Below are 1,070,618 nucleotides of genomic sequence, written 5' to 3' on the forward strand. Positions count from 1 at the left end.
TGTTAATTTGTTCAGCCAAAAGTAGTACAGTCTAAACTCTAAACTCTAAAGCATACAGAGTTTGTGTTTTGCTCGGTCTGTCAAGCTAGCTTCTTAGCACAAATGTTAACGACTTTGACACGGAATAACTACAAATGTTTACAGTTTAGGGCCCGAGCAACTGTCAAAGTGGTACGAAATTGTGGGCATTCGCTTCGAATGTGCAATATGAATGCAATTTCTTTCCCCTGGCTTTCACCCTGGAAGGGCCCTTAAAAATAGTTTGAGTTGGTTTGTTGGCCGCAGGCAGATGTGTTTTTATAGCACGCGCAGCTGCGGGCTGTAACTCGCTCTGTACGAGCGGCAGAAACATGGCAGACCATAGCAAAACGCCAGATGCAAGGCCTCGCCATGTCAATTTCTTGGACTTTCTTAAAATACTGCAAGAAAAATAGGACTTCCTGATGTTTTTCTCGCTACGGTTATACAATGTTCAAGTCCTTGTAAGCTAGCAATTATTATAATATCAATGTAAAGCCTTCCGCATTGGATTGTAGAGGGAGAACATGGGATATATGTCCTTTATATGTTTTTGAGCACTGAATAGGACATTTCCTCAAGTAGTTCTTATTTTTGGGGAGAAAACACTACTACTTTCTTTGTGTCTTTTAATCTTTTTTAATCAAAAAGGAGAAACAATACCGGCTATCTCGACACTTAAAGCCAACAATAACTCTGCTGGGAAATATCTAAACCTGAAAACGCCTGCCCTCTACTGGCTCATTTTGGAAGTCTTTCCAGAACTTTCTTTTCCCACTGGGCCATTCATTTCCTGTTAATTACAGGGCCAACCTGTAACACTTTACTTTCTGAAAGACCGTTCAGTGTGAAAAATAAATTGTTTGTTGTATATTTTCATTTATGACAATATAGACTCAGCTCCCTTTATTAAAATGAAGTTTATAGAAACACACAAACTATACAAGAAGGTTATTTGAGAAGCCAACATAAACAACACTTCAGGGAGAGGCTTCCGGCTAACAGCCAATGGGCTGTCGTCTCTCTGTTACGTACACGGAAATACGAACTTAGGCGGGAGACCGGTCGACAAGTTTTCGAGCTGGCTGCTCTAATGGCGGCCGGGGGGGACGTTGTGGTTGCTTTGGGACAGTCCTCCTCTTGGCGCTGTCCGGACTCCTTGAGCTTCGCTTCGCACTTTTGTAACCGGGCAAATGGGTGGTGGACGTGGACAATGTGAGTTGACAGTCTCGACGCTCGGCCAACAAGCAACCTCTTGTCTTACTATCATTTCCTTTGAACTTTAAAAACTTTGAAGAAGCACAACATTTTTGTCTTCCCTAAAACCTCCACAATGGATTTTCCCAGAAGCTAACCCAGCGCCATCTAACCAACCGTCTTCCTTGTGTGTGTGCAGGATGAAGCTTTGAAATGGGTGGAGGAGAACATCCCGTCGTCAATTGCTGCTGACCTGTAAGTGGCGATGACGTCACATGTAAAATTCTCAACTCGTGTGCTTTCGACGGCGTCTTTTTATTTAGCTTTATCCTAAGGGTGCCGCCAGGGGGAGCACGCGTAGCAACCCTGTTTCCTCGATGGTGACCGTTGTTGTTTCTGCCTCAGGAAACCATGACGACCAAGTTTGAGATGTCCAAGATGGAATGATGGAGCAGCCGGCGGATCCCTTTGAGTCTTTGGAGCATCAGTCGAAGAAACAGTCAGGTGTGGATGTTTTTTTGTTTTTGTTTCTCTCTTTCCCCACTCGGAAATATGATTTTTGATGTCTATTTGGAGTGGGAAGAGTTGCTCTAACGGACGTAAATCGCCTCCCATACGTTAACCGCCGCTGAAAATGTCGGCGGATTAATTCGATGGCGGATTTATTGGCGACGAGTCGTTTGGCGGCACGTCCAAATGTGAAATCTGCCTTTATGGCCGCGCTTACGTAAAAGGATGAGATTATCGATACGTGGATTAAGGCGGGGGAGGGGCGGGAGGAGGGGGAGGAGCTTTCCCCGAAAATAAGCGCCACGCCACAGCACACTTGACTTGTTAGATTTTCATCTTTATTGTACTATTTGTTTTCCTTCTTTTTTGCTAGCAGACGTGAAAACTGGACCGAGAAAAAAACATTGTTGCCGTGAGAGTGTAAATGAGCGCGCAGGGACAAACATTGACAAAATGTGCTTTTACAAAAAAAGAAAAGAAAGAATCAAAAGAGCCTTTTTTTAGAACGCACAGAAGCATATTGCATTTACATTTTTTTATGTTACCCCCCAAAATGTACTATTATCAGGAGAAAAAAGCTGCAATATGACATAAGTTTACTTGGATGCGCCACTTTTAAATCGTTATCTTACGATTTTACGTACTATACGTCCTAAAAAATACTGCAATATTTTTTATTGTAATCAACACTGCATCTTGTAAAACTTCATAAAGTACAGCAAGTAACGTAGTCATATTACGATTAAAGCTGTGCGGCATCCATATATATCAAGTAATACTTGAGTAGTAACTTTTATCCTCGTAATAAGAATTATCATATTTGGAAGTGACTTTATTCTCATTATGGACTCATTTCTACATAACTCAGACTGCTGATTGTTTTATTTTTTCGGGTGAATTTATGACTTAATTTTCCAAAGCATTTAAAAATAAATTCAGACAAATGAAAAGAAATATTGAATTTTTTTTCTGAGTAATTTTCTCTGGGTGTGTTTTTGTGAATTTTATTTCCCCTTATTTTTTAGAAATTAAAAAAAAACAATTCACAGTTTTGGGGTCTGAAATCAGGACACAAATATTAAAAAAAAATTAAAATATGCAAGCATGCGCATAAAACAGCAAAAAATACAAATAAAAAATACTGTGTATACAAAAAATAGGTAAAACACTGTTTAAAATTAATTACTCAGAAAAAAAAGTTTTGTTTTTCCCCCAGTAAATGCAATAAGCTTCTGTATCGTCATATTTTTTTTATTCTTTCAGTGCCATTGACAAGTTTCGACGTCCAATCCTTCCATAAATGCATATGATGCTTAGATGTCCAAACGTTTTTGATTGGCTGGCAGCCAATGAGCTATTGATCTGATTTTGGCACTCCTTGTCCTGCATAATTCACCCATTGGTTGCCATTCATGGCCATCCATCAACCAAAGTTGCGATGACTAAATGACTAAATGCCATTTTTAGAAAAGTGGCTCACTTCCTCTTCATTTGTGTGTTACTTCTTATGGATTTGTGCACTAAGTGGTGTAAACTTGAAATCTCTTTACACTTGTATCATGACAATAAAAGCATTCTATTCAATATGGGGCCATTTGCGTGTCACTCCCTGTTGGTTTTGGCGCAATTTGAGGAGTTTTGGAGTGAGGGAATGGACCAATGAAAATGTGTGAAATGGGAAGATTGTCAAATGGGTTCTACTGATAACTTTTGTCTGTTGTTTGCATGTTAGCAAGCTCTAGCTTGAAATGGGAATTGGCCATTGAAAAAATGGAAAGGACGTGTATCACCGTCAATGGCAGCTGAGCTGTTTTTTTGTTTGTTTTTTAAAGTCTTTTACAACATCATGTCCACGACAGAACAGTCTAAACACTCAACACGCAGCTGGAGACATCGCATTGTTGTCGGGGGGAACGGGGAGGGTGGGGGTCTGTCTATTTACTGGAGTAGTCTATGTACTGGAGTCCAAACTAATCTTGGGTGGATGAGGGAGGGGGCGGGGCTACAAAGCATAACTGCTGTCAATAGAAAACTAACACTCTTTTTTTTTTTGTTTGTTTGTTTGTTTTTCCTCCACCAATCGGGGCTCAGTATCGACAGGAGGGGGTGGAGTGTGTTTTTTTCCTCCATTTTTTTCTTCTCTAAATGGACATTTCTGCAAAATAAAATGTCTCACACACAAGCAGAGGAAATGACGGGGTGAATTATTGCTTTCCGAGTAGTCTCTTTCTTTGCCGCTCGCTCTTCTTAACACCTGATGTGGGCGGGGCTAGGCGCTGTGGGGCGGGGCGGGGGTGCAAGGAGGGATTAGGGCGTGTTGTGCGGGTGGTTTGGAAAGGACGCTGGTCAGAGCTGGTGGCTCAGCGAAGAAGTTCTAATCCTCTTTGTGTGTTTCCTCACGCGCTTCCCGCCTTTTTCTCTGCTGAGTGATAACAAAACAAAGTTAAAAAGTGGGGAAAAAAAGAGAGAAGCAAAAAGGCCAAAGAAGTTCAAAAACAACAACAGGGCACACTAATTATAGTTTTTTTTCAGCGCCTATCGACAACCTTTCTGTTACTTTTTGTCTGGCATTTTCAGGGGAAAATATTCTTTATTTTTGGTTTTCTTGGAGTTCCAGTTTGTGTGACCTTTTGACCCCAAGGGGAGAAAAGAATAGAAATGACATTTGGAGAGAAAGTTTTCAGTTACTCGGAATGTTCCGATAATGGTTTATTGAGTCATGTAGCTTTCTCATTGGCTCCCGTTAACGGTGATAGACGTCCAATCCATGTCTTTGCTTTTGACAATTTTAGTAAATGTGCCCCGGACAATAGAACTCTTCCTATTGGCTGGTGTGTGTGTGTTTCTCTAACATTGACGGTGTGAGACGTCCTATCCATTTGGCATTCTTTTTTCTAAGCTAATCTAGCTAAGCTAATCGGCGCTCACGCTAGCCGGCCACCACCCGACTAGCATTCCGCGTCGCACCTCGCGCTCTAATTGGTCGGCGGCGGCGGACACCACGCTTCGGACGATGGCCGCCGCCGCCTCCCTCAGCTCTTTCTTCCTCACCACTTCTTCCTCCTCCTCCTCTTCCTCCCCCCAAAGGTCACCATTGGCGTCTCCTCGCCGGTCCTTTGTCGGCGTCAACTCACCGCTGTTGACGGCTGTCGGCGCGGCGTTGATGACCTTGGCGTTGGTCTCTTCCTTGGCTCCGCCCACTTCCTTGCTCATCTTCAAGGGGCTCTTGTCGCCGTCTGGGTCGGGCCGCTCGTCGTCCTCGCCCGTCCCGTTCTGGCAGCCGTTCTCGCCGTTGGTCACCGGCGTCTCCGGTTTGGCCTCGCCGTGGCCGGGCGTCTCGGCCTCGCCTTGGCTAGCTTTGCTAGCTTCGTCGGCCGTCTCCGCCACTTGGCTAGCTTGGCTAGCTTCCCCGTCTCCCGCGGACTTTTCCGGAACGGCGGCCGGGTCGGCGGCGCCGTCTTCTTGGGCTCCGGCCGGCTCGGCGCCGTCCTCGACCGGCTCGGCGCCGGCGGCTTCTTCCTCCTTGGCGCCGTCGCCCGTGTCCAAGCTGGCGGACTTGCCTTTGCGCAGGATGAAGTTTTTGAGCGAGACGGCCCGGCCAAAGTGGGAGCGTTTGGCCTTGGCCGACTTGCCGTCCTTTCCGTCTTCGGCGGCGGCGCCGTCTTCGCCTGAAACGAGATAAAAAGACGTTAGAAAAAGGCCCGTGACGGATGAAAGCGTCTGGCGGTCTGACCTGAAGTGGCGGCGGCGGCGGGTGTGGCGGCGGGTGTGGCGGCGGCGGCGGGTGTGGCGGCGGCGTCGTCTTCGGCGGTGGCGGGTTGGCACTCGGTGTTTGCCCGCTTGGACTTGGGGATGACGCGCTTTTTAAAGGAGGTCCAGATCTCGTTGGCGTGTTGCGTGACGGTTCCCCCGGCCGGCGGCGCCGTCGCCGCCTTGTCCTCGTCCTCCTCGCCATCCTCGGCCGCCTTCTCTCCTTCGTCCTCGCCGTCGGTGGCCTCTTTGTCGGCGGTCTTGGTCTTGCCGCTGATGCCCACCATGGAGTGGTCCCTCTTGAGGCCCTGGAAGGTCCAAGAGCGCTTGAGCTTCCAACGCTTTTGTCCCGATTCTTTGGAGTCCAGCGTGGACGAGTCTCCGCCCCCCTCCCCGTCGGTGGCGCCGTCGGTGGCGCCGGCGGCGGCGTCTTCGCTCTTTTTGTGCGTTTTGGGAGCCATCAGCTTCTTGAAGGAGTGCCAGCGCTTGACGTGCTTGACGGCCGAGGAGGAGGCCGCCCGGTTCTCCGCCTCGGCGCCGTCGGCCTCGTGCTCGCCGTCCGCCTCGCCCTCGGCCGCCGCCTGGGCGTCTTCCAGGCGGTCCAGCGACTTGGAGCGGACCTTGACCCTCCCGGGACTGTCGGCGTCCTTCTTGTCGGCGCTCTTGTGGGAGAAGATCTTGGCCACGGGTTTGCGGATCAGATCTCGCACCGACGTGGACGACGACTTGGCCTCTCTGCTCTTCTTTTCCTCGTCCTTGTCGCCGTTTTCCAGCGTGGCCGCTTCGGCTTCCGGCTGCTCGCCGCCCTTCTCCGTTTCCTTGTCTTCGACGTCGCCGTCTTCCGCCGCCGCCTCTTTCTTTTTCCTCCCCGCCATCACCTTCCCCAGCCCGCTCTTGTTTAGGAAGGAGTCCAGGAAGGAGGTCTTGTGCTCGTGGTTTTCGGCGCCCCGCGAGGACGCCGGGTCGTCGGCGCCCCCGTCGGCGACGGCTCCCGCCTCGCCGTCCTCCCCGGCGACGACGGCGTCGTCATTGGCCGGCTCCTTGGCGGGAAGGGCCTCGCCGTCGGCCGGCGCCGCTTCGGCGGCGTCTTTCTCCGCCCCCCGGTCCTCCGGGGCCTTGCCGTCTTCTCGGACGGCGGGCGCCGCGTCGGCTTCCGTCGCCGCCATTTCCCCTGGCGGGCTGGAACCTGACAAAAAAAGGTACGTGTCTTGTAGTGAGCGCTGGCTCGGCTTCCCGCCGCTCTCACGCGATGACTTTTTCCCGTCAGGTGGCGCTCAGCTCATGGAAATCGGGGCCAAGAGAAGCGCGGGGGGAAGGCACTCCGCATCCTACTCGGCCACCCCGGTCGACTCCTGCGTGCAGAAGGAAGGAAAGACAGCTTAGCGTGGATTGACAAGGATGGACTGACCAACAAATCATTGGTATCGTATGAATATAATCTTAATCCCCCCAAACGAACTCATGGTTTGCTATATCCAATCTATTTTAAGTGAGAAGGTGTCAGTCCATTCTTTAGTTCACAAACAGCCCCCCCGACCCTATCGCTCTTCCTATGGCCCAAGAAATGCACCAAAATGCCCCAAAACAGCAGAAAAAGGCCAAAATGTACAGAAAAATATTCTAAAATTATTTTACAGGAAAGTGACATAAGATATATGATTGTAAAGTGGGAGTTCTGGCAATCTGTGCTGTTCCTCTTTTGACTGCGAGGATGCCTTCAAGACACCCACCAGTACATTTACATCTAACGTCTTTTTTTCTGGTCCAGCTGAGACGTGGGAGGGGGGGCTTGAGGAGGACAAAATGGAGGGAAGCAGCGAGCGTGCGAGAGGATGAGCTCCAGCCTTGCTCTTTTTTTTTTCTCTTCCCCCTCTTCGTCTTCCTGGCGGGCGGGCATTGGTCCTTCCCGCTTCGACTGTCTTATTTTCTCCTCCGTCTTTGTCTCCGTCTCATGGTCTCACTGCCTGATGCTTCACGCCAAAGACGGAGACCAAATTTCACGCCGCCAAGTGGGGTGGGGGCTCTATTTTTGTGATATTGCTGCTCCTCTTTGAGCCTTCTGGGTCAGACGGCGCTAGGCTACGCTAACAGCAAGCGGCAAAACGACCAGCGGTGGGGATTTTGGCGCCGACGGTTGTTGTCTCGGACGTTCGGGCGCGAGAGTCACGCCCCCTCGTGTCGTCGGCGAGGGGTTTATCTTAGGGCGGGCCGCGGGGCCTTTTTAGCGCGCCGGCTTTAGCGCGTCGCTAATCCCGCTTCAGGAGAGCAGCCAATTTAAAGGGGATTGACGTTCACGACTGTTTTTGGATGGCGCTCGCTACCCCGGGCCGCAATAACTCCGCCGTGACCCACTTGATGGCTTCGTTTGGCCAGGCTAATAAGAAGTGAGCGCGTGGCGGGCTAGATGGGCGTTTGCCGTTGGAGAATGGCCGCGTTTGACGGGCGTTTGGCGTTGGAGAATGGCCGCGTTTGACGGGCGTAGTTAGCCCGTAGTGAACCTGAAGGGCCACGCGGGAGGGCCGCCACCTTGAACTGCGAACTTTGTCCGTGAGTGTGTTGGCGGCTAAAGCGGCTTAGCGGCCAAGATGTGGTGGATGAGCTGAGTAGCTCCAAACTCTGGCGCTGTGGCTCTCACTGTGGCTCTCGTTGAACTTGTCTTAAGTCCATCAACGGGATCAGCGCAAACGGCACGCCAGGACAACCTCCGCCACGCAGTACGTCCACACGAGGGAACGTGCTTACTTTGCGTGGCATGGGACCAAAAAATAAGGGCTATTTCCGTCACCCGGGAACGCTTTCTCATTCACTAACAACAATCGTGGACTTTCGAGAAACTATACAATTTATACTAATGTACTATTTGCAGACCAAAGAGAGCACACAAGTTAAGAAAATGACTATCCAGAAATCTCCATTGGTCACCATATCACTTCAAAAAATCCATTATTATATTTAACTCAAATAAGCCGATAGAATCCATTTATAAAATCATCAGTGAAAAGAAAGTAGAGAGCATAAAGGTCAATAAATAAATGAGAATTCCATTGATCACAATTTCCAGCCTAATTTTGTGCTGATGGCCTATTTTTTGTACCGCTAATAACCCTCTTTTATAGTCCTTGTGAAGCCCTTCATAGACAGTGAATGGGGGGGGGGGCGCACTGGGGGCGTGACACTTTAACAGAGAGTCCCCTTCATGGTCCGGCCATGACAGGACAGGGCAGGACGGGCCAGGACAGGGCGTCCTTTCTCCCGTCTTTCTCTTTCCCTCCTCCGGCGTGCGTGACCCCGTTTCTCTCTCTCCCTCTCTCTCCCTATCTCTCTCTCTCTCTCTCTCTCTCTCTCTTTTTGTCTTTCTCTCTTTCTCTTGACGAGCGGCCCAAAAGAGAACAAAGAAACACTCAAGTATTGTCGGGCGGACACGTGGAACAGCGGGTGGGCCGGCGAGAGGGCGAGCGAGAGGGCAAGCGAGCTGGCGAACGAGCGCTCTCGTTGTCCGTGGTGGCGTGGCACGCGTTTCCCAAGCCCGTCCACATTTTTGCCCGCTTCGAAATGCCATTGGGACTCTTTCCGCTCCTTTCTAAAATGTCTCTCTTTCAGCGTCTGTCCCTTTTTGGACAATTACGACCCGCACGTTTAGACGTTTTATAATGTTGGGCCTTTATCAAGATTGATGTATTGGTTGCATCATTGAAATGATGTCGGGGGGTAAAAAAAAAAGGGGGTGCACGAGAGGGAAGGCAGGTGCTCCGTGCCGCTGAAGGGGGGAGGGAAGGGGAAAAAGGAAAAAAAGGAAAAAAAGCAATTTGCATTTCTAATAAGCCCCCCTTTTCCAAAGTCGACCCCCCCCCCTCCCCCGCCCCCCTTGCTTCCCCATCCCCACACACACAAACTGTGTCATCTCCTCCATTTTGGGGGCGCAGCAAACTTCACGTAACATGGCGACCGAAGATGACAATCGTGACACAGAAAATGTTTGGGGTGCCTTGACGTATATTTTGAGATAAGAGCGCCTTGATGTACAATATTTTTGAGATACGAGCGTGAGTTAAGCGTCTTCTTGCCTCCGCTTGAGGATTTGGGGGGGGTTTCAAGGGACCGATTTGAGAAGAAAATCTTTTGGAGCCTCATTTTAGAACAACATTTGAGTTGAACTTCAGTGTTTGTAGGAGTTTAACAATAAGTTATGATTTGATGATTTTAATGTCAGTCGCCCCTACCAACATGGCTGCCCTAAGGCTGTCAAATGTATTTTTTGTGCCTCTATGTTAATTGGAATGAAGTAACCTAGAAATGGAAATGGTGTCACTCCTACATCATGACCTGAGGGTGGCCATCTTGGTAGGGGCAACATTCCCATCAAACTCAATGCATTCAGTCGTAAGTGATTCTTTCATCGACATCAAAGCAACCCATATTTACTCGCTTGACGACCAGAGACATTCATTTTTTGTGCAGCAAATATCAATGAGTCCAATCTGTTTGAAGCGGGAGAATGGCCACCCTCCTACTTGAAAGCCACGGGACGTCTGGTGCCGTCAAGCGCGGCCACCGCCGTCTTTCTCCGGCCGGCCGGCGTCCCTTGACGACGGGCCAAATTTCAGATACCAGCGGCGCCAGATGGAATCTTGCGTCGTCGTCATTTTGGACAGAAAATGGGCTCGCTGTTGTAGTAGTTTTAAGGGGGTTGGGGGGGGGGGTGTCGGTGGGCGGGGTCGACGGGTGCGAAATGGGCGGGAAGTACTGGGGGTGCTGGGGGTACTGGGGGTGCTGGTGTTGGCGCTCCCATGCAGCCCATGGCTCATTCAACAAAACAAGTCAAGCGCCAAATTCCCCACAAGCAGCCTCCTTGTCTGTTGCGCGCGTGCACGCGTGTACGCGCGCAGCATCCAAGTCCACCGTCGGGGACGTCCATCCTTTTTGCGCGTCCAAAATGGACGCTCGCCCCCTTCTGTCTCTGTCTGTCTGCACTGTCTGCGGGCGTGCGGACGCGCGCTCCCGTCATCTCGTCTGCTTTTTTTTTTACGAGTGAACGCACCGGCGACGTTCGTTGAAAAAAAGCAACAACAAAAAAAACAATAGAAAAAAAAATCGAGAAGGGCCCAAAAAATCTAGACGCGCGCTCAGAGGTGGAGGAGAAGGAGGAGAAAGAGGAAGACCTGTAGCCTCACCTGCCCCTTAGGCGCCTTTCGGAAAGATGAGGGGATGAAATGGGGGGAAAAAAGCAAGTGACTCACCTGCTTCCGTGCGCGTAAATCCGTTCGTTCGTTCGTTCGTTCGTTCGTTCGTTCGCTCGTTGACGACTCGTTCGCTAATAATCAGCTTGTTGTTGTGTGTGTTGCGCTCGCTCCAAAGACGCCAACGGCGCCAAATCCTCACAGACGTCCTCCTCCTCCCCTCTCTCTCTTTCTCTCTCTCTCTCTTTTTTTGCTCCCACCCCCTCCCCCCTTTCACCCCTCCCCTCCCGTGTCTCTCAAATGGTCTCCCAGCAGGACACGGGCAAGTCTCACGCGCGCGCGCAAGCCAGATCACTCCCCTGCGGTTGCCCCTAGCAACGACGAACACCCCCCCCCCCTCTCGGCCCCACCCCTTTATAATTTAAACGTTATCTCCATATGGAGGATAACGAGAAAAAAAGGGGGGCATAATCTCCTTGGATGCGCGCGCTAAAAATATACAAGAAGAAGCCAAATTTGTCTGGAGAAAACAAAGTCTCGCCACCGTGCCCCCCCCCCCCCCCCCGCCCCTGTTGACGCCATTGTTTGTGCGCGAGCGCGCAAAAGAGAGAGAGAGAACAATGCTGGCTGACTAAGAAAAGGGGGTGGGTCGTTTGGGGGGGGGGGTCCCCATCCTTTCAAATGGCAACCAAAGAATCTCCCACAATGCCCAGCCGGTGTCTTGGCGGGCATTCAGACGACAGGAAGTGCTCAGAGTGGATAGGCGTCCGATCCCTTGGAAGCGAGAGGGTTGGCCGCCAAGGCGCAAACGTTGGGGACCCCGAAAGAGTCGCTGCCGTCCTCCCATTCCCAATGGATGAAACATCTCCCATGAACTAGTCATTTCAATTCCAGGCCCCTCCCAAGATGGCCGCCCTGAGGTGACATTCCCATCAAAGTCAATACAAAGCATTCTTCAAAAGTTGCCGTTAATCAACGTCACCACACACATGCGCACACACATGCACGCACACACACAGAGTAGAGTTAATCTCCACTTAATGTATTAACGATAGTACGTCTTTTGCAGTCACGTGAGCGGTGCAGCAAGTACACGCTAACGCTAATCTCACCTGGTGACACTTTTTATGTAAGTCACCAGTGTGAAAATCTTCACTGCATTCCATTGGTCTGAAAAGCTAAAAGCCGATGATCGGCAACAATGCGCTAGCTAGGATTTGAAGTTACGAAATGATGGTGTTCATTTCCTCTTGCTTTTGTCAGCTCACTTCTTGTTGATTCTCATCATTTTCTGTTGATTCTTGCGCATTTATGGATCACTTTCTACTCATTGGTTACTTACTGTGGATGTCGTAAGGTGCTATTGAAAATGAAAAGTGGTCAAATGTTGGCACAATTGTATACATTTTGATTATAATGATTATAATAATCCTTTATTGACTTGTATTTTTCTACTGAAGCAAAAGTATAGTAACTTAGTGGTCAGGTGGGCGGGGGTCCGTTGACGTAGCTCAGGTGCAAGTTGACGGCGCCGGTGTGATGGCAGGGCGGCTCCGGGAAGCTCCACAGGAGACAAACCAGCACGGAGAGCGCCGCCACCAACAGGAGGCACTTGGCGCTGCCGGCGCCGGCGCCGCTGGCCACCGCCGCTTTGCCCACGACGGCCGAGTAGCGTCTGCAAAGCCGCAAATTCCATTATTTTGGGCTTCTCAGTTCACTCATCGGCTGCCATTAAAAGCGCCACACGTCTAATCCCTTTCACGCTCCCACTCTTGTGGTGGCCATCTTGGTAGGGTCAACATTACTCTTAAAGTCAATCACATGCCATTAAGATGAATGATTTCTCCACTGAACCTGTTTTTGTCTGTTGAAATGGATTGGACGTCAATTGCCAAGCATTCGTTACCTTTGACGGGCTTTGTTGTAGGATTCTTTCTTGTCCTCTCGCTTTAGGTCTTCTTGAGTCTAAAACATGAAATGGGTGAGTTTTGAGGGGGGTGTTTTTGAGGAGGGGGCGATGACATCATCTCTCTTTTTTAACAAACCCGACGTGGCTTCTTGGACGAGTCGGCGCGCTCGTCGCCGCGGCAACTCGGGACGTGCGCCGCCAGCCGCGGTGGATCGCCGGCGCCCGAACACTGATGACAAAAAAAAGGGTGAGGGGTCATCCACCTTGACGGCTATGGACGTCAAAACTCACCTGAGCGTCCGTCTGCGTGGCTTGATTACGGGATGCGAAGGCGGGACCACGACCCCGGATGTCCGATTCGGCGCGGCGGTCCACTCGACTCTCGGCGATGTCTTCGGAGTCCAGGGATGCCAGGTAGCTCCGCCTCTCGTCGCTTTCTGCCACACCTGAGCGGGAAAATCATTTATCTTAGTGCAAATATTAACATTAAGTGACTCAGAATTGGCCCCCATAACAATCATCAAGTGGCGCAAAAAGAACAGGAATGATCAGGAAATGTTCCTAAACCAAAAGGAGTAGGAACGATCATTCCGCTCACTTCCTGTTTTATTTTTGAAACCGTGACATTCCTTATTACAGTACACTTGCTTAATTAGGTGTTGTTTCCACCTGTGCGCCCCTGTGTTGTACAAACAATCTGCATTTCCTTTGACGCGTCAGGACGTTGGACTGGTTAGAGTTACTTAGTTAATTTGTTAGTTAGAGACTAGTTAGGTCAATCTAATGACTGAAATGCTCTCCTGTACGAAAAGAAATGAATGGGAAGTTTCGAAAGGAAGTGCAAAGAAGCAGCCGGAAAACACTTCAACCTCAAAAACTGGACAAAGTCACCAAAACCGAAGGACGATTTAAAAAACAAGCTGGAAGAAAGGCCGTAGGATAACGAGAAAGGCGACCCGGAACTGAATGTTAAGGTAGGAACTATTGACATTCGACAAGTCGCCAAAACATTAGCCGATTCGCGGCTATATATTAGCCTCATAGTTTTACGCATGAGTCAACTTTTATTGAGGAAGAATGCTCCACTCGCTCGGCTTTGTGGGTGTGCTTGCTGTGTTATTTTTTTCAATGAAAACGACACAAAGTCTTAATGAACTAAAGCGTTTACGTTCGGTGTTTTGTTAGCAACAAGTTAACATTAGCTATACACTACTCTTCATCGTCCCGCTAGATTCACGCTCAATATACTAAACACAATGCTAATGTGCCCTCTGCTGGTGACATTGACACCTACAGGACACGCGCGCGTGTTTACACAGCAAAAGAGATCAATATGACTGCACTAAACTTTAATTGTTTTAGTTTTTGACTGCACTAAACTTTAATTGTTTTAGTTTTCTATAAAGTCAGGTTTTACCCAATTTGTGAATGTATGGTTATATGTTTTGTTGTTGTACATTTCCCCACAGTGGGACTGATAATGGTTTACTCTGGTTTGTACCAAAAATCAATAGAAAGTACTCAGGTTTCCTCCCACATCTCCGAAACAGGCATGCTAGGCTAATTGCAGGCTGTATTGACCTTAGTGTGATTGTCTCATTGTGGCCTGAGATTGGCTGGCGGCCATACTTGGCTGGGATCAGCTCCAGCACCCCCGCTGGTTGGCGCTCCGCACCTGTGTTGACTGCACAGAAGGATAAGTGGCGTCCGATATCCACCGAGGGGTCCCATTCCAGACCCAGGGGTTCGTTAGACGGCGAAGGAGGACGAGAAGGCTGACTGTGGCGGCGGCGCTCTGAGAGGAAAAGGGGGGGGCACTTTGGTTTTTGGTCATTTTTTTGTTTGCGTGCGCTCAGTCAAAGGTGGCCATTTTGGGTTCACCTGTTGGATCCAGCCAGAGCTCTCTGTCCTCGTCCAACCACGTCTCGGAAGGGCAGCCAGAATCCGGAGGAGGCGGACTTAGCAGGAAATCGTCCTCGAATACCTGTCCAAAAACACGTTTTTTTTTTTTGTAAAACAGAAAATGTCGTATAAGTATTCAATGTTTTCTCTAAGAAACGTTTTTCAAATCTATAAAAACTGTTTTTTTCTCCCAAAAATGTATGAATTTTCAATTTACCAGTCTCATGCTAAGGAGCCTGGTGCGCGCTCGTCCGATGTCGCCGTAGATGTGAGCGCATTGGCGAAGGAGCTCCAGCAGGCGGCGCTCCACTCGCTCGGCGTCGCGGGCGTCGTCGGCGTGCTGGATGAGGACCTCGCCGCGCTGCAGCACCCCGTTCACGCGAGCCGAGTTGACGCTCACGCTCTGCTTGAACCGCTGAAGAGGTGTTTCAAGTGGAAGGTTGGCAGCGGACAAATAAACTACCAATCAAGCCGCCCAATGGCGGCCATGTTGGTACAGACAAGAAAAAAGAAAGTTCAAAGGCACCTGCAGCTGTCGCAGTTTTTGACACGTGTTCCCCGTGGCGTGGAGGACTTGGGTGAGACCGGCTTCCATTTCAGCCAACCAGACGGCCAGCTCCTCCGTCTCCTCCTTAAACTCCTCCCACTCGTATTGGAAACCCTGCAAGAGGGCGTCACTGGAAATGTGGTCACTGGACACCCTGTTTGGAACCTTGCCTCGTGAACGCCCGCTAGCAGTAGCTAACAGTAGCTAGCGGAAGATAGCGACAGCTAGCATTAGCTGGCAAGTAGACTCCGTCAATGCTTATTGGCTAGCTAGCTATCTCGTGATAGCAAGCTTCTCGGCCAATGATTTTCGTACATTTTCCTGGACATTGGCCATCATCTGACCTGGACTTTCTCGCCGAGGGACTCCAGTTTGACGTTGAGGCTCTTCCATCGCAGTCGGCAGTCCCGGACGGCGGCCAGGAGGCGGGCCCGCATGGCGCCCTGAAACAACGGCGCCAGGGAACGCTTCTTCTGGCTCAGCGCGTCCAGCTGAGACAGACGCGAGGCCACCTCGCAACGCAGTCTCTGGTGGGAAAAGACAAAATAGCCACCTTCCATTTTCTGTCTGGCCGACGTGGGTTGCTGCGTCCATTCATTCCTGACCTGAAACCTTCTGACGTCGTCCACGGCGCCCCCGCGGGTGACCCGCGCCGTGTCACCGGAGGCCAGGGCCCGCTCGGCCGATCGCAGCCAGGCGTCCAGGTGGGCGTGTTCCTCCATGAAGCCGTGCCAGAGCCGCCATCTTCTCTCCAAGCTGCGGGTGGGATGGCCGAGTGAGCGCGACGCTCGCCTCGTCCGCCCTCGGCGGGACTCACGCCTCGCACTCTGCCGCTTCGCCATCCCGGGCGTCCGTCGACTCTAGTTCTCGGTCCATCCGGCGTGGCGGCCCGTCTAATCCGGACATGATGACGTCAGATCGCCGCCTGGAAGAGAGCAGGTCATGGCGGGAAGGCGCGCCACCGACTTGCGCTTTTTGGAGCTCGGCGGACGTGATTTGTCGTCCCGGAGTGACCAACCGCCAACCAGCACGACACGGCGGAGGAGGCTTTCCTCCCGGCTTTGTTGCTCGCTCGCATTTGGTGATGTTTGGGCGTTAGCGTCAGCGATGTCGCCTTTTGAACCGGCGGCGACATCGCCGTGACACGCCGGCTGACGTTTCCGTGACGAGCCGACGGGCCACTTTCAACCTGGCGTGTGTTTCTCTGTCAACTTGAAACTTTGATCTTTGTGGACATGGCCACGTCACTTTCGATTGATTTTGCGGCCTTTCTTCCTGATTTGGGGACATTTCTAGGTCACTCGCCATCGGTTTTAAGGCATTCGAGAGCTGTTCTGGCACTTCCTTATCAATGCCGTGGCATTTCTGTGGATTTGGGACAGGTTTCCTAAATTCCCTTGGCTTTTGTTTGGAAAAAGCACAGAGAGCGTCCAAGCAAATGAATCAGGTCGCCTTGGTCCGGAGACGGCGAGGACGGACAAAGAGCGACTGTGTGCTCGTATGCGGGAAGACGAGCCCAAGGCCAGAAGAAAAGATGCAGCGGTTCACACGGTTTCAAGTGACTTCTCTCAAAGATCCACCAAAAAAAGCGAGGGAGGGGCTGTAGCTCAATAGCGCCACCGACGATCGGACAGCCTTTTTGTTTCCCTCAGAGAGAAAACGTATGGACCCAAAGTATGACTTCATTTAAAGGACCAAAATGGCTCTTGCTTGGAACAAAAAACATGGAAGGATTTTAATGAAGTTCCCTCCTTTCTTAACGATTATCTTGGGAATGTATTTCCAAGTATAGGACATTTTCTTATGAGTCACAGTTGAGTCACTTTATTTTGGTCCAATTCTTATTGATTACTGGGCATGTATGGGTCGCTTCCTACTCATTTTGGGGCCATTTCTTGTTACCCGTCAAATTGCTTGTATTTATTATTTTTGTGGCAACTCAGAACCACACATTGCTTAAATCCAGCTTTATTCCGTTCATTTATGGAGTAGTTGGAGTGTCTGGCATCGGTTACCATGGCGACGGACGGTCGCGCCTTTCCTACGCAAATATCCCCCGTTCGCACATACTGACTTTCTCACGTTCCGTCACGCGACGACGACACCTACACGTTCCGAAACGACACGCGGACGACTTCCGCTACGCCACCCGAGCCGGTGAGACAAACGAGCGTCGGACGAAAGTGTGTAAGAAGAGGTCAAAGGTCACGGCAACGTTACCTGCTGCCAAATGACGCCGCCAGTTGCCCTCGCCCGGCCGAGCGAGCGAAGATGTGAGTGCGAGTGCGATCCGGCCTGACGTCACTTCACCTGCCGCAGGTAGTCTCCTGGCCACGCCCCCCTGCGTGAACCTGAAACACTTGACCCACTTTCCTCTGTGCTAACAGCAATGTGTACTGTGCACACAAGGCACTCACTTTCTGTCGGGTTCGAGTGACGCCAATGGATGCCTGACCCTTTTCAATGAGTTTGGAATTCATTGGATGTCTATGGCCATCCTAGCTAATTTTGGTTGAAAGAGTACACTTTGAGATGGTTGCCATTCAGAACAAATAGAAAGGAAAAAGTGGCCTTTTTTGTGCGTGTCATCCAACTGTAACATGAAATGTCGTGATTATAGTAAACAACCAAGGCTAAACTCTTACTTTCCAATCCATATCTATTGGTATAGTTTTTTTTTAATGGCCAAAGATCTATTCCTACATTTAGTCGAGCATTGTGACTGGTGTCTAAATGTGAAGACTTTCCGAGTGAAGAGGAGTGACCCATTGACCCGTCGGAGGCCCAAACAGTCTTTTTGTTGGCTTTGCTCCAGCAATGCCAGCACTATTGTGCTGCTGTCAGCCAATAATAGTCCTATTGTTTACTCGGGCAGCCAATCGGAGCTCTTCTTCCAAACAGACCCGTCGCAAGGCTGCTGCCACCCCCTCCGTTTAAACACTGATGAAAAATGTGGAGTTTTCATTTGATTTGATAGGCTCCATTCAACATAAGCCGATTTCCACATTTTTTTATTCTTTGATTTCATTATTTTGAAAGCTCTGATCCTACGTAGCATTCATCGTACACTCCAACCAAACTTGATTGGCCTTCCAAATCAAAACAAATGACAGCGCCTTAAAAAAAACATCAAATCCTTTATTTTGTATATCGAGTATGAATGACAGCAGTGGTTAATATTACAGGCCGCATTTTCATGCTAATGAGAAGATGAGAAAAGTACACAGAGATAAAAGTACAAAGTACACACACACACACACAGCATGCAGTGATGTTTCGGAACACGCCATGTCAAGAACAAAAGACACTTCCGGAACCCCAAATCACAAGTCAAAACAAAAAAGACAACTCCATTTTCCGAGTACAAGTTAAACCATTCCTATAATTCCTATATATTGTTTGTGTGTGTATTTATAGATACTGTATGGCTTACAATAGAGAACTAACAAAACACTAGTGACTCACTGGTGACGCCTAGCGGCCGACGTTAAGTAATGTGGGTTGTTTTCTGAACAGATCCGGGACGAGATATCTCATTGGCTACCATTGACGGCGACGGACGTCCGATCCCGGCATCCAAGGATGGAGTTTCGGGGTCATCGACGGCCAATGACAGCAGCTTATTCCACAAGTGAGTATTTGAAATAATAATGACTAATCACCGCTCACTTCCGCAGAAGAAAAGTTGGCACTTTTCCAAACAAAAGATGAAAGAAAGGCAGCGAACGACGTAAAGGCTTTAAAGAAAATTTAAAAAGAATCTAAACACTATCATATGGATACGTTTTGGCTTCCTTAGTGCTTTTGGCCCACAAGATTTCCGCTCATTAGCCCAGCGTCAATATTTTAGCATAAGGTAAAAAAAATGGGGCAATTATCAAGTAAAGATATTCATTTTTTTGGTGCTGCTTATCTTCACCAAGGGGGTGCTGGAGCCTATCCCAGCCAACTATGGGCAGCCCTGAATGGGTTGCCAGCCAATCACAAGGCGCAATGAGACAAGCAACCAATTACGCTAGGATCACATACATGTACAATTAGCCTAGCATGCATGTTTTTTAGGGGGGGGATATGAGAAGAAACCGGAGTACCCGGAGAAAACCCACGCAGGAGAACATGCAAACTCTGCACGGGAAGGATCGGAACTGCCCGTGAATTGGACCTTCGTTCTCAGAAGAGTGAGGCGGACGCGCTGAAGTTCCCTTTTTGACATTTTCAAGGGGCAACAAAAATGGAGAAAGGGCAAGCGAGGAGGGCAAAACGTGTGGCGTTCTTCAGCAAAGGTACATTTCATCGACAAGGCACTAAATATCGGGAAGGGCTAAGCCAGAAGATTGTTGGGGGGAAACGCCGGCGCGCTCAGGTGCGCATCTCGGCTCGCAGCATCCACGGAAACCAGCAGCAGAAGAGCAACCTTGAAGGAAAAGGGGGCGCTTGAGCGCTGCTCCTCGGCCGTTCCAAGAACCACCGGCTCGACCCTTACCTGGACATGGAGTTCTCGGAGGTCAGATCTTTGGGAGAGCCCACCGCGTTGAAGTTCCGCTTGGGTTGAGACACTGCGGCGAGACGCCCCCGAGGTCAACGGCGCTGTATTTCGCCGGGGGCGGCGGCGGAGGAGATGTCGATACTCACTGGTGATCTGGTGGACTTTCTTCATGTTCTTCTGCTCGTTGTGGGAGCCCGGCAGAGGTCCTCCAATCCTGAGAGAAAGAGCTTCAAGTTGAAAGCGGACCTCCCCGGATGGTCAGGCGAGGGAAGGGGAGGTCCTTACCTCTGGACTCGAGAGGGCGGGGCAAACACGCCATATTTGGGCAGGCAGCTGAAGTAGCGGACGCCGAAGACGGAGCCGTCGTGCTTGCCGGTGGGCTGGTCCAACTCTACGCCGAACCACAAACCTGTCCGTGCAAGTGGAATTTTTTTCATCACATCTCTGATATATGAATTGTCATCTTTTTGGAATCTCACCCGGAGCAAAGTCTGTCTTTCCGATGAAGCGCACAATGCCGTTTTTCTGCCCGGCGACCAAAACCTGATCTCCGACCTCCACGTTCAGTCCTTCCGGATCCAGACTGACCACGGACGACTTCTTCTTCGGGGCTGAGGAGACATTGCGAGCCATTGCTACTTGTTTCTATAGGCACATTTGTGACCGGCGGCCATCTTGCAACAGAGGCCACTTTCTCCAGAGATGCATTTATGTCAATATAGACTGTGCTCCATCATTTTTAAAGTGTGTTTGTCTCACCTTTCTCCTTCTTCTCTTTGTCTTTCTTGTTCTTCCCAGTAAGGCGCGAGGCCAGATTGGCGCGGGGGGTCCTGGGCGTGGAGGTGACAGAGGACGCCGTCTGCTCCGCCGACTTGGCGATCTTGGACACCGGAGCGAAGATGCCCAGTTTGGGAGGGCAGATGAAGTAACGCACGCCGCCCACGCTGCCGTCGTTCTTGCCCTCGGGCTCGTCCAGCTCCACGCCCACCCACTGGCCGCTGGCGAACTCGGTGGTCCCGCAAAACCGGAGCGTCCCCTTCTGAAAGGTCAGTGCACATTTGGGTGACTTCCTATCAAACTTTAGGGCATTTACAGGTCAATTCCTGTTGATTTCCAACATTTACATGATCTGAGCGGATCCAGGCTTTCTGACCTTCATGTCGTCCAGCTGCACGCGCTCGCCCAGCTTCATGCCCAGCGATGACAGCATGAGGTTCCCGGGAATGTTGTCGTAGTTGGGCAAGGTGGCCCGGGGAAGGTTACAGCTGAGCGGCACGGCGTCCAAGAGCAGCTGCTTCAGCTCCTTGGCCACCATGGCCGCCTCCGCCTTGTCCAGAGTCATGTCCATGGGGTCGGGGACCACCTCGGCCGGGACGTGGCCGTTTTCGTTCTGCCCACAACAACCCAGAACGTGTGCTATCTCTTTTTGTTTTGCTTTAAAGTGGTAGTATTAGCTACAATGCTAACAACAACAACAAGTTAAGAAGTGGAGGTTTCTGACCCGCACGCTGGGGTTGGCGCCGTGCTCCAGCAGACAGTTGACGGCACCCAGGCACAGGTTGGAGGCGGCGATGTGCAGGGCCGTCCCGTACTGGAAGTCGCTGCACGTGGAGTTCAAAACTGCCGCGCCAGAAAAAGTGTTGGCGGTTGATGCCGACCAGCCGGCTCCCCCCATCCGCCCGCCTCCTACCTCTGGGTTTGGCGGCCTTCAGCAGCACCCGCACCAATTCGGGCACGTCAAAGTAGGCGGCGTAGTGCAGGGCGTTCATGTTGGTCCAGCGGCTCCTCAGACTGACGTCCGCGCCCAGAGACATCAGCTGGCTGGTCAGACGCAGCGCCGCCGCCGGGTCGCCTGCGACAAAAAAAATGGCCCCTTGAACCATGGGCCGAAAAGCACAAGAACGCGGAAGAGTGTCACCCACCCACGCCGTGCGCGCCCGCCTTGCAGCTGTAGTGGAGCAGCGTCATGTCCGTCAGGCCGTCGCGGTCGTTGACGTGGCAACCGCGTTTTAGAATCTGACACAGACGTCCGCCGTCATCTTACTGCTTTACGATTTCTTTTTAAAATCTTCTAGTCGGGCCCGTCTCACCTCGTTGCCGATGACGTCGATCTTGTGCTGCACCTGGGGGACCCACTGACGCACGATGGCAAAGAGCTCCGGGATGCTGGTCCGGGGGTCCGACAGGATCTCCTGACAGGCCGGGTCGTTGGGGTCGAAGAAGGTGAAGGCTGAAACCAAAAGCCGAAGAAAGAGAGAGCTACGGTAGCTTCGTAGCCACAGCCAAGTCTATCGAATATTGACCACAGATGTAGTCATGACGTACGATAGTTTTGTGGCAGGGGCGCCTGCGCCGAGGGGTGCACCATGGGGCGCCGCCGGCTCTCCCGGAGCGGACTCTGGAGCGCCGACACGGACAGCGGCTCGTCGTCCACGGCGGCGGCGGTCAGCTCCTCGGGGGCTTCGGCCTCCCGCCGATCTCCTTCGTCGTCCTCGTCTTCCTCGGTGAGTTCCCCGTCCTCCCCTCTCCTGATCCTGGTGTCCTCCTCATCCTCGTCCTCCTCCTCTTCTTCTTGTTCCTCCTCCTGCTCGTGCCTCTCCTTCTCCGTCATCTCCAGGTTCTCCTCTTTGGTCATTACTGAGCGCCTGAAGGCAAAGACCACATCTTGCTGGAGGGAAGGTCCGTATGTGTAGCTCGAAAACTGTGACGTCTCAATTGCAATTAGCTTCAGTTTGGAAAAATGTGATGTTGTTGCACACCAAAAAAAGCCATTTTAAAAAAAATGATAAAAAGTAATATGATTAGACATGCGTCACAAAGAAGCCAATGGCGTTCTTACATTCGAAAATGCAATTATGGTCTGTAAACTCACGCTAGGATACGAATTGTTGATTTGGGATGTTTACAACTCATTTTCTATTGATTTTCTGGGCAACATGACCACAAACGTAAATATTTGCTTATATATAATATTTTTTTTGTATAATAAAGAGGGAATAGTATCATTATCTTTTGCATTTTCTTTACTTGAAAATATTGGCTACCATTGACGGCGCAAGACGTCCATTTCATTTTTCCTGGGAAGGAAGCATATAAATGAACGTTTATTCTGAATTGGACGTATATTTCAGTCAATGGCACCGAAAGATGAGCCTACTCCTCCCAATAAAACCCAAGGATAAAAGCAAAGATTCGAATCTCTAATTGGTATTTGACAACGTCAAAAAAAGAAGGAGCAGTTGTCAGTAGCAAGTAAAATGGTGTACATTTTGCTGCGTATGTAAGTAGGCATGGCGTCCCCCTCCTCCCACCAAGCCTCCATTTTGCATCCGCACCACCACTTACGCGCAAAATGCCGCAAAAAATGAATAGGAAAACAGCACAAAACAACAACGTCGTCAAAATTGCGTTGTTTTATTTCTTAATCGGTGTTTAAGATGGCGATTTAATAGACAAAAAAACAAACGCTTCGATTGAAAGGCCGACGTGCGCATCATTAACAAAAAACTCGATCTCGAAGTCGCAAAATATCATTTAGTCTAAACGAACATAAACGACAAGGAATGTTTGTTTTGCAATTTGATAGAACAGGCTTTTGTGTTCGTTTTCATTGTGGCGACCGCGCGCATTTCGACGCACGAGCGCGTCTAAACGTCACGAATAAACTGATACATGGAGGCAAAATGATTGTTTACCTGGAAAAAAGCGCAGGCGTTGTTTAAAGGCGGCGATATGCTCCAAAAACAACACTGAAGAAGACTATGATGACGATGATGATGAAGAGCTAGAGGAGGAGGATGGTGCCGGTGATGGGGAGCAGGGCCGGTCCTATGCAATACCAGCGTTGGAGGCACACGCCCCCATGCCAAATGATTCATCTTTTTGCCAATCACATTTTATTTTATGGGTGCCCTTTTGACAGGGGGCATTGTTTACAAGAAGTCACGTCAACGCCACTTTTTTTACCATTTACAACAGCCCATCAAAATAATTGATTATAACCAAAAGTATGGCCACAACTGCACACTTCCAGTTTATATCTGGGCGTTTCCAGCTCACTCAGTTGATTTTAAGGACCATTTTGAGGCAAATCTGTGTTACTTGTAGTTTATTTGGAGTCACTTCCATCCTGTAGATTTTGGCCCCTTCAATTGTCCATTAGGTTTCGCAATCGAAGGTCAGACTCTCTCTCACCTGCGATTGGCCGGCCACCAAGTCAACCTTCACCATCACTGATAGGTTGCCACGCCTGTCAATCACTAGCTGCAACCAATCGGTCGCGTTTGTCCTTTCAGCTCGGAAGGGAAGTCTCCAAGGCGTTCGCCGGCAACTGCCATCCAAGATGTCTGCTCCGTGTGTGCTCCCCATGTGTGTGCGAGCGAGCCGCGGCCTCTTCAGGCTCCGCGGCGGGGTTGACATCGTCCGCACGCTATCTACGGAGAAACCGCAGGCCGGCCACGACGGTGCCACGAGCGGGCTGGCCCAAGCTATTCTCCAGGAGCGACTCCAGCAACAGAGTCAGGTCAGTAGCTTTTGGGGTGCGTTTCATTACTTGACATTGACAACACGGACCGAGCGAAGAAGCATCAACTTCGCTGTATTTGGGCTCGCGGGGACGTGAGGACGAATAAAACAAACCTCTCCACTGCATGTCGAACCTGTCCTTAGCTAACATTCGATGTGAAAAGTAAACACAAAATAAAGGCATTTTGCGATATTTACAAGCTAGCAGAACATATTGTGGACGCCAGCCGACATATTTAGTGAAACCACAATCGTCCTGAGCCTTCTACCGTGTTGTGTAACGTTTGAATGGAACGTGACGCGGGGCTTTGGCTAATGTTAGCATCCTAGCATTGCTGCTAACTCTACTCTGACACTTTCTTCAGGGTCTAGCGCGATAATGTCGCACGGGTGCTCGTGCCGACGTCTTGTCACTAAAACTGAAGGGAAATTGGCGTGTGAGCGCCATTTCGCTTGGAAGTGCCAGCATGTGTTGAGTTAGCCTCGACATTTGTTGGGTGTGAAGGTCAGGAGCAGAGATGATTCAATGTAATGTACAATCAAATGTTTCATTGCTACTTAATCAAATTCTCTGATGCCAAACGTTGCAAGGGCAACATATGAGAGGGGATTTGTTAAACTCTTGCCTGCCAATGCCGGCGCTAGAAATCGAATGCCATTTCAAATTGTACTAACTACCACAGCACATACTATGACTTCTACATATACCATTGCTGGCACTGAATGAGCTACGTTTTCACCTCGATGAGTCAGTTTGATTAAAATCCAGAGAAGACACGTCAACTTTTCACTAATGCTAATGACCCTGTTTTTGTGATAGTTTTGCCATTGACGGTGAAAGACGTCCAGTCCGTTGGACGGCAGATTGCATATTGTGGTTGCTCTGACACTGTATTAAATGTGCTGATGCAGGAGCAGCCCCCTCCCTCGCCCGAGGAGGGCGCCGGCGAGCAGGCGGGCGGCGACAAGAAGCAGAAGGAGAATGCCGCCTACGCCAAGAAGATGGTGTTGAGGTTAGCGGGACTCATGGGCCTCGGCGGCGCCGTCAGCGTCGTCTACATATTCGGTGAGCGCACTTTCTTCTACCGTCATCGGGTCCAATTTCCGATCACACGATCCAATTTGGGACATTAACACAAAAAAGTGGGAAAATATGTAAATATTCTTATTTTAAAAAAATATTTTCAAGAAAAGTCCTTGCTAATAACTTGTTCAGTGTTATTGCCAATGATGGCCATCTAACCAACCACTTTAGCATCCAATCATCTTTCTCAAGTCAAAGTCGAGAGTGGAGAGCCAATGATAAAGCGGTGACACTTGTTTCAGGGTCGTGAGCGTTAAAAGGCTGAAATTGTGGGCCGCTAAATGTATAAACAGAGTCCAATTTAAAAGTGGGTCACAGTCCGTCCAGACGACTGGCTTATAAAATTGTCAGAGGCGGACTTGACGCTTTGGACAAAGGCGTCTGCGCCGTTGACTCTCCTTTCTTTCTTTCTCTTTTTTTTTTTTTTTGCAGGGTCCAATTCGGCGGACGAGCACGGCAGGGCGGTAAGCGTCACTCGCACGTGGGCGGGCCGGCACGGGTCTCCTTCTTTCATGTGACTTTGGCCGGCCTTCCTTTCTCTCTCTCGCTCGCTCTCCTTTTGCCACTTTTACGGGAGCTTTTCTTGCATGAAATTGTCCCCGCCCGACCGAGGTGGAGGCTTCAAAGGGCACACTTTTCGCACCCGGTCGGGTTGCCGCTGGCTTCCTGCCTGGCTTTGAAGCCACCTTTAAAAGTTCATTACCCCGACGTGCACTAACTCGACTTGCGACTCTTGTCGCCTTGAGGCAAATCGTGACCGCCCGTGCGCAGTTGCTAAATACCACCAATCTGCCTTCTTTACCAGACTGCCAATTATGCTTTTTCTATCCCCAAAAAATGATTACAGCCATTTACATGGAAAAAAGAAAATGTTTAGAGTTTTAATATTTGTCTCGCTGGTAAAAAAGAAAGTAGCAATGAATACATGTTAATGAGAGTATTTCATGGTGTGTTTTACAATGCTGCGGCATGTTCAAGTGTAGCCACTAGGCGTCACTGTTGTGCTTTCACATTCCAACTTTGAAGTTTTGTTCACAGAATGCCTAACAAAAAGTTTCTTTTGCACACCCAAAGTCTCAAATGATTAAAAAACGTTTTAATTCATAAATTGTAATGAATTTATTTATGGATTAAGTAGATAAAACATTGGAAGAATACATAAAAAAATAGTATAAACTCGACTTGACTTCCAATGACTGTGACAGACATTGATTTGACTGGGTGGAAATAGATTGGACGCCTGTCAGCGTCAATGGTTGTCAGTGTGTTCATTTCAAATAATAATAATAATTGTTTGTTTCCATCTCTTTCAGATTCCCGATGAGTTCGACAAAGGTGAGTGACAAAAACACGTGCTGCCATAAATAGATAAATTTCATTTTGGTTCTCCATGAACTTAATCCCGAGTCCCAATCAAAAAGCCCGGCGTTGGCTAACGGCAAGAGGTCGCTCGCCGCTTTCCCAGGAATGTGCTTACGTAAGCCTTTCCTGGTGAAACATCTGGCCTCTTTGGACGGCGTTTGGGTCCGGCCCAAACGCCAGACATTTGCGCGCTTGACATTTTTCTTTGCGCCGCCATCGGAAGAGAAGGACGGGCGAGGCCCAGCGCTCGCTTTCCGCCCGCTGACCCTTCTTTTGATAGTCGCTCATTATTTGGACTACGACTTGACTCAAATGTCCATAATCAAATGCGGTAAATACATGGCCAAAGTAGCTGTACTCGGATAGTTGTTTTTTCTTTTTGCGGTCATCACAAATAATACAGGTCAATTTAAGTTTTGTATTATTTTTAATTTGTGGTAATGAACGTGTTTGTTATAGATTTTTTTTGTATTTCTTAATTTTAATCACCCAAAAGCCCAAAAGTGTAAGGTAAGACAGATGTGTCCAAAAGTTAAAAAAAAAAAAAAAGCCTCTCCCTTTCCCCCCCCCCCCCTTTCTATTTTCCTTCCCATTTTCTTTTTATTTGATGCCTTGGAAAGTTTCCCTTCCCGCTTGTTTATAGCGGGGCTCTTTAATGAGCTTTTGATTCCTCCCCCACCCTATTTTTGGGAAAAACAAGAGGCCGAGGAAAGGAAAAGGGAAGCGCTTGCTGCCAACTCTCTGCCGCCCACCCTGCATTTTTCTTTCCCTTTTTTCTTTTTTATATTCACACACACCACAGCGGTCAAGTCCAACCTTCCGTACGTCGGTCATTAATAAATGGCTTTTATGAGGGATGTCCCCGGTCTATCGTCATCCTCATCATAACACAAGTGAAAATCAACAGAAAGTAGCAGTGACCTGCAAATTCCATTGAATCAATAGAAAATCATTCAAAATGCTCCGAAAGGGACCCCAAATCCCCCCCAAATGTACAGGAAGTGACCTCAATGTGACCCAAAACCAACAGCTGCGAATGTTCCATTTGCCTCTTACTGTATTTTTTTTTTGGGTGGTGTCTCATTCAGATCCGCCAGTGGTCCAACAGCTGAAGAGAACCGTCAAGTACTTCCAGGACTACAGACAGGTGAGCCTTGGTGGTTTAGCCCCTCCCCCTGGAAACGGATGGATCGATCGTCAATGCCTATTTTCAATTTCCTTCTTTTAGCAACGAGCACTGAAATGGACATTAAAAAGGAATGAAATTGATGATGTGCGTTTCTCCGGCTTTTAGATGATCATCGAGCCCACCAGCCCCAAACTCCTACCGGACCCCCTGAAGGAGCCCTATTACCAACCTCCCTACACGTTGGTCCTGGAGCTCACCGACGTTCTGCTTCACCCGGAGTGGTCGGTACGTCTACCGCGTTGATTTCATGACTTTGACTTGGATTCATTTCATTTTTTGTGCACTCGCAGCTTACTTTATTTATTTTGGATCTATTTTTTTTTTGTTTCCAGCTGGCGACCGGCTGGCGCTTCAAGAAAAGGCCCGGCATCGACTACCTGTTCCAGCAGCTGGCGCCGCTCTACGAGATCATCATCTTCACCGCCGAGACGGGCATGGTGAGTGAGAGGCCCTCCCGTCCAAAGGGCGTGGGCCATTCCTGACCATCTGGTTTGACGCGGATACAGACGGCGTACCCGTTGATCGACGGCATCGACCCGCAAGGCTTTGTCCTCTATCGCCTCTTCAGGGACGCCACGCGCTACATGGAGGGACATCACGTCAAGGTGAGTCCAGAAAGTAAAAAAAAACAAAGGTGGTAAAAAATCATTTTTAGGTCAACTTTCACTTCTATTAGAGTTTTAAATAGTTTTTAAAGATGAAAAAGAGAAATATCCCCACTAAAGAAAACGAGCACAGACTGAATTGGATGAGTTTGATGGCCCGCGCTTGTCATTTTCCAGAGGTTAGACGTCCATAGGCGTCCGTCAAAAGGGCAGTGAAAGCGAAAGGCCATTTGTCAACTTCCCGCCATTGTGGACCCGGCGCCGCGGCATTTTGCCGCTTCCGCTTTAAAGCGCCACGCTCAGCGATTGTGCGGAGGCCCGGCGAGCCGGGCGGCGTAAATCATTTTCATAAGCGCTTTATCTCGGCGGGACACGCTGGAAAAATAACATGCGCCGCAAGCACAAACGCTGATTAAAAGTCACGCAACATGTTTCTTTTCTGTCCAATGACATCGTGTTGCCTAAAGCAGCAGCCAATCGAAACCTTTTCAGTTTCCTTCCATTTAAAAAAGACACATTTATATCGTGCTGAAACATAAACACCATAAAATTGTGTTTTTGTTGTTGTCCAGGACGTGTCGTGCCTGAACCGCGACGGGAGCAAAGTCATCGTGGTGGACTGCAAGCGCGAAGCCTTCAGCCTGCAGCCTTTCAACGGGATGGCGCTCAAGAAGTGGGACGGCAACTCGGACGACCGCACGCTCTACGACCTGGCACACTTCCTGAAGAGTAACATCCATATTTCAACATTTATCATGTGTTTTTTTTTTTTTCTTTTCTTTATTCATTTGTTTTTGTTGCTGTGCAGCCATCGCGCTGAGCGGCGTGGACGACGTGCGCTCGGTGCTGGAGAACTACGCCACCGAGGACGACCCCATCGACGCCTTCAAGCGCAGGCAGGCTCTCCTGGCGCAGGTGGGTCATCTCCGTCCTTCTTATGAGGCCACCCCTCCCTCCCCTCACGTTCACCAAAATAAGCCTTCTTCTCTCGCCGTTTGCAAACTTTCAGGAAGAGGAGCAACGCGCGGGCGAAGGGTCGCAGCCCAAGAAATCGGGATTGTCCCTGGGCTCCATCGCGTCCCGCTTTTGGCGCCCCAAACAGCAGTGAGCGCTGGCCCACGGCGTCGGTCGGATCGGTCGGAGAGAGCGCTCCCGAGAGCGTCGGCCGGCTCCTCCCCTTCCTCCAGAAGGCGGCTCCCGATTGGACGGGCGGGAGGCGGGGGAGCGGCACCAGATCCGCTCGTCCGGAAGGACGACACGGTGGAGGCGGCGGCGGACGAGATCACGTGAACTTTTTTTTTTTTTTTTCCATCTTTCCTTTATTTATGAACTTTTTTGTGGCGGCTCGCCCGATGACGTCATCAATAAAAGGAACCAATCCCGACGTCGGCGCCCTCCCTCTTTTGTCGTTCCCGAGCGGAAAGGCGAAAAAAGCCACAATCTCCGTATCGGAGAAGTCGTGCTGCGTTTATGATTTTTTTTCTATTTTTTCTTTTTCCCTGCTTGCGCTTTAACGAGCTCATAAAGTCGTGAGAGAACGCTCGTTAACGTGAACAAATCAAACGCCGGATGTCAAGAGGCTTTGATCGCTGGGTTTTTATGTTATTTTTATTTTTTATTTTTAGATCAACTCTTTTGCTGACATTGACGGTGAAAGACGTCCAATAATGTCAAAACTTGTACGTGACGGGAGGAAGATGGAACTTATATTTAACCATTTATAGAGCAAGTGACCATTTTTGGTACTCTGAAAAACATTATCATTCATTATGCTATTGTTTGTTATCATTGTGCTTTTTTGTGTATATTTTTTTAACATTAAAATTAAAAGGTAATAAACTTTCCCTGAAAATGGAATTTTTTCCTTTATGTTTCAGGTCACTTCCTATTGGTTAAAGTTCAATTCCAGGTAACTTCATGTTTATTTCAGCTTGATTTCTCTTGGTTTTGGTTGAATTCCAGGGTTCTCTTCCTGAATTTGTGGGTCACTTTTTGTCCATTTTGGGTCACTTTCTTTTGATCTTTCCTTTCCAGACACTTTCTTGCTCTCTTCCCGATGCGTTTGGGTCACTTTGTGTTGATTTTGAGTCACTTTCTGTCGCTTTTGGGACACTTTCACATCCATTCCATGTGTAATGATGGCTACCAGTCAAATTAAGAAAATAAAGTTAATGGTCTACACAAGTCTTGTACAAAATCGTTAAATTACCAAAAAAAAAAATAGTCACTTGCCCCCACCATACAAAAACTGAGGCATTAACATTTTGATCATTAAAAAGAAAATTAGGTTAGCTATTTTCCCCCAGCAAAATTGTGTATTATGGGATAAATACATTTACTGTTAATTTTGTTTAAAACTAAAGTAGAGTAAAATAAGTATACTATTTGTCATGAATTTAAACACATTTATCACTAGTCGACATCCAATCCATTAGAAGCGGGAGGGCCCTTCAATTGAATTGAATGTTTTTATTGTCATTATACATGTATAATGCCATTTAAAGCTTTCACCACACGGACACAGTTCATTTTCATAAGTGTTTGTTGCACCTAAACTTTATGTCATGTGCATTTGGGAAAAAATAAGTGCATGTGGATGCTTTGAGGTGCGAACGCGGGAACGGACGGCGCTTTACGACAGAAGGCCCATTTGTCGCTGGCCGGCCGGTCGGCGTGCCAAAAGTAACACTTGTGGCTTTTCACACTTCATATTTTGATCAAGGCCTTTTAAAATGCTTTTCTTATTCGGGCCTTCCAGTTTTACTAAGAATACAAGGTTTTTTTCACAGGTCAAAGGTGAACAAGTGGGGGGTACCCATGAATAAAGTGCCATTGACCAACCACAGCTGCTTTGAAATTAAGCTGCTTTTTTTCCTTTTAATTGGTGACGTTGTTCTGCCTTTTAAATAAACCCCTAAAAGATTTTCTTCACTTTAAAAAATCCAAATGGTTTGGACGTCCATTGCTCTCAATGACACAGAATGGATTAATTTTAATTTGTTAACATGTTGTAATTTTATCATGTCATTTTTTTAAACAGACCTTCGTTTATGGAATAAACTAACTTTATTTTTTAATTCGACATTTATTTCCACATTCTCGTGTCGGTTTTGTCCAACTTGACGGCCGGTGTTGCTTCCGGTTCTGCTAGCTTTTTCGGGTAGAAATTAGCTATCTTTTTGTTACCACTTCCTGTATCCGCGTCCATTGTCGTTGTTAACCGTCGAATCTCGAAAACAAAGTTACGATACAGTAATAGTACAGTAAAATGGTCAATATTTTTGTGTTAACCTATTATAACTTCAAAAGAGTAATCACAACACTGAAGGCAGAGCGTAAAGTTTTGTTGACATGAAGTGAAAATTTGAACTTTACACCGTGTTGTGGATGGACGCCAGTTTGGACGAGTTTTTGGACGCTCTGACGCACACGAAAAGATTTTCTTGCCGGTAAGATTGTTTAACAATTCTTTTCCTAATAAGCACCCTTTTTAAATTTCACGTATATTGACCGAGTACATGTTACCATGTTCACCTCGTTTTAATGTCACAATTAGAAATGTGCTAAGACTTGCTAACGTAGCTAACGGATTCTTGACACGGAATTAAGATACACTAATTTATCTATATACTTGTTTCTTCTGAATGGGCTTGAGATAATGTGTCCGCTCATGTTATCATGCAGCTTCAATGATAAATTATTTCTTACGCGCATGTTACTATGTTATTAGCTTCCATGCTAGGCGAATGAACTTGGGGAAGAAATGGCTATTCTTGCTAGTTGCTGACGTGCTATATGTCGTCATACTGGGTCGGTAAAAATGTTTCCATAAGCAGAGAAGAGTGAAATGGTGAAGATTTTATTACACGTTAGTGACATTTTTAAACAATGGTTCAGTGTAAATGTACATGTGTATGTATACATCAATAGCATCATCTTCTGCGGACGTAAGCACGCATGCACAGTAGCCATTTCGGATAGGGGGCAATATAGGAGGGAAGAGCGAGCGGATTGATGATTGACAGCAGAGATTGGGCTCGCCTTTTGTCCCAGTGTCCGTCTTCGCACCCCCGCGTCACCGCGCGTGCTCGCACCTCAGCAGACGTTCCCACGACACGCGGCCTTGTGTCTTCGCACCTTCTTTATACTCACGCGACCTGCCGTTTGGGCACGCGCGAGCAAAAGGTGCGAAGGTGCGGGGGGAGTGCTGCTAGAGCTTGTATGATAACGGATGGCGCTCGCGCTTCCTGGCGGGACGCTTGTGTATTGACGCGCGCCGGCCTTGCGGTGCGGGAGGCACGCGCTAAGGAGTTAAAAAGGGGCGTGGGCAGACACGAGCCGGCGTTCGCGTGACGTCACTCACCTGCAAATCGGCGAATGGGTGAGATGACGTCAGGGTTGAGTTATTTGACTGGCAAGGGACTGGTTTTAATTCAATTCAAACTATTTCTAAATGGATTTATCAACAGTAGTGTCCAAATTCGTTAGAAGTGGGAGAGTGGCAGCGAATGAGCGATCGCCCATATTTTGAAATGCTACAGACCACCATAACCCTGTATGCAGATGACGGCTATATCCGTCAAAGCTAACGATGCAACCATGCCATTGACGACTAAATCTGTCATAGTCAAAGAAGGCTACCTCTGTCAACTCTAATTAGAAAATCACCAGCTCCCCAATATTTACTATTAGTTAAATGTATCACGATTAGACAACCAATCTGTTGAAGGTGAGAGGATGGCCACCCTCCCACTTGAAAGGGATTGGACGTCGAATGGAAGCAGTTTGACTTTTGACTCCACCGTTTGTTATTTTCGGCGCTGCAAGACGACATTTTTTACAGCGGAGGCCCCGCCCCTTCCCACTCGGGCCAGTCGCTTCCTCCTCCTCCTCCTCTTGCTCTTCCTCTTGCCCCTCCGCCCTCCCCCTGCTCCCCCTCGAGCGCCGGTATAAAAAAAGTATCCGTTCCCGATTGGCACTCCATTCGGCAGCGGAACTTTGCTCGCTCGCCCTCCGCACTTTGTTCCTTCGTCGGCGGGAGCGCGCACTGCCTTCGTCCGGTGGATTTTTTGGAGCTTTTGGAGCGGACGCGTTCATTCGGTCGGTCGGTCGTCCGTTCGATCGATCTATTGATTGATTGAAATCGTGCGCCATGGAGCGCTGCCTTCTTCCGCTGCTACTCCTGCTCCTCGGAACGCGCACCGTCAGTACTTTTACGCATCCATTTCTTTCACTTTCTTTTCCATTTCTCTTCAATAATTCACTTTTAAAAAATGCTAACCGATTCGTGTTAGAAAATCATGCGTTTACTCTTTCCGTTTCTTCTTTTCTATACTTTTTTAAGGCAAATGTGTGTGCGCACATCTATTTTCGAGGTGCAAAAATATAGGTTGAATGTATTGTTGGAATTCTTTTGCACACTCCTGTCGATGTGCGCACATATTTTATACGGAGGGAGCAAAAGTCGGCTGTGGTGATAGGCATTATCATCACAAATCTTTTTTTATGCATGTGTAAATTTACATGTGTATTTTGCGTACTTGTATGGATAATTATACTCTATAAACGTGTATTAATTAACACAGGGTTACAAAAGGCTATGCAATTGCGGGAAAATGGATTCTAAAGATTTATATTTGCGCACTACTTTCGTAGACCCACTTTGGCACACCCTGCTTGTATACTTATATATTTGAGCACGTGATTTACTGTTATAGGGGGTAACGAAAGTAGGTATAAAGTTACGAAAATACAAACCATCAAAATGTATTGCACTGCTATTGTACAGTAGAGCTATTTTTGTACACCCCTCTGTACTATATATTTATATAGGAGGGAAAGGTTGGTATGCAGTAGATATAAGGTTGATATGAAGCTAAGAAATAATCTTTTTTTCCACCAACTATCTGATTTATAACAATAAGAGCATAAAACGGAAAATTTAAAATGACTTTGAGTCTTTTCCTTTTTATTTTGCAACATATAAGTCACATCTTATTGATTTAGGAGCACGTTTTCTTGATATTGATGAAAACGTTTTGTAGTTATGTTTTTTTAAATGTGACAATGGGGCTTTAAATGGATTTGATTTGGCAGGTGGAGACGTCGGGTGTGTTCGAGCTGAAGATCGATTCACTGACGGGCGGCGGCGGGCAGGACGTCATCTTTCGGGTCTGCCTGAAGCACGCGCAGGAAGTCATCGACCCCGAACCTCCGTGCACGTACGGGACCATGATCAGCGACATCCTGCCCGCTGACCCCGCCTCCCTCGAGGGGAGTCAACCTCTAAGGGTACCCTTTCACTTCAAGTGGCCGGTAAGCGAAAAAGCCCCACCCCCACCGCCGTTCAGTCTGGTAAGGCGCACTTTCCCCCCCACCCTCTTATTCGAGCATCTTTCTCCGCCCCCTTTTTAGGGAACTTTCTCGTTGATCCTGGAGGCCAGGAATGCCCAGTCTGCCGGAGTGGAATCTGCAGGTACAAGGATGTCCGCTTCGCTAGCTTGGTTTCTCCACCAGGAGGCGCTCTATTATCATAATAATAATTATTATAATTATCATTATTATAATTTATTATGTACAAATTTGATCCTTTAAAAAAATGTTGCTTTTCCACCGTTTTTACTTAAAAGCCCCCAACTCAAAACTTTATGGGAGCCCCCTAGTGGGCCGGAGGTCTCAAACACCCAGTTAGCCAATAAAATAATTTACAAGAAATGCCAGCCGCATTTCGTAAAAGAAATGAAGCTCCCCCTCTTCGCTCGCACACGCGTCGCCACTCGAGCATTTTTGACCACGGAATAAGCGTCTTTTCCCCGTTCCCTCCTCCCGCAGAAAAACAGAACAACCTGATCAGCCGCGTGGCCACGCGGCGACAGCTGCGCGTGGGCGAGGATTGGTCGCAGGACGTCCACTTTGGCCAGCGCGGCCACCTGCGCTACTCGTACCGCGCCGTGTGCGACCAGCACTACCACGGCGAGGCCTGCGCCGCCTACTGCCGGCCCCGCAACGACACCTTCGGACACTTCGCCTGCCAGCGGGACGGGCGACGGCAATGTCTCGACGGCTGGGATGGCGAGTACTGCGCGCAGCGTGAGTACGCCCATCCCCGACGTTCCGCTTCAAAGAGAATGGCCCTCGTGGCACGGATGAATGATTAGCGCTCGCCTTCGGGCCCCCGAGTTCAAATAGTTTGGATGTCTATCAATAATTTCCCCCTAACGTAAAGACACACATATTAATAGATGCAAAATAAAATGAATATAACGATTCAATTTTATAATATAATAATATAAACGTCAATGTGTGGTACAAGTACCGCAAACATTGGTGGACTCCCTATAGTGGAGAAGCACTTTTTAAAACATGAATTCCTTTTTACAGATTTTACGGATTTTCAAAAAAAGATTCTAAATTGAATAAAATAAATTCAAGCAGTTAAAAAAAATAAGGAATTGGTGCCGTCAATGGCAGCCACCCAACCGAGTAAATAGCAAAAGCCTTGACCTTGATGTCACAGTAAATGCATTGACTTTGATGGGAACTTTGCCCTTAGCAACATGGCCGCCCCGGGGCCACCAGAGGTCTCCTCGCGCCCGTGCCGTCAATTCCCAAGAGTTTATCGCTGGGAGATGTCCAGTACCTTTGAAGTGGGAGGGTTGGCGACCAAAGACGGAATGGAGTTTGCCGCCAAAGGTCCCCTTTTAAAAAGATTGGACATCAGGCGCCCTCCCCCCCTCCCTCCGTCCAGGCGAGCAGCTGACCCGCCCGACCAAAACAAAAGCCGTTTGTCTCTTTTCCGTTGACGGCCGGGGGCGCCGGAGCCGCGGAAACTATGATGCGCCCACTTGACAATTTCACAGCTGGTGGACAAAAATAGACGTTACGGGGAAATGGAGGGAAAGATGGCAAAAAAAAAAAAACATGGTCATTTGGAGGGCCACATTTTTTATGCTGGCAAACAAATTGACTTCCCTAATGAAGTGACTGCCATCGACGGCGATACGTGTCCAGAAGAGAGAGGCAGTGTCAAATCACAAGAAAGGGCTCCATTTAGGATGGTTTTAATCAAAGTCAAACGCATTTACACGTGCGGATGCATTGGAAGTGCGAACGTGAGTCCGCTTCGAATGGATCGGACGCCGTCGGAGCCTTTTTAGGAGCACGGGACTGGAGCTCACTTTTGACTCCCCCTCCTCCTCCACCTCCTCCTCCTCCTCCCCGCCGCCGCTCCCTTCCTTGCCATCAGCCATCTGCGCTTCGGGCTGCAGCGGCGAGCACGGCTTCTGCCAGGCCCCCGGCGAGTGCGCCTGCCACCAAGGCTGGCGGGGGGAGCGCTGCGACCAGTGCGAGCGCCACCCGGGCTGCCTGCACGGGACCTGCCAGCAGCCCTGGCAGTGCCACTGCCAGGAGGGATGGGGCGGACTCTACTGCGACCAGGGTGAGTCGGCCGGCCGGCCCGCTGACTCGGATGACCGCCCGGCCTGGCCCTACCCCCCGTTGACCCCCTTTTTTTCTTTGCCCCCGCCCTCAGATCTCAACTACTGCACCAACCACAAGCCGTGCCAGAACGGAGCGTCGTGCACCAACACGGGCCAGGGCAGCTACACCTGCGCCTGCCGCCCGGGCTTCAGCGGCAAGGACTGCCAGGCGGAGGACAAGGCCTGCGACAGCGCCCCCTGCAGGAACGGAGGTCGCTGCCAGGTCAGTCCACTCACTTAAGCAGCTTTGTATTTTTCTTTCATTCCTGAAATAGTGATCAAAAAACGACATTGACTGGAAAATTACGGGTCGTCACTTTCTGTTAGTTTTTCTCCGCCCCCCCTATTTCAGTTTGGCCGCAGTTATTATTGATAGGGGGCTTTCTGTTCGTTTTGGGTGAATGTCAGGGAACTCCCTGTTGATTTTGGGTGGCTTCCTGTTAATGTTTGGCCATTGGTATCGCTTACTTGAGTTGAATTTTAGGCTTGGAAGCTTCTTTCCCCAGGCTCTCGAACTCGGTATGTAAACAAAGTGGGGGAGTCTGAGATGAGTCACCCAGGATGAGACAAATTATTTCTTTTTTAATAACAACAAACACGATTAATTTTCTGTTGATGTTGATTGCGTTCAGTTGGACAAACAAACAACATTTTGCCGGGTTTGAGACATCCGGGGCGAGCTAGCGTCTGACGATAAGTTTGCTTGAAGTGCGGCCTTCCGCTTTCAGGATTCGCCGTCGGGCTACGTGTGCACGTGTCCGCCGGGCTTCTCCGGGCCCGACTGCGCCGCCGGCGCCGCCGGCGCCGCCCTGACCTGCGCCGACCGGCCCTGCTTCAACCGAGGCGTGTGCGTGACGGGCACGGCCGCCGGCTACACCTGCCGCTGCCCCACGGGCTACGCCGGTTCCAACTGCGAGATGAAGGACAGCCCGTGCACCAGCGCCCCCTGCGCCAACGGTGAGTACAGCTTGGCTCGCGGTTAGCGCCCGGTCTTGACGGGGAAAGCGCGTGTGCGTGGTGTCTTTAGAGACTTCCCCCTTCCCTCTGGTCAGCTGCCAAAGTCAGCTCGCATGTCAAATGAGGAAGAGGCGGCGTAACGGCGTTATCGGGGCCCTGATCTGGGCCCTGCAGCGCTGCCATTTTCTTATCTCTCCAAATTCCCGTCAGACAAACAAGAAAGTCCGTCCTCTTCTTTGTGCCCAGGCAGAACGGTGATAAAAATTCTAATTCATAATTTCACCCAAAAATTAAAAGCCTTTTCCATTGGCAAAAAAAGAAGAAAAACATCAGTAAAAGTTGTTTTTAGCGGTGTGTGTAAGTGTAATTTCACATTGTTTGACAAAAAAAAGTGTTTCTTTGCTCAGAAATGTTGTTTTGAATGTATTAAGGTGGCCAGTGCCTGGATTTGGGTGGCGGCGAGGTGACGTGCCGCTGTCGCCCGGGCTTCGCGGGGCCCCTCTGTGAGATCAACGTGGACGAGTGCGCCGGCAACCCGTGCCTCAACGGCGGCACGTGCGCCGACGGCGTGGCCGACTTCACGTGCACGTGCGCGCTGGGTTTCTCCGGCAAAGATTGCTCCCTGCGCTCCAACCCCTGCGAGCGCTTCCCGTGCCGCAACGGCGGCCGCTGCTTCGCCCACTTCTCGGGGCCCGTGTGCCAGTGCCCGCCCGACTTCATGGGGGCGCGCTGCGAGTACGGCGCCGAGCCCCGGGCGCCCGCCCCCGCCCCTCCCCGGGGCGCCTTCTCCGCCGCCCTGGCCTCGGCCTGCGTCCTGGCGGCGCTGACGCTGGGCCTCCTGGCGGCCGCCGCCGTCTTTGTGCTGCGCCAAGTGCGGCGCGGGAAGGAGTTGGCCGCCCTGTCGCTCAAGAACGACCTGGAGGCCGTCAACAACCGTGGGCCTAAAGTGGGCAACAAGGAGGCGACGCCGGACGGGGCCACGTCGGCCGAGCGCGGGGCCCTCCTGAAGAACAAAATGGCCGCCGACTGCAACCTGGCCAAGGAGCGACAAGACAAGGTGTCCAGGTAAGCCACCTTTATTTCTTTTTCAAAAGTTGAATCACTAATACACTTTTAATCCATTCCAAGTGGGAGGGAGGGAAGGAGGGAGAGAGGGCGGGGCCATGAGGCATTTCCTGTCGATAAAGGTCACCCAGCGCCTGTTCATTTTGGGCCGTTTTTGGGTTTCAAGGTATCTTCTAGGTCCCTTCCTTTTGACATTGGCTTGCATCCCGTTAAGCATGGTACTTTTCCGTTTCCCTTTCTGTTTATGGTCCATTTCCTGATCATTTTGGGACACTTTTTGTCCATTTAGAGAGAATTTGGGGTTATTTTGGCCCATGTAAGCTACACATTCTGCTCATTTAGGAATGTTTCCAGATCACTTCCCACTGGGATTTATCTATTCCCTAATAACACTCATAGTTTAGGTTAGTTAAACAAAGTATTGTGTAACATGGCCAAAAGAAAAAAAAACAATGTATATAACTTTGCTTTGCACTGCTTTTGAGGGGTAAGTCAACGCTTCATCTTCTTGTCTTGAAAACAATTGCGGACTCTAACGTGTTCTCTCTGTTGTTTTTTTTTTGCTGTTTTTTTTTTGTGGGTGGGGGTGGGCGACGGGCTGTGTAGAGAGAAGTGCCACGCGTCCGCCGCGCTCCGTGCGCTCAGTTCGCTGCAGGAGGTCCACTCTCGGCCCCGTTCGCCGCTCCCCGAGAACCTGGAACGCTGCGTCTTTGCCACTGAGGTAAAACAAGAAGAAAAAAAAAAACAAACGTTTATCATTGAACGCTATGAGAATGGCCCAGAAATGCTGTTGCTATTCACAGCCGTTATTATTCGTTCTAATATTCGTATTTATTATCTTGATGCCGTAGGTTTGACGTCAAAGCATGGGATGTTTTGGATTTTGAACAAGACTACGTTTGGAAATTGTCAGATTTCTTTCTTTTTTATTTTTATTTTTTCCAATTGAACTTCCTAAAAACAAACGAGAAAAAGGACAAAGAAACTAAAGACTGAATGTTGTGCCACTTTTGCACTTTTTTTTCTCCCAATTGTTGTGAGGATTGGTCGCCACGCTGTGCGCGGCGACCAATCGGCCGCACCAACACCAAGAAAGGGGCCAGTGCCGCCGCCTCGTCGTCCTCTTTTCGACCAAACCTTGTGTGTGTGTTAATTTAAGACGGTGCAATGTGTGTACAGTTTTATTTAAATTTGTACATAAGCCTGTACAGAATTTATATTTAATAAACGCAATCACTAACTATATTTTCATAAATAAATATCAAAAATCAACCTTGACTGGCGCTCTTTTTGGGAAACAGAGTTGACCATTTTCCACACCATGCCTTTAACTCGTGTGGAATCAATGCTTTTATCACTAATTGCTAATGGACACCAAGTCCCTCTTTTCAGGTCAAACCTAAAACTGGACTGCTCCTGGTGACTTGTTCACTTAGCTCAATGAGTAGAGTGCCTGCTCACCAAGCCAAGGGTAAGTGGGTTTGAAACCTGCATCCCAGTTGAGAAACCTTTTTACCCTTAAATAGAAACAACCATGTGTATTCAAGACCTTCCAATAATCACCAAGTCAAGTGTGTCCCCTTCATGGAATAGCGGTTTGTTCACCTGACTGCCATCTAGGCAGACCTGGGTTCAAATCCCGGTGCTGTTTGACTGATCACTGCACTATTCAGTTTAATTTTTTTTTCATTCAAATATAGACTTAGCTCATTACACACAGCTGTGACAATTGATTTGATATCAAGGCGTAGCATGCATAAGATTAGGCTTTCAGTTCAAACTATTACATTAAAAAAAGGGGGGGGCAGAAAGTCGAGGGCAAATGACGTCACTTTGGTGAGCCGGAAGTGAAACGGACCGGAAAAGACCACGGAAGAAAACCGCATTTCGTTGACCTGTTTGTTTTGTTTGTAAACGTTTTTTCAGCGTTTTAATCGCATGATCTGAACGTCCTCATTTGGGTTAGCTTCAACCAAAACACGTTTGTTAAAGGACGTGAACACAAGTTCACCAAGAAGTTGTTGTTTTTGACGTTGGCCGATTTTTGTGTACTCGACGCTACTCGACGCATGCCGCCGGAAAGGTAAGAAATGCTCCCGTTTTACACATTGCAAGCTTCTCTTCTAAAGATATAGTTTGACTTGCAGTCATAATATCTCCGAATCCAATTGCCTTTAGTGTTTTTTTTAGTCGCTTCAAAGATCGCGCACAAGGACAGAAAAGCAGACGGCTCAATGATGACTTTTCCAATTCGAAATTCCTTTAGAGATCATTTGTCTTAAAACCAAAATCCAAATTGTGGAAAGACACTCCCTCCAGTAATATTGGGGATATCTGGCCACTTGATTTATTTATTTTTGGTAATGACCATGTAGTTTCTTAAAAAAGACATAGTATTGTAAGGCTTATATTTTTTAATAGAAAATTGTTCATTCATCTCCCATTTAGGCAGCAACATTTTCCCTTAGTTGTTTCTGTGGATTTGTAGTCAAGATCTTCCAATGATGATCAAGGAAAGTGTAGCCAAATTGTAGCGCAGAGGTTAACACACTCGACTCCCGTGTGGGGGACCTGGGTTCGGTTCCCGGTCGGGACACATTTTCACTTGGTTGTTTCTGTGTATTTGCAGGCAAGACACTCAAATGACGACCAAGGAAAAGTGTAGCCACTTGGTGGCGCAGAGGTTTGTTCACCGGACTCCCGTCTGGGAGACCCGGGTTCGCTTCCCGCTGTCGTCGTTTGGTTGATCGCCACAACACCATGTAGGTGAGTAAATGGAAGATGGAAAGAAAAGAAAAACTTTTTAATTTTTATGAAACACTTAGTCATACATTTCAGCAAAAGGTTAAGTTCCGAACTGCCTTCGGCAGTTCGGAAGACACTTGATGGACCTGTATGTGCGAAAGGCGTTCTCGGGTCGGCCTTCGGCCGACCCTCGACCGCTTGCTTGGTCAGTGAACCGCCGACACCGGGAAGCGAACTCACGTTCTCTCGGTGCAAAGGCGAGTGTGCAACCCACAACACCAACTCGTGCCCCACTTATACATGGGTGTTGAAACGTTTTATCCCAGGAAATGGGGTGAAACACTTAGTCATTTTTTCGACAAAATGCTTCATTCACCACTAAATACTTATATACTTATACATTTACCACTGAAGACTTATACACTTAAACACTTAGGCATTAGAACTTGTTCTTTTAACTGAATAATATTTGGAAAATCTTTGCAGGTACTTGGATTTGAACCCAGGACCTCAGAGGCGGGAGACTGATGACTTAGCCACCAGGCCACCACCCTGTGAGAGAAGGTAGTAGTACTTTCAGTACTTTTATCCCATTCATTTACGAAACATTTTATCTAAGGAAATGGGGTGAAACACTTAGTCATTTTTTTAGACTAAATGCTTCATTCACCACTCAATACTTATTCAGTTAAACACTTAGGCAGTAGTACTTATTCTTTTAACTGAATAATATTGGGAAAATCTTTGCCTGCACTGGGATTTGAACCCAGGACCACAGAGGTGGGAGGCTGATGACTTAACCACTGGACCACCACCCTGTGAGAGAAGTCTGTAGTAGAAACATAGTCATAGTATACATTTGTTGTTTTATTGCTGGGTCATCGTTGGTCACATACACTTTGCAATTTTAAAATGTACTGTAGTACATTAAAACATGTATTAACATACATCTGTACATCACATTCTTTTCAGTCTTCATGGTGACGTTGTTCTGCCAGTCACCCTCATCCTGACATGAGCGTGTCAGCCTTCGCTCACAGGGGTGCTGGAGACTCCTGGATGAAGGTGCAATCCAGGGGGCGCCGGTCAGTAGCAGTCTGTCAACAAACAAGAAGAAAAGGCGTGAACATTTCCTCCATGCTGCAACTTACATTCAACAAATATCTTGGACGTACATGAGCCTTGTGAGGATGAGCCAGAAGCCAACATTCATTCATTATGTATATAATAAAGTCAAATATATTATTGCTCAAATGCCTCAGTGTTTTTTGTATTTTTAAAGAAAACAGCCTTACTATACATTGTCATTTTTTAACAAATAAAAGCCTTACTATACTTACTACACTATGTCGTTTTTTGAAGTAAAAAGCCTTACTATACTATGTCGTTTTTGAAGAGAAAAAGCCTTACTATACTATGTCGTTTTTTTTCGAAAAAAAAGCCTTACTATACTATGTCGTTTTTGGAAGTAAAAAACCTTACTATACTATGTCCTTTTTCGAAGTAAAAAGCCTTACTATACTATGTTGTTTTTTGCGATAAAAAAGCCTTACTATACTATGTCGTTTTTTTTGCGATAAAAAGCCTTACTATACTATGTCGTTTTTTTTGCGATAAAAAGCCTTACTATACTATGTCGTTTTTTGCGATGAAAAGCCTTACTATACGATGTCGTTTTTTTCGAAAAAAAAAGCCTTACTATACTATGTCGTTTTTTGAAGTAAAAAGCCTTACTATACTATGTCGTTTTTTCGAGAAAAAAAAGCCTTACTATACTATGTCGTTTTTTCGAAGAAAAAAGTCTTACTATACTATGTCGTTTTTTGAAGTAAAAAAGCCTTACTATACTATGTCGTTTTTTCGAGAAAAAAAAAGCCTTACTATACTATGTCGTTTTTTTAAGTAAAAAGCCTTACTATACTATGTCGTTTTTTTGAAGAAAAAAGCCTTACTATACTATGTCGTTTTTTTTTGAAGAAAAAAGCCTTACTATACTATGTCGTTTTTTTTTGAAGAAAAAAGCCTTACTATACTATGTCGTTTTTTAAGAAAAACAGCCTTACTATACTATGTCGTTTTTTTTGCGATAAAAAGCCTTATTATACTATGTCGTTTTTTTAACCTAAAAGCCTTACTATACTATGTCGTTTTTTGAATAAAAAAGCCTTACTATACTATGTCGTTTTTCGTAAAAAAACGTATAGTATAGTAAAGAAGAAGGCTTCCGATAATACATGGGCATTTTCAAAGAAAGCTTGACTGTATAAGCCTGGTTTGAGTAGCACGAAGACTCCTGGACTAGATGTGACATTTGTTTTAATGGCGAATAAGTTGTTTAGCTGACTTACATGACCATGTTTGGTTAAGCCGTCCGTATTTTGTGTACAAAAAGTAAAGCTGTTATTTCCTGTGTTACAGGGAAAAACACTGGCAATTTGGACGTCAACATTCTTGGCGCGTGTCAAGTGTGTGCTTGCAGACGTCGCATTCCGTTGGCTTCACGGCTCAATTTGTTTTGCTAGCGATGCCGGCGATATGGCCTCCTGAACATTTGCGACGTGTGTCCACATGTAGCGGACGCTCACTTAATGTGCGTGATATGGACACGTAAACTGGAAATGAAAGCGCTCGGTACATATTTACTTCTCAAGTCATTTACAATATTCAAAGTCCAATACAAGCCTCCGACAAATACACACAGTCCAAACATTATTGAACTCATAAAAAGCTTTTCTTTAACAAAGAATTGCCTTACTATACATGGTCTTATTAGCTAAATTAACTACATGGTCTTTTTTAGGGAGACAAAAAAGCCTTCTGATACACGGTCATTTTTTAAGAGAAAAAAGTTAAGACTAAATAAGGCTTTTTTTAAGAATAAAAGGAGTGGTTGATGTTATAAAGCAAGTCTGGTGGCTCTATCAACGTCGACGGCAGGAACACATAACAATCAAAGTCAGACGCACGGCCGTATAAAAAAAAAAAAGTCTCGTAAAACACATTCGCTGAGCGGCGCCTGTCAGCGGATGAGCTGGGAAAACGTTTTCCCCCGTCGGGGTCAAAGGTGACGCGGGGTGACCAAGTGTTGACAGGTGTGAGTGCCAGTGTGTGTGTTCTCTTTTCATGTTCACTTCCTTCTTTTCTCACGTGTGTCTTTACTCTCCGGCACCACATTCCCACCACCACCGCGCGCGTGCGTGCGTGCGTGCGCAGAAAAAAAAAAAAAAGAAAGTAAAAGTGGCGACGGGAACCAAAGTGGCTTTTGCAAACACGCAAAGCTCACAATGAAACAAAGCGCTTGCGGCTAAAAATGGCCACGTGCTCGCTGAAATGACAAAAGAAAAGCGCAAGTCAAAATCAAATGCCACACGTGCCAGTCTTTCTTGTTCAAACAAGTCGGACATCTATTGTTGTCATTGACAGCTTTGTGCTTTAAATAGAAAAGATTTGGCTATCAAATTGGACTTTCCCTCTTCACTTATTGCCTTTAACCGGCAGAATAGACATTTCCGCTAAGGAATGCAATTCGCAAAGGCCATAAAATGGATTTACCTCCGAGAAAATACTCAATTTGAACTGTACTGAAATGTGATGTGGCCGCAGGAGGAGGGCAAAAATAAATAAATAAAAAAAGTGGTAGTAAAAGCGCCGGCTCGGGGGGGGGGGGGGGGCTCACCTCCGCTTTGGGGTTCCGCCGCTTAAGCGGCGGCCGACGGCCTTCCTGGCCTTCCCGCTGGCATCCGCCTCCCGCCGACCTTCGACCCGGGCCTGGGCGGGAACGCAGACTGGCCGTGACGGTCACCGGGGCCAAGCGCCAATCATCCAGTGACTACAACAACGTGGGCCAGCACCTGTCCACACAAAAACAATCATTATTGGCCACCACATTTTTCTTTTCTTCAATAAAAAGGAGGAGCAAAAAAAGGAGCACATTTCAAATCAATACATGCTATTTCTAGTTTTGTATCCAGAATGTTTCGATACTTATTTTGTGTATTTTAAAATGTCTATTAAAAAAAATGGACTTTTGCCTATGCGGGACATTTTTTCATACTATTCCAACAAATAAAATAAACTTAAATTGAAAAAACGCATTATTGAACTATGTTTTTTGTCATTACCCCTTCAATGCACCAATTCTGACTTAAGGGGTAAAAAAAAGAGGGAACTTTAAAAATAGATGTAAGGGCGACTTGTTTGTGTAGCAATGGTGCCCTCTTGTGAGTGAAAGCACAAACAACGGGAGACCTATTGGGACGTTTGGTCCTTCTTATATTGGACGACTTTGGATGGCAAAGACATGAATCAACTCCTGGTAAAGCACGTCAAAGTAGTATTATAGATATCGACCACCTTGCCACCGTCGTCGTCGTCGGGTTTCCGCTGGGATAGCCAGGTTAAATTTAGATTGTAATGTTTAAAAAGTTCGCAAATTCAAGTCCAAGCCGCGTGTTGTTAAAACAATCAAAAATTAGCCAAAAAAAGAATGCACGAAATGCAAAGAGAAGGTAACCATGTGGTCATGACTGACTTTGACCAGCAGAGGCCGCGTTCGTTACTCGGCATGCAAGGCCAAAGGTGAACTTGAACATTTTACAGCGAAGAAATGTCATGACGTGCAGTTAGATTGTTTTAATAAAACTAAGATTTGCTAAGTCACACGTGTGCGCATTTACTTACAATTCTGTATATTCATGAATGCATTTGTGACTATTTTGATTGTGAGCTCTTACCTTTCTTAAAGTTGGAGGGTGAATTCATTGTTGTACTTGGCTCGTTCAAACTTGCTCCAAAGTCACATTCTTTGCAGCAAATGCAAACTTAACTTGTAGCGGCACGTTTATTTGACATTAACAAATATATATACAAAGTATATAGCCATTTGTTTGCATGTTTTCGACGGCAATTGTTGTGCTCGATGTTTACCATGTGATCCTTCTCCATTTCCGGCTTTGCTCACGACACCCAGGTCAGAGGTCAGGGTAAGAAAAATAGCTGTCTTTTGCTATGCCGGTAATCATTTACATGGAAAGTGCATTTTGATTTGTAATTGTTGACAGAAAAATATGTATTAAAATACGAATTTAAAATATTCTTAATATGTTATCAACACTCCTAAACAAAAATATACAAGTATATTTGATTTCTTGTTAATAAAACATATTGATTTATTGTGCTAATGTATTTTCAACACTAATGATTTTATTAAATATTCTTTTACAATGAATAAATTCACCAAGGATCTTTCTGCAAAATACACATAAAATGTATGTACTATTCATAATACTTTTAAAAATGTTTACCCATCTTCATGAAAATACATTTTAATTTTCATGAGACAAAATGATTTAAACCATTACAACGTTTTTTTGTGTAGTCTGTAGGCAGCTGTTTTGTTTATATTTAAAAAGAGGAACAAGTTCCAACAAGGTTTCCTCTTTTATGCTTCTTGTTTCATTTTCCCAGCGTGTTAAAAAAGGCTCTCACAGCCAGCCACTCGGACACTTGCCTACAGTAAGTGGCCACCATTTTGTCCGTCTGCTATGGATGCTACATATACTTTTTAAATTTCATCATTTGAAATCCACTTACTTGGCGGAGATGCTGCTTCGCTTATTGGCCTTGGCGGGCACCGCAATGATGCTGTCTGGGGCAGAGAGCGAGAGCAAGTCCTTTTGCTCGTGGACGTGCGCCATCTTCACGTTGCAGTGGCCCGGAGCCTTCTGCCAGGTCACCTAACAGTCGCTGGGAATGGACGTCAACTGCCGTCAATACTCCAAAAATCGGATTTTTTTGGGTGTTTTCTAGTCCCTGGACGACGCTTCTCTTTGCAAACTTCTTCCCGAAGTCAACAGCTGGCTGATCCACGGCTTGTGGTAAGCGGCGAGAGCGTCGACCCGGACGCTCAGACGGACGCTTGACGCCGTCCCTCTTTGCAGGCCGCAGAAGATCCAGCAATGCTGCCGGTGTTGGCCCATGTTCGCCTCCGACGTGCAGGTGAGCTCGCCGTCCCTCCGTCCTTTTGTCCGGGACCCGACGCGTGGTCCATCCTTCAGGACATTCGGGGGCCGCTACAAGAACAATGGCCGTCTCTGTTGAAGAGTCGATCCAGCTTATGTTTCTGGTGAGTTCGGGCGAAGAAATACGGAAGACTGTTGACTTCTGGGCACGGACGTCCGTTCGGATTTCCCAGTCTGAATGGATTGGACACACAACATTTGTCCTTTTTGTGGGCCAGGAGGGACGAATGGGAGAAACACGGGGCTTGCGCGGGTTGCGTGGAAGGTCTCAACTCTCCGCTGGCCTACTTCAGCACGTGCCTGAAACTGCGACAACGCTTTGACCTGCAAAAGTGAGCCGACGGGCGAGTGCGTCTCTCGCTCGGGCCGGCGTGACCGTGTGTGTCTTTTGCAGAGCGCTGGAGGACGCCGGCGTCACGCCGTCCTGTCTGCGGCCTTACAAGGTCACCACTTTGACACCCTTCAAACTAACTAGTCATTTAAAAGGATATCAATGTCTTTTTCTGGCAGCTGGCCGAAGTGCAGAAGGCGCTGCTTCCGCTGGCGGGGGACAAGATGGAGATCCAGTGCATCAAAGACCACCAGGTGGACATTCATTCCATGGCATGAACATGAATGAAATGAACGAAGCGGACTTGTTCACAGGAGCGGGAGGTTTGGTTTCAAACCAAGATCCAATTGTCACGCAACATGAGCCTGGGCTGTCACCATGACAACAACGACGATGGCTCCTCTGGGGGCCGCCACCATGGCGGAGGCGGCTCGTCCTCCGGGGGCCACCCCTGCCCCGAAGGGGAGGCCTTCTACTACGTCCCCATCGACCACCAGGACCCGCTGCGCCCCTGCGGGTGACCCTCCTAGAGAAAAGCCACACTAACCTCCATGGTTCTAGAATATTCAACATATATTTCTCTATTTGGATGCTTCATTTTATTCAACTCATAAATATTTTCTTCATCGTATGACACGCCATTTTTTACAGCATGAAAACATTCCTATGTAAAATATGTATCTCCTCTACATGTGCAAACACACAATTTGATCTAAATACCACACGTGGCGGGCCTCTGGCCGCCACTTTGATACGCACCTGCGCTTTATAATGCATTTCTTTTTACAACGTGGATCCGGAAACCTTGGCGTCGGGCAGGAAGGCGCCGAGCCGGGGCCGTCGCCGAGCGTGCCGTCGAAGCTCCCCGTCCAGTCGCGTCAGCCGGGCGGCCGCCTTATCCAGGTCGGGTTCCGGGCCCACCAGAGCCCAGGCGCCGGGTCGGTCCGCCGTCCGGTGGCGGAAATACACGTCGAGCGACGTCTGGATCTCGTACTCCGCCTCCTCCTCCGACAAAGGCTCGTCTGAGATGTCGTCGGTTGGCGTCGTTCTGGAAGTCGGAAAAAAGAAACCTTTGGGTTAATGATGGAGCCAGCTTTCCCACTTGGAATGGAATCCATCAACAAGTGGACAGAAAGGATTGGAGCCATACTTAAATACACTCTCCCTGTTATTTTCTGACCTGCGCTGCTCCCGCAGGAGACGGAAAGCCGAGGCCAAGGCGCTCAGGCCCTCCGGGTCCTCCGGGACGGCCCGCCGGGCCCATTGGGAGCAGGCCGGGGAAAATGGCGGCGCCTGGTCTCCTCCTTCCCGCATGGCCGCTCCAAGCCGACAATTCAAGTCGTTGAGCTCCGCGGACATGTTGCCCAGCTATGGAGATTAAAATTAAAAAGTAAAGAAAAAAGTCGCAATTTCTCTACCAGATAGGGTAGAGAAATGTTACCTTTGTGAGAGAGCTGATGGTGTGGATCTTTTCCAGCATCTTCCAGTAGGACTGAAAGAGCAGCAAGAAATGAAAGTGGACCTTGTAGAGTCTTTGGCAAAGCTCCACCAGCTGGAAAACACCAAAACAAGCCCTTTGACCACCAACCAAAGAGTCCACGTGGAAAAGAATCGAAGGATCTCCGCTCACCTTTTGGTCTGGCGGACCGGTGCCGCCGGGACTTGTGGGAAAGCTCCTTTGGTGGTCACTCAGCCACTGACAATCAGTAAGCAAATGAAATAAGGAGCTAGCCACTGAATACTTGCCACGCTTACCGTGAGCAGCGCCTCCTGTTGGTCGTTGTAAGTATCCAGGTATTCTTGCAGTTCCAACACGCCAAATTTGATTTTGTCCAGGACTCCGGCGGACGCCACCTGCCGACGTGGCGTTAGCGGAGGTCTTTCTCGGCCCAGGTCTGACCACGGGGAACTCACGGCGTCGGCGTCCATCAACAACAGGGGGCAGCGCGCGCACGCGCTCAGCGTTTCTGACGAGTCCAGGAATTTGGCCGCCCAGCCCGCCGGGTAGCGGTCCAGGTGACGGGCGGCGTGGCGCGTCAGCGACCTCATTTGCCTCCGGACGCCCTGCCGGGTCAAAAAGTTCCCTTGCTGATGTACACTTGTAAAGTCATTTGGACAGACGTGAAAGGACCTTGCGGCGGCGTACCTGGAAGAGGCCAGCAAAGACGCCAAAGGTGTAGACGGCGCAGGAGCCGTCCCAGTCGGACGCCAGTCGCTCCAGGTGCGACCGCCAGTCCCCCTCTCCGTGGCCACGGGCGCGTGTCGCCGGCCGGTACGCCGTCAGGATGGCCGAGAAGAAGGGCGAGGGCGGAGACGTGAGCTCATATGGCTCCTCCTTCGTGTCCACGTCCTTGCAGAACGAGTTCTCCGTCTCCAGCGCCTGGCCGTCAAACCCGCGACAGACGGAGAGCGACTCGTCCGCCTCGTCGCCGTCTTCGTCCGTTTGCCAAAACTGCCAGAGAGCGAAAAAGCCACAGGAAAACAATGACGGGAGGAACGCCATCGGCTGAGTGGTTGTTAGCGGCCTCAAAGTAACCCCAATATTACAGTTGGAGAAATGGTACCGTCTGCGAGCGGGGAACGGAACCCTCCTCCGAGGACCGATCCCAATCGTCCGAAAGGGGCAGAGTGAGGTCCTCCGTGTCGCCTTTTTGGCTCCGCCCCTGGCCGTCGGGCGAGCGCCGTCGCACGCCCCAGTAGAAGTTGTCCGTCGTCTGGCCCTGCCGCCAAAGCCGGAGAAAAATAAAACAGTCTCGGTTATCCGGGCCTTTTTGGGCTAGAAAAAGTGAGAGCTGACCTCTCCGTCGTCCAGGAAGTCAAACTTTGGGAAGACCGGGACTTCTGGGCTCCCGTCTTGGCGGGGCGCCGGAGCAGGGGCCGGGAAAGGCCGCCGCTCCGGCCGGTCTGGCTGGCCGCAGTTGGAGGAGCGGTCCGGCGTTACGGAAGGGTTTTCGGCGAGAGCCGCTTCCCGCCCGAACAGGGACAAAACCTGCAGCAGTTTTTCGCCGGTGCTTTTCTGCAAAGAAAAAGCTATGAAGCCTCCAGTCCAAAAAGCCAACTTGGTTCGAATGTCATTACCTCGGACGCCGCCCCCGAAGCAACGGGGGGCCATGGATGGCGGGTCACCGCCGCCACGCTTCCCCTCTCGCCCCCACGCCGACCAATAACGGGTGTCTAAAAAGAAACAAAGCAAAAGTCAAGCGGCCCATCTGGAAAGTCAAAGGAAAACAATGGCTGACCTGCGACACGTCAAAATGGAAGTCCAGCGTTTTCCCAGACGGCGCCGGACCGGCCGAGCGCCTCACCACCAGCTTCAGGACGTTCAGCGCTTCCCTCCAGTGGACCGTCTGCACACCGTCAAGTACCCAAAAAATGAATGAAGGGGTTCTACGCAAGTGCTAAAAAGTCAGAGAGCAATTTGACTGGTTGCCTACCTGCGTAAATCTCTCCAGCGTCTTGAGCACCCCCACGTTGAAGGCCCCGACTGGGACGGCGTTCAAGTCCACGTGACTCAGCAGACTGTAGATCATTTGCAAAATGCTCCCCTGTTGGGTGGGAAGTGCCGTCTCCAACATCTGTGCGGGTGAAAAATGTCAAAAGCGGAATTGTGGGGGTTCCGCTAAGTTGTTCCCGCCCACCTGGGCCGCGTGCACCGGCAGGTGAGGCGCGGCGTCCGGGAAGGCCTCCAGGAGATAGCGGCACACGGCATCCAGCCACGAGAGGCCGTCACGTGCGTATGAGCGCGTCTGGTAGAGCGTCATGACGTGAGCCAGGTTGGACATCTGGCGCTCCTGGGCGCACACCTGCCAAAAAGACACATAAATTAATCTATCTCCAATGGTTGCCTATTTCTACCATTTGATTTTTGCATTATTTTAGCCAAACCCGAGCGATCCTCTCGGCGACATTCCGGCAGAGGGGCGTGGGGGCGTCGAAAGCCGCCAGCAGGTGCGGCAGCGTGCACAGGACGTTTAAGGGGAACCCTGGCGGAGATCCAAAATGGTGGCCCACTTTCGGGAATGTACGTCCCTGGGGTTTAACGTACTTGGATCTTGAGGGGCGTCTGTCAGCCTCAGGAAGAGCTGGAGCGCCAGGTGGGCGTCCAAGGCCGAGGCCTTGAGCAGCACGCGGCGGAGCCCCGCCCAGCCGGCAGATCCCAGCCGGGCCGCCGTCTTCTCCGGCGAGACGCGGGTCAGCGCTTTGGTGAGCAGCCTCAGCGCCGGCCGGTACTCCCACTCCGAGACCGACTCGGCCAGGGCCGCCGCCGCCCAGAAGACGGCGGCCAGCGGCTCGGAGGCGCGGCCCGGGCCCGACGGAGGCTCCGTGGCGGCGAGTGGGTCCGGAGACGACCGTCTGCGGGCCAGGGGTGAAAAGTTAGCCATGGCATTTCATTCCAATCAGAAGTTTGATACGCCAGGGGGGAAGGTGGGGAAATGTCGCCCACCTGCTGAAGATGTCCGCGGGCTCGTGGTCATTGGGCCACGGGGTCAGGTGGTCCGTCACGCATTCCAAAGTCAGCAAAAGCTCCATCACGTAGCCCTGCAAAATCATCCATTTAGACCTCACTAAAGGATTCTGTGCATGTCGAGCCATGGACTGACCTGCGCCTCCTCTCCTTCCTCCCCGACCACCTCCGCCAGCTTGGACAGCAAATGGAAGACGGCGCCCGTGCAGACGGGCCGGCGCAGGGCTCGGAACACCTGCAAGGAGCGTCCGGCGCGGTGGCGCGAGGAGCCGTCCAGGCCGTCGCGCAGGGCCACCTCGCTCAGCTGCCGCTCCAGTCGGGCATCTTAAAACGGGCAAACCGACGTCAGTTGGCGGACGCCGCCGTTTTGGCGCTTTGCATTACTTACCGCATTCTCCAAAGACGGAGAGCACGTGGCGCGTGAAGTTGGTCAGCTGCCCCGCGCTTTTGGGAAGCGGATTCTTGGGCGAAATGTCTTGGTGGCACCACAACGCTCCGCAGCTTGCACAAAACATCCAACATTTTAGTTGCGTATTTCATTATTGTTATCTTTAGCGTATTTTTCCGGAAGATAGCCAGTGCTACGTTAGCCCTTAGCTAACCCCGTGACTTGAGATTACCTGCTGCTTAAAAACTCCATCAGCTTTGTGATATAGTCTTCTCTTCTCCCGTCCGGACTTGAACCGGACGTCGGGGACGAACGACGCCGAGCCGAGTCCGGCGTGGGAGATGTCCGCCACTCCCCGACCACGTCCGGTGTCCCTACGGTGCCAAAACAGAGGAAACAGAGCAGCGTCAATTAGCGTTAGCATTACGGCGAGGCCTTTTCTCCTCTCACCGCACGTCAAAGAGTGGGACCGGGGCGATAACCGGACCGCGGGCCGCCACTGGCACAACGCCGTGGCAAGGTGGAGGAGGAGGCGCTTGCTGTGCTCCAGCACCTCTGCACGCCGGTGGTCCATGCCTAGAAAGCAAAGCACAGCCATGACATTCCATTTCTAGCTTTATTTCTTTCCAAGGGTTCACTGACCCAAAATGGCGGCGTGCAGCAACAGCGGGAGGTGGGCGGCCCAGTCTTCCCTCACGCCGTGGTCCACCACCAGCTCCGTCAGGAATACGACGGCGACGTCGCACCTGCGGCGGGGGCGATAGAGGGGCTGGCCGTGATGGCAAACTCCAAGACGGAGCACGGTGACGTGCACACCTGCCAAGCGGCACCCCGGTCGCCGGGTTCTCGGGCAACGGGTCCGAGAGGGGAGCCCGGCGGCCTCGGTCGAGAAGAGGCGAGCGCTCGCTGGCCGACGCCCACGGCGAAGGTTCACCTGGGATGGAAAATGGAAAATGCTCCGCCCTGAGGACGGACGCAAACAAATGACATACTAGGCGGGAGGGCGCCCACTCCAAAGTCTAATCCAGAGTACCTCTCCTGGTTGTCCTGGTGGTGGTCTGGATCTGGGTCACATTCTTGGCCCGCCACCAAAGACGGGGTCTCTGCAGAAACAATACAAATGTGTTTTTATTATATTCATTTAATTGGATTTAAGCGTCGACTTTTCCCACCCGGGACGTTGGCGGCCACCTGGCTCCAGCCATAAAAGGGCGGAGCCTGGCCACGGCACGCCGCCGGGTGGACGACCTCCGTCCGCGACAACTCCGAGAGCAAGCGGTCCACGGTTTCCGTCGGGTTTTTCCGACACAGGTAGACCACCACCTTCTTGATCTAAATACACCAAGGGGCCAAGGTGAATAAACCACTTAGGCCACGTGACGTCTTTTGGACTGGCACGGGAAATCCCTCACGGAGGTCAGCAGCGGCGTGTCGCTGGCCACGCCGCAGAGGCCCATGAGGAAATGCAGCGTGGCGTCTAAGTTGCGGCTCCGCTTTTCGTTGCACGCCAACGCGCTCCAGGCCTTTTCCATCTCGGTTCCGGGTACGTCGTCACCATACTGAAAAGAAAAAGCATAGATTATGTGGTGACCAATCATCTTTTTGTTATTTTTTTGTTATTGTCGGTCAATTGGACTCCAAGGAAGACCTTACCTTGGAAGTCATGTACATCAGGTTGTCGAGCACCACGGACGCACCGTCTTGGCCGTCGTCGCCTCCACTGCCGAGCTCGACGTTGCCCAGCCAAGGCAGCAGATAGGTCAGCATGACCTGCCTCCCTTGGCCACGAGCGGCGGGGAACCTCCGGCTGACCTCTGGAACAAATATGTCAATGACAGCCAAGGTATGGATAGCTCAGAAGAAAGAGTGGACAAAGACTTTGTAACGAACCAGAAAAAAGAGGGTGGGTCAGTTGGGGATAGGTCGCGGCCAGCCGACGGGAAAGCTTCTCGGGTGAGACCGCACCGCCGCCATCGAGGACGCTTCCGGCCTTCTGGGAGTCGGCCAGCGGCCCCGCCTCTAGAATCTGCATACAAGAATGGCGGCCGTCAAACCAGAGCTCCGCCTCAAGTCCCGCCCAGGTCTTGGCCTCACCCGCATCAGTTGCAGCGAAAGGTCATAAATCTCTCTGTTGCTGTCCCACGCCTTGAAGAGCACCAGATTGAGCAGCGTCACGGCATCGCCCGGGAACTCCCTGCGGGGAAATTCAAAAAGAGCGCTCAGGAAGCAAAGTCTGCAACCATACAAGCCCAACCCTACGTACCCGCTGGCGCACGCGGCGGCGATGGCGCCGAAGCAACCCGAGGCCAGCCGGTGGGAACCCGAGTAGCAGCGGTCGGCAGCCCACTCCCAGAGGTGGACCTGCTCGCCGTTCAGTTCCAGGAGGAGGATCAGCAGCTCGCGGCCCAGCCGATGGACCTGGAAAATCCAGATCCAATATTACTTGGGTTGTCAAATTTACCCCCCGTTCCCATTTTCCCTTCCCAAAGAAAAGAGCGGTCGCCGACCTGCAGCTCCGGGCAGGCCAGGAAGTCGTCCAGCCACTCGTAAAGGTATCCGCCCAAAGACAGGCCCACGTTGTCGAAGGCCGGCCCGCAGCACAAGACGGCGGACGCCGCCTGCCGGAGAAAGGGACACTTTCCTCTCGCGGCCCTTTTTTTAACGTCCACCGCCGGCGTCGTACCTTCAGAGCGCTGTGGCGGTATCGCGTGATCTGCATGGCCGGCGAGGGGGTCGGGGTGACGCGGAAGGGCCCCGCCCACTGGCCGAAGAGGACGAAGAGGTGATGTCGCAGGCTCTGTTGCGGGAACAGGAAGCGCCTGTGGTGCACTTGCAATTGGAGGCGGGGAAACGGAAGGACATAGTCACAATACAGATAAGAAATATTGCTTCCCTTCATTTCCCTCATTTGATATTGTTGAAGAAGCCGGCCCACCTGGCACACGCTGGATGAGGAGGGCCACCGTGGCGGCAAAGTGAGCGCGGCTGTCCTCCAGGATCTCCGAGTCCCGCTCGTCCTCGGCTTCCAGGAGCGTCCGGCTGCAGTCCACGTAGTCCAGGAAGAGGGCGCCGAGGGCCAGGGTGTCGCGCTCCAGGGCTCCGTTGGCGCTGCGTAAGGACGGGACGGCGGGCATCGAGTGGGTGAGCCTCAGATTTTTTTTGTCTTTTTTGACGTTACCTGTCGCTGAGCACGCCGCCGTCCGCCAGCAGCTCCAAGACGCGCAGCAGGTGAAGTCGGAGAAGGTCGCGGCGCTCCCGTCGTTTCTTGTTCTGGAAAGAGTAGGCGGGCCTTTTTATCTTCCTTTTATTTTGTATTTCACCCCATCTCAACGACGCACCTCGGGTCTTCGTTCCAGCGCTTCTTTCATGAGCGGATGCAATTGCTCCACCAGTTCTCTGAAGCCAGAAAGAACAGCACCCATCAGATTCCACCACCTGACCTTCGGCCTTTGGGGTAAATACCTAAAGATGAGGGAGTTGGCACGGCCCAAGGCCAGGACCAGGGCCTCGGTCAGCTCCGCCTTCTCCGCCCGCAGGAGGGGAAGCCAGCGCTTGAGGAGCCAAGACGCCGACGGGCAGTCCGACGCCACCTGACGTGGCAGAAGAACAAATGTCTGATATATTTCCTTTCACAATCGGACATTCATCAATGAGCTTTTGCTTAAGACGGCATTCAAACATCATTTTCACATTCAAAATCTATCTATATAATAGCTCAAAATAGTTCAAAGAAAACATTTATAGGATGCCAGTCTTCATTTGACCTTCCTCTTACCCTGTTGTCATGGGCGGACGCGTAGTCGGGCGAGGCGTTCTGGGGCGTGGACGTTCTGGGCGGGGTGGCGCCGGCCGTGGCGGGTTTGGCCGTCCCCATGCAGAGGATCAAATAGTTCCGCCAAAGGGCCACGTGACTGTCCGGAACGCCCCCCGTGCTGCTCTTCTTCGCGTTGGCCGGGTTACTGGCCAATTGCAATCATTTCAAATACAATAATACTCATCATTTCATAAAGTAAACGTAGACGGACGCTCACTTTGGCTCGACGGCGGGCACCAGCGTCCGCAAGCGAGCGAAAGCGTAGGTCCAGGCGTAACCCAGGGCGACGGGGCAGCGCCGGGGCAGGCGGTCCCGTCGCAACAGGCCGTACAGGCAAAGCCCCCAGGGGTCTTTGGACGTCCGCGCCCCGATCCAAGCGTGCGACGGGCTCCGGGTATCGTGGCGGTCGCCCACCAGCCGGGGGCTCCACTCGATCAGTCGCTGGAGGTCCAAGCGCGCCTCGGGCTGCGAAAGGAAGAGAGATTCAGACCTCCGGTTTGTTGGGAGTTTCTTTCCGAACCCGACTCGACTCACCACGTCGGAGACGGCCACGTCGGCTAGACTGTCCACGATGGCGGGGCTCAGACGGTCCATGACCTCGATCAACGGTTCATCATTGTCATCCTGCAAAAGACGAGGAGGGAGTGCGGATTAGTGCTAGAAGGGACGCGGCTCTCGCTTGTACCCACGCCACTTCGCCGCCCCGGGCCTCACCTGGGACTGGCCGACGACGGCGAAGAGGCCGGCGACCTCCTTGAGGATGTCGACGGCGAGTCTCCGGATGTTGAGGTCGCACGAGCAAAGCAGCACCAGGGCCAGACCCTCCACGGCGTGCAATGTGGCGGCGTGAGGACCGTGTACCTCAGCCCCGCGGGAGCTCCTCCCTGCCGCCGCCGCCGTCGTCGTCTCCGTCAGTTTCCATTGGTTGAGCAACTGGAGAAGCAGCTTGAGCGAGTCCTCCAACACCCCTTGGTGAGCGTCGTGAACGTGGTGCAGCACAAAGGCAGCGAAGCCCAAAACGATTTCTTCCCGCCAGTCCGAGAAGTCCACCAGCAGACTTTGCAAAGAGTTCCGGGCGATGAGTCTCAGCTCGTCGTCCATGTGGATCGTTAGCCTAGGCACAAGGTCATTATTCAAGCGTCACCTGCCCATTTTTGGAGTATGGACATTCTAACGCCATTGACCCGGTCCGTCGTCTCACCTGGACAGCAAGTCGATGAGCTCCGTCTTGGACATCCCGTCCGGCATCAGGCGAGGAATGGCGGCCACGCAGGTCCTGAACAAGTCCATCTTGGGTTTGCGTTCAGCTCTGCGAACCAGTTCCAGCGCATTTATCACCCATCCCTCGTAGCGCCGCTCTGATGTACGTACGTGATCATTTCTTGGGGCTCTCTGTTCAATGTCTGGGCGTGGCTCATCATCATGGCGCGCCCCACCTCCTTGTCCAAGCGCCTCAGGATGCCGTCCGCGGCCTTCCGAACGCGGGGGTAGTAGTGGGACAATCCTGAAGAGGGAGCCGACGGCACGGTTAGGCCAAAAAGGCGTCGTCGGCGACGGCGACGACCCCACCGATGGCTTTGGCCTCTTTGTCCGTCAGCCTCTTGCCGAGGTACGTCGTCTGGGCCGGCGGGGCGTTCCCCGAGGGAAAAGCGCAGCCGGTGTCGGGCATGGGAGGCTCGCCGTCCTTCCGCTGAAGATTGTCGGCCACCACCAGGAAGGCTTGCAGTCCGATGTTCATTCTCTGAAAAGGATAGGCGACAGTTCCAAGATGGGCGCTCCCACCGTCGTCCGATTTATTCCGTGCGTTTACCTCCGGATTGAGAGTGAAGGACTTTGCCGGTTTCTCCACACTCAGGAGATCCAAAATGATTTCTTTCATGGCAAAGTCCAGTCTTTCCTGACGTGTGGAGGGAGAGAAAAGAGGCGTTTAATAGCATCCAATGAGAAAATGTTGGCGTTCTCAACTCACCTGCGCTATAAATTGGACAATCTTGACAAAGATGTTGAGCGGCATGTCTCGCGGGACCACGCCGCGAGACCCTTTGGGGAAAAGCGTGGCCACCATGCCGTTGAGGCGACTGCAGAAGAAGAGACAGTCTTAGAAATGAGCTAGAGCTGAGTTTAGGTCAAAATTCTAACCTGATAAAGATTTGCTTTACGTCAAGGATAGCTAACTGGCTAACTGGCTAGCAGGCAGGCTGACCTTTGCGTGGCGGTGTTGCTCTCGCACTTGATCCGGATCACGTAGACCCACAGCAGGCGATACAGAGACTCCAGCGCCACGCCGGCCATGTCGGGGTCTCGGCTCTGCCGCCCGACCGCAACGGAGGGTCACGACCCGACTTGGCGGTCTCCCCCAAAGGGCGAAAGCGGCCTTACCTTGAGATGGGACAGGCAGTTGTTGAGGAAGACGTGCCATCGGCCGAGGAAGAATTGCTTCTGGCTGACACAAAGCAAGCATGTCACTAGCGGGTAAAAAGCCTGTGGACACAGCCAGAAAAAAGAAAGGACGTCATATTTTTTGGGGGAGCTTTCCAGGTCCAGCCATTTTGAGCGCATTCCCAGGACGGACCAACGCGTGCTTCTTCCTGGCCGAGAGGTCCAAGGTGCTGTCGTACAAGCTTTCCACAAAGTTCCTCAGGCAGGGCACGTTCACCTCGTTCTTCACCGCCTGCCACGGAGACAGACTTTGGCCCAAAATATCCCGCCGCCGTGGGGTCGAAAACAAACTTACCGCCGCAACAGGAACCAAAATTTCCACGAAAAGCCCGGCCAAAGCGTGCTTAATGTCCTTTTCCTTGACTTCCAGGAAGTAGTGGGCCCATTCCTTCAACAAAAACAAATAGTATAGAGTTATTCCAGCAAATAAATATCTCTCTCTATAATATCTAATCTAGCAACTTTGAAATAAAGTACCTGCGTGAAGTGAAAGAACGCTTCAAAGTCCTCCAGCGGATACATTTTAATCCGGAAGAACTTGAGTCCCACGATGAGACAGACGGTATTTTGGACCACCCGCGGACTCTGCTCCTTCCGCCTCAGCTCCTTCAGCTCCGCCATGAACCTCTTCTTCACGGCGGGAAACCTAAAGACGCAGGACACCCACGGTCACTTCCCGGAAAATGACGGAAGTGCTTCAGATGTCGCCACTTTTTCCAGATGTGTGGACCCCTGGCAGAGACCCCTATTTGACTTCTAATCTATTGCATCATTCCTAACTGTGAGAAAAAAAATGCTTATCTTGACGCAAACATGGCGTGAGAAAAGGAGGCTTAAATAGATGTGGAATGGCGCTCTGGTTGTGATTAAAAACAGAGCGCTGGCACACATCATTTTCCAGTCCTAATTTGGTGAAATGTCCAAAAATGGTGCCGGTCGGAGAATCTGGGAAATCTACTCCCGCACTCACTTGGACTGAGCCAGGACTCCGATGACCTCGGCGTAGAGGTCGGCGACGGTGCGCACGTCGTCGGCGTTGAGACCGTGGCATCTGAAAAAGCGGACGAGGGTGAGAGTACAAATGGTGAGTGGATAAAAGTCAAAGGCTTTATTTACCCTTCTTTGTGTCTGAAGTGCTTGAAGGCCAAGTGGATGACCTCGTCCACCGAGGCGTCCAGGACAGGTTGAAGGGCCATCTGGCAGACCAATGGATAGCATTTTTATGGCCTTTAACTACAGAAATCTAACCTACTATATTGTACATTTATACCTACAATGTCTGTCTACCTAGCAATCGCCATTATTTACTTATGCACACATCTCCACTTGCTGAAGTTTCACCTGTTTGAGCAGTTGTATAAGGGTCAGGCAAAAGATGAATTCCACGGCCAGATCTCTCCTTTCCGGCAAATCGTCCCTGCGCGGCACGTGGCCGGAAAAGACCAAAGGGGGACGATGAGAGGAGGCCGATTGGACTTTTTATTTGGGCTTTGGCAACGGTACCCCCGCGCCGGCTCCTCGGGGCCCACTTGACGTCGACGCCAGTCCAGCACGGTGCGCAGGACGGACGGCAGGCAGAACTCGGACAGGGAGCTCATGGCGCTCAGCAGCTGTCGGGGAAAGGACGGTAAGTATTCGGGGCGCTCGTAATTATAAAGACTTAACCACGCGTCGGAGTGGAAAGCGGACGGCCCGCCGGGGTGGGATGGGCCGGCTTGACGGCTCCTCGGGGAAAGAGAGGAAGGAACGGGCGGGTCGGGAAGGCACGGGAAGGGAAGGCACAGGAAGGGAGGGGTCGCCGGCCGGCACAAGCAGTCCCTTGATTGAGAAGAAGGAGCGCTCTGTGCAAAATGGGGCGGGGCCGGCCAGTCCCAGCGCCGCGGAGGGGCCTGCGGGTCCCAAAATAAGCGGTCGAGCACGCGCTAACTAAAAGTCTCCAAGTGAGAAAGCGCCAACATTTTCGACGTCACTGACGGTGACCGAGGGAGCGGAAGGAATGCCATTTGTGTTCTATATATCCTATGAAAATAAGAAGTGAGCAGTGGTTACTTGGTCAAAGTGAGGATCTTGTCCCCTCTGAAGAAACTTGCTCAAAGGCTTCACCGGCGGCTCGGCCACCGTGACCCGGATTTTGCGCTCCGACGCGACGGCGAAGTCGGCCAAGATGCTCTTGAGGACGTACTGGCCCGGTTTGCTCTCCGGGTCCACCGCCATGGGGGCGTCGCCCACCTGGGGGAGGCGGGGCTCGTGGTCGCCATCACCTATGGACCCAAAAAAAAAAAAAACATTTTTTTTTAGGTTTAAACAAAGCGGCCACATTTATGGAGACTTCTATCCATCTAATCTCTTGAAAAGCATCTTTGAACTTTTTGACCCCAATTAAAAATTCCCATTCTGACAAAATAATTCCGATTTCCAAACTCCCGCTGTTACCTGACAGAAAAGCACAAAGTCAACTTAAATCGCCAGAAAAAAATGACCCTGAAATGGCTGGAGAATTCAGCCTAAAATCATCTGAGAGCCAGCCAAATTACGCTTGATTTATCGCTAGTGGACGTCCAATCCGTTGGAGGTGGGAGGCCGGCAGCCAGGATGACCCGGATGGCTTTTGGGTGTCAGGGACCTACTTTCCAGGATGGTGGGCCTTTTCCTCTGTCGCGTCTTTTTAAGAAGCTTCCCCCGAAAATCCGGCGAGGGGAAAGCATCCGCGCGTCCGTTCGAGGAGGGCCCCCGCCGCTCCACCACCCCGCCATATTCCGTCATCTTTCCCTTTCCTTCTGCTCTGCTTCTGATGTGCCTGCACGCCGGCGTTAAGCGCTTCAACTCGTTAGAAAAAGGAAGGAAGGAAAAAAAGGAAAAGTCATGAATTGGACAGGTATTAAGTTACACGGATGGCCCCTCCTCTCTTTGGGACCAAAAAAAAGGAAGAGCGTATCCCGTATGGGTCTGGCGCTCCCGTCCCTGTGGGTGGCGCTCTTGAGCAAACGTGACGCAAAAATAAGAGCCCCATTCCCTTCCAGTAATACCCTGGCGACCCCAAGGGAAAAGAACTTTTTGGCCCTGGCCGACGATAATTATTTTTCACAAGACTACATTTGTTTGTTCTCGTGTTAGACACGACGTCCCAATAAATTGATCGGTCGTCAATGAAGGGCCCCGATGGAAACTACAAAGTGGCAAAGCGGTTCCAAAATGTCAACTTGACACCCCTGACCAAAATCCAACCGACGGGGAAATAAGCCGAGATAAAAAAAAGACCTAAATGGCAAGAAAATACAAGGAATAAAAGAAGGCTACCTGGAGCTGCAGTCATTTGACTCCCTTGTGGCTCTCCGTCCATCTGTCCACTTTGTGTCTCGTTTCTTTCGTCCTCCGTCCCTGAATAATGCAGAAGAAGGCGGTCACAAAGGGAAGAAACATATCAGACTAAAACAGGTTACTACTTCAAGCCTTCATTGCTATCCCAGCTGAGCACACCCCGGATTGGTCACCAATCAGTGGAGAGGCAGACAGACAAACACTAGCATCCAGCGGGAATCGATCCCACGATCGGTGGGGCGAACCCAGCGCTGTATCAGCGGGCAGTCCTTTTTGGGTATTCATTGACTTCATTATTTAATGATGCATTTCAAAAGGGCGGCCAGAGAACCAATCAACATCCTCATTTACGTTCAAGTTCACATTTCTACTTACCTACTAGTATAGTAAAGAGTCATTCCATAGCAGCCTCTGGCTCATTTGCAAGTCACTCATTTCATTTCCACTCAGAAAAGTCAGATTTTTTTTCAACCTATCTCATGAATTTGTATCAATGACTTTGGTATTTTAATTGGATATTTTTACTTGATTTTATTTGGCCATTCCTGCTAGCAGAATCATTACCAGGAATCCAGCAGATGGTGCTAAAGGACCAAAAACTCAGGACAAGACTGAAAAAAAGAGAAAAGCACTTCCCAAAAAAAAATCAAAACAAGAAAACAAAATGTTAAAAATTGGCCATTTATTTGAAAATAGATATTGGTATGGATTATAAATTAAGGGTGGTGACCTTCCTTTCCTTTGCTTTCACAATTCGCTTTTGGGCAAGGCGGGGGGCCGCTCTTCTCGCAGCCATTTGTCAAAAAGGGCCACGGGGTCCACGTTCCAGTGCTTGTGGAAAGAAATGGGCAGCTGGTGGGCCAGGAGCTCCGCCGCGTAATCCTCCGGCCGGGCCTGGGAAGCAAAAACCGCCCCGCCTCATTGACAAAATGCCTCACCGTTCAATTTTTGGCATTTATTATTTTTTTACCACCCAATTTTACAGCGTCACGGACGGAACGATGGGCGACGAGCGAGTCGTGGAATTGAAACGACGGCCGTTGATCGAGTGAGTCACCTGATGGAAGAGCGGGCTGTGTGTGGCGGGGATGCGCAGCGCGTTCAGGCACATTCCCAGCACCATGTCGTCCGGGGCGTCGTCGCTGTAGCACTTGCATCCGCTGGCCAGGAGGCGCGTCACCGTCTCCCTGCTGAAGGCCATCCTGCGGGTGCCGACCGGCACGTCAGCGCTCAGAACGGGAGCCTCTGGGCGACTTTTGAACGGCGCTCACCCGCCGCCGCCCGTGATGTAGCTGTAGCCTCCCTGTCCCAGGCCGTAGCCGTAGCGCTCGCCCAGATACACGGCTTCGCTGGCCTCGTAGCAGCTCAGCAAGCGGCGTAGTCTGGGCAGGCTGCGGGGAAAAAAAGACATTCTAAAAAAATGTCAACAATTGGCCAATTACTGAACGGTGGCAATGGCGACATCCTATGGACACTATGGCTAATTCCTATTTTTGGGAATGGTTTCTGAATTATGGGGTGGCACCTGATGAGCGTGTCGTCGTCGACGATGAGCAGCCACTGGGTGTCCGGGACGTCGCCGCTGAGGAATCGTTGGAGGATGGCGAAGGTTTTCCCGCAGTGGCCTGTCATCACACACACAAATCTCAGTATCTGACATTATGAAAGCCTATTCCAACAAAATATATAGACGTAAAGTCAATGTAACAAATAAAATGACCAAGAAAGTAACCCACCTTAAACTCATCGAGCGCCATCAGTGGTAAAAAAAACAAATTAAAAAAGCAAACTCAATACCAGTGGGGAAAAAAAAGCTGACGGTGAAACGGCATTTTGTAAATCCCTAAATCCTCCCTTGGTGTTAATCTTCCCTGCGGGCTGACGTTTGCCTTTGAAGGCGGCAAATTATGCACGGAAAACCAAACGTTGGGCTTGACATCTCTCCGCACGCGCCGACTGGAGCTGCTAACGATATACGCGTACGCTTGACTCACATTTCGAGAAACGGACGAGAAGCGACAGGCGGGCGGACGGCCGCTCGCCGCCATTAGCATAACGCCGCAGGTTGTCGGCTAAGCGCTATTAGCATAACGCCGCAGGTTGTCGGGGAAAAAGCCACAGATGGGACCAAAGCGGCCTCGTCCGTCTTCCTTAAACGCAATGGGAATTTGGGATTCCTCAGTCGGGCCGAAAATAATGGGACGGATTCATTGGTCGCCAATTCAAACGGACGGAAGGTTTCCGGCAAATGGCCCGGGGCCCAATTCAGCCTCACCTCTCTCCGTGTTGGGGACCCCCAAATCCAGGGTGGGAACGGAAGCGTCGGCGTAGTCGCTGTAGTATTCCAAGTGGGCGGCGTCCGGCTCCCAAGTCTTCTTGATGACGGGAACTGCGTCAAAAAGTACATTTCATCCAATGTGAATTGCCATCCTACCAGTCAAGTGACATTTTGAGCTTTAGCGGAAGGTGCACCGCCCAAAAAGTCGTCCTAAAACCATGGATGTTCAATCAAAATGAAGTGACTAAAGTGGTTAGCAACACGCAATAAAGGTAGCTAGCCATGAATTAGAGAAGAAAAGTCTGTTAGGGTCACTCACCTCTTTCCGCATGAAATTTCCTGCAAGTTTTGACGGCCACAAAGAGGTCCTCCTTTTTCACCGGCTCTCCCTGTCGGCAAAAAGAGAAAAGCTCAGAGAGGTGGAAATCCCGAGCCGCTGGTTGGGAGACTCACGCAGGGGAACGGCGGGGGTCTCAGGGCGGTGGCGCAGGACCGCCGCGCCCGCGGCGATTCTTGGGGCTCCGTGCACAGCTGGGGGACGCCCGTCAGCCGGGGGCCCGCGCCTTTGTCCCAGATGTACAAGGCCACCTGCCGCCAAAACAAAAACAGAGCATCGTCAGGCGCAGTTGCTAGCTTAGCCTTTTCTCCGCTTAGCCTAGCTTGTTTTAGCTTGTATTAGCTCATCTTATTTTAGCAAAGCATAGTATAGTTTAGCATCTGTCACGTCAAATGACGAATAAATTCAAGTCACACTTGAACTGAGAAGAAAAATATGGCCACCCAAAAAAATGAAGACTAGGTTAAGCGAAAAGCTTTCTTTGTCCTAGAAAAAAAAATGAAAAAATGCCGCAAATGGCCAATCACGATGGCAGAATAAAAAGCGCCACTGACCTCGTGTTTCAGGTCGATGGTAAAGTCGGACTCGGGCGGCCGCCGCTGGACTTTGTTGGCGAGCCTTGAAAAATGAAGACGGCGGTCAGCATCCCCTTTTTCTCTCTCCTCGGCGCCAACGGACGGAGACTGACCGGACCAGCAGGGCGACGCTCAAGGCCCAGGCGGCCGAGAAGTCGGGGTAGGCGAAGACGGACGGCTTCTCCGCAAAGGCGTAGTGATGGATGATGGTGGACTCCAGGTCGTGGAGCGGCTTGCCCAGGAACCATTCCTGCATGGGGAGGACGTCAAAAGGGATGGATTTGGATCACAGAGCGACTGTGTCGTCGGATTGATTTGACAGGAGCGAAACGCCTCCTCAGTCTTTGACCGAAATAGCCAGAAAAAGTAGGACGGCTGACGGGGATTTTTGTCAAACTTGAGGAAATGGAAGCCGTCTTGAAAAGTGCCTCCACAGCCACTCGGAGATCAATACGCCGCTCACGTCGCCGGCAAAAATAAGAAGGTGGGAAAATCTTGCCGCCAGCCGGGAGACTTTTTTTTAATTAGCGCCAGGCGACGACGGCGGCGGCAACGCGGTTGCGACTCGCCGAGCTCCTAATTGGGCACATGCTTTGTACCCGGCTTTCTTTTTTTTGGGTAAGAAGCGAGTGAGCGAGCTCCACTTACCTTTTGGTGGTCAAAGTGAGCCAGCGCAGCCAGCAGGCGGCCCACCTCCACGTGGGTGTCTTCTTCCAAGAAAAGCATCCAGGAGGAATTCTTTCCAAAAGTGCTCGACAAACTGAGGACACGTTGCGTTTCAAAAAGAATCAGCCCTCTCGCTTAAAATGGCAACACAAAAAAATCTCAACTTTGAATACGTCAATGGCTGAAAAAAAATTGTCTTGTGAATGGCAGCTCTGGGAAATGGCTGACGTACAAACCTAGCGAGCGAGCTAAGGATGCTATTTGTTTCAGTATGTGTAAGGGGAGAGGGCTTTAAAAATGACAATGATGCACATTGCAAGGAAAAAAAACAAGAAAAACTCAATAAGACGGAAATAAATTAACCAAAATTTCAATGAATACAGTGCCAGGAAAAGCATGGAATTGTACCGGCGACTCGACTCACTAAGGCAGCAGAGGAAGGATGCTCCAATCGCCCTCGTTGTCCGACAAAGTGTGAAGCAGCAAAACCACGGGCGCTTTCTGACAAAACAAACAAGAAAGCCAGGCCCCGTTTAGAGTCAGCGCCTCCATTTAGCATTCCGTCAGGCAAACGAGTCCATTGAGATTCCTCCCAATTTGAAAGGTCGCCCACCTGAGAGGCGGCCAGCGCTTGGCGGAGTAAATCTTCTCGCCGTTTGTGAGCCTGGCCGGCGTGGAAGGAGTTGCTCTGACTCTGGATCACAAACACCACCTCCTCCACCCCTGCAAAAAGACCCAACAGTGGGAATCCCATCCATTCCTAGAAAGCCAGAGTCCACTCCGCAAATTCAAAATCTCCAACTATTCAACACACGAAGCGGCGTGAGATTTGCAGGAGGGGATTTTGTGCAATTGCCCGGAATTGTGGCGGCAAAACGCTGACACGGGATCGCCGTGGGGCCGCCGTTTTGCCGCCGTTTTGCCACCCGGCTCACATTTTAGGGAGATCAATGGGGCGCATTGATCTCTCGCGGAGCAATTACAAGAGCTCCTTCCTACAAATGTTGGAACGGAGAAAGGGCAAAATACAAACTGGATCTTTTTCCATCTGATTAAATGTTTGCTATGGCTGCCCAACGGAAAAGAAAAATCATTTTTTTTAAAATCCTTTCTTCCTATTCATACTAGCTCCAAAAAATGAGGACATTTGGTCAATTTATCTTGATCATTTGAAGTCATTGGCTAAGATTGACAGCGGGGAAAGTAGGCAGCCAACAGTAGGCTCCGCCCTCCCGCGCCAAATTTTTGGAAAAAATGCCTGGTGATTAAAATGTAATGCGTTCCCATTTGCAGACGCTTAAGCAAGTGTTAGCGTTACATCGGCCGTGGTGTCGAACAAAGCTTTTCCTTTGGGCTTTGCTTTTTTGCTTTTCTTTTCTTTTTCTGATGAAACTTACTTACTTACCCAGTTGCCTGGCGGGAATCCCACGTGTCTTTTCTTTGTCGCTCTGAAACACACACACGGAGAGAAAAAGGCGCTTTAATTATGGAGCTGCAGAAGAGACAACAAAACAAAAAAAAGTCCTCGCTTTCCCCAAAACAAAAACATGTTAATGAATATGGATGGCTGCGAAAAGGAAGATGATCTCATAGTTAGCCACATTGCTGCTAACAGATCATCATCGTTTTCTTTTTCTGATTGAAAAAAAAAGGGAATTCATTTCTTCAAATGTCATCGGATTAATATTACATCAATATTTGTGGGGGCCGGGGTTGTTTTGATTGGACTCAAATGAGATTAGGGGGGGGGGATTGTTCAACACATTCAGCTATTAAATATTGATATTTGAAAAACTTTTTCTTTGGCTTCAAATGAAAAAGTCATCCCATGAATCTATCAAATCATCTTTTAACCTCTTTTTTTGGGGAGAAAAGGGTTACATCAGCAGGAAATATGCCAAAGTGAAAAGATTGGACATTTTTAGACCCATTTTTTTGCCTGAAAAACGTTGACACACCTGAAAATTTGTGACCATTTTGAAGTGCAAATGGGGTGACTTTTTGCTTGTTGTCAGAAATAAAAGCAGGAGGAAGATAAAATAAGCAAAAAGGCCTGAAATGTGATTTTAAAGAGGAAAGAAGCGGCCAGAAAAAAATCCAGCGAAGCGGAGAAAATTGTTGACGTGGTCAGAGTCGGGTTGCCCGGGGCAACCGCCAGGCTGGGGAAAAAAGGCCTAACCTTCCAAATGGGCTCACGCAGAAACAATTGTTACGACGTTTTGCCCCCAAAAAATAATAAAATAAAAAGGTGGCCACATGGATAATAGGATGGGGGGGGGGACAACAACTTTGCATCCTTCCAATTTGTCGGCAGTTTTGACTCCGTGGCTAGGCGTCCAATCGGTTTGACGAATGGACGCGGGGCTCTGTCAAATGAGATGCAAATGGCATAATTTTCAGCAAGTGAGACCACAAAAGGATTGCGCTCCAGGAAAGTTGGGAGGGCGGGCTGCTTGTTGCCACGGTTACGGACTGCCTCCCTCCACCTACCAATTTACGGCCCTCATTTACCTTGACGGGATGCACCTAATTACACGTGGCGCCATAAAGCTGCTCTGGTGATCAACTGTGACAAACGATATGACTTGGAAGGAGGAGGAAGAGGAGGAGGAAGAAGCCACTCGAAAAAAAAGAACATCGTTTCAACAGTAACATTTTGATCATTAAAGTGAGACTTTTTGAGACAATACATTGTTTTCAAATCCTCCTAAAAGTAAATATTTTTGTCCATTTGGCCTCGGCGACCAATCGACTATGTCAGTCAACTGAAATAGGCTCCAGCACCCCCAACGATGTAGAAAATGAATGATGAAAACAAAAAAAAAACCTGCTAATTTAAATTTTCCATCCTATTTAATTAAAACAATTGATAAGATGAAGAAGCAAAGAAGAAAAATGAAAGTGAAGATTGGAGTTCTCGCGGGAAATGAGAGGCGAGCGAGCAGATGTTGGGCTGGCGTCCGCGTCTGATTGCCATTCCGATTCGGGTGATTAAAAGGAAACGTGCGTTGCCACACGGAGATTAAAAGCTAAACTCATTTTACCCAGTTTGACGAGGCTAATAAGCTCAGCGTTCACCAAGACCACCAAGGCCCGCTTTTTGGACCACGTGCTCCAATTGCAACGTTGATTTTTTTTCGTGTTGAGGAAATCATCGCTACCGTGTGTGTGTGTATGGTTGGCTGAGCAAAATAGCAAGAGGTTTAATGAATATGTCCAAGGCATCTATCCGGAAGTAAAAGAGAATTAAGCTCCTGTGCGCCCAAGAAATAAATGCTTGAAATGCCATTCCGCGGTCACTAAGCAACAAGCCAAAGGACAACCCAAACTGGACTCTGTGTTTGTTTGATTTTCTTCCCCACCTGGAAAAGGTCGCAATCAATGGCAGCTTCAACTTTCGACGGAGGAATGTGAGCAGGAAATGTGCATTTCAAGCGGGCCAAACCAAAGTAAAATTGCACGGAAAATGCCACGCGCTTCCATTCAGCCTACGTTGCAATTCTGAGCTTTAACACCAGGTGGAGCAGCAAATCGCGTAAAAAAAGCCCATCCGTTTCAAATGGGTTGGCATTTGATGAGATAAACACCTTTAACTTACGATTGGACGTCTAATGCCGTCAAGTTACTATTCTTGGGCTTAAAAAAAAAGACCGAGGCCGTTTGGAGCGTGACAACGAGCTTGGAAATCAGGTTTACCGTCAACACGCTAACAGCTAGCCCTAGAAGCAAAGCGTTCATTATTTAGCGAGGAAGGCTAAAAAATAAATAAAATACAAGCAGAGAACCTCGAGGGAGGACCACAAGGCCAAAGCGCCCAAAAATCACATCGTTTTTTTGTTTACATTCAATGAACTTTTGTTTCAGTTTTAACACAATTGTCCATGAACAAAAACCCAAAGACACTTACCTGGGAGGCTTCGTTTGAGCTGCCGGCAGCTAACACCATGTGACCTGCGGGGACAGAGAAAAATTGGACATTTTAGATCAGTGGAAACCATGTTTTTTTGTAAAATTCAGCCCCTTAAGCTTGTTTGGAATGGGAACTTGACATTGTGTGGGTGTGTCCATTAAGGGGAGATCCACCAAAAAGTCTCTAGAACAAACACTGGAATAGAGAAGGGCAGGTCGGCCATTTTGAGACAGTGGAATTGTGTTTGGTTAGTTTGTTTATCAAGAAGAGACCCACAAAAAATCCCCCAAGAGGCCATCCCCGAAAATACAATGCAAGTCCGCCATTTTAGCTCAAAATAGCTACAGAAAAATCTGTTGCTAACATGACATTTGGTGGAAATGTATCCTATGATGACAAAGTCTGCAATAGGCAAACCAAAACAAACCATTTTGTTTGGAGCCAGCTCAATTTGATTGGCCACGCACAGGCAATTTGCCTTTAATTTTAAATAAGGCAGCCATTTTGCAGGAGTCCTTAAATAAGGGTGCGGGTTTAAGACGCCAAATAGAATCTCTCAATCAGAGCGCCTTCCGAGGTGACTTTGCGTCATCTATCACGCCGCTACGACGCCACGCTCCGTCGCTTTCCAATCACGCCGTCATCGATCCCGGGACAAACTGGCCTCCCCCGAGAGCTTTTGCGGAAATCCACGCGTCTAAAGGAAAAAAAATAAAGAAGCCCACTGCCGCCGCCACCGCCGGTTAATAAATCAGACTTTACGCCAAGGCCGGTCATCCGTAGCGCTGGCGAGCCACGACGACGGCGGCGGTGACCTCTATTAGCCAGCCGCCTACCTCCAGAAAGCAGAAAAGCGGCGTGCTCACCGGCAGAGAGAGAGAGAGAGCAACCTGGGAGGGAGGGACGGGAGTGTTGATCAAGACATAAAAGCGCCGCTTCTCCGACAGACGTTTACTCGGAGGTCGTTGGCTTTCTATTAAAAAGGAAAAAAGCTCCCAGAAGCCCGTACGCATTTCCCCGCCGGGGGGGCATTTGGCATTCTGGCGGTCAGATGGGGTTGCTAACGCCCAGAAGGAATCTCATCTATTTTTCAGAGACCACAGTTGACTTCAAAAAAACACTTTTGCCGCACGCTTAAGCTGGAGGTGAAAGGCGCCCAAATTTAACGGAGAGAAACAGCTAATTGGATTAGGACTTCATAAGAGGGGGGTAAAAAACAACAAATACAAAAAAAATACATTCCCTCTACCAGGGAGTCAACGGTCTTGCAGTAATTACCAAATGTCTATTCAACTTTCAATCGATGGGCGTCTACTAGAGATAATGGAAATTACATTACCCCTAACCCTACCTCTGCCCCTACTTAAATGGCCTCAGAGCGGCCATGTTGGTAGGGGCAACATTCTCATTAAGGTCAATGCATTCACATTGAAAAAAAAAGTCATAAAATGGTTTCTCAACCAGTTCAAATCCATTTGATGCGGGAGGGTTGGCAGCCAATGAGAAAACATTTCAAAAACAAACTTTGCAGAACAAAGAGAACACATAAATCAGGATCATCATTTGTCACGTGGGACTCATTAGAAGCAAATGTTCAAGCATCATTTGTTTTGTGCCGCGCCACCAATTTGCATCAAAAAATGTTTTTGCTAATAAGCCTCTTCTACGGCCTTCATTTTGGATCAGTTTGTTCAAATTGGGGGGAAAAATACATATTTGGATGTGATATTTTCCCCCTGAGGTATCTGAGGGTAACTCGTTATGAGCAGGGACAGAAAATGGGGTGATTCGGGCTTGGAGTGGCGTGCAAAAATCCGCCACGGGCCGGGACATCCCTAATCGTCATATTATCTGCTCCAGTGGCGTTTGCGGCCATTCGTGAGCGCGGCGGCTCCAGTGGCGCCGTGCTTGGGCGCGCTCTTGCGTGGCCGCAGCTGTGCTCACTGCAACGGCGACCCACTTTATCCACGGTACCCCCCAGTACCCAAATTAAGCTCGCACTACCGTCAATTCCTCTCACAGAATTGAAGAAAATATATACATTTCACAAAAAAGATAATAAGCTAAAGTTTTTTTTTTTGAAGTGTCAACGTTGTATTTACATTTCAGTAGAGTTAATTAGTTAAAACAAGTCTTGAAGTTAAGAATTTCAATGGTTGAACGAACCAGATTGGATACCATTCACTGTCAATGGCTAATTAGTCGACTCCATTGCCAACATTATCGCAAACGATAAAAAAAATATCGAATTCGACAGCCCTAGTATGGAGGAAAAGAAAAGTAAAGCGACGGTAAACTATATGCGTAGTCATTTGCATTTAAGCTAGTCAGTCAGCCCACTCTTTGGTTGCTTGACAACACCGGTTGCGGCGTCTTTTATCTTTTTGGCGGTGTCTTTTATCTTTTTCGAAGAACATTCGAGACCTTTCAAAACTTTCCAAAGCTTTTTGGTGGAAGCGCCACACCTTATTTGAACGTTTCGAAGATAAACAACAACAATGCGGACCCACAGAAAAAAGTACTGAAGTGAGGCCGAAGTGTAGCCGGAGGAAAGGAGGTAGACTCACCGAGGGAAAGCAACAGCAAGCCCGCGACGTGTCGCCGGTTCCCGGCCATGGTGGCCGCGCTCTCGGTCTGCCTCGGCGCTGGCTCCGCGGAGGCTGCTCGCCGTGTCGGGGACTACCTTCGTCGCACCGCCGGGTACATGCGAGGAGGAGGTGGAGGACGAGGAGGAGAAGGAGTGCTGGGTGAGGTGGAGGAGGAGGACGGGACGCGGACGCCAGCGCTGAAGGGTAGAAACGCAGGAGTGGAGCTTCTGCTTCGTTTTTTCTCGTGGCGGTGGGCGGCATCGTCACCGGGAGGCCACGGCACACCAGTGCCCTCTGGCAGGCCGCAACTGGCACTGCACTACAAATAAGAGAAAAGATAAAAGGCATGATGGATCGATTGCGGTGAAAGGTTCATGTTGTTCTTATAGGCTGTTTCTTTGGGTTTGTTTTTTTTTAATCAATTTTTGCAACCTCATGCACGAATTAGGAGGAGTTATTACATTCCCAGAGGCCAGTGGTCTCAAAGGTGCGGTGGAGGGGCCAATTGTGTCCCATGGAGCAAATTTGGAGGCCCTATTTGACATTCATATTATTTATTTTAAGTTCTGTCTGGAACCTAACCCATGTTATAATACAATAGATTACATTATTCCTTTATCTAACTGTATATCCTCATGAGGGTTGCAGGGGTGCTTGAGCAAAAATAATAGAGAAAATCATTTTAAATGAAATGAGAGCAGTACTAGAATACATCATTTAAATTGTGAATTGAAGTACATTAAAACACAAATCAAGAGGAGTGATACAAAAAAATGAAAAGCAAACAAAGAATTAAAACAAATTGCAATAAATTGACAGAATGTGTATTTGGCTCTGGAAATGGCATTTGTCACTTTTGTATTCTGGGACTATTTAACTCTCTGCCAATGACGGCGACATCTGCCTCTTTTATCAAATACCACTACACACACACTTTGGTGTAAGTTGGCAGTAAATTGCTAAGATAGTGCCAATTTCTGAATAGACGTCATCATTGTCCCCAAAAGGGTTCAATTGAAAAAAATAATAATAATAAAAGTGGCAAAATCCTCAACCCAACCAAGCATCACGGCCAGAGGCAGTGAAAGTATCAGTCAATGCCAGGATTTGGCGTCTGTGGCAATCAAAGTCAGTCGATGAGTTAAAAGCAAGTGTGCGCTTTATTGCGACCGAGGCAGCGTCGTAGCCTTGATTTATTTTGCAGGCGGGTAACTCGTAGCAACCCTTCTGAGAGTTATTCCTTCCATTGCGCGGAGGCAGGCTTCAATTTCGAAGATGCTAATGAACGCGGGCTGTCGGCTCAAGATGACGTGATTTATGAGCGGCGCTTCAAAGGAAAAACAAATATTTGGATATCAGCAGCAGCTGCAGCACTCGCCAGCGTGCCATTGTCTACAAATAACACAAAGCAGTGTATGCGCTGGAAGCCAAGATCAATTTAGGAGGCCAATTCATCTCGGGAGCAGGCTCCAATCAACCAAAAATGAAAGGATTTTTTTCATATCATGTTTTTATGAGCCTGAATGGACATTTAACATATATATACATAAGAAAATTAATATAATATCTGATCATCTTAAATGCAATATATTGGAATTGATCGTTTAAAATATAGCAAAGTCATTTAAAAATACAAACTATCTCATCTTGAGTAGAAATACCTAAGCTATCCAAATAAATAATACAATCACTATTCTAAAGCAGCTGTGTGCCATCTTGAATAAATTAAGAAAAAAAATACAATAAAATTTTTGCTATTTGTGAATTTTCCCTTAATTAAAAAAATGAAATATGAAAGTAGATCTCGAGTAGAGATAGTATCTGTATTCTCAACCTCTTGTTACTGTATAATTTCCCAAATATGGGATGAATAAAGTGATCTAATCTAATCTAAAAATAATGCAAATATTGATTTTTTGCTCTTGGTGTATTTTTATTGATTGAATTGAAAAACAAGGACCTTCTCATGGGTCCAAATTTCTGCTCCTTTACTCACCTGGGCACTGAAGTCCATGCACGTACTGCTGATGCTGCTGCTGATGATGATGCTGTAGTGGATGCTGATGCTGATGTGGTGCTGGTGGTGGCTTCTCCTCCAAGTGTGCCATTTTGCTGCTGTTCAAGTTTAGCGCCAGCACGTCCCGTCGGAGTCAACCAACCAACCAAGCGTCCCGCCGGTGCAAGTGGCCGCTTGCCCAATTAGACACTCGCGGGGGGCTCGACGGCAGCCAATGTCCGCCGGCTACAGGGCTTCCCGACAATCAGGATAAACACGCGAGCATCATCATCATCATCATTGCGCACTCACATCGTGCTTTTTGTCCCATTGTCTGAGACGACTCACGCGTACGCGCCGCTCCAGTTCCGGTAGGTCCATCTTTCTCTTGTCGCCAACTTGTTGGATGTCTTCGCCGAGAGTGGAGCGCCGTCGGTCGTCGGTGTGAGCGTGCGTCCAAGCGATGCGATGAGATGCTATGCGATGCGTGGGGAGAGAAAAAAAGGATGAACTTACTTGAATGACAGCGACGGGCAGCGATGCTAGCCTATTTGTCCGTGCGAATCTTACCGGGAGCTTCGGCGCTTCTTTGTTTCCCCCGATTGAGTGACGAGAGTCGAGGCCATTTCATTCACGCAACGTGGGGTGACGAATGACTCCTCCCAATGTCGACACACGCGCCGTGGGTCAGCGTCGGTCCGCAATCGTGACAAGTGAGGGCTAACCTCCGAGCTCGAGCCCCCTACGTTAGCCCAGTCGGGACAAGCACGGACGGCTAAAAGCCGGAGAATGTACAACGTGTCACGTTCTACAAGCGCTTTCTATCGTCGCCGCTTTATCTCTGGTTTTACGCCTTTTCTCAGTTCGGAACCGGTGGGCGTGCGACAAGTGAGGAGGGCCCGCGGCCTAACGTTAGCTCGAACCAACGCTTAGCCATTTTAATGGTTAGCTAGGCACGCTAACGAGCCCGCAGGACGCCTTGTCAAGAAAGCCACGGGATTTCTAGGCAGCCCACGCCCCGCTGTAATATCATTGGTTGCAACGCACGCACCACTGTAATACGGTTGGCTGCCACATATCGGGGAAAGCCCGCCCTTCCGCGGAGCCAATCGTTGCAGCGGAGTGTGTCCCGCCTAGAACCTCCGTAGGATTCAACGCAATGGCGGACACAAAGCGAACGCTAATGCTAAAGGGCGGAGCTAATACTAATATACCGTGCCGTCAAAGCCGAGCGGCCAGCCCCTTTGCCATTCAGTTGTCACAGCTCACTATAGTATATATTTTACCGTCCGACATCTACAAAAAAGACTCTCCCGTTTTAATTTGTATATTATTCGGATTGCCAGAACAAACCCCCCAATTTCCCCGGAGACCACTTAGCCATTGCCCTGCTCGGCCATTTTAAAAGAGCACGGTTAGCACGGCTAACAAGCCCCGTCTTAATGTATGGGTTGACAACTTTACCCTGACAGTAATAACGGCGTGTTTCCTCGACAGCGACCGGTTGCTCTCTATTATAGCTTAAATAATGCAGCTTGAACTGTTTGAATGTACAAAAGCTCATTAGTCATTCACCCAGACACGTCTTTTCCTTTCTCCTCCCTCCGGCTTCATTAAAACAATAGACAAAGACAGCCTCCGGTCAGACGTGGAGCTCATTTGCATATTTCCGGTGTCTAGTCCCACCAAATTTGGTCCGTATTCGCAGAATTGTATGTATTTATTGACTGTCTCATTATATATCTCTGTTTTAAAACATTTTTTTCACATTTTTTTATTCGTTCCTAAAATGACGTGTTCTTCAAAACGAGACATGGATCTTAAATAAAACCACGATAAATCATTATTTTGATAGTCATTTTGCAATGTGTCAACTCATGTGCTTGACATTTTAACATTGGAACAAAAATGATCCGCTGAGAAAAGTTGAACTAGAAATAGAACTCTGTCTCATTTTCGCTGAATTATATCAATAATCATCATCAAGAGAATATTTGATGGCGCTCCCAGGGAGGGCGCAATAAGTCACCCGCTTTGTTCTTTTTTTAGTGACACTCCATTTATCATGAAGTGAAAAAAGATCTTAAAATGTATACGCATCAATCCCCATATGTTCCGCTCTCATTCCGTTATTTCCCGTCCTCTTTTGCTTCTTGTGCGCTCAGCACAGAAGAAAATGGGGAAGGATCCGAAAAAGCCCCGAGGCAAGATGTCCTCCTACGCTTACTTTGTGCAAACGTGCCGAGAGGAGCACAAGAAAAAGCATCCCGACGCCAGCGTCAACTTTGCCGAGTTTTCCAAGAAATGCTCCGAGCGATGGAAGGTAAGTGCTGGCTCGACCGATTTGTCCCACCGGATCGCGGTTTGAGACCCGTATTGTCCGGATACAGACCATGTCCCCCAAGGAGAAGGGCAAATTCGAAGACATGGCCAAGCAGGACAAGGTGCGCTACGAGGCCGAGATGAAGAACTACATCCCGCCCAAGGGCCAGAAAATGAAGCGCTTCAAGGACCCTAACGCTCCCAAGAGACCCCCGTGAGAACACCTTTATAATACTTTGTCTATTAGCGAAATCAAAGACGATGACAGACGTCCAATGGCGTAGCAATTGAAAACTCCCACGCGCTAATCACCCATCCGCTGGCTTTTTTTGGGCGCCCGCAGGTCGGCGTTCTTCCTGTTCTGCGCCGATTTCCGGCCCAAGGTGAAGGGCGAGCACCCCGGTCTGTCCATCGGCGACACGGCCAAGAAGCTGGGCGAGATGTGGAACGGCTTGTCCTCGGAGGACAAGCAGCCCTACGAGAAGAAGGCCTCCAAGCTCAAGGAGAAGTACGACAAGGTAAGTGGCAAAAAAAAAAGGATGGCGTGCGCGTCCTCCTCCGATGGTGTGCGGACTTTTGACACACCGTCCCTCCACGCCAGGACATCGTGGCCTATCGCACCAAGGGCAAAGTGGATTCCGGCTCGGCCGCGGTGGCGGCGGCGGCGGCGGTGGCGGTGGTGGCCGACGACGACGACGAAGAGGAAGACGAGGAGGAGGACGAGGACGACGAAGACGAGGAAGAGGACGACGAGTAGGAGGGAAGGCAGAGAGTCCAGTCCGTGCCATATAACCAAGCGCAATGTAGGCAAGCCGGCGTGTCGACATGCATCCGGACGGAAGGTGTATTATATTTCATGTTTTTAAGATGTACTGTACAGTGTTCAAACAAACCAACAAACAACAAACAAACAAAACAACACATATCTTTCCTCTCGGGGACTTTTCTCGTGATCGTTGAGTTTGACTTATTTATTTCCTTTTTGAGTGTTGGGAAATGCCTTTCCCCACTTTTTTGGGATCGTGTGGTGTGGCTTTTATTTTGAAAAGTCTTCTTTTCCACGTGCCATCCTTGGTGTCGTTTGTATGACTTTCTTGGAATATCAGATCAACTAAAGTGCAGCTGTCGACATTCACGAATGTCCCGATGTGAAATAAATGTTTTTTTCTGTTCTTCTTGTGATTTTTCATTCTTTTGTGAAAGGCCAATGAATTCCTCTCATAAATTTTTGGGGGTGTCCTTTTTTTTCTTGAAAACATGACAGCATCTTTTTCATTTAAAATGGGGGTAAAAGTTTTTGAAAAAAAAACAACATTTTCCTCAAAATATATTTTATTTTTTTGAATACATAGTGAAAATACAATGAAATGTTGTCCAAGAATTGACGGTCACAATCCGGCGCCCAATCCGGGACGTCCTCTCCTCCCAAAATCAAAGGAATCACACATTAGTACAAACGAGCAACTGGCCCCGCCTCCCCGGGCGTCCCGGCGGTCTCTCGACGGGCAACGCCAGCCTCATCTCCTTCCAGAATCGCGACGTGAGGTCCCGCGAGCGCTCCCCCCGCCAGCGGAGGACGGCTAGCGCCGCGCCGGCCCTCCTCAGCTCGCTGGCCCACTCTTGGCGCCGCGCCCGCTCGCCATGGACCAGGACGAGGCGCAGGTGCCCGCTGGCCAAGCCGTCCACGCCCGCCTTGAGCTCCAGCAGGGCCCGGGTGCCCCGGCGGCCGTAGCCGGGGCCCGGCACCACTAGGAGGCGCCGACTGCGAGCCACGAAGCGCAGCGTCTCGTCCGTCACGGCTGGCGGAGAAATGCGTTAAAAGCGTTGACCTCAATCGTATTTGGGGAGAAAGAACTCACTCCCGCCCGGCAGGCTGTCTCGGTCAAAAATGCAGACGGTGTAGCCCAGCTGGTTCTCCAGGACCGGACGCAGAGTCTCCAGGACAAACTTCTCCTCCTCGCTGTTCCTGGCGTACGAGACGTACACGTCGAATTCCTTGTCGCCTACAAACGGGGACATACGCGGGACCGTGAGTGGCGACTAGAGAGCTACGCGTCCACAGCTTTTCTCACCGGCGTGGCGCTCGTCGCTAGCAAAGCGCGACCTGTAGAGCAGCAGCAGCTCCAGCCGGAAGAGGCGCAGGATGAGCAGCAGGAGTAGCGAAAGCGCCAAGGCGGCGCTCAGGCCGCACGCCAGCGCCAACGTGGGTGCCCGCTCTGAAACGGAGCGCTTCAGCTTCCCAGAACGGAAAAGGCTAACTAGCCTAGCTCGGCGCTCACCTTCCAACGCCAGGCCGACCCTCCGCGTCTGGGATCCACGGGCGTTCCTCACCGAGCAATTGAAGGCCCTGCGGAGGTCCTCGGCCGCAAATTCTCGGATCAGCAGGACGCTCTCCTCCACGCGGTCGCCGTGCTTGGAGCTCACCTGACTGGACACGGAATATTTGCTCGTCAATATGGACCACTTTAGCTTGAGCTTACATCATCTTTTTCACTTGAAATGGAAGCGCCTCTGGTTCAAATCCCGCCCAATTTGGGGGAACTCGAGGAGCGGCTCACCCGTTTCTGACGGAGAATCGGGAGGGGTCCGACTGCTCCGGCGTCTCCCCGTCCACGCTCCACCAGATGTCCCAGTCCGAGTCCAAATAGGGGAAGATCCCTCTGCACGTCAGATTCACGTCGGAGCCTGGCGCAAAGCGCAAGCGCTCCGTTTGGCGGAATTCCGGCAGGGCGGTCGTAGGCGGGACTTACCTGGCGGGACGACGACGACCTGGTCGGCCGCCGGGAGGAGGATCACGGGATGTTTGGGCATGGGAGGTGGCGCTGAAACGCAAAAACCACACACGTCTCAATGACGGGCTCCACCCTTTATGTGGGCGCGCAGGGCACTCACAGACGGCGTTGACGTGGACGGCGCCGATGAAGTAAAGCTCTCTCCCTCGCTTTCGGAAGCGCACCCGACACAGGTAAAGGCCCTGGTAGTGTTCGGCCATGAAGTGAATCCGCAGGCGGGCGCCGTCCGGCTCGCGATCACTCGTCCATCGCTCGGCCGGCCGGCACTCCTGTCAAAAAGGGACGGGCGTCACGCCGGGAACGTGGTGGCAAACCTGCCCCCCCTCTCCGCGTCTCCTCACGTGGTACCAGGCCACGTCGGGGGCCTCGTCGGAAATCCGGGCCACGTCACGGTGGGACGGGCAGTCCAGAACGGCGTCGCCCTGCAGAGGGACCGTGGCCGTGACGGGCTCCGGCGTCACCGGCGAGTCGCATTCCAAAGATGGTGGCGTGGCCCGGACCACCACCAGGTGCACGGCCATCTTGGAGCAGGGTGATTCATGGCTGCCAGAAGGAAGAGCATGTTGGGAGAATTACCGTGTTGGCCCAAATAAGACTTTTGAAATAAGACTGAAAAAGTGCCATGTTTTGTTCGGTCTGCATCTTTGTCTTTGCCCGTTAACTTTGTTTCTTCGCTAATTTGACCCCATTTTATGTTGAGGATATTTAAGGAATATTTATTTAAGGTTATTTTCTCATTATATTCAAACCTTAATGACCACCACTTCCCTGTGGTTGAAAAGAATGATTTGTAGGCGTTTGTGGTTCTGACCTTGGGTGGCAGACGTAGCGGCCCGTATCCTGCTCCTCCACCGACTGAAACAACAAGCCGTGGCGCTCTTTCCTCAAGCGTTGGCTGCAAAACAACAAAATCACTGCCACTCTCCCAAGCTCATTAAATGATAGGATTTTTCTTCAATTGCAAAAAATAGTCCCTCTCCCTATAAAAGTTTATCTTCATGTCCCTTAATGTGACAACTGACAGACATCAGTACCTTCAATTAGAATGTCAACCCGACCAACGTGCCTGATGACGTTCTCGCCAATTTACCTGTACGCCATGGGCTGCTCCTCCCCTCGCAGGAGGCGGGACCACGCCGGGTCGCCCGACGACGAGTCGTTGCCGAGGAGGGGACACGGCACCCACGCCGTCTCCCCCTTCAGGACAACAACCGGCGACGTGGACTCGCCAAGGTGGTGACACTGCGTTCCTAAATGAGCAAATTATAAGATAGTGTTGAAAATAAAATAGGATACATGGAAAATACGAAAATAAGTAATGTAAGCATGATAATAAACATACATCTTTAATAATAAAAAAGCTGTCGATTGCAGCCAAGTTAAGTAGTTGGACGTTCACTACTGGCAAAATCTGTATACGTAATACCTACCTGTTGAATCTGTGGTGAGGAGGCCATCCGCCATCACCATGCCAACTAGCAAAGACACATGAAGCCTAAAGACAACCTGCAAACAGATACAGGCGTTGTAAAAAAACAACATTTAAACGAATAAACCCCTTCAATATTAATATATCACAGTCATTCAAATGTTATGACTGAAATAAATAGCTTAAAAATATAAAAAATCACGGTGAATTGACCGAGAGGAAGCTACAATCCTTGAAATGCGAAAGGCTCCCGAACGAAATAGATTGGACGTCTAAAACGGTCCATGACACATAAGCCTGCTGAAAATTCATACATTGTACATTGGTAGACGGCAAATACAGATGTGAAAAACGCCACAGGGTGGAGAAGGAGGAAAAACGACAAAATAAGACAAAACCGAGAGTTAGCTTACATGAAGATGAGTTGGTAGCATGTGTCAGTTCGCGCCGAACTTTTTGGACGAGACCAAGAGTTCGGGGTGCCGCGATAAACAATGGTTAATGGTTAGCGTGTGTTTGTAGGAAGTAGCGTAAGAAGTTCCTATGTGCTTGCAAGTTGGGATTTCCCACTGACGTCACTTCACCATGTCGCCAACTAGTGGCAATAAAGAGTACCGTCCAATACATATTTATGTTCCGTGTTCCACCCTATTTATTGATTATCTATGTATTTATCACAATTTATCTCATCTCATCTCATTTTCTAAACTGTACCGAAACATATACTGTATATTTATATCTTCACGAAAGTAAATAAACTATGCAAAACAAAGAGAAAATGAGCAGCCACAATATGAAAGTAAAGAAACTCACCATGAAGAGAGCTCAATGACCTTTTGGCTTCCTATTGGTCGAGCGTTTCGCGTTCTCATTGGCCAATTACCCAAAGCGGGGTGTACCATTATCACTTTGTTGCCGGGCACCCGTCACACGCCCGCTCGTCCGCCCCTTTAAAATTGACCATGTTGAGTTGACCATTGTAAACTTTCCAATCTCCCCCAATTCCACTTTTTTTCGTTTATCCCCCCGCCAATTTTTCCCGCCATGCGCGTTCTTCTGCTCTGCGTGTGCACGACGACGTGGATGCTCAGTGTCCACGCCACTGACGGGCACCGGAACCGGCTTCGACAGCGGGAGGCCGTCCGGCCCGGACCCGGCGAGGAGACGCCGACGCCCGGGGAGGAGAAGGAGATAGAGAAGGAGAATGAGAAAGAGAAAGAGAAGGAGACGGAGGAGGTGGAGAGAAGTCGAAAGGCGGACGTTGGCAGCCACCGGCTGGACTCAACCGGGACACGGGTCAGGTACGTGACACCCCTACTCCCCAAAAAAGGCCTTTCTGGCCACACTTTGTCAACTAATAGTACGTATACCAAACCCTCGTTTTAAAAACGTCGAATTTATTTCAAGTGGGAGTTTGAGTTTTCTTTGAAACTTAGCCTGAACATCATTCATTGACATGCATTGTGGCAGGTGAGTGTGTGTTATGACTACGTACTTATGTACGTAGTCAGACATTTTGGCTCAAAGTGGCAGTCGTAGCCCAGTTTTCCCAGTCACTCGGCCCGTTTAATTCTGTTTAATTTTGCTGCATGACATTTGGTAGTTTTGTCTCTTCATTATGAGTAGACTACCCACCCAAAACTGTATCAAGAAGGCAGACTTGGAAAGTCAGCCATTTTGGCTCCAAGTAGTCAAATCATCATCAACTATGCTCCACTGTTGATTGGTGAGCATACAATTCGACGGGTGTGTCAATCATGAATAGACCCACAACAAAGTCTCCAGAGAGAAACCAGAAAGTGGTTATTTTGGTTGAAAGCGACAACATTTGAACAAACCAAAGATGGTCAAAGCAAGTCTTTTTATCAGTTTGAAGTTGTCATTGATAATCAGCGTCTTATCGCGCCTGCAGACGGCTCTGGAATGCCACACGTCAAGCGTCGTCTTCACTCACGCTACGTCCATGGATCTTTGGTCAACACAAACACTTTGCATGGAGCGAATCAAAACACAACACAAACATGCCTTATTTAAATAGGGAGCCAATGTTTGCGCGCCTTTGTCACATAGGCGTCCGAGTGAAAGCCAGCCACGTTGAAGGAATTTCACCTTGGTGAGGGAATGTCCTCTGAGATGACTTTGACCATAAGTTGCCCTTCTAGTCGATATTGTGTCCAATGAAGTCTCAAGTCAGACCTGGAAAGAGGCCGCCGGGCAGCCATTTTGGCTCCAGTTTCCCATTCAAGTCTCAATTGTGCCCAATCGTCATTTTTAGTGTTCATTGGGATCCAATCCAAGGAATAAGGGATGACGTGAGAGTTAATTCCGCTTCCAGATCTGATCTGGTCACAAAAGGAGCAGCGCACTGTGATTAACGTTGAAATAATCCCTTCCCGGTGGGCGCCGTCCACGCGGCAAAGCGCAAAGCAAACGCTTCCTGCCGCTTTGTCGCTTTTTCTCCTTTGCCGTTGACGTGTCAAAGCCATTTTGTTTGCCTAGTCAACTACTATGTTTAGCTAGCTTAGCATGGTCAACTCCTTTTACTTGTCACTTTTAAGGGTACTATATTGTCATAGAAAGTGTGTTACTGTAACCTAAACGTGTGTGTGCGCAGATCCGGCCGTCTCTGTTCCGACCTTGCCTGGCGGACGGCGAACGCCACGTGCGTCAAACGTGAGTACCAAATCCCAAAATGGCCACCGCCTCTCTTGCACCATTTTCCCTGTTTATCATCCATTGACGACTTGGACAGGAGGACGTTGTCTCCCCACTTGCCGCTGGTGTCCTAAAGGCATCTGTGCCCTCACCAAGATGGGAACGCCCCCTGCCAATCACCTTGCCCCGCCCACCACGGCGGTGGGAATCAAGTCAACGTTTCTCAGGTGAGGATACCATTTACGCCAAAAATCTGACAAATATTTAAAAAGATGCGGCTGAATATTATCATTTTATTTGCAGTCTACGCGAGGCTCGAGCCGTCCTGACCAAGAAGTTGGCGGAGGGAAGGACAGACAAAATGGCTGCCGTGCTGCAGAAGCATATCCAGAAGCGCCTCAACACCCGTGGCTCCTTTTCTCACCCGGGCGAAGGCCGCGGCGACCTCTCTGGTAAGCCGCCACTCATCACCCCACCCCTCTATTATTCAGGAACCAATCTGGCTAGAATGGGCCATTAACTGTCAATCATGGCTTGATACTTGATACAAAATGGATTGGACGTCTCGCACTGCCAAGTGAACTCAATGAGCCAAACATTAAGCTAAGCTAACCTGGCTAATGTCTGCCCAACCAACATTCACCTTTTGACCTCTACTTGTATTTTTTTCCCTCTTTTCTCTCATTTTGAGACATCCTTTCTAACCAAAACCTCCCTCCCTCCCTCTCTCCCTCCTTCCTTCCCTCTCTCTCTCACTCTCCCTCTCCCTCGCTACCGATGATTGACACATCGCAAACACGTTCTCTCCCGCCGAGCGAAAAAGGAGCCGGCGTTGATGTCAGCGTTGAGGAATGGCGCTTCGGGGGCTTTGCCCGCTTCAGATAAGGCGTGCAAACACGCCGGCTCAATCCCGACGCCATCTTTCCCACGAGCCACGCTTCCTGTCATTGTGCTGCTCGCGAGCCGCGGCCACTCTGGTCAAGCCCTCTTTTTAGGGGGGAAGGCGCTCATGGTCCTCACCAACTTTACCCGAGAAGCACTAATGTCAGTGAGAACGTCCACCCCACCAATATGGCCGCCACGTAGTCAATTAACTCCATCACTCTGGTGGAGTTCTATTTTAAAATCAGCTATCATTGCGTATCCGCTAATGTTAGTCTGTTAGCTTAACACAGAAAGGACACATTGTTATGTATTAGCTAATGCTAGTGTATTAGCGGTATATATCCATTCATGGCTCAAGATTTAATTCTGTTCATTTTGGGTCCTCTTGTAAACAATACTCAAGTATTCTTTGAGTTGAGAGAAGCGGCGAGTGAGCTCATGTAGCACTTGGAACTTCCTGTTTTGCAAATGACACACTTCCTGAACTGTGTCGCACCTTATGTGGAGACATTTTCCGACATTTGGAAGTCTGTCGGGACCCCGTTAGGAAAAAAAAGAAAACACTGAGCCACTTTTCTAAGCGGGATAAAGAAGTCTTGTTCTAATTTCTGTTTAGCCATGAGCTCACGTCCTGACGCGCGTCAAGCTCACAAAAAACGTGACGATAACCCGAAAAACATCACCAGCCTGGGTTGTCGGTTCACTCGCTCTTTGCCCAATTCTGGCTCTCTGATAGGTGTCAAACTACACTGATTTCTGATTTAAAATGGTGTCCTAAATTAGCCAAAATGGACCTTGAAATGGCCTAAAATGGATGAGGGAATAGAAAATAGTCCTAAATGTACAGGAATTGACCTACTTATGCAAGGAGCCTAAAATGAATGACACTGACGCGGGTTTTGAATGGATTGGACGTCCACGGAAGTCAATAGTGAGTTAAGAGTTCCCCGGTAAGACAGAGCAGGTCTTTGCGTGCCAGGTTTTCCTCGGTTGGGCCTGTGTTTTTTTTTTTTTTTTGTTGCGCTTGCATCATCAACGAGACGCGCGGGGAGGCTGGAGACTTTTTTTTATTTATGGCGGCGCGAGTGGGCGGGGTCCCGGCGCTTATGTTGAACGGCGACCCTTGGCTGCTTTCAATTACATCTTCTCTTTTCCTCTCCACTTTCACTCCTCTCTTCTCTTCTCTGGCCCCACTCGGAGAACTCTTCTTCTTCTTCCAGCACATTTCCTTCTTTGGAAGTACACTTTTTTTTTTCCTTTTTTTTTAAAGCCAGAACCTTTCATTTGGAGCACAAAATTGTGTTTTTGTTCTTCTTTGGAAGCAGACTCTCTCTGGGTGGTTTGGAGCACCTTGTTTTTCTTGGGAAGCACGACAAGAAGACTTCTTTTGAGCGAGCAGGTCTTCTTTAAAACTTGACCTTTTGTTTTGTCAACACATTTGCTAAGCAGAGCTTTTGCTCTTTTCTGGAAGTTCTCCTTTTTACCCGGACCATCTCTTTTGGAAGAACTTTTTTTTCCTTTTGAACTTGTGGAAACGGAGCTTTTATAAAATCCGTCCCGTCCTGGTCGGTCTTCCTCTCATGCCTGTCCCGACGGCGTCATGCCGCGTCTGAGGCTCCTCTCTTTTCTGCCGTGGTTGGCGGCGCTCTCCTTGTGGCCGTCGCCGGGGGGCGGGGCCACCGCTGCCGCCAGAGCCGGTGTGCGGGTGACCTTCACGCCCACCGTCTGCAAGGTGCGCTGCGACGGCCAGCGCTGCCTGAATCACTGCGAGCGGGGCGACGTCACCACCCTGTTCAGCGGCCCGCCGGCGGGACCCCCGAATGGCGACGGCTTCAGAGTCTGTGAGTGATTGGATGCTGAAACCTTTAAATGTGACGGGGAGCCCGCTTTCTTTCCTTTTTGTTACAGTAGAAAAAGTTTCCTGAATTCTTTTGACCACATGGTTATGCTGAGTACCCCTGCAAAAAGGTAAAAAAAAGGAGACAATTTACTAACTGATTGATTTTGTGTTTTGGCAGTCGTGTGTCGTCTGCTGTGTAAGAACGGAGGAGTGTGCCTGCTGAGGGACCGCTGCCTATGCCCCTCCAACTTCACCGGAAAGTTCTGCCAGATCCCGGCGCCCTCTGCAGCCCCGCCCTCGCCGGCTCCGCCCTCCCAGTCCAACGAGATCGTCCTGCCGCCCCGCCCCTCCGCCGATCTGACCCGATCCGAGTTCCTGCTGCCGCTGGGGGGGCCGGACCGCCGTCTTCCGGGCGGTGAGTGTCTCTGCCACGAGTGACAATTTCACTGAAGTACCACCTCTTAAATCTTGTGTTGATGTTGAAATGAAATGAAGATTCAATGTGTACAAATAGTAGATTGCCATAGAAAGTGTTGGATAGGCTAGCTTGTGGACAAAGTTGACTAAAGTGTCATCCACCCGATAGCCCCAGGAGCATCCCTGGTGAAGGTGAGAGTGCAGCACCCCCCCGAGGCCAGCGTCAAGGTCCACCAGGTGACCCAGGTCCGAGTTCTGAGCGCCTAGCGGCACATTCTGTCCGTGTTCCCTTCCCCCAAAGCCCACCGTTTGTCTCTTTTCCCTCAGGTGTCGGGAATCCCGCCCGCCTCGCGAGCGCTCTCGTCGTCTGCCACGCTGTCCGGGTCGGCGGGGGCTCCGGCGGCGGCCGATTTGGACGACATCCGCCCCCCTCGCGTGGGCTTCAAGTACTGCTTCAGGGAGGTCAGAGATGGACAGGTGAGAGCCCCCAAAATGAAGATTGTCACAGCAATGCGCGAAGTTACATTTTGGCTTTCGGCCGCCATTTTAGAGTTTGTAGCCAAAAGTTTACGAGCTGCGAAAAATGTGGACGGGCGGCGAGACAAAGTGCGAACAGGCCCTGTTTTTTGTCTGGCGACGCAGAGCGCCGACATAATGGGAAGCAGAAGGACTTTGCCGTGTCCTGAACTGCAAAGTTGAAGAGAAAGCGTGCCAAAAACACGCGCAACATTAGCGTTTCGTTTCCGGCACGCGACCACGCTGGGGATTTACCCCCTCTGCCGAGGATCCTGCTGGCCAGCTGCGTGCTATTGACCAATATTTTCGGTGCAGTGTACTTCTCCTCTGCCGGGCCTGAGGAGCAAAGAGACGTGCTGCCGGGGTCCGGGCAAAGCCTGGGGCGCCGCCGCCGCCAACTGCGCCCTCTGCCCTCCGCTGGCAGGTGGGTGAACTTCGGGCCGCTCCTTCCCCGGAACGGTAAAAGCAGTCGGTCCAGATGTTTGTTCTCCTCGCAGGTGCCAACAGCGGCAACTGCCCGGTCGGCTTCCGAGCCGGCAACGCGAGCAAATGCGTGGGTGAGTCCATTCTTCTCCCGGCGTTCTATCGGCGCCTGCCCGATTTTTTTCGCTCTTCATCCGCAGACGTGAACGAGTGCCAGCGGTCCGGCCTTTGCCAGAACGGACTGTGCGTCAACACGGCGGGAAGCTACAGCTGCGTTTGCCAGCAGGGCTTCATCCTGGACGCCTCGCATGGACTCTGCATCTGTAAGGGCAGAAAAAAACCCAAGAGTTTTAGGCTTTGTGCCACTCTGAACGTCTATCTTTGGCCCCGCCCAGCCCAGAACGTGATATCAGAGGAGAAGGGTCAGTGCTACCGGGTCCTGGCTCCGGGTGTGGGGCCGTCCTCCTGCTCGCTGCCCATCCTGCGGAATATCACCAAGCAGATCTGCTGCTGCAGCCGAGTGGGCAAGGCCTGGGGGCCCCGCTGCCAGCGCTGTCCGCACTTTGGCTCGGGTGAGTCTCTGCCGAGGTCCACTTTGTGAACTTTCAAATGTTGTTTTTTGCTCTCCCAGCGGCTTTCAAGGAGATCTGTCCGGCCGGTCCGGGCTACCACTACTCGGCTTCCACCCTGCAGATCAGCCAGAGAAGCGGAGATCAACCGGGCGACCGGCAAGGTAGGAACTCCTCAAGGAGAGATTTGGCGACTCCGTCTGCCTCTATTTGACTCCTCCCCTTCCTTTCCCAGGCACTTCCTCCGCCACCAATTCCAAGCAGAAAAGCTCCCCCAGCCGACCGAGCGGGCCTCCGCCCCGCTTGGCCGTCACCCCTTCGCCGGCGAGACCGTCGAACCCCGCCAGTGGCACCGGGCACAAATCCCAATTCCGGCCCACACCCACCGCGTCTCCCGCCAGACTCCCGCCAGCGTCCGGTGGGAGTCCCGACTCCAGCCGCGTCCGGGTAACGGTCAGGGGCCAGGGTTCTAGTCCGAAACAAGTGACAAGCGGGAGCCAAGACGCCATCTCTAACCAAAACATCAACCAGAACCGAGGGACTGCCGAGAACCGCGGCGCTATCAGGAACCAAGGAACAAGTCACAGCCAAGGAACTGCTCAGAAACCAGACACTAGCAGGAGCCAAGGTTCAAGTCAAAAACCAGACAGTAGCAGGAGCCAAGGCTCCATCGGGAACCAAAGATCTAGTCAGGACCAAGGACCAAAGCAGAAGCAAGGCTCAAGTCAGAACCAAAGAACAACCCAGAACCAAGGCTCGAGTCAGAAACAAGACACCAAGCAGAATCAAGGCCCTATCAGGACCCAAGGAATCGGTCAGAACCAAGGAACAAAGCAGAAGCAAGGCTCGAGTCTGAAACAAGAAGCCAGCAGGAGCCACGGACCAAGTCCCAAGCAGGGAATTCGCCCCACCCAGAGTACTGCAAGCATCCGGGGCTCAACTACCGGGATTCGAATCACCAGCCCGAGCCGAGACTCCATTCAAAACCAAGGAGTTAGTCAGAACCAAAGAACCGGTCAAAACCAAGGTATTACAAGGACTCAGAATCCAGGTACCAACGGGAACCAAGGCTCAATTCAGAAAGCAGACACTAGCAGGAGTCAAAGCCAAGGAACTACCAAGACGCCACCCACCCATCAAAACCAAGTAACTAGTCAGAGCCAAGGAACCGGACGGAACCAAGGATCTGTCCAGAGCCCGGAAACCGGCCACAACCAAAGAACCAGCCAGAACCAAGGTACAAACGGGCAGCAAGGCGCCAGTCGGAAACAAGACCCCGGCGGGAGTCAGAAGCAAGAGACGACCACCAACAAAGTCTTAAACCAAAACCAAGGAACTACTCGTAGCCAAGGAACTGGTCCAAACCAAAGAATCAGTCAGAACCAAGGGACAAAGAGCAATCAAACTTTGAGTCAGAAACAAGACACTCGTCAAAGCGCCAAACAAAATCTCGGCACAACCGGGAACAAAGTTTTACATCAAAACCAAGGAAGCGTCCAGAGCCAAGGAACTCGTTCAAACCAAGGAACCGTGCAGAGCCAAGGAAATCCCAGAAGACAGAACCAAGGATCCAATGCGAAACAAGACACGACTACCAAGAACAAAGTGTCCAATCAAAACCAAGGAACCATTGAGACCCAGAGGCCTACCAGAAACCAAAGCTCAAGTCCCAACCCAGGCCCCAGCAGAGACCAAAGCCCCGCTCAAAACAGAACCAGGAACCCAAGCACCGTTCCCAACCCAGAGACCGATACAAGTCAAATCACCACCGGGGGAAACCTAGGCTCGTCGCCCAACCGAGGACAGAGCGAGAGTCCAGGTACCAGAACTCAAACCTTTCTTCTATTTACACTCTTTCCACGCCCTGCAATTCATGGTGGATTTCTGTGTTTATGCGTAGATGGCTGTCTCAGATCTCCAGCTTTGTGTACTCCGGGTCAGTGTGTGAACATTCCGGGTGGCCACCGATGTCTTTGTCCGGCCGGATTCCAGACTGACGCCCGCAAAATCAGCTGTCAAGGTGACTGAGTGCCTGTCCTCGCTTGAATCGTTTTGCTAGCTTGCTAGCCAGATGTTTTGATTTGACGGGATGGAATTGTAAAGGAATTGTAGAGGAATGCCATGGCCGTGCTTTTCTCTCCCTTCATTTTTTGATTGACGTCCAATCCCCGCCAATGAAAGTCTGTCTTTTTCAGATGTGAACGAGTGCGCCAACGCGTCCTCCTGCGAGACCGAGCGCCTGTGCGTCAACACCATGGGCTCCTTCCGATGCGACTGCCCGCCCAGGTATCGTTCCTTCGGCCGGGGGCGACCGTGCAGAGGTGAGCCGCTCCTCCACCGTGCTCTCGCTCTGATTGGTTGGCGTTAGACTTGGTGCTGGAGTTAAATGTGCTGTGAAATAGTCAAACATGTCAAAACTTGCTCACAAATGTGGCTGTTTTTTAAATGTTATTCCGATCAAAACAACGGAAGGGAACGCCCACTTTGCTTGTGATGTCATAACCAGAATGGGAAATCATTTCTAGCGCCGCGCTAGCTCGTACATGTTGACCAGATGACGTCGCGGCAACAAGAGAATAGCACGCCGCGAGACATCTGCAGCTCATTCTGGGTGTGACATCATCTTTTGGGAGATTTTTGATTGGGCGGGGCCAGGAAGACTTTCAAGATAACATATTTGGCCTGAATTGATTACCCAAATATGCTCTGCTACCATTTTAAAGTCAATTGCTGTAGAATTTCATAGCACTTTTTAGAATGTTTTTGCTTTTCAGGTTTTAAATGTATTTTAAATGTTTTTTAGATTGTGGAAGATGAAAAAGTGGGAAAAATAATCATGATTATTGTTTTTTTTTTATTTGTGTGTGTGTAGATATTGACGAGTGTTTGGAGGAGAACTGGTGCCCCCCAGCGGGCGAGTGCGTCAACACGCCGGGCTCCTTCCAGTGCCTTTGCCCTCGGGGATATCGGCTGAGCGAGAACGCCACCCACAACAAAACATGTGTCGGTAGGTGCCTTTCCTTCTCCTTTGCCCCCGGCCGTCCGACCTCCTTACGTCCAGAAAAGAAAAAAATGTATGCGGTTTCCCTGCAGACGTGGACGAGTGCGCCGACGGCCCGGCCGACGGCCCGGCCTGCGGACGCAACGCCGTCTGCCGTAACCTCGTCGGGACGTTCGAGTGCGTGTGCGACCGGGGCTACGCCTCCGCGCCGGACGGGAACTCATGCCTGGGTGAGTGCTGACATCCACTAGGGGGTGCTGTGACCCCCTGCGTCGGCCACTCTCCGAACAGTGACATAGTACTTAAATAAATAAATTTGTTGCATTTTCTTGAATGTTTTTCCATGAACTCGTGCACTAGTTGTCCAAATTGGACATAAATCACTGTCAATGGTAGCCAGTGGGTTAAAATTAGTTTTTGTTTTTCCCTACGTTCCAGACCAGGACGAATGCCAATCCATGCCAGGCGTCTGCGGCTCGGCCCGCTGCCAAAACCTGGAAGGAAGTTTCATGTGCGAATGCCACGCGGCGGGGGAATACTTTGACGCCCACGCCGGACGATGCGTCACGCCAGGTACGTCACGTCACGGTGGCCCTGACGGCGCCAAATAGAAGCCGCCCTCCCTCACGTGTCGGCCCCGGCGGCTAATTTCAGGCGGGAATTTCCCCGTGCGTTCTTCCTCCTCGGAGGTTCCGCCCCCCTCGCGGACGCCCCGCCCCGGCGAGCAGGCCGAGTGCTATTACAACCTGGAGTGGTCGTGCGGCGTCCTGGCGCTGAACATCAGCCGGCAGGAGTGCTGCTGCACCCTGGGGGAGGGCTGGGGCCTGGGCTGCAGGTACCGGACCTGCCCCCCGGTTGGCACGGGTGAGAGCCACGTCCACCCCATGGGGGTTCGGGGGGGTCCTTTCCTTCCCTTTCCTTCCCTAGCCGCCGCTAACCTGGGTCTTTGCGGGCAGAGGACTTCCTGGAGCTCTGTCCCAGCGGGAGAGGATACGTCACCGTCGGGGAGGACGCCGCTTTCACTTATACAGGTGCTGAACAATTCATATTTCCCCTGGGCTGGTGGGAGGGGCCTCACTGTGGTGTCTCTCCCCGGGCATGCCTATGTGGGTGTTCTCTGGATACTCTGGTTATATAAACATTGGAGCACCCCCAAATGGGTTGCGCCCTGGGCAGTCGCCCATATTGCTCATAGTAAAAAGCAGCCCTGCACAGTGGAATGTCTTGTTTCTCTTTTGTTAAGATTTCTTCCTGGGAAATCTTCCGCCTTCTCTTTTGTTTTGAATTCCTGCAATAATGTCTTCATATTTCTCTGTCTCGTTATTTATTTTTTTGGCTTTTTTGATGCCGTGTTTGGAGGCAGACGTGGACGAGTGCAAACGCTTCCATCCGGAGGTTTGCAAGAACGGCGTTTGCGTCAACATCATTCCCGGATACAACTGTTACTGCCCCAGCGGATTCGTTTACGACACGGCGCTGCTCGAGTGTGTCGGTAGGTTCCGCAGCCCAGTGAACCATTGGAACCATATCAATGTTTTGTTTTGTGGCCTTTAGATATGGACGAGTGCGAGCTGGAGACTTGCGAGGGAGGCGCGTGCGTCAACACCTTGGGTTCTTACTACTGCAGTTGTCCGCCGCCTCTCCTCCTGGACGACACGCAACAAAACTGCGTCAACGCCTCGCACCTCAACCTGGGTCAGACTGGGCCTTTTTTCATCCAAAATCATTCAATTTCCATGATTATTATTTTTGTTTCAAATTGTATCTGTCCCAGACGACAACCTGTCGGTGTGCTGGCAGTCGGTGAGCGGCGATTTGATGTGTCAGAGCCCCCTGCTGGGCGCCAGGGTCACATTCAGCGACTGCTGCTGCCTCTACGGCCAAGGCTGGGGGATGGAGTGCGCCCTCTGCCCGGAGACCCACACGGGTAACCTCGGTGCCCTCTTGGGGGGACGCAAAGCAAAGACGCCATAATGCGGCCTTCTTTTCCCGCAGAGGACTTTGCCGGGCTGTGCAGCTCCTTCCCGCCCTCGCCGGACATCTTCCCAGACTCGCCGGGACCCGGAAGAGGTTCGGGTACAAACGCCCTCTACGCTAACTCCAGAAATGACGTCTGGGTTTCCCCTCAGGTCCGCATCCGTACCCTCCCTTCGACAGTGAGGACTTCCTGCCGGACTACCCCGACTATTCTCCTGAGGCGGGTGGCGGCGGGTCGCCCTACCCCGGCGGGGTTCCCGACACGGACCCCCGAGGACGCCCGCCGTTCGGGTGAGAGCGGAAGCGTGGATTCACGTGGCAAACAAGTGAATTTTTTGGTTGGGTGTTTGCAGGCCAGCTTACTACGGGAGCAGAGACTACGAGGGGGCGTCGCCGTTCGACGGGAGGCGGGGCTTTGGAGCCAGAGCCCCGCCTCCGGCCCCTGGGCCCGCTCTGAGCTTGGCGCCTCTTCCATACGGGGGCCACGACGAAGAGGAGGAGGAGGAAGAAGAGGAAGATCCTTGGGGAGCCAGGCCGCCCTTCCCACCTTTCGGCGGAGGACATCCCACTAGACTTTATGAACGTGAGTCTACGTCGACTGCTTGAATTTGCCAGAAAATAAGCATCAAGTGAAATAAAATAGAAGGGTCTTTTATTCACGGAGGGGAATTCAGTTAACAAATGGGGGAATACAAATATATACTGTATTAAAAAAAACGATGATGCACACAAGGCTCGCAGGGGTGCAGGAGATGATAGTAAGCAGGTATCGGGCAGGTCGATTGTGACCACATGACTTCCCGTTTAGGGCGCTACGACGCGTACGCCGGCCTGAGCGGTGCCGAGGATTGCGGGATCCTGGACGGCTGCCAGAACGGGACCTGCATCCGTGTGGACGAAGGATACACCTGCCGCTGTTACCACGGTTACCGACTGGACGCCTCCACCATGACGTGCATCGGTGAGATGGCCGCCGTTAAAAAAAAAACATTGGAAAAAATGTTTTGCTCATTTTGAGGCGCTTTTGGGGCCATTCCTGTTGCCATTTATCCTTGGTTTCTGTTCAATGCCCCTACTTGAGCAATCTGGCGGCCATGTTGGTGGGGGCAACGTTCCCATCAAAGTCAATAGATGAACATGCTCATCTAAAATAGTCCAATAATTCTTCACTTCCTTTGCGTTTCCCCGTCAGACGTCAACGAATGCGAGGACGGCGTTGACGGCGACTTCCCGTGCGTCAACGCGCGCTGCGTCAACACGGACGGCTCGTTCCGATGCGTGTGCCAACGCGGCTACGTCATGTCGCGCAGGCTGAACCGCTGCGTCCCCGCCTAGACCGGACGGAAGCAGCCGCGGAAGCAATGAGCCGGTTTTGGACTTTAAAGCACACTTAGCATTTGTGTTAGCTCGGCCAGACGCTAATTGTAGCAAGATGGCCTTTCTTTTACGTCAGTCACTTTGGCATTTCACAAAAAGTAGACGCTTGATTGAAGGAAACGATCATTTCTTTGTAATATTGCAAACATCTGTCAATGTTTGCATTTGAAGAAAGTTTGGCCTTAACATTTGCGTAAGATCCTGTTGGGCGCTACTCCAAACGTGATTAGCTTTCATTAGCATCCGTCACCTTTGCTTAAAGTCAACTAGTATAAGTATCACCAGAGTTGCTTTAAATATATCTTTTTTTTTTGTAATATATTTTATGATGTGTTTCAAAATATGCCAATCTGCTGCATTATTTTCAAACCTTTTACTGGACCTTTATTGTTGTAATATTATTATTATATAAAAATATATTTTTGAGTCCAGTTAAGAGAATTGGTGTTGTTTTTGTTTGGTGTTTCTTTCACAGTTTTCGCACTCTTTCTCTGGTTTTATGGATATTTTATTTTTTTGAATTTTCACAGATTTTTTGTTGTTGCTGTTTTCCCATTTATTTTCTCCCCCGTTTTATTACATTTTTGTTTAGCATTTTCTCATTATAGGCCATGGCGTTTTTTTTTTTGTATTCTTCTAATTCTAATGTATTCTATTTATTCTATTATTCTACTTAGTTTTGGTTTCCATGCCACCCACTGGCTCAGCTAGCCCGCATGCTAACCATCTCATTTCATATTTAACTGTAGTTTAGCTATTAAAAAAACAACAACAACAACTCATTAGTCATTTGTCACTTGGTAAAAAACAGTCTTCAATAAAAAAAAAATAGGCTAATTGCTCCCTTGTGTGTTTGCCCAATGACTGAATTCATTACTCCAACGGACGGGGGAAAATAACAGGCTATTTTTATCGGCAGTGTTCCGGTTGTACCCGTTTTGTTCCCTACATCTTGACCTTTTTAAAAAAAAAAATCAAACATGGATGCGGCAGCCAGGAAAGAGGACGTCCCTCGGTAACCCGTGTCGTTTTCTGGCCCGGAGCGAAACGGCATTAAAAGATTGGGTGGCTTGATTATCGTCGTTGACTGGAAGAAAGAAAGCGACATGCCGTGACGAATCTGTGGCTGTGGCTGTGGCTGTGGCTGCCTCGCTCGGCCAAGTCCAATTGAGTCAAGGGCCTCCAGATGGGAGCGCCCCACTTTAATCTTCACATTTTCTTCAGCTTATCGGAATAAGAAGAATGTCGTGCTGTGAGATGAGATGAAGCAGGCCTCCTTTTGCAAAAATCAGACAAGTTCCAGATGAGACATGAAGAGGGCGGATTTCAAAAACAAAACAAAAATGAGCACTCCATTTCAGTTGTGGGCCTGCTGCAGCGTCCGGAGAAGTTGCCCGAGGAATTGCGGGATGGCCTTCTGCGGGTGGAGCTCGCACGGAGAACACGTCCGGCTGCCCTGCGCAAACACACACGGGAAATCCGTCCCCGTCACCTCCCTCCATTTGCACTCGCCGTGGTGGTGGTGGCGCTCACCCGGCGGGTCTGGTCCTCCGCCAATAAGAGCAGGCCCTCCTGCAAGTCCCAGGGCTTGTGCTGGATCTCCCACTCGGAGAGGAGGACTTCAAGTTCCTCGGAGAAGCATTTCAGGGTATCGGCGGGACACGCCTGTCAAAAGAATAACAAGAACTCACCCAGCGCATTCCGGAACGCCCCCATTTGACGAACAGCCAAAAGTGCCGTCGATGGGGGCCAATGGGTTAACACTTTCAAATACAAACAGGTTTTAAAAAGCGCATCCTATTTCACTAGCCATGCCGTGAACATTTTCCATTCCCATCACGCCGTGGGATGCGGGACGAATAAAAGGGCTGCTTCTGGGGGTCCAAATTGGCCGATTTAAAGAGAATGGCAGCCTACTCTCGGGTATGCCTTCTTGAGCTATTTATTATGAGTATTGTTTTTGGATGGTTAGGGTTAGGTGAAAGTGACATTTTTGCCAACCCGGGCGCGCCTGAAGATTTCCCAGAGATTGTCTTACCTTGAAGTGGGTGGAGTTTGGCGTGTAATATTTGCAGCCTTCGCACTGACAAGAAAGCAACACCACAATGTCACAACACTACGCCCATTGATCACGTTTGAGTGGCACGGACGGAGATAGGCGTCCAAACCATTTTGACTGAAAAGTGGAGAATGAAGGAAAAAGTAAATAAAAAAAGTAAAAAAAAGAATCCTAAAAAATAACTTTAAATCCATCAAGTGGGAGAGTCCAAGCAAAAAAAGAAAGGAAAACGCTGCAAGAACAAGTAGAAGAAGCCAAGGAAGGCGTCCAAGTGAGTCGTACCAAATGGGCGTCCTGCCTCATGAGAGATTCCACCTGGTAGTTGAGGTCGACAGCGGCGTGCACGCGAGCCATGCAAGCCGCCGCCACGGCAACCACGCAAAGCACGCAAGCCACGCCGAAAAGGCCCAGGAATTGTGGGCTTCCTTTGAGCATACCAGCATGATCCAGGTAATCCTCCTTTCTTCCCCAACAGGAGGCTTTTTCAGGCCCCAAATGCATCTTCTCGTCACTCCTTCCCAGACTGCGACACCTCCTATCCCTTCCTATTCCTTCTTGCCATTGGCTGCAGCCAGCAGCGCATTCGTCCAATCACAAACTATTTAAAAAACAAAATCCAGCCCTGTATTGAAGCATATCCTATTTTGCAATCATATCCAAAAGTACTTATCTGAACATTTTAGCTTGACGGCTGCTTTAACCCTTTCACGGAGAGTACAAATCTACACAATAGTTATGATTAAGCTCAACTTCTACTGTGCTTTTATTCTATTATTAATGTATGGGCATTGATTTCTACATTATATCAGTTTGAAAAACAATGAATGGATTAAATCAGGTATATCTATTGGGAAAGAGCTTCAAAGTGTTTATTTCTGATGGTTCAAATATTCCTTTCATTAAAGTAGCTTTGTAATTGTTTGTTTTAAAAGTCCTATATTTAGTTGGACTGTTTGAATGATGTGGGGAGCACAGGGTGTGCCCTCTGGTGGCAAAGGTGAATATGACATCACTCTCGTCAACTCTGACCGCAGATGGCGTCTCCTCAGAAGTGCATCGTGAATGAAGCGAGCACACTTCCGGTACCAAAGAACAAGCGCAGCTCAAGGTAAGCATGTCATTTCAAAGCCCCAATTGGGGTCTAATGTGCTATTTGTACGTCTTGTTTGATAATTCATTTTTATATCGAATCGGTTTTATAGAAATGTTAGATATTGTTTACGGGTTTATTCCATCGCCGTTGTGTAAATATCGTTGTAATTACCAATTAACGCCGCGAGGCTAGCGCCAATCGCGAGTAGTAGCTAATGGATACGCTAGCTAATACTTAGTAATACATTGTGAATGCTAAATGTGTGGCTATTACACGTTACGTTCGGCATGTTATATGATTCATTTTCTTTCCATAAAACACTCATAGTTTAAATACTCGTAGTCGGCGAGAATGGGTTGAAATCGGTATTGAAAGGTAAATCGGTCATTTCAGTCCAGTCATTATTAAGACACAATGTAAAATGTGAATTTTTAATAAATAACATGTTGGGTTGTTCTGATACACTGTATATGGATACGTGTTTCTTAACCTTTTTAGATACGCATTCACTGAACCTTATGTTATTGTAAAAATAACAAGGGATTTTATATACTATAAATTCCTCTTAGCACTCATTGGCCAAGCAATGTCACGTGACCATCTGCAGCCAAGCTAAGGACCCAAGTTAAGAACCACTGATACAGATGTATATATTGATACTGATTTACACAATGTACGGCCTCTACTAGTGTTCGTAGTAGGCTTATTTAACAGAATGTGGGTTGAATTTTTGACCTGCTTAAAAACAACCAAAATAGTGTTATGTAGATTTAACACTCAATCGTTGCCATCTTTTTTTTGGCACTTGTCATCAAACACATGTCATGTATTTGAAAATGTTGAACACGAATTGACAGTCTCTCTCTTAGGTTGCATTCAAACAAGGTAAGTCCGTCTTTTTCTTTTGTCCCGTTCCGAATACAGTTCTGGTTTGATGCGGTAAAGTCCCAGGACATCTTTTTGCCCCGTGCCAGAGTTCCTCATGGGTCAGTTTGTATTCACAGAAAATAGCCAATAGGGGCGCAACGCCGCCCAACGAGCGGACATTTCCTCATAGCCGGCCGCAGTTGTGACTCACGGCAGAAGAAGAGTACGACGGTCCGTTGACGCTCGGTCGTCTCGCCGCTTGAAGTTCTCCCGGCGGCGTCTGGCTGACGCTCACGCGGGCGCTGCCGAAGGAAGTGATCCGCCCGCTTCCGGCGATCTGCAAGTTGACGGTGGTGGCGTAGCTGGTCCTCCCATTGGCCGCTTTGCCGGGCGAGCGCCGAGCCGGCGGCGACGCGGGACTTTCCACGTGGGGGGCCTCTCCGGGCGATGCCAACCGGACCTGGTAAACTTGGGGGTGCCCGGCGGGAGGCAAGGATAGGACCACGCAGGAGGGGGCGGAGTCCGCTCGCCGTGGAGGTCCGCCCACGTAGGCGCAAATCAGATGGCTCCTTTGTTCCGCCGGTGGTCGGGCCCAATCCTCGGCCCCCGGGGAGCAGAAGACCGGCGACGAAGAGGAGTCGACGGCGGAAAAGTTGTAGTCGCCGGCTCCCTCCGGTCCGGCTTGACCGATGCCGTGTCCTCTGTGAGAGGGACTTAATGTGGGAGGGGCTTGAGGGCCAAGTGCACCCGGAGGCCTGAAGAATGCTGGCGAAGCGTCACAAGAGGACCCTCCGCGTCTAGAGCTTTGCCGTTCCAGAGTGTGGCCGAAGCCCGGGGCTCTTTGACTACTCTCCACCCGGGACCGGGGTCCGCCGGCTCGACTCGGGGCCGCTTCCCACGGATTGGAGAAAGACCCTCCCGGTGCCCGAAGGCATCCCAGGTGGGAACAATCCGCTGAGACGGAAGGCCCGGAGGAAAATGTTGTGTCTCCCGAAGAAAAGGAGCCAGGAGGGGATTGCGGATTTCTGGCTTTGGGCACGGCGATGTCGCCAAACCAGAGCGGCACGCCGATGGCTGGCGGAGACGCCATTTGGGGGCTGCCCCGCGACAAGGAAGAAAGAGTTGCCGACGAGGCCTCGGGGATCTCCAACCTTAGGCCCAATGGGTTGGAGGAACTTGGACCCGTGGCCCGGGAAGAGAAGCGGGGAGGAGAGCGCAGACGGGCCAGGGACGCCGGGCTGACGGCCCCGCACGGGGACGGGACTCTGGAGTTGGGTTCGGACGCGGAAAATGGCCGCGCCATGCGGTTGTGCGAGCCAAAGGAAGGACGCTCGCCGCTTTTGGCCGCACACGTGCCCACGTTAGCCGACGGAGACCTCCGCGGACCGCCGGGCGAGCCCACGTCCTCGCCCTTCTTGGGATTCTGCCGTGAATCGGACCCCGGGGGTCGACGAGACGGAGCTGAGCCGATGGACGGGAGCGGGTGGCGACTCCCCCGTGGAGAAGGAGAAGACTTTTGCCAATCCAGGTAAAAAGTGGGCTGAACCGATGGAGAAAGAGGGGGCGACGAATCGGTGGCTTCCCGCCTGTGGCGGGGGGCGCACCTTTGCAGAGGGGAAGACGCCACATTTCCGCCATTGTTCTTTTTGCACAGGGTCTGACTGATGCAGGAAGCGGCCAGGGATCTGGTGAACACGGAGGAAGACGCCACGGGAGGAGAGAGAGGCGGAGAACGCAGCGTAGAGGAGGGCGCGCAGGCGGGAGGTCTCACGGACAACGCCGTCGGAGGATGGGCGGCTGGAGCCCGACCGCCGGTGCTCCTACACGCGTTGTCCGGAGAAACCCAAGCCCCGGAAGACCACGGAAGGGCCCAGAAAGGGGAGGCACCCGCCGACGAAGCTCCGACGACTGAAGTGCTGTTGATGACATTCCGGTCCTGGAATTCCTCCGACTTGTGCCCGGTGAATTTCTGCAGACAATCACCAGAGTCCCCGGGCGGATAGGGACCCCCGGGCTCTGGCATGGATGACACCCAGCTTGGTGGTCTTCTCTGGGGCTCGGAAATGTTCACGTCTGCCAAAGACCTCCATTTTTGCGCCCAACAACTTTTCAATTCACCCCCATCCAACGGCGGACAATCCTCTTTGCCTGAACTCCCCAAGACACTTTGAGTAGCTTGTCCCCAAGTCTGCCGTTGCGGATCTTCACGGTGTCCGCGGGTGGAGGGAACACTTGGCCTATCTTGGCCGTGTTTGTCTCCCGCAGCTGGTAAATCCTGTTTATCTTGATAATGAGCGTCCTTACTTCCGGAAGCATTCCAATGCCCTTTGCCAGAAGATGCAGCAGAGTGTTGCGCCACGCTGTTTACACAGCCCGCATGCTCCACGTAAACACGGCCTTCTTTGGCTTCTGACCTACACAGATGCACGCAAAGATCAGCGGGACGGCGGATAGACTCGGGCTTAACCGTACCAGGCACGTACCTCGGCGTGGGAGCGTCGCTCCTTTCCAGACCGGCGGACAGAGTTCTCCATCGGGCCTCCGCCGCCGTGGACGTGGGAAGCTCATCGTCCGGCCTGCCGCCCTCCGGTTCCTTGTTCGGTGCTACGATGAAGTCTCTGGGTCTGCACAGGGCGAATCCGCGCTTTTCAACGGGATTGGCAGTGGATGCGGCCTTCTTCTGGACATCTGGTAGAAGACAAACATCTTTAATAGACTACTCATCTAAAGATTAGGAATTGAAAAGGAAACCACCTTTTCAGGGGGGGTTAAAAACAAATGCCAAACCATACCGTTGCTTTCTTTCAGAATCCTTTCAACAAGGCTTTTCTGGTCCTCCCGGCTGGTGGTCCCGGTGTGGTTCTGGCTCCAACTCGGGTCCCGCCGTCCACGCGTCTGCGCTTCGGCGCCACCGTGCGCTTTGGCCTCGGTCTGAGAAGATCTCTGGCACTCCTCATTGGCGTCCGCCGGCGAGTTGGACTTTGTTCCGGCCTCGTCAACGTGACGTCCGGCTGATTTCTCCGTTTCCCTTCTACCGTAGGCGCCAGCCGGCCGGGGAGCCGGTCCACCCGGCCCACCCGGATCTCCGGCTTTACGTCCGAGCGGAATGGCCCGTTTTCCGTGCGAGGGCGCCTTGGCTTTGGCGCCGTACATGCCGGCAAGAGTCTGGACTTTGTTGAGGATCCGCTCAGAGTTGCGCATCAGCAAGGGGTCGACCACGGGAGCCCCGCTAGCCCCGCTGGCTTCAAATAGCCCCATTCCCGTCACGTCCGAAAGCGCGCCCTCGAAGAAGGCCCGGTGGGTGGACACGATCCTGGACTGTCGGAAGCCCGGTCTCAGTTTGATCTGACCGGGCGCTTGGAGGTTTCTAGCGCTCTTCACCTTTTTCTGCTTGCTTCCAGTCCCAGGAGGTCCCGTTGACACCGTTCCTGGAAGACTCCTCCCCTTTTGCGCCTCAGGTTCTGTTGGGGCGCCCTCGGAATGGATGGTCCTCGTCAAGGGGAGAGGAAGGTTCTCCGGAGAAGCTCCTTGGCCGTCCCGCGTTTGGGCCACTCCTTTACCAGAGTCCACGCCCTCGGTCCCTTGTTCCTCTGAGCTGCCTCCACAGACGCTTGCGTTTGCGTCCTCCATTTTCCTTCCAACTTCACTGAGATGGACGACGTTTGACGGCGGACTCAGAAGAAGCTCCTCTGAATTTTCATCGGGGAGACCTTTGTCCCCGGCTTCCAAATCCGGGAGGCCGTCAGCGTGTCCGTGGTCGCAGTCTTCTGCCAAGACGGGAGGAGCTGGATCAGCCAAGAACGTGGCCTCAGGACGTGTCTCCAGTTCCTTCTCAACCTCCCCCAGATGATGGCTTGCGAAAGGTGATGGTGAATCTCTCGCCGTGCCCTCCTCGTCTTCTTCTTCTTCTTCTTGACTGGCACTTGGCAGCTCCGTGTCATCTTCCAGTTCCGCCGCCGCCTCGTAGTAACTCCTGATCTTCTCTATGATCTTTTTATCCCCCCTGGTCAGAGCGGAGCCTCTTTGGACCTCCATCCCGGTGTTCTCTGGATGGGAAATGGAATTGCTGGACTCCGTGAGGAGGTCCATCGGAGGAGTAATGTTGTCCTCTCCCGATCTTTTCCCGATTTGTTGCTGCTCCTCCTCCTGGACCCGCTCTCCATCTTCTAGAACTTTAGAGATCACGGCAGGACTTTGAAATCCCTTCTGACAGCCAGAGGTCTGCTTTTCATCATCGGCGGCGGCGGCCCCATCTTGGCCTGATTCCCCTTCCTCCCGCGGGAGGTCCGGGAAGAGCGTGTGTTCCGAGCCGGTGGCCAGCGGAGGCAGTGGGCAAGTGAAATTACTCAATTGGCAAAATGGCAACTCTGAAGGTGGCTCCATGACTTGCTCCTGAGAAGAACAGAACTATAACGTGATACCAGACCAATGAACTCTTCTCTAGCCCATTTTTATTTTTGTGCTGACCTTGGAAAGCAGCCCCTCTTTTGCTCGACTCTGGTTAATCAACTCCAGTATCTCTTCTGTGATGGACACGGTCGGGGGAACGCAGAGGGCCGCCAAATCCTCTTCCTCATTGTCCTCCTAGAAAAAAAAAAACAACAAAAAATGGATATGTACCAGGTGGGATTCAGGCCTGGAGTTTCATGCTTCATTCCGTATGGGAGCTCACCTCCGGTTCCCATTGGAGATCCCGTTCCATTTCCCGCTCTGCTTCCACCCGGACGAGTGCGGAGGCCGCCGTAGACCCGCTTTCCAGAACGTCGGCGCGGTCCAGCGGATCCTCGGCCAGATTGGACTGGGCGTCCGCTCGCAGCAACGTGGCTTCGATCTCTTTGGCAGGAGCTGAAATGTAAAAATGGCTGCCATCAGTATTGCCAAAGCTACTTTGCCATTGGACGGACGTTAACGTCGGATGTACCCGACTGTCTCCTGGCCCGCCTGTATGGTAGATTGCCCTCCAGTAGCATGGGTAAACTCTTCCTGCTTTTTTCCGGCGTGTACATCAGCACTTCGGGAGGTTCTGGAAGTCAAAGACATTTTACAGTTTGGCATCAAAATCTTAAAAGAAAAATAAAACAATATAAAAGCCGTACCCGATTGTCTCCGTCCTCTGTGATAAGCGTGGGCGTCGTCCATTCGCGGCAAAGTACAAGAAAACTTCTTGGCTTGGTCCGACTCGAACGGGGGCGCTAAAAAGGAAGAAAAAGAAAAACGTCTTAGCCTAACTTAGGTCACGAGATGGTCGGACACGAGGTTATGACCAGTAAATGAATTAGCCGGGGGGAATTTTTCAAATGTTGTCTACTCACATTGGCAGGAGTTGTCTCCGAGGACCTGTCTGGCCTGTAAACAACATTTGCATTAACAAAAAAAGATGACATATGAAGTACAAATGATTCCACAGGGGGTGCTGGAGCCCATCCCAGCCAACTGCAGAAAATATGTCTGGATTTGTATTGACAGATTTATTTGGACTTTGCATTCCTCCTCAAGTCAGCTCTAAGCTCGACTTGTCTGAATGTCTGATTAAAACCAGAAGGGGGCAGAAGTGAGCAGCATTTCTCCATTATTTCCACCACCACGTGTTGTGCATTAGTGGCAAATAAGCAAGTAAGCAAGCCGGCAAGTAACCTTATGCGGAAGAGAATTGGGATGGTTTTCCACAATGAGTTTCTTGAGGTAGTGAACCCACAGCCTCTTCTCTTCCATGTTCTTGGCCTGTATTTGACACAAAAGGCAGCCATGAGCAGACGGGTCGCGGGGGGCCGTTTTGCCAACGTTTAAAGGCCTTGAACCAGACCATAAACCACCGACCCCCCCACTTGGTACATGCCGTTCCCGCCACACGTAGCCACCCCAAAAAGTAGAAAGAAATGGCGGTTGCAGCCTAACATTTACAAAATGTAGCCCCAAAGGGCCATTTTGTTTCCATTAAAGGGGTTGAAGAAGATATATTTACATTTGGTCACGAGACTGTAAACGTTTATAAAATTGGGCCCCCAAAGACGGACTTTAAAATGAGTCTGAAATGTGGTGTCTGTGATGAGTAGACCGAGGAAAAATGCCTCAACAAGTCATGCCTGAAAAGAATATTTAGCTTTAAAGTGCTTATCGAAGGGGGATTTTGTGTTGATTCACCTTTCCAAATTCCGCCCTCGCGGTCAGTGACATAAAAAAAAGTGTTGATAATACTTCCAGCACATATAATAATTCCCAAGCAGTCATGTTTGAAAGTGGGAGGGGAGGACTATTATTTTGGCTTTCAAGTGGCTATTTTAAACGTAACTTTGTTGATCCCCCTTTTAAATAAATATTCAGCCCATTCAAGCAAAAGTCTGAGAAAGTCGAGGCTGAAAAAGTAAGCAAGTTGGATCATTGGAATGGCATGCTGACCCATGTTGATGAAGAAACTTTGGAAAAATTCCATCCCCGATTCCAGTCCAACTTTGCCAGAAACGGAGGAGACCAAAAATGCCTGAAAAAGACGCGGCAACTCTGACCTTTTTGCTCTGAAGGGGACCATTTAAAGGCTCGTTTATCCAACTTTGAAGACTCTAGAGCCCCCGGGGGCCACTTTGAAAAAAGCCACAATAAAAACTTGGAAGGCATCCATTAAAAAAGCTCTGAAGACTTGAAACCACCACGCAAGAAGCCCGATACGTTTGCTTCAAAAGTGAGTTTGGGAAGAGGAAGAAATCTCTAAGGAATCTTCCAAAAAATGTACCTGGACGACGTGTTGCTGCTTGGGAATGGTCAAGTCGGACACTCGGAAACACAGGGGGTCCTTCAAGGTGTCCACCAGCAGGAGGTTGCAGCACTGAAGAGTCCCCAAGAGCCGTGGTCAGAAAGATTTTTTGGGGGAGCCGCCACGTTGGACTTACGAAAATGTGCGTGCTGTACACAAAGCGCTCGTCGCGTTTCTTGGCGATCAGGAGCATCTTGTCGAACAGGAAGAAGGCGCGTTCCTTCTTGACCCGCTGGACTTTGAAGGAAGCCTCCAGGACCAGTTCTCCGAAGCCGCTCAGGTCGGGACCGCTCCAGTTGACCAGCAGGGACTCGATTTCCTGACGAGGAGGAGGAGGAGGACGTGAAATGGCGTACCATTTCCCCGACAAGGCCCGCCCACCGACGTCTACCTGCAGTCGGACGGCGTGCTCCTGCTTCCTCTTCATGTCGTTGATGTACCAGGCCACCGCCGTCATGGTGATGATGGCGTCCTCCACCACCTCGTAGCCCGGGTCGTTCTTGTCCAAATGTTTGGACAGTTCCTGAGGGAAAAAAAGTCAGTCCATCCATCCGTCCATCCGTCAAAGCCCCCGCCACCAGCGGCCTACCTGAAGCAGGAGGTGATACTTGAGAATGCGCTGCACGGGTTTCAGGAGGTACGTCTCCAGGGGCAAGGAGTGGTTGAGGGTGGCCTGCCTCTCGTGGAAAAAGCGCACCAGGATCTGGTCCTTCATGCACTCCCTCAGGACCGACACGGAACTGCAAATACAGTAAATTGAGAAGACTGGTGAATGGATGGGGGGGGGGGGGGGATCTTTTCCAAGAGACAAATGAGGAAGCCTGACTGGGAGATGCTTATTAGAAAACGATTGTCAGCTGGCATTTTTCATCGAAAAGGATTTCCTCGCCGTTTGCTGTTTGTTTGTCATTCCTGATGTCAGTGGTCTGACATTCCTTTTTCTTGTTCCAGACCGGCCGGCGCGAGGGAAGGGCAAACCTTCCGTCCCGGTCCCAATGCCTTCCCTCCCACCAAAGTCCAAAAGCCAAAAGCCAGACATCCAAGGAACAGCTCAGAGAGTCTTTCCAGTCCTCGGAATTGACAGGTTAGTCGTACCATTTGTTTTTTTGAGGACTGCTTGTGAGGTGGCCAATCTGTTTGTATAGACAGCCAATGAATCTTTGAAATATGGATTCATTTCTCATTTGTTTTTTACGTTTTGGTTTTGCAAGAGTTTCAAAAGCCATCAAGACGTAAGTGAAAAGTCAGCAGATGTTTCAAGAGCACCTCCTCCTCCTCCTCCTCCTTTTTTCTTTTTCTACTTTGCTTTGGATCACTGAAAACATTTGACCTACTTTCCTACAAGCAGAACACCAACAAAAATGAAAAAACAGCCCCCCTAGTCCCCCCCTTTTTGGCCCAGCAAAGGTCTTTTGGCGTGCGTCTTTTCCTCAAATGTTTCAATGTCCAGAAAGGCGACGGGAGGGAGGGAGGGAGGACATTTTTGGAGCTCCACGGCGTTTAGCGTCCCGCTCTTGACGCGGGACAAATTGAGAGGAAACAGATGCAGCGGCCAGAACCAGAACCTAAGGCCCCTCCCTCAAAATAACGCAGCCATGATGTCACACTCGCCGTGACGACGTCAACCTTGGTGTCCTCTGGATTCTTTCTTTCATTTGAGCGTGGCACTTTGGATTGATTTCCATTTACTACGTACGTCATGTCTACTCACTTGGGGTAGTTCATGCAGTACAGCGTGTAGATGTCAAAGGCTTCACTCTGAAAACACACAAGTCAGACGTCATTTGACAAGCAAATCCTTCCACAAGGTGGGCCTGCTTTCTTTTAACGGGGTGTCGCTGCGCCCATGTTTTGCAGCGCCACTTCATCAACAAAGTGGTGCGTGCCGGCGTGCGTGCGTGCGTGACCCCGTGTGCTTCCTATCACGCACACTGGAGGCGTTTGACGGGCGCACAATTGTTGTTGGTCGTCGTCCTCGTTCTCACCCTTTCCACAAAGCAGTCGGCGATGGCGGCAGCGGCGTGCTGGTTTCTCTCTAAATCTTCCAGAAGTTCACTGTGAGGGGAGGAAAAAAGCCACACAAACGATGCTGATTAGACAAGAATAAAATTTAAATACCCAGATTTTTCCTCCTGGACATAAAATGATTTTATTGCCATTTTTGTGGACATTTTCAGCATTTGAAATCATCTTGAATTGCTTTTTTTTCAAAGTCCATTTTGGCACGCCGGCCATTTCCAAATGTTTTTTATATTTGATCTGATGAGCCAATTGCCAGCAAGTGGCCTCCTGGTCCATCACTTTTTACGGCTTTTATGCTCCATTTATTTATTTGGACATGAAATGCGCGTTGACTTGTTTGCGCTGCTGGGATGCCGCAATGAGAGGAGGAGGACAAGGAGGACATGCAAACATCTGGCTGCAATTTACGACCATTCTTAAACACAAAACAACAAAAAAAAGATTAGGAAAAAGCTTGGGAGTCTGCCCAAAAAAGAGATTTCTGCCACTAGAGGGCGTCCGAAAACTTGCATATCGTCTTGCTTGAAGGCATCAAATGAAGTCATAATGAGATTTTTCCAGCCCAGCTTCCAGAGATTTCTTTCTTTTTTGCTCCCGATGAGCCTATCTGCTCAATTTCACTCATCTTAAATCTATAAATCTCTCGGTCGGTGTTAAAATGACGTCCCAAAAAAGGGCCCCTTGGAAGCAAAATGGCAAAGTTTGTGTCTTTCAAGGCATAACTTGCTGAGATTTTTGTGGCGGAAAAGATGATAAACATGCCTACCTCATTTCATGATGCCAATTTCGGGGGCACCATTTTTTTGGGAGGGGGCGGGGGGAGAAACTAAACAGCTGCTTCCCATTTCCTGTCTCTCTTTTCAGCTCTGCTTTCTGGAGACTTTATGATGGCTCTACTCGAGATTGAGTAAAAGGACATGTTGCCCACAGGGGGGGGGGGGGACTTTTTTAAAAACCGTCTTTCTTAAGTTTGACAGCATCTTTCGACCGCTGCAACAGCTGCTTCAGACTTGATGTTTCTTTTCAAAGATGGCTTCTTCCCTTGATACAAAATTGCCATCTCATTTGGACATTTGGATCCATCAAAATGGCTTTTTCTTTTTCCCCCCTTCCATCCAAGTCAGCTTTTCTTTGTTGTTGTGTTGATGCCAGTGGAGCAGGCTTCCTGTCCTTTTTCAGACGTTTTTTGTGTGTGCGTGTATGTGCACATCCTTGAGCAATTTGTCCCATTTCCCGTGGCTTGAGCCGTGAAGTGCTTTCATTTGTTTTGTTCACGCTTGATTTGGGAGAAAGTCTCCACTCCAGTCCACTGGGGCGGCGTCTCCGATAACACTTCACACAGTGTCACAAACTTTGGGGGCTGCTTTCTTTCTTTCTTTTGCTTTTAGTGGCTAAGATTCCTTTTGGAAGCAACTCATTGACTGGAGCCTAAAATGGCTTCCTGTGTCATTTCTTTTGCTACTATTCCTTCTCGATGGGTCTATCTTGTGACAGGGGGGCTAACGGCGTGATGTCACCACTCTCCCTCTCGGGCTATGACATCATCGGGCTCCAATTCTCGCCAAAGACGACATGTTTGAGTTGGACGCGCTGCCACGTTTATGAAATTCAAGGAGACGCAAAAAAAAGCCCCCATCCGTCCATCTGTCTCCTTGTCTCTGGCGCCAGGCCCGCTTTGCGGCCAGAACATTTGTCCTTAACGTCACGCTTGAGAAACGACCAGAAGAAAGACGAACCAGGAAGAAAGAAAAAGGAAAAAAAAACACACAGACACACAAAGTAACAAGAACAAAAGAAAGAAAAATAGTGGCATGGTGTGTGTGTGTGTGTGTGTGCGCACTAAGGTGGAGACAAACGCACGCGTGCGTGTTTGCGCTTTTAGGCGGTGGTGGCCAGCGGGAAAATGAGCCAGGACCACTTTATCATTTGTGCGACTAAAAGAGGAGCAAATTGCAACCTTGGAGAAGAAGCATGAAAATGCCTGCCATCCCCGACTTAAGTATATACGGCTCCCGGTGGAGCACCTCCCCGTCCTCAGCCACACACACACACACACACACACACCACAACACGCTGTATCAAAAAACATGGCAGAGAGCAACACAAAACCAGAGGAAACAATGCAATAGACAACAAGACAAGACAAAAGACAAAAAGCAACTTGTCTTGATAGCAAAACATGGCAACGCAAAACGTTGCAAAAACACACACCAGACAAATGAAGCCAATGCCTCAAAAAATGAAGCTAAATATCACCACTGGAGGGGGCGCCACAGAGCAAACAACAAAAGACAACAGCACAAAGTCTACATCCAACAACAACAACGACAAGAACTACTAGGAGACAATGTCTTCTTTCTGGACCAAACAATGAGAACATAAAAGAGAGCCGGGCAGGAACGTGACATGTGTAAACGCTGCGCATTCCTTCAGCTCACACTCGCATAACTTTGTGCTCACGCACATCAAACTATTGTTTTGCATCTTTGTCTTTCTCTCTCTCTCTCTTTTACTTTTTCCGTATGTTTGTGCAAGTCAAGAACGAAATGAGGTCAAATGTTGTTTTCTCTGCAGGAAGTCAACTTTGACTTTTGGGGGGGTGGGGGGGCTGTTTGGAACCCCCGTGCTCATCCGCCGTTTTAGCCACGCTCGCCGTTAGCGTCACGCTCTCATTTTGCCCGTCTGCTCTGGTCGGCAGAAGAAAAAAAAAGGTTGTCAAAATGTGGAAAAGCGTTTCTTAGCGGCCACTTTCCTCTTTTCTGCTTGGACGGCTTCCCGGAAAGAAAGAAAAATGTGGATTTTGCCGCAAGTCTTTGGCTGGGACCAGAGATAAGACGGAAAGTTTGCAGAAAGGACGGCGCCGACTTTTTTACGTCTGGAAGCGGCCGTAAACCACCACGGCGCACCGACGTTGAGACGTCCATCCCCGTCCGGGGCAGCCAAGCCAACGCTATTGCTCCAACAAACCCCCCCCCCCTATTCAGAGGTGCCTTATAGTCCGGAAACTACGGTAGTTGAATGACACACACGCGCACAATGTGTGAACCCAAACACTCTCTCTCACACACATGCGCACACACATTATTAAACAGGACCATAAATCACACGCTGCACACAAAAGCTCCAGTGTGTGAGCGGAAAACACAAACACACGCACACACACACACACGTTATCAAACCCTCCCGTAAATCACACACACAAAAAGGCCAAGATTTGGGCACACACACACACACACACGGATAGTTTTCATTCCTTCCAGACTTCCTGCCTCACGTTCTCATGGGAAACGTTGTGAGCAGCGGCGATCGAGCCGGAGAAACGGCGCCCCCACCCTCGTGTACGTCCCTTGGTTCACTAGCCAATCAACGGCCAATCTGGCAACCCGTCCTTTGGATTTTCAGGGGGGCAGAATGGCTACGATGCGCTAGTTTGGAAGCCCTTACCTGTTGAACTCGTAAATGTCCTCGATGTTGCAGAAGAGGCCGCTGACCTGCTCGGGCTTGAGCGGGAGGGCGCCGCGGTCGATGATACATCCCAGGTAGTCCTGCAGGTAATGCCCAAAAAAAAGCACATTTTCACAAAGACTAATTCAATTGGAAGAAGGACGGACTCCAAACCGACCTCGGCGATGCTCTTGAGGTCCCGGACGTAGGCCTGTTCCGTCTCCACGATCTCCATCAGGACCCGCTGGGTCCGCGAGGGGCGCCCCGGGTGGACTCCTGTCCCGGCCCCCGCCAGGGGCGTGAGCTCCAGGCTGATGTGGGAACCCCGGCAGGCGCCGGCCCCCCCTGGCAGCGAAGACGAGGAGGACGAGGAGGAAGAAGAGCGCGAGGCGTCGCGCAGGGACGCCGACGAGGCCGAAGACCACAGCGACGGGGAGGCGGGACGACGGCAGGCGTCGTCCACCGAGGCGCACGAGGCCCCCCGCCGCCCCGCCGACAGCCCCCGATCCACCATCCCGCTCAGCGACGACGCCGACGACGGACGCTTGCCACCTGCCGTCAAATGCCGACGCGTGAAGGAGACGACGTCATGACGCGAGCTTCTCGCGGCCTCATCAAAAGAGCTCAAAAATGCACGAAGGGGGCCATTAACATAGGCGCAGGAATCCGCTAGCTTGTATTTAAGCTGAAATTCCCAGCGGCGACAAGTCCCAACACATTGGCGCAAAGCCGTTAGGAGACGGACAACGTCTGTGCACGTCTGCTTTTACGCTATTCCGTTTGGCGGCAAATGTTGTGAAAAGTAAAAAAAGAAAAAAAATCAATGTACCCCCTGGTATCGGAATACTTTTGAGTGACCTACTGGCTAGAAACATGGCTCTTTTGTCTATCCACCTTTCCTAGAAGAAACGTGGGCTGTTGTATGGAGGAGGGCAACACGCGCCAATTCTAAAACAATTGTCCACTTTGCAGAAAGCGGCGAGATAAGGCACTTGTCTCACCTGCCGCGTTGCCGGACGATCTGCGGCGCCAGCCCTCGGGCATGATGCGGTGTCGAGGGACGTCGCCAGCGGAAGTCGCGCTGAGGGTGCCGAAAAAAGGACGGCTGAGTTCGTATTTACATTCCCAAATAGGTCACCGTGGCTCTCCATTCCTTAGTGAGCAGACGTTAAAGCCCAGCAAGTTGAAAGCAAATGGAACGGTCCATCCACTGTGGCCCTCAGTGCTGCCCCCCGAAGGCCACGCGGCCGAAGCGCAGCCTGACGACACCGCGTCCCTTTCCCGGAATCCTAACGGGACCCCCCCCACACCGCATTCCAACATTCCAAAAGAAGCTTCCCAACTCTCACACGGGTCGGTGGCCGCCACCAAAAGCCAAACCAAAACTTACCTTTCCCTCAGGTGGTGCTTCCCGGCTGGCCTATTCCCGCGCGGGACGGCGCCCGACTTTTCCGAGCTGGCAAAAATGGCCCGACGACGGCGCCGTGCCCGTCGCCGCGAACGTCATCTCGTCGGCGGCCAGGTCGTCGTCGTCCGTCCGCACGCTCGCGATTGGGACGCCAGAAAGTCCGCTGCTGTGAGGGGGGAAAAAAAAGAAACTGGAAAGAAGGAGGGAGGGAGCCAGGAAAGGAAGGAGGGATGAGAAAAAGAAAGAGAGAGAGAAAGAGTTGAGGGGGGAGGACACACAGGGGGGAGACAGAAAGAGAAAGGGAGAGAGAGAGAGAGAGAAATGTGCGGCGGCAGCTGCTCTGTACAGAAGAAAAAAGTTGGAATGTTGGGAGATTTGCTGACATGTTGGCCCTAAATGGCGGGCGCCTCCTCGCTCCACATTTACTGGCCGCCACTGCCGCCGCCACGCAAAGCAGCCCATGCGCACCCAACAAACAAAAAAAGACAAACCATTGGCGTTTGCCTTTCACCTGTTTAATGGCGACAAACAGACGGACGGACGAACGGACGGATAGGCGGCGTGTGAACGCAAACACGTCCGAAAGACGCACTCTTGTTCCGAGTCCCTCCGACATTCCCACCTCGGGCCAAAGGTCAAGGGTCGACCGTGAAACAACGGCGAGCTCAAAAAATGGTGACATTTGGTGGACAAATGTCCCAAAAAGACGGCGGGCGTCGCGTCATCGCCAGCGTGACAAAAGTTGCGGTCTGGCGCAGGAAGTGATGACTTCTGTTCACGCGGGTGCCCGTCTGGACGCCATTGTGACGCACGCTAAAAATCAAAGAGCGCTCCCTGGGGCCGTAGACGTGACATCACGCTCGTGCCGAGCTCATTGGGGGATCACGTGACTCACGACAACGACCGCTCGCCGCTGGCATTCTTTCCAGACGTGTCGGCGCAAGCGCGCCCGCCGTCTGACTGGGGCGTAGAATAGCGTTCTCGTCTCCTCTTTTCCTAACAAAGTTGAAGTTTGACCACAACGAGTGAGCGCTTTTGCTTCTGAGGTTCTGGGTTTGATGCCATGTCAGGCCTCCGGTCTGGACATTGGCCGGGACTCGCCTGCATGCTAGGCTAATTGTATGCTAAATTGTTCCTAGCTATGAGTGATTGGGATAGGCTCCAGCACCCCCCAAAGGAACGGCGGCATGTCCGTGGAAGAGCGAAGAAGGAAAGAAAGTTTTGCTAGAGAAAGAAAGCCGGGCTAAAAGTGACGTCAGCTGAAATTGAAAGCACTTGTGTTTATTTTTGCGGCCTCGTTCCCACGACACCGGCTGACCCCGTCCGGCCCGCTTGGCTCTTTTTTGCTCTCCGCCGCGCTATTGAAAAAGCTGGCCTAAAAAGGACAAAACGTCATCCCGCCACGGACCATTTCGACCTTTTTTTTTGTTCTTCACGCCTGAAGAAGAAGGACTTACGGTAAACTCCGCTGCTCCTTTCAAAGCCAACATGGACAATCCTGCCATTCCACGTCTACTATTTTTAATTTTCACTGATAACAGCTTCATGAAGAAAGCAAAGCAACTATTTTGCATCTATTTACAGATTACAGGTTGCTACAAGTATGCTCTAAAGGATAAATATGCATTTTTCCCAGAATTTGACTGTAACCAATGCATAATATTTGCCCCCACTTGGTGTACATGGCAGCCATGTTGGCAGGGGCAAGGTAAGCCATAGAAAAGAATTGCTGGTTTGCTCATGTTTCACTTGTTCATTGCAATAGATGAAGGACCTTCCTCAAGAACTTATATTTCCTACATTCCTTTAAAACAACTAAGGATCGAAGCAAATGGCGTTATTTCAGCGGCCAGGGGTCAAGTAAAGTCACTGGTGGAAGAACAGGCGGACGTCTTCCGGAACGTCGGCTCGGCGACGGCCGGCCGGGCCGAAGCCGGCCGGTGGTCCCGCCTCCGCCGCTCCCGGAAGGCTTTGCAGAAGGTGAAGTAGAGGAGGGGATCCAAGCAGACGTTGAGGACGGAGACGGCCACGCCGGCCTCCTTCAGGTAGAACCAGGCCGAGCAGTGGGCGGGCCGCAGCACGGCGTAGGGCAGGCGCGCCAGGTGGTAGGGCACGAAGCACACGCAGAAGACGGCGGCCAGCACCTGGGCGTTGCGCCGCGACTCGGACAGCCGGCGCCACCCGGACGAGGAGGGCCGGCGACGACGCGCCGTCGCCAGCCGGCGGGAGGTGCCGCCGTAGAAGAAGAGCACGCCCGTCAGGACCGTCAAGAAGACGGCGGCCCAGAAGACGTGGAACGCCTGCTCGCCGACAAACAAACGCACGTCACTTCCGGGCATTTGCGGTGTTTTATGGGGGATTTTGGGCGACTACATGTTGAATTTGGGCCACTTACAGATCACTTCCCCTTGAGATTTTTTTTGGCACACGTCTAGGGTTTCCCTAAACATTGATTTGAGCTTTCATGGCTCTTACTTCCCGTTTATTTGAGGTCACTTCTGTTTAACGTTGCTGCATTGAGGCTTGGACAAAAGATGATTTATTGTTCACTTTGCGTGACTTCCTGTTGCCTTTGGGTGCCCCCCAAAAGAAATAACTCGGGTTTCATTGTATTTCACCGTATTTAAAGCCGATAAAGAAAGAATGGGGTATCATACAGAGCATTTTTGCCGCCTCACCTTGTAAAGCGCCTTGGACTGCTCACTTTGCAGGTCGTCGCAGCCGCGGGACTCGGCGGTCGCCGCCTGGTCGGTCAGCAGCGACAGGACCACGTAGGTCCCCGCCAGCGTCAGAAGGAGGAGCCACGTCACGGCGCAGACGGCGCGGGCCACCCGCGGCGACTGCAGCGGGTGCGTGCGCAGAGGATGGACGATTTTCAGGTACCTGCGTCAAGGTGGGAAGGGCTTCTTAACCCCACAACCGGGAAATTGAAAGCAAAGTGGCGCTTACTTACCGGTTTCCCGCAATGTGTCCCATGAACAGGATGCTGGCGTACATGTTGAGGTAGAAGGCCGGCGCCCCCAAGCCGCAGTAGGCCCGGAGAAGAAGGGGCGACAGCCCGGCGGCGTGCTTGACCACGCGGAAGGGGAGGCACAGAGTCAGCAGGAAGTCGGCGGCCGCCAAGTTCTTCAGGTAGATTCCCACGCAGCGCGACGAGCCGGCGTTTCCGCCACCGCCTCCACCGCGCCGGCGCAGGAAAACCCTCAGCGTCAAGCCGTTGAGCAGCAAACCTGTCTAAATAGCCGGCCGAGTCACACTTTTGCGTACTCCATTGTCTTTTAGCGACAATAAAAAGCCCCTCAAGCGTAGGCCGCCATCAAAAAGTTTGTCTCTCACCAAGAAGAGCAGGCCGTAGACAACGGAAAAGACGTAGCCGGTCCACGGGGGGCACGCGCTCTGCTCGGAAGAGCGGTTGTAGGACTGGCTCATGACGTCTCACGCCGTTTCCTCCCAAAGAGATGCGCCGGGGGAAACGGGAAGTCGCTCTGATTTTCTTTTTGTTAGCTGGAAAAAAAAGGCAGACGTTTGTTGACTTACTGGAAGATGGCGAGCCAGAAGACAGTTGAGCAGATATCAAAAATAAGCAGTCTACCCACGACAGTGGCGCCGGCCGGGCCCATCTGCCTGGCGGCGGTCTCGCCACTTCCTCTTTGACGAGAGCGCGACCTGTCACCATGTTGCGTTGACATTTGCATTGCGGTTTTATAAAGAAGGCGCATGGAAATCATGTTTGAATCAAAACAAAATTGGATTTTTTTCAGTCAAAATCATCATCAAAAATATGTTCAAATTAAAAATAGATAGACTTTGTTGGATATAGTCGTCTAGATTTATTTATATTTTTAAGGTGAAGATTTGTTTTCCAGTCAGCCTATTTTATCTCATTTTTCGATGAGAGGTTTGATATGGAAATCTGCTGAACAGAGCCTCTTTTTTCCCCTTAAATCCCTAAAAATTCCTTTCATTGACATCATTTGGTGGGCTAGTATTGTGGCTTCCAATTTTATTTGTCCCAAAAAGTACTTGGCTCGTTCATTTCCATTAGTGGGAAAACGCTGCCTCCTAGCGTTCATATTGAGCATTAACTGGCTGGTCTGCTTACAACTACAGTACCTCTGGTGTCCGTTAGAGGGCAGTCAAATCTACTCCGTCAATGGACAATAAGCAGGCTCCCAATTTGGGGTGTCGCAGCACCCCCGTGACTGAAATGACCTAAATGTTCCTAGATGTCGCTGACGCTGGGCGTGGTGGCGGTGGCGGCGATGACGACGGCGGTGGCGGCGCTCCCGGGGTCCCGTCTGGACAGGCGCGCCAACAGGGACTCCCTGAACTTGCGGCACATGAGAAAGTAGATGACGGGGTCCAGGCACACGTTGGCGGCGGACAGGAAGAGCGTGGCCTCCTTGGCCTGGAAGAGCAGGAAGCGCCACTCCGGCCCGAATCCCGACGCCGGCATCTGGCTGAGGGTGTACGGCACGCGGCACACGTGGTAGGGCACGAAGCACACGAAGAAGACGGCCAGCAGGCAGAAGATGCCGCGGTTGGACTTGCGGCCCACGCCGGCGCCGTCCCGACGCACGCGGCGGTACGAGCGGCAGATCCGCCTGGCGATGGACCAGTAGGAGAAGGCCAGGACCAGCAGGGTCAGCCAGAAGAGGCCCACGCTGAACAAGGCCGACGCCCGGTGCCACTGCACCCCCAGCGGGCTCTTGAGACGCACGCAGTGGCGGGAGGACTCCTCGTCGGCGGCCCGGCGGGTCAGCGCCGCGTTGGGCAGGGCGCAGGCCGCCAGGAGGCCCCAGGCCAGCGCCGCCAGGACCCGGGCGGCGCCGGGATCTCGCAGGAAGCGGCCCCGGCATCGGCAGCGGCCCCGACACCGAGTGGGGCCCACGATCTTCACGTAGCGCTCCAGGCTGATGAGCCCCATGAGCAGGATCCCCACGTACATGGAGGCGTAGAAGAGCACGGAGGTGTAGCGGCACGTGAGCGCCCGCAGGCGCCAGCCGCCCACGCCCAGCTCCACGGCCACCCGGAAGGGGAAGGTGGCCAGCATGAGGAGGTCGGCCACCGCCATGTTCTTCAGGTACACCACCAGGGCCGAGTCGCTGGGAACGCGGAAGAAGATCCAGGCGGCGGCGCCGTTGAGCGGCAGGCCCGCCGCGCACGCCGCCAGGTAGAGCCAGGGCAGCGCCCGCCGGGTGAACACGCTGCTCACCATGTCCGATTGGTTGCCGGGGAAGTGGAGGCTGGAGTTGGCCGCCGGATCCATCCCTGAGAAGATATTTTAGAGGATGACCTGCCACAGTTGGGATACTGGACTACACTACAGTTTATATGGAAAGGTTAGACAAAGTGGAGGAAAAGTCCACTCACCTTAAAAGAAACTTTATGGATGCTTGGCCCTTTTGCCTCGTCTTCACAATGGGTCTTCTGCTTTTGTCTTCCGAGACATCCCATGTCCCTCCCACTCTTCTCTCTCTCTCTTTCTCTCTCGCGCGGCCTAATATGTCCTAAAATGAGGTCAACTTTGTGATAAAAAAGATTGCACCATCATTTCTTATGTGAAGAATGTCATGAGAAAGCCAGAAGCTCCAGCGAGCCTGCTGAAATTGCTCCACAAGATAAATAATATCATGAAATATCTTTAAAAGCCTGTTTGATGGCAACATTAAAAAAAAAGCTGAGGAAAATAGCATGAAGTCACTTTGAATAGCAAATGTAATAAAGCCGGCCACTTTATTTCACCGAAGCATCCAGAAAATTGCAAATAAGTGACAAATGAAAGGGACTCATATAGGAACAAGTTTGAAAATGATAACCTTGTGGTTAAGGAGAAGATAAGTAAGGGGAAGTCCCCCAGACCCACGCTAACTCGCTAACTTGCTGCGCGGGAGAATGGCAGGAAAATGGCGTTGGCCGCAAGACACGAGCAGGAAGCTCACAATTCCTGCTGAAACAACATGGGCGCACACCACGCCGCTGGAAATCAAAGTAGACGTGCAAAATGTTTGTTTGAATTGTACTTTTGTTTTGTTCATTCTTTGCATCAAACTGTTAGCAAGCCCCCGCTAACAATTGATGTCTCATTCAATGAGGGGCCACAAATGCTGCGCTTTCAGAAACAAAATGTGCGAATATAAAAAAAAAAGTGCTCTCAAAACATTCACCAGACTATCTTGAGTATATTTCGGTTTATTTCTGTATTACTTTTTGTGAAAGCACAAATGTTTTTGTTCAGGAGATTTATTTGGCTAGCAAAAATTGCCTCCCAATCCAACCTAGCCAAAATGCTCCTTTTCGGGTTTTCTTTCCCGCCAAAGTCCCCATTGCCATCCCGGAAGTAGCTTCAACCACTCCAGCGGAAGCTCACTCCGTCCCAAAAATATGGATTAAAAGTGTCCTTTTTTGACTTTGAGCTGTCGGTGGACCCGCGGCACGATGTCCAACACGGCCAAGAGTGGAGACCTTATCCATTTAAACGTGGGAGGCAAGCGGTAAGGAGGAAATGTTTATGTCGGATAACAGCGGCTAGCTTTAGCATCGTCGGTGGGACGCGTCACGTCACAGTCAGTGTCAAGTAACTTTGCCGTACTCAAGTTAGGCACATTAAAATGTTTTGTAGGTCAACAGACATATAAAAGCAAGTCAAAGGAACATTCTGTGTAAATTGTGCCGATTTGTGAGCGACGAGAGACTGACAATGGAACGTTGTTGCGATGCTATTGATGCTATTGTTGAACTCGTTTGGCTTCTCTCGGTAGTTCTTAACAAATTGGATTGGGTGTCACTAAGAACTGTATTTACATGAGAAAATGGCACGTCTAAAACGGCAACTAAGAAAAAAGACTAACAACTATCCACTTTTTTAACGGCCCTAATCTTATTTGAGGGTTAAATGGTTTTATCCCAGCACCACAAGGGTATCCAAACTTTTCCACCCGAGGGATGCGAGGGCTGACTTGAAATCATTAGAATGAGGTGTCTGCCTGCTATTGACGGCTAGAGACGTCGAAAATGCTAAAGATGTGTTTGTTTTTGTAGGTTCAGCACCTCCCGCCAGACGCTGACCTGGGTTCCAGACTCCTTTTTCTCCAGGTGGGCATTCAAAACAACAACTTAACCATCAGCTTGTGAAAATACATTTTGAACTGATAATGACATTGGTATCATTAGAATTGGTACCATTCCAATTTGTGTACTTTAAGTCATTTCTCTATTCATAAAAAAAATCAAAATATGGTAAATAATAATGGGGATGTTCAAGTGTTTGTTGACTGTGACTATGTTATAATATCCACTCCAAAAAATGACCATTGTCTGTGTGTTTTCAGTCTTCTGAGCGGACGCATCTCCACCTTGAAGGATGAAACGGGCGCTGTAAGTCCATAACTAACCCTTAACGACTCGGACATAGCTTGAAGCCACTTGAACAAATGCTGACAGCTAGCTAGCTTGACTTTTGGCCCCTTTAACGCCGCCTCCCGTTTGTCCTTAGATCTTTATCGACCGAGATCCGTCTCTGTTCGCCTCCATCCTCAACTTCCTGCGGAGCAAAGAACTTTACCCGCGCTCCGTCAGCGTGCACATGCTCATGCACGAGGCCGAGTTCTACGGGATCACGCCTCTCGGTAACGCCCGGCCGGGCCTTTTGCTGTTTTCAGAACTATGAGGGGGGGAAAGTAATGTTTTTTTTTTAGCAATTTACAGGGGAAAAACGAAAATGTTCTGTTTTGTTGAACTAACTAACCACGTCGCCGCCGCCGTGTGTCCAGTGCGTAAACTGCAGCTGTGCGACGAGCTGGACCGATCCTCCTGCGGAAACGTCCTCTTTAACGGCTACCTGCCTCCGCCGGGTAAATCTATCTCTTCCTTTAATATCATATGGCGCTATTTGTTTACTCCCTAGCGTAAGTGAGCGCCCGCCGTTTGTCACGTCTGTGTCTCAGTCCACCCAGCCAAGCGGCGCAACCGTCACAGCGTGGCCGGCTCCCAGTTCCCGGCGGGTCGAACGGCGCCCGGCGAGAGAGCGCCGGTCCGACGCAGCAACACCATGCCCCCCAACCTGGGCAACTCCGGGATGCTGACCAGGGGCGACGAGAGGGGGTCGTCGACGGGTGGGAAAGCGCTCGCCCGACGAGCGTCCGCTCCGAATGCTAATGGCCGCCGCCGATTGGCACACGCCACGCAGGTTCGTCGTCGTCAGATCCGGGCCTGGTTCGGATCATCTGCGGTCATCACAATTGGATCGCCGTGGGTTACTCGCACTTTGTGGCCTGTTACAGGTAGGCAAAACGGACAAGGTGGCTTTGGACAAGCGCTTCGTGGCCATTGGTTTGTTTCATGTATTCATTGACGTATTCAGAGTGAAGGAGTCGAGCGGGTGGCAGCAGGTGTTCACGTCTCCTCGCCTGGACTGCCTGATCGACCGGGTGGCGCTCAACGCCAGGGTGATGGGCGGCTGCCTGGGGGACAACGACAAGATGGTGGCCGTGGCCTCGGGGACCGAGATCATCCTCTGGTCCATCTGCCCCGACGGCAACGGCAACGAGATCGGTGAGAGCTCCCCGCCCCCCACCCGGTCTTGCTCTACTTGATCCTAACGCGCCGTCGCCATCTTTCAGGCGTCTTTGGCCTGAACGTGCCGGTGGAGTCCCTCTTCTTCGTGGGCAACCAGCTGATCGCCACCAGTCACACGGGGAAGGTCGGCGTGTGGAACGCCGTCACCAAGCACTGGCAGGTAGGAAGAAATATGGGATTGACGGATGAAGACAAAATAAAACGGGGATTGAAAAGCAAGAGTTGCTGACACTTTGAAGATTTTTTTGTTTGGCCCTTGGTGACGCCATTTTGTGAAATTGTGGCGCAGAACCAAGACGTGGTTCCCATCAGCAGCTACGACACGGCCGCCTCCTTCCTCATCCTGGGCTGCAACAACGGATCCATCTACTACATCGGTACGGAAACCGCAGACCGGAAAGTGGGCGCCGCTGACGGCGGTTTTCCTCTTCAGACGTTCAGAAGTTTCCCCTGAGAATGAAAGACAACGACCTGTTGGTGACGGAACTTTATCGCGACCCCGCCGAGGACGCCATCACCGCCCTCAGCGTCTACCTGACGCCCAAAACCAGTACGTACTCCGGCCCCGGAAAGAATGAATTGGACGTCCCGCCTGGTCGGCGACAATGTTTTCAATGTGTGGTCGATGGCCAAGAATGACTTTGTCCTCTTGGTTTCAGGCGACAGCGGCAACTGGATCGAGATCGCCTACGGCACCAGTTCGGGCGCGGTGCGCGTCATCGTGCAGCACCCGGAGACGGTGGGCTCGGGCCCGCAACTCTTCCAGACCTTCTCGGTCCACCGCAGCCCCGTCACCAAGATCATGCTGTCCGAGAAGCACCTCATCTCAGGTAATGGACGGCCGGCGTCCCACCGGCCCACCGGCCGGCTCCCCACCTCAGCTGACGCCGTCCGAACGTCCACTCGCCAGTGTGCGCCGACAACAACCACGTCCGCACGTGGACGGTGACCCGCTTCCGGGGCATGATCTCCACCCAGCCGGGCTCCACGCCGCTCACCTCCTTCAAGATCCTCAGCCTGGATGAAGTGGACGGCCAGGGGGGCTGCAGCGCGGGAACCGAAATAGGTACGGGGCTTTTCCTGACTTTTCCTGACTTTTCCTGACTTTTCCTGACTTTTCCTGACTTTTCCTGACTTTTCCTGACTTTTCCTGACTTTTCCTGACTTTTCCTGACTTTTCTGGCCCCCTCGTACTTTGGCCGTTCGCGGGTTGAATTCTCGTGACTCGACAGGGCCGTACGGGGAGCGAGACGACCAGCAGGTCTTCATCCAGAGAGTGGTCCCGGACACCGACAAACTCTACGTCAGGCTGTCGTCCAACGGCAAGAGGTGACTTAGACTTTCGAGCCGGTTACGTTTGTTCTTTGGCTGGACGCTAACGGTGGGCCCGCCCGCCCGTCCGTGCGTTGTCAGGGTGTGCGAGGTGCGCTCGGTGGACGCCACGTCCATCACGGCGTTTGTGGTGCACGAGTGCGAAGGCTCCAGTCGCATCGGCTCGCGGCCCCGACGCTACCTGTTCAGCGGCCACGCCAACGGGAGCATCCAAATGTGGGACCTGACCACGGCCATGGAGATCGCGGGGAAGGTGGACATCCGAGGTAAATGTCCGTCCGTCCGTCTCTCCGTCTGTCCGTCCGAGCGGCTCTGACGGGCGGTGTGGTCGGTTTCAGCGCTGGGCGGACCCACCGAGGAGGAGCTGCTGGCGCTTTTGGACCAGTGTGACCTGGCCCTCACCAGAACTCCCGACAGCACGCCCCGAACCTCCACCTGCAGGTACGTGGTTGTTGTTGATTGGCCGCCTCCAAACAGAATTGAAATCTGATTGGATGACTTGCCGTGCTTCCAGTCTGTCCTCGGGTTCGTGCGACGGCGGCCGAGCGGATCGCCCGGGCTCTTTCGGAGGAAGGGGCTCTTCCCTCTACGGTAGTCTCCCTCGCCAGGCGGCGCCCCCCAAGTCGACGTCCCCGGGGCCGCCGCCCTCCTTCGCCTTCGCCGCCTTCGGCCCCCAGTGCCTGTCCGGGTGCAGCCCCCGGCCCCGCCGTTTGGCCGATCGAGAATGCGGCTGGACGCGGCGGGGCGGCTTCGCCGAGCGCTGCCAGGAGCTGGCCAAGGGCTCCGAGATGGCGGCGGCGCCGCCGGCGGGGTCGGAGGGCGTCCGCCGGAGTCTGGCCGTGTGCAGCGAGTTGGAGGCGCGCTTTGGCTTGAGGGCGCCCCCCGTGGCTTTCTCCACGGCGCCCGCCACTCGTCAGCCTTCCTTCAGAAGCGCCGCTCCCGCACCGCCGTCCCCCTCCGCCAGCCCCACACGCTCGCAAATAGCGGCGTCGACTCGCCGCAACGCCAGCCCCGCTTCCTCGCCGTCGCCCGAGGGGTCGCCGGAGAGCCCGGCCGCTCCCCCGACGGGTAGCCCCAAGCCGCACATGAACGAGACTAGCTTCTGACATTAGTGGCGTGCAACCTGCCGCCAGGTGTCCACATTCTAAGTCATCCATCGTCAAGACGGGGAGGAAAAAGGTTGCCTCTCAGTCCAATCCCCTTTTCTAGAATGGCTCCACCCCCTTCTGAACATTTTAATGCCCGGATTGATAACGGCTAGACATGAGACACCTTACACTTTGTATAAATAAATTAATAATTGCTACTACAAAGCGTTATTTTCATACATATAATATCGCATGCTAAAATATTATTTTGATTTTACACAGGAATCCTCTGCATTAGTTACTGTTTTAAAACCAAAAGTACAAAAAAAAAGCAAGCACTTCACAATAGTAGTTTCATTTATTCCCAAAAAGTTCCGTAAGCAAAAAAAGTTTTTGCAGCATCGCAAATATCGACCGATTTAATGAAACAATAATACACCGGCCTCAACACGAAATGTCATGTAGTAATCCTGTAGTATTGCCCTTTTCTTGGACCGCAGGCGTGTCATCATCATCAGGTGCAAGCTCCAGTGCGCATGCTCAGTTGGCCCTTGGGTGCACTCGGCGGTTGTCGGCGGCTTTTCCAGTCATTTGTCGTCTTTTTCAGCTCTCGGGCTTGTCCTTGTTGGGGCCCATGAAGTCCAGGCCGTCCACCGGGATGTCCTTGTCCTTGATGGCCTTCTGCACGCACCGCTGGTACAGCCGGAAGCTGTCCTCGCACGGCTCGGCGTCGCGCTCCCCTTTGAGGAACTTGTCGGCGAACCACCGGTTGAAACATTGGTCGTACTCCCGTTTGAGTTCAGTGCAAGCTTCTCCCACGCTGTTCATCTCCGGAGAGGAAGAAGAACACAATCCACGAAGCGATTCTGGCGACTTTTTGCGGCGATCAGGCCACGAGAGAGCGCGATAAACAACGAGATGTCTGACGTCGAAGCCTAACAAAGATCCTACTATGAGGAACGAGGAACTTTTACTCCTTAAACTGCGAAGCGAAAAGCTGGCGGTTAGGTGGATAGATTTACTTTCCACGCCACTACTCAGATGTGGATAAGTAGCCAGAAAATGTACTCGAGTAAAAGTAGCTTCAAAACAGTACTCAAGTAAATGTGGTCATGCCGAATAATATTAGGGAAGAAGTTTTTTCTTTGAAATCTGTCAAAGTGAGAGCTCTCTCTTTTTATCCAATCATTTCACTTTTTATTTTAACCAGTAGGGGCAGTGTAAAAAATAGCCAACCCTCGCGAGAATGGCCAGATCCCCGGAAATCCTGCTGTACGAAAGACGATTCCAAAACAAGCGGCCCATTTACGGCCATTTTCTTAACAATAAGACACATTTTTTCTCTTCAGCCAGAGAGAGAGCGAACAATATTTCTTGCGCTCGAAAGGGCTTCCCCATTTCGGAGCTTTCGATAAAGTCAATTTGCCGCCAAAAATTCAACAAGTTAGCCTTGTTCGGCCTAGCTTGCTGGCTATTAGCTTAGCGTTAGCTCAGTAGCGCTAAACTCAAACTGCATAGCTAAGTTGCTTCTTTTGTTGGCTGAATTTGCACTCTTGCAGTCACTCGGGGGAATAGAACATGTCTGACAGCGACAACAGCGACTTCTCTGACAACCAGAGCGAGCGCAGCAGTGACGGAGAAGCCGAAGAGGTGGACGAGAACGAGGTTAGCCTTTAGCAATGCTATCATGAACACAATCACCATTGCAGTGTTAAAAAAGTATCATTTTTTTCTGCTTGAACTGTGTGAAACATTTGAAAGATGGCCGCTACTACTTATTGAATTGTCTGTAGACATAACTGCCTCGAACTCCTGAAAATGTGGCAACCTTTCTCCAAATTGTTTCGATTTGGTGTCCGTAGGAGCGCACTATAACAATTAAAGCTTAATATTCCATATTCCATTAAATCTCTAATAGTTGGGATATGGAGGTGATGTTTTTAAAGGTGGCATCCGTTAATTTATTTGCTAGTCGATTGTCGAAAATTAGCCTCATAGTGGGGGACTTGGGTTCGAATTCAGGTCGGTCCACCTGTGTGGAGTTGGCATGTTCCTCCGGGCTGAGTTTTCTCCGGATACTCCCGTTTCCTCCCACATTCCATGCCGATTAAAGATCAAATCAAAACAAGAGAACATTTGCACATTCACTGTTTATGACACCGGTCGCTAACTGTGATTGTCTTCCAGGAGGAAACGGCCAGCCCGGTCGGCAGCGACAAAGTAGCCGAGGAGGAGGGCGAAGACCTGGACGACGAGTACGATGAAGAGGAGGAGGAAGACGACGAAGACCGTCCTCGAAAAAAGCCGCGGCACGGGGGCTTCATCCTGGACGAAGCCGGTACCGCATCGCTCTGGCTTCTGGATTCCAATGTAGCATCTTCTCTCTTTTCATTTCTTTTTCTTCCTCAGATGTGGATGACGAATATGAAGACGAGGAGGACCAATGGGAGGAAGGCGCTGAAGACATCCTGGAGAAAGGTCAGGATGCACACACCACTAATAAAAGAAATATAATATGCATTTAAAAAATATATCATGAAACAACAGCCCTGATTTTGTTTGTTTAAATATTATTTTTGCAGAATAAATAAAATGAAAAGTAAAAAAAATAATAAACAATTCGGAAGATAGACAAAGCATTTGTTTAAAATAAGAATATATATATATATTTCAATGAGTATTATGTTTAAAAAATACATCTCTTCATAAAAACTGCCTTTCAAAATAAAATAAATGGACATTTTTTGAAAGGGGAATGATAGAACCTAAAACAAGACATCAACATGAACCTGAATTTTTTTTCTCTTTGTTCCCTCTCCCACGACGCTTTGACTTTTTCTTCATCCGGCTACCCGTCGGCGTAGAGGAAGCTGAAGGTAAGTCTCCGACCAACCAAAAACCTCCACGCCCTGCTCTCAACATTAACAACAACGACAACAACGGTCTGCTTTCAGTGTCTAACATCGACCACGTGGTTCTGGACGAAGATCATTCCGGCTCCAGGCGGCTCCAGAACCTGTGGAGGTCGGAAGCTAACCCGATACTCACCGTCGGCGTCAACGGTAGCCGATAAGTTGGTTTCCTGTTCACGTTTTCTTTTCTGCCGCCCGCAGAGACTCCCGTGAGGAGGCGCTTGGCGAATACTACATGCGGAAGTACGCCCAGCCTTCGGGAGGGGAGCAGTGAGTATTTCCGTTTTCTCAATGGCGCCATCTTGTCACCAAAACACGGCCCGGATCGGCGACTAAAATGGAATCCGGTTGTTCCGAGCAATCGAAAGCGTGCCGAGCTTTTCTTCTTCTGTGCTTGGTAGCTACTCTGGCGGCTCCGAGGAGCTCTCCGATGACATCACCCAGCAGCAGCTGCTTCCCGGCGTCAAGTATGTCCACGCTCGCTAGGAGCTGAGAAAACAAAAATCACACTTTTGTGAGCCGTGTTTGATGGCAATATCCGTCATTTAACTGCGTCCGTCCACACCAGGGATCCCAATTTGTGGACGGTCAAGTGCAAGATCGGGGAAGAGAGGGCAACGGCCTTTGCGCTGATGAGGAAGTTCATCGCCTATCAGTTCACCGACACGGTAAGAGCGAGCGCCGGCCAAATGCGGCGGGGGGAGAGGTGTCCACGGCGCCGGGCGGGGTGTCCACGGCCCCATTGTGTGTCCGCCCACGCAGCCCCTCCAAATCAAGTCGGTGGTGGCCCCGGATCACGTCAAGGGCTACATCTACGTGGAGTCCTTCAAGCAGTCCCACGTCAAGACGGCCGTGGAGGGCATCGGCAACCTGCGCATGGGCCTGTGGAAACAGCAGATGGTGCCCATCAAGGAGATGACCGACGTCCTCAAGGTGGTCAAGGAGGTCACCAATCTCAAGCCCAAGTCCTGGGTCAGGCTCAAGCGAGGCCTCTACAAAGACGACATTGCCCAGGTGCCGATTCGGGGCCAATAGGATAAACCTGGGAGGCCGGGATTTCGGGCCAGATTGTGACGTGTGGCGCCTTCCCCAGGTGGACTACGTGGAGCCCAGTCAGAACACCATCTCGCTCAAGATGATCCCTCGCATTGAATTGGACCGCATCAAAGCCAAGTTGAGCCTGGTAGGTCGCAAGCACGCACGCAAGCACCCCTCCAAACCAACGCTCATTGACCTTTGCACTGCCTGTCTTTTAGAAAGACTGGTACGCCAAGAGGAAGAAGTTCAAGAGGCCCGCTCAGAGGCTTTTCGACGCCGAAAAAATCAGGTCCGTGTCAAAGACGGGCGGGCCACTTGCCGGACGTCGATCGGAGTGACCCTCAATTTTTTATTTTTGGGGGGTGGCGGACAGGTCGCTGGGCGGCGAGGTCAGTCACGACGGCGACTTCATGATCTTCGAGGCCAATCGCTACAGTCGCAAGGGATTCCTGTTCAAGAGCTTCGCCATGTCGGCCGTGGTGAGCGCCAAACTCCTCCCTACGCGGTGACATCGCGAGGGCGCCGTTCTCAGACGACGCCTCCCTCCTTCTCGCTACAGATCACAGACGGCGTCAAGCCCACGCTGTCCGAGCTGGAGAAGTTTGAAGACCAGCCGGAAGGAATCGACTTGGAGGTGGTGACCGAATCGGGTGCGTGCCGTCCGTCTGAGCGTGGCGCGCCATCGCCGCCCGGTGGCTTGATCGTGTGCGTCCGTGCGCGCGTGTACAGGCAAGGAGCGCGAGCACAACCTTCAGGCCGGCGACAACGTGGAGGTGTGCGAGGGCGAGTTGATCAACCTGCAGGGAAGGATCCTCAGCGTGGACGGCAACAAGATCACCATCATGCCCAAGCACGAAGACCTCAAGGTACGCCCCGACAAGAGAAACTTGGGCGCAGAAATACAAGGAACCAAATGGACTGTCTTTCTTCCCCTCCACCCACGTAGGACCCCCTGGAGTTTCCGGCTCAAGAGTTAAAGAAATACTTCCGCATGGGCGACCACGTCAAAGTGATCGCCGGCCGCTACGAAGGCGACACGGGGCTGATCGTTCGCGTGGAGGAAAACTTTGTCATCCTCTTCTCCGACCTCACCATGCACGAGGTAAGTCCGGATGAGAGCCGGCCGGCCGGACTCTGGCCCACCGATCGACTGTCTGTCTCCTCCTCAGCTGAAAGTGCTGCCCAGAGATCTGCAGCTCTGCTCGGAGACGGCGTCCGGGGTGGACGCGGGGGGCCAGCACGAGTGGGGGGAGTTGGTCCAGCTGGACCCGCAGACGGTGGGCGTGATTGTGCGTCTGGAGAGGGAAACCTTCCAGGTAGGCGGCGAGAAAAAAAAACTTTGTCGTTGCCCCTTTTTTTCTTCTTCTGACGTCCTCCTCTCCTGGCAGGTGTTGAACATGCACGGCAAGGTGCTGACCACGCGCCACCAGGCGGTCAACCGCAAGAAGGACAACCGCTTTGCCGTGGCCTTGGACTCGGAGGAGAACAGCATCCACGTCAAAGACATTGTCAAAGTCATCGACGGGCCGCACTCGGTGAGGACCGTCTGTCTGCCCATTGGAAATATGGAGGGATTTGTTTCAATGATAGTTTCTCAACTTGAGTCGGCGTCTCTCTGAAAGCTAAAATGGATGTCCCCGTAGGGCCGCGAAGGCGAGATCCGCCATCTCTTCCGAGGCTTCGCCTTCCTCCACTGCAAGAAGCTGGTGGAGAACGGAGGAATGTTTGTGTGCAAGACCCGCCACCTGGTCCTGGCCGGGGGCTCCAAGGTACGGCCACCAAGGTTTGGCCCGTCTGTCCGCCTCCTTTGGCTGAATGTCTCAACCCCGTTTGGCCCCGTTTAGCCCAGGGACGTGACCAACTTTACGGTGGGCGGCTTCGCTCCCATGAGCCCTCGCATCAGCAGCCCCATGCATCACGGCGGCGGTGGCGGTAAGTGGCGCCGCCCCTCGCTCTGCGTCCTTTCTCGCTCTGACGCCGCTCTGACGCCGCTCCCGTCCCGCAGGCGCTCAGCAGCGAGGGGGTGGCGGAGGCGGGATGGGGCGGGGCCGAGGACGACGAGACAACGAGCTGATCGGACAGACGGTCCGCATCTCGCAGGGTCCGTACAAAGGTAAGGTCGGCGAGAAGACGACAAGCTTGAGCTGGCGTGGACTTGTGGCGTTGTGGACAAAACCCCAATGCTTGAACTCCCTCCCCCCAGGTTACATCGGCGTGGTGAAGGACGCCACAGAGTCCACGGCCCGAGTGGAGCTTCACGCCACCTGTCAGACCATCTCCGTGGACCGACAGCGCTTGACCACCATGTACGTCGCCGTGGCTCGTGCCGTGGCTCGTGCCGTGGCTCGTGCCGTACCGCCGACTGGCCGGCTGACCCTTTTCTTTCCTCCAGGGGCGCCCAGAAACACACGGGCATGACCTCCACCCACGGGCGCACGCCCATGTACGGCTCGGGCTCCCGGACGCCCATGTGCGGCTCTCAGACGCCGCTGCATGACGGTGAGGGGAAAGGGCGCGGCCAATGGCCACTTTTTCCAACTTCATCCGTCTTAAACGCTCCGTGGTGGCGACTTGACGAGCTCACGGAGCCCAAAGCGTTACTGAGCGCGGCTGTTTGCGTCCTTTTCCCAGGAAGCCGAACGCCTCACAGCGGCTCGCAGACGCCGCTCCACGACGGCAGCAGGACGCCCGGTCAGAGCGGCGCCTGGGACCCCAGCAACCCCAACACGCCGTCCAGGTGAGTGGCCCCAGCCGCCGTGCGTGGTATCGGCCTCGCCTTTGACCCTCCCACTCCCCAGGAACGACGAGGAGTACGACTTTGCCTACGACGACGAGCCGTCGCCCTCGCCTCAGGGCTACGGGGGCGCGTCCAATCCGCAGACGCCGGGCTACCCGGAAGCCCCGTCCCCGCCGGTCAACAATACGTTCAACCCTCAGACGCCCGGCACACCCGCCATGTGAGTATGGCTCGGGTCAATTTGAATTGGGGTGGCGTCCGAGCACGTACGTTAAATGCCGCTGCCACGGTACAACACGGAGCAGGTACAACACGGAGCAATATTCTCCGTACGCCGTGCCCTCGCCCCCGGGCTCCTACCAGCCCAGCCCGAGTCCGCAGAGCTACCACCAGGTGGCTCCCTCGCCCGTGGGCTTCCAGAACACGCACTCGCCCGCCAGCTACCACCCGACGCCGTCGCCCATGGCCTATCAGGTAGCGTTCTTCCTTCCAGAGGACACATTTCCTCGTTGAAGTCCAATGGACGAAATGATAATTTTGAATGGGAATCAGGCCAGTCCGAGCCCCAGCCCCGTGGGCTACAGCCCCATGACGCCCGGAGCGCCCTCCCCGGGCGGCTACAACCCTCACACGCCGGGCTCCAACATCGAGCAGGGCGGCAGCGACTGGGTGACCACCGACATCCTGGTGCGTGTCAAGGACTCCTTCATGGACCTGATGGGCCAGACGGGCGTCATCCGGAGCGTTACGGTGAGAACGCGTCGACGTCCTATCTGCTCCGCTCCGGGAAAATGTCAATAACGTATATGGCGCGTGGCGGCAGGGCGGCATGTGCTCCGTCTTCATGCAGAAGTCGGAGAAGGTGGTGAGCGTCAGCGGCGACCACCTGGAGCCCGTCACGCCCACCAAGAACGACAAGGTGAGCTCGGACGGCGGTGGCGGCTGGCAAAAGAAGCAAATATAACCCTGGTGCGCTTGCAGGTCAAGGTGATTTTGGGGGAGCACCGCGAGGCCACGGGCACGCTCCTGAGTATCGACGGAGACGACGGCATCGTCCGCAAAGTCCTGGACAACCAGCTGATGATCCTGAACTTGAGGTTTTTGGGCTGTCTGGGCCACTGAGGCCAGGGCCCTCAGACTCCATCCCAGTCCGGCGCCAGAGCCATATTTGTCATTTTTCTCTCCACGTTTCATTTGTCTTGACAAAAGTCTGGCACTTTAGCGTAATGACTGTTAGCGTGCTAGTAAGTAATGGTGGTATGCTAACAGTTTTATGCTAAAGTAATACAGGAAAAAAAGATTGATTGGTTGCCAACGACGACAATACATGTCAACTGAATCATGATTATTTGCTGCAGACAACCATGTCAATAAAATATGAAAGAAGCCACATCATTTTACATCCATTGTTTTATTTTTCCTACAATTAATCGAGAATGGATTTGTTTTACAATTAATTACAATAAGGGGCTTTATTTAAAAGCAGGATCGATTCATTCGACATTATAGGTGTCTCGTAAAAATGAAACAATACCCCAAAAAAAGACAACTTTAAAGTATAAGAAATACTATTTCCAAGTACGTGAACGTCAGTACGACCTTGAAGCGCATGAGACATCTAGCTGTAGATATGATATTCGTGAATCATTCAAGAGAAACGAACATCTAACCTTATTATTGACGCTATTGAATATCGTTTTCCAAAATGGCCGACTTTTGAGCATGCGCACATTACACTTTACTGCTATAGCCATTGATTTCGGAGGTCAGGACAGCCGAGGAGGACTTTGGGGAACTTAGGACGCCATGGTCTGGATTCCGGACGAAGCAAAGGGTCTTCCACCACCTGGAATCGTCAACCGTAGCTCGCTGTGGCTCGGCTTCGTGGGCTGGTGCACGGCCATGCTCCAAAACGCCATCAACCACCGGCCGCCGATAAAGTCAGGTTAGCTGTACCATTAGCATGCTAGCGCCGAAACATGTTGACTAGTCGTGCTTGTTTGCTCAATTAGCATTGTACACCTGTGTATGATTGGGGGTCAGATGTCGTCAGTCCCCCAAAATACGAACGTCTATGACCGTCAAAACAATATCAGCTAGCTGGTGAGTGAATGATTGTACTTTTTTGGTAATGATGCGTTTTATTTTTCCCGACGTCTATGTCAGGAGTTCATCGGCAGGTGCTGATGACCACCGTGGGCTGGTTCATCGGCTACCACGTGACCAAAAAGGAAAATTACGTCAACGCAAAATTGGACCGAGACATGATGGAGTACATGAAAATGCACCCTGAAGACTTTGCACCGAAGGGTGAGTTTTTTTTTTCCCTTCTCTTCCTGGTGGCTTATGGCTGAAACCAAAATTCAATTCGTGGAGCCATACTGAGCCTATTTTTGTTTTTGTTTTGCTTCAGAAAAGAAGACCTTTGCCGAAATCTTAGAGCCTTTTATTCCTGTGCGCTAAGCTGTCGTTTTAGATCTTTAGTGTCAGATTTGCCTCTGTATATAATTAATTAAAAACAACGAAAACAAAATCCATTAGTCTAGTGTTTCATTTGCTCAGCGTAAAAAACTAAACAAAAAACAATGAGGCCTTCGTAACCGTTTGTCCCAAATTTAGTGTTGCGTTTTCCAGTAAGTGTTGTGAAAACAGTTTAATATCCACTAATCTTGTTTCAATCCATTCATTTTTTTATTAAGGCAAGACAGAAAGTAGTGCAACAGATGACGTTGAATACACAAGCTAATGAAATGGAGAGCACGGAACCTCAACTGCTTCACAACCACCCAAAACTAATTCCAAATATTTCTTGGGGTTGCAATCAGCCAACAAAGAAAAATATATTGAGCCCGGCGGCCATTTTATGGCGGTCTTCTGGACACGCCCTGGCGAGAGGCCGCGTCCCCCGGTACACGGGGGGCGCCGTACGCTTTTTGCGGCCCACGTCCGGGCGGGCCTTCAGTGCGCCGTGTTACGTTGTCCCATGATGATAATCTCTAGCACGTGGGTGAGGTCCATCATCTTGCTCAGCATCTCCATGATGTCGGCGTGCTCCCGAGCGCCGCTGATGAACTCCTCCAAGGTCAGCTCGCCTAAAGTCATGGCACAAAACCAAAAATCCAATTCTCGCTCGAGGTTTCTATAGATAGATGATGTACGTAAGGCTTTAGAAGTGCTTGTGGCTATTTGTAGCCGGCGTAAGAGCAGAGCTTAAAGGCCCCCCGTCGCACGCACCTTCGCCGTTGACGTCGATCTTCTCGTAGATGAGCGTGACGATCTCTTCGGGGGGGATTTCGTAGCTCCTGGTGATGTCTTGAATGGCCTAGAGAATAACGCGCACGCAAATTATTTCATTCTTTTTCCCCTCATCGTTTTCAATTGACATTAAAGCTTAAATAAAGTAGTACCGCAAGCTAAAACTTTCAAGTAGGAATGTAAAATGAATGTTTTGCGCGTTCAGTTGCTGTTAAAAAGGAAAAGTGGAATTAGCACGAGAGGAAGCCGCTCTCCTTCCCGACTTGGCAAAAGCCAAGCGCTACCTTAAAGATGGTTTCCATCTCGTCCTTGTCGATTTTTCCGTTGCCGTCCTGGTCAAAGAGTTTAAAGTACCACTTGAGCTTCTGGTTGACTTCCCCCTTGAGAAGCAGGCTGATGGCGGCGATGTACTCCACAAAGTCGATGTAGCCGTCCTGCAAGAAAAGACGACCGGTGAGCGGCGGGCGTCGGGGGCCGCCGCGGCTGGGGGGGGGGCGCCGCTTTTTTTCCCACTCACGCCGTCCATGTCGAAGGTGAAGAAGACCTGGTCCACGTAGCCGCTGGCCTCCTCGGTCATGCCGGTCATCTCCAGCATGGACTTGAGCTCGAAGAGCGTGATGAGGCCCGACGGCGACTCGCGCATGAACTTGGTGTACCAGTGGTGCATGTCCTCCTCCAGGATGTCGTCCAAATTGGAGCCGTGGGCCCCCATGACAACCGACGGCGAGGTGAGTGAGTGCGGCCAGCCGTTGCTCCGTCTCTTTGCCACCACCGCCACCAACTTTAATCTTCCTCCTCCTCCTCGTCCTCAGCGCTTTAATTGGATAACTAAGCTATTTGTAGCTCCAACGCTAATGTTATTCAACAGAGTTATTTTCTTTTAGCTTAGCAGGCTTTCTTTTATCTTAAAAAAATCTTATATATGTGTGTGTGTGTGTATATATATGTATGTGTGTATATATGTGTGTGTATATATATATATATATATATATGTATATATATATATATATATATATATATATATATATATATATATATATATATATATATATATATATATATATATATATATATATATATATATATATATATATATATATATATATATATATATATATATATATATATATATATATATATATATATATATATATATATATATATATATATATATATATATATATATATATATATATATATATATATATATATATATATATATATATATATATATATATATATATATATATATATATATATATATATTTAAACAACCATGTATAGTAAAGCTTTTTTCTCGAAAAAACGACATAGTATAGTAAGGCTTTTTTATCGCAGAAAAAACGACATAGTATAGTAAGGCTTTTTTATCGCAGAAAAAACGACATAGTATAGTAAGGCTTTTTTATCGCAGAAAAAACGACATAGTATAGTAAGGCTTTTTTATCGCAGAAAAAACGACATAGTATAGTAAGGCTTTTTTATCGCAGAAAAAACGACATAGTATAGTAAGGCTTTTTTATCGCAGAAAAAACGACATAGTATAGTAAGGCTTTTTTATCGCAGAAAAAACGACATAGTATAGTAAGGCTTTTTTATCGCAGAAAAAACGACATAGTATAGTAAGGCTTTTTTATCGCAGAAAAAACGACATAGTATAGTAAGGCTTTTTTATCGCAGAAAAAACGACATAGTATAGTAAGGCTTTTTTATCGCAAAAAAAACGACATAGTATAGTAAGGCTTTTTTATCGCAAAAAAACGACATAGTATAGTAAGGCTTTTTTATCGCAAAAAAAACGACATAGTATAGTAAGGCTTTTTTATCGCAAAAAAAACGACATAGTATAGTAAGGCTTTTTTATCGCAAAAAAAACGACATAGTATAGTAAGGCTTTTTTATCGCAAAAAAAACGACATAGTATAGTAAGGCTTTTTTATCGCAAAAAAAACGACATAGTATAGTAAGGCTTTTTTATCGCAAAAAAAACGACATAGTATAGTAAGGCTTTTTTATCGCAAAAAAAACGACATAGTATAGTAAGGCTTTTTTATCGCAAAAAAAACGACATAGTATAGTAAGGCTTTTTTATCGCAAAAAAAACGACATAGTATAGTAAGGCTTTTTTATCGCAAAAAAAACGACATAGTATAGTAAGGCTTTTTTATCGCAAAAAAAACGACATAGTATAGTAAGGCTTTTTTATCGCAAAAAAAACGACATAGTATAGTAAGGCTTTTTTATCGCAAAAAAAACGACATAGTATAGTAAGGCTTTTTTATCGCAAAAAAACGACATAGTATAGTAAGGCTTTTTTATCGCAAAAAAACGACATAGTATAGTAAGGCTTTTTTCTTCGAAAAAACGACATAGTATAGTAAGGCTTTTTAGCGCAAAAAAACGACATAGTATAGTAAGGCTTTTTTCTTCGAAAAAACGACATAGTATAGTAAGGCTTTTTTCTTCGAAAAAACGACATAGTATAGTAAGGCTTTTTTCTTCGAAAAAACGACATAGTATAGTAAGGCTTTTTTCTTCGAAAAAACGACATAGTATAGTAAGGCTTTTTTCTTCGAAAAAACGACATAGTATAGTAAGGCTTTTTTCTTCGAAAAAACGACATAGTATAGTAAGGCTTTTTTTTCGCAAAAAATGACAATGTATAGTAAGGCTGTTTTCTTTAAAAATACAAAAACCACTGTGAGGCATTTGAGCAATAATATATTTGACTTTATTATATACATAATGAATGAATGTTGGCTTCTGGCTCATCCTCACAAGGCTCATGTACGTCCAAGATATTTGTTGAATGTAAGTTGCAGCATGGAGGAAATGTTCACGCCTTTTCTTCTTGTTTGTTGACAGACTGCTACTGACCGGCGCCCCCTGGATTGCACCTTCATCCAGGAGTCTCCAGCACCCCTGTGAGCGAAGGCTGACACGCTCATGTCAGGATGAGGGTGACTGGCAGAACAACGTCACCATGAAGACTGAAAAGAATGTGATGTAGAGATGTATGTTAATACATGTTTTAATGTACCATACATTGTAAAAAAATAAGAAAGTGTATGTGACCAACGATGACCCAGCAATAAAACAATAAATGTATACTATGACTATGTTTCTACTACAGACTTCTCTCACAGGGTGGTGGTCCAGTGGTTAAGTCATCAGCCTCCCGCCTCTGTGGTCCTGGGTTCAAATCCCAGTGCAGGCAAAGATTTTCCCAATCTTATTCAGTTAAAAGAATAAGTAATACTGCCTAAGTGTTTAACTGAATAAGTATTGAGTGGTGGATGAAGCATTTAGTCTAAAAAAATGACTAAGTGTTTCACCCCATTTCCTTAGATAAAATGTTTCGTAAATGAATGGGATAAAAGTACAAGTACTACTGCTTTCTCTCACAGGGTGGTGGCCTGGTGGCTAAGTCATCAGTCTCCCGCCTCTGAGGTCCTGGGTTCAAATCCAAGTACCTGCAAAGATTTTCCAAATATTATTCAGTTAAAAGAATAAGTTCTAATGCCTAAGTGTTTAAAAGTATATAAGTATTTAGTGGTGGATGAAGCATTTTGTCAAAAAAATGACTAAGTGTTTCACCCCATTTCCTTGGATAAAACGTTTCAACACCCTTGTATAAGTGGGGCACGAGTTGGTGTTGTGGGTTGCACACTCGCCTTTGCACCGAGAGAACGTGAGTTCGCTTCCCGGTGTCGGCGGTTCACTGACCAAGCAAGCGGTCGAGGGTCGGCCGAAGGCCGACCCGAGAACGCCTTTCGCACATACAGGTCCATCAAGTGTCTTCCGAACTGCCGAAGGCAGTTCGGAACTTAACCTTTTGCTGAAATGTATGACAAAGTGTTTAATAAAAATTAAAAAGTTTTTCTTTTCTTTCCATCTTCCATTTACTCACCTACATGGTGTTGTGGCGATCAACCAAACGACGACAGCGGGAAGCGAACCCGGGTCTCCCAGACGGGAGTCCGGTGAACAAACCTCTGCGCCACCAAGTGGCTACACTTTTCCTTGGTCGTCATTTGAGTGTCTTGCCTGCAAATACACAGAAACAACCAAGTGAAAATGTGTCCCGACCGGGAACCGAACCCAGGTCCCCCACACGAGAGTCGAGTGTGTTAACCTCTGCGCTACAATTTGGCTACACTTTCCTTGATCATCATTGGAAGATCTTGACTACAAATACACAGAAACAACTAAGGGAAAATGTTGCTGCCTAAATGGGAGATGAATGAACAATTTTCTATTAAAAGATATAAGCCTTACAATACTATGTCTTTTTTAAGAAACTACATGGTCATTACCAAAAATAAATAAATCAAGTGGCCAGATATCCCCAATATTACTGGAGGGAGTGTCTTTCCACAATTTGGATTTTGGTTTTAAGACAAATGATCTCTAAAGGAATTTCGAATTGGAAAAGTCATCATTGAGCCGTCTTCTTTTCTGTCCTTGTGCGCGATCTTTGAAGCGACTAAAAAAAACACTAAACGCAATTGGATTCGGAGATATTATGACTGCAAGTCAAACTATATCTTTAGAAGAGAAGCTTGCAATGTGTAAAACGGGAGCATTTCTTACCTTTCCGGCGGCATGCGTCGAGTACACAAAAATCGGCCAACGTCAAAAACAACAACTTCTTGGTGAACTTCTGTTCGCGCCCTCTAACAAACGTGTTTTGGTTAAAGCTGATCCAAATGAGGACTTCCAGATCATGCGATTAAAACGCTGAAAAGACGTTTACAAACAAAACAAACAGGTCAACGAAATGCGGTTTTCTTCCATGGTCTTTTCCGGTTTACTTCCGGCTCACCAGTGTGACGTCAATTCCGGAAACGCCCTCGACTTTTTTTCCCTCTCGACTTTAATATAATAGTTTGAAATGAAAGCCTTTATTGTCATCATACATAGCTGTATATAATGACCTAAGTATTTATTTGAATGAAAAAAATATACTGAACTAAATAATGTAGTGATCAGTCAAACGACAACGGGATTTGAACCCTGTCTGTCCACATTAGAGTCCGGTGAACAAACCTCTGCGCCATGTGTCATGAAGACTTTCCAATAATGATAACATAAAGGATGGCTACTTCATGGTCTGGTGGTTTGGTCACCTGACTGCCATGCATGCAGTTGTGGTTCAAATCCCAGTTGGAAATCCTTTTTCCCTTAAATAGAGACAGCTATGCGTAGTCAAGATTTTACAATAATGACAAAGTTAAGTTATGTTAAAAAAGCGACATAGTATAGTAAGGCTTTTTTTCATAACCAAACGACATAGTATAGTAAGGCTTTTTGTGTTTATTTACATAACATTCAGACCACAGATTTACAGCCACAACAGAAATAACTTAAATTGCTCACTTTGGATGTACCCAATGAGTTAAAATATACACCCGTTAAATACCCTGAAAAACAGTGAAAACTAAGACAGCCAAATAAAATGTCATCTTCCAGCCTAGAAGATTTTAAAAATATTTAAAACAGGAGCACATTCAAATGGGATTTCAACACAACTAAATTGACAAAATGGCCACCGACCGGCAGAGAGGAAGATGAAGGAGGTGAAGAAAAAGTTGAACGCGGCAAAGTTCACAGCAAGTCGGGCAGGATGAGTCCCGGCGGTTTGGGCTCCACGCAGTTGATCCAGAAGTTAGCGCAACTGGCGTGGTACTGGTGGCCGCCGTACGCTAGCTTCAAGTTGTCCGTCTCCGAGTTGAACGCCTGAAAAAAAGGAGACGTGTTGACATAACTGGTTGGTTCCAAGTCAAATCTTCAAAATGGTGGGCCTACGAAAAGAAAGGAGGTTTTGGAATGAGTGAACAAATGAAGCATGGAGCATATTTACCGCAGACCTGCGAAAACTTTCTGGAGTCAAAGCCTGAAATCACAAGACCATCGACATGTGCTCAACAAAAGAAAAAAAAAACGCTGCGCCGGCGCCACCACCAAGAGAGAGAGAGAGACCGGAGGAGGAAAGACGTCGACCGGCGTAAAGCCCAAGTTAAAATGATGTTTTTTTTTGCCTTTCAGAAGAAGGCTGCTTTCTCAAAGACAAACGTAGCAACAGTTGCTAAGGCACTCGACCGGCGTAGTAAAGACCGAACCGGACCAGACCGGACCTGGACTAGACTGCAACAAAAGCACTTTGGACAGAGTCCAATGTTCCTCCAATAGGAGAGCAAGTCAATTAAAGTCCTCACCTTTAAATGCATAAACAGAATGAAACGTTAAACGTTAGAATGACAATAAAAGCATTCCAATAAATGAGCTGTTATTTTTTTTTCTATGTCGACTTAGGATTATTGACTGAAGTGAACTTTGAAACCAATTTAGAAAAAGGTGAGCAACTTTATGTCAGGCCCTTCTAGAAAAGTAAAGAAGCCCAATAAGCCCTCTTAGCACAAAAGGAACGGAAAGGTTTGTCATACTTTAAAAAGGCGTCTGAGGGCCCTGGCGTCTTTGGTCTGCAAACATTTAAGGGTGTCAAAAAAAAAAGTGGCAAAAGCAATTTTTTTTTCTTTTGCAGTAGCTCACCTTGCTGCGAGAGTCCACGTTGAGCAGGCACACGCCGCACGCCAACTCCTTGGCGTTCTTGATCCCGTGCCTCAGGACGCAGGAGGTAAAATCCAAGGAGCTTTCGTCGGGCTGCCAAAAAAACAAAAACAAATCAATGACGGCCATTCTCTTGAAATAGCCTATTTATGACTTTTCAAGAAGGAGTTGATTTCATGCGAAGGAGGGAATTGAACTGACCACCAACTTGGCCAGCGACATGAAGCTGGTGAGGTTATTCCACACGCGGCTGATGTCCTTGACGAGGCGTTGCAGCTTCTCCGAGCACACGGCCGTGGCCTTGACGCCCAGTTCCACCCGTCGGGTCACGCGGTACACCTCCACCACACCTTGTGGCGTGGGCAACCGTTAGAGAGCCACGGCCAGCGGGTCCGATAAGTCACTCACTCACTCACTCACTCACCCAAGAGATACTCCATGCCCTGAGCCGACTGGATGACCTCGGTGCACACGGCGGAGCTGCTGATGCCGTTCAGGGTGTTGTTGGCTTTGGTGATGACCTGGACACGGGAAGAAGCCCTCAAAAAAATGACTCGGTGGGGGGCCGAGCAGTTGGAAAATTGACGGCGAGCAAACCTCAAGAGCACTTTCCAGACACCTCTGCCACTCGTAAGCGTAGCGCTCGCTTTCCTGCCAAGTCAACAAAAAAAAAAAAAAACAGAGTAAGGTGGATTGAAATGATTGGACTGGTCTGGACTGGCCTCACCTCTACTTCTCCCGTCAAGTCCTTGTACTTGTCGCGGATGACGGGCAGGGTGGGCTTCTCGTTGAGGGTGCTGGAGCGGTCTCGGAAGGGCTGCTCGGGAGGCGCTGGCGGGGCCGCCGGGCGACCCATCTCCTTGTCTCCCAGGCTGTGACTGCGCTTGTGAGAACCTCCAGGGAAGAAAGAAAAAGATGGATGTCAGCTGTCAGTGTGAGTGAGCACCATAAGATGACTTGGCAAAGGTAGCCAAAGTGGCTCAACTACTTTAATGAGTCCATCTAAAAAATAGCAATTTGAGACCAAAGAATCTGACCTTGAACGGACAAGTCAAAGGTGGCCAGCTCGTTCTTGATCATCTCCTCGCTAGATTTGACGTTGGGCTGAGCGCTGGCCTTCAGGAAGTCCGATTTGCCAAATTTGGGCTTGTCTCCTTGAAAGGCGCCAAAATCGTCCGGCTCCGCCTCCGAGGCCGTCTCCGGGGGGTCCGCCGGCTCCTCCGAAAGGGTCCCGGCAAATTCTCCAAAGTCGTCCTGGTTTTTGCCGCCGCCGCCGCCGCCGCCGCCGTCCTCCTCCTCGCCGGGCCAGACCATTTCCGAGGAGGCGCCTTCCTTTGCGTCCGTTTGGCCGGGGCTTTCCGACCACTCGTCGTTGGCCGGGCCGCCCGGGGACGCCCAATTGCCCAAGGAATCAAATTTCAAGTCGTCGGACTCTGCAAAGACAACACGAGCCAGTATTAAAAAAAATGTGCCAGAAACCAACAAAATAACCACAAAGGTAAAAATGTCTTCTATTAGCAAATAGTTGTTTTTCTTACCTGATGGAGGATGCTAATCTAAACTAGCCTCCGTCGCGAGAGCTCAGAGATGGTGTTTTTAAAAAGAATTGAACATCTCAAAGACTGCTGAATAGACCAGAAAAGAGTCCAAATGGATCGAAAATTCAAAATAGATGAGCATTTTGGAATGGGAATACTTTTGAAGTCTTTTTAAAGCGTGCAAACATTTTGGAGTCACTCTACAAAATCTTCGCGGAAAATAAAATGCTAAAAATATTTTTTGAAATGCAAAATAAGTCTTAAATTGTATTTTGTTTTAAATAGGCCTAACATTTCAAATATGAATTCTATTTCATGAAACTTACCTTTTATAAGCAGAATAACAATTAGCGGAATTGGGTCTTCATTTCTATTTAAATATATACGGATGGCTACCATATGTTTGTACTAATAGAAACTTGAAACGGCAGTAAAAACAACATTTTTGAGTGGGGGAAAAAAGGGCGGGGGCAGAATTGATCAATCACAAACAAAATATGAGGGTCTAAAAACTCAAACTTCAAATCTCCAAACAGACCATTTTTTCCAGCAATAAGAGCAATTTGTGAAATTGACAAGAATTTTAGTAGCGATGCCAGAGAAGAATCCCGCAGTAGTGGAAAGAAAGAAAGAAGTCAAAATAAGACGGCAGCCATTATTGAGCCAGAGCAAGAGGAATATTTATTACCACAACATGAGAGAGAGAAAAAGAGCCAAAGAGAGGTCACAAAGGTCGGCAAACTAACACGTTTGGAAAACTAAGACTTTGCATTTGCCGACTTTTACAAGGGCATGCAAGTGTCGGAAAAAGGGACAGAAAATTGAAAAATAACAGAGGAGGAGGAGGAGGAAAATAAAAAAGGGAAAACCCCCCAGGAAAGAAACCAGTCAGAAAGAAAAGCACAAAGAATCAGAAGGCACAATCACACACTCAAATGGGCCAAATCGGAGGACGTGATAAACAAAATGCATTGGGTGGGCTACACTTTGTTGAAGGCCAAAAAAAGGGATCAAACACCGCTTGGACCACTCCAAAAGCTTGAAAATGGCAAGAAAAAGAATTCAAGTTATTCTATACAACGACGGGAGCCAATCAAACAAGCGCCCCAAAGGGTTAGAAAGCAATGCAAAAATTCAAAAAGCTTATTTAAAGAGACAGTATCCTTTTTTTTCTTTCCACTTTTCTTTCAATCAACCGCTTGAACACAATCTCCGCAATCGCCATCTTTCTTGTTGCGTACTTGTCAATTTCACAAATTGAAAAAGGAAGCGAGAAGCAAGGCATGATGGGTAAAAGCAAGCCAGGAATAAAAACACAGCGTAACAGTTTCCTTCTGTGTGCTTTACGAGAAAGCCAATGGTCACTAAAGGAATACTGTCTCTTTAAGAGTAGCTCAAATGAAACATTTGGTTGGTTCAAATGGGACAATGAACAATAATAATATAGATAATAATAGATAGGCTCTCCAAAAACAATGGTAGATAAAAATAGATAGAAATCCTTCCGCGCTGTTCTAATGACTATTTGTGGTTCCAAACGTCCTCATTTATAAGGCGTTGATCATGTTCAACTGATGAAAATGGTGTGGCAGTGAAATGTCCATCAAAGAAAAGGGGATGAATGAAAGAATGAGTATGAATACTGATATGTTGACATTACTGGGGTGTAAATTGTTTTTTTTTAACTAGGTCTACAATGTCAAAGCAAAACAACAAGCGGAGATTTACAGGCTTGATACGTTTCTTCAAATGGAACTCTTGAAATATCTGTTTATGTCTGACTTTGACTTTTTTGCTAGCCTTTTTCCATTTTCTCTCTCCAAACATCCAAGCTATTAGCTAAAGTGCAACTACGGCACCCTCCACCGCTCGCTGTCTACGACAGGAAGCGCAATTGCACACGCATACAATCTGTTGACTCCTAAGACACAGTATATCAACCAGACTATCTAGGAACTGCATTGTAGTAGTACAAAAATGTTTTAGAAAGCTAGCCAAAAAGGTGGTGTATTTCACGGCCTATAACTTATCACTATTTATGAAAAGTGTTTTTATTCCGATTCTAAAATAGCAGCAAGTCATTCATTACTAAAGGGGACCTAAGCAATAGTCAAAAATGTCCCCCTTTTTTAATTAAGTTATATAAATATATTTTTTAATTTAAAAAAATCATTGACAAATTAATCTATTTTGCAACCACATTCTATTATGCATGTCAAATTTAGGGTTGAAGGGGCGGAGCCTTATTGAGCTAGTCCAAAAGGCAAACCAGTATTTCTGCACTTGGTTTCATCAAACTAATCCATTAATTCCGTAACGACAAAGTGAGCTAGCCAAAGAACGACCAATCGTGAGGATATAAATAATACACAAAGAACGACAAATAAATAACTAAATAAGACGCTACTTCTGCCCCCGAGAGCGACCAACATCCGAGCGGACGTTTGTCGCCGTCGACGGTTGATGATGCTAAATAGAAATGAATGGTAAAAATGTGAAATGGAGGATGAGGAGAGACGGCCAATGTGATATGTGGCCATATTGTGAGCGTAGTAGTAGGGAAAAAAAAGGCGCTGGGTCACCTCACCAAAGCAAGCGCACCAGTTCCTCACCTGTGGCGGGCGGCTGATGGGACGACAGCCCCGTCAGATCCAGCGAGCTGTCTGACATCACGTGCTTCAAGTCCCCGCCCACGTCGCTCACTTTCATGTCCAGCTGCACCGACAGCGCGTCCTCCGAGTCGTCCTTCCCGGCGCTGCTGCCCCCGATGGACGGGAGGTCCAAGGACTTGACCGAGGCGCAGTCTTCCGTGCCCAGCTTGAAGGCGGACACCCTGTCCGCCGCCGCCGCCGCCGTGGGCGGCGTCTTTTCCGAAGCGCCCAACGCCGTGCAGAACTTGGACGACTGGAAGTCGGCAAAGTCTTCGCCGTCCTGGTGGGCCGGCCCGCCCTCCAGAGACAGCTGCTTGAAGGCGTCGTACTTGTCCGAGGTCTTCTGGCCCCTGGGCTCGCCGCCCCCGCCGCAACCGGCGAAAGCCATGAAGTCGGCAAAGTCGTCCTGGGGCGCCGCGGCCGGAGCCACGTCCGACGCCGGATGTCCGAATAGGCTGAAGTCCCCGAAGCCGTCGGGCTTGGCGCCGCCCGTCTCGGCGGAGGGCGCCATAGAAGAGAAAAGGTCCAGGTCTGTCATGTTGAGAGGGTTTTTGGGTGGCAGAATGGGACCGGGAACGGGAACGGGCGGCTGCAGAGATGGGGCGTTGGCAAAAGAAGACGAAGAAGGGAAGGCGGGCTGGAAGATCTTGGCCTGCTCCGAACTTTCTAGCGGAGAGACGCTGTCGGCCGTTTTAAAGTCCGTGAATCCGTCGTCGCTTCGGACCGACTTAAAATTGCCAAATCCTTCGCCTGAAAGAAAATGACAAGACAGAGTATACTCTTAGAGACTATTAGAAGATAGGAGGGATTCCTTTATCGTAGCCTACTAGCCATCGCAATAAGACCTACTACGGATTGGGCGACATAGCAGTCTATAGCAGACAAAAGAAAATTCAAAAACACAGATGAGAAATAAAAGCCCTCCAAAAAATGGTCGGTCCAAATTAGAGGACATTCGTTTTTTTAAAATGTCCTCCAATTGTGGAGCAGATTGACTAAGAAATCAAAGTGTAAAATTCAAGCCTTGACTAAAAGAAAGAGTTTGAGCACACTGCAGACTTTGGGCATGACTTACTGGACTGGTAAGAGCGGAGGACCACATTGAAAACTCTTGGAATGAAAGAGAGCAGGCAAAACATGTGCCAAAACAAACAACTCCATCTACATTATTACACTCATTCATTCCATTTGTGTTCTTTTTATTATTTTAGGGTCCCAAAAATAAGTCACCTTACCTAGTGGTTTGCTGTCAGCGGGATTTTCAAGTTGTCGAAACACACTGTATTTGTCTCCCCCGCCTGAAAGAGGTAAAAAAACATTTCATAAAGGGAAACACATGGTAAAAAAAATAAAGAAATCACACAGATATGATGAAGATACCTGAGGTAGGCGGCGTGACTTCTGGGGGCTGATCCACAGAAAGCTGCTTGAAGACGGCGTACTTGTCGGTGGAAGCGCCGGTCTGAGGCGTTAACATGGACGTTGCACTGGAAGACACATTTTGGAGCAATTTTTAAATACACTAAAGAAATGATTGTCATTTGTCATTCAGTAATGCCAATTTAATGTAGTAGAATTGATGAATAAAGATTCATCAAATCGAATCTAACGTCAGTCTAAGTCAGACATGGGCAAACTACGGCCCGCGGGCCACATACCTGTTTTGATGCTGCGCCGTTACGCCGGCAGGGAAAGCGGCCCTGGACTCCCCGTGGAATTCGGCAAAAGCCTGGTCGCCGCTTCCGGCCTTGGGGGCCTCCTGGAAATCCTGGAAGTCGTCATCTTCGACTTTGGTTCCCTAAAAAGAGCACAATAGAGAAGTGTTGGTACTGACGCATTTGCGTTAATGCTCCATGTAGCCTCTATTGCTAAAAAGCTAAAAACACTTTCTCATCATCATCTTCTTCTCCTGAGCATTGGTCTGGAACTAGCGTTTATGTCTCAACAGCGCCCCCATTACCCTTGATGGTCAGGTGGTGTAATTACAGTATTTTTTTTTAAAAATTTAATCAAAAGTTATTAATATTATTGTTGACAAAAAAAATCACAATCGTTATCATTAGCATTTTATCGCCCGGCTCTAACCGTGACAAAATCCGATTGTGTCACAGTGATGATGGAAAACTTACCTGAACGTTAGGGAAACTAGACATAAAGTTGGCAGGCGTGGTGGGGGGCAGGACGGCGGAGGGCGGTACGGACATGGGCATGGACACCGGCGGGTGGGTCATCACAGGCTGCTGGGGCACGACGGGGGCCAAGGCCATGGCCAGGGCCGGCAGGTTGGGAATAGGCGGCGACGGAAACTGAGCCAGGATTTCCACGTTCATGGCGGGCAGGCCGCTCTGAAACATTTACACAAATCTCAACATTAAACCTGCAAGTAAAAAAGACTAAAATGGTCCCAAATTGAATTTGGATGCCATTTTTTTATACCTGGGCAACGGCAATGAGCGCCAGCACGGTGTAGAGCTCCTCTTTGGTCAACATGCCAGGCGTGGTCCGATTGGCCGAAGCCCAGATTTGGCCCAAAGCCTCCCGAGGAAGACCGGACGACATGAGCAGCGGGTACAGTTTGGCCGTGTCGATGGCGCCCGCCGTCATGCTGAACTCCACAACCTTCTTGAACATGTCTGCGGACCCCCCCCAAAAAACAACAACACTTTTTTAAAACAACAACTGACTATTTGAGTTAGCAGACATGGCAACATAAAATGAATGCTAAAATGACCTGGGATGAGGCTGTCATTGTACAACCAAGCTGGGGGGAGGGACTGCATTTGCTCTTGTTGTGGATACACAGCAACACCTCCTCCTGTTCAAACACAAAAAAAGAGAGTTCTTTGTTTTAGAATCAGCCGAGGAGGAGAGAACCAGTTGCCAAGTCTCTTGGCAGCCGAGCCCCTGCTGGTATCCAACATTTCTACAAAAAGAAATCATGTCAGGAAATGTCAGCGCAGATGTACGAAAAACAATGAAAAACAGCCGTCAAGCAATGACTAAGGAAGGCGTGTGATTCAACATCTTTAGACCAGAAAATAGACGTGTTAGTCCAAAGCAGGCGGCCATTTGCACAAGATCCCAAAGAATAAATGCCAAAAACCTGAGGAAGAAAGCTAGCCAAGAGGTTGGAAATTAAGGTGAATTACGCTTAGAAAAAGGTCACAGTAATTAATAAGAAAGGATGTCGTCATCCTGATTGTTGAAAAATGGAAAAAATAGAGATCATAGCAGTGATGGCAGAGTGCAAAAAAAGCAAGAGTTTTCAAGTTGGCAGAATCAGCTGCAGAGCTTTTGAAAAGAAATGAGCGCTCGTCTCACCGCTCGGAACACCGCATCGAGAGGAGGGATTGGCGGCAGGTGGCGCCGCGCTCTCGGGTGGCTTTTGCCACACGAAGACAGACTGGAGATTCAAGTCGTCCGAGGCCGAGGCCCAGTTCCTGGCCTTACTGCTGCTCTCAAACTGGGCGGAAACTCCAGCTCTGGGACTCATTTGGCTCAACGTCTGCCTGCCTCCTTTAAAGTTCAACTGGGCCGTCTTGCCGGCGCCGAGGTCGCAAGACGAGGATAGCTTCTCTTCCAGAGAAGGGCCTACGGGGGACGACCAATGGGGTCTTTCCTTTAATCTTTGTCTCAGCGCAATTTCCGACACGTCTCTCGACCGTAAAAAAAGGCTGGTCGTGAATTCACGAAAGAACGGAAATACGAGCGACAGAAAAATAATCATTTACCTTGAAATGCAGTTTGAGAGCCGCCATTGACGGCAGAGTGTGGAGGAGGGGCGGCAGGGTGAGGGGACACACGGGATGGAGGGGAAATGTGCACTTGACAGGAAAGATGTGAAGGTTGGGAACCGGCGGGACCCTGAACAAAGTCGCTAAATTCCTGGTCGCCCTCGGGGAAAAGGCCCGCGGTGGCGGCCGACCCTTGAAAGTCGCTAAATTGGTCATTGTCCTCAGACGAGGGTGGGGGGACAGAGGAGTGGGGTGATGGTGATGATGATGAAGAACAAGAAGAAGAAGATAGGTCTGGAAGAATGAAAACGTTGTGATGATGGAGTACCGAACGGGCCAAAAAAAAACACGACAAGTGAAGAATGAATGATCTTTTTTTGCGCAAAATAACTTTAAATAATTCATTTCATTCTATTCATAAAAAAGAATACTATTTAGATTTGAGTAATGTTACAGAAATGGTAAAAAAAAGGTAATATATCTCCCAACAAATGTTATGGCCATTCATTGTTGGTTAAGCAAGTTAGAGGAAAGTTGAACTATAGTTTTGTTTTAAAAAACTGCATTGGTCGCATTTGCAAAGAGCAAATGAGCCAATTTTATCAGAACTTCTTTCTACCTGCTTTCTTACTCTGCGACGACGGCGTGGGGTGCATCTTGGCGTCCCGGCTAAAGCCGTCCAGGTTGCCTTTGATGGCCTCCAGGGCGTCGTCTCGGCTTTTCTCTCCCGTCTGCGTCAAGAAAAACCCGTTAAAAATTGACAAAATAAGAGCGATTGTATTGAAAGTGTATTTTTTGGGGTCTCACCTTGGGTTTGACGCTACTGAGCAGCCTGAGCTTCTGCTTCTGCTCCTCAAATTGTCGTCGTTTTCTGTCCTCTTCCAGCATTTTCTGCTGCTGCTCCACACGTCTTCTACAACAAGCAAGAGAGACGCAGGCGCCTTTGAGAAACACAATCTAATAATAGACCAAAGGTGCTCTTGTTGAAAAGAAAGACTTTTGGAGTTTCAATTGCTCTGCTACCCAAAAAAATGAATACATAAAAAAGTGAGGGTGTTGGCTTCTTTCTTACTGGTGCTCTTCAGCCATTTGCTTCTGCATATCAGCGGTGTACGGTGGTCCCGCAGGTCTCATGCCCAGAAACTGGGGCTGGGCCAAAAAGGGCATCCCGCTCGTCTGCATCCCCATCGCCATCCCGGCCTGTAACAAATGAAGTGAAACTCTGTACTATGATCCATTTTTTTACCCCAAAAATCCACTTCCATTGGACGTGTACACAACACACACCTGCATGGGTATGGCTCCTGGAGGCATTTGCCCCCCAAAATTCATTCCCATCATGCCTTGCATATTTGGCTGCATAACTTGAACCATGGGGAATCCCGGCTGTGGTTGTTGTTGTTGCTGTTGTTGTTGCCCCTGCTGCATGGGCATCATGCCTGTACACAGAAAATGTTGCCATCATGAATTTGAGTTTGATTAACTTGATAAAGAGACAATACATATGAATGAACATGTGAATATGTAAGATTATAGACAAGGTCTAATTCCCAGAGAAGGTGGTTTGGCTAAATGTGCTCTAATATACCTGAAACTCAATACTCAAGTACCAAGGTAGTATTGCAATGGACAGATAGATGAAATAAAGTCATTAAAGTGCTAGTAACTTCTGACAACTGATACGCACGGATGGAAACGTTGGTGACTGACCTTGTGGGGGTCCCAAGCTCCCTCCGACAGGATACATGAAACTGAAAAAGTAGCGGAAACAAGTTATGAATGAGACGCATGTTATCAGTTCTTCAGTCAAATGTGGCATTGCATGCTGGTAAAAAGTACCATTTTTGTATGCCTTAAGAATGTCTTAGGAACGGTTTACGGTGTAAATGTTTTAATGTAACAAGCTATTGTATTTTAGCTTCAAAACTCCCTCACATTTGAATGTCTGTGACTGCTTATATATTAGACTAGCACCACATTAGGACTGTATTGGCATCCAGGTTTTTCCATCTACAATGGTTGTACTTCAGTTACAACTGAGCTAGTATGTATATCAATGTCATCCCCACATTCATTATTTATGCTGCTCAGGTGCATGACATAAAAAAATGTATTAAATATTTAGCATGTCTCACTTGATGTTCACTAGTATGTAATGCAAAATTAAATATGGTGATGATGATGACAGAGGTCAATTTGCATCATTAGCAATTTTCTACTCATTCCACACTGAGCGTCAAAGATAAAGAAAGAATTATGTAGCACCATCTGAAGCTTGATGCTATATCAAGACATTGTTCATATTATTTGGGTGATTCCATGACATTTGCCTGACCAAACATATTTACAACTGATGACTAATTTGGCAAATTGAATTCCAATAACATACTCACATTGTGCCTCGACGACGTGTCACCAAAATAATCAAAACATTACCTTAGCCAAACTATAACCCAAAAATCAACATTCTGTCTTTTTTAGCGGGCAAATAAAAGATCACAGGATTACCGATTCGCCGCCTCCTTTCACTCTACGCGAATATCAGGGATAAACAATTACACATTATAAATCCACTAAGGGCCCGTACATTCGTATCTTTCTTACGCGCAAACAATAGCATATACAACCTTATTCACAAATTACAGCAAACTAATCACCTGTTATCCCAACCTGAGATACCTTAATGGTGTCAATGGATATGATATTTTAGGGTCGAATTAACCGATGAGCAAGCGGCTAACCTTGGCTAACGTTAGCTAGGATAACCGTCCAACTTGTCAACCGGCTTCGACGACAAAACCGGTCGCAACATCACCTTAAAACCTCTACAGTCCCCACGAAATGCAAATGTTTAAAAACATGAACATATTGAGATATAGGAGACAAACGCACCTGCCGCCTCCCGATGATCCCGGCCGCAGCGCCATCTTGAGTAGGGCAGTTCCTTCATTGATGCTGACGTCTACGTGACGTCAGTAACACGAGATTTCGTCAACATCGCGTTAGTTTCCAATCTTGCAGTGCACGTATAGCCCGAGAGGTGTCTATGTCGATCAACTTTAGGTACCGTCTGACAATGTTGCCATTTTTTACTCACATTACGAAAATTAAATTACAATTAATATCCATTTTACATGCCTGACAGGCAAACCTAATTTGGATAAAAATAACAACATTCATAACAAGACAGTTAAAAAGAACATTTAACAGTTGCATGTAAAAATAAAATAAAAATAATCCAGAAATATATTTAAGGAATTTAGACAGACAAAAAAAGTCTACAGCTAACGTGGTTAGCAGCTAACTTTCTTGCTTGGGAAAATGAAAACAGATTTAGTGGTATGTGAACTAATCAAGGTATCTCAGGCTAGGCCTCCTCACATGTGCGAGACGGCCTGGATCCTTTTCTGGGTCTCCTTCAGTGTATTTTCCACTTTGAATCTCAATGGGCGAATACCCATGATTGCTCCCGCGAGGGTGATGAATGGTGTGGCCCATTGGCGATTAGAGCGCAGCTCATTATAGATGTTTGCATGTCTTCCCGCCTCCAATTGAGCTTCATTAGAAGCCCGATGAGGCTCCATCACCCCGCCGCATCCGTCTCCACCCAGATCAGAGCGGACCCCCTCCGGGCCTTGCCCCCATTCTGGTGAAAGGCGGCGGGCCGGCGCAAAGGTGAACATTAACCATCGAGTGCCGTAAATCACGACAAAGCTGCGACAGCGTCAGCATGAGCACATCAATCTGTCAGATGTTCTCCAAATGCGTGAGTGCTCCCAAAAAAGCTTGCATGACAAGAGAAGAAAAAGCGCCATTGTGGCCACAGAAAAAGGCCAATTTGGCTTGAAAGTCCAACTTTGACAACAAATACAAATCCAATCAAAGATGTGAAAACTATAAGATAAAATTGCTAAAGCTACAATGGCATTTCAAACGGAATCTGGTTTGGAACCTCAATCCAGGAATGAAACATCAATTAGCAACCTTAATGCTAATTCAAAAACATACTTTGAATATCTTACCATTTGTTTCGATCCCTAAAACAGGCCTGAAACCCTGATAAAAATCCCAATTAAAACCCCAGACTTAAAAACCCAATCGTTAGCTTAACACACTAATTCTGCATTAGCTCTCACTGACGTCTACAGTTTTAAATGCTTTTCCTGCAAACTTTTTTTGTGGTTTGACCTTCCGGCGACACCTGGGCGGAAAGTGCAAGGCACGTGCTGAACGCGGCGTCACAAGCGAGGACGCTACATCAACTCCAGCTGGGCCCCAAAGGGACTCACGGAGGTGGCGGCCCAGCGGGGGTCAAGGGTCGAGAGGCTAATTGCTCACCGAAAGCCATCTTTAACACGTGTGCGACGCCGCGCTCTTCCATCATCCCGCCCCCTCGTCACTTCTCGTCACCGGTCGCCACGGTAACGTGGCCTTGCGGCGCCCCTTATGGTGACTTCTGGTGGCATTCATCTTGTTAACTCAAATAATGATGACTTTAGGGGGTAAAATAAAGTCTTAAAAACTCTTTGTTTTAAATACTTGTGGCCTTTTTCCTGTTTTCATTAATTTTGAATCCTGCACATAAGAAATAATCTTTTTTTTTATGACAACCAGGTTGCCAAGTGGTTAGTGCGTCGGCCTCACAGTGTGGGACCTGGGTTCAAATCCAGGTCGGTTCACCTGTGTGGAATTTGTATGCTCATCCCCAGGCCTGCATGGGTTTTCTCCGGGTACTTCGCTTTCCTCCCACATGCATGCTAGGCTGATTGGACACTTTAAAATTGCCCCTAACTATGAATGATTGGTTGTATGAACTAAACTCCAATGAATAACCTTTAATTTCCCCTATTTAACCCAAGTATGTCCACCTAGCCATACATTTCTGTGTGTAATTGTTCCCATAAGTGTCACCATCATCCATCAGGCCTAAGCACCCCCCCCCCCAAAAAAAAAGAGCAAAGCGGGCAATTTGCATTGAGGCCGCATTAGCGGCCAAGTGGAAAGCTTTTGCCAAGTCACCCCAAACAGATGCGCGCACGCGCCCGTTGCCTTTTGTCGCCGGCAGGAGAGCTTCCCCAAAAAAGGGTCCGGCTCAGATCTATGGTGGGCTTCCCGGGCGGCACAATCAAAGGCCTCATTCAAAAGCAAATTGCGCAACATCAGTGGATTACAAGACCCAAGGCAGGTCAACGGGAGGAGACCGCCGCTCACGGCGGGGGGAGGCGCTCGGGGTAACCCCCCCACCACCCCCGAATGTAGGCCGTGGTTTGGCTCCAGCACCCCCCCGCCACCACACCAAAACAATGACAATCAACCATGACGTCCACTTTAAAAAAACCTTTACTTAAAATATCAACATTTTCTCAGCACGTATAAATAATGATTTAAGATTGATTTCAATTTTTTTTTTTACAAAAATAATACATTAAGGAAGAAGCAAATCTCTCTCACACACACGCACACACTCACGCAGAATCTGGCTATGAATGTCCAAAATAGTCCAAAAAAAACCAAAAAAGAAGCATCAACCGCTAGCAACATCATGACCTAACGTATCCATGGAAATGTCTAATACTGTTGGGTGTCAAGCACCCCCTCCTCAAATTTATCTGTCAGTGGGCTCCAACTTTATCCACAAAATTCATATCAAAACACAGATGAGGAAATTAGTTTCTACTTTTGGCCTTTTTGTTTCTCCTTCCAGCAGGCAGCGTTGAGCAAAATATCAACAAAAAAGTGAACAAAAAACAAAACAAACTATTAAAAAAACGCTTGTGCGAGATATTGTCGGTGCCGTCACTCACGTAGTGCATACAGTAGGTGGTGTGACATAAAAAAAATAATAAAAATTAAAATGTTTTTTTATGCCACGGCTCATGCATAGTACATATATGTAAGGGGAAACGTGGTTGATTGTCACCTTGGGTATAACTTGACAACCAGGGTAGTTAAATTTTAAAAAATTGCATTATTGTCAGTATAACGAGACAATTGCTTTTTAAAAGGTCAATTAAAATGCATGATTTTTGGGGGAAGGGGCTTTACATCATATATTCTTTAGGTTATGAAAGTGTTACTGTTAAAAAGCTACAGTTTGATTAGCATCTTCAGCTAACGATGAGTAAAAAATGGTACCAACCAATCCTGTTCCCCACTACACGCATTTACACAACATGTCTTCTAAATTCATTTTCTCCTCTTAATATTTGCATAGTCCTCTGAAGATTGTCAACAAACCCAAAATAAAAAATAAAATAAAAAATCACAGTATATACACACGCACGCACGCACGCACGCAAGTGAGCGCCAAAGGCAAACAGGAAGACATTTTTGGGGCTGCTCATTGGCCAGATTTGTTTTCCTCCGGGAGTTTTTCAAGAAAACAATCCGCCATAGTTGCATGCTCAATAAAGTTGCTTCAATCCCAGCAAAAAAAAGGGACGCGACCCTTCTCCTTTGCTTCCCCGGGCCGACCCGTTGTCCGTCGCCACGGCGATGGGCGAGCGGGCGGGGCGGGGGGGAAAATAGAGGGCTAAATGCACGGAGGTTGCCGGGCAGCCAGGAGGTCAGGTGGGCACGCTCTCACCACGCTTGGAGAGGACACTGTCAAAAAAAAACAACAGCTAGCGTGAGACAGAAACTAGGGGAAAAGGCACAAGATGGCTGACGCCGTTTAAAGCAATCGGCTTAGAAACTTTCTACAGGTCAGGGTACAGCTCTTCGTTTTTTACTACAGTTTTACTACAAGAGGGGCGGAGTACTTTTTGCTCCACACCTGACCAAATAGATTTAAGTCCATTTGGAATTGTTTGTGGAATTTATTTGGGTGCAAACAGCTGATAAAAAGGTGACCCGTGGGGCGGCGCCATCAGCGCTAGTCAGGTGCAATAATGGAGGCTTTGTGGCTAAATAGGGAGGGTTGTAAAAAAAAAAAGAAAAAAAAAAGGGGAAAAAAAAGGTTGTGAGAAGAAGGCGGGCTCGGCCAAATAAAGTTCAGATAAGGAAATACCTGCCGGGAGGGCCCACTCAATAATTCTTACACTTTAAATCAGACATGGGCACGTTACAAATGAGAGTTGTCGCCGGCCACAGGGCTCGCGGGGGTGCTGGAGCCTATTCCAATAATATAAGAGACTATTTGTGTCCTATTGAAATGATATTTGATATATTATTTTAGCTGGATTTTCGCTCTAATTTTTTTTGTGGTATCTCCACAATCTTTTTGGCAATTGGCGCTGGTCTGGCTTAAAGCCCTCCCTTTTTGAGGCCCCTCCCCCTCATCCGTCACACAACGTGAAGCCATCAGCGCTCGGCGTGGGAAATTTAGCGTGCCAAGGTGGCGTCGTGCTTTAGCACCATACCATACTAACACAGCCTACTTCATTTGACTTATACATAAATGCTGTCAAAATGGATATTACAGAATATTGACAGCATTTTTCCTTTCAAAAAATACATCATACACTATTTCTTTTTTTAATTAATAATTCATTAATTTCACATTATTTTTATATACACAATTAAAATAGACTTAATTTTATTCAAAAATGAAATACCAAGTATATTTATCATTATTTCTTTTTAAAATGGGTTCAAACCCCCGACCCCCTGCCGTCGTCCCTCCTAGCCCACCCTCCTATCCACTGTAGCGTGACACCAAGCTTGAGAATTTGGATGAAGAGGCTCATTTCCTCACGCTATCAATCAACATGAGTTCAGCTCCAAGGAACAAGAAGTTGATTGGACAGGAAATGAACGGACGGAGGAGTACGTGCGCCTGCGTGTCTATGTGTGTGTTTACTGGACTAAAAAAAAAAAAAAAAAGTATTTACCCATGAGAGACCCCCAAGTGGCACCATCTTGTTTACTGGAGCCTCCTGTGTGAGACAACAAATCAACAAGAAATGACATTCCGAATACAGGAAATGACATCAACAACAACAAAAAACATTCATGAAGGCAAACGTAAGATAAACATGTGTTTGTGACTGACCGTCTTGCCCGCCGTCATGGAACCCAGCGTCCCGATACCGTTGGCGTCCGTCACCACCATGGCCGACGGGAAACGCGTGGGGTGCGAGTACTGCGGGGGCTCCTGTTTGTGTGGGTAAACTGCGGGAGAGCGTAAAAGTAGCTTCAGAAAAAAAGGAGCAGAAGCCAACGTCGTTTCGGGCTACTGACTGTGCGAGTGCGTGACGGCGGCCATGAAGGGTTGCTGGCTCATGTGGCCGCCGGGCGAGGCCTGCGCCAGGCTCTGTTGATGAGGACTGTGAAGTTGCTGCGAGAAGGGCACCGGCTGCAAGGCCGCCAGGCTGCCCGCCACGCTGTTGATCACCGGCACAGACTGAGATTGCGACGTGTTAAGACCTGGAGGGAATAAAAATGGAGCTGAGGTGAAAAATGGACAAAAGTGGCCGCGGGGGGGCGGGGCCTTTGTCGGGGCTTACTTTGCGCGATGGCCATGACCCCCGACAGCGGCATGATCAGGTTTTGCGTCTGCTGGTGGCCGTGATGCGAGCTGTGGATGTTGGTCAGCGTGCTGACCGGAGGGAGGCCGCCTCCCGAACCCGAAATCTGACATGCAAAAAAAGTGACATTATTAGCTGAAAAGCTCATTTAAAAGTGGTGATTGTAATCCAAAGTTGATCAAAGAAAGCTCAGTGTTGTGTCCATGTTGACTTTGTACAAATTCTTGCATAAAAGGGTGTGTGTGTGTGTGTATGGAAAGCGCACACTGGTGGAATCAAACACTGATAAGGAACAAAAGGTGCCTTTAAAAAAAACATTTTGGCTCAAAATATCAGACTTTTGGGGGGGGCGGGACAAGAAGTATTTTTGGCCCCGCCCTCATGCTCCGATAAGAGATGAACAAGCCCTGCTAAAAAACAACAATTAATATTCAATAAATATAATGGTAAGTTAGAAAAAAAAATAAAACCATTTTTGTTTATTTTTTTGTTATATATTTAGTCTCTATTGGGTTTAAATGAGGGTTTTGGCCAAAATGATGTGAAATGAGACAAAAAAAATATGTTTTTCTGGTCGAGAGGCCTGTCTACCAAGCACAAAAATTTGCCAGGACCGCCCCTGTTGACAGGTGACCCCCTCCCTCCGCCCCAGTGCTGCACCTTCCAACACTATTTCCTTGTTACAAAGCAAATATTGGAGCAGCAGAGGAAAAATGTAAAAAAAAAACATAAAGGAAGAAGACGTCACCCATCCTCCCAAACGGCGTCCAAATCAATGAGGACAGAACCTTTCTTTGTCCCACCTTAAAACGCGGGTGTCGGGACGGCCCTTATCTAATCTGTGGCGCTCGCTCACTCACCATTTTGGCGTCGGGTGACAGCAGGCCGTGGCCGGGGTCCAGGCCCCCCGGGGACACCTGCTGGAGGACCGACTGGGCGGCGTGGTGGCTCATGCCGGTGGACGACGTCACCTCGCCCGGCCCTTGACTGTAGCGCACTGAAAGACGGGAGAGGTCAAGAGGTCAGAGTTGAGCGGAAAAGCCTCGGCCGGTCGGGGACGGCAAAAAGGGCCGCGTGGAAAACCAAACACGGGGACGGCCGGCGCACTGTTTGCCGATTTCCCGAGCGTCCCGCCGCGATACGCACGGTCAACATTACCCGATGTCAAACACATTCTTATCCACACATAGACAATGTTTGCAGTCCAGATGTCCTTCTTCAATTTCGTCCTTGACCCCCCCGCCACACGTGACGGGGGGGAAAAGATTGTGCGTTTAGACGTCCAATCTATTCGGAGAGGGAAATCCCAGTAGATTGGACGCTTAATTCGGACCCTATTTAGCCGTTTAATCCAAATTCAGAAAGGGAAAATCCAAATAAAATATTCCTGTTGCTTTTTTGAACTATTTGATGCATTTTTTACAGTAATGAAAACAAAAAAGAAAACAATCTTCTGTTATTCTCAATTAAAAAGGATTTTTTCACATTTTTTCCTTCATAATTAATTCAACTATCTTTAGACTTCCTATTTTAAATGTATTGTAATATTTCCTTTTTGAAATTTGGACATACACGAGCATCAATGGCGAGTGGCAGGTGCGCCTGGCCTGTCCTGTCCCGGCTTTGCGTGTCCCGACGCAATATTTACCCGAGTGTGGGCTAATTGTGTTGACGGAGCTTAATGAAGTCATCCGTCTTGTTTTGGGGAGTCGGCGGGGAGGGCGAGGAGGGAGGGCGAGGTGGCAATCTCAATCACAAACACCTTCACTTCATTTGCTCACAACGTAGCAACCAAACACTGTCAACAAAACGCTGCTTGCTAGCTTGCTTGCTTGCTTGCCTTTCTTTTGCTCTCAAAACACTTGAAAGACTTCTTCTATTTACATTCAAATGAACAAAGTCAAATCAAAGCAACAGGAAAAAAAGGTGTGTTATCACCATTTTTGTCCAAATCCAAAGCGGTTGTCGCCCGCTGGTTGCAAGTTGTGGACGGAATTAGGGGCTCGCATCCGGTCGGGGGGGCGGGACCACCTCGGGGGCGCATTGAGAAAAGAGGAGCCGATCCAATGTGTCCCCGGAATTGGAGTTATGACTGAGCCGTAACAAAGTGGTCCAGATAAGTGTCCTTTTATGAGCGCCCTTCCATTGTCTCCCGAGCGGGGGTCAACGCTCCGATGGACTGCTTTATTGTCCCGCCGTCGTGTTTACAAGGCCGGCCCAGGGTTGCGGGACTTGGAAAGGTGGGGGGGGGGGCCTACAGACAATATGGACTTGGACAAAATGGACCACGGATGCTCTGCTGTAACAAATCACATTGAAACAAGGGCGTCATCTCTCCAGTGGACATTTTGAAGCTGCGTGTCGTCTTTGTTTGGCTGCCTGTCAAGTACTCCAACACGCTCCTCTTGTGGCCCACATATCATACCAAAAACTAAATCCCAAAGGAGGTCGTCTTAGAAGACTTGAGCCAAAATGGAGTCCATCCTGTGAGTTTTTGAGCCAGTCTTCTGGAGACTTTTTGGTGCTTCATCACTTGGCTACCAAAACTTCATGTTGCCAAGTTGAACCAACATTGACACCCCACAACAGGTGTAAGGGCCAGTCAAAGGATTCCTGATCTCGTCCATCTTTTCAGCATAGCCTTTTTTTAAATCAAGGCAAAATTTCCAAAGGAAAAGAATCCTGGGACGAGACCCACAGGTGAACTCTGGCGAGGGCGCAGCCGAGGAAAGCGTGCGGGTGTTGGGTGGGTGTTGGGTGGGTGTTGGGTGGGTGTTTGTCCGATTAGCATCTCCCGCCCGCCCTCTTCTCCAGCTCATCAGTCCTGTCTGAGGCAAAAAGAGCCCAAAAGCCCAGTGGACAGCTCCTGCTGCTCCAAGTCTGAAACCAGCCTCTCCAACCCATAAAGGTAAAAAAAACACCCCCACAAAAAAGGTGGGTGTAAAATGTGCCCCCCAACTCCCAACAGAGGAGATAAATGAACCTAGTTTGCAGTCTTCTAATACAGCAAACAATGGGGCCCCCCGCCGTGGGGGGGTGGAGTCCAAGGAGTCCCTAATCAAAGGCCCGGGAGATGTAGTAGCAAAAGGATTTTAATTGTCCATTAGGCATGCATAATACAGGCCGTGCCCCAGCAACGCAATGAGGAACCCCGCCGGGACATTATGCTCCGACACTGAAAAACAGCTGACGTCGTCGTCGTCGTCGTTGTCGGCGGGGGCGACGGGGGCGGCGGCGGGACAGCGGCGGGACAGCGGCGGGACGCCTTGTAAGCGGCCAGCTGAGAGCCGGGGGCCCGACGCTGAGGTCAACGCGTGGTCAGGTGAGTAAAGTTTAGGGAGGGAAGGAGGGAGGGAGAAGTTCTCTTGCAAATTCCTGCCTGCTTTGGAGAAAGTTTTAGGAATGAGGTGGTCCTGGTCGGGATTCAAAATGGTCTCCCCAGGCTTGCCTTTGTTGCTTTTCCTTGGCTTCTCCGGCATGCTAAGCTAGGGTGGCTAGTTGAAGCCTCTAAGGCACGTGGGTCAAAGGCCATCCCCTCTTTTGGCTCAGCCAAGATTGAAGAAGGTAAATAACGTTGTCGACGAGCGCTTAATCCAGAGGTAAAAGAGCAAAGCCCGGCAAGGCAAACAGTTTTGTTTTCTCTCATGTTGAGACACGAGTGGACACAATGGGCCGCCGACGTTTTATGACGGCTGAGCGATGGCGAGGAGGATAACGTTATCGGCTTTGTTGCCGCGTCGTATACGCGGCGAGGAGACCCGGTCAACGGCGATGGGCCGCTAGGTAAACGGCCACGTCGGAGGTGAAGCGGTGGCCTTTCCGCCGGCGCTGTCTGGTGGGCCAAGTTGACCCCGGCGCGACCCCGGCGCGACCCCGAGCGACGCGGGACGCCCGGCGCTGACTTTGTGGTGGAGATTGCGGGCCACAATGGCGATTGTTCTCGGGGTGTTGTCCGAGATTGGAATGACAATGGAATTTGCTCAGCTCCGCTCACGTCCAGCGCTCGTCCGTCTTCCTCTCGCTCCGCCAAGGCCTCGTCAAACAAGCCGGAGAGCTTCCCGCTCCACCATTCCCCGCGTTGACTTGTTGAACGGGCCGCTTGGGCACGAGGAAAGCTCATTCCCTTCCATTTACGGGCCTACCGACAACGTGACCTACTGACATTTGACATCTCATCATATCGGAAGACTGGCTAGCATGTCCAAAGGTTGCCTAGCTTGTCTGAAAAGTGGCTAGCACGGCTGAAGAGTAGCTAGCATGTCCGACTGAAGGTTGGCTAGCATGTCCAAAGATGGGTTAGCATTTCCAGCTAACAGGGCTAAGGTTCAATCTGTGGTGGGCTATGATACTGTGTGTACCCCCCATGATTATTTCTGCCGGAGGTCAACTAAAAATAATAATAATAATAATGAGAAGAGGTGATCTTACTCGGTGGCGAAGCGCTGCCCTGCGGGTGATGCGGCGAGCCGTGGGAGAGCAGCGGGTTGATGCCGTGCGTGGTGGGGGTGCTGTAGGCGTCCATGGCCAGTTTCTGTCGGAAGGCCTCCTCCTTGCGCCGGTTAGCGAACCAGTTGTAGACGCGCACCTCCGTCACCAGGTTGGAACCCAGACCCTGAGCTTTGGACGGCGACACGCCCCTCTGAAGGCACTCGGCTCTAGGGGACCACAAACAACGACCACATTTCAAGCCTCCATTTTGGATCTTTTCCTATGGATTGGACCGACCTGTTGCACTCCTCCACCAGCGACTCTCTCTCCTCCTTGCTGGGGTTCTTCTGCCTCTCGTAGGCCTGGTAGAGGATCTGCTGCGAGGCGGGTCCCCACTTGAAGCGGTTGCGTCTCATTTTCTTGGAGGACGGCTCGCCGCCGACGTCGTCCCCGCCGCCGCCCGCCGGACCCACGCCTTGCCCGGACGTGTTGAACTCCGGGAAGAAAAAGGCCGGGTCCTGGTTGCTTTTGTCCGCCATGTTGCCGGCGGGACCTTGCGGCGCCTGGTTGAACTCTGAGGAAATAACCACACACACACATGTTATGATGGGTTTGCGCAATGTTTGTCCAGGAAGAGAGGGAGACATTCCCAGAGGAAAACAACGCAACCTGTGATGGGATAGGACGCCATTTTGGAGAAACAAAATGGAAACTTTGTTTTTTTTTTGGTTGGACTTACGTCTGAGGATCTCCCGTTGCTTGCGCACGTACCACGTGTAGAGGGCGGCTCGCTTCTGGGTCTTCATGGGGGTGCCCTTGTTGAGGTGCTGGGACAGGTGCGACTGGTTGAGGCCCGTGATGTCCACCACTTCCCGTTGCGGGATGTTGTGCTGCTGCATGTAACCTTTGATCATACGGGCCGCTCGCCACGGATCCTCTCTGCGCAAAACCCCCCAAATACAAACAACAACATTAAAAAAATGCACACGCGTCACTAAACTTTTCTTTTTTTTTACCAGCATTCAAACTCTTTGTCGACGTTTTTGTTAGCGTGTTTGTATCCAGTGACCCCGTTTTGGAGGAGCGGTATCCCTTTAAGAAACTAAATGAGGCCGCGCTATCAGCTTGTAAATGTTTTCAAAAGGTGCGTTCAAGTGCCGCTTGGGAAACTTTGGACTCGGAAAGCTACAGGGGAAAATGTCGCCCCCGACTGAGGAAATGTCCAAAGGAAAATGCAGTCGTGGTTTTAAGCACGAAAATAATCGCGATAATAATCACAATAAAGTGTTGGAAAGGAATTTGCCAGGGCGTTCGCCAGCCATTTTGTCAAATCAGAGGTTTCGTGCGTGAACTAGCTAAAACAAGAGGTTAAGTGCAAGTGCATTTATTTTTGTTACAATTATCATGAACTAAACTTACTTAAAAAAAACATACTGTTGTGTATATGTATATATATGTTTTTTTTAAACTAAGTTTAGCTCATGATTTTAATATATATATATATATATATATATATATATATATATATATATATATATATATATATATATATATATATATATATATATATATATATATATATATATATATATATATATATATATATATATATATATATATATATATATATATATATATATATATATATATATATATATATATATATATATATATATATATATATATATATATATATATATATATATATATATATATATATATATATATATATATATATATATATATACACACTTAAACTTTTAGCTCGCTCACACAAATTTGTGAAGAGCTTTATAACGTTGATAGGTGGACATTACTCATCATTTGGTAGGCCAATGTGATTTCTTTTAATTCCAATTACAATTGTTTCTTGTCATTAATATTTATGTTGAAAATATTTTTCTGAAGAAACACACAATTGAAAAAAACGTCATTTAAAAACTAAAATCACTACACTTAAAACAGAAACACACTTTGATAAAGGCCTGTCTTAACACTCGAATTTAATTCACCCAATTAATTCAAACCGTTACGAATGGCTATGAAAGCTAATCTTTTAATGCCATTGGCAGCCCTTGACGTCCAATGCAATGTTCGTTCAAACGATTTCCCTCTACAAAATGAACGACTTGGACTAATTGATTTATTAATGAGGTGAGCACTTGATTTTGTTAGTTAATAACGAAAAAATAACCAGAGGCGCGTGTGTGTGTTTGTTTTGAGAACGTGTGCCTGCCTGCCTGCCTGCCTGCAGTGCAAGTGTGAGACTTGTTAGTTTATAACTTTTTTTTTTGACAATGAATAACCAGATGTCCATTGAAGCCTAATCGCCACACTGTGTGTCTTCCAGTTGATGATTTATAGAATAAAATTAATAATAACTCTACGCGCTTGCTCCACGTGGCTTTTAGTTGGTCTTTGGTGGCCTGATGCTCGTACAACTGCTGCCGGCTGGGATTACATTTTTACTCGACGTCAAATTTCATTTAAGTGTCTTTTTTTATACATATTTTAACATTTTTTACTTTAAATAAATATTTGGTTGTCGCGTGAGAAGGTAAGCCAATTATTATTTCATTAACGCTCGAACGGCAGAGTACGTAATAATAGTTGTAAATATAGTTCACATTTTTAACACTAGGAGGGCTTTTCGTCATAAATATCGAGCTGGAAAAGCATTTTGCGTTTATTATAGTGTAAATAATTCGATTATAATATTAATTTATTAGGTACTGTTTCTTCATTTTTATTTTTAATGTTTAGTGATAACAAATGTGTTATAAGGTCGTTTAGTGGTGCTTAATCTAAATGTGACAGTGTTTGACAATTTAATATATTGCAAGGCATTTTTTAAACACAAAATGTGCAAAACAGGCACGTTGACTCAAATAAAGTGTGTTGTTAATGTATAATGACTGCTGTTAAAGTAGTTGATATGTGAAAATTAGTATAATATGTTGTCAACTATGACAAGTTAATATCGGCTTTAATTTAGAAAGGAAAAATGTTCAAATGACAATGAAAACCAATTTGTGCAACTCCAAAATAAGTTTTTCCTTGACTTTTTTTTATCTGAAACGAATGTATATTTTCTATTTTATTGCAGTATTTGGAGTAGCAGTTTTTTTTAAAATTAAAAGTTGAAGCTTTGAATTCCTATTTAATTTTGAGCAGAGACTTGGCCTCCATTTTGTCTCCATTTCATTTCGACATTTGTTTCTGCATTAAAACCATAGTGGAGCTGACCTACATGTTCCAAATATTAAAAATTGAAGTTCAACTAAAGTCCTGCCATTGACGTCACTAGCCGTCCAAGCTATTTCAAGGATCGATCAGCATTTAGTGAAACTCACGGCCTGCCCTTGACGTCTACGAGTGCCCTATCAAAATCGTTTAAACCGACAGTTTCTGACAGCAATTCTCAAAGTTAATAATAAAAATAATTTTGTTTTTTTACTCACGCCAGCATGCGTTCGACTTCGGCTCGTTGCTCGGCGGCCTCCTCGGTGTTGAGCGACTGGAGCTCCTTGAGGATGGGCGGCGTGTCGAAATCGTCGCCGTCCTCCGAGCCTTCGTCCCCGGACAACTTGGCCGCCGCAGCCGCCGTCACCGACGGCTTCCCGTGACCGTTGCTCAGCGTGTGAAAGACCGGCTTGGCGTCGCACTCCTCGTGGTGCTGTTGCCGGTGGTGAGTGCTTTTATGCCGGGGGGACGGCGGCGGCTGGAGCCGCTCCAGTTTCACTCCGAAACCCAGAGCCGAGTTGGGGTCCATGTCGTCCAGAGCCTGGATCAGAACCTCCCTAGTCAGCCCGGAGTCCAGCAGGGCGCTCAGGAGCTCCTGCTGCAGGGACGTCAGCTTGGAGACCATGTTGGAGAACATTAAAAAATGTAATAATAATAACGAAGAGGGGATGGGAAAGGATTAAAAAAAAAAAAAAAGGAAAAAAAAAGTTCCGCTGGAGCTCCGTCCGACTGACACCTGTTTGAGGGCGAGGCGGATGGATCTACTTTGCCATGATGCCCCTGCCTGGCTCGGGGATATAAAAGATGCTAATGAGTGGGCCGGCTGATGGAGGCCTTCTATGTAAATGCGAGACGAGAAGAAGTGCAAAGGAGGGGGGGACACGAAAAATAAAGAAGGAAAAGAAAAGGAGGAGGAGAAGGAGAAGGAGGAGGCAGAGGAGGCGGAGGAGGCCTAAACTCGGGGCTGAGGTGTTTACACGCGGAGGCTGCGGCTGCTTTTATTGGTTCCGCTTATCAGAAAGACTCGGATTGGACTTTGGACGGCTTATATGAGCCGTAAAAAACGAGAAGAGAGACCGAACGAGCGAGCCAGCGAATACGGACGAGAGCCGTAAATAAAGAAGGGAAAAGGAAAGAGAGAGAGAGAAAGAGTGGCCGCCGCCGAGAAACAACTCAAAAACTTCCAATAAGGGAAAAAGAAAGTGTTTGGGAAAAAACAACAACATATAGAATAGAGATGAACGATTAAATGGCCTGAATTGAGATATTCAAGGCAAGTCATTCTAGTTGAATTCTGATTTTTAACCCTATAAAGAGCAAGTGACTAAGATGTTAAGGCATGGGTGGCCATTGACGTCTCTCCACGTCCAATCCATTTTTTTACTGGGAGCTTAAAAAAATCCTACTTCCTCAGTTTTTATCGAGAAAATATATATAATTCATGTATAAATTTGAGCATGTAGGGTTCATCAGTTGCCATTGACGGCCTCGGACGTCCAATCCATTCTGACCATGAACATTCTTACATTCTGGTTGTAGTATCAAAATGGATGATCGTTAGTAGTACTGCTTTCTTGTGAATAAATGAGCCACCTTTCATGTAAACATCAGATCATAAATGGGGCACGACATTGAAGGGGAGGAGTCAAAAAATGGGTTTATCATCCTACGCCATCAAAAACCTGACAAGATCTTCTCTTATCTGCTTCTATTGTTGTTATTGTTCAATAAAGTTGCAGATGCACACTTGAGCTGCCCTTCGCTCGGTGATAAACAATAATGCAGTAAAGCTACGTCCGAACACATTTTTTATTTCCGATCCCTCGTTTATTTTTAATGGGTTTAAACTGGGCATTTTGAGTTCAGCACATCAAGTGTAGTACTGCGCCACACCGTAGGGGGCAGTGTCAAGTTCCATAGCAGCGTGATTCACGTTATTTCCAATTGTGTAAACAATCAATCAAGCATCAAAATAGCTCAGTTGTCGATTAATTGCGGCAAAATACATCTTATATTAATTTAAGCGTCTGTGAGATTAGCATGAAGGGTAACTGTTGAAAATGAAGAAAATCATGTCCAAAAAAGATAAAACTAATCAAAGTCAAATGGCAAAAATATAGAGCAATAAGTTTCTTTTTAGATAAAAAAAAACCCTCAACTCAAACAAAGCTGACTTTGTTTTTGTTTGTTTTTTTACTAGGAACTCATCCAAAACGGACAGAGTGGGCGTCTATCGGCGTCCAATGAGCCGACATGGGGATGACCCGCACGTTGACACGTTCTCCGGTCTCGGCCGTGTCAAAATGCGTCAACCATTAACGGCAAAAAAAATAACAAAGGTTGATCCAGTACCCACGAGAGCGTCCCGTCCTGCTTGCCAAAGGACCCCCTGGCGCACTGGAGCGCGTCTCAGAACATCCACCAGTGGAACCAGTTTGCCATTTCAACGTTTGCTCACACTCCAAAAAAAACAACAACAAAAAACACATTTAATTTCCACTTACCTGTGTGAAATTTGGCGGCCATTTTACTGAGGATGTCCCAACTGAAAAGACAGAGAAAATCCACCATTTTGGTCAGAAGACAACTATTTAGGGTAAATAAGAATGTATCATCCTAAACTAATCTCATTGACCCACATCTGGCATCATAAGCAGAGGTGGTCCGGGCTAATTTGGCATGCAGTGACAGTTTATTGACGCTAGGGGGAAAGGCAACCCCACCTCAGACAGTGTGGAGAGTGGAAATTTTTGATAGATTGCACCTTGGGCAATCGCCCAGCTTTCCCAGAGCAAAAAAACTGGCCCTGAGCATATGCCAAACCTAGTGGGGGATCGGGGATTTTATGCTGGAGTTCGATTCCCGCTGTGGGTCACGTCAGAGTGGGCATTTGGTGAAAACTTGTGCTAAAATGGATTTTATGGCCGCTCTGACTCTCGAGGGGACCAAAAGTGGCAGGGATGACCTGACTGGGACGGAACCCTCGACCCCCAAATGGCGGCGGCGGCGGCGGTCGCTCGGCTACACTTGGCTACAGATGGCTACAGATTGAGGAACTAGCGCTGAAGTGGCGTTCCGCACTGTGAGCCGGACCTTAGCCTCGACCTGAACTCTTGGGCAGGAACTGAAAAAAGGTAACCCCCCCCCCCCCCCCCCCCCCCCCAACTCCACCCATCATTTGCATTGATGCCATCAGCTGACAGTGGAGGCCCATTAATCAAGTCATTATTTACTAGTGGAGACTTGGCAATGGTTTGTAATATTTGATTTTTTAAAATTTGTTTTAGGTATATTTGACTTTTTTGACATGTATTTTATGCATTTGAATTTTATCGTGATTTTTAAACCTACTATGTATAATAAATGTGGTTTTACCTATTATTTGCTTGCTTATTTAATCTTTGCTCTTGTCAACGTCAACAAAAAAAACATTTTTGACATTTCCCATCAAAACATTTTTTTTGCCTTTGAAACCGTTTTTTTGCATCAAAATTCCCCACATTGCTTTTTGTGTGTATTTAAACGACTTTGGTTGCTCAGTCAGTCAGTCAAGCCGTCACGCTAGCGAGGGAGTGGCAGATTCCCGACGACAGCAAACGCCTCGTAAAAGTCCCTGATAAGAGCGGGTCGTCGTCGAGATGGCACAAAAAGCCAATTAATCATGCAAATAGCGCGGCGGCCATCTTGTCAGGGAACCATTGGAGAGTGGTGATTGCGTCGCGGCCTTCCAGAGCGACTTTGATCCCAGATTTAATCAAGTGGTCAATGGCCATGATACAACACAGAACAGATAGACCTAAATATATGTGTTTACATTTTTTTTTCTTGGTACCCCTCCCGATTCCTAAACATGACCCAGCGCCGATCCCCGGTTCCGCCCGAGGCCAAACGTGCACGCGCTGATCGGAATCGGGCCCGAGAATTGAAAGTCACTGGGCACTGTTTACTCTGGACAAAGTTTGTACGCGTGAGCGAGGCCGAGAAATCAACGACTTCCTGCTCTTTTCTTTCCCTAAATGCAGTCCCGTCTTTGAAGTATATGAATCACAACCATGAAAAGAGAATGAGTCAATGGACTAGTGGTTCATAGTTTGGGATAATGAAATAAAGCAAGGTTAAAAAAAAAAGAACCACTAGAATAAAGCTATATATTGTAATAGTTGAAAAAAGTGACTATTCGTTATCTATTGAGATTGGCATAGAGCAGCTGAAGCTGTCGTAAATTTACACTTTGCATATCGTGGTGTATTTGCGAAATAGGGCACAGTAGAGAACAGTACAACATGTACTACAATGATCTTTTGTTTTTGTTGAGGGGGAGGCTCGACTCTTTTGCACCCTCCAGTGGACTTTACCGGAACTACTCAAACAGTTTATGAGTCAGAAGACAAAATTTTTTTAAATACTTTTTTTTTTGCAAAGACGATTAGATAAGTCATTCATTTAGGTTATTTTTTTATCAGTTTGAAAATATATTTCTAAAATAGTATTTTAGATTGTGCTATAATTGTGGTCATTAATATAATGTTTAGGGATGTTACCATTTTTATAAGATTTGCTATTTTTAACCATGACTGCATATTTTAAATACTTTTATCATATTTTTTTTAAATAGATGATCAGTATTAATTTGTGGACTACATACGTTTTAAAATATAGGACATTCTATGACGTTACTATTGTAATAATAGGTTATGACAATGTGTTTATATGATTAAAGCGAGTCATAACTGTTTTTTCATTACTTATTTATTAAACATTTATTTATTGTTGTGATTAACATTCTAAAGAAATGACGGAGCATTATTGTCTGATGTCGCCATATTTCTTTTTAGCTCGCAATGTTTGTCCAGAACATTCCATCCGTGGCGGGCGGCTAGCTAGCTTGATGCTAATGTGGCGCGTGCGTGCCGCTGCATTAATGAGGAGGCGACGACCTTTCTCCAAAAGAAAAAAAAAGAGTTTAGGTCTAAGTCTTGCCTATTATCGCTGACTTTTTATTTGCAAAACTTTTTAAAATATATTCTTGTCCCCCCCCCCAAAAAATACTCTTAAATTCTACTTTTCGCCTAGCAACAAAAGAACGAGATATTTCTGGGCCTTTTACGAGTAGAGCTTGGAGTTTTATTTTGCACCGTAAAGTGTCCGATAGGCAGAAAAAAAGAAAAGACGGCGGACGGTAGCCGTGTGTCGACCTTTAGCGCGGAGATTATTGTTTGTGTCAGCCGTTGGTTTGACAAGAAAGACGCGGTAGCAGGTTATCTCAAGTAGTAGCCTAACCCACTCTTTCATTTTTTTTTAAATTTCATTTCCTTCTTTTCTTGTTCTGCGCCAACAGTTAATATGTAACTTGGCGGAGGAGGAATCGCCACATTTCCATTTGCAGATCGATGCTCGCTCACACGAAATTTAATGTTCATCTATACTTACTCTTCATTTGAATTTGATCCTAAAATGGAAGACGTGAACTTTAGTCCTCGTCCATCGATTTTTGGGGTATTTTTTTAGCGTGTTTATTGGAGGTGGCGACGGGACGATGAAGATCCTGGCACGGCGCCACCTAATGTACAAGCGCCGGTTATCTATTATTTCACCAGCGAAGACAAACGGCTTCACACTCGGTGGACCGAGACATGGGTCTGGTCCCGGCGAGATGCTTTCAAGCTCCGCCCACCCACCCATCCATCCGTCCGTCTGTCCGTCCTCCTCACGTTCTGCGCTCTCATCGCTCTAATCTAGTCAAGTGGTTGTTAATCTTTAATCTTACATACATTTATGTAAAAAATATATTTAGAGATAAAAGATATATTTTGTAATTAAAAAAAATCGAGACATTGCTGTGTGGTTTACGTATTCTAGATACACCAATGTCTATATCTTAAAAAAGGCAATTGGTGGTGTGTGTTAAAATCAGGTGGACAACGTCACCCCCTAACCCCCCCCCCCCCCCCCCCCCACCACCACCACCACTAGCAATAGGATCATCCATCAAGCTGACTACCTTTCCTCCAGTGGACTCTGTCCACGAGTCTCCACGCTTCTCTGCTCATCCCGAAAATGAATTCACATGCACATCTCTCAATGGCCCACCAGAACATTAAGCAACCCCCCCCCCCCCCACACACACACACACGATGCAACCAGATGGAAAAAAAAAGTCCCTCCAAAGTTGAACGGCAAAACATCAGTTTGACCTTTGACCCTACGTTCCCACAATCATCGGCCACTACTTTCCAACATTTTTCATGAAATTACTTTGTATAAATGGACTTTACGGTAAGAAACGTATAAGGCTTTTCGATAATGTCACGTTTTATCTGCCAATTTATTTGAATTTTTTAAAAATGTGTTAGCAATGAGAAGGTCATATTTGAAGGACACAAGGAAATAGCAAATGGCTTACTTTCTGGGCAATTGTTGCTATGGCTTTTAGAGACTTTTTTGTGGGTCTACTCGAGATGTTTACCAAATTTTACGTCATTAAATCAAACAGGCCTGCCCCAGGGGCTGAATTTTTCAAACTTATTAGCAAAGACAAGGTTATTCTTGAAGGACACAACAAATTGAGCAATTGTGGGCGTGGCTTCTTTTGTGTGGGGACATTTTATGTCACTAAATCAAACAGGCCTCAGGGTCAGATTTTTATTATTATTATTATTGTTTTATTTACACAATACTGTGGTGTCTTTTTCTTAACCTGTCATTTGTTGCTATGGGTTGATAGGAAGGACTTATTGGACGTGGGGACGGACGGGGGTTACGCAAGACTGGCTGCTTTGTGGAGGACAGAGAAACTATAATTGGGGGCCATTAGGCAGCTTAGCCGCGGCCAATCATGCACATCTAGTTTGTAGATTTGGAATGGCTGAGCGCTCGCTACCTGTGCTAGCTAGCCAGCCAGTCAGTGAGTGTGGGACTTACCCCTCGGTGACCCTCGGGCTCGCCGCGTAGAAACAGTCTGGTGTCCTTTGGAAGAAACCTTGACTCCAGTCAGGGACACACTGAAAAGCAATCAAATAAAAGAAGAAAATAGTGACTTTTACGGCACTCTCGGGGCAATGGCTCACCTGTCTGATAACACCTGTGAGCACATTGCATTCTTTTGCTGGACTCACAAAGAAATACAAGGCTACAATTCAATTACAAATAGAGGGATTTGATACTTTAGCTTTTCATTTCAATTTCCTTTCATGAGACCGCCATCATTTTATGGCTAGCCTTGATAGGACGGCATGCTACATACATATCTGAACATTCCATTCCATTCCATTGGATCACATATATTATTTTTTTTCCCTCCCTCTAGCCGTCATTTGTATAAGTCAAGGAAAGGAGAGCAAGCGGGTGTCCCCAAGTCAAACAATAAGACTGCTTTGTTATCTACGCCCAAACCTTTATGGAGCGTGGCCTCGTCACCCCGTCGCATCAAAAACGGTGGCGGCCTTATCGTAATCACATGATTTTGTACTAACGCAAATGCTAAAAACCCATCGATTTGAGCTCATTTTTCCCAAACGAGATGGCAAATTTGCAGCTTCCGATTTGAATTAACGACCCAAATGTGTCATTTTGGACGACGGCGCTTATCTTAGCTGTCCTATCGCGCGGCGGCTAGCTTGCGTGTGATCTTGTGCAATAAGGCCATAAAGCTTTACGACACCATCGGGCTTCGACCTGGCGACCTATCGCCCATTGGTGGAAATCCACTTGGGAACGACGGGGACTTTTCATTTCTCTTTTTGTCACTTGATCTCGAGTGTGGTGAAGGAACGCCGTCCGTCCCATTAATGGCCTAATGGCATGTGAGTGATAACGCACCTGAACCAAACTGCAGGGGGTGACTGAGCACCGCGCACATTTGCTCCACGGTGCGGCCAGGCAAACCCGCTGGGGAGGGAGGGGGGCCGTCGTTTATGGAGCTTGGCTCGCCCCCGCCGACTGGGCGTCCTACACACAAGGACAAAAAAGGGTTAGCCGGACACACAATCGTGCTAATGCGCCTATTTTTATTTCTATGTGAAAAACTCAAACACGATATGGCTATATGGCTATGATAGAAAACTTGACTGGCTAACTTGGACCCTACAGACAACAATAAGTTTGCAAATTAATGATACATAGATTGAGATGTCCACCACCAAGTCAATTGGTTTTGGTTTAGGCCTATTTTTCATTTCATTGCTGAGCAATACCTTGATCTTGGCCATTTCAAATGTGTGCTACAATTTTATGCTTACATGCCAACTCAAAAGTTATGGGGTTAAATTCTAATGACGTTTGAATTAGCAAAATGTCACTTGCCTTATGAATTGTTGACTGAGAGTGTCTGCCATACATTTGATAGGCTTTGGCAGCAGTTCCAATGGGTCTTAAAAAACACTTGGTTGCAAATACACTGGATGGATCGGAAAAATAAAGGGCATTATTTAGGATATTTTGAAAAAAGGAGAAATAATTCTTCAGTTTAAAAATGGAACTAATGAACGTTTTACTCACATGTGGCAGCATTGTTGTCCAATCAGAACTGGCCTTGAATGTTTACAGTTTGTGTATTGCATCAATCATTCCATTAGTTAAGCATTTAGATATGATTAAGCCTCTAAAGTTTTTTTCTTAACTAACCTTTCAAATAGCAGGGAGCATGATTGCCCTCTTGTGGTGATTTAGCACTAGAACAATAACAAAAATGATTCATCAATTTGTGAGAAGCAATATCTTGTTGTATACTAATAGTATCATAAAATAATTTGTGAGAATTGAAGTCTTATTTCTTGACTAAATAAACATTTTAAAAATTAGAGCATACATATTTATAAATGACATTAAAGGTATTTAGAATTTCTATTGTATTTTTTCCCAACAAAGCCAGTTCATTAGTTTTTTCCCATTAAATATCACATGATCATCACCAAATTTAAAATACAGACTTGTTACCTGCAGCAAAGAAACAAATTGAGGCCAACGATGCAATTTGTGACATTTACAAACCACACGGGTGGGCAAAGTGTCCCACCTTGACCCTCCCCACGACTCATTAGTCATGCTTTGGATGGAATATTATAATGGAAATGATAATTTTGACATTTCAACTTACCGTGTTTGTGATCAACAGCTTTCAAAGCAAACAAAATATCAAAAGGTCGCTTGAATAGTCAACAATGATTCTTTATTCTTCATTTTTCCCACATTTTGGTTTTTTTAGCAACAGTTGTAAATAATGTGCCATTATTCTCAAGCCAGAGGCCTTCTAAACAACATTTTCAACAACATGCCATCCATTTAGAAAGGGAAGAAATCCCTTCAAACTCATTGCCATTGCCTGCAGTAGACCTCCAATCCATTTTTGACTGTCAAAATAGTTTGGACGTCTACTCTCCCGTCAACGGCAGCAAGGAGTTCAAAAAGAATACTAATCAGTTGAAACTTAGACTTGGTTGGCAGCGGACGGGAAATGGGAGTAAAAAAACGACAAAAAAAAGCAGAATGGCGTTAGAACACACCGACGTTAGCTAGCCTGACGTTACTAGCAGCCAAATTTTACAATGGAAACTTGTCTTTCGTTAGCATATCGAGTTAGCGTAGCGATGAAGGATAACAGAAGCGTGCTTGTGGAAAAAGTCTTATGAGTTTTTTCATAAAATAAATTTACGCTATTGATGTGCTGACATTTTTGCACAGGCCGGAAAAGTTAGAGGGAAAAATTGCAACTTTTTATCGCGTGGCATTGGGAAAAAAAGTTTTGATTGTCGGATACAATTATTTTTTTAATTAAATGAATATTACTGATTCCAGTCGTCAAATTTTAAAGAAGGAAAAGGGAAAATTCCGACAGATTACCGTCATCGAGACGCGCATAAATCTTACGACAAATACGAAAAGCAGCATCGACATAACGCAACAACGCGGAAAGAAAATAATAGCAAAAGTTGGAGCAAATTTAAGCACCTCCCCTTACGATGACTTTCCACTTTTTGAATAACAATTTGGAGCCTCCACTCAATTGACCAACTCCCATTTGAACAACATTTACCGAACTAAAAGTAAGAGTGGCATCGAAACGGCGAGCGCAGAGAAGTCGTCTTACGCGAACGGGCGTAGGAAAGAAGAGCGGTCACCCATGCAGTGCTGCATCGTTACGTTAAGTGGTCGTTATTTTTAAGAGTACGTGATGCACGAGAGCTTGGAGGAGCCAAAGCACAAAGAGAGAAAGAACAATTGGCCTCAGCCAGACTTGAAAAGCAAGATGGCCACTTGGCCCAAGTAGAAGTAGATGAAATGTTTGGTCTCGTGAGTCACGTAGCTGCCGAAGTTCCGACCCACGATGCAGTGCCAGGTGGGGTTGTATTTTTTGTCAAATTCCTGGGGGGAAAAAAATAGGTTCATGTCAACATTGAAATAAAAAGCTGCCAAATACAATACATCTTCTGTATTTTTCCACGCCAGTCTTTGCCAAACTACTACATAAACATTTTGGATCAAAAGTACGAAACAAAAAAACATTTTTCCTATCTAATTTAGATTTAAAGTTGAAATGTTATGTTTTCGTTTTAGGCCCGCCGTTTTAACTTGCCATGACGTCATTTGGAAACGCGACGTCGCGTTCTACATACGTTTCACACACTGTCAAAACATTCCATTATTTTGAAATTCAGGTGCAGTGTTCGCTTCCTTTTTGCCGAAGCAAGTGTTTTAACTAGTGTAGACAAAATGAAAACTATTTGATGGAAACTATTTGAAAGCAGAAAAATGATTAAGGGTTATTTGTGCACGTCTCGGTGGTTAATACCACAAGGAAAGGGGGGTCACAAAACCTGATGAGATGTGTAAATGTGATATTTAAATGAGGCAAAATCGGTGAGAATGGGATAGTTGCTTTGTGTGACCTTTTTGATGTAGGCAGCGATGTCCTTTTCGATGTTATACTTCTCCATGGCCTGCGTGGCGCAGTCCACGGCGTCTTGCTGCATGTCCTCGGACATGTCCGCGTTCTTGATGACGGCTTTCCTGTCAGTCATGACGGCGAGCGAGGAGGAAGAAGAAGAAGAGCTGGAGGCAGAGGGATGAAGCCTGGGTGGCGAGGAAGAATGACAGGGAGAGCAAAAGAGCCGTCAAAGGAGAGGACAGGCGTGGAAGCACAAGCTGGGCTAATTACGAAGCCTACATTCAGTCCTTCTTGTTTATCAACTTATTTTCCAACGCGTCACAAACACCACTTTGTGAAACTTGATATCGGCGGAGTGAAATGACTTGGCTAAATCAAGTCGAAAGAGAAATACATTTCATGTCGCCGTTTTGACACATTTTGGAGCCACGCGTGCCATTTTAGGTATAACGCCGAATTTAATATTCGACGGAATGCTGCCACTAAATAAAACACGAGCTTACCTTACGTTCGAGGTGAGATAAATGAAGCGTCCCAACTGCGTATTCGGGCGGAGGGCACAAGTTTGTCAAACAGCGTAGTCTTTCAAACACAATTATCTTTTTTATTTAAATTATTCTTTAACCACAACGAGCTTGTTGTAGAAAGGTACGTTTACACTACCTTCTCGCTTACGCAGATGCTCAGCTCCGCCCTCTTTGCAGGGCTTCGTCTTCCTATTGGTCAATCATCGTCTATTGGACTGCGCAGGCGGTTTTCAGCAGCCCCTCTGTGCCGGCATCTTATTTCCTCCCACAATGCAACACTCTCCAGTGACGTCAAGACTGTGGTGTACTACAAAAGCAGTCACTAACGAAAAATGACTTCATTTTGATATAATTAATGTAGATAAATGATTTCATTGTAATTTCTTGGAATATTTCTGTCACATTATTAGATATTCTACACATAGCCCCATACCTTGTTTAGCTATTTAACAGCAAGCTAGTTTTTTGGGGGGTGAATTGACAACATTGGCACAGCAAATGTTTTCATGGTGTATTTATTGAAAATGCTAGAAGGGGATAAAAAAAGGTTAGAGCAAGCAAATCAACATTCAAACTAGTCGCCCCAACCACCCCTATGAAAGCCTCCCCAAATTTTGATTCCCTCATACCAGGCATCTACGATTCCATCCTTTGATCCAACTTCCTGGTCCTCTGTTTTTCTCGCCATTATCACTGAAAATCTTAACATTGGCAGGTGGCGGGCTACTTAAAAAAAAGAGGGGTGGAAAAAATAAAAAAGTTGCTCCGGGACGTCCGCCCAATTATTAGTTGTGAAAATTTTGTTGGGAAATCCTGGAAAACTGATCCGGTTCCCGAGCATCCATCCTTGCCTATAATCCCTTTCCTAATAATGGATCCAGCTCCAAAGGATTGCGATCCACTGAGCCACTTCTCTCCAATCAAAACCTTGAAATACCAGGAAGAAAATCAGAGGCAGACCGTTAGAACAGAAGGTACAAAAATTGGGGGGAAATTAAAAAAAAAAAAAAAGAAGCCAGTAAGAGGCGGCAAAAACAATCCCTAACATGACTTTTTTTTTTTTACACATACGTCATCAAGTACATTTCTATGACAACATTTTGGTGTGTGTTTGTGTGTGTGGCAGGCCAAATAAATGACATGCACGACAAAGAAAGCAATGACTTGACGGAACGTGAATCATACCATGGCCTCCATTTGACGTCCTATTCCTGACCATACAAATGAAATGTGCTCCACCACAGTGGCTTTTTATTCCAAATCACTTTAATCCTTGGCTTCTGAAGTCTAAAGGAAGACACAAGGTAAAATACAGTTAAAGCGTTGCTGCTTTGGCTTGGTGTTTGTCCAATATTTCTTCCTTATTCAATTTGCAAAACAATGCCTTGTTTTGGAGGGGGAAGTGAGGAGGAAAAGTGTACAACTACATATCAACTTTTAACACAAGGACAAATAAAAACAGGGTTAGGAGTTCACTCCTAGGGTTGCGAAATTGTAGCAACCCTAGTTACATCAGAGGGCGGGGTAAGCGAAAGGGGCGGGGGGTGAGGAGTTTGAGCAACGCCACGGGGGCTTCCCTAAGAGCGCGAGCGCGATCGGGAGCCGCCGCTGTGTCGCGGTGAGTAGCGCGGGGAGGGCCGCCCGCGTTCCCGAGAGTGGCTCCGGCTCCTGCTGGGGGTGCGGCTGCGACTTCGGCTCCGACTGCCGCGGCTGCGCGAGCGGGACCGTCCGTAACTGGGGCTGCGGGGGCCGCCGTCTAATTTCACGCGAACGTACGACGTCTCTCCCTGGCGGCACACAACACAACTGCACATTGTAGGAGGAAGGGCAGCGGCGCCCAAGTGGTTTGGGGACGAAGCGGGCGGGGTACTCACCTAGCACATAAAATCCACAGAGGAGAAGGAGAAGGTTTAACAACATACCTCGTGCGAGCGGAACTTGGTGTTGTCCAGCTTTCGGACAGCATAGGTCATGTCTTCCTTGCGCACAAACTCTACAACGCCCGTGCCGTCCCGGTACACGTCGGCGTAGCACACGTCGCCCGCCTCGCGCATGTGGTCCTTCAGGTCCTGCCAACTTCCGCTCTGAGGGAGCCCTGAACGCCACAAAAAACAAAATGGCAGTGAGTTGAAGCAGTGTGGCCATCTTACAATAAATCCAAAAAAAGTGAATCCGGAATGATGGAGGGAAGACTGCAATGTCTTTTCTCTATCTGCCCGAGCAACAAAACACGCCGTGCTTTTTATAGCTTCAAAGCGGTTTGGCCTGAAAATAGAGTGCGTGTGTGCGTTGCTCAAGTGGGCCAACACTTCAAAGGCCATACTTTGCATCTCAAACCCAAACACTCATCAAAGCGACACTTTGAAAACAAGTTTCAGATTGTGGAGACATTGAAAATAGGAAAGTGCACCAAGCAAGTTAATGTCAGCTGAGGTCTTACCGGATACAACCACTCTGTACTCGGATCGTCTGGACGGGGGACCGTAGCGACCCCTGTTGGATCCGCCGGTAGGGCCGGCGCTGCTGCCTCTGGTACCCCTGCCGCTCCTGGGGAACTCCACGCGCAGCCGGTAACCGTCGTAGTCGTAACCGTCGCGCCCGTAGACCGCATCGCCGGCGTCCCTGGCAAGGAAATCCAGAGATGAGCCACTTTGAGCTTTTTCGGGGTTAAGTTTAAATGACTCCGGGGGGAAATTGTTGTGCTGTCTATGAGACTACATACATTTTAGTCAGAAACTCGGGTGTATATTATTGCTGTAAATTTTATAACAATGACGGGATTCAAGATGGCAGCTTTATTGCCTTTTAAAAGATAACTGTCAATTTTGCAAGTATTGGCCTGAGCAAATGTTAAACGATGCAAATAAAAATGTACACCGGTGCAGTCCGTTAGCAGTTAGCCACAAAATGGCTGCCCACAGCCTGCAATTAGCTTAACCAATGTGGCAGTGGTGGCTTACCTTGGGTCTTCGAATTCAATAAAAGCGAAAGGGGGCCCTCCTCTGCGGTTTTTTAGGTCGATGTCCCGAATTGCACCGTACTTGTAGAAGACTTCTTCCACGTCTTTGGTGCGGATATCAGGCGGTAGGTTGCCCACGTAGATTCGGCAGGCGTTGTTTCCCGCAGGGCCTCTTACAACCCCAGACATTGCCGCTCGTACTGTACCGGTCGATTAAAAATAATTCAAATAATTCCAATAAGACCTTAGTCGGAGCGGAGAATTCCCCGAAAAGTGTGGAAACAGCAAGAGTTTGTCGTGCACTTCGTTGTTTGGTTTGCGGTTGGGGACGCGTTCCCTTCTTACCGCCGAGCCTTCCCGTTTCCCTCCGCCAATGACGAAACTTCCGGCGTGGTCCCAGGCGTGAGAAAATGTAACCACATCCGCGTAAGTAATTAGTCCGTGACCAACCCACCCCCCAAATACTAACGTTGGTCACTTTGAAGGACAACAAACTAGAGAACAATAGCACAAGAGTGGTTTAATGTGAACACTTTTATTAAGAACGAAGTCTTGTAAACAATACGAGCACAGACATGTAGTAAGCGAGTTATGCAATATGATGAATAATGTTTTCAAATAAGATGACTAATTCTTTATAAGATGCATATGCAACCAGCTAGTTAACGTGTTAACAACATCCTTTTTTTGTATGTTGATGGAGTTTCACTGCATTTAAAAGGAGTAACAGGATCCGTAGACGCCGTGCGCAGAATCGGCGTAATTGTCGGCCGCCTTGTACTTTCCCCGAGACGCCATACTGTTAATCTGTAACAAAAAAACACAAAATCATAAGCATTAAGTTCACTTAAATGTTATTTTTTTTGTCAATTGATTTTTCTGGGTGTACGTGAACTGTCAACCCGCAGAGGGCAGCAAAAACACCGACTGAATTTGGTTGAGACGTTGCTTCTCATTTATTATATTTTCTCTTGTGAAAAGAAGAATGTTAATCGTTTGATGCGACTACTTTATCTTTTCTAACCTCAGCCCTCTTGACGAACTGCTCTGTAGCGGCCTTCTCGTTCTCCTTGTGTCCCCGCCAGGCCCGCAGCGCCGAGGCCTGCAGGGCGCGGCCGAAGGAAAAGGTGAGGGTCCAGGGTTTGGCCAGGGGGCAGTTGTTGATGGCGTTCAGGTGAACGGACGCCTCTTCTTCGCTCTGGCCGCCGGAGAGGAAAGCTATGCCTATCCGGGAAGGTCACATCTTTATCAGACAGACGCCTCGTCAAAAGTACCAGTGTCATGTGTCTGAGAGCCAAAATATGGTTTAGCAGCAAGCGTCCTCCTTCACTTACCTGCTACCGCTGGAGGAACGGTTCGACGCAAGGCGGTGAGTGTCGCCATGGCGACATCCTCTGGGCTGTACTTTTTGCTGCAGGCGTGGCCCGGGGTGACCATGTTGGGTTTGAGCAGGGTCCCTTCCAGGTACACGTGGTGCTCCGACATGGCTTGGTAAACGGCCGTCAGCACCTGGACGGTGACGTCATGTGACTTTGTGGGACGGACGGGCGAGATTGGTCACTCACCTTTTCTGTGACATATTGGCACCGTTTCAGGTCGTGATCTCCATCCGGCAAGAGCTCGGGTTCGATGATGGGCACCAGGCCTTGCTGGAGAAAACGCCCCGGCGGGGTCACGTCAACACTATTAGCTGCCCCCGCGTATAAGCCACACCCCTAAAATGGCCTTCAAATGGTCGGTAACCCTTTCTCCGAGTCCGCTCACCTGCTGGCAGATGCTGGAATAACGCGCCAGGACGTTGGCGTTCTCCCGGATGGCGAGCTTGGACGGGTTGGCCTCGCTAATCTTCATCACGCAGCGCCACTTGGCGAAGGAGGCGCCGTCTTTTTTGTACTGGGCGCAGCGGTCCGACAAGCCGTCCAATCCTGCGGCAAGCGGAGACGTCGGAACGCGGACAACCGGTCGGTCGGGCGTCCGGAACTCACCTTGGGTGGTGGTTTCTCCGCAGGTTCCGGCTAAAGGAACCACGCCTTTGTCCACCTGAGCGACCAAAGAACGAGGGTGGGCTTGATTTTTTTTTTTTGCGACGGCGCCCCCCAAAAGGAGCGTACCTTGACGCCGACCAGGACGCCCCGGTCCCGGATCATCTTGACGAAGCTGACCCCGGCGTCCGAGTGCTGGTAGAGCGTCTCGTGGAAGAAAATAACGCCGCCGATGCAGGCGTTGATGCGCTCGTCGGCGCCGAAGAGGATTTGGCGGAACTGACGGCGGTTCTCCTCCGTGTTCTCCACGCCCACCTGGGCCAGGCGCTTGGCCATGCTGCCTGCCAGACACACAAACCGGCGTGGTAACTTGCCATGAAGTAAGCAAAGTTGACGATCCGACAATGACTCACGCGGTTTAAATAGACAGACGGGGATTGATTACAAGTAGGAAGACCTCCCTACCCACGGACTCGTCGGCGGCCAGGACTCCCTTCCCCGGCGAGGTGATGCGCATGGCCGTCTCGTGGAGTTCCTTCTTCTGGGCCTCGGACAGGGCGGAGAATTGGTGCGTCATGGCGGGGAAGTGCGAAGCCACCTTCAAAAGAGGGCGTCTCTCAGATTGAATGGTCGTTTCAAAATGACAAAATGTCTAAAACGGACTAATGATTAATTTCATTTATAATCAAACCCTAGGAATAAATGAGGAAAAGGACAAATGCAAACAATAACAACATTCATCTATCATTTTTTTTTTACCTGATAGAAAGCGAAGGCTGTCTCGATTGGTTCTGGCACGACGAACGACGGCGCCGTCCTTTTCACAGCGTCCCGGGCTGTGGGCGGGGCTGACACACCCCGCCTCCTACACCATACAAGGGCATAACAGCATCTTTTTCAATCATAACAATAACGTAGAAAATCCAGCCTTATCCGCCAGCTCTCGGCGAATAAAATCCAATGAAAAAATGAAATAAATGACCAACTATCGTGTCAAATGTAGCATTTGGGAATCGGTCCGGGTTTAGCGACGCCAAAGCTAACCCATTTTTAGCCAACGTGCTATACTGGTTTTGCTATTTTGAGTGCAATTAGCGGAAATATTCCCTCGGGTGGCGTGGTCAACCCTCCTGCTAATTGGGTCCTGGACTTTTTGGATCCTTCGGGGCTTTTAAAGAGTCTCGGGGCGCTTAAACTTTGTACAAAACATTCATTTGAAATCAGAATAAGGGGAGAAACAAGGGGGGGGGGGTTGGGCCGCTCACAACTAAAGTGGGCTAACTCCATAATGAAAGAAATTGTTGGGGAGGAAAAGGGGTTTTTAGTTTTAGGGGGCTTATAAGGTTTTCATTGAGAACTCAGGATAAAAAAAAGTTTTAAATCAATTTGTATTTGAGTGATTTCAAATTTGTGTGAAGGCAAAACAAATAACAAATAAATGTGTTTGGTGTAATAGTGGTCTAAAGGCACAGAAAATGTATCCAATCATTTGTTACATCTGACAATATTTCGAGACAATTATTGTCATCGCAGACCAGAACGCATCTGAAATCGAGAGAGCTTTAGAAACTAAGGTGGGCTAAGTCCAGTATATGCCATTTGATTTGAAATTGTATGGATACTAATGGGAATGCCTCGTTTAAGTTGGCACCTACAAATTTGGAAACAACGTCACCCGCAAAGTAGCATTTACTTCTATTTAATTGCGAAATCCCCAGAGTGATCCGATGAGTGTCAAATAGAGCAATTACATGCGCATTTGTCCCAGCGGGAGGCCAATTAAAAGCCCGTAATAACCCGACTTTATCTAGCGCTTCTATTGAGGCCGCCCTCATTGGCCCGCTGGATACAAATGGGTCATCTGCAAGTTGGCCCTAAATTTAAAGAAAAATAAATGAAAACAAGACAAAGCCAAAACTATCTCGAATGGACTTTATTGTATAAAAGAACAAAGTAGAAAAATCCAGCAGAAAGTCTTTTTACAACAGTAAAAAACAAAAGCGGTCACGGTAAACATCATGAACGACGTGAAAAAAAAAACACAAAACAGAAAAGTGCACTTTGAACAAAAGTACGTCAAGATCTTTTGAACTGACGGCCGCCATTGACGGCAATGACCGTCCGTCTTATTGCCGTCATTGGCGACCAATCCTTGAAGTGGTTGGGGTCATCCGGAATTTTCTTCTTCTTCTTCTTCTGTATAAATCCTCCATTTCCGTCCGTCTTCTTGTAACTTTTGAAATCTTCTTCTTCTTTGTTTTTTATTTCCGCAAGGCTAACACGGGCGTATCCCTAGTTTCTCTCAGCAGGAATGTACGGAAGACAAAATAAATTAAACAACATAATAAAGGCAAACGACAACAACAAAAAAAACAAAACAAAAAAGCTACAGATACGCTACGGCAAAATAAATTACATCCCAAACAAATCATTTTAAAGCATGTTGAAATACTTGTGTTGGGACTCAAATTAAACAAAGGTTTCCTTTTGTTCTTCCAAATACATCTCAAATCCACTGGATTTATTCTCTATAAATCATTGTAACACAATTCATTTTTGGATGGCTCGTATTTACACTCAGTGTGTTTATGGGGGCACATGTGTGTATGTGTGTGATGTACGAACATTGTGTGTGTGTGCGTGATTTGTCTGTACAAAGGCACCGGGTGTGTCTAATGAAGTAACGGGGAGGGGGGGTCATTGAACATAACTGCTTAGCCATCAGCTTTAGCATAACTTGTGTCCACAAATGGTTCCGCTTTCACAGTTAAAACAAAAAAACAAACAAAAGGCGCCTAGTGGGAATCCTACGCCAGCCTGTAGAGGGCGCTCAAGGTACGAGCCGCCAAATTGAGGACGCCTCGGCCGGCCTCTATCCAATCTTGCAAGTGGGGGGCTTCGTGCTGAAGGGAGGGGAGGAGGAGGGCACACACGTCAATAAAGCGCGGGGAGAACCCGACCCGAGCCTCCAAGACAAACAAAGATGACATCATCGGCGTGTGAGGATCGAGCGGCCCAAGAGGGGGCGGGGCGCTTGTTGACGAGAGGGAGGCCGGGTGGAGATAAGGAAGACGACGGCACATTAGGTCAACGTTTGGTCCGAGTAAACTGAGCTCATTGATTATACGGTCAAGGCCGAGGCGAGTGGGCGTGGCCAATCAAGTTAGGCTAACACGTCGGTTTAGGCTGTGGCCACATCACACGGTGATGTCATCGTGCCCCCGCCCCCGTTCTGTCCTATTTCCTCTTAGCTCGCACATGTCTTTTCATTCTGATGCAATGTTTGTGCATATTGCCTTTGGGACCCCAACAGGGGCATAGCCCAGATGTCAAATCATTTCCTCCTTATCCAAACACTCATTTTCCTTTTTCCTTCTAAAGCTGCTGCACATATGGCACACTCTTTTTTTTTTTTTTTAATATTTGTTTTGTTTTCTACTTTGTAGCTCATTGCTACAGCGCCTACGGAATCCAATATTTAGATTTTTGAATGGAGTTTGAGCACTCCATTTTGTATCCGCACTCAAATTTGCTCTCTTAACTCTTAGGAAATTTGACTGGAAATGACCTATAAATGCGCTAAAATGACAAGGAAGTAACGCAAAATGACCTCATTGCCTGTCATGCACCATAATAGATTCACTTCAACTGGGGATGGGATGCTCATCTTTAAGCGCACCGCCCAGGCTCCGCCCAGGCTCCGCCCAAGCTCCGCCCCCGATGAATTTTCAGATGACTTACCGCTCTCAGCACGCCGGCGTTAAAATCATCCCCGATGGCACGCAGCTGGTGGGCTACAATGGTGGTGTCGATGGGCCTGGATTCCAGCGTGGCTCCGCCTCCTGGAAGCGAGCGGTCCCCGGGCGGTAAGGGGCCGCGCCTGTCGGCCGCCTCGGGGCCTTGCCGTTGGTCTGTGTGGGAAAGAATAACAAAAGTTAGCTTTTTTTTGTTGTATATTGAGTCGCAGAATCGGGCATAAATTCATAAAATATGGGAAGCAGAGATGAATTAATGCATAAATTCAAGTAGATTGGACATCTATCCCTATTATATGCAGTAACACACAGGTGAAGTGACCTGGATTTGAACCCAGGACCTCAGAGCCGTTCGGCCGACATGCTAACCACCCGCTACACCACAACTATTAATAAAAAAAATCTGTGATAGAACAATAACTACCAGATTTAAAGATAACAAATACTCTTATCAAATACATGTGGATAGTTTCATAAACAAATGAGATAAAAAGACAAATGAGCTAAAAAAACATTTTCCGTTAGCATCAAATCAAAACACAAATTCACTTAATTGACCAGATACAGATTTTGGCTCTTCCATTTGAAACACCTATAACAATATAATGAGTCTAATTATTATTATTTTTTGGGGCAACTTGAGTGTTTTTAAACATTATTCTGGCCATTATTGATCTTAATAAAAACCCAAGCAAAGCACAAAATGAGCATATGGAGAAATGTAACACGTGACTCACCCTGCATTATACAGTACTGTATTGATGATAGCAATTGTCCTTGAATGGGCTAATTTGACACTTTTTGTGTGACAGATAGTCAGGGTAATGACAATGATTTTGTGTATTTAATCATCTGTTTGGTGGAGTGTGTCAAGCAACAGGAAACACAGGCTGCAAGCGGGACAAGTCTCAACATGCCCGCCCGGCAGACCAGACAGCGACAGGGAGGGGAGGGGCCATTAGGGAAAGGAGGCGGGATGGGGGAAGTCAAGGGGCGGATCCCAAAAAAGCAACTGACCCACCTACGAGTCCCGCCCGGCCTTCTTTAAAAGGTGCAAAACTTTCCCCGAGTTTCCATTTGAGCCACATGGCAACAACAAAAATCAGTCACTCATTTGAACTTGAGTGACTGCATACCAAATATGGCTAAATATACAAATCGCGTGGCAACTTTAATGCCCTCATCGGCACGTGGTCATGCTGTCATTTATGCCCAAAACCGGTCGGGGCGCTTTTGACTGCTGCTTGCGTCAAAAAGTACGTCAATTTATACCTTGATAAGTATTAGCCTTGGTTTATGACGTGCGAAAGATGAAAAAAATTGTGGTTTAACAATTAGCAACTGGGTTATACGAGTTTTTTCCCATTATTTAAAGGTTAGGACAACAACAGTCCCATTAAGTATTATTCCACTATGGCATTTCATGTTTTTATGAATAAAAGTTTCATTTGTATCATTACAAGCAACTTACCGACAAGGATGCGACATAAATAATTAACTCTGAGGAATAGTTTGGCAGTTGTGAATAAAAACAGAAAGTAATTTCATCTAATGTAATCCGAGTCCAATATCATTACATTTGGAAAAATGCCAATTCGGAGGCAAACCACAAATTGACAAGTCATATTTATAAGTAGTTATCCGAATATAACATTATAGCTTTGATGGATTTTTGCACCTGAACCACTATGAACTAAACATTACATGTCTACATTATAATTTCCTAAACACACGCCAGTTACGAACTTAGATATTTACATTTTCAAACTATGACTATTTCCACATTCCAATGCATCACTTATGGCTGTTTTTGCACATGTTGACCACAATTATTAAGCACTAATAAAGTCTTAATATTTCACATTTTCACTGCGATCATTTTAATATGTGACATGACCAAATTTGTGTTGTGGCGAAGGAAGCAAAAATCCAAATAAAAAGTGATACTTCACCTGATTGTTCTCCCAGGATGCCACTCTGCACGCCAGGTAGTGAAGGCGGTGGCGTTGGCAGATTGGGTTCGTCCTGGTGGTTCTGGTCCTGGTTCTGCTGGTGATTGGTGGGCACGGTGTGCAAAAAGGAGTAACAAGCACTTGGGTGTTGGTGGGGCAGAGGGCCGCTTGCCCCTCCAGCAGCCTCACTCACGCTCTCAATTGCTTCTGCACGTGCCATTTTAGGAGAAAGCTAGAAAAAGGGATAAAACGATATATTTCATTACACTAGTGATACACTACTGTCCGTTATGTAAAATGCCATACCCTCCTCCACCGCCAGATGGCAGTACAACCAACCCTTCATAATCCGCAGTGTTTGTAAACAAAACGCACGCCCGACTATTTAAATACATCAAATTTTAAGAATGTCGTGTACTCCAACTACTCCGTAAACAAACTTCGGCTTCAAATAACAACAATAGTCTCAAGTGGTGACAACTCGAAGCGAGTTGAAACGCATTTGCTAATTGAAAATGGCTAATGAAAAGCCTAGCTTTGTTTTGTCATTGATTGGAGAGCAATAAAGTTACGTGTCCACCATTTTGTCTTACCGGTATGCAATGTGCCTGCGTGGAGAGTTGCTCTTCGAGTAGACAGGCGCAAAGCCGGGCACAACGGAGGTGGGCCGCTACGAGGAAAAAAAGTGTCACGTAGAGCGTCCAAAATATATTACTTCATGTTAAACGAGCTCGCCCGATGATATCTGGCTCCAAATGGCGAAATAGTTGTACGTCCGCTCGTTGGCTCGCTACCGAAAAGTTGTCGACATGTTTTGCTGATCCTCGTTTGTTTCAACTGTTTGCCGCCGACCGGGGGGCTCACGTTTTTATATGAGCTTGCAACATCCGTTAGAGCGTTTCAAAATAAAGTGTGTCATGTATGGAAACCTCTGTGGGGAAACGAGCTGCCACATTAATAACATCTAATTTCATCCTTTTTTTCTACTTTTTTGATGGCCAATTGAGAAAAAGAGAGTAAAAAGTCCAAACATTATATATTAACATATCATTAACAACAGTAAAAAGAAATACACAATAAAACCATATAACTTATCAGAAATTAAACTAAATACGACCCTGTGGTCATGCACTAAATAGATTATAAATAATGTAATTATGCAAACCTGCTATATTTTTAATAAAGTGGTTCAATTTTGTAGTGAATATTAAAGATGCAAAAAAATGGACTGAAGTCAATTCGATTTAATTCTAATATCCACAAATTCCTTCATATATTTGCATAAAAAGCATACAAATATGAGCACGTGTTTTTTCGTTGTAAACAAACATTAAAAGGCACCCACGTGTGCTGCTTTGACTTTGACGGTGTTCTTTTTAACTTCCGGTGCAGTCTCCTTCTGGCCCACAACAAGTGCTGACATGCTCTGACGCCAGTTGTTGTCTCCGCCCCTTTTTCTTTGCAGGCCTCATCCTCATGCCTTTTTTTTTTTAACACTTTTGCCTTGTATTTACTAACACTTGCATGCCGCTAAGACAAGTCCATGCATACAAACTGTCACTGTCACCAAACGGGCCTGCAGGAATAGGCGTTTTTAACAGTTGGTTTCCTCTTTGGCGTGTAAACAAACCTGCACACATGCTGAACTTTGGCCCCCAACCCCCAGACCGGCTTTCCCCTCCACTTCCAAACAATGAGTCAGCCTCAAGTGTCAGGTTTCTCAGTGTTGTGCTGCACTTGCCTGCTTGCACATGTAGTCATTAAAGTCTCTCTAACGGGGGTGCTTAACCCTTTATTAGTCATTAAACACCTTATTATATAAAACCTTTAAGTCGTTAAATTAAAAAGTATATATACTTGAATGTATTAAAATTGGTGGCGCTATCGTTGCGCGTGATCATGCCACGTCATTTATTGCATCGGGAATCCCCGTACTTTTACACCTGCCAAATGTGACCAAATGTTGACACGTACCCAACTCACCTGCATAAATTAGAAATAAAAGTGAAATTGTATCGGTGTAAATTTGCACTCTGAGTTAAATGTGAAAGTAAATCAATAGGACTTCATTTATTTGGGGATTTTCACTTTTTATGTCAGTGCAATGAAGAGTAGTGCTTTAATGTAAAATTACTGGGGTGATACAGTAGGATCTCATGTTATCTTTACAACAATAAACGTTTTATGTAACATAACTTGAGGTTTTCTTTTTTTTTTGCATTCCGTATGACCAAGACCAAACACATGGATTCATTTCTACGCTTCCATCATGTGCTCTCGGTGGCCCGCAGCAGTCATGTTGGACTTCATGTGACCCAGTGTGACTTCAACCCAATCAAGCCTCTGCTTTATGACCTCTATATTACATTTTACATTATTTTTCAAATGAATCATTCTATTGTGAATGAAATAAATGGACTAAAATATTTTAAAGTATATAAATCACTACGCAACTTTTCTCTAGCCTGGACTTTCGACAACTAAAGAAGTATAACGTGATTTACTTAGCTGCGGATTGGTCGACGTATCGAAAAAAAAATCAGCAAATCATCGACTATCAAAACAATGGTTTGTAACAGCCGTAAGTGAGCAGGTTGTGTCACACACGTGGGCCACATGGCTGAAAAATAAACACTCGGAGTAGTAGTAGTAGTAGTAGTAGTTGTTGTAGTGTTTACAATGACATCACCACATAGCATTAGCATCACAAATGACTTGTGACACCCCTGCCTAGGCGACCTTTGACCTCAGGCTCATTGTCTACCCCAGCTGTGGGGCAGAGAGGGAGGATGGGGGTGGGTTAATGCAGGGTTAAAGGCTGTCTAATCAGCTAGAAAAGACAACCCCCCTGAATTGAGGGTTCGAGGGGGGCGGAGCTCCAATCAGGTACACGCCTGGGCAAGTGTCCTCTGGCAGTTTGAAAACAAAAATCAAATGAAATCACATGAAAATGACTTTTTTTTTTTTTAGAAATATGGATACAAGAAATAATATGTGGTAGTATCTGTGAGTTTTGACATATAAGGCATTAAAAGGTGGGATCTCCTTAACGACTTATCAGATCAGATTAGCTTGAATCTCGTCTACGTGATAAGTGACACAAAGGCTGGGGTCGCTAGCAATAGTTCGGAGTTAACATTGTGTTAGCATGTTGCAATGTTTTGGTAAGTTTTGCAGGAGCCTCATGGAAATACCCCCAAATAAAGAGCAGGTGATCCAGAAATACCCCAAAAGCCCTTTGTAGGAAGTCATCCAGGAATTTCCCAAAAGATGAAATAAACTTGAATTGAATCTGAATCGACTGGAAGGAAAGGGAAGGGAAACCAACTGCAATGTTGCCCTAAATCAAGACAAAGTGACTAAATTAAGTAAGTTTGCCCCAAAATGAAGGGAAAAGTGTACCTAAATCAACCAAAAATGTGCCAAAAGGACCAGAAAATGACCCCAAATCAATTTGGAAGTGTACCGACCCCCATCATTGATATTCCAGTTAAATGACCAAAAATAGTCACCTACTCATAAAAGGCCAATTAAAGCGCTTAAAGCTGCCAGAAACTTAAGTGCCGTTGGCTAGCGCATGTGAGAACTGCCCGGAGACAAAAAGAGAGTGAAAAGTTTTTCACCCCCCCCCCTCCACAACCCCCGGCCTGGAGACGGCCTTGTGTGTAAACAAAAGTGTCCACGGTCGGTGTCATCTCTCCGTGATGGCAACCTCAAGGGCTCTGGTGTTGTCTCCCGAGAACTTGTTTGGCTCCCTCAACAATGAGATCATCGCTCAGCACCCTCGCGCGCGTCCGCCTCCTTGGGCGATTGGCGCGGACGGACGACAACCGACCGATGCCTATCGAGAAAGATGTCATCAGGTTGAACTTCCTCATTTTATGTAATCATATTGGTCACCTTATGTCATGCCACTAAAGTCATGTGTCACCTTTGTGTGACCCACTAATTGAAAACAATTCAGCAGAGAGTTAGTTTAACACAGATACATCTTAATTGTCAGTTAATTGTCCAACAAAAAATATAACCTTTTATAAATCACTTAATGAAATTGTCGGCTGCCATTCAAACTCTGACAGGACTAAATAGGACTGTCTTATTTTCCCTATAAATAACAGTTAATAGTTAATTATATAATTTATAATTATTGAATACTGTGATATATGTCTACAATGCACGGATACTGTCTTTTATTGTGTGCAAGGATAAAAATACTTCTGAATATAAATCTAAACAGTTGTCTTTTTGCATTCTGTACTTTCTTACAGAAGCCAACTAGCGCTATCTGTTGGAAATGATCCGTACTACCGTTAAAATGTTTAGAAAGTCACATTTGTTATCATTTAAATAGAAAAAAACGGAAACAGCCAACACATACGCAATATGACATCACATCCATTGTAGATCACGTGATTACATAAATCCGATCTCGAATCAAGCTCATGCAAAACTAGTGTTACTTCCCCTTTAAATCCGCCTCATGTGGCCCACTTTTTGACAGGAAGTGAGCTAGAGAAGGGACACTCAAGGTGCTGGATGTGGCAGGGAGCGACGGCCACAAACTCCTCACCAACACACGAAGACGAGGTAATTATTTCATTCAAAAATAAAAAATAACTTCTATAAGGGATGTAGTTGTAGTTCAATGCGCTTGTTTTAATGCACTCCACCCGTTCGGTGCTCTTTCGGTTCGTCTTGTGCGCTTTGTGTCATGGCTCGTTGTGCTTACGTTACGTCCAAGTCAGACATTCGTCGTATAAAGATAGTAGGAAACATTCTTCAGTTAATTGGGGTGTTTCTTAACTATTTCTTTGCTCAAAATGTGTGTGTGTTTCTCAAATATCTCCTCCTGGCTCAAAAGGTGTTAGCATAGCTTGAATTGTGTATATAGCGACACAAATTCGCGCTATTTTAGCTCGTTGGCGGTGTATCTGAAGGATTTGCTTCCTCGCACGCATGCGCAAAAGCCTCCAATCTATTTGTTTACTTCACCTGGGCTCAGATTAATTTACTAATTCAAACGAAAATAGCTCCACGAAGTTCCACGTTGAATAAAATGCAAATATGACGGCTGCGTTTTCGTTTAACGCCATTTGTGGCAATAGGAGTTAATAAAACTAATGTTGTGATCACTGGACGTAAAGGAAAGTCATGTTTGTGGTCCCATTTTATCATTTGCCAAATTGTTTATTTTCAAATTTTGCCATGGTGTAAGTGTGTCTTGAATGGTTGTTCATGTCAGTGTGCCCCACCATTTTAACTCTTCTGCATTGAGTGCATAAAGTATTTCTACAAACCATGAAAAAAATACCACCCTTGTAATTATTTTTAAAAGGTTAGAGACCATAAAGTCCATTTGTTCGGGGGAATGAGACAAGAGAGGGCCGTGATAGTTAAAGCCAAGTGGCTAGTCAATTTTACATTGGAAAAAGATTAGTCATTGAAGGAACTAAGTATTAACCTATTTTCTTTTCCAATGCAGCAACTGCATTAAGACCACAGCTCGTGTACGTGTATGACAAGACAGAGGCAGAAATGGTGAGTTACTCCATTTTTTCTCCCCTTATAATTCTTCTTGTAGTTCCCTCTTTGCAGGAGTTTGTCTTTTTCTCTTATTTTATCTCTTCTAACTTTGTCTTTATTTTTGTGCCCTAGTTGTCACCTACGGAACTCAAGACCAAGGAAGAGAAAGACGCCGAATTGGACCGACGGATCGAAGCACTGAAGAAGAAGAATGAAGCTCTGGTCAAGCGATATCAAGTACGTTACTAACCCTCGCGTAGACAAAATGGATGCCTTGATGTTTGATGGGCCTGTCATTTGGTTTGCCAACAGGAAATTGAAGAGGACAAGAAGCGGGCCGAACAGGAAGGAATTGCCATCACCACTCCACGAAAACCCCGCGCCCACGATCCGGCAGAGCCCGGAGACCGCAGGAGGGCGGAAAAGGAAAACTTCAGCGTTACGGTTGACGTCTCCAAGTCTCCTGCAGGGGGAGTAAGTACCAATTTAGTTTGTAAAATGATAAACATTACAATGAATGGCCGCTTCTTGCGTCCTGCAGGACAAGCGCGTAGTTGACGACTGGAAGCCCAGCGCCCCTCGCGGGCGAAGGACGTCGGATGAGGGCGACGTTGCCCCCCGAGGACCCGCTGACAATCGCAGCCCTCCCAGGAGGATGGGGTCGGGGCGGATGGCGTGGGGGGCTACCCCTAGAGGAGGAGGCGGGGTCCGTCAGGAAAGGAGAACGCGGGAACCGCGTACGCCCAGGGATGGCGAGCCAGGTGAAGCGGGGGGACGACGAGGAGGCTGGAGGGGAAGAGGAGAGGGAGGAGGAGGTGGTGGTGGTAGTGGACCTGGAAGAGGAAGAGGAGGAGGAGGAGGAGGAGGAGGAGGAGGAGGAGGAGGAGGAGATGCTCATGCAGAAGGGACGCCAGGCGGTGGAGACAGAAAGTCCAAAGTAAATATGCTTGTATTTTTGATCAATTGGGGTGCTATGACATTTGATTTGTAAATAATGGTAAAATCACCCTGTCACAAAACTTTACAGCCAACTTCACAGTGCATACTTTTTGTCACCAAATAGTCCAAATATAAATCTTATCTTTTCTTATTCCCTCACAGGAATGGGAGGAGAAGAGGCGGCAAAACATTGAAAAAATGAACGAGGAAATGGAGAAAATAGCCGAGTACGAGAGAGGACAGCGGGTATATGTAACACTTGGAATTTGTGGTCTGCAACGTGCATGTAATTACAACATGTGCCACAAGAGGGCACTGTTTCTGTTTCCCGAACTGAAAACACGTCTCTTCACAGGCTGATGGCGATAAACCCCTCCGCAACTTTTTGGACGACCCGCGTCGCTCCGGCCCCGTTGTGGACGCGGACCGCAAGGAGGGCAGCAGAAGACATGTCCGAAACTGGGGCGGTCTAGACTTTGAAAACGTCAAGACCGGCGGCGAGCTAGAAAAAGAGTGGACTGTGAGTTAAAAAAACAACTAATGAAAATGGAATCACTTCCATGGTACAGTTTGTATCATTTTCTTCCTTTCTTTAGAGCCGACGACCCGGCCCCAAAGGCTCGACGGACATGACCATGTCCATGACGGGTCGTGAGCGAGCCGAGTACCTGCGCTGGAAGAAGGGGCGCCAGGAAATCGACGAGGAGCGACTGGCGCGCCACCGCAATGCCACGGGGCAGTGGAGGAGGGAGTGGGACATGCAGAAAACTGACAACATGTAAGAAAATGTGACACTGGGAAATGTGGCTTCCACATATCTGGCCATTTTGGCTCAGGTATGCCAAAATATCTTTTTTTTTTTTGCTCGCCTACAGGTTCAAGGAGGAAGCAAACGCGGCTGTCGATGGCGGCGCGGTGGAGCAGAGTGGCGGCAGGAGAGGTATGACGTCCGCTGTCGGTGTGACAGTTCTTGACGAGAAACGTTTTCCTCGCGGCTTGGCAATTTCTTTCCGTCGAAGTCCCAATACTTTTGTCAATGTCACGTACACGTGTCGCCTCACGTGCGTCGCCGTCGTTAAGCTCATTAGCTAAGTGCCCAGCTGCGGTCCCCACCCCCCGGGGACCTTATGTGTTTCTCGTTGGTAGTGAGAAATGAGCGATGACCCACAATGGGTCCACAAAGTTGTTTCCTCGCACCAATGACGTGCTCGTGTCTTTTTGTGTTTTCTTCTGCAGCCCGAGGGCGTAGCTTTACCAGCCAGCCTCGGGGCAGAGCTTCAGGTTAGACTGTAATGTGCTCCACTGACGTTTACACTGTGTGTGTGTGTGTGTGTTTGTGTGTGCCCATTTTCATGCATGCACCACCCGGAAAAAAATATTTTTCTCACACTCGAATATGCACGCTCTTGTTATCAATATGTAGGTGAATGGTATTTGACTGGAACGGTCAATCATGTGGAGGTCCAAAGCCAAAAAAATATTTTTAGTGCCGCCCGACGGCTTCTTTTTGTGCCAGACTCTTTAAGTCGGGGACGTGGCGTCTTTATGACATCACTGGCCGCGAGCGACTTAGTAACGACTGCAGGCTGGTTGCGACTTTTCCTCCCCTGGCTGATCCCGCTTCCCCGCGCGGCCGCCTTCTCCAGGCAACCTTTTCATCACCCTCCGCCTGGCTCTTCAACAACCTCTTATCTGTTGGCTGGCGCCTTCTTCATCCAGGATAAGCTTTCAGGCTGTGTCACCTTCATCTTTCCTATGCGTCATCACCTCCTTTTTATACTTTTTTGCCCCCCAGTTCGTTCTTTTGTATATCTACCAGGTCAAGGGTGTCAGACTTGGGTTGGTTCGCGGGGGCGCTTTAACGTCAACTCGGTTTCATGTGGGCCGGACCATTTTAGATATAATATTTAGAATATTCATTTTTTATTGATCTAAAACCATGTTAATTTGAGCTTTTTATATGTATTTTTGGATTTTACAAAATGTCTTTCCAATTCAGACGATGGCAAGCGGCCCCCCAAAGGGTCCACATTCGGTGACTTCCTCTCCCAGGGCAGGTCCCAGGGACCCCGAGGGGAGCGCAACCGAGGCAAGGGCCGAGGAGGGAAGCCTAGCTACAGGTCAGAATTTCTCTTATTATTATTATTATATGCGAGAAAATGCGGTCATGGATAATCAATGAATTTTTTCAGTATGCACGACAACCGCTGGGAAGGCGAGAAAGAAGACGAGGAGGAGGAGAAGGAGAAGAAAGACCAATCCAAACCAGAAAAGGATGCGCCCGTCCCTGAACCAGAGCAGAAGGTGACCAATAGGAAGCGAGGAAAGTCAGTCACATTTGAACTTCTTGCCCCTCTCGCTGTGTCTCGCAGGCGGTGGAAATGGAAAACGAAGAAGAGCCCGCGGAAGACGAAGAGCAAGACGACGACCAATGGGAAGACGCCAGCGAGGGTGACGAGGAAGTATCCGGCGACGATTCCAAGAAGGACGACGGGAGAGAAAAAGTCCCCGAAGACGGACGCTCCCCCACCCAAAGCCCCCGAGAAAAGCGGACCCAGAGACCCAGGCTCCGCCTCCCCTCGCCCCGGGTCGTCGAGCAGAACGCCCCGCCGGCGGGGAAGCCCATCAGTCCCTTCCAGCTTCCGGATGGACACCGGCCCGTGTCGGACTGGGGGGAGGAGATGGAGATGATTTCACCCAGGAGCAGCGTGGGAGGGGATAGCCCCCCGAAACCCCCCGGTGCCGTGAGCAGCCCCCCTCAGAGGAAAGAGCAGGAAGAGAGCGCACAACCCGACCAGCCAGACCAGCCAGACGTAGCAGGTAGGTGATTCTTTCTTGCTTGGTTTTACAATGAGCGTATTTCTCGGACTATATGTCGCACATGAGTATGACGCAAACCGGGGTCGGGAACCATCATCAATTCATATTCTCAAACATTATTCCTTGAGAGCCATAGGTTCCCTACCCCTGCATTAACACAAAAGGGTGTCTTAATCCTCTCACGCTAATGCGGATATTGTGACACGTTTGAATTTCAAAGGAGATGAATTTTTCATTTTTAGTCCACTCGGCCACGCCGCCGGTTTCGCCACCGCCAGGAGAGACTGAAGTCGTGTCGTCAGAAACGCACACGTCAATGGCCACGAAAGCCGACTCGCTCCCTACCAACACGTCAATGGAGCTAACGGAGTCTGAGCGAGCTCCGTCCGACTCGCCGGACGTCAGTGAACGACAGCAGGAGGCGGCCGGCGTGCCAGGTTGTCCACGATATTAAAGCCATGGGGCGCGTGTATCCAACCACTAATTGTAATGTCTTGCAGGTCAAGTTGATAGTCCTTCGCCGGCCACGCCCACTGTCCTGGTGAGCGAACCCGCCGACGAAGGAAGCCCAACCCAGGAAGAAAAGGAGACGGCCGACAATGACGAGAAAAACCATGACGCCGCAGACGCTAAAAGTGATGACGCTAAAAGTGATGACGCTAAAAGTGATGACGCTAAAAGTGATGACGCTAAAAGTGATGACGCTAAAAGTGATGACGCTAAAAGCGATGACCCCAAAAGCGATGACCCCAAAAGCGATGACCCCAAAAGCGATGACCCCAAAAGCGATGACGCAAAAATTGATGACCCCAAAAGCGATGACTCAAAAAATGATGACGTAAAAAATGATGACGCCAGAGACGCCAACACCAAAAACGATGACGCCACTACACCGGAGGTGTCGTCCCATCAGCCCGCCATCTCAGGTCTTTTATTACTAATTCAATATATCATGCAAATCACACATTTCTTAGTCATTTTATCATGAGGCAAATCATTTTTAAAGGTCAACTTTCCTTTCAACTAAACTATTATATATAACTAAATATTACCAAAAAAATATGACATGGTTGTTCAATCTGGGAGGGTTGATGGCCATTATAGAAATAAGGATTTAGCCACAAGTTTAGCCACTCACTGCCAGGAATCAAGAGTAAAGTCCCCCGACTGGGATTGTGTGACTTTCAGAACAAACCATTAGCAAAGTCACCAAACCTCATTGCGGCGTGGACTCGTCACTTTTGTTGTTCTAGGCCCACTCGGGGGAGGCAACAGGAAATGGCAGAAATGGCGAGATGAGAGGCACAATTAGGTTTTTGACAGGAAAGCGGCAAAGTGCCGAAGCCCGATTGAATTAAGTCGCCAGATGGATGGCAAAACAATGCCTAAGTGGGGAATCCATTTTGGCAAATGACTCCAGAGCAGACATTCATATATGTATAAACATTGCCTACAGTGTGATACAATACAACACTATGTCAAAAGCTCCACTGCTACAATTTAACCAATTGTTTTCTCCCTACTATGACAGATACATTTTGACTTTAAAAAAAAAAAAACTGTACTAGATTATAAACTTTTTCTCAATGATAAAAATGAATCTAATTCTATTTTTTTTTTTTTTTTTTTTTTGCCTTTGTGTTGACAGAGTGAAAATAACAACGCTGGAGAGCTCCCCCTAGCCCCAAAATGGGTGGCGAGAAGCCTTGCCTTGCTGCAATGATTTTCACCACAGAGAAAGAAGGTTGTCTGCTTAATGTTGTTGTTTTTTTTCTTCCATTATCGACCCCTCCATCTCTACCACCACACGTCGGGGTTGCAAAAGCAATCCTTAAAAGCAGCTGCTGGAATCAGCCGAAGCCACGCCCACTCTTCACCAACCCATCTCAAGGCTACAGTGAGTTTTTAACACTTTAGTCGGCCTAAGTTCATTTAAGACACCCTTTTTTATACTCCTTTTGATGACCGTGGAGGACATTTTTTGTTGACTTATGACTGTTGTATAGTCATGCGTCCATTTTCAACGTAAGAGAAAGGCTGAATTTTTACCGTCCTGTAATTTGTTGTTTTGACGGTTTATTACAATTTATGTCATTGATTAAGTTGCTACTCAGAGTAGATCATTTAAATGGGCGGAAACATGATTTACAATAAAGTTCATTCAACTTTGCAAGATGCAAGATTTATCATTTACCGATCCATTTGATGGCGATTAATCCCGATAAAATACATTCAGATGATACCTCATACAGGAATTGTGCAATGTAATATCACCATATATGGTCGGTCCAATGGTTTAATTTATTTTTTGTCATCATTCCATCATGACGAAGAGGTGCTTTGTTTCCTTGTCATCAATTAAAAAGCAAGACCCGATAGACATATTAAATCCATATTTGAAAGCGCCACCACGTCACTAAGCGTTAATCCATGGCGTTGACAATTTGAAAGCCGCTGCCGATGTCCCTTTTCGACCTTGCAGGAAAATGACTCATCAGTGGCAAGGCTGTTGATTTATTTATTCATTTTTTTCCCCAAAGGCACCTAGAGTTGTTTTTGTCACTTTTGCAGGTTAATAAATAAAAAAGCACTAATCGAAGAAAACCCAAAGCACTGACTGCACCAAAAAGGAAAGTACTGAAATATAGACTGATTTGACATATGAAAGTGACAATGATGTGTCAAATTACTCATTCAAGGTATTAAAACTACTTGGGACTACAGAGAAACCAAAAATACACGATCAGGAGGAGGACTCATGAAACAAAATCCCAATTGTGAATGACTGTACTACCATTTCCCGAATTTCATTTTACTTTAAAACGCAGCTATTAATGTTAAAACCCAAACCGGAAACGATCGCTCCGCCCCATAGCTAACTTGACAGCGTCCCGTCCCGCGCTAGTAGGACCTATACTTGAGTGCACTAGTTCGCCCGCTAACACGCAGAGGACGAGCGACAAAAAGCGCGCACACACGCCCCGAGCCAATCAACGCCTGGCTTTGGAGGACCCGAGGAATTGTGCTCCGGAGGACCCGTCCTGCCTCAGATGAGCTCCTTGCCGGTGGAAGAAGCGGCTCCGCTCGCGAGATGAAATCAACCGACGGCGGTGGTGGGGCCAGCATCACCGTGGACAAGCTGAACGCTTCGGGCGCCGACGGCGACCCCAAGCGGAGGCCCAGCTACCCGGGGGAACCTCGTGCCAAGCAAGCCAGCATGTCAGCCAAGGTGTGGGTCAAAGTGGCCATGGCCATCGCTTATTTCCTCTGCGTGTCCGTGGCCGCTTTCATCCTGGTTATTTACTACGTCTTTTTCTGGACGCCCGGCCCGCACAACAACAACAGCACCGCCGCCAGCCTGGCCGGGTCGCACAACCGCACTGACTGCGGGTCCAAATTGGGATGACCGCATGCCAGAAGATGGAGGAAGACGGGGAGGATGGACTGTCCCGCGTCCCGTGTTTGTGAGGAGATGGGAAGCTGACGGAAGGAATTGATGGATGGATGCATGCGCCGAAAAGACCCCCAAGTGCCCTCTACACCTTTTTTCCTCTTTTCTTCTCGTTGTCCTTGAAGGACGTCCGAGATGTCGTATCGACAACGTCGTAACTACTTTATGTTCCTGTAAGGACCTCCCGGAACGGTTTCCATTGGAGTTGTGTTCAAATTTCAGCCATCCTGACTCGTCCACTATGTGATCTCGCTTGAATGCTTGAAAAAGACTTTATTTACCTTGAAGGACTAAACTCATTGGCTGCCATTGACGGCGCTACCAGGCGACTGTTATTAGCTCACCTAGTCAAAATGTATTGGATGTTTACCATCTTCAATACCTGACAAATTGACAACTAATCTATCAAATGAATCGATAACAGTCCAAAAAGATGCAACGTTTGAGTGTCATTTTGCCCTCAATGCTAAATATGCTTGATTCAAGTCAAAATGACATGACATATTGCCATATTTTGGGAGGTACATTTGTGATCAGAAATGATCAATACTGTTTGAGGATGTGCAAAAGACCCTAAAAGTGCCCTGAACTTTTTACAGTCCTCCTCAAATGCAACTATATGACCTTATATTACGACATGTACTTCACAGATTTTGCTGTAATATATTCTTATTCAGCACCTGCAATATTTAGACTCTGCCCTTAAAGCATGTTAAACATTTTATAGAACTTGAAAGCCCTTCTTATGACTCTTTACCACTACCTCTGCACTAGTGTAGCATATAAGAATTAAAGAAATAGATGTTCCCTAATGTTCTAAGCTTCCTGGGTCCAAAAGAGGTCTAATTTTGGCATCAATTTCCTGGCTGGGAAAATCTAATTTTTGTGATTAAATCACATCGCATGAATCAGATGCCTGTTCAAAAGAAAAAAATGGACCCGGGACCCCCAGTTTGGACAACCCCCCCCCCCTTTCTCAAGGAATATCTTTAGCTTTTTCTCTGGTGAGCCGACGTCTCACTTTGTGCACTGACTTTGAGACTTGTTGGTGGTACTATTCAGGTAATATCGCTAATGTAGCAGAATATGTAGCCTCAGTATAACATGTAGTACTACATTAGTATGTACCTTTTTAGCGCTAGGGACCCCCGGCTGGAGCTTCTTCACTGTATGCTGTGATGTCGCTTCCTGGAATGGAGTGACTGGTTGTGATGATAAACTATGCATTTATTCTGATGTGGCTGTGATTATTTTTATGTTGTAGTTTTTCTTGCTTGACTGTTAAACTAGATGATGAACACTGCTCGAATAACTACCAAAAATACTAAGAAAGATTAATAATACATAAAATATATATAAACAAAATCAACACAATTTGACCTATCCGTAAATTAGTAATGTCTAATTTCAATATGTAATTTTCTAGTACTACTTCACAAGAATTTGACAATATGTACAGTACTTGTTTTGGCCACAGCATGGCGTTGTTTCACAATGACCTTAACTAAAAAAATAACCATTTTTTATTCAGTAAGCCTCAAATTAGCACACATTTGTTCCAGTACCAATTCTTAATATTTAATTTATGACGGTTTTAATCATGTTTTTTTAATCTGATTTATAGAAAAGAATAGAATGGAATTCCAGAAAAAGCAGTCGCCTATTTCAAGAGCACATGAAAGTGTAATCAAACTGTAAATCAAACAAAAGGTCACGTTGGGCCTCTTTTTCCGGCCCTTCTTATGCAATGATGTTTAGTTTCCTGCGTGCGCGCTTGATGTTTTTCATGTATCCTATCTGGAGCTCTGCAGGCTTATGTAAGAGCAAAAAGCATGCTGGAACAAGACGGAACCCAAAGTAGCCTGAATACACGTCCAAATCTCGCTTGAGTTTGGTGAACAGTGCATGGCAAAAACACTGCGAAGAGAATTGTGCAGCAAAAGTAAGCAAGATTTAATTCCAGATTTTTCCTTTTCACTTTGATACATTTTCGAATATTTGCATTTCTTTCCTACGCGTGTCGTGGTCCCAATAAAATAGTGTTTCCCTTATTATTAATTATTAATTATTCAAATATATTACAAATATTTTTTTGTCCAAGGTTTTCACAGAATATTTCGGCATTCCATTGTGTTTTATGTTTTAAAAATATATTGTAGTTTCTGATATCGATTATTTACTTTTGCCAAAATACATCTTTCTGGTATATTCGTGTATTTTATCCACTGTTTGCAATGTAGTAGTAATCTTCAGTATTTTTCTTTCATGTAATATATAAAATATAACGTATTATTTTCCACAAATTAGCATTGTTCCTGCAATCTAGTCTTGTTGCCGTTTTTAATGACGAGGTGTCGTAAACTCGAAACGTCGTTTATCGATCCCGACATCCCTAATCACTGGTCGGTTGCCATGACAGCAGCTCTACGGTTTCCCGGATGTAGTCTCTCCTGCCCCCTCCTGACGTTTCCAACATGGCGTCGGCAAAGTGAGACTTTGGGCTAATAGTTTGTTCTCGGCTCTTTAAAAAAGTCTCTGCGGGGCTCTTTCGCACTTTTTGCGGGGCCACGGACGGTTCAACTGGAATATTTCGTGGTGAGTAAGCTATTTTTTTCTTGTGAAAAGCGCAACTTTATCTTCTTGTTGCGTCCTCGTTTGATTTGAGAGGGAGGGGGCGCTTTTCTCGATCTACCTGCTAGCTTTTGCTAACGCTAGCTTTCCACTTCGAGAACAGGACACTTCCTCCCTTACTTTTCCGTAGTTATTGCCCAGGCTTAATATCACAAAAGTGCCATAGAAACGACTTCAAAATGTTCCCAGGTGGCTTTAAGCTATTTCATAAAATAGACGAAACACTTCCTGGTATGAAGAGTTGTTGGACCAATAGAATTACGACCTTTCATTTCGACGATGGTTAAGAGCAAGGCTAAATGCTAAAATCTCTTCCTGTTTATGCGCGTGCGTGCGTGTGTGTGTGACGCATTATTGGGATAACAAGATTCACGAATTCGCCCTCAATTATTTTGACGTTCATGTACGATGCCGTTCTTACCAAAATGGCACAACGGGGGGTTTCAAAAGTCAAGAAAGTTGGCAAAAATCCACCCAAATTGCCTTGTTTCCATGTTGACCTAATACTTTTCCGCCTTATAAGATAGTTTTGGTTCTATACTGGAAATTGGCAGGAATCAGAAGCTTCCTAATTTTGTCTAGCAAATCTCTTTTGCCTCTTTTTTTTTCTACAGCACTTGTTCCTAAAATGGTGCTACTACTTTTCAATGACTAGTCTATTACCCGATAAAAAAATGGTTTAAGAGTAGACACAAAGTTTAATTCAAGTTATGGCCTGTTACTTTGTTAATTGTACAAAACTGGCAACCCGATTTTACATGATTAAATCTGCAGGATGTGTTAAGAAGAGGTGATTACGTATTGGGGTGATAGGGCCAAAGGTCATATAGGTAGCTATCGCTGTCGCTGACAGCGTGAAAAGTTGCTTGTTGCTGCCAAACCTCAAGTTTTTGGGGTGCCCTGCAGCACCGTAGAGGCGTGACGCGGCAAGTTAAGCTCATGAAATAAACACAACCTGTACGAAAGCCACGCAAAGCCAGGGAGGGACGGGCCTTTTGGTGATTGGGTGGGGGGTTTCTTCACTGTAATAAACGCACGCTAGCCAACATCAACATATCCAAGAGTGGGGGGTTGTTCGGGAACAGAGGCAAAAATACACAAAAGCCCGAGAAAAACATTTGAGGGTTAGAGCCCAGAGCCGGGAGCTCTTATCAAGGACGCTCCCGCCGCATTCCTGCGTGTTGCCGTCAGCAGGCCTTTTTCCCTCCTCTATTTTCACGTGCGTCAAAACGGCTCACCATTGTAAAAGTACTGCTTTCAGCTTTAACGGCAGTTGGGAAAATGACAAGGGAAGATGTCAACTTTTTTGTAATTCAACTTCATTGTAATTGTTTATTATTGTGCTTGTCAAAATACAGTGCATAAAAAAGAAGACTTAGAGCAAGTTGTCCTTGGTTGTGTTTAACAAAGGGGACTTGTTTGGATTTCCTGCCCTCAGGTGTGTTGACTTTTGCCGACACGCTAGCTGCTCCAACGTATGTGTGTATTGACGGCTGGCTGTATGGGAAAAGTGGCTAATGCTGTGCTATGCTTGGCTGCCTTATCTAGCGGTCCACCGTCCCCCGTCCCCCGTCCATGTATAGAATTTGGAATGAGGTCAGTGGACGCGTCGTGGACAGCCTTTTCTAACTGTTCAGCCAGGCGGATGTGCCATGATTGTGGCTCGTCGGGAGGGAGGGACGCATTTTTCATCATTTTTTGGGAAATGGCCCAATGCTCACTCCATTTTTTTTCGACGTCATCAAATGAATTCAAGCTAAAGAAGAGGGATGAAGGCAAGTGAGGGTAGTAGCCCGTCTGCATTTTTCTTCTCCTGAAGACTTTTTGGCATTTTTTTCAATTGTTAGCTTGTGGATGACAAAGTTTTATCGCCTGCTTGTTAGCTGTCGACAGCCATTCGCCGAGAAGGCAGGCATTTAACACAATAGTTAGCATAGCCTTTTCACAGTCAACTGCTAAGTGACTTGAATGTTGAAATGCTTACTGAAACATCATCCTGTCAAAATGCCCACATAATAGCTAAGCTAACCTAAATGACAACATCATCCCACCTTCTCCGTCCCGCAGCTCTGATGCTGGAGCGTTCGCCACCCCGGCCGCCGCCATGTTCACCAAGAAGAAGAAGCAGCATCCTCGCGTCCAGATCTCGGGGCCGTCCAACTTCGAGCACCGCGTGCACACCGACTTTGACCAGCAGGAGCAGAAGTTTGTGGGCCTGCCGCGCCAATGGCAGTCGCTCATCGAGGACACGGCCAAAAGGCCCAAGCCCTTCATCGACATCACCGTCATCACCTCCGTGGAGCCGGGCAAGGTGGGACCCGGTCACGAGACCCCCCGGGACCCCCCTATCCACTCCTAATGGTTCAATTCTCGTATCCTCAGAGCATCGTCCGCGGCAACAAGCTGGCGTCGGACGGCTCGCTGACCTGGCTCCTGGACGAGTTCGACACCATGTCGGTGACCCGCTCCAATTCGTTGCGACGGGAAAGCCCCCCCGTGCAACCTCGCCAGGAGAATGGGGACCCCCACCAGCGACATCCCTCGCAGTCGGAGAGGTGAGTCCAGAGGAAGAAGGAAAAAAAAAACAGATGGGAAAAACCTAAACATTTTATTTTGTTTTGTAGAGAGCGAGCCAGGCCGGAGCAGCAGAGCGCTCGGCAAGCTTTGCGGGGCTCCCAGCGGGACTCCCAGCGGGACTCCCAGCGGGACTCCCAGCGGGACTCCCAGCGGGACTCCCAGCGGGACGACGGGATCCACGTCCGGGCTCAGCAGCAGCCGAGGGGCCAAGAGCCCGGACGGGGAAGCAGGGACAGGCCGGGTCCCGGACCCCCTCCGCCTCCCCACAGAGACCGAGAGCATCGAAACCAGAACCAGGTACCAAGCCATTATTGTACAACGGGTGTCAAAGTGGTGGCCCGGGGGCCCAATCTGGCCCGCCGCATCATTGTGTGCGGCCCGGGAAAGTCAACCATGACTCTCTGTTTTAGGATCAAATTCAAATGAAGAGTATAGATGCATGTTACATTTCCTGACTTTTTCCACCGTCAATCCAATTCAACTGACACACACAGACTTACTAACGTTGTATGTTTTGTACCTTGGGACCGTCCCCAGAATCCGGCGTCCCGGCGCGATCCCCACGCCGAGCACCGTCCCAAGTCCAGCTACCAGGCTCGGGACGGCAGCCCGCAGTCTCCCAGGGAAAAGCGTCCCCTTTCCGGTCCCAACATCCGCACGCCCCACCCACCGCCCACCGACGGGGCCACCAAGACGGCGCAACCGGCGGCGCGCCCGTTCAACACGTACCCCCGGTCGGAGAGCGACGGGGGCGGCGGCGGCAGCGGCGGTGGACGCGGCCCCACCGGCCCGGTATGCCAAGCCACCGCCGACCAGCGTATGAGTGCGACCCTACTGACGTGCACTCCTCCTCCTCCTTCCCTAGGTGGCGCGCCAGCACGAGGCGTCCCCTCAAAACGGCCCCCCCGTGGCCCGCCGAGGTTCTTCGGGGTCCAAGCCCCCCGCGGGGCCCCCTCACCACGCCTCGTCGCATCCCAGCTTGACGGCGGAGGCCGGGCGGCACCCGGACGCGGCGGGCCCGGCGCCCCCGCGGGCCCCCGACGCCCGCTCCCCGCAGAGGGAGCCCCAGCGCGTCTCCCACGAGCAGTTCCGGACGGCCCTTCAGATGGTGGTGGACCCCGGCGACCCCCGCAGCTACCTGGACCACTACATTAAGATCGGGGAGGGCTCCACGGGCATCGTGTGCATCGCCACCGTCAAGAGCACGGGGAAACTGGTGGCCGTCAAGAAGATGGACCTGAGGAAGCAGCAACGCCGAGAGCTGCTTTTCAACGAGGTATGCCGCCCGTCGGGAACGTCAGACCGCACATTCCTTGAAACGGTGGCCCCGTGTCCCCTCCAGGTGGTCATCATGCGCGACTACCACCACGACAACGTGGTGGAGATGTACAACAGCTACCTGGTGGGCGACGAGCTGTGGGTGGTGATGGAGTTCCTGGAGGGAGGCGCCCTTACAGACATCGTGACGCACACCAGGTGAGAGCGGCGGCGCCGCCAGCTGGGAAATTGTAGACTTTGGCCAATCCCGCCCGCCTCCTTTTTCCAGGATGAACGAGGAGCAGATTGCCGCCGTGTGCCTCTCCGTCCTCAAGGCCCTGTCGGTGCTGCACACGCAGGGCGTCATCCACCGCGACATTAAAAGCGACTCCATCTTGCTCACGCACGACGGCCGGGTAGGGTACCACTTTTCCAGTATATATTACAACAAAAGTACGATTTCAATGCGCAAACTATGAACTTGACGGTTTGATGGCTTCCAGGTGAAGCTGTCCGACTTTGGTTTCTGCGCTCAAGTGTCAAAGGAGGTCCAGCGCAGAAAGTCTTTGGTGGGAACCCCCTACTGGATGGCACCCGAGCTCATATCGCGGCTTCCCTACGGACCCGAGGTACTGTTGTTGGCTTGAAATATCATTTTTCACGTTTGCGTCACACTCAGTCATTTGCGGTTGTCCTCCCGCAGGTGGACATTTGGTCCTTGGGCATCATGGTGATCGAGATGGTGGACGGGGAGCCGCCGTACTTCAACGAGCCGCCGCTCAAGGCCATGAAGATGATCCGGGATAACCTGCCGCCCAAACTCAAGAACCTGCACAAGGTACCTTACTCGGCCTTAAAATGGCCTTAAAACGGTAGAAATTGTAAAAATGTCCCTTTTTTTTCCCTTCCTTTTTCCCCGTGAAGGTGTCGCCATTGCTGAAGGGCTTCCTGGACCGCATGTTGGTGCGCGAGCCATCCCAGCGCGCCTCGGCCGGGGAGCTGCTGAAACACAGCTTCCTGAGCAAGGCGGGACCCCCGTCCTGCATCGTGCCCCTCATGAGGCACAACCGCGTCCGATGAGGACCAGGCGGACCTACTTTTTGGGGGCTTTTCTACTGTGTGCGTGGCTGCGTGGCTGCTTCCTCCCTTCTTACCAAGCAATCATTTTGGGCCTGCTTGCGTGCCAGCCACTGTTAACGGAAAAAAAGAAAGGAACACTTACTGTAACCTGCCTAACCTGGAACTTTTATTCTTATTCTTCCAACCCGGTTTGGATTTTAAGAGCAAGGAGGGGGGGGGGGTGACTTTTCCCCCTACTGGACTTTTTAACTACTGACGGACGGACGGACGCACGTCGGCGGGAAAACCAGCAAAACATGAAGTCAAAGGTAAACACTGGAGTTGATTTTCTTGCTGTTTTTTTTAAGTGCGAAAGAAAGAATGATTGGATTGCCACAGTTAGGATTTGACTTCTTTTTTTAATGATGATTTTTTTCTAGCACTGTCAACCTTAGGAGCATATCTACACACAACAACACAAACAAAACACTGGTTGTCATGTTGTGGCTGCTTGATGTACAAACATACTTTTTTAAATGAACTTTTTAGCATTTTGTACAAGAAAGAAAATAGATTTGTGACTTTTTTTCTTCAAAGGGTGCTTTCTTCAAGCGTGGCTTTGGCGTGTAGCACAAAACATGTTTTATTTTTGTAGAATAATGAGCTTCCCGTGTAGCACGACTAGCTGGTACGTTGCAGTTTGGCTCCCACACAGCAGGGGCAGCGCCGCGCACGGATGTCTTTTTATTGTTTTTTTTCCCTCCTGGCTGGAATATTTGATGGAGGATCTGGGTCATGCAAAGAGAAAAAAATAGGCCAATGAGAATAAAGTTGCATTAAATAAATGTCGCTTGAATGAAGTCGCAATAATTCAAGACTTAAATATTATGAGAGCTAAACTGATATTGGATCTTTCCTGTAATATTACCACCCATGATTTAAATTTGAGTAAAGTGATGACTTTATTCTCGTGGGCCTTTTTAATGATTATTTTATTATTTGTGTGGCCCCAACATTCCGTCATTTTAAGATGAATATTATGGCTTTTCTCTTTTTTTCCCTTTCTTTGTGTGGCCTTTATAGTACGTACTTCATTTTAGTATTGCAATAGAAGGTCACGTTTAGATTTTTTAGCCCAAAACACTAACAATCAGCAAGTCGGCAAGTTAGAATGATTATTTCTATTTTCCTTTCTCGGCTCGCAAGTGAAGCGACAATCAAGGTGCACTTGAAATTGGTCACACTAAAAAGAAAGAAAAACACTATTCCAATGCCAAACGTTTTAAATGTTTATTTAAATCTTATGTCAAAAACATTCATATCATTCCCTCTTAGAAAATGGAAGGTGCTGAATGGATAGAAATGTTGTTTTTTAGAGGTTGGCGTGCCTTTGACGTCATGACGGTTCAGCCTGTGTGAAAATAGAAAGCGTCGCTCGCTGATGATGTCACTGGGATGATTGGCGAGAAAATAAAAACACTGCTTGAAAGGCTGTTTTCTTTTGAACACTTTTAAACAATGCTGATCAAGTAGCTAGTTATGTTTTCTCAAAATTATGTGAAATACATCCACTGGGGGTTTGATGACGTCTGTGGCAAATGTGCTTTTTTATCATTAAAAAAGTCAAGTTTTCTTTGTGTATTGTTTTTTGTTTATCTACATAAAAAATTGAACAACTAGTCTTTTTCTCTTATCATTGTAATTCATTTCAAAAATGACCAATCCTGTTTATTTTGAGTTCTTAAAATATGTTTCCCTGGTGCCCTCGTGTGGTCATGTAAAGAAGGGCAGAGAGTACTGACAGCATTTCAATAATACGGTATACTTTCAATACACATATTCCCTTTTGAACGTAATAATTGAGGCGGTAACAATATGTTGTCTTTTTGTTGTAACTCGAAGGTTTGTTGTTAATTAACCCCACTTGTCAAATAGCAGCTCGTGTAAATAATTAACCTGTGACGTCACCATTAGACTTGCAGTTCTCGGTGTTGGAAATCGAACTTCTGTCACGTGACACGTTTCCCCTCAACCATTGAACTTGAGAAGGCTGTTGTTGCCATGGAAACAGAGCGACCATCCTACACGAGGCAGATGGACACGACAGGGATTCCTCAAGCATCAGCGAGGTCGCACCAGAACCTAATCGCGCTTGATTTTCACATTTAAAGTGGACACTTATAATCGGAAAAACGTGCTGAGCATAACTGTACGATTTCACATCTTTTTTACGTCTTAAAACACGTTTCTAAACCACTTTTACCGAACATTTGTTTATATTATTTATATTTCCCGACTTTATATCATTAACTTCTCTTATTCTGACAGTTTCTTAGCGGAAACGTGACTAAGTGAGTTCGCTTAACTTGGAATCAGAACGAGAGGCTGCTTGCTTGAGACGGCGGCCGCAGGTAAAGGGTAAAGGTGGGAGAAAAGAAAGAAACGAAAGGAAAAATGGACGGAAGAAGAGTCTCGGACAAGAGGACGTTGATGTCTTCGTGTGGGAGCCTGTACGACAGCAACAACCTGCTCGCTCAGTACTGCAACAACGGTCAGCACGCACCTATACACACACACACACACACACACTTACACACGATATGCCACAATGAGCACATCTGTGGCTTCGTATTTTGAATTTCCCTCTCACGCGTCGGAACAAAAACCCCCCAAAATACAATAAACGTTCTCTTAATAAGTACAAACTAGGTTAAATGGACACCCCGGGACATAATGGTGTTACTCGTTATCAACAAGTGTTGATTGTATGCCCTTAAAATCAACGTTTGTATCACGTAATTAATTTGTTAAGCTAACCGTGTTAGCTAAAATGTTTGTATTTTTAATTTGGTTGCTTCTACTTCAACACGGCAAATGGTATGAAGATATGTCATTCAACACGGAAACAAATAGAAAAATATAAAAGCATTCATTAAAACTGATAAACAAGCCACCTGTTCATTTTATTATTTTTTACTCCGCATCAAACTAACAATTTTTGTGTTCTTAGCCCCCCCCCCCCCCCCCCAGTTAATTAACCATAATTCATTCCGTTGTTATAAAGTCTCAATGATTTTGGGGGAAAAGCAGACATTTATTCTTGGGATTTTGCGAAAATGATTTCCTAAGGAGTCATTCATTGTAATATTCATAGAAAAAAACTAAAAGTATTGTATTTTGAGGATGGGTCGTTAAGGGTCAGACCGGATTCAACTGTCTTTCACTGCCATTGAAAGTGAAACCCTTAAATTGAAATGAATTTGGTGTCTATAACTGCCCAATGCTAGCAACAAAATTATCCTGAAGTATATTTGCAAAAATAATTGTACAATACTACACTATATATTTACACAAGTGAACCATTTTTTGTTGTTGGGGTCATTGATTTCACGTTGGCGACAGGGTGACGAGACAGGAAGTAGGCGTGGTTAAAAGCCAGAGTGAGTTAGCAGAGTAGGCGGGGGTGGGGCTTGTGCGACGCCTCCTTGACTGTTGCTCTGCGGACCCTTTGATGAAGGACAGCAAGCGGGCAAAATGGCAGGTAGGCCGGAGTGGCCCATCCTCATCCTCATCTTCATCATCATTATCGTCATCTATGTTGACTATCTTTTATGGAAATTTTAGATGGTCCACGTGAGCGTCTCAAAAGCTCACTTTGTTGCAATTCGTCCGGGGTGCCGGAGGAATAGCCAGAAAATGTGTGTGTGTGTGTGTGTGTGTGTGTGTGTGTGTGATATTGATCAGCAGTCTAGGTCACTGTAGTTTTTATTTTTTTTTCCAAATCTGCATTGTTAACTCATTTTCTGCTGTGTATGTTCAAGCTGTGCATTATAAAAATACAGCAAAATAAAATGGAAACATTGTGAAAGCAAAAATGTTACTGTATTGGATACATTGAATGACAGTTTGGGGAAAAAAAGACAAAGCTTTCCAATGGGAAATAGGGTTATGTTAAAAAAAGGGGAAAACTTAAATACACATCATTGGATTTTTTATTTGAAAAAACATTTGAAGAGTTGGCTATACACTTGTTTTTGATACGAAGCCGTTTCATGAGGTTTATGCAAAAGAGAATGGTGCATTATCGCTGGCTTGCGATTGTCCCTTGTTTTGGAGCCTAATCTGATTGAAATCCTCACTTTTTGCTTTTGTTAATCCTCTCTGTCATCGTTAAAGAGTCCCTTTGTCCTCTCACGTCTCAATTATTCGTTTAACACAATCACCTTTCTTCTAAAGCTCTGTGAGAAAATGGTTACGGGTTTAGACCTGACTTGACATACAAAAAGGCACCATTTTGGATCTGAAGCGGCCATTTTAGGCTCACAACAATCTGCTTTTTTGTCTTCCTCAAACACTTTAAGATGACACCTTGTCGGCGGGCAGCAACTTGGACGTGGACGACCGCGTCTCCCACTTGGAGCAGAGGCTTCAGCTTCAGGAGGACGACATCCAGCTATTGAAGGCGGCGCTGGCCGACGCCCTGCGCCGCCTTGGCCTCTGCGAGGAGCGCGCCCCGGCCTCGCGCCAGCCCGCCGGGAGGTGCCTGCCCGCCGCGACCCCGCCCACCAAGGGTGAGTCCCACGCTTACCATTTGGGGGAATGACGGGCAATCTTGTGGCGTATTCGTGACCGTACCACGCCTTCCCTCCCTCCCGTCAGTACGCCAGCTGCTTCAAGCGCTCCCGTCCAAGCCCACGAGCGAGGGATACGTTCAACAAAAACGTCTCCTCTCGTCGCCGTCATCGCCCAAGAAGGATGTGTTGAACTCCATCAAGAGGTAAAAGGGTGCCGACGTGGATGGGAGGACGCGCGTTCATTTTCTCCCGTGCGCTTACTCAGGAAGAGCATGTCGACGGAGCGCCTCACCCTGGTGAGGAGGGAAGCCGCGGCCGCCGAGAGTCGCAGTCGGACCACTTCATCTGGCAGCTCCACTGGTGGAAAAAGGTCAACTTTTCACATTTCTAAAAAAAAAAAAAAAAATGTTTTTTTTAACGGATTGTTTTTTTACGCTTGGTCGTTTGTTTGTTAATTAGTTGGCTAGTTAGTCGTGAGCTTACTGCTACTTTTCTATTGAGAAATGTTGCTGGTAAATGGCAGCAGAGCACATTTGTCTGGCTGGTCAAGCAACACATAACAATTCCCACATAAAAGATGGTGCAGTGGCATTACGCTTGTTATTTGACCCGAGGCGCTTGTGGTGGGGCTGGATTCAGGAAATGTCTCCTGATTGGTCGAGGGGAAGCATATGAGTTGGCAGGACCAAGAAGGAAGTGCCGCAAAACACTCGCACGCACTCACACTCGCAGTCGCAGTCTCGCTCAGTCAACTGTCAGAGTTTCTTGTAACGGACGCGAGCAGCCATGAAGAAAGCTAGCAGGTAAATTTGACCCACTTTTGAAAAGTTGACTTCAAAGTCAAGTTCTCGCTCCTTCTTATGTTTTGGACTTTTCTTCTAGGTAATTTGAACTTTTAATGAGCACTTTGCGTGGCCGAGTCGACTCACCATACGACTCGCGCTCTTCGTACAAGTCTATTCTTCTTGTGTTTGCATTATTTACTGGCCAAAATGGATCTGGATCATTTTAAGGGCATCTGTTGTGTTTCGTTCATGTACTCTTGGCTTAGCTTGGCTTCGGGCATGTGGTAATCATTCTTCTTTTATTTGACATCTTTAAACCAGTGGATTGTGGTGAGTTCAAGTGACATTTGCATTTGGGATTGTCAGAATAAATGCAGCGTTTAGTCAAATGCTTCTCGTCTCATGCTGAAATGGGGTTAAGATAAGTTAAGGTTGGAAAACTGATGACGGTATCACTCCATCGGACGCCACGAAAAAAGTCGCTAATGGGATGTCGAGTGCGGTTTGGGAGTCCATTAGGTGCAAAGTGACCATGCAAGTATTATATCAATCAAAAGCATGTTTTTGCAAACATATTTCAACATTTAACAGATGGTCTGAAGTCAAGATAAAAAAAAAAGAAACAATTAGTGTTTCTCCTGTGAGGTTACGTGATGATGATGATGATGATAATGATGATGTACGGCATACATGAGTGATTATTGAGAGCACTCGTCACCGATTGGCTGAGAGAGGTGCCGGTTAAAGTGGGCTCTGTGGTTGGTCCCGCCCACCTGCGCCACAATCCCATGGTAACAAAACCAGTCTTTGTGAGACTTTGGAGGTCCCGTTTTTCCCCGTTCGCTGGCGTCCCGTCAACGTTGCCACGGAAACCCTCAGAAGAAAGTCAAACTTTTGCAGAAAAACAAGGTCATTTATTTTAGGCTAATGTGTTAAAAAAAAGTTTTTTTCTTTTGTTTCAGCAAATCCAAAGAATGCAGCTTCAATGCAGGTAAGAAGTTTTACTACTATTCATTTATTATATTTATGCTAAATTTCCAAAAATGATATGTGATTACTCAAGCACACACAATTGCCAGGCTAATTTTTACAACCGTGCCAATGTCATCTTCCATTCTATTTTAGCATTTAGCTAATCGGTGCATTCAGGAAGGCCAACCCTTTTTGGATTTTCGTGCGCAAAATGTCTGAAACTATCACAAAATCCAACTAACAAGACAATTGACCTCTTATACATGTTATGACGATAACTCCAAAACTTTTCCGCCAGAGGACGGCTACGTGCGGATGTTCCTCCGCGGCCGTCCCGTCACCATGCACGTCCCCGAGGGACAGAGGGACGGCTACAGCCTGGACCGCAAGGGGGCGCTACCCAGCCGCAAGCTCAAACTGGAGTGGGTGTATCCTTTCCTCTCCGACGAGTGGCCGGCGCCAGGCTGGCGTATACGTGCGTTTGTTATCCCTGACGGCGCCCTCGCCACAGCTACGGCTACCGAGGACGCGACTGCCGCTCCAATTTGTACCTGTTGCCCACCGGGGAGATCGTTTACTTCAACGCCTCCGTGGTGGTCTTGTACAACACGGACGAGCAGCAGCAGCGACACTACTTGGGCCACGACGACGACGTCAAGTGGTAGGCTGCCGTCGGCCAATGGACAAATCCATGATACTGTTTTGATAGAATCAGTGGAAAAACATTGTTCAGGCGTTAGCGATTCAGTTCAAACTATATAAAACTATTAAACTATACTTTTTTCCCTCCATAGTTTGAGCGTGCATCCTGACATGGTTACCATAGCAACCGGACAAGTGGCGGGAAATACTCGAGATGGAAAGGTAACCAATCGCACGTCAGCGGAAAAGCAAAGGGCGCTGACGGCGTTTTTCTGCGCGTTTAGCTGCTGCCGCCTCACGTCCGAGTGTGGGACTCGGTCAGCCTCAACACGCTTCACGTGCTCGGCGCCGGTTCCTTCGAGCGAGCCGTCACCTGCGTGTCCTTCTCCAAATCGGTGAGTTCCGCCGCCGTTAGCACTGCCGTTAGCACTGCCGTTAGCACTGCCGTTAGCACCGTTGCAAAAGTAGCGTGTCCCCTTAGAACGGCGGCAGCTTCCTGTGCGCCGTGGACGACGCCAACGACCACATCCTGTCGGTGTGGAACTGGCAGAAGGAGAAGCGGCTGGCCGACGTCAAGGCAGGCGCCTCGTGGCGGTCCGTCTGGTCGGCGAGCCTTTCCCAACTCATGTTTCACCCCGGCAGTGCTCCAACGACTCGGTGTTGGGCGCCGCCTTCCACCCGATGGACGCCGAGCTGATCGTCACTTGCGGAAAGTCGCACATCAACTTTTGGAGTCTGGAAGGAAACACGCTGAGCAAGAAGCAAGGACTTTTTGAGGTGACCACCACCATTAAATTCGGCTCATTTTTTTTAGCCTTGTGCTATTCCAAATCCAAATCTTTTCTTTCAGAAACACGAGAAGCCCAAGTACGTGTTGTGCGTGGCCTTTGCCGAAAACGGAGACGCCATCACCGGAGACTCCAGCGGAAATATTTACGTGTGGGCCAAAGGTAGCGCCACGCCCCATCCGGACGCGTCCACCAATAGATGAAGCCCGGCTGTGATTGGCTGTCCATGTCCGTACCCAAAAAACAGGTGGCAATCGCATCAGCCAGGTGTTGGCGGGCGCCCACGAGGGCGGCATCTTCTCCATCTGCGTCTTGAAAGACGGCACCCTGGTGTCGGGGGGCGGGAAAGACCGCAAGGTGGCGCTGTGGGACCGGGAATACCGCAAGCAGGCGGAAATGGAGGTGGGTTTGACCTTGAATCGGCGAATAGGATCCACTGTAACCTTTTTTTTCCCCTATGGCCGTCAGGTGGGGGACGCTTTTGGTCCGGTCCGGGCCATCGCGGAAGGCAAAGCGGGGCAACTCTTCATCGGGACCACCAAGAACGCCATCCTCAAAGCGGCCTTCCCCGACACGGCGGCGACGGCCATCGTACAGGGTCACACGGGCGAGCTTTGGGGTCTGGCGGCGCACTCTGCTTTGGATCGCTTCGTCACCTGCTGTCAGGACAAGCTGGTTCACCTGTGGGACGCCAAATCCCATCAGCCCATCTGGACCAAGACTGTGGAGGTGATGTGGAAACTGAGTTGAAAGGATCCAAAATGGCTTCCTTTTTTTTTACAATTGTTGCTTTTTTAGGATCCTGCCAGGTGTGCGGGATTTCATCCCAACGGAGAAGTTCTGGCCATCGGCACCATGACTGGAAGGTACTAATTTCATTATGTTTAATTTTCTAATATGTTTTTTTTTACTTTTTTTGTATTCCTATGATTTATATGCTTACATCTTTCTATAAGTGCACATTCACTGTTGATTTCCAGATGGTTGGTGTTGGACACGGACACTCGCGACCTGGTTTCCATGCACACGGACGGCAACGAGATCATCTCCAACGTGGCGTATTCTCCAGGTTGCACCCTCGCTGTCCGTGCCTGTCGCCTTTTAGCATTCAGCGCTAACTGCCACGCCTTCCGCCAGACGGCAACTTCCTGGCGGTGTCTTCACACGACAACTTTGTTTACGTCTACGCCGTGACGGAGAACGGACGCAAGTACGGCCGCGTGGGAAAATGCACGGTGAGTAGCAACAATCGGCCTCTGGGCCTCGCCACCCATTTGAGCGACAATCCTTCTCAGGGTCACTCCAGCTTCGTGACGCACGTGGACTGGTCCTCCGATAGCGCCTTCTTGGTCACCAATTCGGGAGACTACGAGATCCTTTTCTGTCGGTGCGCTCGTCCGGTTGTCCGCTTCCTCCTCGGACGCCAATCCGTGCCAATGACGTTCCGTTGACCTTTTTTAGGGGAGGCGCCCAGTGGCAAACACGTGACCAACATGGACGCCGTGCGAAACCTCACCTGGGCCACGTCCACCTGCGCGCTGAGCTTTAACACGTTCGGTGAGTTTTTGGCCGGCTGGTAGTCGACGCCGCGGCGGCGTTCCAGAAGCTAGCTTTTTAGCGACGGATGATTTTCAGGCATCTGGCCCGACGGCGCCGACGGCACGGACATCAACGGCGTGTGCCGGTCCCACGACGACTCCCTGCTGGCGTCGGCCGACGATTTCGGCAAAGTGCACCTGCTCTCGTACCCGAGCTCCCAACCTCGGGTGAGTACTGATTCCACGCATTTGGACGTCCGTTGCCGTCAATGGCAGCCGAGGCTTTGAAAAGGCGTCTCGTCTTGCAGGCGGCAAGCCACGAGTACGGCGGTCACAGCAGTCACGTGACCAACGTGGCCTTCCTCCACGACGACAGCTGCCTCATCTCCACCGGAGGAAAAGACGCCAGCGTCCTGCAGTGGCTACTTGTGTAGGTAATGGCCGCCAAGCGGCCTCCTGTCCACCGGGTGGCGACACCATAATCCCCCGCCCCCTCTTTACCTACCGACCTGCACGCACTCGCGCCTACGCTGGATGAAATGAATGTTTACCACGATGCAGTTTATTGTGTTTAGTGTTTTAAAAAGCTGCAGGACGTAAAAAATGTAACGAAAATGAATAGCATTAGCGTGCTAACCGTGCCGGTTTGAAAACCTAAAATGTAGACTCGGGTCTGTTGCTATTGTAAGCGAGTGCCAGCTTGTGTGGATTCCTTGTAGAAGATCTTTTATGCTAATGCTAACGGTGTTTAGCGAACTGAATGTCACAAATGACACACACATGTACACTTATGTGAATGTAAACAAACACCGTCCCTTTAAGAGCAGCCAGTTAGTTGCCTTTCGCCATGGAAATGTTTCCTGGCCATCCTCCTTTCCGCCAGGTGGTGCTACAGCGCAACGAGTGCATGAGCGAGTGGCTTCGACAGAGTTCGATAGATTAAATTAGTATGTATACACGTCAACTCTATATAACCATGCTTAATTCAGTATATCTGAGTGGCTGTGCTATTTTACTATAAAAGCATTTAATATATGTAGTGAATCTTGGGCGTGTTATGTCGTGATTGAGAAGCAGCTTAACTGTGTCTATTGGCGTTTTGATTTGTTAATAAAGTTTTTATTTAACCAGGATTGCCATTTTGTCTCTCATAAATCTTCAGCATTCTATTATTTCAGCACGAATAAATTTCATGAGTCACAATGGACAAACAAACAAAAAATCCCACTCTCCGTTAGTTAGTCTTCTCATGAAGTTATTTCTAACCATTTAATGGCATACATGTGTCAATACATTTGCCACTCAGTTTTCGTGAGAGGAGGATGATGATGATGACGATGACGACGACGATGATGAAGATGATCGTGAGAACTCCGTACATTACGGAACATTTCATTTAATTAGAATATTGACATTGCCCGAGGCCTTGACCATTGCTTTAGAACTCAACACACGCACAGAGAGGCTTCATGGGTACAGTATTTGTTTTAATCTTCATTATTTGAAGTTAGTTCCATGTGTTAGTGCTTTACTTTCAAGAGAATTTGGGTGGACTAAAAACATAACAACGTGGAAACATAGAGGCGATATTTGCACTTCAGCGGGTCGAAAAGGGGAAAAAACGTCTCTTATTTCCGCATAAACTGTGTCCGAAACATGATAAAAATTCGGAAATAGCATACGACTTGTGGCTAGGCTAGCTTGCTAGCAAGCTAGCAAAATGCGAATGAATGCTAATAATAATCAGGTGTATCTTGCATCGTGACATTCCATGTCAGTAGCATGTTGTCGGAAAAGACTTGTCGGACTGCATTTTTGCGTTAAAATGTCTCATTGCATGTGTTGAAAGCAAAACTCGTTCAACTTGATGTTTTTTCGCAATTTTGTTTGCTTCGGAAGCGTTTCACACACCTGCTCCATTCTAGTCAATTCTAGTGTGTTTACAAAAAGTATTTTTGAACTAGTGTGAATAATCTAAGCAGTAAATTACGGTTGGACCAGTTAAAAGTGACTTTACTGGTCCTCCATTGACGACGCAAGATGTCCAATCCGTTTTGACTGGGAAGGACGAGGGAATATGTTCAGTCTAGCGCCGTCAATGAGTTCAAGATGACTTTCTTTATTTTCCCCCTCAAGAATAGAGGAATGACTCAATACATGTGAATTTTTTTCCCCCACATAAAAAACTAGAACGATGACTAAAACTAATAACTAAAACATTTCTCCAAATGGGGGGAAAAAACTAATAGCAAATCCACTCTACTCAAAATGAATGAATATTAGTCTACTCTCTCAATATATATTCATGTTCATATTTGTTTATCTAGTCTGTTATCATGATTTGCAAAATAATGCAATAGCCAAAACTGATGTCAAGTAATGTGTTTTCCAATTGAAACGTGGCACGTGTGTGTGTGTGTGTGTGTAGCAAAAAAAAAAATGCTTTCAAACGGAGGTGGAACAGGAAGTGGCCGTCGAGTAGCAGCTGCGTTCCGCCGTCGCCACCGCCTCCGCCGCCTCCTTCATTCACTCGCTCACTCCCCTTCTCTTTCTCTCTTTTCACTCCGAGTGCGCAGGGCGCTCAGCATCGACTGGACGGGCTCACCTCATTTCAACTATTGTGGCTTCCTCTTTTTCTTCACCCCCCCCCCCCCCCCCAAAAAAAAAGATTGGACTCCTTCTTGGATACGGCTGATGAAAACGTGAACGTGAGTGCATACACACTTTTATAACTAACCGCTCATGTGATCCTGGAGACCCCCCGAAAAAAATTAGATTGGATAATCTTCTGTATTTGCTTTTAATAATGTTCTCTGACGCTCTGACTCCGAACAACAACAACATGTTTGTGTTTTATTTTCATTGTTTGGTGCCAGCAAACAATTGTGCAAGGGGCTATTTATTGTAAGCGTTTGAGGGAGCGGTTCTGTGTTGAAAGTGTCTTTAAGTCTGGGGGCTTGAGGACACAAATCCTCCTGACGGAGAAACCTGTCCGCACAACAAACACTGTCATTTTTTTTGTTAGCGCCCCCCCAGCCAACGCTACTCTAAACACCTGCCGTGGATCTCAGCAACTTCCTTTCTTTCATCCTTAAATTTGTCTGGCCTTCCTTCCCTTAACCATTTATAGGGCAAAGTGACTATTTTTGGCCATTGACATACATTTAAACCTTGTTCAGATCATATGTTGACATCAGATTTGCTGTCCACAGATCAGTAATGTTCTTATTTTGAAATAGGACATGTCATTATATTTGTTTTAAATAAATAATAATGATTGTTTCAGTTATAATATTGTTTTTATTAATTTACAAATTAACAAGGGGACCTATTTTGGCCGAAGCAGTCAAATTCAAAGCATTAGGCAGAATAGACTCCATATGTAACAAGTAATCAATATCCTTTCATATTCTGCCAATTTAATAGTAATCCCTCCTTAATTCTTAAATTTTTGTGAAACCCCAAATCACTTCTCCCATTTCATAATGCAAACAACAAAACCTTTTGATTCATTCTTGAGTTATTGTGAAATTCTTTTTTGTGACCTTTGACCTCCCCCACTGTACCGTAGCAACATATTCTCCAGTTGTGATCATCCTTCACCACCTTCTAATTTAACAGTATTTTACGTTCATTTCTTTCCAACCGAACGGGTGAACGCTCATTTTTGTAGCGGCGTTGACGGAACTGGTCGTCGCAGCGCGTACGCGCGTGTAATTTGTAATCCGGCGACACCACAAACACAATACCGTGTGTGTGTGTCTAGTAATCTGAAAAGTTTCCTGACGCACCCAACAATCAACAATGCGTCGTCCTAAATTCCTCCTCCAGAATTCCTGCATTTTTTCTAACGTCCTCTACGCGTCCTCGTCTTGGTCCTCAGCTCCACGCATGTAATATGTCTTTCGAGTGGAGGAGAGATAGTGAGAGGGTGGGTGGTCCTTAAAAGTGGCCCGTGGCTGATTTTCCAGCCCTATCTATCGATGCTATGCTATGGCTTCTGCACCCCCCCACTTGCGTAAGCGTCCAGTGGCGGGACTGTCCAAATTTCAAATGGAGAGAGACACGCAATGATGCAGCATGGGAGAAAATTCCTGACGGACAACGTTATGCTTCTGCTCTTTGAAAAGGCCTTGCTGATGATTCAATGAAACTTTAATGAGCCTCTTCAAGAAACAAAACAAGCCATTTTAATGGTCTTTATTTATAGCCGGGACAAATGTATCCGGCGGGCGGGAATGCTCGGAAACTCCGCTTGTCAGTCACGGGAGAGAACTTGCTTGCAAATTCACAAACTTGGACTTTGGAAGAAGTCTTTGTTTTGTTATCGGGGCGTGGCGTCCCCACAGGGAAGGGTTCTCGGGCCCCAAAATGGCGGGCCCCGAAGACAGTTTCACTTGGAAACGGGGATTTTAGTTTGGGATGCCGGACTCCAATTACCAGAGAGATTTGGTCAGATATTTTGTCGCATATGGTAGACGTTTGTTGATTTATTCCTACTTTGGAGACAAATTGCAATCATGTGTGAATCAATTGTTGGAAATGATACATCATACTTTAATGGTTTTAGTTTTTCGTGTAGAAAAAAAGGGAATTATTGACAGGACCAGTGAGGGAAGAAATATGAACAGGACCTGAAGAAGGAAGGGCTCAGAATTTGGACTATTTTTCTCCAAATTTGGGAATTTTGGGTTGCCAGATGAAAGTGGGAATTCCAGCACTTGGGTTAATGAAGAACTCGATAAAATCTGGCCAAGTTTCTGACTTTGAAGAATTTTTTTAGTTCATTTTCAGTACAATGAGAAAAAAATGGTGACTTCATTCTCTGAATATGGACTTTTTCCTCCAAAAAGTCAAAATCCTGACTTTAATCTCCAACAGAATTGCGATTCCAATCAGTATCAGGCAACCCAACTTTTATGTTAATACTAACTCACTGTTTTATTCTACCAATTGTACATTTAAAATCCCATCCTAATAATTAGCCTACCCGCTTGTCACTCAAAATGGGGGGGTGACTATCCAGTCCATAAAAGGCTTGCGTTCGACTTTGTACGAGCGTGTTATTGTTTCGCCGCCAAAGGAAAAAAAAAGGGCAGCTCTGTCATCACTCATAACCACAACACCAGCGACCAATCAGGCCAAAAGACAGAAGACAGGATGTCGGACGGGAAGCGCGCCGACAAACAAGAGCGGAACGCTATTGTAGCGCATACTTTTGTAGGGTTTCGCCGCAAGTAGAAAAGAGGATGGGAACATCTTGTGTAAAAAGGCTCACATTTCTCCCGCTGTTGTCAATCCAAACATTGCGTAACCTTCCATCAGGTTGGCCTTCTTTGTTTTCGGGCCCCGCCTCCCCTTCCCGTAGATGGGTGGCTTGGCTTTGCCGGCAAAAAAAAGGGGGCGCTAAAACGGAACGAGCCTGTGGATGTGGTGCATCATCTGGCACTTCTCCCGTGGCAGTCAAATGAGATCAATAAAGCAGAAGGTGCACGTTGATTCCAGTTGGCCCTTTTGGCGTGGTCACACAATGAGTCATCCAGCTGAGCGTTAAATCATATTTACCAGCTGCGCGCCAACGTGCTCTTTGGAATGCGCCAGGGAGATTTTCTACAAAAATATCAATGTTTTGATGCATCCTCTCATGATAATAAATGTCCCCATTGGAGTTCAGCAGTGATGGAAATGGCAATAATCCTTCTTTTTCTTCTCTTTTTCAAGCCCGTCACGTCGGATTGGTCGATTTGTCACCGAGCGGGGTCTTGCCAAGCTCACTTTTGGAACCAGTAGGAAGCCAGTAGTGGCCTGTAAGAAGACGCAGATGTCACCCATGTTACTGGGAAGTGGATTGGATGCAATTGGAGACTTGTAGGTAGGTGACTTTTTGAAGTTTTTCTCACAAAATATGCTAAGAAATGTCACAAATAGTTACATTTTCCTCTCTGGTGGCACAATTGAGGTTTTACAAAAGAATGAAATGATAACATCTTGTCAAAAGATATCCAAAAATAGATGGTGTTGAAATTGCACAAAATGATTCATGTCACGGTTTGCCTCTGCATGGTTGAAATCCACGACATGGTGGAAGATAGGGGTTTTCCAGCGAAGGGTGTATGACTCCATGTTGAGACTTGTCTGATGCCGTCACATGGAGACAAAAAAAGAACACTTGAAAATGTTACTACCAATTTCAGAAGTTATTAAAAGATAAAAGAATAGGAAGCTTGTTGGGAAAATGACAGGAGAAGTAAGTTTGTTGGCCTTTGGGTCATTCTTTTTATTATTTTAGCTTTCAGCTGGGGGAAACGCGTGACGCCACATTGGCTAAGTGTTTGTTTTGACTTCCACCAGCATGGGATCAGATGATCATCATTTGTTTTACATGAAAAACAAAACAAAAACAATACAGTCCAATTGTCGTGATTTCAAAACAGGACGAGTGTACACTATTATAGATAATTTATTTTTAAAAAATCCCATATAATCAACTTTTGTTGGACAAAAAAGAGAGGACTTTTTTCCATTGCTAGATCGAAATTTGGATGCCTATTAAGTGGATTATACTTGTTTGTTTTGCAGGCGGCTGGTGAGGCTGGCTGGGGTCATCACTCTGTTTATCAACTAACAAGAGCATCACTTTAGACACACACACACACACACATTGAGATCAGCCATCTCTAAAAGATTGATGAGGCCCGAGCGGGCCCCGCCAGGCCTGCTCCGCCGTCGATAAGGCGTCTTCCATTTCACCTCCATTCAAGCGTCCAATCGGACGCCCGGCCCGGATGATGACCGAGATAAATTCGGGTCCCGCCAAAGAGGAGCGGACGTCATGACGGGCCGCGGCCGGGACCACGCCTCGGCCGGGTCCGCTCGGAAGGAGGAGGAAGAGGAGGCCGCGTTGTCAAAATGGCGGACCAGCGGGAGAAGGCAGAGCTGAGAGCAACCTGAGGCAAAAAGAAAAGGAAAAACATCGGAGCGCAACATGTGCAACATCTCCTTCTGTAACGTGGACAGCAAGGTGGATCAGTTCTTTCAGCCCACGCTCTATATCATCGTCATGGTGCTGGGACTGCCCACCAATTGCTTGGCATTGTGGGCCGCCTACTTGCAGGTCAGCCGGACAGACTAAAGGTGGGTGGGCGGGGCATTCAATGTCATCAACTTGTCCCGTTTCCAGGTGCGGCAACACAACGAACTGGGCGTGTACTTGATGAACCTGTCGGTGGCCGACCTCCTGTACATCGGCACGCTGCCCCCGTGGATCGATTACTTCCTGCAGCGCGACGACTGGATCCACGGGCAGGGCAGCTGCAAGTTCTTCGGCTTCGTCTTCTACACCAACATCTACGTCAGCATCGCCTTCCTCTGCTGCATCTCGCTGGACCGCTACCTGGCCGTGGCCCACCCGCTACGATTCGTCAAAGTGCGGCGAGTCAAGACCGGTACGTGGCCCCGTCCGTCTGCGGGCGGACCCCCGCCCCGGCCTGAAAGTTGCTCTCTTTGTCCCGCTCAGCCGTTTTGGTGAGCGCCGCCGTGTGGCTGACGGAGATCGTGGCCAATTCGGCGCCGCTCTTCCACGACGAGCTCTTCCAGGGGCGCTTCAACCACACCTTCTGCTTCGAGAAGTTCCCCATGCAGGACTGGGTGGCCGGCATGAACCTGTACCGGGTCTTCCTGGGTTTCCTGGCGCCCTGGAGCGCCATGCTGGCCGCCTACCGCGGCATCCTGCTGGCCGTGCGCCGCAACGTCTCCACCGAGCGGCGGGAGAAGGCCAAGATCCAGCGGCTGGCCTTGAGCCTGATCCTCATCGTCTTGTTCTGCTTCGGGCCCTACCACGTCCTCCTCCTGGTGCGCAGCGTCATGTTCCTGCGGAAACCCTGCGACTGCGCCTCCGAGGAGCGCCTGTTCGCCGCCTACCACGTGGCGCTGGCGCTCACCAGCCTCAACTGCGTGGCCGACCCCATCTTGTACTGCTTCGTCAACGAGGGCGCCAGGCACGACGTGGGCCGGGCCCTGGCCGGCCTGATGACGGCCTCCCGCCGCGGGGGCTCGGCGCCTTCGCCGTCGCAGGCCGACGTGCTGGACGGCGCCTCGCTCACTTGGGAAACGCCGCCGGCGAGCAAGAAGCAGACGTGCGCCGACGGACGCGGACAGATCGCCGGCTACGAGACGACGCAAGCGGGGGTGCCGAAGGAGGAATGTCTGCAGATGAGCGCACTCGAGGGTAGGAAGTGAAGCGACGCGTTTTTTTTTTTTTTGCGAGGGGATTTGATTGGCAAAACAAAGAATGGGGATTTGAAAGTCGCTGTGATGAATTGAAGGTAAAACCTAGTTGCCCGAGTTTGATGACCATTCACCGTAAAATACACTTTTTTTGTGGAACTGGGATTCAAAACACACACTGTCATCTTGGCAGTCGAACGTACTGACTACCGAGCTACTGAAGGTTAGCTCTAGTATTAGCCCTGTAGATTGGAGGAGAATGTTTTAACATTTTGAGACGGTAAAACAAAGTCAAAGCTAGATTTGACTATTGACACAGTCGTCGGCACGATGGACTACCGCAGTGAGGAGATTGTTTGTTTTAGAACAGGTTAAATGTACTTAGTTGGAGAGTCATTTGTTGTCCATCTGACTGTAAAAATAGCCTTTTCCTATTTAGAATGGCTACAATTCTAACATAGTCCATAGCTGCCAGTATTTTAGTCTAAATTGACCCTTTTTGGGGTTTTATTTTTATAGTATTGTGCGAGAAATTCACGTTAGGATTGGGATCTCAGACAAGGGTGAATGTTTCAAATTATTGTTTCCTACCGATTTCAGGGTTAAGGTTTTTGTTATATTGATTAACATTTTAAATTGGGGATCAACATTGAAAAGCAAGGATGGAATTTTAAACAAGTTTTTTATTCTAGGGTTAGCTTTTCAAATTTTGTCGTCGGTTCAAATCAAGGTTTCGGGTTCTGTTTTTTTTTCCATAAATTGTGAAGGGTACCGCGAGATAAAGCCAGATTTAGCACCAATGGTAGGTAGCGAGCCATTTACAAACTTGGGCCAGACTTTTTGCTAAAAACATGACCATGGAGCCCCCACTTTCCTGTTGTAGAGGAAGTCAAATTGTGATGAATCAACACTTTGACAACAAGGAATCAGGAAGCATCATCAGCGTCTTGGCAATTATTTGGTCGTCAACTCTCGTTTTTCCTCCCGTTTAATGTTCTGTCTGCTTTCTTTTAGATGTCCAACATTTGTAAGTTATTCATTATTTTGTTTTTAAACAGAATAAAGCGTATTATCACCTGGACGACTCCTTCTCAAACCTTTCAGGATTCTTCTGGTAAGAAATTTAGGAAATGATCTTGTACTATACTCATTTGTTTTAGAGTAAATGTTGTTCCAATTACAGAATAGGCCCCATTTCTTCCGCCTCCAAGCATGACCAATGTGACCCAGAATCCATTTAAAGATAAAAAGCAGAAAAACAAGACTGCAAAGTGCCAGTGCTCACAGCACTCATTCCAAAGCAAAAGCGGCAAAAAAATATCAGCCAATCTCTACTTTTCATCCAATAAACATCCTCACTTCAATGACACAACGGAAGAATGAATGTGACTACAAATAGGAAATTGAGCAAAGTGCAATAGTGCACTCGCTCAATCACACAAGTCACCAAATTCTGGTTCCCAAAAACAAAACAAAAAACTAAGTGGGATGGCTGGTCATTCGATAGCCGTGATAGACAATAAAACAAATCAGATCATCCTCGTCACTTCCTGTTTGTCAGTGAATATGTTTCTGTTTAGGGCCAACGCAGGAACAAAACTTTCTCACGGACCTCGGGTGGCTTACGAGCCGGACAAACAAACGTCTGCCATAAAGAATATTGGTTACGTGACTATTAGTGTTTACCTTACCCCCGGCAGTATAGCAAGGAGCTCGACAAGATGGCTGAAATTAAAATAGTTTTTAAATAACAAACTTTGAACTCAGTTACCAATATAAGCTTTACAAAACAAAAACAATCATTAGGAATATCTACAGATCATGTCTAATCTTTCATGTATTATATCTGAAAGTCATGAATTATATTGTCATTTAATTTTCTGAACTGCTTTATCCTCACTAGGGTCGTGGAAGGGTGCTGGAGCATAGTATCCCACTTGACTTCGGAGACAAATACCATTCAGTCTCAGCCTTTACTAAATGTCAAATGCTGCTATCTTGTGGCTAAATAACGCAATGGCACCAAAAGGACTTGACGAAGCAGCCATTATTTTTTTGCAGGGTTTCAATCACGCTGTACATAATTTATATTTATAATTATAATTATAATACAACGTTAATTACGGCCCCAATAATGAGTATAGATGTAATATTAAAAATAACAACAAGTGCTAATATTTTCCCCCGAGAAACAGCTGCCATGCTAATTGTTCCTCCTTCACTTGAGTGTCTGTTGTGGATGACGTCACTACCTCTAATTTGTTCGAAAACAAACTTTATTGACATTGTAACAGTGACAACACAATCAGCGCACTTGTTCACTAACTACGTACTTCCTTAGCTACTCTAGCTCCAAAAAAGTACACTAGCCGGCGTATCCTAATAGTTTTCATTTGATATAGGAATACATGAGTCGAGTGAATTATTACCATAACTCAGCAACAAAGTTGTCAACGTGGTGGCTTTGTGGCCTCTACCGAAAAGTTTGTATGTTAAAGGTAAGCAATGAAAACGAAATGGTGCCCTCCACACATGAAATAGTTCGTACACGGGACTCGAGTGACGACGAATACCTGCACATTTTATAGCTAACGTTATATAATAACATGAGCAGACAATAAATTGTGTCGTTGGCGTGATATAATTTGTTGTCGATCTTTGCAGTAGCACGTTTTTCTGGTGTGAATTAGCAAAGAAAGGTGCTAGCTTAAACTTCCACATGGAGAAAGCCGTGCTAGCATCAAAAAAAGGCAAACACCAACAAAATAACTAAAGCCAAAGTATAATGTATAGTGGAGGGATTCAAAAAAGAAGGCAAACACCAACAAAATAACTAAGGCCAAAGTATAATGTATAGTTTTAAAAAGTACAAACATATTAATTGAATCCCACATATCAATTTTAACTGGCTTTGATTATAACATTGCGATTATAGAACATCAATTATTATATTTTCAGTAGTCATTTTACACTAATATTAAAGTACAAATTAGAAAAAGGGGAAAAATGTAATGAGTCAATATAAAACTACCAATTGCGTACATAAAAACTTCTTTACCGCCAGAGGGCGACAAAGGATGATATATGATAGGAAGAGCGTTTCCATATAAATATTACCTGCACAGATGTTATTGGTCTGCAAATTAAAACGCTTCCTATCACATTCAGCGATGTCTAAATAGTTATTTCCTCTTCTTCTTCTTCTTCTCCTTAGATATGCTGCAGTGTTATTTGGACGGTCCTTGGCGTGGCGCAGTTGGCGGACCAGGTAACAAACGGCAGCTCCAAACATCACATCTGCTCGTAAAGAGCCCAAATTGCACTGGTCGGGCGGTCGGGGTGTGTTTTTACTGCCCATCTGGATGGGGGGGCTTGGGAAATCAAATAGTGCCCGCTACCCCCCCAACAAGCTGCCACATAGACATTTTTCAATGGCTAATTAATTGTTTTTTTTCGGTTTTCCCAAAACAACCTATCTTAAACATATCTTTTCATTATCACAATTATTAGCAGGTTATCATTTTGATAGCAATACCCCAAAATTGAATGAACCCTTCCGTGTTTTATTCTCAACGTATGCTGTAAATCTGGTGATGATCCCTTTATTCCTTCCTCAATCATTACAAAATTAAATTTCTGACATTGCTAACCTTTGAGCTCACTTCCCCAAAATTGGATCAAATTTGCATTTCCATATCACAAATATATCCTTAATATTTATTTGATTCTAATCCTTTTATTCCTTATCAAGTTATCGCAAAACTATCTTTAGGCCTCTGACCTTTTGACCCCACTACATCAAAATTTCGTCAATTTCATACAAACAAAATTCTCCAAATTTGATCAGGTTTTTTTATGTATTAGTCATTGCCTGTCATTGACGACAAAAGAAAAAAACCTCATTCCTTTAAACTGGAATTGCGAATGCTTAAATTCAATAAGTACAAAGGAACATTTTTAGTTTTGTGTGTGTGTGTGTGTGTGTGTGACATTTTGTTGGTGTGCACGTAGGCAGTGTCACCTTGACTACATGCAATGAGTGTGCATCCGAGCACTGGACAGATGAGAGAGCGCGAGAGAGCGAGAGAGAAAGAGAGAGAGAGACTGATTACCCTGTCGGTCTAATACAGTGTGTGTGTATGTGTGTGTGTGTGTGTGTGTGTGGAAAACAGCCGTCGAGGAAGAGCGAGGAGGCGAGGGTGCCACCACCAAGATTGAGCAGCGACCGGAGAGTCACCTCTCTTTACGGCGGCGCCGACATGTCAACGCACTCAGGTAGGTCACGTGACCGCTCACATGGCATCCATTTTCCGTCACCGCATCCCATCTGAGGGGAGTAGAGTGCTTAAGCCACTTTAGGGAACTTTCTTGGAGGTTCTGAAGGTCATGCTTGGCTTGTTTTGGTTGGGAAAAGCACGCAAGTCCAACAAAAAAGCCTTCTAGACGAACAAGGTTGATGTAAATTCTGATTTTAGGAAATGTTTGAACATCCCCAAAAGATAAATCGAATGCTCCAAATTTGGGTTTTTGGGCCCATGTGATTTGGCAACAAATTGAAGGTGTGTCTTCTCCCTCCAGTCAGCTTCAGCACCCCCACAACCTTTGAGAATAAGAATTAGGGAAATTAAATGACCATATAAAAACGACACACATTATACTATGTCCCGGGATTGTATTCTGAGTAGTTGTAAAGATGTGTTAACATTATTTAAATTAGGTTATTTTTTTTGGTAAATTAACTTCTAAAAAATCTTAAATAAGTTTGAAATCGTTAATTTTTTTGCGTATGTATCAGTGAAATGCTGCCAGCTCTGACTTCTTCATTGATTACTAGCCATAATAGTCGTAATAGACTTGCCATCTATCGCTGTTAAGAGGAGTGAATGATTTGTATTGTTTTTGAACGGCTGCATGGACGCAAAAAGGATTCTTCACAGTATCTACGAGTTCTCCCTCGCGCGAAGTCGATATTTCCGGGAATCCCGTGAAGGCACCGCGAGGGCTTGTGACGTCAGCGCGCTTTCTCCCAACCCCGCCCCCTCCGCAAGCAGTGAGCGAGCGAGAGTGAGTGAGCGAGCGAGCGAGTAGGGATGCTCTCCGAACGCGAGAGCGACTGCAGCATCTTCAGCGAGACGACGCACAGCAGCACGTCCCCCCAGCGCGCACGAACCAACCTTTTGTCCCCCCTCGACTGCGCATGCCCGCTCTTTTGCATCCCTTTTCGCCCGGATTTCGTCGCACTGACACGCGCGTGATGGAAGACTGACGCGAACGCGCTTGCAGGAGCCAACCAAGCAGTCAGTTAGTCAGTCCAGCCAGCCAGTGGGCCATCCAGTCCGTCTCTCCTGGAATCTTCTTCTCTTCTCCCGACCCCCCTCCCTGGTCCACCTTGTCCTCCACCCAACCACCCGCCCTCCCTCCCTCCCGGCGCGCACAGCATCTCCCAGGCGCGTGCGCGAGAGCCCCACACAGCTCTCTCCTTTTTTTTTTTTCGTGAGTGTCTATACTGCGGACACGCGCGCGCGCGCCACCCTCCCTCGGACTCGCCCGCGCAGCCACGCTGCGTCAAGAAGAGAAAAAGAGGAGGGAAAAAAGAAGAAGAAGAGGAAGAAGAGGAAGGAGGGGGATTCGAAGCGGCGGAGCCAGGCAACATCCGAGAGAGCGCAAACATGATGGCCGGCGGAGCAGTGCAGCAGAACGGCCTCTTCGCCACCCCGCACCACCACGGCCAGCCACCGCACATGGAGGCCGACCCACCGGACTCTCGCAAGAGACCCCTGGAGACCCCCACCGAGGCTAGCAGCACCAAGCGCACCAACACGGGAGGTAAGAGATGCGCCAGGCCGGTGGGGGGAAAAGAGCCACGACGGACGGATGCATAGGCTGGCTTGGCTGCCTGCCTGCTTGCTTGGTTGGCTACCTCGCTGCGGTGCCTTCTCGGCCTTCGGAGACGCTTTAACGATCTCGCCGATAGTCATGATTAGCACTCGGGAGCCTTCGCTTTTGCTTAATGGAGCGTTTTATCGGCCTCGCGACGGGGACGAGACGCGCAGGCGCGTAGGCACGATCGCGTCGCGTTCGATGCGGAGGCGATGCAAAGGCAATGCAAAGGCAATGCAAAGGCGAGGCGAAGTGCTCGCGTTAGCCTCGCCTCCGGCCGGGCTCGTCTCTTCTTTTTGTTGGACGTAAACAAGTGAAATCCGGATGCGGCTGGTGCGTGAAGGCATCATGACCTTGTGTGTGTGTGTGTGCGTGTGACTGAGATAATCTCACACATCAGACGCCATCAGCCGAGTACCGAGCAAGTGCGTCAGTCAATGTGCACTACTCAGTCAGTCAGTCACACGCCAGCGAGGTCTCTTCTTGTTGTGATTCTGCCGTCGCCGCTGCTGCTGCTGCTAATGAATATTCCGATGCTCCGTGAACACATTTCGTCATGGCAATCTCCATACTTGTTTTCTTTTTTGTGTTTACATGCTGTCATGCATCCCATCGCAGCATTTCAACTACCATCATGCAAAAAACACTTGCCAAAATGATTGTACACTTTGGACTATATTTGACAGTAAAAACACAGAAAAGAATGTCAGTCATGAAGATTTCAAATGACTTGCCTTAGCTTAGTAGTCGTTGTTTTGTGAGTTTTTTAAAAAGCGTCTCTAAAAGATGTTACTATTTACAAGATGAACACAAAATTCTTATTGTTTCAACCGTGCCCGTCCAAATTTGTTTGCGTTCTGCAGATGGTGGAAAAGACAAGACTTTAAACTAGCAAAGCTACTATTTGGAATCATTTTCTAACGCACGTTTTAAATCCGCAGCAGTACATCTGCGTGACCTACTTCACTTCAAACTAGCAGAAGAACACAAAGGCCACGACGACTTTGATCGGCGGGTTAACGGCGTTGGTGTTTAGGTCCGCTTCGTTTAGGGTCGCTCGTGTTTACGTTTGGTGGGACGCTTCTCATTGGTCAATGACTTAGCCTTAAATGCGTCATTTTTTTTTATTAGTAGTGACTTAATGATAACGTTGAATTTGTGACTTGAATAATTTACCTAGTTGAATTCATGTTTCATTTGGTGATGCTTTGAAGCTCACTATTTTGATTAGTCACTTAAATCAATGCATTGGATGGTATATTTAATCATTGATTACTGTGAGGAGAAAGTTAAATGTTTCCATTTTGGCGAGCAATATTTTAAAATCCATTTTGCAGTCCAAGCTGATGATCTGCTTTGTAAATTGAATCTCTAGACTTAAGTTTAATGATTTATTCCTTGACTTAAATGAATGATATTCTGACTTGTGAGTTTACAAAGCAGATACTTCAGTTTGTACTTTGCAATGTTTTGATGATGGTAGTTGGTTAAATTCCATGGATGAGCGAAAGCAGCGCGCCACTTTTTTTGTTGACGTTTTGACGTCTGACTTAAAGCAGTGACGCGTTAGCGCAGCTTATAGCCGCGGCGTAAAAGCTCCTCTCCCTCGGGGACGCTCGTCCATTTACGCAAATGAAAAGCTCACGATGACGATGATGATGATGAAGGGGAGGACCAGAAGCGACTTTAGCACCCGCCTGAGCTAAAAAACAAAGCTCATAACATAGCATTGAGGGAAAAAAAATGTCCGTAGACCCCATAAGGGCAAAATGTAGCAAATGAAGTGCGCTTATAAAGTGATCATGTTTTTTTTAAATTTTATTCAAGAGTTTGGACTGACTGCGTGTTTTTTTTCTGTGAACAAATGAGTTGACGCCACACAAGCCCCGACCGACCCTCCCTTTGTGCTTCCTCTCTCTGTAGTGGCCTTCCTGCAGCCTCTTTTTGAAAGCGAAGGCATTGTTTTCCCACACCAAGACACTGAGAGCCATGGTAAGACTGCTTCTTTATACACATTGATCACTTTTACACACACACACAAGCATGCTAATCAATGTGCTTTCCAATGACTCCATGACATCCATATTTCTTCAATTCCACGTGTTTCCTTTTTTCAAAATGGTGAGTCCTCATGACCTTTGACCTCATGCCAGCCATGCCATCCTTTTAGGCTTGATTTTGATTTCTCATGTGCAATTTTAATGCTGTTTTTCATTGCGGGGTTGCAAATTTAAGCTTTAAAAATTAAAAGCAAAAGCCGGGACAAAAGTAAGAGTTAGAGTGCGTTTTGACCTTTAAAAATGAACAAAAACGAATGATTTGGAGTTTTTATTTATAGTAGAGAGCACTACAATAATTTGCACTTAAATTCCAACCTGCCAACTTAAAGTTTGTCACTCGATAAGCTTTGGGAACTCTCAAAAATAGGATACAAACTATAAAATGGGAGCGGGCCTGCCCAGTTGGCATTAAAATAAAAAATCCAGTGCCATTTTTAGTCACCTTACAGCCGTTGGTTGGCGTGCGTGCGTGCGCGTTAATATACGGACGCTACACTGGTTCGCTATCCGGTGGACTCGACGCCATCCAAAAAGGCCGCCTGCCGCTCATAAATTCTGGCTAATGTCTCGTAAAAAAACAGCCAAAAAAGGTCTGGGAAAGATCAATGAGTGCAGAGAAAATGAATTGGACGTCTACGGACGTCCACGGCAGACATTTTTGGGGATTCCGTTTGGCGCCGGATTGTTGTCGTGGGCCATTAGCATTTGCACGGGATGCTAACAAGTTGGAGGGAAGAGCTTTGGCTTGGTTTGGTGGTGTTGGATTGTGTTGGAGGAGCGTTTTAGGGCCTCCTGAGGAAGGTCTGAACTTTGTGTTGCCATGGCAACACAACTGGATCAGCGCTGCTTTCATCTGCCTTCGCCTGCCTGGGCTTTTTTCCGTCTTTGCTTTCTTTCTTTTTGCTCCTCTCCTAATGTCTGTCTGTCTTTTTCCTCTGTTTATATATATCTATGCACATCTTTTTTAATGTTCCAATTGTGCTTTTCCTTTTTTTTCATTTGACATCATTTTCCTCAGGTTCTCCTCGGAAGATGTCATCTTTCCTTCTTGGTTTTCTTTTCATTTCTTATCTTCTCTTTTTTGGGGGGGCATTTCTACTTTTTCTATTCTTTCAGTGTACTCCAACTTTCCATTCCTGGCTTATCTTCCATATTTACTATCTATAGTATATATATATTTTTTGACTCTACCTTGTATTTTCTTTTTAAATTTTCCAGTCCTGTCACTCTCTATTTTTCATTCCCCCTAATCATTTATTGTTGTATTCCCTCCTGTTCATTTTTTGTTTTGTATTCATTTTCCTACTTTCCCTTTATATCTATATATTTTTTAGGCAGGGGGCGGAGTTTGTTTTTTAGTAATCCCATTGTCTTGCGCCCTTTTCACTTTCCTTGACTTTCCACAGTGGACTGCGCAAGGCTTTCCAATTCAATCTGTAAATTGTCCGACTGACGCAGCGCTTTTTTTTTTTCCTTTTCCCCGGAAGGTCGGAACAGGGAACACACACACAAACACACACACACACACACACACACACACACACACACACACCTCTGCACGATAGTGTTGTCTTCCTCCTTTTTTTTTTTTTAAACTCTTCAGAATGCGTTTAAAAGTGACAAACAGGAAGCAGGAAGTCAGATGAAGCGGTGCGGGCTACGTCGCAGAACGCGCCGTTCCGGACTGCCTTCCTTTCCTTTCCTTTCCTTCGTCTTCCTGCTGCATTCTAATCAGGCTCATTCTCCTCCTCCTCTTCTTTCCTCCCTGCCTCTCTCCATCCCATCCATCCATCCATCCATCCATCGCTCGGCAACCGCCGCCCGCCGCCGATCGATCGGGCAGGGCGGCGAAGCCAATCGCTTCGACCTCTTCCACTCCTACGCCTTCTATTTTTTTCCCGAAATACTGCATCAATGTAAAAAAAAAGAAAATGAAGGAGCCAAGAGGCGGCGACATTGCAGCTAAACGAGGCGGGCCATTGGCTGTTGAGCGTGCCCATGAATATGGATGAGAGGGGGTGATGAAAAAAGGCTGAGCCTAGCAAGGAAGACAACGACGCACCTCCCCCTCATGCCACCACCACAACACACACACAAACACACACACACACTCGACAGGGAAAATGGCTGTTAACGTTTGTACCCTAGCCATTTCATTTCACCTGAAGTTAGTTTTAAAATGTGTAACAATATGGATAATAAATAAATAGGCATCGTCAAATTACTGTTAGCATTGTTAGCTTAGCCGCTTCCATGTTGAATTGAATTGAATGCTTTTATTGTCCTTATACATGGACAAAAATGGGATTTTAATGGTAATTTCAAGCAGAAAAGGGTCATTAGGTGCGAGCCCCTCCAATAAATGGATCCCATTTTCAGTTTGCCAACATTCTTTGATAACGTAAACATTTTCAGACGTCGTAGGCCGCCTTCAACCGTCGACCAATCACAAACGGCGTCCCAAAAAAAAAATCCCCCGACGAGCCCTTGATGTTCTCCCAGTGTATTTTGGCCTATATTTCTTGGCATAGACAGCTGCTGGAGCCTCACTCTTGTTTGCCGTATGCGTCTACGAGCAACCCCCCCCCCCCAACAAAAGACCCCCATCACCAGGAGAGGGGGTGTTAGACAAAGCGCGTACCCCCATCACTCCCTTAAAGGAGATGAATATTTGAATCCCCCAGAGGTCCCCCACCCGCCCCCAAGGTCCCCTACATCACGTCCGTCCTTGTGACAAACAACGCCCGACCCCCCCACCCCCCACCATCACAATAGTCAAAAATCCTATGTAGAAACGAAACGGCTAGCATTAACGAGCTGGTAAAGCGTTCCGAGGGCCCGTCTGCCGGCGCACGTTTAATCCGCTTGTAATCCGAGAGGCGGGTGGACGGCGCAAGAATTTATCCCAAAATGATTCCCGCCGTTGGCGATTGATTGAAAGTAATGAGACCTCCCGCTTCAAGCGAGCCAAGCCGCTAGTTTACGTTGCTTTTAAAAATAGAAGCCCCGTTTTACAACGCTACTCCATTTGCTTTAGTCAAAGGTTGCCAGGTTAACCCCTTCAATAGAGTTCATCCGTAGTTAGGTTTCATTTTGGAGGGGCGTTTTTCCTCTGGCAACTATAGCGACCGTATTTTCCGGACTATAAATCGCACTTTTTTTGGCTGGGAGGAATACAATTTTTGTCTTTTTTAAAAATCTGTAAAATTATGAACAGATATTGTTTTTAGATTGTTTTGGACTATAGGTCGTACTTTTTTTGTAGTTTGGTTGGGACAAATACAATTGTCTTTTTTATCTGAAAAACTGTCCTTTAAAAAAATCCCTTCATTTGATTATAAAGTATATGTATATATACTTATTTCCATTTTCCAAAAGTCCTCGAGTGTTGTAAAGCGGAGTCCCTTTTCCTTTGCCCCGGGGACACTAGATCCCCAGGATTTAAGCCCTCAATCCCGCAGCATGTGGCGCCTATTCTGGGCCCGGCGGGTCGGTGCGGGCGGGCGGGCGAGCCTTAGCAACAGATTGCGCTATTTACTAGCCCCGCGATGGTCTATTATTTATGATGGCGCGCCCGCAAACACGTCCAGCAGCGCTTATGAAAGCTCCAAATAGCACATAGCACTGGGGACAGGGGGACGGACGGACGGACGCTTAAGTTGACCCGTGCTCGCCGTCATCGGGGAAATCCTAACCTTTGGAACAATGAACGTAGCCCCAAAATAATCGCACTCTAACTTTAAATATAGACGTTTTTTTAGCCCCCTTTTTCATCTGAATTCACATGCTACCTTATACAATTTCAATGTTGAAGTCATGCTCTTAAGGTAAACAAACCTATCCCCAAAAAATGGTCGTCATCCCTATTTAGCATTTCCTATTGTTAGCTAGCGCGCGCCGCTTATAATTAGCTATCCTCCATGTAGAGCGGGTCAGCGCCGAGGCTTTGTTCGTCGCGCAAGTGGGTCACCGCGGCCAGGAGACCGGGGACGAGTGCATGATGGGAAGTGCCGTGGGGAGAGTTGCACAAAAAAAAGAAAAAAAAAGCGCTTCTTACATCAGTGAGCCTCCATAACACGTAAGCTCAGCGTAGAGTTTAACGGGACCTTTTGCCGTCCTGGTCGATGAAAAGACCTTCGTCACGTGCCGCCGTACCATGACGACGTTTTTTTTTTCACCAAAGCTTTTGTTAGCGGAGGGTGGACGGACGGGAAGTGGCCACCTCTTGGCGCCGCTGGCCTTCCTCATGGGATGGTTGTGGGAAACACCTGTGGCCGATCGGCAGGCCACACTATTTTTAGAAGATGATACGGGACAATAAAAAGCCAACCGTTTGTGTATATATATGTGTGTGTACATACATACTCATACATACATAAGTACGTATGTATATATAGATATATGTGTATAAATATAAATGTAAAAAAAATGCAGGCGATTTGCTGGATGGAAGCCCGTTTGTTAACGCAAATAATGTCATATTAAAATGATGTAATTTTTTTTGGGATGGCATTCCCTTTGCCAGGAAGTTTGGTCCTGAATGAATAATCCTATTTTAATCTGCCTGCCCCCCTCCTCTCCCTCCTCTCCCTCCCTCCCTCCCCTGAGGTTACGTGGCCCGGATTATCAAACATGAGGACGACGGCACATGGACTCAAATCTGACGCCATACGCTCACTCGCTTAAAAAGCATCTCTATTATCATTATTATTATTAGTTTTGTTTTCTATTTAAAGGTTAGATGTTAAAATGACATCATAGCCGAGAGTGTTTTCCACTCGGAGCGTTGCTTTCACACTTTGTGTGGGAAAGAAAGTGTTACGTACTGCTATTTACGGATGGACAAACGGACGGCTGGCCTCATCAAAAAGTAAACAACAGTTCTTTGGTGTAAACAACAATTGAAACTAAATCAAGAAAGTACTTTACTTTACTAAAGATTGCCCTCCCAAAACACATTTTTTTCCCCCTCTTCACTCCATTTCATGTGACCCGGACCATTTTAGACATTAGACAATTATTAATTAAAAAAGGGGGAAATCATATCTATCATCTTCTTTTAAATTTGATCCTAAAACAGAAAGTCTTTTTTACCACGTTCAGTATTAAAGTGGAAAAGTGAAAAAAAAACGTTTTGACAGAAGGCCCTTGACGAGGACCAGATTCCGGGCCCGACGGCGAAATTAGATCAGGGCCGGCGCGCCACGTTCAAAGGCTTGACGGCAAAAGCGATGGCGGCAGGGAATCCTCACATTATGGAAATAATGAGGCGTGGCGGCTATCGCTCATCGTTTGTTTGTCGCTGGGCTCCCGATGGGAAATCCCATTCAATTTCTCTGCTAAGTCATTGAAGGCCACAAACAACTTTCTACCTTGAAAATTTGGAACTAATTTAAATCCAGAGACATTTTTTTTCCCAATTTATTTTCAGATTATCCCACTAATTTGCAGTCAATACTTTTTGATACTTGTACTTGTTTACCAGTGGTTTGTCAGTTAGATTAGGGTTAGCTTTACACTAAAAACAAGGGAATTGAACTCCATTTTAAGTCAATATGTTTTGGTGGCGTATCCACAAAGATGTCCAATTCATTTCAACTAGGAGGCAGTGATGTCAATCAAATAAATTCAATCAAAATAGACGGAATGTCAATGAAATTTAAAGAAAAAAAGGTTCTGGCATGAGGAAAAAAAAAGGTATCATGGGAACCCCAGTCTGTTTTTTTGTTTGTTTGTGTTTTAAGGGAAAGTTTGCCTCCTCCTCACTTCCTTTTTCCTGTTTTTTTTGTTCCCGGCACAGAGGAAGGAGAGTATTTCCTGAAGGTTTTGATCCCCAGCTACGCGGCCGGCTCCATCATCGGCAAGGGCGGACAGACCATAGTTCAGTTGCAGAAAGAGACCGGAGCCACCATCAAACTGTCCAAATCCAAAGACTTCTATCCCGGTAGGACACGTTTTTTTTCATGATCTGCGTTGATGCTTGCGGTTCAAATGCTGATGATGTCAATTATAGACAAAAAAATACATTTAGTACACAATGTTGTATTCCGAGTGGCTTGATAGGACGTCGTATTTCATCAAAATAGTGCCATGATTAGTTTCAGGATCGAAAATGGTCGAAAAATAGTTTTTTTCCATCATTGATGGTCATTTTCTCATATAGTAATCCCTCGATTATTGCCCTATTAAGAAAATAGGATAATAATCATTTTTTTTGACTTTGTATTCCGTATTTAGCATGAAGCTAGCAGGCATATGGTGTTTATTTTGGCCTATTTACGCAATGGGATCAATTATAACTTTTCTTTCCTATACACATTGGATTTATAGCTGGATTAAGGCTTGGATTTTTAGAGATTGATTAACAGATGCACCGTATTAAAATGGTTTGTTGTTTCCCATGTTTGATTTGTAGCTTTTTGCTGGGTTAGTGGAATTGGAATAGATTGGTGATTGACAGAGGTTGTTTTGTTGGAAATTCGATTTGTGGAACATTAGTAGATTTCTTTGGGATTAATGGTGGCATTGAAAATGGATATTAGTGTTTTGGCCGGATTAAGAAAGATTAAATCAATATGTACCTTTATAAAAAAAAAAATGTATATATTCTTGAAAAAAACGTACATCCTAACCCCTGCCTCGTGCTACATTTTGCTGCCCTGTTGTCACGGCAACGGGCCGTGTGTATCCGTCTCTGTTTGCTGGGCCAATCACAGCGGCGGAATGTGTGCCCATTTTTTTTTCTCCTTTCTTTTTTTTTTCCCCCGCTACCACACATTTCTATTTGTTTACCGTTCACACGGGTGGCCATTTTGTTTGTTTGATAGGCCGAACAAGGCGCCGCTGTGGTCGTCGCCGCCACCGCCATCGCCATGGCGGCGGCGTACACACAAATTGCGGCAGGTGGGCCTTTTGATTTGTCACCCAGGAAGAACCTTGTCTCATTTGCATACAGATGCCCCCTGAAGGGGACACACAGCTCCTTCAGTGGAGACCTGAGTAGGGGGACAAGCGTCTCTTTCTTTCTTTTCACTCGTCATCCGTCTTTCCACCGCGTGGGCTCGTTCGCCATGGACGGCGACGGACGTTAAGCGGCGAGCTGATGTTGCATTTGAGTCTTTTTACCGCAGTATTTTGTCCAGGGCGTCTCATTCCTGTCGTCCTCGCTCGCTCCGAGGAAGACATTAGTCACTTTCCTTCCTCAAGCCCCGCCCCCCTATCCCTTTGCTTCCCCCCCTAAATTGGATCGTACCAATTTTTTTTCTGTCTTTTGTGTGAGAAGAGACAGTGAGGCTGGAGCATAACCTTGGTTGTCAATGAAGAGATGTACATGTGCTGTTGCCATGGTAACAGTGGAACATTTGGTACACCTTCTATTGCTGCATTCTTGAATTCTTTTTTGTATCCCAGCGGCCCTTTCAGAGAAATTAAAGGATGATAAATAGAAAAAAAAGAGTTTTTTAATGCTAAATCGCGGGTGTCAAAGTTGTGGCCCGCGGGCCAAATTTGGCCCACCACGTCATTTTTTGTGGCCCGGGAAAGTCAATCATAAGTTTCTATTTTAGGATCCAATTTAAAATGATAGATCTAGAGGTATATTATATTTCTTGATTTTCATCCTTTTAAATCAATAATTGTCATTTTTAATCCATTTTTCTGTGTTTTTAGGTCAAAAATCATTTCGTAAAATATTGAAAAAAAGCTCGAATAAACATTGTTTTAGATCTAGAAAAAAACGGAATATTCAGGGATTTTAATCCAGTTCTTTTAGTGCATTTATTACAAAAAAAATCTAAATATTCTCTCTAAAATGGTCCGTCCCACATCAAAAAATGGAGTTGACGTTAATACGAGTCCCTTGCCTTAGACCCTTCAGACTTGTTTTCCCTTTCCGCTCCATCCCCCCATCCAGCGAAGCCCAAAAGTGCAGCACGGACACTGGGGACGTGTCGGCCAATTAGAAGTTGGCACAATGCGAGCACGCGGCGTGCCGCCATTCATCTTCACACACTGACACACACACACGGACACCGTCCGTGAGTGCAGAATGACAGCTTTATTACAGCGTGAGTTGACGCTTTTCCAAAAATAACCGCTTCGGCGTCTCAAAGGACAAAACCACGGCAAAGGAACCACGGGTCCCGTAACGAGGGGAAATTTCATTTCACCTCCCCATCGTTTGTCTTTCCAACTTTGCCGCGTCACGGCTTGGTTAGGAACGAAGCCGCGAGAAGGCCGGGGCCTCTCCGCATTAAATATTCATCCCTTACACCTGTTTTCTCATAATGACAATCGACCCGTCGGTTGGCTCGCCGCGTGGAGCTTACGCGTACGCTTGGAGAGGAAAAGTCACCGACTCCCTCTAAAAGCAGTAAATGAATTAATATCGACGAGCGCGCACAAAATGCCGCCCACGTACTTGATTTAAAAGGCTGACTTTGCGTCGTTACGTCACCCAAAACACTCTGATGATCATATGTCACTTTGGGAAAAATAGCTCTTCACTTAGTGGGCTACTTAATCAAGTTGTTTTTTGGTTCCATGATAAAGCGACACTGGTTTCTCAACTGCAATTTTTGATGTGGGCTGGACCATTTTGGCTATAATATTTAGATTTGTGTTGTTGTAATAAATGGATTAAAAAACTGGATTAAAAACCTTGAAAATTCAGTTTTTTATAGAGCTAAAACAATGTTTATTTTAGCTTTTTTTTAAATATATTTTTTAGATTTTACAAAAATAATTTGAACTAAAAACCCAGAAAAAAATGGATTAAAATTGTACAATTATAGATTTAAAAGGGGGAAAATCAGGAAATGTAATATGCATCTATATCTATCATTTGAATTTGATCTTATAACAGAAAGTCGGCCCTCACCATTGACTTTGTTGGGCCGCACAAAATATGATTATGATGCCCGATGTAGCTTTCATCCCCCGGTGTTAGCGGCAGGTTATCTATCGGCGCAGTCGCAGCACGCCACCATTTTAGAACGTTGCCTCTAATCCCACGCCATGATTGCAGCAGCACACGAGCACATCTGTCAAAGGCAAACACGGACGCACGCACGCACGCCGCCGTAAGCCTCTTATATGGCTTCTAAGCTGCCGTGATGCAAAAACATCACAGAGCAAAGCAAACATGGCCGCCGTTCGATGCACCCTGCGAGCCAGCGGTTATTTCCATTCACCTCCGTCATTTTCACGCCACGTGGCGTCCAGATGTCGGACGGGACAGGTGCACGGCGCCCCGCTCCCGGCCGGCGGGGCACCTCGGTCGTCGCCCCGCCGACGGGCGCGACTAATCGATCCGTGCACGGCATCTGCCTCCTCCTCCACGGGGTCGGGACCGCCGCCGCCTCTTTCTCTTCGTGTTGGTGGCGAGGGCGGAAGAGTGACGGATGGGCCTCGCTGCTCGTTATTATTGGCCTTTTAATGAGGAAGTGTTGAGGGTCCCAGAGAGGCCCGAGCGTAAATAGAACGGCGGGGCAGCCTGCCAATCGATCCTACTGCGTAAGTGCCTCTGCCTGTGCCTGCCCGTGTGTGTGTGTGGTGGGATAATGTATTGTTTGAATGAAATAGGATTGTCGTAAAACGTCAAAGATTTGCACGTCCTCCGACAGACACACCAAGCAAGCAAACAATAGAAAGGCTGATCCAAATAGTGTTGAAATGCTAGCGCCACGGCTTCACTACATAATGAAACATTCACACAGCTGCAAGTCGCTCAGAGGACAAAAATGTTGTCATACAGCACTGACACTTAGAAAAATGCTCTCACACACACTAAAACAAAACACAGTGGCTATGTTTTTTGACCTCTTTTAACAGTGGAAAACTGTCAGAGAAAATACGGATAAGCTAATGTAGTACATCAGTCAAAATGTCAAATTCTCCCATGAAAATATTGGAACTGGTCTACTACAGATCTACACATAGAATGCCAAACACATTTTCACTCATTAACGACACTTTAGTCCTGGAAATATTTTCTCCTGAACTTTAAAACAGGACAAAACCCCCAAAGACAAATGTGTGTCCCTCTCAACACGCATCACTTTAACGAACATGTTCACATACCAAAACGCACCACAGAAAATGCTCTTTCACTCTGAAGCCCTTCTAAAAACTACAATAACACCCAAAATCTTTAAACAGCTTTTTTTTCAACCACTCTGCACTCTGATTAGTTGTTTTTAGAGTGACAGAAAGCTTTTTTATGAAGACATCATGCCACTGTGAAATGGCGATAAAAAGGCGTCGTGTCTCTATAAATGCCGTAAAATAATTATGGCATCGTTTGATGTTTTTGATAGTTTAGTGCTTGGCTTATTGGTGAAAACACACACAGAACACACACACACACACACACACAGCTCGTCAAAATGTTGGCATGCGCACCACAGACATGAAAAAGTGTAGCACATGTTGCAAATAAAAGCCAAAATGTAAGTGTGCTCACACACACATACACACACACACACTTAAACACACACTTATTCACGCACACACACACACACGATGAAAGTGACATTATGATTCATGAGTGTGCGGTAAGAAAAGTCATGGGATGCTGCTATTAAAGACTTCCAGTTTGAGTAGAGCGCCCACCAAAAAGTACAAGGTGAAGAAAGCGCTTCTACGTCTTCTTGTATTGTCTTGTATCGTAAAGTCACTAGCCGTAAATCCAAGCCCAGGTGGGAATGATCATCTTTTAGTCGTCCAATCCTTGCAATAGTTGACATCATTTCAATTGCCATTTCCGTTTGACTACTTCATTGGTGGGCACATTTCCTGGAATTTACTATAAACCTAGTTGGGAGTCCTATTTTTCCTTTAAAATACTTCTAAGTAATCAAAAATGAAAATTAAAGTATGGTCATATCTGCAAAAGTATTTAAAAATGGAAAGAATTTGAAAAAAATTGGCCTTCTTTGTCTTTTTTAGTTTTATGGCTAGCCTGACATGGCTCAAGCTAACGCTAACTTTTGCTGATATTTTTGCTAACAGATTAGCCAAAAGAAGAATCGCTTTTTGGCAATCTTTGATCTAATCTTAACAGTCTTCTTTCCAGCCGGTCACCCTCTGATATACTCCAACTCTATCTATCCATATCAAGTAATCAAATACATATTTTTCTTCTTTTGTATTTGGCCTTAGCAGCAAGCCGAAGCACATTGTTGTCAACGGTGCAAACCCATAAAATGTTTGAAGCAAGGACAAGTTTTTCGTTTTTTTTTCCCCCTTCATTCCAGCTGTGCACGTGACGATGACGGCGAGTAGAAAGGCCCAGTGAAAGGAGGGTCGGCATATATACCAAAAAAAAAAGAGAAAGGCGAAAAGGAGAGGAAAGTTGAATGTGCAGAGGTTTTTCTCAGAGTTTCAATGACCACCAACTGCCAGGGACAATAGAGGGGGCGCGCCACCCCGTATGACAATGGCGCCTTTGACCCCGGTTATAAGGACGATGGGGGGGCTGGAGGGGGGCGGTGGTCCCCATCTGCCGTAGTGCAAAGGAGAAAGTGTCTTGCTAGAATAGGATGTAAAATAGTCCATTAAAACCCCCCTTTTTAGCTTGAAAAGATGATGTGCACCTTTTGAAAATGGACTCTCCACGGGTGGGTTTTATTTGGCAACAAGAAATTGGTGTACGCCTCGAAAAAAGCCAAGTTGTCAGGCCCTAAAAGGTACATGGCAGCCATTTTGGTCTATTTCTGCTAATGATTTGCAGATTAACTTGTAAAATTCAGCCCCTGAAGTAACTTTAGCATAGCCACTTGAAATTTGGTAGACTGAAAAAAAAAGTCTAAGGAAACTAGGCCTTAAAACACACGGGATGTCGGCCATTTTGGTTCAAAGAAGGAATTTACAGGCTAGCTCAATTCTAAAGCCACGTTCAATTTGGTGGACAGCAAAACTAGCTCTAAAGGGCACACAGAATCCATTTGGATTGGACAAAGTCATTTCCCAGGGTTCTTTGCAAACTAAATGATGATGATCCTCAAAGTGAAGCAATTTGATATCCAGCAGCAGCAATGTCAAATTTGGCAGACTTTATGAGCTAAGCATCCAAAAAGGTTTCAAGAAGCCAGGCTTGAAAAACACAGGTGTCTGACGTTCAGCAGCCGACCAGTCATTTCCAGGAAAAGTGTAGCTCCGCCCCCCCGGCCGACCCCGTGGAAAGTGTAGCCACGAGCCACGCGGAGTCCGTCCGCCGCCGCTTCTAAAGTGACAAGCGCCGTGGTGATGTCACCTCTGGTGGCGACGCTGCATTTTACGACTTGCTAAGCTATGTGAACGTCGCTAGCCGTTAGCGTCAAACGCACAGCGGCCAGCGAGCGAGTAGCGCTCGGCACGCGTGCCGACATTTGTTGCCCTGTTGCCACGGAGACGCCACGCCAGCCTTCTCTTGTCACTAACGTCCAAACCATTGAACTTTTAGAAATATCGTATTTGTAGGCAACATATCAGTATGTTTCTTGCTGTTGTTTTTGTGGCATTCTGGCTCATTTCCTGGTTATCTCCAGTCACTCCATGTTGCTTTTGAGGAAATTCTTCACCATTTTAGGCCTCTTTTTGTAGATATTGGGACATTTACGGGTTACAATTCCTGCAATTTTTTTTGTTTGGCATTTGCATTTGTCATATTGATTGTGCGGCATTTGTAGTTCACTTCCTATTTCATTTGAGGCCTTTCTGAGTCACTTAAGTTGATTTTTGTGGTATTTGCGGGTTCTTTTCTGCGGTTGATTTTGGCTGACTTTGTATTTTGTAGTACAATTCTATTGCTTATGCATTTGGGACATTGCCATCTCACTTCATAATGATTTTTGGTGTTTATTTGTCACTTACGGTTGATGTTGTGGCATTTATGGTGTGTTTTGGTCACTTCCTATTGCTTTTTAGGCCATTCTGGGTCATATCCCTGTCACTTTTGCTCTTTATTTTGACTCATTTCCCGTTCAGGAACAATTTTATTGTCTGTGTATCTTATTTAAAACAATGGCTGTGGCCCTTCCCATTTGAAACTGATTGGACATCTACAAATAGACGCCCCAATCCACTCTAACTCTCTCCAGTTTGCTGCTAATAACACACATACTTTGATTTGTTCTTGCGTTTCTGCGGCGACGCACGCACACACACACACACTCGTTCACCTCAATTGGACAAAGCAGAGGATTGTGGGACGGCCATCGCCGTGGTGATGGAAATTAAAGTGACAAGCACCGTGCCGCCATCCCCGCCCCCTCCCTCGCTCCCTCCCTCGCTCCCTCCCTCCGTGCACTCCACTTCACTCCTTCCTCCTCCTCAGAGAGTGTCCCCCTTCCCCCAATCGTCCCCCCCTAGCAGGTGTAAGAGCGACAGAGAGAAAGAGACGTCTTTCTTCACATCTTGAGCTGTGTCCAGCCAGATCCCCCCCCCCCCGCTAGAACCCCCTATAACCCCCCACGCATTGCTTGTATGTGTTCCCACTTTCAAAGATTCTTTCATTTGAATTCTTGAAATGGCACACTTTTTGAGCAGCACTTGAACGCAACACAAACCTATTTATTAGCACATTGACAGCAATAATCACTAAATGTCTTCCATTACAAGCCCTATAGCAGAATAATAACTCTAAGTTGCATTTTTTTTAAACAATAAGATTATACTTTATGTAACCAAAACGCCATCTCAGTTAGATGTCAGAGCGTATTCCCCCGACGTCCCGAGGACAATAATGACGGTCGTCGTGGCGACCTCCCCGCGGCTGCCGCAAAAGGGTCACGATTAAAATGTCCTAATGGGCCGCTAACGTCTCCCTTTGTGAATACGTATACTACTTTAACTCTGGCTGTCTGGCTGGACACAGATGTGTGCTCTTAAAGGGCCAGCGGCATCTCTAAAACGCGCTCCCGGCGACAAAGCCGCACATTGAGTGAGGGAGGCTTTTTTTCCCGTTCCCTGGTGAACGAAGGCAGCACACAAGCACACGACAATAGAGCTACTTCCACAGCTGCCCCTCCCTCCCTTCCCCCCCCCCCCCTTTCTCCCTTTCTCCTTCCCTTCTTTTATTAATTCTCCCCCAGTGAACGCCCCCAATGCCCTACTCCAGCACCCCACCCCCTTCCTTCCCTTCTTGATGATTAATCCCCCCCTCCGCCCCCCTCCTGAAATACCGCCCCCTAGCCTTTATGATTAAGCCCCCCCCCGGCCCACCTCCGCCCCCTTCTCGGTCTGGGACCCCACAAAGCCGTCAGCTGTCGTGACTGCTGGACTTTCCCTTTAATTGCCAGTGCGTCTGTCTGTGGTGTGTTTAAGGACAGTCGGGAATGCACGGACACGCCGCGCAAAGCCTCTTTTTTCCTCTTTTCTTTTCTTTTTCTTCTTCCCGTTCTCTCTCACTTCATTTCCCCTTTTCCCTTTTTCCATTTCCATATTTCCTTTTCCACCTTTTTAATTTTCTTTCCGTCAGGCCGGTCCTTATTTGATCCTTTGGACAACTGGACGGCTCACCTTTCCCCATCCTTCCTTTTTTCCTTTGGCCTTCTTACTTGACTCTTTTTTTTTTTTTTTTCGTTCTCCTTCCCACTTCCATCCTGTTCTCTTGTCCTCATTTTCTCATCCTACTTTCCTTTCCGTCTTGACTTGAGAGTGATTCAAGTTGTCTTTTTCCTTGGTCTTATCTCTTTTCCCACTCCACTGATGCCATTATTTCCATTGTTTCTTTCCCTCCTCCCGAGTTGCTTTTCTTCACTTTCACCTCTTCAAGTCTTTTTCGCTGACAACTAAAAGGGGGGTGGGGGGTAATGCCGTCTTTTTTTCCGTCTGTTTTTTTGCACGTGTTGTTGTTTGTCTTGACACAAATCAAACGTAATGACCTTGCTCGCTTGCATGTGCTTTTCATTGAGGCCGATGAGCTCAGCGCACAAACGGCGGCCGACTGAGCTCATGTAGCTGACTTGGCTCAAATTGATCAACAAAATGTCATTCTTCATTACTTGTGTTAAAAAAAACAACTTCCGCAAACATGTCATGATTAAAGTGTTGTAAATATGGCGAAACAAAGAGCTAAGATCATGGAAAATAAGCGCAGATTGGACATTTGTGTCAACACAAACTACCAACTGTTTTGGTGCATTTTTGGGTCAAGATCGACGTCGTTTTTTTCTCTATCACCCCAAAAGGTTTTTGTTAACCGCACGATCCCTCGTATCTTCACATTGTGAACCCGACTGCAGTTAGAAGTCCTTGTTTTTGATGAATATGAATGTATTGACTGCCATTGACGGCGATAGATGTCCAATCCCATTGGTTTGACCACTAATCCAAATGAATTGGCTGTCACTCCCTTTCAAATGGATTTTATGTCTAACAAAGGAAAGGCGTACGCCTGTTTCTTTAAGGCTTCTCTATTATTTACGATCTTTTTCATCACTTAATGACTTTTCAGATAACTTTCCAATTGTGTTGGGTCAGCACCCAAATGCAATTCCAAAGGAATTTGCTTTCAACTCGTTCCCCCCATCTTGATCTTTTGAACAAAAAAAAAAATCTTCGCTTTCATTCTTAAGGCAAGAAAAATCCAAAAGACCCCAAAACTCCACCGTCCGTCGAGTAGCGGCATCCGCGGCGTTTGGCCGCGTGGTCACCGCCGTTGATGACATCAGCCTTGAAAAAGTTGTTGGCGACGTGGAGGCCCGATGATTCACACAAAGTGAAACAAGATGGTTTCTTTCTCTCTCTCTCTCATAGATTGGCCCACACCAAAGCAAGCGCCGCCAAAGTTTTTGTTTTTCTTGGAGCGGCGTTTGAGAATGTCATGTCGGACTGTTTTCATTTTTTTTTTGTTGAAAGAAGGGGCAATGTTGCGACATTGTGCGTGGGTGTCCGTGTTATAATGACACGGAGACACACCGAGTGAAACAAATGCAGAGCAGATTGAGGCTGCAGATGATGTAAAGGAGCAAGCACGCCGACCGGCCGGCCTTCGCAGCCAACAAGCAAATGTCGCTGCTGTCAGGAGGTCAGCCAATCAGAACGCGCGCCAAAGACGCAACTCGTGCTCTTGGACTTGCGTGCCATTTTTTGGACATGTTGCGTTAAACAAACCTTTCTTATGCAACTGAAAGGTGACGTCTTTGTTGGAGGGTCTGTGGTTGTGTGTGTGTGTGTTGCATTGTCGTCATGGCAACACATTTTCTTCGTTAGATTCTTTTGAATTGATACCATGCACACCACTGTGTTTTTTATGGTGCCTAATATACAATTTGGATGTCTTGCATCGTCTAGGGTAGCCATTCTGTGATGTTCACTTATAGAAAAATGCCTTACTATACATGGTCATTTTTTATAGAAAAAAGCTTTACTATAGTACTTGCCTTCTTATCTGAAATAGGCCTGGTGACTCCACTGGTGGTGGCAATTTGTCTGCATTTCGAGTCGGACACGAGGTTCCGTGCGGCCCCGTTTGCTTACCGTGTTGACATGTTAGCATTCCAAAGGCGAACACACCGTTCGCCACGTCGTAAACAGCGCGCCAAGCCTCGTAAATCGGCTCGTCCCGGCGGTGGAGTTCTTGATGTCACGGTGCGTTCAGGGGATCCGGGCACCGTCGGAAAACCCGCTTCTCCATGACCATGGTGTTTTTCAAACCGTATTTGATCCTTGTTATATTTAGTTGAGGGTCATTAAGTCTTTCATTGAGTTCATTAGGCTGCCTTGTTTGTCACGTCTGTTTGTGTAAGTGTGTATTTCCAGACTCCAAATGTCAAACTTATAAGTCGCTTGCACATGAAAGCTTTTTTACAAGCGCACCAAAACCAACAATTGCATTTGCCAATTCCAAATGCACGATCACATGATGCCAAAAAACAAGCATTGAAATAAGAAGTACACGTTTAAAAATGGACTTTTCCTTTGTTTGGATTGAACTACTGCTCTTCCATGACAAGAAGTCCTGTGCTTTGCTTTGTGTCGCGTTGCCTGGTGGTGGTGGTGGTGGTGGTGGACAGTGTCAGCTGTTTTAAGCCCCCCTATCTGCTCCTTCCAGGCTGCAATCCCCCCCAAATCCATCCCCCATGTGACCACAACTGGCGCTGGTCTCTCTATCCTGTCAGCTGCGCGCACACAAAGCCAAAGATAGACGCAAATGCATTACGAGGCAGGTTAAAAGGAGAATGTTTAGATAACTTTCAGGCCTTGGGACCACCACCACCACCACCACAATAAGTGCCCACTGTGGAAAGACAGGTGGGCTCCATCCGTCTCAGTTAAGCTTGGCGGGGCCACATTCAAACCTCACGTGGGCCGGACACATTTATTTTTGGCCCTAAAAAGTCAACTTGGGCGTTCAATCCATGTTGAGTGGGAGGAGCTAATGAATGATAGCAAAATTCCAACCCAAGTTAGGAGAAATCCATAGCTTAGTGTCCCAGGTGTACCCCCAAAAGTTCCCTTTTTTGGATGACCTTTTTTTCCTAATTTGCGCCCATCCGTAGCCCCGCCCATGTTCGGAACTGGGGGCCCGCTTTCTTCTGCGAGAACACGTCCAATTTTCCTTCCCGGCGGCGGCGATGACATCATCGCACAATTGCGCGCGTGCTGATGACATCAGCGCCAGCTGCAAAAAAATGTTGCGCGGGTGTTTCTTTGGAGGAGGAGACTTTGTCGTCAAGGTAACGAGGAGAAGGTTAATCGCTTCCTTCCGTGGCGTGATGTCACCGCCGGTCGTTTCGGCCCAGAACCTTAAGTCAAAGTGGATTGGACGTCTATTGGCGTCAATGGCAAGGCACGTGTTCATCGTTAATAATTGATCTTTTTCACCCAAAGAAAGTGGATTTGCATTCCGGCACTTTAGGGAAGTAGGAGGCCGTTATTAACCGGCGGCTAATCCACGGGATGCGATCAAAGGTAGCCGACTAACGCCGGCTAATCCTTCACCTTGAGGAGATCGCTTTAATGAGCTTAAAGTCAGGAAATCCTTCCCTTTAGCGCCATCGCCTGTTCACCGACCGACTGGCCTGTTTCCCCGCCTGAGGAGATTGTCTCTATTCCTAACGAGCTAGCATAAGCATATTAGCGTTAGGCCAATCTGGAGTCAGCCGCGAGGCCCCGGCCAAGGAACAAGTGAGTCATAACGAGCGGGCGTTAAATAAAACGCAGCCATATGATGATGATGATGATGATGAGCATTCCGCATGCTCGCAGGAAGTCATGCCACCGATACGTACAGTAGTGTCTCTGTGCTAATGCTAACAGTGCCACATGTTTGCTGTTGTTGTTGCTGGAACAAAAAACATTGTTGAATTTCTGATAAAGCGTGGTTGTTTTTTGTGTACACAGGAACTACGGAGCGGGTGTGTCTTGTTCAAGGCACGGTGGAGGCGCTCAACGGCGTCCACGACTTTATCGCCGAGAAAGTACGAGAGATGCCGCAAAGCAGCCAGAAGTCCGAACCGGTCAGCATTTTACAGCCGCAGACCACCGTCAATCCTGACCGCATCAAACAGGTCGGTGCCACACTTCTTTTTTTTTTCTATAGCCTGAAAATGCTACCAAAACATTTGCCATGTGACGATATTAATACCCCAGTATAGTAAGGCTTTTTATCGCAAAAAAACGACATAGTATAGTAAGGCTTTTTACTTCAAAAAACGACATAGTATAGTAAGGCTTTTTTCTTCGAAAAAACGACATAGTATAGTAAGGCTTTTTAGTTCGAAAAAACGACATAGTATAGTAAGGCTTTTTTCTTCGAAAAAACGACATAGTATAGTAAGGCTTTTAATCGCAAAAAAACGACGTAGTATAGTAAGGCTTTTTATCGCAAAAAAAAGACATAATATAGTAAGGCTTTTTATCGCAAAAAAAAGACATAGTATAGTAAGGCTTTTTTTCTCAAAAAAACGACATAGTATAGTAAGGCTTTTTTCTTCGAAAAAACGACATAGTATAGTAAGGCTTTTTAGTTCGAAAAAACGACATAGTATAGTAAGGCTTTTTTCTTCGAAAAAACGACATAGTATAGTTAGGCTTTTTTCTTCAAAAAAACGACATAGTATAGTAAGGCTTTTTACTTCAAAAAACGACATAGTATAGTAAGGCTTTTTTCTTCGAAAAAACGACATAGTATAGTAAGGCTTTTTATTTCAAAAAACGACATAGTATAGTAAGGCTTTTTTTTCTTTAAAAACGACATAGTATAGTAAGGCTTTTTTCTTCGAAAAAACGACATAGTATAGTAAGGTTTTTTTCTTCAAAAAAACGACATAGTATAGTAAGGCTTTTTACTTCAAAAAACGACATAGTATAGTAAGGCTTTTTATTTCAAAAAACGACATAGTATAGTAAGGCTTTTTTTTCTTTAAAAACGACATAATATAGTAAGGCTTTTTTCTTCGAAAAAACGACATAGTATAGTAAGACTTTTTTCTTTGAAAAAACGACATAATATAGTTAGGCTTTTTTCTTCAAAAAAACGACATAGTATAGTAAGGCTTTTTAGTTCAAAAAACGACATAGTATAGTAAGGCTTTTTTCTTCGAAAAAACGACATAGTATAGTAAGGCTTTTTATTTCAAAAAACGACATAGTATAGTAAGGCTTTTTTTTCTTTAAAAACGACATAGTATAGTAAGGCTTTTTTCTTCGAAAAAACGACATAGTATAGTAAGGCTTTTTTCTTCAAAAAAACGACATAGTATAGTAAGGCTTTTTACTTCAAAAAACGACATAGTATAGTAAGGCTTTTTATTTCAAAAAACGACATAGTATAGTAAGGCTTTTTTTTCTTTAAAAACGACATAATATAGTAAGGCTTTTTTCTTCGAAAAAACGACATAGTATAGTGAGACTTTTTTCTTTGAAAAAACGACATAATATAGTTAGGCTTTTTTCTTCAAAAAAACGACATAGTATAGTAAGGCTTTTTACTTCAAAAAACGACATAGTATAGTAAGGCTTTTTTCTTCGAAAAAACGACATAGTATAGTAAGGCTTTTTATTTCAAAAAACGACATAGTATAGTAAGGCTTTTTTTTCTTTAAAAACGACATAGTATAGTAAGGCTTTTTTCTTCGAAAAAACGACATAGTATAGTAAGGCTTTTTACTTCAAAAAACGACATAGTATAGTAAGGCTTTTTATTTCAAAAAACGACATAGTATAGTAAGGCTTTTTTTTCTTTAAAAACGACATAGTATAGTAAGGCTTTTTTCTTCGAAAAAAACGACATAGTATAGTAAGACTTTTTTCTTCGAAAAAACGACATAATATAATTAGGCTTTTTTCTTCAAAAAAACGACATAGTATAGTAAGGCTTTTTACTTCAAAAAACGACATAGTATAGTAAGGCTTTTTTCTTCGAAAAAACGACATAGTATAGTAAGGCTTTTTATTTCAAAAAACGACATAGTATAGTAAGGCTTTTTTTTCTTCAAAAACGACATAGTATAGTAAGGCTTTTTTCTTCAAAAAAACGACATAGTATAGTAAGGCTTTTTACTTCAAAAAACGACATAGTATAGTAAGGCTTTTTATTTCAAAAAACGACATAGTATAGTAAGGCTTTTTTTTCTTTGAAAACGACATGGTATAGTAAGGCTTTTTTCTTCATAAAAACGACATAGTATAGTAAGGCTTTTTACTTCAAAAAACGACATAGTATAGTAAGGCTTTTTATTTCAAAAAACGACATAGTATAGTAAGGCTTTTTTTTCTTTAAAAACGACATAGTATAGTAAGGCTTTTTTCTTCGAAAAAACGAACGACATAGTATAGTAAGGCTTTTTATTTCAAAAAACGACATAGTATAGTAAGGCTTTTTTTTCTTTAAAAACGACATAGTATAGTAAGGCTTTTTTTTTCTTTAAAAACGACATAGTATAGTAAGGCTTTTTTCTTCAAAAAAACGACATAGTATAGTAAGGCTTTTTACTTCAAAAAACGACATAGTATAGTAAGGCTTTTTATTTCAAAAAACGACATAGTATAGTAAGGCTTTTTTTTCTTTAAAAACGACATAGTATAGTAAGGCTTTTTTCTTCAAAAAAACGACATAGTATAGTAAGGCTTTTTACTTCAAAAAACGACATAGTATAGTAAGGCTTTTTATTTCAAAAAACGACATAGTATAGTAAGGCTTTTTTTTCTTTAAAAACGACATAGTATAATAAGGCTTTTTATCGCAAAAAAACGACATAGTATAGTAAGGCTTTTTTATCGCAAAAAAACGACATAGTATAGTAAGGCTTTTTATCGCAAAAAAACGACATAGTATAGTAAGGCTTTTTTATCGCAAAAAAACAACATAGTATAGTAAGGCTTTTTATCGCAAAAAAACGACATAGTATAGTAAGGCTTTTTATCGCAAAAAACGACATAGTATAGTAAGGCTTTTTTTTCTTTAAAAACGACATAGTATAGTAAGGCTTTTTTCTTCAAAAAAACGACATAGTATAGTAAGGCTTTTTACTTCAAAAAACGACATAGTATAGTAAGGCTTTTTATTTCAAAAAACGACATAGTATAGTAAGGCTTTTTTTTCTTTAAAAACGACATAGTATAGTAAGGCTTTTTTATCGCAAAAAAACGACATAGTATAGTAAGGCTTTTTATCGCAAAAAAACGACATAGTATAGTAAGGCTTTTTTTATCGCAAAAAAACAACAGTATAGTAAGGCTTTTTATCGCAAAAAAACGACATAGTATAGTAAGGCTTTTTATCGCAAAAAACGACATAGTATAGTAAGGCTTTTTTTTCTTTAAAAACGACATAGTATAGTAAGGCTTTTTTATCGCAAGAAAACGACATAGTATAGTAAGGCTTTTTATCGCAAAAAAACGACATAGTATAGTAAGGCTTTTTATCGCAAAAAAACGACATAGTATAGTAAGGCTTTTTTATCGCAAAAAAACGACATAGTATAGTAAGGCTTTTTATCGCAAAAAAACGACATAGTATAGTAAGGCTTTTTATCGCAAAAAACGATATAGTATAGTAAGGCTTTTTATCGCAAAAAAACGACATAGTATAGTAAGGCTTTTTTCTTCGAAAAAACGACATAGTATAGTAAGGCTTTTTTCTTCAAAAAAACGACATAGTATAGTAAGGCTTTTTTCTTCGAAAAAACGACATAGTATAGTAAGGCTTTTTTATTCAGACAAAACGACATAGTATAGTAAGGCTTTTTTATTCAGACAAAACGACATAGTATAGTAAGGCTTTTTTTATTCAGACAAAACGACATAGTATAGTAAGGCTTTTTTATTCAGACAAAACGACATAGTATAGTAAGGCTTTTTTATTCAGACAAAACGACATAGTATAGTAAGGCTTTTTTCTTCAAAAAAACGACATAGTATAGTAAGGCTTTTTCTTCAAAAAAACGACATAGTATAGTAAGGCTTTTTTCTTCAAAAAAACGACATAGTATAGTAAGGCTTTTTTCTTCAAAAAAAACGACATAGTATAGTAAGGCTTTTTTCTTCAAAAAAAACGACATAGTATAGTAAGGCTTTTTTCTTCAAAAAAACGACATAGTATAGTAAGGCTTTTTTCTTCAAAAAAACGACATAGTATAGTAAGACTTTTTTCTTCAAAAAAACGACATAGTATAGTAAGGCTTTTTTATTCAGACAAAACGACATAGTATAGTAAGGCTTTTTTATTCAGACAAAACGACATAGTATAGTAAGGCTTTTTTTATTCAGACAAAACGACATAGTATAGTAAGGCTTTTTTATTCAGACAAAACGACATAGTATAGTAAGGCTTTTTTCTTCAAAAAAACGACATAGTATAGTAAGGCTTTTTATTCAGACAAATCGACATAGTATAGTAAGGCTTTTTTCTTCAAAAAAACGACATAGTATAGTAAGGCTTTTTTCTTCAAAAAAAACGACATAGTATAGTAAGGCTTTTTTCTTCAAAAAAAACGACATAGTATAGTAAGGCTTTTTTCTTCAAAAAAACGACATAGTATAGTAAGGCTTTTTTCTTCAAAAAAACGACATAGTATAGTAAGACTTTTTTCTTCAAAAAAACGACATAGTATAGTAAGGCTTTTTTATTCAGACAAAACGACATAGTATAGTAAGGCTTTTTTATTCAGACAAAACGACATAGTATAGTAAGGCTTTTTTTATTCAGACAAAACGACATAGTATAGTAAGGCTTTTTTATTCAGACAAAACGACATAGTATAGTAAGGCTTTTTTCTTCAAAAAAACGACATAGTATAGTAAGGCTTTTTATTCAGACAAATCGACATAGTATAGTAAGGCTTTTTTCTTCAAAAAAACGACATAGTATAGTAAGGCTTTTTTCTTCAAAAAAAAACGACATAGTATAGTAAGGCTTTTTTCTTCAAAAAAACGACATAGTATAGTAAGGCTTTTTTCTTCAAAAAAACGACATAGTATAGTAAGGCTTTTTTCTTCAAAAAAACGACATAGTATAGTAAGACTTTTTTCTTCAAAAAAACGACATAGTATAGTAAGGCTTTTTTATTCAGACAAAACGACATAGTATAGTAAGGCTTTTTTATTCAGACAAAACGACATAGTATAGTAAGGCTTTTTTTATTCAGACAAAACGACATAGTATAGTAAGGCTTTTTTATTCAGACAAAACGACATAGTATAGTAAGGCTTTTTTCTTCAAAAAAACGACATAGTATAGTAAGGCTTTTTATTCAGACAAATCGACATAGTATAGTAAGGCTTTTTTCTTCAAAAAAACGACATAGTATAGTAAGGCTTTTTTCTTCAAAAAAAACGACATAGTATAGTAAGGCTTTTTTCTTCAAAAAAACGACATAGTATAGTAAGGCTTTTTACTTCAAAAAACGACATAGTATAGTAAGGCTTCTTATCGCAAAAAAACGACAGTATAGAATGGGTTAATTTTTTAAAAAGTATCAAACGGTGTTAAATCCGGCGTGAAAAAAATGCACGCACGCAGATAATGGCGCTCAAGTTAACAACAATTAGCGACATTGATTGCTAAGCTGGCCATTATTACCGCCTCCCTTCATGAAGGACGCTTATCGACCGCTTGGGTTTGGCAGCGTTTGCACGTATTGACGGATCCCGTCCGCCAAAACACACCCGCGTATAATTAAAAAAAGGGGACAAAAAAACAAGCGTCAATTCAAAAAAACAAACGTAACAATTGGAAATGGAGACGCAAGTGAGCGATAATTTGCCACCTCGTCGTGGAGGTTAAGTCGTCCATTTTGCACGCCTCGTAAATCACCCGGGTTAACGCCAGCTGCCGGTCGGTCACGCCGCCAGCTGTGGGATAACCGGAGCGGTCGCTCGCCGGCCATGGAAAAAACAAGTAGCCCTTTGTGGCTTTTGTCTGGCCGCCTTGGATAACGACCTAAAGAAACTTTAGCCGCGGCTCGAAATGGACTCGACACGCTTTTATTTATGCGTCTGAGTATTTATAAATAGTCGCTAAAGTGACAAGTGTGAAAATAGCTAACTGGCGGAGGAGGTGTTAGCTCGTTAGCTCGCTAGCTCATTTAGTGACGAGGTTTTTTTGTTGCCGTGAACTATTTTTGCCTGGCAATTCTCAAGTCTTGTCTAGGCACTTTGTTTTTGTATTTCCTGTTACCTTTGACCTCAGCCTTGGACAGCTGTTTCCTACTTCCTGTTTTTTTAGCCTCAGCTAGCGGGAAATCCCCACAATATATGCCTAGAGTTTAATATGCTAACCCATTTTGTATATTTAACATTTAATTTGGCCAAAGAAATGTATTTTTTATTGTGGCGTAATTTTGTAGTTGTTGATTGGTTTAATTTATTATATATAATTTAGAACATGCCAAATAAATAAGAAAAAATGTTACTTAAACAAGTAAAATGCTCACTTAGCAATGGTGACGCAGTGGGGTAAGTGGTTAGTATGTCTGGCTCGCAACCCTGGCGTCCCGGGTTCGAATCCCGTTGTTGATTGTTTTAACTTATTATATATATAATTTAAAGTTAGGTTTAAAACATGCCGAATAAATAAGAAAAATGTTACTTAAACAAGTAAAATGCTCACTTAGCATTGGTGACGCGGTGGCCTAAGTGGTTAGTATGTCTGGCTTGCAACCCTGGCGTTCCGGGTTCGAATCCCGTTGTTGATTGTTTTAACCTAATATATCAAGTTTTTTTTAATAGGCACATAATTTTACCCTCATCATCGTCATTGGCTTTAATGAGGAAAAAGATGAGTGGTGTCAAAATATAGAATAGTGGAGGAAAAAAGATGGAGATTTTTTCAGTATTTTAATGGTTAGAATTTCTTTGAGGAAACAGAAAGACTTTGTTATAAGGACTCTGTGTATGCTCGTTTGCTTTCCTTTCTCGTCTCAATGCGGTGCAGTTTCCATGACAACGGTGGCCCCGAGTCTTTTTTTTTGCTGTAAAACAGCTTTTAACAAGCCCCCTCCCTTCCTCCTCCCCCCAAGTCGGCAGTGTCCTCGGCTCTGTCATCAACGGTTTGTTTTTCATCTCGTTGCCTTGCCGACAGGGCACCGTCCTCTGGCTTCGCCATGGCTTTTTTTTCTCGCAAGAGGTGGGCGCCATCTTCAAGGCTGTCAGACACTACATTAGTAGACGTGCCATCTGTTTGAGATATAAAAACAAATGGAGAATTAAGATTAGGAGATTAAGAAATCACCCCTACCACCACCAAAACATTTTTGTTTTTACTCACGCATTTGTATCGTGGTGATCTGTCCCAACTCTGCCGCCATGTGTCTTTTCGGCAGGCCAAGCTGATCGTCCCCAACAGCACGGCGGGCCTGATCATCGGCAAGGGCGGCGCCACGGTCAAGGCAGTGATGGAGCAGTCGGGCGCCTGGGTGCAGCTGTCGCAGAAGCCCGAGGGCATCAACCTGCAGGAGCGCGTGGTCACCATCAGCGGCGAGCCCGAGCAGAACCGCAAGGCGGTGGAGATCATCGTGCAGAAGATCCAGGAAGACCCGCAGAGCTCGTCCTGCCTCAACATCTCCTACTCCAACATCACGGGGCCCGTGGCCAACTCCAACCCCACCGGCTCGCCGTACGCCAACTCGGCCGAGGTCATGCCGGCGGCGGCGGCCGCGGCGGCCGCCACCGCCTCCTCGCTGCTGGGCCAGGCGGGCCTGGCCGGGGTGGGCGCCTTCCCGGCCACCATGTCCAGCCTGTCGGGCAACGACCTGCTGACCATCACGTCGGCCCTCAACACGCTGGCCAGCTACGGCTACAACACCAACTCTCTGGGGCTGGGCCTCAACCCGGCCACCACCTCGGGGGTGCTGGCGGCCGTGGCGGCCAACGCCAACCCGGCGGCGGCCGCCGCCGCCAACCTGCTGGCGTCCTACGCCAGCGACGCCTCCACCAGCGCCGCCCACCAGGCGGCTGCGGCGGCGGGGCTGGGCGGCTTCTCGCTGGGCTCGCTGGCCGCCGCCACGGGGGCCACCAACGGCTACCTGAGCGCCGCCTCGCCGCTGGTGGCGTCCTCCCTGCTGGCCACCGAGAAGTTGGCGGAGGGCGCCAAAGAGGTGGTGGAGATCGCCGTGCCCGAGAACCTGGTGGGGGCCATCTTGGGCAAGGGAGGCAAGACGCTAGTGGAGTACCAGGAGCTGACGGGCGCCCGCATCCAGATCTCCAAGAAGGGCGAGTTCATCCCGGGAACCCGGAACCGCAAGGTGACCATCACGGGGTCGCAGGCCGCCACCCAGGCGGCGCAGTACCTCATCAGCCAGAGGATCACCTACGAGCAGGGGGTGCGTGCCACCAACCCCCAGAAGGTGGGCTAAAACCGCTCTGGAAAAAAGAAAAAAAAAAATCAATCCACAGAGGGAAGAGGAGAGGAGAAAGCCCCGCCCACGCCCCCCCACCCCGCCCACCCCTTGTCATCTCAGTACCCCTCCTCCCCACACCCCGTGAAAAAAAAGTGCTGAGTTGACAACAAAAAAAAACACACAAAAAAAGTGTAAATTGTAAATACCTTTTATTACTTAACGTCTTTATGGACTTTTTATTCCTTTTTGTTGCGTAAATTAAGATGTTTGTTTGTGTACTGTGGACACGCTGAATGACAGGAAGTAGGGGTGGGGAGGGGAAGAGAGGGGACCCACCCCGCCCCACCTAGCCCCAGCGCAGGTTTTTCTTTGCCCCCCCACCCCCTCTCCCGCCAAGGTGCGACAGAACAAGCGCACCCAGTCCTAACCCCCCCCCCCCACGCCGATGACCTCACGTAGCGAGCAGTACTGTGGGCGCGCGGCGTGATGGCATCACGGCTATTTATTGATCCAGAGGAGTTGAATGTACATGTTTTAATTTAATTTTTTTTCAATTGCAAATGAATGCTAACGCCACATAGTGTAATATATGTCTTATTTAAGCTGGTCGGGAGGTGTGGGGGGGTGTGGATGGCGCCACCAATTGGCCCTCCTCCCCACCCTGACCCCGTCCCGTCTCCTCCCCGGCACCCGCTAAAAACATAAAATGGAGTCCCGGGACTAACTACTGAAAAAATAGGCGACGAGGGTGACAGAGTTCAAAGGTTACTGCCGCGCTCTTTGACTTTTACGTTAAGTTTTGATTTTTAATTTTTGTTTTTTACAGTCAGAGTACACTGAATTGTTGTCTTAATGCACTGTGAAGCGAGGGGACGCAACTGGAGGACTTTTAGCTATGGCAGGGAACACTAACCAATATGAAATATCAATGATTTTATATAAATATATGAATATTGCGTGCGGCATGGCGAACGAGGCATACGGAGCTTTCGGGAAAGGACTCAATGTCCGTTGGGAGTCTCGGCTATCGATTAAGGACGCTATGACGAACTGGCGGGTGGCAGAAGCTTTAGATATCATACAACAAAGGCTAGATGACTTACGGCGGCGGACTTTAAACTTGTCTACAATGCAGTTATTGGGAACTAAAATTTACTTGAAGTGAAAAAAATGCATCAAAATGGATTGTAATAACCACAGTAGTATTATCATTATGTTTTTTAAAGATTGCCAAGTGGAATTAAAGATTTTGTTAGTCTCTGGATACATCTAGCCTCATACACGTGTATGATATCTATGGCTAAAGTCGGATTAAAATGGACCGTAACGTTTTTCTGCCCCCCCACCCAACCAACCACCACTTATTTGAAAAGTCAGCAGCGGGGGTGCGTCGGATTTACTCACCATGCAGTGGCGAGTGGGATGGAACTCTTCTTCCTCCTTTGTCTCCTTCCTTCCTGTCCTCTTCTTCCTCCCTTCTTCTCCGATAGTTTGTCGCCGGCCCGGCGAGGCGCCCTGGTAAGGAGGCTTCTTTACTCCATTTTGAACTTCATCCTCACGCACCCCCACCCCCCAAAACACCCAACTCACACACCCCGACGCCCGCCCCCCCCCTTACCACATCGCTCCACGGGCGGCGGCCATGATGCATGCCTCCTCTATTTTCTTCTTCTTCGTCGTTGTCGTCGTCGTCTCGTGCTGCTGCTGCTGCGGAATTTTGAAGAGTCGGGCAGGAGGTCCCCATTCTTCTTGTATTTGTGGTTTTGCTAAACTGGAGAGCGACAATTGCAAATATAGTGAACACCCCTTTATGGCTTATTCACAGTTTTGCTCCTTTTGTCACTCACGTGTTTCTTTGGGAGCCTTCTTGTGGCGTCGGGATGTCAAATGAGTCGAGGAGTTTCGTTCAGACCCGTTGCTGAGCTGCCATCTTGGGGCATCCCGTCGAGTAGTTGCATGGGAGCTGTGGAATCCCTCGGCTTTCCGTGTTGGCGACATATCTGTGGATTAGCATTTTTGGCTTGGTTAGCGCACAGCTTTACAGGCAAGTTGTGGGGGAAAGCCTCATTTTAGATATCTTTTCAAGATAGAGCAATACCTTTGTCGTCTGCTCCTGAGCGTTCTCCCCATCTCGGCACTGGTTTGTCTTCTTTTTTCTTCGTATCCGTGCTGCTAAGAAATCCGAACTGAAAAACAAACAGACATATCGAGCGTCACGTCACGTTTGGCTCCGCCTCCGCAGGAGGAAGACATCGGCGAATCGAACATCTTTCGTCGCCGTCGTCAACAGAGTCTCTAGAGTTACAAAAATAAAACGCTGTGCCAAATGTAGTTTTTCTTGGATTTGATATCGCAGGCAAACCGTACTTTTTATACCAGGAAAAATGTGAAAAAGTGCCAAATGAACGAAGCTCCCACAATGCAACAGCGGAGGGGATCAATACCACGTGGCCGGCCGGCCGTGGCTTAGCCTAAAAAAAAAAAAAGAATAATGATAATAATGTGACTCCCGAGCATTCTTAAACCTTTTTCTAGTCCAGATGTATTTTGTGGGAATAGATGTTAACCTTTTTGCACGTATATATTGCATGACGTCAAGTGTGAACAAAAACAAAAGAGTCTTTGTGTCGTTCGTATCAAAACCAAATCATCGAACAAAAGTTCCAAAACACCGCTTTTTTTGTGTGTTTATCATTGCTTAGCTCACTTTGACATTATTTTGAAAAGTTAAATCAGTATTTCAGCCGCCAAAACAAAGCGACGCGTTACCTCGGAAACCCAAAACCAAGCTAGGTGAGATGACTTTTAGCCGTCAAGCTAGTCCCTGCTAATTTTCCCAGATAAACAACTTAAAAGAACAAAAAAAAATAATAATGTGATTGTACTACCACTCGAGTGTTATGGGGACGAGTTTGGGGCTAGGCATTATCATCAACATGCTAATACGCTAACTGGACATCTCAACAACAACAAAAAGTTCTTTAAACTAACTACTTTTGTTTGTTTGTGTTCTTACCATATCCATATTCCGTCCGGGAGCCTTGTCACCACCACCAACCACCAAATCAGTCAATCAATCAGTCAGTCAGTCGTCACTCCTCTCCTGAAACTGAAAAACCAGCAAGTGTCAACTGCATTTGTCATATCACTGTTATTTCTTCTTCTGTGGTTTATTTTGCCGACTAATGACGACGAGACACCATTTGTAAGTGGATGTGTGTGTGTAGACTTGTCCCCCCCCCCCACACACACACCCCACGCCAAGCCATACAAGCGAGCGAGCCCCTTCCGCATGGACCTTGGAATTATTTAACGTCAAATTTTGTTGGGAATAGCCACGCCCCATTTTGATTTAGTTTTAACAGGCTATGGGGGGTTACAAAAATGCAAAAGTTTTAGTCTTAGCTAAACAATTAGCATAGAGTCAGTGTCCCATTCACCCACCACCAAAACATGCTAAACTTTTACACATGAAGAAAATTACAACCATATAAATAGCATGTACATGGTATTTTACATGGTCTTAAAAAAAACTTACCTTTTTTGCCTCCTTACACATTGAACACCTAAATTTGCTAACTCCAACAAACCACTAGCTAACAAGCATCCATGGTCGTATTCTAAGTCTATGCGAATGGGGCTAGCTTCCTTCCTTCCTCACCCCCTCTTCTAGCACCCCCGCACACTTTCTCCCCCCTCCCTCCGTCAGCAGTGCCAAAGTCGCGCGGCCCGAAAAGGGGCGGCGCCGCCGCCGATCATTCCGAGCCCCCCCTTCCATCCCATGACAACAAGCACCCCCCCCTCCCAGGAATTAACCCCCCCAGTTCTCCTCGTCCATCTTCGTCCCGCTTCCTAACTCTTCTTCAGCTGCGGAGCCCTTCATTGATGGTGTGCCATAGTGTCCCAGGGGAGGGGGGGAGGACAGGGAGACGACAGGGGGCACCTGTCACCCCCTACCTCACCCTCCTTCCCTCCCTCTCTCTCTCTCTCACTGTCTCCTCTTTTGCTCCATTTGTCCAGAAAGGGGGAAAAAACCCGTTTTTTCCCTGTTGAAGATTATTTTTTGGGGGAGCCAATTTTCTCACCCTTCCTCCTCCTCTTCCTCCTCCACCATCACGCCACCACCCCTTGCTCGCTCGCTCATGAACTTTATTATTCTCCTCTTCCTCTGTTCATCTCCAGCTGTCAGGACAATAACAACTCTCCATTCCATCAGTCCAAAAAAACAACAAAAAACAAAAACAGAAAAACAACAAAAAAACAACTGTGAGACTGTGCAATGCTCGCTGATATGATTCTTTTGTTTTGATTTTCTTGCATTCTTTTTCTTTCTTACGGAGACCCAGATGCCATGTGGGGGGACAACAAAGGGTCCACTTGCCAATTTGTGCTATAATAAAAGTCCCTTTTGGATATGAAATATCATATTTTTGACGGCAATAGACGTCCAAGTCATTCCTGGTGGAGCGTTAAATCAAAAATATGTTATAAAAAAATGTGACATAAGACTTTGAACCCTTTTAAGCACAAATAATGACCTTTTTAACCCTTATACGACCCTGATTGGCTACCATTAATGGCACAAAACGTCTAAATTAGCTATAAAGGCTTAACGCTCTTAAAAGTCAGACTTTTCACTACTTTGGACATCCATTGCCGTCAACAAAAAACATGAGTCGCCACAAATTGAATGAATTTGGCCCCCCCAGGTAACGTCTGGCGCTCCGTATTTTACAGCTCATCAAAAAAAGGGACTTTAAAGAGGGATTTTTTCCAACAAAACAAATGGTTTCTTCACCTTTTTGTTGTCATTGTAAATAATCTTATTTGTGCAGGGCGGGGCAGCATAAAGACTTTTTGTTTATTTTTTTAAAATAGCTGTGCTCTTTGTTAGTTGTGTTTGTTGTCGTCGATGGAATTGGACGCACATATCTTTTAGTACGATTTAATCGTTTTCTTTTAATTGGGCGTCGCTCGCTCGCTCGCTCCTGTTTGTTTGTTTGTTATTGTTTGGCTGGCTCGCGGCGCTGCTAACTTTGTGCAATACACTCCAGTTTCCAGCCAGCCGTCGACACATATCCTCCTCTTCCTCCTCCCCCTCTTCCTCCTCCACGCCATCACATGATCAAAAACGATTAATAACGCTAGCAAGTGATGATTTTTTGTCATTTCACCGCATGGCTCTCTCTGTTGACTTCCACCCCCTGATTTTATGCTGCCCGTCGCCCCATTTCCTCACACACACATACACACGCACACACAAAAGCTACTAGTATTTATTTTCCTTCAAAAAAAAATAACAAACGAGTCAAAAAGGGAACGTGTGGAAAAAGAGAAACAATTTCCTTTCTTTAGTATCTTAGTAGTGGTTGCTTTTTAACACCGTTGATGAGCTGACGTTTAAAAAAAAACAACAAAAGTATTGAATATTTAATGTAACTGTAGCATTGTGTTTGTAAAGAGACAAAAAGAAAAACGAGAAAAAAACAGAAAAACAATCTAGTGAGTTTGTGTTTGTTAACTTGTGGATTACCAGTGAAGTGAAGGCCATCCATCTAGTGCTAAAAGTAATACTACTACTACTAATAATAATAACAACTTCTCTGATTATTATTATTACTCTGATTCTTCTGATACTATATGAGGTCATATTTTCTAAGGATTCTTATTTTGCCACAGCAACAGCAGTCATTATAAATGTTCATTTTAGCATCACCTGTCTTCTGTTGTCTTATTCTTCACCTTCCACCACACTCTGCATCATCACACCTTAACACATTGGATGGAGCCCGTTTGGAGGTGGGTGGGTGGGTGGGCGGGGCTTGGGCTCTCCATGGGTGGGCGGGGCTTGGGCTCTCCATGGGTGGGTGGGGCTCTGTCCTGTCCACTGTCCAGCGACAAGCTAAACCCAGTCAGGCTTCCATCTCTCTATCTCTCACTCTCTCTCTTTCTCTCTCCTCATGGAAGCTCCTGATGTCGTTCTAGCTGCCAATCATGTGACCATCATGTGATCTGACTCAGCTGACTGTCCATAACCCCACCCACCCTATTTTTCCCTACCTACCAACCACCACCACCACTCAACCAACCAATCAATCAATCAACCAAACAACCAACAATCGACCGTCGCCACCGCCGCACCACCACCTTTCAAGTCACCTGACCAAATCAACCAATCACTGTCCTCCTCCTCCTCTGCTGCTGCTGCCGCTACACACCATGTGATGTTGTTCTCCATCGATAACATGCGCTATACTAGTTGGCCGGGGGTCCGCGGGTTGGGGGAAGAGGACCACATGCACTTTACGTGAAATAACGGACGCCAATGGGCTGCGTTCACATCTTTTCAGCCAAAACAATCGCTAACTAAAAATAACAATGTCCATCTACCTACCCTTCATACAATGCTCAAAAAAGTTCATTTAACACTAGGCAAAAACATCAATGCGATTAATTATTTCCCTTAACACTGTATGACTCCGTTAACAAAAACAAAGCCAAATGTTCTCAGGCTACAAACATCTAGTATGAAGAAGATACATTAAAAAATATAGAGCCACTTTTCCACCAAGCAGTGAAGTAGTCGATACGATTCGCATGGGATTAGTATCCGATATTTTAACAATGGTGAACTTTAGGGAGCAAACATTGGTCAAGTCATTCAGGTCGGCATTCCGATAAGAAAGGCTACGGGACCAAAAAGTGTCTTGTTTTGCGGAAGACTTGAGCTTCACATCACAAGTCAATAAATACTTGAATTTGGGAGGAGACCAAAGACTATGTGGACTGCAGTCAGGAACTATGAGGATGAGGCAAGTGCTCCACAAAGAGCTGCTGCCATTTTTTGTTCCAATCCCATAAGGGCAGATGGATAAAGAAACAAAGTTTTCTGGCCAAACAAGTAGCAGCGTATTGCAATCCACTCAACAACACTTGTCCAGGTGGACTCAAACCTCAGCGCTTTGGGCCGAGCCACGAGGGTCACTCACGTATTTCAAAACATTCGCTAAGACTGCTTGGTGGAAAAGCGTAAGAGTTAGCCCGCCGCAGACTGGCGTTCCTGACATTCCTATTCCTGGGTACACTACGTAGCACTACCATCCACCGTTTCCACGCCAACCCCAAGCGTCCGGAGGGAACGAAGACCGAGTCGGCGATTCTCAGGGTTTCGCGGTTCCACTTGGTTAGAAGGCGGCTTTAGCGCGCGTCCTCCTCCGCTAGCGTGGACTTCCCGCGGAGAAGCTAACTACTAACTTAACTGTTTACAAGCCAAAAGCAGACCAAGCAGGCTGTGGAAAAGAATGTCCACCTTCTCGGCCAGTGACTTTTGTCCGTGTACTTCTTATGTTAAGCTCACTCATTGCATGCGAGCGCCAACGAGAGACGACGGCAGCCCAATTTTTTTTCAGTTTTGTTGGTTGTGCCGTCCGTTTGGAGCGCTGACGGAGCGGCGAATGCTAACGTGTGCTAAGCTTGTCAACTTTTGTTCATTTGTACGTGGTCCAATAAACCATTGAAGCAAAGTGGCATCATTAGTCACGCGCGCGCGAGCTCGAGCTCAGGTAAGGGGTGCCGAAGCCAGGCCACGATCCTTCTCTTGACATCTATCCATCTATCTACCCACAATCCTCCTGTGCACACCAGCACCATCCGATCAGCCACATCCAACCGCCATGATTCCACAACACGGCGAGTTCCAGCGCCTCCCTCCCTCCCCCTGGCGAAAATCTCCTGGAAAAAGCCGGCGGTCTTCATTCACAGCATGGCTCGCCCGACCGCCCGCCCGCCGACCAATCTCCCGTCACTCTCCTCCTTATCCTCCCGCACACTCTTTCTCCTTCCTCCTCATCCGCCAGATAAAGAAGCTCCTCCTTCTCCGACCGAGGTCATTTTTTTGCTCTTCTACGCTTAGATTTGAAACTAAACTTAATCACTGTCCATCCAGATGAAGAGACACCATCTTTCTTACACTAGGCCAACGTTTCACGGTCTTCCGTGTACAAATCTTTCGAAAAAATACAAACATTACGTCTATAGGGTCTTTGGTGTCCAAACTGCGGAGCCACCAAAAACTGAAAGTCTAGTTAAAACAACCAGGTCACCACAAGGTCAAACGTACCAAGCTCAAATAGTCCAAATTCTTCCACAATTATGATCCTATCGCCTATAAATTTGACGCAATTGTAAAAAAATTGTCCGTCGCTCTGTGTATTAGTAAAAAAAAAAAAGTTTAAAATTCACTGGAAACTAGTTCAAAATGGCTTAGCCAAGATAAATTAAAGTTGTTTTTTTAGATGACCTACTAAGTTATCTATTATATGAACGCAATTAAGAGATTTTAGCGGTATTAAATACACACACACACGCATACATACAATTTAAAATTAAGATGGGCCATATCAGTTAACTGTGGTTTGTTACGAGTCTTAAATTAAATGCACATTTTGTTTTTGCTAAAAAAGATGACGGCAATTTTGATGTTTTACAGTGGAAAAAAAGCGCAGTCCAAAGAAGTAGCTAACGAATTCTACGCACGACACTGACCTTCATTTCAATTTCCCCTCAAATTGTAGAAATGAAATATGTACTCACGTTGCAGTGCATCATGGGAGGCGGTTTGGTTGGTTGGCTTGCTCAATTGCTGTCCAGTCCAGACCATTCTCGTCTCGTCCAGTCTGCGTATAAAACAAAGCCGGGTTAAGAAACAGAAAGACTGCTAAAATGATGATATTTTTCCATGTATGGATGCGGTGAGCAAGGCATTAGACTTTAGATTAAAAGGCGCTCTTCCCCACGGCGGATAATCGAGGCCAGGAATGGAAATTGATGGGAGCGCCTTGTCGCCGCTAACGAGCTAGCGTGGGGACCACCGGGGCTTCTCCGGAATTCCCTCAACGCACAAAAGTTCGCTATGTCAGAAAATACAGAATTTGGCCCTAGGAATTCAGCCCAGGTCAGATTTAAACCATAAACCTCAAAAGTGTGAACTTTGACCAAAACGGCCAAAATCTCCAGCAAAAATGCAAGCACAAACAAAGAAAAAAAATGAATGTGAACCAGTGTGTCTGTGAAGAAGTTTCAAGCAGACATGATGCTAATTTGTGGATATTATTTCCCCAAAATGCAATACGGTAGTTTATATTAAACTCCAACAAGTGCCCTTTGTAAATAAAATTTGATGGCAGCTAAAACCGACGCTCACAGCGTGGATTTAAAGATGTATATTTAAAAAAAGACGAAATAAAGGTGATGAGATGCTTGTTTGTGACGAATATTTTTGCTAATTATTTTTGTTTTTTAAACAAATCTAGCCGAAACTTGATGTGGGCGTCAAGGGGGAAAAAAACAAGGAATGCAAGGTAAGATTTACTTGGACAAAGGCGACCTCTCTGGTGGCTTACTGTAATTGCACGATGAGCCAATCAATACATTGCGGACGACGACACGAGCTTTGGCTCGCTTTCAACTTTCTGACGGCTATAGACGTCCAATCTGTTTCAATTGGAGGATTTGCGATTGCCGCTTATGTGTTGTCGTCATTTTAGCGTCACGGCAACGGCCCTCTTTGAGGCTTGCTGCTGTTGCCATGGTGACCACCTCTCCTGTGTGTATACTACAATTAAGTTGGAGAAAAAAATCTGGCCAAAAGCATTGGAAATATAAGAAAAATCATTTCGAAAACATGAAAATCAACTAAAGTAAATATGTACATTTCATTAAAAACATATTTTAACTGAGAATAATGACTTCATTTAAAAAATATTTTTTTCTCATTTCAATTCCAATATTTCTTTAAATTTAATTCTGAATATTTTCACATTTTTTAGTCATTTTCCAATTGTATTTAGCCAATCTTTGGTTTGAAATATTATTATCAAAAGCTTGTCAATAAATTTCGTGTCTGGAAGGGCAATGGCAAATTGTAAAATATCCCAAAATCTAGCACAAAAGTCGACGGATTGGGCGTCTAAAAGCTGTCAATGAGTTCATTCCTGTCATCATTTGAGTGGGTTAGCTTTTGCTAGTCAAAGGGGTGCTCGTGGAGGGGGGCGTGGCCAATGTCAACGTCGGATCGCGATTGATGTCTGCCGCAGTCTCCCGCAATGCCGAATGTTGGGAAAGCGACGCCACAAAGTGTGTGCCTTCGCAACCGTGTTGATTGACGATGTGTGTGTGTGTGTGTGAGTGTATCACACAGATGAGGCCCCCCACCTCCCCAAAATTGGCAGGTCCCGTTGCTACGGCAACAGCCCCGTTGCCGCGGGCTCGCCCGGCGAAATGTTGCCATGTCGTTTGGACAGAAAAGAAAGCGGAAAGGGAGGAAGGTGTGGGGGCGGGGGCTCGGGAGGAATCACTCTGGCAATTCATTATCCGTATGGAAGGACCCCCCCCCCCCCCCCTCCGTTTGGCGTCCCGTCAGCTGAGGCCGGCCTTGGCAGTCGGAACACGTCGCGGCCAAACTTCAAGCTGCATTTATTATTCATCCGCTTCGACTACACCACGCGTGCTTGAAAAAAAACAACGAGAATTGGGGGGCGCCGTACTCTGTCTCGGCCAATGTTGACGGAATACGGAATTTAGGATTAAGGAGATAGGTTGAATGTGGAATTGTGAAGGACAACCCAAATTGGCCACAAAGAGCCAAAATGGCTGATGACTTGTGTCGTTCTTTGTGGTGGCTCTATTGGGAGAAGAAACGACGGCTATATTTCCAATTTAAACGAGGAATTATTCTTGTTATTAAGAGAGCTAGCCGTCCCAAACATAAATTGGACGCCAGCCAATCAGTTCAAGTGATTTGTCTGCAACGTGTTGTTGTCATGTGATGTCTGACCTTGCGAGTGATGTGTCGTCTCCACACGAGCAGATGTTGGAGCTCATTACGAGTCACGACCACACTCGGGGAAGGATTAGCACCCACGTGACCAACGGCCATGCGAATCCTGAAAACACACACACAAAAAGCACGGTTATGCAGTGGTTGGGAAAACGCAAACTGAAAAAGACTTGATTGGGTGAAATTCAAATGAGGAAAATGGTAAGGTAGCGACACCTGGTGGACACGCTCGGATATGACGAAAGAAGGCCTTTTAGAGAAAACTGAGCAAAGGTCAAAGGGTGGTTGATGGGAGTACTTCTTTTGGATTTTATAACATGAAAAAGTAGGTGGTGTTCATCAAATTCAAGTTTTGGAGTTAAATTCAAGTTATGATTTTAGCTTTCTCGAGACGTCACATGATGTCAATGGCGGCCACAATTAAAGTTATTGAGAAAAACAGAAATGCTCAGAGCAAAATACAAAACAGGCCTTTCTTAATTAAAATTTAAGTTGTTGTTCCTTTTTTAATGGGTTACATTTTAGTTGATATTTCCAAATTCTAATCATTTTTCAAATGAATCATGGATCTATATACGTATATGCCCTGCGAGACTTGAAATAAGTGGCCCGGAAAATGAATGGAATTTTGCGCAAGTGCATAACACAGTGAAACTGTTGAACAGCATTTTCTTTATTCATGATAAGAGAACTGCTTTGAGTTACAAGGAGGGTTAGAAAAGTACTCCAACATGAATTTGTGAAAGGTCTCCGACCAAGCAGTCCAAGATGAAATTTAATCCTGCTCCGATTTGCTCTTCTTTTTCTTTTTCTTCTTTTTGGCCGGTTCGTCCTCTTGGAGCAAAGCGGCGTCTTCTTCTTCTTCTTCTTCCGGGTCAATTTTCACTTGCACCATGACCTCCTTTTCCCTTTGTTCGTCGTCATCATCATCATCATTGTTCCGGTCTTTCTTTTTCTTTTTCTTCTTTTTGACCGGCTCGTCCTCTTGGAGCAAAACGTCTTGTTCCGGCTCAATTTTCACTTGCAACATGAGCGCCTTTTCGTTTTGGTCATCGTCATCATTGTCCCGGTCTTTCTTTTTCCTTTTTTTCGGCCTATGTTCCTGTCCTTTCTCCTCATTTTCCTCTTCCACCGGCACGTCCTCTATTTTGACAGGCAAGTCTTTCTTATCTTTCTTTTTTTTCTTCTTCTTCTTCTTGTCTTCGTACGCCGAAACTGGCGTCTTGCTTCCGAATGGCTGGAATCTCTGCTTGAGTCCGGGAATAATGTCCGGCGCGGGGTCGGCGTGGATGACGTGGGGCGAAGGGCGGTCGCCGCCGTAAGACTCACATATGCTCAGCAGGCCGGAGAAAGCAGGTCCGATTTCGGCCGGGGAAGAACCGGTGGTGAGCAAGCGGAGGTCGGCGGGCCCGCGATCGGACGACACGACGTTGTAGAGCTGCACGCCGTGGGACCCGTGCGCCGCCGCCGAAGGGAGCTTTAGCGTTTGAAAACCGGAAAGATTCACGTCCACGCCCCGCAAACTGCAAAAGCAAAGTGCAGTTGTTACACTACTTTTTTTCACAACAGGGCTGCCCAATGTCAAAAATTGGAGGATTTACGGATTTTGTCAGCACTTTTACTCGTAGTTTTTATACAGAATGCGTATTTGGTAGTTTGGTGAAGACTGGCGTGAGAAATTACGGAAGATTTGTAGGATTTTGGAAGCTCCGCCATCATTATGAGGGAAATAAACGTAGTGATGGATTCTACATTACTTGACTGGAACAGTTTTAGCATAAAACATCATAAGGGGAGTTATTTTAGGCCAAGTGTGATTTTTTTCCTTCTTTAAGAATGTTTTTTTTAGATACAAATACTGTAGTTGGCAGAGAATCAAATAGGTGACTTACCATCGTGGATCAAAGCTGGCAGGCGCCTTGACGAGCCATAGTTCATTTTCGGTGTTCTTAAGGTTCTTCGCCAACGTACTACTGCAAGGTTTGTGGCTGAAGCTCACAAAGTCATCCGGACACTTGTAGTAGTTGCTCTTCACTACGAAAGGGAAGAAGATTTTCCGTTCAATAACGGACACGCCATTTTTCGACTTTTGCTTCAGAGAAAAAAGTTTATTTTTGTCAATTTACCGATTTCCTTTGGCTTTGGCGACGTCTGCGTTGTCGCTTCGTCTACTTCGTCTTCGCTCGACGAAGACATATCTCGGGGCATATTTTAAATTAACAAACTACGACTTAAAAACCGTTTGGTATGAATGTTTTTGCGGAAGTGCACGTGCGCCCGTGGACAGGAAGCTGAACTTTGAACTCCTTACGTTGCTTCCTGTGAACTCGCTCTACGTCACTTCCTTCGCGTCCACGCTTGTAGTCCAATGACCAGTCGTGGCGCGTTGGCCGTGTTTAAACAGTCCGGTGAAATAACTGCGTCACCCACAATGCAACTCGTCTGCACGCCCGCGTGGGCGACAGCGGTCGGCTCCCTCGGTCGAGGTGCCATTTGTTTGTAGTCCAATAAGCACACGTGGTGCTTCACTTCACGTTGATAAGTTGGACATAAAAACTACATCCCCACAATACACTTACCAGAGTTACGTAAGAGCCAAACGTCTGCAGAGAGAGCGGGTTGACAGCAATGAGCAGGCCCCAGTGGGTAAACAAATCAGAAATGTGAGGGGGGACGTCGTTTATATTGACAAAGTTTTGTTTTAGTTTTCGTCGCTAAAATGTTTGTACTTTTGACGAAAGGCGCCAGGGAGATCTGAAAGCTAAGCTATTTTGCAAACAGCGCCGGCTTTAAAGGGAATACCTTGAACGTGAGCTGCTAACGTGTGCTCGCTCGCTCGTTCGGGTTAGCCGGCTAGCCAGTCAGTCCTCCAGCCGTCTCGCCTTACGGCAGTCATGTCGTCCCCTTCGTCGTCGTCGCGGCGGCAGTGGTGCTACCTATGCGACCTGCCCAAGATGCCGTGGACCGTGGTGTGGGACTTTAGCGAGGTGGTGTGCCGCGGCTGCGTCAACTACGAGGGTGCCAACCAGATCGAGTTTTTGATCGCCAGCGCGCGGCAACTCAAGCGCAGCCACGGCATGCAGGACGGTAACGTCCGCTCGCCGGGCCCGGGACCATCGCCTCACAAGCACGCCGTGCCCGGCCGCGGGGAGCCTTCGACGGACGGTGCTCGCTCACATGGCGAGCGCTATGAGCGCGGAGGCCGAGGAGACGGCGCTCGGGTGCCGCCCAACGGGCTGCACCGCGAGGGCCAACCGCCACCACCGCCGCTTCCGCAAGAAGTCAACCGGCAGAGTCCCAGCGCCAGCCGGAGACCCATGATTGGGGCGGCCATACCCCCAAATCTAGTGACTCAGAGCATCGCCGGGATCCCCCACGGGCTGCTGGCGGGCATGCCGGCCGGCCTGACCGCCCGGACGGCCCCCATGAGCGGCCCCATGATCTTCCCGGCGCCCGTGCTGGCCGAGATGAACCGGCGGCAGCTGGGCATCAGCATGGGCATCGCCCCCTTCATCACACCGGAGCTGGAGCGGGAGCTCAGCTCTTCCCAGCCCAAATTACAGTCCCAGGGCCACGGGGGCTCCGCCAAGAGCGCCGGCTTGCCCTCCTCGTCGGCCTCGGTCAGTCAGACCAGCCCCAAGCCCGCGTCGTCGCCGGCCAGACAGCCGCGTGCCCCCACCGCCCGCTCCGGGGGAGAACCGCTGGCCTCCGGCGGCTCGTCCGAAGCCGCCACTGCCGCGGCGGCGGCGCTGCCCCACAGCGGAGCTTCCGAGTTAGGCTCCACGTCGGGTGGCGGCCTGACCGGAAGCACCCTGTCCTGCACGCTGTGCCACGAGAGGCTGGAGGACACCCACTTTGTGCAGTGCCCGTCCGTGCCGGGTCACAGGTGTGTAAACTATCCGTACTTAAAAGTCAATTGCTTGTTTTTGTGGGGCCACAGGTCAGCACGAATAGATATTTCAAAGGGGACCTTGTTTTTTATGGTTAGCCAAGGCTATAGATGAGCAAATTGATGACATAAAATGCACTTCTTGGACAACGACAACATTAGGTCTATTTACGTCTATCATGATTCGTTTAGATTCAAGGGCCTTTAGGATTTCATGCAAAAGTTGCATTTTAGATAGAATTGGGGACATTTGAAAAGTTTTGGAAAAGATACATTTTAATTTAGTGGTCGAGTGTCAAGGGAAGTGTGATACTAACAATGTAATTTCTAATTTCAAGTATATATCAAATAATAATATGCTGGTACTTACAGGTTCTGCTTCCCCTGCACCCGAGTGTACATCCAGAGCCGGCGAGGGGACGGCGAGGTCTACTGTCCCAGCGGCGATCGCTGTCCATTGGACACGTCTGCCAACAGCCCCCCTTGGGCGTTCATGCAGGGTGAGGTATCCACCATCCTGGGCACCGGGGCGGCCACCGCGCCCTCCGCCGCCCCTCCCGGCGGCGGGCCCAACGGCTCGGGGGCGCAGGGCGGCGACGTCACCGTCAAGAAGGAGCGCGAGACGTGATGGCGCCGTCTGTCCGCGCAGACCTGAAACGTAGGCGGGGGGCGAAGGTGGCGGTGAAGGACTTGGATACAAAGCTGACAACAAAAACACAATGAACAAACATCCAGTTTGACGTGCGGTGTGATCTGCCTGCCATTTTGTGAATGTACAAGAGAACGCTGTTCCTTCTAGAAAATTCCCCGTTGTTTCCATTGAAAACGGTTTGTGGCATTTCAGTGCTAAACTCTTGTGTTCTTTTGTTTTGACCTTAAGTTTGACGCCCTTTTGGGAAAAAATAGCCGAATGTTCCTCGCCCATACGAACCAAACCAACCAAAGCCAATCTATGTGTATACAATCTATCTATGGCTACATGCTAACAATGCTAACGGTGCAAGTGCCTTCCAGCCGCGGTGACAACGAATCTGCTAGCTCGTCTTTTGACTTATAAACTTCTTGTATAAAATGTTGAAATAAACCAGACGTGGGAAAAACGACTTTGTGTTGGGACTTTTCTGCCTTTAACCGCTAGGTGACGCCGCGGTGCTAGCTAGAGCTGTCGTGATGCTAGCTAGAAGTGTTCCGCATGTAAAATGTATAGTATAATAGGGAATAAGTGTAAGTGGATGTGTGATTTCCTCCATTAGTGTCAACTCATTACTGCTATTGTGGAAGTAATTATGCACGTGCTAATGGACGACGTGGGGAGCATTCACATTAAAAGGAGGCGAGGGGGGAGGCCACACACACACACAATAAATGCGTATTACAAGGACGACTTTGCGTATGTAGCGAATACTACAAGGCGATGTGAAGACCATTTTTGTTTTATTGTTTTAGAACTGACTTCTACGCAAGCGTTTTAAGAACAAATATATTTTCCTTTATATTCACAGGTAAACCAACCATTTATCTAATAAAAACATCAAAAAGGCCATTGTCAATCAACTAAATTGTTTCCCCAAAGTTAAAGTATGTCAAAATACTTTGTTTTTTAAGTACTTTTTTGCCTCAAGTATTCGTGAGAAAACTATTTTTTCTGGGATTTTATTACTTCAAAAAAAGATTCCAATCAATTCCCATCCCATCATTTTGAATGATCATGGTCACCGTCTGATGACGTCACTAACCGGATTATCAGACTTAATTGCATCATTACTTGGTGTCCCCTTGATCCAGCCACAAGTTTCTTGATGCCAGGTGCGCGTGCGTGCCCCCTCCCCTCGCCTTCCTGTTGTACCCTAATCCCCCCCACCGTCACCCCCCGACCGACGACCTCCCGCATGCGCGCATTACACCACCATTGAGACAGCTGCCATTCACATGCACACGCAGTGTCTTGTGTATTCCACATGCACACGCCTACGTGACGTCACCCATCTTTAGTGATGACTTTACGTACCAGTTAAAAAAAACAAAAAACTAAACTCAAGTCAAAGCAATGAAGTTTTGCTATGTCGTTTTTTCGGCTGAAAAGTTTCCTCTCGCGAGGTGTTAAAGGGAGGTGACAGCCGCGGGAATTAACGACTTTCACGCCGCCCCCTTGCAAATCCCCTCGGGCCACAAACTGACGGACCTCCGCCCAAAAAAAAAAACCTCTAGCGACTTGCTTGCTTATGGGTAAAACTGAGAAGTATTAACTCATTAGGTGTTAACCATCGACAACTTTTCCACTGTTCTAGAACAAGAAAAAGAACGGCAGCTAATGAACAAACATCACTGTCAATGGCATAATAAGCAAAACTATTTTCTCATTTCGATTAACTAACTGCTCATCTGGATTTGGCCGTCTATGAACGTCAATGGCACTGAACCATGGCAGGCCGCCCGCCAGTCCAACCGGGCCAATAAACAGCACGCCAGGGGGCCACATTGGCCCCTTTTTCCTTTTTTTTTGCAGAATGGGAGCCTCCTTCCTGACATATTGAAATTTAGCAACGGGGTGGAGGAGCCTGGGTGGCGAATTTCGACCAGGGGGCGTGGCTTGAGCGCTTACCTTATAAAGCAAGTCCGATTGGCGTTTTTTCCTCAGCCCGTCCTGAGACCTCCATCCCTCCCGTCTGAGGGTCTCCACGTCTGCAAAAGAGAAGAAAAAAAAGAAGTGGAAAATGAAGGCCACGTGAACTTGTTGTGACTTTGTTCAAGTTGTTTTTTGTGTGTTTACGTGGAGGATCATTTTTTTAACGTTCTTAAAGGATTATAACGTTGGGAGGAAAGGGAGGAGGAGGAGGAGGGGGGAGTGTCAAGGTGCGACAGCTCATCCTGTTCCTCTCAAGGTTTTCTTTGTGGGGATGTTGAGCTCAGTGAAGATGGAAGCCCACGACATACCAGAGTGGAATACTTTTTACAGCGAGGCTAGCGAGGTAAGCCGAGGCTACCATTAAAAAGAGAAAGACAAAAAAAGTACTTCAATAAATCCATTCGCACTATATTTTCGTTTAAAAAATGTACCTATAAAATTCCAGTTAAAGAAAGGTCAAAAAGTAAATTAAATATGGTTAAATATATTTTATAAGTACAAAAACGTTGATATTTGACAAGGCTATTTAGTTTGCAGATGAAATAAGTCTAGATTTGAAGAGCTATGACTACAAAATGAATTATTAACATGCTTAAACACATTTTAAAAGCTGAAAGAACATAAGATAATATGTTGATATTTTTAAATACATTCTAAAAACATTTTTAAGCTTATAATAAGCACGAGTGTGTATTTACAGCCTAAAATTGTATTAAAACGATAAAATATGTATTTTTATATATTTAACGAACAGCAAAAACATCTAGCTATAATACATTTATATTACCAAAACGAATAATGAACCCACATTTTCCACATAACTTCGATTTTCTCCAATAATACAAAAGTTCCTATTTTAACTTGATACTTTTCAGAACGAAAACAAAGTAAAGCAATTAATCTCGCTTGCTAATTGTCAAACGAGTCCTAATATCCATTTAAACAATGCATTCGTTGTTAATAGAATTTAAAATTAATGTCATCAAGCGCTGATGAAATTAACACAAAAGTGCGAGCATTCCCTTTCAAACTTTCAACTTTCTCCGTTCTTTGGACTTTTTTTTCTTTATTTTCCAAGCCAATGAAATAGGGAAAGAAAAAGAAAAAGAAGATTGGTCGTTTTTCCGCGGGAGCCGAAATGAAAAAAAGGGCCTTGCTGACGCGCTTTTGCGCACTTTGACGTTCACGCGTGAGTGCGAAATCCGTGCGCACTGAGAGCTTCATTGTGCATTCAGCAAAAAAAAAAAAAAAAAAAAAACTCAAGAAAAAAAATGGAAGACGACGCTGGCTTAAAAGCTACTTTTCAATTAAAAGCGAAAAAATAAACTTCATGCCTTTGAAATTCTATGTTTCATTGCCACAGACGCTGATAGACGTCTAATTTAGCCTCGGTCTAAGTCGTAAAAAGTTGGACGTCCGCCAACGTCAACAGCAGCCGACAAGTAACAAAAAAACTGTACATTTAAAACAGAGTAGGGTTTAGATTTAAGGCAAACGGATTGGACGTCCATAGATGTCAATGGCGCTTAGTAAAAAATGACAGAAAATGAAACACAAAAAACTATAAAATAAACATAAGAAACACAATTGGGCAAATACTGTAAATTTGGAAGATAGTAACATCATGGCAGGAAAAATGATATATTTGTTAATACTAACATCAACTCTATGTGGACCATTTTAGATATAATATATAAAATATTCAGTTTTTATAGATCTAAAACAATGTATATTTTACCTTTTTTTTTAGATTTGACAGAATGATTTTTGAACGAAAAACAGAAAAATGGAGACAAAAAATTAAGGCAGGTTAGGACAAGTTGACTACCCAGTGGCAAACATGCTAGGCTAGGCTATTGGTCAGGAGTCAGCACGCTGGACCACCTGCAAAACACGCTATCAATTAGCCCCCCCGGCCAACGAGCTAATGCTAAGACAACGTTGTTTTTTCTTTTGTGTTGTTGTGGCAGATGTACTCGTCGCCCGGCGGCATGAACGGCGCCCTGGCCTCGGTGGGCTCCATGGGCCCCATCAACAGCTACATCAACCTCAACCCGGCGGGCGGCGGGGGCGGCCTGAACATGGCCTACCCCGGCTCGGGCCTCAGCCCTTCGCCGCTGGCCTCCATGAGCTCGGGCGCGGTGGCCCACATGCCGCTGTCCCCCGTGGCGCCCGCACTGGGCTCGGGTTCGCTGAGCCAGCTGGGGCCCTCGGCGGCGGCGGCGGCGGGTTCGCTGTCCCACTACGGCAACATGGGCCAGTCGGTGAGCCAGCTGGCTTACCCGTCGGCGGCGGGCGGCCCCCTGAGCCGCGGAGGTCCCAAGGAGATCCCGCCCAAGCCGTACCGTCGCTCGCTGACCCACGCCAAGCCGCCCTACTCGTACATCTCGCTGATCACCATGGCCATCCAGCAGAGCGGCAGCAAGATGCTGACCCTCAACGAGATCTACCAGTGGATCATGGACTTGTTCCCCTACTACCGGGAGAACCAGCAGCGCTGGCAGAACTCCATCCGCCACTCGCTGTCCTTCAACGACTGCTTCGTCAAGGTGGCCCGCTCGCCCGACAAGCCGGGCAAGGGCTCCTATTGGACGCTGCACCCGCAGTCGGGCAACATGTTCGAGAACGGCTGCTACCTGCGGCGCCAGAAACGATTCAAGATCGACGACAAGTTGGCCAAGAAGGCGGGGAAGGACGGCGGCGGTGGCAAGAGGGGCGACCTGGCGGCGGGCGATCGCAGCCCGGCGGGCGGCGCCGGCTCTGACGAAGCCGACTCGGCCCACTCGGACAACTCCCACCCGGGTTCCTCCGACGACCAGTCCCTCCCCCGCGGTCCCTCCGGCGGCAACTCCCTGCTGGCGGCGCTGGACTGCCCGGCGGCGGCGGCGGCGGCGGCGGCGACGGCGCCGGCCACGTCTTCGTCGGCCTCCGTGTTCCACTCCCAGTCGGCCCACCAGCACCACCACCACCTCCTCCCCCCGGGCGCCATGGTCCAGCAGCACATGGAGCTTCCCAACGAGGCCCTAAAGTCCCTGGACCCCCACTACAACTTCAACCACCCCTTCTCCATCACCAACCTGATGTCCAACGAGCAGAAGATGGACCTGAAGTCCTACCAGGACCAGGTGATGGCCTACAACAGCTACGCCGCCGCGGGCTCCCCCGTGGCCGCCAAGCAGATCTACGACAGCCCCGGACCGGTGGCCATGGACTCGGGGGCTTACTACCAGACTCTTTACAGCCGCTCCGTGCTCAACGCCTCCTAATGTCAAAGGGGGGGGGGGGAGAGGGTCAGACTCAAAAAAAAAAAAACGGGGGGCCACCGCCTCTGGACCAGCGTTGGTAGCGGTCAATAAACCAAGTTCCACTTGAAGGTTCAGCGTACTAGCGCAAACTTTGCTCCGACCAGCATTGTCCTAGCACAACAATTTTCAGAGCGCCATCGACAAATATCTTTTGCATATTTTGTCAATTTTGTCCAGTTACTTACTCGTGGTTTAAAGACTAAGGCCTAGAAAACCAAGGGTTTCAGACAGAGACAGTACTAGTATGTGGATCTTAATCCTAATATGAAAAGATCTGGAATAAATGCGTTAAAGGCTTTGCTGACCACATTTAAAAGGGTTTTTTTTTTGGAAGGAGCACATTTTTATTTGTATTTTTGTTGTCCCCCCTTATGGAGACTCTCTGGTTACACACGATGAAGTTGACAATGATGAAGATGGACTTTGTACAAAATGTAAATAGCAGCAAAGTGCATGGCGCTGTCAAAAGGGGGATTTGCATTTATTTATGAAGGGGGAAATTGTTTTTTAATATATCTTACATTCTGCTTTGTCCAAACAGTTACAAAAGGGTGTGCGCTTCTGGTGTTACTTTCACCATTTTTACGATTCATGTTACAAAAAAACATTTCTGTGGGCATGGCTTGACTCTTGTGGGGTTATTCTGGAATAGTGCTTGTCCTACAATACAGGTGGTGTGGTGAAAAAAGGGAATGTTTCATTTGGGGGGTCAAAATGGGAGACCATTCTGGAATATAAACCTATTTAAGACGCAGAAATGTTCTGGGAGGGGAGATAGCTACAAGAGAAAGTGTTACGTAAATACTATTGCCAGATTAAAAACTAAAATGTTCCGGAATAGATGACTTCTCTGGAAAAAAGGAAGGGTAGGCCATAGGATTTTGGGCTAGGCTGTGTGTGCTATGCTAAGGGAATATTAAGGTTCAGGAATGGTGAATATGGGATTTGAAAGATCTGGAATAGGGCTTTGGGAAATACGCTCAAATGATGTTCCGGAATAAATGTTGGGACAAGAGAAAGAGCTAGAATAGGTAGCTAGTAATATTCCATATGGGATCAATGGAAGGTCACATGGTGGTGGAACAGGAATAGTCTCCAATTGGAATAAATAAAAATACATTGGGGCTTTGGGATTGGCTTATTCTGGAATTTGAATGTGGAATTGTGGTAGAAAAGCAACATTCTATCTTTCCTTTTCCATTTTTTTGTTACGTACCTGTTTGAGTTGCCGGATTCGGTCGGACCGTCCATCCATGAGTGTGTGTGTGTGTGGCGTGAGCGTGGCTTTGTTTCAAGTCGGTTACTAAAAAAAACACAGAAGAAGAAGAAAAGAATTGAGTAAGAGAGAGAGAGAGAGAGAGAGAGAGAGAGAGAGAGAGAGAGAGATGCACTATGGGAGATTTACATACAGTACTTTGCACTATGGAGCTCCCACTAGCCAGGTGGGCTGATAGTGTGTGTGTGTGTGTGTGTGTGTTACTATTGCCAGTGGGGGTGGTCACCGAGTTTGAAGCCAAACGGTCACATTACGGTCCAAAAGTGCCTTTCCACATGATCACTTATCAATAAATTGGAGGATGATAAAAGTCCAGGTCACATGGTGGACCAGAGGAAAATGTCGCATGTCGCTTTTTGTTCGCTTTTCTTTGTTTTTTTGCAACTGTGTGTCCTTATAATATATTCTTCCCTCTTTCTTCTTCATGTGATGGCCAGCATTTATGTTTCTTAATAAAATAAAAAGGTTCAAATGGGAGAAAATAGGTATTTGTGTCTTTTTTTAGAAAGTGGTTTCATTTTGAGAGAAAAAAATGGATGACTTTGAGCCAAAAGTGCGTACATTTTGCAAGTATGGGTCGGAGTGGCAGGTGAGCGATGGGCGCCGCCGCGGTGGTCAAAAGGCGTCTGGCTTTTTTTGTTGAGACAGCTCGGGGCCAAATGGACGTGGCGTGCGGCAGACTAAACATGGCCGCCTCACGCTGAGAGCCTCAAAGGGCCGCCGTGGCCAGGAGCGTGGCTCGTGACCCCGCGGCGACCCCGCTGCCGAGCCAACTAAGACGGCGGGCCGCACGCTGGGGGGGGGGGGGGGGGGGGGGGGGCTTTCAACGATGTACATTAGTCAACGGCGGCAGCGACCAATCGCCGATTATTAAGTGGACATAGACGTCCAATTTTGTTTAACTGAACAGTGAATCATTATGTTTTGGTGCCATTAACCATGCTATATATAATATAGTATATAATATATATATATATAATTAAATTATTTTAAGTATTGATCGACTATAAATTAATGTGAAATTAAAAGAAGATATATTATAATGGGTAATGTCATAAAAGTAAAAATTCTAAAGTAAGAAGGCTAAAATAAAGAAAAAAACTTAGATAAATGCAAAACTAAATATATAAATTGAGTTAAATATTCAAAAGATAAATAACTTTTTCTTATTAGTGTGCGAAGATGACAATATTATTAGAAACGACATTAATTAACGGATTAGACGTCTAATGTTGTCAATGGCGGCCGAGGCGTTCAAGGACCGGTTTTCCCAAATTAAAGAGAAAAAAAAATGTCCATGTCCTGAGGCCAAAGTAAAAGTTTTGCATATTCCCCGTTAAGAGGAATAAGACGACAAGCAAGACAGGTCATGATGGGGCGGAGCCAAGTGCCAAAGGGACACTTTTGCCATCCTGTTGAAGCCCCGGGACACAACCGACGACTCAACCCAAAGCACACCAAAGCCAAAACCAGACCTTAACACCATCCCCTAAACAATACTCCCATCTCCTAAAAAATATAATAATCACAAAACAAAGAAAATGGAACATTTGTCCACTTAAAAGTCCAACATATTGAAAAATAAACAGCTAAACAAGCGTGTGCTTGCGGGTGTGTATGTGCGTGTGTAACTGTGTGTGTGTGTTTTGAGGCGCTAGGATGCAAATGAAGCGGTGCATCCTGGATCCTGTTAGGTGGATGCTGTGTTTACTCTACTTATTGCCTGCGGGGAAGGAGGAAAGAAAGGAGGAAAGAAAGGAGGAAAGAAAGGAGGGAAGGAGGGAGCACTTACTGTACAGTTCTGCCTCTGGACATGTGCTCGCTCTTTCATAATTTGCAGGTGACATCGTGTGACACACACACACACACACCGTGTACTATCTGCTATATTTGAACATGGATATACTCTATGTTCAAGCCCACTCAAAGTAGTAGGACCAAAAAAGAAATAAAAACTTAAAACCTACTGATTTTTCTGAGCAAAATTTGGCATGTTTCGACCACAGGTAACAAAAGCAAAGCCCAAAGGACCAAATTATGTCGCGCAAAAGTACAAGAATTAGGATTACTTTTAAATATACAACATGCTTAAAAAAAATTCACTTGATGGCGGTCCGGTGTGAAAGTGGTTAGCACGTGCGCATCGCATTTCTGGGAGGGTTCAATCCCGGGTGGGTGGGTTTTCTCTGGGTATTCCGGTTTGGCTCCCACATACCCGAAAAATGCATGCTAAGCTAGTTGAAGACTGTAACTGATACGAGTGTGACATTGGCTGCCACCCTCCCACTCCAAACCGATTGGACATCAATGGAATCCCACGACTTTAAATTAAACTTAATCTACATCCAAACGTAACGACTTCAGTCTTTTTGAGCGCCATCCCAACTGATGAAAACAGTAGATTGCGGCGAGTTAATCATTAGCCAGCGACTAAATCAGCCCCCAATGGTGACTAATAGCCAATAAACGTTAATATGTGGCAACGCAGCCTTCGTTTTGCCGCTTGACGTACGACGGCGGTGTCACCAAAACGGTGACTTAGCAACAGGAAGTTGATTTACGACATAAAGTTTAATAAATGAGAAAAAGAGGCGGCAGACGACGAATACGCGCACACACGGCGGGCGGCAGGGCGGCAGGGCAGTTAGTGTGTCAGTCAGTCAGACGTCCAGATAAAAGTTTAGACTTTGTCCCGTCGGGTAAAGAGAGAACTGATAAAAAATAAAAAAAAGAACATTCTGGAGACACACACACACACAATAGAGTGATTACATTATACATCCAAGATGTGTGTGAGTATACGGTATAGATGGATTATAAAGGGGGAAAGGTGACAAAATGGTGCCTATAGGATCCTATTTATTTCTGGTCTCAATGAATGAAGCGTCTTCTTCTGTGGTTTTCATGCTATACGTGGCGTCGTTTTTTTTTTTTTTTTTTTTCTCCACTTCCCGTTGTTGTCGCTGACCCACTTTCCCTCCCAGAATCATTAAACTTTTTTTTCTCTTATCGGCCTTCCTGGACTGTTATGACGGCACACCTGCACACCCAATTGCTCAAATATATATTGCATATTTTGGCCTAGCGTGCACGACTTTTGCTGCCCGTTTGAAATCTGCGCCTTTAACTCATTAACTGCCGCTAATATCAATTCAAAAGTACCAATTTCTCTAAAAATTTGCTTTTTTTACATTAACTGTATGCTAATTTGGTCACCTTAGCATTTTTGACACTGAAAGTGGGGGAAAAACAATAAAATTTGACATTATTTTACACGCTAATGAAGAAATGGCTAATTTTTAATGTTAGCAGGCTCAGTAGTCAAAATTCAAACGGTTTATTTATTTCGGGGCGCTCGGAAACAACTTGTTAGTAGCAGCGTTCCATTACTTAACAACATTACTGTGTTTAGCGCACTTTTATTGTACATTGTCAAATAGATAGCTAGCTATACTAGCTAGCAATAGCTGGGAAATGGAGTTATTTACAGGTACACTACAAAAGAACCATTTAAGGCTAAAAACGGGGTTGGTTGTTGATAGGCTAGCGCTAACAGGCATTAGCCCAGGTCAAAAGTACTATCAGGCTAAGCTAGCATGACAAGGTCTTTTTCATTTTTCTTCTTTCCTACTTTTAACTAATTAAGTTAGTAAGTTAAAAGCTTTTTAGGTGACAGTTAATGTTCAAAGATATGTAGGGTTTGTTCTCTTACATTTTAAGAAATGAGGGTGACAGAATTTGACAATGAAATTCATTATACTACTGTTTAGCTAACCTGTCGTGCGAGGACGTGTGGGGCCCGTGTTCTGCTGATGTCTCCGAGATGTTTGTTCAAGCGTCACACAGGAGATATCAGCAAATATCCTCGGGACCTGAAAGCATTTGAAAAAAAAAAGTATTTCACCAGGCTGAAAACCACCAACATACTTTGGTACATGACGGCAAGTAAGCTGCTGAAAATGACCGAAAATGCATTAACATGAAATAACAGTCTGTGCCACTAAGTTTGGGATATTTACATCCTCGTTCTGCCAGTTTGGCATATTTTTGGGGGGAGAAATATGATGCCATTACTTTATTTTGATCCAAATTCTATGCGCAGAATGATAGTGCATTTAAAATTTGTTATTAGTGTGTGTGTAAAGAAGCTTGACGAGTGTGACTTTGCAAATATGACGACAACACAGATTAGTTAGCTGCAAATATTTGACGCAAATCAGAAAATGTGTGTTGTTTGAGCGCCAAACAGACAAACTCTGATTGTTTAATACGACCGACCGCGACGACGCGTACCGCCGTAGCGCCACTTGGCCATTTCGGTTACCGCGTCAAAATGGCGGCCGACGTGGTTGTGTGACAGTCTGGGATATTTCTTTTGCGGTTAAGCGGCTTCGGGGGGGAAAAACGCACCCAGGCACGGCGCCGTGACGTTATCTTATCACTCGGCACAGGTGTGTGGGCCACGCCCATTATTGTATAAAGGCAGGTAGGCGTATCATAAAATGGTTAAGAATTCTAACCGCAATTAATCACATTTTAGACCGACAGTTGTTTAAATCAATATAAATAAATTGTTTTCATATATTTTTGCTCCTTTTTAGCACACAAAAGCAAAAGATGGTGGAACAAATTGTGCTATTTCAATGTAAAGTACGCTTCTACTTGCAAAAAAGCGACAATTTGGATGAAGACGACCAGGCAACGTGACTTTTGCGAGGAGAGGAAGTGACGGAGAGGACTTAAAAAAGTGATGATAGCTCTGCATGTGAACTTGAAAATAATTTATGAGCCGCAGTAAGCAGCTAGCATGCTAGCGTAACACCGGGAGGAGGTGGTAAGCAGAGACGGTCACACTGCTGTGACAACACACTTCATTAACAGGGTGTGTGTGTGTGTGTGTGTGTGTACAGCTGGATACACGAAAACACACACACACACACACACAATGGAGCAGTTCACCATCAGCTGTCAGAGTGATCGCATCCGATGCACAATAAAAAAAACTCTCCCACCTGCTTGCATTAAAAGTCATTAATTGATCATATTGTTCCCGGAAAATGGACATCATTTTAAGTAAATATTTTGGAACTATTGAGGCGATATCAAATGACAGTAATATACTCGTGGGGGGAAAATAGCCCTGAAAACATCACACAATTCCTTTCTTCGTTGTTGATGTATTTGAAGGAAAAACATTACTAAATTTAGGATTGGACGTCTATTGCTGTCAATGGCAACGGTTTGTCTGATGACTGACAGCTGCATTCTTCCAAGCAGGACCCCCCCCCCCCCCCCCCAATCCCGACAGGAATTCCATTCTCACTTTCACCCCTCTGCGACTTGATGTCGTTTGCCCGCCGCCTGCAATAGCGGGACCCCCAACCTACCCCAATTAACACACACACACACACGCACACACTAGCAGTGAGAGCGACCACCAGCTGTGCCAGATTAGCAGGCCTCCGCCCAGGCCATTAAGAGGGCCGCTTTGAAATTAGCACTCACACACCACGAGGATGTGACACCATTGGCGCACCCCCTAAAAGTTCAAAATGTCCTTTGCGCCGAGTGGCGGGCAGTCCGGCGAGATGAGTGACGGCCGATGGGAGGGTGGGACCATGAAGCCAGTGAGCCAGAGGGAGGGCATGAACGAATGAATGCTGCTGTGTCTTGACTACGTGTGTGTGCGTGTGCGGGTTACACTCGAGTACACTAGCGCTTCTTATTTCCAGGAGGAAACATACACACACATGCACCATTTGCCCCTTCAAGTGATAAGATTTCCACCACCACCCCAAAAAAATGATACTCATATCGGTAGCTACACGGTATTAAAGTAAAGTCATCGATATCAAGAAATAACAAGCCAATAATGAGCGAAAAATCCTTTCTTAGATCTACTTTTCCCAACAGTGATCTGACCCAAGATGGCCGCCAAGAAGGCCCACCGCATACAAACCAGAGCACATTTTGGAAAGCTCTCATTGGCAGCCTACAAGTACAAAAATAAATAAAATAAATGTTGTTCTTCCGGCCAAGATTTCACCCCCGCCAGCGGCCATCTTGATTGTTCTCCACCCCGATGTTTTTGTCCCTACCTGAGCTAAATATTCCAACTCTGACCCCAACTAGAAAGACCCCCTCCCTTCGCTCTCACTAGCGCCTGTCAAAATAAACACGTTGCCAGCTCGTTTAGCCTGTGTGTGAGTATTTATAACACGCGGCAAGGTATCTGACATAAGCGGCGTGGCGGGCCTTCCCGGCAGATAGCGCCGCCGCCGCCACTGCCGCCGCCACTGCCGCGCCGCCGGGGGGGAACTTTCCTGGCTCGGGGAAGCCTCGGGACAATCCGGCCTTTCATGGGGGATGCCGACGCGGGCCCGGGGAATGTCTCTCCCTCGCTGCTCCCTCTCTAGCTCGCCACCGCCGCACCCCCGCCTCAAATTAAGCCGTCCTACTTCCCCGCCGTTCTCATCGCCAACGCTGAAGTTACTCAAGAGATGTTTGGAAGCAGAAAATATTGCATTTCCACAAGGGGAAGAAAGAAAAAAAATCAACTTAGAGCCCATTCATACATGTTTTGGTGGCTTTTAAAGCAAATTGACTGTTTTAAATGGTTTTAGATTGTATTTCTGTGCTATTAAATTTCAATAACATAGTACTAGTAGCTATACACACAAAAAGCTTACTTTTTGAAAACTGCACTGAAACCCTTTGAATGAGTTGAATGAGCAGCCAACCACATGCTACCAACCCTCCCACATGAAATGAATGAAAAGCCGTTGAACTCTGGTCACGCACGACTATATAAACGGCCTCCAACGAATCCGAGTTCGATGCCGAGCATCCTGGACGAGTCCTGTTAGAAAGCGTTCACATGAATATTCCTCTTGTGCGTCGTCACGTTGGGGCAGGCTTGCCGCCATCCGCCGCTTCAAAACATTCCTTCATCCGCCAGTTCAGCCCCCCCAACCCCCTTAATCTCACCGAGCTGCCCGCTAGCCAACGGGCCCCCGACTCCGAGTCCACAAAGCCACCTTTTAAGCGCGTTTAAAATTAGAAGGTACCGCCGTAGTAGCGAGGAAGGGAAAGAGACGCTCTATTTGGGACGGACGGCTCTTGGAAGATGCCTCTGCTCTTCCCGTAAGGACGCCGGGAAATTAAAATGGCGTCCGTGCGGGCAGGGAATCGGGTCGGGATCCGAGCCACCTGGGACGAGGAAAATGTCCACTGTCCCAAAATGTTTGAAATGGACACCCAGGTGATAAAAGTCCAATCAACTTGATCATCAAATGAACTACAAACAAGTAGAATGGGCCATAAATGAAGAATATAGGGAAGCATATTGCAATGTGAATGGACGCCGTCCCAAAAACAAACAAAAAGTCGCTTCCCGTTGAAGACTTGGACGGAAAACAAGACAAAGTGAAGAAGGGAACAGAGCCGCTGGATGTGAGCAAACACGACTGGTCGGACGGGTCGCTCGCCGCCGCCGCCGCACGGAACATTTCATGGAAGCCGCAGGAAAGTTACCGGGAAACATGGGATGGGACGCAACGCACTTTTGCCAACAATCGTGGATATCTACGAAGCCATACATCATTCCAAATAGACAAAAAAATGGAAACCTTGTTTTCATAACATGTCAAGAGGTCAAAGGTCAATGGTCTGTGTGACTCAGCAATATTTTGTTCGGATGCCAATCGTTTACCAGGACAAAACGATTGGACGCACGCGACAACAAACTATTTCCTCAATAAAAACTAAAGGGACCGCATACACACAAATATAGGTAAAACTGCAAGTTTTTTTTGTACACACACCTATACACACACTTGCACTTGTTCCCCACTTTTAGCCAGGAATAGAAAAATAAACAGAAAGACGAAAAAGGTGAGCCAGCGTAGTAAAGCAAAGCAAACCTGACTTGACCCCCCCAAAGAAAGCAAAACAACAACATTTGAGACTTTCGATAGGCTTCTAGTTTCGAGGCACATTGGATCCAGTTGGCATGAATGCGGCCCACCAACCCAACGGAATTGGACTCCCCTCATTTAAACCAATATAGGAGCATTAGCATGCCTAAAATGACTGTCATGTGGCCGTTTTTTGGCATTTTTTTTCATCGATTACGACGAAGCAGGAACAAAAACACCAGGTGGGCCGTCGTTTTGGGAGAAGGGGGAAAAAGTGTCGAACAGAGCGGGTCCAGTTAGCGTGGCTCCGTCCGTCCTCTGTCGGTTTCCTTCAAAACATCCGCCGCCGCATGAATTAAAACGTTTTATTTCGCCAGCGGCCCCTCCCTTTCTGCTTCTTGTCGCCGGGCAAAAAAAAAAGGATCTTTGGAGGCTTTTTTGCTGAGCCCTGTGGCTTTTTTTGCTCCCTCAAACGGGCTCGAAAAGTTGTCCAAGAATGAATAAGTGCGGTTGAAGCAACTTTAAAAAAAATATCTCACAGCAAAAAAAATATGGCTGCTACTGGATGTCCAATTTGTCTTGACTGGAATGACATTTAAATAAAGAATTTACAGGCAGCTAGCTAATTATTTCACAAATATTTTGATCAATTAATTAATTGGTCTTTTTAACTAAAAATGACTGGGATAATTTAATTTTTAAGGGAAAAAACAATATATTATTCCACCCAAATTAGTCTATCAAGGATTTTTGTGACATCACAACCAGAATTGATGATCATTTGTGGCTTTCTAATACTCTGCTAGCTAATAAATATACATTAATATATACAAAGTCATTTTTTCAAAAATGGATGTTGTTCTAACCCGACGAGGCTTCGGCGGGCGGCGAATTTGCGGGCTAAAAATACGTTTTCCTTTGGAGTTGAGCCGCTTCATCCTCGCAAAGACACACACACACACACACACACACACACACACAGCACCCTCACAAGACTGCAATTAAAGCACCTTTAATTTTAGTCTCATCCGGCACAAAGGTAGCAGTGTTGGCCCCCAAAAGGGACGCAACACAGACAGGTATTGATGCCCACGCCCGCTCTCTCTTCTGGACGGAACTCGGCAGCGACAAGAAGAAGACCAAGAGGAAGCGGGCAAAAAGCATGAAAAACGTCAACTTGATTTAAAGTCGGCTGGACCATTTTAGATCTAATATTTCGATTTTTTTAAATAAATGGATTGACAATGATTGATTTAAAAGGGGGGTAATCAAGAAATGTAATATATATCTCTAATGATTTGAATTTGATCCTAAAACAGAAATTTGGCACTCGGGACTGACTTTCTCGGGCCGCATTTGGCCCCCGGGCCGCCACTTTGACACCCGTGCTCTAAGAGGACACTCGCGGGGCTAAATTTTGACAGTATGATGTCATCAATTATCCAAACTTACAAAAATCTCTCCAATACTGTACGTAGAGAAGGTGAGGATGTTTTTGAGTGGTTTTTTTTCCGGCTCCGCCCCCAGTTTCTGTTCATTGTTGCCGCTTCAGGTGGCGCGTTAATGGTTAACGGCGTTTGGGCGGCGTCCGCCAAAGAGAACGCTGACATTTGGCCGCCATTATTCACGGCGGCTTTTGTTCCCCGCCGCGGCCGCCAGTGTTTGCGCTGGGATGAATGGTCGGCCCTGGGTGTGGAGGGCGGACATGTTTTTGGCCAGGTGAACAAGTCACGGGGTTAAAGTATAAGACCACTTTTGAGGAGAGGATAAGGCGCACAAAGGCCTCAGTGGGGTTTTTTTTATCTCCCACTTTTAATCTCAGACGCTTTTACCCGCTTTCCAGCAGTTTGAGTTGGACGTACACGGGCGGGCAGCCATGTTTGCACCGTGTGTTTGCACAATATGGTGACGGGGAGGAGCCCACTCGCTGAAGGGATGCTCAGCCCCCGCCAACTTCTCGCGCAAGGAGGCTCCGTAAAACTATTGTTTGATCAGACGTGCTCGCCCAAGGCTTGACTTCCATGGACGGCACGGGACGTCCAATCTGTGAGGGACTGGGAGGAGCTAAAATACTACTCGGGGGGGACTAAGTGGTCGTACGCCAAGTGTTGCGTGTTGGCGCGTGTAGGGGGGGGGGGGTGTTCTATAGACTCTCTATCCCTGCATCCACACAAAGTGTAGTTTGAGAACAATGGGCGGCTTTGAGGAGGAGATGGGCCGCCTCCATTGTCTGCTGTGTTTACTCACAGACTCACCTGGCACTGAGCTAATAGCGCCGGCCGGCTGGCCGCCTCCATCTAAGCAGTTCGTGGGGAACGCCACCATTCTCACCAGAACATAAATCTAATGAGAATTGATCTTGATAAAACGGATTGCAAATTCTGTCCCAAAAAGCTACATCCCTCCCTCTTCAATCAGATTGGATCTCTATTACCGATGAACTAAACTCTAAATCCACCGACCTACGCGATTGGATTTCTGTCACGGCGCTGAAAAAGTTTTAATAACTTATTTTTGGGGGAAATTGGTTCAATCTTAAGTCATTAATGGATCATATCTAACGCATTCAAGCCCTGCCCACTAGATTAAAAAAAAACCCTGCACGTGTGTTTGCGTGTGTGCGGGTGTAGTCGCACCTGGGTGTCCCGGGAGATTGCGGCGTCGGTAGAGGGGGTGAATTTGGGGGGGGGGGGGGGGGGGGGTGTAGGGGGTGAGGGGGGAGGTCTTTCAGGTTTTTACTACTGTGCAAACACACACACACACACACACACACACACAGTTGATAGGTTTGATGGGATCAGTTGGGAGCCTTGCGCTGACCCTGCCTCGACCACGCCCTTGTTTAATCCAGATGGGTGTGTGTGTGTCCGTGTGTGTCCGTGTGTGTGTGTGTGTGTGTGTGTGTCGTCAGGATCGTTACAAGAGAACACACACACTTTGCAAAATGTGAACATTTGTCTTACAGATGTGAACATTGGAGCATTTTTTTCTATCTTTTTTCTTTTTAAAATGTAAACTAGGCCACATGGCATCCGATAAGGCCTGCGCATACCTGCCGCATTAATGATTAGTGGGGCGCTTTTATTTTCATATTTTTGTTCAGGCGCTAAGCAGAGTGCCTCTCCAAGCTCGACTCCAGTGACTTTTAAACACACTTGAGTGGGTGCTAATGGAGTCAAAGGGCGGGGGCGGGGGCCGCGGGGGCCGCGGGGTCTTTATCCAGGGCGGCATCAAGTCTGGGGGGAGACGCACGCCCGACTGGGCGCTGGTGGACGCCCGACTGGGCGGAGGAGAATTGTTGGGCCGCTATTGGTCAATGGAGTGGGCTCAAAACCAGGTGGAGGGAGTTGGTTTTAGCTTCGGATCGTTTTTGCGGCCTCATCGCTCAAAGCTAGTTGGGTTTTAGCGCAGGAAATTCAAGAATCTCATCTGGCCTCCAAAAAACGACACCAGCCATTTGATTTGACCCTCATTGGTCCCATTTCTAACCATCTTACCCACAAAGTCGGCGGTCTACGCACGTCCCCGAAAGACGAGACAAGATGGAAGGCGCTAGCGAGCACTGCGGTTCGATGACTGACCTCCTGGTTGTCTGGGCTTGATAAAGGAAGTCCTGGTTAATGAGTAATGAGGCTGACGCTAAAGGGGGGGGGTGCGGGGACGGATAGAAGAGGGTGGGGGGGTTTCGGCCGGGACGCCGCGCTGATAAGAAGGGACGATAGAGTGACTTTTAAAAGGGGGCGGTGGTTGTGGTGGGAAAGGCAGTAAAACGTGGCCTGACGTTAGCGCATCCACGCGTACGTCAGCCGCTAGCAAAGAAAGCCACGGGAAAAGATGAACATGGCGTGAGGGTGACAGGAAAAAGGGCCGCTTGATTGATGGCCACGCACAGAATAATAAACATTTGGGGCCGTCGTGTAAAGATTATACGCCAAAACTGTAGGATTTTTTTTCAAATGTGAACGCGGAACAAGTTTTTGCAGTTCCTTTTTTTTAAATTCAAGGTGTGGCGGGTAATATTCTGCCACGGGCAATTTACCCCAAAAAATGATATAGATCAGGGGTGTCAGACGGTTGGTTCGCGGGTTGTATTAACGTCAACTGGATTTCATGCGGTCCCGGTCGGGAAAAGCTTTTTAGGCGGCTCGGGAGATTTCCTTTCCATTGTGGCGCTAAGACGCAAGAATCACAAAGACGGCGGGAGTCCGGCTCTTAAAGGAGGAGCCCGCCCGTTGGCCGCTTTGGACAAACAGGATTTGGACACTCGGGAGGGTTTCGGGTGACCTTCGGGTGCTTTTTTTTTTTTTACAACTCGTGGCCAAAGCCAGTTCGGAGCCCGACGTGGGAATAGTGCGTCCGGGAATGAGGAAGTGGAAGCTTGGGCTGGGTTAAAAACCTGGCGGGTTGTCATGGCAACCCCCTTTTAGGTCACTATTGGCATCCTTATCAGTTACAAAGTCTTTAAATCAGTGTAACATTACTTTTTTTTTTTTAAACTGCGTGAAGCGGATATTAGGGCTGCCATTGGCTGACACCTGCTTGTTCTGGACCCGCCCCCAAATGATATTTTGGAGGATTATGGGTCATAGGTCATGGCGATTTAAAGAATTAACATTGTTACAGCCCTATACTGAAATATCCAGGAAAAAAAACAATATGCCAACTCTCCAATGGAACTTCATGACGGCCGTGTTTAAAAATACAAACGAGGACACCTTATAAAGCAGATTAGACTTTTACAAGGCAAAAAGATGGTGGGTTTCAACTAAAGTGGGTTCTTGGGAAGATTATCTGTACTCTTGCCGTTGTGTTTATTCTTCTATTTGGTAATCATCCGGGCCGGTGCCGGCTTTCCCGTAACTGGTCCAAAAGTCCAAAAGACCGCTTACCGCCAGACCCAAATATGGTGGATCTCTTATCTGGACAAGCATCTAACAAAACTAGCTAGCTCGCAATTAGCAATCGCCCCGAAATCCCGTCGCCGTTACGGCTATTGGCCAAGTCGGTCCGCGAGGGTCCGCTCAGTTTTTCGGGGGACGCTCCGGCCCGAAATTCCTTGAGAGATTTCCGGAGTGTCCGGGCCTGTGACCGGAAATCGATTTTGACGTTTGTCCAGTTCTTTTGGACCCTGGCCGCCCACCTGTGCGCCAGCTGGACTCTGACACGGAGGGGGCGCGCTAAGAGGGGGTGTCACCATGGGGGCAAATGGACCTGGGGTTCAGCCACAGGTGAAGGTTGCCAGATAACCCATTGGCCAGGTTGAGCCAGTAACAGCTTTCCTCGGGATTTAATGGCATTTATTGCTTTTGGAACTAAATAGCAATGTTTTTTTTAACATGCCTGCTCACATTTAGGGATGTCATTTCGCCACTTACTATTACAATGACATGTCCATATCTAATTATTTGAACTGAAATGCTCCTATTTGAAATAAACTGGACGCAGAACTGCATATACGATGGGTACACAAATCCAACGTGAGAGGAAATATTACACCCAGCCCAAGCTTATTGTTCCAGGATGCAAACACACCTGCGACGTTACAGCTATTCATATACATATAAAAAAAAATCCCTCTTACACAACTGAACGGCACACGCACACCACAACACAAAAAGATTGCCGCTCGCCGCTCCTGACATTAAAGCCATGACGTCACCCACCGGATGACTCATTTCTATCCCACTGGCCAACCTCGTATGGAATTTACCAACGGGACTTATAATAGTGAAAATGTTTTGAAGCAAGTTATTTCCCACAGCAAACAAAGCAAACAGTCCAGTGTATGCGAGACATGACAATCTGGCAGAAATGCACGATAAAGACGATTGCCAGCGGCCGGACGGTGGAAGTCGGCGTTTATGACTGCGCTATAACTGTTGCCTGCTCGCGGCCATAAACGTTAAATGGGTCTGGGAAGCACACATGACACACACACATGGGCTCTAACAATAGATACGAGCCCGGGCGGCCTCGTCAAGTCAACTACCTTGCTGTACTTATTTTAACTCGAGAGGGTTGGATTGTAAAAACGGTGATAATCCTGGAATTTCTTATCAAATGGTACATTTTAGTCCGGTACAAAAGAACTCACCTATCGTTGAGTGGCATTCCACATTTTAAAAACATGACTGATGTTGAGAAAATGTATAGATACAGCTGGTTTAAGATGGATTTAAAGTCCTACCGTTGAGGAATGCCATTTTTAATTGGGAAAAAATGAGCATAATTGCTAAGCTTAGGCTCTAGTGCACGTTTTTTCAATTATTTTTTTAAATTTTACTTATGTTTTGTAATGTTGTCATTACTGAGCAATACAACATTCACAACGGGTGATATTATAAGACCCAGATAGCAGCAATAATAACAAAACAATAATTTCAATATATCATTTTTAAACTGCTTTGTTAACAGGAGAAATAAAATAGTTCTCAGAGCTAAAATGATAACATGCTAAAAACATGAACGTTTTTGCTAATTCGCCAAGCAGCTCAGCAAGTTTAATTTTACATTAAAACATTTTCACCAGATAATAAAGTGCTTCATATATTCTTTGTAGTCTATTTTGGGAGTTGGGGGAAATGGTGGGTGTAAAAATATAACTATATACGTGAGTGCTACCAGTAAATAACGTTAATAACGTTATACATGTACTTTCAAGATGGCGTCCTTGCACTACCAACAGTTCTTTATGCATGGCCTCCATATTAGCTATTAGCACACTTGCACGCAACCATGTAAACAATTCATCTATACATTTCTAAAGTAGTAATTAAAATATGTACTCACCAAGGTCTTTGGGAGTAGTAAAAGTAGGTTGATCGAAGTTTTTTTTGCAGTCGTTCAACGGTGTCGTCACACACGATTTCCTGGAAAAGAGTACATTCAATATAAACACGCCAAATCTAATTCAACGTCTTCACGTCATACATGCATTGTACGATCCCTTAACAACGTCGTAGTTTGTGCAAAGTATTAAAATGGCCTACATTCAATGAAATTAAAACAACAATAATGCTAGTAGTAGTTGCATTTGTTTGTTCATACAGTGTATGTACCAATTTGTACACATGCTAATTTTTGTCATGACCTTCCACTTAATATTTGTCCATGCGTGATAATGTACTCATACTCTTCTTTACCTTCTCGGGTGATTGTTGCATTTCCTTTGTAATTCTAAAGTAATTCGTCGTATGTTTGTCGATATTTTGGTGAAAATTAGGATAAAATCAAAATCGCCTCCGGCGAGATACAAACAAATTCACCTGGAATTCACTTTTCCTCGTTTTAATTTTACAGTTAGTATGACTACAGCGACACCTGGCGGTGACTACTGGTCGATTCAATCTGTTTGTCACATGACACGCCAACCCTTCGTTCATTGGCTTGATCAGATCACATGATAGTCGCAGTCTGTACAGTTCGTCGCTGTTTTGTTTGTTTGTTTTTCTTGAAATAAATCGTCGGGGGACGTCGATTAAGTGGCAAGTCGGGACAGGAAGAGACAACGTGTGTAGTAGGACTTTTCTGAAAAGTAAACTTATGCAGCAGGTGGGTCAAACTCTTTATAATGTATTTTTAAAGTGACTTGCTTGTGCTGGCTCAGCATAACAAGCCAGTCCCATACAAAACAATTGAATGACTAATACCTATTGTAATTTTAAAGAGAAATTGTATGGTATATACTACCACTGAGGATATAAAAGCTCAGAAAACTGCATGAAAGTAAAAAAAAAAACCTGAAAGATGAGTATATTTTTAATGTATAATTAATAATTATGTTAGTATCGAATTAACATCCCTCACAATAAAAGCTACTTAAGTCTCTTGTGACTCACATGAGCTAAAAACTAAAAAACGCACTAATCATCAATTTTTTTCACCCCAAGTCATTTGAATTTGTCAGCAAGATGAAAAAGCGCTTATGCTTGATTTCTCAACATGTCAACCACCAACACTTCCTATTTTCCCTCCTCAGTATAAATTGTCCTTATATATTTTTGAGCCATCTGAAGTGAATAGAGACCTAGAATTCTCTTTTTGTGAGCTTGCCATCACGTGATTCATGGTTTGGGCATCCTATCCGACGTCCAAACACACTTTTGTCATGTTTCAGAGGTCGGACGCCATCTAAGGTACCGGAGGAGACGTTCCTAGCAAACATGAAGACTGACGTCCCTTATGAAAAGGTACCCAAGCCCACTACTACATGTACGTTGAACTGTTACGTACTATTGTTTATGTGTCGCTCCCTAGTTGGCGGAAAATGGACAAAAGACGCCTGAATGGGACCGGAAAGCTCACAAGGTAGTTTAATACGTCACCCATAATGTGATGGCGAGTCATGATGATGATGACCTTTTTTTTTTGCCCTGTCAAGTTCTCCTGTTGTCTGCTGGTGGCGTCTTCAATTGCGTCTTTTCTGCTGGCCGCGACGGCGCTCTACAACCTGCTGGGCTCCGGATCTCCCAACGACAGCGGTGGCTTACGATTGGCCTTGAAAGAATCCTGTACAGACCCTTGTGGGTAAGAAAGTCACATTAAAATAATCCACTTTTGGGCTATTGTTTGTGTAAAATGTGCCCTTTTTGCTTTTATTTGTAACACATTGTCATAGTGCCTTTCACAATACTTCATTAATGGCTGGTTTCAAGAAATGTTGATGTTTATGTTCACTATTAAACAGGCAAAAAAAATATGAATTCCACTATGATGCATACATATACATCCTAGAATAACCAAATTGAATACTAATCTGTCCATGAATTTTAAGAACACTCGGAAATGTGAATTTGTTCAAAAATATTGAGCAAGTACACAGTAGAAATTGCCTGGCAAATCCAATATAATAATACAGTAATCCCTCGAATATCGCGGCATCACGACATCACTGTTTTTTTTTTTCTGGGGATTTTTTAAATTGTATAAACGTCTGCTTTTCCTCACGACTTCAGAATCTCTTTAGTGGAGAGCATCCCCGAGGGTCTGCGGTACAACGCCAGCGAGCCGTCTCACGGTTCCACCTACCGGGCGTGGCTTCAACTGCTGTCCCAGGCCCAGAGTAGCATTGACATCTCGTCCTTCTACTGGACCCTCACCAACCAAGACACGGGCACTCACGAGCCCACCGCCGATCAGGTGTGGAAAAACTCCAAAGGCTCGGCTCCGCCTTTTCCGTGGCTCCGTTGACCCTTTTCCCCACGTCAGCGCAGGGCGAGAACATTCTGAAGAATCTGGCCCAGGTCTCGGGTCGGTTATCGGTGCGCATTGCCGTGAGTGCGCCGCTGCGTGGGAGTCGGGCCAATGAAGACCTCCAACTGTTAAATGCGTCAGGTGACTTTGTGCCGTCAAATCCGTGTTCAAAGCTTTTCTGGACGCAAAAATCGGCATGGACATTGAAAAAAATAACATGACATAAGCTACTATTAGGTATTTTGATTAAAAAGTGTGACATATAGTTCAGAAAATAACGTCGTACATAAAAATCAACATTTAAATGAGCAAAAAATAAAAATAATAATAACAATAATTTTCCTACCTTGTCTGTCTGGTCTAAAAATTGGACCCAAACATTAGGAGCCGCCATCCGGATGGTGAACATGAAGAAGCTGACCTCGGGGGTGTTGCACACCAAATTCTGGATTGTGGACAAGAAAGACATTTACTTGGGAAGCGCCAACATGGACTGGAGATCCCTCACTCAGGCACTCTTCACATCCCGCTTTTAATCACAACACAAGTCTGCTTATGATTTGACATTGATTATCAGGTGAAGGAGTTGGGGGTGCTGGTGTCCAACTGCAGCTGTCTGGCAGAAGACCTAGGCAAGATCTTTGAGGCTTATTGGCTTTTGGGGGAGAGCCAATCCATCCCGGCGCCGTGGCCTTCCCAATTCTCCACCGACTTCAACAAAGAGAAGCCGCTCCAGCTGACGCTCAACAACACGCCGTCCAGCGTCTACTTAACGGTGGTCAAACAAAACCAAACTCGGCTTGAACTCAGTTTTTTGACGTACGTTTTTGCCTTCCCCAGAGTTCTCCGCCTTCTCTGTGCGCCGCCGGCAGGACCTCGGACCTGGATTCCATCCTGAACGTGATGCAGGACGCTCAGAGTTTCATCTACGTGGCCGTCATGAACTACTTGCCCACCATGGAGTTTGCGCCATCCAAAAGGTCATTTTGTTACATCTAGGGGGGAAACAGGGGTTGCTTGTTACAAGTTGTACTCGTTCATAAACGTAGCCGTATCGACTGGTTCTTAGAATAGCGATTCTAAAAATTGGCATTAAACTTGAAAAGTAAGGATTAAACGTCTTTGAATCGAGGAAATGGAGTTGACGTTAAAGCGGCCCGCCAACCAACCCTTGACGTTACCTTCAGGTGTTCTTTTCAGTGCGTTTTCTTCACTGGGAAATTTCTTTCAAGCACACGTGGCGCCCCCCGCAGGTACTGGGAAGACATCGACAGCCAGCTCCGTCGAGCGGCCTATGAGAAACGAGTGCGGGTGCGTCTGCTGATCAGCTGCTGGTCCAGCTCGTCGCCCGCCATGTTCCCCTTCCTCAAGTCGCTGGCGGCCCTCGGCGATCCCAAAAAACAGCTGGACGTCCAAGTGGTGAGTAACCAAGCGACCGCCACATTGACCACAGTTGCCATTTTCTGTAAAAACATCCATTTGTTGGCAGCGACTCTTCGTGGTTCCCACCAGCGCCGGGCAGAAGAAGATCCCCTACGCCAGGGTCAACCACAACAAGTACATGGTGACGGATCAGGTGGCCTATATTGGTAAGAACATGTTTTTGGAGTCAAAATTATGATTTTTCAAAGATAAATATGTATTTTGATTAATTTTTTTCTTACTTTCAGGTACATCCAACTGGTCCGGAGACTACTTTGTGAACACGGCCGGCTCCGCCCTGGTGGTCAACCAGACGGCAAGTTATTCCCAACAAGCCAGCGTCCAATCACAGTTGAGGGCTATATTTGAGAGAGACTGGAACTCCACTTACAGCTTCCCTTTCACGCAGCATAGCAATCTAAAAGACATGTGTTAGTTAGTTAGTTAAGCCACACTTTTCAAAACAAAAATGGTTGCCAAGATGGAGGATGGATGCTGCACAATTATTCAACATTTCACTAATGTACCATATTGCCAACATGTCACAATCGTGACATCGTCGGTCATAACTCATCTCGAGAGGAAAAAAAATGTTTTCTTGGTTTTAAGGAGTTTGCTGTGCCTGTCAATGAATAAAAGCAGATTTTTAGAGAAAGCTGACTTAAGTGCAGGCTCAATTCCCATGGTGGTCTTTTTGAATTGAATTATCCTGATTTGAACTCATGAAGAAAAAGGTCAAGAGGTCACGTTGCAATGCCAATACTTGCCACAATGAGGCAAAATAGAAGTATTAACAGACATTTTTCAATGTGACGACCACTTATGATTGGTGAATAATAATAATTATTAATATTATTATTATTTTTCGAAATGGAATTACAATCCATTCTGGAAACAAACGATTGGAACTTTTTGCTTAATTTGATTGACTCCAACAAAAGGAAATAATGCGCGGATGAAAAAGATGTCCCCATGTCCCGGCGGCGTGCGCGGCGTGCGCGGCCCCCCTGCTAAGCCCCCCAACAACAGTTATGGTTAAAGCCTCCCGCCGCAAACAACAATGAGAGCTTTACGGGGACACTGAGCAAAACGCTGACTCTCCCGGACGGCTAATGCACGCCTATTCTGCGCCGCGGACACGCGAACGCGCGCCGCGGTCCGGGGGCGCCGCGTGGCCTATCGGAACCTAGCGCCCTCCCGTCTTTTCGCATCCCTCGGCCCCGGGCGCGCGGAGCGGAACGGAGAAGGAGAAAGGTGGACCCCCCCGACCCCCCGGAGCGTCAGAACCAGCCACCCAGCCAGCGAAGAGCCCGGGATCGAACGCAGGCCGCGGCACTGGCGTCTCCCTTCGGACCATGTGTGAGTGTCTCCGTGGAATATTCCGAGTCAGCTGGACACCGTCCCCCCGTGCAGGTCAGGATGCGTCGTCACGCGCAAAAAACTAGACAACTTGCCGTTCACTCTACCAGTAACGGACGTTAAGACTTTTCTTACCGCTTTGCCGTGGAGACTTGATTGAAAGGAGTGTAGTTGTTCGGGTTCGAGTCCCTGTGTAGATGCACTTGACTTCAGAGCTGCTGACCAAATATTCCGTCCAAAAGAGCATCCTGGAAGCAGACCAAAATACACAATTCAGTTGTGAAATATGATACTAACCCCAAAAACCCTGGATAGGTTGCATATGAAAATCAGGGTGGAGGCGGGGCCAATAGAGCCAGAAAGTTAGGCATCAACATTTCAATGAAGTTTAGTTGTAAGCTTAGATTCAATTTTGAGTGTTTTTATTTTTCAACGCGTTGCAGTGCAAAAAAAGCTGGAGATTCCACTACAGTTTCATCTCTTGGGAATCTAGGAAGGAAGACATTGTGTTTTGTCATCAGTCCAGCTCGTGGCAAAGCAAGAATTGAAATGCCAGTCCTGTTTGTGTCCACTCCAATGTTTACCGCATTGACGCACCCTAATAATAGCCACGCATCCACAGCTGCCGGAGGAAGCACGGCCCTTTCCACAAATCCTGCTCTTTCTAATTTTAGAGCTTGGCTTTCAAAATCAACTGAAAACATCTCCCAAAGGGGACCCTCATTCCGGCAAGTCGCTAACCTTCCCACAGGCGACTAAAAAAAGTTTCACGACAAAAGAGTGTTGGACACTCAAATAATCTCACGTAGTTGTTTCTGTAGCTTCTTATCACTTTCTGCCGCCCTCACTGGAGCCCCGCCCCCCTCTGCCCAAATACGGGGCATCTCCCCACGTGCGAAAGGCCGACCCCGCCCCCTTTCCCGGCGACGCGGCGGTCCCGTGTCGTCGGGCCCGAGGCTCTCAGTCGGGGAAGCGGCGGGCTGACCGGTGACGAGGGAAAAAACGGGGGGCGGGGGAGTCAAGAGATAGAGAGACCCCAAGTTTGAGTGCCAGAAGAAGGGGGTGCCGTGAGTGGAGCCGGCCGGAGGCCTGACAAGGTAGGATTGAACCACCGTCGGTCCAGGTTCGTGTTTCCGGAGAAAAATGTTTGGCTTTTGGAGAGAAGGTGGATTGAAAGGCACGGAATGGCGGCACGTGGACTAAACAATGGCACGCTGTTTCCATAAACACTAGTGTAGTGTGTGCGGGCGGGTGGACCTTTGTCGCCGTGATTTGGGTCGTTTGGGAAATTTGACTAAATTTTTAGTTGCATTTTTTTTTGTTAAAATGGGGTTCATTTAGTTTTTGTGCTGGTCCCCTATGGACTTTGACTTTGTTTAGCCAATTACAGAGCTGTGACAGCTGCGGCACGATGGTCATCGGATCCGTTTTCCCCCTCCCGCGCCCCTCCCGGACCCCCCGTGACCCGCCCCGGCCCAGTATGTCGGTATGGCGAGGGCACGGCGACACCCGAGATAGCGGCGTCTGTCGTGATCGTGATTTGTTGCCGTGCTAGTTAGCCTTGTCGAATGTTTGGTGACTAGCGTGCTAGCTTCAAAGCTTTGTTTCTCGTCATTTTCAATGCTGGTTTTGTCAAATGTCCACGGCTTCTTGTGATTGGTCGGGAAGGACCTGGCTCATCTTGGGAATCCCATTCATGGCAGGATTGGTACGACGGCCAGAATGGGAGGAGCTAGATTGTGGCTCAAGATGCTCAAGTGCGTCGGAGGGAGTCCTGTACTATTTTGCAATTTAAAGACTCTCCAAAAAGTATTTAGAAAAACTACAGTCGCCATCTTTTGAACTCGTTAAACCGGGAAATGGATTTGACATGATGGATGGCGTTGTGGTGGTTTCCTGATGTCGGCTTTTGGGCGGAGGTACTGCTTATTTTCCAGCGGGAAGTCGGGTCAAGGGGGCTTCGAGAGGCTGTGGGAGGAGCTAAGGAGGAAAGCGTCTTTGACATTTTGCTAGACGGAGGACTTCCCGACGTACGTCAGCCGAGGAAGAGTCAAGTAAACACTGGGAGGGAGAGCTGCCCTCAATTCACAGACACAACTTAGTATTTATGGGAAGGCCCAAAATGGAAATGGATAACAATGACATTTGCTACTTGTATTAAAGGGATGTACTGACCAATAATAATGGAGTCTGGATCATGGGACCACCAGTTGCTGGAGCAGATTTGGACCTTCTTGGTCTTCATTCCTAAGCGTCTTAGATGGTCTTACATGGTCTCAGATGGTCTCCTATTTAGAAAAAGATAGGTGGAAATATGACTTTCCTGTTTACACAAAGGAATTTCCTTTCTAGAGATAGCATTTGCGCACAAGCACTTGTTATCGTTTCATCCCCAAGTAGACAGGAAGATGGCGGACGTGCCTAGTGGGAGTGGCAGTTATTCAAAAGTCCATTTTTAGGGTGGGGTTTCTATTTAAACGGCGATTTTTCTGGTGGCATCTCACTTTACTGGATCGCAATTTTCTATGTTTGTGCGTCCACCTGCGTATGGCAGGAATGGCTAGCACGCTAAGGGCGCGTTAGCGGGCGGGTGTCTGGTGTCGGGTGTCCTGTCCGGGGGTCACATGATGGATGACCCAATTGGCATTCTCGCCGCTCACTTTCAAAGTGGACCTTCTCAATAAATCTTACTTACGGGGGTATTTCTGTCTGGCCTTTCTGATATTCTTATATTAGAAGTATTGGATAGACATTCTTCATATATTTCTACCTAAAAACTGCTTAACTTTTCAGTTATATCCTTTTTTTCTGAATGGTTATCAACATATAAAGATGGTGTTGCGGCTATTATTTTTGGTACTTCATGTTACTTCGGGGCTATTTTGAAGGACAAGCTACGTAGCCACTTTGTAAAATGTTGTTTTGGCCTTTTTAGACTCCGACAGAGAAGACCACCACGACGACGGCCATGTTTACGGCGGCAGAGATCAAACCGTAAGCCGGACGCTTTGCAAAAATCTGTCCAAAGAAATCCAGTGGCCAATCAGAATTGAGCAGAATGCCAATGTCGCCCCCCCCCCCATGTAGGTGAGAGCAAAGAGGCGGTCTCCCCCGTCCAGCCGCCGCCCCCCTAGTGGCCCACAACAACGCAAGCCTCGCCACGGCACCTCCACGGACGAACGCGACAGCCCCGAGAGAGTGGTGAGATGCAAAAGACACGCCCACCATGGACATAACTGTCAACCTTGAAAATTAAAAAATGTCTATATGTTTACTCACATAAGGTGCACTTAAAAGTCTAAAAACAATTCTCCAAAATGGACAGGCGGTGCGGAATAAGTATGCACAACAAAACGACAGCAGAGCAAATGGCTCAGTCGAGCGACTATTGTGGACCACAATGATCGGGCCGCATAAACACTTTCAATTGTGGACAGTCAGCAGGGATTTGCTGTTTTTTTTTTTCTCCACCGGGGCGTCCACCACAAACAATACAACTCACCCAAAAAAAAAAAGAGAAATTCACCATTAAACTGCGCTCCTTCCAATGAAAATATTATTGGCCCCAATTTGATCACTTTTTACACATTTTCGGTTGTTATTTTATTGGTGTTTTTTTTCCACAGGAGCAGAAGGAGAAGCTCCATGCGGAATTGAAGCAAGTATTAAGTCGGAAAAGAAGTCAATTGAAAGCGTCGTCCGCCTGCCCATCGCCCCAAACGGAGATGGACCCGCAACCTTCTAACCAGGAGACTGTAAGTAAATGGCCGTCAAAAGACTTTGAGCTAGAATTGTCCTAGCTACAGTTAGCTGACGAAGCTAGCTCACTCACGGGGCCTAATATCCTTTTTGCGTCGGCAGAAACCGGCGGAAACGTCCGAGCCTCCGGTGGAGATCGTGGTGGAGACGGAAGCCGAGGCCGGGGCCAGCGGCTACAGCGTGACCGGCGGCGGCCAGAGGGGCATCTTCATCAAAGACGTCCTCAAAGACTCACCGGCGGCCAAACATCTCAGCCTGCAGCAAGGTGCCACCAAATAACCTTCTTGCTATTCACCACGTTGGCAATCCAGACGGAGACGTAAAGTCATGTTTCTTTTGTGTTTGGGCGTCAGGCGATCAGCTGCTGAGCGCCAAGGTCTACTTTGACAACGTACGCTACGAAGACGCCCTCAAAATCCTCCAATGCGCCGAGCCGTACAAGGTCAGCTTCCTGGTCAAGCGGACGGTCCACGGGCAGGAGGTCCGCCTGAGGCCCCGCCTCCCCAGTGTGGATGTCAAGGGCGCCAAAGCCAAAATGGTGAGCAAAATAGCACTATACTTTCATCTAGCTAGTTCTTCCCATTCCACCGATTTCCACGTGAAAAAAAACAAAAGATGATGGAAGTTGACTGACCTGTCGGATGCGTTTCAGAGCGTGAAGGGCGTCAAGGCGTTCAAGGCCAAGAAGAAACGTGGCGGCGCTCGTTTGGGTCTGAAGAAGCTGAAGGAGAAGCGGTCAGAAGAGATGGCGCTGGAAGGAACGTCGCCGTCGCCTCGCTTGGAGATGAGCGACGTGGATGTGGAATTCTGCCTTCCCAAATTTAAAAGCAGGCGTAGTGCGTCTTTAGAGGCGGAAGGGGGCGCTGTGGGGCAGACAAAAAGGAAAATAAGGTTAGTCCTATCGCAGAAAAACAAGTCTTATAGTTGTGAAAATATGGTAATAATCATTTTTACTTCTAGTTATGAAAATGTAATTTAAAAAAAAAATCAGTGATGTTGTGAAGCCGCGATATTTGAGGGATTACTGTCAAATTTTGTTCACAAAAACACATTTTCAAGCATCTGTTTTCTGTTCCCGTCACTTTTCACGCAAGCCAAAATGTGCTCTCAGGTTTCCCCGAATGAAGACAAAAGGTAAAGACAACGAAAGCGCAAGAGCCAAAAGCAAAGTGAAGGTTTCCCCGGCTGAAATCCCCCCAGCCAAAGTCAAAGTCCAAGTGAAAGCCCCCGAGATTGGAACTAATTTGCCCGTGAGCAAGGACGCCAAAGCCGGAGCGCCCCATGTCCACGTCCCGTCGCCATCTTTGGAATTCAGTCTCCCTGCCGCCGCCACCAGGGGTCCGGACGTGGAGTTGGAGTTGGGGGGCCCGTCGTCCGGTTCCCCCGATGTGGAGTTTACACTCCCGTCCGCTAAAGTCGACGCCCCCAAGATGGAAATGAAGGAAGCGGGCAAAACGGCGGGCAAACTACGAATGCCCAAGTTGAAATTACCCAAAATGCGCCTCTCGCGTCATTTGGACGAAAACCAGGATGACAAATTGAAGGCGGAAGGAGATCTGGCAATTCCAAAGGTGGAAACCAAGGGATCCGTTGACTTGGCTTCAGCCAAAGGTCAAGGGAAAGGTCAAAGTCAGGTCAATGTGAAAATGACGGTGAAGAAACCTGAGGTGGACATCTCTCTGCCGCTCGCTAGACTTCCCGACGAGGTGGAGGGAAGTCTCAAAGGTCCGCAAATCTCTTCATCCAAGATGGAACCCCCTCATCTGGATCTTGAAGGCTCGGAAAGTCAACGTCTGCCTTCTGCTGAAGTCGGGCTGGACATGAGTCGTTTCATTGGTGGAGATGGAAAGTTCTCCTTGCCTACTTTTGAGGGATCGCAAGATGTTGGAGGACGATTCCACTTGCCAAGCGTGGAAGTGTCGCTAGCCGACGGCAAAGAAATGGCGGCTGAAATGCCAGATGTTGATGTTTCTTTACCAAAAGTCATTCTTCTGGAAGGGGACGTCCCACTGAAAGATCCAAAGTTGGAGATGCCAGACGTCTACGTGGGAAAACTGGATGGAGGCGTCACTCTGGAAGGACCTGGGTGGTCAACAGCAGAGGTTTCCTTGCCTAAAGTCAATCTTCCAAAGGGTGACGTCCACCTCAAAGGCCAAGAACTTAAGGGAGGGACGGTGGAAATTCCAAATGTCCACATCTCGGGTTCTGACTTTCAAGGAGAAAAGTTCAAAATGCCGACACTTGATGTTTCTTTACCAAAAGTCAATCTTCCAGAAGGTGGAGTTCAATTAAAGGGTCCCCAACTCAAAGGAGGAAAGATGGAAATGGCAGACGTCAATGTCTCAGGTCCAAAAGTTGAGGGCGATGTCCATCTTCAGGGTCCTGAAATCAAAGGAGGAACGTTTCAAATGGCAAAAGTTGATGTTTCTCTACCAAAAGTCAATCTTCCAGAAGGTGGAGTGAAATTAAAAGGTCCACAAATCAAAGGGACAATGGAAAGACAAGAAGTTGACATCTCCGTACCAAAGGTGGATGGAGATTTTCACATTAAAGGTCCTGATATCAAAGGAGGGAAGTTCAAAGTGCCACATGTTGATGTGTCTTTACCAAAAGTCGATCTTCCAGAAGTTAAAATCAAACAGAAAGGCCCAAAAATCAAAGGGAAAATGCAAATTCCACAGGTTGACATGTCAAAAACCCAAGGAAATTTCAACATTGAAGGTCCTGATGTCAAAGGAGGGAAGTTCAAAGCCCCAAAAGTTGATGTTTCTCTACCAAAGGTCAGTCTTCCAGAAGGTGGAGTTAAATTGAAAGGTCCAGAACTCAAGGGAGGAACGATGGAGATGCCAGATGTCCATGTCTCAGTCCCTAAAGTTGAGGGTGATGTTGACCTTCAAGGCCCTGAAATCAAAGGAGGAAAGTTCAAAATGCCGCAGTTTGATATTAAATTGCCAAAGGTCAGTCTTTCAGAGGGAGGCGCTAAACTAAAAGGACCACAAATCCAAGGACAGATCGAAATTCCAGAGGTTGACGTCTCTGGTCCGAAAGTTGAGGGAAACTTTGACATTGAAGGTCCTGATGTCAAAGGACGCAAGTTCAAAATGCCGACATTGGATGTCTCCTTACCAAAGGTCAATCTTCCAGAGGGTGGAGTCAAAGTCAAAGGTCCTGAAATCAAAGGGAAGGTAAATATTCCAGAGGTTGACGTCTCTGGTCCAAAAGTGGACGTGGAAGGGCCTGATGTCAAAGGAGGAAAGTTCAAAATGCCCAAGTTGGATGTGTCCTTACCCAAAGTCAATCTTCCAGAGGGTGGAGTCACAGTCAAAGGTCCAGAAGTTGAGGGAAGAAAGATTGAGATGCCAGACTTGGACATTTCAGTCCCTAAAGGAAAAGCCCAAGGCAAAATAACAATTGAAGGACAAGTTGTTTCCAAAGGAGGAAAGTTCCAGATGCCCTCTGTTGATCTTTCTCTTCCTAAAATGAAAGGGAAAATGCCAGGAATCAAAATAGAAGGTCCAGAATTTAAAGGTGGAAACGTCTCCACCCCAAATATTGAAGGTCCTGATCTTAAACTTCAGGGTCCTGATGCCAAAGAAGGAACGTTCAAAATGCCAAAAGTGGATGTTTCTCTACCAGAAGTCAGTCTTCCAGAGACCAGTGTCCAACTCACAGGTCCTGAATTTAAGGGAGGAAAGATGGAAATGGCAGACATTGATGTCCGAGTTCCAAAAGTTGAGGGTGATGTTCATCTTAGAGGTCCTGACATTAAAGGAGGAAAGTTCAAAATGCCAAAAGTTGACGTTTCTCTACCAAAGGTCAGTCTTCCAGAAGGTGGAGTTAAACTAAAGGGTCCACAAATCAAGGGAGGAACTGTGGAAATGCAAGAAGTCGATATGTCAGTTCCAAAAGTTGAGGGTGATGTTGATTTTCAAGGCCCTGAAATCAAAGGAGGAAAGTTCAAAATGCCATCATTGGATGTTTCCTTACCAAAAGTCAGTCTTCCAGAAGGTGGAGTTAAATTAAAGGCTCCACAACTCAAGGGAGGGAAGATGGAAATGCCAGATGTCAATTTCTCAGGTCCAAAAGTTGAGGGTGATGTTGATCTTCAAGGCCCTGAAATCAAAGGAGGAAAGTTCAAGATGCCAAAAGTTGATGTTTCTCTGCCAAAAGTTAGTCTTCCAGAAGCAAGTGTTAAATTAAAGGGTCCAGAACTCAAGGGAGGAACGCTGGAGATGCCAAAGGTCGATGCTTCACTTCCCAAAGTTGAGGGTGATGTTGACCTTCAAGGCCCTAATGTCAAAGGAGGAAAGTTCAAGATGCCAAAAGTTGATGTGTCTCTACCAAAGGTTAGCCTTCCAGAAGCAGGGCTCAAACTAAAAGGTCCCGATATCAAAATCCCAGAATTTGATGCCCCAGCTCCAAAGATTGAAGCAGATTTGGACATTGAAGGCCCCGATGACAAGGGACAAAAATTCCAAATTCCAACATTGGATGTTTCTCTACCGAGGGTCAACCTTCCCGAGGGAGGCGTCATCAACGTGAAAGCTCCAGAATTTGAGGGACGCAAAATCCAGATGCCCGATTTAGATATCGCCTTGCCCACAGGCAAAGTAGCAATTGAAGATCCAGTTGTCAAAGGTGGAAAGTTTCAAATGCCTTCAGTTGATCTTTCTCTTCCTAAAATGAAAAGCAAAGGTCCAGACATTCATATCGAAAGCCCCAAATGTAAAGGGGTGAAAGTCCTCCCACCGAATGTAGACCTTTCCCTTCCCACGCTTGAAGGAGACCGGAGTCTAGAAGGTCCAGATCTGAAAATAAGAGGTCCACAAGTACCAGGTGGAAAGATGGAAATTCCAGAAACGGATGTCTCCCTCCCCAAAGGAAAAATTGAAGGAATGGAAGGACACGTTGGCAAGGGTGGAAAATTCCATCTGCCGTCTGTTGACCTGTCTCTTCCTAAAATGAAAGCCAAAGGTCCAGAATTGAAAGTCGGAAAGGTCACCAACCCGGAGTTTGATGTTTCCCTTGCAAAGGTTGAAGGCCAACTGGATCTTGAAGGTCCTGATGTCAAAGCAGGAAGGATCAAAATGCCAACTTTTGACATTTCCTTGCCAAAAGTCAATCTTCCAGAGGGTGGTGTAGGACTCAAAGGTCCAGAACTGAAAGGAGGAGACCTGGAAACGCCGGATGTCAATGTCTCACTTCCCAAAGTTGAGGCTGATGTTGATCTTAAAGGCCTAGACGTCAAGGGAGGAAAGTTTCGGATGCCCTCGTTGGATGTTTCTTTACCAAAAGTCCCTTTCCCAAAAGCCGATCCACTTTTAGAAGCACCAAAATTCAAAGGAAAGATACAAAAGCCAACTGTGGACATTTCAATTCCTGAAACAAAGGTTGAGGGAGACATTAAAGGCCCTGACGTCAAAACGGGAACGTTCAAAATGCCCACAGTTGATGTTTCTTTGCCTAAAGTCAAGCTTCCTGAGGGTGCTGTCAAAATAAAAGGTCCAGAGGTCAAGGGAGTCAAGATAGAGATTCCAGAAAGTGACGTCTCACTTCCCCATGTGGACTCGGGTCTTGATGTTCAAGGGGGAAAGTTTCACATGCCTTCTGTTGACATTTCACTTCCCAAAATCAAATCAAAAGCTCCAAACTTTAATCTTGAAAGTCCGGATATTAAAGTAGAAAAGGATTTGGATCTTGAAGTCAAAGGAGGACACTTCCCAATGCCAACGTTGGATGTTTCTTTACCAAAAGTCAATCTTCCAGAAGCAGGAGTCCAAGTTCCAGAAGTCAAAGGAAAGATTGAAATGCCAGATATTGATATCTCACTTCCAAAGACTGAAATTGATTTGAACTTAGAAGGCTCAGATGTTAAAAGACGCAAGTTTAAAATGCCTCAAGTTGACGTTTCATTGCCAAAAGTCAACTTCCCAGAAGCGGGTGTCAAAGTCAAAGGCCCACAACTTGAAGGAAAGAAAATGGAGGTCTTAGTACCCAAAGTTGAAGGAAATTTGGATGTTGAAGGTCCTGATGTCAAAGGAGGAAAATTCCAAAAGCCAACATTTGATGTTTCCTTACCCAAAGTGAGCCTCCCTGAAGGAGGATTGAAACTTAAAGGGCCACAACTCAAGGGAGGAAAGGTTGAAATACCTGACATTGATGTCTCAACTCCCAAAGGAACATTGGAAGGAAATGTTGACATTGAAGGTCCTGATGTCAAAGGAGGGAAGTTCAAAATGCCAAAAGTGGATGTTTCCTTACCAAAAGTCAGTCTTCCAGAAGGTGGAGTCAAACTCAAAGGTCCCCAAATGCAAATTCCAGAGGTGGACATGTCCGTTCCAAAAGTTGAGGGAGATGTTGACCTTAAAGGTCTAGATGTCAAAGGAGGAAAGTTCAAAATGCCAAAAGTGGATGTTTCTCTACCAAAGGTTAGTCTTCCAGAAGCAGGGGTCAAACTAAAGGGTCCTGAAGTCAAGGGAGGAACGATGGAGATGCCAAATATCGATGCTTCACTTCCCAAAGTTGAGGGAGATGTTCATCTTCAAGGTCCTGAAGTCAAGGGAGGGAAGTTCAAGATGCCAAAAGTTGATGTTTCTCTACCAAAAGTTAGTCTTCCAGAAGCAAGTGTTAAATTAAAGGGTCCACAACTCAAGGGAGGAACGCTGGAGATGCCAGATGTCAATGTCTCAGGTCCAAAAGTTGAGGGTGATGTTGACCTTCAAGGCCCTGAAATCAAAGGAGCAAAGTTCAAGATGCCAAATGTTGATGTTTCACTACCAAAGGTCAGTCTTCCAGAAGGTGGAGTTCAATTGAAGGGTCAAGAAGTCAAGGGAGGAAAGACTGAGATGTCGGACATTGACATTTCGTTACCCACTGGAAAAGCCGGTGGAGAAATCGGACTTGAAGGTCCTGTTAGCAAAGGACAAAAGTTTCACGTGCCCCTGGTTGACATTTCTCTTCCTAAAATGAAAAGCAAAGATCCAGAAATACATCTGGGAAGTCCAGGTGGAGATATCACCATTGACATTTCTGCTCCAAAACTGGAAGGAGACCTAAGGATGGAAAGCCCTCAAGTCAAAATGCCCACGGTGGATGTGGATGTTCCAGATAGTAGCATCAAGATAAGAGGTCCAAACCTTGAGAGGACCAAGATGGACATGCCAGACATCGATGTCTCGTTTCCTAAAGGAACCGCAGGAGGAATTGAAGGCCACGTTGCTAAGGAAGGAAAGTTTCATCTGCCCTCTGTTGACATTTCGCTCCCTAAGATCAGAAGAAAGAGTTCAGAAAGAGAGATTGAAGGTTCCTTGCCCAAAATCAAATCTCCAGACGTAGATGTCCGTCTGGACGGTCCCGCCGTGAAAAGTGGAATGGTTGGCGCCGTCCCATCGATGGCGGGAGAAGCTATGACGGCTTCCCTTAAAAGTGGGATGGTCAAACTTCCAACGGTGGACATCTCTGCTCCAAAAGTGGATCTGGACTTTGGTCTGAGTAGACCAAAAAGTGATGATGTGGAAGTGGCGCTCCTCAAGGCTGAGGGAAGCCGGCCTTCTTCTGGGGGAAGTTTTGAATTGCCGAATGTCTCCCTCAAAGTCCCCAGTTTTACCCTGCCGGCCCGGTTTAGTGGCAAGTCCAAGGGTGCTCATTCGGAGGTCTCGGGACAAAGTTCCGAAGGGGACATTTCTCTCGGGGAGTCCTCGGCGGAGGTGGACTTGCGCGGCAAAGCCAAAGTCAAGAAAAGCAAACTGAAAAGGCCTCACTTTGGAGTCTTGAAAACAGACGCAGATGTATCTGTATCTTGTCCTGAATTAGATTTGAAAAAGGGGGACGTTCCCAAACCAAGTATCAATGCGGACCTGGAAGGGAAAGGTCGATTCCGTGCGCCGGATGTCATGATCAAACTGCCCAAATTCTCCAAATTTGCTTCAAAAGACGGAGGAGACATGGCAAAGTCAAATGATGAACTCCAAGCTAAGACCAAAGGCAAGTTGCCTTCAGTGGAGCTATCCCTCGCCGCCGCAAAATCCCCGGAAAGGGAAGTTCTTCTCCCCAAAGCGGAGGTGGACATTTCAGGAGGGGAACTGAAAACTCCCAAAAAGTCTGCGATGAACCTGTCTTTGCCCAAAGTAGACCTGGCTGTCCCACTTCCCAATACAGAAGTCAAACTGAAGACGCCCGGCCTGGATGTCAAAGGTCCAAGCCAAGACCTGGAGCTGGACTTGCGACTTCAGAAAGGAGAGACCAGGGTGGAAGTCTCGGAGCCAGAAACCAAAATGAAAGAGCCCAAAGTCAAGGGTACAAAGTTCCATATCGGGATGCCGAAAAAGAAAAATGGCGGTGGTGGCGGCGGCGTACGAGTGGAGCACCAGATGACTCAACCTCAAATCTCTGCTCACAATGAAGACAAAGACGGAAATATTCATGTCCAAAGTCCCGGGATGACGTTCCCGAGTGTAAAGATACAGGGCTCGGCGGACTGTGTTGTGGTCCCTCCACCGTCTAGCGTTGTCCCCAGAATTCCAGACATCGATTTTGATATCGGCACAACGCAGGACGAAGAAGAAGACGAGGACAAATCGGGCAAGAAGATCAAAATCCCAAAGTTTGGTGTCCCGCTACCTTCCCTGTCGTCCCCGGAAGGTCGGCTGGAGATCCGCGGACCGGAGAGCCGTGGACCGGAGAGCCGATCTGAGGGCCCCAAGATGCCCAAAGTCAAGAAGGCCGTCTTTGTTTTGGTCAACCCCCCTCAAACTGAGGACACTGCATTAAACACGGTTGACGCCAAGGTGAAGATTCCTCAATTCGAGGGACAAAGTTCAAGGTTACGCTTAGAGAAAGATTCCAGTCCTTACATGGACGCTCGATTGGAATCAACAACCCGATTTGACCAGCCTTGGCATTCGTCGGAAGCTCCTCCTCCTCCTCCGAGTATCCGCATAAAACCGGGCAAGGTCTCCTTTGGAGATTTTGCAGAGGAGTCCTCGACGGAAGGGGACGGTTCCAGATTGCCGACGGACTTCAGCGTCCGATTCAGCTCGACAAAGGTCCAGACTTGGAGCGAGGAAGGCGCCAGAGGAGACGCCAGAGGAGACGCCAGAGGAGACGCCCCGGGGAACCATTCTTCTACCCAGTGGTTCAAGGCCCCCAAGTGTACCCTCAAGCCACACTCCACAGGTAGCCATTGCTTTCTTACCTTCAACGAGGTTGTTGTCACCACCAGCTAGAACTGCTAGTACGTGAAAGCTAACACAAGGCGCTAGCTATGACTGTAGAAATCGATTGAATGAGTTGCACGTAAACAAATTGAAAAACGAGGTCACTCCCTCACCTCCTATTCTTTCGGACCACCGCCATCCCACCAGGTTTTTTCCAGATCACGCCGGAGGGCTCTCCGCGGGGTCAACGGCGAGGCGATCTCGACGAGCGGGCCGTCTCGGGGTCCTTCAGCATGCGAACCTCCGACTTCACCAGCAGGGAAGCGTCCTCCCAGGGGGGAGGAGCCTCGGCCAGCGCCGTGACCAAGGCCACCGTGACCACGTGGCAGTCCACCACCAAGACGGCCGCGGGGTCCGCCAGGCCGCCGTCTGACCTCTGAGATGCCGGACTCGCCTAGAAAAAAATAGCAAGAGTTTTCAAATGAGGCGACTTAGGAACAAATCAGGCTGTTTGTAAAGTATTTTTCAACGGTTAGCCATTTTTTCTATTGTCGCTATGTACCAGTTAGCACGTGTTTTTGTTCTGGTGATCTTATAAGACAATTTCTTTTTCATTCTAAAACATAAATAATAGCTTAAAGTAAAGTATACAGTAAAAAAAATCCAAGAAACAATTGCTAACAATTGCGAAAAATGAACAGTTTAATATCAAGGGTGATATTATAATAGTAATATATGACTTTTTTTTCATCTCTAATTGTGCCATTTTTTTCTGATAGCGTGTTAGTGTCGTTTTGAGTTATTTTCCAGATTTTACATGTTTTTTTTGTGGAGCAATTTTATTATAGTTGTAGTTCCATTTGCCCAAACACGCCCAAAATAATGTAAATATAAATATCATGTCATTTATTCACAAGTATTCGCATTTTCTCTAAAAAAAAAAGCAGAAAAGTTTTATCTACTTTGCCATTGCGACACATTTTCTATTTTTAGACCGTCAGTCGTGCCTTAAAAAAAAAGAAAAAAATGATCGAACCAGTAAAAAAAAAGTATAAGCTTAATTTAGCCCAAACTGCAGTTGTAGTTCTTTTTTTAGTTCTTTTTGCTGCATTAGGTCATATTTTTTGGTAAAATATCCAGGCTAAATTTGCATGGAGCTTCATTTGGATTGATCCCTATTTATTAATTATGATATATTGGCTGATATTAGAGAATTGAAATAAATGTTTGTCCATATAGTGTACTGTAAATACAGCTCACCCTTCGAGTACTATCATTAGATTCTGGAAAATAGAATTAGTACAGAAACGTTTGATATTGTACATGCATTTGTATTTTTGACTTTGGTTGCTGTGCCTGTTTGTTTTGCAGCTGGAATTTTCATTTGACTCCACTTTGTTTTTTTTTTTTCCAAATGCTGGATGGAGAATAGTTGAATAAGATTTGTGTAATGGAATTGATGGTTTTGACCTGGTCTCTCTCGGTGCTAAATGTGGCCAATGGGCGGGCGGCTGGCCAGTGTGTCGGCAGAAGAGATGATGTCGTCAATAAAAATGTTTTCACGCACCATCTATATTTCAAACGGGACTAAATATTTGAGTAGCTAACAGATGGGATGGACCCACAAAAAAAATTCCAATGACATATGTACATGAGAGTAGCATTAGCCCAGATAGCATTTTTTTCAAGTTACATTGCATTTTTTTCTGGGGGAATTTTCTTGGGGTTAATTCAATTTTCTTGTGTAAATTGATAAAAATGTCAAAAACCACGCGGAAACTGGCAAACAGAAGCCACTCCCCCTTCCTCCACTTGCTACCTGAAAACAAACAAAAAACAAAAAAAAAACAAATGTTTAAATGTGTATGTTTTTTTAACTAGGGCTGAACCTATTACACATAATGAGATTTAAATTTGTAGATGATATCGTTAAAAATTGAACAATTTGCCTTGAAATGTTTCCAATGGGGAAAAAAAATGCCGCATGTGAAAGATGCTTGTGAAATCGTGATCTAATTGCCATCCTGCTACGCACCGCCTGACGTTGAGTCGTGCGTTTTTCTCCCCCCTCCTCTTAGGAGTGACGGATCGGCGGGCTCCGCCAGTGGCGGCCGAGGGGGCGGTCCTAGAGACGCACGGGGGGGAGGCGGGTTTGTGTGGAGGGAGGCAGAGGCAGGCTCCACTCGGGCTGGCCAGGACGAGGCTGCTAGCACGCGGGGCGTTTTGCCGATGGCCGCAGTGCCGTTTGGATGCTAACGACCGAGCGGGAGGGAGGGAGGGAGGCGGGGAAAAAGGCCGATCATGGCCAGGACGCCTTTGTGTGCGGCGCTGGTGTCTATTCTAAGGAAGCGTGGCGCCTCGGGGCCCGCGGCCAACGAGCACCTAGGATGAGGATGCACGCCCAATGACGGCCGGATCGGGACGCAGCGCTCCTCAAACAAGGTGAGAAGGCTTTGTATGCAAGGTCGTCTTTGGGCGCCCAATGACGTGAGACACGCACGCACGTACGAGCCGGCGTGATGGCCATTGCGTCACTCTCGGTGCTCGAAAAGGGCCGTCCGTTCGTGACGTGACGCTGAGACATCGGCCAGAATTGCGTCAACAATTATGAGGTTGACGCTGAAATTCAGAAAGGCGGCCCAACGGATGAGTGGTTAGCGCACTGGGAGTCCTGGGTTCAAATCCAGCTGTGTGGAGTTTGCGTGTTTGCCCCGGGCCGGTGTGGGTTTTCTCCGGGTACTCCGGTTTTCTCCCACATTCCAAAGACATGCTAGGTGGATTGGACCCTAGCTACGATGGGTTGTCCGTCTCCTCGTGCCCTGTGATTGGCTGGCCACCGATTCAGGGTGCCCTCTGCCTCTGACCCAGAATCAGCTTAGGTTCCAGCACCGCTCCAGAACCCTAGTGAGGGTAAAGTGGTTCAGAAAATGAGAAAATGCAACAATAGAAGTCCTGACTAGAAGAGACTCGATATGGAAATGAATGCGTATCGTTGACAATGGCGGACATTGAGTTAAATACCATTCCATTTTTCTAACTATAACTGAAATGTGTCTTTTGTAGGCCACAAAATGTTCACATACTGTCTATTTGTGACTTTCCAGGTTTTTCCAGAGACACAAACTTGCCATTCTCATTTGGAGGCCTTTTTTTCCTCCCTGACAACATTTTGAAGCCGATTTTCTGAATATATCGTAGAGGAGCTCCACCCACTCTCCATGAGGCTGACGTGGAGCACCATGTTGCAGCACAACAACAACAACAACCACCACCACCCGTGCCTGAAGGCGTCCCCCCACGAGGCCCCCCTCAAGCGCCCTCCCCGGCCCCTCCCCGGCAAGTTGGAGCTGGGCCTGGGGGACCTGCCCCTCATCCGGGGCCTGAGGGCCTGGGTGCTGTGCTCCAAGAATCGCCAGAAGGCCGACGGACGGGCGCCCGCCACGCCGCCCGCCGCCCGGAGGACGTCCTGTGCCAGACCGGCCGATGTGCGCTTTGGAGGGGGGGACTGGGCTTCGGGCTACGGTCTCCCCAACGCCGGGGTGGGCGCCGGGGTGGGCGCCCTGGTGACGGTGGCCACGCTCCAGACGTCGGAAGGCGCCGGCAAGACTCAGACCCGCTGTCTCTTCCTGCGCAACGACAAAGGAACGTGTTTGTACTCCACGTCCGGTGGGACGGGTGGGCCGGGGGGGTGGCCCAGGGGGAAGCCGGCCCCGGGACGACGGGAACCGTCCGCCCTGCAACCGCAAACGGCGGCCGGTCGAGTTCGTCTGCGCTCGGGTCGGAGGTGGAGGAAGTCTGGCCACCCCGGGGCCTGGGACAAAAGACCATCGGATGAGGATATTGCACGGGAACAGGACAAAGTGCGCCCTGTTCCCAAAGGGGGGTCCTCGAGGAAGCAGCCAGGACCCAAGGGTCTACAGAATCCATCCGACGTGGACAGTCCCGGCAAGGAAACCGTTCTCGATGAGGATGTCACCGTCAAACGGGAGGAACCAGAGCAGAAACGACAACCACTAGAGAGTCAAAAGGGATCCAATCAAGACAAAAGGCCTCAGGAAGTCCCAGACACTGAATGTCAAGACTTCCAGAGCCCAAAAGAGAGAACGGCCAACGTCCGGACGCCTTTTGATGACATCACCCCCACCGGTTGGCGCGACGAGGCCCGTCGTCCTGCGGGGGGCACCACCGAGCAAGCGGGAGGCCATCTCGGGACTCCAGACGCCGACCCGCAGTCGGAGAAAAAGCCCAGCCTGGAATTTTCTGGTGGGAAAAGCTTGGAAGGGAACCCAGAAGCGGATGGGATGCCAGAAGAGCTCCTACGTCAAAGTATGGGAAGGGGAGCGGGCGCCCGCCTGCGCATTCCCGCCCCCGGCTCGCCCCCGTCGGGCACCATGGCGACCGGTCAGCAACGCGTCGGGGTACAAGAAGAAGAAGAGAAAGTGCGTCGGGACGATAAAGAGCAAGAAGAGGATGATTTTGGAGGATTTGTGCAAGCGGACGACGGAGAAGACGGAGTTCCAGAGGACCTTCTACTTTCGGAAACAGCAGGTCGGTTCATGCCAAAAAGATTTTTTAGGAGATTAAGTCCTAGAGCCAATCAGAATTGCAGAAAAAGTGCTACAAAGACTTTCTGACGTATGGCATTCCCAACATGTACTTCAATATTGTTTTGAACCCTAGAAATATCAATATGCAGCATTAAAGTCAGTAGTAGCTTATTATTAGTTCTAAAATAGGATTGATTCTAAATAGCATTGAATTTAAAAGAATAGACATTTTTCATAACTTCACAACTTCCATAAATTCCTAAATTTAAAAGTGGCAGTTGTTGTTGTTTACTCGCTCGCCCTCCGGTGAGCCGCCTAATAACATTTTTGGGATGATTGCCGGGGATTAAAAGGTCTTTTGCGTTAAAGGGCCAGCTACCATTTTGAGAACTGTAAACAATGGACCAATCCCATTTGTTTAACTCGGCCATATTTTTTCAACAGCGTCGGAGGCCTGGCCCGACTGGGAGCCCGGTTGGACGGAAAGCCCGGACGCCTGGGCGACCTTTCCCCGGGACGAGGCCCGCGATTGGGCGGGACGCTGGTGGCCACAGGAGGAGGAGAGCGACGAAGGCAACGTGGTCGATGGGGAACTTGTAAGGAACACCAACGGACACCATTCCCATGACACTTGACCACAATTCCATGTGACAGGCGTGTGTTACTTTCTTTTTTTTTGCAGGCACGTATGTTCACCTCGGCCTTCCCTTCGCCGCCCACGTCGGCGACCAATCCCTCGGACGACGTGGTTCCCACATTGACGCAGCTTCTTGCGGAAAGTGGCGGACGGGAGCAAAGGTCAGTAAACAAATGGACATTTTTGGGCGTTCGTATTTGGGAAAACAGCGTCATTCTGTGGTCACGTTGTGAACTGCAGAATGTTTTTTTCAAACAGAAAAGTGGGTACTTTCAAATGAAATATTTTTCATATTCAACAATAGTACTTTGTATTTTTAGAGAAGCCAATTTATTTTAATCGAATTTATCTTACATTTAACATTTTTTCCATTAAAAACATAACTGATGAATAAAAGAGAAAATTGGTAACGCTAATTAAATCCCATATTTATTTATTTTTACGATCACAATTTGTTATACACACTTCGTTTTTGACATTGACATATTTCAAAACCTTTGAATAACTACAATGAATAACATTTTCCACACACATTGACTAAAATAAATGTTAAAAGAAAGGAAAATAATGCTGTGCACCCAATTTGTTTTCAGACTCTTGGACGTCTTCCGTGACGTCAGCAAAATGTCCGTCCGTCGATACAAGCGAGGACGTGGCGTGTCCCCGAGTCTCCTGCTGAGTTCCTTGGGCGTGTGCGAGTGACGCTGCGCTGCCATTGGCGGCCATGGACGTCCAATTTAAATGACACTAGCCACCGTGCTAAATCAAATCCCTTCCAGGCTTGTTGCACTTGGCAACTTTTCAATGACTTGACTATCTTGCAACCACAAAAAAAGCGTCTCCGAGGGACGTTTTTTTCAAGGACTTGGACTTTGTTTTCCATTTAATGGAGTCCACAATTACTGGGACAGAAAGTCCATTTTTAAGTGAGCAAATTTGATGTTGTAACGATTGAGCGTTTAAAAAAAATGGAGGATAAATTTCCCAGAAAATGTTTAGACTTTATGGTTTAATTTCATCTTTTAACTTAACATAAATGAATGAGTTGAATTGGCAATTGATTTGTAATGTACATTTGCTCTCATTCATTTCATTTATTCATTGACATAATTTTCAATTTAGAATGAAATCATTTTTTTCTCCAATTGATTTTTGCGCATTAAATGGCAGAGCATAATAATTCATTGCCCACACGGGAAATGAATTATTGGAAAATTGCTGTCATGTGTCGGACACAACCACGCTTGTTTTGGGGCTGTTTTTAGTCTGATTTTTTTTTACTTAATTTCATTTTTTTTTATTAAATCACAAGATCAGCCGGTAATGAATCTGGTCAATTGTTATCATGTTTTGCATCACTTCACGTTTTTACGTAATAGTCCCTCCATTTTTCAACATTTTTCTGCAATTGAATTTTTCTGCTTGTCAAACGGAACAAAGCTATTGACTGTGATCATGAGTTATTTCAATGTCCGACTTTTTTTCCCAAATCGATTACAAAACAGATTAAATAGTGAAGATTGTCTTTGTAGGTGTCTTCCAAAATTGAAACACACTGCTTCTCTTTTGTCTTGTTGTTTTTTTGTTTTTGTAAACACTGGCATGAGTTTTATTGAAGAATATATGATTGTCAAACACGGATAGGAATGACTTTCCCAGAACTCTCTTCTTGTATTTCACACTAATTTGCAAATATGGCAGTTTTTTTTCACTACTCCGATGAGGGCCCCTTCTTCCTTTTTCTTTCTTTTTTTTTTTTTTGGAGAGAGCAACTTTAAAATTTGTCTTCACGCTGTCCAATAGAAAGACGCTATTTGGTGTTGTGTTTGTAACGTGGCCATTTTCATGGAGAAGGCCCGACTGGAGCAGAAATCATCAATAAAATGTTCCTTCCATCTCGTGAGCTTTCCAAGCAAATGTCTTCTCTTGAACGTGACATTCCGCAGTTGGGTTTTTTCTTTTTGTCGCGCGTGGACGCGAAGGCCGGCGAACGTTTTTCTCCCCTGACTGCTAATCACAGGACAGAGTCGAGCGCCATTTCTGCCGAGTCATCGCGGCCGGACGGTCGCCGGATGTCGACGACGAGCCACGGAGGAAACCAAAGCAGGTGGCGTAGAGATAACGCCTTAAAGGGAGGACAAAAGAGATGAGACACGAGGACAAGAAAGCCTCGTGATCTCCGGGACAATTTGAGGGGAAAATAAGATTGTCAAAGTTTGTCATGTGTGGCCCCGTCACAAGAAGGCACTTCCAATAGATTTACAAGGTTTACAGGCTTGTCCTCCCTTCCTCCCTCCCTCGGAGAAGGAGGACAGGAACCACGTGGGAGGAAACAAAGACTCAACTTTCATTTCCGGAACCATCAAATGTTGACTATTTTCAAACGACGGGAACTTTGGCACGTTTTGGCCAGATGACCTGAATTTGGGTGGACTTGGGTCGACCAACAAACAACATTTTCAATACACGTGACTCCCATTTGACTTAAAGGCCACAACGTATTTTCCAATAAACGTCCAATTCATTCAAATTGGGAGGACTGGCTGGCATTTAGTGCCATTGACAACACTAGACTTCCAACCCATTTGAAGGTGGGCAAATAAAACCCCATAAATACAATAGAAAGTTAACTAAAGGTCAAATAACCCTAACTTGATTAAATCTCAGCTAAATTGATACATCATGTGTAGCTAATGAAGCATCCAATTGGCACTTGAGTTCAAACTAAAAGTGAACAATAGGGGTTTGTTTTCCTGCTAGTGTTAATAGTGTCAAGTTATAAAACACGTTAGCGTAAAGGTGCAAGCCAGCTAGCATATGTGTGCGTGTGTGAGTGTGTTACCTCGCGTCCAGGATTCAGGATCCAGGATGGGGGACCTCCGGGACGAACCCCTCCCCTCCCGCGGCTCGTGGGAGGGAAAGAGCAGAAAGGGCGGCCGTCGTGGCTCGGGTCCGGCCCCCTCAAAGTTCCGTCGTGGATTGTGGAGCCGTAGACCAGCGGTAGAGCAGTCATGCATCCCCTGGGGAGGTCGTGGCTGCTCCTCTGCGGCTTCATTCTCTTCTACGTCGTCTACCTCCTCTTCGGTGGTCTGGTCTTCTCCAGTTTGGAGCGGCCCGTCGAGGATCGGCTCCGCCGGGACGTGGACGCCCTAAAGCAGCGTTTTCTCAACCAGAGCTGCGTGTCCGCCGCCGCCCTGGAGCATTTCGTCGCTCAGTTGTTGGCTGCCAACAGGTACGGCGTGGCGGCCACCGGGAACGCTTCCGATGAGCCGTCTAATTGGGACTTGACCTCGGCCATGTTCTTCGCCAACACGCTGGTCACCACCGTGGGTGAGTGACGCAAACAAACTTACTTGGGGGTTCTTCTGCTTCGACGATTTGTTGGAAGACTTCAACATTAAGCCGAGAAAACTTAGATTTTTTCTCCGTGAATGTTTTCTCGTTCCACGATGAAGAAAATAACACGATTAAAGCCAATAAAAATTGCTCTGGTAACGCTGGACGCCCAAAGCAATGAGACGTTCAGGCTCATTACGCTTGGGAGAGATTTAATTAGCGTATCAATTGAGTGTGCGTGCTCGTTTTGGAGATTACTTGGGAACTTAAACTTCACATTTGATGAAGTCGTTGACGCCAGGCTTGTCCCTAAATCGATAAAATAGTGACTGCAAAGACTTGAAAGCAACACAACGTTTTCGATCCAAATGATCTTTTGTGTCACTAAAGTTGGATGATACAGCTGCAAATATGGACGCCAATGTACATGTAATTTTCATGTTGTCAATTGTCCCACGTTTACGCATTTAAATGGCTTTAACAGGCGAATTCAGTCCAAAAAAAATGTACCTGGACAGCAAAAATACACTAATTGGTAGCCTGGTAGTGTTTTTTTTCTGGCCACACAAGCCTCTCAACTTTCACACGATAGCCACCCGATTCATTTATCTCGAAACCTGGCCGTTATATCTTCCAAAGATTTGACACTTGAAGGCAACACGACGTTCTTGAACTTAACGGTCTCGTTCGTCGAGTCTGTGATTTCAGATGTTCCCTGAAGGTGACACCACTCTTAAAAAAATACGATAAAAACAAGTGAAGCTAGCATTTAACAGTTCAACACAGTATCTGCCATTGACAGCTATAGAGGTCCAATTCCTTTTGACTGTACCACGTTTCCAACATTTGATTCTGGATCTTTTTTTCCGTACCGTTTAGGTTATGGCCACACCACGCCGCTTTCCGTGTCGGGCAAGATCTTCTCCATCGCGTACGCTTTGGTGGGTGTCCCCTTCACCATGCTGGTCCTGACGGCCTGCGTGCAGAGGCTGATGCACCCCCTGGTGGCGGCGCCTTTGGGGCAACTCGGGCGTTGCGGCCTGAACCCCCGCCCGGCGGCCGGCGTGCACTTCTTGGCCCTGCTGGCGCTGGTGCTGCTGTTTCTGTTCGCCGCGCCGGCGGCCGTCTTCAGTGCCGTGGAGCACGGCTGGTCTTTCCTGGATGGCTTTTACTTCTGCTTCATCTCGCTGTGCACCATCGGACTCGGGGACCTGGTGCCCGCCACCGGGCCCAAGCAGGAGTTCAAGCAAGTCTACCAAGTGGCCGTCATGGGTGAGATCAATTTTTCTTTCATCAAAAATGGTCTCCAGTGTCCGTGAAAGGGTTAACCGATATTCGATGTCTGTTGCAGCCTACTTGTTCCTGGGCCTGATGATGATGTACTTGCTGCTGCGTACTTTTCACAAAATGGCCGACCTGCACGGCCTCACCGCGTACCTGCAGCTGCCACGCTGCGAGGTGCCGGAGCTGGCCGATGACCGCCGACCAATCGCGGCGAACAGCGATGGGCGGAAGCGCTTATCGTACAACTCGGTGGGTGGCGACCGGTGACACATGAGAACTGAAAAGGAAACTGGTTTTGGATGAACTTTAAAGCAAAAAAAAAAAGGAAGTGTTGCCATTTCAAGTATGTTTTTGGTCATTAGATCTGTGGCCATTAATGTGTTACTGTTTAAGGGCCAAATCATTCCAAAGTGAACATATTTTAACTGAGATGATGTACATTAACTGGTTCTTTTCATTGTTTGTTTGGTAATAAAGATGTTGAATTCATTGAATTGTGTCAAAGTTACTGGGGAAGAACAAAAAAAAAAGCCCAGTCAATGATTGGATGATAACGATTTAACAAAAATCAGTGAAAATACAGTTACAAATCTCTTTGAAAAGGTTAGAAAATGGGCATTTTGCCCTCCATTTTAAAGACGCGCACAAAATACAGAATTATTGGAGGCTTGATGGAACAGTGGCAGAAGAAAAATGTAACTTTGCCCATTCAAACGTATTTGAAATATTTAAGAAAAACAAAAAAGTGCGTTGATCCAGACTGAGGAACCAGTCTTGAACTTTCAGGAATACGAAACTACAACAAAGACCAAAAGTATCTTCATACAAACTGCTTTGATAAATACGAGGCGCAACTTTTCTTCACAGAAGATTCCAGCAAACATTCTAGTGTTGTGACAGTTCTGCGCATTTTCTTTTTTACCATTGACATCCAATCTTGGGTGAGTGAACATCCCAGTAAAAACGGACGGCAGTCAATGTTAACTCGGAAAGAAACCCACTCTCGAGACACCATTCCAAACAGCAGGAACATTTGTGTTTGTTCTCTTCTGCTCCAAGTGGAAATAGGCCAAAATTGCAGTGAGATTCTTGTAAAAAATAGCTCTTATTCAGACAACTCTGGATGCTCTATTCACATCCATGGTAGAATTGGAGCAAAAGGACTATAATCGCCATTTGTAGCACTCGGTCCTTTCTGGTAAAACCATTCAAAAGGATGACGATGACGTGCTTGATTGCTGTTTCAGCATTTGATGCTATTGTCTTCCTAGCTAGCAAAAAAATAAAAAATAAAGAAAACAAGGAAATAGTAGGAAAACCAAAAGATCAAGATTCGGCTAGCATGGTCACCAGGTGCTCCAGGTCCAAACCGTCCTTGAGGGAGCTGGTCGGCGAGCTGAATGATGAGAAGGACGGCAGGCCCTTGGCTCCACGGCAGGGCGACTCCTCGCCCCGCAGGCCCAGGACGGCCACCTCCGCCTCCAACTGGGACGTGTCTATGTCCTGGAACATGTCCTCTGCCGTCACGTCCCTGAGGTAGCTGGAGCGTGCCGCCTCCACGCCCGCCTCCCACTCCATCAGGTCCTGGCCGGCCACACCCCGGACGTGCTGCTTCGGCCGCGGTGCGTTTGGCTCCGGATGGGATCGGATGTTCTCCAAGGAACGCAACGCCGCCCTTGGCTCGGGCTCCAACCCGCCGAGGATGGACGAGACAGCGGGCGCGACGCCGAAATCGGGTTCAGTCGACAGCGACGCCCAGTCCTCGGCTTCCGCCACGCGTTGCTGCTTGGCGGGAGCGGGCGATTGGTTCTCCTCCGGCGGCGGCGCCGATGGTGACGCCAGGCATGCTTCTACCTGCCGTAGGGTGTTGCTAATGAGGACCGACCTCCGTAAGCTGGGCTCCGGCATCTCCTGGTCCCGGCGGTATTTGCGCAGGGAGACGCTGAAGACAAATTCCCGCTGTTTCTCCCACGCCACGACGGCGCCGCCACCACCAGCGCCGCACGGAGGCTCCTCGCTCGGAGGTTCCGGCTGGAGCTTGCGTTTTTGCGTCTTCATGATCATTTTTAACACTGCCAGGAGTAAACAAAAACAAAGTATATTATTATTATTATCATGTTAGTCACTATTATTAAAGATTTCCTAAAATATATACTTGATTAATGGTTGTGAAAAAAAACTTGTTCAAAATGCCGTTTTGGCCTGTTTTGGGGGTTTAGAAACGTATCACTTTAAATGACGCAAACTTCGGAATACCGAGGAAAGCCGTAGAAAGCCGAAGTCGTTTTCAAAATGGCGATTCATAACATCCAACGGTTTTGAGTCAAAGTTAGCTCGCTTTTAATATAAGAAAGCAAGAAGCATTCCAAAGCAGTTGAAACTTTGCGACGTGTTTTCCGTTTCCTCAAATGAATAAATAATTATATTTAACGCAGGTTTCCGCCTGATGTAAATGCTAGCAACGAATACGGTGGCTAGCAATAGCACCTACCCCGCCAAAAACATCCTATTATACTTTTGGAGTATAGTTGTGGATTTATTCGCATGTCAGAGTTAAGCGTCTATTAACACTCGCAAACGGTAAACAGTTATAGATTTACTGAAAAAAGCTCAATGAATCTTCAAAGTTACGGGTTTGGTAAATGTAAATAAAAAATAGATAAAAGAAAAAACCTAATGGGAAAATTACCTTCGCATATAATTCCACAACAAATCCCCCATTGGGTGAGTTTAAACCGAGACTTTTAAAGATAAACAAACTTAAAAGAGAAACAAACCGACCTGTTGCTTCTCCTCTTCGGGGTTTCCAACTTTTAAGCTAACGTCCAAATGCGTTCATTAAAAAGAATTTCCTTCTCTCCCTTGATGCAAATAGAATTACAAATAAAAACAGCGATTACGGTAACAAAACACGAGCGTTTAAAGTTTAAATCCTTCCACCATTTACTGGCATCTTTCTTCTCTCCCGCCTGTGATTTAAGTTCGGCTACCAAAAAAGGGCATGAGGGTTGAACTTTGGCGAGGTGCATTATGGGTGACGAAGTTTTCACCCTCGTGGCCCAATTCAAACCGTTTAAAGTGGACGAAATTAAAATGGTCGCCTACAATGGAACATTATTGCAACTATTCACGTCTTATTATCACTGCGTCTTGTTTGTTAACATGTTTCAATGTCCTTCGACCCACCGTAATTCCAATACGATGACATCATCGATGAGATGGACGCGCATCCGCTAACGGAAAATAGCAATTTAACGTACTTTAAATTCTCTATCTTTAGTGTTTCAAGTAACAATAGTAAACTGCTCATAAAGTGAATACGTACTCACCGTAAAAAAATAAACCCGCTGAGAAAAATGAACATCCACTACCGTAGAAAACATCAGGAAACCTTTTTTTGTTGTAAAATAACGAAGTTTTACCTTAAATAGTGGTTGCAGTTGGTCCGAAATTTTGAAGTTGCGTTGAAAGTGCGTCAAAGTGGATTGTTTTGGCGTTATAAAATCGACTCGTTTGACTTCTTTGCCACATGAAACTTAGTCAGCCAATCAGTGAGTCGATGCTTACCGGATGTTGACCATCAAAGCCTTCAAAGGAAACCGTAGAAACACTAAACTTACAAAAACACGTCGTGTTTTTGTTAAAAACAATTTAGATGCTACTCATATATTTAAATACTTCCCAATATGGATAATCCTTAACTTCATAAAAATCTTTAGCTGTTTATACAACTCTTGTATAGTTTTATTTTCATGGTAAAACTGTCGTGTTTCTGGTACTTCCCCTGAGTTTTTCCTGGGCGTGTTTTTGTAAATCGGCGGGAGTTACGCAACACGTCCGCCATTTAAATAAAGCTACAATCGCACTACTTTGCATACGGTACAGGCGTGCCTTAAAAGTGACGTTTTAACTAAACAAAACGTCATTTATAGTAACGTTCAGCTTTAGCCACTCCTGAGCGATCGTACAAAAGACACACAGTTGCTGGGTATTTTTGAGGAGACGCTCGCAGTGCTGGTTTTTAATAACTTGGACAACATTGAAGTGACATTATTGTGACACTACAGCAACAGAACAACATAGTCTCGCCTTCGAATCCCATCAGGCTCCATTTCCATCCCTATTAAGTTGCACTTTGGAAATACAAAGGCTTATTTTCTGGAAGTGCGCGTGCGTGAGATTCAGAATCCGCCCCTGTATCCACGATTAAGACAAAAAAAAGCTGTTTTGTTTGCTTCTAATTGGCTGGAAAAGACAAAATCAGATCAAAAGGGAGCAAAAATGGATACTTTAGAGTAGTAGAACTCTACTTGTATGCCAGGTTGCCTCAGTGGGGGGTGCTGGAGCCTTTCCCAGCTAACGACGGGCACCAGGTGGGGGGCGTCCTAAATTGGTCGCCGGCCAATTGCACGGTACAATGGGACATACGACCAATCTCAATCATAATTGACAATTACAAATGTTAGAAAACCAGAGTACCCAGAGAAAACCCACGCACAAACTACACACAGTGAGAACCGACCTGGGTTCGAACCCTCGACCCTGGATGGATTCCCACGGAAAGTTTGCAAGTAATCTCTTGGGTACCCCGGGCACGACATGGGCCAACCATAAGTCCACTCACCACCGCATTGCTCCTCTCCTTCATAGAGAAAATAGAACACTATATTTTACAGGAGGACTAAAACGCAACATCTATTATTTTACAAAAAGAATAGAGAGATGTACAGCAGTGTCCAAATGTCACTCGGTCACGCCCAACGGTTCTTTTACGCTCACGACAAGCCGGGGAATTGGTTTCGATAGAATCCAGTGCGCCATTGGGACTTTGCTCGGATGGTTGGCCCCTCAAAGTCAAATCGGATTGGACGTCCAGCGCCGTCAATGGCGGCCCCTAACTTTAGTGAATGCCCTTTAGAAGGTGAAAATATTTGACTTCAACCCTGGATGCCTAGTGGCGCAAAATAGTCCCATTCCGGTGCACGGGTGGGTGCCGGTTGTTGCTAGTGGGGATTGGGCGTGTTTAGCGGGCGCTGGAATTTGGCCAAAAGTTGGACAAGCGCCGTTCTGGGAGGAGATCACGAGCGCGGACTGGCGCCGACAGAGTTTGCAGAGTCCCACTTGGCCTCTCCCTCCTGGGGTCGAGAGGGGCCGTTGGGCTTGTCCGGCTTGTTATCGTCCTGGTCGCCGCCAACGCCGCCGCTCTGGTCTTTCGTCCCTTCGGGCCGGTCCTCGGGCCGTTCCCGGCTCTGTCCCCGGTCCCGACCCACATCTTTCGCGCCCTCCGGCTCATCCTCGCCGTCGGCCGGGCTGTCGTCTTTCGTCCCGTCCGACTCATCGTCCGAGTCGATGCGGTTGAGTCTTTTCCGGAGCGGGCGGTCCTCGGAGGAGGAGGATTCCGACGGCGATTCTCCGGACTCGTCGGTGGAAGGTCTTCGCTTCTTCAGCATCTGAGCCAGTCGCTTCCGCCGCCGTTGGGACAGCATCTCCCGCCGCTTCCCCCTGCCCATTTTGGCCGGGTCGCCACCGTCGCCGTCGTCCTCCTCCTCCTCCTCTTCTTCCTCTTCCTCCTCCTCTCTCGGCGACCTCCGGACTCGCCTCCTTCGGTCCCGTTCTTTCCCCAGAGAAGGCCGCCCCGCCGCTCGCTGGTCCTCGGCGCCCTGGCGGCGCGGCCTGGGCTTCTCTCGCTTTCCGCGACCGCCCCGGTCGTCCTCTTCGGAGTCCCGCGAAGAATTTGACACTAGGAGGGAAAAGGTCAGATTCCATCATTGCGGTCACCAATAGACAATTTGGAAATGATTTGGCCGGACGGCAGCCACACTCACAGTCGCTGTAGTCGCTGGAGAGGCGTTCCTTCCGCGGACGTGCGCACGCCTTGCCTTCTTTCTGAGGGCGGGCCGACGTGGGTGAATTGTCCGACGAGACGGAGGTCTCGCGGTAGTTGACCTGCTGCCGGTGGCCGCGCCTCAGCCCGCCGCGCTTTTGGTCCGACGTGTCGCTGTACTGATCCCAGTCTGACCACCAACAAGTTTGTAAGACCACAGGTCGGGGGGGGGGGGAATCGCGCCGCCGACTCACCTTCATCGCTGCCCTCCTCCTCTTCCTCCTCTTCGTCAGACGAGCGCCTGCGCCGGCGAGGCCGTCCCGGCGGTCGCCCGGGGGGTCGGCCCGCTTTGTGTTTGGGCGGCGCCCTGGCCGTCCGTTTGGCGCCCTCCCAGGTGCCCCCTTCGTCCTCTTCCTCCTCCTCTTCGTCGTTTGAGGCGGAGCCGGCGAATTCCTCCTCCTCGGAGCTGATGGAGGAATTACCGTTACGATTTGGACGTCTTTGGTGGTGGACGGCACGCAAAGAATTGACGGCGTTGGACCTGTTGCTGAGCATGAAGTCGTCTTCACTCTCCGCCGCCGTGCTGTCGCTCTCCAAGTCATTCAGACGGCGCCGCTTCTTGTTTCGGGCGGCCAGCGTCACCGGTCGCCGGCGGCCCGCCGCCGTGGCGCCGCGCTCGGACAAGGCGGCGCCGACCAGGTCTGTCACTCCCTCTGTTGGGACCTCAATATATTCACTGCCAGGCGAAATATTATTTTTGATCAGGCGCGAGGCGCCCACTCACCCGCGTCGCCTTCCTCTTCGATGGCCTCGTCGATGGCGTCATCAAAGTCGTCGAATCTGAGAAGAAAAGAAGAGGCATTTGTTTATCCAGTCAATTCATTTTTGCCCTGAAAATGATCAAAATGTGTCTCTTCATCGTAAATATCCTCTTATCTATTTTTAGATTGCATGAATAAATAGACATATAAAGCCACTCTTTTACACCCTCTAGTGGCAAAGATGAGAAATGCAACATGATGAAGGCTGAATTAGTTTGTTTTGGGTGCCACATTCAATATTTCACACATTTTTTCGTTCTACTCTCGCAAATGAACGTCACCTGTAGCTGATGTTCTTCCTGGTTCTGGTGGACCTCCTCCCCAGGTTTTTACTCTTCTTGGCGTCTTTCTTCTTGGGCGCCTTTACGTCTTCCTCCTCTCCCTCGTCCCCCTGCTGGTACACAAAAGATGTTTCTTTTTCTTCTTTCTGGGCCGTCGGCCATTTTGTCCTTCCACTTACAGGGATGATGTTCTCCACGCTGATTCCCACGTACACCAGCCTCTCCCGCCTATCGCGCAGGGAAACAAATTCATGTGTGACTTGTTTTGCGGCATTTTGCAGCAGATAGCGACAGTTTTCGGCAATCTACCTCCTCTCGGCCCGCTCTCGCTTCTTCAGAGCGCTGTCCAGGCTGAGCAGCTGCTCCTCCAGCCTCTCGCACAGCAGCTTCTGCAAACACAAATCATTGGAGGATGAGTTGACTATTTGAGGAAGAGGCCGAGGTATGACTCACGTGCTGGCACGGCGGGCAGAACCACTCGCCGTCCGGGATGAGCATGAGCGGCGGCCTGAGGCAGGCCGTGTGATAGCCGCTGTCGCACGAGTCGCACAAGAGAATCTAAAAGATGGCACAATTCAAACAAGTTGAATCTCGTGAAAGACACCCTGACCCAAAATGGAGGTCCTTACCAGTTCCGGGTGGTTAGGAAGACCACAGTGGGAGCAGGCGTCCTCCTTGGGGAGATCCTCCGACGGACACGAGTCGTCCGAGCGGCTATCGCCGGCGCTGCCTTCCTCCCGCGCTTTTTCCCCGCCGCCGTCGACGTCGTCCTCGTTGGGTTTGCGACGTTTGGCGCGGACGTTGGACCAGCCGTGTCTCCGCTTCCCCTGGAGGGAGAGAAAATGTCAACATCGACGTGGCGAGCCATGACCCGCCTTTACGACATTGGGCCGTACCCTGCGCTTCCTGGTTTGGACGACGGTCGTTTTTCCGTCTTTCTTAGCGGTGACGCTGTCCTTTTGGCCATCCTTGTCTCCCTCTTCCTCATCGTCCTCCTCTTCTTCCTCATCCTCGTCATCTTCTCTGGACTGTTTCCCTTGGCCTTTTTGTTTGGGGCGTTCGGTGGCTTTTGTACTGGGTCTACTCGGAGGTGGAAAGAAGAAGAAGATTAGCGAATGGATGGCACAATCGGCGAGCAAAGAATGAATGAAAAATCCAACCTGCAGATTCTGGCGGACCTCCGAAGTGATCTCCCTCCCTCTGGCGCCTCCTTTTGCTGCTCCTTGGCTTTCATCTTGTTCCTGCGGTGAGGCGGGATCTTGATCTTCAGGCGGATTCCTTCCTTCTGGAGTTCCGAGGACGCTTCCTCCCGTGGCGGCTTGCCCTCCACCTCTCTCTCCTCTTTCTCCTCCTTTTCCTCTTTCTCCTCTTTTTCCTCTCTTTCCTCTTTTTCCTCCTCTTTCTCCTCCCGCTCCTCAGGCTCCGGTAGTCCGCCATTCTCTCTCTTCTTCTCCTGTCCTTCTTTTGTGTGCTCCGCCGGCTCTTTTTCCAAAACACTGCAGTCGTTTTGTCGCCGGTCTTCACTTTTTTCCTCATCCACAGAAAGTTCTCGGGGTTCCGAGTCGGCGTCCTCCACCCGGGGGAGGCTTTCGTCCGGGTCCTTGTCCGTTTTTGGACTCCGGTGCGCCGTCTCCGCGGCGACGGGCTCGTTCCTCACCAGCACCGACTGGCGTCCCAGCTCTGGCGTTTCTGCAATGGACAATTAAATGTTTGGACAAAGATCTGATCTTTTAAATAAACAATGAAACGGATCATATTGACCTATCGCTCATTTTTTACGATAACTGCCTTGTCACTCTTTGTCACGTGCGCCTTTGCACCACCTAGTGGTCATTTTTCAAAACGCAGCAGTCACGAAAAAAAGGGACTTCTGACACTATCATTTATGGAACGACTGTTTCAACGACGAAGATATACGTCTAAATCCATTCTGTTTTGCTTACTTGCGTGGCAGCTCTGCACATTCTTGTCTTCCTCCGCCGCTTTACAGCCGTTCTCGTCGCCGGACGTGGGTCCGCGGATGACGCCCACGTGATGCGACACCACGGACGCCCTCCCGTTGGTCAGCTCCGGGAGCCGCTGCGACGCCGTTTGTCCGCCGGAAGCGTCCGCCGTGCCTTGTGGGACGGCGGGGGCCGCCGGGGACGTGTCCTTACTCTGGACGACGGCGGGGTTGCACACGATGATGCTGCTGCTGCTGCAGTTATTGTTACCCAGGTGGTTTCCGTGGAAGCTTTCGGCCAGCTTGAGCTCTCTCTTTTTCAGGGGGATTTTGGCTTGCTGGCTGCTCCTGACCACGGCGCGTTCCACCACCTCCTCCTGCTTGGCCGCGGCGCCGGTCAGCACCGAGGCCTCCCTGCGCTCGGATTTGACCACGGAGGTGATGGTGCTCACGTGGTTATCGAAGCCGGGCGCTCGTTCGCCGCTTTTCTCTTCTTTGGCTTCCTGCTTGACGTTTTCGGAGGACGCCTGAGTTTCTAAAAGCAGAAAAACTTCACTTATTTGGGTGTCCTATAAAATCTTAAAAATTTGGAAATGAGTTCTAAATGAACAAAATAGTTTCTTACCTTGTTTTAAAGGCTTTTCCTCCTTTTCAATTTTCAAACCATCAGAGACGGCCTCCGAAATGTCACCAAGTTTGACGTCTTGGTCACCTTTTTTGGCACATAAGAAACAAACGAAAAATTAGTGGTTATTGTGCTTTCCATTGAAATTATTGCAAAAAAAGTCAGTCTATCATCCCATTAAATTTCACCTGCGTTTCTGTCGGCGGGACTGCTGCTCCCCGATTGGCCCGGCTTTTGCTCGTGGTTCAGGTTCGGGAAAACTTGGGCCTTGAGGAGCTCCAGAGCTTCGGCCAGGTCATTGCGGGTCCTGAAAAGACGGCAGGGAGGCTTCAAGGAAAGCGCCAGATGGACTCCGAACCTGTCATTCCCTTGGGGTCAAGTTACCTGACGATGCACCTCCACGTGGATCCGTCCGAGTCGTCTTGCTCCTCCGTGTAGAGCCGGATATTCTGCTCCTGGTCCAGCTGCAGCCAGTACATCAGGCCCTGCTTGTCCCGCCCCACGGGTTGCAGACGCATCTTGTCGGGCTCCTCCTCGTTGATGGCCGCTTTGAACTTGAGGTTGTCATCAAACTGACACTCACATAAATACTGTGGGCACACATTCAAAAAGAATAAATGGTAAGGTTGTTCAGATCCGAGGAAGTTAAAATCAAAGTTGCCATACTTTAAGGATGCTGGATTTGCACTCCATGGACATGCCCTGGTACCCGTTCTGTTCCAGTTCCCATGCCCAGGCGCTGTTCAGCTCCTGGCACATCTAGAAAAGAAAAAAAGAAAACAAGCACCCAGCGGAATTAGCGCTCACCCGCGGCACATGTCAAAATTGGATGTGGTGCGCGTTACGCTTGCCTTAGCCAGATATTTTTCCCAGCGCTCCGTGGTCACGGACTTGCCGAGCTTTCGCAGCAGCTTGACGTGGAGTTCAATGAGAGGTTTGGGAACTGGAAAAAAAGGGGGACATGACAGAAAATTTAACATTAGAAAATCAACACTCCAGTTTTACTACTATATCAGAGAGAGAGATATAGACTGACCTGATAACAACACTTTTGTGACAGTAGTTTTATTACTTTTGCTTATTTCCGTCATAAAGTAGACAATTTAGATTTTTTTTAATGAATTCCAAGAAATATGCAATTTGCACACTGAAACATTATACTTCACGTTGACCTGCATTTTAAATCACTTTTTTCCAACTGTCCTTGAAGTTAACACTACGATATATGACGTCAAGAAAAATGTTTAATGACTTTTAATCAACCTAACACCCGCACTTCGATTATAACGCAAACATACGGAATTAAACCACAACCACTGCAATTGGTACTTTATCAGATAATTATTTACAGTAAATTCAAGTATACATCCTCCACTTGAGTAGGACGTGTTGTAGTAAATTGCGTTAACGACACATTTAAGACTGAAAACAAAGTATTGTATTCAGCATATATGCTCAAGCATTCTATACTCGAGGAGAAACAATAAAAGTGGAATTTCTGGTTCTAAAATGACGGCAATTGAGTTGTAAATTACGCTTACATTAACTCTCAGCATCTTTGCTATTTTTCAAGCTAGCGAGCGCTACAGGCCGCGACTGCGCAGGCGCAAATTTGACAGCCACCAAATGGCATCTAGTTTTTAACTACATTTCTCCCCCTTGGCTTTAAACGAAACGAATATATAACGACAACGAACGGCAACATGGACAAAAAAGCCTGATATAAAACGTCCATTCAAATGTACTCCCTATTGCTGGCGAATTCCAGAAACTGCATCATGGCTACCTTCTTTACAATCACACATTTAGTCTTGTTTTTGTTCTTCTTCCCTCCTAAACCCTTTACACAAAGTGTCGGACCTCTAAATTAACGCCGACGCTGGCTAGCATTTTAATTTAACCCGTAGGCTTTGTATCCACGTTCACAAAAAAAGAAGTGTTTTTGTTTAAGGGGTAGGTAGATGCTAGCATAGGGTTAGCTACAGTGGCGGTTTTTTCAGCTTCTAAACTTGGGAACTTGTACTCATTTTTGGGGGCTCGTTTGGCAAATGGCGGAAGACTGAGAAGCAAAGCTAAAAACGATGCTACGGGCTGGGACGTCGTAGGAGGCGGTGTTGTTCTCCAGGGTCACCAAACATCTTCCTCACCATCCTCGCGTGATGGTGCCCGTGTAACCCCCCCTCCTTCTCCTCCGCCGGGCTCCGAGTGTCGCAGCTTTTCCACCACTACTTCCCTCCGCCACATTAGAACAAAATGGGCTTCTTACCTGACGTCTTTTCGCGCAGGTAACCCTCCATCTGTGGGAACGTCATCTCGGGTAGGTCGAGGACGGCTCCGTAGCGCTCCAGGAACGAGCAGACCTCCGCGAAGCTCGGGCACAGCGCCGGCTCGGAGCTCCTGAGCAGCGCCGGAGCAGCCATCTTTCCAGGCGGACTGAGGCGGGAGGGGAGGGCCGCTATTGCGGGAATGAATGGGGGACACTGGTCCGGGTAAAACCTGCGCTGGTAGAAAGACAAAGACTTCCGGGTAAGCTTTTCAGCATTAAAGATATAACGACAGTTTCTCATGTGTTTTATTATATTCACAGAAAATATATGGTCTTATTTGTGGAGAGTGGTTCTAACTTGACTACGTTTGTCGCGATAGAAAAACAACAACAGCGTTCCAGCATGTTTGATTGATTTATTTTTGCATTAACGAAACAAACGTGAAAATGAGTTGATCACATTGTCCACGCAATATACTTCACATATAAGTACTTACAACACTAAAAATAATAAAGTATTTTTACAGCGGTGGAAGTTCAATCTATTTTGAACGGGGGCCACTTTTTATTATCTGGTGTAAATCCTGTATTTTATGTTTATAATATTTAACGACTTTTAATTTGTATTTTAAGTAGTTATTAATAAAAATTGGAGAAAACGAAGCGTGACTTGTGTAAGTTTTTGAAGGGTTTGTTGAGGGGAAACGTTTCCTGACAAACATGGTTAGTCTGAAAAATCCGAGCTCGCGCCTGGTCCGTGAAGCGCACCGGAAGGGGAGTGAAAGTTATCTTTTGTTCCAACTGTTGAATCTTTCGCCCGGCTCACCATTTAACATCGTATAGCTCGTCCTCGTTACTAAACGCGTTTTTAAACAGAAATGTCCAAGTAGTACACGGCGTTTCAAGTACTCAGAGGTAAGATTTCATTTTGAAACTTTAATATCAAAATGTTGTGATTTCAACTAGCTGTTCTTGCTAACCCTAATCAATGGTCATTACAATCTCGATCGACGAATATGCATTCAGGTACATTCTGTTAATTTGGCAATTCAAGTCATATTGTTACAATTGCTCGCTTTCAATGAAATGTAATAATAAGTGTAATTATAAAGTGAAATCTATTTCACTGCACTTTTTAAAAATGAGAATAGAAGAAAAAAATTCAGACGCTAAGTAAATTTATTTTTTGGTACATTCATAGACTATTGATAAAATTATTATTATTATTGTTTATTTCCTCGTTGCAGCTCCTTTTTTGTGTTTGGTTTTATTTTTAAACTGCAAGCAAACAGCTGCACATGTAATGTAAGTGATGCAGAGATGCCGAGACAAGCCTGTTCACGTCTGCTATATATTTGTAACATTTCTAATTTGTTTGTGCGAAGCAAAATGGTGTATTGATACCCAGACCCTACATTGACTATTAAAATAAATAAAAACGCATATTAACGGTTGCGATCATAATTATATACAGAATATTGGTTTGATTTATAGCAGCCAAAAAGCCAAATGGTACTAAAAAACACGCTGAGAGTAGTAGTAGATTGACAACGAATGAGTTAAAACCACACAAGATGCTGCATGTGATGGCCGTCAGGTGTCAATCAAATGGCGGCGAATGAGTCACATTGTGTGTTTGGTAACTTGGAGCGCGTGCCGTGCGTAGTCTAGACGTTGGTGTCGCGTCGTAATAACAGGCTTGCAATGTTACACCCCCAAAAATGCTAAACAAGATGGATGCCGTGTTAAATGTGCATCCCAGAGCGTCAGCATGGCCATCGCCCACGTGGCCACCGAGTACGTGTTCAGCGATTTCCTGCTGAAGGACCCCAACCAGACCCGATACCGCAACATACGCACCGAGCTGGCGGTGGACAAGATGGTGACCTGCGTGGCGGTGGGCCTCCCCCTCCTCCTCATCTCGCTGGCCTTCGCGCAGGAAGTCTCCGTCGGTCGGCGCCCTTCCTCCGCCTCGGCCCGGCAGCGCCGAGGAGTGGCGGTGGTGACCCTGGTTTGTCGTTTGTGGCTCGGCTCCAGGGACGCAGATCAGCTGCTTCGCCCCCAGCAACTTCTCCTGGCGACAGGCGGCGTACGTGGACTCGTACTGTTGGGCGTCGGTGCACACGCACGCCTTGCCTCTGTGGCTGCACAAGGTACGACACGGGACACTCACCAGTTTGCCCCGACGTGCCGGCCCGGCCGTTGACGACATCCCCTCCGCGCCCCGCAGTTCTTCCCGTACATCCTGCTGCTGGTGGCCATGTTGACGTACAGCCCGGCTCTCTTCTGGAGGTTCTGGTCGGCGCCGCTGCTGCAGTCGGACTTGGCCTTCATCATGGAGGAGCTGGACCGCTGCTACAACCGAGCCGTCACGCTGGCCAAGCGCATGACCGCCGCCGCCGCCGGGTTACAGGGAGCTGAAAGGTACACGCACACACTTAAAAAACACGCCGCCACCACTTTGTTTTGTACTTCAAAAATACCACTTTTGGTCGAGCCTACCTTTGGAAGTCGAACCGATGATAACAGACTTGCCGGCGACTCGATATTGACATGAAGCTACCCTCCAATCACATTTCGGGCTACTCTACTAGAAGATTATTTTCTAAATTGTTACGTTCGACGTAAGTTGCGGCGACCCGACGGAGGGCTGCTTCAACTACCCGCTGGTGGAGAAGTTCCTGACCACCAAGCGCAGCCAGCGGACCCTGCTGGCCCGCTACCTGCTGTGTCGAGGTTTGACGCTGAGCACGCTGCTGTGCGCCTGCCTGTACCTGGCCTACTACCTGCGTCTGGCCTCGCTCACCGACGACTTTGGCTGCACGCTGAGGGTGGGGCTGCTGGCCAACGACTCCGGCGTCCCCGACAAGGTGCAGTGCAAGCTCATCGCCGTGGGAGTCTTCACGCTACTCAGGTAGGAAGGAAGGAAGGCTGGACCAAAAGCAGTGGCTCTTGTCCTATACATCAAAATGTGTCTTACCTTGAAAGGTGGAAGCCGCCAGACCATAGTCAACAGAACGTAGCCTTGTTTTCCACAGCCTGGTCAACTTGATCATCTTCTCGGCGCTGATCCCCGTGGTGATCTACGCCAGCCTGCGCCCGCTCCTGTGTCGGCGCCACGCCAGCTTCCTGGAAACCTACCAATCGCTGCCCACCGTCAGCGTCCTGCCCACGCCCGGCGGCCAATGGGACGACCTCTCCCTCTACCTGCTCTTCCTGGAGGAGAATATCAGCGAGCTCAAGTCCTACAAATACATCAAGGTGGGAAAATTGGAGGAGAAAAAAAAACATGGCTTTACCTTTTTTACGTGTTTTTGACAGGTTTTGGAGCTGCTCAAGAAAGGCGGCGAATCCTCGGGGGAGGAGTTTGACGCCATGGGGCTCCTCCAGACGCTGTGTCTGGTCAAGATGGACACGGTGGACGCCAGGAAAGCGGCCCAAGTGGCCGCCAAACCCGATCGGCTGGTCGTTCAGGAGGAAGAGGCGGTCCAGCGGCGACGAGACGACGGCAGCGGGATGGAGATGAAGGGTATGTAGAGGGTGCTAAAACGAAGGAGCTGAAATTTGGAAACTTTTTTCCACGATTAAGAGTTTTATTTTGAAAGGCGTGCCTGAAAAGTGCATTCATTTTGAAGAAATTCCAACCTGAAAAGTGAATTCATTAATAAGATTTTCCTCCATTCAATCCCAGAATGTTTTTTAAAAAGCCCCACATTTCCTTGACAGAGTTGAGTCCCCTGTTGCCGGGCAACGGCGACGTCACGGGCGGCGAGGGAGGAGCTCTGCGCCAGCGAGCCATGTGATTGGACGCCAGCCTTTCAGCGCATTTGCGTATCCATCCAACTCATTTGCATGTCTTGTGTACTTTTTGCTGCCTTGAGATGCTTTATTATGGGATGTACCGCGACCGTTTCTACCATCGCAAACTGACGTGGTCAGAATTTTTGATGGATTTATTTGCACTGTTTCTTACATTTCTATGTGTCGGTCGGGTGCATTTTTTTGGTGCGGATATTTTACTCGCGTACGATTTATTGGTTGTAACCAATGAATGAGAAGGTCATTTTTTTGTGCATTTTTCTACTGGTTGCCTGAATGTATTGAACTATTTTTTGTTGTTGTTTTGGTCAAAGCTCTCAATCGGTACTCGTGTTTTTGTGGTGTCTGTCGTTTTGGTAAATAAAGTAGTTGCTGGAGTGCTTTGTATTTTGGTATTATGTTTTATTTTAAAGCAAACGTTAGCCTCAAAATGTGTCAATGTTTACACACTATTTTGGAAGCAATAAAAACAACAAGCGTGAAATGTCATTGTTTGGTTTTTTTAATTAGAATTCTCAATCTTTCATCCTGCGGCCGACCGAGTATTTGCAATGATATTTTTCTACTACGTGATGAGTGTGTTGCGGACACAATGCAAAAAAATAAAAAGATATATGACGGGATGGATGACGTTTCAACAGCTGCCATGGCTTGTGACATCATCACTCCGTGCCTCACGTTTTTTTTTTAAAATGATGGATGTGACATAGGTCAGATTTTGTCATTTTTTCACCCAAAAGATTAGAGAAGACATAGTATTAACTTAACTTACAGTCAAGTGTCCAACATCCAATGAGGTACTTTGAAGCGGCGTGGATTGCGATTGGTCGGCGTCACGCGATATGACAGACGAGGCATGCATCACAATTGGGTTGTCACTTTTCTTGGAGTCACATGCAAGTATTTTGTCAGTTTTTTTCCCGTGGTTTTGCTGTAAAGAAAGAAAAAATGGGGGTCACATGCAGGTATATTTTTAGTTATTGCTATAAAAAGAAAAGAAAAAACAGTCAGGGAGAGACAAGCTGATCTTGTGACAAAATTAATTTGGTGTTTCTTGGGAGTTTTTTTTTTTACGCTTGCCTACGAATGGAAAAAAAGAAAAAAATTTAAAATAGAAAATAAGCCTTTTGTGTTAGCGCGTCATCGATAATTTTCCTGCGTGAAAGGTGGAAGACATGATTGTAAAAATGATTTTCACTCACCACTCCTAAATCTTTACTGTAGCAGCAGAAGTTTCAAAATACACGAGGAGTGACTTCCATCTTGGTACGCACATTGCAGCGCCCCCTTAAGACTTTACAGTGTCATGACAGGTGGAAAAGATGATAATGGTGATATGCAGTTTGATTTCATACTCTGGATATTCTTCAAATGTAGCATTTTCCGACAAAAGTCATCCAATCTATTCCGGGGGCTGAATGGATTGGATGTCTATTGTCGTCAGCTGAAACATGATTGGAAGAGCTTAATGACATCATCAATGTTCTACCGCACAATTGGCTCCTACGCATTGTCGAATACGAACTATTTGGATTTGAACCCAATCAAAAGTCGGCACACAATCACGATAAACGCCTTAACATGCGCACTTGCTCATCTGCGTGATTAACGGCGCCCACTAGTGGCCCGGCATGCAATGGCAGCATCCAGTCACAATTAAAAAATAAATAATGATAATAACAATAATCCTTCTCAGACGAGCGTGATTTTTGGCGGGTAAAATAGCAGTCTTAGGCCATGCCTACAGGATTGGTCGCTATTGACGGCGATAGACGTCAAGAGGTTAAAAATTATGTGAAATTTAAGACGTTGTAAAAGTTCTTTAAGACAAAAATTATTGAATGGCAGTTTCTGAGCAAATGTGATAATAGTAGCAGGCCTAAAGATCGCAAAATGTAAATAAATAAATGAGTTGTTTCCTCTTTTTTAAAATGAAAATCAGTAAATATGAAAAAAATGTGTCATATTTAATATAGCGATTGACTGCCATTGACTGGTTTTGAGAATAAAATATTAGCAGCTTGTATTTTTTTTAATGTTGCTACTTTGGATGAAAATGACTTGAAATGACTATTTTTGAACTCAAATGCAAGAAAGTTATTTTAAAAATAAAGAATATTTACTATTAACTCATTCACTGCTTAACTTTTCCTGTTGGGCTTTTCAAATTAAAAGCATGGCTAAAGGCTGCGGCGTGGCATCACAAAAACGCTCAAGTGTGATCGACCACTAAAAAGTGCAAAAGTGTTTGTGAGCGAAAAGAAAAGAAAAAGAAGCAGCTATGACGCTTTGATGGATGTTTCTACATGGCTTAAAGCTTGGAAGTTCTCAGCGGAAGAAACGCTCTGTCGTCACGGCGACGGCGGAGAGGACATGTGCTAGCCTCCCGGCTTTTTGCATAAAATGGAAATCGTCATCGCCGAAAAAGGAAACAAAAAATTAAAGTGGGAAGAAGATTCTTGCCCTTTTTTGGGGGGGTTGGCGTTTCCGTCGTCATGGCGTTGGTCGTCGGGTGCTGAACGGTGGGTGAGGAGGGGGGCGGGGCGTTGCGCGGGCCTTCCTCCAGAGGGGGGCGCCGCAGGCTACGAGCCTTCCCGCTCTGTGCAGTCCCCGTCGTCATCGTCGTCGTCCTCTCGTTGGCCGTTCTCGTGGCGACCCTCGGCGGCGGCCCTCTGGGGGCTCCCGGCCGGCTCCTCGCCGTTCATGGTGGGACTCCGCGAAGTCTGGAGGAGTTTCTCCTCCAGCTCGTGGAGCGACGGTTCTTTGTACATGCACACTGGGGAAAAAAAGGAAAAACAAGTCAATAAATAAAGCAAAACAGAAAAAAGAGCCATTAAATGAGGACGTTTTGGTGCGCTAATGTATCTCCTCCGTATGTTCAGGTCAAGGTCGAAGGAAGAATAAGATAAGGAAGTCGACAGGTATTTTTAAATGAGAGTCATGGGAGTCAAAAGAAAGGGAGGGAGGGCCCTAAAGTCATTTTGCATGTTGGATAACTTATTATTATTATATATATTCTTTTTAAATGGAGTTCTTGAAGTGTTGACTATTATTGGAGCGCTTATGCTATTGTTGTTGCCAAAATACCATGCCAATTAGCACGAGGCTAGCACTAGTCACGAGTGGCTAATCGCAAAGCTAACAGATAAAGTACGAGTATTACTTAGGTATATTTTGTTTTATAACATGCCTTTTGATAAAAATGTGTGGGAGTGAAAATGGCTTAAAAGTGCATATAAAAATGTCAATAGTTCATTCAAATTTTGTAGCATTTTGTAGTTTCTGTTGCCTTATTATGTAGCACATCATCCAGTATAATGATGGCTTGGAAATGGAAAATTGGTCAGTCAGACAAGCGTCTGAGGCCTTTTGTCTAGAGTGTCTCCATCCCACGAGAAAGTGTAGCATCCCATTTGGGTTAGCGCGGCTAAAATAGTTCAAGTTGTGGCGTGTAGAAAAATGAGGTCAGTGAAGATACCTTCGATGGGTCTGGGAACAAAGTGAGAGCAGGGCTTGGTTTTTTTCACCCGGTTGCCCTTCATGATCACGCCGTCCTTGTTGAGGCCCAAGAACCAGGCCCGACCCGACTCGTGTTGACGGTACAGCGTGGACGAGTAGATCACGTAGTAGTTCTCAAACACGGACTCTTTGAATTTGCACTCGGCCGTGAAGATGTCCTGAAAAACACAACAACATACATATATTAGATATATTATAAAAAAAACAAGATCCCCTTTGTATCACAAAATAAAAAGGGGTGGAGCCTATTGAATATTTCAGATAATTGCAGCATATGCAAAAGGCAACACGAAATGTCGGGCGCCACTCAGTCAGCAAAGAATGATATTTTAAAATTTGATGCGAGCAGAAGCAGATGAATTATGCACAAGGCGGCAACGGCATCATGAGCTCCGCGGAGCGAGAAAAAACGCTTACAACAAGGACAGAAAGTCTGATCCGCTTCAAATGCTAACCGTGGTTTGGCACTGGAGCTGCTACAAATGAGCTTTTTCAACATCTCTGGCTAATTAATGGAATCCTTCTTATTTACTGTTACATAATGCAGCCTTTGACGTTTCATCTGGAGGCCATAACGGGGCGCTAACAAAAGACGGATGCTGATTATTACCAAAATAATCCAAATGATATGAAATAAAACATGGTCGCTATTGCAATCTATGGTGAACCCAAATAAGCCTGATAAACGAGGTATTACTTAACATTTTTCCTTTAAACAAGACGAAATGAAAGGGGGCGGTCCTTACCGACGTGTAGAGAAAGCCCTCGGCGTTCATGGCCACGTAGAGTCCGGCCTTGACGCCCTGCATGGCCACCACCCGCAATCCCACCGGGATCAGGTTGAAGAGAGCTGCCGACCCACACAAAAACCACAACGATATCGACTTAAGAAAGACACAACAAAAGACACCACTTCAAAACAACATCAATCGCTCCAACGTCAGGCATCAAATCCATTCCATTTCCATTGGTGAGCATTTTCCAAGCTTGGCTGAGGTCTACGTGAGCCCCGATGGTTGCGTAACGCCGCTTGGAGACACGGGGGAAGCGACGGGGGGGGAGCCAATCGGTAAGCGGGTCGGACAAAAGAACGCCGACAGTTTTTGGACGGACGTTGACGATTCTAATCGGCGTGGACGAGATAAAAAAAACCAAAAGGAGCGCGGCGTTGTGGGTGAGGAGGAGGAGGAAAGAACCCGTGGTGTTAATCCTCTCAGGGAGAACTGGGAAACAAAAAAACCCATAGAATCTCCCGCTCGCCTCTTCTTTCTGTATTTGTACTGCACAGCTTATGTAATTCTTCTTTAGGTGTCTATTTTGGAGCTATTTTATCAATTAGAAACGTCAATGGCGCTCCAGGTCTAAATGAGTGGAGTTTTTTACTTAGCATAAATAGGGAGAGAAAGAAAGAAAAACGTATTTTAAGATGGTGCTTTGGCGCTTTGATTTCAGTTCAAACAGAATTGTTGGAAACGCTTTGAAATCGCAGATGTGATTTGAAACCAAAACCAATTCAGCTTTGTCAGGATAAAGGAAAATGACGGAAGGGATTTGATCTTGACGCCACTCAAGGTGCTACGGGCTAATATGCTACGTTTTGGTGAGTTTTGCACTTTTGAGTAGGCTCACTGTTGTCGCTGTTCTCGTCCTTGTTCCCGCTGATGGTTCCGTCGGGTTGCATCTGCAGGAAGAAGCCTTGCTCGCTGAACAGACGCGTCACGATGCCTTTCAGTTGTGGCTCTGTAACCCAAAAAAGAAAAAAAAAAAGAACAAGTACAGTTAGAGCGAGTGCTGCTGTACCAACGGCATCCGTCTGTCCACTCTAAACACTCTTAGCGCATTCATAATTCAAAGGCAGGCTTATATTTGACGTTAACGCCACCAATGACACGCGCGGCCACGGCCATGTTGTTGAATGTCCCCCCGAGCGCCTAATATGGCCACTATATAATATCAATTTGAATCAAATATAAATACTCATCAACTCTACCGTGTTGACACTTAAATAAATAAATAATAATGGAGACATTGGACCAATAAGCCATCACAAAAAAATAATAATAATAACACTCATTGAATTCCAGATGTTTGAAATGGCGTCCCGCCCCTTTAAGAAGCATTTTAGAGCATCACTGTGGAAACACGCAGCTCATAAATGTATAAGGTGAAATTTGTCACATTACTTCAGAGGCAAACGTGACCTAAAAAAAATCATCAAGTTTTCTGACTGACTTGGATTTGTTGGAGAATGTCAAATCCCAGTTTGAACTGGGAAGGGCGGCAGCACATCATCTGGACAGGTGGATTCAAGCGTACCTGGTTTCCGGCGGACCGCTTTCTTCTTGCCGCTACTGCAAAATCGGACTTTGCTAAAGACGCTGAAAATGTGTCGGAGAGACTTGGAGTCCTTGGTGGGACTGGAGCGTCTTTTGTTGGTGGCCACTTTCTCGTTGTTGGTCTCGCGGGCCTGACGCTTTTGACGGATGAGGGAACTGGCGATGGCCGCCGCCATGACCTCTGACGGCCACCGGGGCAGATTTTAGTCCAGGACCATGCTCAAGAGTACAAGAGTGTCAACTGCTGTCGCTTCATGGCGTTGAGCAGAAGAAATTTCATGATGACGTTTCAGCTCTTTGGTGGAAAAGTTGGAATGGAGACAGCTTGTGATGTCCAAGTTGACTTTGTAGACCGCTTCTTCCAGCCGTGAGACCATTCAGCGTGTAGTCAAAAAGTCTGTGAACATATGGTCTAAAAACTCAAATGAAGCAACCAAACCTGGAGAAGATTCCTCCCCCTCTGAAGGATCCTCGATAATATCTGCTTCTTTGCCATCAAGTCCATTTCCAGGTTAGCTTTCAGACACAAATTGCCTTGATAAAAAAATCCTCTTTTCCAGACTGGAGTGTAAATCCAGGTCTATAGTTTTTCCTTGAATGACACATCAGAATAACGTCGACAACTCTTTCCATCAAGCCTTTAAAAGTTGTGTCCAACCATAAAAGCACCAAAAAAAAATCTAGTTCACCTCCATGACATGATCATGTCATCACAAACTTGCATGGAAAAAAATTCAAAAATGTTCCCTTTATCCATGTTCAGCGCCACGGCGGTCACCATGCATCCTGGGTATTGTCTCTCCGTGGCAAAAAAGCTCCACCGGCGAAAAACATACCTCCGCTTTGGCTCTCTTGATCAATATTCATAAGGACGGCAGCAAAGGGGGTCTGCGTGCCCGGCAGGAGATTGTTCTGCGGCTTCAACTTCACACAATGCGGCAACCGAGGAGGGGGGGAAGTTGACCGGGGAAAAATATAGTCCGTGTGGACCACCGACTGGTCGCTCGATGGGGCTTTGTCTTGGTTGGTCGCTCACAAGTGCGCTGGGATTCTGAGGGGCGAAAAAGAAGGGCGAGAGAGAGAGAAAAAGAGAGATAGAGAGAGGGAGAGAGAGAGGAGGAGGGAGGTGTTGGTTTGGAAGAAGCTCCTAAAAATAGTCAGCCTGATGTTTCATGTGGCTCCCACATCGCAACGTTCTGCTCCGTCGACAAACGCCGACTCGGAGTGGACAAACTAGGAAAAAAATCCAGTTGGAAAGGAATCCATTCCACTCTGATGCCGTTGAGTGTTTGTCGCAAACTAAGAAAAAGGAAGCGTATTTGTGTTCTCCTCAAAGCTTGCTGATGCATCTCCCCCAAACTCCGCAGAGCACTTTGAAAATATTTCAAGTCAAGAGGCTTTGAGCTGGATTTCTTACAAGCTTGGATTCTGCATACAAACTTTGTACTGACGTCATAGCCATTTTAGACTCCAATCTTCTTATTTTAAAGGCAAAACTGGGGATGGCAGTCGTTTTCTTGAGGTTGGCGGGCTTCGGGAGGCTTGAAAAGTAGATCTGGTTCCTGGTTTTCGCCAAAATTAGGACCTTCTTTCCAATCTTGCCTTCCTTGAAATGAGAAAAGTCGCATTTGTCGTCAATAACAATGAAAAATGAATGCAGTTGTGCTTGGGACTTTCTGTGGTCACGTTGCCTTCCCCGTCCACTTCTAAAATGTTTTTTTCTTCTCCTCCAAATGTAGTCAATACTCGAGTTCCTATAATAAATCTTTTCAGCCCGAGACCCCCTTGGGATTGGACGTAGAGAACAACGAACGTTACACAAGCAGACGCGGCTTTTAAGATCCAAATGTTTGCTAGCCCAACACTGACTGGGCTGTTCACTGAATATTTCAGCGAGCGCCACCAACACTTTGATGCTATTAAAAACTAATCCACCACGTCCAATCAGCTTGCCCGGGGCGCACACACCAAGGGCCACGGGGACAACCACATACACAACGTATAAAGCGGAATCTCATCTTTAAGAAGAAGAGAGGAAAAAAACAAAAAGAAAACAGGTCACCTCTTTCAATTACGTATTGTTGTAACGTGGAGCAGCTATGCTGCATCATCACACACTCCTGCAGGTATGTTTCCTAATCAATACACAAAGTGCCAACATCAGGGGGCAGAATAAAGTCGAAGGCTAAAGACGAAACCTCACACACGCCAATAATCGTTAAGGCAAGATCAAGTCAGCTTAATCATGACGGATGGAGCAAAATGTTTGTTATTGGCACTGAAACACAAGTATTAAGTATTTCTATCATTGTCAGTGGCAGACAAAGGGTTAAATACAAAATTCAGAGTATTATTGGGGGTTATAGTGACTCACTTGCACCAGATAGGAGTTACACCAGAATTGGGAAAATGTCGCCGTCTGGTGGAGGCAAGAGAGATTGCAGTAAAAAAAGGTTCACTGCTTTTAAGGTTGGGTGAGAGAGCGAGAGAGATAGACTGTCAGTTGAGAGGGAAAGGATTGGACGCCGTGAAAGGCAACCTTAAATTGAGCAAGTTAGTTATTACACACGCAAAGTGAAGAGCAGCGTATGAAAGTAGATCCCAACTTTGAGTGGCTCTTTTAAATATTTCATGCCAAATCCTTAATTGAGGAGGACGCTGTGCTACTGCAACATTTATGAATGTGAAAACAACAAGAAGCAGCAGTGAGTGGTCTCAGTTTGCTCACGTTTCGCCGCATCGCTTTGTCATAGTCATTAAAATTCACATCAACTTATATAAGAAAGAGAAAAGGTAACGGTGTGGATTTCTCACATCACAATGTTTACTCTGCTGGAGGGAGTCAGAGAAGGAACATCTAAATAGGAAAAAATACATAAATAAATAAGTACAGATACTGATTTATTTGCTATCCTCAAATAGGAATGACTCATATTACTGAGGCATAGTATGGAGTTTAAACTGAATTACATTCTATTTTTTCTAGATGGCTACGCTAGCAAAAATGTGTCAAAAACGCATTTTCTCCCTTATTATCTGAAATGAAATTGACATTTTTTTTCTATTTTTGTTGTTGTGAGGACAGAAAATTAGCGCGAATTCACAGGAGGAATTTTTGTGACGAGCGAGAGACAAACGGCGACGCGATTGACGGTGATTGACGCCACCCAGGTGACAACTCACCCGGCTGGCGGCGCTCTTTGACAACGTCGCCGTCATCCGGGCGCATTTCCTGGCTGGATTTCTCGCAAAGACCGCAATACGGACCCATGAGATCCCTTCGAACGATCGGTCGCGGGGCCAAATGCGGGAATGGGTGATTGGCGTGGAGCGTGACGAGTGGCGCTCCACGCCCGTATGTTGAAGTAACACCACTCAGCTGTTTTCACAACATGGCTTTTAGTCGCCAACGCGCTGAGATGTCGCGGGTGATAAATGAGAAAGCCGACATTTGTGACCCCCTCGGCCGCCACTTGAGGGGGTGACTTTGAGGTGGTCTTAGCGCGTGGCTATTTTGGACTTGAACTGAAATGAAGATGTCCCGATTCGTCTCCGCGAGAGAGTGTGATCTGCGTCGAGGTTGGAGAACGTAAGAGGAGACAAGTTATTTTGGGACGGGAAGGGGACTATTTATATCGGGACTATACCGCAAACACTGATAGAGGGCGCTGTTGTTCATGCAGTAGTCAAACTCTGACATCATCAGTAGAATTGCTGCAAATTAATTCATGAGATTTATTAATTTGGACTTTCTGACAAGCTAGATTTTCCTTTTTATTTACTGAATATATGAATATAGAGTAAACAAAAATATTTTTCAGAATATGCAGAATTATGCAGAAAAAAATTAATTGAACTGTTTTCCTTAAAAAATGGAAACAATTGCTGCGACCTATCCCAATCAAGCAATTAAAAATAGTGAAAAATAAAACTATTTATACATTAGCAGTTTCACAAAAATGATTTGTCAATATACTACATTTGTGTGGGGAAAGGGAAGCCAAATTTGGTCAAATTAGCAACATTCTAAAGCAGATTGAACAAAAAATAAAGACTTAAATGCCATTTGCTACCTTTTGATTTGGGTAAATTAGCCGTATTTATAGAAACTTTACCTCCAAATTTCAGTCTAAAATCTTCAAAAACGCATGGTCGCTCATTTCCGTTAGCCCTCCACCGGTCTCCGCGGCGCTAGCATTTAGCGTTAAAAGGGCCGTACGGTCAGGGCGGCGTGGGTTAAGTTCCCGACATGCCTGTAAAAGCATTTGCGCGAGCGAGGAGGCCTCGCGGTCACGTCGTCCTTGCACTTGAGCGCTGATGATCCATGGCGGCGCAGTCATATATTTTAAACTTAATGGGACTTTTTAATCGATGGAGAACACTCAACGGCTGTTAGATTCTCCTCTGGCTTCTAGCACATAACCTGACCTCTCCCTACAACGGAAGCCACTGCAGCAGAGATTAGCCAACTCCAAAATCTTCCTATTAAAATGTATTTATTTAGCTAGGAATAATTGGTATTTGGCATTACCTGCACTATTTATGAGGGATTTATCCTATTAGTAGGAATGATTGGAAAGTGACTGACATTAATTCAAAGTAGTATTCCAGTAAGTGGAGGAATACTTCATTAAAGTGAACGAAACTCAATTTTTGAGTAGAAAAATACTGTAAAAGGGATTTACTATGACTAACGAGCACGGATGCCACGAAAAGTGAGCCCTTTTCATGGTGACGGACAGATACAAAGTCATTTGAAGCTCATTAAGGGCATTATTTCGATAATCTGGCAGTAAAGTTGGCAAAGTGCATTTGGCACTGACAAACTACAATCTGTTAAGAAGTTTAGCAAGTGACAATCAAATACATTTTGAGGGGAAATCCCAGATCACAGATTTGTACATGATTTTTTTTATGTCCCTGTCGGATTACAAATCTTTCAAAACAAAAAAACATGCTACGTATAAGGCGGTTCCGGTTCTGTTACATCGTGTTTAGATGTCTCGACAGAAAGCTAACAAGAAAAACACACTCGTCCTCTGGCATGAAGTCTCTCGGATTACTGGCAACGGGTCACAACAATACATAACGGTGTCAAGCTCATACCGCAATCAATACACACACACACACACACACACACACACACATACATACTGATGTCTGCTCTAAAGATGAAACACTAGCAAGAGAATGCCGTTTCATTTTCCACATTCTGAAGCTAAACTACTTTGCATTTATGCTCTTTTACGCATTGACAGTCGGACGGAGACGTCGGCTCGGCCCCCCTCGAGGAAAAAGGAAGTGAAGGAAAGCTGTGCTCATGTCAGCGAAACACTCGAAATGTAAAAAGTGTGAATGACTCAGCAGTGTGTTCTTTGTGATAGCATTCCGGCAACTAAGTGCTTTCTTATTGCACATCATGTCGACTCAAGTGGAATCCCGGTAAAAGGAAAACTTGATACGCCGTGAAATTTCCTACCAAGAAAAGATATTGGGTCGTCGGTACGCTTATTACAGATTTGTTTAACAGCTCACATGGCGTCCATGTTTACTAGCAATGTGTATTAGTAGTGGATAGTTTCAAATAGCTTGCCCAAGAGATTTTACAGCATTTTTTGGCAGCGCAATGGTTTTTATATCTATTTCTGTGCTCTAGTAGGCTATTGAAAATACCTCATCTTTAAGGGCTTGGTTCGTGTGGTTCCAATGATACTTTTTGTTTAAGGGTTATTTTTTAAGTAGGCCTGTTTAAAGCATTGAGCTGGAGTGGTTAGCTAACACTTTTAAAAAAAATGTCCCTTCTATATCATTTCAAGCACTGTACTCGTAGTACAAACAATTCTGCTCAATAATTTAGACATTTTTTACATCATAAACAACTTTCAAGGCACATAATCATAGAATTAAAAGTGTTCTTACCTTTTTCTTGAGCAGGACGAACATGATAGCATACACAGTTCTTCAAAGGATACTTCTACGGCTTCCATTTTAGGCCTTGTCTGAATTCAACTTTGACCAATTCAAGAATGTACAATAACGAACCAGACTGTACACATTTTATATCTGTTTACAAGCAATTTTCACCCCTTTCTGTCTGCCTCAGCGCCCATTTAAATACTCATTAGTATCCCGTAACCTCCTGTTGTCTCCTTCTGTGACAAACTTCGACGAAGTTCCCATTTTTGCTAGCTTTTCCCGCCTTGCTCCCTTATTTACACCCCCGTCTAAACTAAAATGGTTGCGTCCCATACGGTATTACTTGCTTTACTTCTACTTGACAATTGTTCTATTTAATAGCCCATTTTGTCCCCTCAGCCCACCTGTCTGTCGCCTGTTCGACGCATTAACGTTTTGTTTTCTTTTTTGGTTACTGCTGAAAAGGCAGTACACGCAGACTGAGTGCACTCCATCCCATAATAACCACACCTAGGGTACCGGGGAGCTGCATTGAGGATACCGCAGTACAGTCCACTTCTACCCAACATGCATCACTCCCTCCTCCCTGCCGTCGCGGTGGTCCCCACCCTCCGTTCCCCTAACTTCCCCGGCCGACATCCCGCACATTAAAACTTGCGGCCATTTCCCTATTTAACCCCATTCCTACCTGCAGGTGCCTTCTCTTTGCCCTCCATGTCGACTCGGCTCGGTTCGGCAGCGCAGTCCGACGTTTATCCACTCGTCGTCGCCTTTTCCTCTCACTCGGAAGGGCGAGTCGACACGCGCGTTTGCCGGCGGGTGGGGAAAGGCTGCGTCGATGTAGCCGGCCGACAATGTCCACTAGTCCGGAGGGGAAGCTAGCTAGCCGAAATGGGGGTGAAAAAGCGGGAAAATCAGCGGAGAGGCGGCGGATGTAAGATCTTGTTTTCCCGCCGAGGCTATTGCGTTCACCTGCGCCTCTCTCTCTCTCCCCCCACCCCTCCCCTCCCCTCCCTCACTTTCTCTCCTCCCCCCAACAGCCCCCCCTTTTTTGATTTTTTTTTTCGTCATCCAGTTTCTCCTTTTTCAGTCTGCGGCTATTTTTAAAATAACGATTTAGAATAGAAATAATGTCATATAACCACTTTGCACTCCATTAAACAAAAATGAACTCATGAACTGCGATTGGCAGTACTTTAGAAATCCAATCCATTACAACAGGGAGGGTTGGCAGAGTGATCACATTTGGCAGCCATTGACGGTCGTAAACGTCTAATCTGTTTTGACAGGGAGGGCAGGCAGCCACGAAGGTCTTATTTTACAATATACTATGTTCAATGCTGCCAACCCTCAGTAAAAATGAATGGGACGTCTATAGCCATCAATGGCAGCCAATGAGTTTAAAACGAACACAATTTCCGATAGTCTATAAAATGTAAACCAATTCCTTCAAGTGGCTGTCAATACCAATATTTCATTTCCGAAATGAGAATTTCTAACTACAATGGGTAATTGGAGAAATAAATGAATGACTATTCAAATCCATGTTAAGGAGAACATCCTCCCTTTTGACACGCAGCCACGTTCTCCGATTTATATATGGCATCAAACTAAAGTTTAATGAACAGATGGGAAGGAGCTAGTAAAAAAAAGAGGCTTGACAAATGAAGCAATCCTTGTTAAAAGACTTTATAGTGGCTCTACTGTACAGTGAAGAAGAGGATGAGGAGTGACAACGTCGCCCCGGAGTGGAAAATTTGCATAAAGAAATCCACGGCAGAGCAAAAATACAACAAATCACTTTCAATCCATCAGGTGAATGACATTGATACAATTGTGTGTGTCTGGGTGTGTAAGGGTGTGGCACTTGTGTAGTTGTGTAGCCATGGTGATGGAGGAGGAGGCGGAGCTTACATACGTACATTGCGTGTTTGTGGTTTTCACTAATTGCACTTGAGGATGCAGGAATGGGACGTTTTGTGGAGCTTCTATTTTTACAAAGAAAATCCCATACATATGTGGTTTATAAACCTGGTGGGTCGCCACTCCCCCCCCCAAAAAACATGTTGGCTTTGAATGCTTACGAGTTGAAACCTTGATTGATGATTAGGCATCTCTAAGACGATTATTAGATAATAAACAAAAACCATTAACATATTAAAAACAAAAAATGAGGAGGAGGTTTGATAGAGATGAATTCACAGTGCACAACATACAGCAGATATGTTATTTTGGAGCTAAAACATTGAAAAAGATTCACATAGCTAAAAGAGTGCGACGGAAAAAAACCCACAAAGTATTAGTGCATGTTATTTAAAAGAAACATTCTGTCTGGATGCAGCAGATTTTCAAACCTGAGTGCCGACGGGTATGAAAGGTGACGCTAAAACTGGGGATTGGACGTACAATCAAAGCTCCGGTGTTTGCATAAAAGTCAATCCCGCCCGCCGCTTTTAGCATGCGAGCGTAAAAGGGGAGGCAGCTAAGTTTCTCACATAAAAAAATGCAGGTGTAATAGGCATGCCAGGCCACTAGTTGGCAGTGTGTTGTAACGAGGGATTACCGTATCGGCCGGAATATAAGACAGTGTTTTTTTGCATTGAAATAAGTCCGTTTGTACGTACATTTTCAGTATTTTAACAAACGTGAAATTAAAAAAAAGGTGATTTTTTAAAAAATAACGATAAAATTATTTTTACATTCAGTGCGAGATTTCAATCGCATGCTAACAAGCGAATTGCTGGCTTTTTTTGGGGGGCTTCATTATTCCATTTTGTGTATCGTGCCGACAATTGTCGTTTCGACATTCGTACAGTGTAAAAATAAAACGTTTAGCTTAGCCTTAGCTGCTTTTCCAACATGGAACATGCGAGTTGAACATTTTGAGATCACATTCACGCTTTGATATTTGAAAAGAAACATTCAGCATCGAAACGAGACCAAGCTTTAAAAAACAGCAGAATGACTTTAACAAATTGTTTTCTCCATCGAAAAAGTAAGACAAATTCCTACTTCTACATTTTTAGGTGCACGTTGTGAAGCAAACAACAAAAATACCATTGATTGTGAGAGAAAAATGTGTCAAAAGTCTTGACATCTTTTCCATAGGTACCTTTTTTTTCGTGTTGTCAGTGTTGCGTGTGTTTTGTGAAAAATTGTTTGGTTAAACGTAGTCGCTCGTTATCGGTGAACACACAAAGTTTGTTAAGATTGGTGCGTTCAATGTTGTCGTTATTCCCAGCTCAGTTTCTAGAAGTGGGCGGTTCCTGGTGGGTTTCTGTAGAACAGTGCTTCTCAAAGATTTAACGGCAAAAAGTATGTCAACTGCGGTCAATTTGGAATTGAAAAAGTTATCAAGTAACCATAAAATGCCCAAAAGTCAACAGAACGCAAGCAGTGAATTTTTTTTGGGCCCGCTCGAGATCCAGTTGGCACGAATCTGGCCCGCTGACCCACCGTTTAACACCAGTGCCCTAAATATTTAAAAAAATGAAACTGTCGAATGTTAAACTATTTGGTGGAAAACTCTGAAACAGTACCTAAATCTATGCGCTCTATCGTTTGGAAAATGTGCATTGAGCTTTTCTTACCACTAGAGGGAGCCCCTTTACCCCTGCTGGTAGTCGCTAGCAGAATTTGAGAAGCACTGCGCTGGAGAGATTCCTCCACAACAACATTCGTCCACATGGGTCGACGGGAGGGGATTTTGTGGGGTGACTTTTGTGGAAATGAGACATCCGGGTGGATTTCTCCGGCTGTGGGGAATTCCTCCGAATGGCTTTTTTTCCGGATGTCAGTCAGTCTGAAGGCCGCCAGTAGGTAAGAACACAGTGAGAAAGGAGAATGCGAGAGAACAAAAGGCGCCATGGACGGCCTGGACGAGAAGGAGGAGGAGGAAGATTAAAAAATAACAAATCGGGACCTTCAGAAGAACTTGTCGTCGATGCGGAAGTGCGGCCGGGTGACGTCGTCCGGGTTGATGAAGACCGAGATGGACTTCCCGGGGTTCTCCGTCACCAGCTGCTGGAGCTTCTTGGCCAAACGGTCGTCGGGCTGGTTCTCCCCACCGGCGTCCGACTGCGGCGAGGGCGAGTTGGCGCCGCCGCCCACCCCGGCGCCTCCGCCGCGCCACTGCAGCTCCACCGTCAGCCTATTGGCGGCCTTGGCGTGCTCGATGGCGGTGCGCAGGTGCTCGGCCGGGTCGGAACGCACGGACGACAACTTGCGGGCGTGCAGCACGGCGCCGTCGTCCGACAGGTTCTCCAGCATGTTGCACTGCGGGATGAAGTAGTTGGGGCAGGTCTTGTTGACCAGGCAGTGCTGCAGGTCGTCCACCAGGCCCAGCAAAAAGTGGGCGGAGAGGTCGTCTCGCGCCAGGTAGCCGGCCGGCAGCCGGTCGCAGGCCCACAGCATGACGCTGCGCAGGTGGTAGGGGCTGAGCGCCTTGGGCCGCGACAGCAGCTTGACGATGATGGCCTTGCACGCCTGGTAGGCCTGCGTCAAGCCGGGCGAGATGCACTTCTTCAGCTGCACCTCGCTGCGGGCGAACGACAGGCGCCACTCGTTCTCCCGCCGGCCCTTGTGCGAGCAGGCGGGGAGCAGGTAGAAACCGCTGATCACCTCCTCCTCGGTGATCTTGCCGTCCCAGAAGTGGTTCTCCATCAGCCAGCTCTGGGCCACGGCAGGCCAGCCCTTGAAGGAGACCACGGGAACCACGTCGTAGAGCATGCGGCTGCTGCCCACGCCCAGGATCACCGACACCACCGTGCCGTTGCGCTCCACCTTCTCCACGCGGGGGACGCCCCGTTGCGGCTTCTTCTGCACCTGGTTAAAAACACTTTGTTTGTGACTTTTTGGAGGACTTGTCAGACGGCTTTTGTGTCAAAGACAGACCTCCAGGAGCACCAGCGAGACGGCCTGATAGAACCAGTCGGCCACCAGCGTGGGCGAGAAGAAGAAGTTGGCGGCCCCGCTGATGTGCTCCACCACCGTGCAGCAATCTTTCCACTTGCTGATGGTGCCCTCGTCGAAGAGACGCAAGCTGAGCCACGAGTGGCCCAACGCCGAGTGCCTCATGTCCAAGGTGACCGGCTGGTTGCGGTCGTGCAGTTTGAGCGCCGGCACCAGCAGCGTGAAGTCCATGTCGTAGTCGGCCCCGCGGGCGTACGTGCTCAGCTCGTCCGGGTCCATGTCCACCACGCCCTCCCGTACGCCGCCCGACAGGAGGAGGTACTCGTTGGCCACCGGCAGCTTCTGATCCAGCTTCTGGACCATACCTGGAAGCCACACAGGTGTCAAAGTGGCGGCCCGGGGGCCAGAACACATCATTTTGTGTGCAAAGAGAGGAAGAAAATGTAGGGTATTTTGTGTGTGTTACAGTGTCTTTTGTCCAAGCCGACGATGAAGTATTGTTACAAATATATGGCATTTTACCAGCAGTTTTTCAAGTTTTTTGGGGAGGTAACCCCTTTTTAGTGGCGTATTTTTGTCTGTTCGCGTACTGTGTGATGCGTTTGTGTGTACCCCACCCAGCATGGAGAAGATGAAATCCTTGGCCGTGTGGATCTCCAGAGCTCGCTGATCGTCGTACTCGCGTTGATCGTGCTTGCTGAACTCCTGGATGAGGCGGTTCAGGTCCTCCATGCGGGCCGCTGACCTGAAGTCCAATTCGGGCCCGCCGCCACCGCCGTGGGGCAACCTGCCGGCGCCGGTGGCGGCCATGGTGGGGCTATTCCCGAGGCTTCCCGCAGAGCTAGCCCGACTGGAGAGAGCGGGGGCGGCCATCGTTTCTCCTCCACGGGGGGTTTCGCTCGGGCTTCACACGGTGCTGCTGATGATGATGCCCGGGACGATGAGCAGAAACGGGCGTAGACGAACTGAACCGACACCAGGGGACAGCATCCACAATCTCAGCCACAATAGCTAAAATGATAACCGTCAAAAAGGTGTTGCACTTCCGCTTGTTAAGTTACAATAAAGGCAATAGCGTGTCCAAATGTGAAATAAACGAAAGAAAACATACTTTTTAAAGTAGATATTAAGACAAGATATTTTCTTTTACGTTTATATCACGCATAAGACCAATTAATTGGATATCAAGAACGCCAAAAATGCTTTATTGTGAAGGATTTGGAAGAAGTGGCCACGAAATTTGTCTTTCTAGCGCTGCCTTGACACGTTCATATTTTGTTTTTGTAGTTGTTCGTTCTTAATCCACGAGACGTCGCTATAGTTTTTCTGCAAGCCACCTCCTTCCATCTTCCTCCCTGGCCCGGAAATGAACAGTCTCTCCAACATGGCGGCGTGGGGAAACTACGCCGTCCTGTTCAGTCGGACAGGAACGGACGTTCTCCGGGTCGCGAGGGGTGGCAGGTAAGAGACGGAGCCGAAGAAAAGGACCCCAGGTCGGCTATCCGACAGTCTGACTTTCGCTTTCTGTTGTTAACTTCGTCGAAGAGTGGAGTCAAATTGTGCTAGCTGGTCAGCTAAGGATACCTTCATTGAGAGCTAGCCGTGTTTTAAAAGTTACTTTGACATTTCTCCATGGTTTATTGATTTTGTCAATGCTAAAGAAAGCATTATAAATACATAAATGTCCACACATTCGCCATGTTGACTGCTTACTGTATGCTAGAAGGTGTTTATTCGTCTCAGAAGCTATTTTCTCATTTCAAATGGTAATGTTTACCTTTCTATACGATATAGTATTTTATAAAGTTGACATTATTTTTCAAATAATTCATTTGTCAGGTTTTTTCCCCGTTTTTATTGTGAACCAGATGTGAGCTTTGAATAAATATCAGTTTATTCTAACTTAATTCACACGCAAAAAAAGTAATGACGTCATTAGCATTGATGTTTTCTCCATTTTCTTAGCAGGTGGACACAAAACTTGCAGCAGCGTTCCGGCTTCCGGAAGGTTGCCAGGAAGTCAGAAAGCAAAAAAGTTGAGCATGAAGTCGGACACTTGGACACATCAGAGGTGGCGTCCCATCGGCGGACGTCACCGCCGGCTCCCCCTCCATCGTCCGGCTCGCCACGAGCCTTTGGACGCCTGGTGCGTCCGCTGCTTTTCACTGTTGGGGTAGGAGGCGCCATTTCATTAAAAAATGCAAAGTATACCAGTCGTTTGTAGTTGTAGTTTGCTGACTTCCCGTCAGTTTACAGGCTGCTCCTTTGGCTCAGCGGCTATCTGGCAGTACGAGTCGCTCAAGTCTCGCGTGCAGAGCTACTTTGACGAGCTGCGAGCCGATTGGCTGGAAAGAGTGCGCCCACAGAAGCGAGGGGACGTCCGTAAGGAGGTGAGTTCAAAATCAGGGCGTCAATGTAATTTTGATGATCAATAATCAATAGCAATTTAATTTCTGCTTGATCCAGGTCAACCACTGGTGGAACACATTAAGCGAAGGACAGAGAACGGTCACCGGTGAGAAGAGCGGTCGCTCGGTCATCCTCTCGTTCCACTTTTTGATTTCCGCTGCGTTTGTCCGCAGGCATCATGGCCGTCAATGTGTTGGTGTTCTGCTGCTGGCGAGTCCCGCGGCTGCAGCGCGCTATGTTCAAGTATTTCACCGCAGACCCCGCCTCCAGTCAGACCAACATCATTATTGGCACTTTGGAAGACCAAGAGCGCCATTTTTTTGTTTTGACATGACGCGTGTTTGTCCGCAGAGACGTTATGCGCGCCCATGATCCTGTCCACCTTCAGCCACGTGTCCTTCTTCCACATGGCCGCCAACATGTACGTCCTGTGGAGCTTCTCCACTAGCGCCGTCTCCATGCTGGGACGGGAGCAGTTTATGGCAGTCTACTTGTCGGCTGGTAAACAAATCTAAAAACAATAACAAAACATAAACTGCACTTACACCACCCGACCACCACAGGGAAAGGGGGCGCTATAGAGCGATATTTACGCTATTTATTTTCAAAAAAGTCATTTATTAGATCATTTTGAAACTAAAAAAACATGCCCATGGTCCTCTACCCAAGCAAATGATATTCATATTCATATCTATAGTCATTTTTTTAATCTGATGGTTTAATGTGTGTTCTCAGGAGTGATTTCCACCTTCTTCAGCTACGTGAGCAAAATGGCCACCGGGAGGTTTGGCCCTTCTCTGGGAGCGGTGAGACCGCCACTTCCCGCGTCTCAGACCTTCAAATCCTGGCACCGATGCTCTGACCTGTCGTCTTTTTTTCCCCCATAGTCAGGCGCCATCATGACCATCTTGGCTGCCGTTTGCACCAAAATTCCCGAGGCCAAACTGGCCATCATCTTCCTCCCAATGTTCACTTTCAGCGCCGCCCACGTAAGAACGCCCGCCCGTCCGTCCATCGTTTGACTTTTTCGCTAAATCTGTGTCTCTCTACAGGCCCTCAAAGCCATTATCGCCATGGATACGGCAGGTTTGGTGCTGGGATGGAGGTATTTCGACCACGCCGCCCATTTAGGAGGCGCCCTGTTTGGCGTGTAAGTTCAAATAATGCTGGGCTTTCGAAATTAGCATATTTTCTCGCATATAAGCCATATTTGTAACTAAAAAAAATGATGATATGCATATAAATTTGGCTTAGAATTTTCATTTTGTTTTCCCTTTCCCATTTCCTCCCCCAGTTGGTACATTCTCTTCGGCCACGAGCTCATTTGGAAGAACCGGGAGCCTTTTGTCAAATTGTGGCACGAGCTACGGACCGGTCGCGGTGGTGGAAACGGAGGTGAGCCGGGAGCTTCCGCCTAGGACCTTCCAATGGACTCGGATGCAATTACGGTCCCCATTTTTGCTCAAAACTTGACCAACGGTCATCGTAAAGACTGCATTTTTTTGCGGGGGGTTTCCACAGCTGATTTCAAAAGTTTCAAGTCTTGAGAAAATTGTTTTATTATAGGATGGCAGTGGTAAATGTTTCTGTCTCCAGTAAAAGTCAAATGCAAATATTTTCAATTTCATGTGATTATTTTTTGAAGCATTTACTATCATCCTGTTGGCTGTCATTGAGCGATTATCATGGGACATGTTCATAGATTCACTTTGTTTTTCCTGCCACTCCATCTTGTTTATGTATTTATGGAACACCAATAAAGACTATGAAAACATTTTGAAGAAAAACTGGTTGCTATAGCAACGTGATGGAGATGTGGAGTTATAGCTCTTTTTGATTTTGGTCCATTTACAAGTCACATTTGATTTTGGGTCACTTCTTGTCAATTTTAGGGCCTTTTTGGGTCACTATCCATTGATTTTGGGGACTTTATGGCTCACATTTTTTTATCATTTTGTAACATCTCTACTTTCTGGTCACTGTTGATTTTCCATAGAATTTCTATTTGATGAGTTCACTTGCTTTCAATTTTGTAGCATTTTATTTTTTTGCCCTTTTTGGGATTTCCACAAGAAAATAAAACACTGGTCACCAACTGAAACAAGTTGTCCAAACAAACAAAATCTGTTTAACAGTCTAAAGTCCGCCAAGCTCTGTCACACACAAACTTCATTTCTAAAAAGAAACATAAACGTTCTACCTTATGGACATCAATGAAGCTTCAATCCGTACAATTGCTCTATTCATTAATTAATGTCATTTTATTTAAGCCCTGTGGGCATTTGAAGTGAAACTGCGTAGTGGTGGCGTGTAAACAGACGTATGTTTTGGAGAGCCATTCTTCTGCACAGTTCGTTGACCCGAAACCCAAAAGTCTCGTTTCGGCGGTCCGTTTTCGCGCCAACGACACTCCGCCACTCGTAATCGAAAGCGCCAGAGGAGAGGACATCACAGAAAAACATCACCCAGCCTGCCACCTCCAGGCTTGAGTAGACGGTAAGATTTTGACGCAAGGTCATCATCGGCATTGATTTTTTATTTGGAACTGGAATGAGCCAGGAACTTTTTATATGGAATGTTGGACAGATGTCTTTGGTTCCTTTCTGGTTAGGCTAATTGACGTCTTCTATCTAGACGATATCTAAAAGTCTTTTAAATGATACAGATTTTATAATGATTGAGGTTAGTGTGTTAGTTTTGGGATGGAGGGTTCAAACCCAGATCCGTACCCTCCTTTGTGGAGGATATATGCTCTCCCCAGGCTTTTTCTGGGTACTCTGCTTTCCTCCCACATCCCAAAAACATGCAGGCTAGGCTCATTTTACTGAGCAGTTTCTGATTGCGTTTGCATTTTGGCCTGGGCAGGCAATCATGTCTGCCAGTCTGCACATTTGCGGGCTGGTCGCGGGGGTGCTGTCGTGGTGCCTGCAGTCCAGCTGCACGTCGTCGCAGCTGTGGAAGGTGCGGAGTCAGGCCGAGTCTCTGAGTAGCAGCCAATGGCAGTTCGAAGGCCTCTGGATGAGCTGTGCCGCCAACTCGCTGGGAAGCTTGCAGTGCTCCAAGTTCAAAACGTTACTCGGGTTGCCAGGTTTCAAACCGTCCACCGCCACTCCAAGGCAACCCATGAGTGATCAGACACAACCAAATGTTGCTAGCATCTTTTAACACATAATTTTTCTTCAGAAATGGTCAAATTCAATGGTTTTACGGGCAATTTGAAGGGTGTGGCTTATACCCGGCGCCGGCTCATATGCCAGTAAATACGGTATTTGTTTTGGCAGGGCCCGTGCAGGCGTGTCGCGCACTCATGGTGTCATCTCTACTGGTGGGCCTGGCCTCCATCATCGTGGCCATTTTGGGCCTCAAGTGCAGCCGGGTGGGCGGGGACAAAGGCCAATTCACATTGAGCGGAGGCATCATGCTCATCCTATCAGGTGAGCGGACGCCGGGGGTGATTACGACACGACCTGTTTGGGTATTTTATTTTGTGCAGGTGCGACCACCTTGATCGCCGTGTCTTGGTACGCCGGCAGAGTAATACACGATTTTTATGATCCGCTTTATAATGGCATCAGGTGAGTGATGATGATGGTGATGATGGTGGTGGTGGTGAAAAGGATCATGATGTACGTGGGTTGCAGGTTCGAGTTGGGCACGGGCCTCTATCTGGGTTGGGCGGCGTCCGCATTGGCCTTTTTGGCTGGCGCAATGCTTTGTTGCTCCTACAGGAGGAGCTCCTCGCCTCCAGAACGGTATGTATGTGAGCAAATGTTCCTTCAGTGTTCCTTATGCGCGCTAGACGGCGCTGCCGGTAAGCCCATTTGACACTAAAAATCCTTGGTATAAAATGATAGCGTTTTGTACTTTCTCATCTTTCAGTTATAACTTGCATTTTAAAGAATTAGCTCATTTCCCTTTCGGATGACGCCATTTCCCTCCATCATGGCGCACACTAGTGACGTCACACAACACCCTAAACCGTGTTGTGTGCAAAAAATGTTTTCATTAGCAGTGTTCTGCTTCCATAGATACATTGTAGTTCTTTTGATGCCATTGTCAACGATAGACGTCAAATAGTGTACTTTTTAAATTGTTTGCTGTGAATTTAAATGAGTTTATCACTTTGTATGTAGACGTTCGATCCATTTGAGCTAGTAGCGAAAGAAAGGCACGTTCATTCATTCGCTGCCTGACCTTTGACCCTCAGTGGCAGCAAAAGAGTTCATGTTGATGTGATTTGACCTCACGTGATGATGTCACCTGTCCCCGCAGACATCTTTCCTACAATTACACAAGCAAAGGCATTCCAAGTCCCAACATGAACATCTACAAAGCGGCGCACGTCTCGTACGACGGCGATAGCGCCAAAGCCTACGTGTGAAGTGGAACCTGAACGCATCATCCCAACGGGAAGCAGCAGATTTTTGTTAGCCTTTTATTATGGGACTTTTTGTTTTCTTTGTAATAATTATGATCAACTTATTGTGAATCTTGCTATATGTTCATGTTATAATAAAAAATGTTTTGTTATCACAGTTAATTTTTTTATCGTTTTTCAGCTAATGGCGCTGAAAGAGTTAAATAGATTGAGTTCAGGTATGGAGGGGTTAAATCAACAGATGACAGAAACCCCCGGGGATTCCCCATTTAACATGACGTCATTGTTTTGTCTATTTGCAGCTCACTTCTTACTGTATATGCACAGTACACTTATTTTTAGACAAGCATGTGTGTGTGTGTGTATGTGTGTGTGTGTGTGTGTGTGTGTGTCAAAGGCGAGGAAGAGGAAAGCGTGACCGTTTCCTGTTGCAGCTAGAAAATAAAGCAAACAGGAAATGAGTAGCACAACTCTCCCAGAGCCGGAGGAGATTGTGGACGAGATGTAAGGAACCATCTTGGAATGTTCGTCTAATCGTCACAGCAGAAAAAGACCAAAAGTGCCAAAAGGTAAGACGTCCAATCTCTCGGCCCATTGGCCCGCCAATCATTGATTCCAGATGGCCATTTGGCCAAAAAAAGGGACATTTGACTTGAAATTTGGAAAGAGAGGGTCACCTCCGTGATTTCCCGGTCCGAAAGGAGCGGACGTTCGTCATTGTCAATGGCGCCCAGATGTCATTTTTTTGAGCGAAAATGGCCTTTTATGTCTCCGTTGGTTGGCTTTGGATTCGATGGGTTAATTAGGGTGGTCAAAATGTGAAAAAAATGGAGGTTTTGAGTCCTAAACTGGGTTTGAAGCAATTGTTAGGGCCTCCAATTTGGATTTACAAGACCTTGTTGGCATTTAAGAAAAGGATATCAAAAAAGTTGAACTGGTTCGGGCTTGAATTTAAGATTTGAAGTTGGTTTTATTAGCGTTTCAATACTTGACATGGAAGCTAATTGTTTGTGCAGACCGGCTTTTGTTGTCACTTTTTGTACATCAATCTGTTAAAAGTGCCATGAAATCCTACAAGTGACTTTATAATGATAGCAGATCAGATGTCTGACACAATAGCAACAAAAAGTTGTAATATTTCAAGTACGGATCTTAATTAGTCTTTGTTTTCAGCCGCCTTGGCCTCGCCCAGTAAAAAATGTTTTTTTTTTTGCAGTCTGCTAGCATGCTATCCATTGGCTTTCTATTCAATTTGATGTTGTGATGTCACAACCAGAATTGACGGAATAAAGAGGGCGTTCAAGGGTTTTAGGTGTAATCACAAAAAATGGTTAAAAAATACATTTATATTTAGTTATATTTATAATATGACATGACCACCATTTACTAGGATATTTTAACCAAACAGAGCAATAATAGAATATAAGAATGAAAGTAGAGAAAATTAAATATAAAAATAACAATGACATTTGAAAACGTCCAAAAAATACATAATACGTGTTATGTGTATATTATATAACAGTCATGTCATGAGGGCAAAATAGTGAAAGTATGAAGATGAACGATTATGAATGTCATTGTTACCTTTGGAGTTTTTTAATGCAAGTTCATATTTGTGTTCTTTTCCAAGATTTTACAACTCACCTGTGCTGAAAGTCAATGAGGATTGTGTCAGCGCTTTTAGTAGTGTGTATACCAATGCGTGTGTGTGTGTGTGTGTGTGTGTGACTGATGACTGATGGGTCCTATAGTTGTAGGAATGCACACGCACGCGCGCGCAGTACTTTTCCTGCGGGATATATGTGGGCGTGGTCCATTTAGAGGACGCGCATGTGACCTCCATACACAGGAAGTCGAGTTGTCACTCAACGTCAGCCACTTTATATCATATGACGACATTTCCGAGCGTCCGTGAAGGCAACACGGCTCTCCCTTGCAAAGTACCACTTTGGTTTCGTCCGCAGCGGGAACCGAACCCAAACTGGACGCAAGCTAGCCAAAACGCTTTTTTAAAGACTTTTTGGACAGCGGACTCACTCATTCATCCTCCAAAGTTCTTTTCTTCGTCCCACCGAGTCGCCATCATGGCTTGCAGTGGTGAGTGCTCGAGCTCGAGCCCCTCGTATTTCAATTAAGAGCATGCTAATTAAAGTGCACGAGTCAGGCGAAACTTGTCGAACACGACGAAATGTGACGAAATGTTTAACGTTAAATATCACGTCATTCTATCAACAAAAGTTTATTTTGGCACTTGTTAACATGGATTGTTTGGAATGGATGCCGGTGGATTCCTATGTGGTTGGTTTTCTATCTTTCTTTCTCTTTTTCTGACCGAAAAATGATTTAAAAGGCACACAATGGCTGCCAGTGACGGTGATAGACGAAACACAGTTGCTTCAAAATGAGCTCTTTGTTTACATTTTGCAGCAATTAGCTCAAATTTCGACCCAAAACACTGAAACACAAAGGCCAATAACTTCAATGTTACATGTAATAACATGTGTTAAAGTTGATAACAACTCCAATTAATGTTCACTGCTCAAGAACATTAAATAAAGTAGATTTGACGTCTTTCCCTGTCAATGGCAGTGCCTCAATCAAGAAAATGCAGTTTTTTTGTAATGTTGATGGAAAGATATGTACAGCTTAATCAAGAAAAATAGATTCATTTAATACTTTCATTTATTCTTTCAAAATGACATTTTTTTGCCAAAGGTCCGTCCGTCTTTCGACTTAATTTTCTTTTATGATTCGGTTCAACTGCGTTCATAATGGTTACAAAGTTGCGTAATACTGTTTGTTAATCGTTGACGCGACTAATCTTTTTGTAATCATCTTTTTTTTCTTCAAATGTGTTCCTTTACAGGTAAAAAAATCCTACTGGGACTGTAAATACAGTTTATGGTTTTCACTTATAATTTTAGTAATTCTATTTATCTGTTTTTGAAAGATAAAACAAAAAATGAATACAGAAAAAATGAATAATGCAAACAATATGAAAGTTATACTGTTGACCAATATTTAGAAAAAAAAAACACTTATCGTCTATTGAGTTTGGCGATGTGTTCGGGTGCCTTAAGGAAAAAGTGGCGTTCAATGGAGTTAAGAGATGGAATAAATGATTGACTGTTCTAGACAATAGCGGCCATTTGCACGTGGAATGACTCAGACAAAACATTCCCTGGAATTTTCACACTTGTTAAAGAAAGACAAAAAAAATAGAACGTTGACGTTTTTTTAATTAAAATTCTGCCCCAGTGTTTTCTGGCACGTCAAACAAAAAGCAGCTGAAAGTCGACATCCGTCTTTTTCATCTCTCCATTTCCGGCCTTTTGATCCACGTCAATGAATTCATTGGTGAATGAATGAATGAAGTGGCCACAAAGAAGTCCAGTAGGCTTATTATGAATATTTTTCTTTTATTAAGCAGTGGAGGAAAAAAAAGCCAGCTGGGATTTTTTTTGGCTTTTTGCTGATGTTGGCAAGTTTCATTTCCTGGTAAAAAATAATAATAATCAAAGCATCTTCCGTTGAACTCTTGTGACCTCGGGCAGTGGCCTTTGACCTCATTTTTTTTTTAAATAGAAAAAGACATTTAAGAAAAGTTTCATTAGTATTTATTATTCATTATAAACTAAATATTAGATGTTTTGAATGCTATTTTTCCAAAAGTACATTTAAAAATATTTAAAAAAACAGTAAATACACAAATGAAATGCTGTTTTGACATAAATCATCATAAGTGCCATTTTGTTTCCCCAGCGCATTGACTGGAGTGACCTTTCATACCATACCCAGCGCGACCGATCAATTTGATGTCAATCGCCATTGAAAACGGGGCATTGGCTAGCTTGGCTCATATTTCAAATCATATCAACGTGCGGACTTTGAGCTCCGATAAACGCCAACACGCCCAAACCACAGTGAGAAGTTTGAAAAAGTCTACACACCCCCGTCACTCAGTCATTCTGTCGGACTCATTGTGGGTGGGGCCGACGTTCCGGTCACATGACTTTTAGGATCGGTCGCAGATGTATTGCCCCCCCCCTCCTCAAAATCCAAAAGGAAGACTCGCTGATCCTTTTGGAATGTCGGCCTTTACTTGTGCCGTACTGATCCTGCCATTATTATGGGATGTGCCCTTTTGAGTGGGTGTGCACTCACTGATTATTTTTGACTGACGATCGATAGCACTTGCAGACTTTTTTTCAATGATTTCCCAAAACCTGGCTAAGAATTTGGTAGACTATACAGTCGTAGCTCCCCCCAAAAAGTAGCATATTGCCTCATATCTGGCAACCCGATTCACTTGCGTCATTTTTTTCAAGCAAATCTAAATTGAGACATTCTCAGGCTCTTTGGCATTTGTCTGTATTTTCTTAACTCTAGGCCATGGAATTCCTTGTTTTGGCGATGAGATAACGCCATTGTCACTTTCTGGCTTTCTGTGAGTTTGGTGATGGATGACCAAATAACAGACGAGTTGAAGAGGAAGCCCCGATAAAGTGGACTGGAAGTGCCTTTGAATTATTTATGCCTGTTGTGTGTTCCCGTCTGCTTCCTTTGACATGGCCGGCTTATCTGCGGCGCCATTAGTCACAGACAAACACCAGCGCGCCGCCGCGTCCTGAGCGCGGGTCAAGGCAGGGCTTTCCACGCCCTCCCATTGGCTATCGTCGTCTCTTCCCGCTTTCCTGTTGACGTCGTCGTCGTGGATGGCGTCGACGCCATCCGCGACCAGTTGAAGTTAATTGGACATCTGTCACAGTCAATAAGTTCATTTTGTACCACCTCTTTCTTTTCTTAGGGTACTTCCAGGTCACTTTTGATCAATTTTGGATCATTTTCCTACTGGTCAGAGTTGTGCCTATTTTGCCAATCTGACTCAATTTAACAATCATCAGGTTCTTTTTGGGAGTGCCCAAAACGTAGCAGCACCGGGCACCGCTAGCTAGCTAGCATCTGTCTCAGTGGCGCCCCCTTCCTCGGTGGACGTCCTTCACGCTATCGCTGTCCTTTCCGCTTCATTGTTTGTGTGGCGGCGCTTCCGCGATGCCCTGCGACCCTCTTGAAGAAAACAGCGCGCTGCCCGGCCGTGCGTTTCCTGGCCTGCCGCCGAGGCCGCTGGGTATTTATGGAAGTCGCCGCGCCGCACAATCGCTTCCCGCTCGCATTCATACGTCAGTGTGTGTGTGCGCATGTGTGTGTACATGTGTGTGTGTGTGTGTGTGTCTATTTCTGGCAACAGCCGTTGCGCGGCTGGAAACTGACTACACCGCAACAACATCCGCACACACACGCTCCTTCACAAGTATTTTATGTAACACACACATCATATCGTGTAATATACAGTGGTACCTCTACTTATGAATTTTGTACATTTTGTAAGTTGGATTTTTTTCCCAGAGTAGAAAGGCATTTTCACATCTAAATTCTCTAATTGGGTCCCCGACATATGGCCAATTGACGTTGGATCCAAGATGGCGGCGTCCAGCGGCTCTATGCGCTCCAGTTTGGTCTCATTGGTTATTTACATAGCAATTTTGTCTTTTCTGGGTATGATGACAATTAGGCTATTGTTGAGTCAATGATGATGACAAAGCCTATATCCCATTATTATTATTATTAATGAGCAACGTGTATTTGTGTTTTCAGGATCCCACCCGCGCGCCACTCCATCATGCCCATCCTCAAGAACCTTCCGGTGCGCCTGAAGGGCGGCGCCACTTTGGACAACGCCCTATTCATTCGCAGGATGAGCCTCCAAATTAGCCCGCGCCACCACAACCCCTTCGATGACGAGGAGGAGGAGGAGGACGGCGGGCGCGGCGACCGCTCTTGGTCGCCTGCCGGTTCCTTCCTGGACGGCGACGACGCCGGCGAGCACGGGGGCGAAGAGGGCAAGAAGAGCCGAGGGGGCCGAGGCGGCTCGGGGAAGACCTCCTTCATCAAGTCGCCCCTCAAGAGTTTGGGCAAGCTGGGGAAGAACATGAGGTTGTCGGGCCGGGGCAAGGACGGCGACTCGCCCTCGCCGCAGGGGACTCCGTCCCCGGGGGACAAGAAAAAAAGAGGGCGCAGGAGCTCCGAAGGAAGTCTGCTCAGGTATTGCAAATAATCCCGCCCACAAGTAACAATACTTTTTTCTTGGAGTTTGTTGTTAATGCTAACTAGCTAAAACGCTAGCCTTCACTCCTGAGAAATGCTAACAGGTTTGGAACAGCTACAATATAAATGTCTTTGCTTTATAAAATAGTTAGCTTTAATATAACATCTCATTATACAATTATTATTATATGATTTTTTTTCTTGACAATGAGTAAGGATGGCATAAATGTATGTTTTGATCAGAAGGAGCTAGCTAAAGAGCTGAGAAATGCTAACAGTGACAAGGCAATTTATCAAATAGTTAACTTTGGGCAAATGCATGTCTTTGCTTTACTTTTCATAAAAAATAAGTTAGCCTAGACTGAATATCTGATTCTAATTCATGTCACTTTATGTGTATAATCAGAAGACCCTTGTTAAGTAAGACAGTTTTTGTTAAGTAAGACAGTTTTTCAGCAAAAGCAGCTAGCTAATGCGTTAGCTACCATTTGTATGGACCTATTCACCTGCAAAGGGAGCCAATTAAGATACTTTTCTAGTTCTTTAGCTGTGATTGTTGGATGATATAATAAATATGATATATCCATTTTTCTTTTGTTTGTTTGCTTTCAGGTTCGCGGGCAAATACCGCGACACGCTGAGCTTCCGCAAAGAGTCCATGGCCAACGGCGACTCCAACCTTTGCGACAGCGAGTGCGACTCTTCCAGCCGCCGCCTGTCCTTCATGAAGATGGTGGGGCTGGGCAAGAACAAGCGAGAACCCGGCGCCGACGCCACCTCGCAGGCTCCCGAGGAGCAGCCGGCCGGCAAGGAGACGGAGGCCCAGGTCAAGCCCAGGGAGCCGCTTTCAGGTAAAAACAAAACTATTACACGCCATTGTGTCTTTATGACAAATGGGACCTTCTAGAAGCCTTTCTTCTGGAACTTCTCCAATACTTTCCCTTCTAGATAGTGTGCCAGTCTTTTTTGTGGTAATTGGCCGTCCAGTGTTTGTTCTTACAAGTACGTTGGCCACTTTGCCCGTTCAAGTGTGGGCTTGCCGCCATCGGATTCGCTGACGTGCGTGATTGTGTGATTTCCAAACAAGATCTTTGTTTGCACCTTCAACAGGCTTGTGTCCCCTTCAAACACGGTCGTTCAGTCGCTAGCGCCGTCACGCCCGCTTCCAAACCCCCTTTCGTGCCGTCTCCGTGAACCGACAAGGTTCTGTTGTGCGTCACGCTCGATGGCGGAGGCGTTTGAGATGGTGGTTTTTGACAAAACAATAAATTTGAGCCTAAATGGTTTTCATTCAACTCATTGCCATCAAATCCCATTTTTTTTAATCTTTTATCGTGTTTACATTTCTTAGAAAAGTGAGAGGGGTTCAAAACAGAAACCGTTTGTTCAAAAGTAGGAGTGGCCATTTTTGTAATACAGTCATCCTCGATTATCGCAAATTCACTACTTTTAAGTTCATAAAAATGTGAAAATCCATGCTGAAACTCGTAAGCGGAAGTATTTTTCCTACTAGGACTCGGCACTGGAAATAAAAAGTCCTGTTTTGTCTCCAAAGTTTCGGAATAGCAAATGGTGGAAAAATCCAAAGTCATGGTGGTGTTCCCTTGAAGGATTTCAGTGGTGGGGACAGTCAATGATTAGCACGTCCTTTGCTAACTCCACGCAGGTCATAAAACGTTAATCGCTCCTAACGCGCCTCCCGGGACGGACAAAAAGAAGGACGTGTCCAAAGTCCCATTTGTCCTACAATGACGCCACAAAAGCTCAAGTAGATCACATGTATGTTTTCTTTTAATTAAACTCGATTTAAAAATGACTGGCCATTTCGAGCGCCACTAGTGGCCGCTTGAGGAATCGCTGACTCAGCTGTCAGTAAATTTCAATTGACTGGACGGCGACGCTGGTATGAGGAAGCGGGTGGACGTGGGCGGGGCGCCACCCACCCAGATAGGAGACATTTCCTGCATTGGAACAATAAGAGTCCTGTTCCTGCGTCGCCGTCCTATACGTCTAAATTTGTCAAAATGACATTCTTGATTGTTTTCAAAGTGGATCTCACCAATATGACACTTTAGCTTCCTTAACACAAACAATTCCACTTTGTATCGAGCACAACATCAACAGAAAAAAGGTCATTGAGGTCAACAGGTAGAAATATTTTACACCCAAGGAACATGGAAAAGTCCAGTCACAATTGCAGTATATTTCACCGGCCTGTAGGGGGCAGTGTCTACATTTTGGGCATTAAATCGGGTTGATGTTTATCTTTTATCTCCCCCAGTGCTGGAGATCCTCCAGCTGGTCAAGAAGCGCGACCTCCTGCTGGCCGACGCCCACATCCAGGAGCTTGAGCAGGAGTGCAACGGGGGCGCCGAGGCCGGCTCGGCCGCCGAGGACACGCCCCTCAAGGACGGCGGGCGGCGGAAGGCCAAAGACGTGGAGCTGCTCTACGAGGAGCTGCAGAAGGAGCTGTGGGCGGTGGTGCGCGAGTCTTTGCGCTCGCCCACCGCCGGGCCCAACTTGGGTCTCGTAGTTCAGGTGAGGTGAGGGGAGGGACTCGGGTTATGGGGTCTTTTCATAGGTTAGCCTTGTCAGATAATGTGCTTTGGTGCCGCCTTGTGGTGGGTGTACGCTATTGCAAAGCTCTTGTATCAAATTAATGTTCAGTAATCTCACAAATATTGTGGTTAATGTTGACCAGACATGCCCAAAATAATCAAAAAATTGCAAAATAGGGTCACCACAATTTTTCCGTGACAGGTCCTGCAGCAGGAGGAGTTGGTGGACGCCGGCTGCTCGTGGACGGGCGGCCCGAGACCGCGGCAGCTCAAGCGGCTCTGGAGGGAGGCGGTGGAGGACGCGGCCGACGGATCGCTGCCTCAGAAGGCCGAGTTCACCGCCGGCGAACTGGTCGGCTATCTGGACCGCGTCCAGACCCGCGTGCTGGAAGACCTGGACGCCGTCAAGAGGAACGTGCTCAACATCTACCCCGACGAGTACAAGGCCCTGCAGGTAAAAAGATGGTCGCTCTCGTTATATTATTACAAGAAGACGTAACCCTATTTCCCCCCTCAGGTGTACATGCAGAGTTATCACCAGGCGGTTGCTAAGCGACTCCAGGTCATTACAGAGCAACAGTTGCAGATTACCGACATTTATTCACTTTTGGACTGGTTACACAACATATACAACAGGTACAAACAAACTAAGAATCCACAAACATACACAAAGTGGCAAAATACTTTGGGAGTCTGGCTGATGCGTTCATGAAAATTGGAAAAAGCAGCATTCGACTAAATAGACATGTTTTTTTTCTTAGGAAAGTTTTGGCTAAAGTATGCGCATCGGATCCTTTGAGAGGGTCTCATCTGGGACCCCTGCTGCCCTCAGACGTCATCGACAGGCTGGAACAAGATTGCCTGAACTCCGTCAGGGTGAGAAAAAACAAACGTCAACTTTATAGCAGTCAATGGTGGAACATTTCCCAGACAAAAACAAATGTGGAAAAATACATGAAAACTCTGTTTTCCTGTAGGCCAAAGTCACCACGGAGTTTACTCAAGTCTTGGACGAGGAGGAGAAAAGATGGATGGAGATGCTGCAGGTGGAAGAGTACAACATCCCTCTTGCTAAAACTATTATACAGGTAAGCCCCTCCCCCTTTGTTGTTGTCTGGGTAACGCAGACACTCCCACAGAATTTTTTCCCTTAAAATGACATGTGTTTACAACTTTTTTTTAACAGAGGCTGCAAGTGGATCTGGAACGTTCCGCTTCCATCAATAAAAGTTTAGGCTCCAGAGTGGCTCAGTGCAGCCTCAATGGCCTGGCAGATTTCCTCTTCAGGTAAAACGGGCTCGGTTGTCACAATTCTCGCTCATCCACCAAATACCCATCTATTTACACGCTGTCGTCCTTTTCCCACAGTTTCCAGCGTAAAGTGGACTTGTTCCACGAGGGGATGCAGAGCGGATTTTTTGGCGAGCACGAGGACGGCTACGTGTCCAGAACCGTGGCGCTGGTCAACTGCTGCCCGCCGTTCAGGTTTGACCTACCGCCGTTTCTCACGGCACCAACACGCCTCTCCAATTGACCCGTCCCGTCAAAACGTGTACACAGAGCCTTCCTCCAGCGTTGCCTGCCGAGCCACACGGCGGCGACGACGGCGAGCGACGACTCGCTGCAGCGTGCCAATAAAGCGCTTGACCACATCGTCCACCAGGGGGTGCGCGTGCTCACCGACCGACTCTTCCTCCACATCAGGGTAAGTTGGAAGTTTTGGTAAGAAAAAATCATCCCGATACGCGTCGCTGATGTTTTTTTTTGTGTATGCGACAGCCGTCTTTCGAGCGCTTGGTGAAGAGGAAGTGGCTGAGCAACACGGAAGCCTTCGAGCAGATCGAAGCCGCCGTCAAGGAGCACTTTAAGAAATATCGGAGGATGGAGAACCCACCCTACAAGGTATACACACCCATACAGTACAGCGGTACCTCTAGCTACATTAACCTGAATGTTTTGTATGTAGAGGCATTTGTAGGTAAAGGCACCACTTTATATGTGATTTTTGTGCTCAGATGCTGGTTGCCGAGATTCACCGTCGTGTGACGATGGAGTACCTTCGCTCGGTCATGCGAGGCCGAATCATCTGCACGTCGCTTAAGATGAGGAAGAGGATGGCCGGGCGACTCAGGGATGAAGGACGGCTCATCAAAGTGCTTTTCAAGGACCTGGTATGTTCTGTGCCTTTTGGATTTAGGAGTTCATGAATCATGTGAAAGCCTAATTCTTTTTATAAACAAAATGTCAGGAATCGCCGTCGAGCTGGTTGGACGGAGCTCTGTCTCACATCTCGGAGCTCATCCAGCTGGAGGACATTCCCTCCATCCAGATGGAGGTGGGGGTTCTGGTTCGAGAGTTTCCAGATGTTCGGTCAGTCCCAAACAGACGAGCCATCCAACGTCCTGTTTATCTGGTCTCACCATTCCTGAATTTTGGGACTCTTCATTCCTTTTTGCTTTTGCCCTATTTACAGGAAGAAGCACGTGTCGGCCATTTTGAACATCCGCGGCATGACGCGGCAACGCGAGCGGCAGGAAATCCTCAACGTGGTCAAGGACATCGAGAACGGCGCGGGCGACGCCGGCACCGCCGGTCCGGCCCGCGTCAGCCGGGAGCGGGGGCTCTTCTCCGAGATCCCCGTGACTTCCGAGGTCCACTGCCTTAACGTGGGCTTGAGCCGTATGGCCCTGGCCGCCTCCTCCTGCTACGCCGCTCTGCGCCCCCGCGGACGAAAGGCCCGTTCGTCTATCCGGGACAACCCGGACGACGTCCTCTGAGATGTCAAAGACTGAAGATGTTCCCTCAAATGTTTCAACTCGCGTGGCTTCGGCCATTTTGATTTTTGAACTAAGCTAAACAATTGCTAAGTTTTTCCCAAAAGAAAAAAAAATCGTATTTTATTGTTGTTTTTTTAATACCGTGGGAACATTGGACACTTTTTTTCTTTGCTTCTATTGTTGCACATTTTAAAAGGGCATACAAATATGAATCATGGTACTAGATGACAATGTGCTGATTGTATTTTAAACTAGCACAGTGTGTGGGACATAAAGATGAACAAAAATGTTTGGCTGATTAATTATCGCTGAGATGTAGGTTTTGGAAAAAGCAATTTACTGACGTTTTTAATGAACTTTTAATGTACACGATGCAGGATTCTTGGAGGATTTCAATAATCAGCAATAAATGAGACTTGTACTCGCATGTAAGTTATTAGTAAAGAACACTGATTATTGTTAACGAGATGATTTGCTGTTGATGAACATTCCAGTAAAATGAGTCCATATTTGGCACTTTTCCAGGTTAAAACGCAGATAGAAGTTTACTGATTGAATTGTCGTCTTCTCGCGACTTTGTATATGTGGATGTATGTAAATTGATTAATGACAATAAAAGCAGATTCTATCTGTAACATTGTCTTCTAATAAAAACAAGAAAAGAATCTTGCAACAATTAGATTTAAAACTTCTTTATTTTATTTAAAATACAATAGCAGTCTTCCAAACTTAACATATATAGTATAGTACATTGTTTTTTTCAACGTATACGAGACGGTCGCTTATTATATACGTCAGAAATGTCACTTTCACCAGTGACCCGGATGTAAACATGGCAGCCATATTGGTCGTCCCGAATGCTGATGCCAATCCCAAAGATTCGCTCTTTAATTTAAACAAAGCTAGCTGATGTACTTTTCAGCTGACATTCTGTTGTTTGATAAAGAGCAAGTTAGTAAATTTAGACATCTCTCGGATAGCTGAGGAAAGACTGGATGGAGCCGCAGAGCGACTACGAGGCGAGAACGGCCGAAACTTTTCGCTCACAGGCTGCGCTTATCATGGAGGTGGCGGTGGAGGCGGCCGCGGGGGTCCTACATAGGACCCTCGCCGGCGGGCAGGGGGAAGCTCCGGGGGTCGGCGAAGCTAAGGTGAGTGGTAGTTATTGTGTGTTTTTTTGTTTATTTGTTTGTTTGTTATTCGTTTTAGCGGAAGACTGAAGCTTGTCTGAGAGTAGTAAAGACCCAGATAGAAATCCCCTCGTCATTTCCTTTTTCGCCTAGGCGAAAAACATCACCGCCGCCAAGTGGCGATTATTTGTACCTACAAAATTATTCATTTGTATCATAACAGCTAACTTGTTTTTATGTCTTCCTATCTTACTATGCATGTATGTGTTGATGCGTCAAGCCATGTTGACGACAGTGTAGATGCAGAGTAGTTATTTTTATTAAAACAATAACTATGCCTTTTTTAATTGAACTATTTACATTGAAAAAAATGGTAATTTCCGCTCTCCTTCCACTCTCAGCTGACAGCCATTTTGAGTGTGGCGACAAAGGAGGCAGTCCGACAAATCTGCAGCGTGTTCACCCATCTCTTAAGCAGCCTTGCCAAAGAGAAGGACACTTTGAAGGACAAAGTGGGACAACTGGAGGCCGAACTGAGGGCCCAGCGCACGTCTGCGCCTGATAAAAACAAAAGTACGTTTGTTTTCTTTAGAATTATTTCTATCTGGTGGGAACGACCCATGACATTGTCTTCTGTCTCTCATCAGTAGATACCAAGCGACCTGTGGCTCCTCCCCCTCTGAGCCTCGCCATGTCCATCATTAACACCGCCAAAGTGTCTGCTAGCATAACGAGCGGCGACAGTACGACTCCCGTGATCACCGTGAGCCGGACAATTGACGACGCGGTCAAGGTCCTGAGCGACCTTTCGGCCGGGACAGACTTCCGGGAACATACGTCGGACGAAGAAACAGTGATGTTACTTCCTGTTTCAAACGAGCCTGAAGAAATGACGGTCGCCACAGATGAGACGACGCTTCATCTAACGGTAAGATGGGCTGTTTTTGCTCAAGAGGATAGTACATTGAAAAAAAAGTGTATGATTATGGGCAAAACAAGTTACCGTATTTTCCGGACTATAAGGCGCACAATGAGTGGCCTCAAAGAGAATAAGAGTATTGGATTGTTTTTCATCGTTTTCTGATTTATTTCACATTGAGATGTCGATCTATTAACAAATATATTTTTTGTTCTCATTTTGATCGTTTAGGTGTTCGAGAAGACTGAAACGGAGAAAACAGAAGAGGGTGCGGACGAGGAAGACCTGAAGGAGCAGGAGAACAAACGAAGACGCGAACTCTACAAGCAGAAGCGCTTTTTTTGCGAGGTCTGCAAAAAAGGCTTCCACCAGCAACACCAGCTAAAGAAACACGCCACGCGCCACGCCAAGCCTTTCCCGTGCACGCTGTGCGATAAAGGCTTCTATCAGGTGGGAATTTTCAAATGGTTGCATATCCTTGAATTCAAATTTTAATGAATTATGCTGATTTGCGCAGGCCAAAACGCTCCACAAACACCAACAATCCCACCGTCTCCGCGAGGCCCAAGAACGCGACCCCGACAAGATGCTGTCGTGCGAACAGTGCGAGCGCAAGTTCCGCGTGGCCCGCCAATTGCGAGCCCACCAAGCCTTCCATCGGCTGGAGAAGGCGCCGTTGCGCTGCTCCACCTGCGGGCGCGCCTTCACCTCGGCCGCCGTGCTGCGCTACCACCAGATGTCGCACTCGGACGTCAAGCCCTTCGTCTGCGACGTGTGCGGCAAGGCCTTCCTGAGGAAGAAGAGCCTGCGCGAGCACCAGACGGTCCACACGGGGGCGCGTCCCTACCCGTGCCCCACCTGCGGCAAGCGCTTCTCCACCACGGGCAACCTGCGCGTCCACAAGCGCTCGCACTCGGACGAGCGGCCCTTCAAGTGCGCCCAGTGCGACAAGAGCTTCAAGTGCCGCATGGGTCTGCTCCAGCACCACGTGGTCCACTCGGGGGAGAAGCCCTTCGTCTGTCAGACCTGCGGACTGGGCTTCGGACTCAAGTACAACTTCCAGAGACACGTGCGCCTCCACAGCGGAGAAAAACCCTTCAAGTGAGTGCTTTGTGGTAGTGGCAGTGTATCATTGGGATTTTAACAATAGTAAAAGAGAGTTTGGAATTGCAACAGGTCTTGGAACTTAGTAACCACTGTCTAGGATAGTCACCAAATATTTACTTCTCAAATAACAAGACAGTTCTAACCGATTTTCACGTCGACAGGTGCGAAAAGTGCGGCGAAGGATTCTCGGGCACGTGGGCCCTGAAATCGCACATGCTGGTCCACGGCGTGGAGAAACCCTTCATGTGCGACCTGTGCGGCAAGACCTTCTTCTACAACTGCCAGCTGCAGAAGCACCAACTCCTGGTCCACCAGAACAAGGAATGCAACAAAGCGGCCAGGAGGCGGCGCCGCCGACCCCCGTCCGGCGCCGACTCCGCCGCCGCCACCGACGACGCCTTCGTCTGCAAGAGCTGCGGCAAAAGTCTGGGCAGCCTGGGCACGCTGCGGGCCCACGAGAAGAGCCACGCCGAGCACAAGGAATTTGTGTGCGAGACCTGCGGCAAGACCTTCCACCTGCGACACCTCTACGTCTACCACATGCGCCAGCACAGCGGCGACCGGCCACACGTGTGCGCCGTGTGCCAGAAGGCCTTCCTGCTCCAGTCGCAGCTGCGCCAGCACGAGCTGCTGCACACGGGCGTCAAGCCGCACCAGTGCCAGCAGTGCGGCAAGGCCTTCCGGACCTCGCAGAATTACCATCGCCACCTGCTGGTGCACACGGGCGAGAAGCCCTACGAGTGCCCCATGTGCGCACGCAAGTTCCGACAGTCCAATCAGCTCAAGTCGCACATGCAGATCCACACGGGGGTCAAGTTGTACTCGTGCCAGAGTTGCGCCCGCGGATTTTCCGACTCCAGGCAGCTGAAGAAGCACCGTTGCGGCGACGGGCCCGACCGTTCGCTCAAATCCGAGAGCGGACGCCAGGAAGAGAAAGGTCAGGGCTTCCCTTGGGGCGACGGCTTGGTCGACGAGTGAGGCAGCCGCCGGGAACAAAAAAATAGTGTTTCATCAATTCAAAATACAACAAATTTTATTTTTCTCTTGTAGTAGTGGAGACAAATGGAAATAAAACCATTTTTATTCCAGAGTTGCATCTGACCAAATCAAATTTCAGCATAATTTTAGTATTAAAGTGGCCACTGGTGATACAGTTTACACAAAGAAGATAAATCGACCTATTTGACTTATTACAGCGATACTTTATTAAAATAGTTCATGTGTAAAGACATTAAAATGATTTCACGCTGTCAACTCAAAACAGTTGTCATCAGCTTTTTTCGACACCTCGTCATACTTTACGACGTTTTACATGTGAAAATAGCGCGCATGCGCACGACCTCTCCGGCGGTTGGGCGGGTAATGGCGGAGAGTTGTCACCTCAAATTAATAATAATAACAAGTAATTTATCGAAATTAGGGGCAACATACCTTTATTGAAACGTTTAGGTTATAGCTTCGGTGCTTGTACGCCCAAGTGGATGTTATGAAGTGGCTTAGTTAGTCGTTGTAGCTTCGGAGCTAACGGCTAATTTAGCATGTTTGTGTCCAGCAACTATAGTTGATTCGCCATTAAAGGTTGTCAAAGAGCATAACTCAACAGGTAATACTACACGTTTGTTCAAAAACATTTTAATGTGAAATTCTGTTTTTCTGAAGTCGACGTTTGTGACCAATTCCTCATTGAAACTAATGTGAAAGTGTAAATCTAACAACAACATTTTCAACCCAATGAACTCTTATTTCCACTTTGGTTCACGTCTTATTCGTACCTTTTTCTAAATAATCTTGTGTCATATGTTCAGTGTGTTCGGGAATATTGACTGTATAATAGAATGTGAATAGGAACTTAAAAGAAACAAATATATATACTATAAAACTACTTTTCAAGTATCCATATTGATCTTATCACTTGCTACTTTGACTTTGTTTGTTTATGATTGAACGCAGGTGTTTGCCGTGGAGCCCCCCCTGGGGGGCAGGGGCAAAATGATGCTTCCAGATTCGGACGCCGAGACGGTGGGCCCCAACGCATCGGGCGATGGAGGGCAAGGAAAAGAGAAGGAGGAAGAAAAGAAAGAAGAAGAGGAAGAACTGTCCCTGGAAGACTGTCTATGCCCGGTTTGCTTGGAGATGTTTCTGGAGCCCGTCACGCTGCCGTGCACGCACACCTTCTGCAAGGTGAACATAAACACGGCCATTATGGAAGATAAAATGGCATGTTTGGGTCTAGCAAGGCCAGTGTTTCCCAACCTTTTTTTGAGTGGTTTGCATTGAAAAAATGTGTGTGTGTTTCTTTAAGGGCTGTTTCCTGGAGTCGGTGGACAAGAGCACGCTTTGCTGCCCCATGTGCCGCAAGCGCGTCTCCACGTGGGCACGGCAGAACAACAGGAACAAGACGCTGGTCAACCAGGAGCTGTGGGCGCAGATCCAGAAGCGATTCCCACAGCACTGCCAGAGGCGCCTCAGCGGGCAGGACGCCGCCGTTGATGAACACCTGGCCGGTACGCCTCCCGTGATTGGTTGTGGTGGGCTCATTTCACTGTGTCTTTTTTGTGCTTTAGCTTTCTTTCCGAGGGTGAGCGAGCCTGGAGAGCTGAGACAAGAATATCAGGAGCAAATTAGTAAAGTAAGTTGTTATTTTTATTGTTGATTGGTTTGGGAAATTGATTTTTGAGGGTAACAACTGTCAAAATGGTTGCCAAAATGAGTTGAATTCAATCAAATGCTACATTTTGGCTATTTCCCCTTGTGGTGGTCAGCTGTCGGAGGAGAAGCGAAAGCTGGACGAGGAGGAGCGACGCGCCAGCGAGGAGTACATCCAAAGACTCCTGGCTGAGGAGGAAGAAAAAGAAAAGAGGATGAGGATGCAGGATGAGATCTTGGCCAGGGTGCTTAGCAGTGAGCTGGTTGGTCATCTCTTTTAAAATACTTCTTGCTTACATTGACATTTACTTACATTTTATATTATTGTTTTTTATTTTGATTTTTTAGAACCCCGTCTCTCACGTCCCCCCAGCCAAGAAAAAGGTGAACGTTGGACAGATAGAAAAGTAAGAGCCTTGTTTTCCAATGCAACGATACCCCATAATCCATAATTTAATTGTTTATTTATTTCTTATTTTTTAGGTTCTTGTATCGACTTCCGCCCAAGTCCAACTCGTCCCACGGCAACCCAGCGTTGACCATCTTTTCAAACAAGGTGGCTCCAAAATTTGTGCATTCAAAGACCCAAAACTTTCTTTATCAGCCCAAAAAAATGGAGTCATTACAAAACAGTAAAAATCCACATTCTAAATCTTCTGTTTGTGCTTTCTTAGGAGAACTTTCTCCTCTCCCGTGGGCCACGCCCCCCTCACGAGGAGATCCCGGGGGTCCATCACCGGCCGGGCCCCGCCCCCGTGGCGGGGGAGCCGCGTCGCCGCCACACCGAGGAAGGAACGTCTAAGAGAAAATATGGCGACGATGGAGAAGAGGACGAAGGCTCTCTGGCCGAGCGGGAGCGCCGCCGTCCCTCCTCTTCGTCGGCTTCCGGGTCTCGGCCCGAGGCGACCCATTCCGAATGGGAGGCCCGGCTGGCCAGCCGCCGTCGGCAGGAGGAGGCCGACCAGAAAATGGCGCTCCTCCTGCAGAAGGAGATCAACCAGGAGGAGAAGCAGCGAAACACTGACCGCAGGAAAGGAACCACCGACGCATACTTGCTCAGGCGGGGATCCCAAAAGAGAAGCTCCAGGAAAAGCTCCAGGATTACTAGCTCCTCCCAAGAATATATACCTTCTCCCTCCTCCTCCCCTTCCTCCTCAACGCCCCCCCAACAACATGGAGGCAACTGAAAGCCCAACCTCATCTGCAAGTTTCCTGGTTCGAGCATCTTAAACCCCGTCTTCAATGCTGTTGCCCCAAAAAGAAGAAAAAAAGGCTGTTTTTTGCACTTAATCAGCCTAAACCACAAGGCTTATTTATTGTAGGCGCCCTCTGGTGGCATTCCATAGAATGGTCTCTGACTTGAGCAGTGTTACCTCCCATGTTAAACAACAAATTTCCCCTTTCAGATTGATCAAATCTGCAATTTGTAGCTTTTGCCAATTTCGCTCATTTCTATCCACCTTACCGTTACCTACTCCAGGAACTAGACTGGTCCAATTCCTGTTCCGCTCTGAATGAAGTTCTGATCCAGGACTTAGAATGTTTAAGCCCATGCGATGTCTCTTCCATTGAGGATACTTGTGACATCACTCTCTGTTTGGGCAGCTGCTACTTTTCACTTTTTGTATTAATTAAAAGAAATACACAGGCTCTGTTCTTTTTACTGAGTTGAAAAATATGGTACTTTTCACTACAAATGACTTTTTGGGCTTTCGGTAAAAAGTTATAACAGTTAAGCCTTAACTGTTAAGGTTAACAATAACCTTAGCTCAGTGTTTAATTGACAGCAATCATTGACAACATGCTAAATTCCAAAACACATTGAAACGAAACATTACTAAAATAGTCAGTAAATACTAGTCATTTTATTTGAACATTGTACATGGCCCGAAATGACGGCGAAACTAGTAAACTTAATAACGTACGTACAAAACAATAACAAATAAAGTGCGGGAACTTTCGTGTGTCGCGTTGCTGTTCTCGCGAGATCTGGCCAAGCCGCAAAGCGTCACAATTGGACCAGAATCTTTCACGTCGCCAATTTTCCGCTCCTGAGTGTTTACGACAAGTTCATTTCTTTCCAGTCGGGAACTGCTAGCTTATATCTTCTAGCAGTAGCAGCTGTTGCCCGTCCTCCGCCGGGTAAATAAATAAATGCTAGTCATTTGTTCTGCCGGACACGCGCACGCTAAGCCCACGTTGGTTTAGCCACACGGCAGCTTATCGGATTCTTATTGTGGAAAGACGCCATGGTTTTGTTGAAGAACCTCCGGCCTCCTACCGAGGGAGTTCGCCTCCAGCAAGCCGACACGACGGCAGTGCTGGACGGAAACAAGCTGGGCAACGGGACGCTCTACGTCGCCGAAACGTGAGTCGGTGTAACACTGGGAATACTCTTTGCAATTGCAAAATGATACGATTAACTTCATACTTGGTGCACGTGTGCGGTTTGTACGGTAATATGTAAGTGCTTCAAGCAGTTGGTGTTCTATTCTTTTTAAATTGAGGACGCTAATATTAAGTGATGCTAGTGGCAGCCGGAACTTCCGCTGGAAACTTTTTAAAAGTAAAAGCTCAAAAGATATTTAAGAAACTCACGTCATTTCATTTTAAAGTACGGGTTTCCTTCACCATATTCGTTATTTTTAAAGTTTTTTTGTCTAACTCAGCTTAGTCGCGGGCCACATTTATGTGAGGTTTCACTCGTATGGCCGTATGCTAATTAGGAACAAATTGGCAAGCCTATTAAAGTTTTTCAACTAATCCACTTTTTGCAGTCGGCTGTCCTGGTTTGATGGAGCCGGTTTGGGTTTCTGTCTGGAGTACCCCACCATTGGCCTGCACGCCATCTCCAGGGACGTCAGCGCTTACCCCCACGAGCATCTCTATGTCATGGTTAATGGAAAACTCAGCGGTCAGGACGACTTTTAACGCCATTGTTCATGCATGCATTTGATTTGATGACTCTACTTATGCTACCGTCCAGAAGAAAATGAGGCTGAGATGGCAGAGAAGGCGGAAGAAGAGGCGGATGACGGAGTGGGCAGTGAGGAAGACGATGATGACGAGGATGGGGGTGATGGAGAGGAAGGTGGCATCACGGAGATCCGCTTTGTGCCTGGTGATAAAGCTGCGCGTGAGTCTTTTTGTTTGTTTGTTTTATTTCTCCCGATTCGTGTGGCTCATGGGGAAAAAATGTTTGGATGAGGAATTGTGAGTTTAAAGGTCTGCTTTTTGTATGTGTGTCCAGTGGAGTCCATGTTTGCGGCCATGTGCGAGTGTCAGGCGCTTCATCCCGATCCCGAAGACGACGACTCGGACAACGACTTTGAAGGCGAAGAGTACGACGTCGAGGAGGCCGGTGAGACAAATGCAAAAAAGTCATCATTCAAAAAACAGTGATGGCGAAGACCTCACTCCATTTTGACTCTGTCTTTTTCTTTTTGCAATTCCAGAAGCCGGTAAGACCAATCACGAGCAGTCGTCAAAGCCGTCTGATCTATTTAGACCGGGAGGCCTGGCACCAACCGACAGCCGCTGGTCTTTCCCGGTCCAAATGGGTCGGTCGTCCATCGCCGTCCACACCACTGAAACATTGGATATTGACTTCAGAGCACGGGCACGCCGACATCCCCACCTTCTACACGTGTGACGAGGGGCTATCCTCGCTGACCCAGGAAGGCCAGGCTACGTTGGAAAGGCTGGAGGGCATGTTGGCGCAGAGCGTGGCGCAACGCTACCACATGGGCGGCGTGCGAACCCAACAGGGAGACGGCCAGTGTGACGGTGGGACCAAATTTTAACCACTTTTTCATTTTTTAACCTCATCCGTGACCATATTTGTGTGCACAGATGGCATGGAGGTGGATGCTGAGGCGGAGGCGGGACAATTTGAGGACGCAGACGTCGAACACTGGTCAGTTACACACACACACACGCGTTAAAGATTCTATGAAATACGACAATTTTTTTATTTCTTTTGTGCAGATGGATCACAAGTGCATCATGGGAACTGCATTCCAGGGATCCCGTGCATTTCCTTTTTGTTTCGTGTGTAAATCCATCAAACTAGTTCATTCCCATCAAGTTACTTTTTGTAAGGAAAAGTTCATATAACACAATGGCAACATTTGTAGTTACTTATTAATAAAAGATTGCATTTTTCTACTCTTTTGAATTTAATCTTTTTATTAATGTTTAAATTATTGTGAAGTTAGATGACACTTTTGTAAATAATCGAGCCTAACCGATTGGTGTTATATTTATAAGGCTAGATGTCGTATTTGTGCTGTGCTGGAGATGGGTGTCGGCCATTTTGCGTCAGGACTAATCATTGTGTATGTTCTTCTTTTGCTCTGTGGGTGTCACTAATGTATTGTCTTCACAAAATATCGAATTGAGCTCACGTAATATCGTGTCGCCTCAGATTTGAATGGTTTTATGTTGCATTTCCAATTATTATGGTGTATTTGCACGCTTTGTAAATGAGTGACTGAAGCTGGGGTTTAACAGGGGCAAAATCAAGCTGCTTCCCATGTGATCCCGTTGGATATAATTACCACTGCAGGCTCTAAATATGATTAATTATGGGCTCAGCAATCTGAGGATTATTTGTGCATTATGTAGCAAAATACCAAATGGTTTTCAAAGGGATTGTGAGTGGTTTTAACACCGCAGAAAAAAAGATGCTAACCAAAATCGGACACAGAAAATAAAGGATTTATAGTTGTAAGCTACGATGCATTATTCATATTATTTGGGTTGTATGAGACCGTCACGTGACCACGTGGGATGAAATATTTAAAAAAGAGGTGGGGGAGCAGATGGACGTCAGCCAGGAAGGCGTTGCCCCTTGATGCGCATGCTGCCTCTCCTTATTCCCAGCCCACCATGAACGCACCACCTGTGCTCCCTCCTTGTGATTTTGTGGAAACCTCGTGGTGTTGAAGTAACACCCCCGGAAGCCAATCAGCAGCGAGAGAGAGGAGGTGCCGACCAATGGCGTGGCCGTCTTAACACCACTGGGGTGGGGCTTCCTTCGCTAGGGAGGCTCCCCGGGTGGTTAGCTAACAATAGGCCGGGAGAGGCGGCTCGGCTTGGGGGAGTACGACTAAAGCAGCCCTCTTAGCAGCCCGGCGGACCAGACACTTCAGCGGCCACTTTGAGCGGCGTGGCCCCGGTGTTGTATCCACCTCGTCTCCCGTTGAATTTGGACAAGCTAGTGGGCGAAAGGTGAGTTTCATTTCTACACTTTTTCATTCAACTTGTGCTCAGTGTTCGAACGAAGCGAAGGTGTGGCGAACCTCAGTAATGGTGAGGAACACCAATTTGAACCTATTTCATTCATATGTCTTCCCCTAATTCTTATATTCACACGGGGGAAGCGATGTCAGTGGTTTGCATGTTCCATTTCAAAACGGGAACACCAAGTGTTGCGGTCACGTTGGCTTTTAATTGTGGTTCTGCGGTCGAGTTGGCTTCAATCAATGAATGAATTCAAAGATGACCAAGTGTCCCGAGAAAACGCCGAACTTTTAGTAGCTGCCACAGACGCCCCGGAAAAGCTGTAAGATGGAATTGCTGCTGTAAACCAGTGGGAAAACAAACAGGATCCGATCTGGATTCAAGTTGGTTTCACGCTACAGTGCATTCCCACTATTGATGTTAATGTCAAAGTGCCAGTCAGCAAGTGTAGTACATCATTGACTGATGAATTAAGAACAATATTTTGGGACTTCCTGATTTTTTAACATTCATTTCCATTGACGGCGATAGACGTCAAATCTGTTTTTGACTCCCAGGGGAACTGAATCGGATGGATATTGCTGTCAATGATTGGAAAGGGTCCCAAAACAAGATGTTTTTGTGGTATTGCTATGTGGTGATCAGTCCTACGTTGACGTTTGGTTTCGGCGTGTTGCTCCTCAGGCTTTTGTAGCATTTGTAAGTGTGTTCAGTGAAGCAGCACCAATGTTGTCATCTATTAATACTGCTGTCATGGATGAGGTTTGTCCTGGTTTCCTCCCTGAAAAGAATTCAAAATGACGTTCAGGACCTGCGGTCAAAACAAGCAACCATTGTGGCTTTCTGCGCAAATACGGGATTTAAAAAATAAACGGAAAAACAGTTGCGTCTTTTAATGTTCATCACTGCCCCCAACAGGAGCGGAGTAGAAAACTGTAATTTACTGTGATTAAGTGCACTGGTGTCCAAGTGGCGGGTCGGGGGCCAAATGTGGCCCGCTGCATCATTTTGTGCGGCCGGGGAAAGTCAATCATGAGTGGCGACTTTCTGTTTTAGGATCAAATTCAAATGAAGATTATAGATGTATGTTAAATTTCCTGATTTTCCCCCTTTTAAATCAATAATAAAAATTATTCCATTAGAAAGAGTATTAATGGATATTTTGCTGTGATACCTTTTCCTTTTCTAGAGTGACAGTTTTCCCGATTGGATCTTGTTGATGCCCAAGTGACTTTAGCTTTGCTATCTTGACCTACTTCTTGTTTTTTTTTTCTTCTCTTTCTGGCGAGCCGTGCAAACCAAAGTCCGGAGGCATTTCACTGGTTCACACCTCAACGCCACGTCCAGTCATCACAACGCGTCCTCTACATGAACTCTGCCACACACTAACTTAAACCCTATCGAGTATGTCCATTTTTTTCCATTAAAAATTAACTCATTAGGCTGATAAAGCTAACACTACGATTAGCATAGGCTTCCGATTAGCATCGGCTTCTGATTAGCCGACTGTCTTCTAGTGTTTGTACTTACGCGAATTGAAGCTAAGCGATGGAGACACGCGCACACACACGCTTACAACGAAAGCAGTTTCACAGGTGGCGAAATGTAGCATTAGCCCGCCGTGATGGGAGCTTAGCGGCGGCTAATTCTCCAGTGCCGGCTCACACGCGCGTTTGTTTTGTCGCCCAGGTGTCAACACGTGCACAGCTGTTGGCCTTCTGTTCACGTTTGTTTTCCATCCAGCGGTGGAAATTACCTAGTTTGTAAATAGAGGCGCATTTAAATGTCAATTTTATCATTAAAAACAAGCAACTAAATCCTTTTAAAATGCTATGTCTCCCAATTTAGCATAAAAACATAATAAAAGGATTGATTAATGAATTAAAATGAAGAAAAAAACATACAAAATGGTGTTTCTGTTCGTGGAGGAAGCTAACGTCAGCATATAGGCATTTTTTTTGCTAGCGCTTTATAATAACATAGAGTGTTTTTGTTAGACAGCCAATGGGAGGCCAGCAACATGTAGAGAGATTCTAATCACAAGTATATTCCGTCCTTTTGACGGACTTGAAGAACCAGGAAGTAGCCCGCCCCGATCGCTAACTAGCCCCAATTGGCCCCCCTCCTCCATTTTGCATTTTGGAACAGCGTGGTAATGTGGACTTGGGGCTGATCTGGGCGCGGCTGTCAAATTTCCAAGCTGATATGAAACAGACGCACTGGAATGCTGACGTTATCGGATTATTATTCGAGTGACCGTCTCATACTTTTTTGGTCAATTAGCCATCTGCCATGTGGCCCTGCCCGCCTGCATTTCTACTTTTTCTTTTTTGTTCTTCTTGGGTTTTGACTCCTTTGCACTTTTGTCTTATTGTATGTCATAGCCTTGACGACCGTACTCTGTGGCAGCGGTTGTGGTTGCCCCCGGCGACACGTCATTGTTGTCGGGCGGGGCGTCACGCATCCTTGCCGATGATGAGCTGGCCTGCCAGGAACTACACACACACACACACACACACAAACACACTTTGTACGTGACCACACTATATCTTACTTTTCTTTCACGGCTCATTTGACGGGATGACTTCCTTTTTCCTGTTTTGCTTCTTAAAAATCATGCCTTTAAAGCCGCTTTTTTCTTCTTTAAACATGGTTACATTTAGCAAATAAAAAAAACTAAACTCAACTAAAAATCCACAGATGATCAATGATGACAAATTCTAACTTTATTGAAACTCGGGCGCAAGTCCAAATTTTTCAGGCACTTGAGCAGGGGTGGCCAACACGTGGCTCTTGAGCCACATGCGCGGCTCTTTGTTTCTTATCATATTTTGTAAATATGTTTTGGCTCTTTGGCTCGTTTCATGTCGGACTTTTGGAAAACAACCGTAGCTTTGTATCGAAGAACAAGAAGGTGCAGTCTTCACCCGTATCAGACAACAATACACACACACACACATACACACATGCAGCACACCCGCATTAAAACTAGCAGGGAGGTGTCGGAGAGGTGTCCGATTTCCTCAGGTACGCTGGCGGTATCGTGTGGCGTTTCCTCCGAAAAGACAATATGACAACTGTGGACTGTTAGGTGAAACACTACAACAGTGTATGTGGTTTTTTATTTTTTTAACTTTTGAACTTTGAGCATGCCCAATCGTGGTGAGATTTCATTACAAAGTGCACTAAGTGTCATAAAAATCACAGCGTCATTTGCACTGCATTGTGTGTCTTTATACAGTAGTGTGTGTGTTTGTGTGTGTGTGTTTGTGTGTGTGTGTGTGTGTGTTTAGGACAAAGAGTGTGTGACTTCCTTTCAAACAGTAAATGTTTGGATGTCGGCTAGCGCTCAAACAAAATCCACCTGCTTTTTGGGGAAATTGCCATTTTTGCCCCATTTACTGTATTAGCTTAATTAAAAAATAATTATTTTTTCCACAGTCTCTCCTGAAAGCAGGTTATCTTTCATAATTGATAAAAATGACGTCTTGCTTTTGCTTCAGTAAATATTGACTTCATGAGTTTGTTGTCTGGGACAAACACACAACTGTCATGTTGTCCTTTCACACACAGCACATGCCACTTTTGTGTGCGTGTATTTGGAGGTCATGTGACTTCCAGCCAGTGACATCACAGGCAACTTGAGTAAAAAGAGGCGTTGGGTTTGGGTAGGCCATTGTGGCTCCGCTTCGTCTTCCTTGTGCTTGCGCTTGCTCTCAGGTGAGATCTTCTTCTCTTTTATTTTGAAAAGCCCCTTCAGAAGCTTTTTGCTGGTGGTTATTTTTGGCTTTTGTGTTGCTTTGCTCCACTTAAGAAGAAAATAATACGTCAAAAAAACGTGATTTGCTTTCTTTAGTCTTCATTGGACTTTTATTTCCGTTTTATATATGACCGGATTTTACTTTTTAGAATGAATTGTATATACTGTTGTCTGCCTGGGGGACCTTTCCATCCATTTGAAATTGGAAAAATTGATTTTTTTTATTAACATTTTAACCACGTATCATATTTTTATTTATATCAATCTATAAAAAAAACGTTCATACCAACCTTTCTTGCAAATTGACGTCAAATCTCTTAAGTAATTATAAAGTCACTAAATTGACCTCTGACCCCGAAATTGAATCATCCCTTTTTTTTTTTAATGACTTAAGCCCATTGATTGTCCAGGTTTTTTTTTTCCACATCTGATTGGTCGCCGTGTTGTTGTTTTTTCAGAAGATGTGCGACAACGGGGAGGTGGAGGACAAGCCGCCGGCCCCGCCCATGAGGAACACCAGCACCTTGATTGGCTCGTGCAGCAAAGAGCCCGCCCCTGTCAATCATGGCTCCAAACCTTTACCCCCCAACCCGGAGGACAAAAAGAAAAAAGACCGATCCATTCGCTTCATTTTGACGGGCGGCGGTGACAAAAGTCAGTTAAAAAAAATAATAATATTTTTAATGTGTTTAACTCCTTAACTGCCATTGACCTTCCTGTTAAAAATCCATCCATTTTTGGGCCACTTCCCTTTTTATAATTGTCAAAAGTAATGACAAACAAGTAGAAAAAGTTGCCAGTTTCTAGAGCGTGACGCCATTTTCTTTTCTTTCAGCATACAAGAAGAAAGAGCGTCCCGAGATTTCCCTGCCGTCGGATTTTGAACACACCATCCACGTCGGATTTGACGCCGTCACTGGGGAATTTACCGTAAGTGTGTGCTAATGCCCGTAAAGTTTTTGTCTTTCTTTTCTTTTTTTTCTTTGGATAATCCCATCAGACAAAGAGGCCTTGTTTAGTTTGAATGTGGATTCGCCTCACTGAGCTCTTTTTAGCTGCCACTGCGTGAGTGTGTGTGTTTTGGCGTCAAGTCACTCCAACTCAATTGTTGGAGCAGAAAGGAAGACAAGTGCCAACCAACTCGGATGTAATGACCCGCTGCCGCGACCAATCGCTGCCACAGTCCATCTTTGTATGTTCCTATGTCTAGGGAATGCCCGAGCAGTGGGCCCGCCTCCTGCAGACCTCCAACATCACTAAACTGGAGCAGAAGAAGAATCCTCAGGTACTCACGCTAAAGTCACATGACTAGCCAAATTAGCTATCTACCATTATGGCCCACTGCGCTAGCACAGGCTAACGCTTAGCTAAACTAAAGAAAAGCATCATTGCTAATGGCTAGAAATGACCCAAACGTTGATTCCAAACATTTTACAAAACAAAAATAATGCAAATTGTCACAAGGTGAACCCCATAACAAAAACCCATTGTTGTTGTTTTTCCAGGCCGTGCTGGACGTTCTTAAGTTCTACGACTCCAAGGAGACCAGCAACAGTCAGAAGTACATGAGCTTTACAGGTACACGTGCACGCACGGGTCACGTTTGGTGACCTCACGTGACCTTTTTGTGTTTTTCCTCGCAGACAAAAGTGCGGACGCTTTCGCCTCGTCCACCGCAGCGGTAAGAAAACACGGATTTGCGAACAGAGGGGGGGAAGTGAGTGGATGGTCTAATGAGCGTCTTTCTCAGGTCTCCAAGAGCGTCTCGGAGACGCCCGCCATCGCCACCGTGTCGGAAGACGAGGACGAGGACGAAGCCGAGCCGCCGCCCATCATCGCTCCACGACCGGAACACACCAAGTCGGTAAGAAATTGGAGACACGCTCTTAAACACACAATAATGATTTTTCTTTATAAATTGCGAATATCTCTCTTTTTTTTTAAATAACCCAAAAAAGTCAGTTCACAACAACAACAACAACATCACAGTCTGCTAAAGTCAACAAAGCTCCATCCACATAATCTGTTCAAAACACACACACCAGCATACAAAAAAAAACAAACACACCCAGCAAAAATAAATGCATTAAAGTGAAGACGCCTGCGCAAAAATTCCAAACACATCAACACAAATGACGCCCCCCATTAGACAACGTCTCCAAATGGGCGTTCGGTTGACAGGCTGCTGCTGCTGCTGCTGCTTTGGCACCCTCCAGCTTCTCCATGGCGATGACTTTATTGGACTTGATGCAAACACACACACACACACACACACACACATTGGAGCTTTTAGGCAAAGTTTCAGCCATGATTTACATTGTGGGAACTTGACCTGATTGTTATGTCACTCTTGTTTGGGACTGGTCGCCCTGAAACACGCCAGCAAACACGCAAATTGGGCGCACAGATGCTACTTTATTTCCTTTTATTTTGGAATTTTTAATAAAATGTCCTAAATTAAAAATCTGGCAAAGGACAATAGTAAATATTCCTCCTTTTTATCTTATTATTGACACGTTAAATGTACTTTAAAATTCAACAACAAAATTCTTAATTATTTTTTCAGATCTACACCCGCTCAGTCATCGAACCCCTCCCCCCTCCCCCCACCAAAGACGCGGCCACCTCCCCCATCACGGCGCCCATCTCCTCCTCGGCGGCGGCGACCGCCACTTCTTCGCCGCCCCCCTCGGCCGTCACCCCGCCCGGCGTCGCCCCCGCGGACGGCGCGGGCGCCGCCGGAGCCTCCTTGCCCCGCCCTCAGGACAAAGGACGCAAGAAGAAGATGTCAGACGAGGAGATCCTGGAGAAGCTCAGTAAGTTTAAAACATCCACCAAATATTCAAAGTATTTTTTTTAATTTTTTAAATCGCGTCAAAAAGAATGGTTGGCGTGCGTGCATTTGACAATGTTTTCCTGAACTGCACGCACGCGCCCGTCCAGATGTGCTCAAGCCACCCTCTTCTGGTAAGATGAGGATATTGCCTGTCAGTTTTACATGACAGAAGCGCTATCCAGTCAGCGCAGTGTCCCCGCCCTCTTTGTCCAATCCTCTCCTTCGATTGGATGTTCTTCCAGGTTTTGTGTCCTCACTCTGCTCAACTTATTCTCTTTCAATCTACTTTTATTATTATTATTATTTATAAAATATTTTTATTCTAATTTTATCCTTTTCTATTTCTAGGTCGCATTTGAATTGTATTTTTTTTCTTTTGCAACTCTAATGGTACAATCCAATTCAATGTATATATTTTTAAATATAATTCCTTCATTTTAGTTTCATATTTTCTATTCTACTCATTTTTTTTAAATTGCTATTCTGCATTCTTTTTCATTTTTTCTTATTATCATTATTATTATTTTTTGTTCCTTCTGTCGATTTATCCTCTCTCTCTCTCTCACTGGTGTTGACGTGCCGATCCGCATGCTGCCGAATGCCCCGGCTCCACACTTTTGGACGCCGGCTGTCATGGCTGTTCTCTCTTATCGGCTCTGTCACATGGTAAATTATCATATTAATTACACCGACATGTGTGTGTCACGCAGGGACCATCGTAAGTGTCGGCGACCCCAAGAAGAAATACACTCGCTTTGAGAAGATTGGACAAGGGTGAGTGAAGGCAGGAAAGCTGATGGAACAAAAAGTCATTCTTAATGGATCAAAAGATAATTTTATGTTTCCCATTAGCGCCTCCGGGACAGTTTACACGGCCATCGATGTCGCCACCGGACAAGAGGTCCGTTCCGATCACGCCCCCCTCCGAAAGGACAATATTCACAACGACAATATATTTGTGTCCGCCAGGTGGCCATCAAGCAAATGAACCTGCAGCAGCAACCCAAGAAAGAACTCATCATCAACGAGATTCTGGTCATGAGGGAAAACAAGAACCCCAACATCGTCAACTACTTGGACAGGTAGCGCACTCTCTTTTTCCGGGCTCCGCCCACATCATGCCTTTTACGCCGTGCCCTCGCCGCAGTTACCTGGTGGGCGACGAGCTGTGGGTGGTGATGGAGTACCTGGCCGGCGGCTCGCTGACCGACGTGGTGACGGAAACCTGCATGGACGAAGCACAGATCGCGGCCGTTTGTCGAGAGGTGAGCAAAGCCGGGTCACTCACCCGCCCTTTGTGCTGGGCTGACTCTCGCTGTCGCCCCATAGTGTCTACAAGCGCTAGAGTTCCTCCACTGCAACCAAGTGATCCACAGAGACATCAAGAGTGACAACATCCTACTCGGCATGGACGGATCCGTCAAGCTCAGTCAGTTTTATAATTCATTTATTTATCAATACTCATTTTGACCAGCAGAGGGCATCACAATTATTTCCAGTTCTGGAGTTGCATTGTACAAAAAAAATCTTTTTCTTTTTTTGTACAGCTGACTTTGGCTTCTGCGCTCAAATCACGCCGGAGCAGAGCAAACGCAGCACCATGGTGGGCACGCCCTACTGGATGGCGCCCGAGGTGGTGACCCGCAAAGCGTACGGCCCCAAAGTGGACATCTGGTCCCTGGGCATCATGGCCATCGAGATGGTGGAGGGCGAGCCGCCTTACCTCAACGAAAACCCACTGAGGGTAAGCGCCGCTCGTCAGGCAACCTTCCAATGCCACGGAATTCCGATGGGAATGACAAAAAATGCCTGGTCTCGTTTCAGGCACTCTATTTGATCGCCACCAACGGGACGCCAGAGCTGCAGAACCCCGAGAAACTGTCGTCCACCTTCAGGGACTTCCTCAACCGATGTCTTGAGATGGACGTGGAAAAGAGAGGCTCGGCTAAAGAACTCTTGCAGGTAAGCACCAACAGATTTTTAGGCCACATTCTGGGTAACTTTCTGTTTATTTGGGTATGTCTCGGTCGCTTCCTCTTCATTTTAGGCACATTAATGTCGCATTTCTGGGTAACTTCCATATTTTTTCTTGAGGGAAACATTTATTTTGTTGTCTCATTTTTTTTAGCACCAATTCCTAAAGATGGCCAAACCCCTCTCCAGCCTCACGCCGCTCATCATAGCTGCAAAGGAGGCTGCCAAAAACAACCGCTAGAGGGCTCATCCCCTTCCACACACACACACACACACTGAACTGTATGAAGGAGGCGTGCGCAAAAAAGACTGGATTCGCTGTTTTCTACGTGCGTTTGTCTGTATTTTTTTTGTCTGCTTTCAGAATGTGCACCTGTTTTTATTTGATTCTTTTTACAAATCTTAATGTGTAAGAAACAGAAATGATTATGCTGGGATATCAAGCGATTGTAGCATTGACGCAGGTTAGCTTAGCGCCGCCGCATTCTCAGTCATTTGGCACTGAGTTGAAGATGTGTATATGAATAATAATGAGCACGAGCCATATAACATCCAGCAACTCTAGCCACCATTGACGTTGATAGATGTTTAATCCATTTGAAATGGGAGGGGCTAGCGGCGCTTGGGTGATCAAACCGATTGGTCAATTTTGAGTGCAATGAACAAAACTATCAAAAGAAAAAGAAAACTGCCTTTTCAACGCAACGGGTAATAAAATCCCACTGTACAATTTCATCAGAAATGCTGTATAAAAAGGTGTGGCCAGCACGCATGAGGAAAGACGGCCCTTTTAATATGGCCAGGCTTCCAAAACAAGGGGCACAATAAGGCTTAAAAAAGCATTGTACATCTTACTTAACCGGTTGAAAAAGCTGGTCATTACCTATCATGCAACCTGCCAACTCGCAATGATGCGGACAATGCATGTTTTTCTTGAGATTTTTTTATTATTATTTCTTGGTACGACTGATTTGATGACTGTTCCCGGTGTACGAAAGAATAAATTGCGATGAGTCAACTTTGTGTTGTTTCTTCCGCCGTGATTCAGCATCCAATTGAATTAACAACTTTTTACACACTTCTTCAAAATAAAAACACAATCAGAGAGAATAGATATGAGATATGTATGTGCCAATATTCTCTTTTATTAAGCATTTTATTTTGCAATATACAAAAGCTTAAATACATTTTTAGTCAAACCGGATTAGAATTCCATCGGCCAGTCAAGCATGACCTATTGTCAGCTCATTTCATTAGAAACGGGTTTGGACGTCTTTTGTCGTCATTGAGATCAAACTATGTCATCAAACTAAGTCATCAAGCTGGCCCTGGCGGTTACCATGACAACAGTGCTCATACTTTGGCTTTATGTAAGCATGAATGCATGGCAACTGAACTTGACCACGTGACACGTCCTGGCCAGCCAGCTCGTCCTCAAGGTGGCTAAAAAAAACAACAATTAGGTGACGTCATCAAGAGTGGACCAGTCTCTGTCTCTCTGCGGCGCACGCGAGGGCTCTCTTCATTCGAAGCAGCATCCACGCCAAAAAGCACGACACCACTGCGGCGTCACGCTGGAGCTCGTCAAAGCACACTTGCAGGTAAAGCAAGTCTTTTATTAGTGTTAATTTTTAAAATTCTGGCTCGTGTCGTGTCTTTGAATGTTTTTTTTTTGTTTGTTTGTTTTTTTACGCGTCCTTGTTTAACTCCTAATGCTAAATAGCTAACACTTCTGCTTGAGTTAGCATCTTTTTCATGCCTCGCCAAGAATGCCCCCGTCAATGTCATGTATTTTGATAAATACGGGTATAATTGTTTTAGAATGCTTGACTTGAATAACTGGTCCTGGCTTATCTTGACGACATGTACTATGTTTATTTATCTTTAATTCTGTAAATAAGCGGCCCTGACGAATTTTGCCCCCTAACACTAAGACCTGCCCCACTATACAAATGCACATTATATTATTTGTTATTATTTCTGTTGACCAAATACACACCTGAATTAAAACTAGGCCCTTTTCTCCCAATGCCATTTTAATACACAACTAATGTTGACCCAGTTGAAAAACCTAAAACTTGATTTTCCTGGCCTTCTCTGATTTGAAATCATCATACACAGTGTTATTTGTTTGTAAACAAAAATCACCCCATTTCAATTTACATGCAGGGACATCTCATTGGCGTTAGAGGGCGGTAATGGCTCTGTGAAAACTCCTTCACGGAGCAGACAAATGGGAATATAATTCATTTTCTTTTTGGCGAGGGCTCTCGTATGCCCTCAAGAGAACTCGGCCTTGGTAGTGGTCGACGTTGGCGCTAGCAAATACCTGTCCTGTCTCCAAATACGCCAAAGCCTCCATTTTCTAACACCCTTTTTGGGGGAACTCCAAGGAGCATAATTCCTATTAAAAATGACGATGGACTGGACCGGCTAGTGTCTTTGCGTGCCACAAACTAGCACATGTTGACATAATGACAGAACGATCACAGGGTGGCAAGAGGATAGAATGTCTATAAGATCAAATTCTGGTGTGACTTGTTTTTTCATGACTTCTTTTTATAGTGGGTGAGGCCATGCAGCTGAGAAAGGACTAATTAACAACTTGTTTTATTGGTAAGTTTTTGTTTTCTCTCTCAGTGGAGGTGTCCAAAACATTGTCATCATTGTATTCATTTGAAAGTTAATTGCTGGTTTATTTGCATTTCACATTAAAATGCCTCCATGGTGTAAAAGCATTCTTCTCCAGGCATGTACTGGCACAGAGGAGCATTGTTGTATGCGTGCTGTCTCCTGCTTGTGTCTACACACGCTAACCCCTTTTTTTTATACTTGTTTGGTATTGTAGGATAGTATTATTTGGATGCCATTTTTTTTGCTGGCAAATTTGTGCACCAGATTTTTTGCGACTGAATTTTGGTTAGTGAAATTATTTGACTGATTTTTTAAAAAGATTTTTTTTTGCAGCATTGACTCTCATCCATTTTGGTCAAATTCCAACGTGTTATGTCATTTTTTTTTTCTTCAGGCGAATATCGCGGTGACCGCGAGGTCGTTCCGGCCGGCTCCCGTCCGAAGCTGGGGAAGTTCAAGGTGGTGCGGCGGCAGTTGCTGCAGCGGTACGAACACCAGCCCTTCGTCTCCTGCCTGGCCGGCCTCTACGGTTGCCAATGGCGACGATATCAACGAGCCCGAGCGCAGCACGGCGAGTTCTGCTGCAGCAAAGTGAGCCTGGTCGTCCTCCCGACGCTGTGGTTGGTCACTTTCCCTCCTAAACGATATCTCGACGTGGTCTCGGGCAGGTGGAGTCGGCCTCGATGGTCCTCCTGATCCTCACCTTCTTCTTCACTTTGGTCTTCCTCTATTTCTGGGTGGAGGCTCAAAACGACTATGACGACTTTGACAGGTGAGTGGTCTCCCAGAGCTGCTGTAAACTATAATTGAATAATTAAATATTAAAAATGACACTTTTTGGAATGATATTCACCATCGAATGCTTAAAAATAAGTTGTTGGGAGTAAAAATGAATACAAATGTTCAAAGTTTATTCAAACACAGCACGGTTAGCCGTTAGCATCTCCATATTTGGCAGATTGACAAAAAAATAGTCGCCGACCATAATTGCTAATTGCCGTTTTTCTGTTCTTAGGTTCAACTTTGGCAGATTGGGCTTCTGGTTCCCCTGGTCGCTGCTTATCCTGGTGCTGGCCATCGCCATCTTCACCTACATTGCGCTCTTGCTGGTAAATACCGAACACAATATTTTATCCCTCCCGTACCTTCCAACGTGGCACACCCGTGAAGGCTAACGCTAGTTAGCCGATGCTCCTCAGTTGCTGGCCGTGTGTCTCCTGTCCGAGGGCCAACGTTTGTACCTTCATTGGGGCCACAAGGTATTTGAAAAGATTGACATTTCTGAGCCAGCAGTCCGTTAACTGGCGCTTGATTTTCCACAGATGGGCGTGGCACTGACGCTGGTCTTCTGCGTGTCGTCCACGGCCGTTCTGGCCCATTTGTGGAGGAAAGAGTGGGCCACGGTGCTGCTTTCGCTCCAGGTGGGGTCACAAGCACTTTTGGCCAGGGATATTGGGTAGACGGGCGTCTGATTAGCCGTCTTCCCGCACGCCGACAGGTCACGGCGCCGGTGCTCCACGTGGCCGCCATCTTTGTGATGTTGGTCATTTCCTGGCCCGTGGCTTTGCACTTTTGCCGCACCGGCAAGAGAGGTAAGAAGTGTCAATGGTGTGTTTTAAGTCGAGTTTGGAAATGGAACACTTTTTTTATCGATCAAAAATTCAATACCCTCAGAAGATATATCCAAAAGTCACCCTTAACAATATTGCGTCCTTTTTTGTTGTCATCAGCACGTCAGATGTCCATTCTGGCCGTCTACTTGTCCGGATTGTTCTTCCTCTACTTGGTTCCTCTGGGCATGTACTCGCCGTGTATTAAAGACGCCGGAACGCTGGGGGCGGCGCCCAAGCTCTTCGGACACCGTGGAGCGCCCACGGTGAGACGCCCTCAATGCTAAAAGAGTCACATGAGCTGACGCCATTTCTCGCTCTTTGGCTGTCAGCTGGCTCCGGAGAACACCATCATGTCCTTTGAGAAGGCGGTGGAGGCCGGGGTAGAAGGCCTGGAGACCGACGTGACCATCAGGTGAGGACCATTGGTTTCTAATGGCTGCCGTTGAAAAATATTTAAGAAAATGATCGAATGAAAAGGAGCATTTTAAAAAAAAAAGATGAAAACAAAGGCAACATATTATTATTCTTTTTTCCTTGGCAGTTACGACGGCGTTCCCTTCCTGATGCACGACGCCACCCTGCGAAGAACCACCAACGTGGGCCAGGTTTTCCCCGAGCGAGCGCACCGATTGGCCTCCGAGTTCACTTGGGATCAACTGCGGCGACTCAACGCCGGCCAGTGGTTCCTATCCGTAAGTCCATAAGATCCTCCCGAGACGCCACTCGACCTTAGGGGTCTTTGCGCGCCTTCCAGAGAGGCCTCTTTTCCGGAGCGTCCTCACTGAGCGAGGCGGACCGGCGGCGGGCCAGGAACCAGTCCATCCCCTCGCTGGCCGACTTCCTGCGGCTGGCGTCGCCCAGCGGGCGACTGGTCATCTTCGACTTGCGCCAGCCGCCTCCCGAGCATCCTTACCACCTCTCGTACGTCAACGTCACCCTGGAGGTGGTTCTGGACCACATCAACGCTTCCCAGGTAGGGTTCTTTCCCGTCCCGTCGGCGCCAGTCGGATTCAAATCTCTTTTTTGTCAGGTTCTGTGGCTACCGTCCGAAGACAGACGAGCGGTCCGCGCCGCCGACGGCGAGCTGCGGCAGACGTCGGCAGAACGTCTGTCCGTGGCGGCGCTGAAGGACGAGGGCATCGCCACCCTCAATCTCCACTACAGCGGCGTGTCGGAAGCGCAGATCGGGTAACGCCGTTATTTATAGGTTTTTCTGGCCTTCTGAGCGAGTGACGTCCAAGCGTCCGCAGGAAGTACGCCTTGGCTAATATCAGCACCAACCTGTTCGTGATCAATCGGCCCTGGCTGTACGCGCTGGCGTGGTGCGCCGGCGCCCACAGCGTCACCACCAACGCCGTGCACGTCCTGGCCAACGTCCGCGAGCCCTTCTTCCTTATGGTGAGTCCAGTTGTCCTTTCACATTAAGATCATTTCTTTTCAGATTTTCCAATAGGTTGGTATTTTGTTCTAGCGTGAGCATGGGCCAATAGTAAGGGCTTTCACGCGCCCTCTGGTGGTCAAAGAGGGGAATTACGGCTCCCGAGGGGACTTTTTCCCTGGTGGAGGGCAGTATCTCACCCTACAAAATTGAGTGTGTTATACTCAAATAAATACGGTCTACTTTTTTGGGGTCATCGAGTTGTCCTGTTGTCTCATTTTACCCCCCGAATTAAATCAAATTGTCCTTTTTTCCAGACACCCGAGGAATACAACCTGATGTGGATTCTGACCAACGTCGTCTCCGCCGTCCTCACCGTCTGCATTTTCATTTTCCATTGGTGCGTACCCACCGCTGTATTTTGACGTCATTAGCCCCTCCCACTCAAAATGGATGGACCCCCAATGTCGGCCCATGATCTTAAATCCCTCCAACCCACAGGTGGCGAGAGAGAGGACTCCCGTTCCTGTCCGGCGGCCGACAGACTCGCCAGAACAGACCGTACAGCAAGTTTCGAACGGGTACGGCAAAAGGACTTCCGCTCACAAAATGGCTGCCGTTTTAAGGAAGTCATAGTCATCGTCCGTGTGTGTTGTGGGAGTTAGATTCCTCCGGAGGGAGCCGCCTTGGCCGGAGTCCTTCGGATTCATCTCTCGTCTCCCTCCCTTTGGTTTCCCACCTTTCAAACCACTCATGTACAAAGCATTTTTCAGGACAAAACAATGTCGCGTCTTGTTTTCTAACCTTCGTCCTTTTCTTTTTTTGGGGGGGTCTAGAAATGAGTGATGTTTGGTCCAGTGGAGCGCCGATGGAACCTCGTATGCCCCCCATCTTTGAGGAGTGATCAAGACGTCATCTGGTTTGGACACTTTTAGTGCTTGACTTAGAGCCGGGTGATATGTATCGCAAAAAACATCCAAATAGTCGGCATGTTGATTGGAATTTTCTTTCTAAAGATCTGTAGAATATTGTTAGAGTTGAAATTTCAACTGGAAGTAGTGTTGCACTTGAATTTTCAGGTTTTAATGGGTTGCTACTCCAATTTTAGCACCATTTTTTTACACATCATAGTACTTAAAAGTGCTGATCTTTTTTTCCAGACACCCTTGTTTTAGTGTGCGGTTAAACGGCTGTACAAGGTACGCCAAATGAATGTATTTCTCACGTCCAGGATGAAATTCGCCGTCTTTTGTGCCAAATGAGTTCAGCCAAAGTCTTGCTCAGAATGTATTTTGCCATCCTTTTTGGAATTGTTTTGTCTCCACGGTTAACGTTGCCAAATAGGGACACGATGACTGTATATATATAGTCATCAACTATTTTTGGGGTAGTTTTGTCGTCTAAAAGTCGGATCGTTAAGTTAAATAGTTCCTACAATGTGCATTGTTATTGAAAAGTAGAAATACTACAAGCAAGGTGAGCTTTGTTTTATTTGACTGACATTGTTCTCTTGTGGAGAAAACACTGCAATGTAATTATTGACAGTATAAAACACCCCAAAATGGCCTACTCTACACGATAAATAGTCTAATGGACAAAGTTAGCGCGTAAAAACTCCAAATTCCATTTGGCACGGTTTTACCGACTCAGAGGTAATCGTCCTCGCTGGACGGCGAGTCGTCCTGGTCGTCACGGCAACGCACGGCGCCGTAACCACTGGGACCTTCGCCGGGGTCGTCGTCGTTGTCGCTTGGGTTCCCGAACGTACTCTCGGAGCTGACGGACGGTCGACGGCTCATCCACCACATGTGGTGGCCGAAGGTCCGCCCCCAAGTGCAGCGCTGGCCAATGGGGCGCAGCAGGCGGGCGAGCTCGGCGGCCTCCCGCCAGTAAGACGTTCACTTGGCGTGAGCGCGCTCCGACCGCTGCCTGTTCATGGCGGTCAGCATCTGGCTGATGTACGAAGTCAGAAGGTCGTCCATTTTGTAGCCCTGAAATAGGAGCATTCGTTAGATTTTAAAAGCTAGATGCTAAAAAAAAAAAAAAAAAAACATGTTTGGAGTAAAAATTTGAGAACGGTCGTAATTTACTCTACTTTTTAATCAGTGAAAAGTATTTTCTCTTTGCCCCCTTGTTGCTAGGCAGAAATTGTAAATGATTTTTTTTTAAGTTGTATTTATTTCATTGCCCCCCCTTGTTGCACATTAGTATCCATAGAGTTAAAAAAATGTGAATTGCACCTTTAAATTTAGTAAAACCAAATACTGGAATTGCTCAAATACTGTTTTCATTCTGTTAGTAGGCAGAAATGATGTCAATAAGCCTAGTAAAACAACATTAAAAGACATTTCAAAAGCAAATTTCAGTGTTTGCTCCTTGTTGCCAATGAAAATGTACACTTCACGTTGCTACTCTGTTGCTAGGCAGAGTTTGTAACACCACTGACTGCACAACATAGACAAAAATATGTCATTTTTTCAGAGTTTTCTTTCAGGAAAATGTGCTGACCCACCAGAGACGTCTCACAGAGGAGTTTACTTCCCCTGACCAGGTTTCCGATGGTGATGTGGAAATATGTGTTCCCGCTGCTCCAATTGGAGATCTTGGTGAAAGGATGAGTGATCAGAACATCCTGCTCAGGACACAAAACCAAAAGATGACTCAGCCCTGCTCTTTATCTTGTATTTACTGTAACCCCACCCATACAAACCTTTGTTTTTGGGTCAATAAGACTGACTCCATGTTTGTTAATGGCAATCAAGAGGATCTCCGGGTAGTTGGGCTCTGTAGTTTGCTGAAGACAAAAAGAAAAAAAATGAGAAGAACGGCGTATCCGCAAGTGCTTCTGTTTCTACCTTGACTTCAAAGAAGGCGGAGCCAAATGTCGGCCATTTGTAGATGATTTTTAGAAACATCAGCTTGGCTTCTTCTCTGGATTTCCCAGCTTGCTTGTTGAAGAACGCCACCACGGACTGGAACACACAAAAAACAGCTAGTATCCTTCAAAAAAACAAGTTTGCTGAGCTTACTCTCTTCCAGTCATCCGGCGACATCTGACGGATCAGATCTTGAGGGACCAGTTCCCGCAACATCTTGGGAATGCTGGGAAAGTGGGACTTGTCATCCTCGAACTTGACTCGGTAGATGAGAGCCGCCAGCTGGAAGACTTCGTCCCGCGAACACTTGTGGTAGCCACGAAGGTATTTGGGAAGTTCCTGGTTTGCCGTCACGATATCATCTTAACGTTTACTCTTTCTTCCTTTTAGTGGTCTCGGCTGAAAAAGAAGACTCACCTGGTAGTAGTGGAAGATGGAGTCGGCAAACGAGTCCTTCCCCGGAACGGTGCTGGTCCACAGCTTCTTCATGAAGAACACCTGGTAGGTCAAAGACGGTACTGCGCCTGTACAGGGAAAAGAACGTGTTGTTTTTCTGCGTTTCGAGTAGCGGTCGAGACAAAGCGGAGATACCATCTTTGACCGGCCGCGACTTCTTGATCCAGTCCGTCAAGTGTCGGACAAAGTCGAAGAAGAAGTCTCCTTCTGGAACGCTGATCACCTGACACGAGAATGTCCAGATGAAGTCGAGAGTTGTGTTTGTTTGGGAAAAGAAGAAGAATCACCTTGTCTGAGATTTTCACAAAGAGACTGAAGCCGTCGGAGGTTTTGAGAAGCAGTCTGGTGGAGATGTTCTGACAAAAGTCCTTGGCTTTGGTGCTGGACTCCACCTCGAACGCCTGCCAAATTCCAACCGCTCTCATTTCCAATGCTAACCATTCCAATGTCCCGTGTTTACCTCGTCAGTGTCATCGGGGAAGTAAACCTTGTGGAAGATCTGCGTGGTCTTGTGCTGGATGGCCTCGACCTCCACCAGGTGAGGAGGATACTTCCTAGATCCGTTTCTGGTACAGTTGTGGAACATTTTGTTTTCAAGTCCACCCAAAGACCTGTCTAAGAATTCCTCCTCACCGTAACGCCTTATGCACCCTGTGTACGCAGTCTGCCGACAGTGGGTGATGCCTCTTGGACTGCAAGAACCGCTGGACGTGGGGCAGCAGAACATTGCTGGGTGGGAACAGACCCGTGCACAACCACAGGAGCTCCCAACCTTTCTCCTCGCTGTACCTGCCAGACGCACCAAGACTCGGATCGCAAAAACCGGCGGAGGGACGTTCACAAAGGTACTACGCACTTGACGTGGTTGTCCGTGAGCTGCTTGACAATCTGACAGAAAATCTCGTCCTTCAGGACTTCGGCCTTCAGCGCGCCCTCGAAGATCTGGTCTGTTAATTCGTTGACCGCCCGGATGCGTTTGGATGGGTAGTCGCCCATGTACTTCATCACGGGTAAGACACGTATTAAAGAACATTTCTAGTTTGTTGCTATGGTAATAACAAGCTAGCAAGGATATCAATGAAGGTCATGCAGGCCTCCTGAGCCAGTTCTTCATGTTGGACCACTTTCTTTAGTAAAGGCTGTTTAAGAGGCTCCCTGGTGCAGCTCCACAGTTTGTCCTTGCCTCGGTTCTTGGTGACCATCACCCGACTCAGAGTGTGTTTGGGCGGAGGCCTGAACCAAGGATAATGCCGGTCTGGTTTTCGGACCCAGTTTGAATTTTACCGCTCGGGTCTCCATACCTAAAGTAGTCATAGGAGAACTCCTCCAGCGTATAAGGTTTCACAGGGTCTTCATTCTCGGGTGGGACCAGCTGGGAGACCCTCACCGATTGCTGCCTTTGATCTGGAGTCATGGTAACCAGCGCCTGATGGGTCAGAATCACCGTTAGTTAAATCTTGTGTAAGATTCTTTCAAGGTTGTCTTTGTCTACTCACCACAATTTCCTTCTGCGGTTGTGTCATGCTAGGAAGGACGTAGACCGAATCTGCCGGGAAGTCTCCTCGCTGATCGGTCCTCTCGTTAACGCCGTGCGCCCAACCCGAGTTGAGAACTTGCTCACCCGTGTCCTGGTCCAGGAGGATCAGGTCTCCCTTCCGGAAGCTGAGGAACGTGGATGGTTCGCCATCTGCCAAAAAGCATCGCCGAGGACAATTTGGGACTTCTACAACAGTTCGAAGTCTGGGGAAGACATACTCTGGTTGGGACTGTCCTGCAGCGCCACCACAAACTTGGACCTGTTCCTCAGTCCTTCCAGGAAGGTCACCACCAGGTCTCGGATGTCCTCGGCATTGTTGGACGTGAAGGTGTACTCGTCTCCTTTGATGGTTGCCAGAGTGAAGCTCTGTCTTTGCAGTTTCCCTCCCCTGTGAAGAAACACGGAGTCCACCATCTTTAAAGGTAGACCTGGAAAAACTCTAATTTGGAATCAAGGCTGAATTTTTGTCATTGAGACGTTTTAATAACGACAGTTTTATTTTTTTCAGAATTACTACCTGCTGCTGGACACTGCAGTAATTTCTGGGAAGGAGAGTTCTAGCAAGACCTGCTCCTGCTCGTCCACAAAGTAAACGCCGGTCCAGTTGACGGCCACAATCAGGTCATTTTTAGGGAGACTGGGACCTTCCGAGGAGAAAAACCAATTCACAATGTAGCTCATGACTTTGCTAGACCACATAGTGATGCTTACCGGACAACTTGAAGGCCTCGTAAAATCGAGAAAACAGCAGCGGCCACTTGTGGCGAGCAAAGTCAACTACCTCCTCTTTCACTTTCTGGGGATCAAATCTTTTCTGGGTGTAGATGCCCTGAACGAGAAAGTGACACCAGCCCTCAGATCCTCGATTCATTGATGTAATTTGATTAGGAAAAAACATTGAAATAAACTTTGTAATGATTTGTTTTGAGGGTGCCGTGTTTATTCCCATTGATTTAGAATGACTTGCCCTCTGGTGGCGAAGGGGAATATGACAACTCATTTGTAATATTGATTGGCACCTGTGAGACTCCCGTGGGAATCATGGCGACGTTACGGTACGGAATATGAAGATAAAATCATATAAATGAATGATTATCTTATTTGTATCGATGTCTAACGAGTTGTTTACTTGTTAGGATCCTCCAAACAACAAGAAGTGAGCGTATATGTTGACGTGAAAAGCACCGGTCGTCATCTTGAGCTCCGGTAAGATATAGCATTAGCATGTAATAGATTAAGCCTCAATGCTAATATGTGTTATAATGATTATTTGCAAAGCTATGTCATGTTGGAGACTCTGTAAATGCCAAGGAGAGTTCTAGAAGTCGTGGATATTATTGTAGGTCGTTTTTTGTCTAAATATCGTACTGATGAGCACGAAGCTACTGCCAGTCGCGAGTAGCTAATCGCCATGCTAGCAAGTAAAGCTGATGTAGTATTTACTGTTATCAATGTGAAGCTACTGAAGGTAACGTGCGTCACGATCTTTGTATTAAATGGTCGATTTCAATGTCTTTCACTCAGAATAGGTTAAAAGAAGTTAATTAAGGGGTTAGTTCATTTATTATTATGAATGTAAAATGTGGAATTTTGATGAAAATGTTTGACTGTTAGATTAAAATACTGTATGCCCCGTACTACCCGGTTTTCCTATCATGAAGTGATTACTCAAGTAAACTGTAGCCCAACATGAAAGTCAACTGTTGTGGACTACCTTTTTGTGGGCCGCCATGATAAAGTGAGCCCACTTTTCCACCGTCCTGGACGAGTTGATCTCTCTGTCGGGGACGTAGGATGGGATGAGGCTCAGTAGGCGTTCCAGCAGGACCTCTGACCCATAGTCTACGTAGTATTGCTGAGACGCCAATTCCGCTAGGTCATCCTAGGACAGAAATGGGGAATCTGGGTCAGCTTTAAAATGGAAACCGTTGAAGACACTTGCATAAGTAGAGAAAATACTAGTCACCCGGTCACATCGGTACTCTCCAAACTTGACGCCCCGGACAGTTTGCTGGTAGATGAGGTTGGTGGCGACCGTGTCGTCGCTGGCGCAGTGCCACGGGGTGAAGATTTCCTTTCTGAAGAACAGTCTCCAGGGGGCGTTCCTCTCCTGGGCTCCTTGCTCTTTGGCGTACTGCTCGCACTGAGACACGGCGTCCATCACGTGGTCATTTCCACTGCCCAAAGATGACACCTGCGTGGCGCCGTCAAAATGAAACAGGTTCTACTGGGAAGGAACTTTTGATGGCCAGCTGGCGTTCATATCTAAGGCGACCTTGTCAAAGAGCGCGATGTAGAGCGAGAAGCCGAATCGGTCTTGTAGGCTGATTTTGTCCGACAGGGTGTTGCACAATTCCTTGGCGGTGGTGGCCGAGTCGGTGAGCAGCGTTTTGGTGGTTCCGTCCATGAACGTCACTGGCAGCATGATGGGTTTCTTGGACTTGGTTGCCTGATATTTGCATTTAACAAATTTTTAAAAAGTCACTTGAAGGGTTTTGTAATAGTATGGACTTGACTGATTAATAACCTGTAGTGTTTTCCTTAGTAAAATAAATCCCAAAAGCAGTTTTGGATCAAAACAAATGGTTTGTTTACAACATCATGAGAACCAACACAACAAACCTTGTTGATTCTGGCCATTTTATCTGAAATTTCTTGGTTTCTAGATGAATTTAGAAGATGCTAGTTTCCTAATAGTTGACATACCTGCAGCTCTAACCACGATGGCGGTTGTGTTCTGGTCCCGTTGACAAATGTCCTCCGAAGTCGTTCTTCGCAATATGGCGCGTAACCTGGAGGCCCGCTGCTGATGAAGTTTCTCAAATACTGCAAGTGAATGCAGAGGTTATTCGCTATACTAACAGGTTTTGTCTTGAAAGTGTCCTGACCTTGAGGAACTTGTCGGATGGCGCAAAGCAGCCCACGCACAAACTGACGAGGATCCAACCTCGAGCGTGGGAGCTCTTTGATGGGTTCTGACTCAGTTGTTTGCAGATCTGACAGTAGATCTCATCCCTAATGTGTACAAGTACAGGGAATCCATTTACTGTTGACTTGTTGACTTTTTGTATATTGCTGTTGTTTTGGAAAGATCCAGTTTTTCGTTTTACCTCAGCGCTGGTCTCAGGATGCCATTGCCGATGATGAAATGAAGTTTTTCCAGGTTCGATGTGGGCCGGTCCTCCAGCATGCTGTTGCCGTGGAGACCGTGCTCGCCATCGTTGAGGCGTTTGGTGACCTGAAAGTTTTTCCTCAGTCAGAAACAACGTTGCACCAGAACAGATGGAGGATTTGCTCCCTCACCTCCTCGGTGATCTTGGATTTCTTCTTCAGGGTGAGAGACACTAGCTTGTGTCGGATGCTGTTCTTGCGATGGCTCTCGGGTTGAGCAGTCTGGACAAGGAACCCATGGATTAGATCTAAGGCTTTAAGCCAGAAATGGTTGTCGGTGGCCTGAACCTCTGCCTCCCCCTGGAGGGCCTGCAGCTCCCTCTTGTAGGTCTTCTTCCCGAGCGTCTCGTAGATCTTGGTCATGACCGGAATCTTCTCGCTCCCGTCGCTGATGGCCGTGTGGTACTTTGGCTCGGGTAGATCCCCCATGAACCTTAACACGGTGATCCACACGGCCAGAGCCGCCTAATTTCAGATCAGGAACATGGATATTACTTGGAGGTTTACTCCTTACTCGGAGGCCCGGCTCCAGTGGACGGTTTTGGACCCACCAGTTGGTCTCCTTCATCCTCGTGGAAAAGGAGCGGCTGCTTGAGCGGTCGCCGCACGTAGCTGTGCGTGGTGGTTCCTTGGAAGTAGGTGGCGGCAAACTTGGCAAACTTGTACTCGGACAGATCCTCTTCGTCGTCATCCTCCGGCAGGGGAAGGGCCTCGTCCAGGTCCTCCTCCTCCAGCTCGCCGTGGCTCCGCTCCAAATCCTGCAGGAAAAAAAAGAAAATGTCAACTTAGGACAAATTTCAAGGCGAGTTGACTCACCTCAAAGCCCACGGGAGCTTGTCCTTCCTGGCCGGGAAAGGAGCTGGTGGACCCCAAGAAGCCAAACATCTTGTCCACCATGTCCGAGTCGTTGACGGGTTCCAGACGGGCTCGTTCGGTTTGCTCGACCAGTTCTTTTTTCCTCCTGGCTTCTTCTTTCTCCATCTTTTGGCGTTCGGCGTCTTCCTTGGCCAACTGAACCAGGCGTTCCTACGGAAGACACGAGTGACGTGAGACCTTTTAGCTGTTAGTTTTGTGAGGACGAATGTGAGAATTTACATATAAAGTACACTTCTGCTTACGAAATTTTCAAGTTACAAAAAAAGTCTTGCTACCACTTAATTTTGCAAGTAGAGGTACAACTGTACATGTATAATGACATATTTTTTACATGGTCACAATTGAATTGCAGTTAAACTAGGATTGAAGCCTTAATCGTACCTGATGTTTGCGTTCCGCTTCGGCTTTGGCTTTCTTTGCCGACATTTGGTTCCTCAGCTTGGCTTCCTCTGCCAGACGCATTTTCTCGGCTTCCAGTCTTCTTCGGTACTGACAACAGTCAGAAAAACAGCCGGATTAAGATTCTTTTCCTCAGATGATTGAGAGACTACCAAGGTTGTTTTCCCAAGACTGAGGCACCACGCCCACCTCGGCCCTGAGCCTGCGATACAGCCTCCGCGCAATCATCCCTCTGGTGTACGCCTGGATGGCGATGACGGCCCACAGTCGATGTCGGAACGCCCGGCGCACCAGATAGCCCCTGCACCGTCCCTGGAAACCGGTGATACGGCGGCGAGCCACGTGATAGGAGGCACACAACTTCCTGGAACGCACGATAGCCTGCAGGCGCGAAAAACCTGCCCGCATCTGAAAGAAGGAACGCCAATCAGAATGGGAGGTGGCCATAGTGACCACGGACGGCCATGATCCTCACCGCTCCGTAATTCTTCCTGCATTGATATCCTCGCCACGTCTTCTGGATCAACGTGGTGGACTTTTTCATCTTTAGGAACGTTGACCTGGAGTCCAAATCGTGGAGTTTATCTGACCTATTTTGATGCTATGGTGGACATCCAATTGGACAACTCACTCACCTGTCCTTGAATCCACGGACTACTTTCTGAATGAGGATCACCTTGTCCGTGATGGCCTTGTCCCTCTCGATCTCCAGGAGCATGTCGTGGTGATCCTGACAGACCAAAAACGAAATAAGAAACTCTTCTAACGTCTTAACCCTTTCTGAACCCAAACGTATCCATTTTGTAATGTTTGCTAGATTTCCAGAATGTGAAAAGATTGACTTTTGCTTTTGTTTGTCCAGATGAATGCTACATTGAAGATCCAAATTCTCCATACAAGGAATTCCCATTCTGGATTTCAAAGTCTTTGACGCACTTCTGCGGTAAGTCATTTTTTTTGTCTGGTCAACATTGGTGCCGTGTACTTTTTTTGTGTTTTTTTGTGTGTCTGCTGCCTTCCTGTCAGGAAAGAGTGAGTGAGGGTACTTCCTGAACTTTCTATTTCCTGACCAATGGCATGAAAGCAACTCAAGTTGACAGACCATTATGGAACCACAAAAAAATAACTTTCACTCCGCTTTTAGATGTTGACGCCAACACAAACAATTAACAAAACCCTGTAATACTATGCTAATCTGATAAAGCGTATCAAAACCTCAAACACTTGTTTCTAGACAGCAATTGGATTATTATTATTATTCCATGATGTCTTAACTGTTGCAAATAATCTCGTTAAAGTCCTCAAAGTCTGATATTCCCAAGTCACCTTAAGGAATATTTTGGTCTTCCCCATCTGCCAGTCGTCGTCTCGGCCCAGCACGGCTTCGGCGATTCTCTGGCAGGTTCCTCTTAGGTCCTCCTAAAGGACAAAATGCCGTACTTGCCGTAATATATCTCACGTAGAATCTAACGTGAGGCTATTGACCTGCTTGTAAGCGGGTTTGACTCCGGGCATGAGTACTCGGTAGCGGTCCACAAACTCCACAAAGGTGTATCGGATAGGATAGCCGGCGCGGCGGATGCGAATGGTCTCCATCATTCCCGAGTACCTCAGTTGACGTACGCATAGATCCCGGTCAAACAGCTGCATCCGTGTTATGGGAAAAGACAAGTTGTAATTGGAGGAAATGCCTCATGGATGATATCAAATTTCAGCTAGCTAGTTAGCTAGATAACTAGTAGACCGATTTGTGGACTCACCATGGGTTTCTTGTACTCGTTGGGTTTGATGCAGCGTACGAAAAAGGGTTGACAGACGCTCAAGGTTCTCATGAGCAGCTCCAGAGATTTTTTGAACTGACTGCTGAGAGTGGGAGAACGCTTCCTGGTCTCGGCACCCTGAAAACGCGCACACATGATCACTTTTTTTGTCCTTCCTGAGCCAGCTTCCTCTTTGTCACAAAATAGAAAAAAATCGGAACAGCAATAGGAAAATGTGCGCTCTATTTTTTGAAGGGAACTACACCACAGTCACCTCTAGAGCCAGCCCCTTGTTGATATGTTGGAATTTTTGGGTACAAAATCTTGCCGTAGGGGAGGAGCTTTGTACTGTTTTTTGTTTCAATGGTTTGATTAGTTGTGTGTTGATTCAGTTGAAGAATTAAATGTGTTTACCTTTGGGAGAGGACTGGAGGGAAGGTGGAGAATAGGTGCAAAACCACACAGAAACTGGAAGGAAGGAAAAGCCCAGAAACGTCATGCCCACTCACAAACACTTGTTGGAAATGTTGGAAGACATGCGGGAGAGAAGAAAGTTAACAATTCCACCACGTCTGATCCTATTCTACATGTTACCATGGCAACGTCAGCCTGGAAAATCTGCTTGACAAACTTGTTCTTGGAAGAGTGAACCAGCTGGATGATGTCGCCGTATAAAGTGTCACGGTTCTTCTCCAGGAAGCCTGGAATGGGATACACCTTGATGGATATAGTGACCAATCACAAGGGGAAAGTGCGCCCACCTCTGGTCTCGTAGTAGACCACCCCGGCAAAGTGCTGGATTCCGAATTGGGTCTCGTGGGTGTTCTTGGGCGGAATGTAATTGGTGTTGACTTTGTGTTGGAAGTTGAGTTTGTTGAGCATTGTGCTGTCCGTGCCCTGAAACAAACAAACTGGCTTAATGAGACCCTACAGGTGGGTGGAGGAATTGCATTGTATTGAGTTTCAGTAGATTCAATGTTTCAAGCAATGGTGTTTTAATGAAGGAAAAGTAAATTCTTGTACTGTTTTTTTAATTATATTTGTGTGTTCTGCACTAGGAAATATTTCAAGAATTTTAAATTATATAAATGACTGATTTAAAGGATCCTTTTGGTTGGAAAATGTAATATTTAAATTCCTATGAGTTCAAAATAATGCTTGAAAATGAATGGACAATTATTGTAGTTCATTGAACTAAAGAAAAATAACACAGTTAAATTAATCAGTTTTTTTAGGTATGTTTAGTATGGTTTTGCAAAAAAATAACAAATTTTCTTAACTACCACTTAAACTTTGTGACCTGACTATCTGTTAAAGTCCCCCTAGTGGCCATAAGTAGGCGTACAGTCGGAATTAGTTAGCGGAGATGGTTTTCAAGTGGCACTCTTTGCAGATTGGTCGAGTGTAGTTGGGGTGTCGGCAGCATACCTTGGGGAATCGGCTTTCTTCGTCGATGAGCGAGATGATGTTCATGGGCTTGATGGCGATCATGTCCAAGGCGTCCTGGTTGTCCGTGAACTCGATGTGCTGCCAGTTGATGTTCTCCAAGTTGTACTCCTCCTGCTCCAGTTTGAACACGTGACGCACGAAGAACTGCTGCAGGTTCTCGTTGGCGAAATTGATGCACAATTGCTCGAAACTGTCCACAAAAAGTCTTGGTTGGCTTTTGCTTCATTAAATTTCCATCTAACATTTTCATACCTGTTGACCGTGAAGTTCTCAAAGCCAAAAATGTCCAGTAGTCCGATCGAGCGCCTGATGACTTTGCCGTGTGAGGACGTGGGCTTGTAGATGGCCGCGTTGATCTTTTCCACGATCCAAACAAAGAGTCGTCCGTAAATACCCTACGTTGAGCACACAAACGGGTCACTGGGGTTCGAAACTTTTTGGGGTTGGCGTCCAACCTTGACAAAAGCGTCTCGGACATCCAGCGCTTGTTCCATGCTCAGTGGCGTGGAGACGGTTTCTCCTCTGGTGATCAACGTCCTGCTGGTTAGGCAATTCATCAAGTCTTTGCCGTCCACCTGCCAGTTTATATGGATAACAACAAGTATGCTAAATACAATACTTTGTACTTGTACAATACCCTTAGATTGTAGCCTCAAAGCGTTCTGACCTCGAGTAGCATGGACGTAGTGGAAAGATGCGGGCTACGCACGACCTCACAGGCGTCCAAGTTGTCGTATGTTCTCGCTGTGGGGGGTCCATCAACAAGAGGACAAAATTATTCCCAGTTCCAATGTCTTGAAGTAAACAAAGAGCCTTCAAAAACCTTCGTAGCGGAGATTTCCCATGTGCAAAATGGACGCCAGGAGTTTGGAAATCTCTCCGTTCTCTTTGTCTGTGAACATCAGAACCTGACAAGACATTCAAAGACAGTCAGTCAGACAGGAATTTAGCGCATTAGCATTAGCAAAGTAGAAACCAGAAAGCAAAATCTAATCAATCCTATGTTACCTTCATGGCGGATCGTATGTTGGAGTATTCCTTCAAGTCGTCACGCCCGTCGCAAACGGTACACTTTCCCTGAGAGGACATTCATGCTGAGTCTAGCTCTGGACGGCCATGTTTTTTGGGTTTCTGCCCACCAATTGTAGCGAGATGACTGACCATGGTGAGGTAAGTGTAGTCGGTGGCCTTGCTGAGGCCAAGTTTCTTCTTGTCTTCGGCCGTCATGCCCTTCAACATGCAGTAGAAAATGTGGTAGTTTCTTTCGTCTTGAGCCTGTACACAAAAATGCAGTTTTGGAGATTGATTTGGCTTCTGTAAGTACGTAGGTACGTACCTGTCGACAGACTCTGGACTTCTCCAGCAAGTATTGTTCGATTTTAGCCCCCTCGATGGCTCCTCTCTTGTTGAAGTGGATGTCGATGTATTTGCCAAAGCGGGACGAGTTGTCGTTGCGGATGGTCTTGGCGTTCCCGAAGGCTAACGTGCAAAAAAAAAGGCATCTCGGTCAACGGATTTGTCAGTTTTTGGCGGTCTTTGGACCGACCTTCCAAAATAGGATTGGCTTCTAGGACTTGCTGCTCAATCCACGAGTGTTGACCGCTGATGGCCGCCAGGAACTGCAAGATCAGCTTGGTGCTCTCCGTCTTTCCCGCTCCGGATTCTCCGCTAATCGAGTGACAGATTGGAAGTGGGAGGGTGACGAAGGCCAGTCTCGAACTATATATTTATACCTGATGATGCAGCACTGGTCACGGTTGTTCCTTTGCATGTTGAAGTAACAGTTGTCCGCGATGGCAAAGATGTGAGGCGGCATTTCGCCAATCTTCTTGTTGGTGTACAGGCGGATCTGGTCTGCCGTGTAGATGGGAAGGAGCTGATACGGGTTGATGGCCACCAAGATGGAGCCCGTGTAGGTCTGGAAGGAAATTCAAATTAGCCCTTGGCCATTGATTTCACTCGTTCATCTGGGTTTTTATCTCTGGAAACTTTTGATAGGAAGCCATAGTACCCTGAAAAAAGTGACCTAAGAAGGACCTGGTCTGTATTTAGGACTTTCTTTCTAAATGAAGACGCATTGAAGTAGCAACTTACCCTCCCACCACAGTTTGTCTTTGGAGGAAACGGGAAGAAGGACGACAGGCAAGGCAAAAAGATAGAAAAGACAAGTAAAAGGTGAAGAGCAGGACAAAGATGGAGGATCCATTACAAGTTCAGATAGATTGTCAGCAAGGAGAATATTAGTATTGGAATCCAGACTGGAAGAAACTCACGTAAATGAGCTTCTCGCCGTATCTGATGAGCAAATTGCGCAGGATTCCGGCCTCGTTGAGGTCTCCCAGGCGGATCATGTCCTCCACGCCGTGGATGGAGGTGGGGTGCATGGGCTTGATGTTGCTGGCGTTCTGCGGGGAGATCCAGTGCTCCTGCACCACCAGTAAAGGAGTATCCATTTAGAAAAGTTGCTTTGGAATCTAAAATACACTTTGTGGGAATAGTTTTAAGACTCTGTTGCTAGTCCAGTAGCTTGGTGAAGCTAAGTCCAGTTGTATTTGTCTTTTAGATTCTTGTTTGGTGTTTCCACAAAATGTTTTTGAATTTTTGCATATTTGGGGACTCACAAAACCCAAATCTAGAACCTTTAGGGTCACGATTCTAGATTCTTAGAGCAAATGAGGTAATGTGATCAGTTGTAACTCACATTTCCTTCGTCGTCCACCACCTGGATCTGTCCCGAGTCACACAGTTTGACCACCGCCCCGATGGGAACCTCAAACTCGCGACCGCTCTTCAGGTCCAACCACACGTAGTCGCCCTGCCAATCACACACCGTTAACTAGTCTTGAAAAAAAGCGAAATTCATTGACCACAGGTTCATTTGTATAAATGAGTATGACAGTGAGGAGATGGTTACCGGTAGCAAAGTGCTTTGTTTCACGACAGTGTTGACATTCCGGAATAGAGCCCATTTGGCCTGATCCTTCTCGTAAAGATCCACAAGGTCGCCGCGACGTTTGTACATGATCTCGATCCGCACAATATGCGCTTAGCGATTTAAAAAAATTAAATAAAAACTAAATCCAAGATGAAATGAATCCAATTGAAAAAGTTTAAATCCGGTTGGATTCCATCAATACTTTTCCTCCGTTTGTCTTTAAGCCCGACTGACTCTGACCAGTTGGCCTCGGTCGTCCACGGCAACCAGAAGCCGCTTCCTCCTTTTTAGGCGTGTCGGGTTGGTGTTAGATTTCCGGATAGAAGACACTAAAGGATCATCCTCGTCAGGATCTTACGACTCATCATTACGCCAATTTAGACATTTCTGCAAATGTGAATTTTGAGTAATATTCAACCCTGAAATTCCAAAATAGATAAACTAAAGAGACTAGATGGCCATCAATAGGAGTTTTCTATATGATTTTTTTTCTCTAGTACTAACTACTACAGCACATACTCTGTGTCTATGGTCTGGCAGTCAAAGAGTTAGGTCCATTGAAGTAAATGTTGATCCACTGTGGTGAATTCAAAGTTCAAATGACCAAAAAAATCAAGCCGTGTTTGTTTTCATTGGCCCACATTCATTATTAAAAGGTCTCTCCTTGTTGCCTCCATTCGTCGCCATGACGACACACATTCTCTATAACTCTCCTCCAGAATTCCACTTTTGTAACTTTTTTAAAACTCTGTGCTAATCAGTAAGCGACTAACATTAAATAACAAATTTATCCTCGTTTTTTTGCACCCCTCACGGGTCAATTTCAATCCATTTAATTATTCAGGCAGGCGTTCGTTTACCAGGAATACGTCAAAGTGGATCAAATGTGAAAGATTTAAAAATTAAATAAGCGCCAAGTACGTTTGTTTTCATGATTCAAAGTCAGGAAAAAATGTTTTTTTAATTCATTTAGCAAAAAAATATGATTTGACTCATTGACTGAGCATTCTAATAAGTCAATCATTTTAAATTAGCTGTAAATAATGCAAAAACAAATAACTTTTTAAATTGATCTTTGTTGTTGTTGTAGTAAACATGCAAAAATGTCCACAGAAACTTTCGCTAACGCTAAATGCTCATCGACACGCAGTATTTTGTCGCCCCCTACATGTTATCGTGACACTTGCGGATCTCATTTAGTCACGTGACCCCCACTCGCTCATTTGCATATAGACGGACACGTCGGACACGGCTTGACGGACGACCGCGCCTTTACCTTGATGACGACGCCAAACTTGTAGCTCAAACGCCTGGCGTCGGGGTCCCATCCCCGCGGGGGCCAATCGGATCCCCTTCTCTTGGTCGCCATGGTTACGACTTTAACCCCGAGCGACGAAATGTCAACCGTCCCGCTCCATCCGAGTGCGCCGGTCTTTTGCGCCTGGCCTGATTTTATGGGCTCGCCCTACTAAAGTACCCGACCAATCAAGGGGGGGGGGGGGGGGGGTGCCGCTGTCCCAGCAAATTAGGCTGTCAGAAAGACTGACGAGTTCATTTACGCGTTTGCCGAGTGTGGAAGGGGAGGCGTGCAACACACACCAACATAGTTGGGAATGAAGAAGGGGAAAACAAAGAGCATAATGGCTGTTTGTTTGCTAATGAGGGCCGACAATTACCTTTCTGAGGGGTCGTCAAACTAAATAGATTGAACGGCTATTGGCGTCAATGGCAACCAGTGTTTGTGTGTTTTTCTGTGTGTGTTAACCTGCTGTAGGATGACCATGATTCTGGTTCTGGTTGTCGATTTGCAAGGACATCAGCGGGACGGCGTTGGTTGGTCCTGATAAAACATGGGAAATATTAGATTAGATTGTCTTCTATTTTTTGTATTTAGCCATTTAGCTTGTAAAATGAGCTTGTGGCTAATGAAGCTAATGAATGGATGGCTGTTTACACCTTGCATTGTGGCGCCGTGTATTCCACATGGATTATTCAGAGAGGACACGCTTACAGTTACACAGTTTGCCTCTATAATTTATGATGCAGTTATGGACTGTCACTTTGATACTTCTTCCATGTGGACTGCAAGTGGAATAGAAATAGCAACTCCATTTCTATTCCACTTGGAGTCCCTAATGAAATAGTTGAGTTTAGTGGACTAAACAAAAGACAAAAATGTTACTTCATTTTCTCTGGTATTTTCTGGCATGACACAATGTAAGATTCAGCTGAAGTGGACTAATAGTGGACCACAATTGGATTGTTAGTGGACTAAAAATGATTAGAAAGGGCTCAAGCTTTTGGTTTTGGGGGTGAGCAGCCGGAGGGTATCTCCGTCACGGGCGGCAGGGGGGGGCGACCCCAATGCGTGATGGCAAGCAACTTTGTGGGTCACTCAAGGACTTTTCCAATGTCAATATTGACACCCATTTCACACAGCATCAAATTGACACGCACCCCCATTGGTTAATCCACTACATTTAACAAATTCATGTTAATAAGCCGATTTTTAGCATTTTCTTAGTCAATTTGAATTTCTTCTCACCGTACACGTTGCGTCCATCAAACGTCGACAAAATGCAAGTGTTCCAATCCATGGCGGGAAGGATTAAATCTTGTATTCTTCATCTTTGGATGATTTGTCAGTCAGGACCTGAGCTCCAGGCGCTCCTTGTTCTCCCGTTGCTTGTCAATTGACAATTATGTGTGTGTGTGTGTGTAAGTGTGTATGTTTGTGTGTCTTTTAAAGAGCGTATGAAATCTTGGTCCTCGCTATAAATGCGTCATGTGAGCAACTCATTCACTGCCACTGACCCATGTTACTGGAACAAACACTGCGGCGACATTACGGGGGGTGTAATCAGACACACAAGTCGATTACACACACACACACACAAACTGCTTTAGAACGTTGTTGTTGTTGTTTTTAAATTTATTAACTGTATGTTGTATGCTACAATTCCCATTGAAGAAATGCAAAAGTAAATAGTCACAATCAGTTTGATTTATTCCACATTCTACTTTGCTTCCACAAATGTTTAAATGCTGTTTTTTGTTTTGTTTTAGGGAGGAGAGAAACTTTCATTTTTGCTGGAGTTTGGCCAAAGTGGACAATGACTGGATTACAAGTGGACTAAATGTGCAAAAAAAGAGGAAGAATGGATCTTAAGTGGAACAAAAGTGCAAGACATGTGGAGCACAGGTCAGTCACAAATGGATCCTAAGTGGAAGCCAAGTGGATTTCAAATGTATTCAAGTGGAAGAATCGCCTGTAGTCATTGAGTCACAAGTGGAATAGAGATGAATGACAAGTGGAATACAAGTGTGGAACATGTGAATCGTGACAGGACAATACGCTTGGATCAGAAGTGGAACAAAAAGTGCAATAGATACGGAGCACAGGCAACTCCAACGTGGGCCAAAAGTGGAATAAATGTCAATCAGAAGTGGAATACCAAAATGTCCATCCATACAGTCAATCGGCAGAAAAAGACTCTTTTTGCGGGCTGGCGGCGTCCATGGGCCCCATTGAGGCGGCAGCCATGATGGCGTCCAGGTGGCTTAAAGAGACGGCGCGCTGATTGAGCGCGGGGGCGGCCTCCGACTCCGACTCGGAGGCGGGCAGGTGCCCGTAAGGCCGCCCGTCTTGGTCGTACTGGTACACGCGGATGATGCGACGTCGACGGGACGAGGACGACGGACCTCGCTCGTCATTCCCATTCTTGGTGTCATCCATTCCACTTTGGCTTTCTTCTTCCCGCACTTCCTCCTCATCTTCACTTCCCGTCGCCTGGTCCACGCGCTCGCCAGCTTCCACGTCAACGGCGGCATTATTTCCCACCTCCCGATCCACGCCCACTTTTTGCCGGAAACTCCTCTGCGGTTTGGCGGGCGGAAGAACGTCGGCGAGCTCAAGTTGGCACTCCACTGCCGCCGCCGACCTTTCGCCCGTTCCCCTCAGACATCTGCGGGGTCAAAAGGTCAGACGCTCATGCTAAAAACGCCATCCAACTCAATTGACTCTGTTCACCTGAGGATTTTGGGGCGGCTCAGCGCTCCGACGGCGAACCCCGGCAAGAAAGCCAGCAGCGCCGCCGCCGCCACGGCTCCGGCCAAGAGTCGCCGGGAAACGTCTTCCCCTGGGTCCACCTCCCCGCCGTCGTCATCCCGCGTCCGCAGACGGTACGGAAACAGAGCCGTGCTGCCGTCGCGGCGCCGCGCCACGCAGTAGTACAAACCCCGATGCCAGCCGCTCACGTTGCGGAGCGCCAGACTGCCATCCTGGCGTACGTGGATCGGCGCCCGTCGCCCCGGGACGGCGTTGGACTCTATTGGTCCGAAGGGGGTGTGCCAGGACGCCGTCGAGAGAGGTTCGCCGCCGCCGCACCCGATGGTGGTCTCCGCCCCTGAATGAGCGTCCACCGTAGCGATGTCGTGGCGGACTGAGAAGCCGGGATTGGTGGCGGCCGCCAGCAACGCCGCCAGCAACGCCGCCAGCGTGACGGAGCGAGCCAACATTTCAAGGTAAGTTGACAAAGTTGTTCAAAATACAAGTGACAGCAAAAAAGAGAGAAAGGATAAAAATGGGAGGGCCTTCCTTCTCTTGGTTGGCCAGCTGTCAATCATTGAGCAAAATCATCCACTGTAACTTTAACTGACACTTTTTTTTTAACCCTTCAACTACTAAGTTTAAAGTAGGCACATTGATTTTAATATATTGTGTAAGTTAGAGGATTTCAAAAAAAATGTTGGTATTAAAAACATAAATATGAGAAAATGAATCATTTCAAAATGTAGTCATAGGAAAGAAAGGATGGCTTCTGCTAAAATAAGGACAAATAATGTATTGATATTTTATTATTGGGTATTTATACATGTATGCATATGCATTTATACCACATAATATTTCATTTTTTTACTTTTAACGTGCACATGTTTATGTGTGTAAGTATAAAGTGCAACTTTTTCACATGACACGCAAGCTGTCTTGTCCGATGATGACGATGTTAAAGATTAATATTTTCACAAGAATTTGTGCAGACGGCCTCATGACAGACAGCCTTGCCTAACAACCACTGGCCAACACATCACATGCAAAACCACAAAAAAACTGACATTTTGAGACAAAACAAAAGCCATGTTTGTCACTTCCAATGAAGCTTTCAAATTAAAAGTGGCTTGAGTTTTATTTTCATTTGGGACTTGGACACACACTTCCTGCTATGAGTCATAAAAGAAAAAAAAACAAAGAAAAGTTCCATTGTTTGAAGGCCTTTTATAGTTTGTATATACAAACGTTCCCTTTCTGTGAGAGAGAACATCTCGCCAAAGTTCTATTTTGGCCTGCCGTGGGTGACGTCCCCCAAAAATGCAACCACGTGATTTTGTAACATCTGTGGAGCGGATGACGACCACACGAAGCCGCGCCCTTTTGGCCGCCGCTGTCTTCTTTTTCATCCATTTTTTCCTTTCTCTGCAGAAGCATCAGGATGTCGACCACGACGGCTTACGAGGGCCAATCCTTCCACGCCCTGCGCAGGCAATGCCGGCGAAATGGAGTCCTGTTTGAGGATCCGCTCTTCCCGGCCAGCGACCGGTCGCTCTTTTACCAGAAGGAAGGCATCGGCGCCGTTGTTTGGAAGAGGCCGAAGGTAACGCCCCCACCCCCTACCCCCTCCCCATGCGCTCTAACAAAAAAACAGAAGAACAGATGTGTGTGGGTTCCGTTTGTGTGTGTGTGAGTGAATAGTACCGTATTTCCTGGACTATAAGTTGCACCAGCCCAAAAAATGCATCATTAAGAAGGGAAAAATGGCATTTTTGGGGGAAATTAATTAAAAACAAATGTTATCTTGAAAGGCAATTTGAAATTAAAATAAAATAGGGAGGGAACAACAGGATGAATAAGGTTACAGCATACTAATGTTACATGACTAACATGTCAGTCATGACGTAACATATTGTTTATCTTCTTCAGCTAGCTCTAGCATAAAGAACATGCTAACCAATGAAATCTCCAAATCGGTGTCACTTTTAAACAACTCCCCCAAGTCAGGAGGTCAAACTATGGGGAAAAAAACTGCTACTTATAATCCGTAAATTACGGTAGTTGATGTTTTAATAACTGTGCGTCAATATTTTTTGGGGGGGAGAATAATGGAGAGATGTCAGGTTCATTAATAATTACCTTCGTCCGTAATTATCAATAACTGCAGGAAGACATCTTATTCAATTATTGACATTTAATTAAATAGAAATGGATTCAACAGATAGCCTCCGGAGGGGAGAATTACAGCAAGTGTCCCTTACAACTTCCGAACGTCTCCTCGAATAGACGTTTTCGTCCCATTCTTATGGTCACAAGTTACAGAGTTGTTGATCATTCCATCACGTATGAGTAAAAACAACATCTGGGACTACAATAACAATCAAGGTATTTTACTAATAACAAAAACAGGGACTAGACCTCACAACATTTAGATTAGAGTAATTATACAACCTCCTTGACCTAAGAATCATATAATATAATCATAATCATATAATCGTTACATACAGAAAAACCCGAAGTGTACGGTTACATAACGATAACAATATTCTTGTTATTGTCCGAATAGCCCTGTCCTCGTCACCAAGGGCCCACCAAATCTCAAGGACCCAGATTGGGTGGATTGTTTGTATAACCATCCTGGAACAGGCTGTCTAGGTTAAAGATGACTTGGTGTGACCTCAAGACTTTTGAAAAACAGAAAGAGAATGATTTAACAAAGTAATGAATTAATACAAAGAAAAGAAAGAGATTGATTTAACAAAGAAATGAATTAATATAACTATTATAATAATAAAACAGAATAAACCCAACATTCCCCCGTTTTTATAATATGTATGTTATTAGTCATTTCTTAGTAATCACTAAATGGAAATGTCGGTGACTGCGATTTTATCCGCCTACTCCTTACTCCCATGGCTGGTCTGAAAGAGAAAAAACATAATTATATTCGTCCAATTGGTCCTCGGATTTACCGTACTCCTGGACCTCACTGCTTTCCCCAAACCGTCCCATAAGATACAACTCATGTACTTTAGAATTTGTAGGGGCAATTTCAGTAGTTATAAGTCGGCTTAGCAAGGAGCGCAAACAGGGGATACTACATCACCCACACAATGTTAGGATAGCGGTAATTGTGCCTATAGTCCAAATCTTTAGATTTTCCAAAGGTCTTATCCCACCAATCTGACAATGCGGACGTATCTACTCCAGAGTGCTCTTGCATATTGCGGTTCAGTGTTTGCAGGCCAGTAATGGCCCTGGTGAGAGATCCACTGGGTGACGCGTTGTTCGGTATGAAGGTGCAACATTGTTTTCCAAACATTGCACACACGCCCCCTGTTTCAAGGATCATATCCACCGCTATGCGATTCTGGAACGCCATCAGACTGGTAGCTGCCAGTTGTTCCTTCATGGCCACAAATCCCTGTTCAGTATAATTTCCAAGTTATGAACATTGTAATGTAAGTAATTTATTCTATCCACATTTTTGTTTGGGGTGATTAGAAGGAAGATAGACTCCCAACCTGCTGCGATCTGATTAGCCAGCTTATACTCATCTGGTACGCCCCGGGGGATGCCAATCGCATCAATGTATGTTGGATCTCCTTCCCTCCATGCCTCTCGACGATGTCGGGAGGGTCGACCCTTCACCTCCGAATTATGAGCCGCCAATTGTATCTCCTCCACTGTGGATGGAAAAACAGACATCGGTAAGAGCAGTGAGACCAAAGTACCTAGTCCTGCCGCGTGTCGGCAGGAGTCGTATAATTTATCTACCACCCCGCCACCATAGGCCAGAACGTGGTATCAGGGGTGTAGTTTGTTTTAGAACGCCGGTACACCACGTCTCATTTATCGCCCCCAGCTTCAGACCATGCCCTGTAAGGTTTAAGCAGGTAAAATGATTAAACAGTGGAAAAATTGACTTCCTATTTACCGCGTAACAGGATAAACACTGCTTCAATATTTTTTCTTGCCAAGTAGGACACGTTTTTTCATTTGTAAAAACACTTTTCCCCAAATGAATGGTGATTGAGGGAGTTGTTAGATCCCATCGTATTTTCCCTTGTCTGGTAGTTTATCCTAATCTTTTGTAAGATGGTTTAGTCTCAATTGAAACCATATGGAGACGTCAAACCCAATATAAAAGAGTTCCCTATAGTTTTATGGTATTGCTTGCTGAGCAATAATCTTTTCAATTAATATTGGTGTTTCCCGTATTTTATTAAGTCAGAAAGTTTATCTTACCCCGTCCCCTCAATGTTTCAATTGAGACCACCCTTTTACCAAAGTAGCTCCACATAGTGCTTGCCTTCTTTACACTCCATTAACAGCGCCCAATTATCCCCCGTTTGGGAAATCCCTGTTTCAGAAATAAATTTCACAGGTTAATATGTCAGTCCAAGCTTTCCAATCTTGACCAATTTCTGCAACAAGGCTTTTCCCAATCTTTAATTTTTTGCTGTTAATGTACCACACATATTTCCCACCATCTCTTTTTGTATGGCAACCGGGATGTCGCCGAGTCCAAATATATATTTTCAATGTGGAAATTTGATTTAGTAGGTAATGTTAATTAAATGTAAATGTGTATGTTTCTCGGTTTACCCTCCCGTAAGAAGGTGTATCCTCAATTGAAACGCCTCCGCCTTTTTCTCCAACTGGAGAAAACAACCCTACTGTGGAAAGGAATAGAATCACAATCATCATTAATCTCATTGCCCCAAAAGCAATAATTGTTTTCAACATGACTTTTTGTCTTTGTTTAGGGAGTTTTCCTCTTGAAACGTTTCAATTTAGACAACCTTCTTACTGTGGGAAAGGTGCATCCGTGTCCCCTTTCAGTAACAAGGACCCTCCCACTTTGCGTTGCTCCGATGTTTCTTCTTTTATGCTGCTTATCAGCATCCAGTCTTCAAGAATCACCGTCGCTTCGTCCGTTTCCTGTTGAGAAGCAAAATCTCCCTCTGATAGTCTAAATTTGGTGTGTGCGTTTTTTTTTTTTTTTTTCTCTGATAGATTCGCCTCATCATCCAATTGTCATTGTGTAGTGAATAATAACAATTTGTAAGGTCTACCAAACAGGACTTCATATAAGGTCCGCCAATTGTGGATGGTAGACAACTATTATATTAACAAAATGGGAGCACTATAAATAGTTTCTGGAATTCCATATCGTGGAATGATATCCATATGATCTAATAAAAATAAAATAAAATCTATATGTATTTTTTGAAATGGATATGTGGGTATGCATATAGATTTAAACCCTAAGCCTTGTAGTGCCGTTGTAGCAAGGCCACCTCCCCCTTGTCGAGACATAGGTCTTCCCTTGACTCAAGCCCAAATTATTTTCTTTTATTGATAGATTATGTCTCGGTGGTCTGCCAATCAAAAAACACAAAAAGACAAACTATCATTCACGCTCACACTCATAAAAAGAAGAATTTAGTGTGTTCAACCAGTCTAGCATCCATAATTTCATTTTTTTTTTTTTTTTTTTTTTTTTTTTTTTTTTTTTTTTTTTTTTTTTTTTTTTTTTTTTTTTTTTACAGCCGCCATGACCTAATGGCCCCCTATCATGTTTTTGGAAAATCCCAATTCCCTCTAATAGCATGCCAATCACCTTTTAATGCGGCCATCCAATTTTGTTTCTACTTGTTTCAGGTGATAAGATAATCTCCCCCATTTGTAAAACAAATTCATCCACGCCTAATTTATACAACATGACGCCTATGGCCTTTATTACGTCGACTTGACTCCAAATTCTATGAACCAAGATAACACGCCGAATTTGTAAGCGAATTTCCCCCATCCCATTTTGTTCATAGACAACCCATCTACCTAAAGCGTCACTTGTTTCAAAACATGAAAGGCCCCACTAGAATTCGTGCATCCAGCGCCAAATAGAGCCTATTTACACATTTGTCTCAAACTTGTTTTAGATATGGGGTCCCCAATTTCCCAAAATTTCCCAGAATTAATGTACTACCACATCCTGTCAAAAACCCAAAACGACTAACATAACCTGTTTCTAAGCCAGATTCTGGAATTTGGAGAATTTCTCCTTTCCCTCCCTTATCTAAGCTTGTTATTGTCACTCGTTATCACTGTAACATTCAGGCGTATTAACCCCATCGTTGCTAAAGTTCTCACCAATTTGCATGCCCTTAAAGCCGTAAAAGCAACGTTATTTGGTTGTATCAATTGACCAATGCTTATCCAATCCGTAATATCCTTAAAGTCATCAATATGACCTGTGACAAAGCATATTTCCTCCTGCCAGGACAACAGACAATGTTCTTTCAAGTGCACTTTGAAAAACATTCCATGTTACTCCATTCTTAGGGAAAATATGCTCATCCTAAACCAATTATTTTATTTACAATTCACCTAATTATTTGGATGAATGCCATGAATTTTATCATGCCACTATTGCATTGTAAATTTCCCATCTGATGTCGTTAATCAGCCAAATAATTCAATACCTACTATATACCTTGTAAATCACCTCATATGATGTTTACTTAAGACAAGAGTCATTTCCCATAGCCTGTTACCAAAACAAAAATCTACAACAATTAAATTAGAGAAATCAACCTTTTGTTAGACAATTCCTAATTACAAACTTTAATGTTTTAAAAACCTTATCGTCACCAATATACCATAATATTGTAAATTTTGTCATCCTGGCCTTTTTTTCTTTTAAACAGCCAACCTCCTGGATTAAAGTATTTTGAATAATCAAAAAATTCTGAAATAGTATTAATATTATTTTATCCTCCAAAAGCTAGTTTCCTTTAACTAAGAGCCCTTTGAAATCCACAATTGCTCAAAAATGACTATTTTGGTCTATTTCCCAAATCCAAAACTTTTTACCAAATCAACCTTTTACTAAACAGATTTTCTATCCTCTTAATACATTTCATTTTAAAACCCAAAATATCAATGCGAAAGCATTCGCATAACCTTGCATTTCTTGCAGCCCATGTATTGTTCTTATTCTGAAAAGTCCAAACAGAAAACGCAATTAGCCGTTAACTATGACCTCCACTCTTGCTGCGAAAACAGCATTGTTATCTTATGTTTACAAACCAGCTTTTTCCCTGTGCCCAAATACAACGCTTTTTAGAGAAGACAACCATTAAAACGTCAAATTAACCCCTCTTCCGATATTCAACTACATAACAATATTTTTCAAGACCCCATATATCCAGAATATGTATGCTGCAAGCACAACAATATGGCAAAAACCCATTTTCTGCCCTCAAGTTTGCTTCAGCACCCCCAAGGCCAATTATTATTATTATAATGTCTTCACGGAAGGGATCACAAAATTTTAGTCGTTTACACGGTCCGAACGCTCCCGAAAGCCCAACACAGTTAAATCGTCTGCCCCGCGGCCCACATGTTTCACTCCCATCTAATCAGCAGCCGCTGCACCAGAAACGCTTCCCCCGCAGTTGACACATTTTTTGGCAAGTCTAGAGCATAATAAAAACACAGGTGACATTCCCTGCTAAACATTTAAATGATCATTTTGTATATATTCTTTTGTCTTCTTTTTAACACCATTTTCCCGTTAGCGGACGGGATCAAAAACCAAGCTGCAATAAGCCATCACATTGCTGTAAATTGACAGTACATATAGGTTATATTAACAAAGCACCACCAGCACTTGGAAATAACCATTCTAATTGTTGTTATACAAGCCCAAGCATCACAAAAAAAACCCAATTTATTGTAATCACAAAACGTCATACCCGGATTAACCAAATCAAATACCAGTGTCCCCATTAATTTTCTAGCTCCCTTTATTTTTGTTAAACTTCCTCCGCGCCCGTCACCTATCTCGGTAAATATTTTCCCCGTCAGCCGAGGAGGCCCCGCTATTTTTTCCTTACCAAACAGTACTTTCCCGCCGCCACGGTCTTAAATATATTCCCGTTATCCGAGGGAGCCCCCACTATTTTCCCAAAATAGTATTTTTAACTTCTCCCCGGCCTTATTTCGCCATTAGTGTCTGTGGAACAAGCTGTTACACTTTTATCCACTCACATATTATTTATATATGTATATTACCTCCATTAGTGTCTGTGGAACAAGCTGTTACACTTTTATCCACTCACATATTATTTATATATGTATATTACCTCTATGCATTAGTGCATATATTATCCTGCATTTTATGCATTTTAAGCTGGCCAGCAAACCCATATTTATTTATCCATAAATATAGCTGTGTAATATTTTTAAAGCGCTTTGTCTTACCAATTTTTTCCAATCCTTACAAGTTAGACGTATTTTTTGGATCGTCATCCAAACCCGCCTTACAACACGTGTTTCCCATATTTTACTTTTTTGTAGTGAGTTCGTGTGCCTCACACAGTTAACTTTATTATATCTATTTTTATTATTATCACTCCTTCGACTGTATTTCCTAGGCTTATCTTAATTTTTACTGCAGAAACCACACAAACAACATACAACGTATATTCGTGCCTACCCTTTAGACACAGGACACTCCCCGGCCCCAATATTGTACCTCTAGTACAATACATTCGTGCCTACCCCTGAGACACAGGACACTTTCCAGCAAAGTGCCCCACCGTACCTGCCATTGACTAGTATAAACACAGGGTTTTATCGCCGTCACCCAGGACGCGAAACCAGCCCAACAATGGGCCTCACATACAATGTCCCTTTAACGCATTTGTAAACACCTTCACAACATGCAGACATTAATGTGGACTTACCCGAGATCCATCAGATGTCTCCCTCCAGCAGGAAAAGTCTTCAACCGCCGAGAATCCAGGCGCCCCCGTCGAAAAACTCCGGCCCACCAAGGGTTTTGAAGACGCCGTGCGCACGGTCACTTACCAGATGTCGAACAGCAGCGCCTGGGTTCTCGCTCCGGTATATTGACCTCCATGGCTCAGAAGGACCAAAATGTCAGGTTCATTAATAATTACCTTCGTCCGTAATTATCAATAACTGCAGGAAGACATCTTATTCAATTATTGACATTTAATTAAATAGAAATGGATTCAACAGATAGCCTCCGGAGGGGAGAATTACAGCAAGTGTCCCTTACAACTTCCGAACGTCTCCTCGAATAGACGTTTTCGTCCCATTCTTATGGTCACAAGTTACAGAGTTGTTGATCATTCCATCACGTATGAGTAAAAACAACATCTGGGACTACAATAACAATCAAGGTATTTTACTAATAACAAAAACAGGGACTAGACCTCACAACATTTAGATTAGAGTAATTATACAACCTCCTTGACCTAAGAATCATATAATATAATCATAATCATATAATCGTTACATACAGAAAAACCCGAAGTGTACGGTTACATAACGATAACAATATTCTTGTTATTGTCCGAATAGCCCTGTCCTCGTCACCAAGGGCCCACCAAATCTCAAGGACCCAGATTGGGTGGATTGTTTGTATAACCATCCTGGAACAGGCTGTCTAGGTTAAAGATGACTTGGTGTGACCTCAAGACTTTTGAAAAACAGAAAGAGAATGATTTAACAAAGTAATGAATTAATACAAAGAAAAGAAAGAGATTGATTTAACAAAGAAATGAATTAATATAACTATTATAATAATAAAACAGAATAAACCCAACAAGAGAGTTGAAAGTACTGTGCCGGGTGGGTGTTTCCCTTTTTGGTGGGCGGCCACGCCCACTTGGGGTAATCCTGGTTCTCTGTCTTCTTCCTCAGGAGTTGTGCCAAGAGCCCCGCCTCTTTGTGGACGGCCCCAGCGCCCACGATCTGCACCAAGGTCGCTTGGGGAACTGCTGGTTCGTGGCGGCGTGCTCCACCCTGGCCACGCGGGACACGCTTTGGCATAAGGTCAGACATTTTGCTTTTTTTTTTTTTTTTGGAGTCAACACCAGGCGCTGGACACCCTGAATCGGTGACCAGCCAATCACCAATAGCTAGGGACAATTTTGAGTGCTCAACCAGCTAGCCTAGCATGTTTTTGGCCTGTGGGAGGAAAACAGAGTACCTGGAGAAATCCCACATGAGCCCCGGGACAAAGTGAGGACCCACCCAGGCTCGAACCCTCGACCCCAGAACTGCCAGCCCATGAATTCGGTCAATAATCCAAACGTGAAACAATGAAAAGAGACTTTATTTCAAAAGATCCCCGTTATTCTAGTAGGATAGCCATATCTACGATTGTCAACCTCGAATAAAATACAAAAATGGATTTGGTACGGTGGATCAGTGGGCCGTAAAAGCCATCGAGCATCGCAGCCGCGAAGGCTCGGCGCCATCCTTGAAGGCCATCAGGAAGTACATGACCCGCCGCACTTTGGCCAGCTCGGCGATGCGTTCCCCAAACTCCTGCACGTCGGCCTCCGGGCACTGCACGTCGGGCTGGTGGGGGGCTCGCCAGAAGGTGCCCACGGGTTCCAGCAGCTGCCGCGTCATCAAGTGGGTCAGGTCGGGCGTCCAGTGCTGGGAGACGCCGGTGACGGTGACGCGCCCGCACCCGCCCAGCGCCACCTCCCAGCGCAGGAAGCTGAGTTGGCGTTGGGCAAAGTCCAGCCGGTAGACGGCCTCGTGGGGCAGCAGCAGCCGCTCGCCGTCCTGACGCTTTTGGCCCGAGCGTTGTAGGGACGACGCGCGCAGACGCATTTTCTAAAGGGGGGGGTTTGGGGCAAAACGTTCTTTAAAAATCATAACAAAATATGATCTCATTCGCGTAGGAATGCAAAAAACTTAAATTTTGGGGGGGAAAAACTATAAAAAGTGTATTTTCAGTTTTTAAGGCATTTTTTTTAGTGTTGAGTTAATACAAAAAAAACAGAACATTCTATTTTGAATAAAAACATAGTTAAAAATAATTGCAATTATGGAAAAAATGGTCAATATTAAGTTTTTTGTCATTTGCAATTTTCATCGTTGATGTTTTTATTATATAAGCAAGGTTTTTAAATTGTACTTTTGTTGACGTTGACTAATTCCTAATTTAACCATAACTAAATTTATAAATATTTTGAAATTTGAAAATGTTATTTTGATCAAGTCCAATCCGATGGCTGCAAAACCTTTAAACAGCATATATGAAGTCAGCCAATAAGTTAAAAAAAACACAAAAATAATGCTAATAATAATATGTGAGCTCACCTCAGTGAGCGCCACGTCTTCCTTAAATTCCAACAGCGTCTCGTTGCGATCCATTTCTGTCAAATATCGGTGGACACTTTGCTCTCGTATCCGTCGCCTTCGCCCCTCTGCCTTTTGGCTCCGCCCACAGCGGCAACGATTTCCCACCGGCGCCCGCGGGGGACGTGGCATTGATTGACCTTGGCGACATCCGTGTGTTTGTGATGCCGCCGCCGCCGCCGTGTAACTTAGCAAAAGTGCCGGGCGGCGTCGCCGGGGCAACGCTGACGTACTGCTGGGAGTAGCGCCTGACGCGTTTACTCAACGGAGGAGGAACACTCCTCGTTTTCTTCTCGGATGATCTCGGTGTCAAATGTGTTTTTGCGCCGTCAAACGACTGGTGGAATTGGCTCCCCTCGGGACACAAAAATTTAAAAATAGCTCATCAAATTAGGAAGCGGGGGACTTTACAATCCACATCGAGTGGGACAGATGGAAGGACGCTTGGCAGTCAATCATCACATCAAAATTGTTAACATCACATTTTAGGAACATCAAAACTACAGTTTTACCTCTACTTACAAAGTTCATTGGTTTTTTGGAGCTTTAACATATCGTAAGTAGAGGTGTACTTCCACGGTGCTCACACAACTCCCAACTCAACCCTTTAAAATGGGTCCAATTTTGTATGAAACTTGTAAGGAAACATACAAAAATGATAAGGAAATGATTTATTAATGTCTTAAAACAGATGTAATACCTGTGTTTGTCCATCAGATGGCAAGAATCCATTGTAGTAGGGCCAAAAACCGTCCACTTTGTTGTACATTTTAGACTTTTATGTCTGCCCTCTGTGTGTGTGTGTGTGTATGTGAAAATATGCCCCAAGCTGCATTTATAGACATTTTTAATCTCTTAATAAGGGGAATTCAAAATCAAATAACAAAAGAAAATGCATTTACTTTTTCGTATCTCGAGTCACAGTTTTTTTTTTTTTTTTTTGAACCTAAAACGATGCGCCTTTTTTGTCAGGTGATTCCCGACTGGCAAGACCAGGAATGGAAGAAGGAGCGGCCCCATTTGTACGCCGGCATCTTCCACTTCCGCTTCTGGCGTTTCGGCCAATGGAGCGACGTGGTCATCGACGACCGTCTCCCCACCGTGGACGGACACCTGCTCTACTGCCGTTCTGACGATCCCAACGAGTTCTGGAGCGCCCTGGTCGAGAAAGCCTACGCCAAGTATGCTCCGTCGCTATATTTTTGGCTTGTTTTCATCTTTTGAAGCGGCCTTTTCTTGTCTTTTGCAGGACTTTTGGCTGCTACCAGGCGCTAGACGGCGGCAACACGGCCGACGCCCTGGTGGATTTCACGGGCGGCGTCTCGGAAAGCGTGGACTTGAAGGACGTCGGAGTCCGGGATGAGACGGAGAAGCGAGGCCAGCTCTTCTCGCGACTGCTCAAGGTTCACAAAAGGGGAGGACTCGTCAGCGCCTCCGTCCAGGTAAGCGTCCCATTGGATAAAATAGTAATTAAGTGTACTGTATTGAGGTATAAGACAGTGTTTTTTTGCATTGAAATAAGCGTTGGTCGTCTTACATTCTGGGTCGAGACAATTTAACCAGTCACAATGTTAGATATCTTTAACTCTTTTGTAGTTAAGCTAGTTATTGTAAATTTGTTGTTTGATACAAGTAGATGGGTAAAATTGGATTTAAAAAACAGAAGCCATTTATTAAAAATGTGATGACACTTTAGTTTATATATTTAAATGTTAAATTCATTAAGATTTTTATTAAGTTTTTGCTTGATTTGGATGAGGCAAAAGAACATGCTTTTTCTCTCAAATATTTTTTACAATCATTTGTTTCAAGTGTACTTTATAAAAAATATTAATTGGGAGTTCAAAAAGGTATTTTTTTCAAACAGGAGTCTTGAAAATGAGGGGGTCGTCTTATATTCAGGCCAATACCATATTTACACTGAAACAAAATTGGCATATAGTACCTTTTATTTCATCAACGTTGCTTAACTGTTATATGAAATTCTTTTTAAAAGATCTCTGTCTGGTGGAATCGGGTTTAATTTCTATTTTTTTCTGTAGTTAACATGTTTTGTGACATTTTGTTGACGTCTTCTAGGCCAGCGGCGCGGCCGAAATGGAGTCCCGCCTCCCCAGCGGCCTGGTCAAAGGTCACGCCTACGCCGTGACGGACGTGCGGCAAGTGCGCCTGGGTCACGGCTTGCTGGCCTTCTTCCACTCCAACAAACTGGAAATGATCCGCCTTCGCAACCCGTGGGGAAGCAGCGAATGGAACGGCCCGTGGAGTGACGGGTGAGGCACAACGCCGCCAACAAAAAAAATGGATGAAATGATGATTTTTTTGTTTTTGTCCAATAGTTCAGCCGAGTGGGAAAAAATCAGCCAGCGCGAGCGGCAGAAAATTGGCGTGGTGGTGCAGAACGACGGCGAGTTTTGGTGAGATTCGCCAACTGACCAACCGTTAACTTGCTCAAACTGACACGTCTTTTTTTTTGGTCCCAGGATGACGTTTGACGACTTCCTGTCCAACTTTACGCACTTGGTGGTGTGTCGCCTGATCAACACGTCTTACCTGAGCTTGCACAAGACCTGGGAGGAAGTCGCCCTGCGCGCCTCCTGGCGTCGACACGACCACCCGCCGGACAATCGGGCCGGCGGCTGCGCCAACAACCAGGAGACTTTCCTGCAGAACCCGCAGGTGAGCTTGCCTTTCCTTCGCGGCGGCCATTTTTTCGATTTTAACGCCGTTTTTTTGCAGTTTTCGTTTGACGTGAGCAAAGCCCAGGACGAAGCGCTGGTGTCTCTGCAGCAGAGGGATCGCAGAGCTTCTCAGGGACCGGGACGAGGACCGGAAGACAATCTGGCCATCGGTTTTGGGATATACAAGGTCAGGTGCATGTTTACTAGCATTCATTTGATATTTTGCTACTACCGTGTTGACTTTTCCATCCATTCATTGGTATGCTATCATTAATAACTCATAATTTGTTAACTTATTGAGGGACGATTAAGTGAAACTGATATTTGGATATTTGATTAATATTCTGTCCAAATCATGTTTGGCAAGGTTTCTTTTTCATTTTAATTTTTTTACTCATTTTATTTAATTTTAAAAATGTCAAAAGGGAGAAATATGAATATTTCTATTTTAATTTTTTCCATTTTATTTTAATTGACTTTTTTTCCAGTAAAAATGCCCAAAAGATTAATATTTTTTTGTAGATTAAGAAAAGTAAAAAAAAAATCTGAGTATTTTTTAAATGTTGCTCCTTTTTTAAATTGATAATTTTAATTAAAAAACAAAAATAGAAAAACGGTCACTTTTCTTATTTAGTTATGATATTTTAAATGTTTTGTCTCCCGTCCAACAGGTGGAGGTAAACCGAAAATACCGCATGCACGCCGCCCAGGTCAACGTGGCCAGCAGCCCATACAGCAACGCCAGGTCGGTTTCACTAATAGCTGATTGTATTTGGACTTGAACCCGCTTATTTGTCACATTTTGCCTTAAAACGGACTTTAACGTTGCTATGGTCCCCACAGATCTGCGTTCCTGCGCTTGGAGCTGAAAGAGGGCCGCTACGTGATCGTGCCCACCACTTTCCAACCCGACCTGGAGGGAGACTTTTTGCTGCGCATCTTCACGGACGTGCCGTCGCACGCCAGGTACCAAAATGCTTTCTCAATTGAACCAAGTCGCATTTGAATGCTCAAATCTTATGTTTTAATGCAGGGAACTGACCCAGGATCAGCCTCCACGTACCTGCTGGAGCGCTTTGTGTGGTTTCCCGTCGCTAGTCACTCAAGTGCACGTCCTGGAAGGGGACCAACTCGTAGGTACGTTGACCACAAAAAAATGACAATTTTTTTTGACTTAGACTTTCACGGCTTGACATTTTTTGTGCGCAGCTCCCGACACGTACGTGAGCGTCCGCTGCGAAGGTCGTTCCGTCCGCTCGCCGGCACGCCGAAAAGGTTCCGGCTTGGACGTCAAGGCCATCTTTTACCGGAAGGACGCCACCCGGCCGCTGGTCATCAAGGTAGGCGGGTCCGGCCGAGACGGCTTGGCCAAACGCTGACGTTTTTCTTCATTTCTCGTAAGGTGTACCGGCGGGAGAAGACGTGCGACTCCCTCCTGGGCCAGTTGACGCTTTCCACCCGGCCGGGCGTGGTCAACCAGGCGCTGAGCCTGATGGCTCCGGGCGGTGGGCGCCATTCCAGCGCCACGCTGGGCGTGGTGGCGGTAACTAGCGACCAGCTCGCTCAATTCTGAGACGCTAGTTAGACTTTGAACTTTGGTTGCCGTTGACGACGGCAACCAACGAGTTAACGAGCACTTTTGCAGATGACTCATTTGGATTTTTCACTTTTAATATTACATTGCAGTATTTTAACATTTTTATGGAGAAATATTTTCATATTATCCCATTGTTATTTCATTTTCTCCCTTTGTGCATTTTATTTCAATACATATACTTTACTCAATTCATTCAATTTGTATTCATTTTATTTTTCTCATTATTTACTTGAGTTTTATTCCATTTTATTTCATGTCTCTGTCCCCCTTTTTGTTGATTTTTTTAATTTCTGCCTTCATTTTGATGACATCACACTCTACTTTTTTTTTCAAAAACTTTAATTACATAAACGTTAACAATTTTTGCTCCCAAGAAGACAAAGTGACCCGCGGTGGCGTTCTTTGCAGATAAGGAAAGCACGCGTGACTCTTGTCCTCGCCAGTTAATCATTCAGCGGGCCAAGACGTAAGATGAGTCGCGGACGAGCGGTCGCCGGCAGCCAGCCGCCGACGCTTCCCAGATGCCTCCGGACGCCGACCCCGGGAGGTCGGAGGTGTCCCGCCCCGGCCCGAACCCTTGGCGGCGCCGGCTGGGGACTTTGGCGCTGGGTCAGGTCCTGGCGGCGTTGGTGTGCGGCACGGCCGTGTCGTCGCAGTACCTGAGCTCGGGATTGGGCGTGGACGCGCCCTTGCTGCAGAGCGTCCTCCACTACGGACTCCTGGCCGTCAGCTACACGCCCGCCATGTTCTGCAGGACAGGTGAGACCCGCCAACGACACTTGAAAATGGTGTGTGCGTGCCTTTAAATGACGGACGCACCACATCGAGTCGTTGATTGGTCGACATCTGAGCGGTCTGTCCGTTTGTTTGTCCCTTTTTGTGAATGGATGGAGAGGTCCGGGCGGCGTGTACCAGATGGGTCGCCGGCGCTGGCTGCAGTACTTCCTGCTGGGCCTGGTGGACGTGGAGGCAAACTACGCCGTGGTCAAGGCCTACCAGTACACTACTCTGACCAGTGTGCAAGTAAGTAGGTATGGCCAGCCATTTCTTTTACAGAATCTGGTTGTCATAACCCTTTTTCTCCTCTCTTTTCCAGCTTTTGGATTGCTTCGTCATCCCCGTGGCCATGTTTCTCTCGCGCTGGCTGCTCAAGACGCGCTACCGTCTCGTCCACTACGCCGCCGTGGCCGTAGGATTGCTGGGAGTGGGCGCCATGGTGGGGGCCGACCTCCTGGCCGGACGAGATCAGGGATACGGTAAGCTCCCCGTCGAGCCGTGGAACCCGACGGCGAGCCACACCCTTTTTCTGACCCCCCACAGCCTCGGACGCGTTGCTGGGCGATGGGCTGGTCCTGGTCAGCGCCAGCCTGTACGCCGTCTCCAACGTGTGGCAGGAGTACACGGTGAAGAACCGAAGCCGGCTGGAGTTTTTGGGCATGTTGGGACTTTTTGGCGCCGTCATCAGCGGCGTGCAAATGTGAGAACGGTCGTCATACACGTGTGAGGCGGGGCGGGCCCAACTTTTTTCTTACGGGGATGGCTGTTTTCTTTGATTCAGGTTACTTCTGGAGCTGCATCAAGTGTCTGCCATTGGCTGGAGCTGGCCAATCGGTGAGCATCACCTTCCTTTAACCTTGATAGAATACACCAAAGACTGGTAAATATACTATGTCGTTTTTTTTAAAGCCTTACTATACTATGTCGATTTTTTAAAGCCCTATAATTCTATGTCGTTTTTTAAGAAAAAAAGCCTTACTATACTATGTCGTTTCTTACGAAAAAAAAGCCTTACTATAGTATGTCGTTTTTTCAAGAAAAAAAGCCTTACTATACTATTTCGTTTTTTAAGAAAAAAAAGCCTTACTATACTATGTCGTTTTTTAAGAAAAAAAGCCTTACTATACTATGTCGTTTTTTTTTTTAAAAAAAAGCCTTACTATACTATGTCGTTTTTAAGAAAAAAAAGCCTTACTATACTATGTCGTTTTTTAAGAAAAGAAGCCTTACTATACAATGTCGTTTTTTTAAAAAAAAAAGCCTTACTATACTATGTTGTTTTTTTTAGAAAAAAAAAGCCTTACTATACTATGGCGTTTTTTAAGAAAAAAAACCTTACTATACTATGTCGTTTTTTAAGAAAAATAGCCTTACTATACTATGTCGTTTTTTTTTTAGAAAAAAAAGCCTTACTATACTATGTCGTTTTTTTTTTAAAAAAAGCCTTACTATACTATGTCGTTTTTTAAGAAAAAAAAGCCTTATTATACTATGTCGTTTTTTAAGAAAAAAAGCCTTACTATACTATGTCGTTTTTAAAAAAAAAAAAAAAAAAGCCTTACTATACTATGTGGTTTTTTAAGAAAAAAAGCCGTACTATACTACGTCCTTTTTTAAGAAAAATAGCCTTACTATACTATGCCGTTTTTTTAGAAAAAAAAGCCTTACTATACTATTTCGTTTTTTAAGAAAAAAAGCCTTACTATACTATGTCGTTTTTTAAGAAAAAAAGCCTTACTATACTATGTCGTTTTTTTAAGAAAAAAAGCCTTACTATACTATGTCGTTTTTTAAGAAAAAAAGCCTTACTATACTATGTCGTTTTTTAAGAAAGAAAAAAAGCCTTACTATACTATGTCGTTTTTTAAGAAAAAAAGCCTTACTATACTATGTCGTTTTTTAAGAAAAAAAAGCCTTACTATACTATGTCGTTTTTTTAAGAAAAAAAGCCTTACTATACTATGTCGTTTTTTTTTTTTAAAAAAAAAGCCTTACTATACTATGTCGTTTTTTAAGAAAGAAAAAAAGCTTTACTATACTATGTCGTTTTTTAAGAAAAAAAGCCTTACTATACTATGTCGTTTTTTAAGAAAGAAAAAAAGCCTTACTATACTATGTCGTTTTTTAAGAAAAAAAAGCCTTACTATACTATGTCGTTTTTTTGAGAAAAAATGCCTTACTATACTATGTCGTTTTTTAAGAAAAAAAAGCCTTACTATACTATGTCGTTTTTTAAGAAAAAAAGCCTTACTATACTATGTCGTTTTTTTTTTTAAAAAAAAGCCTTACTATACTATGTCGTTTTTTAAGAAAAAAAAGCCTTACTATACTATGTCGTTTTACTTGAGGAAAAAAGCCTTACTATACTATGTCGTTTTTTAAGAAAAAAAAAGCCTTACTATAGTATGTCGTTTTTTAAGAAAAAAAGCCTTACTATACTATGTCGTTTTTTGAGAAAAAAATGCCTTACTATACTATGTCGTTTTTTGAGAAAAAAAGCCTTACTATACTATGTCGTTTTTTTGAGAAAAAAAGCCTTACTATACTATGTCGTTTTTTAAGAAAAAAAAGCCTTACTATACTATGTCGTTTTTTGAGAAAAAAAGCCTTACTATACTATGTCGTTTTTTTGAGAAAAAAAAAGCCTTACTATACTATGTCGTTTTTTGAGAAAAAAAAAGCCTTACTATACTATGTCGTTTTTTTGAGAAAAAAAAAGCCTTACTATACTATGTCGTTTTTTGAGAAAAAAAAGCCTTACTATACTATGTCATTTTTTAAGAAAAAAAAAGCCTTACAATACTATGTCGTTTTTTAAGAAAAAGCTTTATTTCTTTAACAATACATTTAATATTTTTTAGGTATTTGTAGTCAAGACCTTCAAATGACAACAAAGGAAGTTGTATCTACTTGGTGGCGCAGAGGTTTATTCACCAGACTCTGGTCGGGGAGACCTGGGTTCAAATCCCGGTTGAGTCACTTTTCCACTTAGTTGTTTATTTGGACTTCTTCTCAAGAAACTCAAATGATTACAAAGGAAAGTGTAGTCACTTGGTTGGCGCAGAGATAAGTCACTGGACTCCCGTCCGGGAGACCTGGGTTCGATTCCCGGTCAAGACACTTTTTCACTTAGTTGTTTCTGTGGACTTCCTCTCAAGACACTCAAATGATTACAAGGAAAAGTGTAGTCCACTTGGTGGCGCAGAGGTTAGATCACTGGACTCCCGTGTGGGAGACCTGGGTTCGATTCCCGCTGTCGCCCTTTGGCTGATCACCGAACCAAGTGGTCTGGAAAATGGAATAAGAAGAAGAGAAAAAAAAGAAAAACTTTTTAATTTTTATTAAACACTTAGTCATACTTTTCAGCAAAAGGTTATATTCCGAACTGCCTTCGGCAGTTCGGAAGACACTTGATGGACCTGTATGTGCGAAAGGCGTTCTCGGGTCGGCCTTCGGCCGACCCTCGACCGCTTGCTTGGTCAGTGAACCGCCGACACCGGGAAGCGAACTCACGTTCTCTCGGTGCAAAGGCGAGTGTGCAACCCACTACACCAACTCGTGCCCCACTTATACAAGGGTGTTGAAACGTTTTATTCTAGGAAACGGGGTGAAACACTTAGTCATTTTTTCGACAAAATGCTTCTTCCACCCCTGAATACTTATACACTTAAACACTTAGGCATTAGAACTTATTCTTTTAACTGAATGACTTTGGGAAAATCTTTGCCTGCACTGGGACTTGAACCAACAACCCCAGAGTCAGGAGACTGATGACTTAACCACTGGGCCACCACCCAGTGGGAAGAAACAGTGGTACTTGTACGTTTTATCCAAGGAAATGGGGTGAAACACTTAGTCATTTTTTTGACTAAATGCTTCATCCACCACTCAATACTCATTCAGTTAAACACTTAGGCAGTAGTACTTATTCTTTTAACTGAATAATATTGGGAAAAACTTTGCAGGCACTGGGATTTGAACCCAGGACCACAGAGGTGGAAGACTGATGACTTAACCACTAAGCCACCACCCTGTGGGAGAAGGTAGTAGTACTTGTACTTTTACCTCTCTCATTTACCTGAATAATATTTGGAAAATCTTTGCAAGCACTAGGATTTGTACCCAGGCCCACAGAGACGGGAGACTGATGACTTATCCACTGGGCCACCAATCTGCAAGATCAGGCAGTAGTATTTGTTGTTTTGTCTCTTCTCACTCCCAGCTCGTACTTAGTACTTTATTGACCTGCAAGTGGGAAAAGTGAGGTAAGATTACAAAGCCGGATTTGAACCCAGGTCCACAGAGGTGGGAGGCCAATGGCTTATCCACTGGCCCACAGGCTCCTATAAGGTAAGCAGTAGTATTTATTGTTTTGTCTGTAGCTACTATTAGTATAGTAAGGAATTTGTCTTTAACAAACAACATGGTATAGTAAGGCTTTTTTTTTCTTCAAAAACGACATAGTATAGTAAGGCTAATCCTATAGAGTGACCATATATGGCTGACTTTTTTCCTTTGATAAAATGCAAGGTATATAATTAAGTAAATGTACTTGTTTTGGGGGTTTCAGCGGCACTGTTGGGGGCGTTTGCCTGCTGCATGTTGGGCCTTTACAGCCTGATGCCGGTGGTGGTGAAGGAGAGCGGCGCCGCTGCCGCCAACCTGTCCATGCTCAGCGCCGACGTCTTTGCCGTCTTCTGCGGGATCTTTCTCTTCGGCTATCAGGTCAGCAACAACAACAACAAAAAAAAACATTAGAAAATCAAATCAAGTGTACATTACATTAAACTCCCAACCTTTTGCCAGTTCTCAGGTCTGTACGTGGTGTCGCTGCTGTTGATCTTGGCGGGTTTCGTCGCCTTCAACGCCGTGGAACTGGACGGAGGGCGTGCCCACGCCCAGGAAGACCAGCGTGTCATCGACTGCACTGCCTTGTGAATGGCGTCTTTGTGTTTGGGACTCCAAGGTTAGTCATTCGAAAAAGGACTGGATGTTTGCACTCACTTACTGGTGAGATTATCAATCAGCAAAGGTGAGCTTTTTACCCCCAAAAAACTCAGATTTTATTCAAAACGTTAAGGATTGGACCCAAAGCAGTTAGGCCACGTTACATAAAAAAATAATCTAAAATGCAACATGGCCACAGAAACTTGACAAACGTTCTAATAATCAGTAGGAAGTCGTCGCTCTGGCTCAAACCATTCAAGATGAGTTAAACAAACACCTTGAAATGACTTTAAAATATATACAAAAATCCTTCCATTTAACCTATTAAAGTATGCTGCTTATTTGTGTTTAGCTTAGCCTAGCTTAGCATAAAGACAGGAAGTATAAGTTTAAATCAAACCTCTTAACAAAACCCATTTGAAAGTGGCTGTCTTAGTTTTCAGACTGGAGTGAGTGAATGACGCCATCCGTCTTCAAGATCTGTCCACGATGGCTAACTTGCAACCGGACAGCGACTCCAAGGACGAGTGCATGTCTGGAAGAAGCTCTTCTTTGTCGCTGTGAACACACACCGACGACATATATCAAAAATCACGTGGTTTGTAGGGAGATGCTTTTTACTGCCATCTATTTTATATTGTTTGAATACTAATTGACTAACTCACAAACCTTCACTGTTCCTGTACTAACAGGAGCATTTGAATTAAATTTAATTTTAATAATATGAACTGTGTCCTTTGTTGTGATGATATGGTAACGTTAGCCTTCATCTAACCCAGGGGTGGGCAAACTACGGCCCGTGGGCCACTTATGGCCCATTAGGCTTTTTAATCCGGCCTGCCAGAATTGTCCAAAATGACATTTTAATATTTCTACATTCCTTTTTACTTTATACTTTTGACTTTAATGATGAGTATGTTAATAGTACTTGAGTCCTTTTTTTCTGTTTATGTTTTGTATGTATTGTTAACGGATGCACTTTTTTGTATGTATCCCATCTTGTACTGACCCGGCTATTATATTTTTAAAGTCAATGTGTCCCCCCCCCCGGGCCCAAAAGTTTGCCCACCCCTGATGTAACCGATTGTAGATTTTTTGGCCCCAAAATGGCGAGCGACCGCAGCCCGAGTTTCCCCTTCAATCGTGAGATGTACGCACTTGACCTACCTAACGACAGAAGCCCTGCGAGAGACGTGCACGCGCCTGAGCATGGTGACCACCAGGGCCGACACCAGAACGGTACAAACGGCCGCCAAGGTCAACAGGATGAAGAAGCCTGGAGAAAGTGGCAATTGCATCAGTTAAATGTCCCTCCCGTCAACCTTCCCCAAGTCTACCAACCTGCGGTCCAACGATTCCTGGTGTTGTCCCGACCGGCGAAGTAATCTGGGGGAAAAAAAATGACAAAAATGAGCCCTCGGTCCGATCCATCGGCGATGGGACTTTTGGCGTGGGGTCTCACTGTCGGCGAAACCGCTGCACTGGGCCAGGCAATGGTCCTCGCTGTCGTATCGGTTCTGGTTTCCCTGGCAACCCCCGTAGACAAACAATTTGCAGCTGTCGCTCTCGGCGTGGTAGTAGAATTTGGGGAAGGCGGCGCGGCAAGGGCCCGGGTCCGGACTCGACAGACATTGTTCTTCTGTGACTTCTAGAAACAAAATTAAAACATGTTCAAGGTCACGTGACTTGGACCAACCGGGACAACCATGTTTTAAAGACTTGCCTGTAGTTGATTGTAGATGTTTGGGGGCGGGATTAATGATCACTGGAATACACAAACATTTCACTTATTATTGCCACAAATACTACTACTATTTAGCTAAACAATGTCTTTAAAGAATGATCTCACTACCACCTACTAATACATTTTTTTACAATAAAAAAAATAAAAATAACTCTTTACTGTTTTTCTCGATCTATTAGTTCATCAAGTGAAATTTAAAGCCAATAGAGTAAGTGGGCTGGACCATTTTAGTTAGAATATTTAGATTTTTTTTATTTCTATAAATGGATTAAAGGAACTGGATTAAAGGCCTTGAATAGTCCATTTTTTATAGATCTAAAACAATGTGTAATTAAGCGTTTTTTATACATATTTTTAGATTTAACAAAATTATTTTCGTACTAAAAACAGTAAAAATTGATTAAAAAATGTCAATTATTGATTTAAAAGAGGGAAAGTCAAAAAATGTAATATACATTATCTATCATTTTAATATGATCCTAAAACAGAAAGTTGGCGGTCATGATTGACTTTCCCGGGCCACACAAAATGATGCGGCGGGCCACATTTGGCCCCCGGGCCGCCACTTTGACACCAATCCAAATGCTGAATGTTTCCCGAATTAAATTGAAGAGAGCGGACGTACCGTCGTGACACGATTGCAAGCAGGTTTCTTGACTGGGGTAGTTGTTGCGGTTTCCCCTGCAGCCGCCGTAGACAAACTCCTTGCATTGGCGTTGCTGGTCGTCGTAGTACCAGCTGCGGAAAGACGCCTTGCAGGGACCCGTCATCGGCGCCGCTTGGCAGCTCTCTGCACGACAAAGCGCGGTCAAAGACCGTCCGAGGGGAGAAAGGTGGACGCCGCCGGGCTTTTTAACTCACCGCTGTATTCGTCAAAGGAGATGGTGCGGATGACTGCGAGAGAAAAAGGGAAAAAGTGGCGTTAATGCGGAAGGGCTGAATTTTCAGACCCGGAAAGAGACAGAATTTTGGAGTAACGACGCAATTTGGGTAGGGTAATGCAACGAAACAAAGTGGGAAAAGAAGATGGATGCCAAGTACCATCGTCCTCCAAGAATTGAGCATCAATCAGCGCTCCTGGAAAAGAATACAAAAAAATAAGTTGCAACATTTGACCCAATCCGGAGGCATTTTTTTGGGTTCCCAAATAAAGTGGTCGAAATAACAAGATTAGCATTTTTCAATAAAATTTAAATCAAGTGTGTTAAGTTTTTTCATTTTTTTTTTAGATATTTAAAAAGTTGAAAGCATTTTATAGTTTTTATTAAAAAAATATTTACACTGAGCAAATAATACATTTAACAAAATATCCAATCTTTGTACTCCTTTCAAAATAAATCCAATGGTAAACTGTCATTTTTTTTTTTGCCAAATTAGCTTTTATTTTAATGACGATAATCATTGACAGTGACTGGTTATTTTTTTGGGGTGAAAAAATAATAATTTAATATTTTATGAGCCAATTTTAGATTTTTTTTTTTATTTAGGGGGCGACAAATGACAAATAAAAAGTAATAGCTCACCCGTGACTTGACCACAAGTGGACATGCATTCTTCATGGGTTGCAAAACTGTTAGCGTTGCCTCGGCAACCGCCATAGGTAAATTCAAGGCACGTCTTGTTGACCGTGTGGTAGTAGAATCGAGGGAAAGCAGCGCGGCACGGTCCGACTTCCATGGGAAGACTACAGTTACCTGAAAGGACAAAAACGTCAATAAACTATTCAGATTTTTAAAAAAATGTTCATCCTCGAGAGCCATAGTTTACAGAGCCATATGTGGCTCCTGAGCCATAAATCTGAACACACCGGTTTAATGACAATGTGCTTGTTGGCCAAGCGTAGCTACGTCAGAGCTCGATTGAATTGCTTTTGTTTGTGTTTTCTGACGGGAAATCCAGACCAACCGGTGCGACGGACCTGCGCCCTAAATGTTAAATTCGATATGCTCGCCCGATAAAAATTTGATGGCTAAAAAGTTCCAAATTCTGACCAAGTTGAAGGCATATTTCAAGTTTTATAGCTTAGGCAATTCATTTATCCAATTCTTAATGGAGCTCTCAACAGGTTTCTGTTTACAGTGTAAACTAAACACCCTTTTAACCACTAAGAAGGAAGTTCTCTTGTTTTTTTTTCCAATTCTTGGGTTTCATAATCCTTTCCATCACTCACTCCACCCACTTTGGAATTTATGCTGAATTTATGCTGGCTATCTGTCAAGATAGTTTGTTTATTTAAAGAATTACAGCACATTAAGAACACCCAACCTTGTGACAACATTACACAAAACATTTCAGAAAAATGAAGAGAATCCAATTATTAACCATAATTAAGTTATTTTTGTGTAAGGCCCTGATGTTCATGTTTACTGAAAAGCACAAACCTTACATTTACTGTAAAATACTAGTCTAAAACTCGAAATTAGCAATATAATTGTATGTACAAGTACAAGGACGTTTCTGGGTCAAAATACACGATTTGAGATCTTTTGGAAGCCTTAATGAAAGAAAAGGGGCGTTTAGAGGTTGTATATTGACGATAAACAGAAATATTGGAAGTAAAAACAAGATGTACTACTACTTCAGGTAGACATTTTAGAAAAGACTCCGGAAGTGTACCAAGTAAACGATTAGTTTTTTAAAAACTGAATACAGGCTTTGGCCACCCAAAAAACTTGGTTAAAACGAACATACTAAAAGCCATTCATACTTGTAACAAAGTATCGACAGTTGAAAGTTTTATGTAAACATTTGACAAAAAGTTTGAGTCGGCTCTTACCGTTGCTGCTCTCATTGTTGGACGGTTGAGCGACGCACACGACGAAAGCCACAGAGAGGACCCACAAAGCCCACCTGAGTGTCAAACACGTCATTTTAGCGTTGAACTTTTTAAAATTAAAATAAAAAAAACACCCGAAAAAAGGTCAAAACAAAGAAACCCTCGAAACACGTTAAGGCGACGTTCACAAAAAGCGTGCAATGACTTCCTGCTTTGTGTCGCAGTTGATTAAAGCTGCCATACAGGTGAGGGCTCTGTGGCCACGCCTACCGAAACTCCCTGGTTTGGATCTTTATTTGTTTACGTACTTAATTTTTCATCAATTTGCTCAATCAATTTAACATAGCGATATGGCAAATATGTTGCCATTTTATTTTATATGAGGATAATTTAATTTTTAAAGTGTTAATATTTTTCTATCTTAAAATGAATATAAATGGCCATTTCGTTGTAATTAATAAATAAGCCTGTAGATGGCGCATGGAAAAATATAGAACCTAACGTGTTTAACCCAACAGCGCTAGGACCCAGAGGGCACGTCTGAATGCGGCGTTTGAGTGCACTCGTTAAAAGTACACACGGTCTTGCAACATCACTTCAACCAGTTTGTACACATAATAGTGCGATTGATTTCTTAAACACGGCTATTTTCTTTCAAGTAATATAATATTGTCCCAACAGAAAGTCTGAATTACCATTTTTGTCATCTTGAAAATTCCATGTCATAATTCTAAATCTGACAGCATGTGAAGGCACCACCGACCACCGCGTGGTTCCCCACCCAGCTTGCCTGCTGCCCCCCAGTCCAAGTCCCGGGTGCGCGTTTACTCTGTGCATTCCATTTCCCATCATCTTTTATACCTATCTCCGTTTGCATTTTCCCCCTCACGCTGCTTACATTCCTTATTCCCCTAAACTAAAAGACAAATCCACTGGGTTCATCTCCTTGCAAGAAGGAAAAGTCTTGATCGAGTCAAGCTTTGACTATAATTTGTCCATCCCCGATGGCGGCCAACCGAGTGGGGCGACGGGTCAACAAGGTGTGCCATCCCCAGTCACCCAACCGGGCCCGCGGCGGAGAGCGTGAGGCGGGCGGCCACAGCCTGCAGCGGCGACAGGCTCGAGTCACCGTCAAGTACAACCGCAAGGAGCTCCAGAGGAGGCTGGACGTGGAGAAGTGGATAGACTGCGGCCTGGACGAGCTTTACGCGGGCAGGGTGAGTGAATAGTGCCCTTGGCACACCCACTGGCACTACCACTAACTACTACTACTACCACTACCACTGGCACATCAGAGATGGGGAAATAAAAACAATCCTTTACAAGTGTTCAAGATGAACAAGTCCATTAAGTTACTTACTGGACTACTTAAATAATAGCTAAAGTACAACTATTGCCACTACTTCTTTTACACGTACACTAATGCTAAAACAGTTATCCTACTACTACTACTAATTGTACTACTGTACTATAATACCAATCCTACAATTATATACTATATACTACTATAGGACTAAAACTTCTCCAGTATTACTGCCACTATAATAGAACTATTATCACTACTAGTACTAAAAGTGGTATAGTAATATATGTATGTATATGTATGTGTATATATATATATATATATATATATATTTCAGCAACTAATTTAATCTAAAATAATATCTAATCTAATGACTACAAACATTGATTTTTTTTAATACCCCACTATTACTGCAAGGATAAAAGCAATAATAAATGTAGTACTACGACAAACAGGACAATTACAGTACAAGTCCATTACTTGTGCAATTTGTACATTTACTCTTGACATTAAGCACTGCAAATGACATTGATGATGTCATTGGTCCAAGACTTTGGCATCTTAAAGAAAGATGCATTTTCAGGCGAGGATGCGTGCGTTTTAGGAATAAATTGTTAAAGGTCACAAGTGGACCAACCATGGAGAGTGGAGACAAACTGGAGCTGACAGCAGAGCACGCAGCTGCAGGCTCATTCGCTATAATGTCTTTGTGTGTGTGTGTGTGTGTGTGTGTGTGTGTGTGTGTGTGTGTGTGTGTGTGTGTGTGTGTGTGTGTGTGTGCACGACTTTTTCTTCCTGACAAGACATCCAAATGCAAACTACTTTTTGACAACACGCGGAGGACATTTTGGCCTGTAACCCTTTCGTGTCAATGGCACAAAATGAGTTGAAGTAGAAGCTCCTTTATACGGCCAATATTACTAAGTACAATAGTACTATGAACCTTTCCTAATAATACTACTATACTAACTATACTACTACAATACTAACACACATTTTTTTAAATAATATTAACACTTCAGGGAAAAGGAAAAAATATAAACAAGCCTTTTGATTGATAAAGTAAGGGTGTAGATAGAGAAGTGTCTTTGTTCATCTCATACACACACACACACATACACACATAGGCATGCATAATAGATGAAGGTAAGGAAATAGACAAGTATTTGTCCCCTGATATTAGCCAGTATGTGTGTGTGTGTGTGTGTGTGTGTGTATATATGTCCGGTGAAAAATGGATAATTACATCTACCCGTTGCCTTCATTTCCTGTGAGATGTCCCATCTGGGTAGTATGCACACACACACACACACACACACACACCCCAACATAGACACACCCCCACACGCACAGCTGAGAATTTTGTGAAGATGAGTATACACACATTTACATGCAGAATGTAAGCACTCCGACACATACACACACATACCAAACATACTGTAAACACACACAAATACCTACACGCAGTACATCAAATACACAAACGTACACACACTCCAGAAGTCTGACTATAAACTAGCTCCAAGATGTATAAAGACTCATAAATACACAGCAATATACACATACATAAACACATTCCGTGATAATGTTATACTCCTAGTTTTGATGATGTGTGTTTATCCAATTATTGGACAATCAATGGAAAAAGAATAGTAGTAAGTAGTAGTTGTAGCTAATCAGGGGACGGAAATGAGGGCAGACAGAAAGACTACAAAGAAGACACATGCTAACAGCTATTAGTACTATTGATTTATGAGCGTCACATCTGTGAGTGTGTGCATGTGTGTGCGCTTGGGGGAGTAGTCTTGAAATGGGAGTCCATATGTCACTGCTAACAACACACAAACACAATTACTACTATTAACACACTTTCAATATTGCCACAACTCCTGTTATTAATACTCGTACTATTCCCGATGAGCCAAATATGAATGCATTGCTGACGATGAATAATCCAGTTCCACTACTACTACAAGTACGACTACCAGTACTACTACAAGTACTACTACTACTGACACTACTACCACAAGTACTACTACTACCACCATATCAGTCCTATTTGTATTAGAGCTACTACTATACAATTTGTACTTCTACGCTACTCTTATTTTTTTGTAACAATACCAAACTATTGCTACTACTTGTACGTTCTTGCGACATCGAAACATGCTTTTTTTTTAGTCGTCCATCTCACTGGTTTCTTTCCCAGCATGCACCTTCCCCCACACTTCATCCTCCCGCGTACACAACTCATAATAGACGGACACAAAGAAGTCAGCATTAACCTAACGAGGTCAAACGGAGCTTCTGTTATGGACTCACACAAAGATTAGTGTGTGTTTTTGTGTGTGTGTTTTTGTGTGTGTGTGCGTAGTAGGGACATTGCTGACACCTCAAATCAGTCCTTGAAAAACAATCCAAACATGAGTTGGACGTGATGACATCACATGAATGTCTGCAGCAGATAAAACCAGAGGGGGCGGAGCCTAATGCAAAAATAAATAAAAGATATACACTTAACACTCAAACTTGTTATACGTGTAGCGTGACTATATTTGGACAGAAGAGAATGACAATAGAACACCATAATGAGGCTAAGGTATGGCAAATAATACCTACACTGTGTGTGAGAAAGGTCAAGAGGAAAATACACACATACATGCACAGCCGTTGATATGATTATGAAACATACCTGCACCTGCTACCCCCAGGTTGTATGTCTTTGGTGGTTTGTCGCCCTCTGTGGGCAGAGAAAAGAAGCACATGTAGATTTTGTTTTTTAATGATGGTTTTTGTTTTGGGTAACATTTGATTGTGGACTGATTTTGGTTGTTGTTGTTGTTGTTTTGTATGCTGGCGATGATGAGGAGTCGGACATGCCAGAGGAGGTCAACATTGACGACCTTCTGGACTTGAAGACGGATGGTGAGCGGACGCAAAGACTGCAGGAGATTCTTCAGTCGTGCAACAACAACACAGAGGTGAACAATATTTTCCACTAGCTAACATATTTGAATCATTTAATTGTATCCTAATAATTGACTTACCCATGCCCCAGATAGCCGGTTTTTCAAGTAGCCTTGCTTAAAATGATGTATTCCCACTGCCAGATCAACTTTAAATCTAAACAGAAAACAAAATATTTTTTTAATCACATGACACCAACTTGTTCGTTTATCTTTTTGTGGGAGGTGGCTGAAACAGATGTCAGACTCATTCCCTTGTTTATTGACAGCGACACTATTATTACTACTACTACTGACTACTACAAGATCTAGAACCCATTTTAACTGGTCAAAGGTCTATCACTGTCAATGAGTCGAGGGGATTTGCATTGAACTGAACACGAGCGGTCTCCCGACAGGCGTTTGTCGGCGACCTGGTGGTCAAACTTCACGGGCTCCAGAAGCAGGAGGAGCTGCACAACGACGGCATCGACCTACCGCAGCTCCACATCTACCCCGCCCGGACCGGCTCGGGTGACCGAGGCGTGTTGCACTGAGGTGCTGAGCGCTCCCCCTGAAATCAAACCCTGGGATTGTGACTGTGAACACACGCCCAAAAGCCACACACAGCGCAACACATGCGGGTGAGTGTGAACTTTTGAGCAAAACAAAGGCACGCTCGACATAGTACACCCAACCCGAACCTTTGAAGCACAACAGGAAGTGGACCATCTGAACTTTTGACATTGAAGTATTGATTTTGATTAACAAAGAATCTTGCTAGTCAGGATTTTGTTCTCCAGTTCCATTTTCTCTTGTCACTCATTCACAAACACGATGTCACACACGTCGTTTAGAATTATGCAAATACAGGCACACGTAAATAATACGATATAAAAATGATTTAAGTCGACGTAACACACACTGGCAGTCAAGTCTTGAAACCATATCAGACATCATTGCAAAATATAGCACACACATTTCACATTATAAATGTACCAAATACACAGATCATGCACATAAAAGGAGTTCACTAATGACTTATGTGATGTCTGAGGTTTCCGCTGTTTGTATTTGATTTGAAATAAAATCACCTTTTACTCTGAAGGGCTGTCCTTTTTCACATGGCGTTTAACTTCTTGATCAAATCTTCACCATACTTCTGAGCTCTGTAACCTTTAAGACATTTTCCACATAGTCTGAAAACGAGTTAGAGAATAGTAATCTGTCATTAGTATATCAAAGCAAGATTCCTTTTCTGATCTTTTGACATAATTATGCCATCATGTAATCACATCTTCCTGGATAAGAATCCCTCTATTTATTCTTGAACATAAAAAGAAAGACAGAAACACATATTTTCCATAGTTGGAAGTACATAAAAATAAAAAAAAGCAGACAAGTAAGAGGAAAGATAACAAAAAAACTGAAATTTAATTAACGGGCATGTCAAGACCTTTCATCGGGTGGAAACAGCACCACTGGCAGGTATCAAGTGGTACTGCACCCACCACCAGAACAGCAATACACTTTGAGAAGTGTAATGAAATATAAACAGGTAAAATCAACAAGAAACGATTAGAATAAAACACCATCAAAAAATAATAATAAATAGAATAGTGATTTAAAAACCACTAAAATAAACCAAGATGGGAAAAATACATCAAAATAACATGCCTATCATGTCACAACAAAAAGTTCAAATCAAATAAAAATAACCACCGACCAGCTTATTTTCTTCAAGTTTTCTACTCTTAATTAGGCTTCATTGTTTATAAAGTGCGTCAGTCCATAAATGATTCATAAATAAATACTATCGGCGCCGAGAGGATGATGTCATCAAGTTGTCATACCTGAAACGCAAGCATGCAATTAATAATGTGCCCAGATTCGGGTCCTTGTTCTTTTTATTTGCAACGACAATGAGGGCCCCACCTTGTGGTCACTTGACCCACGCCCCATGATGACACCCAGCAGGGTGTTGACGAGGTTGGTGGCGCAAAGGAGCGCTTGCAGGCCACTAGCGCTGGCTAAGATGCTAAAGAGAACCAGATTCCACTGGACCACGCCTCTGGGTTTCAAACAGGTGCCCCACCACATGCTGCTGTTGTGCAGGTACCCGGCATCCCTGTGATACGGTCAAGCTAAGTCAAAATCATGTGGTGTCAAACTCGAGGCTCGCGGGGCCATATCTGGCCCACCACAATATTTTGTGTGGATCAAATTAAAAAAAAAAAATCATGAAAAAATAATGCAGTAATCCCTCGAATATCACGGCTTTTACTTTAAAGTAGTGTGTTCAATTGAAATGGATTTTGACAAACTATTGCAAGTCTGAGAGTTATGATGTTTGGTGTTTATTACCTGTCGGGGGTGGGCTTAAGGGGCACACCCCAGGCTGGTCCACTTGTGGTGTTATAGAGACAAAGTGGACCTTGGACCAGGCCCGTCAGGCTCACCAGGCAACAAAAGGCAGAAGACAACAGACATACACATGAGTACAACGCCTGACGTAACATCTGTGCAAAAAAAAAAAACAGAATTAGAGATGGACCAATCATCGGAATTTGTCAAATTGTACCTGTGTTCTAAAGGCGCAGCATCCCGTTGTTTGACTGCCCTGCAAAAATGCGCGTGCGCCAAGCATCATCTGAAAAACAAAAGCACACATTGAGTAAGAGCCAAAACATCACAAGAAAGTCACCCCGCCCGTCGTGCGGTCTCACCATGAGTCCGGAGCTCCAGAAACCCGTGGCCCAGCAGGCCTCTCTGGTCACGTGACCCTCCAATAGGAAGTGAATATTCAGCTCGGGCATCAGCAGCAGGAAGTTGGCCACCACGCACACCATGGCTAGGGCGGCCAGAGACACGCCCACGCAGCGCAGACATCGGGACACGCACATCCTGCGATTTTTGGATGGAACACCTCACTGTAAAAAACAAAAAAAAAATCTCTTTTCAGTCGTTTTTGGTTATTGCGGAAAATGCATTCATTCTTGGTGAAATAAGACAATTTGCCATTATTATTATTTTTTTCTCTTTTCAGGTCAACTTCCAAACAAAACTTATTTGTATATGTTAAAAAAAAAAACAACTTAATGGAAAAATTTGGAAATAAACTCACAAAAAATGGAAAGCAGAAGCTGGCACATTTGTAAAAATAAATGGATTTAAACCATTAACTTGAAAAAAATGATAATATAATTGAATAAACCCAAAAAAATGTAAATGTTAGTGATGTAAAGAAAGTAAAGAATGAATCAAAGTTACAAAATAGCTATACGAGTAAAAACTAATGTATATTTTACTTCTATTGGTAGGCTAGTAATATTAAAATGAAACTATATTTATACCCCAAAATATATCTGCCATTTGTGGGTTAATTCAAATATTATTTTTCACTACTAAGATGATACGAGCAACTCAATTTTGAGCATTCAGGCAATTTTGTATTAAAATTATCAGGCTATTGATTATTGTTCTGAATATGAAATGTAGTCCTTCGTACTCACCAAGCAAGCGATGGACGTCCACCATGGAGTGGACCCGAAGAGGAAGCAGGTTGTCTCTAAAAAGGACAAATGAGTACATCTCTGTTACCTTATAAGGACGTAGGAAGTGTCCTGTGGTCGTAAATAACGCGCTAGGAAACACTTGGGATGACAAATGACCTTATTTTGCGTGATGGAATATTCATGAATGTGATTGGACATCAGTGCCCGTGCGGGTAAAAATAATGACGGCATGACAAAATAGATACTTCGTCTTTTTTCTATTTTCACTTCTTCTTGAAAACGTCTCGGCGTGATTTTTGTGGACGGACAAATTCTAAGAAGAAAACACAATTTGGAGAATTTTTTTGAATAATCTCAGCAGATTGGCTTTCCTTTTGGTGATGTCATTCATACCCATTGTCACAAATCCAAATTTCCACCCCAATGTTTTGCCAATAGTGGCTTAATAAATGTTCTTTATACAAATATTACAACATAATCCCCAAAAATTTCAGTTTCAACGTGTGTGGGTATAAGTGACATCACAAAATGGCTGCGTAAGCAGTCATTTTATTTATCTTAAATATCAATTACTCCGTGGAAGGTCTATACAATTATTCAGTAACAAATATAAGTACTTCAAATATTTACATAAATTAGATATTTTTTAAACGAGAAAAATATTGTTTGCTTCCTACCCAGGTGATAGCAGAGGCCATTTTTGCTTTGTTGTCAATGTCACATGATCAACCAGGAAGTGGCAAACCAGGTCAGTTTGTGTGATGAAACTTCCTCTCAGCTGGACTAAAAAAAAATAAAAATAAACAAATGTGAGTCATCGAATAGACATTTTAGTGTCTTTCTGCCAGAAATGTCTCTTCCTTGAGGAACTTTAAATTGCATAATCAGCTACTTCAGTTGTGACCAAGGTTAAAATAGTTTTGTAATATATCATCCAGAAAATAAAAATAAGTAATTTGGTATTTGATTGTTTTGGGGACAAATGTTTCAACGGAATTTTTTTCAAAATATATTTTAAGGACGATTTGTTATTACAATGTGCTCTTGGTTAAAATGTAACTTTTTTTAGTGCCTATAATATATCTTTATACACGCAGTAAAGTTGCAACTCTAACAGGAAGTGGGATCAGACACCTGGAAAACGAAGTTCCTTCAAAATTAAATAGACATGTTACCATTTTATCACTTGAGCACTCATTTTGATCGATTAACAAGCAGCAGCGGCTCCTTTTAAATTTCAACGTACAAAGTAGAATAAATAGCAAAATAATGGGACTTTTAGGCCGAAAGCACATTTCCAAAAAGTTTTCTTTTGGTGAATCTCGCTGTCATCAGCGGCCGAAAAACTCAACGATGACGTGCACTTGGCGCTTTCGTCATACTATTTACAAGGAGCTTCATTGGTTAGCTTGAGTATTAGCACTTCAACAAGAAACAACACAAAGTAGTAAGTTTCTTTCATATATAACGAAAGCACCTATAAATGCTTTAAAGATTTACTCTGCGTGTATTTTGTCGGCACGCGTGCACTACATCACTATTTATCAGTAGTCGCATCTTGCTAAATTGAAACTCGAACGTATTAAAAAGAAAACGAAACTGCATTAATAAAAAATCTGACAACAATCAACAAGCGTCTTGGCTCAAATGTAAATTAAATTAGAATAATGATAAGAATTATTAAGCTCGTTTTCGAGTGGGAAAAGTTGTAAACATTAACTCATTGATTGCCAATCGGCTAATTTAGCAATCCCAGTTAGAATACATTTTTTTAAATATATTCCTATCAATAAATTAAAAGACGGCGTGATGGTGGTGGAAGTAATCAAAACAAGTTAATTCCTTCATTTTCTGTGCTGCTAATCCTTACAAGGGGTCGCTCGCGGGGGTGCTGGAGCCTATCCTGCCAGCCAATCACAGGGCACCAGGAGACAAAGGACACCCAATCGTAGTTCAGGGCAATTTAGAGTGCTCAACCACCCTACGCTGCATGTTTTTGGAATGTGGGAGGAAACCGGAGTACCCCGGAGAAAACCCACGCAAGCCTGGGTAAAACTTTTGTCCGCCATTTTGAAAACTAATCTCCCCATCCACAGGAAACAGAAGAGCCTCCGTGAGGATGCGCGGAAGCCGTCAGCGTAGCTCCTACCTGGGCCTGTTGCTGCTTTTTTCGCAGCTCTACCAGGTGGGCTTTGACAACATCCCCCCCGTCACCCTGGCCACGTTGGGCCTCAACGCCTACCTTTTCCTCTTCCCCGCCGTGCCGCTTATGAAGGTATATTTGCCCAAAATATCGCCGCGACAACTGCTATTTCAATACTGTAACAAGTATCATGTGTCCGAATTGACTCACCCCGCCCGGCAGGCGTGCGTGAGCGTCCATCGGGCGTACGACTGGGGCGAATGGCGGCGCCTCCTGCTGTCTCCTTTCCACCACGCCGACGACATGCACCTCTACTTCAACATGGCCTCCTTCCTGATGAAGGGCATCCGTCTGGAACGCCGCCTGGGCTCCACTTGGTTCGCGTACGCCCTGGCCGTCTTCTCGCTGCTCACCGGCGCCATCTACCTGGCGCTGGAGGCCGGTCTCACCCACCTGACAGAGGACCAGTCGTACAGCGCGGCGTGCGCCGTTGGGTTTTCAGGTCAGAACTTTTGCGTCAACGTGACTTGGAATTTTTTTTTCTATTAACATTTTTTTTTTAATGTTTTTAGGGGTTATTTTTGCACTCAAAGTGCTCAACAATCACTACCACCCCGGCGGAGTGACTTACGTGATGGGCTTCCCGGTGTCCAATCGCTACGCCAGTTGGGTGGAACTGATCCTCATCCACATCACGTCGCCTGGGCAAGTCTGGCGTCGCTGGGTGGGAAAGAGGCCAAACGTAGGGGGCGCCACATGAGCCTGTTTGTCTCTTTGGGGTCATCAGGACCTCCTTTGTGGGTCACTTGGCGGGCATCCTGGTGGGACTCCTCTATACCGTCGGACCACTGAAAAAAGTCATGAAAATGTGTGCAGGTTAGTGGATATCACAAGGAAAACAACCTGTGTATTTTTTTACCTTAAATTTGCATATCGTCCTCCACATTGTTGTCATCAGGGAGGAGACCATTCGACACCTTCACGCCTAGGACGTCATTCAGATCCTCGGGTAAGCTTCCACACTTATACAAGTCCATTTTGAGGACATTTTTTTCAAATGAGTGCACGCTTAGGCTACAGCGGCACCAGAAACTCCTTCGCCGATCGCCACACCACGTCATCATCGTCGTTTAGGATGACGGAAGAAGAGCAGTTGGCAGCGGCCATCAGGAACAGTCTCCATGACACAGGTGATCCTTAAAAAAAGTGTAATTCCATTAACCATCATTGTAGGATGACACAAAAGCAACAATATTGCATTGATATTTATTTTTTCTTACCCATCGTGTTTTTCCAGGTGGACATCACGGCGCCGATCCGCCGCCGTACGGCTTCCGCTTGACGGATGAGGAGCTCCGGGCGAGGAGGCTGACGAGAATAGGCGGCGGCTTCAGGTGAAAAAAGGCCAGAAGACAGCCAATGAAAACCTTTTGTGCCAAATTTGTATTATTAATCGCCAGGAGGAACTCCAAATGGACCCCAAAAGCGTTCTGTTGTGGCCTGAGAAGGATTTTTGGGGGTGGGATATGATGCCAGTTGACCCGGGGGCGACATTTGTGTTTTTTAGCGCAATTGTAAAGTGGGGTTTGGTTGCGGGAGCGGTTTTTCAGCGGGTGTGGTTCACCTTTTTTTTGTATGAAATGCGGCCTATTGACGTTCCCTTTGAATTGGGACTTTAGAGTACAGTGGTTTCCACCCTGAATGTGGTGAGAGATTAATGAAAATGGAAAATGATAATGACTTTAATTTGATTAGAACAATTGAGTGTGTTCCCATATTGAAATGTTATCAAGCACCACCCTAGCCGCTCCTTTATATTTCTTTCTTTATTCTTATTTTTTCAATGTAACCAAATAAAATTGTATTTTTTGCTATGCTTTGATATTTCTTTTTGAATTTGCAAAATACGCACAAGTCACTCCATTTGTTATTCTTACATTTATTTCAATCATTTAATTCTATTGAGAATGACTCACTAGCACAGCTTTTGAAAATGTTTTTTTTGGGATGTCCCAATCACCAGTCTGAGATTTAAAGACTTACTTATTTTAAAAAGCAGAAATTTGGTTTAAATAAATAAAAATAAATAAAAAACGATACAAACCTTTCTGAGAATTTTTGAAAAAAACTTAGAAAAAAAACTTTTGGAACAAGTCACCAAATTAATTCTAGTTTAAGTTAGTTATTTGAAAAGGTCAATTTTCTGGGGGTGAGTCAAATGTTGCGATTTTTTTTTGGTCTTGCGTCAACCGCCCTAACAAGCGAGAGGCGTGGTGACACCTCATTTTAAGCATTCCAGCCACACTCGCGCGCTAATTACACCTTAATGACTGTATAACAACTGTTACCTTCACACCAGTTGGTTGACTTTTCACGTGGAAGGCAAGGCAGGCAGTCCGTCCGTCCGAGTCATGGCTCTCAAGCTAAAGAACTGGAAGCTCCTTCTCTTGCTTAACCTTTTGGGACTTTTTGGAATATACTTTTTATCCAGTAACATTAACCTGCAGCAGAGTAGTCCCGTTCAGCAGGCTTCTACACCCGTGGATGACTCCTGGATGCTGGAGAAAAGACGGGATTTGAAAGCGGAACCAAAACTGCAACCCGTTTTGGATCTGGATCTGGAACGAGAACAAGAGCAAGAGGAGATGGATGAGAGCAACGTCAAGGAGCTGAAGGAGAGACTTCGGAGTCTGGAGGAGATTGTTTACGGGCCCCTCAACGGTAGGATTTAATCGGGTTTTATTGGAATTGATGCCAATAATTGAGATCAATGTATTTTTTGTCATACAAAGCAATTGGAGAGAAAAAAGATATAAAGCAACAATAGAACTCCAAACTTTGATTAACTTTAACTCTAGCTTTGCATGACTAAGTCACACAAAAAGAATGGATAAAAAGAAGTTTAAAAAAGAATAATAATAATAATTAAAACGACAACACCCATACCATAATGTCAAAACAATAGTAACCAAAGTGACAAAGAGTTTCAGTGCAAGATTTTAAATGAGTTTGATTTAATGAATAAGGGACACTACATATTAATGAACATAGTTATAATGAGTCACAAAATGACTCATGTGTTCACCTTTTTCAAGTTTCAACGTAGGACAATTCATCACAAAATCCAACAAGTAGCAAAATGCTAGCTGTTTTCCATGCCGATTAGCGTTAGCGGTTTGCCATTATCATTTGCAGTTAATGGGTTTAGTAGATTCCATTAGCTCATCGTATACATGTAAAGTAGTGCTAGCCTTTAGCATCTGCTTAGCATTAGTGATCACATTCTGAGTAGATGATAATTGGCTAAAGCGTCATAATGCGCTCCTGACAAAGTGGCCTAACGGTAACATTAGCTACATGCTAATACACGTTTTGAGGACACAATTTGTTATTTATTTAACGTTTTCAAAAGGGAAATGTGCACCAATATCGGGTAACGTCAACAATATCATTTCATCCCCAAATGTCAACACTCCTTATCCATATCAGAGTCACGGGGGTGCCGGATCCTATTCTAGAGATAAACCACCCAATTGGCTTTGGCCGACAATCGATTTTGCTACAAAAAAAGTGTCTCTGTTGGCTTTCAGTGTTAAATTGTTGGTATACACTCAAACTTATGTTACTTTCAAGATTTACCTTAGATTATATTGACGTTGCGTTCAGGTCTGGCCAAACCACTGGGACTGGTGGAAGGCTTCAGGGCTCCGGGTTGGGACGGCGTTCCCATCCTTCTGTCTGAGGAAGAGGAGAAAGAAGCTCAAAACGAGATGCTGAAATATGGCTACAGTTCCTTGATGAGCGACAAGATCTCTTTGGATCGACTACTGCCGGACTTCAGACCCAGCAAGTGAGTCAAACAAATCAAAAAGAGTAAACAATTTCCCCAAACTACACTTTTCTCCATAGTTTCCTACCAAAGGATCATACTGCATTCATTATATTAGAATAATTATGTTAGGCCACGGGGTGTCAGACTCATTTTAGATATAATATTTCGATTTTTTTATTTTTATAAGCAGATTAAAAGCCCCTTATATTCAGTTTTTTATGGATCTAAAACAATGTTTAATTGACCTATTTTTTAAATATATTTTTAGATTTTACAAAATGATTTTTGAAGTAAAAACACAGAAAAAAATGATTAAAAAAATGACAATTATTGATTTAAAGGGGAAAATCAGGAAATTTAATTTAATTTTTTTTCTAAAACAGAAAGTGGGCACTCATGATTGACTTTCCCGGGCCACATAAAATGATTCGGCGGGCCAGATTTGGCCCCCGGGCCGCCACTTTGACACATGTAGGTTAGGGCGTCGGCATGATAGCTCTGGGCTTTTGAATTCAAATTCAGGTGGGTCCACTTTTGAGGCAATTTGCATGCTCTCCCCCGGCCTGTGTGGGTTTCGTTCCGGTTACTCCGGTTTCCTCCCACATTCCAAAGACCCACATGCTAGGCTAATTTGACACTCTAAATTTCCCCCAACTATGAGGGATTGATTATTTGTCTCCTCCTGCCCTGCGATTGGCTGGTTGCAGCAAAATTATATTATAGTCTGTAAATCCAGATTAAAAATCCAATCCAAACTCAATGGGAATGCCCTTGTGTGTGTGTGTGTGTGTGTATGTGCAGATGCACGGAACTGAGCTACCCAGAAGATCTTCCCAGCATCTCCCTCATCTTCATTTTTGTCAACGAGGCGCTGTCGGTCCTCCTGCGCTCCATCCACTCGGCGGTGAATCACACTCCGGCCCACCTGCTGAAGGAAATCATTTTGGTCGATGACTACAGCGATGACGGTATGAACCAACACACTCTGCGTTTTGACAAAAAAAACATGAAAAAGCATGCATTTTTAGTCATTTCACTGCCTATAAAAGTAGAAAATGGTCCCAGATTGATGTTGACAAAATGGTTAACCTGATGATAGTTTAGCGGAGAGCCATAAGCACCCATCAAAAGAGTCACACGTGGCTCCTGAGCCATAGGTTCCCTACCCCTGTTCTAAGCAGACAACAACAACTAATTGCATAACTCCTCCTGCTCGTTAAAAAAAAAACATTAAAAGCATTATATGTTGGATTACGGTGTCAAAAGGACCTTTTCATGTACAACCAGACAGACGAGTTGATCTTCTTTTTCAGTGATCATGCGCTCCTTAAAAACGTCTCAGACAGACTTTTTAGCTCATTCATGCTCTAAGTGCGTAATTAAATGTTTTCTTTTTTTATGAGCGGGGCGCCACAAAAGGCATTTTGTCAATTTTCTACCAGCAATAACTTCAAAGGCCAATGAGTTAAACGGGAATCCTAAAATGTCCTAAGCCACCAGGAAGTCACCTGGAAATGCCCCCAAATCATCAGAAACTATTAAAAAAATAAGTAGCATCCCTCAAAATCAATAGAAAATAGTAAAGTTAGGTAGTGACTTAATGGTGAGGTTGAAAAAAAGCCTTGATTCAGTTCGTCATCATTTTTCTTTGTTACAAATACGGCTTATATGCGAGAAAAATACGTTAACTGAATCTGGTTCTACCATGAGCTGAGGTCATCCCATGAAAAGTGAAAAGGTGTCATTGTTGTGGTATTGCAGAGCTACTAAAAAAACCTCTGGAGCACTATGTGAACAAACGCTACCCCGGTCTGGTCAAGATTGTCCGGAACAAGAAGAGGGAGGGTCTCATCCGGGCCCGGATCGAGGGATGGAAGGCGGCCACCGGCGACGTGACGGGCTTCTTTGACGCCCACGTGGAATTCACGCCATTCTGGTAAGGCCCAGTCCAAATCGAATGGACGTCAAAGACTAAAGACCACGTCATCTGGTCTGGTTAATAATAGGCCTATAACAAATGAGCTCATAATCAAAGAACCTTCCTCAGGGCGGAGCCTGTTCTGGCCCGGATCAAGGAAGACATAACCAGAATCATCCTCCCGTCCATCGACAACATCAAGTACGACAACTTTGAGCTGGAAACCTACGGTCTCCCGGCTCACGGCTTCGACTGGCAACTGTGGTGTAAATACATCTCGGCCTCCAAAGAGTGGAAAGAGCTAAATGACGAAACCGCCCCCATCAGGTAAGACTGCGTCACTTGAAAAAGAGCGCAATGGGGCAAATGGGGGCGTGGCTTCATGGCTAAGAGTTGCAAAGGGAACCTTCTCCATTGGCTACAGCTCACTCGCCCTATTTGTAACCCAACTGCCCTCCTACGGGCGGTGGGTCAACTGTTCTTTGGGGGGCCGGAGCAAATACTGAAAATATTATGAAATATGGCCTGCACAATAATCTTAAATTCAACCTACATTCTCTCGCACTTAACACTAGATGTAGCAAGTCCTTTAAAGTCCGCCTCTTTAAAAGCTATGGCGTTAAAATCTGATTGTTCATTTTTTGAGCCCGTTACCCTCATGGACTGATCGCGGGGGTGCTGGAGCCTATCCCAAATTTGTTGAAATTAAAGGATTTTTAACATGAATTGATTTTTCTCGGCAAGATGTCTCCAGTTCTGGGGTCCGGGCTTCGATCCCAGGTGGGTCGTCACCGTGTAGATTTGGCATGGTCTCCCTGGGCTTGCTTGGTTTTTCTGCGGGTACCCCGGTTTCCTCCCACGTCGAATAAATATGCATGCTAGGTTAGGTAGTTGAATTGGTAGTCCTTTTTCTCCAATTTAGGGTGTCCCAGAGTTAGCTGAATGAACAAATGAATGACTATCAGGTTTTGTGTTGACGTGACAGGAGCCCCGCCATGATTGGCTGCTCATTCGCCGTTCACCGGGTTTTCTTTGGCGAACTGGGCCTCTTCGACCCAGACATGGAAGTCTACGGGGGAGAGAACGTAGAGCTGGGCATCCGAGTGAGTATACTACATCTCCCCTGAAAAGTCGTGTGGGCAGCCGCATCTTTGTGTGGGACTCAATCCGAGTGCGCCCCCCGCAGGTGTGGCTGTGCGGCGGCAGCATGGAAATGCTGCCTTGCTCCCGAGTGGCTCACATAACACGCTTCAAGAAACCTTACCTGGCGGAGCCTCTGCACATCCCCATGCGGCGCAACGGCCTTCGCGTGGCAGAAGTGTGGTTCGATGAATACAAGAAAAACTTCTACATGGCGTGGAATATTCCCATGGAGGTAAACGTCACATCCCGAGGGCGCCGGAGTTCGGGCAAACACATTCTGAAATGAAAGACAAATATTAGTTAATTATTCCTGAACCAATTGCAGTGCTGCCAAATACTATGAACGTTCCATAAGTTTCATCTACTACCAAACTACTAAATACATATTTTGTATCCAAACTATGAAATAAAAAGCAGCCAATATTTTTGTTTTTAACAATTTACATGAACAAAAATGTCAATGTTGAAAGTTTTTGGGCTATTTTAACTTACCATAACAGTTCATTTCAAAACATTACGCATTACATTTTGCACTTTGTCATTAAAGACACACATACATGTATATAAGGATGAATATTAGCCTTGAAAATGAAATAAGCGTGTCACGACAGGGTCATGGCATCGACTACGGAAACATATCTAGCAGAGTGGAACTCAGAAAGAAACTACAGTGTAAGAACTTCAAGTGGTACCTGGACAACGTGTACCCGAAGATGAGGACGTACCAAGACACCATCCTCTACGGCACAGTAAGATTATTATTATATTTAAATGGTGGTGAATTCACAAAATGACAGGAAAGCCCTTAAAACTATAGTGGTGTGTTCTTTAGTTGCAGTGTTTGAAGTGGTAAAAATGCCAAAGTTACTGCATGTTTAGGCTAATGAAGTTGCTTGGTTCTGATTGGTCACTTCAGATGAACAACAGCCATTCCAATTTCAGCCATCTGTGTTTGGACCAAGGGGACAGGGTGGACCACGCCCCCATTCTTTTCTCCTGCCATGGCCTACCCTCACAGGTACTATTTTATTGTATACATTAAATACTGCACCAATAATCAACTAAGAACACAGTAAATTTGCCTGGTGAAAAAGAGTACAACAATAATCAAAGTCTTGTGCACATATAAGCTGTACTCTTGATTTAGTCATAATTATTCTGATACAAATATGGCTTATATGCGAGAAAATACAGTATTGATCATTCCATACCCTCAATTATCTTGTGTCTACAGCTGGTGCGCTATACCAGTAAAAGTCAACTTTACGTGGGTATGCTGGGCAACAGTTTTTGGGAAACACGCTGTCTGGTGGACATGGTGAACACTGAAAAGCCGCAGCTACTGGATTGCGACCAGGTGGGGAACGTCCAGCAGACCAGATGGAAGTACACGCAGGTGAGGCTTCCATCCATAGTTGAATTGTTTCTTTGAAACAAAAGTGAGTTTGGCTTTAATTTTTTTAACACAGGACGGCAAGGTGGAAAACATGGCCACGGGTCGCTGCATGGAGATCGAACCTACGTCAGACAATTGGTACAGGCTGGTGATGCGGACTTGCACGGGCCAGCGGTGGAACTTGAAAATTCCACCGATACGATACTGACTCATTTTCAAGTGTATATTAGTTTTCCAGTGTTTCATTTTATCTGGATGTTGTATTGTGTACATTAATGTGTATTATATTAAAGTAGAAAAATAAATATATTTCTTTTCACATTTTTTTCAGCCTCATTATGTTTCATTAGGGTGAGAGTACTTTTATACTAGTAGTACTACTACTAATAGTAGTTTGTTATATTTATAGCGTGCTTCGCTAACATTTTGTCACTCTAAATCGGTTCTTCAAGAACTTATTGATAACTTTGGATACTTTTGGATAACGTTATTCTTTATTCATCCTGTATTCGGGTAATTACATTGTGACAGAAGCAAGTTATTAGTGAGATTAGTGTCCTTAAATGCTGCATCATAAGGTCCTTTGGACAGTATTTTGTAGCCCCCAACTTGACACCTGGGGCTCATTGTCTTTAATTACAGTACAGTACAAGCTAGCATAACTCAAGCAAATGTTAAAATCCGGCTTTATTTTTGTAGTTAGCCAAACAAATGTACCGTCAGCGCCTTATAATATATTCACATTGGAGAACAGATATGATCATTTGTTCATTTCGTAAAAGAATAACCAAGTTTAAATTAATTTTAGAAACTTACTTGTGGATGCGGCGAAGGTACGTTGTCCGTTAGTCAAATTTGAATATGTGCGGAAAGCCGGAAGTAACTCGCCACCTTCCGCTCCGCACAGCGACTCCTGATTGGTTAAGAAAAGTGGCGAAATTGTCCCAATAAAAAAAGTCAAGAGCTTATTACTAGGGTATATAGCGACGCTTTAACATAGACCCTATTTCCCATGGGATTATGACACGAATCTGACGCCATATTAGGACAGATACGCTCCATTCCCCCAACAAGTTTGCTGCTCCCCGTGGACGTCTAACGCCGTCAATAGACGCCATTTCATACACATGCACTCATACACGATGTACATTTTGTAATATGTCATAATACTTTTACTAATCCTATGCGCGTTGTTGTAATTCCAAGTGATGGAGTCCGCTCAGCCTCGTCGTGCACGCTCACGGGCACGCGCACCCCGAATCACCATGTTCGCCGCATACGACGGAGCGAATGAGCGAACTTCGAACATGAGCACGGAAATGGTGGTGCCGACCCTCCCGCTGCGGAGGAGACCACATCTTCCATCCGCCTGAGAGCTTTCGCTCCTCGGCGGAACGCTTCTACGAGTGCCGCCTCAGGTGAGGAAAGAACCGTGGAGGGTTGGAAGCGATGCGCCGGGATGAATGGATGGATGGAGGAGCATGTTCAATCATCTCTTTTGCAGTCGTCCTCATCGTGTTCCGAAACCCGCCTCGGCCCGGCCGTCCATGGCTTTGGCGTTGAGAAGATGGAGGCTTCTGTTGGTGCTCAACGTGCTCGTCGTGGCCGGGATCGCGACGCTGTGGAGCCGATGCAGCAGCGCGCGCATACCGCCGAAGCCCAAACCGAAGCCGAAGCCGGTGACGTCGGCGGCGACACTCAGGCCGAACCGGGCCAACGGAACCGCCGCCGTTAGCCATCAAATGTTGCTCAACAGGCTCAGCTCGCTGGAGGACGTCGTCTACCGGCAGCTGAACGGTAAAATAAATAGAATTAGAAGTCATTTGTAATGGTCAATCGTGTTTAAGTGCCATTGACGGCTCTAGACGTCCAATCGTGTTTAAGATGCAGTATGAAAGTGTAACTTTTGTTTTGGGTTATTTTCTCTGATACCTTTTGAGGACTGTCCAAATCTCTGGGCCTGGTGGAGGGCTTCGGGGGTCGGGGGGCCGGCGGCCTGCCCGCCACGTTGTCCCCGGGCGAAGAGAGCCACGCCAAATACCTGACGGAAAAATACGGCTACAACGCTTACCTGAGCGACACCATCTCTCTGGATCGGAACATCCCGGACCACAGGCCTAACGGGTGGGTTTTTTGAATTGGATGCGGTATGGAGCGGGCCGCTGTCACACCTGTACCGCTTCTACGTTAAGGTGCCGAGATGCGGTCCACCCCGAGGATCTCCCTCAGATGGCGCTGGTGTTCATCTTCGTCAACGAGGCCCTGTCCGTCATCCTGCGCTCCGTCCACTCGGCCGTCAATCACACGCCGGCCCATCTCCTCAAGGAAATCATCCTGGTGGACGACCACAGCGACGACGGTACGACCGCGTGGAGTTTTCCTCTTCGCTTTTGTGGCTTTTCCACGGGTACTCTGCTTTTTGCCCCCACATCCCCGCAAACCTGGAGAGTTAAAAAAAAATGAATGAAGGAAGATTTATTAAGAATATTCTATCTCATACCTTACTTGTAGCCTATAGATTCCTTTTAAAGTAGGAAACAGAACCAAAATGGACGTCTACCATGTGTCCATTGTCTTGTAGAGCAGCTCAAAGAACCTCTGGAGAACTACTTGAAGAAGCGCTACCCGGGTCTGGTCAAGATCGTCCGAAACCCCAGGCGTGAAGGTCTGATCCGGGCCCGCATCGAGGGCTGGAAGGCCGCCAGCGCCGAGGTGACGGGATTCTTCGACGCCCACGTGGAGTTCACGCCCTCCTGGTGAGCGTTCCCCCGATATCTCACCTCAGCGGACGTCCACGGTAGCCCAAATTCCGTCGCCGCAGGGCCGAGCCGGTCCTGACCCGGATCAAGGAAGACCGTCGGCGCATCGTGCTGCCGTCCATCGACAACATCAAGCACGATACCTTCGAGGTGGAGCGTTACGAGAACTCGGGCCACGGCTACAACTGGGAGCTGTGGTGCATGTACATCAGCCCGCCCAAGCGCTGGTGGGACGACGGCGACGCCACGGCGCCCATCAGGTATAGGCGAGGGTGGGCGGGGTTACCGTTTTGTTAACTTCCAGTCACAATGACAGGAGTCCCGCCATGATCGGATGCTCCTTCGTGGCCGACCGGCTTTTTTTCGGCGAGCTGGGCCTGCTGGATCCCGGCATGGACGTCTACGGCGGCGAAAACATCGAACTAGGCATCAGGGTGAGTTACGGCAGGCTCCGCAGCGTCAGCGAGCTAAAGGTGAGCTCTTACGCAGGTGTGGACGTGCGGGGGGAGCATGGAGGTCCTGCCGTGCTCCCGCGTGGCTCACATCGCCCGAGCCAAGAAGCCCTACCACGGCAACATCGCCTTCCACATGCGCCGCAACGCCCTGCGGGTGGCCGAGGTCTGGATGGACGGCTTCAAGTCCAACGTCTACCTGGCCTGGAATATCCCCGCGCAGGTACACGTGTCCAAGTGGTGGCCCGGGGGCCAAATCTGGCCCGCCGCGTCATTTTGTGTGGCCCGGGAAAGTCAATGAAGTCTCTGTTTTAGGATCAAATTCAAAAGATAGATATAAATGTATATTATATTTCATGATTTCCCCCCTTTTAAATCAATAATTGGTCGTAGAATCACGGCATCGACTTCGGAGACGTCTCGGAGAGGACGCGTCTCCGGGAGAGTCTGAGGTGCAAGAACTTCCGCTGGTACCTGGACAACGTTTACCCCGAAATGAGGACGTACGGAGACACGCTCTACTACGGCGAGGTGAGGGTGACACCCTTCATTTTTGGGGGGTTCGGAGATGGCAAAGGAATTCATTTGATGGTTCGCCATTTCAGATTCGGAACTCTAAAGTGAGCCACTTATGTTTGGACCAAGGCATGAAGGAAAACCACACGGTCACCTTGCACCCCTGCCACGGATGGGGCCCCCAGGTAAGGGCCAGATCATACTCAAAAATGTCCAATCCGGTGAAGGAGCGAAGTTTGGCAGCAAATAGACAAAAAAAATCTTAGTACTCACCCTCATTCTGTCGCCACATGCTTATGTTTTTTCTCAGTTGGGACGGTACAGCAAAGATGGCCGCCTGTTCCTGGGCCCCCTGGGCAGCACCGGCGCCGACACCCGCTGCGTGGCGGACGACCCCGACCTGCCCTTTCCACAACTCTTGGACTGCGACGCAGAAAACGACCAACTGGCCGCCAAGTGGATTTTCACTCAGGTGACACTGGAGAAAGACAGAAAAAATGGATACTGTTGGTACTGACCCCGCCCCCTTCTACGCAGGGCGACTCCTTGGTCAACTCGGCCACGGGTCGCTGCCTGGAGGTGGTTTCGGCCAATGCCTACTTTGGCCACCGGGCGGTGATGCAGACGTGCTCTGGCCAACGCTGGACCATCAAAAACACGGCGTGACGCCCATTGCCTTTCGCCCGGCGACAAACTGGTCGCGAATTATGCTCATTTTCCACAAAAAAAACTAAATTCAACTCAACGAAGGATTGTATGATGATGTCGCTTTCTGTGCCAACCGAGACTGTCTTCCAATAAACTGCTCAAAAGACCTTCTACTTGATGTCAAACTCTACCACTAGAGGGCAGTGTTTAATGTAAATCATTGAAATATTGACAATTGCCAAATGGACCTTTTCGTTAAAGCTCCGACTCGTTATGACATCAAGTTATTGCTCCAAATTGGTACAAACAGAAATTCTTACCCCACAAGCGACCGGTGTAGCAAATCCAAATCCACCCGAGACTTTTCCGTCGTGGTGACGTGTCCGCGTCGTAGCCGCAGGCGGTGGGAATTCACGGTCGGCCCTGTAGATTGGAAGATATTTATGATCCAGCACAAATGTGATAATCAACCCCGTTCTCCCCTCCTCAAGCAGCGATGGCAAAAATAGACGGTAGGTTTGGAAAACCCCAGATTTATTGCATCTTCTTGCACACGTCCAGCATTGGCACACTGAGCATCGTTAAATATTACAATTTAAAGTCTATACGTTTTGCACATGCAAAGTGTGTGAGTGAGTGTTAACATATTGTGTATGTGGTGAGTGAGTGTGTGTCAACATATTGTGTGTGTAGTGAGTGTTCGTGCTACTCCAGAGACACCCTGGCGGTTGTTTTGGGGGCATGCAAACGTTCCTGTGAGACCTCTTTCCAAAAATAAGAAGATCCCCTGTGAAAAATGGGAAAAAACAAATATGTACTTGACAATTATTAGGTTATACACAAGGGTGATTAATCGTAGTGTTCAAATCAACAATCGCATTTGAAATGAATCGTTAAATGTTAAAAAATAGACTTTCTACAAAATTCATCATGAAAAAAAAGAATTGGATTGTTTGACCTTCAATAAGTTCAATAATCAAATATAAGGTGAGTTTTTATGAACTGAAAAACAATCTTATTCTCATACATATGTTATCATGTACATTAATATATTTTTTTAAGTTTACTACCTCACCAATACAAAAAAACATCAACTACTAATAATGCTCGTTTTATAAATAAATGTAAGCCTACACGTCATTTGTGTGAAGACCGCCAGAGGGCGCTTTTTCACCAAATTACTGGCCATCCCGTTTGTTTCTATAGTACTAGTAGTAATACGACGTATTATGGCTTGGAACACGAACTTCAAGTGACGTCACCCGTGGCCGTGGCTTTGCCGCTATTGTGCAGTCACAGTGATTTGTTACGTCGCAGAACAGGTATCGGACAGCCGTGTGGGCGGGGCTAAAGAGACTGGAGGCTGCCATTGATGGTGACAGACGTCCAATCTTTGAATTTGGCTGCTTAGGTGGAAACCTGCTCCCAGTGTTCCAGTGTTTCTGATTAAAATTGAAAATGGGACACGTGTTACGACATTATACGACGGTGGGGGTGAAATACAATCGTAGGATAGATAGTAGCCTATCAAAACCATCCATCCATATCGCTAAGATGAATGGGACAGAGAAGAGAGCACGTTGAAAAAAAAAACTTGGCTCGTAGGAGTCCGGACAAAGGAAGAAAAATAACTGCAATTCCCAGCATTCCTTGCGCCGGCCAGAGCGCGCGATGGGCGCGTTGTCCATGTCCGAACTTCTCGCTCCCTCTTGTGGCTGGCCGGTGCCGTTTTATTGCATCGTCAGAATAGGACGGAGGAGGATTGTGGGTAACGTCAGCCCTTGGGTGTCCCTGCTGTGGGGTGGGGGTAAAGGGGTGGCTCGGAAAACAAAACAAAAAAAGTGTGTAGAGGTGTGTGTGCGTGTGTGTGTGTGTGTGTGTGTGTGTGTGTGTGTGTGTCGGACACAGTGGGCGTGGCTACTCCATGCCGTTCCTCAGCATCTGATTGGCGGCGATCAGCATGACGCTGATGATGAACGCCATGGCGAAGGCGCAGATGAGACTCTTCCTCACGCACGTTTGACGGTTCTTCTTGGACGGGTGCACTGAGAGACAAGAAGTGATAACGACAGTCAAAAAATGGTGACCATCCACCATGACACTTTTATACTTGCGCGATTAATTGCTTCCTGAAACGCTGTCGTGAATTGCATTTTAAGTAGATTCATATTTTATACATTGAATCAGAATCATTTGCTCTACAAGCCTGAAAAATGACTAAATGGCCCAATTTTGTATTAAATCTGTCATGAAAAAAATGAATAATTGGACTTATATAATGACGATAAAGGAATGAAACTCCATTCAATTAAAGTGAATAAAAAAAGACATTTTCCAATGGGTAGAATTGCGAGTAAACATTCGCGCACATGTAAACAAACAACTTAAAATGATGTTACGCACACTCAAAATACATGTATATACCTAAATATATCTAAAATTTGACTTTAGCTTTTTTTTACGGTTAAAATGATTAAAAATCTGATAATTAACCTCCTTTATTGATGAATATGAAGCAAAAAACCCTATTTTCCACTTCCAAAAGGAGCCTTAGCATGCATTTCTTTTGCGAGAATGTAGCCTCCCGCGTGCCCCCGGGCTTATTTTGACAAGCCGGTCCGCCGTGAGCCACAGCCGAGCGAGCGAGCGAAAGACAGCATCCTCCAATCAATAAATGAGTAGGTGACGGGGGGACTTGACGAGGGGACGCCTGACTCTTTGCGACTCACCTCCTTCAAATTCGGTCTGACAGTTGCCGGCGTTCTCCTTGAGGCTCTCCTCCTCGTTGACGATGATGTTCTCGATGTCCTTCATGGTCAGGTGGTCTCGGAAGGCGCAGAAAAGGACGTGCTTGAGTTCTTCCAGCGTAATCCGTTGCATGTCGAACTGCAACGATAAAGTATGAGATCACAGATCGATATTTTTGGTCCTTAAGAGAAACATTTTAGCTGTAGTTCAAAAGTTAAAATCAAAATAAAAGTCATGTCCCCTGAGGAAAGACAAACTTTTGAGTTGGACACCACTACATTACAGTAATGACTTTTGTCATGAGGACAAAAAAATGCGCTGACAAACGCTAAACGGAGCCACGCACGTCTGGCATCAGCCTTGACCAAGTCGCGTGTCCTTGGGGGAAGATCGGCAGCCCCCACTGCAGCCCCAATATCGATGGCAAAGCCATCACCCGGAAAATTGCCTCAATTTTTTTTTATAAATGGATTGAAAGAACTGGAATAAAAGCCCTGAATATTCCGTTTTTGTATAGATCTAAAACAATGTTTATTTTAAAATGATTTTTGAAGTAAAAACCATATTTTGAGTATGATTGGGCCCCTTTTCAGTACCTGCCAGAAAATGGTGTCTATGGTGCTGCCCAGGAAACCTTCCCTGGTTTCCGAAGAGAGAAGTTTGGGTCCCAGGATGGTCATAAACTCCTCAAAGTCCACTTGGCCGTCACCTGGCCGCAAAAACAACAAAAAAGACCGCCGTCAGTCGGAGGCAAACAGACAAATTGGCCGACAAATTTTTGGGTGGGAAAAAAATATCTTTTGGGGTGGTCCATCTTTTTGAAAAAGACCAAAGAGGTCAAAAGGGCAACAAGGTGAGCTTTTGGAATGTTTCCAAAAGGACGTTTGTATTTGTTCTCTATGTTTTCTAATAATAAAAGGCAGCCCACCATCTGGAGTGACAATTTGGGATGAATTATTGAAGCGCTCCCACCCCCCCCCCCCCCCCCCCCCCCCCCCCCACCGTCCATGTCGAGCCTCTGCATGATGATGGCCAGCTCCACCTCGCTGGGCATGTAGCCCAGAGAGCGCATGGCCATTCCCAGCTCCTGCTTGGAGATGAAACCGTTCCCATCGCGGTCCAGGACCTTGAACGCCTCGCGGATCTCTGACGACACAAACAGGCACAACATTTAACTTAGTAGCCTAACCAAGTCTTAACTTAACCTATATTCCAAAAAAAGATACACATACATATACACATGTACACATTTATTAATTTAGCCAATATTAAAAAAAACTATATATATTTAAAAACAAAATATGCTATCAAAAGGCCCAAAAAATATTTTTAAAATTCTCTAAACGATTAATGGACCCTGAAAATTGGTCATTAATTCAATTTAGATTAGCCTAACTATATTGATAAAAAATGTATAAATATATTGATTTACAAACAAAAAAAATCTCTAAACAAATTAAGTGACACTGAAAATTATTACTACATTTATTTTTCAGTGAAACAGTTCCTCAAAGTGAGGGCAATAGACTCCGCCCACTGTGTATTCCAATTTTTTTGGGGTAATATTGCAACTTTATCTCCTAGTATTGCAGCATCTGACATGTCATGAAATCAATCTTGTGATATTACTACATATTGCCAGCCAGTGAGAGTCCATTCAAGGAATAACATGGAAGTCTTAGTGTGGCTGGCGTGTTCTTAATATGATAAAAAAAAGTTCCTTCTTTTTGGTCAACTGTGCTTTTTGAATGATTTGACACGCTGCCCTACGGCCTCCTCCGCCCATGAATATAAATGGAATTTCAAGTTATTAATGCGGCGCCGACGCTTTCCGGCATATTAACACTTGTGACTTTGGCTGCCTTTGCGCTCAAGCAATTTTCCAGGTGGCGTCTTAATGTCACACCATCCCAAAGCCATTACGTGCGCGCGCGCCGGTGATAAAAAAAAAAGAAAATGGCCACGGGAGCATCGTTGGATGTCCAATTAATTTTTAATTTTTTTTATCTCGCCATTTTTTACAATATGGTGACTTTTTCACCGGTGTCCAAGTGGCGGCCCGGGGGCCAAATCTGACCCGCCGCATCATTTTGTGTGGCCCGGGAAAGTCAACTCTCTGTTTTAGAATCAAATTCAAAAGATAGATGTATGTTATATTTCCTGATTTCCCCCTTTCAAAATCAATAATTGCAATTTTTTAATCCATATTTTTTGTTTTTAGTTTAAAAATAATTGAGGAAAATCTAAAAATATATATAAAAAAGCTATAATAAACATTGTTTTAGATCTATTAAAAAACTGAATATTCAGGGCTTTTAATCCAGTTATTTTAATCCAATTAAAAAAATATTAAATATTTTATCTAAAATGGTCCGGCCCACATAAAATCGAGTTAAAGATAATGCAGCCGCGAACCAACTTGAGTCTGACACCCTTGTTCTAATAATGGCAACTCAAGAAAATGGTGACAAGCAACCCTGTTCCACCTATGGCGGAGCAAAGCCACAAATGGATTCTCCAAAAAGTAGTCGTCTTTTGTTGTGTATGTGCTGCTCGCTATGCAATACTGCAGCAGTCAGCGTGTGTGTTGATTAGTATGCAGCCCATATTTTTCAGCTGGGACTTTGATGTGTTTAGTTGCACTGCTCTTCTTCTGGCAAAAAAAAAAAAAAAAAAAACGTTCAACTCAGAAAGCGATGATGCTGAAAATATGGCAAAAAAAAAAAATCTAACTTGTAACTTCCAGGGGCGTTTTGGGTGGTCGACATCAAAAAAGCGAGATAAAAAAAGGAGAGAAGAGAGACTCACCGTGAAGTTCCTCATTGGAAATGCTGGCCAGAACGTCGCTGTCGCTGTCCGACAGCGAGCGACTCAAGTAGTTGCCTTTGTAGAGCAGGCCCGCCGTCACGTGGTGGAACGGCATCTTGTCCCTAAAAACATTGGTTTTGGTCAGCAAAGTGTGGTCAATTCATGGCTAGTTCTAGTTCTTGTCAATTTGCACATTTTTATGAACTTAAATAAACATTAGAACATAAGGCACGCTAATGGAGGTTTGAAGTTGACTTGCAATTTGGCCCCCTGCAGTGAAACATGGAGGGGCTTCAGAACCGCGTGCCGGCCAATAGCAGCGCTTCCATTAAGACGGCCGTAAACAAACACGCATAAAACAAGCGAAGGGTCATCCGCTAAATGGAAAGTAGCACGGCGGGACACGTTGCCTCAAAAACTTCATATATATGTGTGTGTGTTGTGTGTTGTGTGGCCAAGCGTGCTAATAAAACTAGCAGCACAGCTGCCAGACGTCAAAAATCATATTTTGGAGTCGTTTTCCAATTTTTTTTCTCAATAGTTCACTCCTGCAACAAAACAAAAAACAGCAAATCAACTTTATGCCATCTTTTTTGTTTTAGCTTTCACAGGTTAACACAACAACTGATGCGTGTCATAGAAAAGGAAGTGAGCTTAGACCAAGGGTGTCAAAGTGGCGGCCCGGGGGCCAAATGTGGCCCGCTGCATCATTTTGTGCGGCCCAAAAAAGTCAATCAAGTTTTAGTATCAAATTCAAATGAAGAGGATATATGTCCATTACATTTCCTGATTTTTTCCCTTTTAAATCAATAATTGCATATTTAATCCATATTTTCTTAGTTTTTAGTTCAAAAATCATTTTGTAAAATCCAAACATTTAAGAGTTTTAATCAATTTATTAAAAAAAAATCTAAATATCATATTTAATGATGTTGGCGTAGGTGGCAAGCAAGGTGACGGCGCTACTTTAAATGCCATCCCATCACCGATAAACGCCATATTGACGTGGCAACAGTGACAAGCGCTAGCGCTAAAAAAATAATATACTCCAGCAATATGATCCATTTGAAATCCGGATATCACGGCGCGGTATCCTCCTTGACTGCAGTAAGTGAGTCGGCGGTCCGACACCCCGTTCCCACCAGTCGCCGCGGTTCTTACCCACGAGGCGGGCTTTGCGAGGGGACGGGACGCCCCGGTGTGCCGGCGTCCCCCGGGTCGCCGTTAGCCTGAAGGGCTGGCCCTCGTTCCTCCTCCATCAGAAGCGAGAGCTGCGGACGCACCAGCCTCATCGCCGTGACGACGCGTGCGCCCGCCGCCGCCGCACAGTTTTGAATATTTGAGCGAGGGAGGAAGGAAGGAAGCAGCAGGTAGCGAGCGAACGAACGCCGCCACCGCCTCCTCCTCTTCGTCGTCGTCCTCCCTCTCCGTCTTCAAAAGCCTCCCCCCTTGCACCCTCCCTCCGACATTCCTCCGCAAGCGACAAGTAAGCGCGACCAGACACGCTCCAGAAAAAAAACGTGTTTATCTAAAGCGCGAACGAAGAACGGCCATGGTCCCCAACTTGAAAGCGTTTGAGAATGAAAGCCAAGACGGAGAGACAAAGTGGAGGGATAGACCAGGTCGGTCCAGAGACATTTCAAGGTGAAGCCACGACGGACCAATAGAGGGAAGATTGAAATGCGGAGAGAAGACGAGAGACGGACAAAAAAGTGGAGGAACAACAAGGTGGCCATTCATCGCAAACACGTCGAGAAGGTTAAGTTGAGGTCATCGCTACCCTCAAGACAATAAATGCGCACGGAAAACGAGAAAAAAAAATTCACTCATTCGTCTTCCGGACCACTTTTCCTCACAAGGGTCGCAGGGGGTGCTGGAGCCTATCCCAGCAAACCTCGGTTCACCAGGCAGGGGATACCCTGAATTAGTGGCCAGCCAATCGCAGCCCACAAATAAAACAACTTTTCACGCTAACCCAATTTAAATTGTTAGCCAGCTAGCATTTTTTTGGGATGTATGAGGAAACCGGAGTACCCGGAGAAGACCCACGTAAGCCCAGGTGGAACGGCAATCTCCACCGGGCGGGGATCGAACCCTCGATCTCAGAACAGTGAGGCCGACTGACTACAAAATTTGATGGTAAACAGTGTGGTTGCCCAATTTCACAATGATAAAAACAGTATGAATTGTACTTTAGTAAACCTATATTTTAGTATTTTTTAAACTGAAAATAATCGTAAAATTAATAATAACTGTACTTTATTTTTTGCATTGTAAAAGAATGGTTTAAAAATGGTAATTGACGGAATAATAATATATAGGCTTTTGATTGCCAGAATTGTACCATCTTAAAAAAACAACCTAAAGTATAAAATAATGTCACCACTCTTTTTGTATAATAAATAAAATGATGGGGTGGGCCGTATCAGGCCCCCAGGACGCCACTTTGACACCCTTGCACTACATCACCTGGCAGTACTTGATCATAAATTGACAGTTTTTTTAAATGATTTTTTACAGTGTGGAGAAAAGATGAAGGCCACAAGAATGGAAAACAGTGGTCGTTAACAGAAGCAGACGCAACATTCAGGCTGGCGTAGGTGTGCGTCAATCACCCAACAGGTGCGACGACCCGTCGTCGGAACGGTGGCGACTCACCCGCTAGTGGATGCGTGCTTTTGCTTCTGCGCGGCGCTCCTCGCTAAAATCCCGTCGTCAAGGGAAAAACATTCCTGGGGCCACATGTGGCGGGACGCTCCTTATCCATCCTCCTCCTCCTCGGCGGCGTCGTCCTACAGCCGGGAAAAAGACGGAGATGAAGATGAGGGTGAGGAGGATGAGGGAGACGGACGGACGGACGGAGGAGCAGCGCGAGGGTGACGATTGGCTGCAGGCGGTGACGTCGTTCATCTGTCGAATATGGCAGACTTTTTATTGTTGTTGCACGTGTGTCAGGGATTTACCTTCAAACGTATGTTGTTGTTGTTTTTTAATACAAATGGAATTGTTGATAGTTTCCTTAATAAAAGCTGATGTATCATTAATGTAGGATACACATTTATAACTAATTAGTATCATTTAATTGATATTTTTGTTCCGATGGACCATTCAAAAATGTCAATTGGTGGTTGGTTCAGGCGTTAAAGGGTTAAATTACAAATTTTCTTTCATCCTCAGAGAAAACAACTATGTAGTTAGAGGATTTTTAAAAAATACTAAAGTAATTTGAGCATTCAACTTGTATTTGAAAGAGAAATACACGCGTAAACAAAAACATCACGTCATTTCCAAGGGGTGAAAAATAAGCTAATTTATTCGGGCTTCCAAACACGTGACGCACTTGTTTAGTATGGATATCCCAAAACAATATGAATAATTCAAAATAATGTCTTCAATTCTGTATTCGTCAGCATTAACGCTTCACACTGGTGTCATTTATTGGTTACTTAATCCAATAACGTCTTGTAAATTGCACCAGCCAGTTTAACTGTAGAAATAAAAAGGCACTTATCATGAAATTGATCGATACGGAGACCCAAGAAAACGACACGAATGGAAATAAAATAGCTCGTGTGAACGCTCAAATTGTTTGTACACGCCAACTACTACTTTGTGTAAATAAACAAGTATTTTATGTCGACAAAGTATTCCACGTGAACGAATTAGCATTTCGTGCTAGCGCAGGTACATAGTACTTTGTGTGGAGAAAACTTAAGAGAACCCACCTTTTTTTGTTACAGATACAGCTTGCTTCCAAAGACTAGTAACCCTAAAACCTGGCCAAATGCAGGATATAATAATTGACGATAATATCATAATGCTAAATGAAGTTACCAAGTGGGTTAGCTAGTGTAACTTGCAAAGCAGGTGTCGTAAATTACGAGTGCGTAAAGGTGCGTTCGATGTGATTACCCTCGTGCCCCGTTCTAGATTTCCAAAACATTAAAACTATAGTAGCTAAAGCAGGTGTGGTAAATTATGAGTGCGTTCGATGTGGTTACCCTCGTGTCCCGTTCTCAATTTCATAAACATCCAAACTATAGTAGCTCGTGCCCAAAATAGCTCACAAAGTACGCCAGACGCCGAACGAGCTCATTTTATATTCCATTTATGTCATGTCTGGGGCTCTGTAGATTCCCACTTTTTAGCAGCAAAAAGAATTTTCAATCACAAGTCACAGAAAATTTTCCAGTATGAAAAACAATACTCTAGAGATTACTGTCTATGTTTTCCATTTGTATGATTAAAAAAAAATGGAAATGAATTTACATAAGTTTGAAGTAAGTCATGGCTATCCATGAGAAAAACGAGTTGGACATTTCTAACATATAAAGCAGGGGTGCCCGTTATGTAAATTACCAATCAATTCAAAATTCATGTTTTTTTTGGAATGTGGGAGGAAACCGTGGTAACCGGAGAAAAATCACCCAGAACATGCAAATTCCACATAAAAGGACCAACCTGGATTCAAACCCAGGACCCCAGAGCTGCGAGCCCGACTCACTAACCACTTAAACACTGCGCTGCCTAGGCCATCTTAGTTGTATATTATTCCGTTTTCTGGATAGTTTCAGCTCAAAAAACCTGAAAAAAAGATGTTGTAAATGTCAAATTGTGCATCTGTTAAGAATAATTTTACAACCAGGAGGCTCTTTTGTGGGGAGAAACCTGTTGGGAAAAAAAGAATGAAAACATTTAATTTTGGGATGTAGCAAAACGTCGATGTGACGCCGGCAAGGGCGCTAAATAACGGCGGCGCTAATGAAGCTGCTGAGAGGATCAATTAAATTTAATCAACCACCATCAGCCGTTCACAAGATTAAATTCTGTCAGTTCATTAGAAGTAGAAAAAAATAAAAAGAAAGAAGCACATTCATGGTAAAAAAAAAATACAAAAAAAGGGGGAGCCTCATCCAATCAGCAGCCAGACACATCTTTGCCTTTGTTCCGTCTCTGGAAGCGAGTTTCTGCCGGGTCGAAACCCTGCTGGCGAGCGCCAAAGAGGGCCCAGGGGGGAGTGGGCGCCATGTAGTCCGACGAGGAGAAGACGGCCAGGCCGCCGCTCTCGTGGTGAGCGCGCGACAGGTCCTGAAATCGCTCGTAGTCGATCCACGTGTGCCATTCGCCGTCCACCTTGAACTGGAAACCAGAAAAAAAGAGTCAGTTAGGTACTTTGAATCAATTGGATGTTATGACTCATCTGATGTAAAGTGACAAAAAGTATATCTTGACTCAATAATAATGTCAATTATTCATTTTTTCCCCACGTCCTTCTTCTTTTGTCTGGTATATTTTTCAGTGTTTTTCCAGCATCATCCGTATCATTCATCTCTTTTGTCCTTTCCACCTTTAAAAAGGAATTAGCTTCACTCCATCTCCTTTCTCAATTTGCATGGCAAAGCCAATTAGTAGGCCGTCCCACACCAACGACCGACTGGCATCTCATCTCCGCCGCTATTGGATCCATGAATTGATTTCCACGCCTCCCCAGTCTGCTCCGACTCTTGTCGCACTTGTTTCAAACCTCCCACGGCGTCAAAAACGTTTGACTGCCTTTCCTTGGAACATTTTCAATCTATCCTCCATTTTCATAACAAACCCCTTTATTCATTCTTGCGTTATCATAAACACCAAGAAAAATAATAACCAACCCGGCTTGCAGAAAGTACCTAGTTTTTCATTTTCAACTTGTCTGCTTAGGCCAGCACGGTGGTTTAAGTGTTAAGCGCTATGGCCTCGCAGCTCTGGAGTCCTGGGTTCGAATCCAGGTGTGTGCATGTTCTCCCTGGGCCTGCATGGGTGTTTTCCGGGTACTCCGGTTTCCTCCCACATCCCCAAAACATCAAAATTAGCCTGATTGGACACTCTAAATTGCCCCAAGCTACGATTGGGTTGTCCGTCTGCCCGAGCCCTGTGATTGGCTGGCTACCGGTTCAGCTGGGATAGGCTCCAGCACCCCCCAATGACTCTAAGGAGGATAAAGCGGTATGAAAAAATGAATGGTTGAAAATGTTAATGGATTTGTGCTGTCTGTTATGAATGAAATCAGACTTAAAAGTCGTAAAAAATAAGATTTTGGTGGTGTCGCAGAAGCGTACATTTTGAAAGGCAGTCGGAGAGAGTGACATCTCTGACTTAGCACGTCTGCTGGAGAAAGCGTCACGCCGCAACACGACGATCTGGGCCACAAGTGCGGAATCAGAGTGTGTGTATCAGTGTGTGTATCAGTGTGTCAGTGTGTGTGTGTACAAATATATTAGGAAACGCTGACAGGCGTGGGCGAGGAGGAGGTGCAAATGAAGCAAAGTCGGAAGCAAATGGCCACCTAAGCGCAAGGGGAGCAAAAGAAGACAGGCCTTGGAATATGGATTGCGTGAGCGCCTTTGATTGATTGAGAAGGAAAGAGAGACTGGGAAACAAAGTCTGCCACAGAGAGAATGCAATGAAAAGCAACCGTCTGTGTGACACAGTGTAAAAAGGACTAGGTAAGTATAGGTAGTGTGTTTTTGTGTATGTGTGGAGATTGATAGTGGGTTCCCAGGGCGTATGGCGTGCTACAAAATCCCATCTGTGGGTGCTGGGCAAAAGGAAAACAACATTGCAAAAACAAAACAACAATACATTGAAGATACCTATTTGACACCTTTTGTGTATGCGTGCCAACACAATGAGTCATCATTCATATTTTCAAGCTAGTAGAGAATTTATGACATGAGAAGTAAAGAAAAGAATGCAGCAGGCAGATTAGCGTTACCTTGTTGTGTGCAATGAGGAGGCAGTTGGAGTGTTCGTGTTCGCAGGCGATTTGGTAGTCTGGCATCATGTCCACCAGCTGCTGCACAAAAGCCACCACTTCCTGGTGCCACGGGACATTGGCCATGGTCAGGCTGCTGGCCGAGCTCTCGCCGCAGTAAGTCACGCCCTGAAAACAACAAAATACGTTCACTGCAAAGTAAAAGTGTTTGAAAATAAACAAAAATTCACCATTGTGTAGATCTGCAAATTTCATTTACCAATTCAAAATGCGTCTGAATCGACGTGCTTTTCATAAACAATCTGACTGCACTTCCATTCGTTTCCTATAGTTGACAGCAGTGAGTATTTACAGGGTGGCCCTCGTGTGGCCAAGCCTAGTATAGCACATTTGACAAAATACTATATTTAGTCAATAAGAGGACAGTAAAGCAACTAAAAAAGTTTTTGGACCATTCAATTGTTTTTTAATTAACGCTATACATAATTTAAGATGTTATTCATATTTTTTTTTTTTAAATCACAACAATCGTACCTGGATTAAATTGTGATATTCATATTGGGAGAGTATGCACACCCCTATTGTGAAGGAAAAATACGGGTGAGAAATGTATAATGAGGAAAAAAAACTGCACTTGTCTTTTGCAGATTGTTTATGTATTCAGGACACAATCCAAGGAAGGCGGCGGCCGCACCTAAAGGTTTGCTGAGTAACAGCTCGCTGCCGCCGAGTCACTATAAATCAGCGGGCAAACGCCGAGACGACAACTGGCCGGCTTTTGGCCACTGTGGTGGATGTGCGCTCGTAATATATAAATATATAAAAGCCAGGTATTCGCTTGTGGAGATTTACAGGCTGTTTGAAAATATGTCGCAGCAAGAAATAACATTTGGGATAAAGAAAACAAGAGTTTTGACAATGTATATTATTGCTCTTAGAAAATGGGGAAGTCTGGGAAGGCCGGCAGCGGATGTATAGCGCCACCAGTGTTAAATGAATAAATGTTTTTTTTTTAATGGACAAAAAACAACAACAAAAATTCCCAAAGCTAAATAAATGCAACACAAAATTGATGCATATCTTTTTTTAAACTGTTTTTTCCAAATTGTATTTTTAAATTTTATTTCCAAATTATTGCTCAGTTTTTTTTCAAATCTATTCAATAAGAAGTACAATATATTTTTATTATTTCGTATTTATTAAATATTTAATTTGACCTACAATTATTTCTCTATATTCCTTTACTTCATACTATTTTGCAATCTAATGTATGTAAAAATAAGCATAATATTCAATATATTTATGAATTCATTATATTTACTGTGGCCTCAAATTTGTTCAATTTGACTTATTAGATGTTCTTTGATTGTTTTATGAGCAAAAATGTAATAATCCGAGTCTGCTTCAGGTACGACATTTTGAAATATGAATGCAGTTTTGAATTAATATTACCAAAAGATATGGAATTGGGCAAGATAAATGAGGGGAATCCCTTTAATCCAAGTACGTATCAATGAGTTTCCTGGCTCGAAATGAACATTTTCCGCGCACATTACATTGACTCCATTGTGAGCACTATTGATTCCCGGGCGTTTTTTATGGCTGCCTCTCCACAGCACAAATAAATAAAACACGTTCACGTCGAAAGCACATTTGTTAGCGAGCGTATTTAATCAATAGCGCTTTTTTTTTTGGTGCAGCGGGGGAGAGACTCCATCCATCAGTCTCCCGATGAGCACGAGACACCAAACGGCGAGGAAAAGGAAAGAAAAATCTCCAAATAACGATAGAACACGCATGGCTGAATTCTATTATTGCCTGCTATCTGCAAACACGTTGGGGTGATTTCAACAAGACGTTATTTACACTCACTCTATGCTTCAGTAAGTACACTGGAAATGTTTTTATGTTAAGATATTTTCAAAGTAAAAAATAAACAAACATTGAATATCTCAACTACTGGAGTTGTGATGTTATTGAGGAGTACACAAATGTTATTATTTATACAAAGACACTGATTTGATGCAAAGAACTGCCACTTGGGCTTAAAAAAATAATGTAATGTAAGCTAAGGTAAGGTAAGCTAACATAATGTAAGCTAACATAACATTAGCTAAAGTAACACAAGCTAACGTGACGCAAGCTAACGTAATGCAAGCTAACAAAAGCTAATGTAACGTATTATATTTAGTATATTTTTAACTTGTACTTTCTTGCTGTAAATATACATAGTTATGATTTTACTATTAATTTGGAAAACCTTTTTGAATGAATAAAAAGGAAAGTAATGGTATTTATTCTCTATTCAGATTTGCAAATTGCTGCTCTACAAAACAATCACACACTATAAAAAAAAATTCAGAGTACCTACTTTTTCTTCCAATGCACATTCATAGCTCAAATATGAAGCATAAAATGTGAACCCCAAGTCATAACCAATTCCTATATTACCCCATTTGTCAACTAATGACAAAATTAAAATGACATATAGTATTCTCACCCCACGGGTCGTCATCTCTCGTAAATTTCTATTTAAAAACTCATTCAAGGCCGTCTAAAGGCTAACGCCACCATGACTCAGCGCTCGTTGTGAGGTGACAAATGAGAAGATCGATCGCAGATATCACTTAGCGGGAGGCCTTAACGATCTGGCCGCCACGTAAACACGGCCTTCGCTCTTAAATCCATACATCAGAGCAAAAACATATTAGGGAACTCTCTCAACAATTACAAAACGTTATTTTTGTTAGCCCGATAATAGTCATTGACTTTGGTTGCTGATTGGTGGAGGTGGGCAAATACACACTGCTCCAAAATGGCCGTAAACAAAGGACACGGAGGAATGACTTGACACGACTTTAGCTTGTTAGTTTTGAATGTCGGCGCAAAGTGCAAAGTAAGCAAATCTCCCGAACGCAATCCATTACGGGAAACACAAACACACGGCGGCGTCCGCTTGTCGCAACGCCGCAAACTTTGCCTTTTTCATGATGCCGACAGATTTAATATGCAAGACGGTATTTTCACAGGCGCATTTTACAGGAGGACCATTTTGTTGCATCTGCATTTTCGGTAGAAATCAAATATTTATAGTAAAGGGAACATCGATATATAGTTGTCAACCTCAGCTAATTGCTCCCTTTATTGATGATTGTAATCCACTTAATTTAGCGATTTAATAAAAACACAACATGGCATATATTTAGTCAGAGAGGGTGAATGGAAAAGTCTGAAATTGTATCCAAAGTGTGCGCTAAATTCAAGATTGTGTATGGCGCTGAAAGCTTGACGGTCTGGGTACATTGCTTGCTGACACGCTATATATTTATATTGTGAAAAGACGGACTTATGTGCGCATATCATGATTAAAACAATACAGTAATCCCTCGATTATCGCGTTTAATGTAAACCAGACATTGCCGCGATAAGTGAAAAACTGCAAAGTAGTGTCACCCCTATTTAAAAAAAAATATGTACATTTAAAAAAAATATTTTTTACTTCAGTGCAGAGTCCCTCGTAGCTAGTGGGGGACGGGGGAGTGGCTTCAAAGTGGATTTTCACATTTTTATTAATTTACATAAACATTAAAATTAATTAACAAAAAAAACGTGATGTAGTGAACCCGCGATAATCGAGGGATTACTGTATTAATATTTTGTCTGCTACCAGTGACCGAGACGATCCAGATTTGGGCCCAATTGGTTAACTTTAAAGTACTACAAGAATATCCTTAAGAAAATTCCTAGCTGGCGTTAAAACAGAAAACATGACCACACGGGACTTCCACGAAGTCGTAGCATTCCGCCACTACCTTGAATTATTTACTGCAGTTTGTTACACGTGTGAGGCGGCGACCATTCGCTGGCCATTTGGGGGCCATTCTGCCCCCTAATTACAGCCCAGCCACTCCGGTGGCACCCCCGGGGAAAGTCATAGGTTGGCGGAAAGCGCCGGTGTGCACTTGATTATGAATGAGAGAGAGAGAAAGAGGAAAAAAAGGGGGATCCCACCAGAGGCTGCTGGCAGAATGCTAACAAATAGCCTGCCGTGCTTTTTTGCTTTGGGAATATAGCGCAAAAGCTTTGAGTGGAATTACACTGTCATTTGCCAATTGTAACATTTATTGGAGCCTCAGATCTGGTCAGCGGGCAACCATTTCACATTCTTTGTTACCTTTTGTGTACAGATGGAAAAAAATGGGTTTGGTTGTCACATTTAAAAAGAATAATGTTATTTTTGCTTTTTAACCAGGTGAAACTCACATTTATTTGACAATTGTACATTTTTAATCATAAATGACATGGAATTGATTGGGATTTTTGGCGCTATTATACATTAGATTTAAATAGTTTTTTTCCACTTTATTAAAACAAAGATTAAGATAAAAAAGTCTTCCTTTTCTGCGATGACAAGAGGACAAACGCGGTCTGATGAAGACACGTGTCAGGGTTCCTCGGGAAGTCAATAATTTAGGCGCTTTTGCAAAAATAAATAGACTGGCACGCTAAAGGACGCACACGTTATTAAATAATAAAAGCCTACATGTCTTTTAGCCCACGTTAAATAAAAAAGAAATCCTAATACTTGACAGTAGTAGTTGTGATTTAAATTTGGAATCAAATTCATTTCTATTACTTCAAAAAAAAATATCCAAATGTCTTTATCTCCTAGTTTGAGCAGAGTTAGCACATAATGATATTAATATAAAATGGGGATTTTAACAAAGCAGGGAACAATAACAATCAAAAATCCTTGGTTACACTTCAATTGTGCAGTACTAAAATAAGATTAAAAAGCACTAAAATAATTTTAGTAGTATTTTAATAGTAATTTGTATTAATAAGCTCATACAGAGTAAAGTTGCTTCCCTACTGTGACAAATTATGCAATTTCATCTTCTCTTAGTTACTCTTTTTTTCAGCAGGGATGGCTTCAATACAATAAATATGAAAATATGGTATATATAACGTATTATTTATGCGTATGGAGTATTCAGTAGTTGTTGATCTAACTCAAGAATTGCCATTGGTAGCGAGAGACGTCCAATTTAAATGACTTAAGATAGCAGATAGCTAGCAAAACCTCGAAAGTATGGTGCGCAGATTTGATAAGATTTCGAAATTTGAAAAGGGAGGACAGACGGCGGCAAGCAGGCACGTGGCACCCGTGCCAGCCACTTTGTTAAAGCTGCCGGCGGCGCTCTTGGCATTCACGCGCATTATCAAAGAGAGAAAAAAAAATTAGGCTTTGGTGTATGAACGGGTCCAACGTTGTCGCTCCGGGGAAAACGCAAGTAAATGGTCTCTTACCTTGACTTCCACAAAGTCAGGCTGGCCCAAGGCGATGAGCTCCGAGTAGGCCGTCATCTCCTCGACGTTCCAGGCTTTGACCAGCGTCAGCCGGTACACCGTCCTCTGCCGCTGTAGCGTAACCATACGAAAACAAAGAAATAAGTTAAAATGAGATATAGAGCTTACTCATTGACAGGACATGACATCCAGTCCATTTCCACTGATAGGTATTTTTTTAAAGGATATAAAAATCATTTCATTTTATCACCTCTTATGTTTCTTATTGATATTGTTAAAGCCTTTTGAATGAAATACAGTAGCATGGTGGGGCCAATTGAGGACATTCTGAAGGGAAATTAGCAATTACAAAGGAGTGGATCGGTGATTGCGGGAACGTGACTCTCGTTGTTCCGCCCCGAAAGAAGTCGGAGCAGCGTTGCAGTCGGTGTCGGGAGAAGGAATGAAAATAGAATGGGAAAAAGGAGGGGTCAATCGCCGGCTCTTTAATGCTCCAACAAAGGAAATGCAGGAGGGAATTTGGTGGAATTTGGTGGACACTGTCAACTTGGGATAAGAGATGAGCTTTTGGACAATTGATACATTTTGGCAGGAAAATCAGCAACAACCTTTCAACTCTTTTGACTGCTCATACAACCTTTAAGAGATGTGCAATTGTCAAATTTATCATTTAAATATATACATATATATAGCGGTTAATGTGATCAAAAAAATCGGGTCAACCCTATTAAAAAATATATACATACATATAAATATATTTTTTAAAGTTAATAAAAATGTGAAAATCCACGGAAGCCACTCTTGCTACTAAGACTCAGCACTAAAGTTAAAAAATAAAACTAAATTAATGATTAATAGCAGAAAAAAAATTGCAAAGTAGTGAATTTGCGATATTTGAGGGATTACTGCATATATAGTATTTACCTGGTCCATAGCATGGCATCATTTTGATATATACGACGTCCCCCGTGGAGTTCACTGTGATCATTTTCTTTTCAAAAATACATGAATCAACGGGGTGCGTGTCAAGCCACTGCGGGACGCCGGCTGTGTAAAAGCTTTTTTTTTTTTTTTGTGTGTGTGTGTTTTTCTTCAAAAGCAAAAAAGAGCGCCACCAGCGAGACCTTTTATCCCGTCCGGCGCTCCGACGGGACACGAATACATCAATAAATAGAAAGGGATGCACGCTGGCACGGCGGCAAACCCTGAGGGCGGATCAAAAAAAGGTGAAGTGCTTTGGCATTTAGCGTGTCACGCACTCAAAACTCCAAAACACCTCCAAATTGACTTCAATCCATAGGTCAGACATGTTTGAATCTAAATGGCATCATTGGGGCCTAATTAAAATTAACCATGGATTTTTTTTTGAGCATGAGAAAAATGCATTTAAACCTTCAAAGAGCAAGTGACTCATTTTGGTAGTTTAACAAAATAAAAAAATAAATAAAAAAAACTTAAGAAAACGTGGCTCTCGAGCCGCATTTGGCTCTTTGCTCGACTGTGTCTCGTTTCATGTTTGACTCCATTTCATAAGGGCCCATTAAAAATGAATATTAAATTCTATTTAAACATTAATTTGGGAGATTGGATTTTTTTTATGCTCTTTGACGCTCAACAGTTTAAAATTGTGTCTGTTTGTATGCAATTTTTTTGTTTTGTCATTCTTTTATTTCTCAATGAAGTTTGAATAAAAAGCTTGTTATTTAATGAACTAAATTCCGAACATTTAACCGAGGATTGTTCTCTTCTACAGTGGTACCTTGACATACGAGCAATTTGAGATACGAGTAAAATCTTGAGCAAATTTTTACCTTGAGTTCAGAGACATTTTGATATACGAGCTGACAGTGGACATGCTCATAATAACATCATGGCCACTGTCTTTCCCGTCGCAACTCCCTCTTTGTAATGTCTCTACGAGCACTGGGCGGAGCAACGGTGGTAGGGTTGCGAAAATGGAGTCTAACCTTCTCTGCCAAGGCCTTGAGGCTGTCCAGGAATCGCGTCCAGAAGTCCTTAAAGAGCGGCCGGTCGATCTTCTTCAGGCTGTCCTTGGTGCTAGCGTCCACGCTAACGTACAGCTGCGTGACGGGCTCCAGGCTCCTGAAAGCAGCGTTAATCACTCAACCTTCAAGAAATGATCGTCGCCCACGCACCAGCGACAAGTGGCCCAGTTCAAAAGTTTAGCCTCAAGCACTCAGGAGAAGATCAAACGCTTTAGCGGACAGAATAGAACTTTTATATAAAATAAACTTGGTGGCACTATAATTACGGTATATGTCATTCAATATAGAATGAAAGCTGACTTGAAAGTTTACCTTATTTCATCGGGAAACTGAGCATTGGTGACCAGGAAACTGGAAATGCGTTGAGAGTGGAGAAGACGCACAAAGCGATTGATTTCGGGGTACATGATGGGCTCGCCCACCAGGGACAGAGCGCAGTGCTGAACCGCAAGACCCTCCTCGTAACGATCCGCCTTCACACCGGGAACGCCTGACATTCGGGAAGAAAAAAAAGACACCGGATTTCAATATGCCGCTCTAATTTTGGGAAAACTTCAAGTGTGCTTCAAAAAATTTGGAAGCGCAACGGGATGTGCAAGAAATTTGACAGCACTCACCTCGAAACTGTCGGATCATGTTTTGATGTTTTTCCAGCGCATCCTGCAGGATCTTCTCGGCGGGGTCCATTTTCCAGCGCCATTCGGTGCCCACTGGGTTGGTGTGATGCCTTGTGGTCAAGCACGCATGTAAAACAAAAAGAAAAATTTAAAAAAATAGCACATTTGCAAACAGGTTGGAATTCTATCTGGATTAAATAGGTAAAGGTCAACTTTTTAATGTAGGCTGACCCAAACCCCATCAAGAAAAAAAACATTTCAGAGCCAAAATGAATTCTTTACATTTTAAACTGTTAATTTGTAAGAACACCCATCATATTAGAAAATATTTTCCCATTAAAAAGACTTGAGGATAATTCTCTAATTTGATCAAGTTATATTACATGTACAATTTGACTTGAGATAAATATATTTTCCCAAATTTCAAAACTAAACTTATTTTAAACATAGAATAAAATCAAATCTACTTTCACAAGAAAGAATCATATTTTAAACAGGTTACGATGTGAGCACCACATTTTATAAAAAGCGCCAAAATATTTTGTATACATTTATAAAAAAGAAATGTCAGTCTTGTGGGTAAAAAAAAAGTAAAAAGTAACTGTCTGATTCAGGAATTATTTCCCATTGGATGTTAACACTTCTTTAAATGTCAGCGTCTGATCCTGCCGCGGCACCACACATTTTCAGCGTGGCGGGGGGTGCCGTGTCGCAGACTGCCTGTCGACCTTCATTGCAGCTTTTAGACAAAACGTCGCGAGCATGGCCAAAGGAGGCGCAGACCTATGATGGCGACCTTTCAGCGAGAGTGGGCGGGGGGGAGGCGAACGCCTCGCTTGCCGCCGACACGGCTATTAATCAACGGCCACCTTTTTGCGGTGGCGGACCCAAGTAGATTGTGGTCTTACCTCCAGCAGAAGACGCACTTGTTGGCACAGGCCAAACTGGGCGTGGTCTCCATGCAGCGATGGGATTGGATGCCGTAAAAGGTGTGCTTGTAGCAGCCGCCTCGGCCTCGTAGCATGGACTAGGACATTAAAAAAAGGGAATTATGAGACTGAAATGGGCTGATGGTAAAAAAAAGTGTTTAACTTTTGGAATTACTTTGGTCCAACGGCAGAGCTTCACTCCTGAATGACTTCCAATCAGCTTGTAACCTGGACAGAGAATACAACAAATGTGAGAGTTATGGATCAAGAGTGACCCTTAATCCATCAAAAAAAAAAAAGATATTGTTTAATAAATGTTATTTAAATGAAAAAAAACTCCAAGATCATCAACTGTTCCCTACCTACCCGGTCCAGCTTTGACAAATCCCAGTGCCTTAGAAGCAGAAATCATCATAAAAGACAATACTACGCATTTCGACTTCCACTACTTCAACCACCTGCCTAGGAGGCACTACAGAGCCCCAACAGCCAAGACCAACAGACCCCAGGACAGTTTCATCCCACAGTTTAGCACCTAGGACCTAATCAAGACATTACTACTAATTCTACTACTTATTTAGTAAGTTGACCACTTATTTATCTTTTACTATGTATTGATTATTTATTTATAATGATCGAATCCAGAGTCGTTTTTTTTGTGGGTCAATACCAAGGTCTATGGGTTTTTTGTGGGAATTAAAATGTCCTAAAAGTGAATGGAGAATTTTTCAGTTGCAATTGGTAACAATGTGAATTAAAAAATCTATCTATCAGGTGATGGGATGCCCTGCATTAGGTGAATGAATGTTTGGTAACGGCAAAAAGGCTTTTATATTACCCAGCCACGTGGCATAAAAACGTCACAAAATGTCCCAAGCTCCTAACATAACGCATCAGGTCAACGTTATGGTGGACAGAAAAGATGCATCGGCTATTTATAGCGTGCTTGTTGTGTCGAGCAAGCAAGCAACAGCAGAAGGAGAAGTTGAATGGCTGCCAAAGGATGCTCAATGACTTCTACAGGTGAGCCAGCCAAAAAGCGTGGCTTGGGTGCTAAATACAAATGTTGCGGACAAAGACACATCAAATAAAATTGAAAGATTTTTTCAACTATGGATTTACTGCTCAATTATTCTGGCGACAAATTGAAGCACTGCGGCAAAGTTGCAGTTGTTACTACACAACAGGGTTATGCCAATTTAGATACTTTTCTTGTTACAGTAATCCCTCGAATTCCGCGGTTAATATAGACAAGACATGGCCGGGATCGTTGAAAAACAGTTGGCCTCTATGTTAAGGACTCAGCGGGGCGTGGAGTTCTGGGTGGTACCTTGTTTGCTCAGAGCTTCTCTGAGGGCGGGCGTGACCATCTCCCGAGGCTCCTCCTCTTTTTCCTGGTGGCGTTTCTTCGCCACGTTTTTGGAGCGCCGGGCCACCTGGCCGCCGTTGGGGGAAATCTGGGAATACAGATGAAGAAATATATATAAAATCATATTGCTGTTATTACAAAAGAAAAATACCTTCATATTGCTGCTATTAATAAAATAATTACCTTCATGTTTTTTTTTTTTAAATTACCATTTAAATAAAAAAACGAAACAATAGCTGGGAAAACGAATGAAAGTCATTATTATTTATTTTAATACCTAAAAAGTCATTTAAAAAACAGGACAAAATTATTTAAATTTTAACATAGATTTTTTGAACAGAAAATTTAAGTTGAATTTTTCTTGTTAGTTAAATGATGTTTTCGTTGTTAAAAATAACTAATAAATACATACAATTATGTATTATTATTAATTGTTTAAAAGAAATTAGAAGGTATCAATACACACACAATTTGAAATTTCGTGTCACATAACAATTTTGTTACCGGGGAAAAAAAAAAGAAGCCTTGAGGCAATTAATCAAATTTGTGGAATTGACTTTCCAATGGACTCTTTTGAGTCACTCGTCGTCCAGTTTGTGGGCATCTGCGCTCTTACGCAACGCGGTCTTGACGCCGAGGCCTGGTGTGTGGCGTCTATCAGACCATCTGCTTCTTCCAAGGCACGTAAAAGCAAAAGAAAAACGACGACGACAGCAAACTGACCTGTTTGGCGCTGCTCATCATGCTGCCCAGATCCTCCACGTCCAAAACGGAAGGGGACGAAGACGCGTTATCTTCGTCGCTGCTGGACTCCAGCAGCTCCGCCTGCGAGAAGACGCCACAAAAACATACTTATGCTTTTTTTTCCGAGGATTATCATGTCTGCCAAAAAGCCAAGCTGTCACGGTTACTGAACAACTAAACACTTGTTAGCTGGGATAGGGTCCAGAATTTTAATAAAACCATGAATATGGAGTTGAAAATTGTAAATCCATGGGCGGCTTATACAAAAGAAATTGTAAAATGTAACCATTTTTAGGCCATTTTAAGCGTACGGCTTATATGCGAGAAAATATGGTAAGCAGGTCAGAAAATGGCTGACTAAAGCAAACTGCTTTTTTTCTTTTACAAGTTTTGATGTAGTTTTGACACTAAATAAATGAATTGTGATATCCATCTATCGGTAATGAGAGAAAATGTGTTTCTTTGACATCCTTGATCTCCTTAAAGAAATCTACATTCATCTCACCCTTATTTGTCACTTATCAAATAAAAAAAAATGCATCTAAAAATCGCTTTCAACGCTAAAAAAAAAAGATGACGACCGCGCTTGTCAGCTGCTGCCGGGAACACGTCTCGGCGACAGAGTCGTCTTCCGAGGTGTCCGCTACCATGACGACGGGTCATTTGTGAGCTGTCACACAGTTTCTGTGTGTGTGTGTGTGTGTTATTGGTGAGAAGAGCAAAGAGTGTGTGTATGGAAGACGGACAGAAATGTCACATGTCAAGCGTGGGAAACATTTTGTAGCCATAGCAACTAAATCCATACGCTAACACAGGGGTAGGGAACATATGGCTCAGAAGCCACATGTGGCTCTTTTGACGGGTGGATCTGGCTCTCCGCTAACCTGTGAACTAAAATATGGAAACAAGCTACTACTTTAATCTTCATTTTTATTCATTAGACTCTTTCTCTCTCATTTATTAACAACTGCATAAGAATATCAAAAGTAGATTTTTTCCACTTTAAAAGTGGTGAAATTACTGAAAAACATAGGCACCCATTTATATGTATTTTGACTATTAAATTGGGAGAATGGCTCTCAAGGAATAACATTAGAAGATATGAATTATTTATGGATCTCTTTATTGAGCTATTCTACATGGAGTACTGACATTTTTTTTGTAATAACTTACCTCAGAGTAGTTATTGTCCAAAGTGGCTTCTTCTTCTACAGTCTGTCCACCTGTTTTGTTGCAGGGGGCGCCATTTTGTTGCTTCCCGCAGCAGGCATGGTCGCCGTCTCCCCGGCAGAGGGACTCGAGACGTTTCAGGAACTTGAGCTTCCATGCTAGGAAGTCGGCCTGCACGCTGCCATTGGCGCTCTTGGCAACGTTACAGTCGCCTTCTCCACGAGTGAGAACGCGAGAAGCGCTTAGCATCCACAGCCACTTGTCAATGTTTCTGCCCACCTGGCCAAATAACAGTATTTCCATATTAGAATGATAGAATATTTTCTTGAATGACTGCTGCTTGTCTTACCGTGTTGTAATGGGTGGCATAGAGCGAGTTCCCCAGCCCAAATACGGCATAACGGAGGCCTTTAAGGTACGTCTTTCCGTAGCGAAAGTCGGTTGAAGCCTCTTCCAGCCACTTGCAGAACCACTTGGCGTTGTCGGTAGGCTGCCCGTCCATGTACGTGGCAACCAGGAACACGCACACACATTTGGTGTTGCACTGGGTCACACAAACGACATGAACGTGAATTTTGAATGGTGATTCGTTGTTAACATTTTCACATTCCTTCAGAAAGTTTCAGGACATTTTTCAACCAATCAGTCAGACCGGCCGCCACTTTGACACATGTGCCTTACCTCATCCGCCAACCGATCATCTGGATCGTACTCCTTCATGTCAATCACTTCAGCCGTGATGTCTAAATTCCTCAAATCTTCCGACAGATCCTTGGCAAAACCCTGCGTGGTTAAAACAAACAACAACAAAAAGGTATCAGTGGACTGACTAGACCTGTATGGTCAAGTAATGCTTATAAAACAAAATGTGTACTTTAGCTGTTCCGGTCTGAGAGCCAAAGAAGATTTTGACTCCTGACAAGTGAACTTCTGCAGGTTTGTCATGGGGCTTATCTTCCTGCTTGACTTTCAGAATGCTGGAATTGACATCCTTTGGGAAAATTATATAAAAACAATTAAAAATGTGTTCTCTTATTAGTCTAAAAAGAGTAAAAAACATATTGCTACTGTGCACCTTCTTGAGAAACATCTTGAGCAAGACCCAGAAGGCCAAGGCAAGGAAACCAGCCGTGTATAAGTACAACCGGTTGTGCCATATGTACGTGACATAGTATTTGTCATAGGCACTGTGGGAAGAGTGTGACACTAGAGAGGAAAAAATACAGTCAACACATAAGTAACACCACAAATGGGGATGATAAGAAGCATCTTCTCCTTGAAAATTTTGAGAAAATGTTCACATAGGCTCCAGCACCCTGCGCTACCCTTGTAAGCATAAGCGGTTCCGAAAATGAATTGTTTAGTTTTACTGTTGATAGGTGGAGGAGGCTTAATAGCAACTATCACTTTTGAATATTAATTTGACAGTTTCAGTAACATTTCCTTTGAAGAAATTTAGCATACATTGGCTTAAAAATACGCGGTTGACAAAGATCAAAGGCGCCGCCAATTAGCTTCCGTATCGTTCCTGTATCGAAACACAATCATTTAATTCCGAAAAAATGTCTCTCAATAATTATAGAATTGTTTTTTAACTACTCGAAGACGAAATGGAGAATAATATACTCAAAACACAATAAGAGGCTCCATGTTATTGCCAATTGAAATGAGTGAGTATGAATGTTAGCAAGAAAACAACGAGTAGCACGAATAAAACTTAGGCTACCGGCTTAGTTAGAAGTTTAAATTAGCTTACACTTTGTGCTGGAGGTAGTCACACAGTTTCCAAAAAGTACAGCAAGGACAATAAAATGGTGCATGACTGGAATACTTTTCTCGAAAACGCCTTTGAAGTCACCGCAGGTGGCGGGTGATGTCCTGAACCATGTTTTGCCGAAATGAATCTTGGGAAACGTAGTAAATTACTTTACAAAATATCGTATTCTTGTTGTTATAGTAAAATCAATCATTAAAATTTACCAGTATTTATGTTTTTTTACATATCAAAATAGATGTTTGCTAAGAGAAATAGAAAAATAGTCGAAAAGCTTCTGACCATATTTTCCAGATTATTCCGAGGTGCATTATGGGAAAAGCATAGCAAATATACATCCGTTGCGAGGAACCAATTTAAAAAAGCCCTTAATTTTGCAATAAAGTTTGTGCATTACACGCACTTTCATGTTATGTAATATTTACAATTATTATTTTATCTAATTACACCTTAAACATACCTTACTATCTAAGTCACAAATCACATGCAGTTCACACCTCATACGGTGAGAGGCGCTAGAATGTCATTGGGGTAGAATTAGGGCGAAGAAGATGCTGCTACAAAAGCAACGTAGCATACTTCGAATTGTAGCCTTACAAGTTTAACCATTAAAAGGACCAACACTTCCGCCCATAAACTCTATCTAGGCAGTGTTTTTTATTATTATTTTATGATCCCCCTTCATCTAAGTTGTTTTTGTTATTACGGAGGCGAAATTAGCAGATTCGCGTTGATAGGCAGCTAAACTGGACTACGATAGGGGGCTAGCTCCGGACAAGAATGGATCTATTTGACGACCTACCGGAGCCAATTCAGACCGGTGAGTGACCCCGGTTTCACGGGTAATTCCAAACGACACTAAGGTCAATACATCCTGTGGTCGTTATTAATTAAAATGTTATTTATGAGATACTTCAATTGAATTGAATGCCTTTATTGTCATTACAAAAGTATAATGAGATTTAAAGTTTTCACCACGCAGTGCACAAATAACAACAACAACAAACAGATACATAAATAAGAAATAAATACGAAATAAGTAGTCCATGTTCTGCCATAATCTTGCTAAGTAGAGTTGACAATTGATATTGTAATACGTAACAACGTGACCAATTGTAATATAGAGATCGTCTTTTTCATGTTTACCCTCATGTAGTTTTTTTTTTATTAATATTACCACTTTATTTGTATGGAAATATGTTGTCAGGTCCTGCCTCAGCTGTTGTCTCGTCGCCATCCGCCAAAAATGTGGACGACAATGAGAAGAGCGTCAAGCGGAAACGGAATGAGGAAGAATGTGCTGTGTCCGCCAAAGAAGAAGAGACCAAGAAAGTTTGTAGAGAAGGTTTAGGCCTCTGCCATCATGTCTAATGATGCTTGGCGTCCATGATGCAACTCGTCTTACTCTTTGTTTTTCTCTATTTGTGTGTTCATGTTAGGCCTCCCGGAGCTGCGTGGCTACGTGGCGGCAAGACGTGGCGAGCGTGAAGAAATGCAGGATGCTCATGTTCTACTTCCTGACATGAGTAACTGCTTGGCAACACTACCTGCACAAATGTATAACGTAAATCTACTCACAGAGGTGTTTGTATTTCTATAATCTGCCTAATATTTGTGAATATTTGATGTTTCTGAAGATCAAGGGTGTCCTATTTTGCTGTTTTTGACGGCCACGGCGGCGATCGAGCCTCTCGCTTTGCGGCCGAGCATTTTCACCTCATTTTGGCAAAGAACTTTCCTCAAGGTAAAGATTAAAAAAATGGATTTATTTTTCAATATAACCTTTTCAATATTAAATGTGTTTTTTAGGTGAAAATGAAAACCTGGACAAGCTAATCAAAAAATGCCTTTTGGACACATTTCGCCAGACAGATGAGGATTTTCTTAAAAGAGCATCCAGCCAGTAAGTTTGGTACTTTGTTATATTGTTTTATTTGCTTCATAAAATTATCTTTGTGGAACAGAAAGCCCACATGGAAGGACGGCTCCACGGCGACATGCATGCTAGTGCTGGATAGCACAGTTTATGTGACCAACTTGGGGGACAGCAAGGTATCTACTGCACTGTGAGGGAGAACAGGGTTTGTTGTCACGTTTTTGGTCGCTATTATATACTTGACTTTAATTATGGGTCACTTTCTGCTCACTCTTGGGCTTTTACGGGTCACTTATTGTATAGAAGGAATAGTAAAATCCTAAAAAAGTCAAACATGACGACCAATTCCATATGACAGCTTACCCTGTTATCCCCTATATGTCAAAAATACTGAAATAATGACTAAAGTTTTATCTTGGTAGGCCGTATTGTGCCGCATGGAGGAGGATGGAGACGCCCCGGAGGGACAAAGCCGACGGCCGGCTACGTTAGCGCTCAGTCGAGACCACAATCCCACCATCTATGAGGAAAGGATGAGGATCCAAAGGGCGGGAGGAACAGTCAGGTGTGTGGAATTATTACATCTCTTTTCTATTTTTGTCTGATGTGTTTTTTTTTTTTCTTTATCGCAGGGAAGGGCGAGTAATGGGCGTCCTGGAAGTGTCACGATCCATCGGTGATGGTCAATATAAGCGCTGTGGTGTCATTTCCACGCCAGACGTGAGAAGGTGTCAGCTGACAGTTAATGACAGGTGAGGTCATGTGACACACACATACACACACATACAGTCAAACTAGCAGAAAAATATAATTGTGTCCTTTGACCTTCGTAGGTTCATCATCTTGGCCTGTGACGGCTTGTTTAAAGTCTTCTCGGCAGCTGAGGCTGTCAGATTTGTCCTTGATGTCCTGCAGGTAATGAAAGGAAGCCATTTTTGTTTGGCTTTATTGCAATAAAAAATGTGGGAGAAATAGGCTGAACTGTGTGTTGTTGTTATAGGACAGTACATTTAGAAGCAAAGAGGAACAGTTTGAGGCGGCCTGTCAGCAGTTGGCCAGCGAGGCAGTCCGGCGGGGCTGTGCTGATAATGTCACGGTTATCTTAATTTCTATTGATTTCTGAACTGTTGTACTGTTGACTTTTTTTTTTCAATAAAATACATGACTTCCACTGTCAAAGTATGTTGCTGTTTATTACTGATGTACACAAAAAAGATTTAGTAGTCATAATCATGGAAGACTTCCATGATAACTATGTACATTAAAGTGAATAATATTCCCAATATTTTGTCGTAATAATCGCAGTACCTGATTCCACCACTTGGTGTCTCCCCAAACCAAACAGAACCCGGATGTAGGCTGGAGGCGCCAATGTTAGCATCACTTTGCCTGTGTGGGATGCTGACAGCTGTGGAAGCCCCAAAACAAACTCGGCTTTTACAAGCTCATGCGACACGACAAGTTTACAGCTAAGTAAATTTTGTGTCTTTTAACTGTAGTCGTATATATTAGAGGTCGTTTTGCTTCCAATAAGCAGTTTCCGTGAGTGTTAGCAGGTCGGCTAACCGCCTTGCTGTTTTGGGCAATTATACTCTTCCGACGGTTTCAAGGTGCCCTCACTCAATATGAATTTATTACTTAATTTCTCGGAGTGCGTCGAAGATACTCCGGAATTCAAGTAAGCGACTCGCTCAATTAGTTGGCATTAGCACGCGCATGCGCGTATATCGCAAATTTATTGTATGTTTTTTTTGTTTTTAGGCTAAACTTGGAGCAGTTTGAGGACGATGTTTCCCTGCTACAAACACAGCTGGACAAGGTACGGCGCTAATTGTCGACAATTGTGTTTTACATAGCAATTATTTGGAGTTGGCACCAAAGTATTATAATGTCTAAATGAAGCACTTTAAGTCGAATTTGGCACTCCAGAATAGCTGTTTAATATTGCTATAATTAAATACATATATACACAATTTGGAAAATATGCCATTAAAAACCTTATTTGTGGGAGGAACCTTCTAAAAAGATAAACAGCTGCTAATTGGACGGTGGCTTTCTCCTCTCCCCACCAGCCAATCCCTATTTAGATATAGTAAGAGGTTTTAGTGAAGGAGAAGGCAAAAAAAGAAGGCTCCCGTGAATAAAAGCATTTCGTAATGTTCATTGTCTCTCTGAGGATATGAAATGTATTTTAGACAACACTAGGAAAATGGACCTGTCTTCATAAACTACTCTGTAGTCCGCTAGTTACTTCCTGGTCAAGTCCGCTGTTCCCGCCTCTTTCTCGGATTGGCGCGCTATCAGAGGCCGACCAATCCACATTGAGCATAGTATGACGTAGAAATTCGCAAAACATCCTTTGCCGTCAAAAAAAAAGCTTCAAGCGACGTTATTTGGTCTTCTATTATGAAATAAACTTTATGTACATGTAAAAACTTCCAAAATTGACCTTGCACTGCGACAAAATGTAAGTAGATAACTTTATTCTCAACAATACAACGCCAAATGTACATGTACATTATACTGTATGGTGGACAGTTCACACAATACCCAAATAGAACTACAAAAATAGAACAAATAAAAGTTCGTGGTGGTTTCTTCAATTCAAGCTGTATTGTTTGTAAAGTGTATTGGTCCTTATAGCCTTTGGGGAATGACTGCCAGTCCTCCGAGTCACAACAGATTGGACGTCTAACCCCTGAGTGGAAAACCCTTGCTACAATGTGCCCAACAACAAATTCCATCTCACTAACCAGTGTTTGTTTTGCACCCAACCAGGTGATAAGGTTGTGTGGGAAAATGGTGGAGGCAGGACAAACGTACAACGCAGCCAATCAACTGTTCCTCACTGGCCTCTTCGAACTTTTTGCACGACACAAGGATGACGGCATCATGGCGGTGAGGACCTGATACGAGCACCATTTTTGAGTGTATTTTATGATTTAAATGGATTTAATGGACAAAATACGACAGCCTACTTGGCTAAGAATGCTTGTTTACTGACTGTCTTTTCGTGTCCTCTTAGAATTGCCTCACCCAGTTCGAGCAAGGCCTACAGGAGCTGCTCACGTTTCACACTGTGAGTCATACACAAAGAAGTAATGTGGGGGAAACGGGGTTGGTTGTCACAATTTTTCTCTCGTACCCTTACCCAACAACATAATCTCGTGGTTATGCATTTATTAAAAGCAAACACATTTGAAATCCTTTTTATTTTTCAACTTTTCAATACAAATAAATACAGCAACTTCTTTTCTTGCTATAAAGGGTCAATAAGATTAGCTAATAACATCACATTACCATTAAATTAAATGCATTTCATCAGAACGCCACATTTTAACAACTACTATTACGTAACATCGACACTTTGTTGTGGAGTTGTAGCAAGTGTAATAGCCAACCGATGTGACAAGCAACCCTCTCCTATTTCTATGTTCTTAGATGCTGTTGGACCAGAGCCAGCGAGCCATCAGTCATCAGCTCAGTAACCTGTGCAAGCAGTAAGTGCACACACAGGCTAAGTTTTAAACTCTAAACTGAAATGTCATCCTTCGTTTGATTGGCCAAACCACCGAATTGACGGCTGTCATCGTCCTGCTTTTTCAGGTTTCTTCCTCAGCTGTCAGAGACGCGTGCAGAATTTATACGAATCGGTGACGACCTGGACACGGCGGCCGCTAAGAGCGCTCAGGTGTCTCGGCACAAGATGGCCGACGCCGAGAGAGCTAGTCACTTGCTCACGGCCACCCGGAAATGTTACCAGCACTTTGCCCTGGATTATTGTCTGCAGGTAAACACAGCCATGCATTCAGATGGAGCAAAAACCCTAAAAATTGACCAGTTATTTCCATTTTTTTTTGTTTGGGTCAGCTCAATACGTTCAAAACGCAACAGAAGACGGACATTTTGAACTCTGTAAGAGCAGAAATTCAACACCGTCTCTTAGCTTAGCATGATAGCCTGACTGAGATTGTTGTTGTTGTTTTTTAGGTGTTCTCATTGGTCAACGCTCAGCTGACATTCTTCCATCAAGGATTCGATCTACTCCGGGATCTCGATCCCGCCATGAAGGTCATGGCAGCGCAGGTTGGCGAATGCGTTCAACACTTAGCCGTTGCCGCTTCCGACGTTTTTACTAAAGAGGATTCTGTTGATTTTTGCACACAGCTCTGCCAGCAGTCGGCCGAATGTGCAAGTACACGGAAAAATCTGGAGAATGCTCACCTGCTGGTCCAACAGAGAGTAAGTCAGTGACATCACTTATGTATTTAGCTCCTACTTACATAATGCTAATTGCCGTATTTTCTCGCATATTAGCCATGTTTGTAACTAAAAAAAATGATGTCTGAATCAAGGGTAGGCCTTATGTGTGCACAAATTAAACAAGGTGACAAAGCCAAAACACATGGATGGATTGGACGTCTATCACAGTCAATGGCAAGCAATGAATGAAACATTATTCTGCTTATTTACGCGTAGGATGCCTCGGGAGAGACGCCGGTCCAGTCGTGTCACGGGAACAATGACGTCATCCAAGGCTACCTCTTCAAACGTTCTCGAAAGAAGTCGAAAACCTGGAAGAGGTGGCTCCAAGAACGTCGGAAAATGCAAACGGGTTTAAAATAGCAACCGGATCATTTTGCTTTTATGTGTTCAGGTGCTGGTTCGTCATCCGAGACAACCAACTGGTCTATAGGAAGACCCACAAGGTATATTTTCTTTTATTTCCCGGTCGTTCAAATCACAAGACGTAGGGACAAATTCTCTTCTGGCTTCTTCAGGAGGCGTCCACTCTTCTGTTCGAGGACCTCCGACTGTGTGCCGTCAAGTCTTTGGAGGACGTGGAGCGTCGATTCTGCTTCCAGCTGATGTCTGTGCACAAGTAAGACAACAACAAAAAATGCCACAGAAGAATAACACGTAATGTCTTTCTTTTTCTATTAGCATATTTTCTCACATATAAGCTTCATTTGTCACTCAAACAATGAATTTGTCGGGGAAAATTGTTGAGGGCGTGGCTTATACCATAACCATGATTAATGCATAATAAAAGACATCTTTGATGAGAAACATTTGGATTTTAGCATGGATTTAAATATCAATTTTTCACCTGGCATTCTTTTCCCTCCATTTTGTGTCTGTTTCATCAGGTGTTGCGTCCTCCAAGCCGACTCTGAGAACGTGCGCTTGGCGTGGTTGGGCGCGTTGCAAGGCAGCATCGACACGGCGTATCGCGAGCGCGGCCAAGCCGCGCCCACGCAGGCATGCTCCCTCATGGCGATATATTCATTTACAATTTAGTATATTAATATTTGCATGTTCTCATAGCCCAAGGAGTCCCTCCCGTCCAAGTCCGGCGACGACGACGTTGCAGCCAATCAGGGAAAGGCAGTTTTGGCTGCGGCCATGCGAGGCCCCGGCAACCGACGGTGCTGCGACTGCGGCGAGGAGGAGCCACGATGGGCCGCCGTCAACTTGGGGGTCACCGTGTGCATACAGTGTTCGGGGATACACCGGTACGCCACTCGCTGTTTTTTTTTAATTGCCTTTTTTATACATATTTTTTCCTTCTAGGAGTTTGGGCGTGCACGTGTCCAAGGTGCGCTCGTTAACGCTGGATTCGTGGGAATCGGAGCAGCTCAAGGTGAAACTTGGCATGACAAAAAAGCCGCAACTGACATAGATTTGCCCAAAATCAACAAAATCCGCCCAACCTGCAGGAGTTTATAAATCTCATCTTCTATTGTGATAACAAGAACCTTCCACTTTTTCCTAGCTGCTTTGTGTCCTGGGAAATGACGCCATCAACGACATCTACGAGGCGGAATGCTCGCAACGGGTCAAACCCACCAACGAGAGCTCGCGGTAAGCCCCTCCCACCTCCCAATCGACCGCTAATCCATCCTTGATGATTGACGTCTGTATCTTCAGCACCGAGAAGGAGGCTTGGATACGAGACAAGTATGTGGACAAGACATTTGTGAGGCTAAATGCGGACAACCATGGAACAAGTAAGTTCCTGAACAAAATGGCCGACAAAGTCATCCAGTCTTCAAAATCCAATTTCTCGTCCCTTATTCGTTCCATCGCATCAAGACGGCGTCGAGGCCTCGCAGCTATCGGGTCTCTACAGAGCCGCAGTGGCTGGAGATCTGGTCGCCATGGCGGCGGCGCTGGCCCAGGGGGCGCCGGTGAACGGTAGCGTCGCCCTGGAGGAAGGACGTACCCCTCTCATCGGGGCTGCCCAAGGGGTGAGAATGGATTATCCAGTAGATGGGAATTGGCTGGTTGAGTCCACCAATCGGCAAGTAGGAGTAGACGCCATTTTTTTCTGTAGGGGTCGCTGTTGGCATGCGAGTTCCTGTTGCTGAATGGAGCCAACATCAACCACAGAGACGGAAGAGGACAAGGAGCTCTACATGCAGCAGCCACCGCAGGACATACTGGGTTACTACACACATTTACTCGCAATATTTCGCAAAATCTGTCCCCGATGCTATGCTAACGTTAGCAGTTTCTTAGCAGCGGAAGCTAGCTTTTTAGGGAAAAATGCATTTGAGTCCAATCCAGAATTTATTTGAATATACTTTATCTCCTCTCATTTTCTTAACTTTTTTTATCCTCACTAAATATTTGTATTTAAAGGCAAGTGTGTCTTCTGCTGAAGCGGGGAGCCAATCAGTACGCGGCAGACGAGAGCGGCCGCGACCCGTTGGCTATTGCCGTGGAGACGGCACACGCCGACATCGTCACGTTGTGAGTTGACAAAAAACATGCGACACGCCTCAAAGGTGGACCGACTACATTTTCTTCTTCGTTGGTGTCTCCAGGTTGCGCATGGCCAGAATGAACGAGGAGATGCGAGATTCTGACGGCGTTTTCGGAGCGGCAGGTGAGTCAGTGCGATAGAAATTGGAAAAATAAAAAATAAGGCTTAATGTGGACTTCTGTTGGGTCCTTTTAGGAGACGACCAAACTTTTCAGGACATTTTTCGAGATTTCAGCGACATGGCATCGCACGACCCAGACAAGCTGGCCAGACGAACTTTCCGCAGAGATGATGACGGTTAGCGTACTCGCTAAAGTTCGGCGCCGTAAACGACAAAGGCAAGATGTGAGTAGATTTGCAGTCTGGTGTAATCGTCGCATCACAAAAATCAAAATGGAAAAACTAAGCACTCAAACATACCCCATTATGTTTACTTCTAGTCGTAAAAGTTTGGTTGGTGGTCCACATTCATGTCAACTTCCGTATTTTCTCGCATATTAGCCGCTTCTGCGTGAATATTGTAATTGTTTAGCCGTCACATTAAGTTATATTACACTAAAGTGAAAACTTGTGAGGGAAAAAGCATCATTTTCAGGTCAGAAAGGGAACTTTTACTTCTTTTTAACATTTCCAAATGTCACTTTAAAGCCTCAAAAAATGTTTACTAAGCACCCGTGTTGCCTTTTTGGCATTTTAAATGTTTTTAGAAAATAGTTTAAGTGAACTTCTCACACAGCTTATGTGAATTATAACTCAGTTGCTGCTAAAATGTCATTTCAAATAGAATATATACATTTCATGTTCGACTGTTACTAATGTTATGCTACTATGTAATAAAAAAGAGTCAACTCCACTGTCATTTTGTCATAAATTGAGCATTTACTAAAAAATGAAGAGGAGAAAATTTACTATATTTATAGAATACATTGTTTTTCATCATATAGTATTATTCTGGCTAACATCAGTTTACTTGGTGAAAAAGAATGCAAAAGTCCCACACAATTATTGGCTCATGAACGTCTCACGGTTCAGCTTTCTTTCTTTTCTGTTTTTTCGGTGGCTCCTCCTCCTCCACTTCTGGTGTTTTGTCGTCTTGATCTTCCCCCGTTTCATCAACGCTTTTCTCGCCTTCCTCTAATGTTCCACTTTCGGAATTCTCTGGCTCTTCGGATGTTTTCTTCCCAGGGTTCTCCCCTTCTTCCGCTGGCACCTTTCTCTTAGGATTCTCCCCCCGCTCTCCCACCCGTTCCATGGCATCCCACACCTCATCCACGTCGTCGTCCTCCTCCTTCACCTCCACACAATCGTCCCCGGAGGCGTCCTCGGGGTCATCCAGGGGTCGGCTGGCGAGTAGCAGGCAGGTGAGGCGGGATTTCAGGTAAACCTTATGCTTCAATTGCCGGTCCCCCAGGTTGTGGATACGCAGGAAACGATCCAGGCCGCAGGACGCCACCAGGGGTTGCGAGGCGTGGCACTGCAGACTCCGGACACCTCCCGACATGCCCTTGAAGCAACCCCGCACCAGACCTTTACGCAAGTCCAGGACGGCAATCTGCCCGTGCGTGTTTCCCACCACTACCGACCCCCCCGTGGCGGGTAGCGACAAGGTGGTGAGCGGGTACTCGCCGTAGATGGCTTCCATTACGGGCCGGCGATTGGACGTGGAGGGGTCGTACACGTGGACCTGCCGAGAAAACAAATCACAAGGTATTACTAACTAGTTACTACCAAAATGCATGACATATTAAATCTTTACACGATGAACTAGTAACAAGTAAAGTGCAATACTTCAATTTATCCCATGTTGTCTGACTCTTTACTGCTTTTACCTGATGGTATCCCGTGCAGGTGACCACCTTATCGGAGCCCGGTATGAAAGCCATGTCCATGACCCAGGTGGGCTGTCGGAGACTGAGCCAGTCGTCCGGCAGATTCTTCGCAGCGAACACGGGTACGTCAGGCTTCTCCAAGTCCCACACTTTGAGACAATTTTCCTTACCGCCGGTCGCCACCTTGTTCCGGTGCTCTGGATTCTGCCTCATCCGGGCTATGTTATTTCCCACACGGATCTTCGCCGCCGGCTCGCCGCTCTCGTCCTTCCAGACTTTGAGCATGCCTTCCCCCGCGCACGTCACCAGCCCGGCGCCGTCATCCAGGGTGGCCAAGCCAACGACGGAGCCGTCGTCGGGGTCGGCACATTGTCGCACGTCCGTGAAGATTCCCTTCTCGAGGCTGAACGTCTTAACGGTTCCGTCCTGCGCAGCGACCAGGACCTCGCTCTCGGCCGGATCGCCCCAACACAAGGTGCGGACCTCGTGCTGGCGATTCATCTGCGAACTGTGACAGAAGTTATGCGCTTTTTTGCGTGACAGGCTGACGCCCTTCAGGATACCCGTCTCTGAGCCGAGCCACACGGTGCACGGCCGGCTGATGTCGCCCATCTCGCGGGTTCGGTGAAAACGTCCACACGGCAGCTAAAGGTTTGCTCCTCGGCGCACACACGCTTGTAGCCGAGTCGCGGGAAAGGGACGTCAGGGGTCTGATTCTTCTTCTATGCTTTTTGGGGGTAGAAAACTGCATCATTTTTACCGCGTATGGTTGCTTGAGATACGACTTTAATTTATTCCGTTACTACGCTTTTGTATGCTCTCAAGCATGTTTGATCTTACATTGTCTGTAGTGAATTTTTAACTGTTATAGAAATAAAACTCTACAATTACTCATTCGTCATCAAACGTCACTAGGCTTCTCGTTAATAGCGTGTGTGGAATTAGGTGAAAACTAACGTCACGTCATTGTAATTATATAAAACTTTCTATTACTATACTACTTACATTTAAAACGGTGTAAGCATCTTTATGTTTGCCACAACTTTAAGCGCCACACTGTGATGTCACTACAAGGCGCCGATGACCTTAGCGCATGCGTATATGACCGGCACACTCCATTTTGGCTCGTCTTTTTCCGACAACAAGCGGCCAGGGTGGTTGTAACCGACCATATTGGTTCGTTTGCGTTTTGTTTTGTTTTGTTTGACCGCCTCGATTCAAATAAAGGCGTGGATAGCGAAAGAGTTGTCGCGCGCCATATTTGTTCGAACTTCGAGCTGTCTTCGTCTTTGAAATGGACGGAGAGGAGGACGAGTTCATGTCTGGGAGTGGGAGCCACTCCGGTAAACACTTTTATCTTTGCTACATAACTAGCTTCACAAAAACGCCATAATACTGAATCAAATAGTCTTGTGCCTCATCTTTCTTCTTTTAACACACCTTTGGTGACTTACTGTTTAAAACAAGTCTAATAAAGTGTAGCCGTTAATAACAGGAAATGCCCTATGTTATTTTGTAGATTATTTTTTTGGACTAATCTTCCTTAAAATTGGTAAACTAATACGAATATTACCGAGGCCTACATGCACAACCATTTTCTATACAATTGTGTTTTATTATAAACTAGTAACAACACTGTTCCACAGGGTCACCAAAATGCAGTTTTATCAAACAATACGACTGAGACAGATTTGTTCATATGTTGACTATTAGATGTCACCATTGCACTTTCAACGGAGAAGGTTTAAATATGTACATCATTGATATTTTCCATGGTAGAATTATTTTAGCCAGTCGTTGTCCCACTAGACTTATAAAGCACTGAGTCAAAGCCTGTAAAACGTTACAGATGGTTTATTTGTGTTTGACGGTCAGGTGTCAAGTTTTTAATTTTGTTCTTTGTTATATGTAGATGATGGAGGCGGAACTCCAGTAATGGATGAACATCAGACCTCAGACATGGAGGACCAGAGCAGCAATAAACACAATTCTGAGGTCAGGTTCATTCATAGAATGGAAGATATTGTTACATTATCATTGGCTTTAAGCCTAAATGTCATCGTCTAATAGCACTAATTTCTTTTGGTAGTATCGAAAATGGCATTGATTATTTTTTGATTGACGCTTTTGTGTCATCAGGACGAGCGGAGCAACGTCGATTCTGAAAACGACGCCCGTAGAGGCGCCGACAGCGACTCGGAAGCGGAGGAGCCCGCCCAACGGGGCGCCTACAGTCGGGGCAGCGACTCAGAGACGGAAGCCCCCATCGCCCGCGACGACCCGGGAAGCGACTCCGAGGCAGAGCGGCCACGACCCGCCGACAGCGACGACGATGACCCCGAACCGGCGGGCAAACGTAGAGCTAGCGCATCGGAGGACGAAGATGAGTCGCCTGTCAAAAGGGCCGCCTCGGACGCGGGGGGGTCTCCGCCCCCCGCCGGAGACGGGGAAAGCGGCTCGGAAGCGGGCAAAGCGCCGGCCGCCGACAGTGACTCTGACAACGGGGACGGCAAAGCCAAATCGGCCGTCGACAGTGACTCTGACGCCGAGACGCCGGCGAGGCGGGGGGTCGCCCCGCCGGACTCGGGCGACGAGTCCGACGGGCCGCGGGAGGAGGAAGCCGGGAACGAGGGCGGGGGCAAGTGGAAGGCCGTCGTGCGTTCGGACAGCGAGGAGGAAGAGGACGGTGGTGGTGAGGGGAGGAAGGGTGACGCTGAGGGTTCTGACGGTGGTACGCAAGCGGCGCCAAAAGCTTCGGACGACAGCGACGATGAGATGCCGGGTAATGGCCTCCTCACGATGAGCTCTTTTTCTTTTTGATGAAATATGACATCAATGCATTTGTTAATGGTTGCGTTGGTGTTTTACAGTCAAAAGGAAAAAGGCCATCCTGTCGGACAGCGAAGAAGACGAAGACACGGAAAAACCAGGTGAGGATATACGGTTTTGTCGGGCGGTGTTAACCCTTTTCATTCATTCAAACTTTGGCTAACTCCACAAGTTAAGGTGAATTCTTAAGATATGGCATGCCATAAAACAAAAGATAAAATGCATGTTTGACACACTTTTATTATTTTTGATTTTTTTTTCCACTCATTTGATTTACTGATTTGGTCCTCAGCGTTAAAGCGGAATCGCGCCGTTTCCGATGACGACGATGACAGCGAAAGCGATACGGGCGGCATCGATAAGAGCATGGCGGCCAAGCTACGAGAGCTGGGTTCGGACAGCGGCAGCGACGATGAAGACCAGCGCTCCAAAGGCGCGGCAGAAAACAAAGACGAGAAGGCGCTCTTTGGGAGCGACAGCGAAGACGACAATAATCAGGAAGAGTGAGTACGATTTTCTCTTATTCATTGTAATAGACAAATGATACGCCCTCTAGCGGCCAACAGTGGAGAAACATGAGTTGATCATTTTAGAATGGTGACAAGCCTACTGTCATCTGAACCCGTCTGTGTCTTTCTCAGGAAAATGATCGCAGACATATTTGGAGAGTCGGGAGACGAGGAGGAGGAAGAATTTACGGTGGGTACCCCTGGCAACAAAAAAAAATAGTCATGAAATTGTCAGTTTGTTTAGTAGTATAAAGCTAACCGAGATGGAAAAATGTTTTTTTTTGTGAGCAGGGCTTCAACCAAGAAGACCTGGAAGGCGAAAAGAAGGAAAGCAAAGAAAAACAGCCACGAATGGAAGACTCGGATTCGGACGGGGGGGTCCGTCGAGGAGGCCATGAGTAAGAGTCAAATCTTGATTGATGGGATATTAAAGTACTATGTATGACTTTGCTAGCAATATCCAGCCTCTTTTTGGTATTACAGCGCCAGCTTCATGTCCGACTTTGACATCATGCTGGCTCGCAAGAAGGCCATGAGCGGCAAACGGAGACGCCACCGAGACGGCGGGACGTTCATCAGCGACGCCGACGACGTGGTCAGCGCCATGATCACCAAGATGAACGAGGCCGCCGAGGTACGGACGCCATAATCTCATACCGCAATATAGCAGACCATTTTTAGATCATTAATATTCTTCTTCTTCTGTTTCCAGGAGGACCGAACGCTGAACAGTGCCAAGAAACCGGCTCTGAAAAAACTCACTCTGCTGCCCCAAGTGGTCATGCACCTGAAAAAGTAATTCCATTTTACCTGTATTTAGCCATATATAGAATAGAATTTTTCTGCTTTCGTTTTATTTATAGACATCCATTGAGTGAAATGATCTCGAACCATTTTTGTTGTTGTTGCTAATCAGGCAGGACCTGAAGGACACGTTTATCGACAGCGGCGTCATGTCGGCCATCAAAGAGTGGATCAGCCCGCTTCCCGACAAGTCGCTGCCGGCCCTCCGAATCCGGGAGGAGCTCCTCAGGGTCCTTCAGGAGGTGAGTGACGACAAAAAGAATCTTTTTTTTTATCAAGCCTCTTCATATATTTGTAGTCAGGAAAAAAATGACTCCAAGGTTGCATTTTGTCTGTCCGTTTGCAGCTCCCCAGCGTCAGTCAGGAGACGCTGAAACACAGCGGGATCGGTCGCTCCGTCATGTTCCTTTACAAGCACCCCAAAGAGTCGCGTTCCAACAAGGACTTGGCCCTCAAGCTCATCAGTAAGAAAGGCCCTCGTCGCCAATACCCATCCAACACCCAGTTAATCTGGCTCCCGTTTGTCGCTTTTCAGACGAATGGTCGCGACCCATCTTCGGCCTGACGTCCAACTACAAGGGAATGACCAGGGAGGAGCGGCAGCAACGTGACCTGGACCAACAGATGCCTCAACGCAGAAGACTCAGGTAGCTTACTTTGTTATTACTTTGGTATTTACTCACATATAGGGGCGTATATGTGAGAAAATATGGTAAAAAAAAAAACGGCAAATATTCTGTATCTTGTATTGTTGAATTTATTTTTTTCATAAGAAAAATAGATTTTTATTTTTCAACTTAATAATAAACTGTACCTTTTTACTTTTTGAATTAAACACAATGACGTCCACGCTGACTTGTCCTCCCTTGTGTCCACAGCGCCGGAGGACAGACTCCCCGTCGAGACCTGGAGAAACAGCTGACCGGAGAGGAAAAGTACGTTTGGCCGCTTTGGGGGCGTTGCTTCAAAATTAGGACAATTCCTCTTTAACAAGCAGTCTAAATGTGCATTTTGTGATGTCACAGAGCACTACGACCCGGCGATCCGGGTTTCTGCGCCAGGGCTCGCGTCCCCACGCCCTCCAACAAAGACTACGTGGTCCGCCCCAAATGGAATGTGGAGATGGAGTCCAGTCGGGTAAGGGATCAAATTTCACCCTAGTATTATCATTCAATTATGGACACACACATATTTTTGTATTGTTTTTATTTTCTTTAATCTATCAATATATTTGTATTTTTTCTCCAGTTTTTATCGATGTATATCTATATTTTTTCCAGTTTTATTGACTTTTTAAGTTTCTGTTATGACTATGTGAATCTAACACACACACGCTTTCTGTTCAGGGTCCTATGAAGAAGGGGATGACCCGCGTGGACAAACAAATGCGCCGCTTCGCCGACATCCGCCGCCTCACCAAGACGGGACACGCCGTTAAAATTAGCGTGGAAGGAAACCGCATGCCACTCTGATTTTACGTTCCGTGGGATTTTTTTTCCAGGCTCATTTCTACGCAAACCACAGATCTCGCTATATTCAACATTTTTTATTTGCCTCCAAATTGATGACACTCAGTTGTCACCATCATAAATCATAGATTCGCGTCCGATTGGCCGCTAGATGTCCAATTCATGTCGACTGGGAAAGGATGAGATAATGGTGAATAGAAGTGGGGAGTTCACATACTCGCTGATATCAGGTATACTAAGTACATTGTCTAGGGGTTTCTTTGTTGTTGTTGTTTTTTTTTTTTTTTTTATAGCTGTCGTTGTGCTCTGCTCTGTTGTTGGTCCAGGATACTTTTTCTTAATAAAAAAAAAAACAATGTCAAATGTTCTCCAGTGTCATTATAGCATGGCTGCTACATATTTTTGGAGATTGAAAAACAATAACTACAGTTTTGGCTTTGTCAGAAGTGCTGAATGTTTAGCCTCGAGCAGGTTAGCATGACGGACAGGAGGACTTGAGTATTGCGGCTTCTGATTGGCTGCAGTCTGCAACAGGGTGAACCCAAATTCATCACAGCACATGTGCGCAATCTCATCAGTTCTGCGCAGCGCAGACGTGCTCGCTAAAACCAAAGCGTGAGTATAAATAGTTTTTCAAATTTTACATGCAATTTACATCCACATACATGTACTTTACATGCATATGTATTGTCCTTTAAATCAATCAAACGTAAGTCAGTTTGCTGTTTGTGTTTTTTTTAATCCTTTGCAAGAATGAACTCATGAAAAACCCTAGTAAATGAACATGAACTCTATTTTTGTACGTATAACTGGTAAATTCCACCAGGAAAAAGGCTCACACAAATTCTGGAAACTCTTTAGCCGCTACGAAATCAGATCTTGACGTAGCTCTGGTATATTGTTGAAAGCTGCAACAGGAGCATACAGTACCCGAAATGTCCATAAGAGGCGCTGCTTATCCTCTTCTATTTGGCAGGTGTCTTGTTCTAATTCTGTCCAGGGGAGGAAGGCTGACACGTCGCCCTGGCAACAAAATCACCCTAATTGCAACAAAAGAAAAAGAGCACGCAAAATAGAAATATATACATTATATACTTTTTTTCCTTGTACATGCAGAAAAAAACTTTGATAAGCCAAGCATGAGAAAGGCAAACTAACTAAACGGATATTTTCTTGACAGGTGTACTTATCCACCAGCGATGGTGAGTTCTGACCTCTGCCCGTCGATGGTGCCGGAGAGTCGATCCAGCGGCGACGCCTTCCCCCTCAGACCCGTTTTCCTCTTGACGTCATTATCCATCTGGGCTCGCCTCCATTGCGTCTTCTCGCTGTCCGGACGTGCCACGGCGTGGGGCGTCCTGGTGGAGACGTCCAGCTCGCCATGCTGGAAACGGCGAGGAGGGTGAAACCGGGTGAGCCCCGAGTACGTCACGTGACCTTTTCCAACCTGTCGGGGGAGCGCCAGATGACGTGCGTTGTGCTCGGACACGTAGGTGGAGAGAAGAAAGATGAAGAGCAGCCATCCCCAAAAGTGCATCTGCCAGGGAGAACCAGGTTGGTTGTCACAATTTCTACTCTTGGTCAATATTTATTCATCCAGACTTTCTAGGCGTAGATTTTGTAGCATGGCTAATATGATATTGTGAGATAGCCCCGCCCACAGGCCTCTGTCATAACCCCTTGTGACCCAGATGTTGGCTTATGAGCCGCGGGCAAACACCTGGAGTGGAATCGGCGCACACACGCAGACACGCGCGCACGCCATTTTTAGCTGTGGTGATTGTCCAGCAACATGGGGCTAATTTTAGTATTTTCCAGCCCTGCAAATAAACGCCTTTTGAGCATCCAAAAAGCAGAAGCGCCTGCGTCAAAGGCATTCCCCACCATTCCCTGTGTAGCATGGCCAGTGGATTCTTCCATTCACAAAAATACCCCGCCCGGTCTTCCCTGACCTTTACAGTTAGCATCATTGCACATATTATTGTTGATGTCCAAACAGAGGTGCCATCCATTGCCGCCTTAGCAAGTAAATAGAAAATAGTTTGCAATTTACCAGGCCTCAAATCATTGTTTTGTCTTTTCAAAATAAAGATCTGCTTTTACTTTGGAAAGTCACGGTAAAAAACAAAGTCATTTTATTTTTGCTATTGTCAAATGATTGGAATTGTTGTCAGTTGCAGAACTAAATTTGAGATATTTAAAAAAAACGTATCCAGATTGTATTCTTGAATATTTGTAACCCTTAACTTACAGGTGGGCAAAATAATTGGTAAATTTTTAAAGAAAATGGCTCATCAAAAACAGGCCATTTTTTTTGAATTACCTTCTTCTAAGGAATAACTTCCCCCAAAGTGCACAAATAAGTAATAAATATGACACAGGCACCCCGACATACCTTGAGCGTGTCCTCCCTCGTCTTTTGCCAAGTGCCAAGTTGATGTCCGCTCATATAGCAGCTGTCTGTCCGTCTTTCCGTCCGTCTGTCCGTCTATCTTCAAAATGTACACACCTCTCTTGTGACCTCACTTCCTTCCCTCCCCAATACCTTTCTTAACTTATTGGGCAACATCGAGGGTGCGACAAGTCCAATTTGTACTTTATTTATCATTTCATTTTTTTAGTAAGATTTTACAAATTATATAAATATTTATGATAAATAAAAAAAACCTCATATACTTCTAGTTTGGAAAGCATGCCCCCACTTTTGACCCAAAATATGCAGACCGCCTGGGTTTGATCCCCCTTTCCAACCTCCCGAGGGTCCCGTCGCCCTCCCGGAGAAAACACACCTGCGCTATCAATAGCGGCCAAGGCGCTAATCATGACGGAAATAACCCGAGCCCTAATTGGCCACGACCTTCTCATGGCAATTCCCAAACACACACATAGCCTGGATCTGGCAACCCATTTATATATCAGGCTCCCTTGTTTTTTAATGCAGGGACTGAAGCCAGGTTGGCGAATAGGCACTCCAGGCGGTCGCTCGGGGCCCCGGCCAAAAAAAGGGGCTCCCCCTCCCAACCCCGAGGGATGCTAAAAGCCATTCGTCAGAAACAAAATGACACGGCAGTCATGGGGTTCTCCGGTTTCTTCCCGCATCCACAAAGCCTTTTTCGTGGACGGCCGATTTCACCGCGACGAAAAGCCGCTTAGCGGGCGGCGCTCCCGCGCGCTGGCACGCGTCGACTTTCGGGCCGATTTTGTAACATGTTATTACGCCGTCGGCGGACTAATGTGACCCGATGGCGATTGTGTGCAGGAATGGGGGGCGGAGCCTTTTAGGAAGTCCACAAAAAGAGCTCGAAACTCAGATTGGAAGCCAGTTGCATTGTAGGATTAGCTTAAGCGCTCCAATCGGGGAATCACTTTGAAGATTGTAGCATTTGTTGGTGGCTGGGATGTCATTGGCTGCCATTGAGGTCCATAGATGTCCAAATTGTTGAGTTTTAATCACAATATTTGTCAAATTTTCCTCTTTAAAGCAGCTATTGGAACCAATTATATTTGTTATAACATTTTCCATGTTCACTTCGGGAAGCTTAAATTAGGCTCCACCCCAATATAATCATATTTCATGTGCGCCCCTAAACAGATTGCACCCTAGGCGGTCGCCCGCATTGCCCAAAGCAAAAAGTGGCCCTGTTAACGGGCAATATTAATTATTTCTGTTTTTTGTTTTGTTTCCCCCGATGCAGCTGTTTTGTTCAAAGCGGTAACGAGGACGAGCGGCCTTCTAATCGGACGCTGTCGCCCAACAAATCCGTCCCCCCGTCATTAGCACCACAGCGGGGCGGTGGAACGCAAGCCCCTCCTTGACGGGGATTTGGCATCTGTGCTCTCGACCCCAGCTAGACCACCAGGTAGACCACCTGTAGTCCGCCAGGGGCTTATTTGGGGTTTTGTCCACTCACGTCACAGACCCCGAAAATGAAAAAATGATCATAATCTCGTAATCTCGCACCCAGAGGCCAATGTTCGTCCATCGACGCCGACCTCGGGGGGCTAATTGGAAAACGAGAGGGTGCATTAACATCAAGACGGGCCCCTCACTGAGGGACACGCCCACTCCCGAATGTGATTGGCACATATGGTCCAGCAGAGATGATAGTACAAAATTGTAATGTTATGAGAATAAAATGATCTATTGTATTGGTACAAATAGGAGAATTATTAAGAAAAAATAAAGGTAATGCATTAACTACAAAAATGATTAAATGTTTGATGACTACAGCAAAGCTTAGAAATATAATAAAAGTTGTAAAAATATATTTTTTAATTCATTCATCATAATCCACAATCTCAAAGTATAACTATATGGGAAACAAATATGAAAATGTTCGTTCAATTTGAAAAATCACCACTTTGAGCTCAGGTGTTTGGCTAGCATTATCTAGATGACATCACAGCATGGACGCATGTGATTGGACCAGCCGTGGATGTACTTGCGTGGGACTTTTTCGGGAAAGGAACAAGCAGACGACCTTCACAAGCAACTGTAGGTTTCCTCGTTATCACTTTGTATTTCAACTTTTGGATCATATAGATCATTTTTAGGTCTATTTTTTTCTTCCCAGCACCACACTTCAGGACCTCTTGCCAGCAGAGTGTGGTGAGTTCAAGTGCACTCGAGATTTCTTTCTATTCCAGATGAGTCAATGATCTTTTTTTTCAATTATTCGAATGAGAATTTCAGTGCGTTGCAAGCAAGGACATTTTGTACGATGCATTGAATGTAGTTTCATTCATTTTCTTCTTTATGTCTCCCTTGCTAAAACGCATTTGACATTTTTTCCCGAAAACTCTAAACACAACCTGCCTCTCTTTAAACAAACTTTTTGAAATTCAGTCATCACCGTTTTAATGAGTAAAAACAGTTTTTTCAGTGTTAACTCATTCATATGATGCATTTATTTGTGTTTTTATTTTGTCTTTTTTTTTTCTCTTCGTAGGTTCAAAGGCTCCGCCCCGTATCCGTTTCCATGGAAACCCTAACTCCCACATGGTCCCCCGTTTACCAGGGTCACGTCACGAACCACGTTGGAGCGAAAGGTCACAATTCCTCCAATGCATGGGGTCAGTCTCAAAATGTTGTTCACCTCTGGACGTCTATCTGTGTCAATGTTCAACTTTTGTTTGCTTCTGCAGATTGTATGCTTAGTATGTCTCCGCCTACTGGTGGCCTGTGGATAGAACAACAGAGGAACAAACAGGTGATTACATTATTTATCTGCAAAAAATACATTTACAAAAAAAAAACATTTACAAAATGCTAATGTTGCTAAAAGTGGTATGTGCACATCTGGAATGGTCGCCCTCAGCTCGAGGACAAACTTCTGCACCGGGAGGAAGAGCTGAGTCGCCTCCAGGACGAAAACGAAAAACTGCGTCGATTCCTCCGCTCGCCTTTCGTGGGGAATTTGGCGGACGGACAAGGTTATCATCGCAAGTGGCCAAACCGCAGCGGACCTTTCCGCGACTCGGCTCGGCGCCCCCCACAGGTCAGTAGGCGCGTTTGTCGCAACCTCAGCGCCGAGTTCGATTCCGCCGAAAGCATTTCCGCCAAGTCCCATTCCCGGTCGGCGCTGGACCTTTGGGTCCTGAGGACACTTGGTCTGAAAGACCCGGACACCGTCGACGCGTCCAGTACGGACCGCTACCCCGAGGAGACTCCTTTCGGCGACCCATCCCAGACCCCGTGTGAAGGTCGCCATCCCGATTTGGCCTTTACCACGTCCCTGAGCCCCACCAGTAGCGTCAAGACCCTCAGCTACCCTCAAGGGCAAGCTTTTGTCAGCCGGGACCCCCAAGGACGATGTAAGTTCACTTGGTTGCCTGCCGAAACCTCCACAAGTGGCCAACTGGACTCTAGAGGGTGGGAAACCCCACAAATTTGAAATTGTAGGCTCACTCATGGTAGACTTTGGAGCATGTTGAGGCCATTCCTGTCTATTTTCCATAACTTCTAGTGAAATTGGATGCCATTTGGGGTCACCTGGTGTTGCTTCAGGCACCATTTTGGGTCTCTTCCTTCCACTTCATTAAAATACCCATTTTAAAATCTAAAATGAAGAAAAAATACGCCCAAAAAGCTAACCAGATTAGTACGACAAAATATTTCAAAATGACAGGCTTTGACACAGCCAATTTGCGCCGAGGCCCGTTAGCATGTTAGCTCACTTACGATCCGGGCTTTGAGTTCCGCCTCCCAACAGTTGGTGGTCCCTCCCCGCTCCTCCTCCCGCAGTTAACAATGAAGGGGGTCCATCTCCCCGGGGGGGTCCCCGAAAGAACCGGTCCCATCCCCGGAGACGCCGAGAGCGCCGTGTCCGACCGAGCGCTCTCGCTGGCTAATAACACGGCGCGGTCCTCACCGCAGATGTCACCCAGATTGGTGGCCTGCGAGCGGAAGGTGGGAGTGCCACGGAGGAGGACGCGCTGGGAATCACACGGAGATCACGCCGTCCCTCCTCCGCTGACGGGTCATTAAGGAGGACGGACAGGAAACTCAATCTGTCCTCGGACTGTCGTCCTGCCGCAATTTGACAGATTGGACGCACTAGACGACAGACCGCCCACCAATCAATGTACCCCTCCAAAAGAGCACCATTAATGAGTGGTCTCTTCCCACAACTCCTGAACCGAAATAACAATAACGAATTTACTTTTGTGTGCCACGCAAAAATGGTTTGGCTAGCCAAATATAGCCCACGGGCCTTAGGTTTAGAACGGGTTAAGAAATACCTAGACTACACAAAAGCGGGTATTTCAGTGGTTTGGATCAGATAGCAGCAGACGCGTGTTCGAAACATGCTCGTTTGTATACACTGAATGCAGTACAATAATGCTAGTAGTACTTTGAGCATAACAGTAGCGTTAGAAGCTAAGCCAATAAATACAGTGTAATGAATAACCATGCAGTCAGAACAAAAGTGTTGTGTTGCATTGCATTGGAACGCTGGAATTCAATTCCATTGCTATGTACCTGCTCATCAAGTGTCACATTCACATAACAAAAGAGTATTTTACCCAAAAATAACACCACCAATTTTAAACATTTAACAAATCAGATCTTTTTGCCCATTTTGTTCTCAAAATAGCCCTCAAACTGAATTAAAAACAATAGTTATATTTTAAGATTGTTCCTGACACGACTCCATCAGAGCAGTAAGATATAAAAGAAATATAATCATTGTGAATGACTGTGGAACGTGTTTTTGACAAGTTTGCTCCTGACGGAAAATTTCCAAGGTGACCCTGAACGTCCCTTTTGAAATGAGCAAGTGTTCCGGTTGAGGACGAAATTAAGCATGGTAATTTCCTTTGTTTTAATTTTAAATTCCACGAAAAAGGGGAGAAATGCTCAGTCAGGAGTTTTTCCTCAAATCAAGTTGGATATACGTTACTTTCGACTAACCAGGTAAGCTAGTTTGGCTTTACTCGCATGCCCCTCAATTACACACAAGTTTTAAGTAGGTGCCTAAATTGATGCCTGATGAATGCAAATGCACGTTTTTTTGCTTTTGTTCTTTCCAGCAGTTTGTTCGATGTTGGAACGGCAATGGGAAACGATTGTTTTCATGAACTGTTTTAGACAAATTTTGCATGTTGAGATCGGCTGAAATACTATTAATATGATTTGAAGCCTAAAACATCCAATTACATATACAGTTTTCCTCCACTGCGGTGGTGGCATTGTAGTTGTCTGTTACAAGTCGTTATAAAGGAAACAGGAAATTGCAAGGCGGGTCGAATTTGATCACGTGTCCTTCGGGAAACGTCAATCAAGCTGTAAAACATGCTTTTCGGCATCGTTAAATGATAATTTAGACAGTTTGTGCATTATAATTTTAATATAAATTGCCGTGTTATCTGATTATTCTGGATTATTTTGTCCCCATGTGTCTTTTGCGAAACTACTACTGTTCATTTGTGTATTGTTCCCAAAGTTGATTTGATTGGACGAACGTGGGTCACCTGACCGCATCTTTCAAACATTTGCTACATTTAATTGTAGAAAAACATAATATTTTCCCTGTTATTATGCAAAATGTGTGAAGTTGTAGTTACTGCTTTAGACGTATTGATTTATTTAACATTTTTTAATGTTGTCACCACGACTCTAAGTCGTATTGGCTGAAGTCAAGTCGTCCTTCGTGACAGCCTTGGGTTATCGCTTCTCGGCCTTTTGGCTAAGATCAAGTGTAGTATCTGTTCTTATCAGTTTAATATCTGATACGTCCCCTATCCGGGGACCATATATTAAATTGATTTTTGGAACTGGGAGATGGAATAGGGGCTTGCTCCGTCCACTCCACGCATCGACCTGGTATTGCAGTACCTCCAGGAACGGTGCACCCCCCTATACTTGTGAAATTATAACATGTATTCATAAGAACAGCCAATTCTTATTAAACGTCTAAGGAACACTTTTATGCGTCAATACCTTTTAACATCCGCTCTCCCGTAGCACTATAGGTCTTTAGCACTTTCACGGAAACAATGCTAAATTTTGGACTACACACCCTGGCGTCTACTTATGACATCGTTTTTCTTCTCTAAAAGGACGTTTTGAACAGATGTAATATTCTTGGGGAATAGATCGGTGACAAAATTCTAGTCTGCAGTAGCACATGCGCGTTGAGAATGCATGATCCGCAGTGCATGATGGGATTGATTATCCTCATACTTTAAAGTGAATGTAAACAAAGTTTGGTTGATGTCATGACTAATCTATTACATTTACTGGGGATGATTGTATTATACATTGTGTGTCTAGGACTATTTCGCAACCAAACCCGTGAGTGAAAATGGCGACCGCGCGAAAGAAGACGGACCCGCAGACGTGTACAACTCATACTTACCTGGCAGGGGAGACACCATGATCATGAAGGTGGTTCACCCAGGGTGAGGCTCAGCCATTGCACTCCCGGTTGTGTTGACCCCTGCGAATTCCCCAAATGTGGGAATCTCGACTGCATAATTTCTGATAGTGGGGGACTGCGTTCGCGCTCTCCCCTGATATATTGTTAATATATTCAAAAACATTTCAAAGTTCGGTTAACACAGCCCCAACTCCATAGTAAAAACTTTCACTCTCTCTCCAAACAGGAGAGGTGAGGCACCTATTTGAGAATTTAAAACTTAGTGTCATCTTCCTTGGAATCTAAGAAAACAGCGCCACAAAGTGAGTATATTAAAGAAATGTGTTTTTTGCAATGATAAGAATGAGTTGCCTTACTGCTGGAAGCCGCGGGGCATTGCGGTCAATTGCTGCATCCTGATTGGGTGTGTCATGTGATTTACAAGACCCGACATTTTTCGAACTATTTGTTACATTTAATAGCACAAACGATGTTTTGTCGGGTTTTATCCAAGATGTTTGGAGTTGTAGTTTCTGCTTTAGGTGTGTTGATTTTCCTCATTTTATTTATGTAACCGTTACTTAAGGTCGTATTAGCTGGATCTAAATAGTCATTGGTGACTCATTATTGTTATCGCTTCTCGGCCTTTTGGCTAAGATCAAGTGTAGTATCTGTTCTTATCAGTTTAATATCTGATACGTCCCCTATCCGGGGACCATATATTAAATTGATTTTTGGAACTGGGAGATGGAATAGGGGCTTGCTCCGTCCACTCCACGCATCGACCTGGTATTGCAGTACCTCCAGGAACGGTGCACCCCCCTCTACTTGTGAAATAAAATCCCAGCAGAATAAAGTCTCTATCCCTAATACTGTGCGCTTATTTGATGCATTATTATGCGTAAATACTCTCCTGCCAACTACTTGCGATTTACATTCTACCAAACGATTATTTTAGAATTAATTGACAAATGTTTAGTATCAATAATAATATTTAAATCGCTTATTAGCTAAATAAATCTAGGCAATGCATACATAGTATATACAATAAGGCTCTCTAAAAACGACATAGTATGTCGTTTTTTGATTGGTCGTAGTAAGGCTTTTTTAAATGGCATAGTACGTTTTAAGAAAAAAAAATGCTTACTATACATGGTATTTTTACATAAAAAGCCTTACATTGCATAGTCAAAATTATTGGCCTACTAAACATTTTGGAACACTATAATAAGGTTTCTTTCCTTGTATTGTAAAAAAAAATAGACATTGAGCCACTAGAAGGCGCTATCAGTTTTTCTTCCTGCTTTTGTCTTCCTGTTTCCAAATGAATCACGTCAGAGTTCAAGGGTTGCCTCCTTTCTTCAAAATGGCGGATGTGACAACGGTCAGTTTCGGCAGTGGACGGCTAAACAGCTCAAAAGTTACGATTTACCAAAGAAAGACCTGATTAAGTGCTCACAGGACAATGCAGCGCCTTCGGTACGTTGTTATTTGGGGATTACGAAGCCCCAGTTCTCCATTTACGAGTGCTTTTTGACGCTAGCATGCTTCGTTCGCGTGATGTAGCCCCACGTGGATGCAGACAGTAAAATGTTTGCTAACAAATTGGCTACTTCGCATTAGCTGTAGCTCTTCCTGTTTAAAAAGAAATCATTCTATTGTCTTACAGATCCTCAACGAGCACATACTGCTGGGAATCATCAAGAATGTGGCCGAAAAGGAGCAGCTTGTCGACGCCATACCGAGCTGTTTGTCAGCGAAGTGAGTCATTTTTTAATAGTTTATATTTACTCGTGTCATCATTAAATATCAGCGTTCGGTATCCAAGGTTTTGCTCAAGTAGCTTTTTTTTTATTAGAAAGCATTCAACTTTTGAATGAGAACACACTAAGTGGTGTTGACTTTTAATAGCAAGAACTTATTTGGCGAACTTTCACCCAAACAAGGTAATCAGTGGAGGTGGAAGGAATAATGGTACACCTTTCCTGAATATTCCTTTACCCTGGCCTTGTTTTCCCTTCACTCTAAGGCATATCTCATGGTTTGGACCTTTTCATTTTTAGGTAAATGCGTTTGAGACATTCTGTCAACAGGATCATTTTTAACTATAGTTTAAACATGGTACAATAACCAGTTTTCCAGTGTATGAAGGAAAAGAAATGAAATCAATTGACTTTTTGCAATATTTAAAAAAAAATGTATTTAGGAACTCATCTAGGATTAATATAAAATGCAATTTTAATGTGTTTTGTAGAGGTTTAAAGCCATGGAGACGATGGAGGAGGTGACCAAGTTGGCAAAAATGACGAGAAGACCGATTGTGGATGAGGTAGAAACAAAGTGATTTTATTTCTTTCATGTAATGTGTACTAAACCTACTCATTGTGTATATTGCTTCTCTTCAGGGTCCACCCAAGTTTACCAAATCAACACTAAAGCAGTGGAGACATGGTGAACAGCAGGCAGACTTAAACAACATCCCATCACTGACCAGTACTTGTCATTATAGAGCAGGCAGGGGTGTCCAACTCTGGTACTTGAGGACCCTTGTCCAGTGTATTTTCCATGTCTTCCACGACATTGGATTCAGATGATCATGGTCATTTGATTTTGGTGTGTTGGAAGACATGGAAAATAAACTGGATAAGGGGACCTTGTGTGCTGGAGTTGGAGATCCCTGTTATAGAGACTCTTATTTTTGAGTCTTTCTGCCTCTATATTGGTCTAAAAGAAAAAGCCAACCAAACCACCTGAAGGGTATGTTGTTCAATATTTCCATTTTTATTCCTCCTGAGCTTAATATTGCTTACTTTTTGCAGTGCAATGAAGACTTGCTGACTAAGGAGAAATGGAACTTAATTGGTGTTATGGGGAAAATGGCCTTCCTGGTAAGTATCCTTTTGATAGTAAATACATAACATGGTTTAATTTTTTTTGTCAAACCTTTTTGACTTAGTTTTTTTCTCTTCCAGAATTCTACCCAAGGGATCAGTACTTTTCATCCATTTGCTGAAGGAAGTACTTCTCCATTTTGATCTACGTATACTCATCTCAAAAGCCTTAACTTGTGCAAAAATAAAACTTCTTGAAATGTACATATGCTTTCTTTTTGCTGACAACATGAAAACAAACAGTTTCACATTTAAATTTTTTTATTGAAAATGTCGCATAGAAACATAACAATAATGCCTGGTTGTTCTCCACCTGTAGAAAAACATTTTTTTGCCAAAAAAATAACTTAGAAAAAAAAATACAGCAAAAATGACTTAGGAAAAGTTCAACAAAACACTTAGAATTTTTTTTTTAAAAATACAATTGCTGACTTAATTATTTTTTAAAGAATAAAACACTTAGAATAAAAACACCAAAAAAAAAATGGAAAAAAAGACCAGAAAGGGTCTTTAGTCTTTTTTCCCCAAGTGTTTTAACAAAGACAATTGACACTCAAATCTCTTTTATTAAAATTTCTGATTGAAAAAAAAAAGGTGAAATCCTCCTTACCTTAAGGATCTGGGCACCATGAGCCAGAAAACTCTGGACTGCACCTATATAACAAAAGGGGGAAAATCAATAAAAATATACCTGGATGAATACTTAGATATTTTACAATAAACTAACCTCTTAGAAGACTGCCAGCATTGTTTAGAGAGGCATCATCTTTAAGTAGGGAAGATCACATGGACATGGACCGGATGTCTGCAAAAAAAGGCAAAAGTTGTCATATACAGAGACTGAAGATTCAACAGATGAAATTATTTTTACCTAGATCTGGCCCAGTCTCGTCTCTTGTAACAAACTTCAAGGGTTTCAGTGTTCTGGGGCACATAGGAAGAGCTGCATCTTGATTTAACCAACCTGTGGAGTTGTAAACAAAATTATTACAGGAAAGAGAAATATTACAATAAATGATCAAGATAAAGAATGAAAATACGTTAGTGAATGCTCCGTGCTATTTCACTTGTCCAGACAAGGTGATTAAATATACAGACTAAAGTTAACAGCTAGGAGAATATTGGTTTAACTTTTTTTTGTATAATTCTTTTTGTGAAAGCAAAAGACTTATAAATTGCAAACGTCATTATAGCCTTTACCCAGCAAACTTTCTATTGATATCTCGGCTTTGTTCGGTTCAAATAAAAGTCTTTCTACACTACTCGACAATGGAGAAAACGGACTAGCTCTTAGCATTAGCGTCGCGACAACATGACGTAGACAAATGGAACGCGTCGTGATGACGCTAATGCTAAGATAGCTTGTTCAACCTGGCATTAAACTAATAAATTTGTTGGCGTTTTAGCTCAAATGTAACGCGTCATCAAACGCTAATGCTAAGATAGCTTGTCACACGCGGATCCCAAACTTAAATCTTCGACGGTGTGTTAAACCTGGCATTAAACTAACAGATTTGTTGGCGTTTTAGCTCAAATAGAACGCATTGTCGTGACGCTAATGCTAATATATCTTGTCACATGCGGAGCCAAAACTTAAATCGTCGACGGTGTGTTCAACCTGGCATTAAACTAACATATTTGTTGGCGTTTTAGCTCAATTGTCTCCTAAATAATGTGAAAGAAGCGCACTTAGAAAGCCAGTAAATTGCTTACCGACCTACCTCGTTGGGGTGCCGGGCGTCCGCGAGCATCGAAATGGCTGCTGGAGAAGACGAGGCACTACGCATGTGCGTAATTTACGCAGCTGCATTGCGATAGACGTAACCACGCCCAAATTGTCCCACCATATTGAATGTGGAAAAGATGGTATCTTGCTTACCGTGCTTTGCTCCCAATAGGTGTTATGTCCTCCCAACGCAATGTCTATGTTTTGAAGAGGACGTTCCTTCCAATTCAATGTCTATGTTTTGAAGATGACGTAGTGATGATTGTTGTGGTCTTGATGCTTTAAAACAGTTTAGTATGTTAGAACACTTATGTTATCAAATATTGAACAACGTTTTTAATTAGTATTTTACATCAACTCACCTTTATTCCAGGCCATCAGACTCAATGAATACTTTGACATTTGAAACGTAAAGAATCCTTCATTGTATGTATACAATTACTAGATGTATCTGAACTGTAAAACATAACTAAAATTATATACATTTTAAACCCAAACAACCTATTTTTGAACCCAGAACCCCACAGCTGTGAGCCCAACACACTAACCACTCAATCATCACACCGTCTTAAGTAAAGAATCTGTCTTACTATAAATGTTTTCTAAAACAAATTAAAGCTTTTATGGTCTTTCTTAATTGGTTATGAAAAATACCACTGTGATGTCACCTGATGGTCCAGTGGTTCTTCCGCCTGACTTCGTTATGGCCAGCCTGGGTTCGATTCCCACCTAATGATGCAGTGCGTGGTCATAAAAAAAAAAAGACTGTATAGTAAAGCTATTTTTAGGGATGCTTCTAAGAAAACACTCAAATCCTTCTCCTTCTTAACATAAGTTTATTCCCAGGTGATCAGTCTCCCATCCAAATACTAACCAGGTCCAACCCTGCTTAATTTTCAAAATCAGTCGTTTTCAAGGAAGTATGGCATAAGCCCAACATGGACATGATATCTGATATGTTGAGTTACACATACAATTTGACCAAAAGCAAACTTTTACCAGTTTAGTGCACATTTTTCATTGACTTTGGCCCACAAATACAGCATGTTCCAAAATGTTTGACCCCATTTGGTAAGCCAAATCACTTTGAGACGGCAGAGAAATGGGGTCAAATATTTGAGAACACCCTGTATATTAAAAAAAAAAGTGTCACAACAACAAGGCCATTTTTTTAGCCTTAAACTTCTCCCATTGGATGAATGTGTGGATTCTCAGCCGGCTTTAGTTGCTGTGTTGAACAGTGGAGAAGCAGAGCTTGAGGGTGTACGGGTACGGACCAGCTGAAAGAGCCACAAATCCACATGAATAAACTCTGAGCGACCACGACAGACGTTGCCGAGACTGACACTTACTTGCGTTTTTCATCTGGAAGTGGTTAATCAAGGCCAGGGCCTCCATGGCGTCATTGATGGAATCCCACTCCAGCAGGCCCGAAGCACTGCGGTCACTTGTCGGGGCGCCACCTATCCAAAGGAAAACAGGTGAGTCACAAGAGCCACAGGAGTCAAAGTGGAAACTTACTTTTGCCCGAGAACATTTTGACGTTGTCGGGACCCTTGACGCCAAAATCGTTGCAGACCTGTAGGCAAAAACAAAGGCGGTGTCACGCCGGCTTCTCTTAATGCTGTGCCGTCCATCTTTTTTTTTCCTCACCTGGGTAAAGATTTCAGCCGTGACGTCGGGTTGCGCGTTGAAAAAGTGCAGCACGTTGCTGGGGTGCTGGATGCGGTTCTTGGCCGCCTGTTCGGGCGACGTGAAGCGGTTATTCCTGGAGCCCTGGAAGTCCTTGAAGCTGCTGGACCCGTCCCCGAGCTCATAGAACTGGCCCGGCACGATGGCTTGCTGCTTGGACACGCTGCGGACGCCGGATTGGAGCTATCTTTAAAAAGCACACAAAAAAAAAAACCCAGAGTCCAAAGTGACGCGTCTTCTCACCACACGTTGAGCTTCTGTCCGAAGAGAAAGTTGTTGTTGAGGTGAGTGATGGCCCGGTCTACGGCGTAGCAGTCGCCCATCTCCACCATGGCGGCGCCCGGTTTGCTCTTCATGAACTTAACCTGATAAAAAGGATCAGGTCAATAAATGGCTAATGTCACCAAAAGTTGGACAACTTTCAGTTCAAGTCATGCAAAAAAATAAGTCATTTCTTCATGGCATCATTTCATGACTTTTCTCCAACTATGACTTAAATCTCCTAATATTAAAATAAATATATTGGGCTCAAACTTAACATGGCCAAAAGTTGATGACAAGAGAAAAATAAGCAATGAAATGACTATCTATCTTGCAATAGTATAATCTATAATTCAACCTTCATCCTATTTTGATTTTGAACCTTGTAATAGTTCAAATTGAGTCTCCTTCTACATGCAAAATGACAATACTGACCCGCAGCACGTTGCCATAGAGACAAAAGATGTTGAAGACGCGGTCGGGATTCATCTTTTCCGACTCCAGTCCGTACACCATGACCACCGGCGAGTCTGCGTGGGCGCCGTACTCGCCCGGGGGAGGCGGCGGGGCGCCGTAGCTGGGGCCGTAGTTTCTCCCGCCGCCACGCCCCCTCATCGGCGGTGCCATGCGGCGACTCTCGTAGGGCGAGGAAGAGTAGCTCTCCTCGTAGCCGTGGTAACTGCCACCTGTCGGAGGAGGGACGTGAAACCAATTACCAAGCGCCTCGGATTGAGACGCCATTTTTGTAGGCGGGGTCTCACCGTAATCTGGGGGGTGGTCGCCCAGCAGGGCTGGCTGACGTTGACGCTTGTTGGGGTTGCTGCTTGTGTCGTCTATCAGGCAAAAATCAAAACAGAAAAGACAATTAGGAATGAGTAAAAGTCAATTTTAAAATCCCAATAGACGCATTGACATGAATCAGTAATACAGACAAATAATACAGCAAAAGCGCAGGAAAAAATGGCAAAATCTAGTGTCCATAAAAATAAAAAATCTGTCAAAAAATAAAATAAAAGGGAAAATAACATGCTTCAGTCAAAAGAGGACATGAATGGCAAATTGTCATGCAGCTGCGCCACTGTTCAGCCTTTACAAGGAGTAATAAAAGGGCAAAAAATCTTCTTATCGAACAATAATTAAGTAGAAAATCAGTTTTGTTGCACTGCGATCGAGTCGGGCTAATTCCTCCCAAAGTTGTCGCCATCTGTGCAGGTACACAATCACACACAAAACGGTCACCGACGCTAAAATGGCTGCCCGTATCGGGCCTTTGGCTTCCGGGGAGGAGAGGAGGAGGATTCTGAATGGGATGGCGCTCCGGAGAGCGTGCAGGGAAAAAAACCATTTGTTGAAAGTGATGTGTGGCCATGTTGGGTGCTGACGAGGCTTCTGGTGTTACTTACTGCATGCCAACACATTGAGGACGGACGGACGGAGGGGAAGGCTGCGGTAGTTGCGGTAGTTTTCGCCACTCCGTTACTCATTTCACCGCACGCACCCCCATAGCCTGGTTCGAAAGAAAAAGAGTGGCCTTTTGGAAGGGTCCGCCTACGAAGAAGGGGTGGGAAGGAGGCCGGCCTCACGCGGGAGGACTTAGCCGGCGTCTCGGCTCTGAAAGATGGGAGACAAAGCATCGATACAATGTCGACACGGACAAGGTGGAGTCAGCAGAAATGGGCCTGAGCGTGTTTCTGTTCTGTTAGGGTGTTGTCAGCAGTGTCTTCATCAGTCGGCTCTCGGTGTGTCAGTCAGTCAGTGTGGGACGGGTTTTGATCTGTTTGCTTTGTGCTCTCCTCTCTGGTGTCAGTGGTGCCTCATGGGTATCAGTCTCCATTTTGGGAAGGTGCAGGTAGGTGGTGCTGGTAGTGGTGCTGGTGCTGGTGAGAGGGTGTGCTCATGAAGATTTTGGAAGGAGAGGATGTTGTGCTGGTCAAGCTTTTGGAGCGCCCACATTTTGTATCTGGGACCAAGCGTAGTCGTCCAGTGATGCCAAATACAGTCCTTGACCGAGGGCGTGTGAAAGCGTGTGTGTCCTTGGTGTGAAGAATGGTGGTCATGTCGGGGTGGGGTGGAGTGGGTGTACTCGCCGCTTTCCCCCCTCCTGTAGTGTTTAAGCGTGATTTGTGCCCGAAAGTAACTGTCGGGAATGACTTGTGTTTTCACACACACACAAAAAAAGACTAAAGGGGGAAAACATGTTAAGGAGAGAAGTGTACATTTAAAAGAGGCAGCTGTGTCCGCCAGAGAGTGCCAAGAATCATTAATCACGTATCGTATTCTCCGCACTATAAAGCGCAGCGGATTATAAAGCACAACTTTTAAATTTGCTTCATAAATAAGGCTTCTAGTTGCACATTATAGTGCGGAAAATATGATACATTTTGGGGTGACTGGTAGTTGGTCACAATGTCCCAAAAAGTCCCACTGTAAGACAATTAGATCAATACAGGTAAGAGTGTTTGGTGTTGAAGATGGCAGTGTTCCTCTGTAAATTGACAACAATAAGCGAGAGCTACCGGTGAAACCATGGATGGCCTTGATTGACATGGTGATGCGTGCGCATGTCTTTGTATGAAGCACATTTTGGGAAACATTTCTGCATTTGTGTGGGTGTTACCTGGGCCACCCAGATTGGGATTGGTGTAGTCCCAAGTGTCCTGGTCGTTCTTGAACACGTTCAAACGAGTGGGCTGAAAAAACAAGGCACAGCGACATATTTAATGATCAAGAAATATTTGAAGAAGAACATCATTAGTCTCAAAGGTCCTGGGGGTACCTTGGCGTATTCGATTTTCAGCGTGCAGCATCCGGAGTAGATGTCGGCTCCGTTCAGAGAAGCTTTGGCTCGCTGGGCGCTTTGCACAGAGTCAAATGTAATGATGAAGTTAAGGCATCCATTCTGACCATTCATACCAGAAATTTAAGATGATGTGGCGGCCAAATGGCCTTTAATGTCAAAATATCTCATTTTTTTCTTCTAAATATAAGTTTATAACTGTGGTGGGCTGGCGACACCATGAGCAATTAAATACGGTAAAAGGATATTCAACCATGGCCTGCACGCCATTTTTCCTAAAGATGACAACTCTGTGGACAGGTCCGCAATTGTTGCAAATTGTGTAGAGGACTTCCTGCAAGGGAAATACTCGATCAGTTATTGAGATAAAACTAAATATTTCCCTTTTGGCTCTCTCACCGTGGTGATGGGGTAGATGGGGTTCATGATGGTGAGAAGAAGGACGTTGTTGACGCTCCTCGAGTCGTCCGAGTCGCCCGGCCTGGAAATCTTCTGGCTGGTGGAGTAGTTGATGAAGGCCGGGTGGCTAGCGATGTACACTTGGTTGTCGGCGGCGTAGGTCACGGCCGTGGTCGAGCCGTTGATCTCCTCGTACTCCACCAGGGCCTGCCGCTTTTTGGGCATCAACACTACGTAGCTTTTGAGTGGAGATAAGTTTGCAAATGTTCAGGGTCCATATACTTATATATATTCAGATTTATCAAATTAATGCATGAGTTATTCACCTGATGGCTCCAAACTCCTGCAGGGAATCCGTTAGGTCTGCCTCCGTAACACCATCCACCAATCCTCGGACATGGACCACTGCAGATGGAAGGGTTTTGTGGGGGTCTTCATAGCCCTATTACAGAATTTAAAAAAAAAAACATTGAGACATACATATTATATATACTTATAGTTTACTTTCTCGGACGCTCACTCAATGGCTGTCATTGACGGGATTGTAAAAAGGGAATTCGTAGCCATTTTTAATAAATTGGATGTGTTTTAATGGTCTACGGCAGGCGATGAGTGAAATACTATGAAATTAAAAAATATATATCTTAGTGTTATTAGGAGCCATAAACGAAGTGAATTAGCATATATGAAATTGTTATTCATTATAATTTTCGCTTCATATATATAAAATAATTGCTTATTTAAAAAGTTGGTGTGCATACAAATGCTTCTCAACTTTAAAAAAAGTGCATATTACACACTAAGATGAACAAAGCATGTGTTTGCACTGGCATAAAATGTAAATAAAGGGTAATTACTTATGTGGCTACCGATATGAGAACAAAGCCAATTGTAAATAAACACAGGGAAGGCAAAACTATGTTTTCTACGTTTATTCACGGTCCACTTTTGAATTATAGACGACATTCGCAATACAGGGCGGACATTTTGGGGCTTGTTTCTCAACATCGGAAACACAAATGGACAAAAGCGACGGTGTGCGCATTTTTCCTTCGACACGTTCACGGGTCAATAGACCACAAAAATAGCTAGGCTGTATACTCACTGTGGACATTCCGTCGGTTTTCTGTCTTTTGGTTGCCCTGCCGTCTTCGCTGTAATAGCGGTTTGTCGCAGTTGCCATGTTTTCGCGTTTTAAACACAACAGTGACAAATAGTCGATGCCGTAAAATGGACGCACACCAGACGAAAACGAGGCCTTGCCCTTGTGAATTACGCCCTCCCCTCTCGCATTGTAACCTGATTGGCCGAGACGCGGGTCCGTCAAGTCACGAGGTTATCCACCAATAAGAAATCGAGATGCTGACGCGTTTTTCTCGCGACGGATTTTCAAATGAATACAGCTATCAAAACCACTTTAGTCGACTCTACATTACAATGGTCTATGATTAAATTGTATGTGTGTAAATCACCATGGTAACCTGTAAAATGAAATGAACCGCTATGTTGGTGAAATTTATTTAGAAATAAAACTGCCATTGGATTAACAGAAGCAGGACCAACTGTTCAAGCAACCCTTCCTGAAAAGGAAAATAAATCACACAAAAAGATAAAAAAATAAAAATACTACACAGGAACAAACGCAAATCCAAAAAAATGAGATCCGATTTTAAGTTTAAAGGGGAGGGTTATGGGACAGTGCAGCACAATGTAGAATATGAAGCAATGCAGGCCAGGTTAATCTGCTTCATCATAAATTCAAAACATGTTAGACACAAGTCCAAGTGTTTAAATGGGGGGGGGGGGGGGGGGGGGGGGGTCGATGAGAAAAAAAAATCAACATCTACCGTGGATTTAGTCTAAACCTGTACATCTCACATGAAAGAATTTAAACATAAAAGAACGTGGCAAGCTGCTGTAAAATTGGACGGGGGAGGGAAGGGGATGCAGTGGGTTTGTTGTTCTTCATTCAGGTGGCAGCTGGAGTTGGACTTCGTTGTTGACTTGCAGAACGGGAACGACTGAAACAGAAAAGGTGAAGAGTCACTGCACAGTAAAGGAGATTTAAAAAAATAAAAAAGAAAGACGGCAGTCGCCAACACTCACGCACTTAGCTATATTCCACATGGTGGAAAGTAACTTGCTTCCATTTTTTTTAGAGCCAAGTGTGGCAGGTCTGAAAATATGCAACCAGCCAAGCAAAGTAAAACCGGTCCGTCGGTTTACTTAAAAATTTGGGGGAGAATTTCACCAGAAGGGGGTAACAAAGGGGGACGGCAACCAGTACGACTGGTTTCGACCCAAGGTGGGAACGTGTACTCTCTCCTCAGAGGCAACATTCACTCATTCACTCAGAAATCGACGCATGCTTATCGTCGACGGTCGTCACCACGCACATCCCCACGTTACAAAAGGCCAGTGCATTATTGTTATGACTACAAAAACAAGTTGTTGTCACGTAAGAAAAGGGGGGAGAGATAGAAAAAGATGGGGTGGGGATGGGGGGGGGGGATTTTTTTGTTACCTTTGGAGATACTGGCAGAAACAACAAGTACAGAGAAGCGAAGGATGAAAGCACTGAAGGACGGATGACTACGCTCTTGAAGACTGATCTCTGGTCAGCTCGCTCTCATTTTCAGAAGCTAACAAAGGCCGCAGAGTTCTGGTAGGTAGGTAGGTACGTAGGTAGGTAGGGGGTGTTCTGGTCAAGTAGGTAAAAGGAATTTTGAATGGTCGAACTCAGAATTGTTCGTGTTCGGCGCTCTGGTAGATCTGCCGGCTGGCTGGCGGCGGGCGTTGGGTGACTCTAGGAGGACAAGCGTAAGAGTGCGCGCGGCGCCGATCTGGTCTGAGCGTGTGCGTAGGTCGGACAGAAGGTCACCCAAATCACTCTGCGGGGGGGAGAGGTTCTCGCTGTCTAATGCCAGGCGAAGGCTGATCTCAGGTCAGCGCTTAGTCACCCTCCCGCAGGACGTAAACACGGCCAGCTGGCAGACCCTGGGCCTGGGATCAGCTGTGGTAGTAGTAGTGTCAGCGCAGTGCGCGGCTCCCAGCACACACTTTAAAGAAAATATGAAAAATAAACAAAACTGTGCGGGAAAAAAATGCTCAATTTTAGCTGTAGCTATTTCAAATTTGGCGGCCAATTCGGAGCACGCATGGGTTATATGTAATTTAGTCAAAAGATAATTTTGTGACAAATTTTTGCCGAGCAATAAAACAACCGCACTTTCCCCGCTGAGACAAAACATGGTTATCGTTTACTTCTTTTTGGACCCTAAGCTTCGCACAAAAGTCCCTTGTCTTCTATTTTCCCGCCACGCTAACTTGCCCGAGGGGGGGTCGTGGTTTCAGGGTCCTCCGGTCGTTCACCTCGGCGTCGACGACGATGGCGGGACGCGGCCGGGTTAGCGGCTAGCTGAACGATTGACGCAACTCCTAGTTGTTGCTCCAGCAGTGATCTGTCACAATCGTCTACGGCCCTCTCGAGCTTCTTCCCGCCAAGTGTTATTTGTCGGGACTAAACGCTAAGAGTGCTATCCATGGGCCAATGAGATGTCTGGCTTACCTGGCCCTCTTGTGATTAGTCGACGGGGATCGGGAGCGGGAACGAGAGGCCGAGCGTCCTCTCGGCGCGGACCTGGACCGAGATCGGGACCTGGAGCGACTGAAGAGAGGAACAATTAAAAAAATATATATATGTATATATACAGAGTATTGTGAATTAAAACATGGCAGGCAATTTGACAGCATGATCCTCTCACCTTCTCATTGGAGTTCTAGACTTGGAACGAGCTGACTTGGAACGTGCTGGAGAGCCGGACCTGATGTGACAAGAGAAAACAACATGTTGAGAATAACCCTAGTTGTGGTGGATCATATCACAGCTCACACCACCGTCTTCTTACCTGCTCCTACGCCTGGAGTAAGATGGAGAACGACGATGGCTCCTGGCAAAATCAAAATAAAAACCATCAACCGTCAAATCCAACCAAAAATCTTTGAGCAAAACAAACAAACGACATTTCCATCGAACCACCATCTTACCTGCTGCGGCTTCGGCTGCGGGACTGAGAACGGGATCTGTAGCGCCGGCCGCGGGATCGAGATCTGGAACGTGAGCGAGATCGGGACCGAGACCTGAAAGCAAAGAGAATGTTTTACACGAGTTTTTCCCCAAAAAATAGTTTTTAGAGATGACTTGAGAGGCGCTAACTGTGGCCACGCACCTGCTACGACGACCTCCTCCTCCTCGCTTGCTGAAACGATAACAATCGTAGGCGTAGTGGCCACGATCTCCGCATTGGTAGCAGCGATCGTTGGGGTCAAACTGGCGTCGGCTGGGACGTCCGCGGCCCTTCCTGGACATGCCTGTCGACATCTCTACACGCACACGAGACCCACACAGAAGCCTGTGGATAACAAAAAGCCAGTTAGCATGACACTTCACTGTAAAAAACAAACATGAACCCTAAAAACAAGTCCATCCACATTCACTTCATTATTTAAATGAACGACTGGACTGGGGTTGAAGTAGGAAAGAAGTGTTTGATAACAATGTACTCACTTTCCATCCATGCCTTTCACAGCATCTTCTGCGTCTCTTGGGTCTTCAAACTCAACAAAGGCAAAACCTGGCGGGTTCCGGGCCACCCAGACGGTCCTTAGTGGGCCATAGTAGCTGAAGGCCCGCTCCAACTCCCCCTTGGCAGCGCCATTGCCCAAGTCGCCAACGTACACCTTACAATCGGTGGCCCGGGATGAACTCCGGGATGAAGAATAATAGGACATCTTTTTTGCTACAAAGGAAAGGGAGTGAAACAGTGTTATCAAGTTGTAATGTCATTTTATCCCAAAAGTTTTGGAACATAAAAGTACGTTGTAAATTTTGATTAGCTTTGTAATACTCCAAGTAGAATTTCGAACAGATGAAAGCATAAAGTGGGCTTATAATTGAATGTAACCAGCACGAAATAGAGCACCAAAACTAAAGTACTCTAGTACCCAAATAAAAGACCTATTAAATGTCATTCGTTGGGACTAGTAGATTAGCCAAGTGTAAACTTGATATAAATCAAAGCCAATCACTGTGACGTCACTAAATTCATAAAATAGGGCTTATATTCATCATACTAGGTTCTCTATAGCGATAAAATACTACGCTACGACGCGTGGTTTGTAGTAATGGCGGACTAAAATTCGCCGCTTTCAACCCCTCATGACTTTAAGTAAGGTCTAAATACTTAACAGTATAGCCGTTACAGTTGATAATTTAGCCGTGTTAAAGCCAAATATACATTGTAAATACAGTTCAGGGAGAGATTTGGGTATCGAATTGAGCGCGGTTGGAAGGCCTCAAGCTAAGCCTGCTACACAACAATGGCGACCGCGAGCGTTTACCTACCTTCTTCCGCGGTTGCGTCGTCAAATTCAGATTTACCTCCAAATCACAAAAACCAAGCCCAACGTGGGAAGGCTATTTTCCTATCTTTATAGCTCTAGGTCACGTCAATTCCAAATGACGATTGGATTAAGAAACAGAGAGCGCCACTTTAAAATACGTTAGCCGAGTCTGGCGCATGACATGCGCTACACAGAGGTCGCTACGCGAGCATACGGGTAACGCAGCAAAGCCCGGGATAAAAACGTCATATCCGCAGCTGCGCACTACTATGAAAATATAAAACTAAATAAGTCAAAATTTGGCAGTCATATACAACAGTAAACTACTGGTCTGCATAATTGCAGTGAATTTTGGATGTGATTTTCTCCAGTAAAATAACTATTAACTCAGAAAAACATTTTAAAACGGTCGTGTTTTGATTGGCACTGACACAATATGGCCGTCCCCACGGTTCATAGCGCACTTAACAGCCAGTTTGTGCTCTTACGTCATATACGTGTGACGTTTTCTCTATGACGCGTTAAACATGTATATATGAATGTTTACATGCATTTGTATAATGTACATAGAAATACTATTTGTGCGTGTGTATAAATATATACACAAGCATAAATACTTTGTTAACATAAAAGCTATAGAAAAATAATAGATCAATATGATAGACAAGTAATACTCAGACACGTGCTGCCTTGAAAATAAATAATATATTCAAATAAGGTCAATCTCTGTTAAATAGATAATTTTTTCCTTCAGTAACACATTACACCTCATGCCATGTTCTGCAAACAAGCATTGTTCTTTTAAACATTTGTATACATTTGATATAAAACTTAAATATTATTCTGCGATAGCAATGTATCACCGCTGTTAATAAACGATAATGTCAACCATTATCAGTTTCTTTTTAATCGACAAAAGTTTCAGGCAGAGATTATTGTTCACACAGACACAAAGGAACAAGACAAAAGACAACACAAACAACAGTTTTGTACATTAATAAAGACCTGTAACATGGCTTAGGAAAGTTGCCTTGAAAAAAACAGCAGGCTTTTATTTTAACAGTTTGTCCAAGGCAACGACATTGTAGACATTGATGTTTATGTCACTTGCTACTTTAATTTATCCATCAGTGAATGGTAGTCGAAAGGGACCTGAAATCCTTCACATGCTGCTAAGAACACATAAAACACGGTTGGTTTGTCATGCAAACATAGTGGAAAATGGCGACAACATACATACACACACACAAACATTCACACACATACACACATGGGTGAGAGGAAATAGAGTACAGTATATTACATCAACTAGAGAACAGCATAGGCTAAACAGCAGAGGTTTTGTAAAACTGGAATATTGGCTGGATGTTGCAAAACAGTCCTTTTCCAGCTCTATCTGTTATTTTCTGTAAGCATTTCTCACTGTTTTTTTCTGTAAACATGCTACATAGGTACACTTGAAATAACTCCACCACAAAAGGGAGTTGGATGAGAAAGGACAAAAAACACTGGCACGTGAGTGACGGAGACGACCTGGCGTCGAAGAAGCTAAATAAAAGTTAGCTTGTGTTAGGAATCACTCACTCTTAAATGACTTTACAATTTTAGAGGTATATTACAATGTGGGAAGAGATTTGGGCACCCAATTGATTCCAAAATACATCCCATAGTCACTGGAAAAGCAATACATCCCATGATGCATTGCGTAAACTGGCTACAATTGACTTTTAGTTGGGATTGACATCATATTATGATATGTATAAAGTACATTGTTGAAAATGCACTGTTTATGACATATCCTACTTTGATATAGCATGTTTTTAATTTTTATTTTTTCTAACAAATCATTGGATGTATTATTGAATATATTTGTATGAGAAAGTGAATGATTCCAAACACATCACAGACGTTTCCTGTAGTATTGCACATTTTGAAACCGAAGACCTGTGGGCGGAGCTTATTATACTTCATATACTGTACATAAATAAATCTCTAAATAAATGCTCTTAAACTCAAAACAGCAGTGAGCAGTCACATATTCATCTCACTCCATTGATGATACTCTACACTGCTATCAAAATTTAGTGTCGCTAACGGGGTCACAAGGTCACGTAAACTCCATTCTAGTGTGTTTGGCGTGCACTGCGACCACTCAAATTCATGGTTCCAAAGTACAAAATAAACATCTGTTGTAGCGGCAAGGAAAATATATAAAATTAGCTCTAGAAAGGTTACAAAGTTTGCTTCATTCAGGAAAAAAACAAATAGACTATGACCGATTGCACTTGTGGCTGGCGACAACGACGACACGGATGCACGTGGTGGTCGTCGCGCGGGTTATTTAGTACTACAGTAAACAATTGTCCGGAGGACTGTGCCGCATTTATTGTTGTCTGGGCACGTGAGTGGCTTTTTTTGCACAAAAGCTAGCTTGCAGTGTTGGATGGTAGATCACCCCATGCATGGCTATCTGTGCATTGTGCGGGTTGCAACTGCTTGTTACCCACATTTAGTGTCTATGGGTTCAAATTTGAGGCTAACGTATGATTATGTGTAGTGTTCCTGCTATGAGTAGCTTAGCATTAGCATAAGGTGGCTATCGGAATTTGACTCTTGTTAAAGACAAGTCAACTTTTTTGGATTTATTTACTGAACTTTTATCCTCACAGGGGGGTGCTGGAGCCTAGCCCAGCTGACTTTGGGCTAGAAGCAAGGATTCTCCTTGAATCAGTGGCCAGCCAATCACAGGTGGACTAGCTAGGAGCAATTTAGCATTCAAATACCCTAGCATGCATGTTTTGGGGATGTGGGAGGAAAGTAATTCCCGGGGTTTTTTATGGAAAATCAAGCACCCATGCCTAACCTAACAAAAACATGGTAGAGTAGTTCAATCGAGATCAGTGTTTCTCCAAGTCTATAAGGAAATAGACCATTTTTTTATGTCAAATAAACCCCAACAAGCAATGCTTGCTAACAGTGAACCATCAACAGTTTGAACTTTTATCATTTTTAATGTACTGCACACTCTTTTAAAAGCGCACAATTAATTATAATTGACCTAAAAAGGGACTTCTGATACAGAATAAAAGCCCTTGACTTCACATTATAAAATTAGCATTATTATTATTATCGTATATTCTCATTTTGTAGCATTTCTGACAATATCCGCAAGTTAAATAGTCTTTCTTGACTTAATAACGTTGGAAAAAACAATGCACTGACTTACCGATGAAGTGAACCACTCACAATAATTTTGGGGGACCACCATTGGCCCACTGACCACACTTTGAGAAACACTGGTCTAGAAACCTCAGGTGAAACAACTGTAAACACACAAAATAAAAGTTTTTTTCACAGTATCATTCTTTTTTTCACTCATGAGCTGACATTTCCGCACCTAAAAAAATAAAATAAAATAAAATTTAAAAATAAATCCCCATCTTAGTTTGATAATGCATATGGCTATTATGGGATATTGTAAATGTCGCTCAGGATTGATTTATGCATCAGCTCTATTTACAAATGCCTTTCCTTCCGATCCATCTTTTCGTTGCGTAAACACTTAACTTAATGTAAACATTCCACTCCGCTATGGATTTTTGTTGTTGTTGTTGTAGTCCATACCAGTTTTTGCCGCATCCGGGTTACATTCGCTGCCGTCCAATCACGTCCTTTTGCTCTCTGATATGCCTGTGGACACGTTATACATGCATAAATGTCATATTTGTGTATTGTAGTGTGTTTGTGCGTATCAAAGAGCCCTCTTGACCTTTGACCCAGAGTTCACGAACCCTAGTTTAGGGTCCAATCCAGATTTGATAGTGACTCAGCATTTTTAAGTTTTATAATCACACAGTATTTGTCAGTTTGTCCAAATTTGTATTAAAAGACAAAATTTGCCTAGTCTGGTCTTGAAATTTGCGCAAAAGAAAAACTAAATGAATTTTTTTAGCGATTGGTTAACAAATGTCTCCAAAATAATAATAATTGTTCCTTCTCAAACATTTTTAGGGGTGGGGCAGATCAATAAATATTATGAGAATTAAGTTTCTGTTTTAAAATTCACTGGTTAAAATATGCCTTGTGAAACTAGAACACTATCTTAACATGTATTGTAGATCTTTAACTGGAAAATAAAGTAAAATAATGTTTTTTTTGGGTCCACTAAAATACTACATGTAGCGGTAACTCCTACTTGGCCATTACGTTGCTTTCAGGCGTTATTTGAAAAAGAATGATTGACGGGACGGGTTCCCCGGACCTCAAACCTTTTTTTGGAGAACCTTTTCGCTCTAGAACTGGCTAGCAAGTTAGCGCGTACTCCATCCATCTGTTGCTTAGAAGCCCGGTATGTGGCAGTAGGCCTCCAGGCTGGAGAAAAGAATGTAAAGGAACCACAACCCCAGGAAGAGCAGGCTGGTGACGATCCGGGACGTTCGAGACCCCCCCAGCTCGCCGCCGATGGAGGGCCGGCGTCGGAAGAGCAGCACGGCCATGCAGATGAACGCAAAGATGGTGAAGAGCGTCACGGAGAAGGCCAGCGAACCTGGCTTGACCAGAAACTGTTTGCCCTTGAGCTTCCAGTAGATGGCAGCCACCGACCAGGCCACGCCGATTCCCAAAAAGACGTTGACGGCGTTGCTGCCCGTCACGTTGCCCACCGAGGCGTCGGCGTGCTGGTCCTGGACGGCGGCCACTTTGCTGGCGAACGTGTCTGCGGGGAAAACAAAATAAGCATTTACCTATGGGCTCCAGCATAGAAGATGAATGAATAAAGCGGATTACAGTAAAACCTTGAGATAAGAGCTTCATATGTTGTGGAACTGAGCTCGTATGTCAATTTACTCGTATCACAAATCGATTTTTAGTATAAGCTCCAGCACCCCGCCACCCATGTGAGGTAAGGCGGTACAGAAGATGAATGAATAAAGCGGAATACAGTGATATCTTGAGATATGAGCTTAATGCGATCTGGGACTGAGCTCCTATGTCAAAATTTTGATTATTTTTATTTATATTTAACATTAAATTGTACGATTTAGATTGAGGATTTAGATTTCTGATTTAGATTGAGGATTTACATTTGTGATTTAGAATCAAAAATAATATTGACGGTTTAAATTGAGGATTTACATTTCAGATTTAGATTGAGGAAAAATAACGATTTAAAATCAACATTTAAATATTACAATTTAGATTGGAGGTTTTATGTCCTCGTACCTCAAATGTCACATCAATTTGGACACTCGTATGTCAAGGTATTAGTGTAGCACGTCTGTTAACATACCGCGTCCGTGTACATAAAGTTGTGCGTATTGAAAGAATTTGACGAACCAGGAATGGAAGTCCCCAGGGCCACAAAGACGACGGCGGTCACCGAGTCCCGCAGTCCCACCGTGCAGCCAAAGTGCGAGGCCAGATCCCCGATGACGGCGGTCAGGAGGCCGATGACGCTGATGGAGACCATGAAGCAGGCCCAGCCGTTCCAGTACTCGGTGGGCGGCACACAGGCGAACAGAACCTTCCAGAAGACGGTCAGGAAGTGCATCACATAGTCGTAGCAGGAGGGCAGGCGCTCTTCCTCGTCATCGTCCCCTAAAAAACGGAGACGAGCTATCAACGTCAAGCGGCCATTTTGGGGCAGGGGATAATTCCAGTCCCTCATTTGCATATAAGAAAAAAACACAAACCTGCACTGACGGTGACAGCTTCGACAAACTGTTCCCTCCAGGAATGTGTACCGATGACCAGCGCCAAGTTGGTCTTCTTGATGAGCTTGTCCACTGTGCTCTACCCAAAGAAAAGCCACAAAACCTTTCACTTTCAGTGCTTCAGATCACAAAATATGTATTTATTTTCATCATATAATAGGGATAGTAGGGAAGGTGTGGCTCCCGAGGCCATATTTGGCTTCTAAACTACTGGTTTTCCTGTATTATGTGGCTCCATTATTTTTTAGTTGGGTCTACAATGTCTTCTGTGTCTGTGCTTGTTTGCTACTGCAACCAAGGTAATTTATAAAGTTGTAATGTAATGTAAAAGAGCAAGAATGTTTCACCTTGAACTCGTAGGACTCCTCAATGACCACCTCCAGCCGGCTATGCTCCCCCAGAATGGGCTTTCCCATCTCGGCGATCCTCCGGGCCTCCTCCTCCTCGGCGCTCAATTGGCCCTCAGAGCCCTCTGATTGGCCGAGTTCAGGGCAAACGAGAAGATTACGCATACGTCAACTTAGATTGCAATCAATCTCGGGTAAATCAGCGGGATGTCCTTCAACGGTATGGCGATCAAGGCCGGCCGAGCAGCGGGATGTCACCGGCGGGCTGCTTTTTTTCCCCTCCGCATGATGCATGCTTGTGATGTTAAGCCATGATGTCACGGCACGGCGACTCATCATGTTTTTGCAAATTTCTTCATTATAAAAACCCTCATTTTTTAACAATCGTACCATAGTGGCTCGAATATAAGACGACCCCTCTTTTTCAAGACTGAAGTTTGAACACCAAATTCAATTTTTATACACAAACTAATGACATTACATCTCAAACAAATGATTATAACAATATATTTTAAAAGATAAAAGCATATCTTAATATCTGAACATTTAAATATGTAAACTAAAGTGCATTTTAGTCATTTTTTGTACCTCACTACTTATTTATTTGACCACTTATTCACGTTGACTACTTATTTATGTTGACTACTTATTGATGTTGACTACTTATGTATGTTGACTAAAGCCATCTAATAATGTGAATAGGTACAATATCTAGGCAGACACTTTTTCCAGTCTTATTTCAACGAAAAAAAAGAATCGTCTTATCTTCGGATCAATATGGTCATACTACTACAAGGCAATACTACTCTAGAAAGTGTGATAATAAAATAAGAAGTTTTCTTACCTTGGCTGAGGAGCAGAGCTGTAATCAAGACAAAGTGGAAGCAGAGAACATTTATTCTCAATGAGTGGTTATGCAAATGAAAATGTGGCCCTTGCAACCTTGTATTTTTCTCAAAATGGCCCACAGACCAAAGTTTGAACACCCCAAGCCAATAGAACGCCATCTTGCCATCCCACTTTGTAACAGTTACCTGAAATGCCTCTTTTTAACCAGCGCGGCTCCTCCAAGACGATAAAGAAATTTTCATGCTTCTCATATTCTTCATCGTCGATAATCCTCACCTGGAGCGTCTGACTGCAAACCCACATTAAGAACATTAACACCCGGATTAAGGAAATTCTCCCAAATTGAACTCACGTGGTCTGGTCATTAGTGAACTCCAGCTCCCCTTGCGCAATCTCGTAGTCCTCCCCTGCTTTGGCGCTACCCGATTCGGTGTGGTAGGGTAAAATGACGGTGCCCCGGGCGCCAGAGTTTCGCACCACCGTCACCTCCATGGTGCCCACGCTCTCGCTAACGCGCACCATGCGCTCGCCGAAGGTGAAGATGCCGGCGTGGTCGTCGTCCAGGATGGTGACGGTGGCCACCAGGGGCTCCACCAATCGGGCTTTGGGGGCGGCGCCCGCCTCGTCGCTCTCAAACATGCCCTCGGCGTCGCCCACCCGCAGGTTGAGCAGACGCACGAAGAAGTGCTCGTCCTCTTCGAAGATGTCGTCGTCGATGATGCCCACCTGGGGATGGGAGCGGTCGGAGAAGGCCACACCCCCACTTGGTCGGCCATTTTTTTATTTACCTTAATCTCCTTGCAGGTGTCTCCCGGTTTGAAGACCAACGTCCCTTCGCCGTACTCGTAATCGGAGCCGGCGTTGGCCGAGCCGTCTTCGGTCCTGTAGTCCACGTAGAAGGTGTTCTCTTCTAAGCCCCCTACAGGTAACAAGTGGAAATGTCATTTAGTTAGCACTCAAAGAAAGGCAAATCATTGCTGGCTATGGACCATATATCATTAAAAAGTGTTTTAAGAGATAATAAAAATAATAGTAACAAGAAACCAGGCAAAGAGCCATATTCATTTTGGCTGGGAGCCGAATGCGGCTCGAGAGCTGCGTGTTGGTGCATTAGTTCAATCTACTAAAAAGGAATGCGAGAATGATAAGTTGATGTACATAAATTTGTCTTGTCTGGGCAAATAAAAAAAGTGTTTTTTTGTTGGGAATAGGCCAATTTAAAGCTAATCTTTGAATAAGGATGAGGACAATTTCAGGCCTATTTTTTTTTATTTTTTCTCCTACCTCGGCACGCCACGGCCAGCGTGAGTACGCCGCAGTTTTCCATGCATTGGCTGTGGGCGCTTTGGAAGGAGATGTGGCTGCACTCGGCCAGGTCGTCCTCCTCCGGCGCCTCCTCGTCGGGGACCAGGACGCGGCGGGCGTGGTCGGCGGCGTGTTTCTTCAGGACGTTACCGGCTCCGATCATCATGCGAGTGGCCTGGATGGAACGCATGCGGGTATCAAATGAGGACCCCGATTATTTCCGGGTGACCTACCTGTATGCGGTAGAAGGCTCGGCTTTTCTGCTGGTGCAACAAGGCGTAATAGTTGGCCAGTTCCATCAGTTGGTCCAATTCTTTGTCCGGGTACTTTTGCTTTAACTCCTTCAGTATCCGAATGACCTTAAGGGAGGGGGAGAGCAAAACTTTAAAAAATGTCCTCTCACATGTTGTATTCAAAATCAGAGTGTCGTACCTCTTTGCGGCTCTCGTCCAATTCCCGACTGGTCTCCAGGTTGACCATGGCGCTATTGGAGTTGGGCAGGTTGGCAAGAGGCCCGGCGGAGCCGGCCGTCCCGTCACCCAGGTTTTTCAGCGCCGCGCCGTCTCCGCCGCAGTTCTCGGCCGGGACGACCGTCCCCCCGCGTGGCGGCAGTTTACCGTCGGCAATCATCTCCATGCCTCCCTTGTTGGGCGTGAGGTCGCCCTCCATCTCCACCACGATGCCGTGGCGTTTGTCGGCGCGGTAGCGCTTGCCCATGTACTTGTAGAAAAGCAGGCGGCGGTCGGCGATCCACGCCAGGAGGACGCATACGGGGAAGTAGAGGAGGGTCACCAAGGCCTCCCACACCTGAGATAATAGTGAAAATTAAAGGTCCTGTTAATTTAGGACTATACAGTAATCCCTCCATTATTGCAGCTTCACTACATAGCATTTTTTTAGAAGTAAGTACAGGTACGACTGTATAATCAGATTTATGTATGTATATATGTATATATACATATATGTACTATATGTATGTATATATACATATATGTACTATATGTATGTATATGTATGTACATGTATGTACATGTATGTTTATGTATGTATATGTATGTACATGTATGTACATGTATGTTTATGTATGTATATGTATGTATATATGTGTATACATGTGAATATATATGTATATGTATGTATATATGTGTATATAAGTGAATATATATATATATATATGTGTATATATGTATATATATGTGTATATGTGTATATATGTATATATATGTGTATATGTGTGTATATGTGTATATATATATATATATATATATATATATATATATATATATATATATATATATATATATATATATATATATATATGTATATATATATATATGTATATATGTATACATGTGTCAATATGTGTATATGTGTATATATGTGTGTATATATGTAGACATATATGTATATATGTGTATATATGTGTATATATGTGTATATATGTGTATATATGTGTATATATATGTATATTTATGTATATTTATGTATATATAAGTATATATATATATGTGTATATAGCGCCCGAGAACGGAGAGCAACTAACCTCCACCTCGCCGGGGGACATGACGGAGAGGATGAGGTAGAGCCAAATGTAGGCAAAGATGCTCCAGAAGGCGGTGATGAAGAAGACCCGCAGGTGTTTGATTTTGCGCACCTGGCCCTGGGGGATGACCCACACGCAGATGCCCAGGATGACAAACATGTTGAAGGCGGCGCTGCCCACGATGGTGCCCGGTCCCAACTCGCCCGCGTTGAATTCGTGACCGCAAACCTGCAGAACAAAAAAACACGTATAAATGGTGGAAAATGAAATGAATAATAGTGGCAGTCCCACTTTTGTGTCCGTCGTACCTCAATGACCGACAGCAGTATCTCCGGGGCGCTGGAGCCAAGCGCCATGAGCGTCAAATTGGACACCGTTTCATTCCAGATTCGAACCGTCGCCACTGACGTTTCCCCATTTGGCATGGTGATGGTCACTTCCTTCTCCTATGGGACAAACACATTGATTAGCATTATGGGACTGTTTCTATTATACAAGTAATACTCCGGAACATTAAAAAAAAATAGTAAAACATAACTATACGAGGCTAGAAGATATAAACAGCCTTTTATTTGGACCACCAGTAAATTAGTATGATGCCAAAGTACCGGCATAACGTAAAAAAATCCAATGACTGGAAAAGAAAATAAGATTAAATTGCACTTTTAGTGCAACATAATTTTCCGTATGAATATAAAGTATTTCTCCACCATTGGCTGTTATTGCATTTTGGAAAATAAACCTCCTCTAAATGATTTGATTCCTCATTGGACCTTACGCCCGGAACAAATAAATAATAAATCATGAATGAAGTTAGCAAGCTAAGTGGGGCTTTTTAATGAATTGCAGCGTGGCAGTACGTGGCTCAATTCCAAAGTATATTTTCCAAATGGTACGGTGACAACCAAATCCCAAACAATTGGTCACAAATGTACTCTTATTGTGTACAAGATCCCATTCATCTTTTAAGAAATAAAATAACATTCATTTAGGCAGTTGATCGGAGTTTTAGTTAACATTTTATAGGCTTTTAAAATCAACTGCTGAGCATTTAACTAGCAGACTTGATTTAATTTGGGAACAAATCAATTCACTAGAAGGGGAATCTATGTAGTATGATTCCCAAAAGGCTCAAAAAAATTAAAGAAATCCAAGAAAATTGCATTTTACTCCATCAAACATATAATATTTAGATTTTTTTTTTAATATATGGATTAAAAGAACTGGAATAAAAGCCCTGAATATTCAGTTTTTTATAGATCTAAAACAATGTGTATTTTAGCTTTTTTAAAATATATTTTTAGATTTTACAAAATTATTTTTGAACTAAAAACACAGAAAAATTGATTGAAAAAATGAAAATTATTGATTTAAAAAGGGGAAAAATCAGAAAATGCAATATACATCTATACTATTTATTTGATTTTGATCCCAAAACGGAAACTCATGATTGACTTTCCTGGGCCGCACAAAATGATGGGGCCGGGCCAGATTTGGCCCCCGACCCGCCACTTTGACACACAATTTGTTGTTGTAAACAAATGAGCTCACCTGCGATGTGATCACCTCGATGGACGCCATAAAACGGTCGGCGATGATGGACACGCCCAGGAACATGTACATGAGCGACACAAAGTAGACCAGCGCCCGGGCGATCTGCTCCCCGAGGGCGGGACCTTTGGGTTCCCAGACGGGCAGCAGAATCCCCGGTTTGCAAACCGTCACCACGTCGCATTTGCCCAGGGCCGGCGAGCTGCCGTTCCCGTAGGGTCTTTGCGACGGCGGCAGGGAGGGCGAGACCCCGCCGTCGCGATCAGATTCCGATCGGCAGGTGGACGGCGCCCAGGACAGGAAGACCAGGGCGAGGAGGAGGAGGGAGACGGGTGAGGTCAGGAGAGACATGACGCCAAGGGAGGGATGGTTGTGGGCAAAGACGCTTCCCCTTTAAGACAATAACAAAAACAACACATTACAAAATGGCGGCTTGTTGGCTTCATTTAACGACAAGAGTGAAAAAACAAACAAAATTGTTTTTGTAAAGGCTGGTTTTAAATCATATAGAGTGTGTCGACACCCATTAAATGAGTTCCATTCATCTTTTTGACAAGTAGCAAAGTCTTTTAAAGAGAAAAATGACTGAATTTGTCCAAAATAAAGCAGAACATTTTGAAATATGGCCAATGATCTCCCAAATGTGGCAAGTGGCGAAATTTTCAGAATGGGAGAGATGTTATTCATTCATTTTCTGAATCACTTTATCCTCACTAGGGTCGCGGGGGGTGCCGAGCCAATCGCAGTGCACGACCAGACAAACAACCAATCATAGCTAGGAGCGATTTACATTATCCAACCAGCCTAGAATCCATGTTTTTGGAACGTGAAAGTAAACTAGAGTACCCAGAAAAAACCCACACAGACCTGAAAAGAACATGCAAACTCCACACAAGGTCGGCCTAGCTGGATTTGAACCCAGGACTCTAGAACTGTGAGACCAAGGTGCTAATCACTCATCTGCCTAGCCTTGAAAAATGTCAAATGAGACAAAATTAAAGCAATAAATACAATAAATACAAATATTTTTTACTGTATACTTCCTGGAAACCAGAACTATGAGGCCGATTCACTAATCAATCATCCACATAGCCTTGAAAAATGTCAAATCAGACAAAATGAAAGCAATAAATACAAATATTTTTTACTGTATACTTCCTGGAACTCATATTTCACCATTGAAATGAACTAACCCCATTTTATCCAATCCTGTCCAACGGCATTTGCTAGCCACAGAAAATAGAGAAAGAACATGGCCTTAATAGAACTTTATAGCAAACGTTTTTTTATCTGGCCCAGTCGGTTGTGCCTTTTCGAGCGGCCAATCACAAATCATGTCCTGTCCAAAAGGTAATTTCCGTCTTATAAGCCTAACAAAGTGAATAACCGAGGAGAGAACATTAAAGTCCATCTCGGTCTAAAATAGACTGGCCGTGAAAGAAAGCACGTCTAAAAAGCACATTTGAATGACAAAAACTATGAAGGTGTTGACAGAGTGGAGCCCAAAGTCTGTTGCCATGCCGACAGGGGCAGGGTTCTTCAGGGGGCAATCGATCCACCGTGAGAGATGAGGAGGGGGGTTCGAGAAAGCAAAAAAAATACGAGAGCAAAGCTCCATTCGTCAAGGGCACATTCACAAGGTCTTAAAAAATGAAATAACGTATGTATATCACAGCATGAACAAGAAATAAAGTATATTTTCCTTCTGAATTATTAAAAAATAGCAGAAAAACATGTTCTTATTCTGCAACATTAACTGTAAAAAATGTGTTGTATATCTTGCATATGCTTTTTTATCACTTTGGAATTCCAATTAAATGATACTGGAATAAAAGTGCAAAAAATAATCATGGTTTCTTCCTTGGAGTCTTGTAAAGTTTTGTTTCTCATCATGCTAAATAAGCCACTAAAGGGTGGTAAAATATAGCAATGGCGTTTAAAGATATGTTCCAAGATGGCCGCTTTCAACTAGCATGGAGGACTTTTTTTTTAATGAAATGTCATTTTGCTAGTCAACATTCAAGATATATTCAATGGTTTTTATCAAAATAGTTTGTTTTTTTGCTAATCATTTTGCCAACTACAAAAAAAATGAAATTATTTCACAGTTGATGTTACTACATATTAGCTCTTTTTTCATGTCATCTGATAGCGAGATAAAAAACTTGTTTCACAAATGAGTGCAACAATAGTCCCATTGACATCCATGTTTGTTGTACAATGCTCATTCATCATAACTTGGCTGAGCCCATAATGAGGCATTATTGTTACATCACCCACAATGCACTGCGGGCCGTTCGGTCAAGCCATCACTGGCTCTCCGGATGGTTGACTCACAAGCGTCTCTGGCGTCCCTGTTGGACGGCGTATCCTCTCAGGCTGTTAATGTGTTTGGGCAGCAGTGTGAATGCTCCCTTTGTGGAGGAATTGATTGACAGTTGCTAAGTGGGTCACAACAAAACTTTACCCGCCCCCCAAAAAAGAATCTCGCTTTCCATTCAAGCAAATTCATTTTGAATGCATTTGTTCATAACAAAAACAATAACACAATGCTACTAAATATTCATCCATTCATTTTCTAAACTGCTTTATCCTCACTAGGGTGGCAGTGGGGGTGCTGGAGCCTATACTAGCTGAATTCGGAGGAAGAAGCAGGGGGACACCCTGAATCGGTGGCCAGCCAATCAGAGGGCATGATGAGACAAACAGCCAATCATAGCTAAGGGCAACTTTTAGAATGTGGGAGGAAAGCGGAGTACCCAGAGAAAACCCACACATGGCTAGGGAGAACATACAAATCAACCTGGATTTAAACCCAGTACCCCAGAACTGTAAGGCCGACGCGCTAACCACTTAACCACTGGGTCGCCATGTTACAAAAAATATTGATTAATAAATAGATGGATAAATAGATCAATAAAAAATAAAAAGATATATTAAAAAATATATATAGATATTATTTGATATATTTAAATTATTTTATAAATAAAAAATATTTAAAAATACATTAAAAATATATATTATTTTATGTATTTATTTTGTTTATAAATAAAAAATATTTTAAAAATACCAAAAAATATATATAATTTTTTAAATGTATTGATTTATTAATTATTTTATTGGTGATAGACAGACCAACATAATGAAACCTTATGGATTACAATGACTATTATCAGATTAGCATTTTTTTCACCCAAAAAATAATGCAAGTAATACTTTTTCCATGGCAATATAGCAACAACAAAATAAAGAAAATATCGGCTTTAAAGGCTATGAAAGAAGTGTTTCTTACCACTAGTCTGTGGTGCTCCCTCTTCTATTCTGCCTCTTCATAGAAGTCCCTTTTTTCTAATCAGCAGTCAGCTGCAGGAAAGCAGAACAAGACATGAATTAATAAACACCTTTCAGCTTTCTGTTTGAATCCACTGTACAATTTTACACAACGTGTGATCAGCTAAATGTTTGGTCTGTAGACACCAAATTGCTGCTGCAAGAGTCTCCAAAAAGCCTTTTTAAAATAACTATTTTTAAAGAAAAATCAAGTCATTGCATTGACAAACAACTCAATCTCAGAACAGCGAGGCGGTTGTGCTAACCACTACTCCACTGTGCCACCAGCTCATTACATCCGGACTCATTAATATAAGAACCGTTTTTTGAACACTCAAGAAGATATAATTAATTAGTAAATCATGAACTCGTTGGCTCATTCGATCCATTTGAAGCGAGAGGGCCGGCAGCAAATGAACGTATCGGAAATCTATCGCCGTGAATGGCGATAAATCACGATTATTTATTACTAGGCGTCCCAGTTCAAATTGGATGACTATTGCGAAAGGCAAAATAAAATCCTTTTTATTCCTCCTCGCTGATTTTTTAGGAGGATAAACATGACCCAACATCATGGTGAAACTTAGATAGCCAAGTCTGACTATAAAAAACATAAATAATGTACATAATGGGTTGTGTACTTGCTTATCTTTGCACACATAAACACATTGGAGCTTCTAATTGAGGTCTTGACCTTAAAAGAGCAATTTCACCACTTGTGTCCTTGGAGACAAAGACTCACTCCCAAACATAAACATTGATAAATATATTTTACACATGCCTAGGGAGTATTCTGGCATTCTTATCATTCATAAGCTACAATAAAAATACACATAGGTATTCTTTTTTGCCTCATTTCCACTGTTTACCTAGCTGGATAAACACAGATAATGCTAAATGTGAGGGTCGCTAAAGGTTGAATTCTTTTAAATGTATCCATTGTTGTGGTTTAATTTATTATTTTTTAAAGAAGATGTAGTTGGATAAAAAAGTGTTTAGTGGGACAGATGGATAACAGAAAACATAGTGTGTTGTTTGACTAAAATATGACTGAAATATGTGCTAGTTAGCTAAAGGGTAGATCCACTGAGCTAGCAATTTCAATGATGCGTTCAAGGTAACTCCGTTTTAATCATTCTTTAGCGTAGCACACTAGTTGACGGTCGTAAAAGATCTCCAAATGAGTCTTAGAGGAACTTTTAACCCTAAATTTTGTCTCATATTTATGTTGGTGATCATCATTGAAGCAAATATTTTCGCCTGGCCACACATTAGCATTTCTACCGCCGTTATTTTAGATTGTAAACATTGTTGTGTGGCCACAAAATACGATCAATCAGCTGCATTGAACTTTTACCGCCTGCAATCGGATGAGTTAGTACACACACACTTTTATGATGACCGAAAAACATGAATACTCATAAAGGGCAAGTACTTTTTCACAGCCCCGTACATAACCATTTTATCCTTTTCCTCCTCTATGGGGGACGTGGCTGCCCCACGTAAAGGTCTCACGGCTAAATGTCGACATCGGACGATCATTGAGGTGGAAGACTGTAAAGTTCACCTCCAATTATCTCTCACCGCTTCGAGCTGAAACCTCTCTGACAAATGGACTTTAGAAAATCAAGTCTAGTTCAAAAAATACCAAATTAAAAAGTGCTTAGTCTTTGTCCAAGTTGGTCCTATCAATATTTTACTAGCAGAAATGCGGCAATCTGTATTCTATTTAAATGTATATTCCTACTCACTGCAAAGCAGACATTAGATTAGATTAGATGAGATTAGATAACGTTTTCGGGAAATTACATTGTCGCAGTAGCAAGAGATTGAGAATACAGACACAGAAAAAGACATTTTAGACATAAATAGATAGTTAATAAGTATGTTAATAAATAAATGCATGAATAAATGTATGAATAATAAGCATTTTGCTGAAATATATATATATACATACATATATATATGAGCACATATATACATACACATAGATGGTAATAAATAAGGTAATATATAAATACATACCTAAATAAATATATAAATACATTTATAAAGAAATAAGTGTTGCTGAAATACATTTGTTTTGTTAAAGAGCCTAACATGCAATTGCATTTTTGTGAAGATTAGTAAGTAGACAAAAGAGAAATTTGTTATATGGTAAATGTATGCATGAAAACAGCCAAAAGATGAATAGAAAAAGTACAAAAAGTCCAACTTGATATGCTATTTCCGAGCCAATTTGGCGCAGAGTACGGATTCATTTACACTGCCACTTGTTGCCAAGGGGAAACTAGTTCATTGGGCAAACCCATTTGTACTCGAAAGTGGAGAAAAGAAAACCCTGCCAAATTCCTTCTGTTGTTTTCTAGCAAATAAGGAGCAAATAACTTCATCGTCCTATCCCAAAGACGGAAGTTACGCTATAGTTAAAGTTTGTTGCTAGGCAGAATACACGGGGAACAAGCACATGTCGTCCTGGGGCAAATCAATTTTGTGAGCTGGGAGCGGAGAATAAAATGGATTTATGGAGACAAGAAGGTAGATGCCTCACTCTAGGCCGAGAAAAAGCCCTCGAGAAAGTGCATCCATTTATTTCCACAACCTTTGGGGGTCCGAGATGACTCGTAGACGTGACCCAATCAGAGGAATTTGTCTTGAATGTTTACCAAAGAGGGGCGTGTCACTTTTGATTGACAGGAAGATCACTCCATAGCTCTATTTACAAGACGGTTATAGGTAATGCTTCACTGAGTTGTGAATAAATGCCCTTTTCTATGGAGGCAATTTTAAATGAGAAGGGGAAAAAGATGTTTAATAAATAAACAGTCATTGGTGCTCTTAGTGATGGCTGGCTACACGTGTACTGAGCGTTATCTGTACACGCTGGATGTAAAAGATTATTGATCCGTGCACTTATTGCCCGCAAAGTAATTGAAGGTGTAAGCTTGTTGCCATTTTCAGTCAAAGTGACAATAAGGCGTGGGAGCTTGTTTTCCAAGCCGATGTTATTACAACATGGATGCCTTAAGCAAATAATATTTAATAATCGAATTGTATGCGTTTGATTGTCACTATACAAGTATAATGAGATTTATGGATACAACAAGAAACAGACAAATAAATTCTGAATGTCATTTTGAATGTTGTTTGACCTCAAAGTGTTGTTATGACAATTTAAAATGGGAGTTTAAGAAGTGGTTAGGGGTTGCAATTTAGTTTGGATGTCCACAAAATGCAAAAATACAATTAAAAAACAGACAAATACATTTATAATGTAATTTTGAATGTTATCCATCTATACTCTTCATTTGAATTTGATCCTAAAACAAAAAGTCATGATTGACTTTCCCGGGCCGCACAAAACAATGCGGCGGACCAAATTTGGCCCCCGGGGTGCCACTTTCACACCCGTCTCATCCAGTAACATGATTTAATCTGGATCAAAAACAAACAGATTTGAGTGTGATATCAACCAGTATAAACAGATTGTATTAGAAAGCCACTTGCTAAATGACAGAATTGCGCTTTCATTTCCGCCTGTGTCAATCCGTCACCCCCACCTCCCAATGGTGGCTCTGTAAACTTTATTTAGTGTGTGTGCACATTTGTGTGTTGAACATTTATCTCTCGCCAGCCGCCCTCAGTAATTACAATGGTCCTTGTTTCTCCCTCTGCCCTCATTATTTTGCCCAAGCTGTACAAGCTGTGGGTGTGTTTTTTTTGCCGTGGCCACCGAGCTGGATACACGTGACTCTACACTCATTTGTATTTAAATGAGATAACCTGATTGGGGGGGTTCACACGGGAGCAAGTATCAGAGAAGGAAAGACCCTAGAGAAATTCGAAGGAAAGAAGAGAACGTAAACATGGAGAAGTGATAAAGAAGATGCATCTGGAGGAACGTAGATGGCTGACATCACCAGATGGCCATTGGCTTATTGACAAATTGATTTGTTGTGGAAGGCGGCTTGCAATTCCCGAGGATACGCCCATGTTTTTGTTGCCAGGTCAAAATCATGTTGGGAATCGAATTAAAGGGAATATGATGTGTGCTGGGTGATTTGTAAAAGGGTTTTAGGTTATTATTTGAAATGGTTGCAACAAATTAAAGCTTTTCAATATAAATGATTCAAGTTACGAACATATCTAGAAGGAAATAGTTTTGTAAGTAGATGTATTGCTGTAATAGGTGTACCTAATAAAGTGGCTAGTGCTGCATACTTGGAATTTGTGTACAGTAATCCCTCGATTATCGTGGATAATGTAGACCAGATATGGTTGTGATAAATGAAAAAATGCAAAGTAGGGTGACCCCTATTTAAAAAATAATGATAATATATATATAGATATTTTCATATTCTAGTTCTAGTAGCAAGCGGAGGACTGGGGAGTAGGTTCCGATTATGAATTTCAGCATGGATTTTCACATATTTATGAATTTACAAAAATAATTTAATGAACAAAAATAATAATTTACAAAAAAAAATATTAAAATTTAATTTTTTAAAAAATTCCCCCAGAAAAAAACACAATGTCGTGAACCTATGATAGTCGAGGGATTACTGTATTTAAGCTTTTCAATGTAAATGAAAAAAAAAATCCAAGTTACAAACCAAACTCATTTTGTAAGTAGAGGTCCCACTGTACTAGGTGTACCTAATAAAGTGTCCGGGTCTGCATACCATGTGTGTGTATTTAATATATAATAAATGTATGATTGGGCAGGTTGCAAGGCTAATTGGTGATAAGGAGCAACATCTCTCTCGTACTATCCCTTGCTCTCCATGACTTCATTAGCGTGTGTCTTTGAGCTAGCTCGAGACCCCAAACATCTTGAAGCCGTACTCCAGCGCCATTGGCCACCAATTAAATCTTTGTTATGGATCACAGTGTCTTTCTGTCCGTGTGTGTGTTGGGACAATTCCCTTCTGGCATTCTACAGGGAAGCCAATTAGGAGGCAGCAGACCTACAATCTAAGCGTAACTGTAAAGGAGGAGAAATCAGAAAGCAGCACGTTTAAATGTTGCCATCACTGCGGCGACGCCGCGTGAAACGACTAAACTTGTCCCTTATGGTTTAAATAAGAACGCTATCCAATGGGTGACTTGACGTTTCAGAGCTAGCAACACATCATTTACACTTAAAAATGTAATTTATGTATTTATTTATATATTTATTTATTTATAACCTATTAATTTATGTCTAAAATGTCTTTTTCTGTGTCTGTATTCTCATTGTGACAATGAAATTCCCCGAATGTGACAAATAAAGTTATCAAGTTGAATCTAAAAAAAAATGTCTTCCACAATGTTTATTTTACTTTCGCCATTTAACCTTGAACACAATTTTTAGGGATTTTATTTGTTACTAATCTTCCTAAACTGTCCAAAGAAGATCTAAAACTAAAAATCGATAGTGATTGTAAGCCTCCAGCATGCACACGTCGTTTAAAGTTGATGTAGAAATCCATGATTCCCAGTATTTTCACTGTCACGATTGATGTTTCGGCACCCGGAGGGGGACGACGTATCGATCCCCATCGGAGGCCGATTTATCCAAGCCCGCCATCTTGTAATCCTCGCTACAGCAAAATCAACAAAGCCTGGGATACCACCAAACGTCAACGACGCTGGCGCACACGTTGGCGAAATACGTAAAAAGACCACACATGACGAAATATGACCGCCTCTCCTATCACTTAAGCCACACTGGTGTCAAAGTGGCGGTCCGGGGGCCAAATCTGGGCCACGGCATCATTTTGTGCGGCCCAGGAAAGTCAATCATGAGTGCTGACTTTCTGTTTTAGGATCAAATTCAAATAAAAAGTATAGATGTATATTAAATTTCCTAATTTTACCCCTTTTAGATCAATAATTGTCATTTTTTAATCATTTTTTTCTGTTTTTAGTTCAAAAATCATTTTGTAAAATCTAAAAATATATTTAAAAAAAGCTAAAATAAACATTGTTTTAGATCTATAAAAAATTTGAATATTCAGGGCTTTTAATCCAGTTCTTTTAATCCATTTATTAAAAAAAATATTATCTAAAATGGTCCAGTCTTCAGCTGCCTTGAAAGTACACAAAGAAATCCAATTAAAATGACATTTTATCATCTTATCTCATGGCGCTGTCATGTGACAAGCCCCAGCACCCCCCCCCCCCCCCCCCCCCCCCCCCAGGATGATCAGCGCCATCGTTTGCTTTAGTCTGGCTCCTCCCATCCACATTTTATCGCATCAAATCTCATTTCCAATTCACCGACCACGTGTGTACAAACTCGGTTGGATCTCCTCGGCACAAAATGGCGCCCGGGTCGGCACGTGCGGGATCCAGTGGCCCGATGCCGTTACATGAGCCGCGACGTGATTTTCGAGCAAAGTTAAATTGAATTAAGCGGAGCGGCGAGATGGAAAGCGGCGTGCCTTGCTCTCATTTATCTGGACGTGTCTCGTTGTTGTTGCGGCGCCCCCGCCAGCGAGCACACGCGTGTGCACAAAGCGACACGTGTGGAAAATGAGCCTGACGGCGTTATTTAAATCTGGCGGCTCACGGGAGAATTCTTTATGCTAACATCCATTTTCATCCAAAAATGACACTTAAATATGTTTTTTTTTTTCATTGCAGAGATGAATTACAGGATGAGAAACAAAAAGTAATGCAGTACACAAAAAAAACATCATCAGAAAGAACAAAAAGAAATGTTAAGGATTGGGTCATAATGTTGTTTTTAAGAAGTGAAGCCTTGCGGCGAAAAGTCTTTTTTTTTAAATTAAATAATAATTAAGGAGGCGCTTGATCCCGTTACAGAAGAACAGTTCAAAGCTAACAGTGGGGGCTTTTTGATTTAGTTTTTATTTAATGAGGACGGATTGCCATGATGAATTACAGTAATCCCTCCAATATCACAGTTAATTTACACAGTTGGTTCGCGGACCATTTTAAGAAATAATAATTAGATTTTTTTTTCATATATGGATTAAAAGAACTGGATTAAAAGCCCTGAATATTCAGTTTTTTAATAGATCTAAAACAATGTTTATTTTAGCTTTTTTAAAATATATTTTCAAATTTTACAAAATGATTTTTGAACTAAAAACAGAAAATTTGATTAAAAAAATGACAATTATTGATGTAAAAGGGGAAAATCAGGAAATGTAATATACATCTATACTATTTATTTGAATTTGATCCTAAAACAGAAATCATTGACTTTCCCGGGCCGCACAAAATGATGTGGCGGACCAGATTTGGCCCCCGAGCCACCACTTTAACACCTGTGATGTATACACCAAACATGGCTACAAAAATAGAAAAATCGCAAAGTTGGCTGACCCCCATTAGGTCCTTGTAAAAAAGTCGTAAATACAGCATACATTTTCATATTATTATGAACTTTAACAAAATAATAAACTGAAGTAGTGAATTTGCCATAATCGAGGGATTACTGTTCTTTGCTAATGATAAGCCAGAAGCTGTTTTGGTCCACCATGTGTGTTCCAGCGTCAAGTAATTGTTGCCGCTTGTTGGAATGGCCTGAACAGAGGTTCCTTGTTAAAGAGACAAGAACGGCGACAGAACAATCGAACAAGTGCTGATGCTGGAAAGAAATAGCTGTCGGGCGCTATTACGGCCCGCCACGTACTCGATGGCCGCTTTTTGGAGCGGTTAGCGGAAAAAAAAGACAAAATAAATCCCAGCCACAGATAACTATTATTGTCTTTATCTTTAAAGTGCAAAAGTTATATGAGAAAGAAGAAAAGCCTGATTTGCGGTTGATCAAAAACCAAGATTTACAGGAGATAGAAAAGGATTGGACGTGAGGGAACGGTTAGCGGTTTTGATTGCCGTCGAAGCGTGGCATCTTCCACCGAATCCAACGCGTCGATTTCCCCTCCCGCCTTAATAAAGATTGATTTTGGCCATCCACGCACTTGCGACATGTTAGCAGCGCCACTTGAGCTAGCATCGATTTCCTAATAACGCTTGCAGTTAATGCGATAAATGGCGTCCAAGCAGATGACTCGTTGAAATTCGGCTCCCGGAACGAGATCCGATCCCGTGGCTACTAGACCAAGTTTCAGAGTATGTCCAAGTCAATTCACTTTTGAGTGACAAACCACAAGACGCTTGTCCTGTCAGACAAAAGCTGACGGATGACTTCCCCAAAGTACAAATCAAAGACCGGTCGCCCCCAGGGAGGCGCCACCGGGGTGACACGCATACCAAGCGACCAGTCCATCACCTGGCGAGGTGAAGCCGGCCAACGGAGGAGAAAAAAAACATGAAAATGTCCAACATGATGAGAATCAGGAGGGAAAAGATGAAAACACACACATATACACACTCTCACACACACACAGACTCACAAAAGACAAGCCAAGATTTATGTGAAGGTGTGATGATGAGCGAGTGATAAAAGGGAGGTTGTAATAAATATTTTAGTTTGGGCGTACGCATGTGTGTGTGTGTGTGTGTGCGCTTAACTAAATGGTAAAACTTGCTACATTTAAAGAAGAGAACCCAGACCAAAACCCCACTGAAAACTGTGTGTAACTGAATGGTAAAACTTGCTAAATTTAAAGGACCCAGACCCAAACCCTACTGAGAAGAAGAAAACCCAGACCTAAACCCTACTGAAAACCATGTGTGTGGGTGTAACTAAACAGTAAAAGTTGCTCAATTTAAAGTAGAGAACCCAGACCCAAACCCTATAGAAAGGAAGAGAACCCAGACCCAAACCCTACTGAAAACCATGTGTGTGTGTGTATGTGTGTAACTAAATACTAAAACTTGTTAAATTTAAAGAAGAGAACCCAGACCCAAACCCTACTGAGAGGAAGAGCACCCAGACCTAAACCCTACTGAAAACCATGTGTTTGGGTGTAACTAAATGGCAAAACTTGCTAAATTTAAAGAGAACCCAGACCCAAACCCTACTGAAAGCCATGTGTACGTGTGTGTGTAAATAATAATACAACTTACTAAGTTTAAAAAGAACCCAGACCCAAACCCTACTGAACACTGTGTGTATGTGTGTGTAACTAAATGGTAAAACATGCTAAATTTAAAGAAGAGAACCCAGACTCAAACCCTATTGAAAACCATGTGTGTGGTAGCCTAGAAAAAAAAAATATATATTTTTTTTAATTTTTGAATGGTGAATAATGTGGTTAGCAAAATGGTTCCTGGTTCGAACCCTAGATGGCTGTTTTTTTCCCCTTAGGAGTGGATGTCCTTCTCCCATGTGTAAAAATGTGTATGAGGCCATGAGTGGGTCTATTTATGCATGCGCTTTTGTTTGTTGTGACTTGGTCCAGGTGGTCTCACAGCAGGTCTACACTTGTTTACCATCTTCTTTCAATGCCCTCACAATCTTCCACTTCAAAGCATTCACACACAAAAACACACACATTTTCCCATAGCTTTTAGACTATTAAGCCATTCGTCTACTTTTAATCAGCGCCTATAAAGTGCTAAACTACAGTAGGGCCATAAAAATTCAGGACTCTGTTTGCTTGGAGAAAAGTCAGTCAACCTTTGAATTATTCATGAAAGGACTTTTGGTTTTGGCTTATTTGTTTGCATCGCACGTAAATTGGACTTTTGGCTCCACGACGACTTGGTGGACTTGACTCATAGTTGGGTGGTGATGACTCAGCAGAATTTTATGCTTTGCGCCATGGACGCATGGGCATTTTTATAAAAATCGATTAAAAGAACTGTATTAAAATCCATGAATATTCCGTTTTTTATTAATCTAAAACAATGTTTATTTTAGTTTTGTTAATATATTTTTCTAAATTTTACAAAATAATTTTTGAACTAAAAACTGAGAAAAACATGATTAAAAATGACAATTATTGATGTAAACGGGAGAAAAATTAATTTAAATTTAATATACATCTATCATTTGAATTTGATCCTAAAACAGAAAGTTGCCACTCATGACTTTCCTGGGCCGCACAAAATGAGGCAGCGGGCCAGATTTGGCCCCCGGGCCGCCACTTTGACACAGAACAAATGATTAAAAAATTATTGATGGGAAAAAAATACATCTATATCTATCATTTGAATTTGATCCTAAAACAGAAATCATTGACTTTCCCGGGCCGCACAAACTGATTCGGCGGGCCACATTTGGCCCGCGGGCCACCACTTTGACACCCATGACTCTGAATTGCCTGACCCTATCTATGATTGCTTCTCCTTTGTCCCTATTGGCTGGCCACCCAATCAGGGTGCCCCCCAACCCCTCCACCTAGTACCCGTAGTTAGCTGAGATAGGCTCCAGCACCCCCGCGAGCCTAGAAAGAATGTATAGGTTTAGAAAAAGAATGAAAGGTAGCAGAGTGTAATGCATTTCCATGAAGACAAAGGCAAGCCATGTTAACAACCTTGAATAGAAAGTGGGCACGGCGTTATCAGGAAATGACACACTCGCTGGCTGGCTGGCTGGTGTCCCCTCGCCAACGCATTGGGCCGTGAGACGCTACAAAAACATCTCAGAGGGCGCCGCGGCGTGCTCACGCTCCAAAAACCTTCGCCCCCCGAGGGGACGCCATCCATGATTACAACTTTGCTGCTTTTAATCCAACGGATTTTCGTTAGCCACCCGCCAACGTCCGACCGGTCCCGCCGTCGCCGTGGCGATGTCGTTACGAATTTAACGAGCAATTGAAGAGAGAGGACGGGTCGTCTCGGCGAGTCGAGGCGACCCCGACGGAAGAGACGCCATGCATCAAGATTTTTTACAAGGACTTACTTGGGAAAGTTTTGTTAGCGAGCTAACGTGCTAAACGCCAATTGACGGCCATTTATGGGGAAATGGGACAGTGACAAGATGGTAGAGATAAGCAAGCGCTCGTGCGTAATTATGGGATGTTAAGTGGGGTGTTACACGTGTGCAAATGAGTTCAATCAGAGAGCACGCAGCCAACGGCGACATTAATCCTGGGATTTAAATAAAGATGCAATTTGTTGGGAGGGGAGTAAAAGGCTTGTTTGTGGCTTAATGACATCATTGGTTCTTTTTTAAAAGATCTAAATTGTTATTATGATTTTTTTGCAGGCCAATATTAATCCATTGAACTGTTTTGTTCTGAAAATCAAGTGTGTCAACTTGATTTCATCAGATTATTTTAGATATAATATTTAGATTTTTTTATACATGGGTTAAAAGAACTGGATTAAAAGCCCTTAATTCCATTTTTTTATAGATCTAAAACAATGTTTATTTTAGCTTTTTTAAATATATTTTTAGATTTTACAAAATGATTTTTGGACTAAAAACTGAAAAAATAGATTAAAAAATGACAATTATTGATTTAAAAGGGTGGAAATCACGAAATTTAAGATACATCTATACTCTTCATTTGAATTTGATCCTAAAACAGAAAGTCAACACTCATAATTTACTTTCCCGGGCCTTACAAAATGATGCGGCGGGCCAGATTTGGCCCCTGGGCCACACTTTGAGACACAGTCCCTTAAATGGAATCAACATGGTGGCAGACTCGGACTAAAATTGCTGATTTAAATCCCTAAATAATCCCCCTTTAAAGTGTAGACATGGCACTGCACAGTATGTAAAACAAGAGTACATCACACCTAGGAGACGTGATACTTGCACAAAAAAGTACACACACACACCATTTACTGTCTCTCTGCTGCCATGCTAATAGGTTTCAGGGCGGTGGCGTTGTCTTGCCCACATGCTCCGGTCTCAGGACGACAGAAGAGGAAGACGTGGGCGAGAAGAGGGAGAAGAAGAAGAAGAAGAAGAAGAAGGAGGAGGAGGAGGAAAAGAAAGCACATATGGAAGAAGAGGGGAAAGGAGCCAATGGGGACAGGTGCCTTCTGTCGCTCGCCATTCTGGAGATTTTCAAGTGAAATGCGCCCGGCCGGATGCCTGTCGCGCGTTCAAAGTGTTCAACGCCAAGTGGAGTGTGGCTTTCGCGGCAGTGGCAATATGTCACGGCTTCAACGCCGACCTGCCAAATTCGCAGACACAAATTCACTTTGGTTGCTATTCGGAAGAGACATAAAGACGACGAGCCCCACTCCGAGGTCCCATGGAAGAAATTCAATAAATAGACGGATGAAAATTGCTTTGGAGGATGGAATTGGACACAATGTCATTAGGTAGAGAAACATTTTCAGATGGAGGTGAATGTTAAAAGAAGATTGGACTGAATTAAGAGTAGAAAATTTAAAAAGTGGAAGCTAGAAAAGCATACAAAAATGGCGATGGCGTTTTGTGCAAAATCTTTCCTGCCATTAGTTTCAAATAAAACTCAAATATGTCATGCATTTGTCTTATTTGACTGATTTTTAGGGATTTCCAACAAACACTAAAAACCCAGTTTGCCTATAGATGACCATCACCTTGATAAAAGTATTTCATGATGTTATTCAGAGAAGCTAAGGCAAATAATATCCACAATTGGAAAAAGCCCATGTTTTTTCAGAAAAGTCCTTATTTTTAGCAAAAACATAGATTTTGTTGTTGTAAAAAGTTGATAAAAAAAGACCCTTTAGCATTCAACCCTGTCTTAATGGATTGGTCGCCATGGCTAGCCCTAGACGTCCCATTCGGGTCCAAATGGATGTGTTTGTTATGTACTTTTCAGGCACTCATCAAGTTTTCTGCATCCAAGCTTTCAAATACATCTCGTCGCCATCCCATCTGGACCAATGGATCAATGGTCCAGAGCGCCGTTGCCGTGATTTTTGCAGACGCTACCGTCGCCATTAGCCTAATTAAAAAGCGTGACGAGAAGCCGCGGGTGAGCGGCGGAGAGTGGAAAAAAAACCCGCCGGGAAACGGCGACCGGGAGTTGTTGACGAGCTGATGTAAGACCGAGGAGGGCTTTAATTACAAAGAAGGGAGGGGGGTTCGTTGGGGGTGAGGGATGGGGCGGGAGGTGGGGGTGAGAGGCAAGGTGTTGCGGAGAGAAAGGGGGAGGAGATTTGATGGGTGGAAATGCAAAGTAGAAATGAGGGGAGCATACTGCAATGCTTTTAAAAAAAAAAAACATAGATGCTTGTTCTGGAAAATTGGCAAAAGGGGCGGAGCTTGGTTCGCACCTGGGCCCATCCCCAGTTTGAAGACGAAAAAGGGGCGTGGTTGGGCGAGGGGGGAAGTCAACATGGATAAAAGAAACGAAAGATGGAGTTGAGAAATGTCCTTTGGCGGAAACCGAAAAGTCCCGATTCCCTTGAATGCACCGCAAAGGCTGTATTTAAATGGCCTGTTGATTAACATGGCAATCTGGGACCAGTTCCCATTTGTTTCTTTTATATCTGATTATGACGTGCTATGTTCTTTCTCTGTTTAATTGAGCATTTCCTTGAGAAAAAAGGGAGTTTTTTTGTAATATATTTTGGCAACGAGGGGTTAAAGATGAAGTGTAGATGAAGCAAAGCGAAGAAGATGAAAATAGACGAGATGGCTTGAAAGTGCAAAAACACGCCATGCGTGTTTTGACGGCGGGGAAAATGATGCAGGATGAAGGGGGGCGGGGGTGAGGATTTTCATGGGAGAGAGGGAGGAGTCATGAATGAGCGCCATAAAAAGCTGCATAAGCATATTTGACAGGACGTCTGGCAACGCGGAAAAGCGGACGGACGGGCGGATGGACAAACGGGCGGGACGGATGAAAGTGCACCAAAACAAGGGAAGCCCCACAAAATTGCAGAGAGAGAGAAAGAAAGAAAGAAAGGAGGGAGGGATGGAGGAAGGAAGGAGGGAGGAAACGCCGGTGCAGGGAAGCCCTGCTGCAAGGATCCCATCTTCATCTTCCTCTTCCTCTCTCCCGCACGGATGCTTCACTCGCATGGTGATGGTGACCCAAAAAAAAGAGCTGGATTTCCACCCCTAAATTTGCACGAGTGTTGGCCACGATGCGTTTGCTTCCACCTCGAGTCGTCGTTCAAAGTCGACAAATGCACTTCAGCGCAAATACTTTGATGGCCTTTTTCCTTAAATAGCATGGTGGCTGCATTAAGACGCGGGAAAATGCCTCCCTCTCTGGAAATTGGGATGGAATACTTGGCGGTTAACCAAAATAGCAGGACGCGGTGATGGCATTAACCCCTAGGCTTTATTTGTGGTTTTGATTTTTTCCGCACGGGAGCCACAAAACCAGAATTGTGTTATAGAAGGGCTGTAATAGGATAAGTTTTAATAAGTCCCATTAATGGGGAAGCTTAAAATGGGCCAAAAACAGCAAGAAGTCACCTGGAAATCCCCCCAAATGTGCAGAAAGCGACCAATGAGCAGGAAGAAGCCCAGAAATAAACAAAATGATGCATAATGCTAACATTGACGACAATAAATGCCCAGCTCGCTGGATTTAGATGCTTATCATTCAGTACCATTGACAGGACAAAACGTCCAATCCATTTCAAAACAAAACCAATACATTTTCCCATTTTTTTCAGCACACAAACGCCCCTCCATTGGTCATTAACATCTAGTCCTCAATTGACATTTGACGACCATGAACACCTCCAGCTGGCAAACAAGTTAAATTGTCATTAAAAGCACACAGAGGCTCCTCACTAGGATCACCCTCCCCTTAAAGACGTGCCCCGTTAAGTCAACAAACCCACGGCGTGAACAATTTTGCAACATCGCCAACTATTCGATACGGACTATCACTCGATTTAATGACAGCAGATTGACATTTTCCCTCATCACCCTCCAACCACTACCGCGCATGCGCACTGCCCCTTGAAAGCCCGAAATTGTTTGGTCAGCGCAGCTGTTGATTTACTTGCACGGCGAGCATCAAAACTAATGTTTTTGAAAACATGATGCTAATGCAGCTAACCCCGCAACACATTAACTTTTACGACTACGGTTGCGCGCGCCCGATGCAGAAATCGCGTCCGTAATACGATCTCGCTTTCGGGGTAACTTTGCATCACCGCCGCCGCCGCAAACGCATCTTCCGGAAGATTCAAACGATCTTTGCACAAACACACTACGGCACCACGTGTCTACAAATAAAATGGAAACAAGCAATAACTGATGATGATTTAAAAGGTCTTCCTACCTCTCTGGAGGGATGCTGGCCACTCGACGACACGTGCAGGACCACTGAAGAAGGGCAGCATCATCTTCATCATCATCATCCTCCTCCTCGGCGTCTACGTGCACGACCCGAGCAGACCGATACGGCCCCGCCCCTTTCTCCCTCTCTTTCTTACACCAAAGCGCATGCGCGACTTGAGGTCCTCGTGGGGATGAATGGATGGAGATGAGAGGATGTGGATGGAACAAATTGTCTTTCAACCCCTGTCACCTCCTTTCATTTTTGGAACTACTTATCCTCCTCACAAGTTTCACAGCTTTAATACAGAATAAGGAGTCAAAAATGAAATAATTTCCTCAGATGATGGCTAGGATATAAAAAAAAAAAACCTGGGAAATGTTCCAAAACAAATTATTTAATGGAAAAGGAGGACACAAGGAATAAAAAGCACCTGGGGAGTTCTGTTCTTTTTCTTGGCCGCTGAGTGTGATGCGTCCAAATATGGTCGCAAACGTCCACGTCTGATGAGAATAAACAGACAAGGTTGAAATAAATATCTTTCCGACCGCATAGGTTTATTTCGGGTAAGTTTTTATTATATAATGGTAGTTTAAAAAAGGAAATCTGCACGAATGCATGTGTAAATCATTCCTTTTAAATTACTTTAATTTAGTTTAAAAATGCCTATTTTAATAATACCAAAAGCAGAAATAATAAACCTCAATTTCTTCCATACTACTGCACCAAAATGATTAATTCATGGCTAAATTTGCCAGTACATTAAAATAACGATTAAAAACACATTTAAAATAAACTGTTTCAAATTGCCTCAAAGATGTATTAAAATATGGATTGAAAAAAATGTTTCAAATGGGCATTGGCGAGTAATTTGATGAAGAAATGATCTGCATGAATTATAGATCAATCCCAGAATGCACTATGTTTCTACACAAGGCCATACATCCAAACACATCTATAATTCATGTCAATATCATTTTAAAGAATCTATACCTGCGAAAAATGATCAGAATTTGGTCAAAAAAGGAGCAAATCCAGTTGTAATTTTTTAAGGAAACTTTTATGTGTGCTTGCTGAGCGTCACTCATCAATATAGTCATATTGTCATTATGGTTAGACAGAAAGAAAAGGAAAAAAAGAACAAAAAAAAGGCCTTTTGCAGTTTCCAGTACAGCAGATAAGGTTCCTTATTATTATTAAAGAGTACAAAAAAGAAAAAAATAATCACAATTTTCAAAAGTTCCTTTCTTTCTTGTCGAGTGGAGAAAAAAAAAGACAAAGCGTGAAAAAAAAGAGCGAGACAAGCTTTTGGTCCTTGTTTTTTTTATGTCTGCAACTTCCTTCCATCCCCCTTCAAAATAAGAGCCTATCCCCGAAAAAAAAGTAAAAATCTGCCATCAATTTAGACTTTTGTCTTTTTAATCAAATCATCATTAAGTATTGCATAGATTTTTTTTGTCCTTATTTCCTTTTAATCGGTTTCTTTTTTATTCAAGACGGGCATGGGAGGAAGTCCAGAAGATGGCGCTGAGGACACAAAAAAAATAAATCCAAACCGCCAATTAGCAAATGGGCCAATTTTCTATTTTGTTGCCCTGAGAAGAAAAAAAAGTGATATTTACAGTGTCCTGACAGTAGCCTCCACTCTTGAAAAGCAAAGAAAAGAGTGGTTGGGGAAGAAAAAAATAATATATAGTCACCTTATCCAGCAAAAAAAAGGGAATTGTGGGTAAATACGCATTTTTTTTTCAGCTTGGTGGACCCCCCCTCCCCTATCAGGACGCTTCATCATATAATTCTAATACACAAATAATGGGCTATCGTGCGCCAACCCCCTCCCCAAATGATAATAAAATAAATTCGGCAAAAGTATCAAGATTAGCCCCGCCTCCCCAGAAAAGGCAGAGAGGGTGAAGTTAAGCGCCCCGCCCCTTTTTTCGCCGCCCATTCTAGGAAGTCAAAACTACTACGAAAATGTTTCTTTCATTTCCAGCTTCAACGTACGTGTACTCGCGGGTTTTTCTAATCCGGGAAATGACGAACATTTAGCACGTTAGCATGTGCTAGTCGACGTTTTTTGCACAAGTCTTCATTTGATGGGCAAAGACGTCCCATTGAGCTAAAAAAAAAACGACGTCTATACCCGGTTTGCAATATTAAGACAGTTTTATGATGATGTTTGAAAAAAAATGTGGCGAGTACTTGTACTTGAAACTGGAATGTCCGTCTTTCCGCGAACTACACTTCACGCGACACGCTCAAAACACTTTGAAAGCGGCACCTGGCCGACGCCAACCTTTACAGGTCGCTCTCGCCGTACAGAGCGGTGGAGAAGGACATGTAGTCCAGGGCGCCGGGGACGCCGTCGGGACCCGAGTAGGGCGCCATCCGGGCGATGCAGTACTCGGCCTGGTCGGGCGGGAGTTCCCGTCGTAGCTCGTCGGCCGTGATGAAGTTCTGGTGGGAGACAGATTCCGGATTAGAAGATCGTTTTAAACCCAAATGGCAAATTTGGCTGGCGTATTTTGCGCACCATAAGGCGCAATTTCATTCAATGGCAATTGACAATTTTGTGTACTAGATTCAACTTTTTGAGCCCACCTTATCCGCAGCCAAGATCTTGAAGGAGGCGATGACCTGGTCGGCGGTGTCCGTGTCGGTGGTCTCCCTCGACATGAAGTCGATGAAGGCTTGGAAGGTGACGGTGCCCGTGTTGTTGGGGTCCACGATGCCCATGATGCGGGCAAATTCAGCGTCGCCCTGGCAACCCGGCAAAGAAAAACGGGTGAACCTGGCAGACATTTTTTTCCATACAGGTGTGCACAACATACACAACACAAAAAAACTGAAAACACGACACCAAACGCATCATGCGACATTGACTAGTACTTTACCGAACGATTCTGCTAATCACAAAAACAAAAAAAGAATACTAGCCGTGTGAAAAAGCACACAGGGTACCTGCAGGTAACGTCCTAAAACAGAAAGTCGCCACTCATGATTTACTTTTTCGAGCCACACAAAATGATGCAGCGGGCCAGATTTGGCCCCCGGGCCACCACTTTGCCACTCGTGGTCTACTAGAATACACCTAGCATCAATAATTTAGCAATTTGTACTATATTAATGCAATTATCAAGTTAGCCATGGTGCTTTTCTGCTGTTGGACCTGCAAGTACCCTGAGATGAAAAGGCTAGGGGGCGCTATAGCCAGCATTGGCATCAGTACCAGGCTGTTTCCGGTTGAAATGAGCAGAGCTCGGTAATCCTCTCCCCCCATCTGTCCCGATCGCTTCTGTTGGGGAGGCCGGCGGGAAATTTACGGGAAGGAGGCGACAGAAATGGTAAGAGAAGAGACGTGAAGGAACGGGAAAGGGAGCCAGAAAAAGACATCAACATTTTTTGAAAAGACGGAAGTGCGGGACCCCAGAACACGAAAAATATAGAGCAACAGAGACCCCTGAAGGACATGATACTTGACGGCAATCGGACAAAAGCGAGACAGGTAAATAATGCAGGTTTTTGGGGTCATCAGCCAAAAAACAATATGGCATTGGTAGCATGAAAATGCATGAGAATGCGGGCTTCCATCTTGGAATTTTTGTCCCGTGTCGGGATTCCTACCTGCTTGTCGTTCTCTACGTCGTAGCCCAGACTGATCAAACAGGCTTTGAATTCCTCGGCCATGAGGGCCCCGCTGTGATCCTGAGGTGGCCCAATCACAGCGCCACGTCACACGCCAAGGGGGGGGACGTGGGGGTGATGGGGGGGTCGCCCGAGCCAATCAAATCAATGTGGGAGATGGAGCGTGCGGGAGGTTGACCAGATGGATGGTTGAGTGGGAGGAGACAAGACAAGACAAGGGTGGCTTTTCAGAAAAAAAATCAGGTATGGTGCTGAAATGCATGCTGGGAAATCATGACTTAACCCCCCAAAAATAAAAAGAAATATTGTTCATGCCAATTAAGGGAATTGAACAAGATGCTATGGAATGCAAGACAAACGGGTGCTCGAACGTTTGGTCGAAGTACTGTTTAATATCCAAGTACTGTTTAACATCCAACTACTGTTGAAACCAGCTCTAAAAATAATATTCATGAGAGAGAGAGCTTAATATCTAAATATCTACAGTTTTTAACAGTACTTAGATATGAAACAGTACTTAGATATTAAACTCTCATGAATCAACAGTAGATATTTAGATTTTAAACTCTCCTGAATATAATTTTGATAGCTGGTTTCAACAGTAAACTCTTGGTCACCATTTGAAAGGCAACCAAAAGACCGGCAACCAAACGTCCGGTCATGGACAAACATGGCGGATGTAGGATGTAGGACAACCCAAATGCTTATTGGCAATTCCATATCAATTCATGGGAAATACTATGAATATTGAAATACTTTGTTTGAGCCTGCAAACGCTATGGTTAAGAAATCCTAAAACAATTAAAATAGTGTGCCTGACCTTGTCAAAGTGGTTGAAAGAGGCACGATACTCGTACAGCTCCTCCTGGCTGATACCCTTGGCATCGCGGGTCAGAATCTGGTTCTCGATCTCGTTGATGGTCCTGGCGATGGTGGTCAGCAGCTGTTCCCAGCCCACGCGAATGTGCTGCCGGATAATAAAAAAACGGTGTCAGGGAACATCTTACGTCATACCCGACCGGGGCTAGAGCGCCCCCTACCTCCATGGAGTAAGGCGTGTACGTATTGTCAAAGATGAGCGCCTCCTGGATGAGCTTGTGAACGCCTTCAAGTTGATCGATGTTGGGTTTGTAGTCCACGATGCTGCGTTCGTACTCCTTGAGATTGGTCAACTGGTCCTCCAGGGTGCCAATCATCTCGATGGATATCGTGCCAATTTCCTGTCGGCGCCACATTTACACTGATTAAATTGAGGGAAGAAGCATCCATATCTGTCAAGCCCCAATGAATCTGGCTTCATCTTTTGCCAGCCACAGACACTGATTTATGTTTTCATCATCACATAGCGAGCAACTGGATTACTGTAATCCACTTTACAGTCTTCCCCTTAAAATGTTTACAGTTTGTCCAAAATGCTGCTACTTGCCTCCTCACTGGAATTGCACCCTGTTATGGCTACCCTCCACTGGTTTTTTGACATTAAAACTCGAAATAAGTGGTGTCAAAATGATATTAAACTTGCGGTCGCACGACACACCGTCCATTCTGTGTAATAACTTTGGGGTAAAGTAATATGTGATCCGCTGGTACATGAACCAAATACCTCCATCTTGGTTTGAATCCAAGGACCGACCACGTTGGCCTGTTCGGCAAAGTTGCGTCGGAGGTTGTCGTTGGATTGCTGCTTACGAAGCTCCTCCTGCAGGGCTCGGTCACGTTGAGGCACCAATTTCTCCGCCTGAGAGCACAAGACAATGTCTCGCTAAGCAAAGGAATTTGATCCTTCCTACAGGTACAGTGGATGAGCTGCTGGAACTAATATGCCACTTAAAGGGATTGGACCAAGTCCGCTCATTGGTGCAAAAGAGTTGATAGAGCAAGGGTGTCAAAATCGTGGGCTGCATTAATGTCAATGCCATTTCATGTGGGCCGGATCATTTTAGATGTAATATTTAGATTTATTTTTATTGGATTAAAAGTCCTAAATAGTATGTTTTTATGGATCTAAAGCAATGTTTATTTAAGCTTTTTTTTCTTTGTAATGGAAAATTTCTTTGAATCATGTTTTTCATTTCAAATAGAAACAAAAAATACTGTTTAATTCTGTTTAATATTAAAGTGAAAAAGGGAAATTATCTATATTTATTTGTAGATTGTACAAATACTTTTTGAACTAAAAACAGAAAAAATGGATTAAAAAATTACAATAATTGATTTTAAAAAGGGCAAAATCAGGAAATGTAAATCTATCATCCTAAAATAGAAATTTTCTCGGGCCGCACAATATGCTGCAGCGGGCCACATTTGGCCCCCGCGCCACCACTTGGACACCAGTACAATACAGATTCATGCAAATGCTTATTTCGACCATAATTTAACAAAAACAATTGGTCTTACCTGTTCCCACTTGGTGTCGATGCTCTCCGGCGTGATGGCCGTGTAGGGATTGGTCCCGCTAAGCTTAATGCCGTTATGTTGTGCTATCTTCTGCACCTCGCTATGGATGGCCTGGATGGCCTCACGCTCTTTGTTGGCTTCGGGCAAGGTGGACTTGAACTGCTCGTGGGCTCGGATCAGACTCTAAAGGGAGGCAAAAAAATGTCCCCTTGTTTAAATTGTCCACTTTGGACCACCGTCAATAAAATACCTGGATCTCCTCAATATTATGGACGATGAACATGTCTTGCAGGTCCTCCATGGCGCCCTCCATCCAGTTGTTGAAGGGCGCGGCCCGCTTGGCGTACTCCAGGTAAAGTTCGTCGATGGATTCCAGCAGCTTCTCGGTTTTCTGGAAAGAGACAAAAGCGTGTTAAAGTCCAGCAAGGGTTCAGGAGAGACCACTAGGGGTCGTCTACGTCGTCCGGTTTCAAACCTGAAGCGAGTCCCTGCGCCGGTGTGTGAGCTGTCCGAGGCTGTCCCACTGCTCGCAGATCTTTTGGCAGCGAGCGTTGACGCTGGGGGCGTCGTAGTAGTCCAGCTCGCTGAAAGACAGGATTGGATCAAGTCAAAATAGTCCACCATGGGCCATTTTGTTTTTGTATTTTGTTTGATTTTAATAGAGCTAACAGCTAGCAAAAAAATGAAGTTGGACATCTAAAGATGGATTTATTTTGAGTACAGAAACTGGATTGTCCTGAAAATTAATGTCCTGGTATATGTTAAGACAGGGGTGTCCAAATGGCGGCCCGGGGGCCAAATCTGGCCCGCCGCATCATTTTGTGCGGCCCGAGAAAGTCAATCATGAGTTTTCATTTTAGCATCAAATTCAAATGATAGATGTACATTACATTTCCCGATTTTCCCCTTTTTAAAATCAATCATTGCAGGGGTTTTTTTAAATCCATTTTTTCTTGTTTTTAGTTCAAAGCACACTTTGTAAGATCTAAAAATAAATGTATAGATATTTTCTGTTTGCCACTTTAAAATTGAACATAAAAAAATACTGTTTCCACAAGCTCCAATAAACATAGTTTTAGATTTTAAAAAAACTGACTATTTATGGCTTTTTACCCAGTTCTTTCAACCCAATTAAAAATCTAAATATTATATCTGAAATGATCCGGCCCACATGAAATGGAGTTTGACACCCCCTGTGTTAAGCGACTGAAAAATGTGAACAAGATTAAAAGTAAATTTGGTCCTTCAAAGCCCTCCTGTTTCCCTCCATTTTTGTTCTTCTTCAAAGTAGTGATGTCATACAGATACTTTAATGTGTTGCCCACGCATTGAACTAAAAAGGTCGCTCTCCTTGACATACTTGAGTTCCTGCGCAATGGCGGCAATCTGCTCCACGCGGTCCTGATGGGCGGCCAGATCGCTATCGAAGGCCTCGTGTTTCCGGAGCAGCGCCTTCACCTCGGACAGGGACGCCGTCTCGTAGTCTCTCTGAGTCAACATGGCCTCTTTGCCTGATGACAAATTTGAATTAAAACTTGACCTAAAAAACTAGAAAAGTCTTTGGTCCTCACCGTCAGTCCAGGATTCGTGGATTGAGGCCTTCTGGCGGAACTTCTCGGCCAAGTGGTCCAATCTCTCCAGGCGTCTGATCTCGTTGAGGAGCCATTCCTCGTAGCCCTTTTCGGCGCCCTCCAGGGTGTGCCACGCTCGGTTGATATCCTGATCGAGGCGAGGATGGGACGGGATGGACATGTGATTCTCAAGACAGACTTCAAATGCTTTGTCTTTTTTTTTTTTTGTCGGGATGAACATACCGCCACCATGTGGCCTTCGGATGGCATGAAAGCAGGTCTGCCTCCCAGTCTCAGTTTGGTCTGGAGTGTGTTGAAGTTGATCTCCAGCTGGCATTTCTCTTGGACCTACAAGACAATTGTAGACAATACTTAGAACAAGGATGTCAGACTTGAGTCGTTTTAACTTGATTTCACGTGAGCCAGACCATTTTAGATAGAATATTTAGTTTTTTTTCTATAAATGGATTAAAAGAACTGGATTAAAAGCCCTGAGTATTCTGTTTTTAATAGATCTAAAACTATGTTTTTTTAAAATATATTTTTAGATTTTAGAAAATGATTTTTGAACTAAAAACACAAAAAATTGATTACAAATGTACAATTATTGATTTAAAAAGGGGAAAATCAGGAAATTGAATATACATCTATACTCTTCATTTTAATTTGATCCTAGAACAGAAAGTCGGCACTCATGATTGACTTTCCCGGGCCACACAAAATGATGTGGCAGGCCAGATTTGGCCCCCGGGCCGCCACTTTGACACCCGGGCGTATTTGAAGGCAAAAAACGTGGATGGGAACCTTTGGTGGTTTGTGGACTCTGCGGTAATCCCGAAAGTCCTCCAGCTTCTGCTGCATCTCAGACATGGTTCTCTCGGGGTTTCTGTTCTCCAGCCAAGGGATGGTGCGGCGGATCCACTCTAGAAGCTGAAAGTTATGGGATTAAGGACGATTATTGTGATGTATCGCCTTTAGGTGGCGCTAGATTTTGGTACTCACGTCGCTAGCCAGTTTCTCGTACTCCTGCATCAGGTGTTCGTTCTCCTGGTTGACGGCCAGGACCTTGCAGATGCGATTGGCGGCAGTCTCTGCCTACGGGGAGGGGCAAACGCGCTCGTTAGAGGGGTGCCATGAAATTGTTCTGCATCATTTTAGCTCCACGTATTAATTATTATTTTTTTAATCACGACTTAATGTATTTTAAATGCTTACAGTTATATATAATTGAATTAATTCGACCAATACGTCCATTGAAAATGTGCTTAGGATATTTTTTTTCCCGGAGAATAAGTTAAATATTTTTATGGTCTTTTGTTATGACTTTTTTACAGATGCAATCAGTTTTTAAAGACTCAAAAGTGCTGGCAAACATGTTAGAATGTACTTTTCAACGTCAAGTCGTTTTAGTAAAAACACACGAGCAGTGATTGAGAGCTAAATCTTATAATAATTAAAAAAATATGTATTTAAATGAATGTTGAAAGAGGATAAGTGCAAAAATCTCACTCAAATGGTTGCAACATGCAAGAAACTGCTAACCAGTTAGTTTCATGTGCCTCAATCCAACACACTGTGCTTTTAAAAAATATAAAATGTCCCAAAAAACGCCATGCGTCCGTCTTAAGTGGGTCCATACATGGGCTTACGCTCAAGTCCGCTGGCTCGAATCTCATTAATTACTAAACTGCAGGAATAGAAAAACAACACATTCCAAACAAGTCAATAGGAATTTGAATACGTGTTTCTTCTTCTTTAGCATTTTTACTCATTCTAAAGCCATTTTTAGTTTGAATAAAAATACCTAATAATAATACCCCTCTTTTAGACTTGAATTTATAGAACATTTTAGCACATTTGACTTCAGTTTGTTCAGAGAAAAGCAGAAAATATGCTGCAATGTGACTTAAGGAAGGAGATAGTGCTTTAGCAAAAGAGTTAGCATTAGCACAGAAGATTACCATGAGAGTTCCCATCAAGTTTTGATTCAGTGGACACCAAAAATCTAAAGGATTTGTCACGTTTATGGAACTCACTAGATGGCAACAAAAAAAGTAAAACAGAGAGGCTCTTAACTAGCAGCTAGCTAGCTAGCATAACATAATAGTAGCATCCCCTACTATTTACCTAATAATAGCCTCAATTAAAAACAAAACAAAAACAAGTATAATCCGCAAAAATGTGAATTTGTCAAATGCAGGGTTTTTTTTGGTTTAGAATGATGGGAACTCTCCATATGAAGGTGTGTTTGAAGGCGTGTACCTTTTGCGCGCCAGAGAAGGCGTGATAGAAGCAGGAGACATAGGTCATAATGGCCTTCTCGTCAGGCCTCAGCGTGCCCACGATGTCTGCCAGATAGCCCAAGCCAAAGATCAAACACACAGACAGAAAGAAAGAAAGAAAGAAAGAAAGAGGGAGGGAGAAAAGAGCAAGAAAATGAAGCACAAAAGCCAAAGCAAAACCCCCATAAAAAAGCCACTTTGGAGTTAAATCTGCTGCTCCACCTGAAAGCAATGCCAACCCACCAAAAGAGCATCGTAGTAAATCATGTCTGGACATGCATAACAATCCATATTTTCCTTTTTTTGTATACTGGGGAATGTGCATGTTTGAATTGGAACTTTTTAAAGAAATGTACAATTTTGTAAAGTGCCTCATAAAAGTAGACATTTAATGTAACATGTTATATTTGAGTTATAGTGTTGTTTACTATTAAAAATAGATTAGTGCGATTAAAAATGACTTTTTTTTGTGTAGCATAATTAATGTAAATCTCTCATTGAGAAAGATGTTAAATCACCAATGAAATGATTCATTTTTAATTCTTTAATAGTTTTCAATGAATTCATAGTTCCTTTCAATACCTCATGAATAATTAATTAGGCAGAGCACATTACTAAGCAGCCAATCATCTTATAATTCACATCAAACAGGATCAAGATGACATTTGGATTCAATATGATGAAAACCACTTTAAGATGTATTTTTTTGCTTTAAAGATCCAATTCAAATTGCCTTTTTTTATCTACTAAAATTCACTAAAAATCTATGGATTGTTACGCATTTATGTCCCAAAACATCCTTTTTTTCTGCGCAGGACTGGAGCGGAGAGAGCTGTGAAAGAAAGGCGTGGCCATGCTGGAAAGTGACGTTTGTTAGTTTAAAAATAAATAAAAGGGAGCAACATGGGGGTGGTGACAAGGGGTACCTTCTGAGCTCCAGAGAAGGCATGGTAGAAACTGGACACATAAGTCATTATGGCTTTCTCATCTGGACGAGCTGTGTTCACAATGTCTATTGAACGGGGAGGTTGGGAAAACCACGTTAAACATGGACGGACATACAGTTCCAAAAAATATGAAACATACACACACAAAGATGGAATCCAAGTGACAAAATAATGCAAAAAAATGGTTATGATAACATATGCATACAACAACAAATCATTTTGTGACATCTTAAATGGCTGCAAAACTCCCCACAATTGATTGGAAAACTCATTTTGAAGGCTTAAACTGGTTCAAATTCCCAATTTAGGAGTCAAAGTACTCTTTGATATTCTAAGCCAGGTTAAAGACTTTACACCAAAATCCAAATCTCAATTAAAAACCCAAATCTAGCCATTTTTGAAGCTTAAGCCTGCTTTAAAGTGCCCAAATTCAAACTAATTTTTAAGTCAATATCATGAAGAGGAGAAAGAGCATATTAAAAATGAGAAACAGAAGTAGGCAATTGAGCATAAATAGGCCTTACCTTCTGCATCCAACATTTTAGGGATATCCAGGTACTTTTCAGCCACCTCAAAGGCATTGTTCAGATTGGTCACCGGATCGTCCTGCGTTTTTTGGACAAAAACAGAGTCACAAAAAATTGCTAGTCTATTTTCTGTCCCCTTAAAAAAAGGATTTGTGGTAAATGTGGCGCTTGTTTTGGAATTTCTTGAGACATAAGAGTGGAGTGAAACTTTTTCCAAGTACTACCAAGTATTATTTGCTGTATTTTTACCTTTCTGAGCTTGTCGTAGTCGATAAGTTCGGGTCTGTGTCTGTGGATCAAAGCGTTGAAGGCCAGGCCGTCCTTCCAGCTGCCAGAAAACAAATAAAAGTTAAACATTCTGAATAAAAACTACTTTTTTGTCACATCACATGATATTCCTGTCCCCCAAAAAATCTTTCCGTGTTGATATCATCCTTTTCACTTATTTTGCTGTGTCAAGAGCGTAATGTCTCCTCCCTCCCACCAGTGGGAGCTGTTGCTTGCTATATATTTGAAGTCGGAAACTATTTGGAAAATGACACCACTTTTCACGGAGTTTATTTGTGCATTCTGTATTGGCCTGTTACCTAATGTGGAAGTTCTGCACATTGACATTCTTGTAGGGAGCGGTCTTCCTCTGGCACCACAACAGAAGACCCTCCTTGGCCGACGTCTCTGCCATGAAAAAGGGGAAAAAAAGAAAGTTGTAGGCCGAGAAGTCATTTTTGTATCAATACGTACATTCAATAAAATCACTAAAAGCTTCAGTAAGTAAATAAAAAAAAAAATGTGGCTGTGGGTAAGAAATAAGTAAAAATAAATGGAAAACCTTCAACAGAAATGTCCTGGATGGCAAAGCGGAGGATAATGGTCCAGATCATTCCAAGGGTCATCTTGGCATTTCCGTCCACAATTTCTGCATAAACAACACACATATTTGCTTAAAAAAAAGATCATTGGAATGTAGTGGTTTAGTAAGCTTATAAGAGAGCCACTTTAATTAATTTTCCAGAATATTTGCACCTAAAAAATGTAGTAGAATGTAGAAATGTGCCATTATAAGCTATTAAAAGTAGGAAAATATTCCAAATAAATTCACAGAATACATAAAATTGCCCCAATATTTCACAGTATTTGAAATATAACCAAAACTGTCTAATATATTACTTAAAAATGAACCAAATATGTGAATGTTACACTATTAGAACATAAAATATACAAAAAAATTGAAGCTAGCTGTCTTAATTTGAAATGTATCATCAAGTAATAGCAAATTAAGTTTAAGGATAAAGGTGTGACACATTTTTTCTATTTCTTTACGTCATCTTTTGCAGTCTAACATGCAGTCAGACTGGAATTTTTCACATAACTTTAACACAGGAGATGACACACTGTGCTTTGCTAATGACTCATCAAAAAAAAAAAAAAAAACATGGCATGCTAGGCTTTTAAGACTTAAAAAAAGGCATGTGGCCTAATCATATAAGGTTCTTTTGGAAGTATAGTACAAGTTGTGTATAGGGACTGACCTTCTGCTCCAATGGAGACCAGTTTGACTCCCTTGCTGGCAATGAAGTCCAGAGCTTTGTTGACGTTGTTGATCTTGTGCACCCTCATCTTGCCGCGCTCGGGTTTGGGTAACCTCTCACCTAAGGTAATTCAAATAAATAAATAAATCCAACTTAGCACACATGCTACACGAGATAATTTGACAGTACATCCGTACTGTAATACATTTTTAGCCCATAGGCTAAAAAGGAAAAATAACAATTTATCACAGTATCTCCATACTGTAATAAACGATGGTGAAAATGTTAGTTGTATTTATCTGAAATTTGGTCTGAAAAAAACCTGAACTAACTTCAGCCCTCATGACAAAAAACGCCATTTTGAATTTTATTATATTATATATTTTAGCAGGGCAGGGCAATTTTTATATGCTTTATTTATTTTAAGACAATAAAAAATAGTTTCCTTATAAGTATTTCTCATTTTTGTGTGATTCCTCACATTTTCATAAAAAAATGGGACAATTATACCAATTTAAAAGGTTTTAGTTGATACTGGTTACGGAATTTACATATAAAGTACACATCTACTTACGAAATTTTCAAATTACATAATTTTGCAAGAGGGAGGACTGTATGTGGTTTACCTGAGATGACCTCTAGAAGCAGCATGAGTTTAAGTCCATCCCTGAAGTCCTGCTCGATGTTTTCGATTTGCGTTCCAGCCTTGCGCAGGTGAGAGTTGCACCACGCCGTAAACGTCTGCAAAGGACAAAAAAAACAGACATTAGCTCAGTTTATTAAAAAAAAGTCTATTTCGGACATTCATACACCTTAAAATTGGGATTTTTCAATAAATCAGGGCCATGTTTGCTCTACATGACCCGCGATATTCGAGGGTTTACTGTAATAGTACACGCAATTGGCTCCGCCTCCCACCACAGTGGATAGACACAAAGCAGGCATTGAGCCCAGCGGATAATGGCGCCCTTCAGCCCACCAATAAACGACAGAGTTGGGGTCTTGGGCGTGGGGATACGTGTCACATAAACAAACGGACAAATTGGGGGGGGGGGGTGCAGGATCGGGACAACAATGTTTCCCTTCTAACGCACACATCCCTCAAAATGTGCAGGAAACGGTGGCGCAATGACAGGAAGTTGCCGCTTAGCTAAGAATTTCAACGCCACCATTTAGATGTGAGAAAATAATTCCCATTCATTTCAATGGAGATGAAATATCCCCCCATTAAAAATCATGCTTGTAGTAACCTAAAAAAAGTCCTTTTGTTTTGATGGGTCAAATACTGTACACACCGTCTCATCCGATTGTTGTCGTTAAAAAAGAAACAAAAGTGTGTGAAGGAAAACAGTTACTATGGAAACATGCGGCAGAAGAAGAATGGAGCATTGTTCTCGTTAGCATCCATGCCTGCTTATTGGAGATAGCTAGCTAGTTAGCTAGCTAGCTATTTGATTATCACGTTGGTGGAATGACAACACGAGGGACGCATACTAAAAATAATACTATCAACTTTTAGTCCAAAATGAGTAGTATTATAGCACTGGTCAGGATTTCAACGGGCGTCCTTCTCCAGTCGAGTCTGGAAGTATTTAAGCTGTCCAACATGTCTTCATCAAGGGTGGATTTAAGCACCCTTTGCTCTATGCTTGGTTGGTGAAGGGAGGAGGCCTTTTTTCTTCTTTTTTTTTTGCAATTGAAGCCGTCTGTTGGGGACTAAAAAGCTTTTTTAACTCCTCTTTCCACAGCCAGGCAGCAGGCCACAGGCTAAAAGGTAAAAAGCTTCAGTAGGTTATTTATTATTTACCACAGTAGACTAAAAACACAAACTGCATGAAATCCAATATGGCCCCTGCGGAGTTTGAAAATATTACACCTAACCAGGAGTGGAAAAGCATTGACAAGAGATTCGGCGTGTGCGGTAGAGCTCAAGAAATTTGGAAAGACTGACACTAAAAAAAACTGAGTTTTCAGTTTTTGGCACGGTGGGGAAGTGGTTTGTGCATTGGGCTCGCAGTGGTGGGGTCGAGGGTTTGGTCTCAGGTGGGTTCTCACTGTGTGGACTTGGGTTCCAAAAACATGCATGCTAAGCTAGCTAGTTGAAGACTCTAGATTGCCTAACCCACAGGTGTCAAAGTGGCGGCCCGGGGGCCAAATCTGGCCCGCTGCATCATTTTGTGTGGCCCGGGAATGTCAATCATGAGTGCAGACTTTCTGTTTTAGGATCAAATTCAAATTAATATAGATGTATATTAAATTTCTTGATTTCCCCTCTTTTAAATGAATAATTGTCATTTTTTAATCAATATTTTCTGTGTTTTTTGTTCAAAAATCATTTTACAAAATATAAAATATATTTTAAAAAAGCTCAAATTAACATCTAACAGAAATCTATAAAAAATGAATATTCAGGTCTTTTTGATCCAGTTCATTTAATCCATTTATAAAAAAAAAAGGGAAATCTTTTCAGAGACCATTCAAGACTGACAATTCTGATCGGCTAACGTCACCCCATCCTTGTACAAATAGCGATTCCACGCCTCTTATGCCATTGCCTCAGCGTCAAATCTAGTGTAAAGACCGGTCGCCCAATGACAAACGCTTGACTCACACCACCAACGAGACTGACAAATGGAGAGAAGCCAAAAATGACAAACTAGCCGTGAATAGCTTGTTAAACACAGACAGACGTGCTGTTATTTTCAATACCGCAAAGAGGAACTGAACAATATTAAAAAAAAAAATGAGAGAAATGGGAACAAGAAAAAACATTGATCAATGGAAGGCTTTTTTTTTTGAAGCAACATCCCACGACGCTTGTAAAAATTGAAATTGGACAGAAGCGGAAAATACTCTGGAGGATTAACATGGCCAAATGGGCCAGACGGCCTTGTGTGAATCAAGCTTGCTAATTGGCTGCTCTGATGACAAGTACGACAAAAAGAAGAAAGCCAATTTGAACAAGAGCCTTTGAACTGATACACAAACACGCTAGTTTTAATATAGCAGAACACTGCGGTCAAATTTGAGTAGAGCAAAACCACCGAAAGGAACCTCTGAAATACAGAAAGGGTCAAAAAGTCAAGAAATGACATTTCTTTTGTTAATATCTACTCTTTGGTCATGCCAGGCAGTTTGCTACATACAATTTGAATGAATGCTAGCTTGGCATATTTGGGAAAATGCCCATGAATAAAAGAATCAAATATTAATGATGTTTTCAGGCAGTTTACTGCACTAAAATGGAGGTCAACTGTAAAAGGTAAACAGCAAGAAATGACAAATGGAACATTTGCAAGCTTAAATCTAATAAACAATGGTGGACATGATTGTATAAAAACAACATAAAATCCAAATATATGAATATGTATGAATATATGTATATTAAAAATGGCTGTGTTAGGACCTACCATATGCATGCATGTACATCTATGTGTATGTATATATGTGCTCATATATATGTATGTGTATGTATATATATTTCAGCAAAATGCTTATTATTCATACATTTATTCATGTATTTATTTATTAACATACTTATTAACTATCTATTTATGTCAAAAATGCCTTTTTCTGTGTCTGTATTCTCACCCTCTTGCTACTGTGACAACAAAATTTCATGAATACGGGATGAATAAAGTTATCCAATAAAGTTATCCAATCCAATACATATATATATAAGTTTTTTTAAGGCACAATCCCAGAAAAGGGACAAAAAACCAACCATACTTAGCATAGGCCCTGCTACTAACTGGCCTCATTTGACATCCTATGCAAGTGTACTATACTGCTGTAAGTAGATACTCTGTTTGAGCTACTGTAGATTGACGGGAGGAACGAGACACGATCCAGAAACCTCCGCCCGACCAGCCTTTAGGACATGAGAAGCGGGGTGAGGCCTCCAAGCACACACACACACTTAAACATAGTACACACAAACACAGTCAGGCGAGTGCATTTGACAAGTGAAAAGCTGCTATAAAAGCAGCAGCCTGCGGCTAGCATTGGCAACAGCTGCTTGGAGGTCAAGGCTTGACCGTAAAGATGTTTGAAGTACACACCATCTTCAATGTACACAGCCAATTAGAAAGACTTGTTGGAAGAAAAAGAAGAGCTTTTGAAGGCATTTTTTGTTGTTGAGTCAAGTCCGGACAGGTTGTCATTTTAGGTGTGCGCTAACTAACAAACAAGGAGGAAACTTTGTGCTTCATGTGCTAACAAGTTGGCAGGAAAAAAAACGCACCTATTGGAGTTTTGGCTTTGTAGTTTTGGGAATATTACAGATTAATTTGTGCGCATATAAGCCGTACCCACGATTCATTCTTTTTTTTTAGAGACAAATACGGCTAAATATGCAAGAAAATACGGTAGTTTTGATTTTTCTTGATCTAATGGGCAAAATATTCAATTTTTCAGGCAGAAATGTATTTGTTTTCTATCTAATTTATGAAAATATTCAAAATTAAAGATTTCTCAGACTAAAGATGACTCAGGCTACGACCATTTTAGATATTTAGATTTTTTTTTTTAAATCAATGGATTAAAACTGGATTAAAAGCCCCGAATGTTCATTTTTATAGATCTAAAACTATGCTTTTTTTATATATATTTTTATATTTTAAAAAGTTTTTTGAGCCAAAAAAACACAGAAAAAAATGACAATTATTGCTTTAGAATGTAATATACATCTATACTCTTCATTTTAACAACTTAACTGCCATTTTATCACACAATTTAAAAAAAAAGGTGACAGCAGCAAGGCAGGAAATGAGTGGGGTGGGGGGGGTGGCGACAGGGGGTCTTTGAGCAAAATGTCAAGCTGTGCCATTGTTTCTTCCTTTTGTTGATGTAGCTTCCCGTCTTTGTTGAGTCCTCAGACAGTCCCAATTGAAACATTAGCATGTTTACACTTTGCTCTTTTGAAAATATACACTAAATCTTTGCCATTAAAGAAAGGTCGGATACGTAGTTCCCTTTGCCAAGCCGACGATTGCCGACTTACTTCATATTTCCGCAAAAAAACAGTTGTTGCGCCATTAAAATGTTGGTTCAGGTTGGCGTTGCGGAAAAAAAGTTTTGAAATAAACGCATTAGAAAACAAAATGGCGGGCTACTATGGAGAAATAAGGACGCTAAAGCTAGTAATCTTACAATTAGAAGATTCAGGAATTGAGAAAACAGAAGAAACGTGACTATTTGCGTAAGACAGGGGTAGGGAACCTATGGCTCGGGAGCCACATGTGGCTCTTTGCTAAAATATGAGCTAAAATATGGAAACAGAACGGAGAAATTACATCTAAAACTGCTTTAATCTTCATTTTTTTGACTCTTCTGGAATGCGTCCTTAATTGGCAACAGCATAAGAATTTAAAAAAAAATCATTTTTTCCACTTTAAGTGATGAAATTCCGCCAAAAATTGAAAAGGCACTCGTTTACATGTATGTTTTTTGACTTTTGAATTCATAGTATGGCTCAAAAAGAATAGCATTGGAAAATATCAATTGTTTGTAGCTGTCTGTCAAAAAGTATGACTCATAACCCCATTTTTTGTTTTATTTATGGCTACCAGAAAGGAAATAACTTCATTTAACTTCTGTTTTTGGACGACTGAAGTGTTGGGCCACACAAACAGCATGAAATAACTAACGCGTAATCACAAATGACTACATTTTGGAATACACTCCGTTTTTCTCATGGCAAACTATTGCATGGCTTTTTTCTTTCCCTACTGGCTAATCAGCATCCAAGCTAATCCCCACTTCCTGTCTTGGGAGGCGTGCTCCAGGAAACCAAGCGAGCGTGGGCGGAGGGGAGGGGAGGGAGGACGTCTGCATTCATTGTCCAGGAATGTGCGGCTGGCTAAAGGCATCCAACGGAACGGGAAGTTAAACATTAACCATCCGACGACGCATCCGGTCAACCAATAGAGGCGCCTAGCAACATTTCCATTGAAAAATTACAAAATAAACCTCCATATAATGTCCAGAAAGATCAAATTGTTCATAGTGGAGGGTACTCGTTGCCCAAAAAAACTGATGTCAGTTATTTCCTGTTGATTTAATGATGCCACCCAATGAGAGGCAGTTTTTCTTCAGGGCAATCCATAAAAAATGAGTTTCTTCAATAAGAGTCACTTATGAGTAACTTTTAAAGTAAAATTGGAACAATGTGCTTCTGGCATGCTATGACGACAAAGTCATTTGTAGATAATTAACATCTGCCCAACTCGTGATTCACATAGCGACAAATACCGTATTTACTCGCATATAAGCCGCCTCTGAAGATAAATAAGGTTTATTTTTTATTGGATTTCATTCATAGACGTCTAAATAAGTTTTTATTTAGAATTTTATCGGTTTATCTTGGCTCTATTTAGAAATAAATGTCCATATCGACCACATTTTTTTACGTTAAGCCATTTCATCTTTGTTGCTATGCAGTTTTGGGCCAAGTAAGACTAATTTATGCGCATATAAGCCGTCCCCCCTAATTCAGTCATTATTTTTTTAGCGACAAAAACGGCCTATAGGCCAGAAAATACGGTATGTTAGCACGTTTGGATGTTTCTTGATCTAATGGACAAAAGTTAAGTTGACTTTCAACTAAAAAGGGCAGAAACGTATGTGTTTTATGACATTGTCTGGGTTACACACCCATTTTTTTGGTGCGAGTGTATTCATGTCGGGAGTTTTTTTGTGTTTTTTTTTTTTCTTCCCACCATTGAAACCAGGAGCTGGGCTGGCCGGCCTGCTGGGAGCTGGCAGCGCTGAGCATCAGCTGTTTATGTTGGCCTCTTATTAGTAAAAGTGATGGCGGTGGTAAGAGTGTTTCCAGAGAGTATGGTGCTGATTAGCTAGCTCACAGGGAAATATAGTCACATTGATGCTTTGCAGTAGCTAAAAATTTACAAGAAAAAAAACGTGAAAAGGGGAAATTTCCGGAAAATAAACATGGGAAAAGACGCTTGGGGGATTGAAAATATTACAAATGGGAAAATGTCCATGGGAATTCAAAGTAGTGGTTCCAACTAGAGAAAGAAGTTAAATTGTTTTGGTTGATTATTAGAGTCCAAAAAATGGTCATAAGGTAAAGTGTTTCTGTTTTAGGATCAAATTAAAATGAAGAGTATAGATGTATAATACATTTCCTAATTTTACCCCTTTTATATCAATAATTGTCATTTTTTAATCATTTTTTCTCTGTTTTTAGTTCAAAAATCATCCCTAATCAACCCTAAAAATATATTTTAAAAAAAGCTAAAATAAACATTGTTTTAGATCTATAAAAAACTGAATATTCAGGGCTTTTAATTTAGTTCTTTAATCAATTTATATAAAACAATCTAAATATTATATCTAAAAAGGTCCAGCTCAGATTAATTTTGAGGACATTAATAAGAGCAAACCCTAAATTCCTAAGTTCTTGAAATTTTGCTTCGCTAAGAAGAAGTCGACATATGAAACCAGTTGGGGAAGTTGCTCATTTAAAAAAAGAGAAGTAATCGCTCGGCACTTCAAAGAAGTCTTTTTAACGTTTGTCACCACACAATCATTGAAAATCCATTTGTTGGCCGAGGTGTGGTTGTTATTTTTTTTTTCTTTTTCTCCCCTGGTTAATTCTTCACACATTAGCCACTGGAATGAAAAAAGTGCACCATCCCACAAACTTCATTTTAAGACATAAGTGTATTTGTGTACTATTCATTTTTTATGCACTTAGTGTCATGTAGCACACACTTTTCCAGCGCACGCTAAATCAGCCCCGAACAAACCCACCCACGCAAGTTGTGACACTTTTTATGTGGAAAACTAAAAGCAAGCGTGATTCAAAACATATTCCCTTCCGCTAGTAAACACTGTAGATAATTTCCCCTTAGTAGCTAAAAAAAAAAAACCCAAAAAACATTCAACATTGACATTGCTGACACTCCAATTTTGCAGCATTTTTGTGTGTGTGTGTGTGTCCTTGTCACACGACATCAAACAACAGTCAGAATGTAAAACCTATAAACGTACAGTCGGGGTGCGAAAATGCTGCTCGACGGGAGTTTCAGGACGGCCCGGGCGGGCCCTTCCCCTTTTCCCCCAAACCCCGCCCCCTTCTCGTCTCCACCCGCCTGGCCAGCTTTTACCTTATAAGGCAACACACCCAAGCGCCGGTCGCCGTGACGACAGTGATGTAACATGACTGCAGCCCCCTCCTCGCTGACACACGGCCATCAAGGTGACAATGCAGACCCTAACCACAATTGTCCTGACGCAGTATATACAACCCCATCCATCAATACACATAAAAATACACAAAAATACACACTGTACAACATAGACGGGAAATGACAAAGCAAGTTAATTCAAGTCAAAACAAAGAGTTTCAGGGAGTGTCCTTAAATGGCCGTCCCGTTCAGTAAATTGGACAAAAAAAGACAGCGTGAGTCAAATAAGCGGCATTCTGCTGACGTGACGTTTGAGTGACTGAGAAAAAAATGGAAAGAATGTTGCCAGGAAGAAGAAAAAGAGGAGGAGGAGGAAGGGAGTCCTAGTTTTAAAAAAAATCTAGCTAGGGTCCAGAGTTTCCGCTAGTTGATGACCCGTACATAAAACACACACATTCCAGCAAACAAACACACGGCCAAGTACGAACACCTCTCTTTTTACGACTTTGAAATACTTTGACGGCACTAAAAAAATAAAGCGGATGCTAATCCAAAACTAAAAATGCAAAAAAAAGTCAATATCATCAAAAAAATGTTAGTTATTCGACCAGTAATGGTTGTTTTCTTAATGCAAAACAGAAAATAACCAACAAATGCCAAGTGCTAATTTTCTGGTCACTGCAAAACAGAAAATAACCAACAAATGCTAAGTGTTAATTTTCCAATAACTGCAAAACAGAAAACAACCAACAACTGCAAAACAGAAAATAACCGAAAAATGCTGTCTTTTGCAGTACCCTTGAGTCAGTTATTTTTTTTTGTAGTTACAAATACAATTTATACACGAGAAAATACTATATTTTTATATGAACTGTTATAACCATTATAATGTCTTACAAAAGCTTAACTCTCCAATATTTATTGAGCCGAAAAATGACCTTGAAGTAAAAACCTAGGCAATAGAAACACACGTTGACCTTTTTAAAAGGTTTATAGAATCTACAGTCAAAATCATTCAGCCTTTTCCAAATGGCTTCTAGTGCATATGTGATCTGAATCTGGATCAATTCTGTTAATGTAGACGACAGGGGTTTGTTATTTTTTTAAATATATATATTTTCCTTGTTCATTTGGGTCAAAAACATCGAGTTGTGAGCTTCCCATCTCCCAAAATTAATCACAGCTGGGATTATTTAGAATTCCGTGTCATACTCTGCCTGACTTAAGTCTTTTTTGGGGTTTTTGTTTCCAGTTTTAATGCCTTCCACTACTCTGTTGGTTTGAAGTACGTTGATATTTGAATTTGAACTAACGCATCAATACTTGCAGTGCAAGAAACATGATAAAACTATTTGAAATATGTTGCTATACTAGCAAATAACCTCCATTAGAATGCTTTGTCTTTCTTTCCAGAGGGCCGCTTTACACACAGCACACGACCTCGTCATTGTGTGGAACTGCAGAGATGCAACTAAAAATAAGATGCTGTAATATCGGGTTGCCTAGCAACAGTATCCCAAGCACTTTGCTATAACAGCGTTGCGGCGATAAGAAAACCAAAAAAACGACAGGTATTCACCAAGAAAACTAGTCTTGAAATTCTAAGTGAATGTCAAAGTATGTTTTGGTCAATCTACATCTCACATCATTGAAAATATAATAAATATTTTGCCATAAATATACTATAAATTAGCCTAAATCATTGTAATCTATCTGAAATTGAGGCTGGTAAATGTTACACATTCATACATACTATAGCCATTCTTACTGTACACTACTAGTAAGTGGGCGGGGTGTAAATATTCAAGTCAGTTTTTTTTTTAAACGGGGGTTGCGTGGTAGATGATGCCACACCACCATGGAGTCCTCCACCACCCCGAGGGGGCCCGAAGGTGGGGGTCGCGTGCGGAAATCTGGGGCACGAGGATCACTGCATTAAAACAACAGCCGGGTTAAGGCTTGAGTGAGACGGGTTATTTTGCAACTGACTACATCTTGGAATATCACTTGTTGAATGTGCGTGACCAAAAAAGTCAAGTAACAAAGAATATGCCAACAAATTATATATTTTCTTTAAATAATCTACCAAAACATATGAGAACTTTCCATTAACTGTAAAAACTGCAACCCAGTAGTCATCATAGACATCGTAGACTAAAATAAGTAGAAGGGAGTAAGGACACATTTGGCATTTAAAAAAGCTTATTTTAGGAGCAATAATAATAATAACAAGTCTAGATATTTTTAGGTTGTTGCAGACTAAGGTAAAAATATGTGAAGAAAACATTTTATTCTCAAAAATATTGACGCACGTGCTGAAACTAAAGTTAAAATTTTCAAAATGGATTTATTTTTCCGAAAAGGATGGTAAACAACTACTGTAAGTAAAATTTTGGGTATTTGACACTAAAGTAGCAAAAAGTGTGTAATCTTTGCCGCAGTTACCATCCGCCCTAAATATTTTGTCCTAGTTGGAATGGGGTTTTTCCACATCCCTGATTAACTATAACGGAAATCTGGATTGGTTAAACGCAGTGAGATGAACACCCGCTCAACGGGTAACGCATTGGTCTATCCTCAGTCACATCAGGATATAATCCGGTCATCTGATCTGGGATATAATCTCAGGGTGAGGAGAGTGGGGGGCTGGGTGGACAGATGCTACACACTATCATGGCTAGGCTCTAAAAAAAAGGGGGCTAGAAAATAGTGACCATGACAAAAATGAGTGAACTAGCATCAGTTTTGGACAGAGAAAAACAACTAGTGCACAAATCTGACTGTTTTTTTAACAATTTTAAAAAATACACCAGAAAAGACACTATTTTAAACAATTCTGGTTGAGATGTCACAACCAGAACTGCTGGCTAGCATTTTCTAGCTCTTGCTAACATTTTTAAGCCCTTGCTAGCATTTTTAAGCCCTTGCTAGCATTTTTAAGCCCTTGCTAGCATGTGTTGACTTCACGAAAGAACGGTATGGTATAGTGAAATGGTATCACTATAAAGTCTATAGATGTCGTATTTTCTAAGACTATTCAATGCCGTTTTATTCAAAAAGACAATACAAAAGAGAGAAAAGGCAACAAACATAGCATCTAGCTCAGCTTGGCTACCATGGAGACAAGATGATGCTTAGCGATAGAAGACCAAATAAATACGCGTGGCAAGAATACATCCTACTGTGTGCTATCCCATTTGTCTCCCCTAAAAACAATACATCACAAATCCACACCTATCTAATGCATTTTAACCTTGTATTTGTTAACAGCCTCAAACGCTAAAATTCCACACTCAATTGAAAAGATACGAAAAACAATATTAAGGGGGAAAAAAAAGAAAAATCTTGGCTTCCACCAACGGACCACATCTGCAAAGCTGCAAGCCCCCAGCCCTGTCTGTCTATCTATTGGGGGGGGGGGGGGGGGGGGACAGGACACCCCGCCCCCTTCCCACCACTCTAACAGGCTACAATGATCCAGCAAAGGAATGTTGCAGCCCCCCACCAAAAACCCTCAACCCGCCTGAGCTTGGTCGTGCCGTCCAATGGCTGCACGGAGGTGGAAAGACCGAGAGAGGGTTGGGGTGGGCTCACATTCCTGGCTGCTCTGTCCTCTGGCTGGCCGTCTGCTGGATGGGAATTGTGGATGGCGGTCAGCTGAAGGAGGGGGGGGATTGAGTGGCGAGGGGCGGGGTGGAGGGGTTTACCCACAGCTGACCTGAAATCAGCTGGGTAGGAGGAGGCTAGACTTGGTAAATTGGGGGTAAAAAAATAAAAATGGCCCTTAATTTTCCTGATTTTCAGATTGTACTATGATTTGTTTTGGGGTCAAAGGTTATCATTTTAGGCAGAAAATGATATGAAATTCAAATCCATGTCATGACATCCATATCTATAACATCAAAATGTCAATCACAACACTAAAATAAACCCCCAATTGACTACAGTTAATTTTCAAGATGGCTTCTTGTTATCTATCTTGTGTACACTGGATTTGACAAGAAGTTAATAAATACTCAAGTCATCCTGGACTGAACAATATGTGAAATTCAACTTTTGTTTCACGCTAGCCATCTGACGTAAAGTAAATACGTCCATGTAACAAGATTACACACCACTAATAATAACTGTCTGATAACCTCGAATGACATCCAAGGTCCTTTTCGGGTCATCATCACATGGAATCCTGTTAATTATCAGCAAGGGTGGTCGACTGCAATCATTTAGCTAATTGTTTCTTAAAGGAAAGTCGGAGAGAGCTGGAATCCCCCACAAAAAACCCAATAGAGTATGAATATGGGACATAAAAGTGGATCCTCATAGACCAAAAGGGGACTTGACAATTTTCAATAGATGGAATCATAGCACTTGAGTGGTATGTATTTATTAACCGGTGACTTCCAGACAGAACCGGCCAGCCACTGTTACTTCCTCCATAAAGATAATGAGATGGTTGCCATTACTGTTAACGCAAAACAGTTGTGGACAGAAAGCCTCACTTGTTAAATGGATCATTTTCTGCATCTGCAGGAAATTTATAGCTCCACTTTAACCACATTTGGTCCCTTGACCAGGTTTTTCTTCCACTTCTAAAGTACTTGCTTGAACAACTATTTATGTACAAAAACTCATTTTAGCTCTACTTGACTGAACAGTAATTTTTGTCCAAAAAATTGAATAAAAGTTTGATTTATTTAAAAAGGGAAAGCACATATTAATGAACATAATGTGAAGGGAACTACACAGTCACCTCTAGAGCCAGCCATTGTTGACGTATTGGAATTTTTTGGTAGAAAATCTTGCATTGGAGAAGGAGGAGGAGCTTGGCGTTGGAAAACGTTCGAGTACAATCTTCGTGGATTGTTGTAGAATTTATTTTTTTGCTGGTAGTCGACCATTGGTCGCCCTTTTATGGCCGCCACACCCATTTTTGTAACTTCCCGATGCCTTCATTTTATGTCGGGTGAGGTGTTCAGTTTACAACCTTCCTATAGCAACCGACTCATCTATTCTTACGACACTTCAAAATACGGCGCGAACCGTACCCTTTTTTTTCTTCTTCTTCTCTCCCTTACGCAATGATTGGCACGGCGAGCGAAGCGACGCCACAGGAATGAGCCTCCGCTCGTCCAACTTTGCCACCGCTGCACGCAGTCAGGAAAAGGGGAAGTCAGTGGGTGAAGTGGCCTCCGTTCCGTCTCTCTTATCAATCAATCACCCGCGGATTGAATACTCATGTTTGAGCAAAGAGTCAATGATTGGCCAGGCCAGCCTGGGACAAACTTTGGCCCCAGGAAATTGTTGGGAATTCATGCATTTGATAGCCAAACCAGGAGCTGAGTGACCTAATAAAAAAAATATGTCGAGAATTTTGGCCATGTTTTCATGCCCATGGCTAATATGTCAGACATAATTATTCCAAATTTTTAGCTCTATATTATTCATACAACATGACACCCACTACCATTAAAATGATAGATACATGCATTTTTTAAAGTACTTGCCATTTATTGTGGTATTAATTATTGATGCCACAGAAAAGAGAAGATAAGCCAAGGAAACAAATCTAATCTTACACAAATGGGATTCAAACTAGATAATCAATACATCGGGGAGAGTTGCACAATATATTTCTGTCAATTGTTTGTTGAAAAAAGTTTTATCTCTATCTAAAATGTTCTTTATGTTGTAAAGATAGGGCTACATTTCCAAAGATTTGGTCAAAAATGTGTTTCTTTTTTTGAAATGGCATTGTCTGTACTGTACAAAAAGTATGCGCAAATAAATGAGGAGAATTTCAGACCTCCCACGCACACACACACACATGCACACAAAAGCAATGAACTTTGCACACTACGCAATTGTCAGATTTAAAGTCAGGTGATGTTCGAGTACTTTTAGTCAGTGCAAAGGTTTGGATACTACTAAACAAAAGACACCTATAGAGTGATTTTATAATCACTTTCATTATCGGAGTTGCTATTACTAAAACATTTTTATTTCCAAGGCAAACTTTAACAATGCTATCTTAAAAAGAATGATATAAATACAATTCCCGTGTTGCATTCAGTATCACACAGAACGTGGGAAATATTTTAGAACGTCTTGTCACAGTTAGAAATAGTGTAATTTATTTAAATATTTTGTAATTTATTCGTTTAGAAGTAAGCTAATATCTCATATGCTAACAGCTTGGGCCACTTTACACCAAAAAAAAATACAAATAAAATCACATTACGTAGCGTACACTACTAGAATGACGTCTCACTAAGGTGAATTTGAGAACTCCCACACATTCTAGAAGGCGTTGAAGTGAACACTTACGCAGTTGTCACATTTCCACTCAGTTAATGAGCGGCTCTTCAAAAAGTTTGCAAACTAGACGACAAAATTATCCCTCGCCTGTCAGCGGGGTGCTCAATTTAACCAAAACGGGTCACGAGCCGAAAGCGTGGACATAAAAAAAAAGAACAGACGGACTTCCATGTTCTGAGCGTGAAAGCACACACAAGTTGACGAGACTTTTTTACGGACAAAGTGGCGCCTTGTTTCCGTCCCCGTGGGCGGCTCGGGGGTGTGAAATACCTTTAATAAAAGTGGCAGAAGCGCGACTATAACAGGGAGAAATTTGGGTTTTATCCAAAGGAACCGAGGGACGGGGTGAAAAGGACGGAACTACGCCAGACTTGAATGGGGAAAGTGGGCCAACCGAGGCCCAAATTGGCTTGCTGTCCTCCCCGGTTCCTCCCCTGCCATTTTCCTCCGCATTCCCAGCCTCCCTCTCACCCTTCCTTCCTCCTTACCTTCCGTTGCTGTTTCTCCCACGCCGGGTCCAGCAGCAAGTCCCGGTCCCAATCATTCTCCTGCTCCATGTAGGTCGGTGGCCCGCCGGACGAGTATTGGTTGTTGGCGGCGTGATAGTCGACCATATCCGCGACACAAAAAAACTGTCAAGTGACCAGAAAAAAAATGTCCAAATGAACCAAAGGCGAACCAGTAGCCGGGTTAAGGACGGAAACACGACGCTGGAAGGAGGCTTTCTCTCACCGTTCTCGGCCGTCACGGTGGAAGGTTCTGTTTCTTTTTTTCCCCCCTCGAGCTGGAGTATCCGGTGTTCGCCGACAGGGAGTCTGCTCACTGGGAGAAGAAAAGCCTTCCCTTGTGCTCGGTGCTGGGCGGAAACCGGCCGCTCCTACCGGCGAGGAGGCGACGACACCTCCGGTGGTGGTCTTTCAAAGTAAAACCAACTCACCTCCACTCAACGAAAAACTATCTATCCAATAGTTATTATCCTACGGCATTTACTACCTGATCAGGTTGCAGAAGTATGTGTTAATTAAATGATTTGGGTTTTTTAAATATATATATTTCAAATGGTATATACGTGTGTGTATATACAGCAGTTAATAACAACATGGCAAGAAAATTGCATTTTTTTTCAAATTGATTTTATCTTTTATTTTGAAACCAAACTTCCCAATTTGCTTTTCCAGCGAGTTTGCCACAAGTACAACGCGTGCACGCGCACACACGCACGAAACCACTGTCTCTTGCACTACACGTGAATATACTAGAAAGTTAAAAACAACTTTGTGTCTGAAGAACGTAAACGTTTAATAAAATGTTTTTTGACAATCTGACAAGTTTCTTGTACTTTGGAAATCATATAAAAGTTTGATAACTAGTGCCCCCTGGTGGTGTTTTGTATACTTTCTGCAATTTGCTTGCTGTGCTACTGCCACTGCCTGCCAATTTTAGAAGTGATATAAATAAACTGGATTTTATTGATACTGATAATGCTAGTGATTATTCTAGCTATCTATTCATGTCTGCAGATGTATAATAGGGCTGAGCAGCAATTAAAAAATGCAATTAATATGTATTGGGGATTGCATAGTTATACAGAAAAAAACTTTATCAAAAGTAGTATATAGTAACACTTTGAAAGAAGCTTAACATTTGCTTTGGCTGCTAAAGTGTGATTAAAATAATACAGTAAATTAATTAGTGAGGCAAATCCATTGGTGACCCTAAATATATTCTTTTCAGGTAATTACCCAATTCCCTGAGCGTCTAAAGACCGAAAGAGAGAGAGAAAGAAATAACAAGTAGGTCACGTTCCAATTGTCACCGTCCATTAGCATCACTCTAGTTGGTACAATGGTGGAAAGGCTATTGACAGAGCTCAAAATGTGTTAAGGTCATAAAAAGGTAACCATGGCAATTGACCACTTAACAAAATGTACCTGTGCCCACCCCTGCTATAGTATATATATGAACCGCATAGAAATACATGTTCCCACCCACACAAAAAAAGATGAGGCGAGACAGGAAATGTGGTTGTTGTTTGACACCCTAAAAGGCAATGAGTTGACCCACCAGTAGCCCGACAGGATGTCTCTCATTCTCTCTCTGCCACAAATCGACGATTAAATGACATACCGATCAGTCACAATAAAACAAAAGCTCATTTATCGAAATAATCTCCAAATTTCATGGTGGCTTGAACAATCCAAACTGCGTCTTTCTTTCAACATGTATTGAACGAGATGGAATTTCCTGCTTCAGTTGTACATGGTCATGTGGAGCCACTGAAATGCAATGGCGACTTCATTTCAATTGGTCAAAGCCAAAGTCAAATGCCAAAAGGGGTGACGTACCTGTCTGTAGTTGAGTGAGATGCGTCCCTGTCCCCCAATGTTGTAGGCATGAAATTTGTCTAAAATACAAGATTTATTTAAGAGCTGCAGCCTAATACTTTTGTCTGCGTATGTTTTTTTTTTTAGATTGTCCTTACAGATCATGCTTTCCAGCTTCATGACAAGGTAGAGAAAGCCAGGGTAGCTGATAGTCATGTCCGGCTCCATGTATCTCAGGCCCACCAGCTGCATCAAGTCAGTAATCCCTCGAATATCGCGGCTTCACTACATCGCTATCTTTTTTTTGTAAATTCAAAAAAATGAAAATCGACGTGGAAACTTGCAAACTGAAGCCATTCCCCTGAAAAATACCTTTAAAGTGTGTGTGTGTAGTCTAAATATATATTAATAATATATTAAAATTAGGGAATTTATGATGCAGAGAACTAGTAAAGAACTGGGGGCGCCTGAACAGGGACTTGAACCCTGGACCCTCAGGTTAAAAGTCTGATGCTCTACCAACTGAGCTTTCCAGGCTCTGAAATTATGTCAGAGTCAGCAAAATTCACTCAATACTAGACATTCTTAAGGTCCTATGTGTGAGAGCATAGGAGGGTATGCAAAATTCCAGTGAATTTGTGCCCCAATTGCAATTTATATCAAATTAAAGAATTCCATGAGTGAAGTTTCAGATGAAATTGGGATAATTTCTGTTGCGGAAAATGGTCGCCTGAACAGGGACTTGAACCCTGGACCCTCAGATTAAAAGTCTGATGCTCTACCGACTGAGCTATCCAGGCTCTGACAACACACTACAAATATGGTCATAGACACTTTTCCAATGATCATTGATAATGGAAGTAAAACATCATTGTCAAATTAGTTAAGAAAGACAAATTATACTGGAAATGATAATTTATTTTTATTGTGTGTGAGCATCCAGAGTTTTTGTGTGTGTGTGAGCAGGTCACTGGGAGGTGGCCATGATACTTGACACGCCTGTCAAAAAAAGAAAACAGGTCAATTAATCAGGAGACTTTTTGGTCAACAAAATGGCTGCAATCGCCCTGTTTTGTACTGACTCTCAAAGTCGATCTTCTCCACAATATTTTTGGGCTTGACGCTCTCCTCCTGGTTGAAGACAAAGACTTGGCCGTCTTCCGTCTCCGTCCAATTGTACTTGTTCATCCATACTTTCACCAGCGTGTCTGCCATGCAAATTGTAAACAAAAGGATAATGTAGTACTTCCAGTGTGTGACTTTAAAAAAGAAAGAAACTATTTATTTATTTTGGGATTTGTGTATAAGCAACAGAGGAATAAATGAGAAGAAGAAGAAAAATTTGGCTTACCCATAGGGTCTCCCAGCATTTCAGCCAACAGGCGGCGCTCTACAGTCTGGTAAGTGATGCCCACCACATGGCAAATGACTAGAATGAATATACAGGCAAACGTTAGCTCAAAAATGCCCATTTGATGCATCTTCTATTTCTTATAAATATCCTAAATTCACCCAAGCAGAAACTCACATTTGCGGACAGAATCTTCAAAACCGGTAATTCCGTCAATTAACTTGAGATTCTCATCAAAACCGGTAGTTGCGTCAATTAACTTGCGATTCTCTTCGACTAACTTGCGATTCTCTTCAATTAACTTGCGATTCTCTTCCAGACTTTTGCGATTCTCTTCCAGACTTTTGCGATTCTCTTCCAGATTCTTGCGATTGTCTTCAAGACTCTTGCCATTCTCTTCAAGACTCTTGCGATCCGTTCCAAGACTCTCCTGTTGGAAGAACAAAAGATGTTTGGTCAGGTCATGCTACAGAATAAAATGGATATTTATTTGTGTGTGTATTACCCAGAAGCTCTGGAATTGGCATGTCTCCAGAAGGTTCCCCAGGTAGAGGATCTGCTTGATGGGCTGTTTCTCTTGCTGCAATACAGTAGTCAAGGAAAGACACCCCCAACCCAACATTTGTAGGAAATCCAACCAGGTGACAACTTTAACAAACAACCCTATTTGAATATTTGGCACCAAACTAAAAATCAGGTAGAGGTCTCTACCATCAGCACCGAGAGGATACGTGTGCCTGGTCAATCATGCACTTGCAGAGCGTAAAGTCAGTGTGAGGCAAGTTGGTGAGTGCCTTGAGCAGGATCTGGGATGTCACGTTGGTTTGGAAGTAAGCCGGATTGAACTGGTACCTGGCAGGAAAGTCAACAGCGTGTCACGACGTGGCGGCGGCGACAACAAACAAGTGACGGCACGAAAATATGGGACTCACAGCTTGAGCACGGCCAGGTTGGCCTCCAGGTCGTAGGCATTTTCTATGGCTTGTGTTTCCACATAGCGCTCCAATGTCGACAAGTTTTCGGGGTTGTACCTGATGTTTGGTGGAAAAGTGCAATGGATTAGATATCTTGACTAGACATGTCACGTCATGCCTTCAAGAGAGAAATCCAAACCAAAACAGAAATCAAGATTTTGAGTCTCACCATTTAAAATGTATCATGGTACATATAGACACAAACCCATTGTAATATTTGACTTGTTAAATGTACATTACATTTCTGATTTATATGCTACATTAATGTAATTCAACATAAACTATTCCAACGATAATAAATTCAACAACATCATCTTGAGGTACGAGAAAAAATAACAACCGTAGTCTGCGTTCTTTCCGAGCTTTTTTCAATTACAAAATGTAGCTCGCTTTCCCGTTAGCATGCAGCTAGCTAAACTCAGCGCAACACAAGCAAACTTTCGTACCGGTCAATTCCACGCAGGAGTTTGCCTACGTTCGCCTTCATTTGCTCAAAAGAAGACGACATTGTTGTCTTTGAAATTTGTAAAGCGCAAGGAGGGAAATAAGAGATTAAATCCCTACACGTGGATCAAAAAAGGGCTATCGGTGGAAAAACAAGAAAGTCGGAAAGGAAAGGGCGACGGACCGGAAAAGAATAGTCAACAAATCGGAAAAGGGAACCATGGTGGTCGGAACAAAATGTTGCTCGAACCATGGCGGTCGGAACAAAACAAAAAGATACTCACACGGCCCTGGGGGAATGTATGTATACGTATAATTGTGTATATCATACCTGTCAACTGGTACGTTCTCGCCGTAATTGGTACAACTGAAAGCCCATTTTTATATTGGTACGCTGTACACATGAAAATGGTACGCTAAACGGTGATTTTGAGAAAAAAAAATAAATTAAGGCACTTTCTAGCCATTTTTCACCATCCGCCATTGTTTCTTCCCGGAAACGCATGTCTGCCAAGTGATATATGTACCGGCGCCTCTGATTGGCTAAAAAAAAAAGATCATGATAAACATTTCGTTTTGTAACACTTTCACCATGTGATTTCCGTTTCCTGTTCCCTTGTTTATGTTTACTTTCATTTGATCAGCTGTTTCTGGCATTTTCTACTTGTTGTTCGTGATTTTTTACAAAAAAGTAAAGTGGTAAGATTTTCCATGTATTTATACATATATGTAAGGGCGAAAACAAAATTTGGTAAGATCACAAATGGTTCGAGGTTGACAGGTATGGTATATGTATATGCATAAGTACATTTCAGCAACACGCTTATTTATTTATATATTTATTTATGTATTTATTTATTAATTAACTTATTTATTACCTGTCTATATACGTATAAAATGTATTTTCCTGTATCTACATTCTCACCTTCTTGGTACTATGACAATAAAATTCCCCGAATACGAGATGAATAAAGTTATCCAATCCAAACATGCAAACTCCACACAGGTGGACCAATCTGGATTTGAACCCAGGACCCCAGAGCTGTGAGGCGCTCGCCACTTATCCACCTGTCTGCCCTCATATAAAAAAAGCAGTCAAATAAATTAAATTCCATTGAATACTTTATCGTCATTATACCAATATAATGAGATTTAAAGCTTCACCATGAAGAGCATGAATAACAAATTAATAATAATAATAATAAATATGTCCATTTGGATCATGATACTACAAAATAAGAATAGGGAAGTACAAGGACAGTTCTAACTTGTGTTACACACCAACAGGCAGGAAAACCTCATACGCCTTCACGCATGGAAGAAATATTTGCATGGATTGTGCAAAATATCAGATTGTGAAGATGATGGGTGATGCTGGGGTGGGACGCCAAGCGTGTGAGCGTCAGCCACAGGAAGGTACGTGCGCATCAACACGTAGTATCAACGTCTTTGTGTCAGCCGCTTCGAGACGACACTTGAAGGCTCTTAACAGTTCTTGCATTGAGTCTGTAAGTGTATTTCTGTTGTCTATGTGTGTTTATGTTTGTGTTTATGTCATTTGTCATCCAATAGATCCATGGATCTTCCACATGGAGAGGATTTCTCCACCAAAGACCCCCAGGACGACTACGAAATCCTTCAGAGACTCGGATGTGGAACCTATGGAGATGTTTATAAGGTCAGTGCATTTGCGTTTTTCAGTTTTAGTTATTTATTGTAAAGTTGAGATGAGTCATAAATGCAAGGTAGGAATAGTTTGACGGAAAAATAAGAATGATTAGATAGAATGAGTCAGTCTTTTTGATAAATGTTAAGTATTGAGATGTGTTGGCGGTTCAGTTTCTCATTGAAGACGACGATCAAGGCTGTTTATAAGCGGACATTTTTGCTTTTGTGTGGCTTTGCAGGAGGAAGTGGTTTTAGTGACAACTGAAAGTATTCCACTGCACCTGAGCTCAAGCATGATATAAAACATAACAACTTTTATTCTAACTAAAATCATACAACTATAGCATCTATTACAATTGAGTTTGTTTGTACATATTTATAGAAAGCACCCCTGCAAACTCAAACAAAAGTCTAATGACCTGGAAAATTTCACAATGTATTCATTTTATGTTCTTTAATAAAATATCAAAATAGGAAAAGGTCACAGCAGATTTTTTTTCTTCACCATAAACACAATTTCTTGTCCAGGCACGTAGCAAGCAGAACGGCGACCTGGCAGCCATTAAGCTCATTAAAACGGAACCCGGTGAGACTGTTGTTCTTTTGGCATTGTTATTGAAGTATACAGTATTTTCACGACTATAAGGCGCACCGCATTATAAGGCGCACCCTCAATGAATGACATTTTTTCCATATATAAGGTGCACTGTATTATAAGGCGCACTGCCTATTTTGGAGAAAATGTAAGACTTTTAAGTGCGCCTTATAGTCGTGAAAATACGGTATTTGATTTGGTGACAAACATCCATCTGTTCATCCCCAGGGGACGATTTTTCCACCATGCAGCGCGAAATTCTCATTATGAGGAGCTGCCAACACATCAACATTGTGGCTTATTATGGCAGCTACATCGGGTAAGACTGGGGGGGGGGGGCGTTACACCTGCTGGCTTACGCTAATAACCATCATCTTAATTGATTTACGCACACAGGGCCAACAAATTGTGGATCTGTATGGAATTATGCGGGGGAGGCTCTTTGCAGGATGTCTACAGTGGTAAATGACCAAAAAATGGATTTCAAAAAAACAACACTTAGCGTTAGCATTTGATGACAATCATTTTGTACCATTTGCATTTCACAGCGACCGGTCCTCTGTCAGAAGATCAGATTGCGTATGTCTGTAGGGAGACGCTACAGGTTATTATGGGTTATTATTATTGTTTTTAGGAAATAATATCAATGCTAACATGTGTGTTTTTGCATGTGTGCCACCAGGGTTTGGACTATCTTCATGGCCAGAAGAAAATGCATCGGGATATTAAGGTGGACATCATCATTTTACGCGGGCTGGACCATTTCAGATATCATATTTAATATTATTTTTTTATAATTGGATTAAAATAATTGCATTAAAAGCCCTGAATAGTCCGTTTTTAATAGATCTAGATTACAATGTTTATTTTAGCTTTTTTAAATATATTTTTAAATTTTACAAAATGATTTTTTAACTAAAAACTCAAAAAATGGATTAAAAAATTACAATAATTGGTTTAAAAGGGGGAAATCAGGAAATTTAATATACATCTATACTCTTCATTTTAATTTAATCATAAAACAGAAAGTCGGCACTCATCATTTATTTTTCCGGGCCGCAAAAAATGATGCGGCGGGCCACATTTGGCCCCCGGGCCGCCACTTAGACACATGTGCCATCGTCTTGTGTTCATATCATACTTGACAAATGTGTTTTTTTTATCCGTGTGTAGGGCGCCAACATCCTTCTTAACGAGCACGGCGAGGTGAAGTTGGGTAAGTGAAAGGTGGCGCCGTAAACAACAATTCTTCCAAAAGGACTTCAAAAAATGTCTTCTGTCTCGTAGCCGATTTCGGAATCTCCGCCCAAATCACCGCCACGCTGTCTCGTCGCATGTCTTTCATCGGGACACCCTATTGGTCAGTTGAATATCTGGATTTAAGAAAAATAATTATAAGGAAAATCCAAGTTGGAAAATGGTTATGCACTCCGATCCTCAGGATGGCGCCAGAGGTGGTGGCGGTGGATGTCAAAGGTGGCTACAACGAGTTGTGCGATATTTGGTCGGTGGGCATCACGGCCATTGAGATGGCAGAACTCCAGCCACCCATGTTTGAACTCCACCCACTACGGTAATATTACAATATGCAAAAAAAACCATAATTTAAATCATAATAATAATAACTGTAATGTTTTCTGTTTTCAAGTTTCCTGTCTCTCTTGTCCAAGAGCAGCTACCAGGCTCCCAAACTTAAGGACAAAACAAAATGGTAGCCTTCAAATTCTACATCACATTCTGGTTGGTGGGCTGGACCATTTTAGATAGAATATTAAGTTTTGTTTTTTTTAATAAATGGATTAAAAGAACTGTAATAAAATCCCTGAATATTCAGGTTTTTATAGATCTAAAAAAATGTTTGTTTTAGCTTATTTTTAATATATTTTTAGATTTTATAAAATTATTTTTTAACTAAAAACAGAAAAAAATGAGTAAAAAAAATACAATTATTGATTTAAAAGAGAAAAATCAAGAAAATGTAATATTCATCTATACTCTTCATTTTAATTTAATCATAAAACAGAAAGTCGCCACTCATGATTGACTTTCTCGGGCCGCACAAAATGATGCGGCGGGCCAGATTTGGCCCCCGGGCCGCCACTTTGACACCAGTACTGTCGATATAAGACTTTGCTGCCAAGAAATATTGATTTTTGAAGATATATTTAAGACCTTTTTTGCCTCTACGGATCAGAACATTTTCCATTTTTTTGGTCCAATTTCTTGTGTATTTTGCATAGGTCATCCATTTTCTACACTTTTGTGAAGGCTGTGCTGGTGAAGAACCCAAAGAAGAGACCAAGCGCCTCCAAGATTCTCTCAGTCCGTCACCCTTTTTAACATAAGATAATATTTCTCTAAGTCTGAGAACTGCACATTTTGATCTTGTACTAAAACACCATTCAATATCTTGAAAACTTTAACCTAATGGAAACCTTAACAATATGTGATGTGTACTCCAGCACATGTTCTTGAGCCAAGAAGGTCTGTCCCGGGAGGTCATTCTGGACTTGCTAGACAAATGTCAGCACCCTCAGGATCTTAAATTCTTTCCTCCGGGGACTGATGAGGATGAAATGGAGGTAAGGCTATTGAAAAAGTGAAAAAATATGCAATGATTTGACTTAGAAACTGCTTCCATTGACCATTATTTGCGTATCTTATACCTGATTACCTTAACATGTTTTTATGTTAAAAGATGAATGTGCCTGGATTGTTGAAGAAGATTCTGTCCCTCAACATCCAAAACTGGGCTGACGGGAAACATTCCAAAACAAAATGTAAGACAACACACACTTTAAAACTTAAATCACCCCAACCAAAATGTGTTATATCTAAAATTAGATGGTTCTAATGGACTTTATTAAGTACACTTTAACATAAATTTGACATTATGTGTGGTGAGATTGCAGCACAATAACAAATCCAACAATGTTTCTATAAACAAGTAGATTCGCCTGAACAGGGACTTGAACCCTGGACCCTCAGATTAAAAGTCTGATGCTCTACCGACTGAGCTATCCAGGCTCTGAAATTAAATGAGAGTCAGCAAAATTCACTCAATACCAGACATTCCTAAGGTCCTATGTGTGAGAGCATAGGAGGGTATGCAAGATTCCAGTGAATTTGTGCCCCAATTGCAATTTATATCAAATCAAATAATTCCATGAGGGAAGTTTCAGATGAAATCGGGATAATTTCTGTTACGGAAAATAGTCGCCTGTACAGGGACTTGAACCCTGGACACTCAGATTAAAAGTCTGATGCTCTACTGACTGAGCTATCCAGGCTCTGATCACACTGTAAAAAATGACCAAAAAATCTGATTCATACACACTACATACAGCTTTGCATCATATGTTCACTATGCCACCTGCTATTTTCTTTCCCCCAAAATAGCCATGCATTTAACAGTAACTATTGTGCAATTCACCTTTCAGTGGAGCAACTCTACTGGCCAAGTCCTGGACTGAAAGAATCCCCATACACAACAGTGAGTTTCAAACCACCCCCATACATACCCACTACATAATAGTCACAATCCATCCTTCCAAGCCACTTCTCCATGAATTCTCATTCATTTGAATGTTTTTCTCTGCAGTTGATGCATTCAGGAAGCTCCCAGCACACCAGCACATTTCCATCTGGGTATATCCACATCCCAATTCAGTCCATAATTCAATATGTATTTAAAATGATACGAATTTTGCAGGGAAAACGACTCCCATTCTTCTTCCGACGACTACGATGACGTAGACACGTAAGTGCCTCACCCACCTGTCCATCCATTTTTAATCACGCTTTCACTTGTTTACCCACAGCGTCATCATGGCAACCAAGCGAATGCCCCCTCCGCTTCCCCCTAGGGTAAACAAATGTTAATTTAAAGAACCTTTATCTACAAATATGGACTAAATCTAATATCCTATGTAGAGCAAAGTACGTTCCAGCTCAGAAGAAGTGGTTTGGGTGGACGATAACGGTGTAGTCAAACCCTGGTCGCTATGCGTCCCCTCGCCCCTCGTCAGGACGTCCAGCGGGACGCAAGTCAGGCCGTCTTCGCTCACCAGATTAATGAGAAACTCGGGTTAGTTGCTTTTTAATCCAGAATATCCAGAAATTTCAGTTCTGGACTTGATTAATTGACTTTATTTCTATACACTATGTATTAATGGACTTTATATTTGTATCTATGTATGATGCAGACCCCGTGTCCTTCCAGTTTGATGAGAAAATGGTGGCACTGGGACCTCCCGAGCTGCCCCCAAAAAACAGACGAAGACATCAAGCGCCCTCGTCAAAGGTACGGCGGGTTTTGGAAAAAATTGTTGGTTGGCCTCCTTCGTTCATGAAAGGAAAAAAAAACATTTTTTTAAAGACGTTAACAACTATACTATATGAATGAACTTTATGTCCTCCAACGCCTCATTTGCAGATCTACCTGAAAAGGATCTTCCATGGCTGTCCACTCAAAATCAAGAGCTCCACTACCTGGCAACACCCCGACACGAAAGGTAAACTATAAAATTGTCATCTCTCTTTTATAATATGCCTTAGCCATCTCTACATTTCTGATATACCCACTTTGTAGACCAGCACTTGATTCTTGGAGCCGATGAGGGCATCTACACGCTTAACCTTAACCGTTCAGAAGCCACCCTGGAGCTGGTACACTTCCATTTTTTTTTTAAATTTTTCGTACATTACATTACATTTATTTTCATTTTGCACTGCGGCAGTAATCCCTCAAATATTGCAGATATTGTCGACCACACATGTTGCTACCATACTACTGTATTTCCGGATTATAAGTCGCACTAGCCCAAAAAATGCATAATTAAGACATATATAAGTCGCATTTTGTGGGGAAATGTATTTTTTGATCATATTCAACACCCAAAAACATACATATCATCTTGAAAGGCAATTTAAAATAAAAGTAAAATAGGCTGAATAAGTGTATGGTATACTAACCTTGTTTTTTTTTTCCCATGCAGCTGTATCCCGGCAAGTGCACTTGGGTCTACAGCTACCATAACGTCCTCATGTCCGTCTCAGGTACATCTCACCGTCCCCCCTGGTGGACTTTGGAGGAACACCACGGGGAACAGATTACGAACCCGTCGTTTGCTTTCAGGTAAATCCTCGCAACTTCACTCCCATTGGCTGAAGGAGCTTTACGAGCGGGCTCGCAGGGACCAGTGGATAGCGGCGTTGCCCTCGCATCGCCTGTTGCCACGGTAACGGCGGACAAAACTCCATTTCTTTCCAACTTTTGCTAATAAAATTTAATTTGGGCCTTTAGGAACTTTGCCGTGACGTGTAAAATTGGTGACACCAAAGGATGTCGGACCTGCTCAGTCGGTACTCACAAATTGCGTTGCCTTGCTGATATTCCATCCAATAATATGACACTCCTATTTGCAGCTGAAAACTTCCTATGTTGCGCACTGGAGTCCAGCGTCGTACTACTGCAGTGGTACGAACCCATGAACAAGTTCATGCTCATCAAGGTCAGCAAAATTGGATTGGATAACTTTTTTTATATATATTGTTGTCATTGTTTTTGTTGTTTTTAATATAGCATTTCGACTTTCCCCTCACCAACCCCCTTCGGGTCTTTGAGATGGTCTTAGACAGCCATCAGGAGTACCCACTGGTGTGCATTGGTGTCAACCGTGGTTGTAGTCCTAATCAGCCGGTGGCTATGGACTACATCAATTTAAATGCAAACACTTCCTGGTTTCTTGAGAATGATGCGGCGGGTGAGTCTCTTTCTCACGCAAACACATTCCTTTGACTTGTATCTAATTTTTATTTGTCTCAGATCAACGCTATCCCGATGCCATGCAAGTCAAGCAGTTGGATAGAAACTCACTCATGGTGCTCTTAGAAAGTAAATGCATGAGTCGATTATCTTCCCATTTCAGTAATATTATATTTAACCATTTGTCAATCACTTTTTACATACAGAGTCTGTAAATATTGTAAGCCTAGAAGGGGAACTAAAAAGTAGTCATCCTCATGAGACCACTTTTTCACACGACGTGGAGTCTGTGGGTGAGTTTATGTTGAGGCAAACCGGATTCAAACTGTTTTACATCTGGATTAAGTCTGTTTTTTCCTAGTGTATTTGGAGGATACATTTTTAGCAGTATGGCGGCACGGTTGGTTGAGGACCAAAAGAGGCATCGATGAAGCAATGGAGGAGATAACTAACCCCAAAAAGATCTTTCGGCTGTTGCATTCTGAAAGGTTTTTTGCAATTTGGTTTGAAAATGACAAGAGAAAATTCCAACTGCCATTCCATCATATGTCTGTGCAGGATGGTCGTCATGGAGACACACCACACCAAGGACCCTTCGGGGGTGTCCGACCTGTACTTGTTGGAAGTTGCTGAGAACTTTGTCATGCTGTCTTGATGCTCTTGAGCAAACTACTATGGAAATGCATTGCATTGTGGGAATCATTGGTGAAATCTGCCACTGCTGACTTAGTAACAATTGAAGCACTGCTATGTATTAAAGTAACTTAACGTCTGGATGATATAGCTTCTCTTGGAATATTTTACTCTTTTACAAATATATAATTTCCAGGAATATTCATTTATTGCTAGCTATATATTTTATTTGGTCACCATAATAACGTCCTTTCTCCGAATTTAACCATAGATAACGTACAAAATTGCGCAACAAAATTGCCTGGAATTTACCCATTATAAATAATAAAAAATATAATTTAAAATGTTGAACTGAATACACGTTTTATTTAATATTTGTATGAATAATAATACTCGTCGATAAAATAACATTGCTGTTAAAATCAAAACAAACAATATTGTAGTCCGACTCATGTTGATGACGTCATGATTTGTATTTACTTGAGGATTGACAAGATACGGGGTGGTACAGAAGAGAACCCGAATTTACAAGAAAATAGACACTTTGCCAGTCAGACAGGTACTACAACAGACTTCACTCAATTCGGATGCATAGCGTGCCTATTTATAACATGCATTTCTGTTAGGACTGTTGTAAATCGATGCCGAACCAGCTATTGACATCTTAGCTTGTTGCTTTCCAGGCTAGCTAACTTGCTAAAGTAGTAATTAGCTTTCTGCCAGCTGGTCGTGTTCCTAACCACAAATTTACTCCACTTGCTCAATGTCATCAATAAAATCAGGTAATCCTCGAGCAAACTTCACAATTGCATATATTTTCGATAAGGCCACGATATGACGTACAATGACCTACCTAGGCTGATAGCTGTGTTCAAATTCGTGTTTTATAGTACTAAAACCAACTGGTATACTTTTACTAGAAAATTGTAATATATACATTGTGTTTGCATTGATATTCTGGCTTAGTAACATTTAAAAAGATCTTGAAATTATATACTACGACCATCAAACAATGTTTAACCTAAATTTGACTTAACCATGAAACAAATATTGTATGTTTTAATGATGATTGTTATTTAAATCCTGTTGTATTTTAGCCTATGATCTTGGAGGGAGTGAGTGTTGAGCCTCAGTGAGATGACTGACCAGGGCAACAACAATAACCACAACATCTCCTGCAATCCCTTCGCTGCTCTCTTCGGCTCGCTGGCTGATGCCAAGCAATTTGCCTCATCTCAAAAGTCTACATCTCGTCCCACAGGACTGCCACGTGAGTAATGAAGGGATGAACAATGTCTCCAAGCTCATAAATTCATGTAGAGGAAACACAACCACTCATGTATGGCTTTTTTTGCACTGTACATCATGAATATAATATAATATTATTATAATATTGCATGGTGTTGCAATGTTTCTTTGTTACAAGTTCCACAAGATAGAGTTGGATGTTTTTTTACTAGGTTTTGTATGTCCTAAAAAAGTGAAATGCTTGATTAGACCACCAGGTGGCAGTGTAATGAGACAAGAGTTTCACAAGATAATCTGAAGTAAAATTGAGCACATTTCTAAGGCATTTGTCTGTTTTTAAGGAAGGTTCTTTCTTAAATAATTCACTATGCACGTCCATGTCATCCTACAGAAGATGACTCCGGAGAGAGCCAATCAGAGTCTGAGAACTCGGTGTCGGACAGCGTCGACGAAAACGACGACTCGGTGGCGGAGATCAGCAGATCTTTCCGATCTCGGCAAGAACTGTGCGAGCAGCTCAATGTTAATCACATGATCCAACGTATATTTCTCATCACCTTGGACAACAGTAAGGACATCAAATTGTCTTTTTTCACTCTTTGAATGGCAGAGATGTAACAAAACATGGCATATCACACACAAAAAATGTCAACGTATACATAGTAGCAATTAAAAAAAAAATCCTCAGAAAAAATTTGCAATGTAGTGAAACCGCAATAATTGAGGGATTACTGTAATAGGATTATTACTGTATATGTAATGATCTCTATGTAGTCTGGCATTGGATGGTGATTGGTCCCTACCATGATCTTAATTTTCACAAATCAGGTAGAAATTGGATAGCTGGCTACTATTGATTGAAGTGCTAGCTACTTTTATGTCTTTTTTTTTGTCTACATTGCGTCTTCTAAACAAGAATTTCAGTCAAGGTGAAGTCATATTAACAGTTTGTGGGAACTGAATCATGACTCATCACCCATGTTTTACAGGAAGTTTGATTTCGGGTCTCTGCATGAACACTGTTTCAGTATGAGTCATTATTCTCAGGAAAGACAAGCAAGCAAGCCCCAAGTCGTTTTTTTTACTGTCTTTACTTGCATGCAGCATTCACATCCATTTCCTTGCAACACAAAGTTGCAAGAGTTTGATTTATTTCATAAAGGACAGCACATAACAATGAACATATTCATTTTCATGTTATGAACATTTATATGTAAATATGTAAGACTGTAGCCAAGGACTAATTTCCATTGTACAGGTTGAGTGGGAATGATAACATAACACAGCCACCCACCCTCAAATAGCACAGTTTTAAACAGCATTGTGACTACAATTTTGTTCCACTATCAGCCAGGCTTTAAGATGATTGGCCAAGAAGTTCAGAGACGGGAATTCACATATGCTAATTGCTATTGAGTTCCAGGTAAAGTTGGGGAACTACACAGTCACCTCTAGAGCCAGCCCTTGTTGATATATTGGAATTTTTTCCTTGTATGACAAATTGTACCTAAACATGCTGTTTCGAGTGAAGAAAAACATGCAACAATATTTTATCCTTGGCCTTTAGGTGATCCTAGTCTGAGAGGAGGGAATGGAATCCCACCTCGCTGCATTTTCCTGGAAGAAATGGCGGCTGACCTGGATGGCCAGGATTGGCTAGACATGGACAATATAGAGCAGGTTGCAAGGCTACACTACATTCTCTTTGATTTGGAATATTTTCCTTGGTGGCCATCAAGTTTAATTTTTCACACATTATTCTTTGATGCAGGCCATTTTTAATCGTCTGCTGCTGTTGGAACCAGGAAACCATCTTTTCACCATGACGTCATGTGGTGGCGCTAATCTGTCGGCAGACCGCGACGCGGGAGAGAAATGCGCCATTCCGTATTTATTTGCTTGCTATCAAAGAGCAAAAGAAGAGGTATTGAACACAAAAAAAATGGAACCTGTGTGGACTATGTATTCCTGATTGTATTTTGCTCAGGTGACCAAGGTGCCGGAGAAGTTGTTACCTTTCTCCGTTCGTTGTAAAAACCTGAGCATCTCAAACACACGCACAGTTTTGCTCACCCCTGAGATTTACGTTAACCAGAGTGTCTACGAGCAACTTCTGGACTTGCTGCTGGACGCTTATAGTAGAGCACGTAGGTTCCAAACTCTATCCCATCGGAGTTCTTGTGTCCTCAATTTCGTTGGCATTTCAGAACCGGAGGAGGTGGTGGAGTTTCTGGAGGAGGTGATTTCAGGCTTGCTCTCTGAACAAGAAGTGCGGACATTCGCCGAGGTGATGTTTCCCGTCTTTGACATCTTCCAAGGTAGAATCAAAGACATGGATCTTTGTCAACCCGTCTTCTACTTCTACCTGGACGTGCTTCTCTACTTCAGCCACAATAAAGACATTGCTAAGGTCAGGAAGCTAATTTTTTCAAGTCTATTAGGATCGGACAGATGTTTCTGACCACCATAAAAAAATTCAACTCTCTACGTTGCACGGTTTGGACAAACGTAGCGAGAGAATTTTAACATACACCCATAAATTCGATTGTTTTAGGATAACCATGTTAAAACTCTAATGTATCATCTACTAAATATAATGCATATATTTAAAAATGTAGTAACTACTTTAAATACTGTATTACTACAATATAAATACTATAATCCCCCCAAAAAATACAGCTAAATGTGAGTTTTAGTGACTTTTTGTGGCCCTTTGGTCCATTTTCTGTGATATTTGAGGGTTTACTGTAAAAGCAATCAATTGAATTCAATTCTATTCCAGATTTTGCTGGAGCACATTCAGCCCAAAGATCCGTCAAACGGCTTGCTGTACCAGAAAAGCCTTTTGGGAACGGTTTTAAACGTGTCTTGCTTGTTAAAAACACCGGGAGTGGTGGAAGGACACGGCTACTTCCTGAATCCCTCCAGATCCAGCCCTCAGGAGACTAAGGTTCAGGAGGCCAGCATCCATCAGGTGAATACCAAAGTTATCAAAGCAATCATTAGCCTGCCTCAGTGGCATGACATGACTCCTCCCCCTTTTTTTTGTTTCTACAGTTTATGGGCCAATTTCACGACAAGTTGCATCAAATGTTTAAATCCTTACTCCAGCGGTCGAGCGAAACTCGCCATCTGCTGCTATCGTGGTTGGGCAACTGCCTGCACGCCAACGCAGGCCGGGCCAAGATTTGGGCCAATCAGATGCCGGAGATCTTTTTTCAGATGTATGCCTCGGATGCGTTCTTCTTGAATTTAGGCGCGGCTCTTCTGAGGCTTTGCCAGCCCTTCTGCCGGCCGCGTTCCCCCAAATTGCTAACGTTTAACCCCACGTATTGCGCAGTCAGAGATTTACCGGAAGAGGAGAGACGTATGCGCAATGTGCATGCCAGAGGTAAATATATGGAGGTCAAATCACATACCGGTCGGTTTACCACCACCCTTTCCTTGGTTATTAACCATTAAGAATACAGATCAGCTCAGGCTCGGGTATTTTTATTTGTGCTACGGCAATTATTGTGACCACGGATGGTAATAAAATTCCATTTTCTTCTGTTAGCGTAGCCAACGTTCTGTCCAAATTCCATACAGAGGGTGTTCTGGTTCGATATTTTCTTTACGCTCTCTTTTCATGACGGAATAATCAGCCGTGTCCCTCGCCAGGCCTTGACAAGGAAACCTGCCTGACTCCCATGCCTTCCCCACCACCCATACAAGAGTCCATGGTGGACTCTTACAGCTTACTGACGGAAAACCTGGTCCTCACACATCTCACCCTGCATCTGGGCTTTCACAGGTTTGCTTAAATCCAGTCATTTCCCAAAACGATTGAGGTTTTTATAATAAACGCTGAGCCGTCTTGTTTCTGCAGACTCTACGAACAGCTGGTCAAGATGAACCAGTCCCTCCACCGGCTCCAGGCGACGTACGAGGAGGCCCATCGGACCCGAAACCCCGTGATGGAGCAACTGTTGGAGCAGTTTGAGCGCCTGATGATTGTCTTCTTGTCAACCAAAGCTGCCGCCACGCAGCCGGCCATGCTGCAATGCTGCCTTAACCTTCAAGCGTCCACTGCCGCTTTACTGGTTCAGCTGGCCCTGGGAAACCGGGGTCCCGAACACGTACCTCTGGCTTTCCCACTGCCCTCCTTGCTGAACACCACGCTTTGCTTTGTACCAGGTATGACAGATCAAATCGCCGGGTTAGTATATTGTTTTATGGCTTAATAAGGCAAATTGAAATCATTAATTGGCCCAGGTTGACGGCTATGCTAACAATATCTTGCGTTTTTTTTCTTCTTCTTCTTCTTCTTCCAAGTTGTTTATTTGTGTTAAGTTTTGAGTTTTAAGTTTTAGCTACTGTGTTTTCACTATACGACACACTTAAGTCTTATTTTTTTCTCCAAAATAGACAGGGCGCCTTATAATCCAGTGCGCCTTATATATGGAAAAAAATAAAATGTGTCATTCGTTGAGGGTGCGCCTTATATATGGAAAAAAAATAAAATGTGTCATTCATTGATCATTTGATCTTTAGGATTACATTTACTTGATTGCTTTTTTGTCTATTTTTCCCCCCCAGAGTTTTTTGCTGAGAATTTGGGAGATTTTGTCACTTTTCTGCGCCCGTTTGCCGATGAGCTTTTGGAGTCTTCTGCCGAAAGTCTGGAGCAGATTCTCAACTTCATTACAGTATTTATGGGGAATGAAGAAAGGTGCTATAAAAAAAACTTTTAAACAAGACACCTAGGCTTGAATATTTGTCCAAATTGAAAATCAAAGTTGATTTTCTTCCCCCCTTTTTACGACAGAATGAAGAATCCTCATTTAAGAGCCGAGTTGGCCGAAGTGTTGGAGGCGGTGATGCCCCACGGAATGTCGCCTCTGGCAAGCGGCACTCCTCAGCCAATCGTCTTCCAGCGACAGCGGGTTTTTTGCTCGTATAAATATGCACCTCAGCTGGCCGAAGCTCTCATCACTGTGTTTGTAGACATTGAATTTACAGGTACATTTTAATGGATTAAATTAGCAGGCTAATTTCATTTTGGGTTGGCATTGCAACAGCAGAAATATTGGAAATTTGTACCTTGGTTATTTGTTATAGATATTTAAATACCTGCCAATGGTCCCCTTATTAATGATTGCAATTTTCCTAATTAAGCAATTAAAAAAATACATTCACTTAAATTGGCGCACTAAAATGTTTCAAAAAATTCCCCAAACTAAATTTAAGATTCTGTAGATGTCGCCGCATGATGCTGATAATTTGACTGTCTGGGTACATTGCTTGCTGACACGCTATGTTATTATAGCCGACATGGGTCAAACGAGATGGCTTTTACAATCAAATTTCCGTACAAAAGTTGTTATGTGTCGTTTGAAATTATCCAAAAATAGATAGGATATGGGAAAATGTATAAGTTGACTGGTCTGTATTTTAAAGAGAATCATTGTCCTTGTTTGTCAGGTGATCCTCATCAATTTGAACAAAAGTTCAATTACAGAAGACCCATGTATCCCATTCTCAAGATTATGTGGGGCGAACATAACTACAGAGAGAGTATTAAGGTAACAGGATTATACATTGATTGTTTTTTTTTTTTTATCATTCCGAGGCAGTTTTTGGCTTTTCAAATACAACCAGGCATTATTTTGTCTTCTCAGCATTTGGCAGACTTTGCCTCGAAGAACCTGGAGGCCATGAATCCTCCTCTGTTCCTCCGGTTCCTTAACTTGCTGATGAACGATGCCATTTTCCTTTTAGACGAGGCCATTCAGGTGAGGAGGCCACAAGTCAAAAATCACATAAAACTCCATTACAAGTTGTATTTTTGAGCCATCCTGCCATAGAATTGAGTTACTATTTATTGTTTTCAATCTGAAAGTACCTGAGCAAAATCAAAATCCTACAACTGGAACGCGATCGAGGCGAATGGGACCAGCTAGCTCACGATGCCCGACGCGAGAAGGAATCCAACCTGCAGATGTTTGGACAACTCGGCCGTTTCCACAACATCATGTCCAACGAGACTATCGGCACGCTGGCCTTGCTCACCTCGGGTTAGACCCATCCGGGTGGCCATTTTGGATCTCCCGATAATAACCTTTGTTTGTTTTCTTCTTCCAGGAATCAAGAGGATCTTTGTCCATCCTTTCCTAGCCGAGCGAATCATCTCCATGCTTAACTACTTCCTACAACACTTGGTGGGACCTAAGATGGGCGCTCTCAAAGTCAAGGACTTTAGCGAGTTTGACTTCAAGCCTCAGCAGTTGGTTTACGACATCTGTACCATCTACCTCAACTTGGGGTACGTAGACAGCTCTTGAGTCCACTTTGTGTCCTTCACAAATACTTAAAAAAAGGACATTTGAACAGAGACGAGGAGAATTTCTGCGCCACCGTCCCAAAGGATGGACGATCGTACTCGCCAACGCTCTTTTGCCAAACCATCAGGGTACTGAAGAAAATCAACAAGCCTGGGGACGTTATTGTGGCTTTTGGACTTCTTGCTGATAAAATAAAGGTGAGTTTTGACTTCAAATTAGTTTTATAAAGGGGGAATTCTTTGTTCAATTGCCTTTTCGTTATGCTTACGGTTTTAGTCCCATGCGGATCGACAACAAGAAGAGGAGGAAACGTATTTAGATGCTCCCGAAGAGTTTTTAGACCCCATCATGTCCACTCTCATGCTGGATCCTGTTCTTCTTCCTTCTTCCAATGTAACGGTGGACCGCACTACCATAGCCAGGCATCTCCTCAGGTCAGTTGCACTTTTTTTTATCGAAAATATGTGTGTATGTTAAGATTCTCTCGCTACGTTTGTCCAAACCGTCCATTGTGGACAGTTGAAATTCTATATGGTGACCAAAAACATCTGTCTGGTCCTAATAGACAAGTGATAGAATTTTTTAACCTTTTCAAATTTTTTTAATAGCACAAAAATTGTATTTAAGTTTGCCGAATCCTCCCTTGACCAATAATAAGCAAATTAGTCAAAATAGTGCTCTCAATTGTGGATTCAGTCAATATAAAAATTATGTGACCGCTATACAAGTAAAATAAATGGTTGTAGCGCTTGATTAAAAAGAGTTTATCTTCATTCCAGCGACCAGACCGACCCATTCAATCGCAGTCCCCTCACCATGGACCAGATCAGGCCAAACGAGGAACTGCGACAACAGATCTCGCAGTGGCTAGATAAGCATAAGCAGGAACGGCTGCAACTGGGAGCAAGCAAGTGACCTGACTTGAACCCCCAATGGTGCCTAACGATGACTTCATCCTGGTTTGCTTCCATTTTTTTTTTTGCCTCTAGAGTCCTCCTACGCCTTTTGTGATGTGCTTGTAGACACAGATTCGCAAATAATGCCACCTTTTAAATCCTAATACTACTACTAGCCTTCACAGAAAAGACTGCTCCATCCGACACACAGCTGGTTGGACGACGCTCAAAAGGTAAATATGGGAGAAATGGGATTTTATGGGGGAGAGAAAAATCTGGGTTTGAATCCTTCCTTCTGATTGCAAGTCATTTTTTTGCATGTTTAGCATACTTAAATGTTTCAAATCATCTTAAGCCAAATTTCATATCTTAGGCCTATCAAATGATCTAGCCTTATGTCAAAATTTGTCTTATCATCCATCAAACAATATATATTGAGCATATTAGCCATCTGCGTATAAGCCGTACCCTTAAAATTGCCTTAAAATGGTTGGATTTTACAATTTCTCGCGTATAAGCCGCCCCTGATTCACAATTTTCGGTATTTGGTAGCTGCGGATTTTGCGCCTTTTATAGTCCAAAAATGACAGTTGTTGCAGAATTGTTAGTGACATTTGGCTGCATCAGGTTGTGTGCAGAAAGCAAATAAATAATGAATACTGCAGCCGTTGTAGTGCCATGAAGTATTTGCACGCTTCATAATTTAAGTTTTTTTTGTTGCATATTCATCACACAAGTTTTAGCTTATCAAACTAATTTTAATATCACGCAGAGAGAAAAAAAACAGTTCTAAAACAGTAATCTTAAAGTTAACAAATACAGTAAATGTATTCAGATTTTTTTTGACAAAAAATGCACGAAAAAGAAACATTTAAGTATGATAAATATCTCCAAAACAAAAACAATCCAAAACACTTAAACAAAAAGAGACAAAGGCTGAGAAAAGGTGAAAAACGTACATATTATAATCCATTTTTTATTAAAAAGTGAGCTAATACTTCACACAGTTTACCAGCTAAACACATTTTTTTATGGCAACACATTTTTCCTGTGACACTTGGATCAGAAAATGAGTATTTATAACCTGTGCTAATACACAACAGCACTTTTGGTTCAAGTAGCATGCTCAGTGTAGATATAATTACAAATAAAACAACTATAAAGGATTTTTTTTCTTCCCATGTATGAGGATTTTTTGACAGAAAACTCCCCCTTCTGATTTTTTGGTGAAAATTTCAACGACAGTTCCGTAAGCACACTTCAGCATTTACAGTTTTGGTCAAAAAATATCATAAAATGAAGAAAATGGTCAGGAATTATTGCTTTAAAAAGCACAATTCCTTAATTTCTAATGTGAAAATGCTTTTTTTGCCAAGTCTGTTCTTGCTGATGCTTAAAAAAAACAATTTACCTTTAAAAATAACAATAAATTAAGCATACAAATATATGCATTCTAGACTAAAAGGTGCTGAAAACTCATTTGGTTATTAGTGGTTATGTCTATTTACTAACATAGATTATTTATCATTCATGTTTTTTATTGATTCCAATGGCTTTTCATTTAATAGGATCAGTGTTTATTTCAGCCATGGTTAAAAAAAATACAATCAAGTATAAAATGAGGTTGTTTAATGTCTATTTTTTTGCCAGCAAGTGTTAATTGTGATCAATTTTTCTTAAACTTGTTAATTGCCCTTTAAATCTTTAGCAGTTTATTTGTCACTGGTTTGTGTTTTAAAAAGGAGTTTTGATCAATGAGAGCAACTCATTTTCACTTTTTTGAGACAGTAGGAAGATTTTAATGAGTGAAATAAATGACATAAATGGTTGTATAATCCAGGACTAAAAGGTGAAAGATGTATATGATGGTTTAGTAAGCCTGTGCTTTATGTTAAATTTACTAGGTTGGGAGAAAAAATGGTATATTTTGTTTATTGTACAATTTTACTTTGAGTGTACAGTATGATTTAAAGAAATAATAAAATCGATTTGTGTTTAATTGCTCTGGAAATTGGTTGGATTCATTTTTTCCTTCTAAATTTTGTCCTAATACTCGTAGTCGGCTTGGATAGGCTCTATCACCCCCACGACCCTTGTAAGCAGTCGAGAAAATGAATGAATGAATGGTCACTTCCTTTAAAAGTCCTTTCAAAATATAGGAGAAAATAATGAGGCACTCATCTGAAACGAGTAGTATTTCATACTTTAGGCACAAAAACTTAGTGCTAATTTTGCCCATTTGTAGTTCACTTGTGCAAAAGTAGCAGGGTAATTTGTACTGTAAATTGTTTCCATTGTGACGGAGTAAAAGCTTCTTGTTTTGTCTTTTTGTTTTTTTGTGTCATTCAAGTGCGCCGCTCGTTTCCCGGGCAAAGCCCCTGAATCTGAATAGCACTCTTCCTGGCTGATCTCCGATTGGGTCCGCCGGGCAAAATGCATTGTCCGGGCCGCGTCGAGCGGGCCCCGGAACTAGTATAACGACACGTCAGCCAGTGAGAGTGGAGGCCGTGGCGAAGCTTGTTTATGTGGAGTGCTGGCTCAGGGTTCCGCCCACCGACGTATCTGTGATCGCAGGGCACACAGGCACAGAGTGTAAAATGGCGCACAGCTGTCGGTGGCGCTTCCCCGCTCGGCCCGGAGGGAGCAGCTACTCCGGCACCGGGAGGAGAGCGGGCCGGATAAGGGTCACCGCCTCGCTAAGGAACGTCCCGGGAGCCCCGCCGCAAGCCGCTGGCCTCGGACCCGGCTTTGATGCTGCACTCCAGGTCTCGTCGGTCATCGGGAGCAACCTGCAGAAATTTCGGGATGCTTTGGGGGAGTCCAGCGATTCCAGCAGCGCAGAGGTAAGGAGCCAGGTAGAATGACGCCATGAGGGCGGGTGACGAGTTAGCCCTCTCGGGGAGCTCCGATCCTGGTAGAGGGGTTCGATCGTTCGTTGATGAGTAGCTAACGGTACCAACGTGGACCATTAATCGGGCTATCCCTCTTGCGTCCTCGTTGAGCCAAACTTGCCGATGCCGGGATGCCGTGCTAAAAAAAACTTTGCTGCACTTTTACGATCGTAAACTTTAAAACCACAAAAGCACTCGGTAGCGAACCCTGACGTGCACTTGTGTTCGGTTCTGCTGGGAACAAAGTTTGAAGTACAAGTGAGAGGTAGAAGCGACATCCTTGCACACTTTTGGTTGGGCAAGTGTATACTAGTGCTAGCACGCTAACCCCAAACAATCGCATCTTCGTGTGTTTAGGTTTAGGATAAGGTTGAAGATGGTGTGTATACGAGGGAAGGCGCGTTATGGTTGTTTACATTATGCACGAATTAAAACACGGATCATGTACCAAGCTACGATAGCCGATCTACTAGTTAGCTACTAGATGTTAGCTTCACTGGAAGCTTCACACTTAGACGTCTCGTTTGAGGACCCAGTAAAAGTTGCAGTCTTGCATTTACACCCACGTTGCGATCCTTAAGTGAAAATAGAGCTAACAACAAGTTGCGTGTGTTTGCAAGGACGTTTTTTGACGACACGGGACCCTTCAATGGGGTGTTTGAAAACATGTCAACTTGATGGGGGGGGGGGGAGTGAGTAAACAAATGAGGTCCAAGTTAGCTCCCTTTCGCGGAAGTATTATGTTTCATTTGCAGTCTTTCGCACCATCGGTGCATTTCCTACTAATAAATTGGGCTCGATTACAATCTGATGGTTTTAAATGTGTTGGAGCATCTTGCTGCGAACATTAGGCTAACCTAGCCACTGGGTTAGCTGGCTCGCTAACTGCCTGTAAAAAATGTACATTTATTTTTTAAAAGTCCCCTCTTTAATATTATCACCACTGCCGATATTACACGTGTGTTTATCCTTTTTATTTATTTTTTAATATTCACAACACAAACGTGATGGGGATTGTGTTATTTGTACTTATGTTTTTGGGGGGGTTGGCTAGGCTAGCTCCATGAGCATACTACGCCACGCTTAGCCGTCATGCTACTACTGATGCGTTGGAAATAGGTAAGCAAGCCGTTCTCTAGTGCACGTAGCCCGGCTTGGAAAGGCTTTATGTGCACCCCTTTAGATCGGGATTGTAGTGCACGATTTGTGTCTTTTAATATCGTACGCGGGGGGCTTCTTTGGGACTCGGGGCTTCGTCGAGTGACAGACGCTGCGCGTGTAGGGCCGGCTACAACAACAACGAGCCCCCCGCCTGACGGGCCGTGTGATGTGGGGGTGTGTTCGCTTTAACAAACTACCATCTTCCTTTCCCGTCAGCAGCACCGGCGTGCAGGCGTTGGAAGGGGACGATCGGGTGGGCTTAGTTGGATGGGGACCGACGGCATAGGTTATGGATAGGGCCGGTGACTTGTGTGCAGATAGTTTGGAGCTGAATCAGGGCAGGTGCTTCAATTCCTCCCTTTCCCTACCCTTGTGAGCTAAATAATGGGTGGTAAGTTGCTCCAAAATGCTACTCGAGAACTAGTTAAGTCACTTTAGGGTAGATAATATGAGTAAAAGTAGTAAAATGAAGGATTTGGGCAGTAAAAGTTGCACCCCAGATGCACCTGGTAGCAATAATAAGAAAAAAACTCGTGATAAATTGTTAAAATGCATTCTATTCATATCACAATTGTCAAATTACAGTGCAATTTGGTATTGTATTTAAGTACTTTTTCAAATCTCAATTTCTGCCATTTATGACTACTTATTAATTACGCTCATTGCCTTGTGAGTTTACTCGACAATTATATTAATTATATATTACATTTTTTTGCAAGGGTTGAGCAGGATGCTTTTTAACTGTGAATTGCAAGTTTGGAAAAAATATCTCAGGTTTTATTATTATTTTTTGCCCCTCTATATTTAAAAAAAATATTTGTGGCGACGTGGTGGTCGAGTGGTTAGTGCGTCAGCCTTACTGTTCTGGCCTCGGCGGTTTAATCCTAGTTTGGTGCTCATTGTGTGGACTTTGCATGTTTTTGTGTGGGTTTTTTCTTGGTACTTCCATCTCTTACATCCCAACAACATTCATGCTAGGCTGATTGAACACTTTAGCGTCAATGGTTGATTGTCTTTTTGTGCCCTTTGATTGGCTGACCATCAATTTGGGGTGTACCCCAACTGCTGGTCATAGTTTGCTGGGATTGGCTCTAGCACCCTCCGTGACTCTTTATGATGCAGGTGTGAAAGTAGCGGCCCGAGGGCCTAATCTGGCCCGCCAGATCATTTTGTGCGGCCCGAGAAAGTGACGACTTTCTGTTTTAGGATCAAATTAAAATGAACAATGTTTGAGTTTTTTATATATATTTTTAGATTTTACAAAATGATTTTTGAACTAAAAACAGAAAAAAATGATTAAAAAATGACAATTATTGATTTAAAAAAATAATGAAATTGAATATACATCTATACTCTTCATTTTAATCTGATCCTAAAACAGAAAGTCGGCACTCATGAATTATTTTCCCGGGCCGCACAAAATGATGTGGCGGGCCAGATTTGGCCCCCGGGCCGCCACTTTCACACCTGCTATTTTGGATTCTCCCATATGTGTTCGGGTAGGTTTAGGTGTGTGAAATGTTGATACAAGTTGCGGACACAGCTTGTGGTTTTTCATCCGAGATCAGCGTAATGCCTCTGTGGCCAGACCGGGCGGGGGCAGAATTGTTCAGCCTCACCGCAGACCGTGAGTCGGGTTGACGGGTCGCCAGCCGGACAGACACTGGGCCTAAAAGCGCCCTCCATCCCCCCTCTGTCAAATGTTGCCTAGACAGAAAGAGCTCAATCCAAGACAGACGCAGAAGAGGGTGTGAAAAGCAAGTTTTCTTGTGACAGCTGCCACTTTGGAATGGATTACTAAGCCTATTGGCGTGGCTCAAAGGGGGCGCTTGTCGCCTCTTGTTGTCCAAATCAAGGCATTTGTTAGCGTTTGTTAGCTTTTGTGTCTCTGTGGAGGGAATTTATTCTCTCTCCTTTCATCCAAATTTCAGTTGCATCTTTTTTTCTCTCTCTCTCAAACGCTAAGCTGTTCAGTTTTTTTTTTACCTTCTGAACATGTTCACTACTATTTTTTTTTACTACTTGTTTTGCTCATCCTTTGGTCCACATTGACTTTATATTTGTCTGTTTAAATTAGACCTTAATATTCAAAGAGTTACAAGTAGAAAATGGAAGTCTTCCAAGTCGTCAATAACAAATTAGTGTTTATTTTTTTGAACCTGTGACTTTAGTAGAACAGGCAAACTCCACATAGTAAGAACCCACCTGGGATCGAACCCACGACCCCATAACTGCGAGGCTGACTCGCAAACCACTTTTTAGTGTTCAACCAACAAGCCTAGCATGCATCTTTTTGAATTTAGTAGAACAGGCAACCTCCACTCAGTAAGAACCCACCTGGGTTCGAACCCACGACCTCAGAACTGCGAGCCCAACCCGATAAAAACACTCTCCGCCGGTTTGTCTCCATTAAAATCAACTTTTAATATTTTCGTCAAGAGATTACAATTTTACTTCAACTATTTGTCGGCCCAAGCAATTGATCATTTATCATCATTCATAATAATAATATGAATCCATATCAGAAAAAATGGGTTAAATTGTTGTCTTGTGCGCCTTTCCATTATTTATGTCTTGGTGTCCATATGTTGGTGAGGATCACCAATATGTTTTGGTGCGTGGGGCTCCAATCCAGCAGGTGTTTGCCTTGTTCCAATAGAAGAGCCCCCTCCCCCTGTTACCCCCCCCCCCCCCCCCCCCCCCGCGTACCCATGGCGGGTGGGGGGACGGACAGCGTGTGGACCAGAGCAGGAAGCTTTGTGTCTGCTTTTATTCTCCTGCTCAGCAAATGCGTGCGGCTGAAAGAGCGCATGCAGGCATATCAAAGGACGTAGTAGGACGACCCCCTTCGTCCCCGTCCCCCCCCACCCCCCGGTCAGCCCCTTTTCTCCCCACGGGACAATGCCTGGGAGAAGAATTAGTCACGGAGCCTCCCCTCCGTGGCTTTATTCGGGTATTGAAGACGTTTTCACCTTGGCTTGAGGAGGAGCCACGGACAGTGACAGGCTAGAATTGTCCTTCTCGAGGAAAGTTGTCCCGAGATGGGTGCCATTGTCTTCTAAAGCCAAAGTGTGAGACACAATGGACACCCACGTGCCCGTCGGGCTTACGTTTTTGTCCACCGGTCGGAAGAGGAGTGGTCTTCCTCAAGAGTTTTTTTCGTAACTTGAACATTTTGTAAGTAGAGGTGTACTTTATATGTAAATTCTCTCATTCGTGACATTGTCTTTACACAACTACTAACTAAAGTTGGTCAAATAAATAAAGGTGAAGACTTGCTAGCTATGGCCTTTGTTTTGAAGGGAGAAGATGACTTTTGGACGCTGGATGTTTTCTTGTGCGAGCCAGAGTGCTTTTTTTCGGTGGGATAGCGCAGCTGCTCCTTGCAAAGTGGGCCAACGAGACCTCCAGTGCGGCGTCCGTCCCTGCACGGTGACGGCTATAAATACACATGCTAAAAAGACATCCTCTACCTCCACTCTTAAGCGCACCAATTCTCCCAGTTCAAGAAGTAAAACCACACGCAAACGTTGTTATTGACTTGCATCGAACGCTTTCATTTTGAACCCACTCTCACCACAAAGTGCACAAATAACAACAAACAAACATGCATATAGTATAGTATGGTATGGTATTGTGTATCGTATAGTGTATCGTATAGTGTATCGTATAGTGTATAGTATAGTGTATAGTATAGTGTATAGTATAGTGTATAGTATATAGTATAGTATAGTGTATAGTATAGTGTATAGTATAGTGTATAGTATATAGTGTATAGTATATAGTATATAGTATATAGTGTATAGTATATAGTATATAGTATATAGTGTATAGTATAGTATAGTGTATAGTGTATAGTGTATAGTATAGTGTATAGTATTTTGTATAATATAGTATTGTGTATAGTATAGTATAGTGTATAGTATTTTGTATAATATAGTATTGTGTATAGTATAGTATTTAGTATAGTTTTTAGTATAGTTTAGTATATAGTATTTAGTATAGTGTATAGTGTATTGTATATTATTGTATAGAATAGTATCATATGTCATGATTTTTTCACTGAATTGAAACTTCTGTTATCATTTCAATTTTATTTTATGGTTAGTGAATGCCATTTTAGGAAACACATTAACATGTCGTTTAAACTGTACTCGTATGACGCACATCTTTGAGTACTTGACGTTTTTAAATGACGTTACCTTGGGTAAAAACAGTTGTTGGAAACATCAATTTTTCAATGTCGGAATGATTTCATGCGTCCCTTTTTCACTTCAAGCCAAAACACTTGAATCACCATTTGAGATGGAGTGACTTATGACTCATGAGCAATCACCTAAACATCATTCCGCCGCTTCCCTTTAAAGACTCGAGAAATATCGTTAGCCACGTCTTAGTCACACAGTGCAATGTGAGCCTTGACTATTTATTCCTGCAAACACGTGTTGCAAAATACAAAAAAATGTACACGTTTTTTGCAGAATTCTGGTCATTAAATCTTTATTTCTTCATTTTAGGAAGAAGTCTTTGGCGGATTCGGGACAAGCACTGAACAAAAGAGAATATCCAGTCCATCACCGACATCTTCAGGTACTCCAAGTGACGGCCTGGGGGCCAAATTTGGCCCACCGCATCATTATGTGCGGCCCGAGAAAGTCTATCATGAGTGCTGACTTTCTGTTTAAGGATCAAATTCAAATTAAGAGTATAGATGTATATACAATTTCCTGATTTTCCCCCTTTTAAATCAATAATTGTCATTTTTTAATCCATTTTTTCAGTTTTTTTAGTTCAAAAATCCCAAAAATGTATTAAAAAAAGCTAAAATTCACATTATTTTGGATCTATAAAAAACGAAATATTCAGGGCCTTTAATCCAGTTCATTTAATCCACTTATTAAAAAAAATCTGAATATTATATCTAAAATGGTCCGGTCCATTGCTAGATGGACAATTGTTAGTCTTAAGTATTAAGTATCATAAAGGATATCATTTTCCAAACATAAATGTTGTTGCAGACCCACCCGCCGTACAAGAGAAGAAGCCAAGAGGACGCCCACCACGAGCCATCACCGCCCCAAAATCCGCTGGCGGGGATGCTCTTTCCCCCCCGTCCTTTGCCGTCCCCTCGCAGGGCCAATCGGAAGGCCCCAAAAGACCGGCGGACAAAGTCAAGAGATTGCCCGGCCGGCCACCCGGCGCGGGGGAAAAGCGAAGAGGCCGCCCCCCGGCGTCCAATTCCAAGAAAGCCTGGAGCCACGCGGCACCTCAAGACGGCAGAGCGACCGGGTCCGAGTCCGGCGTGGACTCGGAGGGGGACAGAGACGGAAAGGGTCCAAAGAGAACGCCCCCCGGTCCGCACCATCCCGACGCCAAAGTCGTGAAGAGAGCCACCGCGCTGACGTCGTTCAAATCTCGGCTCAAGGCCTTGCCCGGCGTGCCTCGGCGCCGCCGCGGACGACCGCCGTCGGCGGAACGACTCAAAGCCGAAGCGGCGGCGGCGGCGGCCGAGGCCTCGAACCGGAGCGCCGAATCTCCGCAGTCCGCCCACGCCGGGCAAGAGCGAGATTCCTCGCCGTCATCCCCTCCCACGGCGGACCGGGCCGCGGGACTCCGCAAAAGCCCCCGGCACCGCAACCCGGTCAGGATGGTCCCGGCGGCCAAGCGGACGGACGCCACCATCGCCAAACAGCTGCTCCAGCGGGCCAAGAAGGGCGGCATCCGGAAGCCCCAGCTGAAGAACATCCGGCAGTTCATCATGCCGGTGGTCAGCACCGTGTCGCTGCGCATCATCAAGACCCCCAAACGCTTCATCGAGGACGAAGGCAACTTTCTGTCCTCGCCGCCCCACATGAAGATCGCGCGCATGGAAGCCACGCCCAACCCGTCGGCGTCCGCCCAAGCCGCGGCCGCCCCTTGTTCCTCGCCCTCGTTGGCGCCGGCCCCCGCCGCGGCGATCGCCGTCGGTACCACCGCCCCCGGCAACTCGCTCCCCCCTCCGGCACCCCCGGCGGCGCCGCCGGCCGCCCCGTCGACGGCCGACGGTCTGCCGGCCGGCAATCCCGACAACGCAGCCAACGGGCGATTCAGCAGCAGCGCGGCCTCGTGCGGCTCCAGCGCGGTGTCGCAGCATTCGTCGCAGCATTCGTCGCAGCTCTCCTCGGCCGAGTCTTCCCGATCCAGCAGTCCCACCCTGGACGACTCGTCATGCGACTCCCAGGCTTCCGAGGCCACGCAGGCCTTGTCGGAGCCGGAGGATCGGGATCGGGACTTGGACCCGCCCTCGCAGACGGAGAGGGAACCCGACCTTCCGCGGGGCTCCCGGCCCCCCTCGCCCCCCTCGGAGCCGGAACGCGTTCTCCACAAGCGGAGCGGACGCGGCCGGCGAGGACAAATCCCGAATCGATGCCAGAGCGCCACCACCAGGGAGACGCTCGCCACCAGTGCCAAAAAGCCAATCATAAGCCCCCCCACGGGAGTCTTGATGTCCTCTTCCTCGCTCCTGAACTCGCAGACGGTTTCGTCCACGGCGTCTTCGTCCTCCTCGCCCCCGCCCCTGCTGACGCCGCCGCAGCCCCCCCAGTCGGCCTCTTCGAGCGCGGCCGCCATCGGCGAGCACCACTCGCCGTCTCCGTGGCTGCCGCACCACCTGCCGCCGTTCATGTCCGGCCAGTCGGTCCTGTCCAGCATTTCGGACAAACGCAGCCGCTCCATCTTGCGGGAGCCCACCTTCCGCTGGACGTCGGCGTCCCACCCGGAACACCAGTACTTCTCCTCGGCCAAGTACGCCAAAGAGGGCCTCATTCGGAAACCCATCTTCGACAACTTCCGTCCCCCGCCCCTCACGGCCCAAGACGTCGGCCTCCTTCCCCAAAGCGCCCCCGTCAAGGGCGCCGGTTCCGCCGCCCCAGGCCCCTTCCCCACCCCCAGCGGCGGCGGTGGCTCGGGAACGGGTAGCCGCCTGTTCGCCCCCCATCACCCTCACCCCCGGCAACACCAGCACGCCGCCCCCTCCCGCTTCGATGCCCCGAGCGCCCAGAAGCGTAGCCCACTCCTGCGCGCCCCCCGTTTCACGGCCAGCGAAGCCCACTACCGGATTTTCGAGTCGGTGACGCTGCACTCGTCGTCCGGCGCCGGCCCGGGTTCCCGTACGCCGCACCAGAGGTTGTCGTTGTCGGGCAGGAGCTCACGACGCAAGCGGCACCTGATGGCCGGGTTGCTCCGCGGGCAGACGCGCTCTCCGTCGCATTCCATGACCAGGCGCAGCAGTCAAATGGGCGGCCACGTTTCCACGGGGCGCCGCTCCAGCGAAATGTCCGACTCTAACTCCTTGGCGGGGAGCTCCGCCCCTCCACTAGCTCCTAGTGCCTTAACTCCAGCTCATTTTGGCGACTTTTCCGTCCCCATGGGTGTCAACTCCCAGGGGATACCCGACTCCAGGAGGGCTCCGGCCGGGAACCCACCACCACCTCCTCTATCCACCACCACCACTACGTCATCCTCTTCTTCCCCACTGTTCCCCCACTTTCCTTCCGGTGACCCGACCGAGAAAGGGGGCAAAGACAAAAACTCCTCGGCCTCCTCCCAGGAACCGGCTCCAAAGGACAAAGAGAGGGATCTGGAAAAAATGCGGGAGAAGGAAAACAAGAAGAAGGACGTGGAGAAGAGGACTAAGATTTCCACTCCCGACGGCTCCCCCATGGCGCCCTCCGCTATGTTCCTCGACCCCGAAGACGCCCTTTCCTCTCTGGTTCCCAAAAAGGCCCCGCGGAGGAAAAAGTCAACGTCGGTGGACCCCGTGGCGGACCCTCCGCCGTCCTCCGAGGCGCGTGGTGGTCTCCATGCTCTCCCGCCGGTGAATTCCACCATCACCAAGGAACGTTTGCCCAAGAAGGGGAAAAGCGGCGAGGATGGGGAAAAAGAGGAAGAGAAGCAGAGCGCTCCGAGCCAGCAGCCGTTGAGCCTTCCGGGCCAGCTCCCGGTCTCCTCACTTGGATCCGTGCTGGAGCAAGCGGAGAAGCAACCCGTGGCTGACAAGCGGGTGGTCCGACTTCTGAGGAAGGCCAAAGCGCAGCTCTTTGAGATCAAGAAGAGCAAACTCAAGCCTGTGGATCAACAGACCAAAATCCAGGTCAGTACACTCACTCATTCAGTCCTTGATATTTTGATAGTTTTTGCATTTTTTAAAACAAGATCTACATTTGTTTTAAAATTTAAGTGAAATCCGATCTGAGGAAACACCCACAAAGGAAGGGGGATTCCGTTCGTTTTCGTCTATGATGCATAAAACAGCACAAAGTGGGATAGTACATTCTAATTCCTTGGAGTAGGCAATATTTCACCAGAGTAGACTGACCGACCTTCATATTCCATTTGCGGTTTTGTCCCATTGAAACTTGAGTCGGGGAATGTCTGGGTATGAGTAGCATACTTACAGCCAATTGCTCCTATTATTAATGATTACAATTTCCCTTATTAAGCAATAAAAAAAACATACAAATGCAATATTTACTTACATAGTGCGCACTGAAGTCTAAAATATTCTCCCAAAATGGACGGGGCGCCCAATCAGTATGCGATAAATTCAAGATTCTGTAGATGTACATTGCTTGCTGACACACTATTTGTATAGTGAAAATTCGGATATGACAATAATAGCATCATTTTTAATCAATCATTGTCATTTTTTAATCCATTTTTTCAGTTTTTTTAGTCCAAAAATCATTTTTTAAATCTAAAACTATATAAAAAATAAACATTGTTTTGGATTTATAAAAAACTGAGTATTCAGGGCTTTTAATTGTATAAAATACGGGGAAAACGTCAAAGTCTTCAGGTATGGAACAGAATACATACAATGATATATTTGACTCTTGTTGTTTTTGGGGGACATCAGGGTCAAGAGAGCGACTCTTCGGAAACCTCCGTCCACAGTCCACGCATCAAGCACGTGTGCCGGCGCGCCGCCGTGGCCCTCGGCCGCCACCGCGCCGTCTTCCCCGACGACATGCCCACGCTTAGTGCCTTGCCCTGGGAGGAGAGGGAGAAGATCCTGTCTTCCATGGGAAACGATGGTGAGGAAAATCAAAAGCACTTTCAAATAAACCCCCGTCTTTCCATACTTGGCTCCTCCCACATTGTCCATAATGTTCCTTCTTCAGATAAGTCGTCGGTGGCGGGCTCGGAAGAGGCGGAGCCTCAATCTCCGCCCGTCAAGCCGAGGGAGACGCGGCAAAAGGCCGTTCAAGAAGCTCCTCCCAAAAAGGGGCGGCGCTCACGACGCTGCGGACAGTGTTCGGGTTGCCAGGTTCCCGACGATTGCGGACTCTGCACCAATTGTCTGGACAAGCCCAAGTTTGGGGGACGCAATATTAAAAAACAGTGTTGCAAGTAAGTTTTCATTTATGGAACAAAAAAAATGGATGAACCATTTTTCAAGGAGTAAATAAGTAAACTTACATTGGAGAATATTGAATTGGGTGGCCTGGGGATGAGTGGTTAACATGTTGGCTTCACAGTTTTGGGGTTCTGGGTTCAAATCCAGGTCGGTCCACTTTTTTGGAGTTTGCATGTTCTCCCCCTGGGCATGAGTGGGTTTTCTCTGGGTACTCCAGTTCCTAAAAACATGCACAATAGGCTGATTGGACACTAAATTGCTCCTAGCTATGATTGGTTGTCCGTCTTCTTCGTGCCCTGTGATTGGCTGGCCACCGATAGGCCCAAAGTTGGCTGGGATTGGCTCCAGCACCCCCTGCGAGCCTCGATAAAGCAATTCTGAGAATTAATGAAATTTAAATGAATGTTTTGATTGTCACTTTTTTATGATGTTGACTACTATTGATGATTTATTTATGATTAGTTTTTATTGATGATTTATCTTTTTTTTTGTCTTTTGTGCTCTTGGTGGTGGAAACTTTCATTCTCATACTTATATAATGACAAAAAAAAATGAAGAATCTTCATCTAATCCTACAAAAAAAACAAAGAAAATCAAGAAACATTTTTCAATCCTATTTTTATTAATAATTTCCGTCTTCTCCAGGATGAGAAAATGTCAAAACCTGCAATGGATGCCCTCCAAACTGTTCCTCCAGAAGCAAAGCAAGAGCAAGAAGGACAAAAAGAAGAACAGGTCATCGGAGAAGAAAGACGTCCTTCTTCCCGTCAAAGGACAAAATTCCGAGTCCGACAACAAGCTCCCCACGGCACCCCCAAAGGAGGAAGCCCCCCACAAAAGAAATGAAATCCCACCCCCGGATCCGGCCGAGGCGAAGACCAAGTCTCCGGCCCCTTCCTCTTCTCCTTGCCCCGACCAATCCCCCCAAACCACCCAGTCCCAGTCCCAGAACCAGAACCAATCCCAGTCCCCAGATCTCAAACAGCTCTCCAACAAGAAAGGCCACAACAAAGGTCAAGAAGGAGCCTCCTCATCCTCTTCCTCCTCATCCTCCTCCTCCTCGTCGTCATCGCCCTCCTCGTCCAGCTCGTCTTCGTCCTCCTCCTCTTCCTCCACCTCGTCCTCGGCCCAGAACTCCCCGGCGCCTTCCCCTTCTCCTTCTTTGCCTTCTACGCTGCAGACTTGCGCAAAAAAGGAAGCTTCTCCCAAGATGGCGTTAAATGAGAGCAAGAGGAAGAATCAACAACAATCACCACAACAGCAGACGTCAGATTCAAGTAAGAAACGAGTCACTTTTTTGGAGTTTTTCACAAATTTCCTCTTATTAATGATTGCAATTCCCCTTTATTAAGCCATGAAACACATTTACTCACATAAATGCACTTAAAAGTCTGACATTTGATCCAAATTTGACCTGAAATGAGATTGATTTCAGAAAAAAAAATATTCACAAGACTGACTCTCTTTATCCTCATTATCTTGATTTTTTTTTGTTGAAATAGTTGACCCAAAGCAGCCAACTAAGCCAACTTCTCGGCCCGTTCTACCATCTCCCAAACAAAAACCAAAAGACAAGGTAAGCACTTTTTTTTAGCCTCATTACATTTTCAGCAATTGATCAAAGTTTTGACAGAAAATTTGATATTTTTTACCCAGTCCCAAAAATTTTTTTTGTTTAAAATCCTAGACCCACTATGGGTGTTTCTAGCCAAGAAAATGTTAAAACTAAAAGAAAAAAATGTTTTATGTCAAAACTAACAAAAAAAATGTAATGTCAAAACTAACCAAAAATGTAATGTAGAAAACTAACAAAAAAAATGTAATGTCAAAACTGACCAAAAATGTAATGTCAGAACTGACAAAAAATGTAATGTAGAAAACTAACAAAAAAAAATGTAATGTAGAAAACTAACAAAAAATTTAATGTCAAAACGAACCAAAAATTTTATGTCAAAACTAACAAAAAATGTAATGATTTGAGTCTAACCCAAGATAATATGACTAACGTTTTTTCTTCAAAAGGCTACTCAATTAAAACAGTTTTTTGACCAAGAAAAAGTAACTGAAACAAATTATTATAGCAAAATATTGACTGTTGATCTTTTTTTTTGGTCGAAATGTTTGGTCCACTTGGCGACAAGAAGACCCTGACGGCGAAACCCCCCAGCATGTGTACTTTAAACTGGCTGGGCACTCCCTCGACTAGGGGCCTTGTCAAGGCCACGGCGCCCTGCGACGGAGTGCATCGAATCAGAGTGGATTTCAAGAGGGACCACCACGTGGACAAGGTCTGGGAGGCGGGCGGCCTCAGCCTGCTCACCTCTGTGCCTGTCACGCCCAGGGCGCTCTGCTTCCTATGTGCCAGCAGCGGAAATGTGGAGGTAAAGACCGGCCTGGCGGTTCTGGGCTCGCGGGTTCGATACCCGGCGGATGCTAGGCTAGCTAATTGAACACTCTAACTTGCCTGTCCTTAGCTATGATTGGTTTTGTTTTAGGGTGTCTGTAGTTAGCTGGGATAGGCTCCAGCACCCCTCTAAAGATGTTAAAGTGGTTCATTAAATGAATCCATGAATGTTTTTTTAACAATTTTTTTCGCATATAAGCCGTATTTGTTTTAAATTAATGCATAAATATGTTTTTCTGACCGTATTTTCTCGCATATAAACCGTATTTGTTGTAAATTAATGCATCAATATGTTTTTCTTACCATATTTTCTCACATATAAGCCGTATTTGTTGTAAATTAATGCATAAAATATATTTTTTCCTCCAGATTTTTCCTTTAAAATAACATATTTGTACTCCATATAAAAACCATAAATATGGAAGTGAAAAATTGTCAATCAGGGGCTGGCTTATACGCGAGAAATTGTCAAATTCAATCCAATTTTTGACTCATTGAATGCCTTTGCATAAAATATATTTTTTCCTCCAGATTTTTCCTTTAAAATAACATATTTGTACTCCATATAAAAACCATAAATATGGAAGTGAAAAATTGTCAATCAGGGGCTGGCTTATACGCGAGAAATTGTCAAATTCAATCCAATTTTTGGCTCATTGAATGCCTTTATTGTCATTACATACAAAAAGTAGAATGAAATTGCAAGCTTCACATCTTAAAACAAAATGTCTTGTTTCTTTTCTCTGTGTGTTTCCCCAGTTTGTTTTCTGCCAAGTCTGCTGCGAACCGTTCCATCTTTTTTGTCTGGGGGAGTCCGAACGTCCCCTTCAGGAGCAATCGGAAAACTGGTGTTGTCGCCGATGCCGCTTCTGCCAGGCCTGCGGGCGCCGCCATCAAAAAGCTAAAGTGAGTACACTTGAGAAACCTGTAAAAAATGGTGGAGTCTGTAAAAATGCCAGCGACCATTCCCTAGAGAAACGCTTCCTGGCTCGCTCATTAATCACCTTGATGGATTCGTGCCTTGATTGTATTATTTAATTCAAAATCCTTTTTACATTCAAATTTGATTGTGTACATCTAGGCACGTTTGATTTTCACCCAAAAATAGTACTCATTAGGGTATTTTTTTGTTGTGTTGGTACAAGTCGATAAAAAAATGGATTTGATGGATCGTCTCATTTGCGATGACAAATTCTTTTTAAGCTCCGAGTTGTTTAGAACAAAAAAGTCCACTTAAAGGGTGTTAAGTTATTTATTGCTTTGAATGCCTTCCAATTGTAGCTGTGTACATTTCCAGCACACTTTGTGCAGAGTGAGGCTGGAAAGCTTTTGGCTTCAAAATGCTGAAGATAAATCATACTCCTAAAAACGGGAACTTCATTGTATTTAAAAGAAAAAATGGGACTCAAACGCGTTTGAACACTACAGATAATGGATAGCTTCTTCCAAGTTGCCAACCATCTTTGTTGCGTTGGGATTTTTAAGTGTACAGTGGTACCTCGAGATACGAGCTTAATTCGTATGTCGATTTACTCGTAAATCAAATGAACTTCTCCCATAGAAATGAACTAAAAAGTAATTTGTTCCAACCTTCTGAAAAAACACCAAAAACATAATATTGGATTGGAAAAAATAGTTTATTTCTTCTAATTGGCCATCTATTAACAAAGTAACAAATAACTAGTGGTTTAATACTACTAAAATGTGTTTAATAGTACTAAAAAGTGTTTAATAGTACTACAATGTGGTTAATAGTACTAAGTGTTTAATAGTACTACAATGTGTTTAATAGTACTACAATGTGTTTAATAGTACTACAATGTGTTAAATAGTACTAAAATATGTTAAATAGTACTAAAATGTGTTTAATAGTACTAAAACTCGACTGACTTTTTGCACGGTAACGCACTCGTAACATAAACAAATTGAAATGAACTTGGATTATGATGCAGACACACTAAAAATTAGTTTAATCTAACCTTAGACTAAACTTAATGGGAAATTTTGTGTTGTTGTTTGTGTCCGGTAGGAGCAGCTGCTGGAGTGCGATAAGTGCCATAACTGCTATCACCCGGAGTGCCTGGGTCCTAACCACCCTGCAAGACCCACCAAAAAGAAGAAAGTCTGGGTATGTCCACATGTCCCTCCCCCTTTGCACCAAATCCCGCCTCCCTACCGACAAATTCCTCCAGCCGTTTGTCCACGTGTTATTCTTACCGCTTTGGCACGCTAGTGTAAAATTCATCCGCTTTCTTGTTCCCCCGAAACAACAACAACTAGGAAAACATTTCAATGGTGTCACTTGGCACCTTTTATACATTGCTGCCTGCTTGTTTGAACATTATAGTCCCTCATTTGTTGTGTTTGTCCTAGATATGCACTAAATGTGTGCGCTGTAAGCGTTGCGGAAGCACCAAACCTGGGAAATCCTGGGACGCCCAGTGGTCACGTGACTTTTCCATGTGTCAAAACTGTGCCAAACTCTTTGCTAAAGGTGAGTGACAAGCGCCCAAGTAGCTAAGTTTGAACATAAATAAACCAGGTTCTCATACTTGTGTGTTTCTGGAAATGTCTTGGTTTTAGTAGCAAAACAGACACAGACACACAAGACATTGTAGACCTAGCTAAAAAGTAATGGAGCCACACACACAATGTGCAGCTTGAGATTGAGGTTAAAACACATTTTTTCACATAAACGCATTTAAAAGTCTTTGATTTATTTTTCTAGGGAAACCTTGCCCACTTTGCAATAAGTGCTACGACCACGAGGACAACGAAAGCAAGGCCATGCAGTGCGGACGTTGCAACCGTTGGGTTCATGCCAAATGCGAGAGCCTTACAGGTCCGTATACCACATAAAAAAAAACCCAAAAAAACATTATCATATCGACGAACCGCCCATAACGAGCCGTTTTCTTTTAGATGAAATGTACGAGCTGCTTTCAAAGCTGGCGGGAAGCGTTGCCTACACGTGTACCAAATGTGCAGAGCGCCATCCGGCCGAGTGGCGGGCGGCGTTGGAAAGGGAGCTCCAGGGCCGTATTCGCCACGTCCTCACTACGCTGCTCAACTCGCGGACATCCGTTCACCTTCTTCGCTATACAAAGGTTAGAAATCCTGTCCCAAATCTGAGGAATTGTACAACCTTGGCTATTTTCTAAATGTGTGTACCATATTATGTACCAATTTTTTCATAGGCTTGCGACTAATACTCAAGTGTGAATTATGTTATTAATTTTATTTTCCTTTGAGCATGCTTTTATAAGATGATGATATTATCTAAAAAAACACTTATGCTTATTTTACCTGTTGTTCTCTATTAGTACTTTACCCTATGCTTATTCATGTTTTTTTATTAAAGAAAACATTGGCCTCCAAATAATGCTACTTAAACCCTAGTCCAACTTATCAGATTTTAATTGTGTATTTATTTAGTGGCTGATTGCAGCTTATACTCGAGTACAAAAAATATATTAATCCATTTTTAGATAGGTCAAATTTAGAAAATATATTTTTTTGCTTAAATTATAACTGTAATGTGAATTTCCAAGCGGTCAAAGGAACTACAAATAAAAGAATATCTTGTACTCTTTGGTTTAGGTGGTCAAATCCCCCCAACTGAACCCCGAGAGCGAAGAGAGTCTTCCATCCCGTCGCTCCCCCGAGGGTCCGGACCCTCCGATTCCGACCGAAGCCTCTCCCGCAAACCCCGACGACACCCCCGCGGACCTGGAATCCGTGGAGAAGAAAATGAATAAGGGACTCTACAAATCAGTGGTATGCACTCCATTTATTTATTTTGTCAAGTTTGACTGTGATGACTCATTCCCAAAGATTATTAGTCAATACACCAGAGAGTTGTGACTCATAAAACAACTTGATTTTAAAGTACCTTCTTCCGAAAAGGATAATCATTCTTACACAAAGATTGGATTGTCGGGGCACAGTTATCGTCATATTCATTCTTTGTTTTTTTTTCAGCTGGCGTTCAGTGACGACATGGCGCGAATCATCCAGACGGCGTTTAACGGTGACGGTGGTCAGCCTGAAAGTAGAAAAGCTAACAGTATGCTCAAGTCTTACTTCATCCGGGTAAGCATTGTTAACACCTGCCTTTCTATCTATATATTATATTACCATATTTTCTGGACTATAAGTCGCACCTGAGTATAAGTCGCACCAGCTAAATCATGTACAACGAAAGACGGAAAAATATATAAGTTGCACTGGAGTATAAAGTTACTATTTACAACAATATATGTAAGCATTGTTCAGACACATTTTTGTATCTATATATTATATTATCATATTTTCCGGACTACAAGTCTCACGTGAGTATAAGTCTCACCTGAGTATAAGTCTCACCTGAGTATAAGTCTCACCTGAGTATAAGTCTCACCTGAGTATAAGTCTCACCTGAGTATAAGTCTCACCTGAGTATAAGTCGCACCAGCTAAATGATGCACAACGAAAGACGAAAAAAAATATAAGCTGTACTGGAGTATGAGGTTATTATATACAACAATATATGTTAAAGTAATGAAAAATAGGGAACGACAAACAAAATAAGCACCTTTTAATATAACATTTTAACAGATTTTTGCATAACGAAGACCTAAAAAATACAACATAACAAGGTCAGAGTGAGTGGCAGGCCCATTCAAAATAAGAAAAAAATATGCGACTTATAGTCCAGAAATACGATATATTTTTGAATGGTTCGAGGAATGAACCATTCTGAATTGTGAATTCTGTTTCAGCAAATGGATCGAATTTTTCCTTGGTTCAAAGCGAAAGAATCCCGTTTCTGGGAAAGACCCCAAGTCTGTGACAAGTGAGTTTATATCCAATCAAGTGATGTATTTCCAATATACTGCATTGAAATGGTTGCAATATTTACTCTGTGTGAGAAGGTTGTTTTTAAGAGTTTTTTGAGCACGCCCCACGGCTCAAGGGAAGCTCTGTAATTACGGCAAAAGACTTTCTACCTTCATGTGGTTGTTGTTAGCAAGAGGCAGCAAGCTAATATTTATAGAATGCCATGCTATGGGTGTGCCTTCCTACTCCTGGATTTCAATGGGAACCTTTTGATTGACAGGCAAGCTGTTAAACACACATTCTGCCTCGTGCCAATGACATTTAGTCCTACTAATGAATAGGCTATTACCCTTGAAATTTATCTTGACGTTTCTCCCCGCGGTAAGCAAAGATAATAGACCGAAAGATCGATTAAAAAAAAAAATCAAAATAAATCTCTACCTGAACGAGTTTTTTTTGGGTTTGGCTTTTAAAGTGAAAACTTTGGAGTGAAGCAGCTACTGATCAACGATCCCGCACTGAGAATTCCTAATGAAATGATTGTATTGAATTAATGATGCCTCTCGTGGAGACCATTGGCTCCTGGAATGAATATTCATGCGGCGATTGAAGTCGTGTTGGCGGCACACACACACACACACACACACACACACATTCATTCACAGGTTCTCACTTAATCACAAACACTCGGCGCAATCCGTGGAGAGGGCGCCGTTTTCCCAACGCATTTATTATTCATTATTGGGTTTGCCTGCTCGGCGGGCTTCATTGGGAGACAACTCTAACCGTTTCACGTGGCGTTCAATGGTTTGTGGGTTTTTGAGTATTTTCTGATTGTCGTCGTTTGTTATTCCTAATAATGTTGACTCTGTTGTATATGTTGTCCTCAGCAGCGGTCTCCTCCCCAATGCCGTTTTGCCGCCGTCCTTGGACCACAACTACGCCCAGTGGCAGGAAAGACTGGAGCTGTCCCGCTCTGAACACCCTCAGCTCATGAAAAACATCATTCCAGCACCCTGCCCCAATAATCCCATTGAACCAGAAACAATTCCTCCCCCGGCTCTTCCACCTCTTCCACCTCTACCACCTCCACCTCAACTCATACCAGGTAGGCTATGCACACTTTGTGTGTCAAAGTGGTGGCCCCGGGGCCAAATCTGGCCCGCCGCATCATTTTGTGTGGCCCGGAAAAGTAAATCATGAGTGTTGACTTTCTGTTTTAGGGTCAAATTAAAATAGAGTATAGATGTATATTAGATTTTCTCATTTACGCCCTTTTAAATCAATAATTGTCATTTTTTAATATTTTTTTTCTGTTTTTAGTTCAAAAATAATTTTGTAAAATCTAAAAATATATATAAAAAAAAGCTAAAATAAACATTGTTTTAAATCTATAAAAAACTGAATATTCAGGGTTTTTAATCCAGTTCTTTTAATCCATTTATAAAAATACAATCTAGTTATTATATCTAAAATGATCCAGCCCACAAGAATCTGAGTCTGAGCCCCTTCCATCTAGCAAAGAATATGTTTTTGATGATTGTCAGGATGTTCCATTTTTAAGTAGTACTTTTGCTTTCCAGATTACGACGACATTCCAGAGCTTCCTCCACCACCCGGTGTTAGCGATAACAGGCAATGTGCACTGTGTCTCAAATATGGAGACCAAAACACAAACGTGGGTGGCACGCTTACATCGTCCATATTGGCTAGCATGTATATGCAAATGCTCCAATGTTGCATTTTCTGCATTTGACAGGAGGGCGGCAGATTGCTGTACATCGGACAAAATGAGTGGACGCACGTCAACTGCGCGTTGTGGTCGTCGGAGGTTTTTGAGGATGATGACAACTCGCTGAAAAATGTACATGTGGCTGTTCTCAGGGGCAAACGGATGGTAAGACACAAGGGAATACGTACTTAGATAAAAAAAAAAAAGTGAATAATTTGTTTGTTTGCTGTGACAAAAAAACTGCACATTTATACCAGTATGCAAAGTATTTTCAATGGCAAGGGATTTTTATTTAAACGACTGGTGTCAAAGTGGCGGCCCCGGGGGCCAAATTTGGCCCCCCACATCATTTTTTTGCGGCCCGAAAAAGTAAATCTTGAGTGCCGACTTTCTGTTTTAGGATCATATTAAAATGAAGAGTATAGATGTGTATTAAATTTCCTGATTTTTTTTGATCTTTTAAATCAATAATTTTCATTTTTTTATCAATTTTTCTGGGTTTTTAGTTCAAAAATCATTTAGCAAAATCTAAAAATATATCAAAATATTTTCTCTTTTCCACTTTAATATGGAACATAATGATTAAAAAAGATTTTCTTGGAATTTGGATTCCATTCCAAATGTGTTTTTTAAAAAAAGATAAAAGTTAACCTGCCAAAGGCTGAAATTTTCAGATGTACTTCTAGTATCAAATATCATTAAATATGTAAAAGTTTCTTACATATACGCCCCCTAGCAGTATCTGAAAGAATGCCCGCTCAAGTACTGTTCAGTTGTATTTAACTTGGTTTCCATTCCAAATATGTTTATTAAAAAAGATAAAAGTTAATCTGCCAAAGGCTGAAATTTTCAAATGTACTTATAGTATCAGATATTATTAAATAATGCAAGTTTAAATCCTCCAGGGGCCCCAAATGCTCATTTCTTATGCGTGTTGTTCTCTTTCACAGCGTTGTGAGATGTGTCAACAGCCGGGAGCTACAGTCACTTGCTGCTTTACTAACTGTAGCAGCAACTACCACTTCATGTGTGCTCGCCAGGATCGCTGCATTTTTCTGGAGGACAAAAAAGTCTATTGTTCCAAGCACAAGGACCTCATCAAGGGAGAAGTAAGAAACATTCCATGACTCTCAAGCATTATATTTATATTTTTTTATTATAATTTTGCCTGTTTTTTTTTTTGCACGTTCAGGTGGTGTCTGGCTTTGAGGTCACTCGCAGGGTTCTCGTTGATCTGGAGGGGATCACTGTGAAGAGAAAATGGTTGGCTGGGTTGGAGCCTGAAAATGTCCACTTGATGATAGGTATTATTATTATTACTTGGTATTATTATTAGTAAAAAAAAAATCCCTTTTTTTGTGTTTTTTGTGATTGATTTATTTGCCTCATTTACCTTTAAAGTAATACATTTGTAGTCATTATTAAAATCATGAATATACGCTTTTACGTGAGAAATTGTCAAATTAAAGCATTTTAAGGCAATTTTACGGGTGCGACTTATACACGAGAAATTGTAAAATTCAACGATTTTAAAGGAATTTTACAGGTGCGGCTTATACGCGAGAAATTGTAAAATTCAACCATTTCAGACAATTATTCATGAATGTCTGTTTTTTCATCTTAGGATCCATGACAGTTGACTGTTTGGGCATACTGACCGATCTTTCCGATTGTGAACGCAAACTCTTTCCCATCGGATACCAGTAAGTGACTCCAAAAAAATAACAAAAATAAAGTCAATATTGTCCTAGAGGAAAAATGAAATGCTATCAACTGTTCGCTCCTCACAGGTGTTCTCGCGTGTACTGGAGTACTTTGGATGCACGAAAACGCTGCGTATACACCTGTAGGATCTTGGTTTGTCACCCTCCCGTTGGAGAGTGCGATTTTAAGAATGTGCTCGCTTCTGAGGACAATCTCACCATCGCGCATAGTCCATCTCCTGTGCCAGGTATTTTTGCAACACTCGTAGGATGACTGTATTTGCATTTTCCAAGCATTGTTTGCTGTCAATCTGACTTTTTTTAACCCCCAAAATCAAGACTTCCCGGATCCATTTGAGTCTCCCAGGCGGACAGAGACTCTTTCCCCAGCAAAGACCCCCAAGCTCAGGGTCTACACCAGGAATCGCTACCCCAGCTACCCACCTGGGATCCAGTCCTTGCCTTCTTCAGGTATTCAATCAGAGTCTTGTTTTCTTTTTACATACATTCTAATTAGGTACAAATTATTCTTACGGTACGTTTTGATTGGTGCTTGGAGGCAATTTATTTTTTATTTTTGTGTTTTTTGCGGTAGATTTATTTGCGTCATTTTTCCTTCAAAGTAACACATTTGTACTCATTATTAAAACCATGAACATGGAGGTGAAAATTGTGAATTAAGGGAATGCTTATATGTGAGAAATTTCAAAAATGAAACCAATATAAGGCAATTTTACGGGTGCGACTTATACACAAGAAATTGTAAAATTCAACGATTTTAAAGCAATTTTACAAGTGCGTCTTATACGCGAGGGGGCTAATATGCGAGAAAATACGGTAGATATTTTGTTATTTAATATTGTATCTACTTACAGATATTGTATTATATAATATTGTATCTAGTAGTTTACCAATCACATCTGTTTTTTATCTGTAGGAGGTTTTTCTCAAACTCAAAGCGAATCCTTTGAGAGCGCACTGGAACCCATCCCACGGATTCCCGAGCCCCAACGCCACACTTCCACATCTCTTCCATCTCCTCACCACCAGCAACAAAAAGAAAAACCCGTGAAAGTGCTGGCTCCGATTTTGCCACGCCCCTTTACTTCCCCGCCTCCCCTAATATCCTCCCCGGCACGAGACCCCGAAAAATCTAAACGTCTCAGCAAGGACTCAGTCCAGAGAGACAAGGAAAGGACAAAAAACTTAGCGTCTGAGAAGAATAAATCGCAATCTTCCGTACATCAGGGTATCCGAGATGTAGATAAGGTCAGGGTGCCGAATCGAGGTCAAGCCGACAGGAACAAACCATCAAAAGAGCCCGAAATCAACGAACCAATCGCCAAAGAGCAAGAAAAGAGGAAGCCCACCACGAAAGAAGTGGACAGAGTCCGAAATCCCGGAAGAGATTCGGACAAGGGGCGACCAATCAACCGGGATGGCGAGAAATCAAGACAGGTCAGCAGAGAGTCAAACCACAAAGACGCCGAGAAGAGCAAATCATACCTTCGAGATTCCAGCGAGAAATCCAGAGCGGTCAGCAGGGATTCTAGCCCGAGAGACTCGGAAAAACCTAGACAATTTAGCAAGGAACCCACAAAAGAACGAACCTCCAGTAAAGACTCGGATAAGAGCCGACCTCCATCCAGAGACTCCACTTCAAAAACCACAGAAAGACACAAAGGTTCCGGGAAGGAGATGGACTCTGGAAACCAGTCCAGACAAAGTGGGGTTGAAAGTAAGAATCCCAGGTTGGCACCCGCTGGATCGGGTCAGTCTTCACCACCCGTGGGAACCGCCGTCCTCTCCGGACATCCGCAGAGAGGGGGCGCCACTAAGCAGACTCACAAGCACGGCAAACATGGTAGTAAAGACCACGCTATCGCTTTGGCTCATCACAAGTCTCACAACATCCACGCTAAGGACAGAAACCACTCGGAGAAAGACGGTAATGTGACGCCATCTTTGCTTTTTAACGACTCCTCCGTTGGCAAATCTAGTTCTCCGACTATGGCGAGGAAATCAAATGACTGTTCATCGGCTCCCGCAACCGGAGCCGCCATGAAATCCCTCTGGCCTTCAAGGACAGCTTCGGATTCCGACCCGGTAAGACGAACTTCCGTACACCCGGCGTTCCCAGGAACGGTCGCCAAGGACAAAGTCAAGTCACCGAGCAGCAAAGAGGTCTCCAAAAACCGCGAAAGGGATAAGAGGCTTCTCAACAGCAAAAACAACAAAAAATCCACCATCTTAAACAATAACAGCAAACCCAAGAGCAGCTCCGGCACCCTCGATCTCCATCCCTGTTCTAACCGGAACAGCAATAGCAAAGTCCAGTTACTGGAAAGCAGCGCCAGATTCCAAGTCGAGAAGACAGAGAACCCAGGAAGCATCAAGTCTTCTTCAAAAACTCACGAAAACTTCACCAACTTCTTCGCCAAGAAGACGTCCTCTCCTTCCCACGTAAAACCCACGATAAAACAATTAGTTTTGTCTTCTCGAGACAAAGCCAAAGCGGTAAAAAAGCCTAGCGTCAGACCACCAATGGACCCCAACGGTGGTATTTCCACCTCCTGTCCCACGACAACTACCTCTTCTGTTTCTCCTGCTGGCCAGGGGATTGGTCGCTGTGTCCGCTCCGCCATTTTCTCCTCTTCTTCTGCCAGTAGCTCCGACTCTGAATCCGATAACCAGACCCAAACGAAAACCGAAGACCTCCACAAAGATCGCCAGCTCTCCGAAATCCGGGACCACCGCGGTCTGGTGGCTCAAGGACCGGAAGACCACACCGAAGACCCCGATGATTATCACCACGACGCACACCTGGAAGACGACAGTGACGGTTCGGGGTCTGCAAAGCGGCGCTACCCTCGCCGTAGCGCCCGAGCTCGTTCCAACATGTTCTTCGGACTCACCCCCTTCTACGGGGTCCGTTCTTACGGGGAAGAGGACCTCCCCTTCTACGCCGGCGGGGACGGATCGGTACCCTTGGTCAAGAGGAGGACCGGTCGGAAGAAGTCCGCCGAGGGACAGGTGGACGGCGCCGATGACATCAGCAGCTCGTCTTCGTCGGGGGACAGCGGCGATGAAGAAGATAGTGGAATGAACCAGAGATTCAAGGATCCGTATTATTACAACTTTACCAGGACGATAATCAATCCGGGTGAGGGTCTTCCTTCCATAGAAGGACTAGACCAGTGCTTGGGGAGGGGCTCGCAGCTTCAGCGCTTTTTAAAAGATGAGGAACAGCAACAGCAGAGGCCACAAGAAAAAGCTGAAGATGATATTCTCAATGCGCTGTAAGTACATTTAAGATATTTGACATTTCTTTTTACAATTTACTGTCGACCTCTACTTGCAAATTCCTCTGGATTACTATGCCCCAACATACAAATTAGAGTTTTATTTAATGCGAAATCGTTTTCAATTCGTTATTGTAAGTTTAGTTGTGTTTACATGCATGTTTTCGTATGCTAACGTTAGCTTCCACCTTGCAGTAGTGCAGTAGAGTACAAGTACAGTATGAATAGATTTTTTTATATACTTGTTGTTCATTGAAATACTTTTATTTTTATCTGTTTCTCACATATATCATACAAAGTGGGTCACTTTTAAAAGTTTTTTGTTGGTAGTTTTTTATAGGACCATGGAACAGTTTTCCGAATTTACATATAAAGACTACTTACGAATTTTTTTTACATTACGAAAAGAATTCTGGAACCAATTTATTTCATTTACCTGTATTCTCACGTCAATTCTGTACTACAGTCCAAGAACTCGGAGTGCTAAAACTGTCTACAATCAACTGTGAGATTAACCTTGGTCATTTTGCGCCAGCTTAGGCTCCTCCCCAATCAACGTATATGCTGTTTTTTTTGCAGGTCTTTGAGTAAGCAAAGCATTGGCCAGCTGGACGGCGTGGATGACGGTTCGGAAAGCGACACCAGCATCTGCACTACCAGCACCACCACTACCACGGCGGCCACCTCGGCTTCCACGCCTCACAAGACTACTCCGAGAAGAAGGGGTCGAGAAAGACACCGGGAAAAACGTGAGTCTCCCAAGGAAGCCCACGCCAGCGGTGGTCCTCGTAAAGGACCCAAAGAGAACTGCCTGGCTTTAGGAACCGTGGTTAAGTCCCAGCCACAAAGTCAAGGCCAGGATCCTCTAGACGCTCAATTGTCCATCAGCACGGAACTTCTCAAATCGGACTCGGACAACAACAACAGTGACGACTGTGGCAACATTTTGCCGTCTGACATCATGGAATTTGTCCTGAATACACCTTCCATGTCCATGCAGGCTCTGGTTCAGCAACCAGAGTCTTCTTCCTCCGAGCTGTTGCTGGACGAAGGCTACGTTGGAGTGGACGTTAACCAGCGTAAAGACATCTTGTTTGAGGACTTCTCCGAGCCTTTGCCTTCCACTGAAACCGAAGGAGTCGGCGAAAGTAGCGTCAATAGTTCCATATCCGTCGAGGAGCCTTACATTCCTCTTGAACTACCCTCGGATCTTTCAGTGTTGACTACACGAAGTCCGACTGTCAATTCTAGTCAGAACCACAACACCGGGAACCTCCTCTCAGATACCTCAGAACGTACCATGTTGGGTTTATCATCCCGGCCAGAATCCATGAGCGCCGAGAAGAGTGTAGACAAGAAAAGACCGGGACCGTCACCCTCAGAGAATCAGCACGATGTTGTAACGTTAGGGAACAGGGACAACCAGGTCCCTGAAGGTCACATGACCCCTGAGCAGTTCATTCCTAGCCCTGCAGTTGGTCAAATAGTGGAAAATCCAGTTAACCAAGATATTTCCAGAAATCCCGCAACCCCGGGATTACCAAGTTCTCCATCACTTCCACTTCAGGGTCAAAAGTTTCTCGCTACCCCAGTGACGACGACAACGGCGGGTAGCATCAGTCCCGCACCAGGTCCAGGACCATCCCAGGTTCAGGTGTCCACCCCAACAGTCATCAAACCAAGCCCAGACAAACTTATCGTGGTGAATCAGCAGTTTCAGCCTCTCTACGTCCTCCAGACCGTCCCCAATGGAGTCGCCCAGAAAATAACAGCCGCAGGGGTTATGGACGCCAACTCTCAAGCAGTGCTGAGCTCAGTAACCCTGGCCACAGGCTTGAATTCCGGGTTATCGGCTTCCCAGCAGATATTTCCCGCTGGCGGCAAAGTCTTGGGGACGGTGTCTCATTCCTCTCAGATTCATACATTCAGAGGAGCAACCCAGGCTGGCTTCCAGACGGGTATTCCCAGCACCACCTCTGGGCTTTTCATCGGGTTGTCTTCCCAAGCTCACGATCAACCTCAAATTCTGGTCACCGAAGCGGGACGAAGGCACGAGTTGGGTCCAAGCATGGCCATCGTTTCCAGCGCTTCGACCCTCACCGCAGTTCCCACCGTACTTTCCTCCGCCCACGGCAAGAAAAGAGCCATCTCTCGACTCCTCCCCAAAAAAACTAAGAAATTAGCTCGTTCCAGAAGCCAGCCCACTATCGCCCCCGATGTCGGCCCTCCCAACATGACGCTAATCAACCTGTCGTCACCCGGTCAACCCGGTGGTCTCGTCGAACTGAGCACCTTAACTGGGTCTCAACGTAAAATCCCCAACATCATCAAGAGGCCCAAATCTAGTGGCGTCATGTACTTGGACCCCACCACGCTCATCCAGCAGAGGATCCCCGCCTCCGCCCAGACCGGGGTGCTGGATCCCTCCACTCATATATTACCTTCCGGCCTCAAGCCCAATCAGTCGGTCTTAAACGTCGTCCCGGTGACCCCCAGTGGGGCCGCCGGTCTCCTGACTTCTGGATCCGTGTCCCTTTCCACGCCGGTCCTCACCACGACGGAAATCGGCCGGCCAATCGGCAACCTACTGTTCAAAGCCAGCTCACGTGGCTTGAGCCTATCCGATCAGCCGGTAGTCCTCCAGTCGGCCGGGGCCACCCCCTTAGTATCCCATCTAGGACCCCCCGTGACCTCTCTAGCCAACAGCATCTGCGTCTTACCCCCGCAACAGTCTTTCAGCGTAGCCGTCACTCAGCAAGGAGACGCCGACGGCAACGCCACGCACCTCCGCCAGGCGTATTCCAGAACCCAGACCTCCGAGTCCGGTTCGTCCACGGCGGTGGCCATAGCGCCGGCTCCCCCTTCCAGCCCGGCGAAAGGCCGTGTGGTGGGTGTGTTTACTCAAACTCACTCTCAGAGCAACAGACGTACCCCACTCCAACACGGCGCCAATCGGAGCCTGCAGAACTCCACGGGTGTGGCGGCCGCCACCGTTAGTGTGGCGAGGACGGAGAAAGACAAACCCAAAGCCAAAAGGAGCAGGAAAAACACGGATTTGAGTAACGGCAAAAAGGTGAAGATCTCTCATCCTGAGGCGCATCGCAAGAACCCTTCAAAGTCCAGGTAAGTTTTTACTTTCATAATAATAATAGTAATAATAATAATGATCAGACATAGGCTTTATTATCATTATTGACTGGACAAAAGTCTAATTTTCAACATACACTGTTTCTCACTTACCTTCAGTCAGCCGATAGGAGGCAGATCAATGTCTTTTCATGTTACGTCACCCCGAAATGATTACACAGAAGGGATGTTGTGTTGTGTTACCGCAAGTTTTTAGAGTCCTGATGGATGTGGTAAAAAAAACTGTCCTTTTAGGACTATTTGTCCTTACTTTGTGAGACCTATAACGTCTGCCCAAGGGCAGCAGCCAGAACAGGTTATGACCAGGGTGGTATGGGTCCCTGACAATGTTCCTAGCTCTGCTGTCTTCTCCTTTGACATTTCAACACAGGCTAAAATTGCCAATCCAAAAACATCCTCTTTCTCTTTTCAAGTACTTCTCAACAATCCAGCTGTCCCGAGCCCATGGACACCGGGTGCGAACCCCCCAACAAGGCAACGAACAAAAGGTACCTAAACAACTTCTCATTCCGCTTCTTCTCGCTATCCCTCTCAAAGTCTGTCACGACTCAGCTCAAATCTCTTCTTCAGCGTTTTTGCTAAAAAGAAGAATCCGGAGCTTCCCAGTTTCCCAGGAAAACTCGCGGTCCAAGACAAAGGTTCGCCTGTCCCAGCTTCTCCTGCCACCGCTTCACCGCCAGACCAAGATGGCGGCAACAAAGACACCGGGCTTGACGACAAGCCCCAAAAGGGCATCATCTTTGAGATCCGTAGTGAAGATGGCTTCCACATACGCTGTGAAAGCATTGAAGGTGAATGAAAACTGTTTTTTTCCTCTTATTCCACTTCAGTTTCTTTAGCCGCCAAACTGAAGCTATCCAACAATCCACTTCACTCACTTTGAGTTTATATTCTTACGTAAGTGTCCTTTTTTTTGCAGATGCCTGGAAGTCGTTGACTGATAAGGTGCAGGAAGCCCGTTCCAATGCCAAGTTACAAAAGATGTCCTTTGAAGGTATTGCACTATCTTGCTTAGAAGTAAACACACAGCCATTTAGAAACACTTGACTCCATTTTCCAATGCAGGAATGCTCACACACATAACAAATATCAGTTCTCGGAACTAGTAACCGCCATCTTGTCCTCACCTGGTGACTTATGAGACATGTTCGACTCTCTCTAGAGTCTAGAATTGATTTCTAAAAACGAATTAGCAGGTTTTCCATCTACAATTGTCATTGCATAGAATCTAATTGTGCACTTGTCTTAGGGGTAAATGGTGTCCGGATGCTAGGAGTGGTCAACGATGCTGTCCTGTTCCTGTTAGAGCAACTGTACGGAAACCGACACTGTCGGAGCTACCGATTCCGTTTCCATAAACCCAAAGAAAGCGAGCAGCTTCACATCAACCCACACGGTTCAGCTCGGGCAGAAATCCACCACAGGTTTGGATGCCTTCCTTTATTTACTTCCCACAACAACAACAAGAACAACCCAAACCATCTGCCTCCCCCTACCAGGAGATCTGTCTTCGACATGTTCAATTTCTTGGCGTCAAAACACCGGCAGCCTCCCGAGTACAAGCCACAGGAGGAAAACCAAGAGGAAGGACAACTCAGGATTGCTAGGTTAGTCGTATTGGTGGATTTACGTATTCTTTGGAGACCAATCCTTGAGAATGTGTTCAATTGTTTTGGCAGACGGGCATCGATGGAACTGCCGCTCGCTGTGAGATTCAAAAAGCTCAAGACCACCTCCAAGGAGACCATAGGAGTCTACAGGTAATAAATTATTACTAAATAATTATATTTTCTTGAAATGTAGACATGGTGATTAGATTTGTAGTGGCATGAAAATCACTTTAGCGAGCTAAAGGTACCACATTCTCTCGCATATAAGCCATACCTTTATTAATTGCCTTAAAACCGTTGATTTTTACGATTCTTCCTATGGTAAGAATGCCATGCACAAATCAGTTTTTGCACGTTTAATGGAAGATACGGTTATTTTTTTTCTTGAATTTCATTCATAGATGTCTTGTTTAGTGTTTTATCTTTTCTCTATTTTGAAATAAATGACCGTATCGGCTGCATAGTCTTGAGTTACGGCGTTTCGTCTTTGCATTTTCGTGCATGTCAAAGGTTAAAAGGTTAATTGTCTCTCTGTAAAACTACTCATTGACTTATTGTTTTCCAGGTCTCCCATTCACGGCCGAGGACTTTTCTGCAAGAAAACCATCGAGGCGGGAGAGATGGTGATTGAATATTCCGGGAACGTCATTCGCTCCGTACTCACCGACAAGCGCGAGAAATACTATGACGGGAAGGTGAGTGAGTAGGAAATCAATACCCAGGTGGCAAGTTAACAGAAGCTGAGAGGCATCCAGATTTTTCAACACTTTTCATATGGTAAATCACTTTAATAACACGCTAGCCCTCAATTGAATCCAATGCTTTTATTGTCACTATAATGAGATTGAAAGCAACAACAAACCTAAAATAATGATAATTAGAACAATGACAATGATGGTAATGATAATAATGATGATGCTGATAATATTGGTAATGCCGATAATGTCGATAATGATGATAATAATGAAGTTAGTAATATTGATAATATTGAAAATAAGAATATTGATAATAATAGTGATAATAATAATAATCATAATAATCACAATAGCGTTAATGTTAATAATAATGATAATAATAATCATAGTCATATTAATAATAATCACAATAATAATCACAATGATGGTAATCATAATAATCTTCATCGTATTAATAATCATAATGATAATCTTATTAATAATCATAATCTTATTATTAATCCTAATGATAATCTTATCAATAATCATAATGATAAGAATAATGACAATCATAATTATCATATTAATAATCATAATATTAATAATAATTATTATTATAATAATTATTATAATAATAATTATACTCATAATACATGATTATTAAAAGGGAGGATGACAGGTTGGTGATGCTTATTGTCTCTGTTTTAGGGCATGGGCTGCTACATGTTCCGCATGGACGAGCAGGAGGTGGTGGACGCCACCACGCACGGCAACGCGGCGCGCTTCATCAACCACTCGTGCGAGCCCAACTGCTACTCGCGGGTGATCACGGCGGACGGCCCCAAGCACATCGTCATCCTGGCCGCCCGCCGCATCCAACGCGGCGAGGAGCTGACCTACGACTACAAGTTCCCCACCGAGGACGCCGGCAACAAGCTGCCCTGCAATTGCGGCTCCGACAAGTGCCGCAAGTTCCTCAACTAACAAGTCAGTGCCAACTTTTTTTCTCCGCCCCCCCAGCCCCGCCCCCCATCCGACGCCCGCTCTCGATTGGACGGAACGTGCAGAGAAGGAGGAGCCACGAATAGACCTTGAAACATATCGTGCCTCCTTTTGCAATCGTGTCTCACTTGATCAATTCCCCCACGCCAAATTTGGAAGATATTAGTTCCCTTTTTTTCGGCCCGTTTAAAAATATGGTAAGATTCCGTTTTACACCAAAGTGCAATTTGTCGAAAGAACACGAAATGAGTCAAAAATCGAAGTATGTTTTCTTGCTTAGCCTGACAAAATGTGCCCCGATGCCTTTTTTGAGCCACGACTCGCTTTAGGGTACGAAACCGAGAGCGACACCGATAGATATCCGTCACGCTAGTGCGCTTGATTTGACCACGTTGCCACCGTTTGCGTTATTATGGAACCTCTTAAAAAGGCAGCTTGAGTTTCTGGTGGACTGACAAACACGAGTGGGACCCCCGAGACTTTACTGATGTGCTTTAGTAGGTTTATTTATCTTTATTTTTTTTTCCCAGGGACGTCTTAATGTTATCGACGCGGTCCGTATGGGATCACGGTTCGAATTCTGTGAGGTCGTTCCAAATGTAAGCGGAACCAAACAAAATTGAGTCGATATTTTCTTCTTATGGAATTGTTAGTACATGCTTTTGAGTCTTTTAAAGTCGTCTTTGTTTTTTATTAAGCTAATTTTGCGGTTGGAGAAAATAATGTAAATAATGTATATTTTTCTACAAGGAAAAAAAAGACTTAAAAAGCACTCGATAGTGAATAGCACTTAATGATGGTATTTATATATTTTTAAAAAGTCATATTTATTTTAATGCCATTTTTTTGGTAGGAAATAGACGTTTACAGACACTAAAGCGCTCTCTATGTTTTTTTACTTGGCGGCCTTTTTTCGTTTTAGGGGGTTTTCATTCTTGTGTTTTTTCGTAGTGCGTTTTTGTTTGTTTGTTTTGATTCCAAAGACTGATGCTGGTCTGTGGTTCGGTTCCAACTTGGGTTCAGTCCACCAGGAGCTCTCCACCCGGCCGGGCCTTTCCTTTTCTTATCGTCGTTGTTGTTTTAAAAATTTGGCGCCGCGGCTGGCGTCAACTGGCGTTCTTCTTCGTGATAAATATTGTTATTATGCACTTGGGAGAGTTTAGATGGCGGATCCCGATCCGGTATCTCCTCTCTTCGGCCTTATTGTCTCCTCACCACATCGCAAACACGCAGAGAAGAAAAGTAAGAACCGGACTGACATATTGAGACGTACGCATCGATGAAAAAATCCGATAATTTTTCGTCAGAATGTGTTTATTTTTGTTTTCATAGGGAGATGCCTTAGTTTTGAGTATCCATGCCGTTTAGCGCCGCACTGAAAAGAGAAAATGCAACATGATGTCATAAATGTCATGAAAAGATGTGTATGTATACATACATACATACATACATGTATGTATACGTGTATGTATGTATGTATACATACATGTATGTATGTATATATACATGTATGTATGTCTGTATGTATACATGTATGTATGTATACGTGTATGTATGTATACATGTATGTATGTATGTATGTATGTCTGTATGTATACATGTATGTATGTATGTATGTATGTATCTATGTATGTATGTATCTATGTATGTATGTATCTATGTATGTATGTATGTATCTATGTATGTATGTATGTATCTATGTATGTATGTATGTATCTATGTATGTATGTATGTATCTATGTATGCATGTATGTATCTATGTATACATGTATGTATCTATGTATACATGTATCTATACATGTATGAATATGTGTGTATGTGTGTATGTGTGTGTGTGTGTGTATGTGTGTATGTGTGTATGTGTGTATGTGTGTATGTGTGTGTGTGTGTGTGTGTGTGTGTGTGTGTGTGTGTATGTGTGTATGTATGTATGTAAGAATCTCAAAGTAAAAAAGAAATGCACGCTTCAGTCATTGTTGTCTCCCTTTAATGGTTATTTTCTTCACTTGGATACAAGACATAGTATAGTAAGGCTTTTTTTCTCTTAAAAGACGACATAGTATAGTAAGGCTTTTTTTTTCGTAAAAAACGACATAGTATAGTAAGGCTTTTTTTTCGTAAAAAACGACATAGTATAGTAAGTCTTTTTTTCTTAAAAAAACGACATACTATAGTAAGGCTTTTTTTTCTTAAAAAACGACATACTATAGTAAGGCTTTTTTCTTTTCTTAAAAAACGACATACTATAGTAAGGCTTTTTTTTTTTCTTAAAAAACAACATGGTATAGTAAAGCTTTTTTCCTCAAGTAAAACGACATAGTATAGTAAGGCTTTTTTTTCTTAAAAAACGACATAGTATAGTAAGGCTTTTTTTTCTTAAAAAACGACATAGTATAGTAAGGCTTTATTTCTTAAAAAAACGACATACTATAGTAGGGCTTTTTTTCTTAAAAAACGACATACTATAGTAAGGCTTTTTTTTCTTAAAAAACGACATACTATAGTAAGGCTTTTTTTTCTTAAAAAACGACATAGTATAGTAAGGCTTTTTTCTCTTAAAAAACGACATACTATAGTAAGGCTTTTTTCTCAAGTAAAACGACATAGTATAGTAAGGCTTTTTTTTCTTAAAAAACGACATAGTATAGTAAGGCTTTTTTTCTCAAGTAAAACGACATAGTATAGTAAGGCTTTTTTTTCTTAAAAAACGACAGTATAATAAGGCTTTTTTTTCTTAAAAAACGACATAGTATAGTAAGGCTTTATTTCTTAAAAAAATGACATAGTATAGTAAGGCTTTTTTTCTTAAAAAAACGACATAGTATAGTAAGGCTTTTTTTCTTTAAAAAACGACATACTATAGTAAGGCTTTTTTTCTTAAAAAACGACATAGTATAGTAAGGCTTTTTTTCGTAAAAAACGACATAGTATAGTAAGGCTTTTTTTTCTTAAAAAAAGACAGTATAATAAGGCTTTTTTTTCTTAAAAAACGACATAGTATAGTAAGGCTTTATTTCTTAAAAAAACGACATAGTATAGTAAGGCTTTTTTTTCTTAAAAAACGACATACTATAGTAAGGCTTTTTTTCGTAAAAAACGACATAGTATAGTAAGGCTTTTTTTCTTAAAAAAACGACATAGTATAGTAAGGCTTTTTTTCTTTAAAAAACGACATACTATAGTAAGGCTTTTTTTTCTTAAAAAACGACATAGTATAGTAAGGCTTTTTTTCTTAAAAAAACGACATACTATAGTAAGGCTTTTTTTCTTAAAAAACGACATAGTATAGTAAGGCTTTTTTTCTTAAAAAAACGACATAGTATAGTAAGGCTTTTTTTTCTTAAAAAACGACATACTATAGTAAGGCTTTTTTTCGTAAAAAATGACATAGTATAATAAGGCTTTTTTTCTTAAAAAAACGACATACTATAGTAAGGCTTTTTTTTCTTAAAAAACGACATACTATAGTAAGGCTTTTTTTCTTAAAAAACGACATACTATAGTAAGGCTTTTTTTTCTTAAAAAACGACATACTATAGTAAGGCTTTTTTTCTTAAAAAACGACATACTATAGTAAGGCTTTTTTTTTCTTAAAAAACGACATACTATAGTAAGGCTTTTTTTCTTAGAAAACGACATACTATAGTAAGGCTTTTTTTTCTTAAAAAACGACATAGTATAGTAAGGCTTTTTTTCTTAAAAAACGACATAGTATAGTAAGGCTTTATTTCTTAAAAAAACGACATAGTATAGTAAGGCTTTTTTTTCTTAAAAAACGATATACTATAGTAAGGCTTTTTTTTCGTAAAAAACGACATAGTATAGTAAGGCTTTTTATTCTTAAAAAACGACATAGTATAGTAAGGCTTTTTTTCTTTAAAAACGACATAGTATAGTAAGGCTTTTTTTCTTTAAAAAACGACATACTATAGTAAGGCTTTTTTTTCTTAAAAAACGACATAGTATAGTAAGGCTTTTTTTCTTTAAAAAACGACATACTATAGTAAGGCTTTTTTTTCTTAAAAAACGACATACTATAGTAAGGCTTTTTTTTCCTAAAAAACGACATACTATAGTAAGGCTTTTTTTTTCTTAAAAAACGACATACTATAGTAAGGCTTTTTTTTCTTAAAAAACGACATAGTATAGTAAGGCTTTTTTTCTTAAAAAAACGACATAGTATAGTAAGGCTTTTTTTTTCTTAAAAAACAACATAGTATAGTAAGGCTTTTTATTCTTAAAAAACGACATACTATAGTAAGGCTTTTTTTTTCTTAAAAAACGACATACTATAGTAAGGCTTTTTTTTCTTAAAAAACGACATACTATAGTAAGGCTTTTTTTTCTTAAAAAACGACATACTATAGTAAGGCTTTTTTTTCTTAAAAAACGACATAGTATAGTAAGGCTTTTTTTTCTTAAAAAACGACATACTATAGTAAGGCTTTTTTTTCTTAAAAAACGACATACTATAGTAAGGCTTTTTTTTTCTTAAAAAACGACATACTATAGTAAGGCTTTTTTTTCTTAAAAAACGACATAGTATAGTAAGGCTTTTTTTTCTTAAAAAACGACATACTATAGTAAGGCTTTATTTCTTAAAAAACAACATACTATAGTAAGGCTTTTTTTTCTTAAAAAACGACATAGTATAGTAAGGCTTTTTATTCTTAAAAAACGACATAGTATAGTAAGGCTTTTTTTCGTAAAAAACGACATAGTATAGTAAGGCTTTTTTTTTCTTAAAAAACGAGATAGTATAGTAAGGCTTTTTTTTCTTAAAAAACGACATAGTATAGTAAGGCTTTTTTTCTCAAAAAGCGACATAGTATAGTAAGGCTTTTTTTCTTAAAAAACGACATAGTATAGTAAGGCTTTTTTTTCCTTAAAAAACGACATAGTATAGTAAGGCTTTTTTTCGTAAAAAACGACATAGTATAGTAAGGCTTTTTTTCTTAAAAAACGTGTATTTATTTGTGTATGCAAGTGAAGAAAGGGAAACAATGACTGAAGCGTGCATTTATTTTTTACTTTGAGATTATTACATACATACATAGATACATACATAGATACATACATAGATACACACATAGATACACACATAGATACACACATAGATACACACATACACACACATACATACATACATAGATACATGTATGTATACATACATGTATGTATGTATACATACATGTATGTATGTATACATACATGTATGTATGTATACATACATGTATGTATGTATACATACATGTATGTATGTATACATACATACTTGTATGCATGTATGTATGTATACATACATACTTGTATGCATGTATGTATGTACACATACATGTATGCATGTATGTATGTACACATACATGTATGCATGTATGTATGTATACATACATGCATGTATGTATGTATGTGTGTATGTATACATACATACATGTATGTATGTATACATACATACATGTATGTATGTATGTATACATACATACATGTATGTATGTATGTATACATACATACATGTATGTATGTATGTATGTATACATACATACATACATGTATGTATGTATGTATGTATGTATGTATGTATGTATGTATGTATGTATGTATGTATGTATACATACATACATACATACATACATACATACATACATACATACATACATACATACATACATACATACATACATACATACATACATACATACATACATACATACATACATACATGTATGAATGTATGTATACATACATACATGTATGAATGTATGTATGTATACATACATGTATGTATACATACATGTATGTATGTATACATACATGTATGTATGTATACATACATGTATGTATGTATACATACATGTATGTATACATACATACATGTATGTATACATACATGTATGTATACATACATACATTCATACATGTATGTATACATACATACATGTATGTATACATACATACATGTATGTATACATACATGTATGTATACATACATACATGTATGTATACATACATACATGTATGTATACATACATACATGTATGTATACATACATACATGTATGTATGTATACATACATGTATGTATACATACATGTATGTATGTATACATACATGTATGTATGTATACATACATGTATGTATGTATACATACATGTATGTATGTATACATACATGTATGTATACATACATGTATGTATGTATACATACATGTATGTATGTATACATACATGTATGTATGTATACATACATGTATGTATGTATACATACATGTATGTATGTATACATACATGTATGTATACATACATGTATGTATGTATACATACATGTATGTATGTATACATACATGTATGTATGTATACATACATGTATGTATGTATACATACATGTATGTATACATACATGTATGTATGTATACATACATGTATGTATGTATACATACATGTATGTATACATACATGTATGTATGTATACATACATGTATGTATGTATACATACATGTATGTATGTATACATACATGTATGTATACATACATGTATGTATGTATACATACATGTATGTATACATACATACATGTATGTATACATACATACATGTATGTATACATACATACATGTATGTATACATACATACATGTATGTATACATACATACATGTATGTATACATACATACATGTATGTATACATACATACATGTATGTATACATACATACATGTATGTATACATACATACATGTATGTATACATACATACATGTATGTATACATACATACATGTATGTATACATACATGTATGTATGTATACATACATGTATGTATGTATACATACATGTATACATACATACATGTATGTATACATACATGTATGTATACATACATACATGTATGTATGTATGTATACATACATACATGTATGTATGTATACATACATACATGTATGTATGTATGTATGTATACATACATACATGTATGTATGTATACATACATACATGTATGTATACATACATGTATGTTTGTATACATACATACATGTATGTATGTATACATACATACATGTATGTATGTATGTATGTATGTATACATACATACATACATGTATGTATGTATACATACATACATGTATGTATGTATACATACATACATGTATGTATACGTACATACATGTATGTATACATACATACATACATGTATGTATGTATACATACATACATGTATGTATGTATGTTTACATACATACATGTATGTATGTATACATACATACATGTATGTATGTATATATACATGTATGTATGTGTACATACATACATGCATGAATGTGTACATACATACATACATGTATGTATGTATGTATGTATACATACATACATGTATGTATATATACATGTATGTATGTGTACATACATACATGCATGTATGTGTACATACATACATACATACATACATACATGTATGTATGTATGTATACATACATGTATGTACGTATACATACATGTATGTATGTATACATACATACATGTATGTATGTATACATACATACATGTATGTATGTATACATACGTACATACATGTATGTATATATACATACATACATGTATGTATGTATACATACATACATGTATGTATGTATACATACATACATGTATGTATGTATACATACGTACATACATACATGTATGTATACATACATACATGTATGTATGTATACATACGTACATACATACATGTATGTATATATACATACATACATACATGTATACATACATACATGTATGTATGTATACATACATACATGTATGTATACATACATACATGTATGTATACATACATACATTTATGTATGTATACATACATACATGTATGTATACATACATACATGTATGTATACATACATACATACATGTATGTATACATACATACATGTATGTATACATACATACATGTATGTATACATACATACATTTATGTATGTATACATACATACATTTATGTATGTATGTATACATACATTTATGTATGTATGTATACATACATGTATGTAGGTCTACATGTATATATATATATACGTACATACATGTATGTATGTATACATACATACATGTATGTATACATTCATACATGCATGTATATATATCCATGTGTATACATACATACACACATACATACAGAGACAGACAGAAATACAGACATACATGCATGCACACACATGTATGCATACATGTATACATACACATACATATATAAATATACATATACAATGGGAGATCCTCTTTTCAGTGTGGCGCTAACATGGTCAATGCAAACTTGTTTTTAGGATTATTTTATCTATCAACCGCGTACGTTAACACCAAGGCAGTGACTCTGAAGCTGTCCAATCTCTCCACCCCACAACGCCCCGTCCCCGTGAGGCTCTTACCAAGTGCACTTGACTGTCAACGGGCACCAAAGCTAAGTGGGCGTACAAAGGCCTCCCCGCTGGCACGCCGGGGGTCCCATTGGGTTGCGCTGCTACAATGAATGTAAATTCTTTCCTCCACGTTCGCCGACCGGCCAGCGCGGCTTTGTTTTTCCGCCGCCGTGCCGACAAGGGGGCGCGGCTTCTCCGGGCGAGCGTCGGCGCCGATCCACGCGCCGGCCTCAAGGGCTCTGTCTCGCAAAATCTCAATCTGTGAGCGAAAAAAGGCTCGTCGGACTTCATTTTCTCTCTCGGAGGTGGAGACCCCAGCAGTGGCTCCGCCTTCTCCTCCGCCTGTAATTATAGTATAAATAACACCACAATATTAAACAGACACACGCATAGTCTTGTACGTTAGTATCTATACAATATATGGAATGGACATACAAACTTAGTTACAGTAGCAAAAAAACAGCCAATTTATACTAGCAATGTTTCCGTGTACTCTATAATGGTTTTTGTGTTACAGTACTATCAAATGAAACTAACGTGCATCTTTTTTTTTCCCGTATAATATATCCAGTACAAGTTTTTGCTTGCTCAGTCTGTTGCAGGTATTTTATTTTTAATTTTATTTTCCCACAAGGGAGCAGTTTTCGTGTAATTGTATTCATGTACTTGTAATTTTCTATTTTTTTGGATTACCCCGCATTGTGTGTTCCAAATGGAACTTTTACTTGACGTGGTTAATCATTTCAAAGTTGAATTTGTGATTATTTTTTAAAAAATGTCATCCCAACAAAATGTTACTGTTACTTTTTATGAAGTCGTCATACTGAACATTTAATTTATTTATTTGATTTGACATACATTAAGGATTTGTTACTGCGTTTTTGACGAATTATTTTTTGTCTATTCATATCACCACCATCATCATCATCACACCACCATCATCATCATCCTCACCTTAACAGTGTTCTCTCCCAGCAATGAAGGAAAACCACCTTGAAAAAGAAAGAAAAAAAACACAAAATTATACTCGGTTGAATGTAATAATGAGGAAACAAAGTTGTACATAATGTGTAAAAAGAAAAGTTTCTAATCATGTTTATTTTCTATGCACTTTTTTTATTTAAGTGATAGTTTAAATAATAAACATGTCTCCTTTACGCCTTTTGCTGGTGTCTTTTTTTTTAGCCGTTTAACCATTACACTCTTGTAGACGATTCTATTATTTAGATCCAAACATTTTACTGAAAATGATTTTGACTAGGTTACAAATGTTTTGTTGCCAAAGATAAGTTAGTTGCTATAGATTTTTTTTACAAACTTTTTACAGTGTGGACTACTCTTTTCTATAGTACTTTGCCCTCTAAAAACAGTATTTGTTTCAATCATGTAAAAGTTAACAGTTACAAAGTTATATATATATATATTTTTAACCTTCCCAATAGTTTCAAGTTACTTACTATAGTTGTAAATGCTTCTATGGTGGGCACTAAATAGATTTTTTTTACCAACTTTTTACAGTGTGGACTACTCTTTTCTATAGTACTTTGCCCTCTAAAAACTATTTGTTTCAGTAATGTAAAAGTTAAGTTACACAAGCTATATATATATTTTAATCTTCCCAATAGTTTAAAGTTACTTACTATATTTGTAAATGCTTCTATGGTGGGCACTAAATAGATTATTTTTACCAACTTTTTACAGCGTGGACTACTCTTTTCTATAGTACTTTGCCCTCTAAAAACTATTTGTTTCAGTAATGCAAAAGTTAACAGTTACACAAGCTATATATATATATCTATCTATCTATCTATCTATCTATCTATCTATCTATCTATCTATCTATCTATCTATCTATCTATCTATCTATCTATCTATCTATCTATCTATCTATCTATCTATCTATCTATCTATCTATCTATCTATCTATCTATCTATCTATCTATCTATCTATCTATCTATCTATCTATCTATCTATCTATCTATCTATCTATCTATCTATCTATCTATCTATCTATCTATCTATCTATCTATCTATCTATCTATCTATCTATCTATCTATCTATCTATCTATCTATCTATCTATCTATCTATCTATCTATCTATCTATCTATCTATATATATATCTATCTATCTATCTATCTATCTATCTATCTATCTATATATCTATATATATATCTATATATATATCTATATATATATATATATATATATATATATATATCTATATATATCTATATATATATATATATATATATATATATATATATATATATATATATATATATATATATATATCTATATATATATATATATATATCTATCTATATATCTATATATATATCTATATATATATATATATATATATATATATATATCTATATATATATCTATATATATATATCTATATATATATATCTATATATATATATCTATATATATATATCTATATATATATATATATATATATATATATATATATATATATATATATATATATATATATATATATATATATATATATATATATATATATATATATATATATATATATATATATATATATATATATATATATATATATATATATATATATATATATATATATATATATATATATATATATATATATATATATATATATATATATATATATATATATATATATATATATATATATATATATATATATATATATATATATATATATATATATATATATATATATATATATATATATATATATATATATATATATATATATATATATATATATATATATATATATATATATATATATATATATATATATATATATATATATATATATATATATATATATATATATATATATATATATATATATATATATATATATATATATATATATATATATATATATATATATATATATATATATATATATATATATATATATATATATATATATATATATATATATATATATATATATATATATATATATATATATATATATATATATATATATATATATATATATATATATATATATATATATATATATATATATATATATATATATATATATATATATATATATATATATATATATATATATATATATATATATATATATATATATATATATATATATATATATATATATATATATATATATATATATATATATATATATATATATATATATATATATATATATATATATATATATATATATATATATATATATATATATATATATATATATATATATATATATATATATATATATATATATATATATATATATATATATATATATATATATATATATATATATATATATATATATATATATATATATATATATATATATATATATATATATATATATATATATATATATATATATATATATATATATATATATATATATATATATATATATATATATATATATATATATATATATATATATATATATATATATATATATATATATATATATATATATATATATATATATATATATATATATATTTAACCTTCCCAATAGTTTAAAGTTACTTACTATAGTTGTAAATGCTTCTATGGTGGGCACTAAATAGATTTTTTTTACCAACTTTTTACAGCGTGGACTACTCTTTTCTATAGTACTTTGCCCTCTAAAAACTGTTTGTTTCAGTAATGCAAAAGTTAACAGTTACAAAGTTATATATATATTTTTTTAACCTTCCCAATAGTTTAGTTACTTACTATAGTTGTAAATGCTTCTATAGTGGGCACTAAATAGATTTTTTTACCAACTTTTTACAGCGTGGACTACTCTTTTCTATAGTACTTTGCCCTCTAAAAACTATTTGTTTCAGTAATGCAAAAGTTAACAGTTACACAAGCTATATATATATATTTAACCTTCCCAATAGTTTAAAGTTACTTACTATAGTTGTAAATGCTTCTATGGTGGGCACTAAATAGATTTTTTTACCAACTTTTTACAGTGTGGACTACTCTTTTCTATAGTACTTTGTCCTCTAAAAACGGTATTTGTTTCAATCATGCAAAAGTTAGCAGTTACAAAGTCATATGTATATTTTTAACCTTCAGTACTACTATGGACTACTATGTTTTGGCTTGGTGGTGCTTTTGTGCACGTATTACACGTTTCTTTAAGCATTTTTGAAGGGGCACCCCTACTTTGCGGAAACCCTAACCCGGTCCCCATTAACCGCGATAAGCGAGGGAACACTGTACTAATAAGCAACAATTTGAGATATCCGTGTGTGTGTGTGTGTACTCACTCAGTGTCAGTCAAGCAGATTCAAATTGCAGCGTGGGAGGAATCAATCAGTCCAGGGTCCAAATATTTGCATCCTGAACACAACTAGAAAGACAAAAAAAAGAGAAAAATCACAAAATGATTATTATTTTATTTTATTGCCAGTTTTTCCATCTTGGATTCTGCAAAATGAGTATATTTGAGCATCGGATTTAGGTTACATTCAAGTGTGCAAATCAGTATGAAAACACATTTATTTGTTCTATCGTGGAATTTTATGAGAATGTTAGACTTTAACGGCATTTTAAAAATACCTGAGAAGCGTGACTAACCTAATATCATATTTTTAAATGTCAACCATGAAGCAGGAAAGACATAAAATGGAAAAAGTATTGAAGTTAAGATGGCTAATTTGAGGTCATAGTACATACAAATAATAGCGCAAAATATGCTCAAATAAATTGTAAACGAAGTCAACACAAAACACTTGAAAAAAATCATGTACAATAATATTATAACCACAACAAATGAGGCATTTTTGGAGGAAAAAAAAGACATTGGGATTATTATTTTTTTGTTTAAAAAAATGAAGGTAAACTGTTCACAGTGGTTGAAATCCATGAAGATTTTTAAAGGCTCGAAAAAGTTCTCTAAAGGTTCACATTGATATTCAAAACAAAATTAGCAGTCGCGCTTTTAACTTCTCACATTCATGCAATGTAAATACATATTCATAATGGTTAATCGCAATCATATTGGAGTGTGTATTAAACACTGAAAATAGTCATCTATTTTTGTGTTAACTCATCCGTAAAAAAAAGAAGAAACGCGCAAAATGGCTTAAATTTTCTTTCAAATTCCCAACAATTCAACATAAAAAAAAAAACAATATTTTCCCATCCATTCCCACATTTGATCAATTCCCATGACCCTACTTTCCAACCAATCAAAAATAACTTAAAACATAACAAAAAAAAAAAAAACGCCAAATCACAGAATTTCTATTCAAGTCAAAAAACACTTTATTCGACATTTACCACCATACTTGACGAATACTTCAAAAAAATAATCCTGTCATATCATGACGTCACTAACTCGGACGCCTCTCCGTCAAAATCCATCTGAACGTCCATTTGTAAATGAAAAAAACAACAACTTTGCCGTCAATCAAAGTCCAAGTCCTCACAAAAAAATCCTTTCTCTGTCAATCAAAATCCAAGTGATGTCACAGCCTCACAAGTACACCTCAATGGTGTCGTAAATGGCGCGGCGACACAACGGGCAGTTGAAAAAGAGTTGCCTCAGCAGAATATCGGCGCATCCTCGACACAAGCACAAATGCCTGCATGGCAACAACACCACCGTCTTCACACAATCGTGACAAATAACGCACATTTTTCGGTGTTCCTGCTCGTTTAAAAGCGTCCACAAATTCTCCGCCGCTGGCAGATTGTCCGCCTTCAACGGTCTGGCCGCGCTGGACGTCGGCGGCCGGTCACCGGCTCTCCCATCAGGTGGTCCTCGCTGGTTTTCCTCGCCATCCCCTCTATTTTCCCTCAAGTTTGAAGCAACACCGCGTCGAGATAGCAACGGTCGCCAAGTATTCCTCTCTAGATGATAAAGTCCAAGCAACCACCGTCGCAGGAATCTGGCGGCGCCGGCGATTAAATCCGGCATGGATCTGAGCCTCGCCGAAATCCTCCTCGCCGCCGGGTAGGAGTCGACGTGAGCTACAAGTCGCCGGGCGACGACTGGATTAAGGTAGGCGGCGGTTGTCAGGGCGATTCCGACTGTCAGGACCAAGCCGTATGCGTTGAGGATGAAGACACTGATGAAAATGTGCGCTAGCGAGGCCAGGAAGTCCAAGGCCATCTTGCAAGGTGACCATAGAAAGGCTGAGGTCCCCATCAGGCAGCTGTAGAGGAAGGTGACGCCGGTCAGGGTGAGCTCCGACGCCATTTGTAGCGGGCTCAACACCGTCTGCCACACGCTAACTGCTGCCCAGTAAAGGTTAAGGGCGGCGATGAAGGCATAGTTGACCACCGTGTTGACCAGGTAGACTAGGAGGCTGAGTGCGATGCCGCACGCCTCCATCAGAAGTAGCAAGCCGCGACAAAGCTGTTCCTTGCCCCGGAGGAGAACGTGGGCGAGGAGGTAGCCCACCATCTTCAGGCTCTCCAGGAGCCCCTCCAGAGATAGCACTAGGTTGCCCAGCACCGTTGCGGCGCCGTGGGATGTGGCTTCCGCCGTGGAGAGGACGCAGAAGGCCGCCAAGTTGCCCAGCTCCAAGAGGGAATAGATCAATAGTCCGGGGAGGTTGATTAGAAAGTGGAAAACGGCCAGAAAGGAGCAGACTAACGTGTGGACGAGAAGGAAATTGACGTCCAGGATTAAGCAGATGCCATCGAGGCATTTCCCGATGGTGGAAATAGCAACGTCTATTGGTCCCATGACACGTTGATTTCAGTGTGCCACTACACATTCCATGCTTGGATTTTAGGCTCAGTTAAAGTCCATTTTTTGCACTAGACTGTCAAAAAATAACGATTTCAATGCAGGGAACTTGCTACATGAACCGGATGTTTGCGTTCAAATACGATTCGGACACTCCCCCCGATTTTCGCTATTGATCCACTCACATTTGTTACTCAGAGACGAATAGTTAACACATTTACCTCAATGAGACTTTGAACGTGTTGAAAAGAATCGGCGATTTGGACAAGGAAACGCTTATTATGAGTTTCAACACGCGTTCCATCTTGGAGCTGCGGAGCCATGTTTGTTTTGATTACGATGTCCGTAGACATCGCGCAATAGAGCGCTAGATATGAACAGTCAGGGTTGGCTGCGTTAGTAGCCCGCGGCCATCTTGAAACAGTGTCCTATTGGCTTAGTCTAAAATTTCGCTTAATATTTTTTTTACAGGACTCCCACATATTTTCAAACTGTTAAATATAATTTAAGCCTATAGGTAATTTACTGCATTTCTGAAATTAAAAACCAAGCAAAGCAGCAATTTGAAAGTATACATCCCATTAACTTGTTTGTCCAATGACAAAATTTCTCTGAAAAAGTAGTTGTTTAAAGTTGATTCTCGTAACATCTGGCTTCCTCAAACGTGGTGATAAGTTTATGGCTTGGGGTGCTTTGATGCTTCAGGACTTGGAGGGCTTCTTGATTAATGGAAGGACCATTAATTCTGTTCCGGTCACACAACTTGTTATACAGATGCATTATTTGGGTGTTGTTCTTCATTGGCCATTTCCACCAATATTTTCACAACTATGTCATTGGTATTTCCTTCCTCATTTGAATCTACCTCAGCCTCCCCAATTTAGACGCACCTTTGTTTTCTTTTCCGGTGCGATCTTCGGAAATCCCGTTCCAAGCCTTTGGAGAAATGACGAATGGCGTTTGTTTAAGTGTCTAATCACACATCGGGGATAGACAGGGGCGATGCAAGTACCTATAAAAGGCATTTTGCTTTTGTCTTTGCCATAGAGCTTCTTACTCCTTATATGGGTGTGGACCCTCCTCCCTTTGGGTCTATTAGTCAGACAGGCCATCAGCTTCCTGTGTTTGTTTTGTGAAGTTCAAATTGCTCCTGTCCAAATGAACACTTACAAATACTTAGCTGTTCCTGCAGGGATTTCTAAAGTGTCTTTTATGGTACCCACTTTCACTCATGCCGTGGTCTCTGGTGAAAGATGATGGGATTTAGCTTGATTTGAGTCCAGAAAAACATGCTGTCAAGTGGCGGCTTGATGGTTTATGGGCAGCAAAACTTCCGGCTGATTGGCGATAATGCATCCTGTAATTTACGATGAAGTAAATGAAAGAATCCAAGGACTGGAAAAAAGGTCACTCCCCAAAAGGTGGATGTCAGGGTGAAACTATAACAAAAACAACTAACGACCTTCAGGGCTTTTCTTCAAAGAGCCACGATTGACAGGTCAACAGCGATTGACGGTCTCACTTGATGGGTCATTTCCCTCCTTTAAAAAACAGGACCTGCTTTTCTTCATCTTTTGTCTGTACGCACAACCCATGAATTCCAAGAAACTACTTTGACCTCAACCTTTAACATGAAAGACGGTTTGGAATATGTTCTCAAGTACAAATTTATGTACAACTTGCGTACAAATGAGCAAAATACTAAAATCTAAACTATGTATAAGAAGTACTAGAAAGAAGCCAAGCTAACAGGACAAAGAAAGTTGTAAAAACATTAAAGTAAACAGTATGTTGCTCCAATTTTTTTAACTAGGTCTACAATGTCTTGTGTGTCTGTCTACTAAAGAAATGTCTCGAATACTGGATAAAATAAAGCTCTAATCTAATTTAAAAGGACAATTCCAATGGAAATTTGTGATACATTACCATTAATTATCCAAAGTATTAACAGAATACCATCAAAGTAAATGACCCGCCATCCCAAAATCTCTAATGACAGTAAATGAGTGAGTAGTCCTCATTTATTCTTCATTAATCCCATGAAAGATTTGCAGTTCTTACATTTTCTGGAATTATAATTCAACCGACAGGTGTCGGATATACTGGATGTTTTATTTAGGGATCCCTTCAATCGCCATTAAATTAAAATTCTTTGCCAGGGGAAATAAATATCTCCGAAAATAACCCCCAACTTTTCTCAGATAGGGTAAACGTGGGTTTAAACTGTAAACTGAATGATATAAAATGCTAACAACGTAAAAGGGTTAAATCCCGGAATACTAGACATTACAGCATAGATTTTTTTCACAAGATGTCAGAGGGAAAGTATAGTAAAATCCAACCCTGCCCACTTTATGCAATCCCCCCGGTGGTGAAGCCATGTTGGCATCTCTCTTATCAAAGTCCCTCTTTGTCACATTCCTGGTTGTCAAGACGGCGTTTTTGCAAAATTCAAATTCTTCTCCCACTCTCCCCTTCGGAGCCCCCTCAGCAGACACCAATGACGAGATGCCATGGCCCTGGTTATACCCGCACAAAAGCAGGGACAATAGGCGTCTCTCATGAGGGATGGACTACTCCCAGAAACAAGGGGTGACCTCAATGGTTTGGAAAGAATGACTTCTTTTCCTCTCCTTCCTTTCCTTCCTTCCTTGAGAGGCTGTTTAGGCCTTGAGCACAACACGAGCCCTTAGTGAGGTAAACACTTGTCGTGTGAAGTCATCATCAATCACATGGGAAAGCCTAACACACCCACGTTCAAATGTAAAGACAAGTGAAGGAAGGTATCAAGGGCCATGTTCCTGTACGTAAAAATAAGTACGTAGAAAAGGGGGTACAGCACTTCAAAATGCTGCCCTACGACAGGGCCATAACAGCCAAGACAAACAGACTCAAGGAAAGTTTCATACTCAACTCGATTTCTGATCCCAGGAGAACCTAATCAAGACTTAGTGCTCATCACTTTAGTCACTTTGGCGAACTTATTCAATGTTAACTACTTATCTATGTTGACTACTACGTTATTTATGTTGACTACAGTAATCCCTCGATTATCGCAATTAATGTAGACCAGACAAAGTCGCGCTAAATGACAAACAGCAAAGTAGGGTCACAACTATTTAAACAAAAATAAACACTTTAAAAGAAATAAAGTAACCCATTGGACGAATTAGGCAATGACAGTCTGGGAATGTCTTTCGTACTATTTCACCAAGTGGTGTGTTATGCGCTCTATTACAGTTTGGCAAAGTGCTTCCACATTCCAGGAACGTGAGCCAAAGCCATGTTCACTTGCCAAAAGACCACCAGAGAACCAAAGAGAGATGCGGGCGGCGTACTGTAAATGATATGATGTTTTCTGGCAGGTGTTTGAACATAGTTTGTACGGCGAGCCTTTTCTAATTCCTCCGCTGTCTGGCTTCTGACCATATTAAGATTGCTAGTCTGTGCCGGGGAAGGAGGGAGTCGGCCTCTGTTAATCAAACTGGTTGATCTAGTCAACACTGTAAATTATTTATATTTATTCTATGCAAAAGGGAAAGCCATTTTAGCAACTGTGGAGCAAAAAGACACTGATTAATGTCCCTATAAATAGAATTAACAAGTGCTTGCATGGTATAAATACAGTATATAGGTGAAATGTATGTATGTATATGTATGTATATGTATGTATATGTATATGTATATGTATATGTATATGTATATGTATATGTATATGTATATGTATATGTATATGTATATGTATATGTATATGTATATGTATATGTATATGTATATGTATATGTATATGTATATGTATATGTATATGTATATGTATATGTATATGTATATGTATATGTATATGTATATGTATATGTATGTGTATATGGATATGTATGTGTATATGGATATATATATAATTTCAGCAACATGCTTTATAATTGTTTGTATTTATGTTTGTATTTATTTATTAACTTCTTTATTACTTATCTATTTATGTCTAAAATGTATTTTCCTGTGTCTGTATTCTATAAAATTTCCCGAATGCATACTAAATAAATGTATCCAATCTAATCAAATCCAAAATATAATACTATTATCATCACACTACTCGGTACTTTACATCACTTAACGACAGCACTGTTAGCACTACAGTCACCAAATACTATTATTGCAATACTGGTCACTTTATATTGTCAAATTATCCTTACATTTCGACATCAAAACTGATACAAACTGTTCTGATCTTTCCCTTTTAAAGAAGTTCCTCCCTTTTCTTGTCCACTGTAAAAAATCACTAATTTGGCTATTGTTGTATCACCACTTTTCAATTACACTGCATCTTCCCTCCCTCAAAGTGTGTGTGTGTGTGTGTGTGTGTGTGTGTCTTCAGTACCACTCTTTGTGGTACACACGCCTCCTCCCACCTCGTCCTCCTCCTCCTCCGCCCTTTTTCAGACTCCAACTTCCACACACAGTCTGTCATACGCATCGGATCAGGACGGACCTCCACGGGACAAATCAACAAACATGGACACACGGCTCTCCTCTGTATCTCTACTTGCCGGACTCGTGCTACTCCTACACGGCTACACGGGTAAGTCCATGGATGGTCCATTACCTTTACTTAACTTATGTCTTTCATCCTCACATTTTTCAACCAAAAATGCTCAAAGCCAAAGTGCAAATGCAAGGTCACCGTGCACCTAAATATCAGCTGTTTCAACTTCTACCTTAACTTATGACTCATACATTTTCTTTCAAACTATGAATGAAAACCCTCTCTGGTCTACTTTAAATCTGCACAAAGACTCAATAATACAATCTAAACCCAAATAGTTTTTAAACAAATGCATTCAATGAAAACTAACAATATTCCTGCCTTGATTGCATGTAAAAACCCCACAAACATGTTATGGTTGAGTAGTGGAAAGGTCGCCAAACACACTGTACAAGTCCCTTAGTTTATTTTTAGCGCCACACAGAAGTTCTCTGCTTTCCGCCAGCTCCCGTCTGACCCGTTCCATACGTTCCGCTGGCATAACTTCCATAAAAGTGTCCTTTACCAGAATGATTTAAAGATGGGTCTTCCTTCCCAATGTGATGATCTGGAGGAAAGTAACCTAGCTTTGGGCTACATTAACTGCAAAGAAAGTTTTGTTGTGTATTTTTAGAGCCGTCTACTTGCAACTATACTTTCTCCAATTGATTTACTTGTTTGCGTGTCACATGCAATTGGCTGCACACACACACACATGGCCGCCGCCCATCCCGATCCTTTCCTGCCTTTGAGGGTCGGACTTTCCTTCCACCCTCTTCTTAATGCTTCTTTGTTTTTGCCCACCTATCCCTAACTCTTCTATACGCATTGTGTATGTTCATCTTCCGTTACGGGGTCAGCCTGACTATTGTTCGTAGTCCGGTAAGGAATCCCTCAAGTACTGAGTACTAACTTCCTTGTTTTTTGCCTAACTGGGGCCCATGTGGACTGGGAACCCTTGATGGGACATATTTGACGAGTAGAATCTTGCTATGAGCCTTTCATTCATTTTCTATGGGAAATATCCTCATTGGAATGAATGGTTGACTTCAGGAATAGTTTTGTGTACCCTTGATTGGTCGCCACACAATCACAGAGCATCCAATAGACTAAGAACCAATCAAGGTTTAGAGTAAGGGTCTTAAAATGATCTCACAGTGGGTTCTGGCCTTCATGCTGACAGTTTAACCAATGAGATGCCTTCTAAAATAAGTAATGGACCGGTTTGAGACCCCGGATTTACAGGCTTGACTTAAACCTTAACCTCCTAAGACCCAGACTTTAGCAAGGCATACATTTTTTCTTTGATATTTAGGCTAATTGGGACCTGATGAGTGTAAAAACAAAGTATTATCTTTATAAAATATGTAGTTTCTGAGAAAAATGATGTGGACCATCATAAGTGGATGACAGGTCCTGGCAGTACAAAATTTTAACATTATAGTCTTGGGACAACCAAAAATGGGATGTACATATTTGTGGATGCCAGGTTTTAGGAGGTTAAAGTCAAATAAAGAAATTATACTTTGATTAGGGTGTTTTTTTTCATATTACTGGAACAATATATCATATTTTTCACCTAAAAGTCACACTCGAGTATAAGCCGCACCAGCTAAAAATGCACAATCAAAGGGAAAACTAATATATAAGTCGCACTAGTCAAACAATGAAAAATAAATGGTAAAAATGAATATAAGTGGCACTGGAGTATAGATTATACAACATTATATGTTTAAGTAATAGGAAAATAGGGAACAATGTTGAAAATAAGTATCTGTTAATGTAATTTTTGGATAATAATTGCCTACAAAAACACAGAATAAGAATTTAAAAAGTCAAAGGCTCAGCCAAACGTGCAAGTTATAGTCCGGGAAATCTGGAAAATGACTCATTGGGTAGTTTTTGAAGTGGACAGGAGAGACTAGAGTGGACAGGAAGGTGAAGTGCCACATTCTTTTGTTTTGTCGCTACCATGACATCAGAAGAAAGACAGCAAGGGTACTCAAGTGGACCAGTGACCCATGTTCACTTCCTGCCATATCGGCCAATCGAGTGAGGGCCAAAGAGCGGTCGCATTGGACGCAGTGGCTCGTCTGAAGGACACCGCTGTCCTATCTTTAGTGTGACAATAAACGTCCTTGTTCTGCCTCAACATTAAAACATGGCGGCTTGAAGGATCTGGCTTGGGATGAGCACAGAATCCACAAATCTACATCCTTCTAGAACATTTAAAAACCACAAACTGCTCATATTTCAGTCTTGAACCTGACTAAGGTTATCTCAGCCGACAAAGGACAACCGACCAATCATAGCTAAGGCAATTTAGAGTCTTCATCTAGGTAGCCTAGCATGTTTTTGGGTTTGGGAAGAGGATTGCATTGTTTTGGCCCAGTCTTTTTCTGGGTTAGGGTTTATAGTAGATTAATAGCAATGCCGAAAATAATCCTAATTTGCTTGAAGTATTTTAATCGCTGGATCAAGTCAGTCTGATTGAGTCATTGGACCTATGTCAGGCATCCCAGGAACGAATGGTCGTCTGGTAAAGTCACGTGAGCAATAGAATGTCTGTATCAGTCGGACATTTACTAGTGTGGTAGTTTTAATAAGTTTTCCCTACTTCTTATTGAATTGTGTAATTGATTTTTCATAATCATGACAAGAAGAGCATTCATTTTTCTCATTCATCTCCTTTAAAACCGCAAAAACGTCATTTTCCGTATGATAAACTTTAACTACGCGTGTAAAAACCCATCAAATGTTAACAATGGGTCGACTCTACCCTGTTATAGAACCGAAATAGGCAGAACAGCTGTTGGTATTACTAAATCAACAATGTATTTCAGGCATAAACTATTGAAGACTTTAAAAGCTAGCCATTGATTGACATCTAAGGCTTGGTTTCATTCCTTTTAATGAAACATTATAATGTTGATTTAGGTGACATAGTTTTAAATTGGAATATTTTTCAGCTAGTGGTGTACCTTGGGATTTTTTTTTCCATTCTAGAGGTTCACCTGGAAGCCATATTTTTTTATCCTTTTACGTTCCGATCTTTGTATTGACGCGAATCCTGTCCATTATCACCATTATCGCGGTCAATAGCGACTAGCTTTAAAGGCTAGTTGTGGACACAGCTGCTTTTTTACAGGACTTTGTGCCATTGTCGTCACTACACATACATAGTATCATATTTTAAGCTTTGAAACGGTCTTGCTTGGATGAAAGATTTACGGAAACGCTTGTTTTAAAGCGCCAGGAAGGAAGTACGAGTGTGTTTTGTCTCACTAGACAATTAAGTCGGGAAAAAATATCGGTACGTATTGTTTGTTTAAACAGACTGTATGAAAAAATAGATTGAAAAAAATGCTAAATGGGGATCATCAAACTAATTATATTCGAAAATGGAATTCCTTGCAAGTCCTATGTAGAATTTTCAAAGTAAATCGTAACGATTTAAATGAAACTTTACAACCTGTCAGTCGGAAAGTAGTTAATACACAAACAGGATGGAAGTTCTATAGCGTCTGCAAATTCCTATCGGGAATAAAAGACCGGACTTCGTAAGACAGGATGTCTTCTGACGTGACTCTTAGTTTGGCGGGGTGGCCATTGAAGTTGTGTTCTCCTTGCAATATGTTGAGTAATAACATAACTTCTCATTATCGTCTTAAAGTGACAAACTGAAAAGGATGTGAACTCATTCCAAATAAAATTTAAGACCCTAAATACTGAGCGGGACATTCCCTAAAGATATTTTGTTATATAAATGAGAGAAAATAGAAATACTCAACCTAATGATTGTGACTCATCACTTATAAAAGTCAGAAGACTCAAAACCAAATAAGGATAGTTTTGTCTTAAAAACGCCTTCATTTAATTTGAGTGGGATCTGCTTTTGCTTTATATTGATCTGGTTTCTAAAGAGATGCTCTCATTATGCACAAAAAAATAAGTAAAATGACAGTTTTTTTTCGCAGAAAATTGAGGATTTGGTGCATTGTTTCGCTCTCATTAAAACGAATAGTCTCAGTATTCTAATAACGTCGCCATTTTTGGATCTTCAAAACTCTGCAAATTAATGATAATGGGCTGAAAATAATCATTATAGAAGTAGGTTTTTTTTCAAACTGTATTGGCTATCTTCTGACAATTTCAGTTCATGTTGAGCCTATTGAGAAACGAACTGTATATCAATGTTCTTTTGTTTCCCAGCGTGGGTCAAAGGTGACCCGGCAGCCCCGAGGCTAGCCAGTTGTTCCGGCTCGTCATCCGCGTTGACGCCGCTGCCGCGTGGACGTTCGGCTTTCGCAAATGATGAACATTCCTGCACGCTGTGTAGGGTGTAAAGTAACAAAAGTAGTGGCCAGCCAATCACAGGGCACAAAAACACCAACAACGATTTACTCTTAACTAGGAACTAATCTGAGTGCTAAATTAGCCTAGCATGCATGTTTTGGGAATTTAGGAGAAAAACGGACTACCCGGAAAAAATCCACACAGGTAAAATCGCCTTGCCATCGAACCCACGACCCCAGAACTGCAAGCCTAATGCGCAAACCACTCAACCACCAAACCACACGACTGAAAAAATTATTCAAAAATTATCTTTTGAAAAAAAACATATCCACCGGACCGTACAATTGAAAAAAACATATTTTTAAATGATTTTTTGGAAAAAAATACTAAAAGTTGTACTACTGCCAGAACAGTAAAAATATGAACCTAATAACAGATGTACAGCTACAAGGCTGAACAAGTTTATATTAAAGTTTTATTGTCTATCTTCCAGCATGTCGTATTTATAGATTTTTTTGGTTTTAGAAACGACACCCCATAAAAGAAAGGTCTGTTTGCCGGGCTACAGGAAATACAGTCGAAAGCCTGTGAAGTATCAAGCAGACATAATAAGTGTCAGTCGGAGGAAACGTGATCCAACACACGACTTAGATATTCTACATTTGCACCTGTGTGACTGACATCATCCAACATTCACTTTAAGTGTTTCCCAGGGATTTTCTTTTTTGTTTTTTTACAGCTGCAGGGAGAACAAAAAGCATGCAAAAAGACAGGAAAATGTTTGAGATTTTTCTGGAAAACTTCCATCAGTTTAGAGTGGCGAGCAAAGAATAAAGCTATTGTTGTCCTTATCATACTTTGGGACAAAGTGGCAGGAAGTCTAATGCTGAGGCCGCGTTAAATACTACTACACACCGGATAAAGCCGTCTGCGCTATTTTGTTTTCTTATCTAGGTTCTATCGGAGTTATTTGCTCGTGGTCTCGAGAAGCAGCTGATGGCGGATGAGACCCGGAAAATGGTCGCCAGTCAAGCACGGGGCGATTTAGTCATTCAAAATTAAAGACTATTATATTCTAAGAATTTTCTAGAAGTCGCAGGAGTCCGAAAAATGCAAAATAGCGAAGAAATTCGGTATATAAGTCGCACTGGACTATAAGTCGCACTTATGAAAGGGCCATTTTTAATTTGATGGGAGATATACGTCAAAGTAACGATATTAAAATGGATTAACAGGCTAAAAAGCATCTGTGAATAAGTTTTCAAGTAAATATGGCCTAAAAAAGATGAGTTTTTGTTGGTCAGAGAAAAAAATACGTATATAAATCACAGGTCGAGCTAAAATAGGGCAATTCAGGGGTATCAAACTTAAGACTATAACGATTATCAACTTATAGGCGACTTATTGATGACAAAATGAATGGTGAGCTAATTAAATAGTCAAATTATTTAAAAATATTGTTGAAAAATGATCCAAATACTTTTCTCAACCCTTCACTTGCAAATAATCTTAAATATAGTATTCTCTTGTTTGGAAAATGTCATTTCTTATACATTTAAAATGTTTTTTTAGATCTATACACAGAGTAAATACTCATAAATACCATTTGAATAGTAGTTCAGATAGAAACATTCAATCGACGAACGTGATTAGCAAAAGGCTTCCTATTGGCCAGTGAATGGAGGCGTGTCTTGGTGGACCAACGTGGAGACAGCAAGTTGCCTCTCTGCTTAATAATGAATGTTGTTTCCCTGAAATAATGCTCCTAATGCACATTACAATGCTTTTAAGCTAATGCAGCAAAGCGGCTTGTGTGTACGACTCTATGCGGCTTCACCTTGTTTAGTTACACTATGTGGTTTTGCAGCACTTAACCTGCGTTATACGGTCTCTGCTCATTGGTTGAGCTGAGATCACATACTTTGGACCACAAATGTCATTTTAGATACTTGAAGTCAATTGACATGGTGTCATTCTGTTTCAAGTTTTTTGATTAAGGATGATTTGGATTAGATTTCAATGACATGACGACTTAAATTTTACTAAGAAGAAGCAGCTGATGTGGAGATAAATGAATCGTTGTTTTCATATCGTGGTCGCGGCTTTATTTCGGGTCATGTGACCTGGTTGGCAACTGTAGCTAAGACAACATCTTTTGTAGTGAAAATGAATGAATGAAGTATTTCACTTTTTACAGGACAGGTGTCAAAGCGGCGGCCCGGGGGCCAAATCTGGCCCGCCAGATCATTTTGTGTGGCCCGGGAAAGTAAATCATGAGTGCTGACTTTCTGTTTTGGTATCAAATTAAAATGATTATAGATGTTTATTATATTTCTAGATTTTTTCCCTTTTAAATCAATAATTGTCATTTTTTAATCCATTTTTCTGTGTTTTTAGTACAAAAATCAATTTGTAAAATCTAAAAATATATAAAAATATTTTTTGTTTTCCACTATAATATAGAACATAATGATTAAAAGAAATTTTCCTTTACTAAGAAAAAAAAACTCAAATAAACATTGTTTTAAATCTATAAAAAATGCCATAGTTAGGGCTTTTGATACAGTTCTTTTAATCTATAAAAAAAATCTAAATATTATATCTAAAATGGTACAATGTAGTTGACCAACCCGAGTCCGACACCCTTGTTCTACAGTGACAATTACATCCCATAAAGACAAACATCAGGAAACCATATTCCACCACAATCCGGAATTTCCAGACCCTACAACAAGTCAGCAAAAAAAACCCATAGTTTAACCAAACTATTTTTAGTCATAATTCTCCAGAAGCACCAAACGCACTCAAACTTGCGCTCTCATACTTGCGAAGCCATGTCATGGGACGTCTTCACCACGCTACCATAATCAGCCCCGTCCCAAAAATACCGTCCAAGTTGGCCTTTCCCATACTTCCGAGTCCTTACTGTTATTTTACCTCGGCCTTGTGCGCTTCGGGACTCTACGCGGACTGCCATGAGGAGTTGGGGACGTGGGAAAGAGGATGGAGTGGGCGTTCATACCGCCATGAGAACAAGCGTGAGGAAGTGGACAACTGAGATGCAATCACACACATAAGAATAAGCATATGTGCCAATACATAGATTTTAGGGTGGTTTCCAGAAAAAGTGATTGGCTGACGACCAGTAAAGACAGAACACCCAAATGATGGATGGATGTTTAAAAAAAAAAGTAGTTGTAATGACAGCTCAAAAGGAACGATTGTGTTGTTTAAACCACTGGTGTGAAAGTGGCGGCCCGGGGCCAAATCTGGCCCACCGCATCATTTTGTGCGGCCCGAAAAGTAAATTATGAGTGCTGACTTTCTGTTTTAGGATCAAATTCAAATGAAGAGTATAGATGGATATTAAATTTCCTGATTTCCCCATTTTAAATAAAAAATTGTCATTTTTTAATCATTTTTTTCAGTTTTTAGTTCAAAAATAATTTAGTAAAATCTAAAAATACATATAAAAAAGCTAAAATAAATATTGTTTTAGATCTATAAAAAACGGAATATTCAGGGCTTTTAATCTAGTTCTTTTAATCCATTTTCTAAAAAAATATATCTAAATATTATATCTAAAATGGTCTGGCCCACATGAAATCAAGTTGACGTTAATATGATGATATGAGTATAAAAAGTTTCGATACAATGATGTCTTAAGTAAACAACAAAAACTGTTATTTGTATCTATCTTTAGCTACAATGTTTCAAAAATATGCTTAACATTCATTTAAGGCAGATTTAAGCTCCCTTACAGTACACATCATTGTAAAAAAACCCCAGCAAAACCACAAATTTACCATTACGTCAACACAAATTAGCATGATGTTGTAATAGATGTCTTCCCTTCCTGCCTGGAGTCTGTCAGGCTGAGAAACCAGCCAAGATCAGGACGAGCTGATCTCCACGGCAGGTGGCTTGTCGAAACCTAATACCCAGTCAGATTTTCAGGAGAAACCAGAGAAGGAACTCTCGCCGACCCAATGTGTGGTCTGCTCTGAGAGTCAGCACTATTTACATTCTTCGCATCCTCTCCTCAGTCTTTATGAAAAGGGTTTACCCTGACGGCTTGTTTAAAGTTACGTCGGGTTCTACGATCGGGAAGAAGGTTACTATCCGTTTCGACTCCATTTTTTTTGCGTGGCAAGAGGCCGATGCTAATTTTGAATGTGATGACGGTCTACAAGTCCTCTTTACTAGAGTTGCTAAGTGCAAACACAACAACAAGACTGGTATTCAGGGGGATTTTATGATCCTCACTTCAAATCACAAGTGTCTGATGTGAGGGCCAAGTGTCAGTTTCCACTGCGAGAACTTTTGTTTAGAGGACAGGGCAATGGATGGCATAAAATAACCTGATACCGACCGACAAGATCAACTGATTGGGTTCTAATTCGTTTACACTGGACCGCTCAAAGATTAGTGGTTAGAGCATCGGTCTCGCAGTTCTGGGGTCGAGGGTTCGAGTCTAGGTGGGTCGCTACCATGTGGAGTTTCTATATTGTTCCCAGGCTTGCATGGGTTTTCTCTGAGTACTCCAGTTTTCTCCTAAAATCCAAACACTTACACGCTAAGCTAATTTTAAGCTAAGCTAACTCTAGGTATGAGTATAATTGGTTGTCTGTTTGTTGTGGCCCGCGATTGGTTGTTCACTGATTGACGGTGTACCCCGCCTGGTGCTGGTAGTTAACTGGGATAGACTCCAGCACCCCTGAGATCCTTGTGAGGATAAGCGGTTCATAAAATTAACGAACAGATGGATTAGTTTCAGTTGTGGATGGTCAATAATACAAATACAGTAAAATCCATGCATATTTATCAAGTTTTTTGGAATATTTGAGTATGAGGATGTGGGTTCACTCTAGCATATGTGAATGTGTGAATGTGTATTCAATGCCCTGGGGGTGCGTCATTAAGATTTAATGTGATGGATGAATGTGTGACAAGGCCTTTAGTGTCTATGATTTTCAAGATTTTCCCATAACATTCTTGTGGTCCATTAGGCCAAGTGGGGTCAAAGTTGGGGGGAAGGGGGAAGGGGGGTGCCGCTGTGTTTAGAGATATTCGTGGGATGGTATAAAGCTGGGGAGATAAAGACTAAGGGGGTGTGTTGGTTTGCCTGTTGGATTGGAGTAATTGAAGATGGCAGAGTTTTTCCAATATTTGATTTGTTTGTTGCCTCTCAAGCTTAAGCAGGAATGACATTTGTTAACAACGTCAAAGCCATTTAGGATTGGAAGTTGTAATAAGGTATTGTTATAGATGGCTCTTGATTTATAGCTAGTAAGACCAATAGATTTTGGAGGATTGAATCTAACTTTAGTTTTATTTTTTTGGTATTAAGAGCTTTGGACATTTCTAACCCGACTTCAGATATGGCAAGTGTCTGTTTAATAAAAGTCCACCAACTCAAATAATAAGTCTTATTCTATTTTCCACTTGACATTTTCATGTGTTAACATCAACATTATAGTGATTTACCATTCTTACATAATCATTAGGGCTGAATTATGTTGGGAAAAACCTGGAACTGCATCTTTTTGGGGGTTTGCCATATGAAAAATGGAAGATTTTAGCTCTGTTTGGAAAGACTGCTTGACTCACTATGACTACATTGTATTTATATGTAATACAGTTTAATCCAGGCTAAGGGAAATCATCTTTTACTGATAAAAGTGGATATTTAGAAAAGATATCCAAGAAGACAAGATTCCTCATCAAAAAACAATAGCAAACAAGTGCAAGTCTTGGAATGGCAATGTTACGCCAATCAGGACGTTGATGTTTTTTGCAATATTTTGGCTTGCTCTACCTTTTTAAAGTGTCATGTCTCGATGTAAGAGCTTCTATTCCTGTTGAGCGTTGGCTCAGCGGACTGTCATGTAAGCAGACAAGCTTGATAGGCCATTGTTATTCTTAGATGTGACAGGACAGGACTGGAAACATATGGCAGAGCTCAGTGTTTGCTGCCAAGTGACGCGATTGCGGGATTGGAAAAAGATCCACAGTTGATTTGAAAAATATTTAGATGCCCTTCCGCGTCAGCCAATGGAATCAGTCCATGGCACGATCAGTTTTTTGCGCTAAAAATGCTAACAAAACTCTAAAAATGCTAACTAAACTTTAACCGAGGTAGAATAAACAGAGAACTTATAACATTTACATTATGAACTCCCCATAAATGATCTTATCCGTTTTAAAAAGCAATTTTTAAGTGGTATTTTGGTGAGATAATATTTTGAAGCTTTTAAAAATGGATGAGAATAGACTAAAAGATAAACATACGAGCACTTATAAAACGCCATTATCATCAAAACGCAACATTGTTTGGAAATACATAAGTAGGCTTACATATACACAAAAAAAATCGAAGTGAATGGTATTGATTGTTCTTTACTTCCTGATTTATGGACAATAAAAGGAGCAGACTATAGGCCGACTTATGTTTTCCGGAGTGGAGTTATCTAAAAATGGGTGAAAAATGAGCTCTCTTATAAAAGGATTTTATCATTGGAAGAATCCCATCCAACATTCCCAATTAAAACATCCGTCAACAATGGCAGTGAACTAGTTAACAAAGGTCAAAGCTATTTTAACAGCCCTGCTGAAGGTCTGTTTGCTTTCTTTCTTTCAAAAACATAAACAAATACACTCTATAACCTCGTATTCATGTGGACAAGACCTCCATCAACTATGCTAAAGTTCATCTTTTGCTCTATATTTAATATTCCACACTGTAGAATCCAGAATGATTTCACAAAGAATGACTACACTATCAACAGGGTACAAGGACAACAACCACTATCTAGTTATTGTGTTCAAAATAGTTACAGTATTAAAAATAATGCATTTTTTGGTTGAGAGTAATAATAAGAACCAATAATAAGAAGAAGAACCATAATCTCTGAACCCAAAAATAGCCATGAACCAATATTTGTCTGTAAAAACCAAGCTAGATTTTACATTTCACACTTAAATTCGACTATAAAAAGCCAAAGTCAATAAATGTAATATCAATTATCTTAGCACATTTCCGCTCCTTTAAAATGTGAAAATACAGTAACAGCAGCTTGGGAAATTCACTTCTCCCTTGACAATAACGTAATTTCAGTTTCTAGCAAACTTCCATATATGGCACCACAAGGCATTCTTCACTAAATACCAACACAAAGTCTCAACATCTAAAGTTCAACTACCTGATTTGTGGGGTGTACCACCGCCATACTTTATCCCAAAAGACATTCTAGTCACAATCGGGTATATCAAACTCAAATAAGGGCAAAATCAGTGAATAAAATTGCCATTTTTGACTCCATTTTTCCACTTGGCGACTGAGAATTAGTGTTCATCAAGTCTTTTTCTTCCCTGATGGAATCGTACAATCGATTTGCAACCTTGCTTGATGTACTACACGTAAAAAGTGCAAGTGACATTTAAACGTCTCAAGTGAATAAGCCTTTAGTGGTGAGCTGTATCAGGTTTTTTTTGGGGGGTTGGGGGGTGAGTCAGCGTTGTGCCTCCGTCGCTAATGGCCAGGAAATGGCTACCTAGGAGACTCTAATTGAATTTCTATGCAACTCCATTAGCAACACAGGTGTGTCTTTCATAGTGTATGTGTTTGTGTTTGTGTGTTTAATGGATGCATTCTAAAAGGGGAAGAAGTGAGCTGTAGTCGTAGTAGAGTTAAGTGTTTCAAATACAGTAGCAGGAGGTAGCATAACATTACTTAACATAGTGGCAAAAGTAAGGGAGGATGGTTTTTGTGTTTGAAATGATGCCATATTTGGAGGGAATGTGCAAAATACTCAAAAATATGTATGTTATCATATGGATTTCACCAACAAAATACATGTATGTAGCAGAAAAATCAGTTGTTAATCTTGCAGAATAGTCATCTAACGTAAATATAGGTTTTTTTGTACTAAATAGTTTTGGAAAAAGATCATCTGTCAACTGAAACCTTGCTCAAAGTACATAAACACGGCGGAAGGTTCCACATGTCACGAACACGAGACTAAATTGGAGCATGTGAGAAAATTTACTGCATTCATGGTCACTACATAGAGGTCAAGTTCGAAAATACTTCATTTTTAATAGATTTGTATACTATCATTTCTGCAAATACAAAATACTCCGATTTTTTTAAAGGTCATTTTCCATCAATATTACAACATGAACCACATATTCCTGTCCAAAAAATAGATAATATATAATTCCATGTATTCAAATATGTATTTTAAAAAAATCCTTTATAAAGACTATAATGTATAAATTTCCAAATTCAACTAAAAGTACATCGACGAATTTCCCCTCATTTTCTTTTCATGTTGACATTATATGTATATTGGAAGGAAAAATTAAAGTATATTCCATTTTAGAATAAGGCTATAATAGAAGAAAAGGTGGGAAAATGTAAAAAATGACAGATTGTCTTTCACTTTTGAAGGATGTGTCTGTCAGTCCCATCAAGAGGGGAAAACCAGTTGTCCCTTTTAAAGACAGTTGGGGAGGGAAACAGTGGGGGCACTGTGTGGCCTGTAAATTGACTCTTTCTTTCTGCCAGAGGGTGACATAGTGGAATGCGCCACATTTATATGGACATGGGTGGGCGCCTCATTATCCTCGTCTCGTCTTTTTTGCTTGACGTCGTCGCCATGGCGTCCGTGGACAAGCCACTAACACATCATCTAAACCAGTCATTCGGATTGCATTTTTATGCTTTCAGTGTCTGGATATATTATGGGTGGAAAAGTATAAAGAAAGTAATGGCTCAAAATAGACGGAGAGGTGTATCCCAATCATTGGTTCAAAGACATTGAGAAAAGGAAAGTAAGACTCAGATTTTTTAAAAAATTAACTTGCTCTACAATAAAAAGAAAAAGTATAAGATCGACTGACTTGCAATTTTGTTACATTGCTGAAAGATTTTAGCCTTGGGGAAGGTAGTCATGTTTTTATACTTTGAATTTCTTACACATTGTTTTGCCTAAAAACCCTGCATTGAATTATTGGGCATCAAATTTAAACATATACATACATATATGTGTATATGTATAGAGGTATAGATGTATAGAGGTATAGAAGTATAGAAGTATAGAAGTATAGAAGTATAGAAGTATACAAGTATACAAGTATACAAGTATAGATGTATAGATGTATAGATGTATAGATGTATATATATGTATATATGTATATATGTATGTATGTGTATATGTGTATATGTGCATATATGTATATATGTATGTATGTGTATATGTGTATAGGTGTATAGGTGTATACATATGTGCATATGTGCATGTGTATATGTGTATATGTGTATATGTGTATATGTGTATATGTGTATATGTGTATATGTATATATGTGTATGTATGTGTATGTATATGTGTATATGTGTATATATCTGCTGGTAATGTATGTCCTACTGTCATAAAAATGACACTACATTAAAAATGTAATGTAAAAAGAAAAAGTAAAATATGACATATATTACTATATATTACTAATGATCTTTTGTATATTTCTATTCTATCAGCATGGGCTGTGAACGTGCTAATGGAGGACAGGGTGGAGGTTCTCAAGGGAGAGACGGCTCAGATCACCTGCATGTTCACCTCTGACGACGGAATCGGGGCGCTGACTATCCAGTGGTTCTACGTGAGTTTCACCAAGTGTTCGCAAGACGAAAAAAGAAGCGAATATGATGTCTACAAAACTCCAACCCGCAGGCATTAAAAACGGGGGAGAAACAGAGAATCTACTATCAAGACGCCACCGTGCAATCTGTGGAACGAGGCACGCAGTTCACGGATCGCATCGCCGTCAACGTGACGGCGGCTACCGGAGAAGTTTTGTTGACTATCACGGACGTGCAGCTCAAAGACCAGCAGGAATTCACCTGTCTTGTCACTAGTTTGACTGACAGCTACTCGGAGGGACGTACCAAGCTTCTGGTCTTCGGTAAGCCACGACAAAGTAAAAGATAAAATGGTGAAGACGACGAGAGCGCAAAAAAACGGATCTTGAGTCTATTTTTTCAATGTTACACAGAAAGACCAGACTACCTCAGCATAGAAGGTTCTCAAACCGGGATTTACGCTGATAAAGACGCCTTAGCTAAGGTAAAATGTCCTTTTTTATAAATCAAACAATCATCATCATGATTCCATCCCTTTGTCTTTTCCAGGTTGGCTTCTGCGAGGTCAAAAATGGCTTCCCAAAGCCAAACATCATTTGGTATCGAAACAACACGCCGTTACAACCTATTGCAGATGGTGAGATAAAGTGAAAAGGCAGGTCTGAGATCAGTTACACATGGTTACATGTGTGTGTGTGTGTCACAGTGGTCAAGGTCGTACACAGCACCACCATGGAGTCCAGCGGTCTGTTCTCGGTCAGCAGTGAACTCAGCTTGAAGGTGATGAAGGAGGACAAGGACGCACAGTTCTACTGCGAAGTCTCCTACTTGGTGCCGGGAGGGACCAAAATGATTGAGACCAATCGTATTAATATCACCGTCTACTGTGAGTATCACACACCACAAAAACGACTTCATCTCGAAAATTCATGAGGCAAACTATATGTCAATTTCATTCATTCGTTTATCCAAATAAGGGTCGTGGGTAGGGGTGCTGGAGACGATTTCAGATAAACTAGGGGCATTAGGAAGGCCGGATTAACGTCAACTTGATTTTATGCGGGCTGGACCATTTTAGATATAATATTTAGATTTGTTTTAATAAATGGATTAAAAGAACTGGATTAAAAGCCTTGAATACTATTTTTTTATAGATCTAAAACAATGTTTATTTTATATATATTATTAGATTTTACTAAATATTTTTTGAACTAAAAACATGGAAAAATTGATTTAAAATGACAATTATTGATTTAAAAGGGGGAAAAAAAGGAAATTTAATATACACCTATACTCTTCATTTTAATTTGATTCTAAAACAGAAAGTCGGCACTCATGCTTTACTTTCTCGGGCCGCAAAAAAATATTTGGCGGGCCAGATTTGGCCCCCGGGCCGCCACTTTGACACCATCTAGCCTAGCATGCATGCTATGCAAATTTCTGGGACATGGGAGGAAACCAGGCAAGGAAAACCAACACAAACATACAAACTCCACACAGTGAGGACAAACCTGAGATCGAACCCACGACCACAAAACTGCGAGACCAACATACCAACCACTTATCCACCGTGTCAATTTCATTTGAAGTGGACATCCCAATAGGAGAAAGTCCACATTTTTGGGAAAAATCTGATTGGTTCCCTTCAAAGTCAGGCTATTTTTTGAGGTTTTAAACATTGAGACCTCACCCATAAATTGTCCATTTTTTCCAGACCCGTCCACGGAGGTCCACGTCTGGGTGGAGTCCCCAAAAGGCAAAATTAAGGAAGGAGATTCCATTACATTCAATTGCCATGGCAACGGTAACACCCCATCAGTCTACGCCATCTGGCACAAAGAAGTAAGCCACTCTTCTTCTCATGTACTAACTTCTCCCACCTACAGGGGGCGCTTTCAAACACCTATGCTTTTTGGCTTGACGTTCACAGGTGGAATACGAACTGCAAAACAACATGCTCATCCTGGAAAACGTCACACGTGACCACAACGGCGTTTACGAGTGCATCTCGACGGATATGGAAACTTACGAGGACCTTTCGGGGAACGCCACCGTGTTTGTCCACTGTACGTATTTAAACGCCACGGACTTATTCCTCGATGGTGAACGTATATGTCGTTTGAGTAGACCTCGACGCCGCCGTGGTGTTGCCCGGCGAAATGGAGTTGGATCAAGGCGAGGAAGTGACCGCTACATGCAACGCGCTATCTTCTCTACAGACGCATACGGCTTGGTTTAAGGTCATTCTTTTTAATCAATTAATCAATCAATTAAGGAAAGGCTTTTGCTGTGGAGAAGATGAAATTTATTCGAGTTTTTTGGTGTTTTTTTTTTTAGGATGGACAAGAAGTGGCGGTAGGACACACTTTACGATTGAAGGATGCTAACTTTGACACGGCAGGGATGTACACATGCGTGGTGACTGTTCCTGAAATTGATGGCATGGAAAAGATGGAGAGCCTTCGAGTTAATGTAAAAGGTTTGTCTGCAGTTACTCAGGCAAAGAGGTGGACAGTATACAGTGGTACCTTGAGATAAGAGCTTATTTCGCATAGTGGAACGGGGTGGTAAACTTTTTGCATGGCAACACGCTCGTAACATCAACAAATTTAGATGAATTTAGATTATGATGCAGACACATTGAGAAATACATTTAATCTGGCCTAACACTAAACTTAATTCTAATTTAGTTTAAAAAATGTATACATTTCTTCTCTCGGGTTGGCTCTATTAGCCCCGCCTCCACCGTGACTTTCAGATGCAACCTATCAAAGCTTTTTCCACTTTTATCTTCCCTTCAAAATATTCAGAAAATGATGCACACAAATGTCCTCAACATACCATAACGTACAACCAATTGCCAACAAGAAGTAGTACATATACTCCTCTCGTATTAGCGAACAAGCTCCGCCATTCACATTAACTAACGCGAAAAAAAAAAACACTGAAAAAAACGCAATGCTCCGCCCAGTCAAGTTAATTTTCAATTGTGGTTTTTCTATTCAGGTGCGCCAGAGATTAAGAAAACAGTGGAAACACATTTTGAAGAGAGCTTAGCCAACAAAGTGGATCTCATATGTGAAGTAAGAGGTTTCCCAGCTCCTGATGTTGTCTGGACCACCTCTGACGGAAAGGTAACCAATTATGGGATATTTTCGGATATTTTCACTCAAGCTACATGAAATATACGAGCACAGACTGTACTTAACTTGGGACAAAATGTAACCACTATAATTCAAAATAGCTGTTCGGCAAACTGCGGAAAAAAAACCCTATTTTTCCCTAATAATCAATCAACATCGGAAACAAACGATAAAAAAATGTCAAATGTAATGTCTTACAATTGTTAGCAAGACAGACATATTTTATAATCAATATATTAATGAACAACTGCTGTAATAATAATAGGTCCTCGAGCCCAAGTCTCATATGAAAGAGATGGACAGCATCCACAGTGTGGTGACCATATCGGTGACCTCTGACCTCACCGCTTTCTGCAATGCCTCCAACAAGTATGGCGCCGACGCATTGACTTTCAACATCACAGCCAGTGAGTTCCCGCTCAGGTTGTTTTTTTTTAAAGTTCGACTGTAGCTCATATCATATGTTCTATATTATTTCTACAATTACTCCAACTGGTTACAATGGGAAGGCCTTAGCATAGTACAATACAAAGACATACAGTAATCCCAGTACAGTAATACATTTTTAGGGGGAGTGGCCTCTGCTTGTGAGTTTAAGCGTGGATTTTCACATTTTTAAGAATTTACAAAAATTTCAAAAAAAACGTGTTGTCGTGAAACCGCGCAAATCGAGGGATTACTGTACACATGAAGTTTCACTCATACCAATACACCCACACAATGCAATTCAATATAAAAATCACAAGTCCACTTCCACAACCCTTCACATTATCTTCCAAAAACCAAACAATGTACTGAAATCCACTACCCCGTGTCCAGACCACAGGCATGTTATAGCACCCCCATACCCACAATTATTATTGTAGCACGTGTTTTTCCACCAATACAAGATGAAACTACACACTGTATTTCTACAATTTCTTCACATCACTTCACGCAATGCCAGAATGTCCCGCCCGGCGTGGCCAAAACTTGGACATCTCCCCCGTGTTGGTGTCGTCTTTGTCACATTGTCATATTTGTATTTAAGATGTCCTAACACGTGGATTGTACGTCACTATGGTTACGTCCCCCTCCTCCGTTTGTTTGTATGTTAACATGTTGTGACGTCCTGTGTGTGACCCTTACCTTATTTCAGTTGTACACACTACAAAAGCAGCTCTGCCCACCACCACCACTACCACCACTACTACTACTACTACTACTACTACCACTACTACTACTAGCACAGGCACTTTTTCCAATTCCACAGGTAAGGCCACAGTTTTTAGATTTTACAAAATTATTATTGTACTTAAAACACAGGTAAAAATGATTTAAAAATGACAATTATTGATTTAAAAGACTGAAAATCATGAAATTTAATATACATCTATACTATTCATTTGAATTTGATCCTAAAACAGAAAGTCAGCACTCATGATTTACTTTCCCGGGCCGCACAAAATGATGCGGCGGGCCAGATTTGGCCCCCGGGCCGCCACTTTGACACACAAAATAAAATATATATATACTTTTTTTTTTAAATTCCACCCTAACCCTCACCCACTGACAATCTATGCTCATATGGTTTTCCCCAGTCCGACCACCAACACCAATACCGCCAAAGAAAATCAGGAAAGGTTTGTAAAATCCGTCACCCCTGGTGAGCAAGGGGCGTGTTTCTCCTTCTCCTAAAAAAAATGAACACCAGCAATTCCCAGCATGCATGAACACACTTTTTTTTTCTCTCCTCCACTTTGCAATGGTTGCTGCCTATTTATTCCTTTCCCTAGGTTGCCAGGTTCTAGAAAAGCTGCACTCTGTCCTCCTATATTTTCCCATTTGGCGCCATGATACTTCTGGCTGGTAGACTATGATTGACAGATAAGCTAAAGTAGGGGTGTATCCAAACTTTATGCTTTCAGAAATCTAAAAAAAGATGCTAATTTGTAATCCTACCACTTTTATTTTGTTAAATAGAGGATATAAATTAAGGAGAAATGGGATTTTTTTTACTTTGTCGAGTCAAATTGGATTAGACGTCTCGGAAATATGACAGGAACATTTTTTTAATGTAATTTGAATTGAATGCTTTCATTGTCATTATATAAGTATATAGTATAATAAGTATAATGAGATTTAAAACTTTTCCAACAACAGCAAATATATCATTAAAATAAATAAGTAGTCACCATAATAAGAGGTAAATTACGGAAATACACAAATAACAACAACAAACAAGGCAGTGAATGAGTTAAATCCACAAAATAAGCCAAAAATGCCACTAAAAAGTGTAGAAAATCTCAACCAAGACATTATTTCTCGCAAGTACATTTGTGCAAAAACAAAATACCAGAAATTCAACTTAAATAAAGAAAAGGCCACGTTTAAGTGACAACCCTTATCTTATCTTAAAGCTGACAACTCCAACAACACATAGATTCAATTTAAGCTTCTTTTGCGGTCAATATTCAATTATTTTTGCTTATCTTTTTCTTCGGGACAATAAAAAAAACTGGACATGGATGTTTGGACACCCCAGATCTAAACAAATACCCTAATTTAAAAACATTTATCTTTGGTGTATGTATCATGGCGACAATATTTCCCGCTAGATGGCACAAAATGGTTGAACCGGTACTTTTTTTGTTGATTTTCCGCAAGTTCTTACCTTGTTCCTTTGCGTGTTGTCCATCAGAGAGCAATGGCGTCATCATTGCGGTGATTATCATCTGTATTCTACTGTTGGCCATTTTGGGAAGCGTCCTTTACTTTTTGTACAAGAAAGGGAAGATTTGTGGTCGTTCAGGCAAGCAAGACCTGTAAGTACACAATTGCTAAGTTTTTGTTATCACAATTATTATTGTTTTATAAGTGATAAGACATCATTTGTCTAGATTTTGACAAAACAAATGATTGTTATTATTGATGCTGCTTATTTTCTTCATAATTCCATTTTCAGAGTACAAAGTTAGACATTAAGTTAGCATAAATGAATTAAAAAGTTCAATATTTTTTGTTTTTTTGTTTTTAAAACATCTAGCCCAAAAGTTGATTAATTGTATTTGAGATCTTAATTGTCAGATATTAAAAAAAATAAACTAAAATGTAGCTTTGTGGGAGGAAAAATTGTATGCTAGGAAAAAAAGGAAAATTCATAAATATATTATGTTTTGGATCACATTCAAAAATATTTAAAACAATTTTTAAAGAAGCTTTTTTTGCATTTAAATATCAATTATTAAAAAAAATATATTGACATGTATCCCCTGTACTGAAGTCACATGACAATAAATGTCAGTTATCTCCACTTCTACTTATTAAAATATTTTTGTATCATTATGTTACCTTAATACAGATCATGTGTCAAAAAATAACTCCTTTTTAAGTCAAAAAATGTGCATCTTTTAGCACTAAAGAGAAATCAGGAAAAGACAACATTGTGGTGGAAATGAAGGGCGACAATACGGAAGACGCCATTCTCCTCGGGGTCAACGGAGAGAAGTTGTCGCCTAGCAACCAGGTACATCCTCATTTGCTACCCCCCTCCCAACCCAAAAGACATCATACACTCCATTGACTTAATAAATGTCTGTTTTCTTTCTCATTTTGTAGTAAAAAACAAAGAGGATGAAGCCACTGACTGCTGTTACCCGAGTAAAACCCACCCGGAGATGCTCCCCTGTCAATCAAAAGCTGTTTGAGACCCCAAATTGATCACATGACTTCCCCCTGTGCACGTCTATGTTAAAAATCAGGATGTCCGTTTTGTATGTTGCAGATTTAGCGTCCAGCGGGGACTATTTTTCTATCCAAAAACGAGCTCTTTCTCTAGTGTACATACTACATCATGCGTGTATATATATATTTCCTTATTTAAAGTGTAGCGACACTTGATTTATGAGGAGCAGAGACAGTCTGTACACTGAAAATCTTTGTGTATAATAATAAGCCATCATTTTCCTTAAAAATATTTCAAAAGCTATTTTTTGGCCTTTTATTTCTAAGCTTAAATTTAAGATTCATTTGGTAGAAATAATCTTCCTCCCATAACACAAGTAGTATTGTCACTTTCACTGTAGAGGATGTATATTTTCTCAAAACTGTCCTGAAATATGATGGATTTCACTTTGTGTATCAAATGTGTTTAAAAAATAGCAAAATATTATGCTTGCCAAAGATATGACATCTTAAGTTTTGAATACTGTATTGGCCCGAATATAAGACGACTTTTTTCAAGACTTAAATTTGAATAAAATAATTTGTGGAGACCACATTCAATTTTTATAGTCAAAATAATGACATTACATCTAAAAAAATATATTGTAGAAAAAAAAATGTTATTTTGCCTTATTCATCTTATTATCTGAACATTTATAAATGGAAACCAAAGTCATATCATATTTTTTTTTGAAATAATGGATTATGATTTTTATGTAAATTAACCACTTTATTGTAATCAAACAACAAAAGTGCAATAACTGCATTAATTATCAGTCTTCAATATTTACTTTAATGAGATCTGGCGCCATCTAGCGTTACTAATAGGAATAATCTCTTAAACCCCAAATTGAATACAAGCGACACTTTTTTATTACAATGCAAAAAAAAAAAAACAATGTCTTATATTCGGGCCAATACAAAAACACGAGTTAAAATATTAAGTGTGGTTTTTATGATTAGTGCACTGATTTGTATTTTTTTGTGGTCTTTATGTAGTTAGCTAGTGTTTCTGTCTAATGTGAATGTTTATTTTTTTGCCATGTAAAAAATAGTACTGGCGTTTTGAGTGAATATTTATACAGAATTAGCACAACAAAAATTAGCCTTATGTTATAATGGGCATTTATGTAGATTTTTTTTAATTGACGATTGGAAGAAATCCTATTTTTATTTTCTTTGATCATAATTTGATTAAAAAAATGAATTACTATGCCCCATTCACATTATTTATACCAATATTGGGCTCAATGATTTCTATTTTTCAAATATATGTCGCAGAAATAGCAGAATTTATGCATTTCATCGTGAAATTTTAAATTTCTAGTGTGCTTTAATGTAAGTTATCAATAATGTCCTGCGTTATGAACGATGATATTTTTTTTATAGTCCTAGTACTAATACTTGTGTGGCCCAGTTGATTAATAGTCCAAATATTTTGTCAATTTCTGTCTGCGGTTTTTTAGATTAGATTATTTTTACCCTTTGAAGTTCATGAAGCGATTGTAAAAAAACATTTTATAATAAAAAGAAAAGAACTCTAATGAATAATTTAAGAAAAAAACTTTGTTGTGTTTATTCGATTTAAATCATATCAAGTCAATATACCAAAGCAGCAATAAATACAATCAAAACAGCAAAATAATCTAACCAAGCTCAATTAAGATTATTTTCTGCCATAATTATGATGTGTAATTTGTACAAATTAAGAGTTTTTAAAGAAATTATACCTATTTAACCCCTTATTGTCCATATCTGTATAACCAACAATGTGATTTCATTCAGAATGAAGTATAATCATTCAAAAGCATGCACAATTGTGTCAAGCACACTTTTACGCCTAATATACATATTTATATGATCTATATATACACGAGGGGTGTCAAAATCAATTGCACAATAGCCCAAAGTTCAAAACATTCTAAAAATCGTGTGCCGAACAGGCTAAACATTTATTGAAAACACTGAAACTAAATATTTTCCAAACATAAATAAACAAACAGGAATCCCGAGCCCCATATGGCTCCCGAGCCACAGGTTCCCTACCCCTATCCACGGAGATGAAAGCTTTCAGCACGTAGAACACACATAACAACAACAAATAATCAGTAAATAAGAAACAAGTAGACTCACCAGTCTAGTTCTCCTCTTGCATCTTCACTTGGATCCTTCCCACATCTCCATTTTTTTGCAAGTCCAAAATGTTTGTTGCAGGGCACTTCCATATCGCTTATAAATTCTCAAAAAGCATCGATTTCAAGTCCATTGCTTCCTCTGTTAAGCACAAATTGGCCATTTATGCAGTATCCAGTCATGCAAGTACTTTGATCTGCAGCAAGAACGTAGTAAATAAAGTATTTACTTCAGTGGCCATCGCACAAATTCGATCATAACCATATTTCTGCTCAAGATTAGATTTAGCAGCATCTGCTTTTTGTCTGGACTTCAGATGTGGAAAGGCTTCATGCAATCCGATCTAAATGTCATATTTTCCCCTAAATATGACTTCAATGTCATATTTTGTTGGCGTTTTTGGTTGAATGTTTGGTCCACGCGTGTCTGGCTGGCGTGATTGGTCACGTGTGTCACCTGTTGTGTATTTCCTGGTTTTCCTCCTGGTGTGACGCACCAAAATGTTTGTTAATGTCATCAACCCGCGTTTATATATTTCAACCCCGTATTTTCGGTATATTATGTTTGAATTCTTGTTGTTATTTTTACATGGCTTAGAATTGTAAACAGATACATTTAAAGGGGTTCAAAATTCTAGACAAGTAATGCCCAACATAAAACCTTGAATGAAAAACTTTTAACTACTAAATTAAACACAATAATTTAAAAAAATGCCTTCTGCTTACAATTTTATTAACAGCACTGTGTATTCTTCCAAATTGATATGAGCTTTAAAACATTGACGTTAATGAATGCCTTTTTCTTTATGTACTCGTGCAACAGCGCCACATTGCGGATCTCCTCTAATAAAGCATTGGTGGCCTTTGCCTTGTTTTGCTAAGGAAATAATTGTCCATCCAGGGTCATGTGCTTTGTCTTTTAGGAAAGGTAAACGGCAGGTGGTCCTGGATGGTAGAAGAAGCAACAACAACAATACACACAAACACACTTACACTCATTCACATTCACACAAAACACACATTTGCACTAAAACACTCATTCACATAAAAAGAGAGACACAAAAACAGACATTCACACAAAATCACACACCAATTCACACCAAAAACACTCATTCACACAAAAACACTCATTCACATTCACACAAAAACACATACATTCACACAAAAAAACACATTCACACAAAAACACATTCACACCCACAAACAGCCTCTCAAAATGATTGGCACTTCCTTGAGAAGCATTCACATAAGTCAACAAAACCTTTTTTTTGAAGCGGTGGGCTAACAAAAAACAGCAAATATGAAAAAATAATAATAAACAGCCTTCTTTACCCTCCTTTAAAGTGACAGTATCAAAGCACAACTTGGTATACTGCACAAAAAAGATAGCGTACAGCAACGAACGAGGGCTCCGTTCCTCAGCATTCAAAAAGTTTGTCAAAGGCAACTAGGAAATAAACAAAAAAAAGCAGAAATAAGAATTAGCTAGACAGCTTTAACGAAGAATAGAATACAATCTTTGATGTACCTGGAAGCTTTTTGGGTGCCTTATGTTGGAGTACCTGGAAGCTTCTGTGTGTGTTTGTGTGTGTATGGAGAAATACTGTTCAAGTTATGACAAAAAAATAAACGCTAAAAAGGCTACAAGTGACTTCATGAATCCAACAAACCCATCCAAAAAAAAAAACTTCCTGAGTTATTTGCAAGAATTGGCTGACGTTTAAATCCTCAGCGATTCCCTTTCTATTGGGTTTAACTCTGGGGTGTTTTCCTTGCTGTTGCCATGGCAACTAGACGCCCAAAAACAAACATACTGTAAAAAAAATCCCCCCCAAAAATTTAAACACTGCAGAGTTGACAGCTCTCAAGCTGCTTGTACGTTCAAGTATGCTACATTAGCATTAAAAAACGATACTGTCACTTTAAGGGATAAACTCATCCATCCGTAATGGACAAATGTCCAACTTATAAGGCCTTTAAAAATGTTAAACACTATAATCGTAGCAGCAGAGAAGCACTTCTGAATGACAACCACATTTCGGATGGTATAACAATGATATATTAGCAAAAAAAAAAAAAAAGAAAAAAATCAATGACATTTTTCTTTTCTAATCATAACATTGCATTGAGCTGGAGAGACTGAAAACCTGAACCAATCAGACAATGTCTGACAAAATAAAATAATATTAAATCATGCACCTCCAATTGCAGAACATGAACTAGTCTGGTACTGCACTTTGCTCCACTTTGAATTCACATTCATTTCATACAAACACACACACACACAATACTAGACAATGCAATACACACTAGCTGGTGGGGGGGCGGGGACAAGTAAATAATAGGCGATAGATGCCCAATTCATTTGGACTGGCATGGCTGGCAGTACTCAATCAGTCACTGCCTTCCAGTTGTAAGGGATTTAACATCTGTTGCTGTCAATGACAAGGAAAGGGTTAGTAACAAAAATAACATAATAGAATGAAAACTGCAGTGAAGGTCTAATCTACAAAATTCATGGAGGGATTTAAGATAGCTTACCGAAAAAGATCCTGATAAAATCTAGTGCTACTAAATGATCATTTCGCTAAAAAGTGTCATGTTTTTTGCTATTAACTTCCAATTTTTCAGGGTTTAACTTATTTATGGCTTGGCATTTTGAAGTACTATTTAATTTTACCCAGTTGGAAATGAAGTGACTTAAACATAATAGTTTTGGAAGAAAAAAATCTATATTTTTTTGCAATGTTAGTGGTACTTAAAGATGGTAGCAAAATCCATGTAGATTTGTAGGTAAAACTTTTTTAAACATCAAATATTATGCATTTAAGACCACTAGCTGTGCATCTATGATTAAAAAAATACTTAGCAATTTCTGTTCTTTCCATTACAACAACTTAACCAAACAACATAACCTAAATTTGGCAAAGTATGAAAGATTTGGGTACTTAAACCCCGCCCCCTCCAAACACGCCCCCTCTCACACACACACACACACACACACACTGTTGCCATCCGAGTCGTCATGTCAACCTATTTAAAAAAAAAAATAAAATAAAATTCACACAAGTGGCGCTTGTACCAACGGCGATCCTCAAAAAAAACGCACATCATTTCACATACTGACTTGTATATATTACACAAATTCAATATACATTTAACCATATATTAAACTTTCATATAGACATACATTAATTTGTGAGGTCTTGGTTCCATTTTCTGCTTTTTTCCGGAACGCGTCCCCATTTTTTCCACTTGTCGAGACAGCCGAATCGGGCGTGAGATGCTCATGTCGCTGGCCTGTTAAAAAAAATGAAGAAATAAAACAAAAAGGGGAGCCAAAGAGGGTCTCCATGCAGGCAAAAGTGCACTATGTGAGAACGTGCGCCGTCGAGGAAATGGAAACAAACTCTCGGAGGATGTTCTTGGCCATCTCCATATTGTTCTGTGCGATCATCAGTGCTTTTTGGATGTCCTGGTAGGAGTAACCCTGGCTCATGAGATGTTCGATCTCGCTGCTGATCTGAGGGTTGAAATCTACTCCCGTCGCCTCGCAATTCGGGGGGCCCGGGGCCGGAGGGACGGGGCTTGGTCGGCGTTCCGAGTTGATGCGTCTGGGAAGTGGTTTGGGGGGTCTTTCTGGGGCTTCGGCGGGTTCACTTGGGCCTAAACAGACGAGGTAAGATAATGGTAAATGGGATACTTGGAAAATGTAACATGCCAAGTACATATACACACACGTGTAGTATTACGTCTGGATATGTTCTAGCATAAAAAGCAATGACGCAATGTTAAGCAAGTTTGTAGTGATGGTTCAAATTTCAAAATGAGTCTAGACAAAAAACTACAAGCACTCTAGCATATATTTACATTTCTAGGTTGTCTACAAAAAATGTAGACACTAAAAAATGCACTTTTTGAAAAAAGTTAAGCTAAAAAAGGTAAAACTACAAGTACTAGATCACATATTTACATTTCTAGGTTGTCTACAAAAAATTTAAACACAAAAAAAATACACTTATTGAAGAAAAACTTCCTGTTAGCTCAAAAAAGAAAAAAAACTTAACCTAAAAATAAAGAAGAAAAACTCCTGTTGATACTAAAAGCATTCTAGCAGCATTTCTAGGTTGTCTACAAAAAATTTAACACAAGAAATGCACTTATTGGGAAAAAAACCTCCTGTTAACCTAAAAAAAAGGACAAAAATAATCTAAAAAAGAAAAACAACTACAAGGACTCTAGCACATATATACATAACTAGGTTGTCTACAAAAAAAATGCAATCTCCTATTAACCTCATAAAATTATAAAAAAATAAACCTTACAAATTGCCAGGGAGGACGAGCTTGACGAAGAGGACGAAGTAGAGGAAGAGGACGACCCCCCAAGTTCGGAAAAATTCCGCCGAGTGGGAGGCATGGGTAATCGCGGTTTGGGGACGTCCAAACCGTCGTCCTCGTCTTCCGCGTCCTCTACTGTGTGTTCCCTTGGGCCGTTGCATACGGGTACGGGTGGTAATTCGGAATAATCTGAATGAGAAAAGGAAAAATGGATCAGAATAGAACAAGGATGCTTTTAAAAATGTATTTTAAGGAAAATACCCGAATCCTTGGCTTGCTGTGACCTGCCGTGGATGTTATACATGGCCTCGTACATGGGAGGGCCGTTGTCCAATTCTGCCGGCGTTGACCTGCAAAAGGAAATAATTGTCATCAAGTGATGACACGAAGGGTGATCTTTAGGGATTACCTTGGGTTGAAGGTGATAGTTTGAGCTTGTGCGTGAAGAGCGAAGAGAGACTGAGGCGGCGGAGGCCTCGAAACTGACGGGCAGTCTTCTACGGGTTGAGCCAAGATGGCTGGAAGGACGGGGCGCGAGGAGGGGATCATGTACTCGGATTCTTCCTCGCTGTCGCGGGCCTCCTTGCCAGACACTAACCTCAGACCTGAACATGGTCTGAAAGAAAAAAACAAAACATACTAAATGACAGTGTTGCATGCGAAACATTTGCACCTCAAATTGATCCTCATTGAGATGAATGGAAATATTGTATTATTATTATTTCATATTAAGTATATCACCGAATTAAAAAAAAAAAATCACTAAAATATTGTCCAAAATGACCTGTGCCTCATTTTAGTCTGCATATATAGAAAAAAATACTCACACCTTAAGATCAATTTGTTGATCTGTTTGTTTAGTTTGAGTGTTATAAGTGGGCATTATTACTTATTTTCATTTATTCACTTCCAAATATGACTTATTTTCATTTAATCACTTCCAACTAGTACTTAATTTTCAATTATTCACTTCCAAATATGACTTATTTTCATTCATTCACTTACAATAAACACATTCAACTCAATAGGCAAAGATACTATTTGGTCAATATAAAAACAAAATAATGACATAAAGTACCTGCTAGTCAGCGCATAAATGGCATTGGCGGAGGATGAAGGTTTGACTTTGGGGTTGTCATAATCTTGTCCAAGAACTGTGGCAAAATTCTGCAAGGAAAGAAGAAAAAAAATCTCAATAATTCCTTCCGTCACTCAACAAGCTAAAAAAGTTTGAGTGTGTGCTTGTGCTAACCAATTGGTGCTCCAAACTGAGAGAGTTATTGTTCTTTTGCGGGTCTGTGTGAGTTTCCAGAGCAGACGGCAATGCCAAAGGGAGCGAGTGTCGGTTGGAGAGCTCCCGGATACCCGCCCCGGAGACATGGACGGACGAAGACGCCGCCGCCGTTGGGGCCTTGGGAACGGGCCGTGGGTTCCAGTCCGAGTGCAGACGGTTGGGTAGCACCGGGGGTAGTTTGTCTCTGGTGGCTTCGCCGGGCGTGCAAGGCAAAGGTCGTCTCTGCAGTCGTACCTCCGAGCTGGAGGTGGCGGCGTGGGGACGGTCTGGGGGAGGTGGAGGGGGGAGGTCTCTCAGTGAGGGGGGCAGGGGAAGGGGCTTGTCTTTGTGGTGAGATGCTATCTGGAGAGGAAAGTAACAGAAATTATTCAGTAGGGGGAGCACTTTGGGACATTGTGATGAACTATACTAGTAGTGGAGGAAAATACCAAATAATAATCAAATATAAAAAAAAAAAAGACAATTAGATTTGTGAACTAACATTATTAATAAAGTGTAAAAATGCAGCAAAATATTCGAATCTGCCCTAATTGTAATTATTATTATTATTATTTTAATTTGCAAAAAGGCTTTCTGATACAATGAAAGAAATAATTCAGTATGGGGAGCATTTTGTAACATTGTGACAAACTATACTAGTAGTGGAGTATTATACCAAATAATTATCTTTAAAAAAGTAAAAAATATAAACTAACATTAGGAATAAAGTGTAAACATGCACCAAAATATTCTAATCTGCTCTCATTGTATTTTTTTTTTATTTGCAAAAAGGCTTTCTGGTTTAATGATGATTAATAGTGACATTTTACAAAATGCAAAAATAGTTAGTGGAAATGGAGACTTGATGCTTTCACTTCTGAAAAAGACTATTTTAGCAGGTTATTGCGGCCTAGCGCAAAAGGAAGGAAAGTGTCAAAAGTGTGTGTGAACTACTGGCACATAGCAACAAAATGCAGCCACTTCCTCTCATCCTCCCAGCTGCCATTTGTTGGCTCTTTCTCATTGGCTATCTCAAAGGTAAGGAGGGAGAAAAAAGCCATCTCATATTATTATGTGGTCCATTTCCTGACTTCTTATTATCCGTTAGAGCCGTACTTAGAAGCATTAACTGACATGCAAACGACTCTCACTCCAAGTAAAAGGGGCTTTGTTGATGATCCAATTTTAAAAAGTATATATTAATAAACAAAACTAATACTATTTGAACAGAAGGGATAATTGACTAGTATGTTATACTACGGTAATCTGTGTGAAATGACTTAAGTCAAGATAGATTCTATTTATTGACCTTAGTAGTGACTCCAGGACTGGAGGCACCAGGTGGGTTAGGGGGTCTGTGGGGAAGCAGGTCCAGTCTGGGTGGTACTGGTGGGAGGGCAGATTGAGGAGTGAGGGACATAGGTGATGGAGGACGTTCCACCTAAAATAAAAAACACAAACATACAACTTAATTGTCTTAAAAAAATACACTTTTGACAAGTTGCTGAATCATGGGCGAGTAGACAACCAACCCACCACTAAAAAATATAAAAATACCACTTCCTCAAACCAGATGAGAACAAAATCTTACTTCTTATTAATACTCTTATGTAAAATTAAAACACTGACTAAAATAACAGACAAATTGAACATTTAAAACCAGTTAAATTAGAAAAAACATCACTAATTTGACATCAATGCAATTCACTTATATAACAGTGCCATAAAAAGATGAACAAAATAAGATTTATAATTAAAAAAATAAAATAAAAAGATGTTTTAATAGAAAATATGACTATATAGTGGCCATAGATATAGGTGACCAAGTTATGTGGTTGATCATCTTATGTTATGCACACTCAACAGACTGCTACCTTTGTACAAGCGAGTTTGCTCATCATCAGGTGGGGGTCTTCTAGCCTATCATCGTCGTCGTCGTCGTAGCTAGGCGACGGAGCCCCCTCGGCTCCGAAGAGTCCCCTGCAAGACCCCCCGCCGTTGTCCTTGGGGTCGAAAGGGTCCACCACGATATGCTCGGTACCTTTAATCTCACAGCGACAGAACGGGCAGCCTGTGCCTTGACCCTCAGATTCCTGCAACGTGACAAAATAAAGGTAAGAGGACGTCGGGCCCCCCTCGGAGACGCCTGGGTCCGTAATCACCTGCCAGGCGGTGAGGCAAGAGGTACACATGAGATGACCGCATGGCTCAATCTTCACATCCTTGTCGTTCTCTGCGCAGATTTTGCAGAGTTGGAAAGTGGAGCCCATCTCACAGTAGAGCTCATATTGCTCCTGGTGGGGGGGAAAGAGGGAAGACGCATTACTAAAACCCTCCGGGGCCACCACTCACTATAATTGCAAAGAGAAGGTAGGTCTTGGTGTTGGCTCGTGCTGTGGTGGAGGACTCATTGTGCTTTCCCACAATAAGTAAGCTTACATTTGTGTACTTTTTGCCACAATAAGTAAGCTTACATTTGTATAGTACCTTTTTTCCCACAATAAGTAAGCTTACATTTATGTAGTACCTTTTTTTGGCCACAATAAATAAGCTTAAATTTGTATAGTACTATTTTTCCCACAATAAGTAAGCCTACATTTGTATAGTACTTTTTTTCTAATTTCAAAGTACTTAAGTGCTTTGGCATTATCCCGTCAATTTACCGACTGATGACGCTGTATCCGAAACTGCGTCGTGTTTAAGGACATTTTGACAGGTACACCAGGGGAAGGGAATTGAACCCGTGACCCCTGGTGAAGGGCCATGTCGTCGCAAAAAGTTGAATGTGTTTGACCAAGGCTAATTCTAAATTCATTCAGTTACCAAAAAAAAAATACATATTACCATAGTCAGTTTGGAATGTATGAAAATATGCATGTTTAACTTTATGCAGTATTTTCATGAGAATAAAAATAATAAGCAGTTTTCTGACCTGTGTGACTTTAATGTGGTCCTGAGGTGAAGGCTCACACAATCCAGTCAAATCTGGGTTTTGGGGCCGGCCATCAGGAAATAAATAGCTGCAAGTGAAGAAGCACATAGTTGTTAAAATGTTCATTGATAATATATTAGAAGAAGCCTTGATGGCTCCCACAAAATAGATCATGACTCAGCTAGTGGTGGTCTTAAACGTGCATGATACGGTCATACTAAATATTTCTCGACTTACAATCCTTCCCTGAAGCCATCTATTAGGGCTTGGAAAAGGGGTTTATTATGAGGAATGGTCTGAAGAATGTTTCCGTCCGCCGTCACGTAGCCGATAGCCCATTGGCCCAAACGGGTGCAGCTCAGTCGGAAGATATAACTAAGTCAAGAGAGAGAGAAACAAACAAAAATTAGGATAAGTTGAAAGATCAGGAGAAATTCATACTGTGTTACAACGATGAGGATTTCTGGGGGTGCAGACAGATGGTGCTGCAATGCGCCATTACGGCCAAAATCATCCACTGACGTCTGCTTTCGTGTTTGGTTTCCCATGAGCTGTTCTAATAGCAAGAACTGCACTTTACGGTGTTGTGTTAGTGTTCACGCTGAGCAATTTACCAACGGATGTGACGCCATGCAAGACGGGCTAAAGCAGTGACATCGTCTTTTAGTGTATACAATCAAGCCATTGATGCTAGCTAGCTAGGTACATTTGCAATACTATATACTGTGTTGCAGCCTTCATTCAAACACAAAGATACACTCATGTGTACACCTATCAGGGTCATTTTTATTTTTTAGTGAAAATATATTTTATTTTTCTTGAATAAGGAGTTTTGCAAACATGTCAAGAGACATCAGATTATTAGTTTTATGTTTTATAATTTCAATGATCTCCACAGGGTTCATATTTATTGTAAAGACTGAGTTTTTGTGAACGTAGTATTGATTGGTCATTTTGAATTTGTTTTTTTTAGTGAAAGATCACCATACTTGTTATTTTTTTTATTTTTTTCCAGAATAAAAAAAATAATATAATAGGGTAGTTATGTCTAATCTAAAAAAAAATCAAGAACAAATTTTGGGTCAGCCTTTCCCAAAAAACACAAGATATTGCAATGTCCGTTTCCTACCTGCCAGGTTTGTGAATGAACTTCTGCAGTCGTGCTTTGACCTCGTCGTAAGTGAGGAAGGCCATGTAACCCGGGTGGGTGACTGCCAAGCTATTCCAGTTCCGAAGAAGGGATGACCAAGGCTTGATGAAAGAAAATGTGACAAATCAGACGACAAAAAGCAGCTAGAAAATCGTAGACATGTACTACATGGAAACCATTAGCTATTGTAACTTATGTTTGCTACCTGGAAAAGTCTGGTGAAGATATCAAACTCAAATACGGAGATGTAGTCGTTGCACGTGAGGTCGATAGTGGACTTGAGGGCCATTGCTTCCAAGCCAGAGCTGATTGGATGGAATTCGTGGAGAGACTGACGGAACACTTTCCAAGGCACGATGGTCCTTTAACAACCCAAAAGAAAATAACATTTTAAAAAAGTTTCATTACAAGTGTCATATACATTAAGTATAACTTTATAATCTCGCATATTGGCAATAGAATTGCCGACTAAAATGTGTTAGTCTGACAGGCAGACTGACAAATAGCAATACAGTAATCCCTTGAATATCGCGGTTAATGTAGACTAGACATAACAGATAATTTAAAAAATCACAAAGTAAGGCACCCCTATTATAACTTTTCTTTCTTTTTACTTCAGTGCCGAGTCCTAGTCGCAAAAAAGTAGCTTCCGCTAATGAGTTTCAGCATGGCTTTTCACATTTTTATCGAATAAAATAAAAATAAATAAAATTGCGGGGAAAAAAATCAAAAAGTAGTGAATTAGTGAAGACGCGATAACCGAGGGATTACTGTATCGCATTACAAAGTTGTTCCAGGTAACCAAGATAGTAGAAAGTATGTCAACAGAACTAGTTTAGACACAGTAATGTTAATATATAAATGACATCAGGCACTGTTGTGTTCTGTTGTCATTAATCCAGTGTAACAAAATCACATTAGTCAAACAACATTAAGCCTCACTTGTCCCCGAAGGCACGCCTCCAGAACTCTGCCGCATCAGCCTTGGTGATGCGAAAGTTGTCGCCCTGAAACAGACCATTTGGAAAGATGGCCTTTAACTCAGCCAGCATGTGGCTGAAGATCAACGATAGCTTAGTGAGGTTCCTCCTGTCAAAAAAGAACACACACAAAACAGTTTGAAGTTAAAAACAATGCCACTTCAATAACATCGGAAAAAAACCCTCATTTTGCAATGCAATGTTCACCATATAATGAGACAATTTGCTTCAAAGGCTTTTCCACAGCAAGCAATTGTGTGCACCATGTCATGTGATTTTCTGGTCTGCAAACTATTATATTAGTTGATTGAATTTCCTCTTACATGTGACGCGCCTATCAAGTAGCATTATTCCGGTTTCTTACATTTCCATGAGCAAACTGGACAACAGAAAAAGGCAGTTTAGAGGCCTTTCACAAAGAAAATTGGAATTAGAATGACTCCACAGCAAAATACAAGTGAAGTAAACCAAGAAAATAAAAAAAGGGTAGAAAGAGTGCAGTGTTGGCAAAGGAATGGAGTACCCAACACCATTAGAAGAGTGAAGCTAAAAAGAGCCTTGATTTATGAATCCTTGCACATTAGGAGATTGTATGTGGTTGTTGGGCAGCAGGAATTGACATGCAGGAGAGCGACGGTAATAAAAAGGCAGGCCACACACTTTGCAGCAGTGCTACGTTATACTGCGCACCCTAAGGAAAAGGTGTTGGACAATAAGAAAAGGGATTTGAAATAGCATAAACTATTATTTTTGCTACAATATCTTCTTTTCAAGGACCCAACCTTTGTTAAAGGCCAACAACCAATGTATGTTGATATCCCTCGCATTAATATAATGATCCTGGATACATTGTGGTTTTAAAAAAAGTATAACAAACTATGTTGAGACGCGAAAGAGTACGATTCAGAACATATTACAGTTTGTTTATGTGGGCCGGAGCATTTCAGATATAGTATTTATAAATATTTTTTAATGGATAAAAAGCCCTGAATATTATGTTTTTTTATAGATCTAAAACAATGTTTATTTTAGATTTTTTTAAATATATTTTTATATTTTATAAAATAACTTTTGAACTAAAAACAGAAGAAATGCATTAAAAAAATGACAATTATTGATTTAAAAGGAGGAAAATCAGGACATTGAATATACATCTATACTCTTCATTTTAATTTGATCCTAAAACAAAGTCAGCATTCATGATTGACTTTCCCGGGCCGCACAAAATGATGCGGCGGGCCAGATTTGGCCCCCGGGCCGCCACTTTCACACCCGTGAGTTAGAGAACGAAAATGAACCCAATGTGATTGCCGTTAAGCGCAACAGTTCTGCCTGGTCTGGCATCAGTCTGTTGGGTATAAATACATTTAAAAAAAAACTGAACAAATAGCATCCGTCTCTGGCATCTCCATCCCACAATAGTAGCTCTGTAGTCAATGTTGGTACTACCCCCTCCAACTGTTGCTGTTATTCAAGCGCCTGCAACAACACGAACAATGGCCGGTCACACACACACAAAAAAAAAAAACCTCCATTTGATTACCATGTTTCATCTCTCCCTAGCGGCAAACACAGCAAAGAGTAGATACATATTTTGGAACACTAGGTTGCGGTCAAACCCCCGCCGCAGCGCCACCCCCTAGAGAGCTATGGAATGACCTCTGACCCTGCAGCTGGCTGCTCCCTTCCTGTTTCCTGCTGGTTGTGATAAAGTAGTTGAGCTCGTCAGCCAGAAGCACACTGTGCTAATACAGCGCAACACAGCAGCAAAGGTCAGACCTTACAGAATTAACGTCTGTCTGGATTAACAAGTAGCCCAAATGTCACTCAGTGTGTAGCGTAGTACCTTTGCTCACCGACTCTATGTAGCAAATTCAGATGTCACATTCAATTTAAGATTAGGAAGAGGTACATACTGTAATTTACTGTTTAATATAGCCCCCCATTTAATATACTCGTGTATATATTAAATGGCAGGGGTATATTAAATGGCCTACAACTAGAAGGCTCAAAAAGCAAAACATTTAATATACTATATTTAATATATTAAACAAAAAATGCGGTACAATTTGTTTTTTTTGGTTAATTTTGTATACTTCAACACAAAGGTTGGAACTCAGACCATTTTTTCCACAAAAATAAGAGGAAGAGAGCAAAGACTAAAGTCCTGAATGTGGGCCAATGCATTAATAATGAAGTTGGTATCAGACTAATTTTCATTTCAACCCTTCTTAAATGGACAACTTTTTCTTCCAGTAGAGCACCACCTTCCAGTTCATCTGGGCCAAGTCGGGTCTGCAATTTAGCATGAGCAAATGTTATCTTAAGAGTACTGTTAGGTGTGCTCCCTTATGTAAAGATACACATTCCAAGAGGGCTGCTATAGAGCAGAGCAAGTTTGGTTGTGTTCTTGAGTGTCGAGGTGCAAATCTATTGATACAAACAATTGATGACACAATAGTCTGATCCTATTAAAAAGAAAGCAGATTGAAAACAAACAAAAATAGGTTTTCGGTTAAAGATATCATCTATTATCTTGTACTGCTGCAATCACGTGTCTTATTGCTACTTGACAAAGCACAAAAGCACAATGGCCATCTTTGTGTATTAGAGTAACCGTGTTATCCGAATTTTAAACTTTCCATTTGCTATGATGGATTTTAATTTAATGTAGTTTTACATGTGTCCAATGAGAGACTTGTGCATTTCTGAATTACCAATTCTGCTTCTGCAAGATACTCAGAAGTGCGTTTTATGAGAACTAAGGGTATTGTGATTACCCTGATACACACATGGGTGGACACAACAGCACTAAAGACGCAAAAGGCATCGCACAGGAACATGTGGCATTTACGTGTAGAGTCGATGGTTCGAGATAAGGAAGTACAAAGAGTGACAACATCTATAAATAAGGCGGTGTTCTGACCACAGATGCTAACATCCTCCAACCACGACACTCAACTCATGTTTTGATGCAATCTGAAAGCACTCTGAGGCTTCAGTAAATGTTCTTTGTATGCCAACATGGTCATTACAATTCACAGACGACTCTCGTGTCGTAAAGGCACCGATTCGTAAACGTTTATTCTTAGGGTTTGAAAATAGACACTCACCTGGGTTGTGAGTTCTCCTCATACATGCGTTCTTTGCCCTCCTTGAACAAACTGATGGTCTGCTTGGTTTTCTTAGTCAGGTTTTCCATAAAGACACGAAAGTACTCATTCTCCCCGAGGGTTTCCATTTTGCCTTCGTAGCGAGACAAAATTGTGCGCAGGTGCTGATACGTGTCTGGCAACAAATCCAGGATGTATGGGGGACTGTTCTTCAAGGCCAATTTGGGATTTTGGCACAGACGGACCACCTGCAAAAAGAAAAAAAACATGTCAAGCCATCAGAGAACAGAGGAAAAACATGTACAGTAATCCCTCGCCATTTTGCGGTTCAACTTTTGCAGTTTCACTACATCACGGACTTTTTTGTAATTTTTTTACGAGCAGCAAAGACTATTTTGTGTGATTCAAAAACTGAAAACATGCAGAACTGACAACTTTTACCCAAAATATGAGCTTGGAGGTAATTGAGATGCAGGTTTTTTACAATAACGGATGCAGTAGTGAATATTAATGAGTACATCCTTGATGACAACAATGTCATATATCAGTATTGCACAGTACTTCCTCTCATGACCGCACAAAACGTCACTGTAAGAAGCCAATGCAAGACCTGCTCTCATGAATTGCACACTTTTGAGGTTTTTGAATCCATCGTCTGTACTGCATTCCCACGGAGATTTTAAGTCAACATAAGCCTTAACTATTTTCATTTCTAAGCAAAAAAATATGTTTTCCTTCACTTCTAGAACCTGACAATCATTGACAAACGACAAAAATGAAGTGTTTGCTGAGATAATCTTTCAACAAATGGTTTATAATCAATGATACATTATAGTTAAAAAGTTAACTGGATTGCATAACGTTAGGTCTTCTTGACTAATATTCAACCTTTTTTGTTCCCTCGACAATTTTACAGTATTTCAACATTTACTTGGTGGATCAATAAAAAGTATCGCAAGAAACATGCTGCTGCAATGGATTGTTTAAAAAAACAAAGTTTTTGCTTCAGGGTTAGTACTTTAAAAGGATTCCAGAAATTCTGAAACAGAGGTGACTAAAAGGCTACGCTAATACTGTAGTTCAGTTCAGATTTCTTTTTACGACACATCTAATTTTCTATTGACACATACCATAATTTTCAAATCTGACCCAGGCCTCATTCCTGTATGGATAAATATTTCTCCAATAAAAGTTCAATATGTAGACTTGTACAAGGCCTTTTATCTTTAAAAAATGCTAAAAACATCATCATTGTTTTATAGAAGCCAAGCTATGAAATGTTAGTACTATCCAAAATCATATGAGGGTTGAATGGATAAACATTAACAAAAGTGCTAATGCTATTCAAGAACTTTAGGTTATTTTTTGACATGTTTTTGAGGAAGGAAGGTGTTGCTTTTTACTTAAACTAGCCGTGTCATGGAACTGATACGATCACCGCTAAGCTAACCACAAAATGCTTGTGCAGAAGCTCTATGTTGACACACATACTCCAAATGCAAAAATTTTGAATAACATGCATGCATCTTAAATTCCCCAGCATTGCAAATATCCCTGACTATTTTTGATGAATTAGGCATTATGAATTTCGTCAGTTTAGGTTCAAAACTGCCAACCTGCAGCTGACACTTGAAGATAGCAGTACTTCTGATGTCAGCTGTAAACAAGCAAGAACATGCTTCTGTCTATCAGGAGTCTGTGGACTGTTCGTAGGAAACATACCACGTGTCTAGAAATGTGAAAAGTTACAAAAACAAACAAAAGAGACAGCTTTTCTGAGATATTTTGAAATCATTGGGAGTCGGGGACTGTTTAAGTCATTGCTGATTAAATTACATTGCAGCTAGAATGCAAATCAGGCTATAAATTTCAGTTTGGGCCCTTAAAACAACAGAAAAGGCTTTGTTGTGAGCTTCTGCTTGTTTCAGTTATGGCTGGATTATTTTTTCATAAAATTACTTCAAGTAATGCTTTGGCTTTTCCATATCAAGACAAACTAACTGCATTATCCAAGTTACAGCAAAACTAGATGGTTGAATGACCAGAAATAAAAAACCTTGTGTCTTGTCACTAATAATTTCAAAGACAACAAAACAGAATCCTACAAGACTAACCCAACAAAACAATATTGTGAATAATAACCATGTTTTGGTATCAAAGTTGTCCCTGACTGCTCCCGGAGACACAAAAGAGTGTCTTGTCTACCACTAATATTTGTTGTGTGGAGCTCACAGGAAACTAGAGGTCAAAATGCATGACATTCACCCCCATAAAACGAATCCTCATGAAATCACACTATTAGTGGTGTAACAAACACACTATTCTTTTACATGCCAAGATTTTTCAGGGAAACCTCATTTGACTTGCCAAATCGACATCCCATTACAACTCCACAAATAAATGCCAGACTCAATTACTAATGGCAATTTTGAAGTTCTTAGTGTTTTCAATTGCAACCATTTTATTCAAAGTAAATGCCACCACCCACACAAAGGAACCCCCCTGTAGTGCATGTTGTAAAAATAGTGGAAACTATGAGTAAACAAATCCAACAAAATAAATCAGAATCACATGACAACGCTGGCCTAGTTGTGGTAAAAAGACATTGTCTTTAAAAAAGGACGACTCATAACAAGTCAACGAAGCCTGATTTTAAACATAATTAGCCAATTAGCTAACTCGAGCTAACCATGTCGCCTTCCAGCTGATTAGCTAAACATTAGCACCGTTAGCAACCCGTGGAAATTAGCTTAGCAACCTTTCGGGGCATCCACTGTTTGTAAAGACGCTTACCTTATCCATCAGTTTCCAGCACTTCTCTACGGTCTTTTTGTCCACAGCCCCCGGCTGGTGGTGGGAATGGAGATGGTGGTGGTGTGGCTGGAAAGCGTCCTTCATCATTCCGATGATCCCTCCGCCTTTCTTCAGGTTCCCTGCCATGTTCAGGCTGCTCGGTGACTGGTCTCTCGTTGCCAGGGCCACACAGGTGAGGCTCGGCAGAAGGCGTCGGGGAGAAGGGGGGTTCTTGCCGGGTAGTGGTAGTTGGTGATCCGGCCGGCACCCCCCTAGACGAGGACAGCGCCTGAGTGGCAAATCCGGCTATTTCCTCTAACCCGTCGGGTTAGAGGAAGGGAGGGCGTACTATCGGGGAAAGGCTTCCATTAGTATAGCGAGCGGTTGGTGAAATAAAAGCCCAATTGGGGCTAACACAACCCCCAGACGGCGAGGGGAAAGCGCGTTGTGCTGTAGCTAGCTGCGGAGCTCCACGCCTTGGCGTGCGGGTACACACACGCAAGCAAGCCGGTGAGGGAGAGCGGTGAGGGAGAGCGGTGAGGGAGAGCTGCGAGGAGAGAACAGTACTGTTAGATTTGAATAACTTCTGTCCTTCCAGCGTGCAGACGCAGCGCCCTAAATGATCTTAGTCCGGGGGGAAGTGGAGTGTCTGGGTGACAGCCCCGTGAGGCGGCGAGGCTGGCGGAGACCACTCGGCGACGGGTCCGGAGAGGAAGCGGCGACGGGGAGAGAGAGAGCTTCGGGGAGACTGGTGGCTAAATAGCGGTGGAAAATCAACATCGCCCAGGATCGTAGTTTTTTGGCGTTTTTTCCCGTTCTCTGAGACGTGTCTGTGTGCGGGCCTTTTCTTTCCTTTCCTGTTCTTCTCTTTCCGTTCGTTGCCCACCCTCAATATCCCAAACTCCACGCCTTCGTCGTGCGCGCTCACGCCGCGCGGACGTGGTCGGGAGCGCGCGCCTGTGCACAATTCATGACAATAAAGGTTTGAGGCATTTGTGAACGTAGGGAAAAGTAGCTTCAATCGATACTATAATATTATTAAACAATTGTGTGATAATCCTTTCATAATTTAAAATAAAAGTATTTTCAATAAATATTTGATTTTATAATGTGCAGTGCATGCATTGGAAAGTAATAGAAAATCCTATTCACTTTAGTAAAGTTATTTTTTTAAAGAGTAATAGTCCGTGATATTTACTACCTAAAGTATGCAACCACATAATTAGGAAAATGTATATACTAGTAGTTTTAAAAGCAAACATTGATGGATAGCATATTTTTGCAAGTTGTTGTAATGTTACTTGATGTCCGCTAGGTGACAACATCCTATAATTTATAAAAAAATTCACTGACAAAAATGAAATAAAACAAATCTTTTAAAGATGATCAACAAGATCATTAAAATACTGTTTCATGTCAATTTGATTTTTTAAAATCATTATTACTTTAATTATGGCTCTTTTGTTTTCTTAATCTTAAATATTATGCAAATTTTAAAACTGTGCAGCTGTATTTACACCATGCATTTCCCTAAACAAACTAATTCCTCATGTCTCACATAATTAACACTATAATAAAATAGAAATTAGGTTTTGAATCATAAATAGGGGACAATAGGGGGTCTGCTTCTGAATCTGGACCCACAATTCAGTTAAAAAAAAAAGCTATTTTCTGCTCCCAAAACTGTCAAACGATGACCGCAGCGTTAAACATGCTCAACATTTACGATTCCAAATCCTAGCGTGTTCCCATAAAATGAAATAATAGCCAATAAGCTGAAAAAGGAATTATACAGCTGCCATATTTCAAAAAGTGAGATGTCCTTACATTACTTTTCAAACAGTTGAGTCATTCCCAACTAGGTAAAAAGTCAAGTCTTGTATAATTATCTCCAGTGCAGGGTTGTACATTTCCATGTGTTTTAATGAGTGCCCAAAAAAGTGCTTTCAAAGTAAGCACTGATGCATTTTCTGTGAGACTTTTTTGGCAAGAAGAATAACCTTGACATTAACTTTTGGCGTGTGTGTGCATTTTACTCACAAATATCCCAGTCAAAGGGTCCGATAAAATGCCGTGTCGTACCTTTGGATGCTTTGAATTTGGTGACCCCGGCGTGGAGAAATGAGCTGCAGGTCGCTGATGGATTTGTGAGGAAACTGCAATTATGGATTATTAGGTGAACATTTTCAAAATGGATGTTCCTTATTAAGTTTCAATCCAATTAAATAAATACTTCAATGCTTTCAAAAACTTTGCTGCCTCATTTTTTAAGTGTACAAAAACTATTACAGTCTATGGTCACTATGTGGAAACAGTCATGCCAATTAATATTCTATAATTTTCTCTAAAAATCATTAATAACACATTAAATGGTACTCGTCGCCCGGACGTTTGGTCGCCCGGATGTTTGGTCGCCCGGATGTTTGGTCGCCCAAATGGCTGAAGTAGTTAAAATTTTACTTTTCACATGAAATATTTGAAAAAAATGAATTAAAATACAATTTAAATTGTAGTTTGTGACAGTTTCATGGATTTTGGTGACTTAAAATAAGGATTTGAGAAAATTGAGATAAAATACTCACCAGTTTATCGCCATTTCTTGAGCAGACCATTTTTCCACCTTCTTCCTTAAAAACAACTAATATGAACATTTAAAAAAAGATGGAATAGTTGATTACACAAGAAGACATTTGGATTTGTTTTCAAGCACATGAATTACTCTACAAAAATACCAACAATGGCAGTCAAAAAGTTAAATAATCCAAAATCCCTAAAAAAATTGATGCTAAATGAAGTTTTACCCACTGAACATTAATTAGTCAACTTTGATAGCTAATATTCTTTTAAAAAATCCCACACACAAATTGTAATCCACTAAAAAGTGCCATAACTGTAAAATATGTCAATAAATTAACAAAATAAACACCCAAAATTGAATAAATTTGATCATTAAACCAAAAACGAATTGATTTTTGGTTTGATTTTGACCAAAATAGCCTAAAAATATTCCGAATTTCAACTGAAACGACTCTAAAAAGTTGTCTACTCCGTTTTTTTCCGCCACAGAAATAATTCTAATATATTTTAAGTCTGTGTTTACACACACAAAAAAATGAACGCATGAAAAATGTCAGCGCAAGCCGGCCGATGCAAAGTGAAAGCTTCCTCAGGCTCGGTGCTATCTTTCACATTCAATTGGACTTGACGGGCTTTGACATTTAAAAGAAGACACGTCAACTACTAATATAAATATTTCAAAAGCTTTTCCCTTTGCCGTTGACCGATTTATTAGTTTAAGCAACTGCATTAAAGTCACGTGGATGTTTGTTGCCCTCAAGTCATCCGTGAATATACCCCCCCCCCCTTGTGTGTGTTTACATTGAAATATGAGGTCATAAAGACGCCAGGAAAAGTCAGAATATAAATATGACACGAATGTCAGACAAGATTCAAAAAGGCACAGCAACGTGTACTGTCTGGATGGAAGAAATTAAAAAAATAGTATTAAAAAAAGACAACACATTGAAATGACTTATTAACCTGTCAAAACATCAAATATCCCCCCAAAAGCTAATTTTTTGTCTCCCACTTAATATTGGTCAGGTTAAAAAGGAATTTTTATCATGTTTATTTTTTCCCCCCAAGAACAATATAACAATAATAATAATAATAGCCTTCACTGATAATCCAACAGATGACAGGAATAATTTAAAAGAGAAAAAATAAAAGGATAAGCGTCACACTAATAAATGACTTGAAAATACTGCATAGTACAAATGACCTTACGGCCTTGTTGTCCGTTTTTCTTTTTTGGGGGGGGTGTCCCGTTAAGCAGTAGCGAGGACCGACGTGGAACCCTCATCCATGAGCGAGAAAAATAAAATCGTCCCCAAAGATAAACCAAAAAAATAATAATAATTAGAGTCACTACCTTAGTTCTGTTGGTAGCAAAGCACCCCCAAAAGCGTCCTGTTATTCCGGCTCGCTGCTATTGGTCATCTTGTCCCACTCTACACTCTCCTCACTGGGCGTGGGGGACGGCGGGGTCCCGGCCACCCCCCCGGGCCGCATCCGCAACCCCTGGAAACGTCTGCATTCGGGGCAAATGCGGATGTGGCTGCAGCCCCTGGCCACTAGGGCGGCTTCTTGAGCAAGTCTGTGGGAGAGCGGCTCGGGCAGTCCCGTACCGGCGCACAGTTTGCCGTTAGCCAGGCCCACCATGCCGGCCTGTGCCTGGGCCTGTGCCGCAGCCGACGCCGCCCGGCGCTCCTCCTGGGGGAGGGGCCTTGGCCGAATGAGAGTAGGAGTTCGGCGACGCCTCACCTGCAGGCTGTCGTGACATAGGACGATGCCTTGCAGTTCACGTAGCATCTCCTCGCACGCCGACTGCTGGAACAAAGTCATGGGTAGAGAAGGGATGAGAGAGGACACGCCCATTGCATGGTGAGAGGTTAAAGGTCAAATAATCGACTAAAATGTCTTAAATGGGTTTTGCTGTGTCTGTATTCTCACCCATTTAATGACAGTGGAATTTCCACAATAGGGGATGAATAAAGTTATCAAATTTAATGTAATGAAACACAAACTTTCAATTGGAAAACACCGTTGTATTGAAATATAATTATATAGGAGGACGTACTGAAATATTCTTTAAGTAGACATAAATAAAGGTCAAAATACATCTGTAAATCCGTGCACCAAATCCCTGATCATTGCCGTTTGAAAAGAACGACTCACAAGTTGGCATTGACTTTCACATACGGGACATTTATTGAAGGGAAGTAAGTCACAGTGTGGCGTCCAGTCGGGAAAAAAAATGAATAAACACAGTCATCGGGTACCATTCGGAAGGCATCATCACATTGAAACAAAACACTTTTGGTAGTATTTTTGTAGGATTTTTTGTATTATTTCGTTTAGTATTTTGTGTAGTATTCTGTGTAGTATTCTGTGTAGTATTCTGTGTAGTATTTTTGTAGTATTTTTTTATAGTATTTCTTGTAGTATTTTTGTCGTATTTTCTGTAGTATTTTTGTCGTATTTTAGTATTATTTTTTGCAGTATTTTCTGTATTATTTTTTGTATTATTTTTTTAAGCGCTTCCAGGAGCAAAAAAGTTTGCACACCCCTGAACAAAAGGTCAATAATCCCACCCACTATCTTCTCTTTAAAGGCTACGACTGCCAGCACCATTAAATCAGCATAAAAAAATCGGACTACATTCAACAGGACATCCTCTAGTCTAGGCAATATATTATATATATTTATTTTTAGAATCCATATTGAGGTAAATCTTTGGTTTTGTGCTCACTGTCTAGGAGCAAACCTGCTCAGTGTGGGGTGAGTCTGGCGGCCCCGCGGGGGGGTACACGCCACGGGGGGTACAGGGACACAAAGCAGACGCAGGTGACATAGGTCTCTCTCACCTCGCTTCCTGGCGCGTGCCTCAGCATCCACGCAAACTCCAGCACCGCCATTAAAATGGCCACCAGGAGTCCGCACACCAGCACCACGAAGATGCCGCCAATGTTTTCCATGCCCAGGCCTGCGGGAAGACGGATAAGCGATTGGATGAGGAATGGGGTGTGTGAGATGAGGACGGATGGGATGAGAACCTTTGGCACGGTGGTCTTCTTCTTTGGGACATTTGCCCCCGTCCCACCATTTCCTCTTGAGGATCTCCAAGCGATTGTCCTCCTGCAGCTTGAGGATGGCCAGGTCAAACTCGTCTCGGTATACAGAGCCTGAGGTCAAAGTGGTGGAGAAATATTGTGTGAGGATGGCAGGACATAGTTGACATTGTGCAATGAAGTACTTTAGTACTTTGGAAGAATATATTGTTACTTTAGTGAGAAGGAATAGGCAATTAGTAGGATACTTCATTTTTTGTTTCTGGGGAAAAATGGATTGAACTGAATGGAAACGTCATTATAAAAGTAGAATGAGATTTAAACTTTGACCACAAAGTGCACAATTAACAAGAACAAAAACAAACAAAAAAAACAAACAAAAAACAAACACACAAACAAATAAACCCAAACAAACAAACCAATAAACAAACCCAAACAAACAAACTAATAAACAAACCTAAACAAACACAAACTAATAAACAAACCTAAACAAACACAAACTTATAAACAAACCTAAACAAACAAATAAACAAACCTAAACAAACAAAAACTAATAAACAAACCTAAACAAACACAAACTTATAAACAAACCTAAACAAACAAATAAACAAACCTAAACAAACAAAAACTAATAAACAAACCTAAACAAACACAAACTTATAAACAAACCTAAACAAACAAATAAACAAACCTAAACAAAAACTAATAAACAAACCTAGACACAAACAATAAACAAACAAAAACAATCATGGATAAAAAACAACATTAGTAATGGAGAGCACACAAACAACAACAAACAAAGGTACAATAATCAGTAAATAATAATACTAAATACATAAGTAATAAATAAGTAGTCTACATAATAAAAAGTAGTAGTGAAAATGGATAAGTATAGTCAACATTTGTGAAAAAGAATTGCCGAGCTTAGCCATCTTTGAAAATAATTTGAAGGAAACCTGTATACTTTCAAGTCATGTTTTGCATCGACACTCCTTCCCTCAACACGTGTTCAAAGTAAAATTGCCGAAAGACACTCGCGCAAGCAACGAATGGCGTCGCAACGGGGAGTCAAATTCTCTTCTTTCTCAACTTCTCCATCAGCACATAGAAAGAAAAGCTCTATGAAAACTTTTTTTGCATCATCTCCTCTCCCCATGACAGCTACTAATAGTTTACCCGTTATCTCTGGTGTTATACTTTTCAAATAAACTTTCTCCGACTCAATTTTTTTGGTGGCCCCGCTTACTCACCTAGCGGCATTCCGATCCCGTAGCCCTTGGTGTCGAGAAGCCCGCCGATCTGCGTCAAGTTGCAGTTCCTCTGACGATAGTACTCGTTCATGGTACTCTCCAACAAGTAGGCGTAGTTGGAATTGAGTACTCGGGCGATGCCCTCTTCCGTACTTTTCACAAACACGCTGGGTTGCTTTGAGTGCATGAAATTCCACATTCGTTGGTACGTCTGGTAGCGGGAATTCTGCAAAAGCAAGACAAGAAAACAACTTTCATACGTTCCTTAATGTGAACAATCTCCAATCTTTCTTCCATTAAAGACCCTGCATTTTCCAATTGGATGTTGACTCATAGTAAACTTTAATAAAGTTTCATCTTATTGGTTAAGAGCGAGTGTGACATGAGATGGATAATTCAAAATTAATATTCGATTCAAGTGACATTAGAAGTTCTGGAGTCAGATTTTGGAACAATTGGTAAACTTTTGAACAGTATTTGCCTGGAAAAAGTTTAACCTTAACTTCAATTTTTCATGTATTCACACACCACATGTAAAAATGAGCAAGCAATTGGTTTTACTCTTGTATTAAGACGCTTTATATGAACTATGGAGTTGATGAATCCCATTTCAAATGCTCTTGAGATCAAAATTCCATCTGACTTTTAAGTAAGTGATAGATGAGATGAATAATCCAAAATTAATATTCAATCAAATTGACATTTGAAGTTCTAGAGACAGATTTAGGAACAACGACTTTTGAACAGTATTTCCCTGAAAAGTTTAACCCCAACTTCAATTTTTCATGTCTTCGCACACCACATGTAAAAATGAGCAAGCCATTGGTTTTACTTTTGTATAAAGCCGCTTCATATGAACTACAGCGCTGACGAATTCCATTCCAAATGCTTCTAAGATCGAAATTCCATCTGACTTGAAAGTAAATGACTTTTTCTCCTAGCAGAAATGCATTTTTTTTCTCCTCATTAAAGTGCAAGTTGTCTTTACGGTGCTCACCTGGCGGAACACATTCTTTACTTAGCATTCTAAGTGGCCGCCTCCTTCTTTGAGCTGGTCTTTACCGACTTAATTAACAGTACGGTGGGCAGTAAAGCACAAAGAGAAGCAGCCGCAAGAGCAATAGAAGTTATTTCCTCCTCCCGCATCATTTTTCACTTCCTGTCACAGAGCCCGGCTATTCTCTCGCATTTCTCTTAACGTGAGAACTGACCCGGAAAAAGGTCATGGTGGAGCCTCCGTGCATGGTGCCGTATTCGATGGCCGTCTGGTCCGCCAGGTCGTCCACCGACTCGATGGGCACCTCCATCCTCTGAACGGTGAGGAAGGCGGCCAGGTTGGCGGTGTACGACGAGATGATTATTAACGTAAACGCCCACCTGCGGCAAAAAGTAATAATGGGTGGCGAACAAGTTTAGTACAAACCAATGCTGGTTACTTATACAAGCCTTAAACATACAAATGCACTCATATAAACCTTCAAGCTTCCAGCCGTAACAATACTTATATAGGCCTTAAACGTAAATTATAATACAAAATATAGTACTGAATCAACTTCAATTTGAAGAATTTCAACTTATGAACACTTTCAACTTATGAACACTTTCAACTTATGAACACTTTCAACTTATGAACACTTTCAACTTATGAACACTTTCAACTTATGAACACTTTCAACTTATGAACACTTTCAACTTATGAACACTTTCAACTTATGAACACTTTCAACTTATGAACACTTTCAACTTATGAACACTTTCAACTTATGAACACTTTCAACTTATGAACACTTTCAACTTATGAACAAGTGCTCGGAACCTAACTCGTAAGTAGGGGAGCGTCTGTATATGGAATTTAAATGAGGTACTGACCAGACTCCGCTGACGCATCTTGTGGACAGCGCCCTGGGAGCGATGGTGGACCCTTGCTGCATAAAACCCCCGACAGGAAACCACAAACTGTTTCCCAGCGAGTACTGGTTGATGAGGAGGTTGCAGCGTCCTTTTAGGCAGGGATGCGGGTTGTACCACTCGTAAGGTGTCAATCTGCCAGGAACAAGACGTGAAACAGTTTGCCAGGCTCCGGGCGAGCCGCGTACGTACGCACGTGGGAATTCTAGTCACTTAAAGTATTGGCGTTCACATAAAACAGGTAAAAGAGAGAAGGCAAGGGAGTTACAAAGACTTTTGATTTGCCTTCGGGGGTCTACTGACTTCTCATCCCGATGAGCTGCCTGCTTTCATCCTAAAGTTTGTCATAAATGAAAAGCCTTCGTTTGGAAAAAGTAAGTTTGGAGAAACAACTTTTTTGGGGGGTGTAAATTCCAAGCTAAAATCAAGAAGATATGGAAATGCATTAAATTGCATTGAAATGCATTGAATTGCATTCAAATGCATTATTTTGCATTTAGATGGTGCCAAATATGTACTGTCTAAATGGTGCATAACTGTGATTGGCTGTTGTTTGTCTCCTTCTGCCGAGCCACCAATTCTGTGAGTCCTTCTAGTTAGCTAGGTTAGGCTCCAGCACCCCCCAGGAAAATGCATGAACTCATAGCTGCTTTACATTGCATGGAAATGCATTAAATTGCATTGGAATGCATTATATTGCATTGAAAGGCATTATATTGCATTGAAAGGCATTATATTGCATTGAAAGGCATTATATTTCATTGAAATGCATTGTATTGCATTGAAATGAATTCAATTGCATTCTTCTGTGTGACCACACGGTGTCAGTGTTATGATGAAAACCCAGTTGAGGCAAAAGAGCATTGCTTTTCTCATTGGTGGGCTTCATCACCTGGAGGGGGTGAGCGAAGAGGATCAAAACATGTAACCCCCCCCCCCTCTCCGCCTGTAGAACTAAACACACAAAGACTGTTGTGTTCTCTGGTTTCTTGTTTTTATTCCATCACAGGAGACCTTTTCAACAGGAATTCGGGATTCCTGCAGGATGGCAGATGGTCATGTGATTTCCAAAGGCAAAACCAGAAACCAAATATTTTCAGGCAGAGGGATTGAGAAAATGGGGCCATTTTGGAATGATGATTCAACAGTAGTTTCAATGGCAAGTTAATTTAGCCAAGTCAATTCATGTGTATTTATTTAAGCCTTAAATCATCAAAAAGATGTCAAAGGCTTAAAAAATATGCTGTTGAAGGCATGAGGTTTTGTAAATCAATAGTTGGTGATTAAAATAAGTCAATATTAGAAATTAAATTAATGCTATTATCTAGATGAGGGGAAAAAGTAAAATAATTTAAGGAAAATAAACATTAAAAAGAGAAATAAAAAAAAATCATAACTTTTTCTTATAAGTGGCCTTGCATTAGTTTCTGTACTTTTGTTTTTATCACATTTATGTCATTTTTATCGGGTTGGCGAGATGATGGGTTCCCATGGTGACGGGTCAAAACAAAATGAAGTTGGACTTTTTTCTTAACATGGCTACCATCTTCATTTCTCCAAATATAAAGACTTTATTGCAATGATGCACGACAACAAGTGTGTATGTGTGTGTATGAATGTAGGTGGGTTGGTGGTTAGATGTGTGTGTGTGGGTGTGTGTGTGTGTGTGTGTGTGTGTGTGGATGGGGGTTGTTATTTTCTTGAGTGGATGGGTAGGTTTGTATGTGGGTGTGTGGGTTGTGTGTGTGTATGTGTGTGGGTGGGTGGATGGGGGCTGTGTTTTTCTTGAGTGGGTGGGTAGGTTTTTATGTGGGTGTGTGGGTTGTGTGTGTGTGTGGGTTGTGTGTGTGTTTGTTATGTGCATGTGCGTGTGTGTGTGTGGTTATGCGTGTGATGTGTGGGTGGGTGGATGTGTGGGTGGATGTGTGTGTGTGTGTGTGTGTGGCTGGTTATGTGTGTGATGTGCGGGTGGGTGGATGTGTGTGTGGGTGGGTGGATGGATGTGTGTGTGTGGGTGTTTGTGTTTTTCTTATGTGGGTGGGTGGGTTTTATGTGGATGTGTGGGTTGTGTGTATGTGTTGGGTGTGGGTGTGTGTGTTGGTGGGTGGGTATGTGTGTGTATAAGGGGTGTGTGATGTGTGTGTATAATGGGTGTGTGATGTGTGTTGGGTGTGTGTGGGTGTGTGTGTGGATGGGTGGGTATGTTGGTTATGTATGTGTGTGTGTGTTTACCTGGCCACTAAGAAGAGCACACAGCTGACGGCCAAGTAAGCCAGCAGCATGAAGAGCCAGACGCCCGGGGAGAAGGGGTCCAGGAAAGAGAAGTAGCCTGGCCGACGACCCTGAAACAAAGACGGGATGGAGTTGATTTTACAGCCCTACAATCAAATACGTTCGCATTTAAACCGCTTAATCCAAGCCGACAAGGACGTTCAACGTAGGGGTGGGTGAGAGTTGAAGCCCCCCGCCCCCTTAAATGGCGACACGCAACACATCGTCAGCATCCTTCCCACATAGACAATGAGATTAATTAGCAGGCAAGTTCCAGCGTGCGTCCGCTGCCGGACGAGCTGAGTTTACAGCGAGTTAATCAACATTTACAGCTGTCTGCAACAGTGTGGCAGTAAACAAGGCTAGTTGAATGCGATAAGCAACGATTCTCTGCTGGAAGCTGATAACGTCGTGGCGAAAATCTCTTGTTTGCATGTAAACTTTCAGATCAACAGTCATAAAGCAGGTCTCTCTGGGAGAATAAATACAGTCAAGTGCGGAAAAATATTGATATAAGATGGCAAATAATAAGAGTTCTACTCCCAAGGATCAAGTTGTAAAAATGGAATTAACACAATTTGTCAAGTGCTAAACAACACGGTGTACTAAAAGAAGACTACTGTATATAAAACTTGGGAAATAGACTCAAACTTCCTTTTCGTAAAGGCTTTTTCAAACACACAAAGTCAAAAAAATGTCCATCAATAACTGCTAAAAATACTATTACAGTAATCCCTCAAATATCACATAACGTAGACTACAATTATCGGAAAAACTGCAAAGTAAGATCAACCCTATTCTCACTAAAAACCATACTACATATTTTCCCTCCAATACAAAAATACAACGACAATTATCAAGAAGTGTATTCATTAAATATAACAATTATAAGCATATAAAAAGTCTCATACCAGTCAAACTCAGCCATTTTAATGATTGTAATTCCTCTAAACCGATAAAAAAACTATACAAATGCAATATTTACTCACATAGTGCGTACTTAAGTCTAAAATATTCTCCAAAATGGACAGGGTGCCCAATCAATATGCGTTAAATTAAAATTTCTGGAGATGTCTGGGTACATTGCTTGCTGACACGCTATATTTATATAGTGAAAAGGGCAAATGGGTGAAAAGGGAATGTTTGTGCGCATATCTTGCTTAAAGCATGACAATATTAGCAATATACGAATCTACCTGGTTAAAACGAGTTTTTACCAAAAAAATACACTTGAAAAATCCTGTACAAAAGTTGTTATACGGCGTACACCATTTGAAATGATCGAATAAATCTAAAATCCAGGAAAAACATAAGTTAACAGGTATAAAGACTGTACCTGCTTGTGTAACCTTTTTCTACTTTATCCCTTTTCCCACCCAGTGGGAGTATTGCGTTGCTTTACCACCAATGTCCTTTAAACGGGACCAATTACGAATGAAGCAGAGCCACGGTAAATTTATGCGGGTGCTGTGTGTGTTCTCGCATAGCGCCGACATTTGGAATATGATTCACTTTGGCGGAGATGTGCCATCTGTGTAGTGACCATGAAAGGGTCAGTGGGACAGTTAAACTGTGAATCCGATCACACCAGCAACTGTTCCATTTACGACTATGCAACAAGCTCTTCAATTACCATATCGCCACCGCCGCCGCCCTCCACGCCACCCTAAAATAAAAAAATAAAATGGCAGTCCAATGGTAAATAATGAAGTCTCTGAGGACGCCACCAATGTTGAAACGCCTCGCTAATTTGTCGTTTAGTGGCGAGCAAAATTCAATTTGCGGCACGCGGGTCGTTTTGTTGAGGATTTTTAATCATCAATGAGGTACATGAAGAACCATAAATACCTCATTGAATATATACCTCAAACTACTAAAGGGAAATAATAAACTAACAATAAAAATATTAAGCTTTTTGCATTGACATTTCGCATGGATAATTCAATTTAAGTGATTTGATGAATAGCTACTACTAATTCATTTAAGTTTTTTGACGATATGGCCAATTAAACAGACAGATTAAATTTGGGATTATTTCAAACTGCTTAATTTTCGATATCGTTTTTGATTTGGAATAAAAAGGAAAAAACAACAACAAACAAATGCACCATCGAAAAAGAACCCCGACTCCATTTACCTCAATTCAACCTGTGATGAAATAGACAGATTACATTGAGATTAGGATTAATTGATTTCAAAACACATACTTCTCCCTTACATTCTTGATTTGGAATAAAAACAACAACAACAAACACCATCAAAAAAGGAGCCCAGACTCCATTTACCTCAATTCAACCTGTGTTAAAATAGACAAATTACGCCTGGGATTAGGATTAATTGATTTAACATACTCAATACCACACACACCTCAATTCAACCTGCGTAGATTATCATTACATAACCTATATATAAATATCCGAAAGTCTCCATAAAAAAATCATCACTGACACGACTGTAATCCAGGATAGGACACTTCTAATTCATAATTCCTTGTCGGCAAATATTGTATTTGTTTCAGATGACAACAACTGCTTTTCAGTACATGTTTGGTTGGCCTCCTACTCGCCCGCTCGCTGGCTCGCCGTATTTGTGGGTGAGTTGCTTTGTTTGTTTGCACATGACAGACAAAGACCACAGCGCTGTGTTTGTGTTTATGCCAGCACCTTTCAAATCTTGTCACTGGTTGTTTGTGCTGTCATTCATTGACAAAAAAAAAAACTACTGTATGCTTTTTTTGCTGTCCCACAACAAATACACGATCACATAGTACAATTACAATAACCGTGTGATGTCACATAAGGACCAGAAAATGTCCTTTATTATCATTGTCGCCTTTAGCAAGGGGATTATTTGACTAAAAATAACAGACTAAAAAGTAAACCACTGCTTAGGAATGAATACTAAATAATCTGAATGAGAAATTTTGCCAGCAAAAAACAGAACATCAAGACTTAATAATATGAACCACCATTAAGGACTAGAACGCTGGTGTCAAAGTTGCGGTGCGGGGCCAAATCTGGCCCACCACATCACCTTGTGTGGTCCAAAAGTAAAAAATTAGTGCCGACTTTTTGTTTTAAAATCTAATTAAAATGAAGAGTATAGATGTATATTAAATTTCCTGATATTCCCTGTTTTAAATCAATAATTGTCATTTTTAATCCATTTTTCTGTGTTTTTAGTTAAAAAATCATTTTGTAAAATCTAAAAATATACATAAAAAAAACCTAAAATAAACATTGTTTTAAATCTATAAAAAAATGAATATTTAGGACCTTTAGTCCAGTTCTACATATTATATCTAAAATGGTCCGGCCCACATGAAATGGAGTCTGACACCCTTGGACTAGAAGAGGCCATTCTTCTGGCTCTCAAATGGACTTGTATTACTTCTTCTTCTTCTTTTACCTCATGTCTGAAGGAGCTTGTGAGGTTACCCAGTCAAGGATTTCACCTTTTCATGGTTGCCTCTTTGTATGCACGCCACCATGTTGCTTGGCCCCTGGAGACTCTCGGTCTGAATACTGACTCAGTGAAGGACACTTCCCATTGTCATTTCAACTATTCAGACTACTCCTTCCTCATTGACTTCCTCTTTCTGATCTTCTGCCAACCCCCCCTCAACCAAACAAAAGCACGTCTGATTCCGTCGGGGTCATAAGGTCAGTCTCCACAATAATATCACTACCTCTCAAAACCCATCCATAAACATCCAACACAATAACTTGACTTGTGAGCGTCCTCAATCCTCCTCGGCGATCGTAAATCAAATCAAATGAAGCTCCATCTGTGCTAGTTGAATCCATAAATAAACATATAGACGGCATTACCTTGACATAGGAGTACGGAAATGACTACATTGACTTTTGATGAAGAATCCTTCACCTGACTTTTGAGGACGTAGACGATGAAGGTGACACAAGGGAAAGGGCCAGCCAATAGCACGAGGGCATGTTGTGGCATGGTGAATGATGACTGAGGCCAAGTAAAGATGTCTGCAAATCTACAGAAAACGTAATATTTGATGATTTATGTCCATTTTAATGGGCAAAATGTCCATGATGGAACCTATTGTGAAGCTCATTGGCTGCCACAAATTCATTTAATCTGGAAATTACAACTTTTCTCCACAATTTAACCATCTCAAAACTATAAAACAATATTTTCAGCAGACCCTTGGCAGACATGAACCTGAATAACTTAAAAGGCCTGATTTAAATCTTCTCAAAGTTGACAGGCTCAAAAGTTTTTAGAGATAAGTAAGCAATTAATAACATGCCAAAAAGATGCATAATGCAGATATTTTGTAAGAGATATACTGAAAATGAGATGAACTGGTAGATTGTGTTGGGAAAATAATACCCACATCTTATCTGACAATCATTACTTTGACTAAAATGAGTTTTAAATAAGATTTCTTTTTAAATAACATAAAAATTTAAATAAACTCGGCCCGCCCTATATTCATTATTATTAGTTAACTCCAAATTTCACTCAAATTGGCCCCGTTATGATTTTTTAAACCACATCCATGGCTATAAGTGTCACTTTCAGTTCTTCGACGACTTCCCAAGAAAAGGCGCACCAAGCGAGTCTCTTCCGTCCATTCAACAGGATGATGTTTTTCCTTCTAAACTCCTTGTCCTGACTCCACAGGTAGCACTCTAGCCAGCAGCCCTTCACAAGCACACCTGCTGAGTCCATCGATTGAGTCTCCCCAACTGCTCAATTGCGTGGCGCACTGCCCCAGCCATTAGCGCTGCGTGCCGACAATGAGGGCGGTACACAAAAAAGGGAACAGTTTACAACAAGTGCTATCCTACTGAAAGGGGAATAAACGCTCCTGGTGGATGACAAAGAGTCTGTTTCCTTAGTGGCCAGTGCCATTATGGTCACCTTGGGTGAAAGAGGAGGTCGGCCGGCCTTGATGAATGGGCCTTCCATTTTGCAAACATAGCCTCCAAAGATTCCAAACTTTGTTGTTGTTTTTTTTTCTTTTCCTGAAGGTTCCTTGATCTGTTTTCTTCTCTTTTATACAATACTTTGTGTTGGAAGCCACAAAATCTTTTCAGGTTTTTTTCGTTATAGCAATGTTATTAAAATTAACTTCTTTCTTAACCAGGGGTGGCCAAATACGGTACTTGAGAGGCGCTATCCGGTCTGTTTTTTCATATTTTCCTGGACTAGTACACCTGGATCAAGTGAATTGGCTACCTTTGTTCTAAATGTGTGAAAGTGGCGGCCCGGGGGCCAAATGTGGCCCGCCGAATCATTTTGTGTGGTCCGGCAAAGTAAATCATGATTGCTGACTTTCTGTTTTAGGATCAATTTCAAATGAAGAGTATAGATGTATATTAAATTTCCTGATTTTGCCACCTTTTAAATCAATAGTTGTATTTTTTAATCATTTTTTTCTGTGTTTTTCAGTTAAAAAATCATTTTGTAAAATCTAAAAATAAATAAAAAAAGCTCAAATAAACATTGTTTTACATCTATAAAAACCTGAATATTCAGGGCTTTTAATCCAGTTCTTTTCATCCATTTGTAAAAAAAAAATCTAAATATTATATCTAAAATGGTCTGATGTATACTAAATTTCTTGATTTTCCCCCTTTTAAACCAATAATTGTCTATTATATATTCTGATATATAATATTCTGACACCCTTGATCTAACCGCTATCCACTGATTGTACTCCTAAAATCCCAGATTGGTGGAAAGGATTCCTCTTATAAATTGGAACGAAAACCCACACCTACTACGGTCCATTCCGGAATAGTTTACCCACTCTTTTTCTAAATTAAAACACCCCAATGTCATCTCAAACTCTGTCAACAGCACAACCCCACAACTAATTATATTATCACTTTTGAAATACACAACCAAAAAACAAGAGTTAATTTCTCAATTCACTTTCAAATTGATTGGATTATTCCGGAATAGGCTGTAAAATATATCTCACCAAATGTACGCGGTACATGATGCTGATGCCGAGGGTCATGAAGGGTTTGGAGAAGTCGATGACTTTTTCCCGCTCGGCTGTGATGGTCAGGCCGGCCACTGCCAAATCGGCTTTCTGAAAACGACAACAGAAAAGACATTTCTTGTTGAGCCAAGCAATATCATTGAGATATAGACTCAAAATAGTCTTCAGTGTGGCAAAAACATCCCGGAAAAAGTCCCCCGACAAAGTAATGTCTGCTAAAACACAGGTTTGCAATTGCCAAGAGACAAACAAGGCTGTAAAATACAACTTTAAGGTCGATGTCATCACCCCGTGGGGGGGGACAAAGATTGGAAACAAGAGCACATGGAGTTGTTGAAGGGGATTGGGAAGAATGCATCACTGCAGATGGGACTACAAATGCATGACCTGCTGTTCTTGATCCATAATTAATCCATAATTAATCAAATCTTTCGATCCCACTAAAAAAAGTGGCCTTTGAACCATCACCTTCTGCTCAATAACTGCACTACAATTCTCATTAGCATCTGAAAATAAAACTATTTACCTTACCCCAGATCATCCCGGTTCAAATTTTGTAAAAAAGATTATTTATTATGATTTTTTTTGCAATATACATGACCTAAAACCTTTACAACAGATTAGAAATTAATTTCATACCACATATTCTGTCAAATTAAGCTTTTTTTTCATACAAAAGAACTAGCAGTGCATTAAATATCCCATAGCACATTGATAAAAATCCTTTACCAAGGATTAGACATCCCTCCAGAATGGCTAAAAAAGAATAGATGACATATTTTTGCAAAAAAAAGTACAATAAACCTTCAAAAAAACCTAAAAGAACTGAAGTGGATTTCTGACAAATAGTAGCAGTTTAGTAAACGTACCACAAATCTATCGTCATTATTATGTCTGCGTTTTGCGCAAAACTGCAAAGACAGACGTCTGTTTTGGGCGTATTTCGCGTACTCGACAAAATTTATTATCGGCAATAGCAAAGCTGGTTTTCTTTTTCTTTTAAAAACTCCCAGTGGTTTGAAAGTCTGATTGGCTGCAACCAGCGCCGGAAGGAAGCCACATGCGGGCGGGCGGGGGGGCTTGGGGTTGCGTTGAGGCAATTTCTACAAAGGCAGATCTTTTGCAAGATGAACACGCAGTAGTAACAGCCACTGAATTATTTATGACACAATAGAATATTAATATTGATAACTGGATTTCTATGCCTGCCTGCTGTTATGCCTTCTAGTGTTTGTTACCGGGGAGACAAAAAAAGTTAGGTTTCCTATTCAATTTGTGATTTTCTGGTTGGCTTATATCCTCATAAGGTTCGCAGGGGGTGCCGGAGTCTAATCTAGATAACTTGAATTTGGTGATCAGCCAATTGCAGGGCACTAAAAGACGGTCAAAAAATTGTGGTAGAGGCAATTTAGAGTGTTTAGCTAGTTAGCCTAGTATGTATTTTTTGGGGGAGTACCCAGAAAAAAACCCACGTAAGTCTGAAAACTGGATTTCTATGCCTGCCTGCTGTTATAGTTTCCAGTGTTAAAAAAGTTAAGTTTTCTATTAAATTTTATTTCGGATTTTCTGATTGGCTTATATTTTCATAAGGTTTGCAGGGGGTGCCGGAGTCTAACCCAGATAACTTGAATTTGGTGACCTGCTAATTGCATGGCACTAAAAAAACGTCAACAATTAATGGTAAAGGCAATTTAGAGTGTTTAGCTAGTTAGCATGCATTTTTCAAGGAAAGTAGAGTACCCAGAGAAAACCCACACAAGCCTGGGGAGAATGTAATAAATACCCAATTTGGATTTTTTTGTGCTATTTTTTCAGGACTTGGCTGTTACGCTTTGGTGACATTTCTTTTTTTACAATTTATTGTTTTTGAAGCCAATTATTATTATTTATTTTTACCTGACAGCATCACAAGTGGAGTCAAAAAAAATCAATCGTTTTTTGTGCTGTTTTTTGATGAAAGTTGGATTTGAAAATGAGAAGTTGAACATTCTAATGAAAAAAAAACGGGTCAAAAAATCCAAAATACGAAGGCTAATGCTCAGCTTTGGTTTTTTTTTGACATCTGTCAGAGTACTTCAGTAAAATATTGCTCAATGTAAAAGGCAATGGCAGTTATTGTGTAACCCCGGCGGTCTTTTTTGTCGCCTTCATCCACCGAGCTGACAAAAGTGCCACTTTCTTTGTTTTATTTAATGCCTTCCTTCCGCCTGGAAACCTAAAACCATGCAAAATGAATTGTTTTATTCCACAGTGGAAGGATTCTTCCAAATGACCTTTAACCTGTGACAAATTGAATAAAGGGACATTTAAAAAGAGGTTTGTAAACCAGCATTATATACATAACAGGCGTATTATATTGCTTGCAGTTTTGACTCATGCCTTGTCATATTAATCACAAGGGAGAGAAATTTAAACTGGGTTGTATATAGATGGTATAAATAACGTTATGTCATTGGTAGAAAACGCGGTAGCATAGTTCATAGAGTCAATAAAAAAACATGAAGGCCTACCTAGAATAAATCAGTGTCGTTTATATCAAGTTTTATAGTTGGAAAATCGACGATTTTTACGTTCTGTGATGACAAAAGTCTCATTTTAACATGTTCTTTTTTGAATTTTTTTTCAGAATAGCAGACAAGAACGACCTTGATGTGTCGCAACTATTTTTGTAGACTTTAGGAGCTTGAAAGGCAAAAGGTTGAAAAGATTAAATGTTTGGAAGGAAAGATTGCTAAGCACTTTTTGGGGGGTTTAATTGGAATTTTTGGGTGTTTTTTTTTGAGAGATTCAACATTGACAATGAATCACTCAAAAAAAACATGACTCGACATTTTTAATCTACTTGACAATATTTTTGCTGTTATTGCTAATGCATTTTTCTTTTTCTATAAAAAAAAAATCTACCTTAAAGGCATATAGCACACTGCAAAAAATGTCCATTTTGGTGGAAAAAACGCAAAAGCACGATCCGTTAAATAAAATTTCCCTGGGGTGTTTATGTGCAAATCCTTGGAGAATTTCCTTGCGATTTTCCCGACTTTACGCAGTCTACTTTTGATGAGATCAACATGTTTATTTATGTTGTAATAACTTACCCTAGAGATGAGTTCTCCCACCATGCCGCTCCACGTTCCATTGGCTCCCGGGGCTCCGTATTGTCCGTCCCCCACTAATCGGATTCGATATTTAAACTTGAGAATGGCCGATAGCTCTTTTAGCATGTCCACGCAGAAGCCTTCGTAGCGTTCGTTGCCTTCCATTTCCTGGTGGTTAGCTCGTAGCATTACATACGGATTCTCCTGGATGTCGGAAAAAGAAAAAAGTTAGCATTAACAATCGGTTATTTTTTGAAACTTAATCATTTCAATTGTTTTATATTCAGATATATTCAAAAAACTGTTTAGGGCAATATTTTATATATTATCATACAAGGCGCAATATTACAGAGCTAAATTTCGGTGGTTTGGGTTGATGATGTCTGAGAAAATTCCGACTCGTTTTGAGATGCAAGCAACGGAGTTAAAAAATGAAGTTGTAAGTCAAAGCACTTTGATTTGGAAGTGTCGTGAGCAGAAAATATAATTAAAACAGCTTTTTCTTTAGCTGATGTTGACAAAAAAAAATCTGTCTTGTTTTGGAGAGGACGTTGATTTGAGATACAAGCGATGGAGTTCAAAAACGAAGTTGTAAGTCAAAGCAGTTTGATTTGGAAGAGTCGTGAAAAGAATATAATTGAAACAGCCTTCTCTTAGGTGAGTTTTCTTAAATATGTTGTTAATATTATACTTATATATTGACAATAAAAGCATTAATTTCTATTTAATTCAATCTTGTAAGGTCACATGACAATGGTTTCAACTTTACTTTATATTACAAATTATGGCCTTTTAAATAACATCCTAAAAACAATACGACTCAAAATCAAGGTTTGCTTTTTGATCAACCTTACAATTACATCTTTCGCGGGGGTGCTGTAGCCTACGCTGGCCAACTACGGTCACCAGACAGATGAATGGATGATTAGCCAATCACAGGGCACAAAAAAAGTATCATTCCTTTAAATAGCCACCACCCATTTCAGCATAATATATTTACAACATGCCTTATTCACAATTTAGTAGTGTTTATTATCAATATTACCAGTTCAATAGGCATACACAAGCTGTTTTGTTATGCTAATGTATTAAAAAAAACCTTCCCGATGTACGGACAAGGCAATTTTGCTATTTATTCCAAATCTATTGCAGTTATTATTAACAACTGCCACTATGAATGAGAATATTTGCGTGTAAGATCATATTATTATAGTTCCATGTTTCAGGTTAGACCGGCATAGCAATCTGCCGCCAGTGAATAGCACTTCATTTTCTTTCTCCTCTGCCTGGAAGACATTTATTTGCATTTTGCAACTTGTAATGATGTGACAAGACCAAATTTACCTCTCAAGCCTGCTCTTGATTTATGGCTGTGAAAAAAAATAAACGGCATCATTTGAAGCTTTATTGCTCAATAGCTGGTGGCCATAAAGCCATTTTTTTCTCTTCTATATGTTCTTTTGTGTCCACATCTCTGTCTTTGACATCTGTCCATAACATTAAAGATGGCAGGAATGGATAAAAACACGGGACGGCAGTCTGTCGTTTTTGTGTTGGCTCGATTGCCGTCATGTCTGTTTTCGTCCTGTTTTAGTCGGTTTTTAACGCAATTACTTTGATTTAAATACTCGGTGACCAAAACAAAAAAGCGCTAAAAGCAAGAATTTGAACCTGTGAGAGTCAAAGAGCTACAAAGTTGCATAAAATAAAGCCAATCTGCCAAATTGTTTTTTAAAAATGTTTTTTTTAATGGACTCTGATCAATTTTTTTCAAAGTATTGTTTAATATCTAAGTACTGTTTAATATCTAAGTACTGTTTAAAATCTAAGTACTGTTTAATATCTAAGAGCGAGAGTTTAATATCTAAGTATTGTTTAAGATCTAAGTACTGTTTAATATCTAAGTACTGTTTAAAATCTAAGTACTCTTTAATATCTAAGTACTGTTTAATATCTAAGTACTGTTTAATATCGAAGAGCGAGAGTTTAATATCTAAGTATTGTTTAATATCTAAGTACTGTTTAAGTTCTAAGTACTGTTTAATATCTAAGTACTGTTTAATGTCTAAGTACTATTTAATATCTAAGTACTGTTTAATATCTAAGTATTGTTTAATATCTAAGTACTGTTTAATATCCAAGTACTGTTGAAACCAGCTCTCAAAATTATATTCATGAGAGTTTAATATCTAAATATCTACTGTTTTTAACAGTACTTAGATATTAAACAGTACTTAGATATTAAACTCTCTCTCGTGAATATAATTTTGGGAGCTGGGTTTTAACAGTAAACTCTCTTTCCCCTTTTTAATCAAATATAGATATTTTGAGAGTGATTTCTTTGCCGAATAAAGGCACCAAACCCACTCGTCTCAATTTAACAGACTAAGAGCATCATTCCAATAAAACCCAAACGTGCTCCTTTTAAACTACTCTGTGTTCCAAAGTCACTTACTAACAGAGTTAAATCAAATATATTGTCACCCTAAATGACAAGAAACTTCTCAAGTGAAATGTTCATGTGTTTTTCTAAAAAAGTCAGTAGAAGTTTCAAAGCCTAAAAAATAAAAATAAAGTCAAGACTTCTAAAGCAGCTCTTATTCCCAAACCAAGAAGAGCCTGCTGCTATACTGATAAGTCTAGCGGATGCCTCATAATAAAATAGAATAGCAGCAGACAGGCTCCGCAATATCCATACCTGTCAACTGGTACGTTCTCGCCGTAATTGGTACAACTGAAAGCCCATTTTTATATTGGTACGCTGTACACATGAAAATGGTACGCTAAACGGTGATTTTGAGAAAAAAAAATAAATTAAGGCACTTTCTAGCCATTTTTCACCATCCGCCATTGTTTCTTCCCGGAAACGCATGTCTGCCAAGTGATATATGTACCGGCGCCTCTGATTGGCTAAAAAAAAAAGATCATGATAAACATTTCGTTTTGTAACACTTTCACCATGTGATTTCCGTTTCCTGTTCCCTTGTTTATGTTTAAGTTGATTTTTGTAGGAAGCTGTTGTAGTGGAACTTTGAAAGCAATAAACACATAAACATACATTTTCTACTTGTTGTTCGTGATTTTTTACAAAAAAGTAAAGTGGTAAGATTTTCCATGTATTTATACATATATGTAAGGGCGAAAACAAAATTTGGTAAGATCACAAATGGTTCGAGGTTGACAGGTATGAATATCCGCCATATTTGCTATATTTCCTTCATAGAAGCTGCCATTTAAGTGCTTCCTCAACAATTCTGCTTTTACGATGACTTTAATGCAGAAAGGAAGAGTAAAAATTGCACAAAAATGTCAGTTTGCCGTTTTAGTGCAACTTTACACTGTTACAAATCTCAGGATATTAAGAATAAAACGTTTTAATTAATAATGTTGGCCTCAGGTAGGAGTTGAAGTTATTTTTAATAATTATTTTGTTATAATGATAGTATTGCTTGATTTTAATACATAGAAAATAGTAAAAAAAAGGACTTACCGTATTTTCACGACTATAAGGCGCACCGCATTATAAGGCGCACCCTCAACGAATGATATTTTTTCCATATATAAGGCGCACTGTATTATAAGGCGCACTGTCTATTTTGGAGAAAATTTAAGACTTTTAAGTGTGCCTCATAGTCGTGAAAATACGGTACATTTGAGTCCAGAATGTTACCCTTACAAATTACCATTTAACTTGGTTATAAGAAGTTTTTAGTCAGTATTTTTGATATATTTGGACTATCTGCATCTACTACATCCACCTAATACTTATATCTCAATTTCCCTTTAGCATGGCATAACAAAAAAACAAAAAAAAGTAATTTTGGTCACTTTAGCTCGTCTATTCCATCTTTAAAAAAAACACCCCCAAGTCTCCAATTTCCATCTCAAACCACGTTAAAGATATCATAATCCAAACAGGTTGCCTTTTACAGTCTTTGCCACACTATTGCATTACAAAAGCAAGATAAAACCACAATAAAAACACCACATAAAGACTATTTTATCTCCCAAAAACAAATTATTGGCTTTTTTTCCAACACATGGCGACACTCACAATAAACACCATGAATTGACTACAATGTAAAAATAAAAAAAATGGGATCAATGATCACAAACGTGGGGAAATGGTGTCGTAAAAACGGCGAGGACGAGACACGGAATGGCGTCGAGAATTCATGTGTGCCATACGTGTCTATTTTTTTACTGAAAGCGCTAATTTTAGAGAAATTCTGGGGGTGCCGCAAACCAGCGAGATAAGAAGGACAAAGCAATCGTATCGTGATGAATGCGACGCGCCAGGAGACGAAAATTGCCTCGGCGAAGGTTTTTTTTAAATTTTTTTTACGAAGGGACGCCATATCTACGGAATAAAATGGAGCTTTTGACTTGATTTTCTTCTAAAAGAACGAACATTGGCTTTCCTTCACACGATTCACGTTTTTATTTGTATAAAAAGGAAAGTTTCCCTGTGAATGAGAGTAACATAAATAGGGATGTTATTTCCATCGTTTCCGTGGCGACGTTGATACGGATGTTGGTTGGGAATGGAGATGGAAATTAAACTTTGTGGTTGGAATTCAAACGCGGGTATTTGGAGAGAGAAAGGAGCCGTTAAAGGAGGAAATATGAGTTTATATGCTAATTTTGAGGGGAATTTGAATGCATGTTTTTATTTGAATTGGGTAGGATTTTAAAATTGGGGTTATTATGTGGATTGTAGAGTAAATTGAGTGACTTGGATGAAACTCAGAGTCAAAAACAATATAAATTGAATCAACTAATGGATATTAATAAAATAATTGATTTATTAGTAACCATTAGTTGATTAAATTTGTATTTTTGTTAAGTTTTTGACTGATTTTTATCCAATATACTCAATTTATACAAATTAACTCCAGAAACTTTAATAAACAACTAATTTAATCAACTAATGGTTATTAATAAATACATTATTTTATTAATAACCATTACTCGATTAAATTATTTGTTTAAAAATACATCTTTGACTGATTTTTATCTAAGATACTCAATTTACTAATTTAATCGACTAATGGTTATTAATAAAATTGAATTAAATACTTTATTAATGAAGAATATTTTGGATAAAATAATAAATTAATTATCAATAAATAATAATAAATACATAATCAATATATAATAATAAATACATAATCAGTAAATAATAATGAATTAATTTGAGTGATTATTGGAATTTTTAGTGTAATCATAATTTTACAATATTGTACTCAAGTCATAATTTTAGTTATCAGTTGTTTTAAGACAAAAAAATACTCCTTACTCATGCAAATTAAATTTGAATAACCCATAATCATGTTCATAAATTGATCACGACCTCAATAAACACATTAACATCCTCAAAAAGGCTCAAATTCAACCGGTATGTGACTTTTTGAGATAAACATATGAATGAATCTGTTATAAAAAATAGCAGAGAAATATGCAAATCTAATTTGCATACGCCAGGTGTGGCAGAGGCAGTTTTTTTCCTCCACTCTGAGTAATTTTGCGTGACGATGATGTAAATAAACATGGCCACTTACCAGGATGGTGGTGACGGTGAGTGTGGTGTTGAAGAGCGTGTGGGTCACATTGACGGAGGGGGGCTTCTTTTCCATAGAAAGTCCATCTTCAGAATGCCACAGGCCAATCTGCCAATCACAAACACACATGATAAACAAACCATCAGTCATTATGTCCATTGCTTTGCCACGTAGGAACGTTACGACCTTCACAAATCGACAGAGGACGCCATGATGGTGACAGACATGGCGGCGATGTGAGACTTAAGGCAATTAAGAAAAGTTGTCAGGCAATTTCAGATGGAAGTGAAGATGACGTGGTGGCGAGATGAAAAAACTAATGCATTGTTTATATTACAGGTGTCAAAGTGGTGGCACAGGGGCCAAATCTGGCCCGCCGCATCATTTTGTGTGGTCCGTAAATGAGTGCCGACTTTGTTTTAGGATCAAATTAAAATGAAGAGTATAGATGTATATTATATTTGCTGATTTTCCCCTTTTTAAACCATTAATTGTCATTTTTTAATCATTTTTTTCTAGTTTTAGCTCAAAAATCATGTTGTAAAATCTAAAAATATATAAGAAAAGCTAAAATAAACATTGTTTTAGATCTATAAAAAACTGAATATTCAGGGATTTTAATCCAGTTCTTTTAATTCATTTATTTCAAAAAATCTAAATATTATATCTAAAATGGTCCAATGTATGTTAAATTTCCTGATTTCCCCCTTTTAAACCAATAACTGTAATTTTTTAATCATTTTTAGCTCAAAAATCATTATGTAAAATCTAAAAATAAATTTTAAAAAATCTCAAAGAAACATTCTTTTAAATCTATAAAAACTGAATATTCAGGGCTTCTAATCCAGTTCATTTAATCCATTTATTTAAAAAAAATCCAAATATTATGGCCCAGCCTACATGAAACCAAGTTGACATTAACGCGTCCTGCGAACCAACCCGAGTCTGACACCCTCGCTTTATATACCCAATCACAGCACTCAATACGGCTACTCAATAAACCTCTCCACCAACCCAGCCATGCTAACCACAGGTGACACAACAGCGTCAAAGGTTGAGCATCCTTCGCCACAATCCGAGAGCTAATTTGCCACAAAAACAACTCTGCCTCCAGGCCCCTTAAAAGGGACCTGATTTAATTCCAGATACATAACCCAGCACTAGGCATTATAAATGCGTGAATCTAAATAAGTGGGCAACCCAGAGTTGCACATCTGCAACGTTCTTCATTTGGTGGTTACACCGCAATTACAATAAAAGCAATCGTGCCGGCGGCTCGACTTCTGCGTGTTATGAATGTTGCAGTGAAGCAAGATGAGGGATCGGGTATCATAAAAGAAGCTCATATTACAGGCGTAAAAAGACCGGGGGGTGGAGGGAAATATATGCCTGCCAATGGAAAGAAAATCAATGAGGAAGTATGAGCAGCAATATGGCAGCTGAAGAGAAAAAAATGGACGCCGAGGGAAGATGAAACGTCGACTGGGACGGACAGAAAAATGCCGAGTTTATGCAAGTGTGAAATGAAAAGGAGAAGGAGGACGAAGAATGGCTGTCAAGGCGTATGTCAACAAGTGCCATGACACCACACTGTAATGGGGAATTCCTTCTTTCATGTGGAATTAGGAAACGGGGAGTGGAGATTATACGGTGGCAGCTGATTGGTTGACTCGGCTGTCAGGAAAAAAATGGCGGTTTCAATAGCGATGGTTGACAGACGCATCTGGTGATGCCAAGAAGGGTGGCAATGGGAAGAAAGAGGGATGTTAGACAGATCGGTTAAAGAGGGATTAAAATGATTTTCACTTAAAGCAAAGTGGCGGGTCGGGGGCCAAATCTGGCCCGCTGCATCATTTTGTGTGGTCCGGGAAAGTAAATATTGAGTGACTTTCTGTTTTAGGATCAAATTAAAATAAAGAGTATGGATGTATATTACATTTCCTGATTTTCCCCCTTTTTAATCAATAATTGCCATTTTTAATCCATATTTTTAGTTCAAAAATCCTTTTGTAAATCTAAAATATTTTAAAAAAGCTAAAATAAACATTGTTTTAGATCTATAAAAAATGAATATTCAGGGCCTTTAAACTAGTTCATTTAATCCATTTATAAAAATAAAAAAATAAAAATAAGGGTATTAATTCTGTAAAAGTTAGTCTTCTAATGAATTCATTTCAAGTTTCATACCCTAAAAACAAGCCTGAAATTGACTTTTTTTTCCAGGTATCGTTTGGACAGACGCGAGTCCATCAATATTTGACAGCTTTGCTTTTTCGCAGTTCTTGTAAAGATTTCATTCCCTTGCTCATAGCTGGCCAATTGGCATTAAGCTAGCATTGCAAAATTGCCAGACAGAATGAACATTTTCCATCTCGCCTTCAGTTCAGCGCCAGTTTTTAGAAACTTTATGGCATCACATGGCTCTGAAATGTCACATTTTATATCAATTATGGCAAGTTTCCCCAAATCAGCTTTTGGAACCGGAAAAGCAGGTCATAATAGAGCAGAAAAATACATGCCGACAGGTTTCTTTAGCTTCTTTAAGATAATTAATGGACACAAATGTTGATATTTATTTGTGCATATCATGTTGAAGCTTTAAATATCATTAAACTTATATAATGACAATAAAGGCATTCAATTTAATTCAATTAAATCATTATGAACGCATTAAACTAAGATTTGACCCTGTGACAGCGACTCGCTAAGTGATACATTGATCTTGAACACTTCAAACCTGCTCCACAATCATATGCTTCAATTTAGCACCAGTTGGTCATGATGGGATGGAACCTGCAACTCAATAATGAGCCACACCAACACCCCTCATTCCATTAACTCAGTGACGAAAGATTTTGAGTATTTTAGGAGCATAAGGAGCGTTTTTCTTTTGCAAATGCAACGTTAGACATCAAAATAATGTCTAAAAATGACTATAACAAATATTTTTTTCCTTGATTGTTTCTTTAAACACTCACGGCTGCAAAAGTGTGAGCACCTCTTACATAAATTACTGCGTTTTGTCGTTGCGTCGGAACAAAGGTGAATAGTACCTCTTAAGAAAAGACGCTTTGAGTACTGCTCTGAACTGATTTCAACTGTTATTTTTACATCATTATTCCAATCCTCCTTGCATGTTTAAATTAGCTCGACAGATGGTGAATGCCTCACTACCAGCTACACCCTATTAGCGCTACATCAAAATAAAAAAAATAAAAATTCCACAGAGCAACTGCTTAAAATAGCACATTTTGTGGTCATAAAAATATCTTACTCTAACCCAGCATTACACAAAAATATATTTTTCTTACCCAACACTACACTTGTATTAAAGATAGAAAATATCAGTACATTTTATAGGTAAAGTTTGAATTATGGCAAGTATTGAAAATGTCTTCAAAAAATGTTGAGTATTTTAAACAGAATACATTATAATTGGCAAATACTGTATTTTCACGACTATAAGGCGCACCGCATTATAAGGTGCACCCTCAATAAATGACATTTTTTCCATATATAAGACACACTGTATTATAATATCCGACAGTAGTGTTTTTTTGGTTTTCTGTTTTTTTCCATATATAAGGCGCACTGGATTATAAAGGCGCACTGTCTACTTTGGAGAAAATGTAAGACTTTTAAGTGCGCCTCATAGTCGTGAAAATACGGTACTTCAATCTGTGTGTGTACTAATACAAATGACATTTTCAGAGATGCGGAGATGTACTTTGAGAAAAACAATCATGTGGTTATAAGGTTACAGAAATGGCTTAGGGAGAATAATAAAAACACAAGCTCGAAATTAAAGCGTGGATTTGAGTGGCAGGCTAGACAGAGCTTGGTGTTTTCGGCATCTTGTGCGAGTAGCAAAGCAAACAACAGATAGCAGCTTCACATCGGCGGTTCGTGACACCGGCAGCTGTTCAAATTCCAGCGTGTGTATTGGCAGTCGCCGTGAAAACAAACAAGACCAGACCAAGAAATTCTACGGGTGGCCTCGGTCAGATTTTGTTAATGAGCAGATCAAGCAAAAAAAGCCGACAAAAGCCGCTCAGATGCATGTCCAGTCACAGCATGGGCAGGCTTTTACATTTTACAATCATACAAAATACAATAGTAACAATAAAGGTTTTGTTCTAGGGAGATAGAAATGCCATTTGTTTCTATTTATTTGACTGTAGACAGCTTTATCTCTAATAAAAGACGTTAGGACAAGGGTTGGTTGGCGGGGTGCTTTAACGTCAACTTGATTTTATGTGGGCTGGACCATTTTAAATATAATATTTAGATTTTTTTCTTTCATAAATGGATTAAATGAACTGGATTAAAAGCCCTGATTATTTAGTTTTTTTATAGATCTAAAACTATGTTTATTTTAGCTTTTTTTATATATATTTTTAGATTTTACAAAAGGATTTTTGAACTAAAACAGAGAAAAAATGATTAAAAAATTACAATTATTGATTTAAAAAGTGGAAAATCAGGAAATTTAATATACATCTATACTCTACATTTTAATTTGATCCTAAAACAGAATTATTTACTTTCTCGGGCCGCACAAAGTGATCCGGTGGGCCAGATTTGGCCCCCAGGCCGCCACTTAGACACCTGTGCATTAGGACGCAAAGTGTCTAAAATGCTTAACAGTAGTCTAAAAGTTTTATAAATATGTCTGTCTAATGTCATGGAATTTTTGTGTTCATTTCCACATATTCCTCAAGACAGAAATTAATCGCAATCAAGTTATTAATCTAAAAAATCCTGCCATGAATCATTTTGTTGCCATTTTCTTTTCAAAGTCACCCAAAAATTAAAAAACACATTTCGCTAAAAAATAGATTAAGAATACAAACAAACACGCTAGATAACTTAAAAAAAATCTCCGAGATTCAACAATAACCCAAACATAATGCTTTTGATCTATTCCCCCATCTGCAACCTTCACCGAGACAAAAGGGGTACGGACGTTTGTCTCAAAGAGACCAAACAAAACGCGAGACGATTCCTATGCGTCTTTTCCGACATCCCACGATTCATTTCCATTGCTAATGTAAAAAATGCAAATTCATTATAAAAGAAGGTTTGGTTCCACTTTGTTTCATTGCGCCACGTGAGGACAACTTTTGGCGTCCACGCGTCGCCAAACATCCCAAAAAAATTGTCTGAAAATAACCCGCCAAAATAAGACGAGCGATTTAGTTGCACGATAATAAACAGCACTTTGATGTGCTTTGACACACACACACACACACACACACACTCTACATCCAAGCATGCGCTAGCTACCTCCAACAGCACGAGTCAATGGCATTTATGTCAGGCCAGACTGTGTAATTAAACTTTGAAAGATACATTCAATTACATTCATGAGATGACTCATCCGTATCCGAGGAAATGAAAGGGGAAGAAATCTAATCATTTAGCAAACGCTGACGGGGAACGCAGTCAAAACAGATGCAACACAGTTAGGGGGGGGGGGGGGGACATAAACTAACGTATGTGACCTTACATCGTTAAGAGAGGTGCTCGGATGTTTGGTCGCCGGTCTTTTGGTCGCCGGTCAAATGGTGACAGAGAGTTTACTGTTGAAACTAGTTCTCAAAAGAGAGAGAGTTTAATATCCTAGTACTGTTTAATATCTAAGTGCTGTTTAATATCCAAGTAGTGTTTAATATCTAAGTACTGTTTAATATCTAAGTACTGTTTAATATCTAAGTAGTGTTTAATATCTAAGTACTGTTTAATCTCTAAGTAATGTTTAATATCTAAGTACTGTTTAATATCTAAGTATTGTTTAATATCTATGTACTGTTTAATATCTAAGTACTGTTGAAAACAGTAGATATTTATATACTAAATTCTCTCATGAATATAATTTTGAGAGCTGGTTTCAACAGTAATCAGAAATTAAACAGTACTCAGATATTAAACAGTACTCAGATATTAAACAGTACTCAGATATTAAACAGTACTCAGATATTAAACACTACTCAGACATTAAACAGTACTCAGATATTAAACAGTACTCAGAAATTAAACAGTACTCGGAAATTAAACAGTACTTAGAAATTAAACAGTACTTAGAAATTAAACAGTACTTAAAAATTAAACAGTACTTAGATATTGAACAGTACTTGTATATTAAACTCTCTCTTAGATATTAAACTCTCTTTCCATTCATTGGAGGTCACTTGAAGACTAGAAGTACAAGACAATATTTTCGAGAATTTGCCGAGCTCAGAGTTTACAGTGGGTAGGAGACACCCACAGAAAAAGAGATCCAAGCAAGGATGTGATACGTCAAGCTAAACTGCTTTTCAAATGATGATGTTCTTCACGAGAAGAAAGCATGGCGGCCGTCTGGGGCCGTGTCAGCCACACCTCTTATCCTCCTTTATTTTCCCCATCGCCCCTCCTATTTCACCTCGACTGCCGCATTGGACCCGCTTCAGTAATCGTGTTCGGAGAGGCGTGGGATCGAGAGAGAGAGAAAAAAAAGCAGATTGTGGTCATAAATATAAAAGTGGCGCTGACGGGAAATAAATAAATCTACAATAAAAAGCCAAATAAATTGAATGAGCGTATTCATTCTGTAAACGGGAGCAAATCTTGTGTAAATAACACGGCTCAAATCACTTTCATGCAAATTGGAACGCTGCCCGTAAAAATGGAAGCCCGTCAATCCAGTCGGGGGTGACGTGACATCTTTAAGGACGCAAAAGCCACTGAAATAAATAAAAAAATGAGTGTGGATGAACTTAAAATGCAGGACCAGATCGACAGTGACAAGACAAGATGATTTAAACGTTTAAAAATGGTCGACGGGAGAGTGATTTACCAACGGAAACTCGGAATACGGGAGGGATAAAACGTAGAGGACGTCATTAGTAAAAAGAAAATCGATACCATTCAAGAAGGTCGATTAGAGGCGGGTGACATATGATTGGAGATATGGCCATTGGATGGCGGCGGAAATCAAAGACAAATGAGACAAAGTAAGCCAACATGGCGGATCTTTGCAATGTGGTCAATCCGCTTTGAATGCCTTTTGCAAATTGAGAAGTAGAAGAAAAAAAAAAAGGCAAGACTGAAATTGGGACAATTGCTTTCTATTGAAGTCAATCCGGCGCTTGATTCACCTTGGGAGGGATTTCTATTACCTCTGGAATGAAAGTACAAAATCCAATAAAAGGAGGCTTGGGACTGGACTTGAGAAATGTTCAACATGTGGACAAACAAAGGCCTTCATGAAAAGATGATGGGAAACTAAAGTTAAAGAAAAAAAAATGGATACCCTCACTCTAGCGTTGTTAGATGACTCAAAAGCTCCAAAAATATGACATCAATAAAAACGTAAATTGGACATTTGGTCCCTTTTGGTCGCTGGTCAAATGGTAACAGAGAGTTTACTGTTGGAACCAGCTCTCAAAATTATATTCATGAGAGAAAGTTTAATATCTAAGAGAGAGAGTTTAATATATAAGTACTGTTTAATATCTAAGTACTGTTTAATATCCGAGTACTGTGTAATATCAACGTTCTGTTTAATATCTAAGTACTGTTTAACATTTAAGTACTGTTTAATACTTAAGTACTGTTTAATATCCAAGTACCGTTTAGTATCTAAGTAGTGTTTAATATCTAAGTAGCGTTTAATATCTAAGTAGTGTTTAATATCTAAGTACTGTTTAATATCTAAGTACTGTTTAATATCTAAGTAGTGTTTAATATCTAAGTACTGTTTAATATCTAAGTACTGTTTAATATCTAAGTACTGTTGAAACCAGCTCTCAAAATTATATTCATGAGAGTTTAATCTTTAAATATCTACTGTTTTCAACAGTACTTAGATTTTAAACAGTACTTGGATATTAAACAGTACTCAGATATCAAACAGTACTTAGATATTAAACTCTGTTTTTTAGATATTAAACTCTCTCATGAATAAAAATTTGAGAGCTGGTTTCAACATTAAACTCTCTGTCACCATTTGACCGGCGACCAAACGTCCGAGCACCCACTAAAACAAGTATATTTGTAATGCCGCATCACTCTGAATCCTTCCCACAAATTGAAATAAGCTGAAGTCACAAAAATGGAAATCACGACGAATATTGTCTTTTGGGCACGTCGCCGCGTACAAGCTTGCTCGGCACTTTACGCCCATTCTATTGAATTTGATTTTTACACTGACCAAGCAAAAGCCCGCACTGTCTAGCACCACCCTTGAATAGGTATGCGGACACCTTTTGTGCTTTATATGGATTCCATTTTCTATGTATATAGATTATACTTTTGGAAAAAAAGTGTCAGAAAACCGCAATAGAATAACAAAAAGAAACACAGTCAAGGTCAAAACTACGCATACATTGCAAAATAATAACAAATGTGCCTCATTTCTCATATTCCTGCATCACATCACACACAACTAAGATAAAATCTCTTAAAAAATAACAATTTCAAAAAGATGGCCACCAATTTAAGGTACCCATAGTTGGTTAAAGTGGGGTCCAGTAACCCTTGTGAGGATAAGTGCTTTGGAAAATGAATAACTGAATATTAAAGGCATTTTAAGGCAATATAACCTGCTATAAACAGAAAGTGACAACAATTTTTGAATATTTTTTTCAGCGTACAGGTGATTTTGACTCTATAAATCTATTATTATATTAAATCTATTTCCAACAATGGCTGCCAACCCCCAATCAAACACCATTGGACACCTACCTCCGTCAATATCAGCCTATTATTTACCCCTTCTATAAATACCAACCTTTATCCAATTCCGATCCTCCACAAATGACATAATCAAGCCCGAATTGCAATCACAAGATCAACAACAACTCCCAAATTACTGCCTTCCACATATCTGGCATCCCGCCATCTTTGGGTAAAAGACTCTTCTCCAAAATCTCATGAGTGATTGTTTTCTCTGCAGGCTTTTTCACAAGTTAGGCAACCTCCTGCAATGCCCATGTGACAAACCCAACACACACACTTCCCACAATGCAATAATTACTCATTTTATCGCATCCCCTGTTTAAGAGACACTTAGTTGGGCCGTGATTTGCTGCCGTTTACTTTTGAGGGGTCCGGAAATGCAAAGACGGCGCTTTGGACCGTGCAATGCTCACTCTTAAAGCGCCACGTCAAAAATAGGAACGCAGAAAGGGCCAACTAATGTCCGATTCATCAGTCTGCGGCCGCCTACTGGACGCGGCCCACCGAACACATGATAGGCCCATTTATTTTGGCAACAATCTCGGAAGTGAAAGGCCGTGCTTTGGGGATGTGAGCTTTTTATATATCAGCTGTGATGTTTAACAGACTTTTGCTGCTATTTGGAGAATAAGAAATGCATACTTGGGCTATTCGCGCTTTTTTTTGGATGCCTTGTAAACGTATTAAGGGCTTGACAGCCATTTTTAATCAAAATTACTGGACTCAACACTATTAGATGAAATATTACTGGTTTAATAGTGCTCTAACTAGTATATCATAGTAATATACTCTCAAATTGATGTTTTTTGAGTATTGTATGTACTGTAGTACTACGTATACAGGGTTCTCTGGACTATAAGTCGCACCTGAGTATAAGTTAGACTAGCAAAACAAATTAAAAGGGCATAAATTACAATAATTGATCATCTAAACATGATTATGATGTAAAAAAGATGTTAGGTTGAGTTATGAGCATTAAATGAGGGAGAAGTTCATATTAAGCAGACCTTTGGCAGACAGTTCAAGAACGAGGTTAAGTTTCCGTATGAAGTTTAGACTGTAAAATCCTGAAATCAAATTTAAACCAGCAAAAAAAAAATTCACAATATAATGGAAATAATAGTGGATAAATATTGGTACTTGAGGATCTATCTACCTATGAAAATCATGTCAAAAAATGTGAAATTGTACTTTTTTGGGGGTGTGGTAGCAATACGGTTATATTCCAAACTACCATATCTCTAAGTTGGATTTATTTGTAATATTTTATGAAAGCGAAAACTTTTAGGACATCAAGTCTGATGGAAAAAAAAGAATAAAAATGCTAGGACAGCAGTAACTTTGATGTCAAGAATGGAGCCGCAAAATATTATCCCTCCCTGTTGAGCTGAGGGCGACAAAAAAAAATAAAAATCACAGTTTGATCATATCTTCACAGGTTTTTTCTTGTTCTTTTGGAGTTCACTTGTTGTCTCTTTTGTCAACTGCAGACCTGTAAAGTCCTTTGAGTCATTATCGGTATATTCAAATGTGATTTAACATTACAAAAACTAAATACCAATTGCATTTTGACCCGTCAAGTCAAAACCAAGAACGTAAAACATCCGATTCACGGAGTATTTGTTTCCTATCATCAATCTCCCAAAGCTCACAAGTCAAAATCCTTTAATAAATTCTATCCCTGTACAACAACATCAGTACTATTCAGTTCTAGAGGCAGCACCGCCATCTCATGCGGATATTAACACTAAAAAACTGCACTTCACGCGAGTGTGAGGACGGGTTGAACGGATTTGGCTGCAAGGTGATGAGGGGCATTGAGCCAACTTTCTTATCTGTGCCAAGGCCCTCACACCTTTCAATTTTTCTTTGGCCCGGAGAGCCCAAAGGCGGCGGCGGCGGCGGCGGTACGTGGTACAGAAGGTGTTAGTCAACAAAAACAAACAACACCCCCCCCATGTTGCCAACCTCGCCTTTCCACACGTGACGCCCTGCCTATTTTTTTTACATGATCGAAACAGACGTCTGCTTCAAATCATCACATTAGACGCCATAGCCCAGAGGTGGGAAAACTACGGCCCGCAGGCCACATACGGCCCGTTAAGCTTTTTAATCCAGCCCGCCGACGTTGTCCAAATGTTTTAATTTTCTAAATTTTTATTTATTTATTTTTTATTTTATTTTTTTTCCCCAAAATGGCGCACGAAGCCAGTAGCAGTGGCTCTGTCCACTCTTATTTGTTTTTGGTGTTTTACAGCCCCTCTATCTTTTTTTAAATGACATTTTAATATTTCTTAATACATTCCTTTTGATTTGACTTTGTACTTTATACTTTTCTACTTTAATGATGAGTGATGAGTATGTTAATAATACTTTAGTCCTTTTTTCGGTTTATGTTTAATATGTACTGATAACGGATGCTCTTTTTTATTTGTATCGTATCTTCTGCTGACCCCACCCATCTTTCACATTTTTAAAGTCAATGTTTTTTTTTTTAAAGTCAACGAAAAGTTTACCCGCCCCTACCATAGCCGGATGTCAGACTGGACTGACACCAGAGCAAAAAAAAAAATGGCTGCCGAAAAGGTTACTAAAACCAGAAAAAGCCAATGTCTAGATCGGTAAGATTTAGGTCAGATTTAGGCGGCGATTTACATTTTTTTGCATGGAAAAAGTCACCTAGTAAAAAAGTAGAGTGACCCCGCCATTGTTAAACTAGATTGGAGTCACGTAAGAAGAAGAAGGACAAACGCTGAGGAGCCGCTGAAGTGACAGGTCATTTATGAAAACATGGGATTAAAGTGATCAGATTTAAACCAAGCATGGGGATTTAAATGAAAAGTGATGCCATGTCTTAAATGGAGAGTAAAATCTCTGCCTGGACTGGAGCACTTTTAAATGCTGCTATTCGTCATAATCTCTGATGTTGGTGTGTAATAGGATAGAAGAATGGAAGACATTCATAATCACTTATTATCCCATCACAACAGCGGCGTGGAAGAGAAAATGGATTTGAATGAGGCAGAATGACTAAACTATTCAAATGTGTTGGACAAAGGGAACTAAGACGATGATAGGCTTTTTTTTTGTGCATGCGTCCAAGCGAGAATCTTTCAATGATATTCAATGATATGAGTCATCAATGATTTCAATCTTTATCTGGAGATTTTTGGTCCAAATTTGAGTTACGAGGGAAAATCTCGAATTAAGCGGAACTTTGGCGGACATTAATGTCAAGTATTATATGAACTTTAGACTGTAAAACCATGAAACACTGCCCAGAAAACGTATTTTCCATAAAAAGTCCTCCTTCTGTGCTTTTATCAAATTTGTAAAGTTAATATAAAGATATCGTCAAAAAATATCTTAAATAATGAGCAATATAATTACTCCCCCTTGCTATATTGTTTACCATTCAGTACGCAATAAGTGTCTACCAAGCCAATGAAATATGTGGGAGAGGCTACTGTTAGGGCAAATTGATTTCCCCCCCCCAAAAAAAATCAACAAACAAAAAAATTAACAAGCTTCCTTAACTATTCTTGTACTTTTTTTTACTAGGTCTGCTAAGTATGTACTTCAAACCGGGTCTATTGCAACATGTACTTAGCAGCAACAACAACAACAACTACTACTACAACTACTACAACAACTACGACTACTACAACAACTACTACTACTACTACTACAACAACTCCTACTACTACTACTACAACAACTCCTACTACTACTACTACAACAACTCCTACTACTACTACTACAACAACTACTACTACTACTACTACTACTACAACAATTACGACAACAACTACTACAACTACTACTACAACAACAACTACTACTACTACAACAACTACTACCACAACAACTACTACTACTACAACAACTACTACCACAACAACTACTACTACAACAACAACAACTACTACTACTACTACTACAACAACTACTACTACTACAACAACAACTACTACAACAACAACTACTACTACTACTACAACAAAATCATAACTAACATGACTAAAATGCTTGCAAAATATTTTCCCGTGGTTATTAATTGATTTTTACAACTCAAATTTTGGTCAAAAATAAAAGCCAAATGAACTACAAGTCAAAAACAACCAGAAAAACAACAACTTTAAGCAATAGTATGCAATTTCCTTCCGAGTGAAGACAACTTCCTTGAAAATACCTTCCGTTCTTTTAAAATGCAAAAACCGTAACAATATAGTACTTCATCTTGATACCCTTCCACCTCATCTATTCGACACCAAATAGCTATTCTAGAGCTGATTTCTATCTTTTTTGCCTTCCCTCCTGTTATTTGCATACACTTTTGATTTTGCAACTCGGATTTGAGATGGCTGTGACTGCCAGGGTTCCAGTGGTGCATTTTAAGAAGGCCTTGATGGATGGGGGGAATTGAGCAACGGCTTTTTCCCAAAACGGACTCTCCCCAGCCTGTCTGGGATTTTTACCTTGTTGTCTCGCTCCAAAGTGTTCCCGAAAATCTTGACACAACATAACAAAAAAGTCCCACGACTGATGTAAAGCATATACACTCAAAAGCACAAAAGAGTAGACGGTTTGATTTTCATAGCTCGGCGGAATCAAGGCAAGTTTGACCCATAAATATGAGTGCTTCTATCTCAAAGTTAGCAATAAAATTGAAGTGACAAGAAGTATTTGTGCTATTTTGACAACTTCGGACTGCTAGCGTATACACGGAAAACTTCAAGAACAAAATCGGAAGCCCACGATTATAGGGAACATTCTTAAAAAATGTATTATACTGCAATTATCAAGTCTACCTATACAATTTTGCATACCTGGCAACCTCAGCCAATTGCTCTTCTTATTAATGATTGAAATTCCCCTTATTAAGCGATAAAAAAAAACGTAAAAATGCAACACGGCTCATATTTACTCATATAGAGCGCACGTAAGTCTAAAATTTTCTACAAAGTGAACGGCTTGCAGACATGCTATATTTATAGTAAGTGTGTGCAATATAATGCTGTCCAACAGCACTATACAACAAAATAAACTCATTTAAAAACTAATCTGACTAAGCCTCCCAACAATGGTGGCAAGAAAGACTAAGATGACATCGTCCCAACATCTAAAAATGCAACTAGGGTAAAAAATCAGGCACAAAACTAGCAGTATTTAAATGACAAAACCAGTGATTCATCATTTGAAAATGTCTTCTACTGTGCCGTAGGTCAATGACCTCTACTCACTACTAATAGGAAACATTTCCCCGATGATAAAAATGTGTCGTGGCATAACAATATGACAAAAAAGGCAAGTTTGATAAGAAATGGCATCTGACTTTACCTGCCTGAGGCCGTCCTTCTTGCTCTGCATGATCCTCAAGGCGTAGTTGGAGCGTTGGCCTTTGCTGTTGAATTCAATGTGACCCGTTAGCCCCTCTAGTTCCACCTGACCAACAAAAACACACAGCAACAACATTAAAGGCTTCTCTCGGATGAATCAGGCCCAATTTTCCTCTCATCAATGATCATTATAGAAATACCAGCTTGGTCATCTACTTTTTTTTCCCGTCTCCGAAAATTGCCAAATTTTGGTCCGTAAAATAGGGACATAATGCGACCCATTGGCATCTAAATACAATCTGGCAACAAAAAATATATATATATTTTACTCACAGGCTGTTCACTATACTACAGTTTAAGAAAATACTGATAACCTTATTTTTTTTAAATTGATATGAAAATAAAAAGCACTATTCATTGTCATTATACAAAAGTATAATGACATTTATAGATTTTACCATAAAGTGCACAAATGACAATAAAAAACAAAAACAAAAAAATATATAAATGATATTCAACATAAGAAGCCACAACATGAATAAGTAGGATAATTAAACATAAATAATCAATAAATAGGTAAAAACTAAATAAGTACTCACAACATAAGTAGGGAAGTGTACAAAAAACAACAACAAACCAACAATACATAAAATAAATAAGTAGTCAACATAAGTTGTCACAACATAAATAAGTAACTAAAAACAACCAGTAAACAAACAGAAAGCAACAAAATAATTTAAAATCATCAATAAATCAGTAATAATTAAATAAGTAGTCCCAACATAATTAGGAAAGTATAAAAATAACAACAAACAATTTGTCTGTTTTTCCAAATCCGCAAGTAGTTTAAATCCAAATGGCGATAAATTATTGTCGGCCATTTGTATTTTGTCCCTATTTGAAACCTTCTCAAGGACATCTGGGGCGCTTTAGGCCTCGCGCCTGATTGATGTCAACATACAAACAACGCCTGCAGCCAAAATAATAAGCACCCTCTATAAAAGGCGATTTTAATTATTATAATTTTTTTTGATGAAGTCCAGTAGAAGCCAACTTACCATCCTCAAGTAATTCATGAGGCTGGTACCGTGCTCCCAGATTTTGGAGGTTGAGCAGGAGAGTTGAGTGGCGCCTACATTTTGGCTACGGTTCAACTCCTGGACCGCCGCCACCACCGCGTAGACGGCATCAAAGAGAAGAGCCGAAGAGAGCTGCACGAGAAATAATAAGAAGAAGATAGATGTATTATGTATGCATGCATAACTGCGGCACCCCGACTGGAACGCTATTGGCTGTCGCCGGGCGAGGGTTCCGAAGCATTGAGATAATCCCGTTAGGTCATTAGACACACTCAGACTAATTTCATAACGTCTCCAATAGACACTAAAACACACGTTTGCTAGCTATAACAGGGATGTCCAATGATGGACCAGATTTTGACGTAAAATCTTGTCAATAGCAGGCATTTAGATCATTTTGTATGAATATTTTTTTACACTTGATGAAGGTTACTTCTGGTAAGTTTTGGTTCATTTCCAATTGGGACTTTCTAGGATTCTCGGTTTCTGCTGATTTTTTTTAGGCATTTTCAGGTAATTTCTTGTTGTTGTTTTTTAGGCATTTCTAGGTTGTTGTTTTTTAGGCATTTCCAGGTTATTTCTTGTTGTTTTTTAGGCATTTCCAGGTTAATACTTTCTTTTGGCATTTACAGGTTGTTTTTTAAGCATTTGCAAGTTATTTCTTGGTTTTTTAAGCATTTCCAGGTTATTATTTTAGGCATTTCCAAGTTATATCTTGTTTTTTTTTTTATAGACATTTAAAGGTTGTATTTTTTGGCATTTCCAGGTGATTTGGGATTATTTGGGATACTTGCAGGTCACTTTTGGGAAATATTGGCTCATTACCAATTGATTTTTAAGGACTTTCTGGGATGCTTTTTGGTCATTTGTCGGTTCCTGATAGTTTTTGTGCATTTCTCGTTATTTTAAGGCAATTGAGGGTCCTCATTAACTCACAGGCTGCCATTGAAGGCACAATTTTGACTACAGGGGGCGAATGTGAGCACTTGATCACACAATTCAAAAACATCTGCTTAGTAAATCCAACAACAGATTGTTCCGATATATTCACATTTACACTTACACAAAATCAGGCGTAGTGTTTACTAATGACAGCGTTTGTTTCCATTATTCGAAAACCTTTAATAATTCCCTTTTTATCTTCAAAGAAGAGCACGTCACTGGGTTTCGTCTCCTGTTTGATCTCCAAAACTGTTGCTGAGCTCTTCGAAAAAAAGCCCTGAAAACGCAAGCTACGCATTTGATGCTGTGACGGATAATGATACGGGCTATTGAGCCATTGTGAGGCAACAAAGCTAGCAAAAGGTCATTAAACTGCAAACCCGTGATGTGTTTTACAACTTCCTAATTGGCGAATTGCACATTAAGAACGGCGTGATGCCCACAAACAGACTTCTGAGGTAGAAGGAGAAGGGTCGGGTGCGATTTTGGTTGACATTTGGTGACATATTTTTGGAGTGTGAACAGATGAAGCCATGGCTTCATATGGCAACATTTCAAATTTACGCCTTAATAGGATTTCTCATTCAAGTTGACTTAAGCATATATTAATGGACATGTTAATAATTGGCATTGAGTTCCAGGTATGCAATAGGAAGGTGCTTTTGGCTAATTTAATACACTTTTTGGAGAAAACTACACAGTCACCTACAGAGCCAGTCAGTTGATATATTGGAATGTTTTTGCACAAAATCTTGCAGTTGAGGAGGATCTTTTTGTTGGAAGATTTTGTAAACTAAGTTGGCATCTGCATACTTTTTGGCAGACTTTCAGAGCTCTCTTTTTGAAGGGAACTACACAGTCACCTATAGAGCCAGCCTTTGTTGATTGATGTATTGGAATTTTTTTTCACAAAATCTTGCAGTGAGGGAAGAGCTTTTTGTTCGAATATTGGATTTTTTTGCACAAAATATTGCAGTGGGGGAAGAGCTTTTGTTGGAATATTGGAATTTTTTTGCACAAGTTCTTGCAGTTACGGAAGAGCTTTTTGTTGGAATATTGGAATTTTTTTGCACAAGATCTTGCAGTGGAGAAGGAGCTTATTGTTTGACGATTTTGTAAACTAAGTTTCCATTTGCATACTTTCTAGTTTTCCGTCTAGTACTTTCAGAGCTCTCTTTTCGAAGGGAACTACACAGTCACCTATAGAGCCAGCTTTTGTATTGGGTTTTTTTTGCACAAAAAGGAGTTTAACTTTCTGGTTTTCTGTCAAATACTTGCATATAAATGGTTTCAATTGGTATCATATGATATAATGAGCATACATTTTTCATTTTTGATTGACAGGTACTTGTTAAAGGGCGAATACAGCTTGTGGGCCGGACTTAGATCGTCCCCGTCAAATCCAAAAATGCATAAAAGTATTAGTAGGACGACAGTCATCGTATATTTCTACGTGAGCCCCGTGGTTACGCTAGCACGTCGGACCTCATTAGCATGACGACAGCAGATCGTGACTCAATCACACGTTTTTTTGCTAGAGTACCATCTGCTCTTTATTCTTTCAACTTTGAGCTAATTAGCCATAAAGAATCAACGCCGCGAGCTGGGAAGTGTTCAAGCAACCTGCAGCGAGAGCAACTGTACAGCCCCGTTTTTTTTTTTTTATTTAAATCACGCTGTGCTCTAATGTTTATTGGCCCCTTTCAGCAGCCAGCTTGAGCACAACAGAGGGGGGCAAATTGTTGAGTGCTGACTTGTCTACATTCATTCAGTTCAATTACACGTTTGCTCATTAATTGACGGCTCTATTGGCTTCCAACTAAACTCTTGACAGAATAAATCACACAGCAGAAATAAATGGATTTCCTACAAGTACCCTTGATTGGACTTGACTGAATTGGGATTTTTTTCATATTGTGACACCCATAAACTCTACTTTTTGTAGTATTCAATTATTTGTACTTTTTTCTATTGCAAAGAATACAAATTTGAGTGCTTTGTTGAGACCGATACTAGAAGTACTTTTGAGACTGTTAATTTTAAACAAAGTGGCCGTTTCGTTTCCAGGGCTATCGTCTAGTACACTGGTGTCAAAGTGGCAGCCAGGGGGCCAAATCTGGCCCGCCAAATCATTTTTTGTGGCCAGGGAAAGTAAATCATGAGTGCCGACTTTCTGTTTTAGGATAAAATTAAAATGAAGAGTATAGATGTATATTATATTTCCTGATTTTCCCCCTTTTAAACCAATAATAGCAATTTTTAACCCATTTTTTTCTTTGTTTTTAGTTAAAAAATAATCTAAATCAAAAAATATATAAAAATATTTAGTTTTCCACTTTAATATGGAACATAATTAAAGAAGAATGTTGTTTCTTTTTGCAACATTGTTTTAGATGTATAAAAAATGGAATATTCAGGACTTTTGATCCAGTTCTTTTAATCCATTTATTTAAATTTTTTTAAATATTATATCTAAAATGGTCCTGGCCACATGAAACCGAATTGACGTTAATGCGGTCCACGAACCAAGTCTGAGTATATTGACAAGGGCTTTTTTTGGGATTCTATTTTAGGTAGCATTCAGTCAGCCATAAGGCCATTAGCATTTGGGAGCTTAGGCTTTGCAATTAAACATATTTCCTCACCCTTGACTCTCTAATTGACATTGAAGTGGTGTTGCAAAGCTGGCTAAGAGTCTCAAGCTGTCCCTGAACCATTCTGGGTAGCTTCATGGTCTTTAAACGGCTACAAAAATGTAAAACAGAAGGTCATAAAAATACATTTTTTAACACTGTTAGGCAGTGTTCTGGCAACGCAACAATTCCTCCACTGTGAATCGAAACAGATTTGATATGGACACAACGCCAGGAAAACAACTGGCTAGGACACCCACTACAATTAAAGCCGTTAACTGGATAAATGTCATACTTGTATACCGTATTTTCACGACTATAGGGTGCACCGCATTATAAGGCGCACCCTCAATGAATGACATTTTTTTCCATATATAAGGCGCACTGTATTATAAGGCGTCTATTTTGGAGAAAATTTAAGACTTTTAAGTGCGCCTTATAGACGTGAAAATAAGGTAATTACTATTAATTGCAGGTATGAAGCACTCACTACTTTACAGTCACCTCTAGAGCCAGCCATTGTTGATATTTTGGATTTTTTGGTCTAAAATATTGCAGTGGGGGAGGAGGTATATGATGGAAGATTTTGTAAACTAAGATGGCATCTGCATATTTAACAGTATTGTTTCAGTTCAGGCATTTGTGTTTTTTTAACATCCATTTTTTCCATATATAAGGCGCACTGTATTATAAGGCGCACTGTCTATTTTTGAGAAAATTTAAGACTTTTAAGTGCGCCTTAAAGTCGTGGAAATACGGTAATCTAATTATTTTTTTTTTTTTCATGGGGCAGTGTGGGTTTGGACGTGGAGATTGAGTTGCAGATGAAATCGGTATTTAAAAGTCGATTTGGCCTTTGTTAGGATAAAAAATGTAGGTGCAATGTTGGTGTAGTAGGTTTGCGTGTGCGTGGACTGACCGGGGTGCCGGCGAAGGGAGCGTGTTCACAGTTCTCTTGCCAGGAGCGGTTGAGGCTTAGCACAAAATCCTCAAAGAATGGGTGCGTTTGGTTGAAAACGGAAAATCCCACAATGTTGACTCGCTTGTCTGCCAGGTCGTCCAATTGCAGCATGGAGAACTCCTGTGGAGGAAAAATGACAGGTTATATAAATCCAACATACAGTAATACCTTGAATAGGTAATGTACAACAAATATGGCAGTGAAAATTGAAAAATTCCAAAGTAGGGTCACCCATATTATATATTTTTTTTCTTCAGTGCTAAGTCGTAGTAGCAAGAATGGCAGTGGTTTCAGCATGGAATTTCACATTTTATGAACTTAAAAATAATAATAATTATAATTAATAGCATAGAGAAATTCATGAGTGCTTACTTTCTGTTTTAGGATCAAATTCAAATGAAGAGTATAGATGTATATAAAATTTCCTGATTTCCCACTTTTAAATCAATAATTGTCATTTTTTAATCCATTTTTTCTGTGTTTTTAGTTCAAGTTTTTTTTTGTAAAATCTAATAATATATTTTAAAAAAAAGTTAAAATAAACATTGTTTTAGATCTATAAAAAAACCTGAATATTCAGGTCTTTTAATCCAGTTCTTTTATTCCATGTATAAAAAAAATCTAAATATAATATCTAAAATTGTCCGGCTTACATAAAATCAAGTTGACGTTAAAGCGGCCTGCGAACCAGTCTGACACCCTTGCTTTATTCCATTCTAAATGGTGTAAATGTGAAGTGGACATGGCTCAGTGGAGGATAGTTTGCTTCTCAACAGCGGGAGAGTGATGGGAGTCTTTGGAGGGTCAAAAACAACTGTGATCATTGAAGGGGGTGAAAAAGGCAGAAGAGCTAACTGATGAGGACAGTCAAGCAGAGTTCAAAGTTGAATATAAGAAGAATATTGTTCGTCACAAGAACAAGCTCCAAAACACACGACCAATCATTTTTTAAACGTCGATGACCACAAAGGACACCTTTCACATCAAACTCTGTCATCTGATTAAACGCTAATGACATTTTTTTTCGGTTTCGGCACCCCCTTTCCGACAAAGAGCGTCTTAAGTGGCGATAAGTACGGACGATTTGAAAAGAATTGGCCAATATATCTTATGGTATGAGGTTGCATGGCTAAACTGAGCGGGCAGCCTTCAGTCATGTTTCTCTAGATTGAATATTGATCGTTTGAAAGATTGAGTACTAATTAACGATATTTCTGCCCTTGAACAAAACCGGGGTCGGATAAGGTGAGCTAAAACTTTAAGGCCTTGCTACAGGATTCAAAGTGTAAAAAAATATATCTTCTAATGCAGACATGGGCAAACTACGGCCTGCGGGCCACATATGGCCCGCTAGGCCTTTTAATCCGGCCCGCCGACATTGTCCAAATAATTTTTAGGACAATTTTTGTGTTTATTTTTTTACCCCAAGATGGCGCTGTCACGCAGAAGCCAGTGGCAGTAGCTCTGTCCACTCTTATTTGTTTTTTTTTTGTGATTGACAGCCCCTTCTATTATTTTTTAAATGACATTTTAATATTTTTAATACATTCCTTTTTACTTTGTACTTTATACATTTAACTTTAATGATGAGTGATGAGTATGTTAATACTTTAGTCCTTTTTTCTGTTTATGTTTCATATGTACTGTTAACGGATGCACTTTTTTATTTGTATCCTATCTTGTGCTGACCCCGCCCATCTATCAAATTTTTAAAGTCAATGTGACGGCCCCCCAGACCCAAAAATTTGCCCACCCCTGTTCCTAATGTGTAAATTTAGCCATGGACAGTAAATCATAGCAATAATTACTACATAAATCTCGTCTTTAAAGCGCCCTGCAGGCTTTTAATTACAATGTTTGAACGTGTCGGCGCAAATGTCATGAAAATTTGTTGTGAAAATGTATATAAAAGATGGAAGGAATCTCCCGGAGTTGGACATGAGTTCAGAAACCGTGGGGTGCCGTAGCTCACAGCCAGTCATGGCAGCCTTATCATTTAGCATTTATCTTGGCGCAGTATGCTGTCGTTAAGAAATTAAGTTGGTCTCAAAGCTCATAATGGCCACATATATCAAAACAAATCTAACCGGACGCCGACAGCGTGCCAGGACCAAATAGCTGTTTTATTTTATGTTATGTTTTTTGTTCTTTACTTTGCCATTATTCATAGGAAATATTTTCTGCTAAAACAGGATCATCTTACTAGTGAGGTAGAGAGAAACCTTCTGTCCACATTAATATTGAGGCCGTTTGAGTGTGAAAATGCGTGAATATTTCAAAAAGGAACATATGCTCGGAAACTGAAACGGTCTTTTTCGGGAAACTATTCATGCCTCGTCTTGTAGATTTACATTCATTCATTTCCCATCTGGCTTATCCTTATCCTTAAGGGTCGCGGGGGGTGCTGGGGTCTATTCCAGGCAACGATATGCAATAGGTGAGAGACACCTTGGATTAGTTGCAAGCCAATCACAGAGAAGAATAACTACTTATTTACATTGACTATGTATGTTGTTGACTACTTATTTATTGATAATTTATTGATGACTATTTATTGTGCTATACTATTTATTTGTGCACATCAATTCAATTCATTTATGTCATTAATTTATTCATTCATTCATGTATTTATTTATTATTAAGTACTTATATATTGATCATTTATTTATGTTTGTTTGTTGTTATTTATCTGATTATACTAGGTATACTTGTATAATGAGAATAAAAGGATTCAATTCATTTGTTTCATGTATTTATTTAATTCATGTATTTATTATTTTTGCTTATGTATTTTTTTATTAATAACTTATTTATTGATCATGTATTTGTCTGTTTGTTGTTGTTATTTATCTGATTATACTTGTTATAATTGTATGAGAATAAAATGATTAAATTAAATTAATTTGTTTCATTTATTTATTACTTATTGATTGTTATAAATCATTGATCATTTTTTAATCTGTTTGTTTGTTGTTGTTTTTGGTCTCTTTACATTTTTACTTATTTATTGTTATTATTTATTGATCATTTTTTATCAGTTTGTGACCAAAAAAAATCAATTCAATTCAATTTGGAGACTTTTTACAATAGACAATCAATAGTCCTTTTTGTAAGCATCCTTTTTCCGGGTTAGTGTGTTACTTACAACCTCTCAAAAGTCAAAGTGGCTTTTTCTTTTTAGGATTCCGAGCATTCTGATTGGATTTGACTAAAAGCCATAGCGACCGACCGAGTCTTCATTCAAATGAAATGTTGTCACTGAAAGCCATGTCGTAAGTGGTGATGACAAAGAGGCTCAAGACGTTGTTTTTTTATATGCACCTTAATTAAATCATCCTCACATTTAATCTATGGATGTTTACTTTCCAAGATGTTGATAAATTGATCGAGGCAGAGCCACGCTGAGGTTTCCAATTCTTTCCAAGAAAGACATGTTTTTTTTGCCCTGTCAACAACTTGTTTACCTACATGGCTGCTGATGGATTTTCTCCATGTCAGCAGGCTGTTGAAATAACGGGGGTGTCGTAGCACTTTGCATATCTGAGTATACATCTATATTAATTTTAAATATTACTAAAAAATATGAAATAACAGGATCTGTATTTGGAAATTAGCAGTTCCCTGGATTATTCATTCATTCTTTCATTCATTTTCTGAACCACTTTTCCTCACAAGGTTCACGGGGGGTGCTGGAGCCTATCCTAGCTGATTTCAAGGCGCAATTAGTGTAATGTTCTTTAGAATGTGAGAAGAAAACCAGAGTATACCCAGAAAAAACTCACTCTGGCGAGAACATGCAAACTAAACACAGGAAAGCAACCTGGATTCGAACCCAGAACTCCAAGACTGCGAGCCCGACGCACCAGACTGCCCTCCATGAATAGTTTTATGAAATTAAAAAAAAAAATAACAGTGCAAAACCCATCTGAGCCAATCAATCAATTTTTTTGGAGTACTTATCAAGCCAATCCAGCATTTATCCGGGTGATCATCCCACTATTAACAACCCGAATGGCAGCGCCTCCTAATTGTCTGCGCAAAAAATGCTACGTCCATCTCCATCTTGTGCTGGACTCACCTTCAAACGACATTAGGGGTCCTATCAACATACGATGAGTCACTGCAAAGCCCATGTTATTTATTCAAGCCCGGCCGGCGAGTGGCTCGGGCGCCGGGGAACAAATCACTTAGATGGAAACCAAGGGAAAGCAGAGCGAGTGCCAGTGGGACTGAAAATGTGGCTGCCTGCACACAAGCGCGTGTCCTTTTATCATTCTTTGTGCCGACCATCCATCAGCTGGGCTACAAGCAGCCATCGTGCGCATGGCTCCCGAGTGGATGCTATATTAAGTTGCCGCTGAGAGGCTACATGATGTCAGCTGTTTGCCCGTAACAATTCTTTCAAAGGTAACCCTTCCAAAAACCAATGCCCTTTTTTCCCACACTTGTTCTACCCAGATATTTGGAATGTTAATTGGTTTAAAGTCTTCTCTCAAAAATATCAACAGTCCCGGGTTGGGTCCTCACTGTGTGGAGTCTGTATGATTTCTCTGGGATTGCGTGGGTTTGCTCCGGGTACTCCAGTTTCCTCCCACATGGCAAAAATATGCATAGATTTAAGACTATAAATTGTCCATAGCTATGATTGGTTGTCTTGTGCACTGCGATTGGATGGACACTGGTTTCAGGGTGTCCCCCACTTGGTCCCTAGGCTTGCGTGGGTTTTCTTTGGGTACTCCAGTTTCCTCCCACATGGCAAAAACATGCATGGATCAAGACTATAAATTTACCAGAGCTATGATTGGTTGTTTTGAGCCCTGCAATTGGTTGGCCACCGCTTTTAGGGTGTCTCCCGCTTGTGTGGGTTTTCTTCGGGTACTTCGATTTCCTCAAGCGTCACAAAAAAACTCTAGTGTAAGCTGGTTGAACACTCTAAATTGCCCCGAGTTATGATTGGTTGTCTTTTGTCTCCTTGTACCCTGTGATTGGCTGGCCATTGGTTTCAGGGTGTCCCCCGCCTGGTCCCTGGGCTTGCGTGGGTTTTCTTTGGGTACTTTGGGTGGAATAAACTCCAGCACTACCTTATAAGGATTACTGGGTTCAGAAAATGAATGAAAATGTAGAAACTAATGGAATTTTCATTCCTAACAAAGCCTCTCCAGATGGAATTCTTTCAAAATAAACAGTTAGCGTTGATATTATTTGCTTTTGGACTTCTACAAAATGGGTTTATACATTTTTGATGGGTGTAACAGGGGAATTGAGTTAAAGAGGATGGGCTAACACAGATATTTTGCCTCTTCTTATAACTAAACTGATGGTCGGAAATGGAAAACCGTGTTATATTTTTAAGCGGATCTGAAAAATCAATGAACCAAATTCATGTCTGTTAGTACAAGACACTTTTCTACCAACAAGAAAGATGATATGATGAAAGCTTTTTTCTGAGAAGCAACAAGTCAGGCAGAAAAATGACTGATCATAATTGGCGCCGCATTTCCAACGTCTCGAAATACCCAGAACAAACAAAATGAGCTTTCCTCGCACATTTCCGGGTTTGAATCCTTAGACAGTTGGAGCTACGATAACTTTAAAGAGAATAAACTTAGACAGGGGGGCGTCCAAATGTGTGAGGAAGGAAGCAGTAAGGAAGAATTACAGGTGAACGGAGCCTGGGCGTTGATGAGCGTCTTGAAATGATTCAAGGGAAACAGATTAAGCAATGGAGCGCCGTGGCACGTCGTTAGTCAGGGATGTCGGGAACGGAGATAAATGAAGTGCCGGCCGGGGTAAGCGGACGGAAGGAATTCAACGCCGGGAGGGAACAAAGAGAGCCACTAAAGAGCCAAAAAACAGCCAAAAAGAGCCAAAAAGAGCCCAAAAGAGCCAAATTGAGCCAAAAAAGAGCCATATAGAGCCAAATAGAGCCATATAGACCACTTAAACCTTCAACTACAAAGTTTTGTGTAAATTGGAGATATACCATTTAACATCCGTAAGCAAAGATAAACCAGGTAAGAAAATGATTAAATAAAGAGAAAAAAGCAATTGTCAACAGCCAGCATTTGTTTACATTGCTGCAATTGGATTTTGCATAATGCAGCTTTTGCCTGGATGCAGAAACATAACCCATCCATCCAATTATTGACTCTAGAACGATAAAACAAACAAAAAAGCTATCGTCTACAGTTAATAGAAAAAAGTGAATTCTTTTTGGATGACTCAAATTTCTGAAGGGCTTCAATTTGAAATTAAAAAGCTGTTATTTTTTGCTTACCAGAGACGTGAAAATGTACGTGTAGTAGACGGACAGCATTCCCAACTCAGATGCCTGCAAACAAAAGAAAAGAAACATAATAAATACGACTGTGAGAGAAAGAAATAATTATTTTAAAACATTTGTAGTCTGGAAGAAAAGCAGGTGAGACAAATCGGAAAGTCTGGGGAAGCGAGAGGCAAAAAAAGGGGGTGATAGGTCGCCCGATCTGACACTCCACTCTGCGCTACACTGATCAAATCCCAGCCTTGATAAGAACAGACATTTATCTGACGGAGGCTCCACGAGAGAGGGGGGGCAATTAAATTTCAAAGCGGAATTAGTATGCTAGTCCACAAGTGTCTGACAATTTGATTAAATCAAAGTCACAGCGGAGTGCAGCCCTGAAGGAGATGCTGAACTTTATAGAATTGCTGCCACTATCAAAAAAATACCCCAAAAAAATGGGGGATTGGCATGAAGTGATTACGTCGGAATTTTTAAGCTATTGAAATTAAAATTATCTTAAATTTAACAGTGTGTTAGATAGGGTGGTGGAGTAATCAAATGATTAGTTGTTATCTAAATTATTATCTGGGGGGCATGAGGTCAAGTATATGAATTGATTTTTGAATTGAATGGTTTTTATTGTCGTTATTTAAGTATTATGAGATTTAAAGTGCACAAAAACCAAAAAATAATACATTTGTAAGCAATATTATTTGATATTATGTATCATATCGTTGAATAATAAATGGTAAAAATATTTTTTATCTTTTTTTTTAAATATCAATCATAAAAAATGTTTCTTTATGGTCCTGTAAAAAATAAAATACAAGTGATTAAAGTAATAAAATATTGTGTGGTAATTGTTTTGTATCAAAAATGCTAAATTTTTGGCCAGAAATGCTAAATTTTTGACCAAAAATGCTAAATCTTTGCCAAAAAATGCTAAATTTTTGCCAAAAAATGCTAAATTTTTGCCAAAAAATGCTAAATTTTTGCCAAAAATACTAAATTTTTGACCAAAAATACTAAATTTTTGACCAAAAAAACTATTTTTTTTGTACAAAAAGCTACATTTGTGCCCAAAAATGGTCATTAGTATCAATTGAGGACTTTCCTGAATCTCTTGTCTTGACATATGAATATTGCGTCGCACCACTTTTTAATCACAACTTAAATACTGCCAGCAAAATCGAGCCAATTTGCACAAAAAAAACACATCAAGTCATTAAAAATTATGACAATTCATTTTCCTGGAGACACGAGTTCATAACATCCAACGGGTTTCTTCCCCTCCACTAAAATGAGAAAATCGATTATTTATCCACTTCTTGTAAATTCAGTCTGGAGGCAAGCTAGCTTTTTTTTTTTTTTTTTTTTTTTTTTTAATATTCATCTTGGTATTTAGCAGCCGCATGAATAATAAAAAGGAAAAAGTTCACTTGGCATGATACAGGGAACGTTTAAAACTGAACTCATTAAAAGAAACTGGGAAAGACTCCTTTGGGTATTTAACATGCTATTGCACAAAAAGTTACTCAAATCCGGTGAACTTAAAGAAAATATTGCCCAAAGGAAAGGAAAATGTTAAAATAGCTTCTCGGCCAACGGGATCGCGTTTACTATCCGACGTAATGGCGGCTGTTGTCGGACTGGAGGAGAATACATTGGGCGGAAAAGCGCGTATTTGACCCCTCATCGCTCTGAATGCTAAACAAGTGGAGAGGCTAGGCCTTTGTCCGTCCGCTGAGGCCTGCCTGGATGCGGGCGGGCAGGATGTAAACAGGACAAGTCAGTGGTCCCTTTGGACACGGTGCGTGCTCTTATCACCACCCGAGGCTGGTAAACACGGCGGTGAGCAGCCGGGATACGCTTGCTTCTCTGCTGGAGATTTGGGATTGCCCACTTTTCAACTCACTTGTTGTCTAAATGATGTTCCTGGATGTTCACATAGACCAGGGGGGGGGAATAAAACTGTTTGTTTTGTGGGACACATTCATGGAAAATTAAAATCAATCAAAGACTTATTGCTAACCACTTTAGTCACTTTGTACCTATGAATTTATGTGACCATTTATTCAATGTTGACAAGTACTACTTATATGTGTTGACTAGTACTGCGTAGGTGTGTTGACTAGTACTGCGTAGGTATGTTGACTAGTACTATGTATGTATGTTGACTAGTACTATGTATGTATGTTGACTAGTACTATGTATGTATGTTGACTAGTACTATGTATGTATGTTGACTAGTACTATGTATGTATGTTGACTAGTACTATGTATGTATGTTAACTAGTACTATGTATGTATGTTGACTAGTACTGCATATGTATGTTGACCAGTACTGCATATGTATGTTGACCAGTACTGCGTATGTATGTTGACCAGTACTACTTAAGTATGTTGACCAGTACTACTTAAGTATGTTGGCCAGTACTACTTAAGTATGTTGACCAGTACTATTTAAGTATGTTGACCAGTACTATTTAAGTATATTGACTAGTACATATATATGTTGACTGCCACTTATTATGTTGTCTATCTATTTATTTAATATGTATTTATAGATTTATTAAAATGTATTTATTATGTATTTATTGAGTATTTGTTTATGATGTATTTATTGATTTATTTATTATTATCAATTGATTATTTATCTATGGGGGCCCAGTAGAACGAGTGGTTGGCGCGTTGGCCTCACAGCTCTGGGGTCCTGGGTTCAAGTCCAGGTCGATCCACCTGTGTGGAGTTTCCATGTTCTCCCCGGGCCTATGTGGGTTTCCTCCGGGTACTCCAGTTTCCTCCCACATTCCAAAAACATGCACAGTAGGCTGATGGTACACTCTAAAACATGTACATAATACTCATGCGTCAACAGTTTTCAAAATGAATGCCAGTTGGATTTATCGGCCTTTGACAAAACTCACATTGACACGAACCATTCAACTTTGTCGACACGGGTATTACTTATCCGCGGCAGAAACGCGGGGAGAAGGTCTACCAAGGTGGTTCGAAAAAAATCATGACGAATCGGGCGAACGAAAAGGTTGCAAAGACAGCGAGAAGCTCGACATCCCACGGAGAGAGCTCCCACTGCTCTTTGGCCCGGGGGTGTCGGGGTTGCTATGGCGACCAGATGACCGCTGATGGCGGCCGGAATGCTTGATTGAGGAGACGAGTGACTACAGGTGGAAAAGAGCCAGCCGGAACGGAATGAAATGTTTCGCCGCCCCCTCCCGACTCTATTATGCATCCATTTTGACGTCACCTTCAATCTAGCCATCCATCCGTTGTCTTGGCGAAATAATGAGGTGTGTATCAATTACAGGGGGGGGAGGCGGGGCGGCCATATGCCGCCAACGCCACACATTCCGGCTCCGGCAATCGAAGCTCTCGAGGACATTCGTCTTCAATCAGCTGACGTGTCATCATTTTAAATGTCCAAAGTGTTCGGAATAGACCGAAAGGTTAATTATAAGCATGTGCTCGAGAAGTGGAAGCACAAGAAGGATCGTGTTGTTCTGTTGGAGAATAAATGTTGATAATGGACTGGTAAAAATGTTCGTTTTGGGACACAATGAGCTTTAGGAAATTGGGATGTCATAATTGCATGATTTTTTTGAGAGGTTGTAAGTGGCGAAATTGTTTTTTTGTATTCTAAGAATTGGGGAAAAATGATGTTATATATTGATGAGGCTTCATTGAGATAAAAATTGAGTGATTAGGACAAGAATTTGTATATATAATATAGTTGTTTTCTATTTTTTGGTAGTATTAAGTAAAAAAAAATTCATTAAGAATTATAAATGTATGTTATATTTTTAATTGAGGCTGTACTACTATAAGAAGTGTGTTCCTAAGACAACAATTTGTATAACTAATAAAGTACAGCTTTTTTAACTAAAAAAATAGGTCACAAAATTGTTCTGTTTGGGTTTTTGCCCTAAAAAAATTTGAAATAAATCATATCTATGTCATACATTTTTTTAGGTTGGAAAAACATAAGAATTGTGTTCTTAAAACAACAATTTGTATAAATAAAATATAGTTTCTTAATAAAATAGGTCGTTTTTTTTGTATGTTTTAAAGTAAAAAGTCGCAAAATTGTTGATTTTTTTCCCTTAAAATGACATAATAAATGATTTGTCATAGATATTCTGAGTCTGGACTAACAAAACAAATTGTGTACTATGACAATAGTCAGTAAAAGTAAAATTTACTAACATATATTCAGCTCAAATTTGATATTAAATCAAATTATAGCTTTTTGCTAAATCGCCAAACGTTGTACACCATTGCAGACCTGTCAAGAAAAAAATGATGGAGTACAATAAATAATAAACAACGCTCCAATGTCTATTTTCAGCGTATCAAGATGGATGTACCTAAAAGTGCACTTATTGTTTGTCTAGTAAACATGAAATTATGGATGGAATAAAGATGGAATTACATTTTGTTTCCCCATCATCATTCCGTTGTATATAAAAGCACTTATTTTTTATTCTTCTTCTTGAAAACACTGCACCAAATTTTTATTTCTGACTATTCCGACGACTTTAAACTGATGATGCTGTATTTGTTGTGAGGATGTGCCCTCAGCCTAAAGTACAACAATTTATCTTCCTGGTGATTCCAGACAGCAAATGGATTATGGCATTAAACAAAAAAACAACATTTTGCTCTTTCTACATTTTTTTTACACTTTTTTGTACCTTGTGGGAAATACAATAGATATCTCAAGAGATCAAATTTGAACCTTTACCAACTACTTTTTCCCCCCAAGTAAAAAAATAAATATTGAATTATTGAAGCCCTACCAACAATTACATTAAAAAATTGTATATATCGAATTATTGAAGCCCTACCAACTATTATTCCCCATTAACAAAATTTTAAAATTCTAAATATCAAAATATTGAAGCCCTACCAACTATTTTATTCCCCATTAATAAAATTTAAAAATTCTAAATATCGAAAATATTCAAGCCCTAACAACTATTTTCCCCATTAATCAAATTTTAAAATTCTATATATCAAATTATTGAAGCCCTATCAACATATTTTTTGCTCCGCCAAGTTAAACATTTTTAAAAATTCTATATATCGAATTATAATTTTTATCTTTGCCCACAGCATTTTTCATTCCTCGGGTTTTTTGTGTGTGCTATATTGCTATCTTGTGGATAAGACTCACCCGTTCCAGAATGATGTGGGACATAGTGGCATTGGCGTCCACGATGATGGTGCCGGTCTTGTCATCCCGTATCTCCTTCAGGAGGGGGGTCGGGTCCTGACTATCATCCAACATACGAACCGACAGCGTTTCCTTGGAGATGAGGAACTGCCTGAGGAGCTGCTCCAGGTTCAATAAGCCTGAAATGCACACAAAAAACAGAAGTGGTGACTTAAAAAACGTCTCAAATTGGAGTTAAAATGATTAAATTAAAATAGAGTATAAATATATGTTACATTTCCTGATTTTTGCCCTTTTAAATCAATAATTGTCATTTTTTAATCATTTTTTTCTGTGTTTTTAGTTAAAAAAATAATTAGTAAAATCTAAAAATATATTTAAAAAAGCTGAAATAAACATTGTTTTAGATCTATAAAAAAATGAACATTCAGGGATTTTAATCCAGTTCTTTTAATCCATAAATGTAATTTTAATCATTTTTTTCTGTGTTTTTAGTTCCAAAATAATTTTATAAAATCTAAAAAAACCTATAAAAAAATTCTCAAATAAACATTGTTTTAGATCTATAAAAAACGGAATACTCAGGGATTTTAATCCAGTTCTTTTAATCCATAGATGTAATTTTTAATCCATTTTGTTCTGTTTTTGGTTCAAAAATCATTTTGTAAAATCTAAAAACATATATAAAAAAAAGCTCAACATTGTTTTAAATCTATAAAAAACTGAATACTCAGGGCTTTTAACCCAGTCTTGCTTCTTTAAAATCGTATATTCAACAAAATGTATATCCGTAAAGCAATTGTACCCGGGAGAACAAAAAAAACAACTTAATAGCTTAAAAATACTTTTTGACGAATGTATCGTATACTACAAAAGCCTTTGAGGGACCAAGCAATGGTATGGAAATTCAGTATTTGGACTCCAAGAAGGAGGTAAGAGAGGGATTCGCACTAATTAAAATATAGACAAGTTAATCAAAAGGCTCTTGGCAGCAGTTAAGCGAGTCACTTGGCATCCATATATTTAGCAGAGACCCTGAGAGGTTATTTGGACAAATTCCAATAGAAGAAGAAGGAAAACTCCAGCGGGATTATTAGAGAGCAAAGACCTCCACAAATTAGAGACAATGTTGCGTCGTAATGTTGTATATCACCGTTATTAAATAAAAAATGGGAAAACCCAAGAGTTGTCTTTTGTTGTTTTAGTACTTTAGCAAGATTTTCAATTGGTGACTTTTAGTCTGTTCTTTAAAATTGGGTAATTTCACAGTTAATCCAAATTTACAAGTGAAATCAAGCCCAAATTTTAGGTATGACTTACACATTGATAATTAATTTGTTGTTATTTTTTTATTGATTATATATTTGTATGTTTGTTGTTGTCATATGTGCAAGTTGTAAATCTCATTGTACTTGTATAATGACAATAAAAGCATTAATTTCAACTCAATTCAAATAACTACTTGAAACAGTAGGCAAAACATCTATGCAAACATGTGTCAAAGTGGTGGCCCGGGGGCCAAATTTGGCCCGTTGCATCATTTTTTGTGGCCCGGAAAAGTAAATCATGAGTGTTGACTTTCTGTTTTAGGATCAAATTAAAATAAAGAGTATAAATGTATATTACATTACCTGATTTCCCCCTATTAAATCAATAATTATCATTTTTTAATCCATTTTTTCTGTGTTTTTAGTTCAAAAATAATTTTGGAAAATCTAAAAGTATATTTAAAAAAATCTCAAATAAACATTCTTTAAAATCTATAAAAAAAACTGAATATTCAGGGATTTTAATCCATTTATAAATAATTTTAAAAATCTAAATATTATATCTAAAATGGCCCGGCCCACATCAAATCGAGTGAATCTACACGGCATTCCGACAGATTTTTATCAGTCCCTTCAACTTTAAAATACATTCACAACCTCTTTAAATGCCTCAAGTAGTTCTGAAAACATCTTTTAAAAGTATCATGACCCACATATCTTTCATCCTTTGTTTAGTTTAACAGTAACACAAACACACGTCTGCGTCATTACAATGAAAACCTCAATAGCCGATGTACACTCCCCCATTAGGCATTCTTTAATCAGTTCCCTCGAGTCCAATCCTCTCATCATCCAAAATGAATTCTCTCTTTTCTATCACAACACTTTGCAATTTCCGTAATTAATTCCCTTTCCACTCGAGCAGAAATGTCACCGCCACACCATTCCTACCATAAAGCAGTCACTCTTTATCCCAGATTTAATGGACGTTACAACAACAACAAAAAATCATGTTTTTGGTGGCAAGGCTGCCAAAGTACATTAATTCCCCTGCATGGTGTCTAACAACGTCAGTAATGAGGCTATCCCTATCTAGACGACCGTATATTATTGAAAATGTTTGTTTTGCGGTTTGCGGAGGGCCGCCATTGGGGTCCTCGCTCACGCCCGTCCACTGCCTCCAACGTGCCATTCAAGTCCCTCCGTTGTACAAGACAGAGTATCTTTGATGAGCTTGAAATAGCTTCTACTAAATCACCCTCCTTGTCTGGGCGCCTCGCATCCAAACCTCCGAGGGACATCAAGTACAATTTCACGTCGACTTTATGACGCCGAGCTGCCGCCGACGTGCCTGCGTGCAAATCATGTGACACGCCATGGAAGTTCATTCCTTTGTCAAGCTTCTTAATAAACCATCCTTTCAAAAAAAGGTAGTTTTTTCCACATATTCTCCATTTTGAGATAAAAACCAATCCGCCATCAACGTTTTTGAACCACCGCTCTTTCTAGACGCACAATTTTCTGAAACGGAAGGATCGCAGGGGGTGCTGGAGCATATCCCATCTGACTTCATGCATCAGGAGGTGGAACACCCAGATTAGTTGTCCGGCCAATCGCAGGGCAAGAGGAGACAAACAAACAATTACACTCATAGCATGCATGTTTTTGGAATGTGGGAGGAAACCTGAGTACCCGGAGAAAACCCACGCAAGCTCCAGCAGAACATGCAAACTCCACATAGGTGGACCAACCTGGATTTGAACCCAGGACCCCAGAACCGTAAAGTTAACCAGTCTATCATGCATGTTTTTGGTTGTGGGAGTAAAGCACCCGGAGAAAACCCACAAAAGCCTGGGGCAAACACTGGAGGATCTACCTGGGATCGAACCTAGGACCCTAGAACTGTGAGGCTGACTCACTTTCGCTTAGGATGTACTTGGTGGTTATTATTTGGCAACATGAATAATGCCAAGTGTTATTTTTGGCAGTTATTAGCTTATGTTGTCCTGGGACCGAAGGGTCAACTGTTTGATGACAAAGTAATGAACCCTAATTTGCCTGCGGTAGTTTGGCATCGCCTCGCATGGGAAGAACATCACTGGCATAGAAATGGTTACATGCATGAGAAAATGTTATTTAATGTTCAGGAAAGAGCTTCCGGCACTGTAAAATTGGACAAATAAATACGCCATATAAAGGTTTAACATTTATCCTTACGGTCTGGGAAAGCATTTATGTATTTTTTTTATGGTTCAGAAAAACAATTGGAATATTTTTTACAGATAACTTAAAGAAAACAGTTCAATTTTTGTTTATGACTATGTTTGTAGTTAAAAATAAATAAAATAAGGAGCTGTATAAAGTTGAGAAATTGGTTCTTCTTTTTTTGTAATGAATGTTACAGTAGCCTAGATTGAAATCCACAGTGTGTGCAGGTGAATAATACATTACCTTTGTGATGACTCATCATTTAGCCAGAGGCTATGGTAAGACCTACTTTTATGACTTTGCCACCAATGGGAACTTTCAAACGTATAGTCGAAGAGATATGTCAAAATATTGAAGTGCCAGCGTAATCACCGCTCCATTAACCCAAAATAACCACAGAGGGGAACCATATTTCATCACTGACTTCCATCAGGTGAATTGGCCTGACACACACGGCGTTTTTGAAAGTTTTTTTTCCAATATTCCCCGTACTGTCCTTCATTGGATCATTGGCCTTGTGGGAAGGATTTATGGAAATGTATAAATCAGGTATTTGACTAGCTTTGATTACGGGAAAATATGCAATTGTATTGATTTTTGTATGTAATCAAGATTATTCATTAAAAAAAATCTAAATAAGATTCATAAATGCAACCATTATTTCCCAAATTGACACCAAATTACAATTTTTATGTAACAAACTTTGGACATGTGCCTAACAACCAAAAAAATTTCAACTATGGCTATGAATTGATTTTTTCTGATAATATTTTCAATTTTTTTTTTGGTTTAAAACTGTTTTCCTGACTTTAATTGGAGTATACATCATTAGCTTTTGTAAAAAATTAAAAAGGGCAAAATCAGGAAATATAATATACATCTATAATCATCATTTGAATTTAATCCTAAAATAAAAACTTACTCGGGCCACACAAAATGATGCAGCGGGCCAGATTTGGCCCGCGGGCCACCACTTTGACATTTGTACTTACATGTTTTATACCTTAAACTACAAGGTAAAGGTTGTAACCATCTACATTGACTTATTAAATTAAATTGGGCAGCTCAGAAGTTCACAAACGCGCTTTTTGATGCGGTGAAAAGTTATTTCCAATCTTAACAGCGACTATGAAACAAAAGACAAAAAGGTCAAAAAGCACCACTTGAGGTCATGGTGTCTTTGTCTGGGACTTGTAATTACTACTCACTGGACTACAAGAGGGTGGCAACAAGCCTTGATTTAATCTTCCTTTCTATTTACGGAAATAAATTTGCCCCCAAGGGGATGGCGATGCTTTTTTTTTTTTTTTTTGAGGTCATTGACTTTAGTATCTGTGGAATGTAACTGGGCGTCTTTGACGAGACGTCGGTGAGATCAATGCACGGCGTGACTGCCAAAATGTGTATTTTTGTACTTTTTTTCTTTGTGTTTTCTTTGGGTTCATCTGTTAAGTCGTGATCTCTATCAGGTGATGTTTTGGGAATACGCGTTTGACAGGTTATATTTGATTTCGATTTCATGATTATGGAGTGCAACACTGTTTATTTTTGGCTTTTTGGCAGAGAGTTGTGTTGCTACGGTTGCTTCAGACTTTGTGTCAGACGGGGAGATTTTGATAAAGAGTAAGATCTGCTTATGGGATGCCGTTACTCTGCATCAACTCATTTTCATCGTTCATGAGGGCCGGACCATTTTAGATATATTTAGATTTTTTTTTTTATAAATGGATTAAAAGAACTGGATTAAAAACCCTGAATATTCAATTTTTTAATAGATTTTTCATTTTTTTTAATATATTTTTTGATTTTACTAAATGATTTTTGAACTAAAAACATAGAAAATGGATTTTAAAAAGTACAATTATTGATTTAAAAGGGGTAAAATCAGAAAATTTAACACATCTATACTATATATTTGCAATATTTAGATTTTTTTTATAAATGGAATAAAATAACTGTATTAAAGCCTTGAATATTCAGTTTTTTATAGATCTAAAACAATGTTTATTTTAGCTTTTTTTAAATATATCTTTAGATTTTACAAAATGATTTTTGAACTAAAAACACCAAAAAATGGATTAAAAATTTACAATTATTGATTTAAAAAGGGGAAAAATCAGGAAATGTAATATACATCTATACTCATCATTTTAATTTGATCCTAAAACATAAAGTCGGCACTCAAAATTAACTTTCCGGGCCACACAAAATGATGCAGCGGGCCAGATTTGGCCCCCGGGCCGCCACTTAGCGTGTCAACATTCCTTACAGGAAAACACACAAAACACTATTTGTAGTCTGTCAGCAGGCGAAGGGAGGGATGGTGTCGGAACATACTCCCCGTGTGTACAACCTGTGTGTTCATTGTGTACTCACAGTCAGCTTGTGCGCAGATGAGGCAAGCGGCGGTGCTGTTGAAGAAGGTAAGAAGGCTTGCCACGGCCAGGCTGACGTCCATGTTGGTTGGCCTCATGTCCAGAGTAGTGAATCGGGGGAATTGGACTTTTAAGATGTCTTCCGGAGCCACTTTCACATAGGGCACCTACAAAAGGAAAAAAATATGTTAAAACCAAAGGTGCTTTAACGTAAATCTGATGTTTTTAGCTTTAGCTTTAGTCTTTAGCTTTTTCTATATATATTTTTAGATTTTACAAAATGATTTTTGAACTAAAAACAGGAAAAAAATGATTAGAAAATGACAATTATTGATTTAAAAGGGGGAAAATCAGAAAATTTCATATACATCTATACTCTTCATTTTAATTTGATCCTAAACCAGAAAGTCGGCACTCATGATTGACTTTCTCGGACCGCACAAAGTGATGCGGCGGGCCAGATTTGGCCCCCGAGCCGCCACTTTGACACCTGTTGCCTACATTAAAGTAGCATCCCTGTTCTTCAAAATTCCTTGAATTTGGCCATGTACAAAGTTCTCCAACCCATATTAAAGAAGGAGTAACAATCCCATCATCGATACTATTCGTCAGCGAGTTCAGGGATGCCAAGTAGTAGTTAAGATGATATTTTTGACACAAACTGGCAGTTTTGTGAGGGCTCGTAGCCTCACCTTTTGTTTCGACTGGCCTCAGATCAGAGCTGACGATTGCACAATTCCAAACATAACCCTGAGGAGGAACCGATCATCAAAAGTTTGATACAATCGGGGGTGATTGTTTGCAGAATAATATCCTAAACTCTTGAACTCAAACCGCCCGGTTTCGAAGAAAAGTTTGTATACGCACCAGCAAAGAAGGTTAAACGACAATTCCGGCATCCTTTTATGTTCGACTTCATCGTGTACAAAAGTTGCAATATCGTCAAAATACACGCAAAAAGAGCCGAGAGAAACTGCGTGTGCGATATTATGTATATTAAGCGTGTCAAAAACAACCTGCGGGTCTACGGACGCAAACACGTGCTTTCTGGATGACGAAGGCAATGGTGTCAAAGTGGCGGCCCGGGGGCCAAATCTGGCCCGACGCATCATTTCGTGCGGTCCGAGAAAGTAAAAAAATAATGTCGACTTTCTGTTTTAGGATCAAATTCAAATAAAGAGTATATAGATGTATATTAAATTTCCTGATTTTCCCCCCTTTTAAATCAATAATTGCCATTTTTTAATCAATTTCTTTGGTGTTTTAGTTCAAAAATCATTTTGTAAAATCTAAAAATATATGCAAAACATATTTGGCCATGTACAATATCTACATATATATACATATATATACATTTGTGTATATACATATATATCAAATTTCCATTTTTTCCCCTTTTAAATCAATATTTGCAATTTTTAATCCATTTTTTTGTGTTTTTAGTCCAAAAATCTATCTATAATATCTAAAAACATATAAAAATATCTTCTGTATAAAAAAACGGAATATTCAGGCCTTTTAATCCAGTTAATTTAATCGATTCATTAAAAAAAAATCTAAATATCATATCTAAAATGGTCCGCGGCCCACATAAAACACAAGTTGACGTTAACTAACCCGAGTGTGACACCCTTGAACTAAAACAAGACCACATTTCCTCCTAGTAGTGCAATTGCTTAATTGCTTCAAAACACAATTATTCAGCAGTTGATTCCACACAATTAACCTCATTCTTACACCAATTAATTCCTTCTCCGGCCCTCTTTTAATTCAAACGTGACCTTTTTATCAACCAGGTCACATTTCAAAGTACGACAACCAAGCTGCTAAACTGTCTCTATCAACACTACAAAAAAAGTCCCATCACTTTAACAAAAGCGAGTAAAAAAAAAAAATCAGACAAGTCCACTTGGAATAAATCGAAGCTACTCCCCAAGCGGTATGACACCACATTCCCTTGCGCCTTTTTGGACTATTATCCAGGCTTAGGGCTCCCCATTACCCGGGTTTTGGCGTTCCATCGGACGCTGTCAGTACTGGCGGCGGCGCCATCCATCCATCCAGACGCCCAGGGACTCCATTACACAACAATGGGCAAGGATTGAAAACCAATCAAGGGAATATGGGGACAAAAAAGGAAGGCGACGTATGGCCACGGAGAAGACCAGGGACAGGCAATCTGCCGTGATGAAGAGGCTTGGTGGCCTCTTGCTCTTCCAGGGGAAGGATGTCCTCCAATATCTCCTTCAAGCCCCACTGGACTTCACGCTAATGGCCGGCTAGATGACTCACCCAACACCTGCTACTCACCCGGACCCCCATTTTTCATTCAGGCTACACTAGCGATGGGCAAACTATGGCCTGCGGGCCGAATTCAATTAAGTTGAAACTACAGGGTGACCCAAAAAGATGCGAACCCATATTTTATTCGATAAAAAGTCCATTTTTTAACAAAAGTCTCAAACAATTGAGGAACTGAAAACTGCCATCACAGAAAAAATAAGAGCCACCCTGAAAGAGGAGTGTGTAAAAGTGATTGACAACTTTGTCAGACGAGTACAGGTTTGCTTGCAATGGAATGGTGGACATCTTGGGAAAGCCATAAATGGACTAAAAATTGACAGAAATAGCTGAAACTCTGGTGAATGGTCTTCCATAAACTGAATAATGTGTGGTTGTAATTTGAAATAAATAGCTCCTCCCCCACTGCAAGATTTTATACAAAAAAATCCAAAACATCAACAATGGCTGGCTCTAGAGGTGACTGTGAAGTAGTGAGTGCTTCATACCTGGAAGTCAATGGCAATTACCGTATTTTAACCACTATATGGCGCACTTAAAAGTCTTACATTTTCTCCAAAATAGACAGTGCGCCTTATAATACAGTGCGCCTTATTTATGGAAAAAATGTAATTCATTGAGGGTGCGCCTTATAATGCGGTGCGCCTTATAGTCGTGAAAATACGGTAAATGTCAATAATTGAATAAGATGTCTGCCTGCACTGGTTGATAAATATATCAGAAGGGTAATTATTAATGAACCTATCATTAAGACTATCTATAATTTCCTTTGTGATTTACTCCATTAAATTCCCACCTCATGTCAGCAATACTACAATTGATTACCTAACAGTAATTATAATATCAATTTTCAAACAGCCTCCTTTTTCATTTTGATGGCGAATACAAGGATTTTCCATTAAATGAATTTGAACCAGCTTAGAGAGAAGAAAAGATTTGATTCATTCACATTCATGAGATGAAAATATATCTCTATATATTCACATTTTTCTACTAAGGAAATAATAGGTGGAAATGAAAGTTTAGAATGACTTGAGCATGTGCAACGTGCAATGTTTTTTGACCCTGGTGCTTTTAAGACAGAAAATCAATGGGCCACGTGAAGAACACCAAGTTGTCAACCACGTTAAAGACGTCTGGCAGCCTTCTTATCTCTTACCAACAGCTCGTTTAAATCGCACATACAGGTCGATTCATCTCAACTGCAAAACCAGGAAAAATGGCGTCTGTCTACAAGTCCAAACTACTAAGACACTAGTTTCCAAAACCCCATTTTTTTTTTTAAATAAATGGATTTAAAGAACTGGATTGAAAGCCCTGAATATTCAGTTTTTTTATAGATCTAAAGCCATGTTTATTTTAGCTTTTAAATATATTTTTAGATTTTGTAAGATGATTTTTGAACTAAAAACAGAGAAAAAATGGATTAAAAATGACAATTATTGATTTAAAAGGGAGAAAATCAGGAAAATTAATATACATCTATACTCTTCATTATAATTTGACCCTAAAACAGGTATTCACCACTCATGATTTACTTTCTCGGGCCGCACAAAATGATTCGGCGGGCCAAATATGGCCCCCGGACCGCCACTTTGACACCAGTGCTCTAAATTGCCTAAATAGCTATGAGTGTGATTGTTTTTTTTTATCTCCTCCTGCCCTACGATTGGCTGGCCACCGATTCCGTGAGCTGGGATAGGCTCCAGCACCCCTAGCGACTCTTATGAGAATAATGCAGATCATTTTTACATAAGTTATGAGCCAAGAAGGATTGTATTGGTACCAGTATAAAACCAAAACCAAAAACAATACACTGAGGACCATAAGTTAATATTTGGACTTTCAAAATATTTCCATTTATGGTTATAGTCCACGTCCCTTGGTGTTAAAGTTTACAAGGATCAATGACTAACCAGATCCAGCAAGTGAAGCTGAACCTTCAGGATTTGCACACAAAAAAAAGGACTGACAGTCAGTTCGAATTGCTGAGCCTTGGCAAAGACCTTTTTTTTTGCTCAACAGAGTGCTGTTCCAGTTCAACTGGCGCTAATAACGCCTTTTCAGCCCAACAGTTCTGCTGGTATTCAAATAGAAGTCGACATAATCATTTGAATTTGGCCAGGGATCGGAAACTACTGAGCTGAAGTCATTTTTTTCTGCAATGCAGTCAAGTGTGCAAGCCATCCGCGACCTGTCTGCTGTGAATCCAAGCGCAAAAGCCAACGAGGAAAAAGTGCAAGTAGGTGAGCGGGCCATATGGAGTAGCAGTAGGAATGCAGAAATTTACATCTGTTAGTTAGTTTTAACCCCCCGGAGTGCAAAAAAAAAAAGGGCTAAACTGCTTTTTTTTTTAATGGGTTGTCAAATATATTCGACCCGGGTGCGACAATATAAGCGAAATTTGGCATTGAGCTTATTTACATTAAAAGTTCTGTTTATCAATTAATAAAGAGATATGTCCTTGAAATATTTGTGGCTAAATGATTCTGATTTTTTTTCATTTTTATTGACTATTTATTGATTGTTTGCCTAAAATTACCACAAAAGCATGGCTAGGGATAATTAGCATTTTTTTAGCAGTGGTGTCAAACATACGGCCCGCGGGCCGAATCCGGCCCGTCTGGTGGTTTGGTACGGTCCGGGGAAGAAAGCTGCATTGTATGAAAAAATATGAATTTTCTTTTAAAAATTGTAGTTCGTGTATTATCCGCTAGGGGCGCGGTGTTTTAGTAAGTGCAGACAACATGAATTGACATTTATTTATGTTCTTATGTTATTCTCTTGTTCATAATATGTTTTTCATAATGTAAAAGGACATCCTCTAGGCCACTGGTGTCAAAAGGGCGGCCCTGGGGCCAAATCTGGCCCGCTATATCATTCGCCACTTAATTCCAATAGACCGAAAATACAATTTCAATAAAGCTGGTGATCAAAAATTAATTTTCCTTTGCTCTAATTTACTTGCCATGAAAGAACAGGTACACGATTTCAATGGTTTGGAGATTCCCGTGCCAGAAAATGAAAAAATAAAATGAAAATAAAAAACACTGGGAAGCTGGCAATGGCGTGGAGAACAACAGCAGCGGGGGATGAATATGACGTGCTGGCGGCGGGACGATAGCAGCTGCCGTGCGACCGACGTCTGGCACGGAGACGCTCTAATTTAAGCATAGTTGCAGCAGCGTAAACGCTCGGTGGGGCCAGAGAGGATTTGCAGGCTTGGCTTGCAAACTTATGGAGTGACAAAAAGATGCTGAATGGCTAGAATGCTCGCAGGTGAAAATCAGTTTGGACAGCAACATAAACACGCAACACAAATGGAGAGGACTCTATCATTCACTTTTTCAAAGGACAAGGGGCATCATAAGCTGGCTCTCAACATCGTATGAAGCAAAATTCAGGGATTTTAGAACCGAAAATAGGTGGAGCAACATGGCTTCGAACCCAGGACCCTAAAACTGCGAGGCAGAGGCACTAACCACTTAATCACCGGGCCACCCCGGCCTAAAATACAGTTTACAGTTAATTTCAAACTACTATGTACATGTTTTTATAAAATTATTGCACTTGATAGCGATGCTAAATCGCGAGGAGACAGAGTTCGACCAATCACAGCTCGGGGTAATTTAGAGGGTTCAACATGGCTAACATGGATTTTTTTTCTTAGAATGTAGGAGGAAACTGGAGTGCCCGGAGTAACCAAAAAAAAAAAAAAATCAAACTCCATTCAGGAGGACAAACCTGGGTTCGAACCCATTAACCAAAAACTGCGAGCCAGACGCACCAACCACTCATTCACCGCGTCATCCTGCACTAAAATACAGTTTATGTATTTCAAATTACTTATTCAAAGTTTTCAACCAGGTTACCATGAATTTTTAGTGGAAACTAAAAAAAAAGAATTCCTCAGAAGTACAGACCTGGAATCGAACCCATGACCTTATAACTGCAAGCCCGACAAACTAACCACTTATCCCTATTGGTCCACTACTGACCCACAATTCCAAATGATGGCCATCTGACCCCAAACTCACCTCAAGAAATTCTACCTGAGAGCCCATAAACCCCGCCCACCATCCACTATCCACCATGTAGTGGTGTGGTAATCTGTGTGTGTTGTTCTACTAGCAGATGGCTTTGCAAGCCCCGAGCAACTACAGAATATCAGACTTGGTATTAATATTCATGACTTTCTGACACATTTGAGTCACTGAGAAAAAACATATACTCTCCATTTAGACACAGGGATGATATGATATCTATTTCATGGTACAAGAGGGAAGTAGGTTGAATAAAAAAACAAGTCACTTACATTAAAACATTTGTCAACTTGATTTCACGTGGGCTGAACCATTTTAGATATAATATTTAGATTTTTTATTAATAAATGGATTAAAAGAACTGGATTTAAAGCCCTGAATATTCCAGTTTTTATAGATCTAAAACAAAGTTTATTTTAGCTTTTTTTAAATATATTTTTAGATTTTACTAAAGATTTTTGAACTAAAAACACAAAAAATGGATTAAAAAAATAAAATTATTGATTTAAAAGGGAAAAAATCAGTAAATTTAATATACATCTATACTCTTCATTTTAATTTGATCCTAAAACAGAAAGTTGACATGATTTACTTTCCCGGGCCGCATAAAATGATGCAGCGGGCCAGATTTGGCCCCCGAGCCGCCACTTTGACACCATTTGCCATAGACTTATTGCAACAGACTTCTCTTACAAGTTGTTGCATTTGCCAAAATGTGGTTGGAGCATTATCTATTGCACAATATTACTCCATATTCCATTGTTGGCGTTATTACAATAATATGGAAATATCTAAAAATCCGCCATTTTTGAGCATTTAAAAAATGGGTCTACTTTTCAATTTCTGATCAACTGCTACTTGTTATAAAATGTGCTGCCATGCACGTTTTTTTTTTCCTCTCTGGACTCTGTTCCGCTTTGCTCGGGGGTCTTTTTAAAGGGGGGGGGTAGCAGGTTATAGGATGGGGGTCCTACCTATCTGATTGGAGATGCAACATTAGGCCGTGGGCCAATCTTCTTCATCTCCTCCTGAGCTTTTTCAGCCTGCTGCAGACTATCAAATATTCAATAAAGGTTTATTTCCCAAAGGCTGATTGCTAAATCAACCCCCCCCCCCCCCCCCCCACCAGCACACATGCTGTTGGATGAGCCCGATTTGCTGCAGTTTACAAATTGTTGCACTTTTTAGTCGCTATTGAAGTATAATCGCCATTGTGGTTTTACCATTCATTACACTGGTTGAATATTGATAATATCTGAGTAGAAGTGTATTTTTTTTGCATATTGTGTATGTCAAGTTTACACACAGACTGTAAAATGCCGATTATTTCAATTTTATATTATTAATTGGCTATTTTATAGGTGGTTTTAGGTTTTAGGCTTTGACATTGGACACGTTTATGGGCTTTAAAGGATGTTCAATGTCAAGAATGATGTGATTTCTCTCAATAATCGGACTTGCATCATGATTTTAAGTAACAAAAAATAAATGTAGAAATAAATGAGGGTCTTTTTCAAGTACTACTCGATCCTTGTTTCGTTGCACACAAGAGGAAACCCTCCCGCGGGCTTTTGAGATTACGTACAAGTGATATGTTAAATCGGATGGACATACAACTGGACCTAAATTGATAAAAATAGCCAATTTCACGGGACATGCATTTTCTTCTAACATCATTATGTCCACTAGCAGGCATACCATCTATTTCCAATAATTTTCTACAGACTGCAAATACAACTATCTTTAATTTTGGCAATCACAAAGGGTTGCAAGGGGTGCTGGAGTCTATCCCAGTTAACTTCAAGCACCAGGCAGAGGATACCCTGAATTGACAGCCAACCAATTGCTAACCACTCATCTGGAATGAACTGACCTCTTTTTCGCCGCAGATGTTACTGATGATGGAGTTGGAGGCTGGACTGGCAGAAGGTCCGAGGACTGCTACCACGCCTTTAGACATTATTTGGCACACTAGAAAAAGAAGGAAAAGTATTAATATTTGCCAAAAAATGTTCTTACATTTTTTTTTTAAGGCTTTAAAAGGAGTGACGCAAAACAAACTGAACTTAAAAATGACTACAACTGTAAAACTGTTGTTTGCAATGTATGGGAACGTTAGTCAAGTATCAACATTCCAATTTTTCATAATAAATATTAACATCCATATGAAAAAAATGAGGGAATAATGCACATGTGTCAAAGTGGCGGGTCGGGGGCCAAATTTGGCCCGCCGGATCATTTTTTGTGGCCCGGGAAAGTAAATCATGAGTGCTGACTTTCTGTTTTAGGATTAAATTCAAATGAAGAGTATAGATTTATATTAAATTTCCTGATTTCCCCCTTTTAAATCAATAATTGTCATTTTTTAATCATTTTTTTATATTTTTAGTTCAAAAATCATTTTGTAAAATCTAAAAATATATTTAAAAAAGCTAAAATAAACTTTGTTTTAAATCTATAAAAAAACTGAATATTCAGGACTTTTAATCCAGTTCTTTTAATCCATTTATATAAAAAAACCTACATATTATATCTAGTATATATAGTTGACGTTAAAGTGAATGATAAAATGGAGGCGATAACCATTTAATTAAATTTCCTTTCCAAATACGTTATCTTTCTTTAAACTTTTGAAAATGACAAATCCATTTCTTGAATTTAACTCACTAAAATACACATAGCACATTACTTTAATCTCCCATAGGACAAAACCGACATTTCCTGTGGATTTATAATCCCCGTCTTCCAATTAAACTTTCGGTGTTCAATGGCGCGAAACCGCCAAGTACAAGAACTACGTAAGTAACAGCACATGTGTATGTGTGTGTGGGTTTTTATGTGTGTCATACGAATGATATTCCGAACAAAATTAAACAGTTCCGTGTGTAAAATACGCAAAAAAAAAGACATATTTCAAGTCTTGGCGGTATGTATCCGAAGGCAGCGAATCGGATGATTAATAAGTAATCTCTCAGTCACCCGTGAGGTCTTCACTGTACGTGTTCCTACACATATTTATATGTCATTTTTTGTAGTTTCAGCAGATTATGAGGGTGAATGATGCCACCGTGATAGAAATTCCACTCTTATGGACTTAAAGCCGCTTTTTCCAAGACAAGCATTGAGTTCAGTAAAGTTCATTTTCTTAGATTGATATTGATTTTTAACTGATCGATGGCAGCTATTTCAAAATGTTTAGTGGGTTTGAGAGAATGGACAGAGATACAATGATGTCGCTATTGAGAAAATGACATGTTATAATATTGCAATACACTACAGTGCACATAAGCATTTTTAGCTGAAAATGTATTATAGCTCAATGGGTATGTAGGGTTGCCAGATTATAATATTTGCTGTTTTTGTAGGCGATATTTGTCCGAGTAGTATGTTTTCATGTGTTGCCTCGTCGATTTTGATTGACTATTGTCATTACGTGTTAAATCATCTGATTAAGATTGGTCGTCAATTTCTATTGAGCGTGGTAATGAAAAACATTTTTATCCGTCAAGCGTTTGATTGTTTTGAAGGACTTTGCGTTAAATTGATATCAATTTAAATCATTTATAAGTTCATAAGTCAAGACTATAGACTATGTATTATTTTTGTTCTTCATTCTAAGTCATTTTTTTACCATAAAAACAAGTCAGCATGATTAATAATTGTATGGACACAATCAGTATTGAAGAATAATTCATTTCTATTTGCCGCCATGTTTTAAAAACATTAGATTCTAAGAGCAATTGAAAGTAAGAAAAATATGCCAGTTTTAGTACATTTATATTTGACATTTTTTTAAACAAAAATATGTACTTGAATTGTATAATTAACTGAGTGATAGCATTGTTAAACATTGGGAATATGCAGTTTTTTTAATAGTATTTTTCACCTTATTATGTTGTCCAGTGTATTTTTTAGCTTTCTAATTGGAAGAACTTTTTAATGGTCATGGTTTTGTCGAATTGTATTGTTTTTTTTATTAAATTTTTACTACTCAACCACTCCAAAGTTTGGCCACAGAAAAAAATATGACTCACTTGTTTCTCCCATTTCGTATTCACTATCTCGAAGAAGCTCAAAGATGTCCACCTCGAGCTTTCCGCTAACGGAACGATTGCTATTCCTGTTGATGTTTTCTTTGGCCAACGTGATGGCCAGACGTTCTCCTCTACTGCACTCCATAGGGTCATCAAGAATGGCGGCTACACAAAGAAAAACAACACAAAAACCACATTTTTAAACAAAAATAACAAGTGTCCACATAGCAAAAACTACGATCTTTCCACTTTGCATTGAATTCAATGCTTTTATCGTCATTACACAAGTATACAAATAGTACTGTAGAATCTTTTGTATCTACAATGACCTTAATGGAGTTAAGAAAAGAAAAAGTCTGCTATCGAAAATAGGATGCAAACCATTACATTGTACAATAAACAAAAAAAAGGTAATATGTTATCTGTGAAAGCCTTGTAAGAGTTGCAATTGCAAGTTTCCCTGATATCATCTTTTCATGTGGAATAAAGCCAAACCTCCGATTACAATATCTTCGACCTTAGACATTTCGATACCAGCGACTAATGCTCCAATTACTTCTTCTAGCACCAATATTTTTGCCTCACTTAGGCCGAGAGTATATTTATACATATTTTTAACCATTTTTTTCCCAGAAGATGGGTCTTCTTTAATGTTTCCTCTAATTTTTCATTGATTTAGGCAGAAAAACTAAACCAATTCTCTCTAGCCACTTAGATGTTGAATTTTTAGACAATATTTCCACCCGTTTGCATCAAAACCTGAACAATCCATGCCACATAGTTCATTTACAGTACTAATTTTAAATTATATGTCCTGTATATGACGTTTTAGATGAAAGTATTTACATCTAATGTTATTTCTTGAGAGCCATTCTCAGATTTAAATAGTAAAAATACCTGAAAAAGTGAATTTTTTTGTGTGATATCACCACTTTTTAAAGTACAAAAGTCTCTAAATTCTTTTGTCAACAATCTTATGCTAATAAATCAGTATCAGGGATATCATACACTCAGAAAAGTAATACAAAAAACAAATTATGATTGAAGAGGTGGTAGAAGTAGTGTCACAGTTTCCATATTTTACTTCACAGGTTAGTGGAGAGCCATATGCACCCTTAGAAAGAGCCACATGTGGCTCCCGAGCCATATGCAACATTGGAAACAGCCGCATGTGGCTCCCGACCCATATGCACCCTTGGAGAGAGCCACATGTGGCTCCCGACCCATAAGTTCCCTACCTCTGATCTAACACACTAATTTTTCTCTAAAAACTCCCCCCAAAAAACCCAGAATCTCAAAAAAATCCAAATTCTCGCATGTGTATATCGTAATATTAAACACAACCTTAAGGCTATTCTAATTTTAGCGATTTATTTGTTCTATTTTTACCCACTCGCCCTTTATAAGACCCTTGATAAAAATAATTGAAGCCATGGATCTTGACATTCCCCTATTTTGTTCTCACTCTTATATTTCATGTCTCATTAGTGCTAAATTTCTTTCACAAGAACAAAATGTGTTAAAACACCCCCCCAACGGGCTTAGTTGAGTCTTAGTATGGCACATGGCAAGCATTTGAATACATGTAACCCATGAAAGAAGAATCTAATGTCATCTGGCATTTAAAGCTTGTCAATATGTGACATTTAGCAAACAAGGAAGACTGATTTCACTGGGGAAAAAAACATGAGCGGCGCCTTGATCTGGCAATCAATGAGTCGCTGGAAGGTGCGCTCAGGCGGCGGACCATGCGAAAACGTCTGTGACGGCAAAAACATTCAAAAAAAGGATTCCTCTGAGAACGGCAAGCCACAAAATGTGATCTGAGGAGGTCTATTAGTGCCTGGAACAGATGCATTTTCTTTTGTAAACATGTACGCCTGACTGGTTTGCGACAAAATACCCTTTGAGTATTGAATGGAGCCAAACTATTAAGGAAATCCACTTTTTTTTTTTAAATTGACGATAAATGTTTAGTCAGGTATGGTGGGAGCTTTTTAATACACGGTGTAGTGCAATTACTGCATTGGTATTTTATGTCTTTTTATTTAAATGAAGGGATTGTTTTCGCAAGGGTAATGTTTGGAAATGTTAGACTTGAGATGGTTGGTGCTTTCGCAACAGGTGTGGTGGTGGGTTGCCAAAAACTGCATCAGCTAGAGTAGATTGCAAATAGAGCACAACAAAATGAAGTAAAATCAATAAACTATAAAAGGAAATTAAGAGAATTTGCCAAAATTGACGGATTTCTAAAAATGGAGTCATTTGCACCCGTTTTCAACGAAAACCAAGATAAATTGGGCCTCTAAACATATTTTTGGTTGCTTGTTGTTGTTTTTTGTCGCCTTTTGATGTACAAAAATGAAGTTAATTCAACAAAAAATGAAAAGAAATTGACTGAATTCCCCAAAGTTGATTAAATTCTGAAATCAAGTAATTTGCAACCGTTTTCAACGAAAACCAAGATAAATTGGGCCTCTATGAATATTTTTGGTAGCTTTTTATTTCGTCACCTTTTGGTAAACAAAAATGAAGCAAAATCAACAAACCATAAAAGGAAATTAATAGAATTCCCCAGAATTGATAAGATTCTAAAAATCAAATATTTTTTTGCACCCATTTCCAACGAAAACCAAAATAAATTGGGCCTATAAACATATTTTTGTTCGCTTGTTGTTCTTTTTTGTCGCCTTTTGACAGACAAAACTTAAAAGTACTTTAATATAGTGATTTTTTTTAAATTAGAAAATAAAGCAAGCAAACTAGAGCAAAATAAAAAATACTTTTAACCGTATGAAGCCGCAGTGCACCAGAAAAGAGCTTTCATTTTTATGTAATGCTGTTCTAAGTCAACATTAGAGGTGGGTGGTAGAGCCCAAGCAACTATTTGATGGCTTAAACGCTGTTGGAAGCATCATAGCAACCAAAAAAAATCAACATGTAAAACTGGGGGATGTCATACTACTGAATAATATTTCTTGTCCTCCAAGTTTAATGACTTGGAATACAAGAAAAGAACAAGTTACCCACCTAGCTAACACATTACCCCCGCCCCCCACTCCACATCCAGCCGTTCTTTTTGTGTAACGGCACAGAAAATTAAATAAAAGCTTCCACTCTTTTTAATCAAGCTCATGCACCACACTGGCGGACGTGTGCTGGATGTCTTACATAATTAGAAAGCCTTGTTCTCACAAGACGAGGCAGCAAAAAAAATTTGCTTCTTGTCGCCACGTAATGTAATTATGGAGTATACGGACTTAAAGATTGCGTGCAAATGGGCTGACGTGTTAACTTGTGTTAATGTGAAGAAGAATGCTCAAAGATGAGAGTCTTATTGGCATTTCAATTGCTGGAATGGACTAAAAATATAACAAGAATTGCCTCATCCTTAGAATATAGCTGTCCGAGGCAAAGCCTGAATAAAATAACTGATAAATAAACTACAAAATACTCAATCCCACCCAGTATTTTCAATGTAAAACCAAAATGTGCAAGCCATCTGGCACAGACCAGGTTAAAGCCTATCCAAGTTGACTTTGATGGATGAGTTAAGTACACGAACAAGTGTCATGGCTGCCATTCACGTCAGTAGTATTTTTAGATTGTGAATTTGAAAACAGAGCATCTGACGTTCAAACTCAAGTTGGCGTCTACCAACAATACGGGGGAAAATGTCTCCATTTTTTTTAAAGTTGAAAAGTTAGTCGTCCAGTTCCCTGGGAAGTTTGTAAAAAGTAGTCGTCACTTTGCTGTGACAATGTCAGCATGATTACAGGACATCCACAAAGCGTGAAATGCAGCAGTGGTGTAGCTGTCAAGCGAGCACTCAGATTGATGAAACAGACACAGTCGGGTCATCTAGGGAGTGGCAGGTGTCAAATAAGACAAATTGCAAGACGTAACATAAAGCCAACAAAGTGTTACAAAGGACTCTTCAATCCCATAAGACTAAAGGTGTACAATAGGAATGTGTAGAGTGCTTATTCATTCATTTACTGTACCGTTTATACTTGGAGGGAGGGTGCTAGAGCCTATCCTGGTCAACTATGGGGACTGGCCAAATTGGTGGTTAACCAATCGCAGTGTACAGTGAGACAAAGGTTGACTATTCATGTAGGTGCTCATAGCTATGGGTGATTTAGAGTATGTGTGTCAAAGTGGTGGCTCGGGGGCCAAATCTGGCCCGCCGGATCATTTTGTGTGGCCCGGGAAAGTCAATGATGAGTGCTTTCTGTTTTAGGATCAAATTGAAATGAAGAGTATAGATGTATATTAATTTCCTGATTTCCCCCTTTTAAATTAATAATTGTCATATTTTAATCATTTTTTTCTGGGTTTTTAGTTCAAAAATCTTTTTGTAAAATCTAAAAATATATTTAAAAAAAGCTAAAATAAACATTGTTTCAGATCTATTTAAAAACTGAATATCCAGGGCTTTTAAACCAGTTCTTTTAACCCATTTATAAAAAAAAATCTAAATATTATATCTAAAAATGATCCAACCCACGTGAAATTAAGTTGACGTATACCCTGAGAAAACCTATACAGGCTATCTCTGTAAGGGCCTTCTTTTAATGAGATGCGAGGGCATAGATCAACATGGTTTACCAGCAGAAAACTAAAATAGTTGGCTGAATTTTGTATCTTTTTTAACCAAGTCAAGTCACGCAAACCTCGAGCTGTCCAGTTAGCTCCAAGCCGCCCAGTCCACCGCGTCTGTGATTGAATCGACAATACACAAGACATAAAAGTGTAAACCACCAGAGGTCTCACACTGTTGGAAACACCACGTCGGACCATCCACACACACCGTTCTCGCATTCCCAGATGCTGCCACAACGTACGGATTGAATGCCAAATCTAGAGTGCCTGAAATGTGGAAAAACTCAATTAAATGAGGCGGGCCAAGACCAATACTCCAAATCCAGATGTCCTCTTCTCGTACACAGCGACTAACTAATCCCCCTTTCGGGGCTTTGTAGCTGCTGGAAAGAATTTGGACATCTGAAGGAATGGCTTACGTTTGACAGTGTTGCGAGGGTGAGTGAGCAACGCTTGATATGCAAAGACAGCCCGCGAGTGCGCTTCACTGAACCTCTCCACACACGGGAGTGGGCTCGTCTTACCAAGCAAAACAGAGAATCCCAAAGTTGGGGATACATGGGGATAGATATCCTAGGCCAAGGGTGTCAGAATCGGGTTGGTTTGCGGGCCAAATTAACGTCAAATTGATTTCACGTGGGTTGGACCATTATAGATATAATATTTACATTTTTTTGTATGAATGGATTAAAAGAACTGGATTAAAAGCTCTGATTATTCAGTTTTTAAATAGATCTAAAACAATGTTTATTTTAGCTATTTTTTAATATATTTTTAGATTTTATAAAATGATTTTTGAACTAAAAACACAGAAAAAATGATTAAAAAATGACAATTTTTGATTTAAAAGGGGTGAAAATCAGGAAATTTAATATACTTCTATACTCTTCATTTTAATTTGATCTTGAAACAGAAAGTCGGCACTCGTGATTTACTTTCCCGGACCGCACAAAATGAAACGACGGGCCAGATTTAGCCCCCGGGCCGCCATTTTGACACCAGTGTCCTAGACAGACGACGCCTTCTAATTTTCATTTGCAGAGACACCAAATGAGCGCAGCGAGTAGAGCGTCGTTTCAAATTAAAAGCGTTAATGTAGGTTTGCGACTGCTGTATTACCTCTTCATTTAGTTTCACAACATAAAGTCCAGGCACTGTAACCTTTATGCCTAATATAAACTGGATGAAGAATAAAAACTGCACAGAACTATAATCAATGAGTAACAATTATCCCATCGGGCTACCTTAACAATTCAGGTCGGGGATTATTTAGGGCACAGGTGTCCAAGTGGCGGCCCGGGGGCCAAATCTAGCCCGCTGCATAATTTCTTGCGGCCCTAGAAAGTCAATCATGAGTGCCGACTTTCTGTTTTAGGATAAAATTCAAATTAAGAGTATAGATGTAGATTAAATTTCCTGATGTACCCCTTTTAAATCAATAATTGTAATTTTTAATCCATTTTTCTGCGTTTTTAGTTCAAAAATAATGTGAAAAAATCTAAAAATACATGAAAAAAAACTAAATTAAATATTTTTTTACATCTATAAATGAATGGAATATTTAGGGCTTTTAATCAAATTCTTTTAATCCATTTATTAAAAAAAAAAATCGAAATATTATATCTGAAATGGTCCACAATGGCATTTACATTAATTTGACACCCTTGATTTACGGCTATATAAATAAATGTGACTTAAATAGTATTTTTATACCAGTAAAAATTATCAATTCGGAACATATTCAACAATAAGAATTCACCTTGCTGTTAAGCAGTCAGACTTGTAGTAAAAGTGAAAATATATTCAATTGAGTAGAGCCTCAAGATAGTCTCACAAAAGATGATGTAACCAGGTTTAATGTACTTTGGCCAGTTATTATTAGAGGAGAAGTGAGAGGAATAGCTATTGGGCTAAACCTAGTTTCATCCATTCATTGATTCATTCATGTGGAGATCAATCTGTTGGAATCCGAACATGATGACAGCCCAAGAAATCTGCATTGTGAGGTGTCTTGCAAAGTTATTGTCAAAGCTGGGAACGGACGCTGATGACATCATCCGTGAAAAGGCTTTGGGCTTTCCAAAAGGGGGATGAAAGATGAATACGAGCCAAGACAGGAGAGTAGACACTGACTGGAACATATTCCACTGCATTTGTAGGTCAGAAAAGCGCTTTGATGGATAAACATGACAAAAGAGAGCCCCTTTCAAACCTATAAGTCCTTCTTTTGTGGGTATGTTTTATAAAGAGAAGTGTATCGTTCAAGGGCAAGTATGGCTATCCAGTTGTTCATATTCGGTGGACATTTTTAATCAGTGATAGACTGTATTTACTGCACTTTATATGTAGAAATGTACATTTGTAAATGATAGAGTTTGCTATTTAAGGTGAGGACTTGAGTTGGAATGGTTTTTATTTGCTAATTTTTATTTTTAGACCATTTTAGGTATAATATTTCGATATTTTTTTAATAAATTGATTAAAAGAACTGGATTAAAAGCCCTGAATATTCAGTTTTTTATAGATCCAAAACAATGTTTATTTTAGATATTTTTTATATATATTTTTGGATTTTACTAAATTATTTTTGAACTAAAAACACAGAAAAAATGGATTAAAAATGATAATTATTGATTTAAAAGGGGGAAAATCAGGAAATTTAATATACATCTATACTCCTTTTAATTTAATCCTAAAACAGAAAGTCGGCACTCATGATTAACTTTCCCTGGCCACAAAAAAATGATGTAGCGGGCCAAGTTTTGGCCCACGGGCCGCCAGTTTGACACACCTGCCTTAAATCATGAATAATCCTCGTAAGAAAATAGTAAATAGAGACGTCTACTGATAAAACTGTCACATACGGTCAAAATGAGCCAAAAGTAATGAAATTCTGAAACTGTGAGGGCGCTATAATGATTCTAATAGCAAGACGAGGCATCTTATAAATCAAAGAAAATGAATGAATAGGTTTGAGTGGACTTATTTAAAGCAACAGATGGCTGTTGTTGAAACAACCAGCGTATGACGAGTGCGCCACAAGGTTAATCTCAACAAGGACAATAGAGACGAGAACTAGATGGATGCTTGTTATTATAGTCTGGATATCACCATGATGTGGCGGTTGGGCTTTGAATTTAAAACTCCAGGGATGAAATGCTGGCAGTTGGTGGGTAAAATGAGGCGGGGGTGGAAAAGAAAACAACTCTCGGGGAATTTTCATTCTCACTGGGTGTCATTAACTGTCAGTCCAACTATCTCCCTCAATGGGATTGGTCCTCAGGATGGAGGCAGAGAAGGTTAAAGGAAAATGGCGCTTTGATAAAGGGTTAAGTGGAAATTCAGGGGTGAAAATGTATCCACATACAAAAATATATAAGGTCTATGTGAGAACGCTGTGTTAACTACAGAAGATAACTTTATTCATCCTGTATTCGGGAAGTTTCATTGTCACAGTAGCAAAAGGGTGAGAATGCAGCTATAGGAATGGTATTTTAGACATAAATAGATAAGTAATAAGTAAGTTAATAAATTAATAAATACAAGAATGTTCAATTGTCATATACATAAATACACATGCATACACATGTATACACATGTATACACATGTACACACATGTACACACATGTATACACATGTATACACATGTATACACATGTACACACATGTACACACATGTACAAACGTACACACGTACACACATGTACACACATGTACACACATGTACACACATGTACACACATGTACACACATGTACACACATGTACACACACGTACACACATGTACACACATGTACACACATGTACACACATGTACACACATGTACACACAAGTACACACAAGTATACACATGTATACACATGTATACACATGTATACGCATGTACACGCATGTATACGCATGTACACGCATGTACACACATGTACACGCATGTACACGCATGTACACGCATGTACACGCATGTACACACATGTACACACATGTACACACATGCACACACATGCACACACATGCACACACATGTACACACATGTACACACAAGTACACACATGTACACCCATGTACACCCATGTACACACATGTACACATGTACACACACGTACACACACGTACACACACGTACACACACGTACACACACGTACACACACGTACACACACGTACACACACGTACACACATGTACACACATGTACACACATGTACACACATGTACACACAAGTACACACATGTACACACATGTACACACATGTATACACATGTATACACATGTATACACATGCATACACATGCATACACAAGTACACACTTGTACACACGTATACAGATGTATATACATGTATATACATGTATATACATGCATATACATGTCTATACATGCATATACATGTATATACATGCATATACATGTATATACATGCATATACATGTATATACATGTAAATACATGCATATACATGTATATACATGCATATACATGTATATACATGCATATACATGTATATACATGCATATACATGTATATACATGCATATACATGTATATACATGCATATACATGTATATACATGCATATACATGTATATACATGCATATACATGTATCTATACATGTATACATATGGTAGGTCTTAAAACTCAGCCATTTGTTTACTTAAAGAGTGTTGCCATATGCATTGGATTACACGCGTCTGTTTATTCTTCCACATTATAATGATGAAACATGTTACGATTTAATCCGCTTCTGGATTTGTAAAATGACAAAGTCTTGTGTTACATTCCGTAACTAAGGATTCTTTCTGGATGTCCTCTCGGACTAATTTGCCTTTTAAATGGAGCTTACTTCGAAAAACAGGCAAAGGTTCACAGCATATAGACTAAGAAAAAATGTCCTATTAAATCCTAATATATGTAATTCTCATTAAATCAGCAGTGCATTTTTGTAACGAGCTAGAGGTCGTTAGAAAGTGTGCGGTGGCAAATGAAGGAGAATGAATAAACCGGAGTTAGCGCTCAAAATATGGAGATGACGTTATGTAGGGGGAAAGGGTCATTGAATGGCGGGATGGCTTTGGAAAATATGCAAGTACTTTTCGCTCTTGAAAGGACAACATTGACATCCGTCTACCGAAATAGACTTGTCTTAATCAATTACTATTCCAGCTTTTAATTCGTCTCATGTTTCCATCCTGAAAACAAGATCAAAATAGATCTTCAGGACGAGAGAAGGACAAAAAAAACAAAAACAAAACGTAAGATCATATTCTGAAATATGATATCTAGGACTCAGTGTTCCAGACGAAGTAGCATTTCATTGAAGAACTCAAATAGAGTTGAGGAGGAAATCGGCAGCCCACCAGAGAATCAAAGTACTTTGGCAGAGATGAGAAAGATCAAGAATGAAATCGGGGAGCTATAGATTGAGAGCGCCGAGAGAAACATGTTCTAAGAGAAGGAGCCATGAAAAGTTACGTGTTAACGTTGAAGACTTTAGTCCGAGGGGAGCCCAAGTTCCCGCAAATGTACTCAATAAATATCCGGTGGGAAAAACCGACGAATCAATGCCAATTAAGGCGCTGTTTGTCTAGATTTACAGGTCATCATCATTAGTTAGCACTTATTACGACTCCCCCTGGTGGTAAGAGATATAAGGGAGTTGCAACTACCGCAGCAGAAAAACACAGCCGATGAGGTGAGAGACACATAAGGCAATTAACATGAAATGATAATGTATTAACAATAAAGTCCACAGAAAAAAGGGACTACTGGACAATATAGGGGAAGGAAAAGATAGACTTCATTTGAAGTTAAGAAGATTTCTTGTAAATAACAATTAAAAACTAAAAAAAATCTTATTTCTCTGTCCAATGAATCGGTTGGAATTGAAATTTAGCGTTTATAGCTAAATTGATGCTAAAACTATGTCAAAAAGCCCCTCCATCTTTGCATAGAATAATAAAAAAGTGCCTTTTTAAATCAGAGTTCCAAAATTATTGGGTCACCCACATACGGCGTCCCCAATTGGGATGAGAAATGGACTTCCAAAAGTATGAGGTCATCCACAAGGAGGATTAGAAACGGTGAAAAGGTTGAGAATATTGTCGCAGTTCGAGAGTGGACACGGAGTCTCGACAATAATCCTCAATGCTAGGTGGTGGGATTATATTTTGTAATCTGATGTAAAAGGATAAGGAGAAATCTAAGTGGAAGACCCATCCACTCACCGTGTACTAGTGCTAGTGACAGAGAGTACATAAGAGGGTCTGAGGGGGGGTTTGTCGATGCCATAGATGAAATGCCGATAACAGCAGACCTGTCAAATGATTCAGGGTGGAGTAAGTTAATATTACAGTTGACTACACAGGAAAACTTGGACAATTTGACGATAACTGGTCAAAAAAAATCTTAAATGCAGTCCTAAAATGTCTTAAATTGCATTTGGGCTTATTTTATCAATGATATCTATTGATGGAGTCCTCAAATTAAATATCCTATACACGCTTAGATATTCAAATGCTATACTTGTATGGAATTGGGATTGTAAATAATAATAATTTGTAGTCTTGTTGGATTATGTGGTTATTCTAAAGATATTACGTAGTTTAGAACGTTTTCTGCCTAGCAACAAGTGAGTCAGGGACTGATAAATAACTAGTCAGTATCGAATTTGATATACAAGGTAAATATTAAGAAGAAAATTTGATAAAAATGAGGATTTGGGATACAAAAATAAGTCTTAGATATTTAATGGGAGAAAAATATGCGCTGCATTAATTAAAAGACCTTTTATGAGCACTCTAAGCACTAAAGCCTTTTCTTTAGTACATTTTTTTCCACTTCAGATAAGGATATTAGTTTAGAGATTAGAGTGTAGCTACAGTTCTTTTAAATGACTGGTTACCACAACAATGTCTGCTAGTTTCATGCTGTCCACTTTAAAAAAAAACCCTCAAGAGACCCTTGATCCAACTTTCCAGCCCCCAAGCATTCTATCTGATTGCTACCCAAGGAATAGCCAGACTCCAGGGGGGTTATCAAACCTAAACGTTCAACCAGTAAAGGTCATCTTGCCTTCTAACACGCACATAAAGTTACTTTGAAAGTTTTATAACGTTGCATCTTGATAAAAAATGAGAATACATGATATTTCGTGTCTTGTATATTTATCATGTCAGGCCTGATGGTGTCTTTACTTATTATTCTACTTGGTTGAATTAACACAATTAACAGAATGACAACGACATGTAAAACTCTCGCTTCAATGCATTCGGATAAATTGGGCATCTTTTAATTATCCCAAAAGAGAAACAACAACTGTGTCTCTCGATGCTTAAAGACGCATATAAATGCCCTGTTTAATTGGCAAAATGCTGTTTTTTAATGACTCGGATCAAAAAACACTGCACAAAAAAGCTGTTTTTGCTGAAAAAGAAGTCAACAATGCTCAAAATTCCCAATCAAAGCCATTCCATACATTACAAGTGGCCATTTTTTAAGCTTTAAATGTCTACTTATCGTATTTTTCCACAATTCTTTGCACAACTTATTATTCCAACAAAAAGTATTCTACTAGTCTACTAACCACTTGTCTGCCCTTCTATGACTCACTCTATATTGTAACAATTTTAAGCAATTACCTTGAAAGTGTCACTGTAAAAAATAACGTCTATAGTGCATAAAAAATCATCTCTGAATCAACTTTTAAGGGTGATTAATATCAAGAAAACTTTGCAGGTTTATACGGTTCACGGCTAACAGTCTTGAAGCACTATTATGTTTATTTTATGCTTCTATTAGCTTAACATACCATTCAACTTTTACGTTTTTCCTATATTAACACGTTTTTTGATCACTTCAAATGTTCAATGTCGTATAAAAACTAAAAAAGGTGAATTTCAATCATGAATTAGGGGAGTAATTGGTAATTTTGCCTCAATTTTAGACGAATCTGCAACACTTTGCTTTGAAAATGTCGCTGTCCAATGTCCTGAAGTTGACTATTCAACATTTGGCTTTGAAAATATCGCTGTCCAATGTCCTGAAGTCGACTATGCAACATTTGGCTTTGAAAATGTCGCTCTCCATTGTCCTGAAGTCGACTATCCAGCACTTGGTTTTGAAAATGTTGCTCTCCAATGTCCTGAAGTCGACTATGCAACATTTGGCTTTGAAAATGTCGCTGTCCAATGTCCTGAAATCATTGTTAAAGTGGCCAACCTATACGACGGTCTTTTATTTCCACGCAGCATCAGAAAAAAAAGACAGCAGGAGTGAACACGTGCTAAACTTTTAAGACGCGAAGAATGGGAACATGATTATAAAAAGTGTTTCCTTGGCATGAATATCCAGTAATCAAATCTTCCCTTCTAATTCGCCTTAAAAGCAACGCTGTCCACGACACACGCGTCGGCGGCGTAATGGATGAGGAGAGCCCAGCTCGCCGCCACAACAACCCGAACGGCCTGGGAAGGAAATTGATGTCCTTGTCTTGGAAGATGCAGCGTTGGAAGGTGCAAATGTGCTCGGAATAAGAATCAAGCAGGAAATGTTACCCTTTTTTGTGCTTTTTCTGGACTGAAATGGGCAAAAGAATAAATTCCTTCAATTGGAGCCAAAAAAGACAGGCAATATTAATGAGATTGTTGTTGGTTTTTTAAGTCATTCATGATTTGAATACATAGAGAAGCCAACTAGTAGAATACGCTGTCCAAGTTAGCCTGAAGGGAACAGCTGTGCTAGAGTTGCTCGTTTTGTGCATGCTGGGATGCAGCAAATTAAAGGATTAAATATTAACGGGTTTTAAGCGACAGTTGACTCTTTTTAGGCCCAGTTTTGACTCGTTTTTTTGGGAAAAGGCTTAGAAGATAGACCTCAAAGTTGAGAGGACTTGGCTAGGAATATATAACATGCTATTTTTGGATGTAGTTTGCTGTTATGGGTTTTCTATAGGTGACCTTTACCACAATTAAATGTGTATTTTTTTAATTTTTAAAAAGCTAATTTAGTCACGATCAGGTTTTTGTTAATTATAATTAAATGGTGAATATTTTAGAATTATTTTCTATTATTTTTTGTTTAATTTTGTGAGAAGATAATTAAGTTATAAATAAATCCTTACCATGTTTTTAAACATTAAAAATAGTCATCCAAATGTGTTTAAATGTGTCCACTTGGTTTCGAATTGAAACTTTTACTTGTTCCGGTTAAATACTCTTATTTAAATGCTTTTTCTTATTTTTTTCCCTCCTCTGGATGTGCCAACAAATTTGTAATTTCATGCTTTCTTCATTCGCATCTCCACAGGCATAATAAGATTTAGTTTGTACATTGCGCGCGCAGGGGGAGACGGAGCACTTGAAAAGTCACTATCAAATTAGCCATTTTAATTATTTGGAATCATGTAAAGTGTGTGTGTGTGGGGGGGGGGGGTTAGAAGAGCTAATAAATAAATAAAAATACTTGCTAGTAGCTTCTACAATATGTAGTTAGCAATTATGGGCTAGTAGGCTAAATACATGCATTTAACCATTTATCAACTTATATATTAAAGTTTTTGGGGCACTTTAGAACACAGAATTGATGAATATGCTCATTTTTTTGCATTAAATTACTGATAAAAAAGAAAAAGAAAAGAAAAAAAAGCTATGTCTTTTGGGATTATAGTTACACAAAAAATACAGTCGTATTTTAGCATAAATTCAAATTTGTTCCATTTTTAATGCGACATTTTATTCCCTCTTGGGAAAGAAAAGTACACAAATATTTGTACAACTAATTGCAAATGGTTTCTCCCTCTATTCAACATCAGAAAATGTTTTATCAGACTATTTTTTACTTATTTTTGTATAATATTTAGAGGCTAAAATGCTGAACTTGTCTCTTTCCTGAGTAAAATTACCAACACAATTACCAATTTACTTCCAATTACTATAATTAAATGGCAAATATTTGTCGTAGTTACCAAATATTCCACTCAATTTTGAACAATGAGCAGTAATTTCTAAAAATATGAACTCTATAATAACACAAAACTCTCTTGTTCGAAGTAATAGCCAATATAAATCAACAAACGTCCATTCTAATTACCATTTGAATAATTCAGTTATTCCAAGTAGCAAGGTTACTACGGCTTTATTTTATAACATCCCAAAGGACTAAAGGGCAAATATGAATCTCAATTCATTTATCAACATGTGTTTTTGTGTCAAACATACTTGTTTTCTGTAACAATATCATATTTCGTGAATATTTTACGTGCTAGGCTGACCTCAGCATGTGTATAATTGCATAACATCTATCTGCTCTGTCATGGCGGCCATTTAAAAAAAAAAAAAGCAGTGTTCTTCCCTTAAGGGTCCTTTACCTTGCTATCCTTATTAAAAGCCGAGATTTATTCTAAACGCTCCCTCAGGGTGGCCAATATCTCGAGGTGGAAATTGTCCTACTCTTGACAGAAGACATTATTAAATGCTCAAAGTCAAGTAAGTGGAAGCTTGAAAGTCCATTTTTTTATCAGGATTGAATTTACTTGAGAGAATTTGAAAACGTTATATTATTTGTTCATTCATTTTATGATTTGCTTAGCTTCACAAGGGTCGTCATGGGGGTGCTGGAGTCAATTCCAGCCAACTGTGATGACTAGGCGGAGCACACTTTGAATTGGTGGTCAGCCAATCACAGGGCACGATGAAAAATGTGTTGAAACCAGACTAGAATGCATGTTTTTGGAATCTGGGAGGAAACGGGGGTACTCAGAGAAAACCCACGCAAGCCCGGGGAGAACATGCAAATTCCACACAGTGAGAATTGAACCCACGAGACCAGAACTGCGAGGCGGATGTGTTGACAACTCACCCACTAGGTCACCTAACTATAGTTATTTGATTTACTTGCGCATTTTTTTTTATTACTGAATTAAGTCAAATGAAAATGATTAGCAACAATTAATAAGGTAATATAATTATAAGATTAGATTAGATTATAAATATACCTAAATAAAAATACCTAAATAAAAATACCTAAATAAATATACCGAAATAAATATACCGAAATAAATATACCGAAATAAATATACCGAAATAAATATACCGAAATAAATACACCCAAATAAATACACCTAAATAAATATACCGAAATAAATATACCTAAATAAATACACCTAAATAAATACACCTAAATACATATACCTAAATAAATATACCTAAATAAATACACCTAAATAAATACACCTAAATAAATACATCTAAAAAATACACCTAAATAAATATACCTAAATAAATATAAATAAATAAATAAATATAAATAAATAAATATAAATAAATAAATATACATAAGAAATACATAAATAAATATGAATAAATAAATACATATTTATAAATAAATATAGATAAGAAATACATAAATAAATATGAATAAATAAATACATATTTATAAATAAATAAGGGTGCTGCTGAAATAACTCCACTAATAGTAGTTCAAGAGTAGAACTTTACATGAAAACGGAATATAAGTATTACATGTTTTTGTTCACTAAGAAACAGGATATACTTCACTTTTAATATATTTTTCCCGACTTGAAGCGCAAGCAAGAATAGCACTCGGGATGTTCACGCAGCATTGAAGCTCCACAGCACGTTCTGTTTTGCTGCTAATGCGAGTTGATTTAAGAAAGTGATGGATGGAAGAGTTTGTGGACGCCGTCTGAGTGTATTAACTTAGCAAGCTCTTGCTCTGCTGAGAATCTCAACATTGGCCCCACCAGGCTTTACTTTACTTCCATTCATTCATACATCTATCACTAGACAAACTCTAAAACCTCCCAGACAGCTCCACTCATGTCAGCCGGGGGAAAACCCGAGTCCTGGTAGCAAAGCCGTGGATTTTGCAGGACAAATTGAAAACAGGGCCGGCCAAATAAATAAATAAAAAAGTATACAAAACAAAAGGCAAAGCAGAAATGGATCTGTTTTTTTTTTTGTTTTTGTCCAAGGCTGCAGGGTGTCGTCTCCTCGCAATGGTTTCTTTAGAAATATTATCTGAAGGATGTTAAGAGGATTTGTTTACCTTCCCTTCAGGTTTTACTTTACAAGTGTGGGTTATAGTGGAAGCTTTTGATAACAAATTTTGGGGGATTTTCAGGTAGTTTTGGATGGGGAGTATTGTTTTTTTAGGAGTTTATTCTATAGAAAAATACAGTTTTTTGTCGGATGCACTGTCTAAAACAAGGGTGTCATGGTTCGCGGGCCGCATTAACGTCAAACTGGATCTTTTTAGATATGATATTTAGATTTTTTTTTAATGAATGGATTAAAAGAACTGGATTAAAATCCCTGAATATTCAGTTTTTTAGAGATCTAAAACATTATATTTTTTATATATATTTTTGGAGTTTACAAAATGATTTTTGAATTAAAAACACAGAAAAACATGGTTAAAAAATACAATTATTGATTTAAAAGGGGGAAAGTTAGGAAAATTTAATATAAATTGTACCATTTTAGATATAATATTTAGATTTTTTTAATATAAATGGATTAAAAGAACTGGATTAAAAGCCCTGAATATTCATTTTTATAGATCTAAAACTGTTTATTGTAACTTTTTAAAATATATTTTTAGATTTTACAAAATTTTTAACTAAAAACATGGCAAAAATTGATTTAAAATGACAATTATTAATTTAAAAGGGTGAAAATCAGGAAATGTAAAGTAAGAAACGAAAGTTGGGACATGATTCACTTTCCCAGGCCGCACAAAATAATTTTTGGCCCTGAGACCGCCACTTTCACACCTATAGTCTAAAATGACAGATAAACGTTTACCAACAGACAGTTTTCAGATTCCAAAACAAGATTAAATGATTCCCCGACGAAATTTAACCCAATTTTCATTTCAACGTTTGTTGGCCTCACACTTCTGGGGTCTAGAGTTCGATCCCAGGTCTGTTGCGAGTTTACATGTTCTCCCCAGGTAAGGATACGCTCCAGCACCCCCTACAACACTAAGTGAGGCTAAGCAATTCAGACAAAGATTGAATGAACATTGTTTTTTTGCAAATTGTTCCAATTTCTACGGGTTTAATTCTCATAAAGTGTTAAGATTAAGGCTGTATTTGCTTGACTCAGGTTCCTCACAAGGGACGACAATCTGAAGGCTTTAAATCTGCATGCTGTCTCTAGAGTTTTCCCTGATTGGTAAGCGAGTTGAAGGATGCTATGGCGGTGGAGGAATATGATAGGTGCTCTGACCCATTTTGTTCGTGTGACAACAAGCGTCTCAACAAGTCGAGGCGGAGAAAGATTGCGAATAAATGGGCAAGTCAAACTAACAAATACAGACAGCTCGGCCCTCCACGTCTCCCCGAGGACTTAATCATGAAAAATGTTTTTCCAACAAACGTCAGTGAGAGCCAAAATAAGCGCTTCTCGAAATAAATCCCCCAAAATTATTATTCATTTCACCAATTTTAAAGTAAAAAAGTGTCTGAATTATTATTTCACTGTTGCTAATCAATGAGTATCAATGAGAAAATGCATGTAGACGAGTCTAATGAAGAAAAATTATGATTTAATGAAGAAAATATATGATTTAAAAAGGCCCTAGAGATAGTTTTGGCATTCGGGACTTAGTCCTCTCACCATTGGTTCCCATATTTTACCACACATGTTCACAAAGAGCCATATACACCCATCAAAAGAGCCACATATGGCTCCCGAGCCATAGGTTCCCTACCCCTGTTCTCAATTATCCAATGCAAGTCAATTTTAGATACTTTTTTGACATAAAATGGCAAAAGTGCTAATAAACCTCCATTTAATGTCATTACTAAAATTCAGGTCCAAGTCGGTTAGCACTAATCTTCTAAATTAATTACAAAATAGCATAAAAAATCTCTCAAGGTTACTGATAATTAGCGACAACTCATTTTGTATCCACACAAACACTAACATAGCCACACACCCACCCACACATGTCGAATTAACAAACTGAAACCCAATGTTTATCCACAATCCTCAAAATTAAAACTTTTCCACCTACATTTATGTTAAAAACTAACCAATGGGGTCCCACGATTAATCATAAATATGTTTAATGTTCAAAACAGGCCGGATTTAAGACCCAATCATATAATTCCTCAAGCAGAAATGTCATAAACCTTGATATAAACATATTTTTTTGCATACACGAACACAATATTACACATTATGTGTGTTTATGACAAGAGAAGAGATGAAAAATGGCGGTTCTGCCCAATTATACATCAATAATGCAACATAGATAAATATAAATCGCCAGTTTGTTTGTGCAAATGTATGGAGGAGGCATTTAAGAGCATAAAGGAACATAAGGCGGGTTTATTTTGGAAAATAATGGTTTTGTTTCTGTATATAACGACATTAACAAGCTCTGCTATTTAGGGTGCCGTAGCCAAGAGTAAGAAACAAGTTTCTGACAGAAAAATGTACTCTCAAAACATCAAAAAAGATGTTAGATTTTGATACTTGCTATGATCAAGTTTTAACAAAAGTAAAACGATCAACTGAATATGCAAACTACCTCCAAAATATTCACTTTTTCTTTACTTAAAGCAAATATTTTCCTAATTAGTATTAAAATTTCCCACCGGGTGTTTTCAACAAGCCTTAAGCAATTCATTTTCAGGCAAAAAAAGTGAAAATTTCATTTTAAAATATGAGTTTTTGTATAAAACTCCAAGTGCAAGTGTGTTAAAATAGCTCCGAGTCAAGCAACAGTGGCATGTTTAATGTATAGCTCCAGTTAATGTCCCAAAAGGGTAGTAATATTCACACGGGGATTGTGAAAACTAGTTTTGCATTATTAATGTATCCCCCTCTAACCTTAAAAAGATCTCTGCTGTGAGAGCGAAAAAAATTTATTGCATAGAACATATCAATTCAGTTGGTGCAAAGAACAAAATGAACAGTCAAGATCTATTTTTTGGCAATAATCCCAATTAAAAAGAACCCATTCAACTTTATAGACAACAATTTTTTCGACCAGAATCTTAGTTTTCCCTCAAAAAACATCAACTGTCCCCTACCTAGCCTGTCCAGCATTTATAAATCAAAGCAGAAAGCATTAAAATAAAAACAATATGCATCCTAGCTTCCACCACTTCAACCTGTTGCCCCCCAGGGAGGCACTACAGAGCCATAACAACCAAGACAAACAAACTGAAGAAAAGTTTCTTCCCAAGAGCTGTCAACATGACCAACAGGAGTTCAAATTCTCACTTAGATTACTTCTTTATTCATTTCCTATTGATTATTTATGTGTCTGTTTGTTGTTGTTGTTATTTGTGCACTATGCTAAGGTTTAAATCTCATTATACTTGTATAATGACACTATAAAAGCACAAAACAACGACCAAAATAGGATAAAGTGATAACGCATTGTACTTTAAAGCAATCTACTCTGGGTTTGCTAACCAATATAAAGTTCTAGACTGGTTAAAAAAAATAAAAACATGCTGCAAGAAGCTGTATATGAAATTAGAGATAAGAATTGGATTGAGACTCACCAATTCTGAAGGAGAACGGGCCACCACAGGTGCTTCTCACCCACACGGCTAAGAAGAGCAGAAGCGCCCAGGCTGTGAGCATCTTCTATGACTCTTCATGGGTCCTGCCCTGGGGGTGCTCCTGTCACAGCCACCTAAAAAACACACAAAGAACAGTACTCTAATTAAGATTCTGAAACAAAAATATACAAATACTCTCAACTCATCCTGACAATTTGCAGGGCTCAAGATGCATTATCAGGAAAAAAAAAACGCAATTTTTCTAGGATTTTTACCACCAACCAATGCCATTGCTGTATTCGATGAGCATTTTTAAAATAGGTTTTTCTAACTTCAAGCATAACAAACCATGTAAAAGTTTAAAACAGGAGAACAGAGATTAATATTCATCAATTTGTAATACAAAACAATTTAATTTTGGTTGGCGTGTTGGGGTGCAGGAGCCCATCCTAGCAGACTTTGGGCAACAACACCATGAAATAGCATGTTTTCACTCTCTTGTTAGGACGTAATACATATGCAGATTTTTTTCTTTATTCATTTAAAAGTACCAGAGTTGTAAACAGTCTTTACTTTCAACAATTTAGTTATTTAGTTTCTTAAAACTCAAGTTATAAAGACAGTATTTCAGGTTTTTGCGTGTCTATGGTGCATGCTGGGTAACTTTTAGCAAGAATGTGAAACACCCACTAGTCAAAACCTGCAATCTGCAACATTTAACGATAATTTATTACCGTATTTTCACGACTATAAGGCGCACACTCAATGAATGACACATTTAAAATGTGTTTCCATATATAAGGCGCACCACATTTAAAGGCGCACCATCAATGAATGACACATTTGAATTTGTTTTCCATATATAAAGCACACTGAATTATAAGTCCCCCTGTCTATTTTGTAGAAAATTTCAGACTTTTAAGTGCGCCTTATAGTCATAAAAATACAGTGTATATATTTTTCTAGCTGTAAAAGTACAACCAATGACTTTTCAAGTCTTTCTCAGTTCCAACTTCACCTACAACAGGTAAAAAAAAAGCAAACTACACACTAATATTCTCACCTTGCAGTAAACAAAAAAAAAACAAGTCAAATGACATTCATATTTTTCCACAGCACGAGTGTGTGTGTTCACGGTGTGATTTACGATTTGGTTTTGGCAGCAATTCACTATCACGAACCTCCTGTGAAAACACATTGGCTCCACAGTGTGGAGACAATAATCAAATGTGTCCTTCATACTTTAAGCTTTTGAACTCCCTTATTCTTTAACACTCAGCATTCCTATCACAAGTGCCCTTCACATCTAAAAATAAACATAAAAATCACACTCGATATTGAGCCAAGCCCAACATTTGTCGATGGTTAAAATACAGTGTTCCCTCGGTTATTACGGTTAATGGGGACCGGGACCACCCGCAAAAAGTGAATTTCCGCGAAGTAGGGATTCCCCTTCAAAAATGCTTAATTTGAATTTAATTCAAAAAAATGTTTTTACATTTTTTTAACTTTTTTATTTATTTTTAATTTTTTTAATTTTTTTTTTTATACATTACACCATATAGAATACGGGTAGAGAGAGTGAAATTCATGTTATAACAAAAAAAAAAACTGTAAAATATGTTGTTTCAATGTAATATTTGTATTTTTTTTCCCCAAAAAAATCTGCAAAGCTCTGAGTCCGCGGAAGCTGAACCGCAAAGTAACGAGGGAACACTGTATTTATTTTTTTTAATTTTTTTTACCCCCCCAGTGATAATTTTACAATTGGCACACTGCGAGTCCCAGGGATTCGCTTGTCTGAAAACTGTGCGTCCCAGGAAACTTGTCACGAGTCCCAACATACTACGGATGCAAATAAAACATAAGCAACGATATATAAACATTCAGATTTAATTTATTTATTATATGGTTTAGGGTTAGGGTTTATTTATCATTGTACTAGTCTTTCAGCTCGTAGATCCTCCTCTCTTTGCAGCCAAAAGTCTTTTGAAATGTGCGTATTTTTCCTTGCTTCCCCCGTTTTGCTTCATGATCATCGATCGAATCTTCTGCAGTTCTTTTCTTACTAGTTGTATTTTTTAACTGCGAAATAACTATCCAGACTGTTTTGCTTTTTCCGAAACATTTTTTATCTTTCTTACACTATTACGAAACTCTTGCTATCGCTTTCTCTCCTTCGTCTGCTAGTGTCTGCTAGTCTCGTTCACGCGAGAATTATTTCGCAAAGATTATGTGGAATAAATTGGTTTGCTATCGGATATATGTGTTTTGGTTTTTTTTTTGATAAAAATTTCTTTGCGTCCGAAAAAAGCACATTACTTGAAATTGTGCGTCTGGAAGAAAAGCTGTGCGTATCAGACGCAGGACGCAGAGGTAACGAGAACACTGCCCCCCTGTATACATTACACCATATAGAATACGGGTGTAGAGAGAGTGAAATTCATGTTTTAACAAAAAAAAACCTGTAAAATATGTTGTTTCAATGTAATTTTCGTATTTTTTAGTTATTTTTTTTCCAAAAAAAATCTGCGAAGCTCTGAGTCTGCTATAGCTGAACCGCGAAGTAGCGAGGGAACACTGTATTCTACTCAATATAATGTTCGTGCAAACTTTAAATTCTGAATAAATCAATTCAAAAAACAGCAGCTGTTTGGTAGAATAAAATGAAAGAGCAGTCAGATGTGAAGCTAATGAGGCGCATTCCCAAGTCAAGGACGTCCAGTCTGCTTGTTATCGGACTCATTTATGTCAGCAACAATAAGCCATCTTATTTATAGATGCAATGACACGAGGGTTTTGTTTTCATATGGAAAGCAAATGGCCGTCAATAATGAAAATGCATAAAAAATAAATCCCGCTTTGCTTGTTTCATTAAAACGTCGTCAAGGCCGTGTTAAAAAATGCTTATGAAGGGCCATAAGCACATCATTGCAATTTTAGACGATATTACACAGTCAATCTTGCTGTTTTTTACACAATATTGCAATTAATTATCATTTTTTCTGTGTTATAGATATAAATAACCTCCAATTTTGATGACAGTCTGGCTAAAAAATAAAAAAACAAAGCTAGCTTCGACTATTTTTTCCACATTAACCTGGACGTACACCTGGAATATTTAATTTCATGCTCAATTATAAGACACATTTACTATATTAACGCCACTGATTTTGTGCCATTCAATTTGTGGCATAGCAAATGTTGATTTTACGGTGAAATCCATAACACAGTTTTACAAGAAACATGGATAAACCGGACTGTAAATGACAATCATTTCCATTATAGGTGAAATATAACAATTTTATCCGACCCTATAGGAATTAACACTAAAAACCTTCATAGCCAACATGGTCAAATAATCCGAATTTACGAAGTAAGGGAAAAAAACTTGAGCTGTGTCATAAGCCAAGGCGGATATTTGTTATTCAGTCCATGACTTTATCAAAATTGCTGATGACACGCCAGGTTTTTCTTAGCGTAGCTCAATAGATCTTTTTTTTTCTTCCCAACTTGGTGTGTTCATGGTTCATAACAAAGTTAGTCATTTTCAAAGAAGTTGTGGGGAAGGTCAGCGAGGTAACTGTGACAGCGTGATACAGTTCCGCTCATCATTAAGGACAAACAACAAAAAAAAGGTGTCTGTCGTGTCAGTGTGATCTAGAAAATTCAAAAGAGCATCGTTTCAGACTTGGGAAGATGGAAAAAAAGGCTTTTTCTTTGGTGCCAGAACAGAGTTGAAAGCAAATAAAAGTTTTTTTTTTTTTTTTTTCGACCCTGAAGGTAAATGATGACAGTTTTGAAACTGTTATTTTGTTCGTCTAATTGCCAGGCTTAAAGATGATTGGCAAATTGGTTCAGAGATATCATTTCACATATGCTAATTGTTATTGAATTGTAGGTAAGGATAGAAAAAAAGATGATTTGGCTGAATTTATGCTTTTTTGACTGTCGATATCCCTAAGAACATCCGGAGACCTCCAGGATCTCCGAGGATATCCAACCCCCCCAAAGTACGCCGTAGACGGCGAAGAGAAAGGAGGCAGGGGAGCGGATGTCGGGCGGCCATTGCGGTTGGGCTACGACAACAACCACTCCGAGCCCCGCTTCCTAGTATCTTTTTGACAAACGCCCGATCCATTGCCCACAATTTTTGGCGTGGATCTGCCTTCTACAGGCGAACTGAGGGAGGGTAAGTAAGAAGACAGTGAGAGGTAAGTGATACATTTTATTCTTGTTAGCATCGGTGAGGCAACAAGAGGTGATGCGATGTTTCCATCGTGGCGGAGTGCTAACAAGTCTGAATATGTCAGTTAAGGGGTCTTGCCTGGGATGGCGGACCAGTGGAGAAGCACTATACAATTTCGTCATACGCAGCTGAGGGTATGATGACTACTAGGCTTTTCGTCAAGTCAATGATGACGACAATGCCTATGTCTGATAATAATTGCTCTAGAGCCAGTCCTTGTTGAGTTTTTACATTGATTTCTCTTTTCACTACTGTATTTTGCTGTTTAATATATATTGAATGGCAGGGGTATATTAAATGGCAGGGGTATATTAAATGGCAGGGGTGTATTTAATGGCAGGGGTATATTAAATGGCAGGGGTATATTAAATGGGGCACAAATGGGAAGCTACGATCCACTACACAAAGAGTTTCAGACTCGATTTTACGTAGACCATTTTAGATAATATTTAGATTTTTTTTTTATATGTGTATTAAAAGAACTGGATTAAAAGCCCTGAATATTCAGTTTTTTATTGATCTAAAACAATGTTTATTTTAGCTTTTATATACATATAGATATATGTTTAGATTTTCCAAAATGATTTTTGAACTAAAAACACAGAAAAAATGATTAAAAAATGACAATTATTGATTTAAAAGGGGAAAATCAGGAAATATATTATACATCTATACTCTTCATTTTAATTTGATCCTAAAACAGAAAGTCAGCACTCATAATTGACTTGAAAATACGCTTCTATTTTTAAAGAGAACTACACAGTCACCTCTACAGCCAGCCCTTATTGACTTTTTAAATTAATTTCTTCTTTCACTAGTTATGAATTGGAATCTCCCAAAAAAAAAACGTCTCCCATTCGAATAAATCCCCTCTAAATTGGCCATTATGTCAAAAAGTTTGCAATACTTCTAATGTGTCATTGTCTTTATTTATTTATTTTGGCTCTGCAAAGATCTCTGAATGAATGTTCATGTGTTGTACAGAAAAAAACGGCCAAGTTTTGATGTGAATCACCACCATAGCACCATCATATATCTCCTTCTAGAGTCTCCAATTTGTCAGGACAATATACGTCCAGTGGCAGCGGAGTCCACTCAGAGTAGAATCTGTGTGATGAATGGAGTCGGCGGTTAATCACAGAACACATCTTGTGCTATCGTGTGATGGATCGGCCCAAAAAAGTACCCGCAGTGTATCGTGAGTGACGAACACTCAGTGAATGAACATAAAATATCACAAGCGGGCATTTCGGGCTAATGGAAACTCAAGTTTGAATATCAGCAGGAGATTTGAGAGAAGGGGAAATATCGGAAAAATGCGGAGGCGGAATGGCAGCAGACTTCAACTTTCAGAGACATTTTGTTCTTTAGTATTAGTACTGTTTGTTCTTCTTGACAAGCAAATCTAACATATTGTTTTAATAGAGTACTTAATAATCCTATTAAGTGCCACTTAGGGGATCTAACCTTTTTAATTTTGTGATTTTAGCATTTAAATAAGTGCTGTATGATTTAATGTTTCGGGCAAAGACAACCAAAAAGTGATTAAAACAATTATAATGTTAAAAAAATTAACATTTAAATAATGTCAGGATTAATTGGATAACTAAATATACTATACAAAACTGTAATCATGACCAAAAACACTGTAAATTGTATATTTTTTCAGATGGAGGAAGTAATATGACCAGTAGGATATACATGTACACATATTATACACACACAATATCATTTAGAACAAATGTGTGTCAAAGTGGTGGCCCGGGGGCCAAATCTGGCCCGCCTTATTATTTTGTGCGGCCAAGAAAGTCAATCATGAGTGCCGATTTTCTGTTTTAGGATCAAATTAAAATGAAGACTATAGATGTATATTAAATTTCCTGATTTTCCCCCTTTTAAATCAATAATTGTCATGTTTAATAAATTTCTCTGTGTTTTTAGTTCAAAAATCCCTTTGTAAAATCTAAAAAATATATTAAAAAAGCTAAAAGAAACATTGTTTTAGGTCTTTAAAAAAACTGAATATTCAGGGCTTTTAATCCAGCTCTTTTAATCCATTTATTAATTTAAAAAAAATCTAAATATATCTAAAATGGTCCGGCCATGTGAAATCAACAGTCTGACCCCCTTTATTTAAAAAAATCTTGAAAAAGTGATTGTTTTCATTCATTTTAACTTAAAATCTAAATTTGACACTAAATCTAGTCACACAATTACATAATGCAAGTCAATGTAACAATAATTCAATACTATAATTTGTGTTAATTCACCAATAAAGTCATCCATTTTCAATACCTACCAACAACCTAAATCACCATCTCCCCCAAGTCCTCAAATATGCCCAAATATACCGATAAAAAGATATGTAAACAACAAACCACCCTCAGGACTAACAGAAGAAGAACATAAAACCAAGGCTGTCTTCCAAAAAGTAATTGATTCCCGTAAATTCCTCGCAGCTTATTTCATTTTACTCACAAGAGGATTTACCTCGCTCCTTTCGTCACGGTGACGGATCTACAACAGCCATGTTGTCGTATACAAGCAATACACAGAAAGCACGTTTTTTTTTTTATAAAAAGATGAGATTTTCTAAATTTAAAACCCTTCCCTAACCATGCCAATCATAGTCCTCGGCGTTTTTCTACAAAAAACGTCGTCTCATTTCACCCGCCGGGAGGATAAATGGAAAAAACATAGTCGCCGCTTGTACATAACAATGCGTAATCAATACCAATCCGAGTCCAAATACGTATTGGCTGCTTATTCAGGCCGAGTAATCATTGCACAAAGTTAATAGCTTGAACTGCTAGCCAGTAATAGTCTTGAATCTACTCTTGAATTTGGTCCCTGTAGGGGTCGAGTCAAAATGATTTTTAGTTTCCGACTGTTATATTACCTGCCGAGTGTAAACCAATGGCGTCAAAGAGTGACAGCGAGTGGCCTATTCAAGAAAAGTAGTCACCCTTGTAAAAGTCAAAAGTCCTACTAAATAGACGAGAATGTCGGGGAAAGAAAAGAATATTTTTTTGAGAGATTTTCCTCTGCTGTGAGTCGGTATGAATAGGTATAGAGGCCGGAGATCATACAATACTGGCTTGAGTTTCATTTTACAGTTGGAGCCTGAGCCGAATACCGAATAGGCGGTAGACTGTGAAAGGAAATATTGGTTATTGTATTGTTTTGTCTTTGTTTCCGTTCCAGTAAAGCGTTCCTGATAAAATCAGTAAGAATGGATCTGCTGTTGGTTGTGGGTGCTTGGACGTTTGGTTGCCTGTCTTTTGGTCGCCAGTCCTTTGGTGACAGAAAGTTTACTGTTGAAGACAGATCTAAAAGTTATATTCATGAGAGAGAGTTTAATATCTACGAGAGAGAGAGTTTAATATCTAAGAACTGTTTAATATCTAAGTAGTGTTTAATATCTAAGTACTGTTTAATATCTAAGTACTGTTTAACATCAAAGTACTGTTTAATATCGAAGTACTGTTTAATATCTAAGTAGTGTTTAATATCTAAGTAGTGTTTAAAATCTAAGTAGTGTTTAATATCTAAGTACTATTTAATATCTAAGTACTGTTTAATATTTAAGTAATGTTTAATATCTAAGTACTGTTTAATATCTAAGTACTGTTTAATATCTAAGTACTGTTTAATATTTAAGTACTGTTTAATATCTAAGTACTATTTAATATCTAAGTACTGTTTAATATTTAAGTACTGTTTAATATCTAAGTACTGTTTAATATCTAAGTACTGTTTAATATCTAAGTACTGTTTAATATCTAAGTACTGTTGAAAACAGTGGATATTTAGATATTAAACTCTCTCTCACGAATATAATTTTGAGAGCTGGTTTCAACAGTGAACTCTCTGTCACCATATGACCGGCGACCAAAAGACCGGCGACCAAAAGACCGTAAGGGAGTTGTTGTCAGAAACTTTTGAAATTAATCCAGATTTTTGGAAATGATCAGGCTCAGATTATATCAGCACAAGACCTCTAAGAATTAGATAATTAACATCAGTCTGATGTGATTCAGATATTTCTTAGGCTAGCAAAGAAGGCATTGAAGGCCCTGACGGCATACCACTGATAACATCACTACAAGATATTAAGAGCTAGGTCGAGGAATGTATTTTTTTTTTGGTCTCAGGAGAGATCGGCGCATTCCCAAACGCCTCGTTGCGTTGCCAAAAACGTCTTTTCAGTTCCGTCTTTCACATTGAGGAGCCGTGGCGTGAAGGAAACAATTTCAGGACAGCCAATGAGATCAGCTTATCTAGAGCATCCTCTTATTTTGCCTGCCTTTGTCAACTCTACAGCGCCAGCGGTCGGGCGGGACCTGAGGCGCTAACAAATTGTTAATCGATAGCTATTGTAGCAGCACAAGCCAGATCTGCCCTCCTATCCATATATTATATCCAGAGTGTCCTCACACTACCATCAAATCCAAGTTGGTAAAAGTAGAAGACTACTTCATAGTCCTGATAAGAATTGACTTCGGAGTCAGTTTCAAAAGTTGGACATTTTAAAAGTACGATAAACAGCAGTATCAAGTACTTTCACTATAGTGTGTCAAAGTGGCGGCCCGTGGGCCAGATCTGGCCTGTCGCATCATTTTGTGTGGCCCGGGAAAGTGATCATGAGTGTCAACTTTCTGTTTTAGGATCAAATTTAAATGAAGAGTATAGATTTATATTAAATTTCAGGATTTACTCCCTTTTAAATCAGTAATTGTTATTTTTTAATCATTTTTTTGTGTTTTTAGTTCAAAAATCATTTTGTAAAGTTTAAAAATATATTTAAAAAGCTCAAATAAACATTGTTTTAGATCTATAAAAAACTATATATTCAGGGCTTTTAATTCAGTTCTTTTAATCCATTTATTTAAAAAAAATCTAAATATTATATCTAAAATGGTCCGGCCCACATGAAACCAAGTTGAAATTAAAGCGGCTCGCGAGCCAACTCGAGTCTCACTCAAGTCTCACAACCTTGATACCAACCAATACTGAGACTTTCAACTCTCTTCTACACCTTAAATCAGAACATTAAATACACATATTTAGTACTTTTCTTCCTTCTGGTAACACTCAACAAGAAAAGTAATCCAACTTTTCTGACTACCATAGAGACCCCCCCACCCTTAAATCACACACACAACATAATCTATTTTTGACTCTCCCAACACTCCCCCGTTAACAAGTGAAATCTCGTCATATTTGGCTGATCAACTAAAATCGATCGATATTTTCCTCCCTTCCAGGGCTATTAAAAGCTTATTTCTTCCTCTAGCAGCAACGAATGGAACTTTTCCAGCCGGGCCAACAATTGAACCTGATTGCCGCAATCCTCCTCCATCGAGGGACCGTGTGGACTAGATGGATAAAGTGGTCTTTGGAGAGGTAGAAATCAGTGTTATTTCATGAAGCAGAAGATTAGAGCTGAAAGGAAGAAAGGAAAAGGCCAAGCTTGAATCAAAGATGAATGCATGCGGAACAAGTACTCGTCTGATCCGAAAAATTTCGACCTCGACCACCATCGTCCTTCGTTGGTACACCTGATGTATTATCGAGATGAGCACCCGGGTCAAACTGCATATTTTATGCGGGTTTAGACCGTGTATAGTGTATAGAGTCCATGACTGGCTGTGTAGAAACAGCCCATAATAGTTATATGGAGTGGGAAAGTATTTCCTAGGCAATTTTAGGCAACAATGCATGTCACTTGTCAGAAAGCAGTGGAGGGAAACAAACTTCATTTGAAAATCAATGTCCCACTTAATTGTAACAGCTTGTCACTCTGTTCTAACAGCTGCATTGGTTAAGCAACACGGGGGGGATTGATTTATGTGTGAGTTAGATTCATTAGTCATTCCAGTTTTTTTTATTGGCATACTGGAAATATAAAGGCGACTAAATAGCATCATATTATAACATTAAAATTGTTGGTGGTGGCATGTACAAGGGTGGAAAATGTTTGGGATAACTGGATATTTTCCTTTATAATTATTGATCGAATGGATGAGACGGATATAGATTTTACATAATAGAATAATAAATAGGCATGTCATAATATTTTCAATATTGTAATAGTGAGACTGAAATAAAAATCATGTCTTTGTTTTCTAGTGCTATGTAAATATACATATTTATACATGTATATACATGTATATACATGTATATACATGTGTATACATGTATATACATGTGTATACATGTATATACATGTGTATACATGTATATACATGTGTATACATGTGTATACATGTCTATACATGTATATACATGTGTATACATGTATATACATGTATATACATGTATATACAAGTATATACATGCGTATTTATATGTATTTATATGTATATGCTAAATCACAGTTCATTTTGACTAGAAAAGGGAATTTTGGGCGGAGATTATAAGCTACTGTATATAAACACCCGGAGAGGAAATGTCTATTATTAGTACAGCTGACGAAAAAAAAAGCTTGAGCGGGATTTACGGGATTTCAGAACAAGAATGTGTGGCTTTGTGGGCCAAAATGTTGGAAGGAAATAGTTCCAGAAATTCAGTTTGATAACTTTTGCATTAAAAAGAAATGATGGCTGAGTGATGTTGCTACTTGAGGGGTCAAGTGGAAGTTTAGTGTACATGAATTAATTCGATAGATTTAAACCAAGAAAGTAATGTGGGTCAAGTATCTTATGTAATTAACCAAAGGATGTTCATCTTGGCACATGGGCGGAAACTAATTACTCTGTCTGTCTGCTGCAGGAACGATGATGTGAGAAAGTAAAAAGAACACTGTGTGTATATATAGATGTGTATATGTATGTATATGTATGTAGTATATGTATAGATGTGCGTATATGTAAGTATGTGTATGTAGTATATATATAGATGTGTGTATATGTATGTATATGTATGTAGTATATGTATAGAAGTGTATATATGTGTGTATAGGTATGTATATGGAGGTAGTATATGTATAGATGTGTGTATAGGTATGTATATGAATGTAGTATAGGTATAGATGTGTGTATATGTATGTATATGGATGTAGTATATGTATAGATGTGTGTATATGTATGTAGTATATGTATAGATCTGTGTATATGTATGTAGTATATGTATAGATCTGTGTATATGTATGTATGTGTATGTGATATATGTATAGATGTGTGTATATGTACGTATATGGATGTAGTATATGTAAAGATGTGTGTATATGTATGTAGTATATGTATAGATGTGTGTATATGTATGTATATGGATGTAGTATATGTATGTATATGGATGTAGTATATGTATGTATATGGATGTAGTATATGTATGTATATGGATGTAGTATATGTATGTATATGGATGTAGTATATGTAAAGATGTGTGTATATGTATGTAGTATATGTATAGATGTGTGTATTTGTATGTATATGGATGTAGTATATGTATGTATATAGATGTAGTATATGTATGTCTATGAATGTAGTATATGTATAGATGTGTGTATATGTATGGATGTGTGTATATGTATGGATATATGTTGTATATATATAAATGTGTGTATATGTATGTATGTGTACATACATATCTCTTAAATATGAAAGATGTACTACATTATTTGTGCACTAGAGCTTTCCATACAGAACTAAAAGACAGGGCATTATTTATCGTGTGAAGACAGGATTTACAAAGACAATCCAGGTAGCATTTGCTTTAGTTTTTTTTAATCGACGATGGCTAATTTAATGTCGTTTAATTCACTGCAGGTGTATTGTTGGATTGGGCCATTTATTGCTTTATTGGCATGATGTCAGGCTCGCACTGACGGATTCCACTGTGCCAATTCTCGGGCGCTTGCAGTCCAGCCGTATCGGGCACATAGCAGACACACCACTCATTTGAAAATAGCGTGTGGAATAACGAAGAGAATTGGATTCAGTGTGATTTTTCATTCCCCTCTTGGCTACCCTGACCAACATCCAAATTGGGTCGCATGATTCCAAACCCCCCGAAAAAAATAAAACCTAAAATGTGTCACTCAAACAATGTAGCATGAAATGGAGCTTTGAGTGGCACCCATTTAAATTGAATTTATGTATAAAATATTAAACCCAAGCAATAGTTAAATCACCAAAAGGCATTATGCACCAAAATATTCAACTTGTTCAACTGCATTAAAAATACACACACACACACACACACACACAATATTCCCCCAAAAATGGAAAATAGGATTCCTCAGTTCTTGCAGAGTTTACTTATATTCTATATTCTATTATCATAAGCTTATCAAATGACAAATATAAATACATTTTTCTAATGACCATACTTAATGTCTTTGTCTTAAATATATACAACAATCCATTATTCTACTATAATGTCCTATATCTTCCAGTTAGGCACATTTTGGAACAATATACTACTATAATTTCCTATTTTTTCCCAGTTTTGCACTTTTTGGAACACCAGAATTTACACTCTCAATAAATTAATCTTCCCATTCCAAAAAAAATACATATATGATATTTGTAGCCCATAATTAAACCATCCGAGCATTAATTGAAGTATGTAAAGATCTATTTCAATATAATCTACCGCCATAATCTTAGCATGTCGATACTAAATACTAAGCCTATGATAATACTACAAAAATTTCATTTATGGTCAATAATTCTGAACCAAAGTTATTTATTTATGCACAAATAATAAGAAATTAAAGAAATCTAATCAGTATTTTGCAAGTCAAAAGCACACATAAGAACCTGTTTCCCACAAAGGAGGGCATCCAGAAGGGCATCCCATAATAACAACACCTCACCATACATCTTTTATGACTATTCTATGCGCCCTGACCTTGACATGTCAATCATATTTTGCATAAAAGAAAAAAAATATGCTCTCAACATACACCAGGAGTTTAAAATTTGACATAATAAGAAAGAAGACTATCCATTTTCCTCCTATTATCGATTTTGAGTAGATTATCCTCAAAAAGGAAATAAATCTAATGAAAATCTAAACACATTTAACATTACTGACGATAATAATATTTGAGAATGTCTGGTTTTATACGTGACGTGGCTAATTATCTCATTATTGGAGATTTGCAGCTATGATTGGCACAGAAAACGCAAGGTAAGGGCCAACACACTTTGGAAGGTCTTTCTCATTAGACGTCTCATTACGAGTACTAATGCTTGCGATGCAATCAAAGTCTCTATATTGAATAATAATTCAAGATAATTAACAGCTGGAAAGCATTTTTAGATCTCTATCAAATACGCTAGAAGGAATGTTAAATGTATTTGGCAATGAGAACGGAGGACGCCAACACAAAAGATGCATTTATTGGATATTTTTAACTATTTTTCAACTATTCTAGTATAAAAAAATAAAGCAAAAGATATCCACTTTTTTGTGTAAGGCGTGCTAAGGCTTTCATTAAAAGATTAATGTCTTTTTCTCTCAAAAATCGATGCAAAATAGCCAAAAAACGTTAGTTTTAAGATATAAAAGTCATAAATTGGCGATATAATGACATATTTTACTATTCTTTTCTTCAAAATGACAGAAGGTAATGCATAATGTGCAGTTGGAAGCTGCATATTATATCTTATCATTGATATTTATGGTTAATAATATATTATCATAGTGCTTCATGCTATTTAGAAATTACCGTATTTTCAGGACTATAAGGCGCACTTAAAAGTCTTAAATTTTCTCCAAAATAGACAGTGCGCCTTATAATACAGTGTGCCTTATATATGGAAAAATGTCATTCATTGAGAGTGCGCCTTATAATGTGGTGCGCCTTATAGTCGTGAAAATACGGTAATCAAAGTTGAGTCGTTGGATTTTTCTTTAACTCTTTGTATATTCAAATAAATTTTCTCTATTATATTGTTAGAATGACCTGCAAAAAAATGAATATATTATATTCTATTTACTGGTCAAATTCCAGTTTTTCTTACAACAAATTCAACTCTATGTCAAATCCACATCTTTCCTTAATTGACGCCATTGTGTATCCAAGTGAGGATATCCATGAAAAATGCTGGGCTAACTGGGATTAGCTTTAACTTCCGTTCATCAAAGAATAACGACCTCCTGACTTAATTCGGGGCGGTGGTAATGCGAAGCAGGATCAAGCAAGGTAATCCTATAAAGCAAGATGGAAGACTTGTTGTAATCCTACGTATGCACTTACCAATTCTTTGACTTTTTAGCATCAGATACTGCACGAGTTTGCAAGTTTTTCACGAATTCACGTCTTTCAAAGGATTATTTCTTCTACCCATGAGATGTATTCTAACTTAAATGAAAATTAGTGTGTTAAACTAATGAATGATCAAACCTATGGATTTGAATGTGTATAGCAATTTTCCAATAGCCAATAAAAATCATGCACTTATTTGTTTTGAATCATGCCAACCCTTCCATTTTTCACTTTTTCTCTCATATAACCTGGTCTTTGACACAAAGCTAGCCTGAAAAAAACTCAAAGAACCTTTCTTAAGCTTCTTGCTATCTGCTCCTTGCTGGTTTAATCCTCCCGTTCAAATTCTTCCTCCGCTGCCAATGAATCAACATCGTAACATGTTGCTCATACACACACTTCTCCGAAAGATTACAACATTTCACAATGACACCTTATAACTTGGTTAGCAACCTCAAATTCAAAGAAAAACACTTTAAATATTTAAAAAAAATGGTATCAAGCACTGTAAAAAAAGACATAGCTGCAGAAATTTTCTTCAGCTAGCAGACAGAAACAAATGTTTTCAATAAATATGTAAATGCTGTGACATAGGTTGAAATTCGGTCATGGTGCCAATAAACAGTTTTGTGATTAAGACGAGTGGGATTCAAAAAGGTGTTGCTAAGCAACTGCCATCGTCAACTCTTGAATAACTCTTAATGGGGAAATATGTCAGAAATAATGCTCAAAATTAAATGAGGCAGAATCAATTGTCGACTGTGGAGAGTGAGGATCACCTAAATACGAAAAAAACTACTTAAAACTATCTTATTTTTATCACCTACTGCTTTTCCTTACCATACACATTCAAGCTAAGTCATATTGTAAACAAGTTAGGACCAAAAGACCAATATTGCGCTATTATAAAAACTTTCTTTTTAAAAAATGGTTGTTTACCAAATAAAATATTGATTTTCAACACTTGGAAAAGGTAAAGAAATGACATCACTTATCTATAAAGGAAATTTCAACTTTCTACGTTGTACGGTTTGGACAAACGTAGCGAGAGAATATTAACATACACACACACACACACACACACACAAACACTCATAAATCATGCTTTATAAGGATTATAGATGATGCAATTACAGTTCGATTTGTTGCGACACGCTTGTCAAATTCGCACACAGAACCGAGTATTTAGTGGAAATTAATGGAAAGATGGAAGAAAAATATTGAATTTGACATATTTTGGCAACGTCTGTTAGTTTAATATTCCAACGAGTGAGAATATTGAGGATATTGAAGCAAGAAGGGTCAATTAAGAGTCAGTCGGCTCATTTCCCATGGCGTGGGTGGTCAAAAAATAACAACATTGATGTTTTCATTCAACTGACAAGTAGGGGAAGTCAAACTAGCACAAAATATGACATAAAAATCATTTTAGATTCATATTTCGGTGTTAAAATGTTAAAAAACTCATTAATGACAGTGATTTGATAACTCACTGTTTTGCAGTTTTTTTGTTCATTTGAATTAACTTAAATCCTGAAGGTGAATCGTTATCATGACTTTAGTATTCAAGCTAAATAATTAAATACTATGTTAACAAATACGTTACCATTCCTCGGAGTATAATAACAAGCAGAGAATAATAAGCAGCACGTGTTCGAATACCAAAAAGTTCTCCATAGCATCATATCAACAATCAATAAATACGCCAAGGCTCGTTATCATAGAAATATCAAGACATTAACGAGTTGCACTGGCTATACAGCAGTAATGTTTATAATAACAAGGTTTCCACGTAAATAATGAAAGTATACCTTGCTATAAATGTCTACCGTGTAACAAATCATCATTTTCTAGAAAACAACACAATATGCCGTGTGCTTTGATTTAAAAAAAGAATTAAAGCGCTGGATGTCATTAAAAGCCAGATATGTCAGGCGGTGACATGATAACACAATGTTTTGCCCCGGGGGCTTGATTAACGAGACCCCCCACCCGATAAGCGTACTTTGCGGGACACTATGTGAACTGTTACAATAATGAACGGAAATATGACAAATTAAGAAGTTGGTGAAGTTGCCACCAAGCAATATACACTACAAAAACTATACACACAAACACACAAAGGATTTTCACAATAAATTACACCCTAATAACCTCTCTGTGAAAATAATGATGGCCAAAGACTAAAAGGGATTTTTTTGTTTCGGACGTTAAATTGGAAATGAAAAGATTCCGATAAGTCTGAGAATTAGAAAATGTGGTTTGATCATTTTACTGAATGATGCAAAATTAAATTAGAGATTTTTTACTGGAAGTGAAGAAAACAGGAAAGTGGAAGAAGAGAAAATTAATTGCAAATTACAACTAAGCCAATCAAAACGGCTCAATTTATTCACTATTATGCAGCGCAGTAGAGGTCTTTGACACGATGGAAAAACAATTTTTTTCAGTTCTATGAGTATATAAAGCATTAAATATTAACATATTTTGTTGAATAGAGCTCTAAAAATAAAATTGTTCATTCATTCATTCATTTTCTGTACCATGCATCCTTTTAATGAGCTGCTTTTGGGCAAAATACCGTATTTTCACGACTATAGGGCGCACCCTCAATGAATGACATTTTTTCCATATATAAGGCGCACTGTATTGTGTCTATTTTTGAGTAAATTTAAGACTTTTAAGTGCGTCTTATAGTGGTGAAAATACGGTAATTGCTATTGACTTCCAGGTATGAAGCACTCACTACTTTACAGTCACCTCTAGAGCCAGCCATTGTTGATGTTTTGAGGTTTTTTTGTATAAAAACTTGCAGTGGGGGAGGAGCTATATGATGGAAGATGTTGTAAACAAAGATGGCATCTACATATTTAACAGTATTGTATCACTTCAGGCGTTTGTGTTTTTTTAATATCCGACAGTGGTGGTTTTTCGCTTTTGGTTTTCTGTTTTTTTTCCCATATATAAGGCGCACTGGATTATAAGGCGCACGGTCTATTTTGGAGAAAATTTAAGACGTTTAAGTGCGCCTTATAGTCGTGAAAATACAGTAAGTGGTTTATAAACTAAAACCTTGTAAAACAGTTAGATTTTTTACCAATCTGGAAACAAATTCAAGCCCTGAAATCTCATTTTCTTTAACTAACTGACTCACTAATAGATTTATAAGCAGTAGCCACTTGGATTTTTTTTTTTTTTTTTTTTACTGGATCCTAAACGTCTCCCAAAGGGTGACTGGCAACCTCTCTTTAGAGCTCTTGGAGAAATCCAATTCATCCAGCTATTTTCACTACCAATTATCTCTTTCAGGGTCACGGCTAGCTGGACGCAATCCCAGTTGTGGCGAGGTGAAAAAGAGAAAGAGAAGGAGAAGGAGAGAAAGAGGAGAGCACACCTTGAACTGATCTCCTGTCAATTACAGGACTGACATGGAGAAAGACCACAATCGCTTTCACACCTTCAGCCAATTTAAAGTCAGTACCGAAGCCAGCATACATGTTTTTCAAATATGGTAAGGAAGCGTAATTCTGATCCCTAAAAATATTCCCTAAAAAGGTGTTTCAGAGAGAAGAGAACAAAGCGGGGATGTCCATCTACACATACATCTACACTCTTCATTTTAATTTGATCCTAAAACAGAAAATCGGCACTCATGATTGACTTTCCCGGGCCGCACAAAATGACGCAGCGGTCCAGATTTGGCCCCCAAGCCGCCACTTTGACACTGTGTGCTCTACTGACTATTTAAGATAACCTCCGATGCAAACAAATACAGTCATCCCTCGAATATTGCATATAATGTAGACCAGACATTACTGTGATAGTAAAAAAAAGCGAAGTATGGTCATTAGGATTATCACTACCACAATATACATCTATCTATTAATGCCAATAAGTAGTTTTGATCATCTCAGTATTCCCGTTAGATATCTTCCACTAAATTACTAATAATAAGACCTGTCTAGTATATTTAAAATACTTTACAAGTAACACTATGCATTGAAAATGGAGTCTATACATGGAAAATCCAATGAAATTAGGCAGGACTATTCTATGATTAAAAAACATATTTGGCATGGGTATCGGCGTTAAATTTACATTATAAGACGGTCAGCATTTCTCCGCAATTTTAACATTTAATGCTGGCAACCATTTTTTGTTCTGGCACTCTGTTTGACCCAAACTTGTAAATCAGTCCAAACCCACTGAGACGCTTTATTTTAGAGGAGAGTTGTATATTATAAATTTATCACGCAGACGGCAAGAAAAACAAAACAATCTGAAGGTTATCCAGCTTGTACGATGATTACACGCAAAGGAGCCAAACTGTGTTTGGCCTTGGCCGCATGACTGGATTATTCCGCATTTATCGGCCATTTTTATCTTTGCGCCATTCATCAATTGCGGGCCACCGATAAATTCAGAGAAGGAAGCCGTGCTAGGAAAGTTCACTAAATTTAGGTCTGTCTGGCGGACTTGTTGAAAATTGTAGTTTTATACTCTTTAAATCACAGGTGTCAAAGTGGCGGCCCAGGGGCCAAATCTGGCCCACCGCATTACTTTGCGTGGCCCGGGAAAGTAAATCATGAGTGCCAACTTTCTGTTTTAGGATAAAATTCAAATGATTATAGATGTACATTACATTTCCTGATTTCCCCTTTTTAAGAAGAATCATTGAAAATAAATATACAAATATTTTCCGTTTTCCACTTTAAAAAAAACATGATTAAAAGACATTTTCCATTACTAAGAAAATAAAGCTCAAATAAATAGTCTTAAATCTATTAAGATGGACGATTTAGGTTTTTTTTATCCAGTTCTTTTAATCCAATTTTTTTTAAATTAAAAAATCTAGATATTATCCCTCTTTTAAATCAATAATTGTCATTTTTAATCATTTTTTCAGTTTTTAGTTCAAAAATCATTTTGTAAAATCTAAAAAAAGATATATAAAAAAGCTAAAATAAACATTGTTTCATATCTTTAAAAAACTGAATATTTAGGGATTTTTATCCAGTTTAGAAATTTTAAAAAAATATCTAAATATTATATCTAAAATGGTCCAGCCCACATAAAATGGAATTGATGTTAACCAACCCGAGTTAGCTTTAAATAGTCGACTGTTTGGTTGTAATAGTGGGGGATACAGTCAGTGATGGGGTGAGCTTTCAACCGTCAAAAAGCCTTAGAGAGGTGTGAAAGTGTAGCTGGAAGAAGCAAAGAAAAGTGCAGCAGCGAGTAGGTGGCACCCACACAGCTCAGCCGGGCTCAGCTGGGCTTAACTACCCCTGCCTTCGCTTCGCTTTGCCTCGCTTGGACTTGGACTTGGCTATGGCCTGTTTGTCAGAAATCTCCACGGAAGGGACACATCAAAGCCAGGGCAAAAGGCCATGCTTTAGCTTACACACTTTCACATGCGCGCAAACAGAAAAAGCGCTAAACACCGACTCTTTTAGCTACTATTGATCGGTTCTACTTTGCTTCTGTTCTCAGAGTCTTTACCAAATAAAGCCAGACTTCACTGACAGTATTTATAGTTGTATACACCAATCTTTTTCTCGCTGTGGACTGGTAAGGCTCTTCTTTTTTGTTTGGTTGGGCGACAATTTAGGGCGAAATGGGTAAAAGGAGAAGGGTTTTACAAAAAATGTACTTGAAAAAATTCCATACAAAAGTTGTTATACAGCGTACACAATTTGAAATGATCTACAAACGTATAAAATACGGGTAAAACGTAAAGTTGACTAAGGTATGCTTTAAGTAGTCTAGAAAGATTTCTACATGGTTTATTCCACTGGTGTCAAAGTGGCGGCTCGGGGGCCAAATCTGGCCCGCCACATCATTTTGTCAATGAGAGTCATTTATTATGCTATTTTGCTTATGAAGAAAAAGATTCACAGGGTGCTTCAGCCTATCCTGACCACCCAAAATTGATCAAGACTCAATCACAGGCCGCCCCGAGACCAACAACCCTTCAGGTACACAAACTCCGACCAAAAAATGAACGCTTACACTGCTCTGTAAAACATAGCAAGACGGCGTCAAAGTACAGCCAAAGTTCACCTGTACATTGAATTGAGAACAATTCCCATTGCTGATTTAATCTTTAACCTACTGTCTGTACTGAATAGTAGCAAAGTGTAAAAAAAACCTCCAATCCTCACCTTTACAATTGCCCTGCTTCTTGCCAGATAGTATCTTTTACAAGGCTAACTTTTACACCTCAATCTGGCTTTACGGTGTACGTACGAACAAATCTTTTGGGTTTCTCTTAAGTGTTGAACTTACTTTGACTACCAGAGTCCTTCGCCACCAGGGGTACCGTAGCGTAGCATCGGCGTGGAGGAGGAGGAGGCGTCGTCAGGGGAAATCACAGGAACGCCAAGCCCTTTGTTCGACATTGTTGCGCTGCAAAAGAAATAAATAAATTGAAGAGCAACTGTAGATAAAAAGAAACTACGTCTGTTGTATTTCTGGTTGGGTGAAACGGTGTCAGTTCTTCCAAAAAAAATGTAAAAATATAATGTAGCTACTTGGCTTTTAAGTCTTTGCTATGATATTTGCATTTGATGGTACAAAGACAAGGAGGATAAAAGACTCAAATAGGATGATTTGAAATATAATATCTGGAGTTTATACTGTCAAAAGAAGTATAAAGGATAGTTTTTTTTTGAAAGAAAATGTGGCTTATATAGGGGTATTTCCGCCAGGGTGTTTTGATGGTGAAAGAAATGAATGTTGGCAATGTTGCTCACTACGCATATCACAATTATCGGCAATTCTGACATGATCGGAAGCTCTGCCAAGTACAGACGGCGAACGTCGCTAATGAGATATCAAGACGCAAGCCAATTGGCCAGAAAAAAAAAACATGGACAGTCCAGCCCACCCCAACTAAAACAACCATGTAACTTAGACTAAAACTGACATTTATGTTATAATATAGAATGCGCTTACTCGTCATTCTTGGTCTAAACCACAAAAAAACAAGATGATTTATGTTGTTTTTTAAAAATTGTTTAGGTAAAAGTAGTATATTGGTTTAAAAGATGTAGAAGGACTTTCTCTAAGGCACTGGATCATTTTAGATATGATATTTAGATTTTTTTTATAAATGGATTAAAAGAACTGGATTAAAAGCCATGAATATTCAGTTTTTTATAGATCTAAAACATTGTTATTTGAGCTTTTTAAAATATATTTTTAATGGATTAAAAGAACTGGATTAAAATCCCTGAATATTCCGTTTTTTTATAGATCTAAAACAATGTTTATTTTAGACTTTTTAAAATATATTTTTAGATTTTACAAAATTATTTTTGAACTAAAAAACATAAAAAAATGATTAAAAAATGACAATGATTGATTTAAAAGGGGGTAAATCAGGAAATTTAATATACATCTATACTCTTCATTTTAATTTGATCCTAAAACAGAAAGTCGGCACTCAATATTTACTTTCCCGGTCCCCACAAATGTATTCGGCGGGCCATATTTGGCCCCCGGGCCGCCACTTTGACACCTGTGCTCTAAGGAAAGCGAACTGAGACTCGAAATATTTCAAAATACCCAAAATGCCAAAAACATATTAGTCACCAAAATAAGACTGTCAACAACTTTGTGCAAAAGACGTCAATACGAGTACAATTTTGAAAAAAAATACTTGCAGACTGCCTATCATTTCTAATCTTGCCTTCCTTGTAAAACTTGTCAGAAAAAAGGTTATATTTTAGAAGCCGTCTGGAGGACACCACATCTCTTTAAATCTAATTATAATATCACTCTATTGCTTTCTACTTCATTACGTAGACTCGGTAAACGTTTTCAGCCCAATTTCTAATTACCTGATGGCTAAGATACTTTTGATTGTGCTTGAAAATGATCACTTAAGCGTATTGTATATGCTTAATTGTCCAAAAGAGGACGTCGTGAAAACCTTCAAATAGATTGCTCTTAGTGATTAGAGCAAAAGACTCCAGTAGAAGCTTTGGAGGATGTTTTTCGTAAGCGAGTGAGTCGACAAGATCTTAAAGAAGCAATGAAGAAGATAACCGACTACGTCCAATCAATGTGGACTGCTTCTCTAGTTGCTGGTTAAGGCCAAGGGTGTCAAACTCGGGTTCGATTGCGGGCCGTATTAACGTCAACTCGATTTCATGTGGGCCAGACAATTTTAGATATAATATTTAGATATTTTTTTTATAATTGGATTAAAGGAACTGGATTAAAAACTCTAAATATTCATTTTTTATAGATTATTTTAACCTTTTTTCTAATTAGGAGAAAATCATGTATTTAATAATTGGTCTTCATCTCAAAAAGAAACATTTTATACTACGTTGCATATTAAAGTGGAAAACAGTAAATATTTTTATATATTTTTAGATTTTCTAAGATGATTTTGACCTAAAAACACAGAAAAATTGATAATTGGTTTTCATTTAAAAAAGAAACCATTTTTATTATGTTCCATATTAAAGTGGAAAACAGAAAATATTTTGATATATTTTTAGATTTTGTAAGATGATTTTTGACCTAAAATCAGAAAAAAATGATTAAAAATGTGCAATTATTGATTTAAAAGGGGGGAAATCAAGAAATATAATATACATCTATATCTAGTATTTTAATTTGATCCTATAACAGAAAGTTGGCACTCATGATTTACTTATTCGGGCCGCACAAAATGATGTGGCGGGCCAGATTTGGCCCGCGGGCCGTCACTTTGACACCAGTGGTAGGCTTTAGTGAAGGGTTGGTTTAATAGATGTCCTACTGCACTTAGGGATTAAATTCACAGTTCTTAGCAATTTTAACATAACTTTCTTTTCTCCAAATCTTGAAATAATCTATTTTGGATATTTTCTTCTTATCAAATAAACATCTGCTGCACAAACTGTCTATTAAGCGGAGCTCCGGTGGCACGAAAACATCCACAAGAACGTGTTTTTCCCAAAAAAAGATGTTTTTGCAAAAAGCACAGATGTCACACTATCATTGAAAATATTATCTAAAGCTTTCACTCTGTATTACCGGTCTTGAAAATGTTCTATTGGCTTTTCAACTTGTTGAATTCACCCCAGACGCAGTTACATAAACAGACCACAGGTCAAAAAAAAAACAAAAAACAACAGAATACTTGTCAGAGGTGAACCAGTATTTGGAGTATATTCCCACACCATTAGATAGACCTTGATTGGAGTCCACTCTTAGGTCAGGTTCCTCCCTTGAGGCCTCACTTTCAACCTGTTGCAGGGCAAAGCCCCTCCACAAACCCCCCCAATGTCGAACATGGTACGTTTGCATGGTGGTCCACACTCATTATAGCGGACAGGCTTCCTGGATTTCCCAGGAGGCATTCCGGCATGAGGAGGTGAGTGTAGCAACATTGCATCCGTTGATCCTGCTGCCATCTCTTTTACAACAAATCAGATTTCTGTACTTTGTGGATGTAAGCGTGTTTACATTTCTGTGACCTGAATCATATGTGTTGCTCTTTTTTGTGACCTATGACCTTCATAACAACATGCCCATGCATGAAGTGAATGTATTAATGCAAGGGTGTCAGACTCGGGTTGGTTCGTGGGTTGTATTAATGTCAACTTGGTTTTATGTGGGCAGGAGCATTTTAGATATGATATTTAGATTTCTTTTTTAATAAATGGATTAAAAGAACTGGATTTAAAGCTATAAATATTCAGTTTTTTTAGTGATTTAAAATATTTGTAGCATTTTTTAAATATGTTTTTAGATTTTACAAAATGATTTTTGAACTAAAAACACAGAAAAAAATTGATTAAAAATTATAATTATTGATTTAAAAGGGGGGAAAATCAGGAAATTTAATATACATCTATATCTAGCATTTTAATTTGATCCTTAAACTGAAAGTCGGCACTCATGATTGACTTTCCCGGGCCAGAATTTGGCCCCCGGGCCGCCACTTTGACACCATTACACGAGGTACAACAAGAGATAGATTTCTGCCCAAAAAATCTTTTCCTTAAAGCACATTCTAATTTTAAAATCATACTCCAGGAAGCATAAAATAAATAAATAAATCAATAAGTAGAGCGACCCAGTGGACATGTGGTTAGCACCTCAGCCTCACAGTTTTGTGGTAATGGGTTCGAACCCAGACTGGTCTTCACTGTGTGAAGTTTGCATGTTCTAATAGGGCTTGTGTGGGTTTCCTCCGGGTACTCCAGTTTCTTCCCACATCCCAAAACATGTCTACTATGCTAGTCTGGTTGAACACTCAAAATTACGCCTATGATTGGTTGTTCTTTTTGCCTCATTATGCTCCACCTGGTTCCTAAATTACCTGGGTTATGCTCCAGCACCCCCTCCCATGACCTATGTAAGGATAAGCGGATCAGAACATGAATAAAATATGCCTAAACCTCAACACTGACTGCCAACTTTGAATCAATGTTGTTCACGGTGTGCAACACCAGGGTGAATGACGGATGGCTAATCTCAGGGCTCCGTACTAGGTAGGGGAAAAAAATCAAAACATATATTTTTAAAATCACAATGCGTCCAATTGAAGTTGTACTTCAAAAAGCCATGTTTCCACATGACGTGGGAGTTTTATGAACATGCACTCTTCTGCTCGTAGGCTGATTTTTATTTTACAACGTTTCATCGCAAGGAACAAAATCTGATCGAGCCAGAAAAAGAGCGCTTGATGTAGCAGCCTGCCATGACTTGCGTACATTATTCATGAAACATTGGACTTTGGCACTTCCACCCTAAACTATCAGGTTGGCCAAGTGGTTTAGTGGATATGACTCACGACACAAAAACACAATCGTCCTAACAAAAAACTACAAGAACAAATGCACTATCACCTTTCACTTAAAAAAATATATTTTCAAAAAATCTTTGCAAATAAGTAAAAAGTCACCCTTCCAAAATAGCAAATACATAAAAATCTAATTTAAAAAAATCATCTAATATAAGAAACAGTTTTTATTTATCTTTAAGTGACTATTTTAAACAATTAATTTTAGATTGAATTATACTAAGTGGCTTTTAATTCTGAACCATTCAAAACATTAATTGACCTATTTCTTTTTAATTTATTACACTCACGAGTATTGCATTAGCAAGCAAAACAATAACACCACCCACATATATGTGAATCATGCATTACATTATATTTCCTAGTCCAATTTTAAAGCGAATAAGATTAAACAGCAACGTCATCAAATGCTACATAAACAAAACATACAGTCAGCTTGATATTACAGTAACTCTCTGTTTAAAAAAAATGATATGAACTTTATGGTCCCTTCTATAGAGCATAAAATGAGCAGGCTTAGCATTTTATATTGGTAATTATGATTTGACTGTGATCTCTCCCTCTGGCTTTTGTGTTAAAAAGCAACAACTTCATTGAGTGTCAATGGAGCGCAATGGCATTTTGCCCGAGTCAACACTTCCAAAAGGTTGCCATTTAAACATCCGGCACCCCCTGAGAGGCTTCTTCTCATCATCCACATCATCATGTGTACCAGCATGTTGTAAAACAAAGCATATACCCACAGCGCCTGTTCTTTTTACACTGTTTCAGATATGGAACAGACAAATAAATGGCATTAAAATGCATATTGGCCTTAAAAAAACATGGTAATAATCACCATGCGAAAGAAGACTACTTATCAAGTAGTATTTTTTTGCTAAGTGTGCCGACTATTGTTTTTGTTTTCATCTTAAATACGGCAATTACCATAAATTCTGACGGTTTGTGATAAGTGGCGGAATAAAAAGTCTCTAATGAAGAGTTTACGGTAGTCTTTGTGATGAAAATAAAACGTGGTAGACTACTTATAGTGGAATTGACAGTATAAGTCAATTGAAAGGACAGAGAAATTATTTTTTGCAACATGGAGGCCGGTGCCTTTTTGTCCTTTTGCGTATCGACGTGTCCCTTCATACATGTCCTACATGGTAATGTCTAATTTCCACCAGGAATTGGCTTTCATTCCTCTCCTGTAACCCCACGATTCCAATATTTCATGGCTGAAGGTCAGTCTGCGATCTAGATGGAGCCTGAGGGAAGATAACCCATCTGACCGCTATGAATAAAACATGCCTGAGTAAGAAAAATCTTTTAAAAAAAAGAAAATGCTTCTACATTGGTTAAAATCGAAGTCATTAATGATGACGGGTAATCATCGGGAGCTGCATTAAGGCAGCGTTTAGATGTTTGAATTCCTTCTAAAGGTGAATGTCCATCATGTCAGACTCGGGTTGGTTGGCGGGCTGCTTTAACGTCAACTTGATTTCATGTGGATCATTTTAGATATAATATTTAGATTTTTTTTATATAAATGGATTAAAAGATGGGGATTAAAATCCCTGAATATTCAATTTTTTATAGATGCAAACAATGTTTATTTAGAGCTTTTTTAGATATTTTTAGATTTTATTGAATGATTTTTTAACTAAAAACTGAAAAATATTAAGTAAAAAATTACAATTAATTTAATATTTAGATTTTGTTTTTTTATAAATGGATTAAAAGAACTGGATTAAAGACCAGGATTTTTTGGTTATTTTTAGATTTTACAAAATGATTTTTGAACTAAAAACCCAGAAAAAATGAGTTAAAAAAGACAATTATTGATTTAAAATGGAGAAAATCAGGAAACTTAATATACATCTATCCTCATTCATTTTAATTTGAACCTAAAACAGAAAGTCAGCACTCATGATTGACTTTCCCGGGCCACAAAAAATGATGCGGCGGGCCAAATTTGGCCCCCGGGCCACCACTTTGACACCCATGTCCTAAATTAATGGCCTGTGAGTAGCCACGAGGTCTGGGCTTGATTCTGGCATTCAAATAATGCTTTTCCAAAACAGAAAAACAAAGATTTTCCCCCCACCCAAACACACAGTTTGCTATCGTAGAAGCTACATTTGAGAACAAGTACACCAGAGACGAGCTATAAAACTCCTTCCCATAGTTAAGCCTCAGTCTCTGGATTGTCTCCAGAGCTGGGGCCGGCATACTAAACACAATCCCCAGTCTGGAATGAAGCCATGAAACAAGAGTTTCAAATGAGCTCTACACCATTCATCAAAACCCTTTTTAATGAAAGCATCTCATTTAAAAATTGACTTATGAACATTCCATTTTATGACATTGATCTCAACCTGCGGCCATTAAACCAAAAAAACAAAACGCACATAGACCTCTTAACCAAATAATTGTAACATCTGATGATAAGCACACATTATTTTATTCATATCCAAATGCATACTTCATATATTTGTGACCTTATCAGTAGCAACATGAGTAATGAGGTTGACTAAGAGGAATTCAATCCTTCCACCTCAGGTTGGTCCTCTCATTATTTCCTCTCTGTCATGACTAGCTTCTTTGATCCTTTCCCCCGCTTTACATTTTACTGCCCCGTTTATTATCCTATCAAATATAAATGTTGGCAGCCATATCAATGAAGCCTGATCATTCAATCTTTCAAGGCTAAAAGCAATTTGCGGTAAACTGCATTGTCATACATCACAAATGTTCCGCCATATTGTAATCCCAGGTTAATCTAAAAAAGCACAATTTCCAGTAGTTGATGCTCAAATCCCAGATGGCAAAACTGTATTCATATCATCATTATTTTTTTTTAAACAATCTAATTAGCTGCTGTGAGCAGAGGGTAGCGCCATTAAGTCCAGTCAAGCTAAAAGAAAGTGCTGATCTCACTGTGGGGAGGCTAATTTTTATGACAATTATATTAACAATCAAGATGATGGAGAGACCTACAAGGCTTGGCCTTTTAATAAAAAAGATCTCACATGGAGAATGAGCAGCTTGAAAATATACAAGGAAGCATAAAAGGGACTGTGGACTTACATTTTTTTACACAAATAAGGCATTTAAAGGGTTAGACCAAATTATGGTTTATGGGAAGGGTGTCAAACTCGGGTGGGCCGGACCATTTTAGATATAATATTTAGATTTTTTTTTTATAAATGGATTAAAAGAATTGGATTAAAAAAACCCTGAATATTCAGTTTTTTATAGATCTAATGCAATGTTCATTTTAATTTTTTTTTTTGTATAATTTTAGATGTTCCAAAATGATTTTTGAATTAAAAACACCGACAAATTGATTTAAAAATGACAATTATTGATTTAAAAGGGGGAAAATCAGGAAATATAATATACATCTATATCTATCATTTTAATTTGATCCTAAAACAGAAAGTCACCACTCATGATTTACTTTCCCGGGCCACACAAATTGATCCAGCGGACCAGATTTGGCCCCCGGGCCGCCACTTTGACACCAGTGCTTTATGACATTAATAATTCAAATTTTCAAGCACAACAAACCATAATTGGAAGACTGTTCGATCTTAAAATGCTTAAGCACTATAATTACATTGAAAACATATGTAGTTGTTAAAACCCTGATCTTATTATTAAAGTGACCTAATGAGTTACACACTTTTATTCATTTGCATATTTTTTTTATCTAACACATTAGCAATCCTACTCAAATCTTTGATGATCGACCGGTATTTCATCAAAAGGTAATGAGTCATATTGCCCAAAAGGGAAATAAATATATATGTATATCCATCCAAAGCATAAACATGGCGATGATGCATTTGACGGACAGCGGAGGAGATTGTCTTAATCAGTCTAATGCCTCTCCTACCACAGTATTCACTTCCATAGGCAAAATGGCACCTCATTATGCTGATTCACTTCCTTGTGTCCGTCAAATTCAGGACACCTTCAAAAACAAACCAACAGACACATTATTTTTTTTGCTATTATATTTCCAATCACAATGTATTAGGTATATAAACACATACTCCCACACAGCTTTTTAATGCCAATAGATTATTTTTCACAGAAATACTTTAAGAGGGCTGTGATGTACTGAATGTTTTCCTTTTTTTTTTTGGTTGTTTTCTTCTCGTCCTTTTCTTGCCTTTGTGGGAGTCAATCAGCCTCAACGACACAGTGAGTCACTGTCCAATGAAGTCATGTCTCATCCTCACAAGACTGTGGTTATTTTTTTTTTTTTTATAGAATAAACCAGTTCTTTCTGGAACGCTATTTGAAATTTTAGTACAATGTATGACATTGACCCCGTTTGATCAAAAAAATGTAGTTTTGATGATTCAAGTGATTCAAGTTTGAAATATGGAGAAATTAGGAGCATGAGTCAAGGTTGTTAAATCGTATTTAGTTTCAAAAACTAAATCAATTTCCTTACTATTGTGAATGCAAAACAAAAAGGCAGAAGGTTTGATAAAAACTCCAAGAGCTTATCATAACTCATCCATTTTCTTCATTATATTACTTACAGCAAATCCTGACAGTTATTTTTATGGATTTAGTTTATGGTTCATAAGCCCTGTCAATTTATAAAAAAATGTAATAATATATCAATACCAAGGGATCAATTAAATACAGCCCTAAGTCAAATCAGTAAATTAATACAATTAAAAAAATGTATAGGTCTGCGAATTGACCGACAATGTGCAACAATACACCTCCGCCGAAATCATGGGTAACAAAGTGGCGGCCCACGGGCCAAATCTGGACCCACGTCTCATTTTATGCGGCCCGAGAAAGCACTGTCAATTCATGAATCGATTCATTTTGGAAGCCTACCATATTTTGCTGTTTATTATACCCCCCATATTATATCCCGGGTATATTAAACAGCAGGGGTATATTAAATGGCGCACAAAAAGCAAAAATCATTTCATCTACCCGGGTATATTAAACAGCAGGGGTATATTAAATGGCGCACAACAAACAAAAATCATTTCACATACCCGGGTATATTAAACGGCAAAATACAGTAGTTGGAAGACACAACGGCCCTTCAGATAAAATCGAAATTCCCCCCAAAATGAGTTTGACACCCCTACTTTAAATCATGGTCTTTTAGCAATTTCATGGACCATGTAAAATCCGCGGAACGGCCACAATAGTGACCTTTACGCAGCCTAAAATATACGTCAATGTCACAGACTACATGCATATATTCTACATGCAAATGAACCCCTGGTTCCAGCGGGGCTAAGAATGGGGGTAATTTTAAAAAGGCCAAACCCCGGAGACAAGATTAAAGTCGACGAAGCACAGAGTAGCCATTTTATAGCCGTCACTGAAACCTCAATCAATCCATCTGTACGAATCCATCCACTTAGGATGGAATATTTTCGACATTATCTACCATGGCCGACAGACATACTGAATACAAAAAGCTTACTGTTTATAACTACGCGTCAAGAGACCTAAATATGATCTGGATTCCGATACAACGACTCGACATGACCGACAAGAAAATCATTATTCAATTTTTTTCTTGTTTTGTCCTCTCTTTCGCTAGCTGGACTTGGACTGATAAGTGAAAGAAGTACTGGCGTGTCCCCTGGACATTTTAATTAGCTAGTCTTTAATTCAGCCTGACCCCCTCTTTCAAGTGTGATCAACCAGTGGGAGCGCTGATAAGAAGCCGCCACTCACAGTCAAACTGCAATAGAACCCAACTGCAAATTGCTTGGCTCTTATTTGTCAACGCTTTCCAACCGTCTCTGGAGATTGGCTATGGTCGAGCGCTAACTAAAAAAAAACTAGCGACAATGACAATATGGAGCTCATTCATCCCTGGCCTACATTTACGTGACCGGGTAGCATACAAATGTGCTCGATTAAAAATAGTCGGGGGATTTGCCAAAGTAGAATTAATGCAGGGATTTTTTTTATTGTATTATAATGTGGTGGAACAACACTAGCGTTGGTTTAATGAGGGTCGGAGAAAAGTAAAATGAGGATAGGGTTAGGAAAATGAAATGGCTAAAGGACTGGTGTCAAAGTGGCGGCCCAGGGGCCAAATATGGGCTGTCGCATCATTTTGTGCGGGCCGAGAATGTAAATCATGTCAATTTTCTGTTTTAGGATCAAATTAAAATGAAGATTATAGATGTATATTATATTTCTTGATTTTACCCCTTTTAAATCAATAATTGCAATTTTTTAAACATTTTTTTCTGTTTTTAGTTCAAAAATCCTTTTGTAAAATCTAAAAATATTTAAAATATGGTTTATTTTCCACTTTAATATTGAAACATAATGATTAAAAAAGATTTTCCCTTACTAAGAAAAAAAGCTAAAATAAAAGTTTGTTTAAATCTATAAAAAATGGAATATGCAGGACTTTTGACCCAGTTTTTTAATCAATTTATAATAAAATATATCTAAAATGGTTGAGTTGACATTAATGTGGCCCGCAAACCAACCCGAATCTGACAGCCAAAAAAAATGGGTTGATTTTAGAATACATTTTAGCTATTCTTATTCCACGATTCAGTAAAAAAAGATCTTAGACTACCAGACTATAGAAATATGAGCTAGTTTTTCGTCAAGCTGTTACGTCATGTTTGCAAACTTTTCTTCCAAGCTACCCCCACCAAACCCTTGGAAAATCCACTGTCACACACACACTTTCCCCAAAAACTCCATTTTGTGTCTTACCCTTCTCAGTTGAGCCTCTTGGGTCTTTAAGTTTATCTCTTTGGGTTGCGACTTCTCTTGCCAATTTTGGTTCTCACTTCTTTTTAATGAAACTCCTGGCTTGTTTTCATCATTGAGTGATATCTGAAAATGGAGTATTTGGAATTGAATTAAAGACCCTTATAAAATACATACATATATATAAACTATAGGGGCAATTAGTGTAGATTTTTGATCGAAGTTTGTGTGAGGTTACTTTTGGTCAATCAATAAACTTGGCTTGCCCGAGGCTTAACGAAATGGAGGAAGAAAGTAAGTTTTCAACTAATCGTTCCTGACCGACGTGAATAATAGGTCAATGAGTAAGTCGCTGAGTCAATTTGACTCCATCACTCAAGAACCATTGCCATTCCTTCGTCAGTTTTCAGCCAAGCAAGGCATGTATTGCCCTTGAGGATGGCTCACTTCGTTTTTTAGTCAAACTGAATCATTCTTATGACTCTTGGGAGATCTTTCTATTAACTGGAGGGACAAAAGTCACTTTTTTGGGAAGTGTAAGTCTAGTTTCGGGATGTCAGAGTAAAAAAAAAAATCAGTATATACACCAAAAACGTGTATTTTTGTGAATTAAAACAATTTTGTAAGGAGGAATAGTTCAAAACATCTCCTCAGAGACAAAAATCTATTTTTGCTGAATTACAAATGACTTTTAATTAAATGGTTTGTCCCTTTGTGACACAAATTACCTGAAAATATACCTAAAAATATAATCACTGTCACCTTACTCTATACTTTGTTAACCAATTTTAGAACATTACAATTTACATTAGAGAAACCCCTCTATTGCACTGTTATCTTGTTTAACAATGATTTCCAAACTGTCTTTAATCAAGCTCATTTATCATATTTTTTTATGGCTCATACATGTAGTTTTAAGCAAGAAAAATACGTCTTGAATTAAAACCATTACATACTTCCTAAATACTTTCAAAATTCTGAATTTTAACACTAACATCTTTACACAATAGATGTTTACCTAAAGCTAAAACCATTCATTCATTCTAAAACTCTTCCAAACCAAAGCAAAGTCCAAAAAAACATCCCATATTTAAATAAAAATGTCCCTTAATGACGTATATATTTTCCCTTGTAGTCTACCAGCAACAACTGCCCCTCCAATTGAATTAACATTTTATATTCAAGTTTGTTATGAGGAGTTTAATGAGCTCTGCTATAAACTGCTCTAATAAACCTTTTGTGTTTGTTTGAAAAACCCCTTTAAAAGCCACCAACCAAGTCCATGCATCTACAATTGAGTAAATAAACGCTGCAGGCCGCCATTTGCGGCGATATGTCATTTAAAGTTAAACCCTATTTTCCCAGAGTATTTCGGTTTATTTAAACGGGCTAAAAAAAGAACTCGTACAGGTAGAGCCGGCCGGACTTTTGTCGGCAGTCCTATGAAAAGTCTTTGGCCTCCGGCGGACTGGCAGTGCCAGACGAAGCCTCGTACCCGTCTGCCTGGGTAATCTTCCAGGGAGCAGACAAACATCGACGGGTCTTATCTCCACTTTCCAGGAGGAAAGAAGCAAAGAAAAGACTGGAGGGACCGTAGGCAACAACCATCAACGGACGACTGAATTCAGTCGCAGCAAAAAAATGCAAACAGTTCATTAAATCCAAGCACGCCAGAAAATAAAAATGGCACTCAATAGCACAGCAAAACTGGGAAGGAGGCAAGCCAATATGTCCTATTCAAAAAACATATGGTAGCTAGCCTTGCTAATATTTATACCCTGTCAATTTCTGCCCTTATTAATCAAAATCAATCAAATTAAAAGCCTTTATTGTCATTATACACAGCTATTTATAACGAAATTGGTGGTGCTACTCTGAAAAGTGTGTTTTCCCAGTAAAAAAAGCAAATAGTAATATAAAAGTATAAAAAGTCACATCCCGGCTAGGTAAATTCTAAAATATTGCACATTGTTATGGCACAGAAGGGATTATGTGTCGTGCTACCGAAAGTTCAGAGTCCTGATGGCTGTAGGCAAAAAAACTGACCTTAAGTCTATTTGTCCGTTATTTGTAAGACCTGTAGCGTCAGCCAGAGGGCAGCAGCTAGAACAGGTTTTAACCAGGGTGGTATTGGTCCCTGACAATGTTCCTGGGTCTGCTGAGGTAAGTAATGATTGCAATTCCCCTTAGTAGGCAATAAAAAACATAAAAATGTAACACGGCATATATTTATTCACATAGGGCGCACTTAAAAGTCTATAATTTACACCAAAGTGGGCGGGGTGTCCAATCAGTAAGCACTAAATTCAAGATTTTGTAGATGACAGCTTGACTGACTGGGTACATTGCTTGCTGACACGCTATATTCATATAGTATGTAAGTATAACGATATTAGCAGTCAACAATGACGTTTTCGTATGCTACCAATGACCGAGACGACAAAATAAAACCAGATTGGTTTTACAAAAACAAACAAAACAAAAAAAAAATCCCTGTACTAAACTTGTTATCCAGCATACACAATTCGAAATGATCAAAAAACTACTGGGAAAAAACATATAAGCTGACAGGTATGAATATTTCAGGTGAACATGAATGTCCTACAGGGGGCAGGATCAATGCAACGACAACATTCAACATGATACAAAGATAGCGCTAATGAGGCAGCAGCAAGAGCAAGAAAAAGGATTCACCCAACGGCGACACTAAACAGAGCACCTGACATATACTGTTGTGGGGGAGTGGGGGTGCCGGGGTTGGGTTATAATACGCCATCTGCAGCGAAATGATAGTCAATACTTGCATCTCATGCAAGGTTGCACATGTGGGCAATGAAAATTAAACCATCTCCGCAAAAAGCCATTTTCCATTTGCCAAAGTTGGTAAAAATACAAAAATAAAAAGTATTGCTATGACAGAAGCAGATTTGTTGAATTTTGAATGTCTTTACAGCGTTTAAAGGTGGGTAGGGGGTGCCGGTGTTTATGTTCATGGGAGCTGCCTGAGGGAGATTAGTAGGTTTCAAACTGTGGTCTGTCACTTAGCATTTTTTGGGGTTTTGTTACTTAATAAAAGCCTTGAAAAGGAAAAGGTGGGAAGTCAGTAGAGTATGGTCGCCAAATTTGCCTGGGAAACATCTAAAAAAAACGTGGATTTTTTTATATAAGATTCGTGACAAAGTAAAAGAGTACTTTGTAGTTTTTAATAGTACTGAATATCAATTAGGAATGTGCAAGTTCTAATTCTGGACACCAGTAACCTTTAAAATGTTTTAAATTGAGGAATTAAAGCAAAGTAAGCCACAAAAAAGTCTTAAAAATTCACTTTTTTTGGTTAAAAATGAGCAGGTTTGTCAGTCAAAGATTATTTTGAACCCTGACATTTGTTTGACTATTTTAAAACTAATTTGACTTGGATATACTTTCGCTTTTATCTCTCTACATATGTTCCAGATGGAAAAAAATGGTCGCTTCCAAGGCGTGGGTTGGATTTTGTTAGGATAAAATTTGCATTCAAGCAGTGTGGCTGCCCTTCTGCTTTTATTTCACCCCAAACTTTTCTTTCTGCCTCCATTTTAGCAGTCAAATTGAGTTAAATGTCAACGCTACAACAGTAGTTTGACACAATTCGGGTTTATTCATTCTCCCTTGCGCTTATTCTCACAAGGGACGCGAGGGGTGCTGGAGCCTAACCCAGCAGACATGCAGACAGCAGTTGTGTAGGCCAAAAACAACCTCAATTTGGTAGCCAGCCAAATTCAGAGCAAATTGAGTCAAAAAAAATTGCTCTAATTTACACAATATAGAGTGAGTGCGCTATAAATTCTGTTAAAAAAATGGATTATGAGGATAATATATAGTGGCAAGAATAAAAACAAGTTATCAAAATTAAGGTTTTTCATCCCACTTTCGCCAAAATGACCACTTTTCTTTCAAAAACAAAGTTAAGCTAGCATAAAAAAATATATGTTCCAATAAAACTACTCTCAATCTAATATATTTCCAAAAACTAAAATAAAAAATGTCATTACAAAGAATTCAAATGTAAAATATAACCTTTAAAGCTTGACTTTAATACATTTCGGTCCACTTTGCTATTATTTTTGCAGTCGTCAGACTCGTTTTTAATCAAAAGTGTCTTTGTTCCATTCATAATTACCATTTTTTTGTTAGTTTATATTGTCAAGAAAAGAAAAGCCTCAAACAAAGACAAAAATTCAGACTAAAACTAGTCATACATTTTAAATTGCCAATTTAGCCAAATAAACACAGTCATTTTCTGAAGTTATTTTTCAAAGTTCTTGTCTATCTTGATTCCTCAAGTCATAATATTTTATCTCTTGTATCTTTTGCTGGAGAATAAACTCCCTCTTGAAGCAATCACCTGATTTTTTTGCCCTCAACAAGCAAAACAAGACTAAAAGGAAAATTTCAGACAACACATTTTGTCCTTCAAATCCGCAGCAATAAAAGCATCTATTCCGAAAGGGCATCTTCATTTGCACTGTCCACAAAAACATAAGTGGAAGGTCAGAAATAAGGTGAATGACCTCTCTTTCTGCACGTGTGCTTGCATAAAAAGTTGCAGGTTGAAGAATTGTCTTGGTAGAAATACACTACAACAAAATAGGGAAGAAAATGTCAAAGATTTGGAGGATTTTTCTCATTTTTTTCTACCGTAACAAATTGTTGTCCATTTCAAGTCCGACAAAGAACACCAATTCAAAAATATAAATAGAATAATAACACAAAGTACATGTAATTTGTCCATTATAAAAATGCTACTAAGAGTCAATAAGTGGCTCTCAAAGTGCCACTTTAAAAGACCAGAGCAGAAAATTGTAGAAATGGACTTTCTGGTTGTTGTTTTTTTTTCTATTTTCAAAACTTGAAGTCAATCTGCTTCTGAGAATGAAATGTGTTAAGACTTGGATGTCCTATGATACAAAATCTGAATTAGGAAATGTGTGCAAATGCCAAGTGGCTTGGCAGAATATCCCAGAATGCAACTGTTGTCTTTTTAGGCAGACTTCCCAGTACAAATCTAATTAAAACTGAAATCCTAGTGCTTTCAAATTCAAAATGTGAAGTGGAAAAAGCTTATATATGTTTAAAAAATGTTTTTACCTTTGATTTGTTGAAATTGTAGGGCTTTTTAATCCATGTCGCAGTCCACAAAGTCGTCAATGATTGCACTTGTCACTTAACTTCTCATCTGACGAGTGCAATTGCTGTTTAAGCCGCAATTTTCACAAGTGTGCACTCGACCCGTTTTGGTTGTCACCAGGTGGATTTCAGCTTGGAGACAATCTGGAAAAAAAAGTTAGGGAAAGAGACAAAAACATTAAAATCTACTTCATTAATAAGGCTCAAAACCTTTATAACAAAAACAAAAAATCTCAATCCTGAAAAAACCTTCAAATGTGAACATTTTGAACGTGCGGGCGACCAAACGTCCGGGCGACCAAACGTCCGGGCGACCAAACGTACGGGCGAGCAAACGTCCGGGCGACCAAACGTCCGCGCGACCAAACGTCCGCGCGACCAAACGTCCGCGCGACCAAACGTCCGGGCGACCAAATGTCGGGGCGACCAAACGTCCGGGCGACCAAAACGTCCGGGCGACCAAACATCCGGGCGACCAAACATCCGGGCGACCAAACATCCGGGCGACCAAACATCCGGGCGACCAAACATCCGGGCGACCAAACATCCGGGCGACCAAACCTCCGGGCGACCAAATGTCAAGGGCGACCAAACGTCCGGGCGACCAAACGTCCAGGCGAAAAAAAGGTAGAATTTTTACCAATTGGATCTATTTTTCATTCATGATAATATCGACGTCAGTTGGAATACTAGAACCTCCAAAAAACTGCATTTTTTTACTCCGGTTGGTTTAATTTTGCCGAAAAAAACCCTTTCGTGGCTTAAAACTAAGTGAAGAAAAATGTTGATCAGATAGCCTGGAGGTGCAATTCACAAATCACCAGTCTAATGGCATAAAGGTTGCTTGATCTAAATCTCCCGGATTTATTGATAACACATTCCCACTGAAGCGTTTAGATATATTTGAACAGAAAAAAAGGTTTTAGATCTTAATCACTGAATCCCCCAAGTCCCACACAATGAAATATTCAGCCCCAAGTAGATAAATGCTTTGTAATGTCGACTGGCCAGTGAGGAGTCCACGTTTAACAAAATAAACCTTTTAGCGCAGGATGACTTTAATATGTTCTCAGAGTATTAACACCTACTTTGACTTATGTGATTAAAGACTTTACTTAATCATAAAATGATGTTTTTTCTTACAGCGAAAACTCCCAAATCAAATGACCTAAAAACATAAGTCACCACAAGTTATTTATATGGTTAAAAAAGGGTATTTCTACATTTATGAGGACTTCAAAATGCGTAAAAAAATGGCGCGAGTGCCAAAATAAAGTGTCAAATTAACTAAAAAATCACTGATAGTACAATTTGCTTTCTTTAACTTAATTATACTACGGATTAACTTCTTAAAACATTGCCGATAAATTAATAAAGTGATGCTGAAATACATTCTGTTAAGAAATGATGACTCTACTTCACTTTACGTGATTTCCAAAGAGTAAAATATGGATTTTACTTGACCTTTAAGGATCCTGCCGAATACTATTTACAATATTCCACCTCAGCAAAGCATGTTTCCAGGCAACAGAGGATATAATATCAAAAATATGCTAGATAGGCAGCATAAACATTCAAGTACATATATAAAAATTCAACCTGTTCTGTCCTATTAAATACATTTCATGATTTAAAACACAGATTGTATGAAGACTACCATTCGAGTAAAAGTCTGCACAATTGCAGTATTAAGCTGCAAATTAATTTATGAATATATCTACATACACATGGCCTTTTTACACATCTGTTAGGGATAATGAAAATTGAAATTGCGTATTAGCTTGATGCTGTTTTGTCTGCTATAGGCAGAAACATAAAATATGAACATTGATATTTGGCGGTAAAATCAATGTAATATGGCAAGAGAAATGAGCTCGTATGGATTTTCATGTTTTGTTCTGACATGGGTATCAATCTGGGCGAGCAATCTGAAAACGAAGACAAATTAGATATGATGTGAAATGTCAGTTGCTTTGTTTGGGCGAAAGTTACATTAAATAATGTAATAACTCAGTCCAAATGTCTTATTCAAAAAGTCCATCATGTTATGAGAAGAAATGAGAATATTTAGTTTGCAAGATAAGTAACAGCTTCATTTTCTGACTATATTTGTAAAAAGGAATACTTTGAACAGTACTCATGTGGCCAAACTGTAAAGCACAAGTGTCAAAGTGGTGGCCCGGGGGCCAAATCTGGCCCACCGGATCATTTTGTATGGCCTGAGAAAGTAAATCATGAGTGCTGACTTTCATTTTTAGGATCAAATTAAAATGAAGAGTATGGATTTATATTAAATTTCCTGATTTTCCCCCTTTTAAATCAATAATCGTAATTTTTTACTCATTTTTCCTGTGTTTTTAGTTCAAAAATTATTGTAAAACCTAAAAATACCTAAAAAAGCTAAAATAAACATTGTTTTAAATCTGTAAAAACTGAATATTCAGGGCTTTTAACTTAGTTCTTTTAATCCATGTATAAAAATAAAAGAATATATAAATATTACATCTAAAATGGTCCAACCCACATGAATCAAGTTAACATTATGGATATTTTTACTTTACGTTTTTCCACATTTTTACCGACCAGGTATGCAATTGCGCCAATGCCATTCTTGACTAACATATAGCTTAGCGTAAAGGAATCCAGTTCCCTATCAGTCGGAGGCATGACCCCGATTAGAAAGCCATATTCAAGGAATGAAAGACAGCTGCGTCCCGTTCGTGCCATCTGCAGAGAGCCGATAAAACGTTTGGAAATCACCAGCTGTCATTATACCGTTTGTGACGGGGCCAACTGACCTGTGGGCCATTTTCTACCAAAAAAGCCCTTAGGAGGCAATTCCCTGCGACCTTGGGTAAAAAAAGTTGAATGCAACAAATATACAATCTATTGAGAGATTAAAAAAATAAAAAATACAATAAAAAATGGTGTCTGAGCCAATGCAAAGTTCATAATGAAGTAGACGTGATAAAAAACAAAAGACTAATCCTTGTATTGTCCATTCAATAAGCTGTGAAGGGTTTTGGAGCCAAATTTTTCATAATAAGCGTCACATTATAATGTTATACAAAGAAAAAACTTAAAGTTGAAAAGTGCATCGGCACTAAAAGATGGAAAATAGTTGTAAAAGTTGCAAACTTAGGTCAGGAGTTATTCATTATGTAATAAAAGTCTTGTCTTGAAGAAGCATAGGACAGCTTAATAATCATGCGTCATATATTGTGGCAATCATTTTTAGATAGTTTAACGTTCAAAGTTTAGTAAGTTTGTTATAGCAATATTTTATAGTAAATATGGCAGCGTCATGATCTTTAAAAATATTTAAAATATAGAAATACAGCTTGAGGTTCCTGCCAAACTTCTGGATGTTTATAATGCAAAGTCATCTGTGATACTAAAAAAATGATTTTTATATACAAATAAAGTTGCTGCCAACCCGCCAGTCAAATTGGATTGGACGCCTCTGGTTGCCAATGGCAGTAAAATGACTCAATGCCCGCCTTTCAAGGTCTATTAAATATAATTTATATTTTTGTCAATGGGAATGAATGAATGAAGACGTAGTGAGCAACAAAATAATCCAGAATGTCATCAAAAATCTATGAACCTCAATTTTAGAGTGAAAAAGATTGAGATTTTACCCCAAAAAAAGTATGTTTTGAGTCAGATTTGGGTGTAAAAAAATCAGTTTATCTAAAAAACGGAACCAAATAATCAAGGCAATGAATGAATGAAGACGATATAGCAACAAAATAATCCAGAATGTCATAAAAAATCTAAGAACCTCAATTTTAGAGTGAAAAAGATTGAGATTTTACCCCAAAAAAAGTATGTTTTCAGTCAGATTTGGGTGTAAAAACATCCGATTTAACTAAAAAACAGAACCAAATAATCAAGATAGCCAAGGATTTTTTGTAATAACTAAATTACTGATACAAAATCGGTTGGCAGTCAAAAAAATGTGATTGGGCCAACTGTTAAACAGTTAAAATATATGCCATCAACTGGGATTGGTGTTTTGACAAATGATTACGGTGGCCAAGTATAAACATCTGCTCTGGTTTTAGCGAAGGCGAAAACTGAAGATAAGAGAAGCTGAAAGAAGGAGGAGGAGGGGCTTGTGTCTTTGCGAACTTGGCCATCTGCCACATTAGTAGCCATTGCAGGACACAGCCGACTCATTTAGGTGTCTGCAGTCAATGCTGCTGAATGGCAAGAGTGCTTCCTCTGCTGCTTGCTTTCACGGACGTGCCCGGAGTGTTGAGTGGCCTTCTTCCTGTGGCCCTAAATCAGTTCTTCCCTAGACACACAAAGAGCAGCTGCAGACTTGTTCTCCACCTTTCCACCGACCGACCATGGCCTAAGAAAAACGCCTCATTTGCCGGTAGGGAAAAAAGTTGGGGAGACGATATCGATCCTAAACTTAACGGCAATCCAACGGGGGGTCGGCATGATGGTGTGGTTAACCGGCAGTGGTTAACCACTGCGAACACTCGATACGATGATTAGATTTGAGGGTGCCAGGTAGTTTAAGCAGTATTGGAATTTTCCTGGTTTTTTAATCCTGTTAGCGTATAAACTCAATCTGAGGTGAACATTTTTGGTCAAAATGGAGAACATGGACGACGCTACCTTTCCCAAAGGAGATTTCCAGATAGGAATAATTCGCCAAAATTCTGTCAAAACGGCGTCATGCCTCTATGAAATGTTTCGAGAAAATCTTTTTAGATTAGATGCCAAAATCTGGCTCAATTTTAAACTGAATTAAGATTTTTTTCGTTCGTATAGGTACATTGCTTGCTGATGTGCTATATTTATATAGTGAAAAGGCGTTTTTGTCTGCTATGAGGGACAAAGAGGATCCAAAATGGGTAAAATGAGATGGGTTTTACGTAAAACATACTGTACAAAAAATACTGTACAAAAAATACTGTACAAAAAATACTGTACAAAAAATACTGTACAAAAAATACTGTACAATGAAATACTGTACAAAAAATACTGTACAATGAAATACTGTACAATAAAATACTGTACAATAAAATACTGTACAATAAAATACTGTACAAAAAATACTGTACAAAATATTGTCCCAAAAATACTGTACAAAATATTGTACCAAAATACTGTACAAAATGTTGTACAAAAAATACTGTACAAAAAATACTGAAAAAAATATTGTACAAAAATACTGAACAAGATATTGTACAAAAAGTACTGTACAAAATATTGTACAAAAAATACTGTACAAAATATTGTACAAAAGTCGTTATACGGCGTACACAATTTGAAATGATTAAAAAAACCTATAAAGTACAGGCCAAAAGTTGACAGGTATGTGCGTAATATCATGCATTTCTGCAGGCCTTTTAATCTTTTAAAATATTCTGGGATGGATTAATTGTAGGATTTAATTTCACATCCAGTAGTTGCCTCCAGTCCTGCAATTCTCCGACTGAGATGGGCTTCATTTAGCCACCACGACCATAATGAGGACAAGTGCCATAAAAACTGGATGGCTGGAGCCACATTTTATGAATCATAATCCTGAGCAAAATAGTGCACAATGAATAATCAGTGCAAAATAGTCAAGTCAATTGAAAATGTTCTATACAAATGCCATTTAGTGGCCATTGTGCAGCTGTTGTTTTGACGATTTCCAATCCATAAGCGAGTCCATTTTTTTGCCGTTTTCAGCCTGCTAACACTTTTGTTTTGATATCCAGCACTTGATGTGCCTATTAGGAATCATGGCGTATTTCTTTTAAGATGTTATTTTTGATCAGTGTTCTTCAAAAGGGTGTAATACAGCTCTATTTAGAAGCAATTAAAATCCGCCCATAGTGGGCTAACATAAAAAGATCAAATATATGCTATTCTAATGATCAAGGCTGCCTTTTTTTATTCACTTCAAACATGTCTTTCAAAAGAAGTCCAGCGGGCAAGTTGAGGCTCGACACAAAGCAATTGAATATTTAAGTTGACACTAAAATGGAAATATTCTATTGTATGAAGTGACAATTTACCGCTTGTAATAACACCATAAGACAAATCTAAAATGATAGTTTTTTGTCTAACAACTGATTCATGACAGTAAGGGGAATAATAAATAAACTGAAAATCCTGCTAAGCCAATATTTAGCATGTAAAGTGGAAAAAAAACCCTGATCCCTGACAATAGAGAACACAACTTTTTCATGGCTGGACCGATTATGGTCTTGAGATACAGAACCTGGCAAATTTTGTAAGTAGTTTCGCCAAATTCTACATAAAACAATATTTCGTGCAATTAGATAGGAGTTTTGTACATATTTAAGTTATCAATTTGTATGTATTGGTTAAAAAAGATATAGCTATTAAAATCTGTTATTTTATCTAGTAGACTGATTTTTTTTAAATATAAAAGCTTCTAGATGGACATTTTTTATATATAAAAAAGATACTTTTAAGCTAATCTGTCTTGATTTTGCGGAATATTAAAGTCAGACTGACATTAATTTAAATGTTTTCAACCCGATTTTCCCTTAAATTATCCAACAAATTCCATCCATCAAATAAACTACAAAATGTACAAATCTAAAATTTCATATACAACATCTCCATATCCCGGTGCCTTAAAAAGCCTATTAAAAACAATACACATCCTGGCTTCCACCACTTCAACCTGCCGCCTTCTGTAAGGCCCTACAGAGCCATAACAGCCAAGACAACCAAACTCAAGAGCAGTTTCTTCCCAAGGGCTGTCACCATACTCTAATTCTGCACTAAAAACATAATCAAAACTTATTACTACTACATATAACTACTTATTTGTCATGTTGACCACTTATTGATCGCTTACCAATTATTTATCAACACAACATATTGATTATCATTTGGGTTTTTTTTGTTTGTTGTTGAGTCCAAAGACCCTGAACATCTACAAAACCATTGAACTCATCCTGGACTTTAAAAGGAACAAAACTACTTTGCTCTGCTAACCACACTTGTCCTACAACTACTATTTATGGATTATTTATTTATCTGTTTGTTGTTGTTATTTGTGCACTACATGGTGAAAGCTTTACATCTTAGTATACTTGTACAATGACAATAAAACCATTCAATTGAATTCAAAAAGACAATAACATTTTTCTTTCTGTATTTTGAGTATTATTCCCTCCATGTAATGGCTTCATGTTTCATTTGTTGAAAGACCTGATGTTTTAGCGCCCACCTTGTCATCTTCGCTTCCCTCCCACGGCCACCCCGCTAATTTCAATAGCATATTCCACGCCTGTAATTGATTCACCTCACGCAGAATGAAAACTAAAAAGAAACGTCTGATGTACAGTTCAAAGTTGGCGGTAAGAGCGCCGCCGTTGGAACGGACGCAAACAAAAACAAGGCAAAAAAATGACCAGGTTGTTTTTTTTTCAGTTCATTTCCTTTTTTTTTGTCTTCTGGGGTCCTTTTATCCATGCGCTTAAATTACAATGAGTGCAGTGGCGAAGGAAATGAGTGCGGGAGTGGATCAGGAAATTAGTACAAGTGTGATGTGGGAAAAAAGTGACATATTTCCTTCGCTAATGAAGAATTTTAACTGGTCAACATAGTGGAAATTGAGGCTTCTAGAATTGAGTTTCTGGGTCTTTAATGTTAAACCTGGTGATGACACAGAGTATATCAGAATTTATTTTAACAAGGTTTCATCAATTATATTGTGTATTCAACGTTTTTGCAGTTTTAAGGTTTTTTTGGTATTTTTTTCAGTTTTTTAAATTTTTTAGTTTTGCAGTAGTTGACATTTTGGGGATTTTTGGGTAGTTTACGCAGATTTGTTAATGTTTTTTTATTTATTTATGGAGTTTTGGATGTTAAATGATTTAAAAAATATATATTTTCAGGCTAAAAAAATATTTTCAGGCTAAAAAAATATTTTCTGGCTAAAATAAATATTTTCAGGCTAAGAAATATGTTTTCAGGCTAAAATAAATATTTTCTAGCTAAAATAAATATTTTCAGGCTAAAAAAATATTTTCAGGATAAAAAATATATTTTCAGGCTAAAAAAATAATCCCCACATACAATAATAAATATTTATCACTCCTATTCAAATTGTATTTTCTATTATAGACAGGCAAATCTTCCAAAAAATGTTAAAATTAATGAATGTGAGAGCAAAGCAACTGATTACTGTTTTTCAGCTTATTAAAAAGAAATCATGACTGATTTGTTGATACTTTTTAAAGCGGGTTTATTCAAGGACAGTTGTTTCTTTTTAACTTTAAAACAGCATTTCGGTTTTTTAATTGAATGGCTTTTTTGTAGGCTTGTAATTGAAGAGAGAAGCTCAATGCTTCTTTTTTTAAAATCTTTTTATATGCCTAATATAAAAGACTGGAAAGGATAAAATTATATAGCTGGGCTTCATTACAATGCAGTCATTGCAGTTCTTAATTTATATTCAATGAGTCTGAAAAATATTCAAAGCGGGGATCTTATTACTGGCATACCACACTTTTTTTTTAAACATAGTGAATAATTCCTTTTTTTTTAAGTAACTGGACTTTGGCAGAAAAGAATTGATTTTAGTTTAAAGTCACTATAGTGGATCCTCAATTCTGGGATGCCAAAAACGACGAGAATGAACGAGGACAGCTTATAAAAACAACATTTTGGCATTTCCTACTGGAAAAGCAATACACCATTGTGTGTATTTGCTTGTATTTTTTTGTTTGTTTGTTTCAAGGCTGAGAAGGTAAATGTTATGCCAAGTCACAAACCTGACCTGAATCTGCCTGAGCATCGCACTCTAACATTTGTACTATTGTGACACCACTTGCTTTCAAGTCAATATCCGGAAACAGCGTCAAAGTAGTTTTAGTTGGAGGACATCGATCGAGGACCAAGTCAAGTGAATTGTTGAATTGCACTCGCATTCTGTCTTGTCGCTCAAGGTGGGGATTGCTTTAGACTTGGAAAGAGTACTGCTTTTAAAATTGCAACAAAAAAATGGAGTACAAATACTCAGGTTGGGACTTATGTATTGTATTTTAAAAGGCACATCTTTCTTAATATGTGTTTTATGTTCTATAAGATGCACCGGATCATAAAAATGCAGTAGTCATAGTGGGTTTTGTTATATATCCACTTGATGGAGATGCAGAAGTAGTAGTACTAGTAGGAATTGTGTTATACAGACTATAAATGGAGCTGTAGAATCGCAAAAAACCTCAACGAATTTCCCCCCGCAATCAAAAATGAAAAATTAATGTCTCCACTCCACAAGCAATGCGTCAACCCACCATCTAAATTGGCCTGACACATGTCAAAGCACCCACAAAAATGCCACCAATTCCACCGTTTGTCCACCTGCCACTCAAAATCTATCTTGAGGAGTTTTCAATGCTTTTTACCCCAATCCACATTCGCTCTTTGTCAGAAAAAGACAATGTCAGGTGGAGAAACATCTAGAAGACACGTCTACATTGGGGTTGTACTGTACATAGAAGGAAGTTGAAAGGAGAATGAAATTGGATGGGCACAAGAATCGCTCAATTACCTTACACTTAACTCCATGTCACCCTGACGAAGACGTAGAACACTATAATAGGCTCTAACAGAGCTGGAGAGAAAAAAGAAGAGGGATGAAGTAAATTGATAAAGTTTGACAGCTGAAAGATGACGTTATTTAACAGCGTGGACCAGACCGAACCAGACGTGAATCACAGTCACTTTAGCGTTCCATCACCCAGACGGCGAGTCAAAAAGTACCACGGTCCGTCCAGTCGATTCCGTACAAGCGAGTCCGCCAAGGACGTGACAAAGCAGAATTTTAGGGGACGGTTGAATGGTCTTTGTGAGCCTCACTGGTCTCATTTCCTACATATTTACTGCCAGCGGCTTCCATTATCAGCAGCCTGGATGCAAGCTGGGATGACAACTTTCACCAACTCCCATTGGTTGGATTTACACTGCAAGTTAAAAGTGCTCGATTTCAATTTCGAGCCAATATCCATTTTTATGGACTGTCCATGAATTTTCAAATTCGGGGCACTCTCAAAAAGATGGAAAGCTTTGCTTGGGCAAAACCGCGGGTTCGATTCTCATGCTTTGTGTCATAAATATGCCAAAAAAAATCTCAACTATTGTTTTAATGTAAAAATAAAAGTCACTAGATTAAAAAAAAAATACATTTTCATTAGCTATACAACATACATACAATGCAGTCCACCTATTAGATATGAGACAGATATACATATATATGGATATATAACAGTAACTAGCTGGTAGCTAAATTAATCTAAATCAATGACAGTATGCATGCAGAAGAGTCTAGTGAAGAAAATGTATGATTTAAAATGGCGTTGAGAGCCATATACACCCATCAAAACAGCCACATATGGCTCTGGAGCCATATACACCCATCAAAACAGCCACATATGGCTTCGGAGCCATATACACCCATCAAAACAGTCACATATGGCTCTGGAGCCATATACACCCATCAAAACAGCCACAAATGGCTCCCGAGCCATATACACCCATCAAAACAGCCACATATGGCTCTGGAGCCATATACACCCATCAAAACAGCCAGATATGGCTTCGGAGCCATATACACCCATCAAAACAGCCACATATGGCTCCCGAGCCATAGAAAATCCCTACCCCTGCTATAAATAGTGAATGTTTTATGTTGTTAGACCAGTATTGTTACACTGTACACATTGTTACTTAACATCAGTGCTTTTTTCCCTTAATATATAAACTACTTTAGTGGCTTGTTACATTAATGATTTAGACTTACAAAAAAAACTCTTAGTGTACTTTAAGATATCTAATCAGAGTGTTGATTGCTATCTCTGAACTGTTAGTAGCCACTAGCAGAAGCCATGAAAATCCATCAGACCAAGTTTTTCACAGCATGAAAACCTTTCAAGATACATTTTGTTAATAGATCAGAGACTGGAGACCCTCATTAGATGTACATTAGGTAGTCTATCCAAGGACTAGATTCCACACGCGAACACCAATTTCAATGAATACGCATTCCTGGTGATGATTAGCTGCCCGAAAAATAGATCAAGGCGGACTAAAACGTGCTTTACGGGTTATCATTAAATTTGTATATGGATAAAAACCCTGCAGGAAATTTACCACCACTAGAGAATAATCTGACTGAAAAGATCCAGTAAAAAAAAACGAAGGAATCCAACAAAAAATAATGTTTCCTTGAAAATAACATTCACGAGAGCTTTTATGTTGGTAATAGAGGCTAACCCTGCCCTGACATGGATGTAAAACTCTCTTAATAGTTTGTTGCTGCTGCCTCGCAATGGTGGAATCTGAGGTTATTAATCAGCAAAGATGAATGGAGCTGTGGATGGTGTATAATATGGTAATACCTGATGCCCTGGTCATGTATCATCTGGGAAGAGGAATTAAAATGCATGCGGTTTCACGAATAAAGACAAAAAAGGTCAAATGCGACCACATTTTTACTGGTAAAAGACAGAAGTCCCTGATCAATGTCATCGGTGCACGGATTTGGTCGCCGGTCTTTTGGTCGCCGGTCTTTTGGTCGCCGGTCTTTTGGTTGCCGGTCTTTTTGTCGCCAGTCAAATGGTGACAGAGAGTTTACTTTTTTTGTTCAATATTTAAGTACTGTTTAATATCTAAGTACTGTTTAATATCCAAGTACTGTTTAATATCGAAGTACTGTTTAATATCCAAGTACTGTTTAATATTTAAGTACTGTTTAATCTCTAAATATTGTTTAATATCTAAGTACTGTCAAATATCTAAGTACTGTCAAATATCTAAGTACTGTCAAATATCTAAGTACTGTCAAATATCTAAGTACTGTCTAATATCTAAGTACTGTTTAATATCTAAGTACTGTTGAAAACAGAAAATATTTAGACATTAAAGTCTCTCTCATGAATATATTTTTGAGAGCTGGTTTTAACAGTACTTAGATATTAAAAAGTACTTAGATATTAAAGTCTCTCTCTTAAATATTCAACTTTCTCTCATGTATATAATTTTGAGACCTGGTTTCGACAGTAAACTCTGTCACAATTTGACCGGCTACCAAAAGGGACCAAAAGACTGGTGACCAAAAGACCGGCGACCAAACATCCGGTCACGATGTCATCGCAATTATCTGTTTACATTAAATATCAAATTCGATCAAGCATTTCAAGAAGTAAATCCCACTCAAGCAGGATTTAGCATGTCATCTAACAGATGCAACAAGCAGCAAATGCATGCTTTGAATCCACATTGATATTTTATTTCCAACTTAATCAAGTCCGTTTTTATAGCCCGCGAAGACATATCCCGCCGTCATGCTTTATGATCCAAATTCCGGAAGATTAAAGGCCAAATTGTCCTTCAAAAAGTAAACTGTAAGCATAACCTCTGAGTCTTCGAATACAAACGTGAAATAAAGCATTTAAATGTTAAACAGGGCAAGAAAAGACTGGAGATTTTACAAGAACGTAACTTTTGACTTCTGTGGCGTCTCAGCGTCTGGCTTTCTTACGATGCTTGTAATCACATCTTATTAGCATAGCATTCTTGCTTTCAAAAAGGTCAAGCGTCTCAATTAAGATGACATTAAAATGCAGAACAACCTCCACGGTTGTTTATGGGAGGCAAATCTGTTTAGGAGACTAAGCAATATTCAATGCAAGTCACCCATAGACAATAAATGGACAGAATACGTGAGATGTCACTGGATCTTCCACTATTTAGCGTCTATTTCTGCTACAAAAGACAAAATACGACAAATATTAATTTAATTCGAGCCCGAGCTGAATTTTGCAAGACAATGTGGACAATTTGAAAGCTTTTCTAAAGACTGCAAACACTAAAAGAGCAAATAAACTAAATCAAAGAGCAACAAGGACAACTTCACTCATGCAAAACTCACACTGAGGCCTATTTTATCAAGTAATCTGCTTCAAATACTAATCCTCATGTAACAAGAATCCCCCCTTATGGCAATGTGATGCTCTTTTACGCTAAATGGAAATTAAACGGAAATGTCAGCAGGACTCATTTGGGTGATAGAAGAACAATAAGGTGGCCGTTTAGTAATAGTACGATAAAACGGCTTCCTATTGGGAGTAGTCTTCTTTGTATCACAGGCCTGCCTTTTTCAATTGATTTTGGCTTGTTTCGAGCTCATAAAAAACAATTAGAACTTCTTGGGATGTTGAAATTAGTTTTAAGATTGTGTTTGTTGCTAACATGAATCCACCACAGTTTTGTAAAATGTTTTATATGGTTGCTGTAGTGTCAAAGTGGTGGCCCGGGGGCCAAATCTGGCCCGCCGCATCACTTTGTGGGGCCCGAGAAAGTAAATCATGAGTGCTAGCATTCTGTTTTAGGATCAAATTCAAATAAATAGTATAGATGTATACTATATTTCCTGATTTTTCCCCTTTTAAATCAATAATTGCAATTTTTTAATCAATTTTTTTCAGTTTTGAGTTAAAAAATTATTTGGTAAAATCTAAAAATATATTTAAAAAAAAGCTAAAATCAACATTGTTTTAGATCTATAAAAAACGGAATATTCAAAGCTTTTAATCCAGTTATTTTAATCCATTTATTAAAAAAAAATATAATTCTCTGGGTACTCCAGTGCCCTTCCACCTGCCAAAAACATGACATCATTATGACATTTTCAATGTGCAAGTACCTTAAGGAGCACAAATCTCAAATTCCACAGGTATCTGCTTGTATACAATATAAACTAAGAACACTTTCCTTCACTCCAACTACTACCAATGTCGACCAGCCATTTGTCAACAAGTTTCCTACCGCAGTGCCTTCAACCCTTGAAGGATTGTATCCATCTGATTCCATTGCGGCTCTTAGGAATTCACTCAATATGTTCCCATGTCCCGAAATGAAATCTAAACCCCGCAGCTTCACTCCTCGAAGCCTCGTTTGATAGAGTGCGACGCTGTTGGAATACATTGAACACAGCATTGCGCACGCGGGGAAGCTCAGACAGCATGTTGACCTGAGGTGAAGTAGTCCCAAGTGAGAGCAGTGAAGCGCTTGTTCAATACAATGACAATAAGGGCCCGACCGCCGAGGTCACGTCCAAGATAGCGGCCAACATCTGACACCATGATGATACGTGGTGCAGAAACGGAAGCCAAAGGAAAAACACGCTCGTCAGCAGAGGCTGCGGAAAAGACTCTGTTCGCAATCCCAACTTGAATTGAATGTCCTTTACCGGGGGTACGGACTTTTGGTCGCCGGTCAAATGGCGACAGAGAGTTTACCGTGGAAACCAGCTCTCAAAATTATATTCATGAGAGAGAGTTTAATATCTAAGTACTGTTTAATATCTAAGTACTGTTGAAAACAGAAGATATTTAGATATTAAACTCTCTCTCTCCCATGAATATATTTTGAGAGCTGGTTTCAACAGTACTTGTATATTAAACAGTACTTAGATATTAAACAGTACTTAAATATTAAACAATACTTAGATATTAAACAGTACTTGTATATGAAAACAGTACTTAGATATTAAACAGTACTTAGATATTAAACAGTACTTAGATATGAAAACAGTACTTAGATATTAAACAGTACTTAGATATTACACAGTACTTAGATGTTAAACAGTACTTAGATATTAAACAGCACTTAGATTTTAAACAGTACTTAGATATTAAACCGTACTTAGATATTAAACCGTACTTAGATATTAAACCGTACTTAGATATTAAACAGTACTTAGATATTAAACAGTACTTAGATAATAAACTTCTCTCTTAGATTGTAAACTCTCTCATGAATATAATTTTGAGAGCTGGTTTCAACAGTAAACTCTCTGTCACCATTTGACCGGCGACCAAAAGGGACCAAAAGACAGGGGACCAATAGACCGGGGACCAAAACATTGGCGACCCAACGTCCAGTCACGCATTTACCAGCCATTTTCAGACAAATCGTAGACGCACAGCCTCACTCTTGAGCTCAACTCTGATTAAATGTTGATTTCAGACATTGTAAAAGCCAGTAAAGACATCCGATTTGTGACAATTCGTCTAGAAATAGCCGACTGTTGTCAAAGCAGAAGGGGGAGATTGAGCACCTTCCCTGACAGCTCTGAATAGTGAGGCCACTCAGCGTTACAAACACCCTTGAAACATTCATCTTGATAAGGGTCACCTCATTCTGGACAGAAAGACCAGTTTTTCCAAAATGCTCGGGACACAATGACGGCTTTTGCAAAGGTCAACGAACAGTCTGTTTCTAACAGACGGTACTACTGACATAAATCATATATTGGATGTGCTACCCTAATAAGTAGTAGGCTGGATTATTTAACAATGTTGTCAACAACATTCCGACATATACTGCTTGGTAAAAGCAAATAACGTTACAATGGATTACAGTCCTTAGAAAAAAATGTATGGCATGAGGCTGAAAAGCCAAAAGAATATCGTTTTGAGAGATTTATGCTAAGAAAACAAGACATAAAAGACATACAGAAACCAAGACTCAGATTCAGACAGTGAGTCTTAACTCAGTGACTTCTTCATACGTGCCATTAAATCTCGGTGCACAGCTTTTAATTAAGGCTGATATCACATTCCACTGAGCCGAGTTTGGCAGTCGAGCTAGCTTCCCCGAGGCTTAAAAAAATAAAATAAAGTACCTACAAGAAGGTTCATATTAATCCCCAAACACATACATTTAATAAGCAGAGGTCAGGAAGGAGGGGTTTGCTAGAGAAGAGAGAGATAGAATGAATTAATAAAGTGAAAAAATTGGGCATGAGAGGAATGCAAATGGCCGGTGGGTGGAGAAGATAGACAGAACAAAGGAGAGGAACCATTGTGTGAGATAGAGTTCCGTCACTATGGTTGCAAATGGGATATATTATCTTTTTTGCAACTGCCGTTGAGGGCACTGGAAGTCAGAGTTTTGTGGAAATTTGTGGAGGATGTAGAAGAGAAAGGCTTTAGGTTCTTTGGAAATGTGACAGATGTGAAGTTTTACAGGGGTTGGATGAGTAAATGACTAAAATGCTGTGTTTATGGTGCGTGCTATCAACCCACTGCAGTCTTTTATACCATTGACCAATCTGGTTTTGTTCAAGGCGGGCTCGTTTGTGCTGATTGTACTGATTTTTCAAGCAAATAGTAGGCTGAGAGTCTCAGATTGCTGATAAATTTGCAGTATTTTTTTACTGAGCTGACAGATTACAGTCAAATTTCTTCTATGGTATTAAAAGACCAGGCAAGTCCAAGGATTGAATCTTGGATCTCAGAACTGTGAGGCCAAGACTTGCTTGGTTAACGCCATTGTTCAATTTAGTCTCAGATTACTGGTATATTTACAGGAGGAATTTTTTACTGAGCAATCAGATTACAGTCAATTTTTTTCTGTTTTTAAAAGACCAGAACAGTCTAAGGATTGAACCCTCTATCTCAAAACTGTGAGGCCAAGACTTTCAAGGTCAATATCATTGTCCAATCAGGGTCATGGAATAAAGGAGGGTAAATTCTGGGTTTTACAGACAATTAAAAAAAAACAATAGTAGAAGACTGGAGTTGTACACCGTTTGGTACAAGTGTAAAAGTATTGTAAGTGATATGGTAATGTCATACAATCTCCAAGGGAATTTTACACATAAAACCAATATTTGAATGTTTTTTTGTGTCTATGGACAACAAACAGACATATTTTACATGAAAATTCCCTAATCCTTTCAAATTTTACCACTACAACACCTAAAAATGATAGGACTAACATTTTTTTTCATGTTGTGTATATACAGGATGCTAAAATATATTTACATTTCGGGAATATTTGATTTCTTTTATGTCTACGGACAACAAACATAAAAAATGCTGGGATCAAACAGCTATTTTTTCTGACACTATCGCCTTAAGCAAAAAAACAACCATTAGAAAACTATCTGACTAAAAGATTTTTCATTTTTTTCTTCATACGGATGTCAATTCACAAATTTTGATGCTTCCCTGTGTGCAAGCCCTCCGGCATAAGCATAAGTAGAAATATCCACAAGAACTGACGTGGGAGGAAGAACCGTCCCCCATCCCAGACTCCCTTATCAATGGCGGCCAGCTCTCCCGGGACGCCATAATTTCCAAATAAATAAATCATTAACAGCGGAGTTATCTACAGCTGCTTCTCCGTGGGAGTGCCGCCATGGCTTGCACATCAAATTCCATAAACGCTACTCCGACATTGACATGTTAAGGATTAACAGTATATTACACTGACCTATCACAACACCAGGTCACCTAACAACGGATTTATGAGTAATTTGTTTTAAGGGGCATGCGGTTGAACAAAAATCCATCATTTTGTGCCATATGAGAAGTAGAGATGTAATAAATAAGACTGTTGATTGGCTGGTGACCCATCCAGGATGTAGCCAGCACCCCTATTGGGTAAGGTCAAGAAAATAGCTGTTATTGCTGCTGGGAAAGAAGATTTAAACCTTCTGGCGGTGCACTTTTTAAAAGGAATGTGTTTGGAACGTGATTAGGACAATAGGGTCGAACATGTTGTTTTCTGATTTGTTTTAATATCGGAATATGTGATATGGATATGATATTTTGACTGCTGTCTGGCAAAACCTATCACTGTCATCATTCCAATGGTGTTTTTCCAATGGTGTTTTTCCAATGGTGTTTTTTTCCGATGGTGTTTTTGTCCGATGGTGTTTTTCGCCAATAGTGTTTTTTTCCGATGGTGTTTTTGTCCAATGGTGTTTTTTCCGATGGTGTTTTTTTTCCGATGGTGTTTTTTCCGATGGTGTTTTTTTCCGATGGTGTTTTGTCCGATGGTGTTTTTTTCCGATGGTGTTTTGTCCAATGGTGTTTTGTCTCATGGTGTTTTGTCCAATGGTGTTTTTTCCAATGGTGTTTTTTCCAAGGGTGTTTTTCCAATGGTGTTTTTCCAATTGTGTTTTTCAGTATGTACAAAACGCAGTTTTGCGCGAATAAAAAAATGCAAATTTGGTAATAAAGCTACTGTACAAACGCCATAAATCCGATCAGTTTAAAAAAAACTGCTTTTATTTGAGATAAAAATTGCCTTGCAAATGCATATAATTTTAATACCTTTCCTGTTATGTACAAATGACACAGACGCAGAACGTGTGAACTAAATCAACCAATTAATTTGCAAGAAGATAGAACTCTAATAGAATTTTCCCGCATATGAGCCAGTCAATCCTGCATTTTAACACTTAATATTCATTTCACATCTCAAATTCTTTTCCAACAAACACAGACATTGTCTTCAACTAGTATATGATTGATATCCGAGTATATAAAATAGCCACATCTCAAGAACAAACTTGCTTTGCAAGGTTTTGTGTAAAAGCTAATGGGGGATAAATAGTAGGTCTTCTGTTACGGTGATAAAAGAAGAACAAAAAAAATGACCCTATTAAAGAATTTCTGCACGTTTAAAGCTCAGCACATGTTAAACATTAGGAAGGCCAAGACTGACAGTCAAAGATTGGAGTAAGAATTGAGATGAGTAAATGTTAAATACTGCCAGTGGCCAAGATTAGAACACAGCAAGTCACACAGAAGAAATATTAAGTAGTGTTTTGTCATAAGTAATAATACAGTAGTATGCTCCCAGTCAAGGCAATTCATTTAGTTCTCTTGGCGCTTGGAAAGACGGCTTTTTTTGATTTTTTTAATCCACAGTCATTTAACACTGTTGTGGGGGTGCTGGAGCCAAGTCTAGCTGACTTGGAGTGATAGGGGATCTGCCAGGCTGTCATTTTTCTTTTTGGCAGGCATAATCTGTTTTTTTGTGCAATGGAAACTGACTTAAAATGATAGTTTCTAATGTTTTAATGATTGATAACTGTCCAAATTTTATTCCATATGCTGCTCAGAATTTTAAATATGAAAAGACAGCTACTATACTCCTAAAAAATAAGCACTTTTGCATTTTAGTTCCAGTCGTTTGTTATATTCTAGTTCGTATACTAAATAAATATAAATAAATAAAGGTTTGTACTGTATATAATCTGCAATAAATATAGATTAAACTGCAAATAGATTCATGCTATCTGAAAGCAAAAACTGTTGATAAAAATGGCAAAGAATGAAAAGTTCTAATAGAAAGAAAAAGCTTTTATAAGTATAAGTTTAAGAACTATTTTGGACCACTTTACAAAATTGTCCAATTTTTCTGTGACTTTCATCTTCTACAAAGCCTTTACAAGAATAATAAAAACTAGAAAATAAGTGTTACCGGAGCAATTTATGTCGGAAACAACTTCAACTCTTTTATTGTAAACACTGTCATTTCAAAAAGCGGATATTGATATTTTAATAGCAACTTCCATTTTCCATCAAAACAGCTTTTTTCGTTAAATCCACTACACTCAATTCAATCTATACTCCCACAAAAAACAACACAGCCTTAAAAACTACTACCAAATAAAAAAAACTGTATTATCCCCCAAAAACAATAAAAAAAAGCCGTGCAAATTTGCAATTTTTGGGTCAAAAACCTTCCAACTATGACCAAGATAAGCATAGGTTACAAAAAAAATATCAATAAACACTATATTTTTCCTCCAACATGCTTTTACTTGAAGGCAAAATTCCTTTCTATCAATCAAAGTGTCATTTTGAAACATATTTACCTTATCATGACAACGGCATGAGCTTTAGAATGCACGTCTTTGACCTTCAACAAAAGGTAGAGTACATCAAAAGTCCTGTCAACAAGCAAGACCTTTTGTAGGGACCCCACTATGAAAGGTTATTTTGCAGCTTCTTGCAACAACAGCATCATTTATATCACAGCCCGGCAAAAAAGTATTTACCCTGTCGCTTTCACAATAAAGACTCCCAGTATGTCATTGTGCGCTACAGTACATAACAACTCGTGGAACTGCGGCAAATTCCTTTTCCTTTTTGGTATAAGAACATGTGGCGAGATTAGATTAAGTATGAAAAAAAATATTCAAGATACAGATAAAGGGGGGAAATAACGACAATTTTCCATTTGGGATTAAAATATGGTCAGCTAGAATCGCAATATTTCCAAAGGTTTAAGTTGTGTGTGTCAAAGTGGGGGCCCGGGGGCCAAATCTGGACCGCTGTGTCCTATTGTGTGGGCAGGGAAAGTTAATTATGTGTGGTGATTTTCTGTTTTAGGATGAAATTAAAATGAAGAGTATAGATGTATATTATATTTCAGGATTTACCCCCTTTTAGATTAATAATTGTCATTTTTTAATCAGTTTTTTGTGTTTTTAGTTCAAAAATAATTTTGTAAAATCTAAAAATATATTTAAAAGAAGATAAAATAACCAGTTTTAGATCTAAAAAAATGAATATTCAGGGATTTTAATCCAGTTCTTTTAATCCACTTGTGTCAAAGTGGCGGCCCGGGGGGCAAATCTGGCCCGCCGCATCATTTTTTGTGGCCCAGGAAAGTAAATCATAAGTGCCGACTTTCTGTTTTAGGATCAAATTAAAATGAAGAGTATAGATGTATATTAAATGTGCTGATATCCCCCCTTTTAAATCAATAATTGTATTTTTTAATCAATTTTTCTGTGTCTTTAGTTAAAATATAATTCTGTAAAATCTAAAAATATATATAAAAACTAAAATAAACATTGTTTTAGATCTATAACAACATATCAACGCAAATATGTTGCTTCCCCCATATTAAAGACAGAGTATTATGGGCTGCGAGCATATAGGTGGACCATCCAACCCACCTGTTTCAGGTGTGAGGCAGAGGCTAAACGGTGAAAAATGAAGTGCAGCCAGGCGGACAAGACCCTGTCCCCAAACAGCAGCTCAGCCAGATGTTTGTTCTACAGCTCGGGTCACATTGTTCGCCTAATTGCGCTGCTACATTACAAGCTAACCTAGTTGTACGAACTAACATCAGGGGATGAGAGGATGGAGTATGAGGGTGATGTGATTAGATGGTTTGGCTTGCTCCAACTCTAAAGAACCCACAATTAAAACAAAATATCAAAAACTTCGAATGACAAACCGATTGTGAAAGTTAATAACAGAAACTAATGCCCTTAAAACCACTAAGTTTTCAGCTTAAAGCACATGTGTCAAAGTGGCGGCTCGGGGGCCAAATCTGGCCCGCCGCATCATTTTGTGCGGCCCGAGAATGTCAATCATGAGTGCTGACTTTCTGTTTAAGGATAAAATTAAAATGAAGAGTATATATGTATATTACATTTTCTTATTCTCCCCCTTTTAAATCAATAAATGTCATTTTTAATCATTTTTATAGGTTTTACTTCAAAAATAATGTAAATATATAAAAAAGCTAAAATAAACATGGTTTTAGATCAATAAAAAAACTGAATATTCACTTGCTTATGAACAAAAACAATGACTACATTCTACAACTGTCAAGTCATTATTTCAAAGCATAAAAAAGCATTTCATCACTGCTTATCTTCACCCAGTGACTTCTTCAAGACCTTTTCCAAAAACTCCTCCAATCGATAGCCAACTCCAACAAGGCCGATCGGAATCTCCATCCCAGAGTCGATAAAAAAGGGCACAATAATTGCTTGCGGCAAACTCATCAGCTTTCCAGACCTTCTCCCACCCAATCCAGTCATTAGGTTAATTAGCACGTTAATACGCAGAGGAGAAGATCAGTGAGAAAAACACCTCAACTGTTAAATACCTGCTGGAGCACCTCTGATAATGTTCACAAGTTAAGATACAGGACTATTTGTTGTCTATTCTCCCATTGGCTGAGCCCATTTAAAAAAAAATCAGCATTAAAGTGCTGATTTGAGACTTTGGGATCAAATAGAAGTTTATAGATAGATAGATTATGGTGTACCAAAGTACATTTGGGAGTCGGTAGATGGATGGATAAATGCATTCCCTTAAAATTGTTTAAACCGTAACAAATAAGATTTTCTAGTTGACCTCTGTTGGTAGGCAGATTAGGGTTGGGTTATTTTAAAATGGAGATTGACAATCAAAAAATGTAAATTTGTTCTCAGTGGTTTGCTTTGACGAATTAATCAAGCTAGATAAAAACTGCATAGTGCACTAATATATATTTCTTTTGCACCCAGACCCTAATAAATACAAGTTTAGTGCTATTATACAATTAAAATCTTCCAAAAAAATAGAAGTACCTATGTTTTTTTTTGCAGAATATTTAAAATTTGCGATTTTTTAGAAAAAGAGAATAGAAAAACTACATAAAAAAATAAATCAGGAATAATCAAGGACTGAGGACAATTTTTTGATGATTTTTTTCAAGCTCTATCCTTAAATGGCATTAAAAAAAGTTAAGAAGAGTGTATATTTTCAAAACTTCAAGAAATGGGTCAAAATGTGGATAAAATTATTAACTCCCAATTCCATATATTGAAAGATGTATTTAATATCTAAGTATAACATGCCTCTGCTTACCCGTTATAGCAATAAAGACTGCAATAATATAAAAAAAAGATGAATAAAAAGCACATAGGTGGCTTGTAAACTAAGTATCTCTAGGAATACATCACCCAGCAAATAGACTGAGCCCAAAATCAGTCGGGGACTATTTTTAATACAATGCCATTGAAATAATAAAATGATTCATTCATAATGTCCTTTTTGAAAATGCCAGAAAAGATGGCTCTTCTATGATTACAGGGGAAAGAAGTAAATGTGCTTATTTTATCGAGATGCGTGCATTTAAACACAAAAAAAGAAGATGCTGGCACTCACACACTGTGATCAACATGAGGACGTGGGTTATTAAAGCAATCAGTTCAAGAATGGCTCATCAAAGAGGTGATGACAATTTCAAGAAGCGCCTGTGGTGACAGGTGGGGCGGAAAAGGGGCAACAGAAAAGGAGAAATTGACGTGGATTCGGGATGCTTATGCTCTGCCAGGATTTGTACATCTCAAGGTGAACCAAAGTAATCTGTTCAATTGGGTCTGGAGGTAATGTACTACGAGTATGACATCTCTAAAAGATGTGAGTGACGGGGAAATAGGTGACCAAAGTTGAGGGGAAACTTGAAAGAGTATTGTTTAATTAAAATGAGGTTAAAGTTTGACATTTTTGGTTGATTTTGGGGCATTTTTTGATGGAAATTAGACTTCAGGATGATCAGATTTGGAGGTTTGGTTGTCATCTTTTGTGGAATTGTCCAAAAAATCATCAAAATATGTTTGTATTTTTATTGTTAAAGTATTAAAATGTATGTATACTTACATTGGGATTGTTTTGATATATTTTTTTAAAACTGTCTTGATATATAAGAGCCTGGAAACCATTTTTAATGTATTTAATTTTGATTGTAAAGTGTTACCATTACTATTGCTTATTTACAAGGTTGGTAAAAATCAACGAAGATTATTAAAATTGTACGACAGCGTACATACGAGTAGTGGAAGATGAAAAGTACTATTCAAAACAAGTAAAATGAATCAAAACAATTTAGACTCTCATTCAACTAAATGGTCCAAATTCTCCAAAATTACCACTTGGGTTATACACAAAAAATAAAAATCACCAATAAAGTGACTTATAGGTGAATAATTTCATTATCTGGGAGGAATTTTACAAAATAAAATGGAGAATACAAAGCAAGACTCAAACCCATACCCCCAAACCACAAGGCAATCCCACTATATCTTCATCTACATTATCCTCAGGCATCTCATCGGTTAATTTACCCAGCGACACTTGCAACTCCCGAGCGAGCGCAGTTTTTTTCCTTTTTTTGCACGACTCGACATAAGTGCGCTATATTTGTCCCCTTTTTGATCTAGCGACGTTGACTTCAATCTTTTGATGATTTGACTTGGAGCCATCAAAAAAAAAGCCATGTGCCTGCTTCACATCTCACAAAAAAACATCGTCGACGTCAAATTTGGCCACAAAAAGTTGAGATTTAAGGTCAAACAATCTCATCGAATCTAAAAAAAATCCCTAAAACGATTAGCCTATACACCATCGTCCATTTTAAATGAAAAAATTCCCAGATTAAACCCAATCCCTGTGTTCTCCCAGCTATATAGTAATTGTAATCTCCATGTTTCCAATGCCTCCAACACCCAGCCAAAAGACCAGTCATGCGAATATGGATGTGCTTGTGTTCCGGATCCAGTTGAAGAGACACAATCCCAAGGCCAACAATCCAAGGATGTTCTCCTTGAACCATAATCGCCCTTTACATCTCTTATCCTCCACGGCTCGTAGCACATGATTAAAAAGTGTCCAGGCAGGCATAGTGTCGTTCCAACTCGCTGTTATCCATCCACGTCCATCACAACTACGGCCAACATACTCACGTTGACTTGTGACCTTTAGTAGCCAATTAAAGGAGCCATGGGAGCATATGTGGTTAAGTACAGTCTTCCCTTGATTATCACGACTTCACCTCTTTGTGATTTTTTTCTGCTATTATTATTTTTTCTGTTTTTAAGTTTGAAAATCTATGCTGAAAGTCGCAAAGGGAAGTTATTTTTGCTACTATGACTCGGCACTAAAGAAAATACTTTGCGATTTTTCAATGATTGCGGCCATGTTTGGTCTACTAACTGCAATATTTGAGGGATTACTGTACAAATGCACTACCGAATCAAAATGTAACAATGCTAACTCAGTTCCAATACCAATAATAACCATATTTTGTGTTCATCTTATCAATAAAACAACATACAAAGCAGCCAATTGAAAGAAAATGCTCCAATCTTATACGTCAAGGTTATACTTAAGGTCAAAAACTCTTAAAATGAAACATTTACTGGACATTCACGTTTCAGGCCTGAGCTGAATTCTGCCTGAATTTCTTACTTATTATTTAACATTGAGATGAACCGCAAAACATGGGAAAATATCAAGATAATTGCAATATTAAAAATGCTGCTTAAATGCCTTAAATTCAATATAATGACCTGAAAAATGGGTTGAAAATGACACTACAACTAGAAAAAAGACTGAAAAATGCTGCTATTATAAAAGAAAAAAAACGAAGGTGGGTTCCAATCCATCATGCATTCTTAAAATAATATTTGTATCATACATTTCACACATTCAGCACACCATCTGTGTCCAAGAATGATTCAAAAAATTATCATCCAGACCGGAGCCAATTCAGTTAAAGATTTTTTAAAAAGTAGACTGGACAGAGCAGTCTGTTAAGCTTTATATTTTTCAATCTGTATTTGTGTTTGCATCTTGAAGCATGACAACTCTTCTTAAAAGTTAGCTTACGTAACTCATGAATACATTCAATACCACAGGACATCAGCATTCAGGTTTTTTTTTTAGTTTTTAGTTTAAATATGGCCTAGCTGTCAGATTTAATACATTTCTCCATTTTTGTTGGCGGTCCAGGTCAGAAGGAAAAGCTATGTTTTTTGTTTCTACTTAATATGAATATAAATAATGCCCCTAAAACCATTAAGTTTTCAGCTTAAAGCACTGGTGTCAAAGTGGCGGCCCGCGGGCCAAATCTGGCCCACTGTATTATTTTTTGCGGGCCGAGAATGTAAATCGTGAGTGCCGACTTTCTATTTTAGGATAAAATTAAAATGAAGAGTATAGATATGTATTAAATTAGCAGATTTTCCTCCTTTTAAATCAATAATTGTCATGTTTTAATCCATTCTTTCTGTTTTTTGTTAAAAAAATATTTAGTAAAATCTAACAAATATATTTTTAAAAAGCTAAAATAAACATTGTTTTAGATCTATTAAAAACTGAATATTCAAGGCTTTTAATACAGTTCTTTTAATCCATTTATTTAAAAAAATCTAAATATTATATCTAAAATGGCCCACGTGAAATCAAATTGACATTAAAGCAGCCAGAATGGAATATATGTCACATCTAATTTGAAAAACTGTGTATCAGGCAACAATTTTCAAAATTACTCATTTATTCCACCCTTACAAATGAGTCACTATAACCATATTTCACAAAAAAAATCTTATACGTGACACCATACAAGTGTGCAAGCCACATCGTTTTTTGCCATATCGATCCATTCTTACATTAGATTGACTGGCTCGTCAGCACAATGACAAAAGTGGAGGGTAAAGACGGGTTGCCATGGCAACAGGTACCTCACATCATTTGAAAAAAATAAAAATTAAGTTATTACACAGCTACCACTCCACCAAAACAATGAAAACAGAAGAATAACGTCAAGTCACATGACATGGTGGCATTTCAAGTTACCGTATTTTCACGACTATAAGGCACACCGCATTATAAGGCGCACCCTCAATGAATGACATTTTTTCCACATATAAGGCGCACTGTATTATAAGGCGCACTGTCTATTTTGGAGAAAATTTAAGACTTTTAAGTGCGCCTTATAGTTGTGAAAATATGGTAATTGCTATTGACTTCCAGGTATGAAGCACTCACTACCTTACAGTCACCTCTAGAGCCAGCCATTGTTGATGTTTTGGATTTTTTTTGTATAAAATCTTGGAGTGGGGGAGGAGCTATATGATGGAAGATGTTGTAAGATGGCATCTGCATATTTAACAGTATTGTTTCAGTTCAGGCGTTTGTGTTTTTTAAATATCCGACAGTGGTGGTTTTTCGTTGTTGGTTTTCAGTTTTTTTCCATATATAAGGCGCACTGGATTATAAGGCTCACTATTTTGGAGAAAATTTAAGACTTTTAAGTGCGCCTTATAGTGGTGAAAATACGGTATCTGTAAAATTCAATGTTAATCAATGCCCCCCCCCCAAAAAAAAAAAAAAATTGAGCAAGGTCTGAATTGCCTGCTTGCAAATCCCTTTATTACTTTAATGTGTTATTGATTGTCGTTGTGCAAAGCTAACCTCCCTTGTAACATAATGAGCGTGACACTGCGACAAGGAGACTATTTATCTATGTCAACATAGCGCAACGGGAAATTACGCATCCCCGCCATCTTTATAAGTACGTTAGGCAGAGGCCTCTTTGAAAGTCATGCCAGTGGACATAAACGCTGGTCTGACTACAGTTTAGCTGCCAAATGGAGGTAACGTCATGGTTGCGCCTTTGAGCGCAACTTTCAAGACGGATGGAAGAATAGGACGCTGTCCTGAAAACCAGGTCAAAGAATTAGTCTGACGCAAACAACAACCTAAAAAAACATGGATTTTTTGTGGTAAATGTCTCAAAAATATTGAATAAAAGGCAAAGAAAGAGAAAAGAGACTTCCTAATAGTCGAAAAATGAAAGAAAATGTCATATAAAGGTTAGAAAATGATTAAATTTGTGTTTGTTTGGTTATTTGTTTATTAGAAAGTACTGTTTTTTCCTGGTTGATGACAGCCAATCAAAAAAGGCCTTTCATAAACTGCTTAATTAAACCAAAACTGGCAAGTTGTGTTGGGTCTTTTATATGGAATTAAATTAACAGGGCTTAGTATCACTTATATGTATTAAACCATAAAAATATGATGACCATCAGCAAGAAACTGGGTCACTATGAGTAAAAAATATGTGGGTAAGAATAAAGATAAAGGATGGATATTAAGAAAAAGTCTTATACGGATTCGTCACTTGCATGTGTCGTATTTTCTGGACTATAATGTTCACATAATAGCTGTAAAACGATGAATTAAATATGTTTAGGTTTTTTTCTATGACCATATTTTGAAAAATTTTCATTTTAAAAGATGCCTTTTAGCCTCTTGTTCTACATTTTACTTTTGTTACTTTTGGTAATGATTATTATTTTTAAATCCTCTCCAAAAAAGCTTCAGATATATTTTATTCCCTGTTCATTGGGTATTCAATGGCTGTCTAAGCCTAAAAGCAGGTAATTGTCTATTTATTTAGGTAACAAATAAGGTTAATATCGTGAAAAAATTATAGCTTGAATTTTTCATTTTCATATTCTTTTTTTATTTCGCCCCAAGGCAAAGAATGTTAGTAGTTAGAGGTAGAGGAATTTTAAAGAAGGGCCATCTCTAGTGGGAATATCCTTGTTTTGTTTACTGCATATCAATTATAATAAAATTTCAAAGAATAGCAATGGCTAGGGATGAAATAAATTGCTATTTTTTGAACGAACAAATGACTCATGCATTTTAATTATGTTTACATTCAAGTTAATTTCGGGGGTTTTAAGCAAAACATGTTCGTTAGCAAATGAAAAATTTAAAACGACATGCCCAAATGCAGATGAATTTGATCAGTTTTTGGCTCACCATTTTGCAAGTTTTTATTGTTGAATCACTTTAGTTTAATGCCTTGTTAAGTTAGTTTTTTTAATTCATGGTATTCATGGGGCAAACTACGGCCCGTGGGCCACATCCAGCCCGCTAGTCCTTTTAATCCGGCCCACCGATGTTGTCGAAAATGTTTTTTAAATTTTTTTCCCCAAAACGGCGCCCACATGCGGAAGCCAGTGGCATTAGCTCTGTCCACTCTTATTTTTTTTGGTTTTACAGCCCCTTTATCTTTTTTTCTTTCTTTTTACTGTACTTAATACTTTATACTTTTTACTTTAATGATGAGTGAGGAGTATGTTAATATTTAATAGTCTTTTTTTTCAGTTTATGTTTCATATGTACTGTTAACGGATGCACTTTTTTATTTGTATCCTATCTTGTGCTGACCCCGCCCATCTGTCACATTTTTAAAGTCAATATGGCTCCCGGACCAGAAAACTTTGCCCACCCCTGAGCTAAACTCTAATTAATCAATTATTTGCTTAATAGCAAGTTTTAAGTAGCAGAAACAACTTTTGTAGACAGTTATATACATATATATTAATATCTAATCCTCCCATTTAGCCCATTGCACAATGTCATTGACGCGATCAGAGAAATGACATAAAAAGGTGAGCATACATCCATTTATTAGGCTTCATAAAAGTTTTACGGTGTGGTCATTCATCCCTACCACAAAGTTGGTGGAGTCCCGCCTTAATGGAGCTCTACTGTTTTTCTCATTTATATTTATTAGGCAAATCAATAGCCCGTGGACGATTCAATGAAAAGTAGGACACGCCCCCGATTGCAGGCCAGTCAATCACGGGTGAATATTTTCAGTGGATTTCATAATATTAGCACTTTAATACAATGTGAGACAAGACTAATAAACCATGTTAACTCTACCCGGCGAACCGCTAAATAGTTTTCATTGGTCCGCAGGAAAATATGGAATATGGCCCTCAAAGGAAGCTTAAATCCAGTCTACATTTTGTCGCATTTAAATGGAGTGAGTTTAAGTGCTGTGTAATATCTAAGTACTGTTTAATATCTAAGTACTGTTTAATATCTAAGTACTGTTTAATATCTAAGTACTGTGTAATATCAAAGTACTGTGTAATATCTAAGTACTGTGTAATATCTAAGTACTGTGTAATATCTAAGTACTGTTTAATATCTAAGTACTGTTTAATATCTAAGTACTGTTTAATACCTAAGTACTGTTTAATATCCAAGTACTGTTGAAACCAGCTCTCAAAATTATATTCATGTCCGAGAGAGAGTTTAATATCTAAATATGTACTGTTTTCAACAGTACTTGCAAGCAAGTTCAGTTAATAAAAGGCCAGCTTGACAATATTTTGGACCATTCTCCTTAAAAACAACAAAAAAGATGAGCTTTTTGGTACTCTTTGCAATGTAGGGTGTCAAAACAATTGCTTAGCGTTCTAATGTCAGTCATTCTGTTTAGCTGGGTAGGAATATTCTCAAGGCACACTGTTAATACAAGGCAGGTCACCGCGGGTTTGCCTGACATTTACTCTGCGAGCTCCGCTGATTGTTTTCAGGTTAATTAGCATCAGACACTCTCGGAATTAAACCAAACGACCCAAGTCCCTCTCGCCGAACGCCGCTCTTTTATCCATCTGCTTCATTTAGTCAACCAAATCGCCAATTGCTCAAATTTTGCATCCTTCTAAAAAGACCATAAACTGGAAGTTTAGCAGACCTGAGTTTTAACCTCCACCAGATGTAAGATTTACAGTTTGGCCTAATAATCATTGCGCCGTTTTAAATGGTCGATCTATCATGGCGGCAGCCGGAAAACGTGAGCAACCAACCAACCAACCACGTATGTTGAATAACGGCGGTGGAGTAAATATAAAAAGCATTTGGATGACCCGAAGCGCGCAGCAGCCTTCATAAAAAAGGCGATGCGTGCGACTAATACTTATCATGTCAAGTGTGCTAATGCAAGTGGAGTCATCCAGTCCAAGGTTACGCTAACAATGAGACTCACATGATGAACTCCGCGTCCAAATGACACTGGCTTCCCTTTTCATACACGGCATTAATCGGGAGGGGAGAAAAAAAAACATTCTTCAAGGTTGAATGCTTGCTTTAAAGGTAATTTTGAGCAGTTGACGCTAGGCACAAAAAAGACTATTTCTCCTGTGTTTGTCTTACTTGGAATAAGTACTTCATCTTATATGGTGAAATGAATGAAATATTGTGGGGGAAAAACTCAAAATGATTAGTGTTAAACACAGGTGTCAAAGTGGCGGCCGGGGGGCCAAATTTGGCCCGCCGCATCATTTTGTGCGGTCCGGGAAAGTAAATCATGAGTGCTGACTTTCTGTTCTAGGATCAAATTAAAATGAAGTATAGATGAATATTCAATTTCCTGATTTTCCCCCTTTTAAATCAATAATTGTCATTTTTTAATCATTTTTTTCAGTTTTTAGTTCTAAAATCATTGTGTGAAACCTAAAAATAGATTTAAAAAAAGTTAAAATAAGTATTGTTTTAGATCCATAAAAAAATATTATTCAGGGGTTTTAATCCAGTTCATTCAATCCATATATATACGTATATTCAATTCCTAAAACCTGTGGAGGTTAACTCTCTCAAAGTTGCCATCTTGTAGTTGCTATGATTTGCTCATGTCTGCCAATACTCCGTTTTAGCGTCACCCCGTCTATTGCTTTGTCACATTTTGCGAAGGTTAACCAGCTGTGGAATATCCCAACTTTTACCGCCTCATTTCCCATCACAAAAAAAACGCCATGGCCTCCATTAGGAGCCGCACACATGCTGTTCCCAAAAGCACCCAGTGAACCTTCATCCATAAAAAGACGGATGACAAGACGGCAAAGCAATGAAAAGCGACATATTTTTATACCAGATGTTCACCTCTGCCTATTGTTTGTGTATAGGTCTTGCGTAATATCACCAGAAGTAGTGACTCTTATTTTATCTTTTTTTAAAGAAACTACTTTTCTTATTTTGGTTGTAAAAACACACATGCCCGTGCAGAGTTCCCTTAGGAGGGTCTCATCTAACTGTCTAAGATGATCCATATCTACTGGGCTCTTTGTCAGCAGTTCAGACAGTGATAAACAACGTGATGAATTTGTGGAAGGCAGGTTGCCATAGATAAAGTACCTGCATGGATAGGTGTTGACCTACCTGAGAAGTTCATATTATATATACATATCAATGGCGTTATTTGCATGAGTTTGGCCCCCTTTTTGTTTCATGGTGCAACCATGGCAATTTCCAGTCTGGAATTTTACATCTACTGTGTAAATTGCAACAAAGCGCTATCTAAATTCAAGGTAAATCGCTCTAGGCCAAGGGGTGGGCAAACATTTCAGCTCGGGGGCCATATTGACTTTCAAAATGTGACGGATGGGCGGAGTCAGCACAAGATACGATGCATATAAAAAAGGGCATCCGTTAACAGTACATATGAAACAGAAACAGAAAGAAAGGACTCAAGTATTAACATACTCATCACTCATCATTAAAGTCAAAAGTATAAAGTACAAAGTCAAGTATAAAGGAATGTATTAAGTAATATGTGTAGTATGTGGCCCGCGGGCCGTAGTTAGCCCATGTCTGGTTTAGCTGAAGATAAGTGGTGAGCGTTTAGAAAGTATTCGGTAAATTAGGTCTGATTTTGATTGATTAGTTAATTGTAACTATAAAAGGGGGAAGGGTTATTTCATAATTGCTTAGAGATGAAACTGACAGGTCGGATGGGTCGCCATAGCCAAGCCCCCCCCCCCCCCCCCCCCCCCCTGTCACCAAGACAATCAAATGAAAGCAGTTATTGACTACTTGGAAAGCCCCCTTGACAAAACCATTTGATTGACAGACCAATCCTTTCAAAAGGCAATTTGTGAGAAAAGGCATAGACAATGAAAAGGTAATTAAAAAAGTCAAAAGGCATAGAAAAAAAGCCATTCTGTTTTTGCAGTTGTATTTTTCAATAACAAAATACAACATTTTAATGTATTCCACCTATTTTTCACCTTATATTTATCTATTTTTAAAAATTTTAGCAGTACTGTGATGGCATACTTATTTTTCCTGGTAACAAGTGTCATGTGACATGACGTAGAATCATGTTTTTGGTTGAATATTTGTATTTTGTGTATATAGAATATAAAATATAGGATGCAGTGCGCCTTATAGTCGTGAAAATACTGTAAAGTGCAGGTAAATAAAATGCTGCTTTCCTCTTGGAAATTGTGTTGAAATTAAAGTGCGCCAACAATCTGGTGTTCACTCATTGGAATTTCACACGTTAAGAAGCTGAACAAAGCCCTCTCAAGGGGAAATCCTTTCCCAGCATCCCTCAGGTATGTCCAACTCATCTCATTGGGTACCACAAGGGATTTGAAGTGAGCCATAATGAGCGAGCCCTTCCTCCCTTCCTTCCCCGAGTCTCAACTGGCCCCCTTTTTCCTTCAAGTCTTTTTTATCTTTAGTCCAAAATAAAAGCACAACATTCAGTAGGACAAACATTTCAAAGCTAAGTTTGAATTTGCATCCATTGGCGAGCGCGGGGACGAAAAATGCTGATGAAAAATACTTGATGAGAAACTTAAGATACAGCCAAGGAAGGCTTGTCAGCATAACCTAATAAAAAATAAAATAAAACCAATGGGAGATCAGTATTGGAAATCAATGCTTGATTTTAGATATAATATTTAGATTTTTTTTTATAAATGGATTAAAAGAACTGGATTAAAATCCCGGAATATTCAGTTTTTTATAGATCTAAAATAATGTTTATTTTAGCTTTTTTTTATATATATATTTTTAGATTTTGAAATGATTTTTGAACAAAAAACAGAAAAAATGGATTAAAAAATGACAATTATTGATTTAAAAGTGGGAAAATCAGGAAATTTAATATACATCTATACTCTCCATTTTAATTTGATCCTAAAACAGAAAGTCGGCACTCATCATTCACTTTCTCGGGCCCCACAGAATGATGCGGCGGACCAGATTTGGCCCCCGGGCCGCCACTTTGACAACCGTGCTATAAATGAATAATCATAATAATTAGCATCAGTACAAAAGTATTAGGACCCTAACAGGCCAATTTTCCATTATGAGAACAACAAACAGTTGCAAATTATGTCAAAAAATAACGTTTTTGTTCACTTTTGAGTCATCATTAGGATATTAAATGGTCTACAAATGCAAAATATTCTCTATTACCCTTTATACATTGAATATAATTACAATAAACCTATACAACTATGTTCCTATGGCATGATACTATAGATAAAAAGTGACAATTCATTTTAAAACATATTCCACCAGGAATTCAAACCACACAACTGCTATTAAAAAAAGAATGAAAGATAGTGTACACACTCTTAAACTGGCAATTTGACTTAATTTTCCTCACGTCTTCTAAAATGATCAAAAATATGCACGCAGCCACTCTACTACGACTTTAATCACATGACTAGAAAAGCTATTAGCCCAACGTATTTGCACTTTTAGCACCCATTTCTTGCCATACAATTATAGAGACTTAATCACATCACAACTCTATGATAATGAACCAAAGGAGTTCATGCTGAAGTATAATTGGACACGTTAAACTAATTAACTATCCTGACCGAACCACATCGCCTTCTTCTTTCTCACCACCAAAGTGTCGCCATGTACTGCATATTAACTCCATGACATAATTGCCTTTATCGCTTTTATCTCACTGACCAAAATCTCCAAAAACTACAAAAAAAATATGCAAATAGTAACTATCATTAGACCAATACTCGTCTATCATTGGACAAAATAATGTCCCATGCAAAATTAGAATTCGGAGGCTTGATTTTTAGAAAAAAAAGTGAAATTCTGTGATAACTTGCAGCTTTTTAATCATACAAAAACAAATATGTCATAATTAGGACCTGTCACATGGCCCTAGTGGTCATAGTAAGCGTAAAAATAGCATCAAACCATTCACTCTAGCTAAGATTCACACAAAAAATGCTATCCTGATTCAAAAGCCTTCCAAACAATACAAATATTTCTTTTTATGAAAGATTATAATGACCGTGTAGGTCTCTATTTGTCAACATCCTCCAGCCTGAAGTCGTAATTAGGCAGCATTCACACGTTTTTTTGCAGCTTTCCACGCACAAGCCGAGTGATAAATGTATAAGCTTTGGGCAGACAAAACAGTGCAGTATGAATACTACATCCCATAAAGGCTTTGTTGCATATATAAATCACATAGAGAGAGAAAAAGAAGAAGAAGGCAAGCCGTCTATTTGAGATTATTCTTCAATTATAGTTTGAATAGCGCTAAGCCTGCTTGAGGCTGGTTTGGAACTAGAACTTGTCACAGATGGCCCGCACAAGAAACTTGAATTCAACCATGTTCAGGCAATTGAAAAAAACTTGCGTTCAATAGTGTAAATTAATATAAAGCCACTTGCATTGACAGTTGTACATATTAAAACCATTTTAGTTTCGAAAAACTAGTATTGAGTGATCATATCTAACTGCAATTGACGTTTATAGACGTCCAAAATACATTTTAATAGTATAATTTCAAATAGGCTCTTGCATGCATTGATTAGACTTCTAACAGCCCACAGATGGGGGGAAAATTATGTACACCCCTAGTATACATATGCATAGAGCAATAAGAATCCTAACATCTCATATTTATAATAAAAATGGCAACTATAATTTTTGTATAGCCTTGCATAACACGAATAAGAGTTCTATATGAAATGTGATTGATACACTGTATAGATCATTTCCTATTTGTCTTTTAACCACATTAAAACATATTTATATTATTTTTTGGGTTAATTTTTATCCAACAACATTTTCCCTTAATGTACAGCTATTTAAAATTGCATAATAGGCCACAAAAAGCATACAATTATCCCTATGATCCTTCCCTGACTGCAGCCAAGTATTTGTCCACAAGAGGACGACAACTCTAACAAAAATCCCCGCAATAATTAGGCTCCAGCAAGAGTGACAAAGATTAAGTTAAGCATTTAAACCCAACTGCCTTCACCTTCACATCAGAACCTAAAAAAAATCCACATCTATAAATAAAAACGTAAAAAGTATCTTACCTTTCTCTTCTTTTCTCTCCGTTTAAGTCAGCTTATTGTATTTTTTTCCTCCTCTCCAAATCAAAGCCAACTGTTCCTCCTCGAGAGACGACGAGCACGTCAAATAAGCCCAAGAAACTGCGCCTGTTTCTCCTTCCCATCCAAAAGTGAATCTCCGAGAACGGCAAGAGTCGGTGCGCATCATCCGGGAAGAAGAAGAAGAGTTGCATGTTGGCTCAGCATCACCTTCACGTCGCGGGGGGTCCACGTCACCACCAAGGCACGCATTTGGTGGTCGCGTTGCGCATCCCGCATCCCACTAAAGAGCTAAAAAAAAAAAGAGGCAAGCAAAATCATCATGACCATCTTCTTCCTCTCGCCTCTCCCTCCCTTTTTACATGTTGAGCAGCTGCGCGTTCACGAGTGCGTGTGCGTGCGCGTGCGTGTGGAGTCCCGTATGCTCAACTGCATCCACTGCAGTCCACCGAAGGATGCTGAGCCGACTGAGTTGAGCTTTTTTTTTTACTCCTCGTGCACACGCACGCACGCGCACGCGCAAATCTGATGACTGGCGCGTGCCTGCCTCTCAGCACGATTCAGTACTAACATATTTTAGAGATTACTAGAAGAATATGGTTATTTGCATGAAATTCCATAAGTAGGCGTTAAATTCGGAATTGTCGAATCATCAATAGGTGTATTTATTTATATATTTATTCATCTATTTATTTATTTCCTAACTATTTATGTCAAGAATGGCTTTTTTCTGTGTCTGTATTCTCACCATTATGCTACTGTGGCAACAAAATTTCCTGAATATGGGATGAATTAAGTTATCCAATCCAATCAAATCCAATAAAATTGCTCTGTGTGCTTTATAGAGATAATTTGTAGCATTTTTTTCTATTAGACAAAAATTGCAACTATGAGCCATCTTTACAAATAATTGTGTGTTTTATAGAGGTCTTTTTTTCTATTAAATAAGGATTAAAAACATATATATACATGATACTGTTACATTACAATAAAAGCAATTCAATTGTCCTTTTATAAATGGCCAAAAAGTGCAACTATGCAGCATCATTCCGCGCCAATATTTCTAAAAAATATCTCAAAAAGTACATCTAGTAGCTTTTTATCGGTGCTACACTAGATTATTCCTGTGAAAATTAAAAATAACTATATATTTTGTGTATACTATCAGAAAGACCCGCATCTGCTTGTGTCATTGATTGTAACTGGCCCTTTAAGAGGTTCAAGTTCACTTGACCTTTTATATCTTCATCCATTTCCTCCCATCAGAGCTGCATGCTTGCTAATAAAACATCTAAATGTTGCACATCTTCGCATACATGTGTAAATAAGACATAGAACTACTAAACAGCCCATGCAATTCCCTAATTTGAGTCAAGGCGACCATGTTGTTACTGCATTAATTCACCGGAACATTCTTTTTCATTGGTGTTGCATGCTTGCCTGCATGCATGCATGCATGCATTGGCTGGGCTTTAATTACTCTCTTTTTCATATATGTTGCATATATATTTTAATCCCTATACTTTGCTTGGACTCTTTAAAAAAGCATTGCACCAAAATGGAATATATCAAACTAAACTTACTTGGGGAAAACATAGTAGAAGTGAACACAGATGTGAGATTGATGTTGTCCTGAATTAAAACAGGAAGTAAAAAGACACAAACAGGGAAAACTAGGAAGTGAAAAACATGTGGTTGACTTGAGTTGAAGCTTATTGGTTGGAGAAATAAAGCCAAGAAGGCAACAGGTGATGTGAATCAGATCATCAAGAATTACAAAAGGAAGAAAAAAAACACCATTGACTTCAGTTTGAATTGGATTTTTTGAAATTAAAGGGACAGTACATATTATTGAACATGCACATATTCATGTTAATGCACATATATATGTATAAAATGTAAGATTATAGCTCAAGGCTGATTTTGAATTGAATTAAGTGCTTTTATTGTCATTATTTAATTAAAATGAGGTTAAAAACTTTCACCATGTTGTGCAAAAATGTAAGATTATAGCTCAAGGCTAATTTTTAATTGATTTGAGTGCTTTTATTGTCATTATTTAAGTAAAATGAGGTTAAAAACGTTCACCATGTTGTGCAAAAATGTCAATTTTAGCACCAAAATGCCACAAGATATTGATTTGAATGCTTTTTATTGTTATTTTAATAATATAGTGATATTTTAAACATGTAAAAAACACTTATAAATGCAATTAAACTCTCTCTTAGATATTAAACACGTGGACGGCGGGGGAGTTGACAAAAAGTCAACTTACGTCCGCTTCTAAGGAGAAATACAGTGTAGACGTAGAAGCCACCTGTTTTATGGTAATTGAGAGGAATGGATGCAATTTGTATAAAGGAGATGAATCACGTCTTCAAGCGTATGCTGGCACAAATGCGCTGCGGTTAATAGGCGATAAGGGAGCTACGAAGGACAACAAAGGATCATCGCTCAATATCTTCAGCTCAGCTTCCAGTATAATCATCAATTCAGCGTTGCCATCACAAAAAACGGTGCCAAAAATCTCATTGGCTGCTATAATGCTGTCATTTTTTTAGCATGCAGGAGGTGGCTTGGTGATTTTAAAATGGGGATCGGAAATATTTTAAATATGATCTCTGTTAGTTAAATTTGGAGTGAAGTTTTTCATAAAAAGTTGAAAAAAAGCAACATTATTATGGATTGATTTTTTTACGGTCCTCGATCAATGCAGCATATATTTTAAAAGTGTTTGCATATGCAGCTAATATTTTTCGTACCACAAGAGGGAGCCCATGTACACCATTGTCTTAAATCCATGTACAAAACTTAAAATATACAATATTCTCTTAATTTATCACTGTGTGACTGTGCTTAAATGCAATAATGAACAAAAAATGACATTTACTTTGTTTAGTTTGACGGTTAATATGTCAATAAACTGCAAAAATGAAATTAATACACAACTTTTTCCTCAATTATTTAAAGCACAAGTACAAAAATGATTAAACATCACCATCAAATCACTTGAAAACCACCACTACAAAACCTTTAGGACTATTCTCAAATAATTACAATTCCATATCAAAAGAGCACCACAATGTAAAGAGCCACTTTTGAATCAAAAACATACCTCGTTTCCAATAAAATCTCTTCATGCCAAAAGCCCTAAAAACAACAAAAAAAGAGGCTTAAAAAAAGATGATAGAAATAGCATTCCGGTCAGTTTTTTTCCCAAAAGTAAATCACAAATGAACCTTTGTTGTTGTTGTTTTTCAACTGCGTTTGGATTAAAGCTACTCTATTTTGCACAGTTCACCTACAGTGGAGAAAACGCGGGTTCCCTGTTTGTGGGCTCGAGGGTAAACGAAAGCATTATCCGGCAATCAACGCAAAGGCGCTGGACGATTTACACTACGGCAAATGCAATTTTGCGCTCCTGCGTTAAGGCCTCTTGAAATTATTATTGGAGCAGAGGGGGAAGTTTACTCTATCGCCCATTTTTTTCTATATTGGGATGAAAAATTGGATTGTAATGCAGTATTTATGGCTACAACTAATGGAAGAAGAATTCAAGTTAATATTTTATCCATTTGTGATGAGTTAAAGTGATGTTTGATGTGTTGTGGTAGGTTGTTTACTATATTTTTTATTGAATTATTGACTAGGCTGTGTTAAGATGATTATTGTTGTTTTTTTTGGTTCATTTTGCATGTTTAAAATGCATTTAAATGCTTGGGTTTTGTTTTAATCAATTGAAATTGTTGTTGTTTAATTTGCATGCTTAAAACTATTCAAAGACTTTGTCTGTTATATTTTATTGGTGATATTATTGTGTATTGATTCATTTAGTTGTTGGTTATTTAGGTATTTATCTATTTTGTTGTGATTTGTGGTGAAGCTTTAAATGTCATTTTACTAGTATGATGACAATAAAAGCATTCAATTCAACTATAAACATTTCTTTTTATATAACTACGAAATTGTTCTTGCATTCAAAGTAAAAAATAAAACTCAATCAAATGGAGTCAATCCAAGCAACAGTTTGCCAACCAGTTGCCACTGCCATATGTCAGTGTTGTATCTACTGCCCTCCTGTGGAGGATATTATATTCCATTTAGTTTCAAGACATCTTGTCATCGTCATATCTCCACAGTGGGAGTGATGCTTTGTGCATTGTTATCTGGAATTAGCAATAGCAGAAGTTGTCTTTTTTTATTTTCCATTGATTTTCCATATGCAGAGGGTGCTGGAGCCTATCCCAGCCAAGTATAGAAGATGAAAGGTATTTCTACTCACATTTTTTTGAAGGCCTTACTGCACACTCCTTGCAAAGCATATGGGACAAAGCTAGCAGCAGCACCTGCCACGTGTCCTGCCTTGCTGACGGGGGAAAGAAGCTTGTTTGTCAGCATGTCCTTCACTAAAAGCTCCAGCAGCTGTTGACGCTCTTAGAAGGCACCCTCGTCTCCCCTCTGAACGTTTTACAAACTCGTCATCATTGTTGCGCTCTTCTTTAGAGGGCCATTAGCACTCTGTATACAAATATAACATGGATGAACAGAATGATACTTGGACCATTTTAGATATAATCATTAGATTTTTTTTAAATAAATGGATTAAAAGAACTGGATTAAAAGCCATGAATATTCAGTTTTTTTATAGATCTAAAACAATGTTCATTTGAGCTTTTTTAAAATATATTTTTAGGTTTTACAAAATAATTTTGAACTAAAAACATTAAAAAAAGATTAAAAAATGACAATTATTGATTTAAAAGGGGGAAAATCAGGAAATTTAATATACATCTATTTTAATTTGATCATAAAACAGAAAGTCAGCACTCATGATTTAGTTTCCTGGGCCACAAAAAATCATGTGGCGGGCCAGATTTGGCCCCCGGGCCTCCACTTTGACACATAAACTACAATCTGCAACTTTGAGCTAAAATACCAAAAAACGACATCAATATAGTAACATTCGACATCTGCATATCATTTCCCCAACTGCATATCCTCGTAAGTGTCACAGGGGGTGCCGAAGCCTACCCTAGCCAATGTTGTTTACTCAAGCATGTAACATCCCGAAGGTGCTGCCTTCAAAGTAAAAGCAGAAATGACTTCATAGGAAAGTTGCTCAACAAGGACGACCCCTTGAAAGTGAACTGAAGTGGGTCAATATGATGTGGCGAGATATTAATCACATTATTGTTTTGGTGGCTGTCCAAAATTCACAGCAAAGCGGCGCAGATGGCCAATGATGATGTCCCAAATGTCTCCGGATGATTACTTCTAAATCAAACTGTGTCCCATTCGGGAATAACAATACACTCTTTTCCACAATACACATCATAAAATAAGATATATAAGACTTGGGTCGACTATGACGCATAAATGAACCAAAAATCTTGGCAGAATCTTACATTATTGTCACTTTTTAGACGCCACGTCAACATTTTACTTACTAAAAAGCACATCGGCGATGAATCAAGAAATCGTCGGAGCCTTCCGGAAGGTCTTGAATGATGTCAGGGTGTGTAAATACACCTTGTTGTTCCCAAAGGACGCCTGGGGGTGACGTGGTCGGCATCCTTGTCATCTCCTCTGTGACTGCGGATGTAAAAACTTGGATTTTCTCCAGAAAACAACATAGTTTGAGTGATGAGCAGGTGTAGGCAATAACGAGGTATTACTGCTGTACTCAGTACTTTTTTTTTTCGTCTTTCTTCCAGCTGTCTATACTTAAACTGATTTACGTTTTGGAGGACTTACAACTGTCAGTCCATAAAACTGAAATAGGTAATTTTTTCTTTCTTCTTCATTTGTCAAAATAAAATTGTCCCTGTTCTCAAAAATGGTAAAAAACAATAAAAAACGAATAAAAACAACCTAATCATGTCTTTTGTGCGTATAAGGACAAGTATATAATACAAATATTGTCTGTATATAGTATATAAATTATTATTAACCTGCAGCAAAGGGTGAAAATGCACAAGAATCTTAAATCCAGCCTATACTGAACTTCTCATCTTCAACATTAGATGGAGCTAGTCACTGAGTCAATGAGTTTACAGTAATCCCTCGAATATCATGATTAATGTATACCAAACAAAAACGCAAAGTGGGGTCACCCCTATTATAACTACATTTTTTAGCGTTGATTTTCACATTTTTATGAACTTAAACAAATCATTATAATTAATAGCAGAAAAAAATCGCAAAGTAGTGAATTCATGATAAGTAAAGACAAAATAATCAAGCGGTGCTTACTAAAAACTATTTTTTTTTGCTAAATAATCAAGTACAACACAACATTTAACTACCAATCGGATGATCTGATGTAATCATACATTGCATTTAATTGATTAACATAACATAAGACTATAAATATGGATATAGAAAGTTCATATATGGGCCTTCAAGGGTATCAAAACACAGATGGAGAGTATCCAAGTTCACCAGCACAAGAACAAACACAATTTTGAGTATAATTGAGCTGACAAGTAAAGATGGCAACATGGCTTTGAGCATTTTGGGGGAAACACAGTTGACTCTTCCAGGTTTCCAATAGATTTCCCAATGAAATGAAAAATGAGTCACTGCCCTGCAGAAAAACATGTTAACTCAATCACAGCCAGCTATTTTCCACAAGACATCCCCCCTTTTTGTATCTGCCACTTGCAATGATTTTGACGGATCTTTAGATCATATTCCCATCTTTCATCATAAAAAAAATGTTTCTATGACTTTATACGTGCATTGTATAGCAAACGGAAAAAAACGCATGAGTAGGTTTTTGGTAGTGAAATGAGTTAAGTCATATAATCTATAACATTCACTTTTAGTACTAACGATCCTCACAAGGGTACTGTAGCCTATCCCAGCTAACAGCCAATCACAGGGCACAATAAGACCAACAACCAGGGACAATTTAGCGTAAAATTAAGCCTTTTTTGGGGAATATTGGATGCAACCACTGCATTATATTTACATAAGACAGTAGGGTGCTGCAAGAAACCTTTCCAACATTGCGAATGAGTCCTTGCGGGTATCCATCCCGCTGTGGGAGAACAGGTAGCCGATCCCCGCTAAACAAAAAGTACTTTCTTACTTATGCCGCCGTCGGGATTTTATCATAGTTCTCTTTTTCGTGCATATCTACTTTTTTTGTCATGAATTGCCTTAAGGCTGCAAGTCTAGTTCGACCCAGGAGCGGCAACTAGAAAAACTATAGGGAAGTTCTGGTGTAAAAATGAAGATATTCATGAAAAATAACTATGTGAATAATCAGAAGTGGGGCAAAGTTGACAAAATAAAAACTAAACAGCAATGCATGCATGTACATCTATGTGTATGTATATGTATATATGTATGTGTATATGTGCTTATATATATGCATGTATGGATATGTGCTTCTATATATGTATGTGTATGTATATATGTGATTATATATATGTAAGTGTATGTGTATGTATATATGTACATAATTATATGTATGCATGTGTATGTATATGTGCTTATATATGCATGTATATGTATATATGTGATTATATATATGTAAGTGTATGTGTATATGTGCTTAAATATATGTATGTGTATGTATATATGTGCTATGTGTGTATGTATATGTATATCAATATATTTCATATATTACCTATCTACTTATGTCAAAAATGTCTTTTTCTGTGTCTGTATTCTCACCCTCTTGCTACTGGGACAACAAAATTTCCCAAATAAGGGATGAATAAAGTTATTCAAAGACGCACACTAACAAATATTCCAAAAATTACAAAAAAAAACCCCAAAACAATACAATACTAAAAACAAAACCCCAAAAATATGCCAAAACACGGGTTTAAATACACAGTCACAGGATGATGAAAAATTACAAACAAGGGAAGCTGGACACATCAGGCAAAAAACGTAGACAGGACATATAAGGAAAACCCAACCATCCACCAAACTCGAAACCTGGACATTTTTTAGCTTTGGTTCCGAGATTACGAGAGCGTTATTGATCAGCATTCCGCAGGAACTCGTCAAACAGATTAAAATCAGCCACCTAACCCAGTCTCGGTCCCCTTCCATCGGCCTTCCATCTCCCGCAAAGTCACGCATTCCCGCCTTATCTGACGACCCCTTTCGCTCAATATGGAAGATGCTATTTTCAGGGGGGAATGTGTTTTTCCTTTACGTGGACGCAAGGCGCTTTTTTTTTTACGTCGATATATGTACATAGTAATTGGAAATACAAAATGGGCCGGATATGAACAAAAAACTAGATTAGATGGCGGTGAGCTCCACGGGGCGCCTGACATTTTTTTTTGTGAATTAATTTGTCAGTGAAAATTCGATTTGGCTTCACTCGTGACCGTAAACTTCATTTGGCGACGATCTGTCCGTAGACGTTGTTTAAATTGTCTGTTTGCAAATAGCATGGGATGTAAAAAGGGACCTGTTTGAGCTCATGTGAAATTCATGCTCATGCTTTAAACACAAAATAAAACAGCAGTGGGGCATCAGCATCTCATTAGAGGACAGCGTGTTGTAATTATGGAAAGGATATTAAGCACAAGGTTCTTTCATATGATGAAATACGAGTGGGTAAAAATTGACTTTAGAATGGGAAATTATACAAAAGTAATCCTGAAATGAGTGGGTTATATTTTTAAATTAAAAAAAATCCCCCTTGTCGTGTGGTTTATTTGGCAGTTGAAAAACGACCATTTTGTTGCAATGCATTTCACTCAAAACCACTAGATTTTGTAAATGGTATCATTTTCTTCCTGCTTGAGGGCAACATAAACCACATTTTTGGGGGATATTTAATGTGGGTGACTACACTTACACAATCTGTAATAAACAGAAAAATCATGTAGCCTTGGTGACTATTTCCTAAAACTCCTAGTTTAGATTTCCACAGTCGACCTGATTCAATCTCCATTCTGAAAAATGGAATATTAATTAAAGCGATGGATGTGTGCATACATTTTCTATCTACTCTCTGTACCCCTCTACCAGTGTGCATATTTATGACGTGAGCAGGAGAATGAACTGTTGTAACCTCCAAGACAAAAAAATAAAGGGACGGGCCTATCTTTAAAAATATAGAAAAGAAAGTGCAGACAATTAAAAAAAAACTGACATATACAGTCTTCCCTCAATTATCGCAAATTCCCTTTTTCTGCTATTAATTATTTCAAAAAAATATATATATAAAATATCCATATTTACCCATAACCGTATCTATAAAAAAGTACCCATCACCTAAAGTAAAAAATAAACAAACATATAGTCTTTCCTCAATTAATTATTTCAAAAATATATATAGAAAATATAAATTTTTACCCATATCCATATATAAAAAAATACTGAAATTAAATCATGACTTCACCTATCACGAATTGGCTTTGCATTTTTTCTCTTATTACTTTAAAAAAATATATAAAATATCCATATTTATCCATATCTATATATATATATATAAAAAAAAACATCACCGAAATAACAAAAAACATTTTCCCTTGATTATTGCGAGTTCACTTATTTTTTCTCCTATTAACTATTTCTAAAATATATTTTCATAATTGCATAAAGATGTGAAAATCCACACTAAAACTAATAAACACTGGGCTCAACACTGAAGAGATAAAAATAATAATTTTAAAGTTATATATAATAAAGAATGACCTTACTTTCAATTATCGCGGCCATGTTTGGTCTCCAATAACCGCGATATTTGAGGGATTACTGTATAAGAAAAAACGAGCAATGTGATTGGATTTTATGTGGGTATTATGCATGAATTGCATACAGTGGTAAATAAGCCAATACACAAGAGGGGTGGTCTGCATTAGCATATTGATGAGAAAACTCACTGGCTATTGAATGGAATGCACGTGTTAATGGAAACATGTAAAGCATTATTCAAATATTACTCCCACATATGCTGAGTCATCACCACTGTCACATCCGGAATGATTGCAAACACTAACCAAAAAAAAAGTCGCCTTGCCCGTCCGTCACAGGTAAGTCATTTAGTCAAGCGTTCCTATCTGAGAATTGATCACCATGGCAACACCATTCTGCTAAAGCATGATGTGCATAAGGATCCAATTAGTATCTAAGCAGGGGTGAGCTTGTTTTTTTTTGTTTTTTCATTAACCATTGGGGAGCATTTTTAATAATGTTATGTAAACAGAGCATTATGAATGGCTTTGGTTTAGGTTATAAGTTTAAAAAAGTTTTAATTTCTGTCCAATAGCTCTTATAATATTTGTTTTTATACATGTTAGAATATACATCTGGATAATCTAATTCATATTTCAAAATATTGCCAGTGTGGGTTGTTTGTCTCTGTGTGCCGTGCGATTGGCTGGCGACCAATCCGATTTTTACCTCACTGGCTATTTTAGCTGGGATAGGCTCCATCACCCTCGGGAACTTCCTTCAACGTTGACCCCTTGATCCTAGATTGTAAAATATATTAAGATTTTAAGAAAATTTGACTTGCTGCCAAGAAGCTGCTATAATAAATTTGGGTGTTTTTTAATGTACATTGCAATAAATAATGACATGGAAAAACTTCTCTAAAAAGTGTGGATACTTAATATAAAAATGAACTGCCTCCAACCCAACGCTTAGCCATTTCCTAAAAACAAAAAAACATATTTTATAAGTTTTTTGATCATTTCAAATTGTGTAAAAACTTTTGCACAGGGATTTATTTTCTCATTTTACCCATTTTGGATGGTCTCGATCACCTACGAAAACGACAAAAACGTCATAGTCGACTGCTAATAGTCATGCTTTAAGCATACCACCTTTTCACTATATAAATATAGCGTGTCAGCAAGCAATGTATCTACAAAATCCTGAATTTAGTACATACTGATTGGCCCACATTGTAGAAAATTTTAGACTTTTAAATGTACCCTATGTGAGTAAATATGCACCACATGGAATTTTGTATGTTTTTTATCACTTAAAAAGAGGGATTTTAATCATTAATAAGGGTAGCAATTGGGCGAGGTTGCCAGGTATGCAAACATAAGGGCATTTCCTTTCAAATGGGTCAGGGCGCCATTTATTTATTAAAGTTATGCATAATCTTCCAACATGATCTTGGTACAGTACATGTTGAGCTTTATGACAGGATTAGAGGAGACATAGAGCAGGCATTTAGGAAGAGGAAGAAGAAGAGGAGGAAGAAAAAGAGGAGGATAGGGAGGATAGGGAGACACCCACAGGCACCACAATTGAGAAGGAGGTGAAGGAAGGGAGGAATGGAGGATGGAGAAAGAGGAGCACATCCATAGAGGAGGAATGGAAGGAGCCAACAAGACCAGATCAGAGCCCTGGCAACTCTTCATTCTAGTTTGAAGCGACACTATTTGTAACCTCCTCCATTTTTTTTTGACAAAAACACAGAGAGAGAGTGTGGGTGGAGTGGGCAAAAAAAGGGACTTACAGACAGGCCGCTTTTCCGTGGGATTGGACACCGAGCGGGCGGTCTGAAACTTGCCAACACACCAAGCCTGTGTGACTCAAAAAAAAGAAAGAAGAAAATGCAGCCAAAGTAGCAACAGCATGCACGCAATGTCAGGAAAAAAAAAACATTTTCTTAAAAAAAAAAAAGAACCAAACAAAAAAAGGGAAAATAAATACATCTTAAGATAAAAAAAAATGGTAATACATTATCGTAATTTTTTTCCTTTTTCTTGCTTTGTGTTTCATATATCTAAATATATATATACATAGACTTTTATGTATATATATATGTACTGTATATAAACCCACATTTCTTTGTACATTTTGGTATCAGTTCTTTTTTCTTGCAGTAGGGGGGGGGGGGGTGTTAAGGTGGAAATGTGGGTTGATTGCCTTGTGCGGATGAGGGTGGGGGGGGAAAGCGACTTTGCCCCCCGGTTAAGTCTCTTACTTCCGGTGGCAATGAGGACGGGGGTCTTAAAGGAGAGGGCTTGGCAATGGAGGGGGGGAGAACAAGCTTATGGGAGGTCCATCGAGTCCAGGACGCATAAAAGTTGGAGAAAAAAAAACTACAACTCTTTGCCCTCCATCCCCAAAAGGAAGGTGCAGCAGAGATGTCCACTATCTCTTATCTAGAAAGACACAAAACATAATAAGTCAGGACGCCATTTCAAAAAAGTAAGAACTGGAGCGAATATTACATTTTAAATTCAATTATACTGTCCTTTTTAACTTTTTTTTGCAGAATCCCTTAATTTGTCAGTGAGCACTGGGCGGAGCATTGCATTTTTTCAGTGTTTTTTCCCGTTAGTCAGTGCAAATGGCGGAGTTTGTTCACTAATATGAGAGGAGTATGTACGTATAGTACTTCTAGTTGGCAAGTTGTCGTGCGTTATCCTATGGTGAGGACATTTGTGGGCATGATTTTTGGAAGATTTTGAAGGGAAGACAAAAGCGAAATACGTTGATAGGTTGCATGTGAAAGTCAGGGTGGAGGTGGGGCCAATAGAGGCCAAGAAAGGTGTAAATATTTTAAAGAAAATTAGAATGAAGTTTAGTGTAAGGTTAGATTAAACTTATTTTTGAGTGTGTATGCATTCCAAGTTCATTTAAATTTATTTATGTTATGTTATGAGCGTGTTGCCATGCCAAAAGTCTTCCACCCTGTTTTTGCTGTTTTTTCTGAGGTTTGGAACAAATTAATTAGTTTATAATAGTAGTTTTGGAACGAATTAAGCTCTTATCTTGAAGTACCAACTGGATTGTCATGATACAAAAAATGTAAAGCGTCACCCCTAAAGTGCAAAAATTTAAAGTTTACCTTTTGTTGGAAATTAATTTCCAGTCCGAGTCACTTACCTTGATTTCCGTCCGATTGTGTCGTCGATCTCTCTGGCTTCTGACGCAGATTATTGTACTTGGCTTCAACCTCCTGCAAAAAAAAAAAGGATTTACAGTGTGGGTTAATGTAAATACGTGTTATCTAACGCTGATGAATGTTCACCTTCAGATGGTTGAGGTTAGCCTGAAGGTTCCGTAGGTGGGACAGGACTTGTCTGCTAAAAGACGAGAGGCTGCCGGCGTGCGACGCCGACGAGAACCTCAAATTGATGCCCGAGTCGGCGGCGCAACCTTGCGATGCGCTCAACTGCTTCCCCGAGGGGGACATGTCATCATCGGTGCTGGTCTCCCCCGGACCGCCGTATCCTTCCAGGACTAAAAAGCCAGCTGGAAAAGTCAGATATCCATTCATGAAATTAATTAAAAAGCCAAAAATAAAAACACCATAAAAATCCAGTTGTGGTTTTACGTAATGTTGACATTCCCGTAAATTTATAGAGAAAAAAATTGCATTTTTTTTAGATTTAGTGTTGCAGTACACTTAAAATCAAACAATTGTCCCTTTTATCATAGTATCATAATTCCATAAAACTTGCTTTTTTTACAGATTAACTTTTATTTTGCATTTTTAGATCACAAGACGTCTGATTGGTTAAAATTTCAGACCCTTTAGGCGCTGTTTTTTGTGTTTTTTAAAGAAATCACATGTATGACAAAGAAAATATTTATACATGACAGTTAAACTTCAGGACGTATTTACTAGATTGTGTATTTAATGTATATTTCTTTTAACCACAACTTGAAGTAACATTTTTGTGATTTGGTTTATTAACACATGTTGGTAGTTTTTCCCCAAAATGTCATTTTTAAGTAGCAACCTCCCCAAAATAAGAATAAAGAAAACAATATACACTTAAAAAAAACAACTATTGAATACAATGAGGGTTTTTTTGTTAAAATTTCCCCAAAAATTTGACTACAAGCTCTAAGTAAAAACATTGTAACATTTTGATCGCCATAAAAGTTGATGAAAAACTCACCGTAATCTTCAGGGGAATCAAAGAAGCCGGTATCACCGGAACCCAAGTCCTGAGCGGGGTCTTCGGTCTGGGAGGTGTTTTTCTCCGAGCCGTTGTGAACCATCACCCGTTTCTCCACGGGCGTCCTCAGAGAGGTGGTCCTTAAGAGACGGGCCCCCGTGGAGCGCCTCGTTCGCTCGGCGGCCTCCTGCGACATCAGCTGCGTCACCAACACCTGCTTTAGCGCCGCCACTAGACCAAAAATATTACTGTATTTATTTGAGGATAACATGCAAAATTTTGTGCCAAAAAACTGAAGCAAAGTTTTGGGTGCGAGCAGAGAAAAATTGGGTAAAAAAAAATGTATACCAATTTTTAGTGATAAATTATGGGTGTGCGTTATACATGGGTGTGTATTATATTCGGAAAAAATACTGTATATGTTGCAGATATGGTTAATTTTTGGTGATTAAATGAGATAAATCAGCCAAATTGAGGGAATCTTCTCATCTGCAATTTTTTTCCGCGTACCTCAAACATTAAATAGCAACTAAATTAATTAAAAAACGTATTTTCACGACTATAAGGCGCACTGCATTTAAAGACGCACCGTCAATGAATGACACATTTTAATATTTTTTCCATATATAAAGCACACTGGATTATAAGGCGTACTGTCTATTTTGTAGAAAATTTAAGCCTTTAAGTGCACCTTATAATCATTAAAATACAGTATGTTATTGATAAGACCATTTAGAGTTAGCTTGTAAACCATAATATTGTAATACCTTTTTAGTACATGCATAGTATGACTCAAAACAAAAGATTCTATTCTGGTGCTCTTACATGTTTTCAGTGCTTCATCTGCTCTCGAGGGAAACACATTAAAGGAATCGATCCCTCCATCTTCAGGCGCTCGATACGCGAGTTCGGGGTTGCCAAAACCTTCCTCCTCCTCCTCTTTCTCGCTCTTCTCCGCCTCGAAAGGATTGTTAGCTGATAGAGGGCTCAGAGTGGCACGGCTCACAGCCGGGCTGCTTTCTTTATCTGTAAAGATGGTCGGCGATAAGCTTGATAAGTTCCAGTACGTTTTTATGGAAGTGTCAAGCCGGCCGGTTTGTCGGTTAGTCGGTCACCTGTGGACTGAGCGCTGCCGGTGGATGTCCGGTCTGGGTCTTTACTCAGCCGAGCGACGCCAGATGTGATGATTTCCACGCCATCTCCTCGATCCCCGCTGGAAAATAAGGGGTGTACGTTTTAGGAAAGGTTGGCAGAGTGGGGGTTACGGCTTTGAGAAAGATCGCCATACTCGGTTTGAGGTAACGGTATGACGTTGTGGGGTTTGACTTACATGGCTTCGGCTCGCTGTGTGATTAAATTCTGCCACCTGGTGGGGAAAAAGACATCAGCTTGTATAGAAAGTAAATGGAGAAATGTGTTCTAAATTTTATCAAAAAATTCTAATCGTATTTATGAATACATACATACATGTAAATTAGTGTCTTTTCAATTTTCTTTTTAGTAATTTCACCACTTTTAAAGTAGAAAAAAATTATATATTTTTAAAAGATTCTTATGCTGTTGTTGCCAATCAATGAGGCTGCATTCCACAAGAGTCTACTGCAAAAAAATGACAATTAAAGCAGTTCTAGATGTAAAATCTCAGTTCTGTCACAAATATTTTAGCTCACAGGTTAGCAAAGAGCCAGATGCACTCATCAAAAGAGCCACATGTGACTCCCGAGCCATAGATTCCCTACCCCTTGGCTAAATTGAGGTATAGATATAATATACTGCAGTTCTGCTGGAGCAATGTATATATATATTTCAATTAAAAAGCAATAATAATGGTTTCCTACGTTCTCTGATCCGAGACTGTGGATGCCATGAGCTCGTAGATCTGGGGACCGTTCTCAGACATGGATAGAACGAAGAAAGATTTGTTGTCTAGTAGAAGTGGAATAGAAAAACAAATATTTAAAAAAAAGAAGAAAACTAGTTAAAAGTCAATCCTAGCACATTGAATCAACCCCATTGGGACATACCTGTTGCCACGGAGCGCACCAAAACGGTGCTGAGCTTGATAATAGGGCTGAAAATATGTTTGGTGTCGGCGGTCCCTGCCAAGTTCTTGCTATGACACTTGAGGATGAGACGCTCATCTTGTTTTTGGAGCAAAACCAAGATGTCCTCCAAGAGGAGAGTGTAAAGCTCTAAGAGGATATTGACATACATCCATTAGGTCAGTAATTAGACAGAAATTAGAAGATTCTTCAATGACAAACCTATGGTTTTGTCCTTGTTGACTTTCCAGGATAGGGGACCCTCGTGGACCATGGTCTTTTTTGTTAGATCCAGGTTCTGAGCAAGGGAAATAACAATAAAAAAGGGGTTATTAGAATTTAGAATAAAGTTTTGTTTGAATACATTTGTTTTGCTACTATTATTAGGCATCATTTGTATTTAATGTGGTTCAAAAAGTGTATTTTTATGACTGTCATAGTGTTCATGTTGTTAGAGTATAATGTATATAGTCAAATAGATGATGTTATATTATGTTATGTTAGCATTTCTCATTCTGGTTCTGCATGATTAATGTGCCATCCATTAAATTGTTATTATAACCTTGATTATACTAAGAAACTCATTTGGATTTAAGTGACCAGTCACCTTTAGTTCGAGAATCATTGGGTTGTCTGTCTGCTTAAGGGATGACAGGTCTAGTCTTCTCTGGTAGTCCTCAAGTCTCTGTAAAATGTACAAAAATTCTTTAAAAATCAAAGAAACTTGAAAATTCGCGAAATAAGGAGCAAAAACAAATAAACAGTTTGAATGAAAACTTGAAGAAAATTGTTTGTACATCGAATAGCAAAAAAAAAGATGGATTTATGTTTTATTTGTTGTGGTTGTGATGCAGAATACGCTGCAAAACATCATTATTATTCTCAAGTACTCTTTAAATCGTTAATGTAGCTCACAAATGAGATTCAGGGTATGTGAAGGTATGTTTTTTTACCTGCTTGGTACTGAAACTAGGATATATTTGGGTACTCAGTACCACCAAAGTACTTCTGCCAAGTTGTCACTGCAACAAACCTGTTTGTCTTCAGACTCCTTTACAGCCTGGTTAACATGATTGAGGATCTTACGACAGCAGTCGGCTGCCTGCTTCACTTTGTTCTTCTCCGTTGCATCATCTGAGCGAAAAAAAAAATACAATTGGCGGTCAAATACGACCCCCGGAAATCTAGTAAATTGCTATCTCCTACATCCATGAATCTAACATAAACAACAACAACAAAAACTGAGAAAAAGATAATAAAACTTGGCGTGAAACCGGAACTGAATGATAATAATGAGTGAGACATTTACTAATCTGCGCACTGCTGCACTCGGCCTATTAAAAATAATCATCTCCCATTTGAAATCTGCCCGGCGATACCATGTTGCTCTACAAATGTGGATTTTAGTATTAGTGTTGTGCAAGTAAAGATAAGATTTGTAGATACATCATTAAGGCAGTGACTTACCTGTGTACTTGGAAATATTGTCCAGCAGGAGGGGATATTTGGTAAACCTCAGCATCTCCACGGGAATAATGTCTTTCAACTGTAGTCGCCGACACAATCGGTTACTCTGCGCCTCCTGAGAAGCAAAAAAAACAGTCAATTTCATCACACTAAATGCAAACGTGAATAATTGAGAGCAAGGATGAGGTTTCTCTTGCTGTATTTCCAATGAACTTATCCTATCATCTTCTTACCTGCATGAACGAAATGAAGCGCGAATCCTTCTTCTGCTTGGTCTTGATGATCTCCAAAGCAAAAGGTTGATTACTGCAGAAAGTCCCAACGGCCTGCTTAATCTTCTCTTCTTCGCCACCGCTGAACTGTAAAGAGTCGACACCAAAATAGGAAGGGGCGAAAAAACGGTGGCTGGCTTAATATGGGTCAGGGGGCGGTCGCCATGGAGACCGTGGTAACCATCACGTTGAGCAGAAACTCTCAAAAGAGGGGGGGTTAGGCTTAACTACTCCTGATAGAGACAGCTTAAATGTAGACTAGGCCCTGGGGAGGGAGCATTTAGCCTACTTATGCCCTGCAAAGACATTTTCAACAAGCTTGCCTGCTGATATGTGGGTAAACTACATGGTATTCGACTCTTATCTGGGGATAAGGTTAAGCCAGCTAAATGTGGTGAATCACTTGGCATCACCGTGAGTCGGTTGCATAGTTAGAATGCTATGAAAATGAATAAAATATTGTAAGATTTTTTTGGGGTGTTTGTTTTTTGCATTGACACTAGAGGAGAAATGATCCTTCATCAAAAAGAGTCATTAAAGAGTCATATGTAATGTAAGGAAAATCGAACGAAAAACTCCTTTTCGTGAATAAATACAAACGAATAAAACCAAAAAATACAGAAATAAAAGAGAAATAAATCCATGATAGCCCCTAATAACTCATCTAAAACAGTACTCACCCAGGAGAGCAAGTCGTCTCCAATCTGATCAATAACCGACGACTCGTTTCGCTTTCGAACGGCGGCCATTTGCTCCAGGATTGAAACTGCATTGAAAAAAAGTTATTAGAGTGCATGAAAATCTTTTATGTGTGTTTTATGTGTAGTAAACTCACCGTGTAATTGTAGAATCTCCTCCAAGTTCGAGAAGATATTTTTGATGTCGGCAGGTGGCAAGATGGCGTCTTTTGAAAGCTTCTGGTAGAAGACGTGATCCAAAACTCTCAACATTCGCACGTGTGCACGCTCCGTGTAGAACAGCTCTGCAAATATATATAAATTTTAAACCTTGAAGCGGATGGCCAATCACCAATCGACTCTTTGAATCCCTTAAAAGTCTGTCAAATTTTCAACTTTTAAGAAAGAAAGAAAGCAATCCAATGGGCTTTAGATGGATAGATACTCACCGTTAATAACTTCTTGTCTCTTGATTTCAAGCGGCCTGAGACCCGCCAGAACTTCTCGTCCAACCAGTTGCTGCCAGTTGAGAGGGTCGTGCTCCGAGTCCGTTCCCTGATCGTCCTCGCTCTGGACGTCGGTGGGGCCCAATCCCTCCAACCTATGAAGATGGAGTACTCGCTTACCGTTGTGCTTTTTTTTGTATTGTTGGGAATAATACACCAAAGAAAAATCCTCTCATTTTACCTTCTGATGGCTTTTGGCGTTCCCTCGTGGGTTCTACAATATAAACATAAAAGTTGAATAAATTAAAACTGAAGATAACAACAAATCAAGAGATTATTATCAGAGAAAAATGGTTGTAATATGAAATGAAAGTGATCCGATTTGGAGTCAGAAGGTTAGAAAGGGAATTTTTGGGGCGTTAAAGCAAAGGGTCAATGTGGCGGCCCGGGGGTCAAGTCTGGCCCGCTGCATCATTTTGTGTGGCCCGAAAAAGTCAATGATGAGTGCCGACTTTCTGTTTTAGGATCAAATTCAAATGAAGAGTATGGATATATATATTACATTTCCTGATTTTCCCCTTTTAAATCAACAATTGTCATTTTTTAATCCATTTTTTCCGTGTTTTTAGTTCAAAAATAATTTTGTAAAATCTAAAAATATATTTAAAAAAAGCTAAAATAAACATTGTTTTAGATCTATAAAAAACTGAATATTCAGGGCTTTTAATCCAGTTCTTTTAATCCATTTATAAAAAAAAAATCTAAATATTAGATCTAAAATGGAAATCAAGTTGATGTTAAAGCGGCTAAAGTCCGACTAGTTTGGTCTAAGTGATCACTGCAAAGCTTCAAAGCATATTAGATAAATCATTATATCCCTTGATGAAAACATAAATGCAAATGCTAATAATAGCAAATTAGTTTTAAACTGAATCTTTGAGCACCTGTCAGTTTCTCGCTCATCCTCTTGCAGTTGATCCAGGCTATAAAGGTCAAAGTGCGATGCAGGGTACGCTAACCCATCCAGACCGTCGGACTGAAGTCCGTCACTTAGCCTGTTGGGGCCTGAAGTTGGAGTCCCACCTGAAAGTGGAGAGATTTTAAAAGCCATTCCTTACATACTCATTCCATTTCCCCGTTTTTTTTTTTCACGTACCCGAGTCTGCGTCTCGGTTGGCGTCGGAGCCGAAGGGGTTGCTGTTTGGGGACGAGGTGGTGACAGATGTGGAGTGTGTGAGCTCAGAGCCTTCGCTGGATTGGCTGCCCCTTAAACGACCCCCGTCCGAGTGCTCGCCGGCGCCGAGGCTCGGCTGAGATAACTGCTTTTGAGGTTTGGGCCGACCATCGAGCGCTTTTCCGACTATGTGTCAAAAAAAGGTAAATCAGAATCTCAACCAGGTTCGAAATTGAGGTTTTAGGGGTCGCAGTAGCTCACCTGAAGCCGCTTCAATGCGACTGGGTCGACGTTGAGGTCCAAGGATGCTAGGAAATCTAGGCTTTTTCACCTTCTCCTCGCCATCTTTTTCGGTCTTGATGCTTTTCTGTTTTGTAGGAATTTATATGGCGTCAGGGAAGTGGAAAAAAAGGGAAAAGTGAGTAAAAGGGTTTACCTTGATCTTAGGAAGGAAGTTGATCCGGACCCGTTTGGACTCCAGACTGCGAGGTTCCTTAACCCTCACATCAAGGTGCTTCATGTATGTATAAATGACATACTGCATAGTAGTGCTAAAGAATAAAAAATGGTGGAATTAGAGGGAAAAAATGACATCAAGACTCCATATGGAGCATAACACCATATGTCATTGCATATCTGGCAACCGCATTTACCATATGGGATCATATGCTCAGCTATTTTTGTGCAATTTTTCTATTTGCATAATGAATGTTAGTGTGTAAATAATTTAGCATAGCAAACTGTCTTTTTCAGCCTTTGTTTTGAAGATCAAAGTACATGACGCTATTCAAATATTAATGATGAATTAGTGCTTCCTATTAAAAGGAGCTTACCACTTTTCTTCTTCTGTGGTCTGAGCGGTAACCCTGTAAAGACAAATACTTTTCAGTTTGACATGTTTTGGATTTGAAGTTAATTTATTTAACTTACAGAATATCCTCGATCTTGGCGATGATATTTTCCGCGTAAGAGCGTTCCCGTTCGAGGGTGACGCGATCTCGCACGCGTTCTTGGTCCAGCCTGGCCAGTTCAACTTCGGCAACGGTCAAGCCCATACTGCGCTTTTGTCTACAAATGCGGGATAAGTTGAGCTGACATTTTGAAATATATGAGCGTTAATGAGAGGTCTACCTGAAATCTTCAAGGTTTTTCTGGATATCCGGAAGCAGAGAATCTTGAAGCGTTTGAACATGTTGTCTGTTAATTTCCTCTGGGATCAGTTCTGTTCGCCGTCGGTCTGCAATCAAATATATTGAAGGTTTTATTAGTGTTTACATATATGATAACATGGGAAAAGTTGAAAAAAAATTGGTACTGTTTGAGATTTGATTCAGAAGTTCTATTAGAGTATGTAATGCAGTACAAATAATGTGCATTTAAAAAAAACGAATGTAGTTTCTCATCATGTTAGAACACAGGTGTCAAAGTGGCGGCCCGTGGGCTATATTTGGACCGCCGCATCAAGTTTTGTGGCCCGGGAATGTAAATCATGAGTGTCGACTTTCTGTTTTATGATCAAAATAAAATGAAGATTATAGATGTATATTAGATTTAGCAAATTTCCCCCTTTTAAATCAATAATAGAAATTATTTTAATCATTTTTTCATGTTTTTAGTTCAAAAATCATTTTGTAAAATGTAAAAATATATACAAATATTTTATATTTTCCACTTCAATAATTATTATAATAGATTTAACATTACTAAGAAAAAAAAGCTCAAATAAACAATTTTAGAGCTATAAAAAAATGAATATTCAGGGCTGTTGATCCAGTTCATTTAATCCAAAAAAATAAAAATATATATATCTAAAATGGTCTGGCCCACATTGTATCGAGTTGACATTAATGAACATAAACAAAGAGAAAGTTGGAAAAACTGACCAAGATCGGCAGAAACTGATTCCGGAACAGCCACTTTCAGGTGCTGAAACAAAAAGAATAACGTTTTCCATACTACTCATGAACGGTGCGGTCAATTTATGTCGATTTCCAACTCTTACCGCTCCCCGATCAATAAAGAAGGTGTGGAGGTCCATGAACACCCGTCTGGTCTCTTTGGAGTTGGTCTGCTTATACAAGTCAGCATAGAGGTAGCACAGCTGCAAAGAAAACATCATTAACCCAAAACCCAGAGTCCAGATTCAATTAAAAACAAAACGTGCGGTTGCATAGTCCTACCACCGGAGCCGGATCAAATTGAGATATGACATGATGCATAAATGCAGCTAGGTGGGCGGGTCGAGATTTGAGCTGCTCAATGCTGCTAAAACGGTTGCATTGCCCATTTGTCTGCAGTAGAAGCAAAAATATAAGGACACCCATGTAAAAACAGATGGAATAATATGCAGTCTTGGTCAGGTAGCGGTTTAATGAAGCGATGAATGTACCTGTTCGTGGTCAGAATCAAAATAGTCGTCCTCGGCTCCAATTATTTGCGAAACGAGGCGAGAGGAGGGACTGCTGATGGTGGTGGTGGGAGACAGAGAATCCTAGAGAGAGCAGGATAGGGATACATTTGGTTTTAGTCAGATGATTTCAAGGTAACGAATGGCAAAATATGTTATTCATGTACCAGTTCGGTGGTATCCTCTGTTTCTGGGGAGTGGCAGGAGTTGAAACTGTTCCTGGGGGTGTTATGGGGGCTGGGGAGGGACAACCCTCTTTGGGATAAACTCTCTGGGGAGCCCAGGCCAAATCCAGAAATCTGAATTAGAGAAGAGACATTTAGAATTATTATAAAACCTGGTTTTTCTTGGGCATAGTACAGTCTTACTTACGGGTGTGCTACTCCAGGACAATTCAGCATTTTGGTCTCCTGCCACAGGAACGTGCTTGGTCTCTAATAGCCTACTATCGTCTGCATCTCCACCTGGAACAGCCTCCTAGATGTTCCCAGAGAAATTAGTTAAAAAATAAATAAATATAATAATCCCTCAAATATCACGGTTCATGTAAACTAGACGTGTCCGAGATAAACGAAAAACCATAAAGTTGGGATCACCCCTATTATTACTACATATGTTGTGCCTATATAAAAATAGAAGTTCTAAATATTTTAATAGGGAATATTTACAGCCACTGAAATATCTTTTGAGAAAATAAACATATTTAACAAGACAAACAAGAACAAATTCATACCAAAAGTATGCAGACACACCAACTTCTACAAAAAAAGTGTATACCGGTAGATAATTCCAGATAATACTATATACTATATAATATTTTTATTGCACTAATAGGAAAACCCAAGTGACTAATCTTTAAATTGGGTACAAAAGTTGAAGTTTGATTAATTTAATAAGGGAAAGTATAAATATTGGACATAATGGCTTTCCAGTAAAACTCACATTGACAATATTGAATTTTTTTTCTAATTGAAATGCTAAACACTGCCTTGCACTTTAATACTCGTTTGTTAGCAGATTAGAACTTTATTTACTTTATTTCATGCCGTATTCAGGGAAATGTCTTGTTTGCAGTAGCAAGGCATACAAAAGACACAGAAGACATTGTAGACCTAGTTAAAAAAAACAAAAATAAACAGGTGTGATCTGCCTTACCTGTGTCGCACCGGTGGCCTTGAAAGCTTGACCCGGCAGCTGTGGAATGTGTTTTTTAGCTTCTTGGTTGTCTTTCAGTAGTTTGGGGGAGGGGGTACGCCCGTACTCGTCCTTCAATGCCTGGACAACGAAATGGGATGTATGTATAGTTTAAATATTACATCAGGGGAGATAGAAAAAACGCCGTATGCCGTACCCATTGAGGCGTGGAGGATAGCCGGTCGTGACTATATGGGCGTTCTGCCGCGGGTGAATTTGGAGAGGATATGCAAACACCCAGCATTTCAGACTCTGCTTCAGACAGGGGGATCTGGGTAAGCCCTGGAGGGCGACCCAGGACTGTGAGGGCTACATAGGAGCCCGCTAGAAGGGGAAGGATTTAGTTTTTATGCAGGTAAGTACTGTCTAAGTGTTGTAAAAATACAAAAAAGGGACAAAAATACTTACATTTGATAAGCTTGACTACTTCTATGTGGTTTGAATGGGTAACCAGGGTTCCATTAACCTGAAAAAAACACAAATGAGTATCAAATCCTTGCTAAAAACTGTTGTTTTTTTCAATAAAAGGAAAATAGAGACTGGCCAGAAGGTGGCAGACAAAAGCTTAGTTAGTTCTTAGAGAAAACTTTTACTTATAAGAGTAAAAGGGGGAAAAATGAGATAAAATAGACTACCTTGATGATCCTGTCTCCTGTCTGAACCCCAGCTCGCATTGCAGCACCATCTAAGAACCACAAAAAAGGTCCAAAGTGTTAAGGAAATAGACGATATAATGACATAAAAGGGTAGACAAATTGTTTTGGATGGAAGTCTGAAAACAAAAAGAACAAAAATGCAACTCTGGCAGACGAAAGCAGCTATTTGAGTACCACAACAGTGGTTCCCTTTCATGAAGGACCTGTTTTGCAGCTACAGCACAAACAAAGGATTTAAGTACTGTTTCCAGACAGGTTTATTACATGACTCCTGTCAAGGTGAAACAGTTTTTTTTTTTTTATCTGGCACGAGACAGATAAGCAACAGCTGATGAAGACCTGGATAAATTCATTCTGTTTCACAAAGCATTTTAGATTGAACTTTAGCTTGATTTGATGTCAATTTTATCGGTTCCATAACTTCTAATCATTTCAAAATGGCACTAATATTCTGAAAATCAATTGGCTAGTAACTTATAGTCTTAATATTAAGACCCAACCAAAAATGTATTAAAAAATAGCCTCCCATTGACAATAATGGTCATGAAATTCAATAAAAATGGCTGAGTATTATTTTTTTTATGCAAATTATGCTGCCACCTCCCAATCAAAATAATTTGGACATCATTGGCAGCCAATGACTTACTAATTTACTAAAAAGACTTATTATCCAGCAATGGATACTTTAAAAGTCTATTTTGAGCGTTAATAGTAACAGTTGTGTCTATTTTGTGACCTGAATTTATTTAAAAAAGGGACAATACATTAATAAACACATGCAAAATTATAGCCCAAAACTAATTCCCATTTTTAAAATCAATAAGGCCACAGTAGAAAGAAAAAAAAGAACAATATGCAGTCAGCAACATGCAGTAAGCGACCACATATCCTGTTAATGTCCTCATTTCGAAAGAAAACACATGACAACAAAGCTCATCTGACTAAGGAAATATATCATCTGTGGCATTATTAGTGTCTCAAGACTTTGAGTGACAGAGAAAATAACTTCCCTCCGGCGGTTATGGCTACCAAATAATGCGAATTGTTAAGATTGTAGCGTCATCACCTTCTTTGACGAGCTGCACAAACACCGGATTGTCACCACTGACGGTGAGCCCAAAGCCATTTTCGTCTTTCTGGATGATGACACATCGCTGGACCAGACCTGCGAGTGAGACAAAGACAGGAAAAAAAGGGGAAAACATTTTTAAAATGCTATTAAACATCTTTTATAGGCCACATTTGCATGTTTAGCTCCAGATGTTAAAAAGTATAATCATCCCTTTTTTTTTTATCAAAAAGCTTATCCAATCATAAAGAGCACAGAGAAGGCATGTATAATAAAGATTAGAGAATGACAATATCATGTGCATTGAAAAGCAGAATTATATTATGGTTTCCCTCTTTAAAAGGATGAAGTTTAATCCTAGCTACACAAAAAAACTAGTAGTTATTGTACCAATTTTTTTTTTTTGAAATTGTTTGGATGTGTGAAGGAATTCTCACAATTTTAAACCTAGTTACACACAAAAAAACATTATTATACAAAATTATTACTATTATCAGCAGAACAAAAAATCCAAAGTTAACAATTTTGGCTTTGCATTTTTTGGGAAGATATCTGAAAGTATTCTTGCTATATTAAATCTAGTAAAACGCCCAAAAAACTTATTGTTATTAAAAAAATGCATTTTTTGGGAGGATATTTGAAGGTATTCTTGCTATATTAAAGCTAGCTACACAAGCAAAAAAAACTAAAATATTGTTATTATGAACAGAAGAAGATGAATTTTCAAACTGAACGATTTTGGCTGTGCATTTTCTGCGAAAAACTCTGAAAGTATTCTCCCCATAAAAACATTTCTGATTATATTTATCATCCTAAAGTGAGACACGATTATTTTCAGGTTCTTAACGCATGGTTTCATTAGCGGGGCAGGAGGAGATTAGCGCTTATCTGCGTAAAAATGACTGTGAGGGACAAAACGCACAGTAAGGTGACAAAAAAAGTATAAAGATAACCCCCAAAAAAGCACACTTTCAATGAATACCATCTCCAAAAGCCGCTTCATATTGAAAAGTGACCCTGCTTGTATGGCGTGACCTCTGAACTTGTTTCTTGTTGCGGCAGAGATTTTCTAAGCGCCTCCGAGGTTAATGGATCAATACGGGTAGTGCTGGGATGGGGGTTGAGTGCTGAGTGGAAGGAATGGGAGCGAATAGGGGGGGGTTTAGTTTTAGGAAGCAAAAAGCCCCGGGCCGGTCCGGGGAAGGACAAAAGTGACACGGCTCTAGACAGTGTGTGGGACAAAGGGGGTGAGGGGGGTTAGGCAGGGAGGGGTGTCAAAGTGATTAAGGCATATGAAAGTAAAACGCTGGTGTGAATTTACCTCTAGATGTTGTCAGATTTGATAAAAAACCTTAACGAATGGGGAGTTCGGACTTAGTAAATGAAGACGCGGATCTATTGAAACTAATATATTATTCAGTAGGCTTTAAATGTTCCTTATTGGCAACCTTTGCTAAATGGAAATTGACTCTGGAAAAGTGCACTCAGGATTATGCATTGTAAAATCGTATTGATGTGAATCTATATTAAAGGAACATGTTTTTTTATTAAATAAAGTGTTTTGGAAATGAGATTGTATATAAGAATTGAGCAGTGCTTATTTAATGGCATTCCCACACCAGCGTGGACAGATGTGTCCGCCACAGTCATTCCAGCAAGAGCATCCTTACCACAGGATTCGGGATTCCCCTCCACTAGCACGCCACTGCTGCTGCTGCTGCTCTTCTGCACCACCAGAGCTTCTGCTCACAACCCCCAACCGTGCAGACAGCATGGCGGGAGGGCGGGCGTATGCATGCAAGCAAACACACACACACCAACAAAACACCGACCAACATAAAAGGGAAAGGAGAGAAACGGAATAGAAAATCATGAGGGGAGGAAAGCAAATTTACGGGAGAAGAAAACAATGTTAAAAAACTAAATGAAGACGTAGTAATGGTTTACTTCCATTACATTAAAGCCCGTGTGTTCTTATAACTGCAAGTAAAAAAACTTTGGGATGTTTGAATGCAAGACAGAATTAGATAAAGTAAAAAAAATCAATATTTATTCTAAATATTGCCCTCCTGCAAGTAAACATATTTTCGGATGGTTGAATGCAAAAGATAAAACCAGAGATAGTTTAAAAAATATATAATAATAGAAAAAATCTGTTCTAAATATTGCCCTCCTGTAAAAAAAAATGAAATACACCTAATATAAAGTATTTTATCATGAGATTTGAGGAACATTTCTATTCTTATTATGTTCAGAAGGCTCATTAAATAATATTACTAATAGTCTTTGTTATACCGAATATGAACTATTTTAAAAACTGACACCACAGCAAAATTTAAAACAATTCAACAATACTAACAAAGTAATTTATTTACTAGTTAAATTACTACCGGCGAATATTCCTTCGTTTTTTTTTGTTAGGATAGATGATTTTACTGCACCTAGCTGTTTAGTTTTGTTGTAAAATAGGAAATTATAAGTAGAAAAGGATTTAGAATCCTAAACCAAGGTCAAAGTTGGGGTCAGTCAAATTCTTTATAAAGTACATTTTTACATAGCACGGCTTGATCCAATACTATCACAGCCTTAGATTAGAGATAGTTTATTTTGTGTTTATAAGCCAAGTATTGTCAGTCTGTCCCAAGATAAGTGACAGATAGGAATGACTTTACATTGGATTAGATTGTAACATAATGCATTGGGCACGTAGGCACTTTTAGTGTTATACACCAAAACCTGATAGACTGACAAACATGTGCGGTTGCATCACGGCAGGATAATCCATGGTGTATTACAAGACATTTTGATTACAGAAGAGCGACTTGTACTTGTAAATAATATAAGGGGCATTCGTACTTTCTCAAACTGTTATATAAAAAGGACCCTTAACGATAAACAAGCAGCTGCATTGAAAAGGGACATTTTTTTTGCAACATAAGTTGAAAAAGTGAAATGATCCCATAAGAATAACAAAATAGTAAGTAGTGAGACAACTGGAACTGGAATAAAATAGCACAGAATATGATGGGTTGTATTTTACGAAAAGGAATTTCCCCATTAAAATGAGATATATAGTCCGCTTTGACTTGGACATATAGGATTTTTTTGTTTATAATTATATTGATAATCTAAAATATGAACTGATATTGTTTATATAGGTTTAATTTTGAGAGAAAAGGGAGTTTTTCCAAATTGTAGTTGAAAGAAACTTGGACAAGACCAGACCACTTTGTGTCTGAAAAAAAAGGTCATCATGGACATGACTATTTCTAAGGTTTGTTTTGTGTAAAAACAGAATATGAGTGAAGAGAGTTTGGGGTATAACCAGGCAGTCAAAAGGGCAATTTCAACTTGAATGAAATAAAAACAAAAACAAAACAAGAGTTGGACTCTAAATGACAGATTACCTGTTGAGTCAAACTCATGGGAGGGAAGTGGCGATTTGTCACTTTTTGATTTCTTGTCTGGGGGGTGGTGGTCTTTGCTGAGAATGCTGCTGGTTCTAAAAAACATTAAAAAAAACACAAGAAAAACAATCATCTTGCCATTCAATACCATTAAATTCTACAATTCTCAGTATTTTTTTTAAAGAAAATATGACAAAAATTTGAATATATGGAATAAATTGTCCCAAATGGCATCCTTTTAATTCATTTTGCATACGACATAATGTTAACGGGGGTGCTGGAGCCTTTCCCAGCCAACTATGGGCAGAATTAGTCGAACACCCTAAATTGGTTGCAAGCCAAGAAACTAAAAACGATGGTTTGGCATTTTATATAAAAAAAAAAACAAATGGCACTAAACAGCAGTTTAGAGCTTCTACTACACAAATCACATCAAGTATGCCATCACTGTGTCCGTCCAATAAGGCAAGTAGAACCGACGTAGTGGCAAAGGGCAAAGCAAAGGGCGGAAAACGGAGAAAGGATGTTTCCTAAGAGGACTTGCAACTCTTTGGCTGGGCTTGGGCCGCCCATGTATGGCTGTTGCTGCCTATGCCGGCCCCAAATGTGAAAGGCCACTGTTCTGTTTCACAGTGAAAGGCAGTGATGGGCCGCACTAAGAAGAGGGACCCTTTTGTCCGTCAATGTGTGTGTGTGTGTATGTGTGTGTGTGTGTGTGGGTGTATGCGGGAGTTAGCTGGATGGCCGTAGAAGCCGGCGTGTTTAGTGGGAAAAGCAGAGGACTTTTTTGATAGAGTGAAATGAGATTTGTACCTGTTTGCTTTCTTGGGAAACCTGTGGAAGAGAAGAGAAAGGCTTGGGTTAGTGTCAGGTTAGATTAAGGGTCATTTCATGTGGGCTGGACCATTTTAGATATAATATTTTTATTTTTTATTTTTATAAATGGATAAAAAGAGCTGGATTACAATTCCTGAATATTCAGTTTTTTATAGATGTAAAATAATGTATTTTAGCTTTTTTTAAATATATTTTTAGATTTTACTAAATGATTTTTGAACTAAAAACCCAGGAAAAATTGATTAAAAAATGACAATTATTGATTTAAAAAGAGGAAAATCAGGAAATATAATATGCATCTATAATCTGGATTTTACAATGATTTTTGAACTAAAAACAAGAAAAAATGATTAAAAAATGACAATTATTGATTTAAAAGGAGGAAAATCAGGAAATATAATATACATCAATACATTTCATTTTAACTTTATCCTAAAACAGAAAGTCTGCACTCATGATTGACTTCCCCGGGCCGCACAAAATGATGTGGCGGGCCAGATTTGGCCCCCGGGGCCCCCACTTTGACACCGATGGGCTAGAAGATGGAGGACATACAAGCAGATACTTTCTCCCACAGTCATATTGTGGTAAACATGATAATCCAGATCAAACATTGGAGTTCTTGAGTGGCAGATTAAACACGCTTTCCAGGTCAAATGTCCTCCATCTTACGACTCTCTTTGCCATCTGTGCACGCAAATGTGCCGTCCTTAATATTAAATCTATAATAGGTACTACATACTTACAAGCCTACACTGGCAAACATCATAAAATTGACTAAGAGCAGCTTACATATCTGAACAGATGAAAACAAAAGCTTTGAAAACACAGTCCGCACATTTCAAGGAACATATTATGCGCTTATATTTTCCACGAAGAACTAATAAGCATCCATTACCTCCTTATTTCTCCTATAGGAAAGCCAACATGTGATGCGGCTATTATTATTATTTGCCTTTCATTATGTTTGGTCACAGTGCAAGCAGTGTAGACTAGATTATTTTAAAGAACATGCAGTGTGAAAGTGTTATCTATAACAGCTGAAGATAACGTTATTTTAAAACATTTGTAGGAGAATAATGGTCTGAGTGTCAATAAGATTTGTCCTGAGGGGGATAAAATGAAAAGTCATCAACCCAGAGACATGATAAGCACACCTAAAAAAGCACATAAGTATGCCAACCTAGAATTATCATAAATTTTCACTTTTTTGTATTCTCACAGGGGTGCTGGAGCCTATCCCTGCCAACTATGGGCATGGAGGAGACCTTGAATTGGTTCACAGCCAATCACAGAACACAAGGAGTTAAAAAATGATTCATCCAATAACAGAGTGAGATGCTAAACCTCCCATCCATCCATCCAGTAAAAAAAAATACATTAAATTCCATATAAATTACAGTACTATGAAAAAAATGGCTGACCCTTGATAAATTTCAAGGTTTAATTCCACTTTCCGTAAATCCTATACATACACGATTTTCATAGCTCAAATATATGTTTTCTGCCATTTCATATATTTAATTAAAATGGCTAATCCATATAATCAAGTATTAATAACTAAAAATCTTGCCAAGTCACAATAGTGTTGAATATAGGTCAAGGGAAGACAAGACTCCAGTTTTTGAAAGGGAAACATACTACAAATTGTCAAAAAAAAAAAAAAACAAACATAGTACTTATAATAGGTCTCACGATGAACTAGCAACCATTAAGTTTCTTTCTCCCAGTGACAGTGTGCCCCATTCAGAGCCATACTGGGCAGCTGAATGGTCCATTTATGAAAAGGCCCAAGTCTATAGTACGTTCCAGAGTCTCCAAGAAGAGGAAAAATCCTTAAAAATTAAAGTAATCAACTCCCATCCAACCCTTGAATTGGAGAAATAGTACAAAAGACACTATATACTACAAACACATAGCCTGAAGTGGTCTTTTGGGTAAATGTGGGGACATAGATGGCAAAATGGTCCTATTGAAAATGACAATGTGGTTATATTAACCTTGCAAGCTAGACTAGACTGTACTCTCCAGAACGACGCATCGAATCTTTCTGCTTCCGCATTAACAGTCAATTGTCTGTCTCGCAGACAACACTGCGCCATTGTTCCATTTCCTCATGATGACTTAAATACTCTAATGAAGACCGTAATGAGAACAGAGACTCACGAGGGGAAAATAACAGGATGACAATGCCAGCAGGATAAGACGTACACTTACTGTCTGGATCCCGTTAAATTAGATTCCAAGGCCCGGTTGAGTGTGGGCAGACTACCCCATTAACTGCCAAAATTGAACATTCTTCCAACAACAATGATACATTCTGGACTGTGCTCTGCAATTTAATCTTAATAGAGCAAACCAATCTGTTCAGAGGAACTGCAATTGACAATTCTGTGTGCTGGAATCTATGATTTTATCATTATGTTATGAGAAAGCAACATTTGCTTGAAGAAAATCCTTCAAAATACTGACTAACTAGGCACAGTAAGTACTGTTTAATATCTAAGTAGTGTTTAATATCTAAGTAGTGTTTAATATCTAAGTACTGTTTAATATCTAAGTAATTTAATATCTAAGTAGTGTTGAATATCTAAGTAGTGTTTAATATCTAAGTACTGTTTAATATCTAAGTACTGTTGAATATCTAAGTAGTGTTGAATATCTAAGTACTGTTTAATATCTAAGTAGTGCTTAATATCTAAGTACTGTTCAATATCTAAGTACTGTTTAATATCTAAGTACTGTTTAATATCTAAGTACATTTGACCGGCGACCAAACGTCCGGTCACGAAATGCAGTAAACGTATTTATTGGGAACTGCAGTGTTTTCCTGCCCATTTGTTTTGCTTGTGGTATTCATAGACCACGTAACCTAAGACTGAGTTTTGTTATCGCAATCAATTTTTCCCCAGACGACATATTTCAGATCTTTCCGAGTTTCGTGTGCACCAAAGTGTGAGAAAGACAACGACGTAAGAACTGGGTGGGGCGGCTCTCGTGTACAGCAAGCAGCGGGCCTGGGCTTGAATGCTTCATTCACGTTTGCTGTTTTGATGGAAAACTTCAGACTTGCAGTGAAGGGGGGAGCGTGACTCGCCCGACTAATAGAGCACGCGAGTGAGAGAGCAGTCCAGGCATGAAAAAGTCTTAAAGACAAGAAAGCAGGGTAGTTTGGTCCAACTCTAACATTTAAAAAACCCATTTATCCCCTTATTGGACCGTTCCATTCTAGTACTAATTGAAACTGACTTGCTGTGGTTATGTTGATACCAGCAAAACATTTCTTAGGTGGCAATAACCCCCGGAGGAGGCAGGATTTGTCTCAAGTGAGTACTGGATTGGATAATCCCAGACTATGCCTTGAGGTAGCAAAGATCGGAACGAGGAGTGGTTCATTCCAGGAGGAGGGCCGCATTGCATTGCATTGAACACCAGAGGAGAAAATTGCACTGGAAAGTGAGGCGGTAAAGGCACGCTCTGTGGTGGCTGAGTCATACCCGTTGACTATCAAGTCGCATTTCGATGCAGACAGCAAGACTGATTTAATCTCAACTGTGTTACCGTGCCTACAGCCTGCCAATAACAGACGACACCAATACAACGGACGTTATCTAATCTCTATACCTGAGTCACAAAGTGTCATTGTGCGGACAAAAAAAATGCACGTAGAGCGAATCATTGCTCACCTTTCCCTTCCTTCCTTGCTTAAGGGAAGGAGGAGGCGAACATTGTGTCGTTATAAGCGGGCTGCTTTAACGTCGACTTGATTTTAAATGGGCCATTTTAGATATAATGTTTAGATTTTTTTTAAATAAATGGATTAAAAGAACTGGATTAAAAAGCCTTGAATATTCCGTTTTTTATAGATCTAAAACAATGTTTATGTTAGCATTTTTTAAAATATTTTTTTAGATTTTACAAAATGATTTTTGAACTAAAAACAGAAAAAAAATGATCTAAAAAATGACAATTATTGATTTAAAAGGGGGAAAATCAGGAAATTTAATATAAATCTATACTCTTTGATCCAAAAACAAAAAGTCGGCACTCATAATTTACTTTCCCGGGCCACACAAAATGATGCAGCGGTCCAGATTTGGCCCCCACACCTCTACTTTGACAACGTGTTACAATCTAACCGTCTGTATGGCGGTCATGCCTAATTTCAAGCATATAATGCCGGCCCGTGACCTTTAGCGAAGCCTGGAGGTATCGATGTGCTAACTGGGCCACGGATCTGAGGGAAGGAAAGAGTGAACATATGAAATGGAGAGAGAGGGAGGGAGGGAGGGAGGAGAAGAGAGTCAGTCGTGTTGTTGGTGTAAGGAAGAAACAGAGGTAATGGCTCTGAAGCTCAAGCTAGTGCCTCCAGGGGAAAATGGTGCCCTTTCTGCCCCAATAAACCTCATCAGGATTCCTGACATGAAGGCCGGGGGATAGACATTTCTTCACGCTATGCTGTCTGCTGTCCTCCGGGGGGAAAAAGAGCTAGCTAGGTAGTCCACCATGTTATACTGTGGTTGGTAATAAACACTAGGGGGGACTTCTGCGATCAGCTGGAAAGGATCTGGCTTGATGCCTCAGCTTAAGTCCTATTAGTTCCTGTCCTGCGCGTGAGAATCCAGTCGAGCAAGAAGACGGAAATATACTCAACCGCAGATCTGACTCATGTATTTATGAAGCGTAAACCACAAATATTGCCCAGAAATCGATTCGAGTCTGCGGGGAAAATACTTCTGGGTATGACAACTTGGCAAAGGAACGCAGTAATTGAAAAGCCTTAGCCAATAACGTAGCAAAACCACAACACCTCTCGCACAATTATATTCGAGATCTTTCAGTGTTGCCAAGTTTTAGCTTTTGTTCACATGCTACTGATTGCGGCTGCAAAGTACTACGTTTTTTTAAGCTATAAGTCTCACAAAGTACAAACAAATAGGCTTAAGGACAGTTTTTCCCAGATCTATCAGGACTCTAAACTTTCGGTAGCACGACACACAATCCCTTCTGTGTAATAATGTCGGGGTGCAGTAATATGAAAAAACTTCGGGCGGTGATCTGCCTTCTACTGGCTGACTGAAGGTAAGTGAGAAACAGTGAAAGGTAAAATGTAAAATGCCAAATTAGTCTGAAATGATCACTTATTTGGGTCTTTTTCCAAGAAAATTTTCCAATTTCGTCATAAGCAGTTTCTGGGTATGATGACAATTAGAGCTTATGTTGAGTTAATGATGATGACAAAGCCTATGTTCGATTGTTATTCATTTTTTTGGCTAGTCGGGCCTTTTATTAAGGGTCAAAATAGACATTTTGATTGGAAATGCTAACGTCATTCTTCTTGTTTTAAACCTCAAGTAGGCAAATCATGTTCATTCCAGATCTAAATGTTTGCAAACATATCTGCCAAAAGACTTTGACTTTGTGACTGGTAAAGTTGTAGAATTGTAAATGTAGCAATGGGAAACCGACAAAAATACCCATACGTCATGAATCAAAGTCCACAGATTGTCCACAGACCGGTTGTCCTGACCAGAGAAAAAACAGCAGCGTTTCAGTGGCTGCTTCATCCTGATTCAGCAAAAAAGCAGCAGTGCAAGGTTAATCACAGTGTGGTGGGAGTTTGCTGCTTGGTTTTCCCCTAAAATGTTAAAAAAAAACATTGGACCTATGAAGCCCTACATTCATGGAATTAAGTACGTGAGTAGTAATCCATGTGTTGACTATCCGTAGTGATCAAAAAGCTACTAACGAATTAAAAACCAAAGGATTTCCAATTTAAGAGAATTCCATCCGTAGGCCAAACCGTTTCAGAGAAGCGGACATTACTGAATTAGAGTTTTGTGTTGTGGTAGATTCTAAAAACAGCCTGGAAAGGAGTTCCACTAGACCAACTATAAATCACAGTTCTCCAACGTTAGCAAACCAGTAAAACGGCAGCATTTTACAAGACGTCGCCAAAAATGAAAAGCACAGAAGGGTATACTTAAAAATCCTAACTTATATTTAGCCAATACTGTACCACCCCCTCCAAAAAAAAATCTTTTTCGCATGTTGCTTTCCATTTTCCCCGAAATATGGATTCCTTTTCTTCCTAAATTGAGGTCAGTGACAAGTTTGGATCGAATGTTCATTCAAAAAAAACCCGACAGACATTTTTAACTTTCCTAACTCGTCCTCATTTTTCTCTTTTGTATAACGATCTCGTCTTTTGTGGAGAGAGACCTTAAATGCATTGCCCCGAAGCTTTGTGGCCTTGCTAACGGGGCGAGAGCGTAGACAAATGTCCACAAGCATCAGGATCATGGTGCTATGGGAAAGACCCCCAAGCACATAAAAGCACCCGCTAAAAAAGCCTAAACTCCGCCCACTGTCTGGCATCACAACCCGTGGGCATGGCGGATTAAATACACATAATGAGGAGATGCAATGAATTTGACGTAAGAGTATGACATTGGGAATTTGGAACTTGGTTTGCCGAAGTGAATTGAAATGCTGAGTTTAAATTTAGCGCAACAGTATACCATCTCCATGCACTTATTTTTTTTTTTTAAGTGCCTCTATGTCTGTTGACAGTGACGCATTTGTTCGACCGCTAGCAATTTTACTAAAGACTTACTGCAAGGGTGTTAGACTCGGGGTGGTTCGCAGGCAGCATTAATGTCAACTTGGTTTCATGTGGACCATTTTAGATATAATATTTAAATATTTTTTTAAATGGATTAAAAGACCTGAATGTTCAGTTTTTTGTTGATCTAAGACAATGTTTATTTAAGCTATTTTTTATATATATTTTTAGATTTTACAAATTATTTTTGAACTAAAAACACAGAAAATAATTATTAAAAAATTACAATTATTGATTAAAAAGGGCGAAAATACAGAAATTTAATAATTAAGATTTGCTTATATAAATGGATTAAAAGAACTGGATCAAAAGTCTTAGTAAGGGAAAATATCTTTTAATCAGTGTGTTCTATATTAAAGTGGAACACAGAAAATATTTTTCTATATTTTGATATTTAACAAAATGATTTTTGAACTAAAAACACAAAAAATGGTTTAAAAAATTCCAATTATTGATTTAAAAGGGGAAAATAAAGAAATATAATATGAATCCATACCTATCATTTTAATTTGATCCTAAAACAGAAAGTCGGCACTCATGATTTACTTTCTCGGGCCACACAAAATGAAGTGGTGGGCCAGATTTGGCCCCCGGGCCATCACTTTGACACCTGTGATCTCAGTTTTTGCACGAAAAATTGCAATAGACTAAATTAGAATCCTAAAAAGTTGTAAATAACCAACATTTAAGAAAGCCAGAAACACATGAATCAGCGGTCAGCATGCTGACATTCCAACAACCAATGAGCACTCACTTAGTGGTCATTTCTACATTGTCACAAGTCCACAAGTCCGTTGAATGCATTAGCATTCGTTGTCATGGCGAGTAAACAATAGCCAAAATCCCAGTTCCTATTAATAGAAATATCAATTCATCAGTCATCAGAATAGCCACTTTTCCCCCAAAACGGGGCATAACCCCAATCATCACATATGACCTACATTCATGAACCTATGAGGAGTATACAGACTAAACCTAGCCTGCTATTGTTTACTTTTACTGATGTCACCAGCACCACTTTCCGGGAGGGCCTCAGGGTCGGCGGGTGGCGAGGTTGGGGAGCAAAAAAAAACCCAAAACGTACAGATCAGCAAAACTCAGTGACAAAGAACGAACGGCTCACAAAACGTAGCCACGAGCTGGCGGCCCATCCCCGACAGATGTCACGTAGCGTGGTCAACAGCATGACAATAAAATGCAAAAGATGTCACACTACCTCAATATAAACTGTTCAAATCAATGGAGAACACTTCTCATCCATTATAAAGGTCAATTCTAATAAATACCGTATTTTCACAACTATAAGGCGCAACACATTTAAAGGCGCACTGTCAATGAAAGACACATTTTTTTCCATATATAAAGCACACTGGATTATAAGTCGCCCTGTCTATTTTGGAGAAAATGTAAGACTTTTAAGTGCGCCTTATAGTCGTGAAAATACGGTAATCATGCAATCCGCTTCCATATTGTTTTGAATCTGTTGCCCACAAAGTGTTTTGCATCTTTCTCAAGCGTAACCATGTTGTTGTTATATCGCTGAAGACTTGAGCCTTGTTCCCGAGAAATATAAACCCATGTTTGCAACATTGAGCACAGTCCAAGCAAGTAATGTCCCCATGGGATGTATAGTAATTTCCCCTAGTATAATACACTCTTGTGTATAGTAAGCCCCACCCAAAATCACCCATGTACGCATTTTTTCTCTCTAGTCATGTATTATGGGCTCCCAAAATTTGATGTTATCCATTTTCAAAACACAGTATTAGTATTTTATGTTTTTTCCCAAGGATACAGTAGTGTCATCTTTGGACTTTAGACCACGGGTGTCAAAGTGGCGGAACGGGGGCCAAATGTGGCCCGCCGCATCATTTTGTGTGGCCCGAGAAAGTAAATCATGAGTGCCAAAATTCTGTTTTAGTATCAAATTAAAATGAAGAGTATTGATGTATATTCAATTTCCTGATTTTACCATTTTTAAATCAATAATTGTCATTTTTTTTATCATTTTTTTGTGTTTTTAGTTCAAAAGTCATTTTGTAAAATCTAAAAATATATTTTAAAAAATCTAAAATAAACATTGTTTTAGATCTAAATAAAAACTGAATATTCAGGGCTTTTAATCCAGTTCTTTTAATCCATTTATATTAAAAAAAAAATCTAAATATAATATCCAAAATGGTCCGACCCACATAAAATCGAGTTGATATTAATTAGGTCACAGTTCAGACAGGCAACAACACACTGAACACACAGCTAAACAAATATATGCACAAAAAACAATCTTCTTTCATCGCAAAGATGTTCTTAACACTTTGGTCTTTGGAAACAACTGCGCTGTAGTCGGTTCATGAAAGCCACAACAGAAAAAAAACACAATGAAAGTGGGTGCTAACCACTGCTGTCATCATTGCATAGAGGGGGATGGGCGTGAAGTATAATGCGGCTTTAAACTCTTGCTTGCATCCTGCACAAATGACGCTCTAAATAGGCCTTGCTTCTGCCCTGAACTGAGCAAGTGTTCACATTCCATAGACTTGGCCAACTTACAGGTATGAAAGGAGTTCAGGTAAGAAAGTTGGCCACAAAACAACAGCAAAAACTACATAAGAATGACTTAAATATATGACTCCAAAGTGAACTTCTGGAATAAACACTTAACAACCATGATGTATTTGCTGTTGAACTCATAGAGCGCCATCCATGGGTGGACTGATTCCCCCATTAAGGTGATTACAAGGTTCCGTTTAAATCCAAAGATCGTTTTAATGGTTGTAGAAGAAGGTAAGTGTTAAAGGCTTAGTTGTAACCACAGACTGTAGAGAAGACTACAACCAGAGTGGTTGCCGTGACGTCACCCGGAGCTTTCACCCGCTCGCAATTGAAGCTGGCTTCAGGACGCTGACTTTAACAGATGGCAAGTTATATTTGAGCCTCTTTTTGGAGTATTTAGCCAGCATCTATTCTGTATATCAGCCTATGGGGAGCCAATTGGGTAAAGAAGTATACTGCTTCAAGGGGAAGAAGTCCATTACATGTGCAGACATCAGCAGCATTTCTATCAAGATCTGATGCAGCACCGTCCGTAGTAATTGGATAACTCATTTATTAGTCAGCAGATTGCTACAGTACTTGGAAGAACATAATGTCCAATCAGTGAAGCTACATGGTGCAAGTCGGAGGAAGCGTTTCCCAAGAAATTGCTATTTTAGCTGTTTAAATGTGAATTTCCCAGATTTCTTGCTCCGCCTCCTGGCAGTAGCAATACACTTTATCACAGGCACCTGTGATTGATGGTTGTTCGTCTCCTTGTGCAACTAATTTGGGGCGGGATTAGGCTCCAGCACCCCCGGGGAACCTTGTGAGGATAAGTGGTATGGAAATGAATGATTTAAATAATCATTGGTTAGTCAGATGGTTGCTAAAGATGGAAAATTATGAATTAGGGAGGTAATAACACATCATTCTTGATCAATATAATGATTAGGAAATACTAAATTGAACCAGAATGCAAAATATTGATCAAAATAATCATAACATTTGTGAATTATGATGATTGTATGAATACATCATTACTCCAATTATTTATTTTGATTACATCTGTTTTATATGACTGCTAGTAAAGCACAAAATAGATTATGAACTGATTATGACTGTACTTTGATCAAAATGCAATCAGAAATCTGAAAATTTACTGTCAGAGATCAGAAATTAGGAAAAATTAGACATATTCTCTTAAATAATTAATCAGCTATCAAATTGTTCATTTAAATTAAAATAATGAAAGAAATTCCCGATTAATTGTGACACCCCTAAGGGTATCAACAATAATAAAACAAACAAAACACTAATAAACACGCTCTTTAGATAGATCCGAGTATGACATAATCAATTATACATCTAGGAGAATGCACTGTTCACATGCACCAACGATTATGAAAAACATCAACAATATTATTTTCTTTAATTAAAAAACATTTTTGAGTATATATACTATACCTGTCAGTGAAACTGGACTGTGTGTCACTCATTGGGCTTCCGGTTCTAGATTTGCAGGGAATTATATCCGATTATCATTTTCCAGAGTGTGATGAGGCGACTTGATGGAGCGTCCTTCTCTGGCATTTGTAAAAAAAATAAATATATAAATATAAAAGCCAACGACGCAACTGTTCTCAATGTTTGGGGAAGGAGGGGGTCACAGGAAGCTAGATCCTTAAAATGGTGCAGACCCTAAAAATGAATCAGGGCCTGAGTAAATAGATGATATCCTTCCCCCCTCGGTGATATCCTAACACTACTGACCGGGGTTGCGTGTTCTTCCGCGCCGCATTCACATCCCACTTTTCGGGTAATCCAGCGTGGTGATGCCGTCAAGTCTGCCTGCTTACCACCACCCCTTCTCGGCTTGAGTGGGGGTGAGACGTCCCTGGGAGATCCTGCGGATTCCTCCGATCGGTAGTTTACGGTATCTCCTGCACGATATAGCAGTAGTCTCCGTTGAAGAGTCTTCCGATACCGTAATACTTCCAATAGATGAGCCACTTGAAAAAAATGAGGAAAAAAAGTGTGTGAATGAGCGAATTGCTCACTGGTGTGAATCCTCAACGGAAAGAAGAGTTCAGTATTGTTAACGTCCTGCTAAAAAAATAAAGAATAAAATTAAAAAATCAGATGGTGTGTTCAGGGTACTCGTGTTTCCACCGCAAACAAAGCAAAGTCCGATCCCGATGAGTTGGGAGAAAACGCTCCTCATATGCCACTAGCTTTTTTTTTAAGGTCCACGTCCTTAAAAAAAGTCTCCTCGAGGGGTGAGAAGAAAAAGATTAGTCCCCCGTGGATGAAAAACAACACCCCGATCGGCGTTGAAAAGTTTCAGGGACGCTCGCGACTTCTTATCCCGACGCTCGGCGTCATTTGTACGAGGAAGGAAAAGTTGAGGGACCGTCGGAAAAAGCGCTTCTGCGTGCCGCTAGCAACGCCCTAGCTTGCTAGCTTGCCAGTCGCCGCGATCCCAAACTTCCAGCAACCACTTCCGCCGGGAGGTGGCAAAACAGCATCCTGCCTTACCAAAAAAATGCATCAAAAGACTCAAATATTTGCCAATAAAGTGAAAAAGAATAACCGTATCATTGTTATTTTTTGTCCGAGTATAATAAACATGCATAAACTCCATGTATACATACTAAAATCATGATAATGACGTAACTGACATCGATGGAAGACACACAAGGACGGCAGGGAAACAAATCTTTCACATTTGGATTTATTCAAACACAAATCATAAGATTTGACACATAAATATATATGAAAAATCTAACATTAAATGTGTTTTCCACACGTAGACATGTCATTTTGTGAATCATTGTGTTTTGGCTTTACTCCCACTCTTTCAACCCTCCCCAATTGAATAAAAACATACATTCTTAACCTTTCTCACGTAATTAAAAGGCATTAGTTTAATGTTACAGTGTGTAATAATATATTTTTTTTAAATAGAACAATGTATACCTCTGTAATGTAGGAACCACGTCACGCAACAGGTCATCATTATACTCTACTGCCGTCTTGTGGACATAAAGGAAACACCCAGTTTGAGTAATTAGATATTTTAACCCTTTATTGGGCAAGTGTCCATTTTTTTGTCATTAACCTTTAATGCATATATATTATATATATAAAAATACAATTTAAATTGAGATGTATACAAACCACAGGATTCCCATTTATTAATACATTGGCCACTTTAATGAGGTGGAATTTACAGTAAAGAATCAAAAAAGACATTATAGTTCTTATATTAAGGCACACCACAAATATACTTTTTGCTTCCTCTGTAAATTCACAATGTTGATGTTTTGTAATAAAATGGCAGGCTTTTTAGCATCTTACGGCACCAATTTTGCATTATTAAGTTAAATTTAAGTAATAAAAACAGACATACTACATTCACTTGACACTTCATTTGGCCCTCTCAAGTGCAGTACTTTTAATTTAAAAACATTCACTCTTTAATCCATCATTAAAAATCATAATCACAGTTGTACCAAATAAAATGAGGGGATAAAGATGACTTTTGCAAAGGTTAATTATCAAAAAAATAAAATCCCTGAGTAAGGCATTTGTCCATTTGTTGTTTTCTGAATGACTCATAAGTTTATACACAAACAACGGCCATGTTTTTAGGCCACATTTTGTGGTTCACTGTTACCAAGGACAACATTTTGGTTGAAATGACTCATGTACGAATTGTGGCTATAAAATGATGTGCACAAACAAATGCAGCCTTTTAGAGAAACCATTTTTTCCCCTCAGTTGTTGTAACCAACAGCAACATCTGTTAGTGCTTGAATTTCCAGCCACATAAGCCTCCTCCTATTTTTGCCTATTAAATCCCTCAGACAACAACCAAAGTGATCCGTTTTAATGACTGCCCAAAGCAGGGGTAGGGAACCTAAGGCTCGGGAGCCACATGTGGCTCTTTCAATGGGTGCATTTGGCTTTTTGCTAACCTGTGAGCTAAAATATGGAAAATGCTGGTGACAGAACTGAGAAATTACATCTAAAACTGCTTTAATGTTAATTTTTTTGCATTAGACTCTTCTGGAACGCATCCTCTCATAGATTGGCAACAGTATAAGAATCTTTTTTGGAAAAAAAATCATTTTTTTTCACTTTAAAAGTGGTGAAATTACAAAAAAATGAAAATGTACTTGTTTACATGTATGTATTTAGACTTTTAAACGTGTAGTATGGCTCAAAAGGAATAACATTGGAAAATATGTATTGTTTATGGCTCTTAGTGAAAAAGGTTCCCGACCCCTGGTCTTAAAACAATGTTTTTTCCTCCTAAATTGGACATCTTCATCTCAACTCAAGTCATCTTTCCTTTGTGACCATTGGCGTCCTCTCTCCGTTCCTTCCAACTCCGGCTCTTGCGCAATGCGAAGCGAACAATGTCCACGGTGAAAACCCACGAGAGCGCGTACAAGGCCACGCCCCCACACTTGATGAAGAATCTAGGCCTTGGCGATTTCAGCTCAAAGTAGAGCATTGTGCCTCCCACGAAGACTCGCATAAACACAAAGAGCAACACGAAGATGGCATCCACGGCGTTCGCCAGGGGGGTGCCGCTACGTCCCGTCTGCTTGAGGAACCATCGCGTCTGAAGTAGCGGATTGGTGATCTCGCTGCCGAAGAGAACGGCGCAACCCTCGATGGCGGATTCGCCCAGCCAGAGGGTGAGAAGGATTCCCAGGATGCTCATGCTGTGGTGGGCTAGCATTACGGCACCCTCGGTGCGGAAGTACACGCACCAGGCCATGTCGAAGACAAAGTAGCCTAGGCTCAGCAACATGATGTTTATCTGCAAAGGTGTGTTCTTTGTACCTAATAAAAAAAATTAAGTGGTTGCATTAATCAAATTGCTCTTTGCAGAAGATAAAGAATATCAGCGTGAACATTTAGTTGCATTAACAGTCTTTATGTTTGTATACTAGTGTGGTATTTGGCATTTTTCATCTAATTTTCTGATCAATTTTATCCTCACTAGGTTCGCAGGGGGTGCTGGAGCCTATCCCAGCTGCTATTTGGCACTGAATTGGTGGCCAGGCAATGGCAAAGCACAAGGAGGCAAATAACCATTCATGCTCATACTCATACCTAGAAGTAATTTTTAGAGTGACTATTTTAGATATAATATTTAGATATTTTTTAAAAAATGGATTAAAAGAACTGGATTAAAATCCCTAAATATTCAGTTTTTTATAGATCTAAAACAATGTTTATTTTAGCTTTTTTTATACATATTTTTAGATTTTACAAAATTATTTTTGAACTAAAAACACAGAAAAATGAACTAAAAATTTCCAAATATCAATTTAAAAGGGGGATAATTAGGAAATTGAATATACATCTATACTCTTCATTTAAATTTGATCCTAAAACAGAAAGTCAGCACTCATCAACTTTCCCGGGCCGCACAAAATGATGCGTCGGGCCAGATTTGGCCCGCGGGCCGCCACTTTGACACCAGTGGTCTAGTTAAATTACTATTTTTTCTTTTCCATAAATCAGCAGTTAGAAATGTCCTATAATTCCATACCCTCACAATGACATGTTGAACTTTGCCCTCATGTTTAAAACTAGGATTTATAAATACTACAACTGTCCTTAGTTGCTTTAATGACAAATACTGAAAAGACTCAAAATCCTACCTGGGTAATTGAAAGGCCACGGTCCATCCACATAGCCGATATAAGCCGTGACACATACAGCCAGGATACCATGCAACAAGGTGACCAATCGGCAATTCCACTCACAGCTACGACGACCGTTGAGTTGACACAGGACGAAGTAAAGCGACGACCAACTGGCGAGGCTCAAGAGGCCGCCAAATACGACCATATTCTCCTCTGCAGGCAACAATGCCATCCCGCTTGGTGAGATGACTTACAGTACTATCAGTGTGATATTGTTCCCATAACAATTCGCCTTTGCTTGTGCGAGAATAGCGCTACAGTCGACCCCTTGACGGCTGGATGGGGTGAGGTCTGACGTGCCTTGGTCGGCCTGTGACGCTGGTGCCATGCAGCTGGATGGGTCCACCCTCACTGTTACAGCTTGCCTTGCACAATATCAAACTAGGTGAGAGATAACTGGGTTAGGATTAGGACATTGGAACATATTTGCTTCTAAAGCAATTCATGGGAATAATGTGTGTATGTATGTGTGTGTGTGTGGTCTTGTCAATTTTTACATTGCGAAATATTTAATAGTGATGGACCAAAGGTCACTTCTTTGGATATCACAGATGGACAATTTGATTGGAGGACACACTAGGGGACAGGGGTCGGGAACTTTTTTGACAAAGAGAGACGTAAATAATTCATTTTTTTCTAATGTCATGAATTTAAAAGTCCAAATACATGAAAATCTGAGCATTTAGTATTCATTTTACCAGTTTGGAAGTTTAAAAAAGTCGGAATTATTTTAAAAACATTATTTTACTGTTGCTAATCAATGAGAGAATGCATTCAGAAGAGTCTAATGAAGAAAAATTATGATTTAAAAAGGCAGAGAGCCATATGCACTTATCAAAAGAGCCATATATGGCTCCCGAGCCATAGGTTTCCTACCCCGGTTCTAAAGCAATTCATGGGAATAATGTGTTTGTGTGGTCTTGTCAATTTTACATTGTGAAATATTAATAGAGATGGATCAAAGGTTACTTCTTTGGAAATTACAGATCGACAAATTGATTGGAGGACAAACTTGGACTATAAATATATAATCATTAAAAGTTTTTGGCATTGAGATCCAGGCAAGTGTTATAAGAATTTGTCATTATTAAACTACAATTGAGTGGTTAAAAGACTGCCATCTATTGTTCATGTTACTTTTAAGGACGTTTGATAGGATTGCTATTCTATAAATTGTTATTATTGCATTAAAAATACTCAGTTTTATAGTTTTAAGTCAAACCTGTAAAATATATATATAAAATACCATGAATATGATATCAAAAATGTTGATGACATGAAAACTAAAGCGTACAAAAAACAATAATAACGGAAATATGTTAAATAATATAAATAATATAAATAATGACAGCTCTGTCAAAAACATGAATAAATCCTCCCCGATTTAACAGATCGCATTAATCCTCCTAACCCTAAACACAACCCGAATATTAAAACAAGGAACAAAACAATTTCCAAACCTCAAAATGATGACTTTTAAGAGAAATTTATAAAGGAGCGTTGCAGTTTGGCTAGCCACAGCCGGCTATCGTGCTAACCAATTCGACGCCCACTTTTACTCCAATCTAAAAGAGGAAAAATAAATATATATTTACCTTGACATCGGACATGTAGCTGGCGTGATTTAATATATTTTGTTTTATAAGATAATCACATGATTCATTTTGGCGTGCAGTCTTTGTCCTCCATCGGGCTGAAGCTCCTCTTGACAAGCGCTGATCACGAAAACACTTCAGCGACACGCCTTATAATCTAAGCTGCCACGAACTACGACTATTAAACATGTTTAAACATGCAACAATTCGGGTGTCCATTGCATTTTAAAGCCATTGCGTCTTTGTACATTCCTCTGCAAGACTGCTCAGTGGGTAGAAGCGGTACTTCGGTTTTTGTCAAACAGCGACATTCTGTGGCCAAATTCTGAATTACACACGCGTTTAAAGAGACCATGCAGTTGAATGGACAACAATGGAAACATAATTCTTTAATGGCACTAATTTCTCATTTCTGTGGCATATTAAAATTAAAACAAAAGGGGAATAAAACAATTTGGAGTTAAACCAGGAGTGGGAACACTTTTGGGGGGATCTCACTGCATGTATGCAATACATTAATAATTTTAATGCAACCATATAAATGTGGTATAGTATTGCCTATATCATGAGTAATTTAGAATAAATTATTTCATGGCTAAACTTGATTTTGAGGTTCTATGACAGACTGCATTATAAATCCCCCAAAAATGTACTTATCCATAATTTAAACACAAAACAAAGGCAGGAATATTAAGGCACTTTCTCACAGAAAAAAAGTCAGCTAAATTCACAAGTTTGGTTCATTTGTTACTCAAAAAAGTCAAATTTTTGCTCCATTTGGTCCCAAAAATTGAAAGAATGATTTGAATAGAACTAAAGTAAGTAAGCATGTATTTTAAATGCAAACTTAAATATTCCAAAAAATACTAACAAGATGATGTAAACATGTGTTTTGAAAATGACCAAATGGTGGCAGTATGGGAAAGGCCACAAAAAAAGGAAGTTAGGAGAGTGAATGCAATACTTTGTAATTATTATAAAATGTCCTCTTCAATAACTTGTTTTTTGTCCTCCTAAACATGACATTTTTTGTTTTTTTGAGCAACCATTTCTTTCACTTTGGCTTAGTACAACAAACTTCCAAAAAGGCAGCAGCACGTAACACCTAAAAGGTCAAAAGGTCAAAAGTAAGACTGCCTTATTTAAAAAAAGGACTAGGCACAGTATTAAGTTGATTTTTTGTCAAGTTTCTTGAGAAACTGTGGTTAATTAAGACTCTTTTCAGGATGGAAAATAACGAATAAAAATGACATCCCGAGAAGAAAACCAAAAAAAATCCGAAAATGTCTGAAAAAAATGAAAAAAAAAACACTTGAAAATGTCTGACATAAAAATAAATAAATCCAGTATTGGTATTTCCTTGGTCAGTCCATATGGATGGAGTAGTGCAGGGTTTCCAAAAAAATAAGAAAAAAAGTATGATAAATTAACAGTTACAAACACAGTTTTTAACTTAACATGACAAACACTATTAGTTTGCCAAAAAAAACCTGAAAAAAAATCACTCTAGAACCACTTTGATGCACAGTTTGAGGAAACCCTGCACAATATTGTTCATAAAAATCAGGTTGCACAGCTTTAATAAAGGCACTTTGCCATTTTGGGATGTTTTCTCATCCTTAGCGACAATTTTGCCACCATCATAAAGGCAAAAAATCACATTTTCTTTCCTTCTCCATCCTCCCAAAATGGATTTTTTCCAGCATCAACATCTGGAAGCGATGATCCAGTTTTTCCTCATGAGTTTCGATAACATGTCTTCAAACTAATGTCTCCTCATCCCAAAGGCATAACTGTTTTTGGGGGACGTAGTATGTGAAACGGTAGCCTTTACTGCAGCTTTTGATGCCACACTTGTAGGAGGAGCTTCTACCCGTGGGCTCACGGCTACGGCAGTATTTGAGGAGGCAAGGGTACCACTCCAGGCGCAAGGCGTATGTGCACAAACATGGCTGCCAGAGGTCGGCGGTGGCGTGGCAGGCACGGAATTGAGGTGTTTCGGAATTGTGGGGTAACACCTCGAATGTGGAGCCGTCCCGGCCTGCAAAAAAAACAAAAAAGTGGGTACAAAGTTAAAGGGAAATTTAACAGGGTTGCCACATTTTTTGGAAGGTTATTCATAGTATATTCAATTGTTTTGAAGAAATAACTATTTATTTTAATCTTAAAGCAATATACAGAATAACATAAACTAGAACAGGGTTTGTGAACATGTGGCTCTTGAGCCGCATGTGGCTCTTTTTTTGGCTCATATTTTGTGACTCTTTTAATCTCATTTAATGTTTCTAAGATTTTTATTTTCTCTTAAATTCACTCAAGTTCATAATTTAAAACACAATAAATTATAGTTAAAAAATCATTTGGCAGATTAGATTGTGGATCTTTAAATTAAACTAAAACAGGGTTGGCGAACATGTGGCTCTTGAGCCGCATGTGGCTCCAAGCCTAAATGAATGCGGCTTTTTTTGGCTCATATTCTGTATATTGTGGCTTTTTGACTCATTTCATGCTTCAGGGTCCATTAAAAACCCATAATAAATTATATTTAAAAAATAATTTGACAAATTAGATTGTGGACAGTTCCCTTGAAATGAACACATTATTTTTTGTAAGGGCAAAAAAAGTGTTATAGTGAATAATATGGTTTTAAACGTGTGTTTTTAGTGTGTATGTCTGTCTATTTTGGCAGGTGATGCGGCTCTTTGACTCTCGCCATTTCAAATTTTCACTCTTTGTGTTTAACTTGTAGGCCATCCCGGAATTAGTACTTCATTGTAGACTATTGTAAACTTTGCAAAAGGTGGCCTATTATCATGTAATGGGGTTGAATCCCTCAAGCCATTCTTTACTGCTCATTTAAATAACATTCAAGTGGTTCTTTTATCATGCAAATAAAGGCTTAAGAAGACTGCCTTTTAGTAAACATGACATTTTTCTCCTTATAAAATCATCCTGCCAATGCAAAGAAGCATTTTTTATAGGATTATACCATTCAAAAACTCCCATTTTTCATTCCTATGGACTGCAATAAATATGTTTTAATAATTTAGGGTAACTTGTGTCAAATCTAAGCAAGTTTGGGTCATAGTTGTAGTAAGGAGGAGGCATGGGAAGCTTTATCATGCAAAAATGGTGCGTTTATGATGGCCTCTGTAGATAAAGGTTGCATGAGCATGACAATTTGACATTGTTTGCATGTTATAATGCCGCTTAAAAAGGGACAACAGTATGGCTTTCATGCAAATTATCGAGGACTGTATAGATAAGCAAATGCTTTTGTGGAGTCTTCATATCAACAGCTGTTCACGTATGCTAAAGAGGTCTTTGAATTAAAAAATGTTGGCAGGGCATAAATACATTATATGGTATTCTTATTGAGCATTGTGTGTTTGTAAAAAAGATGAAAACCGTTTAAAATGAAGGGGAAAAATAGATGCTACAGAATGTGTTAGTGGTGTGAGAAAAATTGCTACTATAGTGTCTGAAAAAGTTTTTTTCCCTCCATTCATTTCAAATATTTTTATACAAGCCAGTGAACTATAACAAATAAGAACGTACAAGTGATTCATTAACAATACAAACAACTTTTTTTGCAGATTTTGCACTAAATAACACAATGTGTAAATGGGAAGAATACCCTATTTTTTATGGAATTAATCTCACCATCACCATGACAAAAAAATGTGATATATAAATCACAATTAGAGTAAGCTGCATTTTTATATACAGTAATCCCTCGATTATCTTGTCCTCACTTATCACGAATTCACTACTTTGCAATCATAATGAATCATTAAAGAACGGCCTTCTATCCCCTACCAAATTTGGAGAAAAAAGACACTTCTTTGGAATGTAAACATACAAAATAAAACAAAAAAAGTACAATGGCAAATTGAGAGAGCGTGGGTAGCAGCAGAGACATCACAAAGATAAGGCAAATAGTAAAACAGCTGACCTTTGTCCAGCCAATGCTTGACGTCAGCTTCCGTGGTGTAGATGGCCTCTCGGGCTTCGCTACACATGTTGTGGACGTGGCCGCTCAGTTGCCAGGCTCGGCTGGCGTTGACCCCGGCGCTCATCACCAGCTGTTCGGCGCCGCGACGCTCTTCCGCCAGGCGGATGGCGTGAGGGTTTTTCTAGGAAGGCGACAAAAATCCACGGGGCTAAATGTAAACACATCTTTGATAGGTCTTTGATGAGTCTTTGATAAGTCATTGATAAGAGTTTTAAAAGGTCTTTGATACATATTTGATGTGTCTTTGATGCATTTTTGATGCGTCTTTGATAGGTCTTTAATAGGTCTTTGATAGGTCTTTGATACGTCTTTGATAGGTCTTTGTTATGTCTTTGTTATGTCTTTGTTATGTCTTTGATAGGTCTTTGATAGGTCTTTGATAGGTCTTTGATAGGTCTTTGATAGGTCTTTGATAGGTCTTTGATAGGTCTTTGTTATGTCTTTGTTATGTCTTTGATAGGTCTTTGATAGGTCTTTGTTATGTCTTTGATAGGTCTTTGATAGGTTTTTGATAGGTCTTTGATACGTCTTTGATACATCTTTGATACATCTTTGATACATCTTTGATACATCTTTGATACATCTTTGATACATCTTTGATACATCTTTGATACATCTTTGATACATCTTTGATACATCTTTGAAACATCTTTGATACATCTTTGATACATCTTTGATACATCTTTGATACATCTTTGATACATCTTTGATACATCTTTGATAGGTCTTTGATAGGTCTTTGATACGTCTTTGATAGGTCATTGATACCTGTCGGAGGCGGGCCATGGACTCGCTGGGAATGATCTCATTGCGGCTCAGACGTGAAATAAAGCACAAGGCCTGGTACTGGTTCTGTCCTCTTTCCAGCTCGCCCAGGATGAGTGCTCGGAATATCTTCACTTCCTGCCAAGAGAAGAAAGACGAGCCATGACGAACGACATTTCCATTTCGCAATTTTGGCTTTAAGAGAACGGAATTCTTTTATTGTCATTATACTAGAATAATAGCATTCAATGCAGCGTTGCCTTGACTTGCATCTTACAAACATCATTTTATTCATTCAATTTCCAAACTCCTCATCCTCATAAGGTTCTGCAAGGGTGCCGGAGCATATCAAAGCCAAGAGACGGGGACACCCTGAATCTTTAGCCAGCCAATCACAAGGCACGAGGATACAAAGGACAACCAATGACTCATAACAAGGGGCAATTGACACATTGACAGTTCATATGATAAACAAATAGTTGAGATTAGTGGAAAATCCATTAAAAAATGTAAAAAAGAATGAAAAGAAGGAACTTTGTTGCCATTGGCAAGTACTCGCTCACCCCAGCACCAAAGCCAAGGCCATAAAGAGTCCTGTGAGAGAGATTTCATGCAAAGGATGATGGGAAGCTCCAAACCGCAAAGGCGACCTGTCCTCCCATTCATCTGACATGATCCCTCCAACAAGTTTACTCCTCCCCTTTTTCCAACGAGACAGACACAGTGTCCCCGGCACCCCTCCTCCGCTTTTCACACTCTCGTATCATCAAGCCAGAGGCAAAGTTTTTTGTCTGAAAAACCAGCAGGGACAAATAAACATCCCCCCGATAACCTTAATGATCCGCACTCCCACTTCCTGCATGAATACCAACAATGACTAAAGTATGTTTTAACCCTTAACTTTGCATATTTTTCATTCAGTAAAGCAATTTTGTCAGTTGAGGGTGTCTGACAAGCACACAATAAAGGCAAACATTGCCACTATTTGACCTTTTAGGAGCAAATTGTTGAGTAAATATTGATTTAGGGGCTTCATGCAACATTAACTTCATACATGTGTGCGTAAAAAACAAAAAAACTATTAAAATACTTTTATAATTTAAGTATTTTGTGTTTTTGTTCATGTTTTTCTACTTAAAACTAACTACATGTCTATTTAATTATTACACTCATTTTCCAACCCTGTTTATCCTCAATCATGGTTTGTTTTAGACGTCGTGGGGGGTGCTGGAGCATATTTCCAGCTAACTACGGGTACCAGGTGGGGGACAACGTGAATTGGTGGCCAGCTAATCATATCAATTAAAATATTTAAAGAAAAGGCAGCAGGAAATGAGACACCATTGGAATAGTAAAAAGTCTGATGTATAATTTCCCCTCCAATTCAGGTGTTGGGGGCACATTTTCAGGACCCCCCACATAGTACACTCTGATATTTTTACTAGCGTGTATGTGTTTCTGTAGCCAAGAGATGAAAAAAAAGAGCGTGGTATTCACGTCAGCCATATGGATGTGCCCAAGGGCTCTCAGGCTAATTACAGGGGAAAATAAGTATCATAGCTTTACCAAGTAAGTGTGTGTTGGAACGCTACTGGAGAAACGCTACACACAAAATCTCACAACTTAAAGGATTCTTCTGCATAAATGGAAGTTCTCCTCTCCCATTAGGCACCACATGGATTTTAGTCAAAAGGTTAAAGTGAGTATGGTACTAGGACATTTTGATACATAATGTTAGGCCATAACAGCCAAGACAAATAGACTCCAGGGCAGTTTCTTCTTCCCAAGAGGCATCACCATACTCAACTCAAGTTCTGTACCAATGAGGACCTAATCAATACTTAGTTTGTACTACATTGAAACTCCATAAGCACTTTAGCCACTTTTCTACTGACTTATAGGACCACTACTGGCTACTTATCTATGTTGACTACTACTTATTTATAATGTTAACTAATTATGTATTTATAGATTCTTTATTATGTATTGATTATTTATTATTATGATGATTATCTATTATTATGATGATTATCTATTATTATGATGATTATTATTATTATGTATTGATTATTTGATATGAATTATTTATTATTTATTATTATGATGATTATCTATTATTATGATGATTATCTATTATTATGATGATTATTATTATTATGTATTGATTATTTGATATGAATTATTTATTATTTATTATCATGATGATAATCTATTATTATGTATTGATTATTTGATATGAATTGTTGATTATGTATTATTATTTATTGATTTTGTTAATATTTAGTGTTTTATATAATTTATTGTTTCTTTATTATTCATTGATCATCTATTATTATTTATTGATTATTTATCGATTAATCATTATTACTTATTGATTATTTATCGATCATATATTGATTCTTTATTGATTCTTTATAATATATTGATTTTTTATTGTTATTTATTGGTTCTTTATCATCTATTGATTATTTATTGTTCTTTATTGATGATTTAGCTGTCCATTTATGTATTTGTTGTTATTTGTGCACATCATGGTGAAGATTTAAAGCTCATTCTTCCTGTATAATGACAATAAAAGCATTCAAATCAATTCAATTCATTTTCTGTGTTTACATAAGGTACAAAAAGGCATGTGATTTCTGAACTAGTTTGCAAAAATGATGCAAAACCCCACTAAGACCACCGTCTCGGACTGGTTATTTGCTCCGCACCAAGCTTTACTGGTTTGTTCACACCATTTGCACTGGACTAAACAAAGTTAACCTGACTAAGATCGTAAAACCAAACAAAAGGTTTCAAGAGTCCCAAACATTTGGTTTTTGCAAGACCACTACAAGTCATCTTGGATTGGAAGGCTACAAACAAAAATTCCTTAATACATACATCTAGATTCTTACACTCATCTTTACCTATGAATCTGTCGCCATAGTTGGCAAAACACAAAAGAATAAGAATAGCCTTAAGCTTTTTCCCCCACCAGAGAGCTACAAATGTCGGCCCGGCTGTAAATAATCCCCACAATTCCAGATTCCTTTGCGTTGCTTCCTCGCACCCGAGACTTTGCAGGGAAACCAAGGACTGGCCCACAGCCAAACAGAGGCGGGCATTGATAAAAACGCACTAGTAGGTCATACCAAGACCTTTAAAACAGGCGAAAACCGGGCGCCGCTTACCTTTGGCGCGGCGGATTATTTAAAGGAGGTACACAAAAAGCCTATTCATAACCTCAAAAGGCTGCCATTTACAGGAAATATTCTCAGACACTGTCGTTGTAACCCAGCAAAGACGATACTCACAACAAATACATCAATGTGACATTGTTTCAGTGGCCTAACAATGTTAGCATTTAGCCATTTAGCGGCGATAATCATGAATACACACACAAAAATCACCATTGTCATTTTCTAATCTGACTGGAATGATAATAATTCAGATTGATGGTCACAAGGGAATCCCGAGGCCTCATTTTTAGGTCATTTTTTCAGTTAAAGTAAGAACACATGCAATTTTTTCTTATTAGATCCACATCATCAATGAATGAAGTATAAACAATAAGATACTCAACATCTGGTTTCAGTCCATTTTTGGCTGCAGTGAGTAAACGTCTCACTTGGACAAACTGCAAGCAGATTAAAGCAAAATGCTGTGATGAATTGCACATTTTTATCCTTTAACCAGGCTCTAAAATAGAGTATAATCGGTAACAACTCTGCAAATACTTCGATTTTTGAAGATGCAAAGTGGTACTTTGTACCTGCATGGCTGTACTGCATCTAGGTACTTTTTTAAAAAATATAATTTGATTAAATGAACAGGATTTAAGGCCCTGAATATTCAGTTTTTTTATAAATCTAAAATAATGTTTATTTTAGCTTTTTTTAAAATATATTTTTAGATTTTACAAAATTATTTTTTAACTAAAAACACAAAAAAATGATTAAAAAAGTCCAATCATCAATTTAAAAGCGGGAAAATAAGGAAATTTAATATACATCTATACTCTTCATTTTAATTTGATTTAAAACAAAAAGTCGGCACACATGATTGAATTTCTCGGGCCACCCAAAATGATGCAGCGGGCCAGATTCGGCCCCCGACCCATCACTTTGACACCTGTGGTGCAGAGCTAGCAGATATATATACACATGAAACTTGCAACTTCTTATCTTGCATAATTCACATTTTTTTCTCTCCTTGAAATGTAAAAACGGACACCTTTGGGAACATATAACCTTCTAGTTACCCCCTATTTTGGCTTCTGTTAAAAACCTTTGGTAACTCAATATTTATCCAAGACCCCAGCGTCCCACCTAAATGTTTCAGTTTGCCCTTTTAAAACAACACACAGCTTTTGAAATGTTTGGTGATGGGGGAGGATGTTTTCCTTGGTGTGCACCAGAGGAGCTCTGCAAGGAGGGATTAAAGATCAGTTTGGGGAGGGGGGGGGGGACAAAAGGGAAGGCGAAAGAGCGCGAGAAAAGGGCTCCATCGTAAGATATGCCTGACTTGAAGCTAATTACAGAGCCCCAACAGCAGGAATGTAGGCACATTTGGGCTTGGTCACACCTGGCTGTCCAAAGAGCAAAGCAGTCAATGCCATGAAAAACATGCCGGGGAAAAATAACCACTCATCCTCTTCCAAAATGTTCACTTGTCCAGTATATACAGTATATTAGATTAGGTTAGATAACTTGATTCATCCCATATTTGGGAAATTTTACTGTCAGAGTAGCAAGAGGGTGAGAATACAGACACGGTAAAATACATTTTAGACATAGATAAATAGGTAATAAATAAATAAGCGTGTTCCTGAAATATAAACATATACATATATATCTATATCTCTATATCTCTATATCTCTATATCTCTATATCTCTATATCTCTATATCTCTGTATCTCTGTACCTCTATATCTCTATACCTCTATACCTCTATACCTCTATACCTCTATACCTCTATACCTCTATACCTCTATACCTCTATACCTCTATACCTCTATACCTCTATACCTCTATACTTCTATACTTCTATACTTTTATGTCTATATATCTCTATATCTCGGCAGTTAATATGGACCAAACATGGCCACTATTTGACCTTTTAGGTCAAATAATTGGAAAACCGCAAAGTAGGGTGAACCCTATTTTTTTCTAAATGTTTTTTTTTCTTCAGTGCGCAGTCCGAGTCGCCATTGAAGTTTTTATGAATTAAAAAAAAAGACCCCAGAAAAAAATCTACAAAGCAGTGAAGCAGTGAAAGATGAACCATGAAATGGCAAGGGATTACTGTACAATGTTCTAACCTTAAAAATAGCTTAGTTGCACATCAAAAGCAAGTACTTTGACAGTGATTCGTTTTGTGGGAAATCTTTGCATTCAGGAAATGAGAGCGCTAACTGGATAGGAAATGAAGTCGATAGATAAGGAATAAACAAGGCGGCCATCCCATTCAGCCTGATGCTTTCATATCCTGTTGCAACACATACAACGTTGATAAGGGTTAAAACAATAAGACTCTGTTTAATTTCACAACACATAGCTTTATTTTTCATTTTTCTTGGTTTCTTTTTGACATTTTCAACTTCTTCAAACAAGAAACCCACAAATACATCAGATTAGAAATGTTTTATAGGCTTATTTTTGTTGTTGCCGAGTGATTTTAACTCTCAAGGGGAGTCACATTGAGTTTCTGTGGTCAAAAGAGGGGTTTTGATCCCAGTCGAGCCAAAACAGGTGCATCAAAAAACACTTTTTTTCTTCAAAGCCTGTTCTTTATCGGCGGCATTATAGAAGAACATCTGGCCTACCAGTGGGAGGAGGAGGTTCAAGGATAGAGACATCACTGGGGACGGCGAAGGGGCCAGGAGAGGCCAAAAGGGGCCCCCGTGTGCTACTCTGAAGACCACCAAAAAGAACAGAGAGGAAGCTGTCTTTTTAAGAATCAAAGAAAAGCGACTGAGTGAAAGCGAGAGAAAAATTTGCCTTTGATTCCAGAAAATACAGAGGCTTTCCTTTTTTCTAGATCTGTTTATATTATATATACATCTCAACCCCCCACTAGGCTATCAGTACCTTATTTTGGCGTTTAATATACCCGGGTATATTAACTTTTTTTGCTTTTTTGAGCCTCCCATTTGTGCGCCATTTAATATACCCCTGTCGTTTAATACACCCGGGTATATTAAACGGCAAGGGTATATTAAATGGATTAATGGTTTAATATACCCGGGTATATTAAACGGCAAGGGTATATTAAATGGCTTAATGGTTTAATATACCCGGGTATATTAAATGGCATGGCTATATTAAATGGCTTAATGGTTTAATATCCCCGGGTATATTAAACGGCAACGGGTTTGACTTTATTCAGCAGTAAGTAGCTTTAACCTGAGTAGTGGATTGTATCTTCTCGTTTGTGCACCATTTAATATACCCCAGGTATATTAAACAGCAAACTACGGTAAGTTGACAACTACTAGTAATGGCAGCCAATGCCAATAACTGTATTTACAGTTTTTAAAGCTTTTTCTAGATTTATTCAGACCATGGAAATTACACGGTACTTAGTTATTGGGGCCAGGACTGGACATGATTGCACAAATGACTTTAAGAGTCACCACCGGCTTTTTTTTAGAACATGATAGGGCTAAATTCCCATAATCCTACTCTTGAAATCAACAGAGTTGACAACTGCCTGTTAAACAGGTTCGTGCAAGCGATAAATTGTAACCTTGTTTCATCACTGAACAAAAGCCAAAGTTATCCGAAGTGATAATCATGGGAAGAAAAAAAAAGCCTAAGCTGCTTGCTTCACTGCCAAAATGTAATATTTCTCACCAGAGGCCAATAGATAAACAAAAACTTAACCAGAGTCACAAGGATGGGAAAAAAGATGAAAGATTTAAGATGGGATTTCAGCTAAAATGTGTCATGGAGCTAATATAATCCAGAAACTCTAGATTTCCCTTTGCACAATACGTTTTAGAGTGTATTATACCTTATTCATTGTTAAAGTGAGATGGGCGGATCTGTCATGTTTGGAACACAATCAGAGAGACAAAAAAAGGCAAGATTAACTTGTGGAAGAGAGAAAAAAATGGGTTTAAATTGCTTCTTTGAAATATGAATTCATAAAATATAACAGGCCAAAGCTGCCTTTATACACCTACCATCTATAATTGAGTATATTATTATCATCTAAAGAAGTATTCCAACTGGAAGTTATACACCCATTGTTAAAGTTACTTCAAAGTAGTATAAAAAGTTTGTATATTTGAATTTGGAACAAAAAAATCAATGTAAACATTGACTTTGTGACATTATTTAATTCTTTTATGGATGTGCAAGAAATACACTGTTTTCTAATTCTTTTTTTGGACAACAAACAGGTTTTTTGTGGGAAAATAAACCAGCAAAAATCAGGACCACGTCTCTGGTCTCAAGTTTATTTAGGTCACGTTGTAAACACTCCACTCTGCCTCGGGTTTAAAATGTGGAATTCATCTGTGCGAGAACTGTAAACATCTGGTACGGAGTTATGAGTGGCGTCAGAGTAAACGGAGGGTGATTAAGCCGTGCAGTTAGAGAGATTTTATCAGCAATCTTTCAGAGGTTTAGCCAACGTGACACACTTTTACGGTGAGCTCAACCGCATCACCGCTTTCCACATGTGCTTTTGGAGTAGAGGGGACCCCGAAATAGCGAGTATATAGCTCAAAAGCGTAAAAAAACAATTGGTCAAGTGATAATTTTGATTGCCTTTACATAATCGACACAAAAACCAAGTGAGATCAACACTTATTGGTCCAAATTGAAACCTAGTGGTAAAAAATTTAAGTGTGCCTCATTGTAAAGGTGAATTTGGACATTTTTTTCTAAGCAACAACCCTGTCATTTTTCAAGTTTTTGGCTATAGTGCATTGGTGTCAAAGTGGCGGCCCGGGGGCCAAATCTGGCCCGCCTCTTCATTTTGTGTGGCCCGGGAAAGTTAATCATGAGTGCTGACTTTCTGTTTTAGGATCAAATTAAAACAAAGAGTATAGATGTATATTAAATTTCCCTATTTTCCCCCTTTTAAATCAATAATTGTCATTTTTTAATAAATTTTTATGTTTTTAGTTCAAAAATCATTTTGTAAAATCTAAAAATATATTTAAAAAGGCTAAAATAAACATTGTTTTAGATCTATAAAAAGAATTAATATTCAGGGCTTTTAATTTAGTTCTTTTAATCCATTTATTAAAAAATAATCTAAATATTATATCTAAAATGGTCTGGCCCATATAAAATCAAGTTGACGTTAACGCGGCCCGCTAACCAACTCGAGTCTGACACCCTTGCTATAGAGAAAGATATAAAAACCCAACTTCATTCCAAAAACAAGGTGAACATTTTTCCACCCCCAGCTTGAAATGCCCCCGCATAACATTGCGAGTCTTTAACATCCCCCGTTAAAACACTCCTCTTCCATCCCATAGTGAGGATTCATAGCAGCTGGAAGTGACAGCTCATCCAACTTTCCATAAATCTTGAAGATAGCCCAAGCAGACTTAAATAAAAAACACATGGAAAAGAACGAGAATAGGAAGACACGTGTTATAAAAAAAAATGACAAATTCTAACTTTGCACTGAAACAGATAAAGCAACAGTCATCTAAACGCTTCCATTCCAAATAAACAAAACCATATGAGTGTCTGGACAAGTGGGGGTGCACCAAAAAAAGAGGCCCCCTTAGCTGAAAAGTTCAGAGTATGTCCCTTTTTTTATTGTGGCGAATAGAAAAGCGGGAGTCGTTTGGTTTGGTTTGGTTTTGGGGGGGGTCAGCAATTATTTGGGGCGATGGCCTCTTCGCTCACTCTCCTAACTGCAAATTAGCTGTTTTGGTTAGCCAAGTAGACGCACTGGATCAAAAAGGTCAGACATGCCCACTTAATCCTTCTAAATCTCTCCCCTCACATCTCACTAGGCTGTCAGCTTCTGTGTGACAGCGACCAATCACACACACGTATATGTACACATGCTTTTTTCTCCATCACACACACATATATATACACACACATAACCACACTTCCGCTAAAAGACGTGTCTCCCAGTAGTCATTTTCCACAGCGTCATCTTTCCAAATTTGATGGTCGGTCAGGGAAGGGACACTGGATCTGTTAGTCTACTTTTAGAAAAATGCTAAATATGGTTTCCAAACAGCAGCACAGCTGGGTTTAAAAAGCAGGGGTGTCAGACTCGGGTTGGTTCTTGATTTTATGTGGGCCGGATCATTTTTTGATATAATTTTTAGATTTTTTTTAATAAATGAATTAAAAGAACTGGATTAAAAGCCTTGAATATTCATTTTTTTATAGATCTAAAACAATGTTTATTTTAGCTATTTTTTTAAATATATTTTTAGATTTTACAAAATGATTTTTGAACTAAAAACACAGAAAAATGATTTAAAAATGACAATTATTGATTTAAAAGGGGGAAAATCAGGAAATATAATATACATCTATACTCTTCATTTTAATTTGATCCTAAACCAGAAAGTCAGCACTCATGATTTACTTTCCCTGGCCGCACAAAATGATGCGGCGGTCCACATTTGGCCCCCGGGCCGCCACTTTGACACCAGTGGTTTATAATGATATTGAGGAGAAGGGGTATGGGGTGGTGGGGGGCGTCTTAGATAAATCGAAGTCCGAGCAGCTGTTTTGACCTCTCTGAGAAAAAAAAAAGATGAATGGAACTCACTTATGGCGAGCTTGAGTGGGTTGCGGTTTTTGGGGGTATTTTTTTTTTGCCACATTGTAGCCTGAGGGGAAAGCATTCAGGTTCTTGAAGGGACCATTGTTGTCTCACCACAACAGATGGATGAAACACACGGGTTTTGGTTGCTGTGCAGGAAAAAAAACTTGCCATAATGTACATTGGGTTTGCTGTCTTAAAATAAGCTTTACTTGATTTATAGGTTGGAAACATTTAGGACCCCCAAAAAGGTACATTGAGTTCACTAATCATGACATAGGAGTACGTAAGTATAGATTGCACCTTCAGTAGAGAGAATGGAGAAGTACTTTGTTGGATTGCAGATTATATATGGGTACTTTGTAGATAGTTGTCATTAAACCAATTTAAACACATTCATCAGGCATCATTTCCTTTGCTGGTCTTGGCAAAATGTTCAAGGATTATCAAGGAGTGTGTAAAAAGCTTTTCAAGGACTGTAGATTTTTGTTCTAACCTATTCCAGACACGTGCAGATTACAGGGTACAATTCAGATAGGAATGTAAATACTATATCACCTATTAATTTGGTTAATGCCATTGATGATGACTGATGTCTAAATACTGTTTTCCAATGGAGGGAACGTCAATGGCAGCTAATGAGTTAAATTAGGCTTATAATAAATACCATGTAGAAAAACGCCATTTATTTTAAGATACAGTATTTGTATTTTGTTTTTCCAATGTTGATTATTTTTATAGACTGTTGTATAGATTTAAAACATCTAAACTTTTAAACCTGTGATCCTTTTCAGGAACATTTCTATCTCATTCATTTCAATTGGAAACATTTTACCGTTTCTGGCATGAAGATGAAAGATGCTCTTTTAGAGAAAAAGATGAAGATCAAACCCAAACATTGCCAAAAGTTTGCAACAAAATAAAAAACATCCGTCCTCACCTGTTTGAAGTCAACCATCAAGGTGATAAGTGTCCCATCCCCTTGCTTAAACTCCACCGATATAAAATCCTTCTCACTATCCGCCTCCAGCACTTCTTCAGTCACTATCCCGTCAGCCAACCGGACCCGAACCCTCAATTCGGATCCCAAACCCGCAACACAGACCATCAACAGCGGCCAAAGCAGCAAAACCTTAACGTCACTCACATACATCCCCAAACCCGCAAAAACCACCCGATTCGAGACGTAATCCAAATATTTGCGCTCATATCTCAAGACTTCTCCTCACAACATCGAAGTGCGCGTTTGGATCTTTTTTTTAGAAAAGACGCTCAAGTCCAATCTCTGCAATTCGCTACTCTTTTCTTTTGTAAACTTCCATTGAGAAGACGCTTTGAGATCCGAGCAGATGAAATCGGCGATCCAATAGCAGCACGTCGTTTTTTTTTTTGACTACTTGTACTGGTCCGTCACTTCCGAAATCCACACTGAAAACTTTTCTCGCGTGTGTGTGTGTGCGTGTGTGTGTGTTCTGCTGGTAGTAAACTCTTAAAGGAACACACACACACATTCTCCCACACACTCCTGCCCATCCCCCCTATAGAAGGAGGCCTCTCATGTGATCCTCCTTCTACACTCTCAACTAATAATACCCCTCTACTGAACACCATTTTCTCCCTATATAGTGCTTCTTCAACTATTTACACCTCAAACTAACACTAATGTATACTTTTCAACCTTTAAAAGGTCAATTTACTATACCCTGATCATTCAAAAAGTCCACATTGGACATATGGACATCACATTTGAAGTCACGTGGACCATAATAGTAACATTTGATACTGTATCCAACTGTGGTTAACATAAACAATAGTGTCGTTTTCATACATGTGCAATGCAGTTCGGAATTATTTCCAAATGGTGAAGTGGTTAGGGTTATGTGTCAAAGTGGTGGCCCGGGGGCTAAATCTGGTCCGCCGCATCATTTTTGTGGCCCGGGAAAGTAAATGTTTTAGGATTAAATTAAAATGAAGAGAAAAGATGTATATTAAATTTCCTGATTTTACCCCTTTTAAATCAAAATTGTCATTTTTAATCAATTTTTTCTGTGTTTTTAGATCAAACATCATTTTGTAAAATCTAAAAATATATTTAAAATAAACATTGTTGTGGATCTATAAAAACTGAATATTCAGGGCTTTTAATCCAGTTCTTTTAAATCATTTATAAAAATAAAAATCTAAATATTATATCTAAACTGTCCACGTGAAATCAAGTTGATGTTGATGGTGCCCGTAGTTAGCTGGGATAAGCTCCAGCACCCCCTTAGACCCTTGTAAGAATAAGCAATTCACAAAATGAATGAATTTATAAATTAATAAAATGTTGACACAGTGGAGAAGTGGTTACTATGTCCGCCTTGCAGTTTTGAGTTCAAGGGTTCAACCCCTAGTGTAGTCCCGGCCTCAATATAAAAGTAACTGTGTTTGGTGTTATTATTTATTCATTTTGGGGAAAAATATATATATTTCATGTCTGGAATGGTTACTTTAAACTGTTATCTAAATGTATTCATTCAAGCTGTTTCCCAATTGATAACATCCAATCACGTCTTTCTTTTAAATTTCACCTGAGATTAGATTGCAGCCACAAAAGGGGGTAAAAAGCACTTCTTGTAATCTGAATGGTAATCTGCAAGTCACACTGTTTAAATACTTGATTGTAAAAAAGAAGCATGTCGTCCCTGCACTGAACCATCCGAGGTCTTTATCTCTCTTGACATACGCAAAGCATTGTGGGTGGTCTAATGACCCCCAGTATTTGAATGCCACGCAGAGTGGGACGCACGGTCGCTCCAGTGAAGGAGAAAGTAAACACGGCGAGGCCATCAGGCAGAGCAAACAACGTTTTTAAGTCGGGGGCTCCTCAAAAACTAAACGGGGGGCCAACGGAAGTTTTTAAGAAAACAAAACCACTTGAATGACAACATTTAGTCATCAAGAAAAGCACCAAAAGTGCCATAAACATTCAAAAACTATTTATTTCAAGTCAGATTTATGAAATTATGCCTCAAAAATCAAACCCACATATATTTTCCAACAAATACACTACGTTACCTTGAAAAATCAATCCTAGATCAGCCCAATGACCTTTTGTGGGTTTTCTCCGGGTACTCCGAATCCCCCCAAAATCCCCAAAACATGCTAAACTACCGTGTTAAACACTTAAACCTCCCCTATCTCTATAATTGGCCGTCCTTTCTCTCCTTATGCCCTATGATTGGCTGCTGACCAATTCTGGGTGTGCTCTACCTTGCCCTCATAATTGACCAGGATCAGCTCCGGCACCCCCTGTGTCCCTTCCGACAAAAAGCAGTTCAAAAAATGAATAACTGAGCAAACTAGTTATTTTCAAACACCAGCCTTCACCACTGAATGACCTTAAGTAACTGAATTAATGAATTAAAACATACTAAAAGTAAAAAATAATAATAAATGAAAGAAAAATGTTAAGCTTTGTAGTTTAGCGAATGAGGCCTGAGGGCACAAATTGCAAAGAAAGACGCAAGCCACAGTGTGCATACGTGTTTATTATTAACCGGCAATCACTTCATTGTTTAACATTTGCACACGCGTGCTCACATCATTGAAGTGTGGCTAAAATAGCCTCTTGTACATTGTACTACAGTACACAGTTTTCCTACTCAAGGAAATGTGGAGTATACAATTAGATCCTGTGTTATTTCATGTTGTTTTTCCCCTGTAAAATCATGTTTTTTTCCATTGCTGTTGTTTTCCAGTGTTCTCAATTTGATGATGGGCCTTTTTTTACACTTTAGAGTGCTGTAAAACTTTCCACAATCACAGCAGGGTGTCAAAGGTGTGGTGGTAACTTGGGAAGCTTTGTAATGTTTATTCTTCATTTTTTTTTTTACAGGCAGCTGTCTCGCCGAGGTAGATAAAAGTGTTTAACAGTTTTTTTTAACAGTGAAGTCCACATTGTGAAAAGAAAACACGATTATACGTAAAAATAATAATCTAATCTAATCCAATTTTATATAGAAAAGGGACATAAAAGTCCTACACAGAAAATAGATTTATAGTCTAACTCAAGCACTTCCTTTATCTGTTAAAACGAAGTATGTACTACATTCCACTCAAGTAACGCTTTATGTGCGGTAACATGCCGAAGGTCAAAGGTCAAACCCATGTCTTTGTAACACATTTCAAGCTGTGAGCTGTCAATCATCACATACAGTAAACACACTATAGACACATTCATTGCTACTTTTTGCTTGCATTATTTTCCTTGAATAGGCTTGATTTTAAAAGGATAATCAATGGATGTTTCCCATCTGGCAGAATGAAGACAGCCAATGTTAAGGAAAATCTAACGTCTGGGTTTGAGCTTTCATGGAGGAAAAAAAATAAAAATCATGCTGCTTTTCCAAATCCTGATGATATTTTCACATATGTCCTCCTTCTCAAACTGTTTTAGGCTAAAAGCCAGACAAGAAGATACGTCTCCCCTTACACCAGACGGAGCTAAAAGCGAGAATCCAGGAGGTGAACGAGCCTGGATGGAAGTCAAGGTAGTTGGAATTCAATTCTGATGTCAAATTCATATTTTTGAATGGCCATATCGTTGTTATAAGGTCAAAATCACTTAAGGACTATAAGTTCTACAAATATATATAGAAAAAATTGCACTTGACTACAAATTTATATGGAAAAATAATGTAAAATAGGCTAAAACAGTCAAAATAAGTACTTTAACATAACATTTATACTTTTTTGTATAACTATTGACTAAAAAAAGACAGATTAACAATATATTGTTGGTCAAAGTAAAGAAAATATGACATATTATCAGTCCCAGGTACAGAAAAACTGTTTAAAAAATGCTAATTATAGTCCGGAAAATACGGTACTCACCACAGGTTTAGGGTTTGTCACTCACGTAATTTAGGGCAGCCTTGTGGGCCTATTTGTCCGATCCACTGTTGTTGGTGTTTTGCCAGCACACAATCAGATAATCCGGCTGTAAACAAAGTAACGCCCACCGAGCCTCATTCATTCACCCCCGGATCGGCATGGATGGACTTGTGGGTCAATGTTAACATAGAAAGACTCGGGTTAGGGTTACAAAAACAGCAGTGGCAGCCATTCAGATACAATCTAAAACAATTCATTGGTTGGAATTTGGTCACCGTAGGGGAGATTTAGGGCGGGATTAGCCTGTATGGAAGGATACAATCCCAAACCATGCTGGTATGTTGGGAACTCAAATCGGGGGAACCGAGCCAGCACTTTGGAAATAAGATCTTTCCTTATTTACTAAAGCTTAAGTTACCTTTGATCGTCAAACCGTGCGACCTGAAAGTGAACTGAAAATAAGATGAAACTGTTACATGAGATGGGATAGACATTTTCTGGCGGGTTGTTCTTAGTCTATGATACAGTTTTGGGATTAAAGAAGGAAGGAATAGGGTGTTTTGTGGACCATTTTAGATTTAATATTTAGATTTTTTTGTATAAATGGATTAAAAGAACTGGATTAAAATCCCTGAATATTCAGGTTTTTTATAGATCTAAAACAATGTTTATTTTAGGTTTTATATATATATTTTTAGATTTTACCAATTTATTTTTGAACTAAAAACACAGAAAAAAAGGATTAAAAAGTGACAATTATTGATTTAAAAAGGGGAACAATCAGAACATTTAATATACATTTATACTATTCATCTTAATTTGATCCATGGAGTATTCAGCATTTTTACTCATCTAAAAACGACGATCCTATAAATAGCATAGAATGCTATCAATGAGCTTATTGTTTCTGTGTTTATTGAAAAAAAATGTGCCTTCATGTGACAAGCACCTCAACATCAAAATCTTACAAATAGTCTTTTTTCCTAACACAACCTTAAATAACCTCCTTTCTCATTTTTCTAATTTGTTTCCAACTGCAAATTCCATTGCGTTTTTGTATTAAAAATACCTCAATGTCGTATTTCTCGGACTATAAGTTGCACCTGAGTATAAATTGCACTAGCAAAGAAAAAGCATAAGGTAAAAAAAATCTGAACTATAAGTTCTACAAATATATATAAATATAGAAAAATATTGCAGTATTTGTTTCCAATTACTTCTTATTATTTAATTCCAAAGTTATCTTTGCGAACTACACTTCAATGTGGGAGGTCCTCATAAAAATCTTGACGCTACAACCAACATTTGTCTAACAATACTCATATTTACTTTGAATAAGAACCAGACTACACATAAATATGGATAATTATTTGTATTTCAGGAAAAAAATAAAATAAAAATGAAGTTGACAGGCATGAATCTGTCAAACATTGACTATTTTAATAATAAAATACAATTCTAACTGCTTCTAACAACGACTTGGGTTCGAATCCCGTATGGACCATCATGGCCGTCCATTTTTAAACGAGTCTGGACGGGTGATTCATTCTTTTTTAGTTCGATGTTCCCGTCTAATCTGTGGCTTGGCACCGGATAAATGGGGAATTTGCTTTGTTTACATAGACGTTGCCGGGAAATCTTCCGTTTTACTCGCACGCTATTGGTCCAAAAAGTAGTGAGGGGTGGCGGGGGTGTATGGAACAACAAATAGAAATCAAAAAAACAAGCTAACGTGAACTTTGTACGGGGAAATTCTGGTCTTTTTACGATATATTTTAGAGTTTGTGTACTACAAAAGCATTAGAGCAAGTATTTAGCACACACACACACTGGAATTGACCTTTGACCTCAACCTTCGCATAGCGCAAACTGTGTGTAATCCTTTGCGGAGGATTTTAATTTGGGAAAGTACGGAACGGGTACCAGTGGGAGACAAGGAATGTAGATGTGGAAATTATATTTTTAAGAGCCAAAAAGTTGGAACTGGGTTTGTAAATTGGATCGTTTTTGACCCTTGGGGAGGTTATTTGTTGTAAACTGTTATATTTTATATGAATATGAGACTTTTAATAGGCCTAGATTGAAAAATGACAGAAAAGTTTATTTTAGAAGGGAGAATATTTAGTCATTTTTGATCTGATTCGATTTTGTGGACGTAAAACTGATATTTTTTGTATTAAATGAAGTGTTTTAATACTCTAAAAATACAATGGGAGATCAGGAATTGATGAAAATGGCGGCCCAACTTTACAAAATGACTTTATTGGTGTGTGATCAGTGTTTCATTTACTTTTTTGGTTCCCAATTTGAAAAACATTCCTAAAACTCAGTGCGTCACACAATGTGCAAGAATACATAAAACAAACCAAAAATAGCCATTTTTTCTCATCATAACTGCAATCACAAGAAGGAGGATTAATAATATATTGCTTCCAAATGGTCATCTATGAACTTAAAAATCGTGTTAACAATTACAGAGTGAGAAAAAAAACAAATAAAAGTAGAAACTGAAGCGAAATTGATCTTTGGTGACATTTCTTATTGCCTTGGACGTTATTTTGTGTCTTGTTCATAGAGTTGAATATTTTTACGTTGAAGAATGACGAGAATAACGTAAAAATGGATTGATTTGGAGGCGATAATTTACGGTTCAATGATAAAGTCCAATGTTAATTCAACAAATGACCTCCTTGTTATACTCCGTGCAAAAGTCTAAGTCAAAGTTGAAGGTACGATGCCCCTTTGGTGCCTAACTTTAGATGAGTATGTGGCTGAATCGTCTCTTGGCTTGTTTTTGCTGCTCCGTCTGTTGACCGTCAGAGCGCAGCGCCACAATGTTTTCATCCAGACTCGCTCTTCTTATAGTCTTTGCTGAATTTGAATACAAAAGAGGACCCCTGCGGGGAAAACCACGCCGGAGTCATTCGAGAAAAATGAGAAAGCGAAGTCAATAAGGAAGAGAGACTCTTGTCAAAATGGCTGGAAATCGTATGGCAACCCACAATGGGCTGAATTTTAAAAAGCGGAATAAAAATATAATAATAATAGACCACCTTGGCTGGATTGTGATTGACATGAACTGTCAGAGAGGTATTGATGTTAATTAATTGATCCATTCATTTTCTATTGGACAGAAAGTCTTTAAAAAAACAAAAAAATGAACTAAAAACATAAAACTGGGCATTTCGCAATTTGTTTTTGAGAAATTTAAGGGGTTATATATCAAGTACCTTTAACCATAAGTTGAATATGAAGTAAGTGAAATAATACAATCATATAAGAAAGAATCCCATATTTTCACGACTATAAGGCGCACCACATTTAAAGACGCAACCTCAATGAATGACACATTTTAATGTTTTTTCCATATATAAAGCACACTGTATTATAAGTCGCCCTGTTTATTTTGAAGAAAAATTAAGACTTTTAAGTGCGCCTTATAGTCGTGAAAATACAATATAATTAGAATATTTAGTTTGATCTAAAATGATGATTTAATTTGAGATCAAATAAGCAAGCCATCTGTCGGAATATGAATTTCAACAAAAATAAAATGATTAAAAATATATATACCTCTCTGACTGTGTCTATCAATACTGTCCCTCAACTTTTATACCATTCATTTGAATAAAATGTACAAAAAGTGCATATTCACATAAAAATATTCATTATAAATACATCATCAGACATTGTGGGAAGGGGGCGGGGTGCAAAAAGGGAGATAAGGAGCATGGGGATACATGACCATTTCATCACTTGCCGTTTTTTTGCATTAAAATGAACCATATAAATAAAAAAAATCAGATTTTCCCCTAACTTGGCCTACTCTGCCCACATTTTCTCCATTTGGCCTTTTCGTGAGTTGAATGTAAATTGCAATTGCGTGTGATGAAAGTGTTTCCATGTTCCCACAGCACCAAAAAGTGATTAAAAAAGGAGGTAGAGACAGTCACACACTCATGACACTACACACTAGCACACAACCAAGGCATCACCTCTTACTTACACAGATACCACTGCACTCACTCACTCTCTGCAGAGCTTACTTCTTCTTCCCACCTAATGCCATATTTTCAGTTTTTTTCTTCTGTGCCTCATTGGATAAAAGACATATTAGCTTGATGTTAGCAAGGGACGCTTTGGATGGGGGCGTTGCGTTTGCATGCATGTGTGACCGTGTGCACCTCATAAAGACGCGAGATGGAAATTTAGAGACTTGCTGACCAACAAGACAAAAACATTTGGAAATGCACAACATCGGAAGGTTTTGACTTGAGAAGGTGAAGGATTTGTGGCCTGAGGGAAGTCCCGCCCATTTGTTTTTGTTTAATTAGTTATGTAGCAAATAGGCTTACAATTGGATGCTATATTTTAATACTAAATTTGAATGGAATCAGAGTGCTTTTTATTCATCTACTGACTGATTAAATAGAAAAAATATTTTGTAAGTTATGTTAGCGGCTAAGTTAAGGTTGTCAACTTTATTTTATGTGGGCTGGATTATTTTAGATATAATATTTAGATTTTTTTATATAATATAATAAAATAAATGGACTAAAAGTGCGGAATATTCAGTTTTTTTATAGATCTAAAACAAAGTTTATTTTAGATATTTTTATATGTATATTTTTAGATTTTACAAAATGATTTTTAAACTAAAAACACAGAAAAAATGTATTATTTACTTTTCCGGGCCGCACAAAATGATGCGCCGGGCCAAATTTGGCCCCCTGGCCGCCCCTTTGACACCTGTGGACCAATTTAACTCGCCCTTCTCATCAGCGCTTTCATTATTTTAACTCATCGGTTATCAAAGAGCCATATGCACCCATCAAACGAGCCACATATGGCTCCTGAGCCATAGTTTCTCTCCCGCTGGGTTTGCCCGTTAGCTTCTCCGTTTTTTATGTTAAGCATAAGAGTAAACTTCCACTTTGAGTGATATTAAACATGATAAAGTTAGATTTGTTTATCTGCCGCAATACAATGACACTTTTATTAAATATTTCCTGACAAATTATGTATGTTTATTTTCATATTTCTTATGTCACCTGTATCTTAAGTCACCTTGATTATCTTTGCTGTGCAATCCGGCACCCTTCTCAATAAAAACATCCAAAAAAATAGCTTACTTATGAGGCACAAACTCCACCACATACACAAAGATTTAAAAAAAGCTTCTACCTCGGTCATGGCATCATCAATCTGTTTCAGCTCCTCGTAGTGGTCTCGGGAATCCCTCAGGGGTTGAACCATGATCTCTTCGATCTGAGGGAAAAGCTGTCGGAGACCCCCGGGTGAGGTGGCGTTCGGGCCATCGGCGTTTGAAGGTGAGCTCTACCTTCATGACGGTTTCAAACATGGGGATGAGGACAAATTTGATGAAGCCTATCTGAGCCGTGGGTTTGGTGACTTTGTCTCGGTCCATGAAGGGGGCCACTGGGAGACCCTCGGATTTCTCACGGTCGCTCTGGGGGTGCAGATGTTGCATTTTTAGGTCTTCTTTTGTCATGTGTGGTCTAAAGCATGCTCACCTGCATGAAATACTCCTCAAGTAGGCAGTCCACCCACGGCTCGGCAACCTCGGTGGGACGCACTTCATTGGAAATGTCGCAGCATTTGATCAAAACCATCTTGAGCTAAATCAAACGAAACGCTGTACTTTTTTGACCACTCTCTCATCGTGACCGGACGGTTGGTCACTGGTCTTTTGGTCCCTTTTGGTCGTCGGTCTTTTGGTCGCTGGTCAAATGTACTTAGATATTAAACAGTACTTAGATATTAAACAGTACTTAGATATTAAACTCTCTCTCATGAATATAATTTTGAGAGCTGACTTCAAGAGTAAACTCTCTGTCACCATTTGACCGGCGACCAAAAGACCGGCGATGGCAACCACTGAAATCTTACGCAAGTCACATGCTCCTCGTTGGTGAAGTCAAAGTTGTCCACTTTTTGCTTGAAGGAGTCCAGTATCTCGCCATGTCTGGCCATGTCCGTGGCCAGGATCAGGGTGATTATGGCCTGTAGATAATGGGAAAAGTTGGCTCAGTTGTTCCATTTTTGTGTTAAAATTGCATAGCAAGTTAACTAGTTTTGGAGGTAATGATTTATCCTGTTTGAATTACTTATCGTACACATTACAGGAACATTTTTTAAACATTTTTTTGGCTGACCCACCTGTCGAATTTGTTTAAATGCCTCAGGATCCACGTTAGCAAAGATGTTGCACTCGGGTAGCGAAAGAATCTGGAATGCCACGGCACAGTGATGGTTCTCCAGTGGTGAGATGTCGTTGTAGCGTACTGCTAGCTCTGTACGAGCATTTATTTGGTACCTAATAAGTCGAAATTTAAAAAAAAATCAATACAATTATGATGATTGAGAGCAAGTTTGTATTGCATTATGAAATAACCACAGTTTTTCTTACGTATTGTTGTATCCAGGGTGATCCAGGTCGTGACAAACGGCGGCTGTCATTAGTATGCCCATATCAGTCAGAGTCAGCTTTTCCTGTGTAACAGTACAGTGACGTTTTTGACCAAAATTTGGAAATTCCCCAGTCCCCAAAACGCCTCACCTGAAGGTTACAAAGGTGGATCATGCCGTACATCATCTGACTCACACAGAAACAATGACGAAAGTTGTGGAAAGGGTTGTTGCGGTAGTTCTCCTGAATGGCCAACTGGAAAATTACAGACAAAAAAAACTGTCATTTTGCTTTAAATTGGCTCAAAAGATGACTTCACAGTAGCAATTAAATAAAAATCAATCTGATTCTATATTAACATGGACTCCAATGACTTTCCGTTATGTTATCTCTTACCAGCCAACGTTTTAGCGTGATGGGGTTCATATTAAATTCTTTCACCAAGCCCAAGTCATGGTACATGTACTCCAAACAGCTCAGCATCTGCAAAAAAATAGAAAAACAAACTGATTCAAAAATGTGGAAAATTAGAAAGTATAATAAAATCATATTGAATTTGATCCTAAAACAGAAAGTCGGCATTCGTGATATACTTTCTCGGGCCACATAAAATGATGTGGAGGGCCAGATTTAGCCCCCGGGCCGCCACTTTGACACCAGTGACATAAGGGCATTTCTAGATGAAGTTAATGGAAATATTGCAGCCTACCTCATTATGCTCCCAGTGCCAGACATCAAATGTTGGCTTCTTTAGGGCCTCAATGGTCTCCTGAGACAGCGTATACTACAGAAGACACATGTAAACGAATCAAAACTATAATAACCTCAATTTTCTTGGTATATATACCACAAAAGTACCTTTGGGTAGTTGGGGACATCTCGTCTCGGGGTGACCTTCTTCCCATCGTCGAAATTGTATTTGCATGGGCAGTTTATCCTGAAGGAAGATAGTGGCAGATTTCATAAGACTGAGAGATAAACTGATGGAAAACATTAAGAACTAGACACCATTTTGACATTTTGGCATGTAAGTGAACTTTTTGGGCTAAAAAATAATGTGTTCACCTGCCACCACTTCTCGATGTCATCTCATCCCGAAGCTTCCTCAGGTCATTTTTACACTTTTCAATCTCCACCACTTTCAGACCTTCCACTAAAAAAACACGATAAGACTCGTTAAAAGCATTCATAAATCTGGAAATGTTTGACAAATATTGGCTACTCACGTTCGACTCTCTTCTCCAACATGGCAAGCCTGTTGGTGACTTCGGTTTTCAGTTCATTGATGCGAAAGGCTCTGCCGGGAAAAATTGCAGATCAATACAGTCACAATCAAAAACAATCAGGATCAATAAAATCCTCAATTGTTTTGGTGTCTGGTTGAAATTGTATTGACTTCATGTAAACAAGAAAGGCCTTACCTGCTAAACTGTTCTGCCACTTGGGACAAAACATTTTGAAACATGTCTTCCTTCTCTGCAAACACACAAAAATCGGACAAAAATCAGACAAAAATCTCACAAAATCACATAAATCACACAAAATCACACAAAAATCACAAAAATCACACAAAAATCACACAAAAATCACACAAAAGTCACACAAAAATCACCAAAAATCACAAAAAATCACAAAAAATCACAAAATAGTCAACTTATTGATTTGACAATTCTTGGAAGGGATAGGCTGTAATTACCTCCAAGTTGGCCAGTTGACAGTGGGACAACTTTGTACAAGGAGCTTCGCACAAAGCAAATAATAATTATTATTAATCCAAAATAGCCTTCGTTGGGAATGTAAGTCATGCAAAAAAACACTTATTTGTCAAATAAAAGTGAATATATTAGGATTTTTGCTGCTGAGAGTGTTACTTAAAAGTGTGAGGATTATAAGGAAAATAGCGTGCATACTTGGGTGAGTTGGTAGGCATGGTGGGATCTATTGAGACCAAAGCGCCTTCTGGATCCACGATCATGATAGCAGTATTCCTAGAGATAAGGGCATGGTAAAATGCAAGGCATCTCTTTTAATTTATTTTATTTAGGAGCAATACAGGCCAAAATACGTTCATATTCCAGTCAAACATGAGTAAATGGCCATTTCTTAATTGCAGTAGCAAGACAGGCAAAAGACACAGAAGACATTGTAGACCTAGCTAAAAAAAACTGGAGCAAAACACAGAAAAAGTCCACAAATAAGTATAGTTACCAACCTTGGGATGTTAGAAGAAGTACAAAGAAGTTCCTTAATGTCACAAGGGCTGCAGTGTCGACTGAACACCACCTGGAAGAAAACATACAACCAATTAGACGCTAATTTAGTTAAAGAAAATCACGAATATCGGCATATTCAAAAAGTGTAGTCATTAAGTTGAATGGGAATGCCTTTATTGTCAGTATACAAGTATGGTGAGAAGAGATATGGATGGAAAAGATGAAATAAAATGAAAATAAATGGGAGAGATCTTGTGGGGATTTTGAAAAGGAGCAGGTGGAGCGGACAAATGTTGTGGGGCTCTTGAGCCGACATGTGTCATCAACAGTTCTCTACTTGAAGCACTCAGCAAGCCGCCAAGAGTCGCTTGCTAATCTCCATGCATATGTGCACTTTAAATGCGACTGAAGGACGTCCAAAATAGACATTTTACGTCTGCGCCATCAATGTTTTGCAAGCTTGGCATAGCAAAGACGAGTTGACAAGATAATAAAGGGTGCTTACATAAATACAGCCTAAAAATATGTATCAAAATAAACCAAAAAACAAAAGATTGGACTGAGGTGCCGCCATATTTTCATATTCCGATGAAATATATACTTTTTCTGAAGAAATGAACCCAACATTTGAACGCGATAGAAAGTTTTGACACATTGAAGACGGGATTTGAACTCGAAACTCTAAAGTTGCGAGGCAGAAATTTAACCACTATGTCCTTGCCGTTCTACATGTGTAGATAAATTGTAAATGAGTATGATGGTATTTATTAAATGTTTTTAGTCTATTTCTAATTTGAAATAATTGTATTAAATGATATAGAATACATTTAAAATGGAAGTAAGGGACATTCTGCAAATGGTTGGTACTGAAAATTAAGTAAAATAGAAATATGTATCAAAAAAATCTCTTGATGACATCACTACATAATTAGGCTCATTCAAAACACTTTTTAAGTCAATAATCAATGGTTTGTCATGAGACAATTAAAAAATATACAAGATGTAAGCAAGCAAAAAGGTGTCAATTGGTGCAAAGTATTTAATCGGTAAATCTTTTGCACATTTCTACTGCATTGATTGGTGAAGTGCATTTTTTCTCCTGTCAGAAACACCTGAAGTGAAAGGCTCGTGGTTAATTTTAGACGGAACTCGGGGGACTAAAGTCGTCCGGGGATTTCCAACCAATTTAACTCTATTTGCTAAGCAATTAAAATATGCCTTCTATAAATGAACATAAGGAAAAAGTACCCCTTAAAATTATACCACTGTTACATTGATTACTAAGAAGAAAAAAAAATAGCTTCAACGCTAGCAAAAATGAAGTATAATGAAAATACAAGTTCTCCAAAATATGCATTTACTTCTCATGAGATAAAAATAACGTAATATTACTGTACAGAAACTATGTTTTGAAAAATAGAACATCTACTGCAGTAAATAGCAACTTTTGAACAGGTTTCAATTCGAATTGAGTTCAAATTCGACATATTTTTTGCGGTACTCATCCCAAATGATGCTATTGTGCTCTAGCAAATATTAAAAAGTTACATTTTTACCCTTTTTTTAGTCTCACCTTCTGTACTTTCCCATCCACATCCAGATAAATGGCTTTAGGGGCATAGGAGGAGGAGCTGGAGCCCATCTTTTTGACCTCCCTCTCCTCTAATTTGCCCGTAGCAGCCTGGCACCGACGGGCAAAATGGAGAAGGCGACCAAGGCGATGTTTTCCTTTCAGAAAAAAAACACCATTTAAACCCCTAATGGAATTATAATCCCACCAGAAAAGAAAAATGTCACCCATTTCATTAAGCAAAGTGGAAAGTCACTCACAACGCGACTTCTTCAACGGCGAAAGCGGCGAAAGTGGCGGCGACCCCCGGGGTGTCGACTTCGGGAAGCGAGCCGTTAAGAAACGGCAGTTGTCGGAAACGTGGAGCCCAACGATGGAGATGCCAGTCGCCGCCGCCGCAGGGCTTTGCTCTACCATCAATATAAGTGGCTCTTCTGGACGGTTGCCGGGGGACGGTTGCCATGGTGAGAAATAAGACAACCCCCTGTGACCCTATGCTGTGATCGAAGGCCTTTTTCTTATTGTGTGGAAAACACATCCACATATATAAAGTCAGCTTGAATAAAAACTCGGAATTTGATTGGTCTTCATGTTTTAGGGACATCGACCACTAAAGTAAGGGTGTCAGATTCGGGTTGGTTTGCGAGCCGCAATAACGTCAAATTGATCTTATGTGGGCCGGACTATTTTAGATATAATATTTAGATTTTTTTTTTTTATAAATGGAATAAAATAACTGGATTAAAAGCCCTGAATGTTCAGTTTTTTTATAGATCTAAAACAATGTTTATTTTAGACTTTTTAAAATATATTTTTAGATTTTACAAAATGATTTTTGAACTAAAAACACAGAAAAATTGATTAAAAAATGACAATGATTGATTTAAAAGGGGGTAAAATCAGGAAATTTAATATACATCTATACTCTTCATTTAAATTTGATCCTAAAACAAAAAGTCGGCACTCATGATTGACTTTCCCGGGCCGTACAAAATGATGCGGCGGGCCAGATTTAGCCCCCGGGCCGCCACTTTGACACCTGTGCACTAAAGAATCGGGAACCGAGTTCTGACTGTCGCTCTAAAGTTATTTGGTGGATTTCCTGGTTTAAGATGGGCTACGTTTGGGGGATATGATAAGATGAGAAGGGATATTTAATTTTTTTGAGACGTTCTTGTCTCCTCATCCAAAGTCCACTCGTGTGGCTTGTTGAGAGCAGGCCCGCCAGATGGTTTGGTCAGATGAGTTGGGCCTACACGGCCACTTGAAGAGGTTTAACAGCAACGTTTATTTTATAATCGGTTGATCATAATCACGGGGAGAACATGGCAATGGTGTCCATTGGAATCGTGGGATACTTTAATAGCCTATAAAGCACAACTCATAATACTGCCTTATTATTTGGACAATTTTCTTTCCGTTTGGTGCAAAAATGACACAGTGACTCTGTTTTTTTTACATAATGAACAATTGTTATTGTTTCAAAATGTAGGAATAAAATACATTTAAAAAAACATGCATGATTTTTCACATTTGAGTGACCTTTTTGTACACTTTAGGAAATATTACTTTTTCGGTATTCGTCCTCAATCTAAAAAAAATGCCATGTATCCTAGTTTTTGTAGTTTTGATACCCCCAACTAAAACAATAACCTTTTCTTGAATTTTTACATCGCGCCAAGTAACTCTAACTAAAAAATCCTAACTTAATTTATGTTTCTTCTTAGCCTGGCCACAAAGTACTCAAGATTTGAACCGACAGTCATTCCCAAAAGCCATTTTTCCATCCCCAAAAAGCAGATCACAGTTTTCCGTCAAAATCGTCACCTCCGACCTTCGTCGGGGGAGCTTAACATCAACAGCGCTTGAGTAAAAAATGCTTTAGCAGGCACGAGCGCTTCATTAATTAGAATAGGAATACGTCAGGTGATTCACAAATAGATGTGATAGGCTTCCCGGGAGGCTAATCAACATCCCCCCGTATCCTGCAATCCACTTCACACTACACTGAGCAACACGTTATGGAAGGTCTGTGTGATCAACACGTGAAAAATAAAATATAAATGACGTCAAGTCGTTGACCTTATGTATGATTCTATTTGTGTAAGCCCAAATCACAAAGTATCCTTACATACTGTGTACCCAATTCACTCATTTGTGTATTTTTTAGGTTTTTTTGTTTCTATTTTTGAATTTTTCATAATTTCGCAGCAACTCAGTGGAAGAGTGGTTAGCAGGCCCATTTATAAATTCGGAAATTAATGGTTTGATTCCTGTTAACCCAACATTGCTTCACCTTGATAGTATAAAAATACCTCAAATATCGCGGAAAATGGACCCAAGTAAACAAAGTACTTGGACTAAAATTCCCATTTACCTGTTTTATAAATTTAAATCAAGCCTAGAGGAACTATTTTCAGTGAGTACAGTATTTAAAGTAGTTAATTATTTTAAATATATACTTTATATTCAGATATTAACATAGTCTTTTGACATTCTTTTAGCTGTAATATTTAATAAATATACTTTTGGGTAAGATATAGGCCCGAAAAAACGTATTTTGGTAGTTATAATGAGGGTAATCCTACTTTTTGTTTATTGCGGTCATGTCTGGTCTACATGAACTGTGATATTTGAGGGCTTACTGTAGTTTTTGGTTCATATATATATATATATATATAGAATATTCTTACCACTTTTAGCTGAATGTCATTCAGTGGGGTGCTGGAGCCTTCCCTGTTAATTAAGGGTAGGATGCCTGTAACCACAAAACTGGTTACCAGTTAATTTTAGTGGTATAAATGTAAAAAAATATATATAAAAAATACATTATATACAGCCGGGATTGGTCTTGTTTACCTTCAAATTGGACTCGTTGTTATTTGAATAGATGAAATCATCACACCTTGAGCTACCCCCAAAAAATTGAGTGGGATGAAAGGCGTGGATAAAATGATGATAGCTCATTTAAATGACAAAAGTCTTGGCAGTGCAGCTGGACATCTGAAGGGATGGCGCATTAACCTAATAATAGCAATAAACACTTTTGTTTTTATCGGGTTTGAGTGTGTGGTTGTGCTTTTTCTCTGAAGATGAAACCTCACATCTACATTGAATTCTTTTACAATATCAGCCTTTTTTATTTAGTCTTTATAAAATCTAGGTTTAAAAAATACCTACATATATTTTTCGTTTTTCAACAAAACTTTTACTCAAAAAGGTCAATTCACATTTGATTTCCAGCAGTTTTAATATAATACTAAAGGTATACTAGTATTTTTTCAACAATAGTTATAATTATGAGGGTACTGGGTTGGCTGATTCTATCCAATTTTGTTATTTTACATGATGCCTCCCTGAATAAATAAATATGTTGAACACACGCATGTAGTTATTTATAATATACAATCATGAATGGGTTCCATTATGAGGCCAATTGATCAGGCAATTATGCATGATTGCACAGAGCCCTTAAAAATACTGGTAATTGCACTGCAATTGAATAAAGATATCTTGACGTTGATTATGCCGTCTAAATTCACTTGAAGTTTATTTTAGTAACAATTCACATTTGATTTCCAGCAGTTTGAATATAATCATAAAATAGACCATTGACTCCTTGGAAATGGAATGAAAAGGTGGCATTGTAAAGGGTGACATCTTCAGGGCTAAATATATATAACATTCTCCACAAGGGGGTACAAAAATAGCAACCCTAATGATATATTGTTGTGACTGCTAACTACAATAGAATGACATAATAATCCCTGACATAAAGGCAATAGAAAAAGAAATTTGACAGATTATAATGTACAAAACATGGAAGTTTCTGTTCATTTAATTTTGTTGTCAAAAAGCAGATTAATTTGATATTTTTCGCACCATAGGGCGCACCTTTAATGAATGGCCAATCATAAAATTTGTTGCATATATAAGGTGCACTGGATTATAAAATGCAGTAGTAGTAGTAGTAGTTGTTGTGGTGGCGGTAGTCGGGTATTGTATATTATCTCATACAACGATTAACGAATATTGATCCAAACTTAAGCCTTACTTACGGCTTTTGATAAAATTGAAGTCTATTAGTTGAGCCTTATAGTGCGGAAAATACGTATAAATATATGTATATCTATATATATATGCATAGAATTGGAATTTGAATTTAAACTACTTTTCAAAAGTCTCCCTGTGAAATTAATAAAGGTAAATGGTCCCTCTGCACATGAAACATGTATTAGGTAACATTCGATATGATATTCTTTTTCTATTACAGGATGTCATGAAAAGGCTACAGAAAGATCGCCCCCTCCTGGCAAGATAGTGTACAATTACACGTCACTGCTGGGGAGGAGGAGCTTGAGTTTCCTCACCTTGGGCCGGACCCTCGGCCTCCACGGGAAGGCGAACGTTGGGGATCCCAACGGGAGGCCGAAATTTTCGAATGGGGCTGAAACTGCGCGGGGACGAACATGGCGAGTTGGCCGGCGAGCGCGTGGGGGTCATGGGGGGTCCCGCGGGGGCTTGTGGCAAGAGCTGAGCCAGCGGCGAGGGGCTACGGGAGTACCTGCGAGGGGTGGTCCAAATAGGCGGATCGGTCCTGTGGGCCTGAGGGGGGAAAACCGGCACGTAGGTGGCGGGGTAACTTAAATCCGATTGGCCGAAAGTGTTGCAAGAACTTTCCTCCAAACGCTCCAGAGTCTCCTAAAACATAAGAAATAGGGTTTAGACACAAAGCGGACATTTGTTATGATGGTGGACTGGAGATGATGTGTTTTAATGATTTTTGATGGTTTAGGTGGAGCTTTTATTGTGAAATATGGAATGAGATGAGAGGGTGATGTTGCTTTATGAATCCAGATGAATATATTTCTGAGTGGCACTCAGTTGTTTTTAACTTTAAACTGCTTTGGAAGGCTTACTTACATCTTCGTTGAGTACGTATAAGGGCATGGGGCTCCTTCGCCCGAGGGTGCTTGGTTTTGGTACAACATCAACTAAAATAAGAACAAAAAAGGACATAGTTTGATAAAAAAAAAAAAACCCACACAAATCTGTGAAAAATACCAAGCTGTTGTCACCATTTCAAGTGTTATTTATGGGTGAATAAAATTTCAATACATAGGTTATTAATGTTTTTTTCTATAATGTCAAACAATATAGTAAATATTTCATTTAAGGGGCAAATAATGGAAAGAAATGGGAGGTTTTGTATATAATTTTGATTAATGACTATTTTAAACCATAAGCAGTATGTGTCCTAAAAAAATGTATAAGTATATTTCATGGAACATGCTTCTTTATGTATTTATTATCTATTTTTAAGCCTTCTTGTTACTACAATAAAGTGAATTTGACTATGGGAGGAATAAAGAAAGTTTAATTTAATCAAAAATGTAAAATTTAAAGAGAACATTTGCACGAAAATGCAAATAATTGCATTTAAATTTAAAACCAATTTAATACAATGATAATATAATTGAGCAGTTAAATCCCCTTTCTTAGTTTTATTAAAAACATTACTAAAAAAATAATATTAAATTACCATCATGTCCATTTTCACCCTGTTGTTCCATGTAAATGGGAGCCCTCTGTGGGAGAGGTCTATGCTTCTTTCTTCATTACAATAGGAAATAAATACAAGAAGAAAAAACATTAATTGAATTGAATGCCTTTTTAAAGTCATAAACCAAGTACTGTCAGTTTAAAAAGAAAAAAAAGAAAGAATTCCCACTTTGAAGGCTTCCAGCAGGCACAGACGGTCACCAGGGTGATGAGGAGGAAAATGCCTCCGGTGGACAGGATGATGTACAGCGAGCTCCGTCCTAAACCAGAATTAGACAGAAGAGATGAAAGACAAAAAAACAAAAAAAACAACAAGAACAAAAAAGTTGCCACGGTGTACAAAGAAATTTGAAGCTATTTCAGTTCTAGTGCCACCTACTGTAGACGGTGAGCTTGACAGGTGTGCTCTTCATGCTACTGATGGGGTTCTCCACCGTGCAGGTGTAGACGTCGTCATCCGACATGAGAACCCGAGTGATGGTCATCACTTTCTGGTCATGTGAGAGTAGCAAGCGGGAGTCGTTGGTTTGGGCTTTGCCTCCTTTTAGCCAAGCGTACGTGGGTTTGGTGCCATTGTCGTGGGAACAGTGCAAGTGGAAGTGCTCGCTGTACTCCAGGACGGAGGATGCCACCATCTGGATGTAGGGTTTGGAGACTGGAACTGAAGAAAATAGGGATTTAAGAAGGGTTAATGAAGATTTTTTGTCAATTTATGTAGCCACAATTTGGAGATCTAGCAATGTGTCCAAGGGAGGAGATCCAGGACATACTAAAGATGATTGATGGGATCCCAGATCCATTTTTTGGGCTATTTAGTGGCTATGTGCTGACATTTTTGAGTTCTACAATAATTTATGTATATATATTTTTGAATGCCTGAATTGCAAGCTTACCAAAAAATACAAGTATAGACTAGTGAAAGTATACATTTGAGTAGATAACAATACAAGCATGTTGCCAAGTAACCTGGAATAATAATACCAACCATCCACTGTGAGTTCAATATGGAGCTCCCCCGTGAAGGTGTCATCCGTGATGGAAATCTCCACCTCGTATGAGCCTTCGTCGGACAGTTGCAGGTGGTGAAGAAGCAGCGAGCCGTTCTCAAAGACCAGGATTCGGTTGCGGTACTCCGGCCGGAGGTTCCCGATCACATCGGTGCCGATGGACTGCACCACCGTGACGGGTTTGACTTTGTCCCGTTTCAGCTGCCACTTGATGACGGGCTTGTCCACGCTGCTGCTGGTGTAACTGACAGACAGTAGGGCCTCTTTGCCCACAATGCCTCTCACCACCAGGCTTTGGCTGGTTACATTCACCCCGGACACCTCACCTGGAGTAAATGAAGACCAGTAGAAGTCGTGTTAAGAGTTAAAAATGTTACAGATTCATTATGTAGAATAAGACCAGGGCCGTGACACTAAGTGAATCCGTAGAAAAATAAATACATGAACAATTAGAGGCAATTATTCATATTTAAAACCATTTCGTATTATAGTGCAGGTGTTGCTTCTCCAGCTTGGGCCCAGGGTCGTCAGCTTCGATGTCCCCGCCCACTTTTACACCCGTGATTCTGCTTTAGTTCAATCATTAAAAGTTTAAATGAAGTCCCAAGCTACTGTGACAAAAATCAGTTGATTAAAATATATATATACATACATATATAAATATATATCAGTGGCGGGCCGTGCATTTCACACTTAGGCCTAGTACTTTGTATGTGAATCAATCCAACCCTGAATAAGTATTTTATGTCTATAAAACCTTTCTAATGCAGCTACAGTCGCGACACATATAAAAAATAATCAATAACAACCTAAAAAATTGAAATATTATTTAGGAAAATAGACATATTTTACTCACCAAAAATTTGAGTATTGATGGACAAACTATAATATATGATTCAGATATTTCTTAGACCAGCAGAGAAGGCCTTGACGGCCCTGACGGCACACCACTGGTATAATGTAAACACCAAAAAAAATGTGTATGTAGTTTTTTTTCTCCTATTTGACACAGCGACTTAATGAAGATAAATTCTTTGCATTGGCGTCTTAATGTATCCATTAGCGGCCTCCCCCCATTTTGCTATGCACACAAACAAAAACATTCATCCACATTGCGCTCATCATGTCTTAATCAATCCCCAACATGGAAACCACGGGACATTCTCCTCCCAAACATGCCATCTACAAATTTTAACACATCTCCATCCATTTCTCTCCTCCTCCCACATCACCACGCCGTAATATCTTTTATCATGGCGTCTCCTCGTCTTGGAAACCAAGTTCCCCCACGGAGGCCACTTCTCCGTTAACGGACACACGCGAGTCCAAACATTGGCTCCGGGCCGACTTTCGGAGAGAGTCCCATCGAGCCGGACAACAGAGGGTGAGAGGGAGAAATTTCTGCACTGTTGACTAATTCTTTGAAAGCAGGCAGTTAGCGGGGCATCGCCTCCTCGCCATGGCAACCCGGTTGGCCGTCTGACAGGGGTTGCCGAGGCAATAAGACAAAGGACTCGATTGTTGGGGCGCTCTTGAAAAAAGGGAATGAGGGACTGCTAAGCAGAGAGAAAGTCTTTGTCAATGGGGAAGTTGGGGATAGGCACAGAATTTTGAGCTTTTTGCACGATAGGATTGAAGTAGGATGATGGGGATTAGTTTTTATAAGTTTTATTGTCACTTGACATTGAGATTGTCATGTTTGAACAGTTAAACGGAAAAAAAATAAGCACAAAACTGTGTTTTAGACACATTTCTCGCTTTTCAAAATTAGGTAAGTCGCCTACAATTTAAAAATTAGTTTTACTGACTCCGAAAGGGAACATCAATTGTTTATATTAGTTAGCAGGCTAATTTAGGACAAGAAAAATGATTAAAAATGGTCTAAATTGTTTAAAATCTAGGCCACAAAAGCAGAAAAAATGAACAACAACTGGGTTATATATATTTATAATTAGTATAAAAAACAAAAACAAATACTAATCAATATTTTAGCAGAAAGAAAATCATATCCTATGATTGAAAAAGTACCAAAACTAAAAAACACCCCAAAAAAGTACAACATTTTAAATAATAGAAGGAAATATCAGTGTTTTACTTAGTTTCTAGTTTAAAATTATAGAATAGCATCATTTTGGTTGATTAGAAGTTATTTAATTAAGCAGAATATAAGCACAAAATAAATAGTTGCATCACCCTATATGCAAAAGTTTTAGGATACTTCCTGGTTCAGGGAGGATGAGCAGTGTTTTCTTCCTGTTACTAGCCCAAAAAAAAACCCAAAACACAACAAAATATCTATTTTTTACCTCTTCCCTTTAAATCCCTCATTATTTTAGCCTATCCCAATAACACACAAGTCAACAAACCCTTCAAATCCTTCAAAAACCTTTCCCTTTTGCACTTGGCTGTGGTAATAAATCCTTAAAGTGCCCCTTAAGGGTCATAAAATTAACTATTGTGCATCCACCACCCAAAAAACCCTGAGAAAAACATGCCTGCATACCACAACCATCATATTAAAAACTTATTCTGAACACAACCTAAAAAGTGACCCAAGTTTAACAACAAAAAAGAAGTCATAGGTCATACCTGTGACGAGCAAAAGCAGAAGGCCGAGCAGGTTTCGGAGCGAAGGAACGTCAGAAGAAAGACTGTGGCTGGTCCTACTCTCCACCTTCATCTTGTCTCCCAGTTCGTGAGCATGGTTTAACCACTCTGGGCACGTCTGTCTTTTTTTTTGTCTTCCCAGTGGATGGACACTCTCCCCTTCCGCGGTGCGTTCGCTGCCTGCCGCGATAGAAACTTGTGGACACTGCGAGCCCCACACTGGTTCCCTCACGGCACCCCCCAGTCAACAAGAGGGCGGCAGTGAGCGCTTGTGTGTGGTTGACTGACGGTTAACATGGATGTTCTGCCCACTACACGCCACGTTACACATGGAGAAGGGACTTTGGAAAAGACTCAGAAAAGTAATTAGATTGGAGTGATGAATTCATTTAAATTGTTTGGATATTTTAAAGTATTTGTACTTGAATGTAGTACTAATTGTGGGGTTTTATTTCTGTTTAGGTGCAAAATAATGTAAAAATAAGGGTGATCCTACTTTAGATACACGAAAATCGCGGTTATTTGGTTGATAATATCAGCGGTATTTGAGGGATTACTGTGAATTGTACTTTTTGGGCCGAAAAAGATGTATACTTGAGCTTCTCGTTATTTTTTGGGAGAATTGCTATTGAAAGTAATGCGGGCCACTTTGGTGAGCTTGAAAGTGGTTACTTAGCAATGGACTTTGTTTTTATGTACTTGAAGTTGTGTTAGCAGTTTTGTAGAGGAGGATAGAGCTAGGAATGTAATACTTTATAACATGAAGGAATGAATGCTCTTAAAATAAGATTTTGAGAGTATTGAGTAGGTTTTAGAAGAAGAAACTAGTTTGAATTTAGATCCAACATGATTTTTCCACAAATGTTTGGTTTAAAACTGATTTGGGTTCAGATTCTAATCTCAAACAGGTTTGACGTTTGGGTTTTGTCAACCAAATCTGTTTTTCAAGATGATTGGACATGATTTTCAAATCTTTATATTCTATATTATTCATCTTTGAAACTGATTTGGATTCTGGGTAGTCATTTCAAACAAGTCTTGACAAATTTTGATTGACATCAGAAATTATCACAAAGAAAAAAAACATTACTAATGCAAGTCTAATAATTTCCCAGTCTTATAATGGGCGTTTCAGATTGTTAGACTACAAAATAACCGTTTTTCCCCAAATAAAATTAATTTAAATCTGAATTAGGACAATTCCCCTAAGCTCCACCCACTATCAGCTAAAGTCAGGCATATACTCTCATCTTTTGACACTCCAAATAAAGGATACAGTCGACAGCCAGATTGTGAGTGCCATGAGAGGAACTATTGTCAAAGTACTTGATGTTCCATCACCCACGCGGTTCACATTTTCGAGTCAGGCTTTGATGTAAAACTTCCGTTTTTTTCTGCTCCCAATTTGTCAGATGGAGGTTCTTTACATCATAATTTCAGACCTCTTCGGCACACTTTTGAAAGACTATAAATAGGGTCAGAAATGCCAAGTAATGGATTATTTGGACCATACAATATTTTTTTTACATATATAACACACATACACATAATTTATTGATTAGTTGTCAGTTTGTTGTTGTTATTTATGCGTTGAAAGCTTTAAATGTCATTATATTTGTATAAAGGACCATAAAAGCGTTCAATATTGTCTGCCATAATTCATTTTGGTTCAATAACTGAAAGACTTGTCTACGTTAAAGCTTTTTTTGTTGCTAAAAATGTTCAGTTATTACTCATGTTAATCTAAATGATCAATAAATCATATCTAAAAGTTGATTTAGATTTTAAAAAACAAACAAAGGCAGATTTAGGCAAAATGTAGCTTTTAAATTAGCTGTTACAAGTTAAAAAAAAAATTAAACCCCAATCAACTTGTTTCCAACCCTTCATTTCACCGACATTGAGTGGGTGTGCATATTATTGATTATTCACCCACCACCATTAAAGAGATAGAAGAACGTGACCACGGCACCTATGGGACTGAGTAGGAGAAGAAGGAGAATTAGGTCGACACAAAACCCATTGAGGATGCTTATCATAGCGCCGTGGAGGAGGGATGACAAAAAGTGCTTCAAGACTTCTTCTCTTGGCACCTGGATACACAACAAGGAAAAATCATGTGTATGTGTGTGTGTGTGTGTGGTAAAGTATGCAGAAGTATTTTTTTTTCTTCTTTTTTGTTGCGCGCTGTGCTTTTTGCTAAGAAGCGTGTAGGCCGGTGAGTGGGCGCGCTGAGATGCTGAAGATGTTCCTCCTCTTTTCTTATGATGGACAACAGTCTCAGCAAACTGAAATTAAGATTATTCTGTAATCTGAATTGAGATTTGTGATAATTTTGCCTGTTTAAAGAGTTGAAATACACATTGGATTCATGCTAATAACTGTTGTTTAACAAACTTTTATGATGGTATAAATGCATATTTTGGAAAGTAGATGGACCTAAGAAATTGATGTAGATTAGCACATGGGTGGTGAACATGCGGCTCTAGAGCCATATGCGGTTCCTGACCAGAATGAATGTAATTTTTTGCTTTTTATCATATTTTGTTTATACATACTGTGTAATATTGCCATTTTTCATGTTTTTCTTGTTTTTATTCTCAATTAAATTCATCAGGGCTGCTATTATATACAAATATTGTCATATTGGACTTTTTTAATGCGGTTTTGACGTAAAATGTGGCTGTTTGGCTTTCATAGTTTAAAATTTTGACTCTTTTTGCCTAATTTCATGCTATTAAAGTAGTACTAAAACAAATTACATAAGAAGAGACCTGATTTTTTGTTTGCCTTTTTATCCTCTCAATCTTTAATAAGTTTTGCAAGTACACAACTAAAGAATAAATATCAATATACAAGCACTAATCACAAGTTAAGTCATATAAATTTACTACTAATGCACAAGGAAAAATGCCTGTTATGCATTTCCAAAACATTCATTTTGACATTCACGGATCATCTAAAAACTAGCACATGAGCAGAAGTTCCACAAATACATGCAGTGTGTTTGCCAATGGTGCGTGAAAGACATCTGATTTGACTAAAAAATAGACATCTTGACAAGCAGGAGTGCTAAAGTTCAAATAACCTCCAAAAAGACACAAATCTTCATTTTCTTTCTACCACAAACTTGTGCTTTTACTCGCCGAAGCATACTTGCTTGCTACTTAGCTTAGTTTTTCACTCCACTTTTCTTTTTTTCTCCATTTAGGCCAGGACAGCCGCATCTCTGCTCTGCCACAGCTTTGTCATCGCTCTCTACTGCCCCCGTTCCTCCTGCCTCTAAAAACAGAAACGGACGAGTGGATTTAAAGTACAACAACACAACGGCAATGTTATAGACGTGCATTGGTGGTCATCGTGGGTTCAAGCTTCCAGTGGTTGCTAAGGGAAACGACAAGAACTGTGGAACCATTTTTTTGGTGTGTAGAAAATCACATTCTTGCACACTAGGTAACCTGGAATTTGCCCAGATTCCATTTTTTTCTTGTATTATTGGTGTAATGTCTCTACTCTTAAGAGCTATTTTACAACAATAAGACCTTTTAAGAATATAAGTGGCAATAACAATGCAAATCCTCTTGAAAAATGGCTATTTTATGCATATTTAATCCTAGCAAACCATTGAAATCCAAGAATCTAACCCGGAATTTATCACATCATGTCAACAATACATGACTAAGCATTTTAAATGTGCCATATCTGCCAACCAATCACAAACACTAAATAAAACACCTACAGTATGTATACATGTACATCCATGTGTATGTATACATATATATATATATATATATATATATATATATATATATATATATATATATATATATATATATATATATATATACACATGTAATTATATATATTTATATGTATACAAACACATAGATGTACATGTATGCATACTGTAGGTATATATATACACACATACATATACATACATATATATGCACACATACATACACATATATATATATACACACATATATACACACATATCTTGGGATATGTACAGTTTTCATTTAGAAATCCTTCATTTTTTTGCATTATTGGTGATGTTGATTTCACTTTCTATTCCTTTTATGTCATGGACAAAAAAAGCCATTTTTGAAACAATACATAATTTAAACAATTAGAGCTCCCCCCACTCCTGCACTACGTATATTATGTGTGATTAATGCAAGGCGTAACTGAGTGACTCATTTAATGACTCCATAGGCGCTTCAGCAACAGCTAAAATTAATCGTTAACCTTTAAGCACAGATGAGTGAACCTGCTTCACGACTGCTTATTAATTCACCAATCAGAGGATTCGTATATTAATTGAGCTGACAAAAGTCGCTGCTCTCTACAAAACTTTGCTAAAAATTTATATTGCTTGAACTAGTGCTGCCTAAGAGAAATATGTACAATATTTCGGCCTCTAAAAATTCAGAAAATCCCCCCCCAAAAAATCAAAACCAACTACTTAGTACTAGTCGTAAGAACTACTCCATCAAAATATAAAGATAGTACTAGGAAATCTGGCTCCGAAAAAAAAACTACAGCGAATAAATTATACAAACTGATGGAAAAGGCCTGCCGTTATAAAACAACATGTATCATATTTTTTTCACGATTTTAGCATCGCCGGGAGAAGTATAAAAACTTAATTGACTCCTTCGGAAAAATATCACTCCCTGATGAAATATATAGCAGCTGTCTTGGGGGGGGGGGGGCTTGGGGTAAAAGCTCTACCATTGGTTGAATCTAACCCACTTAGCGACTAACTTTTACTTTATGTAAGAAATGTATTTATAGCTACAGGTATACCCGATATAGAACATTCCTCAGCAGACCCAAGAAGATTTATGATCCTGTCAGGGCCCCGTCCCAATTCCCTAACCGCCTCCCCCTAGAGGAGACCTCCTTTTTGCCAAGTTCTCGCAGCAGTGAAGTCAAAATAAGACACGGTAGCTTTTTAAAAAATGCACAATTAGCACTAAAAAGCATATATGCATGTGTATATGTGTGTATATGTGTGTATATGTGTGTATATGTGTGTATATGTGTGTATATGTGTGTATATGTGTGTATGTGTGTATATATATGTGTATATATATGTGTATATGTGTATAAGTGTATAAGTGTATAAGTGTATACATGTGTATACATGTGTATACATGTGTATACATGTGTATACATGTGTATACATGTGTATACATGTGTATACATGTGTATACATGTGTATACATGTGTATACATGTGTATACATGTGTATACATGTGTATACATGTGTATACATGTGTATACATGTGTATACATGTGTATACATGTGTATACATGTGTATACATGTGTATACATGTGTATACATGTGTATACATGTGTATACATGTGTATACATGTGTATACATGTGTATACATGCGTGTACATGCGTGTACATGTGTGTACATGTGTATACATGTGTGTACATGTGTGTACATGTGTATACATGTGCGTACATGTGTGTACATGTGTGTATATGCACATATATACGCATATATACACATTTACATATATACACATATATACACATATATACACATATATACACATATATACACAAATATACACAAATATACACAAATATACACGTATATACACAAATATACACAAATATACACATATATACACATACACACATATACACATACACACACATACACATATATACACATATATACACACACATATACATATACATATATATATACACACATATATACACATATATACATACACATATATACACATATATATACACATATATATATACACATATATACATACACATATATATACACATATATACAGTTTCTGAGTTTGTTCGACGACATGCTTTGGCCCGAGTTAGTTGGCCTCAGTACGAGAAGGCCATCTTTCCAACTCACCTCCTCTCCTTCCGCTTTGTCCTCCGGCTTCATCTTCTTACGGGTCATGTGTCCCCGGAAGCCGGCCTGGATCTTGGCGGCCGCCCTGTTGGCCTCGGGGTCATCCAGCGGAATGTCCATGATGTCCTCTTCCTCCTGGGTCCTGCTGCGTTCTTCCTGCTGAGAGGACCGTGGCGTGACGGGAATATTATGCGCTTGCTTTTCATTTGGATTGGCTGGGGATGTGTGCTAAGTGCTTATACCTAAGAGGTCACCCACCTCCAATTTCTCTCTCCATTTTCCACTCTGCCATATTGTGAGTGACTGAGTCAGCCTAGTCAAAGTTAATGTATTCCCATTTTTTTGACATTTTCTTTTGCTTTCTTCTCATTGTTATCATAAATAATGATTGTTAATAATGCTTGTCTGTCTCTATCTGTGTCTTGTGACTAACTGGCGACCAGTCTAGGGTGTGGTTTCTTCATATTTGACCTCAGATGAAGACAAATAGGATTATGAAAACCCAAAAGTTCCTAAATGAGCTTGCGTTTTTACCCCCCCAAAAAAATACAAAATTCACAGCAGGTTTTAAGCCTTTTTTGCTGATTGTAAAACAATTAATAAATAAAAAAACAAAAACTTGACAATTCTGTGTTAATTAGCAAGAAAATGTTATGCAACACTGCCCTGTCAAATATGCAATTTAATATAATGTCTTTCCAAATGTTACTTATAACCAAAAACAAAGAGTATATACTCCATCCTATGCGCTACATTAATAAAGACTTTAATTCAAATTGTTTTTCTAATCCATGTCGTAAAAAAACATGCCTTCTGTGAATAAAAATGAATTACTACATCCCTTCATATTTAATAAAGCATAAGTAAGCAACAAAACTGTCTATAACAAAAGCAAAAATACCTCATATTAGACTACTACTATCATTGAGAAATCAATTTAGCTGCAAACAATAAAGACTTTAAGTATAAAGTATAGACTTTAGCCTCCATCCCAAAAAAAAAGACAATTATCTTTATCAGTCAAAATCCCAAAGGAGCCTTCATGAACGGACTAAAAAATTCAGCAGCATTTTACCAAAGCTGTAAACACCCATTAAAAATCTATGTCCCAAATACCCCGATAATTACTATTCCAGTCAGTCTGACATTTCCCACAAAAGACAACCCACGAAGCAATCCCACCAACTCCCCACCCCCATGTGGGGGTGGGGTTGACCACCCACCTGTGCGGCCAGCATTAATTACCCCTGACGGCTCACTCACCTGCCATCTCTACGAAAAAAGAAACTACTTAGCTGCTCATCTTTTCAACGCAACACCAAAATACCAAAACGCAGTATCAAAAAAAACAAAAAAACATAATAAGGCTTTATCTCAGACATGAAAAGCCCCCAACTAAGTCAATATACAGAAGTAAAACCTCAAGAAAGTTAAAATAAAGATGTTACTTACATTACGGCAATCCATGTCTTGGCTTTTTATGAGGCTCACCTAGCCTTAATGGGTCGCTATCTCTCTTCTAAAGTCACTCAGCGCTTTTATACAGATGCCTCACTGGCTCTTCCTAACAGTCATTGCATGCTCAGTAAAATCTCTCATGCACAGAAGAAGAAGAGAGAGAGGAAACACACACATATCCACACACTCATCCACACACACATTCACAGGGGAGCGAAAAAGGACCTCCTACAAACATGTCAGCATGTATTTTATCTTTACAAACCCTCATTAAGGTTGCCAACTCATTGTTTTTGCACACAACCACGTAAAAACAGGCAGATGTTGGCCATCACGTGGAATAGCGAGTGACAAAATGAGCAAAAAAATTGGAATGACTTCCAAATATTCATTTTGAACTTGTAGTTCCAGCTCGTAAAAGCAGGCGGAGTGTAGCCGGGCATGTGTTATAAATGTATTAAAGGCAGCGTGAGCTAACAGCCTTCGCCGTCCTTCTGATCCCAGCTGGCGAGGCCGCCCACACACGCCGCTGCCAGCCTCAGCGACGAAATGCAGGGGCAGAAAAACAGCCATTAATCCGAGTTCCATCACTCACAGTCATTTCTATTTGGCGATAACTGAATCTCACGCTTGAGTTCTCTCTAATAACTTGGATTCCATTTAACATTCTTAATCAACAACCCATATGTAGCTCTTTAATTCCAGTTATTGCAGGGAATTCAAGGACCTCCAATTCTAGCAAAGTATAGAGAAAAGTATGATTAATATGAGTATTCGAAGTGCTTGGCAACAATCAACCTCGCCGTCTGTTTTAAACTTCGCGACAAGAACACGGGGTGAGTGGCCAAGTATCGCTATGGCAACATTTTCAGCAACTCTATGCCGACTTCACCGCTGTACTTTAACTCTAAATCAGACCATTGGGGCAAAAAATGTTAAAAATATGTGATTTTACTTGATAAAGATGGATTTCTTAATTGAGTTTTAAGTTTTTGAAAGGTCTTTGAAACTATTTTATGATTCTATGACTAATAAAAAGGAAATTTGTGTGTTTTAATAGTGAAACCCTGCAAAAGGATAATGCCTATTTGAATTTAAAGTGGAATAATTTAATCTTAAATTAATGGAGCAACACTATCATATAATGTAATAATGTAATTCTCAATTTCTGAGATTTGTTTATTAATTTTTGTCTTCACAAGAGTTTCGGGGTGCTAGAGAAAATTTTTGAGAATAGAGGGCGAACACCCAGAATTGATAGGCAACCAATCACAGGGCAGAATGAGACAAACAACCATTTACGGTCATAATTTTGAGTGATGGACATGTTTAGTCTAATCCAATTCCTAATGGAGTGACTCTTTTAATTACTGTATGCACTTCACGAAGATTTGATTGAATACTCAGTCTCAAAACGCAAATAAATGACGCATTGTCAAATTAATAAGATAACAAAGCCTTTGAATAATTCTCAGCTTTAATAATGGCAACAAAACAGACTTTACAACGTGCAATTTCTCATTTTTAAAGTTCATTCTTGAACATATTTAACATTATAAATTGTGCCACAACTTCAACAAGGCTGAAAATAAATCAAATCTGAAGGAATTTAGCTTAAAAAGCAGTTTTAATACATTAATGATAAAATTATTGATTACTTATTGGAATAAAATGTCACAACACTTCTCGATTTATAATTACAATTCGGAATAAAACACCATAAAATCACTTTTAATCCAATTTGCCATCATTACATCTCAATTAGAATCAAAGCCAATCAAATTCAAGCATTTTTCCCATTTTTTAGTGTTGCTTTCCAGTTATAAAAACAAAAATATTAATAATATACATAAAAACTACCTCCATTCCTTCTACTCCTCAGTTTGTGCTGCATCATCAGGCCCATCCTCCTCCAGCGAGTCTTTAACCACATCATCTGGAATAACCAGCAAAACCAATTATTCCTCTTACACTTCCATCAACACAAAAACGCAATAAAATCTTCAAATTCCAATCCATACCTTGCATTTCCTCATTATTAGCTCCCGCTTCTTCCTCCCCCGTTGCCGGCTCAACATCTTCCGTCACCTCCACTTCCGAAATCCCTTCTTCTTCCATCTGTTTCTCCAAAACATCACTTTCCTCATCTTGTGTAACATCAACGGATTCAACCTCCGACATCTCCGAGTCTCCTTCCAGATCTTCTCTCTCATTGGTCACTGCTTCGTCCTCCTGGGCTTGGACTTCTTCTGTGGTTTCACTCTGAAGTTGCACTTCTCCAGCCTCCTCCGCTAAAGTATTATCTTCATCAACAGGTTGTGATGGATCATCTCCCTCGTTTTCGTCGACTTTAACTTCCTCCGTCGTAGTCTCCGTTTCTCCAAGATCGGCAGCACTCTCCACTTCGGAGGCTTCTTCTTCGGCGCCATCTTGTGGAGCCTCCTCATCCTGGTCTTGAGTCTTTTCTTGGGCCTCCTCTAGAACCTCCTTCTGGGCTTCGTCCTCCTGAATCTCCTGCTGATTCTCTTCTTGAGATTCTTCCGGAACTTCTTCTTGTTTCTGATCTTCTTGAGTGGCCTCTTGATCCTCCCCAGTCTCTTCCTTAGTGACTTCCTCAGCCGTTTCTGTAGTAACTTCTTGTTTTATCTCCTTTTCCTCCTTCTCAGGAGCTTCTGTTTCTTCCTCTGTAGCCGGTTCTTCGCTTAGTTTACTTTCAGTGCTTTCTTGGACTTCTGAAAAGTCACTTAATGTCTCAGATTGAAGTTCATCCGGAGATTTCTCCTTCTGATCGACAGTTATGTCAACTTGAACTGAAGTTGATGGCGCCATTTCGGGTGGTGGGACCTCTGCTAATGGAGCGGATACTGATTTGGTCTCTGTTGCAGATGGTTTTTCTCTGAGAGAAAAAAAGACTGGTTAATAAAATATATATATGTACTTTTTTGGCTGGAATAGGCCAAAAAATGGAGTTAAAATGTGTAAAATGTTTGAAAAGAATTCCTGCCAAACCCTAGAGAAATAAATAGGACAAAAAGTTGTTTTGTAATTTAAGAAAATACAGTAAAATGAAGTTAAAATGGGTAAAATGTTTAAAAAAAATGTGGATTTTCAAATCGCTGACAAACCAGTTAAATAAATAGTTAAACATTTCAAAATCATGTAAATGGATGTCATAGTTTATCTTTTTTATTTTAGAGAATAAGTTAAAATTAAGTTAAAATGTGTAAAATATTAAAAAATAAGATGTTATTTTTAAAATTCCTGACTAACTAGTCAATTAAATAGTTAGAAATAATGCACATTATAATTATAACAAGTTAAAATTAACTAATTTTCAAATCCCTGACCAATCAAATTAAATTAATATTATAATTTCTCTTTTTTTCGCCATAAAAAAAAAAATCATCTCACTCAGGAATGGCATTTTCCGTCACCGTTTCAGGAACAGCCTGTAAAATAACAAGAATTGGCACAGAGGGAAAAAAAATGATAAAGTCAGACGCAAGGTCACATCAATCAAGGACGACGTTGATTTGCTGCCAACTGGCCTGGAATGCACGGTCGTTGTCAAATCTATCTTCCAGGCTGGCCGCCCACTCAATTGGGTCCACGCCACTACCTGGAAACCACAACAGGCAAGCCACTTAGACTCAACACAGGTGTGCAAACTATTTCCAACTATTCTAAAGCACAGGTGTCAAAGTGGTGGCCAGGGGGCCAAATCTGGCCCGCCGCATCATTTTGTGTGGCCCGGGAAAGTCAATCATGAGTGCCGACTTTCTGTTTTAGGATCAAATTAAAATGAACAGTATAGATGGATATTAAATTTCCTGATTTTCCCCATTTAAATTGATAATTGTCATTTTTTAATCCATTTTTTCTGGGTTTTTAGTTCAAAAATAATTTTTTAAAATCTAAAAATATATAAAAAAGCTAAAAAAAACATTGTTTTAGATCTATAAAAAACAGAATATTCAGGCCCTTTAATCCAGTTCATTTAATCCAATTTTAAATAAAAAATCTAAATATTATATCTAAAATGGTCCAGCCCACGTGAAATCAAGTTGACATTAAAGCAGCCTACGAACCAACCCCAGTCTGACATACTTGAATCTAAATCATCAACTTTTCCTTTCCACAAATCTAGAATGTTCCAAGTGCAATCAGAGAATGGCATTCAGGTGCTTCTTCCTTAGGACTTCCCCCACCAATTAATGAAAGTGTCTGTGCTGAATCATTTGGAACAAAAAAGCTACACCCACAACAGCTTAGAAACATCTCCATATAACCTGTAAGAATCCTCATTTTGAAGATTTATATTACCATCTCGTTGGGCCAGAAGACGCTTAAAGTAGATGGCGGCATATTTGGGAATATCCGCCGGTTGATCGCGAAGAATTTCCCGGACGAGGCATTCCAGGAGGGCGCCGAACCCACGTGGGATTCTCAAGTGGGTGTTGCAAAAAGGCACCGACATTTCCAGCCGGGTGTTAAAATGCAAGTTTTGCTTTTTTGTAATAAGGTAAAATGTTGCCAGTCAATATTAGAAGCTATAGTGCTAAAGTCAAGAGTTTTCATTGATAATTTTCTATTGATAAGGTACTTTTTGAAGTATATTCAATAGCTTTTCTAATTTATAAACTGCTGCCAGCCATTAACAATGTTGACTGTCTGCTCTGATGTTGTTTACTGTTGCTAGGTAACATGACTATGGACACCGATGAGGCTCAACCCTAAAAAAACCTCCCCCACAAAAAGACCCATGTTTATACCACCTTGTTGTAAAAGATATTCTTGGAAGTACTTCGTTAAAAGCAAGAATATATGTAATTGGAGTAGTTTACTTTTTAACATACATGACCAAAAAATGTAAACACAGTGCAAGCTTTTCCTTTTATTCATTTTCAGAACTGCATCAGAGGGGATGCGGGGGGTGCTGGAGCCTATCCTAACTAGCATTTTCATTGTTTTGTTTTTAGTAGGAGTTCTATACTGATTCAATTAAATAAAAAATGATTAGACAAGGATAGTTGCATTACTACAATAATATTCATATCTTAAAACATTTTAAAAATACTAATGAATTGTCAACTGTTTTAAATCGATTGAATTTATTAAAAATTTTGTGCTAAAATATTAAATATGACATCATAGAGGGAAAACATTATGTCATTGCCCTGATGTCATATATATATATATATTTTAGGGTAATATTTTAGTGTACCTTAACTTGTCATCATTTCTAATATGTTTACAATAAAACCACATGTTGATATTTCAAGTTTGTCCGTTTATCTAAAAACATAAACAACAAATGCAAATGTATAAAAAAATGGCAAGTGCACACTCAGGATGTTTTACTATTATATTCTAAAGTTAATTTTCCCATTTATGTCTCCTACTTTTCCACAATTTGTCCTCTTCATTGTTGCCTCCATACAACTAACTAGCAGAAGCCCCATGAATAATTACACCCAGAGATAAGTTCTCCTTTGCACATGCTCATGCATTATAAAGACGGATAATCCGGTTACACGCCATTATCAACTTTGGCGTTCCGTGTTGTCGTTTCACTTTCAGCCATGCGTGCTCCTCACTTTCATGCATTAAACAGTCGCACTTCTTAACAAACATGGCCTATAAAAGTCACTCTGTAGCCTGGATTGGATATTTATTGACAATGCCACACTTGTGGGTTTCAGGATTGTTGTTTTTTACGTTGTGGAACCAAACTGGATTCATATTTGGTAAGAACAAACAATGAAAATGTATTTAAAACTAAATATCTTAATTATTATTATTTTTATTCATGAAGCTAGGGCAGAACTAGCTTCGAGCAATCTGATTGGTTGTCCAGAAGGAACATACTTCTCCCAGCAACTTTGTTTGGAATGTCCCGTGGGCCATTTGTGAGCCAAAAAGCAAAAATATTTAATTAAAATATAATATTTAATGTAAATTGTGCAAAAATGATGTGTGTGTGTTTCATAGTTGTCCTGGAAATCTATCTGTGGCTCAGAGATGCATTATGGGAACTTTTAATCCATATACAGGGAAAAGTAGCATCCATGACTGCAAGGTACATAAAATTCTCAGTTTAGTGACAATTAAATTAAATTATTTTGTTACATAATTCCACTAAGTGGGCGGCCCAGTGGTTGAGTGGCTAGCGCATTGGCTTTACAGTTCTGAGGTTCTGGGTTCAAATCCAGTTTAAAAAAAAAATTGGATTAAAATAACTATCAAAAGCCCTAAATTGTCCATTTTTATAGATTTAAGCAATGTTTATATGAGGGTTTATTTCTTTTTAATGGAAAATATGTTTATTATTACAAATGGAAACATTTTTTTTATTATGTTCAATATGAAAATTAAAAAAAACTGTATTTTTAGATTTTACCAAATACTTTTTGAGCTAAAAACACAAGAAAAAAATTCAATAAAATATTTTAAATAGGAGAAAATCATGAAATATAATGTACATCTATCATCATTTGAATTTCATCCTAAAATAGAAACTCATAATTTAAATTCTCTGGCCCCACAAAATGATGCAGTGGGCCATATTTGGCCCCCGGGCCGCCACTTTGACACCTGTGCAAGTAAATAGTTCAATGCATATACTATCTATACAGTAGTTTCACAGTGTGGATAAAGTCTTCTATTATAAATGAATGTCTGCATTATGTCACGACTTCCCGCTGTGTTCTGCAGCCTTGTTTTGCAGGTCTGATGACGTCCGAGGACCGCGCCGACTGTCGTCTTTGCCCAGCAGGCTTTTCTTGCCATCCCACCAATGGAAATATGTCTTTATGTCCTCCCGGGCAATATTCCCCGGAAGGTATTCTGCATTGTCAAACATGTCCCTTGGACTCGGTCTGTAATTTCGGATTTGCGCGTAAGGTAACTAGAGATGGTTATTGTGTCTTGGGAGAAAATATATCCATTATTTACTTGACGTTCTTCTATTTTTTACAGTGTGGGCCTGGTAAAGAAGCCAACTCGGATCACACTGAATGTCAAGATTGTCCTGCGGGGTTCTACTCTAGTTTTTGCACTAGCCATTGCCTTCAATGTCCTGCAGGTTTGGTGAAAAAAGACAATGTATAAATTAATGTGTGGTGCGTCGTAAGAAAATAACTATCTGACTTGGACAGGGAGTTTTTGTCCAGATCATGGGATGTCCCAGCCTATTTCTTGTCCTCTTGGTTCGACTTCTACACTTGGACAGACTTCATGTTATAAATGTGATGATGCTGATTTAATGTGTGGGGTTCTGATGCCCCCCAGACTAAGGCAATCAGGTCAAAGGTCAAGTTTAAGCTCTCCTTGTGGACCAGGAAGGTATTACACACACTCCGGGGAGGGTTCAGAATGTGTTACGTGTCCAGCAGGTTAGTATTTATCATTGTAATATTGTAAAACTACAATATAAGTACACACACTGAGTATTTTTTCCATTTTTAAAAACAGGATATTATTGTGAAGAAGGTTTAGCAATACCATGTCCTGGGGGGAGTTATGGTCCTAAAGAAGGTCTTCAGACTCGGGTGGATTGCACAATCTGTCCTGCAGGTAGTGGAATTATTTAAATATTCATTATACATCAATGCAGTAATATGTATATATGTTTTTTTAGGGTTTTACTGTTTGGAAGGGACTCCTTCGCCTCAATTCTTGTGCCCATCGGGTTTCTTTTGTGAGGAGGGCACGGCCACCCCTAACGGGTCACCTTGCCCTGCTGGAACTGCTGGAGAACAAGTGGGTCAGACAAGTAGAGCGGCTTGCAAAAGATGTAGTGAAGGACAATACTGTCCTCCGGGTGAGTGCGGTAAATTTGAGGACAGAGCTTCATTGACGAAGGAAATGCTAACAGTGAAACGACAGGGTGATTAAAATGTAATAGTTAAAGTGTATTTGTGTTGGCAGGGTCTTCGGGACTTGGACTGCCCTGCGCTAGAGGACGGTTCTGTCCAGCTGGGACGTTGGAGGAAGTGAAATGTCCTCCAGGGACCTTCACTCCCAATCAAGGAGCAAAAAGTTGGTTTACTCTCATTTACTTTTGTGTGTATATACATATTAAGACCTAAATTAAGAGTTATCTTATTTTCTACTTGCAGTAAAACTCCATAGGCTGCCAACCACTTTAGTCACTTTTGTACTTATAAACATGTTAACTACTACTGATTTCTTATTTTTTTCTCTTTTTTTTTTTATTTATTCATGTTGAATAGTACTTATCAATGTAGACTACTTATTTATTTCATCCTTTTTTATTTTGTTTTTTATCAGTTCATATTTAATAGTACTTATCCTTGTTGACTACTTTTTTTTTTTTTTTTATCTGTTCATTTGTGTGTTTGGTGTTATTTGTGCTAATCCCCACTATTTAAGTTGTTGACTACTTATTTATTTTTTATTGATTATTTATTTGGTAATTTTGTTTTTGTGCACCTCGTAGTGAAGCTTTAAATCTCACAATTTCTTTGCTCTGTGAATGTCCTCCAGGTTTGAAGGACTGTCTCAAATGCCCTGCCGGTTTCCATTGCCCCGAGGGGGCCAGTGACCCGGTGCCATGTCCGTCGGGCTCCTTCAACCCATTGGAGGGCCAAGCAGATATGGCGGACTGCAGAGAATGCTACGCGGGTTCAGCTTGCACTCAGACCGGTTTGACTGCTCCAGATATGGACTGCATGCAAGGGTGAGGGACCCAAGTTCTGCATATACATTCAGTTTTTTTATCTGGATGGTAGTGATCTCTTCATTTTAGGTTTGTATGTCCTCCTGGGTCCTCAAAACCCAACGCCCCAGCAAATGCGTGTCCTCCAGGAACCATGAGCAACCGCACGGACATCTCGGATCGTTCGCAGTGTCTGCAGTGTCCTGCAAGATATGCTTGTCTTCGAGGTTCTCCATTCCTCTTTACATAAATAAAAATAAAATAACACAAGTGCATTAAAAACAAATGATCATGGTACCATTTGGCTGCAATTCAAGTTTTGAATGACCAATTACTATATCAAAATCTGTTACATACTGTTTTTATTCATTCATTTTCTCAACCACTTTATACTCAAGGATTGCAGGGGGTGCTGGAGCGCCATCCCAGCTGACTACATGTCAGAGACAGGTGCCCAGTGGACATTAGATGTAATATTTCGATTTGTATTAAATAAACAACTGGACACATGTCTTACAAAGTGTCCAATCAAAATACTTTTCACAACTTGAAATGAAACTGGATTACCCTCAAAAAACCCACAGAGCCTCAGGGTACCACATACCGACCTGTAAAAAAGATCCCAGCACCTCCACACAAATAATCATGCTCTCATTTATCTAAATTTCAAATTTTAAATGACCTCTCCCGCAAAAAAAGATCTTAAATACTGTTTTCAATACTCTAATTATTACTCCTATCCACAATAATAGTAACACACAGTAATATATCCTCCCAAATACTTTACTCTCACCCATTCACCCCCCAAATTCTTCTCCCCAGGTACAGGCAGTGTTCACAGACCCCCTCTACCCTGTTCTGTGGGCCATTATTGCCCACCCGGCACTAAATTCCCCACCCAGTACAAATGCCCAGCGGGTACTTGGAGTGCTCAGACTGGATTACAAACCGAGAATGAGTGCCAGCCTTGCCCACCGGGTTGGTACTGTCTTGTCGGATCGAGTGGACCCTCTGGCCGATGCAGTTCTGGACACTACTGCCCTGAAGGTATCCAAAGGTGTTGTCATAAAATGTCAAAAACTACAAATTAACCCATATCTGCATACCCAGGGACGGCATATGGCGGACAGTTTCCATGCCCCGCAGGTACATATAGCATCAACATGGGTAACAAACAAAAAGAAGACTGTCCAACATGCCCGGAAGGTTCATTTTGTGTGGAAGGAAGCTCGAAACCGGCACCCTGCCCTTCGTAAATATAGATATGTTTAAATAAGATGGATTTATGAGATGGTTTCAGTTTCAGTTTCACTTTCTGCTTTTTTTTATAGCGCAACGTTTCGCCCTAGAAAAGGAGGCCAAGCGTTGGAGGATTGCTGGACTTGTCCAGCCGGTTATTTTTGCCCGGAGTCAACTACCGTTAACCCCAAACTGTGTGGAAGAGGCAGTTTTTCTGTAAGGCCCGTCAAATGTTTATTATTGGTATATTTTCAGCCTCTGCAGTCATACAGCTCATATTAGTCACTTCCTATCTTTTAAATGGAAGAGGAGGATAGCATATTTATTGTTTGATTATGTAATATAAGTTCAACTATGTTTTCTGTAACGTGGGTTCACTTCCGTGGTTTCATTTTAAACCGAACATTATAACAGTAAAGTTTTAAATAATGTCTAGTACTAATTCTTTTTTCCTGTATATTTTCTTGATAATTATGGTTTGAAATGATTTCAAAGTGAAGTAAATGTTTACTGACATTACTTTTAAAATTTTGATGAATATTTGGCTTATGTTAGTACTTTATTTCATCCCGTATTTGGGATTTTTTTTTGTTTGCAGTAGCAAGACACAGACACAGAAGACATTGTAGACCTAGTTAAAAACAAAATACCAAAATGCGATTAAAAAAAAGACATAAAAGCAGAAAAAAGACAAAAATTGAGGACATTTTAAGGGTTTGTGCTTTTTATTTTTTAGCCCTATTGTCCCTTTACGTCCAACATTGACAAAAATGTCCTATTTTTCTCCCAAATTTCCATTTCTTTCTCCTTCCACTACCTTTAATTTACCATTTTATTCCTCTCCCACACCTTTTAGCTATCTTTTACATCCACAACTTGCAATATCTCCTTCCATAATTCCCTTTATATATCCTTGTGTATAGGATGAAGGTTCCACAGAGTGTTCTCCATGCTTGTCGGGCCATTTCTGCAGTAATGAGAGCACAAGTGAGGAAGCCATGCTAAGTGTCATGGTGTGCCCCCCAGGCTATCTCTGCTCTCAGGGCTTGGCTCGAGACCCTCGCCGTTCTGCCGCTTTCTGTCCTCGTGGCTTCTACTGCCCTGGTGGCCATATTGTAGGTTTGACAAGAGCACATTTCGTCTCATTATTACCCCTTAAGACATATTATTTCTTATCATTTTTCATTGTAGGATCCCAAACCCGTTCCTTGCCCCAACGGTACCTACGGCGAACGTCCTGGTCTTAGCGAGGTCAATGAATGTGTCCCATGTCCTGAGGGGAAATATTGTTATTCTCAACGGCCTGAAGATGATCCCATCACCTCACCTGTAAGACGGCGAGGATCATAACTACTAATTTTAAAAGTATTATGACCAAAACACAAGGCCTGAATGGTCCAAAATTTTAAGGTTTTTGTAAAAAATAAAAAAAGATCCTGTTATTGGCTTATATTTCTGCTTTGTTGCCATTATCTCACCTGCAAAACAGCAAGGATCATAACTACTAATACTAAAATTATTGTGAACAATAATGGGGGCTTTTAAAAAAGTTCCATCTATGTTTAAAACTTTAAACAATCCAAAATGTCATGGTAGAATCAAGGTTATTTTAAAAATTGACTTATTATTATTGCTTTGTTGACATCACCTCACCTTAAAATGGTAAGAATCATAACTCCTACTAATACTAAAAATATTGTGAATAAAAGAACGGAGCCTTTGGAAACAATTCCCTATAAATTGGAAACTTTCAACGGTCCAAAATATCATGTAAAATCAAACTTTACGCAAAAAAAACTTATATACAATTGCTTTGTTGACATCCCTTCACCTCTAAAATGGCAAGAACCATAACAACTAATACAAAAAGTACTATGCAGAACGAACATGGCCTTTCCCTCTAAGTTAGATTTCTTGAATCCTCCAAAAATATTATCATAAAATCCAAATACTTTGTTATTGACATCCAAATTTTTTGCAGACTGGCTTATGTCCCGATGGTCATCACTGCCCAACTGGCACTGGCTTTATGTATTCTAACCCTTGCCAAGCTGGACAATACAGAAGCACTGCATCTGGTCACCATGGCGATGTTTGTGTCCCATGCCCATCTAGGCACTATTGCCACAAACCTGGAATGGAGACCCCCTCTATTTGTCCTCAGGTGGGAAAAAGCCCACCCTTACAGTCCACTATGACAAATTCCAACATATCTTTTCCTTTCTTGTGACTTTCAAGGGCTTTTACTGTCCCAAAGGATCCTCGTTTGCACAACCGTGTCCCGAGGGAAGTTACGGTTCTCGCTCAGGCCTCAGTAACAGGTCCGAGTGTTCTCCCTGTGGTGCAGGTTGGTACTGTAGCGGCGTGGGCCTGGCAGAACCATCCGGCACCTGCAAAGATGGATTCTACTGTAGAGCGAGAGCTATATTTGCGGTATGTATACACCACATGTGTCAAAGTGGCGGCCCGGGGGCTAAATCTGGCCCGCCGCAACATTTTGTGTGGCCCGGGAATGTAAATCATGAGGCCGACTTTCTGTTTTAGGATCAAATTCTAATTAAGAATATAGATGTATATTAAATTTCCGGATTTTCACCCTTTTAAATCAATAATTGTCATTTTTTAATCATTTTTCTGTGTTTTTAGTCCAAAAATCATTTTGTAAAATCTAAAAAATATATTTAAAAAAAAGCTAAAATAAACATTGTTATAAATCTATAAAAAATTGGAATATTCAGGGCTTTTAATACAGTTCTTTTACTCCGTTTATTTAAAAAAAAATCTAAATATTATATCTAAAATGGTCCAGCCTACATTAAACCCGAGTCTGACACCGCTAGTATAGCCATTAGACTATCATAACAAGTCAATCAGACCTTTGAATCTCCATCTTGAATCCCAGAATGCCGTTTTTATTTCTTTTTTATGAATAGTTGTTGTTCCTGCTACTTTGATTTATTCATACATCTCACCACCCTTTCTATCCACTTGGATATTGTCAAATCTAGACTCCAATGGATGGACAGACAGGTGATTTGTGCCCTCCAGGTAGTTACTGCCCACCAGCTTCACCCTCTCCCATCCCCTGCCCGTCTGGCACCTTTAGCAACACCTCCGGCCTTAATAGTCCTCTTGGCTGCATCAGCTGTCCACCAGGGTAACACCTCACAGTCAAATCCCTACTTTTGAAACCTGACATCTCCACTTAAAGGCTTCCTCTTTCCTCCCTCAGGTTGTTTTGTTTGGGTTCCAACAACACTTCCCCATCCGGCCCTTGTTCCCCTGGATATTACTGCACTGGCGGTTCGGATTCGCCCATCCAATACGAAGTAGAAGAAGGTCACTTTACATTAGAAAGAGCATTCAGGCCAGAACCATGTCCTCTCGGGACATTCCAGCCGGTATGAGGAAAGACGAAAGTTGGACTAAAGCGGAATAGAAATACAACTGACTTTATTCCGGCTTATTTTTTCATAGCTTCGAGGCACACGGTCATGTTTACAGTGTCAAGGAGGGCAACTATGCAACCAAACCGGCTTGATCCAGCCACCAGCATGCCCAAAAGGTCACTATTGTCCTGGATTTGGGTTCGAGGACATTTTACCTTGCCCACCTGCTACTTACAACCCTCATTTGGGCTTCAGTCAAGTGGAGCAGTGCCTTATTTGTCCAGCAGGTAGAAGCATTGTGCCATATTTGTCATCAGCTTTTTTGATGAAGAGAGCCACAAACAATTCATATTTTGCAATGTTATTCCTTGTGAGCCATACAATGAACTTAAAAGTCAAAAAAACATACATGTAAACAAGTGCATTTTCAATTTTTTGAGTAATTTCACCACTTTTAAAGTAGAAAAAAAATGAATATTTTTTAAAAGTATCAATGAGGATGCATATCCAGAAAAGTTTACTGCAAAAAAATGAAGATTAAAGCAGTTCTAGATGTAATATCTCAGTTCTGTCACTAGCAATTTCCATATTTTAGCTTACAGGTTAGCAAAGAGCCAGATGCACTCATCAAAACAGCCACATGTGGCTCCCGAGCCTTAGGTTCCCTGCCTCTGCTGTACAGTGTACTCCATTTAAATATATGGATTAATTAACATGCATTTTTTTTAAATTTTACACTGGTATTCTGCTTGTTTTTATCATATTTGTTGCCAGGTTACTACTGTGAGGATTGGGGTCTATCTGAACCCACTGGACCCTGCCAAGCTGGTTTTTACTGCATCGCAGGTCATTTTTAATTTGACACTATCACACAGTCATTGTCATTATCTGGGTTTCAAATCTAAATCAAGACTTTTACAGGTGTAAATTTACCAAACCCAGATGGAAACTACAGTACAGGACTTGGAGGAGCATGTCCACAAGGAAGATACTGTCCTGTAGGGACTAGTCTTCCCCTTCCATGTCCTCCAGGCACTTACTCAGATGGGTAAGGAGATTAAAAATTCAACAATTTTCTCAAATATTGTGTGTTTTGTGTAAGTGTGTGTGGATTTTTTGCTGTATTTTTTCTTTAGGGTTTATGTGACAGATATCACTGGCTGTAGATCATGTCCACCGGGACATTTTTGTGCTGGTGAAGGTCTTACTGCACCATCGGGAAATTGTGAGGCAGGATTTTACTGTCCAGGTGGAGATACGCAAGCCACAGGTAGGACATGATATTAAATCAATACTTCCCATACAGTCATTTTATTGACTATATGTGGTGAGAAATACACTAAACAAACAAAAGCACACAGGTGTCGAAGTGGCGGCCCGGGGGCCAAATATGGCCCGCCGCATCATTTTGTGCGGTCCGGGAAAGTTAATCATGAGTGCTGACTTTCTGTTTTAGGATCAAATTAAAATGAAGAGTATAGATGTATATTAAATTTCCCGATTTTCCCTCTTTTAAATCAATAATTGTAATTTTTTATCAATTTTTCAGTTTTTAGTTCAAAAATCATTTTGTAAAATCTAAAAATAAAAAGCTCAAATAAACATATTTTAGATATATTTAAAAACTGAATATTTGGGGCTTTTAATCCAGTTCTTTTAATCAATTTATTTTAAAAAAAATCTAAATATTATATCTTAAATGGTCCGCCCCAAGTCTGACACTCTTACATTAGAAAATCTGACTTTTTTTGACAGTTACACATGATTAAATAGATATTTATCGCAAGAATTTTGCCACATTTATTTTGTATTTGTCTCCCCAGGCTCAGAAGGAGGTCTTTGCCCACCCGCTCATTACTGCCCAAAAGGCAGCATAGGTCCGGCACCCTGCCCGGCGGGATCTTACGCAAACCTCACGGGTCAATGGTTGTGTTCACCCTGCCCCGCTGGTCACTACTGCCCGGAGAAGACTAGCGACTTTGCCAAGTTTCCCTGCCCGCCAGGGTTCTATTGTCCAGATGGTAGGTGCACCCTAAAATGTATTATTATTATTTTAAATTAGAGAATGAGAACAAACATCATACTTTATAGTAATAATTGCATTCAACTGAATACTTTTATTGTCAAGTATAATGAGTTTCAAAGCTTTACCACAAAGTGCACAAATAACAACAAACAAACAGAAATAGGCAATAAATGTTGACTAAATAATCACTAAATACGTAATATAAACAAAATAATATAATAATAAATAGAGTAAACAAAAATAACAATTAACAACAACAAACAAAAAGACAAATAAATACCAACCACTAAATAAGTAATATCAACAAAAGAATAAAATATTAATCATAATAAATAAAGTAAATAAAAATGACAACAAACAGACAAATAAATAAGCAAGAAATGATAAATAATCACTAAGTCATATAAAACACTATGATAAAAAATGAAGTAAACAAAAATACATCAAAATAACAAAACGACAACAAAATGGAGAACAATGGGTGAAGTAGGCATCTTCTAATATTACTTTTTACTAGTTATTTCAATAATTACAACCTAGACTAGAAGTTTCAAACATAGTTTAGCTCATTAATGCCAACTAGATCTCATGTTGTCATGTTTTGTTGCCATTTTGGTGGTTGGGTTCATTCCCTTATGTTTCTTGTCTATGTTTATATGATTGTTTCCAAGTATCACCTGTTATCTTTCCTTCCTTTGTTTGACTCAGGTGTTTTTTTAGCATCATTAACCCCAAACCCAACTAGTAGGAATCAAATTCAGTTATTTAATGCTACTTTATCCACTGAAGTTACTATGCAAGAGCTGATTTGAAAGTAAATGGAGAATACTTCAAGTCTCAAGTTTTGTACTTCTTAAGGTACCAAACATCCCAGCCAGTATCCTTGTCCTCGCGGCTACTACAACCCGGAAATGATGACTCAGAGTCTGGACAGCTGCCTACCTTGCCCCCCTGGACACTACTGCGAGAAGGAGAAGCTGACTAATGTGTCTGGAAAATGCAAAGCTGGTAAGTAAGAAGTTGTTGAAAAAGGATAAATATATGCCCTGTCGGTCAAGTTTTCCATTTATTATTGATCTCAGTTGCTGTAGTCTGGCAAATTAAGTTGTAATGAAACAAAAAAACTGTGTAAAATCAAGTTATGGGCCATTTTATTGACATAGTAGCCATTCAAAAGCAGAACTAAGTGCAGATAAGCAAGTACTACTCAACCAAAGCAAGGAGAATAACTCTTATAGGCAAAATAAAACACACAAAACATAGAAAAACACATTGAATTGAACTAAAATGCAATTTCTTTAGATGTGTGGGAATGAATAATAGTGGAATGGGAAAAAGAGAACAACAACAACATTAATTCCACTAAGAAAACTAATGGTATAGTCAGCACTATCGCTTACTTCTTTTTTATAAGTGTGTTGGTATAAAAGTTTAATCAACTTGTAACCACTATCAAGAATTAGCTTATAATGACTTATACTGCAATAAAAGTAGAAATATAAGGTAACTTTGGTCAAATATTAAATGCAGTGCCAGTATTATTTGCAAATTGGCAGCTTTTTATGCATTGACATAATATAAATCAACAAAAAAATAATCTTCTTCTATTTCTACTTGTACATTTATCTTAAAAATGCAATTTTCTACTTTTTCACTATAATGACTGTTCCAGTCCACTTTTATTTCATTTTTCTATGTTAGTCATGCACTTAGTTTATGATTTACATTTGCAATTTTACTAACTCTACTAAAAAAAATCCAGTTTTGCAGCATTAATAATTCAATTTATGATGAAATACTTTACTAAGTTACAAAAGCAATTTTTGCATGTACATATTTAGTATGATTTTTAATTTGTCACTGCACCTTTTTACTCCTCCCAGGTTGGTTTTGCGTCTCAGCGGCCTGGAACTCGCAACCCTTTGACCTAGACAACTACACAAACGCCAACTGTCTATGCCCTGCCACTGCCACAGGGGGGCGCTGTCAACCAGGCTTTTACTGCCCCACAGGTAGCTCGGAGCCCCTCCCTTGCCCATCTGGAACCTTCTGCAACACCTCAGGTACTCCAAATATAACAAAAAAACCATCAAATAGCAATCAACGTTTTCGGTAATTCGACTAAAAAGTTATCGTCGTTAAAAAGATGTATGAGATTTCCTAATTGGAGTATGTGTGGTATCCTCTGGGTACGCAAATCCTCCATTTTTGATCAACAGGCTTGGCTTTGCCAACGGGTCCCTGTTCTCCGGGTTATTACTGTGAAGGAGGAGCAATTGAAGCCAAGCCAACAGATGGAGAAACTGGGAGCATCTGCCCAAGTGGGGCATACTGTGGTAAGTCCTGCTTCACTGCTTTGGAACAGTTGTCTCACTAATGGCCAATAAACATTGTAAGTGAGCTTATCAAAGGGTATTTAATCAAAAAGCAGTCTGGGAAGACCAGACTTGATTGAAGCCAAAACTTCTTGGGAAATAAAACCAGTGGAGCAGGATTAAAGTCTGGAAAAAATGTGTTTTTCGTTGTTTTGTGGTCAAGTTAGTGAAAAACTTGCCCTAAATAGATGTAAATTATCATAACTGAACTCTGTTTTTTTTTAGTTGAAGGCTCAAGAGAACCCCAGTTATGTCCGGCTGGTATGTTTTCGCCATTGCCCGGTAGGACCACCAAAAATGAGTGTCAGCCTTGTACCGGTGGGTTCTACTGTGACCAACCGGGTCTCAGTACTCCAACTGGATCTTGCAATCAAGGTATATATATATATATATATTAAATAATGCCAAAAAAAATAGAACCTCCAAAATCTTATCGCAACAGATTTTTAATCCAATTTCTACCAAAAAAGTGTACCCCAAGAAATCAAACAATACTTTACCAAATGACACAGGCTAATCTAAAAATGTAATTTGGTGTTTTGGAGGTTTTACTGTAATATTCCTAATGCCTCAGTATGCTAATTTGATGTTGTCAGTGGAATTAATTTGTAACAGCAGCTCCTTTTTAATGGGCCACCTGCTCCTTTTTACAGGTTATTGGTGCCCCCCAGGACAGATTTCTGCTCTACCATGTCCAACGGGTCACTTTTGCCTCAAGGGTAGTGCCTCTCCAGAACGTTGTCCATCGGGAACTTATCAAGATCGAGAGAATCAAGCGTTCTGCAACATATGTGACGCAGGTGAGACCATTTTAGTTGTTTAAAATTATGTTTATTGTTCAAAATATGATCCACATGCTGACATTTATTCAATCTGTGGCCCGGTGGTGGAGTGGTTAACACTTTGGGCTCACAGTGATGGGGTTGAGGATTCGAACCCATGTTGGTCCTTACAGTGTGGAGTTTGCATGTTGGTGTGGGTTTTCTCTGGGTACACCAGATCCCTACAAAACCCCCAAAATATGCTGATAGAACACTCTAAATTACAGTGGTGTGCCATCGGGGCCTTCAAGGTTTTCTCTGCTGTCTTAAGAAATATCTGAATCATATATTATATTTTGCCCATCAATACTTAATACATAATTCCAATTTTTGGTGAGTAAAATATATCTATTTTCTTAAATAATATTTCCATTTTTAGGTTATTATTGATTAATTTTTATATGTGTCGCAGCTATAGCTGTATTAAATATTTTATAGCCATAAAATACTTATTGAGGGATAGATTGATTCACACACCCAGCACTACTGAGGGCCTAAGTGTGAAATGCACAGCCCGCCACTGCTAAATTGCCCCTAGATACAATTAGTTGTCTTTTCCTCTCCTTGTGCTAGATCCTAGTTAGCTGGGATAGACTCCAGCACCCCCAAAAACCTTGTAAGGATTCAGAAAGTGAATGAAAATGACTCATTTGCATCAACAGTGATATTTATTAATACTTTTGACTGTATCCGTTTGTTGATCGTGTATGCATTTGTTATTTCTCAAGGTTACTACTGCGATCCCAAACTGAGTCCAACTAATGGCTCCTTACTGAAGCTCTGCCCAAAAGGACATTACTGCCCCGCGGGCACAAGTACATCCAACGAGCACCCTTGCCCCGTAGGCTCGTTCAATCCGAGAGAGCATGCAGACAGCCCGGAGGCCTGCACGCCATGTCCAAACGGACATTACTGCCCTTCGCCGGGACTCTCAGAACCGGCAGGTTGGATCAAGAAATCTCTTGATGAGTCATCTTTTTAAAAATTTCATGGTAATAATACATTTCATATGATTCAGGACTTTGCCTTGCTGGGTTTTGGTGCAAAGAAAGGGCATCCTCTCCAACGCCATTGGATGGACGCTCTGGTTCTAAATGTCCTCCTGGACATTACTGCCCTGCAGGTAGTTGTTTTTATCTTTTTTAAAGATGAAAATAAGGCATATTTGAGATGTAAATAGGTACTAAATGGGGAGTTAAATTTAGAGACCCTTGCAGGCAAGAATTTTAGTTGTTTTCCCTATAGCGTGTTCTAGTTAAAATGGGTTTTTAAGTAGGGTTTTAACCCAGTTTTAGATGTACTGACTCATAATAATATCTTATTATTACAGTAATTCAGCAGCATTATAGTGACTAAAGTGTGTGTGCGTGTATTAGTAGTCTATTGTGTAGTCTAAATTCTCAATTACATTTCAAGGGTTGTCCAATTTAAGCGAAGATGTGACTTGTCTTACAGGCTAATTTAATCAAATGTATGCTGCATAAAGTTTTTAACATTCCGCCCCGTTTTAATTTAAGGCTATTGTTTTATTCATGCTTATTAACATCTGCTGGCCTGAAGGACTTCCTGACAACATCTATCTCTGTCACTTTTAACACTGCCATGAATGTTTTTCTAACCAGCACCGACCGACCGACCCACCTTTTCTTCAAAAACAAGGTCTTTTTGTTTCGCCCTAATCCCCAATTGAGGTCACGTATTTCGTTCAAGCTTTTTCTTCTGTAACCGATACCGTTTGGGTAAAAATGGTGTTTATTGCCATTTTTTTCTTGGATTTCTAGCCATCTTTTAATTTTCTATTTTCAGGCACCATGGCTCCTGTGGCGTGTCCAATTGGCAGCTGGTCAAACAGTTCTGGTCTACAAACGCAGGAGGACTGCCAAACGTGTCTTGGCGGTTTTTATTGTAACAGTGTTGGGCTAACAGCCCCGATTGGACGCTGTCTTGGAGGGTATTTGCTATTTTTTGCATGCAGACAACATTCAGGCTAAAGGTCAATAGGTCAATATTCCGATATTTACAGTTACTGGTTTATATTCGCCATGTTGTTCATCAATTGGAATAATCCTTTTGCATATGCCATTGTATTCCTGATTAAAGGTAAATAAGTCTATAGTTTAATAAGTCTATAGTTTAATAGGTCAATAGGCCAATAGGCCAATAGGCCAATAGGTCAATAGGCCAATAGGCCAATAGGTCAATAAGTCCATAAGTCAATATTCCGATATTTACAGTTATCGGTTTATATTCACCATGTTGTTCATCAATTGGAATATTCCTGTTTGCATACGCCATTTTATTCCCGATTAAAGGTCAATAGGTCAAAATTCCGATATTTACAGTTATCACTTTATATTTGCCATGTTGTTCATCAATTAGAATATTCCTTTTGCATACGCCATTTTATTCCTGATTAAAGGTAAATAGGTCAATCAGTCAAATATTCCGATATTTACACTTATCGGTTTATATTTACCATGATGTTCATTAATTGGAATATTCCTTTTGCATACGCCATTTTATTCCTGATTAAAGGTCAATAGGTCATTCAGTCAATATACCGATATATTCACCATGTCTTTCATCAATTGGAATAATCCTTTTGCATACGCCATTTTATTCCTGATTAGAATTTTTTTCTACCGCAGGTATTATTGTCTTGGGGGAGCTATAACGCCCACTCCTACCGATGGAATAACGGGAGGACCGTGTCCCGAAGGTTCTCACTGCCCCGAAGGAAGCACTGAACCGATACCTTGTGAGCCGGGGACATATGCCGTCATTACGCATGCCACTCAGTGTCAACCCTGTCTTCCGGGCTGGTACTGCGTGAATGGCACCTTCCATCTGTGCCCTCCAGGTTTGATATGTTTTCCCACTGGCAATTATCTAAACGAGATGCTGTTGCTCAAATGGAAAGCCGCAGAAAGTACCGTAGAGAAATGGGTAATCATCGACTAGAATTGAAATACCGTCTGCTCTATTCTCATGGCTACCGTTGACTTTGGTGCTTAGCCTTTTTTAATTTGTTGGTTTAAATGGTTTTATATACATATATTTGTGTGTTGCTAAAGTTGGATTTAAGAACCGTCAGGTGAAAAAAACTCTTCTGGGATTCAATTTTAATTTTTACTTGAATATCGTATTTTCACAACTTTAAGGCGCACTGCATTTAAAGGCGCACCCTCAATGAATGACACATTTTAATTTTTTTTGCCATATATAAAGCACACTGGATTATAAGGCGCCCTGTCTATTTTGGAGATAATTTAAGACTTTTAAGTGCGCCTTATAGACTTTAATTGATTCACCCTGTTGATTAGAAACTCTGAATGACATACAATTGTTTCAAGATCCCCAAAAGTGCCCAAATTAATGACCAACATGCCCAAAATGTCGTATATTGTGCCGCGGAAAGTTAAATTTTTCACGACTCTGAAGCTGAAAACTTGATTCATCTCCAGAGATGTCTTCATGCCCCACCCACATGGTTTCCAAGCGATATAAAAAATAGAAAAAAAGGAATGTTATACGAAGTGTAGTAATTGAAAGGAAAGTCATTTCATCAGAAAAACAGAGGCTGTTTTTGTCAGGCTGCTTGCTGTTTATAAATTATTCTGTTTGTGTTAGATGAAGAAAAAGTATGTGATGCAGACATTTATCAGCGTAGTAGTAGTAAGGGAGCAAAAAAACAAGGACTAATATAGCTCAGACTTTCGACTTAACATGATAGAGAGTCAAGTTTAGTGCAATTATAGGATGGACTGTCCAGAACCAACTTGAAGCGTCAAGTCTTGCGGGTAATTGTTTAATTTATAATAGCCACAAGGTCAATTTCTATTGCTACTACTGGTATTGTTCTCACAATCCATCTAGACCAGTGCTTTACAGCACAATAATACTTTATTACCGTATTTTCACGACTATAAGGCGCATTTAAAAGTCTTAAATTTTCTCCAAAATAGACAGGGCGCCTTATAATCCAGTGCGCCTTATATATGGACAAAAAATAAAATGTGCCGTTCATTGAGGGTGCGCCTTATAATCCAGTGCGCCTTATATATGGGAAACATGTCATTCATTGAGGGTGCGCCTTATAATGCAGTGCGTCCTCTAAAAATTGGGATATTCTGGCAAACCATGAGTGAAAGGGTGTAAAAAAATGGAAGTCTCTGTAAGGGTCATGTTAAACCATTTTTGGGGGATTTAATTGAGTTGCAGCAGACAAGAAAACACACGCTTTTCAAAAGTTTTGATAGCTTTGGAATTTCTACAAGTCTCCGCGGACTGAGTCGCTCAACTTGTTTGGGGTAATTGGTGTATAGTGTAGTAGAGAATGGCTGTTTTTTCAACAACTTTTCTCTGCTCTTTTTTGAAGGAATGTTTTGCTCTCAGCTTGGTCTTTCGCAGCCCTCAGGATTGTGCCAGGCTGGATATTTTTGTCCCAGTGGATCAACTAGTTCAAATTCTTCCGAGTATCAAGTATTTTCTCTTATTTTACCTCCATAAAATATTTCCTATATCTTATACTTCTGTTAGGTTCATCATAATTATACTTTAATATAATTATAAAAAAATACAGGCAGAAATGTGATAAATTAAGGACATTTTAATTAATTTGGCATCTCTAATTTGGCAAAACATTTCCATAACCAAGTGAAAAGAGCGTCACAATTTACAAAAATATGCGAGTAATCACGGAGATTGTTGGTTAGCCATCACACTGCATCAGCAATTTCGTAAGCGTCCTTCCAGGTCTGCATTCTGGGGTAAAGGTCAGTCCTATCTTCCAGTAAACAGTCCTTGGAACGAGGACTCGGTGACATGTAATGATCCCGAGCTCACCCCAGACAAATTGAAGAAGCTCTTATACAAAAAAAATATTAAATACACACATCTATAATAGTATTACAGAATAACTCTAACTCTAATATATATATCCATATTCCAACCCATTAAATTAAAAAATCTGCTCCCTATTCCCATCAAACCAACTAAACATCCCATTTATTTACAACAGCATTTCTGGAAAATGCTATCCATTTACCCACACAAAAATTCGCCTTTAAATCTAATTGTGGTTTGCAGACTGACCCAAAAAATGTCATATTTCCTTATATTACTGTCATAGATAGCATTTCCAGGAAGGCATTTTGCCAGTAAATATTATTCTAAATCAACTCAGCAATTTTGTGTGCATCGGCACATCAATACGTGCTCAATTGTTTTTGGTTCTTCCTCAGAGTAATTCCACCAGAAGCCATATTTGTCCCTCTGGCTACTTTTGTCCCACTGGAACGAAAAATCCAATTCCGTGCCCTGCGGGCTCATTTTCCATCTCCAGAGGTCTAAAAAGGGTTGAAGACTGCCTTCCTTGCCCCCCTGGAAAGTTTTGTGATAGACTTGGAAGTACCGATCTCACTGATGCCCTTCCATGTTATGCCGGGTATAAACATTTTTTTTTATATTTTCCATTTTCTACTCTTCTGCAGATTAATATGACGTCTTTCTGAAAACTCATGAATATTTCAGACAATATTGTGGGGTTGTTTTTCTATTTTTTTACTTACACTTGACTGCTAAATGGAATGAAAATATTTTTAAGCTACTGTCAAATGCTAATTTCGGGCTTTTAGTTTGGCCTGGCAATTAAAATAAAGTGAGGAAGAGGAAGAAAAACCCATTATGGTTTTATCATGGATGGTCATCCATAACTGTAAATTAATGTTAATATATATTATTACATAGGCAATTATATAATCAAAAGCTTAATGACAAAATTAACATTTTTAAATTTAGGCATCTGTCAATGTTCAGTCTTAAAATATAGTGCTAAATTATTTTTTGGTCATTCCCAATTTTTAAAAAAATGGTGTAAACATGGTGCTGCAAACCAATCATTTAATTTTCATAATGTTAACGTCTTAACTCTATGAAATAAAACAACTGAGCCATTTTTAAAATGTTATTTATCGCTTAATGGGAACAAAATCTACTACTCCTACCACTTGGAAAACTAAAATGAGCTTAAAAGTTACCTAATTTTTTGATTAAAATCATACATTTTTCCTAGTTTGGCCTACAACTTATACTCAAGTATGACTTATACATGTCATATTTTTCACTGACTGCAAACTGTGTGTTATGTTCTGTTTTTTAAGCTAAAGTTACTCAAAGAAACGATGAATATAGAGTCACCATTTCCGTTTTTTTCGGACTATAAGTCGCAGAAGCCAAATCATGCACAATAAAAACAAATATAACCAAAGGACAATATAAGACACTGTTAAAATAACATAAGTTCACAGGGTCTTATTTTGACATTTGGTTATATTTCCTTTCATAATGCATTATTTGGCTCCTGCGACTTATATACCGAAAAAACTGAAAAATCCTAGCAATGTACTTGATGCAAAATTTCCGACTGTTATACCATGTTTTCCAATATTTTGGCCTACTATTCCTTTTAAAGCTCCATACTAATGCTCTTCCAAAACCTAAACGAATATCCCATGTTTTTCCAGGTACGTTTGCCTCAGCGGCAGCCCCAGTCCCACCCTATCCGACGGTTCCCATGGCTACCCATGCCCCGCGGGTCACAGCTGTCCCGTCGGCTCAGCCAAAGCACTGCCTTGCGTGCCCGGCACTTACAGTCCGGCCCCCGGAGCCACCGAGTGCCTAGTGTGCCCTAGAGGAATGACGTGTTCCTCTTTAGCCACCCTGGAGCCCACGATCTGCCCACTCGGTGAGTGCCAGATCTATTAATTGGTGTTTTTTTTTGTGGGGGGGCTTACTTATGACATCGATATCAAATCCCCAGGTCACTATTGTCCTGCAGGAGCCGCCATCCCACAACCATGCCCTTTAGGGACGTTCAATAACCAGACTGGCGCGCATTCCCGCTCAGCTTGCGCCGCTTGTCCACCTGGATTGTATTGCAGCATGCAGGGAGCTTCATCACCCCAAGGTGCTTCGTTTAGCCTTGGTTTACGGCAAGGGTGTCAGAATCGGGTTGGTTCGTGGGTCGCTGAAACGTCAAATTTGATTTCATGTGTGCCGGACCATTTTTAGATATAATATTTAGATTTTTTTTAAATAAATGGATTAAAAGAACTGGATTAAAAACTCTGAATATTCAGTTTTTTGCAAATCTAAAATAATGTTTATTTTAGCTTTTTTAAAATATATTTTTAGATTTTACAAAATTATTTTTGAACTAAAAACAGAAAAAAATGATTAAAAAATGACAATTATTGATTTAAAATGGGGAAAATCGGGAAATTTAATATTCATCTATACTCTTAATTTTAATTGGATCATTTGAGATACGAGTGACATTTCAAATAAATATGAATTTGAAAAAATACGAGCGTGGATCCCGGAACGCATTAAGCTCGTATTTCAAGGTATTACTGCACTTGTATTTGATTTATATTATTTCAAACTCTGTTAAAGGAATTCAAAGATATAAAGCTTGAATATGATAGCTCAAAAATGTATAAGGAAAGTATCTATCTATACAAAGTGCATTTTCAAAAACTGTTTTGCACTGTCAATCATTTCTTGCCATTCCAAGTAGTCCAATTTTTTTTATCGACCTTACTTGCCCCAAAATGTACATTAGACATAAAAGATAAAGTACGAGTAACTTTCTACTTTTCCTCTTTAGGTTTCTACTGTCCCGAAGGAACAGAAAAACCTTTGGTGTGTCCTGGCAACACTCTTCGAAGTAACCCCGGGGGTGCTAGAGCACAAAACTGCTCACCATGTCCAACTGGGCATTGGTGCCGACCTGGTAATATTATCATTCAAATTTTGCAATATAATATAATTCATACATTTATTTATTTCACTTCAACCATTGAATTTTTTAATCCTTTTGCCTGGAAACCAACCTGACATTTTTTTCTTGGCGGCCATTGTGGGTCACTTTCACAAATCCGTAGCTGAAAATAACACACACAAATATTCTAGTTAAATGCCACTAGAGCACAGTTTTGGATGACCTCATCAAGGCGGCACTGGTATATGATTAATGATATACTCAAATCAGTTCTTCAATTCCACGACAAATTAATAGCGTCCATTTATCATTGATTCACTCAGCAAAAAGCAACATTCTAACCGTGTGCTTGTTTACAGGAGAGCCAAGTCCTCGTCTATGCCCCGCCGGCCATTACTGTAACGTTTTTCCCGAAGACGACATTAATGGATGGATCGGACCCAAACCGTGTCCCGTGTATACCTACCGAGGCCCCCCGGGGGCAAGTAGTAAGAGTGAATGCATTCCCTGCCCACCCGGATCTAACTGCAATAGCACAGGTGCCTTGCAAAAAGTCATTTTTAATGTTAATTAAAAAATGATGAATGCAAATTGAACACGTCGATATACATCTTGGAATATTGCAATAAAAAATAGGTCAGTTTTCCGACTGGGATTTACTTAAATAGTTTAAGGGAAAATGGGTTGCCAGGTCATATTCGTTTCAGTTTGCATAATTTCTATTATTTTTCGGCCCAAACTTGTGGGAGAGATAAGAGCGGAATTATTAAAAAGTATGATGGAATTATGGACACAAAAACTCAAAAATAGTGTTACCAAAATTATGAATATTACTTCTTTGGGTTCAGAAATGAAGTCTGAATGACAGAAAACAACTATTTTTTTATTATATTGACATGATCATATGATTTATAAATTTCCTCCAGGGCTTGTGGACTATTCCAACCATCTTTGCCCACCCGGGTTCTGGTGCACCGGATACGGGCCGCCAATTTTCTGTCCTCCAGGCAGAAAACGGTTGCTGCCTGGTGCTGCCCAACCCAGTCAATGCGAGCCTTGTGCTGGAGGGACTTATTGCCCGGACCCTCAGGCCACAGGGAAGCCCAATGTGGAGGGGATCCCATGCAGGGCTTCTTACCAATGCTCTATGGGTAGGTTCACCCACACATTTGCCAACTACTTCTGTTTACTTTATTATGTTGACTACTACTTATTTACTATGTTGACTACTACTTATTTATTATGTTAACTACTACTTATTTATTATGTTGACGACTACTTATTCATTATGTTGACTACTACTTATTTAGTATGTTGACAACTACTTATTTATTATGTTGACTACTACTTATTTAGTATGTTGACAACTACTTATTTATTATGTTGACTACTACTTATTTATTATGTTGACTACTACTTATTTATTATGTTGACGACTACTTATTCATTATGTTGACTACTACTTATTTAGTATGTTGACTACTACTTATATATTATGTTGACTGCTACTTATTTATTAAGTTGACTACTACTTATATATTATGTTGACTATTTATTTATGACTTGTTTTTTGATTATTTATGTATTTTTATTCATCTTTTTGTTATTAATTATCTATGTTGAGTACTACTTATTAATTATGTTGACTACTTATTTATGACTTGTTTATTGATTATTTACATATTATTATTCATCAGTTTGTTTGTGGTTGCCTTGACTACTTATTTATTGACTATTTATTTGTTCTTTTTAATTCTGCACTTCATAGTGAAGCTTTAAATCTCATTTAATGAAAATAAAAGCATTATTTCATGTAGCCACAGTTTCAAAAGAACACAACTGGGTCAGAAAAGAGCCAAATAGCCTATCATCCTACTATAATATTAACTCCTCTTTTAAATTCCCTGCACATGACCAACAAAAACGTTCTCCCCTAACAATTTTGACGCACTCATCAGGTTCTATCACGGAGAAATTATGCAGAGCTGGATCCTACTGCGAACCACAGACAGCCGAGCCTGAAATTTGCCCGGCAGGTTACGTGTGTGCAGCGGGGTCGTCATCTTACCATCTCCCCGAACAACTGTGAGTTCACTAACCTTGCAATACCCTTTATTTGCATAGAAATTCATTTTTTTACAGGTGCTATAGTATAGATAACAGCTTAACAGAATGGCGCTGACTTTGTAAAGGGATTTGTCGTATTTTTTTGAATAATAACAGAAAGGATTCCTAAATAACCTTGCTGGTTGTTTTCTCCACAGTTGTCCATTTCCCTTCTACTGCCCAGCCAATACTTCTTCCATGAAATCCTGCGATGGAGGTACAAAACCTGTGAACACAAGTGGGCTCAGGACATCCAAGAATTGCTCCTGCAGTTTTTGTGAGGGTGGCACCTACCGCCCTTCACTAGCCACTCTTTTAGAATGCCTGCCATGCCCTCCAAGATTCTTTTGCCCGCCAGGTATGTGCATATTTGTAGTATCAAGGACACAAAAAAAACCCAAAAACAAGTCAAACCTTCCATCCAAATTTGATTCTCTATCACGCATGTGTCAAAGTGGTGGCTCAGGGGCCAAATCTGGCCCGGCGCATCATTTTGTACGGCCCGGGAAAGTCAATGATGAGTGCCGACTTTCAGTTTTAGGGTTAAATTTAAATGAAGAGTATAGATGTATATTAAATTTCCTGATTTTACCCATTTTCAATCAATAATTGTCATTTTTTAATCCATTTTTTCTGTGTTTTTAGTTCAAAAATCATTTTATCTATTCTATATATACAAAAAGCTAAAATAAAAATTGTTTTAGATAAAAATCCAGTTCTTTTAATGCATTTATAAAAAAAGTATATATAGATAATGTATATTAAATTTCCTGATTTCCCCCCTTTTAAATCAATAATTGTCATTTTTAATCATTTTTTTCAGTTTTTTTAGTTCAAAAATAATTTTGTACAATCTAAAAACATATTTATAAAAATCTAAAATAAACATTGTTTTAGATCTATAAAAAACTGAATATTCCGGGTTTTTAATCCAGTTCTTTGAATCCATTTATACAAAAAAATCTAAATATTATATCTAAAATGGTCCAATGGTTTTTATCCTATAGGTACAGATGAGTACAAAACCAACAGTTGCCCTCAGGGGCACGTATGTCCCCCCGGGTCCACAAGGCCGACACCCTGTCCCCCCGGATCCTTCGGGAACGCGAGCCAGGCCAAAACTATGGCGGATTGTCATCAGTGTCCTGCCGATACCTTCAACCACATCCTTGCACAAAGCGCCTGTTTCCCTTGTGGTAGCTCCTCTACTTCACTCTCAGGTGAATGTTAAATTATATCTAGCATTTGAAAGTTGCAACATTTTAGGGGAGTTTAGGGAGCCTCTAACTTGGAAGTGGAAAAGTACAAAAAAAGTCAAGAATTGGCAATTCTTTGCAGACGACTGAGGGCAATTTGTCAGTTCAACGTGTGTAGATAGGAACGGAAATGGAAAAACGTTAAAGTCCATCCATCTAATGTCTATATTGCTTTTTTCTCATATTGAGCTTGTGATCTTTTAGAACAAAAGTCAGGATAAATCTTGGACTGGTCGCCGGTAAATGATTAAACCGTTGTAGTACACAGTAGTATCTTACAAAATGTGTAATTTAACTTTAAAAATAGTATTTTTTTCCAGTGGCATTGTGTTGTGGATCTGCTAACTAAAATTCTACTTTTATTTAATGTAGAAATGTTTTTTTTCCAATGCAAAACTGCTCAAATGCTCCTTCAAGCTCATCCACTAAATAAATTTGCATAACTCTATCATTTTATAACCACAATTTGTCATTTTTACATGCCCACATAGGTTCATCATCTTGTACCTGCATCGGAAAAAATCGTGCATTTCATCGCTCGGACGGATCTTGCGTTTGCCGAACTGGATTCATCTTTTATAATGAGTTAGATTTCAAAAGCTCCATATATGACAGTGCACTAGACTGCCAACCTGAGGTTTGTCATATCAATAATCCTGAATAGAAAGCAGGTCTACCTGTATATTACATTATGTGTATGTGTGGGTGGGTGGGTGTGTATATTAACATATATAAATATATATTTTTAGTTATACAAGAGGTGCGCTCCAGGTCTTATTAGACTTGCATCCTCCAGAGAGTGTGTATCACCTTCCACTTATTCCTGCACTCGAACCTGCGGACCACTTGGAGGAACTGTGGATGTAGAGATGGGCATGTAAATATGAACTATAATTTTCATCTGCATATTTATCTCATTGTGTCGTCTATATGGAAAAAAACTGCAGACATGGTTGCAAATTTGTTGCGTGAAGTGACAGTCAAGTACGTTATTGCTTTGGATTTTACAGATGCCGCTGCCATAGATACGTAACTGCTGATGAGCTATGTGATATTTCCTGCCTCTACAAAATGCCTCGGATCTCAGCCCGTTTCGACCCAAGTGGGCATTTGATGCTCAGAATTGTGGAAGGAGACGGCACGGTGTGGGATAAAGTGAGATTTTAAGATAATATTAATAATAGCGGCCCTGTGGTTGAGTGGTTAGGGTATCGGACTATAGTTCAAGCACCCCTCGCGAAGTTTGGGAGGTTAAGTAATTCAGAAAATGAATGAATGTTAATAATACTGTGTTTAATGCATTTTGGCTTCGCTGAAGAGTGATAAATAAATGTGTAGTATGTAATATAGAGGGCTAAAAGTTCTATTTAGTTTGACCAATGGTTTTAATCAATATCCTGTAAGGTTAAATCGTAATAATAATAATATGTACTGCTTCTTCTTATGTAAACAAGACAAACAAATGTATGAGAAAGATTTGTTTTTTTAACTTGAAACAGAAAAGTGAACTTCTCTTTATGTGTTTGTCTTATTTACCTTGAATTTACCCATTTGAGTGTCATTGTTTAAGAGTATCTGGAATTTTGTTGACATTGACCCTCTCAATCCAACGTCATTGTTGTTTCCGGGCAGATTACTATGCACCGAAGCTCTCCTTGAGATCTTCAGTCAATTCTTTAACTGAAAGCTCTAAAACCTCCGTTTGTGTTGTTGTTGTTGTTATTCCGTGTCGAAATAGTCAGCCTCATTTCCTCATGTCTTTCTTTTTACAGACTTTAACGAATATTTTAGGACCAGATCCCCATGCAAAAGATATTGGAAAAATCTATTTGGTTGAATTTGACTCTGAAGGAGTATTTGGCTGGATTCCTAAACAAAGAAAAGATATCGAGATATTCCTCTCAGGTAAATTGACTTATTTTTTAACCTTCTCAATATTATACAATAATTAAATAAGCAGAACCTATCTGGATTCATCTATTTTCAGAATCAAAAGCTAACCTAGCTTCCACACAGAGAAAAACCACAAGAGATTTATTCATCAGTTCTCGTATTCCCAACCCAATTGCCTGCCTATCTCCAAGCGACATGCTAATTTTCCATTTGACCATTAACCACACAGGTTTGCTGCATTCCTCCACTTATTTTTTACACTTTTCTTCATCTATCTTGACTAATATTCTATCCAATTTCCTTCAAGATCGTAACCTCAGCCACTTCCCCGTTTATGAGAAAGACCACTTGTTCAATAATAATCCCAGTTGGGATTTTGGGGTCTTCCGAAGGGTCCAGACGCTCATCAAACAGTCCAATCTGAATAACAGTTGGTAATTGGAAGGAATTTCTGGCATGATATTTTTAGATAGCGACGAATACGTTTTGATGTCTTGGCAGGTTTGCTCACATTTTTTACGAAACGGGGAAATATGTCTTCGTGGACAGTAACGTCCCGGATTGGAGTTTACTGGTCGTGGTTAGTGAGGATGGGACAGAGTGTAATCCGAGGACCTCGGCCTTCCAGGCTATGACCCCGGAACAGCTTGTTAAATATGGAATTATCAAGCGACATCGACTAAATCATCAACCAGAGTGGGCGACAATTGCTGGTTAGTGTTTGCAAGGTTGTCATCCATCTTTTTATTCATGCTGAACATCTGTTTGATGATTAATTTGATAGTTAGGAAGTAATAAGTTCATATTTTGCTTTGTATTGTGGTTCAGGGTTATGTGGTGCGGACATTAAACTTTCACCTTTTGGCTAATTAACAAAAATGGTGATTAATAATTGGATGAATAGGTCTGAGGGTTGAGATCTGTTCTAATTTAATGGTTTATTTTTAAACTTTAATGATGTCATTACTGGTAAAAATAAATAAATTTAAATAAAATAGTCCGCTCGATGATACCTGCCTCATATAATATTAATTTTCAAATTGAATGATTTTCTAAAATCTCAAGGAGTATAAGCCATTCAGAAAATAAATAATAGTTATTATCAATAATTGGCTGAATAGGTTTGAGAGTTGAGATCTGTTCTAATTTAACAGTTTATTTTTAAGCTTTAATGATGTTCTAAGACCTAAATAAATGACATAAATAAAAAAAAAAACAATCAGCTCGATGGTACCTACCTCATATACTAACATGAATTTTCAAATTGAATGATTTTCCAAAATCTCAAGCAATAAACATATTCTTGAGATGCAAAAATTCCCCATAAAGAGTTCACATTTACACTCATTCGAAAAAACTATGCTAAAAATACTTTAAAAACTTCTTATAAACACCTAAATAAATTTCACAACTTTCACCAACAAACTCAAGCTAAAATTATCCCTTAATTGTCCTTCCAAATGCTACCATTTCCCTCAAAAACATGCCATTTTCTTCAAAGTGACAATTCCTATTACAACACTTGCCTGTTCTCATATTAAAGCGACCAGACGGCAATACAATGTGTTCAGGTCTCCTGAGCGCCCTGTCAACATTCGTCGTGGCCGTCAGCATAACGGCTTTGATTATTTGGCCCGGCAAAGCCAACTTAGTCGTTCAGACGAGGACGAAACCCAGGTGGCGCAGCCTGGGTGACCCCCCTCGTCCTCTGGAGTGCCCGTGCAATGAAGACAAGTACGCGTTTTAAAATGAGTAATAATGCAATTGCTTGTTCTCAACCTCTGTGGGTTATTTTACAAATAACTTTAAAATTCATTGGGTTTTTGTCTCTCTAGTTTTTGTGGCTTTCCAGGCCGTAGAAGTGCGGGAGAGGGTGCCGAAGCAGAGGAACCCCTTATCTCCAAAGGCGGTGAGACCCCCTACTTATCATGTGGTTTACAGCAGATACTTGTGAAAAATTATATGTATTTTACTATAATACTTTACTATAAAACTCCTATACAGTAGTTTCAGCAAAGCCCAAATTAACGTTTATTAGCTGACATAATTGCCTTAAAATCAAATGAATGCTTTTTAATAAGGTATGGGGTTCCTAATGGATCATGGCTTAAAATAGGTGTCAAAGTGGCGGTCTGGGGGCCAAATCTGGCCTGCTGAATCATTTTGTGCGGTCCGAGAAAGTAAATCATGAGTGGCCCCTTTCTGTTTTAGGATTAAATTAAAGTAGAGTATGGATGTATATTAAATTTCCTGATTGTCTCCCTTTTAAATCAATCATTGTCATTTTTAATCCATTTTAGCTGTGTTTTTATCATTATTACATGCAAATTTTGAAACTTTTGTCATGTAGGAATCACGTTTGCATGCCGTGATTTGGAGGAGTTCAACGTACGGACTTTGTACGATAAACTGGAAGACCAGAACCTCCATGTGGCCTCCCAATTGGCGAGACATTGTAAAGACACGCAAGAGTTTTATCGCCGAATAAGCCAACAAGTTGAAGGCCTACAGGTATGACTAAACTTTTAACACGTTAATGTTTATATAAATCATTTTTAGTCTTCTCAAATGACAAATCAAGCATTTTCTTCTTGAAGAATGTCTTTGAAAACATGGACGCCGAAAAACTGAGCCTCCTAAAACAACTGTTGGCTTCCCAGAATGCTTTGAGAAACAAACCATGTGACAATATCATGAAAAAGATGAATGACAAAGGTAAAATACATTTTAAATCCACATTTTACATCCTTTACCTCCTAAAAAACTGCCCTTTTTCCCCAAAATACTGTTTTCCACAGCTAGTGAATCCACTGCATTATTGGAAGCAGTTTTCACATCTGCAGAAGCACTTTTATGTAAGCTAAACCGAGAATCCCAGCAGGAGAGATCTATTTTAAACATCCGGAGTCAGCCTCTTGATGCCAAGGAATTTGAACCACAACCTCATTTTAGCCAGAACAATACTCTCCAGGTACATACTTTATCTACCCAGTCTTTGCTACATAACTCCTAACAACAACTTTTGATTACAAATCATCACAAACTTGTCAATATTTACATTTTTCCCGTATTTTATACATTTTTGATCATTTAAAATTGTATAAGCCGTGTAACAAGTTTTGTAAGTGGAAAAAAGTATATATTTTTTTGTAAAACCATTCACATCTTAATTTACGATCTATAAATTTAGCGCGTAAGCAAGCAATACATATATACATATACATTTTCCCGTATTGTATACGTTTTTTGATCATTTAAAATTGTATAAGCCGTATAACAACTTTTGTACGTGGAAAAAAAGTATATATATTTTTTAAAACCAATCACATTAATTTAACATATAGAAATATAGCGTGTCAGCAAGCAATATACCCAGACAGTTAATCCGTCAGTGTCATACAGCGCCATCTACAGAATCTTGAATTTTCTGCATACTTATTGGTCTACTTTGGGGAAAATTTTAGACTTTAAAGTGCGAGTAAATATGTACTGCGTTGCATTTGTACATTAATAAGGGAAATAATTGTACATTTGTCCTCACTAGGTTTCATCTACGGATTTGACCCAACCAGAAGCACTTCCCAACCATCCAAGTAAGTCTTACTATTATTTATCAGATACATATATCAAGTATTTAGTCCGGGAAATTGAGGTTTTTATCTTCAGCTAATACTAAGAAATACATCTTTACATTAGCATGGCTTATACATATTTTTTAGTTTTTTCTTCAGTCCATACAGACAATACTAATCCTCATCTTAGTGATGTCGACTTATCCAAACTCATCATCATATCACCTTTGTATAAAACCCTCAAAGAAATTCACCAATCCCTCCAGAATCCAACTCGGCCTCATTCCAATGGTAAAATACTAAAAACTCTATTAAAACGCCATTAAAAAATCCATTAAGGCTAAAAAGTCAATGATATTTTCTCTGTTTTCACAGTGATCTCTACTTCATTCCAAGAGAACCCCGAAGTAAAACTCATCCCAACGCCGTTGGACAACCTCTCGCCTCGACATTCCGCCGTCTTACTTTTCGGTCGTTGGTTAATGGAGCTGCTTGAAAAAAACCAACCGTCAACCTGCTCCGTCACCCTCATGCTGGCCAAGTCCTTCCCGATTTCGACGCCTGGCGCCGATAACGGCCTGCTGGCGCATTTCCGCGAGGACTTTTATTTTGATAGCGGCCGTCAAGTTCTTTATCTGTCGGAGACAAAACTGGAGCATGTGGGGAGTTTTATGGCCACTGTTTTGCAAGCTATGGCTTACATAACATCAGGTGAGTGGAACATTACCAGAATGAAAATGTGCCAGTTATTTTTGTGAACCAATGAATACAAGAATGGGATATAATTCCATTTTTGTTAGTTGTTCTAGAGCACAGGTGTCAAAGTGGCGGCTTAGGGGCCAAATCTGGCCTGCCACATCATTTGGTGTGGCCCGGGAAAGTATATCATGAGTGCCAAATGTCTGTTTTAGGATCAAATTAAAATAATACATATAGATGTATATTATATTTCCTTATTTTTCCCCTTTTAAATCAATAATTGCAATTTTTAATCATTTTTTTCTGTGTTTTTAGGTAAAAAATCATGAAAAAAAATCTAAAAATATATAAAAATGTTCTACTTTAATATGGAACATAATAAAAAATGTTTTTTTGCAAACTCCACACAGGTTAAACCAACCTGGATTTGAACCCAAGTCCCCCACTGTGAGCCCCAACGCGTTAACCACTCATCCACCGTACTGCCCATCCTTAAAAAATCCCCACTCTATAAATCACCAACATTTAAAGGCACCTAGTTGTATTGCAGCCATAAAACTTGAAATCACTCCCCTGTAAGATATCAAAAATGTCCGTCCAATACCCCCACTAGGTTTCTCCATCACTCCATTTCTTATTTACAACTTTATTTTTATTTATTTTTTAAAATTCAGGGTACATCAACAACAACAAAACCTTCATGCAAGCTCTCCATGATGCCATCTCAGTTCTAAGTCTAGAACTCTTCCATACATCTTTCAAACCGAACACAGTAGAGGTACATCTCCGATGATTTTTTTTGTATACCGCTTGCTGATATTTGACGGAATCTTTTTGACCGCAGGGTGCACTGGGCGAGGAATTTGTCAAAATGAACGTTCCTCACGGCACGCACGTTGCTGAGCGTCTATTAACAGCAAGGTGAACTTTGTGAACCCAAAAACTCTAAAGTAAGAGTCAGCTTTAATTTACACTGATATAACAATGCACTTTTCACCTTTCAGATGGGAGAAATACCAGCATGCCATGTTTGAACAGTACCTTTTAAATCTTACTACTAATACAAGTGAGGAGAAAGGTAAGGACCACATTTTTCTTTATTTATTTTATTTATATATATATATATATATATATATATATATATATATATATATATATATATATATATATATATATATATATATATATATATATATATATATATATATATATATATATATATATATATATATATATATATATATATATATATATATATATATATATATATATATATATATATATATATATATATATATATATATATATATATATATATATATGTATTAAATGATGAGTGTCTATGGGTGCACCCTTTTCGGATTGTTTTTTTCACATATATCACAAAAGGAGTGTAATACTAATTTTTTAATGACTATAGTTCTTTTTTAAGACATTTTTAGATTTAAAATAAAATTGTGTGTTGTCCAAAAAAATATGTTTTATAAAAGTTAACTCAATCTTTCCAGCTATTGGTTCAATGTGCTCAAATTGTAATAAATGTATATTTTTTTGTTTATTTAGGCCTAATTTTTACTCTATAATATCTTCATTTCAAGAGCCCTAATTATTCAATATAATAATGTTAAATATGTTAAAAAGACAGTGGTGTACCAGTATTTATTTATTTTTATAATTCACTCAACTTTATGCAGTAAAAACTTACATTTCCATTTCCTAACACCAATCCATACATACAGAAAAATTCAAAAAAATATCTTTATTATCTAATTTAATCAACATGTAGTGCCCCAATTTGAAAAAAATCAGAATAATCTTGATAATTTTTCACAATCACACAATTTTTAACGGAAAAATAAAATCCGTCCAACATATATACTCCACTTATCATAAATTCAAACTGCTAACGCAAATAGCAGACTTTTAGTATCCTGGCCGGACGTTTGGTCGCCGCACGATTGGCCGCCCGGACGATTGGTCGTCCGGACTTTTGGTCGCCCGGACTTTTGGTCGCCCGGACTTTTGGTCGCCCGGACTTTTGGTCGCCCGGACTTGTGGTCGCCTTTAGAATCACCGCTTTTAGCCATGAACGTATTATTGTTAAACACAATAATGGCCGACCTTGGCTTGTGTGATTCCTTAAAACGGAGCATAAAATGAGAAGATAATAAATGAGTGGCAATTAAGAGTTTGAAAGAGGATGTTGATCTAGCAAAACTGTTTCCATACGCACCAAATTGTCCCAGCGTTATTAGTCCAACACACGGAACGTCTCCGCCTCCGCCTCCGGGTTGGCACGAGGCTTGCAGCACGCCGCGGCGTCAACTTTTCAGCCGCTTTAGTTTCAAACGCTTACTTTAATTGTACCCGTTGGGAAATTGCTTTGCAGTGCAATCACGGGCCAATTTATTTCAACATTGCCATCTACCAAGTGACACGTACACATACACTGAAAGATAAACATAACTACTTCATATTCATGCACCTCATCATCATAAATCTCTTGTTTCTCTAGTGTACAATTGCACAATTGCACTGGACCATAAAAGAAATGCACAACCGAGGAGACGTGTTGCAAAACGGTGTTCAAATTCAAAGAAACAATGAATTAATGAGCCTAGTTCAATATTGTTCCTGGCTAAAATATGCAGTGGCTTTATTACAAAAAGTCATATCTTGTTTTTTCATGTGGGCTGGACCATTTTAGATATAATATTTAGATATATTTTTTGACAAATGGATTAAAAGAACTGGATTAAAAGGCCTGAATATTCAGTTTTTTTTTATAGATCTAACACAATGTTTATTTTAGCTTTTTTAAGATATATTTTTAGATTTTACAAAATGATTTTTGAACTAAAAACATAGAAAAATTGATTAAAATATGACAATTATTGATTTAAAAGGGGGAAAATCAGGAAATTTAATATACATCTATACTCTTCATTTTAATTTTATCCTAAAACAAAAAGTCGGCACTCATGATTGACTTTCCCGGGCTGCACAACATGAGGCGGTGGGCCAGATTTGGCCCCCGAGCCGCCACTTTGACACATGTATGTTAGACAATTACCAGTATGACTTTAACCCTTCTCACATTGTTTCTCGGTTGTATTTTAACAGCATTACCAGCATATGGGACTCCCATGAGGGTACGAAACAGTGTGTGGGTGATGCTAAAAAGTTGTTTCTATTTACCAAACCCGTTAAAAGTTAATTTTTCCAAGGTATCCGATGTGGAAGAGGAGATATACCTCATGAATGAAGTTTTCTTGGAGCTCAGCATGCAGATCAATGTGTTAAAATCAGAGGCAGAAGACCAATCTACGGTAGGAAGCAAAATAATTACTACCATTGAATCTATGCCGCTAGAATACTTCATGTATTTAATGGAGATCCAATACAAGAGCTATCAAAAAAAACCTGATAATTAAAGCTAATCATCACATGTCTTGGCACAAATCCTCAAAATGCTCATTAAACTTAATTCCCTGCTCCAAATTAGACATGTAAACAAAAAAATGCCACAGCTGTTAGAGCTCCTCATTAAGCGATACCATGATCATGGACACTTCAAACGTGTCTCCATTCGGTGCCTGTTGGTGGTGATTGGACCTGTCTCGGCTAAATTTAATTATGTTAGCCCCTCCCACATGCGTATACAAACACAACATTGTACAAATAAAGTTGTGGTTAGGCAATGTTGACATCAGTTATCAAAAATATATGACTTAAAATGTACTGGTTTAAAACTTTTGTGCCTTGAAATCTGGATAATCTTCTTCTTTCGCCAAGATGGCAAAATAGCCTAAATTTATCTGATATATAGGAATTTAAGCTCTTATATATGTATATTTAGAATTTATATGGAGGCTCCAAGGTTACAGACATTAATTATTGGTTTTGGCTCCTATGCAATACATACAGAAAATTACATTTTTCAACATTTTGATACACAAAATCCCAATTACACTCATATTTTGTCCAAATAACCTTTGCTGTTTGGATTGGCAGAAAACTACAGCACATAAGAGTTGTTTTTTTAACCATAGGATTGATTTTTTTTTGCATTTTTTTTCTAATAGCCCCTTGTATTTGATCTGATCACTTCTACACATATACTACTTTATATTGCATCTTATTTCTTGGCTTTGACAAGCTCATTTTTCATTGTTATTCAGTGATTGAATCAGATTGCAAAAAAAAAAAACTAAACTAAATCACATCATCACGTGTTACGTCCCGTGGCAGAGGGCAGCTCCGCCAAGCCCGAGTCGTAATGGAACAATCCTGCTGGAAATGAAGAGACGCTATGTATGTCAGCGCCTTAATGAGCTCCAAACCACGTTGGAGCGTATTAGGCAGCACCAATGCGGCGGGTCCATCGCCGCCGGAGCTCAACAGGCGCCGGCGGAAAGCCACCGCGCCATCGACCAATCGTGATTCACCAGCTGGCCATGACCCACCGAGTCAGAGGTCGCGATAAGACTGACCTTGAGGGTCATATTTCTGCACAACAAATGAGTGAGAATCCCCAGAGCCCAAACTTGACACCCTATTGGACGAGTACATTGTGTCATACAAAGCGCCATTTTTAAGAAGAATTGACAATCTATTAATTTTAAATTCAAACTGACCATTTACTTGAATTGAATAGAATTGAATGCTTTTATTGTCATTATATAAAAGTATAATGAGATTTAAAGTGTTGCTATCAAGTGCAGAAATAAAAACAACAAACAAACTCAAAATTTAGAGAGGAATTATAACAATGCATAATGCATAAATAATATAAAAATGATTCATAAATAAATAAGTAGTTAGATAAGAAGTAGGGAAGTGCACAACAACAACAAACAGACTAATAATCATTAAATAATGATAAAAAAAATAAAATATCATGTAATAAATAAAGAACTAGTCAACATAATGAATAATTAGTAGTCAACACAATAAGTAAGTAGTAGTCAACATTATGAATAAGTAACATAAATAAGTGGGTACGTAAAGGAGGTTGTTTAATAGTGTTTGCTTCTATTTCAAACTGAAATATGGCTGTTTACTTGGTTTCTTTAATAGTCTTAGCTGCGATAACTACATGAAATAATACACTCCATGACCTCCTTAACACTAGTTGCACCTGGCCACATAATTGTACACATACTGAGACAAAAATATAACACGAAAGGGCAGCACGATGGCCTGCTGTTGACAACATCATAGAAGGGGAAGGCTAATAATCTCACAGTAGTACTATACACATAGTAGTATTGTGCCTAGCTGGTAAGTCACGATAAAATCACAAATGCTATTTCACCAGTACTTCAAAAAACGAACATTTCTTTATTCAAGTCTTCAAATTTAAAGTAAAAATGGCCAAATTACTGAAAATTCAGAATATTTTCTCTATATATTTTATATTCAATCATATTTAAACTTATTTTATTGAAATCAAACACCCATTTTCGACCAAAAATAGTCTATTTTCCCATTTAAACAACCAATTAAAAAATATTTTTGTCCACCACCTAACCAAATTATTGGCATGGACTATTCACTCTATTAAAATAATTTCAGACACAGGTTTTAAATTATTACCTTAGCCCCTGAACAAATAAAAAAATGCATCTCCTGGCAACACCATTGAAATCTACCATCACATTTCTATTATGCCATCCCTCTATTATCCTCACAGTGGATACTAGCAGGCAAACCCAGCTATTCCCAAACCAGTACCACCCTACCAGTACATCAATCCATTTTATCCCTTCCCAGTCCTACCACAAAATCTTTTTAACCGACCTCCACTTCATAAGAAGTCAATAAACCTAACCCAAACAGACACAAAACCCACTCCTATGCCTGTTATGTTATGCACCCCCTCCCCCCTAAAGGGTGATAACCAGCATATGTTCATGTATAATTAATAATCCTCCTACTTGTTGGAAGGAGCCCTCATTAGCACCAATATGTTATCAGAGTGAACGCAGATTCCACGGCTTCTCTGGTGACACATGTTACCCTGACGGCTTCTCACAATAGAACAAAGGTGTCTGTGAGCCATGTCACGGGGTCGGGGGGAGCTTTTCTTCACCTACTATCTGTGTTTTTGTTTGTGTCTGTGAGTGTGTGTGTGTGTGTGTGGTGCCTATAGAATACTTAATACAATACGTGTACTTGCATTGTATCACTAAGATATTTCCATCACTACTTGTCCCAGACTGAAGTTTCCTAGTTTGAGTGACGTTTTCATGATAATTAGGCTTGCTCCAATTTTTTTTTTTTTTTTAGAGACACATATGCTATTTTTAGGTGCTAACGGTCACGTATGTTAAGCATACCACAATGGGTGACTATAATTAGAGGTGACCTTGTGTGGAATTCCGTTGTATTAGAAGTGTATGTTTGCATAGGGTGGGTTGAAATGAGGGTGTGTTTTGGTTGAAGTGTGATTTGATTGTTATTTTTTGGGGGATTTTAAAAAGGCATGCAAACGAGTAGTTTTTAAATGATTTTAGAAAAATTTAGATAGACTTTTTATAAGTGGATTAAAAGAACTGGATTAAAAAGCCCTGAATATTAAGTTTTTTATAGATATAAAACAATGTTCAGCTTTTTTAAATATATTTTTAGATTTTACAAAATGATTTTTGAACTAAAAACACAAAAATGGATAAAAAATGAAAATTATTGATTTAAAAGGGGGAAAATCAGGAAATGTAATATACATCTATACTCTTCATTTGAATTTGACCCTAAAACAGAAAGTCGGCACTCATTATTTACTTTCCCGGGCCACAAAAAATGATGCGGCGGGCCAGATTTGGCCCCCGGGCCGCCTCTTTGACACACATGGTTTATTAGAACATAGTGGCTTATTATGCAATGTGTGCTACCTACACACTTTCTGTATTTAAAACATGTTATTGGTACATTATCACTTTAGATGAATATTTTTCATTAAAAAAAGTTGCAATGATCCCAAAACCCATTTGAATCCACTTTGTATGTTCACACTGTCACCAAGCAGGCTTCCTCATTTGGTCACCATGGCGCTGCATCACTGTTGCTATGGTTTCTTTATCTCTAGGATACGTCTTAAATCATGCCTGCCTTATTTAGTGTTCCCCTCAGATCCTGGCGAGGCTCCTGATTTTGCTGATTTAATCAGAGTGAGACCGCACATCAAGATGGGGGGGATATAAATAGAAACATGATTTGAGGCCATTTCCAATATTTGCTCCCAGTTCTCTCCTAATCCTGCCATCACTTCACACTATTATCTCACAGATTAAACAATGTGCACCTCACATGAGCTCATGTGGGACTTGTCGCTTCATCTTCGAACCCCCCCAGTGGTCCGGTGTGGTCACAGTTGAAGGATTATCCGATGAAATACGATTTTAATCCAGATTCTTTCAAGTCATGGAGAGTAAAATGAATGTGTGTAGGCTTACATAAACACCCATTAGTTATGCATTCAATTTCGCTTTTTCGCAGATGGCCACGTCCTAGTTTCGATTAACATCAGGAGGGCAGTTATGAATATAAATAGGCTGTCAAAATTAATCGATGACTGAATTGACGGATTTTACGATCATGTTGATCAATAGATTATTTTTGGACATTTAAATGAATAAAATTCTCCCTTCCAGTCATATCTTCGCGTTTTAATAACCGTAATTTGGAGCACATATTTTAATTTAGCATATTTTGATGACATATTATAATTGTTTACGATTTTTCAGATCAGTTTTTTCTATATATTTTGTTAATGTATTATTATTATTATTATTTATGTTCATTTTATGTTTTTTTTCTTATGACAATCTGCAAACACATTAATAGGAATATTTAATGACTTGCTGCTTTCTTAAAACATTATATGCACATTCACAACTCTTTAAAAAACATAATTTGATCTTTTCTTGCATTATAAAATATATGTTCATATTCATATCCAATCAGAATTTCATTTATGCCCCAACTATTGCATTAAAAAATAATATACTAACTGTATAATGAATATATTTGACCTGTTATTTTGGAGAATGCAGTATTTAAAATATTTCTTTGCAACACTTTGACAAAATGTATCAAAAAGATCTTAATTATCAAATAATCAAACAAAAAGCTGAATTTAAATGTCCAAACAAATGTGCGATTGCACATCTGTTATGGAGTGGGTGTTTACGCATGCGCACAGGCGACATTAAGTCTCGGAAAACAAAAGCAAGGGCGAGAGAAAGAAAGAGATCATCCCCAGGAAAATGTCCTAAATCATCGTTTAATTGCCCGATTAGACTTAGAAACAACTATAATCTTGCTCGTTTTTCTTCGTGGCTTTACAAGAGACAGGTTGGGTGCTTGTTTATCGGTTCCTGAAGCTCAAATCTCGGGGAAAAGCCACAGGTCCTTTTCGCTACTTGTTTGGGAACACACTGCAAACGAATGAGCCCTACAGGTGAGTGCATTTAATCGAATTATACCGTAAGAATCAACATCTTTTGGTAACATCTTGGTGTTTTATTGTGATTCAAGTGCATAGACGACAAAAAAATGTCAATATGGTTTCCGAAACATGTTTAAAAAGTTGATATTTTGTAGTGCGAGTCCTCAAGTTGAAGGTTGTGTTTGTTAGCCTCGTGGTTGTACGTGAGCTGCGCGCGCATCTTCGCCGAGGAGAGGCGCTGTCCAGGGTCCTGAAAACGTACCTTGGACAACGAATTCCTGGCTCATCACGTGTTAAAGTTTTGACTGCAACTCAACGAGCCCAACATGCAAACTACGGACAAGATTAATCTTCAAACAATAGTCCTTTTGGTCTATTTGGGTAAGTAGAGAACTATAGATGGTATTATATTATTTTTATCAAAATTATCTATTTAGAAGAAACTGTTTAATAAAAAGTTGAGGTACAACATCACATTTTGAAAGTCTTAGGATACTCTAGTAGTTTTAATATATGAAATGTAAAGGTAAATTGCTTGTAGGGAGATATTTGATCCATTATCTGAGTTGGTTATCCTCACAAGGGTTGTGGGGGTGCTGGAGCTTATCCTATTCATCCTTTGATTACTATGTAGAGTGATGAAATGCAACACTAAAGCCCAAAGCGCTGTAAAGATATATTTTTTTCAAATGAAGATGCCTATGTCTGAAAATCAAAGCTCTAATCAGAAGGATAATGTTCCCTCCCCCCATCTGTATCACTTTGAAATCCTACCCATGCCACCATTAGCGAGCTGCAGACAATAATGGCTACCGGGATTGAATCTACCATGCACTCAAATGTCAGTTTTTTCTAAGACCATAACACCGACTTTATCGATCCTAACTTTGTGAATGCTTTCAAGAAATGATGCAAACAAATAGGAAAAAAATATCGTCCTATATAAATGTACTCCCTAAATAGTAAACTTTACAGGTTATGAAGTAATTCCATGACTTATCCCATATTATGTTAAATTCCCCAGACTTTTTATGCTGCTTTTCTCTGTGTGTCTGCATGAGAAATGATGAAATCAATGTTGTCAGAGTCTGCCTTTGGGGGGTCTTTGGGTTATATAATTGAACACTACCCAGTCACACAAGAGACATCCATGTGGAACACTCGCATACGCCGCCGCCGTCACATTCCACTCGAAAAGACATCCGTCTTTTGCCTTCATCTCTCTGTTTATTTACCCCTTGTACATCTTTTTTTACTCTATCCTGTCTCTTACAATTCAGCTAGTCATCTTATTTTTCCGCTATATTGTCCTCCACACCCCCCTTGAAGCAATACTAATGGGTAGAAGCTATCATTAGTGCTTACTGGCCTGGATAAGCTGGGATTTGCGATCAACTACAGAGAGTCAAGGTCTTTCCCATTGCTCACAGAGCTGGAAAATTGAGTGGACGTCACTTTAATGCTTACTGAGCTTTGCCATTTGCTCCAAATTAGATTTAGTGTGGACTGTACGCCGGCCAAGATCGATCCTAGACCATTCAACAAAGGCCTAAGCCTTTATTTTTATTCTTAAATCATCAATCATTTGTCTCTGTATTATTTCAGTAGTACACTGAGTGCGACATAGACAATATAATTCCTTATTTTAGTGATAAATTATGATAAATACATGATATTTAAGTATGCTTTTGACATAGTGATTAGTATTACTATACTTCCAAATGGTTATGGAAATTGACGACTCTTTTTGCCCAAATGTGTCAATTATTTTTAGAGCAGGGGTGGCGAATATGTGGCTCTCGAGCTACATGCGGCTCCAGGGCAATTTGACCGAGGCTCTTTTTGTATACGCTATGGCTCTTTTCTTATTTTTATTTTTATTCTCTCTTAAAACACACTTGAATTCCTCAAGGTCCATTAAAAAAAAAATAATAATATTTTGGCAGATTTTATTATTATTTAAGTATTTATTATTGTATAAATTAGGTATATTTGAGTGTTTGACTCTCATTATTTAAATTTTTTGCTCTTTATGTCTAACTTGTTCGCTACCCCTGCTTTGCGGGCTAGTAAACCCCAAATTTGTATGCCATACTTTTGCTGTGTGATGATAAAAATGTTCTTATTTCCGATTCTAGTCCACTTAAGCCAACAAGTCTGCGTGGAAGTGCCTTCAGAAACCAATGCAGTTCTTGGAAGGATGATGAAGCTGACTTGCATCTCTTGCTTAAAACGTGAAGAAGTCAAAGCCAAAACCTACGTGGACTGGTACTACATGACTAATCTGGACCAAGATCTCATACCTGAAAAAACACCTGTAGGTTTACCCCCTTAAAATCATTTACTTAAAGAAAGAGTACTAAAAAAACAAACTAAATATGTCATCTCTCTTTTGTTTTTCTAGATCTATAAATATGAAGATGATGCTCCAATGGCATTAGATGGACCTTTTAAAGGCCGTCTGGTTTGGAACGGAAGCCAAGACCTTCAAGATCTCTCCATCAGCATCGTCAACGTCACCTACAACGACAGCGGCGTGTACGAGTGCCACGTGCTTCGAGTGTTTGAGTTTGACTCCTTCGCTCCGTCAGCACTCGTCGTGAGGAACATCACATTGAAGGTGATAGAAAAAGGTGCGCCTCTTTATTTTTATATTTAAAATATACAAGGAAGGAACAAAATATAGCAAGGGTTTTAGATATAATATTTAGATTTCTTTTTTTTATAAATGAATTAAAAGAACTGGATTAAAATCCCTGAATATTCAGTTTTTAAATAGATCTAAAAACTTGTTAATTTAGCTTTTTTTAATCTATTTTTACATTTTACAACATGATTTTTGAACTAAAAACACAGACAAAAATTGATTAAAAAATGACTTATTGATTTAAAACGGGGAAAATCAGGAAATATAATGTACATCTATACTCTTTATTTTAATTTGATCCTAAAACAGAAAGTCGCCACTCATGATTGACTTTCCCTGGCCACACAAAATGATGCGGTGGCCCAGATTTGGCCCCCGGGCCGCCACTTTGACACCTGTGCATTAGAGCAAGCTAAACCAATGATTGTGATGTGCTCACAAATCGACTTTATTTACTGTAAAATACTTTTTACTGTGCCACCAAACCACAATTGTAATAATCCCTCATGTTCTATACACAGTAGGAAAGTAAGTACTATATTCCAGTAATGATGTTCGTTGTTGTCAAAGAGATTATGCAACCCGCAGAAAATGTTTGTGTTGGTGTGTGTAGAAGATTAAATGACAACAGGCTCTATTTGCAGAGGCTTCAGATTCACATCACACCCAGAAATTTGCCACCTTCCATTCACTGGCACTCTTTCTCCCTGTGTCGAGTTTAAATAAGTTTTAATCAGATAAAAATAAGCAGTTACACATTTGACATAGTTATACGTAACCTTTAAAATGAAGCATCAATCATGTTATTTTAATAGTTAAAGGATATTTTATAGGTTAAGTGTGCATATTGGCGGACAGTAATGGCGTTTAAGTGTTTAGTTTGTGTGGGTTTTGTGCGGGTACTATGGTTTCCTCCACCATCCTTAAAATATGCAGGTTGAATACTTTGAATTGTGCCTAAGCATAAGTGGGAGTAAATACAATTTAAAATGTTTTTGGTGCTGCTTTTTTGTTTTTTTTTGCTGCTGCAGCCAGTCGGGATGCTACCGCACTTTACTCGGAGATCATGATGTACTTGCTTCTGATCTTCTTGACCTTTTGGCTGCTGGTGGAGATGGTGTACTGCTACCGCAAGATCTCTAAGTCAGACGAGCTGCTGCCGGATGCCGGGTGAGTGAATTGCAAAAAAAAGAAGGGTCAGTAGGAAGCGTCAAAGCCAAAAATAAGTCGACATTTAAAAAGAAATCTCAGACTGATGATGATGCAGGTTTAATGTTATTGTTATTGTTTAACTATGCGAATTAACATGAATTTGTTCATTATTATTATTAGTAAATTAGTCAAACTCAAAATATTATTTTTTCTTATTTAAAAATTACACTTGCAAAATAATAAAATGTGCCATTTATGCAATCATTAAATATGTTTTCCCACAATCAAATAAAACTAAAATACAACTAAAGAGAACTCATGCTTAAATTTCTATTAAAATGATTTCATTTTCTCCACCAATGACAGCAAAACTAACTTTAATAAGTATTTTTAACTGTGTTTATTTCAAATAAACAGCTAACTTATACTATTATAAATTCATAATTGATCTTAATGAAGTGTGCTTCTAATATTAATGAATATTTTGAAGAAAATCAGAGAAGTAATGACTTGTTTTTTGCAAGAACTTTGAATTCCAAATGTTGAAGTGACCACTAAAAATTATAGGAACAAACTCAGTAACCAGGAATAGAGACTTGGAATAGATGAATGGACTTTACGACCATTCTGTGAGTAAACTCCCTCTCAAAATCATCCGGAATAGACTTTAGCTCAAGCGTGTCCTTCGCAAAGATAAGAAATGAAAAAAAAGTCTGGATGAATGGCTTCCTCATGTGGTATCTTTCATCTAATTGACACTACATCGCAACATGATAGGTGTTGTTTTTGTGTGGCTTGCCTTTTTACAGATTTAATCCGTCATTTTGACGTGGTAAAAAGCCAGCAAGTAGTTGACAATCAAATGGAAGCAGAGAAGAAAGCAGTCAGACGTATAGAAACGGGTCATTGAGTCCGCAACACATCTGTTTGGAAGCCTTTTGTGACAGTCATCTGCGCCAAATCAATCTTTAAGAAGGCGTTGACAATGGAAGCCTGCGCCAGATAATTTGCTGCATCACACATTTTTCATCTTTGTTCAAATAGTAAAGATACAAAAGAAGGCATACTACATTAGTAAAGTTTCTCTCTACTATTTTCGGTATTGGAATAACCCACCAAAATATATACCGTATTTTCACGACTATAAGGTGCACTTAAAAGTCTTAAATTATCTCCAAAATAGACAATGTGCCTTATAATACAGTGCGCCTTATATATGGAAAAAACAGAAAAACAAAAAACCACCACTGTCGGATATTAAAAAAAAACACAAACGCCTGAATTGAAACAATACTGTTAAATATGCAGATGCCATCTTAGTTTACAAAATCTTCCATCGTATAGCTCCTCCCCCACTGCAAGATTTTATACCAAAAAAATCTAAAACATCAACAATGGCTGGCTCTAGAGGTGACTGTAAAGTAGTGAGTGCTTCATACCTGGAAGTCAAGACCAATTACCGTATTTTCACCACTATAAGGCGCACTTAAAACTCTTACATTTTCTCCAAAATAGACAGTGCGCCTTATAATACAGTGTGCCTTATATATGGAAAAAATGTAATTCATTGAGGGTGCGCCTTATAATGCGGTCGTAAAAATACGGTATATATATGTATATGTGTGTGTATATACATATATATGGGTACGTATGTGTGTGTATATATATGTATATGTGTATATAAATATTTCTCTTTGTCCTTCCCTGCCAGGTATTGACAGAAAGAAGTAAAATGGTGAACTAGTATCAGCACTAACCGAGTCCTGCCCACGTGATGCCGTTTCCCTGCGAAGAGCCAAGAAAAAATGTCAGTTTTTTACCTTTCCATGCTAAACTCAAGTGCCCTCGATAGTCACATGATTTAAACATGTTTGTCACATGAGATTATTTTGGATTATATCTGTGATTTGGACCCGTTATGGATAGTTACCACATGCTACTTACTTACTGCTAGGCAGCTTTTTTATTTGCCATATTTTATAAAATGTCAAGTCAGGTTTTAATAATATCGGCGAGTGTATTTTCTAATTAAAATTACACTGCTTTTTTTATTGCTATATGTATCGAGAAATGGGATTATCTTCCCCCTTGCTGTCTTTCTGATGCTTTTAATTGATTCCTTAATTGTGTTGCACAACTCGTAAAGGGTTTGTAACTACTTTGGAATATTTGGCGTATATTTTTCCCGATTTATGTTCTGCAAATCTTTGAGTAAATGCCACTAATTTCCACGTGTTTCTTCTGAAATGTTGTCACGTGAGATATATGTGTGAGACCTAAAATGCCACTTAGATAAGAATCGAAAAGCAAGTCGAGTTTGGGTCTATTTGTTTTTTTTATTTGATTTCTTTTTCCAGTGCAGAGTCAAACTGTCACTATCATAAAACATTATGATATCGCCATTTTATCTCTTACCCAAGTGTACTTCTCACTTTCGACCCATAACATTTAATACTCGATTTTTTTGGAGCGTCACAAGATCTTATTGATGATAAAAATGCTTTTTATTCACAGCAGTTGAACACTACTAGAAAAGTGACTATTTTTCTTTATTTAAAAAATATATAAGTGAACAACTGGCATCCCTAAAAAATAAAAATGACTAAAATGTTAAAAACTAAACAAAAAAATACACTCATTATAAACGAATGCACTGTACTTATAACCAAAATACGACTCTAAACATGATATATTTATTATTATCCTCTTAATTTCATAGATTTTACCAAATGCACATTTTTCAGGACCATAAAGATGACCAATCACTGCCACCCTTCCCATTCAGAATGAATTGGACATCCATCCCGGTCATTGTCAACCAATGAGGTAAACGAATGCCCTATAAATAATTTTTTTTATAGTAATTTTAAAAATCAGGCTAGCACGCTGCAAAAAATGACCCGAGCAAAGATGGATACAGCATCCTCTGTTGTCACGGCGACAGTAGCCGGTCCATTTCATGGCAGAATGACACTCACACAACTAATAATATAGCAACAAAAAACCCATTTTTCGACCTCATACTTTATTTTTCCAGACTTTTCAAGGACTCCAGGCTAAATCCATCACCCCCGGATAAACAGGTGAACAAACAGGTACGCCATCCCCTCCCCCCCATCCATCAAGTCCCTAAAAATTGCTTATTGATTGCGCAACACAGCCCTGATTCCACACCCCCATCACTCCTTTCCTCATCAATATGGCTGACTCACATCCCCAAATACATTTCAATTAAAGCTGAAAATGGCTTCTCATCAGCCAATCAGACAAGCCGAGAGTCGAAACAACCCGATTTGGAGCTTTTCTACCTCATCCCAAGATCAATATGGCCGTCACTAAGATAACCCTGAGCAATTTTACTCTTTAATTACGTATTAATCCTACTATTATGTCACAGGTCTCCATCCATGAAGGTGGTTTGTCTCCCTCTAGTGTAATGTCATATCAGGCATATATTATCAACATTTATGACCCCCATAAAGCCCCCCCCCCCCCCATCATGCTATTGGTGATGACACATTGATTTCGACATGTTTCTTGTCATCGATGGATGGAGCGGTCGGTGGCAGCCATGTTGATAAGAAACATTCCGTGATGATGTGGAAAGTTGGATGTAGCTAGACACGCTTTATGGATTGACGATCAATAGTCACTTTCCCGGAACTGGGGGTCTATCTTTTCTAGCATTTAAGCGTTATTATAGATGTATTGATCCAATGCAAATTGTGGCCATGGGATGCTTTGTTTTGATTCTCAATGGGAGGCAAATTTGATGTTTTTGCACTCTGAAATTATCTTTGTGATCAAGGATATACATTTTATTTCAGATATAATAGCTAGGGTGTCAAATCATATTTAGATTTTTATTTTATTTTACTAAATTGGATTAAAATAACTGGATCAAAAGCCATAAATAGTCAGTTTTTTTTAGATCTAAAACAATTTTTATTCGAGTTTTTTTTCTTAGTCATGGAAAATGTCTTTTAATCATGTTTTTTTGTATTTAAAATGGAAACAAAATATTTTTTAAAGTCTAAAAGAACGAAAAACACTGAAAAATTGATTAAAAATGACAATTACTCATTTAAAAGGGGGAAAATCAGGAAATTTAATATACATCTACACTCTTCATTTGAATTTGATCCTAAAACAGAAAGTCAACACTCATAATTTACTTTCTCGGGCCGCACAAAATGACTCGAAAGAATGTCATCAAATATTCACCGCATTTCCAAGGCAATGCAAGAATTGCCACCATTAAACTTCATTTTTACTCTCCAGATAAAAAAAATACTGTGCTGTATTACATTTATTGAACTCCAACCATCTGAGGCAAGAAAGTGGCAACAGTGAAAGACTGTTGATATTTTAAAAATGTGTATGCTATGATCGATTGCGACATTCAATGTGTGCAGAAATGACTTGATATTTGCTTTGTCGACACAGGTAGATATGAAATTACAAATAAAGAGGTGCCTTGAGATGACATTATTTTGATCGGTGACCGCACTGGTGTTTCCAAAGAATGGCTGCACAATTTCCCAACAAGTAAGTGAAGTAAAACATACTGGATTCAAGTCAAAAAAATACTCAAACATCTTTTTAGCATATATACATATATAGCACAAATATATAAGGGGGAACAGGGTTCATTGTCTCATGAGTTGGTTGTCTATTTTGATATAAATTGACAACCACAGAAGGGTCTGGCATAATATTAGTTTTGATTAATTGTCCCAGAAAAACAATGTGTTATGGTAAATATCAACATTTAAAGGTTTTCACTCAAATATAGTACTATCCAAAAAAATATAATAAATAATAACTATTTAATGTTGGCAATTTTGCATAAAAAATCAAGCCAATTTATTTTACAGAAGTAGAAATATATTGATTTACATTTTATTAATTCATATAAATTCAACTTTTTAGATGAAAAGCAGAAAAAACAAAAACTTTTCAGGATATAATCTTTGCTGTATTTTAGAGGTTTTTTTTACACATTAGAATTCAAGTTTTGTAAGATATACTGATGAAAATGATATGTATTATGATTGTCTTTCTCTTTCTTGACAGCTCCACCAACCTAAAAAACAAAAAAATCCAAGACACGCTGGTTGACAAAATCAATCAAAAAACCCAAGCCAAACCTGACTGGAATCATTCTGAACTAGGTAAGTTTATTAACCTCAACATTAATCTGCATTCACTCTCCAGTTTTTAATCAAACAAAACTTTGTACTTAAAAAAAACGTATGTTTTATTGATCTGTTAAAACGAAAATCATCTAAAATCCATCCATCAAAGATGTTTTGTAATATCGAAGCTGTCAGTCTAAGATATTAATGAAAAAAAGGGTGTCCGGAATGGATAAACAAATACCGTTTATGCATAATAATTCAGTATTTTGCTGATTTCCATCACCACTAAGTGTCTTTTAACTAAAATATAACGATAAAAACAATGAAGACTTAAACAATGACTACACATTAGCTTTTATATATATTTTTTTCTCATAAATATCCACTCTAATGCTGTCAGACGTTAAAAATTTACATTTTAAATGACGACGTCCGCCGAAAACCGAACCTAATCAACATTTTTCAGAAGAGAATATTTCAGCCAATTAGTGCATTCTTTTCGCAGAAGGTGACAGAGGGGATGGCATTTTTTGGGGGGGTTGGGGGGGTTCATATTATTCTTTAAATAGTCATTGTTGTTTGAATGTGAGGTTTAAGTGCAGGCAGGACATCAAAGTAGTGTGTCAGTCAATGTAATGATGCTCTGAGCTTTGGAGAACTCTCATTTGAGGAGACGCCAGGGACATAATTAAGGATTATCACATACACAAAGACACACAAAAGTGTGCGCAAACTTCTGAAATTCTCTTATTCACACTTTTTTTTGTGGCCCTTAGCTATAATGATGCAGTTAGTCTTTTCCAAAGTACCTTTATTTTTCACTCGGCCTTTACGTTACATCACAGGTGTCAAAGTGGCGGCCCAGGGGGCCAAATCTGGCCCGCCGCATTATTTTGTGCGGCCCGAAAAAGTAAATCTTGAGTGGTGAATTTCTGTTTTAGGATCAAATTTGAATGAAGAGTATAGATGTATATTATATTTTCTGATTTTGCCTCTTTTAAATCAATAATTGTCATTTTTTAGTCAATTTTTCGGTGTTTTTAGTTCAAAAAACATTTTGTAAAATCTAAAAATATACTTTAAAAAAATCTAAAATAAACATTGTTTTAGATCTATAAAAACTGAATATTCAGGGAGTTTAAGTATTGATGTATATTAAATTCCCTGATTTTCCCCCTTTTAAATCAATAATTGTCATTTTTTATTCATTTTTTCTGTTTTTAATTCCAAAATTCTTTTGTAAAATCTAAAAATATATTTAAAAAAAGGTTGAAATAAATGTTGTTTTAAATCTATAAAAAACTTAATATTCAGAGCTTTTAATCCAGTTCTTTTAATCCATTTATAAAAAAAAAATATCTAAACATTATATCTAAAATGGTCCAAATCACGTGTAATCAAGTTAATGCAGCCTGAGTCTGACACCCTATACATTACATTGTACGATTCCAGCCCAAGTCCGCCTTAGAGCAGCGCTCCTAATCAAAAGCGAATTAAAGAAGAGCCCTTGAAGCGTCTCACCTCGGCGCCGTCCTCCATCCTCCCCCCCCAAACCCTCCTCCATCCGTCTCCCACCTTTTCTAATCCGAGCTCTCCCGCATTTCAAACAAGAGACATCTTTTATTAGCCAGACAAAGAGCATGCCTTAAATAAAAAGACCATTTACAAGTCAGACTGCGCTCTCGTCGGTGGTGAGAGGCACGAAACGGCACAATGACGCGTTGGCGCTATTGTTAGTGAAATGAACACCTGGCTGTAAGACCAGTGCCAAACCGCACCACACAAAAAACACCAATAAACGCTGCATTAGGTCCCCATGCCAGGACTGTCTTTGTTTTTCATTGACGAGTCTGTCAATTACACCAACATGTATCCTAACATTGCCAAAGTCATTTAAGTTATCTTCTACTTTTCAATTTCTTAACATACTCCAACAAAGTAAATGAAAACGTATTGTTTTGATTCCCAGGAATATATTCCATATTTTTAGGAGTATATGCTATTATCTTCCTTGCTCGTTCAAAAATATTAGCAATAAAATGAACAAACAATATGCTTACTCTGTGACAACCAATAAGGAATTGGATAAACAATGAAATGGATCTCTTATCCTCAAACAGACTCGGTAAGATTGAAATTTTCACACAGCAGTGTGTTTTTAAAGTGATAAAATTCAGAGTAACACTTTATTTTGATCATCAATGCATGTACTGTATTTTCACAACTATAAGGCGCACTTAAAAGTCTTAAATTTTCTCCAAAATAGACAGTGCGCCTTTATAATCTAGTGCGCCTTATATATGGAAAAAAAACGGATATTAAAAAAACACAAATGCCTGAACTGAAACAATATTGTTAAATATGCAGATGCCATCTTAGTTTACAAAATCTTCCATCATATAGCTCCTCCCTCACTGCAAGATTTTATACCAAAAAAATCCAAAACATCAACAATGGCTGGCTCTAGAGGTGACTGTAAAGTAGTGAGTGCTTCATACCTGGAAGTCAATAGTAATTACCGTATTTTCACCGCTATAAGGCGCCCTTAAGTCTTACATTTTCTCCAAAATAGACAGTGTGCCTTATAATACAGTGCGCCTTATATATGGAAAAAATGTAATTCATTGAGGGTGCGCCTTATAATGCGGTGCGCCTTATAGTCGTGAAAATACGGTATACAAAATAGTTTTGGAATTGGAAGCCTAATTTCAACAACAATGATACAAAAACAAAGGTTTTATCATAGAAAATCTACATTTTTTTGTTTTCATTTACTCAAATGAACCGATATTCACCCTCATTTGCATACATACAACCATATCAAATCCCCCATTAACCTACCAGACATGAATATAAGTAAGCATCCCATCATTTGGCGCTCCACGTAATGAAGACAATAGATCAATACCCCAACACTGAGCAACCCATTCTTTTCCATGGTTACCCAGATCGGGGTCAAAGGATTATTCAAGTAAATCGCCTCTCAAGTATAAAATGGAGTATATTTATGGAAATAAGCCAAAGCAAATTAAAGGAAGTTCTTTTCAAGCTGAAGCTGACCTTGTAGTACCCACACACTTCCAAAACAATGGTCAATCTATTGCTTCATTTCGAGAGCGGCAAATGTAAATAGAGTGAAAAACAGACGTGAATGTGAAATCAGGTATTCAATAACACTATTTGTCTGGCACGGCAGGAAGTCGGCACCCCTCGGGAACCATTCATTTAAAAAAAAATAGCAGCTATTTATATATATATTATTTATTCATTACTAACAACACTTGTCCATTTCAGGGTCGCGCGTTACTCCAGCTTATCACACCAAACTTGCACTAAAAGATGAATATTAGACATGATTTAATATTCTGAGTACTTTGGAATCTTTTTGTGATTTAAGCTTATCCAAAACTTGACTTGAATTGAATGAAAATGGTGGTAAAATCTCAATTCTGGCACTTTGTGGATAAAAGAACTGGATTAAAAGCCCTGAATATTTTTTGTAGATCTAAAACAATTTTTTTTTAGCTTTTTTAAAATATTTTTAGATTTTACAAAAATATTTTTGAACTAAAAACACAAAAAAATGATTAAAAATGACAATTATTAATATAAAAGGGGGAAAATCAGGAAATTGAATATACATCTATACTCTCCATTCAAATTTGATCCTAAAACAGAAATTCACCACTCATGATTTTCTTTCCCGGGCCGCACAAAATGATGCGTCGGGCCAGATTTGGCCCCCGGGCCGCCACTTTGACACCAGTGCTCAAAATCAACTGCCTAAATATGAATTGCAAATATATTGTTATTCCACCCATTGACTGTCCCCAGCTCCCAAGGAACGTTACAAGAGACAAAATATTGATAACGATGCCTATTTAGGAGAGCTCCAAAGAGCTCATTTTTCTAACCACAACACAGGCGGCATTTCATTCCCCTTTTTTGAACAGGCCCTTGTGCACCGCACCTTTCTGCAGTGCGGATCAAATTGACTTCAGCCAGTGAATTTGATCTGCAGTCCGACACAAAAGCCTTTAACCGAGTAAATCCGATCTCCCTTTAACGGAATCTTGCTGGTAATGGCACACCACAAAAAGGTCCAAAAACATCCGGATTGTGGCCAGTGACTGAGAATATTGCTCAGAAACGCAGTACTTTTTCTCGTATATACTTTTACTGCACTATATAGAACAAGGGTGTCAGACTCGGGTCAACTCGGTTTCATGTGGGCCGGACCATTTTAGATATAATATTTAGATTTCTTTTGTCATAAATGGATTAAAAGAACTGGATTAAAAGCCCTGGATATTCCATTTTTTATAGATCTAAAACAATGTTTGTTTTAGGTTTTTTAAAATATATTTCTGGTCATCCCCAAAGCGCAACATGATTGAATTACTAAACTATATATTTTTTTGCCCTCAAGTTAAGAGCAAGGTCGTACAAATGCCGTCTTAAAAAAGTTAAAATCAGTTGGGTACCATTCATGTTCATCTAGTTTGCTCATAATCCAAAAAACACCCGAAACAGTGTTTTGAGATAAGAATTATTCAACATATGAGTCCTTGAAAAGGATTAGGATTATCTCCAATGAAATGAAGCAAAAAACTATTGTAGAAGTCGTTAAATTCTTTATTTAATGATGTCCTTGAGCCACAGGTGTCAAAGTGGCGGCCCGGGGGCCAAATCTGGCCCGCCGCATCATTTTGTGTGGCCCGAGAAAGTAAATCATGAGTTCAAACTTTCAGTTTTAGGATCAAATTAAAATGAAGAGTATAGATGAATGTTATATGTCCTTATTTTCCCCCTTTTAAGTCAATAACTGCAATTTTTAATCATTTTTTTCAGTTTTTAGTTCAAAAATCATTTGTTAAATCTAAAAATATATCAAATAACTTACGAAAAATGACCTCAAAATGCACGATTGCATATTTTTAAGCAAAAACATGGGGATTTGATTTGCCTCCTGGATTAAAAAAAAATTAAAATTTGGGCAAAAACAAAGACAGTAAATTGGAAAAATGTGTTGTTTCAATCATAAAGAGTTTGATAAAGAATAGATTTGAGACAACAACTCAAAGATCTGGAGATGTATAGAAAGATGTTGGTGGAGCTGTCTGATTGCTGACAGCTCTGCAAATCAACAGAAGGGGTCAGCGGGGGGTCCGCAGCATGGTCAAGTGTCCAGATTCTTCATATGGACAGGAATGAGTCGATGGGTGAGGGGCTAAGGTGATTTTTATCGTTTCCCGTCGCCTGGCAACACGTTTCTGTTTGACATTCGACAACAGGCTCACTTATGTGCTTCTTTTTCTTCTCATTTCTACTGACATTTTAAACAAAAAAACATGGTGGATTATTATAAAGCCATTGTAGCTCTTACTTACCGGTTTATCAACTTGTACAATTCATTGTGCACTTTTGTTCCAGGCGTATTTGCATTGACTGCCCACACTCAAATAAAAATACAAATTCATTTATATTCTGTACTTTAAATTGGAATAACTTCCCAATACAATATTTTGTGTTTGCCAGAATATGTGTAGTGTAAAAGTTCAGCTGTAGTAATTCAAAAAGATGGAAAAATAGGCAACAAGAAGTTCAAATGTAATCCCTGCAGTGTGTGTCTGATGCATCATTGACTGAATCCTTCTGCTGTGGTAGTTGCAAATGGTATATCTTACCACTAGGGGGAGTAGTAACAAATGGCTTGCGCATAGTCAAACCTACCGCTTAATTCCACCCATAAACTTTTTGTTTGTCTGTATAAAACCCATTAATATCTCCCAAAATGCAGTTTTTCTTAATATTTCTTCGAACTATAATAAACTTGGACTTTTCATTTTATCACAAAATAGTATGATTAAAGTGCCTGATTCTGTTTACATCAATTTCATTTACTAAATCTGGCAACCGTTTAATCTTCATGAAAAATAAAAACGTACGGCCATTTTTAAATGAACCAACTCACGTCCTTTACCACTAATAAGCCACCCCCCAAAATAAATAAAATCATAAAAGTTAGCCTTAAAATGGTGGGCATTCATCATCATGCCCGACACATTCATTGTGATAAAATAGACTCCTAAAGTTTTGCAGCACTGGCACTTCTAAAAAATAATTAGATGCAATAAGCGTGTTTGTGCACCAAGGAAAAAGCACTAACGAGCAATCATGATGTAGCGTCGGTAGACATCTACAACTGAGACGCTCAATCAAAAGCTTTAAATGAGCATTGCAATAAACTGCTATTTTTCAGCCGCTCTCATGTTGCTTTTATGCATAGTTGGATTGTTTAGTTTTCAGCTTATTATTTCACATGATAGCATGACACGTAGAATAACACAGTGAAATCACACAACCTACTTGGAGTTTTGGCTCATTCCTATTTATAGTTTTGGATCAATCTGACTTGTAGTTTTGGCTAAATCATACTTGTAGTATTGGCTCAACCCTACTTGTACTTTTGGCTCTTGGCTCAATCCTACTTGTAGTTTATGCTCAACCCTTCTTGTAGTTATGGCTCAACCCTACTTGTAGTTTTGGATCTTTGCTCAATACTATTTGTAGTTTTGGCCCAACCCTACTTGTAGTTTTGGCTCAATGCTCTTGTAGTTTTGACTCATTCCTACTTGTAGTTTTGGCTCAATGCTACTTGTAGTTTCGGCTCATACCTACTTGTAGTTTTGGCTCAATCCTACTTGTAGTTTTGGCTTAATCCTACTTGTAGTTTTGGCTCAATCCTACTTGTAGTTTTGGCTCTTGGCTCAATCCTACTTGTAGTTTTGGCTCAAACCAACTAGTAGTTTTGGCTCAAACCAACTTGTAATTTTGGCTCATTCCTACTTGTATTTTTCCTAAAATCTACTTGTAGTTTTTGCTGGAACCTACTTGCAGTTTTGGCTCAACCCTACTTGTAGTTTTTGTCTGTTTTCTCCATCTTTATTTTTTATTTGCTTTTAATGTGTGAATTATAAGAATGGGGCAAAAACTCAGAGCATAAAAAACACTTTTTGCAATTTCGAATGAATATTTTATTGTCAAAAAACCCTTTTTTGGGGTGGAACATTTTTTCGCCCTACAAAACTGACTATAATAGTATGGAGTAATAAAAAACACATTTCTTACCATTTGGAAATGAATAAAAACATTTTTTCATTTGTCATAAAGGCCTCTTTATAAAGTAGAACATTTTTGGGAGGATAACCGAAATAAATACGCTTGTAACAACCGTTTTAAAAACTGAGCAAATATGAAAAATACTTAATTCAATAGTCATTATAAACCACTGCTATCATGAATAGCAAATAGAAGGATTTAAGTCTTGAGCCTGGAAAAATTGCTGCAAATATCTCCTGGGATTACCATGTTGGATTAAATATAAAAAATGCATGCTTCATGATAACTAGAGGTATTAAATGTTTGAAATGTTTCTCCGTCCACCTAATATCTCCAGCGCCTGCCCTTGAAGCCGGTAGGGACATTCTTTCTTACCTCTTGGCTACCGGGCCAGACATTAATTGATTGTGAATGTTGTGAAGGTTCCACAATGTGACAGTGAACGCCACCTTCAGTGGGAACGACTCGCCAATCATTTCGCCGCACGCGCTGACACGCAATGACTTTTACACGTGGCGGGCATTCCTATCGCGGTAGGACAGGCAGGAGAGCAGCCAAAGACGCAGATGATGCAGTGGTGGCCTCAAGAACACTTCAGGGGGAGGGAAAAAACTGAATATTTTTTACAAGGGATATTTAAAATGTGTCAAGTTTGTTTAAGTAAAAGTAAAAATAAAACAATTGCTGTATGCCGCATTAACGTCAATTCGGTTTTGAGTGGGCCGGACCATTTTAGATATAATATTTAGATTTTTTTTTTTATAAATGGATTAAAAGAACTGGATTAAAAGACCTGAATATTCCGTTTTTTAATGATATAAAACTGTTTATTTTAGCTTTTTTTATATATATTTTTTTAGACTTGACTAAATAATTTTTGAACTAAAAACACAGAAAACATTTATTCAAAAGCTAAAATATTTAATATAAATGGATTAAAAGAACTGAATTAAAAGCCCTCAATATTCCGTTTTTTATAGATCTAAAACAATGTTTATTTTAGATGTTTTAAAATATATTTTTAGATTTTACAAAATGATTTTTGAACTAAAAACACAGAAAAAAATGATTAAAAAATGTCAAATATTGATTTAAAAGGGGAAAATCAGGAAATTTAATATACATTTATACTCTTCATTTTAATTTGATCCTCAAACAGAAAGTCGGCACTCATGATTTACTTCCCCGGGCCACACAAAATGATGTGCTGGGCCAGATTTGGCCCCCAGGCCGCCACTTTGACACCAGTGCTGTATGGCGCCTTAGATCCAAATGGCTCATCGAGTAGACTTTTTGTTAGCGACTGAGAAAACTTCTAAATACAGGATTTGGTCTGAAATGGATGACAAAAGGATTTTGTGTTCTTTGGGTATTATTCATGGCCTCACAGCAGATTAACCAACGATCTCTTGTTTATTTCAGGCCCATCTTTTCACTCCATTTCTTGCAGCTCTCTGAAAAGAATTTGGAAATTCTTCCTCTAGATTGAAGCTTTGACACTTTTTTAACAATAAAATATGATCAACTTTTTATTGGACAAGCTTTTTACATTAATACGTTTTAATCCCTCCAAAAAAGAAAATACAAAATAGGCTACTTACCAGATAATCCACTTCGTTCCATGTCCTCAATCCGCTTAGCTCGCCGTTTAATCAGAAAAAAATAATATTGGCAGTGTTCATCTCCAAGCAATTTCCTACAAAAAACATTTTTCCGATCAAATAATTGAATTTTTGGTCAAAAAACCAACAGGTGAGGGTCCCATTCCAACACTTTTAATATCGACTCTACCTTCCCACTCAACGAAATTGGATAAAAACAAAGTTTTTGCGCTGTTTTCAGTTTATTCTAAAAAAGAAAACGACTAGAGGTTATGCCTCAGTGAAGTCCAATCTATCAAATTTTTTAAAGTTTCCCCCTGAGGTGCTGCTGGACCTTTAAGAGTCAAGCATTGCTATTTTGGGCTTCCTCGCCTAAAAGGATAGACAGCTGAGTAGAAGGGGCTTGAATTTGTCAGGCTTGTTAACAACTCTCTTCTCTGTCTTGTGTCATATTAATGTGATAGTGATATACTCGTGTTTTGGCTGGAGCACAGAAACGAAGGATAAACTAACAAGTTCGAGCAAAAAAAAGGGAAAAATCGGGAAAAAACAAGCTCAAATGATGCTATGTTTGACCTGTTTTTTACGGAATGCGTCTTTGAACTACGAGGTCACTCACACTAGATGTTTTTTTGTGTATCCATGGCTTGTTTTGTGGCTCCGGCAATAGCAAACTGTTGCTTGTTCACTTATCTAAACAAGTGGAGGTCGATGTTAAGGTCTTAGAGGTGTTTTGCTTGTTTTTTTGCAAGTGTTGGTGTGTTTGGTTACAGCAAAATATATCAAAAAGTGTATATAACACTAAAAATGAGTGTATTTTTAATTGTAGGTGTTATTTTATGATATTGAAAACTAGATCGCTTTGCTGTCAACGTAAGAATTGTTTTTTTTCAATGTTTTTTGAGAGAAATTTGGATGTAATGTCATCTGGATGAATTGTCAATTTCATTTTCACGTCAGGTCAACATCGTTTTGCTGTTTGAACTTCTTGGAAAGAGAGTGGTTTGACCTTTTTTGGGGTTCTCCAAAGATCCAGAAGAATGGACAAAATAAATCCTTCAAAAAAAGGAGCGACTTCACGGACGATAGAGTCAACAGATCAAGAATTTTCTTCAAGTTGGCAGCTATTAAGAAAATGGTAAGAAAATAGCCAGTGTATCTGAAAAAAAAGTATCTGTAAACCATTTTTTTTGACAGATTTGCATTATTGGCTAAATCTAGACCCCTAAAATCCCTCCAAAACATGGCCTTTACCATTATGTAATCTGACCTCCGTACATCAGACATTTATGGACATTTTTGGGGAGAAATTGAACTAATTTTAATCCCTGTGTTTAGCATTTTTTGTGTAAAACCTGTGCCTGTTTTCCCATTCTTAATTGCATTGTCTTATTTGGTTTTTAGTCCATGATACAAGAGTTCCAGGACCATCCAGTAAAAGTGTGGAGCCGGATACACATAATACGGTAACATATATATATATTTTTTCTACATTTCGACTCAATATATGACTTTATACAGCTAGTATATGAAACATAAGACTCTTTCTGACGTTTATTTCCATATGTGAATGAGGGCAATTTGACTGACAACATTTAAATGCATCACATTCACTGGCTTAATCATAAAAGCTTTTTAAATGCAATACAGTCCACTCATATGTTTTTTTAATCAGGGAACATAAATGCATACAAAACAAATTCATTTCCCACAAACAAAAGCGGCCAAAAGGCCATTTATTGAAGGACTTGGCAACCTTGGGTGCCAAAAATTAGCATTTTAACATCAATTGACCTCAATTGGCTTGTTTTTAACTAAGATTTCCTCACAAGTTTGGCCTTTTTTAACAAAGATTTTTTGCTGAAAAGTTCATCACTGCCAAATATGAATCTTGTATTAAAATGTAAAGTATTTGCAGGCCTATTGAAACGATGTAGAATACTTTTGTGCAGAAAAATGTGTCGTTAAACAAAAAGAGTCGACATCAATCCTCCATTTGTAGGCAGCTTCCATATGTTGACTTGAGTAGTGCATTTTTCTTCCATATTGCTTTGGCAGGGTGAGCGAGTGCGATAAAATTATGTATTTTTTTTATGAAAGAGGAAAAAAAATGAAGGTGTTCTGCTGTCTGTCCCTCTATGGTGATAATTTCCCCCTTTTAATTAAATAACACAGTTTGCTTTTCATCGACTTCTTGGAAAAAAATCAATTCTCTACCTTTTAGTCCTTGCTTTTAATCTCACTTTTTTATTCAGTTTGGCAGTTTTGGACCTTTTTTTTTTGCACAATTTAAAGTTTAATTGTTTTTTTTTTTGGGTCATTGTCACTTTTTCTTTTAAGAGATTTCTCTTGAAAGCAATATTGACTTTGCTAGTTTTACTCTTGGAAGAAAAAAGTCGATTTTATTTATATGTCATTTAATTCAACATCTGTTGTATAAAAAAAAAAAATTTCATTGAAGAACTTGAGCCAAGATCGGGTTGAAAAGTGACTTTGGAAATAACTTTTTAGCAGAAAAAAAGGAAGAAAACCTTCAACATAAAAATGAAATAAATACACTTTCAAGATAGCGTGAATGTCCACATTGATCTCATGAAAGTATTCATTAGTTTGAAAGAAAGGAATTCAGTGCAAAAATTCTTCTTTTTTTTGGACACTTGATGCTGAAATACGATCATAAATCAAATAAGAATGTGTCATATACACATTTGAAATATGCTAGGAATGATTCTATTTCAGATCAATGTTGGATAGAATTTTGTATTAGTTTGTCGTACCCTTGATATTTCTTATTCAGAGTGAGTCATGTGACTAGATTACCGTATTTTCACGACTATAAGGCGCACTTAAAAGTCTTAAATTATCTCCAAAATAGACAGTGCGCCTTATATATGGAAAAAACAGAAAACCAAAAACGAAAAACCACCACTGTCGGATATTAAAAAAAAGACAAACGCCTGAACTGAAACAATACTGTTAAATATGCAGATGCCATCTTAGTTTACAAAATCTTCCACCATATAGCTCCTCCCCCACTGCAAGATTTTATACAAAAAAATCCAAAACATCAACAATGGCTGGCTCTAGAGGTGACTGTAAAGTAGTGAGTGCTTCATACCTGGGAGTCAATAGCAATTACCGTATTTTCACCACTATAAGGCGCACCTAAAAGTCTTACATTTTCTCCAAAATAGACAGTGCACCTTATAATATAGTGCACCTTATAATACAGTGCGCCTTATAGTACAGTGCGCCTTATATATGGAAAAATGTCATTCATTGAGGCTGAGCCTTATAATGCGGCGCCTTATAGTCGTGAAAATACGGTACAATGTAAAACATGCTGTAAAACACAAAAAAAAACATGAGTGGACAGAGCTACTGTCACTGGCTAAAGCGTAAACGCGCCATCATGGGGAAAGGGGTTAAAAAAACTAAAAAGTAAAGTTTGGATTTTATTTACTGCGCGCCATATGATTGCTACTGCGCAGAGAAGACAAGAGTAGTGCGAACATTGTACAAGACCACTATTTATTGAGTCCAAGAGTTCTTTGGCATCATATCGACTGATTTAGAGACGTTATTGTGGACTGAGGAAACCCAGAGACAAAGTGTCCCTTCTGTCACTGTTTCTATTTCAATCCACACGCTGTAGTTTGTTTAGACCCCAAAGGGAGCTTGATTATCGACCATTTTTTGCAAACAATGGGTTTGGTTTGACCTGCGATGTCCAAATGACATTGTATATTTCAATGTATACGTATAGCTGTGCTGTTGGACAACATTGATAGAAAATATACAAGATTCTGACATTCGTCAAAATCTAATTGTGGCTTGGCATTAAGATTAATGTTTTTACATTACCATTGTGTCTTGTTTCATTGATTTAAAACTATTATTATTATTTTTAGTTCAAGAATCAAGCCAAGATACTTTGCTCATGGTTTTCATTAAAATACTGTCAACATAAATAATAATCTCTTTTGCATTTGGAACAATAAGACTGTATTACCTAACCATATTAATACTACAAACTAATTGAATTGAGTGTTTATTATTGTTTGTATACAAGTATAATGAGATTTTAAGCTTCACCATGAAGTGCACAAATAACAACAACAAACAAAGAGATAAATAAATAATCAATGAATAAGTATTAAATCATAAATAAATAAGTAGCATTCCTCCCATTAGCTTTCAGGTTCTTTAACAAAAAAAATGGCTGAATCTTTAGACCAACCATATTTATACATGTATGTGTATGTATGTTTATATATTTATACATTTATACAAAAAACAATTTCAGCAACACATGTATATATTTATTTATTAACTTATTTAGGTCTAAAATGTTGTTTTTCTGTCTGTATTCTCACCCTCTTGCTACCATTACAGTAAAATTTCCCAAATAGGGGATGAATAAAGTCAAGAATAAATATAATCTAACATAAATAAGTATTAAAGTGCACTAATAATAACAACAAACAAACAAACAAAAAATAATGACCATTAAATCTGTCCAATGGCAATAAATCAACAACTTATCAATTATAAGACCATCCAATAATGGATACCTGACTTCATTCACATCTTTAACCATCTTATTCCAAGGAATCTAAAAAAAAAAAGCACAAAAGTAGAATTTTTCAACAGATACTTAAGAATATCTACCACAGAGTAAAATAAATAACACAATTGTGCCTGAAAGCCGCCTGAAATATCCTCCTCGGCTGACTCTATTTAACACAGACAAGTCCGTGTTTTATACCACTTTGAGCTGTTTAACCCCCTCCAACGTAAAATAACTCTTCTCCTCCGTATTCGTGACTCTCCTGAGAACAACCCGACGCAATCTTGAGCCAAAATGAATGGGAAACTCAAAAGTAGTGACCACCTAAAGAAATCTAAATACAAGAAAAAAAGCACAGAGGGCAACGTTCCCTATCTATGTCGTCAACTCGGGTTAATAGACGCTATATTAGTATGGCGGCCAGCTGTAGATTTTCCCCAAGGCAGTCAGTATTTACATATGTTTTCCCACTAGAAACTGCAAGGTTGTGCGTGTGCATGTGGGTTGGATGCGTAAGAGGGCATCATACCTGAGTTGACGTTTGCGTGCTGGCACTCGGGGAGTTTTATTTTTCTGTCAGAATATGGAAGCAAAGCACATTTGCGGCAAGGTCTCTCTCTCTCTGCCTGACGGCTAGGATTTTGCCAAATTCCAGAAGAAGCGTTTTTTACTGTTTGTAAATGTACAAATGGAAAAAATAATGACTTTGTCATTGGTTTTTGGGGCAATTTCATGATGGCAGAACTGGTATAGTGTTTTTTGAGGATTTGTTATGTATTATCATGAGAGTTTTTTTTTTACACAATAGGTTGTTTCAATTAGGATTTTGCCAAATTCAAGAGAAGCATTTTTTACTGTTTGTAAATGTACAAATGGAAAAAATAATGACTGGCATTCGTTTTTGGGGCAACAATTCCATGATGAAAGGACTGGCATTTTTTGAGGATTTGTTATGTATTATCATGATTTTTTTTACACAATAGGCTGTTTCAATTTTTTCTAAGAGGTTAGAAAAATATATATTAAGGACAATTTTAGATTTTTATATCTTACAAATGATTCCAGCTTGGCATCAATCACATGCAAAAAAAACAGTTTTTTTTGGAGGATTGCTATGTGGTGGCTGTTTATTTTTTTGTATATTTTTTTCTATCAGCATCTTATTTTGTGATGTATGACAGATCATAAACACTCATGTCACCTTAAACTGTCAAACTATAAAAAAGGTAAAAAAAAAGAATCAATTGATAAAAAAAACTGTTTTTATAGCAGTTTGTTTTTTATCTTTTATTCATGTATTTTCAACTTTGCTTATACTTTGTACAACAATAAGCTACACAGGTGTTGTTTTCCATTTCACACTTTACTTCTACATCTTAAAAATACATTTTTTGACATTTTTTGAACTATTTTGAAGTTTCATTTGACTTTTTTCGACAGCTGACTCTTAACATTAAACCCAAATCAAGCCCAAAATTATAAGCGGCTACTTTTACCCTTTAATTTCCCACTTATGTTGTCCAAACTTGTACATTTGCATCAAAACAAGACGGTCCTTTTAAACGAAAATGATGTCTTGTCGTTTTATGAAGCCTCAAGCATCCCCCCATTTCCCGTTGTTTAAAGCGCATCCTTCCAAATTTAATTTCCACTTAATACCCCTTTCATTTCCCGCGCCATTACCACTAGCGCGCTAACAACCGGGGCGAGGCAGAAAAACGTGTCCACTCCATCTCGGGCTAGCGCAAACGATACATTACGCATGTTTGCATTGAATTGCTTCTTGGGCACTGCGGCATGGCCAAATGGAATTTTTTTTCCTGTTTTTATTAACCCTTTTTTGAGCAATCCTTTTACCTGCCAGAACACCTGAAGAAAACCCACACAGGCACAGGGCAAACATCCATACATGAAGGTCGGAAACCAACCTGGGGATGGAACCCTCTCTGTTTTCATGAATATTCATTGATTTTCTGAACCACTTATCCTCACAAGGGTGCTGGAGCCTATCCCAGCTCACTTCCGAACAGAATGTGAGAAGAAACTGGAGTACCCGGAAAAAAACCACGAGGAAAACATGCAACCTCTTGGTTAGATTTTCAATTCTTTATTAATGACCGAAAATGGTCATTTTCCACACATCCCGGCTTCAACCATTTCAAGATGCTGCCTTCTAGAAGGCGCTACAGAGCCATAACAGCTAAGACAAACAGTTTCAGGTACAGTTTCTTCCCAACAGGGGTCACCATACTTAATTTGAGATCTGCACATAGGACCTCATCAAGACTTAACAATAGCCACTAGTCACTTTGTACCACTTACCCATGTTGACTACTACTTATTATGTTGATCCCTCATTTTTCTATTACTATTTATTGACCATTTATTCATTGTTATATGTTTGTTTATCTGTTTTTTAGTCCACAGAGTCAGCAAATGGAACTCATTCTGGACTACAGATAGAACTAGTGTTGACTACTACTTATACTACTCATTATATTGATCACTTATCTACCTATTACTATTTATTGATGATTTATGTATCATTATGTGTTTATTTGTCTGTTTTTTTTAGCCCATATACTCCGCGAGAGGAACTCTGGACTTCAGATAGATCAAGTTTTGACCACTACTTATTATGTTGAGCACTTATGACTATTTATTGACAATTTATTTATCATCATGTATTTTTTTATCTGTTTTTTTTAGCCCATAGACACCACAACTCTGCACTGAACGTCTCCAAAACAAAACCTGGACTTCACATAGAACAAGGTCTCTCCACTCTACTAATCTCACTTGGACTACTAATTTACTTATTGATTATTAATTAGTCTATTTATTTGTTGTTGTGATTTGTGCACTGGGTAGTGCAACCTTTTAATCACATTGTACTTGAATAATACAGATAAAAAAGCATTGCATTCATTCAATAAAGGGTTAAAAGTGTGCACAGTGAACACTTGGGGGGGCATTTGGGCAGATGTAATGTAAGTAACCCCGCCTTCTTTGCTCTTTTTTTCCCTCACTCGTCTTCATCGTGCGACTCCTCCTCAGTCAGGACGGCAAGGCATCTCCGTGCGTAAAATCCGCCTCCCTGGATGCAAGAAAAACGCGCTTCTACTCCTCATCGAGACCTCAAAAACTACTGGATCTGCGTTTCTGGCGTCCTGCAGATCCACAAAAATACTCCACATTCCTCGGGATGTTCTAGTTTACCCTCTTAAAAGTGTTTTTTTGTGACTGTGACGGCGTGATTCGCTTCCAGATGCCTTCCGAGCGAGTCGATGCGTCTGACAGTCGCAGCTCCGTGAGATCGAGACCTGGATCGAGATCGTCTCGTCCATGCTGGATTTAAGGGAAGGGAACACAACACAGACAGCGACGGATAAACGTTACAACTTATGGCGTGAAGGTAAGATATCTAAACTTTTTTTTTAGATCGATTATGAATGTGGAATTGTTTGTTTCGCACGTGGAGGTGAGGTCAGGTGATTATTAGAAGTGGGCGTTCCTGATTTTGAACTTTATGTTTTTTTTGCAATCCTGCAATGAGCAGGTGTGGATCATTACCCTTCCTGGAATAATAATCTTCACTTAAAATGCATATTTTAATTAGATATATTATCCTTTTTAACCTCTATAATGAAATTATGCATTTTGCACTTCAGGAAACATTAGAAAAGATATTAAGAAAGCCATATTATGTTTATTTTGCATTAGGGATCAAATGTGTAATTGCCAAAACAATCTTTACCAACACTTAAAATACATATTTTAATTAATTTTATAATGCTTTTTATTCCCTAGAATGGAATTATGCATTTTGCAATTCAGGAAACATTAGAAAATATAACAGGAAAGCCATATTGTTTATTTTACATCAGTTTAATTGCCTGAAATAATCTTCACCAACACTTAAAATACATATTTCAGTTAACTAGATGGTGCTATTGAACTCCAATGAAATTATGACTTAAAAGTGCCATTGCAATTCAGAAAACATTAGAAAAAGATGTTAAAAAAGCCACATTAGGTTTATTATACATTTGTGTTGCTTAAAAAGTATGATTTGTTTATTTTAAAACTAGTTTGGGCTATTGCAGGTGTTTAAACATTTATAAACAATGTTTACTTGCAGGTTTGATGCTTTTGTGCAATGAAAAAGAACCAAACTGCTGATATGCAAATGATTTTGTGTTGTTTAAGTTGTTGTGTAGCATGTGATGCTTCAACATAAGAGCTCATAATTATGTTACACTTAATTTGCGTAACGTTTTGAATCAAGGTTGTTGTTGTTGTTGACCTGCAGGCTTTGAGGCCATGTAATTACATTTTCTGGACACACGGGGTGGAGGTTGTGAAAAGCTATGTTGTGCATGATGAAAAATATGTTTAATATACATTGAGCAGCTGTTCTATTTTATCAAGCGGCACCAAATTGGAACTGCATTAATCTAGAAGCTTCAAACCAGCTGGGTTTTTCAATGTAAGCCTTTTACTGTAAATATAGTTACAAAAAAACAGGCCAATTTACTTTGCAGTATATAATACGTATGTATGTGAATAGATGTTATGCATATTTGCTTTGCAGCTGGAGTAGTATTCAGGTTTTGGTCCAATAAGGATGTTCATCATCCGTTTTTTTTTCTTTCTAGCACTTATCAAGCTCTTCTATTTGTCAGAAATAGCTCTAGTGAATCAAATCTCCTGGAGGGAGATTTAGAAGAGTGTGAAAGACACATCCAGTCGAGCTTTTACATGCGATAAGGAGATAATATTGTTGTGTGTGTGTGTATGTTTCAGTGTTTTGATAGTCAAATGACTTTCCTTAACTGTTAAGTCAATAGTGACATTTAAAAGGGAGGAAAAAAATCCCCTAGAGAGAAGCCACGTGTCTTCAAAATCAAATCTGACATGTCACAGTTGCTTATTTGAGAAAAGCAAAACAAACACAACTTGTGACTTGCAAAAACATTGGGGGAGATGCTGGGAAGTCTTACTTACCACATGGTGGTCACATTGTGATTATCTTTGTGCCTAATCAAAGGGAAAACAAGTAATCGAAGGCTGAATCGTTTTCAATTCTGTGGTAGATTGCAACATTTTCCATTTGGTGTTCAAGCTACTGGATGTCGTATTGATAGAAAATAAACAAGATTAGAAACATATAAGCGTTATGCAGATACCCATGTAAATTAGCACAATAATTTAAAAAAATCTGCATCCATTCAGCTATTTAGCTTCGTCCTTCACCGACAATGTCCTAGTTGTCGTATTATAAGGCTCTTTAACAAAACAAATGGCTGTGTGTTAAGACCTACCATATGCATGCATGTACATCTATGTGTATGTATGTATATATGTGCATATATATGTGTATGTACACGTATGTGTATATGTATATATGTGCTTATATAAGTGTATGTATGTATGTGTGTGTACACGTGTGTATATGTATATATGTGCTTATATATATATGTGTATGTATGTGTATATGTGCTTATATGTGTATGTACACGTTTAATATATATACATATACGCACATATATGCACATGTATGCACATATATGCACATATATGCACATATATGCACGTATATGCACGTATATGCACATATATGCCCATAGGCACATATAGGCACAAATAGGCACATATATGCACATATATGCACATATATGCACATATATGCACATATATGCACATATAGGCACAAATAGGCACAGATAGGCACAGATAGGCACAGATAGGCACAGATAGGCACATATATGCACATATATGCACATATATACACATATATACACACACATACACATATATTTCAGGATCACGCTTATTTATTTATACATGTATTCATGTATTTATTTATTTATTAGCTTACTTATTACCTATCTATTTATGTCTAAAATGCCTTTGCTATTTCTGCATTTCCCAAATACAGGATGACTAAAGTTATCCAAATCAATCCAATTATTAATATACAATGAGGCAACCATTTTTTTTGGTACGTAAACTCAACACCTGAACTAGAACAGCCCTTATTAAAAACATACTGACTGCCCAATACCATTTTAAACACTGTTAAACCATATTAAATTTGCATATAAGTTACCACAGCCTACTATAGTGTAAGAATATCAACATTGCAGTTTTTGCAACACCCCAATACCCACAATTGCGCTTCCCACAATAACTCCGGTTAGTAATGTGGCTTGAAAAAGGCTGAGCAGAACGATTTCATCTGACCCAGCACGACCCCCCACCCCAAAAAAAAAAAGCAAAGGGATGTTGACAGGAGCTTCTCTGACCTTTGCGTGCGCCTCCGTCAGGATCATCAGGCCACCGAGATGAAGTACTTGAGCACCCTCCTGCATTCCGACTAAGCCACCGGATGGTAGGAATGACCCTTAAATAACACGCTGTCTGTCTGGCACTGTTCATTTCCCTGAAAGAGCAGTTAGATTTGGACATTTTTCAAGCATATTGGATAGGTGTCAGGTGACTGTCTGCATAATTGCTGGCGATTGTTACATCTCGTGTCTTGTGGTTGTTATTAGATATTTCAGGTGCGCCGTTGAATGGCCTAAATTTTCCCAGCTCTTCATTATATAGGACAGGGGCGAGCAAGTTAGTTAAAAAAATTCAACTGTATACCTGACAACCTTGGCTAATTGCTGCCCTTATTAATGATTGCAATTCCCCTTATTAAGCGATAAAAAATACATTAAAATGTACAAATGCAACACGGCACACGTAAAAATCTAAATTTTTCTACAAAGTGGACGGCTTTCTGACACGTTATATTTATGTAGTGAAAATGCAGACGATGTATATCATATTTGAACCATTCTAATACTATTGGTAGTCGGTGTTGACTTTTTTTTTTGCTACCAGTGGCAGAGACAATCCAGATTAGATTTGAAATGGCTAGAACCAGATTGGTTTTACAAAAAAAACATATTGAAAAAAAGATCCCATATAAAACTTGCGAACACAATTTGAAATGATTAAAAAAACGTCAAATATACCAGAAAAACAGTCAAAAACAGACAAAAACAGACTAAAACAGACAAAAAACACACCGAAACGCAACACAAAAACACGCAAAAACACACAAAAACACACAAAAACACACAAAAACACACAAAAACACACAAAAACACACAAAAACACGCAAAAACACGCAAAAACACACTAACACACAATATTATTAAAACAATATCATTCACCATAACACTTTCTTCCTCTTAAAAAACCCCAATATGTTCATTTCAATGTAACTGCCCCCCCAAAACTCATCAAATTCAATTACACAAAAATATGCATTCATTTTGACCAGGAGCCGCATGCGACTCTTGAGCCACATGTTCGCCACCCCTGAACATGAGATGTGAAATACATCCGATTTTCCTGGGGGAGCAGCTGGATCTCTTAAATGAACGGCAAAAGTGCAATTAGGGCCAAGTCAAACAAAAGGTGATTCATCATTATCTGGCCCTAAAGTTGCGTTCGCTTCCCGGTCGCTGCGTCTGCCTTGCTCATCGATCCGTTGTTATGGATTGTTTGGCGCATTATATACCATCATTTGGTCTTGGCCGTGTTTGAATTTGACAGAATCGTCATTATTTTTAGCAGTTGTTAGTTAGAATGGCTTTCACACATTTTTCTGTCTTAGGCCGCCGCCGCCTACGTGGTCACGTGACCAGCCTCGCTGTTTTCGAGTCACAACATTAGAAATTAACAAACACCGTTGCCTTTATATTTAGAGGGTGTGAAAAAAAATAATTGACAAAAAAAGCCAGCTTTAAAGCGCCTCTAATGTACGACTCGTTGCTCAAAATGCATCAAAAATGTTGATTATAAAAAGCCCTAATCATGTCAAGCATGGATAATTATGTACATCATTTAGATGAATAGAAATGGGACAACTATGGAATATTATAGTATGTACTCTGTTATATCAGTATATATTTGATTTATGAAACAAAAGCAGATGTTTGAGTGTAATTTTGAGGGATAATCATCGATCATATTTGCATTTTGCCTTTTAATAGGCATAAATAAATACATCCTCATTTAAACTAAGTCTATATGAATGAATACTATACTATAGTATATACTAATACTCTAAAAAAGTGCTGTTACATTTGTACTTTTATTGACAATATATTTAAATAATAATAAACACGTATTTATAGTTCTGTAAATACATAAATCAACATTTAAGTCAATATGAATGAATACTAACTATACTACTATACTATAGTATATACTAATACTCTAAAAAGTGCAGTTACAGTTGTACTTTTATTGACAAAACACTTAAATAATAATAAACATGTATTTATAGTTCTGTAATTAAATAAATCCTCATTTAAATTAAGTCAATATGAATTAATACTATTCTATACTATATACTAATACTCTAAAAAAGTGCCAGTACATTTGTACTTTATATTGACAATACATTTAAATAATAATAAACACACATTTATAGTTCTGTTCATCTGTTTTAATTTAAAAAATATAAAAATATATATATATCAACAAAACAGTTAGATAATATTTGAAATTAAAAGGCTCCAAAAAGACCATTTTGACCATTTCAAGGTTTTCAATATAAAAGCCATTTTCCATTTCCAGCAAGTTGAATTTTCTGAATAATTTTCCTTCCAAAAACATGGTTGAATCATCCAAAGCTAACAAATGAGAATAGAGTAAATAAGAAGGCGTCTTTTTTAGCAAAGTGTGCAAACAAATGTGGAGCTAGATTGTTAAATCAGCCAGGCTGATTGCAGCACTTGAAACCTGACACACACAGGCAACATTTATTTCTCTGGGCTGCCTCGGAACGCTTCAGTTAATCACTTGGTTCTGCTCGTCTTGAAAAAGGTCACATTTGACAAAAAAAAAAAAAAAAAAGAAGCCGCAGTCAAGATGAAGTAAGGCAATGGGTCAAAACGAGCCAGGTCAGACTACCCTACGACTCATTTTACAAGATTATTTGGAGCATCTGCCCAGTACTACTAAACAACATCTTCAATTGGAGCTTCGTTGACATTTTTATTAAGCAGTTTCAATGCTTATTTATTTATTTTTATGTTTATTATGGCTACTTTGGTGATTGTTTGCAGGATTTAGCAAATTTTTTTCACCTTTTTAAAACAGATTACCGTATTTTCACGACTATAAGGCGCACTTAAAAGTTAAATGTTCTCCAAAATAGACAGAGCGGGCCTTATAATCCAGTGCGCCTTATATATGGACAAAAATTAAATGTCATTCATTGAGGGTGCGCCTTATAATGCGGTGCACCTTATAGCTTTATTTATTTATTTATTTTAATTTGTATTATGGCTACTTTGGTGATCATTTGCTGGATTTAGCAAATATTTTTCACCTTTTAAAACTGACTACCGTATTTTCACGACTATAAGACGCACTTAAAAGTCTTAAATTTTCTCCAAAATAGACAGGGCGCCTTATAATCCAGTGCGCCTTATATATGGAAAAAATGTAAATATGTCATTCATTGAGGGTGCGACTTATAATGCAGTGCGCCTTATAGTTGTGAAAATACAGTACATAATGCATAATGTAAAAAAATAAATCAATGGTAGTCAGTATCATTTTTTTGTTGTCTTTCTCAAATGTTTCCAATTATAATTCAACTATCCTGCCTTTGCAATATGAGATAATATATCATTTTCACGAGCACACGGATCCTAAAATTTTAACGACAGTTAATTTAATAGCTCCGAGGCGCGTCAGCTTTTCAATAATTACTTTTAATTATGTCTACGTCAGTTGTAAAATTGTTCATTTTTTTATTCCGTTTCCTCCAAACATCCAATTTATTAATGTTCATGTCATAACAAATACTTTTGGTGTTTACTTGGATTCATTTGATTGCCTTCAAGGTCGATATATAGTATGTATTTCTAATATCTGAATTCAATTCCCTCATTGGTGTTAGATTGAAGATAATCTATGCAGGCTTTCCTTTGTGAGTGTTTAATGTTTGTAATGGAAATGCACGCAAGAGTGTAGTACGTTTGTGTGCTTGTGTTTGAAAGAGAGAGCCACATGAGACGGGTTGCTAGGTTGGAGAAATCCTAATGAGTCTGATGGAAGCTTGTTATCAGCATCTCTCTTTGTTTCTATTTCTCTCTCTCTTATTCGGCCATTTTTATTATGTACCTTTTAAAAAAAAAGTGAAATCAATCACCTCTTATGATCCTACCCTTCTATTTTTCATAGAAAAAGTTCTCATGCAATGTTCCGGAAGGTGTGAAGTGTTTGTTATATTTTCATTTTCATCACTTTGTGACTGAGTCATTCCCTCCTAGCCGTAAAATATTTTCATTGAGTAGCACTTGTGAGGAAAACAGGTCACTGCATGGGTCATTCAATCCATGACTGAGTGGCTTTTTACTCCTTTTTTTATTTATTTATTTGGGGATAAGGTTGATGATTCACCTCGTAATTGCGTTGTACTTTTAATCACAATAATGTGCTCTGTTTTAAGGCTTAATGTATATGTTTTCTCTTTGTTAATGCACGTTAGACCTTTGTTTTGTTATAAAAATCTGACAGAGTGCAAGATATATATTGCTATGTTAAATTTATACTTTTAAAAAGATGGTGAAGCTACAATTGGATTTAAAAACTGGGAAGTAGAGCAGTATAAGATATTTTATGGACCACTAAAGAAGATGTTGCATGGTTACCACGGTAACAGGAGTGATGCTATTGGACTTTTCTATTAGCATTTATGTTGTGGTTAAAAGTACTTCAATAAAGTTGTACGGCAAATGTAAGCAATTTCAGGATTGGCAAAGTTACCATAGCACGTCTAATCTTCTTACTTTTAATTTAAATTTGGAAGTTAAGCGGGATTTATTGAGGAAAAGCATCCTAATTTGTAGTTCGTGATCCGACGTGAAAGGGAACTACTTAAACTGTGGGAGACGTCGTTCCTCTACACTACAAACATACTTTGGGATAAAAAGCTCAAATTCGGTGCTAAGCGGGGGAATCGGATTCCCCGCTGTGATTGACTTTGACAAACCCGGGTCCCATTAGGATGGCAATTTTGTTCAGCCAACGGCAGCTCCACAAAGGCTCCTCATTTAAGCTGTTGAGTACCAAATTATAGCATTTAACGTAGTGGAGGAAAATGATGTGGGGAAGAAAAATTCTGTTGGATTTTTAGTGTTCGCGCTGTCTTTTTTTGAAGTAATTTCTTTCGTGTATAACAGATATCTGAGAGTACTGGGTGAGGCGTTGCATTTTTCAGTGTTTTTTTTCTCAGTTAGTTGGTTTTGAATGGCGGAGTATATATTATTGTATATTTACTTCTTGTAGTCATGTGGTTGTGCTTTATTCTATTGTGAGGACTTTGTATGTGTCTTTTTTGGATTATTTTGAAGGGAAGACAAAAGCAAATAACTTTTGATAGCTTGTATCTGAAAGTCAGGGTGAAGGCGGGGCCAATAGAGCGAAAAAATTTGAACCAAAATTAGAATAAAGTTTAGTATAAGGTTAGATTAAACCTATTTTTGAGTGTCTGCATGGTAATCCAAGTTAATTTTAATTTTTTTGTTATATTTAGTGCGTTGCCATGCAAAAAAAAAAACAGTTTTTGGCGTTTTTGCTGAGGTTTAGAACAAATTAATTAGTTTTTTGTTAATTTCAATGAAAAAAGTTTGTTCGAGTTACCAGAATATCGACATATGAGCTCAGTTTTGGAACAAATTAAGCTCATATCTCAAGGTACCACTGTAGCGTTAAATAAATATATGCACCACCACTCTATGTTCCACTTTACCATTTACAGAACAGAATATATACTTTAGCTTTAGCATAATTTGATTGAATCCTTGCTAGACTTTATTAATATGACGCATCAATTCCTGATCAAATCACTTGCATTCGAGTATAAGAAGAAAATGATCAATCCCACTTGAATAAACGCATGCTTTCAGGATGTGACAGTGAAATCTTTGATAGTGACAAGTGCACAGAGAAGGGGTGTATAATTGCAATGCCAGGACGCTGACACGGTAATTGCTTAAGCCAGAATGCGCAGAGTTATTTTGAGACCCGGTTAAAGTCTTTTCAGCCTCCACCTCCGCAGAAAGCCTGCACAACACGGCCATGATTGTTTCTACAGCCTCATATGGTGCGGTAGCAAGGTTTTTTTCCCGTTTTTTAAGGGGGAAATGGATTTTTTTGTACGTGTTAGTCGTTCACTTTGCCAGCATCGATGACTTTTGACCTAGCGGCTAAGATGCCGCTGGCTGATGGAAAGCTAATTAGGTTGAAGTCACGGCTAAATCAGTACTTTGAACAGATGTGATCGTTGAGAGGGTTTTGATGTATAGGAATTAGGGAAAAATGAGTTTTTGGTGGAGTGAATTGGTGGGAATTGGAAAGGTTTTTTGAATGAAAAATGAGGACTGTTAAAAGAAAGGAGAAATGTGAGGATTTTTAAATTTGGCAATTGACGAGAAGACTCGGTTTTGAACCAAAATGTGGATGGATAAAGTAAAGTGTCAGTTTTTGAGTGATTAGTGCAGATTTTTGAAAAAAAAAAAATGAAAAATTGGGAAAATAATGGAGATCATACCAAATAAAATCATTTTTTTAGTCGCCCTTAAATAAATCATGAAAAATCTGAAAATCAAAAATTCCTAATGAATTCTCACAAATTAGCATCCCAAAAATGTCCCTCAAAAACTATACACCACCTTCATAAATTGGCTTCCCCCTCTGGCGTCCAATCTAATAAGATTATTAAATTATTCCAATTATCTGGGTCCCCCATTGCTTTGGAATAATTACACCCCAACACATGGGTAGGGAAGCTATGGCTCAGAAGCCACATGTGGCTCTTTTGATGAGTGCATCTGGCTCTTTTCTAACCTGTGAGCTAAAATATGGAAATGGCTGATGACAGAACGAAAATATTACATCTAGAACTGCTTTAATTGTCATTTTTTTGCAGTAGACTCTTCTGGAATGAATCCTTTCATTGATTAGCGAAAACATAAGAATAATTATATATAATATTCATTTTTTTACACTTTAAAAGTGGTGAAATTACCAAAAAAAATGAAAAGATACTTGTTTACATTTATCTATTGACTTTTAAATTCTTATTATGGCTCACAAGGAACAACAGCTTGTCTACATCACAAAAAAATTGTTTAAAAGTGTTTAAATCCTTTTAAAAGTGATTTATTATTGCACCTTAACACATTCTATATGGCTTTGTGTGCTACAGTCACGTTCATTCTCGACCTCTTGTCAGAAGTCACATCCACTTTCTATTGCCTTCTGGAAAGTGCGAGATTTTCCTTCTTTTTTTGTTGCACTTTATCTGATGAAACAAAAAAAAAAAAACGCAGTTTTGACCCAGACAGCAAAACATCCTTTTTCTTTGCTTCTTATCTATCTGCAAGCCGGCAAAAGTCCAGTCACTGTAACGTTCAAGTGTAGGAGAGTCCGATAATTCCACTGGCTTTCATAGATCACTCCTCGGGGTCACCATGGGGGGAATAAGTAGTCTGGATTGGAAGACACACTAAGGATTGTGGGTAAAAAGTAAGGTCGTGTTATTGAAGGATTTCATCTTGGACAGGTCAACAGCCTTTTTTGTCCATAAAATGAGAAGCATAGCACTTGTTTGACAAACAAAAAACTGATTATTGGCCAACATGAGTCGTATAGTTGCAGGTCAGACTGGAGGACAAAGTAATAATGAAGCTGATCAATCTTTTCATGTCAGTCAGCGTGAAGGAACTTGCACCGTTTGCAGCAGGTTATACGACGTGCTTATATTGCAGTTGTTGTCAAGTCATTTGTTGTTGTTTTTTTTAATTTTCGGCCCGCAGTGGGATTTTTAAGTAGTCCGTGTAGATGGTTGTTGTTATGTAAGAAGTTCATTACAGTTTTGCGGTGTCACTAATTCAGCAGGTCGTTTAAATATACTCAATGTTTATTTTAGGGAAGCATTAACATCAACTTGTGGGCCGAACCATTTTATATATTTAGATTTTTTTTTTTAATAATCTGATGAAAAGAAATTGATTAAAATCCTTAAATATTCAATTTAGTATTGATGTAAAATAATGTTTATTGGAGATTTTTTAATTTTTATATCAAAAGGAAACAAAATATACTTTAAATTATGCTCATGTTAAAGTAAAAAACAGAAAATATTTTTATATATTTATTTTGGCATTTTACAAAATGATTGTTAAACTTCAAACACAAAAACAATAAAAAAATGATTAAAAAAATTGCAATTATTCATTTAAAAAGGGTAAAATCAGAAAATATAGTATACATCTATAATCTTCATTTGAATTTTATCCTAAAAGAGAAAGTCAGCATTCATAATTTACTTTCTCGGACCGCATAAAATGATGCAGCGGGCCAGATATGGCCCCCGGGCCACCACTTTGACACCTGTGCTTTAGAATTATGGAATCCCACTGCATTCTAGTTTAGCCCAGGACTGTTTATTTAAAAAAAAAAACTTTGCTTTTCTACAGTTACTTCCATCTTGTCAATGTTCACAGTTAGAATTGAGGTCAGTTTAGGTTTACAGTGTGAATGCTTTAACGTCTATTTGTGAAAGATTGGACGGACCAGAGGGACACTTTAAAAGTGTCCATCCATTTTCTATATATTGCTTGTCCCGTTCAGGGTCGAAAGGGAAGCTGGAGCTAGGCTAGGCTCACTGAATTGTTTGGCAAAGTTAGACTGGTCCCTTGTTGAATGAAAAGCACGTATAGAAGAAGGGAATTTGTGCTTTTTTATTCACTAAATGTATTCAGTTTGTGCACTTTTAACAGTAGACACGCGCCTCAGCTGTCAAAAAACCCTAAAATATTATTTTCTGTGACAATGCAATCATCAAATTTCCTCTCCCTGGTTGACTTAGTATTCTTATTTTTTTCTTTCTTTAGTCCTGAACAATAGAATAGATTGAAAAGGCTTTTTTTTCTATGAAAAATATTTTTTTCCTCATTCAAAACAGTGACTTTGAACAAATGACAGGATAAAGGAATGCTGGCAGATTGTTTTTGATGCCAATTTGTCTTTATTTTTTAAAATAGATGTATAGCAGACAGCTTTAAATTATGCTAAAAAATAGGTGACTAACTTTTGAAGGGTTTTATATCAATTAAAATGTGATTTGTAGACTCCATGCTCTGAACTGAAGGATTTTTTACTCTTGTTTCAACTTATTCGTCTGTTTTATGGTTATGGTAATTGGCAATAACATTTTATTGATTTAGGAAAAATAAAAAATAAACATAAAAAGAATAAAAACATAGTATGCTGCAGTCCACATTGATTTAAAGAACTATATTTTTCAACCTGATTGTAAATATTAAACTGTTTAAATCAAAGCTAGACTTTTCCTAACTGAAGAAAAGAGTTTAAGTTTAATTTAATAGATATTTGTGAAAGTGTACCTATTATAGGCACATGTATTTTTTTTGTTTTAGAAATTAATGATGTGTACATTATCTGAAATTGTCAATTTTATCCCATTTTTGCATTTTAATACCCAATTTGTATGCATAAATAAGACATTTTTACCCAAAAATACAGTTTGACTACAGGTGGAATAAGACAAAATTTTAATAACTTTTAAAAAGACAGTAGAATAAATTTGGTGTACGTTAACGCCCAAATACATCAGCTAAGACATTAGACTGCTGTGTTTTCGGGAGTTTTATTTCAAGTTAAATATTCTGTAATACATTTCAGCCTTGTTTTCCACATTGAAATGTCCCAAATTCAGGATGAATAAAGTTATCCAATCCGATCCATTTTCACGACTATAAGGCGCACTTAAAAGTCTTAAATTTTCTCCCAAATAGACAGGGTGCCTTATAATCCAGTGCGCCTTGTATATGGAAAAAAAAATTAAAATTGTTATAATGGTAATCATTTATGGCTTGAACTATGGTTCGAAATTGTCTAAGGCTTTGTTCATTTGAACTTAGTGTCATTTTTAAAGGATTACATCGGCTTTGACTTTTAGTAAGAAGACCATTTCAATCATTTTGAGGAATTGAAGAGGCAGTTGAAACTTCTCTCTAGTTGTGCTGTCATTGCAAAAGAATTGACTCCTCGCAAGCATCAGCAATTTCAAAATAGCCTTTTAATCGGCCTCCCAAAATGAATCAGTCAACAAAGCATGCACCAAAACTAAAATCGTAAGCATTTCCCGCTCTATTGTACTCGCATACAGTGGCACAAACGAGGCCCATATTTTTTGCCCAGTGATCAGGAGAGATGCAAAACAATCCAAACACGACAGAATGCGCTTTTACGCTCTGCCAAAGCAAATCTGTGGTATTGATAGATGACGCATCTGGGCCCCAATGTCCTTTTGGCTCAATTCGGAATGGGTTGCCAGTTGTTTGCAGTGGATTAGAGGAGAAATGTTATTGTGTATTCGAGAGGTTTGTATCCCTTATCGTGTTTGTATTATTGCGAGAAAAAATAACTAAAAACGTTAACTATTCAGGTTTTCCAAGTGGGTATTAACGCTAAAAAGCCAAAAAAATAATATATATACATATATTTAATCCTCTTATGCTGCACAGCTTGATTTCATATTTAAAGGAAAGCATGCAAAATTTAATTGACTTATATACGCACGACTATGTGACTTGTAATTGTTTTTTTTTTTGGTTGTTTTTTTCTTGCAAGAAAACAACCGTCTGGTCTGGATTGCAAAATGACAAGAGTCAATGAATAAAGATTAAATATTCCAGGTTTGCAGACCAATTTATAGGCAGATTGAAACTGAAAATAATCATTTTTATCTGATATTTAAGTGGTGGTTTGTTCGGAATATGTTAAGCAAAAAAAATGTGTTTATCCATAGAAACTGGCGCTCATTTTTGATGGGAAAGCAAAGAAAAATTGATTGTTATTCATAAATTAGCTGATATGAGGAATATTATATGGGTATATTAAGATGCTGGACTATTTAGTACTTGGGAAATTTGTTAGTTGCTGATTAAGGCAAAAAGTGCAGTGGTGATTTTACAGTTTTATTGGTCACTGAAGTCTCGTTGTGTCTAAACGTCTTTTTTAACGTTAAAAAAAACAAAGGTTTTGTTGTGGTGAAGCTTAATTGGGTTCAGTTTGTGAGTCCTTTAAAGCACATTAACAACATCATTAAGTTTCTTTGTGGACGTTGCGGGTATTTGACAGCAGTATTTTTGTTTAAATTGGAAATACAGAAGCTATCATTCGGAATTAGAAAAATAATAAAAATGGCAGATTATAGCCTAACTCACCTATTTCTGCTCTGTTTTGGAGACAATGTCAGTACAGTGTTCCTTTGCTACTTTGCGGTTCAGATACCGCGGAGTCAGAGCTTCGTGGATTTTTTGGGGAAAAAAATACAAATATTAAATTGAAACACCATATTTTACAGTTTTTTTGTTATAACATGAATTTCACTCTCTCTACCCGTATTTTATATGGTGAACTCTATACAGGGGGGTAAAAAAAAAAATTAAAACAAAAAATCTAAAAGAATTCTAAAAATTTTTTTTTTGAATTAAATCCAAATTAAGCATTTTTGAAGAGGCATCACTACTTTGCGGAAATTCACTTATCGCAGGTGGTCCCGGTCCCCATTAACCGCGATAACCGAGGGAACGCTGTAAATAAATAAAAAAATTCCAAAAATAAATAAAAATAAAAAATTTGAATTAAATTCAAATTAAGCATTTTTGAAGGGGAATCCATACTTCGCGGAAATTCACTTATCGCAGGTCCCCATTAACCAGGATAACCGAGGGAACACTATGCAGGTTCATTGATAATGAAACACAATTCAACCATTGACGAAATACAGAGGAATTATAGTGGCTAAAATAAAAAAATAAATAAAATAACAAGAGTTTCTCATTCTGTAGGTAAGCAACGCCAGTAAAATAAATAAGAATGGACAGCTCAGGGCATCCGCGGGCTACATCCACAAACTGGTCCCCCGGAGCACATCATTCTCGCTTCACTCCCTCACTCACTTAGTCTTTTCTTCTCATAGTTTTTTTGCTGAAATTGGAGCGTCTCTCTCGATGCACCCGTGGCTGGCTCCTCTGGCATTTTCGCCTATTAAAGAGGCTGATTATGTAGCTGGTAAAAATTCCTTCACACCCGCATTACACATTGCAAAGTGTGGACACGACTTCATTATGGAGGAATATTTACATGGTGAGGGATGTTGTTGTGATGATGATGAGTCATTTGGAGATGGAAATAGGGGAGAATATAAAGTCCCATTTTACAAAGTTGACGCTGTATTTTGTGTATTTTCATTATTGGAGTTGTCATGTTTTGAATATTCTCTTGTAGCTTTATTTAATCAGATAATCCAATGAATATGTAAAAGTGAGATTTCTCTTTTTTTAATCCTCTTATTTTGATTAGCATGTTCCTAGTGGATGTCAGTGGTAGTGCAGGCAGTTGTTGTTTATTTCCAACAAATAAAAACACGTGTAAAGGGTTTTGAATTGATACAACAATTGTGCAATGTAAGATTTTTTTTGCATTATTTTTGTGCATCATTTAAAAATCATGTTAAATTATTTAAATACAGTAATCCCTTGAATATGAAGACCAAACATGGCCGCAATAATTGAAAAATCACCAAATAGGGTCACTCTTATTCTAACTAACTTTTATTTCAGTTTCAGCGTGGATTTTCTCATTTTTGTAAACTTTTTAAAAGTAATTAATAGCACAAAAAATCACTAAAAAAGTGAATTTGCCATAAGTGAAGTCTTGATAAGTGAGGGAAGACTGTAATTACGTTTTTGGCATTTTTATTGCAGTTTACCCGCATAATAATTGGACATAATTTCTTTTCAAGGTGGGAAAGAGCATGAAATACATATTTTTATACTATATATTTTTTGTGTGGCTCAACATTGTTTTGTCAATCTCTTCTTATTGCGTTGCATTTTCATTCAAAAACAAACAAACAAATGGAGACGTCATCTTTGCTTTTATTAGACCAGGCTTTTGTGTTTATTCATTTTATTATTTTTGCTCCTTTCTTTTAGCAAACCTTGTTTGGCCTTGACCCTTTGTGATGTACACTTTTATTTGTACGTATTAATAGAAAGTTTATATTATAAAAGGTTGGCCAACCATGTTGCGGCGTATTTGCCTCAGGCTTTTGAGATATGCTCACCAAGCGCAGCAGGCTTCTGTTGTTGATCCTTGAGGCATCATAACAGTCTGATGATTTGAAAATCACATCGATACGTGGCGTTTGGAACGGACATTCAAGTCGCCATAATTGCTAATTATCCCACACTTTTGGAATGTTCTTTTCTGTCATGGATTTCAGCTTAACTTTGTATCAAAACAAGGCAAGATTATAAAGTTGGAGACAGGAGAGACGTTTTGGGGAAGTAGAAAAGTTACAAAAAGTTCAAAATTGTGCGGTTTAATCTCATTTTTTTGGGTGAAAAGGACCAAACAACCAAATAACAGGTTGAAAATATTTGTATATTTATTTTTGGGGGGTTCTAAAAGGTTATGATGACAGGTACACTGCAATACAAATGCTAAAAAATGAATTATAGTATTCCCTCGATTATCGTGACTTCGCCAATTCACTTTTTGGGTGATTTTTTTTGGGCTATTAATAATTTTTTTTAAAGTTCATAAAAAAATAGAAAATTCATGCTTAAACTCCGCCCCGGAAAACAAAGCAATGCCATAAATGTAGTTTGAATCAAGAAAAATAATGTGTAAAATGTCATATTTGATCAAAACTACTCTATTCTGTTAAGTACAGATTTTCTCATACCATTTTTCTTAGCTACACAATACTCCTGTATTTTGCCGCACTGAACTGATTGTACTAAAAAAAATGCTCACTAAAGAACAGTGCCTTTTATAATAGTATTTTTAAAGGACAGCTTAGAAAACAGAGATTGAAGTCTTCCCAGACAATTGCGATTTTTATTGTTTTTGTCTTCACTCCTCTTCAGTGATAAGTCATGGTCTTTATTGTGTGTGGGTCAAGGGAGGTCATTTCACCACACCGATTGGATGTGGTCAGTTTGTCCCGTTTAACCCTCAACGTAGCAAAAACGAAATAAAACTTGCCACCTTGCCAAGTCCAATGATTATTTTACATGTATTTTAATCAATAGTTCTAATCAGCCAGACCAAAACAGGTTCAAAAACAACAACTACGCCTTGTTCATAGATTTCCAAGCAACAAAGTGGTCCAAAATGCATTAATATTGATTTTTTACTGATGCAAACACATCATTCCAATCTTGAGGAATAGTATAGAATTAGCAATTGTCATTGGTTGAAAGGAAGCAGCATGTAAACATATTGATTCAAGAAGCGTGCAAGCTTTTTGTTTTAATTTATAAATGTTTTTACAGCTCTGGATGTGTCCATTTTTGTATTTTTATTCAAAAGAAGTGTGAAGTCACTGAAAAGTCTTGTGAGGGTGTGTGTTTGGGGTCATGACCTTTTGAAAAACAGGAAGTTGACACTTTTTTGGCTGTTTTTGTCCAGTTAGTTTCAGACAGAAAAAAATATACATAACATTTCAAGAGCTCTTGGATTATTTTGGCAGTCCCATTTTACTCCCAAACTAAAGAAACGGACACAAAATTGATATACTGCTGAACAATTTTGGAAGAAAAAAATGTCAACACAGTTGAAAAGTTGAGAGTGTTGACTTATGGGAAAAAAATGGTGGAAAGGACTAAGTGCTGCTCTTTATAGATCCAAGAAGGAATTTTATTGAGCATTTTTTTTGCAGTTTTTCTGTCATCTTGGATTCATTTTGTGGACATAGATGGATGTACTGCTGAACAATTTTGGAAGAAAAACGTGTCAGCACAGTTGAATGGGTGAGAGTGTTGACTTATGGGAAAAAAATGGTGGACAGGACTAAGTGCTGCTCTTTATAGATCCAAGAAGGAATTTTATTGAGCAGTTTTTTGCAGTTTTGGTGTCATCTTGGATTCATTTTGTGGACACAAATGGATATACTGCTGAATAATTTTGGAAGAAAAACGTGTCAGCACAGTTTAATGGGTGAGAGTGTTGACTTATGGGAAAAAAATGGTGGAAAGGTCCAAGAAGAAGGAATTTTATTTTGCAGTTTTTTGCAGTTTTGCTCTCATCTTGGATTCATTTTGTGACTAGTGTGGTTTGTGTTGTGGATATTTGCATTTAGGATGAGGCAATTTACATCTTTTATTCTTTTTTTAGTGTTTTTTTTGGTAAAATGTACCTCACATTTTTGGCCACCATTAGACAGCCACAGTTATTTCTTAAAGAAAACCAAGCAGTATTCACTTTGTAACATTTTACTTATATTTAAACCTGAGTGGTTTGTTACCATTGAGCAATCAGTTTTTTTTTTAATGCAATTCCTTATGACTAATGCGGTTGTGTTGTATTTCCAGGGCCTGTCGCTGGCCTGCATCACTCACAGCTGATGGATGTCTTTACCCACTATGCCTACAACGAGAGTTTTTACGAAAACGGAACGTGGGGCTTCAACGAAACGGAGCAAGAGAGGAAACATGAATACAACTACTACGCCATGTTGCTCACGCTGCTCATCTTTGTCATCGTCTTTGGCAACGTGCTGGTTTGCATGGCCGTGTCCAGAGAGAAAGCCCTGCAGACTACCACCAACTACCTGATCGTCAGCTTGGCCGTCGCTGACCTCCTGGTGGCTACGTTGGTCATGCCGTGGGTTGTCTACTTGGAGGTATTTCCACCAAAATATGCGTGCCAAATATTTAAGTAGTATGATTGTGATATTTTTCTTTATGTTGAGTTATGATGGCACAGAAGTTTTAATGAGATTTACAGATGTTTGGATCTCTCCAGAATTGCTTTTCCCTCTTTTAATTTCGTATTGCGTTTCGTCACATGATAAAAACGAGTCTCAACTACTGATTTCTACTGAGAAAAAACACAAATACTTTTTGATGATAATTAATTATTGAGAGTGGAAAAATGTTAGAATGGGACTTTAATTCTCCAGAACTTTTTTGGCACTCCTATCCTCTTTTAATTTCGTATTGCGTTTCGTCACATGATAAAAACGAGTCTCAACTACTGATTTCTATTGAGAAAAACTACCACAAATGAATATTTTTGATGATATTTAAGTAAGTGGAAAATTGTTAGAATATGACTTTAAATCTTCAGAATTTTTTCCCACTCTGGTCCTTTTTTAATTTCATATTGCGTTTTGTCACATGATAAACGAGTCCCGCCTACTGATTTCTACTAAGAAAACCAACACAAAAAATAGTTTTATTGCACAATTTTAATTGTTAGGGGTTCGGTGACAGCTAGTCTTTAGAAATGACAGTTAAATACTTTTTGATGACATTTAATAAGAGTGGAACTTTAATTGTGACACTTGATTTGAATAGTGTTGTTGTTTTTGTACTACATTTTCTCACTATTGTGGCTTGTGATAGTTAAATCTTAACGTCAAACTCTGTTTTTTTCCCTTTTTCCTCCTTTATGAAACTACTTTATGCGTATTTTAGTGAACATACCGTTGCTTGCTGGGAGAAAGTGGCAACATAGTTTTCTTTCAACAGCTGTTTTTTTTTTTCATTTTAAATCTCCTCCATCTCTTTACCACTTCTATGTTAACACACCTTTATTTTCCCGTGGCTTTGATTCCTAACCCACCTCCAAAATTGCTCTCTCCATCTGCTCTTTTGGCTCCCCAGCCTCCATTACGGCATTTTGCAATCTCTCATCCCAATACATTTGCATATTAAACCAAAGTGCTGACACCATTTGAAGACTTTTAAAGGAATATGCGTCGCTCGGAGTTTCGAGTGGGAATAAAAAACGGCTTCGGCATTGCTGACTCTTTTGCTTATGTTGTTTGGTTCAAAACAGGCATTGGGTTTTAAAATGTTTATGAATGGAAAACGGGAAGAAAGAGTGAATTGTGGGAATTCTAGTCATTATGATCTAATCTTTCTGTAATCCATGTCAGCGTAGCAAAGCCGAGGAGAAACATGTGACGCTTAATTTTCTGACAACGCGGCCTCCAGGACAAAGATTAATCGACCACCCGATGCGTACGTTTAATACCTTTTTCAGGGTGGGGAAAGGAAGCCGGTGGGTTTCTGTCAGGTGGAATGGGTGATCTTGCAGGGCAATGATGATCATGTTTAATTTAATAATTATGGAGTTTTCCACAGGAATATGGATGCAAGAAGTTTTATAAAGTAGTAGTATTTCAGATAAAGCCTCACAATTTTTATTAGATATACTCAGGAAACTAGCTAGCCTTTATTTATTCTTCCGAGTTGGCGTAACTTTATTTATGTGCTTAGAGAGTTTCATATCTAAGTACTGTTTAATATCTAAGTACTGTTTAATATCCAAGTACTGTTTAATATCCAAGTACTGTTTAATATCTAAGTACTGTTTAATATCTAAGTACTGTTTAATATCTAAGTACTGTTTAATATCTAAGTACTATTTAATATCTAAGTACTGTTTATTATCCCAGTACTGTTTAATATCCAAGTACTGTTTAATATCTAAGTACTGTTTAATATCTAAGTACTGTTTAATATCTAAGTACTGTTTAATATCCCAGTACTGTTTAATATCCCAGTACTGTTTAATATCTCAGTACTGTTTAATATCTCAGTACTGATTAATATCCCAGTACTGTTTAATATCCCAGTACTGTTTAATATCCCAGTACTGTTTAACATCCCAGTACTGTTTAACATCCAAGTACTGTTTAATATCCAAGTACATTTGACCGGCGACCAAAAGACAGGTCACGCTGTTTAATTAGCGACAAACTGAAGAAAATCATCACTTTGTTGATCATTACAAAGCGGTACTGTAATCATATTGCTTTTCCGAGTGAGAAATAGTGTAAGGTTACTCCTACTGAAAAGTAATTAAACCATTTTCCAAGCGTGTTTCTTGCAGTACAGAGCATAAAGACGTCCGTCTATATGAAACAATTCCATCCCTGCAATTATTTCTTTCTCTCAAAAAGCGTCTGCTGCTTTACTCGTCAGATCTTAATCGGCGCCGTTTCATTATTTGCACATTCACGTGGCAGTTGTACCCTATTTTTTCGTTTAATATATTAAATGTTTTTTGCTTTTTGGAGCCTCTCGTTTGTGCGCCATTTAAAATACCCCTGCCGTTTAATATATATTAAAAGGGGGGTATGTTAAACAGAAAAATATGGTTATAAACGTCGTCCTTTTGAAGATTTTGACACTTTCGGCATTCTTAACAAGGACTTTTCTAATTACGAATGCATTTAAGGAGTAGAGGAATTCATCAATTTTCATCTATCATTAGGCTTCACCGTTTTTGTCAATATGGCACTTAGTGGATGATTGAAATTAATGTTGTAAAGCCCATATTTTGACTGCTTTTTCTTTAATGGCTTACCTTTTTTGTTGTTATTTTTTCTTTTTTTGTAGGTGGTGGGGGAATGGCGCTTTAGCAAGATCCACTGTGACATCTTTGTCACTTTAGATGTGATGATGTGCACAGCAAGCATTCTCAATCTGTGTGCCATCAGCATTGATCGGTGAGTTGGCTTATGCTCACATTTTTTTCTGTTTTTTTTCCGGTCTTGATTGTTCCTTGCATGGATTGTTTTTGTTTTGTATAACGGGAAATCTTTACCCGAGGAATTAGAGAGTTGCATCTAACATTTCTTTGTTGTTCTTATAATTATACCAAACAATTTTTGCAATAGTTTTTCAAAGCACATGCAGATTTTCAGACATTAGAGTTTAGATATTATATTATGGTGCATATGAAAGTTTGCAATATTGGAGTTAAAATACAGAGTACAAGATTAGATTTAAGGGGGAAAAAACACTGTTAGGGAAAATGTGCTCGTACTTGGATTTATAATTAAAATTGTGTGCAAGTGAATATTCAATGTAGTTTATTAATATTGTAATTCATTAATGACGTCAACTCGGTTTTATGTGGGCTGGACCATTTTAGATATAATATTTAGATTTTTTATTTTTATTTTTAGAAATGGATTAAAGTAACTTGATCTAAATCCCTGAATATTCAGTTTTTTATAGATCTAAAACAATGTTTAATTTATTTTTAGACATTTTTAGGTTTTACAAAGTGATTTTTGAACTAAAAACCGAAAAAAATGATAAAAAATTACAATTATTGATTAAAAATGAGGAAAATCAAGAAATTTAATATACATCTATACTCATCATTTGAATTTGATCCTAAAACAAAAAGTCGGCACTCATGATTGACTTTCCTGGGCCGCACAAAATGGTGTGATGGGCCACATTTGGCCCGCGGGCCGCCACTTTGACACTTGTGATGTAATCCATCCTACAGATACTTAAAAGTAAGCAAAAATGTTACTTTAGCACTTTAACAAGCACAGGAAAAAGAATCCAAAGGTTCAACCAGCAGGAGCCAATTAATAATAATAATAAAAAAAAGATGAATTAAATATGTCTGTCAAGGGTTTCTACATATCTTATGTAAAGCCCACATTTCTATCGTTTGTGATCTTAGATGGAATTCTAATTTGACTTCTTAACCAGTCACAAGGGAAAGCACACAACTAGCAGCGGTTAAAAAAAATTGAGATGCAGAAAAACAACCTTTGTCAGGGTCAGATGATCAACTAATTATTTGTTTAGTACGCATTGAATTATCATAGGAAAACTACAGAGTTGAATACAAACGAAAATAAAATAAACCATGTTTACCCTAAGGGTTTTATTTAGTAAAATCTTGAGGTGGAAGAATCAAAAGCTATTATAATAAAAAATAAAAAGACATGAAAATAGATTTTCCTGGAGAGCCGTGCATGCCTATGATGTAAATTCACCTCTTTGCTTTCATTAAAAATCTATAGGGAGTAAATATGTAATCCTGAAAACCACTTTAGCTTGTGTTATGTACGGATAGTATAATATATCAAGCTGTCACATGTCATTTTACAACATGTGCTGAATGGCTGCACCGAAAAAAAGGCATATTTGTCTTATTTGTACATGAAAATCACATTATTATGTATAATGGACTAATATGTCTTTTTTGTATTGGCATGGGTTTTTTACGCAAAGGTAAGGGACACCCCAATTTGCATTTAGATGCTATTTATAAGACTTGTATGTTTGTGGATCCTCAAGGGGATGATGGGGGCAGTTTCCAAGACATTTTTCCTCTTGCTTGAAAACATATAAATGTTCAACTGTGTCAAAGTGGCGGCCCGGGGGCCAAATTTGGTCCGGCGTATTATTTTGTGTGGTCCGGGAAGGTAAATTTTGAGTGCCGACTTTGTTTTAGGATCATATGAAAATGAAGAATATAGATGTATATTAAATTTCCTGATTTTCCCCCTTTTTAAATCAATAATTGTCATTTTTTTATCATTTTTGGGGGGTTTTAGTTCAAAAATTGCTTTGTAAAAATAAAAAAATATAGAAAAAAAGTTCAAATAAACTTCGTTTTAGATCTATAAAAAAAGGGAATATTCAGGGCTTTTAATCCAGTTCTTTTAATCGACGTGTCAAAGTGGTGGCTCGGGGGCCAAATCCGGACCGCCAAAATATTTTATTTTTTTTTAAAAATAAACTGCACTAGACCCATATTGAAATGTGCGCCATCAATTTTTTTTATGATTTACTCAAAAATATCCATTAAAATGAACAAATCTGCTTCCTTATTAACCCATAAAATTCCAAACAATCAATCAATCTCTTTGACATTTTCCCATAAATTGTATCATGCTTCCATTATAAAATATGGAAAAAATATACTATGCAGTGAAATCCAATGTTAGATGCATAAAAATAGAATAGAATAGAATTTCCCCAAAGGCCATGAAAAGTTGACATAACGTAAAAAGCGTTAAAGGACATGAAATACAATTCTACATGATTTAATTATACATTTTTGAGCGCTGTAGCGTGCAAGTGCGCCATATGAGAAAGCCTGCATTTTCTTCCCTGTGATTATTAGCCTTTTGAACAAGGTCACTTGATGTTAAATGATTAGATTTCCCTGCAGCACTCACAGTAGAAAATTCTGCTTTCTTTGCGGCGACCAATCGCTTTTTTTACGCCATGGACCATTTCAATTCCTATCCAATGGATAGCAATACATATTGTGTCTTATTAATTACTTTTTTATCGCTATTTGGAATTTTAGCTGCTTTTCCTGGATAAAGTCAGTATTATAGATAAGTGGGTGGCAAAAAAATGTGGCTCTCGAACTGTATACGGCTTTCAGAGAAAATGCTTCTTATATTTTTTTTGTAAATTCTGTGGCTCTTTTGCCTTGTTTTATGTTTGTCTTATTTTTATTTTCTTTCTTAAAATGCAATCAAATTAATCAGAGGCTGTTAATTATAATAATAATAAGATATTTTAAAAAATAATTTGGCTGACTGAATTATTTTTTATGTTGCTCACCTTTTTAATATTTTAGCTTTTTGTGTTTAATTTATATGATACTTTGGATCTAAAGGGCCCATTAATAATATTAATAAGATAAGATATTATTTTTCAATAATTTGACAGACTGATTTCTTTTTATTATGCTGCTCATGTATTTTATCAGGTTCTAGATTGGGACGCTTTTACCGTTAAAACTGAAATTCTATTTAACTCCCTCCTTAGATACACAGCGGTTGCCATGCCGATGCTGTACAACACCCGTTACAGTTCAAGGAGAAGGGTAACCATCATGATCTCGGTGGTGTGGGTGCTCTCTTTCGCCATATCCTGCCCTCTACTCTTTGGGCTCAATAACACAGGTAAGAAATACCAGCACGTGTGTCAAAGTGGCGGCCCAGGGGCCAAATCATGGCCCGTCGCATCATTTTGTGTGGCCCGGGAAGGTAAATCATGAGTGCCGACTTTCTGTTTTAGGATTAAATTCAAATAAAGATTATAGATGTATATTAAATTTCCTGATTTTCCGCCTTTTAAATAAATAATTGTCATTTTTTAATCATTTTTTTGTGTTTTTAGTTCAAAAATCATTTTGTAAAATCTAAAGATATATTTAAACAAAGCTAAAATGAATAGTGTTTTAGATCTATAAAAAATGGAATATTCTGGGCTTTTAATCCAGTTCTTTTAATCCATTTATAAAAAAAAAGTTTAAGAAAAAGAAGAAAAAAAATGACAAACAGAAGAACATGAAAACTCTTAAAAATTAAACTTCGCCCGACGAGTTAAAATGGACAAATTAAGACTCTAAACTAGAGAAACATGAATTTGGGTCATGTAAAATGCAAATGATAAACAGTACAGTTCATTTGCACATCCTTTTCAACCTGCTGTAAATTCATAAATGGAAGACAAAGTGAATTTTCATCAGAGTTGCTTATTATGCATTCAGGTGGAGGTTGCGCGGCTATTTAATTTCACATGTCCGTATGTTTGGCTTCAAGATCACTCAAGAACCAATAGAGACATCATTATGAAACTCTAGATTCATTTGGAGGTTAATGAGGTCAAACGTAGCAGAGGTCAGGAAAGAAATTTTACATAGACTCCAACGGACGGATTAGCCTATTTAACCTTCATTTGCATTCTGGGTAATATGATGAGACCAGGCAAAGAGAGGATTTTGGGGGTACCAGGTTAAAGGAAAATTGAGGTCACAAATGTATGTGACAGTTTGGCGGCATGCTGGTGATGAAGCATATTTATTTTTTAAATCGTTATATATATAATATTAGATTGCAGGTGTCAAAGAGGCAGCCCGGGGGCCAGATCTGGCCCGCCGCATCATTTTTTACGGCCCGGCAAAGTAAATCATGAGTGCCAACTTTCTGTTTTAGGATTAATATTAAAATCAAGATGATAGATGCATATTATATTTCCTGGTTTTCCCCTTTTTAAATTCAATAATTGCATTTTTTTATCATTTTTTTGTTTTGTTTTGAGGTTTTTAGGTAAAAAAGCATTTAGTAATATCTAAAAATAAATATGTAGAAATATTTTTGGTTCAACACTTTAATATTGAATATAATTTTTAAAAAATGTTTATATTGACATAAAAAACAAATGATTATTAGATGTTTTTGATTACTAAGAAAAAAATGTCAAATAAACCGTTTTATATCTATAAAAAAAAAACTGAATATTTAGGGATTTTATTCCAGTTCTTTTAATCCATTTATTAAAAAAAATTCTAAATATTATATCTAAAATGGTCCGGCCCACATTAAATCGAGTTGATGTTATTGCGGCCCGCGAACCAACAGTTTGACACCCTTGTATTAGATGATATTATCAGCTATAGAGAATGATACGTATCTAAATTACTTGCAGTACGTTCAGTAGGTTTTTCATCTTATACTTATCTTTCAAAACAATCTTTTTTGTTTTGACAGTTCACTTTATTTCCTTTATCAGTTTTCCTTTCACGCTTTTTGTAGAAAAATGTTGCCACCATCAAACTCTAAATGAGAGAATATAATGCGATAACATTCCTTTTGAACATTTAAATACCTTGCCTTGTTTTTGTAGCATATTCAATTAAAATATTGATTAAAAAATAAGACAATAAAATATGGCTGTAAAGCCAAAAGACCTTCAAGAGTGGTGCCTTGAAGCCTCATTTGTTTGATTTGAGCTAAATGTTTTAAAAGAATGACGTGGAAATTGCATCAATAACTTTCCGGGCGAGTTGACGTTGATATTTTATGATGTTTGAAAACGTCAACCCTGAGTTGTTGGCGTCAATGAAATTTCAAGGTTCACCCTGTCATGCACTGAAGAAACCTTTGCAAATAATGGACAAAAATGCGAGCGATTATTGGAAAAATAAACTTTCTTTGCAATTGATTGTTCTTTCAATCCTTCTTTCAATTCCGCAAATTACCAGATTTAAAACAAAAATGACTAACAGCAAACTATAATTATTTCCTAAATGAAAATGTGGTAAAATATTTATCATTGTTTTTCCAAGTTGGCATTAGATTGTATAAAATATTAATCATGAAGAACTATGTGCAATATTTTTGAAATTTGTGCAATATTTTGGAAATCTGTGCAGTATTTTGGAAATCTGTGCAATATTTTGGAAATCTGTGCAGTATTTTTTTAAATCTGTGCAGTATTTTTGAAATCTGTGCAATATTTTGTAAATCTGTGCAGTATTTTTGAAATATGTGCAGTATTTCTGAAATCTGTGCAGTATTTTTGAAGTGTGTGCAGTATTTTTGAAGTGTGTGCAGTATTTTTGAAGTATGTGCAGTATTTTTGAAGTGTGCAGTATTTTTGAAGTGTGTGCAGTATTTTTGAAGTGTGTGCAGTATTTTTGAAGTGTGTGCAGTATTTTTGAAGTGTGTGCAGTATGTTTGAAGTGTGTGCAGTATGTTTGAAGTGTGTGCAGTATGTTTGAAGTGTGTGCAGTATTTTTGAAGTGTGTGTAGTATTTTTGAAATCTGTGCAGTATTTTTGAAATCTGTGCAGTATTTTTAAATACGTGCAGTAATTTTGAAATCTGTACAGTATTTTTGAAATCTGTACAGTATTTTTGAAATCTGTGCAGTATTTTTGAAATCCGTGCAGTATTTTTGAAATATGTGCAGTATTTTTGAAATATGTGCAGTATTTTTGAAATCCGTGCAGTATTTCTGAAATCTGTGCAGTATTTCTGAAATCTGTGCAGTATTTTTGAAATCTGTGCAGTATTTTTGAAATCTGTGCAGTATATTTGAAATCTGTGCAGTATATTTGAAATCTGTGCAGTATATTTGAAATCTGTGCAGTATATTGGAAATATCTGCAATATTTTGGAAATCTCTGCAGCATTTTTGAAATCTCTGCAGCATTTTTGATATCTGGGCAAGATTTCTGAAATTTTTGCAATATTTTAGAATTCCCTTAGCCAGACTAACTTTTTACACTTTTATACTATTTGTTTTTTTTTTTTTACTGGGAAAATACACTTCGAAAAGCTTGGAGTATTACCACCAATTTCGTTATACGAAACTGTGTATGATGATTGAATTTGAAGAATTACAGAAGTCAAACTATTAAAAAGTATTATTCTTTCTCTTTCCCACAGCCACCCGAGAAGCGTCACTATGTGTGATCGCAAACCCGGCTTTCGTGGTCTACTCCTCCATCGTGTCCTTCTACGTACCTTTCATCATCACCCTGCTAGTCTACGTTCAAATCTACGTTGTTCTGAGAAAGCGAAGGAAGCGAGTTAACACCAAACCCAAGCAGCGCATGTGTCAGGCCGCCGTTCCCGATGTGGCTACTTCTCTCAAGGTGGGCTTCCGTCTCCCATTTTTTTTCCCATTTCAAGCTCATCTTCATTTTCTCTAAGTCACCGGTGTGTCATTTTGTGCGGCCCGTGAAAGTCAATCATGAGTGCCGACTTTCCGTTTTTTAGGATAAAATTGAAATGAAGACTATAGATGTATATTAAATTCTTTATTTTCCCCTTTTTAAATCAATAATTGTCATTTTTTAATCAATTTTTTTCTGTTTTTAGTTCAAAAATCATTATGTAAAATCTAAAAATATATTTTAAAAAAAGTTAAAATAAACATTGTTTTAGATCTATAAAAAATTGAATATTCAGGTCTTTTAATCCAGTTTTTTTAATCTATTTATAAAAAAAAAATTAAAATATTATATCTAAAATGGTCTGGCCTACGTGAAATCAAATTAAAATGAATGAGAATAGATGTTTATTAAATTCCCTGATTTTTTTTTTTCCCCCTTTCAAATCAATACCTGTCATTTTTTAATCAATTTTCTCTGTTTTTAGTTCAAAAATTCTTTTGTAAAATCAAAAAATACATTTAAAAAAAGTTAAAATAAAAATCTATAAGAAAAAGCTGAATATTCAGTGATTTTAATCCAGTTCTTTTAATCCATTTCTAAAAAAAAATCCAAATATCATATCTAAAATGATCCAGCCCACATGAAATCAAGTTAACATTAAAGCACCCCTGCGAACCAACCCGAATTTAAACCCCCAACTCTAAGTGATATTTCCCCTTTACACTATACCTACAGGCATTCATCCACAATACTTCCCCAATGAATCTTTTTTTCATCAATCCCACCCCACGTTTGACTCCATTTGCCCAATAAAACACACACAAGCAATCATGTGGCAAGTTTTTTAGAGTGACAGCTTTTATAGACTAGAAATTGTAGCAGAAATAACCCTTAACACATCTGATACCACACCATATTTACTCTGTAAAAACCTTCCAAGGAGAATTATTACTGCACTTACCTACTTTAAACAGTCAAAACACCTTCATATGTGTATGAGTGGATATATTAACACCAAATAAAACTTTTGTGGGCTTTTTATCGCACATTACTACAACATCCAATGGCCCGACAAGTCATTATACGGTAGCGTATTGATAAATGAGCAGATAATGATTATGATGAGGAAATTATCATTATAGAGCTAGACTAATCACATTTCAATATACACAGCCAATGGCTGACTTGTTATACTTGTTTGTCTGTAGTCAAATAACCCCCCCGTGTCTATTTTATGATGCAAGGAAGTTAATGGGCTGACTTTTCAGCAGCGGGTCGCCATCTCGTCATCTCGCCACGCCGTTTCGCCTCGCCAACGCTGGTGTAAACCGCTTTGACCTTCCCGGTTCGCCCATTTTAGCCACGACAGGCCGCTTTTATCACTTTTCAGCCGACGACATCCAACATGTCGTTTATTTGACACGTCTTTTCATTTTTTTTTTTTTCAAAATGCAGGATAAGTGCACTCATCCAGAGGACGTGAGGCTGTGCACAGTGATTGTCAAGTCGAATGGGAGTTTCCCTGCTAAAAAGAAGAAGGTGGTACGTGTACTTTTATACTTTTATGCTTATCTTCTATTTTTTTTTTCTTGGCGGTGATGAAGAGTGAAATTGATGGACTCGAGAAAGGATTTAGCTAGGTGTTATTTTGACAGGTGACTTAGCAACTGTGTTAAGATAGGAATAGCTATCATAATTGGCTATTCTATGGTTCAGAAATGATCTAGTTTTGAATTAAGAGGCTATGTGCACTGTTGAATTGGTGCATGCTTGCAAAATGCATCGTTTGACAACCGTGTAAGTAAAATATTTCAGTTTATACTTCAATTCTTTTCAGAAGTAGATGTTATGGGGTTCTGCAGGGCTCTGTTTGAGGGATACTACTTTTTTAGTCTAGGTTAAGGGTGTCAGACTCGGGTCTTGTTTTTATTCGGGCCATTTTAGATATAATATTTAATCATTATGTGCCATATTAAAGTGGAAAACAGAAAATATTTTCCTAGATTTTTAGATTTTTTAACTGAAAACGAAGAAAATATGGATTAAAAAACAGCAATTGTCAATTTTAAAGGATGAAAATCAGGAAATCTATTATACATCTATATCTATCATTTTAATTTCACCCTAAAACAGAAAGTCACCACTCCTGATTTACTTTCTCGGGCCACCTAAAAGGATGCAACGGGCCAGATTTGGCCCCCGGGCTGCCACTTTGACACCACTTAGACAGGCAGCTAAAATCTGATTAATTAGGCAATCCATATTTGCTCTTTTCTTGGGGGCAAACCCACCATCCACCCTACAAAACATAAAAACAATGTCAATATTAGTAACTAATGTCAGTTTTTTTTACCTCTAACTAAACTCCCATAGTGTTGCTAATATAATGTTATAACAATCAAACGCTCCACTTAACTCTAGTTGCCACGGCAACCTATCAGATAGGTCAATAATATGCAACCCTAAAAAATGAGTAGTTGAAGATTCCAATTCATCGCTATGCTGATGAGCGTCCATTTTTAAGGAGAAGAAAAATGACAAGAAAAACACAGCTTGACCTTTTAACGAGAATCATCTGTCTCCATATCGTCACCCCGCTCGACACTTTTCAGATATTTATTAAAGACGTCGCCCACAAGAGTCAAGATTTGGAACTGGATGAACTCAACAGTGGAAGCAGCAGCCATAAGCAGAAGCAACTTTGTGCCCTTGGAAATACTCCGGCCACCAGTCACCAGCAGTTGATGCCGGCCAGGGCTAACGCCAGCCCTACTTCTTCGCCTCCGACACCCCCCGAAGAGAGCCAGAGAGCGGAGAAGAATGGAGATCCTGGCCAGGATGCCATGGAGGAGCCTACGCAAAGTGTAGCTAAAGTCTTCCAGACGCAGGCGTTGCCCAACGGCAAGACGCAGACTTCGTTGAAAAGCTTGAGTAAAAGGAAGATCTCCCAGCAGAAGGAGAAGAAGGCAACGCAGATGTTAGCCATCGTCCTCGGTGAGTTAAGACTACACTTGGTAAGCATTTGGGGAGTTTTGGCATATATATTTGCTTTGTGGGGGTCTGCTTACAAAGTGGTCAATCAAAAAAATATATGATTAAGATCCTTGTTGGATCAGGTAGAATTTTTATACAGCTTTATTTGAGAAAGGATTTTTTGGGATTATATTGAGTATAAATTGGCAATAGACTAATTACTAATTTCTGAAGATAAGTATTGACATGTTCTTGATTTACTTTTTAGGAGATTATATCTTATTTTAAGTGGGATGAAACAGAAAGTCGACACATTCTTGTTAAGACTGATTTTTGTCTTCATTTTTTTGCAGTGTTTGCTCACCTTGAAAATCTGCGTTTATTTACACAACCTAAAAAAATGGGGTTGATTGATGAGGGTTTTTTTGCCCCCTAAGTAGTAGTAATTAAATAGAAAATGTATTCCAGATTTATGGTGATTTTAGCATTTATTATTTTATAATTCGAGACAAGAGTTTAAATTCAAGTACCGTATTTTCACGACTATAAGGCGCACTTAAAAGTCTTAAATTTTCTCCAAACAAGACATGGCGCCTTATAATCCAGTGTCCTTTTTTTATGGAAAACAAATTAAAATGTGTCATTCATTGATGGTACGCCTTTAAATGTGGTGCGCCTTATGCATGGAAAACAAATTAAAATGTGTCATTCATTGAGGGTGCGCCTTATGATGCAGTGCACCTTATATATGGGAAAAATAGTGTAATTCATTGAGGGTGCGCCTTATAATCCAGTGTGCTTTATATATGGAAAAAAATTTAAGTGTCCTTCATTGAGGGTGCGCCTTATAATGCAGTGCGGCTTATAGTCGTGAAAATACAGCATTAGGTGCGTAATCTATACATTGCAATTTTAACCTATTAACAACTTCACCTATTTTCCAGAAAATGACCTCCAAAAAGTCAATTGAAAACAACCTTCTCAGCTCGTATTGTCTTTTAAACCTAAAAAAAAGATGACACAAAAAGAGTAAAAACGAAAGGTCAGCCTAATAACCCTTTTTCAGGTAATACATGGGAAAAATGTGGGTGTTTAGGTACTACTTTTACGGAGGCAGCCATGCATTGACAGAGGAAGGAAATAGTTGCCATCACACCTGTCAAGGAGGAAGCCAGAGCCTTCCTCCTTCATAAAGCCATCATTGAAAATATCAATTTTCTCCTCTTTCCTCAGGTGTTTTCATCATCTGCTGGCTGCCATTTTTCATCACACACATCTTGAACACCCACTGCACAAAATGCAAAGTTCCCGCCGAGATGTACAATGCTTTCACTTGGCTCGGTTACGTCAACAGTGCCGTCAATCCTATCATTTACACCACTTTTAACGTGGAATTCCGAAAAGCGTTCATAAAGATTTTACATTGCTAAAAAAAAAATAATAATAATAATAATAATAATGGCGCATTTTTTTCCACTCACGGACAAATACCTCATCCTGGAAAGGAAAAAAAAATAAAAAAGTACTGCAAGGGGGGAAATTGATGTTTGATTTTCCAAGTCAGGGAGTTGATGAAATGAATGGGAGACTTCCTATGGATTGTTTAAGGGTGGATTTTTGCCTCCCTTTTAAAACTCTGAATGTAAAACTAAACAAAAAAAAATGTCTGTAATTATTATGGAGGCTTTGGCAAAGTCAATGGTACATTGTTTAAAAAAAAAAAGAGAGAAAAAGAAAAACATTGTGCTCGTCACGTGTAACGTATTCACTGCACACATTTTGAAACTGCTGTTTAAGTGTGAATTTACCCTTTCCAGAAAATGCAAAACATACATATATATTTATATATATATATATATGGAGTATATACATATATGTACATGGCGTGTATATATCGTGAACGGACGTTTGGTCGCCGGTCTTTTGGTGGCCGGTATCAAAGAGAGAATATCTAAGAGAGATAGTTTAATTCCTGAGAGAGTTTAATTTCTGAGAGAGAGTTTAATATCTGAGAGAGAGTTTAATATCTAAGTACTGCTTAATATCTAAGTACTGCTTAATATCTAAGTACTGCTTAATATCTAAGTACTGCTTAATATCTAAGTACTGCTTAATATCTAAGTACTGCTTAATATCTAAGTACTGCTTAATATCTAAGTACTCCTTAATATCTAAGTACTGCTTAATATCTAAGTACTGCTTAATATCTAAGTACTGCTTAATATCTAAGTACTGCTTAATATCTAAGTACTGCTTAATATCTAAGTACTGCTTAATATCTAAGTACTGCTTAATATCTAAGTACTGCTTAATATCTAAGTACTGCCTAATATCTAAGTACTGCTTAATATCTAAGTACTGCTTAATATCTAAGTACTGCTTAATATCTAAGTACTGCTTAATATCTAAGTACTGCTTAATATCTAAGTACTCATTAATATCTAAGTACTATTGAAACCAGCTCTCAAAATTATATTCATGAGAGAGTTTAATATCTAAATATCTACTGTTTTCAGCAGTACTTAGATATTAAACAGTACTTAGATATTAAACTCTCTCTCATGAATATAATTTTGAGAGCTGGTTTCATTGACCGGCGACCAAAAGACCGGTGACCAACCGTCCGAGCACCGTATATATACATAAATCAAAGAATATCAGTGTTCATTTCAGTGTTAACTAAGATATGTGAGCTAATCTATATTCTAAAATCCTTATTGTTCTTGGCTTTAAGACTTTATGGTACATAAAGTGTACCCACATCATTGCAATTTTATAAATTGGTAAATCAGATGACATGATTGTTTTTTTGTTTTCATTTTGCTGTAAATAGGTTTTTTCTCAACACATTTATGGTGTTTATATGAACTGTATAATAATATGCCTGCGACGGAAATGTGATGCATGCTAATTCGCTTCTCATCGACTGTAAAAAGACAAAAAAAGATGTCCAATAAATGATAATACACTGTCCCAGTGCCATATGATTGGATAAAAAAATAATTGTATTAGCATTTGTGGATACCGTAAGCCTGTTTTTGCTTTTTTGGATGTTATTTTAAATAGAAAAATAATGAAAATTGCTTTGCAAGTGCTCACTTTGCTAATATCATTTCAGGTGTGCGCTAACATATTCTCAAAGGATGTCTTTTTGTGATATTTCATCGCCAAAAAATGGATTTCCATTTCACCTGCCATCAGAAAAGGAGGATTTTTAAGGTAATTTCACACAAATGCACCAAAAAAGTGAAAGTACGTGGCTCATCATGCAAGGTATGATTTCCATTTTTCTTGTCCATTGATTGTAAAGCATGTTACCAACATATTTTAAATAATAGATTCAGAATTTTACCACTGTAGGAGTGATGAATGATTTATAGAAGTATGTATTCAAGAGGTTTATTGCAAAAGTAAATGTATAATGCGTAGGTTTAGCTAAGGGGGCGTAATGATGTAAATTATGCAAATAAGTCTCTTATAATGAAGGATTGAAGTTCCCTAGATTTTTAATCATATGGAGAGAAGCTTCAAAAGCAAACTTTTATATTTAAGGTGTGGGTGAGAGTCTGGTTGTGTGCCTTTTGAGGTGGATGGTTCATTTCTGCCAGGTAAATATGTTTAAGTGATTCATTTGGCAGTTTATATGGTTGAAATAATAGCAAAATATTGCATTGTATTGTTGTGGCAATTTTTTAGTTGATTTTTATGTGAGAACATGAGAAAAAACTAGTGTTGGGTTAAAAAATAATAGGCAATTTGACGTTTGCTCAGGAGTTGGAGCTTTTCTTAAAATATTTTTAGATTTTGCTAAATTATTTTTGAACTAAAAACTGAAAAAAATGATTAAAAAAATGACAATTATTTATTCGAAAGGGGGAAAATTAGGAAATTTAATATCCATCTGTACTATTCATTTTAATTTTATTCTAAAACAAAAAGCTGGCACTCACGATTTACTTTCTCGGGCCGCACAAAATGATGCGGCGGGCCATATTTGGCCCCCGGGCCGCCACTTTGACACCAGTGTCTTAGACTTATACTATCTAGCTCCTTCAAAATACTACATAATAATCTTATATTATATCCCGAATAATGGAATGCATTATATTACAGCGTGTAATTGCTAATATTAATTGCTGTATTTTTAGAGAATAATTAATGAAAGCCACGTGTTGGATTGTCATTGACGCTGCAATGTGATTGGCCAGCGCATATTTCAGGTGAGTTTGCTTTGGATTTAGTGAGAGAAGGGTGCCGTGTCATTTCCACTCTGTTCCTTCAGGCAGTGAATGACTGATGCGATATGCTTGGCGACTCACTTTAATGGACTTACAGCGTCTCCAAGGACATTTGGGTGTAGTGTGGAGCCCCTGGCTAACGTATGGTGGATTGGTGGGTGGGGCAAGTGCTTACAGAAAGGGGCGGGAACCTTTTTGACGAAAAGAGCCATAGACAATTCATATTTTCAAACATTAATCGTTGAGAGCCATACTTAGATTTTGCAAGATGATTTTTGACCTAAAAACGCAGAAATCTATGAAAAAGAATCTATTATTGATTTAAAAGGGGGAAAATCAGAAAATATAATATACATCTATACCTCTAATTTTAATTTGTTGCTAAAACACAAAGTCAGCACTCATGATTGACATTCTCGGGCCACACATAATGGTGCGTCGGGCCAGATTTGGCCCCTGGGCCGCCACTTTGACACCAGTGCTCTAAACTAGTCCTATCTATGATTAGTAAACCTATGCCTCCTCGTGCCCCGCGATTGGCTAGCCACCGATTCCGTTCCCCCCTGCCTGGTGACCCATAATTAGCCAGGATAAGCTCCAGCACCCCCCTTACGATCCTTGCAAAGCTTTGAAAAAGAATGAAAGTAAATAACTCCCCTTGTAATTGAACTTAAAGTTAGTTAAAAAGTGATTAGATAAGAATGCTGCAGTTGAATACATGACTAATTCCAGCCACTCTATTTGCTTTTGAGGCGTGCAAGCGCACAAAAACACAGCAGGGAACGTCTTCATGCCTAATTTAATCAGACCTGATTGTGTATATGTTGAGAATTTGATTATTATTTCATTATTGTTGCCGCTAGGATACTTTTGGATGCAATCTCTTCATTACTGGCCACCTCCACGCAAGTGTGCCTGAAGTAGCTTTAATCCCTACACGGAAATATGAGATTGCTCACAGGATATTTTCATCAATCTCCCGGTATGTCGTCTTAAAATGACACATGACCGTGCACCAGTTCTCCGTTGTGATTTATTTATTTGCACCAGCCGTCATCGATTTTTTTTTTTTTTGTTGCCGGGAGGAATATCCAAGGCGGTGTCAGATAACCCCGACGGATGGCGGCGTATGATGGCGGAATCCGACATTGTTTTTTTGTCATGAGTTTGGTGACAAGCAACTCTAAAAATAGCCATAGTGGTTGTTACAGGAGAGTAGAAAGGGTTTTATTTTAAATTATTAAGGTTAAGAATTATTAGGTATTTGTTATACCGTATTTACACGACTATAAGGCGCACTTAAAAGTCTTACATTTTCTCCAAAATAGACAGTGCGCCTTATAATCCAGTGCGCCTTATATATGGAAAAAAACAGAAAACCAAAAACAAAAAAATACCACTGTCGGATATTAAAAAAAACACAAACGCCTGAACTGAAACAATACTTTTAAATATGCAGATGCCGTTATAGTTTACAAAATCTTCCATCATATAGCTCCTCCCCCACTGCAAGATTTTATACCAAAAAAATCCAAAACATCAACAATGGCTGGCTCTAGAGGTGACTGTAAAGTAGTGAGTGCTTCATACCTGGAAGTCAATAGCAATTACCGTATTTTCACCACTATAAGGCGCACTTAAGTCTTAAATTTTCACCAAAATAGACAGTGCGCCTTATAATACAGTGCGCCTTATAACACAGTGCGTCTTATATATGGAAAAAATGTCATTCATTGAGGGTGCGCCATCTTGGGGAGAAGAAAAATATATATTTGGATAACATAGAGGGCCGGATTTAAAGGCCTAGCGGTCCAGATGTGGCCCGCGGGCCGTAGATTGCCCATGTCTATGTTCCTTTATTTCCAAGTGCAATCATAAGGGAAGCTCTTTAAAATGCACTTTTCAACTCCTTATAGATTATTGGCCAAGCGTTAAGGAGCAGACAGATCAGTGTGGATGCTTAGCGAGGCCAAAATGTTCATCTTGATTTTCTGAAGGGTGAAGTGCCGCTAATGACGCTATAAATTAGCCCAGTAGTACTTACTACTACTTCCAAGTGTGGCTCAGCTAAATCAAATGCACAGAGAAGCAGAAAAGACGAACAAAGTGCAGCTTTTTTTCTCTTTACAAAAACTCTGTTTGACATGACATTTGACATTTATTTGATTTGTTCCATTTAACATGGATGGCAACTTCTTATCATCTTCTTCAGTGAACACGACAAGTCTTACTGGAAATAAATGACCAAAAGTTTAATAGGGAGGAAAATTCTACTTTATAAAGATGAATCTAAGCCCTATTAAGTGGGATAAGTAGTATTGAATGTATCTTCTCGTACAAAGTATATGTTAATTATGCTTTTATAATCACAAATAAATCAACAGTAGGGGAAACTTGTAGTAAAATTAT

At 41.7% G+C, this 1,070,618-nt stretch overlaps 93 protein-coding genes, 14 long non-coding RNA genes, 5 other non-coding genes and 1 pseudogene across 182 annotated transcripts; 59 read left to right on the forward strand and 54 right to left on the reverse strand.

The window, feature by feature from the left end:
- Nucleotides 1-1,017: 1,017 nt before the first annotated feature.
- LOC144200410 (uncharacterized) lies at nt 1,018-3,319 on the forward strand. Its single transcript, XR_013327106.1, has 3 exons — nt 1,018-1,233; nt 1,415-1,470; nt 1,621-3,319. It is a non-coding gene; the product is annotated as an uncharacterized LOC144200410 (long non-coding RNA).
- LOC144200408 (uncharacterized) lies at nt 2,042-10,914 on the reverse strand. Of its 2 annotated transcripts, none has more exons than XM_077722547.1 (4): nt 10,713-10,914; nt 5,459-6,827; nt 4,860-5,393; nt 2,042-4,147 (listed from the first exon to the last, which is right to left on the reverse strand). In XM_077722547.1, the coding sequence occupies exons 2-4, from the start codon at nt 6,639-6,641 to the stop codon at nt 4,122-4,124; spliced, it is 1,743 nt and encodes a 580-aa protein (XP_077578673.1). In that variant the 5' UTR covers nt 6,642-6,827; nt 10,713-10,914; the 3' UTR covers nt 2,042-4,121. The 2 variants fall into 2 exon arrangements, with proteins under 2 accessions (XP_077578673.1, XP_077578674.1); XM_077722548.1 differs by having other exon boundaries at nt 2,042-4,144; nt 10,713-10,913.
- A 1,155-nt stretch (nt 10,915-12,069) lies between these two features.
- Nucleotides 12,070-17,302, reverse strand: LOC144200529 (nesprin-2). The gene is made up of 12 exons (XM_077722744.1): nt 17,231-17,302; nt 15,828-15,935; nt 15,616-15,766; nt 15,355-15,537; nt 14,990-15,124; nt 14,681-14,878; nt 14,443-14,545; nt 14,237-14,356; nt 12,853-13,007; nt 12,698-12,790; nt 12,559-12,617; nt 12,070-12,327 (listed from the first exon to the last, which is right to left on the reverse strand). The coding sequence occupies exons 2-12, from the start codon at nt 15,914-15,916 to the stop codon at nt 12,135-12,137; spliced, it is 1,479 nt and encodes a 492-aa protein (XP_077578870.1). The 5' UTR covers nt 15,917-15,935; nt 17,231-17,302; the 3' UTR covers nt 12,070-12,134.
- Nucleotides 17,303-18,127: 825 nt separating this feature from the next.
- clip3 (CAP-GLY domain containing linker protein 3) lies at nt 18,128-23,344 on the reverse strand. The gene is made up of 13 exons (XM_077722929.1): nt 23,192-23,344; nt 21,822-22,141; nt 21,587-21,726; nt 21,419-21,512; nt 21,187-21,348; nt 20,998-21,116; nt 20,650-20,886; nt 20,256-20,535; nt 19,976-20,107; nt 19,782-19,905; nt 19,643-19,710; nt 19,494-19,566; nt 18,128-19,424 (listed from the first exon to the last, which is right to left on the reverse strand). The coding sequence occupies exons 2-13, from the start codon at nt 22,129-22,131 to the stop codon at nt 19,370-19,372; spliced, it is 1,794 nt and encodes a 597-aa protein (XP_077579055.1). The 5' UTR covers nt 22,132-22,141; nt 23,192-23,344; the 3' UTR covers nt 18,128-19,369.
- A 414-nt stretch (nt 23,345-23,758) lies between these two features.
- On the forward strand, nt 23,759-29,500 carry timm50 (translocase of inner mitochondrial membrane 50 homolog (S. cerevisiae)). The gene is made up of 11 exons (XM_077722898.1): nt 23,759-24,018; nt 24,933-25,086; nt 25,537-25,568; nt 26,418-26,439; nt 27,555-27,613; nt 27,761-27,880; nt 27,988-28,092; nt 28,162-28,260; nt 28,833-28,989; nt 29,069-29,175; nt 29,270-29,500. The coding sequence occupies exons 1-11, from the start codon at nt 23,839-23,841 to the stop codon at nt 29,366-29,368; spliced, it is 1,134 nt and encodes a 377-aa protein (XP_077579024.1). The 5' UTR covers nt 23,759-23,838; the 3' UTR covers nt 29,369-29,500.
- A 1,928-nt stretch (nt 29,501-31,428) lies between these two features.
- Nucleotides 31,429-40,031, forward strand: LOC144200652 (uncharacterized). 2 transcript variants are annotated; one of them, XM_077722897.1, is made up of 10 exons: nt 31,429-31,709; nt 34,357-34,575; nt 34,675-34,735; nt 35,092-35,349; nt 36,506-36,697; nt 36,791-36,960; nt 37,466-37,694; nt 38,126-38,759; nt 39,366-39,480; nt 39,611-40,031. In XM_077722897.1, exons 2-10 carry the CDS (start codon nt 34,492-34,494, stop codon nt 39,614-39,616), a joined length of 1,749 nt encoding a protein of 582 aa, XP_077579023.1. In that variant the 5' UTR covers nt 31,429-31,709; nt 34,357-34,491; the 3' UTR covers nt 39,617-40,031. The 2 variants fall into 2 exon arrangements, with proteins under 2 accessions (XP_077579023.1, XP_077579022.1); XM_077722896.1 differs by lacking the exon at nt 31,429-31,709 and adding an exon at nt 33,167-33,463.
- Nucleotides 40,032-40,581: 550 nt separating this feature from the next.
- On the forward strand, nt 40,582-42,844 carry LOC144200382 (uncharacterized). 4 transcript variants are annotated; one of them, XR_013327102.1, is made up of 5 exons: nt 40,582-40,842; nt 41,389-41,761; nt 41,991-42,068; nt 42,275-42,331; nt 42,477-42,844. It is a non-coding gene; the product is annotated as an uncharacterized LOC144200382 (long non-coding RNA). The 4 variants fall into 4 exon arrangements; XR_013327101.1 differs by having other exon boundaries at nt 42,275-42,322; XR_013327099.1 differs by lacking the exon at nt 42,275-42,331.
- On the reverse strand, nt 42,410-46,459 carry LOC144200383 (uncharacterized). The gene is made up of 3 exons (XR_013327103.1): nt 46,238-46,459; nt 45,181-45,355; nt 42,410-42,601 (listed from the first exon to the last, which is right to left on the reverse strand). It is a non-coding gene; the product is annotated as an uncharacterized LOC144200383 (long non-coding RNA).
- Nucleotides 46,271-48,486, forward strand: rnaset2l (ribonuclease T2, like). 4 transcript variants are annotated; one of them, XM_077722502.1, is made up of 9 exons: nt 46,271-46,486; nt 46,971-47,234; nt 47,313-47,380; nt 47,444-47,501; nt 47,561-47,628; nt 47,743-47,856; nt 47,919-47,967; nt 48,035-48,109; nt 48,170-48,486. In XM_077722502.1, the coding sequence occupies exons 2-9, from the start codon at nt 47,052-47,054 to the stop codon at nt 48,374-48,376; spliced, it is 822 nt and encodes a 273-aa protein (XP_077578628.1). In that variant the 5' UTR covers nt 46,271-46,486; nt 46,971-47,051; the 3' UTR covers nt 48,377-48,486. The 4 variants fall into 4 exon arrangements, with proteins under 4 accessions (XP_077578628.1, XP_077578627.1, XP_077578624.1 ...); XM_077722501.1 differs by lacking the exon at nt 46,271-46,486 and having other exon boundaries at nt 46,954-47,018; nt 47,106-47,234; XM_077722499.1 differs by lacking the exon at nt 46,271-46,486 and having other exon boundaries at nt 46,956-47,018; nt 47,100-47,234.
- Nucleotides 46,888-60,648, reverse strand: LOC144200585 (protein furry homolog). The gene is made up of 52 exons (XM_077722829.1): nt 60,465-60,648; nt 60,303-60,378; nt 60,078-60,157; nt 59,932-60,012; nt 59,439-59,607; nt 59,257-59,349; nt 59,095-59,193; nt 58,902-59,003; nt 58,726-58,829; nt 58,492-58,600; nt 58,333-58,419; nt 58,092-58,263; nt 57,894-58,026; nt 57,724-57,831; nt 57,237-57,636; nt 56,740-57,146; nt 56,484-56,667; nt 56,171-56,298; nt 56,047-56,104; nt 55,887-55,978; nt 55,644-55,816; nt 55,392-55,537; nt 55,216-55,326; nt 54,972-55,126; nt 54,803-54,902; nt 54,599-54,734; nt 54,362-54,522; nt 54,121-54,267; nt 53,881-54,040; nt 53,742-53,811; nt 53,525-53,671; nt 53,351-53,454; nt 53,159-53,284; nt 52,941-53,082; nt 52,709-52,821; nt 52,457-52,644; nt 52,300-52,394; nt 51,901-52,208; nt 51,741-51,838; nt 51,494-51,658; nt 51,290-51,430; nt 51,095-51,202; nt 50,934-51,029; nt 50,653-50,871; nt 50,420-50,575; nt 50,002-50,307; nt 49,770-49,919; nt 49,611-49,709; nt 49,486-49,551; nt 49,297-49,407; nt 49,036-49,223; nt 46,888-48,903 (listed from the first exon to the last, which is right to left on the reverse strand). The coding sequence occupies exons 1-52, from the start codon at nt 60,557-60,559 to the stop codon at nt 48,639-48,641; spliced, it is 7,527 nt and encodes a 2,508-aa protein (XP_077578955.1). The 5' UTR covers nt 60,560-60,648; the 3' UTR covers nt 46,888-48,638.
- Nucleotides 60,649-60,974: 326 nt separating this feature from the next.
- Nucleotides 60,975-62,301, reverse strand: LOC144200381 (protein furry homolog). Its single transcript, XM_077722503.1, has 2 exons — nt 62,259-62,301; nt 60,975-61,222 (listed from the first exon to the last, which is right to left on the reverse strand). The coding sequence occupies exons 1-2, from the start codon at nt 62,299-62,301 to the stop codon at nt 60,981-60,983; spliced, it is 285 nt and encodes a 94-aa protein (XP_077578629.1). The 3' UTR covers nt 60,975-60,980.
- A 643-nt stretch (nt 62,302-62,944) lies between these two features.
- Nucleotides 62,945-76,240, reverse strand: b3glcta (beta 3-glucosyltransferase a). The gene is made up of 18 exons (XM_077722326.1): nt 75,200-76,240; nt 74,978-75,105; nt 74,630-74,883; nt 72,613-72,952; nt 70,043-70,086; nt 67,541-67,583; nt 66,749-66,858; nt 66,560-66,636; nt 66,118-66,229; nt 65,583-65,719; nt 65,449-65,512; nt 65,011-65,145; nt 64,877-64,946; nt 64,555-64,668; nt 63,805-63,904; nt 63,551-63,670; nt 63,337-63,481; nt 62,945-63,173 (listed from the first exon to the last, which is right to left on the reverse strand). The coding sequence occupies exons 4-18, from the start codon at nt 72,659-72,661 to the stop codon at nt 63,027-63,029; spliced, it is 1,467 nt and encodes a 488-aa protein (XP_077578452.1). The 5' UTR covers nt 72,662-72,952; nt 74,630-74,883; nt 74,978-75,105; nt 75,200-76,240; the 3' UTR covers nt 62,945-63,026.
- On the forward strand, nt 74,698-78,123 carry LOC144200288 (high mobility group protein B1-like). Of its 2 annotated transcripts, none has more exons than XM_077722328.1 (5): nt 74,698-75,000; nt 76,800-76,952; nt 77,020-77,165; nt 77,295-77,469; nt 77,553-78,123. In XM_077722328.1, exons 2-5 carry the CDS (start codon nt 76,806-76,808, stop codon nt 77,706-77,708), a joined length of 624 nt encoding a protein of 207 aa, XP_077578454.1. In that variant the 5' UTR covers nt 74,698-75,000; nt 76,800-76,805; the 3' UTR covers nt 77,709-78,123. The 2 variants fall into 2 exon arrangements, with proteins under 2 accessions (XP_077578454.1, XP_077578453.1); XM_077722327.1 differs by having other exon boundaries at nt 74,700-75,000; nt 76,795-76,952.
- Nucleotides 78,124-78,265: 142 nt separating this feature from the next.
- LOC144200586 (interleukin-1 receptor accessory protein-like) lies at nt 78,266-81,770 on the reverse strand. The gene is made up of 12 exons (XM_077722831.1): nt 81,586-81,770; nt 81,174-81,249; nt 80,834-80,993; nt 80,540-80,638; nt 80,085-80,286; nt 79,844-80,012; nt 79,702-79,773; nt 79,510-79,636; nt 79,231-79,379; nt 79,024-79,167; nt 78,811-78,954; nt 78,266-78,750 (listed from the first exon to the last, which is right to left on the reverse strand). Exons 1-12 carry the CDS (start codon nt 81,604-81,606, stop codon nt 78,392-78,394), a joined length of 1,722 nt encoding a protein of 573 aa, XP_077578957.1. The 5' UTR covers nt 81,607-81,770; the 3' UTR covers nt 78,266-78,391.
- A 342-nt stretch (nt 81,771-82,112) lies between these two features.
- Nucleotides 82,113-95,010, forward strand: LOC144200587 (latent-transforming growth factor beta-binding protein 4-like). Its single transcript, XM_077722832.1, is given in 28 exon segments — nt 82,113-82,473; nt 83,787-83,845; nt 83,925-84,054; nt 84,131-84,261; nt 86,695-86,973; nt 87,139-87,215; nt 87,297-87,446; nt 87,801-87,909; nt 87,983-88,042; nt 88,109-88,231; nt 88,304-88,480; nt 88,540-88,641; nt 88,713-88,918; nt 89,009-90,296; nt 90,378-90,497; nt 90,673-90,798; nt 91,350-91,484; nt 91,571-91,708; nt 91,917-92,342; nt 92,435-92,509; nt 92,842-92,970; nt 93,033-93,173; nt 93,253-93,405; nt 93,474-93,554; nt 93,608-93,746; nt 93,809-94,038; nt 94,264-94,416; nt 94,648-95,010. Coding segments are annotated over 28 exon segments (5,337 nt in total). The 5' UTR covers nt 82,113-82,216; the 3' UTR covers nt 94,791-95,010.
- A 1-nt stretch (nt 95,011) lies between these two features.
- On the reverse strand, nt 95,012-97,887 carry il15l (interleukin 15, like). 3 transcript variants are annotated; one of them, XM_077723325.1, is made up of 4 exons: nt 97,174-97,887; nt 96,871-96,915; nt 96,366-96,497; nt 95,012-96,283 (listed from the first exon to the last, which is right to left on the reverse strand). In XM_077723325.1, the coding sequence occupies exons 1-4, from the start codon at nt 97,390-97,392 to the stop codon at nt 96,053-96,055; spliced, it is 627 nt and encodes a 208-aa protein (XP_077579451.1). In that variant the 5' UTR covers nt 97,393-97,887; the 3' UTR covers nt 95,012-96,052. The 3 variants fall into 3 exon arrangements, 2 of the variants coding, with proteins under 2 accessions (XP_077579451.1, XP_077579452.1); XM_077723326.1 differs by having other exon boundaries at nt 95,012-96,288; nt 97,174-97,876; XR_013327222.1 differs by having other exon boundaries at nt 95,012-96,497; nt 96,871-97,008; nt 97,174-97,301.
- A 514-nt stretch (nt 97,888-98,401) lies between these two features.
- On the reverse strand, nt 98,402-112,666 carry plekhg2 (pleckstrin homology domain containing, family G (with RhoGef domain) member 2). The gene is made up of 19 exons (XM_077723320.1): nt 112,456-112,666; nt 112,067-112,146; nt 111,244-111,617; nt 111,066-111,166; nt 107,585-107,654; nt 107,311-107,357; nt 106,189-106,339; nt 105,991-106,122; nt 105,736-105,918; nt 105,579-105,671; nt 104,486-104,572; nt 104,164-104,197; nt 103,948-104,043; nt 103,773-103,874; nt 103,524-103,696; nt 103,319-103,435; nt 101,644-103,243; nt 101,335-101,539; nt 98,402-101,265 (listed from the first exon to the last, which is right to left on the reverse strand). The coding sequence occupies exons 2-19, from the start codon at nt 112,107-112,109 to the stop codon at nt 99,036-99,038; spliced, it is 5,838 nt and encodes a 1,945-aa protein (XP_077579446.1). The 5' UTR covers nt 112,110-112,146; nt 112,456-112,666; the 3' UTR covers nt 98,402-99,035.
- Nucleotides 106,410-118,575, forward strand: LOC144200935 (uncharacterized). 3 transcript variants are annotated; one of them, XR_013327223.1, is made up of 4 exons: nt 106,410-106,683; nt 115,185-115,366; nt 115,456-115,605; nt 116,700-118,575. It is a non-coding gene; the product is annotated as an uncharacterized LOC144200935 (long non-coding RNA). The 3 variants fall into 3 exon arrangements; XR_013327224.1 differs by lacking the exon at nt 116,700-118,575 and having other exon boundaries at nt 106,415-106,683; nt 115,185-115,352; nt 115,456-116,182; XR_013327225.1 differs by lacking the exon at nt 106,410-106,683 and having other exon boundaries at nt 113,499-115,352.
- Nucleotides 113,767-116,154, reverse strand: LOC144200932 (P2Y purinoceptor 14-like). Of its 2 annotated transcripts, none has more exons than XM_077723322.1 (5): nt 116,066-116,154; nt 115,810-115,977; nt 115,427-115,707; nt 115,152-115,356; nt 113,767-114,773 (listed from the first exon to the last, which is right to left on the reverse strand). In XM_077723322.1, exons 2-5 carry the CDS (start codon nt 115,900-115,902, stop codon nt 114,330-114,332), a joined length of 1,023 nt encoding a protein of 340 aa, XP_077579448.1. In that variant the 5' UTR covers nt 115,903-115,977; nt 116,066-116,154; the 3' UTR covers nt 113,767-114,329. The 2 variants fall into 2 exon arrangements, with proteins under 2 accessions (XP_077579448.1, XP_077579447.1); XM_077723321.1 differs by having other exon boundaries at nt 115,427-115,703; nt 116,066-116,148.
- Nucleotides 116,421-117,941, reverse strand: LOC144200933 (P2Y purinoceptor 14). Its single transcript, XM_077723324.1, has 2 exons — nt 117,847-117,941; nt 116,421-117,744 (listed from the first exon to the last, which is right to left on the reverse strand). The coding sequence occupies exon 2, from the start codon at nt 117,740-117,742 to the stop codon at nt 116,696-116,698; it is 1,047 nt and encodes a 348-aa protein (XP_077579450.1). The 5' UTR covers nt 117,743-117,744; nt 117,847-117,941; the 3' UTR covers nt 116,421-116,695.
- Nucleotides 118,576-118,780: 205 nt separating the features above from the next.
- Nucleotides 118,781-123,793, forward strand: shkbp1 (SH3KBP1 binding protein 1). Its single transcript, XM_077722396.1, has 17 exons — nt 118,781-118,967; nt 119,515-119,568; nt 119,805-119,850; nt 119,969-120,101; nt 120,246-120,326; nt 120,420-120,587; nt 120,662-120,755; nt 120,836-121,026; nt 121,095-121,210; nt 121,340-121,427; nt 121,484-121,600; nt 121,710-121,880; nt 121,961-122,116; nt 122,283-122,379; nt 122,464-122,648; nt 122,721-122,823; nt 122,897-123,793. The coding sequence occupies exons 1-17, from the start codon at nt 118,912-118,914 to the stop codon at nt 123,486-123,488; spliced, it is 2,448 nt and encodes an 815-aa protein (XP_077578522.1). The 5' UTR covers nt 118,781-118,911; the 3' UTR covers nt 123,489-123,793.
- A 16-nt stretch (nt 123,794-123,809) lies between these two features.
- Nucleotides 123,810-124,607, reverse strand: triap1 (TP53 regulated inhibitor of apoptosis 1). The gene has a single exon (XM_077722397.1). It carries the CDS (start codon nt 124,296-124,298, stop codon nt 124,074-124,076), a length of 225 nt encoding a protein of 74 aa, XP_077578523.1. The 5' UTR covers nt 124,299-124,607; the 3' UTR covers nt 123,810-124,073.
- On the forward strand, nt 124,028-131,543 carry supt5h (SPT5 homolog, DSIF elongation factor subunit). The gene is made up of 28 exons (XM_077722395.1): nt 124,028-125,135; nt 125,658-125,808; nt 125,880-125,948; nt 126,335-126,346; nt 126,425-126,494; nt 126,584-126,652; nt 126,784-126,849; nt 126,951-127,050; nt 127,145-127,396; nt 127,476-127,565; nt 127,639-127,709; nt 127,794-127,899; nt 127,980-128,070; nt 128,150-128,286; nt 128,367-128,522; nt 128,590-128,736; nt 128,809-128,955; nt 129,064-129,189; nt 129,265-129,352; nt 129,426-129,533; nt 129,624-129,726; nt 129,813-129,919; nt 130,052-130,157; nt 130,219-130,377; nt 130,463-130,631; nt 130,710-130,907; nt 130,981-131,076; nt 131,139-131,543. Exons 1-28 carry the CDS (start codon nt 125,049-125,051, stop codon nt 131,277-131,279), a joined length of 3,222 nt encoding a protein of 1,073 aa, XP_077578521.1. The 5' UTR covers nt 124,028-125,048; the 3' UTR covers nt 131,280-131,543.
- A 312-nt stretch (nt 131,544-131,855) lies between these two features.
- On the forward strand, nt 131,856-132,694 carry ndufc2 (NADH:ubiquinone oxidoreductase subunit C2). Its single transcript, XM_077722027.1, has 3 exons — nt 131,856-132,102; nt 132,324-132,467; nt 132,571-132,694. The coding sequence occupies exons 1-3, from the start codon at nt 131,964-131,966 to the stop codon at nt 132,618-132,620; spliced, it is 333 nt and encodes a 110-aa protein (XP_077578153.1). The 5' UTR covers nt 131,856-131,963; the 3' UTR covers nt 132,621-132,694.
- A 130-nt stretch (nt 132,695-132,824) lies between these two features.
- LOC144200110 (guanylyl cyclase-activating protein 1-like) lies at nt 132,825-134,199 on the reverse strand. The gene is made up of 4 exons (XM_077722028.1): nt 133,930-134,199; nt 133,697-133,846; nt 133,392-133,479; nt 132,825-133,249 (listed from the first exon to the last, which is right to left on the reverse strand). The coding sequence occupies exons 1-4, from the start codon at nt 134,122-134,124 to the stop codon at nt 133,116-133,118; spliced, it is 567 nt and encodes a 188-aa protein (XP_077578154.1). The 5' UTR covers nt 134,125-134,199; the 3' UTR covers nt 132,825-133,115.
- A 1,921-nt stretch (nt 134,200-136,120) lies between these two features.
- synrg (synergin, gamma) lies at nt 136,121-150,943 on the reverse strand. Of its 11 annotated transcripts, XM_077722017.1 has the most exons (28): nt 150,798-150,938; nt 149,616-149,656; nt 149,193-149,344; nt 148,978-149,105; nt 148,713-148,818; nt 148,525-148,636; nt 147,903-148,199; nt 147,493-147,762; nt 146,903-146,986; nt 146,608-146,804; nt 146,301-146,516; nt 145,830-145,969; nt 145,552-145,658; nt 145,407-145,469; nt 144,133-144,921; nt 141,020-141,415; nt 140,710-140,876; nt 140,580-140,633; nt 140,407-140,503; nt 140,184-140,332; nt 139,965-140,075; nt 139,859-139,894; nt 139,276-139,308; nt 138,969-139,151; nt 138,006-138,885; nt 137,323-137,459; nt 136,818-136,885; nt 136,121-136,402 (listed from the first exon to the last, which is right to left on the reverse strand). In XM_077722017.1, the coding sequence occupies exons 1-24, from the start codon at nt 150,830-150,832 to the stop codon at nt 139,020-139,022; spliced, it is 3,912 nt and encodes a 1,303-aa protein (XP_077578143.1). In that variant the 5' UTR covers nt 150,833-150,938; the 3' UTR covers nt 136,121-136,402; nt 136,818-136,885; nt 137,323-137,459; nt 138,006-138,885; nt 138,969-139,019. The 11 variants fall into 11 exon arrangements, with proteins under 11 accessions (XP_077578143.1, XP_077578146.1, XP_077578144.1 ...); XM_077722020.1 differs by having other exon boundaries at nt 138,006-139,151; nt 147,505-147,762; XM_077722018.1 differs by lacking the exon at nt 138,006-138,885.
- Nucleotides 150,944-153,227: 2,284 nt separating this feature from the next.
- Nucleotides 153,228-165,007, reverse strand: hnf1ba (HNF1 homeobox Ba). Its single transcript, XM_077723150.1, has 10 exons — nt 164,263-165,007; nt 161,541-161,740; nt 161,099-161,375; nt 160,802-161,028; nt 157,234-157,370; nt 156,353-156,479; nt 156,087-156,272; nt 155,899-156,017; nt 155,738-155,782; nt 153,228-154,508 (listed from the first exon to the last, which is right to left on the reverse strand). The coding sequence occupies exons 1-10, from the start codon at nt 164,679-164,681 to the stop codon at nt 154,488-154,490; spliced, it is 1,758 nt and encodes a 585-aa protein (XP_077579276.1). The 5' UTR covers nt 164,682-165,007; the 3' UTR covers nt 153,228-154,487.
- Nucleotides 163,106-167,193, forward strand: LOC144200822 (uncharacterized). 2 transcript variants are annotated; one of them, XR_013327201.1, is made up of 3 exons: nt 163,106-163,358; nt 164,268-165,317; nt 166,245-167,193. It is a non-coding gene; the product is annotated as an uncharacterized LOC144200822 (long non-coding RNA). The 2 variants fall into 2 exon arrangements; XR_013327202.1 differs by having other exon boundaries at nt 163,200-163,358; nt 164,268-164,489.
- Nucleotides 167,194-173,193: 6,000 nt separating this feature from the next.
- dynll2a (dynein, light chain, LC8-type 2a) lies at nt 173,194-175,680 on the reverse strand. Of its 2 annotated transcripts, none has more exons than XM_077723212.1 (4): nt 175,590-175,680; nt 175,430-175,464; nt 174,928-175,111; nt 173,194-174,403 (listed from the first exon to the last, which is right to left on the reverse strand). In XM_077723212.1, exons 3-4 carry the CDS (start codon nt 175,057-175,059, stop codon nt 174,266-174,268), a joined length of 270 nt encoding a protein of 89 aa, XP_077579338.1. In that variant the 5' UTR covers nt 175,060-175,111; nt 175,430-175,464; nt 175,590-175,680; the 3' UTR covers nt 173,194-174,265. The 2 variants fall into 2 exon arrangements, with proteins under 2 accessions (XP_077579338.1, XP_077579337.1); XM_077723211.1 differs by having other exon boundaries at nt 175,430-175,508; nt 175,590-175,672.
- Nucleotides 175,681-175,952: 272 nt separating this feature from the next.
- On the reverse strand, nt 175,953-178,805 carry LOC144200317 (serine/arginine-rich splicing factor 1A-like). 2 transcript variants are annotated; one of them, XR_013327087.1, is made up of 5 exons: nt 178,414-178,805; nt 177,894-178,075; nt 177,376-177,548; nt 176,639-177,240; nt 175,953-176,380 (listed from the first exon to the last, which is right to left on the reverse strand). XR_013327087.1 is itself a non-coding variant. In XM_077722394.1 (4 exons), exons 1-4 carry the CDS (start codon nt 178,599-178,601, stop codon nt 177,031-177,033), a joined length of 753 nt encoding a protein of 250 aa, XP_077578520.1. In that variant the 5' UTR covers nt 178,602-178,805; the 3' UTR covers nt 175,953-177,030. The 2 variants fall into 2 exon arrangements, 1 of the variants encoding a protein (XP_077578520.1); XM_077722394.1 differs by having other exon boundaries at nt 175,953-177,240.
- Nucleotides 178,806-178,927: 122 nt separating this feature from the next.
- LOC144200316 (fructose-bisphosphate aldolase C-A-like) lies at nt 178,928-181,233 on the reverse strand. The gene is made up of 9 exons (XM_077722393.1): nt 181,154-181,233; nt 180,860-180,992; nt 180,524-180,735; nt 180,398-180,452; nt 180,177-180,337; nt 179,978-180,061; nt 179,747-179,921; nt 179,437-179,636; nt 178,928-179,219 (listed from the first exon to the last, which is right to left on the reverse strand). The coding sequence occupies exons 2-9, from the start codon at nt 180,969-180,971 to the stop codon at nt 179,127-179,129; spliced, it is 1,092 nt and encodes a 363-aa protein (XP_077578519.1). The 5' UTR covers nt 180,972-180,992; nt 181,154-181,233; the 3' UTR covers nt 178,928-179,126.
- Nucleotides 181,234-182,312: 1,079 nt separating this feature from the next.
- bbc3 (BCL2 binding component 3) lies at nt 182,313-186,962 on the reverse strand. Of its 2 annotated transcripts, XM_077723448.1 has the most exons (4): nt 186,695-186,962; nt 186,102-186,333; nt 184,136-184,305; nt 182,313-183,297 (listed from the first exon to the last, which is right to left on the reverse strand). In XM_077723448.1, exons 2-4 carry the CDS (start codon nt 186,319-186,321, stop codon nt 183,202-183,204), a joined length of 486 nt encoding a protein of 161 aa, XP_077579574.1. In that variant the 5' UTR covers nt 186,322-186,333; nt 186,695-186,962; the 3' UTR covers nt 182,313-183,201. The 2 variants fall into 2 exon arrangements, with proteins under 2 accessions (XP_077579574.1, XP_077579575.1); XM_077723449.1 differs by lacking the exons at nt 186,102-186,333; nt 186,695-186,962 and adding an exon at nt 184,887-185,092.
- Nucleotides 186,963-190,524: 3,562 nt separating this feature from the next.
- On the forward strand, nt 190,525-197,556 carry ccdc9 (coiled-coil domain containing 9). Of its 2 annotated transcripts, XM_077723118.1 has the most exons (16): nt 190,525-190,688; nt 191,584-191,639; nt 191,757-191,861; nt 191,937-192,098; nt 192,166-192,561; nt 192,726-192,809; nt 192,919-193,083; nt 193,160-193,341; nt 193,439-193,503; nt 193,800-193,844; nt 194,563-194,683; nt 194,756-194,867; nt 194,936-195,383; nt 195,626-195,820; nt 195,884-196,309; nt 197,032-197,556. In XM_077723118.1, exons 2-16 carry the CDS (start codon nt 191,637-191,639, stop codon nt 197,034-197,036), a joined length of 2,514 nt encoding a protein of 837 aa, XP_077579244.1. In that variant the 5' UTR covers nt 190,525-190,688; nt 191,584-191,636; the 3' UTR covers nt 197,037-197,556. The 2 variants fall into 2 exon arrangements, with proteins under 2 accessions (XP_077579244.1, XP_077579245.1); XM_077723119.1 differs by lacking the exon at nt 193,800-193,844.
- A 3,041-nt stretch (nt 197,557-200,597) lies between these two features.
- Nucleotides 200,598-207,990, forward strand: pak4 (p21 protein (Cdc42/Rac)-activated kinase 4). Of its 3 annotated transcripts, XM_077722202.1 has the most exons (12): nt 201,275-201,429; nt 203,533-203,776; nt 203,848-204,020; nt 204,090-204,137; nt 204,174-204,339; nt 204,580-204,834; nt 204,908-205,318; nt 205,385-205,518; nt 205,589-205,715; nt 205,803-205,928; nt 206,003-206,137; nt 206,224-207,990. In XM_077722202.1, the coding sequence occupies exons 2-12, from the start codon at nt 203,570-203,572 to the stop codon at nt 206,377-206,379; spliced, it is 1,938 nt and encodes a 645-aa protein (XP_077578328.1). In that variant the 5' UTR covers nt 201,275-201,429; nt 203,533-203,569; the 3' UTR covers nt 206,380-207,990. The 3 variants fall into 3 exon arrangements, with proteins under 3 accessions (XP_077578327.1, XP_077578328.1, XP_077578325.1); XM_077722201.1 differs by lacking the exon at nt 201,275-201,429 and adding an exon at nt 200,598-200,776 and having other exon boundaries at nt 204,090-204,339; XM_077722199.1 differs by having other exon boundaries at nt 204,090-204,339.
- Nucleotides 207,991-208,430: 440 nt separating this feature from the next.
- eml2 (EMAP like 2) lies at nt 208,431-216,790 on the forward strand. Of its 2 annotated transcripts, XM_077722197.1 has the most exons (22): nt 208,431-208,565; nt 208,685-208,909; nt 210,720-210,929; nt 211,018-211,135; nt 211,198-211,302; nt 212,680-212,708; nt 212,988-213,117; nt 213,201-213,350; nt 213,484-213,553; nt 213,616-213,726; nt 213,813-213,908; nt 213,974-214,108; nt 214,182-214,281; nt 214,367-214,521; nt 214,588-214,848; nt 214,918-214,985; nt 215,100-215,188; nt 215,257-215,354; nt 215,415-215,502; nt 215,581-215,676; nt 215,755-215,885; nt 215,966-216,790. In XM_077722197.1, exons 2-22 carry the CDS (start codon nt 208,813-208,815, stop codon nt 216,089-216,091), a joined length of 2,463 nt encoding a protein of 820 aa, XP_077578323.1. In that variant the 5' UTR covers nt 208,431-208,565; nt 208,685-208,812; the 3' UTR covers nt 216,092-216,790. The 2 variants fall into 2 exon arrangements, with proteins under 2 accessions (XP_077578323.1, XP_077578324.1); XM_077722198.1 differs by lacking the exons at nt 208,431-208,565; nt 208,685-208,909; nt 210,720-210,929; nt 211,018-211,135; nt 211,198-211,302 and adding an exon at nt 211,599-211,735.
- A 4,591-nt stretch (nt 216,791-221,381) lies between these two features.
- gpr4 (G protein-coupled receptor 4) lies at nt 221,382-224,964 on the forward strand. Its single transcript, XM_077723416.1, has 4 exons — nt 221,382-221,529; nt 222,237-222,771; nt 222,838-223,102; nt 223,174-224,964. The coding sequence occupies exons 2-4, from the start codon at nt 222,643-222,645 to the stop codon at nt 223,893-223,895; spliced, it is 1,116 nt and encodes a 371-aa protein (XP_077579542.1). The 5' UTR covers nt 221,382-221,529; nt 222,237-222,642; the 3' UTR covers nt 223,896-224,964.
- Nucleotides 224,965-226,181: 1,217 nt separating this feature from the next.
- On the forward strand, nt 226,182-260,412 carry nova2 (NOVA alternative splicing regulator 2). Of its 3 annotated transcripts, XM_077722719.1 has the most exons (7): nt 226,182-226,381; nt 227,098-227,151; nt 228,056-228,158; nt 231,687-231,755; nt 237,624-237,767; nt 250,151-250,317; nt 257,572-260,412. In XM_077722719.1, the coding sequence occupies exons 1-7, from the start codon at nt 226,292-226,294 to the stop codon at nt 258,601-258,603; spliced, it is 1,659 nt and encodes a 552-aa protein (XP_077578845.1). In that variant the 5' UTR covers nt 226,182-226,291; the 3' UTR covers nt 258,604-260,412. The 3 variants fall into 3 exon arrangements, with proteins under 3 accessions (XP_077578845.1, XP_077578846.1, XP_077578848.1); XM_077722720.1 differs by lacking the exons at nt 226,182-226,381; nt 227,098-227,151; nt 228,056-228,158 and adding an exon at nt 228,935-229,709; XM_077722722.1 differs by lacking the exons at nt 226,182-226,381; nt 227,098-227,151; nt 228,056-228,158; nt 231,687-231,755 and adding an exon at nt 228,935-229,709.
- LOC144200515 (uncharacterized) lies at nt 257,068-261,200 on the reverse strand. Its single transcript, XR_013327126.1, has 6 exons — nt 260,687-261,200; nt 260,436-260,588; nt 260,207-260,359; nt 259,993-260,103; nt 257,517-258,610; nt 257,068-257,425 (listed from the first exon to the last, which is right to left on the reverse strand). It is a non-coding gene; the product is annotated as an uncharacterized LOC144200515 (long non-coding RNA).
- Nucleotides 261,201-270,077: 8,877 nt separating this feature from the next.
- Nucleotides 270,078-272,707, reverse strand: LOC144200514 (uncharacterized). The gene is made up of 3 exons (XM_077722726.1): nt 271,552-272,707; nt 271,318-271,459; nt 270,078-270,948 (listed from the first exon to the last, which is right to left on the reverse strand). Exons 1-3 carry the CDS (start codon nt 271,631-271,633, stop codon nt 270,201-270,203), a joined length of 972 nt encoding a protein of 323 aa, XP_077578852.1. The 5' UTR covers nt 271,634-272,707; the 3' UTR covers nt 270,078-270,200.
- On the forward strand, nt 271,985-274,417 carry irf2bp1 (interferon regulatory factor 2 binding protein 1). The gene is made up of 2 exons (XM_077722725.1): nt 271,985-273,311; nt 273,687-274,417. The coding sequence occupies exons 1-2, from the start codon at nt 272,320-272,322 to the stop codon at nt 273,940-273,942; spliced, it is 1,248 nt and encodes a 415-aa protein (XP_077578851.1). The 5' UTR covers nt 271,985-272,319; the 3' UTR covers nt 273,943-274,417.
- A 1,541-nt stretch (nt 274,418-275,958) lies between these two features.
- Nucleotides 275,959-279,208, forward strand: foxa3 (forkhead box A3). Its single transcript, XM_077722724.1, has 2 exons — nt 275,959-276,283; nt 277,911-279,208. The coding sequence occupies exons 1-2, from the start codon at nt 276,212-276,214 to the stop codon at nt 279,204-279,206; spliced, it is 1,368 nt and encodes a 455-aa protein (XP_077578850.1). The 5' UTR covers nt 275,959-276,211; the 3' UTR covers nt 279,207-279,208.
- LOC144200516 (uncharacterized) lies at nt 278,848-295,722 on the reverse strand. Its single transcript, XR_013327127.1, has 5 exons — nt 295,580-295,722; nt 295,227-295,306; nt 284,297-284,393; nt 280,462-280,548; nt 278,848-279,202 (listed from the first exon to the last, which is right to left on the reverse strand). It is a non-coding gene; the product is annotated as an uncharacterized LOC144200516 (long non-coding RNA).
- Nucleotides 295,723-295,818: 96 nt separating this feature from the next.
- pld3 (phospholipase D family member 3) lies at nt 295,819-299,711 on the forward strand. The gene is made up of 12 exons (XM_077722723.1): nt 295,819-295,988; nt 296,554-296,626; nt 296,694-296,744; nt 296,818-296,963; nt 297,392-297,575; nt 297,650-297,770; nt 298,014-298,141; nt 298,207-298,404; nt 298,470-298,609; nt 298,883-299,048; nt 299,119-299,218; nt 299,300-299,711. Exons 2-12 carry the CDS (start codon nt 296,600-296,602, stop codon nt 299,485-299,487), a joined length of 1,449 nt encoding a protein of 482 aa, XP_077578849.1. The 5' UTR covers nt 295,819-295,988; nt 296,554-296,599; the 3' UTR covers nt 299,488-299,711.
- LOC144200517 (uncharacterized) lies at nt 297,636-299,204 on the reverse strand. Its single transcript, XR_013327128.1, has 3 exons — nt 298,811-299,204; nt 297,976-298,624; nt 297,636-297,807 (listed from the first exon to the last, which is right to left on the reverse strand). It is a non-coding gene; the product is annotated as an uncharacterized LOC144200517 (long non-coding RNA).
- Nucleotides 299,712-300,309: 598 nt separating the features above from the next.
- prx (periaxin) lies at nt 300,310-314,893 on the forward strand. Its single transcript, XM_077722833.1, has 9 exons — nt 300,310-300,464; nt 303,346-303,404; nt 303,498-303,611; nt 304,037-304,165; nt 304,272-304,434; nt 304,523-304,707; nt 304,822-305,060; nt 305,281-313,343; nt 313,532-314,893. The coding sequence occupies exons 1-9, from the start codon at nt 300,407-300,409 to the stop codon at nt 313,762-313,764; spliced, it is 9,243 nt and encodes a 3,080-aa protein (XP_077578959.1). The 5' UTR covers nt 300,310-300,406; the 3' UTR covers nt 313,765-314,893.
- Nucleotides 314,894-315,477: 584 nt separating this feature from the next.
- Nucleotides 315,478-320,403, forward strand: LOC144200404 (uncharacterized). The gene is made up of 5 exons (XM_077722542.1): nt 315,478-315,766; nt 316,429-317,872; nt 318,316-318,467; nt 318,554-318,669; nt 319,102-320,403. Exons 2-5 carry the CDS (start codon nt 316,543-316,545, stop codon nt 319,208-319,210), a joined length of 1,707 nt encoding a protein of 568 aa, XP_077578668.1. The 5' UTR covers nt 315,478-315,766; nt 316,429-316,542; the 3' UTR covers nt 319,211-320,403.
- A 1,033-nt stretch (nt 320,404-321,436) lies between these two features.
- On the forward strand, nt 321,437-323,617 carry kcnk6 (potassium channel, subfamily K, member 6). Its single transcript, XM_077722543.1, has 3 exons — nt 321,437-321,838; nt 322,724-323,116; nt 323,196-323,617. Exons 1-3 carry the CDS (start codon nt 321,520-321,522, stop codon nt 323,393-323,395), a joined length of 912 nt encoding a protein of 303 aa, XP_077578669.1. The 5' UTR covers nt 321,437-321,519; the 3' UTR covers nt 323,396-323,617.
- A 54-nt stretch (nt 323,618-323,671) lies between these two features.
- Nucleotides 323,672-326,750, reverse strand: sertad3 (SERTA domain containing 3). 2 transcript variants are annotated; one of them, XM_077722544.1, is made up of 2 exons: nt 326,551-326,750; nt 323,672-325,200 (listed from the first exon to the last, which is right to left on the reverse strand). In XM_077722544.1, exon 2 carries the CDS (start codon nt 325,190-325,192, stop codon nt 324,455-324,457), a length of 738 nt encoding a protein of 245 aa, XP_077578670.1. In that variant the 5' UTR covers nt 325,193-325,200; nt 326,551-326,750; the 3' UTR covers nt 323,672-324,454. The 2 variants fall into 2 exon arrangements, with proteins under 2 accessions (XP_077578670.1, XP_077578671.1); XM_077722545.1 differs by lacking the exon at nt 326,551-326,750 and adding an exon at nt 325,910-326,216.
- A 367-nt stretch (nt 326,751-327,117) lies between these two features.
- rsf1a (remodeling and spacing factor 1a) lies at nt 327,118-339,625 on the reverse strand. 4 transcript variants are annotated; one of them, XM_077721987.1, is made up of 24 exons: nt 339,479-339,625; nt 338,187-338,430; nt 337,390-338,103; nt 337,061-337,304; nt 336,748-336,961; nt 334,888-335,117; nt 333,473-333,564; nt 333,288-333,380; nt 333,006-333,211; nt 332,810-332,928; nt 332,622-332,708; nt 332,449-332,531; nt 331,998-332,373; nt 331,215-331,743; nt 330,951-331,134; nt 330,684-330,881; nt 330,508-330,612; nt 330,364-330,443; nt 330,055-330,282; nt 329,737-329,792; nt 329,494-329,665; nt 329,207-329,418; nt 328,954-329,142; nt 327,118-328,868 (listed from the first exon to the last, which is right to left on the reverse strand). In XM_077721987.1, the coding sequence occupies exons 6-24, from the start codon at nt 335,039-335,041 to the stop codon at nt 328,207-328,209; spliced, it is 3,825 nt and encodes a 1,274-aa protein (XP_077578113.1). In that variant the 5' UTR covers nt 335,042-335,117; nt 336,748-336,961; nt 337,061-337,304; nt 337,390-338,103; nt 338,187-338,430; nt 339,479-339,625; the 3' UTR covers nt 327,118-328,206. The 4 variants fall into 4 exon arrangements, with proteins under 4 accessions (XP_077578113.1, XP_077578112.1, XP_077578111.1 ...); XM_077721986.1 differs by having other exon boundaries at nt 330,055-330,164; nt 330,234-330,282; nt 331,998-332,531; XM_077721985.1 differs by having other exon boundaries at nt 330,055-330,167; nt 330,234-330,282; nt 331,998-332,531.
- On the forward strand, nt 335,652-339,093 carry LOC144200091 (pannexin-1-like). The gene is made up of 8 exons (XM_077721988.1): nt 335,652-335,802; nt 336,650-336,839; nt 336,925-337,040; nt 337,118-337,311; nt 337,517-337,801; nt 337,926-338,148; nt 338,209-338,416; nt 338,614-339,093. The coding sequence occupies exons 2-8, from the start codon at nt 336,659-336,661 to the stop codon at nt 338,688-338,690; spliced, it is 1,284 nt and encodes a 427-aa protein (XP_077578114.1). The 5' UTR covers nt 335,652-335,802; nt 336,650-336,658; the 3' UTR covers nt 338,691-339,093.
- On the reverse strand, nt 339,191-351,465 carry LOC144200092 (fibroblast growth factor 12-like). 3 transcript variants are annotated; one of them, XM_077721990.1, is made up of 5 exons: nt 351,166-351,465; nt 343,855-343,965; nt 342,972-343,075; nt 342,185-342,383; nt 339,191-341,482 (listed from the first exon to the last, which is right to left on the reverse strand). In XM_077721990.1, exons 1-5 carry the CDS (start codon nt 351,191-351,193, stop codon nt 341,289-341,291), a joined length of 636 nt encoding a protein of 211 aa, XP_077578116.1. In that variant the 5' UTR covers nt 351,194-351,465; the 3' UTR covers nt 339,191-341,288. The 3 variants fall into 3 exon arrangements, with proteins under 3 accessions (XP_077578116.1, XP_077578117.1, XP_077578115.1); XM_077721991.1 differs by lacking the exon at nt 351,166-351,465 and adding an exon at nt 350,481-350,983; XM_077721989.1 differs by lacking the exon at nt 351,166-351,465 and adding an exon at nt 344,542-345,849.
- Nucleotides 351,466-352,150: 685 nt separating this feature from the next.
- Nucleotides 352,151-356,399, reverse strand: LOC144200947 (nucleotidyltransferase MB21D2). The gene is made up of 3 exons (XM_077723338.1): nt 356,006-356,399; nt 355,371-355,753; nt 352,151-355,301 (listed from the first exon to the last, which is right to left on the reverse strand). Exons 1-3 carry the CDS (start codon nt 356,259-356,261, stop codon nt 354,402-354,404), a joined length of 1,539 nt encoding a protein of 512 aa, XP_077579464.1. The 5' UTR covers nt 356,262-356,399; the 3' UTR covers nt 352,151-354,401.
- Nucleotides 356,400-356,726: 327 nt separating this feature from the next.
- Nucleotides 356,727-359,571, forward strand: parlb (presenilin associated, rhomboid-like b). Its single transcript, XM_077723305.1, has 10 exons — nt 356,727-356,849; nt 357,354-357,561; nt 357,638-357,778; nt 357,855-357,903; nt 357,971-358,066; nt 358,149-358,298; nt 358,533-358,603; nt 358,685-358,786; nt 358,850-358,947; nt 359,092-359,571. The coding sequence occupies exons 1-10, from the start codon at nt 356,755-356,757 to the stop codon at nt 359,213-359,215; spliced, it is 1,134 nt and encodes a 377-aa protein (XP_077579431.1). The 5' UTR covers nt 356,727-356,754; the 3' UTR covers nt 359,216-359,571.
- A 410-nt stretch (nt 359,572-359,981) lies between these two features.
- On the forward strand, nt 359,982-362,337 carry LOC144200924 (claudin-7-like). The gene is made up of 6 exons (XM_077723306.1): nt 359,982-360,293; nt 360,663-360,885; nt 361,079-361,231; nt 361,291-361,372; nt 361,439-361,549; nt 362,070-362,337. Exons 2-6 carry the CDS (start codon nt 360,669-360,671, stop codon nt 362,176-362,178), a joined length of 672 nt encoding a protein of 223 aa, XP_077579432.1. The 5' UTR covers nt 359,982-360,293; nt 360,663-360,668; the 3' UTR covers nt 362,179-362,337.
- A 272-nt stretch (nt 362,338-362,609) lies between these two features.
- exoc3l2b (exocyst complex component 3-like 2b) lies at nt 362,610-374,250 on the forward strand. 3 transcript variants are annotated; one of them, XM_077723257.1, is made up of 15 exons: nt 362,610-362,744; nt 367,831-368,277; nt 368,893-369,131; nt 370,562-370,818; nt 371,041-371,292; nt 371,356-371,474; nt 371,600-371,714; nt 371,816-371,926; nt 372,025-372,125; nt 372,207-372,323; nt 372,399-372,543; nt 372,618-372,740; nt 372,854-373,009; nt 373,087-373,208; nt 373,312-374,250. In XM_077723257.1, exons 2-15 carry the CDS (start codon nt 367,856-367,858, stop codon nt 373,613-373,615), a joined length of 2,583 nt encoding a protein of 860 aa, XP_077579383.1. In that variant the 5' UTR covers nt 362,610-362,744; nt 367,831-367,855; the 3' UTR covers nt 373,616-374,250. The 3 variants fall into 3 exon arrangements, with proteins under 3 accessions (XP_077579383.1, XP_077579380.1, XP_077579379.1); XM_077723254.1 differs by lacking the exon at nt 362,610-362,744 and adding an exon at nt 364,040-364,272; XM_077723253.1 differs by lacking the exon at nt 362,610-362,744 and adding an exon at nt 364,355-364,473.
- Nucleotides 374,251-374,440: 190 nt separating this feature from the next.
- Nucleotides 374,441-377,861, forward strand: LOC144200812 (uncharacterized). 2 transcript variants are annotated; one of them, XM_077723130.1, is made up of 6 exons: nt 374,441-374,766; nt 375,147-375,318; nt 375,393-375,673; nt 375,896-376,114; nt 376,182-376,765; nt 376,933-377,861. In XM_077723130.1, exons 1-6 carry the CDS (start codon nt 374,611-374,613, stop codon nt 377,747-377,749), a joined length of 2,229 nt encoding a protein of 742 aa, XP_077579256.1. In that variant the 5' UTR covers nt 374,441-374,610; the 3' UTR covers nt 377,750-377,861. The 2 variants fall into 2 exon arrangements, with proteins under 2 accessions (XP_077579256.1, XP_077579257.1); XM_077723131.1 differs by having other exon boundaries at nt 375,396-375,673.
- Nucleotides 377,862-378,100: 239 nt separating this feature from the next.
- Nucleotides 378,101-381,067, forward strand: rnf168 (ring finger protein 168). The gene is made up of 8 exons (XM_077722834.1): nt 378,101-378,374; nt 378,722-378,952; nt 379,074-379,275; nt 379,336-379,400; nt 379,534-379,680; nt 379,766-379,824; nt 379,901-379,973; nt 380,092-381,067. The coding sequence occupies exons 2-8, from the start codon at nt 378,761-378,763 to the stop codon at nt 380,602-380,604; spliced, it is 1,251 nt and encodes a 416-aa protein (XP_077578960.1). The 5' UTR covers nt 378,101-378,374; nt 378,722-378,760; the 3' UTR covers nt 380,605-381,067.
- A 332-nt stretch (nt 381,068-381,399) lies between these two features.
- clns1a (chloride channel, nucleotide-sensitive, 1A) lies at nt 381,400-383,584 on the forward strand. 4 transcript variants are annotated; one of them, XM_077723424.1, is made up of 7 exons: nt 381,400-381,785; nt 382,195-382,331; nt 382,407-382,553; nt 382,668-382,778; nt 383,030-383,203; nt 383,270-383,333; nt 383,405-383,584. In XM_077723424.1, coding segments are annotated over exons 1-7 (753 nt in total). In that variant the 5' UTR covers nt 381,400-381,666; the 3' UTR covers nt 383,406-383,584. The 4 variants fall into 4 exon arrangements, 2 of the variants coding, with proteins under 2 accessions (XP_077579550.1, XP_077579549.1); XR_013327240.1 differs by lacking the exon at nt 383,405-383,584 and having other exon boundaries at nt 382,404-382,553; nt 382,873-383,203; XR_013327241.1 differs by lacking the exon at nt 383,405-383,584 and having other exon boundaries at nt 382,873-383,203.
- Nucleotides 383,585-384,448: 864 nt separating this feature from the next.
- Nucleotides 384,449-394,249, forward strand: pak1 (p21 protein (Cdc42/Rac)-activated kinase 1). The gene is made up of 16 exons (XM_077723068.1): nt 384,449-384,649; nt 388,880-389,075; nt 389,257-389,351; nt 389,632-389,706; nt 389,927-389,999; nt 390,065-390,102; nt 390,172-390,285; nt 390,988-391,237; nt 391,968-392,031; nt 392,110-392,158; nt 392,227-392,339; nt 392,405-392,522; nt 392,587-392,686; nt 392,805-393,001; nt 393,082-393,219; nt 393,386-394,249. The coding sequence occupies exons 2-16, from the start codon at nt 388,883-388,885 to the stop codon at nt 393,470-393,472; spliced, it is 1,704 nt and encodes a 567-aa protein (XP_077579194.1). The 5' UTR covers nt 384,449-384,649; nt 388,880-388,882; the 3' UTR covers nt 393,473-394,249.
- A 431-nt stretch (nt 394,250-394,680) lies between these two features.
- Nucleotides 394,681-401,216, forward strand: LOC144200334 (glycerophosphodiester phosphodiesterase domain-containing protein 5-like). The gene is made up of 17 exons (XM_077722421.1): nt 394,681-394,832; nt 395,797-395,847; nt 396,260-396,456; nt 396,534-396,637; nt 396,881-396,974; nt 397,065-397,124; nt 397,188-397,286; nt 397,364-397,457; nt 397,596-397,741; nt 397,808-397,890; nt 398,020-398,170; nt 398,233-398,451; nt 398,509-398,666; nt 398,729-398,876; nt 399,174-399,256; nt 399,358-399,437; nt 399,693-401,216. The coding sequence occupies exons 4-17, from the start codon at nt 396,549-396,551 to the stop codon at nt 399,758-399,760; spliced, it is 1,572 nt and encodes a 523-aa protein (XP_077578547.1). The 5' UTR covers nt 394,681-394,832; nt 395,797-395,847; nt 396,260-396,456; nt 396,534-396,548; the 3' UTR covers nt 399,761-401,216.
- LOC144200338 (unconventional myosin-VIIa-like) lies at nt 400,329-416,156 on the reverse strand. 2 transcript variants are annotated; one of them, XM_077722426.1, is made up of 49 exons: nt 416,081-416,156; nt 414,082-414,195; nt 413,654-413,806; nt 413,114-413,298; nt 412,927-413,048; nt 412,717-412,859; nt 412,542-412,655; nt 412,389-412,457; nt 412,204-412,288; nt 412,048-412,124; nt 411,836-411,955; nt 411,633-411,775; nt 411,360-411,570; nt 410,693-410,828; nt 410,526-410,632; nt 409,932-410,069; nt 409,657-409,815; nt 409,498-409,590; nt 408,807-408,901; nt 408,647-408,731; nt 408,361-408,579; nt 408,154-408,261; nt 407,713-407,922; nt 407,448-407,654; nt 407,185-407,361; nt 407,029-407,118; nt 406,836-406,963; nt 406,614-406,740; nt 406,432-406,551; nt 406,001-406,174; nt 405,692-405,919; nt 405,440-405,607; nt 404,437-404,554; nt 404,243-404,369; nt 403,944-404,113; nt 403,685-403,875; nt 403,490-403,614; nt 403,264-403,421; nt 403,045-403,198; nt 402,822-402,977; nt 402,649-402,754; nt 402,476-402,589; nt 402,324-402,411; nt 402,150-402,256; nt 401,886-402,071; nt 401,712-401,828; nt 401,567-401,650; nt 401,369-401,488; nt 400,329-400,847 (listed from the first exon to the last, which is right to left on the reverse strand). In XM_077722426.1, exons 1-49 carry the CDS (start codon nt 416,096-416,098, stop codon nt 400,755-400,757), a joined length of 6,537 nt encoding a protein of 2,178 aa, XP_077578552.1. In that variant the 5' UTR covers nt 416,099-416,156; the 3' UTR covers nt 400,329-400,754. The 2 variants fall into 2 exon arrangements, with proteins under 2 accessions (XP_077578552.1, XP_077578551.1); XM_077722425.1 differs by lacking the exon at nt 416,081-416,156 and adding an exon at nt 414,295-414,599.
- LOC144200341 (uncharacterized) lies at nt 402,857-404,643 on the forward strand. Its single transcript, XR_013327095.1, has 5 exons — nt 402,857-403,033; nt 403,101-403,198; nt 403,272-403,621; nt 403,717-404,147; nt 404,234-404,643. It is a non-coding gene; the product is annotated as an uncharacterized LOC144200341 (long non-coding RNA).
- A 2,534-nt stretch (nt 416,157-418,690) lies between the features above and the next one.
- On the forward strand, nt 418,691-434,423 carry LOC144200332 (calpain-5-like). 2 transcript variants are annotated; one of them, XM_077722420.1, is made up of 15 exons: nt 418,691-418,839; nt 419,795-419,966; nt 428,105-428,236; nt 430,532-430,740; nt 430,809-431,001; nt 431,639-431,832; nt 431,899-431,976; nt 432,043-432,238; nt 432,299-432,427; nt 432,912-432,985; nt 433,084-433,206; nt 433,274-433,377; nt 433,450-433,580; nt 433,643-433,783; nt 434,281-434,423. In XM_077722420.1, the coding sequence occupies exons 1-15, from the start codon at nt 418,745-418,747 to the stop codon at nt 434,305-434,307; spliced, it is 1,998 nt and encodes a 665-aa protein (XP_077578546.1). In that variant the 5' UTR covers nt 418,691-418,744; the 3' UTR covers nt 434,308-434,423. The 2 variants fall into 2 exon arrangements, with proteins under 2 accessions (XP_077578546.1, XP_077578545.1); XM_077722419.1 differs by having other exon boundaries at nt 434,246-434,388.
- Nucleotides 428,502-429,734, reverse strand: ompa (olfactory marker protein a). The gene is made up of 2 exons (XM_077722424.1): nt 429,521-429,734; nt 428,502-429,031 (listed from the first exon to the last, which is right to left on the reverse strand). The coding sequence occupies exons 1-2, from the start codon at nt 429,689-429,691 to the stop codon at nt 428,612-428,614; spliced, it is 591 nt and encodes a 196-aa protein (XP_077578550.1). The 5' UTR covers nt 429,692-429,734; the 3' UTR covers nt 428,502-428,611.
- Nucleotides 434,359-441,456, forward strand: LOC144200335 (solute carrier family 35 member F2-like). 3 transcript variants are annotated; one of them, XR_013327092.1, is made up of 9 exons: nt 434,359-434,596; nt 434,733-434,860; nt 434,934-435,093; nt 435,158-435,314; nt 435,396-435,448; nt 437,476-437,584; nt 438,910-438,964; nt 439,185-439,339; nt 439,421-439,568. XR_013327092.1 is itself a non-coding variant. In XM_077722422.1 (7 exons), exons 1-7 carry the CDS (start codon nt 434,359-434,361, stop codon nt 439,550-439,552), a joined length of 1,023 nt encoding a protein of 340 aa, XP_077578548.1. In that variant the 3' UTR covers nt 439,553-441,456. The 3 variants fall into 3 exon arrangements, 1 of the variants encoding a protein (XP_077578548.1); XR_013327093.1 differs by lacking the exon at nt 439,421-439,568 and having other exon boundaries at nt 437,476-438,657; nt 438,722-439,217; XM_077722422.1 differs by lacking the exons at nt 437,476-437,584; nt 438,910-438,964 and having other exon boundaries at nt 439,421-441,456.
- Nucleotides 437,422-444,331, reverse strand: spint2 (serine peptidase inhibitor, Kunitz type, 2). Its single transcript, XM_077722423.1, has 11 exons — nt 444,082-444,331; nt 442,829-442,999; nt 442,347-442,382; nt 442,167-442,199; nt 441,931-442,095; nt 441,285-441,326; nt 441,024-441,209; nt 440,903-440,947; nt 440,729-440,837; nt 439,411-440,119; nt 437,422-439,332 (listed from the first exon to the last, which is right to left on the reverse strand). The coding sequence occupies exons 1-10, from the start codon at nt 444,173-444,175 to the stop codon at nt 440,035-440,037; spliced, it is 966 nt and encodes a 321-aa protein (XP_077578549.1). The 5' UTR covers nt 444,176-444,331; the 3' UTR covers nt 437,422-439,332; nt 439,411-440,034.
- A 512-nt stretch (nt 444,332-444,843) lies between these two features.
- Nucleotides 444,844-449,436, forward strand: ppp1r14ab (protein phosphatase 1, regulatory (inhibitor) subunit 14Ab). 2 transcript variants are annotated; one of them, XM_077722117.1, is made up of 3 exons: nt 444,844-445,298; nt 448,255-448,365; nt 448,749-449,436. In XM_077722117.1, the coding sequence occupies exons 1-3, from the start codon at nt 445,086-445,088 to the stop codon at nt 448,884-448,886; spliced, it is 462 nt and encodes a 153-aa protein (XP_077578243.1). In that variant the 5' UTR covers nt 444,844-445,085; the 3' UTR covers nt 448,887-449,436. The 2 variants fall into 2 exon arrangements, with proteins under 2 accessions (XP_077578243.1, XP_077578242.1); XM_077722116.1 differs by having other exon boundaries at nt 444,849-445,298; nt 448,252-448,365.
- A 4-nt stretch (nt 449,437-449,440) lies between these two features.
- On the reverse strand, nt 449,441-454,835 carry LOC144200163 (transmembrane 4 L6 family member 1). Its single transcript, XM_077722119.1, has 9 exons — nt 454,619-454,835; nt 454,198-454,440; nt 452,522-452,627; nt 451,842-452,157; nt 451,056-451,259; nt 450,911-450,979; nt 450,694-450,848; nt 450,265-450,457; nt 449,441-449,528 (listed from the first exon to the last, which is right to left on the reverse strand). The coding sequence occupies exons 5-9, from the start codon at nt 451,230-451,232 to the stop codon at nt 449,508-449,510; spliced, it is 615 nt and encodes a 204-aa protein (XP_077578245.1). The 5' UTR covers nt 451,233-451,259; nt 451,842-452,157; nt 452,522-452,627; nt 454,198-454,440; nt 454,619-454,835; the 3' UTR covers nt 449,441-449,507.
- rhbdd1 (rhomboid domain containing 1) lies at nt 453,193-455,861 on the forward strand. Its single transcript, XM_077722115.1, has 9 exons — nt 453,193-453,291; nt 453,941-454,119; nt 454,210-454,489; nt 454,560-454,692; nt 454,775-454,863; nt 454,946-454,996; nt 455,061-455,177; nt 455,285-455,381; nt 455,448-455,861. Exons 2-9 carry the CDS (start codon nt 453,964-453,966, stop codon nt 455,515-455,517), a joined length of 993 nt encoding a protein of 330 aa, XP_077578241.1. The 5' UTR covers nt 453,193-453,291; nt 453,941-453,963; the 3' UTR covers nt 455,518-455,861.
- A 477-nt stretch (nt 455,862-456,338) lies between these two features.
- On the forward strand, nt 456,339-462,484 carry LOC144200593 (polypeptide N-acetylgalactosaminyltransferase 17-like; annotated as a pseudogene). Its single transcript, XR_013327152.1, has 10 exons — nt 456,339-456,708; nt 457,654-457,837; nt 458,621-458,787; nt 459,581-459,755; nt 459,867-460,064; nt 460,723-461,112; nt 461,492-461,629; nt 461,797-461,898; nt 462,115-462,276; nt 462,350-462,484. The product of XR_013327152.1 is annotated as a polypeptide N-acetylgalactosaminyltransferase 17-like (transcript).
- Nucleotides 462,485-463,319: 835 nt separating this feature from the next.
- Nucleotides 463,320-466,818, forward strand: galnt17 (polypeptide N-acetylgalactosaminyltransferase 17). Of its 2 annotated transcripts, XM_077722113.1 has the most exons (12): nt 463,320-463,694; nt 463,781-464,073; nt 464,217-464,400; nt 464,469-464,635; nt 464,858-465,032; nt 465,098-465,295; nt 465,352-465,469; nt 465,525-465,710; nt 465,881-466,018; nt 466,093-466,188; nt 466,314-466,475; nt 466,541-466,818. In XM_077722113.1, exons 2-12 carry the CDS (start codon nt 463,824-463,826, stop codon nt 466,667-466,669), a joined length of 1,803 nt encoding a protein of 600 aa, XP_077578239.1. In that variant the 5' UTR covers nt 463,320-463,694; nt 463,781-463,823; the 3' UTR covers nt 466,670-466,818. The 2 variants fall into 2 exon arrangements, with proteins under 2 accessions (XP_077578239.1, XP_077578240.1); XM_077722114.1 differs by lacking the exons at nt 463,320-463,694; nt 463,781-464,073 and having other exon boundaries at nt 464,255-464,400; nt 464,863-465,032.
- A 345-nt stretch (nt 466,819-467,163) lies between these two features.
- Nucleotides 467,164-476,819, reverse strand: LOC144200363 (calcium-binding protein 8-like). Of its 3 annotated transcripts, XM_077722460.1 has the most exons (7): nt 475,935-476,819; nt 474,866-475,000; nt 472,208-472,329; nt 470,402-470,545; nt 469,996-470,108; nt 469,381-469,537; nt 467,164-468,696 (listed from the first exon to the last, which is right to left on the reverse strand). In XM_077722460.1, the coding sequence occupies exons 2-7, from the start codon at nt 474,949-474,951 to the stop codon at nt 468,569-468,571; spliced, it is 750 nt and encodes a 249-aa protein (XP_077578586.1). In that variant the 5' UTR covers nt 474,952-475,000; nt 475,935-476,819; the 3' UTR covers nt 467,164-468,568. The 3 variants fall into 3 exon arrangements, with proteins under 3 accessions (XP_077578586.1, XP_077578585.1, XP_077578583.1); XM_077722459.1 differs by lacking the exon at nt 475,935-476,819 and having other exon boundaries at nt 474,866-475,064; XM_077722457.1 differs by lacking the exons at nt 474,866-475,000; nt 475,935-476,819 and adding an exon at nt 473,369-473,622.
- Nucleotides 476,820-476,978: 159 nt separating this feature from the next.
- tyw1 (tRNA-yW synthesizing protein 1 homolog (S. cerevisiae)) lies at nt 476,979-493,188 on the reverse strand. Its single transcript, XM_077722461.1, has 16 exons — nt 492,863-493,188; nt 492,182-492,312; nt 491,981-492,097; nt 491,788-491,889; nt 491,456-491,650; nt 491,110-491,385; nt 489,916-490,017; nt 489,154-489,280; nt 487,999-488,051; nt 487,803-487,921; nt 486,895-487,004; nt 486,590-486,767; nt 486,239-486,374; nt 484,272-484,382; nt 478,962-479,129; nt 476,979-477,346 (listed from the first exon to the last, which is right to left on the reverse strand). Exons 1-16 carry the CDS (start codon nt 492,924-492,926, stop codon nt 477,125-477,127), a joined length of 2,211 nt encoding a protein of 736 aa, XP_077578587.1. The 5' UTR covers nt 492,927-493,188; the 3' UTR covers nt 476,979-477,124.
- Nucleotides 493,189-493,266: 78 nt separating this feature from the next.
- ilkap (integrin-linked kinase-associated serine/threonine phosphatase) lies at nt 493,267-495,935 on the forward strand. Of its 2 annotated transcripts, none has more exons than XM_077722456.1 (10): nt 493,267-493,700; nt 494,088-494,212; nt 494,320-494,437; nt 494,518-494,624; nt 494,690-494,783; nt 494,845-494,932; nt 495,179-495,321; nt 495,389-495,508; nt 495,590-495,671; nt 495,757-495,935. In XM_077722456.1, exons 2-10 carry the CDS (start codon nt 494,176-494,178, stop codon nt 495,877-495,879), a joined length of 912 nt encoding a protein of 303 aa, XP_077578582.1. In that variant the 5' UTR covers nt 493,267-493,700; nt 494,088-494,175; the 3' UTR covers nt 495,880-495,935. The 2 variants fall into 2 exon arrangements, with proteins under 2 accessions (XP_077578582.1, XP_077578581.1); XM_077722455.1 differs by having other exon boundaries at nt 493,272-493,700; nt 494,088-494,225.
- Nucleotides 495,936-496,079: 144 nt separating this feature from the next.
- On the forward strand, nt 496,080-502,379 carry LOC144200613 (arf-GAP with coiled-coil, ANK repeat and PH domain-containing protein 2). Its single transcript, XM_077722858.1, is given in 21 exon segments — nt 496,080-496,434; nt 496,518-496,575; nt 497,535-497,654; nt 497,782-497,835; nt 498,198-498,256; nt 498,363-498,546; nt 498,627-498,671; nt 498,747-498,842; nt 498,924-498,998; nt 499,236-499,339; nt 499,414-499,465; nt 499,538-499,638; nt 499,907-500,272; nt 500,331-500,400; nt 500,533-500,621; nt 500,688-500,767; nt 500,853-501,007; nt 501,094-501,203; nt 501,402-501,512; nt 501,587-501,648; nt 501,721-502,379. Coding segments are annotated over 21 exon segments (2,151 nt in total). The 5' UTR covers nt 496,080-496,381; the 3' UTR covers nt 501,828-502,379.
- A 5-nt stretch (nt 502,380-502,384) lies between these two features.
- wdr74 (WD repeat domain 74) lies at nt 502,385-504,201 on the reverse strand. The gene is made up of 2 exons (XM_077722857.1): nt 503,355-504,201; nt 502,385-503,209 (listed from the first exon to the last, which is right to left on the reverse strand). The coding sequence occupies exons 1-2, from the start codon at nt 503,964-503,966 to the stop codon at nt 502,547-502,549; spliced, it is 1,275 nt and encodes a 424-aa protein (XP_077578983.1). The 5' UTR covers nt 503,967-504,201; the 3' UTR covers nt 502,385-502,546.
- Nucleotides 504,202-504,441: 240 nt separating this feature from the next.
- Nucleotides 504,442-509,312, forward strand: iws1 (interacts with SUPT6H, CTD assembly factor 1). The gene is made up of 15 exons (XM_077723411.1): nt 504,442-504,697; nt 505,267-505,349; nt 505,494-506,136; nt 506,225-506,284; nt 506,476-506,686; nt 506,825-506,882; nt 506,984-507,090; nt 507,176-507,326; nt 507,405-507,487; nt 507,609-507,738; nt 507,843-507,960; nt 508,032-508,143; nt 508,375-508,431; nt 508,522-508,633; nt 508,843-509,312. Exons 1-15 carry the CDS (start codon nt 504,649-504,651, stop codon nt 508,966-508,968), a joined length of 2,100 nt encoding a protein of 699 aa, XP_077579537.1. The 5' UTR covers nt 504,442-504,648; the 3' UTR covers nt 508,969-509,312.
- A 371-nt stretch (nt 509,313-509,683) lies between these two features.
- On the reverse strand, nt 509,684-510,545 carry ostn (osteocrin). Its single transcript, XM_077722709.1, has 3 exons — nt 510,413-510,545; nt 510,180-510,349; nt 509,684-510,005 (listed from the first exon to the last, which is right to left on the reverse strand). Exons 1-3 carry the CDS (start codon nt 510,500-510,502, stop codon nt 509,921-509,923), a joined length of 345 nt encoding a protein of 114 aa, XP_077578835.1. The 5' UTR covers nt 510,503-510,545; the 3' UTR covers nt 509,684-509,920.
- Nucleotides 510,546-514,084: 3,539 nt separating this feature from the next.
- Nucleotides 514,085-517,984, forward strand: gmnc (geminin coiled-coil domain containing). The gene is made up of 3 exons (XM_077722708.1): nt 514,085-514,175; nt 514,284-516,382; nt 517,742-517,984. Exons 1-2 carry the CDS (start codon nt 514,116-514,118, stop codon nt 514,857-514,859), a joined length of 636 nt encoding a protein of 211 aa, XP_077578834.1. The 5' UTR covers nt 514,085-514,115; the 3' UTR covers nt 514,860-516,382; nt 517,742-517,984.
- Nucleotides 517,135-517,325, forward strand: LOC144201072 (U2 spliceosomal RNA). The gene has a single exon (XR_013327269.1). It is a non-coding gene; the product is annotated as a U2 spliceosomal RNA (small nuclear RNA).
- LOC144201078 (U1 spliceosomal RNA) lies at nt 517,819-517,983 on the forward strand. Its single transcript, XR_013327275.1, has one exon. It is a non-coding gene; the product is annotated as a U1 spliceosomal RNA (small nuclear RNA).
- A 474-nt stretch (nt 517,985-518,458) lies between the features above and the next one.
- Nucleotides 518,459-518,649, forward strand: LOC144201073 (U2 spliceosomal RNA). Its single transcript, XR_013327270.1, has one exon. It is a non-coding gene; the product is annotated as a U2 spliceosomal RNA (small nuclear RNA).
- Nucleotides 518,650-519,192: 543 nt separating this feature from the next.
- Nucleotides 519,193-520,921, forward strand: LOC144200619 (uncharacterized). The gene is made up of 6 exons (XR_013327155.1): nt 519,193-519,305; nt 519,496-519,587; nt 520,081-520,155; nt 520,232-520,583; nt 520,646-520,714; nt 520,799-520,921. It is a non-coding gene; the product is annotated as an uncharacterized LOC144200619 (long non-coding RNA).
- Nucleotides 520,922-520,960: 39 nt separating this feature from the next.
- On the reverse strand, nt 520,961-522,563 carry LOC144200643 (uncharacterized). 2 transcript variants are annotated; one of them, XR_013327162.1, is made up of 5 exons: nt 522,439-522,563; nt 521,589-521,681; nt 521,445-521,522; nt 521,328-521,371; nt 520,961-521,030 (listed from the first exon to the last, which is right to left on the reverse strand). It is a non-coding gene; the product is annotated as an uncharacterized LOC144200643 (long non-coding RNA). The 2 variants fall into 2 exon arrangements; XR_013327161.1 differs by having other exon boundaries at nt 520,961-521,371; nt 522,439-522,562.
- A 696-nt stretch (nt 522,564-523,259) lies between these two features.
- On the reverse strand, nt 523,260-528,868 carry LOC144200315 (heterogeneous nuclear ribonucleoprotein L-like). The gene is made up of 13 exons (XM_077722391.1): nt 528,698-528,868; nt 527,919-528,034; nt 527,593-527,830; nt 527,442-527,527; nt 527,173-527,269; nt 527,014-527,086; nt 525,158-525,229; nt 524,832-525,082; nt 524,379-524,500; nt 524,097-524,298; nt 523,965-524,022; nt 523,796-523,906; nt 523,260-523,723 (listed from the first exon to the last, which is right to left on the reverse strand). Exons 1-13 carry the CDS (start codon nt 528,773-528,775, stop codon nt 523,665-523,667), a joined length of 1,563 nt encoding a protein of 520 aa, XP_077578517.1. The 5' UTR covers nt 528,776-528,868; the 3' UTR covers nt 523,260-523,664.
- Nucleotides 528,869-529,401: 533 nt separating this feature from the next.
- srsf7a (serine and arginine rich splicing factor 7a) lies at nt 529,402-533,230 on the reverse strand. Of its 2 annotated transcripts, none has more exons than XM_077722390.1 (8): nt 532,997-533,229; nt 532,160-532,391; nt 531,822-532,004; nt 531,640-531,732; nt 531,501-531,542; nt 531,357-531,416; nt 531,161-531,259; nt 529,402-529,613 (listed from the first exon to the last, which is right to left on the reverse strand). In XM_077722390.1, exons 2-8 carry the CDS (start codon nt 532,381-532,383, stop codon nt 529,562-529,564), a joined length of 753 nt encoding a protein of 250 aa, XP_077578516.1. In that variant the 5' UTR covers nt 532,384-532,391; nt 532,997-533,229; the 3' UTR covers nt 529,402-529,561. The 2 variants fall into 2 exon arrangements, with proteins under 2 accessions (XP_077578516.1, XP_077578515.1); XM_077722389.1 differs by lacking the exon at nt 529,402-529,613 and adding an exon at nt 530,125-530,651 and having other exon boundaries at nt 532,997-533,230.
- A 451-nt stretch (nt 533,231-533,681) lies between these two features.
- On the reverse strand, nt 533,682-562,851 carry LOC144200439 (sodium/calcium exchanger 2-like). Its single transcript, XM_077722600.1, has 16 exons — nt 562,694-562,851; nt 547,594-547,664; nt 544,302-544,692; nt 543,059-543,196; nt 542,751-542,978; nt 541,640-542,014; nt 541,441-541,566; nt 541,187-541,382; nt 540,691-540,821; nt 540,255-540,628; nt 540,088-540,191; nt 539,898-539,915; nt 539,054-539,178; nt 538,686-538,785; nt 538,330-538,590; nt 533,682-537,709 (listed from the first exon to the last, which is right to left on the reverse strand). The coding sequence occupies exons 3-16, from the start codon at nt 544,650-544,652 to the stop codon at nt 537,333-537,335; spliced, it is 2,904 nt and encodes a 967-aa protein (XP_077578726.1). The 5' UTR covers nt 544,653-544,692; nt 547,594-547,664; nt 562,694-562,851; the 3' UTR covers nt 533,682-537,332.
- An 877-nt stretch (nt 562,852-563,728) lies between these two features.
- On the reverse strand, nt 563,729-590,942 carry LOC144200441 (alpha-actinin-4-like). The gene is made up of 24 exons (XM_077722603.1): nt 590,789-590,942; nt 590,545-590,688; nt 576,215-576,329; nt 575,589-575,708; nt 574,889-574,975; nt 574,647-574,734; nt 574,309-574,387; nt 574,057-574,138; nt 572,566-572,651; nt 571,306-571,398; nt 571,108-571,233; nt 570,547-570,651; nt 570,304-570,451; nt 570,093-570,243; nt 569,208-569,316; nt 568,983-569,123; nt 568,733-568,915; nt 567,939-568,073; nt 567,376-567,555; nt 567,156-567,302; nt 566,315-566,395; nt 565,920-565,985; nt 565,292-565,450; nt 563,729-565,147 (listed from the first exon to the last, which is right to left on the reverse strand). Exons 2-24 carry the CDS (start codon nt 590,668-590,670, stop codon nt 564,989-564,991), a joined length of 2,766 nt encoding a protein of 921 aa, XP_077578729.1. The 5' UTR covers nt 590,671-590,688; nt 590,789-590,942; the 3' UTR covers nt 563,729-564,988.
- Nucleotides 590,943-593,107: 2,165 nt separating this feature from the next.
- trnak-uuu (transfer RNA lysine (anticodon UUU)) lies at nt 593,108-593,180 on the reverse strand. Its single transcript has one exon. It is a non-coding gene; the product is annotated as a tRNA-Lys (tRNA).
- A 97-nt stretch (nt 593,181-593,277) lies between these two features.
- On the reverse strand, nt 593,278-595,340 carry eif3k (eukaryotic translation initiation factor 3, subunit K). The gene is made up of 8 exons (XM_077722601.1): nt 595,152-595,340; nt 594,664-594,762; nt 594,463-594,583; nt 594,237-594,311; nt 593,909-594,161; nt 593,732-593,809; nt 593,463-593,588; nt 593,278-593,379 (listed from the first exon to the last, which is right to left on the reverse strand). Exons 1-8 carry the CDS (start codon nt 595,211-595,213, stop codon nt 593,348-593,350), a joined length of 846 nt encoding a protein of 281 aa, XP_077578727.1. The 5' UTR covers nt 595,214-595,340; the 3' UTR covers nt 593,278-593,347.
- Nucleotides 595,341-595,353: 13 nt separating this feature from the next.
- On the forward strand, nt 595,354-603,958 carry map4k1 (mitogen-activated protein kinase kinase kinase kinase 1). Its single transcript, XM_077722604.1, has 32 exons — nt 595,354-595,449; nt 596,437-596,565; nt 596,722-596,827; nt 597,346-597,403; nt 597,641-597,731; nt 597,809-597,873; nt 597,961-598,016; nt 598,095-598,142; nt 598,586-598,628; nt 598,700-598,772; nt 598,854-598,985; nt 599,061-599,123; nt 599,653-599,734; nt 599,875-599,994; nt 600,111-600,192; nt 600,853-600,905; nt 601,014-601,060; nt 601,125-601,172; nt 601,234-601,279; nt 601,346-601,499; nt 601,618-601,715; nt 601,848-601,926; nt 602,004-602,080; nt 602,410-602,470; nt 602,550-602,652; nt 602,718-602,776; nt 602,840-602,925; nt 602,997-603,177; nt 603,240-603,308; nt 603,386-603,472; nt 603,541-603,667; nt 603,738-603,958. The coding sequence occupies exons 3-32, from the start codon at nt 596,726-596,728 to the stop codon at nt 603,832-603,834; spliced, it is 2,487 nt and encodes an 828-aa protein (XP_077578730.1). The 5' UTR covers nt 595,354-595,449; nt 596,437-596,565; nt 596,722-596,725; the 3' UTR covers nt 603,835-603,958.
- Nucleotides 600,367-600,439, reverse strand: trnak-uuu (transfer RNA lysine (anticodon UUU)). Its single transcript has one exon. It is a non-coding gene; the product is annotated as a tRNA-Lys (tRNA).
- A 323-nt stretch (nt 603,959-604,281) lies between the features above and the next one.
- On the forward strand, nt 604,282-614,290 carry ube4a (ubiquitination factor E4A (UFD2 homolog, yeast)). Of its 3 annotated transcripts, none has more exons than XM_077722108.1 (20): nt 604,282-604,371; nt 604,910-605,082; nt 605,452-605,628; nt 606,628-606,740; nt 606,832-606,984; nt 607,048-607,207; nt 607,268-607,470; nt 607,843-608,034; nt 608,118-608,451; nt 608,721-608,853; nt 608,929-609,236; nt 609,639-609,771; nt 609,868-610,061; nt 610,524-610,624; nt 610,721-610,834; nt 610,942-611,116; nt 611,184-611,364; nt 611,433-611,580; nt 611,660-611,817; nt 612,163-614,290. In XM_077722108.1, the coding sequence occupies exons 2-20, from the start codon at nt 604,950-604,952 to the stop codon at nt 612,296-612,298; spliced, it is 3,246 nt and encodes a 1,081-aa protein (XP_077578234.1). In that variant the 5' UTR covers nt 604,282-604,371; nt 604,910-604,949; the 3' UTR covers nt 612,299-614,290. The 3 variants fall into 3 exon arrangements, with proteins under 3 accessions (XP_077578234.1, XP_077578232.1, XP_077578233.1); XM_077722107.1 differs by adding an exon at nt 604,496-604,594 and having other exon boundaries at nt 604,301-604,371; nt 607,048-607,470; XM_077722106.1 differs by having other exon boundaries at nt 607,048-607,470.
- Nucleotides 614,291-614,788: 498 nt separating this feature from the next.
- kmt2a (lysine (K)-specific methyltransferase 2A) lies at nt 614,789-647,552 on the forward strand. Its single transcript, XM_077722104.1, has 34 exons — nt 614,789-615,122; nt 620,849-620,921; nt 621,350-624,462; nt 625,228-625,405; nt 625,493-625,721; nt 626,374-627,005; nt 627,231-627,304; nt 627,873-628,109; nt 628,892-629,038; nt 630,162-630,260; nt 630,506-630,626; nt 630,861-630,974; nt 631,055-631,239; nt 631,733-631,909; nt 632,114-632,224; nt 632,893-632,966; nt 633,841-634,058; nt 634,534-634,628; nt 634,710-634,847; nt 635,633-635,791; nt 635,875-635,986; nt 636,307-636,385; nt 636,473-636,633; nt 636,725-636,856; nt 637,323-639,684; nt 640,267-642,810; nt 643,248-643,322; nt 643,405-643,625; nt 643,754-643,828; nt 644,084-644,258; nt 644,334-644,441; nt 644,514-644,594; nt 645,010-645,139; nt 645,827-647,552. Exons 1-34 carry the CDS (start codon nt 614,877-614,879, stop codon nt 646,100-646,102), a joined length of 12,951 nt encoding a protein of 4,316 aa, XP_077578230.1. The 5' UTR covers nt 614,789-614,876; the 3' UTR covers nt 646,103-647,552.
- A 6,646-nt stretch (nt 647,553-654,198) lies between these two features.
- LOC144200453 (uncharacterized) lies at nt 654,199-658,883 on the reverse strand. The gene is made up of 3 exons (XR_013327111.1): nt 658,799-658,883; nt 655,473-655,510; nt 654,199-654,860 (listed from the first exon to the last, which is right to left on the reverse strand). It is a non-coding gene; the product is annotated as an uncharacterized LOC144200453 (long non-coding RNA).
- A 24-nt stretch (nt 658,884-658,907) lies between these two features.
- Nucleotides 658,908-661,569, reverse strand: rnf26 (ring finger protein 26). The gene has a single exon (XM_077722581.1). The coding sequence runs from the start codon at nt 661,225-661,227 to the stop codon at nt 660,010-660,012; it is 1,218 nt and encodes a 405-aa protein (XP_077578707.1). The 5' UTR covers nt 661,228-661,569; the 3' UTR covers nt 658,908-660,009.
- A 4,118-nt stretch (nt 661,570-665,687) lies between these two features.
- Nucleotides 665,688-687,709, forward strand: mcamb (melanoma cell adhesion molecule b). 3 transcript variants are annotated; one of them, XM_077723312.1, is made up of 17 exons: nt 665,688-665,806; nt 679,585-679,706; nt 679,778-680,009; nt 680,100-680,170; nt 680,236-680,323; nt 680,393-680,572; nt 681,401-681,528; nt 681,617-681,752; nt 681,814-681,926; nt 682,024-682,165; nt 682,693-682,820; nt 683,095-683,236; nt 683,968-684,081; nt 684,410-684,451; nt 685,510-685,633; nt 686,223-686,334; nt 686,427-687,709. In XM_077723312.1, the coding sequence occupies exons 1-17, from the start codon at nt 665,740-665,742 to the stop codon at nt 686,427-686,429; spliced, it is 1,944 nt and encodes a 647-aa protein (XP_077579438.1). In that variant the 5' UTR covers nt 665,688-665,739; the 3' UTR covers nt 686,430-687,709. The 3 variants fall into 3 exon arrangements, with proteins under 3 accessions (XP_077579438.1, XP_077579439.1, XP_077579440.1); XM_077723313.1 differs by lacking the exon at nt 683,968-684,081; XM_077723314.1 differs by lacking the exons at nt 683,968-684,081; nt 684,410-684,451.
- A 1,670-nt stretch (nt 687,710-689,379) lies between these two features.
- On the reverse strand, nt 689,380-706,201 carry cbl (Cbl proto-oncogene, E3 ubiquitin protein ligase). The gene is made up of 16 exons (XM_077722707.1): nt 705,245-706,201; nt 702,452-702,699; nt 699,301-699,447; nt 698,564-698,720; nt 698,338-698,459; nt 697,446-697,583; nt 697,209-697,296; nt 696,439-696,570; nt 696,151-696,369; nt 695,586-695,717; nt 694,256-694,639; nt 694,082-694,170; nt 693,413-693,619; nt 693,265-693,353; nt 692,989-693,192; nt 689,380-692,329 (listed from the first exon to the last, which is right to left on the reverse strand). The coding sequence occupies exons 1-16, from the start codon at nt 705,389-705,391 to the stop codon at nt 692,034-692,036; spliced, it is 2,799 nt and encodes a 932-aa protein (XP_077578833.1). The 5' UTR covers nt 705,392-706,201; the 3' UTR covers nt 689,380-692,033.
- A 2,951-nt stretch (nt 706,202-709,152) lies between these two features.
- grik4 (glutamate receptor, ionotropic, kainate 4) lies at nt 709,153-872,648 on the reverse strand. 4 transcript variants are annotated; one of them, XM_077722800.1, is made up of 24 exons: nt 872,548-872,648; nt 870,950-871,255; nt 835,576-835,758; nt 830,452-830,574; nt 819,210-819,329; nt 798,454-798,587; nt 778,309-778,473; nt 776,148-776,245; nt 767,932-768,097; nt 762,080-762,258; nt 756,898-756,951; nt 750,579-750,740; nt 746,064-746,216; nt 745,007-745,111; nt 730,946-731,053; nt 725,385-725,588; nt 722,266-722,379; nt 716,265-716,374; nt 713,994-714,167; nt 713,336-713,501; nt 712,125-712,350; nt 710,860-710,988; nt 710,671-710,789; nt 709,153-709,633 (listed from the first exon to the last, which is right to left on the reverse strand). In XM_077722800.1, the coding sequence occupies exons 6-24, from the start codon at nt 798,533-798,535 to the stop codon at nt 709,217-709,219; spliced, it is 2,931 nt and encodes a 976-aa protein (XP_077578926.1). In that variant the 5' UTR covers nt 798,536-798,587; nt 819,210-819,329; nt 830,452-830,574; nt 835,576-835,758; nt 870,950-871,255; nt 872,548-872,648; the 3' UTR covers nt 709,153-709,216. The 4 variants fall into 4 exon arrangements, with proteins under 4 accessions (XP_077578926.1, XP_077578928.1, XP_077578927.1 ...); XM_077722802.1 differs by lacking the exon at nt 872,548-872,648 and having other exon boundaries at nt 709,153-709,630; nt 870,950-871,426; XM_077722801.1 differs by lacking the exons at nt 830,452-830,574; nt 872,548-872,648 and having other exon boundaries at nt 870,950-871,426.
- A 9,372-nt stretch (nt 872,649-882,020) lies between these two features.
- arhgef12a (Rho guanine nucleotide exchange factor (GEF) 12a) lies at nt 882,021-912,115 on the reverse strand. The gene is made up of 40 exons (XM_077722529.1): nt 911,090-912,115; nt 900,442-900,462; nt 899,629-899,723; nt 897,892-897,963; nt 896,219-896,317; nt 895,132-895,181; nt 894,905-894,962; nt 894,654-894,820; nt 894,458-894,577; nt 893,675-893,779; nt 893,470-893,601; nt 893,285-893,386; nt 893,076-893,186; nt 892,898-892,996; nt 892,779-892,821; nt 892,027-892,132; nt 891,826-891,963; nt 891,729-891,761; nt 891,332-891,446; nt 891,157-891,262; nt 890,878-891,081; nt 890,666-890,804; nt 889,963-889,995; nt 889,725-889,876; nt 889,434-889,580; nt 889,279-889,364; nt 888,560-888,685; nt 888,327-888,441; nt 887,893-887,993; nt 887,467-887,544; nt 887,082-887,157; nt 886,842-887,009; nt 886,656-886,743; nt 886,148-886,183; nt 885,933-886,030; nt 885,643-885,843; nt 884,818-885,048; nt 883,941-884,164; nt 883,796-883,868; nt 882,021-883,068 (listed from the first exon to the last, which is right to left on the reverse strand). Exons 1-40 carry the CDS (start codon nt 911,119-911,121, stop codon nt 883,058-883,060), a joined length of 4,191 nt encoding a protein of 1,396 aa, XP_077578655.1. The 5' UTR covers nt 911,122-912,115; the 3' UTR covers nt 882,021-883,057.
- Nucleotides 912,116-912,876: 761 nt separating this feature from the next.
- Nucleotides 912,877-917,268, reverse strand: tlcd5a (TLC domain containing 5a). Its single transcript, XM_077723109.1, has 3 exons — nt 916,947-917,268; nt 915,307-915,732; nt 912,877-914,479 (listed from the first exon to the last, which is right to left on the reverse strand). Exons 2-3 carry the CDS (start codon nt 915,521-915,523, stop codon nt 913,965-913,967), a joined length of 732 nt encoding a protein of 243 aa, XP_077579235.1. The 5' UTR covers nt 915,524-915,732; nt 916,947-917,268; the 3' UTR covers nt 912,877-913,964.
- Nucleotides 917,269-918,368: 1,100 nt separating this feature from the next.
- oafa (OAF homolog a (Drosophila)) lies at nt 918,369-932,717 on the reverse strand. The gene is made up of 4 exons (XM_077723108.1): nt 932,406-932,717; nt 921,730-921,864; nt 920,902-921,082; nt 918,369-918,987 (listed from the first exon to the last, which is right to left on the reverse strand). The coding sequence occupies exons 1-4, from the start codon at nt 932,616-932,618 to the stop codon at nt 918,707-918,709; spliced, it is 810 nt and encodes a 269-aa protein (XP_077579234.1). The 5' UTR covers nt 932,619-932,717; the 3' UTR covers nt 918,369-918,706.
- Nucleotides 932,718-938,537: 5,820 nt separating this feature from the next.
- On the reverse strand, nt 938,538-946,947 carry pde9ac (phosphodiesterase 9ac). Its single transcript, XM_077722620.1, has 19 exons — nt 946,814-946,947; nt 946,557-946,711; nt 944,983-945,053; nt 944,681-944,758; nt 944,467-944,510; nt 944,192-944,246; nt 943,997-944,067; nt 943,836-943,923; nt 943,629-943,707; nt 943,480-943,554; nt 943,167-943,253; nt 942,921-943,025; nt 942,771-942,853; nt 942,521-942,677; nt 942,251-942,364; nt 941,875-941,979; nt 941,682-941,810; nt 941,525-941,620; nt 938,538-939,237 (listed from the first exon to the last, which is right to left on the reverse strand). The coding sequence occupies exons 2-19, from the start codon at nt 946,623-946,625 to the stop codon at nt 939,181-939,183; spliced, it is 1,563 nt and encodes a 520-aa protein (XP_077578746.1). The 5' UTR covers nt 946,626-946,711; nt 946,814-946,947; the 3' UTR covers nt 938,538-939,180.
- A 3,129-nt stretch (nt 946,948-950,076) lies between these two features.
- hepacama (hepatic and glial cell adhesion molecule a) lies at nt 950,077-955,987 on the reverse strand. The gene is made up of 7 exons (XM_077723483.1): nt 955,712-955,987; nt 953,101-953,448; nt 952,495-952,776; nt 952,285-952,375; nt 952,096-952,166; nt 951,477-951,547; nt 950,077-951,254 (listed from the first exon to the last, which is right to left on the reverse strand). Exons 1-7 carry the CDS (start codon nt 955,800-955,802, stop codon nt 950,889-950,891), a joined length of 1,320 nt encoding a protein of 439 aa, XP_077579609.1. The 5' UTR covers nt 955,803-955,987; the 3' UTR covers nt 950,077-950,888.
- A 2,876-nt stretch (nt 955,988-958,863) lies between these two features.
- nrgnb (neurogranin (protein kinase C substrate, RC3) b) lies at nt 958,864-967,777 on the reverse strand. Its single transcript, XM_077722839.1, has 8 exons — nt 967,422-967,777; nt 966,647-966,717; nt 966,510-966,547; nt 965,120-965,994; nt 964,974-965,034; nt 963,093-963,114; nt 961,641-961,796; nt 958,864-959,011 (listed from the first exon to the last, which is right to left on the reverse strand). Exons 1-8 carry the CDS (start codon nt 967,573-967,575, stop codon nt 958,988-958,990), a joined length of 1,401 nt encoding a protein of 466 aa, XP_077578965.1. The 5' UTR covers nt 967,576-967,777; the 3' UTR covers nt 958,864-958,987.
- Nucleotides 967,778-969,166: 1,389 nt separating this feature from the next.
- Nucleotides 969,167-976,635, forward strand: LOC144200596 (uncharacterized). The gene is made up of 18 exons (XM_077722840.1): nt 969,167-969,177; nt 969,826-969,939; nt 970,077-970,182; nt 970,330-970,492; nt 970,572-970,673; nt 970,738-970,920; nt 971,028-971,138; nt 971,607-971,799; nt 971,869-972,005; nt 972,601-972,825; nt 972,889-973,030; nt 973,110-973,233; nt 973,941-974,132; nt 974,209-974,346; nt 974,999-975,181; nt 975,256-975,450; nt 976,026-976,174; nt 976,250-976,635. Exons 1-18 carry the CDS (start codon nt 969,167-969,169, stop codon nt 976,422-976,424), a joined length of 2,643 nt encoding a protein of 880 aa, XP_077578966.1. The 3' UTR covers nt 976,425-976,635.
- Nucleotides 976,636-977,046: 411 nt separating this feature from the next.
- On the forward strand, nt 977,047-984,375 carry LOC144200597 (uncharacterized). Its single transcript, XM_077722841.1, has 14 exons — nt 977,047-977,089; nt 977,181-977,252; nt 977,349-977,454; nt 977,543-977,676; nt 978,230-978,427; nt 979,291-979,440; nt 980,316-980,495; nt 980,652-980,768; nt 981,033-981,182; nt 981,461-981,607; nt 982,357-982,572; nt 982,647-982,751; nt 983,045-983,067; nt 984,277-984,375. The coding sequence occupies exons 1-14, from the start codon at nt 977,047-977,049 to the stop codon at nt 984,373-984,375; spliced, it is 1,740 nt and encodes a 579-aa protein (XP_077578967.1).
- LOC144200065 (uncharacterized) lies at nt 984,297-987,036 on the forward strand. The gene is made up of 3 exons (XR_013327031.1): nt 984,297-984,488; nt 986,007-986,110; nt 986,872-987,036. It is a non-coding gene; the product is annotated as an uncharacterized LOC144200065 (long non-coding RNA).
- A 1,941-nt stretch (nt 987,037-988,977) lies between these two features.
- Nucleotides 988,978-991,834, forward strand: LOC144200598 (uncharacterized). The gene is made up of 6 exons (XM_077722842.1): nt 988,978-989,034; nt 989,298-989,423; nt 989,771-989,950; nt 990,338-990,562; nt 991,370-991,496; nt 991,676-991,834. Exons 1-6 carry the CDS (start codon nt 988,978-988,980, stop codon nt 991,717-991,719), a joined length of 759 nt encoding a protein of 252 aa, XP_077578968.1. The 3' UTR covers nt 991,720-991,834.
- Nucleotides 991,835-991,837: 3 nt separating this feature from the next.
- On the forward strand, nt 991,838-997,183 carry LOC144200599 (uncharacterized). The gene is made up of 12 exons (XM_077722843.1): nt 991,838-991,875; nt 992,589-992,737; nt 993,265-993,410; nt 993,523-993,650; nt 993,784-993,928; nt 994,546-994,678; nt 994,761-994,895; nt 994,974-995,100; nt 995,168-995,379; nt 996,238-996,400; nt 996,502-996,575; nt 997,017-997,183. The coding sequence occupies exons 1-12, from the start codon at nt 991,838-991,840 to the stop codon at nt 997,181-997,183; spliced, it is 1,617 nt and encodes a 538-aa protein (XP_077578969.1).
- A 2,596-nt stretch (nt 997,184-999,779) lies between these two features.
- On the forward strand, nt 999,780-1,003,487 carry LOC144201023 (uncharacterized). The gene is made up of 4 exons (XR_013327247.1): nt 999,780-999,858; nt 999,942-1,000,015; nt 1,002,165-1,002,266; nt 1,003,189-1,003,487. It is a non-coding gene; the product is annotated as an uncharacterized LOC144201023 (long non-coding RNA).
- Nucleotides 1,003,488-1,007,126: 3,639 nt separating this feature from the next.
- scn3b (sodium channel, voltage-gated, type III, beta) lies at nt 1,007,127-1,016,366 on the forward strand. Of its 5 annotated transcripts, none has more exons than XR_013327133.1 (10): nt 1,007,127-1,007,401; nt 1,007,579-1,007,770; nt 1,009,528-1,009,706; nt 1,009,794-1,010,022; nt 1,011,068-1,011,206; nt 1,012,900-1,012,995; nt 1,013,908-1,014,014; nt 1,014,226-1,014,283; nt 1,015,635-1,015,736; nt 1,016,265-1,016,366. XR_013327133.1 is itself a non-coding variant. In XM_077722737.1 (6 exons), the coding sequence occupies exons 2-6, from the start codon at nt 1,007,716-1,007,718 to the stop codon at nt 1,012,904-1,012,906; spliced, it is 609 nt and encodes a 202-aa protein (XP_077578863.1). In that variant the 5' UTR covers nt 1,007,127-1,007,401; nt 1,007,579-1,007,715; the 3' UTR covers nt 1,012,907-1,013,052. The 5 variants fall into 5 exon arrangements, 1 of the variants encoding a protein (XP_077578863.1); XR_013327132.1 differs by having other exon boundaries at nt 1,013,933-1,014,014; XR_013327135.1 differs by having other exon boundaries at nt 1,009,794-1,010,009; nt 1,013,933-1,014,014.
- A 9,656-nt stretch (nt 1,016,367-1,026,022) lies between these two features.
- Nucleotides 1,026,023-1,066,141, forward strand: drd2a (dopamine receptor D2a). 2 transcript variants are annotated; one of them, XM_077723286.1, is made up of 11 exons: nt 1,026,023-1,026,190; nt 1,026,457-1,026,518; nt 1,032,332-1,032,397; nt 1,032,680-1,033,037; nt 1,051,120-1,051,430; nt 1,054,159-1,054,268; nt 1,057,360-1,057,496; nt 1,060,769-1,060,977; nt 1,062,454-1,062,540; nt 1,063,611-1,063,992; nt 1,065,205-1,066,140. In XM_077723286.1, exons 4-11 carry the CDS (start codon nt 1,032,968-1,032,970, stop codon nt 1,065,399-1,065,401), a joined length of 1,503 nt encoding a protein of 500 aa, XP_077579412.1. In that variant the 5' UTR covers nt 1,026,023-1,026,190; nt 1,026,457-1,026,518; nt 1,032,332-1,032,397; nt 1,032,680-1,032,967; the 3' UTR covers nt 1,065,402-1,066,140. The 2 variants fall into 2 exon arrangements, with proteins under 2 accessions (XP_077579412.1, XP_077579413.1); XM_077723287.1 differs by lacking the exons at nt 1,026,023-1,026,190; nt 1,026,457-1,026,518; nt 1,032,332-1,032,397; nt 1,032,680-1,033,037 and adding an exon at nt 1,050,406-1,050,558 and having other exon boundaries at nt 1,065,205-1,066,141.
- Nucleotides 1,066,142-1,070,618: the final 4,477 nt, after the last annotated feature.

Source organism: Stigmatopora nigra, chromosome 8 (assembly GCF_051989575.1).
Source record: "Stigmatopora nigra isolate UIUO_SnigA chromosome 8, RoL_Snig_1.1, whole genome shotgun sequence".
NCBI lineage: Eukaryota > Metazoa > Chordata > Actinopteri > Syngnathiformes > Syngnathidae > Stigmatopora > Stigmatopora nigra.

What these genes read in the sequence shown, in the direction of transcription:
- exoc3l2b (XM_077723253.1), top strand. An exon ending in TTGCTAAAACTATTATACAG is followed by an intron (nt 371,927 to 372,024) that starts GTAAGCCCCTCC and finishes TTTTTTTAACAG; the next exon opens with AGGCTGCAAGTGGATCTGGA. An exon ending in AAGTGCTTTTCAAGGACCTG is followed by an intron (nt 373,010 to 373,086) that starts GTATGTTCTGTG and finishes ACAAAATGTCAG; the next exon opens with GAATCGCCGTCGAGCTGGTT.
- cbl (XM_077722707.1), bottom strand. Translation starts at nt 705,391, where the DNA reads ATGGCAGGGAACCTGAAGAAAGGCGGAGGGATCATCGGAATGATGAAG. An exon ending in GATGGCTTCAGGGAAGGATT is followed by an intron (nt 697,297 to 697,445) that starts GTAAGTCGAGAA and finishes CTTCACTTGCAG; the next exon opens with CTATTTATTTCCTGATGGCC. An exon ending in CTCGTCCTCCCTGGCAATTT is followed by an intron (nt 692,330 to 692,988) that starts GTAAGGTTTATT and finishes TCGTCTGTTTAG; the next exon opens with GCCCAAGTGAACCCGCCGAA.
- LOC144200924 (XM_077723306.1), top strand. Translation starts at nt 360,669, where the DNA reads ATGTCTGCCAGTCTGCACATTTGCGGGCTGGTCGCGGGGGTGCTGTCG. An exon ending in CATCATGCTCATCCTATCAG is followed by an intron (nt 361,232 to 361,290) that starts GTGAGCGGACGC and finishes TATTTTGTGCAG; the next exon opens with GTGCGACCACCTTGATCGCC. An exon ending in CCGCTTTATAATGGCATCAG is followed by an intron (nt 361,373 to 361,438) that starts GTGAGTGATGAT and finishes CGTGGGTTGCAG; the next exon opens with GTTCGAGTTGGGCACGGGCC.
- clns1a (XM_077723424.1), top strand. Translation starts at nt 381,667, where the DNA reads ATGGTTTTGTTGAAGAACCTCCGGCCTCCTACCGAGGGAGTTCGCCTC. An exon ending in ACGCTCTACGTCGCCGAAAC is followed by an intron (nt 381,786 to 382,194) that starts GTGAGTCGGTGT and finishes CACTTTTTGCAG; the next exon opens with TCGGCTGTCCTGGTTTGATG. An exon ending in GCCTGGTGATAAAGCTGCGC is followed by an intron (nt 382,554 to 382,667) that starts GTGAGTCTTTTT and finishes ATGTGTGTCCAG; the next exon opens with TGGAGTCCATGTTTGCGGCC.
- galnt17 (XM_077722113.1), top strand. Translation starts at nt 463,824, where the DNA reads ATGGCTTTGGCGTTGAGAAGATGGAGGCTTCTGTTGGTGCTCAACGTG. An exon ending in GACGCCACGGCGCCCATCAG is followed by an intron (nt 465,296 to 465,351) that starts GTATAGGCGAGG and finishes TCACAATGACAG; the next exon opens with GAGTCCCGCCATGATCGGAT. An exon ending in CCTGGAATATCCCCGCGCAG is followed by an intron (nt 465,711 to 465,880) that starts GTACACGTGTCC and finishes AATTGGTCGTAG; the next exon opens with AATCACGGCATCGACTTCGG.
- LOC144200316 (XM_077722393.1), bottom strand. Translation starts at nt 180,971, where the DNA reads ATGACGCACCAATTCTCCGCCCTGTCCGAGGCCCAGAAGAAGGAACTC. An exon ending in GCCAATATGTCACAGAAAAG is followed by an intron (nt 179,922 to 179,977) that starts GTGAGTGACCAA and finishes GTCACCGTCCAG; the next exon opens with GTGCTGACGGCCGTTTACCA. An exon ending in AGTTCGTCAAGAGGGCTGAG is followed by an intron (nt 179,220 to 179,436) that starts GTTAGAAAAGAT and finishes TTTTTGTTACAG; the next exon opens with ATTAACAGTATGGCGTCTCG.
- LOC144200586 (XM_077722831.1), bottom strand. Translation starts at nt 81,606, where the DNA reads ATGCTACCAACTCATCTTCAT. An exon ending in CCTCACCACAGATTCAACAG is followed by an intron (nt 80,994 to 81,173) that starts GTAGGTATTACG and finishes TTGCTCATTTAG; the next exon opens with GAACGCAGTGTCACCACCTT. An exon ending in GGTCGGCCTGGCGTTGGAAG is followed by an intron (nt 79,168 to 79,230) that starts GTGAGCGCCGAG and finishes GCTCCGTTTCAG; the next exon opens with AGCGGGCACCCACGTTGGCG.
- oafa (XM_077723108.1), bottom strand. Translation starts at nt 932,618, where the DNA reads ATGTATGTGAGTGACGTTAAGGTTTTGCTGCTTTGGCCGCTGTTGATG. An exon ending in TGATGGTTGACTTCAAACAG is followed by an intron (nt 921,865 to 932,405) that starts GTGAGGACGGAT and finishes TTCTCTTGGCAG; the next exon opens with GAAGTGAAGATATTCCGAGC. An exon ending in CAAGCATTGGCTGGACAAAG is followed by an intron (nt 918,988 to 920,901) that starts GTCAGCTGTTTT and finishes TTTTTTTTGCAG; the next exon opens with GCCGGGACGGCTCCACATTC.
- triap1 (XM_077722397.1), bottom strand. Translation starts at nt 124,298, where the DNA reads ATGAACAGCGTGGGAGAAGCTTGCACTGAACTCAAACGGGAGTACGAC.
- sertad3 (XM_077722544.1), bottom strand. Translation starts at nt 325,192, where the DNA reads ATGATCATGAAGACGCAAAAACGCAAGCTCCAGCCGGAACCTCCGAGC.
- grik4 (XM_077722800.1), bottom strand. Translation starts at nt 798,535, where the DNA reads ATGCTCACAGCCTGGGCGCTTCTGCTCTTCTTAGCCGTGTGGGTGAGA. An exon ending in CCCACATCATTCTGGAACGG is followed by an intron (nt 756,952 to 762,079) that starts GTGAGTCTTATC and finishes TTTTGTTTGCAG; the next exon opens with GCATCTGAGTTGGGAATGCT. An exon ending in TCATGAATTACTTGAGGATG is followed by an intron (nt 745,112 to 746,063) that starts GTAAGTTGGCTT and finishes TTTGTTGGTCAG; the next exon opens with GTGGAACTAGAGGGGCTAAC.
- LOC144200332 (XM_077722419.1), top strand. Translation starts at nt 418,745, where the DNA reads ATGTCGTGGCGGACTGAGAAGCCGGGATTGGTGGCGGCCGCCAGCAAC. An exon ending in GGAAGGGGACCAACTCGTAG is followed by an intron (nt 433,378 to 433,449) that starts GTACGTTGACCA and finishes TTTTGTGCGCAG; the next exon opens with CTCCCGACACGTACGTGAGC. An exon ending in CCACGCTGGGCGTGGTGGCG is followed by an intron (nt 433,784 to 434,245) that starts GTAACTAGCGAC and finishes CGTTCTTTGCAG; the next exon opens with ATAAGGAAAGCACGCGTGAC.
- LOC144200599 (XM_077722843.1), top strand. Translation starts at nt 991,838, where the DNA reads ATGCCTGCCATGCCCTCCAAGATTCTTTTGCCCGCCAG. An exon ending in TGCCCGTGCAATGAAGACAA is followed by an intron (nt 996,401 to 996,501) that starts GTACGCGTTTTA and finishes TTGTCTCTCTAG; the next exon opens with TTTTTGTGGCTTTCCAGGCC. An exon ending in ACCCCTTATCTCCAAAGGCG is followed by an intron (nt 996,576 to 997,016) that starts GTGAGACCCCCT and finishes TTTGTCATGTAG; the next exon opens with GAATCACGTTTGCATGCCGT.
- ilkap (XM_077722455.1), top strand. Translation starts at nt 493,661, where the DNA reads ATGGATCTATTTGACGACCTACCGGAGCCAATTCAGACCG. An exon ending in CCAACTTGGGGGACAGCAAG is followed by an intron (nt 494,933 to 495,178) that starts GTATCTACTGCA and finishes TTATCTTGGTAG; the next exon opens with GCCGTATTGTGCCGCATGGA. An exon ending in TTGTCCTTGATGTCCTGCAG is followed by an intron (nt 495,672 to 495,756) that starts GTAATGAAAGGA and finishes TTGTTGTTATAG; the next exon opens with GACAGTACATTTAGAAGCAA.
- srsf7a (XM_077722389.1), bottom strand. Translation starts at nt 532,383, where the DNA reads ATGTCCTATTATTCTTCATCCCGGAGTTCATCCCGGGCCACCGATTGT. An exon ending in GTGAAAGGCATGGATGGAAA is followed by an intron (nt 532,005 to 532,159) that starts GTGAGTACATTG and finishes TGTTATCCACAG; the next exon opens with GCTTCTGTGTGGGTCTCGTG. An exon ending in TACTCCAGGCGTAGGAGCAG is followed by an intron (nt 531,417 to 531,500) that starts GTAAGAAGACGG and finishes TTGTCACATCAG; the next exon opens with GTCCGGCTCTCCAGCACGTT.
- LOC144200441 (XM_077722603.1), bottom strand. Translation starts at nt 590,670, where the DNA reads ATGGTCGACTATCACGCCGCCAACAACCAATACTCGTCCGGCGGGCCA. An exon ending in ATAATATTGAGGAGATCCAG is followed by an intron (nt 568,916 to 568,982) that starts GTATTTTATTGA and finishes GCCTCCCTTTAG; the next exon opens with AGTCTGATCCGAGCCCACGA. An exon ending in TTTCAACCGGAAACAGCCTG is followed by an intron (nt 565,451 to 565,919) that starts GTACTGATGCCA and finishes CCGGGTTGCCAG; the next exon opens with GGCGACGCTGAATTTGCCCG.
- nrgnb (XM_077722839.1), bottom strand. Translation starts at nt 967,575, where the DNA reads ATGTCGGTGCCTTTTTGCAACACCCACTTGAGAATCCCACGTGGGTTC. An exon ending in TCTTCTGGCCCAACGAGATG is followed by an intron (nt 966,718 to 967,421) that starts GTAATATAAATC and finishes TGTGGTTTCCAG; the next exon opens with GTAGTGGCGTGGACCCAATT. An exon ending in ACAAAGCGGAAGGAGAGGAG is followed by an intron (nt 959,012 to 961,640) that starts GTGAGTTGGAAA and finishes TTCTGTTTTTAG; the next exon opens with AGGCAGGAGGAACGGGGGCA.
- LOC144200598 (XM_077722842.1), top strand. Translation starts at nt 988,978, where the DNA reads ATGAATTTGAAAAAATACGAGCGTGGATCCCGGAACGCATTAAGCTCG. An exon ending in ATCTAACTGCAATAGCACAG is followed by an intron (nt 989,951 to 990,337) that starts GTGCCTTGCAAA and finishes AATTTCCTCCAG; the next exon opens with GGCTTGTGGACTATTCCAAC. An exon ending in TACCATCTCCCCGAACAACT is followed by an intron (nt 991,497 to 991,675) that starts GTGAGTTCACTA and finishes TTTTCTCCACAG; the next exon opens with TTGTCCATTTCCCTTCTACT.
- LOC144200404 (XM_077722542.1), top strand. Translation starts at nt 316,543, where the DNA reads ATGAGGCTGACGTGGAGCACCATGTTGCAGCACAACAACAACAACAAC. An exon ending in ACGTGGTCGATGGGGAACTT is followed by an intron (nt 318,468 to 318,553) that starts GTAAGGAACACC and finishes TTTTTTTTGCAG; the next exon opens with GCACGTATGTTCACCTCGGC. An exon ending in AGTGGCGGACGGGAGCAAAG is followed by an intron (nt 318,670 to 319,101) that starts GTCAGTAAACAA and finishes ATTTGTTTTCAG; the next exon opens with ACTCTTGGACGTCTTCCGTG.
- LOC144200529 (XM_077722744.1), bottom strand. Translation starts at nt 15,916, where the DNA reads ATGTCCGGATTAGACGGGCCGCCACGCCGGATGGACCGAGAACTAGAG. An exon ending in GAAGCGGCAGAGTGCGAGGC is followed by an intron (nt 15,767 to 15,827) that starts GTGAGTCCCGCC and finishes TCCCACCCGCAG; the next exon opens with CTTGGAGAGAAGATGGCGGC. An exon ending in ACGACGTCAGAAGGTTTCAG is followed by an intron (nt 15,538 to 15,615) that starts GTCAGGAATGAA and finishes TTTTCCCACCAG; the next exon opens with AGACTGCGTTGCGAGGTGGC.
- eml2 (XM_077722197.1), top strand. Translation starts at nt 208,813, where the DNA reads ATGGACGGAAGAAGAGTCTCGGACAAGAGGACGTTGATGTCTTCGTGT. An exon ending in CGCTCAGTACTGCAACAACG is followed by an intron (nt 208,910 to 210,719) that starts GTCAGCACGCAC and finishes AAACACTTTAAG; the next exon opens with ATGACACCTTGTCGGCGGGC. An exon ending in GCCGCGTGGGAAAATGCACG is followed by an intron (nt 215,355 to 215,414) that starts GTGAGTAGCAAC and finishes AATCCTTCTCAG; the next exon opens with GGTCACTCCAGCTTCGTGAC.
- scn3b (XM_077722737.1), top strand. Translation starts at nt 1,007,716, where the DNA reads ATGCAAACTACGGACAAGATTAATCTTCAAACAATAGTCCTTTTGGTC. An exon ending in TCATACCTGAAAAAACACCT is followed by an intron (nt 1,009,707 to 1,009,793) that starts GTAGGTTTACCC and finishes TTGTTTTTCTAG; the next exon opens with ATCTATAAATATGAAGATGA. An exon ending in ATTGAAGGTGATAGAAAAAG is followed by an intron (nt 1,010,023 to 1,011,067) that starts GTGCGCCTCTTT and finishes TTGCTGCTGCAG; the next exon opens with CCAGTCGGGATGCTACCGCA.
- parlb (XM_077723305.1), top strand. Translation starts at nt 356,755, where the DNA reads ATGAACAGTCTCTCCAACATGGCGGCGTGGGGAAACTACGCCGTCCTG. An exon ending in CGGGTCGCGAGGGGTGGCAG is followed by an intron (nt 356,850 to 357,353) that starts GTAAGAGACGGA and finishes CCATTTTCTTAG; the next exon opens with CAGGTGGACACAAAACTTGC. An exon ending in AGGACAGAGAACGGTCACCG is followed by an intron (nt 357,904 to 357,970) that starts GTGAGAAGAGCG and finishes GTTTGTCCGCAG; the next exon opens with GCATCATGGCCGTCAATGTG.
- rsf1a (XM_077721984.1), bottom strand. Translation starts at nt 335,041, where the DNA reads ATGGCTGCTCCGGCGCTGCTCAGGAGCTCCGAGCCGGCGCTGTGCCCG. An exon ending in CGAGAGCGGGCCGAGAGGAG is followed by an intron (nt 330,283 to 330,363) that starts GTAGATTGCCGA and finishes CCTGCGCGATAG; the next exon opens with GCGGGAGAGGCTGGTGTACG. An exon ending in CTCCAGCGACTACAGCGACT is followed by an intron (nt 328,869 to 328,953) that starts GTGAGTGTGGCT and finishes TTTCCCTCCTAG; the next exon opens with TGTCAAATTCTTCGCGGGAC.
- tyw1 (XM_077722461.1), bottom strand. Translation starts at nt 492,926, where the DNA reads ATGCACCATTTTATTGTCCTTGCTGTACTTTTTGGAAACTGTGTGACT. An exon ending in AGCTCTGCCGTTGGACCAAA is followed by an intron (nt 487,922 to 487,998) that starts GTAATTCCAAAA and finishes TTAATGTCCTAG; the next exon opens with TCCATGCTACGAGGCCGAGG. An exon ending in TCAAGGCCTTGGCAGAGAAG is followed by an intron (nt 484,383 to 486,238) that starts GTTAGACTCCAT and finishes GTTACGCTACAG; the next exon opens with CGGCAGAGGACGGTGTACCG.
- spint2 (XM_077722423.1), bottom strand. Translation starts at nt 444,175, where the DNA reads ATGACGTGTTTGACACTCAGGTGGGCTTTGTGGGTCCTCTCTGTGGCT. An exon ending in CAACAATGAGAGCAGCAACG is followed by an intron (nt 443,000 to 444,081) that starts GTAAGAGCCGAC and finishes TTGTCCTTTCAG; the next exon opens with GTAACTGTAGTCTTCCCATG. An exon ending in CGCAGGGCTTCTGTCGTTAG is followed by an intron (nt 440,120 to 440,728) that starts GTAGGTCAAGTG and finishes GTGTGTTCACAG; the next exon opens with CGACAAAGAAGAGCTTCTTC.
- ppp1r14ab (XM_077722116.1), top strand. Translation starts at nt 445,086, where the DNA reads ATGGCGGCCAACCGAGTGGGGCGACGGGTCAACAAGGTGTGCCATCCC. An exon ending in ACGAGCTTTACGCGGGCAGG is followed by an intron (nt 445,299 to 448,251) that starts GTGAGTGAATAG and finishes GGCGATGATGAG; the next exon opens with GAGTCGGACATGCCAGAGGA. An exon ending in CGTGCAACAACAACACAGAG is followed by an intron (nt 448,366 to 448,748) that starts GTGAACAATATT and finishes GTCTCCCGACAG; the next exon opens with GCGTTTGTCGGCGACCTGGT.
- LOC144200932 (XM_077723321.1), bottom strand. Translation starts at nt 116,093, where the DNA reads ATGGGCCCGGCCGGCGCCACTGTCGTGG. An exon ending in TCTACGGCCTGCTCTTCTTG is followed by an intron (nt 115,704 to 115,809) that starts GTGAGAGACAAA and finishes CTATTTAGACAG; the next exon opens with GTTTGCTGCTCAACGGCTTG. An exon ending in AGTCCAAGGCGCTTTACAAG is followed by an intron (nt 114,774 to 115,151) that starts GTGAGGCGGCAA and finishes GTCGGCGAGCAG; the next exon opens with GCGTTCCACGTCTTCTGGGC.
- LOC144200363 (XM_077722457.1), bottom strand. Translation starts at nt 473,499, where the DNA reads ATGAGGCTGGTGCGTCCGCAGCTCTCGCTTCTGATGGAGGAGGAACGA. An exon ending in TCGCAAAGCCCGCCTCGTGG is followed by an intron (nt 472,330 to 473,368) that starts GTAAGAACCGCG and finishes CAATGTTTTTAG; the next exon opens with GGACAAGATGCCGTTCCACC. An exon ending in TTCCAATGAGGAACTTCACG is followed by an intron (nt 470,546 to 472,207) that starts GTGAGTCTCTCT and finishes TTGTGTCGTCAG; the next exon opens with AGATCCGCGAGGCGTTCAAG.
- hepacama (XM_077723483.1), bottom strand. Translation starts at nt 955,802, where the DNA reads ATGAAGGTGGAGAGTAGGACCAGCCACAGTCTTTCTTCTGACGTTCCT. An exon ending in GGGTGAAAATGGACATGATG is followed by an intron (nt 951,548 to 952,095) that starts GTAATTTAATAT and finishes TTCTTATTTTAG; the next exon opens with TTGATGTTGTACCAAAACCA. An exon ending in TATACGTACTCAACGAAGAT is followed by an intron (nt 951,255 to 951,476) that starts GTAAGTAAGCCT and finishes CTTATGTTTTAG; the next exon opens with GAGACTCTGGAGCGTTTGGA.
- mcamb (XM_077723312.1), top strand. Translation starts at nt 665,740, where the DNA reads ATGGACACACGGCTCTCCTCTGTATCTCTACTTGCCGGACTCGTGCTA. An exon ending in GTTACAACCTATTGCAGATG is followed by an intron (nt 680,324 to 680,392) that starts GTGAGATAAAGT and finishes TGTGTGTCACAG; the next exon opens with TGGTCAAGGTCGTACACAGC. An exon ending in ACGCCATCTGGCACAAAGAA is followed by an intron (nt 681,529 to 681,616) that starts GTAAGCCACTCT and finishes TGACGTTCACAG; the next exon opens with GTGGAATACGAACTGCAAAA.
- pak4 (XM_077722201.1), top strand. Translation starts at nt 203,570, where the DNA reads ATGTTCACCAAGAAGAAGAAGCAGCATCCTCGCGTCCAGATCTCGGGG. An exon ending in CCTCCGTGGAGCCGGGCAAG is followed by an intron (nt 203,777 to 203,847) that starts GTGGGACCCGGT and finishes TCGTATCCTCAG; the next exon opens with AGCATCGTCCGCGGCAACAA. An exon ending in TGCTCACGCACGACGGCCGG is followed by an intron (nt 205,716 to 205,802) that starts GTAGGGTACCAC and finishes GATGGCTTCCAG; the next exon opens with GTGAAGCTGTCCGACTTTGG.
- LOC144200110 (XM_077722028.1), bottom strand. Translation starts at nt 134,124, where the DNA reads ATGGGGGCCCACGGCTCCAATTTGGACGACATCCTGGAGGAGGACATG. An exon ending in TCACCTTCGACATGGACGGC is followed by an intron (nt 133,847 to 133,929) that starts GTGAGTGGGAAA and finishes CTTTTCTTGCAG; the next exon opens with GACGGCTACATCGACTTTGT. An exon ending in GATCGACGTCAACGGCGAAG is followed by an intron (nt 133,250 to 133,391) that starts GTGCGTGCGACG and finishes CCATGACTTTAG; the next exon opens with GCGAGCTGACCTTGGAGGAG.
- kmt2a (XM_077722104.1), top strand. Translation starts at nt 614,877, where the DNA reads ATGGCGCACAGCTGTCGGTGGCGCTTCCCCGCTCGGCCCGGAGGGAGC. An exon ending in CAAATGCGAGAGCCTTACAG is followed by an intron (nt 630,975 to 631,054) that starts GTCCGTATACCA and finishes GTTTTCTTTTAG; the next exon opens with ATGAAATGTACGAGCTGCTT. An exon ending in AGGACCTCATCAAGGGAGAA is followed by an intron (nt 635,792 to 635,874) that starts GTAAGAAACATT and finishes TTGCACGTTCAG; the next exon opens with GTGGTGTCTGGCTTTGAGGT.
- iws1 (XM_077723411.1), top strand. Translation starts at nt 504,649, where the DNA reads ATGGACGGAGAGGAGGACGAGTTCATGTCTGGGAGTGGGAGCCACTCC. An exon ending in TCCTCAGGGTCCTTCAGGAG is followed by an intron (nt 507,739 to 507,842) that starts GTGAGTGACGAC and finishes GTCCGTTTGCAG; the next exon opens with CTCCCCAGCGTCAGTCAGGA. An exon ending in CAGCTGACCGGAGAGGAAAA is followed by an intron (nt 508,432 to 508,521) that starts GTACGTTTGGCC and finishes GTGATGTCACAG; the next exon opens with AGCACTACGACCCGGCGATC.
- ompa (XM_077722424.1), bottom strand. Translation starts at nt 429,691, where the DNA reads ATGCCACGTCCCCCGCGGGCGCCGGTGGGAAATCGTTGCCGCTGTGGG. An exon ending in AAGACGTGGCGCTCACTGAG is followed by an intron (nt 429,032 to 429,520) that starts GTGAGCTCACAT and finishes CCCCCCCTTTAG; the next exon opens with AAAATGCGTCTGCGCGCGTC.
- LOC144200288 (XM_077722328.1), top strand. Translation starts at nt 76,806, where the DNA reads ATGGGGAAGGATCCGAAAAAGCCCCGAGGCAAGATGTCCTCCTACGCT. An exon ending in AATGCTCCGAGCGATGGAAG is followed by an intron (nt 76,953 to 77,019) that starts GTAAGTGCTGGC and finishes GTCCGGATACAG; the next exon opens with ACCATGTCCCCCAAGGAGAA. An exon ending in TCAAGGAGAAGTACGACAAG is followed by an intron (nt 77,470 to 77,552) that starts GTAAGTGGCAAA and finishes CCTCCACGCCAG; the next exon opens with GACATCGTGGCCTATCGCAC.
- LOC144200338 (XM_077722425.1), bottom strand. Translation starts at nt 414,402, where the DNA reads ATGTACAAACGTCGCGGCGACCTTGTGGATCTTTACGAGAAGGATCAG. An exon ending in AAGAAAGCCGATTCCCCAAG is followed by an intron (nt 410,829 to 411,359) that starts GTATGCTGCCGA and finishes TGTTTGTTTCAG; the next exon opens with GGCACGGACAGCACAATGCT. An exon ending in TTATTGACCCAAAAACAAAG is followed by an intron (nt 401,489 to 401,566) that starts GTTTGTATGGGT and finishes TGTCCTGAGCAG; the next exon opens with GATGTTCTGATCACTCATCC.
- hnf1ba (XM_077723150.1), bottom strand. Translation starts at nt 164,681, where the DNA reads ATGTTCTCCAACATGGTCTCCAAGCTGACGTCCCTGCAGCAGGAGCTC. An exon ending in GGTCATGGCCATCGCGCAAA is followed by an intron (nt 156,273 to 156,352) that starts GTAAGCCCCGAC and finishes TATTCCCTCCAG; the next exon opens with GTCTTAACACGTCGCAATCT. An exon ending in CACTTGGGGGTCTCTCATGG is followed by an intron (nt 154,509 to 155,737) that starts GTAAATACTTTT and finishes TTTTTTTGACAG; the next exon opens with TGTCCTCTCCAAGCGTGGTG.
- LOC144200585 (XM_077722829.1), bottom strand. Translation starts at nt 60,559, where the DNA reads ATGAGCTCCCTGTCCGAGTTCTGCCTGCCGTCCGTCCTGCGCACCGTG. An exon ending in TTGTCCAATTTATAGCGCAG is followed by an intron (nt 58,420 to 58,491) that starts GTGAGTTGAGAA and finishes TCCACACGTCAG; the next exon opens with GAAAGACTGGACTTTGCCAT. An exon ending in ATGGAGTTTTTAAGCAGCAG is followed by an intron (nt 52,822 to 52,940) that starts GTAATCTCAAGT and finishes GTTTTGTGCAAG; the next exon opens with CTGCGGAGCGTTGTGGTGCC.
- LOC144200514 (XM_077722726.1), bottom strand. Translation starts at nt 271,633, where the DNA reads ATGCCCCGAGATATGTCTTCGTCGAGCGAAGACGAAGTAGACGAAGCG. An exon ending in GCCAAAGCCAAAGGAAATCG is followed by an intron (nt 271,460 to 271,551) that starts GTAAATTGACAA and finishes TCCCTTTCGTAG; the next exon opens with TGAAGAGCAACTACTACAAG. An exon ending in GCCAGCTTTGATCCACGATG is followed by an intron (nt 270,949 to 271,317) that starts GTAAGTCACCTA and finishes TTGCTTTTGCAG; the next exon opens with TTTGCGGGGCGTGGACGTGA.
- ube4a (XM_077722106.1), top strand. Translation starts at nt 604,950, where the DNA reads ATGACTGACCAGGGCAACAACAATAACCACAACATCTCCTGCAATCCC. An exon ending in ACATGGACAATATAGAGCAG is followed by an intron (nt 606,741 to 606,831) that starts GTTGCAAGGCTA and finishes TCTTTGATGCAG; the next exon opens with GCCATTTTTAATCGTCTGCT. An exon ending in TTTTAGACGAGGCCATTCAG is followed by an intron (nt 610,835 to 610,941) that starts GTGAGGAGGCCA and finishes TCAATCTGAAAG; the next exon opens with TACCTGAGCAAAATCAAAAT.
- LOC144200091 (XM_077721988.1), top strand. Translation starts at nt 336,659, where the DNA reads ATGGCCATCGCCCACGTGGCCACCGAGTACGTGTTCAGCGATTTCCTG. An exon ending in CGCGCAGGAAGTCTCCGTCG is followed by an intron (nt 336,840 to 336,924) that starts GTCGGCGCCCTT and finishes GCTCGGCTCCAG; the next exon opens with GGACGCAGATCAGCTGCTTC. An exon ending in GGAGTCTTCACGCTACTCAG is followed by an intron (nt 337,802 to 337,925) that starts GTAGGAAGGAAG and finishes TGTTTTCCACAG; the next exon opens with CCTGGTCAACTTGATCATCT.
- supt5h (XM_077722395.1), top strand. Translation starts at nt 125,049, where the DNA reads ATGTCTGACAGCGACAACAGCGACTTCTCTGACAACCAGAGCGAGCGC. An exon ending in AAGAGGTGGACGAGAACGAG is followed by an intron (nt 125,136 to 125,657) that starts GTTAGCCTTTAG and finishes ATTGTCTTCCAG; the next exon opens with GAGGAAACGGCCAGCCCGGT. An exon ending in CGGCTCCAGAACCTGTGGAG is followed by an intron (nt 126,495 to 126,583) that starts GTCGGAAGCTAA and finishes TGCCGCCCGCAG; the next exon opens with AGACTCCCGTGAGGAGGCGC.
- clip3 (XM_077722929.1), bottom strand. Translation starts at nt 22,131, where the DNA reads ATGACCAAAGAGGAGAACCTGGAGATGACGGAGAAGGAGAGGCACGAG. An exon ending in AAAGACAGACTTTGCTCCGG is followed by an intron (nt 19,906 to 19,975) that starts GTGAGATTCCAA and finishes TTGCACGGACAG; the next exon opens with GTTTGTGGTTCGGCGTAGAG. An exon ending in CCGCCCTCTCGAGTCCAGAG is followed by an intron (nt 19,711 to 19,781) that starts GTAAGGACCTCC and finishes TCTTTCTCTCAG; the next exon opens with GATTGGAGGACCTCTGCCGG.
- shkbp1 (XM_077722396.1), top strand. Translation starts at nt 118,912, where the DNA reads ATGTCCAACACGGCCAAGAGTGGAGACCTTATCCATTTAAACGTGGGA. An exon ending in CTACGGGATCACGCCTCTCG is followed by an intron (nt 120,102 to 120,245) that starts GTAACGCCCGGC and finishes CCGTGTGTCCAG; the next exon opens with TGCGTAAACTGCAGCTGTGC. An exon ending in CGGATCCATCTACTACATCG is followed by an intron (nt 121,428 to 121,483) that starts GTACGGAAACCG and finishes TTTCCTCTTCAG; the next exon opens with ACGTTCAGAAGTTTCCCCTG.
- pak1 (XM_077723068.1), top strand. Translation starts at nt 388,883, where the DNA reads ATGTGCGACAACGGGGAGGTGGAGGACAAGCCGCCGGCCCCGCCCATG. An exon ending in TCGCCTCGTCCACCGCAGCG is followed by an intron (nt 390,103 to 390,171) that starts GTAAGAAAACAC and finishes CGTCTTTCTCAG; the next exon opens with GTCTCCAAGAGCGTCTCGGA. An exon ending in TCGCGGCCGTTTGTCGAGAG is followed by an intron (nt 392,523 to 392,586) that starts GTGAGCAAAGCC and finishes GTCGCCCCATAG; the next exon opens with TGTCTACAAGCGCTAGAGTT.
- foxa3 (XM_077722724.1), top strand. Translation starts at nt 276,212, where the DNA reads ATGTTGAGCTCAGTGAAGATGGAAGCCCACGACATACCAGAGTGGAAT. An exon ending in TTTACAGCGAGGCTAGCGAG is followed by an intron (nt 276,284 to 277,910) that starts GTAAGCCGAGGC and finishes TTGTTGTGGCAG; the next exon opens with ATGTACTCGTCGCCCGGCGG.
- LOC144200317 (XM_077722394.1), bottom strand. Translation starts at nt 178,601, where the DNA reads ATGTCTGGGGTTGTAAGAGGCCCTGCGGGAAACAACGCCTGCCGAATC. An exon ending in ATTGAATTCGAAGACCCAAG is followed by an intron (nt 178,076 to 178,413) that starts GTAAGCCACCAC and finishes TTTCCTTGCCAG; the next exon opens with GGACGCCGGCGATGCGGTCT. An exon ending in CCAAGTTCCGCTCGCACGAG is followed by an intron (nt 177,241 to 177,375) that starts GTATGTTGTTAA and finishes GTGTGCCGCCAG; the next exon opens with GGAGAGACGTCGTACGTTCG.
- pld3 (XM_077722723.1), top strand. Translation starts at nt 296,600, where the DNA reads ATGAAGACTGACGTCCCTTATGAAAAG. An exon ending in ACGAGCCCACCGCCGATCAG is followed by an intron (nt 297,576 to 297,649) that starts GTGTGGAAAAAC and finishes ACGTCAGCGCAG; the next exon opens with GGCGAGAACATTCTGAAGAA. An exon ending in AACAGCTGGACGTCCAAGTG is followed by an intron (nt 299,049 to 299,118) that starts GTGAGTAACCAA and finishes ATTTGTTGGCAG; the next exon opens with CGACTCTTCGTGGTTCCCAC.
- map4k1 (XM_077722604.1), top strand. Translation starts at nt 596,726, where the DNA reads ATGGATCTTCCACATGGAGAGGATTTCTCCACCAAAGACCCCCAGGAC. An exon ending in GCACGGCGAGGTGAAGTTGG is followed by an intron (nt 598,629 to 598,699) that starts GTAAGTGAAAGG and finishes TCTGTCTCGTAG; the next exon opens with CCGATTTCGGAATCTCCGCC. An exon ending in CGGCTGTTGCATTCTGAAAG is followed by an intron (nt 603,668 to 603,737) that starts GTTTTTTGCAAT and finishes ATGTCTGTGCAG; the next exon opens with GATGGTCGTCATGGAGACAC.
- LOC144200933 (XM_077723324.1), bottom strand. Translation starts at nt 117,742, where the DNA reads ATGGATCCGGCGGCCAACTCCAGCCTCCACTTCCCCGGCAACCAATCG.
- LOC144200315 (XM_077722391.1), bottom strand. Translation starts at nt 528,775, where the DNA reads ATGGCAACTGCGACAAACCGCTATTACAGCGAAGACGGCAGGGCAACC. An exon ending in TGAAAATCGAATACGCCAAG is followed by an intron (nt 527,087 to 527,172) that starts GTACCCCCAGGA and finishes TTGTTTTTTCAG; the next exon opens with CCCACTCGTTTGAACGTGTT. An exon ending in GGACAGAAGCTCAACGTGTG is followed by an intron (nt 524,299 to 524,378) that starts GTGAGAAGACGC and finishes CGGCGTCCGCAG; the next exon opens with CGTGTCCAAGCAGCAAGCCA.
- wdr74 (XM_077722857.1), bottom strand. Translation starts at nt 503,966, where the DNA reads ATGGGCGACATCAGCCGGCCGTGCACCGTGTGGCTCGGCTCAGAGACG. An exon ending in CCTGCACGGGATACCATCAG is followed by an intron (nt 503,210 to 503,354) that starts GTAAAAGCAGTA and finishes TTTTCTCGGCAG; the next exon opens with GTCCACGTGTACGACCCCTC.
- LOC144200092 (XM_077721989.1), bottom strand. Translation starts at nt 344,737, where the DNA reads ATGGCGGCGGCCATCGCCAGTTCCCTCATCCGTCAAAAGCGTCAGGCC. An exon ending in AGCGGTCCGCCGGAAACCAG is followed by an intron (nt 343,966 to 344,541) that starts GTACGCTTGAAT and finishes TTTGGGTTACAG; the next exon opens with AGCCACAACTGAAAGGCATC. An exon ending in AGGGCTTTCTCTACACGTCG is followed by an intron (nt 342,384 to 342,971) that starts GTAAGGACCGCC and finishes TGTGTTTTTCAG; the next exon opens with GACATCTTCACGGCCGAGTG.
- rnf168 (XM_077722834.1), top strand. Translation starts at nt 378,761, where the DNA reads ATGATGCTTCCAGATTCGGACGCCGAGACGGTGGGCCCCAACGCATCG. An exon ending in GCACGCACACCTTCTGCAAG is followed by an intron (nt 378,953 to 379,073) that starts GTGAACATAAAC and finishes TGTTTCTTTAAG; the next exon opens with GGCTGTTTCCTGGAGTCGGT. An exon ending in CGTTGATGAACACCTGGCCG is followed by an intron (nt 379,276 to 379,335) that starts GTACGCCTCCCG and finishes TTTGTGCTTTAG; the next exon opens with CTTTCTTTCCGAGGGTGAGC.
- prx (XM_077722833.1), top strand. Translation starts at nt 300,407, where the DNA reads ATGTGTGAGTGTCTCCGTGGAATATTCCGAGTCAGCTGGACACCGTCC. An exon ending in AACCTTCTAACCAGGAGACT is followed by an intron (nt 304,166 to 304,271) that starts GTAAGTAAATGG and finishes TTGCGTCGGCAG; the next exon opens with AAACCGGCGGAAACGTCCGA. An exon ending in AGGGCGCCAAAGCCAAAATG is followed by an intron (nt 304,708 to 304,821) that starts GTGAGCAAAATA and finishes GATGCGTTTCAG; the next exon opens with AGCGTGAAGGGCGTCAAGGC.
- dynll2a (XM_077723212.1), bottom strand. Translation starts at nt 175,059, where the DNA reads ATGACTGACAGGAAAGCCGTCATCAAGAACGCGGACATGTCCGAGGAC. An exon ending in TCGCTGCCTACATCAAAAAG is followed by an intron (nt 174,404 to 174,927) that starts GTCACACAAAGC and finishes TTTTCCCCCCAG; the next exon opens with GAATTTGACAAAAAATACAA.
- tlcd5a (XM_077723109.1), bottom strand. Translation starts at nt 915,523, where the DNA reads ATGGCATTGTTGCCTGCAGAGGAGAATATGGTCGTATTTGGCGGCCTC. An exon ending in GTGGCCTTTCAATTACCCAG is followed by an intron (nt 914,480 to 915,306) that starts GTAGGATTTTGA and finishes TTTTTTTATTAG; the next exon opens with GTACAAAGAACACACCTTTG.
- rhbdd1 (XM_077722115.1), top strand. Translation starts at nt 453,964, where the DNA reads ATGCGCGGAAGCCGTCAGCGTAGCTCCTACCTGGGCCTGTTGCTGCTT. An exon ending in ATCCACATCACGTCGCCTGG is followed by an intron (nt 454,693 to 454,774) that starts GCAAGTCTGGCG and finishes TGGGGTCATCAG; the next exon opens with GACCTCCTTTGTGGGTCACT. An exon ending in GAACAGTCTCCATGACACAG is followed by an intron (nt 455,178 to 455,284) that starts GTGATCCTTAAA and finishes GTGTTTTTCCAG; the next exon opens with GTGGACATCACGGCGCCGAT.
- pde9ac (XM_077722620.1), bottom strand. Translation starts at nt 946,625, where the DNA reads ATGGGCTCCAGCTCCTCCTCCTATGCCCCTAAAGCCATTTATCTGGAT. An exon ending in ATGTCCCCAACTACCCAAAG is followed by an intron (nt 943,555 to 943,628) that starts GTACTTTTGTGG and finishes TGTCTTCTGTAG; the next exon opens with TATACGCTGTCTCAGGAGAC. An exon ending in ACGAGGAGCATGTGACTTGC is followed by an intron (nt 941,980 to 942,250) that starts GTAAGATTTCAG and finishes CGTTTGATTTAG; the next exon opens with CTCAAGATGGTTTTGATCAA.
- LOC144200596 (XM_077722840.1), top strand. An exon ending in TTGCACAATCTGTCCTGCAG is followed by an intron (nt 970,674 to 970,737) that starts GTAGTGGAATTA and finishes ATGTTTTTTTAG; the next exon opens with GGTTTTACTGTTTGGAAGGG. An exon ending in GAGCGAGAGCTATATTTGCG is followed by an intron (nt 975,451 to 976,025) that starts GTATGTATACAC and finishes TGTCAAATCTAG; the next exon opens with ACTCCAATGGATGGACAGAC.
- LOC144200597 (XM_077722841.1), top strand. Translation starts at nt 977,047, where the DNA reads ATGTGGCTCCCGAGCCTTAGGTTCCCTGCCTCTGCTGTACAGT. An exon ending in TGGAGATACGCAAGCCACAG is followed by an intron (nt 977,677 to 978,229) that starts GTAGGACATGAT and finishes TTGTCTCCCCAG; the next exon opens with GCTCAGAAGGAGGTCTTTGC. An exon ending in AGGGTTCTATTGTCCAGATG is followed by an intron (nt 978,428 to 979,290) that starts GTAGGTGCACCC and finishes GTACTTCTTAAG; the next exon opens with GTACCAAACATCCCAGCCAG.
- LOC144200335 (XM_077722422.1), top strand. Translation starts at nt 434,359, where the DNA reads ATGCCTCCGGACGCCGACCCCGGGAGGTCGGAGGTGTCCCGCCCCGGC. An exon ending in CGGACGAGATCAGGGATACG is followed by an intron (nt 435,094 to 435,157) that starts GTAAGCTCCCCG and finishes GACCCCCCACAG; the next exon opens with CCTCGGACGCGTTGCTGGGC. An exon ending in TGGCTGGAGCTGGCCAATCG is followed by an intron (nt 435,449 to 439,184) that starts GTGAGCATCACC and finishes TGGGGGTTTCAG; the next exon opens with CGGCACTGTTGGGGGCGTTT.
- rnf26 (XM_077722581.1), bottom strand. Translation starts at nt 661,227, where the DNA reads ATGGGACCAATAGACGTTGCTATTTCCACCATCGGGAAATGCCTCGAT.
- LOC144200381 (XM_077722503.1), bottom strand. Translation starts at nt 62,301, where the DNA reads ATGGACGGAGAGCCACAAGGGAGTCAAATGACTGCAGCTCCAG. An exon ending in TCAAATGACTGCAGCTCCAG is followed by an intron (nt 61,223 to 62,258) that starts GTAGCCTTCTTT and finishes TTGGGTCCATAG; the next exon opens with GTGATGGCGACCACGAGCCC.
- ccdc9 (XM_077723118.1), top strand. An exon ending in GCCTCGGGGCAGAGCTTCAG is followed by an intron (nt 193,845 to 194,562) that starts GTTAGACTGTAA and finishes TTTCCAATTCAG; the next exon opens with ACGATGGCAAGCGGCCCCCC. An exon ending in GGAGGCGGCCGGCGTGCCAG is followed by an intron (nt 195,821 to 195,883) that starts GTTGTCCACGAT and finishes AATGTCTTGCAG; the next exon opens with GTCAAGTTGATAGTCCTTCG.
- LOC144200163 (XM_077722119.1), bottom strand. Translation starts at nt 451,232, where the DNA reads ATGTGCGTGTCCCGATGTCTGCGCTGCGTGGGCGTGTCTCTGGCCGCC. An exon ending in GCTGCGCCTTTAGAACACAG is followed by an intron (nt 450,849 to 450,910) that starts GTACAATTTGAC and finishes TTTTTTGCACAG; the next exon opens with ATGTTACGTCAGGCGTTGTA. An exon ending in CTTAAGCCCACCCCCGACAG is followed by an intron (nt 450,458 to 450,693) that starts GTAATAAACACC and finishes ACCGTATCACAG; the next exon opens with GGATGCCGGGTACCTGCACA.
- drd2a (XM_077723286.1), top strand. Translation starts at nt 1,032,968, where the DNA reads ATGCTGGATTTAAGGGAAGGGAACACAACACAGACAGCGACGGATAAA. An exon ending in TTACAACTTATGGCGTGAAG is followed by an intron (nt 1,033,038 to 1,051,119) that starts GTAAGATATCTA and finishes TTGTATTTCCAG; the next exon opens with GGCCTGTCGCTGGCCTGCAT. An exon ending in TGTGCCATCAGCATTGATCG is followed by an intron (nt 1,054,269 to 1,057,359) that starts GTGAGTTGGCTT and finishes CTCCCTCCTTAG; the next exon opens with ATACACAGCGGTTGCCATGC.
- LOC144200439 (XM_077722600.1), bottom strand. Translation starts at nt 544,652, where the DNA reads ATGTCTCTCCTGACCTCACCCGTCTCCCTCCTCCTCCTCGCCCTGGTC. An exon ending in TCGAGGTGATCACATCGCAG is followed by an intron (nt 543,197 to 544,301) that starts GTGAGCTCATTT and finishes TTTGTCCCATAG; the next exon opens with GAGAAGGAAGTGACCATCAC. An exon ending in GCTGGCCGTGGCGTGCCGAG is followed by an intron (nt 540,822 to 541,186) that starts GTAGGAGAAAAA and finishes TGTTACCTGTAG; the next exon opens with GGGGCTTAGAAGAGAACACC.
- LOC144200947 (XM_077723338.1), bottom strand. Translation starts at nt 356,261, where the DNA reads ATGGCCGCCCCCGCTCTCTCCAGTCGGGCTAGCTCTGCGGGAAGCCTC. An exon ending in TTTCATCTTCTCCATGCTGG is followed by an intron (nt 355,754 to 356,005) that starts GTGGGGTACACA and finishes TGTGGCTTCCAG; the next exon opens with GTATGGTCCAGAAGCTGGAT. An exon ending in TCTCGCTGGTGCTCCTGGAG is followed by an intron (nt 355,302 to 355,370) that starts GTCTGTCTTTGA and finishes GTTTTTAACCAG; the next exon opens with GTGCAGAAGAAGCCGCAACG.
- irf2bp1 (XM_077722725.1), top strand. Translation starts at nt 272,320, where the DNA reads ATGTCGTCCCCTTCGTCGTCGTCGCGGCGGCAGTGGTGCTACCTATGC. An exon ending in CCGTCCGTGCCGGGTCACAG is followed by an intron (nt 273,312 to 273,686) that starts GTGTGTAAACTA and finishes TGGTACTTACAG; the next exon opens with GTTCTGCTTCCCCTGCACCC.
- synrg (XM_077722018.1), bottom strand. Translation starts at nt 150,832, where the DNA reads ATGGCGCTGCGGCCGGGATCATCGGGAGGCGGCAG. An exon ending in ACGGCGCAGCATCAAAACAG is followed by an intron (nt 145,659 to 145,829) that starts GTATGTGGCCCG and finishes TGTGTCTTCCAG; the next exon opens with TGCAACGTCCATGTTAACGC. An exon ending in CCCTCAGACGCCTTTTTAAA is followed by an intron (nt 139,309 to 139,858) that starts GTATGACAAACC and finishes TTGTGATTTCAG; the next exon opens with GCTTTGACTCCAGAAAGTTT.
- b3glcta (XM_077722326.1), bottom strand. Translation starts at nt 72,661, where the DNA reads ATGGCCGGGAACCGGCGACACGTCGCGGGCTTGCTGTTGCTTTCCCTC. An exon ending in GATTCCCGCCAGGCAACTGG is followed by an intron (nt 66,859 to 67,540) that starts GTAAGTAAGTAA and finishes GTCTTTTTGCAG; the next exon opens with GGGTGGAGGAGGTGGTGTTT. An exon ending in ATCCTTCCTCTGCTGCCTTA is followed by an intron (nt 66,230 to 66,559) that starts GTGAGTCGAGTC and finishes ACGTGTCCTCAG; the next exon opens with TTTGTCGAGCACTTTTGGAA.
- gmnc (XM_077722708.1), top strand. Translation starts at nt 514,116, where the DNA reads ATGCTTAGTATGTCTCCGCCTACTGGTGGCCTGTGGATAGAACAACAG. An exon ending in AACAACAGAGGAACAAACAG is followed by an intron (nt 514,176 to 514,283) that starts GTGATTACATTA and finishes GGTCGCCCTCAG; the next exon opens with CTCGAGGACAAACTTCTGCA.
- plekhg2 (XM_077723320.1), bottom strand. Translation starts at nt 112,109, where the DNA reads ATGCCCGAGGGCTGGCGCCGCAGATCGTCCGGCAACGCGGCAG. An exon ending in AGCAGCAACACGTCGTCCAG is followed by an intron (nt 104,573 to 105,578) that starts GTACATTTTTTG and finishes TGTCAAATACAG; the next exon opens with GCCAAGAACATGGAAGAGAA. An exon ending in AGCGACGCTCCCACGCCGAG is followed by an intron (nt 101,266 to 101,334) that starts GTACGTGCCTGG and finishes GCATCTGTGTAG; the next exon opens with GTCAGAAGCCAAAGAAGGCC.
- il15l (XM_077723325.1), bottom strand. Translation starts at nt 97,392, where the DNA reads ATGCATTTGGGGCCTGAAAAAGCCTCCTGTTGGGGAAGAAAGGAGGAT. An exon ending in CAAACTCCACCCACTTCAAG is followed by an intron (nt 96,498 to 96,870) that starts GTAAGACAATCT and finishes TTCTTTTGACAG; the next exon opens with GCGTGTCCCGCCGATACCCT. An exon ending in CGGAGGACCAGACCCGCCGG is followed by an intron (nt 96,284 to 96,365) that starts GTGAGCGCCACC and finishes TGCGCAGGGCAG; the next exon opens with CCGGACGTGTTCTCCGTGCG.
- gpr4 (XM_077723416.1), top strand. Translation starts at nt 222,643, where the DNA reads ATGTGCAACATCTCCTTCTGTAACGTGGACAGCAAGGTGGATCAGTTC. An exon ending in TGTGGGCCGCCTACTTGCAG is followed by an intron (nt 222,772 to 222,837) that starts GTCAGCCGGACA and finishes TCCCGTTTCCAG; the next exon opens with GTGCGGCAACACAACGAACT. An exon ending in AGTGCGGCGAGTCAAGACCG is followed by an intron (nt 223,103 to 223,173) that starts GTACGTGGCCCC and finishes TGTCCCGCTCAG; the next exon opens with CCGTTTTGGTGAGCGCCGCC.
- LOC144200652 (XM_077722896.1), top strand. Translation starts at nt 33,413, where the DNA reads ATGGAGCGCTGCCTTCTTCCGCTGCTACTCCTGCTCCTCGGAACGCGC. An exon ending in TGCTCCTCGGAACGCGCACC is followed by an intron (nt 33,464 to 34,356) that starts GTCAGTACTTTT and finishes TTGATTTGGCAG; the next exon opens with GTGGAGACGTCGGGTGTGTT. An exon ending in CAGCGCCCCCTGCGCCAACG is followed by an intron (nt 37,695 to 38,125) that starts GTGAGTACAGCT and finishes GAATGTATTAAG; the next exon opens with GTGGCCAGTGCCTGGATTTG.
- arhgef12a (XM_077722529.1), bottom strand. Translation starts at nt 911,121, where the DNA reads ATGAGTGACACACAGTCCAGTTTCACTGACAG. An exon ending in CAGTCCAGTTTCACTGACAG is followed by an intron (nt 900,463 to 911,089) that starts GTATAGTATATA and finishes TCTCTTCCACAG; the next exon opens with GTTTCCCAAGAAAGCAAACA. An exon ending in CGGCAGCGCTCAGTCCACAG is followed by an intron (nt 885,844 to 885,932) that starts GTGACCGACTAA and finishes CCATCTTTACAG; the next exon opens with ATAAAGAAAGCAGCCCGGCT.
- kcnk6 (XM_077722543.1), top strand. Translation starts at nt 321,520, where the DNA reads ATGCATCCCCTGGGGAGGTCGTGGCTGCTCCTCTGCGGCTTCATTCTC. An exon ending in CACGCTGGTCACCACCGTGG is followed by an intron (nt 321,839 to 322,723) that starts GTGAGTGACGCA and finishes CGTACCGTTTAG; the next exon opens with GTTATGGCCACACCACGCCG. An exon ending in CTACCAAGTGGCCGTCATGG is followed by an intron (nt 323,117 to 323,195) that starts GTGAGATCAATT and finishes TGTCTGTTGCAG; the next exon opens with CCTACTTGTTCCTGGGCCTG.
- ostn (XM_077722709.1), bottom strand. Translation starts at nt 510,502, where the DNA reads ATGCACTTTTGGGGATGGCTGCTCTTCATCTTTCTTCTCTCCACCTAC. An exon ending in ATCTGGCGCTCCCCCGACAG is followed by an intron (nt 510,350 to 510,412) that starts GTTGGAAAAGGT and finishes CGCCGTTTCCAG; the next exon opens with CATGGCGAGCTGGACGTCTC. An exon ending in GGCACCATCGACGGGCAGAG is followed by an intron (nt 510,006 to 510,179) that starts GTCAGAACTCAC and finishes TGTTGCAATTAG; the next exon opens with GGTGATTTTGTTGCCAGGGC.
- LOC144200334 (XM_077722421.1), top strand. Translation starts at nt 396,549, where the DNA reads ATGGTCCTCCTGATCCTCACCTTCTTCTTCACTTTGGTCTTCCTCTAT. An exon ending in TTGCCGCACCGGCAAGAGAG is followed by an intron (nt 397,458 to 397,595) that starts GTAAGAAGTGTC and finishes TGTTGTCATCAG; the next exon opens with CACGTCAGATGTCCATTCTG. An exon ending in GTGTCGGAAGCGCAGATCGG is followed by an intron (nt 398,667 to 398,728) that starts GTAACGCCGTTA and finishes AAGCGTCCGCAG; the next exon opens with GAAGTACGCCTTGGCTAATA.
- nova2 (XM_077722719.1), top strand. Translation starts at nt 226,292, where the DNA reads ATGAGTCGAGTGAATTATTACCATAACTCAGCAACAAAGTTGTCAACG. An exon ending in GAAAAGTTTGTATGTTAAAG is followed by an intron (nt 226,382 to 227,097) that starts GTAAGCAATGAA and finishes TCTTCTCCTTAG; the next exon opens with ATATGCTGCAGTGTTATTTG. An exon ending in TGGCGCAGTTGGCGGACCAG is followed by an intron (nt 227,152 to 228,055) that starts GTAACAAACGGC and finishes TGTGGAAAACAG; the next exon opens with CCGTCGAGGAAGAGCGAGGA.
- LOC144200812 (XM_077723130.1), top strand. Translation starts at nt 374,611, where the DNA reads ATGGAGCCGCAGAGCGACTACGAGGCGAGAACGGCCGAAACTTTTCGC. An exon ending in CGGGGGTCGGCGAAGCTAAG is followed by an intron (nt 374,767 to 375,146) that starts GTGAGTGGTAGT and finishes TTCCACTCTCAG; the next exon opens with CTGACAGCCATTTTGAGTGT. An exon ending in AGCGGAGAAAAACCCTTCAA is followed by an intron (nt 376,766 to 376,932) that starts GTGAGTGCTTTG and finishes TCACGTCGACAG; the next exon opens with GTGCGAAAAGTGCGGCGAAG.
- timm50 (XM_077722898.1), top strand. Translation starts at nt 23,839, where the DNA reads ATGTCTGCTCCGTGTGTGCTCCCCATGTGTGTGCGAGCGAGCCGCGGC. An exon ending in CAGCGTCGTCTACATATTCG is followed by an intron (nt 25,087 to 25,536) that starts GTGAGCGCACTT and finishes TTTTTTTTGCAG; the next exon opens with GGTCCAATTCGGCGGACGAG. An exon ending in CGGACGAGCACGGCAGGGCG is followed by an intron (nt 25,569 to 26,417) that starts GTAAGCGTCACT and finishes CATCTCTTTCAG; the next exon opens with ATTCCCGATGAGTTCGACAA.
- ndufc2 (XM_077722027.1), top strand. Translation starts at nt 131,964, where the DNA reads ATGGTCTGGATTCCGGACGAAGCAAAGGGTCTTCCACCACCTGGAATC. An exon ending in CCGGCCGCCGATAAAGTCAG is followed by an intron (nt 132,103 to 132,323) that starts GTTAGCTGTACC and finishes CGTCTATGTCAG; the next exon opens with GAGTTCATCGGCAGGTGCTG. An exon ending in TGAAGACTTTGCACCGAAGG is followed by an intron (nt 132,468 to 132,570) that starts GTGAGTTTTTTT and finishes GTTTTGCTTCAG; the next exon opens with AAAAGAAGACCTTTGCCGAA.
- bbc3 (XM_077723448.1), bottom strand. Translation starts at nt 186,321, where the DNA reads ATGGCACGTGCAGAAGCAATTGAGAGCGTGAGTGAGGCTGCTGGAGGG. An exon ending in CATCCTGGGAGAACAATCAG is followed by an intron (nt 184,306 to 186,101) that starts GTGAAGTATCAC and finishes TTTCCCACACAG; the next exon opens with ACCAACGGCAAGGCCCCGAG. An exon ending in ACGCCGGCGTGCTGAGAGCG is followed by an intron (nt 183,298 to 184,135) that starts GTAAGTCATCTG and finishes CCCTCCCTTCAG; the next exon opens with CACGAAGCCCCCCACTTGCA.
- LOC144200408 (XM_077722547.1), bottom strand. Translation starts at nt 6,641, where the DNA reads ATGGCGGCGACGGAAGCCGACGCGGCGCCCGCCGTCCGAGAAGACGGC. An exon ending in CGCCGCCGCCGCCACTTCAG is followed by an intron (nt 5,394 to 5,458) that starts GTCAGACCGCCA and finishes ATCTCGTTTCAG; the next exon opens with GCGAAGACGGCGCCGCCGCC. An exon ending in GCCGACAGCCGTCAACAGCG is followed by an intron (nt 4,148 to 4,859) that starts GTGAGTTGACGC and finishes GTTATCACTCAG; the next exon opens with CAGAGAAAAAGGCGGGAAGC.
- eif3k (XM_077722601.1), bottom strand. Translation starts at nt 595,213, where the DNA reads ATGTCGTCTTCTTTTGAGCAAATGAAGGCGAACGTAGGCAAACTCCTG. An exon ending in CTCCTGCGTGGAATTGACCG is followed by an intron (nt 594,763 to 595,151) that starts GTACGAAAGTTT and finishes ACCAAACATCAG; the next exon opens with GTACAACCCCGAAAACTTGT. An exon ending in GGAGAAGATCGACTTTGAGA is followed by an intron (nt 593,380 to 593,462) that starts GTCAGTACAAAA and finishes TTTTTTTGACAG; the next exon opens with GCGTGTCAAGTATCATGGCC.
- rnaset2l (XM_077722502.1), top strand. Translation starts at nt 47,052, where the DNA reads ATGCTACATATACTTTTTAAATTTCATCATTTGAAATCCACTTACTTG. An exon ending in TGTTCGCCTCCGACGTGCAG is followed by an intron (nt 47,502 to 47,560) that starts GTGAGCTCGCCG and finishes TCCATCCTTCAG; the next exon opens with GACATTCGGGGGCCGCTACA. An exon ending in CCTGTCTGCGGCCTTACAAG is followed by an intron (nt 47,968 to 48,034) that starts GTCACCACTTTG and finishes TTTTTCTGGCAG; the next exon opens with CTGGCCGAAGTGCAGAAGGC.